Source organism: Schistocerca gregaria, chromosome 3 (assembly GCF_023897955.1).
Source record: "Schistocerca gregaria isolate iqSchGreg1 chromosome 3, iqSchGreg1.2, whole genome shotgun sequence".
NCBI lineage: Eukaryota > Metazoa > Arthropoda > Insecta > Orthoptera > Acrididae > Schistocerca > Schistocerca gregaria.
The window spans coordinates 414,118,791-415,272,223 of NC_064922.1; the positions used below are offsets into that span (position 1 = coordinate 414,118,791).

At 40.4% G+C, this 1,153,433-nt stretch overlaps 7 protein-coding genes and 1 long non-coding RNA gene across 19 annotated transcripts; 5 read left to right on the plus strand and 3 right to left on the minus strand.

Annotated features, from left to right (window-relative positions):
* The first annotated feature begins 211 nt into the window (after window positions 1-211).
* LOC126353862 (AP-5 complex subunit zeta-1-like) lies at window positions 212-116,124 on the plus strand. 4 transcript variants are annotated; one of them, XM_050003029.1, is made up of 13 exons: window positions 239-380; window positions 478-672; window positions 783-1,139; window positions 21,225-21,484; window positions 39,164-39,348; window positions 47,928-48,102; window positions 59,873-60,138; window positions 80,676-80,872; window positions 85,155-85,364; window positions 102,178-102,348; window positions 103,583-103,724; window positions 109,197-109,351; window positions 115,831-116,124. In XM_050003029.1, the coding sequence occupies exons 2-13, from the start codon at window positions 668-670 to the stop codon at window positions 115,916-115,918; spliced, it is 2,211 nt and encodes a 736-aa protein (XP_049858986.1). In that variant the 5' UTR covers window positions 239-380; window positions 478-667; the 3' UTR covers window positions 115,919-116,124. The 4 variants fall into 4 exon arrangements, with proteins under 4 accessions (XP_049858985.1, XP_049858987.1, XP_049858986.1 ...); XM_050003028.1 differs by lacking the exon at window positions 478-672 and having other exon boundaries at window positions 212-380; XM_050003031.1 differs by lacking the exon at window positions 85,155-85,364.
* A 31-nt stretch (window positions 116,125-116,155) lies between these two features.
* Window positions 116,156-203,934, minus strand: LOC126353864 (uncharacterized). The gene is made up of 4 exons (XM_050003032.1): window positions 203,295-203,934; window positions 154,546-155,464; window positions 125,032-125,332; window positions 116,156-116,421 (listed from the first exon to the last, which is right to left on the minus strand). The coding sequence occupies exons 1-4, from the start codon at window positions 203,324-203,326 to the stop codon at window positions 116,177-116,179; spliced, it is 1,497 nt and encodes a 498-aa protein (XP_049858989.1). The 5' UTR covers window positions 203,327-203,934; the 3' UTR covers window positions 116,156-116,176.
* A 72,577-nt stretch (window positions 203,935-276,511) lies between these two features.
* LOC126353865 (meiosis-specific with OB domain-containing protein) lies at window positions 276,512-561,267 on the plus strand. Of its 3 annotated transcripts, none has more exons than XM_050003033.1 (10): window positions 276,512-276,772; window positions 277,405-277,532; window positions 277,632-277,766; window positions 277,898-277,970; window positions 314,940-315,132; window positions 401,681-401,834; window positions 463,115-463,306; window positions 526,153-526,318; window positions 530,259-530,442; window positions 556,242-561,267. In XM_050003033.1, the coding sequence occupies exons 2-10, from the start codon at window positions 277,412-277,414 to the stop codon at window positions 556,428-556,430; spliced, it is 1,407 nt and encodes a 468-aa protein (XP_049858990.1). In that variant the 5' UTR covers window positions 276,512-276,772; window positions 277,405-277,411; the 3' UTR covers window positions 556,431-561,267. The 3 variants fall into 3 exon arrangements, with proteins under 3 accessions (XP_049858990.1, XP_049858993.1, XP_049858992.1); XM_050003035.1 differs by lacking the exon at window positions 276,512-276,772 and adding an exon at window positions 277,227-277,269 and having other exon boundaries at window positions 556,242-557,515; XM_050003036.1 differs by lacking the exon at window positions 463,115-463,306 and having other exon boundaries at window positions 276,577-276,772; window positions 556,242-558,276.
* Window positions 561,268-569,557: 8,290 nt separating this feature from the next.
* Window positions 569,558-836,563, plus strand: LOC126355089 (cAMP-dependent protein kinase type I regulatory subunit). Of its 4 annotated transcripts, none has more exons than XM_050005279.1 (6): window positions 569,558-570,421; window positions 779,521-779,676; window positions 824,672-824,872; window positions 828,201-828,420; window positions 829,292-829,583; window positions 835,956-836,563. In XM_050005279.1, exons 1-6 carry the CDS (start codon window positions 570,257-570,259, stop codon window positions 836,038-836,040), a joined length of 1,119 nt encoding a protein of 372 aa, XP_049861236.1. In that variant the 5' UTR covers window positions 569,558-570,256; the 3' UTR covers window positions 836,041-836,563. The 4 variants fall into 4 exon arrangements, with proteins under 4 accessions (XP_049861236.1, XP_049861237.1, XP_049861239.1 ...); XM_050005280.1 differs by lacking the exon at window positions 569,558-570,421 and adding an exon at window positions 588,396-588,455; XM_050005282.1 differs by lacking the exon at window positions 569,558-570,421 and adding an exon at window positions 612,749-612,877.
* LOC126355090 (uncharacterized) lies at window positions 624,198-629,263 on the minus strand. Its single transcript, XM_050005284.1, has 3 exons — window positions 628,900-629,263; window positions 628,366-628,614; window positions 624,198-628,290 (listed from the first exon to the last, which is right to left on the minus strand). Exons 1-3 carry the CDS (start codon window positions 629,045-629,047, stop codon window positions 627,941-627,943), a joined length of 747 nt encoding a protein of 248 aa, XP_049861241.1. The 5' UTR covers window positions 629,048-629,263; the 3' UTR covers window positions 624,198-627,940.
* A 42,666-nt stretch (window positions 836,564-879,229) lies between the features above and the next one.
* On the plus strand, window positions 879,230-881,585 carry LOC126355091 (uncharacterized). The gene is made up of 3 exons (XR_007565439.1): window positions 879,230-879,609; window positions 879,708-879,907; window positions 880,088-881,585. It is a non-coding gene; the product is annotated as an uncharacterized LOC126355091 (long non-coding RNA).
* A 17,957-nt stretch (window positions 881,586-899,542) lies between these two features.
* Window positions 899,543-969,306, minus strand: LOC126355092 (leukocyte receptor cluster member 8). Of its 4 annotated transcripts, XM_050005288.1 has the most exons (15): window positions 968,964-969,129; window positions 967,800-967,900; window positions 958,309-958,366; window positions 956,565-956,634; window positions 941,648-941,851; window positions 941,411-941,500; window positions 941,044-941,299; window positions 939,362-939,505; window positions 938,883-939,197; window positions 933,581-933,730; window positions 922,809-923,103; window positions 909,202-909,336; window positions 907,921-908,119; window positions 907,015-907,222; window positions 899,543-901,843 (listed from the first exon to the last, which is right to left on the minus strand). In XM_050005288.1, exons 2-15 carry the CDS (start codon window positions 967,883-967,885, stop codon window positions 901,681-901,683), a joined length of 2,373 nt encoding a protein of 790 aa, XP_049861245.1. In that variant the 5' UTR covers window positions 967,886-967,900; window positions 968,964-969,129; the 3' UTR covers window positions 899,543-901,680. The 4 variants fall into 4 exon arrangements, with proteins under 4 accessions (XP_049861245.1, XP_049861242.1, XP_049861243.1 ...); XM_050005285.1 differs by having other exon boundaries at window positions 941,044-941,500; window positions 969,086-969,306; XM_050005286.1 differs by having other exon boundaries at window positions 941,044-941,500; window positions 968,964-969,140.
* Window positions 969,307-1,070,115: 100,809 nt separating this feature from the next.
* On the plus strand, window positions 1,070,116-1,098,178 carry LOC126354994 (brain protein I3). The gene is made up of 3 exons (XM_050005107.1): window positions 1,070,116-1,070,364; window positions 1,070,438-1,070,616; window positions 1,097,437-1,098,178. The coding sequence occupies exons 1-3, from the start codon at window positions 1,070,313-1,070,315 to the stop codon at window positions 1,097,566-1,097,568; spliced, it is 363 nt and encodes a 120-aa protein (XP_049861064.1). The 5' UTR covers window positions 1,070,116-1,070,312; the 3' UTR covers window positions 1,097,569-1,098,178.
* The last annotated feature ends 55,255 nt before the right edge of the window (window positions 1,098,179-1,153,433 follow it).

The following is a 1,153,433-nucleotide window of genomic DNA, read 5'->3' on the forward strand; positions in this document are numbered from 1 at the left end:
ACTGTAGATCCTAAAAACGGAAAAGCCGCCCAGGCACTTCGACGCATTGCGATGTGGAGATTGTGACTATGCGCATGAAATTAAAAAGTTCAGTAATCAACATACAGTTTTTAATTTCACATGGAAAGCTGCAGACCAGTAGGTGAGCCGATCGGCACGAAGGTTTGCTGTATCCAGAGACAAGTCAGTTATCGATGCCTTCGAGAGCGTCAAAGTATAACTTTGACAGGAGCGCAGCAACAGTACCTGTCATTACGATATATGTAAATAAAGGCATGTGCCATGTGACAGCTGTGTTTGTTTATGTTTTGAAGTTTTGCTACGCGTAGTAGTGTGGCAGGAGAAATGACTGACTGTAACCAGCTAGTTTCTTATTACAGGTTGTAATTTTCTCCAGTAGAAATTTATTCTTTATATCGTGTCCGTGCGCGTAATTCAGTAAACTATAATTATACAATGATGATATTCACTTTACAGAAAGAAACATCGAATTGATATTTACTCGTGGTGATGGCCAGATTGCTTCTTCTAAATGACATTGCCCTGTTTTACAGATTTATTTCTCTTCCTCTTGTAAATTATACGAGTTCAGTTGATTTGTATTTCTTTGTAGTTGAAAAGCCATAAATGCGAACATATTTCCTCAGGAGCCAAATACTGCAATCACATGATGTGTGTACTGCTTTACTTATTTACATTGTAGATAGTAATTGTTTCCAATTTTTTAATAATATACTAAATATCCATTATAACTATACAGGTACTTCTGTATTTATTTACAGGAAATTCCCCGGTCATCATGTAGAAGAATTGTGGAATAAATTAATGAAGAAAGGAGCCAAATCTGACCAATTACGAGATATTCTGTTGTTTTATATGTACAACTATTTGTATCCAACACCTCAGCAGAAGTATTTCGACTCATTATTACTGATATTTGCTAGTAAAGGAACGTCAAAGAAAACAAAAATTGTAGTCTTCCAAATAATAGAAGAGACATGTATGTTTCTGGAAAGCAGTATTGCAGAAACGGTGTGCTTTTCATCCAATTTTTCATCGATAATCGAGTTACTAAACTGCATGCTTATCGGTGGTATGATACCACTTCTTGACGAAACTGCAGTAGAGAAATTAGTAAGGTAAGGATAATTTTTTTAAAAACCAATTTTAATGTCACGCCAATCCACTAATTATAGCCTTGGTTGTGATAGACAACATTAAGAACTTCTTGGATAATGTATTCTACTCTAGAGCACATTTTTATTTGATCAGTATGAAGCAGTTGAATTACCTTTTCTGTTTGTATATAGATTCAATGTACTGAGGTACCTCAATAGTAGTCGCATTAAAATAATGGAAGGACGTGAATTTCTTGAAGATAGTAAACATGTACGCAGTTAAGCCCTTGAGTAGCACTTGCTTGCACTGGGTATCTAGTCTCTGCATTTGATATGGACAAAGACTTTTCAGGAGTTAAACAAAAAGAATATCCCAATGTTGACAGCTGTCACCTGTTCAACACCAAAAGTTTTCACAGGCAAACAGTATCCTGCCAAGTATCCAGAATACAATTTTGTTCCACTTTGTCTTTCATGACCCCAACAAACCTGCTGCATCTGTGAACTGGCAGTCAACCTGTACTCCCCATATCATCCAATCCTCTAGGCAACCACATCCTTCGCCAGAGATCTGACTATAGGGAATTTCCCTTTTAATACATTCTACATCTGCATCTATATTTCACAAGCCCCATATGGTGTGTAGTAGAGGGTACCTCTGGCACCACTGTTGTTTTCCCTTGTGTAAATGGTGCATGGGAAGGACAACTGTCTGTTAACTTCCACATGAGCTCTTATTTCCCTGATTTTCTGGTTATGGTCATGTACATGGGGGAAAAGTAATGTGTTGCCCAACCCTCTGAGCATACACTCGTGATATTTCAACAGTAATCCTCTCTGGGATACACAGTGTTGATTTTTTAGCAACTCCCCATGGAGTTTGTTGAGCATCACCACAACTCTCTCACACTGAATAAATGATTCTTTTATGAAACATGCTGATTTTTGTTGTATCTTCTCTCTCTATTCTAACTGATCCCACTTGGTAAGGACCCCAGACTGACGAACAGTACTCAAGAATTGTCAAACAAGTGTTTTGTTAGCTACTTGCTTAAAATTCTTCCTGTTTTATCTCAGCATTTCCTGTAGTTATTTTTGTGTGTTCATTTCACTTTAGTTCTCATCTTCTAGATATTTTACAATTGTTACAATTCCCAGTAAGTTTTCATCAGTAGTGTGGATCTCACTACCAGGTCAATCCATACTAAGTGGTCCAGCACTGGTTGCTTGACCATCTCAGAAAAATTTTGTATTTTCTGGGTGAATTCCCTAATGTTTAGAAGTCACAAAAATATTGTTTATTCTTTTGAAATGGTGGCCATATTTGTTCCAGGCCACATGCGTGTGTTTTTTTTTTTTCCATATTTGCAAGCGTCTGCATTACTTCACAATTATTCAGTAGTGGATTGTCCTAAGCCTTTCAGATAAAATGCATTTAGTTCAACATACTCTGGGCTACAAATTAAAATCATTATCACTCACATGAATGTATTCTTTAATATATTTTTAATAGTTCAAAGTTATCAGTCACAAATTTTAAAAGAAACTGAATTTTTGAACAGTAGTTTTCCAAAGAAAGATTAATTTCTCAGCTTTAATATTTTTTTCTGATATTACACTGTATAGTATAGTGTCAGTGGTGAGCAGCTTACACTAAAAAAAATACACTATTTTAAAAAATGGATTTTTTAAAAAAATTCCGTTTTTTGGCCTGCAATATCTTTGTTTGGGGACCAGATAAAAATTTGAAAATTTCACAGTTAATAGATCTGTACGATATCCAACTTAAGTATAAATTTCAACTTTGAGATTCAATTGGACGCTAAGATTACAAACACGAGTCAAAAATACGTTTTTTAATATCTGCGATATCTGGTAGGCTAATCAAATAAAGTATACAATTGCATAATGTAACACACCACATTACACTAGGTAATGATCATTTGTCGAAACAATGCCATGGTAATTGTTTCAACAGGCTGACAATTACATCTGCAAGCCTATACAAGTCTGATTGTTGTCTTCCCCCTTACACCGACAATTGTTTACTCACACTTATTTAGCTAGAAGTTCTTGAAGTGTGCAGTTGAAAAATGGCGTCTCAGTGCTCTGTAGGTGTTATTATTAATGCACTGAGTGTGTATGGAGTGTATCCTAAAGACATTCCGTTAATCGAAGACTACAGTGAAGAAGAAAAAGTGTTGTTTAACGTATGAGTCGACCCAGAGGTCAAATCAACATGCAAGTACCATGAAATGAAATACTAAAAAAATTTCGTCGCTTTTTTGGTCAGTCTTGCATAGACCTTTTTGAGAAGCAGAATACCAATAGGTTTGCGAGAAATAACATTTGATCATTATTCTAAAAATAAAAGCCCTTTTGTCAATCTCATACCAGGAAAATCAATGTGTCCAACATGTTGTCTAAGATATTTGCAATTCATAAGAGAAAGGATAGTGAAACCTCAGATACAGAATTTTGTGACTTATCAACAACCATTAAAAAAGTAGATACAGCTTGTGAAATCCTGGTTATATCGCCTGCTAGTAAAATTAGAAAACTAAGTCAAGATAAAAGACCAAGTGCCTTGAATACAAAATTGAGAAAGTGGCAGCTACAGTCAAAAATAATTTGGAACTTTCATTTCAAAATACAATTTGTACTAAAACAGATGGAAGTTCTAATACTTCACCAACCGAATATGATGATTGATAGAAAAACTAAAAACTAAATGCAGTACTTCAAACAAAGAGGATAAAATTAAGATTAGTAATTTACTGTCAAATTCTTGGCGTCTAGCAAAAGTTAGTGATTAATTTAATGCGTCAGAACGTCTTGTTAACTTAAAAGCAATTTGGAAAAGGACAGGAAACTGTACCAGCATTACAAAAGAAAAGTGCATCTAATTTGCTAGCCGAAAACACAATCAATAATGATGATGACAATAACAGCTATTTGATGTCTGTGAAAGAAAATGGCTCTAAGGTTCAAAGACAAAAAAGGAAAATATCGTGTAATTTAAATGAAGTATTCACTAAATTTAAAAAAGAAGATCCTGACATTAAAATTGGAAGTTCACAGTTTTGCAAGTTGAGACCAAGATGGTGTATTGTTGCAGGGGCATCTGGCACCTGTAATGTTTGTGTTTGTTTGTATCAGAATGTAAAGTTGATGATAGATGGGGCCAGTCTTAGAGTTGACTATAAAGACCTTTTGGAACTTATGGTATGCAATATTGACAGTTACAATTGTATGATCAAGGGAAAATGTGGAGATTGTCCAAGCAAACAAGCCTTACTTGACATATTTGAAGATTCCGAAGAAGATGATTTGATGCCTGACTATATAAAATACAAACAATGGGTGACTCAAGACAGAACTGAAATGGTAACAGTCATAAAATCACAAGCAGAGTTTTTTGAAGTGTTGGTGGCTAACCTTGAAAATCTTAAAATGAATCATTTTATTGTAAAAGGCCAAAGTAAATTTTTGAAAGACAACAAGCAAATCTTGGTGGCTGATGAATGCTTAGTTCTTGCTGACTTTTCGGAAAATTATTCCTTTGTTGTTCAAGATGAAGTACAAGGGCACTACTGGGTAAACAAACAGGCCACACAGTTCATCCATTTGTATTCTATTATAAAGATGGAGATAAACTAATGAGCCGCAGCTTTTGTGTCATAAGTGACTACCTTGAAGACAACACTACAGAGGTGCGCATCTTTCAACTAAAATTAACAAACTACATTAAACAGCACCACCTTTCCATAAAAAAACTGATTTGCTTTTTTAATGGGTCAGCAAGTCAATATAAAAACAAAACAAAATTATTAACATCTTTTATAAAGAAGATTTTGGGTTTGATGTAGAGTGACACTTTTTTTGCTTCATGCCATGGGAAAAATGGTTGTGATTGTGATGGGGGTACAACAAAGTGAGCTGTCACAAAAGCAAACCTGCAGCGGACTGATGACAATCATACCATAACACCTCAATGAAATGTTTGAATTCTGTAAAAAACATATCAAAGGAATTACCTATGTTTTTGTACAATGTGAGGAAATATAAGAAGTCTACGACAGTGTCTGGAAGGAAAGGTACAACACTTAGAAGATTAAAGGCACTCGAACTTTTCATTGTTTTGTACCCCATTCACACAACTTTAATGAAGTGTAAGATCACACCAACTCCGCCTGATACTGAGCTTCATCAGTGTGGAAAACTTTTACAACTGGTTCTTCAAAATAAAGACATAGTGACTTGTGTTTACGATGAACAGTGGTGGATTGGCGAAGTTGACTGTCAAAACCAAGATGTACATGTTGTATTTTATCACCCTCCAGAACCAAGGATATCTTCTTAAAAAATTGAGAAGGATCAAATTTGGATGCCACTTAAAACTGTACTAAGGAAGCTGTCTCCCATGGAATTTACAACTGTCACTGGGTGAACTTATAATCTAACACCCAAATTGAGTGAACACATTTCTCAAATGTTCAATGATCGATGTACTAAAAACAAATAACAGGAGAACAATATGATGTAATTAATTGGCTTCTTTTCAATTAAAAATATAAGCAATCATAGATATGATTAAATTATATACTGTAACTGATATATTTTATTCCATTAGCCTAGATATCGCAGATGTTAAAAAATGTGTTTTTGGCTTGTGTTTGTAATTTTTTTTCCATAACTTCCAATTGAATCTCAAAGTCGATATTTATTCTGAAGTTTGATATAATAGAGATCCAATAACTGTAAAATTTTCAGATTTTTATCTGGTCCCCCAATAAAGATATTGCAGGCCAAAAAATGGAAAAAATTTAAAAAATCCATTTTTTAAAATGGTGTATGTTTTTAGAGTAAGCTGCTCACCATTGATACTCTATAAAAAGTAATTATAGTATACAGTGTAATAGCAGAATAAATATTAAAGCTGAGAAATTAATCTTTCTTTGGAAAACTACTGTTCAAAAATTGAGTTTTTTTAATTTGTGGCTGATAACTTTGAACTATTAAAAATATATTAAAGAATTCATTCAGCAAAGTGATGTGTGTGTGTGTGTGGGGGGGGGGGGGGGGGGGGGGTCTTCAGTCCTGAGACTGGTTTGATCCAGCTCTCCATGCTACTCTATCCTGTGCAAGCTTCTTCATCTCCCAGTACCTACATCGTTCTGAATCTGTTTAGTGTATTCATCTCTTGGTCTCCCTCTACAATTTTTGCCCTCCACGCTGCCCTCCAATACTAAATTGGTGATCCCTTGATGCCTCAACACATGTCCTACCAACCGATCCCTTCTTCTAGTCAAGTTGTGCCACAAACTTCTCTTCTCCCCAATCCTATTCAATACTTCCTCATTAGTTATGTGATCTACCCACCTAATCTTCAGCATTCTTGTATAGCACCACATTGCAAAAGCTTCTATTCTATTCTTGTCCAAACTATTTATCGTCCACATTTCACTTCCATACAGGGCTACACTCCATACAAATACTTTCAGAAACGACTTCCTGACACTTAAATCTATAATCGATGTCAACAAATTTCTCTTCTTCAGAAACACTTTCCTTGCCATTACCAGTCTACATTTTATGCCCTCTCTAATTCGACCATCATCAGTTATTTTGCTCCCCAAATAGCAAAATTCCTTTACCACTTTAAGTGTCTCATTTCCTAATCTAATTCCCTCAGCATCACTCGACTTAATTCGACTACATTCCATTATCCACATTTTGCTTTTGTTGATGTTCATCTTATGCCCTCCTTTCAAGACACTATCCATTCCATTCAACTGCTCTTCCAAGTGCTTTGCCGTCTCTGTCAGAATTACAATGTCACCGGTGAACTTCAAAGTTTGTATTTCTTCTCCATGGATTTTAATACCCACTCTGAATTTTTCTTTTGTTTCCTTCACTGCTTGCTCAATATACAGATTGAATAACATCAGTGAGAGACTACACCCCTGTCTCACTCCCTTCCCAACCACTGCTTCCCTTTCATGCCCCTCGACTCCAAACTGATCTTCCCCGAGGTCAGCTTCTACTAGTTTTTCCATTCGTCTGTAAAGAAACCGCGTTAGTATTTTGCAGCCGTGACATATTAAACTGATAGTTCAGTAATTTTCACATTTGTCAACACCTGCTTTCTTTGGGATTGGAATTATTATATTCTTCTTGATGTCTGAGGGTATTTCGCCTTTTTCATACCTCTTGCTCATCAGATGGTAGAGTTTCATCAGGACTGGCTCTCCCAAGGCTGTCAGTAGTTCTAATGGAATGTTGTCTACTCCCGGGCCCTTGTTTCGACTCAGGTCTTTCAGTGCTTTGTCAAACTCTTCCCGCAGTATTATATCTCCCCTTTTCTTCCATTTCCGTAATATTGTCCTCTAGTACATCGCCCTTGTATAGACCCTCTATATACTCCTTCCATCTTTCTGCTTTCCCTTCTTTGCTTAGAACTGGGTTTCCATCTGAGCTTTTATTAGTCATACAAGTGGTTCTCTTTTTTCCAAAGGTCTCTTTAATTTTCCTGTAGGCTGTATCTATCTTACCCCTATTTTTGAGACGTTTGTATTCCTTTTTGCCTGCTTCATTTGCTGCATTTTTATATTTTCTCCTTTCATCGATTAAATTCAGTATTTCTTCTGTCACCCAACGATTTCTACTAGCCTTCATCTTTTTACCTATTTGATCCTCTGCTGCCTTCACTACTTCATCCTTCAAACCTACCCATTCTTCTTCTACTGTATTTCTTTCCCACATTCCTGTCAATTGTTCCCTTATGCTCTCCCTGAAACTCTGTACAACCTCTGGTTTAGTCAGTTTATCCAGGTCCCATCTCCTTAAATTCCCACCTTTTTGCAGTTTCTTCCATTTTAATCTACAGGTCATAACCAATAGATTGTGGTCAGAGTCCACATCTGCCCCTGGAAATGTCTTACAATTTAAAACCTGGGTCCTAAATCTCTGTCTTACCATTATATAATCTATTTGATACCTTTTAGTATCTCCAGTTTTCTTCCATGTATACAATCTTCTTTCATGATTCTTGAACCAAGTGTTAGCTATGATTAATTTGTGCTCTGTGCAAAATTCTACCAGGCGGCTTCCTCTTTCATTTCTCACCCCCCCCCCCCCCCCCCAATACATATTCACCTACTGTTTCCTTCTATTCCTTTTCCTACTGCCGAATTCCAGTCACCCATGACTATTAAACTTTCATCTCCTTTCACAATCTGAATAATTTCTTTTATTTCATCATACATTTCTTCAGGATCTGCAGAGCTAGTTGGCATATAACCTTGTACTACTGTATTAGGCGTGGGCTTCGTATCTGTCATGGTCACAATAATGCTTTCACTATGCTGTTTGTAGTAGCTTACCCGCATTCCTATTTTCCTATTCATTATTAAACCTACTCCTGCATTACGCCTATTTGATTTTGTGTTTATAACCCTGTAGTCTTGTTCCTCCTTCCACCGAACTTCACTAATCCCCACTATATCTATCTTTAACCTATCCATTTCCCTTTTTAAATTTTCTAACTTACCTGCCCGATTAAGGGATCTGACATTCCACGCTCCGATCCATAGAATGCCAGTTTTCTTTTTCCTGATAATAACATCCTTTTGAGTAGTCCCCACCTGGAGATCTGAATGGGGAACTATTTTACCTCTGGAATATTTTACCCAAGAGGACGCCATCATCATTTAACCATACAGTAAAGCTGCATGCCCTCGGGAAAAATTACGGCCGTAGTTTCCCCTTGCTTTCAGCCATCCGCATTAGCAGCACAGCAAGGCCGTTTTGGTTAATGTTACAACTCCAGATCAGTCAATCATCCAGACTGTTGCCCCTGCAACTACTGAAAAGGCTGCCGCCCCTCTTCAGGAACCACACGTTTGTCTGGCCTCTCAACAGATACCCCCTCTGCTGTGGTTGCACCTACGGTACGGCTATCTGTATCGCTGAGGCACGCAATCCTCCCCACCAATGGCAAGGTCCATGGTTAATGGGGGAGGAGCTAAGTGATAATGATGTTAATTTGTATCCCATTGTGTGTTGAACTAAATGCATTTTATCTGAAAGGCTTAGGACAATCCACTATTGAATAACTGTAAAAAAATGTAGATGCTTTCAAATACAGAAAAAACGCATGTGGCCTGGAACAAATATGGCCACCATTTCAACAGAATGAACAATATTTAAAAAAAAAAAAAAATTGTGACTACTAAACATTGGGAAATTCACCCAGCAAATATAATATTTTTCTGAGATGGTCAAGCAACCAATTATTTTTTACTTGGACCACTTGGTATGGATTGACCCTGCCTTTATTTATGCACAATATGTTACATTTATTTACGTTAAAGGTCAACTGGCATTCGTTGCATGAGTCATTAATCCTCCACAGGTTTTCCTTCATTTCACTGCAGTCTTCTGGCATTGCCACTTTCATGTAGACAACAGTGTTCTTTTCTAAAAGCCTCATTGAGCTTTTGACATTACCTGATAGAGCATTTAGAATGTTGGAAACAGTAGTGGCCCCATAATATTGCCTCGGGGCACTTCAGAAATTGCCTGTGCCTGTGATAATTTCATCCCATAAAGAATAAAGAACTGAGTTTTCTCTCTTAGAATCTCCCGAAGCTAGTCACAAATCTGGTCCAATCTTGGTAAGCTCATATTTTGTGTACCAAATAACAGTGCTTACCGTATTGAATGCTTCACTGAAGTCAAGGCACTTGACCTGGGTGCCTTTGGGTATGGCACTCGGGGTTTCATGGTTGAACAGTGCGAGCTCTCTCTCTCTTTATGGAATCCATAGTTTTTGTAGTGGAGATGTCTGTTACACAGAAACATGATAATGTGTAAGTAAAAATGTATTTCATAATTCAAGGGATTGACATTCTGTACTATTGCAGTCTCCCAAGGTTAAGTAGTGGTGGTGGTGGTGGTGGTGGTGGTGGTGGTAGTAGTAGTACTAGTTTATTCATCCAGAGACAGTATACATTGAATGTATTTTGTCAGAAAATACATGGCATAAAAAAATACAAGGGTATACAGTACCCTATGTACGACAAGTTCCATGGTATTCTACACTGTTCTACATCATATCACAATCAGAATTGCATATAAAACTCTGATTAATTACAAAAATGTAAAGAAGTAATTTATATGGAATACATAAAAATTATTTAGCAATGTCGAAATGGGCTGGAAGTTTGTAGATCCTCTAGAACTAGCAAACACCTTTAATTGATATTATTGAACTGTAGCACATGGGTTGATAACATAAAATAAAACAGTTGAATTAAGTACAACACCAAGAATTCCATTTATAAACCACACCATTGCATTCCTCACAGCAACTGATAGAAGTTTCAAACCTAATAAAGTAACTAAAAGTCAAACATTCATCTGACTTAGGTGGTGTTACAGTACATCTCATAAAGGAATGTAAAGAAAGTATATCAAAACCCTTAACACATGTGCTGAATGCTCCAGTAGAAGAAGATATTATTTCCAGATTCACTAAAAGCGAGTGAGCTGAAACCAGTGTACAAACCGAGTGAGGTGGTGCAGTGGTTAGCACACTGGATTCACATTTGCGAGGATGACGGTTCAATCCCGCGTCCGGCCATCCTGATTTAGGTTTTCCGTGATTTCCCTAAATCACTCCAGGCAAATGCCGGGATGGTTCCTTTGAAAGGGCACAGCCAATTTCCTTCCCCATCCCTTCCTAATCTGGTGGGACCGATGACCTCGCTGTTTGGTCTCTTCCCCCAAACATTCCAATCTGATCCAGTGTACAAGGAAGGAAACAGGTAAATTAGAAAACTACGGGCCAATATCATATATCTTCACCTTTGCAAATATGTATGTAATGGTAATAAAGAATTGAATTGCACAACAGTAACAGCACATTCCGAGTTCACTTGATAGGCAGCAGAAGACCTGCAGGAACTTCATGAACCTGTCTAAAGCATTTGACAATGTGAATAATTCCAGGCTACTGTAGAAACTCTGTCAGTATGGTCTTTGAGGGAAATGCTATGACGTAATCAGATCGTACATTATGATGGTGTGGAAAGTGCTTACAGCCTTCATATAAGTGATGTAAGTGGGGAGACAGCATCAGCACACAGGTTGCTACAAGTCTTGTGTAAATAGAGTTACTGTACGTTGTCTCTGCCTGACTGGATGTTGTACAGGTAGTTGACTAGCAGGTGGATTATGTTACCAGCATAATACACCACACTGCAAAAGCATGCATGCCAAATTCTCGTGTACAACCTAAAAGACAGACTGGTCCCTGGTGGAAGAAAAGAGTGACACTCCACTCAGAGAGACAGATATAATGTGTTGCAAAGGGTCAAATGCAAACCATAGTTGAGGACCTGAGAAAATGTGTTCTTGAGACCAAAAAGGAGACATTGCCCAGTCCATGGTGCAGCATTGGACTTGCATAACCACATCTGGCAGCCAAGATCCAGTCTTCCATCAGCATCAACTGATAGCTGAAAGGGGTTCTTTCACTTTAGTTATGTTGATGATGACCTACACAACTGCCCTTTCTCAATTTAAGAACTAGAGTCAACATTGTGATAAATGATACATTATCATGTTAGACCAGCATTCATTAGAGCATATTGCAGCACCTCAGCAAAAATACTTTAGAAAATTCTGCTTGGTGTGTTTAATTTCATTTTTGGAACAAGACAATTCACTGACAGGTAGAAAGAAGGTGTCTCAATTCCTGACCTCAAATCTGGGAATAATCATGCATGTCTGAATAATTATTGTAGTGGTGTCCTCACCAGCTGTGTGGAAAAGACCTCGGAGTACATGATGAACCCCCATATTGTATGGATGGTAGAATCTGGACAGCTCTTTAGTCACTTTCTTGCTGGGTTCAGAATGTATCACTCTACCATTAATAACTTGACCCAGCCAGGGATACCTGTACAGCAGGCTTTCCTACACCTGCACACATAACATGAAGGCCTGTAATACTACTTGGGGGGACACAAATACTAAATTAACTTTACATATGGGACTTTCAGGTACACCTCCCAATTTTGCTTTGGCCCTCCATTCCTCCAGATTATTTTAGACATAAAATAGGTGGTTTGCTATCAGATTTTCTTATGCAAGAGAATGTTGTGTGTCTACTTTCTTGCATTGTAGAATTGTATGCTTTCAGATTTCTTTCTGCCTTCTTTGCTCATTGCTTCTTCCTCCCTGCAGGTCTGGGGGTTAGAATAGGCCTGAGGTATTCCTGTCTGTCGTAAGAGGTGACTAAAAGGAGTCTCACACTTTTCTGCCACTTTCAAAATTCTACAGAAGTGCAGGCCATATGGGGAAGGATGCCTTACATGGTGCACATGTGCCCTTAGATTCTATCTCCTGAATCTCTTGTCATAGCTTTGCATCTCCACTTGTGATTCAACTATTTGGGTGAGGACACTTGCCAGGGTATGTCATCTTCTTCTGTTATCTCGTGTCATCTTTCACCCCCATGACAGTACTGGATTTCTCTGCACCCAATATCCAGCATGGTAGCCAGTCCATTATGGTGGCGCCGTAATATACCCATTTGGTGGTAGCCCCCTGACAACACAGGGATCGCATTGCTGATGACTGAACTGTGAACTCCCCATGTATGCCAAGGAGTAGATGGCTGTCTTCAGGGGGCATCAGGACTCCTGGCGACGGCAATCATGCCAGTTGGCCTTTTCTGTGGCTGGGTGGCACTCGTGGCGAGAGAGCCCCTGATCGGAGTGGGTGGCATCAGGGCAGATGACCCACAATGAAGCAGACTAAGTCCAGAATGAGATTTTCACTCTGCAGCGGAGTGTGCGCTGATATGAAACTTCCTGGCAGATTAAAACTGTGTGCCCGACCGAGACTCGAACTCGGGACCTTTGCCTTTCGCGGGCAAGTGCTCTACCATCAGAGCTACCGAAGCACGACTCACGCCTGGTACTCACAGCTTTACTTCTGTTTTATTCGGAACAAGGGGCCAATGACGTGGCAATTTGGTCCCTTCCCCCCTCTTTTAAACCAACCACCAACCAACCCCATTGCTTCTTAAGCACATAGTTTAAAAAGAAGAAATTTTTATTCCTCTTTCCTTCATTTACAACGTGATGTAGTCTGTGTTACCAGGCTTGCACAGGTAGGTGATGTAGTGTATTTCAGCATTTGGCTTCTCTATCTCTTCAGTCCTCCCCCCCCCCCCCCCCCCCCCCCCCCCATCACCACCACCACCACCACCACCACCCATGAACCATGGACATTGTCGTTGGTGGGGAGGCTTGCCTGCCTCAGCGATACAGATAGCCATACTGTAGGTGCAACCACAGTGGAGGGGTATCTGTTGAGAAGCCAGACAAATGTGTAGTTCTTGAAGAGGGGTAGCAGCCTTTTCAGTAGTAAGCTACTACAAACAGCATAGTGAATGCATTATTGTGGCCAAGATAGACACAAAGCCCATGCCTACTACAGCAGTACAAGTTTATATGCCAACTAGCTCTGCAGATGATGAAGAAATTGATGAAATGTATGATGAGATAAAAGAAATTATTCAGGTAGTGAAGGGAGACGAAAATTTAATAGTCATGGGTGACTGGAATTCGAGAGTAGGAAAAGGGAGAGAAGGAAACGTAGTAGGTGAATATGTATTGGGGGAGAGAAATGAAAGAGGAAACCGCCTGGTAGAATTTTGTGCAGAGACACACGCGAGACAGATATGGCGATACACTACATATACCGCGATGGAGACAAAGACGTCCTCGATTTATGGTACTATATGATCGACGAGTTTCTGGTCTTAACGAACAGACAGGATTACCGGAACCTTTTTGCGAACTATTTGGGTTCGTCATTCATGGACCCACCACCCAGCTGGGGTGTGCCGGGTGTGAGAAGACATTAACTTGTAGATGTGATCGTTCCACGATTCCCCTATGGTAAAGACCTGGGTAAACTGACTAAACCAGAGGTTGTACAGAGTTTCAGGGAGAGCATAAGGGAACAATTGACAGGAATGGGGGAAAGAAATACAGTAGAAGAAGAATGGGTAGCTTTGGGGAATGAAGTAGTGAAGGCAGCTGAGGATCAAGTAGGTAAAAAGACGAGCGCTTGTAGATATCCTTGGGTGACAGAAGAAATACTGAATTTAATCGATGAAAAGAGAAAATATAAAAATGCAGTAAATGAAGCAGGCAAAAAGGAATACAAATGTCTCAAAAATGATATCGACAGGGAGCGTAAAATGGCTAAGCAGGGATGGCTAGAGGACAAATGTAAGGATGTAGAGGCTTATCTCACTAGGGGTAAGATAGATACAGCCTACAGGAAAATTAAAGAGACCTTTGGAGAAACGAGAACCACTTGCATGAATATCAAGAGCTTTGATGGAAACCCAGTTCTAAGCAAAGAAGGGAAAGCAGAAAGGTAGGAGTATATAGAGGGTCTATACAAGGGCGATGTACTTGAGGACAATATTATGGAAATGGAAGAGGATGTAGATGAAGATGAAATGTTAGATACGATACTGCGTGAAGAATTTGACAGAGCACTGAAAGACCTGAGTTGAAACAAGGGCCCCGGGAGTAGACAACATTCCATTGGAACTACTGACGGCCTTGGGAGAGCCAGTCCTGACAAAACTCTTCCATCCGGTGAGCAAGATGTATGAAATAGGTGAAATACCCTTAGACTTCAGAAGAAATATAATAATTCCAATCCCAAAGAAAGCTGGTGTTGACAGATGTGAAAATTTACCGAAATATCAGTTTAATAAGTCACAGCTGCCAAAATACTAACCTGAATTCTTTACAGACGAATGGAAAAACTGATAGAAACCAACCTTGGGGAAGATCAATTTGGATTCTGTAAAAAATGTTGGAACACGTGAGGGAATACTGACCCTACGACTTATCTTAGAAGAAAGATTAAGGAATGACAAACCTACATTTCTAGCATTTGTAGACTTAGAGAAAGCTTTTGACAATTTTGATTGGAATATTCTCTTTCAGATTCTGAAGGTGGCAGGGGTAAAATACAGGGAGCGAAAGGCTATTTACAATTTGTACAGAAACCAGATGGCAGTTATAAGAGTCGAGGGACATGAAAGGGAAGCAGTGGTTGGGAAGGGAGTGAGACAAGGTTGTAGCCTATCCCCGACGTTATTCAATCTGTATATTGAGCAAGCAATAAAGGAAACAAGAGAAAAGTTCGGACTACGTATTAAAATCCGTGGAGAAGAAATAAAAACTTTGAGGTTAGCCGATGACATTGTAATTCTGTTAGAGACAGCAAAGGACTTGGAAGAGCAGTTGAATGGAATGGAAAGTGTCTTGAAAAGAGGGTATAAAAATGAACATCAACAAAAGCAAAATGAGGATAATGGAATGTAGTCGAATTAAGTCGAGTGATGCTGAGGGAATTAGATTAGGAAATGAGACACTTAAAGTGGTAAAGGAATTTTGCTATTTGGGGAGCAAAATAACTGATGATGGTCGAAGTAGAGAGGATATAAAATAGACTGGCAATGGGAAGGAAAGCGTTCCTGAAGAAGAAAAATTTGTTAACATCGAGTATAGATTTAAATGTTAGGAAGTCATTTCTGTAAGTATTTGTTTGGAGTGTAGCCATGTATGGAAGTGAAACATGGACGATAACTAGTTTGGACAAGAAGAGAATAGAAGCTTTCGAAATGTGGTTCTATAGAAGAATGCTGAAGATTAAATGGGCAGATCACATAACTAATGAGGAGGTATATGAATAGAATTGCGGAGGAGAGGAGCTTGTGCACAACTTGACTAGAAGAAGGGATCGGTTGATAGGACATGTTCTGAGACATCTAGGGATCACCAATTTAGTATTGGAGGGCAGCATGGAGGGTAAAAATTGTAGAGGGAGACCAAGAGATGAATACACTAAGCAGATTCAGAAGGATGTAGGTTGCAGTAGGTACTGGGAGGTGAAGCTTGCACAGGATAGAGTAGCATGGAGAGCTGCATCAAACCAGTCTCAGGACTCAAGACCACAACAACAAACAACATCTCTTCAAGTATTTCACACTGTATGTTTTTATTGTACCAACTAATAAATTTTCTTTTCTTTGTGCTTTTTAGCAAGTTTCAATGATGTGAAGAAGAAGGGTTTGCTGGCATAAACTCGTCTTTTTTTGGTGATACAGGGTGTCTCAAAAGAAAATTTATATTTGACGTGTCAAAATAATATAGAGGTTGAAGTCTATTGCAAAAGCTTTATTTCTTATTTAAATATACAGTTTAGGAGTTTACTTCTTAAAAATAATGTTACTTAAATGCAATCCAACAAGACTACAGCACTCATTTAAATGATAAACAGAATTTTGCGTGACAGCTAGGCACTGGGGTGGCTGCCCCTTCATTATGGATATTTTCTTTGATTTGCTCCAAAGAAGTTGGATTATTGACATAAACTACATATTTGACACATCCCCATGGGGGCTCAAATCTGGACTGCAAGGATGCCAGTTTATGTCACCTCTCCAAGATCAGTTTGTGAGGGAAATTTTCATGAACACACAGTATAGGCACATTGGACCTGTGTGCTGTGCCTCATCTTGCTGATACCACGTTTTCTGGCTATAAAAAGTATGGCACAATTATTCCTCAAGCAGATATCGCAGCCGTACAGTAAATTTTAGCAAATGAAGGGGTTTATCATGCTTCCCTTTAGGATTCTTTGCACTCCAGTAGTGGCAATTTTGCTTATTGATGTAATTGTTCAGGTCAAAATGAGCCTCATTAGAAAAAAGATTGAAGGGCAGTCAGCCACTCCATTAATGATCTACAGCCTGTGTTTGGTATCCTGAGGCTTTAATTCTTGCACCAACTGGATTTTGTAAGTGTGCAGTTTAAGGTATCTTTGTAGAATTGAGCACAGTGCTGATCTGTGCACATTTAAAGAACTTGCACGCTTATGAATGGAGAGGTTAGGATCATCACTAACTGACCAATTTCCACTCTCCACTGATTTGCCTGTTCTCAATGACCTCGGTTGCCTGCATTTTGAGTTGGCCACTGTTGAACCAGTCTTCTCAATCGTTTTGATCCATTTCCAGATGAGAGGAACAGTTGGAACATCATTTACATTATGCAGTCCAGAATCACTGCAAAATTTCCTCCATGCTACAGTTGCCGAATCACCTTTTCTCTAGAATTCTGGTACACATAACATGCAGTCCACACCCGAGAAGCCCTCCCTGAATTCCCAGAGGTCAAGCAAGTGAGAAATGTGTCCCTCACTCACCTGGATTTGTTGCACACATGCAGAGGGTGCTTCAAATGTAAACTTTCTTTCTTTTAAGGCACCCCCATTCTTGCTCAACCATGGTTATATTTTCTGCACAGCAGTAAGAATGAATACTGTTTTCTGTGAGCTTTCTCCAAATTTCTTGTGCAAGAGTGAATTTGTGGCAGGCAGGCATTCAGCTCGGGTTGATTTTTCGTCAAAATGGAGAAACCTGAGAAACTACTGAAATCTGTCCCTTAGTATAATATCCTTGATGAAAGTAAGCCCACAGGAATGTGACCAAATATCATTTCCAGACCTACCTTTTATACAGATGACACCCTGAGAAAAAGTGATGGCCAAAAATTTTTCCAGTTCCTCAAGTGATACATTCCACTCAATGTTTTTTTAACACTTATTAGCATTTGATTCTGTTTATTTCTTAATGAGATGTAGCATTGTTTCATCAAAAGTAAGATGGTAAGATGGACAGCAATGGTGACAGAATTGTGTAGACATTCACAAACGTAAACAATAGGACTTCCTTCCTGCTGGAGAACTTCACAGCCTTCCTCCTTCTAGAAGATGAAAAATTGGCAGGTTCTGTCCCTAGCAACCATCTTTTTAGAGGCATTCAACTGGATTTGCTGTGATGGATGAGGTGAGGAGTATTGTAGATCAGCATCTGAATACCCCTCCACTAATCCTTCCTCATTCACAATATCTTCATCTTCACTTGTCTCTGGTAGCAAATTGTCATCTTTATTATCTAAGTCATATTCTGATTCAGCTTCAGAGTACTCTAAGAGAAATAACATTTCTTCATTAGAAAGTCCACGTTAATGAGCTGTGTTCAAAAATTTCTTTCAAGGACAAAGTATATTACCTGAATGTCACATTATAAACTGTGGCAGATTGGAATGTGCGTGTCTCAAGATGCAACAATTAACTCTACATGGTTACTTATTTTTGGACTTCTTGTGTCCTAGGTATATTGAATGAAATTTCAAAGAAAATATAGGTATTTTGTAAAACATAATATATCACCATGAAGAGAAGAAGAAAAGTAATATGATGTCATGAACAAAGTAAAAAAAATGGTTATAATTTTGAACAAAACCAATGTGACTGGTCATTTTGACCCCTTCACGGCTCTAGTGGTAATACTGGTTTTCTAGCAATAAGGCCTGTTGGGATTTATGCAGAGATTGCCCTGGGCCAGGAAAAGGAAGTATATTTTGTGGTTACCATGTAATGTTATAATACAGGAAAATGAGGAAGCTGATTAGCAGCTAAGGAAGCTTGTCATCCCGTTGTGAGCCATTTCATCACTTTTGAATGGGAAGGTCATAAGCCTTTGGAAAGAATAGTGACTAGAAGTGCGACCCCGAGCCAGGTCTTTTACCCCCCCCCCCCCCCCCCCCCTCCGCTCCTCCGACTCACGGGATTCAGTACTCTCTGTTTTAACTGTCTGTTTATATTCTGATGAGAGATCAGCTGTTAATTTTAAGTGGGGACCTGCACGGGATGAATGCGGTAAGAATTTTAAAATTTTGTGAATTATCCCAATTCCAGCCAGAACTCTCACATTGGAGGTATTAGTGTGTTGCAAAATAGTTGGTTCATTCATTTTTAGTTGATTAATCAGCCAGCCATATATATTATCTGCAGTGGTATTTAAATATCATCTTCACGAAGCTCTGTATTTTAATAATTATTTTAAAAATAAAGATTCCAAGATTCCAAGACTTACCAAGCGGGAAAGCGCCGGCAGACAGGCACATGAACAAAACACACAAACACACACACAGAATTACGAGCTTTCGCAACTGGCAGTTGCTTCGTCAGGAAGGAAGGAAGGAGAGGGAAAAATGAAAGGGTGTGGGTTTTAAGGGAGAGGGTAAGGAGTCATTCCAATCCCGGGAGCGGAAAGACTTCCCTTAGGGGAAAAAAAGGACAGGTGTACACTCGCACACACACACACACACACACACACATATCCATCCGCACATACACAGACACAAGCAGACATATGTCTGTGTGTGTGTGTGTGTGCGAGTGTACACCTGTCCTTTTTTTCCCCTAAGGGAAGTCTTTCCGCTCCCGGGATTGGAATGACTCCTTACCCTCTCCCTTAAAACCCACACCCTTTCATTTTTCCCTCTCCTTCCTTCCTTCCTGACGAAGCAACTGCCAGTTGCGAAAGCTCGTAATTCTGTGTGTGTGTTTGTGTGTTTTGTTCATGTGCCTGTCTGCCGGCGCTTTCCCGCTTGGTAAGTCTTGGAATCTTTATTTTTAATATATCTTTCCCATGTGGAAGTTTCTTTCTGTTTTATTTACATCGTCATTAATAATTATTTTAAATCATATAACAGTCACAGTGGTTTAGGTTTTACGTGGGCCTTTTATTATTATGTTGCTGAGTAAGATAGCTTGTGTAGTTAGTCCTCGTCAGAAATACTTAAGAAATAGAGGTCATAAGCTGTATGAAAGCACAAATTTGTGGTAGTGAGCATATCTGAGAAAATAGGTACCTTCTGCATAAACAAGAGTTTGGAGAGACTAACTAGGAATGCTATGGTGGCATTGTAATAAGAAACTTCCTCCTCAGATATATTTCCATCATCTGGGAATCAGTCATTTAAAACGTGAAAGACTGTTGATCTTCCCATTACTGTGAAACTTGAGCTTCTATGAGATGACGGGCACTTGACAACTAATGACACAGTTGGTGTACAAAAACAATGTGCATAAGATAATGAAAATCATTAATTCTGCAGGATAAAAGACAGGGGCCCTTATAATTATATTCAGTTTGTTGATTCTGCCCAGCTTTATAAAGGTTGGATTCATCCACCTTAAATTCTGTCATTTTCAATCCAATGAAGAGTCGTATAAATCAAAAGTATAAAGATACCACACTATGTGAAGGACAGACAGCATTTGTAAATTAAGTTTTGTGATACCAGCACATAAGCAAGACAAAACCCATTTATCTCTATAGCTCTGCATAAATTTCTCGGGAAATAATCCTATGATGTGGATATTGTCTAGTTGCCCTGGGGAGGGACTGTTAATTTATGTTACAAAGGATGAAGGAACACAAATCATATGCCAAGACTAGAAAAACTTGCAAACTAATGCAGCCTACTACTTTTACCACATCTCTAGATGCAGCCCTGGGGCAACCTACCCCAAAACGATTACCTCAGATCAGGTTTCAGCATCTGATGGTGGACAGCACTGTCAAAAGGTTAAAATTCCTGTGATAATGGGTGTGGGTGGTGTACATTTCTTAGGTTAAAATGTAAATGAGATTTAGAGGAGTCTAGTATCAAATATGAAAGAAAACTGATTGAATAAGGTTATCTTGATACACCAGAATATTAAATAATTAAAAACAGGTTTAAAAAATATATACTTGAGGACTGTGGTTGCCAAAAAGAACATATTTAGCTATTAAAATTTATCAGTCACTACTAGGAAGTATTCAGATAATTCAAAATTAAAACTTGGGTAATTTTGGCCTTACTTGCCTGACAGCAGAAAACAAATTGTAACCTGTGGAGATTTGAAATTCTGTTTATTAATAAAAATGCAAAGCATACAATTCATCTAAACCATGGTCACTTTACTTTGATCTCTCTCTCTCTCTCTCTCTCTCTCTCTCTCTCTCTCTCTCTCTCTCTCTCTCTCTCTCTCTCTCTAATGAGATTCCTTTGTTTATTGTAGTTAATGCATATTTGTCTTTTTTCCATTAATAATGCAACATTTCACTAATATCATATTTCTCCTTTCTGATTCAAACAGATTGCTAAAGGAAGAAAGTATAAATGACCAAGAACGAGGGAAGCTTGCATATTTCATTTGTCAAGCTGTGTCAAGTTATCCGTCCTTACTTTCAGGGAACCAGGTTGCAAGCTTATGCCAAGATATAAACAAATGGCTTCAGATAGACCATTCAGCATTGGCTGTGTCACCCACACAATCAAATCTACGGACACAGAATGTGAATGCATTTGAGGTGGATGGGACACCTGCTGGAGGGCTGCAAACAATACTCACACTAGGTACTGGATTCAGGTGCTGCATCCCTTGTATACATTTATTGTTTATCTTGTAAAAACAGATAATTTTCTGCAGGTGATGGTTGAAGTAATCACTGTAGCAAATATATCACATTTGAGGAAATGGAGAAAATTGTCAATATATTGCAGTGCAATAAAGCGGTTGGGGTGGATGAAATTAAGTCGGAACTCATCAAATACAGTGGAATGTCAGGTCTTAAATGGCTACACAGGATGATTGAAATGGTGTGGGAGTCGGGACAGATTCCATCAGACTGGAAGAAAGCAGTAATCGCACCAATCTTTAAACATGGAAACAGAAAAGATTGTAACAACTACAGAGGTATCTCTTTAATCAGCGTTGTGGGTAAAATCTTCTCAGGTATTGTTGGAATGAAAGTGCGAGTATTAGTTGAGGACCAATTGGATGAAAATCAGTGTGGGTTTAGGCCTCTTAGAGGTTGTCAGGACCAGATCTTAGCTTACGGCAAATAATGGAGAAGTGTTACGAGTGGAACAGGGAATTGTATCTACGCTTTATAGATCTAGAAAAGGCATATGACCAGGTTCCTAGAAGGAAGTTATTGTCTGTTCTACGAGATTATGGAATATGAGGCAAACTTTTGCAAGCAATTAAAGGTCTTTACATGGATAGTCAGGCAGCAGTTAACGGTACATTGAGTTCATGGTTCAGAGTAGTTTCAGGGGTAAGACAAGGTTGCAACCTGTCTCTACTGTTGTTCATATTATTTATGGAACATATGTTGAAAACAATAAACTGGCTGAGTGAGATTAAGATATGTGAACACAAAATAAGCAGTCTCGCATATGCAGATGACTTAGTTGTGATGGCAGATTCGATTGAAAGTTTGCAAAGTAATATTTCAGAGATAGATCAGAAATGTAAGGACTTTGGTATGAAGATTAATATCTCCAAAACGAAAGTAATGGCAGTGGGAAAGAGATATAAACGGACTGAGTGCCAAATAGGAGGAACAAAGTTAGAACAGGTGGACGGTTTCAATTACTTAGGATGCATATTCTCACAGGATGGCAACATAGTGAAAGAACTGGAAGCAAGGTGTAGCAAAGTTAATGCAGTGAGCGCTCAGCTATGATCTACTCTCTTCTGCAAGAAGGAAGTCAGTACCAAGACTAAGTTATCTGTGCACCGTTCAATCTTTTGACCAACTTTGTTGTATGGGAGCAAAAGCTGGGTGGATTCAGGTTACCTTATCAATAAGATTGAGGTTATGGATGTGAATGTAGCTAGGATGATTGCAGGTACTAGTAGATGGGGACAATGGCAGGAGGGTGTCCACAATGAGGAAATCAAAGAAAAACTGGGAATGAACTCTATAGATGTAGCAGTCAGGGCGAACAGGCTTAGATGGTGGGGTCATGTTACACGCATGGCAGAAGCAAGATTACCCAAGAGACTCATGGGTTCAGCAATAGAGGGTAGGAGGAGTCAGGGTAGACCAAGGAGAAGATACCTGGATTCGGTTAAGAATGATTTTGAAGTAATAGGCTTAACATCAGAAGAGGCATCAATGTTAGCACTGAATAAGGGATCATGGAGGAATTTATAAGGGGGACTATGCTCCAGACTGAACGCTGAAAGGCATAATCAGTCTTAAATGATGATGATGATACCAGTATTGCTGGCCCTTGTATTGATCACAACAAATGTAGATTCTTCCTAAATGTCGGTCAGGAGCCTGAAGATAGTGTAATAAAATGCAGAAACTCTTTGCCAAATAAAATATGGTTGGAAATATTATGGCTGAAAAGTTTTAATTTGACATCCTTTATTGTTGTTGTCTTGCAACCGTCTCTATAAATATGGACAAACAGAGAAAATTAATCATCTGAATCTCATCTCATGTCCCATGTGGATTCATCTTAACTGGATTTGTAGGTGAATCCTGTCTGTTCCTCTCAATTTTTTTCTGTATCACCCATTTGCTTCCTCTGCTCTTGCTCTAAAAAATGAATACTTACTTCACTTTTGTTCCTCTATTGGTTGTACTGATATCAGCTTCTATTGGAGAAAGTAAATGCAACCATATCTTTATAGAAATTTAACTATATGTGTTTGCTTAACAAGAGTCATATAGTCATATGTTTGTGGCAATGCATTGTGTATGGTGGTGGGCCTAGAAGATGAGTAAATACACATGAAATGCATTTCTTCAGGTAAATAGTGTAATAGAATAAGTCAGCAGAAAAATTTATGATCATATTCTGCAAAATATGTCAGAATAATAGTTAGCAGACTATAAAGTGTCAGTTGCTTTGCCAAAGTGGTAACACCAGTTTCAGCCAGGTCACTGAAGTTAAGCACTGTCAGGTATGCCAGGCACTGTTTGCAAGCATGGTGCTCTCAGCCCTTGACAGGCCATTGAGGAACTGCTTGACTGAGAAGTAACATCTCCAGTCATGAAAGCTGACAACAGATGGGAGAGAGGTGTGCTGACCACATGCCCCTTCATGTCCATATCCAGTGTAGCCCATAAGCTAAAAATGACGTGGTTCGTCAGCACCATTGGGCCTTCTGATACCTGTTTGGATGAAGAATTTGAGAGACTACAAAGTAATGTGGAGAATCACGAACAATATAAACAGTGATGACTTTATACTTGTTTATTCATTCACACATCATATTCCATAAATCTAACCATGAAGGAGAGCCTCTAGAACTCAATAATGAGTCTAGTTATCCTCTTCAGTTCTACTGGTAGAAAAATATATTTATCCATCTAATATTTCTGTTACATGTAATTGACGACACAGAGCAGTGAAACTTGTTACAGAAGGTCATGACACATTGCAAAAGGTGAGCAAAGTATTGGTGCATGTATCTTCATTGTTGCATGAGTTTTGTATGGAAGTAAGTGTCACCAGTTCCGTGTGTCATATACAACACATGGGAAGTGAAGAGGTTATACATTAGGAGGCAGAAGCAGTGATTGCAGGCTAGATTACTTCTGTAATTTACACACTCAGGTAATTTTGAGTATTACTAAGAGATTACTTTTTATGTGGTGTTATTCAAAATGTGGCATATTTTGGCAGAAAAATTGCTACTTTGAAAATAGCTGTTGTTTCCATGTTACACTCTTCAGCTGCATTTTTAATTTACAGTTTCATACTAAACATTTATGTAATTTTACTGATTTTGGAAATGCTATCAGCCTCTTTATTGGAAAAGTTAAAAGCTGTTTCCTATGAAACTTAGTGTTAACAGGAATTTACATAGCTGACTCCAAGTTTTCTGCAAATTGTAAGGGATGTGCTTACTCGTCTGTATATTTTTTAGTGTCTAGTGATTTGCAGTTTCGGTTTCAGTTCTCTGAGATTGCGGATGTGTGTGCAAGTTACGTTTGCGTGAGTGTGTGTGTGTGCATGTGTGTATGTGTGTCTACTGCCGGCCGCGGTTGTCTCGCGGTTCTAGGTGCGCAGTCCGGAACCATGCGACTGCTATGGACGCAGGTTCGAATCCTGCCTCTGGCATGGAGGTGTGTGACGTCCTTAGGTTAGTTAGGTTTACATAGTTTTAAGTTCTAGGGGACTGATGACCGCAGCAGTTGAGTCCCATAGTGCTCAGAGCCATTTGAACCATTTGTGTCTACTGCTGACAAAGGCCTTAATGGCCAAAAGCTATAATTGTGTGAATCTTTTTGTTGTGCCTATTGTGACTCAGCATCTCTGCTATATGGTGAGTAGCAACTTTCCTTCTCTGGTGTTGTTACATTCCATCCTGGATTTTCCATTGTTTGATTTTTGCAAGGATTTCAGTTATTGGTGTGATACAATATTGTTGCTGTAGAGCAGAGACAGACTTAAGTTGAAGCAAGGGACTTGAAGTAGACAACATTACCTCATAACTCTTAAGATCCTTTGGAGAAAGAACCATTGAGATGGATGGTCACATGATATTGTTTTTCCTCAGTTTTGTTCACTTGAGTAATGCATTTAAACTTGGTAGTTTGCTTCGTGTTTTTTCCTGTCTCATCCTCCAAAATCTCTCCATGAATTCAATATGTTTTTTCTTCTGTTCTTCTGACCATTGCTTCTCCATGAATCTGCACTTCGTTACATGTGTTCCAAGGACTGGGTGATTTATTGAATTTTCTCTGGATGTTCATATTCTGTGAATCTTCTCTAGTTTCTTCTAATCAATTGATTTTAACCTCCTTTGAATTAATAATTATGAGGAGCTTTTGGTGAGTCTTTTGTTGTCTGTTATATAAATGTGGCCATAGAATTTCAGATGTTTCTTTCCACAGGGTGTTAATGAACTTGTTCATTAGTGTGCAGAGGTCAGATGTTGTCTTCATTAAAATGCCATTTTCTTGTGTGAGGCCATATATTTTCCTAAGAATTTTCTGCTCCTTGTTTACAATTTCTGCAACTTTAGAATACTCTCCAGGAGCTATGGTCCCTGATGTATGTAGTGCTTCCATTAAAAGAACTGTCTCCTAATTTTAAGGAAGGAAAGAAGATTAGAAATTAATGTTCCATGTCGTGTAATGTTGAGATTACTTTTTTTGCTCTCATGGCCCTGTGGGATTCTGAATGCCTTTCAACATTTGGCGGCTCTATCTAAGATTATACTGCTGTACAACCATATAACCATATGATCTTTCCAGGGTATTTTTAAGGGTGATACCTGTAAAATTGTACCATATTCCATCTGTAATTGAACTTTTCAGCTGTGTTCATTCAAATTTGCCCTGTAATGGTTTTTCTTGTCAGATATCTGGAGGCTTGCCTTTGATACTATATTTTGTTGTTTTTTCTAATGCATATTTATTTTCTGATGTAGTCTTGTCAAAACAGTCTGTCTGAGAGCAGAGTCATAGGCCTTCCTGAAGCTCACAAACATGACAATTGTGCTGGTACATTGGCATGTCTGTACTATCATCTTCAGGGTCCATTTTTAGGAGGTCATTAGATGGAATTTTATATATCAGCAAATAAGATAAGGCTCAGTAATTGTTTGGGTTTGCCAAATCACATTTCTTATGCTGTTGATGTATCATCGCACATTTCCAGCTCTGTGGAATTGTTCTGATTTCTCAGATCTGTCTTAAATATTCTGTTTTAAATGTTTACCATTACTGTGCAGCTCTCTTTAGTGTTTTTCTCTAAGGTTCCACTTTCTCATCCAATCGTTTTGCCGCAGTGCTAACACCTGTTCCTGTCAGATCACTAAAGTTAAGCACTGTCGGGCTGGGCTAGCACTTTGATGGGTCATCATCCGGTCTGCCAAGCACTGTTGGCAAGTGGGGTGCACTCGTTTGAGGAAGATTTGTTCTATTCCAGTCTGTTTCTGTCGTAAGCTCATTCTTCTTTGGGGATTATTTTGGAGTATATTTTCATTGTTTCAGGGAATACTCCTATCTTTTAGTACAGATTGTGCCCTACCACCTGTATTTGTGATTTCTTGGAGGTTGTTCTACTTTAATAGCTGATGTTTGTAGTGTGTTGCATTGGCTTGGTGAGTTTTTGGAGCTTGTTAAAATATGCCCTGCACAGAATATTGATATTTTTGAAAACTCTTGCTTTTAGATGTAGATCTCCTGTGCTGTAATTTTACTTTACCCATATTAAGTAATGGTCTTTGTCAAAAACAACCTTTCTGCACCTTTGACATTTTAAGTTTCAGACATATTTTTGCTGTAGATTGCAACAATAGGGAATTCCACTAGCAAAGGATTTGATGTGACTTCGGAAATTTTCCCGGCGTATTTCTTCTTCCAGTAATTTTTGGGTTTGCAGTCGGATTCCATCAAAATTCTGCCATCATGGCACGGGTGCATTTTCCACCATGCACTATGCAGTGTCACTTTCTGCATCGACGATGACAATAGACTTCAAAAGAAGGATTTTACAGGAATCTTAGAGACACTCAATTTTTATCCATCTTCCAGTTAGCTGGCTGAAGGCCTACTAGCAATTTGTTTCTTTTCTCTCTGCCCAGTTGCACATAACACTCATCCAATAAGATCTTGATGCAATGTTCTTGGATCTTGGCGGTTATCTCCTCTGAGAGTTACCAGAAGGCTTCAATTTTCTATGGATTTTTCTTGTTATCTGTATTTAAGGGCACATGAGTGCTGATCACTGCCTATGCTTTGTTGCTTGTTCATTAATTACGGAGATTCTTTCTGTTGAAGAGTTGAAGAGAAGTACTGAATTTCTTATTGCAAGAACTCACTCTGTGCTGTTAAATGATTGGTGTAACCTTACATGTCCTGTACTTTTCTAAATCAAAATACACCTTGCAACAACTGGGAAATCCAGGTGAAAACTGGGAATTTTTTCATCCTGGGAAAAGTGGGGAAAACATGGAAATTTTTAGAATTCCAGGAATTTCTCAGAATTTCAGGAATTTCCTCCTGCGGGTCCGGGGATAAGAATAGGCCCGAGGTATTCCTGCCTGTTGTAAGGGGGTGACTAAAAGGAGTTTCACACTTTTTGGCTTTTATGTGATGGTCCCTTGTAGGGTTTGACCTCTATTCCTCAAAAGTTTCCGTAAGAGTGCATCAATTGAGAAAGGGTGCCTTACATGGTGCATCGTGTCCATCGTGCATTGAGATCTTTAGCCCACATTCTTGTCATCACATTTCAGTCCCGCTCATTCTCCATCTCTTGTGTGAGGACACCTTCCTGGGTGCATTTTCCACCTTGCACTATGCAGTGTCACTTTCTGTGTCAACGATGACCATCGATTTCTTTGCACCTGATATCCAGCACAGTAGCCAGTCCGTTGTGGTGGGGCCGCCATGTACCCTGTTGGTTGGAGCCCCCTGATGCCTGCGCCATTAACTCCCCACTTAAGTCAAGGGGTAGATGCCCATCCCCCAGGGGCATCAGGACTCCCAGCAATGGCCATCCTGCCAGGTGGCCTTTGCTGCAGCTGGGTGGCGCATGTGAGGAGGGCCCCTGGTTGGAGTGGGTGGCATCAGGGCGGATGACACACGATGAAGCATAGTCCATCGTCTCTTGCTGGTGCTGAAACACCAGCAGTCTCTTAATTGTTTATGAGCTCAATTCAACTCATTGAAGTATGACCCCAAATTGTTCACCTCTCTGGCCACACCATGGGAGGAATGTCAGGCTAAGGATGGCAGTGGAGTTTATTCGCCCCGGTACCTTGCATGTTTGAGAGCTGGTGGGGAATCATTCATGATGATGAAGCCTCAGTTTTTTGTTGAGCATTTAGAGGACAAGTTTGGGGAGATGGAGGGTTTGTCCAAAATGAGATTTGGGTCAGTCTTGATCAAAACAGCATCCTCTGCCCAGTCACTGACGTTACTCGCTTGTGACAAGCTGGGGGATGTTTCTGCAATCATCATGCCCACTAAGGACTTAAATATGGTCCAGGGTATCATACTTCACAGGGACCTTCTTTTGCAGTCTTACGATGAGCTGCAAGGGCACTGATGACCTCGATGTTGAGCACCCATAAGCCCCAACACACACACACACACACACACACACACACACACACACACACACACACACACACACACGGGATCCAAGGGATAATCAGTTTACCACCAGTGCCTTCATCTTGGCCTTCGAGGGTGACACATTGCTAAGAAGCTCAAGGTGATGGTCTGCCGCTGTGATGTAGAGTCCTATATCCCTCCCTCGATGCGGTGCTTTAAGTGCTGGAAGTTCAGCCATATGTCTTCCCGCTGTACTTCCAGCATCACATGTCGAGGTTGTGGATGCTTATCATATCACAATGCTCCGTGTGCCCTGCCTCCCATCTGTCTCAGCAGCGGAGAGCAACATTCTCCTTGCTCGCCAGACTGCAGGATTCTCCAGAAAGAAAGGAAAATCATGGAGTACAAGACCCTGGACCGACTGACCTACACTGAGGCTAAGATAAATTTGAACGCCTGCATCCTGTACATATGATATCGTCTTACGCCACTGCTACAATAGTTCTGTCACCGTCAGCTCTGCCAACCCCGGTCACTTCTCAGAGTTGGAATACTACACCTTCCCCCTTGATGGTGGAGGGCATTTACCTCCCTGTTGCGCCTGCACCACATACTTCAGGAGAAACACCCTCCCCCCACCCTCCCCCCCCCAACCATCAACGACATCCATCCCCACTTCTAAGCCAGAGAAGTCTTCTTTGGCTTCTCTTGCTAGGAAGGGGTCCCTTGAGTCATTCCCTTCCCAGGTTTCTGATAGTGGAAAAGATGACACCCACCAGTGGCTGAAGAGCTCAAAAGCAGCTGGCCATAGGGCTTCATGCTCATCCTCAGTTCCAGAGACTGAGCCAGTGAAGTCCTCCCAGCCAGGGAAACCCAAGGAGCAGTGAGAGAAATCCAAGAAGAAGACCCCCAAGACCAAGAAAATTGTGATGGCACGCACACCATCACTACCTACAAGCTCTGCACCTGAGGAAGGGGTATAGAATATGGCGTCCACTGAGGACCTAGATCTCACCAGACCCTCAGACTCAATGGATGTAGACTGCTCAGGCAAAAAGCCGGTGGCAGCAGGTGATACTGAGGCGTAAACTGCCTCATTCCATGCCTTCCCAGTCTCACGATGGCATCATCCTCCAGTGGAATTGCAGCAATTTTTTCCGCCGCCTGGCTGAGCTACGACACTGTTAAGCTTTACACCTGTTTCCTGCATTGCTCTCCAGGAAACCTGGTTCCCGGCAATGCAGACCCATGCCCCCGATGGCTATAAGGGATATTACAGGAACTGTAGCGACTATGATTGAGTGTCAGGTGGAGTTTGTGTTTATGTCATAAACTCAGTCTGTAGTGACACTGTGCCCCTTTAAACCCGTCTTGAAGATGTGGCTGTCAGGATAAGGACGACACGTGAAATAACTGTCTGCAATGTATATCTTTTTCCAGATGGTGCAGTGCCCCTGAATTTATTAGCTGCATTGATTGATCAACTCCCTAAACCTTTCCTACTTTTGGGAGATTTTAATGCTCATAATCCCTTGTGGGGTAGCGTAGCACCGTTCTTACTGGCTGAGGCAGAGCTGTCAAAACTTCACTGTCTCAGTTTTACCTCTGCCTCTTAAATACTGGGGCCGCCACACATTTCATTGTGGCTCATGATAGTTACTCGGCCATTGATATATCAATTTGCAGCCCAGGACTTCTCCCATCTGTCCACTGGAGAGCACATGAAGACCTGTGCGGTAGTGACCACCTCCCCATCTTCCTGTCACTGCCCCGGCATCAGGCCCATGGATGCCTGCCCAGATGGGCTTTAAACTAGGTGGACTGGGAAACTACCACCTGTGCTGTCACCATTGAATCTCCCCCACACGGTAACATTGATGTGTGGTTGAGCAGGTGGCTACAACAACTGTTTCTGTGGCATAAAATGCTATCCCTCACTCTTTAGGGTGCCCCCAGCACAAGGCAGTCCCTTGGTGGTCGCCAGAAGTTGCTGAATAAATTAAGGAGTGTCGGCGAGCTCCACAGCGGTGAAGGCAGCACACTTTCCTGGAGCACCTCATAGCCTTTCAACGGCTCCATGCCTGCATTCGCCAACTTATCTGACGACGGAAGCAGGAGTGTTGGGACAGATAAGTCTCAACCACTGGGTGCCATACCTCACCTTCCCAAGTCTGGGCAAAGATCAAACAAATTTTTGGGTACCAAACCCCAACAGGTGTTTCCGGTATTACCATAAGTGGTGTGTTATCTACCAATGCAAACACGATTGCCGAGCACCTTGCTCGAGCATCTGCATCAGAGAATTATCCCTCAGCCTTTCGCACTCTCAGACGGTGGCTGGAAGCAAAAGTCCTCTCATTCACTGCATGCCATAGTGAGTCCTATAATGCCCCATTTACAGAGTGGTAGCTCCTCAGTGCCCTTCCGCATTGCCACAACACAGCTTCTGGGCCTGATTGGATCCAGAGCCAGATGATTAAACATATCTCATCTGACTACAAGCGACATATCCTCATCATCTTCAACCGGATCTGGTGTGATAGTGTCTTTACATCGCAGTGGTGGGAGAGCACCATCATTCTGGTGCTCAAACCCAGTAGAAACCCACTTGATGTGGATAGCTATTGGCCCATCAGCCTCACCAATGTTCTTTGTAAGTTACTGGAAGGTATGGTGTGTCTGCAGTTGGGACTGGTCCTGGAGTCATGTGGCCTACTGGCTCCATGTCAGGGCAGCTTCCACCAGGGTCACTCTACCACTGATAATCTTGTGTCCCTTGAGTCTGCCATCCAAACAGCCTTTTCCAGATGCCAACACCTGGTTGCTGTCTTTTTATGATTTATGTAAAGCTTACGACATGACCTGGGGACATCATATCCTTGTCACATTGTAATAGTGGGGTCTCTGGGACATGCACCTGATTTTTATCCAAAACTTCCTGTCACTCCGTACTTTCCATGCCCAAGTTAGTGCCTCCCACAGCTCTACATCTATGTACATACTTTGCAATCCACCATACGGTGCGTGGCGGAGGGTACCTCGTACCACAACTAGCATCTTCTCTCCCTGTTCCACTCTCAAACAGAACGAGGGAAAAATGATTGCCTATATGCCTCTGTACGAGCCCTTATCTCTCTTATCTTATTGTTGTGGTCTGCGTAAAATTGTACTGCAGTCAGCCTCAAATGCTGGTTCCCTAAATTTCCTCAGTAGCAATTCACGAAAAGAATGCCTCCTTTCCTCTAGAGACTCCCATCCGAGTTCCTGAAGCATTTCCGTAACACTCGCGTGATAATCAAACCTACCAGTAACAAATCTAGCAGCCCGCCTCTGAATTTCTTCTATGTCCTCCCTCAATCTGACCTGATATTGATCCCAAATGCTCGAGCAGTACTCAAGAATAGGTCACACCAGCATTCTACACTCCTGGAAATTGAAATAAGAACAAAGAACACCGTGAATTCGTTGTCCCAGGAAGGGGAAACTTTATTGACACATTCCTGGGGTCAGATACATCACATGATCACACTGACAGAACCACAGGCACATAGACACAGGCAACAGAGCATGCACAATGTCGGCACTAGTTCAGTGTATATCCACCTTTCGCAGCAATGCAGGCTGCTATTCTCCCATGGAGACGATCGTAGAGATGCTGGATGTAGTCCTGTGGAACGGGTTGCCATGCCATTTCCACCTGGCGCCTCAGTTGGACCAGCGTTCGTGCTGGATGTGCAGAGCACGTGAGACGACGCTTCATCCAGTCCCAAACATGCTCAATGGGGGACAGATCCGGAGATCTTGCTGGCCAGGGTAGTTGACTTACACCTTATAGAGCACGTTGGGTGGCACGGGATACATGCGGACGTGCATTGTCCTGTTGGAACAGCAAGTTCCTTTGCCGGTCTAGGAATGGTAGAACGATGGGTTCGATGATGGTTTGGATGTACCGTGCACTATTCAGTGTCCCCTCGATGATCACCAGAGGTGTACGGCCAGTGTAGGAGATCGCTCCCCACACCATGATGCTGGGTGTTGGCCCTGTGTGCCTCGGTCGTATGCAGTCCTGATTGTGGCGCTCACCTGCACGGCGCCAAACATGCATACGACCATCATTGGCACCAAGGCAGAAGCGACTCTCATCGCTGAAGACAACACGTCTCCATTCGTCCCTCCATTCATGCCTGTCGCGACACCACTGGAGGTGGGCTGCACGATGTTGGGGCGTGAGCGGAAGACGGCCTAACGGTGTGCGGGACCGTAGCCCAGCTTCATGGAGACAGTTGCGAATGGTCCTTGCCGATACCCCAGGAGCAACAGTGTCCCTAATTTGCTGGGAAGTGGCGGTGTGGTCCCCTGCGGCACTGCGTAGGATCCTACGGTCTTGGCGTGCATCCGTGCGTCGCTGCGGTCCGGTCCCAGGTCGACAGGCACGTGCACCTTCCGCCGACCACTGGTGACAACATCGATGTACTGTGGAGACCTCATGCCCCACGTGTTGAGTAATTTGGCGGTACGTCCACCCGGCCTCCCGCATGCCCACTATACGCCCTCGCTCAAAGTCCGTCAACAGCACATATGGTTCACATCCACGCTGTCGCAGCATGCTACCAGTGTTAAAAACTGCGATGGAGCTCCGTATGCCACGGCAAACTGGCTGAAACTGACGGCGGCGGTGCACAAATGCTGCGCAGCTAGCGCCATTCAACGGTCAACACCGCGGTTCCTGGTGTGTCCGCTGTGCCGTGCGTGTGATCATTGCTGGGTACAGCCCTCTCGCAGTGTCCGGAGCAAGTATGGTGGGTCTGACACACCGGTGTCAATGTGTTCTTTTTTCCATTTCCAGGAGTGTATAAGCGGTCTCCTTTACAGATGAACCACATCTCCCCAAAATTCTACCAATGAATCAAAGACGACCATCCGCCTTCCCCACAACTGCCATTACATGCTTGTCCCACTTCATATCGCCCTGCAATGTTACGCCCAAATATTTAATCGACGTGACTGTGTCAAGCGCTACACTACTAATTACAGGATTCTTTTTCCTATTCATCTGCATTAATTTACATTTATCTATATTTAGAGTTAGCTGTCATTCTTCACACCAATCGCAAATCCTGTCCAAGTCATCTTGTATCCTCCTGGAGTCACTCAACGATGACCCCTTCCCGTACACCACAGTGTCATCAGCAAACAGCCGCACATTGCTATCCACCCTATCCAAAAGATCATTTATGTAGATAGAAAATAACAACAGACCTACCACACTTCCCTGGGGCACTCCAGATGATACCCTCACCTCCGATGAACACTCACCATCGAGGACAACGTCCATCCATATCCAGGAGAATGGAGTCCCATAGGTTTCAGTCTTGAGCGTATCTCTATTTTTAGTGGCCATTAATGGTTTAGCAGCAGCTATAGGGCCGTCCGTCTCACCCTCTTTGTGCAGACAACTTCTGCATTTCGTACTGCTGCTACAGTACTGGTGTTGCTGGGCAGTCACAGGCTTTAGCCCATGGCTTCAAGTTTTATGCCGTGAAGACATGTGCCATACATTTCTGTTGGCATCGTACACTTCTTCCGGAACCAGCAGTTTACCTTAATGACGATCCACTCACTGTAGTGGAGACATATCAATTCTTAGGTCTGGTTTCCAACTCTCGTTTGACTTTTCTTTCTCAACTTTGTCAGCTTAAATGGAAGTGCTGGCAGCACGTCAATGCCCTCCGCTGCCTGAGCAACACCAACTGGCGTGCAGATCGCTCCGTGCTGCTGCAGGTGTACAGAGCACTTGTTCAATCCCACGTTGACCATGGGAGTGTGATTTATGGTTCAGCGGCGCCTTCAGCATTGCGTGTGCTTGACCCATTGCACCATTCCAGAGTTCGACTAGGGACAGGAGCTTTTAGGATGAGTCCGGTGACAAGCATACTGGTGGAGGCTGGAGTCCCTCCATTGAAGATCAGACGTGCACAACTGCTCACCAGTTACATTGCACACATTCATAGCTCTCCTGAACATCCTAATTACCTACCGCCTTTTTTTCCCCAACTGTGGTGGTTCACCCCGTGCATAGGCAGCCCAGGTCGGGGGTAATGATTGTGGTTCGCATTCGATCGCTTCTGTCTGAACTGGAGTCCCTCCCTACACCACCTCTCCTCGAGGTCCATTCACATACACCTCCGTGGTGTAGCTGTAGGCCAAAGCTTCGCCTGGACCTTTTGCGTGGCCCTAAGGACTCCATTAACCCCGTAGCTCTCCTCTGTCGCTTCCTCTCGATCCTTGAAGTGTTCCGGGGCTCTAAACTGGTTTACACCGATGACTCGATGGCTGATGGTCATGTTGGCTTCGCCTACATCCACAGAGGCCATTTTGAACAGCATACCTTACCCGATGGCCGCAGTGTTTTCACTGCAGAGCTGGTGGCCGTATCTCTTGCACTTCAGCATATCTGTTCGTGCCGCAAGGAATCGTTTCTTCTGTGTACTGATTCCTTGAGCAGCCTACAAGCTATTGGCCAGTGCTATCCTCGCCATCATTTGGTGAAGTCCCTCCAGGAGTCCATCTATGCCCTGGACCGGTCCCATTGTTCAGTTGTGTTTGTATGGACCCCAGGACACTTCAGCATCCTAGGCAACGAACTTGCCGACAGGCTGGCCAAACAGGCTACTCAGAAACTGCTTCTGGAGATGGGTATCTCTGAACCTGACCCACGTTCTGACTTTTGCCGCAGGGTTTTTTTGCTTGGGGAGATGGAATGGCATTACAGTACGCACAACAAACTGCGTGTCATTAAGGAAACTACTAATGTGTGGAAGTCTTCCATACAGGCATCTCGCGGAGAATCAGTTGTCCTCTGCTGGCTCTGCATTGGCCATGCTTGGGCTACCCACAGTTACCTCTTGTGCCGCGAAGACCTGCCTGAGTGTCGGTGTGGCGCCCAGTTGACAGTAGCATATATTCTGGTGCACTGCCTCACTTTGCTGCCCAGCAATGAAATCTTGGGTTACCAGATTTGTTCCGCTCATTTTATCTGACAATGCCTCAGTGGCTGATTTAGTTTTATATTTTATTCAGGAGGGTGGGTTTTATCATTTGATCTAAGTTTTGTCCCTGTGTGTTCTCCACCCTAGTGCTTTTTGGAGATTTTAATGTGTTGCAGAGTGGCTGGCTCACAAAATGGATTTCTATCAAATGAATACATTCACGTAATTGCAGAAAAGTAAAATATGTTATTAGTTTCCGTTTTCTGATTTTTTTTTCCCCCTATGCATTATTGGCACTCCAACATTAATCACCTTGCACAACAATGAAGTTATTTTTGTTGGTTTGTGAAAGATATTTGGCTTTTATTAACCCTTTCCTCAGAGGAGGTCAACTGAAATGAAGTGTTTCATTCCAAACTGTTGACTATTTTCAACTGTCCACTGAATTTTAATTACATGTTTTCATCTTCTTGTATGTATCACATTACGCCATAATAAAGAACCAACCATGAGATGAGATACAAAAAAATGGCTTCCCGAAAACCACACTGAAATGCTTAAGCAGAATTTTACATATCTTCCGTCTGTCAAACACAATATTTTTCAATCATAAGATACGTTTCAACATTTGTCTGCCGCTCCTATAGGCACGGAATTATTTCTTAATTTGTGTTGCTCACATCTTAAGTTTGCAGAATGCCATTCTTCAGTAAGTTATATAGTGGCAGCACACCATGTTTTATCATTGTAACTGCCCACAAGGCTTTGTATTTTCTTCTGGAATATAATATAAACTGCCAGATATACAGTTTCTTGGCTTCCCAAATAACTTTGTTCATTTTTATACAGTTTGAAAAAGTCATAAAAATTCTTATTCATCTTAGTTCTGCTGTGTACAAACAGCTTCCCCCCCTCCCCCCCCCCCCCCCCCAAGAAATTTGTATTCCTTCTTACCAGGTTTTTGCAGTGTTGTGTGAATTTAAACTTGATTGGAAATGCTACATAACAGTATTGCAGTGTACAAATAAAAAAAAGTCACCACATAGAAAAATATTAGAGTCCTTTGAGTTGTAGAGTCTAATTTAGAAATTAATCTTGTTATGTGTAAGAATGTGCAGTGAAGAACATTTGATTTTCATTTAAAACTTAACACTTTGAGGACCAACCACTTAGAAAAATGTGGACCCAGAAGACCAGACATTTATGTAATTATTTAAAATTTTAGAACCACATTTGTATTTGATACATCTTAAAGGGCAATACATGCAAATAAATAGTAATACTATATGTGAAAACGTAGCTTTTCTTGTTGCCAAACTATATGTATATGTATATTAAACTAACATATTATGGTTGCTCCCCGCCCCCTCCCCCTCCCTCCCTTTACACTTTTGTAATACAAAAATATGCTGCGTACGTGTTTCTGTGCATCAAAGATCTTTCCAAATATATTTTTTTCTTCTTCTTCTTCTTCTTCTTCTTCTCCTAAAGTGCCGGTAAATTTTACACTGGTGTATAAAATGTGTGTCATTGAAAGATCTGGTAAGTTTTAGAGTTCCGAGGAAATGTACACTTTCACGTAACATGGAGAATATGTATTTTCTCATGGAAAAATGTGTATATTAATCTGGAAAAATGTATATTTGCACCCAGGAGAAAGTGTATTTTTAACTGTCAAATCCGAGGAAAATCCTGACCCCTTTTTTTCCCTTGTCTGCATATGCACCCTGTGTTAAAGCTTGCCAGTTTTCAGTACCTTGTTGATGTTAAGTGCCCCCAAATGTTCTTGTTCTATAGAAGAAAAGATTTTAAGAAGCTCTGATCCTTGTCCGCATGACATTCCTGACCTGTCAGACTTTGATGATCAGGAGAAACCATACTGCATTTGCCCCAGAGTCAAGGATAGTTCTTGTGCAAGCATGCATCCCATCAGACCAGTGGTGCAAGTTGAAAGTTTGTGCAAGGGTGATCATCTGGCATGATGACGTAATTAAAACTAGATTGCTAAAATCAAGCTGGCCGACTACTTTCTTACACTTCCTTTGTGCATCACCTGTTCTCCTTTTTATAGTCTTGGACTTGACAACAGCTGCTGCTGAGGTACTCAATCTAAAGTGTAACTTCTAAAGACAGTGTAATAATACTCATACTATTATCATAGTTAACATGGGAATAATAAGAAAATTTTAATGGGTTAGCAAAGTAATGTTACGTTTGTCAAATACCAAATAAGCCAATCACTGTGGATGCACAAAATAGAAACAGAATGCAACAGTACAGTTTTTGTAGCTGGAAATAACTTTGTGTGTATACCAGTTATCCATTTGAATGTACTTTTTTTTGAGTTAGAGAATCGAAAATATATTGTGTGTTAATATATTAAAATGAAAAACATTTAGTGTAAAATACTATGAAATATTTTAAAAATATACTAAATATCAGAATATTAATTACAATTTTTGCTTAAATATTGAAAATGTACCAAAGAATTAAAACTCCAGGCAGGAAAATGAACAATGTAGGAAAATGCAGATTGCTACTTACCGTAAAGAAGACATCCAAGTTACAGACAGGCACTATTAAAAGACAGTCACATATATTTTTCGACCACAGCCTTCGTCAGCAAAACACACACACACACACACACACACACACACACACACACACACACACACACACACACACACACACAGTATTCATTCTCTGATACAAATGCTTTTTAAACTATCATAAGAAAATACTATACACAATAGAAGTAACATAAGTGTCAGAAATCCGGATCTGTAAAATGCATAGTAAAAACTGATGTAAGGCTGGACTAAGAAAACCGTGGCAAAATATTATCAGAAGAAGAGACATTCTGTCAGATGTGCTCCTACGGATCCAGAGTTCATTACTTTATTTAATTAAGTGTGAGGAAATATAGGCTGGAAGGAGTAGTGTAAAATAAAAGTTGGGTTCAGCGATAAGGAATATTGGCTGTTATGACTGTTTTTAGTGCAAGGCAAGAAAAAATGATAGAAGTAAATGAAATCAATAAAAAAATTAATTATAAAAATAATTTTCATATTTCATAAATAAAGTATTTCTATCAAATTAAGAATATTTTTTACCAAATTTTCTCAAGTTTTGAGTTTACACAGTTTTCTGGTTAAATCTTTTTTTTATTGTAACTCACCTAAATAACTATTGTACACAGTTATTGAAACTAAATTCATCATTTGTTTCAGATAACGGTGTGGACACAAATCGATCCATGAGGCTGTATGCATTTTCTCTGATAAGAGAACTTGCAGAATGCCACACATTGCTGCATCACCATTTGGCTGAAGCAGTTTTCACTCATTGTGATATACTATCAGAACAGTGCTTTCGAACTGCAGCTAAAGAACATGATGTCTTACTTCAGAAATCAGTGAGTGATTAATTTCTAATGTCTGTTACTATTAAGATGTGTTGTTGTTGCTGTTGTTGTTGTTGTTGTTGTTGTTGTGGTTGTTGTCTTAAGTCCTGAGACTGGTTTAATGCAGCTCTCCATGCTACTCTATCCTGTGCAAGCTCCTTCATCTCCCAGTACCTACTGCAACCTACATCCTTCTGAATCTGTTTAGTGTATTCAACTCTTGGTCTCCCTCTATGATTTTTTCCCTCCACGCTGCCCTCCAATGCTAAATTTGTGATCCCTTGATGCCTCAGGACATGTCCTACCAACCGATCCCTTCTTCTAGTCAAGTTGTGCCACAAACTCCTCTTCTCCCCAATTCTATTCAGTACTTCCTCATTAGTTATGTGATCTACTCATCTAATCTTCAGCATTCTTCTGTAGCACCACATTTTGAAGGTTTCAATCCACGTTTCACTTCCATACAAGGCTACACTCCATAAAAATACTTTCAGAAACGACTTCCTGAAACTTAAATCTACACTCGATCTTTGCAAATTTCTCTTCTTCAGAAATGATTTCCTTGCCATTGCCAGTATACATTTTATGTCCTCTCTACTTCGACCATCATCAGTTATTTTACTCCCTAAATAGCAAAACTCCTTTACTACTTTAAGTGTCTCATTTTCTAATCTAATACCCTCAGCATCAACCGATTTAGTTTGACTACATTCCATTATCCTCGTTTTGCTTTTGTTGATGTTCATCTTATATCCTCTCTTCAAGACACTGTCCATTCCGTTCAACTGCTCTTCCAAGTCCTTTGCTGTCTCCGACAGAATTACAATGTCATCGGCAAACCTCAAAGTTTTTATTTCTTCTCCATCAATTTTAATACGTAGTCCGAAGTTTTCTTTTGTTTCCTTTACTACTTGCTCAATATACAGATTGAATAACATGGGGAGAGGCTACAACCCTGTCTCACTCCCTTACCAAACCACTGCTGCCCTTTCATGCCCATCGACTCTTATAACTGCCATCAGGTTTCTGTACAAATTGTAAATAGCCTTACGGTCCCTGTATTTTACCCCTGCCACCTTCATAATTTGAAAGAGAGTATTCCAGATAACATTGTCAAAAGCTATTTCTAAGTCTACAAATCTAGAAATGTAGGTTTGCCTTTCTTTAATCTTTCTTCTAAGATAAGTCGTAAGGTTAGTATTGCCTCACGTGTTCCAACATTTCTACAGAATCCAAACTGATCTTCCCTGAGGTCCGCTTCTACCAGTTTTTCCATTCGTCTGTAAAGAATCCGCGTTAGTATTTTGCAGCCGTGACATATTAAACTGATAGTTCGGTAATTTTCACTTCTGTCAACACCTGCTTTATTTGGGATTGGAATTATTATATTCTTCTTGAAATCTGAGGGTACTTTGCCTGTCTCATACATCTTGCTCATCAGATAGTAGAGTTTTGTCATGACTGGCTCTCCCAAGGCCGTCAGTAGTTCTAATGGAATGTTGTCTACTTCCGGGGCCTTGTTTTGACTCAGGTCTTTCAGTGCTCTGGCAAACTCTTCACGTAGTATTTTATCTCCCATTTCGTCTTCATCTACATCTTCTTCCATTTCCATAATATTGTCCTCAAGTACATCGCCTTTGTATAAATCCTCTATATACTCCTTCCACCTTTCCACTTCCTCCTATGCTTAGTACTGGGTTTCCATCTGAGCTCTTGATATTCATACAAGTGGTTCTCTTCTCTCCAAAGGTCCCTTTAATTTTCTTGTACGCAGTATCTATCTAACCCCTAATGAGATAAGCCTCTACATCCTTACATTTGTCCTCTAGCCATTCCTGCTTAGCCATTTTGCACTTCCCGTTGATCTCATTTTTGAGACATTTGTATTCCTTTTTGCCTGCTTCATTTACTGCATTTTTATATTTTCTCCTTTCAACAATTAAATTCAATATTTCTTCTGTTACCCAAGGATTTCTATTAGTCCTCGTCTTTTTACCTACTTGATAGTCTGCTGTCTTCACTACTTCATCCCTCAGAGCTACCCATTCTTCTTCTACTGTATTTCTTTCCCCCATTCCTGTCAATTGTTCCCTTATGCTCGTCCTGAAACTCTGTACAACCTCTGGTTCTTTCAGTTTATCCAGGTCCCATCTACTTAAATTCCCTTTTTTGCAGTTTCTTCAGTTTTAAACTACAGTTCATAACCAATAGAGCGTGATCAGAGTCCACATCTGCCCCAGGAAATGTCTTACAATTTAAAACCTAGTTCCTAAATCTCTGTCTTACCATTATATAATCTATCTGATACCTTTTAGTATCTCCAGGATTCTTCCATGTATACAACCTTCTTTTATGATTCTTGAGCCAAGTGTTAGCTATGATTAAGTTATGCTCTGTGCAAAATTCTACCAGACGACTTCCTCTTTCATTTCTTCCCCCCAATCCATATTCACCTACTATGTTTCTTTCTCTCCCTTTTCCTGCTGACGAATTCCAGTCACCCATGACCTTTAAATTTTCGTCTCCCTTCCCTACCTGAATAATTTCTTTTATCTGATCATACATTTCATCTATTTCTTCCTCATCTGCAGAGCTAGTTGGCATATAAACTTGTACTACTGTAGTAGGTGTGGGCTTCATGTCTATCTTGGCCACAATAATGCGTTCACTATGCTATTTGTAGTAGATTACCTGCACTCCTATTTTCTTATTCATTATTAAACCCACTCCTGCATTACCCCTACTTGATTTTGTATTTATAACCCTGTATTCACCTGACCAAAAGTCTTGTTCTTCCTGCCACCGAACTTCACTAATTCCCACTATATCTAACTTTAACCTACCCATTTCCTTTTTAAATTTTCTAACCTACCTGCCCGATTAAGGGATCTGACATTCCACACTCCGATCCCTAGAACACCAGTTGTCTTTCTCATGATAACGACGCCCTCTTGAGTAGTCCCCGCCCGGAGATCCTAATGGGGGACTATTTTACCTCCGGAATATTTTACCCAAGAGGACACCATCATCATTTAATCTTACAGTAAATCTGCATGCCCTTGGGAAAAATTACGGCTGTAATTTCCCCTTGCTTTCATCCGTTCGCAGTACCAGCACAGCAAGGCCGATTTGGTTAGTGTTACAAGGCCAGATCAGTCAATCATCCAGACTGTTGCCCCTGCAATTATTGAAAAGGCTGCTGCCCCTCTTTAGGAACCACACATTTGTCTGGCCTCTCAACAGATACCCCTCCATTGTGGTTGCACCTACGGTACGGCCAACTGTACCGCTGAGGCACGCAAGCCTCCCCACCAACAGCAAGGTCCATGGTTTATGGGGGGAGTATTAAGATGTATTGAGTATTAAAATTTTGTGCACCATATGGACTGACAGAATCTTGTGAAACAGACCTGGCCCATATTTTCATATGTAATAGGTTTCTTGTAAACATCTTTTTGGTTTCATATCAAACCGAAGCACTACCATACTGTCATCTGTCGTGAAGCCTTATATGCTTCAGAATGTTTAATACTCAATAGGAAGGGACTTACTGAAAAACTTGAAATCCAGGGGAGAAAGGTAATGAGGGAGCTACTGGGGCCAGTCAAGGAAGGCGACAATTATAAAAGACGACCCAACCAAGAGCTCTAAGAGTGCTGTGAAACAATCACAGATGTAGCTAGGAAAAAAGTCTAGCATTTTATGGACAGTTTACAGGATGCATCGTGATAGAGTGACCAACCAGCTTCTCTGCTAATGGCAAAAGAGGAAGACGAAGTCACCATAGTTGATGGAAGTGGAGAAAGATCTTCAGGAACTCGGAATAACAGAAGGAAACTTGAAGGATCGGACAATACGCATGAAGAAGCTTTGACAAAAGAGGTTCCAGGACAGACTACCGAGAAAGGAGACTGGTGCCCTCTGGACACAGGAGAGGAAGGAACAACAAAGCCAGAGGATGCATAATTACTGTGCAAATGTCAAAGCCCACTCCAAATGCAATAGTCGAATGTCGTGGTCCTTAGTTGGCCTATATGAAATAAGAAGAAGAAGAAGAAGAAGAAGAGGAATACAAAAGTGTGAGGCTTATTTATAAAGTCAGTGTATAGATGCTCCCCAGCAAGACAAATAAGTGTAGTAGGAGAGGTTTCTGGACTTCATGATACATACATTTCATATTTTAAATTTGAGAACATCACTTTAATGACAGTGGGATTGATCTCGTTTTCAGCATGATCAAGAATAAGAAAAAAGAGAAAAATTGTTCTAACAAATCATTTGTTGCCGGATTCCTGTGAAAGACAGGGATGTAGGGAAAGACAATGATGTGGAAGTCAATGCTGTTCAAAATGATGCTTATGTATTTAACTATTTTTAACGACTCTGTATCTCAGAATATTATTCTAAATCAGTGGTAGTCAACCTGGGCATTCTAGCTTTCGCGGTAGGCAGTAGGTGTTTTAAAAACATTTTGACATAAAGATGTTTCATCCCAACTATACTGACATTGACTTTTCTGGCTTTACTAAGCGGTAGAATGTCACATAATAGTCTTTCTCTAAAACTACAACAATAGTTTGGCAAGCAGACTTCTGTGTGTTATAGTATTGTGCTAAATACAATCATATAACAGTCCCACTGTTGTAACTATGTATGTGAGTGGCTCAAAGACTTCTTAAGTTGTAGAACCAAGTATGTTGTCATTGACAGATTGTTCATTGGAGACTAAGATACAATCAAGAGTGCCCCAGGGAAGTGCGATAGGACCATTCTTATTCTGTGTATACATAAATGATCTGGTTGACAGAGTGGCCAGTGATCTGAGTTTGTTTGCTGGTGCTATGGTGTACAGGATGGTGTCAAAGAGGAGTGACTGTGGGATGATACAAAATGACTTGGACAAAATTTCTAGTTAGCGTAATGAATGGCAGCATAAACACAGAAAATGTAAATTAATGCAGATGGGTAGGAAAAGCAAACCTGTAATGTTTGTATACAGCATTAGTAGTGTCTTGTGTTACAGCCATGTTGGTTAAATATCTGGTCATAACATCGCAAAACAATGTGAAATGACAAATGTTTGAGGTTTGTGTGAGGGAAAGTGAATGACTGACTTTGGTTTATTGGCATAATTTTAGAAAAGAATGGCTTATCTGTAAAGGGGGCGGCATACGAGACACTAGTGCAACATATTCTTGAATACTGCTTGAGTGTTTCAGATCTGTACTAGGTCAGATTAAAGGGAGACACGAAAGCACTTCAGATGCAGGATTTTAGGTTTGTTACCATTAGGTTCAAATAACACACAAGCGTTCAGAAACTTAAATAGAAATCACTGGAGGGAAGACAACATTCTTTCGAGGAACATTATTGAGAAAATTTAGACAACTGGCATTTGAGGCTGACTGCAGAATGACCCTACTGCCACCAACATACATTTCAAGCAGGGACCACAATGATGAGATACAAGAAAATAGGGATCATATCGAGGCATGTAGACAGTCATTTTTTCCTCGCTCTGTCTGCAAGTAGAACAAGATACGTAATAACTAATAGCAGTACAGGGTACCCATGCACCATACGGTGACTTGCACAGTATGTATGTAGATGCAGCTAAAAAGTTATTTACTAGGGGAGTGCTCATGACTCTGAGCATCAAATTATTGGACATTAGTAGCAGTAAAAGGAGTCATTTCACAAAACATGGAATGTGCGGAAAGAGAAGGCACAACCTGTGACCTCGGCAACAACATATCTGCCACTGTTTCCTGCATACAGTGATGCAGCAGAAGACTGGGACACTTGCAGAAGATGCCTGCAGCAACATTCGAGGCATTTGGGATAACAGACATAAACTTCTGCAAGGCCTTTTGTTTGTCATTTATTTAACCCTTGGATATCAGTTGTGTAAGTTTGCCCCTTATGAGGACCTTCAAGTGCCGATCAGAAGTGTGAGTTATTTTCTACCTATCATTGTAAACATACTCACATTATTGCTGCTCGTGTAGAGTTTAACTGCTGCCAGAAATGGTCAGAACAGTCTTACAGGACATGGGCAGCTGAACTATATGGTCTTAGCCATTATTGTCATTGTGTGACAAATGTTCATAAGGAATCCTGTGCTGATCAAATGGTTAGTCTACATCTACATGACTACTCTGCAATTCACATTTAAGTGCTTGGCAGAGAGTTCATTGAACCACAATTATACTATGTCTCTACCATTCCACTCCCAAACAGCACGCGGGAAAAACGAACACCTAAAGCTTTCTGTTCGAGCTCTGATTTCTCTTATTTTATTTTGATGATCATTCCTACCTATGTAGGTTGGGATCAACAAAATATTTTCGCATTCGGAAGAGAAAGTTGGTGACTGAAATTTCGAAAATTGATCTCGCTGCGACGAAAAAGTCTTTGCTGTAATAACTTCCGTCCCAATTCGCGTATCATATCTGCCACACTCTCTCCCCTATTATGTGATAATTCAAAATGAGCTGCCCTTTTTTGCACCCGTCAATCCCACCTGGTAAGGATCCCACACCGCGCAGCAATATTCTAACAGAGGACGAACGAGTGTAGTGTAATCTGTCTCTTTAGCGGACTTGTTGCATCTTGTAAGTGTCCTGCCAATAAAACACAACCTTTGGGTCACCTTCCCCACAATATTATCTATGTGGTCTTTCCAACTGAAGTTGTTCGTAATTTTAACACCCAGATACTTAGTTGAATTGATAGTCTTGAGAATTGTAATATTTATCGAGTAATCAAATTCCAACGGATTTCTTTTGGAACTCATGTGTATCACCTCACACTTTTTATTATTTAGTGTCAACTGCCACCTGCCACACCATACAGCAATCTTTTCTAAATCGCTTTGCAACTGATACTGGTCTTCGGATGACCTTACTAGACGGTAAATTACAGCATCATCTGCAAACAACCTAAGAGAACTGCTCAGATTGTCACCCAGGTCATTTATATAGATCAGGAACAGCAGAGGTCCCAGGACGCTTCCCTGGGGAACACCTGATATGACTTCAGTTCTACTCGATAATTTACCATCTATTACTATGAACTGTGACCTTCCTCACAGGAAATCACGAATCCAGTCGCACAACTGAGACGATACCCTATAGGCCCGCAGCTTGATTAGAAGTCGTTTGTGAGGAATGGTGTCAAAAGCTTTCTGGAAATCTAGAAATATGGAATCAACTTGAGACCCCCTGTCGATAGCGGCCATTACTTCGTGCGAATAAAGAGCTAGCTGCGTTGCACAAGAACGATGTTTTCTGAAACCATGCTGATTACGTATCAATAGGTCATTCCCTTCGAGGTGATTCATAATGTTTGAATACAGTATATGCTCCAAAACCCTACTGCAAACCAACGTCAATGATATAGGTCTGTAGTTAGATGGATTATTCATACTACCCTTTTTAAACACTGGTGCGACCTGCGCAATTTTCCAATCTGTAGGTACATGTCTATCGGTGAGCGAGCGGTTGTATATGAGTGCTAAGTAGGGACCTATTGTATCAGCGCAATCTGAAAGGAACCTAATCGGTATACAATCAGGACATACACAGACACAAGCGTCTGGTTGTGTCTGTGTATGTGCGGATGGATATGTGTGTGTGTGCGCGCGAGTGTACACCTGTCCTTTTTTCCCCCTTAGGGAAGTCTTTCCGCTCCCGGGATTGGAATGACTCCTTACCGTCTCCCTTAAAACCCACATCCATTCGTCTTTCCCTCTCCTTCCCTCTTTCCTGAAGAAGCAACCGTCGGTTGCGAAAGCTAGAAATTCTGTGTGTGTGTTTTATTTATTGTGCCTATCTACCGGCCCTTTCCCCCTTGGTAAGTCTTGGAATCTTTGTTTTTAATATATAAAGCAAGAAGTTGGGAATTCCTGCCACTGCAAAAGAAAACTATAACTTACCTCATTAAACACTCTTCATATGAATTACCTGAATATTTAGTTTCAAGGATTGAAAACTTCTGTTAGCTACAAGGCAAGTAGCAGTGTTCATTGTAAAACTGCCTGACAAGTCCTAGCCATAGCGTATTGTAAGCAGGACACTGTTTTTGCAAATGTTGGTAATGATTTTGTTTGAAAATACCGATGTAGTTAAGTGAATATTAATCTGCCAATAGGAGATAAACAGGAGCTGCTTAATACGAGCCAAGAAGCAGCAGCTTTCTATCTAACATATTTGGTTAAACTTAGCACGAATACTGTTAAGTAGTGTAGTGAGAGTTTAATGTTAATATAGTGTACAGATTAAGTTTGATTATTTGCTTGTTTTCCATTTGTGTACAGCTTGACGCTTATACATCCACGAAGGTTCTCCACCTTGATGAGATATGTGGGACACAATGACTGATCCTGGTTTTTTGTTGTGATTTTTGTCTTAATGACTGAGTATACACAATTTGTGCTACTGTTTCCTCTCTTGCGTTAGCCGATAGGAAATCTCTGGTTTTGAAAACTAGCATTTATGTCATCTTTTATTTATTCACATATCTCTTGCCACCTTGAAAGCACAATTTTTTCCAGTATTTCATTTCATTTGAGCTAACTACATTTTTTTCAGGTTCTTTGTGAAGTGCTGGACCTACTCAGTCAACTTGTCCACAGTGATAAACAGTGGGGTCCAAAAGCACTAGTTATTGTGAAAAGAATAAACAGTTATGTTACCGAAAGATTTAAAGGGCAACACTCTGATGTTTCCATCCTTATAAGAGCCCTGAATTTCCTTTTAAATATAGGTATGTATACAAAGTAAAAAATACTTACTTGAGAATATTAATGTAACTTACGCTATTAATGAACAATGACCATGACCAAAGTGACTTTAGGAAAATTAGAACTGATATAAAACTCTTGGGTTGCCAAACAATTGAGCTCATTTCAGAAACTTCAGTGGCCAACTGTTAATATTGGCTGCAAAGGATTTATTTTTAAAATTTATTGTACTGGACCGTTATTGGACTGTGTAATCTTACCCTCCCACACATCACTATTAAAATTCTCTTAGTCTCTTCATGCTTCGAGAGGTGTAAAATATACAAACGAAAATCTTTTTACATATCTTCATTATCTCGTTGTTGTTGGCTCCACTTTTTGTGTCTAGGGGTACATTCATGCAGCTGAAATTTTGATTTAACATTGTGGGTTCCTGATGACTAAATAACTGATGAAGATTTGCCTATATATTTCTTGAATTTTATTCTTTGTCATATTGTTAAATATCACAACATCTTTACATTGTCCGCATTTAAACAATAATTGTGTTATGAAGATGGTATCTGTTCTTTCAGACATGTCTTCATATAGTTCAGGCTAACCGGCCATTGACCTCCTTCTTTTGTGCAGATGCACACGCATTGCCCGAACTCTTACGGGTCTTGGTAAGATTGTCTGCCACGAGTAATGAGTGTAATGTGCAGGGGCACTGCGAATGTGGTGTGTGGACATTAAGTTGGGGATGTGGGTCTCACGGGCCCAGATGATAGTGTCTGCCATGTAAGCAGGAGGTCTTGGGTTCTAGTCCCGGTTGGGGCACACATTTTCAACTGTCCCTGTAGATGTATATCAATGCCGTCGACAGCTTAGGATATTGATTTAATTATCATTTCAATAATTACTTTGTTGTTGACAAACTTACATAAATGTCTTCTTCCATCACAGGCATACCCACTATGCCTAACATTCTGCCAAACTTACAATATTCCAAAGAGTTTACAAAGCAAAAAAGTTTACAAACTTTCTCGGCAAAAGAAGAATCTTTACCAAGTTATATCATTACTTTATAAATGAGTCCAGAAATAAATTTAATAATTATCATTAGATTGTGCCAGAAAAATCATAATTTCAAATGTTTCTAAAACGAGCGATTTTAACTGTTAGTGCATATCGATTGTAGCGCATTAATTTCTTTTTTTATTCATTTTTGCCTGTAATATAATACATCATATGAAATTCTTTTAGTTAAACACCAAGATAATGTTCACCTTTACAAGAATTGATAGTACAAATGTTATCAGTTATTTCTTTAAAAAAAAGGGGTGTGTTAGAGGAGGGTGTCCCTTTATAATATCCACCTTACAAAATTTTAAAACAGTATGTTTACAATATTTTGTGACAGACTATAAGGTTTGCCAAACAGTGTACAAACTGATGCCCAGGATAGAATATGGATGTATAGAAGTATCTAATAGATAACATATTACAGAAAACATGAAAAATATCTACTACAAAAATCATAATCTATATGTGTTTCAGGATATGGCATTCAAATTTTCTGGTCTATGGAACATACTGTCACAAGAAAATACTACAAAATCAAAGCTACAACATTACACCACTAAACTGTAGATCTAAATACAGAGACAATGTAAATTACTAGAATAATAAATTTTAAGTTAACATCCATACAATCAAACCTTCAAAATCTTCAAAAGAGAAGAGAAAAATTTCGGAGCCTAAGTGTATGAAAAACTCACGACAATAGGTACAGACCAGAAAAATATACTCAATCAAGAATTAGGAATCAGTCACCCACCTAAACCAGAGTATTCAAGGTTATGTTGACACATGAGAGAACAAAATAATGGAAAAATATTAGGGACTAAGCTTACGATGTGGGGTTCGACCCACAAATCCAAACCACACTTGTTACAAAACAGCAAAATATGTTTTGATACAACAAAATGAATAAGTTAATAATCATATCAATAATTCTAATTATGTGCAAAGAGTAACTGTAAGAAGCATCTAGCCTCAATCAGTGGGTGTACGCTCTCCTTGAGCGCTGGCGCGCGAGCTCGCACACCCACCCACCCACCCACCCACCCACACACACACACACACACACACACACACACACACACACACACACACACAGAGAGAGAGAGAGAGAGAGAGAGAGAGAGAGAGAGAGAGAGAGAGAGTTGCGATGACCAAGGGTACCCAAAACAGACCTAAGCACGAGTCTGTCCACAACTGAAGTTCCAGTCAGATACAATATTGCAATACCCAGGATAGATTCAAGTAAACATAGTCATAAATAGCTTTGAATAGTGATACAATCCAGTAGCTTGAGACTCAAAATCAGAGTATGAAAGCAGACATGCATACATCTTGCTTTATTGTCTACACTAGTGAATGTGTACCACACCATTTGCTAACTGTCCATACAAAGTAATCTACGTATATAAAGACCTAGAAAATTCACTTACAAATGATAAAAACAAAATTAATTTTAAGTCATGTGATGTATTCTACTTGAAGACACGTGCATTTATGCTGTCTTTCACAGCCTTGGCTAACAATTCATAAATATCAGTCCCAACACAGATCCAGTCAACAGATGCTCAAGTACGTTATCCAGCACCCACAATCTCTTTTAAGTTGACTGGTCCAACATGGTACAGCCATACAGCAGTGTGGGGAGTGGACCTGCCCACATCTTCCTGCTTCCTCCTTGGAGCTCTTGCCATGCATTCCAATGGATAGGTAACTTCCTGTCTAGCATTCACATCAAATCCTGAAACATTGTTTTGTGTACTAGATGTGCTGTTCAGTACCTTCTTCACATCACTTGAGATATGTTCTTCTTAATAACTTTTCAAAGTTGGTTATATGGGATTTATGCCAGGTGCAATTAAAAAGTGTTCACATATGAAACATTAATAAACGGAGTTAAATGCAATTTTTAAAAAATGGACTATTAAGGTATTACACATAGATAGGGTCAGATACTATTCCTCATTGTTAGAGCACAAATTATAAACATTATCCCATTCAAAATTGTAAAAGGATGTACTCATTTAGTCTCATACATGTATCAAATTCTAAAGTACATATCTATTAAAGCATGTATCTATATGGTGTCTCATAGATTTTAACTCGGTCAGCAGATAAAACAGGACTTTAAAAATCACATCATCGTACGTACTACATTACATTCAAACAAAACACAGCTATCTAGTCTTCTGCATATACAGATAGATTTAAACTCAGTCAATGGATAAGGTAGAGCTCTAGAAACTACATGATCTTAAACACTAAATTCATGACAATGGAAAAAGAACGAACAAACAAAAATCCAATTCGATCAACTTCATAGATTTTGGTTACACAAGTCTGTATGCATTAGGATGTGGATTTTCATGAACCTCGAATGATCCAATATAAATATCAAAAAATGTCTTTATCTCAGATGTCAAAATTTTAGATTTCTCTGTGGCTCTCACCAACACAAGATCTCCTACCTCAAACTTATAAAATCTGCCTTCACCATCCTGGCTGTGTGTTTTCTCCTATCCCCCTGGTTTTTCATCATATCCCTAACACATTCTTCCCTCAATTGTGGTGACAGAATTTTACAAGGTGGAAACGCAACATTTTCAAAAATCAGGTCAGCTGGTCTGCAATTAAACATGATGTGAAATGGTGAAAAACATGTTGAAGAATGTTGTAAGCTGTTCATAATATCCTTAAAATCACTGACTTAATCTTTCCAACGGGTATGATTCTCACTACAATATGTTCTAAACAGTCTTCCAATCTCTCTCTCACATCTTTGTACAGGGTTACTCTCAGGATGGTACACCGAGGTTTGAATATGCGTTATTTCTGTGTGATCAACAAAATCTTTCCAAGTTTGTGATGTAAACGGAAAACCATTATCAGTTAAAATTGTTTTAGGAATACCCACCTGATGAAAATATGTGTTTTCAAACCTAGAGATGATTTGCTTACTGGTAACTTTCTAAAGAGGGAACAGCTTTATGAACTTCAAACATATGTCAAACGCCACAAAATCCATTCTTAGATTTAGGTAAGGGTCCATAAACATCAACAGTCACAAGATCAAGGTTACTATTAGGCAGTATGTTTTGCATTTGGCCTCTACTTGTCTTCCTATGTTATAAAAATAGATGTTATCCTGAATCTTTTGTATGCATTTGGTTGATCCACAATGGCGATAATTTTCATGTGTTTAAGTAATTAAAGTATCAGTACACTGTTCCGGCCAACGTAATTTCCAATCCTCTGAGTCAGTCTTATATGTCCTGAATAAAATACCCTTGTGTACGTTATAATACTGTTCTGCTTTTTCTCCTCCTTTCTTACCCAACATGCTCTTAACCAATTTACAGGTTTGACCATGATTGTAATACATCTGGATGTGTTTGAAAATTTTCATGATGTCTTTTTTCCTCTTTCACACCTCTGAAGTATGTCATTTTAAACTCTTTTTCACCTTCTCCAAAGTTGTTAGATGATTCACTTCCTAAAGATACCCTAAACGCCTAGACAAAGCATCAGCAACTACATTATCTGTGCCCTTAATGTAACTGATTTCATAATAGAGCTGTTGTAAAAACAAGGCCCAATGAGTAATTCTGTTATGGTACAGCTTATACACCTGAAGATAACATAATGCTTTGTAATCAGTTTAGATAATAACTTTGTGACCTAGTAAATAATATTTAAATTTGTTTAAAACCCAATGTACAGCCAGAAGTTCTTTCTCAGTTAGAGTGTATGTCTTTTTGTGTTTCTGCGACACTCTACCAGCAAATACATGAGATGTATGTTCAATAACACCATCAACTTCAACCTCCTGAAATAAATGAGCACCCAATCCAATGTCACTGCTGTCTGTCATAATACAAAAAGGAAGACACAAGCCTTGGTTGAACAATATATGACTTTGACACAACTGCCCTTTGATCTCATTGAAAGCATCCTGACACTCCTGATTCCAGTCCCAAATGGTTCTTCTTCCAAAGTTCACACAAGCATGAAGCATTCAAAGCTTGGCTGCTACAAAATTTTCTATAAAATCCAATTAATTCAAAAAATGATTTAAGGTATTTTTATAATGCAAGGAGGAGAAAAGTCAGCAGTGGCATCAAGTTTCTCTTTATCAGGTGAAATTCCTTTTTCAGATATGACATGTGACATGTCTTAAAAATTTAACTTCTTGCACGCCAAATTTGCACACCTATTTTCAAAGTCATGCCTCCTGATTCTAATTTTGAAAAAAAAAAAAATCTTTTAACAGATTCAAATGTTGTTCCCAAGTCTTTTCAGTGACCAGAATGTCATCAACATACACAATTAATTTTGAACTCACTTCACTTTCTGAGACAGAATCCAGAGCTCTTATGAATTCAGCTACAGATACATTTAGCCCAAATGGCATGACAATATTGAAAACACTTATCTCCATACAAAAATGCTCTATACTTTCTAGAATTCATTTCAAGTGGGGTCAGGTGAAATCTGGAGGTCAAGTCCAAACTAGTCATATATTTTACATGATCAGATTTGTGTAACAGCTCGTCCCTGTTCTCGAGATTGTCATTATCTCTGATAAGAAATTTATTAAGATGTCTAGAGTCCACAATAATTCTCACTCCACCATTTCTCTTACTGACAACAACTAAAGGATTATTGGAAGCACTCCTACTTCTTTTAATTACACCCCATGTTTCCATTTTCTGAATTTCTTTCTCTACATCTTTTGTTTTTGAAAATGGTATATTATATGGATTGAGAAAGAAAGATTGATAATATTTAAGGTAAAGTATGCACTGATAGCCTTTCGCATTTCCTGGTTTTTCACTAAACACATTTCTTAACTCCAATAACAAATTCCTAAGTTGTCCCTTTTGTAGGTCAATTCCCTTACTGTAGAATATACTACACTTTCAAACTCTTGATCCTCAATCTCGTCAAAATCTGTATCATCATCAAACACCTGAATCATTAGTACACACTACATCAAAATTCTCATTACTCTCACATTCTGGTCTGTGATCAGCACCTACATCATTATAATTATACATAGTATTCCAAAACTTTTGATCAAAACATAATTGACAAATCTGATGTTCCTTCTGTTCAACTACAGGCACCTGTACCGTGTTATTAATACTGTTATTATTGTCTAATTGGAAGTGTAAATTGAGGGTCCTGTACTTGTGTTTCCGCACCCCAGAACTGTGGACCTTCATTGGGTGCCGTTTCCCGAATAGTTGCCTCTATGGTTGTTTCTTCTATTAAGTTGACCATGGTTATCCCCATTATTCCTATTCTGGTTATGTTCAAAATTTCTGTCTGTGTTACCATTTTGACCCTGATGCAAATTACCATGATCTCTGTTTCTGTAGTTATTACTATTATGATCTCTATCATTTTGATTGTTATGGTACATGCTTCTTTCTATTGCCCTATCCATCCTGCCAACATATAATAAAAATTGTTCAAGGCAATCGTCAGGTCCATGTACTAAATCCAACTGCAACCTCTCTGTCAAACTCCTTTTTAGTGCATTAGTCAATGTCATTTCATCAAATGGTTTATCTAGATGAGCTAATTTCTTAAGTTGATTCTTACATAACTCTTTCAAGGTACTGTTCCTATTCCTATAATTTTGACCATTCATAAATTCACTTTTAATAACCTGTTTTGAAACTTTGATATGTCTCCCACTGACTTAAATTTAGATTTCCCCACGACAGAGCTTTGTATTGAAGACATGTTTTAACAAATTTAATTTTTTTGGTCGTCACCCATGCCTGACACAAAACTATCTCTACAGTTGTGTAGAAAATCCACTGGACGTAAATTATCTGATGGAAAACTTCTTATTGGAATGTTGGACCACACAATACCGTTATTTGAATACAGACTGTTGTGAATGCAATTTTCCTGAACTACTGAAATTTTTGATGTAAAAGATTAACATTATTTAGCATATTGTTTTAAAATCTTTTAACTGAACTGCTGAACTTCTGTTCAAGTTTTTCCTCTAAGACCTTCTGTTGAACTCTGACATCATTAACATTCTTCTCCTGTTGTTAAGATTGTGCAACTAACTCATTTTTCAAAACAATAAATTTAGTTTCTAAGACATCAACTTTTTCGTTCACACTTTTTAATCCATCTGACAACCCATTGTTAGTTCGAAAACCTGATTACTAAGTTGGTCTGTACCCTGTCCATTTCACTATTGTTTTCAGACCGTTCTGTTTTGCTAAAATCAACTGCAAAATATCAGTTTTAAATGTTTCTATGTTGACTATACTTTCACTTCGTTTAAACATGTCTTGGCTGGGCTCTACCGCTTTCACTTCATCACCCCTACTTTTGTCTCTATTCATTTTCCTAGCAATCACACGAATCCACCATGAAAAACTAATTTCGCAAATAGTTTGTATGAATCTTTTCTGATATCCTTCATCGTAGTTGTAAAGTCCTCTTTCAATTCATCTGGTCCATCAAAGTTGATATTATCTCAACACTGTTGATACGACTTTGTTGTGCAGCTCTCAGGCCTTGCTTTGTCAAGTGATTGAAGTTCATTTACGTAAAAACTGCAAATACAAATAACTGTCCTTTCTTCTTTAGCAACAGACAAAACTTCATTATCAGTCAACAGATTCCAGCTGACACTCACGCTTGTAACCTTACCCTCCCACATATCACTATTAAAATTCTTAGTCTCTTCATTATTTTCAAAAGATTCAAGAGGTGTAAGATATGCAAATGAAAAACTCTTTACTTATCTTCATTATCTCACTGTTGTTATTGTTGTTGTTGAAGTTGTTGGCTCCACTTTTTGTGTCTAGGGCTACATTCTTGCAGCTGTTGTGTGTTCCTGGTGACTAAGTAACTGATGAAGGTTTGCCTATATATTTCTTGAATTTTATTCTTTGTCACATTATTTAATATCACACTGTCTTTACATTTTCCACATTTAATTATACCAGTAATTACATTGTTGTTGACAAACTTAGAAAAACGTATTCTTCCATCAGAGGCGTGCCCATTACTTGCAACTTTCTGCTGAACTCACAATATTCCAGAGAATTTACAAAGCAAAAGAGTTTACAAACTTGGTCAACAAAAGAAGAATCATCACCAAGTTATATAATTATTATATAAATGAATCCAGAAATAAATTTAATAATTATCATTAGATTGTGCAATTAATAATATGAATTTTAAGTACACCAGAAAAATCGTAATTTCAAATATTTCTAAAACAAGAATGATTTTAACTGTTAGCATGTATCGATTGTAACACATTAATTATTTTAATACATTTTTGCCTTAAATATAATACGTCGTATGCAGAATCATATGAAATACTTTAAATAGGTCAACAACTGTGATAATGTTCACCTGTACAAGAATCGATAGTATAAATGGTATCAGCTATTTCTATAAAAGGTAAGGTAATGTCAGAGGAGGGTGTCTCATTACAACTGGCTGCTTACCTTCAGGTGCACAATGAAATGGACATAAGGCCCGACATTGGTCTGGCATAATAAATTTAAAAAAAATAAAAGCTCTACATCAATGTGACTTTTAGTGATCCTGAAGTTCCTGGGATTCATGTGAGGTGCAGAACAGCGTGTGTGCAACAGGTTTATTTCAGTTGGCAGATTTATTTCAGCTGGCAGTTCAAGGACTGTATTTTAATTATGTTCAGGAAAATATCTTAACAGATATGGAGATTTTTACTTATTGTTTGAAAGTAATTTGGATAACTATTCTAAATTAATTTAAGAATATTATATTTTAACTATGTGTTGTGCTTAGTTGAAAATGCTGGATGTGTTGTGACAGTTATTATTTCATGCTGTAAAAACAAATCTGATAATTGCACTATGAAACAGACATACAGGGTGAGCAGGCAGTGACTAGACATAACTTCTGTCTTTTCAGAGTTATTTATTTGAAATTAATACAGTGTGTACACTGTTGATGGGAATACAATTGTATATGTTGGAACTCCATTAAATTTCTACATAGGGACCTGTGGCATTGACCAATCTCCTCAAACTACCTGGAATGGAATCCACATCTTTCTGGAGGAATTTGTGTGGAATTTTGGTAAGAACTCCCCAAATCCGTGCTTCCAGTGTGCGAGTTTTCATCCGGTACGCTTCCTCTTTTGCCCCACCCCACAAAAAAAAGCTCACAGGATGTCAAGACCGGACTTCTTGCAGGCCACTCATGAGGTCCATGTCTCCCCAGCCAATGTCCTGGAAACTTCTCATCTAACCAGTTCCACATGACATTCGCAAAGTGAGGCAGTGCACCATCTTGCATGAAGATGATGTCGTCAGTATTTTCTCATCCACATACTGTGGGTCAAACATAATCATGAAGCATTTGAAGTTAGCTTTCCCTGTTCATTGTGTAATGCAGGAGATATGGGCTGATGGCTTTTGTAGCCATTATTCCACACTGTATGGGCACTTTTGAATGAGAATGCCTCTTCTCCACCATAATTCCAGGATCATGTGACACCAGTTAATGACAGTTCTGCCAATTGACAAAACCTCCCACATGGAATATGGTCTTGTTGCTCCAGATGATATTCTGAAACAATTGAACCCAATCTGCATGCCAACCCAACATCAACTCCCCATGCTCTATTCTGTGATCAGTCTTCTGATGTCAGCTGCTGCACATAATGGGGTTTCTGTGCTCAAAAGTTAATTCTTTATACAACACCTGATGCACAGCGTGTCTTGTGTGTGCGCTCTCACGAACTGCCTGGTGTGTTGATTTCCCCAGGGTGCGATTGAACTTGTTCTGCACAATCGCCACATTCTCAGGTCACCGAGACATGAGTGGACGACCTGTTTTTGCTGCATCTTTTAGCAAACCTGTAGTCATTTAGCTTTGTGTGACAATTCTTTATTGTCTCCAGACAAATTGTAGCATTCCTGCCCTTCACCATAAGCCACCATCTCTACACAAGAATGATCGAATTCCATACCTCATAATGTGAAGCAATCTGTGCGTATTATCTAACTGTAAGGCCATCAGTCATCTTTGCTGGTGTTGAGTGTACCATCTCTTGCGGCCACTATTGGTATTACACGACATGAAAAATGACTATCCTGTTTAGTGTTCGGTATGTTTGCACTATTTCCAATATTATTCTTTCAGTATTGAAAACTTAACAGCCATTTAATGATACCTAGTTACTTCCTGCCCACCCTGTGCAATCCTTCAGTTTGAGAGTTCATTGAAAAGAAATGAGAGTGAAGTGTGTTTGTCTTTCGTGATTTGCTTTTATTAGCTTATAAGGTAATTATGCAGAATGTACTGATATTGATTATAGTTATTTTGCTTTTCAGAAGATGATTGAAGAAGATACTGGCTTATGTTTTGTTTGTTGATCAATAAAAATTCTTTGAACAGCCTTATTCTTATAACAAATGTTGTAATAATTTTTTAACTGAAATGTGCTTATCACTAGCTTACTGAACATTGTTGCATTCAGAAATTTGTTATGTTGTATAATAACCCCCCCCCCCCCCCCCCCACACACACACACACACAAAACCACTGTATTGGAAATTGATGAGTACACTACCATGCAGTTTCAAGATTGCACATATTTTGCTACTGACTGAAATACTCATTTTGAAAAAACAAAAAAAATTAGACTTTGTTTTTTTTTTTTCAGGTGAGCTAGTCTAATAAGATTTTCAGGAAAACATACATTAGAGCATTGCGTGCAAACGGCAAGAATCTAGGTCTGAGACCTGATCCAACATATTGTTTTAATTTTTGCCAGAAAGTTTCATCTGTGAGTTTGCTGTTTAGTTATCAAAACCCTTACGATATTCCACCCATATGAGGGCTGTATGTCAGGTAATATTGGCAAAAGTGAAGGCAGTGAGAACAATCTGTGCACTGACTGACGTGCTAAGTGAGAGATTCTCACTTGGCTTGCAGTAACCATTCAAAATGAGTGTTACATTTGAAAAGCTTGTCATTCGTGGTATACTTCCTGTAATACAATTTTTAGAAGTGAAAAATCGCAAAGCCATTAATGTTCATCACAAAATTTGTGCTGTATATGAGCAAAATGTGAAGAGTGAAGGTACTCTGCTTCGGTGGTGATGAAAATGTGTTTTATGAACTCAGCTGTCAGACTATCTTCTGCAAATCTTTTTTTTAATTTTTTTTTTCTTTTTTTTTTCATGAGATCATGTTTAAACAATTAGGGTACAAGTTCTTTGTTCCAAAAGTACTTTCTGCGAATGACAAAAGTGAACATATGACTGATTCTCAGGACTTCTTTTTTATCAGAATGCAGAAGGAGAGGGCTTATGTGACAGACTCACAAGTTGTGATGAGTTATAAGTTTTTGTGTGCTAGTGTAGAGACTGGATAGCAGTTGATAGTGTAGGAGTCACCGCAAGTTGCCCAACAAACCAAATAAAAGCACATTAAACTCTGCCAGCCCGAAAGTCTCCTTCTTCTTCTTCTTCTTCTTCTTTGAAGAACAAATCTTGTTTGTGGATCTTAAGAAACATGGATGGACAATTAATTCTGAAGTTTATTGAAGACATCAAGAAAATAGAAGAACCGTTTGAACTAAGTGACATAATCAGTACTTATATGATGGTTTCATACATTAACAGATGCTGTGTCACAAGAATACTGATCAGGTTCTGAAATCTGTCCAACAAAATGCTTCTTTTTCAGGTGAGACAATGGGATATAACTCTTATCACATCAGTGAGCAACTGTTTGGAGATGCAGTGTATCACAGTTATTCCTCAGACATAGCTGCTATGGATATCATGCTTTTTATATTGAAGAACCAAAATAAATTAGCTACACTTGAACAAAATATGTTGAAAAAATTCTTTCCTAATCTGCTTAAAATTATTGCTTGTCATCCTCATCTTGTCATAGAAGAGTTTTTAGAAATAATCCCCACATTTGTTGCTCCTACAACTGTTGTTGAGGTAAGTCAGAATTGCTGTTTTCCAGTAATATGTGTTATTTTGAACTGTAGACTTCATATGTTACTTAAATTTAAATCCTAAATATGAACATGTAGAAAAAATCTAGCCCAAGTAACAGAGGAGAAGCACCTACCTGCTAATTTGGGGATCTGTATGGGTAGGAGAAGAACTGTTTGAAACATGAAAAGCCAAAGATCTTGATCTTTAGCTTTTCTCTGTCACATATTACTTAATTACTGGTACCATTAAGACTTAAGCATTTCTCAGTTTGAATTTGCTGAATACTTTTATTGTCTGATTTTATACATTGGTAATGTTTGGCACAAACCTACTTGGAAGTTTCACAAATATGAAAATTTCGTAGAGGTGTGTTAACTGTGACAATTTAAAATACAAGACCTGAGAAAGAAAGAAATAAAACTTATAGCTCCACAACAGGCTTGCAGCAACATCACATTGAGAATGGGGTGACTGTTTCAATCAAGGCCATGTACAATCTTACATAAGAAAAATGTCCAAAGGTGTAATGCTTACTGGGTTCATTCCTCACTCTTTTCAAATGAAAATCAAGCAAAATAGATGCATCATGTGACAAAAAATCTTAATACATACAATGCTGCACCCATAATTTGAACAGCATAGGGGGTCACAACACCAATATGCAACTCAAAATGAGTGCACTCTATAGACATTGTTCATCAATTTAGTTTTATTGCCAGCTGGGGAGCATGACTGTTAAAGCTTTTGCAGTGGAGTCCTTGCATAAAAAGTTATCTGTTTACCTGCCATGTCAAGTTCAGATAAAATCCCGAGCTTTTAATAATAGTGGAACTGGCAAGTCCCCCCTCTTTATTTCCAGGAGAGAGGGCATCTGATAGGCTGAATTAAGTCATTGCAACAACACGGAATTACCAATTACCAAGGTCATGCCCTTTATGTCCATAGATTGTGTTTGCACTCTTTATCAAGCATTGCATGCAGTGCTATCCCTGCAAGAAGTCTTCATCTATGATTTTTTTCTTGTCAAGGACACACTTCCTTACATTGCTAAGTGCATAGCTAGTCTCTGAGTTCAATTAGTTCATGCATGAGCTATTCTTGTTTGTTCAAACAAAACCCTCTATTTATTTCATATGTTGTGCTCAGCTAGCACTAATTTTTCTGAATTCTTGTATTTAAGATGATGCTGATGCAGAGCTTGATGAAAGACACAGTTTGTGTTGGTTTTCTTGTCTTGTTTGAAGGGCATCATGTCCTGGTTTCCTCAACAGCAGTGGCCCCATATCAGGGACATAACACGTCTACATCTCCATCTGAATTCTGCAAATGACAATGAGGTCTATGGCAGAGGGTATGTCCCATCGTACCAGTTCTTAGTGTTTCTTCCCATTCATTCACATATGGATCAGGGGGAGATTGAGTGTATGAATGCCTCTGTGCATGCAGTTATTATTCTAATCTTATCCTCACAATCCCTGTGTGAACCGTACATAGGGCATTGTAGTATAGTCCTAGAGTCATCATTTAAAACCAGTTGTTGAAAGTTTGTTAATAGACTTTCTTGTGATAGTTTACATCTGTCTTCAAGAGTCTTCCAGTTCCTTCAGCATCTCTGTGACACACTCCCAAGGATGGAATAAATCTGTGACCATTTGTGCTGTCCTTTGCTGTATACATTCAATAGTCCCTCTTAGTCCTATCTGGTGAGGGTCCCACACACTTGAGCAATATTATAAAACTGGTCGCATGACTGATTTGTAAGCACTCTCCAGAATGAAATTTTCACTCTGCAGTGGAGTATGTGCTGACATGAAACTTCCTGGCAGATTAAAACTGTGTGCCGGACCAAGAATTGAACTTGGGACCTTTGCCTTTCGTAGTCAAGTGTCTACCGACTGAGCTCCCCAAGCATGACTCACAATCTGTCCTCACAGTTTTACTTCTGCCAGTTCCTTGTCTCCTTTGCAAACTTCACGTAAGCTCCTCTGCAAACCTAGCAGAACTAGCACTCCTGGAAGAAATGATATTGTGGAGACATGGCCTAGCTACAGCCTGGAGGGTATTTCCAGAAAGAAATTTTCACTCTGCAGCAGAGTGTGTTCTTATATGAAACTTGCTTGCAGATTAAAACTGTGTGCCAGACTGAGACTTGAACTTGGGACCTTTGCCTTTCGCGGGCGCTTGCCTGCAAAAGGCAAAGGTCCCAAGTTCGAATCTCAGTCTGGCACACAGTTTTAATCTGCCTAGAAGTTTCATGTAACCAATCTCCTTTGTAGACTGATTGCACTTTCCCAGTATTCTACCAATAAACGGAAGTCTACCATTTGCTTTACCCATGGCTAAAACTGTGTGATCTTTCCATTCTTATCCCAACAAATTGTTACACCCAGATATTTGTATGAGTTGGCCAATTCCAACAGTGACTCAATGATATTATAGTCATTGGAACCTACATTTTTTTCTTTTCGTGTAGTGCAAAATTTTATGTAGTAACAGCCGCTTATCGGTTAGAGCGCTCATACAACAGAAAGGCAAATTGGGCTGCGAATCTCCCTTCAAGAACTCATATCTGAACATTGCCAGTGAATGTAAACATCAACGACCTTCAACATAAACATGTCACAACTTTGTGAAAAGCCATGTGACAGAGATCCACTAATTGGAACTAATATGACTAAGTGTAGCACTCCGCAGATTCGGAGTTATAAGAACTCCAGTAGAGTCAGACTGGCAGTGTGTACTTACAGCTGGGACAGCACCAGCCATTAGTTACACTGGCTATAGCCCAGTAGACTCTTGCCATAGTCTTCTGTAAAAATTTGTATCTTGTTGGGTGTAACGCCACTTTGGAATTGTGTAGCATAGCCTTTTAGTTGTTATTATTTCTTTTCATTGTCTTTTAACTTTTATCTTTTTTTTTTTTTTTTTTCCACCACAAGATTTATTGTGTTTCTTGTTGTTCTTGAGTTTGGAAATTAGTGGACATCAAGAAGGCGTTTTAGTTAAATAAAATGTGTTCAAACTTGATGATTATTTCTTTCTGCCGACCACAGGACACTACATTTTACATTTCTGAACATTTAGAGCAAATTGCCGACCTCTGCACCACTTTGAAATCTTTTCAAGATCTGACTGAATATATATATATGCAACTTTTTTCAGGCAGTACTTCGTCATAGATAACTGCATCATTTGCAAAAAATCTGAGGTTACTATTAACATGGTCTGCAAAGTCGTTAATATACAATATGAACAGCAAGAGTCCAAACGCACTTCCCAGTGGCACACCTGAAGCCATTTCTACATCTGACAATGACTCTCCATCCAAGGTAACATGATTCGTCCTCCCTACCAGAAAGGCCTCAACCCAGTCGGAAATTTCACTTGATACCCCTTATGATTGTACTTTTGATGGCAGACATATTTGTGGTATTGAGTCAAATGCTTTTCAGAAATCAATAAATACTGCTTCTACCGGACCACCTTGATCCCAAGCTTTCAGTATGTCATGTGACAAAAGTCCGAGTTGAGTTTCACATGATCAATATTTTCGGAATACATGCAGGACGGCATTGAGAAGGTCATTCTGGTCAAGATATCTCATTATGTTTGAGCTCAGAATATTTTCTAAGATTCTGCAACAAATCATTGTCAAAGGTGCTGTACGGTAGACTTGTACTACCCTCCTTGTAGCCTGGTGTGCCCTGTGCTTTTTTCCAAGAACAGGCCATGGTTTTTTGTTCAAGGGATCTACAATGGTTATAGTTAGAAGAGGGGCTAACTGAACTACAGATTTGGTATAGAATCTGATATGGATTCCATCGGGCCCCAGAGATTTGATAGATTTTAATGATTTCAGCTGTTTCTCAACACCACTGGCACTGACACATATTCATGTTTTCAGTGGTACAAGTATTAAATTGGGACAGTTCTCTTATGTTTTCCTTCATAAAGCAACATTTGGAAATGGAGTTAAGCATTTTAGCTTTTGCTTTCAAATAAAGGAAAATCCAGGATCGAATGTAACAATATAATGAAAAGAATAGTTGCTACTCACCATATAGCAGAGATGCTGAGTCGCAGATATGCACAACAAAAAGAATGAAGTATTTGAATGTGTGTGTATTTATTTCTGTGTGTGTCCCAATCTTCTGCACAGGTCTAAAAATCCATACTAGGTCAACTGGGGTGTAGTTTACAAATGGATGTTTGCCATGAGACTATCCTGTGTGATCAGGGTTAGAGTGCTTTCCAGCAGATTTTTTTTTTTTTTTTTTTTTTTCTTCCAGGTCTGGTGATGAACTGTTTGATGTAATCAATCTGAACATTGCAAAGTTGAAATAGAAGCAAAATATCCTGATATTGGTTTAGGAAAAAAAAAGAGAAACGGATATTCCCTTGCTTTGCTGTGTTGTATGCAAATGCCACGAGAGGCAGTATTGTATCCTAGCCTCACTGTTCTGCATCAGTGTTTTCAGAGTGTGTATCTGCAGGTAGTGAACAGTTTTCATCCATAGCTGATGTTGCATTGTGAAATTACCTCTGACACCAGTCTTAATTGAAACACTTTTCCATGATCAAAGACATACTCAGGGAGCTCCATGCTTCAAAATTATGTCTTCTACCATAAAACTGCCAAAATCCAGAACTTTCATGAAAGTGTAGTCACTGAGGTAGTCAGTGATCACTATTACCCACTTATTACCATTTTCTGTCTTGGGAAACCTCCCAAAGAGATCAGATCCCTTCTGAGCAACTGCATTAGGAATTGGTAGCCAGTGTCCCGGGACTAATTGAAGCACATAAGTCCATCACTGGCTTACATAATGTCTGACGGATCAGTAGAGACATGGCAAATGATACCTGCTTTTGGTTCTGTTGAGGGTCTTCTCAAATCCCAGATGACCTGATACAGGATTTGTAAAAATACTTCAGTATGACTGGTATAGTGTAATTATCTATCTTTACTATCAGATGACAGATAAAAATGAAATGTAAATAATTGAGTTGTAAGTTGAAATTAAAATAACCTATTGAAAAACCCTCATAAAGATGCAAGTGTGCCAGAGGGACGATCGACTGTTACCCTACACTAATATTTGGAGTATCCATATGAAACAGAGAAAAATATATTCATTGAAGTATTTGAATAAGGTCAATGAAATCATAATAGGGATAATTCATTTGTCCAATTCATCAACCAAGATGAGTAATTTATTGGTGTAATGCACATTACAGGGTGGCACATCTAGGTGCCAATTGTATATACAACTTTACTGTTTTACCTTCAAAGCCTAAAATGATGCTTTTTCACTTTTAATAATGCATTGCAAACCACTAGCTTTAGTGCTTTATTTCAAGTACTTGACGGTGTCTTTGGATTATTGTAATCACTCTAGCAGAGATTATTACTATTGCGATCTAAAATTTAAGTAGTATTATATTGGCCATAAGTCCATTTGTATAGTGTGTCATCTATTTGTCTGGAGTCTTCTTTGAGAGCTTCTTTCATCTCTAACATATATGGTCATCAGTAATGCTAAATCTTATTTTTGTTCAGCTGCAGTCTTCAATAGCGCAATGATAACTGAAATACCGAGATATCATTAGTACTGTAATGTTCCTCCAACAGATTATGTGAAAGTCAGTTTTTATCTTTGTGTTTGCATAAATTTTTGTATTGTTACCATTGTGACATCACACCCCTGAAGCTTCAGTGCCCATTGAACCACTGTCATGCTGGATATGTTAGGCTTGTCATCCTAAATGGAGGAGGGTGGTGGTCAGTCACAAAGTGAATGGTCTGCTATATAAATATGGCCAGAATTTACAAATTCTCCAAATAGCTACAAGAGAATCTTTCTCAGTTGTATAATAATTGATGCTGGACTTGGAGATTAATCTGTAGATGTAAGCAGCCACTCTTCCGTGCCTTCCTAGATTTGAACGAGAATGGCACGAGACCCACAACCACTAGCATCAGTGTCTCAAGAAGCGGAAAACTTGTTATGGCTATTACGTTTTCTGGATCCAAGCATATTATGTTAACTAGATTCCCAAAGATTTTTATTTTTTGGCTGATGAAGAGGCATTTTCTGAGTCTGGTGAAGACCAAGGTCTTGTACACATTTCAGTACAACTGTCAAATGACTCAGAAGCTCTTCAAATGTCATTCAAGTAGAAAAGACACAGATTCCATGTAAATTGTTGAAGAAGGTTGTTATTTATGAGTTCAGATATACTTACTCTACTTTCTGTGTCTGGGCAAGAGCATTTAAGTTCTCCTCTTCCAAAACTCTGCAGCTTTATTGGCCTTGTCATTGCACAGAAATAGATCATCTGCTGTGCAACCGAACTCCATCTGTGGGCACATGAGCAAATGTTCAATCCTCTGTGTTTCTCCACATTCACAGTAATCATCTTTGTGGTCTAGTGGCTAGTGTTGCTGCCTCCGTATCACGGCGTCCTGGGTTCTGAAGTGGCACTTCGGGAGGAGTATATTTATTTATTTATATTTTTCTAATTTGTTCAGTGCAAAAATTGTTAAATGATTTTTACTTGAAATCTATCACTCAAAGAAATTTAAATATACCCTTCGATTTTTTTTTACTACTGAATTATCTAACTATTTTAGAAAATTATTTCAAAATTGGTTTTACTTTTACATAACTTGCAACTGAACAGTAAAACCATCAAACATAATGGACTGATTTACCTCCAAGAATATTACTTGAAAATGAAAATATGACAGGATTATAATTAGCCTCAGCGTATTTGTACTTTAAGAGCATGGACTCAAAAATTGAAATTTATTGTGAAGCCACACAACACTCAAAGAATACTTCTCTTATCTTCATATCCAGGCTGTGATAGTCGAACCCTGGCTCTCACGTAAGCTGAAAAGTAAAATCTTGAAACTGCTGTGGCTCATTGCTATGAAAAAAAATGTTTGTTAAATGTTCAGGTGTGTGATCTTTGCGCTTCCGCTATATAGGTCGACGCATAACGGCGTCTGTTGAAGCATTGGCCGCTAAAATTGTATAAATGAAAGTATAGTCTGTCTCAAAGACACTAGCCTTGTGTTTGTTTTGTGCTAAAGTTTCCACACTTTTAAAGAACAGACACACAGTTTTTCGTGCACGATATTGTCATCTTCCATGTCTTTTTACTATATAACATTCAATATTTGCACTTCTATGCCTATAATAAAAAGTTTAACTTTCACAGTTTCTCTTAGTTTAAGGTTGTCTCGGCTAGCAAATTCAACACTGACATTTTAAATTCCAGTCAGACCGTTTCTCAGTTCACTCAGGGTTATGCAGTTCTTTCCTTTATAAATTACAGTTCATAATTATGTTTCCATATATACAAAATGTCTCCGTCAGAATTTAGAAAATACTATTGTATTTTTGTCCTATCTGTGGCGAGTCCCATGTCATGTCATTTTTTGTCCACTTGTCTCCCAGAGCCAGACTTGACTTTACTGAAACTTTGACCATACTGTTATCTATGAATTTTTCATTTATTTTTGACGTCTTAAGACATTCACATATGTTCAAAGTGCAACCTCCTATGTTTATGGTTGTGTAACCAAGTGCAAATCAGTCATAGTTATTTAAAGAAAAAATCTTAGTATTTTCAACCAGGGTCGCATTTTACAAGGGTCTATCTTTAGACACGTATATTAAATGCGTAATTTCCAGCGCACGACACATGAGGTGTCTTTGGTGTCAGTGCGCCCTACTCTCATGTGTGCCTTTGAAATCAGTGTTAACACATCTCCCATTTTTTAAACATGTATGCTAAGGACATAATATACAACATTTATATCTACATACTTGGTTACTAACAAGAAATAATACTTTTTCTAGGCACTAACGGAAAATTCAAATTTAAATTCTTTTAGCATTCTGTGCTGTCATTTTTGCTTGAGTAAGTCTTTAGGATATACGCAAACTTATGGCATACATCATATTTTTCAAGATTTGAATTGATTTCAATAGCAGTACAGTTACTCACATAAACCAACTTTTAATGCATGGTTTTCTCTACATACAGGTATTAATATATTCTGTCTTCACATTAGAGAATATATCACAAACTGACTCCTTTTTGGACATGGGATGGTATAGTTAGCGTGGCAAAATGTGCTACAAAGCACTACTTCTGTGTTGTAGGTATATCCCTTGATAGTACCTGGCCTCTTTGAGAACATATTCTCATGTTGTATTAGCAACTGAGTCAGTTCCTTTTGTTGTGCAAATTCTGATTTATGAGTTCCCTTTTTTTCGGTGTTCTCATTTATAAATGCATTGTAATACTCTTTTGGTTCACATAGCATGCATCTGAATGCATAACCTACAAGCATGCATCTGAATGCATAACCTACAGACTTTCATAATTTACTCGAAAGCTTCGGAAATACTTTCCATGGTTTGCTTGCATGCATGACATTTGCAATACAATTCGCTAACCCTTGTTTACAAGACTTAGTTTTCTGCACAAGAGGTCGATTATCATGTCACTCTGACACAGGAACTCTATTTCCAGGATGCAAGCAACCATCAACCCTTTGATTAGTAGGAATGAGCTTTTTATGGCTTCATTTCCTACTCTGAACTCAACTTGCACCTGGTGCCTTATCACTTGAGACTGTGCACTGATTGTGCTTGTCACTCAGCAATTTTTAACCAGTAAGACAGGTATACTGTTATTTTGATTTATGTGTTTATGCAGTTCTAGAGTCAGGATGTTCGTCGATGTGCTTGTGTCCACTATCACCTCGATCGGAATGCCATAGATTTCTGCTTGTAATACAGGCTGCCCAACATCTTTATCGGTTTGTTGGTGCTTCAGAAGTACGTTCATTAATTCATCCTCAATGTTAACTCCATTATTGTACCTCAGGATTTTTAGATTTGCATCTTGTGTGTGGAATGTGCCCTAACTACATCCTCTCACAGCCACCAGCGGAGAGCAGATTGTGGCTGGTTCTAGTTTGACGCATCAGTTATAGTGGGTTGACTATTGTTGGTCACCTCCACTATACTCACGTTATGATTTTAATTATTATTATTATGCTTGTTGGGTCGGATGGTTTGCCTTCCCTGTCGCGTAGTTTGATAAGCTGTATTATTTTGGCATTGTTGGTAGTTGCTATAACCAGCTGTCACATTCGGGAGGCTGGTTGGAATTCTGTATCCATTGTGGCACCATATTTGGTTGCCACTCCACTGGTTGTTCATTTTACTCACGCCTTTGGGTTATGGTTACTCTGCCACTGCGAGTTACCGTGCCATTGTATTCATTCTTCATGCTCTCGTTGTGACACCTTTTCCTACTTTGATTCATATACCTATCACCATTATTTCCCCCAATTCGGTTGCCTCCATCCATTATGGTTACCATTACCGTTAGACTTTTGTATAATACTGTTGCAGTAGTTTTTCAGCTTTTTGCTGACTTCAACCTACATGATTAAGTTTACCTTCACTTTTCATGTCTTCGATAAGCAAATCTCCATAAACTGTTCAATGTCATATTCCAGTACATTAAAAGTACTTTTTTATATCACTGGGTAATTTCATTTTAATTAGCCTTATATGTTCCGGTCAGACAATGATTCATCCCAGTACCTTGTCTTTATTAATATACTTTTTTAAATACTTGCGGAGGGTTCCCAGTCTTGGATTGAACATCTGAGAACTGTACAACTTTTTCCTTAGCCTTTCCTGTATGCAAGTGGACAAGAACTTTTGTAAAAATGCGTACTCAAACTGTTGCACAGTATGGCATCTCTCAGATGCGTCCATTGCCCAGAGTGCCGTGTCACTTTGCGTTATTGATACAACGAATTGAATTCTTTGTCTTTCTGTCCATCCCCATGGAAAAATATTATGGAAGCTTTTAATGGTATGCTTTTCACTGTTGAACAGTTGTAACTGACTATGTTTAATAACATTATGCTCTTTCGGTACAGTGAATTACCACTGTCCATTCCCGTCCTCATATCAGGTGGTGAACTGTAAGGTAATCTGCACTGTGAATTTCTGTTGTCAACCAGTGGTGCATGCACATAGTGCTCTGTGCATTGTTTATGTTATTGCTCGTTTCCAACCGAGGAACCTGATTGGCTGCTGGTCCGCAACTGTCAGCTTGCTTTCCCAGTTCGGTTAGTTTCCAAGTGACATCTCTCTGCCAAATGGGTAACTCTGCTGGTACACATGACTCTAGCTGAACTAATTCCATTTAATTGCGGCAGCACCAGCGTCGGTTTTTGCACTCAGATCCACTGTCGCTTGTTCAGCAGCTGATTTTATGTTTACTTTGATCTTTGATGAGATTTCATGATCCTCCACAGATAGCCACTCATCATACTCTTTTTCAACCTGTAGTGCTTGGGCATCTAGATATTTGTCTACATTCTGATGTGCCTCAAGCTCTACATTTTTGACACGACTTGTCAAGTTTTGAACCTCGTCTCTAACACTAGTGTGAACTATTTGTAAATTTTACATCTCACTAGTTAAGTTTTGGACTAGATCCGGTATTTCTTTGGATTCACCACACATTTCCACAAGTTCCGAATCTATGCTATTCAGTTTTTTCTCTAAAATTTGTTCTCTTTATTCAAGTTTCCTATCGCACTCTTGTTCCCACTCACTGAGCATTTAAAATAACCTTTGTTCTCTCTCCCACTCTATTTGATTGCGTCGTTGCAAAACTTCTGCGAAGGGGTCAGCAGTAGTTGAACACACATTGAAATAACTCACTTGTAAACTTTAATGTACTATATTAATAACCACTAACCTTCACGGTAAAGTATGCCTGCTTCCTATTACTAGAAACAAGTAAAGAGAGAGGGAGAGAAGAGCAGTCTAGGAGCATTCTTCTCCCTTATTAATTGCACAGATGTTATTACATTTAAGTAGTTTACTCCTTGATACTAAGATTAAATTTAATATTTACTATAAAACAGGATAATTTTATGCCGCCAATGTCATTGGTGGAAACACTTAAGGTTCGTGTACATTTATTTCATCGTGAGATACACTTCTTGTTTCAAGTCCCCCCCCCCCCCCCCCTCCCACCCCCGGCACAATTGTCGTTGGGACAGCACAGTTCGATTCCCAGCCAGGTTGAGGATTTTTTCCACCTGGGGACTGAGTGTTTGTGTTGTCCTCATCATTTCATCAACATTAATGAAAGTGGTGAGATTGGACTGAGTAAAGATTGGGAATTTGTACGGATGCTGATAACCATGCAGTTGAGTGCCCACATACCGAACATCATTATCATCATCACAGCCGTTGCCTTCAGAGTAGCCCCACTTAACCATGTTCATATCGCATGTTGTGACTCTTGTTCTTAATCTATTCAGTGCTTTCCATGTACAATAGTGTAGTTGCTGCCCTTGTGTGATTTCCTCTTTGGGGTGCAGGTTTGTACATTGCAGAGAGTTCAACAATAAAGATAGATGGAAAATCACAGATCAGCTTTCTAGCAAACAGGTTGGAACTGTTTCGTGGTTATATGTTAAGTGCCATGGGGGTCAGTTTGTTGCTTTTTCCTCTTTGTTTCAGTGGCCAATTTGTTTCTGATATCTGCAATGGCCAGAAGTGGGTAAACTTTGTGGACAAGTGTAGGCCTCAGGCATCAGGTTATGTGATAATTAAATTGAAACCCTTAGCTGCTGTCAGGAGTTGTTGAAATACATCAATGGGAACAGCTGAAAATGTGTGCCCCAACCGGGATTCGAACCCGGAACACTACAAATGTAGCTTGTGGACAGTTGGGAATGTGGGTCTCACGGGAAGCTTGCATGGGATAAGTCCCTGCAGGCGTACTATCCTCTGTGCCCTCGGTGGCTCAGATGGGTAGAGCGTCTGCCATGTAAGCAGGAGATCCCGGGTTCGAGTCCCAGCTGGTGCACACATTTTCAGCTGTCCCCATGGATATATTTCAACAACTCCTGTCAGCAGCTAAGGGTTTAGATTTAATTAACATTTCATTTTAGAGAATCGGCACGGTCATCAATGGTATCTGTTCTTTCGGGAACAAATACCATCTTCATCATGTGATAATCCTGACGGTCTCATTTAAATCCACGTCTACTTGTTTGGTGTGCAAAACAGTCCCGTTGCTGATGATCAAAGAACTTCAGGTTGTGCTCCCCATGTTGGACCAGTCACTTTACATATAATATTGTTTCTTGCACATGTTTTTTTTTTTTCTTTTAGATAATTGCATTGGTTTTTAAATGACAGTGTACAGTCTAGGGTGACTCCCAAGTATTTTTGTTTGGTGCAGTGTTGTAGTCTAACCCCTCTCCATTCTATTTCCAACTGTCTCGAGACTTCTCTGTTATGCAGTTGGAATGAGCATACTTGCATTTTTTTCTGCATTAGGTTGCAGGTGCTTTTCTTCCCGGTAGTTTCCCAAAGTATACAAAGCCTTCTTCAGTTTTCTTTCCACCTCTTCAAATGTACTTCCCTGAGCAGTAATGGCATTGTCATCTGCATAAATGAATCTATCTCTTTCTGGCTGGTGTGGCTGATCATTTGTGTACATATTTTACAAAGCAAGGGAAAGAAAACTGCCTTGTGGTAATCTAATTGTTGATTTCTCCATCTACTTTTCTTCCTTTGGAGGGTTATGGAGAATTTTCAATTCTGCAACATGCCTCTTAACATGCAAGTCAGTCAAATGTCCTTTATTATTCCATAGACCATTGTGAGGAGTTGTTGGTGCTTTAGTGTATCATACGCAGCAGAAAGGTAAACAAAGACAACAGCAGTTATAAATTTCCTTTCAAACCCATCTTCAATGTGTTGAGTCAGATTTAGTGTTTCATTAAAACATGCTTCCTCTGGTCTAAATCCAGCTTTTTCAGGAATAAGTTTTGTATCAATTTTGGTGCTATTCTTGACAGAATCATCCTTTCAAATAATTTAAATGGCTGGCAGGTTAAGGAAATAGGATGGAAATTTTCTGGCTCATTTGACTCTTTGCTAGGCTGTAGTAATGTTATTACTTGTGCTTTCCTCCACAGTGCGGGAATCTGAAATGTTTCCAAACATTTGTTCATCTTCCTCAGTAGCCATTCATTAGTTTCTGGACCATACTGCTCTATTTGTTAAGTTTGTATTTCATCATGGTCTGCTGCTTTATTTTCTTTTAATGATCACACTGCTCTTACCAGTTCTTTAAGTGAGAATGGGGTGTCTGCAGATTAACACCCTCCTCCTCAGTTTTGCTTGAGATTCAAACTAGTCACTTTCTGTCTGGTCTTGCCACTTCGTAGCAGTTGATGAGCAGTCTGGTTCAGAGTGGTGTTCGTACTTAATGGTGGGCTTGTAACATCATTGCTAAGATTTTTTATCAGCTTCTGCACTCATCGACTGTTCTGTTTCATGTCCAATAAGATAGTAGTTTAACCCATCTCTCCCTTCTTTGTTCAGCTATGTTTTGGTGTAGTTCTACTCCCACTTCAGTTGTATCTGCTGAGAAATGATCTGCATTTTACTTGCTATGATAGTTGCTCAAGAAGTGCTGAACTTGAGTCAAGGTTAGTTATAGGAATGTGCCTCCTTGAGATTTATTTACAATTTTGACAAGTGTTTTGTAGTTTCTTGGGTCTGCTTCTATATTTTCAACATCAACATTCAGTTCTCTGAAAGCATTTTTTTGACTTTCTTGAAATTGAAACAGCATTTGAAGGATACGCTTTCTACTCAGTCAACTTGAGAAACTGTACAAGATATAGGCCAATGTTGCATCCTGGGGAAAGGTTGGTCTACTGTTTTTGCAACATGATGAGCAATGTTCTCAGTGATGAAGATGTTATCAGAATTATACCATCTGTGCTGTCTGCCACTGTTAAATGATGGTCTTTTAGGATCAAAAATATGTTTCAGTCCATCACTTTCTTTCTAGCTGCTTAGTTCTTCCCCATTTTTATGAGTTGAATCATATGTCCAGTCAACACTTTCACAGTTAAAATCCCCCAATACAATCTTGATGTCTTTGCCATAACAATGTCGTCTTCCAGCATCTGTTGCCCTTTCTTCTGAATCGTCTATCATTCAGCTGTAACTACTATGTATAAACACTGACTGATGAGAGACTGTGTCCATGTGCCAATATGGTACTTCATATTGGGTTGTCTGATCTACCTTGTTTCTACTCAGGACATGGATGTATCCAAAAACTCACAGGCACTGAACAACATAGTTCATTCCTCTAGTGGGTAGTTGGTAGTGGAAGTGTAGCGTAATTTCCATCAGTGGCACCAAACTGCCTTCCTGGAAAACTGCCCACATGCACATAACTTTAGAAACGAATAGTGGCTGTCCATGGCAGTTGGTGAACCAGAACTCTGCTTGTTCATTTATAATGGTTATAATTATTGCTGGGCATATCAATTTCTTTTGTGCTGTACTAAAGTTTCTCAGCTAAAATGAGTGTCTGTACAGTTGATTAGAACTTGTCTTGTTAATAACTGTGGGATAAGTGCATCTTAGATTGTTGTTATCTGATCCTGTTGGTGTAGCTTTGTCAGTCTAGAGCTCCAATCTTTGAGCTTGTGATGCCTGATAGAAGTTTCATTTTTGGATGACATTATGCCCATCTTCTGGTGAAACAACAGACTTAAAGGGCTGTGTACTATCATTGATTATTATTTTCACAACACACAGATTTTTATCAGGCGGACATTTAGCGTTTGCAACCTTCAGCACAATGGCCTCTGAGCCTCAGAACAGTCTCCTTCAACTAGTGACCATAAGTATTAAACATCTCAGAAAATGATTGGTTATCAATGACAGTGTCAGTGTCATTTCCCAACATCTTGGCAACTGTCATCTGAAATATTTGTATCGATAGTGACCTAACCTTCATAGATGCCTGCCTCATTTATTTTTCCTGCAGGGTAAGGAACCAGACTCTCTGTCCAAGTAGTGCATTGGTTAACACAGACTCACATTGGAGATGTCAACAGTTCAAATCCCCTTCAGGCGTCCGGAGTTACATGTTATCTGATTTCCCTAAATCGCTTAATACAAATATGCCTAGATGGTTCCTCTGAAAGGGCACAGCCAATTTCCATCCCCATCCTTCCTTAATCCAAGCTTGTGCTCCATCTCTGATGACCTCATTGTTAACAGGATGTTAAACACTTATTTTCCTTTTTTTATGTAGAATCTTTGTGTGGTGAAGGGGAATGACTTCAGTGCACATTAGAATGACCTTAAGAATGATATTGTGAGGGCCTTATCCCATAGGTTGGCTGTAGTTGTCTACATTTGCCTGGATTCGATAGAATTAGCCTGTTGTACAACATTTTACTGTGTAATAGTCTTGGAACACTCTTCTTCTTTCTGTACTGAAGTGTTCGATGTACCCTGGATATCTACAGTGGAAACAAATTGGCATGTTGTTTTATGTTCCCTAAATGTCTGTTTTTGTGGTGAGAAGTTGGTTGTGTCTGTATTGTCAAGAACCTCGGATGTGCTGTGGTGGTTGTGGTATAAATCTGGGGTATCCAACTTCATTCTGCAAGGTTGCTTCATTACTTTGCCTTGTAGGGATATGTACTAATGATAGAACTAAACTCTTTTTCCTGATTTTATATTCAGAGATGCTGCTTTGACCCATTTTGGTTCAAGATTAAGATATCGTAAACCCTCGTATTTCTTTTTGATGTTTTCCATTTTAGCAGTATGAGATCCTGGTGGTCTTAATGAATGTCACTGGTACGACATATGGAAGTTGTTGAATGTCTTTTGACATACTGTTTTCTGCTGCATTGCCTCAATGAGCTGGCACCACTTGATGATCTCCTCTGTTGTGGTAACATCCTTCAACAAAAGGTTCACTTCGTAGACATCCTCTGTGACATACTTTGTTAAGTGTTAAACATTGACAGCTTCCCTCATGTTCGTGTTCACTGTTAGCCGAGGCCAAAACATATAGAAATGACTTTGTCATTGCTCCATGGTGTTGGGCTCTGTTTGTCAGTTGTACTGCAGCTATGTGAACATGCTTTTGGTTGTCATTAAATAATTTCTTAATTTCTACTCAAATTTGTGTCAGCAACTTGAACTTTCCTTGTTGGCAAGCTGTTGCTAGTCTGTGGCATTGATATGCAGGTGTTGGACAGAAATATGGAAACACCAAAATCGCAACAAATTACCATGCCTAATACAGTGTAGAAAACTGTTGGCATTCAAAACAGCTTCCATTCATCTTGGAATGGATAAAAACAGGTCCCGTATGGTTTTCAAGGGAATATTATACCAGTCTTACTGCAAAATAGTGGCAACTTCAGGTAATGATGATAAAGATGGATAGTGTTCTTCTGTACAAAGTAGACCACAAAGGCTGAATAATATTGAGTGAGATCTAGTGACTTTGGTGACCAGGGGAACTACAGTAATTCCTCCCCATGCTCACAAAACCAGTCCTGGACAACAAACAGTGTTAACAGGTGCCCTGTCTTCTTGACACACAGCATCACCAGCGAGCAACAAATATCATACCATGGGATGGACCTAGTCAGCCAAAATGATCACATAATCCTTGGCAGAATTGTGATCTTACAAAGTAGTCATGGGGCTCATGGAATACCATGAAACAGCTGCCCAAATCAACACCAAACTTCTGCCATGTTACACCCTTGGGACAAAAACTTGTCCTAAAGTTGAAAACAGTGTGAAACAAGGCTCACTTGACCAAATGACATTCTTTCATTGCTTCATACTCCCATGTTTTATGACTTCAGCATCATATTTTCCTGTCATGGGTATTTGCATCACTGATGTTTGCTTTTGGAACTCCAGCTTGCCCTGCAGTTCCCAGCTTATGGAGCTACCTTCATGTTGTTTTCTTGCTGACAGGGTTTGCGCAAGTGCTGCATTCAATTCCGCAGTGACTTAGTGGATGAGGTTTTTTTGCTTTCCCTGTATGTGTTACAGATCTTCAACATAGTGCCTCTTGAAACACCAAACTCTTTAGCTACCTAGGTTACAGAAGCACTCACCATACAATCTCCAAAATTTGTACACATCTGAATTCACATAGCTCCAACATAATACACTCACAACAATACAGAACATAGTTCTGATCATGACTGATACTTGCAACATATTGAGGACACTACACATGTGCCATTCATGGTCAGATACTGACCACCACCTGCAGGCTGTGCTAGCATCTGCATTTATGTTCAAGCCTGTGTTTCTCATAGTGTTCCCAAATTTTTGTTCAACCCTGTACAAGTAGACATTGTCAAGATACACCATGTCATCCGACCAAATGTATTTAGTGGCACAATCTAATCTGTGTCACTATTTCATCAGATTCTAGCCAGCATCTCCAAAAAACACTACTGGATGCCTGCTACTTCTCTCACTCATTGATGCTTTTGTATCCATGAGTACCTTGACAATGAGGGCCATAGGAAGTACTCAGGTTCCTGCCCTTTTAAGCAACAGTTTTTGTGTAATTTTATTGGAGTCACAGCAATGTAATTATCTGAGATACTCTGTGTCTTCACCAAACTATATCACATAACATCTAGGACCAAGTACTAGCTATGAGAGCATCATCAACAAGAACAAAGTGGAAGTACATTTATTGAGCTTATACAAAAAGTGCATATGTAGCTGAGCTGTCTGCCTCAGCAGAGTGTCATCTCATTCAAACATACATAGAAAATTCTTCCAGAGATGTTTAATGTTTGATGATAAATAATTGCATGAGATAGGAAACAAACTGGTGATGCACACATCACTGGCCATTGGCTCTAACCTAAACACCACTGCGGACGATGCACAGCATGCTGTAATATTCTAGGAAATCGTACTATGAATGCATATCACATATGCTAACCTACTCTGAAATCTCACTGTTCTTTCCCCATTGTGTTGCAACACTCTTACCTAATCAGGCAAATCCTCTTCTGTGTGCCTCTAGCCACATCTGCTTCATTATTATTATTATTATTATTATTCCTGTTGTCAAGCTCCACTTGTGGTCCACACGCGTTTCTCTCTCTCTCAGTCTCTAATCAAAATACCTTCACTTCTCAGTCCCACTCCTCATCCATACTTTTACCAGTTAACCTAGCCTGCTTTTCTTTTTGTACACTCGTCTGTTTCATTGTAACTTTCACCGCTGCATCTACACCTGTTTCCTCTGACTTGCAACACTTTGTTTCATCTTTCATGTTCTGTTGCCATTTCTCTCCTCCTGTTTATGTGCATTAATCCCATGCCTTGTCAATTTCCCTTTACAACTCTTCCTTTTCAATTTTTTATATTCTTTTTTCTATGATATTTATCATTGTCAAGGGAAGTGCACTTAAATTTCTTCCATAATCTTGGTCAGAGTCTGCGTATAAAATTAACAGTAATATTATTATATACTCTTCATATAGTGATCGTTGTGAATTTTTTCACTGTATCTGATCTGTCTCATTATAATAACTTATTTAAATCATTGTTTTTGCTACAAAATTCTCCATGTTTGATTATGGTGCTCTCATTTCCTCTGAGTGTATTTTTTTCTTATTTTGAAGACTGTCCATAATCAAGAATGAAAGTGACCTGCTTGCACCCTTCCTTTTGTTTGTTCACCAGTGAAAATTAATGACAGGCCCAAAAGCTGAAAAAAGTCGATTGAAAAAATAGGCATTTTTTCCCCTTAATACATATTTTTTGGAGGTGTCAGTTTGGGGGGGTTTATATAATTGTGTTACGGTATTTTACCTTTTCTATTATAATCTGCTGAAAGTATTATATATTTTCTATCTTTGTTCAGTATGGAAAGCAGAAGTCTTCAGAAACATCAGCATCAAGAATATCACACTCATTTGTTGTTGGACACTATAGCATTGTTTTATTGCATACTCCTTCAGTACCCAGCATTGTCCAAGCATGTATTTATTCCATTTTCTATTAGTCCATCTCCTCATAACCTAATCCAACCTAACATAATTTCTGTCTTTTGTGGTTGGCAGGAGAGCCAACACCGTGTAACTAGAGGAGGCCGAAAGGCACGCGATTTAGCTCACGCAGGCTGGCGTGAGGTCTGGAACAGGACAAGGTAATTAGAATTTAGAAACAACGGACGTAGCTGGTGGAATACTTAACTTTAATCCATTAATGATGAACGTCGCTCTTGACGGTACATAGTTCACAATATCAATAGTAACTGATAATGGCGCCTTGCTAGGTCGTAGCAAATGACGTAGCTGAAGGCTATGCTAAACTATCTTCTCGGCAAATGAGAACGTAAGTAGGCAGTGAACCATCGCTAGCAAAGTCGACTGTACAGCTGGGGCGAGTGCTAGGAAGTCTCTCTAGACCTGCTGTGTGGCGGCGCTCGGTCTGCAATCATTGATAGTGGCGACACGCGGGTCCGACGTATACTACCTGACTGCAGCCGATTCAAAGGCTACCACCTAGCAAGTGTGGTGTCTGGCGGTGACACCACACTGTCCATCTCCTCCTATGTTTGTCCATTTGCTGCTTCCTCCTTCTTTCTCCACGTTATCACCCCTTCTTTCTCCATATTATCACCCCACATCAGTAAAAGGTAGGTGGATTTACCCCCACAGTATTTCTTTCCAGATTGTAACTAACGTATGTAACAAATTTGGTTGAAATTGTTCCAGAGTGTTAGGATGAGCTTTCTAACCATGGCATTGCTTGTGTACATGTGTCAAATATATTTCACGTATATTTAAATATTTCACATGTATTTGTACACATATTTCATCTGTATCTCTAGTGGATTTCAGCTGCAGTTTCATTTTCACATAGCACAATATTTATGATGTTGTATCTTCTAAAATACATGTCGTTCAATGATATATTTTTGTAGGTTCATATGTGGATACTGTCTGCAAATAGAGATAATAGCAAAGAAGTAATAAATTTAAATGCCATACTTGTTGCAGCAGTTTTTCATGCATCTCAGTGTTTATGATGTCATATTTCCTGAACTGCGGTAAAACCCTGTTTCTATGTTTCTACATTTTACATTTTCCCACTTTTTATGTTCACTTTTATTGGTCCCAACAGATGTTCTATTCTCTCAATTCACCACTTGCTTTCCCGTGTAGTGATTCCATGTCAGAACATTTCCTCTTTTGTAAGTTTTCTTTGACATTATCACAACCTGTAACAGTGATTTTCATAGTGATTTCCACAAAAAGTGCATCATATTCCTGATCAGTCAGCCTTGGAACACAGACTTTGCACAAAGATATTGATCTTGGAACATAGCAGTAGTGCAGTAAACGAGGTTTTCATTGTCGTCATGCTGGGTCATGGCTACCTGTAGTACACGTTTGCAGTATTTGGAAGAGTGAGAAATTATGCTGAGTCACTGCATGTACACACACACATATGTACATCCACTTTTATACTATGTATTTATATAATTACCTCAGCTACTCATATTTGGTGCAGACAGTCTAAGCATTGCTTGTGTTTCATTACATCTCTAGTTACTATGATACCTAACTGTTACAGCTTCTGCACAGCCTGTTGGATCTGCCAGTTCTTGCTGCAAGCTTGTTACTGCATCAGGTACCTGCTGTGTTGCCCACAGAACAGAGCAGTAATAGTTGCTGGGCAAGTCTTGTGGTTGATGTACGGTCTGCAGCTTTCCGATCTACCTTTAGTTATCTCTTAAGACAACAGAGCCAGAAAGGTCAACTCCCTGGAAGGTACATTTTCATTTAGCATATCCACTTTAGTTTATTGCAGTGCAATGCAATTTTACACATAACTTTTAATTTTTGGGCATGTTATGCACGGATTTATATTTTACATTTTTCTTGTTCATCAAAGATGTGGTTAACGAGGAAACCACTGTGATGTAGAACGTAATTTAAAAAGTCTTCTCCATAATTGTACAGAGTATTTCAGAACTGGCTAATCAATCTGCATTTTAAATCCATTCCTGTCATGCTTTCAAGGTGTCATACCATTTCTGTAATTTTTTACACAAAAATATGTTGTTAAAATGGTTTAAATGCACCAGATGTATCAATGATGAAATGAAATGGTATGATATGTTGACCTTGCAATTCCTCCACCAAATCCATTCTCCCAGTGGTATGACTTCTACATAGTGGTTTTTAGAAATTGTGAATGGGACCATCAGTGACAATAAAATGGGATTCAGGTCTTGAGGCACACTCATATAGTCTAATGGTTAAGGCAAGTGCTCATGGTAACCAGAAAACCTTGCTTTGTGTCCAGGTCTGGCACAGATTGACAGTTGTCATTACATGTGTAAATGTTTTGTTAACATCGTTCGTGCCTAACACTAATCTTACTCATGGTTTTGCTTTTCTATAAATTATTCAAGGATTCCATCCATGTTACGTGGTTAATAATCTGCAAACTTTCAGCTGAAACAATTTCTATCTTTCTCAAGAATGATTATTATGTACATTGCCTGACCAAAAGAAGTGAAGCCCCCATAAGAAATTGTCTAATGCCAGTGTTACTTCGTACATGTACACATTATCGGCAGGTGTGAAAATGATTTAGCGTCTCAGTTCTCCATGACAGGCAGAATGGCCATCAGAGTTACCAGGCCTGGTAGGATATATTAGAGGTGTGGGCAACATTAGATTTTGAAAAGAAACAGAGATGCCCTGTACTCAGGTGAAACACTGTTATCAGCACCTGACAGAGTCTGAAAAGCACTTCATTTTAGTTTCCATTTGGCCAGCAGGTTGAATCGTGCAATATCCAGATTCGTGGACCATTCAGATGTAACAGTGACCTAATGTTGGACTGCAAGAAAACATGAGGGCAGGCATACTCGTCATAAGCATTCCAGTTAACCCTGTGTGACCCCCACAACGGAGAATTGCCATATTGTGCACCAAGAATAACTCGTCACATCTTCATCTCACATCTGAGAACAAGTATGAGAGTCCCTGCAACATTCTGTGTCATCCTACACCATTGGTTGTTGACTAAGAGCAGAATGGCTAGGGAATTACATTCCTATGTGTGGAGTGCCATTAAGACCACAATATAAACAGTTGCATTTGGAGTGGTTTTGTGACAGGGAAGCATGGGCTGCTGATGAATGGTGTCACACTTATGTTTAGCAATGAATCACAGTTCTGCATTACTATGGATTACAATTGCTGGCGAGCATGGTGGCAATCTGGGTAGAAGTCCCATTCTTCCAAAGTTTTAGAGATGCACAGTGGTGGTACTCTTAGTGTCATGATTAGGGACCTGTTGGGTACATTTTCAGGTCCTGGTTGGTGGTGTTTGAGGAAATTCGGACATCACAATGGTACATCAAGGACATCCTACATCATCATGTGTTAGCTCTCACATGGCAGTGTTGTAGTACCATTTTTCAACAGGACAGTGCTTGTCCCCATATGGCACATGTTTCTGTGAACTGTCTGCGCGATGTTGGGGTATTCCTGTGACCTGCAAGGTTCCCAGATCTGTCCAATGTAGAACATGTGTTTGACCAGCTTCAACATCAACTCATTCCCATTGCCAGTATCCAGAATATCAATTACCATTTATAACAGTTGTGGGACAGCTTGCCTCAGTTTTGTAATAACAGAAATAACTTGACATATTCTCTCAATCTATGAAGTTTCATTTTGTTTCCTCCTCCTCCACTTCTGGGTGCTTCAGTTTTTCTTGTCATGCAATATAATTTATCTGCTGCCCTTAATGCACATGTTGGGTTAGCTATTAGAAAGTCACTATTGGCTAACCTTTATAGTGTTTCTCTTTGCATTCACACTGTAGCATTTAGCTGCCTGCCCCCACCCCTTCCACTATTTCATATATTGATGTGTTAAATGAATTTTAAACAAAGCTAAGAAGCTCATGGCTAATTATCAGCAACCAGTAGGGATGTCCACATTCTTGGCCTGTGACTTGGCCAATGTTGTTACATTAGGCAAATAAGTGTCATCAAAAATAGTCTATTAAGACCCAGTGTTAAATACACCAGTATCGGTAAGATAATGAGGTTGTTGCTAGACCTGTCTGTGTGGTATAAGTGTCACTGGAAAGTCAATTTGCAATATGTACAACAAAACCCCAGATGAAAAACCATACAAAATGTGCAAGATAATTATAAAATTATTTGTGTCCTAAATGAACATAAGGAGCACAGTGGCATTAATGCACTTCTTTCCTATACAGTTTAATGCAGTTATAAATATGGATCATATTGTCCAAGAAGCAAAAGTTCAGATGCTGGTGAAGAAAGTCACTCATAAAAAATTTTGCAAGACATAACAAGAATGATAATGAGAACATTTTCAGAAGTATTCAAAAATCAGTCTCCAGAGGAAAGCTCTGCAAATACCACCTATGTGCCGGTTGGTTATTATTAAACTGATAATTTTCCGAGTGCTACAGTGTGCCAAAAAACGAAGGGCAAAGTGATGATGTATATTATCTTCGAGCTTCGTTGGTGCACATTCTGATTCTTGTAAGGGTACCTATGTAAAATGTGCCATAAAATATTTGAAACTGTTGATCAGGGGACATACGATTCCCGTGGCATAGCTTGAGCAGTGGCTGCAGAGTTTGAGATGTGCTGCACAGTCAGCTACAGCTACAAAAAGTTTATCATCAGATGCCATGGGAATGGACTGCCTCCCTCTCTCTGCTGCACCACGTAATTCCATCTGTTTCTTCAAACTTCTTTACCATATTCTTTAGCTTGTTTATTGACGGGATGCCTCTTCGCAGCTGTTTCTGTCAGTGATATTCCCACAATGTAGCACTACTATTGCTGCCATTCTGATAAAACAGCTTTACTAACTGTGCATGCTCTTTCTTCTCAATAGCCATCACTTTTCATGCAAAAAACTTCAACCTTATTAGCCCCAGACACCAACAGTCCTTACAGATGAAGTCAATATTCTTTGCCAAGTCACAAACAGCATGCTAATGTCAAAACAGTAAACATTTCACACTGTGACAGTTTACAGCATCATATTTTCACCTAGGGGCAGAAAGTGGAACTATTATTTTTTCAGTCTACTCCACAAGCGCACCAATTAATGAACGTACCTACGATGTTTCAGCATCCTGTGATGTATACAGCCCACACAACATCACTTGGAACACCATCAGTTTAATTATAACTACTGTATGCTATGCATGAGATACACCATATTAATGTCATCGCTGTAATGCAGGGTGAATTCAACTGGAATTTCAGAGTAGTAAACATATGGTTTGCTTTTGCCCTGTAAGTTGGAGCATGCATCATATGGCACACTTGTACCATTTGTTCACTCAGCCAAAGTCCTTATATTTCATTGAAAGTGAATTTTAATTCTGGAATAGTTTGTTCATCCATAAATGTTCCTGTCAAATGATGTAGGTAGCGGTACTGAAAATGATGTGTTGCTCAGTTTTTGGAATGCAATTTGTACAATTACATAAGGTCAGTTAATAAACAAAATGTGCACTTACAGAATATTGAAGTGGTGATGAAGCTTGACTGAGGCAGAAATTTATGTTTCATCCTCAGTGAAAGACCTAAAAAAAATCAAATCACCACTGCACATACCTCAACAAAATATAATAAAACCCTTATGTAATGCTTCATTGTGGCAGATGCTGGTTTTCCTTGGAATGGTAATAGAAGATAAGTTTTCTGTCATGTTCATAGTGTTAATGTACTATGTTCTTGTTAATAAACAAATCATTCTCCTGACTGATGTGAGTTACATAAGATACACATAGCAACACAGAGAATAAAGAGTTCTTACCTCTGATCATTTTTATTTACATCTTGTCTTTATGTTATGTTCAAATTGAGATTTTCACATGGCAGATAAGTAATAACACTTTACATTTACCTTATTTTTCCATAATGTGATAAGTTAATTATAATGATTAGCCTGTAACATGCAGCATATAGTCATCCATTATCAAATTAATTACATAATTCTGCCATTATGAAATATAGTTTTATTTCTGTATCCAAAGGTTAGGTGCATACATCGATCTGCTTGGAGAACTGGCAACACAGTCTCTTGTTATAACCTGCAGTCAGATTGTGCCACTTCTGTTAGACAAGTTTTTCTCGGCCCTCATGCTTCAAGGTGATGCTGATGCTGCAGCTGATGTTTTATGTGCTCTTCTTACCAGACTAACACTTCTATTCAAAGTTCCTGGATACACCAATTCAGTTCATAAGTAAGTTCAAAGTGCAGTCAGTGAAATATACCTTATAACGTTGTCATGTGTTACACACACGAAAAACTTATTAAATTTAAGTATCTTGTAAAATTTCTGTTGTTCCATTATCTACTTTTGTGACACGATTCTACAGCGGTTTTTCTTTAGAGATATAGTTGAAGAATAATTTACCTACATATTAGCAGAATATCTGTAATGTATTTATATATTTTCTGTACAGTAACACAGGATTTGTTTTTTAATGTGGACGTATTTTACACTTTTCATCATATCTTTACCTTTACAAACAATAAAAACGTTATGTATTTTGATTACTGGTACTTACATATACTATTGGTATAAATGAAAGTCTTTTACTCCTCTGAAGGGAATTCCTTAATACTAGAAAAACATTTATTGGTATGAAACTTCTGCAGTTCCGTTTCAAAGCAGCTTCTACTTGAGCTTTTTAAATTCTCTTTATATGTGTTGTAAAATCTGATTCCCGTGTAATATAGGCTGTTATCTCCACATTCTGGGTTGTGTGTTTCCAGATGATAATCACTCGTCTACAAGTCTTATAAATGTGTAAATGTTTATTTAGACTACTGTACTGCTTTTATTGTTAAATTATTTGAAGACTTGTTCTCAAGAGAGATACCTGTTTAATGTTACTCAAAGGAAGACAGTTGTATCACCCAGATTCATTTCTGTTCCATCATTGACACAACATTCTGTTGCACACTGTCACATTGTTGGTGTATGTGGGAGTCCATTAAGCTTAATCAGTTATTTTTACTGCCAAGTAAGAAACCAGAATAATTCAGGACCAGATTATTATTGCTGGGCACACAATTAATAACTGTTGTGTCATCTGCACGGTTAAGTACCTTGTTGTTGGGCACTATGGTATATCATTAACATCTAGTATTAAGAATAGAGGCCACGGAACTGACCCTTAATGCACACTTCACTTTGTTACAGCTCAACTGAACCTGTCACTCTGTATGTGACTTGTGCAATCTCATATCTGGCTTGTAGGTATGATTGTAACGGTCTTTTAGCTATTCCTCTGATACCACAAGTTTTCATTTTATCAAGCAGCAGGTCGTAAGATACTTTGTCAAATGCACATGAAAGATCCAGGAAAAACATGCTGTCCTTTCTCTGTCATCTAATTTCATTAACATTGTATGCTCTGGATTGTATATGGCAGGTGACACTGAGTAGCTTTTCCTAAAATCATGTTGCATTTCTTACAGTACTTCCTGTTTGAAAAGGAAGTTTTCTAAGATAAGTGCAATAATTTTTTTCTGATACTTTTACTTGAGATGAAAATAATGGGTCATTAGTTTTTGGCTTTGTTGTTACTATGTTTTAAGCAGTGTCTTGACTATTGTAAACTTTACTTCAGATTGGAAACACACCTTCACTTAAACTTTTGTTGAACAGGTTAACCAGAGCAAAAATTTGTGTGTGTTTGCATCTTCTTAATATAATGGAGAAATTTTATGTCATCCAACAGAGACCTTATTCTGTTTTACTGTCTCTATTTCTGTTGTATATGCTTCATAAATATAAACCGATTTCTGTACCTATAATGGCCTGTTTCCATTAACTAAAAGGAGGAAAGTGGAGTGATGTTTGTGGATAAATTATGGCCTATGAGAAATAATGCAGTCACTGACAGGAAGTATAAATACATTCTTGTCAACAAAAAGCTGGGGCACTTGATGAGAGATGATTGGCTAACAGAGTGTGGTTGCAAACAGCAAATACGCAGAGCAAGGAAACTTAATTCCAATTAATTTATCCCCACTCAAAAACAAGAAACAGACATAATAAACAATCAGTAATATGTGTATGCGTATGATGCAGTACAAAATCAAAGATTCTGTACTATGGCATAATGTAGAACTGTTATTCCCCCACTCTACCTCATTTGGGCAACAATCTATAGAAATGTGCTTGATGTCTTAATTTTTAAACATGAATCTGTAACAGACTCATACTTACGTTTACTCCCATTTACAAAAAGGAGCTATACAGAACTGACTCTATTCATAAATTATAAATATTCTACAACTCAAGCTGCAGGGTACAGAAATTCTACTTCTGTAGAAGATAATGCTACAGTACTTTGTTTTTCTAGTGCCCATCTTACAATGTTACCAAATAATTTGGTATTATAACCTGAAGTTGATTTTATAATTGAGCTATTGGCCCAATCACCATAAGCTCCCACAGCTTCATCGTTGCTTTCATTTTTATAATGTACAGGTCTTACTATAAATAAAATTATTCTTCCTTTTTAAAGTTCTATATTTTCCAAAGTATTACATATACAAATTTGACTGATGCATGAATAGAAACGTGAACTTCACCAGATTTGCAATTTACACTATACAGATATTGTATGAGTGCTCCACTGGCCACCACACAATGCCTGTCGAAGCTGTGATCAAGTTTATTCTATACTTTATATAGCAACATCCTAGGGGGATCACAGCAGTATTGATGTGTTCTTTGAACTATTCCAGTGTTCCTGGCAATAGAGGTATGTAAATATGGTCCTTAATGTACCCAAAGGAAAAAGTCACAATGTGTTAGGCCAGGCAACCTGGGGCCAAGGAAGCAGTCACACCATCTTCGCCACCACGCCCAACCCAGCATTGGGGAAGTTCGCCATTCAGAGTGTGACAAACATCAATGCTCCAGGGCTGCCTTGGTGGAAGATGACATTCTCGGCATCAACAGTCAGTAGGGAAGACTGCCACAACTTCAACTCATCAAGGTAGGAGACATTTGTCACAGCCCTCCTGCAGAAAAAAATTCACCCTCACACCTTCGTCTGTGACATTGCACAGAAAACATTAATTTTAAGTGAATATACCACAATTTCATGAGTATTTTCAGAGGCCCTTACTCTCACATTGTGATGATTAACCTTTCCAGCTAAATGGAAGCTTTGTCATCATTTTGTCAAGGCACCTCATTCATAATACCAAGAGGTGTACACAATGCTAAGTTCATGAGTTTGTAGTTATATTCATAAATCAGTCATATATGTGTATGTTATACATTGGAAAATATAGAACTTTAAAAATGAATGAATCATCTATAGTAGCCCTGTAATCTATGATATAATGTGTCTTTTGTGCTAATAGTATTCTATTTAAACCTTTCCTATATGCTTCCTTTGAATCACTCTGATAATGACTGAAATAATTAATGGCAAAGTGTGAATCAAGTCATGCTTTAGTCACATAAAGCAAACATCCTACTAGTTCTCTATAATGCACTTTCTCATTCATTTTCATATTCTCAACTTCTTTGTAATTCACTTACATGTGTGTGTGTGTGTGTGTGTGTGTTAGGCTTACATTCATTCATGCTGAAGCTCTGCATCAAATTTTCTGACTCATAAGTATCCCTTTCTCCCTTCTATCTACTGTAATATCAGAAACAGTCTCCTAAATCTTTCATTTCAAATCTACTTGTTAATGCTAACTTGAATTCTTCACTTTTTGTTCTGCAATTTTCCAAATTGTTGATGTCATCAATGTTCAGCAAAACATAAACCTTACAGACAAAGTTCCTGTTTACAACCACCTATCAGCAATACTTTAAACAAAGCCTAGATCATTAACAAACTTGTCAAATGTGAAATTCTAAGTTTTTGAGGCCTGCTTTAGACCATAAAATGCTTTGTTTAGCTTACCTGCACTACCTGGTTCTAGATTCACTACTACCTGGAAATTATATAATGTAATCTTCTACATTTTTTAAAGGAAAGCACTTTTTACATTCAGACAGTTTGTAACCAGTTTTTCGCAATTCAGAACTGCACAGTGTCCTCAGAATTGTCAGTCTTGCTACAGGAGCATATGTTTCATTATACTCGAACCCTTTTCTTTGAGAACAGTCATGAATGAGTAGCCTAGCTTTCTGATGACTACTGTTTCTTAAATCATCATGTTTAAATTTAAAAATTCACTAAGTGTCAATAGCCCTCTTGTTTTCAGATAGGTCACAAATGTCCAGGTCTTAATTTCATTAACCTCTTCTACTGCTGTGTGAAACCTGTGTTCTTTGTCTGTTCTGCTGAAAATTACACTGAAATTCTCAGGAACATCATTGATCTAACACTGCATAGTCTTTCCTCCATGGTGGGCATTTTCTCTCTCATTCCCAGGTCTATGGCCTTCAGGAGATTTAACTCCTTCAGTTATTTTTGGCTGACATGAAATCATCTCAGTAGTCAATTTTGTCTTCATCAACGATAATTACAACATTTCTGTCTCTTTTCAAGAGAAGCGGTTCTCATTATTGCGATAAAAATTATTTTAATCATACTTGACATCCCTTCCAAGAATGATGCATCTCTTTTCTGGGCACCAAAGCAATATTGAACCATTAAGCATTTCTTTATTCTGGCACCAAATTTTCTAGCAATCAGTTCTCCAAGAAGCTATAAGTATACCACACAACCAAACACTTCCAGTTTCTGCTGTTTCAGCATTTCACCATACCACATAAGATGCTGGAACTTCCAGTCGATGGTGTTCTGGTTATCAGCTAAACAACAGTCAGTGCTGCTTCTGGCTGAAACGATTTTCTGAATTTATTGTTCAAAAGCTTGCAGTGAGCTTGGTTTGTAATGTATTTATCATGTATTCCATTTTGTTGTGGGTATTGCTTAGTAAATTAATATTGAATTCCCTTTTCTTTAAAAAAAGCTATTCATATCATTGGACAACTATTCACCTTCATCATCATAGTGAAATCTACTTATCCTCTTATTGAAATGAACTGTTGCCATTGCTTCATACTGTTTTAAATATTCTAGCATTGGAGCTTTATTATGTATCTTATAAACAGCTGTAAAATGAATATAATTTTCTATAAATGTAATGACATCTCTCTTTCTCGTATAACATATGGGAATAGTAGGACACATGATGTCATTGTATACTAACTCCAGTGGCCATTTTGCTATATCCATTTCTGATCATGTAGAAGTCTTATCTGTTACCTTCCATACAGATTATTCTCCATTTTGGTGTATCTTCAGTATTCATTCTTTCTCTAATAGCTCTTGCCCATTTTGGTTGAGATTTTTAGCAGATCAGTCAGAAGTTTGTCTGCTACTATTAGTCAAATTGAGAGCCAAAATATCTCCCTCTCACTGAAACTTTGAATTTGATTGACAGTTTTATACAAATGCTGGTTTCCAGAAAGGTCAACAGATTCATAACTGTAGCACTTAGTGAAATGTTGAAAAGCCTTGTGGAAGATGGTATTATTATAGAAAAAGACTTCAACATTTTTGATGACTCTGTGAATTACATAAAAAGTGTATTTTAGGTCAGTACCGAGATAGTCAGAATTGATCTTGGATTCATTGCAGCAGTCTGCTCACTGGACCGATGTTCAGGATTATAGTGTTTGCCTGTCTGCTTTCAATGAGAATTCACTAATCAGTGAGTTTGGACACATTAAGAACATAACAGAAAAGCATATCAAAGATAGGGTAATGATGGAAGTGCCTCTAGGAGAGAGACGGACTACAATATTTGGAAAATATAGAGAAAATTGTTAATTTTGCATTGTGTGTACCAGGTACAAGTGCTGCATTAGAAAAGGGTTTTCAGTTTGATTAATATGTGTTGTCATGATGAAAAAAGTCATGTTGTTATTACAGTGAAAACTCATTGCAACCACACTCTGCAAGTCCACGGAACATGGTCAATGTCAGACCACGCCATATCACAAGGGTGCACACCTATAGGCGGTCTAAGCTTGATGGAACAGTAAAGAGCTTTCTTGAATGCCTTTTGTCTTGCTATAGCCACCTTACTCCGCTGAGTGATGCCTGTAGCCCTCACAGACTCACTGAACCCACAATTCCCAGGAGGGAGAGCGGAACGCCATTCTGACAATCCAAAGCATGGCCAGGTGTCAATCATACAGACCTCGGCAGAGGGAGCTGCTGTGTTATTAGTGAGGTGGCCGGGATACCACAAATATAAAACACAAATAATGATATGTTAATGTCTTAATGCACTAGATCATCAGCACAGCATGATTTATGTTTTATATTTGTAGTATTTTATGTTTTACATGCTGATGCTCCTTTCTACCTTTTATTGTAAAATGAAGTGTCACCACAATCTGGATTGCAAGTTTGTGAAGATCATGAACTTCTGTTAATATGTTACAAGACACAGTGATGACTACAAAGATCTGTTGAAACTGTTAATCAACAAAAAGATTTACAAGTGGTCCTGGCAAACTTAATTATTTGACAAAAGAATTTGAGTATATAAAAAGTCTACTCACCAAGCGGTGGCAGAACACAAACATAAAAGGAGGTTGTAATTAGACAAGCTTTCGGAGCTAGTGGCTCCCCCTCAGGCAGAAAGGTTGAAGGGGAAGGAAAAGGGTGAAAGAAAAGGACTGGAGAAGTCTAGGAAAAGGGGTAGATTTCAGGAAAGTCACCCAGAAATGCAGGTCAGGGCAGACTTCTCGCATGGGATGAGAAGGAAAGACTGATTGTTGGAGACTGCATTCGACGAGATTTGAAAACCTGAGAGCTTAAAGGTGGAAGAGGGTAATATGTAGGACAGAAGTTACTGCTGAAACAGCATGCATGAGTTAATAAGAGTGAAGAGTTAAGTGCACTGTACATAACAGAGGTGGGAGGCGGGTGGTGAACAATAAATGGGTAAGACGATGAATGATTTAGAAAACTAAAATGGAATGAGGGAAAGTGTAGTTACTGTGAAAGAAATGCCGAGATGGGAGAAATTAACAGAAATTAAGGGCAGATGGGGGAGGGGGGCAGAACCAAATACATGTTGCACTGCTAGTTCCCACCTGCGGAGTTCTGAGAAACTAGTGTTTGAGGGAAGAATCCAGAAGGCGTATGTGGTGAAACAGGCACCAAGGTTACAATTGTCATGTTTTACAGCATGCTCTGCAACAGGATATTGCGTGTTGCCAGGTTACACCATCTGTCCATGCCCTTTCATCCTAATTTATAATTTGGTACTAGTCATGCTGATGTAAAAGGCCGAACAGTGCTTACATAACAGCTGATATATGACGTGTCATTTCATAGGTGGCTCTGCATTTGATAATATATGTGTTACCAGTTACAGGACTGCTATAGGTGGTGGTAAGAGGATGCATAGGGCAAGTCTTGCAGCAGGAATGGCCACAAGGGTAGGAGCCATAGGTTAGGGAGATGGGTGCAGAAGGAGCATAGAGCCTGACAAGGATATTGCAGAGTTTGGGAGGGCAACGAAAATCTATTCCGTATGTGTTGGGCAAAATTTCAGACAGAATGGATCTCATTTCAGGGCATGATTTTAGGAAGTCATGGTCCTCTCAAAGTAGCTGATTATACATTCCTGATCAGGACAATACTGGGTCACCATTGGTATGCTCCGAAGTTGTTTTTTGGTGGAATCAGCAGTACCAGGATTGGACATGATGGCCCAGGAAATTTGCTTTTGAACTAGGTTGGTGGGGTAATTACATGCAGTGTAGGCTGAGGTGAGAATGGCGGTGTATTGCTGGAAAGAGTCTGCATCCAAACAAATATGTTTGCCTCAGATACCAAGGCTGTGTGGAAGGGAACGTTTGATGTGGAACAGATGGCAACTGTCAAAATGTAAGTACTTCACCACAATACACCACCACTCTCACTTCAGCCTTCACTGGATTTTATTATCCTAACAGCCTAGTCAAAAAGCAGATTTCCCGGGCCGTCACATCCAGTCCTGGTACTGATGATCCCTTAAAAAAAAAGAAAGAAACTTCGGAGTACACCAGTCGTCACTTTGACAAGGCCATGACTTCCTAAAACCCTGCCATGAAATGAGATCCATTCTGTCTGAGATTTTGCCCACCAAACCTAGAAGAGTGTTTCATCGCCCTTCCAATCTCCGCAATATACTTGTCAGATCCTATGCTCCTTCTGCACCGATCTCCCTACCCTATGGTTCCCACCCCTGTGTAAGACTTGCCCTATGCACCCTCCTGTTACCACCTATACCATGCCTGTAACTTGCAAAACACATACTATCAAACGGAGAGCCACCTATTAAATGACATTTCATATCCAGCTGTTATGTAAACACTGTTCAGCCTTTTACATCAGCATGACTACCACCCAGTTATCAGGGAGGATGAATGGGCATAGGCAGAGGGTGTATACAGGCAAGATACAATATCCGGTTGCAGATCCTGCTGTACAACGTGACAGTCATGACCTTGGCACCTGTTTCACCACATGCGCCATCTGGATTTTTCCCCCAGATACCAGTTTCTCAGAACTCCACAGGTGGAATTAGCACTTCAACATTTCTTTGGTTTTAACCCCCCACCTGGCCTTACTTTATGTTAATTCCTTCCATCTCAGCATTTATTCATAGTAACTACTCCTTTCTTCACTCCATTTCAGTTTTTTATATCTTTCATTTTCTGACTTGTCTATTTTTCACCGTCCAATTTCCTGCCTCTGTTACATATAATGCACTTAGCTTTTCACTCTATTGTTTTATTAGTAATCTTTGTGTCATATTTCACCCTGTGTTCCACCTTTAAGCTCCCAGGTTTTTCAAATCTTGTCTGGTGCAGTCTCCAACAATCAGTCTTTCCTTCTCATTCTGTCTGATAAGTCTCCTTTACCCAGCATTCTGGGTGACTTTTCTAAGCTGTAACCCATTCCTAAAACCTCTACAGTCCTTTTCCTTCACCCCTCTTCCTTCCTTCTTCAACTCTTCCACCAGAAGAAGGAGCCACTGACTCCAAAAGCTTGTGAAAGTTAAATCCTTTTGTGTCAGATGCAGATGCAGTCTACAATTGGGCTCCAGTGGCCCTGTGTGTGTGTGAGTGAGAGAGAGAGAGAGAGAGAGAGATCTATAGTTCTATTTCAGAGGCAGTACCCCCCCCCCCCCCCTTTTTTTTTTTTTTTTAAATCTGAAAGCTTACATGTTTAGTAGTCTTTACATTGTGTCTGTTTGCTACTTGGCAAAACTTAAATGTAACAAGTTTTACATAAATGGAAAAAGCCTAATACAGCATTGTTTTCTTATACAATGTTTTTTAGAAATTTTTGTAAAGTATTGATGTTGAACAATTACATTTGAAGTACGTAAACTGCTGCTAAAGTGCTTCATTATTTTAATTACTACTATTAGCAAAATCAGTGCTAAAGTTACATTATTTTATACAACTAACATTATCTATGTTAATGATTATTACCTGGTGTACTACAGTTTCAGTGGTGAGTCACAGCATTATGCAGTATTTTTCTAGAATTTTCATATCCTTAATTTTGCATATATTGTACAGCTACTGTATTGCATGAGTGAATTATAAATTGTTTTAACAGATTGTGAATGTGTATACATGAAATTCTATAGCTAACTTGTTATTTACAGCACATTCAGTTATTGCAAACACTGTCAGATAATGAATAATAAATGTGAAAGTAGTAAACAGAAACATATTAAAAGATGCAATGTATCAAGTAATTCACTAAAGATTGTGTATCGTCTAGTCCTATAGTCCTATAGAAAGTCTAAGGCTGTTCTTCTGCATGAGATTCTGCAAGAACAGACATGCAACATAGAAGGAAAGATTTTGCATCATGGCATATGAGGAATACCATCTGATAAAATCATTGTCACAACCAATAAAAAAAATAATAAAAATCTGCTCTCTTGGTCGTTCTTTCCATAAAATATAAAACTGAAGTCACCAGATGAAACTACCACTGAAGTCACCAGATGAAACTACCACTGCTCGCCTAACACCGGTCGGCATCATCACTGCCCTATTCTGCACAGGCTTACCTGCTGCAATTCTAGCAGTTCACAATCGGCCACCAGATAGCGCTGTCCAAGTAGCACATACACAGTCCTCAAACCTGTTACGTTATACCTTCACAGATCTGATGATGGCACCTTCTGAGTGCTGAAACTGGTCATCTTATAAATGACTGAAGCGATCGTGACTTTTCAATTATTTTAAAAACAGAGTGATCGCCCCACGACACACCATGTATTCACTGCTAACTGTAAGTGTTTACACTGTTCTCTCAAACATAACTAATGGTGTAATTAGTTTTTTTACACACATATTGAAAATGAACTAAATTTAATTAGTCTTCATCATATTCTCTCTCTCTCTATCTCTATCTCGTGCGACCAGTCCTTCATCTTCATCTCTTTTGCTTGAATTCTTGCGTAAACATCACGTAAGAAGTGCCTTTTCTCCTACAAATCATACAATATTATTAGTGTCAATCAAACCGAGGGCATTAAAGACATAATACGCATAAAAAAACCAAATGTGCGGGTAGATAAGATACACACTTATTATTAATTGGAAATGTGTTCAAATTGGAACCATATATACATAAGTTAATACACAAATGTAAGTGCAGTGTGAACAGAATGAGCTTGGTGTCATTAGTAAGCAGTTTTTTTAATTATTTTTCATTAGTACTAGTCTAATGTAATTTGATTACTTAAATCACAAGTTACAAATACATTTATGTCAGCTGTAGATACCATGTGTGTCAAAAGTTCACATTGTAATTAAAAAGATCATATTATTCGAGATTACTGACAAGACATCACAATGCCGAAATAAATTCATAATTAGTATAAAAATTACAAAGTGCTTTTGTACACAGATTATCTGTCTATATAGTCGTGCACATTAGCACACCACTTGTGAGAGGTGCACTGGTCGTGTATCAAATCCATTCTGTGGATTAACAACAAGTGCCAGAGCCTGGATGTGGTTTTCAGGAGGTTTCCCACTTCTGAGGTTGGTGCCCATGTCCTGTCTCAATTACTCAATTCACAAAATTTTGAAAATCCTCACACACTTTCACTTGGGATAGCAGTTGACACAGAGAGATGGGGTACATGTACATGTAGTCTGTCCCAGAGAGGAAGGGAGGGGGGGGGGGGGGGGGGGCGATAGGAAGGACACCCAGCCACCCTCTATCATTAACATTACCAGGTCTAGGATAACATGCTGATGCTGTGAAAGACACTGGATAAGGCCCTGAAAAAGAAGACAACCTTCATACACGAATTATCCTATTGAAATAAACAACTGATTAGTATGTTCACTAGTACCAGAGGAATAAAAAAGATCATTATTTTCCTCACTTCTCTTTGTATTAGTTGAGTCCATTTCCTATTGTATAAATTTGTTCTCAGAAATATTCACATATCCATCATCGCACAGACAAGTTAGTCCTTCACCATACTAGTGAACTAAAGTGTTTCAGTGACATGTTGAAACAAAATCTCAAAATCTCTCTGTTTTTCTTATGTATGTATTATACCACAAAAATTAAATGTGCCTTAGGCAAGGATGAATGAGCATAGACAGAGGCTATGTACTGGCAACACACAATATACTGTTGGACAACAAGGTCTACAACTTGAGTCATAACCTTAGTGCCCTTTTCACCACACATGCAATCTGGATTCTTCCTCCTGAAGCTAGTTTCACAGGTGGGAACTGGCCTTACAACATGTGCTTGGTTCTCACCACCCACTTGGCATAAATTTACGTTAATTTCTGTGGCATGAGCATTTCTTTTCAGTAACTATCTTTCATTTTTTTATTGTTTATTTTATGACCTATCTATATCTACCCACCCCTTCACCTGTCTACAATGAATAATTCACTTGGATTTCTGCTTTTACGACTCATCTTCCATCTTTAAGTCCTCTGCTTTTCAAATCTCGTTGGTGAAGGTACCAACAATCAATCTTTCCTTCTCATCCCATCCAGTAAGTCTGCAATGATGTCGGTTCCATAACGCTTCCCCATTTCCTAAGCCTCACTAGTCTTTCCCTGCAAACCTTCTGCCAAATGAAGGGAACCGCTGACTCTGAAAGCCCTTGTGTTTCCTCCCCTTTTTATGCCTTTTCTTGTACTGCCCCACTTGGTTAGCTGATTTTTTATTCGTCCACATTACTTTATAAATGAAAGTTTGCCAGACTTGAACCTATGTACTAAGACAAAGCTAGGTAAGGGCACCATAGCTTAGAATGTTCCTACATTTCTCTGGAAATAAAATTTATTCTTTCCCAAAATTGACTTTTACTGGCTTTTTACTTTCTTCTCTATATAATTCATGTTACTATTTTGCAACTGTGGTTTACTGAACTGGTGTTTTGGCAATACTAACACCTGTCAACACCTAACTTCTTTAGTACTGGAGTTATTGCATCATAGGCCCTGCATACTACATAGATCAGTTATGTCGAGGTTGCTTCTCTTCTCCTGAGGATCTAGGAATTCTGTCTGCTCTATGTTTCTTGTTTATATTTATGTCTGTCAGTGCTCTGTCAAATTCATATTCTCTTTTCATGTAGCTACTTCTCTTTCTGTCCAAAGGTTTCTTTAATTTTCCTACAAGTGGCGTCTACCTTTGCCACCAACATGCATTCTTCTGTAGCTTTGCATTTCTTCTTTAGCTATTCCTGCTTTGCCACTTTGTGCTTTCTGTCAGTTTCATTTTTAGGTGTATTTATTCCCTTTTGCCTGCTTTGTTTTTATATTGTTCCCTTAAATATATAGTGTCAGTTCATTTTTCTTTGTCAAAAAGCCAATGAATCATGCATATCATAACACAGCAGTTTACATACCACAAAACAGATCTGCAATAATTGTTCTCTTGCAGCAGAATTGCAACCTTCCTCTTTCTCACTCAAGAACTTTTTAATTCAAAGTACAACAAATTTTCCAATTACTGGATCAGGAAGGACATAAATTTGTTAAAGGTTTTCATTTCAAGTTTTGTAGAACATCACATGTGCATGTAAAATGGTTGACATCTATATATTGAGTACATTTCCAATGTCAGTGGACATGTTGAAAACATGTCAAGAAGGTAAACACAGACTTGACATTGTTCAGAATAGAATCTGTCTGCATATAGAAATGGACCAAAGGGATAATTTTTTTCCATTATCCCTTTAACTTATCCCCATGTTGTCTTTTCATTTCTCCTGTCCATATTGTTCCCAATTTCTTATTTCTTTTGCATTGAAAGGCTTCTGAATTTAATATTTTATTCTTGAAAATATTTCTGTCTCTTATTTCTGATTATTTGATGATGTTTCTTTCTATACCTTTCCTTACTTCTGTAGTCCATGCTGTTGTCAATTTTTTCTTCCAGAAACACAGGAATATTTGTTGCGTCATGAAAATGTTGTAATTTGTTCAGCAGAGGTGCCAAAAAATTCTTCTTTTAGACATTATTTCCCATGTTTTATCTCTATTTCTGGAGATCTCCTCATCACTTCTCAGTTTCCAGCCATCTGTAGGTTTTATTGCACCCATTATTTTTCTAAATATCCATCTTTCAGGTACCTCTATTCTATTCAGCTTATAATTCATTGTTAGGAATTCATCTCCATGTAAACATTTTGGTCATACCACTGTAGTATAGTGTTTTAGTTTTGTTTTTCTGGATGTGCATTTCTTTTTGTAAATATCATTTGTCAAACCGTATGCTCTCTCCATATTGTTAACTCTTACATCTGGTACACAATTTTCTAGTTGATGCTGTAGTAAAGTTTCTCAAAGATATTTGAATTTACTTACTCGCTCTATTTTACCTATTAGTTTTTCCAAGAATTTTAGTGTATTTTTATGTTTGTCATGAATTTGGCTTTTTCATCTGAAATTTTGAGACCAGTGCTATTTCTTACAGACTTATTTGAATAACTGTGTCTGTCACATTTTCTGACAGTATTGCAAAACTGTGTAGCCAGGCAGCTTACCTTAAGGGGAATTAGAATGGAAAATTTTTTTTTTCCATGTTTTCAGATTTTTATCTCATTATAAAATTTGCAATTTTCCAAATAAAATGATATCATTTATAAAGTCACGTGAGAAGTATTTTATTTTATTTTTTAAATATAATCTCACCAGTTGAAAATGTTAAAATTTTTACATGGGTTACTTCAAGATCCAATAAAATCGATAATTTTTTTTAAGTAGAAGGCGTTGGATTGCTGTGTTATAAAGGTTAAATTAGGTGTTGTATTGGTAGCACTGTCAAAAAGTATTGTATTGTTTCATAGTATAAACATGCATTGTATGTCAAAGTGCTAACATTTTTCTGAGGAAAAGTGACAAATAGATTGGTAAATCTCTCAAATAGTAAAGTGTCACCAAAAAGAAGTGTTTTTAAGAAACGTGCGTTTCATGGTAATAGATTTTCAAATAAAGGGAAACATTGTGTTCCACCCGTAGCGTGTGTAGTTACAGACAGTGAAGTACAGGCAAACTCATCAGCATCTAGAGAAACACCCATTAGTGCTTCGAAGATTAAAATGAAACGCTGTGATACACAGTTTTCCCATAACAAAAGTGATGTAAATGGTAGGTTAGATTATATTCTGGTAGATTGACACATCCTCACAAGGATATTTGGTGAATGTGTGTGTTGCAAAATATATGGAGGGCCAGTTAGTTTACATGAAGACAGTGAGGTATCAAATTGACTAGCCAGGAAACTTTATCATTAATCGCACCTGTTGTAAATATACTTTTTCATTTTGGAAGTCTACTAAGTGTAAAGATAATTATTTTGAAGTAAATGTTAGGTGGTTTTATGGATTGAGAGCTATTGGCAAAGAACACACTGCAGCAGAAACAATGTGTGCCATGATGAATATGCCATGCCTACCTAGTAAAATTGACAAGTATGCAGGATTTATTGGAGCTGCTGTGGAATTTATGCATGTGAGTCAATGAAAGGCACTGCAAATAAAGCTGTTGAAATAAATGATGGTATGACTGACACACCAGCAGCTTTTGATGACATTTCGCAGAAGTGCAGCTACAGTTCTAAGAATTCTGTTGCTACAGTGACCAGTGTGGATATTGGAAAGGTAATATATTTCCAGATTTTAACCAAACATTGTTATAAGTGTAAATCAGAGAATGAAGAAGGGCATATCTGTGACAGAAATTATGAAGGAACAAGTGGGGGTATGGAGGCCTCTGCAGCTATTGAAATTTTTAGTCTATCTGTGGATGAACAGGGAGAGTATTACACTAAGTTATTAGGTGATGGAGACCCAAAAGCATATAATAGTGTAGTAGCCCCTAATCCTCATGGTGAGAAGATTACCACATAACTGTCCAGAAGAGGATGGGCATCAAGTTGAGGAAGTTGAAAGAAAGTTTGAGAGACAGGAAATTTTATGGTGGTAAAACCATAAGAGGCAGGCTGAAAGACAAAATGATTAATGAACTACAGCAGTATTAATGGATGGCCATTTCAAATAATACTGAGGATGTGTTGTAAATTAGACAGGCAGTATGGGCTACCTTCTTCCACAGATTGTCAACCGATGAAGAACCAGTACACCATCTTTGACCTCCTGGACGTGATTCACGGTGCATTCCATCCCAACACCACTCACGGATATCATAAAACCTGTTTACAGAGAACTGGCAAATCCTGACTTACTGAAGAAGTGTACGCATGGTCAGACTCAAAATCCCAATGAATCGATCAATAATCTTATATGAACTTGCTTACCAAAAAAATTTTTTGTTGGAATGAAGACACTAATGTGGAGGGTGAGTGATGCTATTATTGCTTTTAATTATGGCAACATTGGTAGGGTGAAAGTGCTATAGCATATGGGAATTAATCCTGGAGCAAACTGCATCAGAAAACTTACACTCTTTTGAAACTTTAGAAGCAGTTCCTGAAAATTTACATTTTCTGTTGCATTTTCCCCTAAATCTCAGAAAACACTTTAAGTAGAGTATTCAAATTTTCAGGGAGTAATAATGTACATATCCTGAGTCTACTGAATAAAAAGAAGAACATAATGTTATGTATAATTAAAATTAATTAGGATAACATATTAAAAAATTGTATTTCCGAAAGCAGTGGCTGAAATGCAATTATTGTTCTTCAGTAGAACATACAGTTTAATGTCCTGTAAAAGTTTCATGTCAATGATTACAGTGGTTCCTGAAGTACAGGGAAGCCAAGTCACTAAATTTAACATTGTCGGGATAGGGCGTTCCAACTCTCCTTAATTTCATTTGTGTTCCTTCCTAGAACTTTTTGTCCAATATTGTGATTCTTTAGCTCCAAATTCCAGATCCTATAGTTTTTCTTGAATGCTGTTAAACCATCCTCATGTCTAACAACAATTTGAATTTCAAATGGCTGAGACAGTTCTCCTATAAATTTAACTATAGACATAGTCTTTGTTAGAGTTTCACGAATTATATTTATTAATTTTACTTTAACGCGAAATTCTCCAAGGATTTTATTTTAGTTTTAATATAATCTATGCTTAGGCAAACCACGATGTACACGTGACATTAGCCATTGTTCATCTGCATAACATTTCTGGCCTTCATGCATTTGATTCCAATTTGGACGTTCCCAAGGAGGCCAATCGTAATTCTGAAGGCAAGAAACATTACTATCACTCTGTTAATGTAATACTCTAATTACGCATAAAACATACAAAAAATATATATTCTTTGTTGTTTGGCAACAGGCTTCTTTGGATATAACACTTTATCCAATGTTTTTTCAGCAGTATGTTTGATCTTTAAACAATACTTTCCAACAAATGAGAGCTGATTGCCTGTTTCTTTCCATTTAGAAGGTAGTCGTTTTGTAAAAGACGTATTGTTACATGAATAACATTTTAGTTTTTAACAATCTATCTGAATGAGACATTAAACTGCTCCATCCCCATCCTTCCTCTCTCTCTTTTCAGATGTACTTTATTTTCAGGTGTTTATGGCATCAGGTCAAATACATCTTCAAGGAATTCCCAAAGCTTGTGTTATTGAAACATTCTGAGCTCAGTGATTACATTTCTATTCTTAATAACAGAAGCATCTGCCCAGAAGTGTATACTCATCTTGTCTGGGCCATTGGAGAGTACACATCAGCAGAACAATGGTCAGTGCCATTATTTTATTCTTTTTCAATTTCTATATCAAGTGTGTATATGAAATAGTGATCAGCTTGAAATATGATCATATTTTCTTAGCCTGTCTTATTATGCTTGTCATATGAATAGTTTAGACAAAAAGAGAATAGAAGCTTTCGAAATGTGGTGCTACAGAAGGATGCGGAAGATTATATGGGTAGATCACATAACTAATGAGGAGGTACTGAATAGAATTGGGGAGAAGAGAAATTTGTGGCACAACTTGACTAGAAGAAGGGATCAGTTGGTAGGGCATATTCTGAGGCATCAAAGGCTCACCAATTTAGTATTGGAGGGCAGTGTGGAGGGTAAAAATAGTAGAGGGAGACCAAGAGATGAATACACTAAACAGATTCAGAAGGATGTAGGTTGCAGTAGGTATGGGGAGATGAAGAAGCTTGCACAGGATAGAGTAGCATTAAACCAGTCTCTGGAATAAAGACCACAGCAACAACAACATGAATATTCAGATTGTAATGTCGTACAATGCTGCTTGTTACCACAACATTTCTCCTATGAATATTACCCAGGTCACATCTTAAGGAAACAGTAATTTTGAAATCAGATTCAATCACTGAGATGGATTTGGTAAACTTGAATTTCATGTACACAGATACATATTCAGCAATGGCTGCTACTTTGTGGTACTGTTTATTGAAAATTTATTTTATTGAAAATTCTGGTGGGCAAGGGCTGAAGGAAATAATTATTTATCCAAAAGCTTCCATTTTCTGCCGACTGAAAATTAAGGCAAGAAAGTGTCAGTGGCTGCATAAAAAAAGGCTACTTTCCTTGGCCTGTCAGCAACCACATTCTTTGCTCCTAAATATAGTAAATGAATAGACTAATGGTGTCCACGGCTCTTCTGTTGCATGCTGATGTTGGCAATTTGTTGAGGTCTGTCGCACAGCCAATTGGGTGATAGTAAACAGTAGTCAGTAAGATATAATTGATTACATTTGTTTTCAGTAAGTTTTACCAATGTTGGCATGAAAGTGCACTTTTATCAAGGATTACATTATGTACTGCAGGTAAGAAATTACAATCAACAGGCTTGTCTAAAATCCAATCATGCAAAGTGAGAAACTTTTTGAAAGGTACAATACTATTTCTCATACCGTTCAGTCAGTTATGCAAATATCGAACTTAATCTCTTTGCGTAACAAATTTTAGCTTCAGTATTGATTTCTTAATTTATTTCAGTGGTGACCTATGTAAACTTGATGTCATTCTAAAATACTACGAGACCCTGGAGTGTGTTCTGTACGAGATTCTAATGTCACTGAACTCAGAACCAAATATGGACTTGAAATTATTAAACATCACCTGTTCTTCACTTGCTAAGGTAATTCCAGGAGTCATGGTGTAATGTTATCTTTAGTTACAAATGCTGCTGTTTGTAAAAACTGGTACAATAATTGAGGTAGGGAATGAAAGGGAAACTCTCAAATTACAAGTAGCTTATAAAACTGCTTAAGAAATGTATAACACTGTCTTTACATGCCTTTAATTATTCAGTGAATTTGTGGCTGTGTGCAGTGGTTTTTATGTCTTCTGTTAGATTATGGTTTGTCAAAACTATAACTCCCAGTAAATCACCTTTGCACTAATCCATGGCAAAGAAATCTCCGAAAGGAGTCTCCTCACACCAATTGGTGATGTTTATGGCATTACTGTTTCAGTCTCATATATTTTAACAATGTCTTCTTTATTTTAAAAACCACACTTAGGAAGGGACAGAAAAAAATTATTTTACTTTACCATCAATTTGGTGTTATTTTCTGATTATTTATTTTTAAGTTGGAAATTAAGAACAATCTTATCTCATTGTATTTCAGTATTACTCATATATTGAAAATAAATATATATTTATCCGTCACATTGTCCTTATTAGCTATTACACATCAAATTTAATTACAATATTGGACAGAAAGAGAATCATTAAGGTTAATACTAATGAACTGCTCAATTAAAGAAAAAACAATTACACACTTAATAATTGTTATAAAGCCTCAAGTTCTATTTTGGGAGATTATGGTGGCAATCTGTCAACTGTTCACTGGACAATGAAAATAGCCACACAGTCTATATTGAAATGTCCCAGCTAAACTGCAATCGGTACAACAGTAGCAAATTGCAGGTTGTGCAGTTTAGCTGCTTACAGGCATTTGACAGTACCACATATCCTACTGCAAGTTGTATCCCTTCAAAATATCTGCAGTAGTATGACCTGCCATTCCAAGCACACATTGCAGACTCTTTGCCATGTCAACATCTTAAGTTCTTGGTTAACATCTTAGGGTGAGAGCACTGACTTGCATAGATCTGTAGCCAGGACAGCTGTCAGTCTGTGTGTTTGAATGTTTCCTGAAGTATCTGTGTCTTTACATTTTTCAAAATATTGCTGTTTCTGTACTAAAATTCCACTTCCCACAATAATAAAACCATCTTCCCCCTGCTTTTTAATTTGGAATATAGTTCATAAGAAGTAGGGTATTTTGAAGACTAATTATACACTCATATTCATTAAATCATTTACATGGTCTTTTACAAATGTGGATGCCATTAGAATACTAATTAACATATTCAATTCCTGCTGCATTTTATCATCAATTCAAAACATTCTGCCACATAAGTGACTGTGGAAAGCTGGAAGTACCAACATGTCAACACTGAAAGAGGAAATATCTCTTCCTCTCCTTTAAATGCTGCGAATACAAATGCTTTCTCTTTCTAAAGTTAGTTATTGTAGAGCAAACTAAGAAATTTTGCTTGAAAAAACATTTGCATGACACAAGTGAAGCACCTAGAAAACATTGTAGGATGGATCACCTAAGTAATTTTAAGCAATCTCCTTTGTAGACTGATTGCATTTCCCTAGTATTCTACCAATAAACCAAAGTCTGCTATCTGCTACACCCACCAAGTGTTACACACAACTATTTGTATGAGTTTAAAGATCCCAAATGTAAATCACTGATGTTACAGTCATAACATACTTTTTTTGAACATTTTAAGCAAGTTGGCCATATTTGCACCTCTTCAAAATTCGAGATGTGTCAGCTGCTGGTTCTGCACAGCCAATGAGAGAGCAGCAGGTAAATGATGTGTTTGGAAGAAAGAGACATTGTAACATTCTTATGTCAGTATAGAAGCAGCGAAGTATGTTGTGTGTAAAGAAAGAAAGAAAGAGCTGTTTTCTCAGTTCCCACAACCTCATAAATTGCAACGTATTCGGAAGAAACAACCAGACATTTGTGACAGTGGAGTTATAAGTTACACAGCTGTCCTGTTAAGATGATGGTGATAAAAAATAATGAAATCACAGACAACAGGCTAAGTAAACAAAAAAAGGCAGTGGAGATAGAAATTAATGTAAACAATTCCTTTTTGTTTATTTTATTTCTCCTAGTATTATGAAAGTGTAGAGAGTCAATAAATGGCATAAATTTATACTTGGATAAATATAGTATTTTGTGTAGTGTATCACAATGACAAATCTTAACGAATCAAATAAACTTTCTGATGAGATGTTTGGGAAAAAATAGTTATTTTGAAATAATTTCAGAGCAACAAAAAGTGCTTTTGTTTAAGAAATTATAAAGAACTGGAGCAGTAAATGTCAGTGGATATCATATTTATCTATTAATTGTAACTGTTTTATTCACACATGACAATTGAATGTTTTTATTGGCGTGAAACAATAAATATTTTAATTTGTTATTCATGAATAATGAATAATAATTTTTAATCTCCATTTGTTATGTGAATAAACGTGGCCAAGTGCAGCGAATGCTACACTACAAATTCAGTCAATGTGCATGCACTATCTGCTTAGCTGTGCGCAAGCACGCACTCACTTGTTCTATTAGGCCAGGAAGCACCGTTCATATTCAGCAACTTCCGCCAATGTTTGTGAAATGTACTCTTGCTCTATGTCACACATTGGAGGCACAAACTGTCATGGCTCTACACTGGAGAGAATTGGTATTGTTGATGTTCAGTATTGTAAAGAGGCCTAGTAGATTATATAAGGGATGTGAACAGCATCAGATGTTCAATGATCAGTGTTCAGGTCACAGAGGTACTTGTGTGAGACAGTGTAAGCAATGACCAGCTTGTCTTAACTGTGCAACATCCAGATGTGACAGTGCCCCAAGGTTGGATTGATGGGAACATGAGGGAAGACATACTTGTCATCAAGGTTCTCACCACCACACAGGAAGGATCACCATATTGTGCACCAGCCACATCATACGCTCCTTCACATCTGCGCCTGCCCTCCTAGAGCAAGACTTGGACCCTTGCAACAGTCTCTGTCATTCTGCACTGTTGGTCAGAGGCCAACAGCACTCAAATGAGGGAATTAACAATACCCTGTGTAGGTTGCTATTCACACCACGACACAAATGGCTGTGTGAGGAGTGGTGCCATGATCAGGAAGCACAGACTGCTGATGAACTGCACTGCATTGTTTCAGTGATGAATTGCACTTCTGCATGCCCTGGATGACAAATGTGATCAAGTATGGTGACCAACCTAGCGAGAGGTCCCATTCTTCCAATGTTCTGAAGAGGCACAGCAGTATTAGTCCAAGCATCACAATGTAGGGAACCTTTGTGTATGACTTCAGGTCATTACTGGTAGTAACTGAGGGAACTCTAATAGCACAGTGGTAAGTTACAGACATCCTGCATCCTCATGAGCTACCTCACATGCAGTGCAACAGGACAATGCTCTTCCCCACATGGCACGTCTCTACGAGCTGTTCCCAAGATGTATTCCCATGGCCAGCAAGACCCCCAGATCTGTCTCTGATAGAGTATGTTGGACCAGCTCGGACATCAGCCCCATCCCAGTGCCGGTATTCAGGCAATCCAGGATCAGTTAAAACAGCTGAAGGCCAGCGTGCCTCAGGAAATGATACCACAGCTTTATGACACCATTGGGAGGGGGGTTTTTAATATCATACTGATACGTGGCTTCATTGCAATATCAGCATATACTCTTCCTTCCCTTCATGTTTTATGTCAGGCCTTCCCTTCATGTTTTATGTCAGGCAGTGTTAAAAGACTTTACCATTTTCACACTGAGAGCATATTGTGTTGAGGACCTATACACTTGCAACAAAAAGTTTTTGCTCATTCCAAACTTCAACAGTGTTCAGTAACAAAACAAAAACACAAGCTCTTTTGTCAGTACTGATATTGTTGCCAGCTAGTTCCTCCACCATCTCAGGCTTACGGTAATTTTGTATTACAGGAAAAGATTTTATTACAACAGTGGTAACAGTAATTAGTATTTATTAAACTGCTAACTGAAAAATCACACTGGTTATTGCAATCAATTGTTGCAGCCTACCTTCAGTTAATTCATTTATCCGCTGCTGAAAATCTTCGTTTTCTAGTTGGTGTAGCATTCCATTGACTTTCAGAATTGTTTATACAGTCCTATACTCAGCCATTTTTCTTCTTCTTATCCACATTAAAGTTGCTGCTAATCAAAGATTTGAAGGTAATGTCCATGCACTTGTCACTATTAAATAATTTTTTCATTAGTCAGTATATGGTATAATCAGAGTTCACAATTTGATAGATACGGTGTTCATTGTGCTTTTACATAGGCAATCTATATCTACAACAAATATAGTCCTGTTCTAACTGTATCTTCAGAAGTTTTATTGATAGGCAAAGGCAATGAATATTATGCTCTCTATGACTATCAAGCTTGTGCTAATGTGGAGGTGGCACATCGAGATAAACAGTAACAAATACTGAAACATTTCAAATTATTGGAATTTAAATTGCTTAACATATTGGTTTGTTCAATAATAGTACTGTGCCAAAACATTATGTACAGGGACAATGATGGAGGTGGATAACAATCAAGCAACCTTCTCTCTAAAGTAGATGACAAAGACAATGATATTGAGGTATGGTGTGGCCAGGGGAGATACTACCATTCCTTTTGCTCACAAAACCAGTCTACATTGATGGAGAATGTCCATTAGTTTCCTATTATCAACAGTCAGGTGAACTTGTTGGCAAGAGTAGAATCCATTTATTTAGGATGCAAATCTGTCACCATCATAAAGTTCAGTAATTACCTTGTTGGTTTTTGCATCACATCACCTGAGACCTGAGATCAGGTGTTTGCATGAGAAATGAAAAGTTGTATGTAAACTTCAACTTTGATGAAAAAGTATTTATGACATTTTTACACGGAAACTTAAAAACACTAACTTTTGTGGAATTAATTTTTATTTGACTAGTTTTCTTCCTAAACTTTTCTAGACAGTAAGATTGTGTTACTGGCTGGCTCATGCACTTTACATCAGTGACCAGCTAGTACAATTCATATTATTGGTTGTTTCATAATTAAACATTAGTGTGTGTGTGTGTGTGTGTGTGTGTGTGTGTGTGTGTTTTAAACATCATGAGAAATCTTCTGTAACACTGCACTAGGTCCTCCCCCCTTCTTTTTTTTCCAAAATGCTGAAAGCTCCAGTACTATCGAACATAGTAGGCACCTATAGCCTGAGGTATCCCTGAAATGAGGGATGTGTAACTGCTTGCCTTGAATATATGTACAGTCAGAGTTGCAACATTGCAATTATTCTAAAATATTTACTGTATCATTTAGAATGTACATGATGGATAAAGAGTCTCCAACATCTGCTGTTTACATTGAGGAAAAACACGCTGCTATTGTGGCACTTTTTTTTTAACAGCATAAAAATTTAGTTACCACAAACAGTAAACCATAAGCATCTTTAAAATTTGTAAATGAAATTAACAAAACCTCATTTCTGTTGCAGTTATCAAGTAGATCAGAAGATCTTATTCCTCGAGCTCTTCTGTCCCTGAGTAAGGTAAAGACAAACATTGCTGTGAGTTTGTTAAAAAGAAGTAGCGAGAAGCAGATAGTAATACAGCGTGTGGAAGAACTTACTTCTCTTCTAAATCAACCAAGGTCAGTCATTTGAAACATTTAAACCATTTCTGGTACATCAAGCTTATTTGGAAAAGGAGTAGCAAACATACATCCTTAACATTAGTCTATTGTTTATGTTATCTTATTCATGTCATACATTTCAATGAGCACTGCAGTAATCACTTGTGCTGGATATTATGTGAATTGTCTGACATCTGATTCCTTTTTGAACTGGAAATTTCTCTGCATCGGATGTTCAGACAACACACCAGCTTTGCAATACGGTTTTGACTTCTTTGCTCCCAGTGCAGATGCTCATCATTGTTCCCTTAGTGTCCATTACAAATGTTATTTAGATGCCACTCTCTGGAGTGTAACATCAGTCATTGATTTCATAGTTGTAAATTATTTTATACAATAAATGGCGTGTTAAGAGTTTAATCACTAATCAATAGCACAATAATTAAGAGAACTGGAGTAAGAATCCATCTCAGCATTTGTCTTGGGCAGTTTAGAAATAACAGGGAAAACCTTAGGCTCCATGGCTGCACAGGGATTTAAATTGTGTTCATTTTCAGTCTGTGAAGAGAAGAAGGGAAAAAAAGGTAATGTTACAGTTTAAAACTAGGTTGACCATATTTCAAAGAGAAAAAACTGGGACACGATTTTCTTCAGAAATAAAAAAAGAAACTGATACATACTTTATTACAATAGTATATACACATATTCTACCATGTGTAGTAGGTTTACTTTTGCTGTATTTGTGAGAAGAATGAATTGATCCTTGCAGTTCCTCATCAGAAAGAAGATAATCATAAAATTCTGTACAAGATAGATTGCAATGAGTTTTCACAGTAATAACAGCATGACCTTTTTCATCGTGCCAATACATATTAATCAAACTGAAAACACTTTCTGCTGCAGCACTTGTATCTGGTTGACACAATGCAGAATTAATAATTTTCTCTATATTTTCCAAATACTGTAGTCCATCTCTATCTTTGATATGCTTTTCCATTATGTTCTTAATATGTCCAAACTCACTGATTAGTGAATTCTCATTGAAAGCAGACAGGTAAACACTATAATCCTGAACATCAGTCCAGTGAGCAGATTGTTGCAACGAATCCAAGATCATTCAGAATATCTCAATACCGACATAAAATACACTTCTTACGTAATTCAGAGTCATCAAAAAATGCTGAAGTCTTTTTTCTATAATAATTCCATCTTCCACAACATTTCATTAAGGGGGTAGGACATCAAATGGACCGACTTGGGAGTTTTGAATCTGTTGACCTTTCTGGAAATTAGCATTTGTATAAAATTGGAAGTTTCAGTGGGAGAGATATTTTGACTCTCAATTTGTTTAATGGTAGCAGACAAACTTCTGACTGGTCTGCTAAAAATCTCAACTATACTGGGGAAGTGCTATTAGAGAAGAAATTAAAATTTGAGGACAGCTGTCAGGGGGCAAAAAGTATGACTTAAGTCCTTCAGAAATATCCAGGACTCTCTGAAAGGCAGAAAGAAGAGAGAGCCAACTTGTTTTGCTGTTATTTAACAGGATCCTAGTATTCAACACCAATTAACACTCAGAATTCTTTTAAGGCACAACAGTGTACGTTTCAAAATATTTGTAAATTTTGACCAAAATCACCTCAGTATCAATCAGCTGACCATCTGCTGCTGATTGGACACTACTGTACCAAAACAAAGCACCACAGCTAAAACCAACAAATAATTTATTTAATTTTGCTTGAAATTTCTGATAAACATTCTTTATGGCATTATGGTTGGTTCTCTCAAAATTATTGATTGTGATGTGTCAACCATTTCATTTGGAACATTTCTAATATCCAACATTCTGACTTTTATGTTGAAACCAGGAATGTTATATTGAACCACTAATAGAACTTGATTTGATGCATCAGTCATTATAGAAATATTTTTTTGCTTTTTGTAATTCATTAGCTGTTGCTGTAGGAGTAAAAGTGGGGGCAAACAAATTAACTACAATTGCTTCACTTTTAGTTCTAGCACAAAAATAATAATTAGCCCTTTGAAAAGCTTCTGAATCAAAGTAATAGTACAGTCATTTGAGTTGATTGTGAGAGATGGCATTCCTGGAGTGTTTCTGTATTAAAAAAAGATTTCATCTCTAGCTACTTGTAGATGGCAATGATGCTTCCTTTGGAGGTGATTGTTTATGTCACAGGATTTTTTTTTTTAACATTTCATTAAATGAACACTCCCCTTGGGCATTTTTGCCAGGCATCATACTTTTCAAGTTTAATATTCACTTTCACTGTCTACTAGCTAGTAACTTTGTCTGCAGAACTGACCTATCAACTTTCACTTCTAAGTAGGAACCATTGCCAGTTGCTCCAAAACCATTGCCAGTTGCTCCAAAAATCGGTAGACACGATTTTCTATCATTAAGTAAGTGAAATCTGCCAACAATGTACAGCTCTCTCATTTGACAGCAGACTGTTAGGGTAAGCGTGTATACATGCCAAACAATAAACAATGCGAACACATACACCACATTGCTCAAATCCTCCACAAAATTAACTTCCATACGGATGTAGTTTCATTAAGAGAAATGGCTGTGATGCTCCTTTGTGTACAAGGCTATTAAGTGGAAGTTTGGCAAGTTAGGGGCGGTGGTAGATTATACCTGTTTTTCTTTCCAACAAATCTGTTGCTCTTTCATTAGGTTTAAATCGACTTAAACCAAATGTGATGTATATTGTAAAAATATATATTTTTGTAACATTCTGCTTTTAAGATTTTTTTCATAAATATTTAATTAATTGAAAAACTCACACTATTGCACGCATTTTGTTTTTCAATTAAAAACCAGGACAATTATGTGTCCCAAATGATTTTCTCAGGAGACTGGGACATTTATGCGAAAACTGGGACTTCCCAGCAAAATTGGGATGTCTGCTCAGCCTATTTGACACTAGTTGAGTGTTGTATATTAATCACTAAGTGCTGTACTGTACATTTTAAACTCATTTTTTCCAATTTTTTGCCATACCATCAATATTCTACCCCCTCTTACTCTCACAAAGGGAAGGCCTCGGACACAGCCAACTGTAGGAGACTGCCTACACTACACTTGACCGTCGTCTTTTAGAATACTGCTGCACGGTGTGGGATCCTGGCCAGATAGGACTGACGGAGTACATCGAAAAAGTTCAAAGAAAGACAGCACATTTTGTATTACCAAAATATGGGAGAGAGTGTCACAGAAATGATACAGCATTTGGGATGGACATCATTAACAGTAAGGCGTTTTTTGTTGCAACGGAAGTTTCTCACGAAATTTCAGACACCAACTTTCACCTCCGAATGTGAAAATATTTTGTTGGCACCGACTTACAGAGGGAGGAACGATTACCAAGATAAAATAAGGGAAATCAGAGCTTGTACAGAAAGCTATAGGTGTTAATTCTTTCTGCGTGCTATATGAGATTGGAATAATAGAGAATTGGGCGGTAGTTCGATGAACCCTCTGCTTAAATGTGATTTGTAGATATAGATATTTGGCAGGTCACTTGTATACAATCTAAAATGAAAAGTTCAAAGATGTTTTGACTCAACGCAACAAAGTCAAAAAGGACAGGAATGCTGTTGGGCACAATCATTGTAATGCACGATATAACACCTGCCCCCCACACTGTCATTTGGACAAAGGCTATGGTTGAGCGATTTGGTTGGGACCCTCTGTACAGCCTGGATCTTTCGTCATGTGATCCTTACACCTGAAGAGATGTTTGTGGATGTTGGTTTCAGTCAATCTAGGAAGTGCAACAGTGGGTACAGTTGTGGATCTGTCAGCAGCTGACTGCATTCTGCTAAACAAGAATTGATAGTCTCCTCTCCCACTGAGATAAATGGCATATGGTGATTTCTTTTGAATGGAAGTATTACTTGAGCCCATTATGAGGGTGTCCAATTTTGATTTGACTGCCCCCTTATATTATTGAATTAAAATTTTACACCTCATTATATGAAAACAATTTCGAGTAAGAGTGCTCTGAAGACAAGCATTTAACATACTGTAGCTTAATGGAGAAAAATGATCCCTTGTTGCAGTTGGTAGTACACACATAACAACACCCCATCACAGTGTCTGCAAAAATGTTGTCGTGTTGTCTGAAGTTCTCTATTGCTTGTAAGGAACAAATGATTAATTTAGCTCTTTGGATGTCGGAGAGGTCAATCGGTCTGATATTCAATTCCTGGGATGGGCAAGCTAATACTGTCATTACAGATGGGAGGATCAGCCGACTTGCATGGTAGAGGTAATACTGCCAGCAACATGTGTGCCAACAATGTGATGTTAATTTTTATCATCAAGTTAAAAACTGTTGTTTTTTTTTGGGGGGGGGGGGGGGGGGGCGCGAGAGCTTCACTTGCAATCTGCTTCTGGAGGCTCAGCAGAAATTGCACAACTGTATGAGCTTTCCATCACCAGTTTTTCAGGCAGTGTTGTTGTATGCATGGTATGCATCAAAATTAATACTCAATAAATGAATTTTTTTAAATGAAAACCAAGTCTGTTTTCTCTGAATACTGGAGAATATATAACAGAGTGAGTTAGAGAGACGTTGTAAGGTGACCAGGATGAAATTTGTAATTGTTTACTAATCCAAGTCATTTGAGACATTTATTTGCTTACCTTGTTACTGTTTTGTATTGATTTACTTACTTTATTAACCCTGATATTCCTACCAGTTTCAAAACGTGGAAAAATGTGTGAATGTTCTTGGCAATTGAACACAGGTTCTCTGCTCACCATTCAAATGCCTCTGGAGCTACACCAGCAGCACTTTTGCATGTTAGTTTGCCAAAACATTTGGGTCAACAGCTCTTCAGATACTTTTCAGTGGAGTACACAAAAACGTCCTTTACCTGGAAATATTCTAATAAATGCAAAAACTCAACATAATACACAAAGTTTTTATAGACACTAACACACTACTTCAGTAAACAGAGTTTAAGTTTCTTTCATTTCGAACTTGCATGATCATGTAGACATTTCACTAATATCAGTTCATCTCAAGTTATTTCCGGCTGATACTCTATGTGAACCATTAACTTTTTCCAGCTGTCCGTTGCCCCACATGAGGCATTATTTCCTCCCCTTAAATGCCACTTTTATTGCCCACTTCATCATCACAGTCATTCTGCAACCAGGCATGCAAAGTCACTATCATCTACATCTGAACAACCAGGAATGTTTGCTGACATTTCAAGGAATTCAGAAATTTTGACAACTTCACAAATTTAAGCTGTGTAATATATAATATACTAATATCTCTATGAAGAATATCAATACAGCAGTGGTTAATACAACAAAATTATGTGACATGACAGTGTGCCACTGAAGTCTTTACACACACACACACACACACACACACACACACACACACACACACACACACACACACACACACACCAATGTTTCACAGATGATAGAAGCAATGTCTTAAGTTGTACAAAACTGGATGATAAATATAGTAAACACTTTGGTCATGGTGCTAATATATATATCTCAAGGGTGTTGAACTGTGTGTCACTGCTTGATAATGCCTGTAGGCCAGGTATGGCATTAGCTCTGCTGCTGCCGCCACACAACTGTCAGTGGTTTAAAAACACGCTGGATCTGCTATATCATTTGAACACCCAGAAAAAATCTGCACTAATCAGTACAGATGAAGACAGATGGCTTTGACTAATAAGATAACAGGCTAAAATCAAGTCAATGCATATCATGGTATGTATATAATGGTGAACCACTTGGTATTGCTCAAGAACCTGTATACAATGATATTGTAGACTTGCTGAGGAACAATATATATGTTAAGCTCAAATTCAAAACAGCCAGATGGTAGTGTGACGGTGCACTGACCATTTTTAACAGCTGCATGAAAGATCATTTGCTTCTTGTGGAAACCAAAATTGACATCATTTTATATACTGTTACTTTCTTGGGACCTGAGGTGTTTCCCACAGCAGAATGTGTCCATTTGCCACAGGTCCACAACTGCATACGGTGTAGCTTAAAGTGGTATTTCAAATGCAAGTGGAGTGTCAGTGCTGTTACATGCTTCTATGCACTTCAATCAATAAGTTACAGATAAGTGGTTACCTATCCAGTCTCTATTGTTTCATAATAAAGAATGTAAGGTGTAACAGCCTGTAGAACACAATATTTTTACTGAAGATTTGTGTGTGTTTAGTTTAGCTTTCCGCCTGGCAAATTTCAATTCAACAGTGATCTATCTTTGTACTGCAGCTTACATTAATTTGCTTTTAAATTCTAGTGAAAGTACTGACGCCACAAATCTGTAACTGAAAACTGAATTATACTACCATATTTAACTGCTTGTACACTTTTTATAAAACTATGTTGTAGTGCTTTTTCTTTTATAATTGAAATAACCTTGTCTCCAGGTATTCTTTACTGTTCAGTAAAATCTCATCTTAGAAACATGTTACAGCATTGCTCGTGCCGTGTTGTCAGCATCGCACGATGGTAGCCAAGCAATGAGTGCAGCTGTGCGAGTCCTGACTCAATTCATGGAATAGTGATCTGCATATAGAGACTGATGGCTTCTTATTTTATATTTTACCTGTAGATGTCTAGGTTGTTTCATGTAGGATTAATAGCAGATTCTGTACTTTCGTTTTGTCTATATTCATTAAAATGATTAATGGACAATTAATGGAATTATTGTAATAAATGAAGTTAATGTAAATATTTGTTGTTAATAAATTTTGTGGAATGATTTTAATTGACTGTTTAGTGTTAATTACTCCTTAGCTAATTATCACAAGGCTACTGTTTCAAGGAATTATGGATATTGGAATAGGAAGTCTTGTAAAATCTGTCACTGCCCATACAACTTTCAGCATCATTTGAAAATTCTTAGTGTTGGGATCCATCGACAAAATCTGTGGTATCATTTCTGATAAAATCAGATCAAATACATCTATTTGAAATTGTAGCCTCTCTATTAACAGAAGATTTTCTTGAAGTTTCTGCCACTGTTTCTCATCTTTGTAAACCAAGTGTAGTTTTTTATTAAGACCTGCAACACGAAAATACACAATTGTAAGATACAACAAATTACAAAAGAGCAAGTAACTTGGTGCCTGAAATATATGAATACACATTAGTTCTGCAAGTGAAATAAAGCCACTAATTCAAATACTGTTTAGTCAGTGACTAGCAGTCTTTCAATAAGTAGATAAATATTGAAACAAGTTTTCCTGGAAACACAGCGATTGGGAGAGAAACACCCGATATAAATCCAGCTACTCGTAGGCAGTATAGATAAAAAAAATTACTGCAACTTGCTTTCAAGCAATGGACCACTCCAGACAGCAATATCAGTATTTCAACTAATCCTACATGTTAATAAGCTGCTTTTGTGCAGGTTGCGTAGCCAGTCTGATTGGCGTTTGAAATTTTTTTTATTTTATTTATGATTTTGCATTTTAATATTCTTCTGTAATGTGCAAATACAATTCATTGTGGCCTGCATGCCAAGTTGGACTGTCACTTCAGCAAAGGTTGTTTGTCCAACAGGCCTACTACACTTCGTTGTATGTAGCTAATTGGGAGCATGGGAGGTAAACCACAGTTTAACTGCTGGACGTTCTCTGGCACCAGCTATCAACTGGTAAAGACATGAAATCTCTCTTACACTTTTTTTCTTTTTCGGACTTTGTCCTGACACTTAAATTGATGCTGTGACAGGCTATTGGCATCAACAAACCAACGTAGGTGTATCCCATATACGGAATATAGTGAGTTTACTATCTTTTAACCAACTCTTTCATTTAAAAAAATCCGTTCAGGTGCCCATATCCTAGCTGACTTAACGAGGCCCCCTGTTCACCTATAATTTCACACCTTTATTTTCATCTGCACACACTGACATAAGAGAAAACAATGTAAACCTTACAGGATTTGTGAAAGGACTGCACAGAAACCCACATGTAATCTGTAGAATTCTTAAGAAATCTAGCACATCTTCAAGTACTGTTTTCTTCCAGATTTTGACCAACTGCTTTGCAAGAAGAGGCATTATAAAACTGAAGATATAGTGTGCTCAAAATTAGTTGCAGCTTTTGGCATTTGGCTCACAAGAATGGATGTGACACCAATGGCAAGCTGCCTTTCCCACCACGCAGCCAACAGTTCAGTTGGAAAAGAACCCGTGTTGCCATGCAACAGATGTGTGAATGTTAATCAGTTCTCATAGTGAAGTGGTATTTTTTGGTGTTGAAATGTTCTGCAATAAGGTGTATTGAATAAGTGTTTTATGTTGGCATTGCTTTAATAAAAACAGTGCAGCCTGTCTTAACAAGAGATTCACAACAGAAGAGGTCTCCAAGAAAACATTCACCAGCTGCAAAGTTATTAAGCTTTGGAAGGGGAATTTCAATCTGTCCACAAGGTCACAAATTTGTGTTTTCTGTGCACAGTTATTTCAAAATTGAGTGCAATACTGGCAGTACAATTTTAGATGTTGCAATAGTGATGGACAGAACTTAGCATTCATCAATCTATAGTACTAAGAGCTGGGAAGGAGAAGGAAATGATTAAGCAACATTAACTTGTTCTTTAGTAGAAATCCTGGGCAAAAAAAGAAGTTACGACAGAAGGGTAACCAAGATGGATGCATTTGTATGCATATTATCAGTGCAAATAGTACCCCACTTTAAATAAACTGCTTTTCAGCCTAAAGAAACAGACCTGTGCACGGGGAATTGGTTATCACTTCAAAACTGTCTTCAAGAGATTGGTTTATGGCACAAGATGATTTCCTCTCAGACATTTATCATCGAGAGGAGTGACATACTGGCCTGGAGAGTTTGATATCTGTTTGCCATGAGGAGTGCAGTCAAAGACATTGTTTGACTTGGGATTAACACATGTGACATGTTCACAAAGGGGTGGACAGACTGCGTAGCACAAGGAACAAAAAAAAACGCTGTGAGGACAGGGCGGCAGCATAATCATCCTTCACAATGGCTCTGCTTGCTGCTTCATTCAAAACGTTTTATTGCTGTTCTGTTCCAGGCAGCAAAGCACCTATCATGAATAAATGAATGCCAGAGTTTTCATGAAGTGGTTTTCGAATACTCCGCCGCAAAATAGTCCTCCAAATTCAACAACAGTAACAGAAAAGTGTCATACCTTCCTATTGTGATGAATAAAACTGTAACAGTGCAGTGGAGGTAAGTGTATATTATACTTCGGGTACCATATAAAGTTGCATCTAGCATGAATAAGGTGGAGTTAATGGAACTTGTAGCACAGTACAAGCCAAAAACTTTATACTACCATGTGAACAAACTGGCTAATGGCATAGGACAGTGTGTAACCAGGCATCCTTCACATCATGCTCATTTAAATCCGATTGATGGTAATGGGGCACAAAACAACAAGTAGTTTACACTCAGTGTTGCATTTCTGTTCATTGCAGGTGACACTTAAATATTCCAATCCCTTTGAGACAAAACATATTCTTCTAGAAATGAAAATGTATATAAGTAAAGTTATTGCTATCATAATATCAGTGGAATATAAGCAGTCTGTATGGATGGTGTAACTCTGAACACTTATCTTGAGATCTGCTTGTTGTCCTAGAGTTCTTGTTCTGAACTGGAATTATGAGTGACAATGTGAGACACCATTAGTTAAGTATTGGCAGAACTTTCTCAGAGTGGGTATGTACTGAAAGTGCAGGCATGGAAGGAATATGTGGGGCTGCTAAAATAGGGTTATAGGTTTGATGAGGTTGACTTAAGAAGTCAGAGTGCTAAAGAGCAGTTCAAGCCATGAACCCAGGGAATTACAAGGTGAACAGGCTCTTAGGTTAAGAAACATAGGACAGTAAAGTGCTGATGTGGTAATTGGTGGTTACCCATAAACTCAAGTTTTACTGGAATAAATGTCCCACATAGTAACAATAATGATCTGAATCTTCTATGATGTATTGAATGTTCAAACTTAATCCAAAATGTGGATGCTGAACATGTGATTAGTACTGTGCGTGGGCATTCAAGAACAAGTGCCATGCAATTTGGAGTTTAAAATAATCTGAATAAGAGAAAATTAACTTTCGTGAGAATAGTAAATGCAGACCATTATATATGATGAACTTTTAGTTACAGGCTATGGTCAAGAGTATGGTTTTCAGAGTGAAACTAATAGACTTAATATTTCAGATAAAACTACTCACAATTCCAGTGCCAAAGTGAAGAAAGTAATTTTACAAAATGCAGGTCTTGATTTTTGTTTCTTTGCAATCCAGGCACTCTTTGCGATTGTTTTTCATCAAGCGGAACCTGAAGTCTAGTGAAGTAGTCACAATTTGATTTAACACTGCACCAATAAGAATCTCTTTATCAGAAAAACACATTTTAACATTTCTAGCAAATGAAATCCAACTTCATCTTTTTTGGAGCAGTGTCATTATCTTTCACTGTTTTCACTGTTGCTTGATTTTTGGCACGGAGCAAATGATTTATATCTGACCTGCATCACGCATCGTTGATAAAAAATCTGTGGGATTCTTTTTTTAAATGGTCTAAACAAACCGAGAAATTGGTTTTCATATTTGCCTTTTGTCAGTATTCAACAAATGTGCTGACCATACTACATGAAGCCTTCTCATAGTTGATTTCTCATATAAAATGCAATGAGTGATGATACACTAATTGATGCATTTTTGTATACCCAGTCGGGCACTGTCTGCAATAGATGGCTGCCCCATATGACTGCCAGCAAGAACTTTCTGACCACCACATGGATCACTGCACTGAGATTGTTCACAGGATTCTGCCACAATACTGCTTTCGATTCTAACCAAGACTATGTCTTGCATTGTAATATCGTTAATCTCTGTTGACCCTGCTACAAATAAAACTTGACTGTCTTTTTGTTACAGAGTGCTACATCAGCCTAAATTTATTGTGACAATCTCCTCACTGCTATGGATTTTCCTTGCTTCTTACATATTGTGCATAGTGTTACAAAAGCTAGTTACGCCATGTTGTCCTGGCCACTGGAATGAACATTACTGTCTCAAAACTTCCACTTTGCTATGACAGTCCTGCTAAATTTTTCTACTATTTGGTGAGCATTTCTATTCAGCAAATAAGCAGTATGCTGCACAGCTACCTCACGTATAATATTAGTTATTTTGCAGCTCTGTAATCACAGATAGTTCAAATATGAACTATGCTTGCTCTCAACATTTTCATACTGATTGTAGTTTTGGGACGTCCTTCATATGACCAACCACCACCGACATTGAAATGCTTTGTGTTAACAATCCAAGAAAAATGGTTTTAATGATGGAGCTGTATTCCTGGTTATCCATTCCAACAAAACACAAAATTGTTTAAACAGCTGTTCTGAAGATGCAATTTCATACAAGAAACACAAAATTTAGTGAGCAAAGAATAGAAAATCCAGGGTGGAAATGTAACAATATTGTGAAAAGCATAATTGCTACTCACCATATAGCGGAGATGCTGAGTCATAGACAGATAAAACAAAAAGACTGTTAGAAAGTGAGCTTTCACAGCCAACAAGGTCTTCTTCAGAACACCCCCCCCCCTCACACACACACACACACACACACACACACACACACACACACACACACACACACACACACACACAGGCTATGAGTCTGCATGGTTTGTGGAAATGAATTCCGTGAAGGGTGGTCAATTTTACTGAGCGACACTGAACAAGACAAAGGCTTCTCCAGGCGATGATGCAGGATCGGTGTCCTAACATTGCTGAGAGAATACTTGGTAAAATGGTCAACTCCATCTCATGTGAAGAGGGGTAATGTTTTCTGGATCAGTACCCCGATTTTTCCAAGGCCATTGAAAAAGTGGTCATGTGATGAAGATGTTAGCATTTTCCTTTTCTCATCAAAGTGTGGTATATGACCAAAGTGTTCGTTTTCTTGAATGACTGTTCCTTATTGAAAACAGAGCACTTTGACAAGCAGGATCATATCCATTCAGTCTTCTGACACAAGTTTTAGGATGGACACAAGGTGTGATATCATGCTGTCAGGCGGCTACAACTGTGTGGTCACATGACAATGTCTCTATTATGCACTGGCTACTATGTTATGTTTTGGGAGTGGGAAGCAGTTTACCTAGAAGTGGCTGTCAGGATGGTCATGCCTGGGCAGATACACAAGTACAATGTTTATTAGTTACATGTTCCATGGATCATTTGAATGATTCTTTTATTGATTATGTATACACTAGCGTTGTTGATGTTTACTGGTCAGCAGTTTTTCAATAGAAATTCATCCATGGAACAGAAGTAGTAGTCCAGGAGAAATGATTTTAGGTTAGGCTGAAAATCTGTTTTACTACCTGTCAAACATTTTGTGTGATTGGGCAAATAATCAAAGATTGTTTTTGCTTCATACTGAACAGCTTTCTGAACCAATGATGGGTTTAATAATGGCAAATAAAAGTAACTTTTTTTTGGATATGGACCTCACTGTTCTGTTCTCTACCTTTCCCTGCACAATTCACTCTTCAGTCAAATTTGGAAAGTATGGCCATCAAACCTGGGAAGGGACCAAGTTGAAAATGGTAGGAATTAATTTAAGGGGTCACAAGAATAAGCCAAGCTAAAACCTACGTGAAAGCCAGGTTGTCATCAGAAAAGTGGAATAAACTATAGTGAGTGGGGGAATAAACTAGGGGCTAGCAACTGCAGTACAGAAAAGGTGGAGTACTTCAATGGCTGGTTCAACACCCACGCTCACCATGGCCATACCAACAAGTCATCATGAACCCCCTGGGGGTTGATCTAGTTGCCAACAGCTGGTTCCCAATATAAATTAATACCCATCTGTTACACTGAATCTTTATACTGAATCCTGCTGCATGTAGCTTTAATTTCTGTCTCAGCAGAGTTCAGTTTCTTGCCTACTGTGATAAATACACCACCTCCCTTTCCCGTTAACCTATCCTTTCAATGTACACTTAGGCTTGTCCCAAAAAATCTAAGGAAGGTCAGCTTTGTTAACCTAATATATGTGAGCCCCTTTGCTGCTTAGGAGTGCTTCAAAATCTAGAACTTTGTCAATAATGCTTCAGCAGTTAATCACTAGCTTTTTTATAGTTATATCTACTGGGGTAATTTCTTTGGAATTTACACTAATACTTGAAGGTTTCCTACAGATATTGTTATCTGAACTGGATGGAGAGTTGCTTAACACACAAACGGTCTCTTCTCAGCCTCAGATGTGTGATGCTCTTCTGACCCATTAAGGAGGTTGCTACAGTACTGAAACTGTACGGTGCAGCACAGCTTGTCACAAAAAACTCTTGTTAAAGCCTTCCTTTCCATGCAGAATAAGGACAATGGAGTGGGGGTCACAATATGATTCAAGTGTGACCTTTGAGCACAGACAACAAGAATTGTTCATTCTAACATGTGCTACAATCTGCAACTCATAACATCCTGTTTCCTCAATGGCTGCCAAAATAGCTTCTTTAACGTGATAAATGAGGCATCCAGGCATATAAACAGAGAGCAAAAGGTGATCTATCTTACCCTTGCTGCTAATTTCCTATGTGGTGTCATTATTCATTATACATCTGAACTGCTGACAATGAACAGACCCTTACCCTTCTGCACTTACTTCTCCTGGTGCATGACAAATAGGCCTCCCGACAAGGGAAACACATCTCACCGACTCATTTTCAGTGGGACACAGAACTTTAAATTTGTTGGTTAGTTGGATGGGCATAATACTCTTGTTTCTCCTGGCCTCTGGCAGTAAACCTACCACTGACTTGCTACACACAGTTTAATTCTTAAGTAATGATAGGCCGTGTATTTTCTGGAGAAGAGACAATATGCATGGAAAAGAAGAGTACTTTCAGTACCTTCGATTTGTCTGGTATGCACGACTTTTTATCTCACATACACAACCATTTGCAGCAGCTTCCAGTTGTTTGACAGCTGTCAGGGCGATTTCCACCTGCTTGCCAACAGTAGACCCAGTGACAGCATTCAGAGTAGGACTGCATTTTAAATGGTGTAACGTTTTTCTCCATACTAAACAATTGACTCTAGAAGTGAATCAACAAGCTTAGTTTAATTTCTGGGTAAGTTACACAATGAGGACAAAAAGCTCTCCTTACAAAGTTAAGCAGTTAACCACCAACAAAAAAATTTTGTGTTATAATAAGAGTAAAAGCTGAGACAAAATTTAACTTCTTGGAACTTAGTCTCGAATTTTTTTGTTTTGATGGGGTTATGCTAACTAACAAACTGTAAAATAGTGGAAATTTGCAATGAATGGAGACATTATAAATTGCTGTTGAAAGGGCAAACAAAACTGTGTACAATATGATAGTTACAATAAGTGCAGAACACAATATTACACCATAGCAGTCGTCTGAAGTACATTTATGTCACAATTCTCATCTTTTAAACATCTCCTCTGAAGAAACTGGGCAACAACTGGGAAAAGAAGCAAAATCACACTAATTATGTAACTATCAACATTTCAATTGAGGATAAATTATTTTCCAAATCATGACTTTTCAAAGTCAGTTGAACGCCCAACTGTAGCTGACAAATGTCAGTTTGCCACAAAATGAATTATGTGCATGCACTCATAAGGTTCTAAAATTTCTCAAAAATACATTATTATTTTCACAAATAGACTTTAAATTAGATTTAATGATTGACTGAGGATACTAATGATGAAATTTGTAAAATGCACAAATGTAGAGTAGCACTGATGTTATGTTACAAACTAGTTTTTTTGTTTTTGTTGTTGTTGTTGTTAAACCCAGTGTTCTAAAATCCAGAACATATCATGACATACACACAAGTTTTGATATTAGTGGAGAATAACATATTAGTCTGTACATTAAATGTTAATATCTTTAGATTTGAAGTGACTTCTTTGGCTTACATGTCTCATTTGTACAAAGGAAAAACTGTAAGTCACCTTGTGTATACAAATGTGCAGATTGCACAGACTTTGCACTTAGCTGATTTTCTGTCTATCCCATTAATAACAACGAAAATCACGGAGCCCAAGAAAGCACATCGAAGTGGATAATAACTGGTATCTCAAACAGTTATCTCTCTCTCTCTCTCTCTCTCTCTCTCTCTCTCTCTCTCTCTCTCCCCCTCCCCCTCCCCCCTTCTTCTTCTTCAATAGTGAAACCAATAAAAATGTGTACTTATATAGTTAGTGATTTGAAGAAAATAGGTGAACATATTGGACTGGGCTGTGCAAAACTGACAAGAACCCCACTGAACATTTGTATGTGGAACCAGAGCAACGTGTGTCAAGAAGAAATTCCATCTCTATTATACAAGAACACATTAGAGTGTCTTCCCTGATAATCAAACTATAGTATTGTAGTAATGAGAGGAAGTCCTAGAACACTATTAGTTATATGACAAAATCTCAGGAATAAACAGTAATGTGTGTGTGGACATTTTTGGCCACATACAGAAAATCTTTAAAATATGGGCACAATTATAAATAGCAAAAGGAACATAATATTCCATGAAATGACATAACATGTAAGAAGTAATAATTATAACGACATACATGATCTTTATATCTATACAATGAATGACAGATAAAAAGATGTAACTATCCTCATACCATCAAAAATAGCCGTCTTCCTCCAGTACCACAGTCCCATGTTCTGACATGGAGTGGTGTGTTTACTCCTTTCAGGTGTTGATCTTGATCTGCTCACAGTATGAACAATATTATCTTGATTTGACAGTCTTAAAAATTGTTTTTCCATTCTTTCATATATATTTCTCAACTCCAGCTCTTCCTGTATGTCTGTTCTTGAAATACAACTATGTACATCAAATAGTTTATTCGAGAGACTCATAGTATCTGCAAACAAGCGTCCTAGAGGTTCTGAGAGATTCTTGAGCCAGATTGTCTTATTCTGCAAAATTGATAAACAAAAATGTCAGAAGTTGTTCTGGCCAAATTAGCTACAAGTCACAGTACACAGTACACTCTTACACACACAAATAGTCTCCTCCTGTTATTCTTCTCCTGAACTGAATTAACTATTTTCATAAAAGATAATGGTTCAGAGCCGAAGAATATAACGTGATAAAATAAACAACCCAGAATGTGGTGTCTTCAGCTCAAATATTTGAAGAATGACACGATTATGGGCGAGAGCTGCTGATAAAATTTCTTTACAAACCAGTTTTGCTCCACGGACCATCATTGGGTGTTCATAAAAGCATTTACATCATATTCGGTGATATATAACCATAGGTACCAGATAATAAAATTCTGGAATTTGTCACTGTTATCACATAGTAATATAGAATACATCTATACGAATGATGATGTAGTTTATATTACTATGTGGCAACAGTGATGAATTCATGGATTTTATCATCTGATGCCAATGATTTTATACTGCCTAATATGATGATGAAAATGCTTTTACGAACCTGATTATGGTCTCTAGAATGAAACTAGTAGTTAATTAAAGAAATTTTATCGGAAGCTCTTCGAGGCAATCATGACGTCTCCAAATTCAGTAAGTTACTTAGGCTCATATTTTTCATACTGAAATGCAGTAGTATACCATTTACAAATATTTTGACACTTTGTACCCTCAATTGTATAAACACTATTATTTTATTTCAGGATGCAGCTGTGCCATTTTTTATCCTTTACCACAAACAGTATGCCTTTATTGCCAACTGTTTTACTTATGGTGGATGCTGAAATACTTCGGGAGCAAGTTGGTTGTGTCAAAAATCTATGCACAGCAGGTATGAATATCTCTTGCTGTTTCTCTTAACTGGCAGATTTCTTTTCTTAAATCTCAGACATGCATTCAAACACATAGAAATCTACTCACCTGCCCCCTCCCCCTCCACCCCTCCCCCCCTTTCTTTCCCACCCACTCCATTCCGATTAAGGATAATTCGTTACAGAATGCAGTATGGTGTTTACACTATTCTTGAAAGAAGAGAGAATTAACCTACCCTAATACAGCTAACTAATGTAAATCCCCTTAAGTAAAATTTAACACTGAGCTGAACATCTTCATTCAAAAAGACTGATTACTACAACAGCATCACACATGCTCCCACTATGAAGCTCCAAACAAAGGTGTTAAATTTAATCCTGGGCACTGGTGCAAAATTTGGTAATCAAGGAACATTATCCCACAACTAGCTGTCCTTCCAAGCCATATCTTTAAGGTGAAAATTTCTTCATGTCCTAATTACACCTGTTTGTTTCTGATAAGAGGTTACTCGCAGAACTAATTTCTAGAAGGATTCTGTGTAACAAGTGCTGTCTGTCCAGTTCCGAGACTCACAATATTTTCACTAGACCTTTTTATGATAAATGTCTCTGTAATATACAGGTGCCAGATACTGGTGCAACACTCAATCGAGAAACTAGAAACAGCAACTTCGATCGAACAAAGTGTAACAATGATAAAATGCTTGGATTTTTCCGTAAAAATTTAAGAAGCCTGTTAGACAAGGATAATGAGCTTCTCATATCAGGAAACTGAATAATACAAAGTATTTTTACAGATATGCCATGCATAACAAATCATCACATGGAATTAATAAGAGACAGAACAGATGCACCAACATGGTCATAATTTATCTCATCACTGGAGGCATAAATTGAGAAATGGCTGTACACATATAAAGTGGACTAAAACTCCAAGCTATAGAGCTAAATAAAAGTATTGCTTTGAAAAGCTGTTAGAAAGCTGTGGAACAGTGATACAATATGAGCAGAAGTAAGTAGGTATTATGAAGTGATTACTAAGTTTTTAATATTGACGGAATAATATTGGTAATAGTGCAAACACACAGAACATTAAATAGGAAGTCATTTTTCATGCCACATAGTACCGACAGTGGCCATGAGAGACGGTACATTCAACAACAAAGATGGCCAATCGCCTCACACTTAGAGAATGAGCTGTAATGAATCACATTATTATTATTATTATTATTATTTCTCTCATTCTTTTCTTTTTATACATATAAGATATATATAACATAATAAGTTATTTAGTACCAGCGATACTACCTGTTTGTCTCTATATGGGGTAGATTACAAATTCCTCCGCATTAATACTGTTCAAAAATGTGTATTCTAACTGGACATTAAAGAAGTGTTATTAGCTAGATGAAGGTCATTTATAACCACATCTGTTCATCATTTCACCCCGCATCGAGAATCCTGCACCAAGAGGATCAAAACAGACAAGAAGAATTCGTGTGAGTGGAGGGGACGCAGCGATCCGGAACCAGCATTGTCATACCAAGCTCTACGCACAATAGCAGTAGTAAGGAAAAGTACATAAATTTAAATGCTGAATATATGTATTGAATATTGTGAGTCTGTTGATATTAGTGCCAGTTCACTCAGGATATGTGTACTTTCCAATTTCTTTCAATTATTCTTTCCAGGTTGTTTTTACTTATTCAAGCAGCAATAATTTAATAAGTTCCCATTATACATTATATTTTATCTCCCCCCATGCTTGCCACTACCAATATTTAATGGCGACCATCCAAAGGACGGCGCCGAGCGTAATATGAACAGATCTTTCAATTGTAATCAGGCCTTCGTTGCATTTGTTACATGTCCGTGAGATTGGGACTAATAAAAACTTAAAGGAACAAATTAAAATTGAATTCTGCCTGCAAACGAGATGCACCGGGAATGCGGATTTCAGCAGTTAAGGTAGAAAGCTGCTCTTTGTATGCTTATTTGGCTGCGCTTGGCACCGTCTCTCTCGTAGTAGATAATCTCTTTTCCTTCCAATTAATATCCTTTACAGAAAGTGCATTTCTATAGGAAAGGCGAAAAATTCATGTAAAGTCAGCACTTAAGTGCAAAATAATTCATTCAAATTCTGTAAGACTGTGTCAGAGAATAATCAGGTTCATTAATATGCGAGTGCAGGCTTTCTTGGCAAATTTCATATATAAAGCCTTCACGGGTTATCAGCCGAGTAGCGTCATCGTCTCGTAGCAACATTATGATGGAATGCGTCTTCATCATCTTCAGGCGAAGTGTCGGGATATTGTCAGTCGTGGGCTGATATCTCTGCTGGACCGCTCCCTGCTTCCAGCTGCCGGCCAATCACATGCCTGCGGAATCACCCGATGCACCTGGAGTGGCCGGTGGTGGAGAGGACGCATGTGCGGGGTTCGTGTCCCGGTGTCCGTCTTTGTCTGCTCCGTCCATGGCCCTTGATGGAACGGAACGTTCTTCTCTGATTTTCCTAACAGCAGGCTCCCAGGCTGTGGTGAGATGGTAGCCACTGTCGCAGTTGATTAGGTTGTTGTGTAACCATATTTCGATGGACTCTTTGATTACTGAGCCCCAAAATCCGTTTGTACTGCATATTTTCTTTGTGTCCTCGAAATTGAAGGTGTGCTTCACATCAATACTATGTTCCGCCACAGCAGATTTGTTGGTCTGACCCAAGCGTACATGCCTGATACGTTCATTGCGGTGCTGTAAGATGCAACACTGTGTCTGTCCTATATATTGACTCCCACAGTCTCATCTTGTACACACCAGGTGCCATCAGACCTAGTGGATCCAAGGTTGAACCAAGAAGGTCTTTGATTTTTCCCGCAGCACAGAAAACAGTCTTCACTTTATTTTTCTTGAGAATTCTCGCAATCTTGGCCATTGGAGGACTTGCGTACGGCAAAAATGCACAGCCCGTTGCTTTGTCTTCATGGGGTCTCTCTCCTCTCTTCTTGTGGTCGGTATACAGAGCCCTCCTTATTTCTGTCTCACTGTATCCATTTTTCTTGAAGGTGTCCTTGAGGTGTTGCAATTCTCCTGGCAAACTTGCCTTATCGCAGATGGACCTGGCCCTGTGCACTAAGGTGTTGAGTACAGAATTGCGTTGCACAGGATGGTGGCAGCTGTTGGCATTAAGATAGAGGTAAGTGTGTGTTTTCTTTCCGTACACTGTGTGTCCCAGCGTGCCATCCATGTTTCTTGTGATCAGGAAGCTTCTGTTCTCTTCTACCTCCATGGTAAATTTGATATTTCCATGTATACCATTGAGGTGTTGATGGAACTCTAGCAGTTTGTCCCTGCCATGTCGCCAAATTACAAAAGTATCATCAACATACCTGCAGAAGGCTTTTGACTTGTGATTAGCAGTGTCCAGTGCTAGCTTTTCGAAGTGCTCCATGTATAGGTCGGCTGTGCCTGGTGCTAGGGGGGAGCCATAGCTACACCATCTATCTGCTCGTAGAACTTCCCACCACATTTGAAATAGGTTGTGGTTAGCACATGGTGAAACAGCTTGATGATATCCTCCTCAAAGTGTTCTTCGAGTCAAGCCAGTGAGTCTTCTGTTGGTACTTGTGAGAATAAGGATGACATCAAAGCCGACTAGTAGGTTTTCATTTTCCTGCCACTTACCCTATAGTACATTCACAAACTCAGCCGAGTTTTTCACATGGGTGGACCATAAGCCACCAAGGATTTTAGCATCTGTGATAAATGCTTAGCAATACCATATGTCGGCAAGTTAATAGTGTTCAAAATAGGTCGGAATGGGATGCCTTCTTTGTGGACCTTCGAGAGGCCATAGAGACGTCGTGGTGCCGGTGCCCTCGGGTACGGCTTCCTGATGATATTCTTCTCTAGTCCCAAGTAGTTGAGCATCTCAATGGTCTTCCGAGTCACTGTCCTGGTGGGGTCTTTCTCTAGTCATTTGAAAAAAGGATCCTGCAAGAGGATGTCAATTTTTGCCAATAGTCTTCTGATTTAAGCGGCACCACCACGTTCCCTTAGTCCGCTGTGTCCTGGTCCTCACTGAGTGCCCGTAGTGCCTTGTGTTCTTCCGCCGAAATGTTATGCAGTACAAACGGATTTTGGGACTCAGCAATCAAAGAGTCCATAGAAATATGGTTACATGACAACCTAATCAACTGCAACAGTGGCTACCATCTCAGCACAGCCTGGGAGCCTACAATCAGTAAAATCAGATAAGAACGTTCCGTTCCACCAAGGGCCACGGAAGGAGCAGATAGAGATGTATGCCGAGACACGAACCCCGCACATGCATCCCCCCCCCTCCCCCCTACCACCACCGACCGCTCCAGGTGCATCGGGCGATTCCATGGGCGCGTGATTGGCCGGTGACGGGAAGTGGAGAGCGCTCCAGCAGAGATATCAGCCTGCTACTGATGATATCCCGACACATTCCATCGAAACATTGCTATGAGACAACAATGCTACTCAGCTGACAACCCGTGAAGACTACATAAGATTAATTAATGAAGATGCATATAAATCTAATTTAATTGAAAAATACCAATATAAAGAAAATTTCATGTTTGAAAATCTTTTTTCATAATTTTGTTAAACACTGTTCACAATGGAGTCAAAGGAAATGGCCACTGTTGAGAACTCATTACAAAACGCAGTATGCCAAGATGTTGGAAATCTGAGCTTGGCAACAGTTGAAAGTAACGCAACAACTTGTGAACTGGCCAATGACTACCAAAACAACCACGCTGGCGGCCTACTATTAAAAGATTATGACACTGGTAATATACGAATTTACGAAATTTCAGTCACCAACTTTCTCTTCCGAATGCGAAAATATTTTGTTGAGCCCAACCTACATAGGTAGGAATGATCATCAAAATAAAATAAGAGAAATCAGAGCTCGAACAGAAAGGTTTAGGTGTTCGTTTTTCCCGCTCGCTGTTCGGGAGTGGAATAGTAGAGAGATAGTATGATTGTGGTTCGATGAACCCTCTGCCAAGCACTTAAATGTGAATTGCAGAGTAGTCACGTAGATGTAGATGTAGATGATATCACTTTTATGACGCTCGATGAGAATATCTCAGGTCTCACCAGGAGACATTTTTTCACAGCGAAAATTCCTTGGATTATTTGCTCACGACATCTTGAACACAAGAACAGAAAGCAGTTCCTACAAGAAATGTAGCGACACACAATTTGACACAGCTCATGCAACTAACAACACAGCAGTTCACAAGACATCAGGAAAATATAGGACAACAGTTTGCACAGCAAACTCAGGCATTTAATGATTTCAAGAACAGTATTAGACAACAGTTCAGTGAGGTGAGCAAAACTATATGCACTGAATTATCTGACAAATTATCTGGGAAATTCACAGAGCTCGGTAAACAACTAAAATAAGAAAATTACCGACGTATCCCACAATATAAACACATTACCGGAAAAAGTAACGTCCATAGACTATAAACAGGAACAACTTGCAGGTGAGTTATAAAACCTTAGTGAAGCATATTCTTAAATTGAGGGCACACAATCTCTAGTGGATGCATCGGTAAAAAATGTGATGAACGCAGTCAGCAAGCTGCAAGATGTATGCAAAAACCTACCTACGGAAATACACCAGTTGAGTCTAAGAGTAGATCAGTTAAGCTTAGAGTCAGAACTTGCCAAATAACACAGAGGTAAGTTATAAGCAGATGTAAAGGAAATAACTGAAAAAGGTTAAGCCGAGATGCTGGATATGGACAGCACCCTTGTCAGGGTGCAAAATTTATGCAGATACTGTAGAAGAAGCTCTAAAAGAGAAAGAAAGCAAATTTCTATCTAAAATAGATTCGAGTTTAAAGGAAGCAGAAGAAAGGTTACGAGGCAGTGTTGCTAAATCTACTGACATTCAAAAACAACAAATGACAGAAAACAAACCTTTGCTTTTAGAGAAGTTGGATACCTTCACTACTTACCCACAATATAGCGCTAGCCCGTCGAAGGAAAATAGCAAAGGCTGCAGAATGCAACAACACTTGCCAGCAGTTGCACCTGTCGAGCAAGCGCAGTTGCCATGTGCTACCCCACAAGCGAACTGTCACCGACAGGGAGGCATATTTGTCAACATTACTTGCAGATGAAGGATTACTTAGGCATCAACAATTTCCGATATTTACCTACAAACAGCATAGTGAACGCATTATTGTGGCCAAGATAGATACGAAGCCCACACCTACTACAGTAGTACAAGTTTATATGCCAACTAGCTCTGCAGATGACGAAGAAATTGAAGAAATGTACGATGAAATAAAAGAAATTATTCAGATAGTGAAGGGAGACGAAAATTTAATAGTAATGGGTGACTGGAATTCGAGTGTAGGAAAAGGGAGAGAAGGAAACATAGTAGGTGAATATGGATTGGGGCTAAGAAATGAAAGAGGAAGCTGCCTAGTAGAATTTTGCACAGAGCACAACTTAATCATAGCTAACACTTGGTTTAAGAATCATGAAAGAAGGTTGTATATGTGGAAGAACCCTGGAGATACTAAAAGGTATCAGATAGACTATATAATGGTAAGACAGAGATTTAGGAACCAGGTTTTAAGTTGTAAGACATTTCCAGGGGCAGATGTGGACTCTGACCACAATCTATTGGTTATGACCTGTAGATTAAAACTGAAGAAACTGCAAAAATGTGGGAAATTAAGGAGATGGGACCTGGATAAACTGAAAGAACCAGAGGTTGTACAGAGCTTCAGGGAGAGCATAAGGGAACAATTGACAGGAATAGGGGAAAGAAATACAGTAGAAGAAGAATGGGTAGCTCTGAGGGATGTAGTAGTGAAGGCAGCAGAGGATAAAGTAGGTACAAAGACGAGGGCTGCTAGAAATCCTTGGGTAACAGAAGAAATATTGAATTTAATTGATGAAAGGAGAAAATATAAAAACGCAGTAAATGAAGCAGGCAAAAAGGAATACAAACGTCTCAAAAACGAAATCGACAGAAAGTGCAAAACGGCTAAGCAGGGATGGCTAGAGGACAAATGTAAGGTAGTAGAAGCTTATCTCACTAGGGGTAAGATAGATACTGCCTACAGGAAAATTAAAGAGACCTTTGGAGAGAAGAGAACCACGTGTATGAATATCAAGAGCTCAGATGGCAGCCCAGTTCTAAGCAAAGAAGGGAAGGCAGAAAGGTGGAAGGAGTATATAGAAGGTTTATACAAGGGCGAGGTACTTGAGGACAATATTATGGAAATGGAAGAGGATGTAGATGAAGACGAAATGGGAGATACGATACTGCGTGAAGAGTTTGACAGAGCACTGAAAGACCTGAGTCGAAACAAGGCCCCCGGAGTAGACAACATTCCATTAGAACTACTGACGGCCTTGGGAGAGCCAGTCATGACAACACTCTACCAGCTGGTGAGCAAGATGTATGAGACAGGCGAAATACCCTCAGACTTCAAGAAGAATATAATAATTCCAATCCCAAAGAAAGCAGGTGTTGACAGATGTGAAAATTACCGAACTATCAGTTTAATAAGCCACGGCTGCAAAATACTAACACGAATTCTTTACAGACGAATGGAAAAACTGGTAGATGCAGACCTCGGGAAGGATCAGTTTGGATTCCGTCGAAATGTTGGAACACGTGAGGCAATACTGACCTTACGACTTATCTTAGAAGAAAGATTAAGAAAAGTCAAACCTACGTTTCTAGCATTTGTAGACTTAGAGAAAGCTTTTGACAATGTTGACTGGAATACTCTTTTTCAAATTCTAAAGGTGGCAGGGGTAAAATACAGGGAGTGAAAGGCTATTTATAATTTGTACAGAAACCAGATGGCAGTCATAAGAGTCGAGGGGCATGAAAGGGAAGCAGTGGTTGGGAAAGGAGTGAGACAGGGTTGTAGCCTCTCCCCGATGTTATTCAATCTGTATATTGAGCAAGCAGTAAAGGAAACAAAAGAAAAATTTGGAGTAGGTATTAAAATTCATGGAGACGAAGTAAAAACTTTGAGGTTCGCCGATGACATTGTAATTCTGTCAGAGACGGCAAAGGACTTGGAAGAGCAGTTGAACGGAATGGACAGTGTCTTGAAAGGAGGATATAAGATGAACATTAACAAAAGCAAAACGAGGATAATGGAATGTAGTCAAATTAAATCGGGTGATGCTGAGGGAATTAGATTAGGAAATGAGACACTTAAAGTAGTAAAGGAGTTTTGCTATTTAGGAAGTAAAATAACTGATGATGGTCGAAGTAGAGAGGATATAAAATGTAGACTGGCAATGGCAAGGAAAGCGTTTCTGAAGAAGAGAAATTTGTTAACATCGAATATAGATTTATGTATCAGGAAGTCGTTTCTGAAAGTATTTGTTTGGAGTGTAGCCATGTATGGAAGTGAAACATGGACGATAACTAGTTTGGACAAGAAGAGAATAGAAGCTTTCGAAATGTGGTGCTACAGAAGAATACTGAAGATAAGGTGGATTGATCACGTCACTAATGAGGAGGTATTGAATAGGATTGGGGAGAAGAGAAGTTTGTGGCACAACTTGACTAGAAGAAGGGATCGGTTGGTGGGACACATTCTGAGGCATCAAGGGATCACAAATTTAGCACTGGAGGGCAGCGTGGAGGGTAAAAATCGTAGAGGGAGACCGAGAGATGAGTACACTAAGCAGATTCAGAAGGATGTAGGTTGCAGTAGGTACTGGGAGATGAAGCAGCTTGCACAGGATAGAGTAGCATGGAGAGCTGCATCAAACCAGTCTCAGGACTGAAGACAACAACAACAACAACAACAACAACACCTGTGAAGGGAAATGAACACACCCTGTAGTCTTTATTAGAGCATTTCAAAATGTTTCACGTCATACCTGGACCGAAGCCCAGAAAATTAGATTTGTTGTTGTTGGATACACATATGGTGATGTTCTGCTATGGACTGCGGACATGGTGGTATGTTGCCTCTATTATGAACAGTTTGACAGAGCCTTTCTGGATAAGTATTGGTCTGAGGCTGTACAAGAGAGGCTCAGACATGAAGTATTCAATCCAGTTCTGTTCTCTAGCAAGTATGGAAGCTTAAGGGGCTATTTTGAAAAATATTTGAATAAAACCAGATACTGGACAAACCCAGTATCTCAAGTAGACGTGCTGAAAATTTTACAGAGCCGTCATCCTCCCCACAATAGGGAAAATGGGGAAAACTCATTACCATACTGGAACACAACACCGAATACTTTCTATCAGTACTGGACTCAATAGATTAATATACAAAGAGAGACCAGTACAACCCAAGCCTGTTAATACACCGATACCACCATAGAGATTTTTGGACCAACAAGTAAACAACGGATTCGTAGTACAACGCGGATGACAACCTTACCCCAAACAGACCTACGGTAATGGTAACGGTAATCACAATGGCGATGGAGAAAGCCATAAATTCAAAGGCGGATATAAAAGAAATAGGCAAAAATTTTGCAATAACAACTACAATGGGTGAGTAGCGCAGGGCCAGCCTGTACAATATGTACAGACACAACCTACCAGCAACAATCAGCTGATCGCTTGGCAAAAGCAAAACAATAACAGACAACCGAGTAAACCACAGGCACTGGAATTCGGCCATCAAAGTAACACACATATGCCAAATAATATGCAGAGGCAAAGAGAATTTGAGTGAAGAGCCTCTCAGGACACTAATTGTCATAATCAAACAAACACCAACAATCCACATAGCTGAAGTTACGAATAACTCAGAGACCAATGCCACCACGATGCCAGGAAACTTGAACCAGTCATAGCAGGCCCCCATTCTGTGACCCTGGAGGGGAATGGGGGCACAAGCTTGATTTACACTTGCTTTATCAGATACGATCATGGTAGTGATGTGGGAGACGATCTGCATCAAGGTAATGAGGGTACACTGAAAAACGTGACAGAGGACACGGTACAAGCTGCTATTAAAGCCAAAATATTTGATCTTTATGTACCGATTGTGCTTGACGCAGTTGCCGTGACTAATTTGATGTCACAGTGATTCTTTCAGGAATTGAAGAAACTTGGACGTATAACCATACTGCCATTGCAAAATTGCAAGGTACAAACTGCCACTGGTCAGAAATCGAAAGGAATCAAGATACAAGCCTTAATTCCTGTACAATTAGGAAAGTTATCTGGATGCTGCAATTTTTTGATAGTAGAGAAATTAATAGTTGATTGTTTAATCAGTATGGACACATTTAGGACACACCAAGTACGTATTGATATTGGAAAAGGCCAATGTCATTTCTCTGTAAATAACCAATTATTTGCAATAGACCTAATCAGCGGAAGTACTAATAGATGTAAAACTGAAGTTACGCGCAACTTTGAAGTTCAGTTGGTAAATCCGACAGTTATGTTTGTCAACACATACAATAATGAACAGTTGTCAGCAGAAGTAAAACGTCGACACAATAAGCACAAAGGTAAGTGAATCCAAGTGCTTGTCTAAAGAACAGCAAGCGGAACTTAGGGAACTGATACTTGCTTATATACATATATTTGAAAAAACACCTGGTATTATTGAGGATTTCGTGTAAAAAATGGAAGTGTACCCTCACGAAACCTTTTGTGCTACCTCATACCCTATACCATGGACAAAGAGGGAAGCAGTAAGGAAAGAGATTAACAGGATGCTTGAATAGGATATAATACAAGCATCATTTTCCCCTTATTGTAGTCCTATCTTGGCCATGAGTAAGTCAAGGTGCACTTGATCTTTGACACACGTAACATTAATAAGATCATTGTACCAGTCCAAACATGTCCAGGCAATTTAGAGGAACAGCTTATGAAATTCTGTGATGCTAAATTTCTTACTATAATTGACCTCCAGTCTTCAAATTGGTAAATAAAACTACACGAAGACAGTCAGAAGTATACCGCCTTCATATAAGGGGCAGAGGCTTCGAATTTCAAGTATTACCATTTGGATGGAACATAAGTGCAGGTGTACTTATCTCTGCACTTGATAGAGTGCTAGGGCCTGCTTTTGAGTAAGGTAACAGTATACGTGGACGATCTTTTAGTTGGACGATCTTTTAGTTGCTACACCCACTTGCGTAGAACATTTAGGATTAATTGAAGATGTATTGAGCTGTTTTTCCGAATATGGAGTAAAAGCAAATCTCAAGAAATTTAATTTCAGACAAGAAAAGGTAAATTTTTAGGACACACAATCTCTTTGGAAGGCATACTGCCAGTCCTAAAAAACTTGATGCCATTTGGAACTGCCATGAAGATGATTAAAGGCATACTTAGGCCCAGTGTCATTTTTTCAGGGAGTTCATTCCTAACCAACTTGTGAATAGTGATGCTGTACTCAATCTTCTCCAGAAAAACAGACTTCTGTTATTGGACAAGCAATGTCAAACCCATTTCAAAACCATCAAGTAAGCCTTATTAAATGGTAGTATTTTATCTCAGCCAGACACGAGGAAAGATTTTTGTTTATGCACCGAAAAGTCTTCCACGGTCTGGGTGCACGCCTTTTTCAAATGATAGAAGAGGAGGGAAATCTCATCCCTAAAGTATTAGCTTCGCCAGTTGCATCTTATCCAAAGCTGAACGTTCATATTCAAGTCATGGAGTAGGAGAGTTTCACGATAATTTGATCCTTTAAAAAGTTTGAATATTTCCTTTAGGGTAAACACAAAAGTACACTGTGAACACAGTCAGATAAGAATTATAAGAAGCCAAGCATGACATGGGTTAGAGGTCAGACAGAGGAATATGTTAAGTTATTCACAGACTCCCTCAGAAAGATAAACTGGGACTTTGTTTATGAATATGACACAGATCAATCAACTGTTGAAACTCTATTTAATAATTTCCTTAAGACACATTCTGACTTATGGTACTCTTGCTCACCAATGAAAAGAACCAGTACTAAACCAAATAGAGAAGGTAAAAAGCTTAAATGGTACACTGCAGATGTTGCTAGTATCCAGGATAAGATGTTTTCACTGTACAAAACATATAAAAACAATGGCAAATTTGGGACAGAAGAAAAATGATGATTATTATAACAACTATCTGAAATGTAAGCCAACCTTAAACTTGCCAAACAAGCTGCCTATAAAAGTTACGTAGAAGGAGCCCCAAACTAATGCAAGTTTGCTTGGGACATTATAAAACAAGAACATACTTCTTCCCAAACACAAGATATTCTACTTGAGCCAGAAGAGCTCAATAAATATTTTGTAACTACAGTAAATGAATTAAAATAAAAAATTAAACAGTCAGACATACCAGCAATTGATATACTTGCTGATCAGCTACCTAAAGGGCATGAATGTCACTGGGGCCCTGTCATACCCACAATATAATAAATATTGTTAGAAAATTTTCAAACTCGAAAGGCATGGGCTACTACTGAATATCTAACTACACAATTAAAAAAAACAATATACCTCATTTACAATCCACACGTTTTTATTATGAATAAATGCCTAAAAGTTGGAATTTTCCCTGATCAGCTCAAAATTTCCAAAGTTATACATATACAAAAAGGGGGAAAAACACCTCCCTGAAAATTACAGATCAGTATCATCCTTTTCCAAAATATTTGAAGCAATTTTCCACAAACAGCTAAGCAGTTGTTTTGAAAAGTATGACATTCTCTGTAATACAAAACACAGTTTTCGACAAGGGAACAATACCACCTCTGCAGTCCTTGATTATAATTAATCAGACATTAAATGCATTTGAAAATGAACAGTCTCATTTGAACATTGTGACCTGAGAAAGGCATTTGATTGTTCACATTTGACATCCTACTAGCCAAACCAAAGTATTATGGTATAAATAATACAGAGTTAGAAATAATCATATAACAGGAGACAATTTGGTGTCAATTCAAAATAGACACTCTTCCATGAATAGTGTCACATCTGGCGTACCTCAGAGCTCTGTCGGTCCTTTCTTCTTCACTGTTGCAATTAATGATTTACCATCTTATGTTGGGCCTGAGTGTGATGAAGCAAGCTGGGATAATTTTAATTCCCCTCTTGTTTTCCCATCTGCCACCTTAAATTCGTTTTGTTGCTTTTAACTATTTACCATTAGCATACAGGAATATAATCTGTATTTTCAAAAAAGAGAAAGATTGGCCCTTAGTTTTAAAGAATATAACACCAGATCTGATTTTGCTTAGTTTTATGAATGTAATTGATTTCCTAATTTATTTTGACTATTCCTCGTTAGGGTGAAATCAGTAATTGTTTCATAACTTAAATCTACTGTTGACATATAAATAAATATAAATTCTTTAATAATTGCAAACATTTGGAAGACAAAATGCTAGGGAACTTAAAAGTATCTATTTGGCTCTCTATTCGAAAACATGTTTACACAGCCACCCTTCATTAATTCCAAAGTACGTAACAGTTTTGTCAAAGGTATTGTTGTAACGATATTTGTTAATTTCATGATTTAAACAAATAATTCAGCCTAACTCTTCCAGTAGAAGAAACTGCCCAAAAAGACGCAATTTTTCGATTTATTCTGTTAATTTAATGAGTTAAGTTTTAATTATAATTTCTCTAAATTTAACTTTGAACAATGTGTAGTTTCAGTACCTATTATTGCGAAGTTATATAATAATTTTTGGTCATGAGTCAGTCAGTCCATGGCCAAGTTTCAGACAAAAAACCTGTGTTGGTTAGAACAATACTTCAAATTAACTGTGGAATGTGTGTTAAACAATTAGACCGTGTGTAAAAACAATGACAGTGTCTGCTCCAAACTTGTTCATCTGCAAACTGTTATTGAGGCTTATGGAAAGTTAAGCAATAGTGCACTGGCTATATAAATGTGTATACTGAGGGGTTGTGAAAAGTGAAAGTAACAGACAGTGAACACAACTATGCATTTGTCAGCTACATTATTTACAGTAGTCAGTGGCCAAACTACAACCTCATATTTCAGCCAGTATGCCAACACCAAGTACTGGAACAAAGAAATAAAAGGAGGCGGAACCACTACAAGTCAGTTATTTGCTATGCAGATGATACAACCTTAATCAACACAAATCGAGATTTATCGAAGCTACACAGAAATCACAGGACACACTCACCGTAACACTAAACGGGTTCTCGGCTAACAAACTTCTATGTGAAGCAGAGAAAATTCAGCATCTGCAGTTGGGAATGGCTAAAAAGGTAGAACCAAAATCCGTATAACTGCTGTGGATACAAATTGTTTCCAAACTTAACTGGCAACCCCATATCAACCATGTCTGCAAAAAGTTATCAACAGTGTCCTATCTCATCTGGAAACCGTCTGATCTAGTACATAAAAAAATCTCAGAACAGCTTACTTTGGACTTTTTCAGTTGCCTATATCTTATGGGCTGTTACTATGTAACGAGGCCACTCATGTCATGACAGTGATGTACTACCGATGCAGAAAAAGATGCCACAAATAATGTGCAAGGTTGTTCTCCTAGGGAACACTGCCATCCCTTATTCATCAAAATGAAAATAATGACAGTGATAAATCTTTATATTTATGCAACACTGATATAAGCTAAGAAGAACAGAACAGAATTTAACACCAAAGAGATTATACAGTTTCATGACACCAGAAACAAAGAGTATTGACATTCCTAGACAAAGGCTGACAAAAACAGGCAACTCCCACAAAGTGAACTGTTTGAAATTACTTAACAAATTACCACATACTGCACTCAATGTACCTTTCAATAATTTTAAAAGTAAACTGCACAAATAGTTAATATAAAATTCACACTTCAGTCTTACAGAATTCTTGGATACTTGTAACATAGAAATTGAGTTTTAAGTCTATGATTGCAATTCTGAGCAACTGATTAATGTAGCATAAATAATTTGTACTTGTACTGTAAACACTAACTAATCTACATCTACATCTACATCCATACTTTGCAAGCCACCTGACGGTGTGTGGTGGAGCGTACACTGAGCACCGCTATCTGTTCTCCCTTCTATTCCAGTCTCGTATTGTTCGTGTAAAGAAGGATTGTCGGTATGCTTCTGTGTGGGCTCTAATCTCTCTGATTTTATCCTCATGGTCTCTTCGCGAGATATACGTAGGAGGGAGCAATATACTGCTTGACTCTTCGGTGAAGATATGTTCTCGAAACTTTAACAAAAGCCCGTACCGAGCGACTGAGCGTCTCTCCTGCAGAGTCTTCCACCGGAGTTTATCTATCATCTCCGTAATGCTTTCGCGATTACTAAATGATCCTGTAACAAAGCGCGCTGCTCTCCGTTGGATCTTTTCTATCTCTTCTATCAACCCTATCTGGTACGGATCCCACACTGCTGAGCAGTATTCAAGCAGTGGGCGAACAAGCGTACTGTAACCTACTTCCTTTGTTTTCGGATTGCATTTCCTTAGGATTCTTCCAATGAATCTCAGTCTGGCATCTGCATATAATAACTTGTTATGTATCTTGACATCATTATAAATCCTATTTCACTACATGTGGTCAATGGCAAATAAAGAATCTGAATCAGTCCCTATCGTTTTTATTAACTTGTAAATTGCTACACCGACGGATAGACAGGTGGTGTATGTATCGTCAAGAATTCAATTTTGAAGTAGTATACATAAAAGGAAATCAAAACATAATAGCTGATGCTCTTTCTCAACTACCACAAGGCTTAGAGGAATTCAACGATCTTGTAGAGCAGGAAGGTAAAACAAGAGCTGTGTTAATAGAGGACAAACACTCCGACCATACTAATTCCACATTTATAAACACATGGAGCAATTACGGGAGGAAGACACACACTGGAGTAAGGTAAGAGCAAAACCTATACATAACGGTGATGAAAAATTAAAAAGATTTTTCACTATTTACACAGGTGCGCTGTTCCATAGGAACCCTCCCAAACTAGAAATGGTGTGTGTGTTTGCCAGAGGAATATGTGGATGATTTTATCTTATATACGCACAATACTTGGAGCCATTATAGCACTGCAAAATTTACTAATAAAATAGCTAAATATTGTTATTTCCCCAATCTTTGACGAAGAGTACTACTGGTGGTAACAAAGTGTATTGTTTGCCAGAAAGCAAAACATTCTAACATCTCCAAACAGATAGAACTACATCCTATTGTGGCTAAGAAACCTCTAGAAAATGTATCATTAGACGTGTCTGGACCCTGTCCCAGAGGTAAAGAGAGAGTAAAATATACAGTAGTCCTGCATATATTTTCATAAAATATTTAAAACTGTATGCTGTACAAAAATTTACAGCCAGTTCAATAATAAGATGAATTAAAGAGGATTATTTTGCACGACTAGGAAATCCAGAAGTCATGTTAACAGATAGTGCCTCACATTTTGTTGGATGTAAATGGAAAGAGTTTGTAGATTCCAACCAAATCAAAGACATTTTAGTGTTCAAATTTCATCCCGAAGAACTCCATAGAAAGGGTGTTTAAGGAATCCAACAGGTTCGTGAGGACCTATATACCTCGTAAACATACCAAGTGGATTGAATATGCCACACCTTTCTTACAAGTTGTTAACAACCTTCCACAAACATCAACCGGATTTACACCAAATTAGCTGATGTTCAATTGCAAACAAGTAGGTGAATGGCAAAAACCTTCACCCAAGATACTTATATCAGAATTATCGCTGGATGATAAAATATGACAAGCACTAATCTACCTTGAAACCTGGGCTAAATGTAGGAAAGGTATTTACAACAGAAATCTGAAATGTACAACACAGTTTTTCATAGGACAAATGGTATTACTTAGAACACATCCCAAATCCACAAAAATTGGAAAACTGAACTGTAAGTGGTAATTACTATACACAAATATATTAAAAACAAAGATTCCAAGACTTACCAAGCGGGAAAGCGCCGGCAGACAGGCACATTAACAAAACACACAAACACACACACAGAATTGCTAGCTTTCGCAACCGATGGTTGCTTCTTCAGGAAGGAGAGGGAAAGACGAAAGGATGTGGGTTTTAAGGGAGAGGGGAATTTCTCACTTCCAGCCTTGCCTCTCAATCATTTTTGAAAAACCTTAATCCTACTCCCAACACCACCACAGCTGAAGCCCAGGCTATCCGTGATCTGAAAGCTGACCGATCCATCATCATTCTTCCGGCTGACAAGGGTTCCATGACCGTTGTACTTGATCGTCGGGAGTATGTGGCTGAGGGACTGCGTCAGCTTTCAGACAACTCTACATACAAAGTTTGCCATGGTAATCCCATTCCTGATGTCCAGGCGGAGCTTCAAGGAATTCTCAGAACCTTAGGCCCCCTACAAAACCTTTCACCTGACTCCATCAAACTCCTCACCCCACCGACACCTCGCAATCCTACCTTCTACCTACTTCCTAAAATTCACAAACCCAAACATCCTGGCCGCCCCATTGTAGCTGGTTACCAAGCCCCCACAGAACGTATCTCTGCCTACGTAGATCAACACCTTCAACCCATTACATGCAGTCTCCCATCCTTCATCAAAGACACCAACCACTTTCTCGAACGCCTGGAATCCGTACCCAGTCTGTTACCCCCGGAAACCATCCTTGTAACCATTGATGCCACTTCCCTATACACGAATATCCCGCACGTCCAGGGCCTCGCTGCAATGGAGCACTTCCTTTCACGCCGATCACCTGCCACCCTACCTAAAACCTTTTTCCTCGTCACCTTAGCCAGCTTCATCCTGACCCACAACTTCTTCACTTTTGAAGGCCAGACATACCAACAATTAAAGGGAACAGCCATGGGTACCAGGATGGCCCCCTCGTATGCCAACCTATTTATGGGTCGCTTAGAGGAAGCCTTCTTGGTTACCCAAGCCTACCAACCCAAAGTTTGGTACAGATTTATTGATGACATCTTCATGATCTGGACTCACAGTGAAGAACAACTCCAGAATTTCCTCTCCAACCTCACCTCCTTTGGTTCCTGGTCCTACTCCAGATCCCATGCCACTTTCCTAGACGTTGACCTCCATCTGTCCAATGGCCAGCTTCACACATCCGTCCCCATCAAACCCACCAACAAGCAACAGTACCTCCATTACGACAGCTGCCACCCATTCCATATCAAACGGACCTTCCCTACAGCCTAGGCCTTCGTGGCAAACGAATCTGCTCCAGTCCTGAATCCCTCGACCATTACACCAACAACCTGAAAACAGCTTTCGCATCCTGCAACTACCCTCCTAACCTGGTACAGAAGCAGATAACCAGAGCCACTTCCTCATCCCCTCAAACCCAGAACCCCTCACAGAAGAACCCCAAAAGTGCCCCACTTGTGACAGAATACTTCCCGGGCCTGGATCAAACCTTGAATGTGGCTCTCCAGCAGGGATACGACTTCCTAAAATCCTGCCCCGAAATGAGATCCATCCTTCATGAAATCCTCCCCACTCCACCAAGAGTGTCTTTCCGCCGTCCACCTAACCTTCGTAACCTCTTGGTTCATCCCTATGAAATCCCCAAACCACCTTCCCTACCCTCTGGCTCCTACCCTTGCAACCGCCCCCGGTGTAAAACCTGTCCCATGCACCCTCCCACCACCACCTACTCCAGTCCTGTAACCCGGAAGGTGTACACGATCAAAGGGAGAGCCACGTGTGAAAGCACCCACGTGATTTACCAACTGACCTGCCTGCACTGTGACGCTTTCTATGTGGGAATGACCAGCAACAAACTGTCCATTCGCATGAATGGACACAGGCAGACAGTGTTTGTTGGTAATGAGGATCACCCTGTGGCTAAACATGCCTTGATGCACGGCCAGCACAGCTTGGCACAGTGTTACACCGTCCGAGTTATCTGGATACTTCCCACCAACACCAACCTATCCGAACTCCGGAGATGGGAACTCGCCCTTCAGTATATCCTCTCTTCTCGATATCCGCCAGGCCTCAACCTCCGCTAATTTCAAGTTGCCGCCGCTCATACCTCACCTGTCTTTCAACAACTTCTTTGCCTCTGTACTTCCGCCTCGACTGACATCTCTGCCCTAGGTGTATGTGCGGATGGATATGTGTGTGTGTATGTGTGTGCGAGTGTACACTTGTCCCTTTTTTTTTCCCCTAAGGGAAGTCTTTCCGCTCCCGGGATTGGAATGACTCCTTACCCTCTCCCTTAAAACCCACATCCTTTCGTCTTTCCCTCTCCTTCCTGAAGAAGCAACCATCGGTTGCGAAAGCTAGCAATTCTGTGTGTGTGTTTGTGTGTTTTGTTAATGTGCCTGTCTGCCGGCGCTTTCCCGCTTGGTAAGTCTTGGAATCTTTGTTTTTAATATATTTTTCCCATGTGGAAGTTTCTTTCTATTTTATTTACTATACACAAAACCATACATAATTACTAGTAATCTCCTACCCGGGAGCATACAGATCGGCACATGCGAACATGGTCAGAGACGAGGGCCTTTACCCACACAAAGACTTCAGAACGTTTATATACTGAAGAAGGGAAATATACCCTCTAAGTTGTACATATGTATAACAATATTAGATTTAAGATGCTGGAAGATCACATTCCAGACTTTATGTTGTTAGTTGGTAAGGAAAGTTTTTGTTTGTGTTGTTTTTCTTATATGTCAAATGTGTAAATGATAAGGTGAGTGGATGTAACAAGAAAGAATTTTACTTTTGTGTGTCTAGAGATGATATTACTTTAAACACAATGTTTCGGCTTGCGCGTAGCCCAGTTGTAAATGATTAAACAAACTTGTGAAATTCATGGTAGCACGCAATACAATACACAACTCGCCATGACATTAGCGGTAACAGAGTGATTTAGCACATGCGCATTGGGGAGCAAGCTAGTCAACAAACCGTGCATGCCACATAGACAAAGCTGAAAGTGTTGGAGCACCCAAAACAAACAAACCCTAAAAGCTACAGCCTGCAATAGCATTTTTAAAGCCTATTGTATAAACAGGGACATAGAAAATTAAAGGAGAGTCTATACTACAACTACGACGCTCTGCACAATAAAAACAAAGATAAGCTAAGGGATCATATATATGGAAGGGGATCATAAACTACGAGATATTTACTGAATTTAGGCTACTATATACATTACATCTAAATATTTTCAAATTTAAGTATTGAAAGTACATGCATTAATTATAATTGAGAGACCAGAAAACTCTTGCTGCAAGTAAACAAGTGAGTACAATGTAAGTGGCAAACTATGATACACTTTATCTTTCAGATTTATAAGGTAAGTAGACGCGCACACATGACATTAAATGAGTTTGTGATAGCACGACTGCACACTGAAGTAAATAATACATGGTTGAATATAAGAAAGAGGTATTAGTGACCACTGAGCCACTGTACACTTATCTATGAAAACTTAGTTTTACATTAGTGTTAAGGTTTTTCTTCGAGGGAACCTTGCAACGACAAATCCTAATGTGCAGAAAGATAAATGCTTGTGGAGTGTTAAGTACCATATAAACACAAGAAAGGACTGCAGCACAAGTAAATATAGTTGTAAGTTTATGATATGTATGAATGTGAAAATGTGTGTAGAAGGAAACAGTTGCAGCACATCACATATCACGATGCTGAACTAAGGTTGAGCACTACCAAATAATTAAGGGGTCAAAACCAAACATTGACTGCACATGAAAGCATCGAACATCTGATGTACAATGAAATATTTATACATGTTGTTACTCGTATAAACACTGTTTTACGCTCATTGTACATACCATATAGTATTCATGATACAACTCTGTATACCTCAGCATATGAAATGGTTCATCCTTTATACAATGAACATAACAAGTAAATATTAAGCTGCACTTTAAACACTGATAATTATTCGATATGATTGGTATAGTCAGGTTTGCGTTGTGTTTATTAACAACAAACTAATTTGTTCTTGAGGACTCAGATGAGACCAGCAACGAGATGGAACTGAGCACATAAATGCCTTTCCGTGAAACTTCTTCAACCTTGTAGCATGTAGAGTCTTTCTGGAGAATGCTAGACAGGCGAGGCCATGCGTAGTTACTGGAGCTGCACACAGAATATATTGTAGCAACTATTGTTTACTTTTTTAATTATTGAAACTGATAAATATGCTGTGACAAGAAGTCACTGTAAACTGAAATGAAATGTATATCCGTTTATTCCAAAAAAATAATAGAATCTATTATTGTATGAATGTTGTGTAAAGAATATAAAAACAAATGAGAGTAAAAAGTATACTCATATAATTGGAACTGAACAATGTAATGAAATTATAATTTAACAAAATGTACTAAAACAAAACAACAGTCAGTTTACAGGATGGTCCATTGATCGTGACCGGGCCAAATATCTCACGAAATGAGCGTCAAACGAAAAACTACAAAGAATGAAACTTGTCTAGCTTGAAAGGGGAAACCAGATGGCACTATGGTTGGCCCGCTACATGGCACTGCCATAGGTCAAGCAGATATGATCAACTGCGTTTTTTTAAATAGGAACACCCATTTTTTATTACACATTCGAGTAGTATGTGAAGAAATATGAATGTTTTAGTTGGACCACTTTTTTCGCTTTGTGATAGACGGCGCTGCAATAGTCATAAACATATGGCTCACAATTTTAGACGTACAGTTGGTAACAGGTAGGTTTCTCAAATTAAAATACAGAACGTAGATACGTCTGAAAATTTTATTTCGGTTGTTCCAATGTGATACATGTACCTTTGTGAACTTATTTCTGAGAACGCATGCTGTTACAGCGTGATTACCTGTAAATACCACATTAATGCAATAAATGCTCAAAATAATGTCCGTCAACCTCAATGCATTTGGCAATACGTGTAACGACATTCCTCTCAACAGCGAGTAGTTCGCCTTCCGTAATGTTTGCACATGCATTGACAATGCGCTGACGCATGTTGTCAGGCATTGTCGGTGGATCACAATAGCAAATATCCTTCAACTTTCCCCACAGAAAAAAGTCTGGGGACGTCAGATCCAGTGAACATGCGAGCCATGGTATGGTGCTTCAACGACCAATCCACCTGTCATGAAATATGATATTCAATACCAATTCAACCGCATGCGAGCTGTGCGCCGGACATCCATCATGTTGGAAGTACATCGCCATTCTGTCATGCAGTGAAACATCTTGTAGTAACATTGGCAGAACATTATGTAGGAAATCAGCATACATGGCACCATTTAGATTGCCATTGATAAAATGGGGACCAATTATCCTTCCTCCCATAATGCTGCACCATACAGTAAGCCTCCAAGGTCGCTGATGTTCCACTTGTCACAGCCATCATGTATTTTCCATTGCCCAATAGAGCATATTATACCGGTTTGGTGAATGACGCTTCGTCGCTAAATGGAATGAGTGCAAAAAAACTGTCATTGTCCTGTAGTTTCTCTTGTGCCTAGTGGCAGAACTGTGCACGACGTTCAAAGTCATCGCCATGCGATACCTGGCGCATAGAAATATGGTATGGCTGCAATCGATGTTGATGTAGCATTCTCAATACCGACGTTTTTGAGATTCCAGATTCTCGCGCAATTAGTCCGCTAAAACACCTCCTTGGGCATCATCATTTGTTGCACGTCTTTGTTTCACGTGTGGCTGAACACTTCCTGTTTCCTTAAATAACGTAACTATCCAGTGAACGGTCCAGACACTTGGATGATGTCGTCCAGGATACTGAGCAGCATACATAGCACACGCCCGTTGGGCATTTTGATCACAATAGTCATACATCAACACGATATCAACCTTTCCCACAATTGGGAAGCGGTCCATTATAACACGGGTAATGTATCAACGGATCAAATACCTTCCGCACTGGCATAATGTTATATGATACCACAGACTTATACGTTTGTGACTATTACAGTGCTATCTATCACAAAGCGAAAAAAGTGGTCCAACTAAAACATTCATATTTCTTTATGTACTAAACGAGTATGTAATAAAAAATGGGGGTTCCTATTTTAAAAATGCAGTTGATATCCGTTTGACCTATGGCAGCACCATCTAGCGTGCCAACCATAGCGCCATCTGGTTTCCCCCTTCAAGCTAGATGAGTTTTGTTCTTTGTAGTTTTTTCGTTTGATGCTTATTTCATAAGATATTTGGCCCGGTCACTACCAATGGACCACCCTGTATAAGCAATCATAATGGCATGTCAGCAAATGAACAGAATAAGTTTATTTTTATACTTATTTTTGTATTTTTTTTGTTATGTGTGTAGTATGATTTGGAAAGGACACTACAGAAATTTTGTGTAATGCAATGGTAAGAAAGATGCTAAAAAAAAAAAAAAAAAAAAAAAAAAAAAAAAAAAAAAAAAAAAAAAAGAGAGAGAGAGAGAGAGAGAGAGAGAGAGAGAGAGAGAGAGAGAGAGAGAGAGAGAGAGAGAGAGAGAAGAAAAGAAAAAAAAATATACAAAACCTGCCTGCAAAGTGTTAAGAGTGCATGTGAGATATGTGGGTGTGCACGTGATAAACTAAACATGACAATACTTAATGTAACATGAATTTTCTATGCTCGACAATGTTGTACAAGCAGCAAGGAACTTACTTTGTCGACAGAGGTCTGATGTATAGCTGGTGTCGCCAGTGAATAAGTGAGAGCGACAAGGTGAAAAATTCCTCGGGCTGCTGATATGGAAACCAGTTTTCATCAAATCAAAGATTTCACAAAGGATTATGCCGCTGAGTAAGAGCTTCACGAATTTGCGCAGTGAAGGCTGCTGTGAATGCACGACTTGGACACACTGACTTTAGATTAAACATTTGAAAGCGAGCTGGGACGGTAACGGACGTCAAGCTGCGCACGCATGCTCCGCAAGCTAAACACTGGGCAGATACTGACTGACAGTAATGGGACTACACAGTTACAGCAAGCACTTTGTTATGAAAGAAAACTTATGTATGTATGTCTGTATGTATGTATGTATGTATGTGTGTGTTAAGGGAAGCTGACGTGTGTATAAATTGATAACCATACAGGATAACTCCAAAAATAAAGGCTATGCCCATACTGGCCAGAGTTATCAACCCAAAGAAAAGTGAAAGAAGCCCAAACACCGTACACCTCCATATGACATTAGCACATAGTGGGGGCGGGGGGCAATTGTAATGATTATTATTATTATTATTATTATTATTATTATTATTACTACTACTCTCGTTCTTTTCTTTTTACACATATAAGATATATGTCAAATAATAAGTTATTTTGTACCAGGGATACTACTGGGTCATAAACAAAGCAAGTAGAGATATGTTCTTCAATTGATTAATTTATATATATTCACCTATATGTCTCTATATGGTAAGTGGTAGCAGGAGGAGTATTACAAATTCTGCCACATAAATATTGTTCAAAAATGGGTATGGTAACCAGACATTAAAGAAGTGTTATAAAAGTCACTAGCGAGACAGCTCATTTATAACCGCATATGTTCATCATTTCGCCCACATCAAGAATCCTGCATCAAGAGGATCGAAGCAAACAAGAATAATTTGCGTGAGCAGAGAGCAGGCAATCCAGAACCAGTATTGTCATACCAAGTTCCGTGCACAATGGCGGTAACAAGAAAAAGAAGTACGTGAATTTAAATGCTGAATATATGTATTGAATATTGAAGGTCGGTTGATATTACTCCCAGTTAAAATTCACTCCAGATGTGTGTACTTTCCAATTTCTTTCAATTATTTTTTCCAATTTTTTTTTACTTATTCAAGCAGAAATTATTTAATGAGTTTTCATTTTATATTATCTTTTATCCCCCCCTATTCTTGCCACTACTCAGAGCAAAGACTGTTCCACACTATGAGGTGAATGTCACAGTTCGTCTGGAGACAATAAAGAATTTTCCCATGAACACAATGACTAAAGGTTCAGTATAGGATGTAGCAAAAACAGGTTGGCCATCCACATCTTGGTGTCCAGAGAATGTGATGATTGTGCAATGTTCAGTTATAGCCTGGGGAAATCAACACACTAGGCAGCTCTTGAGAGTGGACTCACAAGGTGTGATGTGCATCAGATGTTGGATTAAGAATCAGACTTTCGAGAATTGAAACCTCATTATGTCCAGCAGCTGACACCAGAAGATTGTTATCACAGAAAGGAGTATGGGGAGTTGATGCTGGATTGGCACAGAGATTGGCCTCAATTGTCTCACAACATGCTGTGGAGTGATGAGGCCATTTTCTGTGTGTGAGGTTTCATGAATCGGAACAACTACGATTAATGAACAGGATCCTGGAGTTACAGTAAAAAAGATTCAGTCTCATCAAAAAAGTGCCCATGTGGTGTGGGATAACAGCTACAAATGTCATAGGCCCATATCTCCTGCATGACGCAATGAATGGGGAACGCTACCTTCAAATGCTTCAGGGTTATGTTTGAACCACAGTTCTGGATACCAAAGACATTATCTTCAAGCAAGACTTGCAATTTGGAAGTGATATGCAGAACTAGTTGGATAAGAAGTTTCCAGGACGTTGGCTGGGGAGATGTGGACCTCATGAGAGACCTGCAAGAAGCCTGGACCTGACATCCTGTGACCTTTTTTTATGGGCTGGGCAGAAGAGGTGGTGAACCAGATGAAACCTTGCCGACAGGATGAAATGGAAGCACAGAGTCTGGAAGTTCTTACCAACATCCCACACAACTTCCTCCGGAAACGTGTGGATTCCATTCCAGGTCGTTTGAGGACACTGGTCAACATCACAGGTGGTTACATCAAAATTTAATGGACTCAGTAAATAACTGTGCAAAGATAAAAGTTATACATAAGTTTTAATACATAGTTATTTCCTGCCCACCTTGTAGAACTGGAACTATACAAGACTAAAGTGCACGCCTGTAGCAGGAAAAGGTTTCAACTTAATTAAGCAGTTACAGAAAGTATTAATAAAACTTACTACAGATGGCTGGGAAATCATACTGTGTGGAGATTTAAACATTCATTTCATCTCGGATGCTATTGACTGAGGAGACAGTGTTGTTGATGTCCAGCCTTTGTGTGTTCCCAATATGAACATCGCCAACAAGAACAGAACAGAGTAACAGTGACTGATTATTTATGTTTAAATTCAACTGTCTTTCCACAAACAAATGTGAGCCACATAGTACATAAAATGCTCGCCCATGGTGATCAAGTGACAGCAATATAGTACCATCATCAATCTGGTATTTGCCAATTGCCTTTGCTTTTGGAATAGTACTATATTGGTCCTTTACAACTGATTCAATTAATACATACTCTTAGTAAGGCATTTTATAAACAGCATCAGCTAGAGGTTTGCTCCAGCTTCTACAAATGAGTAAAGGACAACCTTTTCCAAAACTTGTAACCATTGTCTGATAATTATTATGAGTAGATTCAATGGACAGGGATGATTACAAGTGGGTACACTGATTTTTCAAACTTTTGTCATATTAAATCCCTCGTTGATGTAGATACCTTCCCTAGTAGTGTAACTATCCTCTTACAGATTTTATTCAATGAAAATAATCAGTGTGTGAAAATATAATGTGGATAGATAACAAATCTACTCTCAAACAGCTGCAGATATGGAAATGCACAAGCTTTCAGAGCCAACAGCTCTTTTTTCAAGCAGAAGGGTTAAAGGGAAAGGAAGAGCCTGCCGCCACTTGGTGAGTGAATTTTTTATCTATTACAGATTTTGTTAGTTTGGTTAGCAGGCTCACGACAGTAGTGAAGAAGAGCCTGGATTTGCCTGGACAGAGTCTGTTATACCTCAGCAATGTTGATACAGTTGGATAGATGTGTTGCATAAGTGTTCCAGGAGCTTGTGCACAAACAAATGTCACATCAACCATGCACTAATTTCTTTGATCCTTTGTGTACAGAAAATATACACTTTCACACAAAAAGAGACATAGAATAAGGGAATTATCCAAATGGGATGGAAATTGATAGATGTGCTGTACATGTACAGACAAATAAATGATTACAGTTTTAGAAAAATTGGATTATTTATTCAAGAGAAAGAGCTTCACAAACTGAGCAAGACAATAACATGATGGTATACATCTGGCTCTTATGCACAGTTATTAAGCTTGTCATTCCTTAATAGGGATCTTGGATGTCCTTTTGAGGGCTATCATGTCAAATTCTGTCCAAGTTGTGAGTCAGATCATCAAAATCTAGAGATGGTTGGAGGGCCCTGCAAATAATGCTCTAAACATTCTTAGTTAGGGAGAAATCTGGCAACCTTGCTGGCCAAGGTAGGGCTTGGCAAGTGCAGAGACAAGCAGTAAAAACTCTCACCATGTGCTAGTGGTTATTATCTTGCCAAATTTAACCCCAGGCTGGCTTGTCATGAAGGGCAACAAAACGGGGCGTAGAATATTGTTGACGTACCACAGTGCTGTACGTGTGCCACAGAAGACAACCGAATGGGTCCTGCTATGAAAAGAAATGGCACACCCCAGACCATCATGACTGGTTGTCCGGCCATATGGCAGGAAACAGTCATATTAGTAGCCCACCGCAGTCCAGGGTGTCTCCAAAAATATCTTCAGCCTGCAATCTCACTGACTGGAGTAAAATCGTCTTTAGTGTTGAGTCCCACTTCAAATTGAGCCCTTACGATGAGACTTGTCCGGAGACACCTAAGACAGCAGTGATATATCCCATGCCTCCATTTAGCCCTGCACATGCTGCTAGACAGCACTCTTCTCCCCCACCCATACCCTGCCATCCCTTCACCTTCCCCAGCCCCTCCTCACGTAACGGTTTCACTCTGGTCTGAGCTGCCAGAGGTGACAGTCATGTATTTGAATTGTAATTGCTTGTGTGAATGATTCTGCGCACGCGTGTTGTAACTGTTTTTTTTGTTATGTCTGTCAGCAGCTCAATGTGTCATCTTTATGGTGAGTGGCAATCTATCCTTTTCCTTACACTGTTGACATTCCAACCTGGTGTCTCCATTATCAATTGCTAGCGTGGAAAACTATTTTGTGCTTTAGTAAGATGCTGTATTATGCATTTTATTCAAAATAACTGAATTCTCAAAGCTACATGGCAAAGCTGCCACCACTGTACAGAATGTTAGTGGTCTCCAGAACCTGCAAAGTACCAAACAGCTTGCAGTATGGTGTATTAAATGCTGCATCTGCAATTCTTCAATCACTACAACAGCAAAACAACAAATAAACAAACAAAACTATTTTTCCATTAATCTTGTCTTTTTAAAGTTCTTAAACTATAACAATTGAATATAAATACTATTTCAAACACTAAAACGATATATAAGTTGTTTTACATTACCATACATGTATAAACTTACCAGCTCTGAAAACAATTTCAGAAACGCCGCTGAAGCAGCAGCATTCTGTGCAGCAGCTGGATGATCCCTCTTCTCTTCTATATTGTGCAAGAAACTATAATGTAACCCGAAGTTACGAACCAGTTCCGAGGAAGTGGAGCAAATGTTGAAATTCTTTACAGCTTCCTCTAAGGGCAAATACATTGGTTTCACTTTGTTGTTTTCTAGTTTATCACCAACTGTGTTCAAGTCTTTCAATTTCCCATTCTCTGTCTGTCTATTTCCATGTTTCTCATTTATATATTTTCTAGTCCTCTCACTTTTCACACCTGTCAAACTTTCACTGATCTTTTCCTTTACTTGAGAATTTCTGGCTGTTATATTAATACTATCTGCATTTTGCAATTGTTTTGAATATGTTGTCGGTTTTAATGTTGAATAATCACTCTGATAAGTTGTCCTTGGTACTAACGGATTTTGTCTGAATTTCACAAGCATTTTCTTTCTTAAAGGGTCTTTAGATTCAGATGCTGATGGCGACACATTTTCAGTCATTCTGTCTTTCTCTTGAATGCCTTTGTGCAACATGTTTGAATTCCCAGTTGATGAAGTAAACTCTTTTGACTGTGAGTGTACTGAAACACTTTTTTTACCTATTGTCTCCCCTTGCGTTGACTTGAGGCAAGCACTGCTTCTACCAACTACATTCTTTGTTTTGTTCTTAGTTTTGTTTGATGAATTACATGTTTCCTTGACTCTCTGGCCTTCTTTGATTCCATCATTCTTATTTGAGCACTCTGAACAAACGACTGCATCCAATTTAATACTTTGAGGTGGATTCCAATTGTGCAACAGCTGATTTACTTCTCCACAGCTATAGGAAAGTCTCTGTCTTGCATCAGAGGTCCATGTGACAGCTTCTTCTAAGAAATGTATTAACCTAGATATAGAAATATATTTTATTAGTACATGTCTTTCTAGAGATTAACCAAAACCAAAAATATGGAAAATTTCATGAATTATTATTCTGTGTGAACCAATATGAAAGCAGAATGTAAGATTGGTGGACTGACTTCCTCCTAATGCCAACTGAGAATAACTATCTAATACTTACCAAGCAGGAAAGCGCCGGCAGACAGGCACAATGAACAAAACACACAAACACACACACAGAATTACTAGCTTTCGCAACCGATGGTTGCTTCTTCAGGAAAGAGGGAAGGAGAGGGAAAGACGAAAGGATGTGGGTTTTAAGGGAGAGGGTAAGGAGTCATTCCAATCCCGGGAGCGGAAAGACTTCCCTTAGGGGGAAAAAGGACAGGTGTACACTCGCACACACACACATATCCATCCGCACATACACAGACACAAGCAGACATAAATACCCACATCATTTCGTCTTTCCCTCTCCTTCCCTCTTTCCTGAAGAAGCAACCATCGGTTGCGAAAGCTAGTAATTCTGTGTGTGTGTTTGTGTGTTTTGTTCATTGTGCCTGTCTGCCGGCGGTTTCCCGCTTGGTAAGTCTTGGAATCTTTGTTTTTAATATATTTTTCCCATGTGGAAGTTTCTTTCTATTTTATTAACTATCTAATACTTTTGATTTCCCATGTTATTGGCTCTGTACAGGTTCAGTTTCATTTATACAGCACAAATTGTACAGTTGATACTGGCCCAATCAAAGAAAATGTTCAATAATACATAGAATTAGCAGATAGTAGGCAAATTAAAATTAGGTACCTATTCTTAAAATTTAATTTTTAAGTAACTTTTTTTGTTGTATATCCAGAAATTATTTTAGGTCTGACAACATAGAAACATAGCTTTTTGTTTAATTTTAAATACTGGATATGTAGCAATTTTTTCTTCTTCTGGTATATTATTCTGTAGCATTACATCAATGTTAATGACACTCCTCTGATAGGCTGTTGTTCTGTGATATTTTTTTATGTATATTTGATTTCCCTCCAGTACAATAGTAGTGTACGTTTTTGTTCTGTAGAGGGTAGCTTGTTTTCAAGAGGTAGCCTCTAGTGAACAAGATAATTTCATAAGCAAATAATAATCTTGGAACATTCAGAACACCAAGCTCAGTAAAATAATATTTACAGGGCTCCATCTTTTTAAGACCATAAATTATTCTTAGAGCTCTTTTTTTTTGCATTCCAAAAACCGTTATAATGTGAGTTGAATGTCCCAAGAAAATGATCCCATGTCAAAGCAGTGAGTGGAACTGCACATAGTATGCCAGCAGTAATGTTGTTTTGCTTGTTGTCGACTTTAATATTCTTAGACCATAGCACACCGATGAGAGTTTCCTAGACAAGTTATTTTATGTGCGCCTCACTTTAAATCTTGCTGAACCCACAGACCCAAAAATTTTGTGACACATTTTCTAGGCAACAGACATTTGATTAGATGGAGGAAATAAACTAAAGCTGACACACAGCTTTTTTAGTATTTATAATGAGTGTTTCTGACGAACCACTCAAAGTCTTTTCATAGAAATTTCTGCTATTGACTGCAATATGCTGGTGTCATAAGAAAATAGGATAGTTTTTCTTTGGACTCATGTATTCAACAGTCGTCCACATACATAAAGAAGAATAGTGGACCTAAGACTGAGCCCTGCGGTATGCCAAATTTTATTGGTAATTCGCTAGAAAGGAGGAAGTTGTTTCCTGTTTTATTTGTAGTGTTGAATTCATAATGAAGCCTTTTGCCTGTGCTTTTTTTATGTACGAAGACAACCCGATATGTGCTACACCTATTACTTCTTGCCTTTGTAACTTTTCAAGCAGAATATCATGGTCCAGTACATTGAGGGCTTTTGACAGCTCTAGAATAATACCTGCATCTAATTACATTGATCAACACATTCTAACGCTGTCTAAAAATTAAAAAAATCGCTGTCTGTATGGATTCAGACTTTCAAAAACCATATTGATGTACAGTAAGAGGAGAGTATTTGTTTATGAAACTTAAGTGCCTGTCATAAAAGAAGTTTTCTAGAATTTTTGAGATGGAACGTAACCTTGATACTGGTCAGTAGTTTAATATTTTATCAGAAGAACCTTCTTTGGCAGTGGGGAAACTTTTGCTACCAATATTTTGAGAATATCTGGAAAGACACCAGTTTGTACAGAGAGGTTGAAAAAGTTTGCCAACTGTTTTGCTATGTGGTGAACGCATGTTTTTAATATGGAATCAGGTGCTTCATCATGGCTGCTTCAAATTTTATTACTCAATATTTAATTTTACTTATAATTTCATCGGGATTTGTTTCATAAAAACACACACAGGCATCCAGAACCACTGATTTGCTAAAGCAGTTTGGGACTGATCCTTTACAGTTTACTTCAAAGAGGTCTTCAGCTAGTGAAATGAAGTAGTCATTGAATTTTGTCATGCCTAATTTTAGGTCTGTGACTTTTGAGCACTCGTGTTAATGATACATTCTCTTATTTTGGTATTGAGCTACAAGTTTCTTTCTTCATAACACTCTACATGGATCTTATTGTTAGATGAGTTTGTTATCAAATTATCATTCCACGTAATTTTTCCTCTCTGACTACTTAACCATAGATTTTTAGGCTTAGAATAATCTGCAAATTCTTGGGTAACTCTAAATTTCTTACAACAATACAGCAAAAATCATGAATATGCTATCAGCATTGTTCTGAATGGAGATGCTTTCCTAATTTTTCTTAGCCAGCAAGGCATTAAAAATTATAATATTATCTTGAGAAGAGTGTGATGCACTTGCCCCAGTGTTCCTGCCAGTCTTCAAATACACACTGGAAACCATTTTTTGATAGGTCCTTCAAAATCGCTTCCTCAGCCTTCACCACTGCTTCTGATGATTGATAATGCCTCCCACAAAGGTGTCTCTTCATGTTAGGGAATAGAAAAAAGTCACATGGGGCTAAATCCGGACTGTAGGAAGGGTGAGGGATGCACTTCACACTGATTTTTGCAAAATATTCATCAACAACATTGATAATATGCAGCCGTGGTGCAGCATCCAGCCTGCTTCATGGAAATGTGGTCTTTTGCATCTGATATGGACTTGCAATGTTTTCAGGACATCCCTGTAGTATGGTCCAGTTACTGATATATGTGCAGGTACAGGAAGCTAATAAACTTTTCCACGGACATGTTGAGCTGTCGAGCTGCACAGCTAACAGATTTCTACAGACACCTTATGAAGTTATGCCGGATGTGTTCGACCACTCTGTCAGATACTCGGGGATGGCCCGGTGATTTTCCTTTACACAAACAACCTGTTTCTCGGAACTGCTCATACCATCATCTAACGTTCTGTGCTGTAGGGGGATCCACACCCTACCTAGTACGAAAGTCATAGTGAACAATTATTACTGATCTGCGCTGTGCAAACGTAGTACACAAGATGCTTTCTGTTGCTCCAACACCATTTTTACCAGAAATGAAGAGAGCACACAATGCTGCTACCTAGTGGGAACCATGTGAAACTCGAGTGTTTGCTCTTTCCAACAGTACATTGTTCATGCACATATCTCAACTAACATAACAGTTATGATGTTTTGAAATTGGATGATTCTTTTTGTAGCCTGCTACCTATAGTTTAATCATAGGTTGTGCTCATTTTAATTCTTAACATAATCAATCAACTTTTTTCCTATTAATTGGCATCTAATGATACAAAACACACCATTAAAACTAAACCAATACTACTTCCCATCACCATAACTTTTTCTACTATTACTGAGATATTGAAGACAAAAGTCCTGAGGAAACAGCGTAGGATTAATGTGGCCAGTATGTCTCTTCTTATTATGGTGATGCACAGAAAGTGATCCCTCATTGTGAGGTAATGAAATTCCTTGAGGTTTAACAGATGGTGGGCTGATAGTATCCTTAAAGCCTTCTTCTCAGCATGCAGCAGTCTTTCCAGCATTTTTAATTTCCAAAACTCGTTTTGTCTCCTGTCTATCACGTTAGTACTACAGGCTAACAACACACACAACAATAGCCAGGAATCACTTTCACTCTATTTCAATGACCACTTAGGTACATTCAAATAACGCTAATCTCAAAACAAATTGAATAATTTTCCTTGGAATGGTTGTAGAAACTGATTTCTCCAAGGTATCAATGAACTAGTCCTATGTCCAGTAAGCTGACAGGGTAAGTTGATCATTTTGCCTTTACTTGTGCTAAATAACACTCCCAGTCAGCCACAAAAAGTTCTCTTTGTTTGACCCTTCTATTTGGAGCAGAGGATCCAAGTTTGCCATCACAGTGATCAGGATGAATAATGATCCAGATCCAACCCCCTGGGGTATCTCGACCCTTCCCACACATATATCACACTAATAGATGGAGAACAGTTACAGATGTACACACCTTAGCTTCTTTGATAAAATGAAAATACCTTTGTGGCAAAAGCTCTTTGACAGTACAAGGTTTTAGTCTTCTGTTGATGAAAAATAGCCATATCATTTCAGTCTGTTGCCAGGCAGACTAATGCTGTACCATCAGAGTTACAGTTGGCACATGGCTGATTGTGTTTGTGAGAAGACTTCATGCCACACATGAGTTAATATGAATAAATGTTATGGACTGCAGAATGATAGGACTGCAAATGAGTTACCTGGTATTTTCACACGTGAAGCTCGAGCAGGGATGTTCATAGCATGTGCAGTGCCATTTATTGCTGGTATGCCATAGTTTCAACCCTGTCTGCTAGAAAATTGTTGTATCAGGAGAATCTAATCTGAGGGTTAGGCTTTAACAATACCTCCACAGTCGCCAAAACGAATGGATGATTAATTTGTGTCACATGGGAGCATTTATCGTTAGCCATATGTCACTGACCATGCAAACTAATGGAAGATTTTAAAACGCATTCCTAAACCTGAAGATACGGGTGATTACACCTTGAATGTGGCATGGCTTTTGGAACAATGTGGCCTCATGTAGCACGATCTAAGCAAGCTGGACCTAAGTTGTGTATTTCATCAGTGATTTCATGGGTGGTGATATGAGCTATAATAGTGCCCATAACATGTTCTGAACTAGGCCAACTAGTTGCAGTAGGCTGCACCATTTCCTATGAGATCAGTAAATACAAATTTTGGACAATCTGTAAAAATGGAAATTGTTATGGCTGATGTTGAGAATAGGTTTCATAACTGTTGAGTTGTAGAGATAGTTAGCACCTTTACAGCTCTGCTTCTGTGGTTAATACATAGCACTGACTCATAATGCACCTCCATCATTGCTTGTGGTGTGGGTGAATGCAGGCTATAATGGGAGCATTCAAAGGCTGTTGACATGTCCAGCATGACAACTGGGACTTAGCTGCTACTCATGATGGATGGAAACGATAAGTAATGTTGACCACTTTTAGTGTGTGTGTTTGAGGTTTACGGGCGCTAAACAACGTGGTCATCAGCGCCCAAACGCATAAAAACAGGAACACATGCAGTGAAGGGACTAAGACGAACAGCGAACAAGGAGAACGGCTAAAAGAGACAGACCTGACGCAGTTCCAAATCCTCACGTACAGAGGCAAAACACGAGGAGAAGAAACGCACTAAAAAAGGAAAGGAAACACAAGGAAAAGAGAACAGAAACCGAAGGGAAACGAGGAGGTAACCAAACTGGCGGACCTCTTACCTAAAACCTGGGTGAGCCAGTCACCCAGCAGCACATTAAAACCCTCTCCCTAAAATTCGAGACAACAAATTGGACAGGACACAAAACTGTACGACCTTAACCACAGTCGTTGTGTCGTCTTGCAAAATAGAGGGCAAATCCGGTGGCAAAGAAACCACCACCCTCTGGTCAGAGAATAAAAGACCGTCATGTAAAATGTGGCGGACACTAATCTGGACGCCACAAGCACTGCAGATTGGAGGGTCCTCCCGCCGGAGTAAAAAACCATGCGTTAAGGGAATGTGCCCGACGCGGAGGCAAGTGAGGAGAACCTCATCTCGCCTGCATGACTGGTAGGATGTACGCCATGGCTGTGTGGTGGCATTGACCAGATGCAGCTTATTTTCACCGACTGCCAGCCACTCCTCTTCCCATTGACGCATAACACAAAAACACAGGAGGAAGGTAACAGCAAGGACGGGGACAGCACAGTCAGCAACGTGAGGGAGGGAACATGCATCTTTGGCAGCCACATCTGCCAGTTCGTTTCCCCTAATACCCATGTGCCCTGGCACCCAGCAGAAAGAAACCTCCTTCCCCTGCCGTTGCAGGTGGAGTAGGGCATCATGGATGTTCTGGATGACCGTATCCGCTGAGTACAAGTGTTGCATGATCTGAAGGGCACTCAGGGAGTCAGAACAGATGAGGAACTTAAGACTGGGAACACATCTCATCTGCTCCAATGCCCGCAAGATCGCAAACAATTCGGCATCAAAGATGGTAAACGCCGCAGGAAACCGTAACTTGACGACTCGATCAGGGAAGACAACAGCATGACCAACAGAGTCCCCCTGTTTAGAGCCATCCGTAAATACTGGTACACGGTCGGGATGCTGGTGTAAAATATTGGAAAATAAGGAGGTAAAAACAAACGCAGGAGTGCAGCTCCTCCGGTACTCCGACAAGTCTAAAAGGACGCTGGGCCTCTGGAGCAACCAGGGAGGCAGGCGGGTAAAACCTTGGCGTTGGGGAGCCACACGCTCCACACCAAGGGACTCAAGCAAATGCTTGGCACAAATCCCAAATGGTCTTGTTGCCCTGGGACGACTGGAAAAGAGACGTTCCATAGGCAGTCGGGCAATTGTAGGGTACGCAGGGGAGGTAGGACAGGCAAGGAATTGACACACCCGTCGCACCATGAGGAGTTTCCGCCGGATGGCGAGCGGTGGTTCCCCTGCCTCAGCACACAGGCTGGGGATGGGGATGGGACTGGTACGGAAGGCACCAGTGGCCAGCCTGATACCCTCATGGTGTACTCCATCAAGAATCTTCAGATATGAAGGCCTTGCTGACCCATACAAGGTGCAACCATAGTCAAGATGCGATCGGACGAAAGCCCTATAAAACTGCTTTAGACGCACCCGATCTGCTCCCCAGGACCGATGGCTCAGACACTTCAAAATATTCAGTGCCTTCAGGGTCTGCACCTTGAGGTCTTTAAGGTGAGGCAACCACGACAACTTGGAATCAAAAGTGAGGCCCAGGAACCTCACTATGTCTCTAAAAGGAAGAACGGTGTCCCTCAGACGCAATTCATGGGAGGTAAAAAGACGTCAAGAACGATTAAAATGAACACACACGCATTTGTCTGCAGAAAAGGTAAAACCCATCTTTGCAGTCCATGCCTCTAAGCGCTTTATCAGAATACTTTCAGCATTTCGCGGCCCTGTCAGCAACTGTATAAATATTAAATTCAAATTAACAGACTCAGTTGCGAAGTTACCTGGATTTACCTAGGTTTCAATTGAGATAACCCAACCTTCTTCAGAATTACACTTACTAATGTTTGTCCATAATGGACACTGTCAAACTAAAAATACAAATACACCAAGTGTTGACATATTTTAAAACCTTAACTGAAGCTGCCTCAGTCTCACTTCCTGACCGAGATGCGGCAGCCACGAGTGTTGTACTTTTGTAGAACTAGTGGAGCAGGAGATGGAATTCAAGAACGAGATGCGGCAGCCACGAGTGTTGTACTTTTGTAGAACTAGTGGAGCAGGAGATGGAATTCAAGAACGATTGCCATGACCGTCGTTTGCTCTCTTTAATCACTCACCGCGCTTTGGCTCTTGCCACCCGAAAGGCCGCAAGATTGTCAGCTGAGGGACGGCACTTGAAGCGGCGCAGAGCTGCACGGCGGGCTCGGATGGCTGAGCGGCACTCAGTGGTCCACCAAGGGACAGGAGGCCTCTTGGGATGACCGGATGACTGTGGGATTTACAATTCAGCAGCATGGGAGATCACGGCTGTAATATGATCTACCCATTCATGGACACTGGCACGGTGTTCCAAAACAGCCAGTTGGCTGAAAAGTGTCCAGTCAGCTCTGCAGAGGCGCTGGTAATGCCACAGCCTCATCCAGGAGACCAATCCAAAGAGGGAAGTGGTCACTAGAATGGAGGTCAGCAGCAACCTCCCACAGAGCAGAAGCCGCGAGTGCTGGAGAGCAAAAGGAAAGGTCAATAGCCGATGATGACCCGGAAGCAGTACAGAAATAAGTGAGAGCACCAGAGTTGAGGATGCACAGTTCTTCAGATGATATGAGGCTTTCCCTGGGGCAAGTAGTCGGAGAGCCCCATAAGACATTATGAACATTGAAGTACCCCAGAAGAAAAAAGGGGCAGGGGAGATGGATAATAAGGTCTGTGAGAGCCGCAGAGTCTATCGCATCCTGAGGTGGTAAGTAAACTGAACAGACTGTGAGCCTCCGACCCACAAGAAGGTCAACTGCAACTACTTGCAAGTCTGTAACGAGAGGGAGCTCAGATGAGGGGTGCATGTCACGGACAAAAACTGCAACACCACCCTTTGCCCTTTCCCCCCTCAGATCATCTTTTCGATATACGGTATAGACCCGTAAAGAAGGAGCATCAGTGGCCCGAAAATGTTTCTCTTGAAGACATAAGCACAAAGGGCACTCTCGTACAAGGAGTTGTAATTCAGCCACATGCGTCCTGAACCCATTCGGGTTCCACTGTAATATGGGAGCCAGTGATCAGGGTGGCTGAACTTTCACCCTGCCTCTGTGCTTTGGAGGAGAGCCCGTACTGGCCGGAGATTTATTCCTGGGGCCAGAAGATCGCCCCGGTCGACATCAATGTCCATCAGCTCCGATGACGACCCACGGGAGATGTCAGACAGTATGATGGCCTCGTCATCGGACCGACCCTGACTAGTCTCCTCACATGGCAAAACCTTCACCTTCGGCGTCTTCGTCTTGAGGGGCTTAGAATGCAGAGCCTTGTCAACAGGTGGAGCTTTACTTGCCTGGGCAGAATGCTTCATATAGGGAGATGCACATCCTTGTCCGACGTTGCGGCGAGAGCCGCAGGTTTCAAAACAACCGCAGCAGCACAAGTGCACTGGCAAACGCACGCATTAGTGCTACTAGCAACCTCCGTTTGCATAGCAACAGTGGCCATTTGTAGATCACTTTTAGCTGTGTTAACATATGAATAATAATCTGCCAAAGTCTGGCATTCTTGTAATGAAATTTTGTGAGTAAGACTCAATTACAGACCCACATTCTTTTTATAATAATAGATACATGATCTGTTTATAGTGAAATGCTCATATTGCAACTGATACGTTTAATATAATAAGTATTACTAAACTGAACTGGATAAGGACCATCACATTTAACCCTACAGCAGGCACACTCCTTAATGTTACAAAAGCATGATCATCATGTATGCTTTATCATTTATTGCAGTAATTTACATTACACCATACGGCAATTGCAAGTAACATTTATACTTATGCTTAACAATACTTCCATACATGTTACAGATGCTAATTTGTTACATAGCAATAATTTACTTGCATTGGTTGCTGTTTTATATACATGTCTTGAACTTTGTAACAATGCAGATACATGCTAACATCAGCTGGTAAATTTGGTATTGCGGCTCTTTCGGTAAGATGTGGTTTCACAAGCTGAAAAAAACGGTTCTATAGAAAAACTAAATGTGGACATTTCTTGCTCTTTTCATTTTCTTGATATAACATCTGCACGTCGATATCAGCCACGTTCAACAATGGTGCCGTATAGCCATTGTCCATCTTCTTGTCATTCACATTACTCAATACTTACTGCACATTTGGTCAACAGAGTCAGCCCCCACCCTTTGTATAATTATAGTCTAGTGGTAAAGTTTCTTAGTGGCCTCATCTACTACCCCTTAATTGTGTATTGTAGAAATGAGTACAACAGATTTGCTACTTTTAGGTAAATATGATACCATAGTAACATCTTTCTGGTATCCAAAAGCCTCCGAACCAATTTCTCAGGCAGTATTTCATTTTTATTCTTTCTTAGGGCTCCTATATTAGTGATTTTGTTTTGTAGCAGTAAGAGAGCTGGCAGACAGCTAGTATACGAATTATCTGTAGTCATATTTCTATTTGGCTTGGTAAGTCTACACATAACATCAAATGGTTTATTAGAAACACAAAACTGTCCTTCATGCTGTTTGCCACAATACACTGCCAACAAACCAGTGACTTAGCATCATATAGAAAATACTTTGATGCCATATTTAGGTCATTTGTTGGGAATATAATGTGTGAACCTGCAATGACCTCTGAAAGCTTCTAATACCTCTCTCATTAATACTAAATAATTGTACTAAAAGATTGTAACTATTCATGTAGTTTTTCACAAATGCACCCAGACAGCTCCTAACAGCTGCTAACCTATGTGTTTCATATCTCACGTCCCCAGTTTCTTTATCATCAAATCTAATACAGCTGAGAAGCAAAAAATCTCTTGTGATGCATGCAGGATCTCAAAACAATCATGCCTGTTCTCCTATTTGACCAAAGTTTCAGTACATTTCTGTGGTTTCCAATCAAATATAGAATACCTAACACTGCACAAATTTCATTACAAACTGTCAACCCTGTCTCTAGAATAATTTTCTTCTTGCCTTTTGCTGTGAATGAATACATTTATAAAATGCACAATTTCATCTAGCATATCAATACTGATGATTTTATGGAATGATTCGATTTCCTCATAATACCTCGTGCTACCATTTTAGGGCCGGCCCTGGAAAGAACTTTATAATGTTTTTTCCCGGTACATGTGATATCTTCTTATACAAATCAGTTTTCATCTATTTTGCTTGTTTCTTCCTACCAATAACTGTTTTGCCTTTATTACCAAAAGAAGGTAATCATTCGCCATATTCAATTTCAGACTCACTGTCATGATCACTCAGTTATATTGTTTCATTTTCTCCATCAGAAAAAAAATGCTCAACATCTACCCCATCATCTGCTCCTGCAAGCACCTCTAAAAGAATCCACTCCAATTCCTCCTCCATCAAGTAGTTTTTCCCCTCAATCAGAAACACAAACTTTTGTCAGTAGCTAATGAAGAATAACAATGGAGAATAATAATGGACGTTTCTGAAACAACCGCCTTTTAGCACACCACTTTGTGTAAACATACTTACTTACTTACTTACTTACTTACTCACTGGTCATACAGGACCCGCAGCAACGTATTTTTGCCATCTGTCCCTGTCTTGGGCTATTTCCTTCCATTCTCCTTCAATACCTAGGCTCCTCAAATCGGCCTTCACATTGTCCTCCCATCTACGCCTCGGTCTCCCCACAGGACGTTTTTTCTCTAGGTGCCTTACAATACTCTGTGCGCTGAGCCTGCCTTCATCCATTCGAGCTACGTGATCCGCCCATCGCAGCTTAAGTGATTTAATAATACTGATTATGTCAGGGCTTGAATAGAGTTCATGAACCTCTTTGTTATGCAGTTTTCACCACTCTCCGCTAATGTCATCCCTTTTTGCTCTGAAAATTTTCCTCAAAATTTTGTTTTCAAACACTCTAAACGGCTTTTCATTTTGCACAGTTAGAGACCAAGTCTCACACCCATACAGCATAATTGGTAGAATAATAGTTTTGTATATTCTAATCTTTAAATTTCTAGACAATATCCATGATGAAAGTAATCTGTTCAGTGAGAAGTAGCACGCATTTCCCGACCGTAATCTCTTCTTTAGTTTGGATTCAATCTCAGTTCTTGAAGTGATGTCCATGCCTAGATAGGTTAAATGTATTCACTTTTTCAAACTGCATGTCTCCAACTCTTAACATTTCCTGATCTACTGCTGTTAGCGTTCTAGTAGTAACCAGGTATTTAGTTTTGTCTTCACTTACCCTTAGACCTACATCTTCACTAGCCTTGATTAACGCATTCGCATTTGCTGTTACAGATTCTTTCCTATCTCTAATGATGTTTGATCATCTGCATACACTAATATCTTAATATTTCCATTTAACTCCACACCCTCTGAATTATCTGCTGCCATTCGTACAATATATTCTAGGACTAAATTAAAAAGTAGCAGAGACAGGGCATCTCCCTGCTTAAGTCCATTCTCTATTACAAATTCTTCTCACTCCAATTTCCCCACGCGTACTCTACCTTTTGTGTTTTTCAATCTCACTTCTATAAGTCTAACATATTTCTTTGGTATTCCAAGTTCCAAAAGAATTCTGTACAATTTTGATTGCAATACTGAATCATATGCTTTTGTAAAATCTATGAAAAGATTATGAACTGGTTTATTGTATTCCCATTTGTTTTCCAAAATTTGACGCAGGGTGAATATTTGGTCTATAGTTGATCTGTTCCTGCAAATGCCGGCTTGGTAATCCCCCACAATTTCATCTGCATATCGTGTAAGCCTACTTAGCAGAATATTCAAGAAAATTTTGGAACATACCGGTAATAGCAATATGCATCTATAATTACTACAATCCATTTTGTCACCTTTCTTAAAAATTGGGATCAGAATCGACTCCTGCCACTCTTCAGGTATCATCTCTGAGTTCCATACTTTAGTAATCACTTTGTGAACTACTTCCACCAATTTCTGTCCCCCATTTTTAACTAATTCTGCAGTTATGCAATCTGATCCTGGTGCTTTATGGTTTTTCAATTTTTTGATTGCATCTCTTACTTCCTTTAACATTGGCTCAGGTATCTGGGGTTCTGCTGCATGTATTTCATACACCTGCTCATTTCCTCCTTCCTGGTGTACATTTAATAGATGCTCAAAATGCACCCTCCATTTACTTAATATAGCACTGGGGTCTGTCAGTATTCCCCCAGCATCCCCTCAAACTGCATTTTTCCTAGCCTTGAAGCCCTTCCTATACCCATTTATGTCTAGGTAAAGTTCCCTTATGTTTTTTGTTTCACTGTTTGTTTCCATTTTTGTAATTTGATTGTTCAAATAATCCCTCTTCTTTGCCCGTAGCCTACGACCAACTTCCCTTCTCAAGTTCAAGAACTCTTCTCGTTTTCTGTCTCCCATTCTATACCAATCGAATCGTGCTTTTCTCTTTTCCTCTACCAATTTCTTGCATTCCTCATCAAACCACGGTTTCCTCCTGTTCTTCTTAATTGTACCTATTGTGACCTTCGCTGCCTCTTTGATATTATTCCTCACAGTGATCCACTGTTTATTTACATCCTCATCTTTATCTTCGTGTGTCCTGAGAGCATCAAACCTATTTGAAATTTCTATCATGTACCTTCTTCTAAAGTTTTCATCAATTAGCTTGTCAGTGTCGAACCTAAAAAGTTCTGCATTGTGACACCTTGAAGTTGCTGTAGATAGCCATTGGTGAACTTTGGAAACTACAAGAAAATGATCAGAATCGCAGTCTGCTCCCCTGAAAGTCCTAACATTTTTTATACTAGTGTGCCATCTTTGATCTACAAGAACATGATCAATTTGGTTTCGGGTGTGTCCATCTGGAGAGACCCAAGTTGCTTTATGAATGTCCTTCCTTTTGAAATACGTGCTCTCAACAATCATGTCTTATGAAACAGCAAAATTAACCACCCTTGTGCCATTATCATTCGAAATGTTATGCAAACTTACTTTCCCAATTGTAAGCCGGAATGCTTCCTCCTTCCCAATCTTCGCATTAAAATCACCTATGATTAATTTTGTATCATACGAGGAGAACTCATCCTACAGTTGATCTACTACTTCATAAAAGCAGTCTTTAACAATCTCTTCAGTGTCCTTAGTTGGTGTGTGTACATTAATTACTACTAGTCTATTCCACCTGCCGGACAACACTGTAACTGATAGTCGGTCACTAATGAACCTTATATCTCTGATTGCGTGAAGCACTTTCCTCTGTACTGTGAAACCTGTTCCGAAACTGTGAGCATCCGCACCTCCACAGAAAAATGCATAGTTACCCCTGTTTATGTTCCCCTCCCCCTGCCACCAGTTTCTTCAATAGCTGTAATGTCTAGATCGTATCTATCTAATTCGTCTAATAATGTCTGGAATGTTCCTGGCCTGTTCAAACTTTTAAAGTTCCATGTTCCCAACCTGAAAGTTCCTTTCGGCCTGAATCTCTTCAAAGTAGGTTCCGCCCGGAGATCCGAATGGGAACCTAGTTTACTTCCAGAATATTTTACTTCAAAGGGACCCATTAATGTTGCTGATTCTTGACGGATAGATTTGATAGTAAGAGAAGAAGAAACAGGGATGGTTAATCACGCCATCGCCTGCTCCCCACCGGCTGTCCGCGACTGCTTATTTTTTTGTGGTCGCACCTACCCTTCATATCTGAAGGCCGTATCCCCTATCCGCAACCTGGGGACGCGCTGTGCTGTGGTGGTAGGGTCCCACAAGACAGACTTTGTGTAAACATAGAAAGATAATGTTGACAATTGATATAGTATGTAAAGACCAGGAATGTGGTGAACACAGTACACCACTATTGCAGTTCCAGATGGTAACTTTATCATTGTCCTTGATCTGTTGATGCTGCAATCACTCTGACATAGTTAAACATAAGCTAAACAATGACTAGAAAGGTATCAACCATTAGATAGCTATAAAACTTAGCCTTTTACTGATGTGAAAGGTGAGTCTGGTGTATAAAATAAACCAGCATGTCCTTCTCAGGATTAACACACCTGGTATAACTCTTAAATTGTTTAAAAGTAGAGAAAATTAAGGCATTGCCTTACACCAGGGATACATGCTGGCACCTGACATCACAACCCATGAATAACTACACAATTTGGTAAATCTTAATAATCAAATATCGTTAATGAAATTTTCTCTCTGCAGCGGAGTGTGTGCTGATATGACACTTCCTGGCAGATTAAAACTGTGTGCCGGACCGACACTCAAACTCAGGACTTTTGCCTTTCGCAGGCAAGTGCTTTACCAACTGAGCTATTCAACCTCGACTCATGACCTGTCCTCACAGGAAGGTAGGACACAAGGTACTGGCGTAATTAAGGGTGTGAGGACAGGTCATGAGTTGTGCTTGGGTAGCTCAGTTGGTAGAGCACTTGCCTGCCAAAGGCAAAGGTCCCAAGTTCAAGTCTCAGTCTGGCACACAGTTTTAATCTGCCAGGAAGTTTCAAATATCCCTAAGATTTGAAATTGAATAATGTGTGTATGCGTTGCGCATAAGGGGGGGGGGGGGGGGGGATGGATGGGGGGAGGGGGGGGGGGCTTAAAGTAGTTTCTCAATACTCCCAGAGTAAAGTTACCCTGAAGCTTCTGTCCTGTCCTTCCCAAAAAAAATCTTAATTAGCACTACACCCGTGATTTTGTACTTGTACTTCTAAATACATTAGCAGAGTTAACACTTGAAGATTAGGTTCACTGGTTGTCGTCACGTCCTTGTCATTGGGTGAAGGACTGATAGAAACAATTTATAAGTCCTCTTGTATTTCTGAGTTTCTTGATTTTGTGACGCTCAGTGACATCATTGTTCTGTCATTTTTAGTGCTGGGTTAGTCGTGGCAATGTCTGTAACAACCCATGGTGTGACACATCTGCATCTGCACCTGCATCTGCATCTATACACTGTCAACCACTGTGAGATTCGTCTAGATCTACGTATCTACATCTACATAGATACTCCGCAAGCCACAGTACTGCGTGAAGCGAACAGTACCCTTTACCACTACTTGTCATTTCCATTGCAGAGCATACATCCCATTGTTCCAGTTATTAGGGTTTCTACCTGTTCCATTCAAGTATGGAGAATGAGGAGGAGGATTGTTTGAATGCATGCAATAATAGTTCTAATCTTATCCTCACGCTCCCTCTGGGAACAATATGTAAGGGGTTGTAGTTTATTCCTAGAGTATCCATCAGTATCTCTGAGTCACTCTCTCATGGATTAAACAAACTTGTGACCTTCTGTGTTGTCCTCCTCTGTATATGTTCAATATCCCCCGTTAGGCCTCTCTGAGGTGCATCTCACACACTTCAACAGTATTCTAAACCACTCACATGAGTGATTTGTAAGCAATCTACTTTGTAGACTCATTGTACTTCCTCAGTATTCTACCAATAAACTGACGTCTACCTCCTGCTTTACCCACGACTGAAACTACATGATCATTCCATTTTATACCCCCTACAAAGTGTTAACACCCTTAAATTTTACATTTCCGAACATTTAAAGCAAGTTGCCAATCTCTGCACCATTTTGACATCTTATCAAGATCTGACTGAATATTCACACTACTTCTTTCACAAAGTTCATTATTATAGATAACTGCTTTAGCCTCAAAAACCCTGATTTTACTATTAATATTGTCTGCAAGGTCATTAATATACAAAATGAACAGCAAGGATCCCAACATACTTCCCTGGGGAACACCTGAAGTTACTTCTACATCTGACGATGACTCTCCACCCAAGATAACATGATGGGTCCTCCCTACCAAAAACTCCTCAATCCAGTCACAAATTTCACTTGATACCCCATATGACCATACTTTTGATAATAAGCATAGATATGGTACAGAGTCAAATGATTTTCGGAAATCAAGAAATACACTATCTACCTGATTGCCTTGATCCAAAGCTTAGTATGTCATGTGAGAAAAGTGTGAGTTGAATTTCACGTGATCGATGTTTTCAAAATTCATGTTGGCTGGCATTTAGGTAGTCATCCTGATCAAGATACCTCATTATGTTTGAGCTCAGAATATGTTTTAAGATTCTACAACAAATAGATGTCAAGGATATTGGACAATAGCTTTGTGAATCACGTCTACCACCCTGTTTGCAGACAGGTGTAACCTGTGCCTTCAGTTTTTTGTTCGAGGTATCTACAAAAGATTATACTCAGAAAAGAGGCTAGCTTAATTGCAAATTCAGTATAGAATCTGATGGGATTTCATTGAGCCCTGGAGCTTTGTTCAATTTTAACAATTTCTGGTGTTTCTCAACTCCACTGACACTAATACTTTTCAGTGCTGCATTTAAGCATTTCAACTTTTCCTTTGCTACCCTCCATTTCAGTTCCTGTCTCATTCACTAGGTACTGGACATTAACTTTGGTTCCATTAACAAGCAGCCTTTACATACGACCAAAATTTCTTTGGGTTGTGTGAAAGATCATTTGACAATATTCTGCAACAGTAGTAATTGAAGGCATCAGACACTGCTCTCAATAGCCAAATGCATTTCATTCAGTATATCTCTATCTCTAGCCCTATATTTTGTTTTACACCTATTATGCAGTAATCTCTTTACACCTACTATGCAGTAATCTCTGTTTCTTCAGAAGTTTCTTTAGAGTGACTGTATACCATGGAGGTTACCTCTCATTATGAACTGTTCTACTGTGTACATATCTATCCAATGCTTGGTCAACTATTCTTTTAAACTTGAGTCAGAGTTCCTCTACATGTTCGTGCCCTGTACTGATGGTTTCACATTCCTCATTGAAATATGACACCACTGATTTTTTTATCTAGTTTACTGAACATATATGTCTTTCTGCTCGTTTTAGTTGTCCTTTGTACTTTGGTAATCATTGTTGCCTCAACTGCATCACTGTCACTGGTTACCAGTTTTGATGCTGACATCAACAAATAGGTCTGGCCCATTTGTTGCCATTAGATCCAATATATTTCCATCATGAGTTCGGTTCCCAACTATCTGTTCTACGTAGTCTTCAGAGAAGGTATTTAGTAGTTTCACAGGATGTCTTATTGCACTACTAACAGAACTGCAATTTTCCCAATTACTTGTTGGATGATTAAAATTTCCACTGATGATTACAGTACAATTGGGAAACATATGTATAAATGAACTGAGGTGGAGGTTTTCTCTAAAATTTTCAGTTACACCAGATGAGCCAATTATGATTTTATGCCCATCCCTGATACTGAGTTTTGCCCAAACACACTCACATGCAGTTTAAATTTCTATGTCGGTAGACTTGAGTATCTTGTCTACTGTGACAAATACTCCAGCCCCATTTCCCACTTATCAATTCTTTCAATATACACTTAAATTTTCCCTCAAAATCTCACTGCTACCAATTTCAGATTTCAACCAGCTTTCTCTATCTGGTATTATGTGAGCTTCACTGCTTTTCATGAGCACTACAAACTCACACTTTGCTACAAATGCTTCGGCAGTTAATCATTAGGTTTTTAATACTCTCACCCGTGGAAGGCATTTCTTTTGATATTACACTGACCTTCTGGGTTTCCTACAGCTATGATGCTTCTTGAGACAAGAGACAGAATTTCTGTGACTCAAAGTGAGTCAACTAGCAAACTGTGATCAGGAACAAAGTACATAACACACCTCAAATGACACAAAATAATTCAGATGATTAGAGTAGTAATCATTGAGAGAAACTAATATACAATGGCCACTGCCTGACAGTCTCTTTGTTATCAAGCCTATAAACTTCCACCACTGTGCTTTAAAGTGTAATTTAGCTTCCTCTGATTGTCTAGTATTTTAATTAAGGTAATCTCTCTAAGAAAGCTTCATAAATCTACCCAATGAAGACCTGTATGTACTCCATTAAAAAGCGAAGAATCTATTATGAAACATTTCAAATATGAGCTAAGAGCACATACTCCTGACATCATCATCCACTCAACAAAAAAATTTCTGTGAGACTAGCATAAACCATTACATAAAAAACTATGGGTAGCTTAAAATTATTGGGAAAGAAACATGTAACTGATCATCATCTTGCCCTTTTTTCACTGGAAAAATGTGCTATATTTATAAACAAGCTGATCCATTCCACACCTTAGTCACAGGTCACAATTATAATCACGGAACATGTAAATAAAATATGCGAAACTCTTCCAGCATTGTTTGGAAGTCGTCACAGATATGTAGCTTAAACCATTTTGTCAACTACAGTATCTTTTTGCTAGTGCAGGTAAAAGTTGACAACAGACTGGAAAATGGTTGGGTTTACCACGAAATGCTACACTATCTCTTAAAATGTTTATGTGCTCAGTTAAAAAACACACATATACTAAACATAAAAATACATTATTATGATGACAAGCTCTCATGTTTCCGGCAAGGTGGCAAAGTTGAAATAATGCAACATTGATAACAGTCATACTTGTCACTTCTGGCAAAGTGTCAAGATACTGCCCCCTATCTACACACTGAGTGGACTGCAGATGAGGGACAGGCGGGAAAAAAATAAATAAATAAATAAATAAATAAATCACTTTGAATGGTGTCACTTGATCCACCATGTGTCATCTACCATTAAGTGAACTAAAATGGTGTATGGTCCCAGGTGCAGGTTATCTTTCTACTGCAGAGCCAGATCAATACCATTTTTCCACACAAGTGACTTATCATTTGCTGCCACCAAATCACCTCATATACTTTCATCCAAATTTGTTTTCGCTACTAATTGCGATAAGTTCTGTATAGAAATCTCACAGCTGTGACAACTCTGGTGCCCCTCTCAGTTTGGCGTGCCAAGAGGTGGCTTGTGTCACTTCTGCCGTAAACCAGCCCTGATATAATAGCTTCCAGGGGCAAAAAACAATTTCATTTCAACAATTCGTATTGATCCATGCATGACAGTGCACAATACCAATATGTTCCAAAAAGCTGCATGCAAAAATGCAATTTTTCAAGTGCTCATAACTCCATAATTTTTGGGTATCTTATGTACCAAGTGTGGGGATGGCCACTTCTGTAATTTCTGTTCACATCAAGTTGTCAAAATTTTTATTATGTGTTCCTAACGTAATGTTCTCGGGGACCCTTGAAACTTTTTTCTATATCATTATCTGCTACCAAGATCCAGAACTTCAAAGTTACCATACTTACGTATGTAAAATGTGTGTGTAATACCTGGTCTGAGGTGTAAACATAGATTTAAGTGACATAGTGAACATACGTAAAGGGTTCTGGGGTCACCGCAAGGGTTGTACGGTCACCAAACTATGCTTTTAATCACTATTTCTTTCACCAATAAAACTATATGGTGCACTGTCTTTGTATAATGGGCACTTTACAGCTATACATACTGTCTTAACCTGGAAATTATGCAATGGTGCCACCTGGAGGCATAAGTACAATACGAAATTCTTTGTACTGTACTTGCAAATCAGACACTGCATTTTTTGGTATACTGCATGTGTAGCCTAAAAATGTTGTGAATTTTTATGTAAAGTGAGACTATTTTTTTGTTACCATTATATTATGCATACTCATTTACTGTTTGTGTGTGTCAAAGTAAGTAAATATGTCTAAGTGTATAAACAAACTGTGAAAACTTCACAAACCCACAAAATTCATTTTATATAAGCAGCACACCACACTGTAGCGATGCAAGGGGTACCAAATTTGTTATAAGAGTCAGTAAATTACTCAATAGACAATATTTTTCAGTACAGATATTTCGTTCATTCCAAGCAAGTGTCTATTTGTGATGCCACTGTCCAGACACGAGTTGACTGCAATCTGAATCCGTTTTAGCAAACTAATAATTTCTCTCAGGCGATAAAATGTTATTGATTATGAAATATAAATTCTTGAAGTTTATTCAGCATCAGAAATATTTAATTAGTAATTACATGCCATAATTTATTTGTATAATATAAAGGTGTTTTGAATTTTGTATGCATAAAACAAAGTGTGAACTTATGTGCACCTTTTACTCTGAGACGAGTTATCACTTCTACATCTACATCCATACTCCGAAAGCCACCTGACGGTGTGTGGCGGAGGGTGCTAAAGTGCACGTGTACAGTTCGCTGACCTACGTGGTGAATTTTATTTTGTGATCTTGACCCGAAAGGAGAGTAAATCCAGTTTCATTTAAACTTCATGTGAGATACACACATCACGTTATAACAAAAGAGTTATTTAGCGCATTAGGGAAAACTGAAACCTGCGCTCTCAATTTGAAATACGTTACGCGCCATTGTGTGATCGAGCCGTCCAGTAATTCGAGTACAATAGTTGCAGATGTGTTTGGACTTATGCACAAAGTTGGAAATTAATTTTGAGACAAGTGCTGATTTGGACAAAAAATTAACTGAAAGTTTATTCAAAATATCAAGGTCCAGTTTTAATTGAGACACGTATCACGTTGTTGATTACATTGCCTAGCAACACTGTAAAGCAGCATAATTAATTCATTAGAACGTTTTGCGGCGTAGTAAGGCCCATTACGCACACAAAATGTTACACGAAGTTTGCTGACCGCATGAGAGTACGAGAGAGCTTTTTCTTTCCATAAATGCCAATAAACCTGCAGTTTCAAAAGTTTATAATTTAACTGTTGTGTAACTTCATTGATTGTCCTACACCACTACAGAACTTCTTGTGTCTTGTCTCTTTACAAGACATCACAAGAAGCCGGGATAAACAAGAAAAGACTAAAGAAGTGGCATCGGTATACCGCTGCAACAGGGTAAAGAAGGGAACCAGCTGAAAAGTGACCATGTCAGTGCACAAAAAGATGAATATGCTCCTCTTGAGCAGCAGAGAGACAGTGATGGTGAAAGAGAGAGGAGACAGTGCCAGTGGGAGATAAAGAGAGAGAACACAGTGATGGGCAGTGAGGGACAGTAGCAGTAAAAGAGAAAGAGAGATGGATGGAGATAGAAGTACATGTAACAAAATGAGATGGTGGAAATGAAAAAGAGAGATGAGTGAAGGCCATACACTCATACATAGGTTTGGGGATGGGGTCAGGAACTGCCAGCCGCCAAACTTTAACATGAAAAAAAAATTGCCCATTTTGCCCCATCTCCTATACCCACATGTTAAAGTTTCCTGCTTTAGGGGGGGGGGGGGACCTCGAGCAGACCATCCCCAAGGACATTTGTGGAGGGGAGACAATGGTGGTTGAAGAGAAAGACAGGAGACTGTAAGTGAGAAAAAGTGAAAGCACGTCAATGGGGAAAAAAAAGAATGAGGCAAAAAATTGCAATGGAACAGAGAAACAGTGAAAGTGGCAAATAAGGAGACAGTGGTAAGTAATATTAAGAGAAAGGGATGAAGACAGTGACATAGCGCCAATGGGAAAGAAAGGAGAGAGTGAGTGCGTTTTTTTACGGCTGCAAGAGGGAGTTTCTGAGCGTGAAGGATCCACTACAAAAATAGACTGGATAAAAAGATATAGGATTATCTGCGTTAAATGAGTAGGAATATGTTCTCATGCCAAAACTTTTGGTGAGGGGGACGGAGTGAGGATTGAGGTAGCTGGTTCCCCAATCTTCTGTCACAGTCTTTTAAAGAGGAGTGTAATTGTGCTTTTGTGCACAGACAGGAGCATTCTTCAGCTGCCAAATACTGATGAAATTTAAAATGCTATCGTAATCTACACATCAATATATATAGTATTATGTTATGTGTCTAACACATCAGTCATGGTCACAGTTTGGTCATGGATATTCATGCAGACAGACAGCTTGTTAGTTGTCATGATTATATAGAAAAAGGCACAGTGGCTGCAACTGGTCACCCTCATTAATTGTTTGTTTACTCACAATTACTTCTCCTTTGAACGCATCACATACAATCAAAACCCATGGTACAGCAATGGGTATCTGCAAGGTACCATTCTTTGCCAACCTTTTCATGGGTCATCTAGAAGAATCCTTCCTAACCACGCAGAATTCCAAACCCTCACCTGGGTCAGATTCACTAATGACATCCTCGTGATATGGACATGACATTCTTCCAGAACCACAACACTTTCTTCCCAATTTCCTTCACCTGCTCCTCCTCAGCCCAAGCCATCACCCTCAATGTTGACCTCCACCTCAAGGATGGCTACTACAGTACCTACCAACCACCACCAACACGTCCACTAAGACAGCTGCCACCTATTCCATACCTAAAAGTCCATTCTATACAGCCTAGCTACCCATGATTGTTGCATCTTTTGCGACAAGCAGTGCCTCTCCAAATATAACAAGGGTCTCACTGAGGCCTTCACAGACCGAAATTACTCTCCCAATCTTGTCCACAAACAGATCTCCCATGCCTTATCCCTCTAGTCACTTATCTCCCACATACCACTGTCTGACCACAGAGTAGCACTCCTCTCATGACTCAGTACCAACCAGGACTGAAGTAAATTACATTCTCTGCCAAAGCTTTGACTACCTGTCACCACATTCCAAAATGAGGAAAATCCTGCTCATCCGTCACACAGAGGTTTCCACTGCGCACTGAACCTGCATAACATCCTTATCCTCTCATACTTCACCACTGCTCCCAATCACTTCCCCAATCACATCCCTACAACAGACCTACATACAAAACCTGTTCCACACAACCTCCCACTACAGCCTCTTCCAGTCCTGTCACAGACATCCCCAACCTAACCAAAGGCAGCTGCCATGTGATCTACAAACCAAGCCACAAGTCTAGTGTCGCTTCGAATGTCAGCACGAGAACTACCAAGCTGGCTGTCTGCATGAGTAGCCACTGCCAAACAATGCAAAGAAACAGCCAGACTGCCCAATGGTGAACATGCTGCCCAGTATAATGTGCTTCACTTTAATCGCTACTTCACAGCCTGCACCATCCAGATTCTTCCTACCAACACCAGCTTCTCTGAGCTCCACAAGTGTGAACTCTACCTACAACATATCATTAGTTTCTGTTAACCCCACAGCCCCAACCTTCACTAGTTCTCATCCTTTGCCCTTCTCTCCTTTCTCCCACTTCAGCACCATACACACCTATCCCAACAGTGCTCATCCTAGTCTTTTCTCCTTCTGTATTTCTCACTTCTCCCCACCCAACAGAGCCTCCAAACACTGCACGTATCAGCCCCAGAATATTCCCCTCACATTCATCCTGCACATTCGTACAGCCAACACAGCAGCTCTCCCCATCCCTAACCTACTACTCCTCCTGCTCTCTACATCATGCATCCTCCTTATCCCCACCACCCACCCTAGCAGATCATGCGAGTGGTTTCTGTTTCAGGAGGAGGACTTTATTCAAAAGCTTAATATTTTAGCAGTCTTCTTTATTGTGCCTCTCTGTGATTCAATGCTTCCTCTAAGTGGTGAGTAGCAATCTATCCTTTCCATGTTGTTATTCCACTCACGACTTTCTACTGTTTGATTTTGCCAAACAGTTTTCTTTCCTTCCCACAATCCAGTGCTGTTTTCCTTCGTTACTTTTCTCTAACACATTATTCACTCATTGTCTGTCCCTTCCTTCCTCTTCTTTCTGTGTTTTATTGTCATCTTCCATATTGCATATGTTCTGACTTCCAAATGACCCAGTCTCAACGGTCTCATCTGCACCCAACACATGGCCACACGACCACATGGACTACAAGTACAGCATCTTGCGCCCCACATTCTTTCCATAACAGATCACACTCCCTCCCTCTCCCCAGCATATTTTCTCTTTTTCCTGTACCTTCCTGTGACACATGTACTTTGTTGAACCCCATATCTAACATCAACACACTGTCCCTCCTCATCTCAGAATGCATATACTGACCTCACATAATCCAGTTACACCTGCTACCCCGTCTCTTCACATATATTCACCTGCCAACCTGTATCCTACTATTATCATCTTTTTATTTAATTTTCTCTTTGATTTCATTTTGTTTTCACATCAATTTTACATCATTTTCATTTTCAATAAGGCCCTACCCCTCAAATTTTACCTCTTTCCCTATACTTCATCTGTTTTGTCCTTTTTGGGATTTTTCCCTCACATTTTGTGTGTTTTTATACTTCATTATGAATCCTTGCTCCTTCCATCTGCTACAAAACAGAAGTCTCCGTATCCTTAGCCTGCTACTGTTCCTATGTTGTTTTCTAGTACTTGGAGTCCTCCCATATGGTCTGACCATCACTTTACCCATCCTTGGCTGCAACCCCTTCTTCCACAATGACCTCTATCTGTTCAAATTATGTTAGTCTAAAGCCCTCTCAGCCAAGCTCTGTAAACCATGTAAATAAGGCCCAAGGCTCCTTGCACTATGTACTCTCCATTCATGAAATTCTCCAGCTCTGCAGTCTCAAAATCGTGCACCCCATCTCTCAGCAAACTCTAGCCCTCCAGGAACTAGAGCAGTATGCACATCATCACTCCAAAAAATTCTCCAACCTCTTCACCTACTCCCACCTTGGACTACCACTGTGTACCACCTTTACAAGAGCCTCCCTCAAACCTCACTCCCATTCCACTTATCACTGCCAAACCTTGACTCGCAGATATACGACACTTAACACAGCCTCAGAAACTCACTCCAACCAGCATACAGAATCCACAATCCAGACTCCAAATGGAGTCATGAACCTATCCCCCAAACACTTCAATCCCACAGAAGTCTCAGTCCTTACCAAAAGCCTTACCTCTTCCAACACTCCCAAATTCAATCACTTGGTTTGGTCACGACCTTTTCTTCTCTTGGTCTCTATAGTGGAAACACTTATTTGCCACCAACCCTATCAATCAGACTTAATCCCAAACAAATATTGGATTCTGCCTGACTTAGTTCACTTTTCCATCCAACTGTGATCCAACCCATTGCCCCAAATTGTCCCCTGTTAACTCACAAGAACTTTGTAACTTCAAACCACACTTCATCATTCCCAAATCTCTCAAATGCAAAAGTAGCCTTACACTCCCAGAAAGAATCATAATCCACCATCTGAAAACTGATCCTAACATTATAACCCAACTCGCCAGCAAAGGCTCCACCAACTCATGTTATGACCCACGGGATTACCTGGCAGAGGAACTCTGCCAGCTGTCAGATACACCCACATTCAAACCCTGCCACTTGTGATCCCATTCCTGAAACCCAGCAGGATCTCCACTCCCTCCTCAAATCCTTATGTCGGCCCCAGAACATCTCCCTCAGTCAATCTCTCTCCTCACAATCTCCATACCCTGCGTTCCAACCTTATATGTGCTTCTTAATATCCATAAAGCCAAACCACCCAACACACCCCATTGTGGCCAGTTACTGCGCCCCCAGAGAAAGAAACTCTGCTCTATTGAAAACTACCTTCCTGAACACCTGATTGACTCCAAACATACAATCCACAAATCCTTCCTGGTCACAATGACCAGCTATATCCACACCCACAATTACTTTTCCTTAGAAGGCATTGCCCACAAACAAATCCATGTTACAGCAAAGGGCATCCACATGGCATCTCCTTGCCAACCTATTTGTGGCCCACCTAGAGGAATCCTTCCCAGCCACCAACAATCCCAAGCCTCTCACTTGGTTCACATTCACTGATGACATCTTTGAGATCTGGACCAAGGGTGAGGACACCCAATCCTGAAGAAACTCTTCTCCCCCATTTGCTTCATCTTGTCCTGCTCAACACAACAATTGAGGTCCCCCAATGTTGGCCTCCATGTCACAGATGGCTACATCACTATCTCAGCCCTCATGGTTGATGCTTTGGTGCTCACGTAAACTATAAAGTTTTGCTTTTCATTTAACATTATGCCACACTCAGAAGACTGTCATTCGTTGTAGCAAGAGCTCTATGCCTACATCCCAAAAAGGACCCCAGTGAACATACTGTAGTTATTGCTTTTCGCATTACTTCACTTTGGCAAGTAGAGCTGGTCATTAAACTTTTGTACTAAGTAGTAGGGCACTGGATATCAGGGAGCTGTGTAAACACAGAAGGCCACTGCAGGTTATTGAATGCTCCTGTGATGTCCACCATTATTCCCGGAGCACAAACATCTGCTGTACCTTTTAAAATGATCAGTTAATGACATTTCCTGTTAATTTCTTTTTCTGTATTCCACACCGATTTTCACTGAGTTCCTTCAATTCTCTTGCCTCTACTAGATACTTGAAGGGCAACCTTTAGTGCATGTTTGCCTATTAGTTTATGAGGCATTGGATCAATAGGACTTCGGCAATGTGTGGTCCTTATCACCACCTTTCTAATGACGAACACGTGCCCAAACTTCCATGGACATGGGATTCTCCCTTGCATCACAGACTTGTTAAACAGACTTTTCAGTTAAGGAGCTATTTCGTCCTCCAGTAATTGATGCATTTCAGCCTTTATGCAAGCTATTTCTTCTCATAATAATCTCCGATTTTCATCTTCCTCATTCTCGATATCATCTAACTGCTACGCTTTCATCAGCTGACAAGTTAACTCTTCCCAATCTTCTATTGGATCATTATCTTCTCTTTTCAAATTTGACAAAAGCTTTGATGCTCCAATTTTGGCAATTAATTTAAAAGGCATGGCTCTGGGACTCAAGTGACAGTTAACTTGATACATAATTCATCCACCAATCATTATATGCCTTAATTGTTGTATTTTTATGTGGGAATCTCCATTGTAATTGTTTGCTTCTGACAGTTAACACTGCCATGTTAGTTCCAAGTTTTACTGTTTTTCCGGACCTAACTGTTCTCTTACCAAGGCTTAGATGACCCTCTTGTTCTTCTCACAAATCAAAGCCTTCACTTACAAGTAATCAGTCATCTTTTTGATATTGCCATGATGGATCTCTCACTTTTGTAAGCCTCTATCCTATTATGATCAACAACTGTATATCTTGTGTTACACTCACTTACTGTTGACTCATCATCTACCCGCCACTCCAATCTCAAAGGCTTCTCGAGGCAAATGTTACATTAATATTTGAACAAGCTGGTGCTATTTTCATATGTTGGTGGATTTTTAGACTGGTTTACAGTCAATAAATTGGATTATCCAACATATCTAGTCCCTTAGCATCAGAGCAGTAATCATTCTGCAATAAACAGGGCACCCAAGTGACCATAGTTCAAAATGTTTTCTCCACATTGGCACCAGAATTTCAGTCTTCATGTGATCTACATGTTCACTTACATCATCCTTACATTGAAAATTAAGATTTGTTGTTGCCGGTTAAGTAGAAATGCAAAGAACTTCCACACTGAGCATGTGTTTACTGCAGACCTGCTCCACCTGTTAAACCATCAAACACCTGTTAAATACTAATTATCCCTGTATTGCACATGGGTGACAACCCTTGAGTAGTTTAACTTCTCACAGATTTTGGAGAATCATGAAAGGAGTGATACTGGTCAGTGTTATGGACATCTGTAGAATCACCTTTACTACAGAGAGGCCTAAAAACGATATTTTGTCTGGGAAAATATCTGTGATGTCTAACAACATTACATATTATAAAGCTATTACTCTTTGGTGTAGAGGGAACACTGCTCCGCAAAATAACATTGCTTGGGTTCCACATAGGAAACACTACGATTAGCAATCGGTCTAATGACTGTCATGTTCGGTTGTTTTTACAGTGTATGTGTATATCATCAACAAAACTGTTATACAGAGTACATGGATCAAGCGATTGTTCATCGTAATTGTATCCTATACCCTATGGATTTACAATGGTGACTCCTGATGATCATGATCACACGCAAATTTCAACATTCAGGACTATTGTGCCACAGCAATGCTGTTGGTTTGCTCACACTATGACGCAGTTTTCACTTATAGACATCATTTCTCATGCCAAATGTCAGCCATTATGGATAACACCCCACACACAGCCCCTGCAATAAAAAGTAACAGTGACTCTTTCCTGGACAGTGCTACTTTAATGTGCAATTTTGCTGAACAATGGAAAATAGCAAACAATGGACTTTACAAACTAGCACAGCACTCAGTTCCCTTTGCAGATCAGGCTACTCTTGTGCCACTGCAAACCAACCAGTCAGATTTGAGCTGCACTGCTTTTGAAGAGAAAACCCAACCACAGGTGAACATGATCGCATCACAACTCACGAAGCCAGCTGCATCAACGCCACACATCATGTCATGCTGCATGTGAACAATTCTTGCTCTGCTATTCTTCCACTACAAGCACCAGCCTGGCTATCTTCTGGCCAAAGGACAAACCTCAAACTACCGCCTTTCCAGCCAGATCACCTTACTTTGTGGATTGCCATCATGGACAATATCGTCACATTGAGTGAATTCTTCAATGATGGCACTAAATTCATCACTTCATTAATATTCTTGGGTAAACGTGTGGATACAATAAGTGGTATCATCCTCATCCCTGCCTCTGTCTCCAGCAGACACCAAATATAAGATATTGAAAACCACTCTGCTCCGTTGCCTAACCGTTCCCCAGAGGACCAAAGCCATCACATCATTTGCAATGAAGTTTTAAATGACAAGACCCCGTAACAACTATTCTGTCCCCTCCGCACACAGGTTGACACCCACATTATGCCCAAGCACACATTATGAACTCTGTGGGTTGTGATACTCCTCACACAAGTGCAGCTGGCAGTGGTTGCCAATGAACATGTACCCTTCAACGCATGCCTTAGGCTTGCCAATCGAATATGTTCAATCAACAACACTGACAGTACATCAATGATAACGACGACAATGGTAATGAGTATGACTTGCAACTTCAAAGGCAGTACAAGAGGCAGACCGCTAACTATGAGGCAAGGTGACCCCATCTGACTTCCAGCAATGACAACATCACGGCATCCAGCTGGAGCAATGAACTTTGTGCAGCATCAACAAACCCCTACCCCTCTGTCTGGGCAAAACATGATCAGCTGTGTCATGTTGCATCCGCAACATGCCACCTATCGTGCAACACACAGAATCTTTCTGTTGGTATCATGCAACATATGTTAATTCCACCTGCAACTGCTGTCCTCCATGTAATTTCCCAAACTACATGCATGGTTCAGCAGAAGCACACTGGACCGTGCAGGATTTGTAAATCACCTCACTCTTGTGTGGCCTAATGTACAGAAATACAGTAAACTTTGGGCTCACACTTGTATTCTGTGGCAAAAGAAAGAAGTCTCACATGTGCAACCTCCCATAGGCCATTTCCAATTCACGAAAGGGTGCTTTTAACACAAAACATACTAACCTCATATGCCCACTCTCTTGACAATCGAACGGCTCACATGATGGACTACATCTGCCCACAACGACAACGATGGACCACATCTGCCCAGCCACCTCTACAGGTCAGGATATCGCTGCCATCCTCACCAGATCAAACACCATTCCATGCATTTGTCCAATTCCATGTAGCAAATAATTCTATCATCACAGTCTATGGCTCACAAGCCTTCAAGCTCATAGCGTGTACACATGGACCAACACACACAAAAAAAAAACCTCCCAGATTTTTTCCCAGATAAAAATACTTTTTTCCTGGGTGAAAGTACATTTTTTCCATGTTAAGTGACAATATACTTTCCCTCAGAGCTGTGAAACTTATCAATCCTTTGCACGCTAAAGATTTTAACTACCAGCTTATAACTTCTCGGCATTTTAAGAAACGAAACTCAGCAGAAAACAATGCATTTTGAAAAGTTCTTTGATGCGCGGCAACATGTACACTGTATATTTTCATATTATGGAATTATAAATATGAATTCTACCGAATACAGCATAGTAGCTTCCGAGCTCTGAAATCAAGATTCCCCTGTGCGATGCTTGTCAGCCAATCATAGCTCACGTAACGTGATCTCACTAACCAATGACAGCAGATATTCTGAGCAAAGGGCACATGATGTCAGCCAACAGCAACATCACTGTTAAGTAGCGCAAACACACAAACAGGAAATGCCAATGGTTTAAATTAATATGTGCACAGTATAGTTACAGGAAAAGCCAAGCTTTCACATATAATATTGGTCTCTTTTATCATGTGTTACCCTTTAAGATATATCAAACACAAATGTGCAAGTAAAATTTTAGATAATGGTATAAATGGCTGGTTTATGGGCCCCAAATTTTTATAAGTAGCTGGTTCTCAAAACATTAAATTTTGAATGAGAGTTGAAATTCGTCACACATTCTCACACGTAACACAATTCATCTTGTGTAGAAGGAAATTTACTTTGAATGAAATGCTTCTTAAACTAGGATTCAGAACATTTTCCCGCAACTTCTTGTGACATCACACTCATCGAAAGCAGCATGATGTTACGAAGTATTGCGTAGTCTTCGCCTTAAAGCCTCTGGCGCATTTTGCTGTCGACTGATGCTTGCATGTGCATTGTGTTTCATCATCATGAGTGGCCCATTTTCTTTCCAATTTAAGTTTTATTTTGATATTATTCTCTCGTTTATGTTTTACTGCTGCAGTATTAATCTGCAGTAGTGAGCTAAAGTAAAATTCTTTCTTAGAATATCAATTTTCATCAGTCAAAATTACAAAAACTTAAATGGAAACTAAAACAATGAAAAATTCCCAGAATTAAAAAGTTTCCGGGTTTCTCCCAAACAACAATATTCACGTGTTTTTCCCAGATTTCCGGTTGCCCCATGGTGTATCCACCCCGCACACTAGATCTTGGCTTCAGTGAGACATTTACCTGGACATTTATCATCACAGATGCAGCAGAAACAGTTGCCAGTGCAGACTTTCTCTGACATTTCCACTTGGTTCCTGACCTGACTAACAGTGTGCTAACACACACAGCCAGTTTTTGCTCTACTGCAAGTGCTGTTGGACACCCCCCTTTGGTGCCTCAACAACATGGCACAGCCTACTTTTCACGTCAATTCCGGCCACGTCAGATGGTCACTGGCTAATAAGGAGTGCCTCCACACAATCAACCATTTCCTACCGCCATCCACTGAGATGCCTACAGCAATGCTTCTAAATGCCCCTACAGAGGTCAGTGCCACACCGCCCAACTGCTCACCCACTGACGAGTCTGTGCACCCTCTCACCAGAACAATTCAGACAGTATGCCATTATGAACAGTGCAGTCCACAAGATCACCACCACCCTAGCTCCCCTTATGCGACTACTGCCAGATCTACTGATGGCCACCAAAGCAGCAGTAAATGAGCACTTACAAACAGGGACAGTTCCTGGGCTTCTCCCATTAAATTGGTCCCCAAAAAGAATAAATCTCTCACACTGCACAGTGATTGCAGAATCCTCAATACTTGTACCATTATAGACAGCTGCCTGGTACCAAACATCCCGGATTTCACCCTTTATTTAGTGAACACCTCAGTTTTCAGTGTCACTGATTGTAAGATGTTGGTTTGTTTGAATGTATGTTCATGTCATACAAACTTAATAATGTGGTACAAACATGTCAACACTGGTGATTGTTTACTCTCCAAATTTTCATTCTCACATGCCTATCTGAATAACATTTTAATATTCTCACTGGATAACGAATCTCTCAACAAGCAGCTCAAACAAGTGTTCGACACCCCTCTCTCACACGTGTGTCATAATCAGTGAAGACAAATGCCAAGCTTCGATTCAAAGAAGTCATCTTCCTTGGACATACTTCCAATGCATTGGGCATCCGCCAGACACCACAATGTATAGAGACTATCAAACAAATGGCCCCACCACAATGCAGGGTGTCCCAATCAAATCTCCCTGAATTCAAAGACCCAGGAGAGAAAAACCACAGTAGATACTACAATGAAAAATACATCAGATTGTAGAGCATCTCAAAGAAATTATATTCCCGCGTCAAAAGTGCCAAGTATCGCCGCCAGAGTGCAGCATGGTCGCACGAAAAGAAAATGGCGACTCCACAGCAGTGCACACAAGCAGTAGTGTGGTTTGCAAAAACAAAATCACCAATTATTGTGCAAAGAAATTATCATCTTCTATGTGAATGTGATCCACCTGGTGTGAAAACAATTAAAGAATGGTATAGCAAGTTTCTGGCGACAGGAAGTGTTCTGAAACATTCTGGCAGTGCACGTTACGGAGTTTCAGAAGAGACAGTGGAGGACATCAGACAAATGTTTCTCAGAAGCCCACATAAGTCAATTCACCAAGCATCTAGGCAACTTTATGTATTTCGATCAACATTGCATGGTGAAGTTTACTAGCGTCTTTCTATGTATGCTTACAAAGTGCAAATTCTACAACATCTGATGCCGAACAACAAACCATGCCAACAGCAATTTACTGTGGATATGCTGAAGCATATTGATATGGATGCCAGCTTCCTGGAAAGATGTTTATTATCAGATGAGGCAACTTTTCATCTATCAGGAAGGGTTAATAGGCACAATGTTCAGCTTTGGGGTTTGCAAAATAGCACATTGTCATTGAACATGTTCATGACAGCCCTAAACTAAACATCTGGTGCGGGCTAATGCATGACAGGATCATTGGATCATTCTTCTTTGCGTAACGAACAGTGAATGGTTCAGTGTATCTGGACATGTTGGAGCAGTTTGTGTACCCTCAGATACAAGACTCGCAACCCAACATCATTTTTCAACAAGACAGAGCTCCATTGCATTGGGCAACAACTGTTCATAAGTTCCTGGATAGGAAATTACCCAATCATTGGATCGGACAGGGAGGACCCACTGCTTGGCCACCACGTTCACCCGACATTCCACCGCTTTATTTCTTCATGTGGGGATTCATGAAGGGCTGCGTGTATGCGACCAAAGAAGACAATATTCCTACGTTGCGACATCGTATCACTAATGCGATTGCAACAGTAACAGAGGAAATATTACAAAGAACTTGGCAAGAAATTGAATATAGACTCGATATTCTTTATGCTACAAATGGTTCACATATAGAGGTGTATTGATGATAAATAAAAAAATTCTTTGAGATGCTCTACAACATGGTGCATTTTTCATTGTTGTATCTACTGTGGTTTTTTCCTGGGCCTTTGAAATCAAGGAAGTTTGAGATGGACACCCTGTACTATCAAGAACTTCATCAGTTCTTAAGCATGATAGACTTCTACAGAAGACGCCTTCAAAAGGCAACCTACCTGCAAGCCCTCACTGACAAGAATACCACCAGCAAGCAAAAACTCATGTGGATTAGTGACAGGCACTCCACTTTTGAAAATATTAAGGAGTGTCTTGCTCAGGCCATCACCTAGGCACATGTAACCTGGTGGCAACCCACCCTACACTGTGATGTTTCACAAAATCGGATGGTTGAAACCTGCATCCAGCTATCCTGATTTAGGTTTTCTGTGGTCTCCCTAAATTACTTCAGGCAAATGCCTGGATGGTTCCTTTGAAAGTGCATGGCTGACTTCCTTTCCTAATACAATAGGACCAATGACATTGCTGTTTGCTCCCCTGCACCAAATGAAATAACCAACCAAAAAAATTATACCTCAATGATTCCACCATGTCATATTCAGCCAGCACCACAATTTCGCACATCCGGGCATTTTCCCAACCACTCGACTAGAGACAGATAGGTTTGAGTGGCCTAATGTACAGAAATGCAGTAAACTTTGGGCTCACACTTGTATCCTGTGGCAAAAGAAAGAAGTCTCACATCATGTGCAACCTCCCATAGGCCATTTCCAATTCGCGAAAGGGTGCTTTTAACACAAAACATACTAACCTCATAAGCCCACTCTCTCGGTGATTGAACGGATCACACAATGGGTCAAAGTAACATCACTAAAAAGAGAATGACCTAATCTACTGCCAAAGTGTTTACTGAAACATGGATCTCATACTCGGGCTGCCCGATGCCCATCACATCAGACCAGGGCAGGCAGTTCAAATCTGCTCTCCCCCTCAAACTTAGCAACATGACAGACACCAAGCATTTGCAACTACAGCATACCACTCTCAACGTAACGGTTTGGTCAAGCAGTAGCAAGACACACAAAAAGCAGCCCCCATGTGCCATCAACTATGGACTGATGTTTTCAGTAGGGTCTCTGGGAGTCTGCACAGCACAAAAACACATAATCAGAGGCTCACTGACTGAAATTCTATACCATGACAAGCTCCCTTCCCCCATCTCCAGTAGACTTTGTGCTCCACAAATCACCAATTACTGCATCAGACCTACTGGACTCAGTCGCACAAGTCAAGTCTCACAGCACACCTCTTTATACCATCACACCTTCCACACTTGTCACCTAAAGTCTTTGTTCCCATAGCACTCAGACTGTGATTTTGTAATGTTAAGAGATGACAATGTACAACCTGTCCTACATCTCCCTCCCCCCTCCTCCCTACTCAGACCCCCACAAGGTGCTCTGAAGAGATGATCAAATATTCCACATCTTAATAAATGGAACAACCGTGTCTATCAACCATCAACCGACTCAAACCTGTGTTGACACTTTAAAGAGCTCACTGGATGACAACGCGTGTCAAGCACTCCACCTCCAACACCTGCCGACTCTCCCATTAGTGACACTGTAGCGTCAACCTTCATATTACAACTGGACGTCCACCACCACATACCAGATCGCCTCCACGATTACCACTTGGATGCCACCCAATGTATGTCACTGCCAGATATCCTCGACACTGAAGATGACAATGCACCTGTGAGGCCTACCTGCCTCTGTGCAACCTCTCGACCTTGACACTTGGCCTAGCCTCCCTCGCCCTTCTCCACACTGGGGACATTGCTCCAGAAAATAATATCGACCTGAATCCCACACAGGAAATACAGAGACGAGCAGTCAATCTGGTGACTGTCACATTATGTTGCTTGTACAGTGTATGTTTATACATCCAAACACGTCTTATATACGGAGTATATGGATCCAGTGATTGTTCATCGTAATTGTCTCCTATGCTCTATAGATCTACAGTGTCTTATTTGAAATATCTTCAACTCCATATTAATATTTTTTTTATAACTGTGACAATTTCTCCTTATTTTGGACTGAAATATGTGAGAAACTCATTTCTCTAAATTTCTTCTGCATTCCTTCTTTAGTGTACCACACTGCTTACTTCTGTATACATCTTGGTAGTAATTATTTATAAATAGCTGCTACATGTGAACTGCATTTATTAATTTCCCATTCTCTTTACCACACTGATTTGATTTTATTAAAGCGAAATAAAATCAGTATAGAGTATTGTCTGCCAATTTCTGGGCACACTGCTAGCTCCTTTACAACTATTCTTAATGTGTTACAGTACTGTTTGTAACATGAAAGTACTTCTATACCCTTACTTGTTCCTGACCATCTTGTGTACATCCATTTTTCATTCTGAAGACATAAATAATGATCCAAGGTGTCTTTCCAGAAATATCGGTACTGTACTTATTTGCTTGGGTAAATTAGTCTCAAAAAACAACACAGATTCATTAATAAATATGGTGAATTTAAAGTTGGCATTCAGGTCATAGTAAACTTCATCCTAGTCAACTTTTTTTTTTTTAAGTTTTCTAGGTCATTTTCCATTAGTCTGGTAAAATCACCACCAATATAGTTTTATTTTGGGCGTTTCTGGAGTGTACAAGCAGCTAAGCTATTTAATGTGACTGAATGCGACATGATCCATCGAGCCATTTGACACTGCATAGGCACGTGCGTGTTAGCCTTTGCTAATTGTATGAATGAGATATTTCTGAGAAGACTACTTTCTTGAGTTAGTCAAGTAGGAAAATTGATGAAAATATGAAATTGTAAGTTGCTAAAAGCACCTCTCGATCACTTTACTGCCAGATAACTTTAAAAAAATTATTTTAAAATCATCACAGGTCAATAAACTCCTTTATCTGACAAACAGAACACAACAAATCAAATCAGAAGTTTTCATGCAAATTTCCTAACTACCCAGACTGAACTGTATACTGCAAAAATAACAAGTTTTACAATGGGCAACATTAACCCACAAGCACACGCTTCTACATCCTGATCTATGAACAGATTACTTTTACATTGTTGACTTATCTGTATTAATTTATTTATGATTGTATGAACTCCTCGTCCATCCACATTAGAATGATATGATTATGTAGCTGCTATATAACCACTTAGTTTAAAATTATGAACCCTGTGGTTATATTGTGCTCAGGCTGACAAATAACACTAGTTTCATTCCAACTTGTAAGATTCTCTAAAGAATCAGCTATCCCTCTCTTCTTCCCTCATACTGCGATTAAGCTGGTTGATTTCCTCTAACCCCTAATTTCATGTCATGATGTGTGTGTCACTTACATCTTACTTGATGTTGTGTGTCTGATTCCTGATTGGGACCTAAAAGAGCTGTCGCATCATATTCCAATAATTACAAATAAAACAATGAAAAGTTCAGGACAGAATAACAACAACATTACAAAAAGGATAGACTACTACTCTCCTTATAGAGGTGGTGATGAGTTGCAGACAGGCACAATGATAAAACTGCTATACATTTAAGCATTTGGCCAAAAGGCCTTCTTCTGAAACAGAAAACACAAGCATTCTCACAATCAACACACACACAAACAACCGCTGCTGTAGCTGGCTACGACAGTGATTGCGTGCATGTGCATGTTTTCTATTTCAGAAGATGGCCTTTTGGCCAAAGTTTAAATGTATATCAGTCTTTTCATTGGGCCTGTCCATGACTCAGTAAATCTTCTATATGGTGAGTAGCAACATTACTTGTCTTTATCCCTTATATTCTGGTGTAAACCATGAAAAATGTATAACCATCTCCCTACAGTGTTCACTGGAACAGCACCCACCTAACATCGTGCAGCCACCCAGATCTTTATTTGCCTGCTTTCCAGCAATTAAATAAAGGATGGCCATGCTACCACAGGACCTTATCAAAATCCTTACTTGCATGTTCAGTATCTGCTTCTATTTTCTCCCATTCACAACTAATACTGTACTTTACATTTTTAGCCAGGATGTTTCCATCTCCCAACTATCAACACTTAATGGTATTTGCTAAAATTCTTAACATTTTTCTGACTATTGTTACCTGACTGATACAAGCAACAGGATTCACAGAACTTGTGACCTAGTATCCTGATAGTAACTTTTCTAGTGAATGTTTGTGAAATTATGAGTCACTGTAATTATATTGTGCCCACTCAGACAAATAACATCAATTTCTTTCCAACTTCATTTGCCCCAGGAATCAGCTGTGGTGGCAGACTGCTCTGTGCTGTAGCCTAAGGATTAGAATAGGGTGGGAAGTTGTGGTAACACAGTGATCTGTAGGATATTTCAGGGTCTAAATTCATTGTTGGCAACCTTTGCTCCATTTTGAACATATGTCATCAAAAGCTTCCCTCAAGGGTGGATGAACAAACTGAGGTTAGGGCACACTTTTATCCTAGGGGTGAGAAATCACCTACAAAGGTTGATAAACCAACATATATTGGTCAAGAGCACAGAATGGTAAAGGCAATGATAAACTATTCCATTGAAGATCTTACGAATATCCTGAGTACGCTGCAATCATGGAAGTCGACATTAATGAGGAATTAACTACTGATCATGGATCACACAGCCCAACATCTGGCAGGAAAGGGAACAGGGCTCCTCCGGTCATTATCAAGCAAAACTATTTCAAGGCAAAGTAATTTAAATGCATTTGTGATTTCCCATATAGGCAATAAAACAGCAGGAAATTTTGGGCTACAGGAAAACAAATGAAGGAGTTCAAAATTTGGTAGATTTCTGCAACCAAAATGATATTATAAATACATCATTTGAAGTTCCTCTTAGAAGGACGTACACATAAGAGACGACAGAAAACAGACGTTTCAGTTAAATTATTTACTAATGGAGTAAAGGTACAGGAATTGGATAAAAATCATGCCACAGCTATACCGGTCCAGACATAAGTAGTGACCATACACTTGTGTTAGCCAAGTTCTAGATTTAAAAGAATCAAGCGGTTTCTCTTTCTATATCTTTTTTTCTTTTTTTACAAAAAAGGAATGTAGAAGACTGAAAGATGAAGCAACAAAGATGGCTTCCTAGGAAAGTATCATTTAAATAGCAATTGAAGTGATGAGCCAAAAGCAGTGGAATACAATCATGATGGAGATAAATGAACCAAAAATGAGCTTTTTAGAAAAAGAAACTGAAGCCAAGAAAATCCTAGACATTGGACGCATCAGATTCCACCTACCTGCTTTGACCCATTATGTAACGGTGGTGTGATGTCACTATGGTGGTGATGTTTTTTAGTTGGTTCATGTTTGTAGACGTCAACTGCCACCACCCACTGGTTGTGGCTGTTAACATGTTGAGTTTAATGTGTGGTATTGTGTATGTTGAGTCTTGGTTATCGCTGCAGTAACTTAGGTTTATTTGAGGCTGTAATGTGGATTCTGAAGTGTTTGCTTTGTTTTCAGTGAGTTGTTATAGGTTTCTTTCTCCTCTGTTTACATATTTGGTGTTTTTGTTAGATGTGATTAGTTTGGTGTTTGTCATCTTTTTTTATGTGGATGGGTGCAGGGGGTTGGGGCAACCTAGGTGATTTTGTCAGATACTTTGATGGTATGTAATTTTTGTTTTAATCTACAGCAATTGTGATGTTTTGTCTGTTTTATATTTATGGTATTTCAGTTTTGTTTATTTATCTAGTGAATATGGAAGTTTTTGAGTTTTCAAGTTGTTAGGGTTTCGGTGGTGATTTGTGAGCTATGCAGGAGTTTGAAGTTTGTGGTTGTGGTTTCCCAGTAGGTATCAAGAGTTGTGTTTGAGCTATATAGTTCAAGGAAAATGTCTGATTCCACTGTTTGGAGTTGTAGGTGTTGGTCTTTTGGTGCCGAGGGCTTCATGTGAGCTATATAGATCAATGTCCAATTCTGCTTTTCACATGTTTGTTTTCTTGGTATCATGGGCTTTGTTTGAGCTACATAGGTAGAGTCAAGTGTACAATTCCTGTTGGTTTTGTGACTGTAGCATTATGTCAAGAGGTTCAAGTTTAGAATTTTTCTTTTTTAAAATAATATTCGGTTTGGGATGGAGTGATGTTTTGTATTGTTATATACTTAGCTTGTCCCCGCCATAAACCCCATATTTCCCACAGTTACGCATTAGTTTCGTTTTATTGTTGGAGAGAGGCATTTTTGTGTCGTGACGACATCGTCTCCATTTTATATACACTGGAAGCAGGCGTTTCCAACATATGGATGACACCGTAGGTCAAAGCAGTAGGGTGGAATTGGAAACTTCTCTAATGCTCAGGAAGGAAAACACTCTAGATGACTACAAAAGAACTAAAAATGACATCACAACAAATGTGGAGAAGAAATATAGGTATGGACCAAAAGCATATCTAGAGATGAAGAAGAGGATCAAAACAATAGAAAACAGAAGCAAGTTTATAAGAAAATTAGAGCCCTTCAGTATAAACCTATAATTAAATCTGTACTAGTAAAACAAAGAGGGAATATTACCAATAGAAAAACTTGAGATGTGCGTTCATTGGGAAGTGCATGCAACACAACTTTGTGATAAGGACACCAACAGCTGAAGTAAGCTAAGTGATGGCATTAATGAGTTAAGAGAAATGCAACGTCCTCCAATCATGTGACATGAATTGTAACATGCTGGTCAAAAATTCGTAGAAGAAAAAGCAGCTAGTGTGGGTACATCCCTGCAGAATTGCTGAAAAATTTAGTTAACAACATGAAACATAAATTATTCAGAATAATAAATTATTGCTATGAAACGTGAATCATGCCACAAGACACTACTAAAATGGGAAAGGCAGATGACTATAGAAGACCAATTTGCATTTAGAGAAACTGGAGAACAATGGAAGCAACACTATTGGACAGAAGGACGAATATGAATAGGAGAGCTTATCTTACTTCAGTGACTTAGAAAACCTTTTCGCAATGTGAACTGTCAGCTAGTCTTTAGAACTATGAAACTATAGGACTTAACTTGAAGGACAGAAGAATGATCAATTGTATCAGAACCTAAAGCCAAACATAAACATCAGTAACATAGTGGAAGAAGCCAATATTAGAAAAGGAGTTGGACAAGGATGTCCCCAATCTCCACATTTCTTTAATGTGTTCAATGAGGAACCTATTCTGATCATGAAGGAGAATGGAAAGGAAATAAAAGCCAATGGCAAAAAGATGGACTGTACCAGATTTCCTGATGACGTAGTAATAGCTGGAGACTCAAACTGAAAAGAAAAGTCCTAGGAGGCATTCTTAGCTATGGAAATTTAAAGTGAACAAACAGCAGCACAGAAAAATATGGAACAATGTCAAACCAATATAGAAATTGATTAGGTCAGAATTGTTCAGGAGAAACAACTTTGTTATCTTGGTAGTATAATCACAGAGGACAGTAGATGTTTGATGGAAGTGAAGGGAAGATTGCATTGGCAAAACAAGCTTTTATGACTAAAAAATTAATTTTAACCAGCAAACGTATGCATACAGATATCAGAAAATCCTCTGCTAAACCATCTGTTTGGGGAACAATGCAGGCTGGATGAAAATAAAAATAAACCTAGAAGTCTTAAGGGTAGACAAAATTAGAGAAACAGAAAAGAGAAAATGAAAATTTATTGGTCACCAGACAACACTATCATTTTTTAAGGAAATGTGCTCGGGCAGAAACATAAAGAACAGCCTAGGATGACATATTTGGGAGACATCAAGAAGAGGATAGAATGTGACAATTACACAAAAGTGTAGCAAACCGCCAGTGACAGAAGAATGGGATTGCATCAAGGCATTTAGAATATATGAGGATGCATTGTAATGTAATGCCTCCTAAATTTTTTGTGGAAACTCTTAAATCCTTTTGAATTAAACAAATTTTATTTACATTCTATATCTTTATTCTTTGTGTCTATAAATTTGCTTCTCTCTGCCGTTCGAGTGCTCCGAACTGTAGCGTGTAACATGGTGATGTGTAATTAACTTCGGCAGTGCATGAGAAACAGCATGCTGTAGCTGAGTTTTGAATTCAAAGAGTCTGTCCACACAGAGCACCCTCTCAGCACGACAATGCCAGGTGTCACAAGTGCTACAACACCAGCAAAAATCTGACACCTTGGGTTCATTGTCATCGATCATCCTCCATACAGCCCCAATTGGTCCCATGTTATTTTCACCTGTCAATGCTCCTGGAAGGAACAGCAGGTGTCCATAGTGTGTGAAGTGATAGTACATAATTTTCATACTACATTATTGTACAATAGAAACCAACTGAATGAGGCAGGGCAAAATTAAGATATTGACCTCATATCCTGAAGGACAGTTTGGTCTGTCTGGTCATTCTGTTTTGTCTTTGCAAAAGAGTGTTTCTGCTGTTAGTTTTGTTTCCTCTGTTTCAGATGCAGTGCAATACATATCTGACAAGGGATCTGATGGTAGCCTAGTTGTTCCTGACATAATACCAGCAGGTTTTCTGCAGTGCTGTGTATTGTGTTTGTGTGGTTTCATTTTTTCACGTGTGTTTTATATCCAAGTTTCATGACTTAACTACACCACTGACTTACTTACTGTGCATGTTGCACTTTCCATCAGTTTTATGTAATGAATTCATGCGTTTTCACTTTTTTGGTAGTGTTTTTATTTTTAAAATTTAATGTTTATTGCTTTACTTCGTTGTCCACATTGGAGTCACAAGCTCGATTCTGTATTTGTGATTCCCCTTCCAATCACATACCAAGCAAGTTGGCTGTGCCAATTGTAAATACTGGATTCACATTTGGGAGGACTAGGGTTTATTTCCTGTCCAGCCATCCTGTGTTGGGTTTTCCATGGTTCCTTGTGTTGCTAAGGTGAATTCTTGGATGGTTACTTTGATTAGGCCATGGCCAATTTCCCACCCTATCCTCACCTAATCCCACCCTACTTCATTAATGTTTTACATATGTGTATACTATTTCTGTAATGTAAGTCATGGCCAATACTGTTGTACTAAATAGTCTATGGACAAATAAATAAATCTTGATTTAGGTTTTCCACAGTCTTCTTAAATCATTTCAAACAAATGCTGGGATTGTTCATTCAGCAAGATCATGTTAAAATACGTGATCTATCCTCATAAAATATGAGGATCAATCAAATGAAAACCTTAAATCTGTAATAACAAATCAAAATTTCGTGCCGTTATCCTGTAAGTTGGTAAGCGTGCTACAAACAGCGTGCAGAATGGCCTCTCGGTGGCAGCATAGTGCAGATGCACACATACCGTCACAGTATCGGTACAAAAATGGCAGTCCCACTTGTGACTTGCACCAGGGAAGAACAGCATTCTGTTATTCAGTTTTTGCCTAGCGAAGGTGTGAAACTTATTGAAATTCATCGATGAATGAAGGTTCAGTACAGTGATGCATGTTTGTCACAGCAGCAAGTCTACGAATGGAGTAGGAAGTTCATAAATAGTGTGACTTCAGTGGAAGAAGCTCCTCGTCCAGGTCAGGCACAACAAATTGTGACTCCATAGAACATTGCAGCAGTTGAAGCCATATTGAAGGAAGACCACCAAGTGACACTGAATGACATTGCAGCACGTTTACAGATTTGCCATGGGTCAGCACACCACACTGTGCATGATGTGCTCCAGTTTCGCAAAGTGTTTGCAAGATGAGTGTCATGGCAGCTCACTCCTGAAATGAGAGAACGACATGTTGATGCTTGTGAAGAACTTCTTCAGCACTTTGAACAAGAAGGTGATGGCTTCCTTGCAAGAATCATTACTGGGGACGAAACCTGAGTTCACTTCCACCAACCGGAAATAGAGAGCGAGCAAAGAATGGCGCCACTCCTCATCACCAAAACCAAAGAAGTTTCCAACAGAACCATCAGCAGGGAGGGTTATGCTGACTCATTTTTGGGACGAGAAAGGCGACATTTTGGAGCATTACATGTCTACAGGGACCACTGTCACCAGTGCACCATACACAAGATCTCCTAAAAAATCTGCAACCTGCAATCAAATCAAAGAGACGTGGATTGCTGTCAGCAAGTGTCCTTTTGCAACATGACAATGCAAGGCCCCACACTGCCTGTACAACAGTTGCAACAATCACAGACCTGCATTTTGAGTGTCTTCCTCATCCACCAAACTCACCAGACCTTGCCCCCAAGTGATTTCCATATGTTTGGAGCACTCAAAAACACAATGGGAAGAACGAAGTTCCGTTCTGATACGGTACGCCATGCGGTTCACGAGTGGTTGAACTGACTACCAAAAGAATGTTTTTCTAAAGGAATTTATGCACTTTGTTGATACAGCTTTGTACCACTTCTGCACAATAAATAATATTTAAAAAAATACTTAAGGTTTTCATTTGACTCTCCCTCATAGGTATATTTGAGTTATTCACTTCAATCTATTATCATGACAACTGCGAGAATGCCTGGATAAAGAACTACGATGAAGTGGGGTAAGTGTAACCACATTTTGGCATAGTTCAACTTTGGCACCAAATTGCCAACTTGTTATTGAAGATATGATTTTGAAATTTCTCAAGCTTAAAGTTTGACTTATTGACTTTTAAACCATCTACACTTTGTTTTTCAAAAAAAAAGGTCTAATAATTCTTTTTAAAATTTTGTGTTGTGAGGTTACACTTGCCCACATTGTTGTACCCATACAGAGCATTGTAAAAGAGACTTGGGGTAAGTGACTTGATTACGCACTTTTCACTGAATTTGAGGATTTTAAAATTATTAAAATATCTTAAATTTTACTCAAGATATGAACTTTTTTTGCACACGCCTCTATGTGTATTATGAAATACACAGAAAATGTCAGCTAAACTAAAAAATAAGTGTTAGCCTAAACCATAAAACACTGAAACAGAATGCTTCATAGATGATTTACTTTTGTTTTAGGCCAGTAATTTAATAGTTTAAATTCTACAAAAGTAATATTTTGTCTTTAGTAGGCAATTTAACAAAAATAATAAAATATCTAGTATCAAGAGAAAAGAAAAATTCACGTTATAAGCTCACTTTCTATTATTTTTCATGGTAATTGAACTAAAGTTGTTGGCAATTTGTGTTTAATGCTAAACTGCCCTAATTCAACTTCTTATAACCACACGTAGGCCCTAACTATTAGTTAGTCACTGAATGTTGTATGAATCAAATGTAACACCAAATGTCAGGTCTCGCCTGTGACCCAAAGTAGGCTCCGGCAGCACTGAAATGACAGCAGAGGATGGAACTTTCGTCTCATCTCTTCTATCAGGCCTGTAGAATGTGGTGCTATGCTTTGTCTTATTTTTGTATGTGAGGAAAATCACTTCTGGATCTCCTAAATCACTAATTTTGGTAACTTGGCCAATAAAATGAACTTTCTTGCATTTTGTTGCAAAAGCTACCAGAACATAGTTTTATCTTTGGCTTCAAAAAATTTGCCTCTTCTTCTTCACAGTTTATCATTTCTTTCCCGAGATCATCCAGTGTTGTTATGGTCCCATTTTCTTCATATCTACTTATTAAAGATAGGCCTCCTTTAGTTTCACTTTCTTCACTTGATGATTCAACTTCCAGTCTTATTTTCTTGTTACCCACATGAGCAGTCAGGCATTTTTTTCCACAACATTCCAAGATGCCATATCGGATAAAGTAACCGCACTTTCTTTGGAAGATTTACTTCTCATTACCAAGCCCTTTCTTATGTCGATAATGCTTTTCTGTTTTGCTTTTCCCTTATTATTCTTGTTTCCTTTAAAATCTTTTTCTTTATAGATGGCATCATCAAAAGTGATAGCTTCAGCTCCTGGTGCAATCCTTTTCTTCTTTGTTTTAGCAGTGGGCCTACACTGTCAGACTGTTTCCAATAATAAGCTTTCAAATCACAAATTAGAAGTTCCAGAACATAATGAAACATTGGTTAGCTCGGAAATGGTTGAGAGAACTCTGTCTGATACTGGGATAACTGCAGGGCTCAGTAGATGTAGGCCAATAAAATTCTGGAGGTTGTTCAGCTGGAAGCTTCCCAAAAATCTGAGTACTTCCTGTTAGAGACGTAGCTTCCGCACAATCTATGGCTGGCATTGGATTTGTTTCTGCCAAAGATTTTGTATGAGCTACATATCTTTTATATGCCTCCAGATCATATTTAGTTTGATCAATTACTTCTCTGCAGTAAGGGAATATTCCTGCTTTTAGAAAACCACTTTTCAACCATTCAGGTAGTGTTTCATTCCATACAGCAGTGAGGAGACTGGAAAAGTCACGCTTGTTAATTTTTACCCCTTGATGATGTGTCTGGTGTTGAGTTAACTTTTGGTCCCAAGTAGATTTCACACTCTTAAACACTGCTACATCCACTGGCTGCAGGATGTGACTTGAATGAGGGGGCAGCTTTATTATTGTAATACCCTGCAGGGTACACTTGGGAAAAAGTTGGGGTAAGTGTAACCATGCCCAGCATATCAAGAGCTTTATCAGTAGAGTAAAACGAATCTCATATTTGAAATTATAATGCAAAAGTTAGTTTGTAAACAAAAAATTGTGCAGTTATCTTTAAAACTGCAAAAATTACAGACCACTTTAATTTTGAGCATGTAGATGTCAATTATTCAAGTCCAAAAATTAATTACCAATTTATGTAATATTTGGCAACTTGTAACAAAGAAAGGAGTAAATATGTGTGATAGGTCAGAGATAAGAATACAGCTCCTTTAAGGTACCATAACCCGTGGTTACACTAACCTCATAGTTACACTTACCCCACTTCACCCTACATTAAACTCCCCACTTAAGTGTGTGTTTTATTAATTTCTCTCCAGTGCCAGATTTGCAGCTTCTTATAAACAATCGGATCTTCATTAGTTTTGACTGCTACAAAAAAGCCAGTCTGATGAAGCTTAACATTAATATCTGAAAATTAATATAAATTTTCAATTGCTTTTCGTCAGCTGGACACAAGCATCAATGTGTTATTAACTTTACATATATCTGCCAGTTCAGAGTGTTTTAATTAAACTCAGTTCCACTATCACAACAGTACTATCTAAAATTCCGTTTACAATTGTTCTTCCTGCTTTTACTCTAGGCAGTCACGAGACTTTTGTTTATTAGCTGTTGAATGTTACACTAATTATCAATGAGATTTTGAAATTAGTGCTTTGTCACAAGTATTTACGACAGCTGCGATTACTTAAATGTAACGAAATTCACTTGTTACGATATAAGAGGTAGTTTCAAATGTTCACATTCATGTTATATGAAAGGGATCATATTTCCACACGAATTGCGATTTTGGTGCTTACAATGTCTGTACAATGTAAATGATTTTTCCAGTCAGTTTTGTGAGCTACGTTAATTACAAAGACTGTAACACAAGATTGTGCTGAAAATGATCATCGCATCACAGGTAGTTGGTATTAACACAGTTTACATTTACTTGAAAAGCAATAACATGAAATTCGTGGAGACAACCACAATAGCGTAAAAATGAATATCGTCCCAGAAGAAGAAACCTCTCGATAATTCAGTTCAGGCTTCGGAGTTAACGAGTTCGTATCGGGAGAACTGCACGATATCGGTCTGGAATTCAATATCTTCCTCCAAAAATTGGGGAGTCCAATCGACAAATCAAATTACTTTTGAAACAGACGTAGAACGACGGGCTGATTCAACACTAAAGAGTTCCACAAACGAGAGAGCTTTATATTTTATATTCTGCTAATAAGACAAACAGAAATGCAAAACTCTTTCATACAATACTCATATCACAATTGGCTCAGTGTTACAAAATGTTTACACGTATTTGAAACTTCTTGGACTGTAGTATAAATTTAAAATTTTGACCTCTCGGCTGTGTACAGAGGCCGCTGATTATTTACGTTGTTACATCTGAAATATTTGGTAAGGAGCACAAAAATTAAAGGCCTTTTTCGAAGTATTGAAACACTTCTTGCAGGACTGCAATAACAAAGTCAAAAGCACACAATTAACCACGGACATTCCCTGAAGTATAAATCCCTTGGTGATACTGAATACAAAACTGAACACCACTTGCAACGACCTGTGCGAAAGCATTACGCTGAGGCTTAATAAAAATTATAGCTCCTACGTACGTCTTGAAAGTAGCTTGGTGGGAACCTGCCATTCGTGTAAACTGCAGTATTAAAATATAATTATTACATGTCACTAACACAAAATGTGACACAAAACTGAATCTTCCCGCGAAGAAATTAACTTCACTGTTCAAAGATGTTTCACATTTGAATTCCAGTATTTTCCACAAGAATGTGTATTCAATATTAGCGCCAGCGAACAGGTCTTCCTTTTACTTTTTAGTCGATGGACGCATTCCACTTTTGCAGGACTTCTTTCGAAGCACTATAAAAATTGAAAGTTTAGAGAGCTAGAGGTGGCGTATTTGTCGCAGTACAGGAAAAACTCACAAATAACTGAGGCACAAATGCAAGTTACATGCCTAAATGATTACGATTGTTCTTCAGCCACTGACGTCAATTGAGGAGATTTTAATCATCCAACATCCGGCAGGAATAAGAAGGGTCAATGCACACGCCTCTGAAAGGCAACCACTTGGTGATTTGGACTGGCCCATTTTTGTATCCTGTTTAGAAATACTTGGTTGTTCAACAGACAAGAGATGTTCGAATTTTTCATATGACATTTTCAGCATGTTTTTAACCTGACCAAGTCCCCTGCACTTCAAGGCAGTTCTCACTGGCCCTCACATCACGTCACGTCAATGTCACGACAGGGTATTTTCACACTGTCACGTCACGTCACATCAATTCGCTTAGCTGTTTACCGAATGGTGAAATTGAGATTACGAGCTATTATCCCCGATGCAAGTTGTCAAAGTATAGTACTAGATCTGAGATGCTAACAACAATTCAGCAAATTTCGTAATATATGTTCTTGATCAATTTTGCGTCGCAAAGTGCTGAGAAGTGAAACATCATTACAAAGTATTTAAATTTACTTGCTAGCGAAAATGTATACATACAAGCACATCAAACCATCTTTATATGGAAACAGATATTATCTGTTTTCCTTATCCATTTTTTCGTTAATTAACTAATAACACCATAAAAACTGTATTTTTCTTCTTCTTACTTTTTCACTTAAAATGTTATTTATTGAAAATTCTTTCGTCAACTTATGTTCTTCCGTATACACAGTGTAGGTGCTAGTTCAGCGTTAGTGTCAGTTCTGTTCTGTTATTGTTAAAGCTAATTTTTTTTTTTCCTTTCAAATATCTGACCACACTCGTGGAAGAGCATTCAATTGAGATAAATTCAAGTTGTCCTGTAAGATTTGGAAGCTGCCACGATACATAATAATAAAACAACCGCCAAAGCCCATTTGAAGAAGGAGGAGGGGGAGGCGTAACATCTCGTCAAAAAACCTCATTTCACCTGGCCCAGGTGATAGTACCTTGTGAGAACTCCTTGCCAGGGATACGGCGAAGACCTCTACGACAGTGAAGCTGGAGATAAAAATCATCGGTATGGCGGAACTGGCGTAAGAGACAGCCCAAATCCACTAGCATCTGTTCTGGAATCCAGCGGCTAGTGGTCAGCGTCTGTTCACCTAGTTGGTGCGGCTGCTCCATGCTCTTCTTGATCTCAACAATCAAGTCATAAACAGGTGACCTTCATAGAAGATCACCACAAAACAAGTTTCAACTTGATAAGAATCATGGAACAAAAGGAAAGAAATCCACTACCCCACGCATCAGCCTCTAGACTGAATATTCCTGATCATCGGATTCTGGGGGACCAGGAACATCATGCGCAGAAGAGTCGAAGTTTCTCAAAATCTCTAAGACCAAATAAGAGAAACTTTATAGGAACTCTTAACACAAGCACTCTCTCCAAAGTAGGTAAACTCAAACAACTCACGAATACTATGGAAAAATCCCACATAAAAATCCTTGGTATTCACCGTCTGAAGTCGTAATTTTAATATATTATTGTTATTATTATTTTTTGATTGTTGCCGACTTACGTGGTGGGCCTTAATAAAAATGATATTTCATACAATTTAGATTTACGGTTAAATGCTTTTGTGAAGTTCTCCTTTTTAACAATATTAATCTTAAATTATTTGTTGTGTTAATGAATGTTAGACTCTGTGAATCTTAAAACATGGGCATACAAGTTGAACATAGGAATAAACCTTTCATATTAATTTCCTCAGCTAGTCAGTTCACTATAAAGCAAGAAATCTTCAGTTATTAATTATAAATGCGGCCCACATACGCGCGAGAGTATTTTTTCTTACCTCCATTAACCATTGTATTGTAGCCAGAGTCCTGGCTCTGGCTCTCGGCTATGGTATTGAAAATGAGCATCTTAAAGCTACGTATTTTCTGCAACTTCGTGCGGCTGTGGAGAAAAATGAGTATTACGTTAATAGTGGGCGAGTATTTCGCTTCCGCTAAATTTTATAAGTTAATATCGCCACGTAATGGCTGCATCACCCGCTGAGATTGTTGAACTGTAAATTACTTGAATGCAGGTTAATTCCAGGAAGGCAGACATGAAATCGGGATCACCTCTTACAAATTAAAAGTGAACAATGACATTAAATCGATATATTGTCTGCTTAATTCGTACAAATATGCTCACATTTGCCAGCACTCGCAAGATTTCCGCCTCACACAACCAAGACAAGAGAAGAAGTGAAGACGACTAAAAAAAATTAACAAAAGAGCGTATCTTGTAGTCTCTTTAGATCATTTAGTTATATTTCTTTGCACTCGAAACATACACAGAGAAATTATTATTTTATGGCTACGTGATAAAAATATATTATTCAATTTTTAAATGTCTCTTCTTTATAAATAATGTTTTTTTTTTTAAAGTCTTTTCGTAATATAGCACTGGGGACGCTATATTGCCCCCCGAATTGTTAATGTCATAAAAATGTTCATGGTTGTTGACATAAATATTTCCTATATCATGTCTACAATGTCCACACGCAAGTTTTTCTTTCACAGTCTACATATGTCACATTGTATGTTCAAATCGTTGAAATTACTGGGTTTGTTGGACATAAAGTGTAATACAGATGAAGTTATTTACATAACAGTATAATATATAATTGGTTACGAATATAGTCGTGTACAAAGGAAAATGACGTAGAATAGAATTAGTTTCATTTTGGCTGCTTCTTTTTAGGGTTGCAACTTTTGCAGTGTTCAAAGGTATACAATCACGAGTTAGTCTGTAATACGTGAAGTCCCATGGGTGTCAACTGTTCGCTCCCCATTTGGCGCGGCCGTAGGGAAACCCTGGGGAAAACCTCGGCGGAGCGACAGACTAACTGCTTTGGTTACTTTCACTTAATTGTTTCTGGGATGTCATTGGAATACAGGATGTGCATACATTACCAATAACTTTTCGTCGCACAATGCAAAAAAATGAGGTCATTATAACAATTGATTGCGGTGTCGTTGATGAGCTACGCCGCGACGTTTAGATCGCGACGGCGCCGTTGGGTGTGTTCCGTGCTCGGCGTTCGCGGCGGCTGCGGAGAGGTCAACGCCTGCTCGACGCCAGCGTGTCTCTCGCTGTCGCGGAACGTCAGAATCAGTTGATCGGCAGCACGGTTGGTGATGCATTTCTGTCTCGGCCGGGATGATATCCGCCCCCCGCGCTTGTTGGCAGGAGTCAGCTCTGCTACGCATCTCCGACGTAGTACATGAAACATACACACGACCAACGTAATATTTGTTTCTCGCTGCAGATGGTTACGCTAGTGGGAAAGAAGCATTTATTAGTGCGGCAGTTGTTGTTAAGTTTTCGCCAGTTTTCGAGTGTCAAGCCAGCATTGTCTTGCAGAATACATGACATGGATCTTCTTCTGTGAATGCAGTTTTGATGCAATACTGTTTCCATTACACGTCAGTTTTTGTTTTGATAAAATTATTTATGTGTCCCAATACGAGCTTAGCACAAACATTCGCCGTTTCTGCGGTCGCTGTTTTGCTACAGTCCACGCATCGCATTCCAATCTAGCATTATTGTACTTGCTGAAATTACAGTCCGTCCCAAAAATATTGACTGTGGGTTCACTTCACGTTAACAGTTCACATTTATAAGCAAATTCACAGTTTCTCGTGCGTAATATTGGCGTTTGGCGTCCTTACCGCTGTTGAACGTTAAATACTAGCATTTCACTGTCCGCATCACAGTTTCACCTTCACAGTTTTTCACACTGCTTAAAGTAACTGTTTCACAACCACTAATGTATTTCATTTAGTCTGAAATGGATTTTGGCTCGTGCTGGATTTTACCAGTCTCTCGCACTAATTATCTCTTTTCATTTTCCACTTAGAGTCGTACTTGCCTTCAGATTTTTTGACTATGCAATTGTATTTCCGTCTCATATGAGGTAAGTCCCCATCTCATGTCTGCCCACTTATTGCGTACTTGCCCTCCAGAGCCAGGCTCGACTTTACAAAACTTTGCCTCTCGCATTATTGTACACATTTTATAATCTAGGCCTAGCGTGCAAGTTCCTAGATTAATGTTAGATTTGTGACTTTTGTTAACGTGATAAATTCGTGCAAATCTGTGCCTTAGCAGATGGCAATATATTTTAACACTGCTTAGCGGTAGTGGCGTTTACTGATTTGCTTTGTACCTTGTCCACAACACATGAGGTACCTTAGATGATATACACCCCGCACTCATGTTGTTTAGTAAATTATGACTGATCATATTTCAGTGTCGGTATAGACATAAATACATGGAACAACATATACACTATAATATTGAATTTCATAAGTTTTATTACTACTACAGTTCAAAAATATTCATGAAGCACACATGAAAAATTCTTCATCATTACATGCTGTTGAATTTTTTTAAAAATGAAATTTGTGAAATATTCTTAAACCTACATTCATTTTTTTTTCAAAATGCAATTGCTTAAAAATGCTGTTATTCCTTAACATCTACAAAATTGAATCGCACTAATCTTGTGTGCCTCATTGTCTTTAACTGTTACACTAAAATCTGAACATTTACACACAGAAAAAAATTACGCTGTAAACTTAACCTACTACTCAAATATGTAAAAGTTTCTCTACTGAGCGAGCTTCTTTAAGTCTTTATATGGATAGAGTCCTTTGATCTATTCATATTCTACGTCACCCAACAAATAGCTACATCCATGTGGTATGTCTACTATTTTGTAGGGCCCGGCATACACCGGTTGCTATTTCTCATTCTTCTTCGCTAGCAGAGATGACTTGGGATGAGTCCTTATTAGCACCAAGTCACCTGGTTGATACAATGTTACCCCCTTTATCCTCTTGTCATGTTTCACCTTTCAGCGCTCTGCACACCTCGTTAAGTTATTTAAAGTCTCAGTATAATTTGTTCGTGAGGTACAACCTGTCGCGGTACAGTCGGTAATGCCAGCTGTCGGTGTCATTCTTTCCAAACATGACTTCTAGTGGAGAGTAACCGGTCGCTGAATGTGGCAATCTATTGTGGAGTTCCTCAAAAGTCGAAACGTATTCTGCCCACTTGGTGTGGCGACTCGGAATGTGAGTTCTCATGAACCTGTTCAACTCTTTAAAGGTACGTTCTACAAGACTGCTCTCCAGGTGAAATCGAGCTACAAAAATGTGTTTAATACCTTGCTCTTGTAGAAACGTGTTCCATTTGATACCAGTAAAATAGGTGGCATTATCAGATAATATGATCTGTGATTTGCCAACATTAACAAAATAATCTGTTCATAATTTCTGAATGAGAGGTGTGGCCGTTGAAGCTTTCACAGGATACAATTTTAGAAATTGGAAAAGGCATCATATAAAGCAAATATATACACTCCTGGAAATGGAAAAAAGAACACATTGACACCGGTGTGTCAGACCAACCATACTTGCTCCGGACACTGCGAGAGGGCTGCACAAGCAATGATCACACGCACGGCACAGCGGACACACCAGGAACCGCGGTGTTGGCCGTCGAATGGCGCTAGCTGCGCAGCATTTGTGCACCGCCGCCGTCAGTGTCAGCCAGTTTGCCGTGGCATACGGAGCTCCATCGCAGTCTTTAACACTGGTAGCATGCCGCGACAGCGTGGACGTGAACCGTATGTGCAGTTGACGGACTTTGAGCGAGGGCGTATAGTGGGCATGCGGGAGGCCGGGTGGACGTACCGCCGAATTGCTCAACACGTGGGGCGTGTGGTCTCCACAGTACATCGATGTTATCGCCAGTGGTCGGCGGAAGGTGAACGTGCCCGTCGACTTGGGACCGGACCGCAGCGACGCACGGATGCACGCCAAGACCGTAGGATCCTACGCAGTGCCGTAGGGGACCGCACCGCCACTTCCCAGCAAATTAGGGACACTGTTGCTCCTGGGGTATCGGCGAGGACCATTCGCAACTGTCTCCATAAAGCTGGGCTACGGTCCCGCACACCGTTAGGCCGTCTTCCGCTCACGCCCCAACATCGTGCAGCCCGCCTCCAGTGGTGTCGCGACAGGCGTGAATGGAGGGACGAATGGAGACCTGTCGTCTTGAGCGATGAGAGTCGCTTCTGCCTTGGTGCCAATGATGGTCGTATGCGTGTTTGGCGCCGTGCAGGTGAGCGCCACAATCAGGACTGCATACGACCGAGGCACACAGGGCCAACACCCAGCATCATGGTGTGGGGAGCGATCTCTTACACTGGCCGTACACCTCTGGTGATCGTCGAGGGGACACTGAATAGTGCACGGTACATCCAAACCGTCATCGAACCCATCGTTCTACCATTCCCAGACCGGCAAGGGAACTTGCTGTTCCAACAGGACAATGCACGTCCGCATGTATCCCGTGCCACCCAACGTGCTCTAGAAGGTGTAAGTCAACTACCCTGGCCAACAAGATCTCCGGATCTGTCCCCCATTGAGCATGTTTGGGACTGGATGAAGCGTCGTCTCACGCGGTCTGCACGTCCAGCACGAACGCTGGTCCAACTGAGGCGCCAGGTGGAAATGGCATGGCAAGCCGTTCCACAGGACTACATCCAGCATCTCTACGATCGTCTCCATGGGAGAATAGCAGCCTGCATTGCTGCGAATGGTGGATATATACTGTACTAGTGCCGACATTGTGCATGCTCTGTTGCCTGTGTCTATGTGCCTGTGGTTCTGTCAGTGTGATCATGTGATGTATCTGACCCCAGGAATGTGTCAATAAAGTTTCCCCTTGCTGGGACAATGAATTCACGGTGTTCTTATTTCAATTTCCAGGAGTGTATTTCACACCACCTCTGCCAGTGGCCCTAGAATGTCAACAGAAACTAGTCGTAATGGTTTGTTAGGAACAACAGGGTGCAATTCACTTACAGTAGGCAGATTTGTAGGTTTCGTCCTTTGACAAACTACACATGTCCATACAACATTCTGAATTATTCTTTTCATATCCTTAAAATGACATTGTCTTGCGAGAAATGCTCTACATTTTTCAATGCCCACGTGTCCCCAAGAAAGGTGCACATGCCAGATTAAATCACTGATACATACTTCCGGTACACAGATACACCACAAGTCCTTGTTAACATCCTTCGAGTAATATAATACCCTATTTTGCACAGAATAATGGCTACCTATCTGATTTCCACCCGAAGCTAGGAGTTCTTGAATCGAGTTTTCCCAAGGCGGGATCTTCGTCCTGTAAACTAGGCAGTTGTTTGCACGCCTGCAGGAACTTTTTTCGACAAGTAGGGTCTTTCATAACCAAAATTTTGTACTCTGTTACCTGTTCTAGTGCTGTTGTTAGCTCAGGCAGACATTGCAGCAACTGTGACAAAGCATAAGGTACTACGTTGTCACATCCTTTTACATACATTATTTGAAATTGATATTCCTGCAGAGCAAGCACCCACCTAGTCAACCTGTCGTGCATTAACTTGCATGTCAGCAAAAAACTTAAGGCCTGGTGATCACAGAAAAGTTTTACATTTTTTCCGTACACATAGTATTTGAACTTATTCATGGCCCATACTACTGCTAGTGTTTGGAGTTCTGTGACTGTATATGATCGTTCACAACTTGAGAACACTCGGCTTGCGAAACCTATTATTCTTACGTTCTTGTTTCCACCTTCCTCATCGATTTGGAATAAACAAGCGCCTAGTCCGACAGTGGAAGCGCCTGTAGCAAGGCAAAATTCCTTTGACATGTCCGGATGTGACAATAGATAAGCATTTAGAAGGGCTTGTCGTATTTGCTCAAATGACTGCTGGCACTGTTCATTCCATATCTAGGGTGTATTCTTTCTCAACAAGTTTAACAGGGTATTATCATTTAAAAGCTGGTCAGGTATGAATCGTCTGAAATATGTCACTAGACCCAGAATTGCCATTAACTGTTTCTTGGTTCTAGGAGGAGGGAAGTTTCCGATTGCTGCCATTTTCTTCAGATCGAGCACAATGCCTGTAGGTGATATTACATGACGAAGAAATTTTATTCTCTCCTTGCCAAATTTGGATTTTGCGAGGTTTGCTGTTGCCTACCTCAGAAAATCTTTTTAGTACGCATTTCAGCGTGTCCATGTGGCTTTCTCAATCGGGAGTAGCTATTAATAAGTCATCGACATACAACGTTACTCGTCCAACAAATCTGGTCCTAATACTGTATCGAGCGCTGCAATGAAGACACCTGCACTAACATTTAATCCAAATGGTAAAACTTTAAATTGGTAACTTCTGCGAGCAAACACAAAGGTAGTGTACTTTCTTGATGATTCAATTAGTGGGATTTGCCAATACGACGACCGCATATCGACAGAGGTCAGATATTTAACTCCATAAAACTTCTGTATCTGTTCATCCAGGTTTTCTGGCCGCATTCTGACAGGTACAATTATTTTGTTAATATCGCACACATCAAGCACGAGACGTATACTGCCGACCGATTTCGCTATGGCCACGAGCGGACGGGATAGAGATGGTTCAATTATCCCCCAATCAAGCATTTTTCTTATTTCCTTCGTAACTGCCTCCTTCTTTGACCACGGGATTGTGTAGTTTGCGTGACAGAAAGTATCGTGAGGTACCACTTCGATGTTGTAGGTGTAGCCCTCGATAACACCGGGTTTTTCCGAAAATACATTCTCATAATCTGTAAATAGCTGAGCCAATTCGTTTTGTTGTGCTTCAGTCAAATGTTCTGACTCTTTGACTTTCATGGCTATCAGTTTCCTTTTTTCCTCTTTGTCTCCAGTAATAAACTCTTTATAACATGCTTGTCTTGTACTTAAGTCAAAATATAAATTCATTACCTGTATTCCTTCGAATCTAGACTGAAAGCTCCGGCAATATTTACCGTGCACTTCCCGTGCCCTCAACAATGGCAAAATTACACGTCTACCCTCACCCATAAGGCTTACTTCCCCGCACAAGAGGTCGATTTTTGCGTCCCTCTGGCGTAAAAATTTCATCCCCAGGATGCAAGCAACACCTAATCCCTTAACTACTAGGAACGAGCTTTTCATTGCTTCATTTACTACCGTAAACTCGACTTGAACCTGGTGATTTATGATATGAGACTCTGCACCTATTGCACCTGTTACATGACAGTTCTTCACTGGCAATAATGGTATCCTATTATTTTGACTCAAGTACTTGTAAAAATTTGCAGTCATGACATAGGTTGACGCACCGGTATCAACTCTTATCTGTATTGGTGCTCCGTACATATCTGCTTGCAATATAGCCTGCACAACACTTTTGTCAGTTGGGTATGTCTGCGGTATGTCTACAAGTTCCTTTTCTATTTTTATTCCCTCATTGTATCTCAGCATACAAAGTTTATGGCTGTCATTTGCGAATGTACCCTCGCTACACCATCCTGCAACCAACAACGGAGAGCGTATTGTCGCTCTCTTTAGTTAAACGGATGATCATTAGTGGGTTGACAGTTGTCTGTCACTTCCACTAACCTCACATTGTGGTTCTGGTTGTTGTTGTTGCTACTGTTGGGTTGGCCTCCCTGCCTCCCCGATGGCGTATTTGGATACTGTGTATGGCCCTGGTTTTTCGGTGGTCGGTTGTAACTTCCTGCCATGTTCTGTGGAGGACCTGGGTTGGCGTTCCATTGTGGCTCTTTGTTTTGTTGCCACAGTGGTGTCGGTTCATTACTACCACGCCACTGGTTTCGGTTGTTCCGCCATTGCGGATTGCCGTTACCATTATATCCATTAGTCATGCGTCCATCATGATGTCTCTTTCGATTTTGACGATTATAACCATTGCCGTTATAACCATTGCCATTGTTTGTGCCTCGATTCTATTGCCGGTGCTCTTGCCTATTCCCGTTACCATTTGGTACTAAGTTACTACCGTTACTGTGGCTGCCATTGTAATCGGCTTTTTGTTGATTACAGCCTGCATGGTTCCACTTGTTTTCGGTGTTCACACCTTCGATCAATAAGTCAACAGAATCCACTATTTCCATGAATTATTCTGTATCGTATTCCGGCACATTGATGAAATATCTTTTAATTTCACTGGGCAACTTAATTTTTATTAATCTGATTATGTCACGATCGGACATTGGCTCGCCACAGTACCTGGTTTTGTTTATATACTTTTCAAAATATCTGCGTAACGTTCCCATCTTAGGATTGTACATTTCTGGACTGTACAACTCCTTGCGTAGTCTTTCTTGGACGCTATCGGACCAGAATTTTTGCAAGAATGCACCTTCAAACTGTTGCATCGTTAGACATTTTTCGGACACGTCGATGGCCCACAGTGCCGCATCACCTTGGATCAAGGAGACCACGAACTGCATTCTTTGTCTTTCCGTCCAAGTCCTGGGAAACACAGTCCTGAAGCTCTTAATAAATACAACAGGGTGGACATTTCGTTTTTCGCTATTGAAGGGTTGGAATGTCTTGTGTTTTATTACATTGTCCTCTTTTTGCACATCTGATTGCTACGTTCTGTGACATTAATTACTTCGTGATGTGCGCTGCACGGTATCGCATGTTGTTCGTGCTCATAATTCGCATTAGGTTGCGGTTGCGCACTCGCTCCCTGCATACAGTCAGCATTATTACAGTAATCAGTACGAGGAGTCGGATTCATTATCTGTCCGGCACTGTTAACATTGCTCTCCAACACAGACAGTCTCCGTGTGACCTCCTGTTGCCAATTTGGCAACTCCGTTGTCACACGGGATTTGATCTGTGTTAATTCGGCATGTAGTGCGGCAGCGATAGCGTCAATATTTACACTCGCGGCTACAGTCGCTTGTTCTACAGCTGTTTTTACATCGCTTTCAATCCTAGCAGATATCTCGCGATCCTTTACTTCTAGCCAGTCATTAAATTCTTTTTCGACTTTTTGAGCTTGCACTTCCAAATACGTATCAGTACTTTTCCGTGCATCTATCTATATCCACATTATCCACGCGGGTGGTTAAAGTCTGGCCATTGTCTTCAAGCCTAGCCTGCGATATCTGTAGTTTTTGCATCTCAACGGCTCCGCTTTGCACAAGATCGGGTATTTCTTTGCACGTGTCCAGCATCTCGGCAAATTCGCTTCGGATACTGTCTAGTTTCGCTCCATTGCGCTGCTCTTGCTCACGTAGCATCTGAGCCAGTATTTCGTCTCTTTCCCTCTGCTCTGACATTCTTTCTTTTTCACTTTCTTTCTGTTCTCTTTGTTGCTCTTGCTCATAGAGCATCTGAGCCAGTTTTTCGTCTCTTTCTCTATCTCTTTCTTCTAACCTGCGCAGAAATTCTGCAAATGGGTCCGCAATCGGTGAGCATACTGGTGCCCCGCTTAATCTAGCACTCTATTGGCCCCCCTGCCCAGGCAGTGGAGTTGTTGTTATTCTATTCCCATTCTGCTGTGGAGCGCCATTCACTGTCCACAGATCCTTGGCCCCCCGCTCCGGAAATTATGTTAAATTATGTTATCCGAGGGGTGGCTTGGGATTCGTTTGCTTATTGTAAATGACACTCACTTTCCATATTAACAAAATTTTGTTCGTCTGGTACGGATGCTTTAGCTTGTCCTATAATAAATTCACTTTAAGCCACTGACGAATCTTTAACACTGATACATACACGAATAATTATCCCCTCCAAAAATAAACATATAAATACACAAAGTCTAATTTGCACTTTACGTACGGTTTTTTCATCGAAGGTATCTCTTGTGCATATGGGTTCGATATTCCGCACAGAGATAAACAGGATGCTTGCACAATAGGCCTTACCTTTATTTTTCTTTCTCGTAATCCTTTTTCTTTTCTACACTTTTTCTTTTCCAGATCTCCTCAGGGTGTGGTTTTGTTGTTGTACATGTAAAAGAATTCATATAGGCATTTATATTTTACAACAATTAGACACATACATAATTGCATTCATTACAATAGAGTCAGATTTAGTAAATTTCGTATTTTCTTTGCTCGGGCCCCAAAGGTGCGGCGCCAATCTCGCGTCCGTCGGCCGTCGTAATTTTAATATACACTCCTGGAAATTGAAATAAGAACACCGTGAATTCATTGTCCCAGGAAGGGGAAACTTTATTGACACATTCTTGGGGTCAGATACATCATATGATCATACTGACAGAACCACAGGCACATAGACACATGCAACAGAGCATGCACAATGTCGGTACTAGTACAGTGTATATCCACCTTTCGCCGCAATGCAGGCTGCTATTCGCCCATGGAGACGATCGTAGAGATGCTGGATGTAGTCCTGTGGAATGGCTTGCCATGCCATTTCCACCTGGTGCCTCAGTTGGACCAGCGTTCGTGCTGGACGTACAGACCGCGTGAGACGACGCTTCATCCAGTCCCAAACATGCTCAATGGGGGACAGATCCGGAGATCTTGTTGGCCAGGGTATTTGACTTACACCTTCTAGAGCACGTTGGGTGGCACGGGATACATGCGGACGTGCATTGTCCTGTTGGAACAGCAAGTTCCCTTGCCGGTCTAGGAATGGTAGAACGATGGGTTCGATAACGGTATGGATATACCGTGCACTATTCAGTGTCCCCTCGACGATCACCAGAATTGTACGGCCAGTGTAGGAGATCGCTCCCCACACCATGATGCCGGGTGTTGGCCCTGTGTGCCTCGGTTGTATGCAGTCCTGATTGTGGCGCTCACCTGCACGGCGCCAAACACGCATACGACCATCATTGGCACCAAGGCAGAAGCGACTCTCATCGCTGAAGACGACACGTCTCCATTCGTCCCTCCATTCACGCCTGTCGCGACACCACTGGAGGCGGGCTGCACGATGTTGGGGCGTGAGCAGAAGACGGCCTAACGGTGTGCGGGACCGTAGCCCAGCTTCATGGAGACGGTTGCGAATGGTCCTCGCCGATACCCCAGGAGCAACAGTGTCCATAATTTGCTGGGAAGTGGCGGTGTGGTCCCCTACGGCACTGCATAGGATCCTACGGTCTTGGCGTGCATCCGTGCGTCGCTGCGGTCCGGTCCCAGGTCGACGGGTACGTGCACCTTTCGTCGACCACTGGCGACAACATCGATGTACTGTGGAGACCTCACGCCCCACGTGTTGAGCAATTCGGCGGTACGTCCACCCGGCCTCCCGCATGCCCACTATATGCCCTCGCTCAAAGTCCGTCAACTGCACATACGGTTCACGTCCACGCTGTCGCGGCATGCTACCAGTGTTAAAGACTGCGATGGAGCTCCGTATGCCACGGCAAACTGGCTGACACTGACGGCGGCGGTGCACAAATGCTGCGCAGCTAGCGCCATTCGACGGCCAACACCGCGGTTCCTGGTGTGTCCGCTGTGCCGTGCGTGTGATCATTGCTTGTACAGCCCTCTCGCAGTGTCTGGAGCAAGTATGGTGGGTCTGACACACCGGTGTCAATGTGTTCTTTTTTCCATTTGCAGGAGTGTATCATTATTGTTATTATTATTTTTTGATTGTTGCCAACTTACGTGGTGGGCCTTAAAAAATGATACGTCATTCAATTTTGATTTACGGTTAAATACTTTTGTGAAGTTCTCTTTTTTAACAATATTAATCTTAAATTATTTGTTGCATTAATGAATGTTAGACTCGCTGAATCTTAAAACATGGGCATACAAGTTGAACATTGGAATAAACCTTTCATATTAATTTCCTCGGCTAGTCAGTTCACTTTAAAGCAAGAAATCTTCAGATATTAATTACAATTGCGGCCCACACACGCGCGAGAGTATTTTTTCTTACCTCCGTTAACCATTGTATTGTCGTCGGAGTCCTGGCTCTAGTTCTCGGCTATGGTACTGAAGATGAGAATCTTAAAGCTACGTATTTTCTGCAACTTCGTGCGGCTGTGTAGAAAAATGTGTATTACGTTAATAGTGGGTGAGTATTTCGCTTCCACTAAATTTTATAAGTTAATATCCCCACGTAATGGCGCCATTGGCTGCATCGGTCGCTGAGATTGTTGAACTGTAAATTACTTGAATGCAGGTTAATTCAAGGAAGGCGGACATGAAATCGGGACCACCTCTTACAAATTAAAAGTGAACAATGATATTAAATCAAGATATTGTCTGCTTAATTCGTACAAATATGCTTACATTTGCCAGCACTCACAAGATGTCCATCTACACACAACCAAGACACGACAAGAAGTGAAGACGACTAAAAAAATTAACAAAAGAGCGTATCTAGTCGTCTCTTTAGATCATTTAGTTATATTTCTTTGCACTCGAAACTTATACAGAGAAATTACTATTTTACAGCTACGTGATAAAAATACATTATTCAATTTTTAAATGACTCTTCTTTATAAATACTGTTTTTTAAAGTCTTTTCGTAATATAGCACTGTGGACGATATAGAAACCAGGAACATCATGCACAGAAGAGTCGGAGTTTCTCAAAATCTCTAAGACCAAAACAGAAAAATAGGAACTCTCAACACAAACACTCTCTCCAAAGTAGGTAAACTCAAACAACTCACGAATACTAAGGAAAAATCCCACATAAAAATCCTTGCGATTCAAGAAACACGATTTACTGACGAAAATCATTTTGATTCAGGATGCTTCAGAATCTACAAAGGAAAACCTGTAGTCCACCTAAACCATGGACACAAACAATTTGGCACAGCTTTTGTTGTGCACAAATCAAATATACACTCAGTAATAAACTTCCATTCAACATCAAAAATGTTCAAAATGTGTGCAAAATCTTATGGGACTTAACTGCTAAGGTCATCAGTCCCTAAGCTTACACACTACTTAACCTAAATTATCCTAAGGACAAACACACACACCCATGCCTGAGGGAAGACTCAAACCTCCACTGGGACCAGCCGCACAGTCCATGACTGCAGCGCCTTAAGCCGCTAGGCTACTCCCACACGGCCATTCAACGTCAGAGAGAATCTCGACAATCTCAGTAAAATCTGGAAACAAGGCATACACACTGATCAATGAACATGTCCTCGCAGATGATTACAACAGAAAAGATCCACAGGTAACAGATGACGTCTGGGAACTACTGGAGCAAACTCCAAATAAAATCCCTAGCCATCAAGTGAAAATTATGTTAGGAGATTTCAACGGACAACTCGGAAAAGAGAAAAAAATCAGGAATTCATACAGCTCACAAGAGAACAAATAAAAACGGCAAGAGTCTGATAAACTTATGTGAAAATTTTGATCTTAAAATCATGCCTACACAATTCCTTAAACCTGTAAACAAACTTACAACATGGAAATCACCAAATTCAACTTTGGGTGAATTTCAGATAGACCATGTTGCGTATCTAACAAGAATATCAAAGAAATACTCAACATACGAACAAGAAAGGGATTTTATGAGTCAGACCACCATCTGCTGCAAATAAAGATTAGATTTCAACCTAACAGAAAGAATCAATCGATGAACAAAACAGTTAAAACTGATCCAGAATACCTTCAACTTAACAAGAGATAAATTCTCCAGGAGACTGGGCAATCAAACACAACAAACTGGAAGGAACTTGCAGAAGTACCGAAAAACACTATGAAATCTGGCAAATCTCCAAGAAGGAGAAAACACAAATGGTGGAACAGTGCATGTGATAAAGCAATAGAAGAAAGAATACAAGCTTGGAAAACTGGAAGTAGCAACGAAACTGCAGAAAAATGGGAGGAGTTTTGAGAATACAGAAGAGTTAATATAAGACAATACGAAGAGGAAAACGTAGATATGATATAAGCTGGCTTAAAAAAAGTTGAACAAGAATTGATCAAGAAGAACGCCAGAAATTTTTACACCATTTTCAGAGAAAACCTAACAGGGTATCAACCACCCAATCTGTTTTTTCAGCGGCCCAATGGATCACTGGAGACCAGCCCAGAAAGAACTGTCAAATTTTAGCTAAATATTTTCACTCCCTTCTCAACTGCAAGCCTCTGACAGAACAACTAGATTTAGAAAAACCCACATCCAATCCCGATTCAAATCCACCATCACTTAAAGAGGTAAAGAAAATAATCAATTCTTTGAAGAACAAAAAATCTCCAGGCGAAGATGGAATCATAGCAGAAGTATGGAAATTAAATGAAAATAATCTCACACAAGCAACCCATAGATTTATACCAAATATTTGGGAAACTGAACAAATACCTGCAGAGTGGAGATATGCATTAATTCACCCTCTCCAAAAAAATAGGTGCAAAAACCGATCCAAATAATTACAGAGGAATTACACTGCTCCCTGTAATCTACGAAATAATTTCAAATTACCTGTTCAACAGTCTAGAAGAACAAGCAGACCAGTTAATAGGGGAGTACTACGCAGGGTTTCGCAAAGCTCGATCTTGCATCGAACAAATATGGAACTTAAAAACAATTTTGCAAATGAGAAGATGTAGAAATACTGTGGTAACTTTTGTTGATTTTAAAAAGGCTTACGATTCATTAGATAGACAAACATTATTCCACACTTTAGAGGAGTTCAGGATTGAAAGGAAAACAAGATCACTTCTTCAATAGCCATTAACAGATACAACCTCCAAAGTTAAACTCATGGGAGAAACATTAGAAACATTTCATATCCATACTGGTGTTCGCCAAGGAGATGGAATGTCCCCCCTTCTATTTAACATGGTTCTGGAAAAAAATTGAGGACATGGGAAAATCAAATAAAAGGAATACAGCTTGGGATTAAAAAAGAGCAGAGAATCAGGGTGAAATGTCTGGCTTTTGCGGACGATCATGCTATTCTAACGAACAATAGAGAGGAAGCCACACATGCATTGAAAAAACTACACGAAATCTCGCAGAAAACTAGGCTACAAATCTCCTATGAGAAAACACAGTACATAGAAAACAAACTTGTAGATAATCTCCCCATTACTACCCAGCATGGGAAAGTGGCACAAGTTGCCCACTTCAGATATCTGGGAGAGATAATCCAGCCACCAGGACTGAACCCAACAGCCAATAAAGACAGAATCTCCAGATTATAAAAAGCATATAAGATCACTTTTAATCACTATAATAAGAAATCTATTTCTGTCAATGCAAAACTGAGGCATTACAACACAGTAGTCCTACCAGAAGCACTTTATGCTGTAGAAATTACAGTGACTTATGGTCATACGAAAATCAGAGAGATTGAAAAGCAGGAAAGAAAAATTCTGTGGAAAATAAATGGAGCAGTGCTTCAGAAAGGAATTTTTGTGAAGAGACCAACTAGAGAGATTTGCAAAGACATAGGAACAATAATAGACACCATTAGAAAGAGAAGGATGAAATTTTATGGACATTTCAGCAGGATGAATAAAAACAGGCTCACAAGGCAAATCTTTGAGATTCTAAACAAAAGCAAAATCAAGACAAAGTGGATAACTGAAACCGAACAAGACGTTAAAGAACTGGGGATCACACAAGACAACATAAACAATAGAGAACAGTTTAGAAACATCATAAAGAAACACACACTTAAACAAGAACACATGGAGAACAGAATGGGAAAAAGATGGTTGGCAGAACACAAGAGAGAACACAGTGAACATATGAAGAGAATTTGGGAAGAACGAAGAAAGAAGAAGAAATCATGACTACTCAAGTTCAATCGCTCTCTTAAAAGGGAATAATCGAAAATAATAATAATAATAAAACAACCATTAAAAGAAACAAAAGCAGAAAATCCACTATTATAACATGAGTGTGCACCGAAAATTGGTTACATTTCAACTATAGCAAACGACAACACGATCAAAACTTTCCCCCAAGAAACCTTGACTTGACGTGATGTGACAGTCTGCTGATGGCCTGTGTGAATGATGCTATTTGAAATTCACTGTGCAATGTTTTCAGATAATGTGATGTGATATGATATGAAACCCAGTGTGAAATGGCCATTAGCTGAAAAATTTATAAAACACGAACACATTTTGAAAATTGTTGTGCATTTACATGGGAAAGAAAATCGTATTTGAAGGTAGAAAACCGGCTGCTACAGCGACAATCCCAGAATCAGTTTGGGGTGTTTAAATGAGCATATAAAGAGAAGCATACAAAGTAAATCCATAGCCATATTGTAAAGGAACACTACTAACCCTGGCTTACATGTTGGAAATCAATAAACGGCTTTAAGGATTGTAAGAAAAATCAGCTACTGATCTTACCATAAACTATAAAGAGAGTATCGCCAAATGCCAATATCAGATCGCAAACATTTTTAATCAGTACTAATAACAGTATACTTACAACAGTAAGTAACGCAGTAAAATCGATCTCATGATGTGAATAATTCTCACAACACTCACTATTACATGCTTCGTGTATACATCTTGTCACAGCGACAACACTCCCACACTGCTCCAGACGATCAATAAATTTGTACCATCTAATGATGAATCGCTGGGCGGTTCGAAACCGGTAATGGAATAATGCAAACTGAAAAACGAAATAAAAGTCGACTTGTTGCAGTAATTTCAGGAACACTTTAGTCATCACAGTCGGATAATGGATAAATGTTTCACTTTTCTTCTGTTCGAAAATTCATCAGTGACCATTCCAACAATCTTTAGTGTAGATATAAGGCTATTCCACTCAAATGAAGCATACGTTGGCCCCAACTGACAGCAAAGAAGTAAAATATTGGTTCACTAAAAAATATAAAAGCAGCAGGCATGATGGATTGTCTACTAACACATAAAAAAAGTGTACAGACAACATATCTGATGCCATGACAGCAGCAGTAAATGATGTCACTGCATGAGGTAGTTTCTCAGACAGTGTAAAGGTAGCATAAGTAAACCCAATTTGCAAGAGAGGTGCTAAATTTAAAACCGAAAATGAGCACTACATCTTAGCCTTACCTGCAGCTTCTAAGGTAGTAGAGAAAGTTAGCCTAATGTCATTCCTGAGTCAACACAATCTGATATTTAAAAATCAGAATGGCTTTATGAAAAACAGGTCACCCTCAGTAGCCACACCACAATTAATAATTGAACTAATATTTGCCATAGAAAATAAAAAGTATGTTACTGGAGTGTTAACTGTTTAGGTTTTTATGTTGGTAACGCCACGTAGCGCTCTGTATGAAGATCACTGACTGTGCTAAGTGCAGCCTGTGGCTAGTTGACATTGTTGGAATATTCGATATTGTAGTGTTGGGCAGTTGGATATAAACAGCGGTAAGTGTTGGGCAGTTGGAGGTGAGCCAACAGCAGTGGTGGATATGAAGAGAGAGATGCCAGAATTTTGAGAGGTTACTGCAAACAGACGATCTAGACGTGTGTCCGCCAGAAAAAGGAAATTTGTTAGGATGGATCTCATGAATTGCTATATATATATATATTATGACTATTGAACACTATTAAGGTAAATACGTTGTTTGTTTTCTATCAAAATCTTTCATTTGGTAACTATGCAGATCAGTAGTTAGTGCCTTCAGTAGTTATATTTAGCTGGCAGTATTGGCGCTCGCTGCATTGCAGTAGTTCGAGTAACGAAGATTTTTGTGAGGTAAGTGATACATGAAAGGTAAAGGTTATTGTTAGTCAGAGCCATTCTTTTGTAGGGATTATTGAAAGTCAGACTGCGTTGTGCTAAAAATATTGTGTATCAGTTTAGTGGTGATCAGAATAAGTATAGAGAAAACTATTTGAGTACGTTGAGTTTTGCTCAGCTGTTTGAAAATGAAGTAACGTAGAGTTTACCAACACAGTCATTCATAATTTTTCCAATGGGAAGTTTCATATGTCGACCTTTAGCCGAGGATATCTCACTGGAATCTTCAAATATTTTCTTGCAGTTTGAGTAATTAGTGTAGTTTTTGTTTATTGATAGCGCGTAATTGTAGAGAAAATTTCCATTGTAGTTGTAGTTTTTCATTATTGTACTGTAAAATAGTTGTGGCATGCATTTAGATCTGCACCAAGTATTTTGCAGCCGTGCTTGCAAGTAATTAGAAATTATTTTCAGTGCTATTTTAATGTGTTTTGCTCTTCATATTGTGCTTTTATGAGTTATCGTGAGAAATACGTTATAATTATGGCGTGTGAAAAAGGTAACACTACGCTCCAAAGTAAATTGAGAAATGATAGTTTATCAGCACCACCGTGTAATGTATTAACAGACATTCAAAGTAGTAATTTGGTAATTGTGCATAGGGAAATGGACCAGGCAGCATACAATGGTGTAGCCAGTGAAACAATAACGATGTTACAAAAAGGTACGGCCAAACTTTCAGGAAACATTCCTCACACACAAATAAAGAAAAGATGTTATGCTGACATGTGTCCGAAACGCTTAATTTCCATGTTAGAGTTCATTTTAGCTTCGTCAGTATGTACTGTACTTCCCTGATTCACCACCAGTTGGCGCAATTGAAGGAAGGTAATGTTGACTTCGGTGCTTGTGTCGACATGCGACTCATTCTTCTACAGTACTAGCATCAAGCACATCAGTACGTAGCATCAACAGGTTAATGTTCATCACGAACGTGGTTTTGCAGTCAGTGCAATGTTTAGAAATGCGGAGTTGGCAGATGCCCATTTGATGTATGGACTAACACGGGGCAGTAGCCGTGACGCGGTACGTTTGTATCGAGACAGATTTCCAGCACGAAGGTGTCCAGACAGGAAGACGTTCGAAGCAATTGATCGGCGTCTTAGGGAGCACGGAACATTCCAGCCTATGACTCGCGACTCGGGAAGACCTAGAACGACGAGGATACCTGCAATGGACGAGGCAATTCTTATTGCAGTTGACGATAATCCTAATGTCAGCGTCAGAGAAGTTGCTGCTGTACAAGGTAACGTTGACCACGTCACTGTATGGAGAGTGCTACGGAAGAACCAATTGTTTCCGTACCATCTACAGCATGTGCAGGTACTATCAGTAGCTGATTGGCCTCCACAGGTACACTTCTGCGAATGGTTCATCCAACAGTGTGTCAATCCTTATTTCAGTGCAAATGTTCTCTTTACAGATGAGACTACATTCCAACGTGATCAAATTGTAAATTTTCTCAATCAACATGCGTGGGCTGACGAGAATCCGCACGCAATTGTGCAATCACGTCATCAACACAGATTTTCTGTGAACGTTTGGGCAGACATAGTTGGTGATGTCTTGATTGTTTCCCATGTTCTTCCACCTACGCTCAATGGAGCACGTTATCATGATTTCATACGGGATACTCTACTGTGCTGCTAGAAAATGTGCCTTTACAAGTACGACACAACATGTGGTTCATGCACGATGGAGCTCCTGTACATTTCAGTCGAAGTGTTCGTACGGTGCTCAACAACAGATTCGGCGACCGATGGATTGGTAGAGGCAGACCAATTCCATGGCCTCCACGCTTTCCTGGCCTCAATCCTCTTGACTTTCATTTACGGGGGCAATTGAAAGCTCTTGTCTACACAACCCCGGTACCAAATGTAGAGACTCCTCATGCTCGTATTGTGGACGGTTGTGATACAATACGCCATTCTCCAGGGCTGCATCAGCGCATCAGGGATTCCATGTGATGGAGCGTGGATGCATATATCCTCCATAATGGAGGACATTTGGAACATTTCTTGTAACAAAGTATTAGAAGTGAAGTCACGCTGGTATGTTCTGTTACTGTGTGTTTCCATTCCATGATTAATGTGATTTGAAGAGAAGTAATAAAATGAGCTCTAACATGCAAAGTAAGCGTTTCCGGATACATGTCCACATAACATATTTTCTTTCTTTGTGTGTGAGGAATGTTTCCTGAAAGTTTGGCCGTACCTTTTTGTAACACCCTGTAATGGTGTAACCAGTGAAACAAGTAGTAAACAGGGATGCATTGTCGATCGATCGGTTGGCAACAGATAGCCTCAGGAATCTGAAACACAGGACGAAATTTTGCAAATACTGTAGATTCCGGTTTTGCGTCCTCACCTTTTTCTCAATTAAGATGAGACACATTTTCTGCTTTACAAAATACTTATACTTCTGGTGCATATGCACTGCCTATAGGTGCAAAGGAACAAGATCCAGACAGTAATAGCTTGTTATTGCAAATAATGCAACAGCATCAGAAGTTAGACCTAATGGAACAAAATCAAATACAATCACAGCAACAAATGGAGCAAAGTCAGGGTCGAACAGAGCAACAGCTACAAAGGTTAGACACAATGGAACAAAATGTTCAAAAGTTAAACACAACGCTTGAACAAATGCGTCAAGATTTAACTGCTGCGTTACTTAAAATCGAATCGAAATGTCCAAAAGTCTGTAATGGCGTAACAACACAAATTTGTGAGCATTTTCAACCTATTTTTTCGCAGCATGAAAATGCATTATAGAATCAAGCAGCTATAAAAGAACTGCAAACCATTGTTCATGAAAATCACGACACCTTGTGAGCTAAAATTGACTCAGTTGCGTCTAGCGATTCGGTTACGCAACTTGCAAAAACTTTTGAACACTATTAATGTAAATACGTTGTTTGTTCTCTATCAAAATCTTTCATTTGCTAACTATGCAAATCAGTAGTTAGTGCCTTCAGTAGTTAGAATCTTTTACTTAGCTGGCAGTATTGGCGCTCTCCATATTGCAGTAGCTCGAGTAACGAAGATTTTTGTGAGGTAAGTGATTCATGAAAGGTATAGGTTATTGTTAGTCAGAGCCATTCTTTTGTAGGGATTATTGAAAGTCAGATTGTGTTGCACTAAAAATATTGTTTGTCAGTTTAGTGATGATCAGAATAAGAGAAAACTGTTTGAGTACATTGAGGTTTGCTTAGCCATTTGAAAATCAAATAATGTAGACGTTTATCAGCACAGTCATTCAAAATTTTACAAGTGTTACCTGATCTAGAATAACCTTTTGTTTGTGTCAACATCACAACATTGCTCGACAAGCAGTGAAACCTGGGTATTAGAGGGACTGGCTATCAGTTAATAAAATCGTATATGAGCAATAGAAAACAATTTGCTTTTAATGCAAAATTACTAATGTCAGGTATGGAGTGCTACACAGTTCCATTTTGGAACCCCTTCTTCTATTGATTTCCGTTAATGTCATATGGTGTTGTTGTCCCAACCCTAAAAAGAATGTTGTACACAGATGACACATCAGTCGTGTGGAAACAAAACGCTTATGATAGTTTCGAGGTGCACTGCAACATTGTAACCAGTGATACAGTCAAGTACTCCAACAAAACCCGTCTAAATGTAAATTCTTCAAAGACTGTAATAACGGTATTTGACACCAGGAAACAAATAGAATTTGGTATGAAATTATCCACAGGAAATGACATTGTAAAAAAGGAAAAGTAGACAAAATTCTTGGGAATCACAAACCTCAGATGCGAAATTGATAAACGATTTCTTAGCCCGTATGTTATCAAAGACCATATTTACCTTAAACAAGATTAGCAGATATTGTAATGGATATATGTGACTAAAAACTGCTTATGATTCATTGGTTCAGATGGATCTAATGGCTCTCAGCAATATGGAACTTAACATATGAGGTCATCAGTCTCCTAGTACTTAGAACTACTTAAACCTAACTAACCTAAGGACAACACACACATCCATGCCCAAGGCAGGATTCGTACCTGCGATCCTAGCAGTAGTGCGGTTCTGGACTGAAGGGCCTAGAACCACTAGGCCACTGTGACTGGCTATCATTCATTATTCTCAACCAAGTTAACATATGCATTAGAAATATGAGGTGCAACAACACATAGCAACTTAATCACATTGTTAACAGTACAGATAATTATTTGTGGGTCAAATCCAGAGAATCCTGTCAGAAATTGATTCCAAAATTTGGTGTACTTAGTACTGTAGGTGTGTATACACTAAAAGTAATAAAGCTTTGTAAACAATAAATGCAAAAATTTAACTGTGGCCTACATTAGTATTTTACAAGACAAAAATTCATAAAGCCATGTAAATAGCCACAGAACAGTTTTATATGATAAGCTGGGCTGATGCTAGCTACTGTCCTACTTACTATCAAACTAAAAGACGAGCTAAAAAGAATTTTAAATGGAAATTTCATTCTCTAGCTGGGTTCTTTCTCTTAATGAAAAGCGCTTTGTTTATGTGTGAGGTTCATAGTTATTAGTAATTAACATGTGCTCTAATGACAATAAAAATATCTGTAACTATGTCCTTTGTGTACTAAAAAATGAAAAATTCATTAAATCTAAAAATCTAATTTCTACCGATTTTAACTGATTATTCAACAGTGAACAAATACTATTGTTTATTATTATTATTATTATTATTGAGATCGATAGTCTGTAGTTGAAAGCTAGTTATCTTATTGATTTCTTAATACAAAAACAATATTTAAATATAGTTTCACTGTATTATGATGTGACAATGAATGCAAAACACTAATTTGAGTGCAACGAATTAATATTGCGGCGAATGGCAGATACCAACTGCATGAATAGAACGTTTCTTGCTACAAATACATCTCTGTGTCTTACTGAACCAAAGATTTTGTTTTAGGGACTATTTAGGAAGGAAATGGAAAGACTGGACATGTGAGAGGAGGAGAAATTGTATTGTTGTGAGAACGCCATTACGATATAGTCAAAGTGGAAATAGTTTTTGCACAAAATAAAATCCAATAATAATCATCCATACTGAAATTAGTTAACTATCATGGTACAGATATTATAAGACATAGATAGCTCAGAGGTGAAGTTTGGAATGATAGTGCGAACCTGCATATCCACAGTCGAAATTTGTCGAATGATTTTCTCTGAATTAATATACTTTAACTTACTAAATTGTTGGACCTATCATTGAGACTCATCAACCAACATAGCGCACATTTGTACAAATCCACCTACAAAGTGAGTAAAGGTTTTAGAGATTTCAGATGGAGCAGATAAGGACGAGAAATTTCCACGAGATCGCCGCAATGGAATAAATCTCTTGCTCTCTTGTGGTATTTTAAACGAATTATTTATATTTTCCAGGTTGTCAAGACAGAAAAGTTAAAAAGAAAGAAGGAACTAAGACAAACCAACTAAAACCAACAACTAAACCAGTATTTAATATAAAAGCATACATAAAGAATATTTATTTATAATAATTAATAAATAAAAAATATTTTTAATTAACTAAACAATCAATAATAATATATAGAGTGTGAAGTGAATCATAAACTTCTTTCATGTAAAATGTCAGTAATAAGTGAAGTGTTCTTTATTGTAATCTACACTCCTGGAAATGGAAAAAAGAACACATTGACACCGGTGTGTCAGACCCACCATACTTGCTCCGGACACTGCGAGAGGGCTGAACAAGCAATGATCACACGCACGGCACAGCGGACACACCAGGAACCGCGGTGTTGGCCGTCGAATGGCGCTAGCTGCGCAGCATTTGTGCACCGCCGCCGTCAGTGTCAGCCAGTTTGCCGTGGCATACGGAGCTCCATCGCAGTCTTTAACACTGGTAGCATGCCGCGACAGCATGGACGTGAACCGTATGTGCAGTTGACGGACTTTGAGCGAGGGCATATAGTGGGCATGCGGGAGGCCGGGTGGACGTACCGCCGAATTACTCAACACGTGGGGCGTGAGGTCTCCACAGTACATCGATGTTGTCGCCAGTGGTCGACGAAAGGTGCACGTGCCCGTCGACCTGGGACCGGACCGCAGCGACGCACGGATGCACGCCAAGACCGTAGGATCCTATGCAGTGCCGTAGGGGACCACACCGCCACTTCCCAGCAAATTATGGACACTGTTGCTCCTGGGGTATCGGCGAGGACCATTCGCAACCGTCTCTATGAAGCTGGGCTACGGTCCCGCACACCGTTAGGCCGTCTTCTGCTCACGCCCCAACATCGTGCAGCCCGCCTCCAGTGGTGTCGCGACAGGCTTGAATGGAGGGATGAATGGAGACGTGTCGTCTTCAGCGATGAGAGTCGCTTCTGCCTTGGTGCCAATGATGGTCGTATGCGTGTTTGGCGCCGTGCAGGTGAGCGCCACAATCAGGACTGCATACGACCGAGGCACACAGGGCCAACACCCGGCATCATGTTGTGGGGAGCGATCTCCTACACTGGCGTACAACTCTGGTGATCGTCGAGGGGACACTGAATAGTGCACGGTACATCCAAACCGTCATCGAACCCATCGTTCTACCATTCCTAGACCGGCAAGGGAACTTGCTGTTCCAACAGGACAATGCACGTCCGCATGTATCCCGTGCCACCCAACGTGCTCTAGAAGGTGTAAGTCAACTACCCTGGCCAGCAAGATAACCGGATCTGTCCCCCATTGAGCATGTTTGGGACTGGATGAAGCGTCGTCTCACGCGGTCTGTACGTCCAGCACGAACGCTGGTCCAACTGAGGCGCCAGGTGGAAATGGCATGGCAAGCCGTTCCACAGGACTACATCCAGCATCTCTACGATCGTCTCCATGGGAGAATAGTAGCCTGCATTGCGGCGAAAGGTGGATATACACTGTACTAGTGCCGACATTGTGCATGCTCTGTTGCCTGTGTCTATGTGCCTGTGGTTCTGTCAGTGTGATCATGTGATGTATCTGACCCCAGGAATGTGTCAATAAAGTTTCCCCTTCCAGGGACAATGAATTCATGGTGTTCTTATTTCAATTTCCAGGAGTGTATATTGTTATCAAGGAAAAAACATTTTTCAGATGCCAGTGAAATACAATGTCCCAGGATGTGCAAGCAGTTATCACTGTGCAGAATCGACAAGACACAAATGATTTCCAGTTCCAACAAATTCAGACACATACAGAGCAATTCTGAGGAAAGTCTGGATCAGTCCAAGCTGTGGTCTATGTGAAGCATTTTAAGGGGAAGAATTAATAACATTGGTACTTTTAAAGTTCTGTAATGAAATTAATGGAGGTGCCCACGACCTTCACCAGATTTACTTGTAGTTTCGAGTCCAAGAATTTTCTCCATTCCACCAGGTTATTTAAGTGTACTGACGAAATACGAGTCTGGAAAAGATGCAAACGAAAGAAAGCTGTATCGAGAAAAAAATATTCATTAGAGAAACGTAGATTGCCTTGCAGAAAAAGGGATTAAAAGCTTCACTGAGGTGTGTGAAAAGTATGATAAAATGCAGATTGTGCCAAGATGTACTATACAGCTACAAACTTATTACTTTCTTAAATATATCAACTGAAAATAAGTCAAATAAACCTGTACCTAACTGATCCCATAATTTATTCTTGTATCTCTGTTTCTAGTTTTCACTTGTTTTGTCTACTTACAAAAAACCGTTGTGATAAAATAGAATTAAGTAAAGTACCTGGAAAACTCAAACTATACCATGGAAAACGTTATCATACTGTGAAACTTATAAAAGTGTTGCTTAAAAGGAAGTTGTGTCCATATTCCACATTTTTCTCTAAGGTCTTTAATTTTTGAACTTTCGTTTTTCGGAATTGCTTCCAGTCATACAGGCACTAGGATTGAATCTATCAAAATAGCTCGCCAAAAGTGAATGTTTGTCAGATAAGTCATCTCTTCGTGAATTATTATTTCTTTGAGGAAACTGATATTGAAATTTCTTTGAATTCAGTGACTATACCACAACATTACAAACCACTTGGTGCTTATTACATTTAATACATGGCAGGATGAAGCCATTATGTTTAACATTTGAAGATGTGGAACAATTGTTTTTTAATATAATATCGCTGACTGGTGCTTATACATATGTTTTAATTATTACACTGCTCTTGTCTAAGTGCATATGAAACATTCCACCTGCTATATGACTTTGCACAATATATTTGTATTTGTATTTCTGTTTCGTTATTGATCCTGTAAATAGTGATTTAGTACAGTTTGCACTTATGATACAGGGCAAGTCAGGTTTGGAACAGTAAATTTAGTTTATACACTCTAGAAATTTTAAATAACGATTCAATACATTTTGTATGTGACGTAATTATAAAGAAAGATGTTCGAAAACAATAAACGTTGGTAGCAACATTGGATAAATTTCATTAATTTTATGGTGTTCCAAACATCAGGAACAGAACAGACAGTGGTCAAGTAATTACTACTTAAGTTTCACTTTAAACTTTTAGAAATTGGTTATTTGTTTCAAATATAATTGCACATGGCTACACAGCATAATGCTACTATGCTTTACTCCTCCTTTACAAGTATTTGTACTTCCTGTATTGATATGTAGGGTATACTTCTGCCTAGTTTCATAAGAGTGAAAAATTGTAGTTATGCTTGAAGATATTTTCTTCCTTTAATGTGTTTCGTTTTGTGAATCTTGGTGGTTCACCAACGTTCAAGGCAGACACAGTAGAAGTATATTAAGACTTTTAAATATTGGTTTACAGTAGTATATGTATTTAACTTGTGTTATTATCCTGGCAATATTTTTCTGTAGTCTAAATCATTTGCTACTATCTATGGAATTCCACCAAAAGATAATGGCATATATCAGATTTGATTGGATACTCCTATGGTCCAATATGATCACTGATGTGCAACTTGTATTTTGTGTCAAATCCTTACAACAAATGTGTGTATTCAGCATTTTATTTTGATTGTTTAGGTGCATGTGCCATTTCACATTTTCCTGAATATTATTTATAATTAAAAATTTTGTCTCTCTTACTCATGAGACAGATTTTCCACAAATACTGAAAAATGCTCTTGCAAAGTTGAGGTTATGTGCAATGTGGAAACTGACTGTCACGGTTTCTTTTTTCAGAATGTGTTTAGTTTTGAACCACTGACTTAAATTTTGTATGAGAACCCAAATTGTTTCCTGTAGGTTGTCGTCCTTGCACGATCTATTTAGGATATTTGTATCATTCGCTAGGTGAGAAAAGAATGGACCCTGGAATTGGCTCTTGATGGACTCCATATCTGAAATTTTTTCCTCCTACTATGATAATTAGAAATTTTGTCTGTTTTTTCAGCTTTGCATTTTATTTAAGTTACTTGTTGATGATCATAGAGGCAAGAATGAGTATCCACGTTTGGTGGTCCTCGAATTTCATAATTTTTAATTTCTGCAACAAAATACAATGGTCAGTTACATCAAAAGCCTCAATAGGGTCAAGGAACACACCAGCGAGACGTTGATTGTTAACTACTGCACTTAGTATTTCATTTGCCAGCTCTGAATCGATTTTGTAAATCATTTATTATCATTTCTTTATATAGGAAGCCTCCTAGCCTCTGAATGAATAGTCATCCAAGAATTTTAACAAAGCCTAAAAAAACTGATAAGAGGCCTACAGTTTGCAAGTTCAAATTTGTCCCCTTTCTTGTACAGTGCTGCTACTTTTGTAGTTTTCAAATTTTTTTGGAAATATACTGCTTATGGATGATGAACTGTAAATATCTGTTAGTGGTTCTTCAATAAATACTACGTTTGCTTTGACGATAATCTCTGGTAATTCATCAGCTCCCGCTGAATATTTAATGTGTAATATACTTGCAATCATATACAATTCCTCAGGTATTGTAGGAGACATGAATAGAGACCTTTTAAAAATTTTGAATCTGGTTGTAGTCTACCGCTATCTGGTTGTGTACTGTGACATTTGGCAATCAGGTGTTCTCCTACTTTTGAAACGTAATGTAGAAGTCACTCACCACTATTGTCAGGTCAGCTATTGAAATGTAATTTCCATATGTTACTATGTTTTAATGACAGTGTATCCAGTTCTTTTTTGGTGTATTTCCAGTATGATCTGGTTTTCTTCCTTGAATTTTCTATTTGTTTGTCATTTTCTATCATCTTTGCTTTTGACAGCGCTTGTCTGATTATGCTTTTACATTGCTTAAAACAGTTAATAAAAACAGGATTTGTGGTTTGCTTTGAGTTTTCATATAATCTTCTCTCATTTTGGCATGATATTTTTCTTTTTTCTTTTATAAACTTTTTTCATTTACATACACAATTTATTATTGATTTCTGTTTGAGAAATCAATTTTAAAAACGTTTTTGTACATGACTATAAATTCATCAAAATTGTCATGTGTATTGTTAGAACTGTATCTGTCAGTCCAAGACTTTTCTTCTTAAGAGAGAAAAAAAAGTAAGTTACATTTTTATTACAGAACTTTCTGACTTTAGTTCTGCTTTTTGTGGTTTTATGTATTAGGTATTTTTAAAATTTAGACATTCTGGTCTCTAAAGAAATGTTTACAGCTTGTGTTTTGCTCACATATTTTTCTCTATATATAAAAACCTGGTCAGTGGTTGTTATAGAACTACCAGTTACAGGAGCAGGAATACTTACATCTGATTTTAAATTAAAGCACATCAGGAAATCTATTGCATGATTCTTAAATTTATTGAATTAGGATTAATCAAAACTGAAATTTACGTACAGGGTGTTACAAAAGGTACGGCCAAACTTTCAGGAAACATTACTCACACACAAAGAAAGAAAATATGTTATGTGGACACGTGTCCGGAAAAACTTACTTTCCATGTTAGAGCTCATTTTATTACTTCTCTTCAAATGACATTAATCATGGAATGGAAACACACAGCAACAGAACGTACCAGCGTGACTTCAAACACTTTGTTACAGGAAATGTTCAAAATGTCCTCCATTAGGGAGGATACATGCATCCACGCTCCATCACATGGAATCGCTGATGCGCTGATGCAGCCCTGGAGAATGGCGATTGTATCACAACCGTCCACAATACGAGCATTTGGTACTGGGGTTGTGTAGACAAGAGCTTTCAAATGCCCCCATAAATGAAAGTCAAGAAGGTTGAGGTCAGGAGATCGTGGAGGCCATGGAATTGGTCTGCCTCTACCAATCCATCGGTCACCGAATCTGTTGTTGAGAACCATACGAAAACTTCGACAGAAATGTGCAGGAGCTCCATAGTGCGTGAACCACATGTTGTGTCGTACTTGTAAAGGCACATGTTCTAGCAGCACAGGTAGAGTATCCCGTATGAATTCATGATAACGTGCTCCATTGAGCGTAGGTGGCAAAATGTCGGGCCCAATCAAGACATCACCAACAATGCCTGCCCAAATGTTCACAGAAAATCTGTGGCGGATTCTCGTCAGCCCACACATGTTGATTGTGAAAATTTACAATTTGATCACATTGGAATGTAGCCTCATCCGTAAAGAAAACATTTGCTCGGAAATGAGGATTGACACACTGTTGGATGAACCATTCGCAGAAGTGTACCCGTGGAGGCCAATCAGCTGGTGAGAGTACCTACACACGCTGTACATGGTACGGAAACAAGTGGTTCTCCCGTAGCACTCTCCATACAGTGACGTGGTCAACGTTACCTTGTACAGCAGCAACTTCTCTGACGCTGACATTAGGGTTATCGTCAACTGCACGAAGAATTGCCTCGTCCATTGCAGGAATCCTCGTCGTTCTAGGTCTTCCCGAGTCGCGAGTCATAGGCTGGAATGTTCTGTGCTCCCTAAAACGCCGATCAATTGCTTCGAACGTTTTCCTGTCTGGACACCTTCGTTCTGGAAACCTATCTCGATACAAACGTACCGCGCCACGGCTACTGCCATATGCTAATCTATACATCAAATGGGCATCTGCCAAATCCGCATTTCTAAACATTGCACTGACTGCAAAACCACGTTCGTGATGAACACTAACCTGTTGATGCCATGTACTGATGTGCTTGATGTTGGTACTGTAGAGCAATGAGTCGCATGTCAACACAAGCACTGAAGTCAACATTAGCTTCCTATAATTGGGCCAACTGGCGGTGAATGGAGGAAGTACAGTACATACTGACGAAACTAAAATGAACTCTAACATGGAAATTAAGCGTTTCGGACACATGTCTGCATAACATCTTTTCTTTATTTGTGTGTGAGGAATGTTTCCTGAAAGTTTGGCCGTACGTTTTTGTAACACCCTGTATACGGAACTATTTTTCTTGATGGTTCAGATGACTCTGAGCACCATGGGACTTAACATCTGAGGTCATCAGTCCCCTAGAACTTGGAAATACTTAAACCTAATTAACCTAAGGACATCACACACATCCATGCCCGAGGCAGGATTCGAACCTGCGACCATAGCGGTCGCGCGGTTTCAGAATCAAGCACCTAGAACTGCTCGGGCACACTGGCTGGCCTCTTGATTGTGTTGAAATTCTCTAGTGGTCATTCCATACAAATATAACAATAATTTTATCGCCATCTGGTGATGTACACAAACAGAAGTTCACAGTGTTTTGATTTGACAGTTCTACTGTTAAGTATTATATCGATCTTCCTGTGGATCAGCCGTCAAAATTGGTCATGTTACTGAATTCTGTAATTTCTTGAATGTAAATCTATATTGTTGACGCCATGCATTAGTATTTCTCTACAAAAAGGGCCTCATAATTTAAGTTGAGGTAACTATGACACTTCTAATAAGCTTTTATTCGACCAGTGCACAGTAATACATGAAACATAAATATGACACACATTGTCTGATAAGATTTCTGTTTCAGTCATCTTGCTGGAGGGAGACAAACATTCTGGATAATAGTTTAAAATTCAAAGTAGGAAACATATTGTTTATTGTGTAATGCCACAGTCTGAGTTTTAATGAGAAAGTAATAAGAAGTTCTAAGATAGCCACAAGAAGGACTGCATTAGCCACCATGGGCTGGATGCCACGTGTGTGGTGACATGTAGGACAGTGTACACAAACAGGCAAGCAGGGAGCGCCACGAAGGCAGCAGTCTCTGCTATGAATGATGAGATTAGCTGAAACAGATGGGCTGCAGACAAATACAAATACTGCTGTATTTTGAGGCAGATTAGATTAATTATCAATTCGTCATCTTGTTCTCTGTACTGCCACTAAGTTGTGCAACTCCACCTCAACGTCGGCGCTGTGCTGAGCTGTGGTAGAACAGAGCATCGGTAGCAGCAGCCATGGGTTTGAATCCGGGCTGCACCTGCCACTGGCAGGGCTGAGATACTGGTGGGATTTAGCATCCCAGCGCTGCCAGCCCGCTGCTATTGCCTGCTATAGCCAGTACTGAGTTCCAAGGGAGCTCAGTGCAACAGTGTCAGTCACTGTCTGAATCCTGCCCAGGGTCAGTGTGTAAAGTCCAGAGCAGAGCAGGCTCCACATCTTGCCGCAGTGAATGCACATCGGCCAGAGGAGTCTTTCAAAAGGAGGTCACTACCAACACCGAGAGAAGCAGTGTAACGACGACTTCATGGCCGTGGCCTAGTAGACTGCCGGCTGTCCACAGGCATTCCATCAGAACAGCAGGATGCCAATACAGCATTCCAGGCAGACGTTGCCACCTGTCTGTCACTGCCAGCCAGGATCAACAAGGAGAGCCATGTTTGCCTCACTAAGCCACAAAGCAATAAACATGTAGTGAAACTAATAACAGTCAACAGCCGTTGTTCTGGGAACCTGACCCTGTGACTCACCACCTGGATGCTTCAATTGCTCCATTACTTAACTATTCTTTTTATCTAATGCTGTTAGTGTAAGAAAATCATATTTTTTTTCCAAAGGAGGTTGATGTCTTCTTATCAGCTGGTTCCCTGCACTCTGGACCCTTCCTTTGCTGTGCTGAGGTGCTTCCAATAGTTGGGTGACATTTGTTACATTTCAGCCATTTGTTCTTCACTGCCTTTCAGATTGTTTTATTTTGGTGAGACACCAATGTCTACAGACAAATTTATTAGTTTAAACATAAAAGCACTTCATTTGTACAGTTTCTAATTGTAATTAATGAAGGAAACCTATTGCATACTTGCTCCTTGTATTTTTTGTTTATCTGAAATCCGATATGGGTAAATTTATCACTGTATAGACTTCCAATTTCAAAGTTAATGGATGTACTGCTTGTGTTGCACAATTTTCAACAGTTCACTGGTTGCAGTAAACGATGTTAATTTGTGCCAATTTTTAATTGATGTAGTCTTTGTTGATTCATTTAGGAAGTTGATGTAAAATTACACTTGCGTTATTAATGAAATGAAGAACATTTTCTTAAACATTGTCAATATTTTAAAAAAATATTATTATGTGAGTCGATGTGAATAATCGACCCAAGAACCAACTGTAATGTGTTATCTTCAGTTAAATTTTATCTGTGGATCTACTCTCAGTGTTGATCCATCATATCTCGTTCACAAAAGTGTATTTGTTTAGTTACAAACTGAATGAAATTTTATACACTTCAACGTTGTGTATGTTATTTTATGTGGTGTATACCCATGCTGGTGCAGGATTTTACCCATAATTGGGGATCCTTATAACATAGAAGCAGTTATAAGTATGGACAACTAACTATGGCACCTTGGCAGTAGAGGACACTTGTAACAATTAACTGCTATCTTTGATGCCTTAACATATTGATAATCTACTCTTTATGTCTTGCTGGTTACTGTAACGTTCAGAACCAAGTGCATCTTTCCTCTGAGGGAGCGTTGTCTTGATGTATAATGACAGCTATGCTATAGTGCTGCTGGTCACACACCACTTGAGTGAGTGCAGAAGAATCGATGTTGAACCCCCACTCAGAGTGATCACATGCAGCTACATTGAGCATAAGCACCACAAAGAATTTGGCAGAAAGTGGGATTGATAGGTGGTAGTGTTAAGTCGATTTGTAGAAGAAAAATAATTCAGTATTTCAGCTACTTTGCTGAAAGCTATGAGTGATTAATCATGAGATCTATGGCTGATACAGTGCCACGTTTCAGAAGCAGTAATTGCCCTGGAGCAAAATGTTGACAGTAGAGTGTAAATGAAAAGTCAATGTTTTCTTCAGTGTCAACTTGAAACAAACATAAATGTTAAATAAGATAGGATGAGCATAGTCATTTTTAGGAAAGTGTGTTATGTGCAAAAGGGACAGTAAAAGAAAGTAATTTGAGTTGTACTGTTATTATTTCAAAAGGTCACTTGTTCATCCTATAACTGAGTACATTTTATATGTGAAAGCTAAGAGAGACACTTGTTTGTGTTAGTCCCATGGTCAGGTTTCTTTCATAGCAAAGCATGTTCTCTATGTAAACGTCCCATATGTGACTCCAGTGACCAAAAAATTGACATAAAATAAACAGGAAAAGGCATTTAATGATGAGAGAGGAGCTTTACAAGTTGTGCACCATCCACAATGAAATTTAAGAATTTAGCCTTGAAATGCAAGTTAGGACCTCTCGCCTCCTGCAAGCAGAAAGTGAACACAGTCCAGTGCAAAGAACTGAACACTAAAACAGACCAAAGTCCTACATCAGTTCAATGAACACAAACAATAATGCCGACTAAACATTATCGTGCTTTTGATGTTTCTGCAATGCCACAAGGTAATTTTAAGCCACATTTTAAAACATTGATTGTTCCAGTGATTTCTTCTGCACTGTGACCAGTCTAAAAGCAATGAACATTCCATTTTTTAGCTGAACCAATTCTTCCATGCCACACTTGCACTTACGGGCTCTGCCTCTTATCCCTGACCAATTAAAAATTTTGTTCAGCGCCAAAGAGAACACTTATGTGCACCAGCAAGTACCCCATGATCATGAACAATTTACTCTATCAGTCAGCAATTTAAACCCTGAGGCGTCTGCATTGGTGTCAATCATGATTATGCATCCACTATTTCATCAAGTTTACCGTGCTTTAAAAAAGATTGGCCACAAACAGTTGTAAGAGATAGTTGATGTGAAACCGAGTTATTGCAAGTAAAAGGTGGTAATTATGTGCTTTATTCAAATTGGTCGATAGTTCCATGATATACTGAGAAATAGCAGATCTGTCTCTAATTTCAGATTCTTGCTAATGGCAGTTTTGTCAGGATGTGTGCATGTAAAAAGCGGTAAATGCGAAAAACATAGCTACCAGCAGCAGTAATGTATGTCTGGTTTGTTCCAGAAAAATACTTTTCCATGACGATTTCTACAAATCTGAGAATGATGTTGATAACTATGACTCAGATAAAGGCCCTAAATACTTTCCTGAATGTAGATTTGTATACAAAGTATTTGTTAATCAGGTAAATTAATACACTTATTTAAGCAAGTAAACAATGTTGAGTTGTCTCCTTTACCATAGCGTATGTATCTTTATGTGACAGGGTGATGGTAGAGATGTTAAGAACCATCTTAATACTGGTTAGACGCTGTAGTAAGGGCCTTACCAACATTAATTTTATACTTTGCAGAATCATAGATTAATTTTTTGTTATACTTTATTACTGCAAAAATTTGTTATTGTAAATCATTGTATCAAAAGTTGAAGCAATTAGGACCTTATAATTTTTGGGAGAATCTTACAGTTTTAGGAGGATTCACAGTAATGTTACTTTAATTCGTCCAGGAAGCAAATTGTGATAAGTCAACGTGTACCCATGTTAAGTACACTCATTTGGCAAGTAAGCAATGGTACGTGCCCACTGATGAATTGTTAAGAATAAAATTTTGGGTACAAGTACAAATTTCAAAATATCTCATTACTGTAAATATTTTTGGAAGCAATGGCTTACCCAACTAAAAAAGTCATAATGGACATACCTGAAATACTTCATCTATGAGATTTCATTGAAATGGTAATGTGCAATTTCTTGAAACAATCACTTTGTCCCTTAGCACTTCTTACAGAAGAGGTATTCAATTAATTGTTCACACCACTAATCGCTAAATCAAATGCTCACACAAGTTCTTTATCAAGAACTAGGCGACAAAACGTTTACAAATTTTAGAGGCATCTAGGATGTATAATACACACAATTATGGTTTTGGACGATTTATTGTTACATATGTCGAAACGGAAACGGCAAGTACTGTCACACTTTATAGAGCGTGAAGATCAACCTATAAAGAAGTTGCTAATAGTTGTTGACAGAGTATATGCAACACAGGAGTCACCAGCAACAACTGAACAGTTGCCATGATGTCATCGGCAGACGACAACCCAGCCACCTCCTTCTGATGGACGCAAAACTTGTTATCCTGTTCCATTTTGTTGACAGCCTTTCTGAATGCTACCATTTCATGCTGATATTCATACTGATTCGTCAACCATTTCCCATATAAATAATATGGGTTTCGACAAACATATTAATTTAACAAGTAAATACATTTAGATACATACAAAAGTGTCTAGTGTACATACCTTTCATCTCAATAAACAATATTAATAGCCAGGCAGAGCGATCAAAGGAATAAAAATATATCACACAATGTGCTACATGTACTACCACACTAGTCCGTATGAAACGAAAAATGGTTCACAGTACATTAATTTAGCACAGTGGTGTTAATTTCTACTTTTATAACTGTATTACAACTTTCTTTGATCCTTTACATTTCAGATGTTTCTCAAATGCCATGAGGTAATTTATTATATAGTTTTAATCCCTGCTATTCGATACTGTTTTGAGTTCTCACTTCGTGTTTTTTTTGTTTTTTTCTAGGTGCAGACATTCACTGGTTCTTGTGTTGTGTTTGCATATAGTTGGAATAATGGAATAGTGGCATATATGTTTCTGGATACGCATTAAAGTTCGGAAAATGTATTCATAGAGGTCAGTAAAAATCCCTGGCTCTTTTTATAACTCTAGGTCTACTTGTTCTCTATCATCATTATTTTAAGAGCCCTTTTTTGTAATTCGAAAATTTTTCCTTAGTACTCTGTTTAAAATGTATTGTTGAACATTCTGTATTTTCTGTCCCTTTACGTTAGGAGTGACTTGACTTTTAGTCTTTATTTTATTTTTTCCTTAGTTTTCATGCAGAACTGGATATTTTCCCTTGATTGTCCTTCTGCAAAAGATGTCATATATTAAAGTGAAAGTTATTTAGGTTCTACAACACCTGGAAAAATAAAAAGCCTACACTGTCCATGAATAAGAACACAGGTTGATTAAACACGTTTCATTAAGTGACCTTCTTATAACATTCAAAGGATCTGCTCTATCAGAGAAGAAGATATGGTTTTTTAGAACCTTGTTTGCCACTAAGAAACAAAACACAATCTACAAGGTAAAAAGGCTGTATGTATTGCACTCTAAATGTTGTTTGATATGTTTGTGTTTACATATTTTGTCTAGAAAATAAAAGCCCATGTTCTGAAATATTTAGATGACACTTTACCCTTTATTTTCGTTTTAAGCAGAATACCACACAAACTTTATCAAGAATACCCTTTCTGAAGTTTGCAACCGCAATTAATGAACTTTGTTATTGCTAGTGCCTTAATTATGATACTATATTATGACTCTTTATGTCGTGGATGGTATCCCATACCTCACTTTCTCCATTTAATGTGGAGGTAAGGAAAGTGATGTTGTGTCGATATTCTGCCTAGTGTGAACTCACCATGGTTTGATGGTGCCATCGCCTGTTGATATGTATATTGACTTTCAGTGTGAATTGGCCTGTATAGTTATGTAAGTGGTATGCGTGACAAGACATACTGGCTGACATAACTGAATGACATATCTGGAAACTACCCAGAACAGATAGTTCAGAAGCTCACTCATAATGCAAATGTATTAGACCACAAGGTTTATTTGTTCAGTAATCTAGATAAAGAAACAGTCAAATCACACCAGAAAGAGGAACTAAAATGATTTACTTCTAGGTAGGTGCAGGTGGAGGGACTGTAGGTCTAGCTTAAAACATTGGTTGACCATGAACTGGATAGAAACGTACCTGGTAGAATAGCTTATGATGAGGTACAAATGTACCAAATAGAACAGTTTATGATGGAACGGACTCTCCTTTTATACAGTCTGTGTATCAAGAGGTATGTGCAGTACCAACTGTGAGCTTTGTCCTGACAACTACAACCACTCTGCTGTTTGATTAGTATGGATCTCATATGTGTGTTGTTTTTGTAAAATGTGTCGTAATCTCGTTCTTAACGTAAATATGTTTTATAAATCCATTTTAGTATCAAGGTTTTCATAGCATTATTAAGTTTTTTTATTGTGGTAATATTTCTGTAAAATTGACGCAATGTGCCCAGCCATGTCGAACAACATTGAATTGGCAACAAGCTGGTAAAATAATAGGAATGGCTGCTATTATTTAACTTTTTAACGAACACTTGGAATTGCATTTCTTTACGCTAATTCTCAAGGAGCTGTGGTGCTCAACATTATCATCAGAGGGCCCAAAGTACCAGGCAGCCTCAGCATAGTATCACATGTATACTCAATCGCCCCCTAGATGGTGCTCATGTGGTGAACTACCTTATGCTCCCGCTACTAGACATTCAAATAGTTATGCCAATTGTTGTATCTTCCACCGAAGAGAATGCTGGAACCCGGAATTATTTTATGCATCTACCAAACAGGGTACAGTTGTGCGTTAATCCACTGAGTGTAAGATTTAAACAACCGCATGTCAATACGCGGTCGGCTCGTCTAGAGTTCAAGGCACCAAAAGTTATTCAGATGCCTTGAGTTCTGGACAAGTTGCTATCAGCTGCATGTAGTTATGCAACAGCTATCGTCCAGCAGTTGCCAGCAAGTTATCTACAGTTGCCGACAAATTCCAGTTGTTGGACAGTTAATGCCAAGTGTCGAAGATTAGTTGAAATGATAGTCAAACGTTTACCTATTGAGAAACTGAATTTCTATACTCTCTAACTGCAGTCCAAACTGAACTGCAGTTAGATTAGTTAGTCATAATTTATTTTGCTACCTTAAATTAGGTTCAGAACTTTAGGCCATTGTTACATGTCAACAACAAAGCGTGGGCTGAGTATTTTTTGATGTACATTATTCTAATAGATTGTTGTACTTGTTTCTCATGTATAGTCCTAGCAATTTGGTCAGTGGCATAGATCCATGGAGGCTAGGTCCAAGTATCCCCCCTCCCCCACCCCAGAACAATAGAAGCATTTTGTTCAGCAGGTGTAAATCCCATGTTAAAATATGGAAAATAATTGTTGTAATAAATATGAGATTAAATAATAACTGTTCAACACTTGGAATCATTATTAAATTACAAAGTTTGCACGTCAAGAAGTGCCTGATAGTAAGTTGAGTGTTGGCTCCCTATTTGTTATCTGTGTATTGCGGTACACTTTGTGACTAGTTCTACATCATCTTATGTTTATGACTGCTGCCAATTTCAACGATCTAACAGCTGTAGCAAACTCGTATTGTGTGTCAGCTGAAAAATAAGTAGTGTAATGAGAGTGTTTGAACATGAATGACTCAGTGGTAAGCCTGCACATAAGCTTGCTACTTCCATGTGCGATTTATGCCATAGGTAATGATTTTTAGCATGCATGCAAGCTTAAAAATGCATCAGTTTCAAGAAGACAGACAACACCTCCCTCCCCCCCCCCCCCCCCGTACATTCCTCCTGAATGTAGTCACAAAGTTCTGCTTCCTGCTATCTCAACAAGTTAAAATCCCCTGAGGTCGATGTTTAACTTTACACTACTCCTTACACTGATTTCTGTCAATATCTATAGAGTGGAAATATTCGGTCTGAGATCATTAAACATGAAGTAAAAGAAACATACTGGTTACTAAAAAACTTGAAGGCTTTTAATGTGTCACACTATAGAGTGTATCTAAGTTTCACTTGTATTTATGTAATTACACCTAATAGAACTAATGAAAGATCAAATACACAAGTTCAAGCTCTTTCAAAATGCATAATAACCAGTGACTGTGTGCTAGTGTCACTACTGTAACCAGTCAGTGAGGTTGAGAGCCCTTCTGTGAGGGTTTAACGGCGAATAGAATCTGTGGAAGTTTTAAAACGTTTCGTCATACTGGTAGAAAGAAGGGAGTTGCAGTACTTAGCGTTACAGAGATTTTTTTGCTTGTTCAGGTCACCTAAATATTTCAGGCTAAGTTTCTTTACTTATATTTCAGAAGAGCGAAGTGTTATTACGTAATTGTGCTAATTTAATTGTACTAACCTTACATGAAAATAAATTGAGTTTTTGAATCATTCATTCAATATTTTTGGATCTTGCCATTTAAGTAGAGCATAAATAGTATGCTTGAACGCCATTAATAATTTGTCTGTAGTGACCTTTAAATGCATAAAAAATAATGATAATACTAAAAAAAGACCTGATGGAAGAAGAAACACTTTAAGAGTGGACATGTGCCTTCACAGAATAGCATTGTGCTTGAAAGAAGCCACAGAAGTAGCTGAAGACTTTACAGGAGAATCGGAGATTCTGAGGTCTGATGTCAAAAAAACAGAAAAAAATCTCTGAAGATTCCAGACCTTCATATGCCATGGAAATACATCAGTAATGCAACGAAGACATGTATCCAAATATCAATAGCCTTCTGAAGACAATCACCTCACTTTGTGTAACTACAACATCAGAGACATTATCTCCAATTTAAAGAGATTTAAGACATACATGCGAAATTCTACAGGCTAGCCAAGCTTTGAAGTTTATTCTGTCATATGAAGTCATGTAACAAATATTAGATTAACATTTATTAATCTTTACAAGATCTAAAAATAAATAAAGTACACTGTGAAACTATGTGATCAAAAGTATACAGACACATGGTTGAAAATGACTTACAAGTTCGTGGCGCCCTCCATCGGTAATGCTGGAATTCAATATGGTGTTTGCCCACCCTTAGCCTTTATGACAGCTTCCACTCTCGCAGGCATACGTTCAGTCATGTGCTGGAATGGTTCTTGGGTAATGGCAGCCCATTCTTCACTGACTGCTGCACTGAAGAGAGGTATTGATGTCGGTCGGTGAGGCCTGGCACGAAGTCGGCGTTCCAAAACATTCCATAGATGTTCTATAGGGTTCAGGTCAGGACTCTGTGCAGGCCAGTCCATTACAGAGATGTTATTGTCGCGTATCCATGCCGCCACAGACCGTACATTATGAACAGATGCTCGATCGTGTTGAAAGATGCAATAGCCATCCCCGAATTGCTCTTCAAGAGTGGGATGAAAGAAGGTACTTAAAACATCGATATAGGATTGTGTTGTGACAGTCCCAGGCAAAACAACTCTACAAAAAACACGACCGCATCATAACACTATCGCATCCGAATTTTATTGTTGGCACTACATGTGCTGGCAGATGACGTTTACTGGGCATTCGCCATACCCACACCATTGTGAACCAAGATTCCTCACTCCACATAACGTTTTTCCACTGTTCAATTATCCAATGTTCACGCTCCTTACACCATGGTATCCAAGTTTTCAAAAAAAAAAAAAAAAAAATGTTCGAATGTGTGTGAAATCTTGTGGGACTTAACTGCTAAGGTCAGCAGTTACTAAGCTTGCACACTACTTAACCTAAATTATCCTAAGGACAAACACACACACTCATGCCTGAGGGAGGACTCGAACCTACACTGGGACCAGCTGCACAGTTCGTGACAGCAGCGCCCTAGACTGCTCGGCTAATCACGTGTGTCAAGTTTTCTCACCTCCCGGCTAAATGTTATAGTACTTGCAGTAGATCCTGATGCAGTTTGTAATTCCTGTGTAATGGTCTGGATAGATGTCTGCCTATTACACATTATGACCCTCTTCAACAGTCGGTGGTCTCTGTCAGTCAACAGACATGGCCAGCCTGTACACTTTTGCGCTGTACATGTCCCTTACTGTTTCCACTTCACTATCAAATCGGAAACAGTGGTGCTAAGAATGTTTAGGAGTGTGGGAATCGCTCCTACAGACGTATGACACAAGTGACACCCAATCACCTGACCACATTTGAAGTCTGTGATTTCTGCGGAGCACCCCATTCTGCTATCTCACGATGTCTAATAACTGCTGAGGTCACTGATATGGAGTACCTGGCAGTAGGTGGCAGCACAGAGCACCTAATATGAAAAATGTATGTGATTCTTGAGTTTCTCCCGGCGTATTTGATAATCAAATGTTAGTGCTGTTGAACAGGTTGCAGCTCGATTTCCGCCAGAATCAGCCGAGAAAATACGTCGTGAAACTTGTCGTGCGTTGACGAAATCCAAGCCGATGAAGTCAAATATCAGCAGTAAAGAGAGGGCGGCCATTCGTGATCTGAGGGAACGCTCTGAAATTGTTGTCTTACCGGCTGACAAAGGCAATGCTACAGTTGTTGTCTCCCGTAAGGACTACACTGATAAGATGCAGAGCCTGCTAAATGACGATTCCTACCGGAAGATCAGCGTTGACCCTACAAAGAAGGTGGAGAACAAGACGAGGGTTCTTCTCAAGGACGCAGATTTACCGGAGGGTGACGGTAAGAAATTGTGACCCCAAGGTCCGGTACCGCCTAGACTATATGGACTCCCGAAGGTTCATAAAGAGGGGGTACCATTATGCCCCATTGTCAGCAACATCAGGGCACCTACATATTTGTTGGCCAAATATCTGACGGGAATATTAAGTCCTTATGTGGGTAAATGCCCTCATCACATCCGTAATTCCGTGGATTTTGTTAAACGCCTTGATAGCTTCAGGTTGGATGAGTCAGATATCATGGTGAGTTTTGACGTCGTTTCCTTGTTTACGAGGGTACCCCTGCGAGAGTCGCTAGAGTTGATTGGTCAGAGGTTTGACGAGAATACCACTGAACTTTTTAGGCATGTCTTGACTTCCACATATTTTCTTTTTAATGGAGAATACTACGAACAAACGGAGGGAGTCGCCATGGGTAGCCCACTCTCACTGGTGGTGGCGAATTTGTACATGGAGAACTTCGAGGAGGAAGCCCTGTCGTCATCCAAATGGAAACCTACTTGCTTTTTCCGTTACGTGGACGACACATTCGTCATCTGGCCACATGGTATGGATAAACTCCTTGACTTCCTTACACATCTAAACTCCATACACCCCAACATCAAATTCACTATAGAGACTGAAAAGGAGGGTAAATTACCTTTCCTTGACGTCTTGGTCAAGAGAAGGGCTGACGGCACCATAGGTCATGGGGTGTATCGAAAGACAACACACACTGATCTGAATTTGCATGCAGACAGCTGCCACCACCCTTCACAGAGGAATGGGGTACTTAAAACTCTAGTACATAGGGCGCGCACTATCTCTGACACAGAGAGTCTACCCCAGGAATTGGAACATCTGAGAACTGTGTTTCGAAAAAATGGGTACTCAGAGTGGCAGATCCAACGTGCTCTCCGCCCAACCACTGCAGCACAACCTGTTGATATGGATGAAGTCACGAGGGAGGAGGTAGGCACTGCATTTATTCCATACACAGGCGCACTCTCGGGGAAAATCGCCCGCATTCTGAAGAAACACCGTGTCAGAACTGTGTTTTGTCCTCCGAATAAAACTTGTGCACTGGTGGGGAGCGCCAAAGATGACCTCGGTTTGAGGAAGCCTGGCGTGTACCAGATTCCGTGTCAATGTGGCAAGTCGTATATTGGTCAGACGATGCGTACTGTCGAGGATCGATGCCGTGAACACCAGAGGCACACTTGACTGATGTATCCGAGCACGTCGGCGGTCGCTGAACATTGTTTGTCGGAAAATCACGCTATGGAGTATGACCGCACGAGGATTCTGGTACAGACGTCGAGATACTGGGACAGCGTTGTTAGAGAGGCCATCGAAATTCGCACCAATGACGACCTCATAAACGGTGACTGTGGCTATAATCTTAGCAAGGCTTGGGAACCAGCGATTGGGTTAATCAAGAGTAAATCGAGCAAACGCATAGTTGTGACGACCACGGCGGACAGAGCCATCACACCGACGTCATCTCAGACGCCGTCGCAATCTGTTCCAACGCGAGACCGTGGCGCGGGGCGCGGACGGCGGAGGGAGCGCGCCGCGGGCGGAGGGTATTTAAATCGGCCGCCGTCGCGACCGAACCCAGTTCCCCCTGAGCAGCCATAGCGTACGGATCTCCGTGCCGGCACGTTCACAGGAGCTCAGTCCGTCAGTTCACCTGATGATGGCGACATGTTTGATCGCCGAAATATTGTGCCCCTTAGACACTATAGACTGGCAGTACACCTGTGGATATTTTGATGAAAAATGTATGTTTTTGGTGGTGTCCGGATACTTTTGATCACATAGAGTATATCAATTGAATTAAGTTGGCAATTGCACTTGATAATTTCAGGCAAGATTAAATGGATTGCTCTCTTGTCCGTTAAAATAAAAAAAATTCGCGTGACTAGGGCCTCCTGTCAGGTAGACCATTCTCCTGCTGCAATTTTTTCGATTTGATGCCACTTCGGCGACTTGCCCGTTGATGGGGATGAAATGATGATGGTTAGGACAACAGAACACCCAGTCCCTGAGCGGCGGAAAACTCTGGCCCAGCCGGGAATCGAATCCAGGCTCTTAGGATTGGGATTCTGTCGTCCTGACCACTCATCTACCGGGGGAAGACTCTTGTCCGTTAATCGTCCAGTATCTATTAGACCGTTGGAGATTAATCGTCCAGTATCTATTAGACCGTTGGAGGAGATAGGCAACCTCAGTAAGAGAAAGAAGAACTGTATATGTCACTATCAAGAAGATGCATGTTATTTCATCGTACCTTTGTTTTACTTTTAATTATTTCAAGATATAATTATTTATTTATTCATCTTTAGAGCAATTTTTAAAGTCCAGTCACATTAACGTGACCACAGTCTATGTTCGACATCATCGTGCAATTAATGCTCACAGACAGTGGGTGGCAGGACTAGCAGTCACAGGAATGTGATGTGTGTCCAGAGAATGTGGAAAATGATGCAGCCATTGTTATAACGCAGAAACGGAGCGATTTATTTCGTGTCCAAATTGGCATGGTCACTGTCTCCTGGGCCAAGAGCAGAAACATCTCTGAAACTGATAAGTTTGTAAACTGTTCGTGTGGCACCATGGTTAAAGTATCCCATGTATGGCAAAATGACACTATCCAAAACCAATGCCCTCACAAATGTGGAGCACCATGGGCTATAGATGACAAGGATGAATGACAGCTGCAGAGTTGTGTAGTGGCGAATAGATGTGCAATTGTTGAGCAACTGACTGACCAGATGAACAAAGGGCTACCAACAGTGTCTCCTCAATGACTGTTCAGGAGACTTTGCTGTATGGGCCTCCAGAATAGGCATCTGGTTTTTGCTCCCATGCTGACTACCGTTCATCGGGGATGAAACTGTAATTTGCAGGTCTATACAGCTACTGCACGCCCACTGAGTGGCTACAGGTGGCCTTTTCAGATAGGCAGCTTGTAACATTACGAGTCAAGATAGCTGTAACGGAACTTGAGTAGCGTAAAGTTATCGTTAAAAACGGACGCCGCGCGATTTGTTACGATTTGGTCGGTCATAATAATAGTAACATGCTTTTGAATACAATTAAAATATAACGGCGATACCTATTTAGTGTTATGGAAATAATATGTAGTAAATTAATGAGTAAGGTAGCCGATCCTATAAGAAGAGGTAAAATTGGGCATATTAAGGTTTTTTGCTTTATATCGACCAAGCCGATGACACGGCGTCTTTTTTTCCGTTTACTCTTAGAAAAAAATAAGTAAAGAAGTGCTAATTCTGCGTTGTGCAAAATAGAGGGGCGAATTTTAAATAGCTACAGTGTATAATCAGACTAACAAATGGACATTCAGTTACGAGAAATAGCGGATAACGAAGTGTGGTCATTAAACTGAGTACACATACGGGGCGGTCAGTTCCGGGATAAGTCTATTCGCATCTCACCAGAGACGCGGTATTGAGACCGCTTTTTTTATTATTATTATATCGCGGAGAGCGGGCTTCAGTTTATAAAAAGGAGAAAAGCTGTATCATTATCATTGACTGTTGGTGTCAAGCAACCAAAACTGTTAATCAAAGGGTTTCGGTGAAAGAGTGGTGAATGCGAATGAAACTGTGCACGGAGTTATGTCAAATAAAGCAGAAGAGACAAGACAGTTTGGTCGTATCTGTTATTATTCCATAAAGTGTAACATTTCTTCTCCTTGTACGAAGCCTTTATAGACGATCGTTATGACAATTTGTTTTGAAGGGATCTCGTTCCGAGTTAAGTTTTGCGGACCTGGTCAAGAAGGGATAGTTCGTAGATCCTAGCTACTGCTGCTATTCTGGAATCAGGTGCTACCGTCATCGGGGATGAAACTGTAATTTGCAGGACTATACAGCTACTGGACGCCCACTGAGTGACTACAGGTGACCGTTTCAGATAGGCAGCCTTTTCAGATGAATCACGTTTAGTGCTCCATTTGACAGAAAGCAAACACCCTGCAATAATCGTCAGAATCTTCCAGGCAGGAGGACTGAGTGTTGTGCTATTGGAAATATTTTCGTAGGATACCCTGGGTGATCTCATGTTAACCCTAACACAAGTATGCATTTATCCTTATGGACCATTCCTACAAGCAGTTTGTTTTCACTCAGCGTGATGGGTATACCAGTAGAACAATGCACCATGGCATACAGTTCGCAGTGTAAGTGCATGTTTTGCAGAGCACCAGGTTGAGTTTACCATTCTCGCCTGGCCACCAAACTCCCTGGATTTATAGAAAAGCACTGTTTTGCCATCATATATATATATATATATATATATATATATATATATATATATATATATATATATATATATATATAAAATTTATTATTGACCAGTTTCAGTTAATGGTTCGTTGCTTGATTTGGGGAGGGAAACCAAACAGCGAGGTCATCAGTCCCATCTGATTAGTGAAGGATCGAGACGGAAGGCGGTTATGCCATTTTGAAGGGACCTGTAGCGATTTAGGGTAATCACAGAAAATGTAAATCAGGATGCCCAGATTCGAGTTTTAAGTGTCGTCCTCTTGGATGTGAGTCCAGTATGCTAATCACTGCTCCACCTCTCTTGGTTTTGGTTACTTCAACCTTCATTAACTTGATGATGGCTGAAACAAAATGTCAAGAATAAATTTTATATATGCAGATGATGCCAAATAAAACTGCTTTTCTATAAATGTCTCACAGCTATAGCCAGTTAATTGGACAAATTTTTAATCCCTTGACTTAAGCCCAATTGAGAATCTGTTGGACCACCTAGACTGGGCTGTTTGAGTCATGGATACTTAACTGAGAGTCCTAGAGCAGCTGACCACGACACTGTAATCAGTATGTCTCCACATCCCTGTCGATATCTACCAGAACCTCACTGACTCTCTTCCTCCATGTCTCGCAACACTCCAAAAGTGGTTATTCAAGGTTTTTACAGGTGCTCACATTAATGTGACTGGGCAGTATGCTTGGTATGAATGTCATCAATACTTTGCACAAAGCACAATGCACAAAACGTTTCAGAAACACTAATCCTTAGGCTGACCAATGACTTGCTCCGTTAGTCAGATAAGGTCTACGTTTATAAAGTGCTTTCTTTCCAGATCAACTATGCTGAGAAGGAAAGCATTGGATTACTGGTTAACTTACAGTTTATAGATGCCAGACACTTGTGATTTACACTGAGGTGACGAAAGTCATGGCATACCTCCTAATATCGTGTCGGACGTCCTCACATGGGGTAGCACAATGGTTAGCACAAAGGACTTACATATGGAAGGACAATGTTTCAAACCCGTATCTGGCCATCCTGATTTAGGTTTTACATGGCTTCCCTAAATCGAAGCAGGAAAATGCAGGGATGGTTCCTTCGAAGGGCCCGTGGCCGCTTTCCTTCTTCAACCTTCCCTAATCCGAGCTTGTGCTCCGTCTCTAATGACCTCACTGTCCACAAGATGACCACCTCCCTCGGCCCTCCTTTTGTCCAGCGTACTACATCAGATCGATGGTGACATGGACTCAACAAATCGTCGGAAGTCCCCTGTAGAAATTTTGAGCCATGCTACCTCTGCAGCCATCCATAATTGAAAAGTGTCGTCGGAGAATAATTTTGTGCACAAACAATCTCAGTTTTCCTCGTGAAATCTGTTCCTCCCTTATGACCACACATATTCTCATCCTTGTCGTTTTCTTTCGTAACACTGGCCACAGTAATGTTACGTTCCAATGGCATAACATTTCCGATTATTGTTTATACGTGCGTATAACGTCCGTAAAAATTATGATGTATCGACACCCACACCTGATGGGTATTGTTTTGAACTGCCCAGTGGCAAACCCCTCCTGCTACGGCGTCGTTATTGCATATTTGACGAGCAATAGAAGGTGAAATTACAATTAAAAAGCCCTCGCGTCTTTTATTTGTGTTGTGTACGTTCTTGCACGATAGCCAGCAGACCTCTGCTAATTTTCTTGAAATTCCACCACGTTCTGACATCACCTATAGTTAGAAGGCTGTTTAGTCCTCCATCCGTCACTAATTGGGGAGAGAGCTATCACAACGAGCAAATTAGCACAGTAACTTACATGAGGAAGTTCACAACCATGCATAGCATATGTAGACTGCACAAAGAAATTGAGAAGCGTAGCACCTACAGTTCATCGATACCAAATGACAGTTTATAAATACCTCCTCCACAAGTCCTTATCTCCTTTATCGTATTCCTGTGATTACCTTGCTAAAAATAAGACAGTCTAATGGTGTCAGTCTTCGTTGACAGCACAGTCTCTCTCTCTCTCTCTCTCTCTCTCTCTCTCTCTCTCTCTCTCTCTCTCTCTCTCTCTCCTCATTATTTTTGTAACATCCAATGGAGTAAAACTACAAACCAGAAAACTTCGCTAACATTACTTGGCAGAGAACACATTAAGATTTTACCACATCTCTCTCTTCTGATGTATTGGGAACATATACAATCTACATGTTGATATCTATCATGTGTGTGATCCCATTAAATATGTGTATTGATCCATTGGAGCAAGTGGAGAGTGATCCAAGTAGCTTCCACAGACCTGCATAAGGTTTGGTCGCCTGTACTGGAGGAAGACCATATCCCGGAGACAATCACAATAGATGGTTCTTGTGTTGTTGTTTCATAAGCAGATTAATACATTGTCTTTTGCTGTAACACATTCAAAGCAGTGTATGACTATGGCTGTGTACAAAGCAATATATTTTGTTTTTCTACCAAAACTCTGAGGTCTGTGCCAGGTATTAAATCAACATTAATGCGTTTTGATCGCTTGGCTCTCACAGAAAGCTGAACATCACTTGGTGTAAACTCAGCTGCTCCCACAATACACAGAATGTTTGAAATAAAATACAGAGGCAGTGTTTCTTACTGACAAAAATGTGGTGGACAAGGAAGTCAGGTCTATTTGTTGATATCAGATCTTATATATTTCCATCATGATAGGGCTTCTGAACTTTCTGTTCCAAGTAGTTTTCATATGAGGCTTTTAGTAATGTTTTACAGGATGTCTTGCCATGCCCAACAATAACAAAACTGCAATATTCCCAATTGATTGTTGGACGGTGAAAGTGTGCATCGAACGAGTGAATCCAGCATAATAGTTCATCTTGTTGGGCCACTAACAGCAAAAGAGAAAACTAAATACAGGGATGCTAATCAATAGCGACAAGATTGTCTGCGACACTTACGGATCTTGGTACTGGGGACAAGGACCATAGTATGATATTCTAGTAAAACTATCTAGAACAGCGATATCCAACATAATTTCAGAAGTTTACATGCTCAGGTGAAATAGCTGGAAAGCTATATTCAGGTATGTTGATAACCATTTAATGTTCCTTTCGACGAAAAACGAAACTTCCATTTCATCCTTAATGAACACAGCCCCAGGCTATGTGATTATGTGTTAATTTCAGAATATGTGTATGTTTGGTGAGAGGTGGGGGAAGGGTCTTATTTTGTTTGCAGCATTTAAGTAGAGTTTTTGATTAGGTTTTTTTGTTTATCTTCAGCCTCTAGAGAAGAGATGTTGGTTGTCATACAAGTTTTTGTTGTGAGGTGGAATTTCTCACACTGTTTGGGTGAGAAATATATGTATTTGCAGAACCCACACAACAGTGGTAGCAGATATTTCGTGGTCATTCGTATTCATCAACATGTATTCACCTGAAATAGTCCGCCCTGGTAGCTGAGTGGTCAGCGCAACAGACTGTCAATCCACAGGGCCCGGGTTCGATCCCCAGCTGGGTCGGAAATTTTCTCCACTCAGGGACTGGGTGTTGTGTTGTCCTAATCATCATCATCATTTCATCCCCATCGACGCGCAAGTCGCCAAAGTGGCGTCAAATTGAAAGACTTGCACTAGGCGAACGGTCTACCCGACAGGAGGCCCTCGTCACACGACATTTCATTTTTTATCGGAAATAAGAAAGAAGGCTTTTTGTTTTGTTCAGGTATGCATTTGTTATTTCAAAGTTGTTTTAAGTTTTGAGGTCCTTTAGACCACCATTTCGTTTTATTGTCTTTATAATCCACAGAATTAAGCAGATAGTATAAGGAAATTGACGATAATATTCTTCAGATTTTATGTTTCTCGCTAGACCACTCAGCCAAAGAGTTAATGAAAAACTAAGTCTTTTAACAGAGAGACATAGTAAAACAAAGTACCAAATGAAGAAAACCATGAACAAATGCATGACTGTTGCACATGTCAGCCCAGTTGGGATTGGGAGACTACTGAACCTGTGCATGGAGGTCTGTGCACTAGAGAACAAGTATGAGCTCTATGCGTTCACTTTAAACTTGCCATCTAGTACAACAATGTCATTTTTTAACTCGCCATCTGTATGCTCAGAGACTCGATTCATAAGTTTTGACAGTGGTTCATTTAGCTGAAAACTCATCAAATGAGTTGGTTGTCGAGAATCGACCCACAAAGAAAGGAGAGCGACTACATGAATCTGCAGATACAACTACAGACTTGCAGCATTGCTGCCACATATGAAACACTTGAGCATGATGATTACCAGACACCAATACAATGATTGATTGGTTAGCAGTGATTGTATCTCTGTTTATGCAAACATTTATGTAGGTGTATATATTACAAGTATATATCTGTGTATATGTTTGTGTGTGTGTGTGTGTGTATGTGTGTGTGTGTGTGTGTGTGTGTGTGTGTGTGTGTGTGTGTGTGTGTGTGTGTGCGTGCGTGTCTGTGTGTGTTTATATGTGTGTATCTCTGTATAAGTATAAAACTTTTTCGAAGATTTCTGTAAATTAATTTTCAGAGAATGTTCGGCAATTACATTACATATAAACACCTTTGAGGGGTTACCAAATCCACATAGCGATGCTGTTTATTCCTCCTCTCCCATACTCCTTGGAAGGTGTGTTAAGTTAAATTCCAGTTAATATTGTATAATATATTATTTGTCAATATATAAGTTTATTTTCCTCTACGATAAATATTGGTATTGTTTATCGTCACTAAGCTGTAGTGCTATTTTTAAGATACATATGCCATTTTCTATTCGATAAATAGTAAAAAGTTCTTCTTGCAATAAACATTTCGATTTCCTACTGATAAATAACTCTTTTTCAACTGTTTCTAGTAATATTTTTTCATCATGTTGATATCACTATATGTGACCTTAATCAAAGCCATCTTTCACCTTTATGGGGGAAAATTTGTTGAGCTGTACTCTTCATTATATGTCATTGTATATTTTTGATAGTCAGAACTGATTTTTAAGTTGGTGGTGTATCTAGTACACAGTGAAAGACTTGTATTGCAGTACGTAATGAAACAGTGTGTACTCATGGATGATGAGAAATTCAAGTCTGCAAAAATGTATCAAGTTGCAGAATGTGCTGGAGAAAGTTTTCCTAACGCAGTATTACCAACAAAAGTAACTTCTGGGCTTAGAAACAATGGAATTTATTCACTTATGTCAACGTCCCTGATGAGTCAGATTTATATTTCTCTGCAGTTTCTCACCACACTGTAAATTGTTATGATGTGCCTACTCAAGTATAACCCATCCTAACACTTTGGTAGATAACAGGCAAAATGTTGAGGTAACTAGTTGAAGTCAGTGCACTAATAACAGCATCACCAGCGAGTACTATATCTCGCTAGAAGAATTTCATGGTGTCACAAAGACTCCACTAAGAAAAACAACTGGACACTCGTAAAGGAGAAGCATCATATTGACTTCAACACCTGAGAAAGTGTCTACTGAAGGAAAAAACTTTAACTTAAAGAATAAAATTAGAAGAGAAGAACAACAAGAAGTTGTTGCATTATATGTTTTTGAGGTTGATGTAGTATATTGCCTCTTATGTTTCTGTTTCACATGGGTGCACACAAGATAAACTAAAAACCAGTGCCAGAAGAGCTTCGGAATGATGTAGACCCTTCTACATAAGTCTGATTCTGCTTGCCACCAGCCACATTACTTGAGTATAACTTTAGCTTCCCCCTACCTGCACGGGATTATCAAGACAGCACTGTTCATATTCCACAACGTTCTGGGGGGGAACGGGAGGAAATGTTTATTGGTTTCATCCACCCAATCGTTCATTGTTTTCTGCACAGTTTGTGATTGACCAATGTGCTCGATCACTGAGTAGTGTACAGCCTCTGGGAATAGTGCTTGAGCACATCTAATGCACAACTCACGCAGTTGTGAGAGCACAGACTGTGACTATCAAGAAATATTGGTAATTGGCTGTATATCCTTTGACCACAAGTAAATGTATCAGTGTATGGACACGTTTTCTGTAAATTAGTCAACATGTCCTGCACCCTGAACACAGCATGTGGATACAGCCATGAACACGGCCCACTGTGTCACTAACTTGTTAGCAGTGATCCTACACATTCCTGCTTCGTATAGTTGTTGTTCATCTGTGGAGCATATGATACCATCTACATATCTACACCAGTATATTAGATTATATTTTTTGTTTCTAGTACTTCTTCAAAAATTCTGTTTCAAATGTGTTTATTACTATATTTAATGGTATATACAAGACTAAGCTTGGCAATGGCAGGGCTTCCTTTTATAAGTGGAATGTATCGTTAAATTGAAAGTAGTTTTGCCAGGTGATCACCTTTATGATATGTGTAACTTCTTCTGTAATGGTTTTTGGAATTTCTGGATGTCCTGTCAGTTGTTCTCTTATTGTTTTCACTGTACCACCAAGTGAAGTGTACGTGTCTTTCACATCAAAAGAAATTAGTTTCGCCATTATGGGATGTATGTATATTATATTTTTTGAATTAATTCTAAGGATTGTTTTACACTTTTTTATCTCTAGTTTGAAATGTTCAGTTATGTATTTTTTAAGTAAATTTTGAAATGTGATATGGGGGAGCACTCTTGAAGTTAATAACAGGCCTCGTATTAATTTCATCTTTATCTATTTCATGTTGGATTCTGAGCACAGGTGTTACTCCATTTTTTGTACAAAATTTTGTTTCTGTTTTTTTTGTAAGTATGGTTTTGATATCTTTTAGTGTTTTCCATTTTTTCTGAAATCCTTTTAGTTGGATCAGATTTTAGTTATTCAGCAGGTATTGTCACGGAATTTGTTTATGGTTGGCACCTCTGACACAAGAGATCTTTAAGTAAAAACAAACTTGTCTTCTTTGTTTGCCATATTTCCTCCTATGACAAGTAAATGTTAATGCCATGTGGCTAGATAGACTGTTCACCTGGTGCAAGTCTTTCGAGTTGACATCACTTCAGCGACTTGCATGTCGATGGGGATGAAATGATGATGATAAGAACAACACAACACCCAGTCCCTGAATGGAGAAAATCTCCAACCCAGCCAGGAATTGAACCCAGGCCCAGGCCATATGACACTCCATTGCACTAACCACTCAGATACCAGGGACGGACGCCTTAAAAATATTGTATAGCTAAGTTTCGACGTTTGTTTGTGTCTATACACACGTACACAAATGTTTTTATCCATACAGATCTTGGTATATATTCTCATGTCACTCTATGTATGGACATGGTCAGGTCATCATCACAGATAGTCTACAGTGGCCCTACCCTTACCTGCAAGCAAAGACCACACTTAGAAGATATTCAAATCAAATGGTTCAAATGGCTCTGAGCACATGGGAGTTAACATCTAAAGTCATCAGCCGCTTAGAACTAAGAACTACTTATACCGAACTAACCTAAGAACATAACACACATCCATGCCTGAGGGAGGATTCGAACCTGCGCCGTAGCGGTCGCGCGGTTCCAGACTGAAGCACCAAGAACCGCTCGGCCACACCAGCTGGCTAGAAGATATTGCTAAGTGCTAAATCCTCTATGGTGTGTTTGGAACGTGTTAATCTTTCCTACTTGCTACATGGGGACGCAACAGAGGACTACCACTCCATCACTCGCCCAACACCTACACCAGGCGATGTGCAAGAAACCACTATTCTACCTTCACCTGAGCATTCGCCACAGTTGGATACTTCACCAGTGTAGGCAGAACCATATCCAGCTCGTACCAGAGCTGGTAGAGCGGTACAATACAAATTCATTCATTTAATTTAACATAGAAGATTACTGGAAAAACTCATAGTTGAAGATACAGCACAAATTAAGAGTGTGTAATTTTATTTATTCTGTATTTAGCTTAGTGAGTGACTTCTGCTGGCTTGCTATGTATTTTATTGATGTTATTTTAAAAGGAAAATCAGTTGCTCATTTACTTAAAATAAAATTTAATACAATATTTCAATAATCAAAAATAAATTGCTTTCCTTTTCCTAAATTTTGCATTACGTTACACTGAGGTTACTGAAAGTAGTCTTTTTACTTACCAAAGTCTTAGTTACATTTATTTAACTAATAACTCCATTTAACTTTACTTTCAAAATTTAGTGTTTCAGAATAAATAACTGCAAACGCTATCCTCTCTGATTCATGAACTTTCTTGTGTAATTGTTGTGTCGTGTAAAAACATGACAACCTTCTGTTGTCATGTCAACGATTACTTGCTTAAATTTCTTTGCCATTACCTTCCTTGAGATTCAGGAGATTCATTGCCCTAGAGGGCTAGGCATTGTTTAATTATCCCCTTTTTATCCAAGCAGTGTTTTCTTTGTATTATCAGTAATTCTTCTAGTAAATACTATAGAGTACACTGCTCTCCCGTGTGGTTTGTGAGCGATTGCAATATATTCCATCCATTTAAAAATTATCGTCAGTATTTAGCTTAAGTTTAGAATAGATTCTTCCTCCAGAACAGCATGTTGTACACTTACCTCCAACGAACTGGTGTTATGTTCCTGAGGTAACAAAGGCCTTACTCATTGTAAAATTTCAGTAAGCATATGCAATCACGGTCAGTTATATTGCATCCAGTAGGCCAATTAAGGACGGGAGGTTACAAACTCTACAGGGTACAGAGGACAGGGATGGGGAGGGGGGAGAAGGGAGGAAGCTGGCTGTGCGGTGATATGATTAATTGATGACCATCCATGTGGGTGCTGATTTTGTATCACTCTCTGTTTTGTATGTGAAATAATAAGTCCAAAATTTCCTACATCAGGTACTGTTTTCATCATGGGTAGTGTTCCCACATGTTTAAAATCTTATTTATACATGCTGTTTGCTGCCAATGACGTTTGACATTGTCTGATGGAGTATTTGTCTTTTTATTGATTTACTTGACAGCAGTTTGTTGATTAAGGTTGTCAAAAAATTCACTTTAGTTTTTTCTTCATAAATAATAATAAGTAATCGAAAATTGTTTTCAGTTAGATTATATAGTACTTAATAACTTATTGATGGAATAAATAAACGTTATATCAGTTGCAATAATGTTGGTTCTTTTCTGATGAAAATATCATTTTACTCATAAATCATAACACATACCTGCAGTTTTTTAGTATTAATGTAAAGTAAACTCATAAGTCGAATATTCGGTTGTATTTTTGGCTTGAAGTTATCACAAAATCTTAAGTTACTTTTATTTAGTATACTCAAGTGTCCTTGCTCACTGATTGTACTAAAGCACTCACATACACAGTGACATTGTTTGTATTCTCTCATTAACTGTATTCCATTCTTAATTATATAAGCTTCAATTTCAGTATCACAGTCGAACTGAAATTAATGCTTTTTCTTCTTGATCGTCCGCCTTTTTTCTCTTAGTTATCAAATCTAACTTCTTCACAGTAGACTCGTATTTTATTACACAGTCAACACATGATATGGTTCCTTCTGGCAAAAGATCGAAAACTAGTCTTGATGTAAATTTACTTTCGGTATATTTACCCTTAACTGAACTTTTTTAATACGTTTCAGTCACATTGTTACAGCTATGAACATTTATTACATTAAAATGTAGGTCTTCATATATATGCTTTCAGGCAATCGACCAGTACATCGAAAATGATACACAGTCAAAACAAAAGTCAGAATGTATTAATTCTTGCTAACAGTCATGGTCATCACTGTGCTAAAACTATGAACAATTATTAAAATCCAGAGCACTAAGTCACTTCTGATATAAAACATAATGCCCAGTTAAAGGACATTGTTTGTACAATAGATGGTGTGTAGCTACATCATGACAGACCCCCCAGAATATCGTAAAGTTAAAATTTATTAAAACCAAAAAGTGAAATACCGATCGACACTAATTGTTGGAAAAGACGTTAACTATGTATGCACACTAAGGTGCAGACAAATGGAAAAACATTCATTCAATTTTTTGTACATGATTTTGTTTCTCACTCTCTTGTATATAGAAGTTCTGTGAAGAAGCATTGTTCAGAATATGATGGGCTATGAGTATATTGTCTCATACATGTTACGATATAAGAAAAAATTTTATAGCAGTATTAAGTAGTTTTTAATGAAGAGAAGTGAAACCAAGTAAGAAGGATTTTCTTATTTATGACCTGCACTGAGGTATTTGAAATCTGCTCCTGCAACTACAATTCAAATGTAAGAGAAGAAGTCTGATAGCCTAAAATTCGTGCAAGCACAGAACATTTCTAATAATTCAATTGTATGTTATTGCCTTTTAAATGTTTTTCATATGCATATATATTAAATTTTTTTAGCAACTGTCGACCTGTGTGCGAGGACTTAAGGGAACTGGTTGTGAGTAGGTTTTGTTAGCTAATATTATAGTAAGAAATTTATGACATTGTCATTAGTCATAACAAACTAATTCTCTGTATGAATCACAGTGGGGATCATGTAAAGCAAAAGGCAGAAACTGAGGAAAAAACTTTGGAAAGGAACTAGAATTGGACGCAGGTTACATAGAATTTTCCATAGTAACATGTTTTGTTCTGCGCAGCAAAGGTAGGACAGCTACACAAGTTCCTTGCATGGTTATGCTTGATAGATAGAAACCTTTTCCTCATTATTCCGTTCCTTGAGTCTTATTTGCGAAAAATTTACAGTAAATTTTCGGTGTGATACATACTGTTAATAGGACATAAAAAACTGCAGTACAATAGTTTGTGTACATTAATAGATGGAAAACAGGCTTCGAGACGCGCAAATTACAATTAGCATATGAAAATTTAACATTTTGTGAAATTTTTATTTTTGCGTATTCATACAACATGGCAGAAAAATATACGTCCATTGTTGATAGCAATAGCAAAAACGCAGTCTGCCACGATGTCGTAGAATTGTGCAACCGAGCAATAACAGTTCAGGCGCCATGCTTCCCTGTTGCAGAAGGCTCAAGTAGAACAGAGATGAGTGTCGCATATGAGACAAATGATAGCGATGCTCCACAGCAAAATAAACTTGATGACACAAAGTTTACAAGTGATGAGACACTGTCAGGCATCTCCCACATTGATATACTGCTCATCAAAGAAACATCGGAGAGTAATCCTAATATTAATCTTGACAGCACGTTAAAAACACCACTTGTCCACAACACAGCCACTAGCTTGGAAAGAACAGTTGACAGTAAGAACAGTAGTACAACTGATGCACTGCTATGGCAGTTATTGTCTAACACCAACGTGAAATTTGACAATATGAACAGCAATCCCAGAGAGATGAAACACAATATGAACACCAATTTCAGTGATATGAAACAGGATATAAAAACCGAAATTGATAATTAGGCACACAATCTGAACACTGTCGCTTAAGATCTAAATACAATGAAATAAGAACAAAAACAAGTATTCAAGGATTTGTAAGACACAGTCTCACAGAAATTCAATGACTTAACCAAAAATTTTCGAACCGAATCCACGAAAAATTTAATATGGAAAAACAAGTAAAGTATGAAGTACTCTCTGAAGTTAACAGTAACATTACGGAGTTAAAATAGAAGGTAGTTTCTTTTTATGACCATCATGATCGAGTAGAACAACAGATAAGGAAAATCACAGAAGCAATCACATAAATTGAAGCCACACAAAACCAGTTGTGATCCACAGTAAAAGAAACTAACACAAGGAGTTTTGTCTATGCACAGATGTCTCATCTCAGGGGCTGCGGGCATGCTTGTTCCAGATGCGATAAGAAGAATATAAAGAAGGACCCAAGATCATCAGTTTTGCTTGTCGCACATTATCAGAAGCAGAAAGAGCTTACTCTGTGTCAGAACTGGAAAGTTTGGCTGTAATATAGGTATTTGAAAAGTTATGAATATTTTTTGTGGTGCAAGAATACCAAAGTTTACTGTGACCATAATTCACTGTCCTTTCTTTTAACATGTGAACTATTGCACTATAGATTAGCTGGGTGTTCTCTATTTTCACAAGAATTTAATTTCGAGATAATTTATAATAAAGGAAGTAAGAATGTTATTGCAGATGCCTTGTCCAGATTACCACAAGGATTAGAGCAGTTTGGTGAATTAATAGAGGGAGATCAGAACTCAGAACGTTGTTAATGCAAGGTACAACACAACAGTCTGATTACCATAAGTTTTGTAAGCAAATGAAAATTATACAACACCAAGATCGCAGATGGAGTAAAGTCACGCAAAGCCTTAAGCACGATGAAGATGGAAACTCAAGGAAATGGTACCAGAAGTACAAAGACCTTTGCTTCCATAGGAAACATGAAAAATCTGATCAGTGGTGTGTGTGTATTCCTGAAGATTATGTCGACGAATTGATAAGACGCACACATGAAGTATGGGACATTATGGAGCAGGCAAATGTGCTGAAAAAATTGCAACACTCTGTTATTTTCCGAATCTGGGAAGGCAAGTCCTACTGGTATTAAGAAAATGTGCAATATGTTAAAATTCAAAACAGTCCATGTGTCAAAGTATACCGAGTTACACACAATACTCACAAAAATCCTCTAGATATAGTATCCTTGGACATAGATGATCCATATCCAAGAAGTAAAGTAGTAATAAGATACGTAATGGCACTATATGATATTTTCTAGAAGAACTGTACGATATTTTCTCGAAACATATCAAATTGTAAACCATTAAAAACGCAACTACCACAGATATAAGAAAAGGAATTGAGGGAGACTGAGAAGAGCAGGTAAACCAAAGGTAATACTAACTGATAATGTTTCATATTTCGTTGGGTAAAAGTGAAAACAATTTAAGACCTCACAGGGCATAAAGCACATGTTACAAAGGTTTTTTCATCCAGAAGCAAGCCCGGTAGAACGAGTCTTTAAAGAATTTAACTGGTCTATTAGGACATACACCCCTCACAAACACAGCTGTTAGGTAGAATATGTATCTCCTTTCATGCAATTTGTCAGTAACCATCCACATTCTTCAACAGGTTTCACACCTATCAAATTGGTGTTCAGGCAAAACAAACGAATGAATGAGAGTAGCCCATACCAAAGGTACCCACTACAGAAATGACACTACAACACAGAATCAAACAAGGCATTGTTACACTAGAAAACAGGGCCGATTATAGAAATAAAATTTATAATAAGAAACTAAAATGCGTTACACAGCTTTTTTAAAGTCAACGAGTCCTCCTATGGACACACCCTAAATCGACCAAATTTGTCAAACTGAATAAGAAGTGGCAATTATTTTATTCAGGACTAATTGTAATTTCCAAAATACCATCCCTGGGACGTACAGATTAGTCTATGAGAAAACAGGGAGAGTCAAGGGTCTCCACCATCACAAAGATATAAAAGCCTTTATAGAATGATGAAGCTAGGTAGCATTTTTTTCTTTCTGTCACTTGATAATTTTACATAGTGTACTTAACTCTAAGTCTAATTTTTATTCTGGAGTTTATTTTAAGATGAATTAATGTGTATAGGCATAAATATTTCTTTTGATTTGTACGCATAGGCATAAAATTGACAGTAGTGAGAAGTAGTACAAAGCTTCATGCAAAGCAAAATGGTAAACAAAATTAGCTTTTGGCTCAGCTGTCCGCACTCAACAGTACGCGCTGACGTTAGTAGTAGGAGAGGATGCATTGACCTGTGCACATGAGCGACAGACTGGCAGAAGATGCAACTAAATAGGAATGCAATATGTACAAGTACCTAACTTAAATACAAAATAAACGGAAATACTAACCAATTACGTCTACTGTCTGAAAACTAAGGAAACTATTGATGTATGTACATAGGGATTTAATTAAATACTAAGCTATATACGACATATTTACAAGCAAAAGGAAGCATTTTGAAAAATTATATGAGATGTGTAAGCTAAGGACAAACGACAAGATACCGTAAGAAATGTCAAACAACTTTCTTTGCAAAGTAAATGATTATAAAGGGTAACAGAATAAACGAATGGCTATGAATTTCAACAAAGTATGGAAATATCTGCAGATGTATGGAATGACCAAACGTTTCAGTGGCCACCGAGCTATGTAATGAAATTAGTTTCAAGTAAGTTTTAAGTTTTTTTTCTTCCAGCGACCAGTGCATTGTCATGGTGCAGAAGAAAGGAATTACGTTGAGAGTAGCAGGTACCAAATGAAGAAACAGACCCCACCTCGATAAACAATTTAGTTACAAGGATATTTATACAAAGTCCATAAGACAAATTAAAAATGAAATATGCATCGTCAAAGTGTATTTCTGTGACAATTATCAGTACCTGTTCGCTGTAGAGTACACATAAACGTTTAAACATGAGATTTTGCAAAAATCAATCAATTTCTATCGTCTCACATGAAAACTTGAATAATGACATTTCCAGGTATTTGAGAAGGATACGTCTATGACGGTTAAAACATCATACTCCAGACTTAGCTACACGTGAACTGAAGTAAGTAGCACTAGCACATGAAGAAACAACTTGATACTACGTGAATGATTAGTTAGTACCCATTATTTTCATGAAATAAAAGTTCCCTGTCAACTAGCTCATGACCGTACAAGTAACATTTCCTCATAAACCCTTTATGATGAGTATTTCTTTTCTCCCTTCCCAAACAAAGGAGGTGGCGCCAAGCATAGTTAGAGTAGCAATGTGTAATGTTTTAGTCCTAATTCCAATGTTTTTCTCCCTCCTCTACCAATGGAAGAAATGAGCTCCCATAAGTGATAATAGCCTGTCTATAAAATGAAGCATAAATATATGATATACTTGTATTGCATCATGATAATGTGTATATAATTAATTTGTATATGTGATCTGAATGAAGTGAAGTTGGAGCTAACAAACAAGCTAGTAATAGAACCCAGTTAATGAAAATTTTATGACGTTTTAAAACTTAAGAAATTCATGTTCATAGTATAAGCGAAGGATGGAATGTCAGCCATAGATTTAAGCTATCATGTTGTGCATATTGTTGTAACTCAATACTTGTATGAATTTTCAATGGAAACCAAACTCCATACAAAGAAATGAACTTTAAAGGCAAGCAATTTATATTGTGTTTTGTATGGCTATATGTGTCTTTCAACAAGTGGATGGTCAAGTGCAGTGACATGAACATGTGTGTGCAACGAAATAATTTCTGAGTGTCATGGCTCACAATGCTTGACACATTAACAAGTTAACTATAGTTTTTCGAGCCGGTGCTTACCTCATCAAAGTATGCTGCTGGTCGGGGTTCTCTCTGCTGAAAATGCGAGTACGACAGGTATTAATGACGCCTGGGCCGTAAAAATGGAGATCTTCTGCCACAGCATTGGATTTTGAACAATAAGAACATACTCTTTGCAACCAGAATGAATACAGACACCACAGCAATTCTTCAATATGTGACACTCAGGTGAAAGTGTGACACTCAATGTGAAATCAACACTAAGAAAATGAGTGCAACCACGTGCAACGGTAGCAGCTGACATGTTGAACATTGGCGATTAGCTCTTTGCTACCAAATCTGCCAGTGTGCAAGCACATAATCATGCAGCGAGACTGAAGCAAACTTAACATTATTGTCAACATGCTAAATTCGAATATCTAATGGAACACGTGAGGCAATACTGACCTTACGACTTATCTTAGAAGAAAGATTAAGAAAAGGCAAACCTACGTTTCTAGCATTTGTAGACTTAGAGAAAGCTTTTGACAATGTTGACTGGAATACTCTTTTTCAAATTCTAAAGGTGGCAGGGGTAAAATACAGGGAGCAAAAGGCTATTTACAATTTGTACAGAAACCAGATGGCAGTCATAAAAGTCGAGGGGCATGAAAGGGAAGCAGTGGTTGGGAAAGGAGTGAGACAGGGTTGTAGCCTCTCCCCAATGTTATTCAATCTGTATATTGAGCAAGCAGTAAAGGAAACAAAAGAAAAATTTGGAGTAGGTATTAAAATTCATGGAGAAGAAGTAAAAACTTTGAGGTTCGCCGATGACATTGTAATTCTGTCAGAGACGGCAAAAGACTTGGAAGAGCAGTTGAACGGAATGGACAGTGTCTTGAAAGGAGGATATAAGATGAACATCAACAAAAGCAAAACGAGGATAATGGAATGTAGTCAAATTAAATCGGGTGATGCGGAGGGAATTACATTAGGAAATGAGACACTTAAAGTAGTAAAGGAGTTTTGCTACTTAGGAAGTAAAATAACTGATGATGGTCGAAGTAGAGAGGATATAAAATGTAGACTGGCGATGGCAAGGAAAGCGTTTCTGAAGAAGAGAAATTTGTTAACATCGAATATAGATTTATGTATCAGGAAGTCGTTTCTGAAAGTATTTGTTTGGAGTGTAGCCATGTATGGAAGTGAAACATGGACAATAACTAGTTTGGACAAGAAGAGAATAGAAGCTTTCGAAATGTGGTGCTACAGAAGAATACTGAAGATAAGGTGGATAGATCACGTAACTAATGAGGAAGTATTGAATAGGATTGGGGAGAAGAGAAGTTTGTGGCACAACTTGACTAGAAGAAGGGATCGGTTGGTAGGACATGTTTTGAGGCATCAAGGGATCACAAATTTAGCGTTGGAGGGCAGCGTGGAGGGTAAAAATCGTAGAGGGAGACCGAGAGATAAGTACACTAAGCAGATTCAGAAGGATGTAGGTTGCAGTAGGTACTGGGAGATGAAGCAGCTTGCACAGGATAGAGTAGCATGGAGAGCTGCATCAAACCAGTCTCAGGACTGAAGACAACAACAACAACAACAACAATGGACTATCATATTATGTATATAATCTTTTAATTCCTTGTAAAACCCAAACATACGTAGGATAAGCTGACATATCCATTCCATTAAAGAAAAGACAATCCAACAAATAAACGGCACCGACCCCTATCGCCAAATGGTAACATGTACAAGCAAAAAACACTGTATGTCTCCATACCATGTCAATATACAGTGTGGGTGCAATTGTGTAGGTACATGATGAAAGACCCCCAGGATATCGTAAAGTTAAAATTTATTAAAAACAAAAAATTAAACACTGATCGACCATAAGTATTGAGAAAGACGTTAATTATGAATGCACGGAAAGGTGCAGGCAAATGAAAAAACATTCATTCAGTTTTTTGTACATGACTTTGTTTCTCACTCTCTTGTTTGTAGAAGTTCTGTTAAGAAGTGCCATTCGGAATATGACAGGCTACGAGTGTTTTGTATCATATATGTTTCGAAATAAGAACAAAATTTAATACAAGTATTAAGTATATTTTATTCAAGTGAAGTGAAACCAAGTAAGGAGGATTTTCTAATTTATGACACATGCTGGTGTACCTAAAGTGCATGCAAGAGAAGAAATCCAATAGCCTAAAATTCGTACAAGCACAGAATGTTCCTAATAACGATATTGTATATTATCTGCCTTTAAATGTTTTTGTATGCATATGTACTTAATTTCATTTATTTTTTTTTTTTAAACGCCAAGGGGAGACCAAAGAACATACGAAAAAATTCAGTGTCATGATTCTAGGTGGAGCAAATGACATCACAAAGAAATTTGAGAATTTCGAATGCATTCTAATTTATTCTCTTAAAAAAAACAGTTCATACAACAATTCCACAAAGACACAATGTGCAAAAATTGAACAACACAGTTTATGCTGCAAACAAAATCTCATTGAGCACTGTTAAAAATTACGAGCATGTAGCAATAATGGACGTCAATTCATTTCTCAGCATAAGCTATTATACAAAGCATGGACTTGACTTACAACAGGAAGGCAAAGAGAAATTATGTTGATATTTGCAACTAGCAGTAGAGACCACTCTGCAAACACCAGCTCTAGTAAACATAGAATGTGAAGACCTTTCAGCAAATATGGAAGAGAAAACACAAGAAAAATCCACAGCAAAAATGGATTTACCTACTCAACACTGATGAAAGAGAAACGAAGTGCCACAGGAAAGAGCCGTATGACACCATATCGCTCAAAGATGACATGGCAAAACAAAACTATCGGAGACCAAACCTATATGTGAAACCAGCAACAGCATCTAGCCCCAAAATAGCAACTCAACGAAGTTCCACATCTGAAGACGTTCAATACACAAAAACAAGAAATGTGCAGCCACACTCTGAATCATCGTCATTGACAGCAGTGACAAGATCTTACACATGACAGTGCATACTTTCAGCCTACAACTGGGACTTTCTGAGGGCAGAAACAGCAACAGCTCCCAGCTAGCAGCCCATCAAAATACAACAGGTGCAGAAAATAAACACCATAAACCTACATTAGAGGAGAACTTTGTGAGGGGTGACTCAAAACGTCATCTACAGTCTAAAGCACATAAAAATCCCTGTCCCAACGGAAAACAGACACCAATACCTCTTAAACTTTTACACTATAATGAGCAGTCAGCGTTTAGTTAATTGTTAGAAACAGATCCATTCCTGAAAGCTAATTTACAATTCGATGTTCTCTGTATCACTGCTCATTGGCTAACAAAAGATATAATTGAAAAAACACTATTTGGAGAACATAGTTTAGCGAATTACTCATGTCAAAATTAAAGTAAGGGAGGCGGTACAGCTATCTATGTTAAAAAGAGTGCGAACTACAAATGCCTCACCAAGCACAATAATATGGTAATAAAAAAAAATACATTGAAGTTTCTTTGTCTTGACAGACTCTGATGTCATATATAGATCTCTCATGGGAAATATTCAGTCTTTCAGTCACTTCCTTGAAGCACACAAAATAAACTTTATGCAGTCAATAAAATTTTGCTAATATATGGAGATTTTAATATCGACTTCCTTAAACCTGGAGAAAGCAAAGATGAATTGCTAGATATTACTATTTAATTCCATTTATCCCTAACTGTTGGAACCCCAACCAGGATCACTGAAAACGCTAAATCATCTCTTGACCAGATCTTTATCAACATAGACAGACAATACTACTCAACTGAAATTATTAACACAGGTTACAGTGACCATGTAGCCCAGACACTAACAGTGATTTTAAACTGCAAAACACAATGTCCTATAAAAACTACAGTGCAGTTTAATGAAGGAAACATAAGGCTTCCTCAATATCTTCTAAGGACTGAGAGGTGGTCAGAGGAATATGGAAAAAATTATATGTTAATAGTGTTTTTAGTTACTTTCACAAAATTTTTCAACACTGCTTCAGTATTGAATTTCCATTGAAGTCGAGGAGAATTGGAAACAAATGCGCAAATTAAAAGGTAACAAAAGGCATCAAATCTCTAACCAAAAAATGCGCCAACTAGAGAACTTTATGAAACACCATGAGATGGATTATAAGTTTAAAACAAACTATAAGTCTTACTGTACTGTCTACAAAAAAGTAATTCAGCAAGCAAAAAAAATATTTTATGATAAATTAATAACAGAATCGAAAAACAAAATGAAAGACATATGAAAAGATGTGGAAAATAAACTAACACAAGCACCATACTATAAACAAAACTCTGAAACTGAATCTAAATGATGAGTTGACATCAGAACCAGAAAAAAATCATAAATACTTTTAATGAATATTTCATTACAACAGCTGTAAATCTGAAAAAGAAGAACTGCATAGAGCCAGTACTCAATACCCATCTCATGAAGCAATCATCAAAGCAATAATGTTTCTCCAAAAAGTCGAAAACACTGAAGAGCTCACAGCTATAAAAGTAATAAAAAAAATAAATACTTCACTGGTAGTAACAACATACTAGATTTTATTGTAAACAATTGTGGGGAATACATTGTAGAATCGTGGACTTTTCCCTGACCTTCTAAAGGGTGCTAAAGATACCTCATCCCACAAAAATGGATCAGAAAATAATATAGCTATTTACAGGCCAACAGCACAACTCATCATATTTTTCAAAGATATTTGAGAAATTGTTTGACACCAGATTAGAAAGTTTTATTCGGAGATTCTGTTTAAAATTGGAGCATCAGCATGGATTTAGAAAAGGTAAAACAACGACCACAGAAGTGTATGAATATCTCAATACAAACTTAAAATCAATAACAATAAAGAAATTACTGGTGTTTCTTAGATTTGTAGCAAGTTTTTGGAGATTTTGACCTCACCATATTCATTAGAAAGTTTGCTAACAAAGGTATAAGAGGTGCCACAAACCAGTGGTTAGAATCGTATCTGTCAAACAGAGTGCAAAAAGTTGAAATGAAATTTGGAAAAAAGAATGCAAATGTTCATCAATGTTACTGTGCACTCTACTGAAAAAATGCCTGTTGGATATGGAGTATCACAAGGCTCAATCTTGAGACCCATGCTGTTTCTGTTATATATTTATGACATAAACAAGAAGATTCCTTCAGGGTACATTACACTATTTGCAGACGACACAAGTGTTTTGGTAACAGGCACAGACAAAGCTGACCATAATCAGAAGATAAAACCATCTATGTCATTACTGAGAGAATTGTTCAAAGAGAACAATCTCATCATAAATGTACAAAAAACAAGCTATGTTAGTTTCAGATCTCATCTCAAAAACGAGAAGTCTCTGGTTTGCTAAACATCCAAGAGCTCTCCAGTGCGAGCTCTATTGAGTTTCTTAGTTTATGGCTTGAAGAAAATCTTACATGAAACACATGTCCATTATATTTCAAATAAATTGTCAACTGTGTGTTATATTCTGAGGGTACTCAGAAAGTCAATCACAAAATTTGTCCTTACACAAGTATATTATTCTTACTTTCACTCCATACTACAGCATGGGATCATATTCTGGGGGAACTCACCCTGCAGCAGAGATATCTTTAAAATGCAAAAACAGGCAATATGTATAATATGCAATCTGAGATATAATGAATCATGTAGGCAACATATCAAGAAACTTGGCATTATGCCAATGCCATCTGCTTACATCTAGAGTAGTATATCAATTGTAAGCATAGACAGTCCATTAATACGAAATGAACACATTCATAGCAATCAAAGAAGGCAGCAGTTTGACCGTTCAGTCCAGAACAACTTGTTACCAAAAAAGTGTCATACATGCCTGGATATGGATGTATAATAACCCAATAGTTGAAATTGAAAAACAAAAATCACAAGAATTTTTACATATAAATTAAAAAAAAATACTTTTAGAGCAAAACTTTTACATTGTAAATGATTCTTTTCAAGAAGGTAATAAATGTTAACAAATTTCTTAATAATTCTAAAAAATAAAAAGTCAGGAGGCTTAGATGAAGTACCAATGTGTGTAATCAAACAATGCATATGGATTATACAAGGGCCCTTAACAAATATAATAAATGAATCCTTCACATCAGTGATATTTCCAGAGTGGTTAAAACAGGCAAGAGTTATACCTTTGTTTAAACCAAGCTTGGTGGCGCAATGGTTAGCACACTGGACTCGCATTCGGGAGGACAACGGTTCAATCACGCGTCTGGTCGTCCTCATTTAGGTTTTCCATGATTTCCCTAAATCGCTCCAGTCAAATGCTGGGATGGTTCCTTTGAAGTGGCAGGGCCGACTTCCTTCTGCGTCCTTCCTTAATCCGATGAGACCAATGACCTCGCTGTTTGGTCTCTTCCCCCAAAACAGTCCAATCCAATCCTTTGTTTAAGAATGGTAATGCAGAAGACATAGAAAATTACCAGTCCATTTCCCTGTTGTCAGCATTCACAGAAATAATAGAAGCAATTATGAAAGACTGATTAATGAATTACCTGAATAACTACAATCATTTAAGCAAATCACAGTTTGCTTTCTGAATTGGCAAAAATACAGAGTCAGCCATAGTAGAATTCAAAAAGTTGTACTTGATGCTCTTGATAAAGATCATTCTAAGGCGTTAGATACAGTCGACCACAAGATTCTATTAAATAAATTAGAAGTATTAGATAGGGTACAAAGACTAGAGATAACACATATTTCAAATAGATCTAAACATTTAGTAATACTTTTATCACAACTAAAATACATTAATATAGGGGTGACTGGTAGTGAGATATGAGTGCTCAGTGTGACATTACATTATTTAATAAGTTATTTGTAAAAAAAGGTATTGTATACCAGGAGTAAATCTAATGATTGTCTCTAACTAGAAGTCTGTAAATATATGTGTAAACGAATTAGCTTATTTTAAATTGATCTAAACTTATAAATTCTTTGACATGTCCTATATCCTTGTAAAAAGAGACCTATGGATGAATTTAGCTAGTACTACTACTACTACTACTTATACTTGACTATGGTGCATGCTTCCTTCAAGTATGAAGAAGTGAAAGGACAATGTAACAGCTATATCCTTCTTGTAATATAGGACAAAACTTTCAAGAAACAATTAAAATTGTAACAATATAGTTGTAAAAATTACTTGTCAAAATATATGCTGACCTGTCTAATACCATATGTGCAAATTGTACAATATTATTATTATTTGCATCAAAACAATACAATAAAACTTAATGGGTAACATGAAATGATATGCAGATATTTTTCATAATTATTTTTAGATTACATCTTCAATTATGAAACTTAGCGTTGCCTACTGTGAGGCTGCCCTTAAGCAGTTAGTGTGGGTATTGAAGTTCTATGTCGTACTTGTTGTGATGTATAGCCTCTCCAAGCGAACTGCAACCACTACACGCTGCCCAAAGAACACCGAAAACAAAAAAAATGATACAGCACAAAAAAAATATTTGTGCTAACATGTTGTTGTTGTTGTTGTGGTCTTCAGTCCTGAGACTGGTTTGAAGCAGCTCTCCATACTACCTTATGCTGTGCAAGCTTCTTCGTCTCCCAGTACTTACTGCAACCCACATCCTTCTGAATCTGCTTAGTGTATTCATCTCTTGGTCTCCCTCTACGATTTTTACTCTCCACACTGCCCTCCAGTACTAAATTGGTGATCCCTTGATGCCTCAGAACATGTCCTACCAACCAATCCCTTCTTCTAGTCAAGTTGTGCCACAAACTCATCTTCTCCCCAATCCTATTCAGTACCTCCTCATTAGTTATGTGATCTACCCATCTAACCTTCAGCATTCTTCTGTAGCACCACATTTCGAAACTTTCTATTCTCTTCTTGTCTAAACTATTTATCGTCCATGTTTCACTTCCATACACGGCTACACTCCATACAAATACTTTCAGAAACGACTTCCTGACACTTAAATCTGTACTTGATGTTAACAAATTTCTCTTCTTCAGAAACGCTTTCCTAGCCATTGCCAATCTACATTTTATATCCTCTCTACTTCGAAGATCATCAGTTATTTTGCTCCCCAAATAGCAAATCTCCTTTACTACTTTAAGTGTCTCATTTCCTAATCTACATTTTATATCCTCTCTACTTCGACCATCATCAGTTATTTTGCTCCCCAAATAGCAAATCTCCTTTACTACTTTAAGTGTCTCATTTCCTAATCTAATTCCCTCAGCATCACCCGACTTAATTCGACTACATTCCATTATCCTAGTTTTGCTTTTGTTGATGTTCATCTTATACCCTCCTTTCAAGACACTGTCCATTCCATTCAACTGCTCTTCCAAGTCCTTTGCTGTCTCTGACAGAATTACAATGTCATCGGCGAACCTCAAAGTTCTTATTTCTTCTCCATGAATTTTAATACCTACTCCGAATTTTTCTTTTGTTTCCTTTACTGCTTGCTCAATATACAGATTGAATAACATCGGGGAGAGGCTACAACCCTGTCTCACTCCTTTCCCAACCACTGCTTCCCTTTCATGCCCCTCGACTCTTATTACTGCCATCTGGTTTCTGTACAAATTATAAATAGCCTTTCGCTCCCTGTATTTTACCCCTGTCACCTTTAGAATTTGAAAAAGAGTATTCCAGTCAACATTGTCAAAAGCTTTCTCTAAGTCTACAAGTGCTAGAAACGTAGGTTTGCCTTTCGTTAATCTTTCTTCTAAGATAAGTCGTAGGGTCAGTATTGCCTCACTTGTTCCAACATTTGTACTGAATACAAACTGATCTTCCCCGAGGTCGGCTTCTACTAGTTTTTCCATTCGTCTGTAAAGAATTCGCGTTAGTATTTGACAGCTGTGACTTATTAAATTGATAGTTCGGTAATTTTCACATGTGTCTACACCTGTTTTCTTTGGGATTGGAATTATTATATTATTCTTGAAGTCTGAAGGAATTTCGCCTGTCTCATACATCTTGCTCACCAGATGGTAGAGTTTTGTCAGGAATGGCTCTCCCAAGGCTGTCAGTAGTTCTAATCGAATGTTGTCTACTCCTGGGGCCTTGTTTTGACTTAGGTCTTATCGTATCTCCCATTTCATCTCTATCTACCTCCTCTTCCATTTCCATAACATTGTCCTCAAGAACATCGCCCCTGTACAGACACTCTATATACTCCCTCCACCTTTCTGCATTCCCTTCTTTGCTTAGAACTGGATTTCCATCTGAGCTCTTGATGTTCATGCAAGTGGTTCTCTTTTCTCCAACGGTCTCTTTAATTTTCCTGTAAGCAGTATCTATCTTACCCCTAGTGAGATAAGCCTCTACATCCTTACATTTGTCGTTTAGCCATCCCTGCTTAGCCATTTTGCGCTCCCTGTCGATATCATTTTTGAGGCGTTTGTATTCCTTTTTGCCTGCTTCATTTACAGCATTTTTATATTTTCTCCTTTCATCAATTAAATTCAATATATCTTCTGTTACCCACGGATTTCTATTAGTCCTCGTCTTTCTACCTACTTGATCCTCTGCTGCCTTCACTACTTCATCCCTCAAAGGTACCCATTCTTCTTCTACTGCATTTCTTTCCCTCATTCCTGTCAATTGTTCCCTTATGCTCTCTCTGAAAATATGTACATCCTCTGGTTCTTTCAATTTATCCTGGCCCCATCTTCTTAAATTCCTACTTTTTTGCAATTTCTTCAGTTTTAATGTACAGGTCATAACCAATAGATTGTGGTCAGAGTCCACGTCTGCCCCTGGAAATGTCTTACAATTTAAAACCTGGTTCCTAAATCCTAACATATCATATGCAGAAGTGTGAGACGCAAGTGTGTATTTCTGTACTGCTTATGGCAAAATCAATTAACATTACATTTACTCATTTATAGACGATAAGTGCACAGAAAACTTAGCGTCTATGACTAGAGAAAATCCCGAATTCAATTGCGCAAGTCATATTCTTACACAGTTCGAATATTTGCTGTTTAAACTCCAAGCGATATGCTGAAACGGAATTACTTAGTAAAATTCTACGAATTTACATCGAAGATCTTCGTTACCGTTATTGAGAATTTTGAAACAATTGAGCCAGTTATCAGTTGCATTCTTTCGAATGTGAGGCTACCGTTCGATTATTACTCAAAACATCCTATCGATAACCGTATTAGTCGTTATTGGAAGCGAGAGAAAACGTAGTGTTAAGGTGGCGTAAGCGCTAAATTCAAACTGATGTTCGAAAGTAAAATATTTGTAAGGCATTATCGACGGTAGATAAATAGAGTTTTACCTTCGTTACCAAATCACTCGCAACGTAGTTTAAACGACAACTAATCAGAAATATCAAGAACTGTTTTTAGCGGTGGTAAATTGAAAATGATACCATCATTTGTATTTGTAGCTAATTTCATTTCTTAAAAAAACTATATTTACAATTGTTTTAGACCTTGATTGTCAGGTTAAGCCAAGCCTATGCTCGTTTTTCAGTTTTTCTATGATATAGTTGTAATATTCTGGTACTTGATCAGAGAAATACACAATTTTTGTTGCATAATTATCTGTTTATATGCAGCTAGCTTGCTTGAGTTGCACTGATTTATCCATTTAGAACTCGTCATTCGTTTGACAAAGTAAATGGTCTAACATACAGGCCACTGTAGACGCCAAATTACCATCACGATGACGCTGATCAGTAGTTTAAGGAGGGCGTGAAACCAAGTTTACACATATTGAAATTACATCCTTTAGTAATACTAATTTATATGCGTTGTAAACTTTGTGGTGTACAAATAATTGCCAGTCACTGACAATAACTAATTTAAATGATGACTGTTACAGAAACTCCTTTTTATTTACTATACAGTATGCCTTTACTCGTAATTTTTAAGTTAGCAATAGTGTGGAGTGAATGTCTTTTATCTATCTGACTTACTGCAGTGTAACACCAACTCCGAATAAAGAAAATATCGCTTATTATTAACATTTCCTTTTGAACAGTTATAAGATGGAATCAGGTGCTGGCATTAAAAGATTACCAATTGAAGCCTTAGGACCTGGGACAAGCAATTACTTTGTAGTTGGAATAATAATAGCGAAGCAGAATCCAAGAAAAATACAAAGTCGAGGTAGCCTGTTCATTTTCAGAATATTTATCTGTTTTCATCACTTGTAGTGAAATAGCATGATTAATGTAGTACCTTTTTTTGTTTACTTAAATCATACAGTCGGTTCTGCAGAAGAAAGAGGCGTGTGCAGTTTCACAATAAGAGATTCGCCATACGATTTTATAAATGTTAACTGTTGGGGATCATTACATTTCATTGAGACAGAAATGGAGAACTACAACATTGGTGATGTTGGTATGTGGTCACTAAGTACTTAACGATTTGTAAATATCTGCTTATTTATGACAATATTTGTGTAACATACCATAGTTCAACTATTGTGTGTTTTTGTTACTTAACTAGCACCTTTGACTTATTTTCCATAGTTGAAATCAGCAATGCCAGGGTTACACACCGTAAGCCAGATCAAGATGAGAAATTTAGTCCTACTGTGACAAGGTATGATATTTACCAATCATTTTAGTCATTGTTTTCTTTAAATTATGTCTACTAACTTCAGGCTTAAATAACTGCTCCTACAGATACTCAGTTTTTATTGTGTTACCATAGTAATATAGAATATGATTCAACGCATGTGCTTGTCTAATTTGTATATGTGAACCAAACATTGCCAGAGGCTGAGACTGGAGGAATTATTATTTTGTAAATGCAGGTGTTTCCTCAGGTACTGACTACCTCAGCAACTAAAATATGAAAGGGAGATGAGGGCTAAATAACTTAGAAAGCAAGATTGAAATGATGTAAGTCATGAAACTGAATTGAGATCTCTGCAAAATGTCTACTTGACATGCAATTCCACACTTCCTGGAAGATTTGCTAAGGATAACTTATAATTTCACATGATTTCAGCATGAGGGAATGGCAGTGCAATTGTTGCACATTCATAGGAACCACTGAAATATTCTATTTGGGTAGTGATGGATTAAACTGTGAAGAACTTAGTTTCTTATACTCTTGAGTTTCGCATACTCAGAGTATAGGTCAAGTATTTCATGGATCTGGTTTTTGTTTGTTACATATGCAAAAGTTGTATACCAGTCTGATTTATTTATGTGTTTATTCATTCATTCAGGGATCATCTCACAGCCCTCAAACAAGAAAAATTCCAGTGTACTACATAACCATTCACAATGAGATGTCACAATAACAGAAAAGACAACCTTTTATCAAAGTACCATGTACAGACTAACCTTACTTAAAATTAATTAAAATCTACTCAACCCTTGGACTGGTCATGCCTTCGTACAACTCATACCACACTTCTCAAGCTGACTACCAGAATAACAGGTCCTTTTCAACCAATACAGCAGGTTACTGTTCGTGTCTTATTTCCACCAAACTAAATCAACTTAGCTTCACAGCACAGTTCTACAAGGTTCTAGAATAAGATCCTTCATTGGGTGAAACTGAAATCAGTACCCTCGTTTTCAATGACCAAAAGTTTCAGAAGTTCCAAAAGTGACATACCATCATTCTACACAAGACAGCCCATTGCGTGCTGTCTTCTTCCTCCGAACTAGCAAAAGTACGAGCATGTGCCTGCCTTCACACACACATACTCCTCTCCTCCCAGGAGCCACACCAAATCCATCCACTGGCTAGTTGTTATGCTTCCAACCCTTCTGCATGTACAGCGCCACTTCTCCTTGCCCGCTTGCGCCCCCTCTCTCTCGCTGGCATCACATGCTTCATCCATACTATCAAAGACATGCTATGAAGACAAACCTGTCAACTGATCCCAGCAGAAATCTCAAACCATCTAACTTTGTTCAACAAGATGATTTTTCACGCTTTCCACTACTGTGTCATATTCAACATTCATAACAGGAAAACGATATTATGATACATTGTCATCCTGTTACACTAAAAGCTGTTCTTTTAATGCCTGCACATGTTTCATCATAATACTGTGTCATCATAATACTGTGTCATCATAATACAATAGTAATAAACAGTTCAAAGATATATATATACACAGAATATATAAGGATGTTTTTATAAAGATATTACAGGGGCCAGTTGTAGGTATTGCTGAAGGTATCATACTGGTATCTGCCTGAAATGATTTAAGAAACCCACAGAAAAACTAAACAGGGTGGTTGAACAGAGCAAACTCCAGCCTCTTGAATATGAGGTTAGTGTTTTGACACCTGCACTACCTCATTTAATAGGTCCTTATTGTACAATATGGTTTAGATTATAAACAATTTGTCCAAAATAACTTATAATGCATAAAAAAAATTAAAAAGAAAGTTCCACTGTCTGATACCATCTCCCCACACCATCACTGCACACATTACACACCCGCTGGTGGCTCCAGGACCACAAATATGAGCTATACCCCATGCAGTCCCTTCATTTCATTCAGAAATTTGACTAAAGATCCATAAACATCCTATTATACCCCAAGCAAATCACGACATCCATCCTTCAGACCATCTAGGAAACTAGTAAGCCAACATCCCCTATATGAATGAAATGCTGATTGCAGGAGAATAAGACATTAGTATCATGCACTACATGTCATTAGCACATCATTTTCTTATATAAGTAGTATATTTTGATTCTGCATTCTAATACTGAAGGTGTTGTAGTTGTCCTCTTTTGTTATTAACCAGAATCTGAGTCCTGTAAGTAATCTTTAATTGTGTAGTATGCATTGTTTATGAAGTATGTTTTAGGTGCCTTTTTAAATAGATGTATTTTCAGTAAGTTTTGTCATATTCTTGGTCTGTTCATTAAACAATTTTACTTCCTGATAGAAAATGCCGTCTTGAGTTTTTTGTTTATTTTTCCTTGATAAATACAAGTCTAAATTGGCTCTTGTCCCAGGACTACGGACATGTGATTCCCATTCCAATCATGTACCGAGCGAGGTGGCTACACTGGTGTTAATGTACTGAACTTGCATTAAGGAGAACCGGCGTTTATTCCCTATCTGGCCATCCTGACTTGGGTTTTCTATGGTTTCCCCAAGTTACTAAGGTGAATGCTGGGATGGTTCCTTTGATTAGGCTGTGGCTGACTTCCTGCCCTGTGCCTATTCTCATCTAATCCTATCCTACTTTGTTGACATATATAGTGAATCATTTAAAACGTGCTCTGCAATTATTGCGGAAATGGAAAGTGCTATTCATGTGCAGTTTTTCCACAGTGGGTTGGTAGTCAGGAGCCTGTATTGTTAGCCAATCAGCAGATTGTAATAATACTTCGAAAGTGTTTTTTATGGAAACATACACTTTTTAAATGGAACAATGCCCGTGTCCTTGGAGCAATGCCTGTTGACATTAACAGACTCAAAGTAGTGTAAATTAGAATGTCAGTGGTGTTTGTTGCAGGATTCTAATGTGAGTTGTTTATGAGGTATTGTATTTTGAAAAGTTCCCATACTGACATCTGTACAATACCTGTGATAGCACATTAAAGAACAACACTAGTGGATACACTATTAAAGTGGTATGGAACACTGCTGCACATTTACTAGAATTTCAGTGGAGATGTCCAAGCATTTTGCAGTAATACATCATTGTATATCATTGGGCATAGTTGGTATGTCCTTGTGGGTAGCATCTTCCAGCTTTCCCTACAGAAAGTCTACAGGCATCAGTCTGGGGAGCAGGTCAGCCAAAGTACAGATTCTCTATGTCCATCCCAACATTTTGGAAACAATTCATGAAGACATGCTGTAGGACTTTGTGCATTATGGACTGGAAAGCCATCATGTAGGTACCACAAGCTCCTCCTAGTCTGCAGAGGAGCGTTTTCTAGCATTCTTGAAAGATCATCTGTTAGAGAGGCTGTGAAACTTGTGCACATTCAGTGTTCTGTCTATGAAAAATGGGCCAATGAGCTGATGGTTTGCTATCCCAAACCACTAATTTGAACTCCATGGGCACTGATGTTCCATCCAAAAAAGCCAATGGCGATTGTCAATAGACCAATAGTGCATGTTTTGGTGGTTTACCTGGCCATGTTTGGTAAATGTGGCTTCATCACTAAACAATATATATGATACACCTGGAATATCCTGTCTTAATACTCATGTACAGAAGTTAACACAATTCTTTTAATGATTTCCATGCAGCTCTTAATGGAGAGAGATGTGATAGCGATGGAACCTATGTGGATGGAGAATGCATAGGACACTTTCGTGACTCACGCCACTTCCTCATGCACTTGCATGGAGCTAACATGCAGATCAACTGCAACAGCAACTATAACATTAATTTCCCACTCTTCTGCCACATCTGTTTCCTTCTGCTACATTGTCTAGGTGTTACACTACAACTTTCACATAATTGGTTGAAGAGGTTGATAAATAGTTGTCAAGATGGTTGACATCCCTTGAGATATATGCCACATGTACCATACAAGAACAAACTGCAGTCTTCCTACACTCTCCACACACAATGAGCATGTCAGCTTTTTCTGCATTGGTAAATCCCATCATCCACTCATGACCTACTGCTTGGACAGTCACACAGTAACTGACTAACAATTCGATTTGTACTTAAGAAATGCACAACCATACTGTAAGCAAACATAAAAACATTGTACCTAGCTACTTCGTAAGTTAAATGGCACAAACAATTGTTGCTATGGAAACTTTTTACAATACGCTATCTTATAAATGACTTGCACTGGAATCCTGCAACAAACACCACTGACATTCTAATTTACCCAATTTTTAGGTTGTTAATGACAGTAGGCATTGTTCCATATAAAAAGTTTATGTTTGCCCAAAAAACACACTTTCAAAGTATTATTTCAATTAAGATTAAGGGCTAACACTGCGAGCCTCTGACTACCTACTCATTCTATGAAAACTGGACACAATAGCACTTTCCATTTCCACAATATTTGCAGTGCAAGTTTTAGGTGATTCATCCCATATATATAATTTCTGCAGTGTATCTTGCATGTCTGATATTGTTGTGCTAAATGGCCTGTGGATAAATAAATAATAAACGGTCTATAGAGCTGTTTGTGAAATACTGATATGCACAACAGATTGGTACATATGCTGACTTGGTACAGTACGGATACAAATTTTTAAAATAGTTCTTTACAATGAACCCAATCACTACTTTCATTTATTCTTATGGTGCAGTTCTAAAATTTGAAAATTATGTCCATGATTTGAGCCTCTGCTCTCCAGAAAAGAATTACTTAGTTAAAAACTGAGTGGTAATAGGAATCATACATCACCACAAGACATTGGCTGTTACAAATTGATGGTAGGACTTGAAGAGCATGATGTGCTGATGACATGCTTTTTGCCAGTATCTTTGTGTGTTCATTCCATATTAACTGACAATCAATATTCATACCAAAAACCTTTTTATTCATTCCAAAAATGTTTTGTAACACAATCTAAGTTTTATTGTCTGTGCTTAATATGATTGAGTTGTTCTTCCTTTTTTACTGAAATGTATGCTATTTAGTTTATTTAGGTTCTTTGTTAATTTATTATATGCTGTCCAATTGGAAAAATCCTGGACAGTTTCATTTACTTTCTCTATTACAAGTTATAAGTAACTGTGATGTTGCTGTAATCGGTGCAGATAACTTTTTCTCCATGTCTGTTGCTGTCTGTAAATTCATTTATATACATTAAGTACGGAGTTGCACCATTGTACCCCAGAAAAACAATTTTTCCAACAATTGTTTTATTAAAAATTTGTCGTGAGCATACATGTGAATGTGTTCGACTCTGTTTTCCAGCTAAGACTGGAACCATTCACTTGCTATTCCTCTTACTTCTGTTGCTTCTAGTTTTGTTTGGCAGAGTTGTATAGTCAACAGGGTCTAAAGTGTTGGACAAGACACAGTACTTATGAGTTAACTGAAGAAGACCATTTCAAACATATGTACAACACTAAAGAAAATTTCATGCTTCCCCCCACATCACTTAGCACTGTCCCAACAGACACAAATGTACATGGGAATTTGAAGTCTACAATAAACTCTAGGGTAGAGATGTACTGAGCATGGAGGTGAGTTCACTGAAGTGAAAACTACAGGAACTCTTGGTGGAAAAATGCTGTTACTCAGCTGAGGAATTCATGAGTGATGAGATGATCATTTTAACAATGTGAGAATTTGATATCATAATGTTGTGTATAATATTGTATCTATGAAATAAGGCCTGTAAAATTTAGATACTATGTATTGGTTGTTGTTGTTGAGGTCTTCAGTCCTGAGACTGGTTTGATGCAGCTCTCCATGCTACTCTATCCTGTGCAAGCTTCTTCATCTCCCAGTACCTACTGCAGCCTACATCCTTCTGAATCTGCTTAGTGTATTCATCTCTTGGTCTCCCTCTACGATTTTTACCCTCCACGCTGCCCTCCAGTACTAAATTGGTGAACCCTTGATGCCTCAGAACATGTCCTACCAACCAATCACTTCTTCTAGTCAAGTTGTGCCACAAACTCTTCTTCTCCCCAATCCTATTCAGTACCTCCTCATTAGTTATGTGATCTACCCATCTGATCTTCAGCATTCTTCTGTAGCACCACATTTCGATAGCTTTTATTCTCTTCTTGTCCAAACTATTTATTGTCCATGTTTCACTTCCATACGTGGCTACACTCCATAAAATACTTTCAGAAATGACTTCGTGACATTCAAATCTATACTCGATGTTAACAAATTTCTCGTCTTCAGAAACCCTTTCCTTGCCATTGCCAGTCTACATTTTATGTCCTCTCTACTTCTACCATCATCAGTTATTTTGCTCCCCAAATAGTAAAACTCCTTTACTACATTAAGTGTCTCATTTCCTAATCTAATTCCCTCAGCTTCACCCGACTTAATTCGACTACATTCCGTTATCCTCATTTTGCTTTTGTTGATGTTCATCTTATACCCTCCTTTCAAGACACTGTCCATTCCATTCAACTGCTCTTCCAAGTCCTTTGCTGTCTCTGTCGGAGACAGCAAAGGACTTCACGCAGTATCGTATCTCCCATTTCATCTTCATCTACCTCCTCTTCCATTTCCATAATATTGTCCTCAAGAACATCGCCCCTGTACAGACACTCTATATACTCCTTCCACCTTTCTGCTTTCCCTTCTTTGCTTAGAACTGGGTTTCCATCTGAGCTCTTGATATTCATGCAAGAGGTTCTCTTTTCTCCAAAGGTCTCTTTAATTTTCCTGTAGGCAGTATATATCTTACCTCTCGTGAGATAAGCCTTTACATCCTTACATTTGTCGTTTAGCCATCCCTGCTTAGCCATTTTGCACTTCCTGTCGATCTCATTTTTGAGACATTTGTATTCCTTTTTGCCTGCTTCACTTACTGCATTTTTGCATTTTCTCCTCTCATCAATTAAATTCAGCATCTCTTCTGTTACTCAAAGATTTCTACTAGCCCTCGTCTTTTTACCAACTTGATCCTCTGCTGCCTTCACTATTTCATCCCTCAGAGCTACCCATTCTTCTTCTACTGTATTTCTTTCCCCCATTCCTGTCAATAGTTCCCTTAAGCTCTCCTTGAAACTCTGTACAACCTCTGGTTCTTTCAGTTTATCCAGGTCCCATCTCCTTAAATTCCCACCTTTTTGCAGTTTCTTCAGTTTTAATCTACAGTTCATAACCAATAGATTGTGATCAGATTCCACATCTGCCCCTGTAAATGTCTTACAATTTAAAATCTGGTTCCTAAATCTCTTTCTTACCATTATATAATCTATCTGAAACCTTTTAGTATCTCCAGGGTTCTTCCATGTATACAACCTTCTTTAATGATTCTTGAACCAAGTGTTAGCTATGATTAAGTTATGCTCTGTGCAAAATTCTACCAGGCGGCTTCCTCTTGCACTTCTTAGACCCAATCCATATTCACCTACTACGTTTTATGTATTGGTATATCATGAGAAAAAACAATTTAATAATATTATTGTGTTCAACATAAAGATGTGCTGGTAAAATTAGTGTTAGAAAAGTGTGTAACTGTGTACACCAAAAGCAAAGAAATGAAATCTCTCTTGTACAATACGATCAGATGATCTGTAAAATGTATGTCATGAGACGAATAAAATACAGATACAAAGATTAAGAATATGCCTGTGACATAGGCATTTTTGTTAAGAACACCAACCACCATTTTTGTGAACTGTGTAATGGCCACTATTATGCTTCTGCTTCTACTTCTACTTCAGAAACAAACCTGTATTTAATATTTTTTCAGTTGACTCATTAATATATCTTTCATTATTAATGTAATCATTTTTTAGAATATTGACAGTACTGAGCCTATACTCTGCATTACCTTTATTTAATAAGGTAACAGTTGGTGCATGCTTAGAGAACTAAGAAAAAAATACATGAAGTAAAGGACTCATTTATTACATTTGTTAATGGGTTTGTACACTGCCTATGCACTCCTTCAGAGCAGAGACTGGAACATCATTTGTTCCTGCTGACTTCTTTATCTTTTTAAATTCTGTATTGTCTTATTGCCTTCAAGCTCATGGTCATTTACAAAACTTGCTACTTCCTGAGGATTTTTTGTTTGGTCTTCCATTTGCATGTTGTTATACTTGTTTCCAGTTTCATGTTTTATGACATCCGCAACTACTTTCATTTTATTTTCTACATTATGTATTATTTTGTCATATTGAGTTGATCCCTGATTTGATTTGCCAGTGCCCTAGAAAAAATACATATTGTGTGTTCCGAGATGCTCCTTTTATGGGCCTCTAGTTTTGTGCATTTTACCAGACATATCTTTAGCTTTATTATCTAACAGTAATGATCAGAAAGGCCAAGCTCCTATATAAATGCTTTACAATTTTCCCTGTCAATATTTGTCAATACATAGTCTAAGACTGGCAATGAACTTTTTGATAGCCTAGTATCGGTTTTTATCATTTGTGCCAAGCCATATATTTTACCGAAAATTTAAGCTCCTAGCTTTCGGAATAAATGTTCCTTCATCAGGGAGGAGAGAGGGGAAAGAAAGGGAAGAAGGGAAAGTGGATTTAGTTACTCACAACCCAGGTTCCCTCTGACAACCATGCCTCCATCCTTGCTACCTTCCCTGTTTTCCTTTCCCTGTTGCTTCATAACCTGGGTTGTGAGTAACTAAATCCACTTTCCCTTCTTCCCTTTCTTTCCCCTCTCTCCTCCCTGATGAAGGAACATTTATTCCGAAAGCTAGGAGCTTAAATTTTCGGTTGTTTTTTGTGTTTCTATCGGCTGTACTGAGCTGAGGTAAGTACTGGCCAGCCCCTCTATCTCTTTGTTAGTAATTGTTTCACATCTTTATATGAGATTTTCCATTAATTAGTTAAGCCATATATTTTCACATATTTAGAAAGTTATTACTAAATTCGTTTGAGGGCTGAGCCTGTACTTCAGATAATTTATTGAAGAAAGTACACAGTACCAGTAGGTGAGTGGTACAAGCACAGAATGATTAACTTGTTCGTGGATTTCTAGCTTTTAATTCAACAGCTGCCAATTCCAAACCTGTATCTACACTATTTGTGTCTGGACTGTTAACCCTGGAGTTTGGTCCCTTTACTCCCCAACCTAGTCATCACTAATTGTGATCAGATCTTCACTAGCTCTAAAATGTGAGCCATTTGTGACATAAACACATAATCCCCCATCCTTTAAGGTACCAGTAGCCCTACAGTAGCAACTTGCACATACTTGTGATGATAGCACTATATTTTGTACTTCAGTTTCTCTAGAGCTGTGCTCTTCAAAGACTTCAATTCAACTTCAAGCTGGTGTACTTCATTTTTAATACAATCCTTGTTTGATGAAAATTATAATTCTGAGCAAATTTTGGTTGTGTTTATCCTTATGATTTACTTCCCTCTCTGATAACCCTGTAACTGGTGAGTGTGTACTCTGGTATGGTGCATTCTATCTTCCGTGTACACAGCGAAGAAATCTCTAAACAGATTGAAACACTTTTAAGGGACGGGAGACTGTTCTCATGATTAGTCCTAAAAAAGGTGTAGTCCTTCACACAAAAGGGTCTAGTCCTTCACACTGTGACAGGTATGTGGCCATCTGGACCCATACCAACCTGCTACACTCACTAATTAGCTCCATCGACCTCTCCATATCAGTCCTTTTGAGGTGCAGACTGTAGACCCACCTACTGATAGTCCCCACCAGCACCAGTGCAATGTGTACTGAGTCAGCAACCATCTATACCATTCCAGCTCTGCATTAACTCACCATAGGGCATTGCCAAGATGAGACTGATAACACTGTCAGAACAGCTGAGCTAGGCACACTTTGGTGCTACCAGTACAGGAAACTGTCTTGCTCAGGTCACCACCTATGTTGCACACTCCATTGCTGTCCAAGCTTTTCCCTTCCCTCCACCCTCAACTAACATTATCTGATCATCTTCCATGGATTTTTTACACAAACACCCTAAACCTCAAGCACTGGGCTTGAAAATGTTGGTGACGTGATACTCTTCCTCTGATTTCTCTTGTAACTGAGAGCCTACAATTCTACCATGACTGCTGCCTAGCAGCAGTACTGTCATCTCCTTAAAATTAGTGGTATTCATAGCTTTCCTAATCGTGGGCAGAGTCTGTTGCACATTTCCCACTCTTACACCATTGTGAGGCTCCACTCCCGACAATATGATGAAATTATTGGTGTATATGTGATACTGTGGATAATGTTTACTGCATAACGTGTCATCTAGCAAATAGCTACCAGACAGTTATGTGAATTAACAGTGCAAGTTACTGAAGGAAGTGAAAGAGGTAAGGTTATTTGTTGAGCAGTAGGTATTCCATGATCAGTAAGCACTACAGGTCCATGATAAAAGTCTCTAAATACAAATTGTATGGTCTTTCACTTTATTGGAAGTTACTATACTGAAAAGCCAATTAAAAAATTTTGTATAGCAGGGAACAGATAAACAGTAGTGCATTGACTTTGCCCCAGATCTGTTGCATTAGTTATATAACATATTTTGATCGTCATTCATTCATTCACTCACACATTGTGAAAGAGAACTGTCAGGTATGTGGTACGAGTTGAGTTACACGTTGACAACTGTAAATTATATGTACGTAAATTATTTCAACTCATAGTATGGTCATTGTGAATTGCTGAGTTCATTGTAAATTCACTGTTGTTATTTACCAGTAGTATATGTTTTGAAAATACATGTAAGAATCCTTAGGTACCTGAAGAGGCTTCTTCAAGAGTTTTGGTTACCAACTTTACATGATATTGCTACTACACGCTTGTGTAGGATAAATACTTTTTTGACTTTAGTTGCAATATTCCCAAAGATTATGGCACAGATTATGATGTAAGTGTAAAAGTATGCAACTGATCCTGTCTGCAGGTCAACATAGAGAGGGAGAGAGGTTTCCAAGTGTAAGACAGACAGAACTGAGCATTTTGCTTGTCTTATTCATTTATTATCCATCTGGATACCCAGAAATTCACACAGGAAACCTCATCCAGTATAAGCCAATTGATACCTACTTCTAGGGCCTGTAAGTCGTTTTAATTTGTTTGGAATTGATCAGTATGAGTTCTTGCAAGATTAGGGTTAGCTTAAGCAGTTGCCTATCAACCAATTCAAAGCCTAGTCATTATTCTCCTGGCAGTGTCTGCTATGAATGTGTTTGGGATCTTTATTAATATATGTGTGTCATCTGTTTCTTTAATTGTGATATTCCTGCCACCATTGTTAAATCCTTGTTTTACCCACCTCATCACTGTTAGTGGGTGATGCACTCTGTAGTAACTGATGATTCCCAGGCTGAACTTAAGAATGCTTCACTCATGGCATAAGTTCACAGTAAAGTTTGGTACAGATTGCAACTAAAAGATTGTTTGCGAGCATTGAGAATAACAGAAACAAAGTTCACTGTTGTAATACCAGTTCTGAGGGAAACCTCATCCTGAGTGGCTGTAGATCGGCTTCCGGGAGGGCGTGTGGTGTGGAGTGCTGCAGAGCAGTGCGGAGGTGGTGTGGTGTAGAGTAGAGCATCCAGGCTGGTCTCAGCCTGGGCTATGGGCTATGAGTATAGCTGGCTCCTGGCCCGGGACTGAATAAGCAGTTGAGTGCTGCCACTGCAGGTTGTGCTTCACCTTAAGTATCTGGCAGGTGGAACTATGTTCATGGCTACGTGACATACTTGTTCCCTTGATAGCAGTGCCTTCAGCTGTCTGATGGGCGCACTTCTTGGAAGTGTGGGTGATGTCCCCTGGTGGAACCTGTAGCAAACAGTGAGTGAACCAAATGTTTGTACACAGTATTGTGTACACAGTGCATGATACCCTGGTAGTATTTGTAAATAGTCCCTGGCCTTTGGGCCAAGGGTAAGCAACTCACAGAGTGAAGACATTGTGCTGTAAGCAAGGCAGTCAGTGTAAGGCCTATATACTACAGTCCTAATTTACTGAATGATTCATAGGTTTAATTTTAATTCTAAATTCTGGTTGTAGAATTTCAAAGAGAATATATGTGTAATTCATAGAGAAGCAATTATAGACCATGAGCTCCTGATGTCAGATCACTGAACATCGTCTAAGCTTGTCAGTTGGGTTCATATTAACTCCATGCAACAAAGATTCCAAGACTTACCAAGCAGGAAAGCGCCGGTAGATAGGCACAATAAATAAAACGCACAAACACACACACAGAATTTCGAGCTTTCGCAACCGGCGGCTGCTTCGTCAGGAAAGAGGGAAGGAAAAGGAAAGATGAAAGGATGTGGGTTTTAAGGGAGAGGGTAAGGAGTCATTCCAATCCCGGGAGCAGAAAGACTTAGGGGGAAAAAAGGATGGATGGATGTGTGTGTGTGTGTGTGTGTGTGTGTGTGTGTGTGTGTGTGTGTGTGTGTGTGTGTGGGCGCGCGCGCGAGTATGTACCTATCCTTTTTTCCCCCTAAGTTAAGTCTTTCCGCTCCCGGGATTGGAATGACTCCTTACCCTCTCCCTTAAAACCCACATCCTTTCATCTTTCCTTTTCCTTCCCTCTTTCCTGACGAAGCAGCCGCCAGTTACGAAAGCTCAAAATTCTGTGTGTGTGTTTGTGTGTTTTATTCATTGTGCCTATCTACCGGCGCTTTCCCGCTTGGTAAGTCTTGGAATCTTTGTTTTTAATATATTTTTCCCATGTGGAAGTTTCTTGTGTATGTGTGGATGGATATGTGTGTGTGTGCGAGTGTATACCTGTCCTTTTTACCCCCTAAGGTAAGTCTTTCCGCTCCCGGGATTGGAATGACTCCTTACCCTCTCCCTTAAAACCCACATCCTTTTCTCTTTCCCTCTCCTTCCCTCTTTCCTGATGAAGCAACCGTTGGTTGCGAATGCTTGAATTTTGTGTGTATGTTTGTGTTTGTTTGTGTGTCTATCGACCTGCCAGCGCTTTTGTTTGGTAAGTCACATCATCTTTGTTTTTAGATATATATTAAAAACAAAGATTCCAAGCCTTATATTAAAAACAAAGATTCCAGACTTACCAAGCGGGAAAGTGCCGGTAGACAGGCACAATAAAATAACACACAAACACACATACAAAATTTCTAGCTTTTGCAACCAACGGTTGCTTCTTCAGGAAAGAGGGAAGGAGAGGGAAAGACGAAAGGATGTGGGTTTTAAGTGAGAGGGTAAGGATCATTCCTATCCCGGGAGCGGAAAGACTTACCTTAGGGGGAAAAAGGATAGGTATATACTCGCACACGCACACACACAAACACACACACACACACACACACACACACACACACACACACACACACACACACATATCCATCCATACATATACAGACACAAGATATATATAAAGATGATGTGACTTACCAAACGAAAGCGCTGGCATGTCGATAGACACACAAACAAACACAAACATACACACAAAATTCAAGCTTTCGCAACCAACAGTTGCTTCATCAGGAAAGAGGGAAGGAGAGGGAAAGATGAAAGGATGTGTGTTTTAAGGGAGAGGGTAAGGAGTCATTCCAATCCCGGGAGCGGAAAGACTTACCTTATGGGGAAAAAAAGGACAGGTATACACTCGCGCACACACACACATATCCACCCGCACATTCACAGACACAAGCAGTCTGCTTGAAAAAACTTGTGAAGGGATATCCTGAGGTCTTCATAAAAGGCCTGAATCTTAAATGGCGCCACAGGTACCCTAGTGCTAAAAGAAGGGGCTCAGACCGTTACCCTAGGTACCAGGTCAGTTCCTCTGGCTCACCAATTTCTTGTAGAAAATGGAACATGAAATATAGTGTTGAGGAAAAAATCCTTGTCAAGTTGGCAGACAAGAAATTACCAGAGTTAGAAATGCAACACCTATTGTGCCTATCATTCAGTTGGCTAAAGGACAAATGCCTAAAGTGAGAATTTGTGGGGATTTTAAGATATCTGTTATTAATCCTAACCTTGTCATTCCTTAACATCCCGTACCAAAGACAGAAGAAATTTATGAAGAGAGAAAGTCACCTATACAGGGTGGTCCACTGATCGTGGCCAAGCCAAATATCTCATGAAATAAGCATCAAACGAAAAAACTACAAAGAATGAAACTTGTCTAGCTTGAAGGGGGAAACCAGATGGCGCTATGGTTGGCCCTCTAGATGGCACTCCCATAGGTCAAATGGATATCAACTATGTTTTTTTTTAAATAGAAACCCCCATTTTTTATTACATATTTGTGTAGTACATAAATAAATATGAATGTTTTAGTTGGACTACTTTTTTCGTTTTGTGACAGATGGCACTGTAATAGTCACAAACATATGCCTCACAATTTTAGATGAACAGTTGGTAACAGGTAGGTTTTTTAAATGAAAGTACAGAACGTAGGTACGTTTGAACATTTTATTTTGGTTGTTCCAATGTGATACACGTGCCTTTGTGAACTTATCATTTCTGAGAATGCATGCTGTTACAGCGTGCCTTCAACTTTCCCCACACAAAGAAATTCCAGGGACGTCAGATCTGGTGAATGTGCTGGCCTTGGTATGGTGCTTTGAAGACCAATCCACCTGTCATGAAATATGCTATTCAATACTGCTTCAACTGCACGCGAGCTATGTGCCGGACATCCATCGTGTTGGAAGAACATCGCCATTCTGTCATGCAATGAAACATCTTGTAGTAACATCGGTAGATCATTACGTAGGAAATCAGCATACATTGCACCATTTAGATTGCCATCGATAAAATGGAGGCCAATCATCCTTCCTCCCATAGTGCCGCACCATACAGTAACCCACCAAGGTCGCTGATGTTCCACTTGTTGCAGCCATCGTGGATTTTCCGTTGCCCAATAGTGCATATTATGCCGGTTTACGTTACTGCTGTTGGTGAATGACGCTTCGTCGCTAAATAGAATGTGTGCAAAAAATCTGTCATCATCCCGTAATTTCTCTTGTGCCCAGTGGCAGAACTGTACATGATGTTCAAAGTCATCACCATGCAATTCCTGGTGCATAGAAACATTGCACGGGTGCAATCAATGTTAATGTAGCATTCTCAACACTGACCTTTTTTGAGATTCCCGATTCTCACGCAATTTGTCTGCTACTGATGTGCATATTAGCTGTGACAGCAGCTAAAACACCTACGTGGGCCTCATCATTTCTTGCAGGTCGTGGTTGACGTTTCACATGTGGCTGAACACTTCCTGTTTCCTTAAATAACATAACTATCCGGCGAACGGTCCTGACACTTGGATGATGCCGTTCAAGATACCGAGCAGCATACGTAGCACACGCCCGTTGGGCATTTTGATTACAATAGCCATACATCAACACGATATTGACCTTTTCCACAATTGGTAAACGGTGCACTTTAACATGGGTAATGTATCATGAAGCAAATACCGTCCACACTGGTGTGATGTTATGTGATACCAGGTACTTGTACGTTTGTGACTATTACAGCGCCATCTATCACAAAGCGAAAAAAGTGGTCCAACTGAAACATTCATATTTCTTTATGTACTACACAAATATGTAATAAAAAATGGGGGTTCTTGTTTTAAAAAATGCAGTTGATATCTGTTTGACGTATGGCAGCACCATCTAGCGGGCCAACCATAGCACCATCTGGTTTCTCCCTTCTAGCTAGACGAGTTTCACTCTTTGTAGTTTTTTCATTTGATACTTATTTCATGAGATATTTGGCCCAGTCACTATCAATGGACCAGCTTGTATAGTGCCTAGTTACAGTTAGAAATGGATGAGCCATCTCAAGATGTGCAAACCATTATTACTCCTTGGGGCTTGTATAACTTTGCTAGACTTGCTATGGGAACTGCTTCTGCCGCAGTTACATGGGAAACAAAAATATTAGTTTTTTAAAAAAAAAAACATATCACTGTCTAGATGGTACTATTATCACAGGATTCTCCACCATAGAATACTGGTTCCATTTAGTTGTGTTAACTAGAGGGTATAAAGTTACAGGACTAACTGTGAACACTGAGAAAAGTAAGTTATTTCAAACTATGGTGGATTATGTGGTTCAGTGTTGTGGTGAAAGTCTTTCTATTTAATGTCAGTTCAGCGACTTGCATGTCCATAACCTACCCTAATTATCCAATTGCGAAAAGGGGAGCTACAGTTTAACCTGGAATCCAAACCACATCTTGTTTCTGGTGACTACTCACATTATTGAGAGGTGATGTCTAGGTTAAAATAAGGACTGAAAAATTTGCGGTCTGACAGAGATTTGATCCAGTGGCATCTAGATTTCCAGGCACGCGCTTTGCTGCTAGAACTGCAGGCCTGGCACGTATGTATTGGGTGATTCAGGAGGAATGTTACATAATTTTTGAGGTGATTATACATGAGAAAATAAACTGAAGAAGCCCTATTAACACATATCTCATTTCGATCATTATGGAACTGGAACAAGTAGAAGCCTGCACACATCCATCAATGAATATGAAGACAAGTGTGAATATTACTTACCTAATTGCTGTGTAGGCACTGTGGTGGACAGAATAGTGATGGTACAGAGGACTGATCCATCATACAAAATGTGTGGGGATTCTCCAACAGATGGCAGCACTGTGACATCGCACCGAGGCAACAGCTGCAAGCATATGCCTTGTGCAGTCGTGGGTTGGATCAATGAGTGATTGTGAAGCCTTGTGTGTGTGTGTGTGTGTGTGTGTGTGTGTGTGTGTGTGGTGCTTGAGTGTTGTTTAATTGAGCAAGTCCATTGGGCCCATGAATACCCACATGCCATGTATGTTCACCCATGCAGAATACGTGGACATGTTTGTTTACTGATACTGTAGCAATAGTGCCCTTGGGCTGTTACAGAATACCAGAGACGTTTCCCTGTGCCAGGGTACTTCCTACAATTTTTCCAAACATTACATGAATCCAGACCCAGTGTGCAAATAACATCAGAATTTGATGGTGTCCAGTCAGTTGAGGAAAGGGAAGACATTATTGCAATGGTACAATGAAGTCTCACCACCAGTACAAGGTATCTTAGCTGTCAGCTTGATGTTTCACAAACATGAGTTACATTGTACCCATTCCATGTGCAGCCCATGCAACATATTCATCTAGGTGACTCAGTAAGTAGGCAACAATTTTGTGAATGCGTGGCTGCACACAAAGACATTATGCAGTATACTTCATTTACAGATGAGGCTACATTTACATGCAGTGGTGTCATGAACACCCACTATTCTCATATGTGGATTAGGAAAGGGTGGGGAAGGAGATTGGCCTTGCGCTTTTGTGGCAACCATCCTGGCATTTGTGCCTGAAGCATCATCATCATCATCATTTAAGACTGATTATGCCTTTCAGCGTTCAGTCTGGAGCATCGCCCCCTTATAAAATTCCTCCACGATCCCCTGTTCAGTGCTAACATTGGTGCCTCTTCTGATGTTAAACTTATTATTCAAAATCATTCTTAACCAAAAACAGGTACCTTCTCCTTGTTCTGCCCCGACTCCTCCTACCCTCTACTGCTGAACCCATGAGTCTCTTGGGTAACCTTGCTTCTCCCATGCGTGTAACATGACCCCACCATCTAAGCCTGTTCGCCCTGACTGCTACATCTATAGAGTTCATTCCCAGTTTTTCTTTGATTTCCTCATTGTGGACACCCTCCTGCCATTGTTCCCATCTACTAGTACCTGCAATCATCCTAGCTACTTTCATATCAGTAACCTCAACCTTGTTGATAAGGTAACCTGAATCCATCCAGCTTTCGCTCCCATACAACAAAGTTGGCCGAAAGATTGAATGGTGCACAGATAACTTAGTCTTGGTACTAACTTCCTTCTTGCAGAAGAGAGTAGATCGTAGTTGAGCGCTCACTGCATTAGCTTTGCAACATCTTGCTTCCAGTTCTGTCACTATGTTGCCATCCTGTGAGAATATGCATCCTAAGTACTTGAAACCATCCACCTGTTCTAACTTTGTTCCTCCTATTTGGCACTCAATCCGTTTATATTTCTTTCCCACTGACATTACTTTCATTTTGGAGATGCTAATCTTCATACCATAGTCTTTACATTTCTGATCTAGCTCTGAAATATTACTTTGCAAACTTTCAATCAAATCTGCCATCACAACTAAGTCATATGTATATGCAAGACTGCTTATTTTGTGTTCACATATCTTAACCTCACCCAACCAGTCTATTGTTTTCAACATATGATCCATAAATAATATGAACAACAGAGGAGACAGGTTGCAACCTTGTCTTACCCCTGAAACTACTCTGAACCATGAACTCAATTTACCGTCAACTCTAACTGCTGCCTTTAATTGCTTGCAAAAGTTTGCCTCCTATTCCATAATCTCATAGAACAGACAATAACTTCCTCCTAGGAACCCGGTCATATGCCTTTTTTAGATCTATAAAGCATAGATACAATTCCCTGTTCCACTCATAACACTTCTCCATTATTTGCCGTAAGCTAAGATCTGGTCCTGACAACCTCTAAGAGGCCTAAACCCACACTGATTTTCATCCAATTGGTCCTCAACTAATACTCGCACTTTCCTTTCAACAATACCTGAGAAGATTTTACCCACAACGCTGATTAAAGAGATACCTCTGTAGTTGTTAAAATCTTTTCTGCTTCCATGTTTAAAGATTGGTGTGATTACTGCTTTTGTCCAGTCTGATGGAACCTACTCCGACTCCCAGGCCATTTCAATTATCCTGTGTAGCCATTTAAGACCTGACATTCCACTGAATTTGATGAGTTCCGACTTATTTTCATCCACCCAAGCTGCTTTATTGCACTGCAATCTATTGACTACTTTCTCCACTTCCTCAAATGTGATCCTATTTCCATCATCATTCCTATCCCATTCCACCTCGAAATCTGAAACATTACTGATCGTATCTTCACCTACATTGAGCAATTCTTCAAAATATTCCCTCCATCTGCCCAAGGCATCCACAGGATTCACCAGCAGTTTTCCTTACCTCTCCAAAATACTTGTCATTTCCTTCTTACCTCTCTTTCGAAGACTGCTAATTACACTCCAGAATGGTTTTCCATCAGCTTGACCCATAGTCTCCAACCTGTTTCCAAAGTCTTCCCAAGATTTCGTCTTGGATGGTGCAATTATCTGTTTGTCTTTGTTTCTTTCTTCAACATAACTTTCTCTGTCTACCTGAGTTTTAGTATGTAGCCATTTTTGATACACCTTCTTTTTCCTTTTACAGGCTGCCTTGACTGTGTCATTCCACCAATCTGTTTGCTTCATCCTACTTTTACACACTACTGTTCCAAGACATTCTTTAGCCACTTCTGGTACTGTGTCCCTTTACCTTGTCCATTCCTTTTCCAATTACTGTAATTGACTATATTCAACTAACTGGTACCTTTCTGAGATCGCTGTTATGTACCTGTGCCTGATTTCCTTATCCTGAAGTTTCTCCACTCTTATCCTCCTACATATGGACCTGACCTCCTGCACTTTCGGCCTCACAATCCCAATTTCATTGCAGATTAAATAATGATCAATGTCATCAAAGAATCCCCTGAATACACGTGTGTCCCTCACAGCCTTCCTGAATTCCTGATCTGCTATAATATAGTCAATGACAGATCTGGTTCCCCTGCCTTCCCAAGTATACCGGTGAATGTTCTTATGTTTTTTAAAAAAAAAGAGTTTGTGATTAATAAGCCCATACTGGCACAGAAATCCAAGAGTTGTTTTCCGTTCCTGTTGGCCTCCATGTCCTCTCCAAATTTACCCATAACCTTTTCATACCCTTCTGTTTGATTTCCAATCCTGGCATTAAAATCGCCCATGAGCAGAACACTGTCCTTGTCCTTTACTCTAACAACTACATCACTTAGTGCCTCATAAAAACTATCCATCTTATCTTGATCTGTTCCTTCACAATGCAAATATACTGACACAATCCTAATTTTCTTGCTAGACACTGTCAAATCTATCCACATCAGTCGTTCGTTTACATACCTTATTGCAACTAAGCTGGGTTCCATTTCTTTCCTGATGTAAAGCCCTACACCCCATTGTGCTATTCCTGCTTTGACTCCTGACAGGTAGACCTTGTATTCTCCCACTTCCTCTTCTTTCTCACCCCTTACCCGAATGTCACTAACAGCTAAAACGTCCAGCCCCATGTTACTTGCAGCCTCTGCCAGCTCTATCTTCTTCCCAGAGTAGCCCCCATTGATGTTAATAGCTCCCCATCTCATTACCATTTGTTTGCCAAGTCGTATCTTAGGAGTCCCTGGTTTGTCAGTTATAGGTGGGACTCCGTCGCCTCCAAAGGTCCGAGGTATTTTGCTCTGATTGTTGTCAGCATCATATTTAAAGTACCAGGGAAGCAGGTTGCTAGCCTTACTTGCCCTGAGTCCCATTGGGTTTTACCCCTAATGGTTGAGGGACTAACCAGTGGATTTGGTAGTCTTTGCCATATGAGCACAAAGGTGACCACGGCTCAAAATATGTCCGAGATGCCCAGCCTTATTCCAAAGTAACTGGTATCCTGACTGTCGGGACCACTTACTTGGCCACTCATACGTTGCCTGTGGTTCATGAACTAGGACATGACTACAGGAACCCACACCATGAACCACAAACCCACACCATAAACCTGCCTGAAGCGAGTTAGGAAAATTTCAGAAAAACTAAATCAGGATGGTTGGATGCGGATTTGAACCATCGTCCTCCCAAATGCAAGTCCAGTGTGCTAACCAGTGTGCCACCTTGCTCAGTGCTGATTCATTGTACCAGGCAAGTATCCCAGTATCTGAGTTACACATTTCCTGTGGTGGACCCATTAACTGGTCTGCCAGAGCACCCTACCTAACCCTCATAGACTTCTGTTCATGGGGCTGGATAAAGGAGGATGTGTACGCTACGAAGGTGGATACATGTGAAGAACTTGTTGTTTGCATCACCAATGCTGTTGCCCACATTAAAGCCTGCTGAAATAATGTTTGATGTGCAACACAACACACCCACCTGCATGTTGAGAAGTGCATTGAGATGGGTGGGGGTTTTATGAACACCACTTGTCGGATGGATCAGTCATCTGTTCCACCATTATTCTGTTCACCACAGCACCTACACAGCATTTCAGTTAGTTATATTCACACTTGTCTTCATAATCATTCACAGATGTGTATAGTCTTCAACCCACTACATTTCTGTAACAATCAAAAGTCAGACACATGTTCATTGGACTTTCTCGGTTTATTTTCACATGTAGAATCAACTCACAAATTATGTGACACTCCTCGTGAATCACCCTGTAGACAATTCATCTGTAGGATTTGATGAATGAGTTTGCAAGCCTCAAAATATGCGACATACATCACCATATCTTTTGATTGCATTGATTTAAAAGCTTAAATTATGTATCCTGCTAAGTGTCAGTACTCTTTAATATTTGACATAAATTTCAATTTGAAACCTCTGCCCATTCCTGAGAAAAAGAGGTCTTTACAAAAGACCATATATTTTGATTGCATTGTCTTGAAGCTTAAGTTTTTACACTGCCAAAGGACCATAGACTTCAGTATCTGACATAAATCTCAATTTGATAACTCTATCTGCTCTTGAGAAAAAGGAGTACTGAAAGACAGATGAGCAAAAAAGTGTGATCTAATTCCAAATTAATGTTTTTTTTGTATTTTTGCTTTATTTGTACTGTGAAACATTGCTTATTACCAAGTTTTATTATTCTAGTTCCATTGGAAGCACCTATAATTTTTGGTGAGCGAGTGTGCGAGTATCAACATATATGGCATACACTGAGGTGACATAGGTCATGGGACAGTGATATGCACATATGCAGGTGGTGATGGTATCATGTACATAAGGTATAAAAGAGCAGTGCACTGGCAGAGTTGTCTTGTGTACTCACAAGGGAACCTCCCCATCGCACCCCCCCTCCCCCCTCAGATTTAGTTATAATTTGGCACAGTGGATGGGTCGTGAAAAACTGAACACAGATCAATCAAGAAAAAAGGAAGAAGTTCTCTGGAAGTATGAAAAATTAGCAAAATGTACAAACTGAGTAGTCCATGGGCAACATTGGCAACATCAAGGATGCTGTGGGCACAGGAATGTCATGGTTCCGTAGTTAGTGTGAGCAGCTGCGGAATGAGAGGTCCTTGGTTCAAGTCTTCCCTCCTGTAAAAAGTTTAAATTTTTATTTTCAGACAATTATCAGAGTTCAAGCACTCACACATAATCAATTTCACTTTCCAAAATTCCAGGTCATGTTCAGATTTGCTTGGACATATGCAGGATTTGATGGTCTACGCACGGAAAAATTTGAAAACGTTAAAAACATATGTTTTGACAGAGCACAGGGAAAACTGTGCGGCTGTGGAACTGTTACATTCATTTCTTGCAGTTTATGTGACAAACTCTTATGTTTTCATTACTTTTTTCGGAGTGATTATCACATCCACAAGAAAACCTAAATCGGGCAAGGTAGAAGAATCTTTTTACCCATTCGCCAAGTGTGTAAGTTAGGTGGGTCGACAACATATTCCTGTCATGTGACGCACATGCCATCACCAGTGTCGTACATGTTTTCCTGGATCAAATGTTTCCTGTTCCCATTGGAGATGCACGTCCTTTCATCTACTAATCGCACGGTTTTGCGGTGCAGTCACAAAACACAGACACTAAACTTATTACAGTGAACAGAGACGTTAATGAATGAATGGACAGATCATAACTTTGCAAAAATAAAGTAAGTAAACTTTTCACTTGAGGGTAGACTTGAACCAAGGACCTCTCGCTCCACAGCTGCTCACGCTAACCATGGGACCACTGCACTACTGTGCCCACATCATCCTTGATGTTGCTTATCTTTCCCATCGACTACTCAGTTTGTATATTTTGCTTATTGTTTCATAGTTCCACACAACTTCTTTCTGTTTTCTCGACTGATCTGTGTTCAGTTTTTCAAGGCCTATCCACTGTGCCAAATTATAATTAAAACTGAGAGGGGTGTGATGGGGAGGTTCCCTTGTCAGGCATTCATATGAAAAGTTTCCATCGTGAATATGGCTGTATAAAGGGGAATTAACAGACTTTGAACGCAGAGTGATAGTTGAAGCCAGACACATGGGACATTCCATACTGAAAATCATTTGGGAGTTAAATTTTCTAAAATATCCAGTGTCAAGAGTGTATTGAGAACAGATTTTAGGCATTACACCTCGCCGTGGACAATACAGTGGCCAACTGATTTGAGAGCAGCGACATTTCTATAGGTTTGTCAGTGCTAACAGACAAGCAGAACTGCTTGGGGGAAAGGGGAGAGCAGGGAAGAAGACAACAACAAGCAAAGTCACTGCCCTAACGCGTACTGTGTTCTGCCTGGATTCTGAGCTAAAGTCCATATCCGTCATCAGATATGAAAATTTGTCTAAGTTCAGTGGTCACCACTGAAAATAGTTCCAAGCCCAAGCAGGACCAACCCCAGAAGTGCAACATTGATGGCGGATGGCAGTGAGAGCGGACGGGGAAGCAGCAGCAGTGGTGATGACTTAGGAGGTGAACATCAGTCTTCAGTGAATTTATGAACTGCCAGTTACAGTCAGAGTGTGGTCTTAAAACCTGGCTGTGTGGATAACTACAGATTTCTTATTTGCTGGTTCCCTTGTTGGTGGATGCATAACATAGTCCAACTGGAGTGCGTCACTGGCTGTTGCTGTGTTGATTGCTGGCTCAGTGTGGCCACTAGTATCACCCTCTGGCAGCCCGCTAGCTGACTTCTAGTTGCAGACCAAAGATCAGCTGCTGGCAGTGCAGAGTTGTGGGAGTTAAAATGCAGTGGCTCACAGATGGTCAGTTGTCAGTGCTTTACAGAACACATGCCACAGCAATCTGTATGTAGTGGGCATCACTTTATTGTGATAGTGTATCATAAATCACTCATCTATAACTTCAGTTCTGACGTTTCACTATCTTCCATTTGTGACAGGAGAACTTTTATCTCAGCATGATTATGACATTACATATCCTGCAACTGATGAAACTAGTAATACTGATTGTTTATCAAAATTGTCGTTACTTGGATGATTTGAAACTGATGATAGTGCTGTACATGTAAATTTCCTCATGTTTGATGGTGCCCCTGTTACAGTTAAAGAAATTAGCTATGAGACTGTCAAAGATAAAATACTGTCTGTTATGTTGAAATGTGTCAAAATGGCCAATGGCCAGACAAGGTGCCAGATACTCTTCGAGTATTCAAATCATTGCAATGAGTACTCTATTGATCATAACTGTATTCAGAATGAGATTTTCACTCTCCAGCGGAGTGTGCGCAGATATGAAATTTCGTGACACAATAAAACTGTGTGCCGGATCGTGACTCGAACTCGGGACCTTTGCCTTTCATAAGCAAGTACTTTACCAACTGAGCTACCCAAGAATGACTCACGCCCCTTCCTCACAGCTTTACTTCAGCCAGAACGTCGTCTCTACCTTCCAAACTTAACAGAAGCTCTCTTGTGAACCTTGCACAACTAGGACTCTGGAAAGAAAGGTTATTTTGCAGACGTGGCTTATCCACAGCCTGGGGGATGTTTCCAGAATGAGATTTTCACTCTGCGGTGGAGTGTGCGCTGATATGGAACTTCGTGTCAGATTAAAACTGTGTGCCGGACCGAGACTCGAACTCGGGACTTTGGCCTTTCGCGGGCAAGTGCTCTACCGACTGAGCTACCCAAGAACGACTCACGCTCCATCCTCACTGCTTTACTTCAGCCAGTACCTCATCTCCTACCTTTGAAACTTAACAGAAGCTCTCCTGCGAACCTTGCAGAACTAGCAGTCCTGAAACAAAGGATATTGCAGAGACATGGCTTAGCCACTGTCTGGGGGATGTTTCCAGAATGAGATTTTCACTCTGCTGTGGAGTCTGCACTGATATGAAACTTGGTGGCAGATTAAAACTGTGTGCCAGACCGAGACTCGAACTCTGGACCATTGCCTTTCGCGGGCAAGTGCTCTACCGACTGAGCTACCCAAGAATGACTCACGCTCCATCCTCACTGCTTTACTTCTGCCAGTATTTCGTCTCCTACCTTCCAAACTTAACAGAAGCTCTCCTACGAACCTTGCAGAACTAGCACTCCTGAAAGAAAGGATATTGCGGAGCCATTGTTTAGCCGCAGCCTGGGGGATGTTTCCAGAATGAGATTTTCACTCTGCAACGAAGCGTGCGCTGATACGAAACTTTCTGGAAGATTAAAACAGTTTTAATCTGCCAGGAAGTTTCATATCAGGGCACACTTCGCTGCAGAGTGTAAATCTCATTCTGGAAACGTCCCCCAGGCTTTGGCTAAGCCATGTGTCCGCAGTATCCTTTCTTTCAGGAGTGCTAGTTCTGCAAGGTTCGCAGGAGAGCTTCTGTTTAGTTTGGAAGGTAGGAGATAAGGTACTGGCAGAAATAAACCTGTGAGGACGAGGCGTGAGTTGTTCTTGGGTAGCTCTGTTGGTAGAGTACTTGCCCGCGAAAGGCAAAGGTCCCGAGTTCGAGTCTCGGTCCAGCACACAGTTTTAACCTGCCCTGAAGTTTCATAACTGTGTTGTTAGAAGGGGGAGAATTCTAATCCCAAATAGTCTAAGACCTCAGATTTCGTAAGAAATGTACTTGGACCTTATGGCAATCACTAAAACAAACTGTGTACCTTGAAGCTTTGTATGGTGGCCAGTATTGAATAAACAAATAGAAAAAAATCACAGCCACTTGTAACAGGTGTTCAAGAGTCAGTAGGGCTCCAGCCAAGGCCCCTCACTACCCACAGGAACTGCCAAGAGAGTCATGGGAGTGAATTAATATTGATTTCACAAAGTTTTCTAAGACCACATGTCTAATCATATTGGATGACCCCAGAAAGTGGCCAGAAGTACCGTAATTAAAATGTCCTATACCTGCGCTTTTGCTCTAGTGATGCATTAATACTTTTGTTTGTTCAGTTTGGTCTTCCTAAAGTGACTGTCAGACAATGAGCCCAAATTAGTTAGTAAAGCAATTTTGAGGGAAAATTTAATGTTTGTGCCTTACAATTCCAATTTGAATGGCCAAGCTCATTGAGATGTCTAAAGTTTTAACCATGGACTGAAAGCTAGTATGTTTGATGAAACATTCAACCATGATAAATTAAACAATGAAAAAGTCAGGATGGAATATAACAGTATTATGAAAAGGATAGTTGCCATCCACTACGTAGCAGAGATGCTGGATTGCAGATAGGCACAACAAAAAGACTATTATAAAATAAGCTTTCAGCCAACAAGGCCTTTGTCAAAAATAGACAACATACACACATGTACAAATTCATGCAAGTGCAACTCACACACACGTGCCACAGTCTCTGGCAGCTGGAGCCAGACTGCGAGCAAGGGGCTTATGGGGGAGACAACTCAGTGGGGGGAAGGAGGGGATGGGGAGGAATAGCAGGGCAGGGGTGAGGGACAGCAAAGTTCTGCTTGGAAGCATGCAGGGACAAGATGGAGAGAGGGTAGGGCAGCTAGGTACAATCGGGAGAGTGTGGGAGTATTGGAAAAGGAGAGAAGTAAAAAGAACGAGTGCTTTGAGGCAATAGAAGGCTGTGTAGTGCTGGAATGGAACAGTAACGTGACTAGATGGTCGAGGACAATGACTAACAAAGGTTGAAGCCAGGAGGGTTACAGGAATGTAGGATATTTTGCCGGGAGAGTTCCCATCTGCACAGTTCAGAAAATCTGATGTTGGTGGTAAGGATCCATGTGGCACAGGCTGTGAAGTAGTCACTGAAGTGAAGAATGTTGTGTTGAATTGCATGTTCAGCAACAGGGTAGTCCAGTTGTTTCTTGGCCACAGTTTGTTGGTGGCTTTTCATGCGGACGGACAGCTTGTTGGTTGTCATGCCCACGCAGAGTGCAGCACAGTGGCTGCAGCTCAACTTGTTGATGACATGACTGATTTCACAAGTAGCCCTGCCTTTGGTGGAATAGGTGATGTTTGTGACTGGACTGGAATAGGTGGTGGTGTGAGGCTGTATGGGACAGGTCTTGCATCTAGGTCTATTACAGAGATATGAGCAAGGGGTTGGGAGCAGGGGTTGTGGGTTTGATGGACAGATGCAAACCACTGTGTGTGTGTGTGTGTGTGGGGGGGGGGGAAGGATAGTGTGCAGGACAGTTCTCATTTCAGGAAACACTGTGCAGTGGTTAAAATCCTGGCGAAAATGTAATTTAGATGCTGCAGTCCTGGGTGGTACTGAGTTACAACGGAAATACTCCTCTGCAGCCGGACAGTGGGACTTTGAGAGATGGTAGGTGACTGGAAAGATAAGGCATAAGAGATTTGTTTTTGTACAGGGTTGTGAGAGTAATTACGGTCTGTAAAGACCTCAACAAGACACCCAGTATATTTTGGAAGGGGCCGCTCTTCACTGCAGATGCAACAGCCACAGGTTGCTAGGCTGTATGAAAGGGTCTTCTTGGTATGGAACGGGCGGTAGCTGTCTTCTCTCCTTCACCAAGAAGAAGTGGATTCCAAAATGAATTAGGATACCTGCCGACCTCTGTACTAGCACCAGTCCAGCATATCATTTATGTGTTCATTTTATGAGTTTCTAAATAGAAGCGAGTTACTCATTTAGATTTGTCTTTGTGTTTGTGTGGTTTAATTGTAAATTTCTTGCTTGTTTGTACAGTGTAGTTTTCCACGACCTTCAGTATGTACATGGACAGGAATGCTGCATTTGGATGCAAGCTGAGTTGGTGACCATTTGTGGTGCTGGCCTCAGTCACACATCTTGAAGCTGTAGCCAGAGGGATCACTGTGGGGTGCCAGACTTATCCTGTGCACCCCTCAATTGGTCCACTACTGTGGTCAGCCAGGTTACTTGACCCCACATCTGTGACCGAGTGAATGATCTCTTCAAGATGCGAGAGACAGTGAAAGACTCTCCAGAGGATGGGTCAGCAGGCCTCCTGGTTTGCCTAACAATCAGGTTTCAGATGCTATATATGGCTAATAAAGATCCTGAGCCTGATGCAGTTGCTTGGCCTGTTACAGAGGAATCCTCTCAGCCTTCAAGGTCTGGGCATTCATAGAGGGTGGCATTATTGGTATTTGGGAGCTCCAGTGTTAGGTACGCAATGGGGCACCTAGGGATATGGCTGCTGAGGAGGGAACTAGTCCAGTGTGCACCCTGTGTGTATACCATGGGGTTGGGAGAAGTCATCTCAGGCATGCAATGGGTCCTACTGGATTCCATGAGGAGCACAGAGTGCAGCCAACCGCTGACAGTGGCTGATGTCCGTACTAATGATGTTTGTCACTTTGGGTTGGAAATGATTTCCTCTGGTGCCCTGCAGCAATCTGATGCAGTAAGACAGCCAGCCCTGCTTATAAGATGAAGCGCAGCTCACTATCTGTAGTATCATTGACCAGACTGACTGTGGACAGAGCTCAGTGGAGCATCTGAATCAGAGACTCAAACAGTTCCATGACTGTAAGTTGCAGATTCCTTGACTTGTGCCAAAAGATAGCCAGGTATTGGTTTCCACACACACACACACACACACACACACACACACACACACACACACACACACACACAGCAAATGGCTACGTGGATAATGAGTAATGTGGGAAATAGGTTTGGGTAGCTGTTCTTAGGACAGATGCTTGCTGAAGATTAAAAAGAGGGATTCAGTCTCAAAGGGTTTGGTTAATACACAGGGCAAGGGTACACCTAGGAAATATTGGTATTATAGTTGTAAATTGTTGTAACTGTGTTGGAAAAAAATCAGAGATCCAAATTCTTATAGAAAGCACTGATGCAGAAATCATTATAAATACGGAAAGCTGGAGATAAGTTCAGTCAAAGCTTTTACCAAGCACTTGATGGTGTTCAGAAACAGTAGATAAAATCAGTTGATGGTGGCATGTTTCTTGTTGTTAAAAGTAGTTTATCTTGTAGTGAAATTGAAGTAGACAACTGTTGTGAGTTGGGCATGAGTGGAGATTATCCTTGACAACTGGAATAAATTAGTAATTGGTTCCTTTTACTGACCTGACACAGGTGATGTAGCTGCTGAAAGCTTCAAGGAAAATTTTAGTGTCATCTCAAATAGGTGCCCAACTCATACAATATTAGTTGGGTGATAACTTCAATGTGCCTTAAATATCTTGGTGAAAATACATGTTTAAAGTCAGTGGTAGGCGTTAAACCTCATTCAGAATTGTACTAAATACAAAATTAATTTGAGCAGTTAGTTCAGAAGACCATTCAACCTATAAATACCTGTGATAAAGTACTTGCCTTCTTAGTGACAAATAATCTTGAGAAAATAGGAAGAATCATGATGGAACAGGGTTTAGTGACCACAAGATCATTGTAGTGAGACTGAATATTGCAACATCCAGATCCACCAAAAGTAAATTCAAAAAATATATTCAAAATAGCAGGTAAAAATTCACTTGATGCCTTACTAAGAGACAGTCTCCATTCCTTCAAAACTAATTACATAAGTGTAGACCGGATGTAGTGTAGTATTGACAGAAGTTGAGACATTTGTACCAACACAAGTCACCTGTTGGAGAAGCAACGAAGAAAGCATGCCAGATTTAAAAGAATGCAAAATCTCCAAGACTGGCAGTGCTTTACAGAATCTTGAAAGTTAGTGCAGCTCTCAATGCAATATGCTTTTAATAGTCTTCAGAACAAAACTCTGTCTCAAAATCTGGGAGAAAATCCAAAGAGATGCTGGGCATATGTAAAGTATACCAGAGACAAGACACAATCAATATGTTCACCTCGTGATAGCAATGGTAATGTTACCAATGACAGTGCCGAAAAGTGGTTAATAAATACAGTTTCCCAAAATTCCTCCACCAAAGACAATGAAGTAGGTTTAATGCAATTTTGTCATATGATGACATGGTTGGAGACCGTGGCTGTGAAATGTCATGTAAGTCACATCCCAATGCAAATCTATAATGCAACCATCTGTGTGGCATGCTTATAATTATGTATTATTTAGATTTTAGGATAATTAATCAATAAAAAATGCACCATGTTCCAAATGAAAGTTGTCTGACAATGAATGGTAATGATTCGAAACTAGTAATGGTACCTTTTGAATAAAGGAGCTTAAGATGAAGTAAGTGTTTCAGAATTTGAATCAAGAACAGCTACCAATATGAATAACTTAAAGTAATAACCCTCTGTGTTCAAAGCACTTTAGTCACTTAACCTTTGCTCTCCATAATGCAGACACAGGGTGTCTCCATGCACTGTTATTTAAATTGCTGCCACCCGGGCAGTGAGCGTGTCACTGAAAGTCACATGAATCTCTTTTTGGAAACAATGAGGCCACTGAGCAAAAGTTAGGGTATATATTAAAGCAAAATGTACACTTCCATTCAAATACATTTACATAAGTATTACAATACAAAACTTTTCATTGTGTGATATTTTTTGGAACCTTTTCAGGGTGGACTGTTTTCATTGCCATTTCATTTGAATTGTTTACCAATAAATCAGTGTCATCAACTAAATCATTGTTACTTTTGTTTACACGTAGACTTTCTTCTGAAAGCTCTACAATCTGTTCCTCGGAAAGGACTGTGTATGAAGAACTAGCCATTTCACGTCTGTTAACTTGAACTTAATAATTACAACTTTTCTCTCGACACAACTGCTATAGTTAGACACGAGATAACACAAGCTTCCCGAGATGTTAGTACCATGCAGCACTGATGCCTTCTATAGTCAGATTTGAGAATGGAGCATGTGAGACTACAAAAAATTGTCAGCGAGGCTTTACATTGAAGTGGAAAACAAATTTCACAATGTCAAGCACTACTCGCCACTCGAGCAGAAAGAGTTAATAAGGGCAAGTCTTCTGGTCCAGATGTCATACTAGTTAGGTTCTTTTCAGAGTATTTTGGTGTAATAGCTCCATACTTAGCAGCCATTTACAACCACTTGCTTGGCGAAAGTTCTGTACCTAAGGATTGGAAAGTTGTACTGGTCACACCAATACACAAGAAAGGAACTAGAAGTAATCTGCTCAATTATAGGTCAATGTCAGTGATGTTGATTTTTGAAACATTTTCTGTGTTTGTACATTATGAATTACCCCAACAAAAATTATCTATTGACACGTCAGCATGGATTCAGAAAACATAGTTCTTGTGAAACAAAACTGGCTCTTTATTCACAAGAAGCAAATAGTGTTATCGACAGTGTGTCTCAAATTGAGTTCTTATTTCTGTGTTCCCAGAAGGCTTTTGACACCGTTCCTCACAAGTGGCTTCTAACCAAATTGCGTGCCTGTGAAGGATTGTCTCAATTGTGTGACTTGATTCGTGATATTCTGTCAGAAAAGTCACAATTCATAGTAATTAATAGAAAATCACCAAGTAAAATAGAAGTGACATCTGCTGTTCTACTCTATATAACCAATTTAGGAAACAATCTGTGCAGTCCTCTTTGATTTTTTGCAGATGATGCTGTCATTACCATTTTGGAAAGCTATCAGGAGACCAAAATGAATCTGCAAAATGATTTAGACAAAATATCTGTATGGCAGAAAAAGTGGCAATTAACTCTATACAAAAAAGATGTGTGATCACCCATATATCTACCTGCCAGGCAGCAATATCAAGGTTGATGTTATTTGTTTCACAGAGTACTGATGCAAAAATCAAAATATGTCATTCTTCAGCTTTTGAAATTGGTAACTGTTACTGCAGATCTAATAGCAGGATGGGGTCAGGGGGAGGGGCTGTCTAATACTTGTTAAGAAGGCCATAGTAATCTGCACATGCAACAAAACTGACCATGTAAATATCAAGAAACATTTGGAACATTATGCTGTAGCTATCATGCAGCCTATTGTAATAAGTCTGTATTTTCCATTCATCTGTTGCCACCATATCCCAGTTTCTAAATAGGCTTGAAAGTGTCATATAATTTCACAAATGCAAAGGTAATAAGACCATATTTTGTGGGATTTTAATGTAAATTTTAGTGACATTTCATGTACAGTGAGTGATGTCATTAACTTCATAGTAACTTTCAATATCTAAATGTACTAAAGAATCCAAAGTACTAAAGAATCCAACTAGAATAACATGTAATTCAAGCAGTTGTATGGATGCCATATTCCTGGACCCAGAATATCTCCTATTTATTAATGTCCTGAACTGATCCAATGATCTCTCAGAACATCAGGGTATCTTGTTATGGCTTAGTTTAGGACAAATAGAACACAAATAATCAGCTACTTTCATCTACAGAAGACATATCAGAAATCCTAACAATATCAGCACATTTAAAAATCTACTTCAGTCTCAGTCTTGGGATGTTATTTACCAGGAAGATAATGTAGATAAGAAAACTTCACTATTCCTTGACATATTGGGTCATAATTTCAATGTGCCCTTTCAAGTAAAACAAAGGGTATAAGAATGTCATGTAAGACAAAGAGGTCATACTTTGTGCAGTGTATGAAAACAGATGAACCAAATTTCCACAGTTATTTCAAATTGCACAAGATGGTCCTTTGTAAATTAATATCTAAAGCAAAACAAGTAGCAAATAAAGCCTACATAAATGGGTCTAACAAAAAAATGTAAAGCGACGTGGGATACTGCCAGAAAAATTTACAAACTTATGTCAAACAGAAAACAACAGAATCTGTTCAGTATAATGACCAACAAATAACAGACACCAAACACATTTGTGATGAATTTAGTAAACACTTTTCTGGAATTGCTAGGTATCTTTCAATTCATCACTCTCCACCAACATCTTTCCCTCCAAAGTGTAAAAGATCTGACAGTCACTTTCTATAATATCTGGAACTTTGGAGGAGGTTCTCCCAGTTATTAGGATCATGAAAAATTCATCACATAGTCTTGATGGTTTACCTAGCTAATAAAACAGGTTGCTGATGAAAACTGCTCAATGGGTACACGCACTTTTCCTCAACCACTGAAAACTTCCAAGATAGATCCATTATACAAGAAAGGGGAAAAGCAGATGTGTCCAAAATGTGTCACATAGCCTTGATGGTTTACCTAGCTGTGTAATAAAACAGGTTGCTGATGAAAACTGCTCAATGGGTACAAGCACTTTCCCTCAACCACTGAAAACTTCCAAGATAGATCCATTATACAAGAAAGGGGAAAAGCAGATGTGTCCAAAATGATAGAAAAAATTGTATATACTTGAGTAATGACCTTTCTTGATAATAACTCCGTCCTAATAGCACAACAGTTTGACCTTCATAAAAATAAATCCATCCATGAGGCTCCCTTTTCATTTACTGATCAGATAATACTGCATTTAATGAATAACACTATGCATTTGGACTTTTCATTGATCTGACAAAGACATTTGATCTGATCAATCACACACTGCTCCTATGTGAACTAAATGCTTATAGTATAAGAGGAGTCTCCAATGAATGGTTTCAGTCATATTTGTCAGACATAGGGCAGCTGGTAGATATAACAACACATTATGGAAGAATAAGCTGTTCAGTTACTATACCAATCAAATCAGGAGTTCCACAGGGCTCAACCTTTGGCCCCTCCTCTTTCTTCTCATTATTAATGACCTTTCAGAACACCTACCCTCAACAACACCTGTGTTATTCGCTGATGATACAAACCTCCTGTCTTGTAACATTTCTTCATAGCAGATGAGAGCCTATTTTGTTGACAACTGTGAAAGGCTCATATATGGGCTCTACAAAAACAACCTCTCAATTATAGAAAAAACAGCTCATATGATATTCTGTCCATCAAAGATCCATTCAACACATGTAGAATCATTAGAGAAGAAAGTTATCGAACTGGTCAATGAGAGCAAATTCCTTGGGGTCCGGCTGGACAACGCACTACAATGTTCTACCTGCAGAGATAAACTTCTGCGTAAACTGATGCTATGCCTTTAGAATTCTCAGTCAAGGGTGTGACTTGACTACCATTACAACCATGTAATTTGCACTAATTAACTCAGTCATCTCAAATAATGTTCCATTCTGGAGGTCAATACCAAGCAAACATTTGTTATGCAAAACAAATTGTCAAGAACATGATTTGAGTACCACCACATAAACCTACCATGCGGTCTTTAAAGAAATGGGAATATTACTTGTCCCTTGTATATACACCTCAGAGACATTTCATTTGTAAACAAGAATCTTCACCTCTCTGAAACAAATAATGGCATTCATGATTGTCACACCTGTGGTGGTTGTAATATTCATCTGACAAATCAGGGGCTGAGTAAATGCCATGACAGTGTGAGGTATGTAAGCAGCATACTTTATAATGAATTACCTTACTTAGTCAAAAATAATAAAAAGTCTTTCAGGAAGAATGTTACAAACATAATGCTCCATCATTGTTTTTCTTCTGTTACTGAATTTAGGGAGACTAACTTGTGTCACCTGTAACTTTAATTCTATCCAAAATGTATTAAAAATGTAAGCGAAGTTGGTTAAATAATCGCAATTCTCAGGCTGACTTTGTATTTTAAAATAGATATTGTTGCTTAGAAAGGATTGTAATGTGAATGTATGTATATACTGTCCTTTAAAAGGCATGTATATTTAGAAATCTATGTAAAAAAAGGTTTATGCTCCTTCAGCTGTGTATTGCTATAAGTTGTATTCCATATCGTGAGGATGATTTTATGGATAAATAAATAAGGCATCTGTTAAATTTTGGTTACATGATAAATCATACAAATTCAAAGGCTGTCTGCACAACTAAATACCTAGGGATCACATAGATAATGTAGGGGAAGATGAACCAAAAACTGTGTTTCATTGGTAGAACACTTAGAGGGTGCAACTAATCTAAATATGCTGCTTACACTACTCTTCTCTGTCCTCTTCTGGAGTACCAATGCACAGTGTGACAGATGAGACCGAAAAAGTTCAAAGAAAGGCAGTTCATTTTGTATTGTTGTGAAATAGGCAAGAGGGTGTCGTGGGTATGATATGTGAGTTGGGGTGACGGACAAGTCATTTTTAATGGAGACAAGATCACCACTCTTCTCCTCTGAACGCAAAAGTATTTTGTTATGTCCACCTATGAAGGGAAAAATGATGGTAATGATAAAATAAGAGAAATTAGAACTCCCACAGAGAGATTTATGTTCATTTTTCTGTGTGAATTGCAGTAACCGCATAGATGTACGTTCAGTGGTATGCTTCCTACAATAGAGGATGAAGTATGAAATGTTACAAGGCAAGAAAAAGCAAAAACTCAACAGGCCTAAATGATATCCCTGTGCGTGTGTTTGTGTTTGTCAAAAGAATACGTAAAAAGCCTCAAAGCCACATTAACAGAAAACCTTAATGAATCTTTCACAACTGGTTGCTTCCATAACTGTCTGAAGCATGCAAAAGTATTCTGACTGTTTCTTGCAGGTTCGTACTCCAGATCATAGTGTACTTAAAAAAGACATAAAAAATTAATACAAACTGCAACCATAGCACAGGGTCAGGCCACTGACTTCATCGGCACAGGAAAAAAGTAGGAGAAACAAAACAGTGCATTATATCCATGTGTAGAAGAGTATAATAAATTTAGACAGGAAATTGAAGAAATAAGTAACATCCACTCTTTCAGAAAAAAAACTCATAAAGTGTACTTGCAAGAACTCTGGCACTATACCACAAGTGACTATTTTATTAAAGATATATGGAACTATGTAGATCACATAGGTATTGAGATGGCTATTTATATCTGCTTATAAATACTTAAATACTTATATAAAAGGTGTTGTATATATATTGACAATATCCATATATTGTACGATGTCTAAAGATGGCTAAATAAATAAGAAAAATGAAAGTTTATTACCATAATGATTTTTTTGTTCACAAAACAAAGATTTATAGTGGGTTGTATGTAAAGAACCAGTAATTACAATAGTGGCTCTCTTCTGCAGTATTAAGGTGTCATGCACACAAATATGGCTGCTCCACAAAATAGAACCATTTGATATACTTCAGAAAAATGGTACCTAGGATGTTGTAATACATGTTTCAAGCAGTACATAAGTTGCCATAACACATAAATTATTTTAAACAGATTATTACTAATATATTCTACACGTCGACTCTGACTATCTAAATATACCCCCAAAAACTTAGTGTAAATTGGGTCATCTAAGGGAAGCTTGTGTTTTAGAGTAAAAACCATCTACTGAATTTTGTTTCCACTCAGCAAGAATCCACTAAACCAATAAGATGCTTGAGTGCTTATCCTTTCAACACAAGTACCAAGGCTACTGAGGTTATTACTACTATGAAGGGAAGTTGTGTTTTCTGGATCTAGTACTGTAGGCTACTAGAGCTGATAAATGAGGGCAGGTCATTAATCTACTCGTAACCTGTAAAAACTGTCAACCATCTATAAATTACCAGTATAATAGTTACACATCTTAGGACATGCAGATTTTTTTAATAAAAATATCCATTACCCTGCTTCATTTGATCATGTTGTATTCATTATATTTTAAATCAATAATGTGATAATAATCTTTGCAAGTTTATTTGGCAGTACTATTATGACTGAACAGTTTGGTGCTAGTGTGCTTTGGTTGTAGCTCAATATGGTACAAAAACTTATAATCTTTATGTAGTCTTTAAAGCATCTATCACTTACCATTGAATTATCAAAACGCAATGCTTATCTCATATTATGTAAGATTTTTAGTTTTTCTTAAATATGTATTAATTTGTTGGTTTGCTTAGGTTTTTTCACCTTACACAGTAATAATTTTGTTATAAGTCTGTATTTAAATGCCCTAAATCTAAATTAATTAGTTTCTGATAAAATACAGAGGATTAATAATTAATAAATTACCAGCAGTTCAAGTATTGATTGCAAATTTTATTGCACTTGCAGTCCATGTCAGCTGACAGTTTCTGAGAACCAAAATTCCTTGAAGTTATATGGAGGAGATGACTGCAGTGCATTTGAGCCTCTGCTGAATCTTACAACAAAGCCCCCAACAGATTTCTATACTCTTGCTGACATACACAGCAATGGGTCCAGCATGCGGGGAGAGTCAGTGAACCTACTTGCTGTTGTTCGTGATGTGAGTTATAACTTGCTTCTAAAGTTTTTCAATTATATATTCAATTATTGATTTTGCTTCAATTACCTTTAGTAAAATGTTTGCATAGTCATCAGTTTCTAACACGAATAGAAATTGAGAGAGAAAATATCTGTCAAGTGATATATGTCAGACATAGTAGACAATGAATTATAAAGACAGGCTCTTGAGAGACGAATGACATGTAAATTAGGAAAGACTGCAATCATTTGAAGTTCTCTGTCAGTTGTGTAAACTATCATATGAAAGAGAGTGGAAATTATATAGACAATATATGAATTTGAAGACAGCAGAAGAGTTAATGTATAGACAGAAAGGAAATAAATTGTGGTACAAGGTCCAAGACAGTACAGTAACCATGTAAATTATAGTACTAGAAGTAATAGTTGTAAAGCCATTTTAGACTAGCTAAATAATGAAAGGGACAGGGGACCAGGGAGTAAACAACAAGCGACATGGGGGAATTAGAAGACAGAAGAAAAGGAAGACAAGAATTATTATATCTGTTTGCACCACTCAACTTTACCTAAGCTCTTTGATTGTAGCTCAGGATGAGCATAAGTAGATACATGACACAGGAAGCCTGTAATAGTGGAATTATGATAGGATAAATCACAAACAGGTTCAAGAACATTCCAGGACAAACCAAACCATAACACAAGTTAAATACCGGCTTAACACAAACCTACTGAAAAGAAGGCCAGGCAGGAAGATAGTCAGAAGCATAGATCAGAATGCTGTCTCACCATGAAGATAGGCATAGTATTCAACAGTAGTCACAGCAGTTATTGCTAATGAAACTTGTCATGCAATGACTGTGCAGTCACATGCTAGTGGTGCACTCGTTGGTCAATTGAGTGCAATCAACTCTTGCAATTCAACAAGTATACTAAATCACTCCCACCAGTAACTGGTGCATAAGTACAATAATGACTGGAAAAAATCTGAACCAGTGGCATAGGAGCAATAACTGAAGTCTCCGTAAAGGCTCCTTCGTGGAGCTTGTAAGGGTGTGCCAGATTTGACTTTACTTAGTATCATCAAAGGTGATGTTCAAGGCTGTTATGGGTCCACTGCAGAAAATACCAGAGAGCTGGATGTGTCAGTAAGAGCTGTCCATGTCCATTAGAGCCCATAATTGTTTATGTTATCACTCCTCATGGATGGGAGACCTGTGCAAAAAAACTGGTGACAAATAGTTGGGTCATTAGTGGCTATAGAAATTGCGCTGTGTAGTAGTTGGAAAAGGGATTGCATGCCAAGGAGATTGTTTGTAGTCATCATGTTCTGATAGATAGTTGCAGCCCTGGGCTATTATGTTGGCATATGAAGGTCTTTGACTGTGGTGGAGAGCATCTGATGTCCTTGGTAGGTGATGACTGTTTCTGGTATCCATTCTGACATGAATCCAAATGTCTATACCTGGACCTATAATCGAGTATGGAAAAGCTGTCACTTGGCTTGTGGTACTGAATGCTGCAGGTGCAGGAGATACTGCATTAAGTGGTGAAAGCCTGTGTAAGATATGGACTGGTCTACATTATCAGTAGTCAGTATAATTTGCTAAGAAGCTTGTCTAAGTCTTTTAAGTGCCTTTTTAATTTGTGGCTTGAAGGTTGCGGGGTCAGGGATTTTCTCTGCCTTGTGATGACTGGGTGTTGTGTGATGTCCTTAGGTTAATTAGGTTTAAGTAGTTCTAAGTTCTAGGGGACTGATGACCATAGATGTTAAGTCTCATAGTGCTCAGAGCCATTTGAACCATTTTTTTGCTTGAAGGTCCTCCCTTATCTCTAAAGCCTGGATTTGTGTTCTGGTGAAACTGACTGATTATGAGGTGCTGAATGCTGTTCTCATGAAAGATGCACATTGATGGTAGGTAAACTTAAAATCTTTATCTGAAATGTTCTTAGTTGGTGCACCATTAATACAAGAATTGCCATTGCCTTGATGTCTGCCAGTGTTGTGATGGATGCTATGCCGGCCAGATGTGGAACATTGAATAAAGCATCTGCATCAGGAGTCCAAGGGCCAGTGTAACTCATATATATGGGCTCCCAAGGGTGCTGTTGGATTGGCCAAAGCAAGTAGTAGTGGGATGTCAAAGACCAGTTTCTACACAGACTGTACATTCACAGATTGTCATGTGGATATACATATTGGTGCTGGGCCAGTTAACATGACACTGGACTATACACTGTGCTTTTAACATGCCTCAACACAACAGATGAAGATGTTACAAAAATAGCAGGCAGAGGGCCTCCAGAAAGTCCACCCTACAGTCAAGTTATTCCGTGACCTGCAGGAAGATGCTGTGCACCACTTTGAGACAGTGGAAAAGTGTATCAAATCTGTATTGCGAAGAACAGGCATCCATGGGCAGCTGAACTGGCCATGCTGTTTGACTGGATATGAGGATCCACCTAAGGGCTGGGTTCTTGGTAGTGATAGCAGCAACATCTGTTGATGTGACTGTAGAATCATCCTGTGACTGCTGTAAATGTTGCTTTAGCTGGAGGCAGAGTGCCTCTTTCACATAAATTCAATAACGCCCCTCATTAGGAGGGACAATAAGGTACAGCAGAAAGATAAGAAGCTACTTATATGTAGCGTACAACATGCACTGAAGTTCTTGCTTGAGGCAGAACGTTTTACAGAGGAAATACGGAAATCATTCTCAGACAAAGGGAAGGAAAACTGAAGAGAATTGATGCAATACATTAAGTTAAAATGGATAAAATTGTTTTGATTAAAGATGAGGATATAATTGAAAGTGACAAAGCAAATAAAATTAGAGACTTTATGACCTGATCTTACAGGAAGAGGTGTCTACCTGCACACATGAAGACAGCCTCAGAGAGCACCTACCACAAACAGACAAAAAGAAGAAAGTGTGATACCATTCTGTGCTATGTGAAATTTACGGCCATGGTGGCTACAAAACTGCACCCTCAGTTGGTTGTGGCAAATGATTTAACAGAAAATTATGTGACAACTGAATTCTGACAGTCAGTTTATGGAACAAATGTTACAATAAGATGTTAGTAAGTTGGAAAATTTGAAATTATTTGTGACTGAACATACAAGTGCTTTATTAAGGCGTGTGAACTGAAACAATAAGTTTCCTCGCCAAAGTTGCAACATTGAGCTTTGAAAGATGCTAACCAGTTTATTTCAGACGAATTCCATTTTGTAGTCCCTTTTCAGGGGTGAAATGTTGTAAAGAATTTGACAGTGAACAGTTACCAGGGTAGAGAAGAGAAGCATAGAAGGAGAAAGGACTATGCAGTGGGAACCGGGAAGAGCATAGAGGCAGGTGGAGGGCAGAGATCAGCAAAGGTTGAAGCCAGGGTGGCTTACAGGAATGAAGAATAGAATAGAATAGAATATTTTTATTAGCCTTTCAGTATTTTTCATACAATTGGCTTCGTCAAAATTTACAGAAGGATAAGTTACAGAAAGAGTTCCCACCTGTGCAGTTCAGAAAAGCTGGTGTTGGTGGGAAGAATCAAGAAGGGGGTTCTTGTTGCGGACTGAATTGCAGCTGTTAAAATGGAGGTATTGATGTTGGTTAGTAGGTTTGATACGGGCAGAGGTACTCGTGGAGCGATTCTTGAGGTGGAGGATGATATTGAGGAAGATGTCTTTTTGGGTTGAGGAAAACTGAGTAAGCAAATGGAGGAGAAGGTGTGAGGTTCTGGAGGTATTTCAATAGGGTGTCCTCAGTTTTGGTCCACAGCTTGAAGATTTTATCAGTGAATGTGAACCAGGTGAGTGGTTTGGGATTCTGGGTGGCTAGAAAGTTTTCCTATAGATGGCCCATGAAAAAGTTGGTGTAGGATGGTGCCATGTGGGTGCCCATGGCTATACTGTGGTTTTGTTTGTAGGTAATGCTTTCAGATGAGATGTACTTGTGGTTGAGGATGTAGTTGGTCAAGAACTGGTGCACTACCTAATTGCCAAGCATGCCATACAACACATTGTGCTTAATTTTAACAATTACTTCATAGCCTGTGCCCTCTGGGTTCTTCCCGCCAACACTAGCTTTTTTAAATTGTGCAGTTAGGAACTCTACCTTCAATGTATCCTTTGTTTCCAGAATCATCTTGGCCTCAATCTTCATTAGTTCCTGTTGTCCAGTTGTTCCTATGCTCGTCATTGCTCCCACTCCAGCCTCACACACGCTTTATGCCACTCAGTGCAGCTGCCTAGTCCTTTCTCCTCCACTGCTCCCTCCCCCCTTTGCCCTCCCCATCCCCTCCCCCTCAACACAGCCAACTGATGATCCATGTAGCAGCCCACATCTCTACACACTCCCCCTCCAAACCTAATCTGTAATTCCTTCCCTTTCTTATTTCTTTTATGCTAATCACTATCCAAACAACAGCCATGATCACTGCTCACTGCAGTTGGGCTCAGCACTCTGTGGGAGTTATGCTTGTATGGATGTGTTTGTGTATTTTTCCAAACATTAAGAAGATATTGTAGTCTATTTAGGTGTCTGCATCTAAATAAATATTCCAGAATGAACTGTATAGTGAATGGCGGACATTACCACATTCCACTACTAGTCATTGGCTTCCCTGTTCCATTCGCAAATGGAGAGAGGGAAAAATAACTGTTTATATTCATGCTTATGAGCGCTGATTTTTCTTATCTTGCCTTCTTCGTCCGTATGCAAAATGTATGTTGACAGCAGAAGAATTGTTCTGTGATCTTCTGTGATCAGCTGCAAAAACCTGTTCTCTAAATTTTCTCAGTAGTGTTTCACTCTTTCCAGGGATTTCCATTTGAGTTCACAAAGTATGTCTCTAACACTTGTGTATTGATTTAGTCTAACAGCACATTACTGAACTGTTTCAGTGTCTTCCTTCAATCCAGTGGTTGCTAATATGGGAATAATTACCGCCTAAGGGGTAAAATGAAATTTTGTGAGGGATAAAAATAAAGAGGTTCAACTGTGTTTCAGTCATAAAACTAAATCATTTTTAAGAGTTCATTACTATTGTCACTATTTTGCAAGAGTATAATACTGATTATGTAATTTTTTCAAACACCCAATATAGCTGAGGTTACTGCTTGTAAAATGAATGTATGACTGTCTCTGTCACACAGTCCACACACTGCACACATACTTTGTACTTTATACCTTGCATCTACGACAGCAAAGTTGAGACATATAATCATATATACTAATATATCTCCTGAAAAGGCCTCCGAGTTGTAGGTAGTTCGCTCAATAGACCAGAAGTTGCTTCATTATTCACTTTCCAACAGTAAATGAACCAACATACAGCACAACACAACAGTAACTACGCAATGATACTGCACTGCTGCACAGTCTATTGTTATAGTGATATACCTATTCAGTTGCCTTCTGAATAGTTGTTTGTTGTTGTTGTCTTCAGTCCTGAGACTGGTTTGATGCAGCTCTCCATGCTACTCTATCCTGTGCAAGCTGCTTCATCTCCCAGTACCTACTGCAACCTACATCCTTCTGAATCTGCTTAGTGTACTCATCTCTCGGTCTCCCTCTACGATTTTTACCCTCCACGCTGCCCTCCAATGCTAAATTTGTGATCCCTTGATGCCTCAAAACATGTCCTACCAACCGATCCCTTCTTCTAGTCAAGTTGTGCCACAAACTTCTCTTCTCCCCAATCCTATTCAATACCTCCTCATTAGTTACGTGATCTATCCACCTTATCTTCAGTATTCTTCTGTAGCACCACATTTCGAAAGCTTCTATTCTCTTCTTGTCCAAACCAGTTATCGTCCATGTTTCACTTCCATACATGGCTACACTCCAAACAAATACTTTCAGAAACGACTTTCTGATACATAAATCTATATTCGATGTTAACAAATTTCTCTTCTTCAGAAACGCTTTCCTTGCCATTGCCAGTCTATATTTTATATCCTCTCTACTTCGACCATCATCAGTTATTTTACTTCCTAAATAGCAAAACTCCTTTACTACTTTAAGTGTCTCATTTCCTAATCTAATTCCCTCAGCATCACCCGATTTAATTTGACTACATTCCATTACCCTCGTTTTGCTTTTGTTAATGTTCTTATATCCTCCTTTCAAGACACTGTCCATTCCGTTCAACTGCTCTTCCAAGTCCTTTGCCGTCTGTGACAGAATTACAATGTCATCGGCGAACCTCAAAGTTTTTACTTCGTCTCCATGAATTTTAATAGCTACTCCAAATTTTTCTTTTGTTTCCTTTACTGCTTGCTCAATATACAGATTGAATAACATCGGGGAGAGGCTACAACCCTGTCTCACTCCTTTCCCAACCACTGCTTCCCTTTCATGCCCCTCGACTCTTATTACTGCCATCTGGTTTCTGTACAAATTATAAATAGCCTCTCGCTCCCTGTATTTTATCCCTGCCACCTTTAGAATTTGAAAAAGAGTATTCCAGTCAACATTGTCAAAAGCTTTCTCTAAGTCTACAAATGCTAGAAACGTAGGTTTGCCTTTTCTTAATCTTTCTTCTAAGATAAGTCGTAAGGTCAGTATTGCCTCACGTGTTCCAACATTTCTACGGAATCCAAACTGATCCTCCCCGAGGTCTGCATCTACCAGTTTTTCCATTCGTCTGTAAAGAATTCGCGTTAGTATTTTGAAGCCATGGCTTATTAAACTGATAGTTCGGTAATTTTCACATCTGTCAGCTCCTGCTTTCTTTGGGATTGGAATTATTATATTCTTCTTGAAGTCTGAGGGTATTTCGCCTGTCTCATACATTTTGCTCACCAGCTGGTAGAGTTTTGTCATGACTGGCTCTCCCAAGGCCGTCAGTAGTTCTAATGGAATGTTGTCTACTCCGGGGGCCTTGTTTCGACTCAGGTCTTTCAGTGCTCTGTCAAACTCTTCACGCAGTATCGTATCTCCCATTTCGTCTTCATCTACATCCTCTTCTATTTCCATAATATTGTCCTCAAGTACATCGCCCTTGTATAAACCTTCTATATACTCCTTCCACCTTTCTGCCTTCCCTTCTTTGCTTAGAACTGGGCTGCCATCTGAGCTCTTGATATTCATACACGTGGTTCTCTTCTCTCCAAAGGTCTCTTTAATTTTCCTGTAGGCAGTATCTATCTTACCCCTAGTGAGATAAGCTTCTACATCCTTACATTTGTCCTCTAGCCATCCCTGTTTAGCCATTTTGCACTTCCTGTCGATCTCATTTTTGAGACGTTTGTATTCCTTTTTGCCTGCTTCATTTACTGCATTTTTATATTTTCTCCTTTCATCAATTAAATTCAATATTTCTTCTGTTACCCAAGGATTTCTAGCAGCCCTTGTCTTTGTACCTACTTTATCCTATGCTGCCTTCACTACTACATCCCTCAGAACTACCCATTCTTCTTCTACTGTATTTCTTTCCCCTATTCCTGTCAATTGTTCCCTTATACTCTCTCTGAAACTCTGTACAACCTCTGGTTCTTTCAGTTTATCCAGGTCCCATCTCCTTAATTTCCCACATTTTTGCAGTTTCTTCAGTTTTAATCTACAGGTCATAACCAATAGATTGTGGTCAGAGTCCACATCTGCCCCTGGAAATGTCTTACAACTTAAAACCTGGTTCCTAAATCTCTGTCTTACCATTATATAATCTATCTGATACCTTTTAGTATCTCCAGGGTTCTTCCACGTATACAACCTTCTTTCATGATTCTGAAACCAAGTGTTAGCTATGATTAAGTTGTGCTCTGTGCAAAATTCTACTAGGCGGCTTCCTCTTTCATTTCTTAGCCCCAATACATATTCACCTACTATGTTTCCTTCTCCCCCTTTTCCTACACTCGAATTCCAGTCACCCATTACTATTATATTTTCGTCTCCCTTCACTATCTGAATAATTTCTTTTATTTCATCGTACATTTCTTCAATTTCTTCATCATCTGCAGAGCTAGTTGGCATATAAACTTGTACTACTGTAGTAGGTGTGGGCTTCGTATCTATCTTGGCCACAATAATGCGTCCACTATGCTGTTTGTAGTAGCTTACCCGCATTCCTATTTTCCTATTCATTATTAAACCTACTCCTACATTACCCCTATTTGATTTTGTGTTTATAACCCTGTAGTCACCTGACCAGAAGTCTTGTTCCTCCTGCCACCGAATGGCAGGATGCCATCATCATTTAATCATACAGTAAAGCTGCATGTCCTCGGGAAAAATTACGGCTGTAGTTTCCCCTTGCTTTCAGCCGTTCGCAGTACCAGCTCAGCAAGCCCGTTTTGGTTAATGTTGCAAGGCCAGATCAGTCAATCATCCAGACTGTTGCCCCTGCAACTACTGAAAAGGCTGCTGCCCCTCTTCAGGAACCACACGTTTGTCTGGCCTCTCAACAGATACCCCTCCGTTGTGGTTGCACCTACGGTACGGCCATCTGTATCGCTGAGGCACGCAAGCCTCCCCACCAACGGCAAGGTCCATGGTTCATGGGGGGTTCTGAATAGTATCAACAGAATAAAAACATCAATACCTTTAAGCACACAGTCAGAGAAATACTGCATAAAAGTCCATTTTACTATGTAAATGAATTTACTGATTATTGCAAGGAAAACCCAAAAATATGGCAAGAAGTAACGATCATTCAATTCAAAAAACAACATGAATGTATGTATGTAAATTTAAATGTAGGGGAAATAGTTATATACTGTGAAAAAGAACTGAATGGACTGTACAGTATAATAAATGTATTATACTGTAATTTGTGCTATAAATACAATAAGGTGTAGAAAACTGTTGTTGTAATGGGTGTCCGGGAAGTAAGGACGAATCTGAATTCTGCGGCATTATGTCATATGATCGTTGTCAGCCATGACTTTTTCTTGTTTGTTATCTGAAATCCTCTCCCATTAGTAGCCTGACAGCTTTTGTGTGTTGAACGTTGTTGTATGATGTTTATTTCCATCATGAAGCAGATGACAACTGAGCAATGTATTCAAGTGGTAAAAATTTATTACAAAAACAGTGAAAGTTCCTTGGCAACCATCCATGAAGTGCGTGTGACACTTGGACGTAATGCTATTCCATCCAAATCATCAGTTCAGTAGTTGATCCGGAAGTTTGAGACCACGGTTTATGTTTCAAACATTAAAAAAAGCACGACGACCTCATTCCTTTCGAACACAATAAAACATGGCTTTCATGTATGACAATGTGACTGTAACTCCCAGAATACTGGCATGCCAGTAAGCTCAACAATTGAATTTATCACCAAGTCCACTGCATGAAATGCTTTCTAAAGATCTGAAAATGCGTGTATACAAGATTCAACTTACGTAAGAACTGGTGTCTGCAGCGGAAAGACACATCAACTTGCTCACTGGGTCTTGGCTTGCCAAACGGAGAATGAGAACTTCACAAAAAGAATAATTTTCTCAGTTGAGGTGCACTTCCACCTCAGTGGGCACATCAATAAGCAGAACTGCAGAATTTGGGGTAATGAAAATCTGTGAGTGACTGTGGAAGACAAAATGCATCTACAACACATGGCTGTGGGGGTTGGGTTCTGGGCAGGAGGAGTGATTGGCCCGTATTTTTTTGCAAATGATGAGGGAGCTGTGAATGATGACCATCACCAAACCATGCTTTCTGATTGGTTTTTACCTCTTGTTGATGAAAATGATGATTTTTTAGGTTCAACAAGATGGTGCAAGATGTCACACATCCCTTGAAATGATTGTTCTGCTGATTGAAATGTTTCTCAAAAAATTATCTGCTTGATTGACAACCACAAATGGCCTACCAATCATGCGATCATACACCTCGCAACTCTTTTTGTGGATATTTGTGAAATCAAAAGTGTATGTGAACAAACCACAAACAATGCGCCAATTGAATTATGATGTTATAAGGGTTATTAATAACATCCCACCAGATGTTTGTGAAATTATCATTGAGAACTTCAACGAACGCATTGGTCATTGCCACTCGGCCTTGGATGGTCAAGTGGAGAATATAATTTTTCATACATAAATGGGAGAAGTTACTTAATGTATTCATTAAAAATAAATAAATAAATAAATTACATTTTCAATAAATTTAGCACTTTAATATTTGTCCCTACTTCCCGGACACTCTCTATAACCGAAATGTCAAGGCCTATATGTAATTATACAACACATCAACTGAAATGCACCAAACAGCTAAACAAATAAATAAATAAATGTTATTGTTATTGGTGACAGTGGCAGACACAAAACATTGGCAACTTCCTGTTTCTGCCATAACAGAAGAAGGGGAATCCTGCAAACAAGTGATTTATAAACAATATAATGCACACATTAGTTGATTTTGAATTGGGTGAAAGGTGTGGGTGAAGCATGTGTCGCTAGGAGAAGGAGTGGTACAGAGTAAGAACATTTTTTAATGAGCATCAGACCTCAATGCAGATAGTCAGCTTTCTTTTGTGAGAAGCAGCTGCAGGAAGTACTCATGATTCACTGGGAATTACATCATCGCTATGTAAAAAGAAGGTTGTTAAAATTACGAACAACTTCAGTTGGAAGGACCACATAGATAATATTGTCGGGAAGGCGAGCCAAAGGTTGCGTTTCATTGGCAGGACACTTAGAAGATGCAACAAGTCCACTAAAGAGACAGCTTACACTACACTCGTTCGTCCTCTGTTAGAATATTGCTGCGCGGTGTGGGATCCTTACCAGGTGGGATTGACGGAGGACATCGAAAGGGTGCAAAAAAGGGCAGCTCGTTTTGTATTATCGCCTTATAGGAGAGAGAGTGTGGCAGATATGATACACGAGTTGGGATGGAAGTCATTACAGCATAGACGTTTTTCGTCGCGGCGAGACCTTTTTACGAAATTTCAGTCACCAATTTTCTCTTCCGAATGCGAAAATATTTTGTTGAGCCCAACCTACATAGGTAGGAATGATCATCAAAATAAAATAAGAGAAATCAGAGCTCGAACAGAAAGGTTTAGGTGTTCGTTTTTCCAGCTCGCTGTTCGGGAGTGGAATAGTAGAGAGATAGTATGATTGTGGTTCGATGAACCCTCTGCCAAGCACTTAAATGTGAATTGCAGAGTAGTCATGTAGATGTAGATGTAGATGTAGAAAGAAGCAGTACCAATTTTCTTATTAATTTATGGTATAATAAAATGCTTACAAAAACTATTATTTACCTTTTGTTGTTTAAAAAATATAAGTATTCTAAGAAAATTCTTTTCATTCCAAAGTTTAGCTAGGCGCAAAGTGGAGGGGCGGAGGGAGATAATAACTAACATCTGATTGCAATTGGTCTAATGGTCCCAGAAAGTTTGGGAAGCACTGTTTTAATCCATTCTGCTGGGAATACCAAATACTTGAGCAGTGCTCATGAATGGATTGCATCAAGTGTTCTATACATGATATCCCCTGTAAATGACCTACATTTCCCTAAAACTCTTCCTATAAACCGAAGTTCACCATTCGCTTTTGCTACTGCTGTCTTTATCTTCTTGTTCCATTTTATAACACTTTCGCAATGTCATGTCTAGGTATTAATCAATGTCACTTTGTCAAACAACACACCACTAAAACTGAAATCAAACATAATGGGGTTATTTTTCCTTCTCAGCTGCATTGACTTATGTTTTTCTGTATTCAGAGCAAGCTGTCATTCATCACAGAAAATATAAATTCTGTCTGACTAATCCTGTACCCTTCTACAGCCAGTTGAAGACAGTGGTTTCCTGTATACAGTTGCAGATTGCTGCTCACCCTGTCTGCCATATCATTTAGGCATACAGAGAATGAGAGCAGCGTTATCTCACTTCTTGGAGCACTCCTGACAGTACTCTTTGAAGTGTATCGTGCGTTTGTAATGGTCAGTTTGTGTACATCTTATGTTAGTAGCAGATTATAAACTTTACCTTTTGGATCTTGGAAGCAGTTGCAGAAGTTCTGTGGCCCTGGTATCTTGACTTCATACTCCTTTTCCTCCATTGCAATGCCTTTGTCAGTCTGGAAAGTTACTTAAGATACAAGCTATTGCTGAATGATTTTGGACTCTTCTTGTTTAAGGTGGTTTCTTATGTATGTCTGAAAACATGTTGGACCAGATTTCAGTTTTGTGATATTGTTATAGGAGATGAAATCTTAGTTTTTTTTGTATATATTGTTCTTTGTTGATAAGTACTGTGCTGTTCCCTTTATCAGCCCTTGTGACTAGGATGTTGTTAGATTGTAGTTTTTCTTTTAATTTCTTAGTGGTGTTGTTTTCTGTTTGAAGTTTACTGTTTTGCTCTTTCTTTGACATGGAGACTATGTTGTTTATTTCTTTCTTCACTAGTTATTGTGTTAGACCGATATTTATAGTGTTATTTTCTTGTTTCTCTTCCTCTGCCAGGATGCTTTCTGTTTCTACTAACAGAATTTTTTCTATTCGGGTGGAAATTGTGCTGGTGGGTGTGTTATACTTCGTAGTACTTTTCTTCCTGGTTATTTTTATTTGTGAGTGTTCTGATTTATTGTTGGTGTTTGTTCTGTGGACATTGCAGTGTTCCTGCTGTGATGTGTTCAATTTTTTGTATTATGTTGATCATCACTGTTGGGTTCTTAATAAATGCTAATAACTCAAGATGTACATCATATAACATTTTATTAAGCATGAATTTCTTGGTATCAAGTGAGTTCATTTCATTCTTTAACCAAGTCATTTTTGCAAAAGATTTCATTCTTTGTGCTACCAAAGAGTTGTTTCCGACCTTTACATTAATGTATCTCAGAATTACATTATTTATTTTGCAAGTCTTATTGAATCTAATGTGTTGGTTGATCTTATGGAGTTTGAGATGGTTTTTCTTGAAACTGTTGTATAACTTAATGGGAAATGCACATATTATTATTATACAGTGATCAAAATGTGTAATTATCTCTGAATAGATGTTATCCAAAGGCCTCCATTTATACATACTGTCATTAAAATTTAAAGAACCTAGAACCAATTGCACCCTTTGGTTCCGTGTAAGTTTTTAAAAAAATTATTCAATGGTAGCCTAAGGAAAAAAGACTAAAATGAAATGAAACAGGTTCTCCTAGTCATTTAATTTAGTTGCACTGTTATCCTGGAGCACGACTCCTGCCCCAGAATGTCCTATGTTTCCTGACTGTTGATTGAAAAAGAGCTATCTGTAGATACCTGGATCTCTGTTGCTTAAATCACAAGAACTAATTATTTGGGAGCAATTATTTGTTTGGTTAATGCCCCTAGCAATGTTCCACTATGCACCTTAGAGAATTTAGTTTCTTTTATCTGTTGATACCTTGATGGGTAATGAATGTTGTTGTGACAGTGCCACGACATTTAACAGTGCTGCCACGACAGTACGCGAAAACGGCGATAGAGGCGCTCCGCAAATCGGCTGAGCGTGGGAGTAGCCACCTAGCTACGAACGGCAGTCGAATACGAGAGACTGAGTTGTTATCATGTGATCAGCTATTGTTTCTAAGACAGAGTGTTGAATATCCTCGCAATTATTGGTGATTAAAGGTTATAACACTTTTTGGCGACGAGGTTGGATATTTTTGCTGCGTTGTGGATTTGCGTGTTCGTGACGGGGCAGACATGGAACAGCTTATGCAAGCGCTCATTGAACAACAAACACAGCTGATGGCTACTATTCAGGCTCAACAAACACAGCTGACGGCTGCGATTCAGGTGTTGTCGACGTCGCTTACTCATCGTCTGTTGTCCTCTTCTCCGCCTCCATTCCCTCCTTACGACGAGGCCGCTTAAGACTGGGAGTATTATGAGAAGCGTTTGCGGCAACACTTCTTGGCTTTCGGCATTGTCGACGCTCCTATGTGTAAGTCGTTATTTCTATCTTGGCTTTCCCCTCGGATCTATCAGCTGCTATCTCAGTTAGCCCCTCTGTGGGAACCTGCCTTCCTGTCCTTCCAAAAAATGTGTGACTTATTGTCTGACTATTATCGAAAAAACACCCACGTCGTAGCCGCCCGCGTGGCGTTCTACCGGTGTCGTAAACAGCCCCATCAATCTTACCGGGCTTGGGCGGCGGAACTACACCGTCTGAGTAGGAAAAGTCAGTTTGTCACGGACACACATCACGATTCTTATGCTGATTCAATGGTTAGGGATGCTATTCTACAGCTTGCTCCTGATAAAGAAGTTCGGCAATGTGCCCTACAACTGCCAAACCCGTCGTTGTTGGAAGTTCTAAGCATAGCTCAATCCTTTGAAGTGTCTCACGCTGCTGGCGCGCAAATAGACGCGTGGTGTGATGTAGGCACTGTACAGTCAACTCTCGACACGGACAATTTGTCTGTTTCACAGGAGAACGACGATGTGGTGGCGGTTCACTCGCGTCAACAATGTCGCTTTGGGCTGCAACGCTCGCAGCGAAACCAGCAACCACAGAAGCCGGTTCGTTCCGCACTTCCTTCTTGCCCCCGTTGTTTCGTACAGCACGACAGGGCAGCGTGTCCAAAACATTGGGCCACGTGTAATTCATGTAGGAGAAAAGGCCACATTGCTTCTGTGTGTCAGTCTCCTAAAGTTCCTGACATCGGACATGGATATTCACTGTGTGCTTTCTCAAACAAATAAGTTGTTTGTTACTGTTCGTGTTCTGGATAAAGACATCCGCATGCAAGTGGACACTGGCTCTGCAGTAACTCTCATTAATTCTCGCACATATTTGCATTGGGCTCCCCTCCTTTGTCTCTATTTACGCGAAATCTGAGGACTTATAATAAACAGAAAATTCCTATCATGGGCCAGTTTGATGCTTCCACTGCCTACAAGTCTGTGGTTCGGCCCCTCACGTTTTATGTCGTGGATCATGCGGGCACTAAAACCTGTTCGGTTATGATGCTTTCCAGTTGTTTGGGTTCTCCATTGATGATGATGTGCACCTCATGTCTGAGGATATTCCGTATCAACAGCTGGATGGATTGTGTTCTGAATTTTCGTCCGTGTTCTCTGCTGGTATGGGTTGTGCCAAGGATGTTGAAGCCCACATTACTCTTAAACCTACGGCTTGCCCTAAGTTTTTCCGGGCACGCCCTATTCCGGTGGCGTTGCGTGCACCTGTCAAGGCTGAGCTAGACAGGTTAACAGCTTCAGGGATTCTCCTTCCGGTTACCTGCAGCGAATGGGCATCGCCGATCGTGGTGGTTTCTAAACCAAACGGGAGTCTGCGATTGTGTGGTGACTTTAAAGCCACTGTCAACGCTCAGAGCCTCATTGACACTTATCCTCTTCCCCGTCCTGAGGAGTTGTTTACCAAGCTCGCTGGGGGCCAGTTCTTTTCCAAACTTGACTTATCGGAGGTGTACCATCAGTTGCCGTCGGACGCTACCTCCAAGGAATTTCTCGTTATCAACACTCCTTGTGGGTTGTATCAGTACCAGCGTTTACCATTTGGCGTCGCTAGCGCACCGGCCAGTTTTCAGCAGTTTTTGGAACAGCTCACGGCTTCCATTCCCGGCTGCATAAACTATCTGGATGACATTTTTGTCACGGGGGCCTCCACTGAGGAGCACCTTCGTAATTTTTCGTTCACTGTTTCGGGTTTTGCATTCGGCTGGTTTGAGGTGCAATCTGGACAAGTCACAGTTCTTCCAACCCTCCATTGTGTATCTTGGTTTCCACTTGTCCCGTGAGGGTATACGTCGTCTGCGTCAGCACATTGTGGTCATTAACGCTCTAACCCGGCTGTCTAAGGTCAAAGAACTTCAGGCGTTTCTAGGCAAAATTGCTTATTATCACAAATTCATTCCATCCGCAGCGGCGGTAGCTTATCCTCTACATTAGCTGTTACACAAAAACGTCTCTTTCTGTTGGTCCGATGGGTGTGAGCAGGCTTTTGTCCGCCTGAAGGCTCATTTGCAATCGGTGCCTTGTCTTGCCACATTCCGTCCAGGTCAGCACTTGGTTCTGGCGACTGACGCGTCACAGTATGGCCTAGGGGCTGTTCTCGCCCATCGGTATGAGGATGGGTCAGAACGACCCATTGCCTATGCTTGTATGGTTCTAAGTTTCACCTCATCACCGACCACAAACTGCTGGTCTCTCTGTTCAGCCCATCAGCGTCGCTTCCGGATAAGGCAGCTCACCGCCTGCAACGTTGGGCCTTATACTTGTCTCGTTTTCATTATGAGATTCACTATCGCCCCACGGCCCAGCACGCCAACGCTGACGCATTGTCACGATTGCCGATGGGCCCCGACCCGGTTTTTGATCGTGATGAACTCCTCTGTTTCCACATTGATGAGGAAGAACGTCGTGCGGTCGAGGGTTTTCCACTTACAGGTTTGCAGGTCGTGTCGGCTACTGCGCGGGACCCGGTCCTGCATCGGGTGATCGGTTTTGTTCAACGGGGTTCGCCGGACAGGACCAAGGGCCGGGCATCGGATCCCCTACGCAACTACCATGCCTTGCACCTTCGTCTGTCTGTTCATGATGGTGTTGTTCTTCTGGCCACGGATGGCGCATCTCCACGGGTCGTGGTACCAGCCTCTCTTCGCAAAGATGTTCTCAAACTCTTGCACGAAGGCCATTGGGGTATTTCTCGGACTAAGTCCCTGGCCCGCAGGCCCGTTTATTGGCCCGGTATTGATTCGGACATCGCCCATATGGTTGCTGCGTGTGGTCAGTGTACTCAACAACTGGCTGCACCTCGTACAATGCCCTCTCCGTGGCCTGATCCAGCTCAGCCATGGGAACGGATGCACGCCGACTTTGCTGGCCCCTTCCTCGGTACTTATTGGCTACTGTTGATTGACGCCTTCTCGAAGTTTCTGTTTGTTGTTAGATGTCCGTCACCCACCACTGCGGCGACGACGCTGGCTTTGTCCAAAATCTTTGCGCTGGAGGGTCTTCCATCCACAATCGTCACGGACAATGGCCCTCAGTTCTCTTTGCAGGCCTTCCGTGATTTTTGTACTGGACAAGGGATTCATCATGTTACAGCACCTCCCTTCCATCCGCAATCGAATGGGGAGGTCGAGCGCCTTGTCCGCACTTTGAAATGCCAGATGAAAAAATTCCTTAGTGATTTTTCCACAGATGACGCTCTGCTGCAATTTCCAAGTTCTTATCGCTTCACGCCTCTGGGTGATCGCAGCCCTGCTGAACTCTTGCATGGCCGCCAACCGCGCACCCTACTGCACCTGCTTCACCCTGTCAGGCCTTGTGCTGTGTCCCCTAGTGCGGGAAAATACTCGGTGGGCGCCGACGTGTGGGCACGAGGGTATGGCTCTCGCCCTAAATGGATTCCAGGGGTGGTCAAGGCTCTTCACGGCCACCGGCTTTGTGAATTATGTACGGGCGACGGCACGGTTGTTTGCCATTTGACCAGATGCGCCCATGAGTGGTGGCCACGCCGGTGCCACCGCCCCATCCTTCGCCTCCACCAGTCCGAGAAGCCAGTCCTGTCACTGCTGCTGATCTACTGTACGTGTTGATGCAGCCGACGTTGCTACCGCTTCCGAGTATGCCGGAACCAGCCCCAGTCGCGACGCCGCCTTCTCCGGGACCCATCTCGCTGGAGCACACTCCCAGGTCCATGACACCTATGGATGCTGCTCCGGAGTTTTCACCCATCATCTCATCCAGGAGGCACGTTCCATGCACGAGCTTCCGTCCGAGACATTTTCGACCATACTCTCGTGTCTCTCTGCGGAATCTCCTCGGGACCTCACAAGAGGCCATGGATGTCTCCGCGCTGTCCATGTCTCCTAGGAAGTGAGTGTTTTTTTTTTTTCCAAGGGGGGAAAAGTGTTGTGACAGTGCCACGACATTTAACAGTGCCGCCACAACATTTCGCGAAACGGTGATAGAGGCGCTCCGCAAATCGGCTGAGCGCCACCTAGCTACGAACAGCGCCGGCCACATGTCACGGCACGGCAGTCGAATACAAGAGACTGAGTTGTTATCATGTGATCAGCTATTGTTTCTAAGAGAGAGTGTTGAATATCCACACAATTATTGGTGATTAAAGGTTGTAACAAATGTCTCCATTACTTTTGCCGTGAGAGCTTTCACTGGGTATATAATCTCCAAGTTCTTTGTTAAATCTACCTAATCCATCAATATATGTTAATAAATCTCTAACAGTGGACCATCCCTGTACCAAATTTCTTTCATGTTATTCTGTGTATTTGTTATTACTCCCCCATATATTATTGTAATACTTGGTATTGAGAAGTTCTAGTGTTGGTTTCTCCTGAGCACTTGGAAACCAGGCTCCTACTGCTGTCTCGTACACACCTGGTAAGGACAAATTACATATTTAGCTTCTTCTTAAATTTCGTGTGTGTTTTTTTTCTGTATTTAAGAGATTTACTCCCACATTTTGTAACTAAGTGTAATATCAGGCAGTCAGTAACGCAATAGTTAATCATGTTTGTTTTGAAGAGCCAGGGACCAATTGTTTTGAGCCTAGTAAGGATCAGGCAGTTGGCTACTGCTACATGGTACACACCTGGAAAAAGGAAATTACATGTTTAACTTCTTATGTGTTTTCTTAGGAACAAATTTTTTAAATTTTTTGTGTGTTTCTTCTGTATTTAAGTGGTTTATTCGTCTGGTAGGTGCCTGGAAGGGGCAAGTCATGTATTTAGTTCCTTCTGTGTTTCTTGGTGGTATATTTCTTAAATTTATTGCTTGTTATTTCTCTATTTAAGTGGTTTATTCTCTCATTTTTGTAGTTGTAGAGTGTTGTCTTGTAGTCCGATAGTGCACTTATCTTTTCTACCAGTCAGCTACACATCACAAAGGCATCAGCCACCTTTGGCAACATGTCACGAGATTAGCAGGTTGCATATCTAGGTTTCTGTCTGTACATTTTAGTCAACTCTTAAGTTAGTAGTACTGGGATGGATAGGATGTGTTCATGCTGTGTGCAAACACAGGTGAAGCTGACCGCAGTTCATGAATAGCTGAATGTGCTTTTGGCTACAGGCAATAATCTTCCGGCTGCTGCCTCAGGATGTAGCTCTGGCAGGGAATCTGGCATGTTGCATGAAACACTTCAGCCATTGCTTGTTTTGCCCATAGCCTCTGCTGCCGAGGCATCTCCCAGTTTACCTGATACAGCTGATCCGCCCTCACAAGAAGATAAGTAGCAGGTGGTAACGCATTTTTGTTACTCGAGACAAACAGCCAGTGTGCAGGCTGGCCATCTGGCCTTACCCTTCACCCTGTGAGTGGACAAGTGGCCATTCCTTCAACAGGGTCCTAGGAGGCAAATTGGGAGATGGGTTTACTAGTTATGGGGAGCTCCAGTGTTAGGCATGTTAAGAAGCTCCTTCAGCAGATAGCATTCAGGGCTGGAAAGAAAGCCAATATGCACTCAGTATGTCTGCGGGGGGAGGGGGAGAGGGGGGGGGGGGGGCTTGCCTGCAGCTGTCAAGCTATCAAGGGTCCAGGGTGCAGTTGTCTGCAAGTTGTGGCTCATGTCGGCATCAACAATGCCTGTTGCTTGGATTCTGAGGCCATCCTCAGTTCAGACAGACGGCTGGCAGAGGTGTTGAATGCTACTGGCCTCGTGCATGGGATGCAAGCGGAGCTCACAATTTGCTGCATTTTTCCCAGAGTCGATTCATTTCCTTTGGTTTGGAGCCATGTAGATAGTCTCAATCAAAGGCTTTGTTAACTCTGTGATGGTCTTGCCTGCAAGTTTCTGTACTTGGGTTATTATCTGGGGAACTGTAGGACTCCCCTTGTATAGATCAGGGGTACACTACATAAAGGGAGCAGCTACTTAGGTAGCAGAGTACTTGTGGAGTGCACACAATGTTTTTTTACTGTAGGTGTTAGGTTGAAGTTCTCTGACCAACACTTGCCAGATGACTTGCAGACAGTGAAATTAGGCCATGCTCAAAGCAGACACACTCTGACTGTCAAAATTTTATCTTTAAATTGTCACAGTATTCATAACAAAGTTCCAGAATTTACTGCCCTCCAGAAAACTTTTTGGACTAAAATTATTCTCAGGACTGAGAACTGGTTGAAACCCAAAGCAGGAAGCTCTGAAATATTGAGTGATTCATCGAATGTGTATTGAAAAGACAGATTAGATACTGTAGGAGGGGGTGTGGTCATTGCAATTGACAAAAATATTGTCTCTACTGACGTCGAATTTTAGTGTGACAGTGAAGTTATCTAATCATGTATAGCAGGTCTAGGTGAAATCATTTTAATTGTTGGATGCTTTTACCAGCCATCCAATTCTGCTGTAATGGTTTTAGAGTCATTAACAGAAATTCTATGGTCAGTAGTGAGAAAATACCCAGATCATACAACATTAGTTGGAGGTGGCTTTAACCTACCAAGTATAGACTGGGTCATCTGTGGATATGGATTCATTGCAGGGAGCACAGACAGACAGTCTTCTGAAGTTCTCTTTAACACATTTTTTGCAAACTGTCTTGAGCAGCTAGTTCAATGGCCCATATGCAGTGGAAATATTTTAGACCTTGTAGCTAAAAGCAAGCGTGACCTAATCGATGATGTTCGTATAGAGTCAAGGGTTAATGACCATAATATTATCATGGCAACTTTGGTTACGAATGTTAATAAGTCACTCAAGAAAGCTAGGAGAATATTTCTGATAGAAAGTGTAGATACACAGTTGTTAGCATCCCATGCAGACAATGAGCTGACATTTTTTAGTTCCAGTGCAATGGACATAGATGAATTATAGGCAAAGTTTAACCAGACTGTAGATCACACTCTGGAGACATATGTGCTGAGTAAGGGGATTAAGGACAGAAAAGCTCTCAGCTCAAGAGAACACACAAATGATGACAAATGAATGTTAACAGAAATTCGTGTGTCTGTAAAAAGATGAATGTCTAAAGCTTACAACTACTACTACTGTCATACCTTAGGAACACATGTTGTCAAGAACTCGAGGAAATTCTGGTCGTACGCAAAACTGCTAAGTGGGTCTAAGGCTTCTATCCAGTAATTTGTTGACTAATCTGGTGTTGCAATAGAAGATAGCAAAAGTAAAGCTGAAGCTGAAGTTTTAAATTTTGTATTTAAGAAATCATTCATGCAGGAGAATCATACAAACAGACCATCGTTTGACCATCACACATACTCCCATATAGAGGATATAGTAATGAGCATTGCTGGTGTAGAGAAAGAACTGAAAGAGTTCAAATTAAATAAGTTGTCAGGTCCTGATGGAATCCCAATTTGGTTTTACGAAGAATACTCCACAGCAGTGGCCCCTTACTTAGCTTGAATTTACTGCAAATCTCTCACCCAGCACAAACTCCCAAGCAACTGGAAAAAAGCACAGGTGACTGCTGTTTGTAAGAACAGCAAAAGAATGGACCTGCAGAATTATAGACCAGTATCTTTTGAATATATTCTCACCTCAAATACAATACATTTCCTTGAAAGGGAAAAGCTTCTGTCCACAAATCAGCATGGTTTTGGAAAGCATTGCTCTTGTGAAACTCAGCTTGCCCTTTTCCCAAATGAGATCATGTGAGCTATGGATGAAGGGCAACAGGCAGATCCCATATTTTCCATAGAGCATTTGACATAGTGCCACACTGCCAGTTGTTAACAAAGGCACAGGCATACAGGAGAGGTTCCTGTGTTCTCGTAGAGTTACTGTAGAGGACAAACCCATAATATTCGAATACAGTATTAGTAGTGTGCTGTTTGACACTGTCATGTTGATTAAATATCTAGGCGTGATGTTGTGAAGCTGTATGAAATGGAGTGAGCATGTAAGGACTGTAGTAGTGAAGGAGAATGGTTGATTTCTGTTTATTGGAAGGACTTTAGGAAAGGAGACCACATATAAAACACTAGTGTGACCCATTGTTGAGTACTGTTGGAGAATTCGGGATCTGCCTCAGTTCAGATTACAGGAAGACATCAAAGCGACTCAGAGGCAGGGTGCTAGATTTGTTACTGGTAAGCTCAAACAACAAGCAAGTATTATGGAGATGCTTCAGCAGCTCAAATGCAAATCACTGGAGGGCAGTTGATGTTCTTTTTGATGAGCAATATTGAGAAAATATAGAGAACCAACATGTGGCTGACTGCAGAGTGAGTCTAGTGCTGCCAATGTACATTTCGCATAAGGGCCATGAAGATCGGAGTAGAGATAACAGGGCTCATATGGAGGCATAGAGACGACCATTTTTCCCTCACCCTATTTGTATGTGGAAAGGAAAAGGAAACGACAATAGTTGGAGTTCCAAATGATGGAGGTTGAGTTTAGATTTGTACTGCACACATACATGTGTACATACTGTAAGCGTCGCTTGGAACCAGCAGCAATACAATCCCCATCCATTTCTTGACCTGCAGGAACTGCCATCATTCGTAGCTCATACTGTAATAGTGATACAGGGTACTCTCTACACCACACCATGACATTCTCTTACAGCCAATGAGGGTTCAGTAGTGTTCTGAGTGCTCTGCTGTGAATGCCACACTTGATACAAGCATTAAATGAGATTATAGTGAATTACTTAGAGAATTTCTATTCCATTTGTTGCGAGTTGTCGTAACTGATGACGTTTGTAATCAACAAATTCTGCACAAACAAGTGACAGACATAATGTTCAGAATATATATTCATACCAAGTGCAAAGCAGATGTGTGCACGTACTGTAAGTGTCACTTGGAACCAGCAACAATTCAGTCCCTGTCTATTTCATAACCTGGATGAACTACCATCATTCGTGGATCAGACTGTAATAGTGATACAGGGTACTTTCTGCCATGCGCCACACCATAGCTTGCGGAGTATGTATGTAGTTGTAGTGGAGTACTTTGTTTTAATTTTTCTTGGAAATATCCCAAGAAGTAAACTGCTCAGAGTGTGCCCACTCAGGACCCCTACCTTCTAATAACTGAGTTCAAAAATCTGTCTAAAAATCATCCCACCATTTAGAGAGCAACCTACAGAACACCCTTTGAAACTAAGTGGGTTGCACCTCCCCATCTGATCCAGTCCCGGGAAGTATCCTGTCACAAGTGGGGCACTTTTGGGGTTCTTCTGTGAGAGGTTCTGGGTTTGAGGGGATGAGGAAGTGGCTCTGGTTATCTGCTTCTGTACCCGGTCGGGAGGGTAGTTGCGGGATGCGAAAGCTGTTTTAAGGTTGTTGGTGTAATGGTCCACGCCGATCACCTGCCACCCTACCTAAAACCTCTTTCCTCGTCACCTTAGCCAGCTTCATCCTGACCCACAATTTCTTCACTTTTGAAGGCCAGATATACCAACAATTAAAGGGAACAGCCATGGGTACCAGGATGGCCCCCTCGTATGCCAACCTATTTATGGGTTGCTTAGAGGAAGCCTTCTTGGTTACCCAAGCCTGCCAACCCAAAGTTTGGTACAGATTTATTGATGACATCTTCATGATCTGGACTCACAGTGAAGAACAACTCCAGAATTTCCTCTTCAACCTCAACTCCTTTGGTTCCATCAGATTCACCTGGTCCTACTCCAAATCCCATGCCACTTTCCTTGACGTTGACCTCCATCTGTCCAATGGCCAGCTTCACACATCCATCTACATCAAACCCACCGACAAGCAACAGTACCTCCATTATGACAGCTGCCACCCATTCCATATCAAACGGTCCCTTCCCTACAGCCTAGGCCTTCGTGGCAAACGATCTGCTCCAGTCCTGAATCCCTGGTCCATTACACCAACAACCTGAAAACAGCTTTTGCATCCTGCAACTACCCTCCCGACCTGGTACAGAAGCAGATAACCAGAGCCACTTCCTCATCCCCTCAAACCCAGAACCTCTCACAGAAGGACCCCAAAAGTGCCCCACTTGTGACAGGATACTTCCCGGGACTGAATCAGACTCTGAATGTGGCTCTCCAGCAGGGATACGACTTCCTAAAATCCTGCTCCGAAATGAGATCCACCCTTCATGAAATCCTCCCCACTCCACCAAGAGTGTCTTTCTGCCATCCACCTAACCTTCGTAACCTCTTGGTTCATCCCCAAAGCACCTTCCCTACCCTCTGGCTCCTACCCTTGTAACTGCTCCCGGTGTAAAACCTGTCCTATGCACCCTCCCACCAACACCTACTCCAGTCCTGTAACCCACAAGGTGTACACGATCAAAGGCAGAGCCACATGTGAAAGCACCCACGTGATTTACCACCTGACCTGCCTACACTGTGACGCTTTCTATGTGGGAATGACTAGCAACAAACTGTCCATTCGCATGAATGGACACAGGCAGACAGTGTTTGTTGGTAATGAGGATCACCCTGTGGCTAAACATGCCTTGGTGCACAGCCAGCACATCTTGGCACAGTGTTACACCGTCCGAGTTATCTGGATACTTCCCAGCAACACCAACCTATCCGAACTCCGAGGATGGGAACTTGCCCTTCAATATATCCTCTCTTCTCGTTATCCACCAGGCCTCAATCTCCGCTAATTTCTAGTTGCCGCCACTCATACCTCACCTGTCATTCAACATCATCTTTGCCTCCACACTTCCGCTTTGACTTACATCTCTGCCCATACTCTTTGCCTTTAAATATGTCTGCTTGTGTCTGTGTATGTATGGATGGAGATGCAGGTGTGTGTGTGTGTGTGTGTGTGTGTGTGTGTGTGTGTGTGTGTGTGTGTGTGTGTGTGTGTGTGCGTGAGTATATACCTATCCTTTTTTCCCCCCTAAGGTAAGTCTTTCCACTCCCGGGATTGGAATGACTCCTTACCCTCTCCCTTAAAACCCACATCCTTTCATCTTTCCTTTTCCTTCCCTCTTTCCTGACGAAGCAGCCGCCGGTTGCGAAAGCTCGAAATTCTGTGTGTGTGTATGTGTGTTTTATTCATTGTACCTATCTACCGGCGCTTTCCCGCTTGGTAAGTCTTGGAATCTTTGTTTTTAAAATATATATAGAAAGAAAGAAACTTCCACATGGGAAAAATATATTAAAAACAAAGATTCCAAGACTTACCAAGCGGGAAAGCGCCGGCAGACAGGCACAATGAACAAAACACACAAACACACACACAGAATTACTAGCTTTCGCAACCGATGGTTGCTTCTTCATGAAAGAGGGAAGGAGAGGGAAAGACGAAAGGATGTGGGTTTTAAGGGAGGGGGTAAGGTGTCATTCCAATCCCGGGAGCGGAAAGACTTCCCTTAGGGGGAAAAAAGGACAGGTGTACACTAGCACACACACACACACATATCCATCTGCACATACACAGCATCATTTTGTCATGTATTTTGTAATAAAGTTACAGTGTTATTGGATTATAACACTTTGGCAGTGAGTACTGTATTCAACTCTACTTGTTCTTCTTCAGTCATTGGTCCTTTGAGTTTAATTTCCACAGAGGCAGTGCTTAAATCTCTTCTTGAGCAACAGTAGATGCTGATAGTTGCTACTTCCAGTGTAACTACTACATTGACATAACGTGCAGCATCACCAACAACATATCCCTTGTTGTTCCGTGCATATGACGATGCAGCCGAAGACTGGGACACTTACGAAAAATGCCTGTGACAACATTTCCAGGAATCTGGGTAAAAGTCATAAACTTGTGCAACCAAAACAGACACATGGCATGGGCAGCAGAACTTCATGGACTTAGTCGGTGTCGTAATTTTGTGACAAGTATTCATAACAAATCCTATGAAAATCAAACTGTTCAAGATGCAATCATATGTCTTGCTCCTAATAGGGAAGTTCCAGAGTGAGCTCTACAGTATGAAAAATCCTCCACCTAAGAAGTATTAAACATAGCTGAGTCATTTGAAGTTTCATGCCTGCAGGTAGTCAGATAGAAGCCCATTCTGAAGTTTCAGAAATCAGTTTCTCTCACTCCTCCCAGCCTTCAGTCAGTTCACTAGCAAACTGAGAATCTGTTGCAGCAGACCAACAGACATCTCAAAGTGTTATATATGTAACCATTATTCATGACAACAGTTCGTGTCACAACAGCAACAGCTTCATGCTCCACTGCCTTAATGCCCACACTGTTTTGCACTGTCTTAAGTCGGGTGATGCTGAGGGAATTAGATTAGGAAATGAGACACTTAAAGTAGTAAAGGAGTTTTGCTATTTGGGGAGCAAAATAACTGATGATAGTCAAAGTAGAGAGGATATAAAATGTAGACTGGCAATGGCTAGGAAAGCGTGTCTGAAGAAGAGAAATTTGTTAACATCGAATATTGATTTAAGTGTCAGGAAGTCGTTTCTGAAAGTATTTGTATGGAGTGTAGCCATGTATGGAAGTGAAACATGGACAATAAATAGTTTAGACAAGAAGAGAATAGAAGGTTTCGAAATGTGGTGCTACAGAAGAATGCTGAAGATTAGATAGGTAGATCACATAACTAATGAGGAAGTATTGAATAGAATTGGGGAGGAGTCTGTGGCACAACTTGACTAGAAGAAGGGATTGGTTGGTAGGACATATTCTAAGGCATCAAGGGATCATAAATTTAGCATTGGAGAGCAGCGTGGAGGGTAAAAATTGTAGAGGGAGACCAAGGGATGAATACACTAAGCAGATTCAGAAGGATGTAGGCTGCAGCAGGTACTGGGAGATGAAGAGGCTTCCAAAGGATAGAGTAGCATGGAGAGCTGCATCAAACCAGTCTCAGGATTGAAGACCATAACAACAACAACAATGCCCATACTGTTTTGTTCAACATGAATGAACTGCATGCCCTGAGTGCTGGGCAATGTGTAATAGGTGCCATAAAAAGGGACACATCACTTCTGTGTGTGACTTTCTTCTGAACCTGAGTGAGGTTGAAACAAACATGGATGTGAACTGTGTGTCAGTAATGACAGTGTCCCCAAGCAAGTTATAGATTGAACTGTAGGTGTTTAATAAACCATTGAAAAGCATGTGGTCATTGATGCAGCAGCAATGCTAGTGAATTCTCAACCTTATATGGGTTTGGGGTCACCTCTTCTGCTCCAGTGTCACGGAGAGGCTGATAAGTTATAAAAAACAACAGATTCCCATTGTTGGACAGTTTTCTGCACCTGTGACTTAAAAGGCTGTGGTTTGTTCATTAAAATTCCTAGTTATGGACAATGCTTACACTGACAATCTGTGTGGTTTGGACAATTTTAAACTTTCTTTATTCTCCATTAATGACAAAGTGTATTTAGCTTCTGATCAAGTCCCATATAAACAATTAGATGCTTTTTGTGCTGAATTTACCATGTTATTTTCTCCAGGACTGGGTTGTGCAACAGAATTTTAGGCCCATATTACAATGAAAGAGTCTGCCCGTCCCCGTTTTTTCCGTGCCTGCCCAGTACCAGTAACTTTACAGGATGAAGTAAAAGCAGAATCAGATTGTCTTCAATCCCTTGATGTTATTCGATCTATTCCTTCCAGTGAATGATCAGCACCACTGGTGCTAATAAAAAAAGCTACAGGTAAGTTAAGGCTCCAGGTGACTTTAAAAAAAGTGAAGTAATACACAGTCTGTCATTGAAATCTATCCTTTACTGCGCTCTGACGAGTTGTTAGCAAAATTATCACAGGGGTCCATTATTTTTCAAAGATGAGTATTTACTGCTGCCACTAGATGATGAATCTAGTTATCAATACACTAGTTGGGCTTTATCAATACCATCATTTGCCTTTTGGTGTAGCACACCACCTATTTTTCAATGCTTTTTAGAGCAACTTAGTCCATCAGATCCAGGCTACATCAACTATTTAGATGACATAGCAGTGTCTGGTGCCTCTACAGAGGAATATCTGCAACACCTTCATGCTGTTTTCTGTTTTACATTCTCCAAGGGTTAAAGTGCAATTTGGACAAGACACAGTTTCTTTGACCATATATTAGTTACTTGGGTTTTAAAGTGCCATGCACTGGCATCAAACCATTGCACCAGCATATTGATGCTGTTGCTGTGTTACCACATCCCATGTCCAACAAGGAATTTTTAAGCAAAATTGCGTACTACCACATATTCATACCAGATGCTGCAGTTTGTGGCTGGGCATTCAAGTTGTTGAAATCTAAGCTGCAGTTGTCCCCTTGTTCGGTCACTTTTCAGCCATGCCAGCACCTTGTTTAGCCATGGACGCATCTCAGTTTGGCTTTGCACCTCCCTTGCTCATAACTATGGGGACAGATCAGAACGCCCTATTGTGTATGCCTCTAAACCCTTAAATTAAGCATGGCAGCATTATTCTCAGATAGAGAAAGAAGCTTCAGCAATTGTGTTTGCTCTAAAAAAATTCTATGTTTCTCTACAAGGATCTAAGTATCACCTGATATCACCTGATGATAGACCATAAACCACTGGCATTTTTTACACCCTTCGGGGTCCCCCTAGACAAAGTCACACATCACTTACATCAGTGGGCTCCTTTCCTGTCACAATACAATTATGAGATAAATTTTCAACCTGTGAGACAATGTGCAAATGCTGACACCTTATCGCTTATCGCGTTTGCAGTTCGTCTGGATCCAGAGTTTGAGGAAGAGGAATTGCTTTGTTTTCATTTAGATGTGGAAGCTAAAAATGTTATAGATGGTTTTCCTATTACCAGCATTACATTTGGAGTTGCAGTACCCATGGATCCTGTTTTTTTTAATTTCTTTTGTGCAACATGACTGGCTAGACAATTACAAAATTGTCTTTCTGTTTGGGACAGTGTTCTGCTGTTAGCTACAGAGGACACCACTCCCCTTGTTGTAGTCCCACCTCCCCTTTGGTCTGATGTTGTGCATTCATTATATTTGGCCTAGTGGGTGTGTCATGTACAAAAGCGTTACGCTGCGGATATGTTTTTTGGCCTGGCATTGATGGAGAAATACTGTGGGCTGTTCCAGTCTACCCACAGTGTACCAACTATCAAATGGCCCCCTTGTGCAACTTTGTTGCCAAGGCCAGCTCCACAGCGGGAAATGATTTAACATAGATTTTATTGTAATTGATGCACATTCTAAGCTCTGTATGTGGTGCGTTGTCTGTCTGCTTCTGTGATGACAACAACTTCATCTCTGTCACAAGTTTTGCAATAGAAGGCCTTCCATGTATGTTGGTTGCAGACAATGGCCCCCAGTTCATATCTGAAGATTTTTGTATAAAAGGTAGTCTTCACAGTGTCACAGCTCCTCCTTTCCTCCTCCACCGCCTTCATATTCTCTGGCTGAGTCGCCTGTCTCCCACATCATGGCCAGTGCTCTAACCCTCCCCCTGCTGTTGCTGATGCCTTTACAACTGTATCCTCAGCTGTGTGTGCCCTTTTCAGCTGTCAGAAGCCACAGCAGGACCACAGCTCCTGCACTGTTACAGCCGATGCCTCCGCCACTGCTGCCTCCATCGCATCTGGCACTGCCTGTTCAGCTGCCCTTGCTGCCGTCTCCTTCACCAGGATTGGACTCACAAGGGGACCATCAGAAGTGTAAATAACGAATTTTGATGGGTCTTGGTTATGGTGCAGAGGGACATGCCCGGAGTATGAGGCTATCCACTTTTTTTAGCAACGGGCCTTGGTTGTCAAGAAAATTGATTTTGAATTTCACTGCACACTGTAATATGCACAACATTAGCCATGTTACATCCAAGTGAGTGTAGCACAGCAGTTTATGTCTACAGCTACCATGCTTTTCAGGTCCTTTCTGTGTTTTTGCTTTTCTTAAATCAGAACAGTCTGACATTTTTCCATTTTATTTTACAGAACGTCAACAAACCGTGTACATTGTGTGAAGTTATTAAGAAATATTCAATTTTGCTGTAGTAATTTAATTTTCACATCATTATTACAAAATCTTACTCACCATTGCCTGCATTGCTTGCTATGCCACAACAGAAATCCAGATTATATTTGTCATGAAAGCAACCAAAACACAATGCTTTACAGCACCAAGCACATTTCATAAAAGCTATTTTCTTGCAGGCACACGGAGTTTTTAAGAGTGATAACAGAAAACATTGTTCATTTACATTTGAACAAGTTTGTCTTTCATCTGTTAACTTTGATGTGAATGATACATATTTGATCATATTCGGGAAAGCAGGTGCCCTGAATTGATGCAAAATTAAAGAGTGTAGTTTTATGGAGAGTTATCAGGAGAAAGAAAACTGGCGTTCTACGGATCGGAGCGTGGAATGTCAGATCCCTTAATCGGGCAGGTAGGTTAGAAAATTTAAAAAGGGAAATGGATAGGTTAAAGTTAGATATAGTGGGAATTAGTGAAGTTCGGTGGCAGGAGGAACAAGACTTCTGGTCAGGTGACTACAGGGTTATAAACACAAAATCAAATAGGGGTAATGTAGGAGTAGGTTTAATAATGAATAGGAAAATAGGAATGCGGGTAAGCTACTACAAACAGCATAGTGAACGCATTATTGTGGCCAAGATAGATACGAAGCCCACACCTACTACAGTAGTACAAGTTTATATGCCAACTAGCTCTGCAGATGATGAAGAAATTGAAGAAATGTACGATGAAATAAAAGAAATTATTCAGATAGTGAAGGGAGACGAAAATTTAATAGTAATGGGTGACTGGAATTCGAGTGTAGGAAAAGGGAGAGAAGGAAACATAGTAGGTGAATATGGATTGGGGCTAAGAAATGAAAGAGGAAGCCGCCTAGTAGAATTTTGCACAGAGCACAACTTAATCATAGCTAACACTTGGTTTAAGAATCATGAAAGAAGGTTGTATACGTGGAAGAACCCTGGAGATACTAAAAGGTATCAGATAGATTATATAATGGTAAGACAGAGATTTAGGAACCAGGTTTTAAGTTGTAAGACATTTCCAGGGGCAGATGTGGACTCTGACCACAATCTATTGGTTATGACCTGTAGATTAAAACTGAAGAAACTGCAAAAATGTGGGAAATTAAGGAGATGGGACCTGGATAAACTGAAAGAACCAGAGGTTGTACAGAGTTTGAGGGAGAGCATAAGGGAACAATTGACAGGAATAGGGGAAAGTAGTACAGTAGAAGAAGAATGGGTAGCTCTGAGGGATGTAGTAGTGAAGGCAGCAGAGGATAAAGTAGGTACAAAGACGAGGGCTGCTAGAAATCCTTGGGTAACAGAAGAAATATTGAATTTAATTGATGAAAGGAGAAAATATAAAAATGCAGTAAATGAAGCAGGCAAAAAGGAATACAAACGTCTCAAAAATGAGATCCACAGGAAGTGCAAAATGGCTAAGCAGGGATGGCTAGAGGACAAATGTAAGGATGTAGAAGCTTATCTCACTAGGGGTAAGATAGATACTGCCTACAGGAAAATTAAAGAGACCTTTGGAGAGAAGAGAACCACGTGTATGAATATCAAGAGCTCAGATGGCAGCCCAGTTCTAAGCAAAGAAGGGAAGGCAGAAAGGTGGAAGGAGTATATAGAAGGTTTATACAAGGGCGATGTACTTGAGGACAATATTATGGAAATAGAAGAGGATGTAGATGAAGACGAAATGGGAGATACGATACTGCGTGAAGAGTTTGACAGAGCACTGAAAGACCTGAGTCGAAAAAAGGCCCCCGGAGTAGACAACATTCCATTAGAACTACTGACGGCCTTGGGAGAGCCAGTCCTTACAAAACTCTACCATCAGGTGAGCAAGATGTATGAGACAGGCGAAATACCCTCAGACTTCAAGAAGAATATAATAATTCCAATCCCAAAGAAAGCAGGTGCTGACAGATGTGAAAATTACCGAACTATCAGTTTAATAAGCCACGGCTGCAAAATACTAATGCGAATTCTTTACAGACGAATGGAAAAACTGGTAGATGCAGACCTCGGGGAGGATCAGTTTGGATTCCATCGAAATGTTGGAACACGTGAGGCAATACTGACCTTACGACTTATCTTAGAAGAAAGATTAAGAAAAGGCAAACCTACGTTTCTAGCATTTGTAGACTTAGAGAAAGCTTTTGACAATGTTGACTGGAATACTCTTTTTCAAATTCTAAAGGTGGCAGGGGTAAAATACAGGGAGCGAAAGGCTATTTATAATTTGTACAGAAACCAGATGGCAGTAATAAGAGTCGAGGGGCATGAAAGGGAAGCAGTGGTTGGGAAAGGAGTGAGACAGGGTTGTAGCCTCTCCCCGATGTTATTCAATCTGTATATTGAGCAAGCAGTAAAGGAAACAAAAGAAAAATTTGGAGTAGGTATTAAAATTCATGGAGACGAAGTAAAAACTTTGAGGTTCGCCGATGACATTGTAATTCTGTCAGAGACGGCAAAGGACTTGGAAGAGCAGTTGAACGGAATGGACAGTGTCTTGAAAGGAGGATATAAGATGAACATTAACAAAAGCAAAACGAGGATAATGGAATGTAGTCAAATTAAATCGGGTGATGCTGAGGGAATTAGATTAGGAAATGAGACACTTAAAGTAGTAAAGGAGTTTTGCTATTTAGGAAGTAAAATAACTGATGATGGTCGAAGTAGAGAGGATATAAAATGTAGACTGGCAATGGCAAGGAAAGCGTTTCTGAAGAAGAGAAATTTGTTAACATCGAATATAGATTTATGTATCAGGAAGTCGTTTCTGAAAGTATTTGTTTGGAGTGTAGCCATGTATGGAAGTGAAACATGGACGATAACTAGTTTGGACAAGAAGAGAATAGAAGCTTTCGAAATGTGGTGCTACAGAAGAATACTGAAGATAAGGTGGATAGATCACGTAACTAATGAGGAGGTATTGAATAGGATTGGGGAGAAGAGAAGTTTGTGGCACAACTTGACTAGAAGAAGGGATCGGTTGGTAGGACATGTTTTGAGGCATCAAGGGATCACAAATTTAGCATTGGAGGGCAGCATGGAGGGTAAAAATCGTAGAGGGAAACCGAGAGATGAGTACACTAAGCAGATTCAGAAGGATGTAGGTTGCAGTAGGTACTGGGAGATGAAGCAGCTTGCACAGGATAGAGTAGCATGGAGAGCTGCATCAAACCAGTCTCAGGACTGATGACAACAACAACAACAGTTTTATGGAATTGTCCCTGTACGTGATTGCTCTGTTGGTCTTCAACAAATCAGGAGCATTCTGAATTTTCTTTGTGAAAATTTTAACCTGTCGATAAAAATATACATCATAAGGCTGGCAGAGCGGAGTATGCTTTGGTGGGATAACTTTTATGGTGAAGGTGCATGCTGTCCTCTTATCCATGAGGACGTGATTGTATGCCATCAGAGGAGTCTGCTCACACCATGTATCAATGATATAAAGAAACTTTTCCTGTCTAACGTACAGAAGAATTACAGTTTTTAAAAAGTCTTCGCACACCAGTTTCGTGAACTTCCCTGATTTTGTGCAGGACACAATTACGTTTTTAAATTTGAGGGTTAATTTATCCACTATTTTCTGAACATTAGGGCCAAATTTTCCTGATGGTTCCTGCGTACATAAGAAAAACATATGGAATTACTTTTCCCAATGCAGATACAGTGTACTGTGTGCTGTACAAATGACTTACCTTGCTTAAATCTTTTCTCTGCATGAGAATGAATCTTGCCCCTTTCTCTGAGAGGGATGTATTGCATGTTGATTAATATTGACAACCTGTTTCATTGGTGTAGTAGGTTAAAATTACCAATAAGTATTTTTGTTAGTGTGTAGAATTCTTCCGCAGCTACTAAATACTTCTTCCTTCATGGCACATTCTTTGGAACTGATGAACTTCATAACTTTCCTTTGTCTGATTTTATACTTTCATTTAAATTGTTCAACCCAAGCCGAGCTGGCCACAAAATTAAAGTTATCCAATAAAAGTGGAACAGCAGCGTTCATCGCCCATTGCTGTAAAGTTCTGGTTGTTTCCTGCTCATGAAAGAAATTATATTATTTCCACAAGCCAGTCTCTTTCTTACAATGTATTTGACATATATTTTGATATGAATTACCTGTGCCAAATTCTGTCTCACTTCAGCGAGCTATTCATTCATCTCACAGTCGATAGTGTTCCATTTATCACAATGACTTCCACCTCGTTTCACATCCTCTTTCCCTTGATATAGCATTGATTTATGTTTTAATTGAGAGACGCCATGGGGCTGCAAACTCTTTAGGTTCCATTTCGGATGAGCTACTGCAAGAGCGACTGCTCGTTCTTTGTAGGATAGAAGCACATAATCTGCTGGTTCAAGTGCGAATTCGTCGGCGACAAAATCGTCATCTCCCTCTCCTCCTGTATACTGCAAAAGTAAATAGTTTTATATTATGTTGATTTGTTAGCAAGAAAGAGAACATCCACATAAAACTGAAACTTACCGCCTCATCTTCTTATTTGTTGTTTATTAATTCATCACCATCGATGATCCATCTCTTGGCCAACGGGTCTTGTATTGCAATACATATCTCATTGCCAATTGCAACTGAATTAGCAGAGATTGTGCTGGGCAGTGTATTTCTTAGAAAATTGAAATCATGAAGAAACTTTTCAGTATATTTGATGGCATTAGTGATTTCGCCTCTCGATTGTTCATTCGACTCCTTTACCACTGATATATCTTCTTCTGCTGCACTTCGGTACACACATTTGGATCGTCCATTTCACTGTATTGTTTGAACTTGCACGGCACTAACAACACATTGTGAGCAATGGATGTTGAAGACAAATGCAAACTAGCAATTAAGAACTAGGTCACCACCATTTTTTTACCATGGCAAAACATGTTCACAATACACAAAGGACTCTCCATGCAAACACTGTGTATTATGAGATTATATCACGATAGCCAAATGAAAGGCGGTGACCAGAGCGATACACTGTCACAATACACAGAGTTCACATGGGATGTGTATGCGGACAGTCCACTGTCTGTTTGACCGAGCCTACACAATTTAAACTTCTTAATAATTTCACCCAATTTACACCATTGATATTCTGTAAAATAAAATTGAAAAACGTTGAACTATTCTGATTTAAAAAAAGAAAAGAAAAAGAAATGACCCAAACACGGTACCTCCAGTGTGGTAGCTGTAGACCTTAACTGATGCGCCATGCCCACTTGGTTGGAACATGGCTAATGTATGCGTATTACAGTGTGCAGTGAACTTCAAAATCAATTTTCTTGAAAACCAAGGTTGTCACTAAAAAAGCGGATAGCCTCATACCCAGGGCATGTTCGTCTACAACGTATCCAAGATCAATCAAAATCCGTTATTTACACCTCTGATGGTCCTCTTGTCAGACATGGTAATGGAAGCCACACCAGCATCACGTGTCGTACCATAGGGTCTCTCACAGGGAACAAATGGCACGCCTGTTCCTGCTTGCACCACTTCCAACCCTAAGGACTGGTGGCAATGGGTTTCATGACTCAACAACCATCATCAATGACAGAAGAAATGTACGTGAACACATTGCTCACTTCTTCGCAAAGGAAGAGGAATGATGCAACTACCAATTTTATGTGTGTGCCACTTCATAGCTTGTGTGTGAAGTTTGTGCTTGATTCAGCCACTAGAGACCACCTGGCCTGCTAGTAGGACAGCAGTTGTATGCACAACCAGCTGGCTGCACCTCCTGTTAGAACTAATAACTGTATAGGCTGAAGCGCTTTGTGTGTACTTTGTGTCTCATGTGTTTATTCTTTTTCATGTAATAAAGTTACAGTGTTCTTGGATTAGAACATACAGAGCCCGGAGGGTTCTTGGACCAGGGATGTAACTCCGTCTAGGAAGAGAGCACTAGAAGTGTTGTAGGAGCCCTCAATCTTGTAGTTTTAAGCATAAAGGAAAGGGTCAGCACAGTGTGACATAAGTTAGGAAATCATTTAATAAAGTTTCTGGACTGATGGTAAACCCCAGAGAAGGAAGAAAAGAAAAACAGACTGGTGAAAGTACTCCTATAGGGACTATTTTGTTTTTAATATTAGCAAAATTTTCTCTCCATATGCTTTTTATTTTATTTTATTTTTATTTTTTAAAACATATGGATGGAAACTTGAAGAAACTACATACAAGCATACAAAATTATAAAACGATAGGGTTGCTGCATAGGAAACAAAGCAATAAGAAATACTATGATTGCTTCAGGGACTTGTAGAGACTAGTTACATATTCACAAAGAACATGAGGCACGGAGCTGTATTTCAAAACTCAGGTATCAGGATTCTGTTAATATGTCCCTTTATATCTTAAAGTCACTCATTACTTAACAGTTGATTAAAACATACTCAATACATCTTACAAAACATGTATTATTTGTTGAAGTGACTGCTTCAGTGGATCAGTTCAATACTAAACAAGGGTTACATCCCACGGCCCACTCAGTTGTTTGTGATTTCGAGATTTGTGCAATGCATGTTTGAATATTCTCAAATATATTATCAAAGGAATGGTATCTAGAAGATGGTTACCCATATGGCTATTGCTTTTCAAGGAACATTTCTCTCACTATATTGTGGCATTGGAAGTAGGAATTTCATCCACTTCTTCTACACAGCCATATAATGTTTCATACTATGGTTCACATATAATTTTATTGTATACCTCAACCCGTATTTCTGTGTCTGCATTACCATAAATTTCTATTCTCAAGTTTTCGTTATTATCAGGGCATGCTGAAAAGTAGTGCCTCTGAATTTGTGTGCAAACTCTTATTACAGATTTTTAAGTAAAATAAACATTATTAACATTTGTAATCTTACCCTCCACACATCACCTGTAGTTTTTCAGTCTCTTCAAAAAGACTAATTGCTTTGTTTCAAACACTTTGAGGGGAGTTAGATTTATAAATAATTTTGTTACTGATCTTCATTTTCTCTTTGCTGGCCAGTTTGTCATGCCTAGGGGTAGATTCTTCAGGCTAAAATTTTTAACTCTATGGGTTCCATTGGACATGATAACTGATGAAGTAATTTCTGTTTCGAGGAGATTATTTTAGTTTATCCCATTCCTCTGCATCACACTGACTTTACAATCTCCACTTTAGAACACAAATTCAAATTATTATTGCCAAACATAAAATCACGACCAATTCCATCAGAGGCATGCCCACTACTCTCAACTCATTTTGCAGTACTAACAATATTACAAAGAGTTTACAAAACAAAAGTGTTTACAGACTTTCATGACAAAAGAAGATCGTCACCAAGTTCTATCATTATTCTATAAATGAATCCAGAAATAAATTTAATAATTAGCATCTGATTGCATAAATAATAATAGAAATTTTAAGTGTGCTAGATAATTCATAGTTTCAAAAATTTCTAAAAGAAGAGTAATTTTAACCATACATACAAAGTTAGCATATATTGACTGAAACAAATTAATTTCTTTTATACATTTTTGATTAAAATATAATATATTGTATACAAAATCATATGAAATTCATTTAGTTAAACAGCTGAGATAATGTTCACTCATACAAGATTCAAAAATATTATATATCCACTATTTCTATAAACAAAGGTAATGTTAGAGGAGAGTGTCCCATTACAATATCCCCCTCACAAAATTTGGAAACTGCCAAAAGTTAGAATACAGATGATTGTAGTATCTGATACATAACATATTCCAGAAAACATAAGAAAAATATCTACTATACAAGTCATAATCTACACATATATTAGGACACGGCATTCAGATCTTTAGGTCTGTGGAATGTACATACACACGACAGCATGTTGCAGATCCTGTATGGGCCTTTCTGGATACAGAAAATGTTTGATTGCTGCTCTGGCCAACACATTCTCCAGATCTCTCACCAATTGAAAACGTCTGGTCAATGGTGGCCGAGCAACTGGCTTGTCACAATACACCAGTCACTACTCTTGATGAACTGTGGTATTGTGTTGAAGCTGCATGGGCAGCTGTACCTGTACACGCCATACAAGCTCTGTTTGACTCCAATGCCCAGGAGTGTGAAGGGAGTAATTACGGCCAGAGTTGGTTGTTCTGGGTACTGATTTCTCAGGATCTATGCACCCAAATTGTGTGAAAACGTAATCACATGTCAGTTCTAGTATAATATATTTGTCCAATGAATACCCATTTATCACCTGCATTTCTTCTTGGTGTAGCAACTTTAATGGCCAGTAGTGTGCTTATAAAATGAGTAGACATACAAACTTTCTTTTTTGTCAGTTAACAATGTATTTGACTTTCATGCACAACATAATTCACACTTTCAACATACATTTGCAACTTTCTATAAGTACTTCGTACCGTCGAACATTAGAAACAAAATGAGTTACAGTTAAAAGAATGTTGGCTTAACTACCATGACTTTCTTAAAATGAATAAATACGTCTTGCCCTTACCAAGGCTGAGTCAAGAGCATGCAAGTGTACTTTTTCAACTGGTCTTGTTTCACATAACAATAGTCAATGACACCATAAACACAGAGTGGCATAAAAACTCCATGGTTCTTCCTTGTTGTTGTTGTTGTCTTCAGTCCTGGGACTGGTTTGATGCAGCTCTCCATGCTACTCTATCCAGTGCAAGCTGCTTCATCTCCCAGTACCTACTGCAACCTACATCCTTTTGAATCTGCTTAGTGTACTCATCTCTCGGTCTCCCTCTACGATTTTTACCCTCCACGCTGCCCTCCAACGCTAAATTTGTGATCCCTTGATGCCTCAAAACATGTCCTACCAACCGATCCCTTCTTCTAGTCAAGTTGTGCCACAAACTTCTCTTCTCCCCAATCCTATTCAATACCTCCTCATTAGTTACGTGATCTATCCACCTTATCTTCAGTATTCTTCTGTAGCACCACATTTCGAAAGCTTCTATTCTCTTCTTGTCCAAACTAGTAATCATCCATGTTTCACTTCCATACATGGCTACACTCCAAACAAATACTTTCAGAAACGACTTCCTGATACATAAATCTATATTCGATGTTAACAAATTTCTCTTCTTCAGAAACGCTTTCCTTGCCATTGCCAGTCTACATTTTATATCCTCTCTACTTCGACCGTCATCAGTTATTTTACTTCCTAAATAGCAAAACTCCTTTACTACTTTAAGTGTCTCATTTCCTAATCTAATTCCCTCAGCATCACCCGATTTAATTTGACTACATTCCATTATCCTCGTTTTGCTTTTGTTGATGTTCATCTTATATCCTCCTTTCAAGACACTGTCCATTCCGTTCAACTGCTCTTCCAAGTCCTTTGCCGTCTCTGACAGAATTACAATGTCATCGGCGAACCTCAAAGTTTTTACTTCGTCTCCATGAATTTTAATACCTACTCCAAATTTTTCTTTTGTTTCCTTTACTGCTTGCTCAATATACAGATTGAATAACATCGGGGAGAGGCTACAACCCTGTCTCACTCCTTTCCCAACCACTGCTTCCCTTTCATGCCCCTCGACTTTTATGACTGCCATCTGGTTTCTGTACAAATTGTAAATAGCCTTTCGCTCCCTGTATTTTACCCCTGCCACCTTTAGAATTTGAAAAAGAGTATTCCAGTCAACATTGTCAAAAGCTTTCTCTAAGTCTACAAATGCTAGAAACGTAGGTTTGCCTTTTCTTAATCTTTCTTCTAAGATAAGTCGTAAGGTCAGTATTGCCTCACGTGTTCCAACATTTCGACGGAATCCAAACTGATCCTCCCCGAGGTCCGCATCTACCAGTTTTTCCATTCGTCTGTAAAGAATTCGCGTTAGTATTTTGCAGCTGTGACTTATTAAACTGATAGTTCGGTAATTTTCACATCTGTCAGCACCTGCTTTCTTTGGGATTGGAATTATTATATTCTTCTTGAAGTCTGAGGGTATTTCGCCTGTCTCATACATCTTGCTCACCAGCTGGTAGACTTTTGTCATGACTGGCTCTCCCAAGGCCGTCAGTAGTTCTAATGGAATGTTGTCTACTCCGGGGGCCTTGTTTCGACTCAGGTCTTTCAGTGCTCTGTCAAACTCTTCACGCAGTATCGTATCTCCCATTTCGTCTTCATCTACATCCTCTTCCATTTCCTTAATATTGTCCTCAAGTACATCACCCTTGTATAAACCTTCTATATACTCCTTCCACCTTTCTGCCTTCCCTTCTTTGCTTAGAACTGGGTTGCCATCTGAGCTCTTGATATTCATACACGTGGTTCTCTTCTCTCCAAAGGTCTCTTTAATTTTCCTGTAGGCAGTATCTATCTTACCCCTAGTGAGATAAGCTTCTACATCCTTACATTTGTCCTCTAGCCATCCCTGTTTAGCCATTTTGCACTTCCTGTCGATCTCATTTTTGAGACGTCTGTATTCCTTTTTGCCTGCTTCATTTACTGCATTTTTATATTTTCTCCTTTCATCAATTAAATTCAATATTTCTTCTGTTACCCAAGGATTTCTAGCAGCCCTAGTCTTTTTACCTACTTTATCCTCTGCTGCCTTCACTACTTCATCCCTCAGAGCTACCCATTCTTCTTCTACTGTATTTCTTTCCCCTATTCCTGTCAATTGTCCCCTTATGCTTTCCCTGAAACTCTGTACAACCTCTGGTTCTTTCAGTTTATCCAGGTCCCATCTCCTTAATTTCCCACATTTTTGCAGTTTCTTCAGTTTTAATCTACAGGTCATAACCAATAGATTGTGGTCAGAGTCCACATCTGCCCCTGGAAATGTCTTACAACTTAAAACCTTGTTCCTAAATCTCTGTCTTACCATTATATAATCTATTTGATACCTTTTAGTATCTCCAGGGTTCTTCCACGTATACAACCTTCTTTCATGATTCTGAAACCAAGTGTTAGCTATGATTAAGTTGTGCTCTGTGCAAAATTCTACTAGGCGGCTTCCTCTTTCATTTCTTAGCCCCAATCCATATTCACCTACTATGTTTCCTTCTCTCCCTTTTCCTACACTCGAATTCCAGTCACCCATTACTATTAAATTTTCGTCTCCCTTCACTATCTGAATAATTTCTTTTATTTCATCGTACATTTCTTCAATTTCTTCATCATCTGCAGAGCTAGTTGGCATATAAACTTGTACTACTGTAGTAGGTGTGGGCTTCGTATCTATCTTGGCCACAATAATGCGTTCACTATGCTGTTTGTAGTAGCTTACCCGCATTCCTATTTTCCTATTCATTATTAAACCTACTCCTGCATTACCCCTATTTGATTTTGTGTTTATAACCCTGTAGTCACCTGACCAGAAGTCTTGTTCCTCCTGCCACCGAACTTCACTAATTCCCACTATATCTAACTTTAACCTATCCATTTCCCTTTTTAAATTTTCTAACCTACCTGCCCGATTAAGGGATCTGACATTCCACGCTCCGATCCGTAGAACGCCAGTTTTCTTTCTCCTGATAACGACATCCTCCTGAGTAGTCCCCGCCCGGAGATCCGAATGGGGGACTATTTTACCTCCGGAATATTTTACCCAAGAGGATGCCATCATCATTTAATCATACAGTGAAGCTGCATGTCCTCGGGAAAAATTACGGCTGTAGTTTCCCCTTGCTTTCAGCCGTTCGCAGTACCAGCTCAGCAAGGCCGTTTTGGTTAATGTTGCAAGGCCAGATCAGTCAATCATCCAGACTGTTGCCCCTGCAACTACTGAAAAGGGTGCTGCCCCTCTTCAGGAACCACACGTTTGTCTGGCCTCTCAACAGATACCCCTCCGTTGTGGTTGCACCTACGGTACGGCCATCTGTATCGCTGAGGCACGCAAGCCTCCCCACCAACGGCAAGGTCCATGGTTCATGGGGGGGGGGGTTCTTCCTTACACATGCACTAAAACCTCCATGGATTGTCCGACAGGTACTTGTCAATGCCGTTCGACCGCCACGACTACTTTCTTCCCATGACTGATTTTAAACCGGCACACACAAACATGTGACACACCAGTAGGTAGGATTCTACCATCCCACTCTCATTTCTAGAATATTGTGTGTTCAAGATGGTAGAAGGCTGAGTGGTTCTAGAAATTCTCGAATCACTACATATCCTCCCATCCTCATCAAACACGTGATATTTTATACATAATCATTATGCAAATGATATCACTCATAGTAACATCTCATATCTTAATAGTATACATTCTTTGCATAGCTTTTGTATACTTATCTCTCCTATCCATAACAATTCTCTGTCCTCTCTGGAACAAGCTTTCACTTTTGTTTCTCTATTCTTTTCTTATTTCACTTTGTGATTAAGACATGAGCATTTACTCATGGTTTTAGTGAGCTTTGCTAATATTTAGGATTGTGAGGATGCTTTTTCTTTCCTTTTTTTATTTCCTTTTTCAATTGAAAACTTTAGGTGTTTATGACACATGAGTAATCTATTTTCTATTCTTACCTTTTTGTACTACCTTTTTCCTAGTATGTACTATTTTCATTAGTTCTAGCTTGGACAAAGTCTACACAAAATGAAAGTGTTCTTTTGACACTCATTTACTTCCATGAAACATAATAATGTCAGTTTTTATAGAATTTACACTTTCCAAAATAATACCTATAAAATTTGTGACTTTTGTCACCATACTGTCCACTTCTCCTAGGATCAGCACCTATTCCTTGCTTGGGATTGACCTAATGAGAGCACTTCCTCTTTCCATTCTGGTAGGTATGCGCCTTACAAAACACCTCAGTTTTGTAGGCCACAGATTGTCCTATCTTCACGTAAGTAATACTGCCTTTTATACTTTGTGAATGCCGGGTATGCTCCCCCCCCCCCCCCTCCCCATATCCTTTCTGAGTAGGCCTCACAGTTCATTACCCTAATATACATTTCTATGTATACCTTAATTAAGTATCTTCTGGTAAGGATATAAATCTACACTCCTGGAAATGGAAAAAAGAACACATTGACACCGGTGTGTCAGACCCACCATACTTGCTCCGGACACTGCGAGAGGGCTGTACAAGCAATGATCACACGCACGGCACAGCGGACACACCAGGAACCGCGGTGTTGGCCGTCAAATGGCGCTAGCTGCGCACCATTTGTGCACCGCCGCCGTCAGTATCAGCCAGTTTGCCGTGGCATACGGAGATCCATCGCAGTCTTTAACACTGGTAGCATGCCGTGACAGTGTGGACGTGAACCGTATGTGCAGGTGACGGACTTTGAGCGAGGGCGTATAGTGGGCATGCGGAAGGCCGGGTGGACGTACCGCCGAATTGCTCAACATGTGGGGCATGAGGTCTCCACAGTACATCGATGTTGTCGCCAGTGGTCGGCGGAAGGTGCACGTGCCCGTCGACCTGGTACCGGACCACAGCGACGCACGGATGCACGCCAAGACCATAGGATCCTACGCAGTGCCGTAGGGGACCGCACCGCCACTTCCCAGCAAATTAGGGGCACTGTGCTCCTGGGGTATCGGCGAGGACCATTCGCAACCGTCTCCATGAAGCTGGGCTACGATCCCGCACACCGTTAGGCCGTCTTCCGCTCATGCCCCAACATCGTGCAGCCCGCCTCCAGTGGTGTCGCGACAGGCGTGAATGGAGGGACGAATGGAGATGTGTCGTCTTCAGCGATGAGAGTCGCCACAATCACGACTGCATACGACCGAGGCACACAGGGCCAACACCCGGCATCATGGTGTGGGGAGCGATCTCCTACACTGGCCGTACACCTCTGGTGATCGTCGAGGGGAGACTGAATAGTGCACGGTACATCCAAACCGTCATCGAACCCATCGTTCTACCATTCCTAGACCGGCAAGGGAACTTGCTGTTCCAATAGGACAATGCACGTCCGCATGTATCCCGTGCCACCCAACGTGCTCTAGAAGGTGTAAGTCAACTACCCTGGCCAGCAAGATCTCCGGATCTGTGCCCCATTGAGCATGTTTGGGACTGGATGAAGCGTCGTCTCACGCGGTCTGTACGTCCAGCACGAACGCTGGTCCAACTGAGGCACCAGGTGGAAATGGAATGGCAAGCCATTCCACAGGACTACATCCAGCATCTCTATGATCGTCTCCATGGGAGAATAGCAGCCTGCATTGCTGCGAAAGGTGGATATACACTGTACTAGTGCCGACATTGCGCATGCTCTGTTGCCTGTGTCTATGTGCCTGTGGTTCTGTCAGTGTGGTCATGTGATGTATCTGACCCCAGGAATGTGTCAATAAAGTTTCTCCTTCCTGGGACAATGAATTCACGGTGTTCTTATTTCCATTTCCAGGAGTGTATTTTAAACTTCTCATTCATTCTTTAAAGTATCATTCACTCCCTACAGTTCTCCTCTACTTATCAACTTTTATACTTTCAATAGTTATTATGTCTATATATACTACTTACGTCCCACTATCCTTCAATTCATCAGAGTTTTTATTGCACTGACGTTGCTCACACCTTTTTCTTATTTATCCATTACACATTACTATTTTATAGTTGTTCATTATGTATGGGCACCTCTCCTTAAGTATATTCGATGTAGAACCATCATAACTCCTGAGATATGTGCGCATAATTCCCTATGTACACACCTTATCCCCTACAACACCTGGTGGTTCTCACATCATGACAGTCATTGTCTTATATAATTTAATGTTTGCGTAGCAGAGTATATTTGTGTATATAAGTGGTTGTGTGTTCATGTAGTCTGATCCGGCATTGTTATCTAAAGACAAGATGCAGGTTATTAGTAACCACGAAAATAAGGAAGGACTTCAGCGATAGAAGTTTATGAATATGGAAAGAAGGAAAAGATAGACAGGTTCTCAAGATGAGAAGTAAAAAAAGGAAAAAATAGATGTGGTTGCTAGGATCGAAGAAGAGAAAGAAGATAGCATCAAAGACAGGAAACCCTTCGCAACCCTCTTCCCCTGTATCCCTACCTCTCAGGTACTAGAGTGAGACGCCGGAGGAGGTTTGGTGTTAAATCATCTCCTGCAGAATGGACTTGTCCCTCCTTCACCTTCGAGGTCCCCCAAGGAAATCCTAGCAACCCTATGGAAACAGCAAATGATGAAGCATCAGGCATACTTGTTTTTGAGGGTCATTTGAAAGGTTTTATCTGTTCTTGTAAATCAAGCTTTTAGTTACAATACCCTCTCACAGAAGTAGGTGTAGACAGGACTCAACAAGCTTTCAGCAGCAAATTGATTAAGAATGTAGGGAAGTCTGCAAAGAGAAAGAAAGTCTTGTTGCTAGGTAGTTCGCATGCTAGGGGTGTGGGCCAACTTCTGCAGGATGAATTAGGGTTGGATTACCAGGTCACAAGTTTTTTCAAACCTAGTGCTGAACTTGGGCAGGTTACAGAGGATTTAGGTTCACTATGTAAAGGTTTTACTAAGGAAGACACCGTGGTTATTGTGGGTGGGCCGGGCAACAGTATTTACAGAGATCCGGGGTACAGCATAAAGTGTGACCTGGCAAAGATTGCATCGGCATCGAATCATACCAGTGTTGGGTTTGTGTCGGTTCTGGAGCGCCACGACCGACCTCATTTGACCTCTTCTGTCAGGAGAGTTAATTTGGAGTTGGAACCGCTACTTGGATCTGGTGCAGGGTCACACATTGGTGTGGTTCCTGTTGATTCACTCTGTAGGTGGGACTATACTAGACATGGCCTACACCTCAACAGGAAAGGGAAGGGTAAACTGGCTGGGCTGATAGCAGGAAATTTAAAGGGGGGAGGAACTACATCTCATGGTGGAAACTCTTTTTTAATGTAAGATCAGTGTCCAGTGGGAAACTCAGCCAGGCAAGTACTAAAGATGTTAAAAAAGTTCAAGATACTCACAAAAGTAAAGTGAAAAATAATGTTAGTATATTTCATCAAAATATTGGGGGATTGAAGAATAAAAGTACTAAAGATGTTAAAAAAGTTCAAGATACTCACAAAAGTAAAGTGAAAAATACTGTTAGTATATTTCATCAAAATATTGGGGGATTGAAGAATAAAATTGATGAGCTTCTGCTTTGTTTAGAAGATATAGAAACCAAGAATGTAATAGATATACTATGCCTGTCTGAGCATCACATTGTCACTGATATGCAAAAGGTTAGCATCAATGGGTACAAATTAGCTGCACATGTAAGTAGAGGTAATATGATGAGAGGAGGAGTTGCCATATATGTCAAAAGCTTCCACAGTGCAAAAAATTTAGAAACTAAAAAATTTTGTGTAGAGCAACATATGGAAGCATGTCCCACTGAACTTAAACTAAATGATGGCTCTTTCATAATTGTAACAGTGTATAGGTCCCCCTCAGGGAATTTCCAGCTATTTCTAGAAAACTTGGATGCTTTGTTGTGCTATCTGTCAGACAGGGGGAAGCAAATTATCATTTGTGGGGATTTCAATGTTGATTCCCTGAAAGAGTGTAATAGGAAGAATGACCTTTTAGTATTACTCAGTTCTTTCAATTTGAGCTCTGTCATTGATTTTCCTACTCGGATAACAAAGAACAGCAGTACATTGATAGATAACTTTTTTATAGACCAAGATAAGTTTAAGGACATAAATGCTTATCCTGTTGAGAATGGTCTTTCAGATCATAGTGCACAGCTTGTTACAGTACATGACATAGCTCCATGCAGTATAATAAATCAGACTTTCAAAGCAGTGCGTTCAATTAACAACATAAATATTGCAAACTTTAGGGAAAGCCTACAGCAGCTAGACTGGGATGAAGTGTATAAGGAACCCGATGCAAACTTGAAATATAACTTATTTCACAATACATTTTTAAGTGTATTTGAAAATTGTTTTCCCAAGAAAATAGTTAAACATAATTCCAAGAAAACATATAAAAAACCTTGGCTAACTAAAGGAATAAGAATATCTTGCAACCGTAAAAGAGAACTGTATCTAACAGCAAGAGGGAGTACTGAACCCGAAATTGTTCAATATTATAAAAACTATTGTGCGGTACTAAGAAAAGTTATTAAAAAGTCCAGAAGCATGTGTATCATGTCTGAGATCAGTAACTCTGATAATAAAATTAAAGCAATTTGGAATATTATTGAAAGGGAAACAGGCCAACCAAGAGCACAGGAAGACTTTAGTGCAATAAAACTGAATGACAAGTGCACTAACAAACAATCAGAAATTGAAAATATTTTGAATAATCATTTTTTAAATGTTGTGGAGAAAATAGGATCTAGATCTTCACTAGAAGAGGCAAGGCTATTAATAGAAGAGGCCATACCTGCGCAGTTTGAAACAACTGTAATTCCATCAACCTCTCCCTCTGAAATCAGTAAAATAATAAACTCACTGAAAAGTAAAAGCTCTTACGGAATTGATGGCATTTCCAGCAAAGTACTTAAAGCTTGTTCCCCACAGATAAGTAGGATTCTCAGCCACGTATGTAATAGCTCCTTGGAGCAGGGTGTTTTCCCTGATAGACTGAAATATGCCATTGTAAAACCATTGCATAAAAAGGGGGATACGTCGGATGTCAACAACTACCGCCCAATCTCTCTTCTGACAGCTCTATCAAAATTTTTTGAGAAAGTAATGTATTCAAGAGTAGCCTCCCATATTTGTAAAAATAAAGTACTAACAAAATGTCAGTTTGGTTTTCAGAAAGGCTTTTCAACAGAAAATGCTATATATGCTTTCACTGATCAAATATTAAATGCTCTGAATAACCGGACATCACCCATTGGTATTTTTTGTGATCTCTCAAAGGCCTTTGATTGTGTAAATCATGGAATTCTTTTAGATAAGCTAAATCATTATGGTTTGAGGGGGGCAGTGCACAAATGGTTTAATTCATACTTAACTGGAAGAATGCAGAAAGTTGAAATAAGTGGTTCGTGTAATGTTAAAACAACAGCTGATTCCTCAAACTGGGGTGCTATCAAGCACGGGGTCCCACAGGGTTCGGTCTTAGGTCCTTTACTGTTCTTGATATACATTAATGACTTACCATTCCACATTGATGAAGATGCAAAGTTAGTTCTTTTTGCTGATGATACAAGTTTAGTAATAACATCCAAAAACCAAGAACTAAGCGATGTAATTGTAAATGATGTTTTTCACAAAATTATTAAGTGGTTCTCAGCAAACGGACTCTCTTTAAATTTTGATAAAACACAGTATATACAGTTCTGTACAGTAAATGGCACAACTCCAGTAATAAATATAGAATTTGAACAGAAGTCTGTAGCTAAGGTAGAATTTTCAAAATTTTTAGGTGTGTCCATTGATGAGAGGTTAAACTGGAAGCAACACATTGATGGTCTGCTGAAACGTCTGAGTTCAGCTACGTATGCTATTAGGGTTATTGCAAATTTTGGTGATAAGAATCTCAGTAAATTAGCTTACTATGCCTACTATCATTCACTGCTTTCATATGGCATCATATTCTGGGGTAATTCTTCGTTGAGTAGAAAATTATTCATTGCACAAGACCGTGTAATCAGAATAATTGCTGGAGCCCACCCACGGTCATCCTGCAGACATCTATTTAAGGATCTGGGGATCCTCACAGTAACCTCACAGTATATATATTCCCTTATGAAATTTGTTGATAATAATCCAACCCAATTCAAAAGTAATAGCAGTGTGCATACCTATAACACCGGGAGAAAGGATGATCTTCACTATGCAGGGTTAAATCTGACTTTGGCACAGAAAGGGGTAAATTATGCTGCCACAAAAGTCTTTGGGCACCTACCAAACAGCATCAAAAGCCTGACAGATAGCCAACTAACATTTAAAAATAAATTAAAATAATTTCTAGATGACAACTCCTTCTACTCATTGGCTGAATTTTTAGATATAAACTAAGTTAAAAAAAAAAAAAAAAAAAAAAAAAAAAAAAAAAAAAAAAAAACTTAATCATTAGTGTCATGTAATATTTTGTGTAATGTAATTTCTTGTACAGACATCTTTTATTAACCTGACACGTTCCACATCATTACGAAGTGTCGTATTCATGATCTATGGAACAAGCATTAATCTAATCTAATCTAATCTCTTTTCAAAATTTATACAAACCCTCCCATCTATATCACACGTCATAAAAGGTATAAAATACTTTATACAAAATAGAAAAATCATACAATCTGGTATAACAATGGTTCAGTTAGTCACATCATATTAAATTTTACACAAATATAATGCCCTATTCAATTTATTTCATCTAGAAATCACTCTCCCCCCACCCCCACCCTCTCTTGAGTTGTTTTGTATTTTATGGTCATAATCAGTTTTGTCTTTAAGCAATAAGATTATAGGATAGTTTCACAGTTTGAAGGAATTCGGTGCAGGAAACTATTTGTAGAAAACACCAAAAAGAACTCAGGATCTGATGGTTGTTACTCCGCCCATTAATTCAGAATGTTAACAAGCGTGGAAGATATAAAATTTCACATCCTCTACATTGTATTCCCCCCTCCCCTCATTGTGTTAAATTCCAATCGAAATATTTCCTTATAGTGGCCCAAGTATATTATTACAATATTTTGGGTCCCCACAACAAATTTAATCTTCTTGGAGTCTTCCAATTTTTTTGCAAAGCTTGGTTAAATCTTTTTAAGAAATTGGTTGGATGGACATCTCCGTCCAGCTTAAATTTAGGGAATTGTCTAGATAACCCTGAATTAGCTCCCCATTGCAAATCAGTCACCACTTCACTAGTTAATACAACATTAGGGGAAGTTATCCTTTTTTCTACTTTATCTTGGACAAGCTTAATTTCTCTCCACAGGTCATCCATACCCTTCCTGGTATCACTAAGTTCAGAAGAAGGAATAGGCGATATGTTTCCAGATGTTAATCTCTCAGTAACCTTTCAATCTATAATCTCTCCAAATTGTTCCTCCAAACTAACTACATTTATAATATCAGAGTTAGCTATTTTCTCTTTGAAATTTCTTTTGACATTATCTACCTGTGTATTGACACCCATAATTTGTGGCTGAATGACTGGCATTAATTCATTCTGTTTATCTACACACTCTTTTAGAGTATTCAGCCCCTACCTTACATCATTATACTTAATATTGTACATGTTTTGAAAAGATCCTAACTTTTTGTTTTGAAAAGATCCTAACTTTTCAATAAGTTGGAGTTCTACATTATTGCATTTGTTTTCAATGTTAAGTTCTAACCTTTTTGATAAATCTTGAAAAGTGTCATTCTGTTCCTGACTAAGGTCAGTAAACATGTGATTTATATGAGTGGTTAAAGAATTTGTCAATTCGTTCTTTAAATCTACTTTTAAGTTCTTATAGTGTTGAACTCAGTCTTGAAACCATCCATATCTTTGCATAGATTACTAAATTGTTTGCTTTGATAGTCGACTTTGGCATTTAACAAACCTAAATTTGTCATTTGAATATTTAGAGCTTCACTCTGAGAATTTAATTGAGAGTTTACTAAGCCTAGTTCCTTACTTAGAGTTGCACTCTGAGCATTTAAAGCTTCACTCTGGGTATTTAATTGAGAACTTAATGAGTTTAACTTAAGACCCTGAGCTTTGATTAAATTTATCAACACAGCCCAGTCAGGCACTTCTTTGCTAATTTTCATGGCCATAGCTGGGTCCTGAGTTTCCCCAAAGTGTTGTATATTTTCCATACTTTTATATGCCTTAGCTCTTGTAAGCATTTAAAACTAACTTTAAATATGATAATTACACAATAAAAGTCCACTCAACAGTATCTTGTACCACTTCATACTAAAGTAATCAAGCTTTGTTTTACGCTCACCCAGTGTAGAATTCTCATAGCATAGGTGAGAGTATGTGGAGGCAGGTCAGCACCGGCGAACAGCAGCTGGCGCTGCCGGTGTCAGATGTAGTTTGGTATCCATATCTGTGTCCCCGCGATGTGTGTGAGATCTGTTTACTCCCCGCACTGCAGGACCTTCTTGGTTGAAGTGTTCTATGCATACTACTTCTTAGACAAATACGTTGAAATCTTCTTTACTATTTTTATCGTAATGAGTTTTTCATTTTTCCACAGTCCTTCCCTTCAAATTTTTCTCCATTTGATACTTAAACATATACCAATGTTTTGGAGTGATTTTGTTGTCTTATTGTGTTTGGTTGCTATGGCAACACAAAACAGCTTCTTTCCTCGTTTTTGACTTAAAATCCCTATTTTCTCAGTCCTGTCATGGTCGCCTCTTCTTTACAGGATAGTCGGGTGCTGAAAAATCTCTTGACTTCTTCTCTGTTGAATAGAGCTAGGTACAGGAACTTTTAAGCCTCTTTCTACTTATAAAATGAGTAGACATACAAACTTCCCTTTTTGTCAGTTAATGGTGTATTTGACTTTCATACACAACATTTTTTTTTGGGAGGGGGGGGGGGGGGGGGGCGGCTGCAAAACTACTACGGTCATTAGCGCCCGGTCTGTGACTTAGAAAAAGGTAAAAAAACGAAACTGAAACCAGAAACCAGCAGCAATGGGAGCGAAACTCAAAAAAGTGGGGAAATTAAAAACAGAATTAAAGCTTAAAAAATCACTATAGAAGGGGGGTTGTTTGTCCCCAAAAAGAGCTTCAAATGACTGACGTCATCGCACTGGCACTAATAAACTCGAGAACGTGATCGGCTGAGCCCGTGTCATCTGCTAAAATGGAAGATATATCAGGCGACAGCTGTAAACAGGCATGTAACGGAGGAAAACGGGCACTCAAGTAAAAGCTGTCTCACCGTCTACGGTTGAGAGCAGTGGGGACAGAGTCGGGGAGGATCGCCACTTAAAAGATGTCGATGGCTAAAAAGACAGTGCCCTATCTGGAGTCTAGTTAAAATTACCTCCTCCTGACAACGAGTTCGGGAGGAAGGGGTCCAAGTACAGGGAAGAGCTTTCATGTCCCGCAATTTATTATTGGGAAGTGTCGACCAATGTGTGTGCGATAAAAGAGCAACACGACGACATAAAACACTCAGTAGATCGGCGAAGGGAATCATGCGAATAGCAGGCTGAAGAAGAGAGACTGCAGCCTTGGCCGCTATATCGGCCGCCTCATTTCCACAGATACCTACATGTCCGGGGATCCAGAGGAATGCCACAGAGATGCCCACCAAGTGGAGCAAGTGGAGGCAGTCCTGAATCCGGTGGACCAGAGGGTGGACAGGGTAGAGAGCTTGAAGACTGAGGAGAGAGCTGAGCGGATCTGAGCAGATAACATACTGTATCCGCTCATGGCGACGGATGTATTGGACACCCTGTAGAACAGCGTAAATCTCAGCAGTAAAAACCAAACACTGGTCGGGAAGCCGAAATAAATTTGGGGTTTCATCAACAATATAGGCACTCCCAACACCAAACGATGTTTTTGAGCCATCAGTGTAAATAAATGTGGCATCCTTCATTTGTGCGCATAGAGCAGCAAATGCTCGACGATAAACAAGAGAACGGTTACCATCCTTGGGAAACTGACAAATGTCACGGAGCAGGCAGGGCCGGGGCCGGAGCCAAGACAGTGCTGTACCCCAAGTTGTCAAGAAAGTTGTAAAAAAGTGGAAGGAAAGAGAATGTAGCAGTTGACAGAAGCAGACTCCCGATGGTAGTAGAGAGGAAGGGCGGCCTGCATACCCTAAATCCAAGGAGGCGTCGAAAAAAATGTCATGGGCCGGATTAGCAGGCATGGAAGACAGATGGCTAGCATAACTACTCAGAAAGACAGCTTGCCAATTGGACAGCGGAGGTTCAGCAGTCTCTGCATAAAGGCTTTCCACAGGGCTGGTGTAAAAATCTCCAGACACTAAACGTAATCCACGGTGGTGGATAGAGTCGAGACGCCGAAGAATAGACGGCCGAGCAGAGGAGTAAACTATGCTTCCGTAGTTCAATTTCGAGTGCACTAAGGCGCGATAGAGGCGGAGAAGTATCACTCAGTCCGCTCCCCAGGAGGTACCATTCAGGACACGAAGGGTGTTGAGGGATCGCAGACAGCGAGATGAAAGATAGGAAATGTAGGAGGACCAGCACAGTTTTCTGTCAAACATAAGACCCAAGAATTTAGCGACGTCCTCGAACGGGAGGTTGACAGGGTCTAGATGTAAGGAAGGCAGAAGAAACTCCATACAATGCCAAAAATGAACACAAATGGTCTTACTGGGAGAAAAGCAAAAGCCAGTTTCGATTCTCCAAGAGTGGAGGCGATCGAGACATTCTTGAAGACGTCGTTCAAGAAGGCTGGTCTGTTGAGAGCTGTAGTAGATTGCAAACTCGTCCACAAAGAGAGAGCCCAAGACATCAGGAAGCAGACAATCCTTAATTGGATTTATGGCAATGGCGAACAGTACAAAACTTAGCACGGAGCCCTGGGGTACCCCGTTTTCTTGGGAGAAAGTACGGGAGAAAGTAGTGTTCCCCTGCACTTTAAATGTGTGCTCTGCCATAAATTCATGAAGAAAAAGGGGCAGCCGACCTCGAAAGCCCCAAGACAACAGTGTGCAGAGGATGCCTGTCCTCCAACAGGTATCGTATGCTCTCTCCAGATCAAAAAATATTGCTACTGTTTGGCGTTTCCTGAGAAAATTGTTCATGATATAAGTGGAGAGAGCAACAAGATGGTCAACTGCAGAACGATGCTTTCAGAAACTGCATTGGGAAGGTGTTAAAAGACTTTGGGACTCCAGCCACCAGGCTAAATGTCAATTCACCATACGCTCCAAAACCTTACATACACTACTCGTGAGAGAAATGGGGCAATAGCTAGAGGGGAGATGTTTGTCCTTTCCAGCTTTTGGAACAGGAACGACGATAGCTTCCCGACATCTTCTGGGAAAAGTACTGTTGGTCCAAATTCGATTATAAAGGCGAAGGAGGTAACGCAGACTATGGTATGATAAATGCAGCAACATTTGGATGTGGATAACATCCGGTCCTGGGGTGGAAGAGTGAGAAGAAGAGAGTGTGTATGTTGGAGTTCCCATGGAGAAAACAGTATTATAGCTTTTGAGATTTTGAGAGGAGAAAGCAAGAGGTTGCACTTCCTCTGCATGTTTCTTCGGGAGAAAAGCTGGCGGATAATTTGAAGAGCTCGAAATCTCAGCAAAGTGTTGACCCAATGTGTTAGAAATTGGGACGGGGCCCACTAATGTATCATGCGCGACAGTGAGCCCACAGAATGGGGAGAAACTAGACACGCCAGATAACCGTCGAATCCGACTCCAAACTTCAGAGGACTTCAGAGACTGACTGAAAATGGGAGAAAACAAAGTGATCGTGGGGATGCAGCTTTATTGAAGACAGAAGATGATCGGCGAGTAGGATCGTAAGAGGATCAAGAATTCATCCCGATTGGCTCAAATGCTGCGGATATTCCAATGGATAATGTACATAGGGTGGACAGAAAAGGGAAGAATGTGACCAAGGTTGCCCTCAATTCAACTGCTCAGAGTCGGTGACCGGCAGTGTGGAACGGCATTCAGCTGAAGGCAGAAGATCCTGATCCATAGGTTGTTAGGGAGCAGCTCCTGCCATCACCGATCAGCCTGTTGATCGGCCACCAGCAGTGCGCCTTGGTGACACAGAATACGGCCGGGGGCAGTTACCACCAGGTGGTGCTGTAGATGGGACACACCATGGCGGAGAAGGAGAGGAACTGGGTTTCTTATTAGCCTTCTTGAAAACAGGGCATTGAGATGAAGGAGGAATCGATGGTTGTGAAGTCAGGGTACGTAAAAAATCTTGACGAGTAGTCTCTTTTTTGGAAGTCCGGGTATCTGATTTTGGGGCTTGGGATTTAGCAGAACCCGATGAAGGGGGTGAGCCATAGAGTGAGGAGGTGAGAGTGGGGAGGTTGAATGGGCGATCTTTGTGCTGGCCGATCTGACGACCTAGGCACTAAAGGTGAGATCACAAGTCTGCGTGGCTGCCTCCTTTGTTGGTCGAGGAGAGGCAAGGACAGTGCTGTATTTACCTGCATGAGGCACAGTGGGCTTTCGACTGGCGAATAACTTTCGAGCAGTAAAGGTCGACACCTTTTCCTTCACTCTGATTTCCTGAATGAGCCGTTTGTCTTTAAAAATGGGGCAGTCTCTAGAGGAAGCAGTGTGGTCACCCATACAGTTGATGCAACGAGGGGATGGAGGTGAACAAGCACCCTCATGGGCATCCTTGCCACATGCAACGCATTTGGCCGGATTGGAACATGACTGGCTGGTATGATTGAAGCGCCTAGGGTTTGGGATGTAAGGGCGAATGGAAATTATCTCATAGCCCGCTTTTATGTTCGACGGAAGTTGAACTCTGTCAAATGTCAAGAAGAAAGTACGGGTTGGAACGATGTTCTTGTCAACCCTTTTCATGACTCGATGAACAGCCGTTACGCCCTGGTCAGACAGGTAGCTTTAAATTTCCTCGTCGGGCAATCTGTCGAGGGAACGTGTGTAAACGACCCCATGTGATGAATTTAATGTGCGGTGTGCTTTCACCCGGACAGGGAAGTTGTGTAGCAGTGAAGTATTGAGCAATTTTTGTGCCTGGAGGGCACTGACTGTTTTTAACAACAAGGTGCCATTTCGTAATCGGGAACAAGATTTTACAGGACCTGCAATTGTGTCAACACCTATCTGAATAATGAAAGGGTTGACTGTGGAGAAGTCTTGACCTTTATCCAACCGAGAAACAACAAGGAACTGTGGCAAGAATGGAAGAATTGGCTGTGGCTGAGACTCATTTAACTTTCGCTTGTTAGCAGACATAATAGATGATGAGGAAACCATTGCAGAAGTAGCCCCCATGATTACCTGCGTCTCCGGTGGTGCGCTCCTTCCTTGTGGAGGCCCTCTCTGAGGGCACTCCTGCCTTAGGTGATTGTTTACACCTCAGGTCACACCTCTTGAGAAACAGAAAGAGGGACCAATCGGTACTTTCGGAAGGTATCAGCTCGGGTACTCTCCCCTCCCTGGTCCTGGCCGTTACCAGGGGGTACGTAAGTGTCCTACCTGTCTACCTGGGGCGGGGAATTATGCATTACCCCGTCACCGGCTACGCGTGGGAATGCGTGGGTTGGCCTTCAGACACGCACAGGGAGGAAAAAAGGAGAAAGGGAGGAACAAAGAAAAGGAAAGGAAATGAAAGAAGAAAGGTCTCAAATGTCGCAGCGGAGAAAATGGTAAAGAGAAGAGGTAAGGAGAAGATAAGGACAAAGGAAGGACAAAGGCTTGCCAGCAGAGAAAGCTAAGAAGAGAGACTGTTTTACAGTTTCGAGCATCTGTCTCCGGACGTAGGCACTACACACACTCCCAGAGGAGCGGAAAGGGAAGGGAAGAGGCGGTGGTGGGAGGGAGAGGGGGGGGGGGGGAGATGGGGGTTGGGAAGGATGTGGAAAAGGAAGGTATGCAGCCTGGAAAGGAAGGAGGGCCACACTAGCTCAGGGTCCCGTGCTTGCTACGCTCGTATCCACAAAAGAGTTGTGGACCCCCTGGGGGCCATGCACAACATAATTCACACATTCAACATAAATTTGCAATTTTCTGTAAGTACCTCATACCGTCAAACATTAGAAACAAAATGAGTTACAGTTAAAAGAAAGTTCGCTTGACTACCATGACTTTCTTAAAATGAATCAGAAAACACTTCTTGCCTCTACCAAGGCTGAGTCAAAAGTCTACAAGAGTACTTTTTCAACTCTTCTTGTTTCACCTAACAATAGTCAATAAACACAGAGTGGCATAAAAACTCCATGGTTCTTCCTTACACACACCCTGAAATGTCTATGTGGATTGCCTGACGGGCACTTGTCGGTGCCATTCAACCGCCACGTCTACTTTCTTCCCGCGACTGATTTTAAACCTGCACACACAAACATGTGACGCACAGTAGGTAGGAGTCTACCATTCCACAATCATATCTAGAATACCATATGTTTGAGATGGTAGAAGACTGAGTGGTTCAAGAATTTACACAGATATTCTCAAATCACTACAGCGATGACCAGGGGTACCCAAAAGAGAGTTAAGCATGAGTCTGTCCACAACTCAGGATCCATTCAGTTACAATATTGCAAAACTCATGATAAATACAGGTAAACAGAGACATAGTTATCTTTGAATGATGACATAATCAAGTAGCTTGCAGACCAAAATTGGTGTATGAAAGCAGACGTGTATACATCTTGTTATATTGTCTATACTAGTAAACGTCTTCCACACTATTTGCTAATTGTCCATACAACTAACCTACATACATAAAGACCTAGAAGATTCATATACAAATGATAAAAGAAATATATACTGATTTAAGGGTCGATGAAACATGGACCTTGCTGTTGGTGGGGAGGCTTGCATGTCTCTGTGATACAGATAGCCGTACCGTAGGTGCAACCACAATGGAGGGGTAGCTGTTGAGAGGCCAGACAAACGTGTGGTTCCTGAAGAGGGGCAGCAGCCTTTTCAATAGTTGCAAGGGCAACATTCTGGATGATTGACTGATCTGGCCTTGTAACAATGACCAAAACGGCCTTGCTGTGCTGGTACTGTGAACGGCTGAAAGCAAGGGGAAACTACGGCCGTAATTTTGATGCGGCCCACCACGAATTCCTTTCCTATGCTAACCTCTTCATCTCAGAGTAGCATTTGTAACCTACGTCCTCAATTATGTGCTGGATGTATTCCAATCTCTGTCTTCCTCTACAGTTTTTGCCCTCTACAGCTCCCTCTAGTACCATGGAAGTCATTCCCTCATGTCTTAGCAGATGTCCTATCATCCTGTCCCTTCTCCTTATCAGTGTTTTCCACATATTCCTTTCCTCTCCGATTCTGCATAGAACCTCCTCATTCCTTACCTTGTCAGTCCACCTAATTTTCAACATTCATCTATAGCACCACATCTCAAATGTTTCGATTCTCTTCTGTTCCGGTTTTCCCACAGTCCATGTTTCACTACCATACAATGCTGTACTCCAGACGTACATCCTCAGAAATTTCTTCCTCAAATTAAGGCCGGTATTTGATATTAGTAGACTTCTCTTAGCCAGAAATGCCTTTTTTGCCATAGCCAGTCTGCTTTTGATGTCTTCCATGCTCTGTCCGTTGTTGGTTATTTTACTGCCTAGGTAGCAGAATTCCTTAACTTCATTGACTTCGTGACCATCAATCCTGATGTTAAGTTTCTCGCTGTTCTCATTTCTACTACTTCTCATTACCTTCGTCTTTTATCCGATTTACTCTCAAACCATACTGTGTACTCATTAGACTGTTCATTCCGTTCAGCAGATCATTTAATTCTTCTTCACTTTTACTCAGGATAGCAATGTCATCAGCGAATCGTATCATTGATATCCTTTCACCTTGTATTTTAATTCCACTCCTGAACCTTTCTTTTATTTCCATCATTGCTTCCTCGATGTACAGATTGAAGAGTATGGGCGAAAGGCTACCACCTTGTCTTACACCCTTCTTAATACGAGCACTTCATTCTTTATCATCCACTCTTATTATTCCATCTTGGTTGTTGTACATATTGTATATGACCCGTCTCTCCCTATAGCTTACCCCTATTTTTTTCAGTATCTCAAACAGCTTGCACCATTTTATATTGTCGAACACTTTTTCCAGGTCGACAAATCCTATGAACGTGTCTTGATTTTTCTTTAGCCTCGCTTCCATTATTAGCCGTAACGTCAGAATTGCCTCTCTCGTGCCTTTACTTTTCCTAAAGCCAAACTGATCGTCACCTAGCGCATTCTCAATTTTCTTTTCCATTCTTCTGTATATTATTCTTGTAAGCAGCTTCGATGCATGAGCTGTTAAGCTGATTGTGCGATAATTCTCGCACTTGTCAGCTCTTGCCGTCTTCGAAATTATGTGGATGATGCTTTTCCGAAAGTCAGATGGTATGTCGCCAGACTCATATATTCTACACACCAACGTGAATAGTCGTTTTGTTGCCACTTCCCTTAATGATTTTAGAAATTCTGATGGAATGTTATCTATCCCTTCTGCCTTATTTGACCGTAAGTCCTCCAAAGCTCTTTTAAATTCCGATTCTAATACTGGATCCCCTATCTCTTCTAAATCGACTCCTGTTTCTTCTTCTATCACATCAGACAAATCTTCACCCTCATACAGGCTTTCAATGTATTCTTTCCACCTATCTGCTCTCTCCTCTGCATTTAACAGTGGAATTCCCATTGCACTCTTAATGTTACCACCGTTGCTTTTAATGTCACCAAAGGTTGTTTTTACTTTCCTGTATGCTGAGTCTGTCCTTCCGACAATCATATCTTTTTCGATGTCTTCACATTTTTCCTGCAGCCATTTCGTCTTAGCTTCCCTGCACTTCCTATTTATTTCATTCCTCAGCAACTTGTATTTCTGTATTCCAGATTTTCCCAGAACATGTTTGTACTTCCTCCTTTCATCAATCAACTGAAGTATTTCCTCTGTTACCCATGGTTTCTTCGCAGCTACCTTCTTTCTACCTATGTTTTCCTTCCCAACTTCTGTGATGGCCCTTTTTAGAGATGTCCATTCCTCATCAACTATACTGCCTACTGCGCTATTCCTTATTGCTGTATCTATAGCGTTAGAGAACTTCAAACGTATCTCGTAATTCCTTAGAACTTCTGTATCCTGCTTCTTTGCGTATTGATTCTTCCTGACTAATGTCTTGAACTTCAGCCTACTCTTCATCACTACTATATTGTGATCTGAGTCTATATCTGCTCCTGGGTACGCCTTACAATCCAGTATCTGATTTCGGAATCTCTGTCTGACCATGATGTAATCTAATTGAAATCTTCCCATATCTCCCAGCCTTTTCCAAGTATACCTCCTCTTGTGATTCTTGAACAGAGTATTCGCTATTACTAGCTGAAACTTGTTGCAGAACTCAATTAGTCTTTCTCCTCTTCCATTCCTTGTCCCAAGCCCATATTCTCCTGTAACCTTTTCTTCTACTCCTTCCCGCAGCGCAGAACGCAATTAGTCTTTCTCCTCTTCCATTCCTTGTCCCAAGCCCATACTTTCCTGTAACCTTTTCTTCTACTCCTTCCCCTACGACTGCATTCCAGTCGCCCATGACTATTAGATTTTCGTCCCCCTTTACATACTGCATTACCCTTTCAATATCCTCATACACTTTCTCTATCTGTTCATCTTCAGCTTGCGACGTCGGTGTTGGTCTGCTGTCGATTCTGATTAGAATAACCTGGTCACTGAACTGTTCACAGTAACACACCCTCTACCCTACCTTCCTATTCACAACGAATCCTACATCTGTTATACCATTTTCTGCTGCTGTTGATATTACTCGTTACTCATCTGACCAGAAATCCTTGTCTTCCTTCCACTTCACTTCACTGACCCCTACTACATCTAGATTGAGCCTTTGCATTTCCCTATTCAGATTTTCTAGTTTCCCTACCACGTTCAAGCTTCTGACATTCCACGCCCCGAACGTTATCCTTTCGTTGATTATTCAATCTTTTTCTCATGGTAACCTCCCCCTTGGCAATCCCCTCCTGGAGGTCCAAATGGGGGACTATTCCGGAATTTTTTGCCAATGGAGAGATCATCATGACACTTCTTCAACTACAGGCCAAATGTCCTGCGGATACACGTTACGTGTCTTTAATGCAGTGGTTTCCATTGCCTTCTGCATCCTCATGTCGTTGATCATTGCTGATTCTTCCGCCTTTAGGGGCAATTTCCCACCCCTAGGACAAGAGAGTGCCCTGAACCTCTATCCGCTCCTCCACCCTCTTTGACAAGGCCGTTGGCAGAATGAGGCTGACTTCTTACGCCGGAAGTCTTCGGCCGCCAATGCTGATTATTTATCAAAATTTAAGCAGTGGCGGGGATCAAACCCGGGACCGAAGATGTCTTGATTATGAATCGAAGACGCTACCCCTAGACCATGGGTACTTACAGCTTTACTGTATGATTAAATGATGATGGTGTCCTCTTGGGTAAAATATTCCGGAGGTAAAATAGTCCCCCATTCGGATCTCCGGGCGGGGACTACTCAAGAGGATGTCGTTATCAGGAGAAAGAAAACTGGTGTTCTATGGATCGGAGCGTGGAATGTCAGATCCCTTAATCGGGCAGGTAGTTTAGAAAATTTAAAAAGTGAAATGGATAGGTTAAAGTTAGATATAGTGGGAATTAGTGAAGTTCGGTGGCAGGAGGAACAAGACTTCTGGTCAGGTGACTACAGGGTTATAAACACAAAATCAAATAGGGGTAATGCAGGGGTAGGTTTAATAATGAATAGGAAAATATGAATGCGGGTAAGCTACTACAAACAGCATAGTGAACGCATTATTGTGGCCAAGATAGATATGAAGCCCACACCTACTACAGTAGTCAAGTTTATATGCCAACTAGCTCTGCAGATGACAAAGAAATTGAAGAAATGTATGATGAGATAAAAGAAATTATTCAGATAGTGAAGGGAGATGAAAATTTAATAGTCATGGGTGACTGGAATTCGAGTGTAGGAAAAGGGAGAGAAGGAAATGTAGTAGGTGGATATGGATTGGGGTTAAGAAATGAAAGAGGAAGCCGCTTGGTAGAATTTTGCACGGAGCACAACTTAATCATAGCTAACACTTGGTTTAAGAATCATGAAAGAAGGTTGTATACATGGAAGAACCCTGGAGATACTAAAAGGTATCAGATAGATTATATAATGGTAAGACAGAGATTTAGGAACCAGGTTTTAAATTGGAAGACATTTCCAGGGGCAGATGTGGACTCTGACCACAATCTATTGGTTATAACCTGTAGATTAAAACTGAAGAAACTGCAAAAAGGTGGAAATTTAAGGAGATGGGATCTGGATAAACTGAAAGAACCAGAAGTTGTACAGAGTTTCAGGGAGAGCATAAGAGAACAATTGACAGGAATGGGGGAAAGAAATACAGTAGAAGAAGAATGGGGAGCTTTGAGGAATGAAGTAGTGAAGGCAGCAGAGGATCAAGTAGGTAAAAAGACAAGGGCTAGTAGAAATCCTTGGGTAACAGAAGAAATATTGAATTTAATTGATGAAAGGAGAAAATATAAAAATGCAATAAACGAAGTAGGCAAAAAGGAATACAAACGTCTCAAAAATGAGATCAACAGGAAGTGCAAAATGGCTAAGCAGGGATGGCTAGAGGACAAATGTAAGGATATAGAGGCTTATCTCACTAGGAGTAAGATAGATACTGCCTACAGGAAAATTAAAGAGACCTTTGGAGATAAGAGTACCACTTATACGAACATCAAGAGCTCAGATGGAAACCCAGTTCTAAGCAAAGAAGGGAAAGCAGAAAGGTGGAAGGAGTATATAGAGGGTCTATACAAGTGTGATGTACTTGAGGACAATATTATGGAAATGGAAGAGGATGTAGATGAAGATGAAATGGGAGATACGATACTGCATGTAGAGTTTGACAGAGCACTGAAAGACCTGAGTAGAAACAAGCCCCCTGGAGAAGACAACATTCCATTGGAACTACTGACGGCCTTGGGAGAGCCAGTCCTGACGAAACACTACCATCTGGTGAGCAAGATGTATGAAACAGGCAAAATACCCTCTGACTTCAAGAAGAATATAATAATTCCAATCCCAAAGAAAGCAGGCGTTGACAGATGTGAAAATTACCGAACTATCAGTTTATTAAGTCACGGCTGCAAAATACTAACACGAATTCTTTACAGACGAATGGAAAAACTAGTGGAAGCCGACCTCGGGGAAGAGCAGTTTGGATTCCATAGAAATACTGGAACACATGAGGCAATACTGATCTTACGACTTATCTTAGAAGAAAGATTAAGTAAGGGCAAAACTACGTTTCTAGCATTTGTAGACTTGGAGAAAGCTTTTGACAATGTTGATTGGAATACTCTCTTTCAAATTCTAAAGGTGGCAGGGGTATAATACAGGGAGCGAGAGGCTATTTACAATTTGTACAGAAACCAGATGGCAGTTATAAGAGTCGAGGGACATGAAAGGGAAGCAGTGGTTGGGAAGGGAGTGAGACAGGGTTGTAGCCTCTCATCGATGTTATTGAATCTGTATATTGAGCAAGCAGTAAAGGAAACAAAAGAAAAGTTCGGAGTAGGTATTAAAATTCATGGAGAAGAAATAAAAACTTTCGCCGAAGACATTGTAATTCTGTCAGAGACAGCAAAGGACTTGGAAGAGCAGTTGAACAGAATGGACAGTGTCTTGAGAGGAGTATATAAGATGAACATCAACAAAAGCAAAACGAGGATAATGGAATGTAGTAGAATTAAGTCGGGTGATGCTGAGGGAATTAGATTAGGAAATGAGACACTTTATGTAGTAAAGGAGTTTTGCTATTTGGAGAGCAAAATAACTGATGATGGTCGAAGTAGAGAGGATATAAAATGTAGACTGGCAATGGCAAGGAAAGCGTTTCTGAAGAAGAGAAATTTGTTAACATCGAGTATAGATTTAGGTGTCAGGAAGTCTTTTCTGAAAGTATTTATATGGAGTGTACCCATGCATGGAAGTGAAACATGGACGATACATAGTTTGGACAAGAAGATAATAGAAGCTTTCGAAATGTGGTGCTACAGAAGAATGCTGAAGATTAGATGGGTAGATCGCATAACTAATGAGGAAGTATTGAATAGGATTGGGGAGAAGAGAAGTTTGTGGCACAACTTGACTAGAAGAAGGGATCGGTTGGTAGGACATGTTCTGAGGCATCAAGGGATCACCAATTTAGTACTGGAGGGCAGTGTGGAGGGTAAAAATCGTAGAGGGAGACCAAGAGATGAATACACCAAGCAGATTCAGAGGGATGTAGGTTGCAGTAGGTACTGGGAGATGAAGAACCTTGCACAGGATAGAGTAGCATGGAGAGCTGCATCAAACCAGTCTCAGGACTGAAGACCACAACAATAACAACAACAATGTATTGGAAAATCAATCTCCCTATTTGAAAAAACACTCATTTATGTGAAATAACACTGTCTGTAGCAATCTTGGCTAATAGCTCACAAATATAAGTTACAACACTGATGTAGTAGACAGATGCTTGAGTTCATTACCCAGCATCTATGATCTCTTGTAAGTTGACTGGTCCAGCAGGTTTACAGCCATACAGCAGTCTGGGGAATGGATCCACCCACATCTCTCAGTTTCCTCCCTAGAGTTCTCATCACACGCTACACCGATAGATAACTTCCTGTCTAGCATTCACATCACATTCTGAAACATTGTTTTGTGTACTAAATATGTTGTTCAATACCTTCTTCACATCACATAAGATATGCTCTCCATATTCATTTTTCAAAGTCAATTATATAAGATTTATGTCAGGTGTGATTTAAAAGTATTCATATGTGAAACATTAATAAAGAGAGTTAAATGCAGTGAAAAAGAAAAATGAACTAAAAAGCTGATACACAGAGATATAGATAATATCCCTAATTATTACATTACAAACTATGAACTTTGTCCCATTTCAAAATTGTAAAAAGGATCTACTCATTTAGTCTCATGACATACATGAGTCAAATACTAAAGCAAAAATTATTAGAAAACATAATTATGTAGTGTATCATAGATTTTAACTCAGTTAACATATAAGACAGGACTTTAAAAATCATATCATCTTACATTCTAAATTCATGGCAATGGAAAAAGAACAAACAAAAATTAAATACTTGTGGATCATGTCTATATGCTGTCAGTTCAGTGATATTGCATGATCCAAAAAAAATTTCTTAAATTTAGGATACACAAGATTGTATGCATTAGGATATGGATTTTCAAGGATTTCAAATGGTCCAATATAAATATCGAAAAATTTCTTTATCTCAGTTGTCAACACTTTAGGTTTCTCTTTGGCTTTCACCAACACAAGCTCTCCTACTTCAAACTTAGAGAATCTGACTTTACCATCATGTCTCTGCTTTCTCATATCCCCCTCTTTTTTCTTCATCTCCCTAACACATTCTTCCCTCTCTCGTGGTGACAGAATCAATATTTTCAGAAATAAGGTTAGCTGGTCTGCAATTAAACATGGTTTCAAAATGGTGAAAAAGCTATTGAAGAATGTTGTAAGCTGTTCATAAGTTCTCAAAATAACTGATATAATCTATCCAACTGGTATGATTCTTACTACAATACATTCTAAACAGTTCTCCAGTCTCTCTCATCTTTCTCTCTGCAGGGTTACTTGAAGGTTAGAAAATGCCTTATTTTTGCATGGTCAACAAAATCTTTCCAAGCTTGTGATGTAAACTGATAACCATTATCAGATAAAATTGTTTTAGGAATACCCATCTGATAAAAAATATGTATTTTCAAACTTAGAGATAATTTGCTTACTGTAGTTTTCTTAAGAGGAAACAGCTTTATGAACTTCAAAAATACATCAGCCACACAAAAACAGAACAAAATCTATTCTTAGACTTAGGTAAAGGTCCATAAACATCCACAGACACAAGATCAAGGCTACTATTAGGCAGTATGTTTTGCATTTGGTCTCTACTTGTTTGGTTATGTACCTTCACTCTTTGACATCTGTCACAGCTGACGATCTTCTTCTTGACTCTCCTTCCTATGTTATAAAAATAGATGTTTTCCTGAATCTTTCATGTGCTTTTGGTTGATTCATAATGACCAAAAGTCTCATGTGTACCAGTAATTAAAGTATCAATACACTGTTCCAGTCAACATAGTTCCAATCCTCTGATCCAGTCTTATATCTCCTGAATAAAATACCCTTATGTACCTTATAATACTGTTCTGTCTTTTCTCCTCCTTTCTTACCCAACATGCTCTTAACCAATTTTGATCAAGACTTTGATACACTGCTGATGTCTTTGCAAATTTTCAAAATCTCTTTTTCGTCTTTCACACCTCTGAAGCACATAATTTTAAACTCTTTCGCTCCTTCTCCAAAGCTTTTAGATGATTCACTCCCTAAAGGTAGCCTAGAAAAAGCATCAGCACTACATTGTCTGTGCCCTTAATGAATCTGATTCCATAATTGAGCTGCTCTAAAAACATAGACCAGTGAGTAATTCTGTTATGGTACACCTTACACAGTTTACACACCTGAGGAAAATATAATGCTTCGTGATTAGTACATATGATGATTTTGTGACCTAGTCAATAATTTTTAAGTTTTTTGAACGCCCAATGTACAGCCAAAAGTTCTTTCTCAGTTACAGTGTATGTCTTTTCACGTTTCTGCAACACTCTATTAGCAAATGCAAGAGATCTGTGTTTAGTAACACCATCAACTTCAACCTCCTGAAATAAATGAGCACCCAAACCAACATCACTACTGTCATAATACAAAAAGGAAGAGACAAATGTGGTCTGAACAATATCTGACTTTGACACAATTGTCCTTTGATCTCATCATAAGCATCCTGACACTCCTGATTCCAATCTCAAATGGTATTCTTCTTCTAAAGTTCACACAAGCATGGAGCATTCAAAGCTTAGCTTTTACAAAATTTTCTATAAAATCCAGTAACCCAAAAAATGATTTAACCTGTTTTTGTTGCAAGGAGTAGGAAAATTAGCGATGGCATTAAGTTTATCTTTACCAGGTGCAATTTCTTTTTCAGATATAACTTGTCCTAAAAGTTTAACTTCTCCCATAACAGATTTAGACTTACCTATTTTCAAAGTCATGCCTCCTGATTCCATTTTGAAAGCACATCTCTTAAAAAGTCCAAATGTTGTTCCCAAGTCTTTTCAGTGTCCAGAATGTCATCAACATACACAATTAATTTTGAACACATTTTCCTTCCCAAGACAGAATCCAGAGCTCTTATGAGTTCAGCTACAGATAGATTTAGCCCAAATGGCACCTCCACACAAAAATGCTGTATACTTTCTAGAATTAATTTCAAGTGGGATCTGGTGAAATCCGGAGGTCAAGTCCAAACTACTCAAGTATTTTACATAATCAAATTTGTGTAACAGCTCCTCCATGTTCTCGAGGTGGTCATTTCTCTGATAAGAAATTTATTAAGATGTCTAGAGTCCAAAGCAATTCTCACTCCACCATTTCTCTTACTTACCACAGCTAAAGGATTATTGTAAATACTCCTACTTCTCTCAATTACACCCCATGTTTCCATTTTCTGAATTTCTTTCTCTACGTCTTTCCTTTTTGAAAATGTTATATTATATGACTTGAGAAAGAAAGGTTGATGATCTCTAAGGTAAAGTATACACTGACAGCCTTTCACCTTCCCTGGTTTTTCACTAAACACATTTCTAAACTCCAATAACAAATTCCTAAGTGGTTACTTTTGTAGGTCATTAAAAGTTGTAGCTTCCCTTACTTTCAAATCTACTACACTTTCAAACTCTTGATCCCCTATCTCGTCAAAATCTATATCATCATCAAATACCTGGCACTCACCTTGGTTAATAAGGCTTTGCAAATAGTTACAACTTTTCCCACTGTTTAAGATACAGAAATTAGTTTTCATGTAAGTTTTACTTTTAGGTTCCAAACTAAACAATTCTTTAGTATTCCATCTAAAACAAGCCTCAACTTTCATTCTCCAATCCATTCTAAAGGCTTTGTCGTCTATACTAAACGTTAAAAGTACCTAAGATTTTACCAATTTGCTTTGCTTGCCTGTAGCTCCTCTTATCTTTACACCTTCAATGGGCATTTCCAAAAAATTCGTACTATATTTAAGCTTGTCTCTAAATTGCTCAGATATACCACAAGTTAGACTACCTGTATCAATCAAAGAGTTCCCTTCCCAATGATCAATCTTAATCTTAACGTAAGGACACGAAAAAGCTGAATCACCATTTCTGTTATTAGACACTTCATGTAAAAGATCACTTTCAGTTGCAGACGCTACATCCACACTGTTTCTGCAGGGTTTTATCAATTTTATTGGTATCGTAGCATTACTTTGGTTACTCATGTCATCAGGTAAAGACTGAACACACTGAATGGGTTCCATAACATAACTAACATCACTTATTATTGTCAAAATAACACTTCCTGCTTAGATCTTCTTCCACTTCATTCCACCAATTTGGATACACATTCATCTATGTTATCCTCAATCTGGATCCAAACAAACTTCCAAAAAGTTTTCACCTTTATTCTCTATGCTTACCGATAACTCACCTTTGTTGTTTGGGTCGTTACTCTGCATGACATTAATGACAAACTGCTTTGACTGGACTGGTATACCATGACTCTCACTTACATCATCACATACATCACTTACCATACCTGTATTCACAAATAACTCTGAAACTTCATTATTCTTAAACTCCATAGATACCTGATACTCATCATCATCATACTCTTCCAAAACTACTTCATCAACAGCATCATTAACAACACAAGTCTCATCTCCATCAACACCTCAATTCATATGCTGTAAGCTACCAGTCTAAGACTTATTAACCTCAGTTATTTTACAGCTCTCATTAATATCTATCTCAAAAATACCACCTAATTCAGATCCAGTATAGTCATCACCTGTTTTACATACATCAATAACACTTCCCTCTGGCCAAGAGAAGAAATTTAATACACTCTACATCAGAATTCTCATTACTCTCATATTCTGGTTTGTGATTAGCACCTACATCACTATAATTAAACATAGTATCCCAAAACTTTTGATCAAAACATAATGAGAAATCTGATGTTCCTTCTGTTCAACTTCAGGTAGCTGTGCCACATTATTAACACTGTTATTACAGTCTAATTGCAAGTGTTAATCAGGCGTCCTATACTAGTTGTGTTTCCACGAGCCAAAACTGTGGATCTTCATTGCGGCGGATTGCCATTTCCCGAGTAGTAACTGCTATGATTGTTTCTCCTATTAAATTGCCCATGATTATCCCCATTCCTGTTCTGCTGATGTTCAAAGTTTCAGTCTGTATTATCATTTTAACACAGATAGAAATTACCATTATCTCTGTTTCTGTAGTTACTAACATTGTGATTTTTATCATTCCAATTGTTATGGTATGTTCTTCTTTCTACTGCCCTATCCAGCCTGTCACATATTGTAAAAATTGTTCAAAACAATCCCACTGCAACCTTTCTGGAAATATCCTTTTTAGTGAGCCAATCAATGTCATTTCGTCAAATGGTTTGTCAATGTGTGTTAATTTCTTAAGCTGATTCTTACAAAAATCTTTCAGAAAACCGTCTCTATTCCTATAATTAGGGCCATTCAAAAATTCACTTTAACTCTCCCCTGTTCAGCTTCTGACCAAAATTTATTTAAAAAACTTTTTTTGAAACTTTGGTATATCTCCCATTGACATAAATTTTGATTTACCCAAGACAGAGCTTCACCTACACGACATCTTTTAACAAATTTAATTTTTTGACTGTCACTCATGCCTGACACAAAACTATCTCTACAGTGGTGCATAAAATCCACTAGGTGTAAACTGTCTGATGGATAACTTTTGATTGGAGTGTTGGATCATGCAATACAATTGTTTGAATACATATTTTTGTGAATACAATTTTCTTGAACTGCTGAAATTTTTTATCTAAATTAGTTTGCATGCTGTTTACAACATTAAAAATTTTTTGATCTAAACTAGTAAAGTTCTGTTCCATTTTTTCCGCAACAGTCTTCTGTTCAACTCTGACGTAATTAACATTCTTCGTCTGTCTTGCAGATGTACTTACTAGCTCATTTTCCAAAACAATAAATTTATTTTCTAAGACATCAGGTTTTTCATTCACACAGCCCATTTTTTAGCTCCGAAACCTGATTACGAAGTTGGTCTATTTGGTATCGTACCCTGTCCATCTTCCCATTGTTTTCAGTTTTCAGATCATTTAATTGAAGTAAATTTTTCGGTTAACTGATCATTAACTGCACTAAATTTTTTATTGTTATCAGTCTTCATTTCCTCTAATTTTACCAAAATCAACAGCAAAATATCAGTTTTAACTGATTCTTTGCTGACTACACTTTTACTTGGTTCACACATGTCCTGGGTGAGTCCTACAGCTTTCACTTCATCACCACTACCCTCTTCTCTATTCATTTTCCTAGCAGTCACATGAGGGGGGAAAAAAAAAAAAGGGGGGGTTAATTAATTTCGCAAATAGTTTGTGTTTTTCTTTTTGACATCCCTCGTGGTAGTTGTAAAGTCCTCTTTCAATTCATCTGGTCCGTCGTTGTTGATAGTATCTCGCCACTATTGATACGACTTTGTTGGGCAGTTTTCGGGTCTTCCTTCTTCATGTGATCAGGACTTCATTTATATATCAACTGCAAATGACACAAATCACTGTCCTTCCTTCTTCTGCAACAGACAAAACTTTGTTATCAGCCAACTGAACCTGGATGATGCCCACAATTGTAATCTTACCCTCCCACACATCACCTGTAGCTTTCAGCAAAAAGATTATTTGCTTTGTTTCAAATGCTTCGAGAGGAGTAAGATGTACAAATATTTTTGTTACTTATCTTCATTTTCTCATTGTTGGCTGCAATTCATCAAGTCTAGGGGTAGATTCTTCAGGCTGAAATTTTTTAATGATTCCAGTTGACATGATAACTGATGAAGTAATTTCTGTTTCTATGACTTTTTTATTTTATCCCATTCTTCTATACCACACTGACTTTACAATCTCCACTTTAGAACACAAATTCACATTGTTATTGCCAAACATAAAAACACGACCGATACCATCAGAGGCATGCCCACTACTCTCAACTCATCCTGTGGTACTAACAATATTCCAAAGAGTTTACAAAACAAAAGTGTTTATAAACTTTCTTGACAAAAGAAGGATCGTTACCAAGTTATATCATCATTCTATAAATGAGTCCAGAAATAAATTTAATAATTAGCATAAGATTGCATAAATAATAATAGGGGTTTTAAGTGTAATAGATATTTCATTATTTCAAATATTTCTAAAAGAAGAGCAATTTTAATTTTGCATACAGAATCAGTACATATTGAATGAAACTAACTAATTTCTTTTTATACAGTTTAGCCTGAAGTATAATATATCATTTACGAAATCACATGAAATTCATTTAGTTAATCAGCTGACATAATGTTCACCTATACAAGATTCAAAAATATTTCTGGTATCGACTGTTTGTATAAAACAAAGGTAATGTTACAGGAGGGTGTCCCATTACATGTTCTACACCTTTATTCTTTATGTGTACATATTTGCAAGTCTCTGCTGCTGGAGGGCTCCAAATTGTAGCATGTAACATGGTAGTCTATAATGTAACTACGTCGCTGCATGAAAATCAGCATGCTGCAATAAAGTTTTGATTTTGAAGAATTCATCTACCCATGGAGCACCCTCATCTTTAGCATGACAATGCCAGACCACAAATGAGTGCTGCAACACATGCAGTAATCTGACACCTTAGGTTCACTAGCATCAGTCATCCTTCATACAATCCCAACTTGGCCCCATCAATTTTCACCTTTTTTCCAAAATTTAAAGAGCACCTTCAAGGGCTTCACTGTGATAGTGATAAAGCAGTGCAAGCAGAGGTGAGGTTATGGCTCTGTCGACAAAGTCAAACATTCTATGGTGACAGTGTCAACAAAATGGTCTCTCATTGGGAGAAATGTGTTCATTGCCAGGGTTACTATGTTAACCCTAGGATGCATATACAGGGCCTCCGAACCCCTTGTATGTCTTCATTTTTTTTTTAATCTGTAATTTTTTTTTATTTCAAACTGCTTTCCAGTACTCTTTTACTAACACTGTGGCATTCCTCCTATCAAGTCTGAATGAGATACCTTGTGTAATTTTTTGTGTAATTCAATACGTTTACCCATACACCATGAATGAATCAGCAGGGCTTGAAAAGCTCTCACACATTTATAAATGTTCTTTAGCCTATATTGTCTTCAACATTTGTTTGGGAGCAGTTACTAATTCAACAATAACTGTAGTGGTATTTCCAGCAACAGGAGTGACAACAGCAGCAGTAGCTGTAGTAGTAATACTATAACTAAAAAATAATACACACTACTTTCACATACTGGCGATGTCGGTGTATTATTGATCTTTTTGCTGTCAAATGTTTTATTATTGCATAGTATTGTTATCCTGTGCTGCTCTTGTCAGCCTCATTGTTACTGTAGTTTATTTGTTGCTGCAAGGCCCGTATTGTTATGAGTATGACTCGTTTAGTGCTGTTCGAGAGACACGCCTTTTGCTATGGCTTTGACACGCAAAGCAAGAGTGTCAGTACATGCAAATGCAGCTAATTTTGAAAGTGTTGTGGCTCAGTGGTTTGAAGAAGATGATTCTTGCGAGGAAGGAAATATTTTTGAAGATGCAGGTAGTGAAGAATCAGCCAATGAACCTGCAGATGTGAATATTGAGGCAGATGACACTCCTTCTGATTATATTACTTCATCAGAGTCTGAAAATGAAGAACCACCACAAAAAGGTATAGAAGACCACACATACATTAGTCGGAATGGAACGATTTGGAAATTAGTTCCTCCTGCAACTTTTCGTACGCCTGTCCATAATATCGTAAAGAAGGCACCTGGTCCAGCCCGTGGTTTGAAAACCTGTAAACCTAAGGATGCCTGGAACTATTTCATCTCCAAGGAAATACTAGAGGAAATCATCAACTGCACAAATATTGAAGGCAGAAGAATGGCTGCTTTACATGGTAAAACATGGAAAAACGTTTCGCTTGCTGAAATGCAGGGTTTTTTTGGTCTTTTACTGCTTTCTGGTGTTGAGAAGAGTTGGGATGTCCCTATTAGAGAATTATTCTTGGATGAAAAGGCAAATCCTACATATAAGGCCACCATGTCAGTAAATAGATTCGAGGATATAAGGAGAATGATTAGATTTGATGACAGGCGTAGGTGAAGCTTGATTGGCAGATGACAAACTTGCAGCTGTTCGCTATGTATGGGAACTATTTCTTGACAAGTGTAGAAATAGAATGATTCCCAATGATTCGCTCACAGTTGATGAATAGCTACTCCCATTCCATGGAAGATGCAGCTTCACCCAGTATATGCTCTCTAAACCAGCCAAGCATGGCATAAAAATATTTCAGTTATGTGATGCTACATCTGTGTATGCTTTAGACGGAATTGTTTACATGGGACGGAAGCCCCATGAACCTGTTCAGAAAAATCTTGGATTGAATGTGGTGAAACATCTTGCTAAAAGCATTCAAGGATCTTAAAAAATATTACTGTTGGCAACTTCTTTACTAGTGTGCAGCTGGCAGAAGAGATGCTTCAGAAGCAAATTACAATGGTGGAAACAATCAAACAACATAAACCAGAAATTCCTAACGAGATGAAACCATATGCCTCAAGAGCGATTCATTCCTCTTTGTTTGCATTTAGAGGTGACATTACAATGGTGAGTTATGTTCCCAAAACGAAAAAGTCTGTAGTTCTCAATAGCCCAACGCATCACGACAGAAACATTGATGAAACTCATGCAAAAAAGAAACCAGATATAATAAAGTTCTATAACTCTACGAAGGGTGGAGTAGATCAAATGGACCAGAAAATTCGTTATTACACTTGCAAGAGACAAACAAGATGATGGCCATTTGCATTATGAATGAATATGATGGACATCGCAGCAATGAACAGTGAAATTTTATATTCCGCCCAACATCTCACATACCATAGAGGAAGAAGTGATAAAAGGCGTTTGTTCCTAAGAGATTTAGCAGAGCAAATGGTAAGACCACTAACGGAACTTTGTATGCAGATCCATAATCTTCCAAAGAAAATTGTGATGCCATGCAAAGACGTGGTGTTCAAAAAGATGTCATATTGCCGAACCAACTACCTGTTTCAGGAAAAAGAAGAAGATGCAATTATTGTCCATATAATAAACATAGGAAAAGTGCTATGACATGAATTAAGTGTAAAACCAATATCTGTAAGGAACATAGTGGGGTTCTTTGTGCTTCTTGTTTGTCATACGTTGAAAACGAAGAAAAATTGAATTTTATGTGAACAATGAATAATAACTTTTTATCAAAATGTTGCCTATATGCATAATATTGAGAATAATGAGTATGTTTTAATTGAAGAAATTGGTTGTAATAAATGTTATAAAACGTAAACTGCGACTTATAACTGAATTATTTGTATATGTTGTATGGAAATGGATGTAACTAATAAAAATTCACTCTTAGAGTTTTTTAAAAAATTAATAAAATTTTAATCAGGCCCACCAGATCCTGTTACTGTATCTCAGGTATCTTTCAATATGACAATAAATTTTACAGAAATAAATTTAACTCCAAAGAATGATTATATGGAAAGAGGAAAATTTTAAATTAGGGCAGGGCCTTGGAGGCCCAGCATATGCATTCATGTATGTTTTCGACACCATGCATCCTAGGGTTAATAAATAAATATGTAGACATAAAGAATAAAAATGTAGAACGTTAATAATGTTTGTTTTATTTTAAAAGCTTTAAGGGTTGTGGTGTCACAAGGCTTAGGCCTGTCCCACCCCTCATTAAATCGACCAAGACTTATACAAATAATTGTAAGAACAGTTATTATTATTATTATGTTCTTTAAGTTTGTTTTTGGGTTTTCAGAAACACTGTGGGAAGAAAGTTTATTAATGTTGCAGATAACGTGAAAGATGTTGCCCAACGATCACCACGAAAGTTTGACGTAGCGGCAAGTGGGCAAGGAATAAAACGAATGCTGCAAACTACCGCGAGCCATGGAAGACCCTGGGCCACAAGCGTCGAGCTTCCTAGGTCATTGTTGGACAACATCAAAGGAAGAAATATTCTGCTTTCTCTTTGTAAACCGATGTATCGAGTTTTGAAAGGTTCATGTAAAACGTAAGGGCGGGTGACACATTAGGTGGGACCCGATGCCTGTAACACTTCCACAGTCATTACAAAGTTGTTAAATGGCAAAACCAATAGTTCATCATTTATATAGATAAAAGGTAGTAAAGATATAGGAAAGGAAGAGTTGCAGCATCAGAACAAAAAGTGATACATGCTCAGCAACGAAGAAGGACGTAAACAGCAGGTGTTACGTGGTGAAAACAAATCAATTGATGAAATAGTATGTCTTTAATTAAGCATAAATCCACGTAACACTGCAGGGTTATTATTTTAAAAAACCAGAGCCAATACTTTTCACCATGCCCTTGGTTAAAAATGTCTAGAAAAGTTTACTTCTAATTTAATTAAGTTTGTGTTATTCATTTTAGGTCTCTTTGTAGCTGATCCTTTTTCATTCTCGAGTTAGGTGTTATCTCATATGTTAAGGTCTAATCACTGCTTTCCACATGACAAAATAAGATGTTTCTTTATTTAACTTCTTGTTACAATTTTTTAGTTCCTCAATTTTATTTTACATCTCCTTTTTAGTTCTTTATTTCCATTGTTTAAATTTTCAAACAGTCATACTACTTTGACCTCCATTTATGCTTAACAGTTTTTATACTTTTATTTACTGAGCCAAGTTAATTATTGTTAGCACTATTACTGTTAGCGTGATAAGTTCCTAATCCAGCTATTCTGTTCTCCACAATGTAATAATGTAGTTTATCCACACATTACTTAAATTATCATATACCAACAATGATTACAGTGTATCAAACAGTGTTTTCTTGTGATACCATTTTGAAAATGAATCACTGTATTTTTTAATCTGGTGTGACATGAATAGTAAAAGTCTAAGGTGTCATCTTGTCCCTTTCTCTTGCATCTTAAAAGCATGTTAAAAACATCCCAATTGTTGACTTTGCCAGTTCTTCCCAGAAGTCCATAGATAAGGGCATTTCTGCATTTCTTTTATACAGGTCTGCCATAAACTATTAAACTCATAGTCTAATTATCAGTTTCCTGACACACTGCTTATTATTCCTCTTTCTCTATTGATTTGCTTCATATAGATCATGTGACAGCAATGGTCAGAGAAGGCATAAGTAGCTATTTACCAATTAACTGCATTTGGTTTTAATGATACCTGATACATAATTTCTAACCAGTGTGGTACCTTCATAATGTAGATGTAAGTCAATACTGAAGCATTTGTTGGTTTCCATGTTTCATGGAAATGAAGGCTTTCATTGAGTGTCTTCAGTTCTGTTGAAGTTTGCATGTTGGTCAGTAACATTTAATACGTACTTGAAATCACCACCTAAAGTAATTTTTTGTGGGTTCTTACACAGTAGTTTAGCTCTCTATACCCACAAGGATGATATATATTCAGTACAAGTGTCAAAAGAAGTCCGACCATTTCATGGTCTGAATCCACCTGTTCTAACTCAGAAAATGAAATTCCTTCTCTCACTAAAATATCTGACCTTCTTCTACATAAACTTCTTGTAGATGAGCTTGTTGCAAGTGAAGCAATAAGGAAAATCATCAAGGAATCATATTTCAAATTTCCTTTTTAGTTTGTTCCTCACTTGTGGTTTCCATCATTTCCTTCTCCTTTACCATACTTACTGATGTACTACTTGTTTCATGAACAAGGGTATATGTCATTTCCATTTCATGAAATCGTTTCTGAACTGCTGTAGTTTATTCTATTCTGCAAACTTTCTTTTTTATTTCTGTCTATTCATTTGCATTTCCTTGATCCTGTTGCCTCGTACTATGAGTACGCATATTAATTATTGGTATAGCTGTCTCAGATAGCTTGCTATTTTACTTCATTTGTTTTTACAACATTATTTGTTTCTTCTACTCTCTCTACTTGATTTGTCAGTGACAAAGTGCCTCCAGGAAACTGAGAATGGATGGGACGGAATCCATTTAGACCATGGAAATTTCTAAGTTCCCTTTAATCCAATCTTCACCTTTCAAAGACATTGGAAGACACTAAGAATGACACATTGTTCAGATTCCCCATTAAACTGTAGGCCCCTTCACATGGGTATAACTTGGGTATGTTAGGTAATCAAACATAGTTCTACCAGTATAGATACTCACCTAACTGACGTTATTAATACTTCTTTCAGGGCAGGGGTGTTTCCATCAAAACTAAAACTCTCCATAATAAGAGGATAGTACAGATGACATAAATAATTATAGACAAGTGTCATTATTGTCAGGTTTCTCTAAAGTAATTGAAAGAGTAATGTATGAAAGGCCAGCAGACTTCATGAATAAAAATAAAATACTAACTAATGCCCAAAATGGGTTTAGAAAGAACAGATCCACAGAAATGGCAGCAGGCTTCCAATTCATGAAAATGGTTCTAAATGCCTTGGACAATAATGAATTAAACTGTGGAATATTCTTAGATTTATCTAAAGCATTTGATTTAATCAGCCATGACTTATTGCTTATGAAACTAGAATGTTATGGGGTCCGGGGACTTGCCTTCAAATGGTTCAAGTCTTATCTCTCTGATAGACAACAGAAAGTATAAATATGTCATGAAGGCAAAGAGTATCTTTCAGATTTCAAAAAAAACTAGCTATGGAGTGCCCCAGGGTTTCGTGTTAGGCCCTTTGTTGTACTTGGTGTACATAAACTATTTGCCAAACCATCTGACAGTTGCAGAAATGGTGATGTTCGCTGATGACATTAGCAATTTTATAAAAGGATACAATGAGGATTATCTACAGCAGAGTGTCTTTAGGACAATAAATGAGACAGGAAAATGGTTCAGTGATAATGCTTTTATCATAAATAAGGATAAAACGGTATTGATGAATTTCAGTAATATTAAAAGTAAAGTAGGAAGAAGAGTAAAAGCTGAGTTAGGGAACTATGTTTATGCACACGCTCCATACACAAAATTCCTCAGTATATTGGTGGATGAGCACTTGAAATGGGAAAAGCATCTAGAAGTTTTGGGTAAAAAACTTAGTAAATGATGCTGTTGTTGTTGCGGTCTTCAGTCCTGAGACTGGTTTGATGCAGCTCTCCATGCTAATCTATCCTGTGCAAGCTTCTTCATCTCCCAGCACCTACTGCAACCTACATCCTTCTGAATCTGCTTAATGTATTCATCTTTTGGTCTCCCTCTACGATTTTTACCCTCCACGCTGCCCTCCAATGCTAAATGTGTGACCCCTTGATGCCTCAGGACATGTCCTACCAGCCGAGCCCTCCTTCTAGTCAAGTTGTGCCACAAACTTCTCTTCTCCCCAATCCTATTCAATACCTCCTCATTAGTTATGTGATCCACCAACCTAATCTTCAACATTCTTCTGTAGCACCACATTTCGAAAGCTTCTATTCTCTTCTTGTCCAAACTATTTATTGCCCATGTTTCACTTCCATACATGGCTACACTCCATACAAATACTTTCAGAAACGACTTCCTGACATTTAAATCTATACTCGATGTTAACAAATTTCTATTCTTCAGAAACTCTTTCCTTGCCATTGCCAGTCTACATTTTATATCCTCTCTACTTCAACCATCATCAGTTATTTTGCTCCCCAAATAGCAAAACTCCTTTACTACTTTAAGTGTCTCATTTCCTAATCTAATACCCTCAGCATCACCCGACTTAATTCTACTACATTCTATTATCCTTGTTTTGCTAATGTTGAATTTCATCTTATATCCTCCTTTCAAGACACTGTCCATTCCATTCAACTGCTCTTCCAAGTCCTTTGCTGTCTCTGACAAAATTACAATGTCATCTGCGAACCTCAAAGTTTTTATTTCTTCTCCATGGATTTTAATACCTACTCCGAATTTTTCTTTTGTTTCCTTTTCTGCTTGCTCAATATACAGATTGAATAATATCGGCTACAACCCTGTCTCACTCCCTTCCCAACTGCTGCTTCCCTGCTTCCCTTTCATGCCCCTCAACTCTTATAACTGCCATCTGGTTTCTGTACAAATTGTAAATAGCCTTTCGCTCCCTGTATTTTACACCTGCCACCTTTAGAATTTGAAAGAGATTATTCCAGTCAACATTGTCAAAAGCTTTCTCCAAGTCTACAAATGCTAGAAACATAGTTTTGCCTTTCCTTAATCTTTCTTGTAAGATAAGTCGTAATGTCAGTATTGCCTCACGTGTTCCAACATTTCTACGGAATCCAAACTGATCGTCCCCGAGGTCGGCTGCTATCAGTTTTTCCATTCATCTGTAAGTAATTCGTGTTAGTATTTTGCAGCTGTGACTTATTAAACTGATAGTGCGGTAATTTTCACATCTGTCAATGCCTGCTTTCTTTGGGACTGGGATTATTATATTCTTCTTGAAGTCTGAGTGTATTTCGCCTGTCTCGTACATCTTGCTCACCAGATGGAAGAGTTTCGTCAGGACTGGTTCTCCCAAGGCCATCAGTAGTTCTAATGGAATGTTGACTACACCCGGGGCCTTGTTTCAACTCAGGTCTTTCAGTGCTAAATGATGCTATGTGCTAAGAATGCTTCGGGAATGCTACAACACTGAATCACTGCTGTGTGCCTATTATGCTTACATGAACAGTTTGCTTAGATATGGTGTGATCTTCTGGGGAAATATAGCAATGGCAAAACAAGCTTTCAAACTTCAAAAAAGGGCTATTAGAATAATGAAAGGGGTTCCCTGCAGAGTGTCATGCAGGGAAATACACTCCTGGAAATTGAAATAAGAACACCGTGAATTCATTGTCCCAGGAAGGGGAAACTTTATTGACACATTCCTGGGGTCAGATACATCACATGATCACACTGACAGAACCACAGGCACATAGACACAGGCAACAGAGCATGCACAATGTCGGCGCTAGCACAGTGTATATCTACCTTTCGCAGCAATGCAGGCTGCTATTCTCCCATGGAGACGATCGTAGAGATGCTGGATGTAGTCCTGTGGAACGGCTTGCCATGCCATTTCCACCTGGTGCCTCAGTTGGACCAGCGTTCGTGCTGGACATGCAGACCGCGTGAGACGACGCTTCATCCAGTCCCAAACATGCTCAATGGGGGACAGATCCGGAGATCTTGCTGGCCAGGGTAGTTGACTTACACGTTCTAGAGCACGTTGGGTGGCACGGGATACATGCGGACGTGCATTGTCCTGCTGGAACAGCAAGTTCCCTAGCCGGTCTAGGAATGGTAGAACGATGGGTCCGATGACGGTTTGGATGTACCGTGCACTATTCAGTCTCCCCTCGACGATCACCAGAGGTTTACGGCCAGTGTAGGAGATCGCTCCCCACACCATGATGCCGGGTGTTGGCCCTGTGTGCCTCGGTCGTATGCAGTCCTGATTGTAGGGCTCACCTGCACGGCGCCAAACACGCATACGACCATCATTGGCACCAATGCAGAAGCGACTCTCATCGCTGAAGACGACACGTCTCCATTCGTCCCTCCATTCACGCCTGTTGCGACACCACTGGAGGCAGGCTGCACGATGTTGGGGCGTGAGCGGAAGATGGCCTATCGGTGCGCGGGACCGTAACCCAGCTTCATGGAGACGGTTGCGAATGGTCCTCGCCGATACCCCAGGAGCAACAGTGTCCCTAATTTGCTGGGAAGTGGCGGTGCGGTCCCCTACGGCACTGCGTAGGATCCTACGGTCTTGGCGTGCATCCGTGCATCGCTGCGGGCCGGTCCCAGGTCGACGGGCACGTGCACCTTCTGCCGACCACTGGCGACAACATCGATGTACTGTGGAGACCTCATGCCCCACATTTTGAGCAATTCGGCGGTACGTCCACCCGGCCTCCCGCATGCCCATTATACGCCCTCACTCAAAGTCCGTCAACTGCACATACGGTTCACGTCCACACTGTCGCGGCATGCTACCAGTGTTAAAGACTGCGATGGAGCTCCGTATGCCACGGCAAACTGGCTGACACTGACGGCGGCGGTGCACAAATGCTGCGCAGCTAGCGCCATTCGACGGCCAACACCGCGGTTCCTGGTGTGTCCGCTGTGCCGTGCGTGTGATCATTGCTTGTACAGCCCTCTCGCAGTGTCCGGAGCAAGTATGGTGGGTCTGACACACCGGTGTCAATGTGTTCTTTTTTCCATTTCCAGGAGTGTATTTAAAGAATTTAAAATAATGATTCTTCCTAGCTTATACATCTATGAATGTGTATGCTTTCTGAAAACTCACCAGAAATTTTCAACATTAAATAATCAGGTTCATAACCATGAAACAAGGAACAGGGATGATTTTCACAGACACACCCACAAAGGAGCACTCTACCCAAAAAGTGTAAACTATTAGCTTAAAATACTTTTTAGTGCATTGCCTTCTTCAATAAAGAAAATTAAAGAATTCCATAAATTCTAGGCACATCTTAAACAAATTATACTAACACATAGTTTTTATAGCATTGAAGAATATCTGAATTAGGAAAAATAATATTATTTATATATACTGATATAAAATATTTGTATTTATTATCCAAATTTTTGAAACAAATTAAAGATAAGAAACTATTTTGTAATTGACTATATCCATACAATGTATATTGTTAACGGATGAATAAAGAGATTGAATTGAATTGAATATGCAAGTCACCAAAGTGGCATCCAGTTGAAAGACTTGCACTCAGCCACTGACACACATACAATTATTGTTATTATTATTATTATTATTATTGTTATTCATTTGATTGTTTTTAATGCACTGATTTCATTTCGATTTGACAGAATAGTTGGGTACCTGCTTATCCACTAATATTCCATCTCACTAGGAAGTTGTTTAGACCTTTGATCCCAATAATCCCTTAAACACTCCAACAAAATTGAAAACAGAACAAGTGTAACTGTGATTTGCATATGTTATATATGCTTGATGGCCACAAATAAGCAAATAAGATGTGATATGCTTCTGCAAATTCACTCTAGCTAGTTTATTATACATACATTTATCTGACCATATATCTGCCTAACCTCATAGAAAGTGCCGTAAGTCTTCAGACTGTCTCATATTTCATCAGGTGGAACCTGAAAGGGCAGATCATAAATTCTGACAGGTCATAAAGCTAAACTGACTTAAGTAATTGCAACAGTGCTTACCAAACAATAATCGTGTTTAAATATACAATCACCATCAGTATTTTGTTTTATTTGTGGTGCCCATGAGGTCGACACCATCATCGATATGCGTTTGTCTTTGGACTCTGAGCATGGTCTTTGGACTCTGAGCATTGTCTTTGGGCTGTTCCACCATGTTCAGTTCTTTGTGAGCCTTGCATGTGTTTAGGTGAATAAAGGAACTACTGCTAAATGGGTGTTGGTTGGTGTAACCAACCCGAACTTCTCCCTCACTGGTGACCCCGAGTTGTAATGTCTTCCATTTTCGCCGTTTTACTGTGTCCGCGACCTCTGCGTCTGTTATTTTCGCGTGTGTTACATTGACACATCATTCAAAAAATGACTTCAGCCCAGTGCCTAACACCGGATTTTGTGATCGACATGCATCATGTTGCGTGCAATGTACACCCGGCAGGACTGCATCACGATGCCTCTCACTCAATGATTCCGCCGATTTTGCTGGACATTTCGAGCATGCAACAATAAGTGAGGTTAAGAGTGTGCATGACTCAGGCTACCAAACACCTTTGTTCCCACCACATGTGCCCTCCCTCACCGACTGTGCAGTTACCTCTTACGGATCTCCGTGCAGTGCGGGACCAATGCTGATTTCTGCAAATGCCGTCGGACAACCTACTACTGCTACGCCAACGATTTGCCACGCCGAAATCCATGCAGTACCACGCGGGTACCTGCCATATGGCACAGGTCCACAGGTCAACCTCCTCAGCATCTGACCACGCCCACACCTAACTCAGTTCAGCATCAGCACATGCATTCCTACTTCGATACCTTGTCCTGCAACAGGAACAATTACTTGTTATCTGTGCCTGACCTCACCTCCGTCCCACTGCTATGCCTCAGTGTTTTGTGCCACGATATTCACCTTATTCGCACACCATTTTGAGTGGAGTGACTATGAACAGTGAATATTCACACACCCCATCCCATGTTCAACATCATTTCCCACACTGTGCTTTTGGACAGCCCATACCTCCGCAGCCTCCCTGCAACACAGGTAGCCCCGGCTCTGATCATACGTCGAGCTTTCTACAGACTAACATGCGTTCTCAAACTTTGAAATTTTTCTCACCTGTCGCCCCCGTGCTGGCTCCAGTCGAGCTTCCGCTACTGTTCTCGGCACATCTCGGTGCTTCATCCACATCGGTCTTCCGCGACACGTCAATCCGAACACATCTGCAACGTGTTGAGCTTCCGCAACCGCAGTCAACACGTTACGGTGTCTCACCCTCATCGGCCTTCCACGCCGCAACGGATCGCACTCAACCACAACATGTCACCTTAATGGTACCACTCGAACAGCCATCGTTGCCTCATCCCCTGGAGGCACACTCTCCTGGAATACTATAGCAACAACATCTCAGTTCAGGCAGTGCCACGATGAACTCAACTCAACCTGTTCTTCCGAACATTCTACAACACTTACGAACGCTGCCGCCATTTAATCTCGACAGAGCTACAACCTGGTTCAAAATTGTGGACAAAGTGTTTGACCATTACTCACTCGACGAGTCAACCAGGTTTCTGTGCCTCATCATGCACCTGCACGACCAGGAGAACTTGACTGCTGACCTGGTCAACGCCCCGGACTCATCTACCCGGTACACTCTAGCCAAAAAGACAGTTCTATGTCGGCTTGCACGCTCAACTGAGACAGCAATACGGCAAGTGCTCCATGTCAAGCAACTAGGCAATGACAAACCTTCCCAGTGCTGGAGACAGCTACGTGCCCTGGTCAGCACGGATCTACTCTCTCACACAGCTCTACTCGCCATCTGGTCAGATAAACTATCGCCTCACATCCGCTTTGCTCTGGCTCAAATGTCTCCAGAACCTGTTGAGCAAAGAATGACAATTGCTGACAAACTACACGATGCATCACTACTCTATTTCGCCAGCCACTGCCTACCTGACAAGTCTCAGGTTCAGGCTCATCGTCCTGCGGCTGGGGCCATACTGTGCCGACCATTCCGCTCGCTCCGGGAAGCATTAAACATGCAACTGGGACATCACCGGCTCCACCCACTGTCACACCCCCTCCTGCAACTGAACCTGACGTGGCCTCCGAACCTCGGTCACCACCACTGGCAAAGAACGTTGCGCAGGAAATGCAACCACACTACCCATACTGTTATTTCCACCTGCCATACATTGTAAATAAACTGCCTCCAGTGCCACCGGAAACATTTCCATCATCACCAACGGCACGGTTCACAAGCTTCGCCTCACGCCAGGTCCCCCCCGATCTTCAGTAAACCACGTCGACTTTGTCCCAAGCGCCTCTCCGCCCTTAAAAATCAGATTTCTGAACTACTAAGCTCTGGCGTGATTGAACCGTCTGCCAATAGCTGGTCTACGCCCATACATATGACACTCAAGAAAGATGGGTCCTGGCACATGTGCGGAGACTATCGTCAACTAAACGCACGAACAATTATGGACATGTACCCCATACCCAACATTGCCGACTTTACCAGTTCCCTCGCTGGTACGACCACGTTCTCTGTCATTGATTGCAAACGGGCCTACCACCAGATCCCCATGGCACCTGAAGACATCGAGAAGACAGCAAGCACCACCCCGATCGGGTTATTTCAGTTTCGATTCATGCCCTTCGGTCTGAAAAACGCAACCCAGACCTGGCAATGCTTCATCAACGAAGTGCTATTCGACATAAAATTCTGCTTTGCATATCTTGATGACATTCTTGTGTTCAGTTCCTCCATAGAGGAAAACATTCGAAATGTGGAAACTGTTATGAACACTCTCACGGCAGCAGGCATCGAGACCAACCAGGACAAATTGCAGCTACATCAACCCACTGTCACTTATCTTGGTTTTAGGTCTCTGCCGACGGCATTTCACCACCCCCTGAGAAAGTACAAGCAATACTAAACCTACCAAGACCCTCATCATTCAAAGAGCTCCGGCGCTTTCTTGGGACGGTTAATTATTATCGTCAACATCTACCTCGGGCTGCATAGATTCAGGCTCCACTGATGGATGCCTTGGCAGGCACCAACACTTCTGGATCTCGGCCCATTCCATGGACCCCTGCTATGACTGACTCTTTCACTGCCCTCAAAAATCTTCTTGTCGAGGCCTGCACAATCGCGCATCCTCATCTCAATGCACAGCTTTTCATGACCACAGACGCGAGCGATACTGCCATCGGTGTGGTCATGGCCTGAAGGGGGGTAGAAGAAGGCTTGACGCTCCGACCATTTCCTCCACGTCAGACTTACACACTCGATCGAGTGACTTCCAGTTCCAATCATCGAGCTCTCCTCTGATCTCGCCCTCTACTCCGGTCTCAAGCACTCCGTCGAGTGCCTATATGCTCCCCATGTCGAGCTTACCTATGATCACGCCCTTGCCGCCGGGCCCTTTGCTGGTCCCTTCGACCTCTCCACCGTCACCTGCCTTGCCCTGTCCACGAAATTTAATAGTACTGCACGATTATACACTGTTTGTGTCGCTTTGTTCCACCGCCGGCCTACCTGTCGCTGCACGACCAGCAGGACACCCGATTCGCTTTAACGACTTCCAGGTTCGGTGGCCGAACCTTCCTTCATGATATCTACCCACACAGCTCCCTGACGACGCTGTCGAGCTGATCCTTAGTCCAGCTCCCGTGGACCACCCCTGCCAACTCCTTAGTCACCCCTCTCCCCCAGCCTCTCAAGAGTGCTCCGTACTGTGGGGAAGGGGGGGGGGGGGTGGAGGCTATGTGGCGCCAATGAGGTGGACACCAGCATCGATATGCGTTCGTCTTTGGATTCTGAGCATTGTCTTTGGGCTGTTCCGCCATGTTCAGTTGTTTGTGAGCCTTGCATGTGTTTAGGTGAATAAACAAACTACTGTTAAATGGGTATTGTTTGGTGTAGCCAACCCGAACCTCTCCCTCATATTCATTCATAAACATAGTCATATTCTTTCATAAACTTGTGTCAGTTCTGTTTTCTGTTATATGTTTATGTGTTCCATGTGTCGATCTGCTATAGGTGAGTGATTGTCTTTCCTTAGTTTTATTACTTACCCACTGATAAAAAACTGTGCCAGATAGGAAAGTAAAATTTGAAAAAAAACTGAGAAAGTTTCACTTCACATCTCCATCTGTTCCATAGAAGAATTTCTATTACTCTATCACATAAACAGTGGTGGATAGCAATTACCAACTCATATCTCTATATTTTTTTATCCTTGTGGAAAAAAAAAATAATAATAATTTTGATGTATCTGACAAACTGGCCTTTTCGTAACATTGTCCACTTGAACACCTAAAAATTCCTCGTCAACCAGTTATACTTCACCCACCAGCCAGTTCCTAAAGAAGAACCGAGATGGACATACACTATTCCTTTCAAAGATAAACTTCATCTTTATTATATGTGAAAAAAACATTTTCACTGCACTTAGAATTATGAAGCTACACAACAAGGGTAAGTGACAAGTATGCACACTGTAAACATAACGGATCCTTCACAATGGCCACAGTGTGTGGCTGCACACCAAGAACGGACTCTGAAACCACTGAGCCATTGAGAGACATTTTATGTATACATGTCCTAATAAACTGCAATGGGTAGATATTGGTAATTTTATCAGGTTCTCTTACAATATAGTTTCTAATTAAAGTTGTGGTAACTAATAGAAAAAGGTACTTTACATAATGAAACAAGTTACTGTAGTGTAACATCTTAAGATTATACTGTGAGTTTGTCTCCTATAATGTATATAACTATAAAAACCATATTTTTGCACTACAAATTTTTAATTTACAGATTGGTCCTATCAGAACAATAAAAACAAAAGATGGAAGAAGCATTATATGCCGGGATATAACAATAATGGATCAAACCAGTTCTGGACTGCCAGTGCAATTATGGAATGCTGCAACTGCACATCGTGCAGACTCTTGGGAGCCTCGCAACACAGGTAGGTGCCTGTTCTTCTGTGTTGAGAACTTGTTTTAACATATCAGGTGAGGATTGTAAATAACAATACATGTGAAGTCAAATGACACCTATTATTATTTAGACTTATATTACATTATGGGATTGAAATATTTGTTTCCAAAAAGTGTCAGTCCAAATTACATTAATTTTAATTTTATTGGAGGTTGCTGGTTTTAATTATCTACAAACATCATCAGGCCAATTTTTAAAATTCATAACACAAAATGAGTCAAAACTATAACAGCAGCCAGGCCCTCAAACCGGAATTTTTAGATTTATTAATATTATGTCACTGTTCACCACCTACTGTGCTTTACAAGAGCTGAAGCCTCATATAGTTTCGTGAATCTTCCTTTACTGTTTTTCATCAATTCCTTTACATCTGAAAGTACTTTCACTTGACTTTCAGTCGTAATCAAGAATGAATAATATACACATTACCAAAAGTTTTAAATATCAGACTTTACTACAATCTCTTCCTGTGGTACACATTGAGGTTTGTACAATACCTTACTCACAAAATAAACAGAAATACTTCTGAAAACAAGGATGATTTTGGTTAGGTACAAAAATTGTTACAAAACAAAGCAGGGGCTGTCTCCTAAGTGTACATTTTGATGACAAAAACAGTGAAAATCTTTATCTCTTGGTGTGATTAGTAGTCTTTAGTACTATGTCCTCCCCACATGTGGATGAGTGCTTCCACTCTGTGAGGCATGCTCTGAATGAGACCATCAAGTTTATTTTGGTTTGTGAGGTGCCACTCCTCAATGGCAGCTTCAGTGAGCTCCTGAAAATAGACAGGTGGATTCGGATACTGAGCCACAGCCATTTTAGACAGGTCCCATTCATGCTCAATTGCATTTATGTCTGGAGCTGTGCTGGCCAGTGCATTTCGTTGATGTTGTATCTTTGAAGATACCGAGACACTGCTACAGGTATGGTGTAGTCTTGCATTATTGTCGACTAGGATGAAGTTGTCACCAACTTTACATCTGTACGGCCTTGATATCATTTGTAGAACCTCTTGGAGGTATCTGCGACCAGTCAAATTGCAGTAGATGGGAATTAGAGGGGTCCACCATCTCATTGTTATTGCTGCCCAGAACATTACAATTCCACCTGCAAACAGATGGACTTCCTGACTGTATCTGTGTTCCTGGTGTCGTCTAACACTTCCCCAAATCCTGACACATCTAGTGTCTGGTCACAAACCAAACCAGGTCTTGTCAATGAAGATGACATTACTCCATTCATCAATGGTCCAATATTGATGTGCAAGAGCCCAGGTCTTTCAATGGCTCCAGTTCCATTGGTGCAGTTCAAAACTTCTCATTGGTTTTCTGGAATGGAGACCATCTTGATGCAATCTTCTATGCACTGTTTGGTTGGAGATATGAATCCCTGTTGCCCAAGAGAAGTCATTTCCAATATTTTTGCAATTTGAAGTTGGGCATCAGCAAGTCAACAATCGGAGGAAACGATCCTGCACTGGTGTTGTCATATAAGGGCAACCACTATCGTTCACATTTCCTATCTCCTTGCACTCTTTCCACACCTTAGACGCAGCACTTTGAGTGACACGTAACCGATTGGCAAAATCTTGCTGTATATGACCTGCTGAAAGTAAAGCCACTATCTTGACTCTATCAAAGTGTTGTGTGCCTCTATGTAGCGTATTATTGCAGTACTGAACACAAACTGAATGAAATTTTTGATGATAGTGGACTGCTCATGGTGTGCCGCTGCAGCAGTGGTATTTTTAAATGACTGGGAAATGGCCACTTAGCATGCCAGTAGTATACACCATCAAGTATATGGGCTCTAACTGGGTAAAGCATGAAGTGACTAGGTCAATGAGACTTCTACTATGGTAAACTATATTTTACAATAGTATTTCAAACTTCTGTTGAGAGTGTATTAAGAAAGCAATTTGAGACTAAAAATTTTGATTGTATCTAGTATAATCCCAAACATTTTGGGATGGGGGATGGACCCCCATCTCCCTCCTCCTCCCCCTCCCCCTCTCCCCCCTTGCAAGCCTGACCGTTTACATCCTAAATGCAATATGGAATCATAATTCCTCCCACACACCAGGTGACAAAGTCACAGAAAATGAGGCAGGGGACAAGTTTAAGGGCTGTTCTGCAGCATTTCTGTCATCTTCTGCCACTGTCACAATACAGAAGTCACAAGTCTCAAATTCCTCATTGAACCTGTGACAATGTTATGAAACTTATTGTAGTCTGAACGTTTTTCAAGTCAGTTTCTACTTGCCTGCCATAGAGACAACATTGAAAATAATTGAAGATTTTCAAATCTTACAATATCCTTGGGATGTGAAATCCCATGACTACAAAAACAGAAGAAGAAGCAGCATTTGGCAAAAAATTTAGAAATGTTGTCACATGTTGTTGTTGCTGTTTTCAGTCCTGAGACTGGTTTAATGCAGCTCTCCATGCTACTCTATCCTGTGCAAGCCTCTTCATCTCCCAGTACCTGCTGCAGCCTACATCCTTCTGAATCTGCTTAGTGTATTCATCCGTTGGTCTCCCTCTACGATTTTTACCCTCCACGCTGCCCTCCAAGGCTAAATTTATGATTCCTTGATGCCTCAGAACATGTTCTACCAACCGGTCCCTTCTTCTTGTCAAGTTGTGCCACAAACTCCTCTTCTCCCCAATTCTATTCAATACCTCCTCATTAGTTATGTGATCTACCCATCTAATCTTCATCATTCTTCTGCAGCACCACATTTCAAAAAAGCTTCTAATCTCTTCTTGTCCAAACTATTTCAAATACTAACAAAGAGATAGAGGGGCTGACCAGTACTTACCTGAGCTCAGTACAGCCGATAGATACACAAAAAACAACCGAAAATTTAAGTTCCTAGCTTTCGGAATAACCTGTTGCTTCATAACCTGGGTTGTGAGTAACTAATTCCACTTTCCCTTCTTCCCTTTCTTTCCCCTCTCTCCTCCCTGATGAAGGAACATTTATTCCGAAAGCTAGGAACTTAAATATTCGGTTGTTTTTTGTGTATCTATCGGCTGTACTGAGCTGAGGTAAGTACCGGCCAGCCCCTCTATCTCTTTGTTAGTATTTGTTTCACATCTTTATATGAGATTGTCCATTAATTATTTGTCCAAACTATTTATCATCCATGTTTCACTTCCATACATGGCTACACTCCATACAAATACTTTCAGAAACGACTTCCTTACACTTAAATCTATACTCGATGTTAACAAATTTCTCTTCTTCAGATACGCTTTCCTTGCCATTGCCAGTCTACATTTTATATCCTCTCTACTTCGACCATCATCAGTTATTTTGCTCCCCAAATAGCAAAACTCCTTTACTACTTTAAGTGTCTCATTTCCTAATCTAATTCCCTCAGCATCACCAGACTTAATTTGACTACATTCCATTATCCTCATTTTGCTTTTGTTGATGTTCATCTTATATCCTCCTTTCAAGACACTGTCCACTCCGTTCAACTGCTCTTCCAAGTCCTTTGCTGTCTCTGACAGAATTACAGTGTCATCGGCAAACCTCAAAGTTTTTATTTCTTCTCCATGGATTTTAATACCTACTCCGAATTTTTCTTTTGTTTCCTTTACTGCATGCTCAATATACAGATTGAATAACATCAGGGACAGGCTACAACCCTGTCTCACTCCCTTCCCAACTGCTGCTTCCCTGCTTCCCTTTCATGCCCCTCGACTCGTATGACTGCCATCTGCTTTCTGTACAAATTGTAAATAGCCTTTTGCTCCCTGTATTTTACTCCTGCCATCTCTAGAATCTGAAAGAGAGTATTCCAGTCAACATTGTCAAAAGCTTTCTCCAAGTCTACAAATGCTAGAAACGTAGTTTTGCCTTTCCTTAATCTTTCTTGTAAGATAAGTCGTAATGTCAGTATTGCCTCACGTGTTCCAACATTTCTACGGAATCCAAACTGATCATCCCCGAGGTCGGCTGCTATCAGTTTTTCCATTCATCTGTAAGTAATTCGTGTTAGTATTTTGCAGCTGTGACTTATTAAACTGATAGTGCGGTAATTTTCACATCTGTCAACGCCTGCTTTCTTTGGGATTGGAATTATTATATTCTTCTTGAAGTCTGAGAGTATTTCACCTGTCTCATACATCTTGCTCACCAGATGGTACAGTTTTGTCAAGACTGGCTCTCCCAAGGCCGTCAGTAGTTCCAATGGAATGTTGTCTACTCCTGGGGCCTTGTTTCGTCTCAGGTCTATCAGTGCTCTGCCAAACTCTTCACGCAGTATCATATCTCCCATTTCATCTTCATCTACATCCTCTTCCATTTCCATAATATTGTCCTCAAGTACATCGCCCTTGTATAGACCCTCTGTATACTCCTTCCACCTTTCTGCTTTCCCTTCTTTGCTTAGAACTGGGTTTCCATCTGAGCTCTTTATATTCATACAAGTGGCTCTTTAATTTTCCTGTAGGCAGCATCTATCTTACCCCTAGTGAGGTAAGCCTCTTCATCCTTACTTTTGCCCTCTAGCCATCCCTGCTTAGCCATTTTGCACTTCCTGTCGATCTCATTTTTGAGACGTTTGTATTCCCTTTTGCCTGCTTCAATTACTGAATTTTTATATTTTCTCCTTTCATTAATTAAATTCAATATTTCTTCTGTTACCCAAGGATTTCTACTAGCCCTCGTCTTTTTACCTACTTGATCCTCTGCTGCCTTCACTACTTCATCCCTCAGAGCTACCCATTCTTCCTCTATTGTATTTCTTTCCCCCAATCCTGTCAATTGTTCCCTTATGCTCTTCCTGAAACTCTGTAGAACCTCTGGTTTAGTCAGTTTATCCAGGTCCCATCTCCTTAAATTCCCTTCTTTTTGCAGTTTCTTCAGTTTTAATCTACAGTTCATAACCACTAGATTGTGGTCAGAGTCCATATCTGCCCCTGGAAATGTCTTACAATTTAAAACCTGATAATCTATCTGATACCTTCTAGTATCTCCAGTATTCTTCCATGTATACAACCTTCTTTTATGATTCTTGAACCAAGTGTTAGCTATGATTAAGTAACATAGGGAAAAAAACTCACAGTTGAAAATCACAATTCAAGAGAGAACACAATAAGTTGTGTGAGTCAAAAAGGAAAGTTGTTCTTCTCCAAAAAAAAAGAGTCAGAATGATTTAGTTACCGTCCATTACAGTTTGTACTACAAGGCATGGAATCCAGGGGAAGCTGGCATACAATACATACTGAGATGAAGGTGATGAATATAGACAGACTTCCAGTGAAGTTGCCACGTTTCATTTTATTTCACAGTTTCTGCATTACGGTACACTGACTTTTAGTTGTACTGTAATGAGATATATTAATTATACAGTGTGATTTTTTTTCATGGTGTACAAATTCTAGGGATTGATCGATGAGAGGATACAGAACAAAAAGGTCTAATCAACTTATGTCTGGAAATGCATAGTTTCCATGCTAGGGACCATTTATTCAATCATAGTTTGTTACAACGACTGCGGTCTAATACGCGCTGTACCATGCAGCTACAGTTACAGTATGCATAGTTTCCTCCTAGACAGTGGTACTGTTCCTGATACATTATGCCCTAGCACTCTCTTCTGCTGTAGTAATTGATAATGTTGTGTCCGATTCACTTGTCTTGCTGACTCATCTTGTAATGGATGTGATACAGCCTTGTACACAATGATTCCGTATTTGAATCGAGAGGTTGCCGACATGGTGTTTACTTGCGGAAAGGCAAATGGCAATGGGTTGCAGGCAGCAAGGTTGTATCAGGAGACTTATCCCCATCGACAGCACCCAGAGCATTCAATGTTCGCAACAGTGTTTCGCCATTTGTTTGACACAGGGTCATTTCAGGAAGCAGTTAAATCATGAAGGACATATCCGAAATGTCCAGACATCAGACTTGGAGGAAAACAGGATTAACTCTGTACAGTGGCGGATTTACATATAGGCCTTCTAGGTATGCGCCTAGAGGTGGCACCTTAAGGGGAGCAGAACTTTTTGCTCTGTACTCATTTTAACCTTTTACGTTTTAAAATAACTGCACTTACAAACGACAAAATTTTTTAATATTATTAAACAATTTGCTAGTTTAAATAAGCCTTAAGAATGAAGTTCGACAATACAAGCTTGGAAATGTACATAGTTTACTTGGTGACTGAATGGAAATTTAACATTGGGTTTCTGTCTGGTATTATCTTCATGATTGTTCAAAATATTCTAAAATAAGCTGCCAGGACAGGAATCTATAATACAACAAATAAATGTAAATGTAGTGTGACTGGGGCTTCCCGTCAGGTGGACCATTCGCTGGGTGCAAGTCTTTTGAATTGATGCCACTTGGGCGACTTGCGCATTGATTGTGGATGAAATGATGATTATTAGGACAACACGACACACAGTAATTAATGTGAAAGCTCTGTGATCTTCAGTATCTGAGCTTTGATTTAATGGCACCCATTCAACAATACACGTTGATACTGGGAGTATTTTACATTCTTAAACACATGTTTATACAAAAAGAACTTAAGCAGAATATCTAATAATGTGTGAAATATGTTTGACAATAGTTTAAAAATTTTATTTATTTATTTAGTAACTTTTTTTGGCGAAAAAAGAAGAAGAAACCAACTTTTGTCTCTTTCATTTATTGTGCTGCAGCCTGCACGATATCAAAGTTCCCACTCTGTGCAATTAAATAGTACGTATTAAACTTCTTAACTAAGCTTTTTTTTCTTTGAGGATAGGTTATTTTTATTCTATATTGGAATAAAACGTGCATTTGCATGTAGACATAACAGCAGTGTTCACACAAATGACAACATGCCACATCAACTCCCAATAAAATTAGTTAAACCTTGCAGTCTATCTTCTCTGCCCACAGAAACCGCTAAAATGTTATAAGAATAAGTGGGATAAGAATCGATCTAGCATACCTCACTGCAAGAAATTTACTGCAAAAATTATTTGATTTTTAAATTATAAAGATAATGTCAAGAATATTCAGAACATAGGCCCTATCTGCATCCCAGCTAAAATTCTGGCGATGCGGGAAACAGAAACCATAAAAGGCACTGTCCAGTTTTCTTTACGATACAAATTCCAGCCGGCAGGTGTGCTTATAGTTAGTTAGTTAGTTAGTTATATTACTTGTTCCATGGATCATGAACACGATTCTTTCGTAATGATGTGGAACATGTCAAAGTACAAAAGATTCATTTATTCCAAATAATCTTTGTTAGTCTTATATACGGTACAATTGTTAATACTTACTGTATTTCTTTAGCCTATGTCTAAAAATTCATCTATGGAGTAGAAGGAGTTGTCATTCAGGAATTCCCTTAACTTACTTTTGAATGCCGATTGGTTGTCTGTCAGACTTTTGATATTGTTTGGCAAGTGACCAAAAATCTTTGTGGCAGTATAATTCACCCCCATTTGTGCCAATGTCAAATTCAATGAACGGTAGTGAAGGTCACCCTGTCTCCTAGTATTGTAGCTGTGGACTGTGCTATTAATTCTGAAGTGATCTGGGTTACTAACAACAAATTTCATTAGGCTGTATATATATTGTGAAGCTACTGGCAATATCCCTAATTCTTTAAATAATTGTCTACAAGATGATCTTGGATGAGCCCCAGACATTATTCTGATAACACGTTTTTGTGCAATAAATACGTTCTTTCTTAGTGATGAATTGCCCCAAAAGATGATTCCGTAAGAGAGCAACGAATGAAAATATGCATGGTAAGCTAACTTACTGATATGCTTGTCTCCAAAATTTGCAATGACACTAATAGCATAGGTAGCTGAGCTCAATCGCTTCAGTAGATTTTCAATGTGTGTCTTCCAGTTTAAATTCTGATCAATACAGACACCCAGAAATTTTGAACAATCTGCTTTAGCTAAAGATTTTCCCCCACACTCTATATTTATTTCCGGTGTTATGCCTTTCCCTGTACTGAACTGTATGTACAGTGTTTTTTCAAAGTTCAATGAAAGTCCATTTGCGGAAAACCACCTAATAACTCTTTGAAAAACATTATTTGCATTTTCCTCAGCTGATTGTTGCTTTTTAGGCTTGATTACAATACTTGTGTCATCTGCAAAGAGAACCAAGTTTGCATCTTCATGAATATAATTAGGTAAGTCATTAACATATATTAAAAACAATAAAGGCCCCAAGACAGAACCCTGTGGTACCCCATTCTTGATACATCCCCAGTCTGAATAATCTGATGCCCTTTGTGTACTATGTGGGTTTACTGTTTCAACCTTCTGCATGCTACCAGTTAAATATGAAGTGAACCATCTGTGTACTGAACCATTCATTCCATAGTACTTCAGCTTATCTAAGAGGATTTCATGATCCACACAATTAAAAGCCTTAGAGAGATCACAGAAAATCCCAATTGGTGATGTTCTACTATCCAGAGCATTTAAAATTTGATCAGTGAAAGCATGTATAGCACTATCTGTTGAAACACCTTTCTGAAAACCGAACTGACGTTTTGTTAAAACGTTATTCCCACTGATGTGTAAAGTTACTCTTGAGTACATTACTTTTTCAAACACTTTTGAGAAGGATGTCAGAAGTGTAATAGGACGATAATTGTTGACGTCTGTCTTGTCACCTTTTTTATACAAGGGTTTAACTATGGCATATTTCAATCTGTCAGGAAATATTCCCTGATTCAATGAGCTATTACATATGTGGCTAAGAACTCGACTTATCAGGTGTGGACAAGATTTTAGTATTCTATTGGAGATACCATCAGTTCCATGTGAGTTTTTATTCTTAAGTGAATTTATTATTTTCTTAATTTCAGACGGTGAAGTGGGTAGGATTTCAATTTCATTTGTTTGCACCGGGAATGCCTCTTTCATATAGAGTTCTGCCCTATCTGGCTATCAGCTAGTGCCTATATTTTCCACTGCATTTATAAAATGATTATTAAAAATATTTTCAACCTGTGATTTTTCATTTATAAGCTTTTCATTGTGCTTAACAGTAATACTGTTGTCCTGTGACCTTGGTTGCCGTGTTTCCCTTTTAACTATATTCCATATTGTTTTAACTTTGTCATCAGAGGTGCTAATCTCAGACTTGATACACATACTTCTGGATTTTTTTATAACTTTCCTTAGTATATTACAATATTTCTTATAATGGTTGAGCTTTTCTTCATCTCGACTTATTCTAGTGTCTTGGTATAGTTCCCATTTCCGGCTACAAGAAATTTTAATCCCTTTGGTCAGCCATGGTTTTTTATCAAGTTTATTTGAATTATGATTCACTAATTTCTTAGGAAAACTGCTTTCAAATATACGCACAAGTTTATAATGGAATACGTTAAATTTAACATTTGCATCAGGTTCCCGATAAACATCCTCCCAGTCTACCCGTTTCAAGCTTTCCTTAAATTGTTGAATTGTTATATGGTTAATTGGGCGTATTATTTTATTTTATTTTATTTTTTTTTTTTCACATTACTGTATGGAGCAAAGTCATGAATTGAAAGTAGCTGTGCATCGTGATCAGAAAGCCCGTTGTTAATAGGATAGGTGCTTACTTCTTTTAATTTATCTTGGTCTATGAAAATGTTATCTATCAGGGTGCTACTGTCTTGTACAATACGAGTAGGAAAATCAATGACTGATGTCAGATTGTAAGAGCAAAGTAATAGTTCAAGGTCGTTCTTCTTGCTTGAGTGTTTAAGAAAATTTACATTAAAATCTCCACAAATGATAATGTGTTTTCCTTTTTCTGACAGATAACGCAGCAAGAGATCTAGGTTTTTAAGAAACATTTGAAAATTTCCAAGTGGGGACCTATACACAGTCACAATTATGAATTTACTACTGTCCAATTCAAGCTCACAAGCGCATACTTCAATGTGTTGTTCTACACAGAATTTTGCGGTTTCAATGTTTTTAAAACCATGTTCCCCCTTAACATAAATGGCAGCTCCTCCTTTCTCCATATTGTCTCTACAAATGTGTTCACTGACAAAAGAGAAACAGGCGACAATGCAATTGAATTATTCTGCATTGTCATTCTTTCACAGCACAGTTACGTCAAGTAATCCGAGTTGGTCAGTTTATCACTCTGTGTTTAAAGGAAAAATCTTTCTGCTCGTGTGCCATGTTTAAAGCAAAAACCTTTGTGTTCATGTGTGATGTAGTACAATTCGAACTGGATACAGCCTTTCTTTCCTTTTACAATTTTTTTTCTTTTGTTTTGACTGTTGGTTGACAATTTTGTAAGTGCCTTAACATGAATAACAGTGAAAAAAGCAAACATGCAAAATTAAGTGGGGTGGCATTTCTGAAATTATGGAAGGAAAGGCGAGAACGAGAAGCCTATGTCCTAAAAACGCTTGGCTGGTTCGACTTCGAGTTCAAGGAGTACATATGGTATTTCTGGCACTGCAGCTGTTGTAAAAGAAGTAAATACAGGCGAAACAAAAATTAAAAATGAAGGAAAGCAAATTGTTTCTGATTTTGAGTGTCACGAATAAATAAGTGTCCAGTCAGACATTACAAAAAGATTTAACCTTGTTAGTGATGATCCTGTAGAATGGTGTGTCAATGAATCAACAGTCAACATTCTCTTACAACATGGCATTAATCAAGATTGAATGGTGATTTTTCTAATTCAAGAAGACCAATAGGTGATAAAACCAGATATTTGAACAAAAATACATTTACCGTAAACTTGGTGAATCAACTTTGCGTCGTTTTCTAGTAGTACTTGTGTAGCACCGGTGCTGTGGTTTGTACACCATGTGAATTGTTCGGAGGTTAGGTCGTGATTGCTACTAATGGTTTTGTAGATTGTAAAAATATTTCTAATAATTTATCTCATCATGAGAATTCACTTGCACACAAAAATTCTTAGTTATCACTCTTAACAAGAAAAAAGTCACTTGGAACAATAAATAAACTTTTCGAGTCATAATGTTCTGGTACAGTGTGTTGAAAAGGGTTATTAAGTAGCCTAGTGAAGAAGCTGACAAGTCGTGGACTTCCCCAACATGGACACTTTGAAAGATTCCAATCATTACATAATGGTCAGTTTATGATATCTCTTGAACTTATAGCCTTGTTTGATCCTTTTCTCACAGAGCACAGTGAACAATATGGAAATCCAGGGCAGGGACATACAAATTATATTTCTTCAATGATCTGTGATGAAATAATAGAGCTTATTTCTGAACGAATAAAAAGAATTACCATAAGTGAAATAAATCAGGCCAAATATTTCTCTATAGTAGTAGATTCTACTGTGGACATTTCACATACTGATCAATTATATTTCGTATTAAGATATGTGAACAAAAATGGTGAACCTGTTGAATGTTTGCTTCTGTTTTTACGAAACCTGGGACACAAGTCCGAAAACTTAGCTGAAACCGTACTAAAAGTCCTGTCTGCAGATTCCATTGATATTACTGATCCTAGAGGCCAGTCATATGACAACGCAAGCAATATGTCAGGAACCTACACTGGTTTGCAGGCATGCATTAAAGAACAAAATCTGAAATCGTATTATGTGCCTTGTGCAGCACATTTAGTCTGCACTAGTGCTGCAAGCTGTTGTCAGGAAGATGTTCATTTTTCAATGTAGTGCAAAATCTTCTCTAACGGGGTCTTTTGGACGGCCGAGTAAAATGTTATTGTGCTTGGGCGGTAGTTCCGGGCAGTGCAAAATGTGGAACATGGAAAACTTAGTTTTACCATTTATTAATAAAGGCGCTGGGACAATGCATTACGCATGTCTGGTAACCCGTCATCACTGTGTCGAGAGTGATACATGTTCGCAACTGGCTGGTCTTAGACTGACTGCTCTTCGTAGCTGGTGGATGTGTACCTGCCATGGGGCGCAATTCAGATTGCATTTCCTATCAGCATTCCGTGTGATAAGTGCACAGCGTGGTGACTCTGGTGCTCTCCGCTATGGCCATACAATTCTGCCATTACAATCACCCTGCCTCATGAAAATGAGCTACCGCACGTTGCTCGAGACGACCCCCTGGGCGCCATGCGTTTGTCTCGCCAATGGCGTTGTTGGGAGGGGGGGGGGGGGGGGGGGGCACTTCAACATTTATTCTGTTTGCAGACACTGTGACGATGGGCACTGACGAGCGGGTTTTCAGGACAACAATTTCATACATTACATAAGTTGTACATACAAGAGACATCAATAAAATCACAAATATCACAACACTGACAATCAAATATGGATTAGCATTATTGGAAGATTCACTAGACTTAATTTTAGTTTCTACTTTTAAGAAATTTGACTCATTATTAGTATTTATTACACTTTCATGGATATCCGCAGTTAAATTGTCATCCTCGGGTAAGCTGGACAGAGAATGATTTGCATAGGTCAGTAAGTATGATTCATTGTAATAAACAGGTAACATCCTTGTTAAAGGGAATTTTGCATCTGCATGAAAGGTGGTTTGTAACACAGAAGGCATTTCAAACAGATCACATGATAAATCACAGTGCGTAACATTCAAAATTAATCCACTACCAGTTAATTTGAATCTGAAAGGTAGTTCGGGTGTGGTCAAACGTTTTACAGGTGAATGTGATTTCGAGAGTTGAGTTAAACAAATATATTATACCTTCAGAATATCTTTTAAGGGATGGTTTATGAAGATGCATTAAAATCCTAGAGCAATCACTGTGAGGCAGATTGTTCATAAACAAATCTTTCTCACTACTGTACACTCTAGTATCTAAGAATACTGCCATCTCAGGGCAAATTAGCTTATGACTACGTTTACACTTACAAACATAGTGTTCATTCAGGGATACAAAATATCTTCTATCTTTACATAATCCTTTAGCTGATACATTGCGTTAATACCTACTTGGCTCCATTTCACAGGGTAATTATGAATTTTATACATTTCAAAATTATGCTTGCTGGCAATCAGTATAGAAACAATTACAGTTAATTGATCTTCAATCATTAAAGAATATATAGTAGTTAATCTCTAATAAGCATATAAATTGTAAGAATTGACAGGGTAAATCACAGTAGATGATGCATCTAGCTTACGTTCAATCAACAGCAACATTTGTAAAAATTGGTCTGGATGCAATAAAACACTATTCAAGCAGTCATTTGATCTACTTTCTAAGGCTATTCTTAAATTGAGCATCAAATTTAGCGTTTGATAAACTATCAGTAATGCTTAACAGTAGGGTATTTAAATCTAAATGTGCACTCACAGCTTGAAGAATTACATATAATTCACGGATGGTTGCATTCATTTCACCACTAATTGTATTAAAATGTGTAATGAACTCTTTCACAATTTGTTCAATAAACAATGTGTGGTTAGTAACGGTCTTTTGCATATTTCTTAACACAATTATTTCCTTATAAAGGTTAATTGAATTTGTGTTAGACTGCTGCTCTAGAGCTAGTATTTTATCCTTTATGTCCATTAGATCTTGTCTAGTTAAGGAACCAAATACAGTACGAAGAACTCTACCTCCAAAATCAAACCAGGCACGTTTGCGCCTAATCAAGCTTTTATGTGGCAAAAGTTTTAAGTAACAGTTAATCTCTTGCCCATAGCTAGCGAAAGTGGATTCTACTTGCATTTCTGCAGTAATCCAGTTGTTATAACAAGAGGTTCCAGTTTCCAAATGTCATTATTCTACCTTCAAAATCAAACCAGGCACGTTTGCGCCTAATGAAGCTTTTGTGTGGCAAAAGTTTTAAGTAACAGTTAATCTCTTGCCCATAGCTAGCGAAAGTGGATTCTACTTGCATTTCTGCAGTAATCCAGTTGTTATAACAAGAGGTTCCAGTTTCCAAATGTCATTATTCTACCTTCAAAATCAAACCAGGCACGTTTGCGCCTAATCAAGCTTTTGTGTGGCAAAAGTTTTAAGTAACAGTTAATCTCTTGCTCATAGCTAGTGAAAGTGGATTCTACTTGCATTTCTGCAGTAATCCAGTTGTTATACCAAGAGGTTCCAGTTTCCAAGTATCATTATTCTTAATAGAACGGATCAAATCAATTTGTTCTTTAACAGAATCTAATTGTTGGTGAATCTCAGAAAAATTATATTTAAGCACAATTGTAGCACTGTGTGTTGAGACTGCCATGTATGATTGTGGTTCAAACAACACACCCTAATACTGTGATACTACATCTACAGCATTAGTGGAACACACTGACATAACAAAGAATGGAATTACAGTAAACATGATTAATAGGTTCTACACACTAGAATTAAACAATGAATATGAAGAAATATGTGTCTTCGGCGACCTGTGGAACAGACATTATTTACACTTGAGCACTTGCTCAATAGATGCAGTTTTATGCTGCACAGCACATTCACATATGCACTCGGCTAAATGCAACACACCTTGCATTCACTCACACTAGACACGCTTACGGAGGTTGTGCCTTGGGCTGGATCGCTGGGTTGATGGCGGCAACGCCTCGGGCTCGAAGTCTGGACTGTGAACTCGCGGTGCTCGGCTCCTGGATTTTGGAGCAGCTGGTCTGCCCCTCGGCCAGTCCTCGTGGTCATTCTGTGTTGCTACAGGGAATCTACCCAGGTAGGGCTTTACACGGTTGACATTGACGACAACCAAACGAAAAGGCAGTTGGAGCTTTAGGGTGACAGTTGACACCACCTCCAATATCGAGTATGGTCCCTTCCAAAACTTCTTAAACTTTTTGACTTGTGACTTACATTGTTCAGGTAGACAAAGTCTCCCACTCGATACCGTGGCGGAACTGATTGGCAATCATGTTGCTTGGCTTGCTGAAGGAAGGACTGATGATTCCACTGTTTCACTCTCCTCCATACGTCCTTCAGTTTGCAAGCTAACTCCCTTACGTGTTCATTGCTGATTCCAGCTGTCGATCGTGCAAAGTCCAATGGTGAAGGAATCTTCCATTCATAGGGACTGAGGCCCGTTGGTGAGTGCATTTTAGCATTCTAGGCATTTACAACATATGGAAAACAGATGTCCCAATTATCGTGTTTGCTGCTTACATAGTGGCTAAGCATTTTAATGATAGTTCTGTTTACTATCTCGACATGACCATTGCCTTCAGGGTGTGCTGGTGTGGTTCTCAACTGCGTTATTTGCATCGGCTTACATGTTTGTTTAAGTAAATCACTCATAAAATTCGCCCCTTGGTCACTGATAATGCTTAATGGAGACCCAAACTTTAGAATACATTCCTTCATAAAAACTTTAGCTACGGTTTCATCACTTGGATCAGGTATTGGTACCATCATAAGATATCTGGAGAAATGATATAATATTGTCAATATGTACTTGTTTCCATCCTTAGTCTTCGGCAGGGGACCGACGACGTCTAACCCAATTCTTTCAAAAGGTTCACTAGCCTCCGGCAGTTCTTGTAATGATGCCTTGGTTCTTCCCGAATTATTCTGTCTGTTGTAGGAATCACATTGTGAAACAAACTCAAATACATCAGCCTTACGACTTGGCCACCAATACTTCTCAGCTACTTTGATATTTGTTGCATTTTTACCGCAGTGTCCTGATAGTAAGGAGTCATGTTGTTCAGTTAGGATTGGCTCTCTCATGCTTCCTGGAATAACTAGGCGATTCCCTTTGTTAGTAACTTTGTACAGCAATCCATCTATTTCAACGAACTGTTGATCATTTTTCCATATTTTGCATTGTGGATCTTCTTCTTGGGCTGTTTTTAATTCCTCCTCATGGCTTATGGTGACGCAAACATGAACCTTAAGACTCATCGCATCAGCATTCACATATTGTTTCCCAGGACAATGGATAACTGTGAATTGGTAAGCGCTCAGTTCTAATGCCCATCTTGTTAGTCTCGAACTGGGATCCTTTAAGCTCAACAGCCATTTTAAGTGTGGCATGGTCTGTGATTACAGTGAATTCTCTTCCTGTTAAGAAATGTCTGTTTTGTTTGATACCAAAGACCAGAGCACAAAGTTCCTTTTCAGTGGTAGTGTAGTTACATTCTGCCTTATTTAATTTCCGAGAAGCAAATGGTACTGGACGTTCTTGACCATCAAACTTTTGGGACAAAATAGCACCAACTGCAAAATTTGAAGCATATGTGGAGAGGATGAAGGGCTTACTGAAATCTGGATAGGCTAAAACTGGAGCTGTGATTAGAGCAGTTTTCAGTTTTTCCATTGCATTTTTGCATTCTGTTGAGCAATTGAATGTGGCTCCCTTTTTAAGTAACTGTGTCATTAGCCTTGCAATATCTGCATAATGGGTTATGAAGCGACGATAGAAATTCGATAAACCTAAAAATAGTTCTTTGACTGTTTGTGGTTCAGGAAAAGTTTTGACAGCTTCACCTGGTTATAACATGTCCAATTCACTTTGTACGAAGTGACATTTATCTATTGATAAAGACAAGTTCACACTTCTGATACGCTCAAATACTGCTTGAAGTCTCTCAGTGTGTTGCCTCATGTTTATTATCACATCGTCAAGGTATACAAGAGCTTGTGTTGGGGTGAGCCCACGTAAAACAGGATCCATCAGGCGTGGGAAGGTAGCTGGGGCGTTAAGTAGTCCAAAGGGCATACGGAGGTATTTGTACACTCCTGTTGCGGTTACAAATGAAGTTTTTGCTTGATCGTCTGGATGCACTGTTAATTGGTGATATCTGCTAGTTAGATCACAGACTGAGAATATGTGACATCTGCCCAAATAGTCCAGGGTTTCTACCATGTTTTGTAATGGGTAAATGTCTGGCGTGGTGATGGCATTTAAAGCTCGGTAATTAACGCAAAATCGGAACTGTGGTTCTCCCAAAACAGATTTCTTCTTTACTAGGACCACTGTTGATGACCATGATGGATCAGCATGATCTCTTGGTTTAATAATTCCGGCCTCTAGTTGTTCCTTGATCATATCTTCTACTAATTCTCTTTGAATGAATGGAATTTGGTAAGGCTTCTGCGTGATTGGTGCTGCATTTCCAGTGTGTATGCGATGCTGAACTAAGTGAGTAACAGGTAAATTTGAATGTTCTCTGAAATGATCTGAATACTCTAACATAACAGGTGCTAAAATCTTATGATCATCAGCTGACAAATGTTAAAACTTCTTCCAAATTATGTTCTTTAATTCGAGCTCATTTTCAGCTCCTTGTTTCAATGTTTCAATACCACTACAAGAATCTGTTTCCGTGACTGCTACATCTGCCTCTTCGTTTGGATTCGGTATTACATCATCTTTACTTATGCTCGACACTCAACAACCCTCGTTCCTCGTGGCAAAACGACATCTGTATTACTCATATTCGTTATTGTTATTGGGACTCTTGCCACCTTCGGGCTCACCATTGTAGCTACGCCTATACTTCGGGCAACATAACAATGCATTGTGTCCAAAAATTCACAATTTCCGACCGTTCGGTCAACAACAGAGCTCCATTTCTGATCAGTGGCGACTTTACGTCAACATGGATTGACTTTCCTGTTCCCTGGGGAATTTCCTCTGGGTGAGTAATTTGTACTTCGACTCGGAGGGTCCAACTGATGCGGCGGTCGGGGTGATTGGTCCCTCGACGTCAGAATTTCGGCTCCTTTGAGTGCGACATGAAGAATGATTTTCCAGGCTGTAATTTTTACGACCTAGTCTGATCCTTCCTTCTGCGACAAATATCTCTGCCCCGTTAGTAGATAAGAAATCAAATCCAAGTACACCATCATAGAGCGTTTCCTTATTAGAAACCACTTGCACCGTTGCTGTGTATTTGTCCTGGCCTAGGCACAATTCTACGTCAACTTCTCCATAGTTACATAGTTTCCCACCGTTCAGCCCCCGCACATTAAACATTTGCAGTCTCAGCTTGTCCCTTTCGTCTATAGAACACCACATCAATGAGGTCTGTGCTCCCATGTCGATCAATAATTTAATGTTTTTTCCGCGATAAACAGCACATATCACGAAGTCATTAACGAACTGATTTTCAGCTACTAACAGGAATCAGTGCCTCAGGCAAGGGGAGGACTCTGTGGTGGCACGTACGTCCCCGCACTCGTTTAAAGAACTGCCAAGTTGTCTGCTGCTCACATTTGGTTTCTTTTTGTTGCGACAGTTCCTCGCTAAGTGACCCTGTATCCCACAGTTGTGGCAGGTCCTGTTCTTCTTACAGTCCTTGCACTTGTGACCGAGCCTATTGCATCGGTAACATTCCACATTTGAGTTGAACACGCGATGTTCTTCTTTTCGCATGTCATTTGGGCGTGTCAATGCTTCGACAAACCAACAGCTACCTCTACTGCTTCTTGAAATGTTTTACAGCGTGCGAGTCTGACTGCTTTGTTTACTTCTTCCCCATACAACCCATGGATGAATGTGTCAAGTGCTCTCTGATCGGCTTCGAAAAGCTGGATCCGGTTCTCATTTTCGTCCTCTACAAGCTCGTAAGTCTGAGCATTTATGTTTCGGATTCTATCAGCGAATTGCTCGATAGATTCGTCACGCCGCATGCGCAAACTAAGAAGTTGCTCACGGTAGAATCTGATTGCATTTTTGCGTTTGAATCTCTGAACCACTACTGTTTTAAAATCATTGTAAACTTCTGTTTTCACGCAAATTGGCTCCGCGCTAATGAAATCTTGTGCAGCTCCTTGGATTCTCAATTTAGCAAATGCTAGCTTATCTGAATCAGTTCACGAACCCAACAGGGCTGTGCCTTCGAGTTTCCGAAAAAATACTTTCACATCTTCATCATGTTTTCCACTGAACACTGGTACAGATGGCAACAGTGAAACATCTTTATTGGCACAGAAGTGCCCTCATGTGACAAATCAACCGGGAGGCTACGCTCGCTTTTAATTGTTGAATCTCTCTTCGTAGTTCTTCTATAACGGTTTGGAGATCGACCGTGTTACTAACGTTTGCGTCTACCATTTTGAATGCAGTCTATACCGGTCAGTCAATACAGAAAAATTTAAAATCCGTCACTGCCTTTCGTTTTAAGCCAATCTGAGTAGACTAACCGGAATTCCAGCGCTGGATGTCCCCGTGTTGTCGGACGATGTCCTTGGCTGCTGCTGCTTGCTGTGTTGTCGTGAAGATGCTCCAATGTTAAGTTTACACATCGCTGCACTTTTCAGGACTGTAGGAAAATAATCCCACACCTGGCACCACTTTTCTAACGGGGTCTTTTGGACGGCCGAGTAAAATATCTTTGCGTCCATTTGCTGTTAGGGTGGGATACGTGGGCGGTAGTTCCGGGTAGTGCAGAATGTGGAACATAGTAAACTTAGTTTTACCATGTATTAATAAAGGCGGTGCGACAATGCATTACGTGCGTCTGGTAACCCGTCATCACTGTGTCGAGAGCGATATATGTTCGCAACTGGCTGGTCTCAGACTGCCCTTCGTTGCTGGTGGCTGTGTACAGGCCACGGCGCGCAACTCAGATTGCATTTCCTGTCAACATTCCGCGTGATAAGCGCACAGCGCGGCGACTCTGGCGCTGTCCGCTATGACTGTACAGGAGGAGGAGGAGGAGGAGATTAGTGTTTAACGTCCCGTCGACAACGAGGTCATTAGAGAAGGAGCGCAAGCTCGGGTTAGGGAAGGACGGGGAAGGAAATCGGCCGTGCCCTTTCAAAGGAACCATCCCGGCATTTTCCTGAAAGGATTTAGGGAAAGTACGGAAAACCTAAATCAGGATGGCCGGAGACGGGATTGAACCGTCGTCCTCCCGAATGCGAGTCCAGTGTGCTAACCACTGCGCCACCTCGCTCGGTATATGGCTTTACAATTCTGCCGTTACACTTCATAATGTTTTCTCTGCTTCTACACAGTGCTGGGATAAACTTCTTTCTTTCATGAAACCAGGAAGCAAATAAGTTCATCAAAAACACGTTGATCAGCAAGAGAGGAAGCGTGTGTAAGTCTATATGAAAACTGGGAGGCCCACGTTGGTCAGAAAGAGAGGAAGCGTGTGTAAGGCTATAGGAATACTGGGAGGGCGATATCAATGTCCTCACACATATAGCCAAGAATACGTCTTATTGAATCAACTCAGCAGGCTAGAAACAGTATCCATGATAACAGTTTGGAAGGACGTACACCAGAGATTTAATAGTGTATATCTGAAATTGCAAAGTGTAAATATTGCTACTAGAATAGTGCATGAATTATTTGAATCACTAGGATTTATTGCATCTATTCGTGGCATGCACCTGTAAAAGATCACGAAAACGCAAACTTCATGACGATGAAGAAGTGGACTGTGAAGAAGTTTTTCTGACTGGAAGGGTAAAATTTAAAGATTTGATACATTTCTCTCAGTACTTAACAACTTGTATGCCGAATTAGTCAGGAGGAAGGAAAGCTATAGAACACTGTTGGACTCCTTCACAGTTTTCAGTAACCTTAAGAACAGTTCACCTGACAATATTGCTGAACGTGCAGCAATGACACAGATTTAGAGCCTACCTTCTTTGGTGAATGTGTACATTTCGCGGAGCTTTTGAAATCTTCTGAGATTAGTGACATACCAGTCGAAATGAGTACTTTTTTATGAAAAGAAAGGTTACAGTCCGTGCTTCCGAATGTTGACATTGCTCTTAGAATATTTCCATGTATGGCACTTACAAATTGTTCAGCAGAACGCTCGTTATCGGCAAGACTGATATCATACCTACGTTCTGCGTTGTCTGAGGAGAGATTGAACGTCTTGTCCATTCTTCACATCGAAGCCAACCTCTTAACTGATAACCGTCTGAACTATAAAGATATGACCAACGAGTTTTTTGCCGTCAAAGCCAGACACAAACTTTGCTGACTGGTGAGTTTGTTTATTTATTCATATTAGTTTTAAAAATTTAAGATTATAATGTAATTTTTATTGCAACTTAGAGCACATTCATTGGATTTACAAACTAAGTATTACCTGTTTATTTTACAGTTGCCAATGGCAGAACGCGGTACTTAACAATACCCGAACGATCCTGGCCGCTCGGCGCTCTAGTCAAGTCATACTGATACTGTAGTACGGGGTGTTCAAAAAGTCTCTCCGCAGTGCCGTATGCCGCAGGAATATACCGAATTGGAATCAGTGAAATACAGGTTGTTAATTGAATATTCATTTTTACTTACAAATTTTCACATTAAGTGTTGAAAGTGTCCCCCCTGTTGTTGAGCACACAATTCAATTCGTCTAATCATAAGGCACACGCGGCTAACAATTATACGGCACTGCGGAGAGACGTTTTGAACACCCCGTATTTGACAGCTGATGCGTATTCTTGGCGTCTGGTGAAATGTATAGCTATATAGCGGAAAAATACGTTATCGGAGAGTACACTCAGATGAAAAAGTGTTCATAAATAACGTAGTTCATTCTGTCAATAAACACATAAAAGCTTTGCTAATACCGAAAGAGCTATGGTGAGAGCAGTAGCTGCAGTACAAAACTATTCAGCCCTTACATGGATTAAAGGTATTGTGTACACTTATTATGCAGCATCTAGTTACACAGACCCTAATGTTTTACACGCTAATTTTTCGATTATAAAACAAACATGATTTTTCCTCACTCGGCTGTAAAATTATGTAATAGCAAATCCAGTTCTGTGTTTGTTCGTCTGTATTTAGTTATTATTTCGTGCACCGAAATCTCTATTTCATTTTCTTACGCTTTCTTATAGATTGACGTATTAATACCGAACTTTTTTTTACCTGTTACACATTCAAGTTATTAGATAGTAAAACGGCATTTTATTTGAACGCATCTCTGTAAAAGTACGTATTGATTTCTAATGTATGACACGTTCGCTTCAATTTTTAGATCGTAAGACAACTTTTTTATTTTCATTTTCAACGGTTTCGTGTAAAAGATATACTGAATCTTTCTGACTTGGTATATTTTATAAATATGGATGAATATTATTATGGAATTGTGGAAATTTATGCTTTGGCTAGTGTAAATTACGATAGATATAACCTAAGTTATAGTATACGTTATTCATATATTGGCAATAGTTCAGAAATTGAATGTTCAGCAAAATGTCTTCAAATTTAGTGGATCCCAATTAAATTTTCTGTTCTAATATTAGAGCTATTTAAATATATGCATGAGACTACTCACCTTTAATATTTAAATATTCACACACAAATATTAGTGCGTGGAATAATTAGAGATATCACTCCTTATCCTTAATTAAAAGTAAATGAATTAGATATCTCACACACACGCGTCACTTTTTTGACTTTATAATAAAAATTAATTTAATCTGAAAATGCACACAATACTATTAAACGCACAGTATTATCACTTCACTTCTCAATTTATTTTACTCTTTTTACCTTTTTTGCTTGAAGTGAAGATCAGTAGGCAGGCAGCGTCCTGAAAACCAGTTACGCCTAGTTTGAGTTTTTTGTAATCTCAGGGAAATTTCTAACTATCTTCTCGCCTCGCGAGAAATTCAGGATAATTTGATTTAATCTCGTGAGCACCGTAAGAAAAAAATGTCGTAAAGAAATATCTACAATATTTATAAATTGGAAATTTGGGATTGCTGGAACGTAATGAAAGCAGAAATGTTAAAATTAAACAATTATTTTTTAACGAAGTAAATAATTTGTACTGAAATCTAACAATTTATGAAGAATTCTCACAGTTTTGAACATAACAAAGAATTGTGCCATATTTCGGCGAAATACTTGGAAATTACCATAATCTTAGCTCAACTCTGGAGCGAAAGAATAAAGCATTCATAATAAGGTCATATAAGTACTCGCAATTGGCGATAATAATAGAATGATTAACGCGCGATTAAAGAAGATAAAAAAAGACAAGCGCGCATTCTTATATAGAAAAAAAATACAGATGATAATGACACTCCGCTCTCATTATTCTGGGCGTACACATTCGCTGACTTGCAGCGCAGTTCAGTGACTCACAGTTCATTGACTCAGTGGTTAAATTACATCTTTAAACCTTGATATTCCGATAGAAAAAGAAAATAGTATGTTATTGCGTCGCAGGCAGGGCACAATATTATAAAGAACATATTAAAAGTGAATGTATAACAAAAATCCGTTGTCCCCTACACGCTGTGCTGAATGTTTAGGCCATAAAAGAAAAGTTATTTTCCTTATGTTCGTTTGTGTTGTTTTTCGACAGAAGAACGTGTAACGCAGTGCAGTTTTAAGTTTGTTTTATCCGCTGCCGTACACCAAGTATAGTTCAGGAACCATATTACATTTTGATTGAGCGCGACTAGGCCACTGTCGCGTTCAGCTGAACAACGTATAGCAGAGCACGGAAACAGCTCACAGCACTCCCACCCAAAACAGCAATTGTGAATGATCAGGTAACAGTTATTATTTAAAATATGTATTGGGGGGAGGAGGGGTATAATATGGTGTGCCTAGGGACGCAAAATTTTTTGGTTGATTGGTTGGTTTTGGGGAAGGAGACCAGACAGCGAGGTCATCGGTCTCATTGGATTAGGGAAGGATGGGAAAGGAAGTCGGCCATGCCCTTTCAAAGGAACCATCCCGGCATTTGCCTGGAGCGATTTAGGGAAATCACGAAAAACCTAAATCAGGGTGGCCGGACGCGGGATTGAACCGTCGTCCTCCCGAATGCGAGTCCAGTGTCTAACAAAATTTTTTAATCCGCCACTGCCACTGTGGAAGGCGACTGCCATGTCAGTACCAGGCAGTTGGCCTACCGCTGCAGGGTAAGCCAGATGGCCGTGTGGGACGTTCTCCATGACAGCTGTTACTACCCTTACTACTTACAACATGTACAGGGCTTACTAGTGAGAGGCTTTCCACATCAGGAGCAGTTTTGTCACTGGTTTCTTCACCAGGCAACTACGATTGCGGGATTTGTGTTATCCATCCTATTCACAGATGAGGCCACCTTCACATGGAGTGGTATCTTCAACTGCCATAACAGTCATCTGTGGGATAGTAAAGGTACAGTGACAGTGATTCATCAGCATCGGTGCAGCTGGAATGGGGTAGGCTGGGTTAGTTGGCAACCATATTTTGGGACCAGTCTTCCTTCAGTGTCACATAACAGGCTGGAACGGTGAGTATTTCTTGCTGACTACTTTGCTTCTCCTGCTGGAAGAAGTGCCATTGATGATTCAAAGTGTTATGTGGTAGTACACCATGGTGCTCCAGCCCACTTTGCTGTTAATATCCAAACGCATCTCAGCCATGTCTTCTCTGGTCGATGGATTAGATGAGGGTGTCCAGTTGTATGGCCTGCTTGTTCACAGGATCTCAACTCTGTGATTTCTGGTTATGGGGCATTCTTAAAAGTGTCGTGTGGCAGAGCCAATTCCAGGTGTGAAAAACTGGAGTAGTGTATTCATGCTGCATCTGACACTGTTTGGATGCAGCCTGGCTGATGTAAACACGTGAGACACCACATGCACACATGCATTGAGGCACATGGAGACCATTTTCAGCACTTAATGTAACTGTGGCTGCATAGTACAGCTCATATTACACCTCAGTTTCTGTTACAGTATATGATTGAATAAATGGCCTCTTAGCATGGAAACAATGCATTTTCGGACATAAGATCATTAGACCATTTTGTTCCATATCCTCTCATCGCTCAATCCCTAGAGTTAGTACATATATGTATACATATGTAAGTATTATTTCAAATTCCAACTAAAATTGTATTTATACATACACAATAAATTAAATTAACTCATCCACATATTAACACCACATGTTACAATAGATAATTTTGTACGATCATTGTTGTTGTTTATCTGATCTTTGCTCCTTGACCCCAATTACAAGCTGTTTCTTATAACATATGCTGAATTCTGTATTGAGGTGACTCCAGAGGTATGGATATGTGGCTTTGTATAAGGACTGTTGTCAATACAGTGTATTGGGACTGTCATTATAGAATGTCTCACTGCATTATTGCTAGGTGTGTGTGAGACTTAACAACCTTAGTACAGGCATGAAGTAACTAGTCCACATAGTCGGCGTACAAAGCCACTGTTTTATTACCAAGTGGTATCCATCAGTAACTGCTGATTAGCAAACTAAGCCTAGGAGTTAAAAAGGGAAAGCTTTGCCCTGTGTTATCTATGCATAAAATGTTTAAATATTTTGGCAGTTAACCTTAAAGATCTTAATACTCTTACCCGTGAGAGGCATTTCTTTGGATCTTATACTAATACTTCATGGTCTCTCACAGCTATTGCTGTCTGGAATGGGTATGGAGTCGCCTAATCTAGCAATCAAGAAACCACATTTGTGTGCCCCACATACAGTCAGCTATCTGGGTAGCATTCTCTGATATGTAGTGCACATCTGACTAATTTATGGGGTCTCTACAGTTCTCAGCCCTTTGATGGAAGTTGAGCAAGTCACAGAAACTTTGAAGTCTCTGGTTTAAGACTTCCTCTTGATTCAGAACCAGAGGACCATTGTCAGTTTTTGGACAGTTTCACTGATAATGAGCTTTGCTTAAACTCTGTGTGTTCGTTCCCATCATTTTCTGCCATTTCTCTAAGAGTACTATTATTTATTGCACATTTTACCATCCAACAATTAATAGATCCCTACCCTTTTGTCTTTGTGCCCCACTGACTAGGGCACAGCACATTTTCCAACAAGTAGAGTGAGTCTCATTGCCTCAGTTTCATTTTCAGTGGAAGGCAGGAGCTTAAAAGTGTTGGTTCTGAGTAAGTGTAACACCGTGAGTTCCCCCCTGATCCCTGTCTTCCCTATACCTATACCTATACCTATACCTTATACCTACCACTGATCCACCACTTACGGTGAAGTGGATGAGTAGTGGTAGATCCCTTACGTCCTACAGTGGAGAAAACATCCACAGGAGACAATAGTACTTGTGGTATCTGTGATATCTCTGGTACATGATCCCTGTCAGGGCCTCCCAACAAACCCTTTCAAAGCAGCTTCCATTGGCTTGACAGTAGTCAGGATGATTTCCAGCCGCTTATGAACATGAACTAGCTCATTGCGTGCCCGAGAACAGCATATCTGTGGGCTGCATTGTGGCTGGTAAAAAAGTAAACAAAGAATGTGAAGCTTGCTGGTTGTCTATTAATTTATGGGTCTTCTGGCAGATATCAACCACCAAAAAAGCAACTTCGAGTTTCGACTTGCAGACTTTCATGTATGCTCTTTGACATCTTTGTTTTTCTATGGTTTTTCTCTCACATTCGTACTTTGTGTTGTGTTCTACAGTTCTGTTCTAAAAGTGATTCTTCAGTGTGTATTGAGTTGCTGATTTCTGTTCTTTCATCAAGCAACAAAGGGACAGAATTTACCACATTGGTGACCCTGGACTTGTTTTTGCTTCTTCGCACTTTATTCTGGTGACTGTGTTCTGTGTGCACGTTATGAACTGCAAGCCGTTTGCTGTATGACACACTGCACTCCATGTTCTCTCATCACATTTCAAATTTAGATTGTCAACTCAGTTGTACTACATACTTCACACCACTCTCAAATTGGAAAAGGAACAAATCCTTCCTCACATGACACAAGTGAGATCTCTAACCTATCCGAGTTTACAGTGACACAAACCAAGTGTGTTGTCTTCGATGTTTACACAAGGTTACACCAATCTCAGCTCTCCACAAGTTTCGCAGACTGGTGAGGACTTGTGTTTCAGATCTGATATTACCAATCAATGGGATAATGTGCTACATACGTTGCCGCCATCAACACTTAGTGGCCAACAAACTGTGAACTACTTCACTCAACATGTCACTAAAGGTAGTGTACATTTTCCGATTCTGCACGTAACACATCACCTTTCACAGCCACAGATGTATCACCTGTGATGGCCTACCGTACCTCCCCATCTCCCACATCATGAAATCTTGGGCAACACATCGTATTGTGTTACACAAAAGCACACCACTGCTGCATGACAATCACTGCTGACCCAGTCACATTGATGTCAACCGCACTCTTGTGTCACCCCCCCCCCCCCCCCCACCCCTGTTGATAGGCAATCCCTGGACCTGCTTTGTCTTGGTCAGTGACTTCTTTGATCTCCAAAGCATCATGGAGATGACTCATGCTTTATGTAGTTTTCCACCCACCTACTCATTCAAGAAATCTGTCGCCACAGCCACAATAACTGAGCATTTGTCCACCCTCCACCTGAAGTTATTCATCACATCATACATGAACAAAGCTTGGAATCACTGACTCCATCCCAATTCTGGAGCCTGTATAGGTACATGTTGAAAGACCCCCAGGATATCTTAAAGTTAAAATTTATTAAAAACAAAAAAATGGAACACTGATTGACCATAAGTGTTGGCAAAGACATTAATTATGAATGTGTGGTAAGGTGCAGACAAATGAAAAAAATCATCATTCATTTTTCTGTGTACATGATTTTGTTTCTGACTCTCTTGTATGTAGAAGTTTCTGTTAAGATGTGCGGTTCAGAGTATGACGGGCTACGAGTGTTTTGTATCATATATGTTGCAAAATAAGAGAAGATTTGATATCGGCATTAAGTATTTTTTATTGAAGTGAGGTGGACCCAAGTAAGGAGGATTTTCTTATTTTTGACATGCACTGGTGTACATGAAGTCTGCTGCTTGCATCTACAATTGAAATGTAAGAGAGGAAGTCCTATTGGCCAAACATCATACAAGCACAACATTTCTAATAATGCAATTGTAATATACTTTAAATTTATTTTTTCCATTCATATGGGTATTACATATATATATTTAATACAACACAAGTCACATACAGGAACTGGTTGATATGGAATTTTTGCCTAAAATTACATTATGGACTATGTGTCTCATTAAGCTCCCATATGAGCTGCAACTCATGTTTCAGGTTCTTTGGAAACCAAGTCCTGCCTCGCAGATCAGGCCTGCAGCATTCTCTGACACAGTTACCTTCCTGGCAACCCTGACGGTCGTTCAGATAAGAGGGCAGTACTACTGTCAAGCTCACCCCTGCCCCCACCAATTCACCCAGTTGGCAGAGGCTGCACGAGAACACACACAGTATTTCAAGAGGACACACTGCCACCTAGTGGCAACCTCCACATACTACCTGAGCTGGACCTCGACCATTCCCTATCACTGCCAAAGGATCTTCCAATCACACAACAAACTCCACATGGAGCACAGTAGATGTAGTGCAAGCGGCATAGAGTACCCCCCACGCTGTGCACCACCTCTGTTGGTTCCACACTAGATTCAGCAATGTCACCTGGAACTGCCAACCTCCATGTGTATTTCCAAACTTTGCTCGTGGACTGGTTTAGGTGTCCTGGTCTGCACTGCTCCCATATTGTGCCTTATGAAACAATCATCGGTGAACACCACCTCTACTTCAGATAGTCATGTCTATATGGTGGACCATACATTGGGCTTAAGGTTTCTAGTTGATGCAGGCATGGAGGCTAGCATCATACCTACAGTGTTAGCCCCCGCTCACACTTCTCTAACCTTAAGTGCCACAAACAACTCTAGTATCAATGTCCTCGGAGTAGCAAATCTTCAGGTGCACCTCACTCCTGATCTAAATTTTCACTGTACCTCCCACATCACAGATGTCAATTAACGTGTGTTTGGCATAGACTTTCTTATATCTCCAATTATAAGGCTCCTTTATACCGGGTTAGTTCAGGTCTTCTAATTTATTACCGACAAAGGACCTGTTCTTTAGCTCTCTCTCTGATTGCTCCACTTTAACGGTTCAGCTCATTGCGTCATTGGACAAGCTTATGCTGAAGTGCTCCGCTTCTATCACCCTAAGAGTTCACAATGCTGTGTTCTGCTAGGTGATTGATGTAGCTTCCATGCAACTGGTGCAAGCTCATCAGACCCTATGTCAGCTCACCACTGTGAACTCATCGTGCTCTGATGACACCCTGACAGCAAAGCCCATCCTCACACTGGCACCACCTTATCCACGGGACTGTAAGGTAGTGACACTTTGCTCGCCAGTGATTCCTCCCAGTGATTCCTCCTGGTGCACCCACATATCGCAGACCTACAGTAATGATTCTCTCACAAGTTCAAACAATATGCGCATAGGTGTGATTGCTAATGGTACTTGTCCAGGGTTGCCAGAAGTTCTGTAAATTAGGGAATTTCAAATGTATCAGAGAAATTTGGAAAAAAATGCTGGAAAAATGTCGTTTTTATCTCAGAGGATGAAGTAGTTTGTTTATTGAAAAGTCATGCAATCACACCTATGCGCATATTGTTTGAACTTGTGAGAGAATCATTACTGGGCACAGCTGAGTACGTGCACCACTTTCCTACTCCCCCAACCCTAGTGCCTCTTCCCTTCCTACCGCTCCCTTCAGCTTGCAGTCAATGCCAACACCACTTCTTGCTGCTAGCCTAGAAGCTGCCGACAAGAGGCAAGGAGACGTGAGGAGTGGTTTGTTTGGATCTGATTCTCAAGGACTGTAGGTGCAGTGGCCAGAGACAGTTGTCTTGCGTGCATCAGTTGTGTCTGAATGTAAGAATGCTCTCATTTTCTGACAAAGGCTGTAATCGAACATTTAGCTGTAATAGTGTGATTGTCTTTTCTTTGTGCCTGTCTGTGGCTCATCAGTCATCGTATATTGAGGTGCCACCTATCCTCATTACTGTTGATTCTCAGAGTATACACATAACTTACCTGTTGCATGGATTGATCACCCACCATGGTCTCATGTCATCAATATACTGTCTGCAATTCGTGAACCGTTGGCCACACGAATTGACTGAACGGATCAGAGTTACTAATCTGAAGCCCATCTTTTCCCACTAATGTGCAGGTCCAGTCCGTCAGATCTGGTCTTGCCAATCTGCCCACAGGTCGGGTCTGTTTGTATGTGGCGTAATGCAGCAGATTTTCGTGGCTTATCCATGGACTCCGGGCTATGGTGCTTCTCGACAGGCCAGAGACCATGGGCAATGGATTTTAGGAACTGCAAATGCCTCACCGCATTGACATTGTACAGTGTGGCATTTTATAGACATTTGATTTATTCTAGTCCATTTTGGCACTTCAAAAGTAGTTTATATGTTATAAAGTATGAATGATAAGAAGAAGAAAATTATGGCAGTCACTGGCAGTTTGTATGCTACATACTCATATATTTCTCGAAAGAAAAAACACACAATACCTGTAAAATAATAGACATAACACAAAGGGTAATAACTGACAATAATGGACATAGTAGAACCAACATTTTATTGGCGGTCATGTATAGTGTTGGTTTACAAAACTCTTCCCCACCTTATACACCTCTTTCAAGAGGACTAATTTTTTCTGAGGTAATTTCTGAAATCAGTGAAGGTATTTTAAATCTGTCTTACAACTCCAAGAAAATGCGTATTTTTGTTACCAAATGTGTTTCATTTTATTGAAATAAAATAACATCAGTTATTATCTTACTGAAACACATATGCCATTTGGCTTGCTTTCTCCATCTAAAAACAGATTGTTACAAATGATGGTGACGTTTGTACTTAAGATTTTTGCTCGCATCTGTAAACACCATCTGCTTGCAATTCCTTTTTAGATATTTCCTCATTTGGCACTATTGTTTCTTGCAGTGTAGCTGCTAAGACGGACTTAAAATAGCTACAGTTATTATAAAGCGGCTATGTGCTATATGGTCGCACAAGTGAAGAATTTTTTTCTGAAACTCTATTTCAAATTTTGTAGCTTAGTTTTTATAACAACACTGTGGTCTACAGTTGGAATATTGTCTAGAAATTTATCAGCCATCTCTTTGTACCACCCTATTTTTTGCATTCTTGTTTGTGTAATGTTCATTTGTCAATTCTCACAAACAAGGTATTTCATGGTATAATTATATGTTTTTTGAAATGCTCATTGGTCCAGCCCATTCTTTATATTTGTAGCAACTAAAACTTGCAGTCTCTTGAAAACCATTCACTCAGAAATTGCGAATTTTGAGTAACACCTATATTTCTTTTGTTTCCTTGTTAAAATTTCCTTCTACGGCAAAGGAAAGCGGATTTGCACAATGTCACCCCACTAACATCCTGAAACAGTGGTTTATTAAACAAGGAAATGTGGTAAATTCAGGTCAAAAGATTATGAAAAACCACATTTTCAGTATCAAAACAAACATGTAATATTCTAAATTATCTTGTGCAAAGCCACATTTCAGCAGCTATCGAAGACTTAAAAAAAATGACATCATTCAAATACCTAAGTCTACAGTTACCCATATAACATGGTAGAAAAATTCCACATGCTTATCATGTAGACAAATACTCAAATATTATCATGCACCCATTTGCCAAAATCTTGTTTCTATAACTCGGACCTGCATTCTGCAGGTATAGTCTCCAGGTCAGGTGTCGACAAACACACAGGTAGGGGCTGTAGGTATCAAAGAATCCTCCGGAAATGTTTGTGACTCGTCAGGGAAATCCGTATTTTGTGTGGCATCCTGCCTTCAAAGGCGCAACAGCTTTTGATTGTGGCACGACTTTGTCAACAAACAACTTTCTGTCCTCCGTTAAGTGACATCTCTCGCAGTGTTCTAGTAGTATCTCATGGTGAAAACAAGCAAGGTGAAATTCAATGCTGAATGGCTGGAGGTTTGATTGTGTCAAGAAGCACAAGTCGTCAGAATTCCAGGAGTATTGTACAGTATGCAGCGAGTCTTTTGCTCACAGCAGCATGAGGAAGATGGACATAATTAGCCACATGGAAGGAGCTAAGCACTCCAAAGTAGTCACGGCGGTCAAGAAGACAGTGGACATTCATCTTTTTCATCAGTCCTCGGTAAGTGAAGTGCTACAACTGTTAAGTGATGGCTTCACAACATCTTACTGACCTTAATTGGATTTTTTCTCCCTGCCTTTTGGTGGTGCATTAGGCCATTAAAAAGGTATTCCAATAATGCTTTAAAACAAAAGTAAGGAGAACAGGAACGTTGGGCAAGCTGGGAAACCTTGCCAACAGAGTGGCACTCAAAAATGACTGACAGACTTTGGCATTTTCAGGATACCCTTGTGCAGGTTGATGTAACCTATCCTTTTCTGTCAAGTTTTGGCATTCATCTTGGAAACGTGCCACTGGTTTTTCAGAGGGAGGACTGGAAACGTACGCCTCATCACCACTGCTTTCCTGATGTTTCTGTTCTTCTTGCTTCCTCTTTAGACAAAGGGGTTGATTTCATTAATCCCTTAGTCATTGCATGTGCATCCTGAAACTGGACATACCCATCTATTGATAAGCATTATTCTTCTGCTGATAGTACATACTCTCCTGATGTAGGTGGGAGACTCCCAATTTACAACTTTTTCTTGTGCCTTCCAAGTATTCTATTATTTCTCCAGATTTTTAGCTAATGATCACCAAAGCTAAGATGGCTGTTTTGAAAACCAATAATTTTGGTTTTTGGGCAATTGTGGAAGGTCCTTTTTTTCTCAGTAGCCTTTTTAATCATTGTTCTTCTCAAGACGTGACATTTTATGGTTGTACTTTTTCCCCTTTCCTGTACATTTTTATTGCTCAGCTTTGTGTTCTGTTTGGACTTGCATTTGTGTGTTGTCACCATGCCAGCACTGCCAAGTTACTGGTTTTCCCACTGAATCTGTTGGTTTTGAGTACTAATCTAGTGACTAGTAGGAATTAGAGTGATGTTAAACAAATTAGGGAAGTTTTACAGTAAAATTACTATTAAAGATCACTTGATCCATTCAACATATAGAAAATAGCACTATTTAAGTTATTAACATCCACTATCTCTTGAATTTATATCACTTAACATGGTATTAATGTGGCATTTTTTACATCACTAGTTATTGATTCAGCACTAAAATGAGTAAAGTATAGGCACAGTATGCCCAGGAATGTCATGCTGAATGGCTACACAGTAGTAAATTTACATATTGGTTAGAAAGATTTTTTGTCAATGACACAAGAATACCTTGCAAATTTTGTCATACTACTTTGTTAGCACCTTATACCAACATATGAGCCATAGTGGTACAAAAGACACACAAGTGGTCACATAAGTGAGTTGTACTTGAGTAAAGTCAATGATGTAGCCAGGAAACTTCAAATACATAGAATGAAGTGTAGTGCAGTCATAAAAAATGTACTAAGGCCCTTTTTTGTGGAAAATGGGCGGCACAATGTCAATGACAGCATGTATTACATTGTAATTGATGAATCAACAGACATTAGCATGACTAATTTTTTAGGAATAACAGCAGTATATTACAGTGCAGCAACCAATGCAATCATTTCAACATTTTTGAAATCAGCCAACCCCAAACATTTGCATTATGTTTTCTCAGACCAATACGGCACAGTTTCCATGCTTTATTATGTCAAGGAGAGATTCAGTGTTTGCATTTTGTAATCTTTATCCATATGACTAGCCTGCAATTCACACTTAAGTGCCTGTCAGAGGATTCATTGTACCATTTACAGATTATTTCTTTGCCATTCTGCCTTGAATAGCAGGCAGGAAAAAGACCAAAAAATTTTTTTTTCCATTCACCCTCTGATTTATTTTGTTATAATGAAGTTTTCTCCATATATAGATGGAGGTCAACAAAATATTTCCACATTCTGATGAGAAAGTTGGTGATTGAAATTTCATAAATAATCCTCATCGCAACAAAAGAAGGCCTTTGTTTTAATGATTGCCACCCCAACTCACGTATCACTTACATGACATTCTCTCTGCTATATCACAATAATACAAAACGAGCTGCCCTTCTTTGGACTTTTTCAATGTTCTCTGTGCACAGTCTTTGGTTCACCTTTCCCACACATTATCTACATGCTCTTTCCAATTAAAGTTTTTCATAATTGTAATTCCTTGGTATTTAGTTGAATTGGCAGCCTTGAGATTCGTGCAATTTATCTTCTAACTAAAATTTGATAGATTTTTTTTTAGTACTCATGTTCTAACAGCTTTGGACGACAATTTAAGTGCAATGTAAATATATTAACTTCCACTTCTTGTACGAGATGACTTACTTGACATGCTCAGGCGGCTATCCTTGCTGGTTAGTCTGCTGCTGCAAACTCTCTTTCACTTCTTCTCCGAAGTATGCTGCTAGGCACAAAAATCTCTTAAGACTCTTTCTACTTATAAAAATAAGTAGACGTACAAAGTTTCATTTGCTTCAACTAACAACGTATATTTTAACTTCAGACGTTTTACAAATTCCCCTCTTCACATAAATATATACTATTTAGTAAGTCTCTCATGTCTCCAAACATAAGAAACAAAATAATTTACATATAAGAGAAAGTTGGCTTAACACCATACCCATTCTCAGTATGAATCTTAATACACATTCTCCCTTCAAAAAGGCTAAGACAAGAGTTTTTCTCAAGAGTACCTTCTCAATTGTTCCCATTATTATAACAATGGTCACTGACACAATTAGCACAGAATAACATAAAGGCTCCATGGTTATTCCATACACTTTCACTAAAACTTCCATGGATATGACCGACAAGTACTTGTCGTTGCCATTCGACCGCCACGTCTACATTCTTCTCGCGACTGGATTTCAAACCTGCATACACAAACATGTGACGTGCAGTAGATAGGATTCTATCATCCCACACTCACTTCTAAAATATCATTTATTTGATATGACAGAAGGCTGAGTGGTTCTAGAATTTACGCAGAAATTCTCGAAACACTACATATCCCTGCCCCCACAGATCGGACACGCGATATTTTATACACAATCATTACATAAATAATATCACTCATAACAACATTTCATATCATAACAATATGCATTTCTCATACATGTTTATACATACATCCTTCAGTTCAACTACAATCTTTTTTTTCCCCCTCTAGAACAATCTTTAGCTGAGCACTTCGTTATTCTGTTCTTACTTTACTTTGATATCCAGACATGAGCATTTATTTGGGGTTCAGCCAGCTTCCCTCGTCCCTAGTATGTTGGAATTGTAAGGACTCTTTCCCTATTTTCAGTTGTAAACTTCAGGTGTTCATGACACATGAGTAATCTACTTTCCGTTGTCCTTTTTAAGTATATGCTATTTTTTGTAGTTTGGAGGAACTCTGGGCAAAATGAAAGTGTTCTTTTTGACACTTGTAAACTTACATGAAATGTAACAAAGCTAGTTCTGCAGAGAATTCAAAATTTCCAGAATAATCCCTATAAAATTTGTGACTCACTTGTTGACCTTATGAGAGCTTTTCCTCTAGGTACACCTCTTTATAAAACATTCCTATTTCTTAGGCCACAGGTCATCCTATCTCCATGTAGGTATGCCTGCCCCATACAGGGTGGTCCACTGATAATGACCTGGCCAAATATCTCACAAAATAAGCATCAAATGAAAAAACTATAAAGAACGAAACTTGTCTGGCTTGAAGGGAGAAACCATGGTGCTAAGGTTAGCCCGCTAGATGGTGCTGCCATAGGTCAAACAGATATCAACTGCATTTTTACAAAAAATAGGAACCCTCATTTTTTATCATATTCATTTAGTACATAAAAAAATATGAATGTTTTAGTTGGAGCACTTTTTTCGCTTTGTGATAGATGGAGCTGTAATAGTCACAAACATATAAATAAGTGGTATCATGTAACATTCCACCAGTGCAGACAGTATTTTCTTCGTGATACATTACCCATGTTAAAATGGACCGTTTACCAAATGCGGAAAAGGTAGATATAGTATTGATTTGAGGCTATAGTGATCAAAAAGCGCAACGGGCGTGTGCTATGTATACTGCTCGGTATCCTGGCTGACATCATCCAAGTGTCCGGAGCGTTTGCTGGATAGTTACATTATTTATGGAAACAGGAAGTGGTCAGCCACATGTGAAACGTCAACCATGACCTGCAACAAATGATGATGCCCAAGTGTTTTAGCTGCTCTCACGGCTAATCCGCATATCAGTAGTAAACAAATTGCGTGAGAATTGGGAATCTCAAAAACGTCAGTGTTGAGAATGCTACATCAACATCCATTGTACCCGTACATATTTCATGCACCAGGAACTGCATGGTGATGACTTTGAACTTCGTGTACAGTTCTGCCACTGGGGACAAGATAAATTACGAGATGATGACAGATTTTTTGCACGCGTTCTATTTAGCAACGAAGCATCATTGACCAACAGCGGTAATGTAAACCGGCATAATATGCGCTATTGAACAACAGAAAATCCATGATGGCTGTAACAAGTGGAACATCAGTGACCTTGGCGGGTTAATGTATGGTGCAGCATTATGGGAGGAAGGATAATTGGCCGCCATTTTATTGATGGCAATCTAAATGGTGCAATGTAGCTGAGTTCCCATGTAATGTTCTACTGATCTTACTACAAGATGTTTCACTGCATGACAGAAAGGCGATGTACTTCAAACATGATGGATGTCCTGTACAAAGCTCGCATGCGGTTGAAGCGGTATTGAATAGCATGTTTCATGACAGGTGGATTGGTCATCAAAGCACCGCACGTTCACCAGATCTGACGTCCCTGAATTTCTTTCTGTGGGGAAAGTTGAAGGATATTTGCTATCGTGACATCACTAACAACTCCTGACAACATGCGTCAGCGCATTTCCATTGCATGTGCGAACATTACGGAAGGCGAACTACTCGCTGTTGAGAGGAATGTAGTTACACATATTGTCAAATGCATTGAGGTTGACAGACATCTTTTTGAGCATTTATTGCATTAATGTGGTATTTACAGGTAATCACTCTGTAACAGCATGCATTCTCAGAAATGATAAATTCTCGAAGGTACATGTATCACATTGGAACAACCAAAATAAAATGTTCAAACGTACCTACGTTCTGTATTTTAATTTAAAAAACCTATCTGTTACCAACTGTTTGTCTAAAATTGTGAGCCATATGTTTGTAACTATTACAGCACCATCTATCACAAAGCTAAAAACGTGGTCTAACTAAAACATTCATATCTCTTTACATAGTACCTGAATATGTAAAAAAAATGGGGGTTCCTATTTTAAAAAATGCAGCTGATATCCGTTTGACCTATGGCAGCGCCATCTAGTGGACCAACCATAGCGCCATCTGGTTTTCCCCTTTAAGCTAGACAAGTTTCTTTCTTTGTAGTTTTTTCATTTGACGCTTACTTCGTGAGATATTTGGCTCAGTCACTATCAATGGACCACCCTGGTACGCCCCCTTATCCTTTGTGAGTAGGCCGCATGGTTCATTAACCTAGTATACATTCCTATGTATACTATAACTAAGTATTTTCTGGTAAAAATAAAAATCGATTTTACACTTTGCATTCATTTTTACTGCTTCATTTACTCTCTAGAGTCCTCCTCTACTTCTCAACTTCTATACTCTTAGTAGTAGAATGTGGTTTTGCATGACAGAAGCACGCATACCATTTGCAAACAAATGTCCAACTGATGGGAGAAGTGTACATGGCTACATGGCTTGCAAGGCATGGAAGAAGATACATGTTTGTGTGATGCCTACAAACTTTAATGGTGCTTCTCTCTACGAGGATTATGGAGAGGGGATTCTCAGTGGCATATCGCACATCCTGGCATAAGGGGACAGAGTGTAGAGGTAGACGCAAGAATGGAGGGAGGGCTAGAGGAGTGAGGTGAGGGTGGCAGTCTCAGCACTCGGCACAACACATGTAAGACTGTTAAAGCGATTTTGAAGAAAACGTTTTTTGAACCGTAGCTGGTGGTGTGCGCCAGCAGTATAATGGTAAGTATGCGAAAAAACAGAGGAAGACAGTGCTGTCCAACAGACGAACAAACACCAGCAACAATCCGCACATAGTTATGCCAAATTTGTACATGCATGTTTCTTAAGTTTTGTAGGACAAAACCAAATGCAAGGCAGCACAATAAACAATGTTTAAGAAGGCTCAGCTCAGAATGTTGGTACAATACTTGATGTAATTTCCAAACGGAAATAGGATGACAGAGTGCATCTCTGTGTTGAATTTCAGCAAGCATAAAATGTAGAAAATGCTGGCCAGTCATTTTAGGAATTTGTTGTCTGCATAAAAACTGCAACAGAGTTGTCTCAAGACAACAAAAACTTCGATAATGAAGGGTCGGAGTGTGGCAGAGTACTGCAGGAGTTAGTATACTGAGTAAAACAAATAGGTAAGAAAAAAGTAAATGTTAATTTCACTAGACACAGGACAGGAAAGTTTTATAAAGAGAGACTGAAGGGAAATGGTAGTTCAGTGAATATCATAATTAAAATGTGCAATTACTTTTAACTCATACTGACACCTTGAAAGAAAACAGGGAAATGAATGCTCAGAACCGACAATGAAGTTAGCTCATCTGCAATGCAGTGGAACAGTGAAACATTGGTTAAAATAGTTAGATGAAAATTTGAAGCATCACAAACTATTGAACAATAAAAGACAAACAGAATAGACATCACGAAGAGGGGCTGTACATTCTAGGTTTGACAACAAAATGAAACATTCAATGAAGCAGACTTGTAGCATTGTGTGAAAACTTTAGGAAGGTAAACATGATGCATCCTTATTCGAAAGACAAAATGAAAACCTTGTCAATAAAAGAGATGTACAAGTGAAATATAGTATGACATCAAAATTCTACATTAAAAGCTGAATAATGCAAATAGATTAATTCATCACATGACAAAGACCTATACAGCAGATGAGAGAGGGTACCTTTAAACACCTCAAAATCTTCAGAAATATTTAAACTCTCGGCAAAATATAAACAAGTAATAACTTGAGTCATCTTTCTCACAAAACTATTAATGTGTGCTTACAACCGCTTAATGTTTATAATCCACATAACACTCTCAGTACATGTCACTCAAAACCTACAGAATAAATGACTTACAAATCATATGAAAATTGTCTTAATTACAGCAGACAAGACAAAGAAGGGGAAGAGAAGTGATAGCATGTGGGGAGTGCGGCTAGCTTATCGCAAGGTGACAGCTGTGCCAGTCCACATGTTTGCACCATGCAGTCTCTGTTTATAGTAAGCGTTCACTGGTAATGTAGCCTACAATTTGTATGACTCCAAAAACATTGCCTCGGCTGGAAACTCACTGCTTGGTAAAATGAATCATGGTTAACAGTTCTGCTTTGACTTCTGGGGATGACAGCATAAAATAGATCTTTTAACATCAGCCAGTCATCTCTCATGCAATTAACAATATAATTAGCATTCACTGTGCCCTCCACAGCTTCCACAACAAAAGAATGGAAACAACATCACTTAAAACAATTGACACAGGAACTCTAGCCTGCACATAATTACCTTCAACTACATTAACCACAGAACTTCTTGCCTGCTCACAAGTAACCTAAATAAAACAACTTTATACATATCTTCATACCAACAAAACTTCACTGCTCTCTGGGGGATAACAGCCAGAAGTCATCATATCCTCTTTTATCAACTTGCAGGGGTGCAACTGATAAATACTCTTCCATCACTATAACTCTTCCTATGGTACATCACTCAGTACTCTTAGAGTCTTGCATGGAGTTAGCAGAAGGCATAAACAGGTCATTCCACAATCCAGTATGCCACACAGCATCCCAGTGTTTTTCGCAACAGAAGTGCTAATTATGTAATTATGACTGTGTACACGCTTGGTGCCTCAGATCGCCTAGTACCATTAGTAAACTATGGACAATACCAGGATCATCAGAAACCAATGGTTTGTCACTTTTCTTAGAATGCTTAGATGCTGATTTCACACCTGTGCCTGGTCTTGCAATAAAAACAAACTCCCATCATGGTACAAGAATTTAGAGTACCAATGATTTCGGAAACCCAGCAGACTTGGTATGGAGGCACAGGGGGGTTTACAGAGCCCTTAAAGTGCTCACTTCTGTGGGGTAAGGAGTAGGAACCTACTTTCATCAGAGGGCACAGAAATAATGCTTATAGGAAAGATGAAAAAAAAAATAGAATGGATCATGACAAGAAAAAGAAATGAAAGAAAATGTCACGGACAGCTGGGAGACTCTGTGGTTGGTAAACACACTACGCAAGCTGCACATCCCTGGAGATTAATCAAAAACTCTCAAATATATATCTTAAAAATTTTGCTTCGGAATATACAGTATGTGGCAGCAACAACTGGGCAACAGTTGAGGGCCTACGCATGCAGTACCTGTGTAGCAACATGGACAGCATGGGTGCCGAACAACAGCAAAAGTATGTGCCCTGAGCGATCATGCCAGGACTCTAACACAGATTGCAATAGGAGCTGTCTGGTGGCAAATGTGGGGCAGTATGGTGGCAGGTGGACCGCATAGCTAGTCAGCAGCAACAGCAGAGCCCACAACATGACATCTCGACCTGCCATACTGCACTCAGTGAACAAGTGGTGTCAGTGGATGACACAGCTGGTACACAGCATCAGCGGCAGGGAAGCTGTGCCAACAGTGAGTTGTGAGCCCATGCTCTCAGTGAACCATGGGCGCAGTACGAACACAACGCGCATTTTTCTGTTATGCTTTGGTGCCTGGCTCAGAGTTAGTGGCAGTGACTGAGAAGCTGGGTTGGCTGGGATCGTCAAATGGGGCCGCTGAATATGCAGCATGCATGTGCTCTGTGAAGCACAGCTCAGTGTACTCAGTGCTCACAATTTGGTGTGATGCGCTATGACAGGCAGGCAGTAGACTTTGCCCCTGGCTCTGGAATGCGTGAAGACAGTGTCTGGTGCAGCATCATGGCCGACACACTGTAGCACTCAGGCTTGGTTCGCAGTGGTATAACAGTGCCAAATACTGACCGACCACACAACATCGAACATGAACCAAAAGTAAACAGTCGCCTTATGGACCGAATGGCAGGAAAGAATCGCGTTTTTGACACCAATCTACATCTACATCTACATTCATACTCCGCAAGCCACCCAACGGTGTGTGGCGGAGGGCACTTTACGTGCCACTGTCATTACCTCCCTTTTCTGTTCCAGTTGCATATGGTTCGCGGGAAGAACGACTGTCTGAAATCCTCCGTGTGCGCTCGAATCTCTCTAATTTTACATTCGTGATCTCCACGGGAGGTATAAGTAGGGAGAAGCAGTATATTTGATACCTCATCCAGAAACGCACCCTCTCGAAACCTGGCGAGCAAGCTACACTGCGATGCAGAGTGCCTCTCTTGCAGAGTCTGCCACTTGAGTTTGATACACATCTCCGTAACGCTATCACGGTTACCAAATAACCCTGTGACGAAACGCGCCGATCTTCTTTGGATCTTCTCTATCTCCTGTATTTAAAAATCGAATAAAAAAGTAAGCTAACAGTAACAGAAGGGAAGTTCTTGAATAAAATGTTTTTTGTCTCAAGTTTTTCTGATTTAGTGTCAGCAATTAAGAGTTGCTGTTAATTCAAATTTTGAGTTAACTCGTTAATAAAAGCAGAAACTCTTCATCTAAAAATGGCATTTGTTTACAAGTTACCTGTTTATTTACCCTTCTGATGATAAATCCTATAAAAGAGACAACTTGCTGTTCATTCAAAACTAGAGAGTTAATAATCCGCTTAGAAATTATAGAAGTCCTTTACATTTTTTGTCTACTTGCATCTTTAATTACGTCTCAGATCTCAATATTTATGCTAAAACTTGTCTGGAAATCAAGGAAATATAAGGGAATTTCACTTGGGGAAACTTATAGAAACCCTGTTGTCACAGAATCAACACTACAAAGGGACGACTTGTGTGATATAAGGCTTGCCACCTCAATTCCAAAAAATTGTGCCACACTAAAACATCTGTCGGTGAGCTAATTGATGCAGGCAATATACAACCATCAGATAGAAATTGATCTCCTCCCATGCATCTTGTCCAGGGAAAAGTTGGTTCATTTTGTCTGTGCTGTGGTTACAAAGTTCTGAACTCTCACTCTATTATACACAGTTATCCAATCCCTTATATTCAGGACTAGGCTCAACTGCTCATTGGTGCATGAGTGTTAAGTGTACTTAATTGCTGTAAGGCTTGCTACCAAATTCCCATGTTCAAGCACAACATTCCCAAGACTGCTTTACTCAACTGTTTTGGACTCTGAGTACTCCTTCATGCCATTAGGCCTCAAAAATGCGACTCAGTGTGGCAGCAGTTTAGTGACTCTTTATTGTTCAACCTACTGTTTGCGTTTGCCTATTTGGATGACATCCCGGTAGTTTCCTTGACCCATTAGGGGGCATGAACAATATCTGGCTCAAATCCAGGCTACACTACATAACAATGGTGTTGAAATCAAGCACAAGAAGTTACAACTAACACATGACAATGTAATGTTCCTAAGCTATACCGTGTTGACTGAGGTCATCTGACAGACATCCAACAGCATTGAGTTTATCCATAACCTCCTTCTGCCCATGGACTACTGTGAATTTCCAAGATTCCTGGACATTATAAATATCTATTGTTGCCATCTGCTTTACACTGCCTCCTCCCAGGTACCACGTGCCAACACATTGATTATAGAAAATGTCTTGGGCACAAGGAAAGTTCTATGGACTGGCGACAGGATTCAAATGTTCTAGGCCCTCAAGCCTGCCTTGTGCACACTGGCACACCCTGTACCTGATGCCTGCACCTCTGTCATTGCTGATGTGAGCGATACTTCTGTAGTCGCAGTTTTGTAACAGCACATGAACAATACCACTGAGCCTCTCAGATTTTTCTCAACAAACTTTTGTCTGCCCATCGCAAGAGGTCTACATTTGGTTGCAAACTTTTCACAGCCAGTGAGGCAGTGAGATCCTTCTGTGATGATATCAAGGAGCATGAATTCACCATCTTTACCAATCACCTTCCACTTGGGTGTGGGCCAATTTCTGCAAGATGAATTAGGGTCAGAATACCAGGTCACAAGTTTTTTCAAACCTAGTGCTGGACTGGGGCAGGTTACAGAGGATTTAGGTTTACTATGTAGAGGCTTTACTAAGGAAGATACCGTGGTTATTGTGGGTGGGCTTAGCAACAGTATTGACAGAGATCCGGGGTACAGCATAGAGTGTGACCTGGCAAATATTTCATCAGCATCGAGTCATACCAGTGTTGGGTTTGTGTCGGTTCTGGAGGAGTTGGAATGGCTACTTGGATCTGGTGCAGGGTCACACATTGGTGTGGTTCCTGTTGATTCACTCTGTAGGTGGGACTATACTAGACATGGCCTACACCTCAACAAGAAGGGGAAGGGTAAACTGGCTGGGCTGATAACAGGAAATTTAAAGGGGGGAGGAACTACATCTCATGGTGGAAACTCTTTTTTAGTGTAAGATCAGTGTCGAGTGGGAAACTCAGCCAGGCAAGCACTAAAGATGTTAAAAAAGTTCAAGATACTCACGAAAGTAAAATGAAAAATAATGTTAGTATATTTCATCAAAATATTGGGGGATTGAAGAATAAAACTGATGAGCTTCTGCTTTGTTTAGAAGATATAGAAACTGAGAATGTAATAGATGTACTATGCCTGTCTGAGCATCATATCGTCACTGATATGCAAAAGGTTAGCATCAATGGGTACAAATTAGCTGCACATGTAAGTAGAGATAATATGATGAGAGGAGGAGTGTCAAAAGCTTCCGCAGTGTAAAAAATTTAGAAACTAAAAAATTTTGTGTAGAGCAACATATGGAGGCATGTGCCACTGAACTAAAACTAAATTATGGCACTTTCATAATTGTAACAGTGTATAGGCCCCCCTCAGGGAATTTCCAGCTATTTCTAGAAAACTTGGATGCTTTGTTGTGCTATCTGTCACACAGGGGGAAGCAAATTATTATTTGTGGGGATTTCAATGTTGATTCCCTGAAAGAGTGTAATAGGAAGACTGACCTTGTAGTATTACTCAGTTCTTTCAATTTGAGCTCCGTCACTGATTTTCCTACTCGGATAACAAAGAACAGGACATAAATGCTTATCCTTTTAAGAATGGTCTTTCAGATCATGGTGCATTGTTAGGTACGCTACATGATATAGTTCCATGCAGTATATCAAATCAGAATTTCAAAGCAGTGCATTCAATTAACAATATAAATATTGGAAACTTTAGGGAAAGCCTAAAGCAGCTAGACTGGGATGAAGTGTATAAGGAACCTGGTGCAAACTTGAAATATAACTTATTTCACAGTACATTTTTAAGGGCATTTGAAAATTGTTTTCCCAAGAAAATAGTTAAACGTAATTCCAAGGAAACACATAAAAACCTTGGCTAATTAAAGGAATAAGAATATCTTGCAACCATAAAAGAGAACTGTATCTAACAGCAAGAGGGAGTACTGACCCCAAAATTGTTCAATATTATAAAAACTATTGTGCGGTACTAAGAAAAGTTATTAAAAAGTCCAGAAGCATGTGTATCATGTCTGAGATCAGTAACTCTGATAATAAAATTAAAGCAATTTGGAATATTATTGAAAGGGAAACAGGGCAACCAAGAGCACAGAAAGACTTTAGTGCCATAAAACTGAATGACAAGTGTACTAACAAACAATCAGAAATTGAAAATATTTTCAATAATCATTTTTTAAATGTTGTGGAGAAAATAGGATCTAGATCTTCACTAGAAGAGGCAAGGCTTCTAATAGAAGAGGCCATACCTGTGCAGTTTGAAACAATTGTGTTTCCACCAACCACTCCCTCTGAAATCAGTAAAATAATAAACTCACTGAAAAGTAAAAGCTCTTACAGAATTGATGGCATTTCCAGCAAGATACTTAAAGCTTGTTCCCCACAGATAAGTAGGATTCTCGGCCACGTATGTAATAGCTCTTTGGAGTAGGGTGTTTCCCCCAATAGACTGAAATATGCCATTGTAAAACCATTGCATAAAAAGGGGGATACGTCGGATGTCAACAACTATCGCCCAATCTCTCTTCTGACAGCTCTATCAAATATTTTTGAGAAAGTAATGTATTCAAGAGTAGCCTCCCATATTTGTAAAAATACAGTACTAACAAAATGTCAGTTTGGTTTTCAGAAAGGCTTTTCAGCAGAAAATGCTGTATACGCTTTCACTGATCAAATATTAAATGCTCTGAATAACTGGACGTCACCCATTGGTATTTTTTGTGATCTCTCAAAGGCCTTTGATTGTGTAAATCATGGAATTCTTTTAGATAAGCTAAATCATTATGGTTTGAGGGGAGCAGTGCACAAATGGTTTAATTCATACTTAACTGTAAGAATGCAGAAAGTTGAAATAAGTGATTCATGTAATGTTAAAACAACAGCTAATTCCTCAAACTGGGGGGCTATCAAGTACCTGGTCCCACAGGGTTCAGTCATAGGTCCTTTACTGTTCTTGATATACATTAATGACTTACCATTCCACATTGATGAAGATGCAAAGTTAGTTCTTTTTGCTGATGATACAAGTATAGTAATAACATCCAAAAACCAAGAACTAAGTGATGTAATTGTAAATGATGTTTTTCACAAAATTATCAAGTGGTTCTCAGCAAACGGTTCTCTCTTTAAATTTTGATAAAACACAGTATATACAGTTCTGTACAGTAAATGGCACAACTCCAGTAATATATATAGACTTTGAACAGAAGTCTGTAGCTGAGGTACAATTTTCAAAATTTTTAGGCGTGGCCATTGATGAGAGGTTAAACTGGAAGCAACACATTGATGGTCTGCTGAAACGTCTTGAGTTCAGCTATGTATGCTATAAGGGTTATTGCAAATTTTGGTGACAAGAATCTCAGTAAATTAGCTTTCTATGCCTACTTTCATTCACTGCTTTTGTATGGCATCATATTTTGGGGTAATTCATTGTTGAGTAGAAAAGTATTCATTGCTCAAAAACGTGTAATCAGAATAATTGCTGGAGCCCACCCACGGTCATCCTGCAGACATCTATTTAAGAATATAGGGATCCGCACAGTAACCTCACAGTATATATATTCACTTATAAAATTTGTTGTTAATAATCCTACCCAGTTCAAAAGTAATAGCAGTGTGCTTAGCTATAACACCAGGAGAAAGGATAATCTTCACTATGCAGGATTAAATCTGACTTTGGCACAGAAAGGGGTAAATTATGCTGCCACAAAAGTCTTTGGTCACCTATCAAACAGCATCAAAAGCCTGACAGATAGTCAACCAACATTTAAAAATAAATTAAAAGAATTTCTAGGTGACAACTCCTTCTACTCACTGGCTGAATTTTTAGATATAAATTAAGGGAGGAGAAGGAAAAAAAAAACTAGCTTAAACATTAGTGTCATGTAATATTTTGTGTAATGTAATATCTTGTACAGACATCTTTTATTAACCTGACATGTTCCACATCATTATGAAGTGTCGTATTCATGATCTATGGAACAAGTATTAATGTAATCTAATCTACTCCATCTGCAATCCTGGCAAAGATGTTCCTCCCTGACATCTGCAGCAAATGGGCCTACTCAGCACGTATTCTACAGATGTACACTATATACATGGCTCTGACAATGTTATTGTTGACTACCTGTCTCAGGTGAACATCATCATGTCCCCTTTAAGATGGATGAGTTGATCCACCTGCAGACTAATGGCATCAAGCTTGTAGATATGTTAAACAATGCAAAATGCACACTGAGTCTCAAGCTGCACCTGCTGTTGGGCTCAGCCACTCCCATCATCTGTGACACCTCGACAGGTACTCTTCAACCTGTTCTACCTCCCCCTTTCTGAGAAGTGGTGTTCAAATTGCTGTACGATCGCAGTCACCCAAGCATCAATGCCACTATGAAACTGATTACTGAATGATTTGACTGGCGAGGAATTAAGAACAATTGTCGTGACTGAATGTGGGTAGATACATACTGTCAAGCAACAACCAAGCTGTGAAGTGGATCAAAGCCATCCCTCTACTTAAAGTTACAGCTGATTTGGTAGCCCATGCAGTCATTAACTCCTGGACTTCTCACTTCAGTTGGCCTTTATCTCTAACCACTGACCAGGGCCACCAATTTGAATCATTGCTATTCACCAGACTAAGAGAGCTGTAGGGTGTTGACAAGTTCAAAATCACCACCTTCAGAGCAATGGCCTCATGGAGTATTGCCACTGCACCATTAAGGAGGCTCTTATGTGCCATGGCAGTTCCTGGTCAGAGGCACTATCATATATCTTCTTGGAACTCATGCCGCTCACAAAGAGGACTTACAAGCATCTCTTCCTGACATCCACTATGGCAAACCGCACAGCCCACCTGCTGAGTTTGTGGAACACTCTCGCCTCCAGAATGATGATGAGCTTCCCACCCTAGTTGATAGAGCACATGAACATATTTCACACATCAATACTCCTCAACCAAAACTCCATTCAGTACTATGAGTGTTCGTCCACAAAAATCTCACTCTCGGCGATTGTGTTATGCTCCATGAAGACTCAGTCTGTGAATCTCTCCAGCCCCCATATTCAGGCTCTCACAAGGTCCACAACCGTGGACAGAGCACATTGGACACACAACTAAATGGAAACAGCCATACAGTCTTGATGAATAGGTTAAAGTCAGCCTGTTCATTAACAGATGACCTACAGCTGTCTGTTCCCACAGATTCCCAAGCCATAGTTGACGCCACTCCATGAGGCAAAGTGAATGAAGTGTGTGATGATTTTGCCCCTCAGCATGACACTCTCCCTCTCAACTCCTTCACTCCTGTGTCATACAGTGTTTCCCATCGACCACTCTGATATCTACCTGGATGATCTCGCCATCAAGATTGGAAACAGCACTGTCTTTGTTTTCTCTGTCCGTCTGCTTACACAACACAATGCTTCAGCCTCTCACATATAGCTATTGAACTCCTTCAAGCTTCTACTGCAGACACTGGGCAGGATGTCATAGCAGTCAAAATCTTGGGCGAGAGCATTCTCTCTATTGATGACCCTCTCCATGCACAGCTCATGGACCTACCTTCAGGTGACAAATGTCCCCACTCCTGCATGGGATAGAACCTTCAATCACCTACATGGCTTCAAGATTTTGTCGTGGACAACATCTCCAACCCACTTCCTTCCCCGTGCTCCGCACAACTCAGGGGGAGGCTCTGTGGCAACTATTGACCACAGAAACAACATCTTTGAGTGTTGACTTGCAGACTCTTTGTTATTTTTGCCGGTTTTTCTCTCATGTTTGTACTTTGTGTGTGTGTTCTAAAGTTACTTAACAAAAGTGGTTCTTCAGCATATATTAAGTCGGTGATTTCTATTCCTTCATCACACAACAGAGGGGCAGAATTGACCACAGTCTGATATGCTATAAGTATTACAAGTTGCCTTTAAGAACTTGAGATAGAATCTGGCTATTCCCTGAAACGTTTTCGAGATTATGATCACTAACAAACTTGAAAATAGCAATAATTTGTGTTAAATAAAGACAATTTATATTCCTATTAAAAGAGAAAATACATGCAAGATGATATGTTAGTTGAAATACAGGCCCCAACACTACAGTAACTGTAAATCATAAACGCTGATTTACTACGAAATATGTTGTGCTAAATGCTCATAACATAAATAAATTCTCAAAAATAAATATTTATTCATGCAAATATGCACTGAAATATGCAGAAAACAATTCTTCTTCTTCTTTTTATGATGCTGTTACTGCTAAAATTGTGTAAAGCTCAAATACTCACAGGTGTGTGATTGATCGGTTGGTTGGTTTGTGGGAGGGGACCAAACAGCAAGGTCATTGGTCCCATCGGATTTGGGAAGGATGAGGAAGGAAGTCTTCCATGTCATTTCAACGGAACCATCCTGGCATTTGCGTGAAGCGATTTAGGGTAATCACGGGAATCCTAAATCAGGACAGCTGGACTCGAGTTTGAACCGTCATTCTCCTGAATGCAAGTCCAGTGTGTTAACCACTGTGCCACCTCGATCGGTCACAAGTGTCTGAGCATTCTTAGAAATGCACCTAATTTTCCATGTGAATGTACTGTAAAATAGCCAATAATTGTTTTTTAACAGGTGTACTGCTGCCAAAAATTTCATAAAGTTTCTGAATACTACTGATGATAGTACTATGAATCTATTACAGCATTTGCAAATATTCAAAAATACTCAATACAAAATGACGGAGACAAGGATACTGGTACCATAGACTGATGTTACATTTCCCATGACTCGAAGACAACAAAATGGTCTAAAAATGATGCAGTTGGAGACTGCTAAAATAGCTTTTACAGACCAGTGTCACATTTCCTGAGATCTTACTACAACATACCACACCAAAAATGACACGTTTTGGAGAGATATTTAATGCAGTGTATCATTGGAATTGCATATTTTTGACACAAGTATAAATACGAAAACCACTAAATACATCATGTTAGCTTCACAAACATTAAAATTAGCAACCATAACTTTGGTCACTTGTCTTTTGCTGTGATTGGCTGACAGCAGCTCATGCCCTGTGCTGTAATGATGTAATTGGATGACAAAAGCATACAGAACAGCTGCCATGTTGTAGCCACTGGTAAATCTACTGGGTTGTAGGGTCATGGTGTGTGAAACTCTGCCAATGTTGATTTCAGTGTTTGTGAAATGAACATATTTGGTGGATTTTTGTATTTATACTTGTGTATTGCAAAAATATGCAATATGCTTCATCAAAGATCTCTTTGAAATGCATCATATCTGATATAGTTTGTTGTGCTGAAGTGTTGGGACGTGTGTCACAAGTCTATAAAATCTTTAATCATACGAATCTTTTCACAATCAAAGGTTGTATGGAAACAACATGAAAAGTAAAATACTGGAATCTACAATTTCAGATTTGATGTATCTGGCCCATGTGATCTCATACAAAGGAATATTTTAAACTTGGCTCATGTGTATAAAAGAAGTCTGTGAAATGCCCCAATTTGTTACATCTTCTGCACTGCAAAAAATGAACACTGGGGTCTCAGTTTGTCTCAGTCTAAATTTAAAAAAAAATAGTGAAGCACAAACAAAACACATTGCCTGCTGGCGTAAGCTAACAGTGCACTTATTTCTTTCTTTATTTTTTGTCCAGTTAATCAAGATTTAGTAACTTGTTAGTATATATAACACATGTGATATAGAGCAAGTCAGAAATAATATATGTAATTCGTTATTGTAACAGATAAATAAGTTCACAAGTTAAGTGTTGTTATTGTAAATACGCAGAAGAATGTAATATAACGGAATAATATATTTGACCACGTTCAATCCAGTTACATTTATTTACTACAGTGATCCAAAAATTCAAAAACACTGTAGGACTTGTCCGACTAAGCTTTTTAATTTCACTTTCACTATATTTAATGTCAGTATGCATCTCAAGTCAGAAGACACATGGTTGTGTGACACAACTCTGCTAGATATATTCCTACGTTATCTAGAAGCTGAAATGAAGATGCTTCCAAAGCAGTCCCTGCAAGAGTATTTTAAACAATGAAATTGACAAGATGAGGGAAGGTTGTTGTAGTTGTGATCTTCAGTTTGTAGACTGGTTTGATGCAACTTTCCACACTACTGTATCATGTGCAAGCCTCTTCTTCTCTGAATAACTTCTGCAACCAAAGTTCACTTCGTGGCCTTCATCTACAATTTCCACCCTCCACCCACTCCCCTCCATTACCAAATTGACAATTCCTTTGTGACTCAGGATGGGTGTATCAAAACATTCCTCCTTTTAGTCAAGTTGTGCCATAAATTGCTTTTTTTATCAGTTCAGTTGAGTACATCCTCATTAGTTACTCCATCTGCCTATCTGCTATTCAGTGTTCCTCTTTAGCACCACATTTTGAAAGTTTCTATTCTCATCTTGTCTGAAATGGTTATCGTCCTCATAATCCAGTCTAACATCTTCTGTGGGGACCTAGTAACACTCAAATTTATATTATATGTTAATACAAAAACTTTTTCAGAAATTCTTTTCAAGATATAGCCAGTCTACACTTAATGTTCTCTCTACATCAGCCATCATCAGTTATTTTGCTACTAAAATACCAGTACTCATCTGCAACTTATAGTTTATTATTTTCTAATCTAATTTCCTCAGCATCACCTGACTTAATATAACTAGATTCCATTACCCTTGTTTCATTTTTGTTTATGTTCATTTTATAATCTCTTTTCAAGGTACTATCCATTCCATTCAACTGCTCTTCGAAGTCCTTTACTATCTCTGACAGAATTACAATGTGTTCTTCCTGAACTTTGATTCCATCCAGAAATTTCTCCTTTAGTTTCCTTTACTGCTTACTCAGTGTTCAGATTTAATAACATTGGAGATAGACAACAATTCTATCTCATGCTCTTTTCAACTACTGCTCCTCTTGCCATCGCTTGCTTTCCCAAAGATCTCAGTAATTCTGTGGGAATGTAATATACTCTAGGGTCCTTGATCTGACTTTGCTCTTTCAATGCGCTGACAAATTCTTCCTGCAGTACCACATCTCTCATCTCATCTACATTTACTTCCTTTTCCCTTGCCTTCCAGTTCATTACCTTTGTATAGCTCTTCCATATATTCCATCCCTCTTTCAGTTTTCCCTTCTTTGCTTGGTACTGACTTGCCATCTGATATTCATACAGCTGCGTCTCTTGGCTCCAAAGGTCTCTTTAATTTTCCTACGGGTGGTATCTGTCTTTCTCATAATAATGCATGCTTCTACAGCCTTGCATTGTCCCTTAGCCATTCCTGCTTAGCCATTTTGCATTTTCTGACAATCTCATTTGCAGCATTTTATATTTTCTCTTTTCATGAGTTAAGTTCAGTATCTATGTATCTACAGTAAGGACCATTCTGGCAGAATCAAAATAATTTAGGAGTAAAGCAAACCACTCACAGAACAGCAGATGTGAATAGCAGAGGCACTGATTTGTCGACAGCACACACGAAGAAGAATTAAAGCTTTGCTAACTTTTGTTTCCAGAATTTGTCGGCATGTACTGGAAATTATTCTGTCAAGTTTCATGGAGTAAGAACACATTATGTCTGTGCCTGTCTATTACTCAATGACTCTGGCATTCAATACAGGGTCTTCCTAACTCCTAAATTAAATTCAATATATCTTGTACTATTTCTACTTGGTCTTGTTATTCTACATGTCTGATTCTCTGCTGTCATTATTTTTTTCATCTCTGAAAGCTACCTATTTGTCTTTTATTGTTTTTTCCCCACTTCAGCCAATCATTACCTTTTGGTCCTACTAAAAATCTCAAAAGCCTCTGGTTTCTTTAATTTGTACATGTCCCATCTCCTTAATTTTGCATCTTTTTTCAATTTCTTCAGTTTAATCTGCAGTTCATAATGGTACATTTCATATCTGCCCCTGAAAATGCCCTACAGTTTAAAATCTGCTTTTGATACCTGTATATTACTATTATATAACCTATCTAAAACCTTCCAGTGTCTCTAAGTCTCTTCAATTCATATCAATAGTCCTATTTTCTAATTCATTATCAGACCTACTCCTGCTGTGCCCCTGTTTGCTTTTGTGTTTATAACCCTGTACTGGCCTCACCAGAAGTCTTGTTCTTTTTGCCACTCCACTTCCTAATTGCCACTTTGTCTAAATTCAACATATCAATTTCCCTTTTTAAATTCTCTAATGTATCTGTCTGGTTAGGGAACTAACATTCCATGCCTTTCTGACCTGCAGAATGCTAGTTTCATTTTTCCTTGTGACGACTTCCTCCTGAGTAGTTGCTGCCAAGAGACCCAGTTTGGGAACTGTTACCCCTGGAATATTTTACCCTGGAGGCTTCCATTATCATATTAGACGACAGTAGATCTGCATGCTCTCACAAAAAATAACAACCATACTTTCCCCTTGTGTTTAGCCATTCACAGTACCAGAAAAGCGAGGTCATGTTGGTTGATGTTACAAGGCCCAATCATCTGATCATCCAGACCATTCCTCCAGAAACAGCTGTAAAGACTGCTGCCCTTCTTCAGGACATATTGATTTGTCTGGCTTCTCAGTTGCGGTTGCAACTGTCATATTGCTATCTGTGTTGTTGAAGCTTGCAAGCTACCCCAATTTCACAGGGTCCTTGGTTCATGGAAGGAAGATATAAATTAAGAAACAGGACACATTGGCAGCCATACAAAATTCTCACTTTGTGTAATACACTTTCCCAACAAAACATCTGCTATCGTTGTTCATGCTTGTTTCATCAGATAGGGTTGAGTGAACTACACAATGTTTTTATGAGGCAGCTACATATTATCTTCTGGTGCTATTGACACATTGCATTGTGCTCACCAATTTATACACTGCTTTGCTAGAAAAGCAAAGGCATCAAGGGACAGAGCTATAATGCAAATGAAGACAAATCCTATGGAACAGGGGTAGGCAATAGTTCTGGCTGCTGAGCCGATTTGTGGAAGCGTAAGTCAGCAGACAGTTGCATCTTTTAAAATGACTGCATGCGTTAGTTAACTTCTCATTTCAGAAAATAAATAAATTGTTACATAAAAATTCTGACAGTCTTGGCAAGCTGCACAAAACCATTAGGAGGACCGCCGGTGGCCGAGTATTTGCCCACACCTGCTATAAGATAACAACAGACAGAGCCCCCTGCTGAACAAATAGATTGCTGTCTTGGTGTCTACAATGCTGGGGAAGGCAGCTACTGAACAAAAAGGTCGCTGTCTTGGTGTGTACAATCCAGGGGAAGTGGCTACAAACTGTGGACCCTGTGTACTTGTGCTAGCAAGGTATTAGCACTAACCTTAACCGTCCTGGCATTGATTCCCCATCTTTGTTGACTATTTGCAATCATATGCCTGCAGTCAGTGATTCCTTAATGCCACCAATGCTGGTTCCCATGCTTTATTGAGTTTGTGTTAATTAAGTCATTACTTACATGTACTGACCACCTCATTAACGATGGCATCTCACTATGTGGAAGCCATGCCCATGTCAAGACATTATTCAGCAACAGCAAATTTTTCTGGCCGATGCAGTCTGGTGTTTTGTTTATGTTCATCACATCTGTCTTTAACTATGTGACACTTTTGGACAAAGTAAGATTTCCCTCACTAAAATGGGGTTTTGTACATTTATGGTCTCCTTAGACTAAGGTTATCTTTCATGTAACCCAGTGTTGTTTACACTTGCACTGGAGAGTGGAAGACAAACTTTATTCAGTGTTTCTTGAATAGCCTGCCAATCTTGAAGGACATGCCACCACCATAAAGTAGATGAACAATCGTCATAGAGTTCTCCATTTCTTCTGGTTGCTCGTGAAGTTTGATGCATGTTGGTTGAAATGTATTGCGAATCTGCTTTTCAGGTGCTACTTACACATTGCTGTTGTGCTCACCTACTTATGACCTGGCTCACTAGGAAAGCACAGGCACAAAGTGGTGGGGCTACAGCATCATCGAAGATGATGTGCAATATTCAGAATCCCTGCCAGAGAAACATCCTCTAAGATTCATCTATATTGATGTTTTAGACTTACCTCTTAGTGCCTGAGCTTTTCTAGTGAGCCAGCACGTAATTGGCGAACACAACTAAAATCCACTAGTGGCACCTGAAGTTGATGACAAGCTGCCTCGCGGAAATATTGTGCCATTCACACAACACTATCCAACATAACATTGTAAACCATTCAAGCAGATATTATGCCAGGAAAACCTCAAAAAACACATGTCATTCCTCTACAGGGAGGAGATGGCCAACGAAATATAACAGTTTTATAAACTCAATAACCTGAGAAATAAATTGTTAGACTCTCTCGCATTTCATTAAGATTTTGTGATGAGCAAACTATACTGATTTTTGTGAAGTTTACACTTTATATAAACTCTGCAGCTGCTAAGAGGCTTGAAAAGTGAGCTAGCAGGGCACTAGTGAGAAAAAGAATTTGTTACCGAAGGTGAGAATTAGACAGAGCCTCCAGAATCTATCTTTCACTTCATCTGAATACCTTTTCATGTCTGTCAGTGGATTCCTGGGAATGGGTGGACAGTACTACATGGTCTATTTCGGACTGGACACTGCAGCAGGTCATGACATGTCAAACTTTCATGTTCCATTGCCTTGCTCACCGATTATTGCAAGAAGATAAATTATGCAGATGGGCTGTATTTAATTTCACAGGTAAATCACTGAGTTACAGTGTGATATCAGTGTTGGAAAAGGACCCATTTTACACCCATTCCAGGGACTTCACCCATCAAGATTTTATCAGTGCCACTGACCAAGCTGTCTTAAAACTTCTTACTGAGACTGCCAAAGAAGTAAGTTGAGGGACTTGCAGGACCATAACCAGGATGCCTGCACCCATAAAGAACATCACCACTGCAGAAAGAAAAGCACTCCATTCTTTAAGAGAAGACACAGAGATATTAATTTTACCTGCTGACAAGGGAAACACTACTGTTCTTCTGCCTGAAACATTTTGATAATATGACAGATTTACTGCTGGATTCAGCATACTGTCATCCCAGAAAGATCCAATGGATGCAGTACAACAGAAGACATCCACTTTTCTTACTTCCAGCCAGTTTATTGACCACATGAAAAATAGATTAAGAGTACAAGTGCTAATTTCACTTTGATTGGGCTGCCAAAGGTACACAAAGAAGGAGTTCCAGTTCACCACATTATGAGTGTTATAGGAGTCCCAGCAAACTACCTTGCAAAACATCTGGCATCTCTTTTGAGCTTTTGGTAGGGAAATGTGAACACCATATTTGAAATTCAGAAGATTTTAGGTGGTTACTTAAGAACCTGCATCTCAAACTGACCAATGTATTAGACAGTTTCGATTTGGTGTCTTGTTCATACAAATGTGTCTGGTGAACTCACAATAACCCATCTGTATTTTTAAGCTACTATCCTTACCACTTGCAGGTTGCCTATTTGATGGCTTCCAAGGGAAACAAAAATTTGATTTTCAATATTTCGTGTAATTATTGACTAAATTTAAAATGCTGTCTATGTACACATGGAGAAGTATAATCTTATGTTCAGAGTTTAACTGAATGAGATAAGTATTACATTTAGAAACTTTTCATTTGTATTTAGGCAGTGTAACTGATGACATGCAAAGACCCAGACTTTTTCATCCAGTATTTGAGAATGAGAGAGCACTTAGCCACTTCCAACAAGCTTTTTACATAATTACAGACCTTTACAAAACTTTTTCTTGCTGACATGTCTCATATAAAATGATTAAAGGAAAAACGTCTCTTGCTTACGATACGTTTGTCATTCGTGCAATTAAACTTCAGCATCAGATATGAAGTTTTAATTTATTATTTATTTACTACCAAGTCTATTAGCAACACAGTTTCCAGACACTATCCACATATATTACTGAATGTACCTGCAAAATTATATCATTGTACGACACATAGCTCAGGAGATATGACTTCAGTAAACTTTTAGAAGCATGAAAATCTATCCTTTGCTTAAAATGTTGTGCAGTAAAACTTCAGTATCAGGTATGACATTTTAATTTTTTACTTCCTAACTATTAACTCTATTCACACCATACTTTGTAGATATTATATAAATATATCACTGAATTTATATGCAAAATTTTATCACTGTACACCACATATTTCAGGAGATATGACATCTCAAATATTGAGATGCGTGAAAAACTTACTTTTGTTTAAAATTGAGCATGAATTACATGGACTATAGTCATGCTGTTTTGCATAATGAGAGAGCACTGAGCAACTTCCAAGAAACCTTAAGCATAATTTCAAACCTTTTCTAAACTTGTCCTCATTTCCATCTTAACACCAAATACTGATTTGTTAAGTAATCAGATTGTTACGGGACAGAATAGCAAGGGCTAGAAATTAGGAAATTTCATTAAAACTTACTCTCAGTGCCACACAGCAAACTTACGTCATGGCAGAAATAGAGGCAGAAACAAGCCAGAATGTTGCAAGACGGTCATGTCAGAGACACTTTACGACTCTGTCATGTGATGATACACATACAGCAGAAAGGAGGCAGAAAACCAAAGGAAGTGAAAGAAGCATACTCATTAGTTCATAAGTCGTGTTGCAAGAAACTCTATCTCTTTCACAAGAGCACATAGCAAGACGCTGACACAGCAGTTAACCGCCAGTTAAGTGAATATACCAGAATAAGGAGGAAACATACAATCATTACAAATGGAGCCTTGCGTCATAGCCTCAGGCTAGTTCCCTATAAATACCCCAGCTCTCCAGTCCTGAGTTGATAATTGGGATTGTTGGCATTCACAGTAATGGCACTTGATTCCATGATTACGATACCGTAGTGAATCTGTGTCCTAGATGTTACAGCACAATCTATGACCTATCCAAAGATGTACTCTAGGTGATGGCTTCACCTGATGAACTTCATGCTTACCATCTACTGTTGGAGGAGCTGACTGTTGTCGGACAAAACCATGTTGAAGGATACTACCAGCACTGAACTGCAACATGGAAGCCAGCAGCAGGCCTCTTAGAGTCCCTATTCTGGTTCAACACTCAGGCAACTCCAGGTGCTGGAACCTATGAGACATAGGGAGGAGATCAACCAATCACGTGACAAAAGACACCAGGTACATCACAGATGAGTCATAAAGGGCCATTGTAGAATTTGAAGTGGGACTCAGGACTCTCCAGCATCCAGCACGAGACCAATTCACACTGGGCTATGGCCACACTTTCTTGCTGCAGTGCCGGGGTCTCTTAACTTTGCATGGGCATGCAATCGGGGAGCTGGCTGGACAGATGTCAGCTAGAATCCAACACCCAGCTGAATGAGCAACAGCCGAGGCTAGTGTGGAAGAATGAGGACTTGTAAACATTCTGAGTATCTGATTGAACTGTAATAATGTGCTTCTAGCATCATCGATGCTTTGCAGGTATCCAACAACTATCCTCACTTTGCACAGAAGTGTCTCCGGTTGGCCCTCTGTAAGATGTTTGAGGATATTTTATACATGGGAGTTCGATTCTTTAAAGAATTTAGACTTTAGTGGTAGGAGCTAAAATGGAAGAGGAGATCTTGCGTCTTCTTAAACATGTGTCCACCTTGACTTACTTTTTATTTAACAACCAATATTTTGAGCAAATTGACAGACTGATAGTATTGCTATGGGTAGCCCTCTATCTCACATAGTACGTAAACTCTTCTATAGAAGATTTCAAGGATGAAGCACTGGAGTTGACAGTTGTGGAATCTAAATGTTTTTGGAAATATGTTGATGATATCTTTGTGGTACATCCACATGGGACAACAATACTTCCTTCATTTTTAGAACAGCTTAGCTTCCTCCATACAAGCATTTGCTTCACCATGGAAGCGTACAAAAATGGAGACCTCTGGTTTCTGGAGGTTTGGTTTGCAGAAAGGTAGATGGCTCCTTGGTTCACGGTGTGTTTTGTAAACCTGCAGATACTGACTGTATCTATGAGCTTTCATCACCTATCCTAATGCAGTGATGCACTGTGGACTCTCTTTCATAAGGCTAGATACATTTCAGACCCAGAGAGTTTATCAGCACAGCTTAGCCATCTCTGCTCTGTTGTACACCGATAAACAGATTCGTAATGTGTTTTGACCGAAATGCACTAAATCTCAAGAGGAACCAGAAGAAATGGAGAACTCTATGAGAATGTCTTTCAAGTTCAGTAGGCTATTCAAGAAGCATTGAATAAAGTGTGTCTTCCACCTTCCACTGTAAGTGCAAACAATGTGGCATATATGAAATCCCAAGAGAGTGTGGGAAATCTTACATTGGCCAGACATGTCACATTGTTGAAAACACCAGATTGGGTTGGCCAGAACAATTTGCTCTTGCTGAACATTATCTTGACACAGGTACAGCAAAGACTATCAAGAGATCAAAATTCTCTCATCTGCCTCCACATATTAGGACTGTATAATTAAAGTGGCAGTTAAAATACATATAACAAATGGCTTAATTAACAGAGACCTGATTTCAACTCATCAAAGCATGGGAACTGGCACTGCTGTTGGCCATGTACAAATGGTTGCAACAACTCAATGTATAGCAGAATAGAAGCCAGGATGGTTATGCTGTACATTAACACCTTGGCAGCATGTATATAAGAAGCCCATGGCTTGCAGTTGCTTTTCCATGTGCCATGCATGTGGATGCCGCAGCCCTTTCTCTGGCAGGGGGCTCTGGATGTTGATGTCCACTACGATTAATTGCAATGACATTGTAGCTCCACCTCTTGGTGTCCGCACTTTTCTAGTGAACCTGGGCATAAGATGCTGAGCACAATAGTAATACATCAGTAAGCACCTGGAGATAATCAGTATCTGCCTTGTGAAAATATTGTGCAGTTTACACGACACTATCTGACGTAATGCCTGTGAAGCATTCAGCATAATACAGCTTGTTAAAAAATTCTTTACATGGTAAATATGAGTGCGGATCTCTTCAGTTTATGATACTTCGCTTCTCTTATTATTGCGATAAATAACAGTACTCAGTAAATATGTTGACATGAAGGTGTGAACACTCAATAATTCTTTGAGAGGACAATACAATATGTTCAGTTAGCAAAATTATAATTTTTTAATTAGACATCATGTATGTGGGTGGACTCATATCTCCTCACCATAAAGCAGAGGGTAGAGGCTGAATAACAGTAGCGAAGATAAATTCAGAATCGGGGAACATCAAATACTTTTTTTTTTTTTTTTTTTTTTTTTTTTGCGAAGGTAAATTCATAATCGGGGAACATCAAATAAAGCTTTCTTACATGGCTTGGTACATTTTCTACTATCAGCAGAGTTTTTCTGCACAAATGAGCTACCTGAGCATTAAAATGTGTGTCATAAATTTTAATATTCACTGATGATACTAATAATTCAGCAGAATGTTCAAATCACTTGCAGCCCACTCAACAGCAGAATGTATTTTTATTGGTCCTCAGCAAGAACGTTTACTCTCAGCCTTAAAATTGTGTCTTACACAGTTTCAAATCATTAGCAATGATTTACAAGTCTATGAAATAGATGTTAGTTACTACTAACTAGATGAAACTTAGTGGAAGCACTGAGCAGCAAACAGGCACACTGAAAGAAGATGATTAGATATTATAAGCTATCACCCAAAGCTTTTCTTCAGATGGAGACACACACACTCACACACACACACACACACACACACACACACACACACACACACACACACACACACACACACACACACACATCCACTGTCATCTCTGAGCATTTAAGGTCCTATTGCGGTTAGCAGCAATCTAAAGTGGAGCAGATAGTGAGGGTACGGAAGAGACGTTTGGCAGGGGGAGAGAAGGACAGCGGGGTAATGGTGGGGGAAGATGCTGTAGTGCTGCCTGTGGTAGTGTGCAGAGGCATGTCAGGGACACTATAACAATATACAATGGTGGGCTGGTAGGTGCAGCATCAGCTGGCTGTGCCTTGGGTTGGGGTTCAGGCTGTGGGGGGATGAGCAGGGAAGAGTTGCTGTGTCACCTGGAGACAAGAATGGTCACATGTGTATAGTTAATTTTTTCTTCATCTCATGGATTTTGTCTAAAGGCTGAATAATATCCAACAGTCTACTTTTAAATATATGGGTCTGCCACTCAATGTTTCTGCATGTGGTGAGTAGAAATCCATCCAATTCCTGTTGCTTTTGTTACTCCTTTCTGGTTTTCCATTATATGTAAAGTCTGTTGGAATTTACATGCACAAAAGCTTAAAGCTAACCACCATCATATCCCTAAATAATTTCAGGAAAATACTAAGAGTGATTTCTTTGGCAACCCAATGTCTGATTTTTTATGCAGTTCAAACCACTCTATGCTGTGTTTAATGGGGTATTAAACTCAAACTTTTAATTCTTCTCCCTTTTAAAACACGTTTTATCACCATGTATAGCTGTAAACTAAAAGAATAAGGTATTCATTGAGTCTTATAATTAAACTCAAACTTTTAATTCTTCTTCCTTTTAAAACATGTTTTACACAATATATTGCTGTAATCTAGGAGAATAAGGCAAGTATTCACTGAGTCTTATAACTGTTCAGCTTTTTGTATATGATTATCACTGTGTTGGATGACAGTAACATCTACCAGTGCTTGCATCCATTTTTAAAGATTATTCTGATTCTTCAGTATAATGGTTTTGCTTTGATTTCTTACTTGTAATGTATGTTTAATTGCCATAAAAATATATGCTACATGTGTTTCATAAATTCATGAACTGTTCACAGTGTTGTTTTTAGTAGACATGAGAGTTGAATGGAATGCTTTTAAACGTGGAATGGTAGCTAGTGATGGACTGCGCACTATAATAACAGAGAATCCTGACACTTCTGAAGCAATGATGCTTCGAGCATTTGCTAGAACAGCCCCTGTTAAACCTAATGAAATTCTGGAGCAGCTTGCTAGCACAATACCAGACCGTATGTATTCAAAATCTTCAGTTCTCTATTTCCTTCTAGCTTTATTGTCTCTAATAATTTGAGAAGTAAATATCTATGAAGCAAATCATTTTAATGTTCTGTGTATGACTTTTATAAGAATGTGTAAGAGGTGTTATGGTTTTTGAAGTAATTTTACTTGATGATCATGTGGAAAGCTACCATCTCTTACCCATTTTTTATTATAATCATATAAACTGGCCTAAAAAACAACTTAAATATGGTATTTTTAATAGCTGAAATTTTCTTAGCTTAAAAACTCAGCGGATCACAATATTAAGAAAATACTGCAGTTATTTTGAATATCCTTAACTTCTAATTGAGATATTTTAGGTTTGGCTTAACTGTAACCATTATGAATAGCATCTAGAAATACACTGCACCGGTCACATTTATTATATTTTCCACTGATCATTTTGGAGGGCTATATCTCCATAATCAGGTGGAGTTATGTAAATTATTAAGGCATGGATGTATTAAATGTATGACTTTTGGTTAAATTGTTATGCATTCTTTAGTGGACACAAGTCTCAGGTTACCAAAAAGACATGTCTTATGAATTGAAACGAATCCACCTCACTGTGGATGTATAGCCCTCCAAAATGATCAGTGGGAAGTAATATGATAAATGTGATCAATCGTCACAATCTATATGTCTAGTTGATGCTTCAACTGATACTATTTAATGTTGATATCTAAAAAATTTCAACATTATATTGCTTTATTCCAGACTACCAACTCTTAAATCTATACTGTTTTCTTCTGTATTCTTACAGAATAAAGTTTTCTGTCCCACATACACCCATACTCTGATTAAACAGCTAATGTCATGTTGCAAAATGGTACCACAAAACTGGTTACATCAGCTATCACAATATGTGTTATAAAAGTAGACAGAAATATTGAAAAGTGGAGGGTTGTAAATAAACTTTTGCTACTTGAGAGGAACTCCATGAAAGATGAGTGACCCTATGAAAATGGAACTTTGTGGAAACATTTGTAAGAACATGCAGAAGATAAGTAACAAATTAAGTGTGGAAAGAAACGCATTTTAGTGTCCACATGAGAGGACTCAAATCTGGTGATCTTAGTGGGTGCACAGTTTAGGATGATTGAACAATGATTCAGATTTCTTCAGATGTGTTATGGAGTAAGCAATTGACCTCACAACCAGTGTGAGGTAGAGCTCCATTGTGCATCAAAACAGTTGAGTCCAAAGCACCTCTCTGGTTAGAGCAAGGATCACATGTTGGTGAAGCAGATCACAGTAATATGTACCATTCACACTGCATTTTCTTGGTACTTGAGGCCTGAGTTCCTCAAATAAGAATGGATCAATCATGAACTTTTCCTTGGAGCCTCACAACACAGTGACATGTTCACTTTGCAGGAACTGCATGAACTTTCATTGGTGGTGACAGTCCTCAAATGCGACTGCTGTGAGTGTTCACTGCCCAGTGAAAGTAAAGTGTGCTTTATTGCTCTACAAAATGTTACAAGGCCACATGTCATCAACTTAAACCCTTGCAAGAAATGTAAGAGCAAAGTGTATTTGAATGTTTGCATCATGTGGCAAAACGAGTGAGTAACGAGAAGTTTTTATGGATACCATTTCAAAATTGTTCACAGCACTTTCAAATAGCGGGTATTGGAATGTTCACCTGTTGTGACACAGCTCAAGCTGCTTGAAGATTGTGCATTGCAAACAGCTTCTCAGCCATTGCAACAGTAATTGCTTCAACAATTTGTGGTGCAACTGGCTGTCAGCGCCTCCCAAGAGTAAACCAAATCATTGGCCAATCATATTAAATTGCATAATCTCCAAGATCACTGGATTTTAACCCCCTCATGTGGAAATTACAATATGTTTCTTTCAATGGTTTATTCATTTTTTCTCTTCATATGTTCTTACAAATGTTTTGACAATGTTTTACTGTCGTACGATCACTCGTTTTTCATGGAAGCCCTCTTAAGTAGCAAAAGTTTCATTATAACCAACCTGTATTCTAAAGATGCAGGATTTGAAAACAAATGTTTCTGTTTTTTGATCCACAGAAAGAGGAGGAAGTAAAGATATACTGAGATGACTATGTACTACACCAAAGTATAAGTTAGTAATACTCTCCAGTTAAGAGAGGTACTAAAAGAACAGATTATTTAGAAACAAAACAATAACAAATGAAGCTGATAGCTAAGTTCCTTCAAGGTGTATTGTGTATTGCTGGAGAGAAGATAGAACTGGTGTAGGTAACTGATTTGGACAAAAAGTGTGTGGAAACTAAGTGGAGAGAATAAGCAGGGAAAAAGGATTGTTCAGTCTCGGTCATTGTAAATTAATTTATTCGCCACACTACATGTTACATAAAGCTGGCTTCCATTGTGAGGTGTAGGAAGCTAAATAATAAATCTACGTGCAATGGAAGAGGTTGACATTCCTTTTATCCCTGCTTATTCTCAACCTGCCACCTTTTCGGGATGGGTAAGTTTTGAGTGGAGTGAGTTGGAAATTTATGACGCTGTAGGACAAGGTAGAGAGAGAGAGAGAGAGAGAGAGAGAGAGAGAGAGAGAGAGAGAAACAGGTGGCTGTGTAGAAGAGTGTTGAAGCCCAATGTGTCCTTGAGAGTAGATATCCATCGGTGAAATTCGTAAGTGTGGGCGGTGATAGGAAGCAACCACTCTTGATATTCCTGTTGGTACATTCTTCATTAGGAGCCTACGCATTGTGATTATTGTTGTTATTGAAATCTTTGATCTCAAGTCTGCCTTAATGCAGCTCTTCACATTAGTCCATCCATTGCAAGTGTCTTCATTTCCGCATGATTAATGCAACCTGCTTCTTTCTGAACTTGTTTACCATAGCCAGATCTTGGTCCATCTCTACAAATTTTACCTTACACATCTCATCGAGTACCAGTTTAACTATTTTTTGATGCCTCAGGATGTACCTATCCGCTTATCCCATCTTTTAGCCAAATTATGGCATAAATTCATCTACCTCAAACTCAATTCAGAATAAATCAAACAAAGGAAAATCCAGGATGGAATAATGACAATATCACAAAAAGGATAGTTGCTACTCACCATATAGCAGGAATTCTGAGTACACAAATAGGCACAACAAAAAGATTGTCAAACAAAGTTTTCCTCCAAACAGGCCTTCATCAGAATTAGAGCACACACACACATATGTGTGCATGAGTTGTGTTTGCATGAGTGTCTATATGTATGATGTCTAATTCTGATGAAGACCTATTTGGTTAAAAACTTTGTTTCACAGTCTTTTTGTTGTGCCTATTTGCGACAGATCATCTTCGACATATTATGAGTAGCAACTATTCTTTTCATAATACTGTTGGTTCATTATAGTTTATTAGTCATCCAACCTATCTAACTTCTGCATTCTTCTGTAACTCTACATTTCAAAAGCTTCTATGGACCAATGGCCTTTGTAGTCTGGTCCCTTTAGCCCCCGCAAACCAACCAACCAACCAAAAGCATCTATTCTCATCTTGTCCATGTTACTTATCATCAATGTAACAGTTTCATATGAGACTGCATTCCATATAAATACTGTCAGAAAATATTTTGCAATATTTAAATTTATCAATTTCAGCATCTATACTTTGGAAAGCACCTAAAATACAATGTGATTCGTAAACCTAAAATTGTAACAATACCGGTAGTTTGGCACAGACTACTCATCAGATAGGTTTTTTAGTGTGTTTTTAAGGTTATTATTAAAGTTTTCACTTTTTTTACATATTATTCCAGAAAACTTGAAAAGACCATTAAGTCAGGTTGAAGTCATATTTTTGTTTATGTTTTGATGCAATAAACTTATAGAATCCCATTTAATTGCTCTTTTTTTTTCAGAAATTAAGTAGAGCATATCCCTTCATCGTTAAGTTCATATTTCTAGAAAGTAGCATGAACCTTGTTTGATTCAGAAACTTTACTCTAACAGTTTGTTTCTCTACTGTTTCTCTACACTGAATTTACATTAAAAGTTACATTTTAATGTGAATAAGTTAATTAACAGATACAACAGTTAAGTGAGTCGTGAGTTACTGTTTTAAGCAGAAATATTTAACTTTTTATGTTATGTTATATACTAACCTGTAGGTATAATTTTTGCGACTCACAAATAACAAAAATTCATGTAGTGTAAAGTGTGGTGAGGGATTAACAAAAATTGAACTAACAAGGTTGAAGGCAGAGAAAAACAGTGAGAGCTGGGTGAAGGTAATAAGCAATGGGCAGAAAGGGAAAAGATCTTCAACTTGTTCATCTACATCTGAGGTTGCAGTATCAAATAAATCTGACTTGTTACTGGACATAGGAGGGGAAGAGCCTCATCCAGCTGTTGGTCACAGTAAAGTGCAGTAGACCTCAAGCAAAGAAACTAAGTGCAGGACAGTACCAAAAGATAGTGGGAAGAAAAGACTCTTGCTGCTAGGTAGTATCCATTGGAGGGGCATGGGCCTGATGGTACAGTACAAATTAGGAACAGGGTACCAGGTCACAAGCATTGTGCAGCGAAGTGCTAGCCTTATCCAGGAGACAGAGAATGTAAAGAATTTGTGCAAAAATGTTGGCAAAGAGGATCAGATTATCATAGTATGTGAAGCAAGGAACAGCCTGGCTAAAGGCAGAAATTACAGCATTAGGGGTAACCTGAATGAAATTGGAGTAGCAGCTACACTTACATTGAGCAGGCTCCTACTGACTGAAATGAAATCGCAAATGAGTGCAGTGCCCTTGCTACAGTTCGGAGGTAGAGATATACTAGTCACTGCCTACACCTGAATAAGAGAGAGAAAGATAGGATGGATGAGCTACTTGCTGAAAATGTACAGGAGGTGACAATCACACAAAGCAAGTTTCCCTTGGTTAATGGCGTCAGGTTAGAATCCAGATTCAGGCACCTTGTTAGCAAGGAAGTTAAAGTTACATAAGGACCTCACAAATTATTTAAGAATGCACAGAAATATAAGGTTAGCACATTTCATCAGAATAATAGACAACTGAGTAATAAGGCAGAAGAGCTTGTTGCCTGGAAAATTTAGACAGCTCAGAAAAAATATACATCCTGAGCCCCTTTGAGCACCACATAACCACAGGGTTAGATAAGTCCATATAAAAATGTTTACAATAGCAGCTTACTCATGCAGAATTAATGTGGGAAAAGGAGAAGTTGTTACATGTACTAAGACAGAACACAAGTTCAAAAACACTGGGACAAGTAGATAGAAGTGTGTTATTGTGAATTAATATTGGAAACAGTTCACTTTTAATTGCAAGTTAAATAGATCCTCAATGGGAAATTTCGAACTGAGGAATTTGGATTCCTTACTATGCTGTCTGTCAGACAGCAGCAAGCAGTTAATAAGTTAATAGTCTGTGGTGATTTCAGTGCAGATTTTTATACAGAATTCTGATAGGAAAAATTATCTGGAAACCTTATATGTATCCTCAGTAATTAACTTTCCAACATGAGTGGATAAAAATAATAGAACTCTGATTGACAATATTTTGTTTGGTGACATTCAAAGCAAGAAAATAACAGTACACCCAGTAATAAATGTCCTTTCTGATCAGTTGGTATAAATAAGATAGTGCCTTACAGTATTTATATTCCTCAGCGGGAATCAGTTAGAACAAATGTATTGATTTACAATCTCTTTTATATCTTTTTCATTATGTAAATGTTTGACAGAACATTGTATTCTTCACATTTACACACCTCTTTTATGTCTTTTTCAATATGTAAATGTTTGTCAGAACATTGTATTCTCCACATTTACACAGCAAATGAACACAGCTTCAGTGCCTCACATTTTGTTATACTTGTCTTTACATGTAATGAACAGTTTACTTTTTATCCAATATCTTTATTTAAATGTTGATTGCAAAGTGCTATTAAAAAGCTGTGCTAATTTAAAAGAGGTCAGTCACACATGTTAGTGGACACCACAGCTGAAAAGTGCACCAGGCGAAGCTTCAATCAAACATGCATAAATAAGTGTTTAAGCAAGTTTAGCAACAATCTGTTGTCATTTAACATAAATACAATTGCATAAGAACACTGGCTTATTTATTAATGAACAAACCTTTATTTATAAGTACTGTGAGTATGCTGAGTGTAAGCAAATGTATATGATATTTCTTTATTTAAATATTGTTATAACATATTAATTTAGTCTGTAGAGCTGGAGAACGATTTATTATTGGTGGGGATGGCCTTCAACCGATGAAAGTCACACAGTGGTGGAACACTGCTGGTGTCAAGTGGAGACAGGGACTTTTTGAGTGAAGAGTTCAAGGGAACGATTCTGGACACATTTTCTCAAATGTTTGAAGAGGCAGAGCTGCCTATGGTAATCTGCATGATTCAGTCATATAGGTGACTGATTCTGGGTGGTGTAGGCCGCTGCAATACCTAAACTTCTGACGGGATTCTGTATTTTGAGAGGTCTGTTTGTGCATTCCATAATAGAACTCTAAACTTTTTCTGCTTGTATTACGGAGCTGAGAATAGACAGACTGTGAGTTCCCACTCTTTGCATTATATGCGTTAATTTTTGAATCATCATGTGGAGCTCTGATATGTTTTGAGTCTCTGTCATCTTCATCAACTGCAGACATTAAAAGAAAACCCTTTTATGAAATTATTCATTTATCTTTTATTTTATATTTCTGTGTAATTTATTAATTCACAGCACTAGCCAGTGCATTAACTACCTGACTGCAGGATCACAGTCACAGGCTACTATTCGGAGCAAATTAGCTGCAGGGCATGAAAGCAGGCATGCATGGCTCAACCACATGACTACTTCAGCTGTTCTTTTTAAACACAGCTGTGCATAGCCCCAGTGCCTAAAGTATATGTAATCATAGGTAAAGACACCACTGGTTTGATTATATGGACTGCTGTTTGGAAGGGCAACTAGTCAGCAGTAACTGTCAGGTATAGTTGCACATGGAATGAAGTTTGTAATGAAACATATGCTGATATATAATTTAATCTATTCCATGTCAAATTCATATCACTATTTGAAAATAGCTTTCCACATAAGCTAATCAGAAAGGACATTAAAAACCCATGTAATAGCCCCTGGATCACTAAAGGGATTAAAATATCTTGTGAAAGGATAAGGAAAATACAGTTGTTGGCAAGAACAACTCAAAATTACCAAGAAAATTTGTTTTTACCATTAGTATTTGTAGCATTTGTCATTGTAATTTTCATCTCATTTTTTCCATACATAGCTTACATCGAACATCCATAAGAAGGGCCATAAATGAACCCTACAAAAATTTTCACAATCAGATCATGGCAAAAGATAGATCAGAAAATTCTAGGAAGTTCTGGATGTATGTAAAGTCAATGAACATGTCCAAACCATCCATTCAATATATGATGGATCTGTCTGGTGTTGAAACTGAAGACAGCATATAGAAATATGAAATATTTAACTTCCTATTCATGCATGAGGATATCACCATACCAATGAGAGATGTCAATATTAGCAACCTGGAATTAGAAAACACTTAGACAAATAGAAGTGAACAAGGCATCAAGCCCCTACATAATTTGAATTGCATTTTACATTGAACATGCTGTGGAAGAAACACAGCTTGGTTTATTCATATACACTGTTTAGCAAATAAAAGATAAGATCAACAGGTAGCTTCCATCTTCCAAGATAACCAAAAACAGAATATCTTTGCAAATATGTGACCGGCTTGAATATTTGTCCTGTGGAACTGACATTAGGTGGTGCTGAAAGTAAGTGTAATAAAATGTCTAAGGTTCTCAGTATACATTAACAATTTATCAGATAGGAATCAGCAACAGCACAAGGTTATTTGCTGATGGTGATGCGGTCTAAAGTAAAGTACCTTCATTGGAAGATTATAAGGAAATGCAAGAAGGCTTGGGAAAAAGTTCCTCTTTGTGTAACGAATAGTATCCCTCTTTAAATGAGAATAGATGGAAGATAATGTCTATAACGAAAAGAAAGTCCCTTATGGTGTCCAGTTACAAGATTAATGGTGAACATATTGAGTATGTCACATTGTATAAGTAATTAGAGGTAATATGAAGAAACTTGTATAATAAGTAATTGCAGGTAATATGAAGAAACTGTACATAATGGTATACTCATGTAAATTCAGTATTAGGGAAGGGTAATGGAAGACTTTAAGTTTACTTTACAGGTTCTGCAAAAGTGCGCTGCATCTGTTGGAGAACTTGTATACATGATGCTAGTGCAACAAATTCTAGAGCATTGCTCCAATATTAGGAATCCTTATCAAGTAGTCATGACAACGGACACCAAAAGGATGCAGAGGCATACTGCTAGGTTCATAACAGAGTGGTATAGCCTATTAGAAAGAATAACAAAAATGTTAAGGGAATTTAAATGGGAATCTTTGGGAGAAAGATGCCGTAGTTTGTGTGAAACTTTGTTGGGTGAACTTAGACAATCTGTGGTTGAAGAATGACCATTATGCTGACACCATCGTATATCCCATGTAGGAACCATGTCAATAAGGTAAGAGAGATTAGGACCTGTACACAGGCATACAGTGTGTCACTTTTCTTTCACTCAGTACCTGAACTGATGGGACAGAAAACTGATGATAGTGGTATGGTGTTCCCTGTGCCATGCACAGTACAGTGTTTTGTGGGAAATATATTTGTTGACGCAGACAAAGCAGAAACTTATAGTGTATCTGAATAGTACAACATTAAATAAAAACTTCGATTCTGATCATAACAAAGAATGTGATACTACAACATGAAGCTTATGTGAAGTACTATATATGTGCGGATGGATATGTGTGTATGTGCGAGTGTACACCTGTCCTTTTTTCCCCCTAAAGGAAGTCTTTCCGCTCCCGGGATTGGAATGACTCCTTACCCTCTCCCTTAAAACCCACATCCTTTCGTCTTTCCCTCTCCTTCCTGAAGAAGCATCCATCGGTTGCGAAAGCTAGTAATTCTGTGTGTGTGTTTGTGTGTTTTGTTCATGTGCCTGTCTGCCGGCGCTTTCCCGCTTGGTAAGTCTTGGAATCTTTGTTTTTAATATATTTTTCCCATGTGGAAGTTTATATATATATATATATATATATATAAAGAAAAATATATCAAAAACAAAGATTCCAAGACTTACCAAGCGGGAAAGCGCCGGTAGATAGGCACAATAAATAAAGCACACAAACACACACACAGAACTTGAGCTTTCGCAACCGGCGGCTGCTTCGTCGGGAAAGAGGGAAGGAAAAGGAAAGATGAAAGGATGTGGGTTTTAAGGGAGAGGGTAAGGAGTCATTCCAATCCCGGGAGCAGAAAGACTTACCTTAGGGGGAAAAAAAGATAGGTATATACTCGAGCACACGCACACACACACGCATATCCATCCATACATACACAGACACAAGCAGACATATTTAAAGGCAAAGAGTATGGGCAGAGATGTCAGTCGAGGCGGAAGTACAGAGGCAAAGAAGTTGTTGAAAGACAGGTGAGGTATGAGCATCGGCAACTTGAAATTAGCGGAGGTTGAGGCCCTTCGGATATCGAGAAGAGAGGATATACTGAAGGGCAAGTTCCCATCTCCGGAGTTTGGATAGGTTGGTGTTGGTGGGAAGTATCCAAATAACCCGGATGGTGTAACACTGTGCCAAGATGTGCTGGCCGTGCACCAAGGCATGTTTAGCCACAGGGTGATCCTCATTACCAACAAACACTGTCTGCCTGTGTCCATTCATGCGAATGGACAGTTTGTTGCTGATCATTCCCACATAGAAAGCGTCACAGTGCAGGCAGGTCAGTTGGTAAATCACGTGGGTGCTTTCACACGTGGCTCTCCCTTTGATCGTGTACACCTTCCGGGTTACAGGACTGGAGTAGGTGGTGGTGGGAGGATGCATAGGACAGGTTTTACACCGGGGACGGTTGCAAGGGTAGGAGCCAGAGGGTAGGGAAGATGGTTTGGGGATTTCATAGGGATGAACCAAGAGGTTACGAAGGTTAGGTGGACAGCGGATAGACACTCTTGGTGGAGTGGGGAGGATTTCATGAAGGATGGATCTCATTTTGGGGCAGGATTTTAGGAAGTCGTATCCCTGCTGGAGAGCAGCATTCAAGGTCTGATCCAGTCCTGGGAAGTATTCTGTCACAAGTGGGGCACTTTTGGGGTTCTTCTGTGAGAGTTTCTGGGTTTGAGGTGATGAGGAAGTGGCTCTGGTTATCTGCTTCTGTACCAGGTTGGGAGGGTAGTTGCGGGATGCGAAAGCTGTTTTCAGGTTGTTGGTGTAATGGTCGAGGGTTCAGGACTGGAGCAGATTCGTTTGCCACGAAGGCCTAGGCTGTAGGGAAGGGACCGTTTGATATGGAATGGGTGGCAGCTGTCATAAAGGAGGTACTGTTGCTTGTTGGTGGGTTTGATGTGGACGGATGTGTGCAGTTGGCTATTGGACAGATGGAGGTCAACGTCTAGGAAAGTGGCATGGGATTTGGAGTAGGGCCAGGTGAATCTGATGGAACCAAAGGAGTTGAGGTTGGAGAGGAAATTCTGGAGTTGTTCTTCACTGTGAGTCCAGATCATGAAGATGTCATCAATAAATCTGTACCAAACTTTGGGTTGGCAGGCTTGGGTAACCAAGAAGGCTTCCTCTAAGCGACTCATAAATAGGTTGGCATACGAGGGGGCCATCCTGGTACCCATGGCTGTTCCCTTTAATTGTTGGTATGTCTGGCCTTCAAAACTGAAGAAGTTGTGGGTCAGGATGAAGCTGTCTAAGGTGACGAGGAAAGAGGTTTTAGGTAGGGTGGCAGGTGATCGGCGTGAAAGGAAGTGCTCCATTGTAGCGAGGCCCTGGACGTGCGGGATATTCGTGTATAGGGAAGTGGCATCAATGGTTACAAGGATGGTTTCCGGGGGTAACAGACTGGGTACGGATTCCAGGCGTTCGAGAAAGTGGTTGGTGTCTTTGATGAAGGATGGGAGACTGCATGTAATGGGTTGAAGGTATTGATCTACGTAGGCAGAGATACGTTCTGTGGTTGCTTGGTAACCAGCTACAATGGGGCGTCCAGGATGTTTGGGTTTGTGAATTTTATGAAGTAGGTAGAAGGTAGGAGTGCGAGGTGTCGGTGGGGTGAGGAGTTTGATGGAGTCAGGTGAAAGGTTTTGTAGGGGGCCTAAGGTTCTGGGGATTCCTTGAAGCTCCGCTTGGACATCAGGAATGGGATTACCTTGGCAAACTTTGTATGTAGAGTTGTCTGAAAGCTGACACAGTCCCTCAGCCACATACTCCCGACGATCAAGTACCACGGTCGTGGAACCCTTGTCAGCCGGAAGAATGATGATGGATCGGTCAGCTTTCAGATCACGGATAGCCTGGGCTTCGGCTGTGGTGATGTTGGGAGTAGGATTAAGGTTTTTCAAGAATGATTGAGAGGCAAGGCTGGAAGTGAGAAATTCCTGGAAGGTTTGGAGAGGGTGATTTTGAGGAAGAGGAGGTGGGTCCCGCTGTGATGGAGGACGGAACTGTTGCAGGCAGGGTTCAATTTGGATAGTGTCTTGGGGAGTTGGATCATTAGGAGTGGGATCAGGATTGTTTTTCTTCATGGCAAAGTGATATTTCCAGCAGAGACTATGAGTGTAGGACAGTAAATCTTTGACAAGGGCAGTTTGATTTACCAACTGACCTGCCTGCACTGTGATGCTTTCTATGTGGGAATGACCAGCAACAAACTGTCCATTCGCATGAATGGACACAGGCAGACAGTGTTTGTTGGTAATGAGGATCACCCTGTGGCTAAACATGCCTTGATGCTCGGCCAGCACATCTTGGCACAGTGTTACACCGTCCGAGTTATCTGGATACTTCCCACCAACACCAACCTATCCGAACTCCGGAGATGGGAACTCGCCCTTCAGTATATCCTCTCTTCTCGATATCCGCCAGGCCTCAACCTCCGCTAATTTCAAATTGCCGCCGCTCATACCTCACCTGTCTTTCAACAACTTCTTTGCCTCTGTACTTCCGCCTCGACTGACATCTCTGCCCTTACTCTTTGCCTTTAAATATGTCTGCTTGTGTCTGTGTATGTGCGGATGGATGTGTATGTGTGTGTATGTGTGAGTGTACACCTGTCCTTTTTTTCCCCTAAGGGAAGTCTTTCTGCTCCCGGGATTGGAATGACTCCTTACCCTCTCCCTTAAAACCCACATCCTTTCGTCTTTCCCTCTCCTTCCTGAAGAAGCAACCATCGGTTGCGAAAGCTAGTAATTCTGTGTGTGTGTTTTGTTCATGTGCCTGTCTGCCGGCGCTTTCCCGCTTGGTAAGTCTTGGAATCTTTGTTTTTAATATATTTTTCCCATGTGGAAGTTTCTTTCTATTTCATTTACATCATCATTAATTTGAACCCAACAATTACGTTTGTTATTGTCTCTGTAGCATTTCGAAATCTTCTCTATCGTCTTACTTTCTCTTTTCGTTTGTACAAGAAGTTTCACTTTGTATTCATCTTCCATTTTTCTGTAATCTACCATACATTTTATCCTGCCTAATTATACTCAATAATTCGTAATTTTCTTCCAAACCATAACCTAAAATTTTCAACGCTTTCAACATAACCGCTTCTATAAAATCCATTGTTCCAAGTTTACAAACATTTCGTGTAAACTCGTGAATACTATTTCACAGCTTCAGTTCCTTTCACCCATTACACATCCATCTCAGTTTTTTCCAACAATTTTCGTTTTATTTCCATTCCCGTTTTTCCCGCTTAACCGATCATTTTTAGCAGCTTCCCACAGGTTTACACGTTATTATTTCTTCATCAAACAATTGTTAGCCTCATTCTCATAACCTGCCAGTACATAACCAGTCCTTTGAATACATTTATACACATATTCTTCGAGATTTTATTCGAAAATTTTTTTCGAATTTTATTTTTTCGAAATTTTCTTGAATTTCCCCACCCTTTAACGTGATCTGGAGACAACATAACTACCCAACCTTTGCACCCATTGTTGTTCACCAACCTAAGTTCTGCACATGATCAACATAGCTCTCCTCAAACCAACACTTTTTCGACTTTTTCATACCTTTATCTCTCCCTATATAAATCTCTATTTACTTTCACTTTAACCTCATATTACCCTTTCCACCTACTAATACCATGTCAACCTCACAACATCCCTACAACGACCCCATTAAATTATATTTACATTCCCTCCGCAAACATGCCTTCACCCTAGCCAGATTACGCTCCCATATTTTATTTACTCTGGCTTGTCTGACATTTGGCATTACTCCCAAAGGCCTCACACTTAAAGTTCCCATCTCTGGCTGCAATCCTTCTTTCCATCAGTCCTTATACCAGTTCCAAACAGCACAATCCATAGCCCTCACCCGCCTAATCCTTCACCTATACATCGACTCGGCCAATGAACACACCCGTCAACTCCTATCCCAAATCAAAGTCCTCAATCTTTCCTCTCCCACATCCACACCGGCTGTACATAGCATCCTCCTACAGGCCAACCGCAAATTAGAACAACATGCCACCCTCCACCTCAAAAAACTATCCAATCTTCTGGTTTCCCACCTCCGGAAAGGCAACTCACTCACCCTCCACAACCTTTCCAACAAACCTCAACCTCCTCTCATTGCACACAGACCCAGTCTCTCCCATCTACTCAATCTCCCACTTCCAGCTCCACTGCCCCCAACACCTCAAAATTCTAGTCAACACAATCTGGAACCACAACAGCCCAATTCAGTAGTTAACCTTTCCTCCAAACCCCTCTCCCAATCCGAAACCTCTGTCCTATCCAAAGGCCTCACCTTCAGCCCCACTCCCAGGTTCAACCAAACTGCCCTTGTCAAAGATTTACTGTCCTACACTCGTAGTCTCTGCTGGAAATATCACTTTGCCACGAAGAAAAACAATCCTGATCCCACTCCTAATGATCCAACTCCCCAAGACACTATACAAATTGAACCCTGCCTGCAACAGTTCCGTCCTCCATCACAGCGGGACCCACCTCCTCTTCCTCAAAATCACCTTCTCCAAACCTTCCAGGAATTTCTCACTTCCAGCCTTGCCTCTCAGTCATTCTTGAAAAACCTTAATCCTACTCCCAACATCACCACAGCCGAAGCCCAGGCTATCCGTGATCTGAAAGCTGACCGATCCATCATCATTCTTCCGGCTGACAAGGGTTCCACGACCGTGGTACTTGATCGTCGGGAGTATGTGGCTGAGGGACTGTGTCAGCTTTCAGACAACTCTACATACAAAGTTTGCCAAGGTAATCCCATTCCTGATGTCCAAGCGGAGCTTCAAGGAATCCCCAGAACCTTAGGCCCCCTACAAAACCTTTCACCTGACTCCATCAAACTCCTCACCCCACCGACACCTCGCACTCCTACCTTCTACCTACTTCATAAAATTCACAAACCCAAACATCCTGGACGCCCCATTGTAGCTGGTTACCAAGCAACCACAGAACGTATCTCTGCCTACGTAGATCAATACCTTCAACCCATTACATGCAGTCTCCCATCCTTCATCAAAGACACCAACCACTTTCTCGAACGCCTGGAATCCGTACCCAGTCTGTTACTCCCGGAAACCATCCTTGTAACCATTGATGCCACTTCCCTATACACGAATATCCCGCACGTCCAGGGCCTCGCTACAATGGAGCACTTCCTTTCACGCCGATCACCTGCCACCCTACCTAAAACCTCTTTCCTCGCCACCTTAGACAGCTTCATCCTGACCCACAACTTCTTCAGTTTTGAAGGCCAGACATACCAACAATTAAAGGGAACAGCCATGGGTACCAGGATGGCCCCCTCGTATGCCAACCTATTTATGAGTCGCTTAGAGGAAGCCTTCTTGGTTACCCAAGCCTTCCAACCCAAAGTTTGGTACAGATTTATTGATGACATCTTCATGATCTGGACTCACAGTGAAGAACAACTCCAGAATTTCCTCTCCAACCTCAACTCCTTTGGTTCCATCAGATTCACCTGGTCCTACTCCAAATCCCATGCCACTTTCCTAGACGTTGACCTCCATCTGTCCAATGGCCAGCTGCACACATCCGTCCACATCAAACCCACCAACAAGCAACAGTACCTCCATTATGACAGCTGCCACCCATTCCATATCAAACGGTCCCTTCCCTACAGCCTAGGCCTTCGTGGCAAACGAATCTGCTCCAGTCCTGAATCCCTGAATCATTACACCAACAACCTGAAAACAGCTTTCGCATCCCGCAACTACCCTCCCAACCTGGTACAGAAGCAGATAACCAGAGCCACTTCCTCATCACCTCAAACCCAGAACCTCTCACAGAAGTACCCCAAAAGTGCCCCACTTGTGACAGGATACTTCCCGGGACTGGATCAGACTCTGAATGTGGCTGTCCAGCAGGGATACGACTTCCTAAAATCCTGCCCCGAAATGAGATCCATCCTTCATGAAATCCTCCCTACTCCACTAAGAGTGTCTATCCGCTGTCCACCTAACCTTCGTAACCTCTTGGTTCATCCCTATGAAATCCCCAAAGCACCTTCCCTACCCTCTGGCTCCTACCCTTGCAACCGCTCCCGGTGTAAAACCTGTCCTATGCACCCTCCCACCACCACCTACTCCAGTCCTGTAACACGGAAGGTGTACACGATCAAAGGCAGAGCCATGTGTGAAAGCACCCACGTGATTTACCAACTGACCTGCCTACACTGTGACGCTTTCTATGTGGGAATGACCAGCAACAAACTGTCCATTCGCATGAATGGACACAGGCAGACAGTGTTTGTTGGTAATGAGGATCACCCTGTGGCTAAACATGCCTGGTGCACAGCCAGCACATCTTGGCACAGTGTTACAACGTCCGAGTTATCTGGATACTTCCCACCGACACCAACCTATCCAAACTCTGGAGATGGGAACTTGCCCTTCAATATATCCTTTCTTCTCGTTATCCACCAGGCCTCAATCTCCGCTAATTTCACGTTGCCGCCACTCATACCTCACCTGTCATTCAACATCATCTTTGCGTCCACACTTCCGCCTTGACTTACATCTCTGCCCATATTCTTTGCCTTTAAATATGTCAGCTTGTGTCTGTGTATGTATGGTTGGATATGTGTGTGTGTGTGTGTGTGTGTGTGTGTGTGTGTGCGCGCGAGCATATACCTATCCTTTTTTCCCCCTAAGGTAAGTCTTTCCACTCCCGGGATTGGAATGACTCCTTACCCTCTCCCTTAAAACCCACATCCTTTCATCTTTCCTTTTCCTTCCCTCTTTCCTGATGAAGCAGCCGCCGGTTGCGAAAGCTCAAATTAAAAGTGGGAGTTTCTAGTGAAAAATAATCCAAAGATAACTACATAAACATAAAAATATGAGAGATCTCAAGCAAGAAACTGAAGTTGTTAGCACCCAGAACATTTCATTAGGAGTCCCGTACAACTATTAGCAAATTCTAATGACCACTGCAGATAGAGTAACATCTTGCACCTACATGTACACCTAGCAACGAAGTCCAGAACAGCAGTCGTATGACAAGTTTCAGGAGCAGTCCGTGACATTTTTTGTGTATTCCACAACTGTCACCATACAAGTCACAAATCTCAGGTTCCTCATCAAAATGGAGAACATGTAACAATATTGTGTGTCTTGTTGTAGTCAGTACTCCTTTTGAGTCAGTTGCTAATTGCCTGCCATGGAGACAGTATCAAAATTAATTATAATTTTTGGGCCCTCCTGAGAATTTGGGAGGTGACATCCACAAGATACAGAACCAAAAACCCAAGTGAGGGATCTATGGAGCATTTTGTCAGAAAAAATGAGTCATGTGGAGATAGAAGAATAATACACAATTTAAAATTACAATTCAGGAGAGAACATAAGAAGTTGTGATAGGCAGAAAAAGTGGTCATTCTTTGATAAAGCCAAACTGGTTTGGTTACCACCAATGCATGAGTCCTGGGGAATTCACGATAGGGTCTGCAATGTAGGAGATGAAGATGGACAGATTCTCAGTGAAGTAAAGTATATTTTACTTTATTTCACAATTAATACACTATGGTACACTCTCTTCTACCTGTACTATAATGAGAAGTATTAATTCAGAAATTATTAGATATTGGCTGGCCAGAGTGACCGAGCGGTTCTAGGCGCTACAGTCTGGAACTGCGCGACCACTACGGTCGCAGTTTCGAATCCTGCCTCGGACATGAATGTGTATGACGTCCTTAGGTTAGACAGGTTTAAGTAGATGTAAGTTCTATGGGACTGATAACCTCAGAAGTTAAGTCCCATAGTGCTCAGAGCCATTTGAACCAATTATTAAGTATTAATGCAAAAGTTTCGAAATAGATTGAAAACCTATGAACGAATGGTGTTGTACCCTGTGCAGCTCGTACAGTATCAGCATGCATAATTAAACTCGTCTACTGCAAACAGTGTTTGCAATCATAACGCAAACTTTTCAAAATGCCTACCAATAGCAGTTGGGAGTTGGGACAAAGAAACAATGAAATTTGCCATCAAATTGTGTAGTGTCTCAAGGGAAGTGGATTCGGATGCCACAGACATCACCAATCGGAGGTCATCCAGTGTGGTGCAATGGTTCCAGTAGACATTGTCTTTCAATGTGCCACACAAAACTTAGTCATAAGGAGTCAGATCAGGTGAATGTGAAGGCCAGTCCATCACTGCACCTGTAATTTTCATAATCCAACGAAATAACACTATTCCTGAAGTATTCGCCAAGAAAGCAAAATACCTGTTCAACATGAGTGGGCCTAACTCTATCTTGTCCAAACCACTCTGTGCCTGGCTGATTCTCCAACGCTAGCTTAGTGACAACAAAATGTTACAAAATTTCAATGTGATGTTCACTAGTGATCGTTTCTCAAATGAAAAAAGGGCCAATAATGTCTCTGCTGCATAATGCAGACCAAACAATAACTTACAGAGAAAACTGTACTTCCCCTTCACACAAATAGGGATTTTCGGAACCTTAAAATCATCTGTGTTTCCTTTTCACAACTCCATTCAGGTGGAAGAGTTTTTCATCTGCAAACCGGATGCAGCTAACATCAAAACCATCATTATCAATCTTTGTGAGAATCTGTTACACAAAGTCAGCCCTCAGTCGCACACCTCATACAGGTGTGGCATGGTGACTTTGGATTTTGAATGGAAACATGTAGAGGCTCTGTCTCCAGTTTTTTCTGGATATATGAAAAGAACTTATGTAAAAGACCTCATATACGAGATGCTAGCTCAACAAATTCTAGAGCATTGCTCCAATATTTGGAATCCTTAGTTAGTTAGTTAGTTAGTTATATTACTTGTTCCATGGATCATGAACACGATTCTTTCATAATGATGTGGAACGTGTCAAAGTACAAAAGATTCATTTATCCCAAATAATCTTTGTTAGTCTTATATACGGTACAATTTTTAATACTTACTGTATTTCTTTAGCCTATGTCTAAAAATTCATCTATGGAGTAGAAGGAGTTGTCATTCAGGAATTCCCTTAACTTACTTTTGAATGCCGATTGGTTGTCTGTCAGACTTTTGATATTGTTTGGCAAGTGACCAAAAATCTTTGTGGCAGTATAATTCACCCCCTTTTGTGCCAATGTCAAATTCAATGAACGGTAGTGAAGGTCACCCTGTCTCCTAGTATTGTAGCTGTGGACTGTGCTATTAATTCTGAAGTGATCTGGGTTACTAACAACAAATTTCATTAGGCTGTATATATATTGTGAAGCTACTGGCAATATCCCTAATTCTTTAAATAATTGTCTACAAGATGATCTTGGATGAGCCCCAGACATTATTCTGATAACACGTTTTTGTGCAATAAATACGTTCTTTCTTAGTGATGAATTGCCCCAAAAGATGATTCTGTAAGAGAGCAACGAATGAAAATATGCATGGTAAGCTAACTTACTAATATGCTTGTCTCCAAAATTTGCAATGACACTAATAGCATAGGTAGCTGAGCTCAATCGTTTCAGTAGATTTTCAATGTGTGTCTTCCAGTTTAAATTCTGATCAATACAGACACCCAGAAATTTTGAACAATCTGCTTTAGCTAAAGATTTTCCCCCACACTCTATATTTATTTCCGGTGTTATGCCTTTCCCTGTACTGAACTGTATGTACAGTGTTTTTTCAAAGTTCAATGAAAGTCCATTTGCGGAAAACCACCTAATAACTCTTTGAAAAACATTATTTGCATTTTCCTCAGCTGATTCTTGCTTTTTAGGCTTGATTACAATACTTGTGTCATCTGCAAAGAGAACCAAGTTTGCATCTTCATGAATATAATTAGGCAAGTCATTAACATATATTAAAAACAATAAAGGCCCCAAGACAGAACCCTGTGGTACCCCCTTCTTGATACATCCCCAGTCTGAATAATCTGATGCCCTTTGTGTACTATGTGGGTTTACTGTTTCAACCTTCTGCATGCCACCAGTTAAATATGAAGTGAACCATCTGTGTACTGAACCATTCATTCCATAGTACTTCAGCTTATCTAAGAGGATTTCATGATCCACACAATCAAAAGCCTTAGAGAGATCACAGAAAATCCCAATTGGTGATGTTCTACTATCCAGAACATTTAAAATTTGATCAGTGAAAGCATGTATAGCACTATCTGTTGAAACACCTTTCTGAAAACCGAACTGACATTTTGTTAAAACATTATTCCCACTGATGTGTAAAGTTACTCTTGAGTACATTACTTTTTCAAACACTTTTGAGAAGGATGTCAGAAGTGAAATAGGACGATAATTGTTGACGTCTGTCTTGTCACCTTTTTTATACAAGGGTTTAACTATGGCATATTTCAATCTGTCAGGAAATATTCCCTGATTCAATGAGCTATTACATATGTGGCTAAGAACTCGACTTGTCAGGTGTGGACAAGATTTTAGTATTCTATTGGAGATACCATCAGTTCCATGTGAGTTTTTATTCTTATCAAGAAGACATGGCAACAGACATCAAATGGATGCAGGCTTACTGCTAGGATCATAACACAGTAGTATAGCTTATATGAAAGTACAACAAAAGTGTTTAGGTAATTTAAATGGGAATCTTTGGGAGAAAGGTGCCATAGTTCTTGTGAAACTTTGTTGGGTAAACTTAGACGATCCGTGGTTGAAGAAGACTATGTGACCATTATGCTGACACCATCATATGGTCCACATAGGAACCATGAGAATAAGGTAAGAGAGCTTAGGGTCTGTATACAGACATGTAGTATGTCACTTTTCCTTCACTCAGCACGTGAGCTGATGACAGGAAACTGATAATAGTAGTATGATGTTCCCTGTGCCCTGTTTTGCGGAAAATATATTTGTAGACATAGACAAAGCAGAAATTTATAATGTAGCAGAATAGTGCTACATTTACTGAAACTTCGATTCTGATCATAACGAAGAATGCGATATTGAAACATGAAGCTTATACATAAATGCAAGAGCTTGAATTGTAGCATTATTGGAGTCCTCTGTCGAAGAAAATAAGTCAGTTTAAGATTTATCTTTGATGTGCAATAACCACTCACAGAGGGCTAGTGGCTGCACTAGCAGTGGAGGGTATATAAAGCGTGTTGGGGAACACAGATAATAGTGCAGTTGTTTTCATAATGCAGAAACAAAGCAGTTTATCTCATGTGTCCAAGGGCAAAGTCACTGGCTTTCAGGCCAAGACTGGGAGCATTTTTAAAAGGCTAAGTTTGTAAAATGTTGACATGCCGCCGTGGTGAAAGTATACTGTGCTTGGAAATATGTCGCAATCTGAAACAGGTGCTGAGACAACTGTGGTGCAGATGAACAATGGAGAGTACCGACAGTGTCTCCTTAATGACTGTTCAGTGAATGATGCTGCATGTGGGCATCCACAGCAGGCACATGGTTCTTTCACCCACGCTGACTGCTGTTCATTAGAAACCAAGGCTGGAATTTGCATGCCAGCACTGCAATTGAATGTAGATGAGTGGCAACAGGTGGCCTTTTCTAATGCCAGATGGCCATTGGTGTGCACGGTATGAAACATCTAAAAGCAAAGACTCTGCAACAATCTTCAGAAGGTTCCAAGCCAGAGGAGGGAGCATTAATGTATGGGAAATGTTTTTGTGGCGTTCCTTGGGTGATATCATTCTGGAAGGCACAGTGGATCAGCACGAGTATACATCTATCATTGGGGACCATATCCACCCATACATACCAGTTTGTTTTCCCTCGGCATGATGGAATCTGCCAGCAGGAAAATGTAACATCTCAAATAGCTCACATTGTAAGTGCGTGGTTCAAAGGGCACTCATCTGACTTCAAAACTCCCTGGATTTAAACCCAATTGAGCATCTGTGGGACCACCTTGATCGAGCTGTTCATCACATGGATCCTCAACCAAGAAACTTATTGCAGCTGGCCATGGTAGTGGAGTCAGTGTGGCTCCACATCCCTGACACTACCTTCCAGAACCTCACTGAATCTCTTCCTGCACATCTCACAGTGGTCCCCAGTGCAAAAGTTGGTTATTCAAGCTTCTGATATGCGGTCACATTAATGTGGCTGGACAGAGTAAAAATATATCAAAAATAGTGTAAACAAAAGTCCAATTTATCATTTATGTAATTCACATGTAGAAAAGTGATAGTAATTATGAAGCAGCCATCTATAAAGACACAGGATTTATGTTCGGAACTCAAAAAAAAAGTGTATATGTAAACCAATTAACAATTAAAATTAAGACACTCTTATGGATATACACACTCATATAATATTGATATGAATTATAATTTCTCTACATGATACCTGTATAGAGGCATGGCAGTGAATTGTAAAGCCAAATTCCATAAACAGTTTTGTAAAAGCATTGAAATCTTAACTGTGAATCCCAATAAGTTTGATTGAAACAATGTATAATGTAACTTTTCAATTCTTGGTATCTATTTAAGAAGCAACAAGAGTAGTTACATCAGTCCTACATCAGGTTTTAGGCACATAAAACATGTCAGTTTTATCTGTATTAAGATGCAATAAACATATTTTAAATATATTTTGACTATTTCAACTACATTTTTTATTTGATTAATTCAACAACAAACACCTACATCTATCTACATCTACATCCATACTCCGCAAGCCACCCGACGGTGTGTGGCGGAGGGTGGCACACATGATATGTTTCAGGGAAACTGGTCCCAGATGTTATTTCAGGTGGAGGATATGCAACAAATCTGAGTTATATACCTCAGTCAACATCTTTGATCATCAACAAGTCATGTATTTGAATTGTAGCCCTGAAACTGAGTTGCTTTGTGGACGCAAGCTATTGTTTTGATTGAGTATTGTTTGGAGTCCACAAATTTTCTTCGCTGATACATTAATGTTTCTTGAAATTGCAGCGTGTGGAGAGAATGACCTGGATGAACTCAAACTCAGAGGATGTGTTGAATATTGTACTACCAACAAGTGATTAAGATTGAATAGTTGTAGCATGCAAATAGGCCCTCCAAAGTCCACTCTTGTGTGACTGGGAAGGTTAGTGTTATGCCAAGGTCAATGGCCAGATTTTTTAAAAAAGTGTAAATTTGTATGAAAGTACCAATATGCATCATTGATATCAAATGGTGAAAATTCCAGCTATTGAGGGATTTAAAATGGAGCAGAATGATTGCTCTCCGGGAGATAGATGACTTTGTTATGCCTTGGTATTTTGGCTAATTCATTGTATGCTGCTAACATACAAGGATTGGATAAAAAGTAGTGGTAACACTGCCATAACATGAAAGATGTGCGTCATGTGGCTTGCACACTGTCTGTAGCTGATAGCAGATGGTTAGTTGAGATGGCTGTGTTAGAGTCAGTTACTGAAAGTCTGAAAGTGCAAGAGGCCAGCCCAAGCACCCTATCAGTATGTTTAGGAAACATGAACAACATGCATGGATCAAGACTGAAGTGACACACAGGAAGAGCATGTAAAAATGTTTTCAGGGACTGTGTGAGGAATGTCGTAATGCAGCTTTGCCATATCGTATGGTGGTAAGGACCTTGCAGTTGGTGGGGAGGCTTGTGTTCCTCAGCGATACAGATAGCTATACCATAGGTGCAACCACAATGGAAGGTTTCTCTTGAGACGCCAGACAAACATGTGGTTCCTGAAGAGGGGCAGCAGCCTTTTCAGTAGTTGTAGGGGCAACAGTCTGGATGATTGACTGATCTGGCCTTGTAACACTAAACAAAATGGCCTTGCTGTGCTGGTACTGTGAATGGCTGAAAGCAAGGGGAAACTACAGACATAATATTTTCCAAGGGCATGCAGCTTTACTGTATGGATAAATGATGAGGGCGTCCTCTTGGGTAAAATATTCCGGAGGTAAAATAGTCCCCCATTCGGATATCCGGGCGAGGACTACTCAGGAGGACATTGTTACCAGGAGAAAGAAAACGCGTTCTACGGATCGGAGCATGGAATGTCAGATCCCTTGATTGAGCAGGTAGGTTAGAAAATTTAAAAAGGGAAGTGGATAGGTTAAAGTTAGATATAGTGGGAATTAGTGAAGTTCGGTGGCAGGAGGAACAAGACTTCTGGTCAGGTGAATACAGTGTTATAAATACAAAATCAAATAGGGGTAATGCAGGAGTAGGTTTAATAATGAATAGGAAAATAGGAATGTGGGTAAGCTACTAAAAACAGCACAGTGAATGCATTATTCTGGCCAAGATAGATACGAAGCCCACACCTACCACAATAGTGTAAGTTTATATGCCAACTAGCTCTGCAGATGATGAAGAGATTGAAATGTATGATGAGATAAAAGAAATTATTCAGATAGTGAAGAGAGACGAAAATTTAATAGTCGTGGGTGACTAGAACTTGACAGTAGGAAAAGTAAGAGAAGGAAATGTAGTAGGTGAATATGGAATGGGAGTAAGGAATGAAAGAGGGAGCCTCCTGGTAGAACTCTGCACAGAGCATAACTTAATCATAGCTAGCACTTGGTTCAAGAATCATAAAAGAAGGTTGTATACGTGGAAGAAGCCTGAAGGTACTGGAAGTTATCAGATAGATTATATAATGTTAACATAGAGATTCAGGAACCAGGTTTTAAATTGTAAGTCATTTCCAGGGGCAGATGCGGACTCTGATCACAATCTATTGGTTGTGCAGTGTAGATTAAAAGTGAAGAAATTGCAAAAAGGTGGGAATTGAGTCGATGGGACCTGGATAAACTGTGAGCATTAGGGAACGATTTACAAGAATGGGGGAAAGAAAAACAGTAGAAGAAGAATGGGTAGCTTTGAGACATGAAATAGTGAAGGTACCAAAGGATCAAGTTGGTAAAAAGACGAGGGCTAATAGAAATCCTTAGATAACAGAAGAAATATTGAATTTAGTTGATGAAAGGAGAAAATACAAAAATGCAGTAAATGAAGCAGGCAAAAAGGAATACAAACGTCTCAAAAATGAGATCGACAGGAAGTGCTAAATGGCTAAGCAGGGATGGCTAGAGGACAAATTTAAGGATGTATAGGCGCATATCAGTAAGGATAAGATAGATACTGCCTAAAGGAAAGTTAAAGAGACCTTTGGAGAAAGGAGAACCACTTGCATGAATATCAAGAGCACAGATGGAAACCTAGTAATAAGCAAAGAAGGGAAAGCAGAAAGGTGGAAGGAGTATATAGAGGGTCTATAAAAGGGTGATGTTCTTGAGGACAATATTATAGAAATGGAAGAGAATGTAGATGAAGATGAAGTGGGAGATATGACACTGCGTGAAGAGTTTGACAGAGCACTGAAAGATCTAAGTCGAAACAAGGCCCGAGGAGTAGACAACATCCCATTAGAACTAATGACAGCCTTGGGAGATCCAGGCCTAACAAAACTATAGCATTTAGTGAGCAAGATGTGTGAGACAGGCGAAATAGCCCCAGACTTCAAGAAGAATATAATAATTCCAATCCCAAAGAAAGCAGATATTGACAGATGTGAAAATTACTGAACTATCAGTTTAATAAGCCATGCAAAATACTAATTCGAATTCTTTACAGATGAATGGAAAAACTGGTAGAAGCCGACCTTGGGGAAGATCAGTTTGGATTCCGCAGAAATGTTGGAACACGTGAGGCAATACTGATCCTACAACTTACATATAAATTAGATTAAGGAAAGACAAACCTACGTTTCTAGGATTTGTAGACTTAGAGAAAGCTTTTTACAATGTTGAGTGGAATACTCTCTTTCAAATTCTGCAAGTGGCAGGGGTAAAATACAGGGAGTGAAAGGTTATTTACAATTTGTACAGAAACCAGATGGCAGTTACAAGAGTCGAGGAGCATGAAAGGGAAGCAGTGGTTGGGAAGGGAGTGAGACAGGGTTGTAGCCTATCCCCGATGTTATCCAATCTGTATATTGAGCAAGCATTAAAGGAAACAAAAGAAAAATACGGAGTAGGTATTAAAATCCATGGAGAAGAAATAAAAACTCTGAGGTTCGCCAGTGACATTGTAATTCTGTCAGAGTCAACAAAGGACCTGGAAGAACAGTTAAACGGAATGGACAATTTCTTGAAAGGAGCATATAAGATGAACATCAACATAAGCAAAATGAGGGTAATGGAATGTAGTCTAATTAAATCAGGTGAAGCTGCCGGAATTAGATTAGGAAATGAGACACTTAAAGTAGTAAAGGAGTTTTGCTATTTGAGGAGAAAAATAACTGATGATGTTCAACGTAGAAAGGATGTAGACTGGCAATGGCAAGGAAAGCGTTTCTGAAGAAGAGAAATTTGTTAACATCAAGTTTAGATTTAAATGTCAGGAAGTTGTTTCTAAAAGTATTTGTGTGGAGTGTAGCCTTATATGGAAGTGAAACATGGACAATAAATAGTTTTAATAGTTTAGACAAGAAGAGAATAGAAGCTTTCAAATGTGGTGTTACAGAAGAATGCTGAAGATTAGATGGGTAGATCACATAACTAATGAGGAGGTATTGAAAAGAATTGTAGAGAAGAGAAATTTGTGGCACAACTTGACTAGAAGAAGGATTCAGTTGGTAGGGAATATTCTGAGGCATCAAGGGATCACCAGTTTAGTATTGGAGGGCAGCGTGGAGGGTAAAAATTGTAGAGGGAGACCAAGGGACTAATACACTAAACAGATTCAGAAGGATGTTGGTTGCAGTAGGTACTGGGAGATGAAGAAGCTTGCACAGGGTAGAGTAGCATGGAGAAATGCATCAAACCAGTCTCTGGACTGAAGACCACAACAACAACACAATGGTGGTGAGATGGGTGAAAAGTGTTTCGGTATGGCACGGATGTCTTTCAAGTCCAGCCCCATACAAGAAGACTCCCGATGCACAACTTGACAATTGAGCCACTTACCTCTCTGCTAGATTTTGATCCTGATGGACTGTGCATTAGCTAGCTGCAGAGGTAGGCATGTGCCATTAGTGCTTCACATTGTACATGATATTCTAGGTTTCCACAAATTTTCAGCGGGTTGGATACTGCACGCCTTAACTGATGTGCAACTGGGGTACTGATACGCACTTGGAGAGGAAGTGCTCAATTGCTACCACAGGAACAGTGAAGTCATCCTTGGAAGGATCATCAGTATGGATGAAATTTGGGCAGGGTCGTAGACACCATGATTAAAGCACCAATCCTATGAATGGAAATGTCCTTTTTCTCTTCGCCCAAACGTGGGCAGTGAACCAGTTGGTACCAAAGGGCTGGTTATTGTGGCTTATGATATCCATCCGTAAATCCTGCATTAAGCTGTGCCACAAGGGTACACTACAGCCTACCATTGCAATTTCTTGTGATATCACCTTCGTCCTGGCACTGAGAAGTGTGCGAGAGCACCTTTTGACACTGCATACCAATGTTGTTCATGACAATGCACAATGCCACACGGGGAACCCCATGCAGGAGCTCCTCTGTATGCAGGGGGATGGGAAAGGGGGGGGGGGGGGGGGGAATACTCAAACATCCACTGTATTCACCCGATATGAGTCCATGGGATTATGACCTGTTCACCTAATGAACACAAGAGAAGACATCACCTGTGCCAAATGGCAGTCCTTGTGAGACATTGATAGCGATGGACATGCTGACGCCGTACGGTGCCTTCTATCTCTGTGGTGGAAGGTGATTGAGATGAAATGAAATGTCGTGTGGCTATGGCCTCCTGTCAGGTGGATCGGGCACCTGGTGCAAGTCTTTTTAGTTGACACCACTTCAGCTTGAAGAATGATTATATTGAGGTCATATTGATACATAACAGCTCATAATATGATTTTGAAGGTGATTTGGATTGCATGATTAACTGTTACATCATTAGGTAGCATCCACATAACCAATTTTGCATTTTGAGCTCTGTAACATAATTTTCAACAACTTCATATCAAAGTACAAACTACATCCTTCCATTGGTAGGAACATGTAACATTGATGCATTTAATTACAAGTAGCACTGTTCGTTTGTAAACAATTGGATAACAAAAAAGCACCAAATACGCTGCTTTTTATAATGTTGGAAACCTGTAACAACTCTGTTTGTCACACTCTCAACTTGCTACACCATTGTTTAATGTGAATGCACCTAATTACTTCATAATTATTGTAATTCACAATACAAAACTTAACTGAGAATGTAAATGAGATGTTTTTTAGGCTACTGGATTAAATATTCAAATTCTGCCTACACTAAAAAATAATGTGCTCATATTTGAAGCAGGAAACATGGTAGGAATACTTGGGATAATGTAATTTCTGTGCATTTAACAAAAATATAATCAGCATTGTTTCTTTGAATCATTTCACTTATTTTTCCATAAAAATGACAGATGTGTATGACACCATGTATCCCACTTAATTACTGTTAATGCTAATGAGATAGTAATTAACAAAATTACTGCATGTAACAATGGGCTGCTTGTCAGCATATAAGACCCATGAGAAATCACACAAGTGGGGGGGGGGGGGGGGGGGCAGAGTACAATGTCAGATTTCCAGCTGATCTGTGTGATGTAACATCAAGAAACATACAATATTCAGAGTTCTAAATCTGCATACACCTGGTCCACTTTTTGAATTTTCACATTCTTAGAGAACTGCGGTGTGAAAATCTTTTTTGTTTATGCAGTGTTTTTCTTCTTTTGTGTGTGTGTGTGTGTGTGTGTGTGTGTGTGTGTGTGTGTGTGTGTGTGCGCGCGCGCGCGCTCGTTTTGTATAATACATTCATGATGTGTGACGATAGTAGGGTTGACAATCAAGGGCTGGAAAAGGTAGAAAATGAGATACAAGATAATGAGGAGACAGTTGAAATTAATTTTAGCGGCGTAGAATCAGAAGGGGACGAAGCAGGTGGAGATTCAGACAGTATTTGTTCACTGATTTAAGGTTTTAGTCATGAGGTGATAGTTGGCAATGGTGGCAATCTTTTTAATATGCTTGCGAAACTCACTGGAGAGAAATTAGATAAGCAAAGATAGAAACGTGACAGCAGGATTGAGAAAACACCTTGAGAAACACACCGAAAAATTAGACAAGAAGTTGGATCAACAAGGGAAAAAATTAGATTGTTCGGATGAAAATGTGAAGGGGCAAGGTCAAGCAGTAAAATGTATCTGAATAGTTTGAGACGATGTCTAAGTTCAGGTAGAGAAGACTGCAGAGGCAGCTGAGGGGTTAGAGACAGATTTAAATGATTTTAAAACACAATATAATCACAGAGCACAGCAAACTGGAAACAAGTATTATTTCTGTAAAAAACAAAACTGAGAAGGTTGAAAACAACCTGATCAATGAAATAAAGAGCAATAATAGGAGCCTAAAAATCTTATGTTCTATGATTAAAAATGAGAGTGACAGTATTAATATGAAATTGAGTGAAATAATTAATTTGAAATTGGGCGAAACAAATAGAGTATTTAACAAAGAACTGTCATGTGTAAAAGATGAAGTTGGTGCATGTGATAGTAATATTTCAAATGTTATGGTAAAAGTAAACACAGTCGAAGAAAATATTGCAACTAGAAATTTTTGTGGTAACAACAGAAGTATTGGGAATAGTAATACAAACAGATGCTTTAAAGAGATGATTGTCACATAAAGTACAGTTGGGGTTAGTATATGGACCAGACAATTCTACTGAACAATTTTAAAACTATGTTGATAAATTAGATATAGCATAGGAAAGAAATAGGAGACAAGGATGATGACGGGAGAAATAATAATTGGAATGATAAACATAGGGGTGACAAAAGATTAGGAATTTTCAACATTGAACAATTAGGTTTGTAACTACAAAACAAGAAACAGAGATGATTTTCACAGAGACGCCCAAAAAAAACCCTTTACCAAAAAAGTATACGTTATCAACCCAAAATACTTTGTAGTGCATAAATTAAATTTTTAATACTGCATAGATTTTTAACATTGAAGAACATCTGAAAGTGAAAAAGTAAATTTTTTTACAGATACTGATGTAAGATGATTGTATTTTCATATGACATAGTAAACAACTGAAATATGAGAAATTTTATTGTAACTATTCCTGGCTAGGAACTGATTACACCCATACTATGTATATTTTTAACAGACAAATAAAGAAACTGAATTGAATTGAATTGAATTGAATGAGCAAAGAAGTAGGCAACAGGAAAGTAATTATAGAAGATTTGATAATGGGAATTTGAAAATAGAAGGAATAGATCAGAAAACTAGACCACGTCTCATGAGGAGCATGTTGGTTTCGGGACGAGAATAAATAAATACCAAAATCAGGCTACTAATTTTAGAAGAGGAAGAAGTAGTTTTCAGAGGGAGTTCCACAGCACACATTACAGTAATTCACACCAGGTAAATAGGATAGAGTTTAGTAGGGAATTTTGGGGAGATATATCAAGGGAAATGAAAGAGGAAGGAAATAGAAAGCAGGGGGCTGAAGTTGATCTTGATGATGGAGTCTTGCCAACTTTATTTGATGAATCTTGTAGTTGTATCAGCATTGTGATTAAATATACTGATGATGATAATTGTGATGAGTTTGGTCTTGTGAGGTTAATGAATAATGAAACTATAGAGAAGAGTGATGTACGTATTTGTGTTGAGGTTGAATGTTGCTGAGACTGAGAATCGTACCTGAGGGGGGCAAAGATAGGGCACATACTAATTATGACGATACTGAAGCTTTTTCTGTTAATAATGATGTTATTAATGATCATTTAGGTAATGATAGTAATAGTGTTTCTGATGTTGACAGCAATGATGATATAATGCTTCATGAAGAATTAGATTGAATGATTTATGCTAAGACTACAGAGGAAAAATTGATGAAAGATGATGATAAGAATACAATGGTAGGTCTTGATGACAGTTTAGTGAAGAGTACAGAATTACACAAAGATTTGTTTATACCAGATAATATCCATTTGTTTTGATGACAGTAAGTGAAGTGAGTTGATTAGTGATGAGATTTTGAAGGTAACTTGTGATTATTTTGATAATGTTAGTAATCATAATGAAATACACAATATTTTGAAGGGAATTTGTCGGGACATACATACAGAGTGGGGGGAGGGAGGGGGGGGGGTGAATTTTGAGCCTAATGAGGAGCCAGTAGATTACAATGTAGTTTGAAAAGCTTACAGCCCATGGAAAATGGAGAATCTGTTGAGAAGGAAAAAGGTATTAATTTCAAAGGATAGGAGGGGATTTTTTGTATCAATATGAAAACACTGATAATTTTGATATAAAGGAGAGTTCATACATTTGTGTTCAAACTGTTAATTGGAGAGGTAATTGCCTAATTGATACTGGGAGTCCTATTTGTGGAACATCAAAAGAGCTAAGAGACAGAATAAAAGGGGAGATTTTGCTGAGATTCCTGTAACTGGAGTCAAAATTAAAAATACCACTGGAAAAAGTAGTAATGAGATCATCAGACAAGTCATATTGTTTTAAAAATTAATGATGCTTCTTTTATGCAGTGATGCAAAGTGATAGAGGATTTGAATGAGTGAATTGGACTGTCAAGGCTAAAGTTAGTTTTAATTGGAGTGAGGTGGGAACTTCTGGGGAGACGAATAGTATGATAATAAATAATAGTAATAGCAATCAGATTAGAGGGTAGATGAATTTGATGATAGAGGATACCTTGAGGAAGATGAAGGATTGTTTGATGGGGAAATAACTAATGATTCTTACATTGGATTTGTGTGGAAAAAGATAGGGGAATCTGAAGCTTTGAATACAGAGAATAAAGAGGAACTAGAAAACTTTTTATGGGAATTTAGTGATGTTTTTGATGAGAGACCAGGTAGAGAGAAGAAATATCAGTGTAAACTGAACTTGAAACCTCAACCCATTTTTCATTAAGGCTTATACTGTACCCAACTGTAAAAGAAAAGCAGTTGAAAGGGGGTTACAGAAAATGCAAAAGTAGTTGTAGTCAGTATAATAACACATTGGTGGTAGTTTCTAAATGAGATGTTGGGATTAGGCTGCTTCTGGACTCGAGACATTTGAACAAGTACTTGGAGTGAGAGACTGATTACCTGGAAAACAGGTGAATTACTGAAAAAATCTGTGAATGTAAAATACATGACTAATCTTGATTTGACTTCTAGTTTTCATGAAATTGAATTAGAATATGAATCTAGAAAGTATACCATTGTTGTTGTTGTGGTCTTAAGTCCTGAGACTGGTTTGATGCAGCTCTCCATGCTACGCTATCCTGTGCAAGCTTCTTCATCTCCCAGCACCTACTGCAACCTACATCCGATTTTTACCCTCCACGCTGCCCTCCAATGCTAAATGTGTGATCCCTTGATGCCTCAGGACATGTCCTTCCAGCCGATCCCTTCTTCTAATCAAGTTGTGCCACAAACTTCTCTTCTCCCCAATCCTATTCAATACCTCCTCATTAGTTATGTGATCTACCAACCTAATCTTCAACATTCTTCTGTAGCACCACATTTCAAAAGCTATTCTCTTCTTGTCCAAATCATTTATTGCCCATGTTTCACTTCCATACATGGCTACACTCCATACAAATACTTTCAGAAACGACTTCCTGACATTCAAATCTATACTCGATGTTAACAAATTTCTATTCTTCAGAAACGCTCTCCTTGCCATTGCCAGTCTACATTTTATATCCTCTCTACTTCGACCATCATGAGTTACTTTGCTCCCCAAATAGCAAAACTCCTTTACTACTTTAAGTGTCTCATTTCCTAATCTAATACCCTCAGCATCACCCGACTTAATTCTACTACATTCTATTATCCTTGTTTTGCTTATGTTGATGTTCATCTTATATCCTCCTTTCAAGACACTGTCCATTCCATTCAACTGCTCTTCCAAGTCCTTTGCTGTCTCTGACAAAATTACAATGTCATCGGCGAACCTCAAAGTTTTTATTTCTTCTCCATGGATTTTAATACCTACTCCGAATTTTTCTTTTGTTTCCTTTACTGCTTGCTCAATATACAGATTGAATAACATCGGGGAGAGGCTACAGCCCTGTCTTACTCCCTTCCCAACAACTGCTTCCCTTTCATGTCCCTCGACTCTTTATAACTACCATCTGGTTTCTGTACAAATTGTAAATAGCCTTTCACTCCCTGTATTTTACCCCTGCCACCTTTAGAATTTGAAAGAGAGTATTCCAGTCAACATTGTCAAAAGCTCTAAGTCTACAAATGCTAGAAACGTAGGTTTGCCTTTCCTTAATCTTTCTTCTAAGATAAGTCGTAAGGTCAGTATTGCCTCACGTGTTCCAACATTTCTACAGAATCCAAACTGATCTTCCCCAAGGTCGGCTTCTACTAGTTTTTCCATTCGTCTGTAAAGAATTCGTGTTAGTATTTTGCAGCTGTGGCTTATTAAACTGATTGTTCGGTAATTTTCACATCTGTCAACACCTGCTTTCTTTGGGATTGGAATTATTATATTCTTCTTGAAGTCTGCAGGTATTTCGCCTGTTTCATACATCTTGTTCACCAGATGGTAGAGTTTTGTCATGACTGGCTCTCCCAAGGCCGTCAGTAGTTCCAATGGAATGTTGTCTACTCCGGGGGCCTTGTTTCGACTCAGGTCTTTCAGTGCTCTGTCAAACTCTTCACGCAGTATCGTATCTCCCATTTCATCTTCATCCACATCCTCTTCCATTTCCATAATATTGTCCTCAAGCACATCGCCCTTGTATAGACCCTCTATATACTCCTTCCACCAAGTATACCATATTATTATATAATGGTAAGTGTTTTCAGTGTTGTGTGGTCCCTTTTGGGCTGTAAGTTTCTGTTGCTGAACTTGTCAGGGGGTTGAATTTTGTTTCAGAGAAGGAACATTTACACGTTTAACTACTTGTGTAGATGATAGTTTGTTATCCACTAAACCCTGAAAGGATCATACATGTACTTTAAGGAAAACTGTGGAGAAACTGAGATGGGGAGGTATGATTTTGAAGTATGAAAAGATAATTTTATTATCTGGAAGCTTATTAAATACTTTATAGCCCACTAGTTCTTAGCTATTGATTGACTTTGATAACTGTGATGTGACATATGTAATGGAGTTATTTTTTCTTGTGCTGTGACCATGAATATTATTTTTATGTTTTGCTTCACATAGATTCTTTTTTGTATAGGTTAACTCTTGGTATATATACAGATTTATAACAGTCATTATTTTACATTCAGAGAACAAGGGCTTAAAATGTGCTTCATGCTGAGAACATGTAATGACTTTCTTCTGTGGAAGTAAAATGTTTTGAACAAGGCTTTCCACAGAGACTAAGTCCATATGACACAATACTTTGAAAAAATGCAAAATAAGATGTTTTAACATAAGCTTCTGGAACACATTTCATAAGACATCTCAATAAGTAAATTACTCTGGATAATTTACCACTGATGTATTTTATGTGTTGATGCCAGGACAATTTGTCATCTAAGTATATCCCAAACATCTTTATATAATGGGGATCATTAAAAGGACTTTTGTCCTTTAGACTAAATACCATTTTTTGTGTTTTGTTCTTGTTCAGGACAAACCCATTTAACCTGAAACAATGTGATGCTTCAGCTAGTGTATTGCCAACAGAATCTTTTAACTTAGTTAGATCATTATTATAGTTTAGCAAGGTAGAATCATCTGCAAATAGCACTGTATTGGAACTTATAAAGGAGAGTAGGTCATTGAGCATTACCAAAAACAAAAATTGCCCCAACACAGATCCCTGTGGAACTCCCACCTTAGTTTTTTTCTTGGTAGACACTTGTGTGTCAATACATACAACTTGCCTACGGTTTTAGAGATAAGACTTTAGTAGTTTTAGGCTGTTATCCCTGATGTCATAAAATGGAGTTTCCGTAGAAATGTATCATGTCCCATACAGTCTAAGGCTTTGCTCAGGTCATAGAAAATAGCCTGAACAAATCACTTCTCCTCAAACATTTAAGGACAGATTTAATTACTCAGTCTATTGCATCAACTGTTGATGATTTTTTTCTAAATCCATATTGTGCTACATTAAATATTCCAAGTTTTTCAAAACAAGCAGACAACTGGTGGTGAATGATGTGTTCTATTAATTTGGCCACAACTGGAACTATTGATATTGGTTTGAAACTTGGAGGGTTGTCTTTGTCATCCTTTCTATACACAGGAACCACCCTAGATAATTTCAGCTCCTCTGGAAAGTACACCTCTGATAAATGTTTATTTATGCATTGAGCCAGTGGATAAACAATGGAATCAATGACTTTCTTCAGAAAATTGCAAGACATATCATTAATATCAGCACTATCTGATGGCTTATAGTTCCCCACTATTTTTAATGCAGTGCTAGGTGTAACATCAGAGAAAGTGAGAATACTATTGTAAGGTGCCCCAAGATAATTTTTTTCTAAAAGTTGTGATGGACTTATATCAGGTTTACTGATGCCATTGCTTACTTCCTCTGCAGATTTTGTAAAATAATCATTAAACCGTTGTGGAGAGATGTTGACTTCGACCTTATACGATTCTCTGGCAACACTATTTAAGAGATTCCAAGCAGCTCTGCATATATTGTTAGAAGTCTCAATGTAATGGGCATTGTGTGACTTTTTCGCTTCAATAATGCTTTTTAATAATCATTTCTCTATCTTACACACAAAGATTTTGCATTTTCAGACTTAGTATTATTGTATATATCTAACAGCATCATTACACGATCTTTCATTGCAGACAGCTTTTTAGCACCTTCTTTTTACAACCTCTGTCTGTTAATTTACATTTTCTAATGGGAATACTATAATTTAATATTTGCAGAAATGAGTTAAAGAAACATTCAAAATTTATCTTAGGTGACTCATTATTTGATAGACAATTATTATCATCAATTTCTATAACAGGACGTATATCTATCTGCAATGGTTTTCCTGAACTTGTCAGTTTTTCCGTTGGTCATTCCTCTAGTGATCAAATTTTGTATTGGTCACGTCACCACTAAGATTGACTGAGCTGATCCTATTAGCATATATTAAGGACACTTATTTGTGGTCAGAAAAGGGAAACATTGTTATATCACATTGAGCTTGGACTCTTGTCTAAGCATGCTTGTTATGGTAGACTTATTTTTTATATTCATTAAACTTTATCCTTTAAAGAAAGTTACTAGTAGAAAAAATATAAGCAAGATTACAGAAGACTATTTTCACACTGTTGGAATTTCAAATGCTATTATTTCTGACAATGGAAGTTAGTTTACATCAAAAAGACGGGAATGATTGCACTGGTGATTACAATACAAAATACATACTTATTTCTGTCCATTCACCATCTTCTAATCCCACAGAAAGGTATGTGAGGGAGGTGTAGAACTTCCTGCAGCAAAGATCATTCAGATTGGATGGACTATATTAGCTGCTTCAGAAGAGGTACTAAACAGTTTACAACACACTACAACTGGATTTTCTAGATATTAAATTTTATATGAAAAGAAACCTGCCTACCTCATCAATGACTTTGTTGACTTTCTATTATGTAAGAATATTTCTGCAGCTGAGAAATAGTTAGGAAGATCATGGAACAGCACTGTAGTAAAATGGAACAGAGACACAACAACAGAGTGAAACCCACAAAATTTAAAACTGGAGATCTCATGTTAACTACAAATTTTGGCAAATCAAAGTTTATCAACAGATTAAAAAAAATTTGGAGGTATAAGTTGGACCACCTGGAATTTAAGGAAGTCCACATCCAAAAGCATACAGACTTATCTGTCCAAAATCTAGGAAGCTGTATGGACTTAATAACTCAGCTGAAATTAAACAGACATACAAACTGGACTAATGATTGGTATATAATGATTTGTTTATTTGAAATTTCAGGGTATAATACACTTTGCAGCCCTCAGTGGGATGCACACTCATTCGCACTTTATGTGTGTGGTAAGTGCAAGATCCACAGCCATGTGACATTTACTTCCACAGTAACATATTTCTGATGATGTCACATATTTTCTTAGACCACACGTTATCACTAATTTACACACCTAGGTGTATACACTTGAATATTTGATTGATACATTTTGATCTTTGGATAGACACATACTTGATATAAAATGGAACTTTGATTATGAAAATGTACTTGGTTTTTCCCTACACTCATACAGTATACTGTTCTTATAGCATTTGTACTAGCAATAATGTTATGCTGAGATGATTTTGCTTACACTATATGATAGACGTATAAGTATATATATCATTCGTTTACTGAACGTTTTTTGGTTAGTGGACTAACTATACTCTGTCATGTATCTAGAAACTTCTTGGTGCATCCATTTGAGACTTCAACACCTTTTACCATAATGATACATAATATTATATCAGTAACCACAATCAGAGTCTTATTGCATTCATCTTTTTAAGCCACATGTTTCAAAACTCTTTGAAGTATATACTAAGGTAATTAATTATTTACAGTTTTAACTACTTAAAGAACAATGCCTGTGGAGTGGATTTTGCATTCATGATTGAGCACCCAGTTACCTATAAGTGGAAGATTTATTTAGCTATGTTGAGTACAATGATGCACTGATCATTATGAATATTGTTTATTACACTACACTATGGTACTCTGATTATGTGAAGGAGGAGAGATGATGGTATGTTTGTTTGTTCAGTTCACTATACTGCATTCAGCTCTTACACTGTCATAGATGATGAGAATGGAAAATACTTTGCATTTTATCTGAGAGATTATGAATTATGACTAATAGTATTAACATACAGTAGAGATATTGATAATAAAGTTGTGAATTACTCTGCTACAATTTGAGATACATACTGTTAGGTGGAAGAAAAATTAGAGTTTAGAAATTGTAGGAATCTTTTACCAAGGCAGAACTGTACCTCACTTCATAATGGATCATGGTACAAAACTGCTCCTGTTAACATCTGGCCTAGTCTAAACTGTACCAGGTTACACATTCTTTCACATTTCATTTACTTAGATAGATAGGTTTTGTACCACTGGATGCCTATACAATGATTACTGATTTTTACACAACTAGTGTTAAGGACATGCTTCCATTTTGAGGGTTGCAATATATGTCTTAAATATAAATGACACATTGTGGTTGTGTTATGTTCGTTGCTCCTTTCAACATAAGAGAGTAGGAGAATATTACTGATATAGACATTTTGACATTATTCTTATGATTAGACATTCTGAATTTACTAATAACTGCAATTAATTGATACACTCATTACCAGAAATGTGTATATCTTCCATAGAATTTCAAAAAGTTGTGTGATGGAGTTGACAGTTGGCAGTAGTGTTCCCTGAAATTCAGAAAGTGACTGACAGGTGGCAGTGTGATGCCACAAATGCAGGAGAAGGCAGCAGCATCCACAACAAGATGACTGCACTGAGATAAAGCAGCAATCTCCTATGTGTTTTTTGTGTAGTGAATGTGTCAAACTAATGAAAATTCATCATAAAATGACAGCACAGCACAGTGATTCGTCTTTGTCATTGCAGCAAGTGTACGAGTCATATAGGGAGTCTAAAAGCAGTGTAACATATGCAGTGGATGCCCCATGACCAGGGCAAGATCATTACTTAGTGACAAACAAGCACACTGCATTAGTGGAGCGTCTTGTAATGGAGGATAGGCATGTTACTCTGAATGAAATAGCCACAAGTTTTGAAATTGCTATTGGTTCAGTGCAGAATATTGTTTGGAATGCAGTGCACTTCAATAAGGTGACTGCAAGATGTGGGTTTTGTTAGTTGACTGCCATATTGAAAGACTATTGCATCGATGCCTGTGAAGAGCTCTTACATCATTTCCACCATAAAGATGATGCATTTTGGAGAAAAACTGTTACAGGTAATGAGACGCGGGTCCACTATCATCAACCAGAATGCAAAGGTCAAGCAAATTATGGCGCCACAGCTCATAATTGAAATCAAAAAGTTCCAGTTGTTAAAAAATAAAAAAAAATATGTGTATTATAGATGAAATTAACAACTTAAGCAATAAAATCAAATCAGTACAGAATGTTGTTAGAAGAGAGACAGGGAAAGTAACCACTGGGGTAGATTGTATTAATATTAATGAGAATGAGATCATCTTAACCAGTAGTACACAAGTAGCTAATATATTTAACAACCATTTATTAAGAGTAGGTGAAAAAATTGGTGAGAATAGTTCAAAAGAAAAAGCCATGCAGTACATGGAAGAGTCAGTTTTGAGATATACTAGTCGGATTAATTTTCATCTAACAACCTCTCGTGAAATAAGGAAAATCATTAAATCTTTGAAAAATAAATGTTCTGTTGGAGTAGATGACATCTCTAACAAGATATTAAAACAATGTGGAGCAGTTACAGCTGATGTTCTGCATCACATCTGTAATGCATCACTAACTCAAGGTATTTTCCCAGACAGGTTAAAATATGCCATTGTCAAGCCTCTCTACAAAAAAGGGGACAATAATTATGGCCCAGTATCCTTGCGCACAGCATTTTCAAAAATTGTGGAGAAAGTAGTGCACTCAAGAGTGGTTAGGCATCTCATCAGTAATGGGATACTTAGTAAATCACAGTCTGGATTTTAAAAATGCTGTTTCACTGAGACAGCAATATACAATTTCACTGCCCACATAATAGAGTCTTTAAATAGTAAAATGTCACCAATAGGAATTTTCTGTGACTTATCAAAAGTGTTTGATTGTGTGAACCATGACACTATGTTACAGAAATTACACTCCTGGAAATTGAAATAAGAACACCGTGAATTCATTGTCCCAGGAAGGGGAAACTTTATTGACACATTCCTGGGGTCAGATACATCAGATGATCACACTGACAGAATCACAGGCACATAGACACAGGCAACAGAGCATGAACAATGTCGGCTCTAGCACAGTGTATATCCACCTTTCGCAGCAATGCAAGCTGCTATTCTCCCATGGAGATGATCGTAGAGATGCTGGATGTAGTTCTGTGGAATGGCTTGCCATGCCATTTCCACCTGGTGCCTCAGTTGGACCAGCGTTCGTGCTGGACGTGCAGACCGCGTGAGACGACGCTTCATCCAGTCCCAAACATGCTCAATGGGGGACAGATCCGGAGATCTTGCTGGCCAGGGTAGTTGACTTACACCTTCTAGAGCATGTTGGGTGGCACGGGATACATGCGGACGTGCATTGTCCTGTTGGAACAGCAAGTTCCCTTGCCGGTCTAGGAATGGTAGAATGATGGGTTCGATGACGGTTTGGATGTACCGTGCACTATTCAGTGTCCCCTCGACGATCACCAGAGGTGTACGGCCAGTGTAGGAGATCGCTCCCCACATCATGATGCCGGGTGTTGGCCCTGTGTGCCTTGGTCGTATGCAGTCCTGATTGTGGCACTCACCTGCATGGCGCCAAACACGCATACGACCATCATTGGCACCAAGGCAGAAGCGACTCTCATCGCTGAAGACGACACGTCTCCATTCGTCCCTCCATTCACGCCTGTCGCGACACCACTGGAGGCGGGCTGCACGATGTTGGGGCGTGAGCAGAAGATGGCCTAACGGTATGCGGGACCGTAGCCCAGCTTCATGGAGACGGTTGCGAATGGTCCTCGCCGATACCCCAGGAGCAACAGTGTCCCTAATTTGCTGGGAAGTGGCGGTGCGGTCCCCTACGGCACTGCGTAGGATCCTACGGTCTTGGCGTGCATCCGTGCGTCGCTGCGGTCCGGTCCCAGGTCGACGGGCACGTGCACCTTCCGCCGACCACTGGTGACAACATCGATGTACTGTGGAGACCTCACGCCCCACGTGTTGAGCAATTCGGCGGTATGTCCACCCGGCCTCCCGCATGCCCACTATACGCCCTCGCTCAATGTCCGTCAACTGCACATACGGTTCACGTCCACGCTGTCGCGGCATGCTAGCAGTGTTAAAGACTGCGATGGAGCTCTGTATGCCACGGAAAACTGGCTGACACTGACGGCGGCGGTGCACAAATGCTGCGCAGCTAGCGCCATTCGACGGCCAACACCACGGTTCCTGGTGTGTCGCTGTGCCGTGCGTGTGATCATTGCTTGTACAGCCCTCTTGCAGTGTCCGGAGCAAGTATGGTGGGTCTGACACACCGGTGTCAATGTGTTCTTTTTTCCATTTCCAGGAGTGTACAATTCAGTGGTGTAAATGGAACAGCATATGAGCTGTTTAAGTCATATCTACAGAACAGGAAGCAAAAAGTTTCTTTATATGGTTTAAGCGATTTAAGCAAGTTTCCCACTTCATCTAACTGGGGTGAAATTACATTAGGTGTTCCACAGGGTTTGATCATGGGTCCTGTGCTGTTCTTGATATATGCGAATGACCTCTCTTCTCATCTGAAACAAGGAGCTAAACTGACGCTGTTTACTGATGATACAAGCATCATTATTAATCCAGTAAAAGAAACTCCAATAGAAAATGATACAAATAACACTGAACAACAAATTTGAAATGAAAGTGTGTAAATTGTATGATTTTGAGTTAGTTATGTTTATTTCAGTATAAGATGATACAAAATCATCCTCTTCATAAATATTTAGCTCTAGTTTTTTAAAAAGCAATCTACATTTTATATAAATAACTCACTAAGTATGCATTAATTTTCCAAGATTCAGCATAAGAAATTTTAAGTGAATAATTACTTGAATTATGTTATGCGTTATGCATTGATAAATTTCAGTGCCATTCTGAAAGTAAAATATTAAGAAAAAATGAAGATAATTTTACATGAATGAAAATACTTTGTAAGTCTACTTTTTACCAGAACTATGTAAAGCACAGAAGAAAATATATAAGTTAACTGGTCACAAATATATATAAAGGATTACAAATGTTAAATGTCCATATTTACAGTATATACAATTACATATTTTGTTCAGAGATAAATTCAGAATATGACTGTTTTCACTTGGCTTTACATTTATACACATCCTCTGGAACATCCCTTATTACAGTACAGCTGTAATTGGTCAAAATATGAGTAGCAGGGCTCCACTTTCTGGCATACCTCTTCTCAAATGTGGCAATATCTTGATGAATTCGCTCCCCATGTTCATCACTTTCTGTACCACAATCTTTGTTGCAGAAGTCAAGATGACTATGTAAGAAATTGCATTTCAATGACATGTTGCAACCACATTTTTCATAAGATGACAACATGTTATCTGCAATCTCCTTGTAATTTATTGATCATTTGTTCCCTAAGAACTGGAAACAGATAACCTTAAAACATCCCTGTGCATGCTTCTATCACATTCTATGATTTCATCATTAGTATCATCTCCAAAAGGCTCTCGAATCTGTGGGCCTACAAAGATGACCTCCTTTACTTTTGCATCTCTTAAGTAAGGGAATTTTTGCCTTAAGTACTTAAACACATTGCCATCTTTGTTCATTCCCTTAACCCTAGGATGCATATACAGGGCCTCCGAGGCCCTTGTATGTCTTCATTTTAAAAAAGAATCTGTAATTTTTTGTTTGATTTCGAATTGCTTTCCAGTACTCTTTCACTAACACCGTGACATTCCTCCTATCAAGTCTGAAAGAGATACCTCTTTAAGTTTTTTGTATAATTCAATACGTTTACCCATACATCGTGAATGCATAAGAAGGGTTTCAGAAGCCCTCACACATTTATAAATGTTCTTTAGCCTATATTGTCTTCAACGTTTGTTTGGGAGCAGTTATTAATTCAACAATAATTGTAGTGGCATTTCCAGCAACTGGAGTGCCAACAGCAGCAGTAGCTGTAGTAGTAATAGTATAACTAAAAAATAATACACACTACTTTCACATATTGGTGACTTCAGTGTATTATTGCTCTTTTTGCTATCAAATGTTTTATTAGTGCATAGTATTGTTATCCTGTGCTGCTGCTGTCAGCCTCATTTTTACTGTAGTTTGTTTGTTGCTGCTAGGCCCATATTGTTACGAGTATGACTTGTTTAGTGCTGCACAAGCTGCTGTTCGAGAGACACGCCTTTTGCTATGGCTTCGACAGGCAAAGCAAGAAAGTCATTACATGCAAATGCAGCTAATTTGAAAGTGTTGTGGCTCAGTGGTTTGAAGAAGATGGTTCTTGCGAGGAAGGAAATATTTTTGAAGATGCAAGTAGTGAAGAATCAGCCAATGAACCTGAAGATGTGTATATTGAGGCAGGTGACAGTCCTTCCAATAATATTACTTCATCAGGGTCTGAAAATGAAAAACCACCACAAAAAGGTATAGAAGACCACACATACATTAGTCGGTATGGAACGATTTGGAAATTAGATCCTCCTGCAACTTTTAGTACGCCTGTCCATAATATCGTAAAGAAGGCACCTGGTCCAGCCCGTGGTTTGAAAACCTGTAAACCTAAGGATGCCTGGGACTATTTCATCTCCAAGGAAATACTAGAGAAAGTCATCAACTGCACAAATATTGAAAGCAGAAGAGTGGCTGCATTACGTGGTAAAAAGTGGAAAAACTTTTCACTTGCTAAAATGGAAGGTTTTCTTGGTCTTTTACTGCTTTCTGGTGTTGAAGAGTTGAGATATCCTTATTAGAGAATTATTCTTGGATGAAAAGGCAAATTCTACATATAAGGCCACTATGTCAGTAAATAGATTCGAGCATATAAAGAGAATGATTAGATTTGATGACAGGCGTACCTGTGAAGTTCGATCTGCAGATGACACACTTGCAGCTGTTTGCTATGTATGGGAACTATTTCTTGACAAGTGTAGAAATAGAAAGATTCCCAATGATTCGCTCACAGTTGATGAATAGCTACTCCCATTCCATGGAAGACGCAGCTTCACCCAGTATATGCCCTCTAAACCAGCCAAGTATGGCATAAAAATATTTTGGTTATGTGATGCTACATCTGTATGTGCTTTAGACGGAATTATTTACACGGGAAGGAAGCCCCATGAACCTGTTCAGAAAAATCTTGGATTGAATGTGGTGAAAGATCTTGCTAAAAGCATTGAATAATCATCAAAAAATATTACTGTTGACAACTTCTTTACTAGTGTGCAGCTGACAGAAGAGATGCTTCAGAAGCAAATTACAGTGGTGGGAACAATCAAACAAAATAAACCAGAAATTCCTAATGAGATGAAACCATTTGTCGCAAGAGCAATTCATTCCTCTTTGTTTGCATTTACAGGTGACATTACAATGGTGAGTTATGTTCCCAAAAAGAAAAAGTTTGTTGTTCTCATTGTCACAATGCATCACGACAGAAACATTGCTGAAGCTCATGCAAAAATGAAACCAGATATAATAATGTTCTAAAAAAATTCATTATTACACTTGCAAGAGACAAACAAGAAGATGGCCATTTGCATTATGGATGAATATGATGGATGTCGCAGCAACATCTGACATACCATAGTGGAAGAAGTGATAAAAGGCATTTGTTCCTAGGAGATTTAGCAGAGGAAATGGTAAGACCACTAATGGAACTTCGTAGTCAGATCCTTAATCTTCCAAAGAAAATCATTGATGCCATGCAAAGATGTGTTCAAAAAGATTTCATATTGCCGAACCAACTACCTGTTTCAGGAAAAAGAAGATGATGCAATTACTGTCCATATAATAAACAAAGGAAAAGTGCTATGACATGCTTTAAGTGTAAAACCAACATTTGTAAGGAACATAGTGGCGTTCTTTGTACTTCTTGTTTGTCGCATGTTGAAAACTAAGAAAAATGCAATTTTATATGAAAAATGAATTATAACTTTTTGTCAAATTATTGCCTATATACATAATATTGTGAATAATGAGTATGTTTTAACTGAAGAAATTGGTTGTAATAAATGTTATAAAATGTAAACTGCAACTTATAAGTGAATTAATTAAATGATTTGTATATGTTGTATGTAAATGGATGTAACTAATGAAAATTCACTCTTAAGATAAAAAAAAAATGTTAATCAGGCCACCAGATCCTGTTCCTGGAATCTGTCAATGTGACAATAAATTTGACAGAAGTAAATTTAACTCCAAAGAATGGTTATATGAAAAGAGGAAAATTTTAAATTAGGGCAGGGCCTTGGAGGCCCTGCATATGCATTCATGTGTGTCTTTGGCACCATGCATCCTAGGGTTAACAAAGTTTTTCATGAGACCTAACTTGATGTGAAAGGTAGTAGCAGAATCTTTTTAGGGTTTACTAGAGGTTCACTCTAAATGTTCTTCATACCTGGTTGAAGAGATTTTCTGGTGGGCCATTCATGTTTACTGTAATGAGATGCACAAGCTTGGCTACCCCATTCACACAGAATGCAGCAATATTTAGTATACCCTAACTGCATACCTAATAGCAGTGCAACAACTTTCAAGTCACCACAAATCTACCATTGAGAGTCATTATACTTGATGGCTGCTAGTAAAATATTCATGTGTTGATATGACTCTTTCATATGTACACTATGCCCAAATGGAATAGAAGGAAGCTATTACCACTATGTAAAAGCACTGCTTTTAAGCTCAACTTTGACGAATCAATAAAGAGTCTTCACTCATCAGGGTTGTAATTAATTCTGAGAGCCTTCATTAGACCATTTATGTCTACTCATGCCACAAGACTATATTGCATGTTAAAAGAAGGAGTTTATTGTTGCACTCTTCTGCAGTAGAATGAAACATGTACATTGCTTTCCAGAAAATTGCACTGCTGCTATCTTGATGCTAAAATCTCAGCCTTGGCTTTACAGAGCTCCAAATCTCTAATGAGATCACTTAACTCATTTTGAGACTTTTTTTGTAGATCATTAGTTGATGATATATTTCGAAGGAACTCTGAATCTTTTGATGTACACAATTCAGGACATTCAGAATCCCCGTCAGAAGTAATCTCGTACTCTGTTGGTGATTCAGGTATTGGCAATCCTTCCCCATGTAGAACTGGATGTATGGCAGATGGAATGTTAAGACAGATCACTGTCCGCTTCTTCTTCTTAGGTATTCCCTTCTTGATAGGAGGAACCATACGAAAGTAGCAGTCACTGACATGGTTATTTGGCTGATGCCAGATCATGGGCACTGCAAAGGGCATTGAACGTCCTTTCCCATGCATCCAGTTCCTGAGGTTGGTGACACAAGTGTTACAGGTCACATAAGGAGCCCAGGGTTTGGAACCGCACGACCGCTACGGTCGCAGGTTCGAATTCTGCCTCGGACATGGATGTGTCTGATGTCCTTAGGTTGGTTAGGTTTAAGTAGTTCTAGGTTCTAGGGGACTGATGACCTCAGCAGTTAACTCCCATAGTTCTCAGAGCCATTTGAACCATTTTTTTGAGCCCAGGGTTTATCCTGATCACCTATTTTGAACTTAAAATAACAACTGTAAGCTTTTTTTAATCAATGGAGTTATTTGCTGTTTTTGTGAAGCAAATGTCACTTCTCCACACACATAGCAAAATATGTCCGCACTGTTAACACAAACCCGTGACATTTTTGTTCACTTCAGTAGCACTCAACTTGAACAACTGGTAGTTAATCTGGAAACAAATGTGCAAAAATTATTACATGCATTAATAAAGTCGCTGAAGCTGAAGAGGAGGGAGACGAAAAGATTACTAAAATTGGTATCAAAATGTTTACTTCCAAAATATTGCACACAAGTAAGACAAGGGCCAATAATGTAATCCATTGTTACTAGTTATTATGACTCTGACAAAACATATTGATTTTAAACTTAACTTAAAAAATTGTATATAATTATCTCACCGTAATAAAACTGTGTAAAATGAAAACTAGAGCTAATTTTGAATTGTCTTTGTGATATTCATGATCAGCACATTATAATTGATAGGAACTGGTTGTTTTCATTCGATTTACATTTTGATTGTTGCACACACACATATGTGCAGATGGTTTTGTACGTGTGTGTGTGTGTGTGCGCGCGCGCGCGTGAGTGTATACCTGTCCCCCCTCAGGTAAGTCTTTCCGCTCCCAGGATTGGAATGACTCCTTACCCTCTACCTTAAAACCCACATCCTTTCATCCTTCCCTCTCCTTCCCTCTTTCCTGATGAAGCAACCTTACGTTGCGAAAGCTAGAAATTTGTGTGTTTTTTATTGTCTCTATCAACATACCAAAGCTTTCTCGTTTGGTAAGTTACAGCATCTTTGTTTTCATGTACACTCCTGGAAATTGAAATAAGAACACCGTGAATTCATTGTCCCAGTATGGGGAAACTTCATTGACACATTCCTGGGGTCAGATACATCACATGATCACACTGACAGAACCACAGGCACATAGACACAGGCAACAGAGCATGCACAATGTCGGCACTAGTACAGTGCATATCCACCTTTCGCTTCAATGCAGGCTGCTATTCTCCCATGGAGACGATCGTAGAGATGCTGGATGTAGTCTTGCGGAACGGCTTGCCATGCCATTTCCACATGGTGCCTCAGTTGGACCAGCGTTCGTGCTGGACGTGCAGACCGCGTGAGACGACGCTTCATCCAGTCCCAAACATGCTCAATGGGGGACAGATCCGGAGATCTTGCTGGCCAGGGTAGTTGACTTACACCTTCTAGAGCACGTTGGGTGGCACGGGATACATGCGGACGTGCATTGTCCTGTTGGAACAGCAAGTTCCCTTGCCGGTCTAGGAATGGTAGAACGATGGGTTTGATGACGGTTTGGATGTACTGTGCACTATTCAGTGTCCCCTCGACGATCACCAGAGGTGTACGGCCAGTGTAGGAGATCGCTCCCCACACCATGATGCCGGGTGTTGGCCCTGTGTGCCTCGGTCGTATGCAGTCCTGATTGTGGCGCTCACCTGCACGGCGCCAAACACGAATACGACCATCATCGGCACCAAGGCAGAAGCAACTCTCATCGCTGAAGACGACACGTCTCCATTCGTCCCTCCATTCACGCCTGTCGCGACACCACTGGAGGCGGGCTGCACGATGTTGGGGCATGAGCGGAAGATGGCCTAACGGTGTGCGGGACCGTAGCCCAGCTTCATGGAGACGGTTGCGAATGGTCCTCGCCGATACCCCAGGAGCAACAGAGTCCCTAATTTGCTGGTAAGTGGCGGCGCGGTCCCCTACGGCACTGCGTAGGATCCTACGGTCTTGGCGTGCATCTGTGCGTCGCTGCGGTCCGGTCCCAGGTCGACGGGCACGTGCACCTTCTGCCGACCACTGGCGACAACATCGATGTACTGTGGAGACCTCACGCCCCACGTGTTGAGCAATTCGTTGGTACGTCCACGCGGCCTCCCGCATGCCCACTATACGCCCTCGCTCAAAGTCCGTCAACTGCACATACGGTTCACGTCCACGTTGTCGCGGCATGCTACCAGTGTTAAAGACTGCGATGGAGCTCCGTATGCCACGGCAAACTGGCTGACACTGACGGCGGCGGTGCACAAATGCTGCGCAGCTAGCGCCATTCGACGGCCAACACCGCGGTTCCTGGTGTGTCCGCTGTGCCGTGCGTGTGATCATTGCTTGTACAGCCCTCTCGCAGTGTCCGGAGCAAGTATGGTGGGTCTGACACACCAGTGTCAATGTGTTCTTTTTTCCATTTCCAGGAGTGTATGAAACCACTGAATTGCACATTGCCCACAATTATAGATTATTTTCCGTGTTAATGAAAATATTTTCTGGTTTCTTCTCTTTTAAATCCTCAAATGAATTGATTACTGCATGGCATCAAATAATTAGTTAACTGCATTTCATCTTGCTTCCATCCTGCCATTATGCACAAAAAGGCACACAGACAGTCAATTTTGAGGTGCAAAGAAGATTTCCAATATCTTGCTATTCCAATGAAATAAGCTTTAGTTGAAAATTATTAATGTTATGTATTTTATTCCTCACATGTTGTATCCTGCATGAGCGAAACTAATATCACCAGCTTTGATATCCCTACATTGTTGTTATGTTACCTGTCTCCTTCAACACCGGAAAGGTTACAAAATAAGGAATTCTGGTTTAATGTAATTTATTGACTTTAATACATAGAGCCTAAAAGTTGATGTTCAAAAGTATCAGGAGATAACGCAGCATAAATCCAAAAGCGTGGGCACCTTCCATCTAAGACAAACACATCAAGCATTTTGCCACACAACTGCCTCTAGCACAGCTAAGAATTGGCACCATTGCTGAAAATATTTGGCAATCCTGTGGGAGTGCACATACTTCCACCTTTGTCACTAAGTAGACCTACTAAATTCACTTGACATCCACCTTCCACCTCAATGACTTATGCTGTATAATCTTCACATAAGATGATACTTTGAGGAAGATTATTTCATTTTTGGATTCCAGGTTTTCTGTACTTTGCGTAAGTAACAAATGTTTTTGTTTATTGGCACATTGTCAGGGTAAGGACCAATCTTGCGATATGATAGGGCTGCTGCTAGCAACGTGTTTTGTTAGGTCAGTGGTTCTGTATATTGTGTTATAATGTGGTGGCAATGTGTGTTGCAAGTTCTAGTAGCAGTGGGTACCAAAGCACTGAAAGTTCTTTTTACTTCATGGAGCTGGAAATTGCTAGAAGAAATTCTTTAATGAAATCTGAAGAAAACCTTTACACGTTAAGTCTTCTCACATTCTTGACTCATTAAGCTGTTTTAATGACCTTAGATATCTGACGATTATCAAGCTGCGGTAGTATACAAACGTCTCTGAAGAGAATTGAATGATCTGTCAACAATACAAATTTGAAGTTTGACCATCATGTAGAATCCGCATGTCAGGAGATTAGGTATGAAGCGAACATACTGATTAACATACTTATCTGTGCTTGATTTCTGTAACGGCAATTACGCACTACCCGCAGATATTTCCTAATAATGGCATTAGCAACATTCTTTCCCTCAGAGTTGCTTTGAATATGGATAGTTTTGTTGGTTTAAATTTAATTGCATATCTCAAAAATCACTTTCTGTTAGCATTAAGTTCTCCATGAATCCATACATGGTCCTCAAAATGTGCAGTGTGCCTCCTCGCTGTATATCATGCACTGAAAAGTATTCACACAATTTATTACATGCATTTACCATATGGAATTAAACGACAACAATGAAACTCACTGCACCACCATTACTTACTGTGGCTTGACATTAACACATGAACTTCTGATGAAATAATTCAATGAAGAACCACCAATAAAAGGAAGAGAAGTGACATATAAAGCATTAATAATACCATTAAACAACATAGTGAAGTATTTTAATCCAATCACAAATTATAGAGGCAGTTTTTTGCCATATTAGTGTTATAGAAAAGTCATTGTTTTAAAAACAGTCATATGCCTTCTTTGCTGTCGAGCATGAAATGCAAATTGTGGATATTGTAAGAGCACCACTCGACAGCATCAAAGCATTTTATACCACCCAAAACAATTAGCGGTAGCAGGCGCCTTCAACAAGGGAGCACAGCATCAGCATGGCAGCCACTGCTGGGAACTAGTAAATGGGTCCGGGTACTGTTGCATGTGTGTTCAGAGACAGGCAGTCCGCCAAGCAATCAGTGAAATTTATTTCATTCACGACTTCAACACTCAGATGAAAGGTGCTGTCATGAGATTTCACTTTCGGACATGATGTGTTTTATCGTTAGACCAACACCACAGGTGGAACAAACTCACCTGAACTGGTAGCAACACTTTCTTCAGGAAGTGCCGTTGTGTACAGTGTTGCCAGATAGTGCAGATTGTTGGACTTAGAATATTTATTAGTGTGGCCAGGTTATTTGTCCCAACACGCGGTTGGCACAGATTTAGGCTCTGCAGCATCCAGCCAGGTTTTATGTCAAGGAGTGTTCATATTTATTTACTGTTTTGACAATTATTTTCCAAAATTTTAACCACAGTTTGTCTACTAGCCTAAGCCCAGAGCAAAAGGTTTTGAGTTCTTCCTTCAGAGATGAAACTACTACTGCCTCTTTATTTACTTTATTGAAATGGAAATCTTTTTCCTTGTTTTAGTTCATCTTCTTAACTTGCTAATTATTGTTGCTACAACTTCCTAATGACCACTGATGCCAGGTCCAATGTGAACATCCTCCAATAGTCAGATGTATTTTTTCCATTAGATCTAATATATATTCATCATTGGTAAGCTTTCAAACTATCTGCTCTAAGCAATTTTAAGTGGAATGATTTGGTTAATTTCACAGGAAGTCTTATCACAACAACACTCCATTCATCTCAATTGGTTGTTTACTGATAAAGTCTCTTAAAATAATCAGAGATTGATTAGTAAATAAATAATACATACTATTGAGTTACATCTTGGGGGAGAGACTGGTGGTCAGTAGAATGGCCAAGTTATAAATTATGCCCACAACTGATACTGCCTCCCCCCATTGAACCATGGACCTTGCCGTTGGTGGGGAGGCTTGCGTGCCTCAGCAATACAGATAGCCGTACCGTAGGTGCAACCACAAAGGAGGGGTATCTGTTGAGAGGCCAGACAAACGTGTGGTTCCTGAAGAGGGGAAGCGGCTTTTTCAGTAGTTGCAGGGGCAACAGTCTGGATGATTGACTGATCTGGCCTTGTAACAATAACCAAAACAGCCTTGCTGTGCTGGTACTGCGAAGGGCTGAAAGCAAGGGGAAACTACAGCTGTGATCTTTCCCGAGGGCATGCAGCTTTACTGTATGATTAAATGATGATGGAGTCCTCTTGGGTAAAATATTCCGGAGGTAAAATAGTCCCCCACTCGGATCTCCGGGCGGGGACTACTCAAGAGGACGTCGTTATCAGGAGAAAGAAAACTGGCGTTCTACGGATTGGAGCGTGGAATGTCAGATCCCTTAATCGGGCAAGTAGGTTAGAAAATTTAAAAAGGGAAATGGATAGGTTAAGGTTAGATATAGTGGGAATTAGTGAAGTGCGCTGGCAGGAGGAACAAGACTTTTGGTCAGGTGACTACAGGGTTATAAACACAAAATCAAATAGGGGTAATGCAGGAGTAGGTTTAATAATGAATAGGAAAATAGGAATGCGGGTAAGCTACTACAAACAGCATAGTGAACGCATTATTGTGGCCAAGATTGATATGAAGCCCACACCTACTACAGTAGTACAAGTTTATATGCCAACTAGCTCTGCAGATGACGAAGAAATTGAAGAAATTTATGATCAAATAAAAGAAATTATTCAGATAGTGAAGGGTGACGAAAATTTGATAGTCATGGGTGACTGGAATTCGGTAGTAGGAAAAGGGAGAGAAGGAAACGTAGTAGGTGAATATGGATTGGGGGTAAGAAATGAAAGACGAAACCGCCTGGTAGAATTTTGCACAGAGCAGAACTTAATCATAGCTAACACTTGGTTCAAGAACCATGAAAGAAGGATGTATACATGGAAGAAGCCTGGAGATACTGACAGGTTTCAGATAGATTATATAATGGTAAGACAGAGATTTAGGAACCAGGTTTTAAATTGTAAGACATTTCCAGGGGCAGATGTGGACTCTGACCACAATCTATTGGTTATGACCTGTAGATTAAAACTAAAGAAACTGCAAAAAGGTGAGAATTTAAGGAGATGGGACCTGGATAAACTAAAAGAACCAGAGGTTGTACAGAGTTTCAGGGAGAGCATAAGGGAGCAATTGACAGGAATGGAGGAAAGAAATACGGTAGAAGAAGAATGGGTAGCTTTGAGGGATGAAGTAGTGAAGGCAGCAGAGGATCAAATATGTAAAAAGATGAAGGCTAGTAGAAATCCTTGGGTAACAGAAGAAATATTGAATTTAATTGATGAAAGGAGAAAATATAAAAATGCAGTAAATCAAGCAGGCAAAAAGGAATACAGACGTCTCAAAAATGAGATCGACAGGAAGTGCTAAATGGCTAAGCAGGGATGGCTAGAGGACAAATGTAAGGATGTAGAGGCTTATCTCACTAGGGGTAAGATAGATACTACCTACAGGAAAATTAAAGAGACCTTTGGAGATAAGAGAACCACTTGTATGAATATCAAGAGCGCAGATGGAAACCCAGTTCTAAGCAAAGAAGGGAAAGCAGAAAGGTGGAAGGAGTATAAAGAGGGTCTATACAAGGGCGATGTACTTGAGGACAATATTATGGAAATGGAAGAGAATGTAGATGAAGATGAAATGGGAGATAAGATACTGCGTGAAGAGTTTGACAGAGCACTGAAAGACCTGAGTCGAAACAAGGCCCCCGGAGTAGACAACATTCCACTGGAACTACTGACGGCCTTGGGAGAGCCAGTCCTGACAAAACTCTACCATCTGGTGAGCAAGATGTATGAGACAGGCGAAATACCCTCTGACTTCAAGAAGAATATAATAATTCCAATCCCAAAGAAAGCAGGTGTTGACAGATGTGAAAATTACCGAACTATCAGTTTAATAAGTCATAGCTGCAAAATACTAACGCGAATTCTTTACAGACGAATGGAAAAACTGGTAGAAGCCGACCTCGGGGAAGATAAGTTTGGATTCCGTAGAAATGTTGGAACACGTGAGGCAATACTGTCCCTACGACTTATCTTAGAAGCTAGATTAAGGAAGGGCAAACCTACGTTTCTAGCATTTGTAGACTTAGAGAAAGGTTTTGACAATGTTGATTGGAATACTCTCTTTCAAATTCTGAAGGTAGCAGGGGTAAAATACAGGGAGCGAAAGGCTATTTACAATTTGTACAGAAACCAGATGGCAGTTATAAGAGTCGAGGGACATGAAAGGGAAGCAGTGGTGGGGAAGGGAGTGAGACAGGTTTGCAGTATCTCTCCGATGTTATTCAATCTGTATATTGAGCAAGCAGTGAAGGAAACAAAAGAAAAATTCGGAGTAGGTATTAAAATCCATGGAGAAGAAATAAAAATGGTGAGGTTCGCCGATGACATAGTGATTCTGTCAGAGACAGCAAAGGACTAGGAAGAGCAGTTGCACGGAATGGATAGTGTCTTGAAAGGAGGATATAAGATGAACATCAACAAAAGTAAAACGAGGATAATGGAATGTAGTCGAATAAAGTCGGGTGAGGCTGAGGGAATTAGATTAGGAAATGAGACAATTAAAGTAGTAAAGGAATTTTGCTATTTGGGGAGCAAAATAACTCATGATGGTCGAAGTAGAGAGGATATAAAATGTAGACTGGCAATGGCAAGGAAAGCGTTTCTGAAGAAGAGAAATTTGTTAACATCGAGTATAGATTTAAGTGTCAGGAAGTCATTTCTGAAAGTATTTGTATGGAGTGTAGCCATGTGCGGAAGTGAAACATTGACGATAACTAGTTTGGGCAAGAAGAGAATAGAAGCTTTCGAAATGTGGTGCTACAGAAGAATGCTGAAGATTAGATGGATAGATCACATAACTAATGAGGAAGTATTGAATAGGATTGGAGAGAAGAGAAGTTTGTGGCACAACTTGACAAGAAGAAGGGATCGGTTGGTAGGACATGTTCTGAGGCACCAAGGGATCACCAATTTAGTATTAGAGGGCAGCGTGGAGGGTAAAAATCGTAGAGGGAGACCAAGAGATGAATACACTAAGCAGAGTCAGAAGGATGTAGGTTGCAGTAGGTACTGAGAGATGAAGAAGCTTGCACAGGATAGAGTAGCATGGAGAGCTGCATCAAACCAGTCTCAGGACTGAAGACCACAACAACAAACAAAAACAACAACTGATTCTGAGTTCCGCCCAAACAATCTCATATGCAGATTCAATTTCTTCTCAGAGGATCTGAATTTTTTTATCTGCTGTGACAAATACGTTACTTCCACTCCCATTAGCCTATCCTTCCAATAGTTTGAGATAATGCAAAACTCTCACTTCCGTCAATTTCAGGTTTTAGTCAGCTTTCTGTATCTTGCATTATATGGAACTTCCACTGCTATTTAGGAGCACATCAAACTATGGAATTTTGTTGTAAATGCTGCCACAGTTGATCATTAGGATTAAAATAGTATTATATGTGAGGGACATTTCTTTGTGTCTTTATACTAATACTCAGGAGTGTTCTTCAGCTATTGTTATCTGAACTAAATGCAGAGTTACGTTTGGTAACACTTTTGTGTGCTCATCACTCACAGTCAGCCAACTGAGTAAAAACCTCTGATATTTAGTTCTCACCTGACCCATTTCGAGGGACACTAAAGTACCCAAACCCATGGCACAGGTCAAGAAAGTCACAGCCTACCTTGTCACAGAACCTTTTATGTCTTTTGTGCACATCTTCCACTCAACTCAGAATGAGGGGGCATGGTCAGTTTTGTTGATGATGCTGCAGATTGTGGGCTTCATTGAAATTCTGTAAGCAAAGCTAGTCGTCTTTGCCAGTCACAGTACGATCTTGATGCTCAGATTACAGACAACATTTGTCCCAACATACACCACAATCCTCTGGGGTGTTCCACCCTGCTCTCTCAGTGGTTGTCAGAACAGCTACTTCACTATTTTTAATGTGGTCTACAGACACTGAAAGCAAAACACAAGATTATTCTTTTTATACCTTGCTGTCATTCCCATAAGGGGTACCACTGTTAGCTGTATGTTTCAATTTCCAACAATTAACAGATTAATACTTTTTTTCAATTTGCTTCCTTGTGACTCAGGATGCAGCAGGCTGCCCTACAGCTGAAGTGTGTTACATTGGTTTAGTTACCATGGAGACAGCACCTCAGACGTGTTAGTAATGGGGATGAGTGTAGTTCCTGGAGCTCTCCTTTGTCCCTGTCTCCCTGTACTGGACCCTCCTATCATTGACTCACCATTCACTGTTTACTTGTTGGGCAGAGGTAGATCCTTTGCTCTGTGGAATGAAGGCAGTATACACAAGAGAGGATGGTGCTTGGAGCAGAGATAGGTCATCTAATCTGTGGAATGGAGACAGTATCCACAGGAGAGAATAGTGCTTGACATACCTTTGGTATGTGAGTCATGGTAGATAAGCTAGTACATCTACTTACAGCAGTGTCTAATCACATGACAGCAATATAGGCAGTTTCCAGCTGTGTAGAGTAAGTAACTCTTTCCATGCCGGAGAATAGCATTCATAGTGAGGCTGCATTCTGTTTAGCCCACTGTGACATAGGACAGTAAACAATTAGGGCCTAACTTGAAAATTAAGCTCATAGATTCCTCAATCACAATATTATACCATGGCTGTCAACTTTGTTTGAGCTGTGTTTACATAATGATTGCGAGATACTGGACTCTTCCTTAGAGCAAACTGGTCATTGAGTCGGAAAATGTGGAATATATTGCAAATGTTGTAAATACCTACAGTGATTGCAGGAAAATTATTTTCCAAGAAAGATACAGCTGTCAAAATAAACAGAATACACAACTGTAGCTCACAAGCCTCAATTTACTTTTGAAATATGTTGTTTACAGAATTCATGAACTACCAAAGATCCTCAAAAATATATCTTTAATTATGTAGATATGCACTGAAATTAAGAGGAACAATTGTATAAATGAGGACACTATTGGAAAAATTTGGAGAATAATGTGGTCCTACTCGCACACAAAGGGGGAAAAATCAGGATGTTGGCTTACACACACAAATAAATATACAAAATGCACAGATTTTGTTCTTGGATGTTCTACACTAGAATGCCAAAGATGAATGCTGCTATACTGTAGGAGAATCTCTGGTTTAAATGGTCAGAAATAATAGCTCGAAACATCAGTGACAATAAAAGTTTATGTTAGTATTGGGGGCTTGCCTAATGATTATGACAACAACTTGAAAAAGTAAGAAATCTGCATTCGGGTCCCAGTATAGCACAAATTTACAGTTTCACTACATATTCATTACATTGTTAGTTTGGCACATCTGAACAGTTTGCACTGTTATCATTTAATTAACTTCATATACCTCAATTTTGGCAGGTTAAGCCATGTTCTCCACTGACTCCATTGCCCCACTTGCTGTTATTCCCATTCACACAGTGGAAAACCTCTGATACTAGTGTCAGTCCAGACAGTTATTTCTAGATAATTGTAGAGTTGTTACTCATCAGGTGACTAATCATTTAATCAAATATTAATGGATCTTATCACTATTTATGTGCAATATGTTACGTTTATTTATGTTGAGGATCAACTGTCAGTTCCTGCCCTAAGCACAATTTTAGTATGTTGTCCCATTTTTTTACTACAATTTTCTAACATTAGAACTTTCCTATATATGCAGTAGCATCAACCACAAATAGCCTCATGGAACTTCCATCACATAACTTACTTATATTGTGAGCAACAATGGCACTAAAACAAACTTCGATATTGCCAAATTTATTTTTACATTTCATGATTGTACTGTGTTAAGAACAATACTTTATAGCTGTCTAATTCAAATCTCCATCTAGTACAATGTAATGGTCAGGAAATTTACATGTGCTATTCTCCAGGATTTTTCTTAGGAATTCTGCCTTTATAGTTTGCTGAAAAACTGATATTAGTCTTGACCACTGTATTTATTAATTTTATAGTTCCTTGTGCATTTTGGTCTTATGCCATTCTCAAAGACTCTACAAGGGAAATACATGAAAGGTATCAGTAAAAATTCATTGGTACAGTTACATAAAACATACTTTGTACAAACAGAAGAAGCAAGCATTCAGTAAAAAAACATTGATAAAGTACAGGAAATGCACATCTCAAAAATGGAGATAGAACTCGCCAAAATATCTATAACATATTATTAGGTGAACACAAAACTGGATCTGTCTTAACATGGACACAAAATATCTGGTCCACACTATTTGGTGACATTTTAGTGCAGACTGACTTGGTGCACAACTCGAAGTATTCGGTGAAGAAGCTGCCAGATGGCAGCACTGTAGGATGTTAATGAAAAATTTATGTTTTGAAATACATAAGTATTGAAACAAGTGACTGACATGTAGTTTCGAATGCCAAACAACATTCTATTATAGCTATTACATCACCCAGTTTATTATCTAACAAATATCCATCTACTGTAAGGGGAATGACAAAAATTATCACCGCAAAATGGTGTCAATGTATAAAAATATAATTAAAATAAGTGAACATCTTTCAATTCAATGAAATTAATATATTACAATAAATGCTTAACACAAGGCTGATTCTCGCAAAAAAACAAATTTTACAACCACAGTATACTAGAATGAGTAAACAAGACAAAAATGTAACACATAGTACATAGGGGTAATATACTATAAAATTACCACTTGCAACACAATTATAAATGATAAATCACTGTTGGTACACATTTGGGATAGACCCAATTCCATCCATATTAATGACTATATATCTAAGTTAACAATAAAACATTCTTTTGTATGACCTGCAAAAATTGTTTCAAAAGCTGCAGATAGGTAACTGAATATTTGTGCAGGTGCATAGAATCCTTCTAGACAGAACGGTTTACAAGAACTAAATTTGTATATTGCAGCCATATGTATAGTTGCATCAGTATTCGGACACGTACATGTAGGAGGTAAATAGTGACATACATTTATAGGCTGAGCATTCCATATTCTGCTGAGTAGCACAAGGGAATATAGTCAGCGAATTGGGCATTTGAATTACCAAGAGCATTATCAGGGGCCTATATCTTGATGTTGGCACTGTTGACAAACTCGTACAGTATTTTACAATGTTATATTGTTGGATGCTAACAAGGTTTGGAGGCTGCATGTGAACTGATGACCAAGAGCCCAAAGATTACTTGCAAGTATGTTTTTGTGATAAGTGTTCCAAGGACATAGTAGAAATGTTTGGTTTGGATCTTTTTCCTCTCTGCAAATACATAGAGGGGTGGCACTTAGGTTGAGCCAATAGAGGTGTCCGTTGAACTTAGAATGATTAAGTTTCAGGCATGCTGTAACTGTTGTGAGGCCCCTTGATGTTTGCCCCTTTTTATACCATGGCAATCTTGGAATCATGGGATGAATTAGTGCATAACGACAGCCTCTGATTTTAGATCTCCACGATCATTCCTCTCCCCAGTCAATGGACAACCACTTGCTGAGCATGGGTATCATATGTGTGAGAGAGAGTTTATCATATTTAATAGCTCCATGCGGTGATACCTGCTTTCCCCAACACCTGCTTGTTCATTTCCACATATTCCAGTCTGGCCCTTCATCCATATCATCAAGATGATTTGACTGTTCCTTTGCATCCGAAACACAATATCAGCAATTGCTGCAACTATGGAGTTGGCACAACTATTATGATGGTTGATCAATTGAAGGGCTGACATACTGTCAGAGATGATGACTATTGTGCCTGCTGTGGTTGTCTGTGTGAACAGTAGGGCTTCCAAAATAGCAATCAGCTCAGCTGTCATAATAATGGAGTGCTGATCCAGCTTGTGGAGACCTTGTCCTTTGCTTCAGGGTACTCAGTAAACACTACCAGCACCGTTACTAGACTTGGACCCATCTGTATACACCACAAATGCATCGTGATACTGAGACAGAAATTAAATTGCTAATGCATTAGCTTCTTGCTGATTCTGAAAAGTTAAATTTTTTCTGGCATCAACCTGCAGAGTAGATGTTTCATGCGGTCTGTTGTAGTGCAGGAGAAAACTTTTCCACATCTAGTGCCTTAATGCCTGTATCTCCATGTATTCAGTGGATACAGGTTGGGGTCACTTATTTATCCAATATCTTCTTCATTCACAGTAGAATGTTAATTACCAGATTTTTTGTCAAGGGGCTCATATTTGACAAAATAAAGTCATGAGAGAAATTTCTTGCAGGAGTATTCATTGCAGCTATAATGGTGGGTCATTCACTTCAACCAGTAATACATTGGTTAGAGTTGACACAAATGCCCGTGTAACTATACACAAGGCTTTGTACTGCATAGTGTCAAGTCTCTGGAGCATGTTGTCTGATGCTGGTCCACAGCACAGGTGTCAAAGAGTGTCCTATGGACCGGTATAAATTCATTGCTGTCTGCCAATCAGAGCCCAACCATACTATAGTCATTGCTCCAATGAGACTGCAGGCTTTTTGACATCTGGTAATGGTGTGTTGGATATGAGGAGCCCATCTTAATTTATCATCAATACTCATCCGAAGAGATGAGTTGTTTTCCCCACAACTGGACAAATATGTTGTCACAGTTGCATTGTTTGGGTAAGTGGAATCCTACAGCGAGTAAAGACCATAAGCTAGGCTTGCTGTCAGATATTTTGAAGCCATTTTCTGTACACCACTCATGCAGATGTATGAGATGAGCCTGCATTTTCAGATGACAAGACTGAAGACTACTGTTTTCAGAATATACACATTGTCTGCATATTGTAATATTTGGATGTCACTGGCAAAGAGGTCATGAAGGTCTGCAATGTAGAGAATAAATAATAAGGGAGCCAAGACTGATCCCAGTGTGAATCCTCTGCTAGTTTCTCCGGGTTCTAGTGTAGTTCCATACTGCAACTTAATTTTTTCTCATTTCTCAGGAAACTTAAAATGTTACACATGGTGGTTTTGGAATCTGGAGTTTCTTCAGTTTTTCCCCTAAAATTGACAAGGTAACATTATCATATGCTATAGTCAAGTCTATCAATGCAACTATCGTATAATTATTCCAAGAGAAATTTAGGTGTCTGTTAACCATAAAACGATTTCAGTCATCCCTTTTCCTTGTTGTTTTTAAGTAATATTTTCTTTTTTTCACTCCACCATTCTAAGTGCTGTTTAATTTAATAAACCTTTACATTATCTTCACCAAACACAGTAGAATGTAACAGGCTGATACAACTCCAGTTTATCACGTATTTTACCCGAGTTTTGGATGGGGGTGCCATGACAAGTTTTCAATGAGTCAAATTTTCATCTTTTGTGCCCATACACTATTGTAAATTTTGAGCATCAGGAGTTTAACTTTGCATGGGATTAGTTTTAGCATTTTCCCTTGGGAGAGTGCAGTGGTTTACGTACTCTTTTCTCTGTTTTTGATACATAACTCTTAAATAAGCCAACTAAGAGTTTCCTCTAATCTAAAAACAACCCTGTACACTCATAATGTACTCTGCTACCAATGTAGTTTCTTTTTGTGTGTAGTAAACTCTTGACACATTGAAGGAAGCCCCATAATTCTTTTCTTGAAAATGGAGGCCAAGAAACCTCCGACCTGTGTGCAAGGTAAGCTATCTCTCTCAATTCAGTCAGGTGATCCAAAGGATGGCCTCAGTCCAGCCAGTGAGTAACATTCATGCTAATATGAGATACAAGTTTCAGCAAGTTGTACCTGTTGTGTTCAACAACTCATTTAAATCTCAGAAGAGGCCTCCTGGCAAACATATTGATGGATTTTGGGTTTTTTTTTTCATGGCTTGCCTGGTATTTTCATAGGGGAATCAACATTCAATTAATTCTGTAGCACAAAAAGCCAGCACACACAATCTTTGCATTTGTCTTGACTGTGCAGCAAAATTAGCCATTGGTGCAAAAAACTAGGCATCTCATGCTAGCTCAGATGCAGTATTACAATGGATAATACCATACATTGGCCGTTAAGGCATAAGGGAACAGCTGTGTGGCCAGTATACACATCTGTCTTGAGCCCAGTGGTTTGTTAACTCAGCACCATTCACCATTGGACGAGGACAGACTGGCCAAACCATATACATTGGAAGGTAAGTGAGGTACCACAGCTACAGTATTGAAGTGTGGTCTATTAGGAATGAAAACCAGGGAATTACAATGAATCCTGGTGTCTTTTATGTGGCAGTAATGGCAATAAACTACATAGTATAAGCAGTGGCAGTAACACCACTATAGTGCACACACACACCTCTCAAATGTCATTAGTGGTCCTCTTTTCTCTTTTTATGAAGATGCGTCTGTTCTGCCAGAGCTGTATCTTCATTTTAACAGAGCAGTTTTTGGGAGTGGGAATCCTGTGCTCTCTTGATGAATGAGGTGTTGATACCTACCAGTGACATGTCTAATCTGCTAAGAATTTATGTGCTAGTAGAATTTCAATATTTTATTTCATTTCTGAAGTTGGTAGGGAACAAGAGGCTAATTTAGACAAAGTCCCGGTTATCTGGAAAAGTTTAATGTAACTTAAGTATGGAAGGCAGTGCAGAGTTACCAGTAATCTATTTAACAGCTTTTTCATGTGAACAGATATCGATCTCATGGTCAAGCAGTTTACATTGATTTCTTTTTATAGAGACATATACCATCCATGGTGTTAAACCAAGATCTCTGCTCTCCAAGACACTATATCCTGCCAACTGTGCTGAATTGCCCAGGATTTACAATATTGTAGGATGGCAGAATTGAAAAGTAAACAGCTCATGAACCCTGGATGTTCCAGACCTATAGCCAGCCATATCTGTCAAATTCTATGGGGTGCTTACCATTCATTACCATTCAGGGTGACTAAGGGCCACATACAGGTTTGAGATGAAAATTCCCCTTCCCTGCTCCCTCTAAAACAAAGAGACATGGCAGAGACACATGCAGAAAATATAGCCTGATACATAGCATTAACCTGTCAGAGATGTTTGAGGCAATATTCTATTTCTAATTACTCTCCTATTCATATGACTTTAAAACTGGAGTTGAAAACAAGAATTATTTTTTCCTTTTCTACTTCTTCCATACTTTTCATACCAACCAAATGTGTGTTGCTGTACTGTATCATTCCATTCCCCCTCCCACTTCTCATATGTTCTCAAGATGCCAATTATCCTAACTATAATTTACTTTTCACATCACACCATCCACAGAACTTAACTAGATTGCTTTCTATTCATTTTTGTCTGCATGTAGCCAGAACCAATCTCTTCCATTTGACACTTCTGAATTCATTTGTAATCACTGATGTGCATCTCTGACACAAATACATAACAAGTGTGCCACTTAATACATACTTTTTTGTTATTTTTTATGTGCATCATATTTGTAATAAAGACCTTAAACATTTTAAAAGAGCTTCTCGTATAGTACATTTTTTCCTCTGGTGTAATGGTCACTGAATTTACCTTACAGTCTACTTATCTTTACAATGTTTGATGTGGTGTAGATAATAAATTAATGTTACAATTAGTATACAAGGCTTCATTGAGACATAAGTAATTCATAGCATAAACACATAATTAGGCCTCATACTTATCAGAACTATACTACTACTTGAAATAAATTAGTCATTTATTGTGACTGTAATGCACTAGCCTCAAAAATTATAGCAAGCACAATACATTTTTGCTCTAGCTGGCAGCATCAGGCAAGTAATGACAGTGCAGCAAGTCTTCGATCGTACTTCAGTTAACTATGCAGAAGCAGCCAATACAGAAGATAAACAGTTCACTGCTTTAATTTATTGTCTTGTGACTCATCTTGATCTGGATGGCACCTCACGCATTACTTCCACGAGATGGTAAGATTTGTGCTGAAGCATTGGTAGCATGTTAATCCTTTTCCAACATACTGATATGCATTATTTTTGTTATCTACTTTACATGTTCAATATAATACAAAATGTTTGAAGGACAAACAAACGAAGTTCAACATGGCAGAATATAAAATATTGAAGTATTTATGTTATAGTATAATGCACTGTCTGCATGTGCTGAGTTTTTTTTTTTTTTTTTTTTTTTTTTTTTTTTTTTTTTTTTTTTTTTGTATCAGCTGTGATCTATTTGTCTCTTTACTTGGGTGCTACATATTGTGTAGTGTGTATCATAGTGGATAATGTGTACATACATGCATGCACAAATTAGTGACTTATTGTACAGGAGACTTGTCAATCAATGTAAGTAAAGTAAATGAGATACATACAAAGTGTCAAGAAACACTACATTAAATTTAATTTACAACCACCATTACAAGTTTATAAGATTGCTCAACAAAGATAGCCATATCACCATTTAAAAATTCCATGACTGAACAATAACATTTTTGCACAAGGATGTCACTTAGTTGTTTTTCTTTTCCCCAGAAAACCCAATTCCACATTGTGATAGTTTTCAATTTAATTTATTATAAATTTTCTTTACTCTATGATATGATAAAGTAAAATTTTCTGTTTTTTAGTATAACACATATGTTGAAAATGAATTACTTGAAATAACTATGAATTGTTGTTATAAATATAAATACTTCATAAATATAGATACATGAAATAGATAAAGTATTTAGATCCCTAAATAGTGGACAATATGATCCCTAGGCTTTATACTACACACATTTTGAATTATAGTTTTCTGTAATTATCTTTTTTGTGGCATTTGCATTCCCCGAAAAGATTATTCCATATCTTACAATAGAGTCAAAGAAGCTGTGATAAACAATTTTTCTAGAGTCCATGTCACATTCATAGGATGGTGGTATTACTGCAAAAGCAGGATTGTTTAACGTAGTTGCCAAGTAGCATATGTGAAATGACCCTGACACCTTTTCTGCTATAAATATCCCTGTGAATTTTACAAAATCTGCTTCCCTAAGGTCCTGATTTTTTTAGCAGTTTAGAAGCTATTTATTTAGTTTTGATGGTATTACTTGGGTTTTTGACATGTTTTATTTCAGTCCACAGAGATCGCACAAATGTTCATCACACAAATGTTCTAAGCTATTTAGAGTATCAAAGACTCTTTTGGAAATTTTTTCTGTGGTTTCAGTTTACAGAGATATCTTGTCTGTAAATAAAACCGAGTAGGATGTTACAATAAGAGTTAACTCATTTACATCAAATAAGAATAGTACTGGGCCTAAAGCAGAATTTGTGGGATTACCTGTGAAATAATGTTCCAGTCAGAGAATCAGTGTTCTAAACCTGATGTTACAACTGCTGTTTTCTTTCTCTATAAATACAATTCGAATTATTTCAAAACACTACCATTAATTGTGCATCTTTCTAGTTTATGGAGCACAGGTTTACACAATCAAAACCCTTCACAAGGTCACAAAACATTCCTGTTATCTTTTGAGACTTGTCAGGAGATAAGGAAACTTTCTCAACAAGAAGTTTTGGCTTTATGGAAGGCAACCTAATTTAATATAAATGATATTAGATTTTGCTATGAAAGTTTATATCTGTGTTCCAAGAGTGCATGAAAACTGGCTGGTTAGTAGTTTCTGGCAGCTTTACTATTACATACTTTACAGAAGCATTCTTCTTCAAGTGACTGATTGATTATTATGGTTAGGGGTCCTGATTTATACTGGAAACTGTTTTATTTAGTGATGTACAGAATCCTCATTTGGGACGGCATTATGTGGGGCCAACGTGTGCCACTGGTGGTCATGGAAGGCACAATAACAGCTGTATGATACGTGAATGCCACCCTCTGACAGATATTGCAGCATACTGGCGAGGCATTCGTCTTCATGAACGACAATTCATGCCCCCATCGTGCACATCTTGTGGATGACTTCCTTCAGGATAACAACATTGCTCAATTAGAGTGGCCAGCATGTTCTGGGATAGATTGAAAAGGGCTGTTTATGGATGACGTGACCCACCAATCACTCTGAAGGATCTACACCGAATTGCCAATGAGGAGTGGGACAATCTGGGCCACCACCTCTGAAGGTCTCACCGTATGGCGGTACAACATGCAATGTGTGGTTTTCATGAGCAATAAAAAGGGCAGAAATAATGTTGATCTCTATTCCAATTTTCTGTACAGGTTCCAGAACTCTTGGAACCGAGGTGATACAAAATTTTCTTTGATATGTGTATATTACAAATATGATTATTAAGCAGAGCAGCACCTCATTCACTGTTACAGTACTGGGAGAGAGCAACTAATGTAAAACATCATCACTCACACACACACACACACACACACACACACACACACACACAAGTACTTACGTGTGCATGCAAACAACAATCGGTAGGAATGTGGGGAGGACAGCAATTGTACAGTCGAGTCCTGTGATACATGGGTACCAGAACCAGTGAGCTGCAGTGCATGATGAAGATGACAGGGAAGTGTATCGGGAGAGAGTGGTAGGTCAGAGGAAGAAGGAACTGTTAAGTTGAGGGGAGGGGGACAGTCAATTAGCCGATCCTGAGGATAGGGTGGTCATGAGAGGAAGAACTTGTTGCAAGAATAAGTCCTATCTGCATAGATCATGTGATGATTTCCACAGTATCTGAGCAAGCATTCAAAAACTGTTAAATTCTATATTTAGAAACTATTCATTAACTGATGAAAAGTGCTATCAGCTCTGACTGGAAATGTAAAACTGAGTAACAGAGAGAAATTATGCTATAATTGCCTGAAATGATAGTGAAAACTAAGTTCAATTTCATTCCCTTCATTTCTGAAACTGTGTGTTGGGAAGGGACTTGGTAGCAAATGCAGGCATAAACAAGTGATGATATAGAACAAAATTTTTCTGCATAGACTTTTCTTCCTTTAGAAGTTATAGCTAGACCTAGCAAATTTCACTTATTATGCAACCTGTTGCCACATACAGTGCAGCTAATTTTCTACAGCTCTTCTCAGTTGAGGAACATTATATGTCGCTTCAGGCCAGGCCATGGTTTTTGAAGATTTCATAAAAGGTGAGTGCTTTTTTTTATGAATAGGAAAGCTTAACAATAACCCACACCACTGCAACACAAAGTAATTAGTTTTATGAACAGCTGGAGATGTTATACAATTTTGCATTGGCATTAAAATATGCTGAGCACAGGAGATGAAGTTTCTTCCTTTCTGTTTTTTCTTCATTTTTATTCCATTATTACAATTAAATGAGGAAACAATCCTGGCTAGCAAAAACGGGGAGGATTATCAAATGCCGTAAGCCAAGTTAACAGGAATCTATCATAATCACTGCCTTTTAACATACAAAGGAAACCAGAGTAACAATATTAGTCTCATATGACAAACTTTTATTCCAGATGCATATGTGTTGCTCATATAAACCGAACCAAGAATAAACACTGCGTTCAGCATTTAACTTGTTTTATATTGGTGCTATTAAAACTTTTTTGAATAACAATCACTAATTATGGCAACAGTACCAGTCAAGACACCCATGCCTTAAATGAAAACAGTAATAACAATAATAATATCATCTATGCACTATTTATTGTCACCCATCAGTGCAGTTTGCCTTACTGCATATAAAATGTTTTAAATAGCATTAAAGTTTTGCAAACCAAAGGAAATTCTTCTTCATTGTTATTTTTCCTGGTACTGGCCATATGTTTTATGTCAGACAAGTATGATCATTTTTTGGACATATGAAATTCTTTCTGTCAAGTGTGCCAAACACTTCAGCACATTCAAATGCCAAATAATATTATAATTTGTGGCACTTCATCACAAAAGTGACTATATTAATTATGAAATTTAATGTAGTTCAAGATGCCAGCTGCCAATTGATGGGATCTGTATAAATCTGGAGTGTCCTGTGGGATCAGGAGCTGAAATTGCTGCTCCAGACACTATATTTGATATAAGAATGAGACTTACGGATCACACTGGATCACTGGAAAATTGTCGTTTAACAGGCACCGCTGCTGAAAGAGTCCTCAATTGCACAGTAAGGATAACTATTCAAACTGGTTTTGTTTCTGATTATAGTTTGTTTTTGTGAGTTTATGGAAAATACATTTGTCTGAGTTACATAGAAAATTAATTGTGTTTATTACTGTGAAAATCATTTTAAACCTTATTATGTAAATATTTTAGAATTAAAGGAGAACACTCACCAAAATATGCCCTCACATGGTGCCAACTGGACTGACGGTTCCAATGATATTTTGTGGCAGGTGGACTAGTCGTGGTGGAGGTAGTGTTGGGTGGAGTGGGTAGAGGGAGAGGGAGGTGGTAGGCAGGAAGAGGAACGGGGTTGAGTGGCTAGCGGCTCACATGGAAGCAGCCAGTTTGGTGGCTAGGAAAGCAGGATGGAGTGATGGCAGGTATAGGGGCTGGCATGACTGTAGCGGCCAATGGGAAGTGGCACATGCTACAGGCAACTTGGGGATGTGAACTGGTAGGGAGTGACAGGATGGAGGAAGGGGAGACCATTGGGAGAAGGTTGTGGGGACAGTGGGTTACCTGATTACAGGAGGGAGGATGTGGTTTAAGGATAACTCCCCTCTGCAGGATGACTCAGTTTGTGAAGCAGCCATTGAAATTGAGCATGTTATCTCAGCTGCATGTTGTGCCTCCAGGTGGTGAACTTTATTCTTCAAAACAGATTGGCAGTAGTCATTCATTCTAGTGGGCAGCTGGTTGGCAATCATACCAACATAACAGGTTGCACAGTGTTGGTATATGCCATGGCTGCTTTCATGGGAGGTCCAGCCTCTGATGGTATATGATAACCCTGTGACAGGACTGGAGAAGGAGGTGCTGGGTGGACGGATCAGGCAGGTCTTGCATCTTTGTTGGCCACAGGAATGGATTATGGTATTGTGTAGGTTAGATGGATGGTGGAACCACACTCTAGGATGGGTGGGACGGGTCTTGGGTATGATGTCCCTTATTTCAGGGCAGTGTGAGAGATAATCGAAGCCTTGATAAAGGACATGGTTCAGTTGTTCTACTCCAGGGCAACAATGGGTGATAAGTGGGGTGGTACTTTGTAGCTTAGCTGACTCTTGGGGTGGTGGGAGTATTGGGTGGGGGGAGAGGGTGGAAGGGGTTGAGGATATGGCACAGGATGGATTATATGTTGCGAGGGGGGGGGGGGGGTGCTGCATGTCTGTGAAGGCCTTTTTGAGGCTTTCAGCATACTGGGCAAGGGAGTTCTCATCACTGCAGATATATTGTCCATGGGTGGCTGGGCCGTATAGGAGGGGTTTTTTGGTGTGGAAGTGATGGCAGCTGTGGAAATGCAGGTACTGTTGGTGTTCATTGGGTTTAATATAGACAGAGGTGTGGATGGAGTCATCATCTGCAATGTGGAGGTCAACGTCCAGGAAGGTACTCTGTAAACTGAAGATAGGGGGGATGAAAGCAACTAATGACATTAACTGCATTGAGACTTTATGTGGAATTAGCGGTGACAAGTTTGCTGGACTGGGGCTCGAACTTGGCATGCTCTAACAAGGTGTTACATTAACCACTGCACCACCAAGACACAAAAGTTTTGCACAAATGCACAGTATGTCTTGGCATGCTCCCTGGTTAACCCACACTCGCAATTTAGCACCATGTATCAGCAGTTGAACAATGAGGTGCATACTCACTGAAGATTCATTTATATGAATGTGCAAAATCCGCAACTATGATACATATTCTGTAAATTGAAGATACTTTATGCAGAATCGGTGGCGATGAGTGAAAATGTGTTCCATACCGTGACTCGAGCCTGGGATCTCCTGTTTACTACGCAGTTGCATTAACCACTGCGCCACCCGAATGCAGCGTTTATCACAAATGCACAGACAATTTTGGCGTGCTTCCTGGTCAACCCATACTCCCACCTAGTGCCGCCTGTCAGCAGTCCCTACCATGTCCTTCATGGTCGTTAATTTTAGATTCCCACCAGAAGTCAAACATTGATGTGCATCTGCACTGAAGATTGTGGATTCATTGTCCATTGACGTGAATCTGTTCTTTCAGACATGTGGATAAGGTGTCTTGGCCCTGAGCCCAGATCGTGAAGATACCATCAGTGCCTGAACCAGTGTAGGAAATTGTCTACATGTCCCATAAACAGTTAAGCATAGGAGGATGCTATACAGGTGCCAAAGGCTGTGTTGGAGATTTGTTTGTAAACCTTCATTTCAAAAGAAAAATAGTTGTTGGTCACGATATAACGGAATGAGGTGGTTGGTTGGGAGTCTGAAGGATGTTGGGTGTGGATGAGTTCAATGATGGCAAGGCCCTGGGCATGATGGTGTTGGTGTAAAAGGTGGTGGCATCAACAGGAACAAGTAGGGATCCACGAGGTAAACGGGTGGGGACAGTGGAAAGTCAGTGAAGGAAGTGGTTACTATCTTTGGAGTAGGAGGCTATGTAAAGGGCAGTTGGTTTGAGGTATTGGTCAACAAGAGTAGAAATTCTTTCAGTGGGAGCACAACAGGCAGCTGCAATGTGACGTCCAAGATTGCTGGGTTTGTGGATTTTGGCGAGTATGTAGAAGGTGGATGTGATGGTTGTTGTTGGGGTGAGGAGGGAGATGGACTCAGCTGAGAGGTTCTGGGAAGGACCTACTAATTCCATGTAGCAGGTGAAGTCTGAATTGAATTGAATGAAATTTTAATTTCATTTAGCTATTACAGCAATTGACAAAGTCAAGCTACATATATACAAGTTATACAGCATATATACATGAAGATCAATATGTCACTATTGGTTTTCCATAAAATACAATATTTAAAATCAAATAATATGAAAACATTGCATCATAAATCACTCAGTTAAAGAAATTATGCTGTACTCTCCAAACTGGTACTTCGATGACATTTTACAGTCATAAAATTCCTGAAGTGAGTAGCAAGGATTTGCAGCTAATCAACTGAATAATTTGTCTTTAAATAGACCAAATGAAGCTTCAACCTTCTTGGGTAAAATATTCCAAAAGTAAAATAGTCCCCCTTTCAGATCTCCGGGTGGGGACTATTCACGAGGACGTTGTTATCAGGAGAAAGAAAACTGGCGTTCTACAGATCGGAGCGTGGAATGTCAGATCCCTTAATCGGCAGGTAGGTTAGAAAATTTAAAAAGGGAAATGGATAGGATTTAATAATCATGAGTGACTGGAATTCAAGAGTAGGAAAAGGGAGAGAAGGAAACATAGTAGGTGAATATGGATTGAGACTAAGAAATTAAAGAGGAAGCTGCCTGGTAGAATTTTGCGCAGAGCATACCTTAATCATAGCTAACACTTGGTTTAAGAATCATGAAAGAAGGTTGTATACATGGAAGAACCCTGGAGATACTAAAAGGTATCAGGTAGATTATATGATAGTAAGAGAGAGATTTTGGAACCAGATTTTAAATTGTAGGACATTACCAGTTCTAAACAAAGAAGGGAAAGCAGAAAGGTGGAAGGAGTATAAAGAGTATCGATACAAGGGCGATGTACTTGAGGACAATATTATGGAAATGGAGGAGGATGTAGATGAAGATGAAATGGGAGATATGATATTGTGTGAAGAGTTTGACAGAGCACTGGAAGACCTGAGTCGAAACAAGGCCCCCGGAGTAGACAACATTCCATTAGAACTACTGACAGCCTTGGGCGAGCCAGTCCTGACAAAACTCTACCATCTGGTGAGCAAGATATATGAGACAGGTGAAATACCCTCAGCTTCAAGAAGAATATAGTAATTCCAATCCCAAAGAAAGCAGGTGTTGACAGATGTGAAAATTACCGAACTATCAGTTTAATAAGTCACAGCTGCAAAATACTTACGTGAATTCTTTACAGACAAATGGAAAAACTGATAGAAGCCGACCTCGGGGAAGATCAGTTTGGATTCCGTACAAGTGTTGGAACACGTGAGGCAATACTGACCCTATGACTTATCTTAGAAGAAAGATTAAAGAAAGGCAAACCTACATTTCTAGCATTTGTAGACTTAGAGAAAGCTTTTGGCAATGTTGATTGGAATATTCTCTTTCAAATTCTGAAGGTGGCAGGGGTAAAATACAGAGAGCGAAAGGCTATTTACAATTTGTACAGAAAGCAGATGGCAGTTATAATAGTCGAGGGGTATGAAAGGGAAGCAGTGGTTGGAAAAGGAGTGAGACAGGGTTTGGCCTATCCCCAATGTTATCCAATCTGTATATTGAGCAAGCAATAACAGAAACAAAAGAAAAGTTCGGAGTAGGTATTAAAATTCATGCAGAAGAAATAAAAACTTTGTGGTTTGCCGATGACATTGTAATTTTGTCAGAGACAGCAAAGGACTTGCAAGAGCAGTTGAACGGAATGGACAGTGTCTTGAAAGGAGGATATAAGATGAACATCAACAAAATCAAAACAAGGATAATGGAATGTAGTCGAATTAAGTCGGGTGATGCTGAGGGAAGTAGATTAGGAAATGAGATACTTAAAATAGTAAAGGAGTTTTGCTATTTGGGGAGCAAAATAAATGCTGATGGTCGAAGTAGAGAGGATATAAAATGTAGACTGGCAGTGACAAGGATAGTGTTTCTGAAGAAGAGAAATTTGCTAACATCGAAGTAATTGTATGGAGTGTAGCCATGTATGTAAGTGAACCATGGACGATAAATAGCATAGACAAGAAGAGAATAGAAGCTTTCGAAATGTGGTGCTACAGAAGAATGCTGAAGATTAGATGGGTAGATCACATAACTAATGAGGAGGTATTGAATAGAATTGGGGAGAAGAGGAGCTTGACTAGAAGAAGGGATCAGTTGGTAGGAAATGTTCTGAGACATCGAGGGATCACCAATTTAGTATTGGAGGGTAAAAATCATAGAGGGAGACCAAGAGATGAATACACTAAACAAATTCAGAAGGATGTAGGCTGCAGTAGGTACTGGGAGATGAAGAAGCTTGCACAGAATAGAGTAGCATGGAGAGCTGCATCAAACCAGTCTGAAGACCACAACAACAACAACAACAACCTATTCTAGTGGCAGTTTGTTAAACATATTCCTACCCACCACTTCGTAGCTGTTCAGTGACTTTGATAATCTGTAGTAAGGTATGTCAAGATGGCTACTATTTCTGGTTCCATGAGAGTGTACATCTCTTCTATGCTGGTATTCTGATAAGTTGCTCTTTATTTGCAGTAGGGCAATGTAAATATAAAGTTTATAACAGTTAACATTTTTAAGTTGATAAACAGTGGTTTGCAGTGCCCCAGTTCATCTCTATTTGTGATAATTCAAATTACTTTCTTCTGAAGTACCAAAATGCCCTGAAGGTGTGAGTTATTGCCCCATATTAAAACCCCATAAGATATAATGCTTTGAAAAAAAAAGCAAAGTAGGCTGATCTTACATAGGTCACAGGTACATGGTTTTTTAAATTCCTTAACAAATACACTACTCTAGACAGCCTTGCACTAATGTATTTAATGTGTGGCTCCCAAGTCAATTTACTGTCTATAACAATACCTAAGAACTTAACACTATCCATGAAATCTGCTATTGGCAGACTTCTTAAACTAAATACAATCTTTTGAGTTTTACTCTCATTAAGCAGGAACCCATTAGCTTGAAACCAGACTGATGCTTGTGATATTGTGTCATTTGCCACAGTTTGGAGCATATCCATGTCTGAGCTGATACTGAAAAAAGTGGTATCATCTGCATAGAGGATGGAGTGAGTATTTATGTAAGATGGTAGATCATTTGTCATTAGGATAAATAGCAGAGGTCCTAATACTTAGCCTTGTGGCACAATGCACTTAACTTCAGCTAGTTGTGATCTCTGTTTACCAATACAAACAATTTGTTTACGGTTGCTGAGGAAAGATTCAAAGATGTTATCAACTTCACTGTTTGTGATTCCATAATAAACTAGTTTGTTGAGGAATGAAATATGTTCCACACAATCGAAGGCTTTTCTAAGATCACAAGAAGTAGCATGAGCAAAATTTTTTCCTTCATAAGCATTAAGCACTTTTGTAATCAGGGAGTCAATGGCATGGACTGTGGATTTGCCCTTCCTAAAACGAAATTGTACTGCAGTAATAATGTTATTACATGTCAGATAATCACACAACTGGGAGTTGAAGTTGGATTCCAAAACTTTAGATAAAATAGGTGTCAGAGATATTGGGCAATAGCTAGATGGGCAATATTTGTCACCTTTCTTGTAAATGGGCACTGCCCTGGATAATTTTAATACATCTGGGACTACTCCTTCAGTTAGACATCTGTTTATACATTTAGTAAGAGGATATACTATGTTCCCAACTATCTTTTTTAACATATTACAAGAAATACCATGCATATCTTACCTATCAGAGGGCCTAAAATTATTTACAATAGTTAAAACAACATCTGGTGTGACCTCGGTTAAAAGGAATCTGTCCTTCAAGGTGTAGTCTACATTATGATATTTTATGAGATCAGCTACAGTTTCTTGCTGTCTCCCAATGCTTTCCCTAATTTGGTTAACAGATTTTATACAGTAGTTATTAAATTCGCCTGCTGAAATTTCTGCCTCAGCTATCTACTTGCTTTTGGCCACTGAATTTATTATAGTCCATGCTTTTTTGCATTTATTTTTTGATGACTCAATGTTGACTAGGTTATGTTGTTTTTTTGGTCTCATATAAAGCATACTTATATTCATTTTGTGCTCTTGAGTACCTTTGTTTAGCCATATCAATTTTCTGAAGTCTGTAAGAATCTCTATACAACAACAACCTCCTTTTCATATTGGCTAGATGAGCCGTATACCATGGATTCTTATCCCTATGTATATTACTGTTACTTTTATGTTTAACTTTAGATTTGTATTGAGGGCAGTTGGTCTTGAATATATTTAACAAAGAATGACAAAATCTATTGAACAATGTATTGGCAGAGCCCTGGGCATTATTGTTAAACATATGTGACCAGTCATAATTACTCAGTGAGACCATGCGATTAGACAATTTTTCTTGGTCTTGTCATGACTATTTTAGGCTCTTTAAACTCCTTATAGTCCATAGTAGGCCTATCTGTACCTATTTTTACCCAATTGTTATTGTGTATACTACCAAAATTATAGCAATTTCTTTCCATGCATTTTTGTTCACTGCAGGCCTCTGCTTTAAGTTCCAGGTGACACCAGATAATTTTACTTCTAACATGTATGTCAATGTGTGCGAATGTTTCCTTGCTGGCTACTAATAGCAAATTTGCAATTATTGCAGTAATGTCAATACCAGTTTCCTGTTTTGTAGCAATGCAAGTGTTTTGTTCTATTAAGGTATTTTCATGAATAACTGTGAGTTTAACTTTAGCACTAATATTTTATCCCGTGTTTTTCACAGGAAGGGTTGTTGAAGCTACAGCAGTTTTTATAGTATTTTCAAACCTCTCCATTCTAGATTCAGTGTCTTCTGATCATGAGTTTACCTAATCATAATTTCTTTTCATGTCAGTTTGCTTAGTGTACAGCTGAGCACTATTGGTGGACAAATTACCACTATTTGGTTGCATGTCATTCTGCAGTTCTCCTAACTTTCCTAAGACTGTTCTTAAAATCTCCCACTGGTCAAGTTTCTTATCCATTGGTTTGTAACTTTCACTTTCAAAATTATCTTGACTGCCCCTCTACTACACAATTTTATGTCACTTTTGTCACTCATTGTAACTTTGTGGGTTAGCACTTACCTCCAAAATATTGTAATATTCAGTATGTATCAGTACTTAGCTTGATTTCTATTCTATTGCCTGGTATAATGACCCTTCAAAATCTTTTCATTTATGTTCATCTAATGAATACTCGTACATTTTTGTGGTTCTGTGGTTGTGAAATTTCTGCTCTTTAAATTAATGGCGATTTCTCTTCTTGACATTGTTAACATTTGTTATAAAATATTAATTTGTGGTTCTTTTATTTAATCTGCAAGTAAAACATGATTAGATTCCGACAATGATTATTCTAGCCACTCCTATGCTGAGCGCCACATATGACAATTCTGTACTGAATATGTCAGTAGTGATTTTACATCTCAATTACCTGGCAAAATACTGCAAAGCACTTTGTTCCTCAGATAAACAGTCAGCTCATAAATCATCTTCACTTATCTTTTCAGCAGGCTGGCCATTGTTTTATTCATTTTGTTAAATTCATAGTAAATTTGTGGGTTCTTTAAATAACTTGCATGGACTCAAGTATTGTTTTATAATTTTGCACTTTTATTAAGTTATGCTCTTTAACCACATCATCCATGTAAATATCATTGTGTGTAGAATGAGATTTTCACTCTGCAGCGGAGTGTGCGCTGATGTGAAACTTATTGGCGGATTAAAACTGTGTGCCAGACCGAGACTCGAACTCAGGACCTTTGCCTTTCACGGGCAAGTGCTCTACCAGCTGAGCTACCCAAGCATGACTCACTCCCAGTCCTCACAGCTTTACTTCTGCCAGTACCTCGTCTCCTACCTTCCAAACTATACAGAAGCTCTCCTGGGAACCTTGCAGAACTAGCACTCCTGAAAGATAGGATATTGCGGAGACATGGCTTAGCCTCAGCCTGGGGGATGTTTCCAGAATGAGATTTTCACTCTGCAAATTCCAGAAATATCCCCCAGGCTGTGGCTAAGCCATGTCTCCGCAAGATCCTTTTTTTCGGGAGTGCTAGTTCTGCAAGGTTCGCAGGAGAGATTATGTAAAGTTTGGATGGTAGGAGATGAGGTGCTGGCAGAAGTAAAGCTGTGGGGACGGGGCGTGAGTCGTGCTTGGGTAGCTCAGTTGGTAGAGCACTTGCCCACGAAAGGCAAAGGTCCCGAGTTCGAGTCTAAGTCCGCCACACAGTTTTAATCTACCAGAAAGTTTCATCATTGTGTGTGATTGCAAGTGTGAGTATGTGTTTCCGGAATTTACATATAATTTCAGTTTAGGTTATTGGCTGTTTTTCTAGATGCATTAATTATGTACAGCTTCTTGAAGTTAATGAAAGCTGAAAATAAATTAAATATTTGTAACAAATTTTGTAAGCAAGTTCTTATATTATTTTGCTATCAGTTATAACATATAAAGTATAGAATTTATGACTGATGGTTTAGAAATAACTATAATTGTACATCGTGATTAATAATAGACAATTTGACAGGTTTTTTTGATTACTTTGAGAAAATCTCTTTTCAGATAGTTTCTTTATGTTTTTGAAATTACTGATATTTGACTGAAAATAAGAATTACAGAAACTTTTTTATTTAGAAATTAAACATGTTGATTAGAATTTACTTTAATTGTTTGTATAATTTAAAAGTGAAACAGAGGTCAAATCTGGCTGGAAATCTGATGGTATCGTACACTGCGGTAAGGAGAAAGAGGGTTCCACTAGAGCTTCTTTTGTTATAAAGGAGAGATCCTTCAGCAGTTGCACACTACAAAAATTACTCAAAGTTATTAAGAAAAGCTATTAAAATCAAGGAACATGTATAAAATGTAAGAAATCAGCAATTTCAACAACAGCCCAAAGTCTATATGGAATGCAGTAAAACGATATGCAGGATAGCCAGCCACAGAACACGATAACATCACGGTTTGTACTGAATGGAAGGCCTATTAGTAATGAATTACAGATATCAAATATATTTATCAATCATTTCTTAAATATAATGGAATGTAGAGGGACAATAGGTTAAGAGAAAAATCAAAGCAGTATGTTAAAAAAGCAGCTGTCATAAAATTCTATCATATAAATGTTTCGGCAATTTCTCCTCCTGAAATTAAGAAGTTTATGTATTCTCTCAAGAATAAAAACTCATCTAGTTTTAATGGTGTTTCCAAGATTTGTTCCTGTATAATAAGCCCTGTCTTATGTTAAATATGTAATGCATCACCAACTCAATATATTTTTGCCATTGCCATTGTCAAACCCATCTTTAAGGAATGTGATAGGAGAGATGGCAATAACTACTGACATGTTACACTGCTGACACCATTTTCCAAAATTTCTGAGAAGGTGATGTATTCTAGAATAATATCTCACTAGAGGAACAACAGTATTCTCAGCAAATCACAGTTGAGATTTCAGAAGAGTTGCTCTACCTAGAATGCCATTTACATGTTCGTAACAAAATAGCGCTGGTTGGTATTTTCTGTAACCTATGTAAATCACAATATTCTCCTAGATAAACTGAAGTTTTATAGTACTGATGGTATAGCCAACCAATGTATACTGTTGTGTCTAACCAAAACAATGCAGAAAGTTTCATTAGTTATTTAACGAGTGTAATCCAGGGACATTGTCCCAACTGGGGTGAAATCAAGTACGGGCTTCACCAAGACGCAATCTTAGGTCTGCTATTGTTTCAGTAAATAAATAAATGATCTTCTGTCTAATATACAACAGGCAGAATTAGTTCTTTTTGCAGATGACACTAGTGTTGTTATCAGTCCAAGCATACATACAGCAAGAGAGGAAATGGTAAACAGAGGTCTTAACAGAATCATTGACTGATTTTTCTGTGAATGATCTCACCATAAATTTTAAGAAGATGCAACATATTCAGTTCTGTGCATATTTGGGTACTACACCAATGATAAGTATAACACATGGCAAGGAAATAATAAATAATGCAGAATCTTCAAAATTCTGAGGTGTCGAATATTGATAAGGATTTAAACCAGAAAAAGCACATTTTCAAGCTCTTTGAACAGTTTAGTTCAGTCACATTTGCACTTAGAATCATTGCGAATCTTGGGGGGAGAGAAAACAGTAAGTTGGTGTATTTTGCATAAATAATGCATTGCAGTTCAAAAGGGACCGTGATGTACACACCTGCAATACAAGAAAAAAAATGACGTTCTATACACCACATTAAGGTTGTCTTTGCACATAAAGGGTGCACAATGCTTTGAATAAAATTTTTGGTAACTTACCCAGTAAAGTAAAATGTCTAACAGACAGCAAAGTAAAATTTGAAAACAAACTAAAAAAAGTTTCTCCTTGACAACTCCTTCTGTTCCCTAGAAGAATTTCTATTACTATAATGTGTAAAATGTGATGGATAGGAATTACTAACTCACATCTCTATTTAATTTAAAAATTTATAAATGTTCAGCATGTAGCTATATTTACAAATTAATTTGCAGTGTGGATGTAAAAGTACTCATTCCACATTATTATGATTTATTGCACAAATGATTCATGGAACATGAAAGTAACTAACTACATCACATTCTTGTAACATATCTTGATGAGGGTACATTTTTTTTTTTTTTTTTTTTTTTTTTTTTTCATCATAGTGGAGACCATAATTTTTTTCCAGACGTCACCATCTCAACTTCAACAAGATTGGGATGAATGGTCTCTCCAATTTTATATGGTCCATGACAATAGAGACTGTCTTTACTTCTATGTTGATTCCAGAGGATTTAATATGCATTTTAATTAAGACCCAGTCACCTACTTCATATGCAATCAGGTTCACAATTGGGTCATGCACGTTTTCTTTCTTCTGCCTTCTTTTACACTATCTCTGATGCTATTCTGAGTTGTCATTCTTGTATTAGTTCATCCCTCACCAAAAAGTACAGTGCCAGCTGAGATATTACACAAACTATTGATGAATCTTTCAAAGTTGCTTAACTTCTCAATCCAGTTCTTATGCTTTTTCCACAGTGAGCATGGAACAGACTTCCCAACTCATTCATGTTGTTCTGATGAGTTTGATGAGAGCCTATAAGAAGATATCAAAATGTGCCAAATTTCTAGTTCCTGTATAAAATTTCTGAAGATTTGAGTGAAATTACAGACCATTATCTGACAAAATGTACTCTGTTTGATCTTATTTATGAAGTATTCGGCTTTGGCTTTTAATCATAATTTTGCTATCAGCTTTTCTTAATGGATGGGTCCCATACAGATTTTAAAAAGACATTCAAAATAATCAATTCGCATGAAGATTCCTTTAGATTGCAGCAATGGGCCATTAAAAATCAATTGCTGAAATTTGTCTAGGCTTTTTGGTATAGTTGTTGTTGTTTTGGTCTTCAGTCCAGAGACTGGTTTGATGCAGCTCTCCATGCTACTCTATCCTGTGCAAGCTTCTTCATCTCCCTGTACCTACAGTAACCTACATCCTTCTCAATCTGCTTAGTGTATTCATCTCTTGGTCTCCCTCATATACTAAATTGGTGATCCCTTGATGCCTCAGAACGTGACCAACCAACCGATCCCTTCTTCTAGTCAAGTTGTGCCACAAACTTCTCTTCTCCCCAATCCTATTCAATACCTCTTCATTAGTTATGTGATCTATCCATCTAATCTTCAGCATTCTTCTGTAGTACCACATTTCGAAAGCTTCTATTCTCTTCTTGTCCAAACTATTTATTTCACTTCCATGCATGGCTACACTCCATACAAATACTTTCAGAAACAGCTTCCTGACACTTAAATCTATACTCGATGTTAACAAATTTCTCTTTTTCAGAAACACTTTCCTTGCCATTTTATATCCTCTCAACTTTGACCATCATCAGTTATTTTGCTCCCCAAATAGAAAAATTAATGAACTACTTTAAGTGTCTCATTTCCTAACCTAATTCCCTCAGCATCACCCGACTTCATTCCATTATCCTCGTTTTGCTTTTGTTAATGTTCATCTTATATCCTCCTTTCAAGGCACTGTTGATTCCGTTCAACTGCTCTTCCAGGTCCTTTGCGGTCTCTGACAGAATTACAATGTCATCGGAAAACTTCAAAGGTTTTATTTCTTCTCCATGGTTTTTTTTAATTCCTACTCAGAATTTTTCTTTTGTTACTTTTTACTATTTGCTCAATATACAGATTGAATAACATCGGGGAGAGGCTACAACACTGTCTCACTCCCTTCCCAAAAACTGCTTCCCTTTCAAACTTCTCGACTTTTATAACTGCCATCTGGTTTCTGTACAAATTGTAAATAGCCTTTCGCTCCCTGTATTTTACTGCTGCTACCTTCAGAATTTGAAAGAGAGTATTCCAGTCAATATTGTCAAAAGCTTTCTTAAGGCTACAAATGCTAGAAATGTAGGTTTGCTTTTCCTTAATCTATCTTCTAAGATAAGTTGTAGGGTTAGTATTGCCTCAATTGGCAACATTTCTACGGAATGAACACTGATCTTCCCCAAGGTGGGCTTCTACCTGTTTTTCCATTCGTGTTAGTATTTTGCAGCCGTGACTTATTGAACTGATGGTTCAGTAATTTTCACATCTGTCAACACCTGCTTTCTTTGGTATTGGAATTATTATATTCTTCTTGAAGTTTGAGGGTATTTTGCCTGTCTCATACATCTTGCTCACCAGATGGTAGAGTTTTGTCAGGACTGGCTCTCCCAAGGCTGTCAGTTGTTGTAATGGAATGTTGTCTACTCCAAGGGCCTTGTTTCGACTTAGGTCTTTCAGTGCTCTGTCAAACTCTTCTCACAGTATCATATCACCCATTTCATCTTCATCCTCTTCCATTTTCATAATATTGTCCTCAAGTACATCGCCCTTGTATAGACCCTCTTTATACTCCTTCCAGCTTGCTGCTTTCTCTTCTTTGCTTAAAGCTAGGTTTTCATCTGAGCTCTTGATATTCATACAAGTGGTTCTCTTTTCTCAAAAGGCTTCTTTAATTTTCCTGTAGGTAGTATCTATCTTACCCCTAGTGAGATATGCCTCTACACCGTTACATTTGTTCTCAAGCCATCCCTGCTCATCCATTTTGCACTTCCTGTCGATCTCATTTTTGAGACGTTTGTATTCCTTTTTGCCTGTTTCATTTACTGCATTTTTGTATTTTCTCCTTTCAGCAATTAAGATCAATATCTCTTCTGTTACCCAAGGATTTCTACTAGCCCTCATCTTTTTACCTACTTGATCCTCTGCTGCCGTCACTATTTCATCCCTCAAAGCTACCCATTCTTCTTCTATTGAATTTCTTTCCCCCATTCCTGTCAATCATCCCCTAATGCTCTTCCTGAAACTCTGTACAACCTCTGGTTCTGTCGGTTTATCCAGGTCCCATCTCCTTAAATTCCCACCTTTTCGCAGTTTCTTCAGTTTTAATCTACAGTTCATAACCAATAGCTTGTGGTCAGAGTTCACATCTGCCCCTGGAAATGTTTTACAGTTTAAAACCTGCTTCCTAAATCTCTGTCTTACCATTATATAACCTATCTGAAACCTTCCAGAATTTCCAGCCCTCTTCTATGTATACAACCTTCTTTCATAATTTGGCATAGTACTGTGCATAAAATCCATATTTCACAAGAATTTAATTGTTGTGATAGTGCCACGACATTTAGCAGTGCCGCCATGACAGTACGCACAAACGGCGATAGAGGCGCTCCGCAAATCGGCTGAGCGCGGGAGTGCCACCTAGCTACGAACGGCGCCGGCCACATGTCACGGCACGGCAGTCCAATACGAGAGACTGAGTTGTAATCATGTGATCAGCTATTGTTTCTAAGAGAGAGTGTGAATATCCACGCAATTATTGTGATTAAAGGTTATAACACTTTTTGGCGACGAGGATGGGATATTTTCACTGCGTTGTGGATTTGCGTGTTCGTGACGGGGCAGACATGGAACAGCTTATGCAAGCGCTCATTGAATGACAAACACAGCTGACGGCTACTATTCAGGCTCAACAAACACAGCTGACGGCAGCGATTCAGGCGTTGTCGACGTCGCTTACTCATCGTCTGTCTTCCTCTTCTCCGCCTCCATTCCCTCCTTACGACGAGGCCGCTGAAGACTGGGAGGATTATGAGAAGCGTTTGCGGCAACACTTCTTGGCTTTCGGCGTTGTCGACGCTCCTATGTGTAAGTCGTTATTTCTATCTTGGATTTCCCTTCGAGTCTATCAGCTGCTATCTCAGTTAGCCCCTTTGCGGGAACCCGCCTCCCTGTCCTTCCAAGAAATGTGTGACTTATTGTCGGCCTATTATCGAAAAAACACCCACGTCGTTGCCGCCCGCGTGGCGTTCTACCGGTGTCGTAAACAGCCCTATCAATCTTACCGGGCTTGGGCGGCGGAACTACATGGTCTGAGTAGGAAATGTCAGTTTGTCACGGACACTCATCACGAGTCTTATGCTGATTCATTGGTTAGGGATGCTATTCTACGGCTTACTCCTGATAAAGAAGTTCGGCAACGTGCCCTACAACTGCCAAACCCGTCGTTGTCGGAAGTTCTAAGCATCGCTCAGTCCTTTGAAGTGTCTCACGCTGCTGGCGCCCAAATAGATGCGTGGTGTTATGTAGGCGCTGTACAGTCAACTCTCGACACGGGCAATTTGCCTCTTGCACAGGAGAACGAAGATGTGGCGGCGGTTCACTCGCGTAAACAACATCGCGTTGGGCCGCAACGCTCGCAGCGAAACCAGCAACCACAGAAGCCAGTTCGTTCCGCGCTTCCTTCTTGCCCCCGTTGTTTCGTACACCACGACAGGGCAGCGTGTCCAAAACGTTGGGCCACGTGTAATTCATGTAGGAAAAAAGGCCACATTGCTTCTGTGTGTCAGTCCCATAAAGTTCCGGTCGACGAGGACGAGGCGTCGGACATGGATGTTCACTGTGTGCTTTCTCAAACAAATAAGTTGTTTGTTACTGTTCGTGTTCTGAATAAAGACATCCGCATGCAAGTGGACACTGGCTCTGCAGTAACTCTCATTAATTCTCGCACATATTTGGCTTTGGGCTCCCCTCCTTTGTCTCCAGTTACGCGAAATCTGAGGACTTATAATCAACAGAAAATTCCTATCATGGGCCAGTTTGATGCTTCCACTGCCTACAAGTCTGTTGTTCGGCCCCTCACGTTTTATGTGGTGGATCATGCGGGCACTGAAAACCTGTTCGGTTATGATGCTTTCCAGTTGTTCGGGTTCTCCATTGATGATGATGTGCACCTCATATCTGAGGACATTCCGTATCAACAGCTGGATGGATTGTGTTCTGAATTTTCGTCCGTGTTCTCTGCTGGTCTGGGTTGTGCCAAGGATTTTGCAGCCCACATTACACTTAAACCTACGGCTCGCCCTAAGTTTTTCCGGGCACGCCCTATTCTGGTGGCGTTGCGTGCACCTGTCAAGGCTGAGCTAGACAGGTTAACAGCTTCAGGGATTCTCCTTCCGGTTACCTCCAGCGAATGGACATCGCCGATCGTGGTGGTTTCTAAACCAAACGGGAGTCTGCGATTGTGTGGTGACTTTAAAGCCACTGTCAACGCTCAGAGCCTCATTGACACTTATCCTCTTCCCCGTCCTGAGGAGTTGTTTACCAAGCTCGCGGGGGGCCAGTTCTATTCCAAACTTGACTTATCGGAGGCGTACCATCAGTTGCCGTTGGACGCTACTTCCGAGGAATTTCTCGTTATCAACACTCCTTGTGGGTTGTATCAGTACCAGCGATTACCATTTGGCGTCGCTAGCGCACCGGCAATTTTTCAGCGGTTTTTGGAACAGCTCTCGGCTTCCGTTCCCGGCTGCATAAACTATCTGGATGACATTGTTGTCACGGGAGCCTCCACTGTGGAGCACCTTCGTAATTTACGTTCACTGTTTCGGGTTTTGCATTCGGCTGGGTTGAGGTGCAATCTGGACAAATCACAGTTCTTCCAACCCTCCATTGAGTATCTTGGTTTCCACTTGTCCCGTGAGGGTATACGTCCTCTCCGTCAACACGTTGCAGCCATTAACGCTCTACCCCGGCCGTCTACGGTCACAGAACTTCAGGCGTTTCTAGGCAAGATTGCTTATTATCACAAATTCATTCCATCCGCAGCGGCGGTAGCTTATCCTCTGCATCAGCTGTTACGCAAAAACGTCCCCTTCTGTTGGTCCGACGGGTGTGAGCAGGCTTTTGTCCACCTGAAGGCTCCTTGTCTTGCCACGTTCCGTCTGGGTCAGCACTTGGTTCTGGCGACTGACGCATCACAGTATGGCTTAGGGGCTGTTCTCGCCCATCGGTATGTGGATGGGTCAGAACGACCCATCGCCTATGCTTCCAAGACCCTCAACGAGGCGCAACGGCGTTACTCTCAAATCGAAAAGGAGGCACTCGCTATCATTTATGCTCTAAAAAAGTTCAGCGTTTTTTTGTATGGTTCTAAGTTTCACCTCATCACCGACCACAAACCACTGGTCTCTCTGTTCAGCCCCTTGGCGTCACTTCCGGATAAGGCAGCTCACCGCCTGCAACGTTGGGCCTTATACTTGTCTCGTTTTCATTATGAGATTCACTATCGCCCCACGGCCCAGCACGCCAACGCTGATGCATTGTCACGATTGCCGATGGGCCCCGACCCTGTTTTCGATCTTGATGAACTCCTCTGTTTCCACACTGATGAGGAAGAACGTCGTGCGGTCGAGGGCTTTCCACTTACAGGTTCGCAGGTCGCGTCGGCTGCTGCGCGGGACCCGGTCCTGCGTCGGGTGATCGGTTTTGTTCAACGAGGTTGGCCGGACAGGACCAAGGGCCGGGCATCAGATCCCCTTCGCAACTACCATGCCTTGCGCCTTCGTCTGTCTGTTCGTGATGATGTTGTTCTTCTGGCCACGGATGGCGCATCTCCTCGGGTCGTGGTGCCAGCCTCTCTTCGCAAAGATGTTCTCAAACTGTTGCACGGAGGCCATTGGGGTATTTCTCGAACTAAGTCCCTGGCCCGCAGGCACGTTTATTGGCCCGGTATTGATTCGGACATCGCCCATATGGTTGCTGCGTGTGGCCAGTGTGCTCAACAACTGGCGGCACCTCGTACAATGCCCTCTCCGTGGCCTGATCCAGCTCAGCCATGGGAACGGGTGCACGCCGACTTTGCTGGCCCTTTCCTCAGTACTTATTGGCTACTGTTGATTGACGCCTTCTCGAAGTTTCCATTTGTTGTTAGATGTCCGTCGCCCACCACTGCGGCGACGACGCTGGCTTTGTCCAAAATCTTTGCGCTAGAAGGTCTTCCATCCACAATCGTCACGGACAATGGCCCTCAGTTCTCTTCGCAGGCCTTCCGTGATTTTTGTACTGGACAAGGGATTCATCATGTTACCGCACCTCCCTTCCATCCGCAATCGAATGGGGAGGTCGAGCGCCTTGTCCACACTTTCAAATGTCAGATGAAAAAATTCCTTAGTGATTTTTCCACAGATGACGCCCTGCTGCAATTTCTGAGTTCTTATCGCTTCACGCCTCTGGGTGATCGCAGCCCTGCTGAACTCTTGCATGGCCGCTAACCGCACACTCTACTGCACCTGCTTTACCCTGTCAGGCCTTGTACTGTGTCCCCTAGTGCGGGAAAATACTCGGTGGGCGCCAACGTGTGGGCACGAGGGTATGGATCTCGCCCTAAATGGATTCCAGGGGTGGTCAATGCTCTTCGTGGCCGCCGGCTTTGTGAAATCCGTACGGACGACGGCACGGTTGTTCGCCATTACGACCAGATGCGCCCACGAGTGGTGGCCACACCGGTGCCACCGCCCCATCCTTCGCCTCCACCAGCCCGAGACGCCAGTCCTGTCGCTGCTGCCGATCTACCGTCCGCATTGATGCAGCCGCCGTCGCTGCCGCTTCCGAGTACGCCGGAACCGGCCCCAGTCGCGACGCCGCCTTCTCCGGGACCCATCTCGCTGGAGCACACTCCCAGGGCAATGACACCTATGGATGCTGCTCCGGAGTCTTCACCCATCATCTCATCCAGGAGGCACGTTCCACGCACGAGCTTCCGTCCTGGACATTTTCGACCATACTCTCGTGTCTCTGCGCGGGATCTCCTCGGGGCCTCACAACAGGCCATGGATGTCTCCGCGCTGTCCATGTCTCCAAGGAAGAAAGTGTTTATTTTTTTCAAGGGGGGAAAAGTGTTGTGATAGTGCCACGACATTTAACAGTGCCACCACGACAGTATGCACAGTTCATAACCAATAGCTTGTGGTCAGAGTCCACATCTGCCCCTGGAAATGTTTTACAGTTTAAAACCTGCTTCCTAAATCTCTGTCTTACCATTATATAACCTATCTGAAACCTTCCAGAATTTCCAGCCCTCTTCTATGTATACAACCTTCTTTCATAATTTGGCATAGTACTGTACATAAAATCCATATTTCACAAGAATTTAATTGTTGTGATAGTGCCACAACATTTAGCAGTGCCGCCATGACAGTACGCACAAACGGCGATAGAGGCGCTCCGCAAATCGGCTGCGCGCGGGAGCGCCACCTAGCTACGAACGGCGCCGGCCACATGTCACGGCACGGCAGTCCAATACGAGAGACTGAGTTGTAATCATGTGATCAGCTATTGTTTCTAAGAGAGAGTGTGAATATCCACGCAATTATTGTGATTAAAGGTTATAACATTAATATATTTCTTTCTTTCCAGGCCACGTTGTCAAAAATTACACTTCCTTGCAACTTCATCCATTTATGTGGTCTGAAGTAAGCATAATTAATGTACACATATGTTATGAGTTCATTTACAATACTTCTGGGTACAAATAGCCTCTAATTACTGAGTAAGTTCTTCTGTATGACATGGCATCATGCTCTAAATAATATTGATGTAAGCAGGACCAGTTTAAGGCAAAGCAGCACAACCTACCACTTGGGGTGCCGAGCTTAGATGGGCACCAAAGGTACCACAACTATGAGACTTCCGTACAGGATGTATCACAATTAGCCCTTGAGCACACATGCCATTTTTTATAAGACAAGTAGGCACATGGCATACTTTTACACATGTACAGAATACATGTCTTTATGTGACCAAAATAAGCATGTATGAGCGAAACCACAGTGTAAGCTCAGTCCAATTAAACAATGATAAAATAAACTTACAGTATATGTTCTAAAGTACTCTTTAATTAAATAGTAACAAAATAAACTTTCATTGTATCATTCTGTTGGTGGTACAAGAGTTACCCCACAGTAATGACCCACTCAAAGCATTACACAGCACAGGTGCATCATATCCCTGCGAATTGTTTATTTGATTATTAATCATCTTGTAGACAACTGCCTCATTGTGAGATTGTGCTGCTAGCTCTTACTCTGTGTCATTTTCTTGCATAGATCATAATTTTTTTCTGACCAAGTCCACCCTTGCTCACTTGGATGTATGAAACCACAACTTATCGCTGTGTTGGATGAAACAATAAAGAAAGAATAGGTATGGGCTGACAATTATAAAACAACAATGAAAAAATAAAAAACCAATGTTATTTGTGGTTGGCACACTTCATACATAGGTGTGCCCACTCAAGGGTTAATGGCAGTCATTTTGGGCCACCAAGCAGGCAGGGGAACCAAGGACACCCAAGTCCAAGATTTTTATAAGAGCATATCACAAATAGTTACAAAAATGAATGTGAACGAAGGTGTGCAAGGAAGAAATGTGAGAAGGGGTGAGGACATCAAGTGAGTCACTTGTGTGGAAAAATGTTCTTAAACTGGCCCTAGACGTATGCTGTCTTGGTAGACTCCCATATTTTTCTTTGGCCTTTTTATGAATTTCATCTGTCTCCTGTTCTTGTCTGACACTGCACAGAAATTTTTGTATAAAACATTTACCTTTTACAACTGTCATAAAATGAATTCTCAAAATCAAATAATGAAGACTCCAGGTAGGAACAGGAACAGCGTGAACCACATCCTTCACCAGGGCTTCAATTACCTATTGTTGTGCTCTTAATGGAGGTCATCCTACCTGAGACACTTTCCACCTCTCCTAAAGTGGTGTCCTGTTGCCCACCCAACTTACACACCATCATAGTCCATCCCTATGCCACTCCAAATCCCAGCCCCTTGTCACAAGGATCATATCCTTGTGGAAGACCCAGGTGCAAGACCTGCTCCACACACCCAGCATTTCATATTACAGACCTGTCACAGGTTTGACCCACACCATCAGCGCTGGGCCATCTGTAAAAGCAGCTATGTCGTTTACCAGCTTTGCTGCAAACATTGCACATCTTTTTATATTGGTGTGACTATCAACCAGCTGTCTACCAGGATGGATGGCCACCACCAAGCTATGGCCATGGGCAAAGTAGACCACCCTGTGGCACAACATGCAGCTGAGTATAACATGCTTGATTTAAATAACTTATTCACCACTCACAGCCATCTAGACCCTTCCCTCCACCAACAGCATTTCTGAACTGTGCAGATTGGAGTTTTCCTTACAACACATTATCCCCTTCTGTAATTATCCCAGCCTCAACCAATGGTAACATACTGTCCCTACACTCTCCACTCAACAGTTTCCACCTCCTCCTGTGCTGTCCTCTCCTCCCCATTCTCATCTTGCACCTTCTTTGTTTGCCACCCTCTGCCAACACACCTGCCCATCTTTCCCAACCCCTCTCTCTTTTTTCACTCCTTTTATTCCCCACCTCACTGTCCCACAACTTCCTGACTTTATGCCTGTTGGCATTCTAGTCACTGCGCACTCCACCAGACAGCATTCGTCTCTCTCTCTCTCTCTCTCTCTCTCTCTCTCTCTCTCTCTCTCTCTCTCTCTCTCTCTATCTCTCTCACCTTGTTTCTCTCTCCACCTGTACCCTACTATCCCTTCCCCTTCCCTGCCCCCTCGAGATTACTGCTTGTGTCCCAAGCAATATTCGCATTCCAGCCTGAGATGCAGGAGATGGTCATCATTTGTGCATGACGTATGCTTACTTTCATGTATGAACGGTGTGAGTCTGTCTCTTTTGCTGATGAAGGCTGTGGCCAAAAGCTATATGTAAGTGTCTTTTAATTGTACCTGTCTGCATCTTAAAGTGTCTTCTTTACAGAAAATGAATTCTCACATTTTTATATGTGGGATGAGTGACATTAATGTAATCACTCTCCTTTGAGTCTTGAAAGTTCCAGGACAATGTTTTATCATCTTGCCATATGTCATGAGTTACCAACGAAATAGTTCACCAACGCTTCTTAGCCACTATGACTGATGAACTGTGTCATAGAATTGAAGGCACTGTGGAATTAGGTACTCATATATATGCACTAACTTTAAGAATGTCGATATTGTAGACATAAACAGATTGGAGCGAAGGTTTCATACAGTCCATGGACTTCCTTTAAATACACCAGGAAAGAAATTACTAGCCGAAAAAATATGTACTCGCATTTCGAAGAAGAGTGAAGAAAAAAGTATAAGTGACAAAATAATGGAAATTAAGAAGTGCTTTAGATGAGTTCCAAGGTGTGCCATCGACCAAATGCAAATTACCAAGTGGTTTAAACCAATTAGGCAAGAAACAGTCAATCAAGTCATCAGCCAAACGAAAATTACGAAATGGTTTAAACTGAAGAGGACAGATGTGGATGAAGCAAAATTTATACAAGCTCCAGAAGTTAACTCACCTGCTGATTGCCACCAGTGAACAGAAGCCACACACAAGAAAGATACAGAAAATCTTTTAGTGTAAGTGCTGCATTAGAAATGCCATTAGATAAAGAATCAGAAACCGTTTCAACTAAAGTTACTAAGTACCCAGAGTTTGCTATACTACACCATAGCGTTCAGTCACTCACAAATAAAATTTCCATATTGGAAGCACTATTCCAGTTTGCACTAAACATAGACATAATTTGCATTACTGAACATTGGCTATGAAATGACGAAGTAAAATCAACTTCAATCTCAGGATACAGATTAGCAAGTCATTTTAGCTGAGAATTTTCCAAACATGGTGGCTCTGCTATCTTTGTGAAAGAACAAATAAAGTTCTGTGATGTCAGTAAATGTTATACTGACTCAATTGAAAAAGGCTTTGAACTTTCCATTACCAAACTGCCAGAGCTTAATTTCATAGTTATTAACATATATAGAGCACCAAGCGGAAACCTGTCAGTCTTCATGAATAAACAAGAGGTTCTGCTGAACAGGATCAGTACACTAAATATGAAGATAGTTCTTTGTGGGGATTTCAATATTGATTTTTCAAAAGACAGCAGCAGCAGAGATGCTTTGATAAATATGACCAACACATTCAATATGGTCCCCACAGTACACTGTCCAACAAGATTAACAGAATGCACAAATTCCATTATTGACCAAATATTCATCTCAGAAACAACTTACAGATTCACAAGGAGAGTAGTGAGCATGGGTTATAGTGATCATGAGGCACAGCTTCTGTGTATAAAAATGCCAACAAGTAGTAGCAGTTCTGGAAAAGTAGTTGAAAAAAGCACCTTTTCTGAAGATAACATTAGAATTTTTAACCTCTTACTGGCGAAGGAAAACTGGGAAAGCATCGCCACTCAGAACAATGTTGATAGCATGTACATGAGTTTTCAGAGGGTCTTTCTTCACTATTTTAATGTAGCATTTCCAAAAGCAGTAAAACCTAACAATAATAAGCAATTGGTAACTAAAGGCATAAAAATTTCCATTGAGAGAAACAGATTTCTGCAGTACTCTTGTAAGAAATATAGAGTGACTCATGAATTCACAGATTATTCAAAAGCCTACAAAAGAATCTATGGTAGAGTAGTCAAAGAGGCAAAAATTATGTGGAATGACAATTTGATACGAAACTCATCTAACAAAATGAGATCCACATGGAGAGTTATAAACAAAGAAACTTGTAGTTCTGTGCCAGAGAAAAAGAATGTATCATTAACACTACAAGGCTCAAAAGTGACAGACCCAAATTCAGTGGTGAAAAAATTCAATGAATACTTCACCTCACTAGCTGAAGACCTCATTCAAGTACACTGTCAAGGACCAGTCCCAAGTTTCTCCAGCAAGTCAGTGATCTCAACTGCTTCTATGTATGTGTATGAAACAAACCCCAATGAAATTATAAGTAAAATTAAATCATTAAGCAATAAAATGTCAAGTGGTCTTGGTGAAGTACATGATTTCATATTAAAAGCACATGCTCACCACATAGCAAACCCCTTGGCAAAAATTTTCAACCTCTCTTTAAAAACTGGTGTATTCCCAGATATTTTTAAAATAGCAAAAGTTTCACCACTGCTAAAAAAAAGGTTCTTCTGAAAAAATATCAAACTACCAACCCATGTCACAGTTAAGTTCCTTCTCAAAAATTCTAGAAAAACTCTTCTATAACAGGCTTTTAAGTTTCATAAATAAATATGCACCTGTACAACATGGTTTTAGAAAGTCTAAATCCACACAGACACAATTTTCGAATTCTTAGACTGCATTTTAAAATCCCTTGATCAACATAAATTAGCTGCAGGTATTTTTCCAGATCCATCAAAAGCCTTTGATGTCCTGGACCATAACATTCTGCTCGGAAAATTAGAAAGGCGAGGAGTAAGAGGTGTAGCACATAGCTGGTTGTGTTCATACCTAAAAACCGCAGGCAGAAAGTATCACTTCAGTATGAACTCAACAAAATGAATAAAACAAGAAACAACTCCTTTAATTTCTAGGGAATTACCAGTAAAATATGGTGTACCACAGGGCTCAATCTTAGGTCCACTACTCTTCTTGATTTATGTGGACGACTTAGTTGAATATATGAGTCCCACAAAAACTATCCTGTTTGCCAATGACACCAGCATATTGCTCGCTGGATCCAGTCCAGAAACTTTGTGGTCCACAGCAGAAAGTTCTATGAAAAGACTTTCTGAGTGGTTCACAAAAAACAAACTCATTATAAATACTGAAAAAACTGTGTGTGTGTTGCTTTTCATTTAATTCCTCCAACTAATCAAATGTCTATTCAAGCTCAATTAAAAAATGATCCCCTAGAAAATGTGTCACAAAATTCTTGGGTCTTTGGGTTCAGAAAGACTTAAAATGGGACACACATATAAATAACTTGTGTAGAAAACTATTATCTATGTGCTGTGGCCTAAGAATTTTAAAGGCTACGACAAGCTAAACAACAGTACTGCAGGCATAATATGCACGGTTGCACTCACTAATCCGATATGGGATCATTTTCTGGGGATGCTCTACTCACAATGTAAAGGTTTTTAGAATGCAAAAAAGACCTTTAAGAATAATTTGTGGCCTTCAAAATATGGAGTCCTGTAAATCCCATTTTGCTGAGCTTGGTGTTCTAAATGTTCCAAGTTTATTCATTTATGAAACTATCTTGTTCACTAGGGACTACTTCCTGAAAACAGGCAAACTGCTACAGAACAAAAGTGTACACAGCTATAGTACCAGAAGGGAATCAAATATACATTAAAAATATCACAGAGCAACCACTTATCAGAGGAGCATAATTAACATTGGTGTAATACTACACAATAAGATACCAGAGGAAATAAAAAATACTACTCATCCAATATTTAAAGCTAAACTAAAGGCATTTCTAATAAAGCACTGTTTCTATTCTGTCAGAGAATTTCTGAATAAGTAACAAAATTAATTGTAGTAGGTACCTAATTTTAATTGTTAATACTATGTATTATTGTAACTTATCTTTGACCTGTCCAATATCAATTGTACAATTTGTGATATATGATAAAACTGGACCAATAAAAAATCAAATCAAAATTGAAACATCTTAGCTCTGTCCCACTCAGCACCTACCAGTGCTGCAATTTTTCATGACTGTATATAATATAATGAGTCCTTACTTTTCCAGCAAGCCTTTTTTCACTAAAGAGGAAGATACTGTGTGTAAATGAATACATAATAGGAAATAAACATTACGATAAATATTGGCTTCAAAAGTAAATAGAATATTGATGTTTACATAGTTTTCAGTTTTACATCCTCTCTTTTGTGTAGTATTACATTATTAGCCTTTTCTATTTTTATCTCTTTATTTCTGTTCAAGGTTAATGAATTTCTGGCCATGAAAGATGATTCAAGAACAGCACTAAAGTGGTGCTTGCTTATGGAACGCTGTGCAGCAAGAATTATGGTATTGCGGCCATCCTCAGAGCAACGACGTCCTCTTATTTCTGTATTGGCATGTTCAGTTGCAAATCCTGTAGAAGTTGCAGCACATATTCCAATTTTTTAGTCATTCTATAAAGTTTTATGATATAAAATTTAATACTATGTCATGCTGTCTGTTGCTGTCAATGTGTTGTACCAAATAAGATTAAATGTGAATTCTTATTCTTTTTAGCTTTAAGTAGGTGCCACTTAATGAATTATTGTCAATTACTGTCATTGAACTTTAATTTTCTGTAAAGAAATTGTATATATGTATTGCTCACATGTCAATGAAATGAGTTTTTAGTTGATACATAAGCATGTTCACATGCAAACATCATGGGTTATGCGTTCACATTATTATATAAGTAATAAGTCTTGAAAACAAAGTGAAGATCCAGCATTACTGAAGACCATAGAGTACTTAGAGAATGAAGTATCAAATGATAACTCAGACTAATAAAAGAAACACTGTTTAGACAGAATTACGACTCAGTGGAATGGAAATGGTTGCTCATCATCCCAGCTCATTTATGGCCAGCCATACTGAAGTATTTTCATAATGCACCATAAGATCATTTGACATTTGTGAAGGCCCTTGATAGAAACAGAAGTAGGTATCATTGGCCAGATCTCTAGAAATCTGTAAGTCTTTATGCTGGCCACTATAGGGAATGCCAACAACAACAGCATGTGCTTCAATTATGTGTGGACATCTTGCACTAATTTCTCCTCCATTTGTTTCATTTCAGTGGACTGTAATTAAATTCTTGTTTAACTAGACGGTCAGCTGCCTTCCTTACCTGCTATACTGCTAACAAAGCTGTACTGAAGGCTGCAACTCTCAAAATTGCCAGATTTCTTGTTGAGAGCCTGATTTTGAAGCATGGAACACAACATTATGTTCTGACTGTGAAAAGGTGTTTGAGTCAGTACCGGTGTTATAAGAAATTTGACAGTGCAGCATTGCTCACAGGATGACAATTTCCTACCACACATAGAGAAATGGCTTCTTGAAACATTCTAATAAGATTTTGGCAGATATTTATATTGGTATGATACAGTGGAACATCAATTTTATGTTCTGCAATTTTACGTTTTTCTCGATTCTACACCATACATTTGTAGCCCCTGTGAAAAATCCATAAAATCAATGTTAAAAATTGCCTGATTTTAATTTCTTCCTAGTAAGGTTTATGTCAATTCAATTCTAAGTTCTTACTCAATGTCTCACTTGACTTCATCCCATTTTCATACTTTTGGCATTTGATGTGACTGAACAACGTATAAGTGGCACAAAAGGCAGATGGTTCGCACCACAGGTAGTGACAGAGTTAAGAGAATATTGTAGGCCATTGTGGAGACGGGAGACGTGAGAGAGGAAATGCTGATGTGGTCCACGATCAGTGTTGCCAGCACAACTTGCAACATTTAGCTCCACCACATAATTATAATAGAACTACTGCTAGGTTGCAGTGGTAATGGAAAAACAAGACAGTTGTTGCACAGTGTTCAGTACTGAACCAATACGTGACAAAGAGGCCCAGCCACCACCTTTTCTTGTTCCACTCAGTCTCATCTTTCTCCATGTATTTCTGATGTCCTGTATTCAGCAACAATATCAACCTTTTAAAGTCAAACACTGAGTTTCAATGAATGTGCTTGGTCAGAATCGAGGAAATGTCGCTTCCGGCTAGTGAACTCTTATTGCCTGGTAACTTGTTAAGTCACCCAATAGCCAGCACAGCCATCACACCACACAAATACATGTAAAATGAGCTCACCTACTGGATGTGTGGAGAGGAGGAATGGCCCTTCAATGACAGGAGAGCAGTTAGGGGTGAAAGCACTTTGTGATGTGCTGAAAATATACTTTTCATGCAGATGATGTGCTATGACCGAGATGAAATATGGAAATAGAACAAGGGATTTCCAAGAACGTACTGTAAAGACGTTTGTGTTCAAATCTGACATGATACAGTTGCAACAACTGTATACACTACTCATGTACATACTTAGCATCGCACACACCAAACACTGTAGATCATAAAGACTGGCAGCAGTGATAAGAGGACGTGAAGCAAAATTGTACCACCTGAGCTTTCTTTCAGATTTACATTTTACACAGTTCATAGAAATTCACTGAGCTGGCTTCTAATAAGCTTGCAATGCCAACTGGGAAAGTAAACTCATTTTTTCATGTCTCTGTTTCTCTCATTGAACCTAAAATAACACTTTAATGGTGGTGAACATATGACATATGACATAAGAAAAGTAGTAAACAGTAACAGCAATGGTGACAAAATTTATCATTACGCAGATGTCCACATTTATGCTTATGGTTTAACCACTTACCATTGGCTGTGATGATTTTGATTTCATTCAATATGTTCATCAATTTTTGCTTTTTTCTGGATAAGCAAAAAGGATAATCTCACAAAACGTGTTTTGAATGTATAGTTCGTGGTCGTAGCATGTTGGAAAATTAGCTTAATTACCTTGTACCCAGACACCGATTCCAATTTTTTGATGAGTTTTTACTTGCTGTTACACACTTGTGATTTTTTAAGAACTTATGAAATTCTTTGCCACAAATTACTCTTTAAGCACAGTTTTGTACATTCAGTTTCCTTCACTTAGACAGATGTTAATACAAAGTATTGGAGGGGATTGCGATTTTTAAACATATATGCCAATTGTGTGCGTTTTTGCTTATATTTTGAGGGGTTTTAACATTTTCCTCAATTTTGCGTTTTTTACATCTGGAGTGCACGAAAACAAAAAATAGGGGTTTCACTGTATTGCCTGTTGTGACATTTACACATCACATAGATATCAAAGCACTACAGATCTCACACCATTTTCCTCGATCCCCAGTCAAGAAGCTGAAACAACACTGAATACTTTGTTTCCATTTCAGCTTGATGATGCTGAAAGAGATTGTACCAAACAGCTCATCATTCAGATGCAAGAAGCAAAGCATTGCCATTCACAAAATAATATTTGCTGGTGATCTTGATGGAAGTAACTCCATTTGAACACTGCAGTGATCATGAGGATACGACAATGTGATCAGATTTCAAAGACCCACCATTGCTGTCAAATAAACAACCACTGACTATATCCAGATCTAGGTCCGTCCTGTCAAACCAGCAGTTCGGCATTTTGCAAGGAGGGGGAGTAATGCAAAGTAGTGAACATTATGCACCGTTGTGTAAAGGTTGCAGTAATTGCAGGCTTGTGATGTGTGGGTTACTGCCTACTTTAATTACTTATCAATTAAGATTTTTAACTTCTGGAAACTCCTGGAACTTAGTTACTAGACTATTATTTGTATAAATACGAGCACTCTGCTGGGGCAGAGGAATGCCTTCATGAGCGAGAGTGTTAAAATTTCAATGATTAACTGCTGAAACATTTTCAAAGAAGTCATAGCATTTGAAGCACTCCTAAAAACCAGTGGATCTCACATAACTGAAAACTGGTTAAAACTTGCAATTGATAACATTGAGATCTTTGGTGAAAATTTGTTTATATCAAATGAATGGACTGTTGAGAAATGAAGGTGTTGTATTTGTTTCAGTAGACAAGAAACTCAAATCCAACAAGATGAAAATTCAAATCGCATGCAAGAGTGTTTGAGCAAGACCTAGACTGTCTGGACAAGACTCACAATCAGTATCATGGCTTCACACAAACTTGTAACTGGACCTTTCTATTGACCACCAGTCCCACCCCCAGATGCCACCAAATACTTTAGAGAAAATATACGTTCACTAGTACATATATTTCCCAATTATTCTTTAGGAGTCAAAGGAGACTTTAACCATCCAGATAATTAGATCCTACTCACAAAGGGATACTCAAATCAGGTCTCCAGCTACCAGACAACCAATCGACTAGGAGATTGGACATCTCAAATAGCTGATAACATTCACACAGGCGTGACCTGAGTCTCCTGTACAGTCAAGTCTCTTGTGGTGTGAATTAAATCAGTCTCATTGGCCGTGGGCAAAGGATGTATGTAGCGCGCTTTTTTGTGTGCCGTGACCCCAGTAGTACAATGTCCAGCGACAGTATTACGGATAATGATATTACAATACAGTATTATAATTACTGCCAGTGCAGAATGAGAAAAGTGAGAAAGTTGTGGGTTCGTGCTTACACTGAGAATAATATAAATTGTAGGTAAAAGTTGCCTAACTGCTTGGGTGCATTGGATGGGAAACATATCGATAAATTACCTGGGGCAGGGTCAACTAACTTCAGTTACAAATACTACCTATCCGCAGTATTGCTGGCATGCAGTGATGCTGATGTTTTATTCATTATCATTGAAACTGATTATGCAGGTAGAAACAGCGATGGAGGGATATTTTGTCCTTCAGCAACCAAACACTGGATTACAAATGAAAGATTAAACTTAGCATTGCTTTCAAGATTACCAGATGATGAAAATGAATAAAATATCCCTCATTACTTTGTAGGAGACGAAGTGTTTCCATTATCACACTAATTGATGCAACCGCACCCACAAAAAAACTCTCGATAATCTATGGAATGTGCATTTGGAATGGTGACGCAGAACTTCCAAGTCCTGAGATAAGCAATCCTATTTGTTCTCAAACTACAGAAAGAGTAGCGACATAATAAAATCCATGTGCATATTGCATAACTTCATTCGAAAACATGAAGGTATCCAATACAGTTGTGGTGAACAACAATGCAACAACTCCGAAACACCAACAGTCAGAATACAGCCAAGGAGAGACACTGACCTGCATGCTCATTCTATTACTTATAAACTAAGGAATTATTTAGCCCACTACTTTCTGACACCCCGTGCTTCCCTCCCATGGCAATGGAAGTAGCATCAACAATAACCATGATCTACTGTAGTTGTCTTTCTTTACAAAATTTTATGTGTGTAATGTGTATTTCTGTAAAACTTATAAATGTATTTCTGTACATTTTTCTTTACATATTAATCTAATTAAAAACATTTTTGTTCCACATTTATTGTATAGTGGATCCTTATAAATCATTGAGTAGTTTTTCAGTAAAATGGATCTTAAAGCACAATGAGTAGGGTGTATTTATTTTATGTTAAAAATTTTAATTACTGATAATGAACTTTTCTGATAGATCAACTTCATTGGCAACTTCATGCCCTGCTCTCTCTGTCACCTCCTTTCGTATCACCCATCCAATTTGTAATTTTATAGTTCTGGATATTTCTCCACTTCTCAGACAAATTTCAAATTAAACTATTGTTCATACATTGCACAACCCAATGGTACAAATGCAACTGAGAGACTGGGAGACTTGGTGACTAATGCGTCGAGCCGAATAGTATTCAAGTCGCAGCAACTGTGGGACGCCTCTACTGTAGAATCCCTATCTGAACAAACCCACCTAATTACACAAGCCAGGTTTCTCAGTTGCAAAGTATCTCAGTCACTCGGAGTCTTAAGTACCCTGTGTGAATAGGGCCTAACAGCTCTGTAAGTGGTAGGTATGACAAGACATCTGGGGAAACAATAATAAATGCCTTCTCTGAAAACTACTTTGAACGGGTAGTTTGGTAGCCCACTCGTGATAGAAATGTATCATGTATAATGAGAACAAATAGAAATGTCCTCTTTGAGGATGTCCGCAGTGAATCTGGTACCAGTGACCATGAGGCAGTTGTAGCAGCAATGATTATTAAAATACAAACCTCTACTGAAACAAGCAATAAGATGCACATTTTCAGAAAACTAGATAAAGGGGGGGGGGGGGGGGGAGTAGTGTCTTACTTTGATAATGAACTTGATACTTTACTTCTGAAGAGGAGTGTTTTGAAGGACTGTGACTCAGATTCAGAAAAATATTTGATCAAGTGCTTGATAGATGAATACTTAGTAGATCAGTTCAGATTGAATGGACCCTACATGGTATCAGTCACTGTAAAGCAACTTTTAAGAGAACAAAGCTCCAGTGGTTTTTGGAATTCCTGTCAACTTCTATACAGAATTTGCAGCTGAGTTAGCTCCCCTTATAACCATATTATACTGTAGATCGCTTCAACAAGAAACTATGCCCAGCAGGTGTAAGAAAGCACAGGTCTCACCTATCTAAATTGTAGCAGAAGTGATCCACAAAACTACTATCCATTATAATTTACAACCATCTGCTGTAAAGTTTTATAGCATTTTCTGAGCTCAAATGTAATGAGATATTGAGAACTGAATGATCTCCTCCATACAACAAGCCTGGATTCCAAAAATCGGTCATGCAAGATCCAGTTTGCACTTTTCTCATATGACATCCAGAATTCCATGAGTCAAGGTAATTAGGTAGCTTTTGACCAAGTACCACACCAATGCTCACCATCAAAAGTATAATCATATGGAATATAAAGTGAAATTTGTCACTGGATTGGGGATTTCCTGGGAGGGAGGACAGAGCATGTCTTCTTGAAGGGACAGATATCAACATACATAGAAGTAACTTCAGGCTTGGCACAGGGAAGTGTGTTGGGCTTTGCAGTTCATGTTGTATATTAATGACCTAGCACACAAGACTTTCACACATGATGCAGTTACCTATAATGAAGTCTCATCTGAAAATTCACAAATACGCAAATATTCAGCAGATCTTCATAAGATTTCAAAGTGCCACAAAGATTGACAACTCGCTTCAAGTGTTTAGAAATGCAAAGTTATGAGTCTCTCACAGGGTTTACGAAGACAAGATTAAACAAACTACAATTAACACAGAGGCACTTGAACAGTCATCGCTCCCACATTCCATATGGAAATAGAAAGGGAAGAATCCCCAATAATTGGTACAATGGGAAGTACCCTCTGCCATTCACTTTACAGTGGTTTGCAGAGTATAGATATTGACATGGATTCAAAAAGGAGTGTGAGAAAGCACCATTAACATTTGTCAACAGAATATTAGTTGCCATTTGATATGTGTCTGAGAAAATCATTACAATCAATAACTAAACTTATGTTACACAAACTTTAATGTATATCTAAGTAATCCCCTGAAAGTCCACTGCCGTTGCAGCTTAGGAACTGAGGAATCATGTTGATTCCCACAGTGCAATTTTTTATGCTAGTAGAACTATGCCACACTTCACGTTTCCTCTCTCTGTCATTCCACAGAATAATATTCTCAGAAGCGCTGGGACATCTAAAAAATTCTTACCTATACAAACAAATAGTGGATATTAGTTGGAAGTGCCAGTTTGGCATACTACAGGCACCTGTTGCAGGTGAAAGGTTTCACATCTGTTCTGTAACATCTTGGATTCATCCTGCTGCAGTGACTGGCTAAAAAAGTAGTATTTAAACATTTCATTGCAGTCGCCTTTGACTACAGACTGGAAATCCATCAGATCAAATAAATGGTTGGTAATAATAAATTAAAAGGTTAGTCTTGTTCATGTCTGAGCTGCTTTGGAAGGAACACATTAGGCTGACTGATGGTGAAACAAATGCGAAAAAGAGATTTTAAGGCTCTAACTATTGGCACTTCCCACCCCCCACCCCCCACCCCCCCCCCACCCCCCAAATAAGGCTTCTACAAGGATAATTGCTTTGGAAGGAACACGTTAGATTGCTCTGATGGTGAAAGAAATGGAAAAAACTGATTTTAAGGCCCTTTAACTTTTGTCACACTGTTTGTTTTTTTCCCAAGTAAGACTTCTGTTAAGATAGGCATATCCTATTATATTGTGTATGAAGAACAGAAAAGTGATATATCAAAATTTTGTATGTGGCTTTTTTCAGTGCAGTGGTCAAAAAAGTGCAGTCAAGATGTATAATGCTGGTACTGAAGAACTCATCTCTGATGTGCTGAAAGAAGAACTCGCAATAGCTAAAAATTATATGAATGACATCGAATCATAAATTAATTCTTTAAATGTCGATTTTAATCCTTGTGTGAAAAATGAACAAAGTAAAACTACAACACTCTCAAAGAAACCGTTACTGAAATTCAAAGTGCTCCAATATCTGCTATAGTTACGAAAAACTCGTTTGCGCCCATTACACAAGAGAAACACCGACAAATGAAATTATTGAGAGAAGACGAGACAAAACCAAAAGTTTGTATCTTTGCATACAGCCACTACGAATATGCAATCTAAATTTTCTGTAAAACCTGGGGCTCCTTTCCAGCAAATAATTATAGATTTAAGCCCTCAACCAAACGATGTTTGTGTAATTATTGCTGGAGCTAACAATGTTTATAAAAATGAGTTGAAAAATGCAATCACAGCATTGTGAAATGCACTGGAAAGAATCTCGTCAAGAAAAACAATCGCCGTTAGCATCCCACATAGACATGATCTAATAAACAGTTCATGTGTAAATAATGAAATCAAATTCACAAACAGAATGTTTGAAAAGGTATGCAAAGCAATCAAGGACATGAAGTTTTTGGACAGTAATTCCAAGGAGAGAAACCATATTACTTGACATGGAATGCACAGGAACCAGCTAGGAAAATGTGTACTCGCTAAAGCACTATTAGCAGAAAATTTAAAACTATGTGAAAACACCACTCCTCCAATCATTCTAAAAGCACCTGTGTCCATTGAAACTGTACCATTGGAAGAAATACAGACAGTGTCGTCAAAATACTCCTTCAAACCTAATGGAACAGCTGAAGGGAAGACTTCATATGCCCCAGCACCTGTATGTGAATCAACACAAACAGGTCTTTTATACAAAAGCAAGACAGCACCAGCAGTTACAACTCAAGTGGGAAATGTTAGTCCACTGCCAACTTGTGAAGCAGCAGCATTTAAGGAGGAAGAATAGTCATCAATAGCAGAAACAGCAACATCAACCCCCACAGGATCAAGTGTACAGTGTAGAAACCTCACCAACAGGAGATCCACTCTCTGTGGCAAAAAGGAACACAGTAGTGACTGCAGCTGCTCCACATAGGATGTGCCTGAGATCAAGAAAGTCCTCAGCTGCAAATGGGGATTTTTTATGGTACTGGGGCAGAAGGGGGAAGGTTCCAATCAGAATGTAAGTAATGTAGTTAATAACAACAAATGTGGGTGTTACCAGCACAACAGCCCCCTCTTCCCTGCAGAAAACTGTTCCTGTAATACTGGTATGTCAAAATAAATAAAACTCAGTCCCAACAGTGGCAGCACCACAACCAATCATGTAATTAAAAATAAGCTCAAAAATTTTCACCAAAATATTCAAAGCCTGCTTTGTAAGTTAGACCAATTTATTGTAAATATTGATGAACCAACAGGCGCAAGTTGTGCTCATATTCTCTGTCTGACAGAACACCATGTCACTTTTGGCATCGAAATACTCAATATACCGAACTATGTTTTAGCTACCTCATTTTGTAGAAAGCATATGTGAAAAGGTGGGGCACTTATTTATGTGAAAAACAGCCTAACCTTTAATACAATAGACGTAGAGAAATATTGTGTAGAGAAAGACTTTGAGGCATGTGTCGCAGAAATATTAGAAGCTAACAAGAAACTGGTAATTGCAGCAATGTACAGGGCTCCATCTGGTAATTTTAAGGTATTCATGAAACAATTAGATTCTGTGCTATTGTATCTCACAAGAAAAAATAGGGACATTATAGTGACTGGATATTTTAATATAGATTTCCTAAAAAGCTCATCTTCTAAGACAGAGTTTGCAGATTTAATGCGTGCATACAACCTTGTCTCCACTGTCAGCTTTCCCACAAGAATTACTGCCACTTCCAGCACTCTATTAGACAATATCTTTGTAGATATGAGTAAAACTAATCACATCAAAGTTGCAAAAGTCATAAATGGTCTCTCTGATCATGATGGGCAAATCAGAACAAAACTAGTGCACAGTGGAAAACTATTAGAAACATGAATGAGGAAAATATCCAAAACTTCAAATTATGCATTCGGGAGACTGACTGGAGGTATGTTTATCTTGCAAATGATGTTAATACAAAATATAATTTATTTACTGATGAATTATCAGGTATATTTGAAAATGTCTTTCCAAAAAAGGCCTGTAAGACTACAGAACAGGCAATCAAGCAAAAAACCATGACTCACCAAGGGCATAAAAAATATCATGCCAGAAAAAAAGAGAACTGTATATAATATCCAGACAATCCATAATCCCCTCCAGATGAAATATTATAGGACATACTGCAAAATCTTAACTAAAGCCATTAAAAAATCTAAAAGTATGTGCATACAATCTGAAATTAACTGTTCAAACGATAAAATTAGAACGATTTGGAATGCAATAAAGAGGGAAACAGGTACTGCACCATCTGACAATGAAAAAACTGCTGTCCTAGACATTAACGATTTGGAAGTAACTGATAGTAAACAGATAGCAGACACATTTAACAACCACTTTCTAAGTGTCACCTCTCAAATAGGTTGCAGTGGTGACCTAAGGAAAGCCGCAGATATTCTGAAACTTAACCTCCCACATGTTTTAATGATATAAATGTAACACCCATAACTGTTAATGAAATTTAAAAAATAATACACTCATTGAAAAGTAAAGGATCTTCAGGTATAGATAACATCTCTAGTAAATTGTTGAAAGCCTGTAGTAATGATGTAAATGTAGTACTTGCTCACATTTGCAACATGTCTCTTTATGAGGGAGTTGTTCCAGAGAGAATAAAATATGCCATTGTGAGACCTCTTTTGAAGTCTGGTGATTCTACAGATGTCAAAAATTATCGTCCTGTCTCTCTCTTATTTTCAAAGGTTCTTGAAAAGGCAGTGTATAAAAGGATTGTGGCACATCTTGATAAACTTAATATTATTAACCACAGACAGTTTGGTTTTCAAAAAGGGGTTTCCACAGAGCGTGCCATATATTCACTCACAAATGATGCCTTGGAGTCTATTAATAGTATGAAGTCACCAGTTGGTGTCTTCTGTGATATTTCCAAGGCCTTTGATTGTGTAAACCACAAGATACTCTTGGATAAGGCCTATCATTACGGAATCAAAGAACCTATAGGTAACTGGCTAAAATCATATCTTGAAGACAGGAAACAAAAGGTGGTTCTAAATGGGCGCAACAAAGGATGTTCTAATCTAGTGGATTCTGAATGGGGCAAAATTCAGCATGGAGTTCCCCAGTGGTCTGTCCTTGGACCCCTGCTGTTTTTAATGTATGTTAATGATTTGCCCTTGTCCATTAGTAAAAATTGGGAATTCACAATGTTTGCTGATGATACAAGCATTGTCGTAGATGGTAAGACTACTACTGATCTGGAGACTGATGTTAATGATATACTCAGAGAAGTTACAGTTGGTTTTCAATTAATTCCCTTTCAGTTAATGTTAAAAAAACTAATTTTATACAACCAGGCACTAGAACAGGTGCAATCCACTAAATTCCTGGGGGTTCACATTGACAGTAGGCTCAACTGGGAACAGCATGTGTCCCTTACTCTAAAAAGGCTTTCATCAGCAACTTTTGCTCTAAGAATCATTACTCATTTTGGGGACATCAACATTTTAAAATCGCCTAACTTTGGGTACTTTCACTCATTAATAAGTTACGGCTTAATATTCTGGAGTAATTCACCAGCCCCAAAAAAAATCTTAACTGCTCAGAAGAGAGCAGTCAGAATCATGTGTGGATTTCCTCCACGAACCTCATGTAGATAACTTTTTACACATTTAGGTATTCTGACCACAACATGTTAGTACATATACTCTCTGATGAATGTAGTTAATAAAGACTATGCTCAGTATGAAACAAATTGTTCATACCATAACTACAATACTAGAGGTAAAGATGATCTACATGTTGAACTAAAAAATTTAACACTTGTACAGAAGGGAGTAAAGTATGCTGCTATAAAGACTTTTAATGCATTGCCTAATTATTTTAAATGTACAAGAGAAAATGAAAGGTATGTTCAAAGGTATGTTAAAAAAATACCTGCTTGACCATCCACTGTACTCGTTACATGAATTCTTTTCCAGACGTAATGCCCTCCCTTAATAATAGATGTATTTAGTCTCTTAATTATTAGATGGACGATACAATATTATGTTAATGTTATAGTGTTAATGTTATATTGAGAATTGCTATACTAGTTAAATGACAGCTTGTAAATGAGAAAAAGTGATACATATTAATATCTACATCATTGTATTATATTAGTATTCTGTAGCGTTAACTGTATTTTTACAATTATATTGACACATTCCACATCCAGGCGAATCACTCGCATGTACGGATCTATGGAATATGCATACCAAATAAACAAATAAATTTAAAAAAATTGGTTGTCTTTCATCTTTTTTTTTTTTTTTTTTTTTTTGTTCAAGTAGCAATAAAGCAAATGCCAGGATGGTTCCTTAACCTAGGTCATGGCCAAACACCTGTCCTATTCCCATAGGCTACCAGGCCTATCATCTAAAGGCAATTTATGCATGTTGTGTGATATTTTAGCCTCTTGATTGGCACTGTCTTACCTTTACAAACAAAAAAAAAGTACATTTTGATATGGTCTTGGATAAATAAAGGTAAATAAATAAGATATGGTACAAGTCAGTCGAGGTGTCAGCGGGGGTGAGTACGAGCTGTAACTCTTACAAGTTAGAAGAAACTAGCATACAGTGGGGTGAGGTAGATAAGGTTTAACTGTGAAGCTGCCTTTATCTCTTTGAATGAGCTGTTGCACAAAATGGATCCCACAGGGAATTCTATCTGGGATGTGAAAAGAAGTAAAAGATGTACATTCCACACAATCAAATGGTTTTTCATTGGTGTAATTCAGTGCTATTCTAATGACAAACTAAAATTTAGAGCATTTCTGAACAGTTACGTGGCAATGAAGTTTACATGGTTCTCCAACAGAGTGTTCTTTCCTTGTCTTAAACTCCACCGCATTTTTAAATGACATTTAATATGCTCTGGTAGGGTGCTGAATAGATTTATACTCATGCAATTGACTTCTTTCTGTACTGTCAACCCCTTCATTTACATCCCACTCAGAAAAAGGTAATCAATGGGGACGTTTAAAATCTCTCCGTACTTCTCCCTGCCACTACGTTACACAAAATGACAATGAATAGTGATACTGATTAATGTATACGCCCATTCAGTCTCGAATTCCTTATATGTTTTCTTTAACGAATATCGAGCCATATTTCGACAGTTTTTCGTGCACTAGTTCATTGTTGAAGTAGGAACGTCAAACAAATAATAGCGATAAGTTACGTTGGTCTGGAGGACGCAAGTGGCACCATAATGAAACATAAATGCCTTCGGAATTGTTGGGAGTACCGAAAATTTCCCTGACACTTTAAATTTCGAGCGTTACCACTAAGTTCTGCCCTGGTACGGATTTCGTTCTAAAACAAAGCGCTTGCTAAATTAGTTGGAATTACAAAATGGAATAAATGCGTACGACAATAATACCCGAAATGCGCAACGTTTTTCTATATTAAGCCTTTTTTTAAGCCTGACGTTGAATGGCTTTCTTTCTAATCTTCCTCTCTCTTGTCCTCAGGCCCGTGTGGTTACTTTAATTGATTGGCTGACAAAACAAGCAATTGCTTCCACAACACCTCTAGTGGAAATGGGAATTGATGAAAATACAAGTTTGTCCTGCATCTGTGAAATTTCGAGCATTTTATTTACACTTCCACTGTCAGTGCTATTCTTTCGTTTCTACTATCTCTGTGTTAAATTCGTAGTTACATCGGATGTCAATTGTTTTCTGCTAGGGGAAAGTGTGTGATGTATTTTCTCTGCGTATGTTTGTGTTGAAGTGATCAAGAGCGATTGAATTGTCGCTGAGCAATCGTGTAATAAGTTGTGAACTTATTAGTACAAGTGTGTATTAGAATACCCCTTAATACAGTCCGTAATACATAAAAAGTACCTTCGCGCAAAGATGGCTGCAAACTTGGATGAAGAACAGAGTTTGCGCGAATGTGAGGCTTACGTTCAGAAGCACAACATTCAGCAAGTCCTAAAAGATTGCATTGTACAGCTTTGCGTTTCAAGACCGGAAAACCCTATATCGTTTTTGAGGGAATATTTCCAAAAGCTAGAAAGGGTAAGTGGTGTCCACAGCTTTATTTATTTGTATGTTTTACTGGCTGCAGCAGTTTCACAAAGCTGGACTTAAATTTATTGTTAAGTAGACCTTCTGAAGAACTTTGTCCACACACATTCTCGTTCTGGCTTTGGAAGACAGTGAGGTCCAAAAGCACTCAATGTTATAGGTAGTGCTAAATATCAAAAGTAGTTTGTTTGCACCAGAAATTTGCCATAATACTTATTACGTGTTTTCTTATTTTCAAAACTAACGAGTCCTTTGGACCTATTGTTAACAAGACTTAAAATCGTAGTGACAAGAACAAGTAGGCCTATTGCTTCATTTTTTGCACATAATTTGACTTTATTTGGGGAATAGTATCTCTGTAATATTTTTGATTAATTCATTTTTGCTTGTAGTCATTTAGAATTGTTCTTCAGCATTACTGAAATTGTAAAAGGCGTGTTGCTTATTTGCTTCAAGTTTGGTAGTATGCTATTTGGCACGGAATAGCAGACAGTCGTGAACAGACAGGTGGCTATAAGAATAGGCAGATAAAAAAAATAATTATTGAAATTTGTGATGGTGCTAGTGTATGGCTGCTCTACAGTTTCAGAAAACTGCCAATCAAAAACTAAATATAATGACAGGTGATTGCTGATATTAATATACAGCTTTCTTTTAACTGTAAAATATGGCTTATATCTTGCTTGTGTCCACATGCCTTTTAAGGTTCCTGCGATATTATTAACTGTGATTGCCTATTGTGAAACAATTACTCATTTCCTTAAAACTGCACAGCCTTGCATGAACTAGAATTCCTAAACATCATGAGATAAAGAGGAATGTTTGATAAGAGTTGTCAGTTTTGACCAGTGACATAGGGAACATGCAATAAATGCTGTAAACAACATGGTGACTGTAATGCAATGTTAGTGATGATTTTTTCAAACACATTAAGGTACAGATCAGTCTGACAACATACAGTTTTTTTGCCAACTCACACCCATACTTTTACATTCCAACCTGACATATACTTTGGTCTAAGCCACAGGCCAATGTGTCACCTCAACCATTTTTATTTATTTATTTATGTCCTTTCAAATTCACTGGCTTCACCAACTAACAACAAAACTGTAAATATGTACACGAAAAGTTGATGTGACAGAAGCCATTAACATATCACTGGTCAAAGCTGATGATTCATATCAAACCTTCTACTTGAACCACCCTCAGGCTATACTCCAGATCAGTCTGTTATCATAACTAAGGGGCACTCTAGTCTAGAACAGTTCTTCTATGTATCAGTCATGCGACTCCTTAGGTAAGTAGTACGCCCTACGTCATGTACTTCACCAGTAACAGTAACCAGTTTTCTGCTCAAGGAATTATGGGGATAGGAGTGGAGACATTCAACTTGCAGATTTCTTGTAGAATCTGACAGTGACTCCACCAAGTGCAAGGGCCTGTTGATTGTTAGTGCATTCAGATTTTTCTCGAAGTGCCAGTACTATTTACAAATGCAAATTCTTTGTTCACATTTTGGTAGTTTACGTGCAATGAATGTCATCCAGCAAAATAATTAGGTACATGTCAATAAAGACAAGAAAATAATACAGTGTATAATTAGGTAAATGACAATAAATAATTAGATAATTGATTATGTAGGGTTAATGCCCTGCATACTTCGATGAATTACAAAGACAGTAAGAACAAAAAGTACAAGACATTAAAAAAAATGGATAGGATATGTGGCAAGACTCCTGGATATACAATAAAGTCTACTGTTTATTTAATCTGTTGTTTGTTTATAGTTCATTCACATGAGAATTGTAGGCTATTGATCACACACGCCTGGAATTCCTGATGACAGCAAAATTCAGTACTTTTCAACCATTTGCAATGCTAATTTCAAATTTATTTATTGACATTGTCTATGCTGTTAATTTGTTGAAGTAGGCAAGACCAACAAGTTTGTGGTTTTTGTGTGTCTTTGTCAGCCTAGCTTAATGTATGTAAGCTGTACCGATATTCACTAGGAGCTTAAATGTAACTGTGGAATGCCTAATGTATATTATAAAGAGAGACCTTACTCCATTCACAATCTAATGTAGGCCTTAGACTATACCACAGATCAGTCTGTTACCACAGTTTGTTTTAGCAAAAATGGCTTTTTATTATGGCACATTCATTGTTTTGGCATCTCACTGCCAATCTATCACCTTCCAACCTAACCTGGATCATGAGCTGTACGCAGTCTGGACTGTCACCCCAGTGCCATCAAAAACCAATCTTATAGAGGTATAGTAGGCTTATACACAGTACAATCCAAAACATTGTTATCCTCAGTGGATCGCCCTCTCACTAGATCTATGTTGGTCTGGTAAACTCAAGAGATCTGCACTGTGTGATCAAAACTACCCACACTCCCAAAAACATACGTTTTTCATATTAGGAGAATTGTGCTGCCAACTGCTGCCCGGTACTCCATATGAGCGACCTCAGTAGTCATTAGACATCATGAGAGAACAGAATTTGGCACTTCGTGGAACCCACGGACATGAACGTGATCAGGTGATTGTCACTTACGTCATATGTCTGTAAACAAGATGCCCACACCCCTAAACATCCTTAGGTCCACTGTTTCCGATGTGATAGTGAAGTGGAGGCGTGAAGGGACATGTGCAGCACAAATGCGTACGGGCCGACCACCTCTGTTGACTGACAGACCACTGACACTTGAAGAGGGTCATAATGTGTAATACACACGTCTATCCAGACCATCACACAGGAATTCCAAATTGCATCAGGATGCACTGCAAGTACTATGATAGTTAGGTGGGAGGTGAGAAAACTTGAATTTCATGGTTGAGCAGCTGCTCATGAGCCACACATCATGCTGGTAAACGCCAAACGACACCTCACTTGGTGCAGGAAGCGTAAACATTGGATGATTCAACAGTGGAAAAACATTGTGCGGAGTGACAAATTACGGTACACAATGTGGCGATACAGTGGCAGGGGGTAGGTATTGCGAATGCCTGGTGAACGTCATCTGCCAATGTGTGTAGTGCCAACAGTAAAATTCGGAGGCGTTGGTGTTATGGTGTGACCGTGTGTTTCATGGAGGGAGCTTGCATGGCTCTGTCACAACACAGGCCTACATTGATGTTTCAAGCACCTTCTTGCTTCCCAGTGCTTAAGAGCAATTCAGGGATGGTGACTGCATATTTCAATAAGATCGAGGCATGGCCTGTAGTGGGACTCTACAATAACATCCCTGTAATGGACTGGCCTGCACAGAGTCCTGACCTGAAAATTGTATAGAATACTTTTGGGATGTTTTGGAATGCTGACTTCGTGCCAAGCCTCACCAACCAACATCGATACCCCCCCCCCCCCCCCCCCTCCCTCAGTGAAGCACTCCATGAAGAATGGCCTGCCATTCCCCGAGAAACCTTCCACCAGCACCTGACTGTCTGCGAGAGTGGAAGCTGTCATCAAGTCTAAGGGTGGGCCAACACCATATTGAATTCCAGCATTATTGATGGAGGGTGCCGCGAACTTGTAAGTCATTTTCAGACATATGTCCGGGTACCTTTGATCACATAGTATAAATTAGAACTGAGTAAAACACAAAACTTTGATTTGAAACTGAAACATACAAATAAGTGCATCCGAGATACATATGTAACATATGATGACAAACTTCTAATAATTTATTGACAGCTAGCATTGTTCACTAAACTTTCGCTGTTACAATTTGGCACAGAGGATACTGCAGTATTGAAGGATCACTGTGTCGTTCTCGTCTTGTGCCATCATTCAGTGTAATCAAATGCCCTGCACCCTGTTGGAGTAAGCCGATTGGAGAAACATAATGCTTGTATTAGTGAAGTTTTGTGTATAAAGGGGTGTGACTTGCTTTCAAGGTGTGGACTTATGACTCTAGAAGCAATGAAGGAAGAGGAAGGATTAGATGTAAGATTTTCATTGAATTTATCTATGTTTAGGACATTCACATATTAGCTCCTATATATAAATGTCTCCAGTCTGTCTGCTAGATTATATTGACCACATCTGATTAGAAGTAATTTTTCTATATCATTATACACAGTCATCTAAGGATGAACAAATAATAATATTATTAGGTTGTTATTTTTGATTGTCAGTGCTGAGTGGCATATCTTTAATGCACCAGTCTACCAGATAGTGCCTATAGTGTCTACTTTTTCCGGTTAGAGTTCCTGTTCTTCACTATTTTCAGGAGGCTAAGTGTCACATTTTCTAGTCCTTCCAGGAAAATATAGTTTCTTCAGTTATGTTAGTGCTGTTGTAGCAGTTATAGTCTTTGTTCAGAAGACTGGTTTGATGCAGCTTACAAGGCTACCCTCTCCTGTGTAAGTCACTCCATCACGTGTAACCTGTGCAACATACACTGTACATCTATATCTATACTCTGCAAACCACCGTGAAGTGCACAGCAGAGGGTATGTCCCATTCTACCATTTATTAGGGTATGGACGTATGTATGGATGGAGCGCAAAGAACGAATGTTTGAATGCCCCTGTGTTTGCTGTAGTTATTCTACTTGTATCCTCATGATCCCCATGTGAGCTGTAATATATTCCTAGAGTAATTATTTAAAGCTCGTTCTTGAAACTTCGTTACTAGACTTTCTCTGGATAGTTTACATCTATCTTCAAGATTCTGCCAGTTCAGTATCTCTGTAACACTTTCCCATGAATCAAACAAACCTATGATCATTTGTGCTGCCCTTCTCTGTATACTTTTAGTATCCTCTGTTCTATTTGATACAGGTCCCACAAACTTGATTAATAATCTGGAGCTGGTCGCACACATATTTGGAAGCAATCTCCTTTTTAGACTGCCTGCATTTCCCCAGTATTCTATCAATAAACTGAAGTTTACCACATGCTTTACCCATGACTGAGCAGTCATTTCAAATCCCTACAAATTGTTACACCCAGGTATTTCTATGAGTTGGCTGATTCCAACATTGACTCATTAACGCTTTAGCTGCTCTGAACGTGTTTACGCTTGCCACCAGTCCTTTTCTACCTGGTAGTCTGAATGTGTCTACGCATAAACTGGTGGTGCACGTAAACACATTCAGAGCACAAAAGGACAGTTACAAAGGATTTGGAACTGTGTCTTTTGCCCGTTCTCCTTGTTCGCTGTCCGTCTTCGTCCCTTCACCACATGTGTTCCTGTTTCTATGCGTTTGGGCACTGATGACCACACTGTTTAGCGCCCGAAAACCTCAAGCCCCACACACACATACACACAAAAAAAGCACGTGCGTTAACACGACGAGCAGTTAAAGGGTTAATATGTATATTATAGTCACAGGATACTATGGTGTTTTTTTGGTGAAGTGCACAATTTTATGTTTTTGAACATTTAGTGCAAATTGCCAATCCTTGCACCACTGTGACATCTTATCAAGAGCTAACTGAATATTTATGCAGCGTGTTTCAGACAATAGTTCATTATAGTTAAATTCATCATCTGCAAGAAGCCTGATGTCAGTATTAATACTGCCTGCAAGGTCATTAATATACAACATGAACAGTACAGTTAGTGTCCCAACACCCTTCCCTGTGGCACACCCAAAGTTACTTCTACATTTGATGGATGACTCTCAATCCAAGATAACATGCTGTATCTTCCCTATCAGAAAGTCTTCTGTCCAGTCACAAATTTCATTTGACACCTTATGTGATCATACTTTTGTCTGTAGGTGTGGTACTGAGTAAAATGCATTTCAGAAATGATGAAATACTGCATCTGCCGGACTGCATTGATCCATAACTTTCAGTATGTTATGTGAGAAAAATGATAGTTGTGTTTCACATGATCAATAATTTCAGAATCCATGCTGCTGGTTGGCATGGAGGAGGTTGTGCTGTTAAAGATACCTCATTATGACTGAGCTCAGAATATGTTCTAAGATTATACAACAAATCAAAATTAAGGTACTGGATAGCAGGTTTCTGGATGACTTCAATTACCCTTCTTGTAGACAGGTGTGACCTGTGCTTGCAACTATTGGGCATGGTTTTTTTCTTTTTTGTTTTTCTTTTTTTTCCCACAGACCTACAACAGATTATGGTTAGAAGAGGGACTAACTCAGCTGGAAATTCAGTATAAAATCTGATAGGGATTCCATTGGGCTCTGGAACATTGTTCAATTTTAACGATTTCAGCCGTTCCTTGACACCACTGACACTAATATAATACTTCATTTCGCCCATCTTTTCCATGGTACAAGGATTATGTTAGGGCAATTCTCCTGTGTTTTCTGTTCTAAAGGAATATTTGAAAACAGAGTTCAGCATTTCAGCTTTTGCTCAGTTTCGCTTTCTGTCTGATTTGCTAGGGACTGGACACCAACATTGGTGCTATTAACAGCATTTACATATGACGAGTTTTGTGAAAGATCATTTGACAGTATTCTGTTATGGTATTCATTGGAGGCATCATGCAGTACTCTCTTCACTCATTTGGCATCTCTGCCTATAGCTCTATGCTTTGTTTTACACTTATTATTCCTGTGAACCTGCTTACTGTGGTCAAGTTGTGGTTTCATTCTACAATTTTACTCCTACCCCCACCCCCCCAAAAAAATTGCGCGCGCACACACACACACACACACACACACACACACACACACACACCTCCATTACCAACTTGACATTTTTTCTTGATATCTCATTATATGTGCTGTAAACTGATTCCTTCTGTAAATCAAGTTGTCTCACAAATTTTTTTTGTCACCATTTTAACTCAGTTCATCCTCATTGGTTGTCTGCTGTGTCCATCTAGTATTAAATAAGCATTCTTCTGTAGAACCAACTGTTTAACATCCACATTTCACTTCTGTAAAAGTCTACATGTCAGACAAATACCTGCAGAAGAGACCTCCTAGCACTTAGATTTATATTCTGAGTTAACAAATTGCTCATGTTTAGAAATCTTTTTCTTCACATTGTAAGCCTGCATTTTATATCCTCTTTCATAAGTAATTTAACTGCCCACTTTTAGCATATAATTTCCTAATCTGATTCCGTCATAATCACTCAATTTAATGTGACTGCAATCCATTACCTTTCTTTTACTCTTACTGACATTCATCTTATAACCTCGTTTCAAGACACTATAATTTCCATTCAACTGATCTTCCAAATTCTTTGTAATCTCTGAGAATCTTCAATGTATGTTTGTTGAATTGTTTTTCCTGCCTATTAAGAAACAGAATGGCATTTGGGATAAGGATTTTTCGTATGAAATTAACTGAAAGGTGGAAAAATGGACTGGCTTTCATAACCAGCAAATCATTTCATACAACACCTAATCAGATGTCATCAACCATTATGAACTACTATAACAACTATCCTTCATCAAAATATCTTATTTTTAAAACTACTTATAAAATTCTTTGATAAATGCGACATTACTGTAAAACTCCAAAACACTGAGGGATGGCTGAATAACGTAGAGGCTAAAAGTCACAAAAAACAAATAAAACCAAAGATTAGTTCAGAGAAGGGGAATGGAAAACAAAATGAAAGTAATAATACAGGTTTTATGAAACTGTTTCAAATAAGTGGAATCATTTGACCACCTGGCAAACCAATCACCATCAAATAAGTGGAATAAAAATTGCTGATAACTGATATAACAACACTTACAAATGAAAAGAAGTAGTGGAAGAAGCAACAGACTTGAGCAGAAAGTCAATATTAAAAAAAGTGGCGATATACAGAAGTCTACATTCATTAGTCAAAGTGTCTAATGTGCTAGGCTATAATTGATGTGTGAATAAGGAATAAGGAAGACATCTCAACAAGCTTAACAAAAGAGAAATTTTAATCAGTGAAAGGAGCATGCCTGGAATCAACCATGGATGTAAATTTAAAAAGGTGGTTTCTGCAACTGAAGATTTGCAAAACAACACTGCATCTGAGAAAAATGCTACTTGTGGTAAAATTAGAAAAGAACCTGTGACGGACCTTGTAAATGTATAATTTAAAGGCTTTAAAACTAATTAAATGCATTATAAGTGAAGTGACAAACCTTTAGACAAACGTATTATGAAAGATTACAAATGAAACCCTCCCAAAGCAAGTTAGAGCTTACTGCCCCATAGATGACGGTATTATTTAATCTGGCCATGGAAGTGTATAAAAAAGGAACAATATATGAAAAAAATAAAATTGTAAGTTTTGGGTGTGGCAGATGTGAAGATATTGAGACAGGTGAGAAATAAATTAAAAACAATATTGAAGTATTGAGACTTGCTAAGGAGTTGTTCTAAAAGAGAAATTACAGTAATTAAATTAGTATTAACTTTATCAAATTATCATGTAAATAATTTACTTACATTGAAATGTGACAAATGTATGATACCTCATCCACTCTTTTCAGTTAATTTCAGGAGAACCCCTTTAGAGAAGAGATGACTTGACTCAAGATCTTAAATTATGGTAGTGAAATTGTTATAAATAATTTTATTTTTGCATTCATTCATGCACACACATGCTATACTCACTTAAGACATCACGGAGCATTTGAAAATAACTGAATTATGTTGGACTGTATCTTAAAATCTTTGTGTGAACCAAGAACAAATTAAATGGAATATTTTCTGAGCTGCTCACTATTATTTATCAATGAAGTTCTTTTTGGTAATAAGCCAAAAAATTGCGCGCGCGCGCGCGCGTTTGTGTGTGTGTGTGAAAGGAACTCAGAACATTGACCTCTCAAATTTAGGCATTTTGTGCTTCCCAAAATCATGTCAGACAATTGCTGGTATGGTGCCGTCAAAAATTTACTTGCATATGGGAAGAGTGGCTAGAAATTCCCACGTGGACAGCCAGAGTTAGTTTTTCTATATTTACTATTAATTGCCAGCTTTCTGTATGACCCAAGCCCAATCCGCACTCATCGGTGAGGCGCTAAAACTCGTATGTTCTTTACTTCCATCAGATAAACCAAAGCCAATTTTCTTCACTTTCCGTGTCCAACCAATTTAGCCGTCAGTCTCTAAAGATGTCTATGTGACGTTGAAGTAAACTCGTAGTACTTACGTTGGTAGGAGATATCTTGTCTCTCTCATAACTGTCAAGTTTTCTTCCACCTTTTTAGGTAGATACATTGTGAGGAGTAGGGCGCAGTTAGAGTTTTGTTAGGCGCTGATGTAGTGCCAGGTCCCAGTAACTTACTGTTTCGTTTACGCATCAGAGTCAAAAAAATGTTCGGTAAGAAGTGGAATTTTATACAGCCCTTTGCCACCTCACAGTTTACCGATGTCAGTGCGTCAGTTAACATAACGCAAGCAGTGAACATCCTGTTGTGAAATTGGCCTCTCTGTCCCGAGTTCTGGTAATGGGCGAGTTTGTAATGTCGTTACCGAAACTAAAATTCGATGACGCGGGGTTAACTAGGTTAGTGTGCTCACTGCTACAGCTCGCCAGGGCGGGAAAATCAGTTCGCTGAGGTCGTCAGTTTCTGTTATTGCCTGACACATCATTGCAGTATTGCTCCCTCTCTCTTCAATCAAGTTCAATTAGGTTCACATGTTCCGGAAAAGTTAAGTTTGCGTGCGTGACAAATTCCGCTCGCCGGTATGACGACGAGTGATCTGGCACATTGAGCAGCTTCGTGACCAGTCACAAGATATTTAGAGTGGCAGTTGGTCAGCCCATTGTACGTTTTGTCTTTAGTGGAATTAAACTTCAACATATGACTGAAGAACATCCTGTAGCATGTTTCGAAATCAGAGCAGAAAATCAGTATACGAGAGTAATGTATAATGAACACACGGAAATGAAAATAATACTAGTAGAAACAGTTCACCAAATTTTGTGTTTGAGGCAGTAGAAGACGACGACTGGATGGACAGTAAGTAAATGAAATGAACTGCAGAGTGAGAACAGCTTATACTATTAGTAAACCAAATAGAATTTTCAGAACGAAGCTCCATTGCGTCTGAAACGAAAAGCTTACGATCCGTTTTGCCATACGGTAGTGAAACAACTTTTCAGTGTGAAGACCATTCAAAAACTGGGAGTTGCTCGGCGAGCAATAGGGAGATGCTTGTTGAGAGGTAGCAGTCCGCAAGGATTATCCATGTTCATTATTTTGGCGTCAAAACCAATTTTAGAGAGGAATGCCTTAAAGAGAACGGGAAACAGTGTAGGTAATAATCACATATAGGCGTTAGAAATGTGTGTCTGACTATAGTACTCGGCGAAAAGAACTCTGACAATTGAATGGGAGCGTAAATGTAACAAGGCTCGATGCGAGGAGCTTTGTGCTGGCGAAGAGCATCGAGGCGGCTTAAACTTACCCTTGCTTTTAGGTCCTTAAATTTCGCAGGCAGTATTTCTCATTTGAGTTGAATTGCATACCTGGAGAAAATTTGCGTCATGCTTGGCCTCCCAGGACCCCAGACCTCAGTCCGTGTGATTATTGTCTTTAGGGTTACCTGAAGTCGCAAGTGTATCGTGATCGACCGACATCTCTAGGGATGCTGAAAGACAACGTCTGACGCCAATGCCTCACCATACCTCCAGTGCTGCTCCCAACATTATTCCTCGACTACAGCTATTGTTGAGGAATGATGGTGGACATACTGAGCATTTCCTGTAAAGAACACCATCTTTGTTTTGTCTTACTTTGTTATGCTAATTATTGCTATTCTGATCAAATGAAGCAACATCTGTCGGACATTTTTTGAACTTTTGTATTTTTTTGGTTCTAATAAAACCCCATGTCATTCCAAGCATGTGTGTCCATTTGTACCTCTCTATCTACATTATTCCGTGATTTACTCAGAGTTCAAATTTATACTGACTTTTTGATCACCCGGCGGTACTTGTCGCATTCTGGCTTTTATCTCCTTGCGCAGTTGTTACTGGCAATTTCTAGACATAAAACGCCGTCTTACAAAATTGGAGTTGGAGCTCGACACTTAAAAAAAAATTGTGTTTGCAAGTTAGACAGATGGAATCTAAAAGAGTGTTCAGCTCAACATTCGTGTAAGAAGCAGAAGACAATGACAGAAGTAAGGCTACCCGAATTGACCAACGTTCGTTTCCAAATAATAGTTAACACCATAGGTTTGTCACCGTATGCTTGTGGAAACCAGCCCTCCACTTAGCTAGTTTTATCTGCTCGAGTCGTTCGGAAGGTAGAGCAAAAACCTGCAGTTCAAATCCATTATTATTGCTGTTTTGCCGTTACTTTTCAGAAGACTGCCTTTACTTCTATGATTATTAATGTTGTGTTCAATATTAAGCTCGATGGGAAGCCATCTAAAGCCATCTATAAAATGATTATGTGTGGTACTCAGTGGCAGTGCGCAAGTCTTTCATTTGGACGCCAGTTAAGCGACTTAGCGTGTTCATCTACCCCCGTTACTCAACCTGTTGTTGTTGTTGTTGTTGTTGTTGTTGTCTTCAGTCCTGAGACTGGTTTGATGCAGCTCTCCATGCTACTCTATCCTGTGCAAGCTGCTTCATCTCCCAGTACCTACTGCAACCTACATCCTTCTGAATCTGCTTAGTGTACTCATCTCTCGGTCTCCCTCTACGATTTTTACCCTCCACGCTGTCCTCCAATGCTAAATTTGTGATCCCTTGATGCCTCAAAACATGTCCTACCAACCGATCCCTTCTTCTAGTCAAGTTGTGCCACAAACTTCTCTTCTCCCCAATCCTATTCAATACCTCCTCATTAGTTACGTGATCTATCCACCTTATCTTCAGTATTCTTCTGTAGCACCACATTTCGAAAGCTTCTATTCTCTTCTTGTCCAAACTAGTTATCGTCCATGTTTCACTTCCATACATGGCTACACTCCAAACAAATACTTTCAGAAACGACTTCCTGATACATAAATCTATATTCGATGTTAACAAATTTCTCTTCTTCAGAAACGCTTTCCTTGCCATTGCCAGTCTACATTTTATATCCTCTCTACTTCGACCATCATCAGTTATTTTACTTCCTAAATAGCAAAACTCCTTTACTACTTTAAGTGTCTCATTTCCTAATCTAATTCCCTCAGCATCACCCGATTTAATTTGACTACATTCCATTACCCTCGTTTTGCTTTTGTTAATGTTCTTATATCCTCCTTTCAAGACACTGTCCATTCCGTTCAACTGCTCTTCCAAGTCCTTTGCCGTCTCTGACAGAATTACAATGTCATCGGCGAACCTCAAAGTTTTTACTTCGTCTCCATGAATTTTAATACCTACTCCAAATTTTTCTTTTGTTTCCTTTACTGCTTGCTCAATATACAGATTGAATAACATCGGGGAGAGGCTACAACCCTGTCTCACTCCTTTCCCAACCACTGCTTCCCTTTCATGCCCCTCGACTCTTATTACTGCCATCTGGTTTCTGTACAAATTATAAATAGCCTTTCGCTCCCTGTATTTTACCCCTGCCACCTTTAGAATTTGAAAAAGAGTATTCCAGTCAACATTGTCAAAAGCTTTCTCTAAGTCTACAAATGCTAGAAACATAGGTTTGCCTTTTCTTAATCTTTCTTCTAAGATAAGGCGTAAGGTCAGTATTGCCTCACGTGTTCCAACATTTCGACGGAATCCAAACTGATCCTCCCCGAGGTCTGCATCTACCAGTTTTTCCATTCGTCTGTAAAGAATTCGCGTTAGTATTTTGCAGCCGTGGCTTATTAAACTGATAGTTCGGTAATTTTCACATCTGTCAGCACCTGCTTTCTTTGGGATTGGAATTATTATATTCTTCTTGAAGTCTGAGGGTATTTCGCCTGTCTCATACATCTTGCTCACCAGCTGGTAGAGTTTTGTCATGACTGGCTCTCCCAAGGCCGTCAGTAGTTCTAATGGAATGTTGTCTACTCCGGGGGCCTTATTTCGACTCAGGTCTTTCAGTGCTCTGTCAAACTCTTCACGCAGTATCGTATCTCCTATTTCGTCTTCATCTACATCCTCTTCTATTTCCATAATATTGTCCTCAAGTACATCGCCCTTGTATAAGCCTTTTATATACTCCTTCCACCTTTCTGCCTTCCCTTCTTTGCTTAGAACTGGGCTGCCATCTGAGCTCTTGATATTCATACACGTGGTTCTCTTCTCTCCAAAGGTCTCTTTAATTTTCCTGTAGGCAGTATCTATCTTACCCCTAGTGAGATAAGCTTCTACATCCTTACATTTGTCCTCTAGCCATCCCTGTTTAGCCATTTTGCACTTTCTGTCGATCTCATTTTTGAGACGTTTGTATTCCTTTTTGCCTGCTTCATTTACTGCATTTTTATATTTTCTCCTTTCATCAATTAAATTCAATATTTCTTCTGTTACCCAAGGATTTCTAGCAGCCCTCGTCTTTGTACCTACTTTATCCTCTGCTGCCTTCACTACTACATCCCTCAGAGCTACCCATTCTTCTTCTACTGTATTTCTTTCCCCTATTCCTGTCAATTGTTCCCTTATGCTCTCCCTGAAACTCTGTACAACCTCTGGTTCTTTCAGTTTATCCAGGTCCCATCTCCTTAATTTCTCACATTTTTGCAGTTTCTTCAGTTTTAATCTACAGGTCATAACCAATAGATTGTGGTCAAGGAAAAGTTTAACGTGGAATCCGAACCACATCTCTTTCCTGTCGACTGCGGACATGGTTTGGAAGTGAAGGCTGTATTAAAAGCAGATTGAACATTTCCTTGGCTCCATCGAGATTCGATCCCGCGACATTTCTGTTTCCAGGTACGTGCTTTACAGTTAGACCAGCGGGTCCAATGTTTAGAAAATAATGTTGTGAATATAGATAAGTTGATGACGTGGCTTTACTAGGTTAGTGCTACATGAAATGCCGGTTCTAGGTCAGCAGCACCAAGCTGTGACCACTCAGTCAATTGCCATAATTCAAAAAGGCGATTCGGGGTTATAGTGCGCGGATGTGCAACTCCAAGTTGACTTGTTGTAGAAAGTTTAATCACAAGGGTTATGATTGGCTACGTAACGGCATGTAAGGAAATTTAACATGTCGCTAGTGAAAATATACTTCATGCAGCAGTAGTAGTTCTCAAGAAAACTTTCTTGATCAGAAACTGCAAAAGTTTTGGTTACAAGAAAGAACTTCAACAAATTTTGTCAACAGCGCAAGAGGTAATGCTTACAGCTCATGTTTCGTGTCCGCTTATTATTTTAACAATATCATTTGGCCTCAGCGAGCAGTGTGGATAACATTCCAAATTCCGTTCACCCGAAAAACAAGATTCTTACCGTCAGCGATAGGTCCCCGCGAAGGAATATTTGTTATTCTTACGATAAATCAAATCACATTTGCTAAGATTCACCGAGGTTAAATTCTTGTTCTCGGCTCCAGGGCGTAAAAGAGTGGTGTAGTTGAAGTCGAGACGAACAAATTGCTATAGGATACTTGTAGTCCATACAGCTGTGAAACAGCCTTAAATTGGGCTACGGAAGCTACACCGCATGCGCACCGCGACGGATTTCGGAGAAAATCGTTCGTGAAAAATGTATTAAAAAAAACTTTGTTTTTGCACTAGAAAAAAGTACAATTGATTGCCCTGTGAGGATAACGATAGGACCTTTGTAAACGTCGTACAAAAACTAATTACATTTAAAATTCGGTCTATTTTAATTCGTAACAAGCATAGTGGTTTTTGTTGTAAGAATACTAGGGAAAAATATTGTTGATTTTATGTTGTTAAAATTCACAATATTTCCAGCAAAAATTTACACACACATTTTTCTGCATTTTGTAAGTGGAAGAACAAGAGGTTTTCAGTAAATGGGCACAGGCTGCAGGAAATGGTCGCCGAGAGGGTAAGGAGCAAAAAAAGTCATGACATTGGCCAGAAATGCGTTATAAGGTAGTACTTTAACTTGAATGCGGTGAAGATAAGTGTGTTAGCGATTGAAAACATCCATGAGAACACACAACTCAATAGGAATGTTTCGTCCATGAGGGTGGCGCGCTCGTACATCTAAAGGGGGCGGGTGGGGGGGGGGGGGGTGAAGCGGATGCGCATGTGGTTGTGTGTGTATGTGTCCATTCCGTGAAAAGTATTTTATGGCGCAAAGCCAGACGAAAGCATAGGTGTTCCATGCGTAACGTAACTGAGTATTGTAATCGAAGAAATCGATACGAAGAGCGCATGCGCATAATTTCACCGAACCATCTGTCACAGTAGTCTGCGTATCGTTTTGTCAATGGCTGACCCCCTTCATTCTGTGCGGTACAACTTGCGCCTTTGGTACTGCAATTTTTAATCTCTCACATTATTAACAGCTTTGTGTTTGGTCTACCAGGGTGTTCTCTTCAATGGAAAAGAATACTCAAAAATCACAGTTGTGGGGGCATTATTAGGATTCTGGCTCATTGTACTCAAGAATTCGAGTTGTTACTTTAAGTATATACTCTGCTGGGTTTCTGTCAGACATTTAATTTTTCTGTTAGTTTGTTTATTCTTAGGTTCCAGTAATTTTCTTTATTACACGTAGGAGTTACTGTATTCCTTAGGCTTATTTGTTCCCTCATTCTTCACAAAAGTTAGGAATACCTACTTGACGTCGTTATTTGCGCGTGAACCTGTCGCGCTTTTTTATTGCAGGAAAAGCAAAAAAATATTTTCGGATATTCAGTTTTCGAATGTCAGTAACTATCATTGATCTCCGTTAAGCAAGATTACATCAGTTCATTTAATGAGGCAGCATTTTTGTGTAGTGGAGTGGGGAGGAGACTGAAGGATTTCGCTTTTGGAAACGCTCTTAATCAATGCCTTCATTCTAGTTCAAGAATTGTTCAACAAAGGTCACGCTTGATTCATTTCCATATCTGGCAGCATATGTTTGACCCCACATTATATCGTAAAGAGAAGCATCGGTGTGAGTTGCCTCATTAATATGTAGAACTTTGATAAAGGCACCATGTTTCGTGCAGTGATTATGAAAAATGTGACTTCCCAGAGAAGTTTAGTAGACGTAAAATGGGGACATAGATAGCTGCCAACATATGATGGTTTGTAAACATGGGGATCAAAGTGGTATTAGAAATACAAGCACCTTTTTGGACTTAACTGTGTGTAAACGCTAAATAATGATGAGAAACTGAATCCATTCCTGATCTTCGCATAATACACTGTATTGTGGGTTTTCCTATTTACCATTATTTCATGTGCTGAACAAGTACAGAAAAGCGCACAGTCCTTATCTCGATTGCTTGACTGTGAACAACGCTGTGAAAGAAAATATTAGTAGCGTTATATGAAAAAAGAAGCGTCCCTTTTCGAGATTGCTCCTGTCATTTTTGTTTAGACCTCGTATGGCCCATCTGTTAATCTCCGAAGACAAATTAATGCCCAGTTACTATGTGAAGATCGTAGTAAACAAGTAAAAATCACGATACAGCCCACGCCCGGGTTCGATTCCCGGCGGGGTCAGGGATTTTCTCTGCCTCGTGATGGCTGGGTGTTGTGTGATGTCCTTAGGTTAGTTACGTTTAAGTAGTTCTAAGTTCTAGGGGACTGATGTTAAGTCCCATAGTGCTCAGAGCCATTTGAACCATCACGATACAGATGATTCCATTCAGACATGTACATTATCTTTGTAACCAAGAATTTTTCCTGACCAAAGGAGTGCTCTAAGTCAGTATTATCCGTGTTCTTTTGCCAGATGGGATATAGAACATGAAATATAAATTTTTCAATTCGTAGTACTCCCCTTCAAGGTGACATTCCAAAATGCACCCTTGCCCTCCCGAGCGCAGGGTTTACATGGCCGCTCTATATCTTGTTAAATGGTGTGCTGCTCTTCTAACGGGAAATAAATATCTTGTTTTCTGAATAAGTCGTCGAACTCACTACGTTTTATGTCACAAAACATTCCACTTTGGGCTCACAGATACAAGGAAACTTATTTGCTAAAGCAGAATCTGTACTGTGCACCAGACTGTCACCATTCCGCGTAACCAACGTTGTTAACGTGCTCTGCGGTGAATTGCGGTTACGGAAGTGATTGTTGCACATTGTTCAATAGAGTCATGCCGGTTGTGCGAAATAGCGGATGCACTCACGCACCATTTTGTTAGTATCACAAAAAGCAAATAGAAAGGCAGATATTGCCAAGAAGTTCTCGAGTGCGTTGCAGTATCGTTATTCGGTTAATGAAAATAAAGTCTCATGGGATTCCAGCGCTGTAGCCATTAACCACGATAATCCTCCCCGGATTGTATTTATTGTTACCGTATTTCAATTAGATTGCTGTTACGTCTGCGTAGCTGCCACCATTAGCATCTGACAGGATTTAAGTCGCTTCTCTTTGTCTACGAAACATGAGACGAGTCAACGGACTTGAAGACTTACACTGTCAGATGACTTGTTTCAACTTCCCATTTGATACTGGTGGGTCAGAGCAAAATCCTTGTCCAGTTCCCAGTGTCTTCCTGTGTGCGAAACTATGCAAATCAGTTTGAGAGGGACTGTATAAATAAGTTTTTGTACATGTATTCCTCGTCTGCTAGCGGCTTTTGGAGTGATCGGTACATTTTTCCTCAAAGTAAAGATAAATCAATAGCGTCACATAGTATTTAGAAGTTCGGCATAAACTCAAAGTTGCTGTAATGTATCATGTTAGTTATAAAAACTTGTATCATAATGTAGGCGCGTTTCATATGAAGCTAAACGCGTCGATGCGCCGAATGTTGCAAGAACAGTTCGATCGCCCGAGGATTCGTGACGCTGCGTGAAAATAGGCTGACGAGAGCATTTGCTTAAATATTTCAGCGGCGCAGGGCATCTGGCGTGATCAAGTACTCTTGCGATGGTTAATCAATGTCTTACAATGGCATAGTTAGTCCTAAAAGCCTTTATTTTGTTAGTCAAGTTACGTAAACTGGTGTGAGCATGGGGATGTTGGCAGTACTGGCACGGGGCCCCTTATCTCTCGTTAGCGCAGTCAGTCGTACAGCAATGGGCAACAGACTGGGCGCCGTCCTCAAGATATTTAGCAGGCGGGTAAGTTTCACTGCTGCCAACTAGTACCGTCTTCTTCGTCCATGAAGCTTCATTGTGGCTACACCCACGTGTTAGAAAAAGAAGAAATGGTTAAAGCGCCTTTTCGAGGTCCAGTTAGCCTTTTTCGTTGACTGACAGTGAATTGAATGTTTCTTTAACGTCAGGCGGTTATTCATCGCCTACCAAATTGCAGGAATCAAAAATAGTCAAGGCAACTTTGAAGTGAACGGTGGTGATCGAAAAGGATTGATTCATATTTGTAGTGAAATGCGATACACATGCAGTATGTACGGGTACGCTAATTTCACGTTAAACAATCTTTGTGATGTGACACAGTAAGAGTGATATTTTTGCGTATAGTGAGGATTTTTCTTTAATCTTCAGTGCTATACACGGCACACCAGTGCACTAAAAGTCAGTCTGTACAAGTACTGCATTTTAATGTGTTTATTTATTTATGTGTAGTGTGATAATGTGCGAGAGAATGTCAGAAATTTTTCACATTATTTGCGATGTTGTGAAATTTATTGTAATCTTATTGTTTTTGTATATGAATGTAATAGCAGTTCCATCGCCGGCCGGTGTGGCCGAGTGGTTCTAGGCGCTTCAGTCTGGAACTGCGCGACCGCTACGGTCGCAGGTTCGAATCCTGCCTGGGGCATGAATGTGTGTGATGTCCTTAGATTAGTTAGGTTTAAGTAGGTCTAAGTTCTAGTGGACTGATGACCTCAGATGTTAAGTCCCATAGTTCTCAGAGCCAGTTCCATCGTGTTGCCCCGAGCGTATTGCTTCACTGTTTGCCGTACGACTACGCCAAGCGGGAATCGTAACAGATGCGGCGCTGTGTTTACAGAACAGCTGCCGCTAAGCTGCGGCACTGCTGTGGTGGACTAGGTATTCCTCTCCTGATTCCTCAGATCTGTAATTCTGATACAAGCACAACTGTTGTTCGTAGCAGCAGCACTCAACGATTTTCATGAACAGTTTTCCGAATTACGTCTCCTCTTCCACGTTTGTCAATCTCTGTTGTTTTGATCTAGTGTTTTTAACTTTTCTCGTATATCAGACATAATTTTCGCCGTATGAACTACACGAATGCATCAAAAACAGACCATTTTCCGATTTATTATAAAATTCTGTCGGTGTCTGTGGGTCTGTGTGTGTAGAGAGAAAAACCTGTGTTTACGAACTGGACTGTGATCTCGATGTCCCATACCGTCAAAGATTTTTAGAAGTGGCTTTTCGCTTTAAAAATCCATATCGCCATTTGCGATGTAGTAGTAGTAGTAGTAGTTGTTGTTGTTGTTGTTGTTGTTGTACTGGTGGTTGGAGGAGGAGGAGGAGAAAGATAGTACAAGGGGCTGAGAAAGACGCTGAAGCTTCCATTCGAGCCACCAACGCCATTGGTCAATATTCTACGATTTGCAGGGAATTTATGACCAGTTATGGTTACTAGTACCGGTTACAGTTTTGTTGTATAATTGTAGTAATTTCACGATTCGTACTTCTGAATCTTCCACTGGCAACTTCAAAACTTGACTAGATCTGTCAGAATCATGTTTTGAAATAATATATGTAGTCTAGTAGTGCCAAAGGAGCAATTCATAACGCACAAGTGAAGGGGGCAGCTATTGACAAAACGATATGCAGACCACTGTGTATCCATTGCACAAAAAAGAAACCTTATCAAGACAATAGAAGACTCTTTAATTCGCTAACCGTTCTTACGAGGAATTCATTCTACAAATTCATTGTCGCTATGCTTCCCCCAGGAAGTGAAACTGGAAGAGTAAGTGAAAAAGATGAACAGCACCTAGAAGCTACAAAAATGTTGACATGGAGGGAAGTTACCGGATCTAGTTGGACTCAGAGAAAAAGCAAACCTGGACGGACTGAAAGAAATAAACGATGAGAATAAGCTCCTAAAGGAAATAAAAAAGTGGAGAGCTATAATTTCTGGGCTTTACACCGAAGCCAATAGATTGACAAGACATTTCTGAAGGCAAAATAGTGGGTAAAGTATCAGAGATAGGCTCAGATGAAGGTCTTCGAAAACTAATGAGGATACTGTAATGCCAAAAGCAACAAGTAATGAAAAGTAATGTGGGTGACCAAAGAAAGTGTTTGCGTCAGAGCTTAGCCCTTGAAGTATGAGAGCATATTAACGGTGTGGTTTCCTTTTGATGTCGTCAAAGTGACGCAGTGGTTAAGGTACTGGACTCGCATTCGGTGTAGCTACTTCAAACCATCAAGATTAGGGTTTTTCTTGGGTACCGTAATTCAAACAAGCGGAAGTCCTAAGGGTTCCTTTAACAGGGTCATTGCGTTTGAACTAGTGATTACTCTCTGTAATTACGGTGGCGTTTGTGGGACGTAAAACTTTAATATTTCTTGCTTTTTCCATTGTTTGTGTCTTTCAATATTTTGCAGAAAGACAAATCACATTTGTACATGGTCCTGTGTTAGGTTTAAAAATTCTCAGTTTAATTTGTGGTGGCTTAGAAGATTACGAATTCTTGAGCTACGGCATAAAACATGAGATACTTTCAATAAAATAAGTATTTTTAAATCTGTATTCTTTCCGTTATCGAGTGTAGACTAGAAACATACAGAACTTCTGTAGTACAGACGTCCCCGAACGTCTTCAGTTGGCTATTCCTGTTTCCCTTTGCAGGCTTTTCTGGCGTAAAACCGATTTCCGATTTTAGCTCCCTGTGACGTCGCGCACAGGCACTAATGAATTGAGTTTGGTCCCCAGTTGCTGCCCCGAGCTGAAATTTCGTTGCTACAGTCTCCCAAGCCGTCTGCGACGTGGAAATACGATACAGGACCTGCCACCACGCCCTCCCGTCTCGCCTTACTCGCTTTCTGGAGAATGTGACAGATGCATAGTTGCTGTTCGTCGTTTTCTCGTGGAACTGTGTTACGTGTCCAGTATGTTACAATTTTCCTCGCTGTCAACTATGTTCCACTGCCACTGTGTCCCTGTTTCACACTACCATTGTCTCCTTCGCTCTTTCTATACCACAACGGCTGCCTACTACTTCCAATTTTTTATCACCTTTTCATCTCTTTCCCACTCAAAATTTACTAACTATACTTATTGTGCATGAGTGAAATACAGTTTATGGGTGATTAAAAACACAAATTAATTCCTTCAGATGTGGTTCTTTCAAAACATTGTAAAAAGAAACCGAGGAAAAATTCCTAATAAAATATGAAAGACATGATGGCAACGATTATGCTAATTACATAACATGCTTGTGACGGATAACTTAAAAGATATGCATGCAGTCGAAGTGCGTGTGGAACATTATTCCTAGCTGAAATTGTTGGAAACCATACACTTTAAAAATGAAGGTACTTTGTTAGTGACAAATCATGCTATGTCGTTCTACTGGATCTTCACCTCAACCCTCAGATTTATGTTCATTCTTGGTTAGGTATGGAATCAACTGCCCTTAGATAATTGTTTTAAAAAAATGATTCAAATGGCTCTGAGCACTATGGGACTTAACATCTGCGGTCATCAGTCCCCTAGAACTTAGAACTACTTAAACCTAACTAACCTAAGGACATCACACACATCCATGCCCGAGGCAGGATTCGAACCTGCGACCGTAGCAGTCGCGCCTGAACCGCTAGACCACCGCAGCCGGCATAATTGTTTTAAAATGTGCGTAAAACGTAAAGCAAAGCATTTATTCCATCGCACCTAGTGCCCTGAAATTGCTATAGTCCAGAGTTGAGCTTGCCGTTTTCGGAATTATAAATTTCTTACTAGAGCACAATTGATCTACAAGGTTCAGAGAAATGAGAACTATTCTTTTAAAATACAGCAGTTGTTTAAATTATCAGTCCTGTTGTCTCACGATATATACTGTTCCATGCAAGATAATCATCATCCGCTTCCACGATAGACACCTGTTTTAATGGCGCAACTATTCTCTTCGCCATATCCTGTCGTGTCTGAGCGTTAATTATTGACTTAAAGACGTCAACGTCTGAAAAAAAAAGCCGTTGTTCAATAAAGTTTCGTGTATATTGGATAAGCTGCTTCTTTCTGAGCAGCATTTTCAAATCATGTATTAGGTCTGTGTTATTTATGACTCTTTATTTCAAGGTAATTATTGTAATCAAGCCACCTCTCGTGTATTCTGATCAGTTCATTTTTTATTTATGTTTATTAATTTCATCACTTGTTGCCTTTGGTATTACAGTATCCTCATTAGTTCTTCGAAGAACTTCGTCTGAGCCTATCTCTGATACTTTTACCCACTATTTTGCCTTCAGAAATGTCTTGTCAATCTATTAGCTTCGGCGTAAGGCCCAGAAATTCTAGCTCTCCACTTTTTACTTCCTTGAGGAGCTTATTGTCTTCCTTTATTTCTTTCAGCCCGTCCAGGTTTGCTTTTCCTCTGAATCAAACTGGTTCCGATAACTTCTCCATGTCAACATTTTTGTGGCTTCTAGGTGCTGTTCATCTTTGCAGTTATAAATCACAGAATGGCCGCTTGCGAACACTAGAGACTGAAGTTTCATATACAGAATGACTATTATTCTGCCCTTGTGTGTGTGTGTGTGTGTGTGTGTGTGTGTGTGTGTGTGTGTGTGTGTGTGTGTGTGTGTGTGGTGACCTCATAGGTACCAAACCCAGTTTACGGAGGAAAGTTTTAGCCATGATTCGTCAGCAAACAGACTGTTCCCAGTCATCAACTGTGTAATAAGCATGCTTGTGGTGTGCTGCGACTCGTTTTCGTTGATGAACCCACATTAGGCATGGGTGACGTAGTGGGTGTCTGCTGCAATAGCCACTACGTGCGCGTGTGTTGCGCATCGTGATCAGGGATATGTTTTCAAACTGACCATTGTTCAGTTAGGCGGTTACCAGTGCTGTTTGTCAACACATCAGATGCATAACCTTACACTGCCCTCTCCCTCCTCTCCCGCTACCATATAAATATTTCACTGTCCACTCCCCCTCCGATAGTTGGTCTTTTTATTGGATCTATAGATATCATCTAAGACGATTTCAATCATCACACAGCTGCAGAAGTTTTCGAGGTCAATATGCCGGCGCTATGGCTTCCCTCCGTGATGTTTTAAAATCTTACGTTTATTAAGTCATTTACTTGCCAGTATGCGCTACGAGCTCGCAGGATGTTACCGCACTTCCGAGCTTTACGTACAAGGCGTGTTGATCTTCTATTACAGGGATAGTCACTCTTTTTCACCCACCGCCCAATTTTGTTCCTCCTTTAGGAGTAAAATTTGGTAACCGCCCATCAGTTCCACAGTATCGGCGAGTTATAAAGTGGAGAAGTAACTTTATAAAGTTTATAAAGTTAGCCGTATGTCAACCAGTTGTTTCTGGGAAAACCGCCCTCCATTGTCAACAAACGAAAAAGAACAAACATCCAATAAATTTGTATATGAAAAACTATTGTTTCTTGTTTATAATTAAAGGATTGAAAAGTTCTGCTCGCAGTCATTCTATGTAATTCTAACGCCAAGTAGGTGCTTGTTACCATATACCGCGTTTAGTCTTATCACAAGCCGCAAATTTTATGACAAGTTTTAGCTCCGCTCTCTTGCTCGATCACAGTTAAAAACTACTCATCCATATACAGAACTACGGGGATAATCGGTACGCGTGCGACAGCATGCGCCATCTAATATGTTCCAAAATGCCGCGCATAAAAACGGAATTCTTCAGGAGCTTATACCTCGAGTTCTGTCGGTGATACAAAGGCGTGTCAAGTGTTTTGAATAGCCCTTGAGTTAGGACCATTTGTGTACCCAGCAGGAGTATCGTTCTAAGGTCACTATCCTACAATAAAGGCTCAGACACGAATATTACACTCTTCATCCTACTTAGGCAAATAGAGCAAATAGTTTGGTTCATTTTGCATTTAATGTGGTGTACGGTGGGCCTTTAGGGATTGTAGAGGCACCATTAGTTCGTGGGTCGTTCCTTAGAAAGACCCCACAAAAAGTATTTTACCATTTTATTTTATTTTATTTTATTTTACCAAAGACGAGCCGCAGATTCCAGAATGGCTATACAGGGCAAATGGCGGAAATTTGTACAATATATTCCTAAGCTCCCCATCCCGAACAGACTTGAAAATTTTGTTATCCTTGTCCGTTTCAGAGATGGAGAGGTTAAAGATACCCTACTTACGCAGTTAAAATCCGGTTGTGATTGGAAAACGTAGTTTATAAATTGACATAGCGCGGAGAAATATTCTGCAAACTGTCCCCATTATCATCAGAATTTTGTTGTACTGCAGCACATGCAATATTTTTTTGCACTTATACTCTGGCCTGAGGTGTAAAATTAATTTTGTATTGTATCAATTTCACGTAAACTACCAAATTTTTACTGACCCATAAAGTTCTTTTCATATGAGTAGGATGCCCTTTTGTGACATGGAAAAGAAGGGACCAGCGGAAAAGTGTGCTCTGTCCGAGCACAAAAAAGCAAATATTCTCATGTTTAAAGGACTCTCACTGATAAGTTGCACCAGCTGCCTCATTCTACCTTGCTCAGCATCTTTAAAAATATTCCCAAAATTTTGACATGCGAACATATTCGCCCTTTTTCATACTGAGGGTGAAGGAAAGAATGGCAGTGGGAAAGAGACGAAAAGGTTATAAAAATTGGAAGATAGTAGGCAGTGGTTGTGGTATAGAAAGAGCGAAGGATACAATGGTAGTGTGAAAGAGGGACACAGGGGCAGTGGAACATAGTTGACAGCGACAGAACAGTGCTAGGAAAATAATGAAGGAAACACTCCCAGTGGAAGAGGAATTGAGAGACGGAGAAAGTGGAAGTGGGCGAGAGCCAGTCATAGTGAGAGACAGCGATAGTGAGAGCCAGAGTATAGGACAGTGACAACGAGGAAGAAGAGACAATGAAGAGAGTGAGCAGCAGTGGGAAGGAGTGATATGGGAGCAGTTAAGAGAGAACAAGAGGGAGAGACAGAGGAGCTGTGCGCCTTGCAGCCAACTGCCGTACTGCTGTGCTTGCCCGCACACGCAAGTATAGTCTCCCAGGCTGCGTCCCCGTGTGCACAATTTTGAGGCATGCGCCTAGTGTGCACGGAAAGTCACACTAGTGTAAACGCACCTTTAGGGACACAGAGAGATAATGCCAAATGAGTTGGGCTGAATGAGTGAGTGCACACGCGCACTTATAGGTGTGAGCGAGTTAGTCAGGCAATCTTAAGGGAGTGAGAGGTGAGTTCCATGTTCAAAACAGCGCGGATGTGTTTGCAAGCCAAAGTTTTTAAAGGTGCTGTGGAAGGTTTCTGAGGCAACTGGTGCCGTTCTTTTCAGTTAAGTCTATTAAACGGGAGAATGTTCGCCTTTATGATGGTCTGATAGAACCATTTTGCACTGGTGACTTATTTATTCGTGACTTTGCATTACTGTGGCATAGAACGTGTAAAACACGCAGTCATAGAAATATTAGAATAGACGTCAGATCTTAATCTTCCTTCTTTCGTTTTGGGCACATGGCATCTTCTTCTAGGCTGTCTGTAATATTTCACAAGTTTGCAATTTTCCGCGAGAGTTATCCATGGAACGTGAAAATGTCAGACGGCAATAAATTAGCGGTATGTGGAAGGACACAAACTTCTGAATTTTGTAAGGCTACCAGCGTACCCAGGATTATTATAGGACAGTGACAACGAGGAAGAGGAGACAGTGAGGATAGTGAGCAGCAATGGGAAGGAGTTAATATTATTATTATTATTATTATTATTATTATTATTTATTGCTACTCGATACTTGCAACGTTAATAATGCACGTTTACATGAAAAGGTATTCTGACTTCATTTTTCCTCGCACGTTTGTTGGTCCATGTTATGTTAGGTTTGTAAAAGTAAAGCAAAGGAACTGACAGATTGAAACTTGATGTGGTGAGCTTGATGAGGTGAGCATTTGATAAGTACACCAATGATCTGGATTCGAATCTTAGTCCGGTACGCGTTTGTAATCTGCATTCATTGCAGCGTACAGTCCTTCCAATATTAGTGAGATATGCTTGAATGAAGACGATAACGTACTTGCTTTAGTAATTACATAAATGAGATATGGCCCGCCTCGCTTTGAGTGCCTTGAAATAATAACCCATGACGTGCGAGGTTAATACCCTACAGAAGAACAAGAAGAATGTTGGTTTAATGAGAATCTAGCCTAAAACAGAAGGTTTTTACAAGCTTAAGCATCGTTGTTATTTGCCATTACCCCGTAACTAACGTCTTCCGCTTTGTGCAAAAGGGAACCGTTACTACTAGAGTCGGCAAGAGAAGATCCCCTACAGTTGCAGTAGGGATGACGCGGCTGCTGCTTTGCATGTTTTGTATCAACTGGTCACGTAACACGATTTTGTGTAAGTCGCTATGGCAACGCGTCGGTGTTGTCGCATTAAGACCGCTATTGTTTCTGCCAGCTGTCGGGTATCCTCTCACCGGCTTTACTATAGCAGAATTAAAATACGTCATAACGTTGATTCTGATTCATGCTGGGACCACTGCGGCTAAAGGAGAGATTGCGAGTGCGGACATATGGCAGAGTCGGGTTCCCGCAACTGATAATCGCGACCACACGAGCGTTTGCCCGCTGCAGCCACACCAAGAGTCGTGACAACTTGTGTTATTCCTGCTTACTAGGAATGTCGTTTTGGAATTCTGTGATTCCATAAAGCCGAAGGTTTTCCATGCCATGAACAACCAGCAAAACGCTCAGTGTCTTTTGCGTACCCTTTGTAGCCCAGAGCTTGCTACATCGTTGTTCGTGAAAAGGTTTTTATAAATTTCTTTACATGACAGTTACGATACATAGGGCGTAAAAGAACTACGTCCACAAAATTTGAGTGTTTTTAGAGGAGATAAACACTATTTTTATGTGATAAAAATGTCACAGGTGCTCCGGTTTCTCGCTTAGAGATCCATGGAGCTTTTTTGATGCTAGTGATATGCAGAAGGGACGGTGTTAAAACTGCCGTGTGATGGAAACTGTTTTAGAGGTAGTGGTCAAAATATATTTATTTTCATTAATACACAACTGGCACCTGTGTGCTAGCGTCTAACACACTCAGAACAACTACTTTTTCTACGAATAATGGCCGGAGCGTAATCCAAACAGGCAACCAACTCCTCTGGAGTACGCAGAAAGCTTCACCTCCCTCCCACAGAAAGAAATCCATAGTGTGAGATCGCGAGAAGGGCCAGGGAACGGCCTCAACACTTCAAATTCCCCCCACCCAGTATAGGGGTTGGGGGGGGGGGGGGGGAGACGAAGCGTTTGGTGTACCAGCCATCGATACACTCAGCAGTTTGCCCGCTTGTCGGAAGCTGCAGTCATTTTTCGTAGATACTTTTTTATTTTTTTTTTTTCGTGTCAATCACTAGCGTGGAGATGCCAGTTATGCATTAATGTAAACGGATGACATTTTGAGCAACAATCTGTAACAGTATTTGTCCTATCCCCTTAGGGGGCACACGACTCTTTCGTGAATACGTGCGTGGCGAGCAGGGGAGCCCCAAGCTATTGCAGCATCTACATCGTTTCTTGTGTTGCAAGCACTCATCTCAGATTATCCTTCTCTTCCTTTCCCATGATACAGCCTTTGATGCTGATTCCGCTACCTCTAGTGTCTACTTTCCTTTCTCGACATTTTCGTTCATTTACAATAGTTTTCGTCTGAAGAAAGTTTCGATACCATCTGGATTTGACCTTCGTTCTGATTTTTTTTTTTTTCATGTAATGTGGAACTACTGGGGAAAAACGCCTTAAATAGTGCCTACTGCATGCAGTATTAAATATCATCTGCTCACAATACATGCGCTTAAAAGCAAACGCGTCCGACGTGATGGCGTCGTTATGAAACTTTTGGTACAGCATCCTGACACCATAGGACTCACACTACTGATGCCTGATCTGCTGGCTCTTCACGCAAGCCAAGCAATAGATGCCCGCCATCCTAGGGCATCAGGAACCCTGTCAACGGACGTTGTGCCAGATGACTTTTGTTTCGACTGGGTGACACCCGTAGGGTAGACCCTTACCGGAGTAGGAGGTATCAGGAGGGACTTTTCGCACATAAACATATCAAATACAGTAAACCAGCCTTTATGATCCCTCCGTCTCATCAGATAAGTACAGAAATCTCAATGAGAATAGTTATAATGCTACTTCTTTCCCCATCCTGGCAACCCCATGGGTCGGATGGAGGTACTTCTACTGCTAAAAAACTGTTATTTAACGTGGACCACAGTGAAGATAAATTTGGAGGAGTTGAGTGATTGGAAAAATGCGCAATGCACTGTTACTAATTAAAGCCTTCTCTGTACAATCGACAACCATGAGGTGTTTCCAATGCCTACGTTCTAGTAATCTGCCATCCTGCTGCATGGCGGACCTAAAATACGGAAGCTGTTGACGATCATTGCATGAAGGTAGTTCTTGTGAACAACCGCCTTTGTATGTCAATTGTATGGAACACCATCTTCCTCTTTCACCAATACGCACTGTCTTTAAGAAAGAAAATACAAGAAAATAAGTCAACTGACTGTCACATATCGAGGCGTGAGAGAAATATGAACACCTACATCCTTGGTCAGTAAGGATGCGAAGTCACCGCCATCACCCCCCCCCCCCCCCCACCCCCCTCTGCGGTACCGTCTGTGGGAATCACTTCCCACACCTAACTAGAGAAGCAGATCCTTCCTCCTGCGTCTACCGGTTACAGGCCCTCTTCTTGGGGCTCCTCTCCCAAAAATCCGCAGATTAGAAGCCTGATACCAACTAGTGGCTGAGGGAGCTGCGCATTTTTCATATCCTCGTGCTCATTGCGGATAGACCCTCGCAAGAAACTCGGCCAGCAGAGGCTTTTAAGTAGGACGGGGAAAGAGTAGAGGAGGAAGAAGAGGAGAACTGGGAGAGGGCTACGTTGGTGACCCTGGAGATGCCATAGATTATCCCTCCACACACACACACACACACACACACACACACATTTATAATCAGATTCTGTACCAGTGATCATGTAGTTCCATCCCCAATGGTTAACAGGCTGTAATCCTGGGGTGTGACCGGTCCTTCTGGCCCCCTCCACGCCTTTCCGGGATATGATTATTCAGTGTGTAACCTCCGTCTTCCTAATCGGCTTACTGGATTGCAATATAATTGATCGTGATGGCGTATGCCTAGTGAAATTTTACAGTGAGTAAAGCTATCGTTACCGAAGAAAAGTAATACCGGTTAGTAGAAGGAAAGTGTACAACAGGCGCTTCTGAAGGAAAAATCCATTCCAAACACTGATAATTTTGAAATGAGTGGACGGACAGGCGGGGAAAAAAGGGTACCACGTAATATTCAATACTAAGGAAATACTGATAGTAGAAAAAATACTTATTACGAGGGCAGTGAATCTCCAGAATCCCCAGAAAGGTAATGGCAAAGAAAATTAAGCAGGTAATCACTGACGTGGCAACAGAAACTTTTCTAAGTTACTGGTTATATAAATGACTGGCGTTAACTAAAATTTTGTTAGGTAAAAAAATGACTTTCAGTAACCTCTGTGTAATGTGTTGCAAAATTTAGAAAAAGGCAAGCATTTTACTTTTGGTTATTGAAAGATTGAATTGAATGTACTTCAAGCAAATGAGCAACTTAAACGATAAAATATGTACCAAGCCAGCAGAAGTCACTCGCGAAGCTAAATACAGAAAAAATGAAATTGTGTTGTTTCTTTAGTTATTAGTGTTGGCATTGAAATTTTACGTCACTTTAAGTGAATGAAGTTAATGCTCAAAATTGCAAATTAGTCAAGCCTCTGTTGTGCAATTCAAAAATTAAGTTACTGAGGCAAAAAATTTATACTGAAACCGGTCAATACCAACCAAACAAAACTGGCAATGAATAGTTAATCAATTTTCATATTTTTACGACACTCGGTGATTGCGTGGAAAGGAAAGGGACCCTGCTTGATAATAATGCCTGAGGAAAATGAAAACACAGGTGCGTTACAAGTTTTAACTGTTGCAGGTTATTATTGAGGTTAGTCATACTTTGTCAAAGAGATGCCGCTGAGTAATGCATCCACAATGTTATATTATGCCTACAACGTTGTAGGTGTGCGGACGACGACGACGAATGTACCCAAAGACAATGCTGCTGCTGCTGCTGCTGCTGCTGCTGCTCGTTGAGAACCACGGGTCATCTCTAGAGCCACCGATAATTATGGGACAGGCAATAGTTAGAATTGCAGCTTCCCCGATTGTCCACTCCTACCGTGCCCTCAATACTCGCGGGTTAACGAATTGGGTGCGCCAACATTGGCGCGGTCACAGCTGCACACCGCGTCTGCGGGGATGCCCAACACACACATCCGCACTCTATGACTCAAGCTTCTGCGCATCCTCTCTGCTCGCAACGCACGCAAACAGATAAACAACGGCACAGCTATTGGCATTTCGTCGTTGGTATCGATACATTAAATATAAAGTTTCCTTGGCTATTACCCAACAATTTACAATATTTACATTATAGTTACAATCAATGATATACATTCAGAAATAAATACGCTATTACATTCATTATATACATTACGTATTAAATATAGTCTCTGTAACGCAGCCTACAGAATCAGAAGCACAGTACAAGATATCAACAGTTGTTAAAAGGTGAATGATTTTGGATGTTGCAGAATGTATTTAATCTTCATTTTCGTGCTTCAGGTTGAACAGTAATAGATATCACTCTTACGTGCCGAAACTACAATACCTTATTTTCACGTATCCTGATATTTACATTGCTCTACAAGAAAAACGCTTCACTGATGATCGTTCCTTAGCGCCCCACAGTTATCATGCATTCCGCCAGAACCCGGCCCCCCTCCCCCCCCTCCCTCCCCCCCCTCTCTCTCTCTCTCTCTCTCTCTCTCTCTCTCTCTCTCTCTCTCTCTCTCTCTCTCTCTCTCTCTCTCCCCCCCCACCCCATTTCTGACTGACCAGCTTCTTATCGACCATGATCTGTATCTCAATGATGGTACTCCCACCCATTTCAGTGCTGCTCATGGCACATTTCCAGCTAGCGATACAATAATTTCTTTCCCCTGTCTCGTGGCTTCATTACATCCGATTTTCGCTTATATTGATTTCCTTTGCTTCCTAAAGACACTACTCCAGCATCGCTCTATTGTCTTCAGTTTCGCTTTGCCTTCAGTTTCGCTTTGCCTTCGTGTTCTACAATTTTGACATGGGCGCGTATGACCCTAGTTGTTGTTGCGCCCTAAAACAAAATTCAAAAAATGCTGAAACCGCCCAAAATAACCGGTTTCTGGGATAACCGATTTCCCCCTTTTTATTCTTATTATTTCCTGTAGGCCTGATAAACGCAGATAGCGAATAAAGATTGAAAAATTGAGAGTCCGTCAGTTTCAAGATACATAGAATTTGAATGTTAAATAGCCAAACAAAAGGAAACGTAGTCCGTCCCCCATTCGCTGCTTTTCTTAAAAAGTAGTAAATGATGGAATAATACAAGAAATCACCGCTAGTCTTATATTGATTCAGATTTTTTTGAAACTCTGCTCATAAGTCATGTTTTAATCGAGGCTTATACCGCTATTTGGGCATTATAAACAGTCAGTGCTACAGGGTGACAACTGAGTTTAAGAAAACTGAGATTCGTTCGTTTCAAAAGCTATAAGGATAAAAGCATATTATTTCCTTAGGTAACAGATAGCTACTTCTATTTTTATTGTAAACTATGAATGGGTTGTTAAGTTTAAAGTTTTCTCCTTTTATGATGTCGCAAGTTTGTTGTGGCTCCCCCCATTCTTAATCTTTTAAAGCAAATGAGACATTGTAATTCATTGCTGTCGCATTTTGGCAAAAAAAAAAAAAAACACTTCCAGAGTAGGGATGTTGCCATTCGTAATATAACTGATGACCGTTGACAACAGCTAGAAATTACCATATAAACCAGATAGGGCAATTTCGCACATTGCATATACACGCTTACCATCCAATAAGCCACGCTAAATAGTAACGTGTACATAATTCTCTCAGCAATTCTATACCAAGTCTTATAACATGTGTTTGTATTCGGTTGTGTCGGGATTGATATTAAAATAACGCCGATGGCTTTAACCCATTTTCCGTAACAAACAGTATTTAAAAGCATTGGAAATCTTACAAATAATTATTACTCCCTTTTTTTTACAAAATGTTTACTTACAAGCAAAGTATTTTAGCATTGCTGCTATGACTAATTTAGATTTCCACTTTTTACCCGGTTATTTGTAAAAAAAATAAAAAAAGCTCCTGTTATAACTGAAACCAAACAAATATCCGAAAGTACCAGTTATTCAGAACTAAAATACCGATATCGATTTTGACAGGACCGACTTCCATGCCTAGTGCTTCGAAGAGCCAACTAACAGCTGTATGTCTCTCCTGTTACCTTCGCCCCCCCCCCCCCCCCCCCCCCTGCCTGTCAGACTGCATCGACGAGGTTATGCAGGACGTTTCCGACACGGTCACGTGCGCCGCTGGGACTACTGTTCCCCTGTTCAGGTTCTTGTCCTACAGGGTAGTTAGTCTTCGTGCCAATGTGTCGTTTCTTGCAAAGCACCTTGCGACTCACTTTGACAGCATTGGCGTCCTCTTCTTATCCCGTTACCTTTCTACTGCAAAAACGAAAAGCTGAAGACGGCCTCTTAAATTTCGCTCCACACAAAGCCAAATTATATAATGGACCTTTCACAGACAGGGAACTGCTCCGGGCCCTTGACTTGTCTCATTATATGACTCCAGGTTCTGATTCAGTACATAATCAAATGATCCATGCTCTGGATGTTACTCAAAGACTACGTCTTCTCAGGGGCTTCAGCTATATATAGCTCGAAGGTGTCTTCCCTTCTGTAGTGCCGGACGAGAAAAATCTTGACCCATCCTAGTCGGCATTATAAAGGTCCTAGCAAGCCTAGATTTATTTCTGGGGGAGGTTGACCAGATACAACACACACATAATAGATCACTGTACTATTATTTGAACAATACTAAATACTTAACATGCAAACAGCCCGTGTCCACACGAAAGACAATATGTATCTGTTACTGTCGCTGAATATTAAGACTGTTATCACCTGATACAATGCAAAATAATAGTCTCATCTCACGCGCAGTTGACACTAAAATTTGATTCACAGTTCTGGATAATAGTTCTGTTAGCTTGCAGCCGGATCTGATGAGCTACAATGCCACCATCGTACGTGACGATTACTGAGGGGGCTTCAGCGACGCAGCGCTCCGACATTGGCAGCGTATGGAAACACTAGGGCGTGTCTAAGCCGTGTCCTTCGTTCGTTGCTGCGTCGGGTAGCGACTTCGCTTGCTTGTGATTCGGTGGTGAGGTACCAACTTTGACACGAGTCCTCGTTCTTCGGACGACAGCACACCCTCGCAATAGCGTGATTGTATCATTGTCCCAATGTTGAAGCCAGGCAATAACTTAAGTCTCTCGACAGCTGTTCATCACTTAGCTCCATCAACGTCCTATGGGCACTGCTTGAAACAATAGGCGCCAGCAAATTATTCTCGGTTGACGAATCTTAGAAGCGCAGTATCAGCGTGGCTTCGGGAAGGAATTATCCAAAACCTACCACCTATTCAGTTTGGAAACAGCAATTCAACAGGCCTTTCTTAAAAACCATCCCAGCAGTCTTTTTTGACCTACATAAGGCATACGGCAGCGCTTGGTGTCGCCGCATATTACTTGCCCTCCGTCGGTTTTCGAGGTTCCCTACCGGTTTTTATTCGTGGGTTCTCATCCCATCATTTTTGGGTTAGAATTGGTACTGCACTCAGCTCTCCGCAGGCGCAAGAGAACTGCGTCCCAGAGGACTCCGTATTAAGTGTCAAACTTTTCCTCGTCGTCACCACTGGGCTAGTGAGCTCTGTCGCATCGGTGGTCACCCCTGCACTGTATGTCGACATCGATTGCATTTGGTACAGCTCTCATTCAGTAGCCCTGGCTGAAAGCCACCTCCAAGGTGGCGTCTGAAGGCCCTCAACACCTTTACCATGATTTCCAATTCTCTCCTGCGAAAACGCGCGTCATGCATTTCTGTCGTTGTACCACAGGCTATCGTGCCCCAAAACCCCACTTGGATACCCAGTGCCAGGACTTCGTTTCACAGTCTCGTTTCCTGGGCCTCATTTTTTATATAAATCTGACTTGTGTGCCCCATATGCGTCAACTAAAGACTCGTTGCAAGTAGAAGCTTAACCCTTTTTTGCTTTCTTACCCACACCTCTTGGAGTGAGCATCATGGCACTCTTCTCTGTATTTACCAAGTCCTTGGTATCGTCCCGACTGGACTTGCTTGCCAGGTTTATGGCTTGGCGGCACCTTCAGCTTTTAAATTTTTAGGCGCAGTCCATCATCGTGAAGTGCGACTGGCCACTGGTGCCTTCAAGACTAGTCCCTAGACCATCTCCTAGCCGAAGTGGGGATATTCCCCCCTGAGTTCTGATGGTACTAGTTTTTGGTCTCCAATGGGCCATTCTATGCCAAGTGGTCTAATTTCGGAAAAATTCTCGCATGGCCATCACTGGTTTGGCTGAAGTTTTGTGTGACCATTCGCACATGTTCCTAATGAGCATTGGTAGATTTTTACTTCCGCCAATTGTCATTTGTTTGACCCCATAGCGCAGCTGTCATCAGTGCACCCGTCAGTTTTCGGCAGCTTTGAGACATATCTCTGTCAATATTTTTTGGAAAGAAACAAACTAGGCCATCTTGTACAACTTTTTGCGCTCTCTTAATCGAAATAAAAATAAAGATTACCAGAGCTATTTGCATATGGATAACTTGAAGCAAAGTCTGCCGAAAAATATACATTCGAAAAAAATGTGAAGTCTAGCTATTTATATCTCCGGAAGTAGTTGCGGGTTACAGTTGAAACTTTGCACGTAGCTGCTGTTCCACACCTACCGGGCGTGGCCCCTGTGGCAAAGATAAAGCTGGTCTTCACTCTTTAAAAGGAACCAACAGTGATCAAGCCACAATGCGCTTTACGAACACACTTATACAATTTTTCATGTGTACACTAATGTTCCACATTAACTGCAAACTATGCTAACACAGAGTACGCTAGACATTTAAACTAAAATTAAACAAGCGCGTCAGTAGCATTACACAATAAAGAAACATACTAATAATTCTCTATAACATGAACCCATTGCAAAGAAATATCGTGATGACTGCTGTGAACTTCACCAAAATTTACACAGTGTGACAATGGTGTAAAACATGAAGGTTGTTTACACGATATGTGCTGCGCTTCTTACGCAAAAATTTCGCTACCATCCTCTCCACTGCCTTGGTGACGTATAGTTATATTGTGAAATTTATAACCAGTTGCTTTCTGTTGTTATAGCAGAAAAGGCTGAAATGTTTCATGATGAGTCGTGACAAGTCATCCCGTTTCTTAAGTTTTTAGAGTTATTCGCACTTTATCTCACTTCCTAGACACAAAGACTTTTGACATTTTCTTCCACAGAGAGTACTAAACAATTGTGTAACATAGTAAAAGATGTCAAACTGAATACTAGCGGCATATGGGCCCATTTTCAATGCACCTCGACTTTATCATCGTTTTTACGGCCTTTTTTGGTCGTCGCATTGCAGAACCAAATATAGTTATAGGTGGTTCAGAGCAAGGTTTTTCTAATTAAAATGGTTTAAAATAGTTTGCAGAGGACTTTTTTTTGTAGGAGTGGGCAACAAAGGCAGTTTTGCATTTTTAGAAAAATCGTCAGTTTTGCTCTCAATTTGGAAATCACTGAAAAGCAGTAGCCGAATGAAATTTTGTATTCTAAGAGCTTGTATTGGTAAGTTATTACGTGGAAGATCCAGGTGTATCCCATAATTACTTCCGGAGATATAAACACCTAAACTTCACATTTTTGCGAGTGTATTTTTCAGACGATTTTGCTTTAAATTATCCCTGTGCAAATCGCTCAGGGAATACTATTTTTAATATTTCGCTTAAGAGAGCGAAAAAAGTTGTTCATGATGACCTAGTTTTGTTTGCTTCAAGAAAATGTTACCGTAGATACATATCTCGCTAAGTTGCCGAAAATTCACGGTTGCACTGATAGCTGCGGTATGAGGTCGAGCAAATGAGTATATCTCCATAAGTACTGAATTAATTATGGTGAAACCTAACCAGTGTTCATTGGGAACAAGCGAGAATGCTCATACAAAATCTCATCAAAATCTGTGATGGCCATGCGGGAACCTCTGGATCACTGTGCAATCGCCAGTCGACAATTTCCCGATCATCCAACATATCCCATTCTTTTAACATGTTTGGGTATTGACCCCGTGACATCCGCCCTGAGGTCGAAATATCAGTTGGAATGCGCCTTACAGCCCCCTACCAGGACCTCCACCTATCCTTCTTACAATCTACTCCCTGTGTTTCCTCGCGCACCCCTCCTTTGGTTGTACTCAGATCACGAATTAGAACTGATCCATTTCAAGGTTCTAAAACCTCAGTTGCTCCCAACGACCCTCCAACGCCTGTTACGTTCAGTTCTTCATGAGTTTCAGGGTACTACTATCTTTCAGACTGACAGCTCTAAAACCGTGGATAAAACGGGATATACATCTCCTGCTGGTCAGCAACAACATTCGTTGTGGATGCAAATAAGACATCTGCTGACAATGGAACGACATTGATCTGCTACTGCCCCCCTAAGAAATTCAGCATTGTCAAGGAGACTACTGCTGCATGGCGCCTTTCCTTCCTTTCCTCACCATGCTAAGCCGTAGTATTGTCTTGTGTAACGGGGCACCACACCATTGTAAAATTGTGCAGCCATACAGACAGTAGCTCATATCCTGATAGAATGCCCCCTCCTTCAGGCTCTTCATGGTCTTCCGAATTTTTTGCCTGTATTATTGGCGGACAATTCACGGGCGGTTTAACGCGTTCTCCGCTTTCTCCGAGAAAGTGGTTTGTAATGGGATGTAGAAGGTTTTAAGCTACCTTCGGTGTGGTTGGGGCGCCTTCCGCTGCAAGCAGTTATCAGCTCACTCTTATCCTTTTTTAACTATGTTTTAATTGGTTCTGGATACTGTTTGCGCCCTTTTCTGCCATTCCCTAGTTTCCTTGTTGAATGCAGTCGTGGTGAGTTCCACCTGCTGCCTTACCCGTTCTCATCTTGTTTTTATTATACAGGGTGATTCACGAAGATATGCAAATATTTTAATATGTTATGCCACGAGTAAAACTAAAGGAAAAAGTTTACATAAACAACTTCCCTAATACGAAGCCATCGCAAGCTGTGCGAGGTTAAAGTAAAGCACGATTTCCATTTATTTTGTTGTTATTGGTTTGGTGAATCTAATAAAACATGTCCCAGACGTGCATCTGCAGTAATTTTTCCAGAACATCCAGAGAATCAAAGATTATTATATAAGTTAATTTGTTTACTTTCCATTAAGAATGTAGAAACGTTTATGTCATTGTTGGCAATCGTTAGTGAGTTGTTTCCTAACCTTGAAACGGGTTAGTTTTCTGTATTGTTTAGTGAAAGAATGTAATAACTACAGTATGTACATTGCACAATTTCCTTAACACTGAGCTTTGTTTTTTTCGGTTTAACGTGAATACACGTGTACTATGGTATTAAAAAAAAGCAGATTATCTGACACATTCATACAGTTTCAGTAAACGTTATTATCATTATATATGTGAGGTGAAGATAATGAAGAATTGTATTGTTGTGCGCATATACGCTTTCACAAAAATGCCCTGCACCTGCATTAATAAATCGTATAACTTTTGATACATTTATGCAGATGTTGCTTGCGGTTCAAGAAGGCGACCATTGACTAAACAAACACATGCCTTGCACTTTGGGTCTCGAGTTGGAGACCAAGATAATTTATGGGCCCTGTACATGAGTTGTAGCTTTTCGGCCACAATGAATGCTTGGATGCAGGGTAAAAGTGTCTCCACGAAGTTTGGTGTGCGTTCTATTTGGCGTGAACCCACAAATGTTGCGTCGTATTGTTATTAACGTTCGATACCGAGACGACCCGTCTGTCATTCGCCCTGTGACTGATGGAAAGGATTGTCATTTCCTGTTCCCCCAGATGTACTACTATCAAGCAGTGTTAGCGATAGTGCTGAACCGTCACATACAACCGTTTAAAAGGTGCAATCATCCGCCATGACACTGACGCTACATTTACATCAACATCGATGTCTTGAGAACATATCACATATTGAGAACTCAGTGATCTGGTTAGGCATTTAGATCTTTCAAAACGTAAAGCCGAGCTGTTGGCCTTACGACTGCAGCAACGGAATCTCCTCCCTGACACACCAAACAACCTCTAGTGAATCTCAACAGAATTGTTCTCCCACCATTGCACCTTAAGTTGGGATTCATGACAGCAGGCTTTGCACAGAAATGAAGCAGCTTTTCAGTATTTATGTAAGAAGTTTCCACGACTCAGCACGACTCACAAAGGGAATTGGCCTACAGATATACCAACTGTTGGGGGACACACTTGTTCACTCCAACCCCCTCATCAGCTGCGTGCGTGGCGTAGTTTTCGTAATGTGACAATATTGTTATTGGGGAACAGGAGAGCCGATAATTACAGGGACCTCATTCATGCTATAAGGTCATTGCTGCAACATGACTCAGAAGATGCACTTCCTTTACTCCCATTTCAGTGTGTTCCCAGAGAACTGTAGAGCATTCAGTGATGACGGTGAACGATTGTACCATGACATTCCTCTCGTGGAACAGGGGTGCATAGGACGTTGACTACAGTTCGTTGGCTGATTTCCATTGGCTGCTGCAAAGAGATACTCCAGGCACCACTCACAAGAGGAAGGTAAAGAAACGGCTCGAATTAACTAGCTAAGTTCAGTTAATGTACACTGAAGCTCCAGGGATGGTATAGGCATGCCTATTTAAATGCAGGGATATGTAAGCAGGCAGAATACGCCGCTGCCGTCAGCAATGCCTATATAAGACAACAAGTGTCTGGCGCAGTTATTCGATCGGTTACTGCTGCTACAGTGGCAGTTTATCAAGATTTAAGTGAGGTTGAACATGGCGTTACAGTCGGCGCACGAGCGATGGGACACAGCATCTCCGAGGTAGCGATAAAGTGGGGATTTTCCCGGACGACCATTTCGCGAGTGTACCGTGAATATCAGGAGTCCGGTAAACATAAAGTCTCCGGAATCGCTGCGGCCGGAAAAAGATCCTGCAAGAACGGGACCAACGACGACTGAAGAGAATCGTGTAACGACAGAATTGCAAACCTTCCGCAAATTGCGACAGATTTCAATGCTGGGCCATCAACAAGTGTCAGGGTGCGAACCATTCAACGAAACATCATTGATATGGGCTTTCGGTGCCCAAGGGCCACTCGTGTACCCTTGATGACTGCAAGACACAAAGCTTTACGCCTCGCCTAAGCCCGTCAACACCGACGTTGGCTGTTGATGACAGGAAACATGTTGCCTGGTCGGACGAGTCTCATTTCAAATTGTGTCGAGCGGATGGACTTTTACGGGCATGGAGACAACCTTATGAATTCATGGATCAGCAGGGTACTGTTCAAGCTGGTGGAGGCTCTAATGATGTGGGGTGTGTGCTGTTGGAGTGATATGGGACCCTGATACGTCTAGATACGACTTTAACAGGTGAGACGTACATAAGCATTCTGTCTGATCACCTGCATACATACAGGGTGTTTCAAAAATGACCGGTATATTTGAAACGGCAATACAAACTAAACGAGCAGCGATAGAAATACACCATTTGTTGCAATATGCTTGGGACAACAGTACATTTTCAGGCAGACAAACTTTCGAAATTACAGTAGTTACAATTGTCAACAACAGATGGCGCTGCGGTCTGGGAAACTCTATAGTATGATATTTTCCACATATCTACCATGCGTAGCAATAATATGGCGTAGTCTCTGAATGAAATTACCCGAAACCTTTGACAACGTGTCTGCCGGAATGGCTTCACATGCAGATGAGATGTACTGCTTCAGCTGTTCAATTGTTTCTGGATTCTGGCGGTACACCTGGTGTTTCAAGTGTCCACACAGAAAGAAGTCACAGGGGTTTGTCTGGCGAATAGGGAGGCCAATCCACGCCGCCTCCTGTATGTTTCGGATAGCCCAAAGCAATCACACGATCATCGAAATATTCATTTAGGAAATTAAAGACGTCGGCCGTGCGATGTGGCCGGGCACCATCTTGCATAAACCACGAGGTGTTCGCAGTGTCGTCTAAGGCAGTTTGTACCGCCACAAATTCACGAAGAATGTCCAGATAGCGTGATGCAGTAATCGTTTCGGATCTGAAAAATGGGCCAATGATTCCTTTGGAAGAAATGGCGGTCCAGACCAGTACTTTTTGAGGATGCAAAGGACGATGGGACTGCAACATGGGGCTTTTCGGTTCCCCATACGCGCCAGTTCTGTTTATTGACGAAGCCGTCCAGTTAAAAATAAGCTTCGTCAGTAAACCAAATGCTGCCCACATGCATATCGCCGTCATCAATCCTGTGCACTATATCGTTAGCGAATGTCTCTCGTGCAGCAATGGTAGCGGCGCTGACGGGTTGCCGCGTTTGAATTTTGTATGGATAGAGGTGTAAACTCTGGCGCATGAGACGATACGTGGACGTTGGCGTCATTTGGACCGCAGCTGCAACACGGCGAACGGAAACACGAGGCCGCTGTTGGATCACCTGCTGCACTAGCTGCGCGGTTGCCCTCTGTGGTTGCCGTACGCGGTCGCCCTACCTTACCAGCACGTTCACCCGTCACGTTCCCAGTCCGTTGAAATTTTTCAAACAGATCCTTTATTGCATCGCTTTTCGGTCCTTTGGTTACATTAAACCTTGGTTGAAAACTTCGTCTTGTTGCAACAACACTGTGTTCTAGGCGGTGGAATTCCAACACCAGAAAAATCCTCTGTTCTAAGGAATAAACCATGTTGTCCACAGCACACTTGCACCTTGTGAACAGCACACGCTTACAGCAGAAAGACGACGTACAGAATGGCGCACCCACAGACTGCGTTGTCTTCTATATCTTTCACATCACTTACAGCGCCATCTGTTGTTGAAAATTGTAACTACTGTAATTTCGAAAGTTTGTCTGCCTGAAAATGTACTGTTGTCCCAAGCATATTGCAACAAACGGTGTATTTCTATCGCTGCTCGTTTAGTTTTTATTGCCGTTTCAAATATACCGGTCATTTTTGAAACACCCTGTACATGTCCATTGTGCATTCCGGCGGACTTAGGTAATTCCAGCAGGACAGTACGACACCCCACAGGTCCAGAATTGCTATAGCGTGGCTCCAGGAACACTCTTCCGCCTTTAACTACTTCCGCTGGCACCAAACTCCCTAGACATTAACATTATTGAGCTTATCTGGGATGCCTTGCAACGTGCTGTTCCGAAGAGATCTCCACCCCCTCGTACTCTTACTGATTTGTGGACAGCCCTGTAAGATTCGTGGTGTCACTTCCCTTCAGCACTACTTCAGACATCAGTCAGGTCCATACTACGTCGTGCTTCGGTACCTCTGCGTCCTCGCTGGGTTCCTACATGGTATTAGGCAGGTGTACAAGGTTCTTTGGCTCTTCAGTGTAAATATCATATTGATTACGGTAGGAACCTATGTAAAACTTGAAATCCCAACTTATTTGTAACCCTGACGCATGACAATTTTAATCGCGATATTCGCGTTCAGCGCATCGAAATGTATGAAGACCGTTACTTTGGTATCTTAAAAAAATCCACTGTGAACCGGTGTAATTAAATAAAATTTGGTGAATCCTGTAAGAGCTAACCCATTACATGACGAGGTAAATGTTAAGTAAAAGCAAAGAAGATTGCGGCTCATTATTTCTTAAAAGAAAACTGGCTATTTAATTTTCCAGAAAAGTAAAGATTATTTGCTATCTTGTTGTTTTGATATTTATTATCTTTGGTAACTGTCCGTTGAACGAGCGTTAATTGTTAATACAAATACCCCATTTTTGCCTTTAGCTATATAAATTTCGTAAACATTGACTTTTTAAACTAATCACAAGTGTTTGTCATTAACGCTGTAAATCTTTGTCTCGTTTCGCGTTCCGTAAAATTGGCTCTCAGAGATTTTGGTACCAAATGAAAGTGAAACGAACTGGAGCGGCGCGCATGCGGGGGCGGGCGATGCTTCTTTCGGCAGAGGGGGCAGCAGCGGCAGTGGCGGCGGCGTATTGAGCCCTGCCGGGCGGGCAGGGATCGCGTCGCTTGCCGGGTCAAGGCCGCAGGGATGATGCTCCAGCTGGTAAGTCGCGTGTCGCGCAAGCCGGCCAACTGCGCCGCTTTTCGTACAGTTGCAGGCACGCCCTGTAGTTTTACCAGTCCACGCCCTCTACTGCTGCCATTACTGCACCGCTCTCATCTTGAACGAAAAACGCACAGTAATGCAACACTAACGTGGCATATCAGCATTTTTGTTGGTCAGGTAGGATTATCAAGGCTTCCATAAGTGACGTAATGCCAAAGTGATCATACGTTACGTGGTGACCCTGCCACAATTAATTTTCCTTTTTTATTCAGGATTGTATATCCAGGCCCATAGAAAGTCAACAGTGATTAATTGTTTGTGTTTCATTGGCCCTATCATATTGTGCCTGCTTGAACACCAGTTTAGATCCACAAAGTAGCCTTAAATAAATCCCCCACCTCATTATATATACTGTCTACTTTATTACCTTGTTTTCCATCCACTCATAATAATAAATAAATTGTTTATTTGTCTGTGTCACAAATTCTGCATTTGCAGTATTTATTAAGATATAATTAATATTATACCATCTGGTAACACATGGAGCACACGGTTCAGATTAATGCTGCAACTGTAAACTGTAGCCATGCACATTTCATAACTTGGTTTCAAATATCAAGTATTTCTTCTCCTCACTCATACTTGTATAAAGATGAATGATACATAAAACCTCATTGCTTCTTGTCAAGAATGATAACTAGGAATGATATTTCAATATATATTGAGTTGAAACAAGACTGGAAATGGGACTGATAGCTTGGAATGGTGTGTTTTAAAGCAGGTGTTGATAATAGTAATACTAAACAACAACGATAATAATAATAATGATGATGATAATAATAATCTTTATAATTTCACATACAATGTTACATAATGTGAGAGCTACTGAAAACCAAGACACAATATTTGTAGTTTTCGTCTCCACTTGCCATAAATTTCCTGTTTGTCCTCATTGTTGCAATTACCAACCACCAGCATTCCTGAGCAGTGTGAGAGTTTTGAATCTTACAATTGAAACAGTTATTGGTATATCAGGCAAAGAGTATTGCACCCATGTTTACAGCAGATGTGCTTTTTAAGATTTATTTCAGATAAACATTTGCAACATCTTGTAAATATGTGCTGCAATGGTATTTGTCCCAAATTCCTGTCTTTTTCAAGGAATGTGCTACCAGGTGTGCTCTCCATGCAAGCCTCACAGACCAACCCATAGTTTTTAAACTGTCACTTACACTGAGGTGACAAAATTCGTGGGATACATCCTAATATCATTATGCTCCTCCTTTTGCCCGACGTAGTGCAGCAACTTGATGTGGCATAGACTCAAAAAGTTGCTGGAACTCTCCTGCAGAAATATTGAGCCATGCTGCCTTCATAGTTATCCATAATTGCAAAAGTGTTGTCGGTGCAAGATGGTGTGAACGAAGTGACCTCCCAGTTTTGTCCCATAAATGTTCATTGGTATTCATGTCAGGCGATCTTGGTGGCCAAATCATTCACTCAAATTGTCCAGAATGTTCTTCAAACTAATCGGTAACAATTGTGGCCCCTTAATATGACGTCATTGTTTGGAACACGAGGTCAGTGAATGGCTGCAAATGGTCTCCAAGTAGCCGAACATAACCATTTCCAGTCAATAATTGGTTCAGCTAGACAAGAGTACCCATTCCATTCCTTGTAAACACAGCTCATGGAGCCACCATCAGCTTGCACAGTGCCTTGTTGACAACTTAGGTCCATGACATTGTGGGGTCACACAACACTTGAACCCCAGCATCAGCTTTTACCAACTGCAATTGGAACTCATCTGACCAGGCCACAGTTTTCCAGTTGTCAAGGGTCCAACTGATATGGTCATGAGCCCAGGAAAGGTTCTACAGGCTATATCGTGCTTTTAGCAAAGACACTCGCTTCGGTCATCTGCTGCCATAGCCCATTAATGCCAAAATTCACAGACTGTCCTAATGGATATGTTCCCCTTACGTTTCACATTCATTTCTGTGATTATTTCACACACTTTTGCTTGACTTTCAGCACTCATAGCTCTAAGCAAATGGCAGTGTTCCCGGTCATTAAGTGAATGCCGTTGCCCAATGCATTGTACGTAGTGAGAGGTAATACCTGTAATTTGGTATTCTTGATCTACTCTTTATGCTCTGGATCTTACAATATTGAATTCCCTAACAATTTCCATAATGGAATTCCTCGTGCATCTAGCTCCAACTACCATTTAGCGTTCAAAGTCTATTAGTTGCTGCCCTGTGGCCATAATCAGGTTGGAAACTTTTTCACGTGAATCACATGAGTACAAATGACCGCTCCACCAGTGCACTGCTCTTTTGTACCACGTATATGCAATACTACCACCATCTGTATGTATGCATATCACTAACCCACTTTTGTCACCTAATTGTGTTTCCCTTGTGTCGCAACATGCAAACTTTTAAAGAGTAGGAAATGGTGGTACTTCATATAGTTTCTAGTGACAATCCCTTTATATTGTGCAATCTGCTGGCATTCTCCACTAGAAGTACAATGCTTCTGTGCCAATTTCTTCTTTATTGACATCTTTAGGAGTCATTATTGCAAGGGTTTCAGATGGCTGGTGTAGCTGAGGAGCATTGGTGCTGTTTCGGCTGTAGGACACATTGTATAGTTCAGTGGTGATGTACTCATCAGCTATTTCTCATCTAAGAATAATTACTATGTTTACTTTGGCTAATTCCAATATATTTTTAGCTTTATTGATCAGCACTATCACCTAAAAACTGATTTAATATTTCCAAGGATTTATGCTACTTACTGAAGCACTACTTTACAACTAAAAAAAATAATTTTGTGATTGATTTATTTATTTAGCATACGGCAGTGCACCCATTTTATGCTTCTTACAAATGTTTAATCAAAGATATGCATAGAAACACAGTAAAATATGCTATACGAGAAGTATATAACATACAGGTAATGGGCAATACAATTAAATACAAGCAGAGATTATGTATAAAGTCATTTGCAGTGTCTTGCCATCAGAAAATCACTGAACTTGCCATTGTATGCTCTTCTGTCACACTCTTGGACAATGTGTCAGATGGTCTGTCTGGCGGCTCTGTAGTCACAGTTGGGAGTTGGTGTTTTTCCTTATTTGTAAAGAGTATCTGCACATCTTCCTTGATTTGTGCATATTCTGTTAAGGGGTGACCATATTTTACGTGGTGATTGACAGACTGCAGTGACAAGTGGGCCAGTATTGCCAAAGTGCAGCCAGCCACACTTGAAAAAACCCAATCTATCTGCTATAAAACAAGCGACACAGTAAGCATGTGGCACTTGAGGAATAACTACAGTCGGCTGGTAGCTGGCCCCTGCCACCTGACGTGGTGAAATCTAAAAACATGAAATTATTTCAATCAAAATATACTAATACTTGTTTATTTTCAGGCCTAAATACATCTTTGATCTTCTTAGAAAAGGTTTAATGGGCACTCTACTTTCACTTATTTGCCATATGCAGTTTGTTGTAAACCTTATAAGAAAGGTGGCTGATAATGTAAAGATTTTCATTGCCAGATTGCTTGGCAAATCCCATATTAATTATGGAGGTTGTTTAACAGCAGTTACGTACATAATATTAACCAGAGAAAACATAGTTAATTACTGCACCCTTTATAGTAATCTCATTAATATTCTTATGTTCCATACTTATAAGCAACATGATTGTAATGTTCCAAAATTAAATAACGTGGTCCACCATGCAGAGTTGGAGAATTTACAACAGTTACGACACATGCTTTTGTGTAATATATGGTAGCAGTAAACGTATTGTCAGGCTCAGTATGTAACTGGGGTGTAAGTACTAGAGCTGTTTTCAGAAGAGCCAATTCCTTTGGAACTGAAAACGGGGAAAATACTGAAGCTTGGAAAGCTGTTGTTCCTGAGCCAATAAGAACATAAGATCCTGTAACTTACCACCCTGAGAACTTCTTTGCAGAACATATAAATATCACTGAAGATCAGAAAGCAACACCCATGGCACAATATCTTTTCGCACTTGCTGCAAAATATCTTTACAGAAAATTTTCCCTTTATTTTAACAAAGGATACATAGCAATTAAAGGCACTGGAAACATGATCATGTGTCAGTGAACTGCTTGTTTGCACCGTCAGGTGGCTTGCGGAGTATGGATGTAGATGTAGATGTCAGATAATTAATGAATTTCCCTAGGAATGATTCACTGTGTTACCAATAACTCCTAATGTACTAAATGTGATGCCATGTATTTTAAAAAAATGGAGTTTTTTCAGTCAAGGTGCAAACATTTTCCTTAAAATATTACACACCACTTTGGATGTAATTCACAAAATTTTAAGCATTTTAGTTAAGGCCGATTTCTGATATTATAAGCAAAAATCATTTCTTTCAAATTCCTCTATGGCACTTATATTTATTTACAAATGTTTTATGTGACTAGTCAAATTGAAAAACAATTTTTCAAAGTTTTTGTTCAAAAACTTCCATAGCATTCTGCCTTAGGTTTCCTGATAGCTCCTTCACACCTTATTTATGTGTCAGATATTGCTTTCCCGTTTCATAATTCCTTCATGTTTTTTCGATTTTTCTTTAAATACAAGTCTTCCCAAGATCACTAATTGTTGCAGTTGTCTTAGTAAATAAGCTAATCTTTTGTTTTCCATGGCCATTTATATCTAGTGAACCAAATTGTTGAAATTTCAGTGGTGATATATAGTAACAGCTGATAAAGCTGTCTTCAGGTCTTACAAAATATTGATCTCAACAGCTTCATCTGGCTGAGACAATGATGTCCATGGATTTTATTTTGCATTCAGTTTTAGATAAAGGTCGCCTCCAGACTTCTCATGCATTATAGACTTCTGCTGTAAACAATCATGTTGTTTATCACAAGTCCATCATTAACTACTTACATGAACTACTTAATGTTGCTGTTGTGGTCTTCAGTCAAAAGACTGGTTCAGCACAACTCCCTATGTCATTATATCCCGTTTAAGCTTCTTCATTTATGAATAACTACTGCAACCTACACCCTTCTGAATCTGCATACTGTTTTCACTCTTTGGTCTCCGTCTACAATTTTTCCCCTTCCCCCTCCCCTCCAATAATAAATTTGTGATCCCATGATGTCTCCGAATGTCATATCAACCGATTCCTTCTTTTAGTCAAGCTATGCCACATATTTCTTGCCTCCTCAATTCTATTCAGTAACCAATGAGATCATTGGTTACATGATCTACCCATCGAATTTTCAGCATTCTTCTCTAGTATCATATTTCAAAAGCTTGTATTCTCATCTTGACTGAGTTACTTCTCACCCACGTTCATTCCACACAAGGCTACACTTCAGTTGCTTCCAGAAAATACTTCCTGGTACTTAAATCTTTATTTGATATGAACAAATTACTAGTCCTCAGAAATGATTTTCTTGCAATTGCCAGTCTACATTTTGTATCTTCTCTACTTCAGCCATCAGCACTTATTTTGCTGCCCGAATATCAGAACTCATCTACTACTTCTAGTATTTTGATTTCTAATTGAACTCCTCAGCATCGTCCGGTTTAGTTACACATTTCATTACCATTGTTTTGCTTCTGTTGATTTTCATGTTAGATCCTTTTTCACAACATTGTCCATTCTGTTCAACTGCTCTTCCAAGTCCTTTGCTGCCCCAGACAGAATTACAATATCATCAGCAAACCTCAGAAGTTTTGATCTTCTCCCTGCAATTTAATTCCTTCTCCAAATTTTTCTTTGGTTTCCATTACTGTTTGCTCAATGTAGAGATTGAATAACACCATCAATGGCTTACAATCCTGTCTTATTTCCTTCTTAACTACTGTTCCCACTTCATGCCCCTCGACTCTTACAACTGCTGTCTGTATTTTACCCTGCTACCTGTAGCATTTCATAGGCTGTATTCCAATTGATATTATCAAAAGCTTTCGCCAAATCTACAAAAGGTATAAACTTAGGTTTCCTTTTCCTATTGTCTAATCGTCTAAGATAAGTTGTAGGATCAGTATTGCCTTGTGTGTTCCTACATTTCTCTGGAATCCAAAATGGCCTTTCCCAAGCTCTGCTTCTGCCAGTTTTTCCATTCACCTGTAAAGAATTTGTGTTAGTAGTTTACAACGATGATTTAAAATGGTAGGTCAGTAATGTTCACTTGTGTCAGCACCCTGCTTTATTTGGAATTGGAAATATTAAATTCTTCTTGAAGTCGGAGGATATTTTGCCTGTCTCTTACATCTTGCACACCACTTGGCATAGTTTTGTAATAGCTGGCTCTCCCAAGGGTATCAGTAGTTTTGAAGGAATATCATCTACTCCAAGGGCCTTAATTTGACTTAGGTCTTTCAGTGCTCTGTCAAATTATTCTCACTTTCCTTTCTTTGCTTTGTACTGGTTTTACCTATGAGCCCTTGATATTCATACAGTTTCTTTTGGTTTCTCCAAACATATCTTTCATTTTCTCCATAAGTAATATCTATCCTTTCCCAAGTTATATATGTTTCTATATCTTTACATTTGTCCTCTATACATTCCTGATTAGACATTTTGAACTTCCTGTCAGTCTCATTTTTAGACATTCGATTTTCCTTTCACATGATTCATTTTTATATTTTCTCTGTTCATCAGTTAAATTCAATATTCTTGTGTTAATCTAAGCATTTCTACTAGGCCTCGTATTTTTACCTATTTGATCCAATGCTGCTTTCACTATACATCTCTCAAAGCTATCAATGCATCTTCTACTCTATTCCATTCCCCTGTTTCATTCAGTTGTTGCCTAATCTCCCTCTGGTTCTTTCAACTTATGCAGAGTCCATCTCCTTAATTTCTTACATTTTTGCAGTTTCTTTAGTTTTAATCTACAGTTCATAACCAATAAATTATGTTCAGAATGCACATCTACCCCTGCAAATACCTTTCAGTTTAAAATCCAGTTCCAAAATCTCCCTCTTACCGTTATAAATAATCAATCTGAAATCTTGTGTCACAAGGTGTCTTCCACATGTGCAACCTTCTTTTATGACTCTGAAACCAAGTGTTATCAATGATTAAATTATGCTCTGTCCAAAATTTACCAGGCAGGGTCCTCTCTCATTCCTCTTCCCCCCCCCCCCCCCCCCCCTCCCCCAGTCCATATTTACCTATTACTTTTCCTTCTCTTCTGCTTCCCATTACTGAATTCCAGTCCACCATCACATTTAAATTTTCCTTTGCTTTAACTGTACAAATAATTTCTTTTATCTCATCATACACTTCTTCCACCTTTTCATCACCTGCAGAGCTAGTTTTCATTTGAGCTTGTAGTGCTGTGATGGGTATATCATGGCTGTGATAATGTGTTAACTATTTTGTTCATAGTAGCTTACCTGCATTTATGATACAGTAGAGTTGCATATCCTTGAGAAAAATAAATGCTGTAATATCCCCTTGCTTTCACCTGTCTGCATTACCAAGCACAGCTGGACAGTATTAGCTTATGCCACAAAGCCAGAGCAGTCAGTCATCTACACCATTTCCCCCTGCAACTACTAACAAGGGTACTACCTCTCTTCAGGAACCACAGATTTGTTTGACATCTCAACAGATGTTCGTTCATTTTGGTTGCACCTACAGTGTAGCTACCTGTATTGTCGAGACATGCTAGCCACTCGGCAACAGCCTATGGTACAGTAGGAAGGGGGGTTGATCACGGGCTGCTCATGTTAAGATTAATTTCGTCAGTAGGTCACTGCCTAAAAACTTTGTAACGTGTGGGAGGGAAAATATTTGTAATACATAAATGAAATAACTGGTACCAGTAGATGTGTGAAGAAATTAATGTAGCTTATTAGTTGTAGTCATATAAGGTAATTGTTGATTAATATTGTTTGTAAAAAAAATTATATACATGCAATATCCATACAAACCAGTTTATATGTCTTAATTTCCTGAACAGCCAAAACAAAAATATCCCTTCTGTCTAGTGTGCCATTGTTTTCCTTCACTGTGACAGCTGAAAATCGAGTGAGTTGCAGAGCAACTGCAACATACCTGCTTCGCTAATCAATAGCAGAAATGTAGTATATGTTTTCTAATGTTACCTACCCATCTTCAGTGAATCTAGGAAAGAACTTTGTTGGGACATCTATCATCCATCCTTTATCTGCTACATGTTTCTGCTACTTTTAATTTTTGTAAGTCGTAATTAAAATGCTCCACTCCGATCTGTCCTCTGGATCCGTTTGTATACTTTCTTGTATTTCCAGCAGTTCTCAACCTGCATCTCTCTTCACTGACCAACCTTGCGTTTTTAACAGTTTTAACAATAAAAGTTTATACCTACTACCACAAGTCAAAACTTATAATGGTTGCAAACTTCTGTTTCAGACACATTGGAAACTTAGTAGTTTTTTTTATAAACAGTTTTCAATACTATCAGTCATTATGTACACTGTTTATTTATTTCACAGTATTTCGACTCAGTGTCCTCTATATGGTAGTCCATAAATGGACTAGGACCACTTTTGTTTTCTTTATATGTCAACGATACTTCGTCGGTTTTGTCCTCCTGTAAACATCATTTCTATGCCGACGACCTCCAGCTCTACCTAAGCGTCAGACCTGAAGACGTAAACACTGCAATCGCTCTGATGAATGATGATCTGTCTTCAGTAGTGACATGGGCGAAAAACCTGGGGCTTAAATTAAATGCAAAAAAGACGCAAGTAATCTTAATAGCCCATCAGAAATTAATAAGTTCAGATTTCCGCGAACGGCTACCTCCTATTCTGCTCGAAGGTACTCCCAAACCATATCAGAAAACAGTGAAGAACTTGGGTGTAACTTTGGACGAGCATCTCAACTGGGCGGAGAATACAGTCGCAGTGTGCCGAAAGACGTCTTCTTGTCTCTATGCTCTCAAAAAGTTTCGGAACATATTCCCACAGGACTTGAAACGCCAGCTCGTGCAAGCACTCGTTCTACCGAACCTCCACTTTTGTGATGTGATTCAACAAGGCATGAGTAGTGAAAACAAAAGACGGCTAGAGCTAACCATGAATGCCTGTGTGCGTTACACCTGCAACATTCGCCGATATGATCATGTTAGTGCTTCATACTCCGAGCTAGGGTGGCTGCGGCCGGACAAACTGCGTGACTACCACACCCTATGTCTACTTCACCGACTCCTCGTCGCCCAAGCACCCCAGTACCTAGCTTCAGAGATTAAAAACCTGTCATGCCATCATAATCGAAACACGAGGTCACTCTTATCTGGTATCCTAACTGTGCCCGCTCACAAAACAAAAACTTTTGCAAACTCCTTCTCAGTTGCCGCTGTCCGCCTCTGGAACAAACTGCCCCTTACCTTGAGGAAAATTCAATCTACTGTTGCTTTTAAGAAGAAGTTGAAGCATTTCCTACTATCATCCGCATAAAATTCGCCACAAAATTAATGTGCAAGGCCAATCCTCTCATCTGTCAAATAGCAAAGCTAGCGTCTCCTATCTTGCTCCTGAGATGCCTTCCACTTCATCTATCTCTATTAGCCACGCAGTCTTCTTTTCCTTTATATTTTCCTTAATCATGTTTCATCATGTCTCTCTATTCTTCTCCTCCCTTCACCATGAGTCTCCCTCATACTCCCTGCTGCCAGCACTCCTATCTAAAATCTTTCTCTTCAATAATGTATTTTTCGAGGTGTACCTTTCTAATTGTTTATCTCACTTTTTGTATTAGATGTAGTTTAACATGCCTACTAAAACATATGACTGTAAAATAAGTAGAATGCCTGGTTAGATGTAAGAGAGGGCCTGATGGCCCTAATCTTGCCAGGTTAAATAAATAAATAAATGTGCTGAGAGTTCATTGCTAATTTGTGCAATGTTCTTTTCTGTGGATTTCTTGCACATTATTTTTTGTATGTCCTGGAATTAAAACAAATAGGTGAATCTCTGTTTTGAGAACTGGATAAGGGCTCCAATTTATCTTGCTCCACTGCTAATGTATCTTAGTCCTTCATCTTTAGCACTCAGGATACTGATCGCAGAACACTTGAATTCCAAGTTAACAATGTAATTATTTATTACTTTTGAAGTTAACAATATAGGAAAAGACAGATTGCTACATGTTGTAAAGACGACACATTAAATTGCAGATGGGCACAATTAAAATAAACTTATACAAAGCTTTCAGCCACAGCCTTCATCAGCAAAAGAGAAACACACACCAGTCATACATATAAGCAAGCACACATGAGCACTAACTCCGGCAGCTCAGGCCAGAAACAAATCATCTTGGATGAGAGGAAAGAAATATAAATAAAGTATTATTAATGGTTACCTTCACTTGACCACGAAAAGTTCATGTTTTGTACCTATGAAAACTTCCGAATTTGTGTTTACTTCAAATAATGTTGACATGTTTATAGCTGCACTGCCTTATTCAAATGGTACATTTCAATGTGTGTGATTGTATTGCTTAAATAAGTGAAGGTCATATTATAGTAATTTCCATACCAGATGAAATGAAATAAAGTGGCGATGTTTAATATAATATTTACATTTTTAGATAGACAATACATGATTCAGACATTAGACAAATTGCCATTTTACAGTAGTCCATCTCTTGTAATGCCTTTCTACATTTCTTCCCCAATGCATTTATAACTGAGAGCCATTACCAGGAGTCTTTCTCTATTCATGTTCCTTCCATTTCCTGCAGTTTCCTTTTATTTTTTCATTTATGTTGTATACCTCGAAATAATTTTTTATATCCCCATTTCCTTTTATTTGAGCTGCCTTGTACACCATTCCACTCTTTTTAGAAACCTCATTTCTTGAATGTTAATTCTATTTTCTTGTTGTCTGCTGTTGATAAACATATAATTGATGCGTTTGAGTGTTCTATATTATCTAGTAAACACAAAGAAAGTGCGATTATAGTAGCCCAATGTGGAGAAGTGACAGGAAGTGTGGTATGGAGAGGGGAGATAGAATAGGGATAAGGTGTGATGCAACATGATGGATGAGAGCAAGATACAGCATAAATAAATAATCATATGTTTTCCATTACTTCCTCCCTCTTCTTCAGTCTGTCACTACCTTGATTTATTGAATGCCTTTGGATGTAAATCAAACCACCATTGCCAGTTATAAAAAGAATGCAAAATTGATTTGCTGATAAAATCTGTCTTATAATTAGACTGTTATTGGCAAACATCTTCATTGCGTGCTAATAAATGAGTATATATGATGATGATGTGTGTTTCATATAGTCCAGCAATAAATACATAAAAGTAAATTCTATTGGGTATTTGAGGTGTACATACAAATGAAGGTAACTGTTAATAATGCTTATATTTGTTTTCTTCATTCATACAAGATTTTTTTTTTTCATAAAACTACACCATTCATATATGATTAAGTGATAAACTGATGCAGATGTAATGCTGAAAAACATAACTTTCCGTGAAAGTTGAGTTGCAACTCCCAAATGCATTGGTTTAAAACAGGAAAATAAAATACTGTGACTGAACACTGTATATTACAAACAAAAAGTGTCTTAATCTAAAAGTTAATTGTTATTTAAATTATTGCTGTGGTCTGATTCATGTGAGCTGCTTACAGGTGTTAATAAATAAGGATCGTGCAACTGCAGGGACTTTTCTCTGGCACACTCCCCGTGAGACATACATTTCCAACTTACTGTCCACACACTACATTTGTAGTGCCCCTGCCAATTATACTCATTAGTTGTGGTGGTCAATCTACCGATTCCCTTAAGACTAAGTCACAACATTGAGATGGTCTTGTACCTCCTGTCCTTTTCATACTGAATATCTAATGATCTTAATATACTGTTTCCTGGAATTTTATTATAATGGCTTCTACATTACGTGATTATCTCTGTTCACATGTTTGCACCAACTGATGTCAGTCCGAGTATCATTGGGTCAGGTAAAATATTGTTACTGCTGTTTGCTTTCATGTGATATGTGAGTAGGTGTGAGATTTATGAGGCATAGGTAGATAATTTGCACAAATTAAGGACCAGTTAACCATGATAGAAGACAGTAGCCAAATATTAATATGTTGACTGCTGCGCGCATGCATATCAATTGATGTTTCATAGCAGGCTAGGCTATGGCATCTGGCATGAGGCTCTACTTTGGCCACTGGCAGTCATCATGTTAAATATTTCTACACTTATTTCTGGTGATAATTTCTTTTAATAACTGCTCACAAAACTAAGACAATAGTGGAGTCGACCAGTATTTTTATTTATTTGAAGTAAATATCTCTTTGTTTCTTGTAGAGGAAACATATGAGAATCTGAAATTCAAAACCAGAGAAGAAAATTTATTTGAGGCAGATGGGCACACACACACACACACACACACACACACACACACACACACACACACACACACACAGAGGAGATCCCGGGTTCGAGTCTCGGTCGAAGAACACATTTTCAACTGCCCCCGTTGATATTTATTAACACCTGTATGCAGCTAATGGTCTGGATTTCACTGTAATTTCATTCTTAGATAGCTGCAAGAGCTTCATTCCTGTCATGTCTTGAACAAGTGGCGCTCTGCAGCTTGCAAATATTGGAAATGACAATTACGTAATGACTTTTTTTCTGTACTGCACTCAGAAACTTCTATGCATGTTTCTGCACAAGTGGTGGACTGCAAGAAAATTTTACAACAAAGAAAGCAGAACAATGCAGCACCCATCTCACACATTGAAAACATCATGAATAAATGGCATAAGACATGAACAGCGCATTTGAAAAAGAGGAATCATTTCCTAAAACATGACATGTACATAATACCCAAAAGAAATAAGCTGGTCAAAAAAATCTTTTGCCTGTGCCAAGAAACCAATCTATAAGATTCTGCTGATGAGTGGTACGCACCCAATACCAGCCTGTCAATAAATAAATAATCGCAAATGTGTAGCTTATGTATTTTTTCAATTTCAGATCGGTACATTTTGAGTGCTGGCCACAGTTTACTACACATATTTTCTATATCTCACTATGTACCTTCCACTGACCTAACAATGAAATTGATATGACATTTCATGTATTTTTAATGTTTGGTATTGTTTTATGGCATTCTTTCCAAAGTACTTCATGAGCAATTGCAAAATTAACTAAACATGGACAAGGCTTTTGTACCTGTAAATTATAAAAAACTGAATGACTTAATACAACAAATGCTTAGCACTGGCATTTATAAGAAGTTTCACATACATGTGAAGAGCTGATAAATAATATGAAAGAAATATCTAGTAGGAATTCATGGTGTCAGATATTTCTACAAATGGCTGACTTGATTTTTCAAGTGTGGAGGTTCTTGTTAGAGACCCAATAAAGTTCAGGTTTCACTGAAGCCAGAAAAAAATGCAACAGTTTTAATTCCATAGTATTTATTTACACAAATTTTATATACAAACAAAATAAATTCATCTGTGCTGAGGTATTATAATTTTGTTGATTCTAGTTGATGAATACTGAAAGAGCATTATGTTACCCTGTGCAAGTGTTATAAAAAGGAACACTTTTTTTCAACAACAGTATTTTCAGTCTGAATTGAGTAATAAAGCACACCTCATACCATGTTTAATAAAAAACGTCTATATACATATATGCTTACAAAATGTAACAACAAGGAATGTATTCTCTTACACAAAAATAGGCAACAGTTAAAGAATACTGCAGTTATAATCTTAGGATCTGTTTCATGTTACAACTTGATGAATTGCTGTTCTTAATTTAGAAAAATATAAATCCAATTGTTATTTTTATTTCCTTAAAAAAATATATTCATCTTTTGTAGCTGTGATTGTGACTAATCGGTACACAGAAAGTGTGGATAAAACACCTTCAGTCACAATTTTCCCATGTTTTGTATAAATTTACAGCGTGTTTCAGCACTTGTTCATCCTGACCTCAAAAGGTTAAAAAGGTTCTTCCAGTTTTTTTTTTTTAAATAAAGTTTTTGGCACTCGATCCACGAAATACAAGCCTATTGTCTAACTTTCTCATAACAGGAAAATGCATTTCACCTCACTCAAGACCAAATGTAGATGACGTGTTAGTTTGTGGGACCATCTTCCGGTGCAGAGTCAGAAATGCATAATGTAGTTTAATAATAATAAACGAAAAAATTGTGACTGTAGATATTTTTATTAAGACTTTCTGTGAATTTTTGTTTTGTATACGGACCACTACTGAATGAGAAATTGTCATTACCGTAGAATTTACTTAGATTCTCCAAGTAAATGGCTGCAGGTGACAAAATACAAATTATTGACATAACTCTACTGACTTCAGTCTGTGCATATCAGGCAGTTTATAACCACACTTTAAAAGCAACAAACTGCAATTTCTACAAGTCATAATAAACAGAAATTAAGTCTTATGCCTTAGTTCATAAAATACTGAATGTTTAAAAACCTTACATACAAAAATAAATAAATAAATAAAATTTGGCAGATATATCACTGCTGCTAATAATTGAGACAGTTTGAGATGGTTTCAGTTCTTGATGTATAAAACATTGGCAAGCCTTTTTATTTTAATCTGATGCTACAAAACTTGTTACACCTAACTATTTTATGAGAAACATGATTGTCCTACATAATTGAGCACTGTTAATGCCATGCATCTGATGCTATAGGTTTTCATTTTTAAAGAATGCAGCATCAATGTAAAATTAATAGAGAGCAGTGCATTCCTGTCATGTAACAAAACCAATGAGGATGCATACAATCAGGACATCTTTATCAATACATTTCTTTATATGGTGAGAAACAAATAGCATTTAAAAATCTACTCATACTATAGTTTTACGTACCTAATATTGCACAACAACCTGAGACCATAAGTATTTGTACATTCCTTGTAAATTGTGAGCTTTGAGGAAAATATTGACATAATAAAATATCAAAATATTTCCAAAAATATAAGCTGTTCTTTGAAAAGTGAAAAAAAATATGTTGGTGTCTGGTTCAGGCACAGAATATTTAAATCGCTGTGTTAATATACTCTGGCTTCCACAGCTGATTCATAAAAAAATTATCCACTAGGGCAATATCATGCTCTCTCTCCTTGAGTATTGTCACATCAATTTCTGTCGTGTTACGTGGGATAGTCATGTCTACAGGTTCGTCAGCAGACTGCAAAGGCAGCTTATTTGTAGTAAAGACATCATGGGGATGCCTTTTGTGTTGCACATGGGGAATTGCTTTTGTGCCCATAACTTCCACAATCAGCTTCTCACGCTGTAGTCTAACTCGTTTCTCAGTGATGACAAAAATATTCATAAACGCTTTTTGGCAGACTTCTATTAATCTCGCACCAGCTGGACTTGTTCCTGTAACCCAACAGACTTTGGTGGATACAGGCTTAAAAACAAAGTTTAAGATTTATTATTTGTGTGAGTACTTACCAGGCCCAATATGCATATCGGTCTTCGAAAGTAAAGGAACCCGATATTTGCAGCTTACTCTGCGTTTTGCTCTCTTCAATGGTTTATTGTCAGGTGATCGCTTTTGTACAGCCCGTGCTTTAATGTGAGCTCGTAGAAATTCGTTCTGTCTAATTTGGTCTCCAAGTTTGTAAAACTCCGAAAACAGTTTCATTCGGTCTTCAGTCGATATTTTTTCATTGCAGCGCTGAGGACAGCTGCAAAGCACATCTGTAAAATGTTAAAAGCAAGCACACGTATTGCAGATACGCCAGAATGAGAATTATTTGCTAAAGAATGAAAAATGTTGTGTAGAATTGGTAAAATCAAGAATTGCGCAAGGTCAACCGTAAATGTCAAATATGTAATCATGTTAAAATCTATTTTAACATCAACTCGTGTGCATTAAAAAGTGAAACATAATAGATTATAGTGAAGAATATAAAACTCGCAAATAAAACAATTAAATTGAGACTGAATACTCTATTTACGGCATTGTGTCAAATTAATTATTACCTGGCTGGATTTTAGCTGGCACAAGTCGACCAGATCGGGATACATATTCTTTACCGAAGTCACGTAGTTTCTTTTGTAGTTCGCGATCTTCTTCTGCAGTTAATTTAGATTCAGCACTGTTTTCCGCAAACATTCCGTCCGTCGCCATCTTTACATTTCCGCTATGACTGTGGGAGAAATGTCCAAAACAATGTCAGCGATATAGAAGTGTGAGCTATCTGACGGGCAATGCGAAAACTTGGAAAGCATCATACGCGATATGGGTAACGGCGTCGGAAGTAGTCTACGAAGTCGCTCAAAGATAGCGCTAGCGGTTCCGACCAACCGAGGAGGTTATTCTAACGCGTCCTTCACACAGTAGGTGGCTCTGGGTTTGCTGCGGTGCAGCAGGCAACTGTTGCTACTGGTCATTGTGATCAGTGGAAGCTTACTATTAAATGCATCTTGATACTACAAACATTTGGGCGATACAGATTTTGTCGTTGTCTTTCTTGTAATGTATTTTGTGAAGGAAAGATACTTTTTTGCCCGTATGATGGAACAGAAATACTGCGATAAAGAAAGGTCTATCGTACTACATGTGCACATTTGTTCAGCTCGCGAGTGATGGAGATGTACCAGTACGTCAGTTATCAGTAGTGGTTACAAAGAAAAAAACACCTAAATTAATAAAATCTTCTACATTACCCATCAGTGGAACCCTGTATTTTAGTACGATTTAACAGCACGCATTACGCAATATAGTATTAGCAGACGTAACAGTTAAATGATACCATACTTAGGACCCTCTTACGAATTGTGTCGTTTTCATAGAACACCTGTTGTTTATAATCAGCCAATAGATATTATAATGCTCATTCATTGCGCTCTTTGTTGACTGTAAAATGTTTCGTTGAGAGAAGTTTATGTTTTTATTGTGTGCCCATGAAAGGAATCGAGAATTACAAATTTGTTCTTACCTTACCTTTTGATTACGCTAAAATGAGAGGGATCGTATTTTCCTCCAGCTAGAGAATGAAGAGACTTTTTAACGACAGCCGTGCATTGTGATAACTGTAAGCCCGTTGTAATGTTTGTAGCGCTAGTCTTGTGGGTGATTTTCAGCTTCCTGTTATAACTATAGTAATCGTAAGATCTTTTATTACTGGTCTATCTTTCGTTAAATGGTCCATGTGGGTGTGGTCCGCAACACTACAGCCTTCCTTTTAAAAAATCTGAATATGTAGACTAATAACCGTTATCCGCTTAGAACTTTTAAGTCGGGTCGTCATTGCACATTCCGGAACAAATGGTCGAGGTCAAAATTCAGTAGCTCTTGAAGTAGCTGTAAAATTTCTTTTTTTTAATTGGTAAGAAGTTGTCTCCCAGAATTATTTTCTCAATTCACTAAGTGCTACAAAGATAAATTCGGTGCATCAAAATCGCCAATTCGTTTGTTTAAGAAACTCATGTTCAAGTTTTGATGATGCTTTAAGTTTCGGAAATCCACGTTTGAAAAATATAGAAACTGCGACAACTTACATTCAATGTAGATGAGTATGTTTCATGTTTCGGAAATGTAAACGGTTTTAACATGGTGAAATTAATCTTTTCTTTTCAATAAAGGGGTCTTCCCAGTAGAAGCAGTAAGTTTCCTGATTGAACATAACCGTATTCTTTTGTTCTCCTTTTTCCAGTGGTTTCGCAAGGGAGCTTTGGCATAGTAAGTGTTTACATTTACTCGAATGCAACACTCCAAGAATATAGAATTTGATCGTCGTACTTTCTCCTTTTTTTTTTTCTCGATCATTTCGTGTCGAGTTGGTAATAAATTTAGTTTCGAGAGCTACGTTGCAGATGTGGAAAACAAGAAAAGTAGGATTTCAAATAAAATGCTAAAATTTGTGAAAATGAGAAACCAAGCGCATAATGGCTCACGTGTTCCAATCAAGAGAATACCCGCTTATTAGTGGACGGTTTTCGTATCTAGGCAAAGGGAAACAGCTAGCTCATGAGGCGCCATTAGACGTAAACATCCGAAGGAGAGCAGTTGAAGCAATCAATTGCGATGGATGTGCTATAGAAGAAGTCTGTACTAGACACTATGGATTAGCAGTTGAAGCAATCAGTTGCGATAGATGTGCTGTAGAAGAAGGCTGTACTAGACAATATGGATTGCGTAAGTTCCCCAGTCGAATGTGGCTATCGTAGTTCATAGTGTGTCTTGGCTGCCGCCAAAAGTTTAAGGCTTTCCTTGCTGATGGTGACTGTCATTCTCGCAAGATAATTAAGATTTACTCTTCGCCTGCAGAGGTAGATTTGTTTTTCATTCATGAGATGTCGAAGTTTTCCACCGTTTCCTTCGTGGCGTCTTAGGATTAAAAAAAATAATAATAAAATAAAAACTGAGGGATCTGAGTCGGTTGGTTATTAATTCATTTTGTGTTATTTTAACAGATAGCATGTTGTCGGAGAAACTATTCTGTTGCGCTAGAATTGCAACTTCCTGCAGCGTCTTATCACGTCAGGGAATTGAGAATTACACGAGGTAGCTTGTGTTCGACGCCTAACGTAATGCAGGATCACCTATACAGAATTAAGATGATTCTGTCAACACTGGTTCAAATGGCTCCGATCACTATGAGACCTAACATTTGAGGTCATTAGTCTCAACACTGGTAATGCTTTAGAATGTTCTACGAAGAACTTGTCATATTTAGTGACACTAGAGTTCATTGGTCAAGGGGATTATAACATTTGATACGCACTGAAATGGATTACGGTATCACGTGTTTTAGATCATGATTTGATATTTATTTTACGGTGGAGTAATCTTTTTGACGCCGGTAATATTCTAGCCAGTGACATGCTCTGTACAGCTTCATTTTCCCTACCCACAACCTTTGTATTTTACCTTACTTGACAACCTGCACTTTGCGGCGCCAGGTAAATGTGGAGTCTCTTAATATTTTGTTGTTAGTTGTGCAACCTCTGATGATGATGATGATTGGAATATTACACTTTCGTAATTTTTTAATGCTGTAATTATCTCTCCCTCTCTCTCTCTCTCTCCCCCTCTCTCTCTCTCCCTCTCTCTCTCTCTCCCTCCCCCCCCTCCCCCTCCCTCCCTGTTCATACTAGATCTGAACCTGATACGCAGCGCAACCAGAAGACGGTAATAAAGTAAATGGTCCAGACGGTATTTGTTTATTTATTAGTTCTGTAGTTCTGAAATAGTCGTGACGCGAGATAGCAGGCTTAAAATAATATATTTCTTGACTCCTAATTTAGCGCTGTTGTACTTTAGCAAGTTGCCTTTGCAGAACAGGCTAATCTCAAACGAACGTACCTCGGGAACACGTTCTTGTAGCACAGTTAGATGCCAAAGACTGACATTGGGTTGCATTCCATCTCTTCACGTTAAAATATTTTTCTTATAAAGTCATGTACAGCATTTTGCTAAAAAGATGAATTTGTCCATCTTAATTTAACATCAAGTAATAATAGAACCACATTTTTACAGAGCATTCAGTATACTGAGAAGTTCGTAACACCCATCAGTACTGCTCGACTACTGTTTTCTTAAATTTGTTTTTCAGCATTAAAAGGATCGTCATTTACTGTGAACCTGTGAGAAAGCGCCCTAACGTTTAAGCCTGCCGAATTAAATGGTGCTTGAATTGCATTAGTTATATTCTGACATGGGTATTCAGAGCTTACCTTGAAACTTTTGAGATTATTGCTTATGTGTCAGAAATAGAGGAGGAAAAACGAAATTAGATCACATGCATCATGGAATCGATTCTATGACACGCAGCTACCGTATAATGTTAAGGTCCTTCAGATAAAGTTTTAAGTACTTAACGAAAATGTATCGTCCCCATAAGAACGTACGCAATATAAGCATAACATTAGAACTGATACGTACAGACTTTGAATACAAATTGGAAGGCGGGAGAACAAACTTTCAGTGCGTCACATCAAATAACATGCGATGAGAGATACGGACGTCGGCTTAGATCCGTGTTGAAATGATGTGGCGTCATAAAGCGCAAAAAGAAAACACAATCCCGACATTTATATTCCTTTTATATAATCATTGGAAGGTAATAAGGTGAGAGAAAGCTGTCAACTACGCGTAGCGTGCTCAGACAGTTACCCATCCAAGGACCGGTGCTCTACACCTACAGCAGTACACTGCGAGCCACCCGAAGGTGTGTGGCGGAGGGTATTTCTGATACCACTGTCTGATTTTCCCCTCCCACTTTCCCTGTTCCATTCGCGAATGCCACGTGGAAAGAATGAATGTCGTTAAACCTCTACTATTTTTTAGTTCTGATTTCTCGAATTTCGCGAGATGTGTGTGGAAAGTAGTAGTAATATGTTGTTTGACCCTTCCTTAAACGTACTCGAGAAATTTCAATAATAAACCACTCTCTGATGCGTAATGCTGTCGTGCCGACGAAACGATCCCGTCACGAAACCCAGTTTTATATGGATCTTTTCTCTCTGTTTTATAAAAGCTGTGTGGTAAGGGTCTCAGATTGATGAATAGTACAAAAAAAAGAGATTTGAGCCCGTGGGACATAACTTCTAAGGTCATCAGTCCCCTACAACTTAGAACTACTTAAACCTAACTAACCTAAGGACATCACCACACATCCATACCCAAGGCAGCATTCAAACCTGCGACCGTAGCGTTCACGCGGTTCCAGACTGTAACGCCTAGAACCGCTCGGCCACTTCGGTCGACGTACAGTATTAGAGGCTCGGTCGTATAAGTATCTTGTAAGACACTTCTTTAGTGGATGAATTACATTTCCTTAAGATTCTTTCTATGAATCCCACTCCACCAAATGCTTTTACTACTATTTATTTTATGTGGCCATTCCCCTTGAGGTCGTTCGGAATCGGTACACTCTTATTTTGCTGTGATTATTGTTTCCATCAATTTGTCATTAGTGGTGCAGTTGTACAGTAGTGGATTTCGTATCCTATGTATACGTAATGCCTGATGATCGGTGGCCTGGCGGGAACAGTTGTATTCAACGACGCAAGGCCGTTGGCTTTTGGAAATTTCTGTTATGTTGGAATATTACAGTTTCATTGTGAATTGGCAAAGGCAATGAATGTGATGTTCAGAGGAAAACCATAATTATTGTTAGGTGGCGTATTTTGCGTATATTGGCTATCTGAGTGGTTTCTATACGCCATTTTGATGTCATGACTCAAAGCAGACGCGTAGTATGAGTAGTCAACGTATACCGAGCGACGGAATCGTGTACATTCGTTCGCTGTCATCATATTCATTGTTTTATAAAATTTGCAAGTTGGTCTCGTTTCTTTACTTGACGGTTTTCTCTCCTGCAGTTTTTCGCACAATAAATATGTTTATAATAAAGCATTAACCTTATAGTAAGTTGCGAATTGAAAAGTACAAATTATTTTAAATGCAAACCAATTAGAGAATATCCGTAGGTAAATGCAAACACACGTATATCTTGTTTTTAGTCTATCACTTCAGTGCGTCGTGGGCTGCGTATACTGTGAATGTTTCTGACGCTTCAAAGTATCACTTTCATGGAATGTTCAGAGCAGTTGTCTTTCTGACATTTAAAATACTATGGCATCTTCTCAAAGACAAAAGCAGATAAGAGGTACATACTTCCTTTTCTACCGTAGCCATAGTTTCAGCCCCGTATCTCACAATCTCCCAATATAAATGATTCATCCTGCAGCTTTATTTACTTCGCTAACGATCAGAAATAAGTGAAATACTCCTGATTACGATTACTTACAGAGAAGCTATGTTGTATTCACTTTTTTGGCCGTCGCCTTGGTATTATTTTATTGCCCTTGTACCCAGCTGAATCTGTTTCGTGAGGAAGTTATAGAGGAAAGAGATACGATCTACTTGTAACCGTGCGGATGTAATAAGCAGATGAAGCGAGGTGCGTGCTCCTTGGTGCGAGCGAGCACTGTTGCTTGAAGTAATGCGTTGTTAAGCCAGAGAGCTCAGCGACGCGATAGTATGTCGGCGTGTGCAGAATCGTTGCTTCCCGTCCTTCGATTTTCACTGTAATGGTCTGTTCAGACAGTTCGTAATTTGTAAGTGTGCTCCGTCTCACGCCGCTTTCTTTGTTCTATGAAGCCCGCTAACTGTTTGATATATTCAATGGAAGCACAACTCCACACGTTCCGTGCAGCCTTCACATTGTTCGTAAGTAATCATCAAAATATCTGAGCACATACAGATAACATAGTAGCTGATAAAGAGTTCATAACATATCGTGACAACTGACAAAAAATACAATTCTTCTGATCAGTACAAAAGTTAGTTAGTACAAGGATGGTTTGATAAATCTGGTACATTGCCATGAAAGAATAGAACATTTTTGTTGTACGAATTGGTCAGTGTATTGACGAAGACTGAAAATGGAGCAAACAGAGTTTCGTGCTATTTGAAGTGTTGGTCTGCTGTACTTACCAAAACAGATTTGGATGAAGTTCACACGGACCCTGCACAAGCATTGAAGGCCATTTCTGTTGGATTAATGAATTTAAACGTGGTCGGACAAGTACCAAAAAGAAGCGCGCCCGACCTTCCAACTGAGGTCACCACAAAGGAAACCATAGACAGAATCGATGATACGGTAACGCAAGACCGGCGAAGAAAAATTCGTAATATTGCAGAGACTGTAGGCATCTGAACTGAGCGATTGCATAATAATCCTGCTCTGAATTGGCTAGGAAGAAGCAGAGTGCGAGGTGGGCGCTGTGATTGCTCACGTGGACCGTAAGCCCAACGAGCACAACATGCAAAACGTTTGACGATGATTAATCGCAATCTGCAAGATTTTTGTGCCGATTTGTGACAGTTGAAACCGGGATCTATTATTATCTATTACTTTATCTATTGTACACTAATGGATAAAATAATAGAATAACGCTCCCAAAGAGGATTATATAATTCGACCCAGCATCTTTACTTACACTTATCCTCGAACCCATCCACAGAGTATTGAAACGAAAACACAAAATCATCTGACCCCAAAGCTTTCAACCACTCGCTAACAGCTAGTACAACACCATACAATTCAAATCACCCCACCCATCCACTCACGCACAAAAAACCTCTTCAGCTCTCTCTCTCTCTCTCTCTCTCTCTCTCTCTCTCTCTCTCTCTCTCTCTCTCTCACACACACACACACACACACACACACACACACACACACACACACACACACACACACACGGAATTAACGCCATGAATAGAAGTTAGTCCTGAACATATACTTCGTCAGGTTGGCAACAAGCAGGTAAACGCGCCAAAGAGGAGGAAACACGTAATTGAGTTGCAATATTTACATTTTGAAAAGCAGTGTGCGGCGAAATAGTTATATCAAGTGACAAAAGAACAATAGTACACCACAAAAATAAAGAGAAACACGGGGAACAGTGTGAAGGAGGTCAGAACGCAAAGTTGTGCTGATATATCAGTAATAAAGTGGCAGTGCGACCTCCAGACCAGATGAGAGGAAACGAAGATCAGCAAATCGTAAGTAATTACTTTTTTACATAAATGGCGACGTGACCCGCTAAATATTCCAAAAATAACAAAACTGTATCGGTATAGATCCCACTGATGATGCCTTAGAACAAGAAAAAGGCGAAACGTGTCTGGGATCAATAAAGTGGCAGTAGGAAAACGCGGTTTTGATTACAAAATAAGTACTTCTATGTTTGGTGCTGTGGATGGCCACGCAAACAAACTTGCTAATCTACGCTTTAGCGGTTCTGTTACACTTTCTTGGCGCACTCCAAAGGTTACTTCGCCTCTGGCAAACACACGCTTTCCTACATAAGTAATAAGTTCTACCCACGAAAAATTTGAGACAGTTCTATGTTTGGTTGGATGGCCGTCTTTCGCTTTAGTTGTACTTTGTATTCAGTTATAGTTGCTTTTTTTCGTCTTAAGCGTACTGCAGTTTGCGAATGTTTTACACCAGACACGTTTCGCCTTTACATACAAAACATCATCAGTGGTTGCTGGTGTTTATTGTTCCTACTGACTAGTACGGAAGTCGACAGGAATTTCTCTTGTTGTTAGAGGAGATTGAAGTCGAAGAAAATTTGATTGGACTTTTCCCCGTCGTAGGTGTTCGACCATTTGGAAACCGCATATTCGTTCGCGATGTTTGCGATTTTGCGTCGTACTTCGGTAAAATAACGCAGGAGCTGTCATAAAGATTTACCTGCGGTTGAAACTTTTTTGCTTTCAACCTTTGCTAACAGGAAAAACCTGTCGATTTCTAAACATGTCGAAAGAACAATAAACAACAACGCACAGGGATGTATTTTGTAAATAAAAGCGAAACGTGTCTGGCATTAAACTTTGTAATTGCAGAACGCTAAAGACAGAAAAAAATAGTTTAACGTATTTTAGAAACTAGGCCAGGGTACTGTGTTTTTACCATTCGACTGTAAGAATATTTAGGAAAACGGAATTCACCCGCACATCTGATTCTACTGTTCGAAAGATATTGTGTCCGAAAATAAGCCATGTTTCATGAGAGCACTGTTTTCTGAGCCCCTGCTGATTCTTTGAAATAAGCTTAATTTCCTCGAGAAGTGAGGTACACTTGGATTATGACTGTTTTGTGTGTTGGTTGTTCAAGGCTATTTGTGTGTACAGCTATTCGAGCGAGTAAGTTGCATTGCACACTTTGAGAGGGATGAACAGTAAGATTATAGTTAAATGGTACTTCGTACATGAAGACAAATATGGGAAGTAGAATAATTGCTGTCCAAATTCGAAGCTGCATCCAGGCTTCCTTTCTGAATGCTGGTTGAAAATGCTTTACTCCAGGCTTTCATAATCCTCGAGATCTCAAAGACACGATACCCTTACTGTGGAACAGTGGTGCGATCGCTGTTTCTGACTAAGGATGATTAATGAGACAAGATATTCATCGTTGTCGTGTTGTGCGGATGATATACAGCGTAAAGCCATGTTTCGGGAAACGAAGGTTTAACTGTGAAAGGGGAAGTGACCTAAGGTATGATGCGGTTAGTTAAACGTCCATTACCCGTACCTGCAAGACTTAAACTATAATCAAAGACACTTCCTCGTCCTGAAGTCTACGTTGCAGTATAAGTTTTAGTCAGTTAGGAATGTGTCACAGTGACCGATTTAGCGGGTTCATTGAGTGCTTGGAGTTATTACTTACCGAAATAAAAAAAAATTAATATTAGCTTTAACAAGCAGTTGACAGCGAGGTCATTAGCGACGAATAAAGAAGTGCAGAACTTTTTCGTAGGCAGTACAAATGAAACAGACAAAAACACAATTTTCAGACCTCTGAGGATGCAGTACCAAACATTTATTTTTCACTCTAAGAGTACCTGACGAAATTTGTTCTTGATGACCGATACTGCAGTTAGCGAATAGAAACAAACGGTAACGTATAGAAGTTGCAAATCCAAGAAGCAGGAAACCTGCAGCTATATTGCTAATATTAAGAGTATGTCCTCGCATTTGACCAAATTGTGTGCAGCCGAATCACTCGGAAACGTGTGATAGAAGCATGCGAAAGAAAAGCAGTAATTAAATTGCAAGTTCACTGCGATGTAAAGTCATATGACAAGGAAGTTTCTATAGCGGGCTATCACAGTTAAGGAAAAGTAATTATCTTCCGGAAAGATAAACACTGTTTATAGAACTTGCTATTGGGCATTGAATATATAGGTGCTACAATTCTTATCTCAGAGATATGGAGGGAAAACCGAATCTTCGGGAAGCCCTTATCAGCGTCCGCGAAGTATTGTGAAATTAGTTTTATTTAAGAGTGAGGACGTCATCTACTCAACATCGTTAGGCTGACGTCTGCAACCTTTAGCGTCATTTTCTATGGATTGATAAAGCTACCATAGAATGGAATAAAATTAACGTCACTCTAGTTCGTCTAGCCTCGTAAACGCATTATACCTAACAGGACTCAAAAGGAGTGAAATTACTAGTACCATTTATAAGGACAGCAGTTGCCCATCAAGGATAAGGTAAATCTATTATGCATATTTTAATTGACATCCTACGACCGGGAATAGTTCACATATTTACTTGAACTGGAGTTTCTGATTCTCTGACTGATGACCTCTGCAACCGAAATAACTAAGCTAATAGTTGTTTGCATGAATAGACAACTTATTCTTATCGCAAATATTGGAAAACTAAATTGGTTGCTGTTACTGTTGACATCCAGAAGATTGTTCCATTCGATTGCACGTCTTCGTGAACATATGCCGGATACAGTACACCAGATGTCACATAGCGAAGAAAGCTCGGAGCTTGCTCGAAAAAACTAAAGTCTGGAGCCACGGTTAATTTCCTTCGGCTGTCCCCACCTATAATTTTTGTAGTGAGGCCAAACGTAACGTGGAAGATCTGGCATTTCATAACCAGATAAAGACGAGGAAAGAGTTTTTGTAAAGTGATTATACATGTTAAGGGAGAAGACTCGTTTGTTTCTAATATTTGCAAACCTTTTACCTGTTTTACAGCTGAATTGTGATGGAACATTATACGTTTTGTTAGCGGCATTACAGAACACTAGTAAATAAAAGTACAACGATATAACGCTTGTTAAATCATACTTTTGTATAGTGTCACATAAAACAGCTGAGAAAGGAGGAAAATATTAAGTCATCCTTAGATATCATTAAGATTCAGAGCCATTAACTATTGTTTATAGTAATTTATATGAGCCGGCCACGGTGGCCGAGCGGTTCTAGGCGCTACTGTCTGGAATCGCGCGACCGCTACTGTCGCAGGTTCCAATCCTGCCTCGGGCATGGATGTTTGTGATGTCCTTCGGTTAGTTAGGTTTACGTAGTTCTGAGTTCTAGGGGACTGATGACCTCAGAAGTTAAGTCCCATAGTGCTCAGAGACATTTGAACCATTTTGAATTCATATGAAACAACGCTCTATTGCTAAACCTTTTGCGAAAAATTTCTTTTCAATTATTGATAAATGCTATGTCACTACTCAGGGATAATTAAATTGTTCAGTTTTTAAAAGTACTTGCTTCATTGTGTCCTTAGATAAATACAGAGCCGGTGCATGATTTTATGCATGAACTGACCTCTTGATTATGTCTCATAAATGTTCGATGGGATTCATGTCGGGTGACCTGTGTGGCCAAATCATTCGCTCGAATTGCCCAGAATGTTTTTCAAACCAGTGTGATGCATTGTCATCCATAAAAATTCCATCGTTGTTTGGGAAGATGAAGTCCATGAATGGCTGAAAAAGGTCTCCAGGTAGCCGAACGTAAACATTTCCAGTTAATGATCGGTTTAGTTGGATCAGAGGACCTATTATATTCCGTGTAGACGTAGCCGAAACCAATCTGGAGCCACCGCCAGCGTGCTGAGTGCCTTGTTCACAGTTTGGCTCACAGGATTCGTGGGGACTGCGACGCACTCGAACGCTACCATTAGCTCTTATCAACTGACATCTGGACTCATTCGACCAGGCCGCGGTTTCCAGCCTTCTAGGATCCACCCGATATGGTCACGAGCCCAGGGGAGGCGCTGCACTCGATGTCGTGCCGTTAGCAAAGGCACTCGCATAGGTCGTCTGCTGCCACTGCCCATTAACGCGAAATTTTGCCACACTGCCCCAACGGATGCGATCGTCGTACATACCACACTGATTTCTGGAGTTATTTCACACGCTGTTGCTTGTCTGTTAGCACAACTCTACGCATAGTCGCTGCTCCCGGTCGCTAAGTGAAGGCTGTCGGCCACTACTTTGTCCGTGGTGAGAGGTAATGCCTGAAATTTGGTATGCGTCCACAGTCAGGTCACATGGATCACCTAAATACAAATGACTGCTCCTCCAAAGCATTTCCCTTTTAAACTTCGTCTACGCGATAGTACCGCCCCTCTGTATATGTGCATATAGTTAAAACTCCAGGCCTCCTGAAATATTATAACGAGCACACTTTAAGTATCAGCTGACACTTTCGAATCCCGAGAATGCTTTTCGTTCTTAGCTACCATACAAATGATGGACATAAAAACTAGGGGTAACGTGGTAAGCTAGAAGTAAAAACATTTCTGCTGTGAACATGTGGTGAATAATCTTAATAACTTCAAGTAGTTGCTTATGTGAATTCACAGAGCAATGCTGAGTCGATCTAATATGCTTTTCTTGAGGTACCTTCAGTTATGGAAGATTTCAAGAATTTCACTTACACATAATTTTGGAGAACGTAAAAAATTTTTCTTCTAAAACAAACGTTTAATTTGCGAGAGTAGTGTTTCGTCAAATTTACATATAAATTAGGTCCACGCTTAGTTATAAAAAGGTGTTTTTTTTGTCGTTCTCGCTTGTCGTAGGAGGGATTATTGTGATGGTTACCCCCCAGAGTAGGGTTAGCAACATTGTGGAGGCTCTGCAGTTGCCTGGTAGTTTCGTAACAAGGCTTAGCTAGGGAACTTCCGTCACATAGAGCTTGTCGTGAACTGTTGGCGGCACGTTAAGTCTAATGATGTACATGCAGTACAGGCACCACATCAACACTTAAGAGCGTTGCCGTTAGCGAAACTATCTTGCTTGGTCATGTTTTTGTCGCTCGTACAACTGAATCGATTCAAGTTGAACATGATGCAGACATTCGCAGCACGGCGTAGCGTCTACACCGCGGTTCGCGTCGCAAGAAGTCTGCTTTACCTGTACGCACTGAGCAGACGTTGACGTGCTTCGCCTGGGAAAGCACTGATGCCCGGAATTTCTTGCTGCGTCGTGGTAGCGGTTTTAAATATAGAGCGTCCGGTGCCTTAATATAGTTCCCGCCGCAGCGCGAACACAGTCAATTTCGAATACCAGAAGTTCATAACTGCTTCTTTCGAGAAACACGCTTTTAGTGGACAGCGGAAAATTGTTCCGGTAGCGCAGTGTCCTATGTTTAATTTATCATGTTATAGTCTTTCTTGGTTCTTCTGAGGTAACGAAAACGAACCATTTCTCTAGAAGTAGATTCGAGGTGAGCAGTGTAACTTGACCTGGGCAGTAACCACTTGGTTTTCAGCATAACGGATTTTTCACTACTCACCCATGTCTGCCATTCCATCAAATTTCGACAGAAAAGTGGAAGTGTAAATTCATCACTCCGGTAATTGGCACGTAACGCAAGTTTCTAGGCATACAATGCTTTGCTGTAAGTCTTGGAGCAACAACCGAAAATAATTCTCAGTGTCGTCGTGTGTCCGAGGGTGTAAAAGAAGAAACCTCGGATAACATGGCAACGCCGGACTCACTGTTGTTTCGCTCATCAGCCCTGTGGTTTGTTCGATGCAGTCCTCTAGCCTTGTGATATGTCAGCTATCTTCCTCATTTCAGCTGCATCTTTATTGTCAACGAGCTGCCTCATGTGCTCATATCTCGACCTCCCCTTGCGGTTCTTTCCTTCCACCTCACTTCATTTACAATATTCAGCAATAGAAGCACACACATTCAATCTCTTCTATTTTTGTACTAAAAATATTTTTTCCTCGTTACATCGTTCCACGACTCTTCATTCCTTACCGATCAGCCCATCTTTTCTCGTCTCCTCTAGCAGCCAATTACAAAGGCATATAATTGTTTCAGTTATACTTTGGCCATTGTCCGCCTTTCGAACTCATACAGAGATGTCTTCCAGACATAGCTTTCCATTAATATTTTTCTAATCTCATGATTTATATTTTCGGGTGTTAATATCCGTTTGCATCTGTAGGAGATCCTTTTGAGTAGTGCATTCCTCGGTACTATATGTGTCTTGCTTCTGCCTTCTTTTTTTGTTCTACCTTAGAGACAGCCCAATTCAACCACATTTTGTAGTCCCAGATCAAAATTCAACATTAATCCACCGAGCATGTTCACTCGCTGCGTTTGCTATTACATTGATTATTCATTAAGGTCCCTACTCAATTTCCGTTCACTTTTGGCGATCACTGCAATGTCATCAGATCATCACCACGTACATTTTCTTTCCGTGACAGGCAGTTCTTGCATCTAGATAGAGCCTAGTGCTGTACTACTCTCGTTGCTTGTTTGGTTTGGAAATGATCAGAGGCAACACCCTATACCTTTCCTGTGTGGGCTATGGTACATTCTGTCACTGTTCATTAGTACAGGAAGTGTAGCACAGTTAGTTAATACCACGCCGCCAACAAAGCATATTTTTAAGAAGACAATATCTTAGACACACGAACAAATTAGCCTTCTAGTAGACAGCACTTACGATAAACGCCCGTTACCACACTCACCAAAAAATTAAAAATAGAAATAGCGTGACTCGTAGCAAAATAAGTGGTCAAGGCCATAGAGGTTTCCACTTTACCATCTCTCATTTTGTTCAAATTTGGGGTGCAAAAAAAAGGAAGATAAGTATGTTTTAATACTTCGTTAGCCTCGTAAGTAAAGAGGGCCAAAATGCCAGTGTATTCCAGAAATTTTGGACATGTTTGATGTGTTGCAATTCAGTAAATAAATGCAGTAAAGTGTCAGAACGTGTCAGGATAACAGAACTGTGTCTTTAGTGCAGGCATACTGTGTGAAATATATGTCGTTAGGTGCACTATTTTTGCCCCAATTGGTACACTGCAATAAATTTTGCCGTGCAACGAAATTTCTCCCGAATGAAATATATTGATATCTTAAAGTAACTGGTTTGTGACGCTAGTTCGTAGTAGCTTGCTTATGAAACATGTAGGTTTTATTACTTTTGTTTTCATTTTTTAATACGTGGCGGTGAAGTTGACGGATTTTTTAGCTCGTCTATTCCAGTAGGTTCCCCTGACCCATACTTTTCTCTAGCTACTATTTGAAGTAGCATTTGTTCCTGTACATTATATCAAATTTGTCACTATTGTTTATGGCAATAAATAACAAGTATTTCTGAGACATCCTGGCTCGTTATTTTTTCGTCAAAATGAACTGGAAGAAATTAATTTTCGATTGTTCAGGCAACTTTTGTAGCCGAAAAAAGCCTTTCTCCCTGAGAATAACACAATGGATTTTTGTCTGAATTTTCGTAGCCGAACGAAGAGTGGGAAATCGACAAATAGTCTAGTTTTTAAAATAAGACTTGATTGCGCGAAAGTAATCAGGATAATAAAGAATCAAACTTGACGACAAAAATTGAAGGAAAAACGACAAAGTGTTTTAATGAAACAGATTAGAGACATTTGACACATCTTTGACTGGCGCTCGTAATGACGTACAGCAAATCAGGTGCCAATGGAAATATAAAGTTCAGTGTTTAACTAAAATTTCTAGTAATACTGGAGGACATTTGTATGTTGTACTATTGCTGTACATGAATTTGAGCATCATTTAAAGGCGCGTCAAATGTTTCTCAAATCTATTTTACTTCTTACCTTAAGACAAATAATTTCACAAAATTTTTGACTGAATTTTTTCCCAAAATTTATTTTCAAGTTACGCTCACAGAATGTGTACCAAAATATCTGAATGGACTATTGTTTAACATTGCAGCCAGGAAAGTATGCTGCATTCATGTGGTACAACAGCTGGTGGATTGTTAATCTTCGAAAAATTGTTATATGATTCCAAAACGTTAAAAAGTTGCAGAATAACCAGTAGGTTTTAAGTTTTCCTCCTATACAAGATTATTTACCTTCACTTACTAAAACTTTCTAATAAATAGTGTGATCTTAGAACATAACATTCCGAAGTAGTGATTTGCTTTAGAAACTTCATTCCATAATAATGATAATAATGTACCGTCTGAAAAAAGAAAACAATCGTCGGATTTTGCAGAGGAAAAAAGATATTGTTTCAAATGACAGTTGCCGCAAGTACGGATCAAACGTCCTTTTCAGGTATAGAGGATCAAAAAATTACCTGTACTATTAAGTGTACTTCGTCCCCATCTATTTAAAATACCGTGAAACCAAAAGTGACAAATCTTGCCGGTTTTATAAACGTTCTAGTCAAAGAGCACAAGCCACTTCGGCTTGGGAAAAAATTTTTCACTACATAATTTATGGAAGACTATTCTTCTTGGACAAAATGGTGAACAAAATAACGTTAAACTCACACTTTTATGAACATATCGAAATATTGGGTGCGATATGGCGCCAATAAAAGACGAAATGTAAAAAGTTAGATAAAATATGTTTAATTTTCAGATTAAGCTTTTCTACTTGTGTAATTATCATATAACAATTAAAAATATTACCTAGCAAAAACTCACAATTATATGAGACATGTTTTTCTGCGAAATATATTGTGTATTTTCTGATCGGACCTTTTGACAGATGCTAACTTTGCGTTTAATTATTGCTTTGGCTATCACACTCAAAATGCTGATAAGCGCTACCGCTTCGCTGTCGCAAGTTGCAGCCCTCTGCCGCTGGAGGGCTCAGAATTGTAGCATGCAAATGGAGATATGTAACGCAACAATGTCAAAGTACTGCGAGACCGTTATAAAACCGAAGACACGCATTCGAAGATTTCGTCCACACATGGAGCAGCCCAGGGCACACTGTTATCTATCATTCTCCTTACAGTCCCGATCCGATTTTCATCACTTTCCAACTCTAATCATCTTCGAGGACTCACTTTGATAGTGATGAAGCAGCACAAACAGAGGGTTTTTTTTATGTCATGTGGCGAGGGCCTCACGTCGGGTAAATCACTCGCCTGGTGCAAGTCTTTCGATTTGACGCCACTTCGGCGACTTGCGCTCGCGTCGATGGGGATGAAATGATGATAATTAGGACACAATACCCAGTCCCGGAGCGGAGAAAATCTCCGACCCAGCCAGGAATCGAACCCGGGCCCTTAGGATTGACAGTCTGTAGCGCTGACCACTCAGCTACCGGGGGCGGACACAAAACAGTGGTGATTTGGTTCAGTCGACGAAGTCAAACATTTTAGTGACCGTGTAAACAAACTGGTATCTTGGGAGAAATTTGTGCGGCGTCAGGGTGACTGCAGTGACAAATACGTAGACATGAATATTAATAGAATTTGTTTTATTTGAAAAGCTTTAAAAGTTTTCATATTAATTCGGAGGCATTACTTTTCAGCACGCTGTCGTAGATATCGGCGAAGGTTAAAAAAAAGGCGCATTTTGCCAGAAAAAGGGAATAATAGTTCCTCAAAACGCTTATTCAGCAGATGGTTATAAACATTTGGCGAGTGTACGTTCGTGAGCAATTACGGTACACACAGCTACATACTAGCGTGTAGCTCCCCTTTCGCACTGTTGCGAAGAGAAAACATCGAGTCAAGTGCATAGTTCCTAATTGTTATGAAAATCAAGTATAGAGCATGAACTTTCCACGCAGTTTTGTACGGGTGAAGTTGAAGGAAAATGGAAAGAAGGGAAAATGCGTGAAGCATTCGTGCCTAAGGTACCACTAAGCCATTCTCCGCAGTGGACGGAAAAGTCACAATATTGCAATACTGCTGCGAGGCAATATCTTGCACCATACTTGACTGACCTACTGAATGTGAAGAGATGGGGGGGTCACATTGTGAAGTCGACAGATTATTTGTATATCCGACGCATCAGCCCTGTTAAATTGCTTGCGAAAAGTATCTGTATAGTTCTCATTACAGTAAGTTCCTCCACAAAACATTCACGTTTTACAAAATGAGTTACACCCTGAGCTATTTAGAGGGATGATAAGTACAACGGTGCATTTTTAAGGACATCAACGATGTTTTGGTTCTCTCTCTCTCTCTCTCTCTCTCTCTCTCTCTCTCTCTCTCTCTCTGGTGTTTCGTATAGTCGATTTCACAAAATTCCGTAGATTTCGTGAGGGGGGGAAAAATTTTCATAAATTTTCGATGCAACAAACATAATGAAGATAATGGGCGAAGTTGAAAATGAGAAGCAGTGGATCCGTTAAGAGAAAGAGGATTCCAATAGTAAACGTTGCGCCAGGCTGGAAATCGATGGACTTAGGGGACTGGCAGGCAGCCGTAGGCCCAGTTATCATACCGAAGTGATGCTGCGCTGCGCCAATGGCAGAATTGCTAAATTTACCCCTCCCCCTTTCTCAGTCCACTACGTTCTAAATTTTTCTTTCTTACAATTCTTCCCTCTTCGGAAAACTACCTTCTTCCAAATTTTATAGCTTTGTACCTAGGTTTAAAAATGTATCACTGGAGTAAAATACTACTTTGATGTACAGTAGGTATTAAATACGAATTAAAATTATCACAACGCTGAATAAGTTATGGATTATACTACTTGTGAAAAAAGTAAAAAAAAATCTTTTTTCGCCATGCTGTGCTTGCACCCATGGCGGGAACCAATCGCGCCACCTCCTCGTACGACCCTGCGTAGGTGATGTGTCCATATTACTCAAACAAGAAATAAAATCTTTTTTATTGATAGTGGCTCTTTTTACCAAGATGGTAGAGAAATAGAATGGGACTTTTTTGCACTGAATATCGGAAAATCACAATTCATACACAATAAACTAATCTTGTCGATAGTGAATTTAGTTTTAACACTTGTTCATGCTTTCGGTGTTTCGCAATTTTTTTTAATGCCCCCGAATAGGTCGTAACATCAAGAGAACCGGCTTGCGGAATAGTTTATATAATGCCGTACGGTAAGTGTGACAACTTCGCGAGTGCGTGTGCTGAAATACCATGGTTAATCGTCTGTATACCCATACTCCACGGAAACAAGTAATTGACTCATTGCATTATCTGATTGTGTCGCTGCCTCGGCATTCAATTCTTTGTCTGTGTGTGTCATTGTGTGGCTTGGATCACTAAAAACTGACTGTTAGTCTACGTTGCTCATTTATAACTAGGCCATTCCAACAATTTTGGACGTTCGCACAAAGTTTTGTGGCCGTGTGCATGGGTACCAGCCGTTTCTAACTGCAGTGAATTTATCCGTGTTGCTAACGGTAAAATTTAAGTTCGGAGTCTTCAACGATAGTAGCTTGTAACTTACACTGAAAATCGTATTGAGCCCAGTGAACCTAATTTTTATTAGCGTGATGATAATGAGTCCCATACTTCTTTACAGAGCGTAGGGGAGCGTCGCGGGAGACCCGCGCCGCCTTACTAGGCAAGGTCCTAGTGGAGGTGGTTTGCCATTGCCTTCCTCCGACCGTAATGGGGATTAATGATGATGATGAAACCGACACAATGACACCCAGTCATCTCGAGGCAGGAAAAATCCAACACCGCCGGGAATCGAACCCGCGAGACCACGAGCTGCAGACCTATTAGCGTATAGACAGATCCATAAATTTTTAGTGTGCTCTTTCTCAATTCCAGTAAGATGTTAGTTTATTATTGTTGTCGGCTACGGAATATAGTGCAAAATAAGTTTCCAGGTTATCCGTATAGAGAAACGTACACTATAAGAGTCTGGGTGGCTTTCTGCAAAAGTAAGAGTTGTCAACTCGTATTGCTGAGTAGTCGAGCCGTGCACGGTGGTTGTACGATGGACGTCCACCACCTCTGGAGGTCTCGCTGTATTCTGGTACAAGAAGCAATGTGTGGTCTTCATGAGTAGTAAAAAAGGCCGAAATGTTGTTTTATGTTGCTCCCTCTTTCAATTTTCTGTACAGGTTCCGGAACTTTACCGAGGTCATGCAAAACTTTTTTTGATGTGTGTAATTCATTTAAAAATGTCAGTATTACTTCCTTATATCACGATTATGTTATTTAAAAATAAATAATTTTCTTTATTATCCATTCGATGTTTGGCATTTTTGTACCAAATTTCAATTTACGAGGGTCGTCCACAAAGTAGGTTCCGTTTCTATTTCCATCCACTGCAGAGCTACAATCGCAGTTCCGAGCTGCGCTGCAGTTAAACTCTGACTCAAGGAGAAGACACGAACGCCATTTTCAGATCGCTGCGGCCGACGTGTTCTGTGTAGTGCTTCTTTACAATGTCCGCCGTATTTGAAAATGCCGCCGCGTGTGAAATCAGATCTGTGATTGGTTTTCTAAATGCAAAGAAAGTTAAACCAAAGGAAATTCATCGGCAAATGTGCGGGGTTTACGGACAAAATGCTATGAGAGATTCAGTGGTTAGAAGATGGGGCAGATCAAGTTCACGATGAAGAACGAAGTGGTCCCCCGTCTGTGGTTACTGATGAACTGGTTCACAGAATTGAAGAAAAGATAAAAGTTTACACTTAGTGCCCTTGCAGTGGAAGTTCCGCAAATCTCACGATCACTAGATCATGAAAATGTTGCTGAAAAACTTAAATTTCGGAAACTTTGCCCTTGTTGGGTACCCAAAATTCTTACAGAACAGCACAAAAAACAACGGATGGGCAGTGCACTTCAGTTTTTGACTCGCTACAATGAAGAAGGCGATGGTTTTCTTTCTGGAATAGTCACGGGGGATGAAACTTGGGTATCGTACGACTCCCCTGAAACAAAAAGGCAATCAATGGAATGGAGGTACACCTCATCCCCAACAAAGGTTAAGCCTAAGCAAATCTTGACACCTCGGGAAGTCATGTGCACCGTTTTTTGGGACAGAAAAGGCATTTTGATGATTGATTTCTTACCACGAGGCCAAACAATCATTGCACATGGTTATTGCGAGACCATTAAGAAATTGCGACGCGCAATACCGAACAAGCACCGAAGGTTACTGTCAAAAGGCGGTGTTTTTTTTTTTCCCCACGATAATGCCCGACCTCACACGGCGAATGTGACCGAACAACTCTTACGGGAATTTCACTGGGACGCGTTTGATCATCCTCCGTAAAGCCCGGACCTCGCTCCTAGCGACTTTCATCTCTTCTTCCACCTAAAATCTGTCCTTGGTGGTAAACACTTCATCTGAAAGAACATGTTACCAGGTGGGTGAATACACAGGTGGCAACCCTCTACGAAGCAGGCATACAGAAAATTGTGCCACGCTATGGCAAGTGCATACAAAATTTCGGAAGCTATGTAAAAAAAAAGTAGTTCATCTGTTTTAGATTTTTGTACAAGAAATATTTTTACTGTATCCGTACAAGTTTGTTTAATATAACCAAACGGAACTTACTTTGTGGACATACCTCGTATTTTGAAAATTCACATTTTGATGCGATTAGAAATTAAAATAAGTATTTTTATTAGAAAATGCCCCTATACCGTAATACAGTATTTTTAGTTAACATTTCAATGAGTGTAAAAGGGGCGATCAAAAAGTTTCCGTTCGAAGGCCGTACAGTCAAGCATCGTCATGCCAGTCGGCAAAACCACCGTGAGGATAGAGGCAATCAAGCACCCGACACACCAGACTGAAGATACCCGTTTGTGCTGCGGGTGAAGCAGCCCGTAACTGCCTGCTGCTCATCCTCGTCCGACAGGAATCGTCGACTCTTAAAGGCCTTTTCTTAGGGACCGAAGGCGTGATACTCGCATGGGGAAAGATCAGGACTACAGGACGGTTGCTCGAGTTGGTGTAACTTCTACCGTCCAGATCAGCCGGCGTCTTGGGTCGAATCGCGACCAGCACAGAACTTAGTGCAACATCCCACAGCAGTTGTTTTCAATAGACGTGCTGCCCCATACACATTATTCATTGTGGGATGGATGTCTACTGGTATTTGTCCTTCAGCAGCCGAGAAAAGAATAACAGCTCTTTGCTCCTGTTTGGGCCCATGTGGTACTAACGAAACCAAAGTTCACGTATCCATATTTACCACACGTACGTCGGTAAGACATGAATATCACACTAATCACCTTGCGTACATGTTTGTGCTTATACACCCACAGCGGAGTCGCGGTGCGTTGTAAATACGCTGTGGCAACGCCTTCAAACGTAAACTTCTTGATGGCATCTGATACGCCAGATGGAGAATATGAAGTCGGTACTTCCCTACGGATGGTGCTAGCCGTCAGTGTAGGGCCCGTGCGACCGCGTTTTCGCCATCTGCTTCCTGTAAAGGCTGACGACGAATGTCAACACACAGTAACCAAAGTTGCATACATCGATATCTGTTTAAAACCCGTAAATATGTCGAGTTTTGCGCCTACGAACTACGATTTGCGGACAGCATTGGTTTTCTGTTATCATTTGAAGAAAAGTGCTGCATAATCGCATCAAATGCTTGTCGAAGCTTTTGGAGAACTAGCTCTTGAGAAAACACAGTGTTTCGAGTGGTTCAAGAAGTTCAGAAGGTGTGATTTTGACGTGAGAAACGACGAGTGCGGGAAACCACCGAAAAAGTTCGAAGACAACGAATTGCATGAATTGCAATTCATGTATGAATTACGAGGGCTGTCCACAAAGTACACTACGTTTTGAAATTAAAAATAAATAAAGTATTGGAAATTTTTTATTATATACAGATGAAAGCCACACTTAAATACTACTTTTGTACATAGTTGCCATTTAAATTAAGGCACTTATCATAGCGATGGACGAGCTTGGAAATTCCTTCGTCGTAAAATTCGGCCGCCTGCGCCTTCAACCACGTAGTTACCGCTTCTTGAAGCTGTGCGTCGTCATCAAAACGCTGCATAGCCAACCACTTCTTCATTGCTGGGAATAAGTGGAAGTCGCTCGGTGCCAGGTCGGGACTGTACGACGGATGAGGAAACAACTCCCAATTAAAAGATTCGAGAACTTCACGAGTGGCATTTGCCGTGTGGGCCCGGACGTTGTCGTGAATCAGCAAGATCTTTGAGCCCAACTTTCCCCAGCACTTTTTTTGTATTGCTCTTCTGAGGTTATGCAGAGTTTGGCAATACCTTTGAGAGTTTACTATAGTGCCTATTTCCAGGAAATCCACAAAAATCACACCTTTTCTGTCCCAAAAGAAGAGGTAACCACGTGGTTGATGGCGCAGGCAGCCGAATTTTACGACGAAGGAATTTCCGAGCTCGTCCATCTCTACGATAAGTGCCTTAATTTAAATGGCAACTATGTAGAAAAGTAGTATCTAAGTGTGGCTTTCATCTGTATATAATAAAAAAAATTCCAATACTTTAAAAAACGTAATGTACTTTGTGGATAGCCCTTGTACTATATGAAGATGATACTCAAACTCAACAGGAATCCGCGGAACAATTGAAGGTGACGCAAAAAGCCGTTTCTTTTCGGTTGACAGCTATGGGATAGGCCCCGGAAGTGGATAATGGGTTCCGCATGAACTGAATGAAAGACAGGAGGCAAATCGAAAGACCACTTGTGAAACGCTGCTCGCCAGATACAAAATGAAGGCGTTTCCCCATCAAATAGTGGCAAGTGATGAAAAATGGATATATTTTGAAAATCCTAAACGTGGTAAATCATGGGTGAATCTAGGCAAAACATCGACATCCACTGCAAGAGCAAATCGCTTTGGAAAGAAGACAATGCTCTGTGTTTCGTGGGATCAGAAGGCTGTAATCTATTTCGAGCTTCTAAAACCTGGTGAAACTGTTAACACCGATCGCTACCAACAGCAAATGATTGATTGAAATCGAGCATTACGTGAAAAACGATCGGATTATGAAGTTTTGCAACACAGTCATATTACTCCATGATAACGCCCCACCATACAAAGCAAAAACTGTGAGAGAAACGATCGAAGCGTTCAGTTGGGAAATACTAGGGCATGCGGCTTGTTCTCCAGACTTGGCTCCGTCAGATTATCATCTATTTTCATCATTGGGACACATTCTCGCTGAGCAATGCTTCAATTCGTATGAAAATGTACGATAGTGGCTCGCAGACTGGTTCGCTGCCGGAGAAGTGGGAGACATGTATAAATAGCAGTGGAGATTATTTCGAATAAAATTTTGTTTATCGTCTTGAGACAACAGACGTGTAATTACTGCAACCAAATTCCGGTTTTATACTTCTGCACCTGGTAACTGAAATGAAATTTAAAAAAAAAAGACCTCGCAGCCGTCCAATCAGCGTTGTTAAACAACGAGAATTTTTTTATACTTAAGTGCGCGAATCTTCAGATTTTTGAAGTAATTCTCATCCAGTGTTTTTGAGGATTGGGACGTACTCTTCAGGAAACTGATGCCCTGTCACTGACGTTAATAAACAAAGCCGAAGAAGGGCCAGTCCATAAGATCTCCTTGTGAAACAAATCTAGGCGTTTGCTGGCCGTTCAGTTAAATTCAGTTGTAGGTGTCATTTTACTCGACTGTTCCGTAAGTCGCTTCAGCGATTCGTTTGGTTCTCGTGGAACAAGGAGACATCAGCCACTGATGTTTTTTTGTCGTATCGTTCACGGAAGAGGCTGCGAGAAAAAGACTGGTGTGTTTATACTGGTTGGCGCCTTCGTCTGCGTCCGGCGGCGGTCGGCGCGTGTCGGGGGGTGCGCGCCGCGACGCCGGGCAGTCGCCGTCCCGCCGTCGCCCGCGCAGCACGACAGAGATGCCCAACAGCCGCGACCAGGTCAGCCGCCACACGTGCAGCCCCGCCGCGCCCGCGCGCTCGCCCGCTCGCGACGGCGTGTGAATCTTGCCCTAGCAAAACCACACACTCGGTGCGCTGGCCTGCCCCACTGTATGGAAACTATGTTTCACGCTAGGGTAGATTGGATACCCGTTGCGTTTAATATTAAGGTGGAGAACTCGAGTCGAACTGGCAACAAGTGTGGATGAATGCCTTGGATCTTGCTGCTTCACTTAGGATATCGGCCACAACTCAAATCTCGGTGTTGGTCAGAGATGGGAACATTTGTTGTGTTTTGTCATTAGTGGACGTGATAATTTGAGTTCAGCGATGACATTGTGTTTATATGACGTAATCCTTTCAATCGTGTAACTAGTTTCTTGTCATATTAGGCACGTCATCGGACTATAGGTGAAGTTTATGTGACGTTTATGTTTAATGAAATTTGTTAAGTTTTTTTTTTTTTTAACAGCTTGAGAATCTGGCCTACTTTACCGAGTAAAACTGTTCCACCAGTAATTATTTCGTGCAAGTGCCAGCCATTCCTTTTCTGAAACAGCTTCGTTCGATCGGTGGTAAGTTCCGATTAATTTTGACGATGTTCTGAGCTAGCGTTTTTTTTTTTTCTGCAAAGTACCAATCAGTAAGCGCCACTATGCAAGAAGATACTCCAATAGCAGGTAATACTCTACGCTTTCCTGATTTTTGTTTAATTGTCCTCCTGACTTGTGTTCAGGTCAAACTGTAGTGTTACATTACCTGAAGAGTGCTGTGAAATGGGTCATAATGATTTACGGTGATCAAATGAATTCATCATTAATCAGCTACGAGAATTGCACGCTGTTCATTTAGCTGTACAGAGTTGTAGCCGTTGGTCCTTCAGGAATCATCTGCATTATGTGATTCTCTATGACTACTGTTAACATTGGCTTCGATAAGTGTGTCACATGCTCCTGATGAGCGATGACGATGATGATGATAACGAACGATGATTTCAATTCGACGTCTGGAGAAACATTCAGTAAGCAACTTTAATAAGGAACAGATACTGAAAACACAGCTACGGGCAGCTGGCGGGTATAGTCGTCTGTAGGTGATTGAACACCAAACATTATGATCGTACCGCAAAATAAAATTATGTTTTGTGAAAATTGTGAAATTTCTGTGTTATTTGCAACATGTGCAGCTGCCAACTCTGGTTGGCACGGAATGCCGGGTCGCCCGTGAGAGGACTCCTTAATAATGTCGAGAAATCGCGACGTTGCCCGGTGCGTGCCTGGACAGTTTCTCCTTCCCGGCAAGGCCGGCGCGCGTCTGCACACAGGACTAGCATTTCAATACCCTCCAGATGACCTGCTCCACGCGCTGTTCGTCACATCCGTGGAAACGCGTATTCGTCGTAGCAGTGCACAAAGCAGTATGGTCATATACTCGATGTTTGTGATAGCGCTGTCGATATGCCATGTGGGCTGCATTTTGCGTAAACGCAAGAGTAGCGGAAGCGTATTAATTTGGGTCGCGTACACTTCTCTTGAACGTTATCTTACAGAGTGGGTTAAGGCGCTGAATTCTCTTTACTGTGGGGGAGTGAAGTTACCACCCTGCTCTGCAAAACTTAAGGACGAAATGGGTGAAATAACATACTAACTACTCCGTGGAAATGATTGGAATTGCGGGAACATGTTGCCAGAAGTCTCGCAGTCATTCACAAAAAGATGGACGTCATGTGGCGTGAGCCGGCCGGAGTGGCCGTGCGGTTCTAGGTGCTACAGTCTTGAACCGCGTGTCCGCTACGGTTGCAGGTTCGAATCCTGCCTCGGGCATGGATGTGTGTGATGTCTTTAGGTTACTTGGGTTTAAGTAGTTCTAAGTTCTAGGGGGCTGATGACCACAGCAGTTGAGTCCCATAGTGCTCAGAGCCATTTTGTCATGTGGCGTGAGGTTAGCGTTTGATAGCATCACATGGGGCTGGCTCCGTAACACGAGGCACTTGCAGGAACGGGAAAAGACAGTGTGTGTCAATGAGCTAGCAGTTACGGTGCGCTGTAGCGGTGTGCCCCATTACAACACGGCCAGGAGACGATATTTGGGTGATAGCACACGGGGAAGAATCATCGTGAAACTGGAAGAAGGGTGAAGTGTGACGCGTGTAGCCAAGGAGTTAGGTGTTCCTCAAAGCAATGTTTCCCGTCTATGGGGAGCGTTCCGAACCACAGCCACTGCTGGAGAGAGGTGGTGATGGACCGCTGTCAAATTACAGCAGGATATGACCGCTACATTGTGCGACAGTCAAGAATGGGTATTCAGGTACAGCAGCTGGTGCAGTTGCAACCACGTTTAACTAGACTGCAAGGCACGCAATCACTCGGTCCTCAGTGGCATGTCGACTGCATGGGGATGCTGTCCTTGCCCGACGAGCAGCAGTGCGTTATGTTCCGTTGACACCCGCGCCGTTAGCGATGGTGCCAAGAGCGGGACTGCACCAACGCCGAGTGGGGTCACAAGCTCTTCTCTAGTGCATCCAGAAAGGGTATCGAGCCGGCCTCTGTGGCCTAGCTGTTCTAGGCGCTTCAGTCCGGAGCCGCGCTGCTGCAACGGTCGCAGGTTCGAATCCTGCCTCGGCCATGGATGTGTGTCATGTCCTTACGTTAGTTCGGTTTAAGTAATTCTAATTTTAGGAGACTGGTGACCTCAAATGTACCTCAAAGTACCTTGGTGCTTAGAGCCATTTGATTTTTTTTTTTTTAAGAGTGTCGAACATGATCATTCTGGTGGTTCATGTGTTAGGTGTGGGAAGGCAAGTCAACGTTATTGTGACATGTAGTCCTCTTGTCTTTTCAGGCGTTCGTGCGGCCCTGGCTTCATTTTTTCGGATGACATTGCGCGAGCGCATCGAACTGCTCGTTTGGGGAGCTCTTGGAACAATAGGATACTCGGTGAATGGTCTGACTTGCCCTTTCCCCCGACTTACATCCCATACATCCCACATAGCGACGCGTTTGGGAGACTTATTGCTGCACGTCCCCATGCACTAGTGACCTTCCAGCAATTGTCAACAGGAAGGATGAATAGAACGCATTACCACAAGGACTCCTCACCAACCTTTTGGGCCAGCACATAAAGCGCGTTTCAGAGCATCGATTGTCGTCCATGGTAATCATACACCCTATGCCTTTTGTGATGCTCAGGTGACCACTATAAATCGCGATGACTTCAGTGTAACTATTGGTTGCAACAGAATGTCATTTCTGTTCAGCTGCTTGCGTATGTCTTTTAGTTCATCTGCTTGCGTATTTCTTTTAGTTCAACTGGCTCTGAGCACTATGAGACTTAACATCTGAGGTCATCAGTCCCATAGAACTAATTAAACCTAGCTACTCTGAGGACATCACACGCATCCATGTGGGACCGTAGCGGTCATGCGGTTCCAGACTGAAGCGCCTAGAACCGCTCGGCCACACCGACCGGCTTTCTTTTAGTTACCTTCCGTATTATACTGCAGCTGTTCGTTCTATGTATGATTTAGGTTTCATCGAGCTATGTACTTGACAGTGATACATGATCCGAAAGCTACTTTCGTCCTTTGCACACCAGTATAGTTTCCAATCATCATCGAGGCTACAGGAATTTCAATTTGTATGACAGTCCGAGATGAAATCATTAGAATGTTGCGGGATGTTTCCATCATCGATTCTTCATCGTTCTTGTGACTGATGACACTGCTCTACCCCAAACAATCTCGAACTATACGGGTTCTTTGACCCCTCATGTCCTCCATCAAATAGCCGTATATTAGAATTAACCATGTTGAGAGCTTTTGTTCATCATTGTGGAAGTAACAATACTTTCGCATTCCTGTGTGAAGTCTTCCACATGCCATTCACATCGCGTGTTTCTTGAGTACATTGCGGAAGTAGGTCCTGAGGAGCGTCAGTTGGAAAAGTCTGAAGAGCCTTATGGTTTTGGTGTATAATTACCGGCTAAGTAATATTTCGCACGTGTGCACAGCGTGACTGCGAGCAACTTGACGCCTGCTTCCATCACGCGAGGTTTTAGAGAGGTGGGCCGGGGGGGGGGGGGGGGGGGAGGCATGCCGCTTCATTCCCTGGGCGCGAACGGGGGAGTGCGTATATTGAGCGAAGGGGCAGTGGCAGATGAAGCCCCGGAATAGCAATTTCAATTATCCTAGCGCTCTTTTAGTACCCTGAGTAGGTGCGCCAGTAGTGGGGTCTGGTAGCAACTTCCCCGAGAGTCATATTGGTTGAGATATAAATCAGCATTGGCTTTTCTTTGCGACTCTGTAGCAATGTGTACCGCGGAAAACAGAGATATACCCGGTTTTTAAGAACGAAATACGTTTCATTTCACCAATATCCAATACGTTTCATTTCACCAATATCCAGCGGTCTGCTGGAGTAATCACTATAAACAATTCTCAGCGTAGTGAAGGAATCACCAACGTAAAAGTTAGTTTTGAACATCCTGTTAAAATATGCATCATTCATAGATATTTTACCTTTCAAATCGAAGGAGTTTCTGTACTTGCTGTGCTAATTAAAATTGCTCTGCAGTAGTGATAACATTTCTATGTTGCCATGTTTAACTCGTTTTTACGAGAGCATAATGTGTGACGTATATGAAGGTACTATCCATAGTGAATGTACCGTATTTCGAATATACGATATGTTGGTGTGTCATTTGTCATAAGCTAGTCACCGTAACACTGGAATAAACCCTGATGCCGTACCCGCCGCTGAGATCTTTTTCATGGCCATTTGTTGCTAATGATCGACTTCATTTACATTGTCTGGTATCACACAGTTTATGTTAAAAGTTGCAAATAATAACCACACCATTAAAATACTTTTTTTTGCTACTCCCTATCGCATATATATATTATATATACAGTGTGTCCCTGCTATCTTATCCACCCAAAATATCTGTGGAACAATAACAGCTATTGGAAAACGACTTTCACCGGTATCAATGTAGGGCTGGGGCCCATGAATGTACATATTTGGAAACATTCTAAAACGAAAGCATATGTATTTTTTAACACAAACTTGTGTTTTTTTAAATGGACCTCCTATATTTTTTCTTCAGCAATCCATAGCATGACAAAGCACATACACAATGGCGTTGATTGCGTCGCAATATTCCCATTACATCCCGAGATATTGAGACGCGAAGTTGACGCTTGAAACACCCGACATTCGTTGCTAGCGCACGTCCTGAGGCTCAGGCAGGCAGGCAGCATGGGGTTCACGCCTGAGCCTCAGGACGTGTGGTAAAGCTGTAGCTTCTCATTAAAAGTCGCTGGCTAAGAATTCAGTCCATCGCTGTCTTAATCTTGTATTGTATAATGCAAATGGATTGGTAAATGGTCATATGGTAAGCCAGTTCCTACGCACGCAGCCATTTGTAAATGTGGGCTGGAGAGCATTGTAATGTGCAGAGCGATGCTAGAAGTGTTGATTGGCGTTTATTACTAGAAATGATCCCAGGGATCACCCGAGGATCGAATCCCGAGCCCTACGATTTGTTGTCAAACAGATATCATTGTGCAGTCATGTAGCCCAGATTGTTCATATAATTAGGTTACTACACATCACTATTCGCAGACAAGAAGCTGTTTTCACTAGCACAACTCTCCAACCTTAAAAAAAAAATAAAAATAAAAATAAAAAAAGAGCTGGCGCGGAATTGCTACTGCAACAGTTCCTTGCAACTTTTGATGACTCGATAGCGTATCGCATCGTCAATTGCCGGTAGGCTGCCGGACCTGTTAGAGGCTGGTGTAAGCGGGGTAATATTTGTCGCGCGTTAAAACGTTTTTGAGGCGGTCGACGAGCGGATTTACGCTTTACGGGCGCCATTAATAGCTATAGGATGGGGCCCCTCCACGCCCGCACCAACGTGGTGACCAAACCAAAAGTTCTACTGTCACCTCCGTATAACATGTTAGTTTTTAGAATCAGGAGTCACAGGATGCAGGCTGTGATGTTATCCATGCGTCTGGGTAAGATTACTCATTTACATGGTCCATCAGGAGATAGAAGTGGTCGAAAGCGATTGAAGGGTAGCGGTTTTTAAGGGCAGAGGGAAAAAAGTGCCAAGGCAAGCGCCAAGGGAAAAAAAACCTCTGCGATAGTAGGACGGGTAGTAAGGGCAGTAGCGGATTACTAGCTGCAACAGCGCATGCAAGGTGTGGTTATGTTAGTGCGAGGTATCGTGCATCGTTACCGTTGTCGTTGCTGGCGCTCGTTCCAGGATCTGCTGCTGCTGCGTCCCTGAAACATGACATTGTCATCATATATTAGTGGGCGATCGGTCATAGATCAGCTCACAGTGTGGGGGGTGTGTGTGGCTGGTTTGCGTGCTGTGTGCAGTACGGTTTCCCTGCGATTGCCGGTATTTCGTCGGGTTAATCATCTGGGGTTGCCAGTAGTAGCTGAGTTGCAGGGGCTCGCCAGTACTGTCATGTTAGCGTGCTATGGACCATAGATGTTTAGTTTCGTGCTAATAGTGTTTTTGGTCTATCATGTTTCCATCTATGGTTGTGGTCGTAGTTACCCAGAGAAAGAATAAACGGGTTACGCGACTGTCTCGTGTTTCTGTATAGTCGTGTGGAGAGTTTTTGGAATACCTGCAAGATGGTATCTAGCCGATATTCCCGGTGAAGGTCCGCGGTGCGCGTGTAGCTTGTACCTCGCAACGCGAGAGTAGGCGGGCCCATGCATCCTCTTTAAGCGCCAGTCGTGCCTTCTTTCCCGCATCGCGTGTGCTGCTCTCATCGGTTTCTGTCGCCTTGCGTATTTACAGCGTTGCTGCGGCCCGCTTTTCCTTGGGCAATAACAGTTTACAGCATACCTCCATTAGATATTGCAACTTAGGACAGCGAAGGGTGAGGGGGACATGTTTCCTCATTTTATGTTCGCTATCGACGTGGTGTCGTTCAATATCTTGCATTCGTGAGTGTTCGAACTTTATTATACTTCGTAAACTAGGCTGACCTGCAATTAATTCCTGTATCCAACTGCTATTTGAAATGGTTCTTGACTTACGTAGCAATTTGAATTTATCCAACCGTATTTCTTGATGCAGTAATCTTGTTCGTTGGTGGCTACCACATACATTCCATTTATTGGAAAGTGGAGTGCCTTTCCGTCTATGTTTTTTTGCCACGTCGCTTGTGATTTAGGGAAGTCACAAGAGTGCTAAGTCGGAAGCCTGTTCTCCGGGTAGTGGCTGTTGGCAAGCAGTCGGCAGCGACGAATTTTTATTTATAATCTGTTTGGCAGACGTCCTTGCCTGAAACTCGTTATGAAATGTTGCTGGAAGTGGATGAACGTTATTGATGACCTGTATGTCTGAACTTGCATATACACATTTGTGGAAATTAGTATAAAGACAGGGTTCCTCCGAAAGTAATAGTCGAATTTATTATGAAAGCAGTAGATACATGTAAGACATAAAAAATCACAACAGAATTACGTAGTTTCTTATATAACACGAATAATAAAATGTGTCTGCATTTCCTGGATGGAAATTGGTATACAGGCACTCACTGTTTTGGTATTCCACTTATAGTACTTTGTCCAACCTCCCGTCTTCCTCTTGTAGTGAAATTGTCGCCCATTGTTCTCGTATCACCCTTTGCAGCTCACACACGGCCACGAATTGCCTCCCGTTTTGATAAACATGCCTCGCAAGTATTCTCCAGAGATTTTGATACGGGCTATGTGCAGGCCAAGACAAGAAATTAAAACCTTTATCTTCAAACCACTTTTTGGCTGTAGCAGAAAGTGCGCAGATGCACAATGTTGTTGAAACATTAGACTTTAGTGACCCAGATCCTCATACATTCTAATATAGTCTGCCTAGCATTTCAATGTACATGTTAAGAATTCATTCTAGTGTTCAGGCAAGCAATGTCCTTAGCGCAGAAGGCTGTCCAAGTTATGACGCTTCCACCATCAAAAATTCTGCTCATTCTTACTTGCTGCTTTGTTCTTATATCATGCCAATAATATTGAAATCCCATCTAAATTAAACTTCATCTCATCACTGAGATCACATTTATCCTATTCTGAAGTACATGACATACGTCTGTCATGTGACAAAATGTCATATTCATCGGGCGGTTATTGGCGATTGTAAATTAACAAGAAGTTGAGAAGAATAATCGCTTGTGGCCTTTACTTTGTTCAAAAATAACCGTTGCGATGCCACAGATAATTTTCTACTTTGCCCATATTTTCCGTTCTTTCCATACCGTGCGCCCAATCCGACAAAATTATCAATCCCTGTACCTGAAAGGGTTAACTTCCTGGCGATTTGATAATTAGCGTGTCCCGTATCGTCGTGATGCACCGATTTTACTTGTGCATTAAATGCTCTCCTCATGGCATTGTCACAGTTGTTTTTAATGTACACAGGAAGTAGCCGCAAATTGTGCTATTTTTGCTATATGCAGTAAAGGCGTGTACGACACACCAACACGGCACAGAGCCGACTGCCTTTCCACACACTACCACCTGAATCGTTGATGTCTTATTACTGTGTACTACTGAAATCACAAGCGATACTATTTGCATATACACTGTGCATAACTATTCCAAACAACATTGATAATTTTCCTACAAATATCCTTGCCTTTATACGGACCTCCACGACTATAGTTTCCATTTACAGTATTTTTTTTTTTTTTTTTTTTTTTTTTTTTTTTTTTGCACACAATGATTATTACCCCTCGTATAACACTTCATGTGTTGTACATTTGGTAAAAAACTTTTTAGTTATCATTAAACGAAGAACAGTTACTACACCTTTTCGATTCTTTCAGAGATACTAGCAAGGTATAGTTTATATCTTTCATTAAGTAAAGAAAAAATACTAAGGATAAGAAACCAAGGTTGGAAAAAAGGTTCAAATGGCTCTATCACTATGGGACTTAACTTCTGAGGTCATCAGTCCCCTAGACTTAGAACTTCTTAAAACTAGCTAACCTAAGGTCACCACACACATCCGTGCCCGAGGCAGGATTCGAACCTGCGACCGTAGCAACGTCGCGGTTCCGGACGGAAGCTCCTAGAACCGCTTGGCAAGGTTGAAAATCGGTTCCCCATATGCCGATACATTTCTTAGCTCTTGATATGCATTACTTTCAGTTCTCAAGTGAAGAGACCGAGCACGGTTCCGCAGTGTTAGCACACTGCGGTTTAAACTGCCTTCCGGCAGTCCAGCTTTAAGTTTTACTTGGTTTTCCGAAATCGCTTAAAGCAAATGTCAGAATGATTCATTAGAAAACGGCACGACCAATTTCCTCTCTTCATACACCCCCTTATCCGAGCTTGTGCTCCATCACTGACGACTTCGTCACGGGACTTTAACTCCGAATCCTCCGTCCTTTCCAAATGTCTTGGCTTACTAACTGAATATTACGCGTTGCGCTCGCTACAAGATCTCTTTAATGTTCACGCGTACAGTGTTTCAGGGCACTTACTATACAGACTATACAAGCGCCCAACGTTGTACCTGTTTGTGTACTTGCATATTTATCCCCATATTGAGGTTCGCGAGTGAGAAAAAGTAAGTAGGATGCTATTATTAAGCTATAAACTGCGTAATTAATAAAGTTTCTTGGGTCTTAGGTGTTGCTGTTCATTCTAGCTGAAAAAGCAGACTTAGTTTGGAGTCTTGACGGCGCCAATTAATCCAGCCACGGATGTCGTAATATTACAGCAGCAGTTCTTCGTTGTTCGCACAGCGCAATTATGTACTCAAACAGTTTTCCAGGTATCTCGAAAAACAGTACGACAGACCTTGCTGACGGACAATCACAATTTCGTATTTGCGGGAGATACTTCTGAAATATCATTCCATATTTAGACCACTTCTAAACCTGCAGATTGCTCCATTGTAGCAAATTGCTGTAGATTTTGCAGTTTCGAGTCATAGGAACAGAATACCATAGAAAGCTACTATATTCATTTTGATAGTTCACTAATAAAGGGTCTGCCGTAGCTATCGCTTTACGCGAAGTGGGTCCAAACCTAAGTGCCAAGCACACAGCGTTGACAGTTTGAGTTCTGTGAAATAGAGCACAAAACAAGAAAGCTTGTTTATTGTTTACGGATTGTTGTTTCTTGAAGGACATTATTTCCCCTGCAGAACCTTTTTCAAGTGGGCACGACTGTGCAAAAACCATGAAAGCAAGTCATCTGACATGTTGCTGTTTAGTTGCGACGTATTTCGCATTCCACTAATTTTCTGTCTCGCTCTTTTTTTTTTTACATATAGGAAATCAACATCAGAGTGCTTGTGACACCCACCAGATTTTGTATCCTTCGGGATTTATCTAGGTAAAACTGTCATCAACCCGAAGGTGTGTTCGAACACCGCTGTACTTAAGTAAGCATGGTTCGATTCCAGGTGGTACACCACTGCTGTCTGCTCGTGACCTTTGAACTGGCCTACTTAGCCAGTTACAAACGACGCGCACTTTAGGAAGTATCCAACAAAAACCCGAAACACGTGTATCTTTGTTTTCAATGCAGAACGTCCTTGAAAAACTTCACGAAAATCGTCGACCCACATGTCAGGTCAACTTCCTTGTTAATGTTGACCGTAAAGTCCAGTATAAACCCACTACCATTTAACGGTTACGTTCCATTGACGTCCAATATGAATCAGCCTTTAAGCAATACGTACCAACATAACAAAAATAAATTTCCATATCGTCGCCATCCCCGTGCCGGACCGAAATCTTTCCACTGTCCTTTTACTGTGCGGCGTTCCTTTGATACGACACATGCCAAGGTAAAAACTGGACAACCGATATGCGCAGTGGTGTGCCATGTGCGGTACACGGAATGGTGGAGTGGGGTTTTGGCCGCCGGCAGCCGGGGTTAGTCGTCAGCGGCGCGAACAATGGCGGGCGGGCTTTTTGTGCTGAGCCGCCGCCGCCGCCGCCGCCCCCTCGGGCGCGTCGCGCAGCTCGTGCCACCGGCGACGCGCACATTCTCATCTCAAGTTCCACCCGCTCTGACCTAGTTCCCGGCGCTGCACTCATCTGTCGCCCGCTTCCCCGAGCACATTCCCTTCTCCTCCACAACGAGCCTACTACTCTTCGACCTTTGTTTCCTTTTTCCTTCCTTTCTGTTGATTACGGCTGTTGCAGTACCGCTTCGTCGGCAGGATGCAATACGTTTCGTTATTTGCAATTGTTTTCACAATTCGTCGCTATCTGGTCGAGTTGGACGTTTTCGAGGCGTTTCGGTGCCTCTTTCGTTTGTTGTTAACCATGTTCATGCTTGTTCATAGAGCTCTGAGAACGCAACACAAGGTAATGTGTGCATTTGTTATGTTATTTTTTTTTTGTATATTGTAAATACTACTTTATTATTCCTTCATGGAAGCAATGACAGACGTTACGGTTCAAGAAAAGTTTTTGCACAGTCCTTACAAATTGCAGTCTTCTTCTACCTCCTACTCCTCCTGCTCAGTAGCCTTCTGATCACGGTGAATAGTGAAGTACAGTTGTCGTTCTAGTCTTCAGTCCGACCGAGCGAGGTGGCGCAGTGGTTAGCACACTGGACTGGCATTCGGAAGGACGACGGTTCAGTCCCGCGTCCGGCCATCCTGATTTAGGATTTCCGTGATTTCCCTAAATCACTCCAGGCAAATGCCGGGGTGGTTCCTTTGCCAGGGCACAGCCGACTTCCTTACCCGCCCTTCCCTAATCCGAAGAGACAGATGTCCTCACTGTTTGGTCTCTTTCCCCCAAACCACCCAACCCTAGTCTTCAGTCCGAAGACTTTTTTTAATGCGGCTGTCAATGCTTCTCCATCCTACGCTAGCCTCTTCGTCTCCGAATAATTGCTGCAGCCTACAACTTTCTGAATCTGCCTACTGTATTCATCTCTTGGTCTCCCGCTACGATTTCTGCCCCCCATACTTGCCTCCAATATTACATTGGTGTTCCCGTGATGCCTCAGTATGTGTCTTATCAACTGATCTCTTCTTTTGGTCAAGTTGTGCCACAAATATCTTGTCTTCCCAATTCTGTCCAGTACCAAGTCATTAGTTACGAGATCTACCAATTTAATGATGATCATACTTCTGCAGCCACACATTTCGAAAGCTTCTATTATCTTTTTGTACAAACTGTTTTATCGTCCATGTTTCACTTCCATATATGGCTACACTCGAGACAGATAGTTTCAGAAAATACTTCCTACAAATTAAATCTGTATTCGATGTTAACGAATTTCTCTACTTCAGAAATCCGTTTTTTGCCATTGCCAGTCTACGTTTTACGTCCTCTCTACTTCGGCCATCATTTGCTATTTTGCTGCCCAAATAGGAAAACTCATCTGCTACTTTGTCTTGTTTCGAAATCTGGTTCTCTTAGCCTCAGCCTGATTTAATTCGACTATATTCCATTATCCTTGGTTTCCTTTCGTTGTTTTCAATCGTATATCATCTTTTCTAGGCAGCGTCAATAGCGATCAGCTGCTCTTCCTGGCTCTTTGCTGTCTCTGACAGAATTACAATGTCATCGGCAAACCTCAAAGTTTTTTTTTCTTCTTCCGGAACTTCAATGCCTTCTCCAAATTTTGATAGGTTTCCTTGACAGATTGAATAACGTCTGGTATAGGCTACACCCTGTCTCATTCATTATTCAACCACTGCTCCCCTTCCATGCGTCTTGACTTTTTAACTGCCGTGTGGTTACTATACAACTTGTAAATAGCCTTTCGCTCCCAACATTTTACCCCAGCTACCTTCAAAATTACAAAGAGAGCATTCCAGTCTACATTGTTAATATCTTTCTCTGAGTCTATATTCGCTATAAACGTAGATATCCCTTACCGTAATCTGTCTTCGAAAATAATTCATAGGGTCATTGTTGCCTCGCGTGTTCCTACATGTCTGCGGAATCTTCCCCGAGATAGTCTTCTACCAGTTTTTCCATTCTTCTGCAAAGAATTCGTGTTAGTATTTTGCAACCGTGTCTTGTTAAACTTTTAGTTCGGTAATGTTCACACCTGTCAGCAACTACTTTCTTTGGAATTGGAATTATTACATTCTTCTTGAAGTTTGAGGGTATTTCGCCTGTCTCATACATCTTGTACACCAGATGAAGAGTTTAGTCATGCCTGGCTCTCCCTAGGGTACCAGAAGTTCTGACGGAATATCGTTGCCCACTTCCCTTTCTATACTATTGCCTTCAAAGTGATAGCCCTTGTATAAACCCTCTATATACTCTTTCCATCTTTCAGCTTTCCCTTCTTTGCTTAAGATTGGTTTTCTATCTTAGCTCTTAATAATAACACAACTGCTTTCGTTTTCTCCGAAGGACTCTTTACTTTTGCTGTAGGTGGTGTCTATCTTTCCCCTAGAGAAATATAGTTCTAAATCCTTACATTTGCCTTCTAGCCATTCCTGCTGTTTTATGATGATAAAAATTAACGCAGTTCCAACAGACGACATTCTCAGTACAATTCAGTAAAGTGTGCTGTGCCATGAGTTGTGATCGGGCCTATGCGGTGCGCGTACACTTTTGTTAGTTGACGTGCCTCGAAGAGTCGATTAAGGTTTAAAACGTGCAGACATTTTTACTTTACAGAAAGGTTGTCAGCATGGGAAGTTGTCTCCTGAATAATCGGTGTGCACCATTGCAATGTCATACGAACTTTTAACCATAATCGTAGGACACACAACATTGAAGCTTTGCCTTGGAGTGGTTGGTGGCATCACCACCAACAACAACAACAACAATAATAATAATAATTGTGGTCGTTTCGACCTAGACCAAGAGAACAGGCATAAAATCACCAGCATCGTGAAGTGCGAAGAAAGTGGTATGCGAAACACCTGGATTGATGGCGTCGGTTCTTTTTCAGCAATGAATCCAAAAACCAGTCCATGTGTCAGGTCTACCAGGAAGGTGGGCTGTTCATGTGTTTGGTCGGTATCAGGTACGCATGTCGGACGGCCGTCTTCGGTTTTGAGAGTAACTTGAGGGCTGCACGGTATGGCACGTTGTCCTCCAACCTGTTGTCAACATTTGAGACCAGTTGGAAACTTGCAGTGCGTCGTCTGACCACACACACTTAATGACTTCAGGACGTCAGCCGCCAATAGTAGGATAAGTGTGAGCAGCAACACCTCGGTCGCGTTGTGGCTAGCATGCCAATGTAGATCAAAGCCTCTTTCAGTACACGGGGTGGAGCAGCACGTTATAAATGTTAACCACATAGTTTGCATCCTCTGGGCGTAAGGTATGTCAGCAACGTTCTAAAACAAATTATAACTCTAATCCACCGCCACCTCCTTCCTCCCTCATCCATTACATCACTTCTCGCGAGTATGTCAAAAGAAGATCTACGCGTTCACTACACCAATAGTAACGGCACGTCAGGTGTGTTAAAAATGTCATCCGGTAAAGTAGTAGCAAGTATTCCGTAACGATTAGGTGACTCAATAGTGCCGAATGTACGAAGTTCAGAATTTGTTTAGTAATATATACCTTTCCACCGAAAAGAACCAGAGTAGTGACATGTTACACAAAATGTAGACGGTATTTCGAAAATTAACGCTATCACACCTAGCAGATTTTCTGAATTACCCGTAATATTCTCGGATTTGTGGTGACTTTTACGTGTGAATAATGTGTACCATTGTAGTCTTTTCAATATTAAGGGTTGTTAATCCAGAGTCTGTCTGCTAGCAGAAACAAAATTTTATGATCTTACCGCCGCCCGATGTCGCCGAGCGTTTCTAGGCGCTTCAGTCTGGAACCGCGCGACCGCTACGGTCGCAGGTTCGAATCCTGCCTCGGGCATGGATGTGTGTGATGTCCTTAGGATAGTTATGTTTAAGTAGTTCTAAGTTCTACGGGACTGATGATCTCAGAAGTTAAGTCCCATAGTGCTCAGAGCCATTTGAACCATTTTTATTATGATCTTACCCAAATCTTTTTAACAACATTTGGCACCGCCATTGCGCGTTTCTTCATTCATTTTACGTCTACATATGTATTTCACAGGCCTCTGTACACAACACGGCGGAGAGTATTCCATTCGCATATTGTGCGAGGGGAAATATGACTGTCTAAATGTCTCACATGTTTTCTCATGATCATTACGCGAGATATAATCTTCCATTGAACCAGCACAAGGTTGCGGACATCTTCGAATACATGTTGTCTAAGTTTGCCCAATACCGTTTCGCGAGAACTGCGTCGCATTTCTTCCAAGGACGCCGATTTAAATTTCCCGAGCATTTCTGTCACACTTTATTATGGGCTACATCGACCTGTTACTACCCTACCAGCGCGTCCCTGAAATCGTTGAATATCTGTTGTCGTGCCTACTAAGGTCTCCAAACCTAGAACGATATTCTACAATCGGCTGTAATAGCGTTTTGTGTGGTACTTCCTTTATCCATGCACCACACTTTCCCAGTTCCCTTTCAACAACTGTTACTCTTCCATTTGCCTACCCTAATGCTGATTTTACATTTTCATATCGCTTCTTACAAACGCAGGAATGTGGATACCAGTAAAGTTATCACTACTGTTTACACCATATTCAGCGAAACTTCTGCGGTGCACTCGAAACAGCGTTGCCAACATGTGGGCGGGGTTTGTCCTGCAAGAGAATGATGCCGTCCGTTTTGAGTTGCATGTCCTGCTTCAATTTTTACAAGGTGCCCACGTACCGCTTGCGCTAATGGTGACGCCGTGTTCCAGAAAGTCAATGAGCAGCGGGCTGTTGCAGTCAAAGTAAAAGGTCGTCACGACGTTCCCGGAGATGGCGTACCTGTTTCTGCTACGCTGCAGAAGTTCCGGTGGGAAGACGTTGCACATCCTCCGTACAGTTCCGACTCTCCACAGTCGATTTCCATATTTTTGGAGCCCTGAAGAAATACGTTCGTGGCTGTTGGTTTACAGTGTTACGTGCACAACGGGTGGTTCAATCGTGTTTCCGTAAGCAACTTCAAACATTTTTCCATGAAGGCTTTGGCCGTCATGTCTCACAGCGAGATAAATATATTTAAGGTTGTGGCGATTACTTTCGAAATAATAAAACAGTTTACTTACTTTTTTTCCCACATGTCTCCATTTCATTTGACTGCCCCTTCCACTTTTTCCAGTGACCGCCTATCCACTTCACCAGTAAGTCTACAACATACGCGACAATAGGAAGCTCATTTGATCGGATATTAGACATACAGTGCAAAATCGAAGAAATACATTAACCCGTTAAGAAACACTGGGAAATATATATACCACTGGACTTAACTATGTATAATTAATTTGCTCCTGATTCATTGGTATGAATATTTGCCATACCATTCATCGTGGTAGACTTTAAAATACGTAATACTCTGAGCATGTTTATTCATTGCTAACTTCAGCTTAAAGTAGAAAATTTGCAAAATATATACTTGGCATGAAAGACAATCCAATTTTTCAATATGAACAAAGTTTTCATCTCTGTATAAGCCTTAAATTTGTGTATGCATTGGCTTATATTTCCGTTCTTCTCCCTAAAGATATTTAAATAGTCTCTTTATGTGTATCTACTGTGTGTGTGTGTGTGTGTGTTTGTGTGTGTGTGTGTGTGTGTGTGTTGTCCTCATCATTTCATCATCATCATGAAAGTGGCGAGATTGCGTTTAGCAAAGGTTCGGAATTTGTACGGGCGCTGATAACCTCGCAGTTGAGCGCCCCACAAACCAATAATCATCATCATCATCTTTATGTGTAGGTGGACAACAGCTGTATATTTTTTAAGGCAATTCATTTTCGTGCTCACACTGTTGTTTTATTTTGAAATAAACACTTTGGTTCATAATTTAGCGATTACAGTGATTCACAGAAGTATTCGGCCACCTGTGTCATGTTTTATTTTTACTTCATTATATACAGGCATCACATATTACAGGAGTAGTCTCGATACAAAATGGTATATAGGACTATGTAATAAGCAACAGAACAGCATTTTCTTATTTGCAAACTTAACTCAAACAACATCAACAATAATACATAGAGAAACATTCTCACTATCACAGTCACAAGCTTGTACATTTTAATACCTTGTATGGAGTCGTTTTTGCTGAATCACTTGTTCCAAGCGTTTAGGCATGCTGCGAACGAGCTTTCGCGTATAATCTGGACTTATTTATCGCCATTCTTCCAGTATTCGTTCCTTTAAAGCTTGTTTTGATGTCACTGGCGATTGTCGTACTTTTCGCTTCAATTCACTCCAAAGGTTTTCTATTGGGTTCAAGTCTGGACTCTGAGGAGGAATATCCAAAAACCTTAGGGCAATTATACAGCGTCCATAGTCTCACAATATCCGCTTTATGCTTCGGATCGTTGTCGTGTTACAATTTGAACGTCCTCGACAGCCCGAAACTTGTAGCACTTGGCTGTTTTAGGATGTTCAGATACTTCTGCTTGTCAGTTGTACCTTCAATGAATGCTAATTCACCTACCCTAAATGACGACATGGAACCCCAAATCGTGACACCTCCCGCACCGTGTTTAATTATGGGTTGCAGGTGCTTCGATTGAAATTCTTCACGTGGTTTTCTCCAAGTCATAGGTCTTCCGTTTGAGGAGAACATCTGCATTTGACATTCATCGATAATTACTTCGCCCCACCGACTGACACTTTTATTTACGTACTGCTTCGCGAAGTCCAGTCGTTCCTTCCTATTCCTCTAATTTATCATAGGCTTCTTCCTGCTTACTCGACCATTTTACACCTCTCTTCTGATAATTCGTCGGACTGTTTCAGGGCGCACGTCCTTTCCATATTCCTGTTGCACTGCGGCAGCAATTTTCGTTGCCGACAACCTTGGATTTGTTTTAATTTTTCTTATTACTCCGGTTTTCTCTCTTTTACTCCGCCTCTTTGGTCGCCCTGTTTTTAGTTTATCTTCAATTTTATCTTCTCTGTTGAATCTTCGTGTAATGTCACTTACAGTACTCTTACTCATTTGTAACAATGCGGCAATCTGCCTTTCGTAAATTCTCTTTGCAAATGACATTGTTTCGTTTCCGCTGTGCACCACGCGTGTTGACAACACGGAAACGCAGCTCGGATTGAGCCTGCTCTGTCTACAGCTAGCTCCACCGCCGCCTACACGACATGTGACCGAATAATAAAGTGGCTGCATGTTGTGGTGTCTTATAATGCAAATACACATTGCACGTAGTTTAATATACAGCGACCTGTTTCTGGTACATTGTCAGCCAATATTCACACTACAGAATGGACCGGCAGTTGCTTCTCGTGGGCCTCAAATGTGCGAAGAGAACTTCACATATTAAGAACAATGAGGGTGGTCGAATACATTTTTGATGTACTATAGGTAATCCCCCTCCCCCTGCTGATCATTATCAGGCTACACAGTAAATATTAAATTCATATACAGGGTGGCGCACGCAAAACAGGCCCCCGAGTAGCAGGCTACTCATTGTCGCCCGCTAATTGTCATCTATTGTTTAGAGTCTGTGGGGCCTCTGTTTTCTGTTGTAATAATTAGATAATAAAGACATACTGAGATATTTATCTATTTGTTGTTGTATCTGCTGATGGCAGGCAACAATTCCTACGTAATTGGCGAGCGCTCTGTAGTTGGGGCCAGTGTGGATTTCGCACAACCAGAGTGGATATGGACACAACTGTCTCAGACGTGAAATCTGTATGTAAATGGAAGAAAATGGAACACTCATGCGGGTTTTGTCACTGTGCCAACATACAACACTTAAAAATCCTTATCCAGAAGTACGCAATGCTGAGATGCGCCCTCAGAGATGTCTGTTCCAAGTTGCGTGTGGTCATCGACATGTTTCTTCTTATATATCACCTCTGGTCGTCAGTTGATTTTGTGACGTTGTTGCTGAGGGAAGCGTGTGAACTAATAAACATGGAGTGTCATCTATTGTCGTGGTTGCTACAAATTCCATAATCTCTCATCAACATTGTACTTCATAAAGCTTTTGATGTACCAGAAGTGTCAGCGTACTTTGAGCGCCGTCGGTTTAGATAGTACAACGTCCGAATAGGTAGCATAGAAGCCAGGAAACAACCTGCGTGAAGGGAAGATAAAACGTTCATCGGAGCTTATTATTTCCCGCAACACACAAATATCATTGCAACTTGTCAGTATTTAAACATTCGTATTCTTTCGCAAATTAAAAAAATGTTCAAACAGCGAGCTAATAACAGAAAGATGCGAAATCAAGTAACTATTGTGCTCTTTAGAATTCGTCGCAATTTTTTGTCACACCAGTCGGAAACGCGGCTAGACGTAAGTCGTTTGCAATCATTCAGATAGCATGTTTTGCTTTTCTTCTATTTTTATGTTATTTATGAAACCTCGTACTGGTGAAGCCCTTCATGTAGACAACTCTGAAAAAAATTCTGCTGTAGTATCTCTTGAGAGATGTATTTGAAAGCTCGTCTCCAGGACAACTCAGTGGCAGACCTTCAAAAACCGGCGAAACCGGTCGTAAATTTCAATCCTTTGCTGTTTGTCTTGTTAAATTTCCAGTTTGTGACCGCTGTTAATCAATCTGTTCACAGAAATTTCTCTTCCATGGCAGTTTCTGTACAAAATTGGAGCATACATGCAGTCGAATCCTGGTCGGTGTGGTATAGTCGACCAAGTATCGGGCCACTTCACGTTATAGGGGGAAAATCATTTTATAACTTGTAATATACAAACTGTGGATAGCGAAGGTGTCGTTCTGATCAGCAGGCAGCGAAAGAAAACGTTTTGAAGAGTCTCTTGTGTAAGATGTCTTATGTGACTGGATGCGCATTAGCGTTGCATTTGTCTTTTACCTTAGTGCCTGAGCTGCGACGGACATTTTCTGCAGCATCGACAAGGTTTTCGGACTTACTCAATATGCTTTGGCCTGGCGATCCATCTCAGTAAATTTCAAAGACCCACTCAGAGCGGCAATTGGATTGATTGCTGCTTCACAGGTACTTCTCATACTGTGGTTCTGGGCACACTTAACTTCCATTAAATTTCTCTGAATTAACGTCCAGAAACGGTGGCGCCTTAATCATATCTCGCTGCAAATCACTCATTTCTCTCTGTTGTTTCCAAAACCTTCGATGTTTCTGAGCTATGTAAGACTGACATCATTTCAGTTCGAAACTTGTGAATACATGGTGCGTGGCGCTGGTGAACTGTAGCTGCACCCCACTACTTCTAAAGGCTTTGGGAGGTGCAACTGTTTCTTTCTGGGAAATCTAGTCCAAACCTCTGCTTATACGTGTGGCTCATTGGCTTGTATGTGTATTGAAATAATTGAAAGCGTAAGCTCTCTGAAGAGGTTTCCTTGAGGAACCGACATTTATGATACAATTAGCTACTTTCTCCTTTCTGTGTCATTTGCACGCAGTTGTCACCGAAATGATGTCGGGATCCAAGTTTGCGGGGGTGACTCATTACATACAGTGCGGTATAATTGTGTGTCTAGTAGTGTGTCGTGTATTGTTTGCCTAACAGACATAGAGTAAGGCTGTTCCGTAGAGTAACTCTGCCGGATCTGCAGGAAACTGAAATCTTGTAGGTGTGTAATCTGGGTTGTCGCCAGTTAGCTTTGGAAAATACTGTGGGGTTAGCAAGTAGATGGCTGTGCGCCAAAGGCGGTGCGCTAGCTCGCCAACTGGTTGATTTCGTGTTTACTTCAAATACTTCTGCCATGTATGCAGTTTCTTCCCAACCTCCATGGGAAGTTCCCAACTTGCCTTTTCGAACAAATACTGTATTGCATAAGCGCGTTAAAATTAGCACATCGGAGGATTGATATGCTTACGGTGTTTCTAGTCAGATGTGGCGCAGCGTAAACACCGATATGATTTTATACATAACTTTGATGCTTTCATCTAGCGTCAGACCTTTGTCCGTAGCGTTATTAGTAGTCGGTTTTGCTTCTTACATCCGCCAGCCTAGCTGAGTGGTGCTTTCTTTCATAACTTGTGAAGCACACTAGTTATAATAATAATTTTTAGCCACAATTAAAAAATTTAAACTGCCATATCACTTCAGTGCAGGTATATATCGTAAGACCCGAATTGAAAGTCGCAGCAGTAAACACTTGTATATTTTAAACTTTATCCTTTAAGTTTCTTGACAACTACAGGGATGAAGGAGAACGGTAAATGTGTCAATTTTTAGGTAAGGAACCATAACCCGGGAACGACTGAGTCGAAAATTATAAGCTAAAATCGTTCTGTTACCTTTGACACTGGAATACGTGTATCGCTACTGTTGTAGTTAAGATTATAGGGTAGACAACTTTCAGTGGTGGTAGTATGTGCGATAACAAGACAAAAGTCTAGTAAACATGAATTCTAAAATACCTATCTTTGGAGCTGTGAGCACTTATTCATCTTCGCTATTGTGAAACACCTCTCTTCCACTGAACAGGAGCCCTTAGGTCGTAAGGTATGCATTTTAGAGCCCATATTTACTACGCACCTTACTTATTTGGTCCATACTATCACCTCTGTTACTTACCGTACAGTCTTACCACCACCACCACTACCAGCAATGGTACATTTATTCCGCTGTTAGAGGTATCACAACGAGATTTTTTAACTTTTGACTCGTTTATTTCCGGACAGTGATCCCTTTCCTCAGATTGATACATTTACCCTTCTCTGTCATTACTGCATATTTGTATCATCACGGAATCACCGCATATAATCACATGTAGGCAGGTTTTCGTAACCACAATTCAATGATTCACCGAACTAAAGGCATACCATACAGCCTTTTCCTTGGTGCTACGTGTATATTTCAGCCAATGTGAATTATGTACATCAGAAATCTTGTCACCCACGTGCGTATGTACGAACAGCAACATAACTACTCAGAGAAAGGGACAAATGCATCAGCTACAAACGCAGTTTGAACTGTGACAGGAAAAAATATGAATTTCGATGCAAGATTCCAAAATTAAATGAATAGTATTCTTCTGAATTTAATATTGGTGGAAACTGAAATGAACGGTCTTTTTTTAAATCCTTTTTGAGGAACCAAAAAAATGTACAACCGCAAACTGTAAAATGTTCGAAGTACACTAATACAAAATTTCAGTGTTACGAGTGTTAATATTCAAGTGCGATGTTTGAGATTAATGAGGTGGCATCCTTGCTTTGACCCATGATTACCATCATGGGACGCCAGTGAGTCATGCTGTTGTAACATGTTTATTAATCTGCGGTAGGCTATATATTGCTGTCATTGTTAATACTTTTCCTGTTCTGCTTCCGAGTACATCGCGATCACATCTCACTATCTCAGAATCCTTAAATCATTAAATTCTGAAATTATCGTGCCTTCATTTGGCTAAGACGGGGAGAGAAAGTTTCTACTTATTTTCAATGACTAGAAATGATTTTTTAAGTGATTATTGTTACAGAAGATAATATTAATCAAAAAGAGGAAGAAACGTCCTAGAAACATATGCCGGGAAGCATACTCGAGATAATATATGGGCCATTTTACTTCGGTCGGCACTCAGTCGTGTAGGCTGTATTTCTGCTGACATTCAGTGCTCGTTTCGTATTGGTTTTGTACGCAGCTCGTGGTCTAGTGGCTAGCGTTGCTACCTCTGGATAACGAGGTCCCAGTTTCGATTCCCGGCCGGGTTGGGGATTTTTCTCTGCTCGGAGACTGGATGTTTGTGTTGTCCTCCTCATCGTCTCACCACCATCATTCGTGACCGTGGCAAGTTTGGACTGTGAAAAAAATTGGACTGTGAAAAAAATTGGACTGTGAAAAAAATTGGACTGTGGAAAAAATTGGACTGTGGAAAAAATTGGACTGTGGAAAAAATTGGACTGTGGAAAAAATTGGACTGTGGAAAAAATTGGACTGTGGAAAAAATTGGACTGTGGAAAAAATTGGACTGTGGAAAAAATTGGACTGTGGAAAAAATTGGACTGTGGAAAAAATTGGACTGTGGAAAAAATTGGACTGTGGAAAAAATTGGACTGTGGAAAAAATTGGACTGTGGAAAAAATTGGACTGTGGAAAAAATTGGACTGTGGAAAAAATTGGACTGTGGAAAAAATTGGACTGTGGAAAAAATTGGACTGTGGAAAAAATTGGACTGTGGAAAAAATTGCGACGTGGTCCGGGCGCTGATCACCGCGCAGTTGATCGCTCCACAAGCCGAACATCATCTTATTGGTTTTGTTTATCCGTTGCTGTATCTACTGTATATTATCTGTAGCGCATGCATTTTATCTATATCACTATAGCGTGGGACGCTGTCAGGCCATAAGACCACGATGTTAAATGCTCTTTCAGTGTGTTCTAGAATGGAGTGCTTAAGATCCACAGTCACAGCTTGCATTTTATTTACGAATGAAGAGGAAATAACACAGAATGAGATAATTAGCAGAATAACCACGTGTGGGTAGATGCTAGTCCTCGAACTGTCGCGGAAGCAAGGCATTTGATACGCTTTAGTATCGATGTATGGGCAAGAATTTCGGGTGTCAGATCAGAAGAGCAAACTAACAGGTGCTTTATATGACTGATTTCTGTGCGACAAATTACCTGCGTTGTTGGAGAACGCTACCCTTGCAGAAATACAACGTACATGGTTTATACAGCGGAGCACTACCTGATTTTTATACCCCCTTGTACAGCAAAATTGAAAAAAAAAGGTTGATGAGGGACTGATTGGTCCAGTAGCATAGTCTCCCGGTTCACTGACCTTATTCCGTTAGATTCCTGACTGGGAGGGGGGCAAGGTGAATGAGAGGATTTGCAGCATTGGTATATTTCACATCTATCAATAGCATCCAAAGTTATAAATAAAAGGGCATGTGCCCCGTGGAGATGAGCAAGTCAGAGATCAGTTAGGTGTGTTCGCACGAGTTGTGACTGAGGAGATGGACTGAAAGGTGCGTAAGAATGTGTGGTAACTACGTTGAACACCTCTTTCTAGCGTCGGCAGACAGATTTCTGCAATAGGACGGAATTGTTGATACCTAAGAATCTTCTGTTTCTGGACATATGTTTATAGGGCCTTTTTTCCTGGTTTTGATCTTTACGTTTTCCTGGAGAATGTGGGACACTGGTTTTAAATCACTGTTTACTCGAAAATTGTCATATCATACCTTCGAACCCGGCTCTCTGGTCTTAGTGCAGCAATCCGAAGCGATGTTCTTCGTTTCTAACGGAGAGAAGTTACGTTATACTGTTTGCCTGACTGATCTACTCAGCGCAAAGTAGTTGTGTGCATTGAAATTATAGCTCACGACAATATCGGTTTAAATCGCCTGTTCCTTCTCATTGCGCTTGTATACGTACATATACGTACATGTGTAGCCTTGAAGCTTACATTTACTTTCCCTGAAGCTGCGTAACCAGTAAGTTATTGCTTTAGTAACAGCCCGATCATACCGTTAGCTGCAATGTTGCTTCTTATTGGCTATCAGAAATTGAGGCTGCTGTTGCTACACGTTGCGTTGTAGCACGGAGGTGGCGGAAAGTGATTTATGTCGGTCGAGAAAGTGCAGAAACATGTTCAGGGACAGAAAGACAGACGTCCCTAAAGCAAGCAGGTTGACACGCTGCGGAGGAATCGTAAATACGTGCTAGTTGCCTTCCGATACACACCAAGGATATTTATTTTGCCGTCCAGTTCTCAGCGTAATGAAACTAAATTTGGTTGTCTTCATGCGAAATTTTGTAGCATAAGTTGTCAGTTAATACTCTAATTATACCTTATCAACCGAGATTGCTAAAGCTCACTAGTGATAAACTCTTAGACTGTGGGGACATCCTATTAGAACCAGATGGCTGAAGTGTCGTCGTCAGTATGTGGTCGGGAAGGAGCAGCAAGGCGGTAGCACAATTGCTGACAACTGTAAACGTCTCCGACGTGTTTTATAGAACGAGGTTAAAACATGCGGTCGGGCCATTGTCCCTTCGCTTCGTACTGCATCGTTACAATGCACCGGCTCCTGGTGTGTACATGACGAGCTGCGTAAGACTTACCGCCCTTTGTCACAGTTACGTACACTAAACTGATACTACCTGTACAATACACAGGGTGTTACAAAAAGGTACGGCCAAACTTTCAGAAAACATTGCTCACACACAAATAAAGAAAAGATGTTACGTGGACATGTGTCCGGAAATGCTTCATTTCCATGTTAGAGCTCATTTTAGTTTCGTCAGTATGTACTGCACTTCCTCGATTCACCTCCAGTTGGCCCAATTGAAGGAAGGTAATGTTGACTTCGGTGCTTGTGTTGACATGCGACTCATTGCTCTACAGTACTAGCATCAAGCACATCAGTACGTAGCATCAACAGGTTAGTGTTCATCACGAGCGTGGTTTTGCACTCAGTACAATGTTTACAAATGCGGAGTTGGCAGATGACCATTTGATGTATGGATTAGCACGGGGCAATAGCCGTGGCGCGGTACGTTTGTCTCGAGACAGATTTCCAGAACGAAAGTGCCCCGACAGGAAGACGTTCGAAGCAATTGATCGGCGTCTTAGGGAGCACGGAACATTCCAGCCTATGACTCGCGACTGGGGAAGACCTAGAACGACGAGGACACTTGCAATGCACGAGGCAATTCTTCGTGCAGTTGACGATAACCCTAATGTCAGCGTCAGAGAAGTTGCTGCAGTACAAGGTAACGATGGCCACGTCACTGTATGGAGAGTGCTACGGGAGAACCAGTTGTTTCCGTACCATGTACAGCGTGTGCAAGCACTATCAGCAGCTGATTGGCCTCCACGGGTACACTTCTGCGAATAGTTCATCCAACAATGTGTCAGTCCTCATTTCAGTGCAAATGTTCTCTTTACGGATGAGGCTTCACTCCAACGGTGATCAAATTGTAAATTTTCACAATCAATATGTGTGGGCTGATGAGAATCCGCACGCAATTGTGCAATCACGTCAACAACACAGATTTTCTGTGAACGTTTGGGCAGGCATTGTTGGTGATGTCTTGATTGGGCCGCATATTCTTCCACCTACACTCAAAGGAGCACGTTATCATGATTTCATACGGGATACTCTACCTGTGCTACTAGAACATGTGCCTTTACAAGTACGACACAACATGTTCACGCACGATGGAGCTCCTGCACATTTCAGTCGAAGTGTTCGTACGCTTCTCAACAACAGATTCGGTGGCCGATGGATTGGTAGAGGTGGACCAATCCCATGGCTTCCACGCTCTCCTGACTTCAACCCTCTTGATTTTCATTTATGCGGTCATTTGAAAGCTCTTGTCTACGCAACCCCGGTACCAAATGTAGAGACTCTTCATGCTCGTATTGTGGACGGCTGTGATACAATACGCCATTCTCCAGGGCTGCATCAGGGATTCCATCGACGGAGGGTGGATGCATGTATCCTCGCTAACGCAGGACATTTTGAACATTTCCTGTAACTAAGTATTTGAAGTCACGCTGGTACGTTCTGTTGCTGTGTGTTTCCATTCCATGATTAATGTGATTTGAAGTGAAGAAATAAAATGAGCTCTAACATGGAAAGTAAGCGTTTCCGGACACATGTACACCAAACATATTTTCTTTCTTCGTGTGTGAGGAATGTTTCCTGAAAGTTTGGCCGTACCTTTTTGCAACACCCTGTATTGTAAATTTGTTACCTCTATGTAGTCTGAAGGAATAAGGAAAAGCCTACTGACGATGTCAACTAATTCGAAGCGTGTTTCGATAAAAGAAAACATCAAAGGAAGCGGACTCTGTTAAATAATTTTCAAATAGCGCATAAACAGAGTTAATAAGTCTAAAAATTATAAACGGTTGCACTGTTCTCAACCTGCAGAAGCAGCGTCACGTCGAAGGGGTTGCACTAGACCATAAGTCATATTAGGAAATAAAAAAGCGATAACTAAGACACAAGATGTACACCGTCCAATCACATTGTGACAACCGCATTCTATGTCAATGTACAGTAACCACTCACAGAGGGCAGGTGGCAGCACTAGCATTGGAAAGTGCGTCATGCGTGACACGGTTGGGTGGGGGAAACCTAGGAAAATATTGCTGTCATTATTGTAATGCGGACTGGAGCAATTGATCCGATGTCCAAAAGGGCATGATCATTGGCAATCCGGCCAACGATGGAAACATTTCCGAAACGGCTAAGTTTGTAAACTGTTTGCGTGTAGCCTTGGTTAGAGCATACTGTGCATATCAAAATGGCGCTATCCAAAACTGGTGCCGAGGCAATTGTGGTGCACCACAGGCCACAGATGACAGGGCTGAACGGCGGATGCGGCGATTTGTACAGGCGAATAGACGTGTAACTGTTGAGCAGCTGCGACGAAGGCTGGAATTTGCCCGCCAGTACCGCAAATAGACGTCCACAGAGTGGCGACAGATGGCATTTTCAGATGAATCAGGTTTTATGTTCCATCGGACAGATGGCTGTTGGCGTGTATGTTGGCGTGAAACGTCTGAAAGCTAAACACCCTGCAACAATCGTCGGAAGCGTGCAGAGTGGAGCAGGGAGCGTTATGGTCTGCTGAATGTTTTCGCGGCATTCCCTTGGTGATCCCGTCGTTCTGGGTGGCACAGTGGATCAACCCAAGTATGCATCTATCCTTGGGGAAAATGTCCATCCCTACATGCAGTTCGTTTTTCCTCGACACAATGGCGTCTACCAGCAGGACAATGCAACGTGTCGCAGCTTGCAGTGTACAGGCGTGATTCGAAAAGCACCAGGATGAGTAGTTTACCGTACTCCGCTAGCCATCAACACCCCCCACCCCCCTGGATTAAAACCCTGTCGAGAGTATATAGGACTACCTCGACCGGGCTGCTCGCATCATGGATCCTCATCTGTTAAACCTCGCCCAGCTAGCCAAGGCATTGGAGTCGGGATGGCTCCAATTCCCTATCGGTACCTTCCAGAACCTCGTTGACACTCTTCCTGCTCGTCCGTTCTCCAAAAGGTGGTTTTTCGGGTTCTTGCCAGGTGGTCACATGTGACTGAACGTGATACTAACAAGGGAACCTCCCCATCGCACCCCCCTCAGATTTGTTTATAAGTTGGCACAGTGGATAGGCCTTGAAAAACTGAACACAGATCAATCGAGAAAACAGGAAGAAGTTGTGTGGAACCAAAAAAAACAAGCAAAATATACAAACTGAGTAGTCCTTGCGCAAGATAGGCAACATCAAGGATGGTGTGAGTTCAGGAGCGCCGTGATCCCGTGGTTAACGTGAGCAGCTGGGGAACGAGAGGTCCTAGGTTCAAGTCTTCCCCCGAGTGAAAAGTTTACTTTGTTTATTTTCGCAAAGTTATGATCTGTCCGTTCGTTCATTGACGTGTCTGTTCACTGTAATAAGATAAATGTCTGTGTTTTGCGGCCGCACCGCAAAACCGAGTGATTAGTAGACGAAATGATGTGCCTCTCCAATGGGAACCGAAAACATTTGATCGCAAGGTCATAGGTCAACCGATTCCTCCACAGGAAAACACGTTTGATATATTCTATACGACACTAGTGACGGCATGTGCGTCACATGACAGGAATATGTTGTCGATCCACCTAACTTGTACACTTGGCGAATGGGTAAAAAGATTCTTTTACCTTGCCCAATTTAGGTTTTCTTGTGGATGTGATAATAGCTCCCAAAAAATTGATCACATCGGACGGGCGGACAGATAATAATTGTCTGAAAATAGAAAATTAAACTTTTCACTCGAGGGTAGACTTGAACCAAGGACCTCTAGTTCCTCAGCTGCTCACGCTAACCACGGGACCACGGCGCTCCTGAGCTCACAGTGCCCATGTTATTGCCTATCTTGCGCATGGACTACTCAGTTTGTATATTTTGCTTATTTTTTTCATAGTTCCACACCACTTCTTCCTGTTTTCTGAATTGATCTGTGTTCAGTTTTTCAGAACTATACACTGTGGCAATAAATAACTAAATCGGGGGGGGGGGGGGTGCGATGGGGAGGTTCCCTTTTCTGTGAGTGAACTAAATGTAGGCATTTTGCGCTTGAAAGCTTAGTTGCCATGAAGCATTACTGCATATATCGCAAATGATAGGCCTCGTAATACACTCCTGGAAATGGAAAAAAGAACACATTGACACCGGTGTGTCAGACCCACCATACTTGCTCCGGACACTGCGAGAGGGCTGTACAAGCAATGTGCAGTTGACGGACTTTGAGCGAGGGCGTATAGTGGGCATGCGGGAGGCCGGGTGGACGTACCGCCGAATTGCTCAACACGTGGGGCATGAGGTCTCCACAGTACATCGATGTTGTCGCCAGTGGTCGGCGGAAGGTGCACGTGCCCGTCGACCTGGGACCGGACCGCAGCGACGCACGGATGCACGCCAAGACCGTAGGATCCTACGCAGTGCCGTAGGGGACCGCACCGCTATTTCCCAGCAAATTAGGGACACTGTTGCTCCTGGGGTATCGGCGAGGACCATTCGCAACCGTCTCCATGAAGCTGGGCTACGGTCCCGCACACCGTTAGGCCGTCTTCTGCTCACGCCCCAACATCGTGCAGCCCGCCTCCAGTGGTGTCGCGACAGGCGTGAATGGAGGGACGAATGGAGACGTGTCGTCTTCAGCGATGAGAGTCGCTTCTGCCTTGGTGCCAATGATGGTCGTATGCGTGTTTGGCGCCGTGCAGGTGAGCGCCACAATCAGGACTGCATACGACCGAGGCACACAGGGCCAACACCCGGCATCATGGTGTGGGGAGCGATCTCCTACACTGGCCGTACACCTCTGGTGATCGTCGAGGGGACACTGAATAGTGCACGGTACATCCAAACCGTTATCGAACCCAACGTTCTACCATTCCTAGACCGGCAAGGGAACTTGCTGTTCCAACAGGACAATGCACGTCCGCATGTATCCCGTGCCACCCAACGTGCTCTAGAAGGTGTAAGTCAACTACCCTGGCCAGCAAGATCTCCGGATCTGTCCCCCATTGAGCATGTTTGGGACTGGATGAAGCGTCGTCTCACGCGGTCTGCACGTCCAGCACGAACGCTGGTCCAACTGAGGCGCCAGGTGGAAATGGCATGGCAAGCCGTTCCACAGGATTACATCCAGCATCTCTACGATCGTCTCCATGGGAGAATAGCAGCCTGCACTGCTGCGTAAGGTGGATATACACTGTACTAGTGCCGACATTGTGCATGCTCTGTTGCCTATGTCTATGTGCCTGTGGTTCTGTCAGTGTGATCATGTGATGTATCTGACCCCAGGAATGTGTCAATAAAGTTTCCCCTTCCTGGGACAATGAATTCACGGTGTTCTTACTTCAATTTCCAGGAGTGTAGTTAAGTATAACTGAATCATTGAATATGAATGCCTTAGTTTATCTGTTTAAAATTATACTTAGTGTACTTTATTATATTGGTAATTCGTAATTAAATTTTTAAACTAGTTCTTCGGTTATCTTTCGCTTAATGTTATTGTGTGTGTCTGCTCTCAGTACCGAATGCGCATAGCGCATGCTGCCAGTAAGTCGTGTGTATACTTCATTAAATCTCTAACAGTACTTACGAACACCACCAGAATTTCTTAGGTTGTACAGGGACATTTTCTGAGTATTCAGGTATGAGAAACCGCGGTCTCCTGTAGCTCATTAGCGAGCAATCATGTAATTATGATTTATCCTAATTTGTTACCCCCCAGATTACCTCTGTTTCTGTCAATACGTCCACACCTGTGAAACAGCCCATTATATGCAATCACCAAAACGTACAAGAAAGTAATGTAACAACATGTAAAATTTCATCACAGTGTGCTGAAGCAGTTCCTTTAGTATACGGTAAAGTACGTAACACTGTTCCTTTACATTGTATTCAAAGTGACCACCATGATCACGGCACTATGTACAGCTACTGTGCATGTACAACTAACACTGCCGACAAAACAAACCCAGATTAGAACCGAGCCGTACTGAATGCATACTTGAGGCCCAAGAGTAAAGTGGCCATTGCGCTTGTCAACCGGAAGTACCGTGAATGAATGGTGCACGCTTCCAAACGAGACACACAACCACCCATACCGTCGACGTTTGCAGCATTGTGCTGATATTTTCAGTGCAATCCAAATATAAAGACCAAAGAGCGTAACGAAACGCAATTGCCCTATAACGAGCCATCGGAGATCACGGATGCCGAACACCAAAACTCTTAGAAAAAATTACTGAACAGACTCAGAAATTTTAGCGGCGAAGTTCGGGTTGACCTTGTATACTGGGTTAAAAAAAATTAGTTCAAATGGCTCTGAGCACTATGGGACTTAACTTCTGAAGTCATCAGTCCCCTAGAACTTAGAAGTACTTAAACCTAACTAACCTAAGGACATCACACACATCCATGCCCGAGGTAGGATTCGAACGTGCGACCGTAGTGGTCGCGCGGTTCCAGACTGTAGCGCCTAGAACCTCTCGGCCACCTCGGCCGGCTTACTGGGGTTCCATTTATCTTTAGCACGTCAAATAACTTTTGTCCAGAAACAAAATTTTAAAAAATGCATCAAATAAATAAAGTTTATCTACCAGGGTGCAATTAACCAACATGATCGCCTTTCTTGCAGTTGCGTTACGAAGATATGAGCAGTTGTACGTCACTTTTGATAATCGACTTCCTCTTCTCAAGACATATTCAAAAACGCATGACAGTATACCATTCATGTAAACTTCACGTTATTAAAACCCTAACACAAAGTTGATTTTGAGCGCCCTGTACTGGCGCACGGCGCATGTAGCCCGAGTAATTCATCCACTTCTAGGGCCGTTCAACACCTAACGCAACGCCGGCCGGCGTGACCGAGCGGATCTAGGCGCGTCTGTCCGGAACCGCGCTACCGCTACGGTCGCAGGTTCGAATCCTGCCATGGGCATGGATGTGTGAGATGCCCTTAGGTTAGTTAGGTTTAAGTAGTTCTAAGTTCTATGGGACTGATGACCTCAGATGTTAAGTCCCATAGTGCTCAGAGCCATTTTAGAATCTAACGCAACACAATTGTTTTCTCGACCAATTTATGTTGATAAAAAACGTAATTGTTGTGTAACATTCCTGCTTCGGTCCCTATAGTTTAATGGAGTTAAGATAGGTGGCGGCGCTACACGTAGACTTCAAAGGAGATGCGTTTGTAAAGGAGGTGCGTTTCAAGCAGAAATTTATCATAAAGTTTCTTTTAGCAATAAACCAGAGCATTGCAGATGTTCACAGGCGTATGCGGAAGGTCCACTGAGACTTGGCAGTGGACGAATACACCATGAGTCGTTGGGCGAGGCATCTGTCATCAGCGCAAGCAGCTCGCTTAAACATGTCCGATCTCCCGCGTGCTGACCGGCCGCACACAGCTGTGACTCAAACACTGCTAGAATGTACTAACACACTCATTCGAAGTGATCGGCGGATCACAAACACACACCTCCTATTCAAATGGACGTCTCTGTTGGTAGTGGAGTCCTCAAAGGTGTGTGCCCGCTGGGTTCTTAGTTGCCTAACGAAGACTTCACATGTTTGGCCCAATGAAGGATGCACTCCGCGGGAGGCAGTACGTGGATGATTGCGGCGTTACTGATGCAGCGAGACGTTGCCTCCGTTGTCGACTAGCAGAGTGGTACCGTGTGGGCCCACAGACGCTCCCAATATTGTGGTGTAAGGCAGTCGCAGTGAACAGATATTATGTTGAGGGTTTTGTAGCCAAAAGAGTTGGAATCCTGAAAGAAACAACATACTCGGAGAAAAAATGTCGCGTTACTTATTGAACGTCCCTCTTAAGAGTTGATGAAAACACAAGTAAAATGCACATCATTCATTCAGTCAATCGTCTTCAGTTGAAGGTTTGAGTATAAGGTAGGCCTACGCCAACGAAGAAAAGTGAGAAGTGATACTCATTATTAAACTGATTGTTGTAGTTAGGTGAGTATTTGATACGTATTTGAACAGATCTTGACGAGAAGTGAATTACCGAATAAAATATGTAGGATGTTACTTAAACACACATTGCTGTTAATTCGTGACGAACAAAGTTACTAGAAAGGCAGTCCTGCTGGTTAATGTCACCTGCTAGCTGAACGTTTTTTGCTTGTTACATTTTTTATGAAATTTATATCAAAAATAAGTGTAGCCATGTATGGAAGTGTAACATGGGCGATAAATAGTTTGGACAAGAAGAAAATAGAAGGTTTCGAAATGTGGTGCTACAGAAGAATGCTGAAGATTAGAATGGTAGATCACATAACTAATGAGGAGGTATTGAATAGAATTGGGGAGAAGAGGAGTTTGTGGCACAACTTGACTAGAAGAAGGGATCGGTTGGTAGGACATGTACTGAGGCATCAAGGGATCAAAAATTTAGTATTGGAGGGCAGCGTGGAGGGTGAAAATTGTAAGAGAGAGACCAAGAGATGAATACACTAAGCAGATTCAGAAGGATGTTGGCTGCAGTAGGTACTGGGAGATGAAGCAGCTTGCACAGGATAGAGTAGCATCAAACCAGTCTCAGGACTGAAGACCACCACCACAACAACAATAATAATATCAGAAATTTAGGATACACCGTTAAATAAATTGGAAATGGCTGGTCCAAAATTTGCGCTGCGTTTGTCTTCCATTTACGGCTGACGCGGCTCTCGAAATGCTCAGTCATCTGCATACAATTTTACGAGTGTATCTGAAATTTTAGGAAAAATATCCCCTTTAACGGGATAGCCGTGACATGCAGTTGCGAGTGTGTATAGAGTGCAGAGGGACGGCTCGGCGGCGACCTTCCCCCGTCGCAGCTGGGCGACTCTCAGTCGCCACTTCTCTTGTGCAGCCAAGGCCCCGGCCTTCCGAGCAGGCCTAAAGAAGCTGGCTAATTAAATAATGTTCCCTACATGGCGGCCTGCTCGCTGCGACCCACTTATCTGTGTCATTGCAAGTATCTTGTCCAGATGCACGCGGACATTTGTTTTCTCTCGTGCTTGCCTGTGTTGCAACGCCATGTCTTCTCGCGATGCGAAATCTCTCTGCTGCATTCAGCGAACGGCCACGCCGAGGCACTCCGTGCGTAGATGATCATCATGGTGACGGTGGTGCTGAAAATTCACGTGTAGTGTCGCTTCGGCGATTTTGTTAGAAGTCTTTTTTTCCGAAACGCTGGATTCAGCAGTTTTCTAGAATGTGGAGTCGTGTCAAGAGGTCTGAAAAATCTTGGTAACGAACGGAATTATTCGTAGTGTAACATTAAGGTGTGAAATTTAGCATCAGCCGTGGTGCTTTGTTATCCTTCAAAATAAGCAAACCCTGGTGCTACGTGCTTACATAATAATGCAGCTTTTAGTTCAAATGGGCTCATCGAGCCCTATACATACACACTACATTAACTTATTCTAAGAACAACTCACACCCGAGCCCGAGGAAGGGCTCTAACCTCGGGCGGGAGGGGTCGTTCAATCCGTGACATGGCGCCCCTAACCGCGCGGCCAGGTTTTAGTGCTTCTTCGTATGCTACCATACTACAATCGTCCAGACTTGGCAAACCACTTTCCCCAAAGGCTGCGTTTGTGCTACAGCGAACAACCATTACTTACTGGATGCCAAACCAGACACGTGAGGAGAATTCGAAGGGGTCGATGGAAGGAAGTGTTAACCCTTGATTTCATTTCGGAGGGATTGTCGTATCAAGATACGTTGTGTTTTCGTATGAGCGACATGCCGGTTACTAGTACCTGTATATACGCTGTCATTGCATTTGTCTTCATCTGTTCATGTTCCTGTGTTTGAATTTAACCACGCTTATGACAGACAATAACGTAAAATATGCGCTTGTGGATTAGCGTATCTTCCGGCGACCTCATCAGTTGTTCAGCTACGTTTCTCGTTAAGAAGTAACAATGCATTTTGTTCCGAAGCATTTTCAAGACTGAATAGAATTTATTTGATTGTACTTCTTACCTTAGATGGTGCACATTGAAACGGATGAAGTTGCTGAGAAGGGGATGATGGTGGGTTGCGGCGTGTCCTCAGGTTATTGTGTATGTACACACAGTGGGGAGGAAAAAAATATGGGCACACCAAAATCATAACACATTTCCATCCCGAATGCGATGTACGAAAACTGTTAGCATTCAAAACAGCTTCCTGTTGTCTCGGAGCGGATAAAAGCAGATCCTGTTTGGTTTCCAAGAATATCACAATCCGTTCTTCCTGCAAAATATTAGGAAATTGAGGTAACATTGATGGAGATGGGTGGCGATCACGTTCCCAGTGTAGACGACAAAGACTCAATTAATATTGAAGCCTGGTGACTGTGGTGGAGAGGTGAGTGGACACAATTCATCCTCGTGCTCACAAAACTAGCCATGGACGACGCAAGTTGTGTGAACAGCGGCCTTGTCGCCCTGGAAAACAGCATCACCATTGGGGAACAAGTATTATACCGCGAGATGGGCCTGATCAGCCAAAGTGGTCGCATCGTCCTTGGCAGTAATTAGACCTTACAGAGTAACCATGAGAGCCATGCAGAACCACGATATGCCTCCCCAAAATCATCACCGAACACCCGCCAGGTGTGAAACAAGACACATCCGACCAAATTACTTTCTTCCATTGCTCCATATTGTATAGCTTCGACATCACATTTTCCAGTTATGGGTATTTGCATCACTGATGTGTGTTTTCGAATTTCAGCTCGCCCTGGAATTCTCTGCTTCTGTAGCTCCCTTCGTGCTGTTTTGGTGCTGACAGGGTTCACGAGTGCAACATTCAGCTCCGCAGTGACTTTTGCAGCTGTCGTTACATTATTTTTCGTCGCAGTTATCTTCAGTGGCCATCTGTCACGATCATTCGACAGACTTCCGTCCGCGTTGTGAGTTAGCGGATGCTTTTTTTTCGTTTTCCCTGTATGCGTTGTAAATATTAGATGCGGTGCCTCTTGAAAAGCTATAAACATTTTGGTTCCCTTGGTTACCAAAGCACCTACGAGCGCCAACAATTTTCCCACGTTCGCATTCATTTGACTCCGACAAAATGCATTCACAGTCACACAGAATACTGTTGTGACCATAACTGACACTTGCAACGTATTGAGGACATTGCACATGTGCAATTCGTGGTCAAATTCGACAGCTCAAACTTCAGGCTTAGCTAACATCTGCATTTATGTTCAAGCTTACATTTCTCGCGGTGTTTCCATATTTTTGTCCAAGCATCACAGGGCAACTGGTAATATAAACCAAGGGGATATTTCGAAAAGAACTTAAACAACTATTTTGGCCAATAACATTTTATTCGTGTTACGGACGGCAGAGGACTTGGAAGGACATTTGAACGGAGTGGGCCGTGCTTGAAAAAGATGGTGTAAAATGAAAGCAGCCAAAGTAAAACCAAGGCAATGGAATGTAGTCAAATTAAATCAGGTGACACTGAGAGAATTAGATCAGGAAATCAGACAATAAAAGTAGAAGAAAAGCTGTTCTGTTTGGGCAGCAAAGAAACTAATGATAGGGGCCCGTAGGGAGGATGTAAAATACAGATTGGCAATAGCAAAGGCAAAATTTTCTGAAATGTATTAACATCCAATACAAATTTAAGTCTTTGGAAATATTTTTTTCTGAATACAATTGCTGCAGTGTAGCATTCTAAGGAAGTGAAAAGTTTACCATAACACTATGACACCGAGAATGTTAGCAGCTTCTTAAATATGAAACTTCCTGGCAGATTAAAATTGTGTGCCGAACCAAGACTCAAACTCTGGACCTTTGCCTTTTGCGGGCAAGAGGCTCTACCAACAGAGCTAACCAAGCACGACGCACGACACTACACGTCCTAACAGTGTGTGTGTGTGTGTGTGTGTGTGTGTGTGTGTGTGTGTGTGGCGGGGTGGGGGATAAATATCCTGTAGGCCAAGACTTGAATACAGTAAGCGGTTTCGAACTAATACAGAGTGCAGTAGAAAGATGATGAGGCTTGCACAGCCTAGAGTAGCATGGAGAACAGTTCGATTCAAAACCAATTTTCCGTTTGAATACAACCACCACCACCTTTTGTTTTCAACGCGCCGCTGCAGCCTAAAGGCAATCAGGTGTTATTCATAACACCACATTTTTATATTTGTCACTCGTTACACCATTAAGGAAGTGTTCCGTATTCATCTCTCTAGTACTGGCTGAGCTAACAAACGGCAACAAAGTGGTTTAAAGTAAGACGCGTTACTGAGTAAGCAGTATACGCATAGAGTGAAGGCTTGTCATTTAATCGAACGAAACTGGCAGTTGCAAGAAACATAGTGTTGTTCGAAACAGATTGGCAATGATGCAGTCAATATGATAATTGTCAATTAAAATGGACAAAAAGATTTTAGAAATACAGCAATTTATTCATTTGGAAGCTACACTTCGGTTGTATTCTATGGCTGTCGCTAGTTCCGATCAGTTTTGCATGATTTGTATTTATTCGCATGTAAGCCTACTTGCTTTGTTTCACATTTTGTATGGAGGCATTAGCTTACGTAACTAGTTTTTTCTGTCTTCTCCGGCATCATTTACATTGGCGGAAACTCGTTTCGTCACATACGTAATGGAGCTGATTTGAATTTTCTTGATCATTGTAGTAACGTTGCAGTGCATCTACCTTCTTGCAGTAAGCCGCTGTGCCTGTATAAGACGGTTCTCTACAACGCAGCACCTCTCCCAAGGCTGCAGAAATAAGTATGTCTTTATTGAACGTCGGGCTTCACGCAACTTTCGTGGCCAATTCCAGATTCTACACTGTGAAATCCACAAGTAGAGAAGTGCCACCACGACAGTATGCAGGCTCGCACGCTAGCCCTGTTGCATAAGTATTACATACTGTGAAGCCATAGAAAGACTTCCAACAAACATACTTCATTTATTTATATTGTACCATTTATGACAAAATAACAATACAAATGTGCAAGCATGAAATGAATGAGGAAAAGTCAGATGCAAAAAAGAGAAAATGAAAATTATGCGAAGAAAATAGTGTGGAAAAAAATTAAATAAACCTTTAAAATATTCATAAGTTGATGCCTGGCTGGCTATTTCCATTTGCCTTGACACTCGAATTGAATACTCTCTGGCAACATGGTTGATACTTTGTCGCGCCGCTCCGCACTAATATGGAAATGGCTGGGGGAAAGAGCCTCTATTTATGAACAGAATGCGTGCAGTTTTTGTAACAAATTCGTATTCTGTTTAATCCAACGCAGTCCTTGCATGGTTGGTCAGATCCTGCCGAAAAAATTTTCCTGTAAATGCGCATTATATTATAAGAGTAGACAAGGGCGAGAGAGCCGATTTGTAGACTGTGGTCCGTGGCTCCCCAGATGGAACAGCACAGTTGCTGTATAATGGTATTTCGATTTTTTCAGCGCCATTGGTCAGATGTTTCTTGAACTAAAGTGTGCCGTCTAGGATAATTCAGAGTCTTGGTGATTGCAGTGGCAGATTTGGAGATGTCTCCTGGAGTTCCTAGTCATCCGTCCTGTTACGAAAGTGGAAATAAGAGACGTCAGTTTTTCATGCATGGGACAATCAACGCCATTAAAGGAATACTCGTTTAAAACTGTTAAATCGTTGGCTAAGGACAATACTCAAGCTGTTCAATTTTCTTCTTATTGGTCGTAAAGTTACAATAGAACTGGAGAAGCGGACGGGCCTGCTGACACACTGCATGCTATTCAAAATATCCCCATTACTGGTCCGGGATGCATAGAGCTTTTTTCTGGTGGGATAGTTGATGTTTCTCTTTGCGTTATTTGCACTAATGCTAACCGAAACTCCCCTAAAAGCTGTGCAAGAATATCTTCTTGTTTTCACGACAGGGTTGCACAGAACATGGCAGGACGTTCCTCAGCCGAAATGTCAGAAGAAGAGAATAATGACTTAGAACTTCTCTCCGGGGCTTCTGTAAGTCTCGGTGTATCCCATTGACTGCCTTGATTATAATGATTTAATTCTTCGGCATTGAGTTTCCTAGATATTGGTCCCTGTTTTGCGCTCATAGGCAGCACACCGCGCCTGGTACAGGCGGCGCTCGGGGACCATAGCACAGCTACATCTGAAGATGGGCTTATAACAGTCCGAAACCGGTCGTGTGAAAATAAAGAAATTTACAATTGAAGCAATATTTTCAACTTCTACTTTTTTCCCCCAGTGGACTGTTATTGAAGGTGTCCTTTGTTAGTCGGTGGTGTTTTCAGAATCTGGTAGCTCGTGTAATTTATCTTAGGTGGAGAATATTTACTCCGGAAAATATTAAATTTTGTTGTTGTTTCGAAGAGATTAAAAGCTATCCTGTGGCTTAGTTGTACTGTACTTCGTGTTCGGTCCGTGGGAATCCACAAAGGCTGATACTGAATTTATAAATTATAAGTGGGGTAAGAGCTGATATTATTTACCTCGCCGCGCCTTGCATCTTAGCATTTTAATGAATGCCGCGACTAGTTATTTTGATCTGTATCCGTATTTGACACCGTTCGAAAACTTCAGCATGACAGTCTCTACGCTTTCAGGTTGGTTTCGGTAAAGCTGTGATGTCGGGACATTAATAGGTACAAATCGAGTACCTTTGGAGTAGTTTTCAGCTCCACACCTGCTGTCCGGTGCGGATTTCAGCCTCAAAAATAAATAATAAGGAAGCGACGATGGAATTGGCAAGTAATATTACTGCACAAAGTGTTCTTATGGGGCAGCCGCACCCGTAAAATTCCATTTTGAAAAATTGAAGAAAACCGCAGGATAGTTGCTTAATCCACAATATTTTATTGGGTACACGACTGGTTTCGGAGCACACGTTACATCATTTGGTGTAAACTGCCATAGGAAAAATATTATGTTGCACGCGAAAGGGAGAGGCATCAGGTCTGCAATGTCATATGAGGAACTGTCTCTAAAATAACAAAATTAAAAGGGAGGGACGAGACGTTAATTACAAATAAAATCACCTAATCATCTAAGGTCATCATCACCGCAATGTTGTCAAGGGAACCAAAGGTTCCGTGTCAAAAAAAAAGTGACTTAAAACAATCCAAAAAAAAAAGCACACATCACGACCGGACACTAAAAGTTACCAAAATTGTGAAACATGTAAAAGGCAATAAATATGTGGTGGAGGGAGGAGAAATCACATAATTACGTGGAATTACTTACAAAATACCAAACAACCGTTCTCTCCTGTTGCGAGGCCGCGAACGCCATCAGGAAAACTACGTAACTGTAAATAATATCCGTGAGTACTGAAGCCGCACACGACACAAGTGCAGGAGCGGTACGAAACAGACAGGAGATTGGTGAATTCTTTAAAGAGGAAAAGCGGGATGTAACAGCAGAAAGGAGACGGAATCATCGCAACATTAACACTATGCCGTCCGGCGACACCACAGTGGTGTCATACACGAAATACGGTCAACACCGGCGACACCACAGTGGTGTCTTGTACGTTGTATCGCGCAGTGGCCGGCGACAGTACTTCAGTGACTTTTGCATCTGTTGGTGTTTGGTTTAGGTAACAATAAGTTACACACGTGAACAAGTTTTTTGTTTTTAGAAGTACTTGTGCCCTTTCATCATGGCAGACGAAATGGACGATACGGCTATTTACGATGAATACGCGGACGTCTTGTCTGACGTTCCGGACGACTTGGCCGATTGGGAAGAAGACAAAGAATATCAAAAAAATGGGAGTGAAGCAGAATCGTCGTCGGAAGATAGTGAAATACGTCCAAGAAGAATTCGGCGAACGCTACGGTTGCCAAGTGATTCGGTTGATTCGGACGAAGAAGACAGTGCACAGTGGTCATATTTAGAGTTACCGAGGACCATTAATAAATTTGAGGACCATTAATAAATTTGAGGGATCTCTGGATGCAAACATATTTCCCAAAAATACACAGAGCGTCGAGGATATCGTAGAATAATATATTGCAAACGATCTGTCGGAATATATTAGCAACGAAACCAACAAGTACTACAGCCAAAATTGCAATAGAAGCACACTGGATAAAAAAAATGCCAAATTTGTCGGCGTTACGGGACCAGGACTTAGAAAATAGTTTGGGTTTGTTATCCGTATGGGAATTGTAAAAAAAGCCAGGATCAATTGGTCAACGAATCGCTGATAGACACACCGATATTTCGCAAAACGATGTCCCGCAACTGATTCAGGCAAATATTATCATTTTTACATTTTTCCGACAGCAACAATGAACCGGATAATGCCACCGGCTTTTCAAAGTGCAATTCGTAATTGATTATTTTTCCAAAAAGTTTAGAGAGACTTTTAACCTACGTCAGAATATCTCAGTTGATGAAGGAATGATACCGTGGCGTGGATGGTTAAATTTTAGACTTTACAATACGTCGAAAATTACGAAATATGGCATAATAATTCGGATGCTGCGTGATTCGAGTACGGGGTACATTTCCTCGTTCAAGATATATTTCGGCGCTGGACAGCCTTCAGCAAAGACAGTGATGGAACTATTGACACCTTCTTATGGGAAGTGGCATCACCTCTTCAATTTCATGAAAGTAGGGGAACAGTGTTGTGAACTTAAGAGAACTAACGATGAGATGAGTAAAACTTAACAATTTATAATCTTCCGATAATGTCAAGAACGGCCGGCGACAAGCCACGTAATCCGAATTAGCACTGCCGGCGCCAAGCGAATCAATTTGTACGAGACGTGAGGACGGCAAAGTGTTAAGAGAGAAGACCTGTAAATTTAAAAACACACGAAAAAATGTATTACATGGACACCTTAATCTGACTGGATAATGTCGTAATTAAGTAAAATATTTTTGTTATATGTCTGTTCGTTCATTAATTGTATCGAGAGGATGGGAATGAAGACCTCCAAAAATTTCAATTTCTCCCAGAACTGTTTATGGTATGGAATCTTGTAACTGCGTTGAAGTAACGCTTCTGAGGCGTAGTTCTAGTAGGACCAGAACCCTGAAACTGGTCTTTTTTAAATCCACGATTCATCATACAAAATGTTAAACATTGTATTATTTGCTTAATTTTTTGAAACTTCAGTACGAATAAAACAAATTAACCGTTTAAAAATACAGCAACTGCAAGTTTTAGTCTAGTAAACGAAGGAAATTGAGAGGAAAAAATTGTGTAGATGAAAATTTTTGTACAGTGATGGGGGGGGGGGGGGTTGTCTCATGAAGAAAATACTAAAAGTCCAATCTGATGGGGTGTGAGCATGGGGGGGGGGGGGGATGTCACTTTTTAAAGTTCTCTTGAATATCTCGAAAGAGGCGACATCCAGCGACATTGATTACCAGTACATCAATAACCTTCATTAAATTACCGAAAAAAAAATGTTCCTATTCAATTTTCTTCTAGAACTGATACTTTCCTTGTTGCAAGAGATGAAAATATAGATCATTAAAATTTTTATAACAGTATACAATCAGTGTATATTTTTCAAAAACTTGTGTTATGAATGAATATTAAATATTTGTACTACCATATATGTGCAGTAGAATTGTATTGAGGGATAAGTTTTCGTCTGGTGGTGTAACGGAGTGGAAAAGCGTAGGTGGGAGGTTAGATGTGTAAGGCTAGGTAGAGCATCGGATTGTGCTGATGCACTCTATTTAACTCCTTCACAGGTCTGCAAAATGCCGAACGAGCAGGCAATTCCGCATGAGCTCTACCTCATTACCTCAAAAAAAGCAGCTACGGGTGTTTAGCGACGTTATACTGACCCATCCTCAAGTCGCGTTATGAGTCACTGACGACGTAGTGTCCAGACCTGTCTGGGGGTGCTTATTTTCCACAAAATGCGTTAACACTACTTTGAATACAGATACGAATTACTAGTAATACCAACGTAACAAACGCAAATGGATAGAATCTATTTAAATCGCAGCGAACTGTTCTATACTGTAAATGGAGAAATTGATTCTTAGTCATCCTGTACGGTAGCTGTAAGGTTCTTCCGGGAAAGGCAACTTCCACGACCACGAGTGCTTCTCGCTTTAAGGTTTACAAACTGGCTGTACCTCTCCATCATTTCCTGTCCAGCCCTGTTGTGTGGATAGACAAAATAATCACTCAGCTCGTGTTGATATGGGAAGTTACTGAGTGTATTAAGTTTTTTTGTCGTTGTTAAAGGAGCCGTCGGGAAAAAATTTCAACAGCTGGTGCCATCAACTGTCGTCAGTATGTATTCGACAACTTCGATTTCTTTCTCTCCGCAGTCAGTGGCTGGGATACTTTTGGCAGGTTGAAGGTATCAAATGCGTCTCCCCGCCTCAGCTCTTCCAACATCAGAAGAGCCCCAGCGACTTATTAAATTGGCCCAACTGTAAAACAAGTAGGTCAGCTTCAGATATTTCAGCACAAGTCACGCGCAATGCATTACAGCAGATTACTGTTCTAGATTTTGTACGTAACATATTTATACTGTGTAAGATTGACTGTGGTTGTGTGGTTGGCCCCACTCCCTGCAGCCCACTCCACAGGTGCCAGCAATTCATGAATAGAAGAGAATAGACTCCGTCAGTAACACAGTTAATGTGAGAGCAGTGCAGCAACTTTCTGGGCATTCATTAATTCACCACCAAGTGACTACAATACGATTATATGGCTTTACAATGCCCTGTCAACGATATACAGCAGCAGGCTGCCACATCCACCAATCGAATCTCTTTTCCGTCAACACTACATAGGCCACACTTAAGCACTTCTCAGCCGTTGTTTATAGGTGCATATTTTGTATAAAATGTCACTTAGTGCAAATAATCTCTCATTCAAGAAAATGAAAGCAACTCCTCTATATAAGCAAGAACTCACTGACGTTATTTTGTCTACTTATATTAGAGAACAGGACAGGAAATGCTGGGGAGGTATTGTTGGTCTGTATATTTGAAGGCGAGCAGCTGTCGTTAGGAATTTGCCTTTCTCGGAAGAACACTTAAACTACCGCGCAGTATGACAAAGAATTAATTTTCCTGTAGCATTGTAGAACAGTGTGCAGCGATTTACGTAGATTCTGGCCATGTGTGTGCGCCTCCACAGCTGAGCGCGGTTGACGGCCACGGGGAGGACACGGTTTCGATTCCCGGTGCACCAGGGGGAGACGCAGGCCAACCGGACGATACGGCGGCCATTTTTCTGCCAAACTGCGGGCGGGACTTTAGAATGGCCAGTGGTGGAGTACACACTCACCGAATCAAAAGCACAAGACAATATGGAGAAATCATGCGCTAAATGCCTTTCTTTACAGCTGTAATATATTGATAGTAGCCCACCACAGCACAGGAAAATTTGATACAGCACAGGAAAATTCGATACAGTGGCTGTAAAAAGTATTCGTTACTTGCATTTATCTCCTTTAAAGTTCGTTTACTAGACATATTGCAATGAAACTAACGTAAATAAAAAAATATAGTGTATAGCATTTGTTTCGTATCGGAAGTGCATAACGCTAAAGATTTAACGTACCTTTGTTATGTTAGATGAACGAAAGTCGTAAGCAGATGTTTACTTTTGACATGCAAAAAATGTGAGACGTATTAGTACTTCTTGTCACGTCTTCAAACTTTTTGCATGTCACAAGTTTACAACTGGTTACGACTTTCTAATACCTCTCGTAGATAACAAACGAAAAAGATTACAAAAATCAGGTAATGTTAAATATAGGCTACTGTAATAACGACCAAATATAACAAGAAAACTAACGTATCCCTTCTACCCCACAGTAAATAGGCCTATTAAAAACTGTCTTCAAGAGTACCTACAATAATTTACTACGAATAATGTTTCAGCAACAACGAAAACTGCGGAAAACGTGCTTACAACTTGCCTGCGTCAACAGTCAGGCAATAATACTGAAACCAAAATAATGCCTAGTGTTCTGATTCGGAACGAAATAAGGTTTGACGCTATTAAGTCGAATGAGCATGTCACAACAATTACAGGAACTTTCCGTTTCCAGCAAGGACTGTCAGTTATTGGCTTCAGAAAAGCTTGTGATACTACCAGTATGCACGAACTGTCAAAGAAATAAGAGTTTAAAAATGCAGTAAATTGTAATAGGCCTTTGCGTGACTAAAAATATTTTAAAAAAACTGACACCTTAAAATCAGAGTTCTCTGAGCAAAGTGAAGAACCAAACCTTTTTATAGGCGTAACTATATAAATATTTCGGATACTATATACCATTAAGAAAGTTGTACCTGGACTTTATTACAAACAGTTACTCATTCCTTCCTGACTGGGCATTTCAGATTGCAACAATAAGTTACAAATTTTGCCAAAGATTACCAAATTCAAAATATTCTTGTTTCTAGTACAGTAGGTATTTGGAACCTCTGTCAGACGTCAAAAACAATACTCTACAATTCGTAGCGTGTTTACTTCAAACATGTAGGCCTACCGAGTTCATCACAAAACCCTTCATTATTTCAACTCGTATTTAATATCAAAAACGCTAATTACGTACTAAAAACGATATACAACTAAATCGAACATGCATGCACAACGCATAACAAGTCTCTGAATAATTCAAATACATTTCAATCGTTTCCAAGAGTCCTCTGAACTTCAATTCAAAAAAGGACGGCGAATATAGGAAGCGCGAGAGACGTTTGGCAGAAAAATGGCGCCAAAGCTAGTCAACCAATCACGGGCAACGTCACCTGTGGCCACTCTCCCTGTATATAGACTCTCTAGGAGGGACAGGAACAGGGCGCGTTCAGCCTCGTGAGGCTTACTGAGAGGCCATTCCACGGCAAAGAAACCCATCAGCGATAGGGAGAACGGAGTGGTGACCATGTTACTCTCGATTCCGCATTCAGTGACGCATTTGGCAGAATATGACACGTCCGACGTTCAGATCCTGTTGGCCCTTGTAGGGGCCATAACGTGACTCTTCCTCGCGTCTTTACGTAACATGTGTTTCTTGCGATGGTATTATTAGCAATTCGATCTGTATTCCATTTAGTGTTAACGCACTGTGGAAAATAAAAACCCCTGGGCATATCTGCACACTGCGCCGCCAATGATTCTTAAGACGAGTTCCGGAAGGGTCGATATAACATTGCGAAATACTCGGTAGTTGCTTTTGTGACGTAGTGCGGTAAAGTGAATGCGGAATTATCTGCTGGCTATTTATTTTGCAGACCTATGAAGGAGGGGATTGCATGAGCACAATTTGGTGTCCTACCTTCCCTCGCACCTCCAACCTCCACCCCCACCTTTGCACTCTGTTGCACCCCAGAACACAACTTATCCCTTAATAAGGTTCTACTGCTCTTAGATGTGGTACAGATATTTAATATTCGTACGTAACCCAGGTTAATGTTCTACAACATTTACATCCCTTGCAACACGGGAAGTATTACTCCAAGAGAAAAAAAATGAATAGGACTTCTTTGTAGGAAATGTAATACGGATTAATGTTGAGCTTGGAACATAATAAAGAAAAACCAAAAAAAGTGGTCTTTAAACTCTCTCCCACGCCTCCTAAACGTTCACACCCCACCTGTCAGGATTTTTGAATTTTTGGTACGTATGTCGTTCATGACTTCCCCCTTCCACTACACAGAGTTTGCGACTTCATAAGTCATTTTTCCCCAGTCGAGAAGTTTTCGTTTTCGTTGACTGGGCTATTTGTTAGACATTCTAGCTCATTGAAGTGTAGTCGGTGCTTAATGCTTCGTTTTTTATCTAAAATGTTAGTTGACTACAATGAGAGATCGCCAACACCTTTATCGTCCTTTGTCGTATCTAGTATTCCTTGTTCTAGTGTTCAGGAAACCACCCTCATCTTTTCTGTAATAATATTCTTACCCCACAACGATAGATGCAGAAGGATAAAAGACTGCCAACACCAACATCCGTGTGCAGTCACCTGGGGGTATTACGTAAAGCTTAAACTCCAATATGTCACGGAAAACGTTCTTGGTTATAGCTCAACATGTGGTTTTCCATAATTTCCCTAAATTGCTCCAGGCAATTGTCAGGATGGTTCCTTTGAAAATGGCACTTCCGATTTACTTACCCGTCCTACCTAATCCGAGCTTGTGCTTCGTCGCTTGTGGCCCGCTGTCGACTGGATGCCAAAAGAAAAGGGGAAAAAGAAGAAACTTAGAAGTAACTGAGAGATATACAGGGTGATTCAAAAAGAATACCACAACTTTAGGAATTTAAAACTCTACAACGATAAAAGGCAGAGCTAAGCACTATCTGTCGGCGAATTAAGGGATCTATAAAGTTTCATTTAGTTGTACATTTGTTCGCTTGAGGCGCTGTTGACTAGGCGTCAGCGTCAGTTGATGCTAAGATGGCGACCGCTCAACAGAAAGCTTATTGTGTTATTGAGTACGGCAGAAGTGAATCGACGACAGTTGTTCAGCTTGCATTTCGAACGAAGTATGGTGTTAAACCTCCTGATAGGTGGTGTATTAAACGTTGGTATAAACAGTTTACAGAGAATGGGTGTTTGTGCAAAGGGAAAAGTTCTGGACGGCCGAGAACGAGTGATGGAAATGTAGCACGAATCCAGCAAGCATTTTTTCGCAGCCCGGGAAAATCTACTCGCAGAGCTAGCAGAGAGCTGCAAATTCCGCAATCAACTGTATGGAGAGTCCTACGAAAAAGGTTAGTTATGAAACCTTATCGTCTGAAATTGGTTCAAGCACTGTCTGCAGCTGATAAGATTAAAAGAATCGATTTCTGTGATTTTATCCTTGCTCAAATGGAAACAGATGAATCTTTCGTTTCAAAGATTGTGTTTAGTGATGAAGCAACTTTCCACACTAACGGGAAAGTCAACCGTCACAATGTCTGTGTATGGGGCACTGAGAATCCGCGGGAAACAACTCAGTATGAACTTGACTCGCCTAAGGTGAACGTTTTCTGTGCCATTTCAGCCAATAAAGTTTTTGGTCCCTTTTTCTTCGAAGGTGCTACTGTAACTGGACTACAGTATCTGGAGATGTTAGAGAATTGGCAGTTCCCTCAGCTCGGAGAAGAAGCACAACAATTCATATTTCAGCAGGATGGAGCGCCACCACATTGGCACTTATCTGTCCGTAACTACCTGAACGTCAACTACCCGAGGCGATGCATCGGCCGCCAGGCAGCCCGTGACAGAGCACTTCATCACTGGCCTCCAAGAAGCCCTGATCTTACCCCCTGCGATTTTTCTTATGGGGGTATGTTAAGGATATGGTGTTTCGGCCACCTCTCCCAGCCACCATTGATGATTTGAAACGAGAAATAACAGCAGCTATCCAAACTGTTACGCCTGATATGCTACAGAGAGTGTGGAACGAGTTGGAGTATCGGGTTGATATTGCTCGAGTGTCTGGAGGGGGCCATATTGAACATCACTGAACTTGTTTTTGAGTGAAAAAAAAAAAAAGCTTTTTAAATACTCTTTGTAATGATGTATAACAGAAGGTTATATTATGTTTCTTTCATTAAATACATATTTTTAAAGTTGTGGTATTCTTTTTGAATCACCCTGTACTTCTAGAGAACTACCTGCTGCGCCCGTGTCTAATTAGACATACGGAGGACAGTCGGACACATTCTAGTATTCCAGTAAAATGTCAGGTTCTTAACTGGCTACGAAGATAGCCACTTTGAGATCTCTACTGCAGTGTCAAAAACGAAGCTGTGAACGTGTATCCGTGGGTCTTGCGGCTGGTCTCCTCTATATAATTAAATGATGTTGCATGACGCTAAGAAATATGCCTGTATTAAATTATATTACATCGCCTGAATCTGGTATTCTGTTTCTGTGTCTTTTTCAATGCTGACTACTTTTCTCTGGCAATCTTGTCTGTGAACGAGACGTGGCTACATAACATAGGTTGGAATTAGTAACAGCATCTGTTTGTAATTTCGTCAAGTATTCAGAAACTAGATAGCGTTTTTATCCGCAGGAATATTTGAGTACGTATATTTTTCCTATCTGACAAGAATGCGTCATGTGTAGCTGAGACGCGAAGCCTTTCTGCGTACATTTGTTTTCTATATCACGACTCTGCAAAACAGTGAAGAGCATGGTTGAAGTTACTTAGAGATTTTTTCCCTTTCCGTTCATGTATGGAACGCAGGAAGTAGCTCTGTCGTGGGCTGCAACCGGTATGCCTCCAAAATTTCATGTTCTCTGAAGCTCCGGCTTGCTTTCTTTTCAGTTAGGTTCGGTTTCTGCTGACCGAACAGCGCTAACTCCTGTAGTAAAATGCAGAATATGAGGGCAAGATGACAGTTCTTAGGTAGACATGTAGACTGCTTTTGACATCAATTTAAAAATTATATTCGTTGTTTCTACATGTTGCGCAGTAACGTGAGGTAATAGCTAGATCTCTAAAGAAGTATTGTTTATGTGACTTCTTAAAGTAGTATTACATGGCATATTACGTTAAAGCGGGTAAAATGAAATTCAGCTGGCCATATGCCTTTTGAATACGATTCACGGGAATGACTCCACAAAATCAGAAACGCAGACGAAACCACGCGAAAGATGCACGAGATCACATTGGGTGATTGCAGTTTCATGTGCGTGACATGAGTGATGCCATTGGAATTTCTGAGGATGCGCTATTGAGAATTGGTGCTACGTTTGTGAACGTTGGTTGACAGCAAATCCGAAATTGATTTTCGTTGTGGAGGGTAAAAAAGTCTCCATATTATCACGTCGATTTTTTTTATATGGAAGCGAGCAAACCAATGGGTTAGCCCGGGGTACAGATAACTTTTTCTGAGGTGGTGTCTGTAAACTCCAGGACCGCACTAGAGAACGCTGCATTGAATGTAGCCGTGGTGTAACAACAGACTCCTTATTTTTGTCAGGAAAATGGTGAATATACTGTACGAAAGAAATTTTTTTTTATACCGAAAGCCAACTTTGTCAAAGAATCCTTCGTTACCTAGAAGACCATCTATCGATATTGAGGAGCTAATTAATGATGGATTAAATTTCTATCATGTCATCTTGCCAACAACCAAAGTAAGTAGAGTGATACGCAAATCGGCACGAATAGATAACGATCTCCGCATATGACCAGGGATACCATAAAGCTACCTTCACCATCATTCCGAGCTCCGCAATTAGTGCATGGGCACTACTTCTGAGTGTGATGTGGGGAAACTGCAACGTGCGCAGAGAAGTGTGTTTCTTAGACTAACAGGAGATTTCTGCGCCACACCAGTGGATTCGCAAATATGTAGTCAGCCTAGAAAATAGAACTGAGATAAGTCATGTATGTAGCTGCCTGAGAAAAAGGTTGGTCCGTAAAGAGATGTAAGAGTAATTAGTTGGAGTCGTGGAAACAAAATCCAGCTATTTTACTGGGGAGTGGGGCCTGGTAGCTGGTAACATGTCACACCCATTTTCCGAAGTTTGTTTGTGTAGCGCCTAATAAAAGCAATGACCGTAGAGGGAAGCAAAACGTGTATGCTAAACAAGAGGCTAAAATGTGACTCAATGGCCACTTCAAAAACATGTTTCCTAAACAGGAGGCTTAAATTTAGCTCAGTGGCCATTTCAAATGTTTTAGTAGTGAAATGAATTAATATAATAAAGATCAAATAGGTGTCAGAGAACGAGATGGCAAGGAATAGTGGAGCAATAGAGACAGGCTGACAAAGGAAACTTTTTTTGTGTGTGATACTTGTTTATTCTTAATTCTCGGATAGTGACAGCACAGAAGTACTGAACTTTCTGGAGAAAGCAGATTTCGTATTCATTGTAAAGAAGAAATCGTGAGTAACTTGAATCATACAATACCAAAAGTTAGAGCTGGATTTCAGCCTCCTGTAATGGGTCACTAGTGAATAACGAGACAGTATAATCCGCGCGCGATTACAGTATTATTACCTGTCTCATTCTGCTACACAGAATGATCAACTCCTTCGGCACTAGTAGAGATTTTCTGTTCCTCCCCAGCCCCACGATGAGGGAGCTCCCCCCCCCCCCCCCCCCACACACACACACACACACACACACTTTGAGGACAGCTGCTGTAGAGGACATCCCTCTTAAGCATTTTGCGCACGTGAAGTACACCAGATCGCATAATGATAGGGTTTCTCTTCCTCCTCCATGCTATCCCTTATAAATGAATAGATAAGTTGATGATTAGATCGGAGAAGTGAAGGGAGTCACACTGGTCGAGGCATTTAAGTAACTAGGGGACTCAAAAGATAACAGTATGGTGAACTACTTTTAAATTAGAAACGTGCAAACCTTGAGAGCGCTCTTGCTAGGGGTGCTAGTTGAACATAATTCTTTTAGTGAGAACGATAGACGTTTGTCCTGTCGTATCTCTACGCTTGCTATAGAAGAAAATTAGTTCGTCCTATGTATTAATTATTTTTAATATAACGTTAACATCTGAGATATTTTCTGGTGTTTTTTGTTTAACGGGATTTTTTAATGAATAAGGACTTTCCTGTTGAAGATGGATTTCTTTTTCTAGTATATAATTCATCAATTAATCGTTTTCTGTAGATATAATGTTTGTGTCTCCTTACGCTCACCACATATTCTGGTAGCGTAAGAACTGTTGACGAGTAGACAGCCTGGGTAGACTCCTCACACCTGTATTTAATAACATTTTGTGTGTTTCTGCTGTAGCAGAAATTTGCCTATAGCTGTTTCAAGACACTGCAACTGCGGATTTACTTGGAAACCAATTGCAGCTATTAACGGCTTTGGCAGTATGTCGTGAATATCTGTCGAAGAAAGTAGTAAGTTCACATTTTCTTTGTAAAAGACATTAAAAAGCGTGGACATAAACGCAAAATAGTTCCTCTTGTACAGATCTTATTTTAATGGTTGTTTTGTCTTATTAAAGTTTGAAAAAAAAATAGCGTAGTCCAGATTGAGAGTACAGCGATCACTGTGAGTAATACTTTATTATGCTCCTTGCTTGCAACGATGTGTACAATAATTAACGGTAATTAAGTAAACTTTTAATAAATTAAAAAATATTACTTACTTGAAGTGTGTCTGCTGATGCTATTGATTGTTATATAAATACAAGGAGTACAGAAAGAGGGCATTTTACTGTGATTACCGTTTTGAGTGAATGCTGTACCACTTGACAGTAACTGAAAAGTGGAAGTGGGAGACGTTCCAAGTGCCTTTTTTCCTTCAAAAACGCGTTTTCAGTGCTGTTGTGTTCTCGTTACTCTGGTCCCTAACTCGTTCTAAGTGTCAAATAATAGAGAATATTTTCAAACATTTACTACTACAAGGTTCATCGGCTTTATACCATGCAGTGGTTCCCGCAGGAGTTCCAAATGCCACCCCAATGCATACAACTGGCTTCTGTTTTAAAGATTATTAAACATTGTTCTCAATACGGGAGTGTAAGAGCTCCAAATGCTGTATGATCAAAATGTCTCATACTCATCCACCTCGGATAGCTATACAAATTCTTAGTCTGAAATAATAGAATTGGAAAATGACAATTTATTCAAAAGAGGTACGATTATGGCAGCTGTATGCCATGCCGTATTTCATCTGACAGATTAGTCATGTCTGTCAGTTACAAAACAGGAAGACCTGTTGATGATGCCATTTCTTCCTAAACGGCACAGGTAGTTTGCTGTAAAACTTTCTATCATCTGATCCCAAGAATTCAGTTGTATAAGAAACAGAAGTCAGTACTAAGAGATCTTTTCATGAATTTGTTTTATTTATTGTCTTGTAAAAAAGTGAAATAAAAGATAAATGGTTTTCTGTTACTAAAAATATTTCTGCTGTATAACTGCACTTGTATTATCACGAATAAGACTTAGTGCCTCTGTCTGTGGCAGTCGGAACAAAAAATTTTCTAATTTGCCACTATTTTTGCTGCAGTGAAGTGGGCAGCATAATTCTGTGGTGTCAGAGTAGCGTGTCAGTTTTTGGATGCACATAGGCTACGTACAAAAAGAGACATTTTTGATTCTCTTGACGAGTGTGAGATTTGGCACTTAGAAAATTTTTCGCATCCACTCTTAATTTGATGACGCAAACATGGATGCCACTTCTCGATGTAAATTTGTTGCATTAGCATTATGCTGATGATTTGGCACATGCTGAACATGGTTGTAACCTTTCCATGTTTTTAAACTGAATGGATATTCCATAAAGTACTGTTATTATGTTCCAGTTTCCCTGTTTCCATACGTAAATACATGTTTTTGTTCCCATTAAAAGTACTACACAGCTTCGTTTAGGGCCTTGTTTCCTGTAGCATAACACACTTACAGGGTTTTCTGTCATTAGTTGTTGCTTTGCTGCCTTAAGATTTATGCTTCATTACATTACGAACACGAAATGACATATTTCTTCTAGATAGCTATAAATCATATTTAGTTGATGTTCGTTATAGTACTCAAATCTTTTACAATAACATCTCTTCGAGAAAGAGGCTTATAAAATATGAGTTCAATCACAGAAAAGAGGAGGTTATTCGTGCCAAAACGGAAAGCAGGTTAACTAAACTAGTGTAACTGAATGATAAGTGGTGGCTGGTTACGCCCCTAGCGTTGGTGACGGCGTTGGCAAACTAATCTTCTAAGTGCTCCGCGTTTGTTCTCGCGTCGATCGGTAAACCTGAAACATCCCTGCCATCTGCAAATCAGATCCCATGAGACCAAACGCGAACGTCATCGTTGGACCGTCTCGACTTAATTAACTCCGTGCTCTCTGATGTTAAGCTTTTCTTAACGCACTGATCACCTCACACCGTTAATAACGTGTCACCATTTAAAGTGGCTACCCCAAATACTTCGTAAACGACACAAGATGTCGAAACCAAGTTTGCGACATTTTATAGTACGCAGAACCATTGTATCGCAAATACTTTCCTCTTTATCCGTCACGATATTGAGACAACTTTGTTTTTTTTTTTTTTTTTTTTTTTTCAGTAATAGGTATTTTTCAACAGTCCTTGTTCAGCGATATAACGATTGTGTTATTAGAGAAACGTTTCGGAAAAGTTGTCGTAAATTGTGATGCGACGTCAAATCCTGCTGCTACTGCCCTGTTTGTACTCAATTTTCAAGTAAAGATATGATGGTGCGCTAAATTTGAAGCGGTTAGAATAGATTATTCCAATTAAAAGAACTGATCTGCTTCGTAATCTCACCGTAGGAAAAAGTTGCTGTAGTTGAACACACACCACTTTGCGTGCCACCACTTGATGGACCCTTGTGTCGATTATCTTTAGCAATGTGTATATTACTTATGAACAATAACATTATAGAAACCTACTCAGTTGGGCTGTGTTTGCTATGTTGCCCCAACGAATGGAATAGTTCGGGGTTTCACATGCCTTTGATGTCGTCAGACAAACCCGCTGGCCATCAGCACAATGAGCTAGAAGTGCTGTAGCTTTTCACATGATCGCGGACAGATCGTCGGTACCCGGGCGTTTAGGGCACTCCTTGTGCGAGGACCTATAAACACTTTTTCTCACGTGGCACCTCGTCGTGGGTGTATTCGATTCGGCAATTAGTTGTCATGGGCAAAAACGTGTTGATGGTATGGACCGTCATAGATTATCGGGGACTGTAAAAGCAGTTACGTAGATCATGATGATGATGATGATGATGATGATGATAATAATAATAATAATAATAATAATAATAATGTCGTTGACGAGGGCCTCTCGTCGGGTAGACCGCTCGCCTGGTGCAAGTCTTTCGATTTGGCGCCACTTGGGCGACTTGCGCGTCGAAGTTGTTATTTAGTTAAGTGGATTATTCAAAAGAAGTGATATCCATTCCATCTAGCTGCACCTTTCTATGGGGTACAGGAGGCATTTTCGTACAAATGTTCCTCTGCTGACTGCAAGTCACAGGACAAAAAAGTATAGTCGTTGGCTGCTCCAAACACGGAAATATATCGCGTGAAGTGATGAGTGGCGGCACACGTTTCCACACGCCATTGACAGGGTACGAGAATGTCGGTAACTGCTCGTAGCGATACATCCCACATACCAGTAGGGCGCAATTCGTGCAAGCACTTGCGGCCTTTTCATGTTGTTGATCAACGTATAGGATGAAATGGACTCTTGAGGAGTCTGTCGGCAAAGGATATAAGAAACTCCTGCCCCATGGTGCGTATCCTTATATTCGCTTACTGTCCGCCCCCCGGTAGCAGAGTGGTCAGCGCGACAGTCTGTCAATCCAAAGGACCCAGGTTCGATTCCCGGCTGGGTCGGAGATTATCTCCGCCCAGGGACTGGGTGTTGTGTCGTCCTAATCATCATCATTTCATCCCCATCGACGCGCAAGTTGCCGAAGTGGCGTCAAATCGAAAGACTTGCACCAGGCGAACGGTCTACCCGACGGGAGGCCCTCGTCACACGACATTTCATTTCATTTCATTTTATTCGTTTACTTGTGTTCCGCAAGCGTCATGTATCTTTAGCAAGACAGTGCGCCAGCACATCGCTCTCGAAGTGTCATCTGACTGGGTGCTTGGGTGGAGTTCAGGTTATGTGACTAACTCATTGGGACGCCATCGAATGAAATCGCGTGCCTTGCACACTGCTGCGACCCTGGTCCAAACATCAAGAAGCCACGTACTCGGTATTGTATTTAACTGAACATTTTACCCTAAAAGCCGGACTACGTATTTAACATTGAAACAGTGAGCTGGGTATTTTCAGTTGTGCATTAATCAGTTAGTTATTATTATTATTATTATTATTATTATTATTTTGCAAGATCAGCCCCAAATGTGCTTTAACAAAAAAAAAAGGAAAAGAGCCTTATAATAAGACAATTATGAAAGCAACTAGGCACTCGGCCTTCTTAATTTCTCAGTCTTCTTCCTACGATAATTTTGTGCCAGAGTAAACGAAAAGTTCCTCATTAAAGTTTTGGCGTCTGCAAGCGTTTTATCCTACACTGAACTGGTCCGCAGTGGGTTCTAGATCACTTGCTCCTTTCTTCTGCGTTGTTCTGAACTGAAACATCATTTATGTACTGGAACCGCCCATTGACTCTTGGAACATCGATCCACTTTTCCCGTGTCCGCGTCGCTGTTTTGTGAGCCAATAGAGGTCAATTCGTAACACCGCGTGAACGACTTGAGCGCGTGATGCGGGAACTGGGCCGAGGACTTCCTGGCTGCCGAAGCCAGTACCATGCGTCACACGCGCTGTCTTAGCCTCTACGTCACAGCATCCACTTATTTCCACTACTGCCTGAACGATTCTGTCGCTATCAGACACTAGTCACGCAGGATGGACACACGTAAGACGTCTTTCATGATGATAAACCGTCGTTGGACTGTGATCGGGCTACATTTACGAGGGGGTGTTCAATAAGTAATGCATCACTCTTTTTATCGACCAGTTTCTGCTGAAAAAATCCGTATTTTTTGTGGGACATCGTTAAATATTTCCGCGTCAGTCCTTATAGTTTCTTGAAGTTCCGATAGGCGGCAGCGTAGTAGGTAGCCTTCAAAATGGCGTCTGTAACGGAGATTGGTTCCAAGCAGAGTTTCTTTTGGCAGAAAACCAGGGCGTCACTGCTACTCATAGGCTTTTGCAGAAGCGTTACGGAGACCTGGCAGTAAACAAAAGCACGGTGAATCGGTGGGCGAGGCGTCTGTCATAATCGCAACAAGGTCGGCAGACCTGCCCTGTCTGCCGCCGGCTGCACACAGCTGTGACTCCCGCAGTATTGGAACTTGTGTACTGTCTCATCCGAGGTGATCGACGGATCGCGATTAAACACCCCGCTGCTCAACTGAACGTCTCTGTTAGTAGTGTTGCCACACTCGTTCACCAGTCGAGGTACTACAAGCCGTGCACTTTCTGGGTTCCTCTCCATCTCACAGAAGACCATAAATAGCAACGATAGACCTTGTGTGAGGAATTGCTTGCGCTTTGCAAGGCTGGTCGTGACAACTTTTTGTCGAACATCGGCACAGGTGATGAAACATGGGTTCATCACTTTGACCCGGAAACAAAACGGCAATCTATCAAGTGGTGCCACACCACCTCTCCTCCAAAGAAAAAGTTCAAACCGGTAAAGTCATGGCGACAGTCTTCCGGGACTCTGAAGGGGTTACTCTGTTTTATATCCTTCCTCCTGGTACAACGATCAGCTCGAAAGTGTATTGTGCTACCCACAGGAAGCTGAAATGACTACAGCGTGTTTGTCGCCACAAAAAAGCAAACGAACTTCTCCATGACAACGCGAGGATTCGCCCAAGTCTGCACACCCTAGAGGAGCTCACAGAATGCATTGGAATTTTCTTCCTCATCCACCCTACAGCCCGAATCTCGCACTTCGCAAGTCTTTGACCATTGAAGATCCGCTCAGCGGGAGACGGTATGTGGATTGTGGGTGGTGTGGTTGTTGATGCAGCGAGATGTTAGCTCCCACGTCGACAAGTAGAGTGGTACCGTGCGGGCATACAGCGCTGCCAGTAACGTGGCATAAGGCTATCGCAATGAACGGAGATTTTGTTGAAAACCAATATGCTCCAGAAAAAATTGTTACATTACGTAGCGAACACCTCTCATCCCTTAACGCAGCGTACCAGTTGGTGCTTCAGAATATGCTTTATACTACGTGTGAAAGAGCTCGCATCGAGCTGAACAAAACATGCACAACCGATTATTTGTGAAACGTAGAATAAGTTCTACTTGTATATCTCGTCGGCTTCCTGTTTATTAATAGTAATCCGTATCAAATAGCTAAGTATACACTATAAGAGATCAAAGATGACAATTTCGATCTGACAGTGGGGAACTGTTTACGTTAAGAATACGTTTTTTTATGTAATCTGTGTGTAGATTACTACATTTTGTCAAAGCTTTATCTAGGTAGTAGATACCACCACTGAATCCGGTTCTGGAAGTTTTACAAAATATTCATCTTCAGCTACCATTACTTCTACATTGGACTCAAAATACACTCCTGGAAATGGAAAAAAAGAACACATTGACACCGTCAGTGTCAGCCAGTTTGCCGTGGCATACGGAGCTCCATCGCAGTCTTTAACACTGGTAGCATGCCGCGACAGCGTGGACGTGAACCGTATGTGCAGTTGACGGACTTTGAGCGAGGGCGTGTAGTGGGCATGCGGGAGGCCGGGTGGACGTACCGCCGAATTGCTCAACACGTGGGGCGTGAGGTCTCCACAGTACATCGATGTTGTCGCCAGTGGTCGGCAGAAGGTGCACGTGCCCGTCGACCTGGGACCGGACCGCAGCGACGCACGGATGCACGCCAAGACCGTAGGATCCTACGCAGTGCCGTAGGGGACCGCACCGCCACTTCCCAGCAAATTAGGGACACTGTTGCTCCTGAGGTATCGGCGAGGACCATTCGCAACTGTCTCCATGAAGCTGGGCTACGGTCCCGCACACCGTTAGGCCGTCTTCCGCTCATGCCCCAACATCGTGCAGCCCGCCTCCAGTGGTGTCGCGACAGGCGTGAATGGAGGGACGAATGGAGACGTGTCGTCTTCAGCGATGAGAGTCGCTTCTGCCTTGGTGCCAATGATGGTCGTATGCGTGTTTGGCGCCGTGCAGGTGAGCGCCACAATCAGACCAAGGCACACAGGGCCAACACCCGGCATCATGGTGTGCGGAGCGATCTCCTACACTGGCCGTACACCTCTGGTGATCGTCGATTGGACACTGAATAGTGCACGGTACATCCAAACCGTCATCGAACCCATCGTTCTACCATTCCTAGACCGGCAAGGGAACTTGCAGTTCCAACAGGACAATGCACGTCCGCATGTATCCCGTGCCACCCAACATGCTCTAGATGGTGTAACTCAACTACCCTGGCCAGCAAGATCTCCGGATCTGTCCCCCATTGAGCATGTTTGGGACTGGATGAAGCGTCGTCTCACGCGGTCTGCACGTCCAGCACGAACGCTGGTCCAACTGAGACGCTAGGTGGAAATGGCATGGCAAGCCGTTCCACAGGACTACATCCAGCATCTCTACGATCGTCTCCATGGGAGAATAGCAGCCTGCATTGCTGCGAAAGGTGGATATACACTGTACTAGTGCCGACATTGTGCATGCTCTGTTGCCTGTGTCTATGTGCCTGTGGTTCTGTCAGTGTAATCATGTGATGTATCTGAGCCCAGTAATGTGTCAATAAAGTTTCCCCTTCCTGGGACAATGAATTCACGATGTTCTTATTTCAATTTCCAGGAATGTATGTTCTCGCTACAAGTTTCTCCAGATGGAATGCGAGTCAAGTCAAAAGACATGCGATTCAACGATAAACCTTTCAGATTTCCCATTGCCAGAGTACCTTTATGGGTAGCTGCCTGCCCTGGTGCAATACGATTTTATCCTTTCATTTTTAGTCGGGTCTCTCTTATGTAGTTCATTATCCAGTTTGTCCAGAAGACGTTCGTACTAATCGCCAATTAATTATTGTTTCACCATTTACAAGGTAATCGGTGATAATAATCCCATTTGCTTCCTAAATATCACATTAGCTCACGGGCACATTCAACAAAAACCGAACTCACATTACAAAAAGCATTATGATCGTTTAATTCCTCACATAAAATGCACCTTGGTGTTTCTTCTGGTATGCTTATGGTACCAGATATTTCATATTTTTGTAATCGTCGCATCAAGTTCACTCTCATTATTCACAGTGGACTGATGACCTCAGAAGTTAAGTCCCATAGTGCTCAGGCCATTCTTCACGTGAATTTCACTCGAGAGAAGTAAACTACGTTTGAATTCAGCCACGTATTTTTTCTCGTCGTGTTACACACACACACACACACACACACACACACACACACAAAAGCGCTCGCGCCCTTTACTATGATTTTTCAGAGTGTAGATGTACGAGGGCTATCCACAAAGTACATTACGTTTTTTAAAGTATTGGAAATTTTTTTATTATATACAGATGAAAGCCACACTTAAATACTACTTTTCTACATAGTTGCCATTTAAATTAAGGCACTTATCGTAGCGATGGACGAGCTTGGAAAATCCTTCGTCGTAAAATTCGGCCGCCTGCGCCTTCAACCACGTGGTTACCTCTTCTTTTGGCACAGAAAAGGTGTGATTTTTGTGGATTTCCTGGAAATAGGCACTACAATAAACTCTCAAAGGTATTGCCAAACTGTGCACAACCTCAGAAGAGCAATACAAAACAAGCGCAGGGGAAAGGTGGGCTCAAAGATCTTGCTGATTCACAACGCCCGGGCCCACACGGCAAATTCCACTCGTGAAGTTCTCGAATCTTCCCTCGTAGATTAGAATTGAATGTGTGACGAAAATGGAAGCAGAGAGTGACGTGGCAGCTAGAAGGGTTTTTAAATCTATTGGAGAAGCCACGCACGGCTGCGAGGTCTGCCTACGGCTTCCCTAGTAGTCTCGCGGCTGGCACCCAATTCAGCACACGGCTCGTCGACTCGCACATACACACAAGCACGTCTACAAGTCTTTTAACACGCGCCGTCTGGCATCGCTGTCGTTAGCGTACTGAGCGAGGTGAGAGTAATGCCAAGCATTCATATTTTCCAGACGTTTTCGTTATTGAGCGTCGGATGTCACAGGGGCTTTCTCTCTCTTTAACCTCTATACAGAGCAATATTCATTCATCCCGGGAGAATTTGCTGTTTGTGTAGCCGAGATATACACGATTAACATACTTCACGTTTCTAGCGCGTCAAAAGTTCGAAATAAAGTAAATTTTGTATACTTAAGGGTGGCATATTCTTCTTTACGTAGTCTCGGCGGTAAAATGTACATACACAGAGATTTTCATTGACATTCCTTCATTACATCTGTTATTGAAGTGTTACGGTATATACTCCTATATTTGATTGCAAACAAAATCAATCTTCAAAATTACACGCAAGGAACCTAGAACCTGATAGTTAAGCAACAAAAAAAGCACAGCAAAAATACGGAAAGAAATTTAAGGAATACAATAGGAATGAGGAGACCAGAGAGGGTTTCGAAGTGACAAAGATACTGATTCCCCGGTCGACCAGAAGGCACCTGCCAACCAACGAGAACAAAGAACGCAAGTAGCAAAAGAGCTTTCATATCCTGTTAAGTTCAGCGTTATTAGGGAACATATGCAGGCTACTGTGTCCCTTGTATCGCAGGCGTATTTCTATGACGAAGTCCGTGATAAAATAAGATTTAGTCTCATAAAAAGGTACAGTCAGTATGACAAATGTATCAGAGATATGCAGTTATGAGGCGTATTCAGGATTCAGTGAACATACCATGATCAAATAATTTGTGAATTGCGTACAGCTAAGATAAAGATTTCTTGCATCTTTTGACCAACCACCATTGTTGCTGTTTCATCGGCATAATGTTTTAGGGACTTCAATTAGACTGTAGATCCTACGAGCTAGTTTCATTAGAAATCTTTCAGTGACTTGAAGAGTTTTCAGGAGAAAGAGAGATGTGTGTGGGTAAAGCGATGAGGCGGCGGTCTCTGTAATAACTGTGAAATTAAATTATAGGACGTTTCACGTGTCTGTTATACCTGAAAGTTTTAATAAGGACACTGGAGCAGTGGCTCGAAAGAGCAGCGTGAATGACATTTTGAAATTCGAATTCACGTTCAGAAACCTTTCCTTAAGTACGATGTAGTATCAAAACAGACAAGATTCTCCTTCATCTGTTGAGTTCCTAGTGAAATTAATTTGACTACAGGATTCGAAGATTGCCCGGGTGTCTCACTGTACCGGATTCCAACAATAGAAAGCACAGGATTTAGAGATCAAGTTCTGGGACTCATTCCTTCGTAATATTCCAAACAAGGGACTGAGAATAAGTTAGCTTGTGAGTGTCAGAACACGAATCACAAATGTGCGGTTACACCTCAAGTTGTTAATAATCCCGTGGTATGTAATAATCTGGCTTACATCTCTGAGAACAACGCGTGTTTTTCGTAGCCACGTCATTCGTAAATTTCAGGCATACTAATATCCCTCGCGTCAGAAGTCAGTTATGGATGGGAAAAATCGACCGGTTGAAACTGATACCAGTAAAAGAAATATCAATCAGCCAAAGCAGCAGTGTTAAGCTTTCGTTTTTAAATCACTATTTTTTTTACAAATAGTAATTTTTATTCTCAAAATTTGCATTAGTTTGAAATATTGGGTTGTTACAGTAAATGGTAAAAGGACAAAGACGACATAAATGTCTACCAAACACATTGCATGAGAATAGGTACAGTATTGCTGAGATGATGTCTCTGTTGCGTATGTCGGGGCTTAAGGTACGAATGTACGTGCAGTGCACAAGACTTGTCCCTACCTCATCTATACGTCAATTGCTCGCTATTGTCACCGGACGTGAATTATATTGCAGAATGGCACCAATTCTAGACCAGAAATATTTTTATTAAGTGACATAGCAATAAAATACTTCTTTTGCTTTAAAAGATTAAAGATTTGTCTACCAATTCTGTGAAATAATAAGAGGCAGAAATTATGGTAACAGTGATAAATTAAAAAACTTAACAATTCATACGTGTTATACAGTAAAAATAGAAAGTAACTGATATGTTGCCTTTGTGTACATAATATGCCTTTATCGTATTTATTCGTCCGTTTTCAGAGGCTACAAGGAGATAGAGTCCTTCAACCTCAGTTTCCACCCTTTAGCACTGACGATTCGAAATCCTGAAATAGTGCTGTCAATCCCAATGACATGATTTTTTAGCAGTTTCAAAACAACATTTGAATCAATAGAATACTGACGACTTTTTGCGTATTCAACCAATTATCGCATTTCCAGAAAATCAGCGAACGATGGACGGAGTAAGTTTTCTTTTGTTTGCCTACTTAATGTAGTATTTTTATTTCTGTGTTTCTTAAAACTGAGAGAATAGAAATATTTCAATCTTTGTTCGATTTCTACGGGCGGTGGTTTTTTTTTCTTTTTTTTTTACGGTGAATGATAGAAATAAAATGCAGAAAGTCGATTATTTCAGAAGCGGTTTCTTTGAGCGGTTTTAAATCAGGTTAAACGGTTGTGGAAAGAAAAGATGATATACCCGAAACCGGTTGTTTCAGGGATAACCGCCACTCTAGTGACAGCATCTTATAGGCAGGCTAGTTGGCGCCGACGCTGCAGCTCAACAATTGCCCACTCACCATGAGACGGCTGATGTTTGCTGAAATAACTTCACCAGTCGTGTTTAGCATGAGCACAAGGCACTGTCTTTCTGCCGTTCACCTCTCATCCCTCCGATCAGGGGCGGCTGCTGTGTAAACGCACAATAACATGTGAACACGCGAACTTTCCACACCTTGCAGATTTATTGGTTATTTTCCTCTCATTGCTATTAAATGCAACATAGATGCTGCAATCTGAAAGATACGGCACTTAAGTCTACCGCGCTACTGCTCCTCTAGACTCCGTTGAACCTGCATCAGGGTCGTGATCACAGCTCCAGCTGTGCACTTTTTAAGGTTCTTTTGCGCATGCGCAACTCGCGTGACATAATTGCCGTACGGGCCAGATAGATACGGCTTTGATAAACAAAGTGCACGGTTGGCAATGTACACAGTTGCTCTTGCACTCAACTAGAAGTTGACGTCCGTGCAACCAGGTGGTAGCGGACTGCAGCAGACGTTTATCTCATTCGTTCGACGTAAATCCTGCTAGATAACGGAACACTTCTTGCTAATTCACTCACTATAAACTGTAGTGCAATTAGATCGGACGTCAGTATATGTCAAAATTGTATTGGCAGTAAACATGTTTTGTGGGTTTTTTAATGAGTTGCAGTATATTAAGTTATGAATTTAATCATACGGTAATCCATTTGAGGCGCTGACTGGGGATACTCCCCACCGCATCCTCCTCAGATTTAGTGGTAAGGTGGCCCAGTGGATAGCCGTCAGAAACTGAACAAAAATCAAGCATGAAAACAGAAAGATGGTAGTGTACTGAACTGAAAAAAGGCAAAATAAAAACATTGAACGTCCAATCTTGACAAGTGCAACACAGCAAGACAAGCCAAAGACGGCGTCGTGGGTAAGTTGTTATGGTGTTGGACTGCCATGTGGACGAGCTGGCTTCAAAACTTCCACGTGCTATTTATTTATTTTTCACAGCATGACGAACTGTCCGTCTAGTTGAAGTGTTTGTTTTCTTTCTGTAGTCTCGACAGTTGTCATACCTCGCATTGCTTATAGAATAGGAGTCATGTGGTAAGAATATATTACCGTCACACGTAAATGTGATGAATAGTGAGCGCATGCGAGATACCATATAGACGTCTCTCACAGAAATGAAAACTTCAGATAAACGGATGTGAACTATGGTGCAACGAAGGAATTCAAGAGTCGAAGCTTCCAAAACGGAATGCAATTTCAAAAACATGTTTTGACAGACGGAGGGAAAACTGTGTGATGGTGAAACTCTTGCGTTCATTTGTTGCAGCTGATGTGACAAACTACTAAGTTTTCATCATGCCTTGGGAGTGATAAAATTCACGTTCATACGAACACCTAAACCGGGCAAGGAGGCATATCTCACTCACTCACTCACTCACTCACCAGGCGTACAAATTCGGTGCCCCGATAAGAGATTCCTCTCATATGACACACGTACTGTCACTAATGCCGTGTATGACACACCAGACGTGTTTCCAGGTGGAGGATCCGGTTAACTTGTCGCCTTGTCAGCAAACTTTTGCGGTTCCCAATCGAAAGCCACTTCCTTTCCTAATCACCGTTGATTGTACGATTGTAGCATTTATTCATGCTGTTGATTTTATGGTGAGTCAGGCGTACAAATTCGGTGCCCCGATAAGAGATTCCTCTCATATGACACACGTACTGTCACTAATGCCGTGTATGACACACCAGACGTGTTTCCAGGTGGAGGATCCGGTTAACTTGTCGCCTTGTCAGCAAACTTTTGCGGTTCCCAATCGAAAGCCACTTCCTTTCCTAATCACCGTTGATTGTACGATTGTAGCATTTATTCATGCTGTTGATTTTATGGTGAGTCAGGTTTCTCTATGCTTTATAGGCCCACATTGTATGTGTGAAAATTCACAAAAATATATCACTGGTTTCTCTCAACTTCACTTAAATGCGGGATCGGCGGCGTTGTGCTTTAGGCCTTTATGGATCTCAGCTCCTCATTTGTATTCTAGTCAAGTAACCGTGTTTGAGTACCTCTATCAGTTCTCCCTTCTATTCCAGTCTCTACATTGTGTTTGGAGTTGGTTATTTAGTGGGCGGGAAACGGCTTCCGTGTGCAGTGTAAACATGAACTGTGTGGAATATATTTTAAATGCTAACAGAAAATAAAAACTGTGAGGACGGATGGTGAGTCGTCTTGGGGAACTCAGTCGGTAGAGCACTTGCATGCGTAAAGCAAAGGTCCCGAATTCGAGTCTCGGTTCGCCGCGCAACTTTAATCTGCCCGTAAGTTTTATATCAGTGCACACTCCGCTGCAGAGTGAAAATCTTACTGTGGGAACAGAAATGTAAATTACCAGGAAAACTTAGCCGCAAAGGAACTAGAGCTTCCGAGAATCCATCCTTTGATTAAGGAATCAAATATGCATGACTACAAGCGAACATGTAACAAGGAAGTGTATTTCAGGTCTCACAAGGTGTTCTGCGGGTGCAGCGTAAGGATATCTGATTTTCAGCCCGGAGGTAATTACGTGAACTAATACTAATACATCTGTTAGGGATCTTTTAGATCTGTCCGAAAAATGGGAAAGCACGAAAACTCCCACTTACACAAAAATGCGAAGTGAAGAGTTGCGAAAGCTTACACATTCGTTATTGCGATATTATTATTATTATTATTATTATTATTATTATTATTGGCAGTGGTAGAAATTGTATAAATTTGTTATACAGCAGATGCTATTAATTTCACTCTCTTCTAAATTTGTGAATCTAATAATTTGTGAACTCGCTGAATGTATTTTCACGAGCCGCCATTGCCCCTGACACCAGCATTAGATATCGCAACCTTGGTAGTTGCTGTGCTTGTAATCACTTGGACCATGCCTAGTAAAGCACTGTGCGAAACAGCGAATCTTCGGGGTAATGAATGCTGTACACGTATTTGAAACAAATCACATTTTTTCCTTTGCCTTGGAAGCTATCCGTAGTTGGAAGTGATTCTTTGTAAATAACACGGTTGATGACACCTGTACAACCTGTGTCAATATATTGTGGCTGCCAGAGTAGTAATGACTGTTGTTGCTTGAAAAAATTGAAAGCTGCATTGTCTTTACAAGCTTACACGTTCGAGGCGAATTGTACCCGAAAAATATTTCTCGATAAAGACATCACTGAATAAGGTAATTTACGGCTACTCCTGGGCAGTATAGCTTCTTTGTTTTTCACGAATTGCGTCAAGGATGGTAAGGCGTCTGTGAGTGCAGCGGCGCAGTTGCAGGCTGTAGCAACTGGAATACTCTTGGACAACGTCTTCCCAAGACTCGAGCGGGCAGCTAATGGAAGCTGCGGCCGGCGGTGAGTCACGGACCCGCTTCGCCATGAATGGCGGTTGCTGTCCTCGCCATTGTCTCCGCCTGTCGCCAGAGCCAGGGAGGATGAGAGCCAGCTCTCGCGCACTAACGTCGCTATCCTCGTCAGTTCGAAACTACGCTTTGTTTTCCAAAAATGCTTCTGTTCAGCGAGTCCCTCCGGTGTTCATAAATTACGAACATTTACAGCCACCATTTACTTTTATTGGAATGGTTCGTACTGAACACCAAACAGTTTGTCTCATTATGAAATTTAATTCCCACTTCACAGTGAAGCTGTCAGCTGGGCCCACGATACTGCCACGCGAGAGGAGCTGTCCTCCGTGTTAAGTATGACTCGTCATAAAAATTCATCCAAATTTAAATCTCCCATTATTTCACTCAATCCATTTACACAAGTTTTCCAGAGATCCCTAGGAATGGCACCGCCAGTTTAATTCCCCGACCTTGTCTTATCGTAGCGTGGCTCTAAACTAGGCACACCACTGTCGCAGACCACACAGCGTCGAAAACAAGACCAACTGTATGTCGATAGCTAGAAACCAGCAGAGTGTGAACGCTAAGACTAAAAGTAACCCGAATAGAACTGATGAACGAAGGCCAAAATATTCTTACACAACATACAGTCTTGTTGAATTACAATCAGAGCCCAGGAAGCGAAGTATAGAGCGCGCAAAATGCCGTGGTCGCTAGATGCACAGTCAGTCCGCTGGGGAAGCATGGACGGGAGGGGGCGAGTAGCAGTGGTGGGGGTCGCTCAGAACCCTGTAGGGGAAATTCCAAGGGCTGGAGGGGAAGTGCAGTTCCGTACTGAAGCCTACACTCAATTTTTGGTAAATATTAAGCGGGGCCCCTCCACGTCCACACTTGCGTGGTGAGAATCAGATTTGTCGTCTCTTCTTTAGTTAGTGTGTAAAAAGAATTCCGCCAGAAATGTCGCAATTTATTTTCGCCTTGTTTGTTAACCATTTGTAGCTTTCAGAGAAGAGTCACGATTGGGGAATTTTTAGTAAATCCTACACATTTCTCTCGTAGCCATGTTAAAATTTGCTTCATTTGCCAACTCAGTGGCGTTTACTCTCTCACCTCACTAACACACTGTGTGAACGCAGTTGAGAGAGAAACAGTGGTTTATTGTGAGGAAAAGTGAGGTCAGCATTTTATGAAACAGCACATCGTCGGTACAAAATAAACGTGTAATGACTTCACTTACGTTGTTCCAAAACCCATAGCATTTCGCATTTCACCAGCTATCAAAGGCTCTTAAAAATTACATCCTTTCGTCGGAAAAGTCTTTAGTTCGTGGAATAACATGGTAAGTAATAAAGTGTTGCATAATAACCATACAGCAAAAATACTTTCCTCTTTGTGTGCTACCATTTGCCAAAATCTCATTCCGATATCGCAAACCGTTTATGAAATATGAGGAATGTTGTGGATATTTCATTCTGGCATTATCGCTGGAGTGGTGCGATCGCAAATGAGTGCGCCATGTCAGATCACTTTTCTTGAGATTCGTGATAAATAGAGAACTCCAAACAAATCTAAAGAACAATATGTTAGCTGAATTTCATACACAGCAACATATTATGTAATATGCACCAGACGCAAAATCATAGTGACTCCTACCTTTCATTGCAAACTTTTTCGAATTTAGCGCAGTGTCTTACTTCCACGTTAATATCACAATAACTATGACCATTAACGAAATGATAAGCATATCGTAAGTAACCTAACATATAAAGCTACAAGTGAAGCGAAAGTGATTTTTTTTTACCGAATAGTTTCTGGAAAATTGTTTCAGGAAGATTGCAGGGCGTGCGCGTCGATTCTGTCATCGCTGACCGGCCGATAGGCGGCAAACGCTTGTCGGCCTTCCTTTCTGAAGAAACGAAAGAACTCACCCAGACCTTTGGACGAAAACTGGTCACTGCGCATCGGCCACCGTACCCTGCGCGACCTATACAAGCAGTGTTAGAGACTAAATATTGCTTCAGTAACAAATTACGAGCTGCATGATCTACCCACTTATTTTTGGTAGAGTGCTGATTGTCATCTCCATGTCATCTGTCTATCGTGACTCTTAGGCTTGCTACTGTCGAGGGCGAAACTAAAGTTGTACAGTTAATATCGCCGCCTCATTGTGGCTGGAGTGGGGAAGTATTACATATTCACTGAAGAAATAGCCAATATGTTAAGTCTGAAGAGCATATTCATCGGCCGTGAGTTGTAAGACCACTTCGCCGTTTGAGATATAACAGCATAGAGACTTAAAAACAACTTAATTGCAGTAACGGGGTTATTGGGGAATTCCATGAAGCCGAAAAGGTTTTCATGATTTTCGCTCTCTGTCATTACCAGAAAGTAAACTGAAACAAAAAGAAACCTCTAAAAATTTTTAAATGCCAGATGAAGAATCTGTCACAAAGGAAATCTCGCATTTGAAGTTCTCACTATACCAAAACCAGCAGAAGTATCTTTCATATTAAACAATTTTTTAAACAACTATGAAAGCTATTTTATCAGGCATTCAAAACCCTCGGTCTTGGTTGAAGCTCGGTTTCAGAAAATTTTGTATGGGTTAATTTGCAAATATTCAGTCAGTATTTTTATAGTATATCACTTCGCACATCCTTTACATCAGCATGCACGAGAAAATTTGAAGTACAACTTACCACAGATCATCTCTGTCAATAAACTCCTTTAGTCATATACTCGATTAGTTTTGAAGCTTCCCGTCCAGTCAATAGCGCACGGCTGTACGGAATAAAGATAAGTTGTCATCAAATTCCTCCTACCACGTCCATCAGAAGCACCAGCACGGTCGGCGAAATTTGAAATTAAGTCCCATCTGCGCTGACCAATACTCCACATCGCATGCAAGAAAATGTATATCGTTGTGTTCCCCAATCCTAGTATCCAGAGTACTTCATTGGCTCTTGAATGAGGCCAGTGTCGATGACATTCCCTATTTTCAAGAATTCACGAACTTCCGTGGTCACTAAGTCATCCCTTTTTATCATACATTCAAACTCCTCTCTCACCTGTCTTTACCGTACGACTTAACGCACATCTTGCGGATTCGGCGTCTTATACAGTCCAGGTGCACAGTATTCACCCAACCGGCTGCAAAGAGGAAGAGACAGCAAAAGCGTTGTCCTTACTTCTTCTTGAATGTGGGACTTTTTCAAACAAGCTGTGCCTTAAGTCTCGAAGTCTGTCTGGCAAGTCCACATGTTGTTGAACGTCACACTGCTCTGTAAATCTACCACGCCTACAGTAAAATAACAAGCAAGCAGGTCACGTTGCCGTAGATAACGCATCTTTTGTGAACATTGATTTTGGAACTAGCCCGCAACGCTTCATCCTCTTAACAATATCCTGCCTTACAACATGTTTAATTGGGACTCTCAAATGAGCGGCAGTTGAGCATCAAAGCCTTGCCCGTCGTTCCGATCGCCATAAGTAAAGCTGCCATCAATCCGAAGGTTACTTTGAACACCACAGTGCTTCTCTAGGCAGGGTCTTGTTGGAGGAGGTGAACTGACTTGGCCAACAATTTACAGGGGGATAGACAGTTTACCGTGGACTCCAAACCATGGTACAGCTCGACATCTTTTACTTTAATAAAAAAACATCGCCAAAGGCGATTAGCGAAAAAATGTGTCAAACGACTGCTTGCGATGTTAATTCATTTTCATTGAACTCATTAGTCGTAAGTCGTTCTAAGCAAAATTATTTTTGTACCGTAGAAGCTCAGTTTTGTTACACTTATCGTGTAAAAATGTTACCAGACAAAGCAGTGATATTCTCCAACAGCGGAAGAAATTGGTAGAAGAAGGAAAAAAAAGTAGATTACGGCTGGGCTACGCGATCATTATGGACAGAGGGCAAGGACGTGGTAGGAAGTCAGTTAAACCGTTTTCAAAGGAACCGTCCAGGTATTCACGCTTAATCCATCCATTGAAAACAGAGGAAATCAAACTTTGATGACCGGACGGGGATTTGAACCTCGCTCCTTGCAAATGAGTCAAATACTTTACCACTGTCCCATGTCGTTTGATTTTTTTCATTTGTTTGATTGCATTAACGGCACTTACACTGTCCAGTCCAAATGTTTGTTTATACCGTTCCAACGATCTCGCTTATCTGAGTCTCAGGATAGTTTCACTTTTATTTCGAGACGGGAAGAGACAGACTGCACTTACTTACGACTTACAAGTAAATGGCGTCTGGTTCTGTGCCAAATTTTGATGAACTTGTGAAGACGAGTAAGGCATATCTGCAAGAGCACTGATAGCGGTAAAAGTTGTGTGAATGCCCGTCGCTTAAAGGTATCTATCTCTATTCAGGATAATTGCTGAAGAACAGACTACTTGTATTGGTAAGGTACCAGTTAGCCTCACATATTCCTCGTTGTGTCTGCGGAACTGTAGGACACGGAGTTCATTCTGTGAAGCTAGAGAACGGAATATAACTTACTTTCTTCCTCTGACAGGCACTGATGTACTGCTAATGGTGAAATACATAATCGGCAGTGCTGTAGGAACGTTTACATGACCCAAATCCGTCATGAAACATGTCTGTCGAAAGGAATTTTGCTGCAGAGAAAATGTGGGCGCCGCCTTGCCGCGAATGCCAGTCAGTGCCTACATGGTTGCAGTAACCGGCATGACGCACTTCACGAGCTTCGTGTCCACATTCAGAGATAGACTCGGGGTAAAGATATTCGTGTCATGTGTCGTTACATTCGTGTGCACACTAAAAGATCACAGCCTCTAGATATTCTGCGCTTTCGCATTCCTGCCTGCGAACCCGACCTTGGCACAGAAATTGTATCTTTCTTAAGGTTTACAGCTCCTGCGCAACTACTGATTCATTGTGTTTTGAAAGTTCATTCACTTGTACTATGGTGAAGTATACCAAGGAAATTTGTTATAGTGTTCGAAAATCGCGGCACCGAACTCTGCGAGTGGACCGAGGGAACTTGCTATGCTGACCAATCACTGTGTTGCCCTGGTCATTTGGACGTATTTGATCGAGTCAGGTTCTTCGTCGTTTTTGTCACGTTTGCAGATAGCCTATACCTTTCGGTCAAGTAGCACCCCATTTCCCCCTCAAGAGGCAGAGCGCATTCAGTTTTAGATTTTCCACCAACCCGAAATCACCATAAAACGCACCAAGGTACTTCGTATGGCAGCGTTTTGTAAGTGCTCACACACGCCCGTAGCATGACTTTTTAACACTTTTTTCTCTTTCCGTATTGCATGACTTTCAGCATAACTCTAGGTCGCAGATCTTTTCTCGCATTTCGACAGCTAACTTTCATACAGACACGAAACAACAATGCAACTACGGAAGTAACCAGCACTAACATCCATCTTTAAGGAACTTATTACAAATTCGATGTTCCCGAGCATTATAATTAAAATTTCAGTGTTGAATATTGAGTTGATACACATTAACTAATTTGACAAATACGATGAACAGTCTTAGTATCTGCCTCCCCAAGTACTTGACAAATTAGATCTTGATTAATTGCTTAAGAGTACCATGTTCAACATAGTATTCGTAGCATGTCGTCATTAATGTAGATAGTTTCGTCCGCGATAATAGGCGAGATGGATTTTTGTAGAACTTTCAAGGCTAACCCACCGCCGGCTTTTCGGCCCTGTGACAATCTCGGGCATATACTAATTACCTTATCACATGTAACAAACTCAGCAGGATTCAAGGAGTCGTTTTTCATCGGGGCTTAACGCTGTAAACAGGCTAAGAACAGCGTGCTACTTTACAGCGACGTGGAGCACATTTTGTTCGTCCTGTATGATATATGTTGGATAGAGTTTTGGACACACATCCTCCCTCTGTTCTAATGAAGCTACATGCAGGACGTATGGAAGGACACTACATGAGGGCAGTCCTTGTGAGAACAACCCCCTACATGTGTGAACTGTCCAGACCATCACCACCTTTTCGCCGACTTGTTGTTTTCAAAGGAAATCCTATATCATAAAATTATTTGACCTCCTGGCTTATCAAAACGCTAAGAAAAGTTTGAATCCCTCCGACTAGTCGATATGACTTCAATCTTTGCAAACGTTATGTTAAAGAGCACACCTAGCGCAATAGAGCGGTCTCTCACAGCAAATTCTGGCCATAGCCACATGTCAAAGCCTGTTTTTTAATTGGGGAGGCGACGTGCGCTCCATCCACCACCAAGCCCACAGCATTGGTGGTAACCACCCCATCGGTGCAGCCTGAGATGCCTCGTCCTCCTCTGGTATCACCAGGGAAAGAGGACACCTACTAAGGCGCCTCTCAGGACGGAACATACAAGAAGTCTACCACCAATCAGTGGCTGAAAGTCACAGGCGGGCCAGAACTCAAGACTGCAGAATCAACCCCCACAGCGACAAGAAGGAAAAATACAAAGTAAAACCGAATCCTGAATGTTTCGCGGCACACTTCGTCGAAGTGCCCACATGCAGTAACTATCACCGTAATTTCCTGATCCGGAAACGCCTGGCAGAGCGAAACTACTTTTCTTTTCATATGCAAGAAGTTGAATCATACAGTGTTCTGTTTAGTGAAGGAGAGCTCCCCAGCGCTTTAGCAATGTATCGAGACACTGTCCCTAAACCCGGTAGAATCTAGAATCAAATACTTAAACACCTTAGTCATGACGGCACAAAACACATACTCGGGTTTTTCAGACGTATTTCGCGGGGAGTTTCCCTCCCAATGGGAGAAGGATATTATTATTTCTATCCTGAAACCGGAATCAAATTTTGGCTAATTATTGATCAGTATCTCTAATAAACGGGCTGTGTATTTTATTTGAAGGAACGGACAACCGACGCCTGTGTTGGCGCCTAGAAGCCAGAGTGCATTTGAAGAGCTGATATTGAAAACGTTTTAAGTGCCATTTTTTCATAAAATGCGTTTTAGTGTTACTAACTTTTCAGTGCTCTGATGCTTGCCCTAGACTTCATCCAGGTGCAACGATAGTCCTTCAAGCACGCATTAGCAGACGGCGCATCGTTTTCTTGCCAAGCTATGCATCCCTCTGGACTTCCAAATTTAAAAGATACGAGAAGTGGCCTTTGTTGACTACAGCTGTATCAATTACAAAATTAATGCTGTATTGCTCCAGTTGTATTATCACGAATAAAACGTATTGATGGCACTAGCATCAAAGACTTGCTTCCTGTTATTTTGTAGAAAACTGACAATTTTGAGACCGTGTCTGTGTACACAATACAAGTTGGTTCGTGAAAAGAAGAAAGCCGCAGCCAACCACAGTTAATAATGCTGTTCATTTACACAAACAGCCCAGTCACCGATCTCAAACCGACAAGTTTTCACAGTTTCCACGAATGGCACTTGTCATTTTTTGCGGTGACACGGTGAGTAGCATAATTCTTGGTCTAAAAATACCATCTCAGTTTTTTGTGTGTTTGTCTTGTCCTCATCATTTCATCATCATTCATGAAAGTGGCGAGATTGGACTGAGCACAGGTTGGCAATTTGTACGGGCCCTGATAACCGCGCAGTTGTGCGCCCCACAAACCAAACGTAGTCATCCTCAATTTTTTGGACCAAAATCAGTTAGGTACAAACGGAAATACATTGTTTTTTATTCTCCTGACAAGTGTCATATTTTGGCACTTAAAACATTGTCCATTTCTTCTTTTCAACTATCGCAATTTCAAAGTGATTTAAAATTATGCTGTTGTCATTCGAGGCACCAGCAGAGACTACACACAAGCTGATATAAAAGTATTCTCGTTTTTCGTATTTTCTATATTTTCTCCAAAGTTTGTCCATATATTCCACAAATTTACATATTGTCTCTGTCGGTCCATAGTGGCAACGGGACATCGGCTGGTGCGTACTTCTCAGTTCAATAAAGTTTACCAACTGCCTTATGCGTTATGTTATTTTATTTCGAACGCAACCAGTTTCGGTAATATGAATTGCGGAAACTGGTTGCGTTCGAAATAAAATAAAATAACCTAAAGAATACGGATGTTGGTAAAGTTTATAGAATTGAGAAAAATGTACATATTTTCCACAAATTCACAGTTTTCCGTAGTTCCACAATTTAATCATTTTACGTACTTTTTCACATTATTGCCATTTTACATATTTTAATCCAACGTAACGTTAAGTGGCGTCATTATGTTCTCGGCGGAATGGCGGTGAATAAATGTAGGGTGAGACATGACGCCAAACACAGAGTACTTAAAAATTTAAAAAATAGCGTTATGCAGATAAAGAAAATTGGTATAGAGGGGCTGTAACTACAAGATAAGAGAGAAGGAATTACACCACAGGAGCTTAAATAGTGGAAAGACGTTGCATTCTAGAGATACATGGTAACAGTACGAAGTTCTCAGGCTGCTACTAGTTCTGTGTGCGTGAGGCTATAATGATGTTGTTTTAGTCTCAATCTGGTGTTCTTTCCCAATACATCGCTAGTCACGTGTATTTGGAATGATTCCAAACCGAATAGCGATACACACGGATCGCAATTTGACGTTGCTGTAGGTGAAATCAAGAGAAGTTTGCTGATAACTATGAATCACAACATGGATAGCACACTTTTATGTACATAACTTACATTAGCAGCTAATACTACAGCTCACATTTAGCTATTTTTTTCGATTCTTCCCTCAGACAGAATCAGTTGAGGAAAGTTTACTGCTTTCGATACGTATACAAGTGTCTGTTGTGGAGGAGAGTGGAGAGACGGTTAGATATGCAGTCGGTGCAGATACGGTCCATATCTCATCGTCACTGTGTGGAAGGTTGTGCCCAACACTGCTGATTCATCAGGGTCGTTCGATAGTCCCATCTATTGCCTGTCACCTCCTGTGGTTTCATTGTTCAGCATTTACCGTCATGCATTATTATTTTTTAAAGTAAGATCACGTGACTGGATGAGTTGCCATCATGATCTTTACCTGGAAGTTCTTGCTACTGGGGGAAATAATAATCAGATGCAAAAAGCAATTCGTATTTGCGGACATTCTAATCATATTGTTCTGCTAAAGCACAGCCAGTTGTTTGTCCTGCAGGTTTACGAATACTAAGACAGACTGATGTGGGATATAAAGCAGCATCTTCCGGAGAATTAAAGTAAATATTGTTGACTTGTGTGGAAGTACACGTATTCCAGGTAATGAGGGCCAATAATTGGTTAGAAAACCATGTATGTCTATAGTTACAATTATTTGACGTGGAAATCGAGAGGTTTCTTGTTGGTGTTGAGAATAAGGAAAATTTTTGACACAGTAAATCTGAGAATGCAAAGAACAGCTATGCATCTCCAGAATCCTGACTCTTTTGCTAGCAAATACATAGGTACATGAAGGGGTCAGTGTGTCGAGCAGACTTAGACCATTACTTATTAAAGTCGTCGAGTATGTGAATTTTAATAACATTTCATTCCTGGAATTATTATTCTCGATGATATGTAATTAAAGTTAATGCAGATTGTATTCTGGTGACTTGTTTACCTAGCCAGGGTCCATATTCTCCGCCGTAGTTGGTGCCTCTCGTGGCTGGCGGTTACGTCCTGCTCTCCGTTATATCTGCTGTATGTGATCGAGAGAGAGATAACGGCCTTCTCGCTAGCTCTCTCGATTGTGCAGCGTAACTGGGGACAGTGATACGTGTATGGCTTCGCATCACTTTTTTTTTCTTTTTTAATATTTTGCCATTCCTATCCTACTCCTTTTTATGACAAAATTGTTTGCATTGCACCAGTTGCATAACAATGTGCTGAAACGTTCTTACAGTAATACACCCCTTAAGAAGAATGGTTGATGCTGCCTTAAGACGCAGGATGATTTTATTGTCATAGAGATAAAGCGCTTTGAAGACGGGCACGGTTAAATATCTGTAGTTACAATTTACCGGTTTGGCACACATGGCTGTATGCACTGCTATCAGGAAGTGATGTGTCGCTCGTCTGAATCTCTCACATCTATATTCATCACCTGCATACCACTTTTCGGGAACTGATACGGATTTTCAGATGCTTTGGTCAAGGCTGTGCAACAAATAAACGTTTGCCAGTCAGAGTGTGTAATTATTCTCGAAAGGCGATGTGTTATGGATATCATGATTCTCAATGTGTGGTAGTGGATAAACCCACTGGGGAATCTAAGTTCAAAACGTTTAAGGACGGGATTTAGACTGAGTTTCAGAATTACAGAATAGTGACTGCATCTACATCTGTAACCTAAGAAATAGTCATATATGCATAATAAGTTGATCACGTTATCATGACGGCACTTCCAGTTATGACCCCTTAAGAAAAATAGAATACATAATGACGCTACGGATAAAAATCGTATGATGTGATTGGTTCTGATCTTGTAGGCAGGCGCGCGTGCGCTCAACTCTAACAAGACAACAGATAATATGATATCTGGAAGTATGTCACAGCTCAACAAAGCTACGCTAATGTCAATATTCTGTAATAGAATGCCCAGGATTACCCATTATGATCAGTCTAATCCATAATTATTTATCCCTTACATTTCACGTCTCGGGAAATTATTCTAATTGTTCAGGTGCGTTTTCTGATATGTATTAAGTAAGGATATGCCAGGTTACGTAATTTGCTTCCAGCCTGAGACCTATCTTAGGTTGCATTAATATATGGGTATATAATTATTTTAAAACACAAGTTCCCTAAACAACTTACCTAGAGGATTAGGAAATCATCACATGCAAGGATTACGGGCATTTTCCATACGTATTATTGCATTTACCACCTTATAAGAGAGAGAAAGAAAGATTTAGTAATACCCTATCCACAGACTTCTACTCTCGCAGCATCAGACCCTGAGCTTGACTCAGATATTACCCGATTTGTGCTTTGCCTATAATGACATAGTCACCGTAGGGACGTTGTTGGAGTTCTAACGATATATGAGAACCGAGAGAGAGGAGTAAAGTGGTAAAATCTTAATGGTCAATGCTTGACATCTGATGTTACTTTATTGAGTACATGCAGGAATGTATTTCTTACTAAATAATACATTTTGTTTAACGCTTGATATCGACCTATTTTTGTTAATAAGACTGTATGGGTAAATCCAGCAGCTCACAGACATGCTCAACGACATACATGAGCCGTGTAATAAGAACAATAATTTTAGAACATTTTTAAGGTCGTCGTAATACAGCGCTCTTGACAGATTCGGAGAACACGCATGCGTCTCTACCTCAGTGCGTGGGCGCCTCTCTCAGGCGATCGTCTTTAAGGAGTGGGGTGAGATACCTGGCTAATGCTGGTTTACGCTTCGCTTTGAGGAATAGGTGTAGATACGCTTGACGTACCAGGTAGTTGTAGCTGTGGCGGGGAGCGCAGTACAGCTGCTGCTGGGGCCGGCACCGGCGCTCAGTAAGTGGCATTTGTTTTATTTGTCGTAAAGTGCGTTAATTATAAACCCAAGTATTTACGTACATCTTCTTGTAAAAGCGTAAGATATCGAAGAATGTAAATAGCTACAGATGTTTGTACATGGAATTGGTTCAAATGGCTCTTAGCACTATGGGACCTAACATCTGAGGAGGTCATCAGTCCCCTAGAACTGATAACTACTTCAATCTAACTAACCTAAGGACATCACACACATCCATGACCGAGGCAGTATTCGAATGTGCGACCGTAGCGGCCGCGCGGTTCCAGACTGAAGCGCCTAGAGTCGCTCGACCACAACGGCCGGCACATGGAATTGTTTTCAACACTGTGACATGGCATATTAGGGGGGTGGGAGGCTGTTCAATAAAGAATGATCATAATTTTTTATGGCCATAATTTCTCGCGCTAAAATTTGGTCTTACGATATTCTGTTAGCATGATGTGCAACAAACACGCCGTGGTATTTTCATTGTTAGGACTCCTGGTTCACGTGTGTGAGAGGCAGGCAAGGTCAGACCATGTTCAGTATCACCTACCACTGCAATGGAGGTAAGACGCGAGGAACAATATGCGGCTTTGAAATTCTGATTTCATCTCATCAAATCATCAGCTGAGGCCTACATAATTTTACGGGGGGCGTATGGAGAATCTGTTCTTCCCTACAGCACAGCTCTGACGTGGGATAAAACGTTTAAAGAGGGGGAGACAATTTCAAAGAAAAGTGGACCCGATGCTCCAGTTACTGCTCTTATGGAATAAAACATAAACACTGCTGCTGTTATTGTGAGGGAGGATCGACGAATTACCTTAAGATCACTTTCTGAAGTACTGAACGTTGCATTGGATGCCACCCATACGTTGGTGACAGAAAAATTACACATGACACGTGATTGTGCGCGATGGGTTCCAAGACTGTTGATTCCCGAACAAAAGGACATCCGCGTGCAGGTCTGCATGCAGTTAAAGTTGATGTCAGGGGAAGATCCGGAGTTTCTTTCAAATGTGATCACTGCTGATGAAACTTGGCAACATCATTTTGATCCTGAAAGCAAATAGCAAAGCTCAGTGTGGAAATCTCTATCATCACCAACCCCCAAAAAGGCAAAAGTGGTTGCTTCTGCTAGGAAAGTTATTGTAATCTCATTCTTTGATATTCATGGAATGGTTTATCAGCATGTTGTACCTGCACACACATAAGTAACTGGACAGTACTGCAGGGATGTCCTGAAAACATTGCAAGTACATGTCAGGCGCAAAAGTCCACATTTCCGTGAAGCAGGCTGGCTGCTGCACCACGATAATGCGCGGCCACATATTGCCAATGTTGTTGCTGAATGTCTTGCAAAAATCAACGTGAAGTGCATCCCTCACCTTCCCTATAGTCCGGATTTAGCTCCATGTGACTTTTTTTTCTATTCCCTAACATGAAGAAACGCCTTCGTGGGAGGCATTATCAATCATGGGAAGCAGTGGTGAAGGCTACAGAGGCGATTTTGTAGGACCTCCCAAAAAATGGTTTCCAGCATATACCGGGTGATCAAAAAGTCAGTGTAAATTTGAAAACTGAATAAATCACGGAATAATGTAGATAGAGCGGTACAAATTGACACACATGCTTAGAATGACATAGGGTTTTATTAGAACCAAAATGACAAAAATTTAAAAAATGTCCGAAAGATGGCGCTTCATCTGATCAGAATAGCAATAATTAGCATAACAAAGTAAGACAAAGCAAAGATGATGTTCTTTACAGGAAATGCTCAATATTTCCATCATTCCTCAACAACAGGTTTAGTCGAGGAATAATGTTGTGAGCAGCACTGTAAAGCATGTCCGGAGTTATGGTGAGGCACTGTCGTCGGAAGTGGTCATTTCAGCATCCCTAGAGATGTTGGTCGATCACGATACACTTGCGACCCCAAAGCCAATAATCGCAAGTACTGAGGTCTGGGGACTTGGGAGGCCAAGCATGACGAAAATGGCGGCTGAGCACACGATCATCAACAAACGACGCGCGCAGGAGATCTTTCACGCGTCCATCATTTTTTCCCCTAATAAAGCCCCATGTCATTCCAAGCATGTGTGTCAGTTTTTACCTCTCTATCTACATTATTCCTTGGTTTATTAAGTTTTCAAATTTATACTGACTTTTTGATCACCCGGTATTTGAAGACTGGCAAAAACGCTGGGACAAGTGTATCGCATTCATGGGAGACTACTTTGAGAAGTACCATCAAAATTATGTATGTTGTCAAAAAATTATGGTTATTCTTTATTGAACAGCCCTCGTAATATTGCTGGAACTTAGCAAGTGGGTATTTGTTGTTAGATAATACATTACATAATTTATTAAACGTCATAGATGTGGTTGGCGTCATGCTTTGTAGTGCATACAGAAAACGTCGTGACATCCTTAAACTATAGTGGCTCCCCCCTTTTTTTTTTAACACGCACTAGGACGTCACACAGCAATAATAATAATAATAATAATAATAATAATAATAATAATAATAATAATATAGATGTGATGTAGCTAGACATTGTTTGAATATCATTTTGTGGCGTATCAACTGTAATAAAGTATCTTTGTTATTTTGTCGCTAAGTACTGGCTGACCCCTGCTCCCGATGGTAAAAAAAAAGAAAGATGCCTTGCACGCGTAGACTCTAGAATAAAAACGTAATGGCTGGGGGGGGGGGGGGACGAGCGAGCTTGTTTCTCATTGGCCCAGAGAGAAAAGCGGGTGGGAATACTTGCCGATTAGATTGTTAGCAACGTTTATCTGCAGAGTCGGCCACATATTTCCGGTATTGACCGCGTAGATGTTGGCAAATTACACTATGTGGTCAAAAGTATCCGGACACCTGGCTGAAAATGACTTAAAAGTTCGTGGCGCCCTCCATCGGTAATGCTGGAATTTGATATGGAACTGGCCCACCCGTAGCCTTGATGACAGTTACATTCTCGCAGGCATACCTTCAATCAGGTGCTGGAAGGTTTCTTGGGAAATGGCAGCCCATTCTTCACAGAGTGCTGCACTGAGGAGAGGCATCGATGTCGGTCCGTGTGGCCTGGCGCGAAGTCAGCGTGCCAAAACATGCCAGATGTGTTCTATACGATTCAGGTCAGGACTCTGTGAAGGCCAGTCCATAACAGGGATGTAACTGTCGTGTAACCACTCCGCCATAGGCCGTGCATTATGAACAGGTGCTCGATCGTGTTGAAAGATGCAATCGCCATCTCCTAATTGCTCTTCAACAGTGGGTAGCAAGAAGGTGCGTAAAACATCAGTGTAGGCCTGTGCTGTGATAGTGCCATGCTAAACAACAAGGGGTGCAAGCCCCCTCCATGAAAAACAGGACCACACTATAACACCACCGCCTCCGAATCTTACTTTTGGCACTGCACACGCTGGCAGATGACGTTCACCAGGTATTCGCCATATCTACACCCTGCCATCAAATCGCCACATTGTGTACCGTGATTCGTTACTCCACATAACGTTTTTCCACTGTTCAATCGTCCAGTGTTTACCTCCATTACACCAAGTGAGGTTTCGCATTTACCAGCGTGATGTGTGGCTTATGAGCAGCCGCTCAACCATGAAATCCAAGTTTTCTCACCTCCCGCCTAACTGTCATAGTACTTGCAGTGAATCCTGATGCAGTTTGGAATTTCTGTGTGATGGTCTGGATAGATGTCTGCCTATTACACATCACGGCCCTCTTAAATTGTCGGCGGTCTCTGTCAGTCAACAGACGAGGTCGACCTGTACGCTTTTGTGCTGTACGTGTCCCCTCACGTTTCCAGTTCACTATCGCATCGGAAACAGTGGACCTAGGGAAGTTTAGGAGGGTGGGTATCTCGCATTCAGACTATGATACAAGTGACACCCAATCACCTAACCATGTACGAAGTCCGTGAGTTCCGCGGAGCGCCCCATTGTGGTCTCTCGCGATTTCTAATGATTACTGAGGTAGCTAATATGGAGTACATGGCAGTAGGTGGCAGCACAATGCACCTAATATGAAAACGTATGTTTTTTTTTGGGGGGGGGGGGGGGGGGGGTCCGGATACTTTTGATCACATAGTATATACTGGTTTGCTGTGGCATGATGCCCCCTCCTCGAATGTTTGTTGTAGCAGGTCTTTTGGGTTAGCCACGGGTTCGAAAAGTAAACAATTTTTTTTAAAATTAATACAAGTTTCTCTACCATTCTTTGGGAGATGGTCAGGCGCAGTTTTGGCTGCTGAAGTGGAGCTCTCTTGTTGTCTGCCAAGAGTTCGGTGGCGGGCACGGCCGCTCGTAGAGTTGCTTTGCCTGCAGGCGTTCTATCGTATGTGTTCGACCCGCATTATCCGGCGAATGCAGAGGTGCGAATTTCTCACAATCTGCTTGTTTATCTGTAGCATTGTGCTAATTCTTACAAGTAACGTATATATGCACGTGTTTGGTTCACAGTCTTGGAAATCGTTAAATCTCACAATTTTCCTATTATGTCACACACTTGTGTCATACATGTGGAAAGACTTCCATCTGCACCTTCTTGTCTTTGTACATAGAGTTCCCTGTTAACCTCAGTCCTAAGATTCGGATGGACCTCATCCACGGCCTTAAAAGAAGTACTGATCCCACCTGTCTCTGACTTTATTCCGTTAGGTTCGCCATAACCACGCCAACTCGACACACCTCTGCGGAGATTGAAGGGAAGTCAACGACAGGGTTGGTTATGCTTCTGAACACACGTGCGGGCACGATGAGGAGTGCCTTTAGTGTGTACACTGAAATTTTGGTCACAATATCATGAGTTCTAAACTTATTAAAAATTCTTGCCAGAAAGGACTTCCTAGTTTATAGCGACTCCATGAGCTGCCTACAAGGCGTATCTCTGTGGTGTCCCAGAAACTTTCGCTGACATCCTAGACTTATTGGTTGACTTCCAGAGCTCCGGAAGTACTGTAACATTCATCTAAACACCGAACGACGGGGGTAATCCGGGAATACAACTCGCTAACAAATTAGCTCAAGAACTAACCGCAGAAAACAAACTTGAATTCGGAGTACTGGGCAAAGACGTAAGACTGCAACCGCGACGTCAAAATTTGAAAACGGGGGATAGATAATGAGAGGCTACCACAGCCATTAACTAGTTAAAGGCAATCGAAGGGACCACCAAGGCACATCTTCACGTTAGCCCATATTCTCGCAGTGTGTGCTTTGCTGGCTGATACGGGGCGAGCCATAATGTCTTATTTCCGTACCGCAAAAACTACGTGATAGCAACTAACAGTCATTGGCTTCCCGAGGGAAATCGGATTTTTTTCAATAAAATTTAATGCTTCCGAACGTTTGGTGTCGATAGTTGATGTGGAAGGAGTAAATCTCGCTGCTGCGTGTGCCGTGTGTGAGATCAACCTATTTTCTCCCTCTCATACCATTTTAGTCGCACTATGATGATACTTGTTGGTGTATCCTGCAATGACCGGCTACAGTTTTAGCTGCCTGGGTTTTGTCTCGCTTTTAGCCACTTGGCTTAAGTTACACCACGGCGACAAAATAACAGGCCCCAGAGCTGACAGTTATCCGTTTCTGGTTTTACGTAAATTTCCAATGTAACAAGGGACCTTATAACTAAGACGTTTAGTTCCTTTAAACCCGTAGTCATCATCAATATCGACGGTGAGGCAGGTGTCTTGTTATCATATATTAGATCTGGCTTCATCAGTCATTGCCGGCCGCGGTGGTCTCGCGGTTCTAGGCGCGCAGTCTGGAACCGTGCGTCTACTACGGTCGCAGGTTCGAATCCTGCCTAGGGCATGGATGTGTGTAATGTCCTTAGGTTAGTTAGGTTTAAGTAGTTCTAAGTTCTAGGGGACTGATGACCACAGCAGTTGAGTCCCATAGTGCTCAGAGCCATTTGAACCATTTCATCAGTCATTTTTGAAACACCGTACCATTCCTATTACTACTACTACAACCCATCGTACCATAACCATCCTGTCACTTCTTCACAACACCGTCTTGGCGACAGTGTGACACTGGCCAATTATTGTCGTACACTGTGCAAATTTCAAACTTCAGGTCAGTTTTTTGAGGTGCCAGACAGATTTTACAGTCCATTTTCCACATGTTAACGCTCCCAATAACAAGCACTCCGAACTTTTTCCTTTACTGAAATACACAAGCCAGTGAGTAGTTGGTAGCGTAGTCTCTGACAGACAATGAGTGGACGAATAACTAATAATAAAAATTGAAGCTCCCTCCTAGAAATGTGAAATGTTACACGCCACATTATGAAAAGATTCACCCGCCCCTCTTCATCTTCTCTCGTTCGCCAAGTGTTCCTCGTTAATTATTCGGCGCGTGGCCCTCCGTGAACACTCCCTCGTCGGATATGCTACATCACGCGGTTTACTCTGCCACGAGCGGACGTCTAGCAGGCCCAGAATAGGAGCCACTGGAATAGCTTGAAGCCAGCAGGCGTTAGTTAGCATTTGCCAGCATACATATTTCGGCTGTGTATCTTTGGTCTGTCCCACCGATGTGCAGCTGTCTCGGAGTTCTAAACGTGCCTTTGAACCTATTTCAATTTTTACATAAATTTGGCACAGAGCTTCCTGAATAGTAAAAAATATGGAGAAGCGTAGTACCAGTTTGAATGCATCCCATTCAATTTTACATTCTTTCACGAGGTTAAAGAAGTATTGTTAGTGTAGTAGAACGGCTACAGCAATTCCAACTGAAATTGTCTTTTGAACTTAAATCTGTCTTTCGGGAGATACGTGGGCTAACCCACCTATGGTGGCCTTAAGACTTACAGTGGTTTTCATAAATCCCTAGACTGGATTAAAACATGTCAGTTAAAATTAAACTTCAAATAACATTCGAATGTATGTGAAGTTTATTCCTTTTGTTGTTGTTGTTGTTGTTGTTGTTGTTGTTGTGATTGTGGTTGTGGTCTTAAGTCCTGAGACTGGTTTGATGCAGCTCTCCATGCTACTCTATCCTGTGCAAGCTTCACCTCCCAGTACCTACTGCAACCTACATCCTTCTGAATCTGCTTAGTGTATTAATCTCTTGGTCTCCCTCTACGATTTTTACCCTCCATGCTGCCCTCCAATACTAAATTGGTGATCCCTCGATGTCTCAGAACATGTCCTACCAACCGATCCCTTCTTCTAGTCAAGTTGTGCCACAAGCTTCTCTTCTCCCCAACTCTATTCAATACCTCCCCATTACTTATGTGATCTACCCATCTAATTTTCAGCATTCTTCTCTTAAAGGAAACATTTCGGGTGTTTGGGCTTAGAGAATCGTGAATTTTGCTCAAGATACATTTCTTCTACAAGGGCGATTGTGCCTGTTGCTCATTACTACTCTAAAAATCTAGGAAAGTAGATGTAGTAACTGACATGATATTTAGTTAAGAGGATTGTAAAAAGTCTTTTCTGTAGTTCCGATATTCTAGTAATTGAAGGTAAATCCCTGTCAATCGCGGTCTCATTCGCACGCTTTCGTCAAGTCCTCCATTTGATGTGTTTCAAAATTGAATGTTAGTGAGATCGATTTGTTCTGTTAAACATTCGTGTCTAACCCGAACGTTTTCTTTGAGGTGCCAGTTGGACAGAGTGACTCTGTTGTGTACTATGAATGAAAAGTGTCATCGGTCATGGAGGGTATATACTTGCTTTAGGCACTTGCAAACCTTGGTAACCACAGCGTAAGGTGGGGCTTTCTGAAGCATGGGGCATCTGGATAGAAAAAAGAAAAATATTTTAACTAAACAAACGCTATTTTTCGCATTTGTTTCACAAATTTTGTTATTAATGTTACTGCACAACCTAGGTTTAGGGTTATAAGCCCGTTTTCATGAAACGTGTTTGAAAATGGACTTATAACCCGAAACTCGGGTCGTGCAATAACATTAATAATAAAATTTGCGAAACAAGACAAAAAACAGTGTTAATTTACAATGTTTCACCCAGAAGTCACATTTGATTCAATTAAAAAATATTTTACTGTGCAGCCTGTGTGCGCATTTCGGACGTCATTATGTTGCAGTCGCTCACAGGGTCAAGAACAGTTTTCCAAATATATTTAACACAGGCAGCAATCATCCAAAAGGAAGTAGAAGAGGTAAGACAATACTGCGTACAAAAATCCACCGTACAACATTAAGTCTGAAATAAGACCTAGTGTTGGAATACATGAATGCTAGTCATAAATCAGTTGTATAGGTGTCATCAGATCGGGTAACCGAACAACTAGCGACGTCTGTTGCAAATTTGAGCAACTGCGTAAATTTTAGAAATAATAAGGCAATGGGGCTGTGAATCTGCCGCCGTGGGGTTTTCTGAATCGGAATATAACATGTATAATTTTTTCTTTACTGAAGTATTCACGGAGCCTAATTATTATAGCTTACAACAATAACTTAATTATATTCTAATTTAGACTATAGTAATTAGCAGGAGATACCAATTTAGTAATTATGAATTTTTTATTTTCCTCTTATTCTTTCAAATGGTAAGAACATGCCATTCATGTTTACAATGGTCAGAAGAATCAATGGCAAGCGCTACAACCTGTGTTTCACAAGGACATATAAGCATGCGCACTACAGCTGGGCTTTATACTGTGTCATGTACGACGCTGTATGGACGGGTTCAAGAAACTTGTTTCCTTCGAGGAACGGAACAGTATCAAATGCATAAAGTGCTCATTCAGAGAATAAGAAAAATCGGCCGTGCAACTGTGTTATCAGCAGAACAAGGAAAGGATGTGGTCGAAAGATTGAAAAGTTTATCTAACCGTGATTTTGGACATACTTCACTCAGCATTAGAAGAGCAGTGTACTAGTACACAAAAAAATGGCATTGTGGTTCCATGGGGAGAAGATCCGAAAGTGGCGGTTAACGATTGGTTCCTTTCTTTCATGAAGCGACATACAGAAGATAATTCATTAAGGAAGTCTGAGGCACTTTCTAAAGCTCGAGCCATGGGATTAAATGAGAAAGCAGTAATGTGGATGAAAACGGGTTTCCCATGAACAATAGGCCTTAAAAACGTTGTGGGGGAAAACTGATTATGGAAATCTCTAGAACACTACAACCAGACTGAAAAAAGGTTGTAATAAATAACAACAGTTGCTGATCTCGATCGGTGACATCCAATGACACTACAATCGAACCCCTGCCCCATCCCCAGGCGTGGGAGGGGGTCAACTATGAAATTTTCATTAGGAACTTTTTATTGCGGATTCGGATTTTTCGGAAGTATGGAACAGTTTTATTGTTGCGTGATGCTTGGCGCAGTAATCGACACAAACCAAAACTGCTTACAAGCTGTTGAAAAGCGAATGCTGAATGTTCGGCATCTCAGCCATTGTATGCGATACATTTTGTATCATTTAAATAACCATCTGTGATGCACAGACGGTGAACATGCGTCGGAGTCCTTGGTCAGACTCGCTATAGATGCACGGATGCAGTTCCATTGTGTCGAGCGTGACTGTGCCATATCGCGAACGACGGACAAGGAAATGGCGGTGTGAAGAGGTTGCGGTTCACTTTACTGCAAATATTCGAACCGCAAACATCGTCTCCTACGTGCGCAAGGATGTTGACAATTGCAGAGTGTGTAGATATCATTGTTCCGTATTTTGCGCTAAATAGGCATGTAGGAGAATCTCGTCGAAGGTATGCGAACCTGAACCCTGAGAGGAATGTTACCTCTGCAACGACATTTCGCAGTTTATCCAGCTGTTTACTGCAACTGGATGTGTTCCAATCCACACGAAGAATCCGACCACGGCCTGCGACGAACGAAAATGCCGCAGTGAATGTTTCAGCTGTAACTGCTGCTTATCCTCACATTAGTTCACGCCAAATAGCACGAGGTGCAGGAATTCCGCGACGAAGTGTTTGCGCATGCTGCTTGAACACACAAACCACCCTTATTACCTGTCGGTGCATCGAGCCCTACATGGGGGCGACTTTGCAAGTCACTTGATGAAGCAACGTTTACTAATCGTGTTCACGTGATTCGATATAATATGTATTATTGGGCAGTGGAGAATCCCCACTGGCTAAGGGGTCATTGTATGTCCTTTGCTGACAATGTTAAATTATCGAATTTTGTTACCCATTAAGTTGCAAACTTTTTAAGACACCAACTTACAATTTTTCATAATTATTTAATGCACTTTTCTGGATACACTGAACTAGAATTATTACTATATTTGTATTTTGGGGCATGGTATCTTTTTTTCCAAACACTCAATTTTTTGACAGACTTTTGTAAATAAATGAACATAAAAACAAAACAACTTAGGATATTTTAATTATTGTAGTTCCATATGTGTTGAATCTCACACATGGCATGCTGTGAAAATTTCATGTCTCTCCCATCGGTACATTTTTAGAAAACGGGTCATTTATTGTAAAAAATGTAGTAAAGAGAGATTTAAAACTTTCTTTATTACAAATTCTTATACAGACTTACATTTTTGCGTCTTTTAAGCACTAGAATTGCCCTGACACATAGTCTGTGTCTTCTTCAGTGTGAAAACAGCCCAGTGCTTACCTCCTCCTTTTCTTTCTTGCTTCTTTTGTCATTTGCTGAGCAGCTAACTCTGTGTCATATACACGAAGCTCATCCAGTTCCCGCAGTCCTTTAGCTGTGTTCTGTCCAAATCTTCCTTACCCCTAACTTCTTCAGGACCTGAAGTCTTTCGTAGTTCCCACCATTAAAAGTTATTACAGCATGAGACACTACTAACTTTAGAGTCATAAGGCCAACAAATACATTTTTAGACTCACGGCGCCACACAACATTATTGAAGGACTCATTCACAATCTGAGTCTTCCCATGTGAATACTTCTCTAGTAGCTCAGGATTTGCCAAACATCTGTAAATAGACCTGATTGCCACAATATCATTGCTTTTTACCACTGTTACCTGTTACTAAAGTTACTTTCCTTTTCGATGCACTAGTGGTCGGGGGGGGGGGGGGGGGTTCACTTCAGAAACATTATCGTGGCTTCCTTCACTTCTAGCACACTTGTTTGCAAGAACTTAAGAAGAAAATTCAGGTCCAACGTATGTTATCCGCAGATTTGCGTTTCTTGAAGTTACTTTTACACTTAGTTATTTTATTCACGTATAAAAAGCAATAGAAGTTAGCTTACTACAAAAATAGCCGATAATCACTCTACTTTAAACGAAAAGTAGTATCAGAAACAAAGGATTGATTTGTTTATTCGTAATGCCAACTTCCGAGACGTAGGAGTAGTCACAAAACAAAGCAATACACAGCCTTCTAGACTGTGCAGTTCCCAAGACATGACTGCTCAACTGTGCCGTATACGCGTAACTGCTAAATTTGACAGTCACACGTCAACATACAAAATATTATTTGATGATCTCAGAATTGTCTGGATTTTACTGAACATTTCTGTATATAATACATTAAAATCAAAGTACATTACGGAGTAGAAACCAGAAAATGACGAATTTCAACGAATTTCACGTACAATGCCCCCTAAAACCAAGTCGAGCTTCAATGCCCCTGTACTCTCAAAGATCCGTGCGGTCTGTTAGGTACCCGGATGACGTTGTTGTTGTGGTTGTTGCGGTCTTCAGTCCTGAGACTGGTTTGATGCAGCTCTCCATGCTACCGTATCCTGTGCAAGCTTCTTCATCTCCCAGTACCTACTGCAACCTACATCCTTCTGAATCTGCTTAGTGTATTCATCTCTTGGTCTCCCTCTACGATTTTTACCCTCCACGCTGCCCTCCAATACTAAATTTTTTGTGATCTACCCATCTAATCTTCAGCATTCTTCTGTAGCACCACATTTCAAAAGCTTCTATTCTCTTCTTGTCCAAACTATTTATCGTCCACGTTTCACTTCCATACATGCCTACAGTCCATACAAATACTTTCAGAAACGCCTTCATGGCACTTAAATCTATACTCGATGTTAACAAATTTCTCTTGTTAAGAAACGTTTTCCGTGCCATTGCCAGTCTACATTTTATATCCTCTCTACTTCGACCATCATCAGATGTTTTGCTCCCCAAATAGCGACACTCCTTTACTACTTTAAGTGTCTCATTTCCTAATCTAATTCCCTCCGCATCACACGACTTAATTCGACTACTTTCCATTATCCTCGTTTTGCTTTTGTTGATGTTCATCTTATACCCTCCTTTCAAGACACTGTCCATTCCGTTCATCTGCTCTTCCATGTCCTTTGCTGTCTATATAGAATTACAATGTCATCGGCGAACCTCAAAGTTTTTATTTCTTCTCCATGGATTTTAATACCTACTCCGAATTTTTCTTTTGTTTCCTTCACTGCTTGCTCAATATACAGATTGAACAACATCGGGGACAGGCTACAACCCTGTCTCACTCCCTTCCCAACCACTGCTTCCCTTTCGTGTCCCTCAATTCTTGTAACTGCTATCTGATTTCTGTACAAATTGTAAATAGCCTTTCGCTCCCTATATTTTACCCCTGCCACCTTCAGAATTTGAAAGGGAGTATTCCAGTCAACATTGTCAAAATCGTTCTCTAAGTCTACAAATGCTAGAAACGTAGGTTTGCCTGTCCTTAATCTTTCTCCTAAGATAAGTCGTAAGGTCACTATTGTCTCACGTGTTCCAACATTTCTACGGAATCCAAACTGATCTTCCCCGAGGTCGGCTTCTACCAGTTTTTTCATTCGTCTGTAAATAATTCGTGTTAGTATTTTGCAGCTGTGACTTATTAAACTGATAGTTCGGTAATTTTCACATCTGTCAATACCTGCTTTCTTTGGGATTGGAATTATTATATTCCTCTTAAAGTCTGGGGGTATTTCGCCTGTATCATACGTCTTGCTCACCGGATAATAGGCTCATACTTCACATACGGTAATGTGGATGATGGAATGTATGGAGGATTTTTAGATAATATTTTGCCAGTACTACTGGAAGACGACCCACTTGAAACAAGAGCCCGCATCTCGTGGTCGTGCGGTAGCGATTTCGCTTCCCACGCTCGGGTTGCCGGGTTCGATTCCCGGCGGGGTCAGGGATTTTCTCTGCCTCGTGATGGCTCGGTGTTGTGTGATGTCCTTAGGTTAGTTAGGTTTAAGTACTTCTAAGTTCTAGGGGACTGATGACCATAGATGTTAAGTCCCATAGTGCTCAGAGCCATTTGAACCATTTTTCAAACAAGAATGGATATGTGGTTTCAACTCGATGGCTGTACAGCGCATTATTCATGGATATCTCAAATTCTGAATCGACACTTCTGGTCAATGGATTGGAGGAGGGGTCCACGTGAGTGGAATGCGCGGTCGCCCGATTTGACGCCTCCCGTTTTTACCCTGTGAGGAACGCTAAAAGAAAAATGTTACATGGACGTATCAACAACCCCTGCAAATATGCGACAGCGAATGATCACAGAATATTGTAATTCTGTCTGGGCTAGGAGAGGTTGAAATTTAGTCTTCATAAAAAGCGGTTTTAACCCCTTTTCTGAAGATTTTAAAAGTGTGAATATATCATTTCTGAGTAAGCCGTAGCAAACGTTCTATCGTACCAGGTCTCAAAACCTGGCGGTTCTGAAGTTTGTAGTCAGATGTACCAGCACAGGGTATCGGTGCGTACTGCCACAAATCAAGCACTCCTCTTACCCATCGACAGATGTCTCTCTCATACCCTGTATACCAATGATCCCAATTCATTTACGCTTTTATTTTAGGCTACTTCAATTCCCAAACAAGATTTCGTTTGGTGTAGCAATAAACGAGGCTGAAGGTGTGAGAGAAGGGAGAAGAGGATATGTAGAGGGGGGGGGGGGGGGAAATGGACAGAGACCGTGGGTGGTTGGGAGGTGATAGAAAGGGGGGGTATTTAGGATATATATCCAATTTTTGCACATATTTAGCAGTTGCGAAGTATTTCTGATTTCGGTAGTAAGAATGTAATTACCAACCGACTGGCTATTCGTTGTCTTTTTCATATGTCAGCCAAGTCTGCATGTTCCTGGGCAGAGTCACTCTGATCAAGGTTCTACAAGTAGATCGTTCGAGAATCGTAGCCTATTTTCTTCTTACCTACCTTTTATTTAGTCCATGTTCTTCGTGTCATTGTGGTAGTCCACTTTACGTTCGTTTTCTCTTTATTTGTGAACAAAAAGTAACGCATTACAGTATGCTCACTCTAAAGAAGGCTGTCTACGAGATAGCTAATGGAAGGTACAGTTTCGAAAGAATCCAATGGTAGTTATCAGTATTGACTTTTCCTTGTCTCTGCTAACTTTAGCTACCGGATAACACTGTATTTAATGCACCTGCACTACGAATTGAGAAGCGACACGCCGAGTTTACGATCGATGAGATATTATGAGTAATTACGTATCGATTCATTGCATTTATAGACATTTAGATGTGTTAAATACAGTGTTTCCTGCTAACTAGCATTGATAGTGAGTGGAAAGGGACCACCGTCATTCGATCTCTTATCTATTCGGCTTCTCCCATGAAGTTGTCTCCTTGGAGTACCCGTGTAGTATATCTGATGTGGACATCTTTGCAGTATTTGTGAATCCAGGGCACCTGTGAGGCAGAGAGAATACGGATGGAAAGGTTAAATAATTTCAATTAGGCCAATTTCTTTGCTGCTAATGAACGTGGAGCAGACCCAGATTAAATTTTACATCTCCTTGTATCCGGCATACTGTGATCGTGGGGGTGAACACAGGTGACAAGCGTGCTGGACGCAGTTTGATAGCACTGGTGGGAGGCGACGCGTCCAGCGGCAGTAATTACCGCGGCGCGTTGCGGGGTCAGCTGTGCGGCGTAGCGTCGCAAGGAGCGCCGTGCCCCACTCCGCCCCTTCACCCTCCCGTATCGACCAGCGAGCGCCTTTTGTGCTGTGCACCGAGGGACAAAGAGCGGTCTCTCTCGGCACCTGCGCAGCTGAAATATCCTGTCCCGCCAGTTTCTCAACCTGTTTGCTCTCGCTTTTGTGCTTGCTTTCGCACCATGTCCCCTTGGCAGCTCCCGTTACCAACATCGCGACACAAGGCAGTTTACCACAAGATCTTTAACGATTATTTCCCCAGTTGGAGGTTGCTTTAGCACTCGTTCTGATCTAAAACTACTTCCCATTCTCATTCATAGGAATTCTGTCACGTCACGTCACAGTGTTCCGAAGGAACTTTGGTGACCAGGGCAAAACTGTTAGGATCCCTAGGACCGGGTAGTTCAGCAGAGAATGTGGATTAATGGATGAAAATAACTATAAACCTAATCAACTGACGGCTTATGACACAGTAACCCTACAGAAATTCCACAACGATGCTACATTTACATCTACCTCTGCATAGCTACTCTGGCATAGGGTTCTTCGAACCACTTTCACACGCTGTTATTCCACTCTCGAATAGCGCGGGGAAAATAAAAACACCTATATCTTTCCGCGCGAGCTCTTATTTCCCTTGTTTTATTATTATGATCGTTTCTCGCTATCTAAGTCGCCGTCAACAAAATATTTCGCATTCGGAGAAGTAAGTTTGTGATTAGAATTTCGTGAGAAGATCCCATCGCAACGAAAAACGCCTTTGTTTTAATCATTTCTACTCCAGATCATGCCCGTGCTACTCTCTCTGTTTCTCGGTAATACTTAACGTGCTGCCTTTCTTTGAACTTTCTCGATTTACTCTGATAATTCTATCTGCTAAGATTCCAACACCAAGCAGCAGTACTCCAAAAGAGGACGGATAAGCCTAGTGTAGGCAGCTTGTTTGGTATATCTGTTACATCTTCTAAGTGTTCCGCCAATAAAATGCAGTCTTTGGTTCGCCTGCGGTAAATTACTTCCGTGTAGCGTAAAAATAAGGCGTAAAAATAAGGCGTGCGCATAGTCGTCACAAGAACAAGAAATTGCCTGATGGTCGCATGCTGATGAGTTTCAACATGAATATAACTCTCACTGTTTATTTACGAGATTAAACTCCGCCGCAAGAAAAATAAAAACAAACAAGGATTGATGGCAACAGCGAATGATGTACTGCACCACGCCAAGAGTATAAAACAACAAAATTGCACGGTAACGAAATCGGTTAAGATGTTGATTTTGTGCTAGTTACGAAGCATAATTCAAGTACTTGTCTTCAACGCGAGCTTGCTAAGTTTTACATTGAGCGACGTTGTTGTGGTAATCTGAGAGGGAACTGTTATTTCTAAGCGAGGTCACACGCTCAATAACACGACTGTAGACTTTCACTCCCTCAACACTTCTTAAAGACGTCAAGCCAGACGTTGTAAAAGAATCTTACCCAAAGAAAATGAATGAAGATACTGGTTAATCATTATAAAACTAAAAAGCAGAACACCACCACTGTTAATCATGGTGTTTGTTAAAAATATATGACGCCATTACTGGTTGCGAAGCGACATTTTCACCACCATGCTGCTGTTCAAGTTTATTTGTATTCGTTTATTTTTTTGGCTGTGATGAAAGTTTCTCGTGGGAGGTCCTACGCTATACCCCCAAAAATCTGTTGCCGCAGCCAGAAACGGACACATTGTTTGAAGCAAAATGTAAACGAAAGGTAAACTTGAAGAGCCGTCGGTTTATGAACTTGTCGGTTAGAAACCGCTAATAGCGCTATTTGTTTTTAAGAAGTAGCATTATTGACAGTAGTTGGTTGCTACTTTTTATTGTAAATAAGAATTAACATTTATCAATAAACAGTGTGTGAATCTCCGACAAAATGCCTTAAGCTGTTTCCACCCATGTCTTAAGTCATCTACCCAAGTCCCATTCGCCTTCGTCTCGATCGTTTGTGATATCTTCGAAAATGCCGGACGCCGACACCCTTGGTCATCTATTATCCATTCGTCCGGGTGTGTTCCCCACCCATCTCTATTTCATGTTAATTGCAGACACTTTAGTTTGTATTTCTTGCTGCCTGCCTTAGTAAATCCGAACATGTCTCCACATTGCTTGCTGAGCGACCCTTAATATTTAATCGGTTTTTACATAAAATTCCATTCCTTAGAATTAGAAGTCTAAACTGTTCACTCGCTGGTTGTAAAGTTACCTTTCCTTTTCACACACATAGAAGGCTTAGTTTTGAAACACTATTTAGTCTATCGAAAGCATTTTTAGTAGTGTGTTTCTTTTCATTTCGCTGTCTTCACCTGTCTTAAATGTAATAAAATTGATTGAGTCTAATCGTCGTTGTTAATTTGTTTCCATTTCACTATGTATGTGAAACATTATTTTAATCTCGTCATAATATATCTACAAGCCTACTTCCAAACTTGATGTATCAAATTTCCTTTCGTTGTTGAAATTTATATGCTCTAGAGGCAATCAGTACATTGGCAACAGCAAAACAAAAGGTTATTTACGTGTGTGTTTCTTATCTTTTCATTTTCTCAGTTTAAAGATATGAGAGCATCCTCTAGGAATGTTGAAAATAGTTTTGGTGATATGGGAGCGCTTTGTCTCACTGCCTTTCGATTCTAAATTTCTCACGATCCTAACGTATTGTATTTATTCTCTGGCAAACTAACACAGGTGGGATCAATACTTTGTCTCTCAGTGCCCATAACGAAAGATTTTTTTGAAAATAAGTCGAAGCTTTCTTAAGATCTTTGATACCTATATGTATATTAGAGCAACGCGATATACTTGCGTGTGTATTTCATTTCGAGTTCCTGAAGTTCAAACCGTAAAAGGCTTCGAAATCGACTACAAATAAATAACAAATACAGCTGAGTTGAAAATTAGTAAGAAAACCGCCTCTGTGTTCTAAAACACGAGAAATACAATGATAAGGCAAAACCTTGTTACCACTTGCTTAATAGCTTGTTTGTCCGTCTTTAGAATGATATACATCACTAATTCTGCATATCAGGGATCAGTTTGTTGGTAGGTTTGTTGGTAGGTTTGTGGCTTTAGATGCTTACGCATAGATTATGTAATTCACGTAAATTACGGGCTGCTGATTAGCGGAAGCGGTGACCGCACACGATGGCGACACACAGGTTCCATAGGATTGACATCAGGAGAATTTGGTTGCCTAGATATCAACGTGAGTTCACTATAATGCTCCTCAAACCACTGTAGCACGGTTCTGGCTCCGAGACATAGACAATTATACTGCTGAAAGATGACATCGCCGTCGGGGAAGATAGCAAGCGTAAAGAGATGCAGATGATTTGCAAGTGTAAGCGTGACTTGGATTACTACCACAGATCCCAGACAAGCGCAGGAAAATTTCTCCCGTAGCATAATACTGCTCCCACCAACCTACGCCCGTGGCGCGCTGCACGTCTCGAGTCGCCGTTCACCTGGATGATTGCGTTTGTGGAGACGACCATCGACCTAGTGTAGCAAAAATGTGATTCATCTGAAGAGCTGACACGTTTCCATTGATTGACTGTCGAATCCCGATGGTCCTGTGCCCACTGCAATCGTAATTGACGACGTCGTCGGGTCAACATGTGAACACGTAGGGGTGGTCTTCTGCAGAGATTCATGTTCAACAACATGCGATGAACAACGTGCTCTAAAACACTTGAACATGCACCAGCATTGTGCTCTTTCGGCAGAGATGCCACAGATCACCATCTATCCTATTTGCAGAGCAGACAAGCCTCGAAACCCCACGTACTGTGAAGAGTCTTGGACGTCCAACCATTTAGCGCCTAGTTTCACTGTCCTCCTACCTCTTTCGGTAGATGGTCACGACAATAGCACGTGAACATTCGACAAGCTTCGCCGTTTTCGAGATACACGTTCACCGGCTCTGCGTAAGACTAATCTGCTCTTTGTCCAAGTCGCGTATCTCAGTGGTTTTCCACATTTGCGGCCTAATCTTGGCTAGGCTGATCCTGCGTCCGTGGCTGTTCCACATACATAACTTTTCTTACAGGTCACGTGCCCTTAACGCCACCAGGCGGCATCCAACGTCGCGGTGGGCAGTGGTCATAATGGTTCGGTGTAAAAGTTTGGTGGGTTTAGGTCCGAAGAATGTTGAGACTAATGAATTGGGCCGCCTTTTCCTGTCCGTTCGTCACGGAATCTGTGGTTTAGAATCAGACGCCCTTTTAACTGTGAAATGTGGAGTTCCATCACGGTAGAATTGCGTGTTCTATTACGTTGATAGAGGCTTCTTCTAGCAAATCAGTTAGCGTATTCTCTGAGAAAGCATTATAAATTAGTGCATTCAGCACGATGGAAGAACATGAGACACTACAGGTCGACTGGCCCAAACAGTGACTAAAGTGTCTTCGCCGTTAACTGCTGCCAAAAACCGCGTAAGGATTCTTGTTAATCCCATGCGTTCTGATTGTTAAAATACACAATTCGATGATATTGAAACGACGCCACATCCCTGCACAGCGCATTTTAACCCTTTTAGGAAAATCAGTTGCTGAATCTGCTTTCAGAGATTAGATTAAATACTTGTTCCATAGATCATGAATACGACACTTCGTAATGATGTGGAACGTGTCAGGTTAATAAAAGATGTATGTACAAGATATTACATTACACAAAATATTGCATGACACTAATGTTTAAGTTGGTTTTTTCCCTTAATTTATATCTAAAAATTCAGCCAATGAGTAGGAGTTGTCATCTAGAAATTCTTTTATTTTTAAATGTTGGTTGGCTATCTGTCAGGCTTTTGATGCTATTTGGTAGGTGACCAAAGACTTTTGTGGCAGCATAATTTACCCCTTTCTGTGCCAAAATCAGATTTAACCCTGCATAGTGAAGGTCATCCTTTCTCCTGGAGTTACAGCTATGCACACTGCTATTACTTTTGAACTGGGTTGGATTATTAGCAACAAATTTCATAAGTGAATATATATACTGTGAGGTTACTGTGAGGATCCCTAGATCCTTAAATAGATGTCTGCAGGATGACCGTGGGTGGGCTCCATCAATTATTCTGATTACACGTTTTTGAGCAAAGAATACTTTTCTACTCAACGATGAATTACCCTAGAATATGATGCCATACGAAAGCAGTGAATGAAAGTAGGCGCAGTAAGCTAATTTACTTAGATTCTTATCACCAGAATATGCAATAACCCTAATAACATATGTAGCTGAACTCGGACGTTTCAGCAGACCATCAGTGTGTTGCTTCCAGTTTAACCTTTCATCAATGGACACACCTAAAAATGTTGAAAATTCTACCTTAGCTACAGACTTCTGTTCGAAGTCTATATTTATTACTGGAGTTGTGCGATTTACTGTACGGAACTGTATATACTGTGTTTTATCAAAATTTAAAGAGAGTCCGTTTGCTGAGAACCACTTAATAATTTTGTGAAAAACATCATTTACAATTACATCACTTAGTTCTTGGTTTTTGGATGTTATTACTATACTTGTATCATCAGCAAAAAGAGCTAACTTTGCGTCTTCATCAGTGTGGAATGGTAAGTCATTAATGTATATCAAGAACCGTAAAGGATCTATGACCGAACACACTGTAAATAATAATATGGATACAGGAATAAGACGGTGAAGTAAGTCGCATGAGTACACTATCTTTCATGAAACGGAGCACAAAACACCAGCGATGAATCTAAGTATTTTGACTTGACCAAGAGGGCGTTTTGAACTTTTTACGTCATGTATATACGTTGAAAAGTTGTAGAAACACACGGAAATAAAATGTTCCCCTGCCTATGTACATGTAACATTTTCTTCTTCATGTGTCGAGAATGTTTCCTGTTAACACCTAGCACAATTTCGTTGACGACTTGCAAATGGTCCTTAATAGCCGGTTGGTTCGTTTGCTGGTTTATAACATTAATGCGAAACATATTTTAATGTTATATCAAGTTACATAAAAATAATCTTTCTGTATGAGTCCTCTAACTAAATGTTGTGACCACACCTTAATATCATCGATCACTACGCGATGGCAACAGGTGGTGTCTAGTATTACACTATTTCCTATCGTTTGCTAGATATTTGGTAAACAATCAAGCTGAGTGAATGGGTTTTCCATAAGCTTACAGAAGGCCTTTAAATGACACTTTTGCTTCTCCCTCGAGCCGTAGTCATTCAGTATTTCCCCGGAGGCAGAATGAGCAGTAAGAATTACCTACCACTTCTGGCGTAAATTGAGTATTGAGTTTCGTAGTTTGGGCTAATCAACAGTACTACTTTACGATTGTGCGAAGCATTACACGGCAACCGAAATAAAAACACAAAACTTACACAGATTCTTCAGACTTCGCAACATACCCATATGTATCACTACCCAACTACTATGATGTTTGGACATTAAGAACTTTTGTGACAACGGATAATTTCACCTACTAAATCAATCGCCACTAACTGATTTATGCTCTGCAGAACGTGGAAGTGATAAGGAAATGACTTAAATGTACAAATAATTCGCTAGAAGTTTTCTCTCTCTGTTGTCTAATAATAGGTCATGTCCAAGGACTTGGTGCTGTTTTTGCACTAATTCTTTGGTAACTAAATATTACTGCTGTTTAAATTAAACGAGGGAAAAAAGAAAAACCAAATAAAGTACGGCAGCATTACTAGAGTATGCATCATAGCTGAACGAGGAATGTAGTAAAGGAACAAAAGACAGGCAGTGGTTGTCTTCACCATTTGCAACCCATCATAAGGTTTATGACGTTTGAGACAGGGTTTAGACCTTACTTTCATTACCCATACAGTCTTAAACTGAGAGTCGGAAGACACTTTACAGACATAAAACTGTCAGCTTCATTTTTTTTTTAAATCTTCGTTAGAACTACTTTACTTGTAGCTTGTATACGTTACACTCCACTTCCACAAATACCGTACTGTTTGTGACGACATCTCGTTGGAAAACGCAGCAAACAGTTGTAATATATTGAGACAGGTTCATATGGCTCAGTAACTCCACTGGCGTCCCAGCCAGAATTCCTTGATCTACATCATTCTAATTTATTGCCTTCTGTAAATGAATAACCATTTACTTCTCTAGCGTATATTTATTTTTATTTCCTTTTTACGTTATTAATGCATTTATAGCAAGTGGACGTTCATTTTGAGGTCTTTGAAAAAACTTATCTTAAAATGACGCCTTGATACTTGCCTGTTTCTCTACATAATTTATTACATGTGCGCGGAAGGTTTTCCTGTCTAGAAGTATAAATCCGAAACCGAGGGACAGCTCAGATTTCACAAACTGAAATCCATAAGGTACTTGTCGGCCTGTTTTCCCAGTTACATTTATGTTTAGTAATGATTTGTTCGTAGTTGAACTGCGAACTATAAAGACAGAAGTCACATTTGGGACGAACGACAAACCACAATCGGCCGACCGTCGTAAATCTCAGTAGACCGAAGTGAAGTGGTTTGTCCAACTGAAATACCGGTTCCATCCTCTTTTTATCCCTGAGCGGTTAAATAATCTCTCCGTAGCTCTATATCCCTACATCTCTCTTCTGCGCATGTCACAAATTTCAGCAGAACACCTTAAGCAGTTGTTCAAAAACCGGGTGGAATAGTATTTACATAAACGGTTCGTTATATACTAAGTGCTGCGAAAGCCAACACTTAATGACCACAGCCCATCGAAAAACTGTTAACCGCGTCATGGCTTTCGGGAATATGACGCCCCAAGGAAAATATGTAGTGTGTTTCAAAAGATATGGTACGAATTTGTGTTATAGCATCCAAACTAATTAAGATATTTGCCCTAATTTGGTTCTTGTGACAAACTATCTCACAAAATTTTGATGTCATTCAATCCATTTCAGCATGTGCGCCCCTGCTGGCATTTTCGAAGTCCAGCCTGTACTCAAGCTTTATCCACACTTGGCGCAACATAATTGCATCAACAGTGGCAATGGCAGCAACAATTTGCTTCTTTAAATCATTGTTGTGGTTGACAGGCATTTGGTAGAACATATCCCCCCATAGAAATTAGTCTATAGATGTAATGTCAGGCGGCCTGGGAGTCCAGGGTATTGGACCACCGCTGTCAATCCCGCGATGTAGAAACATCTGCTCTGAACATATGCCGCAGACTTAGCTCATTGTGGCGGTGCTCCATCTTGTCTAAAACAGTCGTATTGGCGGCGCACATCAAGGTAATTGAACCTGCGTGTCCGGTTCGGTCTAATTAAACCTTCCCACATATGGGTCCTTTTTTTTGAACCGACGAGAAAATGATGCTTCACTCACGACAAACTGGAACACACACAAACAAAACTTTGTGAGTTAGTGTGTTACATAAGCCAAGCATGGTGTGAGTATCTTAGGGTGGGCACTATAACACATTGGATTTATAGTGTATCTTTTGAGACACTCCGTACATAAGCGGAGCAGAAACGAATGGAGAATCACCGAAGCTGCGTTACGGACCGCGAATGGAAAAATCCACTTACTAGCGACATCGACAAAGGGAAGGGTGTAATGTCTTATGGGTCGACGTCGAGGAAACGATAAAGCTGGTCGACTGTACGCGTGCCACAATCGTAACCATTTGTGGAAAGTGGTTTTAAGGCGGCGAAATCATGAGAGTAGGCAATGTGTTGGGACGTACACGCGCCATCACAAAACATGGTCAGAGGCGTGCCCACTCGATAAAGCTAGGTAGGAGACAATCTGTGGCACATCTCGTTACAAAGTACAAAAAGTGAACCCTTGGTTCTCCAGAGAATCGAACCCCATGTATACGTCAGGCGTCGGTTCACTTCACATATGACTTCATGTTCTAAAAATTTGACGTTAAGCATGTAAGGAAGAGTGTGCTTAGAAAAGGTTCGAAAATTTTATTTAAAGCTTGTTGGAAGTCGTAAATGCTCTCATTACGAAACGCTGGATAACTATAGTCTAGGTAATTGTCTTTTTTGAGCAAGATTTAGTTTTCCACGCAACTCGACGTTTATGAACTTCTGAACTGTGTATCATACAAAAAAGCACTCCGTCTTCAGGCCACAAGTGGCCCATCGGGACCATCCGACCGCCGTGTCATCCACTGTTGAGGATGCGGATAGGAGGGGCATGTGGTCAGCACACCGCTCGTTATGATGGTTTTCTTTGACCGGAGCCGCTACTATTCGGTCGAGTAGCTCCTCAATGGGCATCACGAGGCTGAGTGCACCCCGAAAAATGGCAACAGCGCATGGCGGCTGGATGGTCACCCATCCAAGTGCCGGCCACGCCCGACAGCGCTTAACTTCGGTGATCTCACGGGAACAGGTGTATCCACTGCGGCAAGGCCGTTGCCCGCGTGTCATACAGTGATATAATTTTGCAGGTACCTTCAGTGGTGTATATACAGCGTGTTTCCGTAAAGGTGCAAAAAATGTAACAGAACATAGAGAATACTCCACTGAACAATTTGAGGTAGGAAACCTGGAGCCGAAGAAGCCACCTTAAGGAGATTTGGAAGTAAAGTTTTCTACCGTTATGTCTAGCGTTACTGTTTTCCAGGTTATTTACAACTAACGTGCGTACAGATTTACACGTACTGTGCTATTTATTAACATGTACATTCTTTATTGCCTGCAAGGAAACAAGGGAGGATGAGCCTTATTACTGGGAAGTCGTGATGCAGGTGTTTCTTTTTTTTTTTTTTTTTTTACATTTCCATAAGGTGGGTCTTTTGTATCATATTGACATTGTCCCATGAGAGAATTTGCTATGAATCAACAGTATGACGGTGCACCCCATCACTTCAGTGTGGATGTCCGTGACCATCTCAGTGCTGTATTTCCTGCGCACTGGATTAGAAGGGGAGATCCTATTCCATTGCCTGAGAGGTCACCTGACCTGCATCGCCTTCATTATTTGCATTGGGGATATCTTAAAGTCACTTGTTTATGAGACCCCATTGGATATGGAGAGGGAATTAGTTGCCAGAATTGTACCTACCTGTTATGTGATTCGAAACATATGTTCGCCGATGTCATGCTTGCATTGAAGTTGATGGCCGTCAGTTTCAGCACATTTTGTAAGATACAGTACAAATGGTACGTTCATTGTGTCAGTGATGTTATTTGCAAAGTAAATAAATATGTACGCAGTAATGTGATTTTATCCCTATTATCTTCTTAAGCTGACTTCCCGACCCCAGGTTCCCTACCTCAAAATGTTGAGTGGAGCATCTTCTATGTCCTGTTAAGTTTTTGCACGCTCTTACGGAAACATCCTGTAGATAATATCTGCAAAGTGTGTTCCGAATAGACTTAGTAGTAACTAAGTAAGAAATTAAAACGTTATGCCTGATGCTGAACTTTTCGCTGCGAGAACAGCGAAATCACAGTAAGTATATATATATCATTTTATGTGGGGTGGGACAGTCGGATAGAAAAAGTTTCGTTTGAAATTGTGTTTAAAGTTCGTTCGAAGTCGCCAAGTGCTCTCTTTCTCAAACACCGGATGGGTACAGTTGGGGTAATTTAAGCTTAGTGAGTTACGTGACTTCGAGGTATACACAATTTCTGACTGTTAACATTTGTCTTATTGTGTTAAACCTTCAACAGAATTACATACATCTTAATGAGTAGGTCCTGAGAGCATATTTAAATTTTTGAATTCGGTCAGTATTTATATGAAGTATTGAAAATCAAATTTGTATTTCCTCTGGAAGCTGTTAGATAGGCAACGTGTTACTGGGACCGTGGACCGTGAATATGGTTTGTCTGTTAGTAATGTACCGTAAGCACAAGTGTTTAGGAGCACACCGTTCAAAGCACGCTGTTAAACGCGGGAGATCGCAGCAGACGACCGCTACATGTTCTCGTGTTGACCAACGATATCGTCAGTTAAGATTGCATTGGGTACAGGATCATAGAGTTTGAACTTCGGATTAGTGGCAACGTGTCTTCTGGTCGGACGGAATCAAAGTTCTTGTTACACTAGATCGATGATGTTGTCCATATATGCCGTCATCCAGGCGAACCGCTGCTTCGAACATGCACCGCGCTACGGACACAGGTCGATAAAGGCAGTGTTATGCTATAGAGGACATTCACCAGGGCTTCCATTAGACCTGTGGGAGTAATCGAAGGCACCAGGACAGCTGCGGAAGACAATTGCGGAACTCTCTTATCCCTTCGTGACTGTGACGGCATCTTTCAGCAGGATAACTGTCAATGTGACAAAACCAAACTCTGGTGGTTTGAGGAGCTTGATTTGAACTCACGTTGATGTGTCGGCCACGAAACTCGCCTTATCTGAAATTGATAGAACATGGACGGCAGCTCCGCGCCATAAAATTCCCGGTCCTTAATTTACGGGAATTGGGTGACCTGTGCGTAGACATTTTGTGTCACATACCTGCGGAATCCTCCCAAACCATGTGAAGCAGAATAGCTGCTGTGCTGGGTCCCAAAGGTAGAATAACAATCTGTCAAGCAAGTTGTCATGGCTTCTACTCATCAGTAATCCAGATACTCATATCAGCAGCTTTGGCAAATGGAACCGCTGTGTTGTCAGATGGATTTGTGGAAATGGCCCCCAGAAGGAAAAATCTGGTACTTCGACATTTGCTGCAGGTGACTTGGAAGTATTTGCAGTTTACGAAGTAATAATTGTTTTCGCAAAATTGTGGATTCGGGTTATATTGTCCATATACTTCCTCTGACCTTCGTTTCCATGATATTTTTCCCGTGTTACAACCTTTCCGCTACCCTATTAAGCTCCCGCATTAGTAAAATATCTTAGAGAAATTTAGATTTTTTCGTATTGATGTCATCCCAGAACTCATCACGAATGATTACGTTAAGTCATTTGTTTACATACTGCAAATTCTATACTTATCAGTCCCAAAACGGTGTATCCTTTCTATGTCTGAACGACTTGTTTATTCTCAAAAGATAAATTGAAAAAGGAAAACCGGTACTGTGTGGGGTCAGAGCGTTGAATGTTAGAGAACTGAGAAAGGGAAATTGATAGGTTGAAGTTAACTGGGAATTACTAAAGAACGATGGCAGAAAGGACAGGACTTTAGGTCAAGTGAGTACAGGACACGAAGCCAGGAACCGCCACAGCAGTGAAAGTTTATATGCCAACTTGCCCGACGGATTATGAGGTAAAGGAAGTTATTCAGGTAGTAAAAGGATATGAATTTCAGCCCTCCGTCACAATTAAATTTTCGATAGCGGGAAAAGGAGGAGAAAGAAAAGTAGGAGAATGTAGACTGAAGGAAAGGAATGAAAGAGGGACCCTTCTGGTAGACTCTTGCTCAGATCATAATTGAGCCATTGCGTGGTCAACGAAATTCCATTTTCCGACGATATATCCCGACAATCCCGGAAACGTTGTCAGCCACATTTTCTGCAAAATTGGCGGCCATTGTTCCCCGACAACGTTAACAGCAGTAGATTTACTGGCAGTGATTCTTAGACGGGGCGTGTTAGCGACAGATTTCTGGAGCAGAAATATTTAGACGGGCGCGCTACAGCCACAAAATGGACGAAAGCTACGTAATGAATATGCATTTCGCAAAGAAAAAAAAAAGTTGGCAAGGAGAAAAGAAATCCAGTGTTCTTTTTTTATGTGAGCGAGCTGCTTTACAAAGTATAACCCGTAAACTGATACTGGAAACAAAAGTTTCCAGAAGTCTATAACACGATTTCGAATATATTGTTTAAAAGCTGTTTGTCCTAAAGTTGTATCGAGTGTATGAAATAGTAGTATATACCAGTTACAACTAGACTAGCGATCACCCTTCAATTTTTGGCTACTGATGATTGATATTAAACTTCCATTTAGCTCTTTAAAGTGTGTTTCTCATCGATGTCTCTCAGTGTCAGACGTTTGCAACGCTTTGGTGGAAGAACTTAGGAATTTATTAAACTAGTTCCAAATAACAATTTAGTGTTTATGTTAATATTTCTGTGGCTCGCCAGTGCAGTGATAGAACCATGAATTTCATGAATGTGATGCGTCTACGGTCAGAGTTATAGGACGTGAAAGGTAATCTACACAAACACCAGTTCATAAATTTCACAAATATGACACAGTACATCTATGACCAGAATTATTGGACGTGAACGTTAATGTGCAAAATACTACAATAAAAAAAGATTGATCCAAATTGCTGACGATCACGGAGGGAAACAGTAAGAACTTAGGTATAATACAATAACAACTCACATCTGAAATCCATCAACTACGACTGTAGCGGCCAGAATATCCTTTTTCAGACTTCGGCATTTTCGGCAAAAAGTTTTGCTTTTCAAAAATTAGTGGAATCTAGAAACTTTTTTGATAAAGTATGCCTCCAGTATGAATAATCTGAGTTTGTCCTCATTACTGTGTGTAGCTTCAGCCGTTTTGACAATAAAACCACCAAAATTTCGGACTTTTTCCCCAGTTATTTCGGATTAATATTTTAACTAAAGAGCCAAGGCTACCAAAAACGGAGAACATTAAATTCTGCATCGATTGAGTGCCAAAACTTTCCTATTTTCTTATAGGAGAGTTACAGCAGAAAACTTTAGCTTTTCACGCTTTTCGAAAAAGACTCATTTCGTCGCCATAAAACGTGGAGCATTTGAGAACTGGCTAATTTGAATTAGCTTTTTATAGAAGAAAGTTATAGAGCACACATTTGTTTTCAGAAAGATACAGACACTGACAAAAAAAAACTTAATCTATACGTTATTGATATAAGTTATGAAAACTATGAGTGTACGTAATACTAGGGCATTACGTAAGGACAAAATATTTGTATACAAGGCCGATCATTGAAAAGAAGTCCGTTACGTTTAATTTCTGTTAGGAATAAACAAACTTAATTTAACCAACAATAAGCTGAATCACCTGTGGTTATATAAAAGTGCGTTAAAATAATACAATAAAACGAAGTATCTTAAGAATGAAAGATTGTTTAGATATGTACAATTTGTATTTCTTAATTTTACAGTGTTACTTCTTTACACCCTTGGAGGATGAGGATCCGCATAACATCTTATTCTTTCATTTTTTCCATGTTCATATCCTCGGTGGGATCTCTTATTCCTCCTTCCAAAATGTCATTACCTATGTCACCACGATCGAGGTCATTATTAGGGATGCCATTTCGAACATTGGGGCGGGTTTGGCCTTGACATATTTTGCAAATGGTGTTATACGTAATACATGTAATGCTGTTGTTCCTCGAGGAACTGGCAAGAGGCCGAAAATTGAAGCATTGCAGCCTTATTGCAGTGGATCTATCTCTTCCAATCTTGAACCTGCAAATGCTTTCTCAAAGAATGCTGTCGAGCATTTGTTTCTTTAGGAGGCAAAGAGGTGAGATTGAATGATGTCCTTGAATACATTTTTCAAAGATTTCATAGTGAAGGACATTAATGGCTTCGTTTCCCCTTTGCAGTACAAAGCTGCTATGGACTTCTGTCCAGCTCATCAACCTCATCACCAGCAGAACTGGAATTGCTGAATATCTATGCTGCTTGCTTTAGGTTGTCCTTCGTCGCCAATATCTTCAGCAGTTTATTTTCCTTTGCCAAAAAACGACGAAGTCTTATCGCAACCACTGAAGGCATGCAAGAGCAGGGTGTTGTCTTTCGATATTTGTGACGACTTGAAGTTTAGGGGCTATAGACTACGTCGTCTTGTCTCCGTTTGTCTAAATTCTGTAGAAAAATGTGTGATGGATAATGGAGCTGAAGCAGTCTGCATCACAAGGACGGTGTCCTTCCCCAACGACGACGACACAGAGTCCTGAGCAACGTCAACAGAAGTAGCTACAATTACACTTTCGGCGTCCTTGGCACCTTGCTTAATACTTATTATAATATTGAAGTGCTCACCCTCAAGTTGTGCTATCAGTGAAGAAATGAGGCGCTGTATCTTTTGTTCGTTCGACAGAAATAAATCATTTGCTGAGGTTACTGACACTGATGCAGTAAGGTGACGGCTTGGGCAGTTCTTTCGGTGGCTCTGCGCATCTGCTCAGCTGATTCTGTGCTCCTATCATTGGTTCAAGTGTGGTGTACATCTATCGTGACCTTTTTGCCATATCAACGCTTGATGTAACCTACATACTTTGTAATTGTGGAAGAAAATAGTTCATTTGTTTCCCAAGACAAACCTGTGCAACGGAAATGCTGCATCTACAACGCACTACCTTTTCGAAGTCGTTTGGATATTTAAAGACATCGAACAACTTGTAAAACACAGCTTTTTTGTGTTTTCCGCATATCTACTCAGGCAGAGAATGAATGTGCTGAAAACTAAGGTGAGTGAACGCTGGAAGAAACCGTGTAACTGAAAGCAGAAAGTCGATGTTGATCGTTAACCATGTTATTTACGCCCTATTGAATCAAGGCGATATTTACTTACTGGCTAGGTTTTTTGTCACTTTCTTTGACTTTTCAAAATACAATTTGATGCTCTACAAAATTTTTCCTATAAAATTTTGCGTCAAAATTGGCTAATTCTCAGATGGTGCACGCTTTGTAGCGAGGAGACTAGTGTATTTCGGAAAGTGTTAAAATGGCCATTTTCTGGCGCATATTTTCTATATAAAAATTTGATCAAATAGCATAGTTTTGGTACTCAATCTAAGAAGAATTTAATGGTCTACATTTCTTGTAACCTTGGCTTTTTCGTTTAAACTCTTAGTTGTGAGGAATTTGGACAAAAAAATTAGAAGTTTTCTTTTCATCACGGCTGAAGACCCCTTCAGAAACCAGGACAAACTCAGATTATTCATGTCAGAGGCCTACTTGAGTGATTAAAACAGTTTCCAGAATTCACTAATTTTTGTTAGGCAACCCCCTTTTGTGAAGGTAATTTTACTGTCCTATCTGTATATACAGGATGTTTCAAAAAGGTCTTTACAAATTCAAAAATTCATATAAATTTATTGAAAGAAGATACAGGGCTGGGTTTAGTGTTGTTTTGTAGGGAAACACGTCACGTTTTTTTTATCTTAAACTAAATATTTTGTATGTGACTTCTGTTGGTTTATCTGCTCAAGTACTGTCGGAAGTCAATTTCTTCCCAAACTCGCGGTAGCATTGCAGGTGTAACTTGCTCAGTGTAACTTGCTCGTGTCCTAAGTTCGGGTAGAGAAGCCGGCACAGGAGGTACAAACACTGTATCCATGATGAATTCCCATTTTTAAAAAAAATCGAGTGTGGTCAGGTCTGAGGAAAGTGGGGGCCATGCTATTGGTGCATCATGGTCAATCCATTGACATGGAAAGCGCTCACTTAGAAAATCCCGGATGTCAGCCAGGTACTGGAGTGATGTACCATCTTGCATGAAGTAAACATTTCGTTGTTCATCATCCTTATCGATCTTCTATATGTCTTTCTTTCTTTCTTTCCTTTATTGGGCCTTGTCCCGCGCCAACGCGGGTCAACCTTATTATTACGGAATTGGCAGTGTTAGTTGCAGAGGGTGGCCGGATGTGCTTTTTGCCGCCAACCAGAACCCCGCGTGACACAAGTAGTATACTCCAGCTGTCTGCGTCTAGTATAAGCCATGAAATAGTGCGAACGTGTTCAAAAGTTTGTGTTTCGTGTAACTGAGGCGGAACGTGGAGACCAGCCCGGTGTTCACCTAGCGGGATGTGGAAAGCCGCCTAAAAAGCACATTCAGGCTGGCCGGCTTACCGGCCCTCGACGGTAAAAAAAAAAGGGGCCGTACATTTTGTTCTTGCACAATGCACAAAAAACGTTCAGTTTAGGGGTATCACGAACATGTTGCAATGTTTGATGTGGATTTCATTGCTACAAATCATAAGTTGTGTGTTAACCTTCCCACTAAGTGAAAAGATGGTTTTGTCCAAGAAATAGATGTTCATCCTCTTGTAATCGATTTAACATATCCGCACAGAAGTTCTTGGGAGCAAATTTATCTGTGTCTTTCATTGCTTTTACGATAAACAATCTGTACGTTTTCAAATGCAAAAGATTCTCACTCGCTCAGCAACGTCGTCAAACGTGCTCCATGTCTTAACCGAACACCCTGTTTCTACAAAACATTTATGCCACTCGTAAGTTGTAGGCCTACTAGGAGGATCTTTAGCGTACTTGTTACAGAAATTGCGCTGAGCTGCTGTCGCCGACTTCGATTCTTCAAACCAAAACAGCTCGCACGCTCTGGTCCAGTGAAGGTTCAAATGGCTCTGAGCACTATGGGACTTAACTTCTGAGGTCATCAGTCCCCTAGAACGTAGAACTACTTAAACCTAACTAACCTAAAGACATCACACACATCAATGCCCAAGGCAGGATTCGAACCTGCGACAGTAGCAGTCGCGTGGTTCCGGACTGAAGCCCCTAGAACGGCTTGGCCACCGAGGCCGGCTCCAGTAAAGGCAGCCAGCTTTAACGCAGCTGCCACTAGCGCTCCTTATGGTGCGGTGCGATTCGGCCCTAACGAACTACGCGAGACAAAACTTGATATTTCTTCCTACAAATTGACACTGCTGTCATCTCTGTAGGTACTATGATTTAATTTATATGAATTTTCCAAATAGTAAAGTTCTTTTTGAAACTCTCTGTATTACTTTTAATTACTTCGGTCGTACTTGTTGAATGTACGGTTGTCTCATTCGCTCACTGCTGAGTTCCTGTAGATAACAAACAACAAATCTAGTACAGCATCTTTCGAACTGAAGTGACATGATATTGTTTCAATGCTCAGATTCTATAATTCTACACTGCAGTGCTGATGGCATAAGAGAAAGAAGAAAGGTGAGTGTGTGAGGGAAGCATACGAAATATTCTCTACCGATGGTTGCGGCAATACGTTGGCAACTTCCTACAACGGTTTTCTCCATCAGGAATATTGCCCAGCCACAACGCATTACTGCCATGTCTTACAACCATGTAGCATCAAAGTTGACGGCAACGCTATTGCAGCCACATACTGCCACATAGTATGGCCCTTCTGAATGCACACCATCTTAACACTTTGTTTAAGAGGGTTGTGTAAGCTACGTGGAAACGACATGGAGACAGGGAATTTTAAGATGGCTTACTTAATGGTAAAACAGATTTCGAAACCAGATTTTAAAGTGTAACATATTTTCAGGAGCTGATGTGGACTGTAACTATAATTTGTTTATGAATTGTAAGTTAAAACCTAAAGGAAATTAAAGACATGGGACTTGTTTAAGTTGAAAGAATCAGAGGTTATCGAGAGTTTCAGAGGGAGTGTCAAGCAACGTTGGAATGTGACAGGGGAGAGGAATGCAATAAAAGACGAATACATGGCTTTGATAGATGAAATAGTGAAGGCAGCGGAGGATCAAATAGCTAAAAAGTCAGGGCCTAGTAGAAATGCCGGGATAACACGAGAGGTACTGAATTTAATGCAGGCGAAAGGCACTACAGACGTCTAAGAAAATGAGACTTGAAAGTACAGAACAGCTGAACAGAAATGGCTAGAGGACAAATGCAAGGGTATAGAAGCATGTGTCACTCGAGGAAAGAAAAGTGCTGTCTGTAGGAAGAGTGAAAAACATTGGGAGGAAAGAGAAGCAACTGCATGAATACAAAGAGCTGGGATGGCAACCCATTAAATATTATAGAAGGGAAGAGGGCGTACATGAAGACAAGATGGGGAAATACGATACTATGAGAATAATTTGACAGAGCGCTGAATGATCGAAGAGGAAATAAGGCCCCTGGCCTAAACGATATTCCCTCAGAATTACTGAGATCCTTGGAGAGCAACCATGGAAAAATTATTCCACATAGTGTGCAAAACGTTTGAGACAGGCGAAATACCGTTAGACTTGAAGAATATTGTAATAATTCCAATCACGAAAAGCAGAAGCTGCCAAATGTGAATATTACCGAACTATCAGTTTAATAAGTCATTCCGCTTTACAGAAGAATGAAAAAACTGGTAAGCCAATGTCGCGAAGATCACTATCGGTTCCAGTGAAATGTAGGAACACGCGGGGCTATATTGAATGTACAACTTACCTTAGAAGATAGATCGAAAAAGGGTAACTTAAGTTTATAGCATTCGTAACTTTAGAGAAACTTTCTGGTAATGGTGACTGGAATTCTCTCTTTGAAATTCTGAAGATAGCACTGATAAAATACAGAGAGCGAAAAGTTATTCTATTTGCTTTTACTAAACTTTTAGAGAAACGAAAGTGCAATTATGACTCGAAGGGCATGAAAGGAGGGAAGTAGTTGAGAAAGGAGTGAGACACGGTTGTATCCTGTACCCGATGTGGTTCGACCTGTACGTTGAGCGAGCGGTAAAGGAAAGCAAACAAAAATTCGGAGAATAAATTGACATACAGAGAGAAGAAATAGGAACTGACATTGTAATTCTGTTAGAGACAGGAAAGGACGCGGAAGAGCAGTTGAACGAAAAGCATTGTGTCTTGAAAAGAGTTTCTAAGATGGGCATGAACAAAAGTTAGGCGGCCTAGTGGCCGAGCGGTTCTAGGCGCTACAGTCGCAGGTTCGAATCCTGCCTCGGGCATGGATGTGTGTGATGTCCTTAGGTTAGTCAGGTTTACGTAGTTCTAAGTTCTAGGGGACTGATGACCTCAGAAGTTAAGTCCCATAGTGCTCAGAGCCGTTTGAACCATTTTTGAAGAAAAGTTAAATAAGGGAAGTTGAATTAAATTAGGTGATGCTGAGAGAATTAGATTAGGAAATCAGACACATGATTTTTGTTATTTTGGCAGCAAAATAACTGATTCTGGCCGAAGTAGAGAGGATATAAAATGCAGACTGGCTATAGCAAGGAAAGTATTTCTTAAAAAGAGGAATTTGTTAACATCGAACGTAAATTTAAATGTTGAAGTCTTTTGCAAAGTTTTTTGGTGGAGTTGCTATGTGTAGAGTGAAACATGAACAGTCAACAGTGTTGACAAGAAGAGAATTGAAGCTTTTAAAATGTGGTGCTACAGAAGAATGCAGTAGAATAGGAGGGTGAATCGCGCAGCTAATGAAGTACTTCGTAGAATTAGGGAGAAGAGGTCGGTTGATTAGACTTATTTTGAGCCATCGAAGGATCACAAATTTGCTATTGGAGGGAAGTGTGAGAGTAAAAATAGCAAGACGAAGGAATGAAGCAGGGCCGAATGGTTGTTGATTGCTGTAACTGCTGGGAGATGAAGTGGCTTCCAAAGAACTGACCGGCGTGAAGAGCTGCCACAAACCAGTATTTGGGTTAATGTTAACGACGACAACAGCAATAAAAGATATGAAGTGTCTTGGGCTGACTCAGTGCGACTCAAGTCATTCTCTTTGCTGTGTACATTATGAAATATTGTAGCCAGTATTTGTCCTCTACTATATTTGAGGAAAAGAGAGCTGTATCGTAAATACGCTTGATGAAGGAGCTACAGGGGAAATAACGAAGAGGGTGTAATTCCCACGCAGTGACGGCTATCGCAATTTCTCAGGAGTCTAGCGCACGATGGTCTATTTTGTGACATGAACAGTTTCTTAGCGGAGGCTAGATACATAGATTAATGCTAGCGGTCGCTGTTTTATGGGGCACGCTCGTAGAAGAACACGGACAGAGCGTTTCGTTTTTTTTAGGCCCGGCATGATTTAGACATCGTGTTCGCCGCGGCTGATCACATATCTGGCGGCATGAATAACGGGCGGCGCGACGTGCGACACGACTGCCCCCTCGCCGCCATTTATCTCCCTGCGTCTTTTCGCAATGGCGCGGCACTGCGCTCAGATATCCGTGCATCGGTAGCGCATGACACTCTCTCCAGCAAGGCGAGGCGTGTAGCTTTCCAATTTCCTTCGCTTACCGTATCAGCTTTAAGCAAACTCGGAAATCAGAAGATTGTTGGTTCCTCTGGGGAAACTTGAAAAGATCTGAAAGACTAAGCATTTTCACAATATTGATCGAAAAATCTTAGACACATCAGTAAAAATTAAGGCGTAGACAGTTTTTTGTTTTGACAACATGTATCCTGGCACTGATAGTAAGGCCAGGTGACTGAATATTAGTACTCCCTTAAAAAGAACACAGTGCCTGCTTAGGAGCACAGTAGACGGTATAGAAGGGGTGGCGGGTGGTCATTTTATCCCTCCTCTGCAGGCATCAGTCGTGTGTGCGTGTTCGCTCGCTTTAGAATTGCCTGTGTATCACCGCAGACGGTTCGAGGTACTTTCGAGGAATGATGTATCATTCGAGCCTTGTAGCACGGTGAACATTGTGAAGGAAGCTGCATGCAATGGACACTTGGAGTTGAGTGCTTAGCAAAAGACTATTTATTGCTCACTGCTGGCTTCAAATCTAGACGTCATCAGTGACCCAAAAAGCACAGAAACTGGAAAGTAGGTGACTACAGGCGTGTAGTCTGATCCGACGAGTCACGATTTTGCCTCTTTGAAATGTGCAAGACGTCGACTGTGTCGACCGCCCAACGAGACGTGTAACCTGCGGCGTGTCGAATTTTAGCGCTGGCCAGAGGTGATGCTTTGTTGTTTTGCGGGTGTTTTTCGTAACTTGACTTGGGCCTACACATTCGGATGACCGTGACATGAGCCAGTATGTTTGTTTCAACATCCCCGCCGACCAAGTCTTTTTTTCTGCATGTTCGTGATGACTGAGCTGTGCACACTCATGTTCTCAGAGCCGTTCACGGCGCTACACGGATTCCTGGTTTGACGTACACCCAGGCACCCTACCTCATCTCGACAAGCCCACCAAATCAACCGATCTGAATCCCATACAAAATGCTGGGATTGTTAGAAATAGCAGGTGAAACGCGTCAATGAACTTCACTGCTGTTTGTTAGATCTGCAGTACTCTTCGTCAATACAGAGCTTCAGCTGGATGTAGCGTACCTGCAGAAACTTATGGACTATCTTCCTTGCCGAATTGAGGGAATTAGCTAGGTTATACAATTGGCTCTGAGCACTATGGGACTTAACATCTGAGGTCATTAGTCCCCTAGAACTTAGAACTACTTAAACCTAACGAACCTAAGGACATCACACATATCCATGCCCGAGGCAGGATTCGAACCTGCGATCGTAGCAGTCGCGCGGTTCCGGACTGAGCGCCTAGAACCGCTAGACCACCGCGGCCGGCAGCTAGGTTACAGGCGGTGTTACGCGTTATTAGCACGATCTCGCTTGGCGGTGTAAATTTTTTTGCCCAGTGTAAATCAATAACGCTATTCTGCTGGTTACCTGGATGTAAACATAAAAATTGCATTTCTCGAAAGTATCTAGTATCATTGGTATTACAGTGCTCAAGAGTTGAAAAGAAACACATCTTTATATGAGAAAGAGTAAGTTCCAAAAATTGTTGAATGTGGCCCCGGGCAGTACTCCCAAACGTGTCAAAGGCGTTTGACAGCGTGTGGCAGATTTACTATGTTGGGGGTCCCGGTATCCCATGGCGCTCAAATCCTATCTGAAATAGCGAAGTTTTGACGTCCGCGCTGATGACTGCAACTCTACAACGCGACAGATAGGGCGCGAATGCCGCAGGAGTCTCTACTTGGCACCCTGTTATACAACCTGGACACGTCTGATATGCCTAAAACGCCAAGAATCGAGCTGGCTCTTTACGCAGACGACACTGCATTCTTCCCGCTTGGTATTAACGCGCAACTAACGAGACTTCGTCTTCGGCAATCGTGAGATAACTACGATCATGGGCCACCAAGTCGAGAGCTCAACATGAATGTGGCTAAGGGTCAGGCCCTTATAATAACAAGGAAAAAGCTGCCTGAAGATTTACTGCCGATCCGAATTACGGGAAGCCCTATCTCAGCGTCGCGGACCGGAAAATATCTCGGCGTCATACTCGTCAGACGCCTGACATGGGGACCGCACGCCTGTGAGGTGAAGGGTAAAGCGTCGGGTAAATTATGAAGGCTTTTCCCCTCCTCAACCTGATGTCGACGCTTCTCACGCAATATGGGGTCACACACTACTTGGCACTAATAAAGCCAGTAATAGAATATGTTACTATGGTATGGGGCAACGCGGCTAATATCCACTTCAGAAAACTACAGAAAGAGTGGTACAGAGCACTCCAACTTCCTGTGCGTCTTTCGAGTCGCTATCCAATACGTGACTCTCCACGAGGTATCCGGAATCCCAATGCTCATGGATCACTTTAAGCAGACTGCTCGCTGATTCTATGCATCGGCGCAGAAGTCTGAGAGCAGTTTTATCCCCAGTATGACTAACCAAATTCACTAGAGACCAACCACACTGTGGACGTATCTGCTGCGCGTTTAATTGCACGCTATGGGAAAATTGGGTAGTTACTTATTGACACAAGATATAACACACACATCCGAGAAGGACAAACAACCAGAAAACAGAGCAATAACTAGGCAACGAATTCAGAGTGCCTATACTACGAACTAAAAAGACTAAAGTAGTTTCCAGAAGTCAAGTGACTGAGTGCAGAACTTTGATTGGTTATGGCCCGATGAAGCACGGTTCTGCGATGAATGCACAAAATTCGCGCATTTAGATTACGGAAAAAGCGCATCAACTGCACAGGTCGTCTCTACACAAACGAAACTGGTTTCTGGTGAGCATTGTAAAGTAGGCGAACGAATCTTCTACACATTCTTTTATGGCACATAGAACAGTGAGCGCTACATACAGATTGTACAGCAATTTGTAAACACTGTTTCTGAAGACTGCCTACAGTACACTTGGTTTCATTCGGAAATTTGTGCGACCCGATAAATTCAATTTTTTTGTTTTTCTTCAAGTTTAGAGCAAAGCTAGAAGAAAATTTCTTCATCTGTATTATGTCAATGAAGTTGGAAGTTGATTCAAACTGATGTAGGTTGCAGTAGTTACGCAGAAAGAAAGAGACTTGCAGAGGATAGACTAGCGTGGTGAGCTTGCATCAATCCAATCTTCAGGTCGAACTCCATTTTGATAGGACTCATCAGATTTGAGAAATTCAGATGTTCAGACACTTGTTCCGGGAAGAGTCATTCGGAAGCGACTTCGTGTTTGCCCAATAAACCACCTTTTGTCACATCGTCTGATAAATTGTAACTGGATTATTTTTTTCCACTTCTTGCTTGATATCCAAAATAAGTTTGAGTCTGAATCATACTGCACGATTGCTGCAAGGAGTTTAATTACACTTTTTTTATCGGACATGATCACAAGTTTTTGAGATAATACTATCCTGTCATACAGCACCGCTTCTCGAATGGCATATGCTTCCGTGGAGAAAACAGAAGATTCCAGGGGGAGAGAAATTTTATGGCGATAGCCGCTGTTTCACGGAGAATAGCACAACCTACATTATGTATGTAAGGGGCTTCTGGTCCTAGAGTAAAAATTTCATAGATGCTTTTCTACTTTTCAAGAATGACATTTCGGATTTGTGGTTATCCCTTGTGAATGTGGAAGGTAGCTGCTGTTGTTATAATGAGCGTTCAGTACGTTTATTATTGCATCGTATTCTGGTGAGTAGGGTGGCTACGGTACTTCTCAGTGCGTCATGCATGGGGCCTCCTCCCGTGGGAAGAACGATTGCTTAAGCTTAATCCCCTCTGTGCCCACTGTTCTTAGCCTAATCTAGCACTTCTGATCCCTGCAGAAGGAGTACAATGGGGACTGTTGTATTTAGATTCCTCGATTAACATTGTATCTTGAAACATTGCAAGTACGATTTCGCTGGATAGTTTGCGTGTATCAATAACCGTCTGCCAGTTCAGATTTTCAGCGTCTCCGTGATTCTCTCACGTGGGCTAAACGAAATTCATTAGTTCCGTTATTCATTGTGTGCGTTCAATATCTCATTTTGGTCGGCTTTGGTGTTGGTCTCTCACACTTAAGCAATATTCTAGAATAGGCAGCATTAGTTTTTGGTAGGCATACTCCTTCGTAGAATGATTGCATTTTCGCATTATCCTCCCAGTGTACAGTATTCTGCCATATGCTTCACAAACAAATGAGCCTATGTGACCATTCCATTCCATTCCATTTCATATCTCCACGAATCGTTACACACAGAGATTTGGGTTGTTTGATTCCAATTGGGACTTCTTGTAGTCACAGGAATGGAAGTTCATTCGTTTTACGTAGTACACCATTTTCGATTTCTGAATATATAAAGCAAGTTGCCAATCTTTGCACTAAGATCTGCCTAGATATTAGTATAATTTTCCAGTGCTTAAATTGTAAGAAAAGAGGTTGTGGTACTGTGACCTGCGACGTGCGAATACAACGGTTTTGCTTCAGCCGCTGCATCGTGCCACATCTCAAAATTTGCGATTCTGCTTTCTTTTTCCGCCAGAGGTACTGGTACGGGGAGCGCACAAATCAAGCACTGGATTTTTATCAGTTATTTCTTAATTATGGGTGACTGCATCGTCTGCAAAAGTTACTATTAATATTGTCTGCTAGGCCATTAATATACACTGTCCAGTCACATTAATGTGACCACGTGTCAAAAGCGTGAATAACCATGTTTGTAATGCAGACCGATGCGAGACGTTCAGAAATAGACAGTGAGGTTTTGGCAGGCCGACATGCTTACTCTAGTGCCGTGGCTAGCTGCTCCGTTTTTCTCGGCTCAGAATCCGTGGCGCCAACAGTTCGGTCGAGGTGGTCCAACAAGTTCTGGATTGGCTTTAAATGCGGAGAGTTTTGTGGCTCGGGGAGTATGGTAAACCCCTGCTGGTACTCGTCGAACTACGCATATACGCTACGAGAAGTGTGACGCGTTGCATTGTCCTGTCGGTAGATTCCATCGTGCCGTGGAACAGAAACTGCATGCAGGGGTTGTCCTCAACAACAGCGGCATGATCCATTACGCCTTCCAGAATTACGAGGTCAACCGGAGCACATTCCCCAGGCCGTTATGTTCCATCCTCCGGCCTCGACCCTTCGAACCATTGGTACAGGCTGTTTGCTTTCAGTCCGACGGACCATAAAACGTGATTCATCTAAAAAGGTCAGCTGTCGACACTGTATTGCAGCCCAGTAGCGATATTGGTGTGCAAATTCCATCCTTCGTTACATATGAGCACCAGTCAGAATGGGCGCATGAACCAGGCGCCTACTGAGGAGACCCATACGCAGCAACAGTCCTTGAGGAGGAACTGTTGGTAGCCCCCTTGATTCATAAGGGCGATCAGTTACTCAAAAATTGCACGTCTTTGCCCTTACACATTTTCACAGCCGTTGTTCACCTCTGACGTGTACGGCGCTTGGAACATCCACAATTGCCCCAGCGCTGGTTTTGGATAGCGCCATTTTGCCATGCACGACTTACTTTAACCATGGCGGCATACGAGCAGTGTGCAAACTTAGTCTTTACGGAAATGCTTCCACACTTGACCCGAAATCCAGTGATCTTGCTCCTTTGGGCGTCAGAAGGCTCGCTCCATTACATCAACTGCACAGTTTTCCGCATATCCCGATAAGCTTTAAAAATCCTCCACTGCTAGTGCTGCCACCTGCTTTCTGTGAGGGTATACTTCACGTTGACGCCGAACACAGGCAGTGCTCACAGTAATCTGACTAGACCTTTGTGTAACGTGAACAGCGAGGGTTCCACCACACTTTCTTGTGGTATACCCCAAAGTTCGTTTAGCATCCAAGATAACAAGCTAGATACTACCTACCTAAAAATTTTCAATCTAGTCACAAACTTCTTAGTTACTCCTTATGATCCTATATTCGTTAATAACCACTGGCATGGTAATGAGTCCAATAAATATTTGATTTCCCTTTCCATGGCTTTGGGGAATTCATTGTAAGATAAAACTTAAATTAAAAATTTTAAAAAAAGCCCGATACAAAGACCTCCAAAAGTAAAAAAAAATATTTATTGTTTTTTATAGTTTAATGTTGTTGTTGTTGTTGTTGTGGTTGTCAGTCCTGAGACTGGTTTGATGCAGCTCTCCATGCTACTCTATCCTGTGCAAGCTTCTTCATCTCCCAGTACCTACTGCAACCTACATCCTTCTGAATCTGTTTAGTGTATTCATCTCTTGGTCTCCCTCTACGATTTTTACCCTCCACGCTGCCCTCCAATACTAAATTTTTTGTGATCTACCCATCTAATCTTCAGCATTCTTCTGTAGCACCACATTTCAAAAGCTTCTATTCTCTTCTTGTCCAAACTATTTATCGTCCACGTTTCACTTCCATACATGCCTACAGTCCATACAAATACTTTCAGAAACGCCTTCATGGCACTTAAATCTATACTCGATGTTAACAAATTTCTCTTGTTAAGAAACGTTTTCCGTGCCATTGCCAGTCTACATTTTATATCCTCTCTACTTCGACCATCATCAGATGTTTTGCTCCCCAAATAGCGACACTCCTTTACTACTTTAAGTGTCTCATTTCCTAATCTAATTCCCTCCGCATCACCCGACTTAATTCGACTACTTTCCATTATCCTCGTTTTGCTTTTGTTGATGTTCATCTTATACCCTCCTTTCAAGACACTGTCCATTCCATTCAACTGCTCTTCCAAGTCCTTTGTTGTTCTGACAGAATTGGAATGTCACCGGCGAACCTCAACATTTTTATTTCTTCTCCATGGATTTTAATACCTACTCCGAATTTTTCTTTTGTTTCCTTCACTGCTTGCTCAATATACAGATTGAACAACATCGGGGACAGGCTACAACCCTGTCTCACTCCCTTCCCAACCACTGCTTCCCTTTCGTGTCCCTCAATTCTTGTAACTGCTATCTGATTTCTGTACAAATTGTAAATAGCCTTTCGCTCCCTATATTTTACCCCTGCCACCTTCAGAATTTGAAAGAGAGTATTCCAGTCAACATTGTCAAAATCGTTCTCTAAGTCTGCAAATGCTAGAAACGTAGGTTTGCCTGTCCTTAATCTTTCTCCTAAGATAAGTCGTAAGGTCACTATTGTCTCACGTGTTCCAACATTTCTACGGAATCCAAACTGATCTTCCCCGAGGTCGGCTTCTACCAGTTTTTTCATTCGTCTGTAAATAATTCGTGTTAGTATTTTGCAGCTGTGACTTATTAAACTGATAGTTCGGTAATTTTCACATCTGTCAATATCTGCTTTCTTTGGGATTGGAATTATTATATTCTTCTTGAAGTCTGAGGGTATTTCGCCTGTCTCATAAATCTTGCTCACCAGATGGTAGAGTTTTGTCAGGACTGGCTCTCCCAAGGCTGTCAGAAGTTCTAAAGGAATGTTGTCTTGTTTCGCCTCAGGTGTATCAGTGCTCTGTCAAACTCTTCACGCAGTATCATATCTCCCATTTCAACTTCATCTACATCCTCTTCCATTTCCATAATATTGTCCTCAAGTACATCGCCCTTCTATAGACCCTCTATATACTCCTTCCACCTTTCTGCTTTCCCTTCTTTGCTTAGAAGGGTTTTCATCAAAGCTCTTGATATTCATGCAAGTGGTTCTCCTTTCTCCAAAGGTCTCTCTAATTTTCCTGTAGGCAGTATCTATCTTACCCCTAGTGAGATAAGCCTCTACATCCTTACATTTGTCCTCTAGCCATGCCTGCTTAGCCATTTTGCACTTCCTGTCGATATCATTTTTGAGACTAAGTAGTAATATTTTGGTCCAGGCGTCGTCTTGTCTGGTACTCGGTAGGAAAATAAAAAATCAAAAAAACGAGTTAACAGCAACTATCCCTCTTAGAACGGCATACTTTCAATATTGCTAGATATAAGCCTCTACCGTTTGGCGTCATCTCTTCCGGTCATGCGCGTCCCGCAGGTATTGAAGTTATAATTACTTATTATGTAAAATATGAAAACGAATCCGCATTTAATTAGCCTAACATTGTTAAAGAATAGTTACATATTTGTTTTTCAACAAATCTGTACATAATTAGGTACGATATTAGTTTCATGCATTAATCTAGCTTACTTGGTTTATGTCCTCCAGTGGTATGACGACGGGGTGGTAAGTAAGTCACTGATCATTAAACCGCGAGCGCGAGGCGCGCCGTGCGCGATATGCGTCATGCGTCGTGCGGGGCGTGACCAAGTGTGACGAACATAACGGGCAGTCGCGCGAGGGCAGCCGCCAGGCGTCGTTGGCTGTTGTCAACATCGCGAATTTTTCTGAGGAAATTAATTAACGATTTGGTAGGGTTGTTTTGATATTTGTTTACGTTGCCTAGGTTGTTATGTTGTTGTTGTTGTTGTTGTTGTGGTTGTTGCGGTCTTCAGTCCTGAGACTGGTTTGATGCAGCTCTCCATGCTACCGTATCCTGTGCAAGCTTCTTCATCTCCCAGTACCTACTGCAACCTACATCCTTCTGAATCTGCTTAGTGTATTTATTCCTTGGTCTCCCTCTACGATTTTTCCCTCCACGCTGCCCTCCAATACTAAGCTGGGGGGGGGGGGGGGCGAATTGTGGTCCATAAAGACGAATGCCTCGCCAATATGCTGCCGATATGGTTGCACTATCGGTCGGAGGATGACATTAACGTGTCGTATAGGCGTTACGGCGCCTTCCATGATCACCAGTGGCGTACCACATCATGCCACGCCAAACCAGCAGAGAACGTCCACCTTGCTGCACTCGCTGGACAGTGAGTCTACGTTGTTCAGCCTGACCAGGTTGCCTCCAAACACGTCTCCGACTATTGTCTGGTTGAAGACATGTGCGGCTTTCATCGGTGAAGAGGATGTGATGCAAATCCTGATCGATCCATTCGGCATGTTGTTGGGCCATCTGTACCGCGCTGCATGGTGTTGTTGTTGCAAAGATGGACCTGACCATGGACGTCGGGAGGGAAGTTGCGCATCATGCAACCTATTGCGCACAGTTTGAGTCGTAACATGACGTCCTGTGGCTGCACGAAAAGCATTATTCAACATTGTGGCGTTGCTGTCAGGGTTCCTCCGAGCCATAATCCGTGGGTAGCAGTCATCCACTGCAGTAGTAGCCGTTGGGCGGCCTGAGTGAGGCACGACATAGACAGTTCCTGTCTCTCTGTATCTCCTCCACGTCCGAACATCATTGCTTTGGTGCACTCAGAGGCGCCTGAACACTTCCCCCTTTTGAGAGCCCTACCTGGCACGGTCGCGATAGAACTGCGGTATTGACTGTCTAAGCACGGTTGAACTACAGACAACACGAGCCGTGTACCTCTTTCCAGATGGAATAACTGGAACTGATCGGTTGTCGGACCCTCTCCGTCTAATAGGCGCTGCTCACGCATGATCTACCAATTCTTTCTTTCTCGCAGTCAGTTTACATTAAAAAAAATCGTTTTTCCCATATATGTTGCATGTTTTTATACGTAATTTTAAACGAAAATTGTATATTATCAGCGCAAATTTAATTGATAACTCGGCGCGGTGTCTAATGGGAGCGACTGTATATGGGGAAATGCCTTTACGGCCGTTGCCACTGGCCACCGCGCCGAGTGTTTTGCTTAGTCGCTTGCAGTCGATTTTAGCAGAAAATGTATATATTGGGAAATTTTGTTTTTAATCTAAATTGGCGTATGATTAGATGACTATTACGAAATCGAAATCGTCCGAAAGTTAATAATGCTGCTCGTTTCTATATTTAAACTACACGAAGCAATGCCACTGAAGCTAACATCTTCACAGGTTCTTAACGTCTAGAGCTCGCTCTCACGGCCTGTGTACCAGTGATTTACATTCGTTTTAATTAACTTCAGGACCCAATTAAGGTTTCGCTTTCCAATGCAAGGCTAAGGTCATATATTCATTTACGTTGAAATTGATTTAGGATTAGTATTTTTCGCATTGTCATTGGTATGTTGCCCTCTCATGAACTGGTAGTTCGGAAAACCAGTTCATACCCTTATCACATAATATCTAAAAAATGTTTTATATTCTGAAGTTTTGTATTGCGTAACTCAAAAACCTTAAAACTGTAAAAGCGAAAACAAAGGAGGTTTTTTTCACAAAAATCGAACATTATTCTCCGTATTCCACTTCATATTTCAGATTGTCTACTCTCTACGAACACACGTAACCTCAAAACTCGTGCAACTAGTATCGCCAAAGTTGAACACGACGAAAGTGTATAGGTTCACCACCGAGTTGCGCGGCGCGCATGGGCAGTGGCCTGTAGCGCAGTTGCAACGTAGTGTCGTCTTGTAAACTAGACTTAACGTGTTCGCCCGTTTGTTTCAAGTGTGTTCTTTTGTTCTGTACTTGTCGTACGACTGATTTACTGCTACACTGACGGAAAAAAAATCGCAACACCAAAACATAATAATATACAGCAATGAAATTTCGCGACTACATTTGTCAAAATAACATATTTAAGTGATGAACATTGCCAAATCGCAGGTTAATGTAAGCGCGAGATAAGGCATTGCAAATGTGAAATGCTGGTATTTTAATAACCGGTGTAACAGTTAGAATATTGAATGCAAGCTTGTTGGAGACAGATATGATGATGGAGCGGCCAAGGCAATATGTCAATACGCTATGCAGCATGTTGGGTTACAACAGCAGTATCAGGTCGAGCGTTATGTTGTTGGAAAACACCTGCTGGGTCGCTGTTCATGAATGCCAGCCCAACAGGTCGAATCATCAGAATGACGTACAAATTTGCAGTGAGGGTGCGTGGGACAACCATGAGAATGCTCCTGCTGTCATACGAAATCGCACCGTAGACGGTAACTCCAGGTAGGTGTAGGTCCATGCAGACAAGTTGGTTGCAAGCCCTCAGCTGGCCCACTCCTAACCAACACGCGGCCATCACTGGCACCAGTGATGAACCAGTGTTCATTAGAAAATACAACAGCCCTCCAATGAGCTCTCGCTTGACACCACTTAAGTTTCAAATGGCGGTGGTTTGAGTTCAGTGGAATGCACGCTACAGGGTGAATGCCTCGGAGCTGTCCTTGAGTTTTGCTATTTGGGGAGCAAAATAACTGATGATGGTCGAAGTAGAGAAGGTATAAAATGTAGACTGGCAATGACAAGGAAAGCTTTTCTGAAGAAGAGAAATTTGTTGACATCGAGTATCGATTTAAGTGTCAGGAAGTCTTTTATAAAAGTATTTAAATGGAGTGTAGCCATGTATGGAAGTGAAACGTGGACGACAACCAGTTTGGACAAGAAGAGAATAGAAGCTTTTGAAATGTGGTGCTACAGAAGAATGCTGAAGATTAGATGGGTAGATCTCATAACTAATGAGGAGGTACTGAATAGGATTGGGGAGAAGAGGAGCTTGTGGCACAACTTGACTAGAAGAAGGGATCGGTTGGTAGGACATGTTCTGAGGCATCAAGGGATCAAAAATTTAGTATTGGAGGGCAGCGTGGAGGGTAAAAATCGTAGAGGGAGACCAAGAGATGAATACACTAAGCAGATTCAGAAGGATGTAGGTTGCAGGTACTGGGAGATGATGAAGCTTACACAGGATAGAGTAGCGTGGAGAGCTGCATCAAACTAATCTCAGGACTGAAGCAATAACAACAACAGCAACAAGATTTCTGCTAAGTCTTTCTGCAGTGTCGCAGAAGGAACATCTAGCTTCTTATAGCCTCATTACACGTCTTTGTCGGTTTATAGGCATTCGTGACTAACATCGCCGGCCTCTGTGGCCGAGTGGTTCTAGGCGCTCCAGTCCGGAACCGCGCTGCTGCTACGGTCGCAGGTTCGAATGCTGCCTCGGGCATGGATGTGTGTCATGTCCTTAGGCTAGTTAGGCTCTCTCTCTCTCTCTCTCTCTCTCTCTCTCTCTCTCTCTCTCTCCTTTTTTTTTAAAGTGTGACTGGCATGAAACCACCGATGCTATTGCAAGAGACCTCAGATGTTAAGTCACATAGCGCTTAGAGCCATGTGAACCATTTTTGACTAACATCAATTCACCACGTCTAATCTGAAAGGTGACTAACCCTCACGACCATTAAAGCGTCTATTAAAAACTAACTTGATTTGTATCATCATAGTGGCGCTACAAGCGTCACTCTTATGCGACAGGTGTGAAATTTTTATAGACATCATTATCCAGGTGTAGAAATCCGCCTGGCGACTTTCGTTGATGTCTCAAGTCTCCTCCTCGGTGTTGTGTTTTTTTTTTTTTTGCGTCAGTGTACACGGAGTGAGATTTAAGTATGATTACACGTTGAGATGTGCTATTATTGTTGGTGTAAGACAGTAGGCATCGCACACGCCTCTCGCCTCGCGCTGCCGGCTGCAGCTCTCGCAGGGCGCACTCCGTTGTAGTGCGTGGCGTGGAGGGCGGCGCTCGGCTCATTAGCGGCCGGGGTCAAGGGCCACGCTGCTGACGCCGCGTGCAACACCGCCTCATCCTCGCCTCCCTTGCTTGCAGGAGCAGGCCCACGATGCGAAGCAGCAGGCAGCGTCTCCCGAGGACACCGACGACCTGTCCCCCCTGCCGTCGGCCGCCCAGCAGCCGGCCAGGCGCCGGGGAGGCATATCGGCAGAGCCGGTCACGGAGGAGGATGCCACCAGCTATGTCAAGAAGGTGAGTACATTACAAACTAAAATGGTCAAATAATTAATTTAGATATAAGCATTCATCACATCTTTAACGAATCGGCAAAAATCGTCTGCCTAAGATACCGCAACCTGAGATGCCCCGCGACAGCACCTGCGTTCTTCGTCTTACATGGAGAGGACCCCACGGGTTCTATCGAGTGTTTGAAAGAATCTATACGGTGGTGTAGGTTAGGGTCCCAGATATCTCACCCAGCAGCCGAAAAGAAAATTCGTAATTTTGAGTTCATTTCTAGAGCCCTCCTTAAAATTGACATTTGTGTACCCGATGACGATGTATCGTATTGGTTTACGAACGAACGAGCTTGCTTGTGTGTTCGAATCTTGTTAGGTGCTATAAAATTTTTCATTTTCAATTAGTTTTGGATATGAATTTGATCGTTAATTTTCAGTTAATTGGTTTAAATGTATTATTGTAATTTCTAACAATTTACACGCAGTTTTAATCGTCAGTTAACTTCATCCACTTTTCATTTTTTGTAATTTTTTCATTTCAAATCTTTGTGCATGCGAGTTTAATTTTTTGTTGTTGTTACTTTCAATTTAATTTTTTTCCGTTTCATTATATTATATTTTCGTCCGTTCATTATTTGTTCCTCATTTTGCGCATTTGTTTATAATCCCTTCTTTCGTGTTTGTGTTATCTTGTCGATAGCGAAACACGAATTTGTATTTTAAGTGTTTGTATGAGAACTACCGCAAAAAGGAATGTATATCTTGTGCGGAACAGCCAATATGATTAGATTATTTCGTCGTTTTTAACCGATGGATAGGCATTTTCAGACTTTTGAATATTGTGACACACAAATAAACATAATTAAGATCAAATGCACAAAGATTCAAAATGATAACCGAATGACATGAAGGGAAAAAGGGAAAAAATAAGAGCAAACGAAGTTAATATGAAGCATCGTATGAGATTTGAACTCACGACCTTGTGCGATGCAGCCTCATATGCTAATCACTATGCCACAACGCCACCAAATGTACAATTTTCAATCTGAAGACTCTAGAACATTCTCAAAATAACGAATTTCTTTTTTGGTGCATACAAACGAGGGGTCACCACGGTGAATGACTACAGAACCCTAATCTACATCACCTTATAGGTCACCTTTTCATGGGCATGATGAGGTGGAAATCACTTCGAGCCCTGTGTGTGTTTCAGGGCAAATGTATAAAAACCTCGGATTTGAACTGAAGTCACACTTCTGTGTTTGCCGGGCAGTGTATGCCCGAGAATTGTCCACTACACCGGTTGTCAAGCGACCGTATCGCTTGTTTTGATACCCCAGTTTCGGGTTTCTGTATTTCACACAATGCCCCGCCAGAAGCGTATGTCGTTCCCAATCTGTAAAACACACAAACAAGGTTTCTTTAGCGTCACCAAAGATCGTTAGTCATAAGCTAAGGCTAGCACAGCTTGCCTGCTTTTTCGGGTGGGGGAGGGAGAGGGGGAGGGGAGGAGACCTTAGGCGGTATGATTGCACATCAGTAACTGTTGTTTTGTCTCCACGTAAACATAGGAAATCCTTGACTTTTCACCGGTCCCTATCGTGGGCAGCGCTAAAAATAGAAGTCAGTAGTTCGAATCCAAAGAGCGCGGAACTTGTGGAAACTTGTTTATTTAACCCTTTTAGTACCAGTGGTTTTTGCCTGAAACCTCTCTCTCTCTCTCTCTCTCTCTCTCTCTCTCTTTTTTTTTTTAAGTGTGACTGGCATGAAACCACCGATGCTATTGCAAGAGAGAGACCTCTCTAGTGGTACACTAACTTATTTCTACGAATTTTGCGCATTGTAGTACTCACTTAACAGCGTTCAAAGCAACAGTCGGTGCAGAGATTGCACAACCGAGTGTAGAAGATTGTGACATCTTTTTAAATAGTGATCATATTGTGGAGACTACTATCGCTGAAAATAAGTATATCTAAAGTTGTTGTAACGAAAATTTATTTTTGTGTTACTGCTGTTATGAGTCCTGCCGAAATGAAATCACTGGAGCAATAGGTACTTTTCATATAAATTTACGAAATTCTAGACACATTTTTGTCATTTAGCACTATAATTTGTTTTAGCGATTTAGGGATTACGAGTTCATGGAAGTTTTGAGATGTGGGATTGTGTCTACGAGAAATGCGAAATTGCTTTCCAATACATCCCATGAAATTAAGGCTGATTAAAACTATGTTCAAGAGACGAGAACATTGAGGATCACAACCTTTATTTATCACATTCAGACCCTACTAAGATACATTTCGTGATGAATGTCATCAGCTTTGAGATTGATTTATTTATTTTGCAACTGAAAGTAGTATTTCATGACTGATTTCACATTTGGTGGGATTTTCACTTGCAACATTCTGTTTGCACAGCTACATTAGGCAAACGAGAAACAGTGTGGCTTTCTCGCTGTCGCAGCTGTAAGCACCCTCCGTTCCCTCCAGTAAGTACTTCCCATGCAACGCGAAAACAGCGGTTACTTTCTAGATGGCTCTCGTAGAATATCAAGTGCTACTCTGTAGTGTGTGCTGTAGCTTTCCATTGGCTGGGAGGGAGTACTGTTGTTGCACCAGTCTTTTTCATTCTTCCTCTGCCAACCTTTCTGTATTGTGGCTTTAAATCATTGACTCGAGATTAAGTAGTGCAGGGTCCTCAGGCAGTAATTATTCACATTTAACTTTCCTAACCATGTTCTGTCCCTATATCACAAGAAATTTGCATTAGTGTGTCTCCAGTCAGGCAACACGTCCTCTTTGTGTGCAGGAATTCCGCTCATGTAACAACAATAGCAAATTATCACTCACTTGTTGCGAAAAAAGACAGTTGAAGAGTTACATTAAATATAATTACCCGTGCATTGTCCAAAAACCCCAAATCTAGAACTGTGCGCAACAAAAACGAAGCTGGAACGCACTAAGTCCAGAGTCTTGTCGAAGTAGTTTGTCCAAAATCACACGCGATTCTTCCAAATCTAAACTGCGGAGTTGACGTGAGTGAATGTCGATAAACTGCTTCTAATGAGTGACTTCGAAACCGATCGGCCGTCACGGACTGTGGGGTGGTCCGTCTCAATGCTATCCACGATGACGTACTCCACCGAATGCCTACTCCCTTGCTTGACATAAAATGGAATTCCTTTCTGTCTTCAGCAACCCGTAGTCAGGTCGTTGTATAGTGGATATATTAAGACGTGGTATTCTGTCTTGTGACGTATTAAAAATTATTAAATATTCTTCAAGTGGCTTCTTTCTCTTTATACACTAAGGTGAAAAAAGTCACACGATAGCGATATGCATATATACAGATAGCTGTAGTATCCCTTACACAAGATATAAAAGGGCAGTGCATTGGCAGAGTTGTCATTTGTACTTAGGTGAAAGGCATCCGACATGACTTACGGCCACACGACGGGAATTAACAGACAACGCGGAATGGTAGTGGAGCTAGATGCATGGTAAATTCTATTTCGGGAATCGTTAGGGAATTCAGTATTCTAAGACCAACAGTGTCAAGAGTGTGCCGAAAATACTAAATTTCAGGCATTACCTCTCACCACGGACAACATGTGCCCGACGGCCTCCACATAACGACAGAGAGCAGCAGCTTTTGCGTAGTGTTGTCATTGCTAACAGACAAGCAACATTGAGTGAAATAACGTTAGAGATCAATGTGGGACGTACGACGAACGTATCGCTTACGACTGTGCGGCGAAATTTGGCGTTAATGGGCTATGACAGCAGGTGACCGACGCGAGTGCCTTTGGTAACAGCGCGTCATCGCCTGCAACGCCTGTGCTGGGCTCGTGACCATATCGGTTGGTGGACCATAGACGCCTGGAAGGCCAAGACTTTGTCAGAGCAGTCCCGATTTCAATTGGTAAGAGCTGATGTTAGAGTTCGCGTGTGGCGCAGGCGCGACGAAGCCATGCATCCGGGTTATCAACGATGCAGTGTGCAATAGAGATGCGTCGTTCTCGAACTAACGGGTCCAAAGGAACGGTTCACCAAGATGAACGGAACGAGCTAGGAATGCATTCTAAGGAACGGTCTTTCATAGTTCACTTCGGGAGCGGCTTTCTACGTATAGTTCCCGGTAACGGGGAACGGTCGGTCTCGTTCCCGCAACGGCACGTCTGCCGGTCTCGTTCTAGCCTCGTTCCCGTCTGTCTCGGTCTCGCTCGGCCGGACTCGTCCTTCGCGTGGCCACTCGCCGCAGTTACACTGCCGACTGCCCATAGTTAATTGAGTATCGAGTTGTTCGTTTCGTTTACTTCACACGCCCATTCTAGATCTGTTTCAATTTTTTTTTTTTAACTCTGAACTTCTGGTTCTTTTCGTATTCCATTCAGCGACCACGACTGGTTATTAAAATGTGTTTTATAATTACGGAAATTGCATAAAATTTACGTGGTATGTAGTACATGCATCTTTTCAGCTAACAATACGGTGTATCAGTTTACTTCTCTATTTCGATAAACAGCAGAAGTAATACTTGTAAAACGGCAAGATTTTTTTTGTTATTACACATGCAAAGGACGTCAGCACGGCACACACCAGTTGCCATTTTCCTTCTTTTTTTGATCCAAGGTAAAAGAGTATGTTCATTGTTATGGTAGCCAGACCGACTTACTACAGAATGAAGCCCACGCTTCGAAATCGATTGTATAGTATCGCATTTTGATAACTCCTACAGTATTATTTCAGTGGTACAGGGTGGCACACGAAAAATCGGCTCCGAGTACTAGACTGCTCATTGTCGCTTACCAGTCGCCGTCTGTTGTTTCGAAGTTGTTTGCATTAGCTTAGTTGTTATTTCTTCACTGCCTAATTATCACGTGTTTATCTATTCTGCTCGTAGCGGTCAACAAATCGTGCGTAGTTGGCGAGCAGTCTGTACTCGGGGCTGGTTTTTTGTGCACCACCTTATATTATTTCATTGCGATCAGCCACACAACGCTAAAGTTGGCTAAACGAGATGTTTTGCAGAATCACGAAAATTACAAGTGTGTGAGAATTCTGTTATGAACAAAACGTCTGTTCTCTATGGGGGAGGCAAGTGCCCCTCTTGGCGCCTTCCATCTTCAGTGCCACTAATTTTCAGTTTTTCATAAGAACCATATACCAAGCACAGTGAACGGTAAACGAGGGGGGGGGGGGGGGGGGGAAAGCTCTCACCAGTGAACTAGTACCCAAGGATGAACGGCTTTGCCCATCTCTAATGTGCAAGCGTCTGGTAGCTCCATAATGATGTGGGCTTCGTTATCATGGAATGACTGGTCCAACTTCACCGATCATTGACTGGAAATGTTATGTTTGGCTACGTGCAGACTATTACAGCCATTCGTGGACTTCATCTTCGCATACAACGATGCAACTTTTATGGATGACAGTGCGCCAAATCACCGGGCCGTGGTTGTTCAGATCGGTTTGGAGAGCATTCTTGACAATTAGAAACAATGATTTGGCCACACAGATCGCCCGCCATAAAACCCATCGAACATTTATGGGACATAATCGAGAGGTCGGTTCGTGTAGAAAATCATTCACCGGCCACACATTGGCACATATGGACGGACGGCTGTAGAGGCAGCATAACTCAATACCTCTGCAGGAGACTTCCAGCGTCTTGACGAGTTCATGCCACGTCGAGTTGCTGTACTAGGTCTAGCAAAAGGAAGTACGACACGACATTAGGACGTATCCCATGCCTTTTTTCACCTCAGTGCAAATGACCATGTTAATCGGTGGTACTGCACCTCATAACGAAAATTTCTTCGTAATTAGTTCATATCTTTCTTAATGTAAATTGTATTCCAATTTCTTTTTATATATAGAAGGATCGTTTAGTCTATCTTGTCGATAAGAACTGCCTTTAAAATTTCATATAAATCGTAGCCGTCGTGCAAGAATTGTTTCTTTTGCTGTTTATTTATAAAGAACGCAAGTTTTTCTTCGTTCAAAAACATTGACACACATCAACGCTTAACAACGATAATAAACGTGTTACATTGCGGCAAGAGCCTTTTAATCTACCTGGTAACACAGAAATATTTAAAAGTCTTTCAAGTTATTCAGTAAAACTATTCCCAGTACAAAATCTTTATACTCTCCCTTATTTAGTAACTTACACTCTATCGTATTATCGCACAACTGTCTTAGTCGGACAGCAACAAATTGTTTTGTTTGTAAGTCCGTAAGCTGTTTTTCTGTATTTACTCTTGGAAATATTAATTTCATCAGCAATAACTACTCAATGACATTCAGGATTTTGCGGGAGACGAAGGGTAACTTCATTGTCCATTCATACGCAGGGTTTCGAATCCTTTAGCTGGCAAAGTTTATTAAAAGTCTCTTGAGCTAAATAATTTCTCGTGGTGCTTTACTAGCCGCTACACCCTCTGTAGTAAAGATTGCTGCTGAAAGTTATCGCTGATTATCCAAATGACATGCACCGAAGTACAGACAAAGAACACCTGGGGCAGATCGGCCAGATCACCTCCACGATCGGTATCACTATAACGCTCAAGAAGGCCTTTGCTTTCACCGCTTTTGTAAATAATTCCATAGTCATATTTGCCTCTCAGATAGTGAAAGATTCTTTCATCCTTATTACGTCACGCTTTGTCCGATTTTCAAGACTTCTAGACAAAACTTGACAGCATATGTTACGTCTAGTCATGCCCCACATTTCAGGTACATCGAGTATCCAACTGCTTGCCTATAGGGATATTCGCTGTTGGTAGGGTTCTCTTCCATGCTGTCGTCGTTTGCAATTGGAGCTATAACAGCTATACAATCACTCAAGCCAAACTGCACCAAAACCTTCTCGCTGTACGGAGTCTGACTATAATGGACCCATCTTTTTTTTTTTTTTTTTTTTTTTTTTTTTTTTTTTTTTTTTTTTTAACGCTTTCCAATCCTGAGAAACATGATACCGGGTTTGATTTGATTTTGAATTCTCTTTCAAGATCTTCAATAAATTCTTCAATTTCACTATCATTGTTTGCCTCAATCAATCCGTCATCAACGTATCTTGTAAGAATCTTTGTCTCATAAAGAGGCTTCGTTCTCTTAAATCGTAATTCCACGAAGTATAATCTCTCATTCCAGGAAGGGGGTACCTGTTTCATGCCGTATAAGCTTTTCATTAATGGATAATCTTATCTAGAATCATCATTATAACCTTCAGGTTACCGTAATTAAAAGCAGTAATCACTACTATTTGTGCAACTTTCGTCTTCTACTTGACTGCAGCGCTGAATAATGTTCGAATAGTACATCTTTGCCGCGAGGCTGAAAGTTCGTTCATGACATACCCATTCCTTTTGAAAAAATCTTTCGATAACCAGTCTTTGCTGTGTATCTGTTAAACGAGCCATCAGCATTTGTCTTAAGTTTGCAGATCCACTTAAATGAAATTGACCTTTTTCCAGAAAGTAAATCTTCCAAAGTCTAAATTCAATTTCTTGATGTGCCGTCATTTCTTCATCCATTTCTGCTTTGCAGTCGTGTCGTTGACTCAATTTCATTGCGTCTCGATAAGATTCTGATTCCTCAGAGGTCATTAATTGCATTAGGAAGTCTTGAAACCTTTTTGGACGTTTTAGCGTTAAAACTTACGCAGTTGTGGCCTAATCCTTTTATCGTCAGACTGTTCTCTTTCTCTTTAGTTCCATCCTGTAAATCACTATACGGTAACTATAGAACTAATATTCACTTGAAAAACTAAATTTCGCTTTACTCTTGACTTTTGAGGCTTCCAATGAAGGAGATAAAGATCGTCAGAAACTACTGAACTTTCCTTTTGCGTAATTTTTTCTTCAAAAGTAAGATCCAGTAATCTCATTAGCTGACGATTTTCTTCACACCAGATATGATAACCATCATCATGGTCATAACCAATCAGAATCACTCTTTCTGCTTTTCGATCCATTTTCATTCTTAATTGTTTTGGAATGTAAACATCATATTTGGACTGTTTTTATTTGTAGATACTTCACGCCAGTCTTCTTTCGATGCCATATTTCATTTGGAGACGTCCCTAGGATACTGTAAGGTCACGTTCGATTTAGGATGCATGCTGCAGAATTTACCATTTCAGCCCAAAACGACAGAGCAATGTTTCCGTGAGCTTGCTTCATAGCCCTGGCTGTTCAACAAGAATATGATTCTCTCTTTCACTGCATCTGTTTTGCTGCGGAGTTTGCGGCATAGTGAAACGTTGAACAGACATTTCATCGAAGAGAACAGTGTTTGTATTTGGGGTTTCAGAAGCTTCCGACACATCACTTTTCTGAGGCTTTTGTGGTCGATTATCCACAATGCAGTTTCGGAATTTCTTCATTACATGGTTCAGCGCCTTACAATAATGACACAGTTTTCTTTTTTCATTGTGCTTGAGACTTTTTCAGTGAGTTACTTAAATGTGCCATTTGAGATGCAGAATCTCATCCTTTACTCGACAAAGCTTTCTCATTTGCTGAGTTGAGTTTCAAGTTATCAGCAGTCCTATCACGATTTGACATAAGCATCAAACTTGATTTGAATGAAAAAATACACATTTGGTAGTGTGCCTAAACTTTTGAGTTACTACATCATCAATAGAAAGTTTTACAAATCCAAAAAGTAGCAAAAATAAAAAAATTGCATCAGAAACACTGTCAAATAATTTATGCAGTTGTGCCCTTACTTCCCGAAATGTATTCAGGCACGTTATTTTCTGCGTTTTTCCTCTTGTCATATTCATAGTCAGTATAGTTAAACCATTGCTGTCAGCCGATAGATAATTATTTAGTGCGTTCTTATATGTCTCTCTTTATTGAGATGTAGCATCTTTCTCAGGTTCTACAGGTTTGACTAACCTACCTTCAGTAAAATCGAGCGCTGCAGGGATACGACGTGGAAGACACTTTGTTTGTATTTCCATGTATTCCAGTTTGAATGCCCTTCCAATAAAGTAATGCTTACCACTTTTGTCGAAACCATAATCGAAATTCGCGAACTGACTCCAAACGTTACTCCGATGTACGGAAGTAGCAGTGCACTAATTTCAAAATAAATACCTCATTTATGTATGTAACTAATAATTTGTGTTTCTTCAATTCACATAAAATTACCCAATAGCACACCTGGACGCGTAGCCTGTTTGATTATTTAGACGCAAGTGCTTCTTCGTTCAAAAACATTGGATTATTAAACGCCTGCGCATTAACGTTAACGACACTAAAATTCTTCTGTTGTGGCAAAGAGCTTAAAACGATGTCTGGTAAGACCAGAGATGTTTAAAAGTCGTTAAAGTTATTAAATAAATTGTTCACAACACAGAAACTCAAATGCCCTGAGGTGACAGAAGCCTTGGGACAACTAATACTGCGTAGTGCAGCAACTCGAGGTGGCATGGAATCAACAAGTCTTTGGAAGTCTCCTGCTGAAACACTGAGCTATGCTGCCTCTGTAGCTGTCCATAACAGTGAAAGTGTTGCCCGTACATGATTTTCTGCATGAACATGTCTCTCGATTATGTCTCACAAATGCCAATGGGATTTATGTCGGGTGATCTGGATGGCCAAATCATTCGCTCGATTTGTCCAGAATGTTCTTCAAACCAGTAGCGAGCAATTGCGGCCCGGTGACATGGCGCATAGTCATGGATAAAAATTCCATCGTTTCTTGGAAAGATGTTCATGAATGGCTGCAAATGGTCTCCAAATACGCAGACATAACTTTCCAGTCATTGATAGGTTCAGTTGGACCAGACGACCCAATGCATTCCATGTAAACACAGCTCACACCATTGTGGAGCCACTATCAGATTGAGCAGTGGTTTGCTGACGACTTGGGTCCATGGTTTCGTAGGGTCTGCGCCGCACCTGAACAGTACCATCAGCTCTTACCGACTCAGATCGAACTCATTTGACAAGGTCATGGTTTTCCAGGCTCGTAGGGTCCAAACAATGTGGTCACGAGCCCAGGACAGGCACTGCAAGCAATGTCGTGCTGTTCGCAAAGGCACTAGCGTGTTTGTTTGCTGCCATAGCCCATGAATGCCAAATTTCGGCACAGTATCCCAAGAGATACGTTCGTCGTACGTCCCAAATTGACTGGTGCGGTTATTTCATGCAGTGTTGCTTGTCTGTTAGTACTGACAACTACGCAAACGTCGCTGCTCTCGGTCGTTACGTGAAGGTCGTCGTTCACTGCGTTGTCTGTGGTGAGAGGTGCAGGTCGTCGGCCATTTCGTTGTCCATGGTGAGAGGTAATGCCAGAAATTTGGTATTATAGGCCCACTCTTGACATTGTAGATCTCGGAATATTTAATTCCCCAACGATTTCCGAAATGGAATGTCCCATACTTCTAGCTCAAACTACCATTCCGCGTTCAAATTCGGCTGATTCCCGTAGTGCGGCCATAATCATGTCGGAAGCCTTTTGACATAAATCACCTGAGTACAAATGACAGGCGGCCGCTGTGGCCGAGCGGTTCTAGGCACTTCAGTCCAGAACTGCGCAGCTGCTGCGGTCGCAGGTTTGAATCTTGCCTCGGGCATGGATGTGTGTGATGTCCTTAGGTTAGTTAGGTTTAAGTAGCTCTTTTTGTGGTTGGCAGGAGAGCCAACACAGTGTTACTAGAGTAGGCCGAAAGGCACGCGATTTAGCTCACGCAGGCTGGCGTGAGGTCTGGAACAGGACAATGAAATTAGAATTTAGAAACAACGGACGTAGCTGGTGGAATACTTAACTTTAATCCATTAATGATGAACGTCGGTTTTGACGGTACATAGTTTACAATATCAATAGTAAATGATAATGGCGCCTTGCTAGGTCGTAGCAAATGACGTAGCTGAAGGCTATGCTAAACTATATTCTCGGCAAATGAGAACGTAAGTAGGCAGTGAACCATCGCTAGCAAAGTCGGCTGTACAACTGGGGCGAGTGCTAGGAAGTCTCTCTAGACCTGCCGTGTGGCGGCGCTCGGTCTGCAATCACTGATAGTGGCGACACGCGGGTCCGACGTATACTACCGGACCGCGGCCGATTTAAAGGCTACCACCTAGTAAGTGTGGTGTCTGGCGATGACACCACAGTTCTAAGTCTAGGGGACTGATGACCTTATATGTTAAGTCCCATAGTGCTTAGAGCCAGTACAAATGACAACTCTGCCAACGCACTGCCCTCTTATACTTTGTGTACGCGATACTACTGCATTTGTATTGTGCGTATTTTATTGTTGCCTCAGTGTTTTTTTCTTAATGAAAAATGAGTGTCAATTTCTTCTTATGTACAGCAGGATTGTTTAGTCGGCCTTATCGCGAAGCAACTGCCTTTAAAATTTCATGCAAATCGTCGCCGTCGTGCAAGCACTGCTTTTCCCGTTTCACCAAAAACGATTATACTTCACATCGTGCCCACCTGCGGGCCCAGGGCTTAGAATAGGCCTGAGGTATTCCTGCCTGCGTAAGAGGCGGCTAAAAGGAGTCTCGCACCTTTCAGGCTTTATGTGATGGTCCCCTGGTGATCAAACGCCAGCAGTCTGTAAGCGTTCCAAGTCTCATTATAATGCAAGGAAGTATGATCCTAAATCGTTCCCCTCCCTGGCCACACCATGGGAGGAATGTCAGGCCAAGGATGGCAGCGAACCTTATTTGCCCTGATACCTCGTATGTACGAGAGCTGAAGGGGACTCCTTTGTCTCGATGATGCATCAGTTTCTTGTGGAGCATTTAGAGGACAAGTTTGGGGAGGTGGAGGGCTTGTCCAAAATGTAGTCAGGGTCATTCTTGATATAAAAAAAAAGCATCCTCTGCCCAGTCACGGGCATTACTCGCTTGTGGCGAGCTGGGGGATGTTTCCTTTACCATCACGCCTCATAAGAGTTTATATATGGTCCAGGGTATTATATTCCACGAGGACCTTCTTTTGCAATCTTGACGACGAGCTGCGCGCCAACTTAGAGCGACAGGGAGTCCGAGGGATAACCAGGTTGCCACTGCCTTCATCTTGGCCTTCGAGGGTGACACATTACTCGAGGAGGTAAAGTTGATGGTCTGCTGCTGTGATGTCAAGCCAATCATCCCTCCCCCAATGCGGTGCTTTAAGTGCTGGAAGTTCGGCCATATGTCTTCCCACTGTACTTCCGGCATCACATGTCGAGATTGTAGTCGTCCATCCTATCCCAATACTTCGTGTGCCCCGCCTTCCATCTGTGTCAACTGTGAAGAGCATGATTCCCCTTGCTCACCAGACTACAGGATATTACAGCGAGAAAGGAAAATCATGGTATACAAGACCATAGACTGACAGAGCGACACTCTGAGGCCAAGAGGAAATTTAAGCACTTACATCCTGTGGCTATGACCATCTCTTATGCCGCTGTTACGAGAACAGCTGTAGCCCCATCAGTTCCGTGAGTTCCAGTCGGCTCTCGGAGCTGGAAAACTACACCTGCCCCCTTGATGTTGGGGGACACTTCCCTCCCTGTTGCTCCTGGACCACCTACCTCGGGAGCACTGTCCCACCCAACCATTGGGGACATCATTCCCACTTTTCAGCTGGAGAAGTGCAGATCTTCTTCGGCTCCTCTCGCTAGGAAGAGATCTTCTGTGTCATTCCATTCTCAGGTTTCTGCTAGTGGGAAAGATGACACTCACCAGTGGCTGAAGTGCCCAAAAGCAGATGGTCATAGGGCTTCAGAATCATCCTTAGTTTCGGAGACTGCATCAGTGAAGCCCTCTCAGTCGGAGAAACCCAAGGATCACCGAGAGAAATCCAGAAAGAAGACCCCCCAATACCAAGGGAATTGCAGTGGCATCCAAACCACCGCTGCCTACAAGCTCTGCGTCTGAGGATAAGGTGAAGATTCTGGCATCTGCTGAGGACCCAGATCTTGCCAAATTCTCAGACACAGTGGATATAGCCTGTTCAGGAAATAAGTCGGTGGCAGCTGGTGACCCTGAGGCGTAGGCTACCTCATTGAGTGTTTCATGCCTCCCCAGTCTCACGATCACGTCATCCTCCAGTGGAATTGCTGCGGTTTTTTCCACCACCTGGCTGAGCTACAGCAACTGTTAAGCTTTACACCTGCTTTCTGCATTGCCCTCCAGGAAACCTGTTTCCCAGCAATGCACACCCCTGCCCTTCGTAGGTACAGGGGATATTACGAGAACCGTAGCGAACATAATATAGTGTCAGGAAGAGTTTGCATTTACTTCCTCAACTCGGTATGTAGTGAACCTGTGCCCCTTCAAACTACTTATGAAGCTATGGCTGTCAGGATACGGACAATGCAGGAACGTTCGGCAATATATATCTCCCTCCAGATGGTGCAGTACCCCTGAACGTATTGGCTACACTGATTGATCAACTCCCTGAACCTTTCAGCGTTTGAGAGATTTTAACGCCCATAACCCCTTGTGGTGTAGCAACCTGCTTACTGGCAGTGGCAGATACATCGAAAATTTACTATCCCTACTCGACTTCTGCTTCTTAAATACTGAGGCTGCCACAAATTTCAGTGTGCCTCATGGCACATATTCGGCCATTGATCTCTCGGTTTTGCAGTCTCGGCCTTCTCCCATCCATCCAGTGGAGAGCGTGTTACGACCTGTGTGGTAGTGACCACGTTCCCATCTTCCTATCACTGCCCCGGCATCAGGCCCACGGACGCCTGCCCAGATGGGCTTTAAACAAGGAGGCCTGGGAAACTTTCACCTCTGCTGTCACCGTTGGATTTCCCCCACATGGTAACATCGATGATATGATTGAGCAGGTCACTACAACTATAATTTCTGCGGCGGAAAACGCGATCCGTCGTTCTCTAGGGTTCCTCCGGCGAAACACAGTCCCTTGGTGGTCGCCAGAAGTGGCTGAGGCAGTTAAAGAGCGTCGGCGAGTTCTACAGCGACATAAGCGGCACCCCCTAGAGCACCTAATAGCCTTTAAGCGGCTTCGTGCCCGCGTTCGCCAGCGTATAAAACGACGGAAACAGGAGTGTTGGTTGAGGTACGTCGACCATTGGGTGCCATACGTCACCTTCCCAAGTCTAAACGAAGATCAGACATATTTTTGGGTACCAGTCCTCAACAGGTGTCCCTGGTGTTAATATAAATGGCGTGCTCTCTACCGATGCAAACGCGATTGCCGAGCACTTTTCTGAGCACTATGCTCGAGCCTCTGTGTCGGAGAACTAGCCCCCAGCCTTTCGCACCCACAAATGGCGGATGGAAAGGAAAGTCCTCTCATTCACTACACACAGTGAACCCTATAAAGCCTCATTTAAAGAGTGGGAGCTCCTCAGCGCCCTTGCACATTGCCCCGACACAGCTCCTGGGCTGGATTTGATCCACTGTCAGATGATTAAACATCTCTCGTCTGACTACAAGCGATGTCTCCTCGTCATCTTCAATGGGATCTGGTGTGATGGCGTCTTTCCATCGCAGTGGCGGAGAGCACCATCATTCCGATGCTACACCCGGTAAAAATCAGCTTGATGTGGATAGCTGTCGGCCCATCAGCCTCACCGACGTTCTCTGTAAGCTGCTGGGACGTATAGTGTGTCTGTGGTTGGGCTGAGTCCTGGAGTCACGTGGCCTACAGGTTCCATGTCAGGGCGGCTTCCGCCAGGGTCGCTCTACCACTGGTAATCTTGTGTCCCTCGTGTCTGTCATATGAACAGCCTTTTCCAGACGCCAACATCTGCTTGCCATCTTTTTTTGACTTACATAAAGCATACGACACAACCCGGCGAAATCATATCCTTGCCATTTTGTATTAGTCGGGTCTCCGGGGCCCGCTCCCTATTTTTATTCAAAACTTCTGTCGCTCCGTACTTTCCGTGTCCAAGTTACTGCCTCCCAGAGTTCCCTCTATATTTAGGAGAATGGCGTTCCGCAGGGTTTCATATTGAGTGTATCTCTATTTTTAGTAGCCATCAACGACCTAGTACCAGCTGTATGCCCTTTGGTCTCCGCTTCTCTGTATGCGGATGACTTCTGCAGTTCGCATTGCTCCACCAGTACTGGTGTTGCAGAGCGGCGCCTACAGGGAGTCATTTACAACGCGCAGTCATGGCCTCTAGACCACGGCTTCCAGTTTTCAGCCGCTAAGTCCTGTGTCATGCACTTCTGTCGGCATCGTCCCGTTCATTCGGAAGCTGAATTTTATCTTAATGACGAACCACTCACTTTATTGGAGACGTATCGATTCATATGAGTGGTTATCGACGCCCGATTGATTTGGCTTCCTCACCTTCCTGGCAGCACCTCAATGCCCTCCGCTGCCTGAGCAACACCAACTGGGGTGCAGATCGCTCTACGCTGCTGCAGCTCTATGGAGCCCTTGTTCAATCCCGCCTTGACTATGGGAGTCCGGTTTACGGTTCGGCGGCACCCTTAGCGTTGCGTTTCTTGTGCACCTATGGCGTTCACCTATCGACAGGAGCTTTTAGAACGAGTCCGGTGACCAGTATCCTGGTGGAGAAAGGAGCCTCTCCATTGCGGATCCGACGTGCACAACTGCTCGCCAGTTATGTTGCAGACATTCGTAGTTCTCCTGAGCATCCTAATTACCGTTTTCTTTTCCCACCCGCGGCAGTTCATCTCCCGCGTCGGCGGCCCAGGTCAGTCCTCTCCGAATTGGAGTCATTCCCTTTACCACCTCTACTTGAGGTCCATTCACGTTCACCTCGGCCGAAGCTTCGTCTGGACCTTTTGCATGTCCCTAAGGACTCCGTTAACCCCGCCGCTCTCTGTCACTTCCTCTCGATTCTTGACGTGTTCCGGGGCTCTGAAGTTGTTTAAACCGACGGCTCGATGGCTTATTGTAATGTTGGCTTCGCCTATGTCCACAGAGGCCATATTGAACAGCATTTCTTGTCCGCTGGCTGCAGTGTATTCACTGCAGAGCTTGTAGCCATATCTCGTGCACTTCAGTCCATTCGTTCCTGTTCTGGTGAGTCGTTTCTTCTCTGTCCTGACTCATTGAGCAGCTTACAAGCTATCGACCAGTGATACCCTTGCCATCTTTTGGTAGCGAACATCCAGCAGTTCGTCTCTGCGTGGAATGGTCCAGTCGTTCAGTGGTGTGTGTGTGGACCCCACGACACGTCGGAATCCCAGGCAATGAACTTGCTGACAGGCTGGCCAAACAGGCTACGAGGAAACCGTTCCTGGAGATGGGCTTCTCTGAAACTGACCTTCGTAGTCTTACGCTGCAAGGTTTTTCGGCTTTGGGAGACGGAGTGGCATAACAGTACACACAACAAACTGCGTGTCATTAAGGAGACTGCGAATGTGTGGAAGTCTTCCCTGCGGGCTTCTCACTGGGAGTCAGTTGTCATTTGTCGACTCCACATTGGCCACACGTGGCTCACACATGGTTACCTCCTCCGTCGCGACGACCCACCTCAGTGTCGCTGTGGGTCGTAAATGACAGTCGGCCACGTCTTGCTGGACTGCCCACTTTTAGCCGCTCTGCGGCGGACTTTTAACTTTCCCAGCACCCTATCTTCTGTGTTGGGCGACAATGCCTCAACAGCATCTTCAGTTTTACGTTTTATTCGTGAGGGTGGGTTTTATCATTTGATCTGAGTTTTAGTACATGTCTTTTGTCCCTCTGTATCCTCCACCTTACGGCTTTTAGGGTGGAGGTTTTAATGTGTTTCAGAGTGGTTGGCTTTTCCTTTTTTTTATTCTGATGGTCAGGCAGCCATGGTAATCTTCTTTCTTGTTTTTAATCTCCTCTCCCTGTTTCTTGTGTCGCTCTGTGGTTTCTTTGTCCTGTTTCGTCCATTGTAGTGTTCGTTGTCCTTCTGTCGTTCTTTTGGTTCTTCCTTTCTCCTCTTATTGTGCCGGACGTCTTCTTTGTTTTCTTCTTTGCCTGGGGTAATTGTTCTACTGGGCACAAGAGACCGATGACCTCGCAGTTTGGTCACTTTCCCACCCTTTTAAACCAACCAAATAACCGACATCACATCGTGAATTTCGATCAGCCACAGATAATGTTTAAAAGCGGTGTCGTGTAACATTTGCTATGAAAAGTCAGTTAATATCTTCGATGAGAATGTAAGCTTTGTTACTCCTCCTAAAAGTCGAACACACATCTGATAAGATACTGCTAATAAGTGAACAGCGCAGGTTCTATTACTGGAAGTAAAGTTCGTGTAACTGAGTTACCAACAAAATAAAACTTGAACTCAAGCAATTAAATGAAGTTATGTCGCTGTGCTTTTCAAAATTAGCCACTTTCGGAAAGGAAAAAACTTTAATTTTACAAAATTATGATTCAACTTCTTATTGGTGAAATTTTGTATGAGGCCCGACGTATTTACCTGTTCTCCAAACTAACTTTACTACTAATAACTTAAACAGCGTTCCCAACTGGTTAACAAAAGGTTAAATTTAAGTCTTTATCTTCCATTATAATCAGTGGCAGACTTTTCAAAGTTATTCAGACAACAGTAAAATTCAAACATTTTCTATACTAATCGTTCATATAATCACTGTGTTACTCAATATAAGGAGTCACCACTTATTTCAAATAACTTTCTTTTTTTATTTACAGACCACTGAAATAACATACAATGCTCATCACAAGCTCGAGACCTTTCGTGAACTGATACATTTACATATATTAATTTCAAACATCAATTTTATGTAATGCTCAAAGAAGATGTTGACAAGATGTTCTCATCGTCGTGGACCGTCGACGTTCTTGCGGTTAGACTCGCACTGCCCATTTCTGGTTCACCTGCCAGGATCTCCCCCGTGCGACATGAAACAAACTTTAAAAATAACATCATTTTAGTACACACATCACACGAGAATAATTCAGAATTAAGTATAACGTAAATTGAAGAAGTAGGCGCGGAGAAAGAAAAGTATGGGAAAGGGAACGAATCGGGACTTTCAAGCGGAATCAGCGTCAACGAGTGAAAAACATTTGCCGGACCGCAGCTGGAAACCGGGATCTCCTGTTTGCAGTTGCATTGACCATTGCGTCATCGGGACACAGTTTATCGCAAATGGCAGATTACCTCGGTACCCTTCCTGGCCGACTCACATTTTCACCTAGCGGCACCTGTCCGCAGTCTCCATCCATGTCCTTCGTGCTCACTAATTTTAGATTCCCGCTTGAAGGTCAGACGAAATATGCATGTTCACTGAAAATTGTGCCTTCATTGCCCATCGAGACGAATTAGTTATATATAGTTATATATTGATTGGAAAATTGCGCAGGTCGCACCAGTGTTCAAGAAGGGTAGTAGGAGTAATCCATTTAACTACAGACCTATATCATTGACGTCGGTTTGCAGTAGGGTTTTGGAGCATATACTGTATTCAAACATTATGAATCACCTCGAAGGGAACAATCTATTGACACGTAATCAGCATGGCTTCAGAAAACATCGCTCTTGTGCAACGCAGCTAGCTCTTTATTCGCACGAAGTAATGGCCGCTATCGACAGGGGATCTCAAGTTGATTCCGTATTTCTAGATTTCCGGAAAGCTTTTGACACCGTTCCTCACAAGCGACTTCTAATCAAGCTGCGGAGCTATGGGGTATCGTCTCAGTTGTGCGACTGGATTCGTGATTTCCTGTCAGGAAGGTCGCAGTTCGTAGTAATAGACGGCAAATCATCGAGTAAAACTGAAGTGATATCAGGTGTTCCCCAGGGAAGCGTCCTGGGACCTCTGATATATATAAATGACCTGGCTGACAATCTGAGCAGTTCTCTTAGATTGTTCGCAGATGATGCTGTAATTTACCGTCTAGTGAGGTCATCCGAAGACCAGTATCAGTTGCAAAGCGATTTAGAAAAGATTGCTGTATGGTGTGTCAGGTGGCAGTTGACGCTAAATAACGAAAAGTGTGAGATGATCCACATGGGTTCCAAAAGAAATCCGTTGGAATTCGATTACTCGATAAATAGTAAAATTCTCAAGGCTGTCAATTCAACTAAGTACCTGGGTGTTAAAATTACGAACAACTTCAGTTGGAAGGACCACATAGATAATATTGTTGGGAAGGCGAGCCAAAGGTTGCGTTTCATTGGCAGGACACTTAGAAGATGCAACAAGTCCGCTAAAGAGACAGATTACACTACACTCGTTCGTCCTCTGTTAGAATATTGCTGCGCGGTGTGGGATCCTTACCAGGTGGGTTTGACGGAGGACATCGAAAGGGTGCAAAAAAGGGCAGCTCGTTTTGTATTATCGCGTTATAGGGGAGCGAGTGCGGCAGTTATGATACACGAGTTGGGATGGAAGTCATTACAGCATAGACGTTTTTCGTCGCGGCGAGAGCTTTTTACGAAATTTCAGTCACCAACTTTCTCTTCCGAATGCGAAAATATTTTGTTGAGCCCAACCTACATAGGTAGGAATGATCATCAAAATAAAATAAGAGAAATCAGAGCTCGAACAGAAAGGTTTAGGTGTTCGTTTTTCCCGCTCGCTGTTCGGGAGTGGAATAGTAGAGAGATAGTATGATTGTGGTTCGATGAACCCTCTACCAAGCACTTAAATGTGAATTGCAGAGTAGTCATGTAGATGTCATGTAGATGTAGATATGAGTGAGTGGTGTCCTTTTGGACACGTTCGAAATGACCGACACCACACGTTCAAATAACACACAATCAAATGGTATATATCCTGGCCTGTTTGATGACCCTAAGCGAAAACTAAGGGCTGCGTTGCTCACTAAAATGTGGAGCTCCACAACCGATATTCTTTTTCTCCTAAAATTTGATTCCCTACGTCTGAAAGTTGGCCAGACTGTTGTGGAACGAACTTCGTTCTCTTCAAATAAGTACTGGAAGTTTGGACGCTTGGTAAAGTTAATATGATACTCAAACTCTTGCCGTACACGTACCAACCCCTCGGGGTCGATGTCAGTTACAACAGTAATTATCCTTCCTTGCAATTATTACAGATTAAGTACGAGTGGAGGCATCTACATACACACCCGCAAGCCACCGTACGGCATGGCTTCGGTACATTGTACCACTCATTTCCCTTCCTTTCCCACTCGCAAATAGAGCGAGGGAGAAACGACTGTCTGTACACCTCCGTACAAACCCTAATTTCTTTTATGTTCGTGGTACTTACGAGAAATACGCGTTGGCAGCAGTAGGATCGTTCTGTAGTCAGCTTTAAATGCCGGTTCTCCCATTTGAGTTCCAAAAGCATCTCCATAACACTTGTTTGTTGATCGAACCTGCCGGTAACGAATCTAACGGCCCGCTTCTGAATTGCTTCGATGTCTTCCGTTAATCCGACCCTGTGGGCATCCCAATACTCGAGCTTACTCAACAATGGGTCGTTCTGGTGTTCTGTATGTGGTTTACTTAACAGACGAACCAAACTTTTATGAAACTTTCCCAGTGAACCGAAGTCAACCAACAATCCTTACATGCTCGTTCCATTTCATATCGCCTTGCAACCAACATTTCGCCTAGATATTTAATAGACCTGACTGTGTCATTTACCACACTACTAATACCGTATTCGAACGTTACAGAATTGTTTTTCCTACTCATCTGCATTAACTTGCATTTTTATACATTTAGGGCTGAGTCCCTTCCCGCACACCACAGCATCATCAGAAAAAGTCGCAGATTTCTTCTCTCTCTCTCTCTCTCTCTCTCTCTCTCTCTGTCCGTGAGTTCATTTATGTATATAGAAAGTAATAGCGCCCCTCTCACACTTACGTGAGACTCTCACGACGATATCCTTGTCTCTGATGAACACTCGCCTTCGAGGACAACTTAACGGATCCACTAACCTACGGGAGAAACCTACCCCGCATGCTTGTACCTTCGGTAACAGTCTGCACTGGGACATTGTGTCGAACATTTTTCGGAGATATAGCAATATGGTATCAGTCTGTTGCCCTTCGTCCATAGTTGGAAGAATATGTGAAAAAATGGGTAACTGAGTTACACACTAGCGATGCTTTGTAAAGCAGTGCTGGTTTGTGGACAGGACCTTTTCCGTCTCAAGGAATTTTATTACATTCAGAGAGAGTATATAATCAAGAAGTCTATAGCAAACTGATGTTGACGTTATTGGTCTTTGCTGTAGCAGGTCGGTTCTTTTATGCTTCTTATACACAGATGTCCTCTGCTCTTTTTTCGAATCGCTTAGGACTGAGATGGGCGAGAATTTCTCGATAAATTCAAGCTAAGTAAGGCAACGATGCCGTAGGGTATTCTTTGTAAAACCGAATGGACATTCCATCCGGCTCTGTTGACTTTGTTTTCAACTCTTTCTGTTTCTCCGCTACGCCAGGGGTGACTGCCACACAAGATTGGTCAGCGAGTGACTGGATAAAAGCCTTTGATCCGCTTGGAGACATAGACATGGCAGCAGATAAAACTCTATAAGAAGAAATCGCATGGAGTTCAGACAGGTGACCGTAAGGGGCCAGTGAAGAACCAGAGAGTCATGAGGGTACGTCCAATTCATCGCTCAGGCAGTTCGTCATTCGGGTAATGACGAACGTCTAAAAGAAGTGTGGAGAACCGTCTTGTTGCAAAATGAAGTCTCCAGACTCTTGCTGCACTTGTGGCATAAGCCATTGCTGCAGCATGTCCAGGTACACGAAACCAATCAGTTTCGCTTCATAGAGAAGCTGTCGACAAACTTCTGAAGAAATCATGGCATGAATCGCGAATGTGTTTCATAATCTGGCGTGTGTGTTCTGTGCCTCAATTGCGCATATTATGGCTACTCAACTTTACAGGCACATGAAACGTGGTTTTATCGCTGAAAACCAACTTGTACGAAAAATAACAACAACAGCACTCAATAATCGTTCATATTATCATAAAAATTACAACAATTAAAAGTCAAGAATGGTAGGGTGTTTCCAAAAGCCGCATAGCTGTGTGAAGGTACTTTATTCGCAACTATCGGTTTCACGTCAGTATAGACGCATCTTCTGGGTTATAATGGCTTTATTCCATAATGTAGATGGAAAATTACAGAGTCCCAGCTTTCGGGAAGTTAACCACTTTAAAAAGTCTTACCACAATGGTTGCCTGCCATAATAAAATTAAAGTCCACCCGAAAGATGCTTGTAATAATGTACAAACCATGACTGCTAAATGAGCCAGATCGGGATAACACCACTTAGGATGTATTATAAGAACCGGTAGACACTAACTAGCTTTGGGCACCATGGCCTTCCGGTGTATTACTGTCCTCCACGGGCTGCTTCCACCACATCGGCCGGCTATCGATGTGGCGGAAGTACACAAATTACACGAGACTTTAAGTTTTACTCCATTGGTTTTATACCATTGGTGTCTACCGGATCTTACTATATATCCTACGTGGTGTTAGCCGGCCTGGCTCATTCATCAGTCACGCTTTGTACAATTTTACTCAATTTTGTTATGGTAAGCAACCATTGTGGTTTGACTTTTATCGTAGATAACTTCCTGAAAGCTAGGACTCCGTAATTGTCCATCAGCATTACAGAATAAAACCATTATAAACCTGAAGATGCTTCTATGCCGACGTGAAACCAGTAGTTGCGCACAAGCACCTTCACACATGTATGCGCCTTTCGGAAACACCTCACAATTCGTAGCTTCTAATAGTTGTAATTTCTTTGATAATTCGAATGATCACTGAGTGTTGTTATTGTTATTCTTAAGGTCTCTGAGCTGCGGCTGCCGCCCCCAGAAAGTTTTTTGTGCGAAAACCCCTCTTCTTTAATAGCTGCTGCAAATTATTTCTGAAGTCAGAACAGAGCTCATTGCCCCGAGCATTAAGCACATGTAGTAACCGCAGCCGGTATGGTTTTACAGGCATACGTATGCGAAGAATGCCCTGCTTGCACGGATCGTCAATTTCTTTGGGCTCCTGAGAAATGATTCCTGCATAAAAACCACCTTCTCTGCCGGTGGTCCCGGCCTGCCTTCCCCGCTTTGAAAAACAGAAGTAACCAGTCTCAAGGAATATAGTCTACCGCTCATAGATTTTTTTGTCTGTTGAAGATTTTACGTCATATTTGTCGTCACTGAGCCGTCACAATTGACTCAAATTTGGCAAATTCAGGAACACGAAACGCACAGCATCGCTCCCATTCTGCTGACGCGCCTGTTTGCTTGTAGTGCGCCCTGCAACTACACTACGCAGCATTTTACGAATTGAAATATGCAGAAATACCCTGATTACCGATTTATGTCATTTCTCTGTGTGTCTTTAGTTTCTCCATGTTTGTCTTCAGAAACCACAGATGTACTTATGGATAACCCTATATTGTTATTAGTATTAAAGTAATAAGATTGCTCTTTTTCTTCACAGCAAAATCCTGTTTGCAGAGTATGATTGAAGTGCACTGTGTTGTGGCACATCAATCACTTCGTCCCTTACGGTACCTTCATGTGCTGCTTTAAGGAATGTCTGTGCTAACTTTACGTATGCTTTCTTTTTATAAACAAATAGTATACAATAGACAAAATTCCTTATTTTTGCTTAGATACAGTGAATAATAGGCAATTATGCAACTCGATTCTTATTCTACATTACATTAAATTTAACCTATTGTTCATGTCCCTACTGCACGTGTTAGAGAAATTATGGCTTTTTAAATTAATGCGACTTTTTTGTCTTCATTGATATACTACTCTTGAACAAATAAAGCTATTACAATGAAGCGCCAAAGAAACTGGTATAGGCATGCCTATTCAAATGCAGGGTGGCCGAGCGGTTCTCTAGGCGCTACAGTCTGGAACCGCGCGACCGCTACGGTCGCAGGTTCGAATGCCCGGGGCATGGATGTGTGTGGTGTCCTTAGGTTTAAGTAGTTTTAAGTTCTAGGGGACTGATGACCTCGGAAGTTAAGTCCCGTAATGCTCAGATCCATTTGAACCATTCAAATACAGGGATATGTACGCAGGCAGAATACGGCACTGCGGCTGGCAACGCCTATATAAGACAACATGTCTGGCGCAGTTGTTAGATCAGTTACTTCTGCTACAGTGGCAGGTTATCAAGATTTAAGTGTGTTTGAACGTGGTGTTATAGTCGACGAGCAATGGGACACAACATCTCTGAGATAGCGATGAAGTGGGTATTTTCCCGTACGACCATTTCATGAGTGTACTGTGAATATCAGGAATCCGGTGAAACATCAAATCTCCGGCATCGCTGCGGCTGGAAAAAGATCCTGCAAGGACGGGACCAACGACGACTGAAGAGAATCGTTCAGCGTGACGGAAGTGCGACCTTTCCGCAGATTGCTGCAGATTTCAGTGCTGGGCCATCAACAAGTGTCATGATGCGAACCGTTCAACGAAACATCATCGATATGGGTTTCCGGAGCCGAAGACAGACTCGTGTACCCTTGATGACTGCACGACACAAAGCTTTACGCCGCGCCAGGGCCTGTCAACACCGACATTGGATTATTGATGACTGGGAAACATGTTGCCTGGTCGGACGAGTCCCGTTTCAAATTGTATCGAGCGGATGGACGTGAATGTGTATGGAGACAACATCATGAACCGATGGACCCTGATTATCAGCAGGGGACTGTTCGAGCTGGTGGAGTCTCTGTAATGGTGTGGGGCTGTTGGAGTGATATGGGACCCCTGATATGTCTAGATACGAATCTGACAAGCGACACGTACGTAAGCATCTTGTCTGATCACCTGCATCCATTCATGTCCATTGTGCATTCTGACAGACTTGGGCAATTCCAGCAGGACAATACGACACCCAACAGGTCCAGAATTGCTACAGAAATAACTGATGATGGTCGAAGTAGAGATGAACACTCTTCCGAGTTTAAATACTTACCCAGGCATGAAAATTATTGAGCATATCTGGGTGCCTTGCAACGCGCTGTTCAGAAGAGGTTTCCATCCCCTCGTATTCTTACGGATTTATGGACAGTCCTGCAGGATTCATGGTGTCAGTTCTCTCCAGCGCTAATTCAGGCATTTGGCGAGTCCATGACACATCGTGTTGCGGCACTTCTGCGTGATTGCGAGGACGCTACACGATATTAGGCAGGTGTATCGATTTCTTTTGCTGTGCTCTGTATCAGGGTGAAAGGTATCAGATAGATTATATAATGGTAAGACAGAGATTTAGGAACAAGTTTTTAAATTGTAAGACATTTCCAGGGGTAGATGTGGACTCTGACCACAATCTATTGGTTATGACCTGTAGAGCAAAACTGAAGAAACTGCAAAAAGGTGGGAATTTAAACAGATGGGACCTGAATAAACTGAAAGAACCAGTGGTTGTACAGAGTTTCAGGGAGAGCATAAGGGAACAATTGATAGGAATGGGGGAAACAAATACAGTAAAAGAAGAATGGGTAGCTTTGAGGGATGAAATAGTGAAGGCAGCAGAGGATCAAGTAGGTAAAAAGACGAGTGCTAGTAGAAATCCTTGGGTAACAGAAGAAATATTGAATTTAATTGATGAAAGGAGAAAATATAAAAATGCAGTAAATGGAGCAGGCAAAAAGGAATACAAACGTCTCAAAAATGAGATCGACAGGAAGTGAAAAATGGCTAAGCAGGGATGGCTAGAGGACAAATGTAAGGATGTAGAGGCTTATCTCACTAGGGGTCAGATAGATACTGCCTACAGGAAAATTAGAGAGACCTTTGGAGAGAAGAGAACCACTTGTATGAACATAAAGAGCTCAGATGGAAACCCAGTTCTAAGCAAAGAAGGGAAAGCAGAGAGGTGGAAGGAGTATATATAGGGTCTATACAAGGGCGATGTACTAGAGGACAATATTATGGAAATGGAGGAGGATGTAGATGAAGATGAAATGGGAGATATGATACTGCGTGAAGAGTTTGACAGAGCACTGATACACCTGAGGCGAAACAAGACAACATTCCTTTAGAACTTCTGACAGCCTTGGGAGAGCCAGTCCTGACAAAACTCTACCATCTGGTGAGCAAGATGTATGAGACAGGCGAAATACCCTCAGACTTCAAGAAAATATATTAATTCCAATCCCAAAGAAAGCAGGTGTTGACAGATGCGAAAATTACCGTACTATCAGTTTAATAAGCCACAGCTGCAAAATACTAACACGAATTCTTTGCAGACGAATGGAAAAACTAGTAGTAGCCGACCTCGGGGAAGATCAGTTTGGATTCCGTAGAAATACTGGAACACGCGAGGCAATACTGACCTTACGACTTACATTAGAAGAAAGATTAAGGAAAGGCAAACCTACATTTCTAGCACTTGTAGACTTAGAGAAAGCTTTTGACAGTGTTGACTGGAATACTTTCTTTCGAATTCTAAAGGTGGCAGGGGTAAATACAGGGAGCGAAAAGCTATTTACAATTTGTACAGAAACCAGATGGCAGTTATAATTGTCGAGGGGCATGAAAGGGAAGCAGTGGTTGTAGCCTTTCCCCGATGTTATTCAATCTGTATATTGAGCAAGCAATCAAGGAAACAAAAGAAAAATTCGGAGTAGGTATTAAAATCCATGGAGAAGAAATAAAAACTTTGAGGTTCGCCGATGACATTGTAATGGAATTTACAGTGTCTTGATAGCAGGTATAAGATGAACATCAACAAAAGCAAAACGAGGATAATGGAATGTAGTCGAATTAAGTCGGGTGATGCTGAGGGAATTAGATTAGGAAATGAGACACTTAAAGTAGGAAAGGAGTTTTGCTATTTGGGGAGCAAAATAACTGATGATGGTCGAAGTAGAGAAGATATAAAATGTAGACTGGCAATGGCAAGGAAAGCGTTTCTGAAGAAGAGAAATTTGTTAACATCGAGTATAGATTTAAGTGTTAGGAAGTCATTTCTGAAAGTATTTGTATGGAGTGTAGGCATGTATGGAAGTGAAACGTGACTATAAATAGTTTGGACAAGACGAGAATAGAAGCTTTTGAAATGTGGTGCTACAGAAGAATGCTGAAGATTAGATGGGTAGATCACATAACTAACGAGGAAGTATTGAATAGGATTGGGGAGAAGAGAAGTTTGTGGCATAACTTGACCAGAAGAAGGGATTGGTTGGTAGGACATGGTCTGAAGCATCAAGGGATCACCAATTTAGTATTGGAGGGTGGCGTAGAGGGTAAAAATCGTAGAGGGAGACCAAGAGATGAATACACTAAGCAGATTCAGAAGGATGTAGGTTGCAGTAGGCACTGGGAGATGAAGAAGCTTGCACAGGATAGAGTAGCATGGAGAGCTGCATCAAACCAGTCTCAGGTCTGAAGACCACAACAACAACTGTATCAGTGTGATGTCTTTGAATCTTCGAGACCATTTCATTGAAATATCACACTACTCTGTACTCCTTAGGTCGATACATGATCGCTGTGTGAACGATGATTTTCCATCCTCGCAGTTGCTCGCTACGCCTGGGTACTTGTTGGGCGTGCAGACGATGGCTGTGCTGCCCATTTCTGCTTGCTGTTGACCATTTTCTGTACCTGGACCGGTACTCTGGTCCCCAACAGTGGACGTAAATGGCCCCTGTCGTCTGCATTCTCTTTTTTTCGGTAACCACCTCACTTCTGTTGTGTGTGCTCACTGTCAATAATACTGTCTGGCCTCTCTCGATTCTGTGGCCGCACTCGCACCTGCCTGCATGCAAATAGCCTCGAGGGATGTTATGTTACAAGCTATCATGTTTATGTTGTACATTTTTCTTCCGTTTTATAAAACAGTGCAGGTTGTGATGTCCACAAATCGGCTAGAATGTTCCCTCTAAAACTTTTAACAATTTGCAACAGTGCCATCATTGTTTTTGTTTCATACAACATAAAAAAGAAGTCGCACCAATCGATAATACATACTGCCATCAGTGACCGTATTCTGATTGCAGAATTTGTTTCTTTTCGCATTTATAGCAAAACTTCATCCTATTGCTCCATCGTCAAATACCGTTTTCAGCATTTTGTTCCGTGTGTACTAGCCCTGGCTAGTTACTCTTACTTGTGGATCGTTCTGTGTTAAATGAAATCTCTAGACCATCTCCAATGTCCATGAACTTCACACAGGTGTTCCCCATAGTTTCAAACTAAGCTGTGCAAAATTTCAATTCAGAATAAAAAAGGTCAAGATTTTAGGAGCCTTTCACTGGCGGGACTGCAAAATGTAATGTGAGCTCTATGACAATTTTGGTCCAATTGAAGAGATCTTGGCCGGTCTGAGTGGCCGAGCGGTTCTAGGCGCTACAGTCTGGAACCGTGCGACCGCCACAGTCGCAGGTTCGAATCCTGCCTCGGGCATGGATGTGTGTGATGTCCTTAGGTTAGTTAGGTTTAAGTAGTTCTAAGTTCTAGGGGACTGATGACCTTAGAAGTTAAGTCCCATAGTGCTCAGAGCCACTTGAACCATTTTTATTCTTAAAATTATTAATGTGTAAACACACAACGTTGTGTGTGCTTTGAATTACATTGCTAGGTATTATCACCTCTAGTTTTATTTTTGGTTAATCAAAAAGACCAGGTTTTCTTGTACTAGGAGAGGTAAGATTAAAAACGACGACCCTGAACATATTACTGCCAGAACTTCACTGATTAGTGTTAATCAACAACTGAAGGGTTTCAGTTATTTTTAGATGTTGTAATCTCTATTTGTAAAAGGAAATGCCTTGACTGACTCATCATCTCCCAGCCCAAACCGCTAAGCTTACAAACTTGAAATTTGGAGAGGGTGTTGGTCTTATATTGTAGGCGTCATGTAAAAAGGATTTTTCAAAATTCCACCCCGGGTGAAATAGGGGATGAAAGTTTTTATGAGACTATTACATTTTGAAAGCATTTTTTTAAAAAGTTAAATCCATGACAATTTGTTCTAGGTGAACATAACCAAAGTAAGCTACACCGGTGTCCAAAATTAAAGCAACAAACGGAAATTTTGCAAGGTTGCGTTTATTTTTGCCACAAAACAGTATATACGGGTGATAAAAACAATGCAAAAAATACAAAACGTAAACAACTGCAACATGCATAACAGTAGACAAAAATGTTATTCCTTTTTTCCAACTTAACGGATTTGCACGCACATTCTGACGATTCATTAATGTGCTCAGTATCGAGTGTGACCACCTCTTGCGGCAATACAGGCATGACATCGACGGGGTATCCTGTGAATGATGTCATCAATCTCATGTTGAGGCAGTAACGCCCGTTCCTCCAGCAGAGCTGCTCACAAGTCTTGGAGAGTGGTTGGTGTAAGCTGACGTGATGCACCTCGTCTCCATGTGCATCCCAGACGTGCTCTATGGGATTCAAATTGAGAGATCGAGCAGGCCACTCCGTGGGTGCAGTATCTTCCGTTTCCAATAAAACATCAATCACCCGTGCTCTAAGAGGTCCACCATTATCGTCCGTCAGTACAAAGTTTGGGCCCACAGCACCTCGCAAAAACCCCATATGATGTACAAAGATCTTGTCACGATGCCTGACAGCAGCTAAACCTTGCCGATACACCCGTACAATTTCGTGAAGAGGTGTTCGTGTGGTTAACATAATCCCTGCCCACACGTCCTCGATATCGGTCTCTTTCCACAGTGTTTGGGTCCCGAAATAGAGTTCCACGTTCCCCCCTGATGCGAATCCATCGAGAAATAATTCTCCAGACCAAATCGGAACTCATTTGTCAAAAGAACATTGGCTCACTGTTGGACTGTCCAGGTGACATGTTGGCGACTCCACTCTAATCTTCCCCTTCTGTGAAGATGCGTCAGAGGTACCCAGACAGCAGGTCTCTGACAATAAAGGCCACTCTGCCGAATCCTTCTGCCGTTTGCCTCGATACATGTTCAGTGGATGCTGCGGTGTCAGATGCCAGTTGCCGCACATTACTAAGGTGGTACCATCGTGCTGTGACAGCCAAATAACGGTCATCTCTGATGTTACAAATGGTCGGCCCTGCCCTGGTCTTCGGGATACAGGTTCGGTCTCTCTAAAACTGTCGCCACATCCGAGAAACAACAGAGCGATTCACATTAAGCCATGGGGCCACATCAGTTTACGACTGTCCTGCTTCCACTCTTTCTATGGCCCTCTACCGCAGAGTGTCTGGTAGGCTTCTTCTCTGTGCCATACTGGACGGTATCTGTATCTGACTGTGTGTACAGCAATTGTGAATGAGGGAGTACCCGGCAAACGCTACCTCGTTTGAAAGGTGCCCTGACGTCATCGTTGGCGTGATTGTCCATTAACGGAATACCACCTTTCATGCAGAATACGATCGTACGAACTTCTGTTGACGGTTTGTATGATTATATCATGAATTAGATACTGGACGGGGAAATAGCGGTTTGTTGTTTTAATTTTTGGACACCAGTGTATGTAACAGTGACCCTGACAAATCGATGTTCATAAAAGGACGTTTGTTGTGATTACGCCACAAACTAATCAGTACTGATGACAAAGTAGACACCAAGTTTAAATGCGATTCCATGTGCAGGTATATCCGTTTGAGATGAGAGAATTCAGTACCGGGTGTAAGGCTGTCACTAATAACTATAGCCCACTTACCTGAAATTAAATTAACCCTTTTACACCACTTTAATTATGCGAAGACGGGCAGCCATGTAAAGGGTCACTAACTCTTTTACAATGTGTAGGTTTACACTTTGGCAGAGGGCGTAACAACATAAAAATTCGATTAAAGAAAAGAAAAAAAATCTGTGCAGACCAAATAGTCTTCGCGAGCGAAACGGCGGGTGCTAAGCTACATTTGTATATTTATCGATACTCGTACTTTTATATATCTAACTAAAAAGACATTACATCAGTGGAAATAATTTGAAAAGGAAAGCATGCCAGCACATATTTGCAGACTAGTTTTCGGACAACTGTGTAATCTGCATTGCTTTTTATGTGGATCCAGTTTAGTTTTCGCGAATGACTAAATGGCGCGAGAGAGAAATTTCAAGTGAATGCGGCTAATGTGACATTGATCCATTGTCCTCCTCCCCACATAAACAAATGACGCAATATTATCTGTTGTTCTGATTTCATCAATGATTGTCGGCAAAAACGTTATTATTGTTTTAAAATTTGTCACTTGCTAATGTTATAATGACGGCAACCCGAGTAACAATGAACATATAAAGGAAAGTGTTGTGAAAAAAATTAAATTGTCGGGTTAAAGTTATGGTCATAGGTGTCCCCCAGAATTTAGAGTACAGAGGTTTTATTCATTACAGAATTCTCATAGACCATGAATTACAATAAATTCTCTGCTATATAATAAATTTTGTATCTCAACAATAAGATGTATAGGTCTTTTGGCATGGTATGTCACGTGACCGAGCAGCTCATTTATATAAAAAATGACAATTTAGAGCCTGCCCCCTCCCCTACATAATTTTCTACGGATATTCATGATTGTGGTTGCATGAATGATATTTTTTTATATTATATGTCTATTTACGATTTTCACAAAACCTATTTCAACAAACATCAGCATCTTGAATCATTGTATTCAACTTTTGTTGCTGGTAATCAGTCACCTTCAGAAAACATAATGTATAATTATTTTGCGGTAATGGACCAAAGTCTGTTTCTGTTCCAAAGAAAAAAGCAGTACTGTGTGCAAAATACTATAACGCCCTAAACCACGGTTTACTATGCACTATAGCTGGTATGAAGTGACCCCATTCTGTGCCGAACTAGTAAGTACATGTGTAGTGCCAGCACAGCAGTGCGGCTTCTTCGCCCGGTACCACCACTCCATCCAAGTGCTGGGCGGAGCTTACTTTCACTGCTCTCTACATCAGCCCCCCTCCCCCGCTTACCACCTCCAGCGCCACTGCCTCTCCGAGAATTCTTTCAGGGAGTTGAGATCAAACTGTAGTTGAATATGTGAATATGTGTACATTTAAATTTGCAAGAATATTTAGCAATGAGGAGGATGCATTCCACACAATTTTATCAAAGGTCAGACTCAGTCTTATGAATCAGTTGGTGGAGTGAAATGCCCAAAATATTCTACCAAGGAAATACAAGGTTACAGTACGCTTGTTCGCCCACTGCTTGAATACTGCTCAGCAGTGTGGGGTCCGCACCAGATAGGGTTGATAGAAGACGTAGAGAAGATCTAACGGAGAGCAGCGCGCTTCGTTACAGGGTCATTTAGTAATCGCGAAAGCGTTACGGAGATGATGATAAATTCCAGTGGAAGACTCTGCAGGAGAGACGCTCAGTAGCTCGGTACGGGTTTTTGTTAAAGTTTCGAGAACATACCTTCACCGAAGAGTCAAGCAGTATATTGCTCCCTCCTACGTATATCTCGCGAAGAGACCATGAAGATAAAATCAAGAGAGATTAGAGCCCACACAGAGGCATACCGACAATCCTTCTTTCCACGTACAATACGAGACTGGAATAGAAGGGAGAACCGATAGAGGTACTCAGGGTACCCTCCGCCACACACCGTCAGGTGGCTTGCGGAGTATAGATGTAGATGTAGATGTACAACAGGTGATGGAACTTGGATATATTGATGCAAGCCAAGAAGGATCAAAACCGAGAAGTGATGCGTTGACGATATCCTTCCAGGAAGATGATAGCTTAAAATTGTAAAGAACGTAGCAACATAATTTATCTACCTTGTTGCAAATTGATTTCGACTGGTATCAGTCATCATCGGTGCAGTTTTCTAACCGATACATGCCATAAGTAGAAGTACTGTCCTTGGCAGATTTCTATCATAATCATTCTTTGTAATTTTATATTCCATGGTCGCTGCACAGAAAGGGAACTTTATGGAGCGCAAAATTCAAAAGACGATAGCTTGTTTCTTTAGTTACTCTGGACATGTTGAGGCTGTTGCTTCAGAGGATTTGTTTCCCTACAGTCTTCGATGAAATCGTAAAAAAACTGGTAACGTCACATCATCCTTCACCTTGACAATTCCAACTGTCACACAGCATGTCAACATTGTTTATGTGAGGAAAAAGGACATTGAATAAATGTCACATTGGCTGAATTCATCTGGAATTTCACTTAACGGCTTTCTTAATCAGGCTGTTCCATCACTGCTCCACGGGTCTATGGCAACTGATTACCCATGAACTTGCTTGCGGGCAGGTGCAATTAATGAAGATTACCCACCAAGCAATTGTTTAGCACGCGGCCACTTGGCCGTATACTAACGGTGTGTCTCCCAGATAGCCCCGGCACCAGTGGATGAGCATTCTGACTGGAACATCCTGCTCTTAGATCTTTGTTGACATGGTAATTGGATGTCTCTATAGGCCCCCGGGCTCAGCAGCTGTTGTGGCTCAGCACCTGAAGAATAATTTGGAAAATATTTCGAGTAGATTTCCTCACCATGTTATAGTTCTGGATGGAGATTTTAATTTGCCGGATATAGACTGGGAGACTCAAACGTTCATAACGGGTGGCAGGGACAAAGAATCCAGTGAAATATTTTTAAGTGCTTTATCTGAAAACTACCTTGAGCAGTTAAACAGAGAACCGACTCGTGGCGATAACATATTAGACCTTCTGGTGACAAACAGACCCAAACTATTTGAATTAGTTAATGCAGAACAGGGAATCAGCGATCATAAAGCGGTTACTGCATCGATGATTTCAGCCGTAAATAGAAATATTAAAAAAGGTAGGAAGATTTTTCTGTTTAGCAAAAGTGACAAATAGCAGATTACAGAGTACCTGACGGCTCAACACAAAAGTTTTGTCTCAAGTACAGATAGTGTTGAGGATCAGTGGACAAAGTTCAAAACCATCGTACAATATGCGTTAGATGAGTATGTGCCAAGCAAGATCGTAAGAGATGGGAAAGAGCCACAGTGGTACAACAACCGAGTTAGAAAACTGCTGCGGAAGCAAAGGGAACTTCACAGCAAACATAAACATAGCCAAAGCCTTGCAGACAAACAAAAATTACGCGAAGCGAAATGTAGTGTGAGGACGGCTATGCGAGAGGCTTTCAATGAATTCGAAAGTAAAGTTCTATGTACTGACTTGGCAGAAAATCCTAAGAAATTTTGGTCCTATGTCAAAGCGGTAAGTGGATCAAAACAAAATGTCCAGACACTGTGACCAAAATGGTACTGAAACAGAGGATGACAGATTAAAGGCCGAAATACTAAATGTCTTCTTCCATAGCTGTTTCACAGAGGAAGACTGCACTGTGCTTCCTTCTCTAGATTGTCGCACAGTTGACAAAATGGTAGATATCGAAATAGACGACAGAGGTGATAGAGAAACAATTAAAATCGCTCAAAAGAGGAAAGGCCGCTGGTCCTGATGGGATACCAGCTCGATTTTACACAGAGTACGCGAAGGAACTTGGTCCCCCCCTTCTTGCAGCGGTGTACCGTAGGTCTCTAGAAGAGCGAAGCGTTCCAAAGGATTGGAAAAGGGCACAGGTCATCCCCGTTTTCAAGAAGGGACGTCGAACAGATGTGCAGAACTATAGACCTAATATCTCTAACGTCGATCAGTTGTAGAATTTTTGAACACGTATTATTTTAGAGTATAATGTCGTTTCTGGAGACTAGAAATCTACTCTGTAGGAATCAGCATGGGTTTCGAAAAAGACGGTCGTGTGAAACCCAGCTCGCGCTATTCGTCCACGAGACTCAGAGGGCCATAGACACGGGTTCACAGGTAGATGCCGTGTTTCTTGACTTCCGCAAGGCGTTTGACACAGTTCCCCACAGTCGTTTAATGAACAAAGTAAGAGCATACGGACTATCAGATCAATTGTGTGATTGGATTGAGGAGTTCCTAGATAACAGAACGCAGCATGTCATTCTCAATGGAGAGAAGTCTTCCGAAGTAAGAGTGATTTCAGGTGTGCCGCAGGGGAGTGTCATAGGACCGTTGCTATTCACAATATACATAAATGACCTGGTGGATGACATCGGAAGTTCACTGAGGCTTTTTGCAGATGATGCTGTGGTGTATCGAGAGGTTGCAACAATGAAAAATTGTACTGAAATGCAGGATGATCTGCAGCGAATTGACGCATGGTGTACGGAATGGCAACTGAATCTCAATGTAGACAAGTGTAATGTGCTGCGAATACATATAAAGATAGGTCCCTTATCATTTAGCTACAAAATAGCAGGTCAGCAACTGGAAGCAGTTAATTCCATAAATTATCTGGGAGTACGCATTAGGAGTGATTTAAAATGGAATGATCATATAAAGTTGATAGTCGGTAAAGCAGATGCCAGACTGAGATTCATTGGAAGAATCCTAAGGAAATGCAATCCGACAACAAAGGAAGTAGGTTTCAGTACGCTTGTTCGCCCACTGCTTGAATACTGCTCAGCAGTGTGGGATCCGTAAAAGGTAGGGTTGATAGAAGAGATAGAGAAGATCCAACGGAGAGCAGCGCGCTTCGTTACAGGATCATTTAGTAATCGCGAAAGCGTTACGGAGATGATAGATAAACTCCAGTGGAAGACTCTGCAGGAGATACGCTCAGTAGCTCGGTACGGGCTTTTGTTAAAGTTTCGAGAACATACCTTCACCGAAGAGTCAAGCAGTATATTGCCCCCTCCTACGCATATCTCGCGAAGAGACCATGAGGATAAAATCAGGGAGATTAGAGCCCACACAGAAGCATACCGACAATCCTTCTTTCCACGTACAATACGAGACTGGAATAGAAGGGAGAACCGATAGAGGTACTCCGGGTACCCTCCGCCACATACCGTCAGGTGGCTTGCGGAGTATGGATGTAGATGTTGCAACCTAATCATTACGGCAGACCACATTAGCCAATGGATGTCAGGAAAGAAAGATGTGTTATTGTCCTACATGGTTGAAGTAGTACATTGATAAGAGCTATCGTGTATCCCTGCATATCCAACGATCAAGTGTACTAAATGTAGCTTTTCTTCGTTTGCAATTATACCTGAGAAATTAATTACTTTGTGTCCAGGCACATGGATGCGAATTTGCAGACCAGGCGTTGTTTACTTTTTTTTGGACAACTTTAAAACGGTGAATACCTGAATACATATGAGGCTCTGATGTACCTTCCACAGTTATTCATCTGATTCTAATTAAGTTTCCTCAAATAATTCGAAGATCACAAAGCAATCTTCTAGCAAAAGTTGTGCTTGCTAGTTAGCTCCATGAACAGAACATCAATAAAAATATTTTTAGTTTCCTTCCGAGGTGCCGGGGCTAGCAGTGTATTTAACACTAAATTCTTCTAGAATCTTCATATATAAATGATGCTCTAAGCCCCCCTATTCTAACTCCGACTTTCGCTGTTACACATGGATTAAAAAGAAACGCGAACTGACTAATTGACACTGCAAGTGGAGTAGAAAAGAGTTTGGCACCTGCAATAATTTAATTTGATAAAGGAAAGTTTCATTAACGTAGTGAGAAATGAAATGGTTGCTCTACCGATTAACAGAATGACAGTTCTGTCCAAAATAACAATATGATTTATCATGACTAAACTCAAAATAATAAACAAAACACATGAAACATTTACAATACATCAAATTGGCTCAAATTGGATACTCAAATAAATGCTGTGAAGGTGAAGTTGTCCCTAAACTAGATTGTGACATTTATGACTAAGTGGTATGTGGAGCCAATTCCTTGCAACTCAAATCTTAAGAGAAACACACAGCCAACCCAACATTAATTGCTGCTACAGTAGTGAGAACTCAGACAATGAACACCCAAGACAGAACACCCCCCAGGGGGCTCGCGGTCCTTTCGTGAGTACGTGCGTGGCGAGCACGGGGCCCCGAGCTATTGCAGCCTTCCTTCTTTTTCCGGGCTGCATTTCCTTTCCCTTCCCCTCCTTTCCTGTCCTTCATCCTTCCCTCCGACCTCTCCTCTCCCTCTCTTGGTGTCCTTCCTTATGTTGGCCCTGCTATTCTCCTGGTTCTCTTGACCTTGCAATTCGGCCTTGTTCTGTAATTCCTTCATCCTTTTGGTATTCTCTGGTCCCCTTTGGGGTTTGACCTCCATCACTAAATTTTCTTCCGTAGTGTGAGCCATTTGGGGAAGAGCACCTTACCTAGTGTCTCCGGCGTGTGCCATCATCATTGATTCCATCGTTTCCTTTACGTCGTTGTTTGACGCTAGGGTCCATAGCCAGCACGGTAGCCAGCCCGTGTGGTGGGGTCGCTATGTACCCTTTTGGTTGAGCCCCCTGAAAACACAGGGATCACACGTCTGATACCTGAGCTGTGACCTCCTCATGTAAGCCTAGGAGTGGTTGCTTGTCGTCCTGGAGCATCGGAACTCCCAGCAATGGCCGCCGTGCCAGACGGCCCTTGCTGTGGCTGGGTGGCGCCCATGAGGAGAGCCCCTGATCGGAGTGGGTGGTATCAGGGCGGACACTATGCTCATGAAACGCATAAGAGTCCACAACTCTGGCCGTTCTCCGGCCGTCTCTTTGACTGGAAAAGATTCTTCACGTGCTGCTTCCTCTGCCCCTTCCGTGGCTACCCCCTGGGAGGAGGGCCAGGCTCGTCGGCTGGGAACGAAACCTTTCCCTCGCTATCTGGTTTGCGCCAGAACTGATGGGGATACTTTTACTCATACGAAACCTATGTTTTTTGTTGAACACATCGAAGACAAGTTTGGCGAGGTGGACTCTATCAGCAAGATGCGGTCTGGGTCGCTGTTGATTAAAACCGCTTCAGCTACCCAGTCTGCAGCTCTCCGTGCCTCTACCCATCTTGGTACGATTCCTGTGTCAATTACCCCACACCAGTCCTTGAACATGGTGCAAGGTGTAATTTTCCATAGAGACCTCCTCCTTCAATCTGATGAGGAACTTCGGGACAATCTAAGCCGGCGGGGGGTTCACTTTGTTCGGCGGGTTCAGAGGGGTCCGAAGGACAACCGCGTTGACACTGGTGCCTTTATCTTGGCCTTTGAAGGGGACACCCTCCCTGAGAAGGTCAAGATTATGGTCTATCGGTGTGACGTGAAGCCATACATCCCACCACCTATGCGATGTTTCAAGTGTTTGCGTTTTGGCCACATGTCTTCGCGCTGTTCGCAGGTCCCCCTCTGTGGTGACTGTGGACATCCGTTCCATGAGGGAAGTTCCTGTGTTTCCCCTCCTGTGTGCGTAAATTGTCGTGGAAATCATTCTTCACGGTCACTGGATTGCCCAGTGTATCAGAAAGAGAAAAAGATACAGGAGTATAAGACTCTTGATCGTCTCACCTATACCGAGGCCCGTAAAAAGTATACACGCCTTCATCCAGTGACCCTGACAACTAGTTATGCTTCAGCAGTATCTTCACCCCCTCCTCATCATTCCTTACCCCAGTCCCGAACCCCTTTCCTCCCCCCTCCCCCTGCGGTTCCCACACCATCCCCCCCGGGCACCGCTTCCTCTCCCCGGCTGGAGAAGTGTCCTGCTCCTTCGGCGTCTGCCGGTCATGGGCGCCCCTCGCGGGATCCCCCTTCCCGGCACCTTCCAGGCCAAAGGTCTGCTGCCACGCGGCCACCACGAGAACCACGGTCTGCGGGCCCTCAGATCGCCCGCTCTCTTTCTGTTCCCGATCTTGCTGTGGCTGGCTCCATTTTGTTGCACAGCCCTCCACGATCCCAAACAGAAAGAAAGAAGAAGCACAAGTCCCGGGACAAGGAGTCTCTGGTATCGCCAGAGGTCTCGTCCCCATCTTCACAACCTAACTCTGACCTGTTATTCATGGATGTCGCCCCCTCCTTGTCGGTGACGGGTGGTGACCCACCGGCATGACTGACATTAGCCTGTTCACCCCCCAATTGACTCATCGTTCTTTGGCTATCCAATGGAACTGTAATGGCTATTACCGTCACCTACCGGAGTTGCAATCCCTTCTTTCGTTTTACTCTGCGGCTTGTGTGGTTCTACAAGAAACTCATTTTACTGGTGGTCACTCACCAACCCTCCGTGGCTTCCGTGCTTTCTGTCGAAATCGGGTCGGCCCCCTACGGGCGTCTGGCGGAGTTTGCACGTTGGTCCGAACGGACATTGCCAGCACGTGGATTCCTCTCCAAACTACATTGGAAGCAGTTGCTGTTAGGATCCACCTGGACTCTGGAGTCACAATTTGCAATCTGTATCTCCCTCCTGACAGAACTCCTACACCTGCCTCCTTAAGTGCCCTCCTTCAGCAACTCCCTCCTCCCTTCCTTATACTTGGCGATTTTAATGCACATCATCCCTTGTGGGGCAGTGCATTTCCATCTAGTCGGGGTCATCTCATTGACCAGTTTATTACCGACCACGACTTGTGCCTTCTTAACGATGGCTCACCTACCCATTTCAGTGCCGGTCATGGTAGCTTTTCTGCCATTGATCTTTCTCTCTCTTCACCCTCCCTCCTCCCTTCCCTAAAATGGTCACCGCACGACGACCTTTGCGATAGTGACCACTTCCCGTTGATTCTCTCGCTCCCTTCCCGCTCCCCCATGGACAGATCACCTCGTTGGTCCTTCAAACGTGCCAATTGGCCTCTGTATACTGCACAGGTCGTTTTTTCTCCCTCATTGTCGGATGGTATTGATGATGTCATACGTGACATGTCTGACGCGATTGTTCACGCTGCTAGCCTTGCTATCCCGCGCTCATCTGGACCATTTCGCCGCCGGCAGGTCCCTTGGTGGAGTTCGGACATTGCCGTTGCCATCCGTGATCGCCGTCGAGCTTTGCAACACCTTAAGAGGCATCCATCCGTTGCCAATCTTATTACCTTTAAACGCCTTCGCGCAAAAGCCCGTTACTTAATCAAACGGAGCAAACGGATGTGTTGGGAACGCTTTGTTTCTTCCCTCGGTTCTGCTGTCCCTCTGTCGCGGGTATGGGCTACACTTCGCTCTCTCCAAGGTTGCCATCGGCAGTCTACCCTCCCGGGTCTTCACCTCCCGGATGGCCTTTGCACGGACCCGTTGATTCTCGCGGAACACCTTGCGACCCATTTTGCAACAGCGTCGGCATCAGCCTCCTATCCGGCTGCTTTCCTTCCCCAGAAACAGCGGGCCGAAGCTTCCGCCTTATGTTTTACCCCCAGCCAGTCAGAATCATACAACGACGCTTTTACTGAATGGGAACTTCTTTCCGCACTCTCCTCTTCTCATGATACGGCCCCTGGCCCAGACTCCATTCATAACCAACTGCTTCAACATCTCAGTGCTCCACAACAGCGACATCTTCTCCGGGTATTTAACCGTATTTGGCTCCAGGGTGACTTCCCTTCTCAATGGAGGGATAGGATCGTGGTTCCCGTCATTAAGCCCGGTAAGAACCCCCTGTTCGTCGACAGCTATCGGCCAATTAGTCTGACGAACGTTGTTTGTAAGTTACTTGAACGGATGGTAGCCCGTCGGCTCACTTGGGTCCTCGAATCTCGGCGTCTGTTGTCCCCTTACCAGTGTGGCTTCCGAGAGGGACGGTCTCCGATCGACCATTTACTTCGCTTGGAATCCGCAGTTCGGCAGGCCTTTTCCCAGCGCCGCCATTTGGTTGCTGTATTTTTCGACCTTCGCAAGGCCTATGATACGGCTTGGCGCCATCATATCCTACTTACACTTCATGAGTGGGGTCTTCGGGGCCCACTCCCGATTTTTATCCGCCAGTTCTTGTTTCATCGTTCGTTTAGGGTTAGGGTTGGTACAGTTTTAAGTTCTCCGCGAACCCAGGAGAATGGCATCCCTCAGGGTTCCGTATTGAGTGTACTTCTGTTCCTCATTGCTATAGATGGACTTGTGGCCTCCGTCGGTCCTTTGGTCGCTCCTGCTCTGTATGTGGATGATTTCTGCATTTGGGTTAGTTCCTCTTCGATGGCCGCTGCAGAGCGTCAGCTCCAGGGTGCTATACGGCGTGCCTCTGCATGGACCATCTCACACGGATTTCAGTTTTCTCCTTTAAAATCGCGAGTGGTCCACTTTTGTCGCCGTGTGACAGTCCACCCCGATCCAGAGCTCTATCTCAATGCACAACGTTTACCTGTGGTCCCACAGTTTCGTTTCCTTGGCCTTCTTTTTGACAACAAGCTCACTTGGCTGCCTCATATCAGACGCCTGAAGATAGGATGTTTCCGTAAACTAAACGTCCTTCGCTTCCTTGCCCACACCTCTTGGGGTGCTGACCGTTCCACTCTCCTCCACCTTTATCGGGCCTTAGTGTTGTCTCGCTTGGACTATGGTTGCCAAGTTTACGGTTCAGCTGCCCCTTCTACATTGCGCCTCTTGGATCCGGTCCACCATCGTGGTATCCGTTTGGCCATCGGTGCCTTCCCGACTAGCCCTGTAGATAGTCTCCTGGTTGAGGCTGGGATCCCCCCCCTTTCCGTTCGGCGCTCCCAGCTTCTGGTTTCGTATGCAATCGCTGTCCGTTCCTCTCCCACTCATCCTTCCTATTCTATCCTGTTCCCTGCCCAAGGAAGTCGCCCACCTGACTCCCGCCCTCGGGCGGGTTTACCGGTTGGGCTCCGCCTAGCGTCTCTTCGCCGTGATTTTCAGCTTCCTTCCTTTTCCTGTATCCCACGTTCCCTCCCCAACACACCTCCTTGGTTAGTTCCTCGGCCCCGAGTTCGGATGGATCTCTGCCGAGGTCCGAAAGATTCCGTTCCCCCGATGGTGTTCCGTTGTTTTTTCCGCCGCATTTTATCTGAGTTTCGGGATGCTGTTGTTTTTTACACTGATGGCTCTAAATCTGCTGATCGTGTGGGCTATGCCTTCACCTCCTCTGTAGGCATGGAAAATCATCTCCTGCCAAATGCATGTGGGGTGTTCACTGCGGAATTGATGGCGGTCTCCCGGGCCCTGGCCTTTATTAAACAGTCCAAGCTCAATCGCGTTTTGTTATGTACAGACTCAATGAGTGGCCTTCAGGCACTTGACCGGTGTTTCTCCCGTCACCCCTTGGTCTCCTCCATCCATGACCAACTCGCTGATCTCCACCGTGCTGCTTGTTCTGTTAGCTTCCTTTAGGTCCCTGGCCATGTGGGCATCCGAGGAAATGAGCTTGCTGATCGTTTGGCTGGGGGAGCAGTCACTTACCCCCCATTCCCTGTCACCCCTCCTGTGGCGGATTTACGGCTTCATCTCAAATCCCACTTTGCGCAATCATGGGCCACATCCTGGGAGGCTACCTCCTTGTCTAATAAACTTCGTGCGATTAAGGTGACACCTGTCCCATGGCGTTCTTCCTTACGCCTCTCGCGAAAGGACTCAACCACCCTCTGTCGTCTTCGCATCGGCCATACCAGGCTGACCCATGGTTTTCTTTTGCGTGGTGAGCCACCCCCACTTTGTGGTTGTGGAGCTTTCCAGTCAGTGGCCCACATTTTGGTGGAATGCCCCCTTCTTTTAGCTCTGCGTACTAAGTACAGACTTCCCTGCACTTTACCCTTAATATTAGCAGACGATTCCCGGATGGTTGAACTGGTTCTCAGTTTCCTCCGTGAAAGTGGTTTTTATTCTCAGTTTTAAGGATTTTCATCTCCCTCTGGAGTAGGGGCAGGGCGGTGAGGGTTGGGATGTCTCCCACTGTAGGCTGTGCTTGGAGATTCCTGTCTCCCCTCCCTGGCCATGTTCCTTCTTTTTTCCCTTTTACTGTTTTTATCGCCTTTTAGGTTTGTTTAATCCCTTTTACAATCCGCCCTTGTACACTCTGGCGGTTGAACGCTTTTAAATAGCATGTGGTCTTGCTTGTACTGCTTCACAGGTGGGATATTTCCTCTCTTGAGTTTGCCCATTTACTGACTTCCCTCCTTGTGTTTTTATCATTGACGACACAACTGCACTTTTTTTTTAGCCTTTTACCTTTTACCTTTATCGTTTTTGACTCTTCTGAGCTGTCCCTCTGTCGGAACTGACCGTCTTTGTAACAAGGGACTGATGACCTTGCTGTTTGGTCCCTTCAACCCCAATCAACCAACTAACCAACCAAGACAGAACAAAGTTAGAAAAAGACGAACTCTGCGCTCTGCTGAGCTCTGATTATCACCTAGCAAAATCCCTAATCTGCCGGTGCTGCGGACATACATTACCAAGCTGTCTTCTTAATTGCAAGAACACGATCTGGCGTACCGGAGGCGATGGCTGGTTGCTTCGACGTCCCGTCGGGGTGATGATAATGTCGCGAGTATAGCCTGAAACAAATTATCAAGGTCTGGTTGTTCCAGACTAAAGACTTCCTAGCAATACAAATGCGCCTCTGAGGGAGACGAAGGAGGCTCGCCACACAATCACTGACGGTACAGTGATTGATTTTAACAAGCGAAGTCACACAGTAACTCCGATACAGTTAACTTTGGCCAAAACTGTTCAAGACAGACAACATAGGCCGCTTGTATGCAGAACGCTCAATTGCCAACTGTACTCGGTAAGTTACGTTGAAGTCGGAACTTCAGCAACTTCGTCAAACAGTTACAATTAAATAAAAGTATATTAGACAGTCAACGGAAGGCAGGCCGTCCAGAGCAGCGAGAGCTCAGTCTTGTAACCTACTCCGACCAAAAGGTGAGAGCCGACCCTCACAAGAGCACCCGTACAGAACTGAACACAGAACATTCCCGCCCCCACGACAGTGGCCTTGGTTAAACGCTCCAATTAGCAACTCGAAAACCGGCGGAATATTCCACTCTGATGCCGAAGCTTACCTTTCCACCAATGGAGATTCTTGGCGCGAATTTCTGTGCCGATTTTGCTATGTCACGGAGCTGTGCCCCGAGCAAGCCAATCACAGTTACGATTTTGCAGAAAATGCGGGAATTTGCCCGCCAAGACTGCCTGGGAACACAAGTCATTCCCACGACTCGCTGGTAGCACGCCAGAAAGTGTTTTGCGCTAAGTTTCTGCGAATTAACGGAATCTCTAGCCCAGTCGCTCCGTCAGGGCCCAGTGGGCGTGTCACCGCCGCTCTTATTATAGTGTCGGCATCTGGAAAGCATTCACTCTACTCTCTCACACCCTTCGGCTTAACCCTTTCAAGATCAGCAGAGCCCGCCTGTCACCTGACCACCCGGGTGATGAGAGGCGATGCGCGGTAAGTCCGCGTGTGAAGGAATAGCGACTTTTCACTGCATGCAATTAGAGGAGGAGATCGAATTACTCAGAGAAATATGAGAGGGGGCTCATGCCACCTCTCATTCTTTAACAAAATGTACTAATTTGATACAAGGAATTTCAAGCTGTTTTTTTTTTATTTACTTTATCCCAAGGTTGTCCAGAACAAATAAAAAGGTTTTTGCGAAAAAAATTTAAAAATTTGTTGTGTTCATATTTAGCAGTATATGGAAGTGTGCACAAATTTGCGGCTTCTACATATTAATAACTTCTATAATACTGACTAATAGCTACTGTTGCTTGGTACACATGATAAGTAACTTCCCTAGTAAAGGGCACATAATATACCTTGTTAAAAATCAATCCAGTCACAAAAATGATTGAAAGGTAGTTGCAGTTGATTTTTCCCTAACTAGGATAGCATAAAAATGGTGAAGGGTAGTCTTGGAAGTTTAACATTATGTTGAGCACAAAAATTTTCACATCTAGTCTACATATCTCCCTTGCATAGCCATTAATTTCAAATTTAAGCTATATTAAGTTTGTCCAAAACTGTAGTGGGTCTTGCAAGATTAATTGACTGTTATCAATTTCAGTGATTACAAGAATTCCTCTCAGCATATGAAGTGAATTAGTGTAAGTGTAGACAGTAAGAAATGTTGTCAACTGTTACATGAAATTTCTCCAGTTGTCACATTAACCATAAAATTCTGAGTCTGCAAATTGATTGGCTACTGCCTGTAAATTCTAATTTGATGTTTGGAGCTGGATCTCCTGATGGTATATATTATAATGAATTGAATATACTGTGTTACTCCTTTCATCTCATCTAACATTTCAAATTTGGTTTTAGTTGTTAAAGTGTGTGCAGAAGTGAGATTGAGAAATGACTATTTTTAACTTGAAGCTCATTCCACACTAAAATGATACAGTAAATAATTTAATTTTTGTCCTTTTGTTTCTGACAGGTAGTACCAAAAGACTACAAGACAATGGCTGCACTATCAAAGGCCATAGCAAAGAATGTTCTATTTTCACATCTAGATGAAAATGAACGTTCGGACATATTTGATGCTATGTTTCCAGTGAATGCCTTGCCTGGAGAAACAATAATCCAACAGGGTGATGAAGGAGACAATTTCTACGTAATTGACCAAGGTGAAGTAGAGGTAAGTACTTCCTCTACCGTTTTCATTCTTTAAACGCAGCTTGGCCAAGATATGCACTACCTTTGCAAATGCATCAATGCTCCAGCTTTCCCCATCATTGCACTATTCAAAGAGGTGCGCAAGTAAGGACTGCAGTTGGGATTGCAGCAAGCTGGAAACAGTGAAGGGAGTTTTCATAATACAAAGGAATGACTTCTAGGAAAGGAATATTACAATTTTACTTTCTTTGTTTTGTCTTTACCAGTACAATAAACTTTTATCTTGATTGAGGAAGTTTGTTAGATAATTATGATATGAGAAGCAGAACTATACCTGTTATGTGCAGAGTGGCAAGAAAGTTCCTTTACACTTGGACTAAATGTGTGTAATAGTGTAAGATATTTAAGATTTTAACCTCCAGTGCTGATAATTGTTTGTACACTTCACATGAATTGCAATGCAATTGTTACATAACTACCACATGACTGCACAAGGAGGAAAATAAAGTCTGTATGTTGACTGGTTCATTGTTTGCCTTTCTGTGTTTGCAAAAGAACAATGGCAGCTACCAGTGACTTAATTTGGAGTAGTACTTCATAGTAAGTGTGCAGGTCAGTGAACACAAGTACAACAATGAAAATTTGACACAGATGATAAAAAGGTTCAGTGAACAGTTCGGCAAGGAGCAACCAAATTATTGGTCTTTGATCCATGTACATCTACATCCTCACTCTACAAACCACTGTGAAGGGCATGGCAGAGGGTATGCCCCAGTGTACCGGTTTTTAGCTTTTTCTTTTTTCTATTCCATTCAGATATGGTGCACGGGAAGAATGATGTTTAAATGCTTCACATGGGAAGAGAGAGCATTTCGCCTTGGAAGTGTTTTGGATGGCCCGCTCTCCCTCTTGTCGTCCATCAGCTTGAAAAGAAATGTGTGCAGAAGTTAGTGCATCAGCAATTGGTTCACCCTGCCAGTCGACCAGAAAGCATGTTGCTGAATTTTGAATTAAAAGAAACACAATGCAACTCTACGCGAAACTGGACATAGGCCTGCAAACATTGTGGCCAGTGGCCACCATTCAACTAATGACTGATTACTTAAACTAACGGAGGCCTGATCATCAGGCTATGCAGGGATAAAGATGTTGCACATATGGACATTTTGGATAAATAACAGTAAGAGTTATTAAAGTTATAAGGAAATAATTGCATGTCTAAAGGAACTTCCTGGTCACCCTGTATTAGACAAAGCATAGTAACATACAGACATTCAGCCCAAACATACATTGTTCATAAATTTATACACATTTTTATTTTACTAGATATGAGAACAACAGGACATAGGTTTGTGAAATGGGCAAACACCCATAGTTTTGCAGGTTTAAGACAGGACAAGGGTGGAACTAAGTAAATTTCATTTAAAAAATTGTGTACGTGTGTTGATACAAACTTTAAAATTCATATAAGAGCTAGCCTGCACTGTCAGACATTGCTTTTTAGGTAATATTTTTGAAAGAAATGAGAAAATAAGTCATTGGACCTACACTGTAGGTCCATCAGCTCGAACTCAGATTAATGTGAAACACCATTAGCCAAACAGGAGGCCAGTTTAAGTCAGTCAGGCATGTTGTGTAATTTTGGGACATCTTTGAAAACTTTTTATTAAGTGATTCAAGTGTTGAAACATAGCCAGTCATGTCTTTTTTAGAACTGACTGCTCCAGGAAATGTTTTCATGAATACGAATTTGATTTTTACATTAAATTTCTGTTCGAAATCATCAATATTTTCCTCCAACTGTGTAATAAAATGTTTGTCTCTTTGCATTGAGAGACTTACGGAAGCAAAATAATTGCTGTCAACCGTAAGAGTGAGTTCAACATCCCACTGAGGATCACTGAGATACTTGTCCACTTTCCAAGGAATGTTGTAAGAAGACAAGTGCTTTACATCATCTTTGTGTTATTTCTGGTATTGTAATGGTGTTGCAAACAGTATCTCTTCCAATACATAATAGTGTGGTGGCATATTAAGCTCTCTTCTTGGGCGCCGAGGGATAAAAAAGAGAGAAGCATTTCCCACTCAATATTGAATGATCATGCCTCGGCACTTACTGCTCTTCAGAGAATTGCGTACAGTTTTTTGTACTTAATGCAGAACCTTAATACTGTGTGAGACAGCTTGTAAAGTGAGCAAATGTGTGGATATGTGGCAAGTAGAGAAGACTATTTTGGAGGCTGAGAATGTGATTGTGCTGCTCTAACTGTTTTTGGCTAATATTTTCCTTTTCCTCCTCAACACTCCGTCCAACACTTCACTGCATTTCGAGCATTAGGCAAGAGTATTGCTGGAGCATATCATCCTCACAAAATTCCTATCAATACATAACCAAATACTTTAACCACAGTTGGAGACAAGTGTAAGGCAGCACTTGTTCCTCTTTATATTCTAAAAGAAGGGAAATATCACTCTTTGTGACTTACGCCATCAGATACCTTCCTCACACTAAGAGACAACTGCAAGACAGTGCTTTTACCTCTCTATATTCTGCTGCACAGCATGTGTCAATCATTACTCATTGCTACTAGAATAGACTTTATATTGTTGATTTTTCTTTAATAGGCAGAAAACTCAGGATAATAATTGTTGCCAGGTTCTTATCTCACACTCAGTTGTCCTCCAAAAAACAGTCTCGGCGTCATATTGCAGCAGCATTGAAGTCTCACTCTATCGTGGCTTTGATGTTCGGCAAGGGCACTGCTCCTTATGACTACAAACTGTAACCACTTTCTGCCAACCACTCATTCTGATTGTATTCCTAACTGCCAACTGTCGACTGCCTTTGATCCTCTGCCCCAGTCGCTTATGTATGGATTTTTCGTGAATACTTGTGAGCATTTCTTCCATACAGTTTTTTCCCCCCATGACTCGCCCAGAGGCCTTCAGAAGGACCTCTATGCCTCCAGAACCTTTTAGAAAGTGTTCAAACAATATTGCCATTTGCCAGCATCTGTTAATCGCCTTGGTGCATGTGGGTGTTGTCCTCACTATTCATGACGAGACCACTGTTTCCACATCAGGCTGTCAAAAAGTCTTACTTCATACAGAGCATGCGCCCCGATTCTGGATTCCCACCTGACACCACATTTTGTGTGTTGTCTTAATACTACTCACAATAAATTTTTTCTCCTTCCCCCTCAGCCGTGCCAGTTCTAACATTCACAAAACTTAATAGCCATGATAGTGCACCTACAGTGCTGTTTTGGCCATGCTTACTTTAAACCTTCTGTAAATACAGTGTTGGAAGTGATATAATAATAATTATTATTATTATTTATTATTTCCAGGTATTTGTAAACTCCGAACTGGTGACAACTATTGGTGATGGTGGAAGCTTTGGTGAGTTGGCCCTTATTTATGGCACACCAAGGGCTGCCACAGTGAGAGCTAAAACAGATGTTAAGCTGTGGGGAATTGACAGAGATTCTTACAGGAGAATTTTAATGGGCTCCACAATTCGTAAGCGAAAGATGTACGAAGAATTCCTTTCTCGAGTTTCAATTTTGGGTATGTGCACATTTCATTTACATGTTGTTTTCCTGTACAATTCAGAACTTCAGAATCTTATGTTATGGATTTAAACTAAACCTGTGCATGAGCTTTTATTTCAATTTAGGTTTTAAATCTGTAATCATCCTGCACCCTTACGTCAAACAATGTATTGATATGTATGTCTGTCAGTGTGTTTCATTGCAATGTCTTAACCATCACAAAATCTCTTTCAATAATAGTAGTAGTAGTAAAACTTTATTATAATTTAACTGAATCTTCATCTCAACAAATGTTTTGAATTCATGTTTAATTGTTGTAGTTCCACTCTACAGTGCTTTGCAATTTGCATTGCGCTTCTCTGAGCATCTAATGTTGTTTATTTTTGCTACATCAGTAATTTAGATTGTGGCACCAGAGCCAGTCCTAATATATCAACTCTCACCTAGTGGATCAATTCAAAGCTTCAGATTGGCATTGTTGCTTCTTCATTTTTCCAAACCTTAAAAGGCCCATGTCAATGTTAAAATTGATGGCTAACTAGATGTTTATCAGCTTGGCTGTTTCCTTCAGTCTTCATGATAATTTAATCAGTAACTATGGACATTATACACTGAAGTGCCAAGAAACTGATTCAGGCATGCATATTCAAATATGGGGATATGTAAGCAGGCAGAATACGGCGCTGCGGTTCGTAATGCCTATATAAGACAATAAGTTTCGGCACCGTTGTTAGATCAGTTACTGCTGTTACAATGACAGGTTGTCAAAAATTTTACAATTTTGCACTTTTTATCTGAAGGCTATTGATGGTCCATGTGTGTAAAAATATAACTGAATTCAAGATCAGGATGAAAGGCTAAAATTGAAAATTTTGAAAACTTTTCAGAAAGTCTTGACAAATGGGAACGATTGACAGTTGCTGATGCACTCGAGCCAGTATCATTTGAAGATGGTGAAACAATCGTGAGGCAGGGAGAACCAGGCGATGACTTCTACATCATAGTTGATGGCACAGCTTTGGTGCTGCAGTACAGAGCAGAGGGGGATGAACCTGTGGAAGTAGGCCGTTTAGGCCCTTCAGACTACTTTGGAGAGATTGCATTGCTTTTGGACCGGCCACGAGCTGCCACTGTTGTTGCAAAGGGTCCCTTGAAATGCGTCAAGCTAGACCGTGCCAGGTATGTTGAAACATTATCACTGTAAATAATTGAAGCATATATTGGATTGAGTACCATTTCCTTTCATTTTGGTCATAAATACATCATGCACACAGATATTGTGCCACAGAGATGGTCAAGTGACATGCTTTTTTTTTTGTTGAAATAATTACTTAGTGTTTGTGAAAATCTCATCTCACTCTTCCCGTCCCATATAACAACAATGTTACATTTTCTCTGTGATATTTTTGCTACAGTAATGTGATCAATCTTTGTTCATGACAATGTTCCTCCATTTTTTTGTGTGGAATATAGTATTCACCAGTTCATATCTGAAAAAGAGGAAGCTATAGTCTACAGTGGTAGTACTGTCGGCTCCCTGTTCTGTCTGCCCAAACATTAATACTTCCAGTCTCCTGTCTTCACAGTTCTCAAATTTATATTTGTTTCACATTCAGTAAATGTGTTGACAGTTTCAGTACTAATAATTTTCAAGGTTGTTGTTTGTAAGAGTAATAGTAAAGGCGCCATTCACTTCAGAACTGAAGTGTCGAGCAATTGACTGGCACAAAAACAGAACTGAAGTGGTGCTGAATTTTCAGTCAAAGTTTTTCTTTAGGGGCAACAAAAACATACAGAAACAAGAAACCTACATTTGCCAAACCTACTGCATTGTGCTGCAATGAAATTGAGTTGCAGCCTCAGTGACAGAACAGCGTAGTCGGACTGAAAACACACACACACACACACACACACACACACACACACACACACACACACACACACACACACACACACAGAGGGTTGCTATATTTACTGTGACCCTATGTCACAGTTGAATCTACAAGCATAGTTTCTGTTATTTTCTTTTCTTTGTAGTCATATTGATAATATGACAGACACAATTATTTCAATTTGAAACTAGCTTTATTGGTACAGTAGACTCTCCTATCCAGCTTAATGTGGCAGAAGGTCAAACCAGGTAACAAAAAGCCAGATTGGTCGGAGGTAAATAAATTCTCTCTTCAGACCCCAGCTGTACCATTCAAGACACACTTTTTTTCGTACCAAAACCCAATTTTATTGACATTTTCTGACTTTTAACATAGGCATGTTAGTTATAAGTGTATGTTATGTACACATGCATCCTTCAAAAATCATTACAGAAAAACGCAAAAGATCTGCACTGTAAAGTTTGAATGTATGATTACAAATGCTAAAGGCCGGGCCTAACAAAAAGCACGAAACTTACAGGTTTGAGGTCTTAAAATGATTATTTCCCTCCTTCAGCTTTCTTTGAGCTGCAGTATCACTCCACTTAGGCAAACAGAAGAGTTCAGCTAATGTTGCTGCCTCCTGTTAACTTACGTATTGCAGTGCTGCATCAGTCACCTTGAACCCTTCCGAATGTAGAGTTAGATTCCTTCTGCCTCCTCTTCTGTTACTTCCTCCTGCATCACCATTTTCACAATATAATTGTCAGTTAGTTTCATCAACTACATTATTTGCCATCCATTTTCTGCAATAGCCTCTGCGCTGACATCATCACAGCCCAGTACATCATGGAGGACTATTATTATGATATTAATTGTGTAGCCTGGATAGCACAGAGGCCAAATAATAATGAGCCAAATAGTTTAGAGTCTACTGTGTCAGAAAAGAGATTATTACTTCAGGTATTTGATTTGGAATCGGATTAAAAAAAATGGGTTTAAATGTATGGAATACAGTGAAGGATATACCTGTTCTTTCATTTGAATTCGGTTGTATTATCAGATTTCAGTCTCCCTCTTACTGATCTGTATGCAGGACATGAGTGCTAGTCTCCTTCAGAATACGATAACCATTTAATGATAATGAAGCAGAAGGTATTTTTCCAAATTCACTTACTTTTCAACTAGAAACAGAGACATTTCAGCAACATGATGGTTCCATTTCATGTACTCTATGGAAGGTCTTTGTTATAAGGCAGAAATTGTTCCTGAGAACTTACTATCTTTAACTGTAGTTTATAATATAAATGTAATAAAGTGCATTATCAACTGAGATGTTCTTAAATTTCTTGCTTGTTTTTGTGTGCTTGTATAGTTTAATTCTCAAAATAGTTGTGTTTTTGTACTTGAAAGGGCAGTCTCACAGATTTAGTATCTTTATAGACTACATACACACACTGTATAGCACATTTGTTACTTGCTTTGAAAGCCCTGTATGCATTGGTCACAGCAGTCAGCCACCAGGCTCCATCGGTGACTCGAGGACAGTAGTAAGTCACATAATTAGCTTTTTCTGTTTGTTTTCATAATTTAATTCTTAAATTGATGGTAGTAGGATAGATAGGGTGTGTGCATGCTGTGTGTGGACACAGGAGCAGCTGGTCACAGTTTGCAGTCGTGTTCAGCCGTGCCCCGGTGTGTAGCAGTGGCAGAGCATCTGGTGTGTCCCATGGAACACCTCAGATGTTGCTTGTTTTGCCCACAGGCTCTGCTGCCGAGGCACCTCACAGCGTGTCTGTTGCAGGGGAATCAGTGTTAACTGCAGGATGAGTGACAGATTGTAACAGATTCGTGGCACTGGAGGCGGGGAACTGTTTGGCCTCGCCCATTCACCCTTTGAGTGAGCAGGTGCCAGCTTCCTCGGCAGGGTCCAAGCAGGCACATGGGGGAGGGATTTACTAGTTATTGTGAGTTCCAATGTTTGGCAAATTATGGAGCCCTGTAGGGAAGTGGTGTCGAGGACTGGAAAGAAAGTCACTGTGGACTCAACATGTGTGCAATTGGGGGGAACCTCATTGGAGATGAGGAGGAGGCCCTGCCTGCATCTATCGAGCCCATGCAGGGGCAGTCATTTGTAAGTTATGACTCACATCAGAACCAGTGACCCCTGTCACTTGTGTTCTCAGGCGATCCTCAGTTTGTACATTCGGATGGCGAAAGTGGTGAAGACTGAGAATTGATTGGGTTTCTTTGGTTGTGAGCTGAGCGGAGGGTCTCGCCGAAAGGCTCCATCGATTCTGTGATGGCCAGGCAGCAAATCTCTGGACCTGTGCTATGGGATGGTGACCTATAGGGCTCCCTTTATAGTCGAGTGTGTACTATGCAAAGCAGTAGTTTTGGTGTCCTCTGATGAATGCTAGCCAATCAATAAGTGCAGAGAGCAAAGTCGCACGATGCCAAAAGTAAAGGCACTTTAACAGTTAATATTTTAACAACAAACCATTGGAAGTATTTCTAACGAAGTTGTTATATACAAATTATTCTCGGAACCGAGACCTGGCCGAAACTTGAAGTAGAAAACTCTGCAATATTTTGTGAGGCATGGAATGTTCATCAAAAGGACAGATTGCACACCATAAGGGGGCGAGTGTTCATTGCTGTTTACAAAAATATTGTATCTATCAAGGTCTAAATTGAATCCGACTGAAGTTATCGGGATTTGAATAGCAGACCTAGGTGAACTAAAGTTGATTATCGGAAATTTCTACTGTCCAAACTATTCCACAGTAACAGCTACAGAACCATTCAAAGAAATTTTACCAGCAATAGTGCATAAATATCCAAATCGTGGAATATTAGTTGGAGGCAACTTTAACCTACCAAGTATAGACTGGGACATGTATGGAGTTTTGCAGATGATATGGACAGACAGTTTTGTGAAGCACTTCTGAAAGTGCTTTCCGAAAATGGTCATGAACAGCTAGTTAGACCTTTTACTACAAACAGACTTGACCTTATCGACAATGTCAGTCTAGAGACAGGGTTCAGTGATCATGATGTCATCATAGCGGTAAAAGTTGCTCAAGTTAATGAATCTGTCAAGTTGTATAGGAAAGTATTTATGCTACAAAGGACATACAAACAGTCGTTAGCATCCCACTTCGACAGGGAATGGATGGCATTTAGTTCCAATATGACAGACATAGAGGAATTATGGGCAGAGTTTAAATTGCTTGTAAATTGCTCCATGGATAAGTATGTGCTGAGTGAATGGTTTAAGGACAGAATAGACCTACTATGGTATAATAATAAAATTGGGAAAATAGTGAGGAAGCAGAGATTGTTGCACTTTCAGTTAAAAGGGAACACACTAATATTGCCAGACAAAAGTTGAAATTCTTGTGTCTGTAAGATCAGTGCTTGAAGCATCCAACTACCACTGTCATATCTTAGCAAAAGATCTTGTCAAGAAAGTTCTGGTCTTATGTAAAGACACTAAGGATTCTATCCAGTCACTAGTGCACCAGTCTGGTGTGGTAATAGAAGACAGCAAAAGGAAAGCTAAGGTCTTAGCATTTGTGTTTAAGAACTCATTGGATTGTATGGACATACCTTCATTTGACTGTTTTACAGATTCCCCAATGGAGGACACAGTGATAAGCTTCCCTGACCTAGAGAAGCAACTGAAAGAATTCAAAACAAAATGAGTCGCCAGGTCTGGATGGAATCCCAGTTCAGTTTTGCAAAGAAAACTCGACGGCACTGGCCCCTGACTTAGCTTGCATTTATTTTGAATCTGTCACCTAGCGCAAAGTCCTAAGTGACTGGAAAAGGCACAGGTGACTGCTGTATATAAGAAGCATAAAAGAACTGACTTTCTATATTGCAGAGGAATATCCGTAACTTCAGTTTGCTGCAGAACTCGTTAACATACTGTCAGTTTGAATATAATAAAATTCCTTGAGATGGAAAAGCTGCTGCCCTCAAATCAGCACAGATTTAGTAAGTGTTGTTGGTTTGAAACTCAGTTTGCCCTTTTTTCCACATGACATATTGTGGACTATGGATCAAGGGCAACAGGCAAATTCTATATTCCTAGATTTCTGGAAAGTGTTGGACACAATGGCCCACTTCAAACTGGTAATGAAGTTATGAGCATACAGAACAGGTCCCCAGATCTGTGTGTGTCTCGAAGATGCCTCGAGTAACAGGACACAGTACATTGTCCTGAATGGCAAAGATTCATAAGAAGCAAGGGTATCATCAGGAGTGTGCCAGAGAAGTGTAATAGGACCGCTATTATTCTCTATGTGCGTAAATGATCTGACAGACAGGGTGAGCAGCAATCTGGCTATTTGCTGATGATGCTGTGGTGTTTGGGAAGCTGTCATCGTTCTGTGACTGTAGGAGGATACAAAATGGCAAAATTTCTAATTGGTGTGACGTCTGGCAGCTAGCTCTAAATATAGAAAAATGTAAGTTACTGCAGATGAGTGGAAAAAAAATTCCTTGCTGTTCAATACAGCGTTAGTAGTGTGATACTTGACACAGTCACGTTCTTTAAATTTCTGGTCCTAACATTTCACAGCTACATGAAAAGGAATGAGCATGTAATGATGGTAGTAGGGACGGTCATGGTCAACTTCGGTTTATTGGGAGAATTTTAGGGAAGTGTAGCTCATCTATAAACAAGAAAACGTATAGAAAACAATGTGACCCATTCTTGAATTCTGCTTAAATGTGTGGGATGCCCAATAGGTGAGATTAAAGGAAGACATAGAAGCAATTCAGAAGCACGATGCTAGGTTTATTACTGGTAGGTTTGATCAGTGCACAAGTATTTCAGAGATGCTTAGCGAACTCGGATGGGAATCCCTGGAGGGAAGATAATGTTATTTTCACAAGCCACTATTGAGAAATTTGAGAACCGACATGTGGGACTGACTGCCGAACAGTTCTGTTGCCACCAACATACATTTTGTGCAAGGATCATGAAGATAAGAGTAAAGAAATCAGGGCTCGTTGGAGGCATAAGACAGCTGTTTTTGCCTCGTAGAACAGGAAAGGAAAAAGAACTGATACGCAGTTAAAGTTTCACATATATTGGGCATTGCTTGACATGAGTGATTGGTATGGTACAAATTTATGATTATCAGTGACCATATTCTCAATGACCCAACTTTTGTAACATGTTAATGAAAGTGAGTAAATGACTAAACAAAAATTGGTCTTCTTGCATTCCACAGTTATGTTTTAATATTTAGGGTAAAGAATCTTTGAATAGTAATAAGAATGAGCAATAGAGGAGCAGCTGGTGCAGACCACAGAGAGACGTAATTTAAAATTATGATTTTAGAGTTTCTGAATGTTCATGCACCGGAGGAAGCCAGCACAAAAAAATGTATAATGACATGTTGAATGTTGAGGCATACTAATTCTCCTTTCCCCACACGTGTAATCAACATGCCAGCTTTACTGGTTGAAGAAAAGATTATGAAAGAAGATATTACTTTGTTTTGTATTGCCTAATTACTGTCATTTTCTTTTTCTCAAGCATTTCGTGTCTTAACTAGCTGTAGGGAAATTACATTTCACATGAAGATAACAGTACTAATTTCAGCTAAGGTAAAAGTTTTTCTTTCCTTTCTTGTCATTAATATTCTCGTGTATGTTGTTTCAGATTTGAAAGAGTACTGGGACCATGTGCAGATATTTTGAAGAGAAATATTACACAGTACAACAGCTTTGTATCCTTATCTGTTTAATGGTGCTGCAGTTGGAATTGTAGGTTTAATAGCTTGACATTCACTGGCAGTATTAATGTGCCTGTTATAATGTCTCAAACAAATAAAACTTAAATTTACTTACGATTTGCTAATTACAAGTTCGTAAAAAGAAGCTCAAACTTTTTAATGTAGGCGAATATATACTGCATGTGAAACTCTGATGAATGTTTTTCCCCTATTTTCCATACTTCATGCAAAAAAGCTGCTTAATTTGCTTACACAACAATTTCAAACAAATACAGACTAGTGCAACTGAATGTGCATTTGTTTTTTTGTTTTTCTCTGAAGATGGAAAAAAATATTTATGTACATTAAAAGAAACTTTTGTTATAAGATAACTGGGTAAGAGGTTGTTGAATGCAGTTTTTTTTTGTTTTTTTTTTTAGGATAAGGAATTTTAATCATATAAAATATTACAAATTAAAAATATCATATTTATTGACAAAGTTATAAAAGCCCTATGTATGTACATTTTCAAGAAATAAAGTTTTCAGCCATTGAATGAATGAAAATTATTACATTCTAGCAGTCTTGTAACATCTTTATATGTAATTCTGGATTGAGCTTGGATGTTTTTTTCCATCATCATACCTGTAAAATAGCAATTTTATACTGTTTTACGTTTTTTGTATGTGTTAGTCATGTGCATAAGTTAGTGAGGTTGAAATTCTATCAGTGGACAATAAGTAGCTCATACAGTCTCCATTCCTATATAAAATCAGTAAGTTATATTAGAGCAGTCAGAATCAGTTCTAGTTCACTTACAATTTTTGCTGCACTCATATCTCACCATGTCTCCAGCAAGGTAGCTAGCAACATTAAGTGTTTAGGGAAATCCATGAAAACCTAAATCTGGATGACTAGACTGAGATTTGCTACCACTGGGCCATCTTGCTCGATGTACCTGCAACGAGTAAAGATGCACATACATGAACATTTATGCTCCACACATTCCAAACCACGTGTTCATAATCCAATACCATAACTTCATTGCTCTGTGAACTTTGTTACTCTTAGCAACTGGAAAAACCTATTCACCCTTTTCTTTTGCATTTCATGTATCACAAAGTCACATGCTTGGAATTGTGAAATGAATGCTGAAAACATGCAATGAAAAACTCCCATTTATTTTTATCCCAACTGCAAAAATAAAATTCCTTCTTGCAATAATTAAAGGATTAGGAGCAGGTAGGAATTTCCTAAATAGTATTTCAGTGATGTTGAAGATGCTATTGAAATACAGCCCACCATACATCACCAATTTTTGGCACTGATATTTATGGAAGTGTTGTATTATGCGTGATTTACGTGCAACGCGTTAGAAGAAAGAGAAATTTTTCAAAATGTCAACTGCCTGGAAACACGGAAGATTCCTCATGCACGTGGGAAAATTGCATTCATTGAGTATAATAGAGGCTGTTTTAATTAAATGTTTTCTATGTCTCTATGAAAAATATCATCCCGCAACTTAAGTTAAAATGTCGAAAGCACATCCAATGATCAATCCCCTCACAGTTTGGTATTTTGTCACCCACCATTGTATTGAATAAAGTTAATTGCACCTTTATTTATTGATGTTCGACTTTTAAGCCTGTCCCTTGTCCTTAGAACCTGTGTCTGCAGATTGGAGCATCCAAGTGCAAAGCAGTTCATTGTACCTTACCCAACTGCACATACATAGGATTTCAGAAATCACAACAGGCAATACAGTTTCAGGTAAATTTCATGTGTTTGGTTTTAATTGTTGATAATTATAAATATAATATCTATTGTGATAATAAAAGTTAACAAACAACCGACATTGGAAATTCAATAAAAGTTCATGTAAATACACCTGTATATTCATGATATTACCTTTCAAAAATAAAATGTTTGACTTAATATGATTAGTGGGGGGGGGGGGGGGGGGCAGAAAGAAAGAAAAATAGCGAGATAGCGAGACTCGATTCTGTGATCCACCCACTACAGAGTTCGAACACTACCACTAGCTCGTGCTGAGGGCCACAACACACCAATACATCAATGACGAGTAAAACCTCTATGACCTTTTTCTCAAAATTGCCTAAGTAGTATGCCTTACTTGCACATTATTTCGTCCTAATGGACTACCGTACGAGCACAAAGTTTTGAAGAAAATCTGCAATCTGAACTTTGTGGCGGTAAGATGTGAGAGAAGACCCAGTGTTACTGTACATAATAGTACAAGACAAAGCTTTCAAATTGTCAATTCATATGATAATATCATGTTTCAGAAACAATGCTTACACAAACACGTTATATTGAATCCTACAGAAGTTGCACGACTAACCAAAAGCCTTACCTTCAGCCCCACAATCCAGTTCAATCATAGTCATCAAGGACACACTCCCTCCTGATGCCTACACTGTAAACACTTTTGCTAATAATCCAACCAAATCTGATTTAATCCTAAGATTTTGCATTGCCTCTACCACTTCATACTATCATCCAACCATAACACCCATCCCCCTTTCCCCCAGTTATCTTTCAGGAATTTAGTATCTCCAACATGGCCTCACCATTCTATCCCAGGTCATTTCTTAGAAACACAAACCTCTGTCTCATGGCTATTAGTGTCTTTAAAGACTAATAGTGATTTACCACAATAACATTGAGTTTACTCAGAAGATTAACTGGAAAAGGTGTTTCATGCAATCACTTATAATTGTATTCAGATGTAAATGTGGTCAAAGAACCTTGTTTTGCTTCAAATAATTTTGATGCACAGGCATAGGAATTTTTGTATTTGTTATGAAAGCAATAAATAAATGTTCAGAAACAGATCATTGTTCTAATTCAAACATTATTTTACAAGAACCTTTAACTGATTTGCTTACAATTATCCTTTGAAGCTGATTTCGCCATTAAGCACCAGTCGGCACATAGCTGTCATACTGGCAAATTATAGATTCTAGTAAAAGGCCATAGAAAATAAACAAAGACAGATATTCACAAGGAATTGTACTTTCAAACAATGGAAACTCCCAAGTTGAAATATGAACAGTATAAGGAAAGATAGATAGCTACTTCCTGTAAAGATGACATGTTAAACTGCAGACAGGCACAATGAAAAGACAGTTATATATTAACTTCTGGCCAAAGCCTTCATCAGAAAAGAAAAACACTCATATGCCACACACGCGTGATCACCATCTCTGGCATAGCAAGATATATTAATTTGTTACACACTGGATCTCACTTTCTGTTTGGATACCAGTCCAAACTGCTGGAGATGGAAGTCATGTGTGCGTGTGGGGGATGTCTTTGCTTTTTGTGTGTTTGTGTCTGGGTGGGGGGGGCATGCATGCGAGCACTTTCCCTTTTGTGATGAAGGGTTTGGCTGAAAGCTGACGTGCAAGTGTTTTTTGTAGTGCCTGTCTGTAACTTCACGAACGAACTGTATCTTCACCATTTTCTGAAAGTAAGGCCATTGAATGGTTGAGCTCAACTTTAAGCATTGCTTCTGTAATTTCGTGTTTTGCTTTTCAAAATTATTGATGCATGAAGTCTCCTCCTTATTACCTTTTGTTTCACGACTGTCTTTATGTAAGGATGTAGGTTCATTTACATTTTTTTTATTAAGAAGCGATTGGTCCACAGTCATATACTAATGATACAGAGTTAGTATGTCTTTCAGCTATTTAACTATGTAGAGAAGCAACTGGTTTGGTGATGTGTTGATTATGCACCATCATGTACACATTTGCGTTTCTACAAGTTGGACTTTGCAATCTATATTTCTTATTGTTTCTGTGTAATAAAAATGATTTGTTGCATTTTACTTCATATTATCATGGTCTGCCACCACCAAGCTTTTCTGCTCCCCAATGACCACCTTGCACCTTGTAATGGGACCCTGTCTTGGCCCGTAATTGAAAGATGTCTATGCACAGATCATGTAATTTGCATAAATAACAGGGCACAATGATTTACATACACAGTGATGGCACCCGATAGCAATGCAAATGGGTTCCACAGGATTTATATCAGGTGAATTTGGTTGCCAAGTCATCAACGTGAGTTCACTATAATGTTCCTCAAATTCCTGTAGCATGGCTGTGCTTCAAACCATTGCAGCATGGTTCTGGCTCTTAGGCATGGACAGTGATAACACTGAAAAATGAGGAAAGACATCAAGCATGAAGGGATGCACGTGGTTCGCAGCTGTCAGTGTGTCTTTGATTACTGTCACAGTTCCCCTGCAAGTGCAGGAGAATGTCTCCTTTTGCATAATACTGCTCCCACCAGCCTGCATCTGTGGGGCGCTACCCATTTTGAGCCACCATTCACCTTGATGACAGTGTTTTTTTGGAGATGAACATTGTCCTAGTGTAGCAAGAATACGATTCCCCCAAGAGCTGACACATTTACGTTGATTGACGGTCAAAGTCTTATCGTCCTGTGCCCAATGCAATCATAATTGGTGATATCGTTGGATCAGTATGTGAATACGTAGGGGTGCTCTACTGTGGAGCTCTATGTTCATCAATGTATGATGAATGGTGTGCTCCAAAACACTTGTGCGTTCAGCAGAGATGCCACAGATCACCATCTATCCTACTTTGTAGAGCAAAAAAATTTCCAAACACCATGTTCTGTGAATAGTTGTGGTTGTACAACCATTTAATGCTTAGTGGTAGTTTCACTGTCCTTGTACCTCTTTCGGTAAATGCTAACTAGAGTACAATGTGAACACTCGACCAGCTTTGTGATACTCGTTCACCAGCTCTGCATAATAATAATCTGCCCTTTGTCAGAGTAGCTTATCTCAAGGAATTTTTCCAATCTCCAGCCTGTATGTTGGCTAGAGTGATCCCCAGTCTGTGTCTGCACCATTTATATACCTTTACTGTGTCACATAACCACAATGGTACATTAGAGCTGAGTTACATTTCAGCTTCTATCCATCACGTCTCGCAACCAAGTGCCTCTACTACTCACTGCAGTGTAAACATAAACCAGAGATTCACTTATATTGACGGTTCACAGAGTATGATTCAGTAGAGTCTTAATCATAGGTCATTTTTATTTAGAATGAATACGTCACAATAGAATTACAGTTTCTGGCGTCTGAATATTAGATAGTTTTGTTTTTGAAAGGTTTTCAGAATAAAAGATAGTAAATAACAGAACATAAAAATATAGCTCTCCAGTTGTATTATCGTCAATAGTACTCCAGGCTTACAGAGGTATACTCTCATTATAACCTGACTCTAAAAGAAACCAGAAAACAGCTGATAATAGAGCCTTCTTTGGCCTGGTAGGAGTTTTAGTACAAGGGAACATTAAAATTCTGATTATCAATTTTTTTTTTTAATATGCTCCTACTGTGGTCACTGTGATGAACAATTTGCTTCGGAGCTTACATGTTTGCTCTTTGAGGAATACTTCTTAAATAAATTTTCTGTTCTATTTTGTTCGAAATTTTCATTAATACTTTGCACCAAGTATGTATGGCTTTTGTGTAGAGTGTGGAAATTCTTTTTCGGAATTTTAATTGCGTTTAGAGATTTCTATAAATTAAGATTTTTGTTTTAACTGCTGAAGTGTGATACATTTTGCTGCCAAACTTTGTGCATTTCACAAATACGTAATGAATTCTTGGTCCTATCCAAATCAAAATGCAGAATTTTATGTAGAATACCGAATATATAATTACTTTGAGTAATGATGACTGGAAAAGATTCAGACTTTTCTGAATGAATTCATGATGCCTTCATCTGCCATTCTCTTTACGTGATGTAAGACTGTACATTTGCAGCATTAGGCCATTTTCAATTAGCTAAGATAGAAGCATTACAAATTTTGTGCTTTACTTTCTCTAGTGAATTTAAAATAGCAACAAGTCATAGCCCAAGATATAGCATGAGGATTTAATTTACTTTATGGTTGATTCTTTAATGGTATATTCTGAAATATATGTCCTTGCTCCTATGATTGCATGCACTTGTCTTAAAATAAATTGGTAACAGTTTTTTCACTATTTTAGGAGCATGTTACTTTTGAGTAGTTGTTGCAAAGCTCTATATATAAAATTCGATGTGTTTAATGTAATAATATTTGGAATGTTATAATTATTTTATAGAAATTTGTTACTTATACTATATATATCTTTTGTTCTCAGTTGTATTTAATTATCATTCATTGTTGGTGTAAAAGTGACTGAATGTCATTTTCTTGAAATAAATTGTAAATCTTTGTTACATTACTTTGAGAGCACATCATTTTCGTACAGTTGTTACAAAGATCTTATGTACAGGGTGACACAGAATAACTGGAATGTGTGAAATGAGTAGTGGCAGCAATGGGGAGGTGGCAGCACTGTGGGTTCATCACAATTAGTGAGTAAACAATCCACCATTTCAGTAATCATGAATCAGTGGAACGGACAACAGTGTGTGTTAGCCATGAAAATGTTTTATAAAATCCGGCCAGAGAGGCCGAGCGGTTCTGGGCGCTACAGTCTGGAACCGAGTGTCTGATACAGTAGCAGGCTCCAATCCTGCCTCAGGCATGGATATGTGTGATGTCCTTAGGTTGGTTAGGTTTAAGTAGTTCTAAGTTCTAGGAGACTGATGAACTCAGAAGTTAAGTCCCATAGTGCTCAGAGCCTTTTTTTTTTTTTTTTTTAAACAATGATAGTTTGGTAGTGGCACAGAGGGAGTTACAACGTTTTTATAATTTAGGATGTCATGATGCCGTTCTTTTGAAACACACGATAAAATGTTGGATTAATAACTTTGAAGAGACTGGATCTGCCCTCACGAAGAAACCAACAGGATGACTAAGAAGTGTGAGTTTTCCAGCAAATGTTGATGATGTACGCAAGTCTGTCTTACGGAGTCCACAGCATTCAATTCATAAGCAAGCAGTAGTGCTTGGAATGTCGTGGGAGAGTGTTCGCAGAATTCTTCGCCTTAATTTAAAATTTCGTGGTTGGAATGTCCTGGGAGAGTGTTAGCAGAATTCTTCACCTTAATTTAAAATTTTATCCATACAAACTACAGACTGTACAACAATTGAAGGATAATGATTACCAGCTATGTTTAGGATTCTGTCAACAAATGATAATAATAAACAATGACGATGAATTTCTAAACAAGTTGTGGGTGTCAGATGAGGCACATTTCCATCTCGCAGGTTATGTGAATAAACAGAACTACGGTTACTGGGCAAACAGAAATCTTAATGAAATTCATGACCGCTCTTTACACGCTATTAAAGTGACGGTATGGCGTGGTGTTTCATCATGTGGATTATCGGACTGTATTTTTTAACAAATGAACAGGGATAAATAACTACTGTCAATGCCGATCATTACATGGATATGTTACAAACTTTCATTACACCTGCCTTGAACAACTGTCCAAACATTCAAGAAGCCTGGTTTCAACAGAATGGAGTGACATCACACACTGGACAGCAGTCAATGGCATATGTGCGAGAATTGTTTGGCAACTGAGTGATCTCACGATTCAATAACATTCCCTGGCCCCTAGATCACCAGATTTATCCATTTGTGATTTTTTTCTTGTGGAGCTACCTCATGAGCAAAGTTTACACAGCTCGACCAAGAACCCTGGATGAACTCGGGATGCAATTGGTAGTATCACATCCATGTTGCAGCGGCCAATGAGGAATCTCAACAGCAGATTTCATGAATGTATTCGTACAGGACGACACCATCTAAAGGACATAAGTTTAAAAAAATGATAAATGCCAGCACTGTTTCATGAATGGCAAATTTGTAAGATTTCAACTACTATGAATGCAATTTCTTTCCTTCATCACTTCTAGTTTTATTGGATTGTGGAAATGTTCCCATTTTTTCTGTGTCACCCTGTATAAAATCAATCACAGTACTCTAACATACTGAAAACTGTGAAAATCATGTCAGACCTTTCATGACCTGCGTGATCTTTCACATTACATTCATATTTATTAATGTGTATAGCGATAGTTCTATATTCTATGGTTCTATAATGTTTCATCATAGACCTGTTAAAAAATTATCTCGAAATTTTCCATTTTGGAGGTGGATGGGCTATTGTCGCTTATTGTCATGTGTTCTTTATATCTTGGGATATAACTTGTTCCTACATTAAATTCGTAAGTGGTTCTAATGTATCCAGTGTACCAATGCTTCTGTTTTAGATACCTGATAGTCATACATCACATAAAGAGAATGACAGCTGAAGGAATAGTGAAATCATTCAAAAAATACATAGCTTCTGCAGACGGTCTTGCAATGAATATTTTAAATTCAGACTTATTTTTGATTTATCCATATAATATCATTAATAGTGGATTTTTCTTCCTTTTGCATTTGAGTCTCTGGAAGTTGAAACCTGTGGACGTCAATTTCATTTGTAAGATTCTTAGAAGGGACAGGAGTGAAGTACTTGAATATGAATGAATTCATATTCAAAAGTAGAGCAGAACAATCTGCATGTTTGTGGTGCTCATTGTTAAGAGTGGCGAGAACCCTTCATTTCGGATACAGACAAAATTTATGGGGACACACAACATATGGTGGTCCATATTTCTAAAAGGCATATTGAACATCGAATTAAAGGAGAGTAAGTCTTACGAATAAAACTGAAGCTCAAGCTTGAAAGGTAGAAGCAGAAGTCAGAGCATTTACTTGCAAGCAAAAGGAAATAGTGAAGCTTTTGCTTCAGATTGTATGAATAACCTTTACTTTTTACTTCTACACAAGAGTAAAAACCTTCTAGCGATCAGCTTTGTCTGTTTTGTCAGCAACTTTTGTTGAGTAAGCATGGACATCTCATTTTTCTGTTTTGTTGGCTGGAAGACTTCCTTTGTGTTCCAGAATGAGATTTTCACTCTGCAGCGGAGTGTGCGCTGATATGAAACTTCCTGGCAGATTAAAACTGTGTGCCCGACCGAGACTCGAACTCGGGACCTTTGCCTTTCGCGGGCAAGTGCTCTACCAACTGAGCTACCGAAGCACGACTCACGCCCGGTACTCACATGTTTACTTCTGCCAGTACCTCGTCTCCTACCTTCCAAACTTTACAGAAGCTCTCCTGCGAAACTTGCAGAACTAGCACTCCTGAAAGAAAGGATATTGCGGAGACATGGCTTAGCCACAGCCTGGGGGATGTTTCCAGAATGAGATTTTCACTCTACAGCGGAGTGTGCGCTGATATGAAACTTCCTGGCAGATTAAAACTGCAGAGTGAAAACCTCATTCTGGAAACATCCTCCAGGCTGTGGCTAAGCCATGTCTCCGCAATATCCTTTCTTTCAGGAGTGCTAGTTCTGCATGGTTCGCAGGAGAGCTTCTGTAAAGTTTGGAAGGTAGGAGACTAGGTACTGGCAAAAGTAAAGCTGTGAGTACCGGGCATGAGTCGTGCTTCGGTAGCTCAGTTGGTAGAGCACTTGCCCGCGAAAGGCAAAGGTCCCGAGTTTGAGTCTCGGTCGGGCACACAGTTTTAATCTGCCAGGAAGTTTCATTCCTTTGTGTTATTTGTTGTGAGTGAGTACAGATGATTAGTCGATTGAAGATGTCCTCATCGGATTAAGATGAAAGCTCGGTATTTACAGAAAGTACAGTGGTATTTTTAGCCACAGCTTTAGAAACATCTGAATTATTACAAAAATCACAACTTCTTGAAGTGAAAGGAGAGATGAATTAACTTCGAAAGTAATACATTTATTTGAAGCTAATTTCATCACACAGATTGCCAGAAAACTTGCTAAAGGAATTTTGTAACATGAAAACCAGGTTTAAAAAGAAGGTGGGGTGATTTCCAAGAGTGCTTGTAAGCAATATATATCGAATGTGCCACTGTCACGGAGTAAGATACTGATTTTGTTTACACCTATGACACACAGTCTGCAACAAAGAATCTTGCTTCCAGCGACAGCATTGACATGGAATAAGTGGTAAAGAATATTTATTTTGAGTAGTCTCTTAGAGATGACCCGAAGCACTTACAGTTTCCAGTAGTATTAGTCTTACAAGGCGTGATTTGATTTCTAGGTTGAGTACTGTTGAAAACTCTTTGGACTTCTGTTAGGAGTACCATCTGCTGTCATACATAAGACAAAATTCAAGGTACTGTCAACAGGCGAAAATGAAAGTACAAAAAATTGTTACAGCTTTTGGATTTGTTAGTGCCTTCCTAAGGGAGATATAAGGGATAGGATGTAGGGGGGGGGGGGGGGGGGAGCAGGTCACTTCAGACCAGTGGCTGTCAAACTGCGGCCAACTGACCTCATGCGGTTCCAATCAAATATTCATGCAGACTGTGGTCCCCAACCCTAATTTATAATAATATAGATCTAGCAACTAACAGCCGAATCCAAAAACATTGACTAACGATATGACCTTAAGAGCGGTGTTGTCGTGTTCAGTAAAATGTATAATATTTTAGAGAAAGTAACATTTTAAACTGTACCTAATTTTAATTGAGGTTGGTAAAATCGTGAGCGCGCGTAAAGTCGGCCGCTTAATTCAGGGGCGGAGGGAGTGTTGACAATTCGAACTTGAAGAAAGAAGCTAGTTTATCATTCATGACAAGTCAAATAAAGGTAAACAGAAACTGAAAAAATCTAGAAAGAAAGCTAACAATTTACCTATCTCGATTATTATCAAACAAGCCATAAAAAAAAACCCATAAATTAGTGTCAGATATTAAATAACTCTAGTACATTTACTCTTACACTGATAAAAAAATGTTGTTTGGAAGCAGAGTTGCATTTCTTCTGGGTCATCGGAGTTGATTTCTTGCTCTCAGGGGAATAGAAGTGAAGAATTTCTATGTCCACCTATGTTTGTGATGAAGTATGTTATTAGGTGCTTGGTATATCGTCACTAGGTCCCTCACTATATGCAGCTAGTGTCCATACCTCAGTTAACACTTCGCGGGGAGGAGGGGGGGCTGCTAATTTTTGCAACACTTACTGTTGTAATAGCATTTAACATCTGTATTTTCTTTCTATTGCGTAGTTTGGTTTTTATGATTTTCTTCTTGCTAAAAAGTCTCTCGACCTCAGCATTACACCATGGTAGAACCAGCAAGAGACTGCAACCTCATCTAACTCTTGAGAGGGTTTAACGCCCGATGCATCTTTATAATTTCCCACTTAATGCAAAAAATGCAATGTTTATGAAGATTCTTTCCCATTTATAAATGTTACATTCTGTCACTGATACTCTGCTTTTGTTATTTTTTAGTCAGGAATCTTCAACTGTGTCATTATTGGATGGAATTAGGGACTCCTTCAGCACCCGCAAAGAGCTTTAGACAGACAAGATCGATATTTTCCTAAAATTCTGACATTATTGGCAAGTCTTGCCTTCAGTTCGCAATGCAGTTTCTACAAGAAAGTCAGACATCTCTTTCGACATCAAAAGGTAATTATAATGCGCGCTATTTCTTCTCCACTTCATGCCCTAAATAGGCATGCCAGTCCAAATAGTTTTCAAGGTTATTATCAAGGAAGTCTTTCCTACAGTTTGGAGACACAAATTTCCGCAGTATACTCTCCAGCAAAACTACTAAATCTTCCAATAACTTACATAGATCTGCGATTTGTGATTCAAATGATTTATTGATCCTTTGAATTACACTTAATATTGTGCGAATAAATAGCAGAAATGCCTGACTTTTTCATCAACGTACACAGCATGCAAGATTGGGGCAGAATAGTCTTAAGTCTCTCTCTCTCTCTCTCTCTCTCTCTCTCTCTCTCTCTCTCTCTCTCTCTCTCTCGATTGTGCTATGCTAAATACAGTCTTTAGTTCCAGTCAATGCTCAAGTAATCTAACAGCAGCACTTTCAATTGAAAGCCACCGAGTCTGCGCATCTGCACAATAGGGTACTTGACTGAAATGATAAACTGTCATTTTTTGCACCTGACATGCATTTTTCACTTTGAGTTTAAGTATTCTGTTATAAAAACGGAAATGAAATTAAAATTATTTGAACGTCCACCAACATGCCCCATTCGAGTCGTATGATGATTGTGACGTCACTGGCTACTTCGCCGCTCCTGTCAAATACCAATTCACAGTGATGTGTTGTTTTGGAATTTGCGTTTCGGAAAATGGGTTGCAAATGCTGTGTAGTGCCATACTGTACAAATGCATATATAAAAACTCCTGGAAAGTTGTTATTTAGTATTCCAGAGAGTGAGAAGATGCGTAAAATGCCGTTGCACTGTACTGACAAATTGCCACAGGACATACAGGTTCACTAACTTAATTAAAACTGTGTTGCACTGTGAAGTAAACATTAACTTATCTCCGAGATATACTATTCCACCGTCACAACGAAGGACAGCGTCATTCGACGAAATTAAACGCCTAGCGAAAATTGTAGTTTTACTTAAATACACGTCAATTATTTGGGAGTTCAGTTGTTGGAACGGTAAACCGTCGCATTTTATAAGCCGTTGTCCATAGATCGCTAGTTCCAATCTAACCCAAAAGACCATTTTAACATATTTATAAGAGGACTCGACAGTCCTCTCATATGAACACCAAATCAGTCACAAAACTTCACCGCACCGATCAGAAACAGAATATTATTGTATCTTCCTTGCTGTTCACATGCGCTTACATTTGCAATCGTTGTTCCCCGTCGTCACGTTCAAAAAGATAGTTTCTAGTTAATGTGCCCACGCTCTTTTTTGCTTTATGAGAAACAACGATTTTTAGCTTAAACTAATGCCGTTTCATCATCTTACATAAAATAAACATGCTTCAGACGGTAACGTTAGTTTACATTCACAAACATCACAGCCTGTACGTTTGCGTCACGTGAATGCTGTACGTACTTTATATATCTCCACGTAACCTCATAGTTCTACACTTCGTTGTTCTGTAGACGCGTGGTTATATCTTCACTACTAGCAATGCTTTCCATGCAAATGTGGCTGGGTGTTGTGTGATGTCCTTAGGTTAGTTAGGTTTAAGTAGTTCTAAGTTCTAGGGGACTGATGACCACAGCAGTTGAGTCCCACAGTGCTCAGAGCCATTTGAACCATGCAAATGAATTATTTATTCGCAAAGTAAATGCATTTATCCTGTGCTGTCCGTTTCTCCGACTAAGACTAATGTGAAGCTATGTATAATACAGCCCACAATCGAAACAACTGCTGAAACCAGTTCTTGTTACCGCTATTTTCGCATTTCGTTTAAAACTTTAAAAAATGAATCACCCTATCAGGAATGAAACGTGAGATTTTACGCAGCAGTCGAATGTGCTGTCAGTTGCGTTACGGAACACCTGACAAAAATAATGTGTCTGCTGCGTGTGGAAATAAGCACTGAGTTTTACCAAGAATAATTTGTGCTTTGGGTAGTAGTTCCTGACTGATAGACGACAATCTAGTTATAAAATATGGACACATTTGCAAAAGCTCTACAATTTCTCACTTAATGAGCTAGTTTATTAACGTTCAAGGGAGCAGGAATTTAATGTCCGTTGTTATACACATCGTCGCTCCAAGCGGGTGGAGCATAAACGCAATCAATTTTCACAAGGCTTCCACTATCAGCGTTGGCATAATTTCTTTCTATTATTGCTTAGAAGTTGGAATTGCGTTTTCGACCACTTAATAGCTAAACTGCATGCAGTAACTTCGGCTAAAGGTGCTATAAACCAAGAATAGCTAGAATAAAGGTAGCTATAGATTACTCTAGCCCAGAAAATGCAAGGAATATAGACATTAACCCTCCATTTTTCAGACTGAAATACACTAGTGCAATTCCCAATATCTTTGTAACGCTAATGTCGTTTGACTTGTCAACAAGTATGCTATACCCTCCATTCCCTATGTCTTCTAACAATGTCTCAAAATGGGAATCCAGCACAAACTTCATTAATGCACTACATTTTGTTCTGCGCCGCTGAATTTACTGCAGTTCGACTGTCACTGAACTTAGATTTGCAGAGTTCACCAAGATCGTCAGTACTTAATACCAGTTGAAGACATACAGCAAAAAGTGTGAGAGAAGCTTCAGCGGTTGTTAATTTTTTAGAATCCGTGTTTTAATGCAACAAACCGGTGCAAACTTCTTGATATACTAAACACTAGATAATGTACTAACTGCAGTAGATGATGCTGTATGTTTTTTAGTTTTAGCATGCTGAATAAGGTCACTGAGTTTTGCATTAAGGACTGCTTCGCAAAATTTGTACTCAACTTTGTCTTTATCACTCGACATCCCTAAAATCAGTAAATGAAGGGTCAGCAAGCCATGCCTTACGAAAATGCTGTTGGTACTTTGGTATCATTTTACACAAATGCTAATTCCTCTGTGTATAATAAAACATTAACAGTTAACACACTGCAGTGGGGGATTCACTGTAACCAGACTAAAGTCCGCATCACGTTGGAAGGCGGCCCAGTTTTCAGCAGTTCTGCGTGTCCCCCTCAACTATACTCTAATCACAGAAACAAGGACGTACTGTAAACACGGCAAGGTGCGTGACCACAGCGCAGTCGTCGAGGGGTGTACAAGGTAGGGGCGTCAGAAATTAAAAAACTAAAGTCGTGTTTTTTTATAATTTTGCACCTGAACATGATAAAAGTGGTCCGAGAACTACGTTCCGACACTTTTTTTTACATTACATTAAAATTTATTGTCACTGAAAACGAGAAATATTTAAGCTTTCAGGAAAAGTTGTTTTTTCGCGTTACTCTATATTTATCACGCCATATCTCCTAAACTGTTTGTCGCACAGCAAAATAATTTTATAATTGCCTTCAGTACTACATTTTGATGACGTCTGCAAATTTTCTACCCAATACAGTCGGTAATAGTGAAGTAATAAATTAGAATCTCACTTCCGATGCAGAACTTTTACTAAATCATCATCCGAAAAATAGTAAGCGACAAACTTCCCCCTTTAAATTTTTTGTGGGAGTGTAAGCGAGAAAAGTTTCAGCAATGTTTGAATTTAATTTTGTAGTTTGTTCGAACGTGATGGGTGCAACTGTTTGTCCTTTATGAGCGATGCGTTGTGCAGTTCGCAGGCGCGGCGCTCAGTGTGGCCATCTCAGTTGCAGGTGTGAGCTCGTTAGTGGGCGATTTCAGGATATCTTAAGTTCATCTGTAAAGACGCTTGAAAGACTAGTTGTTGTTTATTAGAGTAAGTATATGTGTTTGTAGTCACGCTGAGCATTCACTGTTTATGTGCGTATCCAATGGCATCGCATGGTTTCTTATTTTATGTATTCACTTATTTCATTAGCATCACATACGGCTGTCCTCATTATGTCATCCACGGATTCAGCGAGCGAGGTCGACGTGTGAGTTCTCAGTCCACCAAAGAAGCGAGCAAAGAAGAAATCATTAAGTTCTTCTGAGAAGCACATGGTGCTTAATGTGTATAAAACGGAACTGTTACAGCCAGAACAGTCGATGAGTGACATTGTTTCAAAAACAGCTGCAGCTACAGATGTTGGACGTTCTTCAGTGTACAGGGCCACACAGTCTTTGAAGTGTCCCAAGAAAGGAAAATTACGACAGAAACCTTTTGAAAGTGTTGATGACTTCGATAGAAATGTGATACGAAGGAAAGTACACGATTTTTTTTTTCGCAACGAATTGCCAACGATTGATAAAGTGCTTACAGTCGTGAACGAAGATGCAGATCTGGGTAATTTTCGGAGAACTACATTTTATAAGTTGTTGAGAGAAATGAGTTTCAAATATGTCCGGCGTGGGCTCGATAGCATATTAATAGACAGGGATGACATCATTTTATGGAGGCGGCGTTATCTTCGAACCATTAAACGGTTGAGGGATGAAGGCAGACCCATTTACTATTTGGATGAGACGTGGGTGAACGCAGGACATACCCGAAGTTACGTCTGGGCAGATGAACACTATAAATTCCTCAAAACAATCGTTTCTGTCCGGATTATCCACCGGAAGCAAGGGCCTATCAGGTAAAGGGAAACGTCTGATTATCGCACATATTGGCAGCAAAGCAGGGTTCGTTGAAGGATGTTTGTGGACTTTCGAATCCAAGAAAAGTGGAGATTATCATGAGTAGATGTGCGGCGAAACTTTCTAGAAGGGGTTTTAAGACGTTCTTCCTCGGCTTCAGGAAAATGCAGTTATTGTTCTTGGTAAAGCGCCGTACCATTCCCGAAGAAAAGAAAAAAATGTTCCCAATGCGAATTCCATTAGGCACGAAATAACAGAGTGGCTAAAATCTAAAAACATCGATTTCGAAGACGGTATGTTGAAGAAAGATCTTTTAGATATAGTTAAAAATCACAGAACAGCGCACATCGAATACGCAATAGATGAAATGGCGAAGAATGCAGGAAAAACTGTTCTCAGAATTCCTCCATACCACTGTGAATTAAACGCCATCGAGTCAGCGAAAAACAAAACATACAAAATGCCAGAAGTTAAAGTACTGATAGAAGAATCAGTAAGAACAGTGACTGCAGAGGATTGGAATAAGTGCGTCCTCTATGTCGTAGAAAAAGTGGAAACTCAAATGTGGAAATTAGACTGCATTATAGAGGAGAGAGAGGAGCGGTATGTTATAAACCTCAATGAAAACAGTTCAAGTTCGACAGAGTGAACCTTGTTATCATTATTATTACTGGTATTGTTATTACAATTAACAATTAATTGTGTTTGAATGGAGCGTTTTGTTAGCAACCTGAATGAAAATAAATCTGTTTCGACAGAATGAACTCAGTTTAGCATTATTTTAACATTATTGTTAAGCAGTTGAGTCCCATAGTGCTCAGAGCCATTTGAACCATTTTTAAATTTATTGCGTACATTGTTGCCCAGGTTTCTCACGGTCGGCTGTGACAGCTCGGCAGCCAGCCAAACGCCGCTAGCTGCAAAGCGTGCGTCAAGGATTTTCCACACCCTTACGGATCACGTGAACACCGAATGCTTTCTCTGGAAACGAGCATAGTCCCTCACGTGACTCTGTTTATGTTTCGTCCCAGCTCTCGTTGAATAGGCTACAGTCACTAGCAGCCAATAATATTCATTCTCTTTCCGAGCGGCTAGCAGCGAGTTAGACAGCGAGAATCTCACTCCTTCATGTTGCACTGTTGCTGTACTTTGCGACAACCGAATCATTCATTCAACTGTCAGGTTTTTTTGTATTTTTTTCCCTTGTAGCAGTATAGGTGTGAATGTGTTTCTGTAATTAAGTCAGATTAAAAAAAAGCCAGGTGACAGCAATAAATGCGAAGTGCTTCACAAGCAGGCAAAGGGGATTATTTACCACATTTATAACTTTTTCAAACGTTATTTTGAAAGCAGGTCTCCTACCGTTGGCAGTATAAGCCAGACTCGTGCCGATCTCCTGCATTTCCTTAATTTATATAAGTCACTTGACAGAAGGTACAAATTTGACTTCCTTGCACGTGAATGGTTCAAAAGTGGCTCTGAGTACTACGGGACTTAACATCGCTGATCATCAGTCCCCTAGAGCTTAGAACTAGTTAAACCTAACTAACCTAAGGACATCACACAACACCCAGCCATCATGAGGCAGAGAAAATCCCTGACCCCGCTGGGAATCGAACCCGGGCGTGGGAAGCGAGAACGCTACCGCACGACCACGAGATGCGGGCACGTGAATGGTGTCACACAGTTTTGCGTTTACCTCTTTGTGTCATTGTCAGTTTAGCCCTATTGAATTAATTTGGGCAAAGGCTGAGACTATGTGGGAGAAAAAAAAAATATTCATTCTAGATAACATTCACTGAACCGCTTGTGCATGAGGCAATAGGCAACATCCCACCTGTAGTGTGGGCACAGTCTGTACGGCATGCTTAAAAGCTTCAGAAAGAATAAATTGATAGGGAAGTGATGATGGATATAAGCCTTGAACCTATCATCGTAAATTTACAATCAGATTGCTCAGAAACAAATTCAAATAGAAGTGACAGTATCATTGCGATGTAGACTTTGGAACAAAGTAATAATATTTCTTTAGTTTTAAAGACTCGTTATTAAAAAAATGTGTTAACACATCTGTTGCTTACATAATAATAATAATAATAATAATAATAATGAGAACTTACTAGTCTTTTGATTAGATCTTTCTATCCTTTGAATTATGCAAACTATAACGTTCAACATATTGTCCAAAGAGAAGTTAAGCTTTCCCCAACATGTTGTATGCTCTGATAACATGTGAGAATGCAGCTGGATTTCCACGTGTAAACCCCTGTCATTTTCAAGACATGAACTGGATAAGGCCCTAAAATGACAGTAACTGTTACTTATCGAGATATCGGTAGTTTTCGATGTTATGGTCATCATTCCCTGGAGCTATTTGAAGACAATGGTTAATTGTTTGCTTGTTCAGTGGATTATAAATGCGGTCTCTGACTCTAATGTCGAACGAGTTAGCTTACACTCATAATGCCCATTAACAGTTAAAAATATGACAACTTATTGACCATTTTTATGATAGTCCTTTCATTACCACTAATTCTTTTTTACGCACAGTGATTACACTTAACTAAAGTCAAACACATCAACACACACACACACACACCTTACACACATTTTTAAAAATCTTATTGAAGCGATTTCGGTTTGTGCTTGAAGTTAATTTTGTTGTGTATTGAATTTTTCTTATAATACAGTTCAAATCGCAATAAATGATAATTATTGCAAGCAGTTTCAATGATCTTATCGTTAGACACTTGTCATTTTGAGAAAAATTATACTTAACGTCTTCACAAAGCAGTGTCAGTTGTTCTCGCCTCCCGACTTCATGTAGAGTAAATTTGTGGAGCAGTGGACGCAGTGTCGCCAAGAGGTGAATTAATATTTCTCTCATGGCGACCGATTGAAATTGGTTTTGATAATTAGCATTCTCCTCAGATTTGAACGTATAGTATGGTGTACCGTAGGCAAATGAGCCTGATTGTTGTCCGCAGCAGTGCAGTTCAGCAACGTGTCCTTTGTTAGCCCGCTCTCTGCTGCTGCGCATGCGCAGTTCTCATCCCTTCTTCACAGTCACAGTGCATACAGCACAAAGCAGAATGCACGGCGTCGTACTGTGCTTGGCTTACTGGAAACTACAACGATGTCCAAAATTAAAGCAACAAACCACTATTTCCCTATTCTGTGTCTAATTCACGATATAATCCTACAGACTGTCAACAGATGTCCGTACGATCGTGTTCTGCACATAAGACGGAATTTCGCTCAGCCGGAAAATGATGACGTCACGGCACCTATCAAACTTAGTAATGTTGTCTGGTAATGCCACATCCACAATCGGCGTGTACGGCCACAGATGGTGCAGTATGGCACAGAGCAGACGCCTACCAGGCTCTCAGCAGTGGAGGGCCATAGGAAGAATGGAAGCACGACAGTCGCAAACTCGTGTGGCCCGATAGCTTAATGTGAATTGATCTCCATTGTTTCTCGGATGTGGCGACAGTTCATAGAAACCGAAACAGTATCCAATATCCCAGGGCCCCCAAGTGTAACTTCAGAATGAGAGAACCGTTATTTGGTTGCAAGGGTACGATGGTACCGCCTTAATATTTGCGCGGCAGCTGGCACCAGACCTTGCACCATACACTGGATGTGTTGTATTGAGGCAAATGTCGTAGAGAATGCTTCGACAAACTGGCGTTTATTGGCAGAGACCTGCTGTATGTGTGCCCCTGACGCACCTTCACAGAAGGAAGATCTAAAATGGAGTCTTCAACATTCCATCTGGAAAGTCAAACAGTGGGCCAACGTTCTTTTCACAGATTAGTCCTAATTTCTTTTTGAAAGTGATACTCGATGGGTTCGCATCTGAAGGGAATGTGGAACACGATTTCCAGAGTCGAACATTGTGGAGCAGACTGATTTCTAGGAGGATAGTTAATGATGTGAGTAGGGATCATGTTGGCCACTTGAACACTACTTTCTGAAATTGTACAGTTGAATTGAAAAGTCATTGCAAGGTGCTGTTCACGCAGACTTCATATTCATGGACGATAATACTCAACATCCAAAGCACGAGCGGTTGATTTTTTTCTTGGAAATGGAAGATACAGCAGGCATGGTGTGGCCTGCTCGCTCTCCAGATTTGAATCTCAAAGAGCATGTCTGGGATGCACTAGGGAGGCAGGTTGCTTCACGCCAGCATCCACCTACTACTCTTTCCTTAGGGGGCTTCCTGCTCTTTGTTCGGTTTGTGCTTGGCTATCGCAGAGCCCCAGCCTTTGCAGCAACTTTCCCCTCCATGCTGAATGTCTATCCTCTTGCTGCTCTCTTTCACTTCCCTTGGGAAACATGTCTGGCCTGTTTTTAGAAATGTTTCTGCATTTTCGGTAGTCAGTATCAGAATACCCTCCACTGTTTTTCGTTCCATTTTTCTTTCTTCGTTTTTCTTTTTCCTCCCTGTGCGCTCCTGAAGGTATGATACTGCGGTATATCGAGAGGTTGTAACAATGGAAAATTGTACTGAAATGCAGGGGAATCTACAGCGAATTGGCGCATGGTGCAGGGAATGGCAACTGAATCTCAATGTAGACAAGTGTAATGTGCTGCGAATACATAGAAAGATATATCCCTTATCATTTAGCTACAAAATAGCAGGTCAGCAACTGGAAGCAGTTAATTCCATAAATTATCTGAGAGTACACATTAGGAGTGATTTAAAATGGAATGATCATATGAAGTTGATCGTCGGTAAAGCAGACTCCAGACTGAGATTCATTGGAAGAATCCTACGGAAATGCAATTGGAAAACAAAGGAAGTAGGTTACAGTACGCTTGTTCGCCTACTGCTTGAATACTGCTCAGCAGTATGGGATCCGTTCCAGATAGGGGTGATAGAAGAGATAGAGATGATCCAACAGTGCGCTTTGTTACAGGATCATTTAGAAATCGCGAAAGCGTTACGGAGATGATAGATAAACTGCAGTGGAAGACTCTCCAGGAGAGATGCTCGGTACGGGCTTTTGTTGAAGTTTCGAGAACATACTTTCACCGAAGAGTCAAGTGGTATATTGCTCCCTCCTACGTATATCTCGCGAAGAGACCATGAGGATAAAGTCAGAGAGATTAGAACCCACACAGAAGCATATCGACAATCCTTCTTTCCAAGAACAATACGAGACTGGAATAGAAGGGAGAACCGATAGAGGTACTCAAGGTACCCTCCGCCACACACCGTCAAGTGGCTTGCGGAGTATAGATGTAGATGTAGTTGTAGGCCGACCCAGGCATCTGATGCGTAACAGGTGACTGGGTAGTGCGTAATTCCCAGCCCTGGGTCGACATGTAGGGTTCGCATGTAGCCGCTGGAACAAGCCAGGCCCAGGGAGTGGTGATTGTCTGAGCTCCTACCTATCCAAATTGCCAATTGGTCCCTCTGTTTGGTGTTAGGGAGGTGTGACTTGAGGTTCTGACAATCAGTTATGGAGGGTGCAACCCCTTCTGGAGGGGGCCCCCAGTTGGAAGAAGTGCGCCTTTGGAGGTGCTGGTAATCATGGGGATTTTCTTTCAATGAGCCAATCATCTTCACAGTCAATGGATACGGAACCTAATGGAATGAGGCTAACGATTCAAAGACCCAGCTGCACCATGGTTCCTCGTGATTTCATGTACTGAAGACAGCCAATCCTTCACTATAGTAAATCTGTTTATCGTTCAGAAAGGTGTTGATGCAGTTGCTGAAATCCTGCTCTCGATTATACAATGGCACTTTGCTTTTGGAGACTACTTGCGACGCTCAAGCACAGCAACTGCTTGCAGCTTCGCTTCTCCATGACAATATTTTTCATGTCGAGGCCCATCAAACAGTGAATTCTTCCCATGGTGTTATATTGTATTTACACAAGGCTGCTCGATGGTCTGACAGAGGCAGAAATCCAAACATACCTTTCTGATCAGGGTGTCATTGCAGTTCATCAGGTGATGTAAAAAGTAGATGCCTCCTTAGTGCTCTCAAAACACACACTGCCTTTCTCACTTTTGATACAGTGGTTCTTCTGCCAAAGATCAAAGCAGGCTATGACGTCCAAACCTGTGTCATTGTTACGACCACAGTCAAGAGTCCAATCGATACCCAGCCAAATGGGTAACCTGTGGTAGGGATGCTCACAAGGGCGATTGTCTGCGTCCTTCTCCCCACTGCATCAACTGCAATGGTGACCAAGCCGACTCCTCCCACGATTTTCACATGTATCTTGATAGGGGGCTATCCTGGAGATCCACGTGAGGGAAAAAGTGTCTTACACATTATTTCGCAAGTTTTTGGCTAGTCGTAAAACCTACGCTCTATCACCTGGCACATATAGTACTGTTTTTGCTACATGTCGCTCCACAAAGGACATGGCCATGTAGACATGCGACCTCAAATTTAACAACGCTGTTGTGAAATTGTCCAGCGTCATGGTGGAGTCCCCACTCCTCCAGCTGTACAGCATGCCACCAGACTTTCGCCTCATGGGCCGAAGTCACCAGCTCCACAACCAACAGGCTGAAAAGTTCAGAAGGAATATTCCCATAAAGACTTCCTATGTCCCTCCAGCTAACCAACGCCTGAGTCTTCCTCTGATAACCGGAAAGGCTCCAAGAAGTCAAATAAAGGCAAACAGTCTTATCCTTCGCCGACTCAACGATCCTCTTTGATGGTGTCGCCATGAGATACCTCACCCATGCGACCTCTATATCACCGGTGTACACCACCTACCATTTCTCTGCACTGGACTCTGCAGGACGACAGCAGGAGAATGCTGACGCTTCTATAGACCTCATGGAGCAGGATCCCCTTGCCTCTGTGCCCTGTAGCAGCGAGTCATCGAAAGGTGGCACTTGGCAGCTGCTGAGGCGACACCCCCTTCCTTTCTTCCTTGTCATGACTCTCCTCCAATGGAGCATTCGCGGTCTTTCATCCAACAAACGATTTACAGCTGCTCTTGGAATTGCAACGTCCACTTGTTCTCTGCCTTCAGGAAACAAAATTGCGCACTCACGACTACTTTGAGCTTTCCCATTCCTTCCAGGTCTGTTTTGACTGTCGCCCCCCCCCTCCCCCAATGATGGCATTCCATCTCATGGGGGAGTCATGCTGATCATACGAAATGACGTTCATAGTCATCCCATCTCCCTGACTACCTACCTTCAAGCTGTTGCAGTTCGCTTTTTCGTTCCTCACTTGACCTTTTCGCTTTGTACTGTTTACATCCCTTCATCATTTTATGTCACCAGGATGGACTTCCTCCAGCTTGCTGTGTAACTACCTCCCCCCTTTTTTATGCTTGGTAACTTTAATACGCATCATCCCCTGTGGGGTTCTCCCTGAACCTGTACGAAAGGTGCCCTCTTGGCTGTCCTTCTCAATCAACTTAACCTCTTCTGCCTTAACATGGGAGTATCTACGTTCCTTTCATATTCCACACACACCTATTCCCATTTGGACCTATCCTTCTGCACTGCCCAGCTTGCCCATCCTCTTCAGTGGTCCATTCTATCTGGCACATACTCGAACGACTGTGTCCGGTGTGCCATCCATTTGCTGACTCCTACCCCACCCATGTGTACACTCAAATGGAGCTTACTAAGGCCAACTGGAGACCTTACCCCTCCCTGGCGACTTTCGACAAACAATATTTCCCCAGTGATGACCAGGTAGAATATCTTACAAACGTTATTCTTACTGCTGCATAATATTCCATTCCTCGCACTTCTTCTTTATCATGCTGTGTCCCAGTCCCTTGGTGGACTGAGGCGTGCATGATACAATTCGCACAGGAGATCTACTCTCTGCATTTTTAACCATCATCCTATGATGGCAAACTGCATTCATTATAAACAGTTGCATGCACACTGTCGTGGCTTCTTCGGGATAGTGAATAGCTAGCTGGATTTCATGCACTATTTCTTTTAACAGTTCCTTTGCATCTTCTGTCGTGTGGGCCAACTCCCAATGGCTCTCTGGGACCAAGATCCATTTCTCAATTTCCGGCCTGATAACAGCAGATTATGTCACTGGCGACCTTATTGCTATCTCCTACACCCTGGGTAGCCTTTTGCAGAGATCCTCCCTCTATCACCCTGCTTTCCTCCATCGGAAACGCTTGGAGAAGTCTTCTCAGAATCGTGAATGCTACAATGCCACCTTTACTATGAGGGAGCAAGATCATGCTCTCGCTTCATTCCGATCCTCCACCCCAGGGCCAGACGATGTTCACATTCATATGGTGCAGCAGCTTTCTCTTGCAGACAAGCACTTTCTGCTTTCCGTACTCTCTACACGTGGGGCTTCAGTGGCCGCCTGTCCCGTTTTCTCCAGTAATTTTTAAAAGACCGAGTTTTCAAGGTATTTACGTGTTCTGCCTTGTCAGACACCTTTATCCAGGAAAACGGCGTGCCTCATGGTTCCGTTCTGAGCGTCGTTCACTTTGCTATCATCGTTAACTCTGTAATGGTCTGTCTTCCATAGGTGTCTAAGGATCCCTTTTCATTGACGATTTTACTATTTATTGCAGTTCTCCACGGACCTTTCTCGTTGAGAGGCGAGCGATGTCTCGATCGTCTTTACTCATGGAGCATAGACAATGGCTTTCGTTTTTCCACTGACAAAAACGTTTGTATGAATTTCTGGTGGCGCAATTGGTGTCTTCCACTATCTTTACATCTTAGCATATTGCTCTTCCGTTCGTTGAAACTACGAAATTTCCCACATGTCCTCAGTGGTACTTCCTGGGAACAGATTGAACTACCCTCTTCTGTTTGTACCAGTTCTTTGTCCATTCGAAACTAGACTACGGGCATTTTGTTTATGTGTCTGCACGTCTGTCCCTCTTATGCCATCTCAATATTATCCGCCATTGTGGCAATTGTTAGGGCAAGGCGCCTTTTACACTAGCCTGGTTGAGAGTCTATACAGAAGCTACTGAACTAATGCTGTCATATCGTTGTAACTTTCCCCTCAGCAGATATGCATACCATTTGTCTGCCATGCATAGCCACCAGTCCTATGCCTCCTTCTTCGATGACTCCTTTGATCGCCAGTATGAGGCAAGTCCCTCTTCTCTGTTACCTCCTCAGCTCTTGCTCCGCCAGCTTAACTTCGCGATACCTGCAACTTTCCCAGTGGGTGTAAACCCTTCACCACCTTGGATTTGGGTGGTGGCTGATGCTCACCACTACTCCAGCTTCGCTCTATAACCTTGCATGGAACTTAGCAATAATACCTTTGTGTACACTGATGGCTCTCAGACTGACCGTGGTGTCCAGTTTCCCTTTTGTCATTGGCACCGACGTTTTTCGGTATCGGCTTTTGTAACACTACTCAGTATTTACAGCAGAGCTCTTCACCCTGTACCAGGCAACGCAGTACATCTGGTAACAGAGGCTTTTCAGTTGCATCATCTGCTCCTACTCTCTCAGTGCCTTTCAAACCCTCTGTGTGCTGTACACCGTCCAGCACTTAGTGCAGTGGGTCCAGGAAAGCTGTCACCTGCTCACTGTTGATGAATACACTGATATTTATGTGGGTTCTTGGTCACATTGATCTGACAGAAGACAAGACCTCTGACGCTGCTGCCAAGGCTGCAGTCCGCGTACCTCAGCCATTAGTTCTTACATTCTCTCTGATGATCTCTGTGTTGCCATCTGTCAGCAGGTGGCGTCATTTGGGCATCACCACTGGGCCTCCCTTCATGGGAACAATCTCGGGGTTATTAAGCCCCTTCCAGCGGTTTTGACGACCTCCTCTCGGATCTCTCGCCTTGAGACCATTTTAGCTAGGTTGCATATCGGGCACTGCATTTTTAGCCATCGCCATTTGTTAAGAATTTTGTGTGTGTGTGTGTGTGTGTGTGTGTGTGTGTGTGTGTGTAAGAGATGGAACCCCTCCACGCTCACAGCGGCATGATGGACAACACAAAAGGTCTACTACCATCTCTTAGTTTTCATGAAAGTGAGGTCTCGCAGGATGAAGGTACTGCAATGTTTGCGTGTCTAAAGTTGAACGAAGGGCAGCGCTTTGAAGGGCAGAGGGGATAAAAGTGCCAAGGGAAAAAGACCTCTGCGATAGATTTGTTAAGTGGTACTCCCCCACAACATTGTACTCGTTGCGCTCAATCTTCGACGGTCCGCCATTTCCTGACGGAATGCCCTTCATTTATCAACTTAACATTCTCGTTTGTGTTTGCTGTCTGGCCGCTTTAGCGAACAACGCGCGGGCTGTCGACCCAATATGGCGAAGGCCATTTAATTTTTAGTTCATCAACCCCGTTTCCCTAAGGCGTATTTTATAAACCTTTCTCCACGTCCCTGCTTTTAACTGCCTTCTCTTCCGTCGATTGGGATTGACGGGTAGTCGTTTAAAGTTCTCCTTTGTCTTCGTGTTCTGTAGTTCTAATGTCGGCCATAAGACCGTAGTTATTTTTGCGCCCTCAAAAAAAAAAGTGTTGTCAAAGACTAGCGAGCAGCTCCACAGGAAGAATGGCCGTTAGTGCCTCAACATGACAATGGTGCCTTTATTCACAGTATGTCCCGACGTTGTCAGGCCTGAATTGTTGCGGAGGTGGTCACACCCCATGGCGAGCACATTACCCACTTGTTGGAATGTGTGTGTGCATTTCGTCTACTGCTACGTATGGTGAAGTTGTTTTCGTTCTGTATTCATTACATTGTATTGCCTTTTTATACTATTTTGTGGCAAAATAAATTCAACTTTGCAAAATTTCCATTTGTTTATTCAATTTTGGACATAAGTGTATATTGGCACGGCCGTATGGGATTCCCCGTAGGTGAGTATTATGTGGACACTTTTATGTGCCGGTTTTGGGTGGGTGTGTTTGGGGGGGGGGGGGGGGGGTGTTCATAAATGGTTGCGTAAGGTAGCGGTAGAGATCGGGCCTGAACTAACTGAACTAATACGTTTACGCCAGTGCCACTCTCAGTGAACAATTTAGTTGTCAGCGTTACCGAATGCCTTGTGTACTCCGCTTTGTTTTGAGTTATGCGTTATTCGTCGTTTTCTTTTCTTATTTTTAAAGGAGTGAAGAAACTAATCCTGGTCCGTTAGGGGATTCGAATACGACTCTTTCTACGTTAGAAGGGATTGGCGACCCATGTGACCATTATGTCAGTTCTGCTTTTTCGCAGGAGTTGTTTAGCAAACTCAAGTGGCAGGCTCTGCAAGAGAGGCGCTCTGCATCGCGGTGTAGCTTGCTCGACAGATTTCAAGAGGGTGCGTTTCTGGATGGGGTATCGAATATATTGCTTCCCCCTACTTATACCTCCCGAGGAGATCACGAATGTAAAATTAGAGAGATTCAAGCGCGCACGGAGGCTTTCAGACAGTCGTTCTTCCCGCGAACCATACGCGACTGGAACAGAAAAGGGAGGTAATGACAGTGGTACGTAAAGTGCCCTCCACCACACACCATTGGGTGGCTTGCGGAGTATAAATGTATAGATATGTAGTATAGATGTAGATGTAGAGTACAAAACACTGGTGTAGGCTGCCAGCCCTGCGGTAGAGGCGGAGCTTGTTTCCCACACAGCTCCTCTCTCCTTGTGGAGTCAAAAGTTTTACTTTGTTTACACACACAGCCGACTGCCAGGATATAGTTTCTGCATAGTACCAACCAAGCCATTACCACATATGAATGTCATTGAACTTGCAAGATATCGCTTCTCGAGTGCTACCAAAACAATCTTGGGGCGCCTAAGTTGCATAGTCATGTGCCAGCAATGGAGTTTTCCTATTTTCTTCAGGGATTAAAATAGCACATAATAGGCAGAAAAAAGTTAAAATTCCCGCCTAGTAGGAAAAATTCTTTGTCGCTAACACGAACATTTAAAAAGCTGGACTTAGCGTGGCATCACTCAGAGGATGGGTAGTAAATAGTATGGCCACTGCGGGGTTGGACGATTTGTCAGGGGGAGGGGGAAATGGTTTATTGTTTGTCTTCCAATGATCACAACCTATTGGGGCACTGATCAGCAGCTCTGACATAAATTTCCAACGAAAACAACATGGAGTCGAGAAAGGACTCCATAGAGATGGCCATCCTTCAGATACGGTGTGTATTTTCAGCAAGAAATATAAATTTAAAATTACGGAAGTTGTGTAACAGAGCAATGAATAGATAAAAAATGACATTCAAAACATTTTTTTGTGATCATGCGTCGTATTTTATTTACATATAAGTACAATTAGTGTTGTGATCCGTAGATTTTCTCGGCATCTTATATATTTATGCTCTTCACGGGTATGCTGCCGGACGATCATATCCGGCAGCATACCTGTGAAGAACATAAATACAATTAGTGTTATTAATACTCTGCAACCCCGTCCATTTCCGGAATGAGAAAATTTCTTTAGATTGCCGATCCCGACCAGTGACGAGGCGGGAAATCTCCCGCAACTGCAAAATTACCTATGTTAAGGGACTCAGTGTTCATTGTATTGTGTGTTCCTCACCGTCACACTAGGTTTTATATTTACAAGTGTCGATTATCTAAACGTCGGCCAACCGAACGAACACTTAACCGAACCTAATAGTAATTGTTCGTGCTCTTTTACGATCATTTGTGTCAATTTTGCCACATAAAGTAAACTGGTGATATAAAATGCCGAGAGAAAGGTAACTGTGCAACCTAGTTAATCTAACAAGGTTGATAACTCAACAATTACAGATATTTAAAAAAAAGAAAGTAACTATGAAGTTCGCCATGATCATAGATGATGTTTACAAGTGGTTTACACAAAAACGATCACAAAGAGAACATATCTTTAAAGTCATTCTATGTGAAAAGACAATCCAATTTAATGACAATCTTGGAGGGCTGTCAAATTGTAAAGCATGGGCTAGTTGAAACACTAAGGCAAGACACAGATTCCTGAGCTTCAAATACAAGGAAAAAAACTGGTGATTCTTCAGCAGCTGATTCTTTCAAAATCAAACTAAGGAGCATATTGATGGAAGAAGACAGTTTACAATGCTGACGAAAATAAACTCAATTGGAAAGCATTGGGCGGGGGGGGGGGGGGGGGGGGGGGAAGAAAAAGCTCTTGCTTCACCTCGCGAATGAGCAGGATCTGGTCCTATAACAAGCAAGTGTCGTATTACTGTTGTAGCTTGTGCTAATGCTAGTGGTATTCACCGACTGCCTATCCTCGTCATAGGTAAACGTAAGTAACCACATTTCTCAACACATTACTATGTGTCTGGGATACCTACTGTTTGCTGTTGTGGTTTTCCGACTAAAGACTGGTTTGATGCAGTTACCCATGCTACTCTATCCTGCACGAGTCTCTTCATCTCCGAATACGTGTACTATAACTACTGCAACCTACAACCTTCTGAATCTGCTTATTGTAATCATCTCTTGGTCTCCCTCCATGATTTTTAGCCCCCTCCCCCATCCCCTCTCTCTCTCTCTCTCTCCCTCTCCCTCTCCCCCTCTCTTTCCTCCCATACTACACTGGTTATCCGTTGATGTCTCAGAATGTGTCCCATCAACCTGTTCCTTCCCATCAACCTGTTCGTCCTTTTGGTCAAGTTGTGCCACAAATTTCTTGTCTCCGCAATTCTAATCAGTACTTCCTCATTAGTTATGTGATCAACCCATCTAGTCTTCAGCATTATTTGTAGCACCACATTTTGAGAGCTTCTATTCTCTTTTTGTCCAAACTGTTTATCATGCATGTTTCACTTCCATACAAATACCTTCAGAAAAAGACGTTCTAACATTTAAATCTGTATTCGATGTTCACAAATCTCTCTTGTTCAGAAATGCTTTTCTTGCCATTACCAGTCTACATTTTATGTCGTCTCTACTTGCCATCATATGTCATTTTGCTGCCCAAATAGAAAAACTCATATTTTACTTTAAGTGGCTCGTTTGCTGACCTGATTCCCTTAGCGTCACCTGGTTTAAATCGACTACCTTCCATTATGCTTGTTTTGCTTTTCCTGATGATCATCTTATGTCCTTCTTTCATGACACTGTCCATTCCGTTCAACTGCTCATCCAAGTCCTTAGCTGTCTCTGAAAGGATTACAATGTCATTGGCAAACCTCAAAGTTTTTATTCCTTAACTTTAATTCCTATTTCAGATTTTTCTTTGGTTTCCTTTACCGCTTTTCAGTGTACATATTGAATAACAATGGAGGTAGGCTACAACTCTATCTCACTCCATTTTCAACCACTGCCTCCCTTTCATGTCCCTTCAGTCTTATAACCACAGTCTGGCATCTGTACAAGTTGTAAATAACTTTCGCTCCTCGTGTTTTGCCCCTACTACCTTCAGAATTTCAAAGAGAGTCCTCCAGTCAACACTGCCAAAAGCTTTCGCTATGTCTATAAATTTGCCCTTCCTTAACTTATCTTCTAAGATAATTCGTAAAGTCAGTATTATCCTGCATGTTCCTACATTTCACCGGGATCCAAACTGATCTTCTCTTAGGTCGGCTTCTACCACTTTTTCTATTTTTCTGTAAACAATTTGTGTTAGTATTTGGCAACCATGACCTATTAAAGTCATAGTTCGGTAATTTTCATACCTGTCAGCAATTCTTTGGAATTTGAATTACAACATTCTTATTGAAGTCTGTGGGTATTTCGCCTTCTGATATGTCTTGCACACTAGATGGAAGAGTTTAGTCATGGCTGGTACTCCCAAAGCTATCAGTATTTCTGACGGAATATCATATATCCCTAGGGACTTGTTTCGACTTAAATATCTCATAACATTCTCAAATTCTTCTCGCAGTATCATATCTCCCATTTCATCTTCGTCTTCATCTACGTCTATTTTCCTTTCTATGACATTGCTTTCAAGTTCATCTCGTTAGTACAGAGATGCTATACAGGGTGGTCGGAAATTCCCGTTACAGACTTCTAGGATATGTAGAGGGTAGTGAGTACATAACATTTTGAATAGGAACCCATGACCGGAAACGTATAGTTTCCGTTCTACGACAGTTTCAATGCAGATGATTATCTCATCCACACCTACGTAAAGAATGTACGTAGGCGTGACCCAGTACAACTTCTGCAGTCCATTTGAAAAGAATACTGACTCGTTTCGTTATTATTTACGCATTTGCATTACAATTTACACTTTATGGTTTACATTAGTCGACAACAACAAGAACCCAGCATCCACGGCACCAGCCGCAAAGTACCGATGCATTACAACAGCGGCTCGATGTGGCGGCGCAGTGGTTAGCACACTGGACTCGCATTCGGGAGGACGACGGTTCAATCCCGTCTCCGGCCATCCTGATTTAGGTTTTCCGTGATTTCCCTAAATCGTTTCAAGCAAATGCCGGGATGGTTCCTTTAAAAGGGCACGGCCGATTTCCTTCCCAATCCTTCCCTGACCCGAGCTTGCGCTCCGTCTCTAATGACCTCGTTGTCGACGGGACGTTAAACACTAACCACCACCACCATCTCGATGTGGCGACCGCCGACGTTGTTGCACACATTGTACCTCAAAAACTTGTTCTGGTACACTCTCTCCATCCCACCTGCTGTCTCTTCAATGTCTTGTGCAGCGGCCAGAACTCGTGCCAGCAGATCTTCCTCTCTCTCATAAAATTAGGCTCTTCATACGACCCCACGAGAAGTAGTCCATAGGGGTTAAATCCGGCGATCGTGGCAGCCACCCGGTTGTACCACCACGGCCTATCCATCTTTTACCATAACGTCTATTGAGAAGTCTCCGGACAGCCAGTGAAAAGTGAGGTGGTGCTCCATCATTCTGAAACCACATTTCCTGAAGGACATTAAATGGCACAGCTTCCAAGAACGGGTCCATTACGTGTCGTAGGAAGACTAAGTATGCGGGACCCGTGGGCGTGGATGGAGTCATATGACCGTCCAGAATACCCGCCCACACGTTAGTTCCAAACCTGTCTTGAAATCCCTGACGTGCGTGGCATGAGGGTTTTCGTCCGCCCAGACATGGCTATTTCGAGCATTCAGAACACAATCCCTTGTGAACCTATATTCATCTGTGAAGAAAACTCGACATGGAAACAGGGGCGCGTCGATGCAACGGTGCAGGAACCATGTGGAGAAGGCGACATGTTGTGGGAAGTCTGCTGGGCCCATAGCTTGTACACTCTGTAAGTGGTGCGGATGTAATTGTTGCTCATGCAGGACGACCAAGACAGTACTGTGACTAACAGCCATTGCACGCGCAATAGTTCGCCAACTCGTTGACGCTGCGACGCAGTACACCTCCTTCGAATTCGGGAGTGCGGCGTCACCGTGGAGCACAACAGTCCTGGCTCCTCACGGTGAAGGTACCCGTTTCACGTAGCCGTTGTGTAACTTGGGCAAACAGTTTGTGCGACGGAGTGTGACGGTGAGGAAAATGTTCGTGATACAGCCGACTAGCAGCTCTTCCGTTACCGCTTCGCCGTACACAAGGAGCATGTCTGTGTTTTCCGCAAACGTGTACTGTACCGTGTTTCCTCTATCGGTGATTCACAGGTATTGACTCGGTCTCATAGCAAAGCAGGCAATAAGTGACATCTGATGATCGTTTGACGTAGTACACGTCATCGTGTCTACCCTGTTTGCATACCAGGACAGGGAACTCTGAGACGTTCCTCTTGCCCTAAGCACACGTTGACGAGGTACATATCTGAACTGAAACTGTCGTAGAGCGGAAACTATACGATTATAGACATGGGTTTCTATTCAAAATGTTATGTACTCACTACGCTCTAGATGTCCTATAAGTTTGTAACGGGTATTTCCAACCACCCTGTATATTCTTTCCACCTTTCGGCTTTCCCTTCCTTGCTTAGGGCTGGTTCACCATCTGAGCTCTTGATATTCATACAGCTGCTTCTCCGTTCCTCAAAGGTCTCTTTAATTTTCCTGTAGGCAGTATATATCTTTCCCCTCGTGAAACGTGCTTCTAAATCCTTACCTTTCTCTTCTGGCCATTCCTGCTTAGCAATTCTGTGCTTCCTGTCACTCTCATTTTCTGACGGTTTATATTCCCTTTTCGCCTGTTTCATTTGCTGCATTTTTAAATTTTCTCCTTTCATCAATTACATTCAATATCTCTTGTGTTATCCAAGGATTTCTTCTAGGCCTTGTCTTTTTACCTATTTGAACCTCTGCTGCCCTCTCTGTTTCTTCTCTTACAGCTACGCATTCGTCTTCTGTTGTTTACACTTCTCAAAAGTAATGGCTTATGGAAATTTTTGCACCCTCTGTAAAAACTCATTAGCTAAATAATGGCAAAAAGGAGAAAACGTTTCTGCCCCTCCCTGACAATGTACTAACTCATCCATCATGCGATATCTTAAACAAAAAGAACACTTTCGTAAAAGTGACGTTTCTTCCACTTGACAAAACGTTCATATTACAGCTCATTGATCAAGGCGTTATTGAGACTTTCAAGCGGTATTACAGAAAAGAATCGTTACGCAACTTATTGTTAGAAAGAGAAAAGGAGGGACACCAAAGTCTGTTAAGAAATCGTAAAAATATCGCTTTGAAAAATGGCCGGAGCAGCATTGGATAGTGTAAATGAATCAAATTTTGGACGTGGAAGATAGTTCTCAAACTCTAATGGAAAATTATGAAAGAATTATATTTCCGAAATGCTCAATATGCTAAAACAACACGGTTGCCAAGAATGAGATGTTCAAAAATGGCTCAGCATATACAATGCAGATCCAGGGCACCGAATTATAAACCTCGTCACTGATAAAGCTGACACTGCCAGCATCTCGTGAACTAGTGGTCCAGAAAATGAAAAGATACCAGCTGCTCCTGCAGCATTTAAGTGTTTAGATACTGCTTTGCGATAGTTTGAAGCCTATGATGAAAGCAATCAGTATCAGACATTTATCCGAAAAAAATAAGAGCGTGACTTTGCTGCTCATAAGCGGGTAGGCTTGACTAGACAGACCAAAATTAATAACTTTTTAAACATTAATTGTACACATGTGAACTGTATATGCAAAGGCATATGTATTATATTTCTGCTTTACTGGGCTGTACTGCGAATCATGTTATATGTATTTTTATTGGTAAATAAAAGTGTGCAGTTAGATTACCGATATAAACCGGTTTTCCGAGCACTCAAGTACCCTTATTAGTTTGGATAGTCGACACTGTCGAATCAAATCATGAAGATACAGCTGCGCAAATGAATTTAACACCCGACTGAATTGGTGTTAGTAAGAACCTCCAGGATTTCAGAAGTCAACTGCACGAAAACAAAAAACACACAGAGGAACAGTTGGAGCACACCACTAGGGAGCAGATGAGTCACAACATGTAGACAAATCATCTGTTCCATATCGTCACCTCAAATTAGTTCTCACCTGCAGATAGGCAACGCAACGAACATAGTACCAAAACAGGTTGCTGTTTTCCCTTGTAGAGTGACTTCAATGAATTGCAAGAATGAATTAACGTCAGTCATATAACGAATGGTGTCCGTAAGAATATACCAGTAGTGTGAGTTAAAAACTTGGGAGATGATCCGTACACTAATATGTCATTTTTCTGTATGTCTTGTAGTCGTCTTCAGAAACCCGGGAGTACTTGTGAATAACCATGTATTTACTACAATAAAATAAAAAAAATGGTTCAAATGACTCTGAGCACTATGGAACTTAACTTCTGAGGTCATCAGTCCCCTAGAACTTAGAACTACTTAAACCTAACTAGCCTAAGGACATCACACACATCCATGCCCGAGGCAGGATTCGAACCTGCGATCGTAGCGGTCGCGCGGTTCCAAACTGTAGCGCTTAGAACCGCTCGGCCACTCTGGCCGGCAATAAAATCATTCCGCCGGGATATGCCACAAAAAAATTCAATTAAGGAGAGTCTCGTTGCAACTGTACCATCTTGTGGGATATGCTGACCCCGGATCCACACATTGTGTGTTTCACTTAGGTAAAATCTCAATTCATCACTGAAGATGACACGATACGATCCAGAAAATGTTCATTATGCAGCAACATTTCGTTTGCTAAGTTGGCATGTAAACCACTGTCAATAGGCTGCAAACAATAAGGTTGTAGTTGTATCTCCTTAAGTCTCCATACAGACGTCACTGCTAAATCATGGCCCACCTTCTGAACTAATTTCGTGGGGCTACACGTGAAAGACTCACTCGTTCCACACGTCCTTCAGTCACTCTTCGCAGTTCTGTACTCTTCCCTTTGCACACAGGTATACAAACAAAACTGTCTGAGTTGCTCTTTCATTTAATGTATTACTTATGATTGAAATCTGAATGTAACAAATGCAGCAAAGCCTTAAAACTCGTATATTCATTTTGAAACACCCCGTACATTTCATTTCTCTTCCACTTTATGTCTCTCTCTCATCCTTGGTCCGCTTAAGAATTAATTATTTTTGACTTCCTACTCCAACTCCTCATTCACCACGCGCGCGCGCGCATGTGTGTGTGTGTGCTTGTGTGTTTTTGCAAGTACATGCGTATGCGTCAGTAGTGCTATAATTTCCGTCTCCTAATATAAAATGTCCATTAAAAGCCTGATGTATGAGAGCAAATGACCTGATGAGGTAGCAGCTATCATACACAGAGTTAGAAAATATAGCAATTGATGTGACACTATTACCAGAAAATCCATGTTACGTGACACTGCCTGGATGGAAAGGGGAAGATTATGAAGGGAGCCAGAAAACTGACAATTGTATCAACGCAGTGAAAAATGATTGTCACACAGGTAGAAACATACAATCGTAAATATTTACAATTCACAAGAATAAAAATATGAAAGGAGCAATTCAGTGGCTCCAGAAAAGATTCTGAAAAGTCTATATTACAGTTTATGTTGCTTACAGGAGTACACTCACCTAACGCTGTGTCAAGTTTGTACAGTTTAATCCATATGGTCGTGTGTTGTTGCGAGTGGTTGGCATTCCATTGCGGCCTTTTTAACACCTACAGTTTCATCCTGCAGATATAGTTAGTTTGCATTCATCGATGGCACAAAAATTCGCTTTGTATCACGAATATTTAACTTTTGAGAAGAGATCTTTGCAGTTTACTTCAGTACATTGGTCGCTGGGACTCATTTGCTCGAAACACTATGTTGGGATTTAATTGATCAGGAAATGAATTAATTATTTACCTCTGAAGAATTATTACATAGTTCAGACTAGTCTATACCACGTGGAGCAGAGGAACCACAATCAACTGCAGCTTACTCGCTAGGTGGGTGTAGGTGATAACACCGGCTTGCACGATAGCCATATTTCAAAGTCTTAGCCTTATTTGTCATGTGTATACAGCCTCTCACTGATATAATGGGTTGATGCATAATTCGTAACGTTTTTCCACAAGTTTCAACACAAGAGGTACACTTTCGTTATTAAGAATACACACATCAAAAAAAAGTTTTGCATCCCCTCGGTTCCGAGAGTTCCGGGACCTCTACAGAAAATTGGAATAGATATCAACAAAGCATTATTTCCGACCCTCTTATCACTCACGAAAACCACACATTGAATGTTGTACCACCATACAGCGAGACTTTCAGAGGTGGTGGTCCAGATTGCTGTACAACCCGGTACCTCTAATACACAGTAGCATGTCCTCTTGCATTGATGAATGCCTGTATTCATCGTGGCATACTATCCACAACTTCATCAAGACACTGTTGGTCCAGATTGTTCTACTCATAAACAGCGATTCGGCATAGATCCCGCAGAGTGGTTGGTGGGTCACGTCATCCATAGACAGCCCTTTTCAATCTATTCCTGGCATGTTCGATAGGGTTCATGTCCGGAGAACATGCTGGCCACTCTAGTCGAGCGATGTCGTTATCCTGAAGGAAGTCATTCACAAGGCGTGCAAGATGGGGCGCGAATTGTCGTCCATGAAGACGAATGTCTCGCCAATATGCTGTCGATATGGTTGCACTATCGGTCGGAGGGTGGCATTCACGTATCGTATAGCCGTCACGGTGCCTTCCATGACCACCAGCGGCGTACGTCGGCTCCACATTATACCACACCAAAACAGCAGGGAACCTCCAACTTGCTGCACTCGCTGGACAGTGTGTCTAAGGCGCTCAGCCTGACTGGGTTGCCTCCAAACACGTCTCCTACCATTGTCTGGTTGAAGGCATAAGCGACACTCATTGGTGAAGAGAACGTGACGCAAATCCTGAATGGTCCATTCGGCATGTTGTTGGTCCCATCTGTACCGCGCTGCAGGGTGTCGTGGTTGCAGAGATGGACCTCGCCACGGACGTCAGGAGTGAAGTTGCGCATCCTGTGGCTGCACGAAAAGCATTATTCAACATGGTGGTGTCGCTGTCAGGGTTCCTCCGAGCCATAATCCGTAGGTATCGGTCATCCACTGCAGTAGTTCCCCTTGGGCAGCCTGAGCGAGGCATGTCATCAACAGTTCCTAACGTAGAAGTAAATATCCTCGGTGTAGTGAAGCAATTTAAGTCACTTAATAAAAGCAAGTCCTCTGGTCCAGACTTACACCAATTAGGTTCCTTTCGTAGTATGCTGATGCATTAGCTCCATAATTAACAATCATACACAACCGTTCGCTCGACGAAAGATCCGTACCCAAAGACTGGAAAGCTGCACAGGTCACACCACTATTCAAGAAAGGTAGTAGGAGTAATGCACTAAATTACAGGCCCATATCGTTAACGTCGATATGCAGCAGGATTTTAGAACATATATTGTGTTCAAACATTATGAATTACTTCGAAGAAAACGGTCTATTGACACACAGTCTACATTGGTTTAGAAAACATCATTCCTGTGAAACACAACTAGCTCTTTATTCACATGAAGTGTTGAGTGCTACTGACAAGAGATTTCAGATCTATTCCGTATTTCTGGGTTTCCGGAAGGCTTTTGACACTGTACCACACAAGCGGCGCGTAGTGAAATTGCTTGCTTATGGAATATCGTCTTAGTTATGCGACTGGATTTGTGATTTCCTGTCAGAAATGTCACAGTTCGTAGTAATTGACGGAAAGTCACCGAGTAAAACAGAAGTGATTTCTGGCGTTCCCCAAGGTAGTGTTATAGGCCCTTTGCTGTTCCCTAACTATATAAACGATTTTGGAGACAATCTTAGCAGCCGTCTTCGGTTTTTTGCTGATGACGCTGTCGTTTATTGACTAATAAAGTCATCAGAAGATCGAAACAAACTGCAAAACGATTTAGAAAAGATATCTTAATGGTGCGAAAAGTGGCAGTTGACCCTAAATAACGAAAAGTGTGAGGTCATCCACATCAGTGCTAAAAGGAACTCGTTAAACTTCGGTTACACGATAAATCAGTCTAATCTAAAAGCCATAAATTCAATTAAATACCGAGGTATTACTATTACTAACAACTTAAATTGGAAGGAACACATAGAAAATGTCGTGGGGAAGGCTAACCAAAGACTGCGTTTTATTGGCAGGACACTTAGAAAATGTAATAGACCTACTAAGGAGACTGGCGACGCTACGCTGGTCCGTCCTCTTCTAGAATACTGCTGCGCGGTGTGAGATCCTTACCAGATAGGACTGACGGAGTACATCGAAAAAGATCAAAGAAAGGCAGTACGTTTTTTATTATCGCGAAATATAGGGGAGTGTGTCACAGAAATGATACAGGATTTAGGCTGGAAATCATTAAAAGAAAGGCGTTTTTCGTTGCGTCGGAATCTTCTCACGAAATTCCAATCACAAACTTTCTCCTCCGAAAGCGAAAATATTTTGTTGACACCGACCTATATAGGGAAGAACGATCACCACGATAAAATAAGGAAAATCAGAGCTCGTACTGAAAGATATGGGTGTTCATTCTTTCCGCGCGCTATACGAGATTGGAATAATAGATAATTGTGAAGGTGGTTCGATGAACCCTCTGCCAGGCACTTGAATGAGATTTGCAGAGTATCCATGTAGATGTAGATGTAGTGCCTGTCTCTCTCAATCTCCTCCACGTCCGAACAACATCGCTTTGGTTCACTCCAGTACGTCTGGACACTTCCCTTGTTGAGAGCCTTTCCTGGCACAAAGTAACAATGTGGACGTGAGCGAACCGCTGTATTGACCGTCTAGGCATGGTTGAACTACAGACAACACGAGCCATGCATCTCGTTCCTGGTGGAATGACTGGAACCGATCGGCTGTTGAACCCCTCTGTCTAATAGGCGCGCTCATTCATGGTTGTTTACATCTTTGGGCGGGTTTAGTGACACCTCTGAACAGTCAAATGGACTGTGTCTGTGATAAAATATCCACAGTCAACGTCTATCTTCAGATTTGATGTGTATATGTTCTCCTTCTCTATTTACAACAGTCTGTCACCCCTGGGGTAACTTTTCGATTCCTCGACAGTAGAAATCATGTGGTTTTGAGGCGAAGGACTCGTCGAGCCATGTTTGAAGCGCATTTTCGTCGGGAAAAGAAGCTCCTTGAAAGTTGTTTGATAGAGAGCGGAAAAGGTGAAAATCTGGGGCACAATATCAGGTGAATAAGATTGTTAGCATAAAGACACCATTTCTCGTCACCAGTGGTTGGTGTTATTCACGAGCCAATTGATGACGAGCGTGCAGAGATGCACATATGGCCACCCACTGATTGTTGTGAATCTGTGGTACCCCATTGTATGCAAATCTCGCACAACGGTGAAATGATCACAGTCCATCACATCTGCCAGTTCTCGAGTGCACTGATGTGGCTCATTGTGGACTAATGTGTTCAAACGATCTTCATCAATCCTCAAATGTCTTTCTGCACATGAAGAGTCAGTAATGTCAAAATGAGCCTCCTTCAAATGAGAAAACCTTTTTCTTGCCGTGCCCTGTCCCCATGTACGGTGCAAAGTTTTTTGCTGCCTCCGTCTCTGTCACCCTTCTATTGATTTCAAACATAAGATGAGTCGGAAATGTTCCTATTTCTCGCTTGGTACTTCATTTTCTAGCGTCCACAGCTCTCCACTCACTATCTCCAAAAATAAATCTATGGCAACCAGAATACCAATGCGCAAAACAAAAACGCTAAATACTTATGCACCAACCTAACAATAGCAACAGCCACACAATATGGCTTCATGTGGTACAACATCGTCTGCACAAGTCAGCTCCAATGTGCACAAAAATGATTTGCCTTTTGGCGAGGACATGTCCTCGTTGTTCGGTTATGAAAGGTTTTGTGTTTAAAGTATCGGTACGTGGAGTAAAATTAATGTATTTGTGAATAAACTCCAATTTGAAAGGAGCTCAGTACAATAAACCCATTTTTTATAATGACTTCCGAATAATCTCCAGGAATGTTACACAGTTTATCACTAGGACACTGTACAACTTTACCTGAGTTTTGAAGCAAGGTTTCAACACTTTATAACCTAGAAACTGAATTTAAGATAATTAGCACTCTTCTTCTCTCTACCTTTGAAAATAACAATTACAAGTGTGTGGTTAAAAAAGCCGTATTTCTGTTAAATGCAGGTATTGCAGCAGTGCGCATTGGTACATGTAGAAGAACATCCCAAGGTTCACAGAAATACAACAGACATATCATATGTTTGGATAAGCTTTTTCTCCCACGGAAAATGATAAAAACTACAGAAAGATCTTAACTCTTTGATCGAACACTGAAGAGCGTCTGAATCTTGCAACAACTTGGGTCCAGCACCAAATATTTCTTCATTTGAATGAAAAGAAACGTCATGTTCCACAGTAAAAATAAAAGGAATTTTTATTTTGATTTTATTTTTGCGTTAAACCAATATTGCTAGGTCTGATGATGTTGGCATCTGCTTTAAAAAAATACGATTTTTTTCAGAGTTCTTGATAGATATGCTATAATTCGATAGTTCTCTGCACAACAGTTCGGCCGAATTCAGGAAAAAATAAAGAAAACCCTAAAGATTTTTCTGTGCTGATAATAATTTATGAGACAATTGCAATAATGAGGGACACATTTTCACTAAAAAATCTTAGAACAGTTCTGGATAGCATCCAAATAATTCTACCGGAAATGGTTAGTTAAACCCTTGTGTGTCTTGTGTATTTATTGAACCGGGGACCTAGAAACGACGAAGAGGCCTCGCCCCTCAGTGGTTCACAATCCCTCAACAGTCCACCCACCTCACCGCCACCCCACACCGAACACAGGGGTATTGTGCGGTTCGGTCCCGAGTGGCACATTTTATTAATTATTCAAAAAGCAAGCTTTCAACATGGCTTGTTCTCTAACTCACTAATAATGTGAAATACGTTAATTCCTATAGCATGAAGTCAACTTCATTTACTAGTTCCTTATTTCACCTGATCTATCTGCGTTACCGGCAGGTGTAATACTCCGGAGAAGCAAGAAATTTAAACACAGCAAGCTGGATGCTGTAGCACTGTCTTCGCCGGCCGATGTGGCCGAGCGGTTCTTGGCGCTTCAGCCTGGAACAGCGCGATCGCTACGGTCACAGGTTCGAATCCTGCCTCGGGCATGGATGTGTGTGATGTCCTTAGGTTAGTTAGGTTTAAGTAGTTCTAAATTCTAGGGGACTGATGACCTTAGATGTTAAGTCCCATAGTGCTCAGAGCTATTTGAACACTGTCTTCAAAGAAGAAGAGGCGGTAAATAACTTCAAAGCTCGAAAAACTGTCATCTAATAATCCAATATTATATGTTACACATTTTTCGTGTCTACAAAAAATCATAAGCCTGACTGTCTGGAGTATCCGTTGCTGTGCGCAGATTTGCTCAGAGACACGCTCCCGAGCGAACTCACTGTTGTTGCGGCTCTTGTGCGACGCCAGCAAATTTCCATCGTAATTTATTATTATTCCTCAAATTATCAATCAATCAGTAAGAGAGGAACCGGGGAATAAAACAAAATAGTCATTGTGATGTCATTCTGAGGAAAAACACCATGCCCACAGAAAACTATCCTATGCGCTTACTGAATCACTTCCCAAGCATAGATGACAACGCAACTAATGGTTGTCTGCTGTTTGTAATTGCGGGCCTGGGGCACTGCTTGCTAAGAGAGCCATTCTAGTTTTGGGTGCTTTGAAGAGACATCTAACAGCTGAAGTAAAAGATAACTTTTTGCACTTACGCCTCATCTCGTCGTACTACCTGGAGGAATGACTTCAAAATTACAGGTACTAGATGTGGCCGTACACAAACCGTTCACGGACAGCCTCCGAAAAATGAATTAGAATACCATGTCCTTACAACATATGATAAGATGAAGCCCCCAGTTCCCCCTTTTGTTCAACTGAATTCTTGCTTCACAGTCCTCAATATCGTGAGTTCATCATCAAGGGGATCAAGAAATGCTGCATGTCAAATGCGCAGAATGTTCGTGAGGATGACATACTGTGGGAAGAGATTGATGTAGAGTAAACAAGACAAAATTTGATGCCAATATGTTGTATCAGTCATCCTGATGTTGAACCTCTTTTGTCTGTGTTGGCTTTAATAATAACATATATTTTGTTTGGGGTCTGCCTTTAGCAAAACACAATTTTGTTTTTTTGTCCCAGACATGTTTCACTGCATTTGCAGCATCGCCAGTTTGTTTTTATTATTATAGCCGTTAAACATAAGGGATGTTCTTTACTGTTTAAATAAATATAAATGAAGGGGCGAGAATGATATAGCCCAAAGCCACACTTTTCTCAAAATACGTTCTTTGTGTTAGTTCGACTTCTACTCAACAGAGGAAGCTGCTGCGTACATATTTTTACTTTCCCTCACTAGATGGTAGAGCAGTTCACACTTGTTGTTCTCATACTGTGAGGAAGCAGTCTTTTTCGCGTCTGAAACAACCCAAAGCCACAGTATAATGGCGCTTCCAAAGAAGAGACTACTTCTATGCATAAGCGAAAAGGAAGATTCAGATACAGAAATGACTAGCTCTGAAGACGATGCTTCCTCCAGTGGCAGCAGTTATTGTCCCTCTGATGAATTTTCATCTGAAAATGACATGATAAGTGTAAAGTACTTACTTTTTTTAAACATTTAAAATATTGAGGCTTAGGTCTGTATCAAAGTGAAATATTATTGCATAATTATAACTGTTATATACTCGCTAATTAAAATATGTACATGTGAATCATGAACAAATGTTACTTTACTATTAATTACTGCATTATTGGTAATAATTTAAATATTATAAGCCTATTTGTATATATTAACGTTTCGTATATGTGTTAAAGTGGCTTTGGTCTTTCTCATTCTGAATTCTTTATTTGGCTTAGGATGCTGATGAATGTGAAAGGTCTCCTGAAGTATCACCTGCTAAAGAACCTAAAGGTAGAAAAAATAGGAGAAATATGAGCAATCGGAAAAGGGATAAATGTAAACGTCTTAGAAATTATGGCAGAAAGTACATATCTGCTAAAACAGGACAAATTGTTGGTGCTAAAATTCTTGGTCCTGGATGTAAACGTAAAACAAGTGTTGGAGCAAAATTCATACATGTGTAGAGCAGATATTCAATTCTTTTTGGGATATGGGTGATTTCAACTGCCAAAACAATTACCTTCTGAGCAATATTAAGATGCAACAAATGCAAAAGAGGTATCTATGATTTATGATAATTTGAAATTGATTTTAATATCATGTACTTTTTATAAATAAAATATTATTATTGTGATTAATAAATTTGAATTTTTAAGGTACCCAAAGAAAAGGAAAAGCACAATTTCGCAGTGGATGGTCAGTTTTTCGTACCAGGTTACGGTTAATGGCTGTAATATTTTGGTATGCAGAGAAGCATTTTTCAGTGTGCATAGGCTTCAGAACAATCAAGGACTTCTTAAGAACTCACAAAGATACTTGCGTGAGGGACACTCCATTTCTCCAAAAGACAGAAGAGGTATTGAACGATTAAACTAATGCTGCTTCCAAGAAAAACCATAATTTTGTTCTGTCGTGCTTATTTATCCAGTGTTTTTCTTTACATATCATATTCAGACAGAAATTCACTAAATTTGTCTGACCTGGGCATTTACCTTTAAAATCATTTTTTTTTCTTTTTCTTTGTCTTTGTTTCCAGGAAAAAAGGGAACCCGTCAAGGAAAATTTCAGAAGAAGCACTTCAGACAGTTCACAATTTCATAAATAATATACCAAAGTATGCCAGTCTCTACAGCCGCTCAAAGAACCCCAATAAAGTGTACTTCGACCATGACATGTCCATTTATTCATTATATCAAGAACGTTATTTGAAATATTGTTAAAAAAATAATGCGCCACAAGTGAAAGTTTCGAAATTTCGAGATATATTTAACCTAGATTTTAATATTGGTTTTAAATTGCCTCATTCAGACACAGATCATGCATGTGACAAATTTGAAATTCAAATAAAAAATGCACAGTTGACCAACTCTGAAGATGTTATTAGAAGATTAAAAATTGAAAGGGACCCACTTCATGCCAAAGTATCTGCTGGACAAGATATGACTACACAGCTTTCCAAATTAGCTAAGGAAAATCCTGAGGAATATCTTGCAATATCCTTTGATCCACAACAAACCTTTCCAACACCAAGGCTTACATCTGGGCCTGCATTCTATAAGAGGAAGTTGTGGACGTACAATTTTGGTATTCATGGTTGTGGGTCTGAAAAGGGGCATATGAAGATGAAACAAAGCGTGGATCTGATGAGATAGGAAGCTGTCTGATAAAATTCTTAGAAATACAAAAGTCTCAGGCAAACATTCTTCACATTATTAGTGATAATTACAGAGGCCAAGGCAAAAACTGGGCAATTGTTGCACTAGAGAGATCACTAGTGCGCACAGGAAAATTTAAAGCAATTGAACATTGGTTTCCACAAGTTGGACACACTCGACTGGCCTGTGACCGAGATTTCAGTCGAATTGAGAAGCACGTTAAGAACAGAAACCCCACTGTGTACACCTCTCATGACTGGGTTACAGTCGTTAAAGAATCGTGCAAGAATAAGCCATTTACAGTCGTTAAAATGAAGCAAGCAGACTTTATAGATCAGACACCCCTGGAGATAAATATTGCAAAAAAGGACAAACATGACGATGGATCTCAGTTCCGATTTTCTGAAGCGACAACTTTTCGTTTTGATGAAGGAATGCCATCACATTTAAAAGTGAAGTATCACTACACTGAATCTGAATTCAGAACTGTAAATATCACTAAAAAAGGACGAGCACATCAGGAGAGTAATCCGTTCCAGCTCTCATGGAAATACTTAAAGTCCATTCCAATTTGCGACAAAAAACTCAGAGATGTTATGTCATTAATGCCATACATACCAGATGATTCGAAGGGATACTTCAACAGCCTGAGTGAATCAAAGGAAGAAAGTGATGAAAATGAAACAGAGGTGATAGATATTAGCTATATTGTGTGAAACACTGTAGTGACTAACATTGTAAGTTATGTTGTATATTGATGTACAAATTTTTGTAAACTTTGTGTAAAGTTAGTATGAGACAGGACAAAGCCCAATGTTGTGTCACCCAGGGATAAAATATTTTTTATTAACAATGTTTAACTTTGTTCACAATATAACTATGCAAACATGTGTATTAACACATTAGAGAAATAAACTAGTTTTGTCAAAAAACACAAAAAGTTGAAATATGATTTATTGATTTATTCTAAGTGTTAAAACGCTACCCTGAAAAATTTTCATTTTGTGCCTTTGGATTATGTCATTCTCACCCCTTCAAATATTAGTTTCTAAATGGTAATTACAGCAGTTATCATAACACAATTTCGTTTTTTGTCCCAGATATGTTTTACTGCAGTTGCAGCATCATCAGTTTGTTTTTTATTATTATGGCTCTTAAACAAAAGGAATGTTCTTTACTGTATAAATACATATAAATGTTAGTTTCAAAATCGTAATTACAGGTTTTTGAAGAGCACATACCTTCTTACCACATGGTGTGGTTTTCCTGCTGTAAAGAAAAACAGTAACAGTAAACACGTAATATAGCAAGAAAAAGACACTAATATTTATATGTATTTAAACAGTAAAGAACATTCCTTATGTTTAACAGCTATAATAATAATTAAAAAAAAAAACACTGATGATGCTGCAACTGCAGTGAAACATGACTGGGACAAAAAACAAAATTTTCTTTTGTTAAAGGCGGACACCACTTAAAACTTATATTAGTGTTGTATCGAATTTTACAATAAACGTTTGCTACATACCTACTTCTTACATGTAGGTGCAACTAAATTTTTGGTAACTTTCCTCCTCTTTGTGTGTGGCTTATTTTTGCCCACAATCTTTTTTTTAATTTTATTTCTTCCTATAAATTTTGTGGAGGCAGATTACAATCGGGCTAATACGGTGTTTACAACAATGTTACGCGACGTTGACGACTCTGTCAATCACACAATTTACAATGTTCGTTTAGGAACTAGGTATACAGGTTAGACATCTTTATTTACAGGCTACTGTGAAGAATCCATCATAAGAAATTTGTTACATCACACTGTTTAAACATAGTCTTGTTTTATAAGAAACGACCAGTTCATTCCCATTAGTTGTAACTTTTGGGATTTGATTGATTCCTAGAGGAATCTTTATGTATTTGTGTCTGTTGGTTCTGATTCACTATTAGCTATATGTGACTGTTTTAATTTTTAATTCAGGTGATTGAGGCAACGAACGGGGGACTGGAACCACATATGATATATCAGTTTTTGTAAAGTCATGCACGTGATATGGTTATCCACCACCTGACATAAACATAAGAAATTCTGAAAGAATTCTTTAATACGGTTGAGAGCTTTGACTTCTGAAGCTGCATTGGACCATGCTTGGATATACATTGCGGAAAGTTTCACTTCTCACACTGTATGACACTTCAGTACACATTTAATTTACAAAATGGTTCAAATGGCTCTGAGAACTATGAGACTTAACTTCTGAGGTCATCAGTCCCCTAGAACTTAGAACTACTTAAACCTAACTAACCTAAGGACATCAAAAACATCCATGCCCGAGGCAGGATTCGAACCTGCGACCGTAGCGGTCGCGCGGTTCCAGACTGTAGCGCCTAGAACCGCTCGGCCATCCCAGCTGGCCATTTAACTTACACATCGCAAATTGTAAAAGTATTAATGTTGGTTTGACAGATGCCAGTTTATTTCCAGTTATTTCACATTAGTAGAGCCCACATAAATATATATAATTTTTGTAAATGAACTGACAACCAAGACATTTTATTTTCTATGACTACGAGCTTGCCTAGAAAGTGATTCACGACTGTTGTTGCCTGTGCTGTGATGTAACTGGTTCCATCATTCTTACTTCTTTCTTGTCCCCGTGGTCACTTGCCTGCCACTCAGCTGATGTGATACTTTCTGAGCAAACATGCAGCTCAGGAAATCTAAGAAAACTACTTAACTACATTATATAATCAATGAATTTATCGTGCAGATGTAATATTTTTGCATACTTCATATTTTTCATGAAATTTATCTAAAATCCATACACCACACAAATAAAGAAAGAAAAGTCAACGAGTAAAAGTGATGGTTCCCAAAAAGTAACAATCACCAGTGAATGAATGAGTTCGCCAGTCTCTATAAACAGCAATGCAAAATTGTGATATTAGCTTTTTTGTGGAATTCTACAGAACTACTCAAATTTTGTACACAGGACTGTAGAATTATAGCATATGTAGGCTCTTTAAATAGCCTACACATAAAAATAAATATTTGTAATAATTCTTACTCGTGCCGTTCCAGTGCGGTAAAGATGACAGAAAATTGAAGGTTGTATTAGTACTGGAACAACATGAGAACCACCCCCCCCCCCAATTACCGTTATCCAAGATGGCAACAATGACGTCATCCAAGATGGTTTCTGTGACGTCAATCAAGATGGTGCATTTTGACGGGAAGTTTGAATTTTGGCGGGAAAGTGCCACGCCCCCCTCCCTCCAGAAAAATGGCGCGAAGTTCAAATTCCAGTAGGATAATGCACCACACCCCTGTTATCCCTACTAAGCAAAGAAAATGCCGGGAAGATAGCTCAGTTGGCCTACCTCCACTAACCCAAGTCACCCGACTGCCAATTCCTCCTAAGGACTGGCGCCAAGTTTGAATTTTGGTAAGAAAACTGTGGGAAAGAAAGAACACTTGTACTAATAACCTCAGTTACCCGACCGCCGCCTCCTCCTAGGAACTGGCGACAAGTTGGCAGTCTGCCAGTAAAGAAAGGTCACTTGGGCTTTCGCAACCAACCTAAGAAAATTGTTGGCAACGAAGCTCACCTCCACTAACCTAAGTCACCCAACCACAATTCGCTACCAACCTAAGACAATTGTTGGAAACGAAGCTCACCTCCACTAACCTACGTCACCCAATGGCCACCTCTTCCCTGCTTGGCTCCCACATGCTCCGTCACAGCCACAGATAGCCGCAGTCATCGAATGCAGGTGAAAGTTGCATGCCTCTATACAGTCACGGTTATACTGAGGTCATAGCATTCCAAGGCGCACTCACGCCAGTCTCATATGCGAAACATCTCCAGGCCCCACTTGTATTTACCATTGAAGGCAGAATAGCACAGGGCGCACTGAAACATGCATTCAGCTATGTGTATCTGCCCAAAAGTGGCTCTCTCCTAGCCATGTGGCGACTCAGCATCTAAAACATTATCAATGTTATTCTTACATCATATGGCTTTGTGAAAAAGATAACAACCAAGTCGACCTCACAGGAACTGTATAGCGCTTCAGAAAGAGTTAACGCTCGCTTTCTTTATGTCTCAGCTTGTATGCACGAAAATTCTTACCCTAACAGAACCTGTTTACGAAAATAACATCGATTGCTCGCTCCTATTTCCCAACACAAAAGATGGAAGGCTATGATTGCCTCTAATCGAATTTTCCCACCGAAATACTGATGCCATCGGAATGAAAGTACCAGCCACCTTTTCTTTATGTGGCTAACAGAGGTAAAATTATTTTGCACAGATCGCTAATGTGCATTAACGGTTAAACCCGCAAAGTGGTCTTCACATTATCATATACATACCAGACACTAAATATTACGATTGCTGCTACAGTCAGACACCGATCAATGTGCAGCTAATGTCTCCTCTTGAGGATTGTGCTTCAATATCTATAGTGCATATAATTTTCCACATAAAAAAATCTCCTGTGGTTATCCAAGTACTGAATCTATACGTTCTTCACAATGGAACACACAGTCATCCTCTCTAGACATCCCAAAACATAAACCATACTAACTTTACAATGCAATATATACACAGTTCAGTTCACATAGTGTAAGCCACACTAACTTTACAATACAATATATACACATTTTACACAAACAGTGCAGTTATAAGCATCTAAGTGATAGGAATTTCTAAGTTGTGAAGTATGAATGGGGGGGGATGCCACAACCTCATGCTTCCAGGCAGCTGTGCGCAGTTTGACATCTGACGGATGTGTTCTTGTGTACTCTATTGGACAGGGGGCAGCGGACTGTCCTTGAATGCATTGATTGCATTATTTTGCGAGCATGTCTGTAGGCCGTGCTATGCGCTATTTGGACAGTTTATGATTACTGAGCATGTCTACACATCAGTGTGAAGCATTATTTAGGAGCAGTTTGCTATTTTGTACTGATATTAGGTATTGGATGCGAGTCTGTGAGCTGTGCAACATGACCCCAGAAATATCAGGGTGCGTGTTTTGTATCAGTGTGATAGATATACTCCATCTCTAAATAAGTTGTTTCAAAATAAATAGAGTGCGTGTTTTCTGTGATAAATATACTCTACCCCTAAGTAAATTCCTCCAAAATAAATCAAGTACACTCCTTCCTCTCTCCATCAGCCTAGTGCAGGCTGGGTCCTTTTACCACCAACCCTTAGGAAGAGATGACGGTTGGGTGACTTAGGTTAATGCAGGTGAGCTTTGTTTGCAACTATTTTCTTAGGTATGTAGTGAATCGCAGTTGGGTGACTTAGGTTAGTGGAGGTGAGCTTCGTTTGCAACAATTTTCGTAGGTTGGTAGCGAAAGGCCAAGTGACCTTTCTTTACTGACAGAATTCAAACTTGGCTCCAGTTCCTAGGAGGAGGTGGCGGTCAGGTGGCTGAGGTTAGTACAAGAGTCCTTTCTTTGCTCCAGTTTTCTTAGGTTGGTAGCGAAACCCCAAGTGAGCTTTGTTTATTGCCAAAATTCACACTTGGTTCCATTTCTTAGGAGGAAGTGGCGGTTGGGTGACTTAGGTTAGTGGAGATAGGCCAACTTAGCGCTATTTTTCTGGGGGGGGGGGGGGGGGGGCGGCGGCGGGGGGAGAGGGCGTGGCACTTTCCTGCCTAAATCCACAATCTTGACTGACGTCACAGTCGCCATCTGTGTTGATGTCATCGCCGCCATCTTGGATAACGGTACTTTGGGGTGGACAAAACGTTCCAATACTTATATTTTCAACTAATTTATGTACCTCAATTGGTTTTTTTCCACCAATCTTGGGGTCTGTCAGTCTTTTAAGCTGGGGCGATGAAGACATATGTAATTGGGCTCTTCCAGTATGATGTTAATTATAAGGTATAATATGCGGAAGCTGCAAGTTTTCATTCTCGTACCTAGTTATGTTCTGTTCTCCACCTCCAGATGGGACGAGGAATTATAGGCGCCGCAGCCACGGCAGCATTGTTGTACATCGTTGGGAAGACAAGGTAAATATTAAGCCGTACACCAAAATTCAAAGGAACGAACATTGGATTAAAGTTTCAGAACTGCCATAATATTTCCTGAACTGCCACAACGTTTCTGCCATACCAGCGCGTGTTTTTGGGCATATAAATTCTGGTGCGACTGATGCCCTGCAGCCTATACTAGGACATTGCCATTGGGAGACATTTAGCACGTTGCAGTAATTTAAAGTAATTATGTAAGTTTGTAAATTTTCTGTTACACTAATTGTTCTTCCTCTGTTTCTTGAATAGATACTATATTAGCGCAATATAGTAAATCAGATGATGCACAAAAGATTAAACCTAATCAGTTGGAGAATTTATACCGGAGGGAGCGAGAAAGCCAACGAAAATATAGGAAAACAATGAAAATGTAGGAAAATTCACAATACATTGCGTGCAATACTGCGCTTTAATAGCGTCTCTCCCAATAGTGATCGTAGTATCTTTCCTAAGACATTTCCCAAATTGAAGCATTCTTGTAAAATACTTAGACATTTGGACAGAAAATTAATTTTTGGGAGAGAAATGTGTGCATACAACTGATTTATATCGACAATTAATTATTAAATCATTCTTTGTCTGTCACATTTACGCCTCATGCAAACATGATTGTACAGGATGCAATGCACACACCGGAAACCCCGAACGTGATGTTAATATTACAACAGTTATTTAAACATAGATTCAGTGATTTTAAGAACGAGTTTAAGGGAGAGTAGAAACAAACGCTCAAACAAAGTATTGATTAAAAATTTAATGAGTTTTCAAAACAGCAAAACGAAAAACTTAATTTGCTTAATGAGTAAATCAAACACTTAAGTGAAGCATCGATGAAATTAATGATTTTACAAAACAACAGACAGATACACAAATGGAATTACTTGCAAAGCAAAAGCAAATTCTTCGAAGCTGATCTATGAAATGCATTAACGGATAAACTTGTAAGAATGGGGAAAGACCTAAAAACACAATTGCTCACTGATCTGTCAAAGATATAAATAATTTAAGTCAGAAAGTGTCATGAGTAGGAGAGACAGAAGAACAGTTCACGGAAAAAGTGAAGGAGGTATCTGAGACTCAGACAAAAATGCATCAGGAGCTGTTACAATTGTGTCACAATATAAATACACCCACAGGTACCGTTGACGGGTTGCAAACAGCGTACAAAGGTCTACCTGAACCGTTGCAGGACCTGTCATTGCAACTAGGTAGCATAAGTTTAAATATTCAGTTCACAGAAAGGAACACTAAAGGATAGACATTAAAGAAATAAAGAACACAGTCGAAGCAGGTGTGCTAGACCAAGGCAGTACCCTGGCGCTGAAGGTAGGCCAGGAACACAAGGGTTATGATGATGTGATGAAGGTACAGAATGCAGAACTAAGGGCTGAAACACATCAGATTGAATGCTGTGGAGGAAAAAACGCGGACTAACATCGTCATTAACTCTGAAAAGGGTAGAAGACATAAACTATTAGGTGTCAATAGACAGGACAGATAATCTGAACATCTATCCGCACTTGAATCCTGTCAGGTGAAATAGATTGCAACTGTAATACACAGCGGGCGGTACCGACTTCTGTCCCTTTCGCACAGAGGTACTAGAAATAGAATCCGATACATGAAAACAATGTCACGCCAGCAGCGGACAGCGCTGCATGCCTTCCTAACTTGCTCGCAGATGAAGGTGTGTTATAACGGAGGCAGTTTCCGAGCTTTTCTTCCGAAAGTAAGGGAACAAACCCAGTCGTGTTCATAAGAGTCTTCAGGAACGTCTTGCCAAGGAACTGGGCCGAAGCGCAGAAGACACACTTCGTGGTAAATTATGAACAGAGTTATGTGTTGCTGTGGGCCACTAACATGGCGGAAAATCATACACCAACGAACAGTTTGAAAGAGCTTTCCTAGACAAGTTCTGGTCCATTACAGTACAAGAGAGATTGAGACAAGAAGTGTTTAATCTGGCACCGTTCTGCAGTAAACATACTTCGAGAAGCATCAAAATAAAACTCGCTACTGAACAAACCCAATATCACATGTAGGTGACCTAAATGTTTTGAAAAGCTGACTATCAGTTAACATATGTGAGAAATTAACCACCACTCCTGAGCAGTGGTGGATACAGGAAAACCTCAAGGAGGGGGCGCTACCTTTACTTTTACGGTAATAAATAATAGTCACATGCGATGTTTAAAAAAGTTTTATTTAAACTGATTATACACGTATACAGGACAATCCCATCTTATGATAAAAAACAGTTACAGATTTTGGTTCGCTTCCTTAAATGATGAATTCTATGCGCCTATTCTTCCTGGCAAATTAATTAATCACATCATCAATAGTACAATCAATGTCAGGGTGAGTGTTCAACAGTGCTAAGCCATTTAAGTAGATCCTCCTCCATTGTCGACCTCAGCCTCAGCAGGCCGCTATGTTGAAAAACTTCTTTCTACCGTAGCAATAGATGCAGATATTTTGTACAGCGTGTGCAATGTAGTAGTCAGATCTAGGACAAACAGACAACGCTTGCATAACAGACTCATGATCATTAAGGGTGTTTATGCTCGTTTGCTTGTATTGAAGAATCTCTTCTATTACTCTCTTTTTAATCACGAAGAGTAATTCTTCTTCAAAGAACGGGGGCAGCGGAGGTTGCAATGTCGGCGGCCCCGCAGGGGGGGGGGGGGGGGGCATATGTAATCTGCTTGCTCCTGAGCACGGTGTAGAGAATTTCATTTTGGTTCTCGATTCAATTGATCTTGTCTACGAAGAGAGACTAAGTGGAACACTGAGCGAGGTGACGCAATGGTTAGCACACTGGACTCGCATCCGGGAGGACGACGGTTAAGACCCAAGTCCGACCATTCTGATTTAGGTTTTCTGTGATTCCCCTAAATCGCTTCTGGTAAATTCTGGGATGATCCCTGTGAAAGGGAAGTCGGCTGACTTCCTTCCCCGTCCTTCCTTAACCTGATGACTTCGCCGTTTGGTGCCCTCCCCCGAATCAACCAACAAGCCAATCAACAAAGTGACCACACACAAACTAACGAAAAACACAGTGAGAATGGCAATAACATCTAACACGGTTGGCACCCATATCCCCCTTGCAGCAATACCAACAGGAACCTATCTGGTAATGGAAAGGGACAAAAATTTTAGTGAGGATATAAAAATAGCAACAGTCAGAATTCAAATCTGCCAGGATTTAATGGCCAGAGTGGTTACAGTCAGCAAGCGTACAATGCGCCTCTGGCTGGGGGCAATGACCCGAATGGCAACTGGCAAGGGCAGAACGCAACAGAGTGACAGAACAATCTGCTGCCGCCTTACTATAATCAGTACTATCAAAATTACGTTTTGAATAGGGGTCAGTGACAATGACAGTTTGAGTCGAGAGCAGCACCAAGTACTAACTGGTTAAACCAGGCGGATAATGTGCACATAGCTGAGATACCCCTAAAGAAGTGATCGGTGCTCAGGGTAATACAGAAAACTAACCAGACTCGATAGGCCCCTGTTTGATGACCAACAACAGGGTGGAGGCACAGAACTAGTTAAAAGCTATTTTCTGATATGCATCTGTGGTGATATCAAAGATGACCTGTGTCAGATGTAGATGAAAATGAAGACATAGTACAGGCACTAATCAATGCACAAATGCTTGGTTTAAGGATAGTCATAGTACTGGACACTGGAGCTAGCGCAAATATAATTTCACAGGGTTTGTTTGACCACTTATATAAACAAGGATATATACTGACACTTCCAGTCCAAAAATGTAAAATCCAAACAGCTTTAGGGGTTAAGTCTAAAGGCATAAAACTGCACACATGGATTCCTATTTAAATTGATAGCTTGTGTTTACAATGCATTTTTCTTATGGCTGAAAGGCTAATAGTAAAATGCCTTATGGGCACAGACACCTTTAGGAAGTACCAAGCACAAATTGACAGTGGTAAGGAGAGGTGTCATTTCGTTGTGAACGACCAACAATATTCCGTAGACCTAGTCAAGTCAAATGACAGAGAAAGCAAACCAAAACACATTGCTGACGTTCAAATACAATTCTTCTACCCTACCGTCATGTTTGTAGGGAATTGAGCAATCGCAGGAAGAGGCACTATGCCCTAAAATCGAGCACACTAAGGTGAGTGAGTGAGCATGTCTTACGGAAAATCAAAAGGAAGAACTGCAGGAGCTTTTAATATGTTGTGCTCATGATTTTGAACAACACCCTGGCATAATCAAAGGATACAGATACAAAATGGAGGAGAGCCCACATGAAAAGTTCTGCTTTTCATCTTATCTCATTCCATGGGCCAAGGAGGAGGCTGCGAGGAACAAGATCAATAGAATGGTAAACTGGGAAACAGTATAACTAACCTTATCTCCATACTGTAGCCCCATTTTTTATTAAACCAGACAATAAATGTGCATTGTGGTTGTCAGAATGTGCCTAACAATCTGAAAGAACAATTTTTAAAATTCCATGAAATTAAGTACCTCACCACAATAGATCTCCAAGCCTCATATTTATTTCTGCTTCAGATCAAGTATTAGGACTTTGTTAAGCAGAGTCACTGTGTATGTTGTTACTGATTGCTACCCCCATGTAGCTTACGGCCCTTGGCTCAAGTCTTGTATAGGTTTTCTAAATTCTGAATCACAGCCAACCTAATCAAGTCACATTTCGGTAAGGAAAGGGGTAAATTCCTTCGACACACAATATACCTCAAGGCATACTTCCAGACCCTAAATAGCTCGATCTGATCAGAATCTGCCCTGTACCTCAAAATAATAAACAATTGAAGGGATATCTTCGATTAGTATCTTCCTACAGAATATTTATATCCCAACAGCTTTTAAATAGTGATGCTCTATTGAATATTCTATGGAAGAACCATCCCTGGCTTAGCTATGGCTCAAGCAATGACAAACTCATTTTCACAACATTAAAGGATAACAGGACTCATCCAAAATGGACAAAGTTTAGTAAGTTGAATCCTAAGTGGTAACTGCTGTACACAGGACCATCTGTTATATCGAAATGCCTCACCCAGGTCCCTATAAATTAGTATACTTAAACAATGTTAAGGAAAAAGGGCTCTGCCTACACAAAGATTTACGCGAATTTGTGCACCAAACAGAATATGAAACTGGTTAAGCTTACGACTGATGCTTAGTATTAAGGAAAGATTTCATTTTGTCTATTTCATATGTGTTGCTTTATTAGGATGTAAGTTTCAGTTATGTAAGATTTTCATTGTATGTTTACAAACCAGAGAAGATAAGAAAACATTACCCTCGCCGAGTGCGAGAAATTATTTAATTTGGCACTGTAAACAAACACATAGTACATATGCAATTGAAACAAAGCGCTTGGTAGTGGCGAATTGGACTGAGGACAGAACAGCGGATCGCAGTATCTAGCTTTTAAAGTTGAGAATCTCTACGGCACACAGCACAGTGTAAGCTGATGGATCGCCACCAGACGAAGATTCGTAGCTTAGCTAAGGAATGCCAGGCAACCTACACTTAGAGAAAACTTCAGGAGTTGACTACTAAGGAAATAAAACGTCTACGCTACTGGTCTAAGGTAAGAAACATAAATACAGACGATGAAGTACACACTATCTATGGTAACTAGCTAGGCTCATGTACAAATTATTTACATTTATGCAATACATACATTTACACGCTACATGAAAGGGGATATCTACATGAGGGGTGAAGAAATATAATTTAAGTCTTGAATATACTATGAGAGATAGGACTGTGGTCCTCCTACAGAGACACTTTTCTTTCCAGGTGAAGAAAGGTAAGTCAAAACACAAGTGCAGTACAACTCTCAAAAAACTTGATAAAAGAATGAACTGCAAACTAATAGAAATTGAATATATGTATATAGAAAGCGTGATGCATTTGTAGCCAGCAGGTAACTATTATGCACTTAGTTTTAAGCTAGTATTCAAGTGTCTTTCCAGTGAACAATGCAGTCTCTTCCTTTTACACTTGCTCATTGGCACAATTCTCGTACAGACATACTCCATGCACAACAGAATACACAAGAATATCATGTAGCAAAAGGAAGTAGAGGTCACCAACATTGAAGTACGTTTTCAGTCGAAGATCACACTTCTAAAATACAATATTGAACTGTCAGAATGTATCAGTAGATAGTAAACCCGAAGTAAGTACCACGAGTAGACAGTCATGAAATATGATCAATAGTTCTCTCTCGATGAACGTAGGATTACAGTGGTAGAATACAAATGAATGATTCTTCCTGCCCATAACACTGTGTTGTCCAGTTGACACATCCTAGTAAACTTGTCAGTGATGTAACTAAGTGTAGTTATGTAGGCTTATCACGATTTCACGTTACGAAGCTTTCCTTCTTCAGCATCAGGTAGAGAGTGTGAAAACTCAAAACTTATGAGCTTCGTGTGATAATATTGTATGCAAATATTTTGTCAACACTAGAAAATCAGATTGAAAAATGACAACCTGTGGGATGTTAGAGTAAGATGAGGCTATGAATACAGATTGTTCATAAATGAACATTCGAATGGGTAACGCCCGGTAGCAAAATATGATAAAAATGATCATGTAAAAACAAAAAAAAATTTACATGACACAAAATTACAAGAAATTTGTGTAACATTAACTGCCTTGTATGTCCAATTTCTATACAGTGTTTATGTAAATTTTTGTACAATACCTATTTGAAGAAAGGTAAATTCCATATGAAAATGTATACGTACGGAATGTCAATATCTTTTAAAACGTAAATACTTAGCATGTCATAACAATCATGAAATGTAAAAACCTTAACACAAGGTAAATTATGTTTTCCGGGAATGCTACGAACATTTTGTGAAGCTTTGAACCCCGTAATTCTGTGTGTGTTCCCATAAAAAATGTGTACCAGTGCTGGGGAGTAACAAACATTTATATCTTGGGTAGGCTCAGGTATTGGCAAGACTCCGGTATTAGCAAGTCATTCTACCACAGATAGGGTATGGAAACGAATAAAGGCATTGGAGAACTTACCTTGAAACCATTCTATTGTCTTCGGAATGCTGATAGCATGAGGCTGGTTCAACCACTGAAACTCATGAATTACGACAGAAATAAATGCCACGGCTCTTAGCGATGAACCACCTCGCCACAGCATTGATATTCATTATGCACAAGCTTCAGCACACCATATTGTAGCAATGAGATGAACACTTTTATTGACTTTGGGGTAAACAAGTGAAATTGTAGCACACAGCTCAACTTAGCTGCATCCTTAACTCAACACCCACCAAACATGGGCAAAAATTGCACATACATTTTTCCTTTATTGAAAAATAGCAACAAATATCTTTGTGTTTATGGGCCTTTTTCTATTTGTCTTTCATCTAAGTACTATAGTGTACATTTCCGTGGTTAACATTTCAAAAATTGCAAATAAAAAATATAAATTTTATGCATAATGTCACATTTTGACCCTCGATGCTACGGGGATTCCCCCAGCACACACAGCACATACACTATGAACGTATTCAAAGGTCGACTTATGATTTGTTCAGGTATCAACCTAGAATGTGTTCGAAAACCAACAGCGTGCATTTCAAAATCATATGAACTGATAGACCACTGTGCGCTGGATGCTTTGTGAAGCGAGGCTTTTTCCTTCAAGAATAAGAATTTGGCGCCGCCTCACATTGGTGTCCGGGGCAGAAACCCCGGTTTGGATTGCCATAGATCTGGGCCTATATAGCTGCAGTAAACTTATACACACTGTTCAAGATGAATATGCCTAAGTGAAACAAACGTTGTGGTCCTCAGTCCAGTGGCTAGTTTGATGCAGCTCTCCATTTTACCCTATCCTGTGCTAGTCTCATCATCTCCGAGTAACTATTGCAACCTACATACTTCTGAATCTGCTTAGTGTCTTCATCTCTTCGTCTCCCTCTACAATTTTTACCCTCCAACGCAAAATTTGTAATCCCTAGATCAATCATATTTTGTGCAGGAAGTAAATGTCATCTGTAAGTAAGAGTATTCTCGGCAAGTGAAGAGCATGTTTAGAATGTTTTCAATGTACCATGACCTATATTTGTGCAAGTGTTTTTATTCCTGTTTCTAAAACTTTCCGTCAAGGTGAAAACTGAACTACTGAGGTGTTAAATCAAAGGGTGTTTAGAAACTGGACAGCCTGTTTATTCAAGTACAGACTTTATGTTCCTAGTTTATAGAGACTTCCTTTGCCCACAATTTGACCATTGTTGCTTGTTATATTCACCGTGTGTATCCAAAAAATTACATTTTTAGTTATGTTGTCTATTTGCTGTTAAAACTGATTTCAAATTGCGAACACAATTACTTAAAATAAATACATATTACAGCTTACTGCCATTGGTAGGTGCTCTATGTAAGCTAATACTGTGGTGCTTCTAGAGTTAACAAAATCAAGTGCATGTGCAGTATATGTCAGGTGGGATGCACATGCTGATCAACACCACAACAGCAGCAGTTAGATTCTAATAATCAATCTGCAGACTGAATTCAAATGCGCCTGCTGAGGCAACCTTTAAATTTTTTTTTTGTACATAGTAGCAGTAGTAATTACTAAAGTGACACTGAAGTTGATAACTGAAAATCTAATCCTGTCATGAGCTGTACGAAATGAGCTGCTTGCAACATTCTTGCAGCTTATGAACAGTAAGCAATAAACACCAGGAGGAGAATTTCACCTCTCAGAAAGTGTTTTTCTGGTAATGAAGCTTGAGAGCAGCGTATTTACGCTTTGTCCAGTTGCAAAAGTAAATAAATGAGATAGTGGCCACATACTCCTTTTACTGGAAAAACATGCATTCAACAGCTTGTCAGCAATTTTTGCAGACAGATAAACATCAGACGAATAATCACAAAGTTCGAATGATTTATGTAGAAGTTATTGAAGTCCACATCTCACTGAACAGCTAGTTCTGGAAGGAATTAGTGCTGTGGGTACTGCAAGCAAATCAAAAGAGAGAGATGATAGAATATTTAGTTGCAACTACATTGGAGCAGAATAAAATAGACAGCAGAGATATAGACTTATTGTGTGAGAGATCCACCTGGAACACACAAAAAGAACAGTCGTTATTGTAAAAGAGAATCAAATACACTTATGGGTGAAAAAAAAAAAAATCCCAACACCGAGGAGTTGTGCACGATAAACGTAGTTAGTAGACATGTTTCTACACCGAAAAATGATTTCCCTTTAGCTCGATCTAGTTCTGATGTCTCACAGATTGACCGTGACCTACAACTGCTTGCAATCGCTAACCAAGAGGCCACTGCCTACCGAAATCATTACAGAAGAGGAACAGGAACAGGCAGAGTCAATGCTACCGCACCCACAGCTCCCTTAATCCCCTATGCTGTCATACCGTACATGTCTGCAACAATTAAAACTATGCAAGCTTTTAGTTGCATGTCCATTGTTTCAGTTTAGCTTTCTATTTATTAAACATGTTTACAACGTGTAGTGTGTAATGTGTTGTGTGCCATGCTAACTAAAATAAGAAACATTTTGTAGATAGCAGACCATCCTGGAACATTTACATATGACAGAATTTTTCTATATTGTCGAGTTTGCAAAGGGGTGGGGGAAAGGGAGGGAGGGAGGGAGGGAGGGAGGGGTGGAGGAGAGAGAGAGAGAGAGAGAGAGAGAGAGAGAGAGAGAGAGAGAGAGAGAGAGAGAGAGAGAGAGAGAGAGTTTCAAATAGACCAGCGTTTCAAGACAAGTATTCATATTGCAGGAAGGCTGAAGAAAGGACCATAACAACAACTTCTGACAACAGCAAGTTGTAGTAGCGGGGATTTGTCCAAAGGTAACAAAGAAAGTTGGTTGAACATGGATCTATGTGAAACATTCACTTCAAGCAATATTCCTCTTCACAAACTTACAAATCCTACCCTCAAAGGCTTCCTGCGCAAATATTGCTTAAATCAAAATATACCAGATGAATAAACATTGTGTAAAAATTGCATACTGATAGTGTATGTAAATGTTCTGGAAGAAATATGCAATGAATTCAAGGACTGCTTTATCTGAATTTCGGTTGACAAAAACTACAGACGCTTGTGGCTGTCACGTTGAAAATGTAATTGTTGGTGCTTTAAAAGAAGGGCCTTCTTTTTTGTGTTTAGGGGCCTACAAAGATCTTGAAAAAGTAAATCATTCTATGATAGCCAGATTTGTGAATGAGGGTATTAAAAATATTTCCAGAATCTTCTGCAGATGAAAGGATGTTTGTGTTTATTTCAGATGCTGCTCCCTATATGATCAAAGCAGGAAAAGCCCTCAGAGTAGTTTATCAAAATTTGAATAATGTTATGTGCTTTGCTCATGGAGTACATCGCCTTGCTGAAGAAGCACGTTCCACATCTGTGAATGTAAATAAACGGATTTCATCCACAAATAAAGTGTTTCTAAAGTCTCCTGATCACATCAAGACCTACAAAGAAAAACTAACAAATGCGCCTTTATCTCCCAAACCAGTGGTAATTCATTAGGGTACGTGGTTTGAAGCTGTGTTGTTTTACCATGAACATTTCGAGGCCGGAGGGGTAGTAAATGACTTTGATAGTGCAGAGGATTTGGAAGTTTGCCCGTGCAAGGAAGCTTTCAATGATTCCGATATTTAAAAAAAAAAAAAAAAAAAAAAAACCACATTGCTGTGATTAGCACTCATATTTCCCGTATACCTGTAAGTATTAAAAAGCTTGAAACTAAAGGTTTTGGGTTGAATGAATCTATTCAGTTAATGAATAAAATTATTCCAGCAAACTACTAATTGCCACAGGTATTCCCAAGAAAACTTAAAAGTTGGAAAAATCTTAAACAGTAACCCAGGCGTTGAACCCTTGTAGCATACTGTTCAGTTTTATCAACGACGGGTGAACGTTTACCAGACACAGTAAGTGCCAACATTTCACTCAAATTCAAATACTGGCCAGTTACCTCAGATGATGTAGAATGGTCCTTTTCGGCTTATAAAAATGTTTTGAGTGATTGTGTCCTCAGTCTTACTACTGAACATTTGGAACAGTACTTGGTCATTTATGTTTACAATAGTAGAAAAATAAATTTTAAATGGTGCTTTGGTCCAGTAGTATTAATTAAAAGTAAATGCTGTTCAAAAACATTCATTATTGTATTTTTTTCTTTTTTTTAAAATCAAATATTATGGAGGTTTTGAGTGCGCCCCTCTGCATGCGATATATCTTGAAGCTAGTATTCAGAAAATGATATGAGCGTTTTAATTGTACTGATTTTCCACGTGACCAGCGCTTGTCGTCATAATTGATATGCACAGGTTCGACTTTGAGATGATATGCATGCAGTAACTATTTTTATTAAATTATTTGATCTTGCGTATTTTGACACTTTTCATGCATTTTTAAGCATTTTTCCTGCATATTTTAATTTTTTTATGATGCATATAAAGGTAAATAATTTTGTTACCTTTGAGATTGGACATAGAAAATCGATGTTTGGGAAGAAGGTCTTTAAGACACAGATGATACCATTATGAACAGCTCACTGAGTTTGAATGAGGTCGTGTAATAGGGCTATGAGAAGCTGCATGTTCCTTCTGGAACATTACTGCTGGCAGTGGTCACAGGTAATAAGTATACCGAGCTCTGGATGCCACGTGGCACTACCAAAAGAGTAGACAGTCGTGTTTGGCATATGGCTGTGGCACATCATACTGTCTGCCGCAGCAATTCGAACTGCAGTTGGCACCACAGTGACACAATGATCTGTTACAAATCTGATATTTTAAGGACAGGTCCAAGCCACTCGCCATGTAGTGTGCATTTCACTTACCCCTGACCACCACAGTTTGCGACTCCAGGAGTGTCGAGCGAGAGTTCACTAGAGGTTGGAGTGGAGGTTTGTTGTGTTTTCCGATGAAATGCAATTCTGCCTTGTTGCCACTGATGGCAGTGTGTTGGTTAGGAGGAGGTGATGTGACCTGCAACCAACCTGTCTGCGGCCTATACATACTGGACTTACACCTGGGGTTATGGTTTGGGGTGCAATTGTGTGTGACAGCTAGAGCACTTGTGGTTATCCTGCACACCCTGACTGCAAATGTGTACTTCAGTTTTGTGATTCAACGTAGCACTAAAAGCATTCACGGTGGTGTTTTCCCACTGTAACCCATTTGCCCATGTAACGCAACGTGCTCTACTCAGTGTTTCCATGTTGCCTCGGCATGCTTGATCACCAGATATGTCTCCAATTGAGTGTGTATGCAATGTCATCGGATGACAGAGCGTCATTGACAACCAACATTAACCCTGTACTGACTGAGCAAGCGCAAAAGGCATGGAACTCCATCTCACCAACTGATATCTGGCACTTGTATGACACAATAGATCCACATTTGTAATGGCTTATCTCGTGCTTACATTAATGTGTGATCTTGCAACTTTATCACTTAAATATCTTACGTAGACAAATGCATCTGCTGCTAAGAGGATTGTCAAATACATTCCAGCTGTATAACCTGGCACACAAGAATAACTGTTATTGGTTTCTTTACCACATTTGCAGTTGAAACCAGTGCTGCTATGGAAATTATAGTACTGCTGCACAAAATGGAACTGCAAGTAGGTTAACTCAAACAGCACAGAACTACAAAAGTGTTACATATATACCATAACACCACATACACACACAACAACAACAACACACTCACTTTAGAAAAATAAAGAAATTAAAAACTAAGAATGGTAAATAATTTTGTAATTTTGTGTATTCAGCAAACTCTACATACAAAAAAACTTTGTACACAAATGACTTCTGTGGAAGTCACTTTTAACAGCTTTCAAAACATTAACTTACGCATCTGGGACAAAAAATTTAACAATTCAACATTTTAATAAATTGTTTCTATCTTTCATATTTTATTGCAATTCTGAAAAAAAATTACATGACACCACTGGTACAAAAATACTCTGTTTTTACCAAATGTTTCGAGATTTAAGTATTTCTACAATGACGTACCTCCGGACCATGAACTGTGAAATCCAGAGTTATGGCTCTGGTTACATACTAATAAAATTAGTCATTTAATCAAATTATTCTTACATCAAAACACATTTACTGGTGAGAAAAATAGGAACACTTAAAGAGAGTTCATTGCACCTAAATAAATTAGGAAATTAAAAAGGCTTTCAGAATTTAAAATTTTAGAAAAGTTGAAAAATATTTGGTACAATGAAAGTAATGCAGTAGAAAACCATTTATTACACAAAATATAAGAAAAGTTGCATAGTAAAACATTTTATTAAATAAAAGTCAACATAAAAAAATTGGGATGATGCTCACCGAAAACTGTCCGGCTTTTTTTTTAGCCACAATAATGCAGTCCTGTACACACCATTTTTATTAATAATAGTGTGCACACTATATAAATATTGTTCATCAATGTCACTTCCTACCTAATCACAGGCATACGGATATTCACATTTATACACTGGGACCGAATTTACACACGCACAATCAGTCTCAAAGTCAAAGTGTCTATGTACACAAACTCACCATAACACATAACAAAAACTGTCAATGCACTGGAATGCAAAATATATAATACACAAAAATTACATAAAACTCAGAATTTGTACTTTTATCTCCAGCTTCCACATCTTCGGGATGTGTCGACTCGGTGTGCTGTTTTCCACGACGAATTTCTGCCTCCAGCGACGAGTTCATGGAACCTGCAGTACCCTCCTGGAATATCTACATTTAACCTGAACAAGAGACCACCTAGAGGGAGGTTCCAGTAACAAAAGGAGTATACCAGAACTGTTACAATACCGAAGACTGATTAGCATATCAACAGATTTGCATAACAATCAATTTGTCGAGGTAATAAAGGCTCTACTGAAGAGGGAATAAAACAACGATGTTTCATGTAAAGATGGATACCCTATTGAGTCATTACAGCAGTATGTGACAAAACTGCAGGCATCTTCTTATTCTGAAGCTCAGAGATAGTAATTAGTAGCTGGCTCTTGCAGAAAATAGACCCTCTCAAAGTGAATCTTTTATGCTATGTCATATCACTTTCATTAAGTCTTCCAAGTAGCTGAAGAAAACTCCTCTTCTGAAGCAGAATTCCAATGCAGCAAATGCTTCCCACTGGTATTCAGAGGTTTACAGCATCACCTAGCTCTTCAGGAAGCATTGTTCAATAGCCACATCATCAAAATACGAATTTCCTTTGTTGCATGATCTCCTCCACATTGTTCTCTATCAACATTTAAGTTTGATGTTACTTCCATTCCAGACAATAGGTTTTTACTGCTTCAATGGCAAGTGAGGTGGCTAGTAGCAGTTTTTATCTTTCCAATGTAACAACAATATGATATCTTGGTTATAGATGGCCGGTAGCGATTATTCTCTTCCCAGGATTATAACAATGAGATAGTTATATTTTCGAAGTAAGATGTAGCCTCCCAAGAAATCTCTATGTTCCACATCTTCATCAGGAGCAGCATTTCAAAACTTCCATGTTTCTCTTTGCACCTCGCCAATCTGTAAGGCAAAATTAACTTTATCTCTGAGCTCTTTTCATTTTCCCCAGATTGATGATCTTCATGAAGTCTTCTGTCACATCTGCCATACTCAAGACTGCAATTTACACTAAGTCAGAAATACCTCCAGGAGAGACAAAATAAAACAAAACTATACCAGCCATGCAGTTATTTCACATCACTAATCTCCTGTGATGTGGAAAAAGAATGAAATATGTAATGGCAACTTAAGATTGATGTATGAAAGAAAACACTGCTTGAAGACCAACTGGAACCTCCCACTGAGAATACAAAAAGTTACCATAAATGATTCCATTGGAAATAATGACCAATGGCCTCAGATATTGGAGATGATGGTAGAACTTGTTTTACAATCAATCTTGGTCCTTTGGGCATCATCAAATTTAAGGCCAAATGGAGTGAGGAACTCTAAACATTTCTCATCGGATTCAAAAGCTAGTTCCTGAGTCACCAAACTCACTGGCAAAAATGGACGATAGCTAAGGCAATAAACAAGAACATGCATATTAGATTAGGAAAAGAACGACGAAAGCTGCAACAGAGAAGAAACATTAATAACAAAAAATATTGGCACAAAAAATGCTTTTTTTTACCACTTGAAAGGTCCAGCAGAAAAAAAAATCACTACACATGCCCATAGATTAGTGACAGCATAAGTAACAACAGCAAAAACATGTGAGTTAATGTATGCTGACTTTTTCTCCCGTATGGTCAGTATTCATATTTAGTTACTCCACAGGACAAAAGATCAGTGGCAATCCTGTATCTGAATTACCTTTACACACAATAATGGTAACTATTAATTTTATGATATTTCTTTCTCTAACAAGGGAACTTCACTGCCTTTTGTATAAAAGGTGCCACAAACTAAACTTTCCACACACTAGTGTCCTTTCTTCCATCAAGCTTCATGACTTGCCACCACATTTCTTTAAACAATGGAAAATCCAGGATGGAATTTAACAATACCAGAGAAGTAAAGTTGCTGCTCACCATATAGTGGAGATGCTGAGTCGCGATAGGCACAACAAAAAGATTCACACAATTAAAGCTTTTGGCCATTAAGGCCTGTCCCATACATTCTCCTACTATCCCCTACTCCAATCCGGTTACTAACATCCCATCAAAGGCAGGGCTACCTGTGAAACCAGTCATGTGATTTACAAGCTAAGCTGCAACCTCTGTGCTGCATTCTATGTAGGCATGACAACAAACAAGCTGTCTGTCCGCATGAACGGCCACCTACAAACTGTGGCCAAGAAATAAGTGGACCACCCTGTTGTTGAACACGCTGCCAAACATGATATCCCTCATCTTAATGACTGCTTCACAGCCTGTGCCATATGGATCCTTCCCACCAACACCAGCTTTTCTGAATCGTGCAGGTGGGAACTTTCCCTGCAATACATCCTACATTCCCATAACCCTCCTGGCCTCAACCTTCGTTAGTCATTGTCCTCACACATCCAGCCCCCTTCTGGTTCCCATTCTAGCACTACATAGCCATCATTTCACCGCCACACCCACTCTTGTAATTTCTTCTATTTCTCCCCTTTCCGATACCACCCCCCCCCCCCCCCCCTGCGCCTTCTCTCCTGCCCTCCGCCTAAACTGCAACACTTGACTGTCCGCCACTCCCACCATACTATCCCACCCCCTCCCCACCCCAGCCACCACCTTACCCCCACCCAGTCGACACTTCCCTCATGCAATGGTGCTACTGTTCCTAGTGTGGTCTCAACTCTCTAAGACTGCACACGTGTGTGTGTGTGTGTGTGTGTGTGTGTGTGTGTGTGTGTGTGTGTGTGTGTGTGTACTGCTCACAAAGGTCTTAATGGCTGAAAGCTTTAATTGTGTGAATCTTTTTGTTTGCCTATCGTGACTCAGCATCTCCGCTATGTGGTGAGTAGCAACTTTCCTTCTCATTTCAAATTTTTAAAGAATATATTTATTGATTTCAATGACACCCTCTACAACGCTCTTTAATTGTTTTAATTTTTCCAGTTACACTTAATCCAAAAATTGACTTTTTACGACTGTCATTTTCAATATTTTCTGGTTCCGAATCCTACTTACACGTCAGGATTTCTCTACAAAGCACAGTTTAACCTCACTTTTAAGGGGGGGGGGGGGGGGGGGGTAGGACGTAAAACGGGCCTACTTGGAGCAGGAGAGGCATCTCAGGACATTTTAATTTCCAGTGTCTATACTTTTATAAATAAATTCATAAAACTTTGTCAGCATCACCAGGAAGGATTCAGGATTCACACTCATTGCAGTGGAAGTTCGAAAACATAGCAAAATTATTTTTTTTTTTACATGCGAAATTTCATCATTTTTTTTACTTACTAATGGCTGCATTTGTTGCTATAGGGACACTTTTCTTCATAAGTTAGAGATTCTTCGATGAATTTTGCACAGCATACATACCATACTCACAGGTGTATGAAACTCTAGAATTTATTTAATTAATGAAAAAACGAATGAACTGTTATATTTTAAACTTCATGTTTAGAAAAAACACAAATTTTATAGTTAATTATCTCAATTTTTACCACAGTTTTTAATAGATTTGGAAAATTCTAGAGTTTCATACACCTTTAGGTATGGTTTGTATGCTGTGCAAAATTCATCGAAGAATCTCTCTTACTTATGAAGAAATGTGTACCTATAGCAACAAATGCTGCCATTAGTCAGGGGGGGAGGAAAAAAAAAAAAAAAAAGAAAGATAAAATTTCACACTAAAAAAAATTACTTCGTTATGTTTTAGATCTTCCACTGCTATGAGTGTAAATTCTGAAACCTTCCTGATCATGCTGACAAAGCTTTATGAATTTATTTGTAAAAATATAGACAGTGAAAATTGAAATGTCCTGTGGTGCCTCTCCTACTCCAAGTCGGCCCGTTTGACGTTCTACCCCCCTTAAGTGGAATTAACATCCTCCCTCCCCTCATAAATTTTTTTATCACTCCCACCAAATTTTCTATATTCACAACAATGATTCAAACCTGTTTTTGCATTAACATATTCAAAATTTTCCCGATATTTATGCTTTATGAAAATGTTCGGGTCAGAAAACTGATGTATTTGAAATAAAATGACACTTGCACAGCATTGGCCTTCAAATAGTGTGTATGAAAGTACATCTGTTGATTTCCTGACACCACGGCGCTTTATTCAGATCAGAAATGGTGAAAATGTGAACAACTTGTGCTGTCCCCTGCCACCCTGGAATTGTACTCTGCAAGTGACTGATAGGAGTAATTATGTTCATTAGAATAATTTCGCATTTTGTTGCTTGGACACTGGTAGCACTGGTTGACACATTTTCTGTCTTTGCATTGCTCAAATGGTTCTGGTCTAAATACAGCAATACTGCACCAGTGACCTATTCTTTCATTCTTAACTTAACACATTTCAAGAATTTATTTTCAGTGTGAACCGCAAATATTTATGTTAAATATTTTTTGTGATGTTTCACAAACAATGTGATTTAGGGTTTGTGTGTAGTGGAGCAGGCACGTCTACCTTATAGCCTTTAAAAAAACGACAGTGCAAGATAGACAGAACAACACACATGCAACATTACACACAATACTGAAATACTTACATGAATATTTGCAATTAACAATAAGAATAAATTCTTGAAATGTGTCGTGCTAAGCATGAAAAAATACTGAACTGGTTCAGTGTTTCATTATCTACATAATGAACGACATTTGCAGACTTTCCACAAATACTGATTATGATGAATCAACTGAATCCAACAATTTTCATTCTCAGATAGTTACTACCACCAATTATGTCAGCTGTTAAACATAACACAAATTTCAGTTAACGTATGAGATAATAAACGAGTTCCTGACACTTATATTGATGTCCATTATGTACATATATCTCACACCAACTACAAAAATCTATGGGGGAACATTATCCATTAACTTTTATAGCATTAGAAGTTATTGCAACATTTCATACAATTTCCTTAAAGTAACTTGTGAAGTGTAAAAGAGGAGTTCCACTGTATGCTGTTAACAAAATTCAACAACATTCAAAGAAATTTGCAATATTTTATAGTTTTTTTTTTGCGGCGGCCATAAAGCACTCCTTTTTGACAGTACACATTTCTGAGAATGTATTGGTACTGCTAAGACATCACTACAAAATATTTTTAGGCTCTGGACTCTAATAAAATCTTTGAAAAGTATGTTATTAACAGAAGTGCAGAACAACTTATTGTGTGTGTGTGTGTGTGTGAGGTGTGAGGGGGGGGGGGGGAGGTTTGTGCGTGTGTGCATACAACCCCCCCCCCCCCGCCACAATATATATTATAGGAAAAAAAAAAAACAATAATAATAATAATAATAATAATAATTCCAATATTGCACCTTAAAGTGTTAAAGATTTACTATCTCTGTAAAGCAGAGATGTTGAAAGTGGAAGCATTATGATGTATCCTCATTACACTTTTGGTACAGAGTGAATATGATGGAAAGAGACGAGAAAAATGAGGAAGCAAATGAGAAGAAAGAAAGAAATGAATCAATGTATTCCAATGTTTCGCTCTCAGTTTTCACCTATTAATTGTTTGCAGCTTACAATTAGTAGCCAAATATGAATTTCCGTTTTTTTACCACTGTTCGAAATTAGGTTTTCCTCAAATTTTCTTTACAACTACAAAACAATTTTACACTTCCATATGCTCAAGTGTGTGTGTTTTATTCTGAAGCCTTTATGCCCAATCAATCCATGACAAATGAATAATCACGGGCAATGTGATACTAAACCAAACTTTTACAGCTGCAATACCTTCAAAAACCTAATTAACATGAAAGTTAAATAAAACACTGAATGATTCTGAACCCATTAGATCGCAAATACTAACCATAGAGAAATTCACAAACAGAAGATAGTTTGTATTTAACAACACAGTACACCATTTTAAACCTATGTCGCAAATGTGAGAAATACTCAAGTTTCACAAAATAACAGCTGCCAACTTTTCAGTATGTGGTGAGCAAAATAGCTGGTGGCAAAGAAGAGAGAATATAAAAAAGCAGACTGGTAATAGCATGTAAAGCATACCTGAAAAAAAAAAGTGTGTGTTATCTTCGGATACAAATGTAAGTTTTGTGAGAGTTTTTCTGTTGTTATTTGTATGGAGTACAATCTTGCACAGAAGTGAAATGTGGATGATAAACACCACTGATGACAAGAAACTAAGAAGTTATTGGAATAAGGTTGTATATAAAACTGCTGAAGACTGGAAGGGTAGATCAAGTACCTAATGAGACTGTACTAAGTAGAATAGAGGAAAAGAAACGTAGAAAAACCTGCTTAAAGAAAACAGCAGTTGATACGAAATATCGTGAGGCATCAAGGAACTGTCAATTTAGTAAGACAGAGGAGTGTGTTTATGGGGGAACTTTAACACCATAGACAGAGACGATCAAATGGACGCACGATGCAGGAGTTGCACAGAGAAAAGGCAGCTTGCACTTGCACAGGATAGACTAGCATAGCGAGTTGTGTCAAACAAGACTGAATCAACAACAACCTGATTTGTGCGTGCTTCGTCAAGGCGTCTCTTTAAATTTACATAAGTGTATACTAGAAGGTTAAACATAACGGCTATGTTTTAATACATACCTCTTCACCATGCTTTTCAACGCAGATTTCCTCTCTCTATCTGCAAACCAGTCCATCAAGTACGCTGTCATCATTGGTGCTTCTCTGTACAGTTGAAATAACTTATGATAATTTCCAAGCCACCATGCTGAACGTACAGCCAATGCAAATGAAACACACTCTTCTTTTTCATCAATTGGTGTCAGTGATGCTAAAATTGTTGTGAGATCTGTAAGTTAATATCAATCAATAACATTGGTACACAAAAGACTGACATCCATTACTTATACAAATAACTGGCTGCAGTTTACATGACTCAACATTAAGTCAACTAATGGCCCATAACAGTAGAAACGTGACTATTGTGTAGTATGAGCTACAATTTAATAGTATCATACGGAATCCAAACATCGTGGGGCTAACTGCAAACAATACTGAATTGCAGTTGGAAAATACAATCCACACTAACACATGGGAAATAAATTTTTGGGCCTTGATACACAGTATTTTTCTGATTTTTTTACTATTTTGACAATACCCTTACAGCTCAACACTATAAAATTCCAACCACTTCAGACCATGCAAAGAGGTCATTTTAAAAAGATCAAACACTTAAAGAATTAGGAAATTCTTCAGAAAGTTCTTATTTCAAACTATTTGCATTCAAAAGACAACCACACCACTGATGTTTTGTGCGACTGCATTTCACTTACAAACTTGGGAACATTATGTAAGAACACATTCAGTATTTAAGTTTAATAATTTGCTCCAAAACTTCCGCCTGATCTTAGGTAGTTAATATTTGCATCAAAAAAGAGATTTTCTTAAAAACATTTATCAACTACCTGCAACTACTACTACTCAACACAGCCTTTTAATTGTTTTCTTTTTCTCATAAATGTAATATGATATTAGAATTATACTTACCGAGAGTATTCTTTGTGTAAATGTAATACAGAATACGATAAGCAGTGAACTCTAGCTTGTTCTGGCCACCTATTTCTGAGTACAACATTTTCAGCTGTGTTTGACACTGATTGAATTCTTCATGATCCCCCTTCTCCAAAGCAATTCGTGCATGTGTCTCATAAACTTGTACTGTAAATTCATCTCTTATTCCTTGAACCTATAATGAAGAACACATTGTACTTTTCAATTTTTCTGAAGCAGCACCTGAACTCACAACATAACCAATAGAAGCATTATAAGGACAGATACGATTAAACAAATGGCAAGTCAGTTTTTAACTCTTAACATTACAACATTATTTTCTACTCAAAACTGCTCACAAATGACCTGGTGTTCCCACAAGTCTATTTCAATGATCAGACAGTAGGTGAAAATAAGTGAGATATTTGGGCAAAAACACAGGAGGGTAAACTAAAACTAATGAGTTAATTTAAAAACACATCAGTTGCTTTATTCTGATATTGGGACTATCTCACTGTTTACAGTAATTATATTAGATAAAAACTTATCTCTCTGAAGTGTTTCTATCCAGTACTGATTTTGCCTCCTGAAGATAATTTGTGGCCAACCAGTACATCTCTAAATAATATAACACTTCACTCTGTTGACATTAACAGAATAAGATTAGCCTTTTTTTAAATGGTGTTTTCAGTGCCTATTTATTTGCTGGCAGGATGGGTGGGGAGATAATACCTTAGAAGACACCTTCAAGGCTCTCACAGAACTATAAAAGTATTTATTTTTAATGGCCTTTTTTGTAATATTCAGTTCCAAGTTAACTGTGTTAAATATAGAAAATCAATACAAAGAATAACATTTTTTCCCCAGACTTTGCATTGTTACATAAGAGTTCTTAATGACCTTTTATATTCCAGTCCTAAGGTCTTCAATAACCTGTCTGCATGCAAGGGACACAGCATCACATTCAAGAATAGTCCTGACAGTGGATGTGAAGAAGTAAAAGAGAGACTGGCAGATGAGCTAAGTTAGGTCAGGTTATCATTGTGGATGGCTGACCTTGCAGACCACTGTCCTAAAAAGGCCAAGACCTAAATGTATGTCTCACTTGTACATACAGATTTAGGTGTGTACAGACACTATAAAATAAATATAATTTAAACATTTTTTCATATTGATCAATTACTTTACTGTACTTTAAGTGGTATAAGTTAATCATGATTTACTCTCGAAAGACTACAAACAGGTGCAAAGTTTGCTTTCAAATATGAACACACGTACCGTGAGATCCTGTCTGATAGATTTCATTTGATCACAAGCATATCTGTAGTCTTGCTTGTTAATCCAGCGGTCTTTCACCATTTGCAACGATTGTTTAAGAACTTCAACAGGACGGATGGCAGATGCATGAGGTGCCTGTAAATGTATAATTCTTATGCAAAGCATGAATTGCCAAGAACAATTATTTTGTAACAATTTCTATGGTCACATTATTAGTAACTACTTATGAAACTGAAAATTTTTCCCAACTCCAACACAGCACAGCAATTTTTACACTGTATAAACAAGACAGCAATATGAGGCTAACCTAAGGTAATCATTGCATTCTCCTATTCTTTCCCACTATGGATAATTTTCAGAGTTGCCATGAGTTTCCCCAAGTGAAATTCCATGATATTTCCCTGAGTGCCAGACAAGTTTTAGCATTTTCCCTGACAAATTTTGAGATCTCAAGGGTAATAAAGACCTAAGTTGACAAAAAATTTAAGGACTTTTGTATATCCAAACATGTGATCAAAATTCTTAAGTATTAACATCAACGTCTTTTGTAGTGAATTATTGTTAGATGGAGAAAACAAGCCAAATGGTATACATGTTTCATTAAGACCACTGATGTTATTTTATTTCAATAAAGCAAAACACATCTGGTGACAAAAAATATGCATTTTGTTGGAGTCTCAAGACAGATTTAAAATAGCTTCACTGATTTCAGAAATAACCTCAGAAAAAAGTAAGCCCCTTGAAATAAATGTATAATGTGGGGAAGAGTTATGTAAACCAACACTGTAGGTGACCGCCAATAAAGTGTTATGTCTATTACTCTACAGGTATTGTATGATTTTTCTTTAAAGAAATACATGAGTACTTAGCGTACTAACTGCCAGTGACTGCCACAATTTTCTTCTTCTTATCGTCTACTTTCTAATATATAAACTACTTGCCAAGTGCCAAAATGTACTAGAATAAATAAAATGTCTATAAAACACTGCACTGTACAATATACTTGGGCTGAGACAGTCTTAATTCCTAACGACAATCGTCCGTGGCCTCTGGCCTGCCGAGGAGCACAACAGTCTTGGGACGATGGATAAACCAGTCATGAAAATCTACCAAATTACATCACACACAGACAGACCCGGTCTGGGGGCAGATTGGTGAGAATAGACCCGACAGGCAGGGCTAACAAATTAGTGGGAAACTATGGGCTTCAGGTCGGCAGGCCAATACCCGCAGAAACGGCCTGCGGTTTTGGCCCACCATGGAATTTCACTTGTGTGGCCAGCTATTCATGTGTGAGACAGACACCATGTTCATGAAATGAGACCATGGTGCTCACACATGCAACAGATATTTGTGCAAATACTCTGATAATAAATATTAATGAGGACACGTAGCAACTCACTGTAAAGATAATCACTGAGCCACAGACATGTACATACAAACAACTAAATTTTAGGCCACAGCTTTAGTCAAAAAACGAGCGCGCACACATTCGCACAATCACTGAGACACAACTCATGCACACATGACTGCCATGGTTGGTTAGTTGGTGTTGAAGGAACCAAACAGCAAGGTCATCAGTCCCTTGTTTCAAATGTGGTCCATTCAGACAGACTGACATCTCAGAAAAGGCAAAACGATAAAAGGTAGAAAGGCTGAAAAGCGTATAAATGCAGTTGTGTTGTCAATGGTAAAATAAAATGCGGGAAGTCAGCATGTGAGCAACCCCAGGCTATGCTAGAGGCTGGAAATATCCAACCTCTGATGCAGTACAGGCGAGACCAACTGCCATTCAAAAGTGTTCAACGGCTAGAATGTAGAAGTGAATACTGTAAAGGAGACTAACCATTTCTAAAAAACAGAGTAAAAGGGAAGGGAAAGGAAAGGAAAGGGGATCTTTGTCAGGGAGGGGAGTCTGGAATCTCCAAACACAACTTACAGTGCGAGACACCCCAACCCTCACTGCCCTGCCCCTACTCCAGAGTGAGATTAAAAACCTTAAAACTGAGAATAAAAACCACTTTCCGGAGGAAACTGAGAACCAGTTCGACCATCCAGGAATCGTCAGCCAACATTAAAGGTAAAGTACGGGGTAGTCTGTACTTAGTATGCAGAGCCAAAAGAAAGAGACATCCCACCAAAATGTGGGCTACAGACTGGAAGGCTCCACGACCACAAAGTGGGGGGTGGCTCATTACACAAAAGAAAACCAATGGTCAGCCTGGTATGGCCAATGCGGAGATGACACAGGGTGGCCGAGTCCTTTCAGAAGAGGCGGAAGGAAGAACGCCACAGGGCAGGTGTCACCTTAATCGCACGAAGTTTATTAGACACCTCCCAAGAGTCGGCCCATCATGACTGTGGGAAGTGGGATTTTGGGATTTGATGTGAAGCTGTAAATCCACTGCAGGAGGGGTTACAGAGAACGGGGGAGGGGGGGGGGGGTGGTGGTTAGGGACTGCTCCCCCAGCCAAACAATCAGCAAGCTCAATACTGCTATTTCCACATGGCCAGGGACCCAAAGGAAGTCAATGGAACAAGCAGTATGGTGAAGATCAGCGAGACAGTCATGGGTGGCAGAGACCAAGGGATGGTGGGGAAAATACTGGTCAATAGCCTAAAGGCCACTCATTGAGTCCGTACATAGCAAAACACGGTGGAGTTGGGACTGTTTAATAAAGGTAAGGGCCTGGGAAATTGCCATCAATTCCGCAGTAAACACCCCACATGTAGGTGGGAGATGATGATTTTCGTGCTAACAAAGAAAGTGAAGGCATATCCCACATGAGCAGCAGATTTAGAGCTATTGCTGTATAAAACAACAGCACCCCAAAACTCCTATAAAATTCGGTGGAAAAAACAATGGAACACCATCAGCGGAACGTAATCTTGAGAACCTTGGTAGAGATCCATCCGAATCCAGGACCGAGGAACTAAACAAGGGGGAGGGGAGGGGGTGTTGGGGAGGGAACGTGGGAGACAGGACAAAATAGGCTGAAAACCACGGCGAAGAGATGCAAGGTGGAGCCCAACTGGTAAACCAGCCCAAGGGTGTAAATCAGGTGGGCGATGTCCTTGGTCTGGGAACAGGATAGAATAGGAAGGATGAATGGGAGAGGAACGGACAGGATTGCATAAGAAACCAGAAGCTGGGACTGCCAAACAGAAAGGGGGGCGATCCCAGCTTCAACCAGGAGACTATCAACAGGGCTTGTAGGGAAGGCACCAGCGGCCAAACAGATACCACGATGGTGGACCGGATCCAGGAGGCGCAGTGTGGAAGGAGCAACCAAACCACAAACTTGACAACCGTAGTCCAAGCGAGAAAAGCACTAAGGCCTGATAAAGGCGGAGAAGAATGGAGCGGTCCACACCCCAAAAGGTGTGAGAAAGGAAGCGAAGAACATTAAGTTTACAGAAACATCCTACCTTCAGAAGTCTGATATGAGGCAGCCAAGTGAGTGTTGTCGAAAAGAAAACCGAGGAAACGAAACTGTGGAACAACAGGTAATCATTTTGCATCGAGGTAGAACACTGGATCAGGGTGGACCGTAGTATACGGTGACAGAAGTGTACCACCCGCAATTTTAAAGGAGGGAATTGAAATCCGTGTGAGATTGTCCATGCAGAGGCACGTCGTATAGCTCCCTGGAGTTGCTGCTCTGCAGAGTCCACTGAAAAGGAACCAACCCAAATGCAGAAATCTTCCACATACAGAGCAGGGGTGGCCAAAGGACCAACAGACGCCACAAGTCCATGTATAGCAACGAGGAAAAGTACACTCAATACGGAACCCTGTGGGATGCCATTCTCCTGGATCTGTGGTGAACTAAAAACAGTACCAACCTGAACCCTGAAGGATCAATGGAACAGGAACTGGTGGATAAAAATCGGGAGTGGGCCCCGGAGACCCCACTCATAAAGGGTAAATAAGATGTAATGGTGCCAAGCCGTGTCATAGGCCTTGCGAAGGTCGAAAAATACTGCAACCAAATGGCGGTGCTGGGCAAACGCCTGACTAACTGCAGATTCCATGCGAAGTAAATGATCGATCAGAGACCGTCTTTCTCGAACGCCACACTGGTAAGGGGTCAATATCTCCCCAGATTCGAGGACGCAATTGAGTTGACGGGCTACAATCCCTTCAAGTAACTTGCAAACAACGTTTGTCAGACTAATTGGCCGATAGCTTTCGACAAACATGGGGTTCTTAACAGGCTTAAGGACAGGAACCACAATGCTATCCCTCCATTGAGAAGAGAAGTCACCCTGGAGCCAAATACGGTTAAACACCTGGAGAAGATGTTGCCCTTGTGGAGCACTGAGGTGTTGAAGCAGTTGGTTATGAATGAAGTCTGGGCCAGGGACTGTATTATGAGAAGAAGGTGTGGAAAGAAGTTCCCATTCAGAAAAAGGTTAGGTGTAAGATTCTGACTGACAAGGGGTAAAACATAAGGCAGAAGCTTCGGCACGATGTTTCTGGTGAAGGAAAGCAGCCGGATAGGAGGCTAATGCTGATGCTGATGCTGATGCTGTTGCAAAATGGGTCACAAGATGTTCCGCCAGAATAAACGGGTCCATACAATGGCCATTTGGGAGGTGAAGGCCCAGGAGGGTAGACTGCTGATGGCAACCTTGGAGAGAGCGGACTGTAGCTCATACCCCTGACATAGGGACAGTAGAACCGTGGGAAGAAACAAAGCGTTCCCAACATATCCGTTTGCTCTGTTTGATTAAGTAACGGTCTTTAGCGTGAAGGTGTTTAAAGGTAATAAGGTTGGCAATGGATGGGTGCCTCTTAAGGTGTCGAAAAGCTTGACAGCGATCATGGATCGCAATGGCCGTACTCCACACAAGGGACTTACCGGCGGCGAAATGTTCCAGATGAGTGCGGGACAGCAAGGCTAGCAGCACGAACAATCGCGTTAGACACGTCACGTAGGAAGACATCAATACAGCCCAACAAAGAGGGAGAAAAAAAATGACCTGTGCAGTATACAGACACCAATTTGCGTGTTGGAAAGACCAAAGAGGTAACCTGTCCATCAGGGAGTGGGAAAGGAGTGAGAGAATCAACGGGAAATGGTCACTAACACAAAGGTTGTCATGTGGTGACCAGTGTAATGAAGGGAGGAGGGAGGGAGAAAAAAGAGAAAGATCAATGGCAGAAAAGGTACCATGACCGGCACTGAAATGAGTAGGGGAGCCATCATTAAGAAGGCACAAGTTGTAATCTGCAAGAAACTTTATGAGAAGACCCCGACTAGATGGAAATGCACTGCTCCACAGGGGATGAGGAGGATTAAAATCCCCGAGGAGGAGGAAGGGAGGAGGAAATTGCTGAAGAAGGGCAGTTAAGGCTGCAGGTGTAAGAGTCCTGCCAGGAGAGAGATAAGGATTTCAAACTGAGACCTCACAGTCCAGGTGGAGCCTAACAGCAATCATTTCCAATGTAGCTTGAAATGGAATCCACGTGCTAGCAATGTCCGCATGAACCAACATATAAACACCACCAGAGATTGGCAAAGGGGTGACCTGATTTCGACAGAAAACACGGAACTCACGGAGGGTCGGTGATTGATCATTAGTAAAATTAAATTCCTGTAGAACCACACAAGCTGCAGAGTAAAATGAAATAAGGGATTTCAACTCTGGAAGGTGACACTAATATCCATTACAATTTCATTGGATAACCACAGAATGACGATTGAAATGGGGGGTGAATAGGCTGAAGCCAGTCATGCCGCCAGGTCACAACCCGTCACCAACAAGGAAGGGGCGACATCCACGAACAACAGGTCAGAATCAGGTTGTTAAGGTGGAGGATGGCTCCTTGTTCTGTTACTTATGTTTCTTGTTCTCTTCTGTTTGAGATTGAGGAGGGCTGTGTGGCAAAAAGGAGCCAGCTGCAGCAAGATCTGGAACAGAAAGAGATCAGGCAAACTGGGGCCCACAGACCTTGGTTCTCGTGGTCGTTGAATGGCAGCAGACCTTTGACCTGGAAGGTGCTGGGAAGGGGGATCCCGGGAGGGGCGCCCTTGACCGGCAGATGTCGAAGGAGTGGGACACTTCTCTGGCTGGGGATGGGGAGTGGCGCCCAAAGAAGAGAGTGTGGGAGCTGCAGTGGAGGGGGGTAGGAGAGCGATTCGGGAATGGGGTAAGGAAGGAGGAGAAAGGGGTGAAGATGTGACTAAAGCATAGCTAGAAGTCATGGACACAGGATGAAGACTTGAATACTTCTTACGAGCCTCAATGCAGGATAGACGATCAAGGGCCTTACACTCCTGTATCTTCTTTTCCTTCTTATACTCTGGGCAATCCGGTGAATGTGGAGGATGATTGCCACAACAATTAGCACATCACAGGAGAGAGAACACAGGAATCCCCCTGTAATGGATCTGGGAGATGTGTTATTTTCTATCGGATTTGTCAATACCAAATCTAATGAGGGAAGTTGTAAATGTTTTCTTATATTTTTGTCAGAATATTTTTTGTGAATTGTAATTTGCCTTATTTTATGCTAATTTGCTTATATGTTCGAGAGTGACAGCATACTGATTAATATTAGTAGATGTGACAAAGAATACCAAAGAGACTGGTTACAAGTGGAAGCTTGTGTGTTGTGTAAAATGTTTTTGACGCTGGAGTCGTCTTTGACTGTAGTCGGTCGGCAGTGAACTCTCGGTGTGTGTGACAGTGGAACAATGTGCAGGTCGCCGTTATAATAATTTGCTAGTGAACAGGAAAAACGAATTATATTACTATTTTTTTTAAATATAAACATAAAGAAGGAACCACATTCAAAGAAATGGTATTTGAAGCACAAAAAATGAGGCAAACGCGTTGAACCAGGTCATTTCTGCAGCCAACGAAACAGCATTGTGGAATCATACTTTCACTAGACGACTGAAGCCAACACAGTAAAGTCAAATATCATCTTAAAAACATTTCACGGAAAAGTGAGTACTGTCACGAAGTATGCTAAATTCAAGTATATAAAAATAGTAAGCATGTTTCACCCCCTCTCATGGAGTGGGCATCCACAGTCACCACAGAGAGGGGCCTGCCAACAGTGGAAAGACATGTCCAAAATGCAAACACTTAAAACCTCTCATAGGTGGTGGGATGTATGGCTTCACGTCACATCAATAAACCATAATCTTGACCACCTCAGGGAGGGTATCCCCTTCAAAGGCCAGGACAAAGACACCAGTATCAATGTGATGGTCCTTCGGACCCTTCTGAACATGCCGAACAAAGTGAACACCCTGCCCGCCGAGATTGTCCCGAAGTTCCTCACCAGTTTGAAGGATGAGGTCCCTGTGAAAAATTACACCTTGAACTAAAAACTAAATTCAAAGACTGCTGGAGGGCGGGGGGTAATGATCACAGGAATTGTGCCAAGGTGGTTACAGACACCAAGGGCTGCAGACTGGGTAGCTGAAGCAGTTTCGATCAACAATGAACCCAACCACATCTTTGTCAGAGAGTACACTTTGCCAAACTTATCTTCAATTTGTTCCACAAAAAATAAAGATTTGGTATTGGTGAAGGTATCCCCATCAGTCCTGGTGCAAACCAGAGAGCAGGGGAAAGGTTTCGCCCCTAGCCGATGAACCTGACCCTCCTCCCAGGGGGACAGCCATGGAACCATGGAAAGGAAGGCCGAAGGGGCAGAAGAAGCAGCACTAAAAGAATCATTTCCATGCAAAGAGACGACTGTAGAACAATGGCCAGCGTTCTGGACCCGTATGCGTTTCATTTGCATAGCGTCCGCCCTGATACCATCCACTCCCATCAGGGGCTCCCCCCATGGGTGCCACCCAGCCACAGCAACGGCCGTCTAGCACGGTGGCCATTGCCGGGAGTTCTGATGCTCCAGGACGACAAGCAACCACTACTAGGCTTACATGAAGAGGTCACAGCTCAGGTATCAGAAGTGCGATCCTTGTGTTTTCAGGGGGCTCAACCAAAATGGTACATAGTGACCCCAACCCACAGGCTGGCTACCATGCTGGCTATGTACCCTAGCATCAGACGACAACGTGAAGGAAAAGGTGAAAGGAACTGAGAAGGCACACACCGAAGACACTAGGTGAGGTGCTCTTCCCCAAAAGGCTCACACTAAGGAATAGAGATTTAGTAATGGAGGTCAAACCCCAGAGGGGGACCAGAGAATGCCTAAAGGATGAGGTAATTATGCAACAAAACCAAATTGCAAAGCCAACATAACCAGGAGGATAGCGGGGTCAACATAAACAAGGACAGGAAAGGAGAGGAAGGGCAAGGAAATGCAGCCGGGAATGAAGGAAGGCTGCAATAGCTCGGCGCCCCATGCTCGCCATGCACGTACTCACGAAAGGACTGTGAGCCCCCTGGGGGGATGATTGCCATGTCTACTTTCACTGAGAATCAGATCCCAACAAACCACTCCTCACGCCTCGCTGCCTCTCATCGGCAGCTGCTAGACTAGCAGCAAATAGTGGTGGCAGCACTGACTGTAAGCTGAGGGGAGGGGTGGGAAGGAGAAAAGCAGTAAGAATGAGAGAGTAGGGAAGCGGCGCACATACTCAGCTGCACCTAGCCAGCGACGAAGCGTGACATCTCAGTCAACAGTTTCATGCTACTGAAAAAAAAACCGAGATTTTTCCGAGTTTTCTCAAATTTTCCTGACACATTTGAAATTCCCTGATTTCTAGAACTTGTGGCAACCCTGATTTTATACAACAGAATGGAACGTCACATTTAAGCTGGAGCTAACTACACTCATACATGAAATTATGTATTTAAGAACAAAACTTAATGATTTGAAAATTGGAAACTCCCTTTAAAACAACTACAAAGCAATATTAGCATCAAAGGACACACACACACACACACACACACACACACACACACACACACACACACACACACACACACACACACACACAGCGAATTTTATTTAGATTTTGCCACATGGTAAAGTAACTCATTTGTTCAAATCACCATGCACAATAGTTATAATTTCATAATGATTGTATAGCAAATGTTACTTATTATTTGGGACAAGAACAAGTTTTGGCTGCACTGATACTTGTACAAGCACATGTTGAAGCTGTTGACAAAGTTTGGGACACACAGTGGTGAGTATACGATCTTTATATGAAAAGAATGAAGTAAGAAAATGCAAACCACAGTAGACAGCAAAACCCCATATGTCAGTTCTGAAGCCATGAAGACAGTGGCAGATCTCAAATTTACAAGTATGTACCAAAACAATTTATATTACACAAGGCAGGTTTAATCAATAAATTAGTAAGTCATACAACATTATTCCAGATGAGTGAGGAGGTCAACTGCCATTTTAATCTATCAAGAAGACAGAAATGTATGTTTCCAAGCAACATAAACACTCTAAAAGGTCAACGATCTCAAGTTGCTCCGATTAACAGAATGTCATACAACTAAAAGGTACGAACACTTTCTAAAGCTATGTTTCCAGTTTGCATGCTGATGCATATGAATACCCAAATGGCACCATATTAAGTATCACTTTAGCAAATTTAAATCTAATTGTAGCTTCCTACGATAATCACTACCAGTATCACTCTAGTAAATTTCAATTTAATTCTAGCTTCCTACGATACTCTATTAAATATTAAGCTTACTTCTCTCTGCTGGCAGCATCGGCCTCTTAAATTACTCCCCCTTCCCTTATTTCCACCCTATTCTGTTTCAAATACTCTAATTATATTTTTCCTCTTACGACATAGGATACTCAATGACACACAGCCGTCACCATTTTGGTCATATTCTCCCTGCACCGAATACCACTAATCCATTTTCTATACTCCCGCAACCTCAGGAAATCTCTTGCAGTCGCCTTTCTTTCCGCTCTCGCGGAGTCACAAACAGGGCGCGGAAAATCTCGGACACCCCTGTAATATGTCACTTGGCGGAAACACCGGCCAGTGCCCCTCGCGGCACGTAGTGCCTAACAAAGGGACAAACCAGTCTGCCACCCTACTCCAGGCTGCTCAGCAGAACGCGTCCGAGCTTTTAGCAGCTCACTGCAACATTCAGTCTTTACCTGCGCATTACGAAGAACTTAGCCTCCTCTTCAACCAACTAAACTACCACGTAATCCTCTTATCCGAAACGTGGTTGAAACCACACATATCTTCTGCATCTATTCATCTCCCAGGGTACACATTTCTTAGGGCAGACAGATCAAAAAAGCGAGGTGGCGGGGTCGGCGCATATATACGAACAGATCTCAAAGCGAAAGTCTTATGTACGTCAAATCCTGCTGAAGAAAAAGAGGCTGAATTCATGTTCATTGAAAAAAACATACAAAGTCGGAAATTCTTGACTGGCGTCGTGTACAAGCCGCCAAAAATAAGCTCAATGAGTTCCTTCCAGTCGGAATTACATTCACTTCAGTGTCAATACGAACATGTCATCGTAATGGGTGACGTGAACATAGACCTCCTAAGAGACACTCCCTCCGCAATAAACCTAAGAAGATTGTTTAGTTGCAATAGCATGAACATTCTTCCATTACAACCTACACACCATACGGCGCACAGTCATACTCTTATAGACGTGATCGCAACGAAACAGACTGACAGAGTAAGAGATGTTGGTCAATCATCGGCCCCTGGCCTCTCAGCACATGATGTAATATTCCTGGCCTACTCTGTGCAGCCCCCAAGGATCAAATCATGTTACATAACTTGTAGGAACATGAAACGTATTGACCTTGACGCTCTAACAGCCGATTGCTCAGAAATCTCATGGCATCAAATAATCAGAGAACCTACAATCAACGGCAAAATTAATGAACTTGGCGATAAACTCACTGCCCTCTATGACAAACATGCACCTGTGCGCACAGTCCGTGTAAGAAAATCTCCTGCTCCATGGCTGACAGCTGAATTACGTCAAATGAGGACTAATAGGGATGCTGCCCACAGGCGTTTCAAGGCAGATCCGAAATCCGAGCGTTTCGAAGAATATAGAAAGCTACGGAACAGAGTGAAACAATGCATTCGCAATGCCAAAATCAGGCACGCTCGCTCCCTTGTATGCAGCGATCTGACACCCACGACTCTATGGAAGAATCTCCGTAGCTTGGGGGTCGGAAAGGCAAAATCGAAAACTACTTTTCATATGTCAGCTAACGAATTAAATGAATTCTTCTCTGCACCTCTGAATACCAGCACGGCTGATAATTACCGTCCACAAGAATCCCCAAACAGGATAACTAACAACGATACCTTCCATCTAAAACATGTAACAACAAATACGGCAAGAAAAGCAATAATGAGAATCTCTTCTGATGCAATAGGCAACGACAGTATCGGTATAACCATGATTAAGAATGTTGCCGATATCTTAGTACCTGTCTTAACTGACATATTTAATTTTTCCCTCGTGAACGGAATATACCCCACTGTATGGAAAAGAAGCATAATTCGACCCATCCCTAAGATCGAAAACCCGCAACTGCCTAGTGATTACCGACCAATTAGCATACTGCCTGCTGTTTCCAAAGCACTTGAATATATTGTTTATGACCAAATCACTGAACACTTGCATGAATTCAGTCTATATGACAAATTTCAATCCGGTTTCCATAAACATCACAGCACAAACACTGCTCTAATTAAAGTAACTGATGACCTGAAATATGCCATCGACAATCGAAAGGCAACAATATTGACGCTACTGGACTTCAGCAAAGCTTTTGACACTGTTAACTTTGACATATTACTCAGAAAAATGCAACAGCTTAATTTCTCTGATAGTGCAATGAGATGGTTTGAAAGCTACTTAAAAGACAGACAGCACTGTGTTGTCTGCGCAAATGAAAAATCTTCCTGGAAACATGTTTCTGCGGGTGTGCCACAAGGATCAGTCTTAGGACCACTTCTGTTTTCTTTATATGTCAACGATATTTCGTCGGTTTTGTCCTCCTGTAAACATCATTTCTATGCCGACGACCTCCAGCTCTACCTAAGCGTCAGACCTGAAGACGTAAACACTGCAATCGCTCTGATGAATGATGATCTGTCTTCAGTAGTGACATGGGCGAAAAACCTGGGGCTTAAATTAAATGCAAAAAAGACGCAAGTAATCTTAATAGCCCATCAGAAATTAATAAGTTCAGATTTCCACAAACGGCTACCTCCTATTCTGCTCGAAGGTACTCCAATACCATATCAGAAAACAGTGAAGAACTTGGGTGTAACTTTGGACGAGCATCTCAACTGGGCGGAGAATACAGTCGCAGTGTGCCGAAAGACGTCTGCTTGTCTCTATGCTCTCAAAAAGTTTCGGAACATATTCCCACAGGACTTGAAACGCCAGCTCGTGCAAGCACTCGTTCTACCGAACCTCCACTATTGTGATGTGATTCAACAAGGCATGAGTAGTGAAAACAAAAGACGGCTAGAGCTAACCATGAATGCCTGTGTGCGTTACACCTGCAACATTCGCCGATATGATCATGTCAGTGCTTCATACTCCGAGCTAGGGTGGCTGCAGCCGGACAAACTGCGTGACTACCACACTATGTCTACTTCACCGACTCCTCATCGCGCAAGCACCCCAGTACCTAGCTTCAGAGATTAAAAACCTGCCATGCCATCATAATCGAAACACGAGGTCACTCTTATCTGGTATCCTAACTGTGCCCACTCACAAAACAAAAACTTTTGCAAACTCCTTCTCAGTTGCCGCTGTCCGCCTCTGGAACAAACTGTCCCTTACCTTGAGGAAAATTCAATCTCCTGTTGCTTTTAAGAAGAAGTTGAAGCATTTCCTACTATCATCCGCATAAAATTCTCCACAAAATTAATGTGCAAGGCCAATCCTCTCATCTGTCAAATAGCAAAGCTAGCGTCTCCTATCTTGCTCCTGAGATGCCTTCCTCTTCATCTATCTCTATTAGCCACGCAGTCTCCTTTTCCTTTATATTTTCCTTAATTATGTTTCATCATGTCTCTGTATTCTTCTCCTCCCTTCACCATGAGTCTCCCTCATACTCCCTGCTGCCAGCACTCCTATCTAAAATCTTTCTCTTCAATAATGTATTTTTCGAGGTGTACCTTTCTAATTGTTTATCTCACTTTTTGTATTAGATGTATTTTAACATGCCTACTAAAACATATGACTGTAAAATAAGTAGAATGCCTGGTTAGATGTAAGAGAGGGCCTGATGGCCCTAATCTTGCCAGGTTAAATAAATAAATAAATAAATAAATATATTAGCTGTGACGCTAAGCCACAATTCATTCAAAGGAAGGCATCTTTTGCTTCTGTCACAAACTGATGTGAAGAGACCTCTCTAATAAAACAAGCCTAGTCTTGTGAAGCTGCACTACAATCAAACATATCGCTCAATAATAAATGTTCTTGTGAAATGTAAAATACTTCGTTTATCACCACCATAGTTTCTGTATATTACTTTAACAATTATAAACAACTTTGCTGTTGCAACACCCCATTTTGACATTTCTGTGCCATGCAATTATGTGAACAGCAGCACATTGTTTACATAAACATCCACAATTCTTAACTAAATACTTCACAGACAAAATCTTTGAAGACCTGGCACTTACTGAGGTGAGACGAAGGTAAGGTTTTTCTATATCCTGGCATGTCCCCACAATTCTACAGGAGCTCAAGTCTGGGTCACCAGTTGAATCAACAAAATAAAGGTTATTTTGTATTGTTGTTGTTATAAGACTGAGAGGTTTCTTCTTCCGTTGAGGAGTATCCGTTGGTGAAGCAACTTCAGATTCCTTAAAATTAGAGCTGAAACGAGCTGCCCGTTGTTGCAGTCTTTCCGAACTACCAAAATCCTCGTTACCATTGAACTGAGAACCAAACTCGGAGTAGAAATGGCTTTTTGACCTGAAGACAGAAGCATAATATATAAGTTGAACATGATTGAGTTTATATAAAAACACAAAACTTTTATTACATAAATATAAACAATGTGAGCTAATGACAGTTATGCAATACATTTTAGACAAAACACACCTAAACAAAAGGAACAGCAGCAAGGTACACTGCCGAGACCTTTGTGTTTGTGTGTGTGTGTGTGTGTGTGTGTGTGTGTGTGTGTGTGTGTTACAATTTTGTCATAATATCATAGTAGACGAGGCACTAGCAGGGACATGCACTTTTACAACAGACCCTGCCCTGGAGTGAGGATTTTTCGTGGATTTCCCAGTAAACACACTTTTTCTGGTGAAAGTACATTTTTTCCTGTGTTAAGTGACAATATTTTTTCTCTTGGAGCTGTAAAACTTGTTAGTCCTTCAAATGGTAGTGACTTTATACACCGGCTTATAACTCCCCGATACTTTAGGAAACAAAACCTTGTTACTGCATATTTTAGTATTAAAGTATAAATATGAATTCCACCAAATACAACTTGGTTGCTCCCGAAGCACTGAAATCTAGATTGCAACACGCATTTATCAGCCAATCAAAGCTCATGGCACTTGATCTTGCCATTAAGTAGCACGAACACACGAATAGGAAAAGTTAAGACACACACACACACAGTACAGCTACAAGAAAAGCTAAATTTTAACACATAATGTTAGCCTTTTTTAGCGTGTGTCACCCTTTTGAGATAAGTCAAATACAAATGTGCCATAGAAACTTTATATAATGGCGCTATTGGCTGGTCTCATAGGTTCAAAATTTTTCAATGTGGCTGATTCTTAAAGTGTTAAGTTTTGAATGAGGATCAACTCTCCATGATACAACAGGGAGTATACGTGGACAAAGATAAAAGATTCCCAGATTTTTCCCGGAATTCCCAGTTAAAAGTATACTTCCTCTTGGGTGAAAATACACTTTTTCCGTGCTATGTGAGAGTATATTTTTCCTCGGAACTGCAAAAGTTATCAGTCTCTTGAATGGTTATGGTTTTATACACCACCGCAGAATTTCCCAGCACCTTAGCAAGAGAAACTCAGGTAGCAAAACACGTTTTGGGAATTTTCTGATGTGCAACGACATGTACACTGTGTTTTTGTATTACGAAAGTATAAATTCCACCAAACACCACATGGTACTTTCCGAAGCATTGAAATCGAGATTGTGATGTGCTTTTGTAAGCTAGTCACCGCTCACATCATGTTACCTCGCCAGCCGATAACAGCTGACATTCACAACATAGGACACGTGATGTAGTCAGCCAATAGCAACATCACTGTTAAGTAGCACAAACACACATATAGGGAAAGTTAATGGTTTAAATTAATATACGTCGTGTTGCCACAAGAAAAGAAAAGCTTTCACACGTGTTACACTTTAAGATACATCACACAAATGTGACAGTAAAATTTTTAATAACAACATAAAAGTCATATCTTCTGGGCTCTAAATTATTCTAAATCATCGTAGTGAGCGAGAGAGCTGATTTTTAAATGAGAGTCAAATGCTCTGATTTAAGAAATTCATCATACATTCTCAGATTTACTTTGAAAGTAACGGTTTTCAAACCACCATTCGCAAAATTTTCCTGCGACCTGTTACAAATAGGTTTGTTTCAGCAGTTGCCAGAGAGCACCAGATAACAAGCGTAACCGCACTTGCGTAGCTATGCAGGAAGCCCGTATGTTCGAACGTGTAAAACATTAAAAGACCTTACATAATGCAATAAACGAAATGAGACCTTAGAGGATACTCCAAGAGCACGAGAATTTCGTGCACCATACTATAATGCATAATTCAGCCGAAAGTGCACATTCGTATGTCCAGATCCGGATGTAAATTTTCTTTGGGTATGAGTACTGTATTATCTCATGTTTGGTTCTTTATTGTAGTATAATGCCATAGGTGCTAGAAGATGAAGACGTGCACTTGAAACACAGAGAACAGATGAAACTAGCCAACAGTGTGGAATTTAACGCTCTGTTTCAGATAAATTGACTGGCTCAGCGGGAAAGATTAATTAAAGTTTTTTTTGCAAAGTTAAGAATAACTTCTGTTCTGCAAGGCGATTAGGCTAATGATTGGCTGTCAGAAAGGGATTAGGCTAATGATTGGCTGTCGGAAAGGAGGGACAAAATATGAAACTAATAAGATATTTTAGCCTTCCGTAATTATGTAAACTTATTTTAATTGACTTGATAGCTCCTGGCCACTTTGAGGTGAGAGCAATAAACGAAAAGGAAACGGCAAACTCACTAAGTGTAAACACGGGTCACGTGAGACTACCCACCTCCCGATTACAACTTAATACTGCTCTACGGATCAGCTCTGGATCTCCGATATTTCCGAACCGGGGCAACAATACATAGTGGCGCCCCTCCTCCCTCGAGTGTTTAAGGTAGGGCGCCAAAAATTTTAAAAATCTACTTTTAAAACATATTTTGTAGTGCACATTTTTCTGAGGAGTCTGATACATAAAACACATTGTATTTCGCTCTGTGGAACTCAAAACGTGTAATGGGTGCCATCAAACTGTATTCAGGACAGTGGAAATTAAAATGTCCTGTTGTGTTTCTCCTGCTCTCAGTCGGCCAGTTTGACAAACTGCCCCTGTTGAAAAAAAACTCTCAATATACTGGATGGGATTATTTGTAACCGGGAGAACAGGAACTCTTCACAAAATTTGCACTCTTTATTGGCTGTTGGCTAATACCTTGATGTTTTGTGTGAAATAAAATTAAATATAGGATACATAAAACCAGTAAAGACAATAGACAAGCAAGACAGTACTCATTTCTTCAATCTTTAAGCCCTAGCATTGCTTTTCTCACTAACCTTAGTACAGCTTTACATGGCATGCTTTCCTTTTGGGAAAGAATCCATTAGCTCATCAAAGTTTGTTAAAGGTTTTGCTCCATCGTCTAATACTGAAAAAGCTATTAATACCTATGAATAGTACCCAAGACTGGTGTGCTTTCTCGATCTGATTACACGTATTTTGTCACTGTCTGCAAGATAACACGAAATAGGTCTGTCTAATATTGCAGCAATTGTAACACACACCGCCACTATTTTGACACAAATGGTCATTTTTATAACACGACATAATATAATCAAGAAGTACCCGACATAATATAATCACGAAGTACCAATATCAAATGCCTATTAGACTTACTACAAGCAAAAAGTTTCATGTTAGGTAATAGTCTCACATTTCATTCATACGCTCTAGCTTCTGAAGCACGAGATCGAAAAGTAGTAGTACAAATTTTTTATATAAATTTGGAATAGTCATATTCTTCCATATTTGTGTGATGTCCCTGTTGCTTCTCCTTCCTCGTTCTAACAAACAATCTTGTCATCATTAATTCTCTAACTGTTCCTGCCAGGGTTAAAACCTATTCTCCGGTTAACTTGACTAACCCTGCCACAATCACCGGTTTAGTTATCCCGAGTTTATTCTCCGGTTAGGTATTATTATGTGTTCGTACAACGTGTTTTCCGTGTTACTCCCAGAATAGAACTTAAGTGACTGCTAGATGGAGACTGTACAACTGGCCCTTAGCAGTGTAGCGTTCTGGCAAAAATTTTCTGCCAAAATTTCATTTTCTTGGTTATACTGAGAAGATAATACGTAATCTTTCTTACCTGTTATTCAACAGGGAAGCATTTCAAAATCATATGAATAATCGATAGACCGATGTGCGCTGGATACCAGGTGAAACAAGGTCTTCCCCCCCCCCCCCCTCTCCCAACAGAAAAAATTGCCGCCCAGGACAGACATCCCTGTTTGTCCCCCGACCTCTATATCCAGGCCCAGTGCACATGCATGAATCTTGACAGCTTAGGCACGCCAGTAAAATTTTTTCTGGGTAGCATCTGCAGCTAGAAGTAGGAGAAGGTACTACTCATCTGCGACTCTAAACTGCTCAGATGAATCTAATGCAAACAGTTGTGACGTCACGCTCATTGGAGGCAATTTGTTGTTATGAAGCATTGCATTGTCTTCCTAAAGCCGTCGACACCTTTTGCTGTTGGCAGACACTTGTGTGAGCACTTTGTTTCGTTGCTGTATATGGCGTATTTCATTGGCAACTTAGTTTAATTTTCGTCCCCCCCCCCCCCCCCCCTTCATGATTCATTGCTGCAGCATTATTCTGAAGTAGCGAGATACAGTAATATCCTTTGTTAGAGTACTGGTTCTTACCAGCCAATGTTACAAAAATAAATTGTAAACTAAAAGAATGAAAAATTCCCGGAATTCTAAAAAATTCCGTTTTCCCCGGATGAAAAAAATTCCTGGGTTTTTCCCAAATCGTATACACCCTGTATAAGAAATCCATTGCACATTCTCACACATAACGTAATTCATCTTGTGTAAAAAAAAATTCTTTCAATGTAATGCTTCTCAATCCACCACTCTCAATATTTTCCCACGACCTAACAAGGGCGCCACAGCGATCAGCCGAATGCGATGTTGCCTGTAATTAGTCATTCACCTTGTCCTCATTTGTCTTATAATTTAACTCCAAGCATTTACACAATTTACTCAATGTGTATACAGAAATGCTGTCAACAGCAGAACTATTGATTACGGTAACTCTTGTTATAAACTATATGAGCTAGTGTTAGTTTATATGAAATGACAAGGGAATGAGTATAACTGTACAACAGATTTGCCCTGCACACAAATTATAACACTGCAGCAGGTACATATGTTATTCTGTTTAGAAGTTAAAAACTGTAAAATGCATATAATTATTTCATAAATAACTCAAAATCTTAAGGAGCAGCTCACTGAATCACGACTGATCTCATCAGCAATTGTACTTCTATAGCACAAGCTTCAAAATGGTAATCACTGTGAAATCTGAAAGTGTATTTTGTATTATTTCTTAATATAAATGGCACCTCCAGCTTCCACTTCTCAGAGCAGTTTGTGGTCCCTGGATAACTTTACATTTTAATGTAAATTTCTTACTCAATGTGGACAAAGTGAGATGAAACAAAACTGCATAGCCATGCTTAATAAAGAAATGAATCACAGTCATATCGCATATTGCTAGTTGCAAGCAATCCATCTGATTGCCTGAGATTTCTACACTGACCAGAGATCAGCAACTGATCGTTTCAAGCTGCCCCCACAAGTGCAATCTACAAAGCAAGTGGATGCACAAGTGACTGAACACTGCGATCTGGCGCTAATGTGTGAGGCCCTTTAGAAACAAACAGTTGTGATGCCATGCTCATCAAAAGCAGTTTATTGTTATGAAGCACTGCATAGTCTTCATCCTAAAGCCTTTGAAACATTTTGCTGTTGGCAGACAGCAAAACGTGCACTGTGTTTTGTTGTTGTACATGGCACATTTTCTTTGCAATTGAAGTTTCATTCTGGTGTTATTCTGTCGTTTATGTCTTATTGCTGCAGTTATGAGTATCACTTCTTCCCAGACAAAAGGACAAAAATGTAACTGAAATCCAAAACAATGAGTAATTCCTGAAATTCTAAAAAAATTGAAGGTTTTTCCCAGCTATCCTGGTGCATATACACCCTGTCGAGCACTACACTGTCCCCTGCATCCATGTCACTTACTTTGTATTCTTTTAAGGGGCCCTTCTTATTTGTAAGGTCTGTTGAAACTATCCAATTCATAAATCACAAAGACAACCACATGACAAGAAAAGAAACAGAAGGGTACATATAGCTTTTCTCACTAAGCTTCCAATGCAACTGAAAAGGAAATTTTGCAATTCGTATCACCAATCCAACATATGGTAGTGAATTACATACTTGCGTGGAAATTATTCAAAAATATAGTCTTGCCAGAGCGCAATGGAGAAACAAATGTTGGAAATTACAAGGAGTGACAGGAAAACAACCTGATGAAGTGTACATGGAAATACTATGTAAACACACTGTATACATAAACTAAAAAACTAATGACGAACAATGGGATGAATGAACATTGTGAACTACATACAAAGTAAAGAAATTAAGAAGCATTATTACGAAGCCAAATGATTTAACATTACAATTTCTTAAGATCTGAATCTTGACATAATAAAATAACAATACCAACTGCATACAATTTTTATACCAATATGTTGCTATGCACTACACACAGCTCATGCTGAGAAACCTAGATTCTCAATCGCCTGTATTAATGTAATTTCTCATTCCTCCATCTTCTTCCCAGTTCACTTCACCTTATCAACAATTTAAATCTCTGCTCAACCTATTATTAATAATTTACAATTTTTCAGAATTGTATTTGTTCCTTTTCAATCTCTCATTCCAGCTTCTGTCCCCTACAAGTCCAGCCAGAAATCCTTGCTCAGTTACACCTATACCACTTAATAAAAACTGATCTCTACTGATATTTTACATTAACAGATCAAAACACCACCATCTAACAACTGTCACATTAAAGTGACCTAACAATAATTTTAACTTTCTGTAGCAGTTACTGAACAACAACACAACTACCAAAGATTCATCTGGGAAATTAATGTGATCCCACATTCTTTAGGATGACAAGTTTAAAAAATATATATTCTTTTTAATCTGAAAATTAAAGTAATAAATTTAGGGTACTATATTAAATAGTAAAAGCAAATGCAAACATAAAATATCACAAGTAGATTTCATTCAAATGCAACCAACTTTGTATCCAAAATGAACCACTTTTACATTTGTGATGGTTGGGAAACCTCACAGATTTTGTTAGTGGGCACCTCTGGAAACCATTTATTCTTGATAGTGCACATTAACGAATCAAATGTTATTTTTGCTGAGCACATGGACATTCTCATGGAATGGACTTTTGAATTGGCAAGAGGAAAAAGTGCTAACCATCAATTTTGGGAGGATGAAACTTATCAGATAGTCTGGTGTTTTCAAATGCACCACATCTGTTAACAAGTAGCACCATATGCATAACTAAGAAGTGTATTAAAAACAAAGATTCCAAGACTTACCAAGCGGGAAAGCGCCGGCAGACAGGCACAATGAACAAAACACACAAACACACACACAGAATTACTAGCTTTCGCAACCGATGGTTGTTTCTTCAGGAAACCCACATCCTTTCGTCTTTCCCTCTCCTTCCTGAAGAAGCAACCATCGGTTGCGAAAGCTAGTAATTCTGTGTGTGTGTTTTGTTCATTGTGCCTGTCTGCCGGCACTTTCCCACTTGGTAAGTCTTGGAATCTTTGTTTTTAATATATTTTTCCCATGTGGATGTTTCTTTCTATTTTATTTACATCATCATTAACTAAGAAGTGTTGTCTACAATATAATGGCATCATTATAAGCTACACTGTTCAGTGGAAATGTTGAGTCGCAAATGGGCACAACAAAATGACTGTCAAATAGTAACCTTCTGGCCAAAAAGGCCTTCATCTAAATTAGACAATGTGTGCGATCCCTCCCACACACACACACACACACACACACACACACACACACACACAAACGGAACTCACTCACACATGACCATAGAGCGAACCAGCCTGCCCTCTGCAGCCAGACTCTGTGGTTGTGTGTGCAAGTTGTGTTTGCTTGAGGGTGTATGTGTACATTGTCTAATTCAGATGAAGGCATTTTTGGCCAAAAGCTTACTTGTTTGACAGTCTTTTTGTTGAAACTTCCTGGCAGATTAAAACTGTGTGCCCGACCGAGACTCGAACTCGGGACCTTTGCCTTTCGCGGGCAAGTGCTCTACCATCTGAGCTACCGAAGCACGACTCACGCCCGGTACTCACAGCTTTACTTCTGCTAGTATCTCATCTCCTACCTTCCAAACTTTACAGAAGCTCTTCTGCGAACCTTGCAGAACTAGCACTCATTCTGGAAACATCCCCCAGGCTGTGGCTAAGCCATGTCTCTGCAGTATCCTTTCTTTCAGGAGTGCTAGTTCTGCAAGGTTCGCAGAAGAGCTTCTGTAAAGTCTGGAAGGTAGGAGACGAGATACTGGCAGAAGTAAACATGTGAGTACCGGGTGTGAGTCGTGCTTCGGTAGCTCAGATGGTAGAGCACTTGCCTGCGAAAAGCAAAGGTCCCGAGTTCGAGTCTCGGTCGGGCACACAGTTTTAATCTGCCAGGAAGTTTCATATCAGCACACACTCCGCTGCAGAGTGAAAATCTCATTCTGGAGTCTTTTTGTTGTGCCTATTTGTGATTCAACACACTATATGGTGAGCAGCAATCTATCTTTTACATAATATTGTCATTATTTCTACATCTACATCTACATCCATACTCCACAAGCCACCTGACGGTGTGTGGGTTTTCACTGTTTGATTTTGTCTACAATATAAACTGTTTTGCTTTGTTGTATCTGTATTCTTGTCTTTGGTTTTACTCCAATATAAGTTATAACACACTATATCAAAACACACTCTTCAGGATTAGCAATTATCCCACTGATCCCTTTATTTGAAACAGTAATACATGATAGCTGTTACAGGGGTGTGCAGGCAGTATCATACACTGTTGCCACTAACAGATTACAAGAAAGTACACCCATTGTGGCAAGGAGCAGTATTAGGTACAGTGAAGGTACTAAGGAACTTAAGTATGACGTAAGCAAATATGACATGCAATAAGACTAGAGGTGACAGCGCCAGTTTTCAAAGCATATGCATTTTTCTAGGGAGAGCTATAAGGATAAATAATGGTCAAATGTGGCATTCACACCAGTTATCAGGGTACACTTTGGCTCGGTATTGCCAGTTATAAGGGTACACCTTGGCTGGAGCATAAAGTATGGGACAGACTGACCACACACTGGCACTATTACTAAGAGTTCTCTCTTATTCTCTGCACACAACTCTCACAGCTGCATTCTTATGTGCACGTCACTTCAATACCATTAATTTTTGCCACTAATGGATTATAAGAAACTACACTCATACGTATTTAACTGCAGACGCTTTTTTCTTAGAAGATTAAACAATAAACATCATAGCCTCTGATACAATATAAAAATATTTAAATTTCAATAAGAAAAACACAAATTCAAGGACAGAACCAGACAATATCTTTACAAAGTTCGCTCTTTGGTGCAACACAAATCATAATACTCCTACATGCTGTGTTCACAATTAATTGCTGTGCACATTATGTTTAAAATGTACACATGTTTAAAATGTTATGACTACTCTTCCTGAAGATAGAGCATCCCTTGTCGCATTGCAGGTGCACGACTCAGTATGTAAGCAGAGCACAGACATATGGGGAATAAAACTAGTGATGACAGTGTCTGCAAATGGAGAAAGCCATTGGAATCATCGATTCTGCCAAAGGTTGTTACGGCCTGCCACATGGTAGCAAGCTCCTGAAAATGGCAAAAATTGTCACCTGTTCACAGGCCGTTATCGTGAGTATCTATGGGAAGGGGTTGGCAGGGTGTGAAACCACATAGGATACTAGGTGTTTGGCTTCTAGGTCTCTTAACACATCTCTGATATTACTCTTCTCAGTGAAGCACAATATGTGATGCTCTGGCAGATCTAACAGAGTACTATGTTGGTGCAGGCAAATGTGTTCTTGAGCACATCATTCAGTCCAACTTGTTGAACACAGGGCTTTACCAAAAACGTACAAAGGACTTGTTGAGTCCATGCCATGCACATAGCTACAGACGTGTTCCCTGCATTCTGTGCTGAGAGATGGCATTCTGGCCGATATGCTGTATTTATCATTCAATTTTTCAAAAACTATTGCCTGAAAAAATCTGATTTTTGCACATCTTATCATCCGGTATCTTCACTTGATAAAGAACTGAATTCCTTTTCATTATCTGTCATACATACTGCACCGCATCAAATTAAGAAAAACACTGCATGCAATTTTAAAGAGTCTGCAGAGGTAGAAACACTAAGTGTAACCTGTGCATATGGTCAATTTTAGCTCTTACACTGCAGGAAATGAAATGTACATAAGATATTGAGATTTCATTTAAAATTGTGAGCAGAACAATATCTCATTTTCTTCTCAAGTTATTGGGTTTTATACCCGATGAACGGTAGCACGATGTGCCCATTTAATTTCTTGTGTTTCACAAATCGTGGTCATAACAATTGTCACATCTCAAACAAAACAGGGTACTGAAATGAGGTTTTTTGCAAATATAGGCATATGTGTTGTATGATAAATATTCGAGGATTCTTAATTCACTGAGATACAGAAGTAATTCGTCTGAAGCATTGAGAAGTCAGCAGTGCAGGACACACACAAACATCTATAGTACTGCAAGAAAACCCAAGCAGCGGACATATACACATCCACAGTATTTGGAGAATGGTGTGGTTGGGCGTGTATACACGTCTGTAGCAGCGAGAGAGTTAAGAAAGTTGTCATAATCTTTTGACTCATTAGTGTAAACACAGTATCAGTAATATAAATGAAGCAAATGCATTAGTAATTTAGACTTACAGTTTATTATTTTGTTTAGCTTTTCCTATTTTTCCTTTATTTAAGTTTCTGTTCTTCATATTCAACCTATCAGCAATACGAGCAGTTGCACGAACTTTGGATGTAACCTTCAGTGACTTGAAGTTGTCATCACTACTTGAGGAGCTCCCACTAAAACAATAACAATAAAAAACATGATATAGAGTATAACCAATTTAAACTACCATTAACCTACTGGATAGCCTTCAGACTAACTTCTACACTATGAAGTGGGGGACATACAAAATAGAGGCTTTTTCGCCATCAATGTGGATTCTAAAATTTAGCATGATAAACCCATTCACTCAAACCACAACACCCTGAACTACAGTTTCATCAGAATTCTACCTTTCAGTAACATTGGAACATTTTTATCCTAAAGTACGCCAGAATTTCTTCTCTGGGAGAAGTTTATACCAGTATAATTTGTACCTCTTCCTTTTCCATCACTCATAGCAAGAAAGTTGAATGCTTATTCATCTCTGAGCTTAACTTTCTTTAATTTTACCACAATATGTACAAACTCCTGTACAAAAGAAGAAGCATTTTCTTATTAAGGCACTATGTCTCAGTTCACATTTATAATGGTACTATGATGGCCAAATCTCAATTTCAAACAATCTCATTTTGTTATGTTTGGAAACAGTGATAAAGCCTCATTACTCTTCCAATTAATCACACCTTAGTTCATGTATTGTATCTTAATTCACTTGCAACAACACCCATAAATATGAATAATTAAGCCAACATATGAATGGTGGTAACACGCGAATTTTTCCCCGGACGGCATGCACCTCTACTGTATGGTTAAATGATGATGGCATCTTACTGGGTAAAATATTTTGGAGGTAAAATAGTCCCACACTCAAATCTCTCAGCGAGGACTACTCAGGAGGTCGCCTTTACCAGGAAAAACAAAACTGGCGTTCTATTGAACGAAGTATGGAACTTCAGATACCATAATCCGGCAGCTACATTAGAAAATTTCAAAAGGGAAATGGATAGGTTAAAGTTAGATATATTGGGAGTTAGTGAAGTTCAGTGGCAGGAGGAACAGGACTTCTGATCAGGTGAACACAGCGTTATACATACAACATCAAATAGAAGTAATACAGGACTAGGTTTAATAGTGAATAAAAACAATAAAAAAAATGGAACGTGGATAAGCTACAATGAACAGCGTACTGAACACAATGAGATTTTCACTCTACAGCAGAGTGTGTGCAGTTATGAAACTTCCTGGCAGATTAAAACTGTGTGCCGGACCGAGACTCTAACTTGGGACCTTCGCCTTTCGCGGGCAAGTGCTCTACCAACTGAGCTACCCAAGCACGACTCACGCCCCATCCTCACAGCTTTACTTCTGCCAGTACCTTGCCTCCTACCTTCCAAACTTTACAGAAGCACACTCCGCTGTAGAGTGAAAATCTCATTCTGGAAACATCCCTCAGACTGTGGCAAAGCCAAATCTCCACAATATCCTATCTTTCAGGAGTGCTAGTTCTGCAAGGTTCGCAGGAGAGCTTGTGTAAAGTTTGGAAGGTAGGAGACGAGGTACAGGCAGAAGTAAAGCTGTGAGGACAGGGCGTGAGTCATGCTTGGGTAGCTCAGCTGGTAGAGCACTTGCCTGCGAAAGGCAAAGGTCCCGAGTTCGAGTCTCGGCCCTGCACACAGTTTTAATCTGCCAGGAAGTTTCAGCATAGTGAAAGCTCTATTGTAACACAGAAGACACGAAGTCTACATCCACAACACAGTAGTATGAGTTTATATGACAACAAGCTCCACAGATGAAGAGAGAGAAATGAAAATTTAATAGTCATGGGGGACTGGAATTTGGTAGTAGGTGAAGGAGGAGAAGGAATAGAAGCAGTAGGTGAATATGGATAGGGGGAGGAGGGGGGTGAGGGCAGGAATGAAAGAGGAAGCTGCCTGGTAATATTTTGCTTACACTCTATTTAAGAATCATGAAAGAAGGTCGTATATAAGGAAGAGACCTGGAGACACCAGGTTTCCAATTGAAAATATAATGGTAACCAGGTTCTAAATTGTAAGACATTTCTAGGGACAGATGTGGTCTCTGACTGCAATTTGTGTGTTATGAACTGTAAATGCAAACTGAAGGAACTGCAAAAAGGTAGGAATTTAAGGAGGTGGGGACTGGATAAACAAAGAACTAGAGGTTATAGCGTGTTCCAGAGGGAGCATTAGAGAAGGATTGACAAGAAGTGGGGAAGGGAATACAGAAGAAGAATGGGTAGCTTTGAGAGACGAAATAGTGAAGGAAGCAGAGGATCAAATAGGTAAAAACATGAGGGCTACCAGTAGTAGAAATCCTTGGGTAACACAAGAGATACTGAATTTAACTGATGAAAGGAGAAAATATAAAAATGCAATAAATGAAGCAGGCAAAATGGGGATAAAAACTTCTAAAAAATGAGATTGACAGGAAGTGCAAAATGGCTGAGAAAGAATGGCTAGAGGACAAATGTAAGGATGTAGAAGCATATATCACTAGGGGTAAGATAGACACAGTCTACAGGAAAATAAGAGAGACCTTTGGGGAAGAGAGAATCACCTCTACGAATACCAAAAGATCACATGGAAAACCAGTCCTAAGCAGTGAAGGAAAAGCAGGAAGGTGGAAGGTCTATACAGGGAGATATGCTTTATGACAATATTATGGAAATGGAAGAGAACGAGGATGAAGATGACATAGGAGATACACGGCATGAAGAATTTGACAGAGCACTGAAAGACCTAAGTTGAAACAAGGCCTCAAGAGTAGACAACCTTCCATTCGAACTACTGATAGCCTCGGGAGGGTCAGCCATGACAAAACTCTTCTATCTGGGAGCGAGATGTATGAAACAGGCAAAATACCATCAAACTTCAATAAGAATGTAGCAATTCCAATTCCAAAGAAAGTCTGTGCCGACAGGTGTGAAAATTACTGAACTATCAGTTAATATGTCACCGTTGCAAAACACCAACATGAGTTCTTCACAGAAGAAGAATGGAAAAACTGGTGGAAGCAGACCTCATGGAAGATCAGTTTGGATTCTGGAAAAATGTAGGAATATGCGAGGCAATACTGACCTCACGACTTATCTTGGAAGATGGGTTAACAAAAAGCAAATCTACATTTATAGTATTTGTAGACTTAGAGAAAGCTTTTGATAATATTGACTGGAATACTCTTTCAAATTCTGAGGGTGGCAGGGGTAAAATATAGATAACAAAAGGCTATTTACAATTTGTACAGAGATCAGATGGCAGTTATACGAGTTGAGGGGACATGAAAGGGAAGCAGTAGTTGAGAAGAGATGTGAGAAAGGGTTGCAGCAAATCCTGGATGTTATTCAATCTGCACATTGAGCAAGCAGTAAAGGAAACAAATTAAAAATTTGGAGTAGGAATTAAAGTCCAGGGGAAAAAAATAAAAACTTTAAGGTTTGCTGAGTACATTGTAATTCTGTCAGAGACAGCAAGGGACTGAGAAGAGCATTTGAAAGAAATGGACAGTATCTTGAAAGGAGGATATAAGATGAACAACAACAGTAAGCCAAGGACAATGGAATGTAGTTGAATTAAATCAGGTGATATTGAGGGAATTAGATTAGGAAATCTGCACAATTATCCTCTGTGGGCTGCAGAAAACAATCAGGCAATGGGTAAGGCATCTCATTAGCACTGGTTCAGCATCAATGTGTAGGCAAGGATTCTTGGCGACCACGTACTTTGACAGATTATCATTCCTCAAGGATGCCCTGTAGCAAGGCCAGCTAGATCACCAAGCTTACATCCCCTTGATTTTTACCTCTTGGTGCAACCGAGAAGTGCTGTGTATGCTGAACCAGGTCCTAATGAGCAGACCCTTCATGAGCATGTTCAAGCCGGACAGAGGCTGGAACATGCAAAACAGTGCGGCAATCCATAATGCAACATGGTCAATGTGTGCACAGCATCCCATAGAGGCCACTTTAAACATCTGTTGTGACATGAATACAGTGCAGCTCTGTACTGTGTTTCGAGGCGATCTGTTGTCACTGCATGCACGCTGTCCATTTCCAGGCACGTGTGAATATAGGCCGTTTTTCTTCCATTTACAGCCATGGATTCATGCCTGCAGTTTTATTAATGTTCGCCTTTATAGAGTGTACCATGAAAGGGAATGTCACATATGGGTAATTTCTTAACCACTTGGGTGCAGGAACACTTTATAGTTCATTAAAATTTAAGAAATATTTTGTCTTTCTCAGATTCAAATAATTAAATTCAGTCATACCATTTCGTGTACATTAATAACATTTGAATTGAATAGTAGGTCTTCAACCTCTAAAATGTATGTGATCTTTCTTGAGTTTTACGTTGACTTCTGTGCAATTTATATGCTAGAGAACAGTAGAAATTTATGCAAATTTTGCAGAAACACCTAAAACCACAAAATTTACCTTTTTTAGCTATGTGACACAAAATATTGCATTTCCTCAACCCCTGTGTTAAATATAAGAGCAGCAGTTAACTAATATTGGTGACTGGCAGTTACAGAGTGTCGCAACTGAATCTTTATTCATTCTTATGGCTGAAGTCCATGTGTAATAATAAAATGACCATTTACCAGAAAGAACTGATACTACAGATGGGACTTCAGACAAAAATAACATATTTCCAACAAATGATTCTCCATTATCACTTTCATTCAATCACAACACTTTTCCAATACTTTTGCAAAATAAGTTATACAAAAAGGACACCACCTCTGCTAACATGTGAATCAACACTGCACTGCCAACTGCAGTCCAGGACACACAAAGCATACTAATGCCAATGTCGTCACATATGATAGATGGAAGAATTTAAACAATGCTGCACAAAGAGTACAATAGCTTCTTAAATTACATACAATGGCTTCTCCAACTCTTGACCAATTATTACCTTTTAACCAACCTAGATTGGTGGATACACTACAGATCATCCTATCGAAGTGTCAATTAACCAGCACACACACTCAAAAATGTCATTTGCATAAGTGGCTAAAAATGAATCAACAGAAGACCAGAGTAGGTAAGTTGGCAGCAAATTTGTGTGGACTACACATGTATGCCCTAAATCTTACAAAACGGTCATTGAAAACCCAACACACTGTCATGATATAAGTGGTAACCTCAGAGAGGTCATTGGTTAGCACAATTACTTCATTTAACACTGTATCACTGTAATTAAGCCACCAACTTCCCTGCTCATCTTCAGCAATATTAAATTTAGCAAATAGATTCAAACTGACCTCCTCCTCCTCCGCCTCACTGGGCTCTTGCTTCGAGAACTGTCTCTTGATCGTGACCTGTTCCTGCGGCTTTTCCCAGAGGGTGAGTGGGACTTCGACCTAGAACGAGACCTGGACCTCGAGTGGGATCTTGACCGAGATCGTGAACGGCGTTGGTTTCTGTAGCATCGAGCTCCCAACCTTGAACCGAGGGCTGCTGACAGATTCGGTTTCTTACCCCGACCAATTGGAGTCATTTTAACAGTTGGTGTCACATTGGAATCTGGTGTTGTAGGAAAAGTCTTCTTGAGCTCTACATTTCTCTCAGTATGGATGCTAGGAAAGTCAAACATTTATGTTGAACATTAGTATGCAAACAACATTTTGTACTCAGGGAACTTTGAGAGTACCACATTTTAAACATCTTTAACGATACATCATAAATGCAATCAACTGCCTAATGGAAAATACTACATATTGCTAATGTGTGCCACCTTTACCTTGGTAATGGCTCAACATCCCAGTTCTTCGTCCATAAAGTCCCTTCACTAGCAGCTCTTGTAATTTTACCTTTCAAGATTATCTCAACTCTATCTTTGTCTACTGTTTCAATGCACTGATCATAACATCGATTTATATAGTTCCTGAAATGTAAAAGCCAAATTATTATATTCTCCTGCTGAATGCAACATACATTACAGGGCAGTTTTGAAGGGTGTATATTTTTAACATTATTGAAAATATGGCATTGGTATGAACATTAACAGAGGTAGCCAATAGTGGCATATACCCTGCAATAAAAAATCGGTTGTACAGAGTCATGTTAAGTCGTCTGATTTTGAAATGTTGCCATTTGCGTGTGATGATATGTTCCTTCCAACCACTATTTTTAAAATGCCTCTTTTGCCAGGCAAGACGTATTACCTTTCTGCAAAATTCTACACACACACACACACACACAAATGGTCATTTTCTAATCATTTTCTTTGTACTGGAATGAAATCAGAGCCCTTTCTGAGTCATGCTCAGCCTCCATTCTCGTCACGTATTACTACCACTGTATTTTTTTTATCTTCCAACTATAATTTCTTTGATAATTCATACTTGTTGCTATCCTGACATCTACAACGCTCGTTCCAGAAGTTCTAACCCCTCCCCTCCCCCTTCCAGTTGCCCAGCAGCAACATTTCTGCTCTGTAGCAGCAACTGTTTCTGCAACTGCTCTGTGTATATATAGTTATTTACCAATATCTCTCTCACTGACGTAAGAATTTTGATACTTTTGTCCACTGTTTAAATTATTTTGTTATTTCCTGGCTTTTTTGTCTTTAAACGAAACTCCCAAGGTACCTCCATTTCTTATACCCTGTTCAAATTCTTATATCTTAGCTATTTTCTCTTCCCACTTTTAACCCACGTTTAATGACATTTATAACCTCATCTCATTCAGAATACTCTTTCAACTAGTTCAATATCTACCTTTATGAACTTCTTGCATATTAGTAGGACACAATGACAAAGAGCACATTCCTGTTTCAAATCTGTGGGAAATGTATATGGCATTAACTATGGAACTGAAACTGCCAAGGAATATAGTGCAGATCAGAAATGTGTTACATTTCACTCCCTCTACATTAACAAATCTTAAACCAAACAATTATTTTCATGCAAATTACTTTTAAATCTCTTACAGTTCAGTCACACAAAGAGCACATTCCTGTTTCAAATCTGTGGGAAATGTATATGGCATTAACTATGGAACTGAAACTGCCAAGGAATATAGTGCAGATCAGAAATGTGTTACATTTCACTCCCTCTACATTAACAAATCTTAAACCAAACAATTATTTTCATGCAAATTACTTTTAAATCTCTTACAGTTCAGTCACGAATTAAGATACTCAATCATACGGAAGAACCGGAGACATATTTAAACAGTTAATTTTTAATACTTCTGAATGGAGGAACCATGTCTTAAAATGTGTTGTGGAAGAAATTTTAACATAATTATACATGAATTGGAAAAATAAATCACATGCACAAGAGTTTTATAAATTCTGCAGTAACTAATTACGATTTCTGTAAATATGCTATCAGAAATTGACATAAATGGTTTCAAGGGGTAGACAAACAATTACATAATAATTTGTGGTTTAGCAGTTAAATTTAAAAGAATACTCACTTTAGAGACTCCGGCCATTCACCTGTTATGACAGACTGAGCAGTTCGTGCGAGTGCTTCCATATACTGGTGTGTCTCTGCGTGGTTTACAGCAGCAGATGCCCGCTCCTGTAGTGTTTTAGAAACAGAAAAGGGTTTTCCAGAATCTTCTTCTGCAGCCGCATTTGTTACCTCGGCCTCATCTGATGACTTTTCACGCATTGCTGACGGGGGCGCCGGTTCAGGAGGCAAAGGAGGAAACAGCGGTGTATTGTCGCCTGGAGGAAGAGGGGGAGGATGTATCATTAGGCCACCTGGTGAACTGGGCATAAAGTTTTCACTGAGAGAATTGTTAAGGTTTTGTGCATTCTTCTTATTTTTATTCTTACGCTTCTTCTTGCTTGCTCCACTGTTATTGAACGGCTTGAAACCAATCCCGGGCTTTTTATTTGGAAGACTAAATTTTATGGGACCATATGCTGCAAAGAAAAGTTCTTATCACCCTGTAATTCATGTGACAAGACAAAATAACATGCTCAAATACTAACAAAATTACAAATTGTGAGGTGAAGTACTACAGTAGTAATTGTAAACATTAGCTTCAATGCAACTGAATGGCTACATACTCGTGTTTCCTGGTTGATTGTAGAACTGAGGTGATCTGGATGTGACAGCTGAGGCTGGTGGTGTTGGCAAAAGATAGTTCTGGTTAGCAGGTGGAGGAGGACCAGGAGGAAGTGGTGGCATTTCATTGCGCTGGCCACAAATATTTTCATCTGGTGATGCCTGACCACCTGGTGTACCACCTTGATTCTCCTCTTGCCGAAAATCTAACAAAATCAATTATTAAGTGTTAAAGTTACATGAGCACATGCCTGAACTGTAATCATACACTTTATTTTGTAAGTCATTATCCCTTTTTCTCAACATATATTAATGTACAAGTACGGATGACATATCATTAGAAAGGTTTTTTAACAGGCCTCTGACATTGCACTAGATGTTACTATGTGTGGTAAATTTTAACATAGAAGAGACTTAACTCTTGTACCTATATTTTACAAAGCTAACTTACAAATAAACGAAAAAAAAAATCCCTTTTCACATTATGTTATTTCAAATTTATTTGTTTTAAAGTACTTATTAACTGGATAATTTGTTTACTGACAATCATATTACTCATTGCCACCCTAAATCGCAATTTACTCATTGCCACTATGGCCCAATGTGCTTAAGTAAAGTACGAAATGCTACTAGATTCTCAAAATACAGTTAGAGGTTACTGTGGTCTTAGTGATGTACCAGGTAAAAAGGGAACATTACATTCTACTTTATATGTTTTACATTTATTTACTTCTTTGTATTTTAACTCGTCATTAAACTTCTATTTGACAACAGGGAAATGTAAATATAAGGTCAAAAGTTAGTAACTACAAGCAACTGACAACAGTCAAATAGTGTCGTGCGGCAAATTACGTTTGCTTTACTTCTTTTATTTTATGTTTGTATTTGCTCATTAATTATCAACTTTTATCTACAATGGGATAGTGTAAATACTACTGTCATATACAGTAACTAACAAGCTTACAATGCTAAGGAGAAGGACATTACAAGCTGTCAGAGGGTTAAAGGGGCAGCTACAACTCAAACACCTGCTCAGAGAAAAAGGTGACATTCCCACAACTACCCTTATCCCAAAAACTACACTTATTCCAAATAATGTCATTATATAAAACTATGAAAGTATGAAAACTTCACAATTCCCCTTGTGGGGAAAAATATGAAGGTACTTTTTAAGTTCATTGACTCTGTCACTGTTAAGAGTAAAACGCAGTTACAAAATAAAACACCACCACGAAATAATAATTTGAATTTTTTTTTAGTCATCAAGAATGTAGAAAAACACATAAATGCCTCCATAAAAAGGGCAATTAATGTGTAAATACGAATCTGGGCCACCACTATCTTGTTAGAAAAGTAAACATATAGTTCTCACATACTGCATATCTGCTGATAATGTGTTGAAAGGCGCGGAGCAAGTAAAATACAATGTTCCTGCGTTAAAAAAAAGAGGGGAAAAAAGACTTGTGCGTAACGTCTAAGAGTTTATATAAAAATAAAATATATCTGTAAGGGAGGATGACATAGCAACATATCAAATGTTTATAGTTTTTTTTTTTTTTTTTTTTTTTTTTTTTTTTTTTTTTTGTGTCTATGTATGTGGGTTGTTACATTCACATAAAGTTACAATAAAATTAAGACAAAAATCACAGCAGGTTATGGGCCCAGAGCAATAAGGAAATAGAAAAGCTAAAAAATAGAAGGCATGAATAAGGAAGAAAAACAGTTAAAGATGTTTCAAGAAAACTAAGAATTTCGTGATATACAAGTGCTTAAAGACAGTAGTACATTCAATCTATGGGATGTTGAAATTAGAATATTATTTAATACGCAAGACCTGTGTGATATTGTGGATGGGACTGAAACACTGGAAAACTGCAAAAATTTAGAAAAACAGAAAAAATGGCAGAAAATGTACAGTAAGGTAAAACATTTTATAATGAGAACAATTGATAAAAAGGTAAAGCCACATGTACTGTGTTGCAAAACTTCCAAGGCAATGTATGATAAACTTAAAGCAATTTATAAAAGAGATGAGTCTCAAAGAACTCAGCAGTTGCTTCAAGAATTTTATAGTTTCAAGTAAGATAAAACCAGAGACATAGCTAGTAATATAAGGGCACTACAGAATATAGTATATGAACTGAATCGTCTCCAGTCAGAAAAGATGACAGATATTATGATCATACGCAAGATACCAAGGGGCAACAGTCTGGTTGATTAACTGATTTGGCCTTGTAACACTAACCAAAACAGACTTGCAGTGCTGGTACTGTAAATGGCTGAAAGGAAGGGGAAACTACAGCCGTAATTTTTCCCGGGTGCATGCAGCTTTACAGTATTGTTAAATGATGATGGCGTCCTCTTGGGTAAAAATATTCCTGTTGTGACTTGCAAATCTTTCAAAGTGCCGCTACTCAGTTACGCGCGTCCTCTACATGCGGCGCTGTCTGCCAGCCATGCAGCAGCAGCAGCGCCACCTAAGCGGCCAGCCAGCCAGCGGCCACTAGACTTGGACTCAGTTATGATTTGACTGTGAAAGTGTACACACGTCTTACTCTGTTTACTTGATCTGTGACGTTCATGTATTGCGTCTTCCTTGAAATATATTTGTTCAGCTTGAAGTTATAACAATTGGCGAAGAGGTAGTGATTTTTCTTTTCCATCGTTGACCCATATGTTTCCATGGCTACTTTAGAGCAGCTATTGCAAGGTCTCATAGAACAGCAAATACTTCTCACAAATGCGATTCGTGATTTTGTCGCGGCATAAAATGCGAGGTGTCTCTCGTCGTTGTCTCTACTTACTTTTCCTCCTTACAACAAGACGGCGGAAGACTGGTCTGATTACGAAAAACGTCTTCGACAGCACTTCTTGGCATTTCACGTCGCGGACGAACAAACATGTAAGTCTCTGTTCCTTTCATGGATTTCACCTCAAACGTATCGATTGTTGTCGCAATTGGTTCCTTTGAAAGATCCTGCGTATTTGTCCTTTGCTGAAATCTGCTCACTTCTGTCAGTCTATTTTCAAAAGCAAACGCATGTGGTAGCCTCTCGTGTTGCCTTTTATCGTTGTCAAAAACAACTGAATCAATCCTACCGCACTTGGGCTGCTGAACTTCACGGCCTCAGTAGAAAGTGTCAATTTGTTATTGACGCCGATTCCATGGTACGGGATGCTATTATCCGATCGGTGCCCGACAAAGTAGTTAGGCAACGTGCCCTTCAGTTGGCAAATCTGACTCTAGATGAAGTCCTATCCAACGCTCAGTCTTTTGAAATTTCTCGTGCCGCTGGAGCGCAAATAGAGGCATGGGGCGACGTCGGGAAATACCTCTGTGTGATGTTGACGAAGTGTGTGGTGTGTCCCCACTGGCCAACGTGGCCGCAGTACGCTCCCAAGTGCAGCCTCGGCCTAACCGTAAACAAACCTCTAAGAAACTCCAGCAAAACCCACGGCAACTTCCTTCATGTCCACGGTGTTTTACGAAACATTCACGAGAAGACTGTCCACAACGTTGGGCCGTATGTCACAAAAAAGGGTCATGTGTCATCCGTTTGCAAATCCGGCCGCATACATGATGTTCATGAACATGACGCTGATTCTGTGTTGTCTGTCAATTGTACTTCTTCCCTTTCAGGGAAGTTATTTCTCACTGACCAAATACTTAGTTGAGATATTCGCATGCAGCTGGATACTGGTTCTGCTGCCACTATCATCAATTCTCAGATGTGTCTTCAGTTGGGTTCTCCAACCTGTCACCTGTCAGTGGGCAATTATGGACTTACAATAAACAGAAGATTTCTCTCTTGTGACAATTTGACGCTGAGGTATCTTACAAATCTGTCGTTCGCACTGTTCCCATATCTGAGGTTGACCATAGTAACGTGGAGAATCTTTTTGGTTCTGATACCTTTCGCGTTTTTGGGTTCTCCATAGATGACTCTGTCAATATCGTCTCTGATGCTCAATTGGATTCCTTGTCGACATTTTCGTCCCTTTTTTCTCCTGGGTTAGGCCATGCAAACGACTTTTAAGTTCATAACACGCTCAAACATACTGCTCGGCCCATTCCTGTGGCCCTTCGTCATCAGGTCAAACGGGAGCAGGATCGTACCACTGCTTCAGGGGTCTTGCTTCCTGTCACTTCCAGTGAGTGGTCCTCTCCTGTCATTGTCGTTGCGAAGCCAAATGGTGATATTAGTCTCTGTGGCGATTTCAAAGCCCCTGTAAATGCTCAATGCCTTATTGACATTTACCCTATGCCTCAACCTGAAGAATTGTTCACTAAACTTGTTGGAGGCCAGTATTTTTCTAAACTTGACCTGTAAGAAGCTTATCATCAACTTCCTCTCGACGTTGCTTCCTTGCAGTTTCTGGTTCTTAACACGCCTTTCGGCCTCTATCAATCCCAATGATTGCCATTCAGGGTTGCCAGCGCCCCTGCTCTCTTTCAGCGATTCTTTGAACAATTATTGCTCACTATCCCTGGGTGTATAAATTACCAGGACGACATCGTTGTCACTAGCTCCACCACTGACAAACATCTTCAAAATCTCCGCACGCTTTTTCATGTCTTACAGACTGCCGGTCTTAAGTATAATCTTTAGAAATCAAAATTTTTTCAGGCATCTATCATGTACTTGGGGTTGGGATGGTATTCGTCCACTTCAGAAAACTCTCGCTGTGATTGATGCCATTCCTCGCCCTACATCTGTTAAGGAACTGCAGGCCTTCTTGGGGAAAATAGCATACTATCACAAGTTTTTACCGTCTGCTGCTTCGGTGGCACAGCCGTTGCATAGCCTGTTGCATAAAAACGTGCCTTTTCACTGGTCCGCGTCATGCAATGCGGCTTTCCAGAAATTGGAGACTAGGCTGAAACAGGCCCCATCCCTGGCTACACATCGACCTGGCCAACATCTTGTTCTTGCCACGGATGCCTCTCAATACGTGGGTCGGTGCAGTCCTTACGCACCGTTTTTCTCACGGTTCTGAACAACCTACTGCTTATGCCTCCAAAACACTCACGGATGCTCAACAAAAGTATTCTCAAATTGAAAAAGAAACTTTGGCCATTATTTATGCTCTTCATAAGTTTAGTGTATTTCTCTATGGATCCAAATTTCATCTTGTTACGGATCACGAACCACTCGTTTCCTTGTTTCATCCATCAACGTCACTTCCCAACAGGGCTGCAGACCGCCTCCAGCGTTGGACTCTTTACTTGTCTCATTTCAATTACAAGATACATTTCCGGCCAATGGCTCAACATGTGACTGCTGATGCACTGCCTCGCCTTTGATAGGGACGAACTTTTGTGTTTCCACCTGGATGTTGCCGAGCAGTGGGTTGTGGACGGGTTCCCCATCACCGGGGACCAGCTGGCGGCTGCTACGGGTTCTGACCCTACCCTCTCCCAGGTTTTACGCTGTATTCAGAAGGGTTGGCCAGATCGGCTGTCCGCTAAGACTTCTGATCCATTGCGGAACTACTACGCTTTGCATTACCGCCTCACGGCTAGGGATGGTGTTATCCTCCTTTCCACCGAAAAAGCTTCGCCGCGTGTTGTGGTACCTGCGTCTTTGCGTACTTCGGTCATGCGCCTCCTTCACCAATGGCACTAGGGTATCTCTCGCACAAAATCTCTGGCGCACTGTCATGTGTACTGGCCCGGCATCGATTCTGAAATCGCACACATGGTTGCTGGTTGCTGCCTGCGGCCCTTGTGTGTCAAAGGCCGCCGCCCCGAACTCATCTTTGTCACCGTGGCCTTTGCCTGAGAAGCCCTGGGTGCATTATTCATGCTGACTTCGCGGGACTATTTTAGGTACTTATTGGCTTCTCGTTGTTGACACCTACTGTAACTTTCCTTTCATTGTCTGTTGCACGTCGCCTACCGCCGCAGCAACCACCAATGCTCAAGCTCGCATTTTCTCTTTGGAAGGCCTTCCCGCTACTCGTTACTGATAATGGTCCGCTATTTGCCTCTTCCTATTTTTCGGATTTTTGTGCCCGTCACGGCGTCACGCATGTCACAGCCCCTCTGTTCCATCCACAGTCAAACGGTGAGGCTGAACAACTGGTCCGCACATTTAAGGCTAGATGAGGAAACTCCTGCCTTCTTCTGCTGATAATGTGTTTCTCCAATTTCTGGCTTCTTACCGTTTCACCCCCATGGGCGACCACAGCTCGGCTGAGCTCTTATACGGCCGACAGCCCTGCATGCTACTTCATCTTCTGCGGCCTTCCACCTCACGGCCACGGGTGCCTTCGCTTGGCCAATTCACCGCCAACGACCTTGTACGGGTACGGGGATATGGCGGGTGGCCAAAATGGAGTCCTGGCTGCACCTTACGACACCGTAGCCAACGCCTGTATGAAATACAGGCGGACAGAGGTGTTGCAGTTCGTCATTCGGACCAGCTTCGGCCTCGTGTGCCGGCAACACCTGTTCCGGATGCCGCTACACCACCTTCGGCTCTACCTAACGCTTAGGATACTGGAATCTCTCATTACTCACAACGCAGTCCTCTCACTGTCATATCGGTGCCAGCACAAGAACTGACACCACCAGGAAACATGCCCATGCAGGAACCAGAAGACCAACATCTGTCGGAGCAACTCTACTCGCCGCCTCCTCCTACGGACGAGGACACATCGCCCATGTCTCTTGTTATAACAACTGGACTTGCCGCAACGGGCAGATTGGTGCACAGGGGCCCAGCAGATTTGACCCCCACATCTCCTGTCATCTCGACTCGTTATCATCTGGGACACTTCCGTCCATATGGGAAGCCTCCTCCTCGAGACTTTATGGCCAGTCAAACATCACCTATGGATGTTAGCAGTCTACAGGCCACCTCCATCAAGACCTGCGCAAAAAATTCAAAGGGGGGAAAAGTGTTGTGACTCGCCGATCTTTCAAAGTACCGCCGCACAGTTACGCGCGTCCTCTACATGCGGCGCTGTCTGCCAGCCATGCAGCAGCAGCGACACCTAAGCGGTCAGCCAGCCAGCGGCCGCTAGATTTGGACTCAGTTATGATATGACTTGTTAAAGTGTACACACGTCTTACTCTTTACTTTATCTGTGACTTTCATGTATTGCATCTTCCTTGAAATATATTTGTTCGACTTTAAGTTATAACAATTCCAGAGGTAAAATAGTCCCCCATTCGAATCTCCGGGCGGGGACTACTTAGAAGGATGTTGTTATCAGGAGAAAGAACATGGGCATTTTACCGGGCGGAGAGTGGAATGTCAGATCCATTAATCAGGCAGGTAGGTTACAAAATTTTGAAAGGGAAATGGATAGGTTAAAGTTAGATATAGTGGGAATTAGTGAAGTTCTGTGGCAGGAGGAACAAGACTTCTGGTCAGGTGAATACAGGGTTATAAATACAAAATCAAAGAGGGGTATTGCAGGAGTAGGTTTAATAATGAATTAAAAAAATAGGAATGTGAGTAAGCTACTAAAAACAGCACACTGAATGCATTATTGTGGCCAAGATAGATACAAAGCCCATGCCTACCACAGTAGTATAAGTTTATATGCCGACTAGCTCCGCAGATGACGAAGAGATTGATGAAATTTACGATGAGATAACAGAAATTATTCACACAGTGAAGGGAGACGAAAATTTAATAGTCATGGCTGACTGGAATTCGACAGTAGGAAAAAGAAGAGATGGAATCATTGTAGGTGAATATGGAATTGGGGGGGGGGGGGGGGTAAGGAATGAAAGAGGAAGCCGCCTGGTAGAATTTTGTACAGAGCATAACTTAATCATAGCTAACACTTGGTTCCAGAATCATAAAAGACGGTTGTATACATGGAAGAAGCCTGCAGATACTGACAGGTTTCGGATAGATTATATAATGGTGAGACAGATTTAGGAACCAGATTTTAAATTGTAAGGCATTTCCAGGGGCAGATGTGGACTCTTGACTACAATCTACTGGTTATGAACTGTAGATTAAAACTAAAGAAACTGCAAAAAGGTGGGAATTTAAGTTGATGGGTCCTGGATAAACTGACAGAACCAGAGGTTGTAGAGAGTTTCAGGAAGAGCATTAGGGAATGATTGACAAGAATGGGGGAAAGAAATACAGTAGAAAAAGAATGGGTAGCTTTGAGAGATGAAATAGTGAAGGCAGCAGAGGATCAAGTAGGTGAAAAGACGAGGACTAATAGAAATCCTTGGGTAACAGAAGAGATACTGAATTTAATTGATGAAAGAAGAAAATACAAAAATGCAGTAAATGCACTGAAAGACCTAAGTCGAAACAAGGCCCCGGGAGTAGACAACATTCCATTAGAACTACTGATAGCCTTGGGAGAGCCAGCCCTGACTAAACTCTACCATCTGGTGAGCAAGATGTATGAGACAGGCGAAATACCCTCAGACTTCAAGAAAAATATAATAATTCCAATCCCAAGGAAAACAGGGGTTGACAGATCTGAAAATTACTGAACCATCAGTTTCATAAGCAACAGCTGCAAAATACTAACATGAATTCTTTACAGACGAATGGAAAAACTGGTAGAAGCCGGCCTCGGTGAAGATCAGTTTGGATTAACTAGAAATGTTGGAACACAATACTGACCCTACAATTCATCTTAGAGAATAGATTAAGGAAAGGCAAACCTACGTTTCTAGCATTTGTTGACTTAGAGCTTTTGACAATGTTGACTGGAATACTCTCTTTCAAATTCTAAAGGTGGCAGGGGTAAAATACAGGGAGCTAAAGGCTATTTACAATTTATACATAAACCAGATGGCAGTTATAAGAGTCGAGGGGCATGAAAGGGAAGAAGTGGTTGGGAAGGGAGTGAGACAGGGTTGTAGCCTATCCCCAATGTTATTCAATCTGTATATTGAGCAAGCAGTAAAGGAAACAAAAGAAACATTCGGAGTAGGAATTAAAATCCACGGAGAAGAAATAAAAACTTTTGTAATTCTGTCAGAGACAGCAAAGGACCTGGAAGAGCAGCTGAATGGAATGGAATGGACAGTGTCTTCAAAGGAGGATATAAGATGAACATCAACAAAAGCACAATGAGGATAACGAAATGTAGTTGAATTAAGTCGGGTGATGCGGAGGGAATTAGATTAGAAAATGAGACACTTAAAGTATTAAAGGAGTTTTGCTATTTGGGAAGCAAAATAACTGATGATGGTCGAAGTAGAGAGGATATAAAAAGTAGACTGGCAATAGCAAGGAAAGTGCTTCTGAAGAAGAGAAATTTGTTAACATCAAGTATAGATTTAAGTGTCAGGAAGTCGTTTCTGAAAGTATTTGTATGGAGTGTAGCCATGTATGGAAGCGAAACATGGACGATAAATAGTTTGAACAAGTAGAGGATAGAAGCATTTGAAATGTGGTGCTACAGAAGAATGCTGAAGATTAGATGGGTAGATCACATAACTAATGAGGAAGTATTGAATAGGATTGGGGAGAAGAGAAATTTGTGGCACAACTTGACTAGAAGACGGGATCAATTGGTAGGGCATATTCTGAGGCATCGAGGGATCACCAATTTAGTATTGGAGGGCAGTGCGGAGGGCAAAAATCGTAGACGCACACTAAGAGATGAATACACTAAGCAGATTCACAAGGATGTAGGCAGCAGCACGTACCGGGAGATGCAGCAGCTTGCACAGGATAGAGTAGAATGGAGAGTTGCATCAAACCAGTCTCTGGACTGAAGACTACAACAACAACCCAAGATATTGTCTATTTTGCCAGAAGAATACAAACACTTTTCTCCAGCATGGGATTCGTCACACAATGGTGAGAAGACTATGGAAAATCTAATTACAAAGCTTATAAGAGAAGAGGAACGACTGAAAAACAATAATCAAGAAGAGAGTATTGCCTTTTATGTTGGGTTTAACAAAAATAAAAGATATACTTTGTAAGAATTGTGGTGGTCGTGGACATTTTGCAAGAGAATGCAAGAAGTCTAAGAAGACAGAACACTGTTCTATATGCAAGAGGAATAATCACAAAGAAGAAATGTTTTCTTTAAAAATAAAATTCAAGAACCAAAACTGAGATCTTTTAAGTGCTGTCCTAATTGCAAAAAGACTATCCAAAAAGAAGAAGATTGTCATTTTAAGAACAAAGACAGCGAAAGAAAATAATTTTGCACTTTTGAAGGGATGGAATTAGATCTAATCACTCAAGGAAACAAGCCATTGATGAAGAAAAGAAGATGGAAGACACTGCACATATTGCATATGAATGTAACACAGGAAAGATTTCACAAGAAGCCAACGAAAAGAGGATATGGCCATGGTTATTGATGGTGCATGTACAGGACATGAAGTGGACCAGTTAATAAATGTGAGACATTATGACAGTATTGTGAAAGCTGCCAAACAAGGTGGACCAATGAAAATAGTTGCAACAGAAAACTTTGTAAGAGATAACTGTGTTCTAAAAGATTTTATGTCTGTTCCTGAACTGAGCAGAAATCTGATGTCTGTAAATGCAATCAGTGAAAAATATTGTACAGATGTATTTTCCAAACATTCTGTTCAAATCTATAAAGGTGAAATACTTGTTTTGAAAGGACAATAAACAAGAAATGGGTTGTATGAAGTGAACATTGAATCAGGAATGCAGTCACTACTGACACAACAAGAAAAACAAGAATGACATAAGAAACTACGTCATCCAGGCATAAGCTATACTTCAAAGATCAAGACAATGTGTGAAGGAGTTCCTAATACACTACTGGCCATTAAAATTGCTACACCACGAAGATGTGGTACTGACGCGAAATTTAACCGATAGGAAGATACTGTGATATGCAAATGATTAGCTTTTCAGAGCATTCACACAAGGTTGGCACTGGTGGCGACACCTACAATGTACTGACATGTAGAAAGTTTCAAACCAATTTCTCAAACACAAACAGCAGTTGACCGGCGTTTCCTGGTGAAACGTTGTTGTGATGCCTCATGTAAGGAGGATAAATGCGTACCATCACGTTTCCGACTTTGATAAAGGTCGGATTGTAGCCTATCGCGATTGCGGTTTATCATGTCGCGACATTGCTGCTCACGTTGGTCGAGATCCAGTGACTGTTAACAGAATATGGAATCGGTGGGTTCAGGAGGGTAATACGGAACACCGTGCTGCATCCCAACGGCCTAGTATCACTAGCAGTCGAGATGAAGGCATCTTACCCGCATGACTGTTAACGGATCGTGCAGCCACGTCTCGATCCCTGAGTCAACAGATGGGGACGTTTGCAAAACAACCATCTGCAAGAACAGTTTGACAAATTTTGCAGGAGCATGGACAATATCAGCTAGGAGTCCATGGCTGTGGTTACCCTTGACGCTGCATCACCGACAGGAGCAGCTGCAATGGTGTACTCAACGACAAACCTGGGTGCACGAATGGCAAAACGTCATTTTTTTTACGAATCCAGGTTCTGTTTACAGCATCATGATGGTCGCATCTGTGTTTGGCGACATCGCAGGTAACACACATTGGAAGAGTATATTCGTCATCGCCATACTGGCACATCACCCGGCGTGATGGTATGGGGTGCCATTGGTTACATGTCTCGGTCACCTCTTGTTCACATTGACGGCACTTTGAACAGTGGACGTTACATTTCAGATATGTTACGACCTGTGGCTCTACCCTTCATTCGATCCCTGCGAAACCCTACATTTCAGCAGGATAATGCATGACTGCATGTTGCAGGTCCTGTACTGGCCTTTCTTGACACAGAAAATGTTCTACTGTTGCCCTGGCCAGTACATTTTTCAGATCTCTCACCAATTGAAAACTTCTGGTCAATGGTGGCCGAGCAACTGGCTCGTCACTATACTCTAGTCACTACTCTTGATGAGCTGTGGTATCGTGTTGAAGCTGCATGGGCAGCTGTACCTGTACACGTCGTCCAAGCTCTGTTTGACTCAATGCCCAGGCGTATCAAGGACGTTATTACGGCCAGAGGTGGTTGTTCTGGGTACTGATTTCTCAGGATCTATGCACCCAAATTGTGTGAAAATGTAATCACATGTCAGTTCTAGTATAATATACTTGTCCAATGAATACCTGTTTATCATCTGCATTTCTTCTTGGTGTAGCAATTGTAATGGCCAATAGTTTAGTTTATGCTCAGCAGAATAATAGTGTGAAGCTTGTGTTAGAGCTAAATTAACAAGAGAACCATTTTCTACTGAGCAACAAGACCTCTTGAAATCGTACATACTGATATCTGTGGAGAGATAGAACCCCAACATTTAATGGATATAGGTACTACATGACAGTGTTAGATGATTCCACTCATTTGTGTGTAACTTACTTGTTAAGATCTAAGTCAGAGGCTGAAAGATTCATAAGAAAATGTGTGTTAGAAAGTGAAAATAAGTTCAATACGAAAGTGTCAAAAATAAGATGTGATAAAGGTGGTGAAAACACCAGCCATGAGTTTAAGAATTGGTGTGAAGGAAAAGGAATTGTGCTACACAATAGTATTCTTTATAGCCCTCAGCTCAATGAGAAAGCAGAGAGACTAAATCTGACAATAATGAACAAGGCAAGAGCTATGATATTCGATAGCAAACTAAAGAAAGAGCTATGGGGAGATGCAGTGCTCACAGCTACATAATCAATAGAAGCCCAACTATCAAAGTGCCATACCAGCAGAGAAGTGGTTTGGGAAAATTAGATCTGTCAAGACTTCAAATATTTGGATCAAGGGTTTTTGCCAAAAATTTAGCCTATTTGAAGAAACTAGAAAGTGATAAAAGAAACTCTACAGAAAAATCTTGTTATTGGTGAACTATCGAATGATACAAGCAATCAAAAAATGAAATAGACGACCATGAAAATCAAGGAGAAGAAAGTCAAGAAGTAATAACATGCAATGAAGACCAAGAAATTACAATCTTACGAAAAGAACTAGTTTGAAAAAACATGTAAAATATAATGATTATGAAACAGCTTTACTTACCTATGAATTATGTATGAGTGGTCCAGACAAAGAAAATTGGTTAAAAGCAGTTGAAGAAGAAAAGAGATCTCTTCAACAGAATGAAACATGGAAGTTGGTTAGTCCAGAGGAAGCAAAAGGGAAAGAAATCTTAACAAGCAAATGGATCTTTATAGTCAAATATGATGAACAATATATGGCCAGATTAATTATTAGATGTTGTCAACAAGAAAAGGATATACATTTTAAGGAATTATTCAGCCCAGTACTATATATATGTTCATTGGACTGTTGTTTGCACTGGCAGCAGAGAAAAATTTCCATACAAGAGTGTTTGATGTCAAAACAGCATTTTCTATGGGAAACTGGATGAAGAATTTTTTTTCAAGATACCTGAAGGATACAAAGAAGCTGGAAAAATCTGTGTTTTGAAGAAAGCTCTCTATGGACTTAAACAAGCCCCATCCAGATGGAATAAAACTTTGACAGATTTCCTAAAATCAGAAGGACTAATTCAATTGAAATCAGACCAGTGCATATTTAAAGATTCAACTGAAGAAATGTACATGGCTACACATGTTGATGATGGAATCATAATAGGAAAAGACTTGGGGAAAATTGAAAATATACTAAAGAAACTTAAAAAGAAATTTGAATTTGTTGTGGTAGAAAATCCAGATATGTATTTAGGGGTACAAATAATGAAGACAAGGGATGGAATATTTTTACACCACGAACAGTATGCAAAGAAAGTACTAGAAAAATTCAATATGACTGACTGCAAGGCCATGAAGACTCCATTGGTTCCAGAGGGAAAGACAAATGAAGAAAATCAAGAAAACGAACACATTGAATTTGTATGTCGTGAAGCCATAGAAAGCCTTCTTCATTTGTCATGTAAAACAAGACCAGATTTTGGATTTACCGTAAATTACCAGAGCCGCTTCACAGAAGACCCCAAGAAAAGGGATTACAAAAATGTAAAAAAGAACTCTTAGTTATCTACAAGGTTCCAAGAAGTATGGTCTCTTCTATAAGAAAAAAGAAAGTGAAGAAGATGACAATATTCACCTAAATGTTTGTGATGCCGATGCGCAAGATTTAAGAGACAGAAAAAGTACAATTGAATACATTGTTCTTTATAATGGTGCTCCCATTAGTTGGTGTTTGGAAGCAAAGTGTGACAGCTACTTCATCAACTGAAGCAGAATACATTTCAGCAGCAGAATGCACCAACGAAATAAAACACATCAATACCCTAACAGAAGAGTTAACCAGAAGAAAAGTAAAATCATTCTTCATGTAGTCAATCAAAGTGCTATCCAAATGATCAAATCAGGATAGTTGGTTAGATGACACAATCATATAGATGTAAAATTTCACTATGTTAGTGAACAATACAGAGACGGTTTATTCGAGATAAAATATACGGAAGAACAATTAGCAGACATACTGACCAAAGCTCTACAAAGATCAAAGTTTGAGAAATGTAGAAATGTTATTATGAAACAATTACCATGACTTTGTGACAACTAAATCTGTGAAGCTTGTGATTTAGAGCCATTAAAAACAAACAATGTATTTTAAGGAGGGATGTTGAAAGGTGCGGAGCAAGTAAAATACAATGTTTACTGTGTGTGCTTAAAAAATGCTGAACATCTAAGAGTTTATATAAAAATAAAATATATCTGTAAGGTAGCATGACATAGCAACATATCAAGCGTGTATAGTGTTTTTTTTTTTTTTTTTTACTTTGTGTCCATGTATGTGTGTTGTTACATTCACATAAAGTTACAATAAAATTAAGATAAAAATCACAGTATAATATAATGTACACTATTTCGCATTCAGTACAATTTACAAGTGGAAACACTATACACATACACAATTCCAGCATATCCTGTAGATCACTAAGACACAGATTCTAAAATAAATGCAAAAATGTTAGCATACCTTGATGTGTGCTAGGTGGAATTTGATGATGTGCATTCTGATCGAACACACTGTGGCTATATCCCATATTCTGCAAAGAACCACAGATCCTAATTAAATTAGTTAAAACATATACAAAAGCTAAAGAGCACAAAAATAATGCACCAAAGCTGTTAACTGAAAAAATATCTATTTATTAATTAACAATTCTAAACTTTTAGTGTCATTCTTTAAAGGTCAAAGTTCCATCACACAGCTGAATAACTGCTCTAGCAAAAAAACACACACAGCTTCATCAAATTTCTAAATTAACTGGGGAACACAAACATCCAAACTAGACATCTGATGTACATCGGAATGATAGCCAAATGTAGTAAGTATTTTACATTGATTAAACATGAAAGCGGTAGCCAGAAAACATCGGCACCATAGCCTGATTGAAACTACTTGACAGCTGGATGTTCACACATCCTAGCTGGTTTCTTATAATCAGAGCATACAATGTCAGACTCAAACTGTTTGCTGTTGTCAAACTGTCAAAATTGGTCAGTTCACTTCCAGTTCTTGGTCAGCATTCTTTCTTTATGTATTTGGATCCCAATTCATGGTATTGGCACTTTCATTTTATATTCCATCATATATGATAACCACACCACAAACATCACTCACATAATGGTGCAAAATACGCTTGTTTCATATGCAGCATTAACTAAACACTACTGGATACTTCCGCACAAGACACAATTCAACATCACATATGCAATTATAGCAATCACAGAGATTGGTTTACATTAGAGAAGCTCCACATGATAAGCATGAAACAGATTAATTGAAGGGTACAATTCATTACTGCAACTGGGTGATCACAGTCAAGAATATAAAATCATTCAGTGATGAATTTTAACACAATGGTTAGCATATAAACCTAATCAAAATAGTCTGATTATAATTTTTATTCAATTAACTGCATCCTCCCGTTGCACTTCAATCACTAGTCACTTGAAATCAGCTATCATCAGAGCACCTTGGGTTCAACACAGCTCCACATCATTACACATTAACTGCATTTGTGAAGTGACACTGCGCGCGCGCGCGGGTGTGTGTGTGTGTGTGAGAGAGAGAGAGAGAGAGAGAGAGAGAGAGAGAGAGAGAGAGAGAGAGAGAGAGAGAGAGAGATCTACAACCAAGTGGTAGCCAGCAGCCAATGTGGCATAATCAAACAATGCCAACTAAAAAAAACAACATATTTTGAGAACTCCATAATGCATTAACACAAGATGAGAGGGAAGAAAGAAGTTTACTACTGATTTAATCACACCTGTAATGAAGATGGACACAGGGAAAATCAATTTTAACTTTGTGTGACCAGCTTTGCACTATGCATTCAGTACAATTATCACTTCACTCTTGAGCAATGAACATGAATAGAAGTTTCCTTATTACTGCAACACAAATGACTTTTCAATCACAAAGATTAATCTCTTCCAAGTGCATAAGGCTCGTCATGAAGTACCAAATTCAAACTTAACAGAAGTTTTTTTAACATTAATAAACGGTGTCATGGGTTCAATTTCATATATTTTGTCCAAACATTTTTTCTGGTCAGTGTTTCAATGGAAATTTCAGACACAGCAATCTGTATATATCCAGAGCTTTAAGGTTAGAACACATTTTTATTGCTGAATAAGACTCATGTTTCCTAACAGAATACATCACACTAACCATCACCTCAATACGAAATTACATGAAATTGGTATCTACTTACCGAATTGTAGTAAAAATATGGTCCAGGATGTCCATAACCTGGATGTCCATACGCTTGACTGAAAAATAAATACATCGTTTAATGATACAACATAACTGTTATAGAATTGGTAGGAAGTTGTTATTCAGAAGAAGTCATGCAAATTACAAGACCAATCTGAGTGCAACCTACTGATGCTTACAGATTTTAATCCTATACACTAGTACTTTAAACACAACTAAACAATGTTGCCTCTTCCCCAAATTTGGTTTGAATTGTGGGATTAAAGGGACCAGACTGCTACAGTCATCGGTCCCTTTTTCCAAAAAACTAAAACCACCCAAAGAGAATAAAAAAACAAACAACAGGAAAGACGGCAGACGACACAGGACAAGAAATACTCAGACAGAGAACAGACAAAACAAATTAAAATCACACCGAGTGTGACGGTGGTTGGCCGACCCCAGAGATAAAAAAGGAAAAGCCAACCACCGACAACACATTAAAAACTCAGTTTAAAACCGGAGACCAAAAGCCAGAATCAACATTAAAAACAAACACTCAGATTAAATGATAAAAACTCCCTGCTCGAATAAAACGTAAAACTAAACTAGACATAGCATTGTCGTCAGTTAAAAGAGCAGGGAGCGTATCAGGCAGCACAAATGTCTGACTGACCACATCTAAAAGGGGGCAGGCCAACAAAATGTGGGACACTTTCAGTCGCCTCGCAGCGACATAGAGGAGGGTCCTCCCGGCGCAGTAAATAACCGTGCGTCACCTGGGTGTGGCCAATACGGAGCCGACAAAGGACAATGGAGTCGCTGCGGTTGGCTCGCATGGAGGAACGCCACACAGTCGTCGTGTCCTTTATAGCACGGAGTTTCTTGGGCGTGGTTAGATCGCGCCATTCAGCGTCCCAGAGCGCAAAAACTTTTCGGCGGAGGACTGCTCGTAAATCAGTCTCCGGCAAGCCAATGTCCAGAGATGGTTCACTGGTGGCCTCTTTCACCAGGCGGTCAACATGTTAATTGCCCAGGATACCGACATGACCGGGGGTGCACACCAAGACCACAGAGTGGCCGCAACGGGCAAGAGTATGCAGGGACTCATGGATAGCCATCACCAGACGAGAACGAGGGAAACACTGGTCGAGAGCTCGAAAACCGCTCAGGGAATCGCTACAGATCACGAAGGACTCACCTGAGCAGGAGCGGATACACTCTAGGGTACGAAAGATGGCGACCAGCTCAGCAGTGTAAACGCTGGAGCCAGCCAGCAATGAACATTGTTCGGAATGGACCCTAGAGTTAGCGCATAACCGACATGACCAGCAACCATCAAGCCATCAGTGTAAACAATGCCAGAGCCCTGATACGTGGCCAGGATGGAATAAAAGTGGTGGCGGAAGGCCTCTGGAGGGACTGAGTCCTTCGGGCCCTGTGCCAAGTTGAGGCGTAGGCAAGGGCAAGGAACACACCATGGGGGTGTAAGCAAAGTGGCCCGAAAAGGAGGTGGAACAGTGAAAACCCTAAGCCCGGAGAGAAGCTCTTTGACGCGGACCGCGATCGTACAACCTGACCGGGGCCGACGTTCTGGCAGATGGACGACCAATTGTGGGAACAGGAGACGATAGTTTGGATGCCCGGGCAAGCTAAAAACATGGGCAGCGTAAGCGGCCAGTAAATTTTGGCGCCTTAACCTCAATGGAGGGACACCTGCCTCCACTAGTATGCTGTCCACAGGGCTGGTACGGAAATCACCAGTGGCAAAGCGTATCCCGCTGTGGAGGATTGGGTCCAGCACCCGCAACGCAGATGGGGATGCTGAGCCATAAGCCAGGCTTCCGTAATCCAGATAGGACTGGATTAATGCCTGGTAGAGCCGTAACAGGGTAGATCGGTCGGCGCCCCAGCAGGTGTGGCTCAAGCATCTCAGAACGTTTAGATGCCGCCAACACGTCTGTTTAAGCTGCCGAATATTAGGCAGCCAAGTCAACCGGGCATCAAAAACTACACCCAAAAACCTGTGGGTCTCCACCACAGCAAGAAGGTCGTCGTCTAGATAAAGCCGCGGCTCAGGATGAACTATTCGACGCCGGCAGAAATGCATAACGCGGGTCTTGGCACCCGAAAACGGAAAACCATGCACTACAGCCCAAGACTGCACTTTGCGGATAGCGCCCTGTAGCTGACGTTCAGCACCTGCAAAGCCAGTAGAGCTGTAGTAAAGGCAGAAGTCGCCAGCATACAGGGACGCTGAGACAGACGTCCCTACCGCTGCAGCGAGTCCGTTTATTGCGATTAAAAACATGCAGACACTGAGGACAGATCCCTGTGGTACCCCGTTCTCCTGGACTTAGGAGGAACTATGAGAGGCCGCAACTTGCACGCGGGAGGTACGATACGGCAGAAAATTTTGGATAAAAACGGCAGGACCCCGAAGACACCATCCATGACGCGTAGAAAGTATGTGATGACGCCATGTCGTATCGTACGCCTTCCGCATGTCGAAAAAGACAGCAACCAGGTGCTGACGGCGGGCAAAGTCAGTACAGATGGCCGACTCCAGACTCACCAGATTGTCCGTGGCGGAGCGGCCTTTGCGGAACCCACCCTGGGACGGAGCCAGAAGGCCCCGACACTCCAGTACCCAATTCAAGCACCAGCTCACCATCCGTTCGAGAAGCTTGCAAAGAACGTTGGTGAGGCTAATGGGGTGGTAGCTGCCCACCTCCAAAGAGCTCTTGCCCGGTTTCAAAACGGGGATGACAATGCTTTCCCGCCATTGCGACGGAAACTCACCCTCGACCCAGAGACGGTTGTAAAGGTCGAGGAGGCGTCGCTTGCAGTCCACTGAAAGGTGTTTCAGCATCTGACAGTGGATGCGATCTGGCCCAGGAGCGGTAGCAGGGCAAGTGGCAGGGGCACTGTGAAATTCACACTGACTGAATGGAGCATTGTACGATTCTGGATGGCGGGTGCGAAACGAAAGGCTCCAACGCTCCATCCGCTCTTTAATGGAGCGGAAGGCCAGGGGGTAATTCGCAGAAGCGGAACTCAGAGTAAAATGCTCTGCCAAGCGGTTTGCAATGACGTTGGAGTCAGTACAAACTGCTACATTCAGTGAGACCAGGGGTACGATAGCCATAGAGGCGTTGGATTTTTGCCCAGACCTGCGATGGAGAGACATGGAGGCCAATGGTGGACACATACCGCTCCCAGCATGCCTGCTTGCTTTGGCGTATAAGGTGGCGGGCCCCTGCACACAGCCGTTTGAAGGTTATGAGGTTTTCAAAGCAGGGATGTCGCTTGTGACGCTGTAGCACCTACCGGCGATCTTTAATCGCCTCAGCGATCTCAGGTGACCACCAAGGCACAGTCCTCCTCCAAGGGGATCCAGAAGAACGGGGAATGACAGATTCTGCGGCAGTAACGATGACAGTGGTGATCGATTGAACCACCGCATCAATGTCATCATTAGAGAGAGGCTAAATAGCGGCAGCGGAGGAAAACAAGTCCCAATAAGCTTTATTCATAGCCCATCTGCTAGGGCGCCCAGAAGAGTGACACTGTGGCAGGGACAGAAAGATCAGAAAGTGATCACTACCACACAGGTCGTCATGTACTCTCCATTGGACAGACGGTAAGAGGCTAGGGCTGCATATCGAAAGGTCAATGGCACAGTACATGCCATGCGCCACACTGAAGTGTGTGAAGGAACCATCATTTAAAAGCGAAAGATCGAGCTGTGCCGAGAAATGCTCAACGGTGGCGCCTCGACCTGTCGCCACTGACCCACCCCACAGAGGGTTATGGGCGTTGAAGTCGCCCAGTAACAAGAAAGGTGGCGGCAACTGGGCTATCAGAGCAGCCAGGACATGCTGCGCGTCAGCACCATCCAGTGGAAGGTAAAGACTGCAGATGGTAACAGCCTGTGGCGTCCACACCCGAACAGCAACAGCCTCTAAAGCTGTTTGTAGAGGTACAGACTCGCTGTGAAGAGAGCTCAGGACATATATGCAGACGCCACCAGACACCCTTTCATAAGCTGCCTGGTTCTTATAATAACCCCGATAGGTACGGAGGGCAGGGGTTTGCATTGCCGGAAACCAAGTTTCCTGCAGAGCAATACAGAGGAAAGGGTGAAGGCTGATAAGTTGGCGGAGCTCAGCTAGATGGTGGAAGAAACCGCTGCAGCTCCACTGGAGGATGGTAGTGTCCATGTCTGTGAAATGCCTAACGGGACTGGGAAAGCAGATTACACTGCTGGGTCACCTGCTGTCTCTGATTGAGCATCTGTGCTAGTGGTATCTACAGTGTCCGAGGGACCGGCGAGATTGAGGTCCTCAACCGATGCCAGAATCTCCACCTCGTCCTCAGACGCAAAGCTTGTAGGAAGCGATGGGACAGATGCCACTGCAATGTTGGTAGTCTTGGGGACTTTCTTCGTCTTCTGATTCTCTCGCTGTGCCTTCGGTTGTTCAGACTTGGAGGGCTTCACTGGGTCAGTCTCAGGGACGGACGACGACTGTGAGGCCCTACGACCAGGTACTGGCGGTTGTTTCAGCCACTTGGGGGTGACTGCTTTTTCGCTGGTCGGAACTTGCGAAGGGAGGTCTCAAGGGACCCCTTCCTGGGGAGAGTAGCTGAAGAAGTCTTACTCTTCTCCGGCTGGCAAGGGGGAACAGATGTTCCCGATGGTTGGGGTGGTGTTGCTCCTGAAGTAGATGGAGCTCCCGGGATTGGAATGACTCCTAACCCTCTCCCTTAAAACCCACATCCTTTCGTCTTTCCCTCTCCTTCCTGAAGAAGCAACCATCGGTTGCGAAAGCTAGTAATTGTGTGTATGTGTTTGTGTGTTTTGTATATTATTGTCACCTATACAAAGCTTTCAACATTGTTATTTGATCTCCACCATTTGCTGGAATAAACTGCGCAGCTTGAAATTTGAGGTTAGGTATTAACACCAAGATAAGCCTACCTTCATCTGCACTAGAAGTAAATAGTACAACATTATAAATGAAATCAAGTGCTTTGTACCAATACATTCCTTTTTCTTTTTCACAGTACAGACTTTCTTCTTTCTAAATTTCTCAAAATGATGATGAGGTCTAATAAAATCTGTAACATGAACAGAGACCTTCAGCACACTAATATAGGCCTAACAAACATCCTGCAACATAAACAGAGATCTTCAGTACACTAATACATGCCTCACCAATGCCCTGCTAGCAGAGATTTTGTTGAAACTAAGTCAAATGCTTTTTCAAAATCTACCCATCACACAAAGGTGATTATTCATATTTGTTGTATTCTATAATTTTTGTCATGACTTGCAAATTCTCTTACTGTTACATCCACTTCGAAAGCGAGCTTGTTCCTATTTGTGATCAAAATCTGATGTTTTTCACTGTGATTGGTTATAAATTTAGTAACTGCCTCTTAGATTGTGGAGAAAAAGGTAGATATATTTATGTGGTGCTTGTCTTTTTCCTTGGAACTATTAAAGCAACTTTTACCTATTACGGATGTGGAAAATGGCAGCTGGTGAATGAAGGTTTTCAGAAATAACTGCACCCTGTTGCCTTTTGTGGTTGTTCAATTATCAATAAGGTATAGGTTGTCAGCGAGAGCAATAAAAAACTTAAACCGTTAACAGGACAGATTTTCATAAAATTTCTCCTCAAGCATTGAGATATGCACTCTGCAGGGAGAGATCTGATAACACTGTGCACAATATTTGTGATGTGATTAAGGCTTTCTATGTCCATGATGTTAGCAATGGCCAATTTGGAATCTAATATAGGGCTACATATCTCTTATTGTTATACCACTTGTAACAGATGATACCATAACTGTCTTTTATACCTGAACCCACACCTGGCAGGAGGGATAAACTGAATTGTGCTGTTGGGTTTTCTGGAACAGTGTGTAGTAGGCAGTATTCTTTTGGCTTTTTTGATATTTAGCTTCTGTTTATGAATGCAGCCGTAAGTACACTGTAGCTTGGTTGAAGTTCGATGTCTCATCATTAATGTTGGCGTATAGAGTAATTGTGGACCTCATCTAACATCTGTTTATTCAGTGTGGGTACCATCATGGGGTTGGATGGATACTAATTAATACAATAAATAAGCCTTTACTATTGTTATATAATGTTCTTGTAGATTCAATCGTTTGTAAGCTTTGTGCTAATTAAATTTCTTATAGACAAATGGCCACAGGGCTAACGCGTGTAACAGATGTAAACTAATTTATTTTATACAGGGTGGAGCGAAATTCACGCACTCTGGCTTTGCAGCACGACTCTTCACATGCCAGTGATAAAAAAAGTCTCAAAATTTTGTTCGGAGAGTACATCCAGCACAAAAAGGATGTTCAAGAATGGCAATCTGGCAACACTGTAACCACATGTACGATAACTACCTCTGTCAGTACATTTTTCTTGTGCTGTACAGTTGGCGCAGTGGATAGAGTTTTGGGTTAGCACGCAGAAGATCGATGGTTTGAACCTGGGTTGAGGCACGTTTTTATTTGGTAAATGTAGTCCATGTGGTATTTTAATCATCAACAGTGATTGCAGCGGGTCCTCAAGAAAACATTTGCACTTACTTACTTACTAGAGTCATAGGCATGGAAGATTTATCAGCTTTAAAAGAAGCCCTTTCCATGTCATGGGCGTAAATTTATTCACACCACTTCATCTACTAGATACGAAACCAGTTTTCTTTGTACTCTCCTCCAATGATCCCATAGACTAGTACCAACTATTATTCTTGCTTTGTTCAGGTCCATTACATTTTGTTGGGTGTTACTTTCCCAGCAGGACTAACAATGTGCTTTGCTGCTGATGTCCAAACTTGGTTACTATTTGTATGTGTTATCACGATGGTCCCACTAATTATGCATTTCAACACTGAGTCTGGTAACCACACGCTGTTTAGGTTGTATCTCAATGCCTTATCTTATTATTATTCTATCTATGTGATTATGGAAACATCACGTTTATTACCATTACAGAAACAGTGTAATTTCAAACTGAAAATTTCACGGTTTCACATTAGTGGTGTCGGGTTGACTCATGCAGAACAATATCTGTCAGAGGGGCAATGCGCATTATGAGGGACGGCATGCAGGACTGATGCTGTGTTTATACTGTATGTGATGAGCACCAGACAGAGACTAGCTGCAAATGGAGTAACGCGCCTGTGACAGACTCAAATACAAATGCGTACATGTATCAAATTTTCTCATTGTAAACCTCTAAACCAGTGTGGTAGACATATACACAAACGATGAATATGTGGATATGCTTCTGGTCCTTGGTACATTTGATAACGGGGCTGGTGTTGCAACCCGTGAATATGCTGTTAGATATCCTCATCAAAGGGAGTCAGCTTCTCTCCTTCCACAATCACGTGACAGATGTCGTCCATAGACTTGCCATACTCCAGTTACTGAGGAAGCTATTCTTGAGGTCATACACCAAGAACCTCAGTGAACGACACGTAGCATAGCAAGGCAGCTGCATGTCTTGCAACATACCATCATTAAAGTGCTGCACGAGCATTATCATTATGCTTTCACGCAACACCTGCATCCTGCAGATCGCCATCTATGGTTGCAATTCTGCGAATGGTCCCAACAACAACAGGAAGCCAATATGCACAATGCTCACCATTGGTGAGAGATTAACCTGCACATCACTCACAACCATGGATATCAAATTCACTTTGGTATCAACGTCTGGGCTGAAATATTGGATGACAGGTTTTTGGGCCCCTACATGTTGCCTGACTGCACAAAGGTATCATGCATTCCTCTCATACTATCTGCCTGATGCGCTGGAAGATGTTCCACTACATGTTCGGCAGAGGATATGGTTCCAACATGATGGTGCACCTCCACACTCTGGAATTAATGTGCAACAGTATTTAGACAGAAAATTTCCAGGGAAATCGCTTGGACATGGAGATCCAGTTGTAGGCCACTATGTTCACCTGACCTAAATTCCCTGGATTTCTTCCTATGGGGACACCTGAAGGAGCACATGTACTCCACCCTGCCAATGAATGTGGAAGAATTGGTAGCATGTGTTCATGCTGCTCTTGTTACTGTGGACACAGCTTTGCCGTGAAGGATCCAGAGCTCGCCGTTGAGGAGAGCAATGTTTGGATGTACAGGAAGGTTGCTTTGAGCATCTGTTATTCTGAGGACAACATATTCTGGTGTGAAGGTCATGCGGTCATTAATATGGACATTATTATTGTCACTGGTTGCTAATGTGCGAAATCTGAGAGATCATACTACATGTAGTATAAATGACAAGTAGATGATGTGTTATTGTAAAAAAAGATTTGTCCCTCTACCGCAGGATCAAACCCCCGACTTCCTGTTTAGTAACCCAAAACCCTATCCACTTGCGCCAACAGTACAGCACAACTAATATGTGCTGACAGAGGTAGTTGCCAAACATGTGGTTACGGTGCTGCCTGACTGCCACTCTTTAATGTCCTTTTTCTGCCAGATGTACTCGCCGGACGAAATTTTATGAGAGACAATTTTTTTATCGCTGGCGTGTGAGCAGTTGCGCTGTGAAGCCTGAGCGTGTGAATTTTGCTTCAGCCTACATGCAAAAATAAAACTAACTCCTCAGTAGTGGTTAGCCAATCTGTATTTGTTGTTATAATTTTCTTTGAATTAGAAAGTACGTAACAACTACTAAACAGCAGGTCCACCAGCAAGTTCAAATTTTAAATATGACATGCCCAACAAAATAATACTATGAAATGAAATGCCCTGACAACAGTGAAGAAATACAACAAAATCTCAAACCAACAGTGAATATGATTATGGTTTCAATTTTGGCGACAACATATTGACAATTTTCTCCCTTCTCACTGGTTACATAAAAGTATCATCCTAGTGGCTACATGATGACACATTACCAACCTACGAATACTAAACAAACAATACCATGACTGCCACTGGCCTTATCTAGACTTTAGTCAAACACTCATTATGTATGTGACTTTTTCAAATAAAGACATGGTTGGAGACAGTGGCTGTTATAGGAAATAAATTGTTGATGGTGTGCAGCAACCAGCTGTGGCTCGTTGTTGTACATCAAAAATTTAACTCATTATGTACTTGTCTCAGACTATTACTGAATGTGTACCGCTTCTACTAAATCCTCTGACTGAAAACTGCGACTACATCCCAATAATTGTAATTTCGGCAGTCCCACACAACTTTTTGGCTATTCACAGTCACTACTGGACAGCACGGTATGGTGTTTTTTGTGGACAGAATAACTATATACAATGAAACTAGAGTCCCAGTCTCCAATTTTAACCAGATTTTAATTCAGATCAAATATTTTCACCATAGACCAATAACTTCTAAACATAACATTCACAGTTAGCAATTCTTAGAGCTGTGCTTCCCCGCCATACACGCTGTTCCATAATTTTATGGACCAATTCTTAGAGATATATGCAACACACTTACCCAGCATATGGATTGTACATTCCATACTGTGGAGGATACTGCCAAGGATTAATAGACATTTGTGCTGTCTGTGTCTTTTCTGCCATAATTTATGTTCTTACCTACAAAAGAGCCAACACAACACATTAAAGTATTGAAATACATTGTTAAATATGATTAATAACTGCAGTATGTATTCAGAACAAAGATGTTCAAAATAATATTTTAAAAATATTTATATTATAATTTTGCTTCAGTAACTCAAACAAAAACCATCTCAATTTTGGAATGATACTGCAGAATTTCACGTGCAATAAAATTTCTTTGATTATCAAGGATCAAATTACGAGTTTTCACATTCCCATCTTCAGTTTACCAGCGCAGAAGAGGATCCGCACTGATTGTTCTAATGAATAATCCTGGCACTCGGCTCTAATTCATGTATGCCTAACACTTCTACGGGAGGACAGTGAGCTGAACCTTGTTGCTTCAGAAAGTTTTATGTAGGCCTATTTACCAGTGTCTGTAGGATGTCTAAAATTTTGTAACAACCGCTAGAGATACCTGCGTTCATTAACAGTCAAGGACTGGTGCCCAAAGGGGTTACAATGACAATTCAAATACAAAATGTTTTAGGCCCAACATGGATAGCACTAACTAGTATCCATCAACAGCGGGCAATCTGTCACAAATTAAAAGCAGTGATATTACCGCATGAATAACAATCACCAATCTGCTACAACATTATACATAAATTTTTAGTTGTAGTGACTTCATAACTTCACTTCATCCAACTTCATTACCTGTACTTTCATTATTCTCCTCGGTAACTTACTCAGAAAGACATGAATCAAATAACACGTAAAATGACCTACTACAGAAATGCTTAACTTTATTTTCCAGAATTTTTAATCTATTAATAACACAAGGTGATTCACTGTACTGAGAACTCAAAGCGCACAGGATTAAACTACTAACGGCGGAAGCTGACTGGTAAGCAAAACTTCTGTGTAAATGTACACAAATATAACAACTGCAGGACCCATGGCACAGGTCACAAGGTCTAGGTAGTTCAAAAGCAAAAAGGAGGAAAAATTAATGACTTCATGAAAAATCCGTCAACAGCCGCCATTTTGCGTATCTACGACTATCTTACGATTCGCATTTATACAACGTAGAACTTACAGAAGCAGACTAGCTTCTACAACAGTCCAAGCAAATAGAATAACAAGTGAATTTTACACAACATAAATAGTTCAAGATAACATAAATTTCATAAGGGTAACAACGTCACGTAGTCCACCCACATCAGAGGGTATACGCATCACAGGACTTCGTTCCATAGAGCTTCGTTTCCACGATCCAACTTCCAAAGATGTGTTTCCGTGCACTCTAACGATTGTAGCTATTCAACTTCGGTTGACAGAAAACGTTGAACGAAATTCGTCTATACTGGTAGACAGAACACAAATTAAGACGGCACTAGACTTGCGGCTATGGCCATTAAAGGACAGTTATCACTGACCATCATGTTACGTCCCTTGAAAACATTGCACAATGCATTTCAAGTGGCGGCATCCACACTGGCCTGCATGTCACGGCACCGTCAAGGTTTGTCAGGAATAAAATTTTGACGGCTGATAATCATCGTCCGTTGTTGATCATTTGACCCCAAGCTCATTGCCTTCAGATGTGCCTTCAGTTGTGCGCACATCGTCCATCCTTCGTTTCGTCGTGCTTTTCGTGGTTCACGGTGTTGATGGTGCAAATGGAGCATTTTACTGCCTGTCGAATCTCTGGAATAGTTCTGAGGCGAATGCCACGAAGTGGATCCTTCATCTTTGGAATCAAATCAAAGTCCCATCGAGCAGCCACAGCTTCTGCTGTATGCGCCCATGCATTGTCGTGCAAAATGATGGGTGGGTTGTGTAGAAAGTTTCACCGCTTCTTTCGCGAAGGTGGTCGCAGGTGATGCTCCAAAAACGATCAGTTATACTGTGTATTGAGATTCTGCTGTGGAGGAACGTAATGCATTAGGATAACACCATCACAGTCGTACACGAGAATCACCATAAGTCTAGACCCCTCCATTCGTACCATCAACAGAACAGGCTCTGCTAACGTAATACTACGCCTTCCACATCGCTGGCAACGGGTTCTACACAACGCTGGTGACTGCTATGAAGGACAGCAACAGGAGCAAGCATTGTGACTCTTGTATCTGTTGTGAATAAATAGTTGCCACTATTTAAGTTCCAATCTTCGTATTTTCTAAGATTTTCCTAACAATTATTATTACTTGTAAAATATATAGACATGGTAGTGGATAGATATGGCTCTTACAGTCCTCTTTTGGCACATAACACAACTTTTGCTAGCAGGTGCCCAGCAATCAGGTGCGTCTAATGTTTGAAGTTCAATGATTAACGAAACCGTGAAAATACTGTTGTCTGACAATGAGTCTCTTATTAATTCTGACGGCGGTTACCAATTGAATACGGCATGGAATTCAATTGTCGAAAAACTTCGTGTCCTCCGTGGCCAGCATAGGTATGTGATGGAACCGCAGGAAGACAATCGAACTGAAATCGATGCGGCGAGTTTTCACCACGGAGGGCGCGCGACGCAGCAGAACCGAACGCGATCAAGTAGCGCACGCGCAACGGCAAGTGAATCCATCACACATGTGCCGGAGGGGCCTTAAACACCAGAGCTCACGAAATTTTCGTCAGTTTCACCTGAAGATGACCAGAAGACTCTGCGCCGAAATATTGTAGCAGGAAGTTGCAAACATCCAGCAGTTTGCCCGAAATTTTGTGGAACATTATGTAGGCAAGGAAAGTTATAAATCTCATATGTGAAGACCAAATTAAATCAATCTAAAGCTAATGTTTAATTATCTCATTACCTAAGTGTAAATGCTTGAAACAAATACCGAATTAAAACTCGAAATTTTTAATAGGTTATGTTTATGAAATTTACATATAGGCAGTTGGTAAGGTCAGTGATACATAATGACTGACAGTCGTCCAAGCAATTGGCCAGTGTCGCTGTGACACAGCTGGGATGGCAATACATGAGTCAAATCGGAGGAGAGTTATAGTGCCCTGACACATTGAACTTTATGTTGGGTGTTGATGGTAGATCGTTGTGGTCAAGAGCTAGCTGGTTCACCAGCCCTACGTGTGGGTGAGCAATGACTCATATCTGATGGCCTGTCAGACACCTGGAGGCTCCACAGAAACATTATTAACAAAATAAATCTTTATTGCTAAAAAAGGTACAGTTACCTAGTTTCTGATACTGCCTGCAGCTGTGGAGCAAGGGTGGCAGGCACTAAGCCAGGAACACATGGACACCAGCATGCATCATGCCCTCTCAGCCCATAGTGGCTGTGGAGATAGTAGTGTCCGTTTCTGGTGACGTTATGCAACCTGTGGTCATGCTGTACAGACATTGTCGACTGCTCTGGCCGCAGCTGCTTGGAGCTACAGAAAGTGAGTGACCACTGCATGCCTGGTTTTATCATAAGCCACATGTAGGAGAGGCACCAATAGCTCTGCACAAAGTGCATGCAGTCACTCTATAGCCCTCATAGAGCAGCAGATAACATCAAAGTCTGTCCACAAGAAAGGAAGGCAGCTGGCAACAGTTCAACATCACCATGATGCTAGTTCACGATCTAATCCCTGGACCCAATGCTTAGGCCACCAAGACTTCTGCTGGACGATGGTGACCACAACTCCCTGTAAATCTTGACTCAGAACGCAGCACTGCATCTCACAGTGACTATGTCCCCCAAGCCAGGCTTGGTCCACAAAGACTGCAGATCGCTAGATGAGCAGGAGACAGACTGTCATAGACCCAATCTCCAGACTGGATGGCTATGAACTGAGCAGATCCCTCCATTGGAACATGAGTAATACTTTTACAGAACGCTTCATGTATTCTTCTACTGTGAGGTGGCAATAATATCACTTGGCCTGCTTTGTTTGTCCAGTCACCTCCTCTGATCACCCTGCTTGCAACTAAACGGTCTCAGCTTTGCCTTTCAGGAGTAGTGGCAAGCATATTTTGTGGAGTCACTGAACTGAATAGATGCTCTTGCATTCGATTTATGTCTTCTTACTCCACTCTGCATAGTCGTCACAATAACAGCATCCATCTCTCCTTATCATGTCATTCTACTGCATTCACACTCTGGACACCCAGTGGTGTGTAGCAATTAACTCTTCCTTGCACTCATATTACATGCAACATAAGTTGTCCTTCTTTATAGACATTCCAACTGGCTGTTACATATTGATACGCTTTGCTCACCTGTTGTGTTGCGAAGCGACTGACCATGAGCTGTGTAGCCTCTTGATAACTTCCTCCAGCCACTGCAAATGCGCTTCTATGTCATTCAAAAATACAATAATGTCATCAAGATAAACCATATACTGTTTTTGTTCCGCCTCTCTGAGCACAAAAAATGTTCCACAACAGCTGATCTTTTAATCTCCCATCTTCTGCAGTTGCCCTTGTGCTCTTGTAATCGGTTTTTGAGCGCTCCTGTAGTACCCAAGGACACCTTCCCACTACTATACTGAATCCTATAAATTCTTGCTTTTCCTGGTGATTGGCGAGTGTCGTTGGCTGGTTTTAAGTGACCTTGTAGCTTCTGGGTGGGTTTGTATGTTGCTGGGAAAAGCAGAAATGTATAGTATTCGGTATAGTTGTGGATACTACAAAAGAACTGTCAAAAATGCCTAAAAGAGCACAATGACAATTGCAGAAGGGGGAAGACTGACATATCAGACGTTGCGGAACATGCTTTGTAGCCAAGAGACCACTACATTCATTTTGACAGGACTCAAGCACCGTCAGCTACAAGTGGATACCATGAAAGGTTGTAAATAGAGGCCTTGTAAAGCACCGCCGGAATTTCAGTAGGAAACTGAATGACATCTGGATTCTGGTGCTGAAGAAGATGTGTACCAGTCGTCCACCATGAGGTGATAGTAACAGTGGACGACGGAAGTCGACAATGGCCAATAGTGACATGGCAATCGACAGTGGCCAATTGCGCTAATGCATTCAAAACATGTGATATCACGCCACTGTGCAGAAGCATGCAGAAGCAGAATTTTGCTGTAATCAGTAGCGAGCCTGGGTGTGAATCGGAAATTCAAAGAAGCTATCATCCCCATTGAAAATGTCCTCTGCAGATGGGAACGAAAGTTGGGTTTTGAGGTGAAATCCAACTGACCAGGGCATAATAGCCCAGAACATTTCATTAATTGTGATATAGGGAGATGTCAAGAAATGTGTGTTGCCTGGAAAATGTCCAGAAGAAAAGAGTGCAGCTTTTGTGTTCCCTCACATTTCTGTTTTGATACAGAGCGGTCAATATTATTTTGTAGTTTTTGAAGATTAAGCAACTATGCAGCTCGGCCAAGGTGCAGCAGATTTTTAGAAGGACGGAAGATGCTTTACTATGAGAGCGGATTTCAACAGACCAATCACGACCTGCCAAAAGCAGACTGTAGGGTAATGTCTCTCCATATTACTGTAAGCAATAAATTGCGTAGTACTGACTGGGATAGAACTGGCAGACTATTACACGATACTATTAGGAAGCATATTTTGACAGTGTCTAATAGATGGAAGAAGAAATTTGATAATTTTCAACTTAGTCAGACGATCCAGCATTTAGACGCTTCCCACACGGTTATTGATTTACCTGGACGTTTGTTACCTGGCGATGAGGGATCTGTACTTGCCAACAGCGGAAATTTTGACATTGACCCACGACTTGTGCCAACGGAAGAAATAATAGCCAGTGTATAAACAGGTATTCATAGTGTGGACATAGTTGTAACTGAAGAAATCCGTGTATGAGAAGCTGTAAGAACATTGTCTTGTGCAAAGCCTCCAAAGAGTAATTTTACTGTGGGTGAGAGGAATGCCATAAAACGTCTGAATGAGGACGATAGCGTTATTGTCCTTCACATTGTCAAGGGAAATGCAATGGTTGTTCTGAATTGTCTGACTAGGATAGTTAGATTAACGACTTATTACATCCACAAACATATAGGAGCAAAAAGGCTACTGACAAAGTTCTTTGAACTGTTACATGTCTGGTAAAGAAATCCTGTATTGAATAGAGCATTCAGAAAAGTCTGTTCAATTCAGTTGCACTACCGCCAAGACTTTATGGACTGCTGAAGGTGCACAAAGAATATGTTCCTCTAAGGCCCATAGAGAGTGCTACTGATTTGCCCACCTATTCGATTGTCCAGTTCTTGAGAACATTATTATGACCATATGTGGGTTGATAGGATTCGTATATCAAGAATCCATCAAATTTTATCAATAAATTAAATTCCATAGAGGTGCAGCTGGAGAACATATTAGGTAGTTTCGATGTAATATCGCTATTCGCCATAGTTGAAGTGTCTTTGCAACAGCTGAATAGGACTTTTCCCTCTTGACATTGCAGAACTATTTAAATATTGCTTCACAACCACATATTTCAAATGGCATGATGAGTTCTATGAACAGATGAATGGTGTCTCTTTAGGCAGGCCTTTAACACCACTTCCAGCGAACTTCTTTATGGAAAAATTCGGTAAGCAGGTATTGGAAGCTGGGAACAAGAAACTGAAAATCTGGTTCCGGTATGTGGATGGTACATCTTTCTTGTGGCGGCGTGGCAGGGAGGAACTGGGTCATTTTCACAAGCATCTCAACAGAATCTGTCCGAAGATTCAGTTTACCATGGAAGAGCAAGCAGGCGCAAGATTGAATTTTCTTGATGTGCTAGTTTTCATGAAAGAAGGTGGTAGCTTGGGCTACATGGTTTAGCGAAAACCTACGCACACAGGCTGTTACCTACACCGGAATTACAATGACCACCCACAACAAAAGCGAGGCATCATAAAACGTTGGCGGGTAGAGCAATGAAAATCTGTGGATCAGAGCTGTTTGATGCAGAATTAAACATCTCACCAATGCATTACTTCTCAAGAATGATTATTCGTTCGCTGAAGTGAACAGGGCGTTAAGACCACAGCATAGAAAACATAGCAATGCTCAAGCACCAGAGAAATCGAAAGTTTTCTTGCCTATCATTAAGGATGTTACTAACTGCATAGGAAAAATGTTGAAAAACTGAACATCACTGTATTATACAAACCCACCTGGAAGATACAAGATCTCCTAAAATCGGCCAAAGATGCTCGCCAACTGCTGGAAAAAGCAGGAATTTATAGGATTCTGTGTAGTTGTGGGGAGGTGTACGTGGGTTCTACAAAAAGAATGGTCAAAAAACGACTAGAATAGCACATGGCCAATTGCAGAAGAGGAGAGATTGACAGATCATCTGTTGCAGAACATGCTTTGTAGTGAGGAGACCACCACATTCATTTTGATAGGACTTAAATACCGTCAGCCACAGGCGGATATCACGAAAGGTTATACATGGAGGCCATAGAGATTGTAAAACACTCAAGGTATGTCAATAGGATGGAGGAGCATGAATGACGTTTTGTTTTCTGGTGCTGAAGAATACGTGTACCAGTCTTCCACCATGGTGTGATAGCAACAGTGGACGATGGTAGTCGACAATAGCCAGTTACACTTGTGCATCCGAAACATGTGACATCAAGCCACCGTGTGGAAGCACACATAAGCAGAATTTAACTCTATTCAGTAGCGAACCAGGATGTGAAACGGACATTCAAAAGCTATGATCCCTCTTGAAAATGTTCTCCACAGGTGGGGATAAAACGTTCGGTTTTAAGGTGAAATCCACTCGACCACAGCATAATAGCCTGGAACATTTTATTAATTTTCCCAATGTACAGTCACTACGCTCAATGAAATCATTCACCAACAGCTGGTCAATAAAGTCTTCCATTGCTGGTTAACTGTGCTTCAAGATTCTGTACAATTTTCTGTACACTGGAGTATTACTACCAGTTGGTATCCTATCCTGCATCACTGCTGTTCCAGGTAATGGTCCGCCAGACCTGCAGATCGTAACAGCAAAGCTTCAACAGCAGATTCATATTTTCACATTAAATATTTTACTCTCATCCAAGGCAGATATGTCAACGGTTTGATTGTGATAAAAGCCCCATCTGACCATCTGACATATCTAAATAACCCTCATTTAGGACATCTAGCCTGGCAGTAAGCAATCACCTCGGCAGACTCACCTTATCCATACAAAAATTATCTATACTCACAGGAACCCAGTTATTTCCAGCTTCTTCTCTCATACATACTACACTTCTTGACACAAAGCAGTGTGATGTACACAACTCATGACTGCATTGTAATGGCTCTGCAGTGTGCAACATTTCACTCAAGAGGCCAAAACCTAGATGTACCCAGATTACCTTTCTATGCCTTGTAACGCCGGAAATGCGTATCCTCCTACTTCCATCTATTGTACTATAAATTTTTTCTTTATTTTGTTACCTGAAGATACGACATTTCTGTGCCTTTATATATTGTAATTGTTTTACAATTTGTATATATGTATATTTATGCATTTATGTCGATGTATAATTAGTTTGTTTTGTAAATATTATTTGTATTTTTTCGCTGGGGCTTGCCTATGGACAACTATGCTATTGAACGATTACAACGATAGGTCGTGTGGTGAACCAAAGTGTTTAGGGTCTTTGGTAGTGTTAACTCTGCCGCATGAAGCGTGGGCGGAGAGGGTCTGGCTGGAGTAGGGCGGTGCAGCAGGTGTGTTGAGAGATGCTCCCACGAGTTGCCGCACTTTCGGGACTTGGCACCAAGTAATTGCGCTCGACTTGCTACAATAGTTTCTGACACGGTATCGTGGATGGGAAGCATTAGCTGGTGCACATCAAGAGCCTGTTTCGCGTGGTGACAGTGTCGAGAAGAAGGTGTGCCAACATACAGCTTCTGCAACAGCAACGGCCGACAATGAGTGACTGTCGCCACCTCCTCGACCGACGACTTCAAACCTTCAATCAACCAACAAGGAAGACTGGAAGCATGTAAAGTTTTAGAATTGTATGGCAGAACTCAGCTTTTAAAATTGTCCTATTTGCCTCACGTAATTACAGCAACTTAGCATGAATATTTGTTGCTCCTTGTCCCAATTGCATTTCCAAGCAGGGTCCCTTCCTTTTCCGGAATGAACCCGAGTGTCGTTGAAATTCAGATGTCAGCATTAAAGTAATATCATCCGATTTCACTGCTTTAATTTCAAAGTTCAGTTAAGGTATTCATAGGTGGCTACAATATTTAGATTACACAAGCACAAATTAAGAGTGCGAGTTTTGTTACTGTATTTTAGCTTACGTGTGACTGCAGCACAGCTTGGTACATACTAAATTTTACTATTGTTAATTGTTCAGAATCATTTAATTCAAGTTCAAATTTAACTCTCTTATTTCTAAATTGCGTAGATTCAAGTAGTTTTTGAAATGATTGTTGAGGTAGCTCAAGAATAACCTTATTTTATTGAATTTCGTAGTGCTTGAGAAACAAAGTTCACTATTAATTTCAGTCACTAAATTAAGTTTCAATATTTCAGTTTTATTAATTCTTTTGCTAAATTAAATCAGAGTGTAGCGAAATTTATTACTTCTGGCAAACGTTCAGTTTCCACACAACACGTGTCAACTTCAGTTGCCACACTTTTAGTGCTAATTATATGTGTATTAATCTTCCATTTTCAGTTATTATAGAAGTTGTCCATAGGACTGGCGGCCGTAATTTTCGCCTAATCCCAAATATCTAACTAACGCCAATTAATTGTTAACATAACGACTGCACATTTACTTTCGTTATTAATTTTACCCTTTTCTCAAAATTGATTTCCACCAATTTCATTTGAATTTTTCCTTTCATTTAGATGTAACCCTTTCCTCCCTCTTTACCGACAAATTAACTTCGGTGACGATTGCTTTTCCCAAATTTCTATTAGGTGCACACAGTTTAATTTTTCACTGTGATTAAGGTCGATAAGTGAGGGGGAGTACTTTTTTAAGCAAATTAATCTACAGTGTGTGCATCCACAGTTTCTTTAATAGTGTCTTCAGGACTGGTGAATCTGGTGGCGATGAACGCTAACAGTGGTCTTTCCCAGCTGAAACTAAGGTTCCACTGAGTTCGAAAATATAATACGAAAGGTCCATTTCTGAATGTTGTTTTTTCAGAAAATCAAGTCACAATTCTTGCAGTATCCCTCCCTGACATGTGGCGGATTCTTGAAAGTTCCTTGTTCCAATATTCTAATTGAGCGATGCCAATCCTATTAACATCACATCATAGCCTCATGTTCCACATAACCTATATTGTGGAGTCCTCTGTCTCCTCCTACCTAGATGGCCCAGACTGGCTACCAACACATGAGCTTAACGTTCTGTTCTGTTAACTATGTCCTCCAAGTAATGGCTTTTGCAGTATTCTGAATTCCTGGGAGCGCTCTATGGCAGTTAAGGAAATCCCACTGGCGTCTAACAAAAGCTTGTTTTGACGCTGTCCAGTCTGCTTTTTACTGTGACGATCATGTGCCCAGTGACCATTACCCCACATTCAAAACGTTAGTGTTGTCAACATTGCTCTACTATGTGACTTGGGTGTCCACATTCTTAACATTGTGCCTCAGAAGAAAAAGTATCTCATTTGTCCTCTCCATGTCTAGCAATGTCGACTTCTTTCAGTTGTGTGGTCACCATAATAGCAGAAGCTATGTCCACTGGTATTCCTCGTAAAAACGTATCTTAAGTAATGATCTCAGTTTCTTGCAAAATGACTTTATCTGTCTCCATATTATGTGTTGATTCAAACATACTTGTATTGACTTTCCAAATTCTATCCGAAAATGCTTCTACCCATCTGTTACGTTTTTGTGACAGACTGTTAAGTTGCTCGCTGAAAGAACCTGTACTGTTTTCTTTGAGATCCCTCTGACGAAGCCCTTTCTCAAACCGCTCAAACGTTTGTACCTTACTCTGTCCTTCATGGTACATTATGTACAATTTGGCTTCACCAAATAAATGTTGCTTGGGTACATTCAAGTGTGTTTCATCTGACCAATTGCCTGACTTTTTGGCAGCCTTCAGATCACTAATAAACACTAACACATATTCTGTTGATTTACCAGCAAGAGGAACCACTAGGCTAGATGTCACAGAATCTATCAAAGTAATGGGTACAGAAAATCACGGTATAGACTCTACTGGATCAGTTTGTCTATGCCCATCAATTGTTTACTGATGGTTCACTTGTCAGCACAAGGCATAGTTACGTTTCTGTAATTCAGTTACTTGCTTTTTCAGGTCTTCATTCACCTGCTGTGTAGTCGCTGCTTGTGTTCCCAGTCTTTCTGTAATCTCTATCCAACAATACAATAGCAAAAATTACACACTAACATACACAACTAAGTAAATCATTGCCCCACATCATGGCCTAACGAGATTCAGAGCATTGATGTGCTTCGAGGCCAACTGAACTGCATGTGCTAGATATAACTGACACTAAGTGCATATATGACAATTTGTGTCCAGCCAGGTTACAGTAGTAGTAGAGCAACAGGGACGTCGCCACCAAAGTAGGTCACCCCAGACAAGGATGCCGCCCCAAATACAATATGGCGGCCGGGACGCAAGTACATGACATAGCAGTAGTGGAGCAACAAGGATGTCACCACAAAGTAGGTGACCCCAGGGGTAGTGTCTCCCCAATCTACTGTTATCCAAGATGGCGGCTGTGACGCAAGTACGAAGATAAGTCAGTTGGGCTACCTCCACTAACCTAAGTCACCTCGTGCTAAGAACTCGCGAGAAAATTGAATTTTTGGTGGGAAGATAGGTCAATTGAGCTAACTAAGAAAATGGTGGGAAAGAAAGGGCAGTTGGACTACCTCCACTGACCTAAGTCACGTGCCGAAAGTTTGAATTTTGCTGGGGGGATACGTCAATTGGGATACCTAAGAAAAACAGCATGAAAGAAAGGGCAGTTGGGCTACCTCCACTAACCTAACCCACCTCCTCCTAAGAACTGGACATATATATTTATTTAAACAATTATATGCAGTACCACCATCAATTTTGTTAGGAAAATTTTGCTGAGCAGAGTTGGTATGGTGTCGCTGCCACTAGAGGCTCCTCATTTAATTTGAATATAATTTCTATAAATTTGTTTAAATTTCTTTAAACATCTTTAAATTTCTTTAAATTCGTTTAAATTTATTATCTACCTACAGCATTAGTATTGTGTTACCACTACAAGAGGCTGAGATATCGATAGCTATATTACATTCACTGGACATAAGTCTTTATTTAAACAGTTACAAATAGTACCACCATCAAGTGTGCTCACCATCTTCCTCGAATTTCGAAATTTTTGCTCTAAGAGCTTACATTCAATTCCAATATAATTTATTATCAACATCATTAGTTTCATGTTACTGTCACAAAAGGTTGCGCTTCGCAATATGTCACATTGTCACGCGCTGGTACTACAAACAACACTCGACTAGCCTACTCTCACACCCGTTGACATCAGCCGGACACAAACATTTTTACTTTCTATCGCCCTCCTGCATCTGGCACCCACTGAAGTGTGCCGGACACACAAACATTCTCACTTTCTCTAAGAAAACTCAGGTCCAGCTAGGCCAGCCTTACCTGAGGCCGAAGTCCCACAAAGCTTTACATAGCTAAGAAAAGGGGTTCGTTACCCTTTCAACTACCTAGTTTCAACTACTTTTCAAGGTCAACCAACCATGTTTCCTACATAAATGTCACCTAGTTTATTACGCTGATACGAAACACTCTGATCAATACCTACCAGCTACTATTCCTAGACTCTGGAATAATAGTTTAAAATTGTTGGCTTGATTGATTTATGTAAAAATGCGCCGAACTCCATCCATCACAAGCTCCATTGCGCATAAAAAAATCACCCTTTTCTAGTTCTTCTTCTTTGTAATGGTTTGCTATTAAATCACAACACTTTTAAATCTGTTACTGTACATTGATAAGGAGTGCTAACCTCCTCGACATGGACACATCTCGAGAAATCTTGTACATTTGGATGGGCTCCATCCATTCACGAGTTGTGAGATATAGCTGAATACTTCTAGTCGGCTGCAGATTAAATAGGTAGCAGGGCCGCAGGGCGAGTTGGTCGATGACAGTGTGAGGGAGGTCTTTCAGTCACTAATTTTAGCATAAGACTGTGCTTATGCTCTGTCACTCCCATCAGCATAGACATAGATCGTAAATTAAGCAATATGCTGTAGGTGTTAGAAAGATGTAGGGCACTATCTAATATACTTTGATGATATACATGTTGGAGAATTAACAATGAATGGACGTACTGCACAGTTATCTATCCAGATTCGCAAAGTGGAGAAGGGGTGGTTTAGCTATGATACTGAAATTGGTAAACATGCTCTCACATCACTGGTCGTTGTCGAAATTAATTTAGAATTGGTAAAACTGTTCATATAATCAGTTGTAATGCTTACTATTTCAGTAGATCGGCGGTGTCTTTTCCATCCACTTGCTCGTTGTTGGTTACCACATAATGATTGACTGACAACGCGTGTTCGAATTGGGGAAACAGTTTTGTTGAGGGGCGAGACCTTCTAGAGGGATGCTAGCCCCGAAACAGTGATTGTGTACCCGATTGCAATATGAGGAATCAGTCAAAATGGCACGCACAGCAATCAGATTTGGACTGTAGTTTGGAAACCCACACGAATGCGGTAAAACTATTCCAATTTCGTTATCTTGGTGAATTTTATTTAAAAATCATCGAGTGTGTGTTATATTAACAGCAGTAAAAAATTTATTTACACTGTGCGATGTCTAGTGATGCTCCAGTTGACCTATCTCACCTCCAAAATTCAAACTTCCCACAAAGGGAGGCTTGGCAGGGAGGCGCTGCACTCTCCTATGGTCTTGGGTAGCATCACTGCAGGAGGTCTAGTATTCTATGAGAGGCTGTGTTAATGTCAGTTTAGAACTTGACACAGACCTCGAAGTCATGATGGGGAAAAACAAATAAAATGTTTTACAGTGTACAAAGTGTGTTAGAGGAGAAAAATTAATGTTTCAAACAATGAGACTGGGTCACAAGGTGCGGCTCTTGCGACTTACGGTATAGTCATTGGGATACGATGATTGTCCTATGGTACAGGTGGTGAAATTTTAAGCTGAGGTGTTCAGTTGACCAGAACATGTATATTTAATAGGGAGGTTGCATGTGCTCGATGACTGCACACATGCAGTATTAAGTTTTCGATGTATGGTAGGAGAAAGATGCAGTGAAAATCTTTTCGAATTGTCTATTGGTTGAAGTTAGTGGAGCTTTTATAATTGGGGATATTTCTCTGTTGGATGGTAGAGAATAACGAAGATCTGTAGTAGTTGCATGTAGTTTGGGAGAACTCACCGCAGTACAGAAGAAAAAATCATTGTCCTTCTAGCAGTTCTGGTTTCTGTCGAATGGTTAAAACACTGTCAGTAGCAGTAACGCAGCTTAACCTGTTTCTACATGGGTTGCAGAAGGTGGTAGATATATTTTCCCCCAACTCCTACTCAGTTGCGATTTAAACTGGAACGATCAGATTCGTAAAGCTGGAGAAATGGCTACAGTTGCATGGGGGCTAACTAAAAGGAGGTTGGGATTTTACTGTAGCAGATCGGATCGAGAAGGGTGAGTCGTTTCGAGATATGAGAATGTTGGAAATATGATTCATTAGTAGCTGTAATAAAGGACTTCTCCATAGCTTCCTATGCAGGTATGTGCTTGAATGCGAGGACTTGATTGAAAATCGAATACTGCACTTCTACCGAATAGCGTAGCACTAGAGATCTGAAAAGCTGGTGTACATTTCTTACAACATCATCCACTGTTTGCGATCCTTCTCACTCAAGCATCGCCTATAGCCCAGTCGATATATCACGGAACCTCTGACAAGGCATAGAGAGAGAGAATGCTTTACAAATACTGAATAAATATCTAGCCGCCGTGGTCTGAGGGGGTAGAAAATACCAGTTTCATAACACGCTCCTTAGCAAAATAATTTTCTATTTGGGAACCTCTGGCTTATAAAGTATATGCTTGTGTTCTGAGATGTTTGTAAAGGATATGACTATGATCAGTGGCAAGGAAGGCTTGGAGTTGAAACTTCCTGGCAGATTAAAACTGTGTGCAGGATGGAGACTCGAACTTGGGACCTTTGCCTTTCGCGGGCAAGTGCTCTACCAACTGAGCTACCCAAGCACGACTCACGCCCCGGCCTCACAACTTTACTTCTGCCAGTACCTCGTCTCCTACCTTCCAAACTTTTCAGAAGCTCTCCTGCGAATCTAGCAGAACTAGCACTCCTGAAAGAAAGGATATTGCGGAGACATGGCTTAGCCACAGCCTGGGGGATGTTTCCAGAATGAGATTTTCACTCTTCAGCGGTGTATGCTCTGATATGAAACTTCCTGGCAGATTAAAACTGTGTGCCGGACCGAGACTCGAACTTTGGCCCTTTGCCCTTTCACTTTAAGGCATCTTCAGTGGGATTTAGAATGATACGGTTTTGTTTTGATATGTGATATCTGTAGATTATATCTGTTTTTTATGTAAACACGTGACTGCTTAACTTCTTCGGGTTCTGACTGACATCTGCAGTTCCTGTTATCTGGTCACATGCTGGAGGTCGCACTATAACGTCACTTACAAAACATAAGCACATAAACGAAAGTATAGCAAGCAGCAAGAAAAGATGGTTTCTATTTATAAGACAAAAGCATGGTAACATTTAAAAGTCTGACTTATGATAGTCTCCACTCTCTGTAAAGTACTTACGGTGGGCAAGATGATGGGTTTACAGAGGAAAGTGATATGCTCTTTGTGGAAAAATGTAGTGAGGATGTTTGATGATGTTTGTGAAATCTGATACAAATTTCGTGAGCTGTTAGGTACATGGTGACAGGTAGTTAACTGCATCCATCGTTTCAAAGTTAACTAAAATCTTAGTTCACAGAAGACATCCTTTGGTAATTACTAATGAGTAATATACAAAGAAAAATGTGTGTCAAGCATACCTAGTCTACAATGTTGTGGAATGAATGAAATCTTGCAGATCAGTATGTGTCACTTGCTTAATCTGGTAGAAGTTTCTCATTTTCTCCAAACATTAGAATTCTCCAATAAATAAACAACTTTTCTGATTCTATTGTCATGAACAGTGACCTAATTATGATCTATCCAGTCACTGAGTAGACTATAAGATAAAGAGAAAATTCATTGTCTTAGAAAGGTACCTTCTTTTCTCCACTATATAAACTAACATCAGAAGCTTTGCGCGACTGGGAGAAATAAAATACATTGCAACAAGAAAAGGCGGTTTGTATTTACGAAACGAATATTTCTGTCTCACAAGCTGCGACGTAGTCGTGAATTGAACAGTGACCTGAATGCAGAACAAATTTCCCTTACTCATGCCCATGGCCACAAATGTTTTTGTCATCAGACTACCAGCTTCAGCCTATAATGACAACCTTCGGATCTGCAGCAAAATGTGGGAATCTGCAAATACACTAGAAGATTGCCTGGAACTTAAAACAATAAAATAGACCATAATAAAGAGTATTACTGACATACATGTGCATTTGTGCACTTTAAATATGAAGAGGCATACTATTTCATAAAAACGTGTCCTAATATACTGGAGCCATGCGGCATCATCAAACATTAAACACAAAATCAGCACCAGCATCGCCAAATATATAGAAATAACAGCATATGCAAGCATCATCTTCTCAGCAGCACTGCTGTTCAAAACAAACGGCCGTAGAGTAGCCACAAAACGTTTGTGTTGCAAGTTCACCAAATGTCGCCACTTTAGTGATACACATATTCTTGAATGATTAATTGTACAACATTAAACAAAGGGGGATACAATCAGTAAAGTCTGTAATGGGCTTATAAGGTGTAAGAAGCATTACAGTAATAAAAAGCGATGAAATAAAACACGACGAAAGTTAGACTGCTAAAAAGGAAAAAGTTAAGAGACCGTAATTGACATAAACTCGAGTGCAAATATTATAGACAATGACATAATTAATAAGTGGCTTTCAGAATGCACAGAATAATATAAAACAAATAGCTAAAGAAGCCACAATAACAGAAAACAGACTGCCACACATAACCAGCGCTCTCTGCTAGCGCTAACGCCAGAAAGCCGCATAGGGGAGAAATGGTTAGAGGAACGTGACCGCCATAGGGCCCTCATATCCTGCAGCACGCCGTTGCAAGAAAAGACTGATAAAACTCCTTAACAGTGCATGAGCAAGATTATCTAGTTGATGAATTATATTATATAAACAGAGGAGGAACAAGAAAACACTAGAGTTACACTCGCAACATAAGAAAACGAAGTGAATATGTAATGCACTCTCTACTAGATGAAACTATCAGCAAAATATATAAAACAGAGGCTTTTAGTGATTCAACATCTCGAAGGTTGGAGCCCCAAACCTTCCAAGTAGAAGAATACTGTTGCCAATGTTGATTATGTGGCAAGTACGTGCATTAGTGTGCCTTTCGAGTACCATTAAAGGTTCCATTTTTCTTTAAGTAATATAGCAGAAAACGTGGAAAGATCGTATAGTCGTATTTTGTATGTACGTTTTGCTGCAGCAAATCTATAGAATTTCGTTTAGTTGTTCTTTGCTATCTCCAGCAATTTAACTGTAGCGTACCTCTTCATTGTTTAACTAGCATTCCAGGAAAGTAGCGTAAAGTTTAAGTTGTTGTTTCAGAAACTTTTGCACTGTTGTTTTTGTTTATACACAGTTGCGTATAGGCCAAATTTGTGGAACCATATTTTCGTGTTTATCTGTAATTTAACTGACTTATTCTCAATAAACTATTACGTTTATCATGAGTGAAAACTGCTTGACTTGCGGTGTGTCGAGACTTTGGTGTAATGGGTGCTGTAGTTTTTTCCATGTGGGTGACTGTAGTGGCGTGGGAATAGGGGAAGTAAATGAGACTCATCATTAGTTTTGTAGAATTTGTAGTAGAGATAGGAAGATACTAGAACAGGAGTGGAAAATTGCCGCCCTTCAGGCTGAGGTAGACAAGGGCAGGGGAGACCTTGACAAGCTAAGGAGGGAGAAGGGTAAAGAGAGGTGGGAAGTGGCAACATGCAACAGGAGGAACCGACCTAGAACTTTGACAGCTTCTTGGAGAACGTGGAAAACAGGTTCCACCTGTTGCTTGAGTTAGAAACTGGTGAGTCTCAAGCCGTTGCAGGTGTAGACAGGGCACAACAAACTTTCAGCAACAAATTGAAAAGTAAGAAAGTATGGAAATCAGTAAAGAGAAAGAAAGTGTTGTTGTTTGGTAGTTCCCATGGAAGAGGTGTTGGCCAACTTTTGCAGGATGAACTAGGATCAGAATACCAGGTCACCAATTTTTTTCAACCTAGCGCTGGTCTGGAGCAGGTGACTGAGGATTTAGGATCGCTTTGCAAAGATTTCACTAAGGAAGACACTGTGGTTATAGTGGGCAGGTAATAGTACTGACAGAGATCCTGGGTACAGTATAGACTATAGAGTGTGACCTGGCAAAGATTGCATCAGCGTCGAAGCATACTGGTGTTGAGTTTGTATCCGTTCTTGGGCGCCATGACCTACCTCATTTGAACTCTTCTGTCAAGAGAGCTAATTTGGAGCTAGAACGGTTGCTTATGTCGGGTGCAGGGTCATGCATTGGTGTGGTTCCTGTTGATTCACTCAATAGGTGTGATTATATTAGGCATGGCCTTCACCTCAACAGGAAGGGGAAGGGTAAACTGGACCGGAAAATAGGAGGAAAGTTAAAGGGGGGAGGCACAGTCATGAGTGATAAAATACCAGTGGCTACAGAGGTTACAGGGTTCAGAAAAGACCCTTTTTTAGGGTAGTGAGGACAGAAAGAAACCAAATTTTAACAAAGTTTAGAACTGAGACAAACCTTCAGTTTGAGAAAGAAATCAAAAAACATAATTCTAGCTTATTACATCAGCATAAACAGCTATTGGTTAAGAATTTCCTACAGTCAGCAGATATTTTAACTCTACCCAATTTTAACTCAGTCATTGTGAAATGTCAGCTGTCTTTATTGCATCAAAATATTCGAGGACTGAGAAATAAAATTAATGAATTAACTGTCTGCATAGATGATTTAGAGTCTTCAAACCCGGCTGCCATAATCTGCCTCTCTAAACATCATGTGACCACTGGTATAGAACATTTAAGTGTTACAGGGTTTAGGTTAGTATCTCACTTTTGTAGATCAGAAATGGAGAAAGGAAGAGTTGCCACATTTATCAGGAACTATCATAATTTTAACAACATAGACATTCATAAATTTTGCCTAGAACAGCATATGGAAGCATCTAACAGAATTAGAATTTCACAAAAAATCCTTCATAATATGAAGTGTATATCAAGCACCTGCAGGTAACTTCAATCTATTCGTTAACCACCTTGAAGTTGTACTGGCCCATTAGCAACCAAAAACAAAGAAATAGTGGTTGCTGATGATTTCAGTGTAGATTTCTTGAAAGACTCTCCCAATAAGAACTTATTTGAGTTAGTAACACTGTCATTCAACCTAATTCCCACTCTAAAGTGCCCCACTAGGGTAGCCAATTGCTACAAACAGCCATTGATAATATCTTTATAGAGAAGTCCAATGAACAAAATTATGTTACAAAACCAATAGTCAATGGCCTCTCAGACCATGACATGCAGGTCCTTCTGTTAAATGTTAACACTGAACAGGATATAAAATCTGTTAAATCTGAGCTCAAGAGGGTAACAAATAAGCCAAAAGTTGATTATTTTTAGGACACTTCTCAGAGACATTCACTGGACTGATGTTTACAGTGCTCGTGGCATGAATGAAAAATATAACACTTTTGCTAATAAAGTGCTTACCTTATTTGAACATTGTTTTCCCCAAATACTTACCAAAGGTTTGAGCAAAGTCTACAAAGAAGCCATGATTACTCAAGGAATAGGGGTATCTTGTAAAACAAAAAGAAAACTGTATCTGTCAATCCAAAACTGTTCTGATGTTGATGCTATAGCACATTACTAGATATACTGCAAAATATTAAAGACTGTAATATGGACATCAAAGCAAATATATTACAAGGAAAAGATAGTCTTATCAGATAACAAAATAAAGACAATATGGGATATAGTGAAGGAGGAGACCAGTAGAACCAGACATGAAGGGGGACAAATAACATTAAGAGTAAATGTTACAATTGTGACAGATTTGTATAGTATTGCAGAACTTTTTAACAAACATTTTATAACTGTTACTGAAAAGATGGAGATGTCGGTTTCTGTAGATGCTGCTATGGAATACCTCAGACCAGACATTTCAAGTAACTTCCATACTATGAATTTGACCCTCACTACCCCAGCAGAAATAATGTCTATCATAAAATCTTTAAAATCAAAAACATCTCTTGGGTATGATGAAATATCAACAAAGCTAATTAAAGAATGTGATTCTTAGTTAAGTAACATATTAAGCTATCTTTGTAACCAGTCATTTATCAGTGGAATATTTCCTGAATGCTTAAAACATGCTGAAGTTAAGCCACTGTTTAAGAAGAGACATAAAGAAATAGTATCAAATTTCTGTTCAATTTCACTTTTGCCAGCATTCTCAAATATTTTAGAAAAAGTAATGTACAATCGCCTTTTTAACTATCTTATCTCAAATAACATATTGCCAAAGTCACAGTTCGGATTTGTAAAGGGTTCTGATATTGAGAAGCCTATCTACACTTACAGTGAAAATGTGCTTAATTCATTAGATAAATAATTGCAGGCAACTGGTATATTTTGTGATCTGTCAAAGGCATTTGACTTTGTAAATCACAATATCCTTTTAAGTAAATTAGATAATTATAGTGTAACAGGAAATGCTGCAAAATGGTTAAAATCTTATATCTCTGGCAGGAAACAAAGGGTGTTATTAGAAAAGAGGCATGTATTAAGCTATCAGGCATCATCCAGCTGGGAACTAGTTACATGTGGGTTCCCACAAGGTTCTCCTTTAGGGCCCTTACTTTTTCTTGTGTATATCAATGATCTTTCATCAGTAACATTACCAGATGCCAAGTTCGTTTTGTTAGCCGATGATACAAACATTGCAATAAATAGCAAATGAAGTGTAGCCTTAGAAAGATCAGCTAATAATATATTTTTGGGCATTAATCACTGGTTCCTAGCCAATTCCTTGTCACTAAACTTTGAAAAAACACAGTACATGTAGTTCAGAACTTGTAAGGGGTTTCCCACAATTATATGCCTAACATATGATGACAAGCAGATATAAGAAGTGGACAGTGTTAAATTCTTGGGATTACAGCTTGATAATAAATTCAACTGGGAACAGCACACCAAAGAACAGCTGAAGCGTCTTAACAAATCTATATTTGCAATGCGAATTGTGTCAGACATAGGGGATATAAAAATGAAAAAGCTGGTATATTATGCTTACTTTCATTCCATAATGTCATATGTGATTATTTTTTGGGGTAATTCATCAAGCCAAGCTAAAGTTTTCCAGGCACAAAAACGTGCAGTAAGAGTTATATGTGGTGTGAACTCAAGAACATCCTGCAGAAGCCTGTTTAGGGAACTAGGGATATTGACTACTGCTTCCCAATATATTTATTCTTTAATGAAATTTGTCATTAAAAATATATCACTTTTTCAAACCAACAGCTCAATTCATGGAATCAGCACTAGAAATAAGAATAATCTTCACAAGGATTTAAAGTCTCTTAGTCATTTTCAATAACTTGCCAGCAGCCATAAAAAGCTTAACAACCAATGAAATTTAGTTTAAGAGAAGCCTAAAGGATTTATTGGTGGCCAACTCCTTCTACTCCATTGATGAATTTCTCAGTAGAACCAACATATATATATATATATATATATATATATATATATATATATATATATATATATATATATATATATATACCAAATGGGAAAGCGCTGGTAGATAGACACAACGAAAAAACACACAAAGACCTTTTGCAACCAATGGTTGCTTCGTCAGGAAAGAGGGAAGGAGAGGGAAAGACGAAAGGATGTGGGTAGGCTTCCCCTCTTACCTCCCCACAGTCACCTTATCCTCTGTCTCCCTTGCCCAAATCACATCACGTTAGGCTATGATTGCTACCACAAAACCCTCTGCACTTCCCAGCACCTCCACCACACTTGAAGGATCTGCCACCTGTTATTTCCCTCTTCTCCCCATCTTTCTCTCCTCCTCCCAGGTTACTCTCACCAAAAAATCTCAGATGTGCACAAATGACAACTCTGCTCTCGCCATGTCCAACAAAATATTACTGCCCCCTCCCCCTCCCACCATCGCCTCTGTGGATACTACCCCGCCTCCTGCACCCATACCCCTGCCCCACCCTCCACACCTTTTTTCTTTTTGACCTCAGACTGCAAGTTCCTAGAAGCCCTTACCTTCACCATGGAGTTACGAAAGTATATCCTAGTTGCTCCCATATCCCTAGTGATTCCCCACAGGGACTCAATCCTTATCAAATCTCCCTCCCCCTCCTTTCATATGGACCTTCTCCATAATTTCCCAAGTATCATGTTTGTCTCCTGCATGTCCCTCACACCCTTCCCCTCCTCTTCTCACCAGCCCCAGCGCCCATCGCCCCCAACCTACACCACCGTGATCGCAAGCTCGTCCCGGTGATCACAGAGGATTAGGTGTTGGCTGAACTCAACTCTCACCCCGACCTTGAAATCCACTCTACCTGCCATATCCACAATGCCACCAGTCCTACTTACCTCATGCGGGTCTTTTTGGAGTCCTCCTCCCCAATCGACCACCTCCTCACCCAGAGCACCCCGATTTTTCAGCCCCACCACCCAGTAGAATCCCCCAAAAACCCTCCCCAGTCCTACCACTGCCAGCACTTTTTAGTATATATAATGAACACCTGACCCTAAATTTAAAAACCACTCCACCTGTCCCCATTGCAAGGCCACCCATTTCCTCAAAAACTCTCCCTACATCACCACCCCTCCTTCCTGTAAAATTTGCAATGGACCACGTCACATCTACTCCTACAAATGTAACGCTAAGCCCCCTCCTACCACCCTGAGCTTACCATCCCCATCCGCTCCATCAACCCTCCCATCCACCCCAACAATTCCCTCTGTTTACTCCCGACCACATGGCTGAAGACATCATCCGTTTCTTGACCATAGTCCTCCAAGACATCCACCCTTTCCAACGCCCCCATACCCTCTAACAGATCTCTCTCACTGCCCTCTTCATCTTCCAACTCAACACCTTCATCACCTACTCCCTCAATCAAGCCCACTTCACCATCACCCACCTACACACTGTAGTTTAAGCCTCTCCCCCTCTTCCTCCACACCCCCCTCTTTTCGAGTCATGGTGTGGCAAGATTGTTGCATCTTCTTCCAGAACATCTGCTCATTCTACATCAACAAATACCTCATGAACCCCTCTCCCAACACCAGATCGACACCTTCATCCTGAATGAAACCTTTCTCCAGCCCCACCATACTCTCCGCACCTCTTGTTATACCCTACATCCAACAGATGATCCTGGTCCACGAGTGCAAGGTGGAGTTGCCATTGGCCACCATCCCTGTCTGGCCACAACCCTTCTAAATGACCCCACTGAACACCTCATTCTCAACGTCTTTTCCCTTTCGCTCACCATCACCTGTGCCACCATATATGTCTGCTCCACTGCTCCTATTCCCTATCACTTCATCTCCCATGTTCATCGCACCTTCTCCATCTATGTGATTGCCCCTGACATCAACATCCACAGCTGCTCCCCTGCCATCCTTTGGCAGTGGCATCAGTTCTTCCCCATGATCCAAGGTGACCTTGTTCCTCTTTCTCAGCACACCCATCCGGAAAGCAGCACCAGTCCCGTTGTTGTAGTTGCCTTGCCAACCTCCTTGGGCATATTTCCGTAGACATCCTTGACCCCACAGGTAGTGACCACCTTCCTGTCCTCTCCATCACCTCTGCTCACCACCCACCTCCAGCTCCCCTCCCTGCGCCCCCTCCCAAGGTATTCCAAGACTACCAACATGTCAGCTGAAATTACCACTGGAAATCCATCGCCACCTAGGTCGAAAGCCACCCTCTTACCTGTCACCATCCCGAAGACATCACCCACACCTCCTTCTTCCTCCTGAAGACCATTACTAACGCCATTACAGCAAAAAAACGACTGGACTGGCCCCAGACCTGTACACCTCAAATCCAACAAACCCCCTTATGCCATCTCTTCCTATCGTCGCATCTGCCTCATCTCCATCTTCAGTAAGGTCTTCAAATCAATCCTCTCCCATCATATCCATCACCACCTAAATCAACATCACCTTCTCCCCTTCCTATGTCACCCTCCACAATATCGACTACTGTATCTTTTATCTCACTGTTGGCATCCTCCAAGGCTCCATCCTCTCCCCTCTCCTCTATCTCTTGTACATGGCCGATATGCCCAAGCCACCCCAACTGTGTACCTCCTCCAATGTGCTGACAGCACTGTCTTCCTGGCTCTCTATCCTACCCTTAAATAGTCCCAACGAACCCTTCAAACCCACTTGACCAGTTCTCCACTTGGTGCAACCAGTAATTCCTTCATATCAACTCCTCTGAGACCCAGGCAATCATTATAGGCCACACCACCCACTCCTTCTGTCTCCATGATTTTTACCTCACCATTTATGGTCAATCCATCCAGCTCACCCCTACCCTGAGATACCTTGGCCTCCCCCTCTATTGTCACCTCACTTGTACCCCACATTTTGACGATCTAGCTGAAAGCCCAGTCCCACCTCTGCTTCCTGAAACTGCTGTCCAGCCAGACATAGGGATTGCATCCTTCCACCAACCTGCTACAAATCCTTAATCCATCCTATCCTTCATTATGTCAGCATTGTCTGGATCTCCAACCCCTCCACTTTCATAAGGCCGTCCAAATCCTTGAACACTATGCACTCCACCTTGCCTTCCATATCATCCTTCCATCTCCCACACAGATACTGTACAAACTCATCCCCTTCTCCCACCTCCTCCTTTTCCTGCAACATATCCGAATCCTTTACACTGTCCGCAGGCTTCATCCCCCCACCCCCTGGTTCCCCCTTCCTCTCGACTCCCCCACCTGTTGCCGCACCTCTGTAACTGTATCCCACCCGTTTTTCCACCTCCACATCCTCTAGATCCAGGGCAATTTCCAGCACCTCCCCCTCCCGGATGATGAACTTCGTCATGACATTTGCCCTTCTTACCAACAGTAGCCCGGCTTTGTTTTCCACCCTCCCCAGTATCCCCCTTCCACATACCCTGCTTCCCCCTGAACGGTTTCTCCTCCTTCCCCCCCCCCTCCCTGAGTCTCTGCACTACCTCCTCAGCCGCTTTCCTCTACCTGCCTTGTCCTCTCCAGCACTTTCAGTGCACACTCTGCCCCATCCCCCATGCCCCTTCCCTCCCCCTCTTCTAGCACTGCCCCCTTTCCCCCCTCCTACTCCCTTCTCTCTCGTATCCCCAGCCCTGGCAGACCCTCCCAGTTTTTATTCATAGTCGCGTCTGCTGCATGAGTGTTCCCATCTCTGCAGTTCTAAAGTCTCGTCAAGTGATGAGGTTTTTAATCATGTGCTCGACTTGTATATAGTTTTGTCGTTTGTGGTTTTTCAGTGATGTGCTGCCCATCATGTGACCGTTTAATAGTTATAAGACTTTTTATGCTCCTGCCATACTTTGACTTATTTTTAATTCTCCCAGTGTAAAATATTTTTGTGTAAGATATTTTTTGTTTTTATCGCCATTTTACAGTCACACCTTCTTGTATACTTTCTCCCATAATGTTCTCTCTTATTTGTAGCTATGTTCAACCAGTTTCTCCTTTTTATTGTTTTAAATGTCTTCCTGTACCATTGTAACATCTCTAGGCTGAAGAGCAGCGCCTATGCTGTTACCTGCCCACCTGGATGGGGAATTGAAATTACAATAAAGGAAAAAAGAAAATAGTGATTAAAGTAGTACATTGTCAAACAAATCAAAGTAGGCATTGGTCACGAAATCGCTCTACCAATTAAGCAGTTTTGTTGGTTCTTTCTTTTTCGCTTAATAAATTTCAAGCTCCTCTAACAAATTAAGAGCATGACCTTTTTTCATCCTGTGGAGAACAGGCATACTATTCTCAGTGTTCCCTGTAGAACGACCAGTTTCAGATAAATGCTGCCCCAAAGCAGTTTTGTTACGTGGCTGTGATTATTCTTTAAACCTTAAGTTAAAGAAGCGTCCCGTTTGACCGATATAATATTTTTCACAGTTGTTGCAATCAATCCTGTACACTCCAGAGCCATCAAATTTGTCATACGTCCTTTTCAGTTTATGTTTCACTCGTATTTTTAGGAGGTTGTCAACCTGAAAGCCACATCTGACATCAGATTTCCTAAGGCATTTTTCTATTTGCAAGGACATTTTGAAGTTAAATTTCATAGGAATGGTTTTAGTTCTTTCTTTGCTGGTTCTATTTTCTGTGTGAGCCTGTGTTTGCCTGCTGTTTGTCATACGTTTCTGTAGCCTACTGTATGGGTGGGTGACATCTTTTGCAAAACGCTGTTAGCTACCGCAATCTGCTTTACAATGCTGAGTTCTTTACGTATTTCGCATTCGGCCAAAGGCAGACGAAGGAGGTGAAGAAGGTTTTTCTGTATCAGGGAGGATGGCAAGAACTGGCACTGATGATACAACTAGGTTTTCTGAAAAGTGAAAATGTTTGTTGTCAACTTCTCTAATAGTAAGGTCAAGGTAGTTAATGGAGCTCTCTTTTTCAACTTCAGTAGTAAAAGTTTCTTTTGGGTACATGCTACCTATTGCTTTGGCAAATACGCTGACTTCACTGGTGTTGCCTTGTATCAGTAATAAAATGTAGTCAACATTCCGTTTAAAATAAATCGTTTTGGCTTTTAGCTGTGAAAACTTGACAAAAAATTTATATTCTAAATCGTCTAAGACAATATCTGGTGAAGTACCAGCTAGACTAATACCCATCCCAAGCCCATCGTTTTGATAATATATTTTCATTGAAGTAAAAAAACTATTAGCTAAAACAAATTCTAGAAATTCAGTTAGTTCTATACACTCTGCAATACTAATCTTGTTATATGCGAGATTTCGTCTAATAATGTGCATAACTTCTTTTATTGGGACATTACTGTAGAGGTTTCTTATATCCAAGATTGCTAATGTCGCATTTTTTGGTATATGTATATCCTTGGTTGCATTTGCTATCTCAGTACTGTTTTTGACCCCAAAATTGTTAACGAACGTGTAAAGTAACTTAAGCTTACTGTTAAGAAATGTATTTAGTTTATAGCACGCTGATTACATATTGTTCACAATCGGATGAACCGGTTTTCCATCTTTGTGAATCTAACTTGAGATCTCAGGTGGAGAAATTTGAAATTCATTGTTTTAAGTGATTTCCTTTCATATTCGTTAAGAAGAAACTGAGAGCTGTCAATCTTTCTCAGCAACCAGTCTGAAACTTCTCAGTTGGATCTTTGTGAATTTCTATAATACTGTTTTCTGCAAAAAACACTTCCATTTTACTAATTTAGTCATCTTCGTATATAAGAACTGCCATATTCCCCTTGTCAGCTCGAATGACCCTTGGTTTCTCCTTCTCTAACTTGGTATAGAGACCCTCTAAAATACAGCTCTCGCGACTCACCATTTTACTAGAACCATTTTGAACAGTTAAAGCTTTATTGACCTTGACAGCTATGTCCACAATTTCTAATTTCTCAGCCACTTCATATGCCATTTTAGTTTCAACTATTACTCGCTTAGTATTATCGTTACTAACATGTGGAGTGATGTTATTTTGTAAACCTTTATTAGCAATACATTTTCATCGCTACTCAGTACAATACTTGTTAAATTAGCTACTCTATCATTGAAGCAATGTTGCCCAATGCAGCCTTTACTTTTTACAATATGTGCATTCTGAGTTTTAATCAGTTTAGCCAGTTTTTTGTTATGCTTCTTGTCAATTTTTCGACATTATTCCTAGATCTGTTAGAAATGTTTTGCCACACAAATTGAAACTGGATAGAAGGAAGTTCGATACTTAGTTGCAAATGTAGTTCGAAAGCTTCTTTACTTAGCAGGTCTTTCTGTTTATATGATTCATGCATCTGGGTCCTAACCCAGTTCATCTCAGTTTTGGATTTAACCGATGAGGCAAGGGCTGACCGCTGCTGAATTTTCACTTTCGCATAGTTCGTTGTGCATTGTGGCACCACCTGTAAGACTCTGCTTATTGAACTTAATACTCATTACCTCAGTACTGATTTGCCATTTCAATTTACAGAGCCTTTTGGCAGTGTCGTAAGCCAGACATGGCACTAGTGTCACAAGCTCGACATCGTCGCGATTTGAACAGTAACCTGAATATAGAATAAATTTCCTTAACTTTCCATTATAGTCTGTTTTATTGTTTTAAGCTGTAGACAATCTGCTATTGTGTTTGTGTTTTCCCATGTTTTGCAGTAGATCTGAAGACGGTCATTATAGACCTTAACCTGTAGTCTGATGACAAAAAGTTTGTGACCGTGGTCATGAAGTGAAGGAAATTTATTCAATATATTGTCACATAATTTGTTTTGTCATACGATTTATTGTGTGTGATATATGTGTAACTTAGTTCTCCCTTTTTTTATATTAAGAGAAGCATCTTTCAGCTTCCCCATTGCTCCACTCTCATTCTGTATTGTTACACAAACCGAAAGATGTGTATATTTGCAGTAATCAATATCACTTTATTAACTTGACAATGAGTGTGAAACACTTCTCAGGATACAAGTTACTGTCATGTCATAAAATTTCCTAAAGGAGACCTACGTATAGAAAGCATCTGTGCAGAAATCAGAAATGAGTTGAATACGCTTGTCACACATAGTTAAAGCACTGAAAAATCAAGAGAAATTCATAATAACAATAACTTTGTTTAAGTGGATATAAATGAAAACAGGGAGCCTGACTAATAGCACATTAATGGAAAACCATGAGACATTACTTCGGTATTTATAGTTCTCTGAAAACTGAATGGTGGTACAAATTTGGCTCGCTATCCAGCTGATGGGCGGCCACATACTGTGAAATTAAGTCCCTGGAATTTAGTCGGCGTTGTCCTGCTGCTACCTGAAAGCCTTAATAATGTAGGATTTTAGAGCCCTATTCTAAACATTGGTTGGCAACACATGTTAACTTTCAATTAGAGTTTATTAATTTGAAATGTAAGTTCAGGTCACTGGTTCTATCCATCTACTCACTGTGCAGGGGAAGTGTTCTGTTACAGCCATCACATTTGTGAGTAACTGACTTAGCTTGAGCCCCGTTGTAGTAATGGAGTCCTAATATTGAATGGTTAGAAAAAGAAAATTTAAATGTTCACAATTGTCCCTATTGCTGAAAATGAAGTCTTTCAGATACTGGCATAATATTTTTAAGGCTCCTCATCAACACACAATGAAAAGTCTTAAATTGACATACATTTGAAAATTCCCAAGTTGCATGAGCTTGAGGCTCCCTCCCCCCCTCCAGCCAAAACATAACCTGAAAATGATCATATAGAGGAACTCTCCAAATCATCAAAGATTTTGTGCTATTCATAGATATATAGTTTGAACTTGTTCTTTGCAATATGCTTTTGCACATTGTACAAAAATTACAATATAGAAACTTTTAGTGTTTAGAGAAAATAAAAAGAAGCACATTACCATGTGATAGAAATGGCAGAAGCGGACATTTCCACTGGGGGCCATGTTGCTAGTGAAGTTCAGAGATGGTGTGAATATTGTATCAAAGATGTTGCCAAAAATGTCATCCATTTACATTAATGCACGATTGACATTTGCATGCTAACGATTTTCTCACATACTCAAATTAACCAGATGGTTTATTAAAAACCAGCTCTTCTGAAGACTCAATCGATGTCTCATACACAAAACACTTCACCTCTCCCACAAAAAGAAATGAGTAGGAGGTCATCAAACAGCAGTCTGAACACCATCTCTAAACATCGCTAGCAATAATCCTTAATGGACATCTATTAGGAAAAAATGCGTCTGTGACATTTTTCACACAAAAAATGTTAATTCTCATGTCTTCTAAAAATTCGCAAAATTCTTTCATAAACTTTTGCCATCCTATATAGCACCCCAACATTCCACACTTCTGGGTTACTGCATAGCAACACCTTGAACTTGGCCTAAAATATCTGCAATCGCAAACTATTGAGCTACAATGGCCACTCACACCTCAAAACGTGCATCATACTATGCCCATTATCATTATGCTTTGGTCTTACTTCTTCAACTAATGTTGCTGGTGATAGAAGTTGATGACTAATCTGAAATTTGTGACTAATGCAAGCACCAAAATAAAAATTTCCATATTTAAATTTTTACTGGGGAAACTCCCCATTGGACACCCCTCAGATTTAGTTCTAAAATGACCCAGTGGATAGCCCGTCACAAACTGAACACAGGTCAAGCATGAAAAATGGAAGAAAGCGTACTGAATTATGAAAAAAGAAGCAAAATAGGAACAGTGGACGGTCCAAGCATAAATTGTGCAACATTGGGCGTATTACCAGAGCCTTTGCGTCCTGGTTGTGTGTTCACTATGTTCGACTGCCAGCTGAGAGATTTGTGTTAAAATCTCCCTGATGTCCCATCTTTTTTTCGCAAATTTCATCTCGTTGTTGACGTGTCTGTTATTGTTCTGCAGTCTTAACAATTGTCATACTATACACTGGTTATAGAAAGTGAATCATGCGGCAAGAATACATTACTGTTGAAGTAAATGTGACAAATAGCGAGGGCAGGCGAGATGTCATGTAGACCTCTCACAGAAATAAAAACAACAAATAAACATGTGTAAACTGTTACAACAGAGGAATTCAAGAGTCAAAACTTCCAAAACTGAACCCAAGAGTCATAACATATAGTACTTCTGTTAAACAAATAACAGGTATGTATGTCTGGAGGTCACTTCGTTACACCTCGCTGTTTCAAACAAACATTACACCACAACACCGATAGAAATTTGAATACAGCTAAGAGACATGTCAATAACCAGACTGACAGTTTGGAATTCTGTGAAGAAAAAAATGCAGCAGAGAGGTTTGAACTCTGATCTCCCCATCCGCAGTCCAACACTGTAACCACATCAGCTAATCACATCTGATTGATGTTGAACTTGGACTGTTCACTGTTTCTATTTCGCTTCTTTTTTCATAATTCAGTACACCTTCTTCCTGTTTTAATGCTTGATCTGTGTTCAGTTTTTATTGGGCTATCCACTGGACGATCTCATCACTAAATCTGAGGGTGCACGATGGGGAGTTTCCCTTGTTAGCATACTTGTATTATACCTGTATTAAAGATTTTTCCAGCGCTTACCTCTCCTGTGCGCAAAAGTGTGCTGTTGTACACGCATTATCAAGTATATTTCTAATTTAATAAGTTTGCACCTTATCTAGTGAAATACTTAAATCTAAACCTATTACTTAATGAATTGTGTCTTATCATATGGCATGCGGTTGTGTGTGTTTGTGTGTCTAACGGTTTTCTACGTTTAATTAAACGATTAAGTCCATCAGTGGTCTTTAGGACCTGTTACCTAAACACAAACTTGTACAGTATCGATTGTGTCCTATTTGGGTAGCTTCGGTCACTAGCTGTCTAATGGCATCTTGCAAGGCCTTTAATGTATTTCTTTATGGAAGTTACTAATTTTCATACAGTTATCATGTTTATGCAACTTTACTGTGACATAATTTCCGAAGTGTTCTATTACAGTGGAATCCTTATTACTCACAATTCCAATATAAAATTCTCTATTAAAAGTTTCTTCTGGACTTTGCATGTGACAATTGGTTGAATTTTTATCCTTTACATTACTATATACCTATGACGATTTTTACCATCTTTGGCCGATCAGTTGCATTGGTCATTATGGAATATGGTAATTAATTGACTTCCTGTCAGACCCACTTTCCTCTTTGTAACAGTCACACACTGGTTACCGCATGCTCTCAGACATAAGCCCACTAGGTGCACCCTGCATATATGAGGGGTGAACTGCAATTCTGCCATGACTTATTTAACATTTTTTAAAAATGAGAAAAACTTGTAACTTCTATTCTGGTTTATTTACAAAGTTCAAATTGAGTGAATTAACTACCGTTTGTGACCTCTATAAGTATCCCGAATGTTCGAATATCTGGAGACATAGTTGTCAAGAATTTGGTGTATTTTATTTGCACATTGTCAGTTTTGAAATTCAGTTTGAAGGGAACAGTGAAAAATGTTTTCTAGTGTTTTTATACCAAGAGCACTTTTCATAACTGATAACATTACAAATTGTTTTATCTTCCAAATTTACTATGTAAAAAAGGAAGTGGTTACACAAGTTTAGGCATTGGGGTAATGGCACCTTTTTTTTACACAAAACCAGTGTTATGGTTCATTTCTGCAGGGCTTTGTCCACACATTTCATCATCCACATCTGTATTCACACTTTTAATCGATTCGCTTCTTTCAATCAATTGCTTCTAGTACTGAGACACATGTTATTTTTCCACTGTGAACAATGCTTCACCATAAATTTTTGAAAATCAACCACCTTTACTTCTGAACAAGAAATGTCAATTGTCAATGGGCTTGGTTGCACAGAAGCCCATGTTTTGCAATTTTTTAGGATATGATTGTTGAGGTTCTCTCCTTGGTGTATCTGGGCTACATTGTGTAGCAGTGGTCACACTCTGCTTGTTAGTTATCAACACAGTCAGTAGTTGAAACTACAGCTCTCAAAAGACTGACTAATGCCTGCTCTAACACCCTAGAAGGAAGACAGTGAGAACGACATGACCTTGCATGTTAAGTTAAGATTGTTGCATGCGTGTTGCAAGTTTTAAATGGAAAATATGAAATAGTTCAGTTCACATTGAAGTATTTGAAACTCACTCCATTATTCAAAGCCTTAAATTACAGCAAGGGGTTGAATTATGTGTGATTACTGTTAAGCAAGTGGTAGAGTTTGATACTGATTGCCAGATGATATGCTTAACTCAGTATGACTGAAATTGTCACTTGACCAGTTTTGAAACTCACCCCCTCATTTGTAATATCTCAGACCCTCACTTTTCTTGCCTTGTAATGTGATGGCGGATATTTAAACGATATGACAGTGGATGCAAACTCCTAGGACTGCATTGTTATTATTGTGGTCTTCAGTCCAACGATGGGCTTGATTATTAAACAACTTCTTTTCTAGATTCCCTTCAAAATCTATATCAGTTAACAACTTTCTAACATTATTCTCTTCCCAACAATGTTCAGCAGTTATGAATAACAATCAGCCTTTATAATGTGCTGGAGTACAGGTATATGATGTAATAAAATTCTTGCACCTGACTAAAGACATTACAAGAGTTCTGAATATATTGCCTAATTGTCAGTAATATAAAGGACTCTCATGATGTAGTAGTTGGCGATACATCTTGGCACTCCATTTGCCATTGGTAAGTCTGTGCAACACCTGCTATGATATAGGGATGCCTGCTAATGAACTCCATCAGCTGAACACTGCTCAAGGTGTACCGGAAAATTAGTGAAATACAAAATACATGTTTGAACTAATATGCGATATCATATATAGACAAATGAGGTTCTTCTGTAGTATTTATCTATCACAGAAATTGTTCATTTATAGATGACGAGAATACAGAAAATTTCGTTCTTATAATGCTTATGGGAAAGTTTGTAAACTTTAATGCACTCAAATTCTCTACCCTCAAAAGCGCTACACGCTAGTTAATTTTGTGGAGGCCTTTTCATCTCTGCATAATTACCGCTATCCACATCCATCTGAATATGCTTAATTTAGGTCTTCTTTTAGGCAAGTTCAATCACAAAATTTTTCCACAGCTAGATACTGTACCTTCTAATCATTCAGTGTACCCATCTAATACTCAGAATTCGTCTGTATCATCATGTTTCAGGAGGTTTTCTGCTCTTCTTGTCAGAACTGTTAATCACCTACATTTCATTTTTGCGTAAGGCTACACTCCAGACAAAGACCTTGAGGAGAGGCTTTGGAATGCTTAAATTTATGTATGATGCCAAACAATTCCTCTTTTTGGAATGGTTTTCTTACTGTTGCCAGCCTGCATTTTATAGCAGCACCAGGTGCACAGTTTATAAGAGGTGGTTGAGACTCTATGTCAGCAATTATATTTTGGAACAAGACATTAAAGTGAAGAATGTCGACAAGCTTACATAGGAGATGGATTATTTCACACTTATAATCTTGCTCTCACCAACACAAAGAAAAATCAGTTTACCAAGCAAGTAAGCTGTGAATTAGTTGGCTACTAATATTTGATCTTTTTCAAAACTATAACGCTGTAACAATTTAAATCTAACGATATACATGATGAAGTCAATTTAAGCATTACTAATTTTCACTCACCAATGTTATCATCCACAGTGTTTCTACAATTCCTTGCCCATCTAGTATGAGAAAGATGGAGTTCATATTTTAAAAAGAAAGTCTGCATGTAATCCAAGTCCAAAAGATGACTTTACATGTTATTTCACTATTATTGTCTTCCTCTTAGTGTGACATTTGGTAGTGCATTTGATGACAGAGATTGTGACATAAGTGAGCTTCCTAGTCGACTGGACAACAGAAAACATATACCAACTTAAATAAACATAATAAATGTCACTTTACCAAACTGTGCCATAAACTGAAGGGCAATATTAATTTTCTTTGTTACTTGGCGATTAGTTTCTAGCTTAAGCTCATTATCGACCCATCTAATAAGGTACACAATAACATCCCTCACGACACTCACATGACTTTTCATTCGGTTTAAACACATCTTGCTGGGCTTTGATCAGTCATGTATCTGTCCTAATAGATCTCATTTCATAGCGTATTGGATGATTTGGTAATGAGCTAAGGCTCTGAACTAGTCATCAACTAATAAACAAAATTAATAATGCAACTTCAATGGTTTTCTGCGGTTTATTGCATAATTTGGTGATCTATACAGTTGCTGACATCATGCTGTCCAGAATGCTGGAAATTAGTGAACATCACATTTACGACTCATAAGTATTTAATTCGAATGGTGGGGAGGTGCATCATTACATGGGTCTTAATAACGTAGTAAATTAATCAGTTATTCTCACCACAGCTCACATTCATACCCCATGAATTACAGCAGTGTTCTAATTCTTTTTGTTTTGTTTTTTCCAGGAAACTCATACTTCGCTTCATCTTAGAATCATTACACAATGAAAATTTCTGCTTCAGCTGCAGCTGTTGCTTAGCAAATGTGTATACCTTATAGTGTAATTATGTACTACATAGGTTATTGAAAGAACGAATTCATGCACATTTTCGTGTAGACATACGTTAATTTATGTTATTTCAACACATTAATTTCACAGTTGTGAGAAAACAAGCATTTCGTCGTGAAATTGAACTTAAGAAGTTTTTGAGTGAAGTCTCTTACAAATTCATACATTGATTTTTTATATATGACTGCTATGATAAATTATGACTATATAATTGTTGTTGTTGTTGTGGTTTTCAGTCCTGAGACTGGTTTGATGCAGCTCTCCATGCTACTCTATCCTGTGCAAGCTTCTTCATCTCCCAGTACCTACTGCAACCTACGTCCTTCTGAATCAGCTTAATGTATACATCCGTTGGTCTCCCTCTACGATTTTTACCCTCCACGGTGCCCTCCAATACTAAATTGGTAATCCCTTGATGCCTCAGAACATGTCCTACCAACCGATACCTTCTTCTGGTCAAGTTGTGCCACAAACTCCTCTTCTCCCCAATCCTATTCAATACTTCCTCATTAGTTATGTGATCTACCGATTTAATCTTCAGCATTCTTCTGTAGCACCACATTTCGAAAGCCTCTATTCTCTTCTTGTGCGAACTATTCATCGTCCATGTTTTACTTCCATACATGGCTACACTCCATACAAATACTTTCAGAAATGACTTCCTGACACTTAAATCTATACTCGATGATAACAAATTTCTCTTCTTCAGAAACGCTTTCCTTCCCATTGCCAGTCTACATTTTATATCCTCTCTACTTCGACCATCATCAGTTATTTTGCTCCCCAAATAGCCAAACTCCTTTACTACTTTACGTGTCTCATTTCCTAATCTAATACCCTCAACATCACCCGACTTAATTCGACTACATTCCATTATCCTCGTTTTGCTTTTGTTGATGTTCATTTTATATCCTCCTTTCAAGACACTGCTCTTCCAAGTCCTTTGCTGTCTCTGACAGAATTACGATGTCATCGGCGAACCTCAAAGCTTTTATTTCTTCTCCATGGATTTTAATACCTACTCCGAATTTTTCTTTTGTTTCCTTAGTGCTTGCTCAATATACAGATTGAATAACATCGGGGGGAGACTACAACCCTGTCTTACTCCCTTCCCAACCACTGCTTCCCTTTTATGTCCCTCGACTCTTATAACTGCCATCTGGTTTCTGTACAAATTGTAAATAGCCTTTCGCTCCCTGTATTTTACCCCTGCCACCTTCAGAATTTGAAGGAGAGTATTCCAGTCAACATTGTCAAAAGCTTTCTCTAAGTCTACAAATGCTAGAATCGTAGGTTTGCCCTTACTTAATCTTTCTTCTAAGATAAGTCGTAGGGTCAGTATTGCCTCACGTGTTCCAACATTTCAACAGAAGCCAAACTGATCTTCCCCGAGGTCAGCTTCTACTAGTTTTTCCATTCGTCTGTAAAGAATTCGTGTTAGTATTTTGCAGCTGTGACTTATTAAACTGACAGTTCGGTAATTTTCACATCTGTCAACACCTGCTTTCTTTGGAATTGGAAGTATTATATCCTTCTTGAAGTCTGAGGGTATTTCGCCTGTCTCATACATCTTGCTCACCAGATGGTAGAGTTTTGTCATGACTGGCTCTCCCAAGGCCGTCAGTAGTTCTAACGTAATGTTGTCTACTCCCGGGGCCTTGTTTGGACTCAGGTCTTTCAGTGCTCTCTCAAACTCTTCCCGCAGTATCGTATTTCCCATTTCATCTTCATCTGCATCCTCTTCCATTTCCAGAACATTGTCCTCAAGTACATCGCCCTTGTATAAACCCTTTATATACTCCTTCCACCTTTCCGCCTTCCCTTCTTTGCTTAGAACTGGGTTTCCATCCGAGCTCTTGATATTCATACAAGTGGTTCTCCTATCTCCAAAGGTCTCTTTAATTTTCCTGTAGGCAGTATCTATCTTACCCCTAGTGAGATAAGCCTCTACATCCTTACATTTGTCCTCTAGCCATCCCTGCTTAGCCATTTTGCACTTCCTGTCGATCTCATTTGTGAGACATCTGTATTCCTTTATGTCTGCTTCATTTACTGCATTTTTATATTTTCTCCTTTCATCAATTAAATTCAATATTTCTTCTGTCACCCAAGGATTTCTACTAGCCCTCGTCTTTTTACCTACTTGATCCTCTGCTGCCTACACTACTTCATCCCTCAGAGCTACCCATTTTCCTTCTACTGTATTCCTTTCCCCCATTCCTGTCAACTGTTCCCTTATGCTCTCCCTGAAACTCTGTACAACCTCTGGTTTAGTCAGTTTATCCATGTCCCATCTCCTTAAATTCCCACCTTTTTGCAGTTTCTTCAGTTTTACTCTACAGGTCATAACCAATAGATTGTGGTCAGAGTCCACATCTGCCCCTGGAAATGTCTTACAATTTAAAACCTGGTTCCTAAATCTCTGTCTTACCATTATGTAATCTATCTGAAACCTGTCAGTGTCTCCAGGCTTCTTCCATGTATACAACTTTCTTTTATGATTCTTGAACCAAGTCCTAGCTATGATTAAGTTGTGCTCTGTGCAAAATTCTACCAGGCGGCTTCCTCTTTCATTTCTTTGCCCCAGTCCATATTCACCTACTACGTTTCCTTCTCTCCCTTTCCCTACTACCGAATTCCAGTCACCGATGACTATTAAATTTTCATCTCTCTTCACTATCTGAATAATTTCTTTTATTTGATCATACATTTCTTCAATTTCTTCGTCATCTGCAGAGCTAGTTGGCATATAAACTTGTACTACTGTAGTAGGTGTGGGCTTCGTATCTATCTTTGCCACAATAATGCGTTCACTATGCTGTTTGTAGTAGCTTACCCGCTTTAGTATCATTTATTGTGAACAGTTTTGACTAGGGTGAGAAAGATATTTTGAATCTATTGAAATCCATTTGCTTGGTACTTGGACCAAGTTACTGAGAGTAGTATTCTTTAAAAAAACTATTTAAAAATGCTTAAATGACATAAATATGTTATACTTGTTACTTGTCTCGCTGGAGTTTCAAACATCATTCCAGTTTCCAGGGGGAATGAAAAATATTCCACAATTTCGTTACTGAAATTTCTCAACTCAGTCCAGTTTTAAATCACCTGTTATACTTATTGTAAGTAGCGTTCAGTAAGCTCGCGTATAGAACTTGTGTATTATTGGCCTAGTTATGTGTAGTTATCCAATTCTCGTCAAGGGTGATGCAGAAATTGCTGTTTTTTTTGAGTTGGTTCAATATACAGGGTGTCCACAATGAGACTCCAACATTTGAACTCATAAAAAGTGAGAGGAAACACAATTTATTGACAAACAAATACAGGGAAATCATACAGCAGCTCATCAAGTTTTCATACACAGGTGGACGGTTCAGTACACTTGAACATGGGCGCCACGGGGTATTGCGAAGAATATCAAGTCTATAATCGATTTCTTGCCATGTGTTGCAGAGTATCTGTTCTGTGACAGAGTTGATGACAATTCTTATGCGCTGTTTCGAGTCTTGCAGGTCCTTTACTGATGTAGCGTATACCCAGTCTTTCACATAACCCCACAAGAAAAAATCGAGGGGGGTTGTCTCCGGTGAAGACCTCCACGTTGTGGGGATGTGTCATTTAAAAATTTTCGGACATCAAGGCTCCAAAGGGGTGGTGGTGTTGAAACATCACATTTGGCTGCAGGTCTGTTATCTGTGGCACAGCAAATTGTTCCAACATGTCCAGGTAGATGGCTCCATCCACAGGCGGCTCCTGAAAGAAAAACGGCCCAACAGTTTTATCATCAAACCACACCAAACATTAACTTTTGGACTGTCATGCATGTGTTCCCTAGGTGCATGTGGATTTTCATACCCCCAGATATGCACATTGTGACTATTGACAGCCCCTGACATGTGAAAGGTTGCCTCGTCAGTAAAAATCACACGTGATAAAAATGTCTCGTCCATGGCAATGCGATCTAACATGACGCATGCAAATTCATCTCGCTTTGGTCGATCAACAGGCTTGATTTCTTGCGCAACCTGAACTTTATATGTGTACAAACGTAACCGCTGATGAAGCACTTTGTGCACTGCTGAACGTTTCATACGAAGTTCTCGTGCTGCCTGTCGCACTGACTTTTGTGGACTTTGTTCGAATGAGCGCCACACTTGTTCCACATGATGTTCACTGATCCCAGGCTTAATACCGCCATACCCTTTCGCAACACTCCCAGTAGCCAAAAACTGACCACACCACTTCTTTATAGTCTTGAACGACGGGGGCGCTTTGTTGTAAACTTGACGAAAGTTTCTTTGCAACTAGATCGCCGATTTTGTTTGTGCAAACCACCAGACCACGTGTGCACGCTCCTTCATATCCTCCATTTTGCTAAAACAATTGATTGCAGCTCCACTACGGCCACCTGGCCAATAAAAAAATGCACACCACAAACTTGTTGAGTTGCTGTGTCTGCCCCTTCGGGATTCACAGGTCCACCATCTGAAATGAGAAAGATATAGGATATCAAAATTTGCATCTTTGTAGTTACACCATATCTGGACTGTGAATAAAGTCTGATTCAGGCAATATGTAGATGGAACAGAATGGAATATCAGGCAACATTAATGCCAGATGGTTGAATGTTTACACTAGAAGGAACATCAAAATGCCATCAGTTTGCTTGGGCCAGTGCAGAACAGTGAAGGTAAAGTTTGAGTATGCTCCAAGTTTTTAGGTTTTATAAAATGAGTTTTAGCACTTTTTTTCTTGGAATAGCCCTTTTTGTGTTTAAATTAGAGCTGGCAAAGAATGACTCTGCTTGCATGCTGTCATCACAGACATCTCACAGAATATGATGCACTTGTATATCAGCAGTCAAGAGAGACATTGAGCCTTCTACTGCTTCCTCAAATCATAGGATCTTGTACCTTAACAGCATTGGTTGCTCTCAGCGCTGTTCCAGGAATAACTATCAGGGGACTAAAATGGTGTCATAACACACATGCTCCAAGTTAACCCCTGGTTATTCCTTGGTTGGCTGTCCCTCGATTCGTAAGGTAAGTTTTAGCGACAAGAGCATGTCTGTGATTATGAACTAAATTATTTATTTCAGCAGCAAAAATTTGAAAAGAAAATTCTGTGGCATTTATACTATGAAACTTCTATGTAATCGGCTACTTTATTTACACTACAGATAAGCACCAATTTTGACAACATAAAATTATTTCTTCAGTTCGGCATCTTGTATTCTGAATATATCACACTCCTGCTATTTATTAATATACATAGGTTGGAACTAAAATAGTGGCAACACTGCTGTGTACTATTGTAGCTGATAGCACATGTCGTTGACATCCTACCTTACCTTCGAGCAAATGGACTCGCCCATCCCACATCACCGGGTTGCGCACACTCGAGGGAAACAAAGTCACTTGTGAGCGAGCAGTCTAACGTTATGGTGTTACTATGTTTTCGAATGATGACCGTCAATGTACACTGTTACTATTCGTTTTTGGAGCATCATCTGCGACCAGGTTTACGAAAGAAGCAACCCATTCATAATTTTGCACGACAATGAGCGGGCCCATACATCGCAAGATGTGATTGCTCTGTTCGGTGGACGGGACTGGGAATTACTTACCATCCGCCATACTCCCTGGACTAAAGTCCTTGTGACTTTGATTTGATTCCGAAGATGAAGGAACCAGTTCGTGGCATTCACTTCAGAACTGTTCCAGATATTCGATGGGCAGTAGACCACTCCATTCGCATCATCAACAGAACAGGCTCTGCTAACGGTATATTGCGCCTTCCACATCGCTGACAATGGGTTCTATAAAACGCTGGTGATTACTCTGAAGGATAGTATAAGGTGTAAACATGTAACTCTTTTGTATCAGTTGTGAATAAATAGTTGCCACTATTTAGGTTCCAACTCTCATATATTTTAATATTTTTCAGCCTGATATATAAATTTTTTGGGTTTTTTCAGGAAATATCATACTTGGCATTTGTCTTGCAGAAGTCGTTATTTGCATTACCAGTAAATCTCAACTTGGGCTTATTTTGGTTCTACATGTGAGTCCAGATACCTATAAAACACATCAGACCTTTAACGTGACACATTTCCCATGCTTATACAAATTCTAATGCTATCCTTGATTATTCAGCATTTTATTAGATCCCAGTAGGGAGAATCGTGCAGGTAGGTTCTCTTACCATAAATTTAGGTCTTGCACATTTTTCTGTCTTCATTTGCTTGAGCATGAAAACAAATACTGAAACTGCACCAGTTATTTTGACATGTGTCTAGCAGATCACATACCTTGGGTAGACTGACCGATGCAAACTGTACTCAAACTTTTTTTTCATAATAAGAATTTGTTTCTTTTTGTGTATAGCCTCTATATATCTTATGTTCATTTATTTCTGATGATATTTTGTCTTTACTTACTATGTAATATATTATTTTTTATGATGCTATGCTGCACTTCGCCATTATTGCACACCCTATGCAAGATAGTATTACTACTGAAGTTTATGATATTATCTCATTAATTATTATTACATTTTTGTTAGGTTAGTCACTGTTTGTATTTTATAATGTCGCCATGTTTCATTTATTCCCGGTCTTGTGCTCTGTTTCGCTATATATCTCTTGTACTTGACCTTGTCACTAGTTTACTTGCTTTCACCTAAGTAAATTTAAGAAACCTGTGTGCCCAGTAACTCATGTCCATTGCGTATTCTCATCCATTTCGTAGATTGTGCAGAACCAATGTACCAAAGTCTCATTGTATCCAAACGATCCATTATGCTCACAAATGGAAGCACATGCAAATGTGAAATGTGCCAACCATGAACATGTGCAGGAGATGCATTACATAGAAAGTATGATATAAGCAACTTATGTGGAATACTAAACACCATTGACCTTTCTCACACTGTTTCTTGCAGGCCTTTATAAACACTTTCCTGTTAGTGTACTTGGTAAACTAGGCAGATTGTCTATAACGATTTAGGATTAAGGATATTTTTTCTCTGGATTTTGTGTTAGATATATGAATATTATTAGAATATTTTATGAGTTTTCATGCCATGAGGTGTTCCAGTTTTATTTTTTTTATAATAATGATAGAATGTTGATGTTCAATGAGTGTTCATGCCCTGAGCTGCACTCCAATAATGCGCTTCATATTGATGTACTGATGATTTTTCTATAATGATATTGTATGACATTAATATGTATTTTGTGTATGTTGTGTCCTTTCTAGGAAAATCTGTCCTTCCTTATGCCACATGGTTGGAGGTGTTGGTCAGAGACTGTCACAGAAGCTTTGCACCTAAAAAAATTTTCACTATTCCTTATGAGATTGCATATGATAGTGCCTTCTTGTGTTAGCATGCATGCCTGTTCTTTCCAGGTTTATAATGGCATTTCCAATTTCCACTATTTCTGAAGTTCATCCTCATCTTTTCATGTTTATCTCATAATTGACTCTGGTGTGTTACAGTTACCTAGTCAGTAAGCTGTATTGCACTTAGTATTCCTGTTTTTATGCTTGCATTTACTACAATCACATGTTGTTCTTTGCTTTGGCTGTAGCAGTATTTGACTCAAGATGAATGACGATTGACTGTTAATCATTGTCTTTACAGATGAAGTGCATTGCCCTTATCTATAAGTCTCATATCCTTCCCTGTAGATATGCCCATTGTTAGAGGTATAGATTAGTTAATAGGCTGGTTCCGGCAGAGGTTCAAGTCCTCCCTCAGGCATGGGTGTTTGTGTTTGTCCTTAGGATAATTTAGGTTTAGTAGTGTGTAAACGTAGGGACTGATGACCTTAGCAGTTAAGTCCCATAAGATTTCACACACATTTGAACATTTTTTTAGTTAATAGATTGAAATTTATGAAGCCCCGAGGATTCTATACAACCTATAAATATTGTGTCTTTACTCATTCAGTGTAATACTTTGATTTTATGATGCTATCTGTCTAATATGTAATCATACAGGCCATACAGAGCCATACTTCCATATTTATGCACTTTGTTCCTGTAAAAGCCATATCGGGTTATATATTCTCATTATGAATTATGCATAGGTCTCTGAGTGCCATATAACATTATAGGTAAATGATATTCTATGGTATTTTCTCAGATTTTATATTTATCTCATATAAAATTAGGCCACTTTCAGCCTGAAAGATAATTTCTGTAACATTTTTAGCTATTAAGGTCAGCGTTTCTTTCATGTAAAAGTAGATCACTTTGAGCCTCTGATTGGTATTTTCTATTCAGTTGTTTTAGATATTAAGATTGGCGTGTATTCCCCGTACAAGGCCAACTGGAGCCATTCAGTTCTTCATTTTACTGTAAGATTTTCTTAAACAGTGATATCTCAGTATAGAATATACAAGACCGCTGAGAGCCCCAGTATAATGTTATAAACCAGTGATGTTCTCTGTCCTGTTAGGTTATTCTAATCTAATTGGCAGCCTGATTTTTTTGATTTTGTCTTATTCAGAGTTCACTTTCAATTTTGCCTGTCCACTCTGATTAAAGCATTGTTGCTTCATCCAGTCATTGGGATACTGAACTTTTTCTGATCAGAAAGCTTACTCTATGCTGACATAGGTAGAAATTGTCCTTTACTACCTTTTCATACCTTCCATTATTTGGTGTTCTACCTCTAATCATGCTATTGGAGCAATTTATTACTGGCATTCAAACTTCAGCGTCAGTGACTATTCATATGTCTTTGGATCTCAGAAGAATCTCCACTATTAAGAACAGTGATGATGCAGATCACCACATTACTGACACTATGATAGTCGCCAACAATGGTTATTGATAATTTGTCGCCGAGTACCTATTGTAATTCTGAACATGACTGAGGAAAATAATATGGAGTTCAGAGGTCTAGGTACACTGAATGCAGTTCACATTGGTCACTACTAATTTGCTGAACCTCCACAAAACAAAAAGAAATGGACTTTGTGATGCAGTCACTTCAGCATTCTCATAGGTTTCAACCATGACCCTCCCTTTCCCTTGCCCAATCCTATACCATTATCTTGATGATTAGGATTGTATGCTGATTTTGCTTTACATGATTTATTTGTCAGAAACCTCGTTTGCGAGACAATTTACCCATATTATAATGAGCACTATAAATTCTTTCAAGTTTAATTATTTATACAGTTAGTTTTTCTGTACAATCATGAAATGTTACTTTGTAATGGTACTTAGGTCTACACTGTAATGATTTTATGCTACTCAAGATTTCTACATATCAGGAATGAGAGAAATTTACCACACATTTGTTGTACAAAGTACTCCTAAAAATGTGCCAAATTTGTTAAGCCCCATTGGAGGGTTGAGAAAGAAGTCTACTGGGGTACACTTGTACGTGGCACCTGACAATAATAATAAGATTAATGTAAACCAAAATGAAACCATGATTTTATAAACAATGTATGTCTTTCATCATCTTTATAATGTGGATTGCAGACTTGCATGTCCACAGAGCCAAAGATACTGCTTCTGGTCTGAGACTAAGTGTTGGAGCAAGAAAGTGCTGGGGATGTAGTTGTAGACAGCGGTCTATGAGCGAAAGACGATGGTGTAGGCAGTTTTTGTGGTGTGCTCTGTGTAGCCACCAAGTGTTACATTAATGTAGGAATTATGAGAACATGGAAGCAGAAGTCTCCATGCAAGCAACGTAAAGATGTTAAATAATTATGATTTTCGTTTTGCCAGTGTGTTGGTATAGATGAGTTGGCTGATAATTTGTAATTGTCGAGTAATCACAGAATGTACATAATCTGACTGATGAAAAGGCTATTTATACATTTCACTTTTGTAATATTTCTGAGATTTGTAAAGAGAGCTATATGTAATTTAATGACTTGCATTTATGTTGGTTTAGTGAGGTTGGATAATACTTGCTGTACAAATCTCATTCTTCATTAATCAATTAGTAAATATGATGTATTTCTCTGACTAATGTAACTTCAATTGTCAGATGTTTTTAAGTAGATAAACTTAACTTGCAATATAATTTTACTAAAAAAGAAATCAATGTTAGTAATTCACCACAATCAGTACTGTCTCCCTGTCCAGGTCATATGTTTTTCAAAGAATTTGGATTTTTCTTATATGTTTCATTTATCAGCCAAAAGAATTTCATGGACATTTAAAAGTATTCGAATAAGCATTGCACACCGCTGAGCCTGAAGCTAGCATATTTATATTTTTTATGAGAGATCAGAATATATCGCATTCCACCATTGTTGCTTTAGAGGTAAGACAATTCAGTTTATTTGATAAGTGTACAGGTACCAAGGTTATCAGTTTTGAACAGGGCCAGAGGATTCAGTGCCTAAGGGCTGAATGTATTTTGCAGTGACTATATTTCTTTATTGGTATTGGAAGTTGCATTGCCCAATCATTTCATGTAAAGATTTTGCTAACAGTAACACAGAGTAAGCACACCACTTGCATTTACAACACACTACATGGTAACTCGAGTTTAGTATCAATTCCACAGCTCAGACATTCATCCACTATAATCAAAAGCTAAATATTTAGTGAACGCTACAAGTCTGAGCTTTTGCTTACACTCATTGTCATGAAGATTAAGTTGGGCTACAAAGGATCACTGCAGCGCCTCAAACAGTGGACGACTGCCATCTTCACTGTGAGAGCTGCAGAGACAATAATGCGTGAGTTTCACTCTCAACAGTCGAAGACTTTAGGAAGGTCACAAACGTAGCAACAGATCTCGCGCTTTTTTCTACACATTTCCTGTTGTCCCAGACAATCCCAACAAGGCAGTCTTTAAGAGTTTCCCAAAGTGCACCGGCCCTGACTTATAGGAAGCCCTGGAGGACACAGTATTTGGTGTGCATACAGTAATGCATCTTAAATCCACTCAGACACAGAGAGAATCACCTTCACTCCTGGTGATCACCAACAACAACAATTAGGAGAACAAGAAGCTCTGTGTGGTGAAGAGAGTGGATGACATCTGGGTCATCAATTAAAGCCTATGGAAAAACAAAGATTCACCTCATATCTTCCACTGCCAAGAGGTGGGACATGTGACATGCCACTATTCAGGGCGAATATTAATAAAACCGACAAACTGCAGGGTCGAATTCCTGGCTGGAAATGGAGGAAAAAAGGTCCTGTGAATATATGTCCAGAAATACATCGATACCACAGTAGATAATGCTGATGAATGAATGTCCCTATGACCATATGCTATGTGTTCCTTGTGTCCTGCAGACTGTGTGATTGGCGCAGTATACTGTAAGCAATGGAATCGTCTGGTATTCATGTCGGGAACAAGCCGATATCGTGTTTCTCTATGGCCAAGCAGATGGAAATGGCCGAGAGGCCGCACGGCTATACTAGAACAAGTAACCTCAAGACACTAATCATATCACAATATTTCAAGCGCTTTTTGAGCGTTTGTGTCATCATTGATCCTTTCAGTCATATGAACGTGCAAGGAGGCGGTAGACTGTGAGTACGCCAGATATGGAGGACCGGGTTCTGAAGTGTATGGTGTCTCTCGATCGTTTCCGTCAGCTTGGCAGTACACAAACACAATTTCGGCATGTTCTCGACATGAATACTGGGCCATTCTGCTGTTTGCAGTACACTGCATCAACCACACATCTTTCAATACACTAGGAGCACAAGACACGTGGCCAGGGGAACTTTCTCTCATCAGTGCCACCCAATCAGGGATCCGTCCCTGTAGTTTGTCGCTTTTATTGCTGTTAACGCTGTATATTCCTCAAGGCATGCATGAAGTGTATGGGGGAAGATGTGAGTACATGATGCCCACTACCCAAGATACACCATCGCAAGTGCAAGAACTGGGGTGGATGGCATGTCACCCTACGTCCTCTACTGATGAATTAATAATTTTAAGAATAATAGTTACAACTGAAATTTGTTGGCGCCGCACAAGAGGCTCAACAATAGTGAGTGCACTCAGGAGCACATATTTCAGCTAATTTACACTCAGCAACACACAGTCCAGATAGTCAGGGTTATGATTTTTCATATACACGAAAAATCTGTAACATGTAATATGGCATTATTAGTTGATAGTTCTTTGAGCCTTGAAGTTATTTACCTCCTCTTCTTCTTTGAAGACAATGTTACGGCGTCTTACAGATACCTCTAATGCAAATGGATAGAACAGGTGAAATGAGGAACTATTACATGAACTTGAGTTCATGCTATAGGAATCAACGTATTTCAGAAATTAGTGAACTAAGTAGGAATCCACGTCCTGTCTCTGTATTGGAATTGAAAAGGCAGAAAATACAGGACTGAAGTAACGTCCAATAGGAGTTTTTACAAACATAAGAAAATTAATGTTTTTATTTTTTCTCGCTAAGCCTACAGGCTTCAGCGCTGTGGGAATACTGCATTTTAATCTTTGCTGTAAACTATTTAGGTGAACGAAAGGATAAAAATATGTAGGTAAACCAGCATAAGTTCAACAACAGCTGTCCCCCTACTGTATACTGGTGTGGACCAGTTGCTGGACGACAGTATACAGTATTGGTGCCCTTTCTACATGCAACCACAACACATTAAAATTTATTTTCAGTCACAACTTATGTTGTATCTTTGGCCTGATCAGGGTTTAAAATACCTCTATTGATGGCCACTCTTTTTTACAGTTTTATTTACATACTCTGAAAGTTTAATTTTCCAAGTCCATGCCACGAGAAAGGGCATGTTCCAGGCAGAGTCCTCAGTTCCATTATTAAGGAGTAACCAGAGTAACCACTACATGCCACTTGCAGAGCTACACTCATACACGTTAAGCAATGTTTGTAGCATGTTCGCCTCGTAAGTCCATTGGTGCAACATGGCTACACGGTAGAGTTTGTTTTTGCAATTTTTAGATAATGACGAATTTCATGACGCCAAAATGTCCAAGGCGGTGCCCGGCAGGGTAGTATGTATGGGCGAGTGGACGAGAGAGAGTTTCCAGTGCTGCAACGGAAAGACCCGTCATTTCCGGCCTGTGGTGTTGGAGCCACGTTGTGTCCAATGCCAGCCTGTACATTTAACATTGCATCGAGGTCTTACCAGATTTCACGTAAGTCCATAAATGTTTTCACCTTACATGGTCTCTTGTAGCAGAGTCCAGCAACCCTCGCTGCTACAAGCAAACCGAAAACGTTTGGTTCAATGTATGCAGTACATTCACAATAATACATGTAAATGTAGCCTTTTTACAGCACATGCCAAGTGTTTGATAACTGAATAATTTTTTCTGACCTCTGTTTTGTCAAGACACATATTGTTTCACATAACATATACAAAATAAGCTTTAAAGTTCACCCATTTGATTTGATCTTAGCTGATATGAGCCTATATTTATGCGTTGCTGACGTGGTGGGTACATATAGGGTACAATTTATACATACTCACATCTAGATTCACTAGAAAATTTATAACCCATACAGAAAAAAAAAACATTTCAGGACCCCATATGTCATTTAAGATTTTACTTTCGCTCTTAGGATGTATATGACAACATCTTATGTCATTTTAAATACACAGTGCTTGATATTTTCTTTGACCATTCAAAGGCTGTTTGTCTCTTTTAGATTTGTCATGAGCAAGTACCTCTCTTAATCTTTGAGTTCAAGCCATAGTATTACATCACACAGAATAATATTTAAAATCGTTTTTTCTGTTTCCAGGTTGAAAGGACAATATACATTTAAACAGTCCTCATTTTTCGTCTCATTTGTCTGTAAATCCAGATTGCTAACAAAAGAGAAGAAATATTCATTACATTTCAACCAACACAAGTCGACATAGCTATGCTTAGCCACACCTTTTCCAAGTATACTAGGAATACGTCTACTGAACTGCAAGGAATGGTGACAAGCAGCGGCAAGAAGTATTCCTTTTCATCTGCTACTGAAGTCCATCATCTACACACCACAGAATAATTGAGTAATCTATTTGTGGACACTTCTTTGTATTTTTGTGAAACTAGTTACTTAATGCTTTTCTGAACTAATAGCAGAATTCTGTCAGTTTAATGCATATAATTTATCAGTATTACTAGTTTGAGAGTACCTGTAGTGACTGTAATTCAGTGTACTTAACTTATTTCTTCAGGATACCACTCTTGTGTATTTAATACATAACATATCACTATGAAGACTGTGTCGAGAAAATGTTATAAAAGGAAGTTCAGATAAGTCGTGAGCCGCTGTAAATGCATCATAAATACTCATATTTGGCGCTCATACCAATATCTTGCACTTTTCAATATGTGGTCTGACCCCTTTTTGCCTTGGTAGTACTAGACATGAACTTCATTTAACAACACTCTACATACTGTAATCTCTTCATATATGCACACACTCATTCACACCGTCACATTCATAACATATTTACACACATATAATCACTCACATCGTCGTGTGACCCGTTTTCTTTAGCACCAGCTAACTAAATTCTCCTTCCTGCCATTACCAGGACATGTCCTTGCATCGTTACCTGGAAAAGAAATTTAAAACTTATAAACTAAGAATGTAATCGCTCTATGGCAAATTAACATATCATTTTTCTCCTCATGCACACACATGTTTTTACTTCAAGCATGTGGAATTGTAAATTCGTTAACTTCTTTCTAATTTTCAAAACTCAACCTTCTTTCATAAGAGTGCAAATATTCAGCTTATGTCCAATCTTTCAACTTACCTTTTTCAGTCGTTCCATGTTCATACTGCGATTACAATTACAATTAATAAGTTTTGTTGTACATGGATACATCATCAGTATCTTTTATAGTTTGCCAGATTGTGACGATACTCCTACAATTATTCTTTCTTTCATTGTACATAGATATTTTTCTTACAGTGTTTCATTCATTGTGTATATAATTACCATACAAATTTGTATATACTGTAAATAATGGTGTATGTGTAGATATGTTTCTGCAGCTAGTCATTGTTTCCTGACCTATAAATGTTATTTTATTTTAAGCCTCTTTATTGTTTTAGTTTTATCCCTTTAATGTAGACTCCTTCATTTTAATACTAATTAACTTATATTAAGATCTTCAGAATGTAGGTCATTTGGCGGCTATATGACAAGATTGCATTGCACCTGGAGTGCTATGTGACATGTTGGATTGACCTATTTCTCCGCATGTGCTGAGATTGTTGACCTGTGTGTTAGCTCCTAATGCACCTGCGCATCCTCAACCTCTTGTAACGCTCTTTCGCTGTTTACACCTCAAGTGCATTACCACGTTGTATGTGATAAATGGACATATTGCATAATGAATTGACACCACTGTAACTGTGTTTGATTTTCAGGCTTTATATAGCTTGACATTGAAAAGAATCTTAAATTACAATAAGTTTCTTTGCGTCCTTTTAAAAAACATATAAATAAATAAGACGAAAATTTCCTCTTTAAACCAAACAAACTATTGTTATGTACATATTATATTCAGATATTTCAGTTGTTCATATACGGTACTTCAAATGAAGTTTGACTTTTGTCCAATTCTTTCAGTGTACAAATTCTCTTAGATTCTTGTATGGATAAAGTGCCTTGTCCTCAACACTATTACATTAGGCTAATGTATATGCCACTGGATGTGGGATTTAAGTAACTATAAATGGCTCAGTGTACAAGAGCTGCCATTTACAGTTCAGTTTCCTGAATTTCGTAGATTTAGGGTGCACCTGTAGCAATACCTCTTGCGCCACACTGAAATTGTACAGCGCATCATAATCTTCTGTCGTGCGACTTTTTCCTCTGTTCAGCGTTTTCCTCCAGATTAATCAAAGCCCGGAGCACTTTTTCCTCAAGTGACATCTCTCACCTGGACTTTCTGCGCAGTGGTTTTTCCGACTTGTCGACTTTTCTCCTTTTAAACTTCAGTTCAGTGGCTGAAAAATCAGTTGAAGTGTGCAGGAAGTTGTTAATGATTTGTTGAAATGGTGAGACTAGCTCAACCCATTGCGTGTGATTCTGGGGTGTATATGTGCATATAAACCTGTTCAATTCTTTGAATATCATTTCTCCCTTGGAATAACCTTAGGGTGAAATCTGGATACTAATATATATTTTATCTTTTTTGTGTTAGTAAATTCCTTCTCTATATTGCCTATGCAGAATGGTGCATTGTCAGTTAACATCACCTGTGGCTTTCATAATCTCAGAAGACAACCTCTTGTAATTCTCCTAATAACAGAACCAACAGTCTCAGATTGCACTACATACAACTTAACATATTTTATGAAATCATCATACAAGGTAATAACATATTTGCACTTCTCTTCTGTTGCGAATAGGGTCTGACAGCATGTAAGGGCACTAATTCTAACGGTTTTGTGGGCAGTGTAGGCTGCAGTTAAGTCATCTTAGACTTTTTTGAGTGCTTCGTCTTTTGGCACTTTCGAATTACCTGGAGAACTCTTCTTCGCAGCTGGAAAAACAGCAGTACGTATCTATCATGTTAATGCATTTGGAAACCCCATAGGGACTCTATACACTGTGAGTGTACAAAATAAAAATCATGTGAATAACTTTATGGTAAACACACACGACACTGTTCTTGATTCAGTGTACCGTCATGTGACAGGACTGCCTTGTATACTGTGTAGCATAGAATTTTTTCAAATTCTTGCCATTAATTTCAGACAGTTTCGACCTTACCTTTCTCAATCTCAGATCTTCCTCTAGCAAATGCTCCGAACTCTTACACATCTTTACATAATATGGCTGCTGTTTCTTGTCCTGCATATGCAGTATCTTCCGAGCGAGGTGGAACAGTGGTTAGTACACTGGACTCGCATTCGGGAGAACGATGGTTCAAACCCGCGTATTAGGTATTCCGTGATTTCCCTAAATCACTTCAGACGAATGCCGAGATCGTTCCTTTGAAAAGGACATGGCCGACTTCCTTCCCCATCCTTCCCTAATCCGATGGGACCGATGACTTTGCAGTTTGGTCCCGCCCTCCAAACCAACCAAAACAATAAGCAAGACCCTAATTTCAGACATATGTTCTGTGAATTCTAATATCTCATCGAGTCCTTGAGGTGACCTAGATAAGGTGTCTGTGATTATGTTTTGTTTACTCTTGATGTATACTCTTTTTAGAACATCTAAACTCGATCCACCCCAACATTCGTTTTACCATGGAGGTGAAAGAGGATGGTTGTCTTGTCTTTCTTGACGTTTTGGTTAGGAGGAAGGTGGATGGATCGTTGGGACATGGAGTTTGTAGGAAGCGTACTCACACTGACTTGTATCTGCAGGCGGACAGTTGTCATCATCCGGCCCAACGTGAAGGGGTACTTCGTACCCTCGTACACAGGGCACATGTCATCTCCAACGTTGAGACTTTGCCTGCTGAGCTGGCCCATCTTGAGGCTACCTTCCACCACAATGGGTATAGTGAAAGACAGATTGAACGGGCGTTGCGATATCAACCAACTGTGCGCCAGGTGACTGATGATAATTCTCAGTTGACTCCTAAATCTATTGCCTTTTTGCCCTACATCGGAAGCACTTCAAACAAGATAGGTCGTATTTTACGGAAATACAATGTGAAATGTGTTTTTCGACCTCCATCTAAGATTAAAACGCTTTTGGGGTCTGTTAAGGATGATCTTGGCTTACGTAAGGCAGGTGTTTATCGCATTCCTTGTAGCTGTGGCATGGCATACATTGGTCAGACCATCAGGACCGTGGAGGACCGGTGTATTGAACATAAACGGCACACGCGACTACAGCAGCCTAGCAAATCTGCTATTGCCGAACATTGTTTGGACACTGGTCACCCCATGTGGTATAATAATACCGAGATATTAGCATGCACGTACGGCTATTGGGATAGTGTGATTAAGGAGTCTGTTGAAATTAAATTGGTTAGCGACCTTGTGAATAGGGATAGAGGCTTTTGTTTAAACTCGGCCTGGAATCCTGCTCTTTCACTTGTTAAAAAACATAGGGACAGAGTTAACGTTTCCTCAACTACCAGTCTCCATAGTTTCTTACTATCGATAGCTCTGACTTCGTTCATCTTTGGTGGCTTTTGTTTAGGTGTGTGTTATCTTTTCTGTTAGACTCACAGAACCGAGCTCTCGTGTTGTCTGCACTTCGTCTGGTCGTTGCAGTTAAGCCTTGAAAATGGCGGAGTGTGCATCCGCCGAAATATAGGCAGTTGTCGAAAATTCAACCTGGCTGAATGCCCGTAAGTACTTTGAACATAGTTTACGCCAGGAGAAGCTCAGGTCTCACATAGGCTATGTACTTCGTATTGTCTCCGTGTAATGATATTTGCCAATACAACTCTTTTAAATCAGTTATAGTGAGGTATTTAATATTGTGAAATTCCAGTAACTCTTCTTCAAGATATTTAGTGCATGTCCTCACAGGAACAATTATTATGTTTGTACTTGGGGTGTCAAGCACAAGTCTGATGCTGTCGTTGTGTTTGGCGACAGCTAAAAAAAGAGATACAATATGGGTAATAGGAGGGTTGTATGATCTTCCAAATTATCATCGTTTCAATTTCTTTCCTCACAGCTTCTCTTTTTGCCCAAGGAATTGGATATGAAGAAACACAGAATGTTTCATGTCGGTAAACTTACATTTAATACTCGTAACCCTTTGTTACTGTAGGGTGCCTCCTAAATACTTGTGTATACCGAAGTATTACTTCTTGTAACTCCTCCCCTGGTCCTCTGGCAAACAAGCAGATTCACTTACCTTACCTGTCTTTGGGTTCACATATTCTTCAGACAGCTGCTCACCCTTTTGTGTATTAAGAAACATTACTTTTGGATATAAAAACTGTACTCTGGTATCCTTACTCGGTTTGAGTGTATTTTCAGTTGTGTCACTTTTAATTAAATTTACTGATAACCTCTGTTCCTTGATTGCAAAGAAACATTTTTCTTGACCTATGTTAAACTGTACTCTGTATTGCCTAAAGGTATCCATTCAAATAAGAAAGCTCACTACAAGTTTTTCCTCTTCCAGGAAAATACACTTTACAAAAAAATTGTTAATGGCAATGGGTATTAATATCTGAAGTTTAACTCCTTTGGCTTGCTCCCAGATGCTGTCAGAATATGAAAATTCTGCACAATACTGCGTTGGTATGTAATATCTTTGCAGTTCGTTAAAAAGACGTTGTGATATTACATTTGTCGATACACCCTTTGCCAACTACCAAACATACATCTGAATCACCTATCTGGACATTAATTATTGCCTGGACAGACCCTGGAGCTAAATTCTCCTTTTATTGACCTCCACTGGATACATAATTGCTTTCCATTGTAGATACCATGTGGAGGACTGCCGGATGGCCTATTTGCGGTCGGTTCCTGCCATTTACTCTATTGGTTATTGACACCTGCTGGAGGTGCATTGTGAACTTGTTGGCACAGCCCCTCTGTTCAGTATAGACCAGTCTATCGTAATTCTGTTTGTGACTTCCTTTGTAGCCTCTTTTGTACCTTTGGTTAGCCCCACAACCACAATTGTTTCTTGTATTACTGTTCTTGCACGGGAAATAGGGTTGGTTATTGCCACCATTGCCATTCTGCTGTTGACTATTTTGCAGAGGCTCACACTGCATATTAATGTAAAGTGGTTGGGGCTGCCCCTCTTCATATATTAGATCAGTCGAGTCGATTATGGATAAGAAATACTCTATATGATTTTCATGTGTAGTGATCAGCTTTTTCTTGACATAGGCTGACAGGCGACTTTTCAGTATTTTCGATATGTCCAAGTGGGAAACTAGGTTTGTCCAATACCTGGTTTTGTTTAAGTATTTTTCGAAGTACTTTCTGAGTTCCTCAATATTACTACTCCCTGCATAGCCTCTCTTGGACTGCTGTGGACCAATATTTGTCCAAAAAGCCCATTAAAATTACATTCAAAATACACATAGGTATGGCATCTCTCAGCCATATCAGCTTCCCCCAATAAAGCATTTCCATATATGCACCCCACAACGAACCGGGTCTTCTGTGCTTCTGTCCGTTTGTGGGGTAACACGTTGCGAAAAGCTCTGGTAAACAGTACAGGGTACGTTGTCTTACGCTCTGTCGAAAAAAATCGGTATTTGCCAATGACAGAGCAATTCTTCTCCACATATAAAGCAGACAAACATGCAGTAATGTCTGCTGCCGCCGTGGCATTGTTTGGATGCACCTGATTATACTCTGGAGAAGTTAGTGCAACTGGTACTGTCACTGGCAATGCCTATTGTATTTTGTAATTCTTTTCTTGTCTGTCTGAAGGGCTGGCAGCAAATGGTTGATAAGTATTACCACTTTTTACTTGTCTGGCCTCAGTAGTAGAGCAACCTCAACTAACCTAACTCCACCCCTCTCCTCTCCCACCTCCCATCTAACATTTAGAAATTGGTGGGAAAAGGACTTACTCTGTGCTGGGCTGACAGGTAGTATGGACGTAAGTCATTATTTTGTATGCATTGTTTATTTAAACAGTTTGAGTTTTCATAGGCAACACCTCCATCCAGTTTGTTCACCTTGAGGTCCAGCTGACCTACAGGGGTTAGACAAAAATAATGTTAACTCCTGTACTTACTGGGGAATGCTTTATTAATAAGGGGTTGGACCCCCATTTGTGGAAATCTGCTCCGGAGTCTGCCCTCCAATACCAGCCACAAGTGTTTGATAATGTTCAAGTCTGCAGACTGTGCCTGTTAGGGAAGACGCTGCAGTTCAGTTGCATGCTCCTCATACCACGATTGTACTGTCCTGGCAACGTGAATGCCGTCCTGAAATATGGCATAATTGTTGGGGAACAACCTTTGAATCACGGGGTGCACCTCATCATCTAAAATGTTCACATAATCGTTGGCTGAAACGCGGACTTTGAGAGAAATAATGGGACCAGTAGAATACCGTTATATGGTTGCCCACACCGTCACACTGCCACCTACATTCTTAACCGTTGGAATCAAGCAATCAGTATTGTAAGCTTCTTTTGGCGTTCTCCAGACATAAACACGGCCTGATGTTGGGAATAACGAAAATGTTGACTCGTCGGACCATATGACGTGTTCCACAGCTCAGGCGTCCGAGATTTATGCTCCTAACACCACTTTGTACGCTTTTTAATGGTTTCAGTATAGCAGCTCGTCCATGAATATTCGCTTTATGGAGTTATCGGCGGAGAATGTCGATAGGTACGGGGTTTAGAAGATGGCTATTGGGCTCTGCAGTCACTTTAGTTTTGTGTTGTCTTGATACAATTGGTGTTAGAGAACTACGACCTCTGTCATTTAGTTTAGATTTGCGCCTACTATTGCGTTTACACGATTAAGTCTTTCCATGTTTTGTGTAGGATGTCATGACTGTTGAAACAGTTGCTCTTAAAACATTTAATAAGTTGGCTGTCTTGGTTACTGATGCTCCAGCTAACCTGGCCCCCACAATATGCCCTCTTTCGAACTCTGTTAGGTCTTTAATTGCACGTGGACCTCGGTCTCTGAATGCAAATACAAAGTGTGCACTATTCGTAAACAACTTGTACTGTTCAAATGGTTCAAATGGCTCTGAGCACTGTGGGACTTAACTGCTGAGGTCATGAGTCCCCTAGAACTTAGAACTACTTAAATCGAACTAACCTCAGGACATCACATACATCCATGCCCGAGTCAGGATTCGAACCTGCGACCGTAGGCATCGCGCGGTTCCAGACTCTAGCGTCTAGAACCGCTCGGCCACCCCAACCGGCCCTCCATTGTTGCCTAGTCCATACTGGGCCGGCACAGTCCAGCACGACACATGCCTTACCTACGTTGTTGACTGTAAAACACAACCATCCCATTACTACCACCGTTCACATTATTTTCCTATACCCTGTAGTTCACAAGACCACCACCAGAGGGCGCAGTTGAACCTCCTCCCTCCCCTACTGTTACGGAATCCAAGTTGAGGTTCTGGGGAAAAATAACGGGAAATTAGGTCAGTCTTTGTCTGGCTATGCAACTGGGAATATAGACGTGATTGTTTACTGTGTGTTCAAAATGGGTCTGAGCACTATGGGACTTAACATCTTAGGTCATTAGTCCCCTAGAACTTAGAACTACCTAAACCTAACTAACCTAAGGATATCACACAACACCCAGCCATCACGAGGGAGAGAAAATCCCTGACCCCGCCAGGAATCGAACCCGGGAACCCGGGCGTGGGCAGCGAGAACGCTACCACACGACCACGAGATGTGGGCTTACTGTGTGGACTACGTTTTCAATAGATGAGATGTATGTGCTGGAGAAGGAGGAGTTTAACGGGAATATTAGCTGTACTTACGCAGCTGAGGACTGTGTCGATAGCCACCTGCACGATGTTTTGGAAGCAATGATATTTGGTGAATATATGAAGATGAATAACATGCTTCATAGTCAAATAATGAAGATGTAGCAGGATGAGCGAAGTTACACTTAGAAACTCATGCTGATGAATACGTGTACTGTAACTGTAGATCATTCGATAAAAATACAGACAGTCTTCCAAAGTGCAAGAGGCAAGACGTTCACCCCAGAGTCCCTGCGTCCACTGGAATGTAGGCTACCTGGCATGTTGGAAGCACCCGTAACCTCCCTCCTTTCCATCCCCAGCACACGGATACACTTTGTCACTGAACATGAACTGCTTCGAGCGTTATTAAATCTGCTGTTTAAGCATTGTGTAGAATGCTGTCACATACATAACTTGAAGATGTCACAGGAACTAAGTGTACCACTGCACAAAGAGAGAGAGAGAGAGAGAGAGAGAGAGAGAGAGAGCTTTGCAGATGACGCAAGAACATTTAAAACAATTTACGATGAAATTACACGTTTTATTCTGAGGAATACCACCACCACCACACTCGAACACGAACTCTTAAAAAAAAACTGCTGCACACTTGTGACACTTCGCGCTCTTTTCTGGGAAATATCCTTATCTTTGAGCACGAGTTGCTACAGGAGATACTAAATCCAATTGAATATGTCTCTAAATATACTTTCAAAACGATCACTGCACAGTAATTTACCTCAATTTTGTGATGTATACCGCCACACTTGAACACAGACTCTAAACAGATCGCGCCGCACATGTGAAACCTCTAAGTCTTCCTCCACTACTCTGGCATATTGGCGTTCATAAACAAATTAGGTAAGGTGTTGAACGCCTCAATACACTAGCAAATGTTGCTTTTAACAATTTGTTCCAAACACACTAGCACACAAAACACTGCATTCCCCGGCGCACATGGAACGGAAATACATTGCGAGAAAATACACTCGTAAAAATACATAGCGCGGAAATACTGTTTATAAAATAAAACTAAAATAAATGAGCGCAAATAGACTGCGTCGAAACTCTGAAAATAATCTTACACCACGTAAAAAAATATTGTTAAATACACTATGACAGTAGTTTGCTACTCGCGGCACGGTCGTAACTGGAGACTTACAAAGCGGCGACGCGGCTGTCAGCGGCTACAGAGTGAAGTGCCCACCCGAAGCGGGCTTTTCCGGCCGGATCCACGAGCGCGGGAAAACCGTGGTCATGCAGACCAGCACCAACTTACCCTGCGTGCTCATTGGTAGGTGCTGCACTCCTATTGGCTCCTGAAAATACTGTTCGGAACTTTCCATCAACCACCCTTCCTGACTGGTTCCCTCCAGATCAGTGTGTCTATATAAATCCTGCCCCCTCTAATCTCGCTTTCATTCTGCCAGTGTCAAACGCCAGTGTAGTCGTTCTTTGAGTTATGTGAGCGTTCGTTTGTTGTTGAAGATGAAGCGCTCGTCGACATGAAACACCACCAATGTTAGCCAGCCGGAGTGGCCATGCGGTACTAGGCACTACAGTCTGGAACCGAGCGACCGCTACGGTCGCAGGTTCGAGTCCTGCATAGGTTAGGGATGTGTGTGATGTGCTTAGATTAGTTAGGTTTAATCAGATCCAAGTCCTAGGCGACTGATGACCTCAGAAGTTAAGTCGCATAGTGCTCAGAGCCATTTGAACCACCAATGTTAGCAACAAGTGACGTAGACTTGTAGAAGAAGAACAATAAGAACTGACACGTAAATAAATAATTTGTTTTCGTAAATACCTGGTTACTGTGTTGAAACTGGAAAAAATAGTGTGTTAAAAAATTCTCTTCAGTAGTTCAGTTTCTTTTCCCTGTTTTACAGCGCATCTCCAGTATTTTATCCAGGATTGCAAGGGTAGACGGGAGGAGGGGGAGGAGGAGGAGGAGGCTGGGCAACAATGAACTCTCCCTGGAGAGGTCCAGCCTCCTGTGGAAAGTCAGCAACTACAGCTGCCACGTGGGTATTAAAAAAATTCATGGTAGTAGTAGTGTAATTTGTTTTTTTGTATAGTTGATTTATTTCTTATTTCACACTTGTACTTGTTATAGTTCACATGGTGAAAACAGGGCTCGAGTTGGAGGCTGAAGAAAAGCAGCAGCCTTACACTGTGGACCAGCCTCCAGCAGCGAATACACAGCGCCAACAGTCGCATAAGTATAGAAATAGAAAGTAATATCCATGTCTTAGCGTAGCAGCTATGTAATTCACACAAAAAACTGGTCTTATTACAGCAATTCTAGAGAGGCTATACCTGTTAGACAGGCAGCTGGAGGCTATTCGCTGACTGCAGCAGCAGTCCTGCAAGTGGGTAAAAAAAAAATTCCAATTTTGTTTGTTTGCTTGTTTGTGTCTGTAGTATACAAGGTTTTTCTTCTTCTTCTTCTTTAACGAATATATATATATATATATATATATATATATATATATATATATATATATATATATATATATATATATATATAAGTTGTAAACGAGATGGACTGGAGGTACCATATCGATTCTGACGTTGACGAGATACCTAAATGGGTTAGGGAAATGGCCAAAATTGAAGAGCTGCAAAGGCAGTGTGACCTGCCTTTTTAGAGGATGAGTTTCCTGAACGGAATGATGAAATGTTCACGCCATGAACTCACAGCACGAAAGGAAATTACTCACTCTGCTTACAAATAATCAGTGTTCCTTCTTTCCTTGCAGACCCAAGCAATGTCTAGAATGTTGTGCTTAGTAGTCTTCCTTATTCTACAGTGGCCATGTCTGTGGGACAATTCACGCAATACAGCATGGCTCAGTTACTGGGACGGCGAAGCCTGCAACATCGAGATGGGGTCCTATGCAGCGCGCTTCACCACCAAGGGGCGCCGCTAGTCGCTTTGTCTCTGTGTCGAGCGAGCAGCTTGCAAACTTACCCTCCCACACATCAACATTAAAGTCACATTCCATGCACAAATTCTGAAAACTTCCAGAGGAGTAAGATTACAGGAGAAGAACTTTTTTCACTTATTTTCATTATATCATTGTCGTTGTCGATGACTAAAAGTCTTGTCAAGGAGTACTTTCTTCCAGCTGAAAATTTCTATTTCTTAGGTTCGTGATCACAAAATAACTGTTGAAGAGTTGGCTGTTGCTATGAATATCTTTTTATTTTATCGCAGTCTTCTAGATCACACTGACTTAAGAATTTCCACATTCAAAAAACAAATAATTACTTTATTTTTGACAAAATAGTGTGTTTCCCTCAGAGTCATGCCCAGCACTACTTACATTTTGCGGTACTCACAATATTCCAAAAATTTTACAAAGGAAAAGAGTTTACAAAACAAAAGATGAATCATCGCTAAAATACATCATTATTTTATAAATAAATCCAGAAATGAACTTTTTATAATTAGCTTTAGATTGTGCAATTGATAATATGAATTTTAAATATACGAGAAACTTCTTAATTTCAATTATTCTTGAAAGAAGAGTAATTTTAATTCTTAGTACATAACAAAAACAAGGAGAGCAATGGCAAAAGAGTCGTTTTATAAGAAAAGGAGAATTTTCTGCAGCGGTCTGGACAGAAAACTCAGGAAGAGACTCATAAAATGTCTTGTATGGAGTGTTCTTCTATATGGCGCTGAAACATGGACTGTGACGAAGAAAGACAGAGAAAGGCTGGAGGCTTTTGAGATCTGGACATGGCGGAGGATGGAAAGAATAAGTTGGATGGACAGAGTTAAAAATGAAGAGGTACTGAGAAGAGTGGGAGAGAAAAGACAGTTACTAGATGTAATAAAGAAAAGAAAAAGAAATTGAATTGGGCATATTTTAAGAAAGAATGACGGACCAATAAAAACAGTTTTAGAAGGTTACGTAGAAGGGAAAAGGAAGTGAGGAAGGAAGAGATTCCAGATACTGGATGACATGATGGTCGGTACAACATACAGCAGCCTGAAGAAGGAAGCAATGGATCACAGAAAATGGAGAGGCAAAGGACCTGCTAACATAGCAGATGACTTTTGATGATGACATATCGATTTAACACATTTCTTTTTTTATAGATTTTAGCCTGAAATATAATACATCATATATAAAATCATATGTCTTCTTTTAATGAAACAGCTGAGATAATTTTAACCTATGCGAGATTCGAGATTATACTTGGTATCGGTTGTCTCAATAAAAAAAGAGGTAATGTTAGAGGAGGATGATTCATTATAAGCTTTCACCCCTCAGGCTACTGGGTCAGGCCTAGAGCAGCAGTGGCAGCATTGGGAACTGTCGCCAGGCCCAGGCTCTCCCCACTGTCCTGACGCCGTAGTGCTGCCTCATCCTCCCTCTCAATCTCGTCAGAATCACTGCCTGCAACGAAAGGTGTGTGTGCTTCGGCGCATACCCCGGTGCACCTAGCCGCCTCCATCATCGACAACATAGACATCATCACTCTGCAGTTTTAGATTATTAGTAATAGGGAAGATCCTGTGGCTATCGGCAGTTCCTCTTAGAGAAGGACATCAGGTCAGTAACACCATACTGCAGTTATAGTACTCGGTGATTGCAGACGCCTTTGAGGAGCGAATCTCTTTCACAAGGATCGAAAATCTGGCAGGAGGTTACTGCGGTCCTGTAGGGTTTCTAAATGCGTGCCATCCTGCCAAGGAAACCGAGCTCCCCACATTGGTCAATGATCTGTGGTATACCGCCATTAGTTGCAGTGCAGTGCCATGCTCGAACATTGCACCCCCAGAAAGTATCCTCTGGCTTTGAAGAGACATGTTTTCATTATCTTTGGGGGGAGGGGGGGGGGGGGTCTTGGTAAAACGGAGCACGTCAATCGCCGAGTGGTTTCATAAGTCTACCTTGAGCGCTATACTGGCCCATTTTCCCGCACTCAGCTGAATAGTAACCTGGACATCGATACACTTGTCTATGTTCCGGTAAATGAAGGGCCTAGCTATATCAAGCTCTCTGAGGATGAATGTCGAAAACAGAAAGGTCAGGCTTGTTTTGCACGTTCAGTCCTGGTGAGGAACTACAATTACGTCCTGAGCGAGAGGAAGTACAATTACATTCTGAGCGTTCAGCATGTACTATGTAGGTGGTAATATTCGTGGATGTTATAACTTTGATGATATGGAGTTCCCCATCAAGATCAACGACATACCTAAGTTTGAGGAGCAGATTACCAGAATATCAGTTCATGTTTTTCGTCTCGTCAGCCTCCTCCATTTCTCAGAATTTGTCAGTGAGCGTGAGATAGGTGAAACATGCTACTCTTCTCTGAAGATGATAATTATCATTATGTTTGGATGAAAGACATGTGCCGACTCCTATTCTCTCAGTTGAGTAAATATGAACATAAAAAGCATTTTTGCTTAAGATGCCTGAATTATTTTTCCTCAGACAAGTTATTATCGGCACATCAAGTAAATGGCGCTTCCAGGGATCCAGCATGTGTCATTATGCCGACTGAAGAAAACAAATTCATAAACTTTAAAAATGCTCGCTACCAGAAGCGATGCCTGTTTCTATTGTACACCAACTTTGAATGCCTCCTCACTCCTGTGACCCACTGTGAAGGTGACCTCACGACCTCACATACCACCTTTACGGAAAAACATGTACCATATGCGACAGTGAACCAAATTGTACCGTCATATGATGCCAGTTTTAACCACTAAAAATCTTATGTCGGGGACAATCCTGCGGTTTGGCTGCTCACTGAGCTCGCAAAAACTTCGTGGGAAGTTGCTAAGCTACACAGCCATAACGTTCCCACGACCAAATCGAAATAGAATTAAGATTTGTACAATAATGTGGTTGGCCGTCATATTTGTGGGCTGTCGTTAGATAGAAAATTGGAAATTCCTCATAGTGGCCACTGTCATCTTACGAAGAAGTTCTGTGGCGCAACACATTGAAGTACCAGCTACCAACACATATCCGTTTTTTTCCATAACCTAAATGGGTATGACGCTCACTTTCTAGTTGAGCACTTGACTGATTTCAGCTGGAAAAAAAAAAGACAGGTCAACGTCCTACCTGAGAGCGTCGGGAAATGCGTTTCATTCTCCAAACAAACGATGCCAAGAATTACGCTCCACTTCCTTCCCACGCTACGTTATATGCAGGTGCCACTCCAGAAACTCATTGAAACTCTACCTCAGGAGGGGGGATATGTATATCACTCGAACTGCATTTCCCGAAGAGGAGAAGTTTCGACTTGTCACTAACAAAGGGGTTTTCCCTTACGAGTATGCGGATGGTATGGCAAAACTCAACAAAACCAGACTACCTGACATAACTGCATTCTTCGGCAAACTTACAGGCGATGCCATAATGAACAAATAGTATGGGCATGCCATGAAGGTCTGGTGAGAATTCAACATCTCCACTGTATGAAATTACACAAGGTTTTACATGGACACAGACGTGTGCTTGCTTTGAGACGTTTTCGAAAAATTCTGGAGTCTATGCATGACCACATATTCTCTGGATCCCACCTTTTGTTTCTTGGCATCTCGGTTGCCTTAGGATGCAATGCTCAAGAAAACAAAGTGCGTTATCGAATTATTGACCGATGCTGACTTTCTTCTTTTCTTTGAGGCAGTCATCTATGGGGGACTTTGCCAATGTGCCCATAGTATACGAAGGAAAATAACCCATAGATGGGTGGTAGGTTCAATGCATTCCTTAATTCGAGTTACATGATGTACTTGGATGTGAATGAGTTATACAGGCACGCCATGCAGCAAGCACTGCAGTTGGTGAGTTTTAATGGTTGCCCAAAGACGAATGCAAGAGATTAGGTGGAACAATCTTGGAGACAGTTGATTCTGCTGTAGGGTATGTAGTGGAAGCAGAACTCACATACCCTATTAGTTTGAATGAAGCACACGCTGATACATTATTCATTATCGGAATGAACTGGGGATGGAACTGGTTAGAAGCATCTGGGCCATCACCTTGGAGCAGTCTCCCTGGTTGAAGGAGTATATTGATTTGAATACAAGACATAGAACTTCGACGATATATGACTCTGAGAAAGATTTTTATAACTTAATGAATAATTCAATTTTTGGGGAAATAAGGAAGAATTTGAGGGAACGACGTGGAATTTTGATTTGAACCGAATGGGATGGGCGTTATGGCATAAGAAAATGCATTCCCAGACCAAATTTTAAGCAGGTCAGCATATTCAAAAATAACTTTGTTGTTGTGGAGATGACAAAGACTATGGTAGAGTTTATGAATGTTATGTAGGTGGAGCTGTGCATACTAGGTCTATCCAAAATCCATGTGCACTGCTTTAATTATGAGTTTGCGTATCCTAAATTACTTTATATGGATACAGATAGCTTCATTTGTTGGGTGAAGAACTGCAATCCATATGAAGTAATGAAGTAGCATGGTAATGAATTCGATACATCCTCATACATGGTCGATAATCCTTATTGTATTGTTCCACACAACAAGAAGGTTATCGTCCTTACGAAAGACGAGACACTTGGATCACGGATTCGGAGTTCACAGGTCTGCACTCCAAAATGTACACATATTGCACACTGGAAGGAGCCACATAGAGGCGGACTAAGGGTGTGCGTCATATGGCATCGAGAGCCCTCTCTATCTAAGGGTATTTGCAGTGCCTGTACAGCAGTGTTTGTGGTGCTGTACCACAGCCACCGCATATGGTACGGCAAACTAGTGTTTGACATGAGGCGTACACTGTTCTACAGCCTAAAATCGGCCTGTCGCCTCATTTTTGATGAAGGGATTGAAACTCTCTCATACTCACACTACTCACTTGTAGCGAGGGAGGGGGTGGAGGACTCCGATTGAATGAGAGGAAGAGAATGAGTGTGTATGTGTGTTAGAGTGAGTGTCTGCAGAGTAGTATTATGACCTTTTTATCACAACATAACTAATTTCGAATGTGTGTATGTGTGTGTGTGTGTGTGTGTGTGTGTGTGTGTGTGTGTGTGTGTGTGTGTGTGTGAAAAATGTTAAAAAGTTTAAAAACATCATAAACAAAAATGTATTTACATTTATTAAAAAAGCATAAACAGAAAAAAATTGTGTATTTATTTATTCATATGCAACATATGTGTACCCTGTAAATATGTACACTGAAGAGGCAAAGAAACTGGTACACCAACCTAATATTGTGTAGGACACCCATGGGCACACCGAAGGACTCAACTAATGTCAAAAGTAGTGCTGGAAAGAACTGACACCATGAATCCTACAGGGCTGTTCATAAATTCATAAGAGTATGGGAGGGTTGAGATCTCTTCTGAATAGCACGTTGCAAGGCATTCCAGATATGCATGTCCATGTTTGCGGAGTTTGATTACCAGCAGAAATGCTTAAGCTCAGAAGAGATGCTGTGTTCCATCACTTGTATGCTGACTATAACACCACGTTCAAACTCACTTAAATCTTCATAACCTACCATTGTAGCAGGAATAACCGACCTAACAACAGTGACTGACCTTTCTTGTCTTATGTAGGCGTTGCCTATTCCAGCGCCGTATTATATCTCTTTACATATCTCCGTATTTGAATATGCATGCCTTTACCAGTTTATTTGGTGCTTCATTGCATTTACTCATGAAGAATAACTTCATGATTCATTTTGACAATGACTGGTGAGGTTGGTGTTTGAAGCAATTGTCTGCTGGAAATTTGTTGTACCGTCTTATGGGACCTAACTGCTGAGGTTATCAGTCCCTAAGCTTACGCACTACTTAATACAACTTAAACTAACTTATGCTAAGGACAACACACACCCATGCCTGAGGGAGGACTCTAACCTTTGATGGGGCAGCTGCACGGACCATGACAAGGTGCCTCTGACTGCATGGCTACCCCACGTGGCAATTGTCTGCTGCTGCATGGTTAGAGATGCAGCATTGAAAATAATGATGTTAATAAGTGTAATACTCAGACTGTAATGAGAGAGGTATGAAGTAATAGAAAACACAGTTTGAGATTATATATGGATATTATTTACTTAAATATCGTACATCAGATACAGTATATAAAAATAAATCATCAAGCTCTTTCTTTATCTTCTTCGAACCAGTACAATATTTCCCAAATAAAGCTTTTTGAAATGCAATAAATTCCGTGTGTATCTCCCTCAGACTGTTGGGTACCACACAATACTGTGGTTTTTCACACACACATTTAACCTGTTTCTGTTTTGGCTCTTCATTCATATGCAAACAAAAGGTCCTGTTCCAGATCATCAACGTAAACGCTATATACACATGGAAAGTTCACAACATTATTGTATGTGGAGTCTGTACTTGGCAACCAACGACTCAGTCTCTCTAATGCAGTGCGTAGCGCGGTCTCCACATTGTATAAATTCATAACTGAGGCATGCCGTAGATAAACACTCTTGTCACCTGATTTCACACTGTTGTAATAGATAGTGTCAAACAAGTAAGGCGAATGTCCAGTGTGGTGCGAGTTGGATAATATTCTGTGGTCATCAGCTGATGATGTAGCGCTCTGCATGATATACTTCATTCCAGTCGAATGCAGAAATAGGCACTTTTACACCCTTAGATGCATTTTCAGTTTCTATCCTCATATGCACGCCCCAGTCATGATGTGCTTCTGTATTCACATTTACACATTTCGCTCCACTAGGAGTTAAATTGTATGTGGAACTGAAAATCATGGGCACACTTGATACCTTCTTTTCCACAGTACCTGCACTCTGTCCTTGTGATAGCACAGGGATGTTATGCTGGGATAGGTTGTATGTTGTGGGCAGTACTGTCCTTAGGACCACCAGCAGCATACGAGGCGTTGGGAAGGACCACCAGCAGCATTCGAGGCGTTGGGAGCAGACAGTGCATCCTCGTCACAGAGACAAACAGCATTGGAAACATTAGGAACAGACTGGGCGCCCTCATCGCCCAAATTGATGGGTGGGGTAGAGAATTACAGCTTCTTCTAATGCTCCATTAAATGGGCAATCTGCGCTACAGGATCCCATGTGGTCGCTGCAAGTTCAGACATGATGGAGGTTGTTGCTACCGCAGGTCCAGAGATCAATGCAGGTGTCAACAAGATGGCGGCTGAGATGCTGCACTTCTGGATGTGGCAGAGGTAGAGATGTTGATGTTCACCCCTGCAGGCCTCAACATATCAAAGGCTACTGCTGAACATAAAGGATGAGGAAGTGTTACATCAAGACCAACACATGAGACTGATTGTCCTTTTATGGAATTAACTACAGTCACAGCACACACATTTATCAGCATGAACTGCGAAGTGTAACTTAGCCCATCCTGCTGCATCTTCATTATTTGATGACGAAGCATATTGTTCTTCTTCATACATTCACCAAATATCATTGCTTTCCAAACATTGTGCAGGTGTCCATCAACACAGTCCTTAGCTACACGATTACAGCTAATATCCCAATATAACTCCTCCTACTCCAGCACAGACATCACATCCATTGAACATATAGTACACACAGTAAACAATTGAGTCCATCCTCCTAGCAGTGCAGCTAGACAAAGACTGAGCTAATTTCCTGTTATTCTTTCCCCAAACTGTCAGCTTGGATTATATCATGGAAGGGGCGGGGGGAGGCTCAACGGCGACCTCTGGTAGTGGCGTTGTGAACTAGATTAGTTGAGCTCTGGGCCTCAAGGTAAACACACTGGATGGAGCTACTGTCTATGACAAATAAAACTGTTTGTATAAACAATGCATACAAAAGAAAGACTTATGTCCATCCTATGTGGCAGCCTAGCACATATGGGGTCTTTTCCAACCAATTTCCACATGGGGGAAGGGAGGGGAGGATGGAGAGTATGTTTTTGTTGTGGTCTTCAGTCCTGAGACTGGTTTGATGCAGCTCTCCACGCTACTCTATCCTGTGCAAGCTCCTTCATCTCCCAGTACTTACTGCAACCTACATCCTTCTGAATCTGCTTAGTGTATTCATCTCTTGTGTCGCGTCCCAAGCGTGGGTTTTGCGAGGGATTGAGCGACACGGTTCGTAAACGGGAATTAGCCGGTTGACCTAATTGAGAGGGAGACTTTTGATCTGGCTAAGATGTTAAATTCCCTGGTGTGAAGGTACAAGGCTAGGATGTTGGTAGAAGTAAACTCGTATGGACGTTATAAAAGTTCTAATTTATTCATAAAGAATACAGATCACCCTAACTGCGTAGTGATTGTACCTACAGAATAGCCAAGCCCATTACAGAGACGGTGACTGACTTCCACCGTTCTGGCTGCCTGATAGAACTTTCCAGCACTTTGCTGCCCACACTAGCACCCTACGTCAGAGTCCCGCGGTCGCTGCCTAAACGCTCATCGGCGACTATCTCCAACTGTCTGCCTGCAGCCCGCCCTCAGCCCAAGTCGGTTGCTACTCACGCTGACTACCGTCGCTGCCTAAACCCGAGAGAGAGAGAGATCCCCGGAGCGGCGTGCCTCCGAGTTTTGTTAGCTCTTCCCCTTCGACCCCGCCAGCGCTTGGCATGACGTAGCGTCGAGTGCAACTTTTCCTTATTAGGGATTGTTTTAGTGTTAACTTCAGTACTTTTCTTCAGAAGCTGGGTGGAGGGGTAGAGGGGCGTCTCCCTATATGGTCACGCACTGCGTCCTGAGCCCTTCATTGGCTCCTCATGACGTAGTGCGGTCCCCACCTAGGGCCCTCTTTCTTTCTCTCTACGCTCCCAGACTTCTCCCTCTAGCCAAGAGTGTTGATACTGTAAGTTATTGCTTATCAAGGGACCTGCCCAGAGCGCCCTTTTTATCTTAATAGCTGAGTCTGCTTCCTTGCTTATCACACGCAGCTGCATGGCCGCTTGGACCGCCGCCTCGGCTATCTGGCTGCGTCGTTATCTTTTGTGACCCCTCTGACACGCCTGGCGTCCCCTGTTAACTCTATCTCCCCGTATGATTTCTGGTGTATCGTCTGAGAACAACTACATTTAGACTTGGCTTTTCTGCGGTTACAACACCTCCCCCGACAGGGAAATTGGCGTTACTCCTCAGAGTAGCGTCAATTGTGACTCTTTTATTTTTTTTCCATTACATGCTTTACAGATTTGTTTATTACATTAGCATCTGATATGTTATATTTTTCATTTTCATTTAGTAAAGTCAAATTCATTAAACACACAATAATACAATTACATTATACATGCCTAACATTCAGTTATGTCAAAAGCATTTGCATTAAAATCAAAAGACACTTTCATTGATACATACATTCACATTTCAATTAGAATTACATTTCAAATACAGTTACATTTCAATTACACATTTCAAATACAGTTACATTTCAATTACATATTTCAAATACAGTTACATTTCAATTACACATTTCAAATACAGTTATTTAACGTCTGTTTCTGAAAGCGACCGTATCACCTAGGTCTTTTCCACATCTTTCATAAATTACTATCTCTTCAGTTTCTTTATTACTGTGTCTTCTAGCTGAACTAGTCTCTGGGTATTGGTTCACTATGGTATTTTTTATACATACTTTTCCACAACAATCACTGTCTTCAAAATATTTCCATATACTTTTAAAACAGTCTTTACAACATTTACAGTTTTTACAACAGCATGTTATTATGATTAGAATAACTATTGATATGGCTACATACGTAGTTATGGAGTAATGTGTGAAGTACCTGGAGTACTTCATTTCCTCCTCTTGTCTCTCTACCATCTTCTGGACATCATCCAGTCTTTTTCCTGCGACTTTCAAGTCGTCTAACTGTGTTATTACCTGGTCCAATGGCAAATCTAATGCTAACGTTGAGACATTCCTTTTTTCCTTGTTTACCACGCAACAATCGAATTCTAGATTGATCTGCGGAACTATGTCTTTCTTCGTCACATTACTCTGGATCACTCTATCTGTTTGTATGAACACTCTAGTGCCATACCCCTTACATTTACTGTAAAAACTAATTTTTCCTACCCCTTTTATTACTAGGTCCTTTGGTGGTTCCCTTCCACACAATACTGTTAAGCCTTCTTCCTTCGGTGCTACATATAGCCATTCGTTACTGTTTAGATGAGTCCAAAGGCTCTGATTCAGTGCGACTATTTTTCGCACACAATCTTCCGGAATTTCTCTTACCGGTTGCAACAATTTGGCTTCGCACTCTTCGTGGTCGAATGTTGACAGCAAGGCGAATGCTTGTTAGCACAGTCTCCTATTTTTACTTAGCTCCTTGCATTTTAGTTCCTCCGCAGAAAGTTTCGCGTACTGCCTTTTGGATTCATCTATTAGTAAGAATTCTTTCTCTGGCTGTATGTACACATATTTACCTTTCATGTTTGGAATTTCTTTTGGTAGTGGGAGTACTCTATACAAATTGAAATTGTTATTATTTATTAATGGAATATTAATTACATATCCTAGTATGCTACCCGAGATGAAAACATCTAAATCAATTATTCTTAACAATAGATAACCTGAGGACTCCGTAAGAGGAACAGGAAACTTTACATCTTTTAGTTCTTCCCGTATTAAACTTAGGTATTTTACAATTTGGACTGGATTAATTATATGAGGCTGTAGTATTCCCTTCTGAGCATTTACAATGGCATTTATCATTTGTTCGTATTCCTCTTCGATCTGACCAAACACTGCCGATAGTTGTAATACTTGCTCTGTTACTGTGGCGAAGGACGCTACACGTTTAAACCCTATATCGGTTTCCTTCACGTATTCCTTCATGAATCGTTCTAGTCTTTACATACCTGTCTTCAGAACGTGCTCATTTGACTCTAGTGTATATACCGTCCTGTTTACTCCCGCCAATGTGGCTCTTACCACTGCCACCTGTTCCTTTGTTTGCCTCAACAACCCTTCTGAGTTTTTCTCCATAGCGTCTATTCTTTCCTTATAGTATGCTGCATCTGCTTCGTCCAACGTCCCGAACAGTATTTTACTTACCTGCCCGACGAAGTTGAATACTCCTCTCTTCCTTCTGGTCTCGTGTTTCGTTAGCTGCTGTACTAAAAGTTGCAATCCTGTGATTTTTTCCACATGATGGGTTACTTGTTGGTCTAGTACCCTGCATTCTATTAAACCTACATTTAATTGTGTTAGTGTTTCTCGGCACCTTTGTACCGCTGCCCTACCATACCTCTCCGCATTCTGAAACCTTTCTGTTATTATATCTAGATTTACGTATGTGACTACTCTCCATGTGGTACTGTATATTTCTACCTGTCCTCTATTATCGTAATATAGTCCTGATGAACTCGGAAATGGCGTCACTTGGTACTCATTTGTTGCATGCTCTGATGCAGTGATGTAGTATGCTGTTATCACTATGACGAATTTCACGACCTGCCACTTGAGTGCCATACCTGAAATTTAAAAGAATTGTTTCAGCCTGTTGGCATGTACTTTTGTTTCCTTATTTCTTTTAACTTTTATTACTACGTTAGGACCTTCCACTTTTACTACTTCAAATGGACCTCTCCATTGTGAATCTAATTTCCGAGATCTACCCCGTCTCACCGACTCATCGTGCAGTAATACTTTATCTCCTACCTTGAAGTTTTTTGGATTTTGTTTCATGTCATACTGTTCCTTACTGATTTTCTTACTTCTTATAATCGAGTCTCTGGCCACTCTGTGGGCTTCCTGCATTCTCGCTCTTAGTTTATTTACATACATTTCATAATTGTAACTTACCTGCTGTGTTTCTTGCTGCAGTACTCCTGGTATGTTAACCTTTCTTCCATATAGTAATTCAAATGGTGTGTATCCTGTGCTGCTGTGTGGTGTAGTGTTCAACACAAAAATTGCATACGGTACCCATTTGTCTCAAGAACTTTGATCTCCTGTTACAAAGTGTCTGAGATACTCTACAATAGTTCTATGACTTCTTTCTAGTGCACCATTTGATTCAGGGTGGTACGCTGTAGTATTTATACGCTTTACCTTCAACAATTTACATACACTTTTAAATACATCACTCAGAAAGTTAGACCCTTGATCTGTTAATAATACTGATGGAATTCCATACCTTAATACTACGTTTTCCACAAATGCCTCAGCTACTGTTTCGGCATCTTGTTTGTCAATTGGGATTGCTAAGGTAAATTTACTCAGATCGTCTTGGAATGTTAACATGTACCTTTTTCCTGTATTACATACATCTAGTGGACCCACTATATCCATCGCACACTTTCCGAATACTGTTTCTGCTGTGTCTGTAATTTCTAAGGGCATCCTAGTTTTCATTTGCGTGTTTTTATTCTTTTGACACGATGGGCATTTCCTAATGTAATTTTCAATGTCACGCTTCATTCCGCGCCACTGCTTGTATGCTTTAATTCTTTCGAGTGTCCTGTGCATTCCTTGGTGACCTCCCAAGGGATTGTCATGCATTTCCTTTAGTATATTTTCTTTTTCTTCGGGACTAATTTCCTCACCATTATCCGTTTCCTGTTCTATTTCACTCGACACTTGTGCTTGCCGCACGTTTACGGAACTTTCTTCCCCATTTGCTTTTGCTGCCGAGATCTCTGTCTCCACCTTCTGCTTCGCATCTATCTCTTCCTTCCCTTCTACTCAGCGCATCCGCATTACTATTTAACTTTCCTGGCTTGTATATTACTTCATAATCATACTCCTCGAGTTTCAGTCTCCACTTCAGGAGTCTCGAACTCGGATCTTTGACACTAAATATCCACGTTAGTGGCTTATGGTCTGTCACTACAGTGAACTTTCTGCCATATACATATGGTCTGAACTGTTTTACTGCGTAAACTATAGCCAACAACTCTTTTTCCGTTGTGCTATAATTTAGTTCGGCTTTGTTCAATGCTCTGGATGCATATGCGATGGGCAAGTCTTCGCCAATCTTCTTACCTTGCGATAACACTGCACCCAAGGCTGCGTTACTCGCATCCGTTGTAATGATGAACGGTTTCGTAAAGTCAGGGTACTGAAGTAACGGAGGGTTTATTAATTTCTCTTTTAGTTCTTCGAACGCATTGTTCTGACGTTCGCTCCATCGGTACTCCACTCCCTTTTTTAAGAGCTCATGGAGAGATTTCGCAATCTTGCTGAAGTTAGCAATGAAACGGCGGTAGTAACCTATCAATCCGAGAAACCCTTTTAGTTCCTTAGTTGTCTTTGGCTGTGGGAAGAACTTCACCTTCTCCACCTTCGCCATATCTGGTGATATTCCTTTGTCAGTGATGCAATGACCTAGGAAGATTACTTCCTTCCTCAGGAATTCACACTTGTCTGGTTGCAGCTTCAAATTGTGCTCTCGCAACCTGTCAAATATTTCCCGGAGCTTTTCGTTATGCTCCTGCAGGTTTTTCCCATAGCATACTATGTCGTCTAGATATACAAAGCATTTCACTCCTTGTAAACCTGCCAAGACTGTATTCATCAGTCTCTGAAAACATCATGGGGCTCCCTTCAGTCCCATCGGCATTCGTTTGTATTCGTAATGCTGATAGTTTGAGCTAAATGCCGTTTTCTCCCTGTCCTTCTCGTCCGTCAATATTTGATGGTACCCGCTTGCGAGGTCAAGCGTCGAGAAGTACTTAGCTTGCCCTAACTGATCCAGTATCTCGGAGATATTCGGTAGTGGAAATGCATCGCCTACAGTGATATCATTTAATCGTCTGTAGTCCACTACGATTCTCCATTTCTGTTTGCCACTAGCGTCTAGCTTCTTTGGAACTAACAGTAGCGGTGCGTTCCAAGCGCTCTTACTCTCGACAATTATGTCATCTCTTAGCATCTGCTCTATTTGCTCCCTTAGCACTTCCTTTTGCGCTTCCGGGATCCTGTACGGTCTAGCGTTTACTACCTTTCCCGCGTGTTCCGGTGCAATCGGTATTCTGTGCTTCACTGCGGAAGTATAGGACAGGTTGTCCCCTGGTAGATGAAATACATCTCCGTATTCCGCGCAAACCTCTGCTAGAGCGCTTTTCTCTTCAGCGTTCAAATGATCCATTCTTAATTGCTACACACTAGTACGACTTTCTGTCTTTCCTATGACATTAGTACAACATTTTACTTCGCGTATTTTCCCTACTTTTTCTAATTCTTCCGTCATTAACCTGACGTTTCCTAACTGCACTCTGTCTTCTGACAAGTTTAATGCACTTACTATGCATTTCCCATTTCGCACTTTTACTAACGCTACAGGTACATGTACCCCTTGTGCAATCTCCTGCCTAGGAATAATCATTTCCTTTTCGATTCCCCTTTTTACATTTCCTTCCACCTTTAATAACATTATTTTTTCCTCTCGGGGCCCTATTTCCCCGCCTACTTCTGAATCTTGTTCGTTCTCATGTCCCTTTGGCTCTTCCTCTACTACTAAGGGTATATCTCGCCCTTTTAGTCTCACTATTTTACCTGCATAGTCTAACTTAACTCTATGCTCTGTCAAGAAATTTCTGCCTATCAGTCCGTCGTACGGAATATCTAATCCTCTCCCGTACACGTGAAATTTTTGCCCTACTTGCTCAGAACCGTCCACACTTAAGTGTACCTGTACCGTACCTATTGTGCTGACGGCCTCACTGGTTACACCTTTTAGCCGAAGCCTTTCCGCTTCATTAATTGCAAGTGTACTATTTATCGGAATACTCGTTCTCTTGAGCAGACACAACTGTGCTCCAGTGTCTATTAGCAACTTCAAATATCTTTTTAATTCTATGCAGTATAAAACCAAAACGTCATTTTCTGTTGCACAGTCGATTACCCTAACTGAGGGTTTACCTATCGCAACAAGGCCCGACTGTGCGGCCTTGCCGCCTCTTAGTTTCCCTGCACCACTTTACCGGTTTTGCTCGATACTGGCACCCTGCCTTTTCTCCATGCGTGCCAGGGCCCTGCGTGACAATCTTTCGCGTAATGTCCCGGCCGCTTACACTTGAAACAAGCAACGTCTTTTACCCTCGTACACGGAACTCCACAGTTCCCTGGTAGATTACATTGTGGGCACCTCCACTCTCGTAACCCTCCATCAGCTTCCCTATGATTTCCTCTAAAGTCTCTTGTATCTATCGGCTGAATTTTTCTTAATCTTACCCGGCATTCCGCGACTGTATGTCCTGGCTTGTCGCACCCGTAACAAAAATTCGTAAACTCTTTGCCCGTCATTATCCGTACTCTTCCCTCTGGCCTATTCTTTCTACACTTGCTTGCCATGTGCCCTCTCAATCTACAATTGAAACATTTCAAATCTCTAATATCTCTGGTATTCTTCACCGTTTCCTTTCCCCGGTTGAAAGTTACTCTTGGGGCTAGTCCCCGCTCTTTCATTGACAGTATTGCACTTTCTTCTTGCAATGCTAGTTCCACGCCGCTGCTAGCGTGATTTCATCGCCTCTACTTCTTACTATCGTCTGTATTCTATCATTGCTTAACCCTTGTATAAAGCATGCTCTTCCTAGTGAATCAACCAGTTCTATTGCGCCCTTTAAGTTCTCCCTAGCCGTAACTCTGCTTACTGCTTCCCTGAAATCCCTTTGCATTTCATCTATTCGGCTTGCCCATGTCGCAATTGGCTCTCCTTGTCCCTGTCTCGATTGAAATATCTTGCACGCGTAGTAGTCAATGGTACGCTTACTCGCATAATTTTCCTCTAGAACATGTTTTACTTCCTGCCATGTCCCCGTGCGTTCCCTTACTTGCAGCCTCGATCTGGCCTCTCCGGTTATTTTGGCTTTAACAAACTTCAGTAACGTTTCGTGTTCCTCCGGTTTCACAAGTTCAAATGCAGCGTCTACATTTTCAATAAACTCCCTAAGATCTCTCTTATTTCCTTCGAACACTTTTGGAACTATACACAAGGCTTCTTTCACTGATATCTTACCGCTACTGGAGGATGACGGAACTTCGTTAGTTTGGGCCATCTTACCAACTTAACTATGTTAGCACTTTACAATACAAGATACAAAATTCTTAATATAATTTTATATGTACCACTTCTCTTGTGGTGCGCCGTCTGTTCCGCTGATCCGCGTTGTCCCGCGTTGTGCCGCGCTGTCTCTGTGCTCTCTATGCCCGCGCTGTTCCGCGCTGCCGCGATGCGTCGGCCGCCGCTCTGCTGGGCTGTGCCGACCCCGTCGCTCGCCTCGGCTGCCGCTGCTACGGCTGCTGCCGCTGCTCGGCCCGGACCCCCGGTCTCGAACGCTGGCTGCTTAGGCACCTCTGTGCCTCGTCGCTCCGCATCGTGCTGCCGCTATCCTGCGTTGCCCTGCACCCGCGAGGACTACTTCTCTGGACTCTGTCGTAGTGGGGCTACTAATGCTGAAAGTTGCGAGTCGCCACAACTTCCTGCTAATTGCCACAGTCGCTGTAGCAAAATCTACTGGCTCCTATCTCCTTTTTGCCTATATGCCTTTGTGGTACCCCACACCTGGCACCAAAACTTTTATTTATGTCGCGTCCCAAGCGTGGGTTTTGCGAGGGATTGAGCGACACGGTTCGTAAACGGGAATTAGCCGGTTGACCTAATTGAGAGGGAGACTTTTGATCTGGCTAAGATGTTAAATTCCCTGGTGTGAAGGTACAAGGCTAGGATGTTGGTAGAAGTAAACTCGTATGGACGTTATAAAAGTTCTAATTTATTCATAAAGAATACAGATCACCCTAACTGCGTAGTGATTGTACCTACAGAATAGCCAAGCCCATTACAGAGACGGTGACTGACTTCCACCGTTCTGGCTGCCTGATAGAACTTTCCAGCACTTTGCTGCCCACACTAGCACCCTACGTCAGAGTCCCGCGGTCGCTGCCTAAACGCTCATCGGCGACTATCTCCAACTGTCTGCCTGCAGCCCGCCCTCAGCCCAAGTCGGCTGCTACTCACGCTGACTACCGTCGCTGCCTAAACCCGAGAGAGAGAGATCCCCGGAGCGGCGTGCCTCCGAGTTTTGTTAGCTCTTCCCCTTCGACCCCGCCAGCGCTTGGCATGACATAGCGTCGAGTGCAACTTTTCCTTATTAGGGATTGTTTTAGTATTAACTTCAGTACTTTTCTTCAGAAGCTGGGTGGAGGGGTAGAGGGGCCTCTCCCTATATGGTCACGCACTGCGTCCTGAGCCCTTCATTGGCTCCTCATGACGTAGTGCGGTCCCCACCTAGGGCTCTCTTTCTTTCTCTCTCCGCTCCCAGACTTCTCCCTCTAGCCAAGAGTGTTGATACTGTAAGTTATTGCTTATTAAGGGACCTGCCCAGAGCGCCCTTTTTATCTTAATAGCTGAGTCTGCTTCCTTGCTTATCACGCGCAGCTGCCTGGCCGCTTGGACCGCCGCCTCGGCTATCTGGCTGCGTCGTTATCTTTTGTGACCCCTCTGACACGCCTGGCGTCCCCTGTTAACTCTATCTCCCCGTATGATTTCTGGTGTATCGTCTGAGAACAACTGCATTTAGACTTGGCTTTTCTGCGGTTACAACACTTGGTCTCCCTCTACGATTTTTACCCTCCACGCTGCCCTCCAATGCTAAATTTGTGGTCCCTTGATGCCTCAAAACATATCCTACCAACCGGTCCCTTCTTTTTGTCACGTTGTGCCACAAACTCCTCTTCTCCTCAATTCTATTCAATACCTCCTCATTAGTTATGTGATCTACCCATCTAATCTTCAGCATTCTTCTGTTGCACCACATTTCGAAAGCTTCTATTCTCTTCTTGTCCAAACTATTTATCATCCATGTTTCACTTCCATACATGGCTACACTCCATACAAATACTTTCAGAAATGACTTCCTGACACTTAAATCTATACCCAATGTAAACAAATTTCTCTTCCTCAGAAAAGCTTTCCTTGCCATTGCCAGTCTAGATTTTATATCCTCTCTACTTCGACCATAATCAGTTACTCTACTCCCTAAATATCAAAACTCCTTTACTACTTTAAGTGTCTCATTTCCTAATCTAATTCCCTCAGCATCACCTGATTTAATTTGACTACATTCCATTATCCTCGTTTTGTTTTTATGATGTTCATCTTATATCCTCCTTTCAAGACACTGTCCATTCTGTTCAACTGCTCTTCCAAGTCCTTTGCCGTCTCTGACAGAATTACAATGTCATCGGCGAACCTCAAAGTTTTTTATTTCTTCTCCATGAATTTTAATACCTACTCCAAATTTTTCTTTTGTTTCCTTTAATGCTAGCTCAATATACAGATTGAATAACATCGGGGAGAGGCTACAACCCTGTCTCACTCCCTTCGCAACACTGCTTCCCTTTCATGCCCCTCGACTCTTATAACTGCCATCTGGTTTCTGAACAAATTGTAGATAGCCTTACGCTCCCTGTGTTTTACCCCTGCCACCTTCAGAATTTGAAAGAGAGTATTCCAGTTAACATTGTCAAAAGATTTCTCTAAGTCTACAAATGCTAGAAATGTAGGTTTTGCATTTTCTTAATCTTTCTTCTAAGATAAGTCGTAAGGTTAGTATTGCCTCACGTGTTCCAACATTTCTGCGGAATCCAAACTGATCTTCCCCATGGTCCGCTCCTACCAGTTTTTCCATTCATCTGTGAAAAATTCGCGTTAGTATTTTGCAGCTTTGACTAATTAAACTGATAGTTTGGTAATTTTCACATCTGTCAACACCTGCTTTCTTTGGTATTGGAATTATTATATTCTTCTTGAAGTCTGAGGGTATTTCGCCTGTCTCATACATATTACTCACCAGGTGGTAGAGTTTTGTCATGACTGGCTCTCCCAAGGCCGTCAGTAGTTCAAATGGAATGTTGTCTTCTCCCGGGGCCTTGTTTCAACTCAGGTCTTTCAGTGCTCTGTCAAACTCTACACGCAGTATCGTATCTCCCATTTCATCTTCATCTGCATCCTCTTCCATTTCCAGAACATTGTCCTCAAGTACATCGCCCTTGTATAAACCCTCTATATACTCCTTCCACCTTTCCGCCTTCCCTTCTTTGCTTAGAACTGGGTTTCCATCTGAGCTCTTGATATTCATACAAGTGGCTCTCTTTTCTCCAAAGGTCTCTTTAATTTTCCTGTAGCCAGTATCTATCTTACCCCTGGTGAGATAAGCCTCTACATCCTTACATTTGTCCTCTAGCCATCCCTGCTTAGCCATTTTGCACTTCCTGTCGATCTCATTTTTGAGACGTTTGTATTCCTTTTTGCCTGCTTCATTTACTGGATTTTTATATTTTCTCCTTTCATCAATTAAATTCAATATTTCTTCTGTTACCCAAGGATTTCTATTAGCCCTCGTCTTTTTACCTACTTGATCTTCAGCTGCCTTCACTACTTCATCCCTCAGAGCTACCCATTCTTCTTCTACTGTATTTCTTTCCCCCATTCCTGTCAATTGTTCCCTTATGCTCTCCCTGAAACTCTCTACAACCTCTGGTTCTTTCAGTTTATCCAGGTCCCATCTCCTTAAAGTAGCACTTTTTTGAAGTTTCTTCAGTTTTCATCTACAGTTCATAACCAATAGATCGTGGTCAGAGTCCACATCTGCCCCTGGAAATGTCTTACAACTTAAAACCTGATTCCTAAATCTCTGTCTTACCATTATATAATCTATCTGATACCTTTTAGTATCTCCAGGCTTCTTCCATGTATACAACCTTCTTTTATGATTCTTGATCCAAGTATTAGCTATGATTAAGTTATGCTCTGCGCAAAATTCTACCAGACGGCTTCCTATTTCATTTCTTTCCCCCAATCCATATTCACGTACTATGTTTCCTTCTCTCCCTTTTCCTACTGACGAATTCCAGTCGCCCATGACTATTAAATTTTCATCTCCCTTCACTACCTGAATAATTTCTTTTATCTCATCATACATTTCCTCAATTTCTTCATCATCCGCATTGCATAAACTTGTACTACTGTAGTAGGCGTGGGCTTTGTGTCTATCTTGGCCACAATAATACATTCACTATGTTGTTTGTAGTAGCTTACCCGCACTCCTATAGCAAATCAAATTGTTTAAATAAACAGTGCATACAAAATAAAGAATTACACTGGTCCTACCCAGCAGTCTAGCACATACTGAATCCTTTTCCCGCCAATTTCCAGATGTGTGAGGGGAGGGTAGAGGAGTGGAGGGGGATGAAGTTAGGTTAGTGGACGTTGCCCAATTGACCTATTTTGCCGCCAAAATTTGAACTTCTCGCCATGAGATCACTGCGACATCGCCACATCTATGGCTGCTATCTTGGTTGTGCTATCTTCAATACACTACTACTGACCTCACCTGGTTACTTGTTACTGTTGTCACTGTTGTGATATCTGCAACACTAATTAGACTACTCAGCAACTTGTCTTCTGCTGCCTTTAAGCCTAGTTCAGTCCTCGCAATCAATTCACTTTCTCTTACCAATACTACCTGTTCAACTGCTTCAACATAGGTTTATACTCTTGTACAACCTTCTGTGGAAGGGCTGTACCATTATCTAGCACTCCATCTTTGATTCTGCCATTTAATTCTTCACCACCTTCTCGATTTTATGTGCTTTCTTTATGGTCTCAGTACCTACATCTAAATTAGTCACTTTTACTGCCAGCTCCTGTACTTCTTCCAGCAAATCTTTACATAAATATCACAACTCATTAACAGTAGTTTCTAAATTTATGCAAATTTCCGACTATGCCCCATGCATCCGTTTATCAGTCATGATCTTTAGTTTACCTGCCATTTCCTCTTGTGCCTTGTCTATAGATGACACTTTTAAAACTATTTTCCTTATTTCCTGAGACAAAACAGTGAATAATTCCATCTTTAATTTCTTCCCCACATCTGCAAGTTTGCATGTTAAATAATTAGAAAGTTCAGTGCATGTATTTTGTCCTAAATTTTCTAACCCCTGTGATAGGCCATTCTTAAAGCCATAAAATATTTATCTTTTTCATTTTTAAAATCACGAAATTTTTCATTAAGTTTTTCGGTTTATTGTGTAAAAAAATTATTAAATAAATTCCTCATTAGGTCAGTGAGGCATTTACACATGTCCTGCATTGAATGCATTGAAGATGCATCAGCGTCTTATGTACACACCACATCTTGATCCATCATATCTGAAACAAGTTCTCTTGACATGGAGAAATTGAAATGTAATGATTTCGCACTAGTCTTTCACTGACATCATACGAGAAAATGCTTCTCGGTGAGGATTGGGAATAAGTCTCATCTACCATAAGTGGGGTAGAGTCATGCGACAAGACGTTATTGTCATCAGCATAAATTGAATTTGTAAAATATTTCTGGCTGTCGTCGATGTGATCGACATTTTGAGTGTCACTATTATTAGTTGCCACAGCCATTGCCGCGACATTTCGTATATCTATATTACTTACATTAGCTGGCACAAACTTTTTAACTGGTCCCATTTTGTAAAGCGTTTTCACAGTTATAAATAGGAAACAAAATTGAATTTTAATGTTGCTTATTGCTTATTGATGCCATTTCCAATTTTTGTATCCAAATTGTAAAAAACAACATAACGCAAAGCTCTATTGATTTTTTAAAAAAGTCTTCAAATTTGAGATTGGATAGGGTAAGGTATTGATACTACTTTTGATCGAGGCATTACCAAGCGCAATTATGCAGGCTGTGAAATGGAGTACTCTCCTACCTTAAGATGATCTTCTTAAATGTTGTTAGTACAAATCCTCCGGTTAATCATTTGTAATTTATGCATACCATGTGGTGCTTGACCTTGGCTTACTCTTGGCAATATTACAATCATGAAACAAAGTACATAAAAACGACATATTTTACAATGTTACACAACATTTTTTATATCGGTTAATTATTGTGTATGTCTAATCTATCTGGCACCATCCAGGGAAAGGTCGCCAGTTCTACTGATTAATTAATATCTTTAAGAATAATGATTGAAATGGAAATTTGCTGGCGCTGCATAAAGGCGCAACAATAGTGAGTTCGCTCGGAAGTATGTCTCTCTGCTAATTGATGCACAATGATGCACACTCCAAACAGTCAGGCTTACGATTTTTTGTAAACATGAAAAATATATAACGTATAATATTGGATTATTAGATGGTAGTCCTTCGCGCCTTGAAGTTATTTACCTCCTCTTCTTCCTGGAAGACACTGTTATGGCGTCTAGCATGCTGTGCATAAATGTCTTGCTTCTTCAAAGTTTATATGTTCTGGTAACATAGATAGACAGAGCAGGTGAAATAAGGAACCAGTAACTGAACTTAACTTCATACTATGAAAAGTAATGTATTTCACGTAATTAGTGAACTAAACAGAAATCCACGTCCTCTCTCTACCATGAATGGGAAGAGACAGACAATACAAGATCGATGGAACATTCGAGAGGAGTTTTCACAGACATAAGAAAACTAGTGTTCTTTATATTTTCTCGCTAGGTCCACAGGCTTGATGCTGTGCAGGCAAACCATCATAAGTTCCAGTACACGCCCTGCTGAAGACATCGTCACAGTCACAGGTGTCACTGGTGTGCTTGCTACCAATGACATTCACACTGATACCCTGCCATACCACACTACCCACCGTGGCCAATAAAGACTTGGCTTCACTATCCACAGTGACTGAACAGTTCTTACACCTTGCCAAGACACTGCAGAGTGTTTTCAAGGCAGTGATATCGGCTGCTCAAGCAGCACAGCCATCTACTCAAGTGGCGCAATAACATCTCTCCTGACGCAATCCATGTTGGAGTCCTGATGTCAGTCCAGCCATGGCTTTTTTCATTGTGAGCACAGCTGCCGGCTGCAGGCTACACAAAGAAACCTAAAGTTGAAAAGAAAGAGACCAAAAAAAATTTTCTATTGTGGGATCTGAAGTTGCAGCACAATGTGCCATTGCTCAACAACAACTAAGGGGTTTTAAAGAAGCTCTGAAGAACCTAACGTACCTCAGCAAAAACTACTGTTTACAGATGAGGCTGAAGAACGTCATCAGCATAACGTTAGCCCATTAAGGTTCCACATGCCACAATTAGAGAGGAACACCTGCCACAGGCTGTGGCTTCCCAGAGCATTTCGCCAACTGTGTAGGCAGTGTGGCTCATGACACTGTGGGCAGAACATACCATCCACCAGGATACCTTCACGCCCAAACATGATCTATCACTAAACACAATGTTATGCTGATCTGTGGCAGTCCATGTCATTCTGGCTTAGCATCACTGTAAATGGAGTCGCCAGTGTCTCGGTGTTAATGAAAGGACACAGTCAGGACGGCTTGATTGCAAATTTGCATCTGCAAGGCGTCTGGAAGCGGTTTGTGGAACAACTGCCACTCATACATCTTGTTGTATAACGAAGCGAGTCACTGCAGGATACCTGATCACCTCAAAGAAGCACAAAGTAGTATTAGACAAATAGGCGATTTTTGTAATGGTCTGGCTTCATCAGAATGGATGACTATTAAATGTGGAGTGCAACAAGGATCCAGTTTGGGTCCTGTAGTGTTACTGATCTTTATAAATGAGTTACTGCAATGTACAAAGCGACAGAACAATTTTACCTTTTTTGCAGATGTCATCAACATTATAACTGATGGTTGTTGTGGTGCTACACTTCTGGTCTAAAGAATTGTGTTTAGATTGAATGACTGTTAGGTAATCAATTTGACTGTGCTTGATTTTCACGTAAGCAGAGCATAAACTACATTAAATTCTTGAAGTATAACAGTAACACATTTCTTTGTCAAACTTGTAGATCCTTTGTTTCAGAGTGAGACTGGACTGGAAAGAAAATCCATTTACTTGGTCTCTAGAAATTGCAGTTCAGTCGAAAACAAGTCAAAGCTTCTGCTCATTGGTGAAATTGGTACAAAAATTTTATTATTTCAAACTATGATTATAATCTCAACCTATATGTACCTCTGGAAAAATTATTCTACTACTTCTATATAAAAATACATAGAAATAGTCGTTTAATTTTTCTTTGTAAAGAAAATAAGTTCTTCATTTCATAAGAAGGATGGCGAAAAATTAACTTTCAACTTTGTACAAGTTTATTGCCATAAAATTATACTGACATGTGTCAACACTAATATTGTTACTATGAGACAACTGCAAAAACTTACTGCATCATTACAATTTCATTATAGTTATTACAACAGTATCAACTCATGCCTGATTGAACCAGAGTTCCGCAACAGTCGCCGGCAGAATCATGTCGCTATTGCTAGCTGTCACTTTAGTTGTAGCAGTGTGTGGTTCAGCATCTCTGGCCACAGCAATGTAGGCTCCCCCATCAGCGTATTGTGTCGCCATTGACCTCAACAACAAAAAAATTACACAATAAACAACTGCAATAATATAAAAATTAAGTACATAAATATAAAGCAATAGCCTTTACATGCATTAAATTTAATTACATCTCCTTCTCACCTACACTCGGTTAGGCAGTAAGAAGGGCAGTGCAACAGCTTCTGATATTCTGTTACACTACACAATACATGTAAAAATTTTCTTCTGTTATTAAAAAGATTGTCGTCAATTTAGTACAATGATTTAGTGTCATTAAACTGTAATAAAACTAATTCAGTCCACTGCAACTGCCAAAATGGAGGACAAGCTAAGTTCAAAAATGTTCAAATGTGTGTGAAATCTTATGGGACTTAACTGCTAAGGTCATCAATCCCTAAGCTTACACACTACTTAACCTAAATCATCCTAAGGACAAACACACACATCCATGCCCGAGGGAGGACTCGAATCTCCACCGGGACCAGCCGCACAGTCCATGACTGCAGCACCTTAGACCACTCGGCTAATCCCCCGCAGCGACAAGCTAAGTGTTAAAGGCCATTTTGCACCAGCTGTCATGTCACGGTACCATGACATTAGTGTGTATTTACAATGTCCATCACATCACATCATTTGAGTTCACTTAGCGCAGTACTGAATGCAGAAAGTGAGGTTAGAAGTTACTATCTGTGATACAAAGAGTCAGAGTGTAGCACTGGAATGAGCAACTAACAACGATAAAGTTTATTAAGGGCCAAAGCAAACTTCATAATGTACCAGCATGTTCTTGATCAGTCTTGTGTGTTAAGGTGCTGGGAGGTGGAACAAAATTTCAAAACATCGACGTTTATTTCCTACCGAAAATATACGCACATAAACGCATCAAACAGTATTCATATGGGAATAAACTGAAATTGTTTACCTTATACATCAGGTTTTTTCTATCTTTCATAACTAATAATTTTGTAGTGACGACGAGTGGCAGATATCAGATGATCAGCTGATCATCTGGCAGACATCAACAGGGTTCATGCACTGGCCGCCAGGAGCTCTGCAAAACGCCTTCTTCTTAGTGCGGCGTCGAGTTCTGTGAGGCCAGTTCACATTGTCCATCTCGTCACATTATGTCATGTCCCATCAAAACATTCTGCAGTGCAATTTAAATGGCGGCATCCACACTGGCCGTTCCATCCCATCATGTCATGTCATTGCACCCTCAAGGTTTCTCAGGAACTAAGTTTTGATGGCTGACGTCATCTGCCCATTGGTTATCGTGTGAACCTCAAGCCCATTTCCTCGGGATACATGGCCATGCTCAGATCTTTATGGGGTCTTTGTGGTTCATATCAGTTGAATGTTGTTCGTAATTCATTATAAATTGTTAGAATTGGCAATAAATGACGAAATATTAATTGAAGCAGTGAGGCAGAAGTCTGAATTTTATGACATGAGTGTACTAAGTTACTTCCCCTCTACTACATTTACAAAGTGGATTTTTATACATAGCTCTATTTAATATTTTAAAATGTACTGGGTATTAATATGGCTATGACATAAACTGAAAAAAGTACTGCTGGTAGAATGTGATTAATAAGTGGAATTTATTTGTATGTTGTCAGGGATTTGTAATGTGTCAGAAAGCAATGGACTGAAACCTTCAGGCACAGCAACAGTGGCAAAATGCTTTTTTTGGGAAATATACATCAATATTGCATTAAACTTGTTCGCTTAAATATGTGCTAGTGGTAGACTTATATATTGTTTAAGTAGCTGCCTGGATTGTGTGTGAAACAGTTCTGAAAAAAAAGAACTATACATCCTGAACGGAAAGGCGTTAAGGGAGACATGGCTATTACATAAAAATTTGCAGTGGACTGGCAATATAACTTATCCTAGAACAAAGCAATTTTTCATGGAAGGCGATAACAGCTTGTAATACTGTGTGCCTTTTAGTAATTCTGGGAGCAATTTGACGTAACAAATGAAAAAACTGGTGCTTCGACTTTTTACTATATAAAATGCAGATTCCTCTTTCTCGAGCTCCTTGTATAGTGTGTAAAATTTCCCTTCTGTACCATGTAACGACACTTTTCGGATCCACACTCTTTTTTGTGTTGTTTTGCGCTTCTGTCTTCCTTCTCAAATGTGCAAGCTATATCTGAAAGCTGCAAACCATGTGTCATTTGATTCCAATGAATGTCATTTTCGTACAAATGAGGACTACAGCATCCACATAAAACCAGTTGAAAATGATCTTGCGAAGATTGCAAGTTCGGCGAAAAAATAGTTGAGGACAGCCATACAACTTGAGATCAGGTGACTTGAATTGGGTTGAAGTGCTGTGCCGTGACGAACATTGTGGATACACCTTGACGTGATGTTGCTGTGATGTGCCAGTGCCTTGACGGACTGTGTGAGTTGGCCTAAACTGTCGCCGAGGATTGCTTTCCTTGTAAATTAGTTCACTTGGTTACCCAGAAAAAAGACTCGATTGCATATGATTTTGTGTTAGTGAGCGCATCATTCTTTCTGGTTATCATATTGAATGTAAAAGCATGCTGTTTCATGACATAAGGTGTTACTTCAAGCCACACATTTGTTTGTCTCTAATCCTCGCTGTGACTAGAACACAATATCGACTTTGCAAGCCTAGCAACCCAACCAGCTAGAGAAAATAAACCAGCAACACAGAAGTATTCTGACTGACCTCCGAGATTCGGAAATTAGTGAAATGACAGAAATTTTAAACATTGTTATTGGCTCAAGTCCAGCAACCGTGCGTTATAATTATAGAATGTACTTATAGCCACATTGGTTGCAGGTGACTATACAAGCATTCTGTAATTAAATGAAATGACAGACACAGCAGCAGTATCAATAATTGCAGTGTGACTACCCCTGTTTTGGTCACACAACCCAGGATTATAAGCACATGGAGGAAGCTTCCTCTGCTCCAGAGTGACCACCAGTTTCACTAAATTGCACTCATCGTTGGTTAGCTGGACTACCGCCATGCAGCCAAGGTTCAAGACACTATAACTTCACCTCCAGATATGGACTTGTACGCAAAGCTAAAGGCTGAACGAATTTGAAGAGTGTTTGCTTTGTAGGAGGAACGAGTGCAGCAGGTCCCCACACAGGAGAACGTCAGTGACAGCAAACCACGCCAGAACCTCCATAATTTTAGAAGTAAGGTTGGCATGTGCACGGTGCCTGATGCATTACTGCGCGCATTGTGGAGCAGCCACATCTGCCAGCACAGCTGTAGGCCATTATAACGTTACAAAAAGACACGCCACTCAAGGCCGTTACCTGATCTGGCGGACCGGATTCAGGACGCGATCGTACTGACCTCCTGCACTGGAACTACGACGCCATGTACATGCGCCTTGGTGGTAACATGAGCGGGTTATGACAGTCTCATGACAACGTTGACGCGCTAAGTAAGTGGGCGAATTGCTCTCCGACCAGAACGCAACAGAACGGTTCTGCAAAAGAACGAGAAGTCGTTCCATAGCAAACTCCCCCGTAGCCAATGATTCAGTCTGGACATACCTGTGTTGGCACAACAAGAAGCATGGAGACCAGGCACACAAGTGTATCTCGCCGTGTACCTACGTCAGCAAGGGGACAACGACATGCACAAGCAATTTCTCCAGATAGTCAGCACCTTTTTACCATAGACCACAAGACAGGACACAAGTTTTTGATGGACAAGTGTTATGACCTAAATTTTTTGCTGTGGACCCAGTTACATAAATTCCGACCAGCCACCTAGTTTTTTCTTTCCATGGCTAACAATTTGCCCATCACAACATGTGAAATGGTGTACACCAAATTGGATATGGGACCATGATATGCCTTGGCGTGGAATTTCACTCTGGCGATTGTAACCGAACCTGTAATTGGAGACGATTTTTTAACGCATTATCGTCTGCTGCCAGACGACACAAATGCTCGCCTAATAGATAATGTTACTAGATTATCTGCCAATGGATTCCGTCGTAGCAATGCAATACACTACGCCAAATTGGTCCAATGGAAGGTCGATGGGTTTGCCGAACTTCTAGGACAGTTTCCTTGCATCACGAGGTCTCCTGGGGTCTCACACAAAGTGTCACACCACTGTACATTATATCAACACTACTCCAGATCTATCGACTTCATGCAGGCCTAGACGTCTCGCCCCTGATGTTACCAAGGCCGAATTTGATACCATGTTGAAAGAAGACAGCATTCGGCCATCTAGCGGAATTGTGCCTTCACCCCTAAATTTAGTACCAAAATAGAGAGGTGCATGTCAGCCATGTAGCGATTACCTCGCCCTGAATGCTAAGACAATACCAGATCGCTACGCTTTTCCTCTATTGAGAGATTATAATCATGTATTATGTCAGAAAAAAGTGTTACGCATACTAGATTGTGCAAAGGCATACACACAGATTCCTGTAACCGAAAGAGATATTGCGAAAACGGCTATTACAACGGCGTTTGGCCTATTTGGAAGAATATTTGAGATGTTTGGATTCAGCAGGCATGGCAAAGATTTATAGAGTCGGTTTTACAAGGCTTGCAGAATTGCTTTGAATATTTTAACGACATACTCATTTTTTCAGCAAACCCGGAGCAACACAAACAGCGCCTGATTGAGGTATTTATGTGTCTTGACAAATATGGAGTGTTATTGTCCAGACAGAAATCATCTTTTAAGGCCACCTCGTATCATCAGAGGGATCACAGCCGTTACCAGAGAAAGTCGAAGCTATTATGAATATTTCATGGCCAGACACTGCTAAAGAACTGCAAAGATCCGTTGGAGGTCTTAGCTTTCATCGACGTTATCTACATCAAGCGGCTGAACTCTAAGGCACAACGTCGGTGCAGTGGACACAGTCAATGGAAAACGTGTCTGCAGCAGCTAAGAAAAGAATAGCACATGCAGCCCTTCTTGCACATCTGGCTTTTAAAACCATATCTCGCAGGAGATGCTAGTCTAAAGGCAATTGGTGCCGCATTGCAAAAGTATGTGGACGAGGCCTGGCAGTGTCTCACATTCTTTTCACGAAAGCTCTCTCAGGCTCAGCAACAATGGAGTGCATATGACAGCGAATTGTTGGTGGTTTGTGAGTTAATTAAATATTTTTGTAAACACTTGGAAGCAAGAGATTTCATCATTTATACATACCGTAAGCCCATAGCCTATCCCTTTCGGCAAAATAGCGACAAAGACAATGTTGTTGTTGTGGTGTTCAGTCCAGAGACTGGTTTGATGCAGCTCTCCACGCTACTATATCCTGTGCAAGCCTCTTCATCTCTGAATAACTACTGCAACCTACCTCCTTCTGAGCCTGCTTACTGTATTTGTCTCTTGGTCTCACACTTCCCTCCAATACTAAATTGGTGATCTCTTGATGGCTCAGAACGTGTCCTACCAAACGATCCCTTCTTCTAGTCAAGTTGTGCCAAAAATTCCTCTTCTCCCCAATTACATTCAGTACCTCGTTGTTAGTTGCGTGATACACACATCTAATCTTCAGCTTTCTTCTGTAGCACCACATTTCGAAAGCTTCTATTCTCTTCTTGTCTACACTGCTTATCGTCCATGTTTCACTTCCATACATGGCTACCCTCTATGCAAATTCTTGCAGAAAAGACTTGCTAACACTTAAATCTACACTCCATGTTAACAAATTTCTCTTCCTCAGAAACGCCTTCCTTGCCATTGCCAGTCTACATTTTATATTCTCTCCACTTCGACCATCATCAGTTATTTTGCTCCTCAAATAGCAAAACTCATCTACTACTGTATATCTCTCATTTTCTAATCTAATTCCCTCAGCATCACGTGATTTTATTCGACTACATTCTATTATCCTCGTTTTTCTTTTGTTGATGTTCATCTTATATCTTTCTTTCAAGACACTGTTCATTCCATTTAACTGCTCTTTCAGGTGCTTTGCTGTCTCTGACAGAATTACAATGTCACTGGCAAACCTCAAAGTTTTTATTTCTTCTCCTTGGATTTTAATTCCTACTTCAGATTTTTCTTTTGTTTCCTTTGCTGCTTGCTCAGTATACAGATTGAATAACTTCAGGGATAGGCTACAACCCTGACTCACTACATTCTCAATCACTGCCTTCCTTTCATATGTACAAATTGTAGATAGCCTTTGGCTCCCTGTGTTTTACCGCTACCAGCTTTAGAATTTAAAAGAGAGTATTCCAGCCAACATCATCAAAAGCTTTCTTTAAGTCAACAAATGCTATAAATTTAGGTTTGCCTTTCCTTAATCTATCTTCCACGATAAGCCGTGGGGTTAGTATTGCCTTACATGTTCGAACATTTCTATGGAATCCAAACTGATCTTCCCCGAGGTCAGCTTCTACCAGTTTTTCCATTCATCTGTAAAGAATTCGTATTAGTATTTTGGAGCTGTGACTTATTGAACTGATAGTTCGGTAATTTTCACACCAGTAAATACCTGCTTTCTTTGGGATTGGAATTATTATACACTTCTTGAAGGCTGAAGGTATTTCACCTGTCTCATACATCTTGCTCACCAGATCGTAGAGTTTTGTCGTAGTTGGCTCTCCCAAGGTTTTCAGTAGCTCTAGAAGAATGTTGTCTGCTCTCGGGCCTTTCAGTGACCTATTCATTTCCCTTTTATTTTCTAAACTATCTGCCTGTTTAAGGGATCTGACATTCCATCCTCTAATCCGTAGAATACCAGTTTTCTTTCTCCTGAAAACAAAGTCCTCTGAGTTGTTCCTGCCTGGAGATCTGAATGGGGGACTATTTTAGCTCTGGAACATCTTACCCAAGAGGAGCCATCATCATTTAATCATTCTGCAACGCTGAATGCGTTCAGGGAAAAATGAATCGGTAGTTGAAAGAAGGAAATAAACACCGAAAATAATGAATCGAGATTTTGCCGAATTCGAGTCATGAAAGGGTACATACAACTATAGAATACAAGAAAGGAACGAAAACCAACCCATCAAGCCTTGAAAACCAGGTCTGAATATTCCGTAAGTTGGAAGAAGAAAACAAAGATTGGATTTATTGCTGTCTTCCCCACTACTGCCACACATGGCCAAGAAATGGCAGCAGTGCATGGAACAAGATCGTTCTTGCTCCGTCCGCTGGATGTCTTTTAACTAGTTAGTTTGCAAACAGTTGGTTAATGTGATAACGTGTTCGTGTAGAGCTTTTGGTAACCACTAATTTCTTTGTACTACAACATACTTATATAATGTCATCGATTCCCGACAGTGATTCTAAAGTGGCTTCATCGTTCAGAAACAAGCGGGAAAAAGGAGTTCGCAATGTCCACTGCTATAAACATGAAGCACAGAAGAGGCAACGTCTTCTTCGTCAACAATATGTGAGTACCTCCACAGGTAACACTATTCCTGCAAAATCAAACACCAACATTTCATGTTCTTGCAAGTTGAAATGTACAGACAACTTCCCACCCGAAGAGAAGAAATATTTTCTAGGTAATTTATATGATGGACAAAACAAAAATGAACACGATATATTCCTAATGTGTCTGATAATACGACGTGATCCAAAACGCCGCCGTTCAAGGAATGAAAACACTAAGAAACGAGACAACGTTTTCGATTTCTTTGTTCTGAACAGTGCCAACAAAAGAATTCAAGTTTGTAGACGTGCATTCTCCCATTCTCCGTTTTATATGCCATAAAAAGTAAAGCGCATTTCCGTTTGACTATTATGATTGCTTCTGGAAAATTTGCAATTGATATGTGCGGTAAACATATGAACAGGGGCAATGAGTTGCCTCCACAAATACTAGGTGCTATTGATTATCATATAAATGAGTTCCCAATACACCATTCTCGTTACTGCAGTAAGGAAATTAAATATCTAAGTGCTGAGCTTGACATAAGAACTTTGCACCGCCTTTTTCGTTAGAAATATCCACATTGCCCATTTAGCATCAAATACATTTTTTATCGGAAATATTATAATGAGAACCATGGATATAGATTTGGGAGGCTCCAAATTGACGTCTGTAGCACATGTGAGGAATTGGAAACAAAGATCAAATCACCAGCTCTCAACAACACCGCAAAACGTGTCGCAGTCGCTGAAAAAATGGTCCATTTACGTCGAGCCAAGAAATTTTACTCCAAATAAAAATAAGTGAGGCAGTTGTGCAGTGAAAAAGGAGAAGTAGGGTGTCTCGTCTCTGACTACATGCAAAATCTTCCACTGCCGAAAATCCTGGTGTGAGAGATGTTCTATCTAAGAAAGCTTTGGTTGTACATTTTCTGTATCCGTGATGTGAAAACAGGATCAGCAAACATCTACACATATCCAGAAGGTGTGACTAAAAGAGGCTGTGATGAGTTATGTAGTCTACTTTGGTTGAAGATTCAGGACATGAGTCCAACTGTTAAAGAAGTTTACATTTTTAGCGATGCTTGCGGTGGACAAAACTGAAATAATACTGTCATCAGGTTTCTTCTTGCCTTGGTATCACTTTGCCGTTTTTATACAATTCACCAATATTTTACTATTCGTGGACATTCGTTCCTGCAGTGTGATAGGATCTTTGGTACCACCAAGTGTAAGATTAGGAACATGGACAGAATACATACTCCAGACGAGTACTGTGAGTTGATACAAACAGCGAGAGAATCTGGATATTCTGTGAGAAAGGTGACTTCAGAACAAATCGTGAACTATAAGGATTGGTGGCCAAAGTTTTTCAAGAAATCAACAACAAGTACTGACAAACATTCAAATTTTTGTATTTCTAAATACTGACACCTTCAATATCCAACGGATTTGAAGGGTTCTGTAATAGCCTCCGAATTCACTGATGGCACCATTCAAACAAGAATTGTCTTCAAAAACCAAAGTTACTGGATGAAATAACACTTCATACAGAGACTGCATACACAGCAAAAATGCCTATAAATCAGGAAAAAATGCAAGATGCAGATAAGATAATCACCTACATACCAACAGAAAATAAAGTCTTCTACGAGGGACTTAATGACCTGGCCTACCATCTCAAATCCAGCTGATCATGATGATGAGTGATTTTTGTGTCCAAGTTTTTTTCTCTAAAACTTTCTGCGCATTCTTGGGGTCAAATAATTGATCCCCTTCTAAACTTTTCAGCTATATACATTTTTCCAATAGCCTATAGTGCTATGTTTTTACAATTGAATAAAATTTTAAAGGCATTATTGACTTATTTCTTTATTTTTAGTCACATTTTCAATCAGTTGAAGGAAGGAAACAAATCTATCAACTTTTTTTAATTTTATGAGTCAATGTACAATACCTGGAAATTGTCCAAACACTGCAAATGGATGTAAATGTTGTTCTGTATATGCAATAACAAATAATTTGTGGTTCAATGAAAAATGCATAAGTTATACAGTTTTCTTGAATTTCCCAACAAACAGGTTTATGGAGTTATTTCCTTTGTCCAACTGCGGATTCAATTATGGCAGTAGTTTCCCCTTGCTTTCAGCCATTCACAGTACCAGCACAGCAAGGCCATTTTGGTTAATGTTACAAGACCAGATTAGTCAGTCATCCAGACTGTTGCCCCTGCAACTATTGAAAAGGCTGATGCTTCCCTCCAGGAACCACACATTTGTCTGGCCTCTCAACAGATATCCTTCTGTTGTGGTTGCACCTACGATATGGCTATCTGCATTGATGAGGCACGTAGGCCCCCTCACCAATGACAAGGTCCATGCTTCCTGAGACATTACAATCAACTAAATTCATAGCACAATTCAACACTCATGTAAGACATAGGCTACATCAGGAGTTGATAAGGTAGTGGAAGTCTGCTTGTCAGAGGTGAACATTATGTGAAGACTGTTGACTTTATGAAGCTGGCCTAGGTGTAAGATTCTAACCAGGAACTTCAGGATTTTGTAGAAGATACCACATCTGGTCTTTGACGTAAGCTAGACGAAGTTCCAGCCTCGAGCACCAAGTTGTACTATGAGCTGTACAAAGGGAAAACGTGTCCATCCTTTCCTTCGACACTATGCAACCAAGTCTTTGAAAGTTTACATAACTTCCTCCAGCCTGACTTGAAAGTTACAGTTAAACTAATAGCTAGATATTTTGTGTGGAATGGGATACAAAAGAAATGTCGAATTTGGAGTGCACATATGTACAACACCAGTGCAGCAAGAAAGCTCGCAATGTTTATGCACCAGTCAGCAATTTTCCAGGTCTCAGCAAGATTTGCGCACATTCATATTGATGTCATAGGTCCACTGTCTCCTTCAGAAGGATGAAGTTAACTACTCACAGTGATAGACCATTTCTTGTACTGGCCGGAAGCCTTACCGGTGGACAATATTTCTATTGAGACACTAGCCACTAAATTTGTGTCATACTGGATCTCTCGTTTCAGTTGTCTGCTCCACATAACGAAGGACAAAAGGACAAAGGACAGCAGTTCAAATCCATCTATTTTCCCTACAGAGCAAATTTTGCAGAGCAGTGCACCACACAACAACAAGTTACCATCCGGCTAGTAATGGATTGGTCGAACGTTGGCACCAGTTGCTTAAAGCCACACTAATTTGCCATGAATCAAAATGGAAATCCGCCATACCATTGATTTTGCTCAGCCTACACACAACATGTGCAAACCAAAGCTGGACACCTCACCAGCAGACCTAGTACTACAGCTTCTTGGTGAGTCTGTCGGTCCAAGCATGTTTTCGATGGACGACGCTAATAAACCAGAATTGAAGGCTCACCTCAGAGAAAGGATGACACAGATCTGGTCATGACAAGCACCCCGCCATAGTGCTCTGCAGCCCTTCATACATCAAGAATTAAAGTACTTTAAGCATGTAATGTTGGAAAGAGATCAAACGGCCACTGACACCACCTTATACTGGTCCCCATCATATCATTAACAAAAGTGAGAAAACATTTGAAATTCTTGTAAAAGGCAAGGTGGACTCTATCTTGATTGACAGAGTGAACTCAGTGTTCATCATACAAATACCTTCACACCCCCATCTCCCACACAACCAGACAAAAACTCCACCTTTCACCAAGCAACCTCCACTCGAATCTTCACCAACACTGATTCAACATCAAACACATTCTGGACGAAAGGTACACTTCCCAGCATGATTCATGGACAGCTCTCTGGGCATCAATCGAGGATGACACTCCACTTTCCTGAAGGAGGCTATGTAGCAACAACGAGCGACAGCCATGGCAGACATCAGATGATCAGCTGATTATTTGGCAGATGTAAACACACACTGGCAGCCAGGAGCGCTATGAGAAGCCTTCTCCTTGCTGCAAACGCCGAGTTCTGTGATTTTAATATTATTGGTGTTTTGTGATTTCCTTGTTTATTTGTTCACTTGATTACCCAACAAAAAGACTTCATTGCATATGCTTGTGTGTTACAGAGGCATCATTTTTCTGATTAGCATGTTGAACATGAAGATATGATGCTTAACAAAATAAAGAGTTACTCCAAGTCATATTCATTTGCTTCTAATTCTCGTTATGACTATAACGCAGTATCGAGTTCATAAGTCTAGCAAGCCACAGATTTGTTACAATGTCATAACAACTGTATTTTTCTCTTTCATTAAAGCTCACTTTTTTCCTTAAAATGTTATTTAATGAAAAGTGCTTCAACAGCTTATGTTCCTATTTATCTACGGTGATTATTTGCACTGTGTAAAAAGGCTAAGGATTGATCAATGAGAGAATATGGAACAAAAAAGGTCTAATTAACTTAAGTCCAGAAATGCACGATTTCCATGCTAGAGACCATTTATTCAATCTTACATTGTTACAGAGACTCCATTCTAACATGTACGAGGTGGAATCCAAAATTTTCTGGACTGGCGCTGTCATCTGGAAAGTAGGAGTAGTAGATCTTTGCACCACTAGGTGACGAGAGCTGCACATCTGATGAGTCAGTGGGCTGAGTGGCATTCAACAGGAAGGACGTGCTGCTTGCCCACAGTGATATCCATAATACTCTGTGTTTGGTGTGTAGCGATTTTACGGTGGATCCGCGAACAGAACAGCGCGTGTGTATCAAATTATGTGCGAATCTCGGGAAAAGTGCTGCAGAGACCCTTGCAATAATTCAACAAGTGTTTGAGGGACAGAGCATGAACTGTACACATGTGTACGCATGTTCAGTTCAGGGCCTGCTGTACAGACGTTGAAGATGGTGTTCACACGGGAAGGCCACACAACACTAGACATTGTTGCCAAACTTCAACAATTGGTTCGTGCGGATCTATGTCGAACCATTCAAGAACTTGCGGATGAAGTGGGTATTGGTTATGGGACATGTCAACGAATGTTGACTGATGAACTGGGCATGCATCGTGTCGCTGCAAAATTTTTGCCACGGATCTTGACTGCCAATCAGAAGGCACAGCGTTTTGAAGTGTGCACGGACCTTCGTCAGACTGCAGCTGATGATCCAATCTTCTTGTCATGGGTTATTACCAGCGACTAGAGCTGGATTTATGGTTATGACCCAGAGACAAAGAAGCAATCGTCCTAGTGGAAGTGCCCGGGCTTTCCAAGAACCAAAAAAGGGAGACAGGTGAAGAGCATGATCATCATTTTCTTTGACACCACGGGAATTGTGCACAAAGAATTCGTCCCACCCAATAAAACAGTGAATTCTGCGTACTACTGTGACGACAGCCTGAACTTTGGCGTCAAGGGAACTGGCTGCTGCATCACGACAATGCGCCCTGTCACACGTCCTTGCTCACCAGGACCTTTTTCACAAAAAAACAACATGGCGGTTGTACTCCACCCACCGTACTCGGCAGATTTGGCACACTGCGACTTTGCGCTATTCCCAAAACTGAAACTCAAGTTGAAAGGCCGTCGGTTCGACACTAGAGAGAATTCAAGAAGCATTGCTGGTGGTGATAAGCACCCTCAAAGAACAGGACTTCCAGAAAACGTTTGACCAGTGGCAAAAGTTCTGGGTCTGGTGTGTACTTGCACCTGGGAACTACTTTGAGAGTGACCGTGACCATTAGTCCAAAGGTAAGGTTTTCAACAGATGGCAGCGACAGTCCCAAAAGTTTTGGATAGTGCCTTGTACAGTACCATCCGGCCATAGTTACGGTATGTATTGAAAATAGTTTGCATATGCCTCAACACATGTTTGTACATGCCATAGCATGTTCTGTCTCTCACATTGAAATGGCCATTTTTGGCTGCATCTGAACAGTGTGAAAGGCAGTATGAATATGCTGCTCAAGTGTCTCCACATCTGCACATCTGGAGTGGCCTCTACATACATGATACATTTGAGATGGCACCATAACCAGAAATCGCATGGGTTGAGATCTGGTGAATGAGCAGGCCATACAACTGGACCCCCTAGTCCAATCTGTTGAGCAGGGAAGACAAGACTGAGATGAGTCCAGATGTTAATGGCAAAGTGGGCTGGAGCATCATCATGTAGCAGCCACGTAGCCCTTTGAATCATCAATGGCACTTCTTCCAGCAGCGGAGGCAAATCTCTCACTAAAAACCCTGACAAGTCTGGCCTGTTAGGCGACGTGGAAGGAAGACTGGTCCCAATATACGGTTGCCAGTTACCCTGACCCACTCATTCTGGCTGCACTAATGCTGATGATTCGCTGCCACCATACCATGGGGTTCTGCATACTCTCCCGGAGATGACTTTTATGAAAGGTGAAGGAAGATAACACATTGCATAAAGGTGGCCTCATCTGTGAATAGGATGGATGACACAAAACCAAGAACTGTATTTGCCTGGTGAAGAAACGAGTGACAAAACAGCTCCTGATGTGGAAAGTGTGTCGCTAGTAGGCCCTGCACACACTGTAAGTGGTAAGTGTAGTAACAATTGTCATGGAGAATGTTCCAGACGGTCGTTACTGTACTAGCAGGCCAACTGCTTGGTACTGACATGGCACTCGCCTTCCACAGTGTTAATCACATTTTCCTCCAAGTCTGCTGTCCGAACATTTTGAGTATGTCCATCATGATTTCCTGCTTCCAGAAACGATCCTGTCTCAGACTAACGGCGAAACGCTGTTGCAAACATTGAAAGCTGTGGTTGATGGTGGTGGGGATAGGTCTGCTGATAGAACCTTGGTGCCTGCCGCTCATTGCTGTTTGCCTTTCCATAGGTAAACACCATGCCGGCAAGCTCTCGATTCGAATATGGAACCATAGTGTACAACACTGTATCATATTCACTACAAGGTGAGTCAGAAAGAAAAGTGAATTGGACACAACATAATCAATTACTATGGCAGGAGAGGGCACTAGGGCGTGATGTATGAGGAACAGTACCATCCTCTAGGAGGAAACCATGCATACTGTAACTGTGACATTATGATACAGCATGTATTAGACTGCATCTGTTAACAAAGTATGACTGAATAAGTGGTCTCTACAATGGAGATCATGCATTTCTGAACATAAGCTCATTAGACCTTTTTGTTTTGTATCCTCTCATCAATCAGTCACTAGAGTTTGTACACAGTGGAAAAAATCACACTCTATACAGTGTGGGCATTAGCTCTATTCTGTTACTGTGAAAGTTAAATAATTTTTCACTGTCAAATACCTGACCTCTTTCGTGGAAGAAAACTTAATGGAACAAATATTCAAGTTGTTATAAAACATTTGCAATTTGCTACGAAAACAAAGCACAATAATAAAGTAAAGATTAAGAAAACACAAAAGACCAAATCTGCTACTATAAAATGAGTCAGTGCGGCGAAAATAAGTTAACTTCCGATGTTAGCAGGTGACGATGCCGTCAAGACTTTCTTCCAGAGAAACCTTGACGTGGGGTGGCGTGACATGACCTGACAGGAGTGTGAATGTCAACATGTGAAATGCATTGCGGAATGTTTTGATGTCACGTGATGAGATTAGATTAGATTCAGTTTTCGTTCCATAGACCAAAAATATGAGATGATTCTCGTGGCTGTGGAACATGTCAATAAGTATAACATAAAACATTTGTATATAATACTTACTACCCTGATCATTGTCAGGAGATTGTCAAACTATGTGAATACAATACAGTAAACCTGAACAGCTAATATTTACAGAATTAATACGCTGTCAGTCTGAAACATTATTACGCACCATTAATACATGTATCATACACAAAATACCTGATCTTGACTGTTGTGACGAAGTGCTGTCAAAACTGAAATCTAAAAGACATTTTTACTTAAGCTGGCCTAACGGTCTCTGTTAAGATATTCATCTATATAGTAGAAGGAGATGACTATCAAAAAGTTTTCCAAACTCTGTTTAAACTGTGCTTTATCTGAAATCAAGTTTTTAATGGTTGCTGGAAATTTATTGAATATGTGTGTTCCTGAATATCGGACCCCTTTTTGGATCAAGGTAAGTGATTTTAGATCTTTATTAGATTGTTTTTATTCCTGGTACTGATACTATGTATTGAGCTATTGGTTGGGAATAGAGATATATTACTTGCAACAAATTTCATTAAGGAATAAATACACTGAGAAGCAGTGCTTAAAATACAAAGCACCTTGAACAGGTTTCTACATGATGTTCTTGAATTTACACCACAAATGATTCTTGTTACCCACTTTTGCACATTAGAAACTTTTGCTCAGTTTGATGAGTTATACCTGAATATGATCCCGTAAGACATAATAGAATGAAAGCAAAGGAAATATGCAATTTTTTTTACATCTCCTACATCTGACATTATGTAGAAAGGTTTTAAACAACTAAGCTCCTGTTTGATATGTTTGACAATGGAGTAAACTGGTCTCATCATATAACCTTCACAAAAGACTCCATTCATCGATTTTTGCCTTACATATTGTCTGTGAGAGTGGGAATGTAACTCGATGATATCACGATACTGTGGATACTTCCACTCTGTAATAAAACATATAATCATATTTTGGGGAACCAGTCACTAAGAAAGAAAACATTTTTGGTCCAAAACTTTTAGTAAGAAGAATGAGTGCCGTAGACTGTGGATGTACTTGCAGGGACCTTACTACTGTTTCCCAGTATAAATAAGGTGTTCAGAAATTAGTGTTACAAACTTATATGATTCGTAGAGGGGAATGAGCACGTAATATTTTGAATAGGGACCCATGTCCGGAAACGTGCGGTTCCGTTCTACGAAGTTTCAGTTCAGATGTTTAACTCACGTACTCCTGCTGCTTGAGGAACTGAATGAAGCATGACTATCATGTAACCATTCGAAAGGAAACATAGCGAAACATACGTTTATCACGTAAGTACATTTCTTTGTATTATCACCTAGAGATTAAGTGTTTACGTTATTAAAAAAAACAGCGTACTTCACTTACGAAACGGCACTGATGCCTTATAACAGAGGCTCGAAGTGGTGACCACCAATGCTGGTACAGCCAATGTACCTACGAAGCATGTTCTAGTTCACACTCTCCATCCCACCTGGCGTCTTTTCAGTTTCTAGTTCAGGGGCCAGGTCTCGTTCCTGCAGATATTAGTCTGTTTCAACAGGAGTCTCGTAAATTAAACTTTGCGTACATGAGGTGACCGTCTGATGTAGTAAACGTCATCCTATCTACCCTCTAGCATACCAAAACAAGCAACTTTACGACTTTTCTCTTTCCCTCAGCAGACATGGACGCGTTACACACCTGACTTGAAGCCGTCGTAGAATGGAAACGGTGCACTTCCGGACATGGTATTCTATTTAAAATATTATGTACTCTTCTCTATACAAGTCTTAGAAACTTGTAATGGGAATTTCTGAACACGCTGGATTTTCGCTTATGTGTTTCATTAGTAAAAATACTGAGCTGTACAACAGAAAAAAATGAATCCAACGAAGGAAGAAGCACGATTTTCCCACTGATTGCAAAAAATCTGACGATTGTGCAAAAGTGTGTGCATTTATACTGGCACAAATTTTTACAATGCTCTGCCTCCAGAAATTAAAAGTAATTTTGATAATATGTCCACGTTTGTAGAGCCTCTGAGGCAATATCTACTGTCAAGGTTGTTTTACAGTTAAAAAAGACTTTCTTAGTCATAACGGAAAAATCCTCCTACAATTGTAAAAATTGTGTGTGATGTAATAGTTGCGACGAGGTAAATGTCAAACGCGTGCTACATATAGCAAATGCATCTCTGACACCCATTCATGTGACAGTTGTATAAGTGTGTATGATTTCGTAGTTGACGTATTCAATTTTTTGTTTAGGAAAAAAAGAAAGATATCGACTGTGGAAATTGTCAGCAGAAAACAAATAGCCCTTGCAGCTTTTGCAAAAATTCGCCTGTGATTGCAAACAATGTCAGTGCCGAGAGAATATGATAAGCCACCCCCGTACTCACCTACTCCTGGTATGTTAACGTGTTAACGTAATGTGATTTGATTTTATGTTTTGTCTGTCTTTTTGACCTAGCTGCATTTCAGGGTACATGCCAGAAAATGCTGCTACAATTCAGCCGCCGCCGCCACCACCTCCGGGATATCAACCGTATATTAATCAAGCTGCCCCCATTCAGGGTAACTATGTACCAACCTACGGAGCAACTACCATCACAGTGCAGCCACAGGAAATAATAATTGTAGGAGCATGCCCTGCATGTAGGGTAAGTAGTATTTTTAATAGAACTTCTGAACGTGGTCCATTTTTTAGATGATTATTATTTTTGAACGACTGAACGTAACGTAATCAGAAGTAAATAATTACTAAAAATGAAATAAGAAAATCATTACCGACCGATGCTTTGTTCACCGTAGTACGTCAGCCACCCAAATACATAGAAAAACATGTTGTTTGTTACTGCTCATATGTTTCGAATCAACAGGTACTGTATGTCATTGGAGTAATGTCGGTATCACACTGAAAACCTGTCTAGAGAAATTAGATATGCTACTGCTTTTAGACATTGCCAAAGACGACAAAGTACCCATTGATATCAGAGTACTGTGACACAGGGTGCCTCTGAAGTAAATAGAGTATATATTTATGGGGCAAAGTGATTGCTGATGTGGTGTGGTTGTCTACAGTTAGCACTTACTGCCTTGGATTACCTGTATCCGACCTTTGGGTCTAGTGAACAATGTAAGCCATTGTGATACTCTCTGAAGTTTGATGATGTACATTACAAAGATACAGCTGGGGATGTTTTTATTTGTTTATTTCAGTTGTGATTAGATCATGTTTTTTACTAATTCTCTATGGGTGTAGCAGAGGTGGGAATCTATTTAGGGAAAGAAGTTTTTGGTTTGTTGAGGTGACGAATTGACCTGTAATGTAGTCTGAGGTGGAATGGGAGCAATTAAGTTGTGTGTTTGCATAGTCAATAAACGGGTCATGACAGTTTCTTCTTCTTCTACTACTTCTTCTTTGTACACACGGGACAATCTGCAGTTATTGAACAACCCACTTTTTCCACTGTGGTCTCACATTTTCCTCTATTTTGATGTATTAGAAAAGATTAAGAACATCATTACAAGTCCCCCCTGTTCTCATGGGGGTCTTGTTGAAGTGTCAGCTTTTATTTTCCTAATGTTTGTGTTTTTGAAGTCTTCCATTTGTTGCGTGTCAGCCATGATAATGTCACAGTTATATAGGTGTGGTACTGAGTTGTTAACTAATCCCCAGCGAAACAAAAGTGCTGTTATTTGAGGGTCTGTATTGGTCAGACACCAGTGCTGTGTTTTATGTTTTAGATCAATCAAGCCTACTATGTGTTTCTTTCTGCATGAAGTCACTTGGAACTACCGTACTGAAACAACTTGTGTAACTGTTTTTTCTCCAGCTTGCCTATGTTAAGTCTCCACCAGAGTTCAACTAATGTTTCTTATCTGTAACGTGATGTAATAATGCACAGAAAGTTTTGGTTGAAAATTACAAATTATTTAGGAATAAAGGAGACAACTCACTGATAGGCAGAAGCACTGCATCGTTGATAGGCACACAAACTAAAGGTACGGAGATGGACTGGCTTTTGGAATGCACTTCCTTTTTATAGCTGTAGGAAAAATGCATGTGCACACCTACACGCATGCACGGGCCACCTTCCCCTCGCCAAAACACACAAAACGCACTACCTTTTTCTAGCATGCACGCACACACTTTCTCTCACTGACACACACACACACACACACACACACACACACACACACACACAATTGTGTGAGGGTTGGAGCGCAGTGAACTACCTTAGGTTTGGACCAGGAAGGTTGCGGGAGCAAAGGATGTGCTGTAAGGATAGCTCCCATCTGTGCAGTTCAGAAAAGCTGGTGGTGGTGGGGAAGATCAAGATAGCACAGCTTGTGAAGCAACCATTGAAATCTTGCATGCTGTGCACTGCTGCATGTTGTGCCAATAGGTGGTCCACCTTTTTTTTTTGAGGTGGGCATTCATTCTAGTTGGCAGCTGGTTGGTTGTCATACCAGTGTTTTTGTGTCTGCTCTTTCAGACATGTCCAAAAGAATATACACATTATTTGATTGTGTAGTGGTAAAACTACTGTTTAGAGAGATCCGTATAAATTGTAACCTGTTCCCATTGGTTCATACCAGTGCCCAAATGTGACTGTCATTGGAAAGCTTAAATTAAAAAAAAAAGAAAAAAAGTGTAATTGCTGTGTGAATTATAATTGCTGTGTGTATTACAGACAAAAAGAGAGGAGTTCAGAAAATAATAATCTTACTACCAATAAACTCCATCCGAAGATAGTGCTATGTGTACTGTGTCGATATAGTTTTATAAGCGGCACTGTGAAATGAACACCATGGGGAAAATGAGTTACCAAAGGCTTAGTACCTATCAAGTGAATCCAGCTTTTTACTTAGGGCTGTTGGTTGTTGTCTGTCTTGTTACTATGTGCTCTTTATATGTATGAGTAACAACTGCAGAATGTAGAAATGACATTTTGCAAGAAACATACATCTGTAAAGCTGGCTAGTTGCTGTGTTTCTTTAAGTAAAATAATAAAATTGTTCAACATAACTAATGTTGTTCGAAGGATGTAAATATATGTCAAGACAAATATTTTATTAGTATGTTACATGTCTAACACGAGAGACTTAGTAAGCTTGCTTTTATATTTGGTTCTGCTTAAGCAAACTGTATTTTTCTTGCTCAGTTTGAGAACAGAATCTGTTTGTCCTCAAATTTGAATTGAAAATAACTATTTTGTGATGATAGCGTTTTCACTTGAAAACTAATGTTGAACAATGGAAAATCCAGGGTGGAATGTAACAATACCAGAGAAGGCAAGTTGCTACTCACCATATAGAGATGAATGCTGAGTTGCAATAGGCACAACAAAAAGGGGCGCGCACACACACACACACACACACACACACACACACACACACACACACACACACACAAATGCAACTTGCACACGTGTGCAGTCTCAGAGAACTGAAACAATACTGCGAGCAGCAGCACCAGTGCATGGTGGGAGTGTCGACTGGGTGGGGGTAAGGAGGAGGCTGGGGTGGGGAGGGGGAGGGATAGTATGGTGGGAGTGGCGGATAATGAAGTGTTGCAGTTTAGACGGAGTAGGAGAGAAGGAATTGGGGGGGGTAAAGTAAGGAAAGGAGAGAAATAAAAAGAAATTAAAAGACTGGGTCTGGTAGTGAAATGATAGCTGTGTAGCACTGGAATGGGAACAGGGAGGGGGCTGGATGGATAAGGACAGTGACTAGCAGTGAGTAGCAACTTTCCTTGTCTGGTATTGAAAACTAATGTTGGTGATATATACACCACCTCTATCATGGACACAAGTCGTTCCATTTAATTTCACGAGAATTGCATTGTTTCATGAATTTTTTTGATAAAATGCTATAATTGATCAGTTGCATTGGTGCTGCCATTTTCTTTTGTGTGATGGAGTGAGATATTAATTTTCGTTTTCTGGGCACTGTGCAAGGACAGCACATTATGTATTTTCGGAGGTACTACTGTACCATATTGTGAACCTGAATAAATAGTAGAGTTCTTAATGTGAAGACTGCCTTCCAAATTCTTTATTTGTATCAATGAAATGAATCTCTATCATTTATTTAAGAAAGTAGCCATTTTCTTGGAGCAAAGAAAATGTAATCTGAATCTGGTAACACTGTTTCAGAATAAAAGTGTGTGTTGTAACCTGAAAGATAGGGAAGGGGCAGGTATAGATAGGTAAAGACAAATCTTCTTCTTTTCATGTTTCCTTGTGCCTTTGCCTTGCATCAGTGTTAGGGTCAGCATGGTTGGTTTCAGGGCCAGCTGGGTGCCCTTCCTGTCACTACCCCATTCTCCCCCTCCCCCACTTCTGTGCCAGGACTTAATGTGTGTACCCAAACTGTCTGTTGCAGTGTTACTGATGTGAAAGGGATGTTCCCCTAGAGTGGGATGTGGGAGACTGCCAAAGAAAAACACATCCAAGCTGGCCAATATGCCATGGTGCACACACACACACATTCCTTGTTGGCAAGCTGGAGCTGGATTTGATGCAAGAAACAGCACTTCAACATGTACAGCAGTTCTGGCAAGTTCGACAGGCAAAGGCAGATAAATAGAGGTCCTGTTTGTCTCGGGGGGGGGGGGGGGGATACATCCTCACTGGCAGATTACCCTTCCCCCATAATGTAGTGGAATAAAATTCCATCTCTCTCTCTCTCTCTCTCTCTCTCTCTCTCTCTCTCTCTCTCTCTCTCTCTCTCTCTCTCTCTCTCTTTGTCTCTGTGTGTGTGTGTGTGTGTGTGTGTGTGTGTGTGTGTGTGTGTGTATGATAGAGAGAGAGAGAGAGATAGAGATATGAATGGCATCAAAAATTACGATAGACTAAGGAAGATAACTGTTTTTCAGTGCTTTATGCTCCATCTCATATGTTCCCTTATTGTTCCTGTGTGATGTGTACATCATTTAATGTAATAGTATTAACCCATATACAACTAAAGAGCTCTGCCAGTGTGTTCTTAACATTGGGCCTCAAATTGGTTTTTCAATTTCAGAACTACTGATAAGGGAAGACAGCAGGCATATTTCTGTCTAGTAATACCTTTCCATTCAGTATAACAATGAAGCAGAACAGTCCCAGAAACAAAACAACCAGAATGAATATGCGGCTAGGCAAACTGTTAGTTTATCACGAGAATATGTTGAGAATCCCACAAATTTCATTTTTATAGTTCTAATTGAGCATCTGAAATCCTCTGATTAGAGAAGAAGACAGCATGTTCCTTGGTTGATATAAGCAATGTTTCAGGTGACAAAAATTTGGAGGAGAGTCTGAAAACTAGTCCAGACAGTGTTAGAGCAGCTCTCCACTATCACATTAATCTGTCTTATTGAGAGGGATGCATCCTCTGTTTCATATGAGTTCTATTGTGTCAGAGATCATGAAGAATCTTCTTGTTGCTCTGATTTTTCCCAGTGTAATATCACTTGGTTTTCTCAAGTGAAAATTGTTGGGTGAAATAAAATTTCCCCAGGGTGAAGGTTTTCCTAAGGAAGGAAAGGTGATTAAGGATTTTGTAGCTTGTAGTGATATCTGTCGAGACCAAACACAAGCTAGAGGTGGGGAAGAAATTAATCTGTGCTCTTCTGAAAAGGGACCTCAACCCCAGTTCATTGTGAACTGCTGCACCACCTCATTTTGTGGAGTGTTTGTGACAATATGTGAGGTGACACTCATTAAAATATGTGAAACAATAACGTTTGCGTAGGTGAAGAATTGTACTGAATGCAATTGGAATTAATTTGAAGAATGGAATAAAAGTAGAATAAATGTTATTGTACTTCAAATCATTTTGTAGTAAATTTTAATTTTGGTAGACCAAACCAGAGGGATGTGTTGATGGTACATCTCTAGTTTTGCAGTGGAATGATGTTAGTACTTCGTAATTATAAAAGTAATATTCTATTAACATCTGGAAAAAAAATCGAAATGTTTGACTAAACAGGGTAGGAAAATGGTTTAGCCATTGGATTTATATTCAGGATGAATGGGTTGAAAATCTTCTGGACTGCCAACTTAATTTTTTGGCCATTACCATAAACTCTGAAGAACCTGCATCTCTTTCCAAATTATGTAAATATTCTTAAAGATAGTTTCAGACAGAACAGTAATGAATTGATGTGAATAAAATTTAATAGAACAAGCAGCTTAGGGTCTATACAAAATGTCTTTTTGCCAGATGGTATCACAGCACAGAGGTGATTTACAAGTATAAGAGATTTAGTACTAATGTGCAGCACTTAATGGAGAGTTCCAGATAGGAGTTAGTGAGGTGATGCCTTGGTTAACCATATGGAACCTGTGTAAATTTTAGTTGCAGTGGAGCCCACATGCCAAGAAATTGGCTGCATCAAGAAATTTTTCTTTTTCTCCATTTATAATGCAATATTTTGTTAATATTTGGTTGTAGGGAAGTATAACAATTTTTGAAGAGCAGTATAATGTAGACATTCATTATATAATGAATACAAAAATAATATATTACAGTAAGGTTTGAGCTGGGAGGGGAATTTCAACGTTGGACTTAGCAGCACATTAAGAAAGTACCTCGTAAAGAAATGAATGAGGTAATGCATATATCTCGATCAGTCAAAATAAAATTTGAAAAGAATATCATTAAAATACATGAAAACTAGAACTGAGACTCTTAAAATCAATAATTTGGTAACCAGAGAAAAGTTTCTCATTGAGCTCGAATGTGAATTTTTTTTGGAAATTACAGAACAGCTGTCTTAGTTTGTTGTTTTGTTTTAAAAGAACACAAAAGTGAAAGACAGTATTATCCTTCCTGGATTTCCAGGATGTAGAATATATCCCAGTGTTCATTCTCTTCCCAGTTTTCAGTTTCATCATCACCTAGCCCCCTTCCGCAAATCACTGTGCTATGTGTTTTACAAACTTTGCATGAGAATTTCTGACTGGCAAGGGTTGTTCTGTTATTTTTATGGGACCCACATAAGTAAGAAATTCCCATGAGAACAGCGGAGATGATATTAGGTGGGATGATTGAGGGTTTTTTGTACTTAGAAAGGGAAAAGAGTGTATCCTTCAGCAGCCTCCAGTACATTGATCAATTTCTGAAGTCTGGCTGCTCCAACATTTGAGCAAGTTCACTGATATAAAGTCTTCTTCTGTAGTTATTTTATCTAACAATATTCGCTCTATCAATTTTGTATGACTTAATCCCAGCTGTATCAAGTTGCCCGGGGGGAGGGGGGGGGGGGGGGGGGGGAACTGCCATATGCCACTTGTTTTCTTAGTGTGGAACACATACGATCTATCAAGTCTGCACCACCTTTTGCGTATCTTAATGATAGAAGAATGCGTGAGTAATAATTGTCCATTGCCAGGTCACATTTAGACATTTTTATTGGTTCAATCAATCATGTGACAGTGTCAAGGAGCTTATTCAGATACAGATAGCTGTACCGTAGGTGCAACCACAACGGATGGGTATCTGTTGAGAGGCCAGACAAACGTGTGGTTCCTGAAGAGGGGCAGCAGCCTTTTCAGTAGTTGCAGTGGCAACAGTCTGGATGATTGACTGATCTGGCCTTGCAACACTAACCAATATGGCCTTGCTGTGCTGGTACTGCAAACGGTTGAAAGCAAGGGGGAACTACAGCCGTAATTTTTCCTGAGGGCATGGAGCTTTACTGTATGGTTAAATGATGATGGCGTCCTCTTGGGTAAAATATTCCGGAGGTAAAATAGTCCCCCATTCGGATCTCCGGGTGGGGACTACTCGAGGACGTCGTTATCAGGAGAAAGAAAGCTGGCGTTCTACAGATCGGAGCGTGGAGTGTCATATCCCTTAATCAGGCAGGTAGGTTAGAAAATTTAAAAAGGGAAATGGATAGGTTCAAGTTAGATATAGTGGGAATTAGTGAAGTTCGGTGTCAGGAGGAACAAGACTTTTGGTCAGGTGAATACGCGGTTATAAATACAAAATCAAATAGGGATAATGCAGGAGTTGGTTTAATAATGAATAAAAAAAATAGGGGTGCGGGTAAGCTATTACAAACAGCATAGTGAATGCTCTATTGTGGCCAAGATAGACACGAAGCCCATGCCTACTACAGTAGTACAAGTTTATATGCCAACTAGCTCTGCCAATGACAAAGAAATTGAAGAAATGTGTAATGAAATAAAAGAAATTAATCAGATAGTGAAGGGAGATGAAAATTTAATAGTCATGGGTGACTGGAATTCGGTAGTAGGAAAAGGGAGAGAAGGAAACGTAGTAGCTGACTATGGATTGGGAGTAAGAAATGAAAGCGGAAGCCGCCTGGTAGAATTTTGCACAGAGCACAACTTAATCATAGCTAGGACTTGGTTCAGGAATCATAAAAGAAAGTTGTATACATGGAAGAAGCCTGGAGACACTGACAGGTTTCAGATAGATTACATAATGGTAAGACAGAGATTTAGGAACCAGGTTTTAAATTGTAAGACATTTCCAGGGGCAGATGTGGACTCTGACCACAATCTATTGGTTATGACCTGTAGAGTAAAACTGAAGAAACTGCAAAAAGGTGGGAATTTAAGGAGATGGGACCTGGATAAACTGACTAAACCAGAGGTTGTACAGAGTTTCAGGGAGAGCATAAGGGAACAGTTGACAGGAATGGGGGAAAGGAATACAGTAGAAGGAGAATGGGTAGCTCTGAGGGATGAAGTAGTGTAGGCAGCAGAGGATCAAGTAGGTAAAAAGACGAGGGCTAGTAGAAATCCTTGGGTAACAGAAGAAATATTGAATTTAATTGATGAAAGGAGAAAATATAAAAATTCAGTAAATGAAGCAGGCAAAAAGGAATACAAACATCTTAAAAATTAGATCGACAGGAAGTGCAAAATGGCCAAGCAGACATGGCTAGAGGACAAATGTAAGAATGTAGAGGCTGATCTCACTGGGGGTAAGATAGATACTGCCTACAGGAAAATCAAAAAGACCTTTGGAGGAAAGAGAACCACTTGTATGAACATCAAGAGCTCAGATGGAAACCCGGTTCTAAGCAAGGAAGGGAAAGTAGAAAGGTGGAAGGGGAGTATATAGTGGGTCTATACAAGGGCGATGTACTTGAGGACAATATTATGGAAATGGAAGAAGATGTAGATGAAGATGAAATGGGAGATATGATTCTGCGTGAAGTTTGACAGAGCACTGAAAGACCTGAGTCGAAACAAGGCCCTGGGAATAGACAACATTCCATTAGAACTACTGACAGCCTTGGGAGATCCAGGCCAGACAAATCTCTACCATCTGGTGAGCAAGATGTATGAAACAGGTGAAATACCCTCAGACTTCAAGAAGAATGTAATAATTCCAATCCCAAAGAAAGCAGGTGTTGACAGATGTGAAAATTACCAAACTATCCGTTTAATAAGTCACTGCCGCAAAATACTAACGCGAATTCTTTACAGATGAATGAAAAACTAGTAGAAGCCGACCTCGGAGAAGATCAGTTTGGATTCCGTAAAAATACTGGAACACGTGAGGCAATACTGACCCTACAACTTATCTTAGAAGGTAAGTTAAGGAAAGGCAAACCTATGTTTCTAGCATTTGTAGACTTAGAGAAAGCTTTTGACAATGTTAATTGGAATACTCTCTTTCAAATTCTGAAGGTGGCAGGGGTAAAATACAGGGAGCGAAAGGCTATTTACAATTTTACTGAAACCAGACGGCAGTCATAAGAGCCGAGGGGCATGAAAGGGAAGTAGTGGTTGGGAAAGGAGTGAGACAGGGTGTAGCCTCTCCCCGATGTTATTCAATATGCATATTGAGCAAGCAGTAAAGGAAACAAAAGAAAAATTCGGAATAGGAATTAAAATCCATGGAGAAGAAATAAAAACTTTGAGGTTCGCTGATGACATTGTAATTCTGTCAGAGACAGCAAAGGCCTTGGAAGAGCAGTTGAACGGAATGGACAGTGTGTTGAAAGGAGGATATAAGATGAACATCAACAAAAGCAAAACAAGGATAATGGAATGTAGTCGAATTAAATTGGGTGATGTTGAGGGAATTAGATTAGGAAATGAGACAGTTAAAGTAGTAAAGAAGTTTTGCTATTTGGGGAGCAAAATAACTGATGATGGTCGAAGTAGAGAGGATATAAAATTTAGACAGGCAATGGCAAGAAAAGCTTTTCAGAAGAAGAGAAGTTTGTTAACACTGAGTATAGATTTAAATGTCAGGAAGTCGTTCCTGAAAGTATTTGTATGGAGTGTAGCCATGTATAGAAGTGAAACATGGACGATAAATAGTTTGGACAAGAAGAGAATAGAAGCTATTGAAATGTGGTGCTACTGAAGGATGCTGAAGATTAGATGGGTAGATCACATAACTAATGAGGAGGTACTGAATAGGATTGGGGAGAAGAGAAGTTTGTGGCACAACTTGACTAGAAGAAGGGATCGGTTGGTAGGACGTGTTCTGAGTCATCAAAGAATCACTAATTTAGTATTGGAGGTCAGCGTGGAGGGTAAAAATGGTAGAGGGAGACCAAGAGATGAATACACCAAGCAGATTCAGAAGGATGTAGGCTGTAGTAGATGAAGAAGCTTGCACAGGATAGAGTAGCATGGAGAGCTGCATCAAACCAGTCTCAGGACTGAAGACCACAACAACAACAACGTCTACATCGACATGAATACTCTGCAAATCACATTTAACTGCCTGGCAGAGGGTTCATCGAACCACCTTCACAATTCTCTATTATTCCGATCAGAATGAACACCTATATCTTTCCGTACGACCTCTGATTTTCCTTATTTTATTGTGGTAATCGTTCCTCCCTATGTAGGTTGGTGTCAACAAAATATTTTTGCATTCAGAGGAGAAAGTTGGTGATTGGAATATCGTGAGAAGATTCCGTCACAATGAAAAACTTCTTTCTTTTAATGACATCCAGCCCAAATCCTGTATCATTTCTGTGACAATCTCTCTCCCATATTTTGTGATAATACAAAACGTGCTGCCTTTCTTTGAACTTTTTCGATATGCTCTGTCAGTCCTATCTGGTAAGGATCCCACACTGTGCGGCAGTATTCTAAAAGAGGATGGGCAAGTGTAGTGTAGGCAGTCTCCTCAGTAGGTCTCTTAAATTTTCTAAGTGTCCTGCCAATAAAACACAGTTTTTGGTTAGTCTTCCACACAACATTTTCTATTTGTTCCTTCCAATGTAAGTTGTTCATAATTGTAATACCTAGGTATTTAGTTGAATTTACGGCTTTTATATTAGACTGATTTATTGTGTAACCAAAGTTTAATGAGTTCCTTTTAGCACTCATGTGGACGACCTCAGTCTTGTGATGACTTTATTAGTCGATAAATGACAGCGTCATCTGCAAACAACTAAGTATGGCTGCTCAGATTGTCTCCCAAATTGTTTATATAGATAAGGAACAGCAAAGGGCCTGTAACACTGCCTTGGGAACACCAGAAATCACTTGTGTTTTACTCGATGACTTTCTATCAGTTACTATGAACTGTGACCTCTCTGACAGGAAGTCACAAATCCAGTCACATAACTGAGACGATATTCCATAAACATGCAATTTCACTATGAGCCACTTGTGCGGTAAAGTGTCAAAAGCCTTCCGGAAATCCAGAAATATGGAATAGATCTGAAATCCCTTGTCAATAGCACTCGTCACTTCATGTGAATAAAGAGCTAGTTGTGTTTCGCAGGAACGATGTTTTCTAAACCCATGTTGACTGTGTGTCAATAGACCATTTTCTTTGAGGTAATTCATAATGTTTGAACACAATATATGTTCCAAAATGCTGCTGCATATTTTTTTGTGAAATTCTGCTTAGGTATTTCGAATCACTTAACCATAAGGTTTCCTTGCTTCTGTCAAAATAAAAATGCAGTTGAGCAACATCTTCACCTTCAAATGGCATTTTTTCAACTGATCCATTCTCTTCTTCCTTTTTGTAACTATTGGTTAGAATCTGTGGAAGTATCATATCGCTCTATATCCTCATGTTCGTAATCAATGTCACTTCATTCTCAACGTACACTTCCTCCTCATCTTCATATAATTCACATAAACATTGACATATCTCCTCTTTGGTGTGAAGTCAATGATCTTTAAAACAGAGGCAGGAATCCTTCAAAGCCGAGGATAAACCATGGTTTTCAGGTAATAATTTTGTCAGTTATCTTCCCCATTCCAACACCACCATAGTAGCTATCCCTGTACATGAAACAAAAACAACTAGCAGAATGGTGAATAAAAGAATAAATACTGACATTCTTGAAAAACCTATGCATTTGTATATCTTCGTTTACTCCTACCATGTTAGAAACCCAAAATAAAATTAGAACACCAAGAAAAATAGATGGCTTTTACATGACAGCCTCCACGTCCTGGTTTCAGAAAAATTAGGTACCTCGTGGCAGCTGTCTGCTCATTCGTCTGCTTCTGTTGTCTTTCACACTCAACCAGCACGGGACACCACTGCATTAAAGACACAAAACACGTATCCACAGTACATGTTGCTTGTAATTGAAAAAATGCTTGAAATATGTGAAGAAATAGGAAAAGAAATGATTGAAGAAAAGCCATCAGTTGTAAATCAAACAATGCAAAGTCCAGGATGGAATGTAAAAATATATAGAAAAGGAAAGTTGCTTCTCACCATATAACGGAGATGCTGTGATTGTTGGAAGGATGGACTCTGCATATAGGAAAGTCAAATGACCTTCAATGGAATTAAAAACAAGGGTGGTAACATTGAGACGGCAGTGGGAATCCCACTGTTAAATGCAGAAGAGAGAGCAGATAGGTGAAAGACTACATTAAAGGCCTCTGTAAGGGAGAAGATTTGTCTGATGCGATAGAAGAAGAAACAGGAGTCGTTTTAGAAGAGATAGTGGGTCCAGTATTGGAATCAGAATTTAAGGGAGCTTTGGAGAACTTAAGATCAAAGAAGGCAGAAGGGATAGATAACATTCCATCAGAATTTGTAGAATCATTGGGGGAAGTGGCAACAAAATGACTATTCACATTGGTGTGGAGAATGCATGAGTTAGGTGACATGCCTTCTGACTTTTGAAAAAATATAAGACACACAATTTCAAAGACTGCAAGAACTGACACGAGTGAGAATTATCACACAGTCAGCTTAACAGCTCATGCATCCTAGCTGCTGATAAGAATAATACACAGAAGAATGAAAAAGAAAATGGAGGATGTGTGAGATGATGATTAGTTTGGCTGTAGGAAATGTAAGGCACCAGAGAGGCAATTCTGACATTGCGATTGATAATGGAAGCAAGACTAAATAAACATCAAGACACATTCATAGGATTTGTCAACCTGGAAAAAGCATTTGACTATGTAAAATGGTGCAGAGGTTCAAAATTCTGAGAAAAGTAAGGGTAAGCTATAGGGAGAGATGGGTAATATGCAATTTGTTCAAGAGCCGAGAGTGAATAATAAGAGTGGATGGGCAGGTACGAAGTGCTCAGATTAAAAAGCGTGAAGACAGGTGTAGTCTTTCACCCCTGCTATTCAGCCTGTACATCAAAGAAGCAATGACGGAAATAAAACAAAGGTTCAGGAGTGGATTTAAAGCTCAAGGTGAAAGGATATCAATGATAAGATTCACTGATGACATTTCTATCCTGAGTGAAAGGGAAGAAGAATTACACGATCTGCTGAATGGACTGAACAATTTAATGAGTACAGAATATGGATTGAGAGTAAATCGAAGGAAGACAAAAGTAATGAGAAGTAGCAGAAATGAGAACAGCAAGAAACTTAACATCAGGATTGATGGTTGTGAAGTAGATGAAGTTAAGAAATTCTACTACCTAGGCAGCAAAATAACCAATGATGGACAGAGCAAGGGGGACATAAAAATCAGACTGGCACTATCAAAAAGGGCATTCCTGGCCAAGGGAAGTCAACTAGTATGAAACGTAGGCCTTAATTTGAGGAAGAAATTTCTGAGAATGTACATTTGGAGCACAGCATTGTATGGTAGTGAAACACGGAGTGTAGGAAAACTGGAACAGAGGAGAACCAAAGGGTTTGAGATGTGGTGTTACAGACGAATGTTGAAAATTAGGTGGACTGATGAGGTAAGGAGTGGGGAGGTTCCGCCAGTATCAGAGAGGAAAGGAATATGTGGAAAACACTGACAAGGAGAAGTGACAGGATGATAGGGCACCTGTTAATACATCAGAGAATGACTTCTGTGTTACTAGAGGAGGTGTGGAGGGCAAAAACTGTAGAGGAAGACAGAGATTGGAATACATCCAGCAAATAATTGAGGACGTAAGTTGCAAGTGATACTCTGAGATGAAGAGGTTGACACAGGAGAAGAATTTGTGGCAGGCTGCATCATACCAGTCAGAAGACTGATGACTCAAAAAATTAAAAAAAAAGGATTAAAGTAATGGACTTGCATTTGGGATGGGGTTTAAGCCCCTAACTTCATTTAGATTTTGTGTGATATATACCTCAGGAGAAAGCTTGGGTACTAGCTTGGATAGGAAGATGAGTTAACGTTTTATCTGCCAGAGAAGAAAGTAAAGAGAATTTCCTTCTGTGATTGTGATCAAAATAAAGATCCAATTATCTCACATCAAAGAGCCACCATTAAGCTGTGTGACAGTTTTGGCACTTACTGCAGTATACCTTAGAAATGAAGTATTTTTTTGTGACTGATTAATAATCAACCTTCTTGTTTGTAAGAGATTCATAATTTCAGACAGTTCTGTTACAAAATTCTTCCTTTGACTAATTGTACGGTATCTATCTGCAATATTTTGTCATAACATCATACAAAATGTGTCATCGTAGCCTGAAATCTAAGTGAAATCCCACTGCCCCCCCTCCCTCCCTTTGCCCAGTCTCCATAACTAATTCCTGCGCCCTCCATGAAAAAGGAACATCTGATTCTACAGGCTACGAATATTAATATCTAATATGTATTTCTATATTTCTGTTTGTTGTAATGAATATTGCATCCCCTGAAAATGAGTACTTGCTGCCCCCTCTGTTTCTTTGTGAACCCTCTCTTCCTTTGTGAAATATTTTTGTTTAGAATTGGTTCCTCTTTGTAGGTCATTAATTGCTAAGCATTCTGCTCTTGACCATATCAGATTGTTTTCTGTTTGTGTTTTCTGAATACACTCTTCAAAGTTCATAAGTGATAGGATTTTTTTCCTGACGTGACTTGTATTTGGACCATTCTGTGGCAGCAGAAGTGTGCATTTGGGGAGGGGTCAGTATGTATACTTACTCTAGAAAATAAGTGAAAGATATAAATAGAAGTTAGACATACATAACTGACCAGAAAAGCATTCTGTCCCTTCTTCCTTCGCCCCTCCCGCACTCCATCTATGAAAATATCTCTTGTGTTTGTGTGAAACGTCGCCTTTCTTTATTTCTTCATTTTTATTTCTTTCCATTCTCAAATGTTCACTGTCACAATCTTCTGGAATTTTCCTTGACAAATTTTCCCCTTTCTACATTTTGTGGTTAACAGGTAATGGAAGGGATGAAGGAACAACTCATGTAGTTGAGACTCTGAGTGGAGGTCTCCTCTGCTTTATTTGGTGGGTGACCATTTGCATCAGATCTTTGTGTTTGCTTTCCAGTCTTAGCATTCATTTTGTCTTGACTGCTTACCATATTACCTTGCATCAGATCTTTATGTGGGCTTTCCAGTCTCAGTAATTGTCATCTTGACTGCTTAGCTCATTACCTTATCTTTCATACACGAAACTAAGCCATGGTGTAGCTCATTGTTGTTCTGCAAAGTAAAAAACTCTCAGTTCATCTGTTGTAAAATTAACAATTCATTACCATCTCATTTGAGATTTTTATTACACCCAGTTTGCCATTTCTTTTTGTTCTTCATGATCTATGGTTTTTCAGCTTTTGTAGTAGTTTTAACAGTTGTTTTCTATTCCTTAGTGTTTATTTCTGGTCTATTGGGTACTGAGGTTGCTTTATGTGTAATTGTGCTCAGTATCCTCATGTGGAAATTAGCGAATGTACAATATATGTACAAGGTCTTTTTGCTGTGGAGAGGTAAGACATGTTAATATTTTCCCACCGTTTCTACAAGGTAAAAAATAAATGTTGTTGCTACTGGTTGACTGACCATGCTTCACATAGAGTACCCAAGTGCTACTTGTGGGTGCCAGTGAAGTTTCCTTTATGAGGATTACCCTTTTAAGGAAGTTTATTTACTTATAGCAGCAGTGAGCTTCCTTGGAAAAAATACTTTTTTACGTTTGCTCAACATTTGATGTAAGCTGTTCTTACATCTGGTTCCCAATTAACATTCCTCCATTTGTACCCTGAGGTTTGTAACTAATTTTAACGTAGCCTTCAGCTCTAAATGATGTGAGGAGTCATCAGATTGCTAGTTTGTTTCACTTTGCAGTATCACATAGACATACAGTAACTGTAACCGCTTGAGTTAAAGTATTAACGTAGGTAGATTAATTGAGATTTGTATTTCCAAGAGATGTAAGACACCTCAAGCCAAATTTTGCCAAGATAGTGTGAATGATTCAAGTTGAAGCAAAAAAGACAGATAAACGATGAAAACACACAAGCAGTTTTGCAGTCTATCTGTGATGAATATGTAAATGAGAGAATAGTCCACATTGACCTGGCGGACTGCATTGTGCTGGAACTGCTGGTCATATGGATTGAGGGGTTATACTGAGTGGAGTGATAGATGAGGTGGGAGAGTAGGTGAATAATAGGTGGAAATGTCGAGGAAAGATGGTTCGCTGATGGGCATGAGACATAGCAGCTGCTTGGGATAGATATGTAGCACTGATGAGCTCATTCTGGCCCCAGGGAGGAGGACTTGTGCACAGTGGCAAAGAGTACTTGATTGAGAGAAGAAGGTACAACAGAGGACAAGATAGACTGTCAAGAAGAGAGTGTGAGTGCAAGACAAGTGAAGTTGAAAATCATTTGGAAGGGGATGTAGGTGAGTGTGGAGCTGGGGCTAGCGAAGGCGGAGGCCAGGAGGACTATTGGATCACATGATGTGTTGGAAGAACATCTTCCATCTACATATGTAGGAGAAGATTGTGGTGTTGGGAAGGATCGAGATAGCATGAATTGTGAAGCAGCCATTGAAATTGAGCATGTTGTGTCCAGCACATATTCTGTCAGTTGTCATCCTTGCTTCTGGTCACAGTTCGGCAGTTGCCATTCATTTGAGTGGATATTTGGTTGTTGGTCATGTCCACACAAAATGGTGTGCAGAAATCATAGCAGATCTGGTGAACAACGTGGCTGTTTTCACAAGTGGTTGGGCATCAGATAGGATAAACTTGACATAAGACTGGAGTAAGATGTGCTGAGTTGGTGGGTGGGTGGGTGTATTGAACAGGTCTCAAACCTGGAGTATGTCCTTTGTGGCAAGGGATTGGGAGTAGGTGTGGCATAAGGATGGAATAAGATGTAATATAGATTAGGTTGTCAGTGGAATACCACATTGGAAGCGGATGGGAATGACTATTGGTAGGATGTTCTTTATACCTGGACACAGAGATAAGCACAGTTCAAAGCCCTGGCAAAGAATATGGTCCAGTTCTTCCAGTTTGTGTTGATATTGAGTATGAGTTTTTTCCAGTTGATTTCTAGGGATGGTCAGAGGATTTAGAGGCACATGTGGATGTGGCACAGGATACCTCCTGCAGACTGTCTCTTAGTGTGTATTAAGATACACTGGATGGTGGGTAATGAATTGTGCATCACTAATAAGGTGGTTATCCAGGGGTGGCCAGGCTATATGGAAATGATTTTTGCTGTTTAAGGGGTTCCAGCTATCAAAATGTAGATAATGTTGATCTTTAGTGAGTTTAATACGGACAGAGGTTTGGATGGTGCCATTGGATAGCTGGAGGTCAATGTACAGAAAGGTGGCAGGCTGAGCTGAAGAGGACCAGTCAAAGCATGTGGGAGAAAATGCATTGAGGTTGTGTAGGAATCAAGAGAGGGCGTTTGGCTCTGGGTCCAGTCATGAAGAACCTAGTCATTATTTAAAGTCATTAGGAATGTTAGCCGAAGACTTCCAGCATAAGAAATCATCCTCGTTCTGCCAACAGCCTTATCAAAGAAGGCAAAGGAGTGGACAGAGGTTCAGGGCTCTCTCGCATTTGAGGTAGGTAATTGCCTATAAAAGGTGGATGAATTAGCAATAGTCAATAGCATGAGGATGCAGAATGAAAAGGAAACCACTGCATTAAATACATATAAGGTGTAGCCACAAGACATGACCTATAACTGGAAAAGCATCATAATGATCTCTCCATTGGTAAAATATTCCAGATTAATATTCCATTATGATCTCCATGAGAGGACTGCCAAGCAGGTGAGCTGACTGAGAAAAAGATGGAATAACCAACAAGAACGTAACATTCAAAGATTCAGGATTTGGAAGGTCAGAAGTTGGAATGTAGTAGGGAAGCTAGAAATCTGAGAAGGGACAAGTCTCAATCTTGATATAGTGAGGGTGAGTGAAGTGAAATGGAAAGAAGACCAAGATTTCGTGGTCAGAAGAATGTAGGGTAAACACAAAATGATATAACGGGAGTAGGATTCATTATGAATAAGAAAGTAGGGCAGAGTGTGAGGTATTGTGAATAGTTCAGAAATAGGATTGTTCTCATAAGAATAAACAGAAAACCAATGCAATGCTGACAATAATAGTACAGGTATGCATGCTGATGCACAAGCAGAAGAAATAGGGAAAGTATATGGATACTGAACGGGTGATTTAGTATGTAATTTAGTATGAAAATCTAATAGTCATGGGTATTGGAACACAGTTGTAGGGGAAGGAAAGGAAGAAAGGATTATATGAGAATGTGGGCTTGGTTGTAGTAATGAGAGAGGAGGGAAACTAATTGAGTACTGCAATAAATTTCAGATGGTAATTGTGAATACTCTACTTAAGAATGACAAGAGGAAGTGAGATACTTGTAAAAGACTCAGAGGCAGAGAAACGATACAGCTGGATTACATCATAGTCAGTCAAAGAAACTGACATCAGGTATTGAATTGTAAGGTGTACTCAGGAGCAGATATAGACTCAAACCCCAATTTAGTAATGAAGAGTAGACTGAAGTTTCAGAGAATTGTTCGGAGAAAAATAAGTGTGGAAGGAAGTGGGATACTGAAGTATAGATTAAGGATGTGATGCTTTCGCAGTTAGCTAAAGATGGGGATACTACGATAAGGAATACCAGAGCAGGCAGTTCAGTCGTACAAGATTGTATATCCGTAGAAAGGACAATCAGAGATGTCGGAAACACAAACATAGGTACTAGGAAGGTAACTACAAAGAAACCTTAGACAACAAAAGAAATACTTCAGTTGATTAACGAGAGAAGGAAATACAAAAATATTCAGGGAAACACAGGAATACAGCAATATAAACCACTTACGAATGAAGTCAATAGAAAGTGCAGGGCCACGTGGGGTGCCTGTGTGGTCTGAGGCATCTTGTCATGGTTCATGCGGCTACCACTGTCGGAGGTTCGAGTCCTCTCTCGGGCATGGGTATGTGTGTTGTCCTTAGCATTAAGTTAGTTTAATTTGTGTGTAAGCCTTGGGACCAATGACCTCAGCAATTTGATCCTATAGTCCGTACCAGAAATTATCAGAAAGTGCAGGAAAGCTAAGGCGAAATGGCTGCAGAAAAAAGTGAAGAAATCGAAAATGAAATGATTGCCAGAAGGACTGATTTGGCACAGAGAAAAATAAAAGCGACCTTTGGTGAAATTAAAAGCAAGAACAACTACTTTAAGAATGCAATGGGAATTCCACTGTTGAATGCAGAGGAGAAAGGGATAAGTGGGAAGAATACTTTGTGAAGGGCAGGAATTGTCTAATGATGTGATAGAAGAAGAAATAGGAGTTGTTATGGAAGTGATAGGGGATCTAGTATTAGTCTGAATTTAAAAGAGCTTTGGAAGACTTGGCATTAAATAAGGGTTAAGGACTGGATAATATTCCATCAGAGTTTCTAATATCATTGGGGCAATGGAACCAAATGACCATTTCAAGTAGCTGTGTAGAATCTGAGAGACTGGCAACATTCTCTCGCTCTTTTGGTAAGACATCATCCTCACAATTCGGAAGCTACTGAGAGATGATAAGTTCAAGAACTATCACACAAACCGCTTAACAGCCCACCCATCCAAGTTGCTGACATGAATAACATACAGAGGAATGGAAAAAATTGAGGACCTGTTAGATGATTTAGATGATTGCAAGTTTGGCTGTGGGAAAGGTGAAGACACCACAGGACTCCTGACATTGCTCTTGATAATAGAAGCAAGACTGAAGAAAAATCAAGGAACATTCATAGGATTTACAGACATGGAAAAAGCACTTCACAGTGTAAAATAGTGCAAGATGTTCGAAATTTTGTGAAAAATAGGAGTAAGCTGTATGGAAAGACAGGTGATATACAATATGTGCAAGAACCAAGAGGGAACAATAAGATTGGAAGACCAAGAACGAAATGCTCAGATTAAAAAGAGTGTAAAATCGGATGGAGGCTTTCGCCCCAACTGTTCGATGGAAATAAAAGTTTGTAGGAATTCTGTTGGGTTGTAGCCCAAGGAAACACACTCATTTCTGTATAACTCGGTAAATGTCATACAGACGTCCACATTACAAGAAGTCATACGTTGAACTGCTCTGTCAAGATGGCTTTGGTTGTTAGGATACAGAGTCAAAGAAGTTTTGATGGCAGAGATATCTTTCGTATTTGTCAACACCACAGAGCTGCCGCCCTCCCGCCCCCGCAGTATGGAGCACGGATTGAGTGTAGTGAAAGGGGTGTGTGTCCGGTGGTGATGGCAATGGCAGTGATGTGATGGGGATGTCCATCTCCAGAGGTTGCGGCAGGGACCACGCTGGGAAGTCGACGTGGAACACCTGTAGGTGGTGTGGGGACAAGGTGTCAGCCTGCGCATGTGGATGGAGCAGTGTGGGGGAGGGACTGTGTCCCTTGTGTGACTGGCTGGCAGCATATGAACTGTAACCCTCCTTAAGGGGGTTACAATAGCACAGAGGAGTCTGCAGTCGACCCTGTGCGGGAGCGGGGGATCGTCTGACGAGCCAGGTCCCAGGTCAGGTGGGGCGAGTTGTCTTGCAGCAGGATGAAGATGTGGTTGTCGTTGATGAGGATGGTGACGTTCTTCACACATTTGGGCGGGATGTCCGTTTGCAGAACACTAGAGGGGGTGGGGGGTAAGTAGACAGAGGGGGCGAGAACCCAAGGAATTGCGTTGATGGTGACATAGGCGCATGTGGGAGTGAGGGTTGCGGTGACCACTCTGAGGGGTCATAGCTTGAGTGCGAGTCCTCAGTGTTGGGAGGTTGCATAATATCGTCGAACATGAAAGACGCTGGTTTGAGGTGTGCCGGTTTCACATGGTGGAGGTAAACAGTGAGTGGCAAACCTTTTACCCGTATGACCGCCGTGTTAGTGGTGTGGTTTATGACCTTGTATGGGCCTGAATATGGTGGGGCAACTGGAGACCAGATGGTATTGTTGCGGAGAAAAATGAACTTGCATGAAAGGAGATTGGAGGGTGCTTAGGAGAGGGGGAGGAGGGGGAGTATGGCTAGAGGGAGGGGGGGGGGGTGTCAGGGAAATGTTTGCAAAATGTGTTCGGAACTGGCTTACAAAGTTGAAAAGGGGGATGGGATTGTCGGGGGAGGTAGGTTCTAACAGCTTCCCAGGGAGGACAGGGTTTTCACAATAGTTGAATTCTCTTGTGGTGCCTTGATATCTGGTTTGCATGATGACCATAGGCTGTGGGGTACCCACGTGATGGTCCCTGTCCGAAGACTGTCGTGACACCGCAGTGCTGTCGTGAAAGTATGATGCCACCATTCTACCAGTCCATTTGCTTGGTGATTGTAGGCAGTCATGCGACATTTGTTGATACCACACAGATGGCAGAGTTGGGCAAAGAGTGCTGATTCTAACTGCTGACCCTGGTCGGTGGTGACAATAGTGTTGTAGCCGAAGCGTGGGGGGGGGAGGGGGGGGGGAGCCTTAGCTATAGTTTCAGCGGTTATGTTGGTGAGGGGTACAGCTTCTACCTGCTGAGATAAACGATCAATGCAAAACTGAAATCGTCTGACGGGGAGGGGCAATGAGGTCCAGTTGTTCGTGGCGAAAGCAGCCAGATGGAATGTCAAATTTGCAGAGAGGTAGAACAGTGTGCCTGGTGTCTTCGTTGCACTTGCAGGTGATGCAGTACTGGGCCCAGGTCTGATAATCGTGTTTCATGCCCCACCACATGAATTTTTTGGATACGAGGCGTGTCGATGACTTAATTCCGGGGTGTACTAGAGAATGTAGTGTGTCAAACACTGAATGTCAGGGGAAGGTGGGGATGAGGGGTCGGAGGCTGCTGGTGGAGGAGTCGCACCAGACTTCCTCTCGGATGCCAGCGAATCTTGCTTTGGTGAAAGACAGCGAAGTGGAGGTGCTGTTGAGAAGTCGCTGTGTATCCTTGTCCAGGTTCTGCGGGGACACGAGGTCAAAAAGGTTGGCGACTGTTGAGGTGATGCTAAGGCAGGAAAGGAAATCTGAAACGATGTAGTTAGTGCCTTTGATTTGGCGGACGTCACTAGAGAACTGAGAGATGAAACCAAACCGATGGGGGCTAGGGTCAAGAGTGGGTTGCATCTGCTACTGGTCAGTGGTTGGTCAGGGTGTAGAAAGGTCAGCCATCAACGTCGGGGTGGAAATGTTTCACTGCCCATAAACTGCTAAAGGTTTGTGGTCGAAGGCTGAGTTTTTGTTGGGCATGTGAAAGTTTCTTAGAAAAGAACTGAAGTGGCATGACCACATCATTGTGGCGTTCTTGTAGGACTGTGCCTAATGCAGTCACTGGCATCTGTGGTGACAAAGAGTTCAGCATCTGAGATTGGATAAGCGAGGATGATGTCTCATGTGAGAGTCATTCAGGGCTTGGAAGGCTGCGCACATTGGTTCCATCCACAGAATGGGCACTTCCTTGAAGTTTGCTTGCTGACAAGGGTGGTAGTGAGAGCGGCATGGGTCTCGGCTACATCAGGCAAATGACGGCGGTAGTAGTTTATCGTGGACCAATGGCAATGGAGCTCGTTGTATGTGCTAGGGAGTAGCATGGATAAGATTGAATAAGATTGATTGCACCTTTGATTCGGAGGGGGGGGGGGGGGGGGAGGGTGTATACCGGCAGCTGAAACTGTGTATCCCAAGAATTGGACAGATTGTTGGTGCATTTGCAGTTTGTCGGTGTTGATCTCGACTCTGTTTGATGAGAGTGTGTCCTTTACTATCATGATGTGGTGTTCGTGGTATTGTGTGGATTTGGTGAAGATCAGGATATCTTCGAGATATATGAAACAGAAGTTGAATTTGAGGAAGAGAGAGTCAATAAAGCATTGCCATGCCTTGACAGCCTTTTTTAACCAGAATGTCGTGAAATGGTTCTTGTACAACCCAATGGGGGTGATAATTGCCGTTTTCGGAATGTCTTAAAGTGCAGCTGGGATTTGGTGATAGGAGCGCATTTGCAAAAAGCTAAAATTGTAGCACCTACGAGGAGGTGATTGAAGTCAGAAATGTTCGGTATGGGATAAACGCTCATCACAGTTCTAGTGTTAAAGCGTCTGTAATCGCAACACATATGAAAGGAGCTGTCTTGTTTAGGAGTTAGGTGTGCAGATGATGACGATTTACTATCGGAGGGCTGTAAAATTCCCGCCTCAAGAAGTTTCTGTATTTGCTGGCAAGCCGAGCATAACTTGGGTGGGTTAATGCAGCGAACCTATGTGGGCCCTCAGATGTGATGATGCGATGAGCAGTTCCATTCGTTTTGGTGGAAACCAAATGTTTGATGACTGCATGTGGGTGGGGCATAGTAGTGGCTGGTGTATTATAGGCACATGGCTTGGAAGCTGAGCTTGAGGTGGGCACGAGCGGTGCGCGTAGAGGCTGTCTATTGTCCGTAGTGTAGAAGAGAGGCAAGCTCGGCAGTGGTGTCGCTGCCGGCACGCATGAAGCTGTGGAGCAAACCGTGCAAGAAGGTGTGGGGGAGGGGGATTTTTATCAATGGATGGGTGCACACGAGTGGTGGAGGGGGGCATGGTCAGCACCCGGATGGCTGGATTCTCATGAGGTGCACGAGCGACAGTTAGCGAAGCAAGTGTGAGAGACGTTGATCGTGGCTGGGGAGGTGGGGGGTAACACTTTGTGTTTGATACAGGAGTCACACGAGATGTGGTGTTGCTAACCTTTGTGCTGTTGTAAGCAGAGCCGTCTGGTGTGATGGATGAATGATCAGGTGTTGGTGCTGCCAAGTGGTGTGAACTGATGTGGGTGGTGATTGTGGCAAGCTAATTCTCAGCCCGTGCAATGCGGTTCTGTATATGAGGCCCTTGCATCACTCATGATGTGGATGCTGGACTGGTGCAGTTGACGCAGATGCTACTGCATTGGATGTGAGGTGCTGTGTGAAAAGCGAGCAAGCAAGCAAACAGCTGCAGTCGAAACTCCCCCCAAGTTTATGTGCGGTGGCGGTGGCGGAGGGAGGGTGGGAGGGAGGGAGGGAGGGAGGGAGGGGAGGGTAATTTGGAAGAGGCGATGTGCACGGAGCAGCACAGTAAAATGTTCCCGCTGTCCCACTAGGCTGTCGACATGACAAGCTGGGGCATGTTCGGAGGGGCAGATATCACAGTATCATTACATGGCTCATGGTTCACACTAGGTGGGGACCCGTAAAGTGCGCTGAGGGGCCGAAAAGGCATAAGCAAAGCGGTGTGGTAGACGCAAAAATACTTGCACTATGAGGAAATGTTATTTTGATGTATTCAGAAATCTACTGGTTTGAGCACCATTGAGCACCTCAGCCGACTGGCGTGCAGTTGTGTGCGCCAGCCGCTGGTGACAAGGAAATTGGGCCTTCCTTCACAAGTTCCACCGCAGGAAAAACAAGAACATCATACAAAGAAGCCACGACATGCTGCCATTGAGACCACACTCCAGATGTATTATCAACTATCAATTTTTTAATTTTTAATGATTAGTCACTGCTTCATTAATTGCCTCACAATTACGTTTATGGTAATTGATCTGTCAGGCTGGAAGATTTTATTTTATAGGTGTTTTTAATCTTGTGCTTTTTTATACTGGCTTTTATACAACTGTATGGTTTACCTTGTCAGGCTAGAAGCTTCACATTATTAATATTTGCACTTTTTCTGTGGATTTTAAGTATGGATCCAATTCCATGTGGAGTATGTCAGTACCTTTTTATTGTCAGATGCGCGTTTTGCCAAGTGAAGTAATTCTCATTGATGATCATGCATACCACATTTTAACCATTACAGTTACTGGTTAATCATGTTGCCTAGCTATAGTGCCCTCTGCTGGCATCAGTTGCCTTGCATAAATGCCAAATGTATTCTGATCACCACCAGCACTTACTATGTACCTACATGTTTAGTTTGATGTTGATACTACATCAGAATATTTTATGGTAGGTATGGCTGGTATACATGGCTGTTAATCATGTAAACATTTTATCTTCGTAGTACCAAGGCTTCTATAGATTTAGCACCAGTAAACTAACTTAGTCGGTTACACAGTTTTTGTTTTTGTAACAGATCTGATATGTCTTCAATTAATATGTCCACATCAAACCAGTCAGAAGACAATTGACTAAAAAAAAATTACCTCAAAGGAAATGTAGTTATATATGTGTGGATGTAAATATATGGGTACATAAAGAATTAGCTGGTGGAGTCAAAAGGATGTTCAGGAGAGATACCAGTAAGGCCATGGGCATGGGTATGTTGGTATACAAGGAAATGGTGTTGATAATGGCAAGTAGGCTTACTGGTGGTAATGTGGTGTGGGGGATGGTCAAGAGACAGTGAGGGAAGTGATTTATGTCTTTGATTTGGGAGTTTAGGTAGTGGCTGTTTTAGATGTTGGTCAGCAGGACCAAAGATTAAGTGGAAACAAAATAAGCAGCTTCAGTGCGTTGTCTGGAACTGATAGGTTTATGGATTTTAAGAAGCACTTAGAAGGTGATACTGCAAAGAGTAAATGGAGTGTATGGGGGGGGGGGGGGAGGGGAGAGAGATAGAGAGAGAGAGATAGATTGATTTTGATTAAGCCCTTCCCAAAATCTCTCCCCAGAGCTTATCACCCTCTTCACCCAATTCCCTTTGCACACTTACCTTTCACATGGTTTCCAAATTCCACAAACCTAACAATCCTGATGACCCATTATATCTAGTTGCTGTGTTTTCACTAAAGGAAACATCTCTGACCAGTTACCCACAGCCTAGCTTACTATATCAAACATACAAACCTCTTCCTTCCAGCTCCCAACCATCCCCACCCATTACCACATGAATCCCCACTCGCCACTTTTAATGCCCTCTCCTTATACACCAATACCCCCCACGACCATGCCCTTACAGTTATTGAACACTACCTCCCCATACTTCTTCAGACTCCAAACCCACCTCCACATACATTACACACCTAATTAACTATGTCGTCAGATATTTCTCCTTTGAGGATAAGATGTATAAACAAATTTCTACCACGGCTATGCGATCCCACATAGCATCCTCTTATACCAGCCTGCGTATGGGCCACCTAGAGGAAATATACCTAGCCACCCAAGATCCCAAACCCCTCATCTGGTTCAAGTTCAGTGACAATTATTTTCATGATCTGGACACAGTGCGAAGACAATCTATGCTCATTCCTCCACAACATCAACACCTTCTCTGCCACCTGCTTTATGTGGTTATTCTTAGGCCAGCATTACACCTCTCCAGGGACTCCATCAAAACCTTTATCCAAATCAACCTCACTGATCAACAATAATTCCTTCATTTTATGACTGTCATTACTTCCTCACCAAAGTCTTCCAAACGATCTGGGTAACCATGGACAATGCATATGCAGTGATGAGAAATCCCTTGCCCATTATACCAAAGATATTACTAGGGCCGTCACACACACACACACACACACACACACACACACACACACACACACACACACACACACACAGACGTTACCTCAAAATCTAGGCCAGACAGTTTTCCTGTACCATTTCCACAAACACCCTAAATCTCTGACCACCCACAGGAGCTAGCTGCAGCGTAACACACCCTTCATCTCACTATATTATAATTCTGGATTAGAACAACCGAATCATATCTTTCATCAGAGTTTTGACTAATCATCATGATAACCAGAAATGAGTAATGTGTGCTTGAGCTCTTATTGTAGGGGACAAAAAATTCAACCAGTGTTTTATAATGTATGATGGATATCTTTGTTTGTGCCATAATGTTACATTATAATTCAAGGAGTCTGTCTAAATACTTTTCTGTTTTATCTTTCAGATAGGTGTACTTGAAGATGACTACACATGCCTTGGAATATTCTGTGCCATTTTCTTCTTTCCACTGGGCATACTTTGCTGTTTGGCTTTGAAGAACAGACGATGTTCAAATTGTGGAGCATATTTTGGTTGAGAATCATTGTTGTTTCTGGGAAAGCATTCTAGTTATGTGGATCTTTTACATATGTAACAGAAGAGCAATATTGACGTTAAAGAAAGTGTTATTAATTTTCATAGATGATTTTTTATGTATGTTACAATATCCACACTTGTGAATTGCAAGTTGCCTTGTAGTGCAGTGTATCTACATACTAATTTTTTTTAAGAAGTAGGTGTACTGTGAGATGAATTCTCATTTGTGTAATAAAATGTGACATATTTTTATAGCCCGAGTTACAAAGTAAAGCATACCTTTATATTTTTGTGGGCCACTTGTTGTTTAGACATTTTGGAGTTGTTGCATAAATATGCTTAAGAGAGTCTAAAATTCCATGACAGTGAAGAGTCAGTTTTCACTGCTACATTATGGAAATACCATTATAATAGCAGAAAGGTGGCATTTTTTGTACATCCTGTTACTAAATTGTGTAATGATTTTAAAGCATTATGTCCTCATTATTCACAGCTGTATGGAATGAGGAGGATTTCTGATTTTAATGCAGTGGCTTGTCATTCCTCAGAATACATGTAAAATGTACTTAATGTTATTTTAAAGTATGTTAATTAAAATCACTTAACTATTACCAGAAGTGTAATGAAGAAATATCTTGAAATATTAGCAACCAAAGAATTTCTATTAAACAAATTATATTTAAAAATAATAAGTGCCTTTTTTAGTAACTGCATTGACATTTCATGGTTGCTTGTTGGGGAGTGCAGCATAATTTCTTCCCACTATCTGATAAATTTAATTGACCAATATTATAAGTAATTGTTAAAACAGTTTTGGCTACAAACTGCCATTGCAGAAGAAGAATTTGAGCTGCACATAGTAAAATTTCTAAATGCATAAGGCCACTTAATATCAATGCCAGTTGCATCTTGGACCGTACATTCCAACTCTTACTCATACAGAGACAAAATGTCTTTTAAAAGAATGTAGAACAACAAAAGAAGGTTGTCAGAAAGAACACAACAGGGGAAGAAATAAAATTGATTGTTCTGACAGCAACCACCAGATAAATTGACTGTTTGTAAGTGGCTCATTAACGAGCTTCAGATTGTGCACAGCACCATTGGGACTTCCTTTAAAATAATAACCACAGCTGGGGGATTAAAAAAAAAGTTGAAATAGTTAAGGGAGTGTGTAAATTGATTGCCATACTCTTGTATTATAATGAATAAAAAGTGTTACATTTGTGTGGTGGTGGTAGAAGAAGAAGAAGAAGAAGAAGAAGCAGTAGCAGTAGTAGTAGGACTATTTTCCATTCCATAGATCACAATGAGGAGATACTCAAATGAAACTGTGAATAGGTAGGCTAATCTTTAAATGAGTTAAATGAAACGGATATACACATTTAAAGCTGATTTTCAAGTTTGGTTTCCTTTTCTATACTGTGCACACTGAAGCAGAACTTTTAAAATAAATGAATTATTTTTAGAAGCTGTGTATTGTGTTCTGTGCTCCTAATTGCTTCTAAAAATTTCACTTACATATATCACTGTAGTTTACTGGTGAAACTGATGATTATAATAGTAACAGAAGCATCTAAAATCATGAATACAATATGTTTGACTTGGCAACGCTGCTTGTACATACAAGCTGCCGAAGTGCAAGAAATTTGGTAGCAATGCGCTTGTGGCGGTGTTTCATATTCATGTAAGCTAAGCATGTGAGGCAACTAGAAAGATATTTGGGGAAGTGTATCAAAAGCTTATATGATGATTGTGCACATGGACAGCAATACTTCAGTAAAAAGTCATGGAAGAAACATTGCAATATGCCTCACAAGTGTTTACATTTGTGACCATATGACAATCTCCAGACCTACCGTTCCCACAAAAAATCATTTAGTGTAAGTGATTATGTAAGGTAGTAACAAAGTTTGATTCTCTCTCTCTGTCGCTGTCTTTCCCTGTAACAACTCAGGCGTTGTACATAGATGATTTGTGCCGCTTTTTCTTGCCCCACTGCAACAGCGGTAAATCTTGTTCCTTTTTATGCAGACTTGACCTTGGAGAATAGATAAGACACATGGTGCTAGGTTGGGCATTCAGTGTGGGTGGTCTAACACTGAGATGTATTTCATTAGAAACCTCTTAACAGATAATGTGGTATTGGTCAGTGCTTCGTCTTGCTGCAGGACACAAGATTTATTCTTCCACAGTTCAGGTCTTTTCTTTCTGATTTTTCCTCGCAGAGTTGAGTGTGAGCCTCAAGGTAGTAAAGTTGACTAATAGTTTAACCTTCAGCAGCCTAGTGAAGATGCACAATTCCATGAATATTGAAAAAACCAGTCATCATCACTTTGAACCTGATTTGCTCAGTTGAGCTTTATTTGCTTTCGGTGAAGTTGGGGCCTTTCCAGTGCTTGAATTGGCACTTAATTTCTGGATCATAAGTGAAAAGAAGAAATTATGATCAATTTCAGTGATATTCAAAGTGCCAGTCTTACTGATTAATTAATAATTTTAAGAATAATAATTATGATGTAAATTTGCAGGTGCCGCACAAGAGGCACGACAATAGTGAGATCAATTGGAAGCATGTGTCTCGGGTAATTTACACACAGGAATGCACGCTCTGTAACATATGTTACACTATTAGATGATATCTCTTGCATCCTTGAAGTTATTTACCTCGTCCTCCTCTTCTTCTTTGAAGACAATGTTATGGCATCTAGCTTGCTGTGCTCAAATTTCTTGCTTCTCCAAAAGTATTACAGGTCCCAATGACATAGATAGATCAGGAGAAATAAAGAACTAGTGACATTGGCTTATTACTATAAGAATTAATATATTTCACATTATTACCAGCATTAAGTCCCAATACAGGTGCCCCTACTGTACACTGGCGTGATCCACCATTACTGGACAATAGTATGCAGTAGTGGTGTCCTTTCTACATACAGTAGTAACATATTAAAATTTATTTTCTGTCATAACTTATATTGTTTCTTTGGCCTGACCAGGGTTTAAAATACCTTTATTGATGGCCAAACTTATACCCTTGACATGCCAGCTCTCTTATTTTACAGTTTTATTTACATATTCTGAAAGTTTAATTTTCCAAGCACATGCCACGACAAAGAGCATGTTTAAAGTTGGAGTTTGCAGCTCCATTATTGCGGAGTAACCACCACATGCCTCTTGCAGGGATATGCTCGGACACGTTAAGCAATGTTCATTAGACGTGCATCTCGTACATCCATTGGTGCAACACGGCTAGGCGGTACAGTTGGTTTTCACATGTTTTCGTTAACAATGAATTTCATGTCTTCAAAATGTTCTTAGAACTGCTCCGTAGGATGGTGTGTGTAGACGAGTATGTGACTGGTAGTTTCCGAAGCTGCAACGGAAAGGCCAGTCATTTCTGATCAGTGGTACAGGAACCACGTCATGTGTTGCTTATTTCAGTGTCCAAGGCTGTCCTGTACATTAAGCATCACATCAAGATATCACCAAATTTCAGGTAAGTCCATAAACGTTATCACTTTATATGGTCCCTTGTAGCAAAGTCTACCATCTCTTCCCACTACAAACAAACCAAAAATGTTTCTCTCATTGTAAGCACCCAAACCTTCACTCATAACACACATAAATGTAACCTTTTTACAGCATACGCCAAGTGGTTGATAATTGAATAGTTCCTCTACAGCGTTACTGTTCAATATCATATGGTTCAACCTAGACGTTTACAAGCCTATATGTGCATGTTGCTACATGTCGTGTACATACAGAGTACAATTTACACATATTCACATCTAGATTCACTATAACATTTATAACTTGTACAGAAAACATTCCAGTACCACTGTAAGTCCTTTAAGATTTTAATTTTGTTCTTAGGGTTATGACATTTTAAATACACAATACATCACATTTTCTTTGGCCATCAAAAGGCTATTTGTGTCTCACAGAATTGTCATAAGCAGCTAACGCTCTTAATCTTTGAGTTCAAGGAATAGTATTATCGTACTAGAATAATGATTAAAATTGTTTTTCAGTTTACAGGTTGATAGGACAATATACATATAGACAGTATGATATGCATAAATCACTGTCCCCACATTTCGTCTCACTCATGCACCTATAAATCCAGATTGCTAAGAAAAGAAAAGAAATCTTCATTACACATTAACCAACACAAGCAGACATAGCTATGCTTAGCCCCACCTCTGTCGGTCTACTAGGAAAGCATTTACTGATCCATAAGGGATGATGACAGAGAGTGGAAAGAAGCATTTTTCTTTATCTGAAGCTAAAATCCATCATCTACAAACCATAGAATACTTGAGTAAATTCTGTGTCCACCTTTCTTTCTATCTTTGTGAAACTAGTTACTTAGCGTGTGCTGAACTACTAGCAGATTTCTGACAGTGCAATTGGAATAGAGACCAACATAAACATAATTTCAGCCCTTTTTATTGGTCATGAAAACCACACATCGCATGTTGTGCCACCATACACCGAGACCTTCAGAGGTGGTGGTCCAGATTGCTGTACACACCAATACCTCTAATCCCCAGTAGCACACCCTTTTGCATTGATACATGCATGTATTTGTCGTGGCATGCTATCAACAAGTTCATCAAGGTACTGTTGGTCCAGATTGTACCACTCCTCAATGGCTATTTGGTGTAGATTCCTCAGAGTGGTTGGTGCGTTACATTGTCCATAAACAGGCCTTTTCAATATATCCCAGGCATGTTCGATAGGGTTCATGTCTGGAGAACATGCTGGCCAATTTAGTCGAGTGATGTCGTTATCCTGAAGGAAGTCATTCACAAGATGTGCACAATGGGGGTGCAAATTGTCATCCATGAAGACAAATGACTCACCAATATCCTGCTGATATGGTTTCACTATCAGTTGGAGGGTGGCATTCACGTATCGTACAGCCATTAAAGCGCCTTCCAAGACCACCAGCGGCCTACAGCAGCCCCACATAATGCCACCACAAAACAGCAGGGAACCTCCACCTTGCTGCACTTGTTGGACAGTGTGTCTAAGGTGTTCAGCCTGACTGGGTTGCCTCCAAATGTCTGCGATGATTGTCTGGGTGATGGCATATGCAACACTCATCAGTGAAAACATGATACCAATCGAGCAGTCCACTCAGCATGTTGTTGGGCCCATGTGTACTGTGCTGCAGAGTGTCGTGGTTGCAAAGCTGTACCTCACCATGGACGTCAGGAGTGAAGCATCATGCAGCATATTGTGCACAATTCGAATCGTAGCACGACGTCCTTTGGCTGCACGAAAAGCATTATTCAACACGGTGGCATTGCGGTTTGGTTTTACTTCGCAATCGCATTCTGTCACTATTTACACAGCTATGGGCCACTCTAGTATTTGAATTTTGCAGTATTGTTGTGTGCATGACTGAAACGAGCCACTGGGTTACTGAAACAAACACTAGAGGCACGTAATGGCTGTAAGTGGTCGTTAATCATAATTTTTTCTGTTCTGGCTTAGCATTTTTTACCTGAAAATAACGCTCTTTTCATTGCCATTTCCAAATGCAAACTGCTGGATTATCAGAAGCCCCTCTAGATTTCAGCTGTAGAAACCTATTATACCGAGCCATAATCTGCAGGTAGCTGTCATCCTCTGCAGTAGTAGCCCTTGGCGGCCTGAGTGAGGCATGTCATGAACAGTTCCTGTCTCTCTGTATCTCCTCCATGTCTGAACAACATTGCTTTGGTTCACTCTGAGATGCCTGGACACTTCCCTTATTGAGAGCCCTTCCTGGCACAAAGTAACAATGTGGATGTGATTGAACCATGGTATTGACCATCTAGGCATGGTTAACTACAGGCAACATGCCGTGTACCTCCTTCCTGGTGGAATGACTGGAACTGATTGGCTGTTGGACACTTTCAGTCTAATAGACACTGCTCATGTATGGTTGTTTACATCTTCTGGCGGGTTTATTGACATCTCTGAACAGTCAAAGGGACTGTGTCTGTGATACAATATCCGCAGTCAATGTCTATCTTCAGGAGCTCTGGGAACTAGGGTGATGCAAACCTTTTTTGATGTACAAATATATTTTTGCACTTCGGCCTGTTTTCTTTTGTAAGTTCTCAATAATAACTTATAAACTAAGAATGTAGCCAGTCTTTGGCTAATTAATGTATCGTTTTTCTCCTCACACACACACATTTAGTTTAAAAGCATTGAATGTAAATTCGTCAACTTCTTTTTAATTCTCAAAGTCGGACCATCTTTTATAAAAGTGCAAATATTCAAAGCTCGTTTGTTTTTGATTCCTTCCATATTCATGCTATGATTATGCCTTATTTTTTGTGGTTTGTTCGGAATATTCCTGTTGTTTTCTTCTTTCTTTTGTTGTATATAGAAACTTTTCTTACAGTATTTTATTCATTTTGCCTATAACTGCAGTGTAAGTTTGTGAATACTGTATGTAGTAGTAGTAGTGTGTGGATAGGTTTCTGTAGGTAGGTTCCTGTAGGTAGTTATTCTTTCTTCTTATGTAAATTTTCTTTTATTTTATCCACCTCATTTTATTAGTTTTATCCTTATAGTATACACTCCTTCATTTTAGTGGTAATTAACTTGGATTAACATATCCAGCACAAAGATTATTTGGTGGCTAGATACCAAGTTTGCGCTGCATCTGGTGTGCTAAGCGGCTTATTGGACTGAGCTATTTCTGCACATCCTCTGATGTTGAACTATTTCTGCCCATCCTCTGATGTTGCTTACCTGTGTGTTAGCTCCTACTACACCTGCGCTTCATCTCCTTCTCGTAATGTTACTTCATGCGTTTACATTGCAAGTGGATTATCACATTGTATTTGGGAAATGTACGCATTGTAGAATGAATCGGCACCACTGCAATCGTGTTTGATTTTCAGGCTTCATATAGTCTTTTAACTTACCTTGCTTTTATTTAAAAACATATAAACAAATAAAATGAAATTTTCCTCTTTAAAATAAGTCAACAATTCTTATATGCATATTATATTGAAATATTTCATTTGCTCATTACAATACTTTGTGAGGTTTTATGTTTGTCCAATTCTTTCAGTATGCAAATTCTTAGACCTTTGTGAGGATAAAGTCCCTTGTCCTTTCCACTATTAAGGATAGGCTAATCCATATGCCCCTGAATGTGGGATTTTCATAACCACAAATAGCCCAGTGTACAAAACCTGCTGTTTACGATTGAGCATCCCATATTTCATAGATCTGGGTGAATTCATGGTAATACCTCTCGTCGTACTTGAAATTGTGCAGCGCATCCGAAGCTTTTGTCATACGATTTTTTCCTCTCTTCAGCCTTTTCCTCCAGATTATTCAAAGCCTCCTCCCTACCTCCTGAGTGGCATCTCTCACTTGGGTATCTTGGGCAATAGCTTTTTCCACTCATTGACTTTTCTCCTTTTCAATATCAATTCAGTAGGTGTGGAACTGGTTGAAGTGTGTGGTAAGTTGTTAATGAATTGCTGAAGTGGTGAAACAAACTCGGCCTATTTTGTGTGCTTCTGTGGGGTGTATAGGTACATATAAACCTGTTAAATTCTTTGTACATCATTTCTATTGGGCTTGTCTCAGGGTGAAATCTGAATACTAATATATGTTTTATTTTGTTCATGTCAGTAAATTCCTTCCCTCTATTGCCTACGTAAAATGGTGCATTTTCTGTGGCTTTCCCACTCTCAGGAGATAATCTTCTGTAATCCTACTAATAATAGAACTAGGAGTCACAAATCGCACTGCATACAACTTAACGTATTTTGTGAAAACATTGTACAAAGTAATAACATATTTGACACCTTCCTTCCCTTGCAGATAGGACACTAACTCTAAAGGTTTTGTGGGCAGTATAGGATGTTGTTCAATCAACTTGGGCTTTTTTGAGTCCTCCATCGTTTGGCAAGTAATGTACTTCCAAATTACTTGGAGAACTCTTCTCTGCAAGTTGAAAAAATAGCAGTACGTATTCATCAGTGTTGGTGCATTTGCAAATCCTGTGGTGACCCCATACACTGTGATCTACGTTACTTACTAGTAAAAAAAAAATCAACCAACACACACACACACACACACACACACACACACACACACACACACACACACACACACCACTGTTCTTGGCTCGGTGTATACCTATGAAACAGGGCTGCCTTGTATGCAGTACAGAATTCTTCAGATTCTCATCGTTATTTTCAGACAGTTTCCACCTTACTTTTCTCCATTGCTGGCCTCCCTCTTGCAATTGCTCTCAATTCTTACACATCTCTACACAAATGGTTGTTGTGTCTTGTCCTACATCAGTAGAACCCTAATTTTAGGATTCTGTTTTGTGAATTCTAAGAATTTGAGCCCTTGAGGTAACCTAGACAAGGTATTTGTGATTATGTTTTGTTTACCTTGATGTATATGATTTCAAAACTGAATTCCCGCAAGTACATGAATCACCTGCCTAACTTTTGATGTAATAATTTGCATGTCAACAGAAAAGAAAGTGCTTTATGGTCACAGTAGAAGTTGGTATACGTGCCCCGTAAGTAGTACCCAAGTTTCTTAAATGCCCATATACCCCAAAAGCCTTGAGCTCTGTCACAGAATATGGCCTCCTGGGCTTAGAAAATGTTCAACTAGCAAAACTGATTATTTTGGGTGTTGGTTCCACATCATCATTAGTGATCTGAAATAAACATGATCCTTGTCCCTGTGAGGATGCATCTGTATTCAAGCAAAGATCCTGTGACAAGGCAGGGTGGTGTAGTATGTTTTAACATCATAGGGCTTCCTTTATTTTGTTGAAGTTTGCTTGACATTAATCAGTCCATATCTATAGATTGCTTTTCCTCAAAAGATTCAGCAATGAGTCACTATTCAATAACTGATCTGGAATGAATTTTCTAGAAAAGAAACCAAACACAAATATGCCTTGAGTTGTTTATTGTCATATGGTGGTAAGAACTGTTTGATCACATCAGGTTTACCTGTGTCTTGTAGTACACTTTGTGGCGAGATAATGTGACCCAGGAATTTGACCTTTCCTTTTCCAGATCTGACTTTGTTACATTAAACTGTGGCCCCATATTCTGTAAATTGGGATAGCGCTTGTGCCGTAAGCATCACATGTTCTTCCAATGTGGGAATAGCTATTAACAGGTCATCAACATAGTGGCTCTACTGGGGAGTTCTGGTCCCAAAACTTTGTCCTGTATAGAAATGAAAACACCTGCACTCCCGTTCAAGCCAAATGGTAAAACACAAAATTCATATGTCATCTCCCTAAACACAAGGGTGGTGTAATTACTACTATCTTCATGTAATGCTATTTACCAAAATGACTCCTTTAAATGAATTATAGTGAGGTATTTAACATTGTGAAATTCCAGCAACTGTTCATAAAGGTTGTCAAGGTGTGTACTGACAGGAACAATGATCTTGTTTACACTTTGGGCATCAAGCACAAGCCTGACATTACCATTGAGCTTGCTGATAGCTAAAGTAGGGGTACGATATGGGGAATAGGAAGATTTTATGATCTTCTAGTTTACCATAGTTTCAATTACTTTCCTTACAGCTTCTCCTTTTGCCCAAGGAATTGGACATGTCCCGCATGAGAACTGTACTCTTATATCAGTAGTCGCTTTGATTGTATTTTCTATTGTGCTGGTTGTAATTAAATTTACGGATAACCTCTGTTCATTAATTTTAAAGAAACATTCACTTTTAATATGCCCTTTTACGCGAAACAGTTGAAAATGAAAATAAAAAAAGTTGTGGTACAATCTAAAAATTGAAGCTAACATGTCATACATTAGACATTAATATGTACTTTTACAGATATATGTTCAAAATTAAAATGTCATTTTAGTATCTAATAACTTGAATGTGTAACAGATGAAAAAAACATATTCGTTATAAAGCGAAAGTGTTGTTGAAGTGAAATGTTTATATTAATCTCTCTACTGTGTACCATATCTATGTCTTTGGTTGGTGTTGTAAAATAAAATACGTGTGTCTTGTTATAGCAACTAAACCAGAGTGCATTATTTAAATGATGCTGGCTGAAATAAATGAGCCAAAGAATTATACAGAGGATATTAATACTGTAGACCATGGACACTGGAGAAGAGCAATAGAGGAAGAAATGATTTCACTGAAAGAAAATGCTACGTGGATTTTGGAACCTCTGCCACCAGACTGTAAGCCCATTACAAACTGTTGGGTTTATAGAATTAAGTGTAAGGCTGATAGTAAAATTGATCGCTATAAAGCAAGACTAGTGGTTTGTGTATTTTGTCACCAAAAAGGTACTGACTGTAATGAAACATTCAGCCCTGTTGCTAGATATGATACAATTAGAGCAATTTCAGTGTTTCTGCTTGTGAGCAACTTTAGTTGGCACAATTCAATGTAAAATCTGCTTTTTTGAATGGCTTCTTTTAAGAAGAGATATATATGGAGCAGCCTGAGGGATTTAGTGATGGAACTGATTGGGTATGCAAACTTCATAAAAGTTTGTATGGACTGAAACAATCACCAAGGTGCTGGAACCAATGTTTCAAGGACTTCCTAATAAATCTTGGGCTTGTGGAAATTAAGGCTGGTTCGTGTTTGTTCTATTGATAAGACTGCAATGACAAGTTGATGGTAGTTCTGTATGTTGACGATGGATTAATATATGGAAGTAAGAAGAAGGATATTGAAGTATTCCTAAAGGAAATTCACGATTTGTTTAAAATTACTGTTGCGCCAGTAGGATATTTATTAAATATTAATATTGTATGTCGTGATAATGGATTAATAGAGATTAATCAAGAAAGTTATACTAAAGATATTCTTCGATGGTTTAACCTGACAGAGGCAAATCCTGTGTCAACTCCAATTGAGCAGTATCTGCAGCCAAATGAGTGCTCCACATCGAGAAGCAGTTGGTTGTCTTATGTATTTAGCCTTTGGTACAAGGCCTGATATAGCATTTGCAGTGAGCTATGTGTCAAAATTTTTAAAGAATCCTTAAGAAAATCACAGGTATGTGGTAGAAAGAATCCTAATGTATTTAAAAAGTTCAGTGTCATTCGGTATAAAATATAATGCTAGCCATGCAAGCAGAAGACTGGAGATATATACCGATGCTGATTATGCTAGAGATCCAGGAACCCGACACTCAGTCAGTTGAGTGGTTGCAAGATTTTGTGGAGGAGCAGTTACCTGGGCTAGTAGGTGGCAATATTCCATATCACTGTCAACAACAGTCAGAGTATGTGTCTGCCAGTGAAGGGGCGAGAGAAGGAATATGGCTATCTAAGCTCTATGAAGAAATTTCACCACTGGAGAGTGTTCCTGTTCATCTTGCTGATAATGCAAGTTCTATTAAAATGGCCAAAAATCCTGAATTTCACAAAAGGTCAAAGCATTATTGATGTTCGCATGCACTACATCCGTGAGAAGATTCAAGAAGGCCTGCTAACCATTGAGCGTGTTCCAGACAATCAGCAAGTTGCAGATATTCTCACCAAACCATTGCCACATGTCCGGCTTAAATACGGAGAGTAATCCCAGGTCTTCTATTTTTTTTTATGATACACAGACTTGTGTATTTCTACAATGGTTTACATCAGTTTACAGCTTGAACATTTAGCTTTTTTCCGACATAATCTCCATTTCTGTCAATGCATTTTTGTAGACTCTGTGGCAGTTTTTGTATGCCCATGTCATACCAGCTCGCTGCCATGCTGTTCAGAAAGTTATGAACCTCTTCTTTCACCTCGGCGTTGGAGCTAAATTGCTTTCCGTCCAAATGTTCTTTTAACCTAGGGAACATGTGATAGTCACCGGGCGCCAAATCAGGACTATAGGGTGGGTGGGTGATTATGTTCCACTGAAACTGTTGCAGGAGAGCAACGGTTTGCCAAGCAATGTGTGGGCGAGCATTGTCATGGAGAATGTGTATGCCCTTGCTCAACATTCCTCTTCTCTGGTTCTGAATTGCCCGTTTGAGTTTTTTCAGAGTCTCACAGTACCTGTCAGCGTTAGTTGTGGTCCCAGCGATTCAGTGGTTTTTCGAAAGTATTATTGGCAATATGTGTGAAGGCATTGATAACGCCTCCCAGTTTTCATATAGACTTACACACGCTTCCTCTCTGGCTGACCGATGTGTTTTGATAAACTTTTTACCATTTTGCTTCCTGATTTCATGAAAGAAAGAAGTTTATCCCAGTGCTTTGTAGAAGCATAGAAAAAATCATAATTCTTGAAAGTTAGTACGGCCATTGGACTGTTTTTTATTTGCAGTGTTACATTTACACGATCATGATTTTGGCTTTACAATGCTATTATCAAGTGTTTTAATGTTATACCGTGCCTAAGATGGCATGCTGTTATATTTAAAATACACTATTAGAGACATTGTCGAAGGGTCAGTATTTCTGGTAAAGGCCTACTGCCTTGTTTAATCACTGAGTACACCATCTTGACTGAATTACAGTTGGCTAAGTATCAAATTGTTTTTCAAAAACAACTGTAATTCAGTCACGATGGCATGCATGCCTGCAAACCAGTGTAGGTGTCTGACATATTGCTTGCGTTGTCAAATGACTGACCTCTACAGTCAGTAATATCAATGAAGTTTGTGGACAGAACTTTTAGTAAGGCCTCAGCTAAGTTTTCGGACTTGTGACCTGGGTTTGGTAAAAACAGAAGGGAACGTTCAACAGGTTCACTATTCTAGTTCACATATTTTAAGATGAAAGATAATTGATCAATATATGAAATGTCCACAGTAAAATCTACTATTATAGAGAAATATTTGGCCTGTTTTATTTCACTTATGATAATCCTTTTTATTCGTTTAGAAAAAAGCTCTATTATTTCATCACACATTGTTGAAGAGAGAGAACTTGTATGTCCCTGCCCTGGATTTCCATGTCGTTCAATGTGCTCTGCAAGGAAAGGATCAAACTCGGCTATAAAATAAAGAGGCATCATAAGTTGAGCATTATGTAATGAATGGAATATTTGTCCACGTAGGTTAAGTCCACGACTTGTTAGCTTCTTCACTACTGCAAACACCCTTTTCAACACACTACGCAATTACATTTTTTGTGTCTCAACATATGACTGGAAATGGTTATCTATTGTTCCAAGCGACTTTTTTCTTGTTAAGAGTGATAACTCAGAATTTTTGTGTACAAGTGAATTCTCGTGATGAAATAAAATATTACAAATACTTTTCCAATCTGCAATACCATTAGTAGCCATCGCGGGCTTACTTCGGAGCAATTTACATGGTGCACAAAACACACCACCTGGTGCTACAGGAGTGTACAAGAAAATCACGCAAAGTTAATTCAACATTTCAAAATTCACGGTAAAATATATTTTTGTTCAAATATCTGGTTTTATCGCCTATTGATCATCTTGAATTATAAAAATCACTGTTCAATTTTAACACCACGTTGCGTAAGAGAATGTGCCGGCTGGTGTGGGTGAGCGGTTCTAGGCGCTACAGTCTGGAACTACGCTACCGCTACGGTCGCAGGTTCGAATACTGCCTCGGGCATGGATGTGTGTGGTGTCCTTAGGTCGGTTAGGTTTAAGTAGTTCTAAGTTCTAGGGGACTGATGACCTCAGAAGTTAAGTCCCATAGTGCTCAGAGCCATTTGAACCATTTGTAAGAGAATGTCGATTGTTGATTCATTGACGCACCATTCTGCAGGATCACCACTAACGAGATTATTCCTTTTGTAATGCCTGACAACACTTATTTATTCGTGAAATTCGAAATCATGAACAATTTGCTTCTATTCATTTTCAACTTTTGTTTTGTCTTTATTTACTTCTTTTACAACTGCTGCAGTGCCAGAAATATCATCCGTACTACTTTTAGTCGAACGAGCAACATTTTTTATGAAAAATTTATCTACTCTGCCAAGCGTTTTTAGAACACTGGCTTCTCGTTCTCGCCTTTCATTCGATAATTTCCGAAATGCCGCCCCAGTTACTTTTGCACGTTTCCTGTTTTCACTGTTATTCATGTTAAGGCCCTTACAAAATTGTCAACCAACTGTAAAACAAAAGAAAAAAATTGTAAAAGGAAAGAAAGAAAGACGGTATCCAGTTCCAATCGTACTACACCGCACTTGGGCACAAAGCTTTTTACGTTAAACATATCACACGAGCACAAAGATTTTTCCTTTAGACACGGAGCGATGAACTGACCGGCTCGGATTACTTGACGTAACTGTGCTATGAAAAAAAAAGACAATGGAGAATAATTTCCAATGGCTCTAAGCACTATGGGACTTAACATCTGAGGTCACCAGTCCCCTAGTCTCAGAACTGTTTAAACCTAACCAACCTAAGGTCATCACACACATCCATGTCCAAGGCAGGATCTGAACCTGCGACCGTAGCGGTCGCGCGGTTCCAGACTGAAGCACCTAGACCCGCTCGGTCACTCCGGCCGGCCCGGTATTTTCACGGGGAAAATATTGTAGGATTAAGTAGAAGCCGACAACATTCTCGGAATAATAACGTTTCAAACACTGTATTGTAGATTGCTATCCTGACAGCTTACTTCAAAATATTTTGAACAGTCATGAAGATGATACCAGATAGAAACGGAATGTTAAATTTCCATTCAGTCACCAAGTAAACGACGTATATTTCCAAGCTTGTATTGCCTTATTTAAACTAGCAAGTTTTTTTTAACAATGTTAAACCTTTTTGTCGTTTGTAAGCGCAGTTATTTTAAAACGTAAAAGGTTAAAATGAGTAGAAAGCAAAAAATGTCGCCCTCCTGAAGGTGCCGCCCGTAGGCCCGTGGCTAATGGGCCTATATGTAAATCCGCTACTGATTAACATATTGCGAAAAGCTCTGACAAATATAAGGGGGTTGTTTTCTTACACTCAGTTGAAACACTCTTTAATTGCCTGTGACGGAGCAAACCCTCGTCCTTTACTATTATAGAGTAGACAAATATGCAGTATTGTCTGCTGCCGCCGTGGCATTGTTTGGATGCACCTGATTATACTCTGGAGATGTTTGCTCAACTGGTATTGACATTGGCAGGGCCTGGTGCATTATGTAATTCCTTTCTTCTCCGTCTGAAGGACCGGTATCAAATGGCTGATAAGTATTACAGCTGTCTATGCTGCCCAACTGCACCTGACGTCTTGCTATTTTCATCTCTCTTGTGACACGCGCAACGTAAATTAGACTTTTCTGCAACTTCTCTTCCGTTCCCTTTAAGCCGAACTCAGTCTCAGCAATCAATTCGTTTTCCCTTCTGTTTACTACCTCTTCAACTGCTTCGACGAATGCCGGACATTTGCCACACTCGCCCATTTGCCAGGTAGCGATCCCTCAGGTGAGGGACGCCCTGAGAGTACTACTTGTCTGCTTTCGATCCGCCGTCTCCACATCTTACTCGATACAACCAGTACGTAAGGGACCTTCTTCGACGTCTTGGCCAAATACAGAGCTTCATTTCCGGGAAACGAAAGCAATGCGAACGATTATGTCAATATGTAATTAGTTCTGCTAAGTATAAATATAGATCCCTCTGTCTGTACGGTATCTTACTTTCACGCGTACTGATTGCGATAGAAACAGTCCATCGCCATGGGAGCCATAGGAGAAAGAATCGATGTAAAGAGAATGCGAATACACGCTAATCATTTCTTTTTGACCACTGCATTTGTGCCTACTTTAATTACAACTTCATGCCCAAAAGACAATAAGGAAAGAAGAAATGGGTACGTGAATGTGTGAAAAGAAGAGCGATATACCATACTCCAAATTAATTTACTCTCTAAAATGCGATATCCCTTGCGGCGAAACATTAGTTAATAAAGTGTAGCGGGACAATGCCCAAAAGACAATAAGGAAAGAAGAAAGGGGTACGTGAATGTGTGAAAAGAAGAGCGATATACCATACTCCAAATTAATTTACTCTCTAAAATGCGATATCCCTTGCGGCGAAACATTAGTTAATAAAGTGTAGCGGGACAAAGTTCAAAACGTAACTGAAAATACATTCACTAAACAGAGATAAGAACATCTATGATTGACATGTCACCTAAAGTCGATGTACAATTTTAAAAAGTTAGAAATAAGGAAATGAAGAAATACAGAACGCTATGCTTGTAACGTACGTTGTTGTTCTACATTGTTTAGCTCTGGTGTTTACAGGGTCACCGAGAAAGCATCAGCCGGCCGAGGTGGCCGAGTGGTTCTAGACGCTGCATGCCTCGGGCATGGATGTGTGTGATGTCCTTACGTTAGCTAGGTTTAAGTAGTTATAAGTCTAGGGGACTGATGACCTCAGCAGTTAAGTCATATAGTGCTCAGGGCCATTTGAACCATTTTTTAAGAGAAAGCATCCTAGGTTTTGGAGGGAAAAGCCGTAATTGTAATGATCTACACTACAACAGAAACAAGAAGCACAACTTATGGAAAAATAGTGTAATGTGTGTTCCACCTCACAAGCGACAATGAAGCACAGAGTTCCTGTGACTTAGTATGGGCAGAGGTTGCATTCGACAACCGGAACAAATTAAAAACTGGCTCCTTTTACCGATCCCCGGTCTCAGATGAATCAGTTGCTGAACAGCTCAAAGAAAACTTGAGTCTCATCACAAATAGCTACCCTACTCATACAATTACCGTTGGCAGTGACTTCAATCTACCTTCTGTATGTTGACAAAAATACATTTTCAGACCCTATTGTAGATAGAAAACAACTTCCGTAATTGTTCTAAATGCTTTTTTTAAACATTATTTTGAACTTTTAGTTCACGAGGCCATTCAAATTCTAGATGGTTATGAAAACACACTTGACCTCTTAGCCACAAATAATCCTGGGCATCACGACGGATACAGGGATTAGTGAACACGCATTCGTAGCCAGGCTCGATTCCGTAACAAAGAAATTCACCAAAACTAAACGCGAAATATATCTATTTATAAAAGCAACTAAAAATTCGGTTGACGTCTTTCTAAGACGTCAAACTATGTAAGTGAAGACCATATGTGGCTTAAGTTCAAAGAAATAGTATCAACAGCACTCGAGAGATTCGTACCAAATAAATTAATAAGAGAGGGAACTGATCCCCCCATGGTACACAAAACACGACAGAAAGCTGTTACAGGAGCACTGAAAAAGGCAAGTATAATTTAGAGTTTAGACGAACGCAAAATCTCCAAGATTGTCGAAGTTTTACTGAGGCTCGAAATTTGGTGTCGATTTCAATACGAGATGCATTTAATAGTTTCCACAACGACACACTCTCTAGAAATGTGGCGGAAAATTCAAAGAGATTCTGGTCCTATGTTAAGTAAATCAGCGGAAAGGCTCAGTAAGTAGCTTTACTACTCGACGGGTGAGGAAGAGGAGGAGGAGGAGGAGGAGGAGGAGGGGGAGACAAGGGACCCAACCCTTCGGAGCAGGTAAAATCGTGGCAAATTCCGGCACCGCTTAGACAGAGGTCTTAACGCGCTGACGCGACCTTCTACGCAAAGGTCGTACCCCTCATCGGTTTTGTCCTTTAATTTCTTTATTTCTTTTTCGATTTTTTCTTGTGCTTTCTTCATGACGTTAGTGTCTATATCTAAATTACTCAATTTTACCGACAGTTCCTGCACTTTTTTCGCCAAATCTTTACATAAAGATTGTAACCCATTAACAGTATCCGTCATAGTTTTTAAATTCCTGCAAATTCCCGACTGGGTCTCTTGCATCTGAGTATGCACCTCACTCAAAATCTTTAGTTTACCTGCCAATTCCTCTTGTGCATCACATCATCTGTAGATGGCACTTTTGATCTAGGTTGTTGATCTCCTGAGGCAAAAAATGTTCAAATGTGTGTGAAATCTTATGGGACTTAACTGCTAAGGTCATCAGTCCGTAAGCTTACACACTACTTAACCTAAATTACCCTAAGGAGAAACACACTCACCCATGCCCGAGGGAGGACTCGAACCTCCGCCGGGACCAGCGGCACAGTCCGCTCGGCTAATCCCGCGTGGCTCTCCTGAGGCCAGTCTTCCCCATATCTGAAGGTTTGCATGTAAAATCAGTAGAAAGGTTAGAGCATGTAATATATAAATAAATAAATAAATAAATGACCTAAATTTCCGAACCTCTGCTGTAAGTCATTATTAAAACAATAAAATGTTTGCTTTTCTTCAATTTTAAAATCACGAAATTTTTCATCAAGTTTTTCGGTTTGTCGAGTAGAAAAATTATTAAATAAATTCAGGTCAGTGTGGCCTTTAAACATGTCGAGCATTGAATGCATTGACGACACATTAGCATCTTGTGTCCTTGCCGTGTCTTGTTCCTTGACATTTGAAACAATTTCTCTTGACATAAGAAACTGAAGTTTACTCATTCCGCACTAGCACCTCTTTCACTGGCTTCATTCGAGAAAATGGTTCTCAGTGAGATTTGGGAATTAATCTTGTCTGCCGTGGAATTCCCCCATGAACCATGGACTTTGCCGTTGGTGGGGAGGATTGCATGCCTCAGCGATACAGATGGCCGTACCGTAGGTGCAACCACAACGGAGGGGTATCGGTTGAGAGGCCAGACAAACGTGTGGTTCCTGAAGAGGGGCAGCAGCCTTTTCAGTAGTTGCAGGAGCAACAGTCTGGATGATTGACTGATCTGGCCTTGTAACATTAACCGAAACGGCCTTGCTGTGCTGGTACTGCGAACGGCTGAAAGCAAGGGGAAACTACAGCCGTAATTTTTCCCGAGGGCATGCAGCTTTAGTGTATGATTAAATGATGATGTCGTCCTCTTGGGGAAAATATTCCGGAGGTAAAATAGTCCCCCATTCGGACGGGAACTACTCAAGAGGACGTCGTTATCAGGAGAAAGAAAACTGGCGTTCTACGGATATGAGCGTGGAATGTCAGATCCCTTAATCAGGCAGGTAGGCTAGAAAATTTAAAAAGGGAAATGGATAGGTTCAAGTTAGATATAGTGGGAATTAGTGAAGTTCGGTGTCAGGAGGAACAAGACTTTTGGTCAGGTGAATACAGGGTTATAAATCAAATAGGGGTAATGCAGGAGTAGGTTTAATAATGAATAAAAAATAGGAGTGCGGGTAAGCTACTACAAACAGCATAGTGAAAGCATTATTGTGGCCAAGATAGACACAAAGCCCACGCCTACTACAGTAGTACAAGTTTATATGCCAACTAGCTCTGCAGATGACGAAGAAATTGAGGAAATGTATGATGAGATAAAAGAAATTATTCAGGTAGTGAAGGGAGACGAAAATTTAATAGTCATGGGTGACTGGAATTCGTCAGTAGGAAAAGGGAGAGAAGGAAACATAGTAGGTGAATAGGGATTGGGGGGAAGAAATGAAAGAGGAAGTCGTCTGGCAGAATTTTGCACAGAGCATAACTTAATCACAGTTAATACTTGGTTCAAGAATCATAAAAGAAGGTTGTATACATGGAAGAATCCTGGAGATACTAAAAGGTATCAGATAGATTATATAATGGTAAGACAGAGATTTAGGAATCAGGTTTTAAATTGTAAGACATTTCCAGGGGCAGATGTGGACTCTGACCACAATCTATTGGTTATGAACTGTAGATTAAAACTGAAGAAACTACAAAAAGGTGCTAATTTAAGGAGATGGGACCTGGATAAACTGAAAGAACCAGAGGTTGTACAGAGTTTCAGGGAGAGCATAAGGGAACAATTGACAGGAATGGAGGAAGGAAATACAATAGAAGAAGAATGGGTAGCTCTGAGGGACGAAATAGTGAAGGCAGCAGACGATCAAGTAGGTAAAAAGACGAGGGCTAATAGAAATCCTTGGCTAACAGAAGAAATATTGAATTTAATTGATGAAAGGAGAAAACAAAACAATGCAGTAAATGAAGCAGGCAAAAAGGAATACAAACGTCTCAAAAAATGAGATCGACAGGAAGTGAAAAATGGCTAAGCAGGGATGGCTAGAGGACAAATGTAAGGATGTAGAGGCTTATCGCACTAGGGGTAAGATAGATATTGCCCACAGGAAAATTAAAGAGACCTTTGGAGAAAAGAGAGCCACTTGTATGAATATCAAGAGCGCAGATGGAAACCCAGTTCTAAGCAAAGAAGGGAAGGCGGAAAGGTGGAAGGAGTATATAAAGGGTTTATACAAGGGCGATGTACTTGAGGACAATGTTCTGGAAATGGAAGAGGATGCAGATGAAGATGAAATGGGAAATACGATACTGCGGGAAGAGTTTGAGAGAGCACTGAAAGACCTGAGTCCAAACAAGGCCCCGGGAGTAGACAACATTACGTTAGAACTACTGACGGCCTTGGGAGAGCCAGTCATGACAAAACTCTACCATCTGGTGAGCAAGATGTATGAGACAGGCGAAATACCCTCAGACTTCAAGAAGGATATAATACTTCCAATCCCAAAGAAAGCAGGTGTTGACAGATGTGAAAATTACCGAACTATCAGTTTAATAAGTCACAGCTGCAAAATACTAATGCGAATTCTTTACAGACGAATGGAAAAGCTGGTAGAAGCGGACCTTGGGGAAGATCAGTTTGGATTCCGCAGAAATGTTGGAACACGTGAGGCAATACCAACTTTACGACTTATCTTAGAAGAAAGATTAAGAAAAGGCAAACCTACGTTTCTAGCATTTGTAGACTTAGAGAATCCTTTTGACAATGTTGACTAGAATACACTCTTTCAAATTCTAAAGGTGGCAGGGGTAAAATACAGGGAGCGTAAGGCTATTTACAATTTGTACAGAAACCAGATGGCAGTTATAAGACTCGAGGGACATGAAAGGGAAGCAGTGGTTGAGAAGGGAGTGAGACAGGTTTGTAGCCTCTCCCCGATGTTATTCAATCTGTATATTGAGCAAGCAGTAAAGGAAACAAAAGAAAAATTCGGAGTAGGTATTAAAATTCATGGAGAAGAAATAAAAACTTTGAGGTTCACCGATGACATTGTAATTCTGTCAGAGACAGCTAAGGACTTGGAAGAGCAGTTGAACGGAATGGACAGTGTTTTGAAAGGAGGATATAAGATGAACATCAACAAAAGAAAAACGAGGATAATGGAATGTAGTCAAATTAAATCGGGTGATGCTGAGGGAATTAGATTAGGAAATGAGACACTTAAAGTAGTAAAGGAGTTTTGCTATTTAGGGAGTAAAATAACTGATAATGGTCGAAGTAGAGAGGATATAAAATGTAGACTGGCAATGGCAAGGAAAGCATTTCTGAAGAAGAGAAATTTGTTAACATCGAGTATAGATTTAAGTGTCAGGAAGTCGTTTCTGAAAATATTTGTATGGAGTGTAGCCATGTATGGAAGTGAAACATGGATGATAAATAGTTTACACAAGAAGAGAATAGAAGCTTTCGAAATGTGGTGCTACAGAAGAATGCTGAAGATTAGATGGGTAGATCACATAACTAATGAGGAGGTATTGAATAGAATTGGGGAGAAGAGGAGTTTGTGGCACAACTTGACAAAAAGAAGGGACCGGTTGGTAGGACATGTTTTGAGGCATCAAGGGATCACAAATTTAGCATTTGAAGGCATCGTGGAGGGTGAAAATCGTAGAGGGAGACCAAGAGAAGAATACACTAAGCAGATTCAGAAGGATGTAGGTTGCAGTAAGTACTGGGAGATGAAGAAGCTTGCACAGGATAGAGTAGCATGGAGAGCTGCATCAAACCAGTCTCAGGACTGAAGACCACAACAACAACCGTGGAATTTGTTTAATATTTCCGCCTGCGGAAGAAGACGCATCTCTTGGGTCAGAAAGTTAGAGGCTGGTTCATAGTTTGATGTTGTGAACTTTTGCGGACAGCGGCAGATAACGAAAGAATTAGCTTTTGGACCGCCAGCGTAAGGTAAGGGACGGCTGGCTGAAGTAGACACATCACGGACGGCGAACACGACCCTCTGCGCGATTTCGTGGCCGTTCTTCACGAACGGCCGACAAATATGGCTTTGTGAATGATTGTATGACAGCGTGGTTGCAGGGCGACCTCCTTCGGTCTGTTGTTTCACGCGGCCGTGAGGTTTTTTGTCGCAGAGCGACCTATAAGCTGAGGCCTCCACGCTCTACGCCGCTGGCCACGTTTCCCCCAGTTCGGCAGCGCCGTCTTTTGTTGCCTCTGTCGAGCTATTAATCGCGTCACATTGAAACTATCTCCACACTGGGTCAGCGTGACACTCGCACTCTGACGTACTGCAAAGGCAAATGAATGCACAGCTGTCTCTCCCCTGTGTTTCTTGTCACTCGTGTCCAGTGAACAGACGTAAATATAGATATGAGTTTAGATTTAAGAATGACCTGTCGCAAAGGTTCGGAAATTTAGGTCAAAATACATGCACTAACGGTTCTACTGATTTAACATGCAAACTTGCAGATATGGGGAAAAAATAAAAATGGAATTATTCACTGATTGGCCTCCGGAGATAAACAGCCTAGATCAACAGATGATGCCCAAGAGGAATTGGCAGGTAAACTAAAGATCGTAAGTGAGGTGCATACTCAGACGCAAGAGACCCAGTCGGGGATTTGCAGGAATTTAAAAACTATAACGGATACTGTTAATGGGTTACAATTTTTATGCAAAGATTTGGCGGAAGAAGTGCAGGAACTGTCGGTAAAATTGAGTAATTTAGATATAGACACTAACGTCATGAAGAAAGCACAAGAAAATGGCTCTGAGCACTGTGGGACTTAACATCTGAGGTCATCAGTCCCTTAGAACTACTTAAACCTAACTAACCTAAGGACATCACACACATCCATGCCCGAGGCAGGATTCAAACTTGCGACCTTAGCGGTCCCGCGGTTCCAGACTGTAGCGCCTAGAACCGCTCGGCCACCCCGGCCGGCTACATCTGAAAGATGATGTCTTTAAATTTCGCGCCAGTAGCATAGGAGGGGCACTGGTACCGCCAATATGACAGGGGAAATTAGGTTTCCTTAAATACGCGCTGCAACGATCGTGAGCGTTATTTACCTTTGTGATTGGAAATCGTGAGTTGATGTTAGTCAAGAATACCCTTAAGGCGTAATAGAAAGAAAGATCCTATATCATTTAGCTACAATATAGCACGTCAGCAACTGGAAGCAGTTAATCCCATAAATTATCTGGGAGTACGCACTAGGAGTGATTTAAAATGGAATGATCATTTTAAGTTGATCATCGGTAAAGCAGATGCCAGACTCAGATTCATTGGAAGAATCCTAAGGAAATGCAATCCGAAAACAAAGGAAGTAGGTTACAGTACACTTGTTCGCTCACTGCTTAAATACTGCTCAGCAGTGTGGTATCCGTACCAGATAGGGTTGATAGAAGAGATAGAGAAGATCCAACGGAGAGCAGCGCGCTTTGTTACAGGATCATTTACTAATCGCGAAAGCGTTACGGAGATGATAGATAAACTCCAGTGGAAGACTCTGCAGGAGAGACGCTCAGTTGAAGCTTCGAGAACATACCTTCACAGAGGAGTCAAGCAGTATATTTCTCCCTCCTACTTATATCTCGCGAAGAGACCATGAGAATAAAATCAGAGAGATTAGAGCCCACACGGAGGCATACCGACAATCCTTCTTTCCACGAACAATACTAGACTGCAGTAGTAGGGAAAACCGATAGAGGTACTCAAGGTACCCTTCGCCACACACCGTCAGGTGACTTGCGGAGTATGGATGTAGATGTAGATGTAGATGTAGATGTAAAAGGCGTTCAAGACACCATTATGAGCACCTCACTGAGTTTGAACGAGGTCGAATAATAGGGCTACGAAAAGCTGGATGCTCCTTTGCAATATTGCAGAAAGACTTAGCAGGAATGAGGCCACTGTACATGACAGCTGGCAGCGATGATCACGAGACTGTACGGTCGCAGGAAGACCGTGCTGCAGACAGCCACGTGGCAATACAAAGAGGGAAGATCATCGTGTTCGGTGTTTAGCTCTGGCGCATCTTACTGCATCTGCAGGAGCAATTTGAGCAGCAGCTGGCATCACAATGAAGCAACAAAATGTTACAAATCGGTTACAGTAGAGCGTCGATTACCCGAAGTAATTGGGGTACATGGGTGTTCGGAAAACTGGTTTGTTCGGATAATCGAACTGTACATGTTAATTAGCCAAAAGGAGGACTGTACAGTAAATTTATTCATAAAAACATGCATCTCTTTTAGTATTACAAAGTTACATACAAAGGCAACTTGTCCCTCATAGAAACGACAACACGTTTACGTTCAAGCATTTTGTATCGTCAAGTCCACTTCTTCTCGCAGCACCACACAAGATGTAACAGAGAACAGAAGGTGCCTGTTTGCACCGTGAGAAGCTCTTGTTGGGGGCGCGCAATCCTTCAAACTGCGCGGAGCGGCACGCCTCAACTCTAAGCTGGCGCAGCAGTCGCTGTGAACAGCTTTGATACTGCCGCTACTTCTACTGCCAGTGCCAAGCCGACAGAAGTGTGCTGATTGTTGAAACACAGCGACTGGCGGCTTGGCCGGTCAGCAGCGCCTTGTGAAGGCCCCATTAGAAGCAATGTTCCGCCAGCGGTCGCCCAGTGCTGCGACTACTATGGGAAACTTGGTTTGGGTGTGAGGGGGATGATGGACGGTAGGGTGGGAGAGTAACAGGTGCCTGCGAGTACACAGTTCGGTGAAGCGGTCGTTCGGTTGACCGACGTTCGGATAATCGACGCTCTACTGCATTTCAAGGACAGCTGCGAGCCATACGCCCTGGTAGCGTGCATTCCACTGACCCCAAACCACCGCCATTTGCGACTGCAGTGGTGTCAAACGACAACTCACTGGGTGGAGGTCTATTGTGTTTTGTGATGAAAACTCGTTCTGCCTCGGTGCCAGTGATGGCCGTGTGCTGATTAGGAGTCCAGTTGAGGGCCCGCAACCAACTTCTCTGCACACTGGACCTACAGCTGGAGCTATGACCTGGGCTGCGCTTTCATACGACAGCAGGAGCGCCTTCTTGGTTATCCCACGCACCCCGCCAGTAAATTTGGTTGTCAGTTTGGTGATTCGACCTGTTGTGCTGCCATTCCTGAACAGCATTACAAGAGATTGCTCGGCACATACCGCTGTTGTAACCCAACATGCTGTACAAAGTATCGACATTTTGCCTCGGCTTGTTTGAGCACCAGATCTATCTTCAGTTGAGTACATATGAGACATCATCGGATGACAACTCCAGTGCCATCCACAAACGGCATTAAGCGTATCTGGCTGACCGAACAAGTGCCACAGGCGTGGTACTTCATCCCAGAAACTAACATTCGCCACCTGTACAACACAGTCCAAACAAGTTTGCATGCTTGCATTCAACATTCTGACGGTTACACCGGTTATTAATGCACCAGCGTTTCACATTGCAATGGCTTATCCAGCGTTTACGCTAACCTGGTCATGCAATGTTAATCACTTAAATAGATTCCAGAAATTTCGCTATCTACATGACTTATTTTTCGGTGTTGTGATTTTTTTTCGCCAGCATACTTTGACGTCGTCCACTGCTTCTATATATATATATATATATATATATATATATATATATATATATATATATATATATATATATATATATATAGGAATTTCTCTACAAGTTGTAGTAACCTTTCGCTTCCTGTATTTTATCCCTGCTACCTTCATAATTTCAGTGATGTAAGTCCAGGGGTGAATCCAGGTGGGAGGGTGGTGTATGGTGCTGCCTCCCCCCCCTACCAGGAACTACACCTGGTTCTTATTAATCTCCTAAAAAAATTCTTTGCAACGTATCTTTCAGACTTAACAGTCTCGAAAATTTTCTCGCTATTATAGTTGGTAATATAACAGATTAAGAAAACACCTTCGTTTACACTAGAGATTTTAGAAATGGCGCCGGTCGAGGTGGGTGAACGGTTCTAGGCGCTTATATATATATATATATATATATATATATATATATATATATATATATATATATATATATATGGCTCTGAGCACTATGGGACTTAACTTCTGAGGTCATCAGTCCCCTATAACTTAGAACTACTTAAACCTAACTAACCTAACGACATCACACACATCCATGCCCGAGGCAGCATTCGAACCTGCAACCGTAGCGGTCGCACGGTTCCAGACTGTAGCACCTAGAACCGTTCGCCCACCACGACCGGCGCCATTTCTAAAATCTCTAGTGTAAACGAAGGTGTTTTCTTAATCTGTTATATTACCAACTATAATAGCGAGAAAATTTTCGAGACTGTTAAGTCTGAAAGATACGTTGCAAAGAATGTTTTTAGGAGATTAATAAGAACCAGGTGTAGTTCCTGGGAGTGGGGGGGCAGCACCATACTCCACCCACCCACCTGGATTCACCCCTGGACTTACATCACTGAAATTATGAAGGTAGCAGGGATAAAATACAGGAAGCGAAAGGTTAATACAACTTGTAGAGAAATCATACTACAATTATGAGTCGTAGGACACGAAAGGACAACAGTAGTTGCCTCTGATGTTACTCAGTCTGTACACTGAGTTTGCAGTAAAGGTACCCAAGGAGAAATTTGGGAAGGAAATTAAATTTCAGGAAGAAGAAGTAATCGCTTTGAGGGAGGTTCTCCCAAGACACTGTAATTCTGTTAGAAAAGGCAAACGACTTAGACCAATTGAACGGAATAAAATGAGTCTTGAAAAGTGGTTATAAGATGAATGTGAATGAAATTAAGGGCATGAAATGTAGCACAATTAAATGAGGCTATGCTCACGGTCTTAGATTAGGAAATGAGATACTGTAAGTATATGGTTCTGCTATTTGAGCAGCAAAATGGCTGAAGATGTCCCAAGTAGAGAGGATATTAAATACAGATTGCAAACAGGAAGAAAAGCATCTGAGAAAGAGAACTAGTTAATATCGAACATAAATTTTATCTGAAAGTGTTTTTTCGTTGTAAGTGTACGGAAGTGAAATGTGGATGATAAATTAATCAGATAAGGAGAGAACAGAAGCTGCAGAATAACGCAAAAAAATCCTTCATTTTGGTAATGGAGGGAAGTATGAGGGTAAAATTGAAGAGGGGGTCGAAGGCTCACCTGCAGATTAAAATGGGCGTCTGTTACAGTAGTTAAGCAGAGATGGAAAGGCCTACAGAGTAGAGGTTAGCATCGAGAGCTGCATCAGTCCACTCTTCGGACCGACGAGCACAACGACGACGAGGTTCTGCATATCCAGTTCCACCATGGCCTAAGGTCGCTACTGTCAACTTCCACAGGAGGTACACTGAAGTGATGAAAGTCATGGGATACCTCCTAATATCGCGAGGGACCTCCTACTGCCTGTCGTAGTGCAGCAACTCGACATGGCGTGGACTCAACAAGTCTCTAGTACTCTACCACAAAAATAGTGAGACGTGCTGCCCCTGTATTGTTGTTGTGGTCTTCAGTCCTGAGACTGGTTTGATGGCAGCTCTCCATGCTACTCTATCCTGTGCAAGCTTCTTCATCTCCCAGTACCTACTGCAACCTACATCCTTCTGAATCTGCTTAGTGTATTCATCTCTTGGTCACCCTCTACGATTTTTACCCTCCACGCTGCCCTCCAGTACTAAATTGGTGATCCCTTAATGTCTCAGAAAATGTCCTACCTACCGATCCCTTCTTATAGTCAAGTTGTGCCACAAGCTCCTCTTCTCCCCAATTCTATTCAGTACCTCCACATTAGTTATGTGATCTACCCATCTAATCTTCAGCATTCTTCTGTAGCACCACATTTCGAAAGCTTCTATTCTCTTCTTGTCTAAACTATTTATCGTCCACGTATCACTTCCATACATGGCTACACTCCATACAAATACTTTCAGAAACGACTTCCTGACATTTAAATCTATACTCGATGTTAACAAATTTTTCTTCTTCAGAAACGCTTTCCTTGCCATTGACAGTCTACATTTTATATCCTCCCTACTTCCACCATCATCAGTAATTTTGCTCCCCAAATAGCAAAACTCCTTTACTACTTTAAGTGTCTCATTTCCTAATCTAATTCCCTCAGCATCAACCCACTTATTTCGACTACATTCCATTGTCCTCGTTTTGCTTTTGTTGATGTTCATCTTATACCCTCCTTTCAAGACACTGTCCATTCCGTTCAACTGCTCTTCCAAGTCCTTAGCTGTCTCTGACAGAATTACAATGTCATAGGCGAACCTCAAAGTTTTTATTTCTTCTCCATGGATTTTAATACCTACTCCGAACTTTTCTCTTGTTTCCTTTATTGCTTGCTCAATATACTCCCTTCCCAACCACTGCTTCCCTTTCATGCCCCTCGACTCTTATAACTGCCATCTGGTTTGTGTACAAATTGTAAATAGTCTTTCGCTCCCTGTATTTTACCCCTGACACCTTCAGAATTTGAAAGAGAGTATTCCAATCAACATTGTCAAAAGCTTTATCTAAGTATACAAATGCTAGAAACGTAGGTTTGCCTTTCCTTAACCTTTCTTCTAAGCTGCCCATATTTACGAAAGTGTTGCCGACGCAGGATGTTGCGCACGAACTGACCTCTCGGTTATATCCCATAAATGTTCGATTTGATTCACGTTGGGTGACTGAGTGGCCAAATCATTAGAACGAACTGTCCAGAATGTTCTTCAAATAAATCACGAACAATTATGGCCCGGTGACACGGCGCATTACCATCTTTAAAAATTCTGTCATTGTTTGGGAACATGAAGTGCACGAATGGCAGCAAATGAAGTAGCAGAACGTAACCACTCCAGTCAATAATCGGTCCAGTTGAACCAGAGGACATAGTCCATTCCATGTAAAGAAAGACCACGCTATTATGGATCCACTGCCAGATTGCTCAATGCCTCGTTGACAACTTTGGTCCGTGGTTTCGTGGGGTCTGCGCCACACTCGAACCCTACCAGCAGCTCATACCACCTGAAATTGAAACACATCTTATATGGTCACGGTTTTCCATTCGTCTATGGTCCAACCGACATGGTTACGAGCCCAGGAGAGATGCTGCAGGCGATGTCGTGCTGTTAGCAAAGGCACTCACGTCGGTCGCCTGCTGCCAAAGCTCATTAACGCCACATTCGCTGCACTGTCCTAACGGATGCTTTAGTCATACGTCCCACATGATTTCTGCGGTTATTTCACGTACTGTTGCTTGTCTGTTAGCACTGACAACTGTACGCAAATTCCACTGCTCGCGATCGTTAAGTGAAGACCGTCGGCCACTGCGTTGTCCGAGGTGACAGGTAATGCCTGAAATTTGGTATTCTCGGCACTCTCTTGACACGGTGGATCTCGGAATATTGAATTCCCTAAAGATTTCCGAAATGGAATTTCCCATGTGTCAAGCTCCAGCAAACTGAAAACAAAGGAAACAGGTTACAGTACACTTGTTCGCCCACTGCTTGAATATTGCTCACCAGTTTGGGATCCGTACCAGGTAGGGTTGATAGAAGAGATAGAGAAGATCCAACAGCGAGCAGCGAGCTTCGTTACAGTATCATTTAGTAACCGCGAAAGCGCCACAGAGATGATAGATAAACTCTTTGCAGGAGAGACGCTCAGTAGCTCGGTACGGGCTTTTGTTGAAGTTTCGAGAAAATACCTTCACCGAGGTGTCAAGCAGTATATTGCTCCCTCCCATGTATGTCTCGCGAAGAGACCATGAGGATAAAATCAGAGAGATTAGAGCCCACATAGAGGCATACCGACAATCTTTCTTTCCACGAACAATGCGAGGCTGGATTAGAAGGGAGAACCGATAGAGGTACTCAAAGTACCCTCTGCCACACCGTTAGGTGGCTTGCGGAGTATGGATGTAGATGTAGATGTAGACCATTCCGCGTTCAAAGTCTGTTAATTCCCGTCGGCCATAATCACGTCGGAAACCTTTTCACTTGAATCTGAATCACCTATAAGCAAATGACAGCTCCGTCAATGCACTGCCCTTTTATACGAGGGTAATCCCAAAAGTAAGGTCTCCTATTTCCTTATGAGTACACAGACCTGTTTATTTCTACAATGGTTTACGTCAGTTTACACCTTGAACATTCAGCTATTTTTCGACATAATTACAATTTCTGTCGATGCATTTTTGTAGACGCTGTGGCAGTTTTTGTATGCCCATGTCATACCGTTCGCCGCCATGCTGTTCAGAAAGTTATGACCCTCTTCTTTCACCTCGTTTAATGCAGAAATCTCAGTTTCGAGTCCTGGTCTGATATACAGTATTAATCTGGCGGCGGCCGAACCGTCCCGCGAGGGATCTCTCGGCCACCAATGCCATACGCTCATTGTTATTATTATTACCGAAATTCTTGATCTATATGGTGTAATTAGTTCGTCCCTGCAATTATAAACAACGCTCGACGACGGCTGTGAGACCTAGTAGCAGAAGTTCTAGATTCATTAGGAAGAATGAGACACTCTTTTCAATAGAAACTCGACGGTTTGGTTTTTGATACTGCTCAAGACTTAGACGGTCGCTGTCAGTCAGTATTCGACGCTGTTCCCCTTGATGAGTTATCCAATCTACCCACTCAGTGTTCTACAAATCCACATCACATGATTCTACTTTCTTCTCGTCTGAACTCTTTACTGCGTCACAGTTCACATGCGTACAAGGCTACGCTCCAGAAAATAACACCAGAGGAGACTTCCCAACACTTAAATTAGTATCCGATGTGAACAAAGTGATCTTTTTCAAAATGTTCAAATCTGTGTGAATTCCTATGGGACCAAACTGCGGAGGTCATCGGTCCCTAGACTTACACACTACTTAAAGTAACTTATGCTAAGAACGACACACACACCCATGCCCGAGGGAGGACTCGAACCTCCGACGGGAGTGGCGGCGCAATCAGTGACATGGCGCCTCAAACCGTGCGGCCACTCCGCGCGGCGATCTTTTTCGGATATCATTTTCTTTCTATTGAATTCTTTACTAGCACCTTTTGGAGATTCGCCTTTCGAGTTTCAATGAATTAGCAGCCTATGTTTTGAAAAATCGGAGAAAGTGCAGTGTCAAGCGACCATTGGTCATGAAATCTGCCTAGTCACTTCGTTAACAGCGTACTAGAAAGCACCACAATATCAAAACCATGAGAAGTTGTAGCTTGTGAAGCAGAATAGCTACCAAAATAAATGTCCAATAGTATCATGTAGGTTAAAAATAAAAAAAGAGAACCCACTGAAGATAGCACAAAATGTACTGAAACATGTCTGGGTGAAACAAAACTGGAACAAAAGTGTATTGCAGAAGGCGGAATTCCTCTTCCCATTTCGTAAAATCATGGACATAACAAGAAGAACTGCAACACCACAAGATGATCATAGCAGATCTAACTCGTTGGGTTACATGAGGAGGAATACATATGCAGCTGAAACCATCTTCAAACCAACTACTGTAATCCAGCAGAAATTGATAGAATACTGATACTTAAGTTAGAAAGTAGAATAATTAGGACATGCATAAACAAACATATCAAGTAAATAGGCATTGGAAAAATAGCTACAATGATACAGTATATAAGAAAATACAACCAGTAATGGGCACAATCAGGAAGAAACATCTTATTCTTTGGACAATTGATGGGAACACCAGAAAACAGAATTAGAATTAGAAAAATTGTGGAACAGTAATAGCTACGTTAAATAGATTACAGGGAACTCTAAATTGCATTCCATGGCTTAAAAACCAATACAAACACCAGGATACAGCACGACACACAAACCAGACTACAAAAGATGAAGGGTGATCTCAAACAAAGAAAAAAAAAGAATTTTCGAAAGAAAATATTGGGCAGGTAGAAGAGCAAAAAACCCATTACATAATAATTAATTGTAAAAATTCTTTGCATAAACTTATCTAATCAGCTACAGAGGTCATATGAAGTACATGAAATAAACGATGATAAAATAATAATAGGCAGAATGTATGCAAAACCACTTAATACCATGACAAACGTTTGAAAATGGTCTCTCACCATGTTATGTAATCATCGTCTTTCACAACCATCTTGATACATACACTTCCTCAGCATTATATTCATGCAATCTATGTTGTAGGACTTCCTTTCCTTCTTTATTAAAATCTATGCGTCCATACAACTTCTTGAATATTTTCGTGTACAAATAGTAGCAGTAACTGTAATCTGGGCATTTACTTTCTATTGGTGATTTGCATTTAACATCCCCTCTGCATCGTCCATCGTCAGTTATATTGCTGTTCAAATAGCAAACTTCATCTGCTACTTTAGTTCAAATGGCTCTGAGCACTATGGGACTTAACTTATGAGGTCATCAGTCCTGTAGAACTTAGAACTACTTAAACCTAACTAACCTAAGGACATCACACACATCCATGCCCGAGGCAGGATTCGAACCTGCGACCGTGGCGGTCGTGTGGTTCCAGACTGTAGCGCCTAGAACCGCTCGGCCACTCCGGCCGGCACTACTTTAGTGTCCCATTGCCCAGTGTCAGATTGAATGACGTCGGGGACAAGCCACAAACTCCTCTCACTCCTTTCATAATTATTGCTTCCTGTAACGTCCTTCTACTCTTATAACTGCATCTAGTACCTGTAAAAAATGCATATATAATTTCGATCGCTGTATCTTATTGCTACTACCGTCAGAATGTCGAAGATCGTGTTCCAGTCTGTACTCTCCAAAGCCTTATCTAATTCTACAAATTTTAAAAACTTCGGTTTGCCGTTGTGGAGTCTACCTTATAGACATATCGTCGTGTCAGTATTGCCTCGCGTGTTCGTACATTTATCCAGAACCTAAAGTGATTTTCCTGGAGGACGTCTTCTACCTCTTCTTTCCGTTCTACTGTAAATAATTCCAGTCAATTTTTTGTAACCATGCCTTATTAGGTTGATGGTACGACAAAGCTCACACTTGTCACTATAGATCTTCCCCTGCACTGGAATTAATTATATTTTTTATGAAGTCTGATGGTATTTCTCCTGTCTCATGTATCTTGCATACCAGATGAAATACTTTTATGTAGTATGTTCTCGCAAAGATTTTAATAATTCTGACAGAATGCCGTGTACTCCAAGGGTCCTATTCACATACAAAGAGCCTGAAATCACAAATTTATTAATCTTTCTTCCTTCACTGTTCAGTCCGGGGATTGGTTGGCAGCGATCTCGTCAACGGCGGCCTGACCAACAGCGGAATTTCATTCTTCACTTCTTTCTTCTTTGCTCTTCATCTCTGTGGGCTTTGACACTCCTCATTAACAGAATTTCCGTAATGTATCTCAGAGCGAGATAGATGCAGTGGTTAACGCACTGGAGGTCCCTCCCGAAATCGCTCAAAGCAAATGCCGAAATAGTTCATCCGGAAAGGGCACGGTGAGTTTTCTTCTTTTTCATCAGCCCATTCTCGCCTGCGCTCCGCCTCTAATAACTGAACGTTTTCACTAATCTTCCTTCCTTAATCTGTGTATCTCGACATTCTTTCCATTGACATATCCCTGTAGTATTATACTTTTGAGAGCCTCATGTCTAACTAGATGGACAGTAACTTGCAGCCGTCCTTCTCCAAATTTCATTCTTCTTTCTACAACAAAAATCGACAGATTTCTATTCCAATCCCAGTCTCCGTCATTTGCTTTCACCTAATAAAATGCTGCACCACTTCAACGGTGATTACAACATCATTCGTAAACATAAAAATCCTCTGGATTTACATCATTCTTAACTGCGAAACTTCCAAGCTACGTCACCATAGTTAATTCAGCTACAGCATTTGTATAGACGTCTCCGGAATCACACCAGGAAGCTGACTTCCTAGGGCTGGCGAACTGAGAAGTGTATCTCATGCCGTTTAATTAACGGAAGTTAAGAAATTAGTTACTCACGATCTTTGCTCTTTGGAGACTGTAGTCGCCACTGCAACACAAATCGTGTCGAAATTGCTTGCCGATTTGCTAGGTGCCGCAGCAGAATTAACAACCAAGACGCCCACGACCTCATTCAGGTGCTGTTTTCATTTCCATTCACTGATGGCATTTTGTTGAGAGGTTCAGAGCAAGACTATAAAACAATAACTACTGACGTGACCTTCAAATTTAGTTCATCATGTCAAATAAATTACGAGCTAAGTGCAAAAAATGGTTCAAATGGCTCTGAGCACTATGGGACTTAACATCTGAGGTCATCAGTCCCCTAGAACTTAGAACTACTTAAATCTAACTAACCTAAGGACATCACACACATCCATGCCCGAGGCAGGATTCGAACCTGCGACCGTAGCGGTCAAGCGGTTCCAGACTGAAGCGCCTAGAACCGCAAGGCCACACCGGCCGGCAGCTAAGTGCAAAGATAAAAGAAAGTGACACTACGAAATACTTATGTAGTTTAAATCTCCAAGCTAACAGCTACAATAATCGCAATAGGAGTGTTTGTAACGTTACAAGCAGTTGGTTCGACTGCCGCAGGCGGACTGAACCTGACAGGTCGGCTGCAGGTCGGCTTCAATGTTTGTTGGGGCGGCCAGGTGCCAGCGAACTGTGTCAGTAGGTAAAGGCGGCTAGCAAGCCACGAGGCTCAGTAGTCATCAAGGTTTTCCCGGGCACAACGAGATGTATTCCGGCAGCGTGGTTTCGAGGTGAGCTAAGATGGATAGGCCTGCGACGTGGAATATCGCCACTAAGATAACTTTAACGAAAATACAAGCATGCTAGAGAGAAACTAGTGACAGCTTTGGAACCTAATCGGTGAAAGAAGCTCAGAAGCTCATTGGGCATAAATGCTTTTCTGAAGCTTTTTTAACAACTGAACCCATCACCAAAACATTGAAAGAATTGGATAAACAGTTTATTTTATTTATATAAATAGTGCCTCAACTATGGAATCAACAGAGACATAAATAACCTCACCAGTATGAGTTTCATTCTTTAATATTCCAATAACTTCCGATGTATATTTAGTTACAGTTTTGATTTATAAAGTAGGTCAAATCAGTGTTTTGTTTAAAACTGTTGAAATGATACGTAAGTAATTTCATTACGAGGTCACAAACTGACCGCAGAGATTTTCTGTATGGTTCGTCACAAGTATTTATACGAAATTATTGTGCGAAGCGCCACGGCAGAGCTTGAGGTCTTTGCTCTGTCGTCTTGCGTCTGGAGTTTTTGGTAAGGGATTTCGTCTCGGTTTCGTCTGGAGTTGGTAAAGTTACAGGCAGTGTGTATTCCACGAGTGGTACTTCCCTGTAGCGGTACTAAGAATAGTCTCGGGCGCAAGTGATTATATGTAAATCTCGGAACTCAGATTTAGTCTTTAGAGACATTTTAGTGACGAGATCTCAGATGAGTGACTTCAGTTAGTTGAGACATAGATCAGGTTTCCTAGAGTTAATTGCACTGATGTATCGGTACTTTATCAATTAGTGTATGTCCTATGTCTGCCCAAAGTAATTCCAATATTTTGCACTGCATTTATGAAAAATAAAATTTAAAATCAATCTGTTTTGAGCAATATTATTATCCTTTGGGATTTCAGCCAACGGATCCAGCCTCGGTATACCTCTTAATATACTACTGTCCATTAAAATTGCCACACCAAGAAGAAATGCAGATGACATGTGATTGCATTTTCACACAGTTTGGGTGTATGGATCCTGAGAAATCAGAACCCAGAACAACCACCTCTGGCCTTAATAACGGCCTTGGTACGCCTGGGCATTGAGTCAGAGCTTGGATGGCGTGTACAGGTACAGCTGCCCATGCAGCTTCAGCACGATATCACAGTTCATCAAGAGTAGTGACTGGCGTATTGTGACGAGCCAGTTGCTCGGCCACCATTGACCAGACGTTTTCAGTTGGTGAGAGATCTGGAGAATGTGCTGGCCAGGGCAGCGGTCGAACATTTTCTGTATCCAGAAAGGCCCGTACAGGACCTCCAACATGCGGTCGTGCATACCATCACGCCGGGTATACGCCAGTATGGCGATGACGAATACACGCTCTGAGCACTATGGGACACACGGTTGTCGTCGGAAGATTGAATATTGCAGCCCCCAAAACCTCCAAAAATAAACTAAAAATATACCTATACAAAAAAGCGGATAAAAATTCACTTGACGCCTTCCTGAGACAGTCTCCACTCCTTCCAAATTAATGGTTCAAATGGCTTTGAGCATTATGGGACTTAACATCTGAGGTCATCAGTCCCCTAGAACTTAGAACTACTTAAACCTAACTAACCTAAGGACATCACACACACACCCATGCCCGAGGCAAGATTCGAACCTGTGACCGTAGCGGTCGCGCGGTTCCGGACTGTAGCGCCTGGAACCGCTTGGCCACTCCGGCTGGCAATACACGCTTCCAGTGTGCGTTCACCGCGATGTCGCCAAACACGCACGCGACCATCATGATGCTGTAAACAGAACATGGATTCATCCGAAAAAATGATGTTTTGCCTTTCGTACACCCAGGTTCGTCGTTGAGTACACTGTCGCAGGTGCTCCTGTCTGTGATGCAGCGTCAAAGGTAAACGCAGCCATCGTCTCCAAGCTGATAGTCCATGGCTGCTGCAAACGCCGTCGAACTGTTCGTGCATATGGTTGTTGTCTTGCAAACTTCCCCATCTGTTGACTCAGGGATCGAGACGTGGCTGCACGATCCGTAACAGCCAAGCGGATAAGATGCCTGTCATCTCGACTGCTAGTGATACGAGGCCGTTGGGATCCAGCACGGCGTTCCGTATTACCCTCCTGAACCCATCGATTCCATATTCTGCTAACAGTCATTGGTTCTCGACCAAAGCGAGCAGCAATGTCGCGATACGATAAACCGCAATCGCGATATGCTACAAACTGACCTTTATCCAAGTCGGAAACGTGGTAGTACGCATTTCTCTTCCTTACACGAGGCATCACAACAACGTTACACCAGACAACGCCGGTCAACTGCTGTTTGTATATGAGAAATCGGTTGGAAACTGTCCTCATGTCAGCACGTTGTAGGTGTCGCCACCGGCGCCAACCTTGTGTGAATGCTCTGAAAAGCTAATCATTTGCATATCACAGCATGTTCTTCCTGTCGGTTAAATTTCACGTCTGTAGCACGTCATATTCGTGGTGCAGCAATTTTAATGGCAAGTAGTGTAAATTATTCACTAATTTTTCTCACTGCTAGTATAAGGTTATCGTATAAACATTATAATGTTGAGCTGTTGGGTTAAAGAACGACGGTCCACCTATTGATGATGGCGAGCCACACTCGAAGTTAATCGCTGTAGACTGGCCGGACTCGGGCGGAACTCACTATTGCGTCGTAATTGTATCGAAAGGGATAAACGGCGTGAGGAGTAGGAGTAAGACTTGGATTGGGTTGTGCGGGGGGAGGAGACCAGGCAGCGAGGTCATTCATTGGTCTCATAGGATCAGGAAAGGACGGGGAAGGAAACTGGCCGTGCTCTTTCAAAGGAACCATCCCGGCATTTGCCTGGAGCGATTTAGGGAAATCACGGAAAACCTAAATCAGGATGGCCAGACGCGGGATTGAGCCGTCGTCCTCCCGAATGCGAGTCCAGTGTGCTAGCCACTGCGGAGGAGCAAGAACCCCGCTAATAACGTCATATATTGTTAGAGAGATCATCACATTCGTGTGTGTGACGGGAGGTGAAGACACTTGATTGTCGTTATTCAGGCTATTCTCAGTGTGTCGATGGCCCCGTTATGCATGTTAGTATTGGCTGCCTGTGTAAGAGCTCCTCATACGCAGGTTTCCTTGCTGGCTCCGAGTCATCTTTCCCCCTTGGTTCCTTTCGAATCCAACAATTATTTATTTTGATAGTTCCTTTGTCACTGTGACTGTAACTTGCTGAAGTTCTATTGAAAAGGTAGATTAAATTCAGTTGGAGGCGGTGACTTAGTTGCTGTGAGGAGATTATTGCTGTGAGTCAACATACGCAGAGGCTATACTTGACAATTGGGGTAAATTAATTGTTGGTTCCGTTTACCACCCGCAGACTCAGATGATACAGTTGCTGAAGGGTTCAAGGAGAATTTCAGTCACATTTCAAATAGGCATCCGTCTCATACGACTTCCATGTTGGCGAAAATAAGTCAGGCATAAAACATCGACAGAAAATGTACTAAATGCATTCTCTGAAAATTATTTTGACCACTTAGCTCAGGAGCCCACTCGAAGTGCAAATGGTTGTGATAACATTCCAAATCTCTTAGCAACAAATAACCCTGAGCAAATAGGGACCATAATGACAGTCTGGTACAGGTCATCTCATGCCAGACAAGTAGACATTGATCTCAACGAAACCTGCAGGTTGATCACAGGTTGCTTAAGACCTAACCCGACTGATAAGCTCTACTGCCCGGCTGGAATAGCGCCACCATGGATACGCAGAACAGTGGCTGCCAACAAGGAGAGACTGAAAGTGGAACAGGACAGTGCCCATCCATTGCACGGACATAATCCACTACAGCAACGGCTGAGATCGCGAAAGAGCTTGCTGAGAACATCCGAGAAGCTCACCATTTCACCGGAGCAAGGCAAGGCTGGAGTTACGGAAGAAGTCGACGCCTCACCTGCAGACGCCAAAAGCTGAAGGACACAACGAGAGCTGTCTGGTGTGGAAATCTTCAAACAGATTACGATCAGGAGTTGGACGATCCAGAGACAACCTGACAACCTGAAGAAATGGGGTTTCATAACAGAAGATACGTCCTGTGATTGTGGACAAAAATAAACCACAAGCCACAGGCTCCAGTGCCTTTTGTGCCCTACATCCTGCACGAAGATTGATCTCCTACAAGCCACTCCAAGCGCCTTGGAGGTTTGCAAATTACTGGGCACATTAATATAAATACAATTTGTGTGTATATATTTATTGATGTGTATGGCAACTGTAAATTTGTATGCTTGTGATTCGAGAATACTAATGACAGAAACAGGGGTTACTGGCCACATCGTCGTAGCGAAACTGAATACCTAAATATCCAAATCTACTAAAAATAATCGCCAAATACTCTGACAGATAAAGAAAATGGCAACACCAAGGAGTTTAGCGACAGAAACGAAAGTTGGTGGACGTGTTTCTACATCTGCAAGCTGATGTACTATATTCACATTTTGCTCCAGTTGCAAAAGAGTGGCGTTATTAACGCTACTTTGATTATGCAAATCACGTTTGCTTTGAATACACCCTGCAGCGATCGTGAGTGTTAGTTACTTTCGAGATTGGATGTGGTAAGTTGTCAAGGCGACAATGCTACGAGATATTGCACAAAGACTTGGCAGAATGTAGCCACATTACGTGATTGCTGGTAGCGGTGATCACGGGAATGTACAGTCGCAAAAAGACCAGGCTCCGGACGGCCACGTGGCACAACCGAGAGGAAGACCACCATATTCGGCGTTTAGTTCTGGCGCATCGTACTGCATCTGCAGCATTTGGCACCGCAGTGACGCAACAAAATGTCACAAATCGGTTACTTCAAGGATAGCTGTGAGCCGGACGCCCTATAGCGTGCATTCCACTGACCCCAGACCAGAGCCATTTGCGACTTCAGTGGTGTCAAGCGACATCTCATTGGAGGTCTGTTGTGTTTTATGATGAAAGCTGGCTCTGCCTCTGTACCAGTGATGGCCATGTTTCGTTTCGAAAGACGCCAATTGAGGGCCTGCAACCAACTTATCTACGCGCTGGACGCACTGAACATACAGAGTGCGTTCCATACGTAATGCGACAAATTTTTTTCTGGCGCAACAGTACACCACAGTGTGTTGTAACAGGCTGGGCTAAGTGGAGGGGGTGTTCGCTTCAAAATGATCTTGTCTCATTCGGCTGCGAGCTGCCAGAGAGTCAGGACGTGCGTTTCCGTCAACCCCGTTATGTAACACGGCAGAATGGATCATTCTGTAGAGCAACGGTACGCTATCAAATTTTGCGTTTAACTTGGGAAGTCCGCCACCGAAACGTTTCCATTACTTCAGCATGCCTTTGGGACTGATTGCTTGTCTAAATCACAACTTTTCCGATGGTACAAGACGTTCATCGAACGCTGAGAGCCGCGCAGGATTAGCCGCGCGGTCTGAGGGGATGCAGTCATGGACTGTGCGGCTGGTCCCGGCGGAGGTTCGAGTCCTCCCTCGGGCATGGGTGTGTTTGTTTGTCCTTAGGATAATTTCGGTTCAGTAGTGTGTAAGCTTAGGGACTGATGACCTTAGCAGTTAAGTCCCATAAGATTTCACACACATTTGAACATTTTTTTGAGGGGCGAGAGGAGATCACCGATGAACCTCGCAGTGCACGGCCATCAACCGCACGAGTCGACGAAAATGTGACGTGTGTGAGCGAATGTTTGAACTCTGACAGACGGCTGAGCCTTCAATTGATAGCACAAGCTCTAAACATGTCAAAAACAATCGTTTTTCGCATTGTGACCGAAGATTTGAACATGAGGAAGGTGTGTGCCAAACTCGTCCCAAAAGCGTTGACCGATGAACACAAGCGCTTGCGACTGCTTTGGTGCCGAGAAATGTTGGAAATGTGTGAAAACGATCCTCATTTCTTAAACTCAGTTATCGCTGGTGATGAGCAATGAATCTGAGTACGACCCTGAGATAAAAAGGCAGAGTTCAGAGTGGCACACCCCATCGTCGCCCCGCACGCATGAGCAAGTCCAGGATCAAAACCATGCTCATTGTCTTCTTTGACGTCAGAGGCACTGTCCACAACGAATTCGTACCTACCGGGACTACAGTGAACTCAACTTTCTACTTGGAAGTGCTCAAAAGATTGAAAAGGAGGGTCTCGCACTGCCAAAGCAACATCAAGGACACATGGAAGGTTCACCACGACAACGCGTCGAGTCACAGCGCTTTCATTGTCAACGACTTCCTGACCAGGATCAAGACTCCACTGGTTCCCCAGCCTCCCTACAGTCCTGACCTGGCTCCCGTTGACTTTTTTTGTTTCCTTGGTTAAAAGGAGTCATGAGAGGAATACATTGGGACACAATTGAAAGCATCCAGGCGCATGTTACATCAGCTCTAAAGGACATTCCGGAAAAGGCGTTCCAGGATGCCTTCTAAGCATGGAAACACCGCCTCCAGAAGTGTATCGACGCAAGAGGGTGCTATTTTGAAAATTTTTGATTATTTGTACGAATATATTCAATAAATGATTTTTTATGAATTTGGTCGCATTGCTTAAGGAACGCACCTTGTACACCTGGAGTTGTGGTCTGCGGTGCGATTTTGTAAGACGGCAGGAGCACTCTTGTGATGGTCCCACGCTCTCTGACTGTACATTTGTCAGTCCGGTGATTCGACCTGTTGTGCTGGCATTCATGAACAGTACTCCATAGGGTGTTCTCCAACAGGATAACGCCTGCTTACATACCGCTGTTGTATCCCAACATGATCTACAGAGTGTCCACATGCTGCGTTGGCCTGCTTGATAACCAGATATATCTCCAGTCGAGCGTCATCCACAGCCAGCATCACAGTCCTCGTATTCGCGAACAGTCGTAAAGAGTGCATAGCGGAATTTTGTTTACATTTTATTCATTCACAATACAAAATATTTTACTTTTTAATGTGAGATGTATTCAACTGTAGACAGTCTGTTTATGTCAAAGCCCTCAACGTGAACAACATCTAGTTCTGCTTGCAGATAACTCGAGCATTTGTAAAGAATCTGAAACAATGGTTACATTACTCTTTGTACTTAATGAAAACAAGTATAACAATACGCTAGTCATTTGGTCAGTTTTAGTGTTTATAAAGTCGCAGTAGGCAGTAGCCAAAAAACTTGATTTCAGTTAGATCGTTATTGAAAGCATTGATATTGCGATTCTTGATGTTTTCCTGGCTTAATGAATATCTCAGAAACTTTGGGATTGCAGCCGGATGACGTCGACTTCTTGCCACGATATCTCGGCTGACAACCATTAAGCTGTCTTCGGGTGAGTGCTTTACACCGGAGACTGCTAGTGCCCGTCGCTGAGTGTTGTTACCGTGGTCTTCAGTCCGAAGGCTGGTTTGATGCAGCTGCGCAAGCCTCCCTCTATGACTCGTACCCCCACACTTCCCTCCAGTACTGAATTAGTGATCCATTGATGTCTCAAAATGTGTTCTATCAACTCATCCATTCTTTCGGTCAAGTTGTGCCACTAATTTCTTGTCTCCTCAATTTTATTCAGGACTTCATCATTAGTTACGCGGGCAACCCACTTAATCGACAGCATTATTCTGTAGCACCACTTTTTGAAATCTTCTATTCTCTTTTTATGTAAACTGTTTATCGTCCATGTTTCATTTCCATACAATATTCGATGTTCACAAACCTCTACTCTTCAGAAATGCTTTTTTTTTTTTTTTTTTTTTTTTTGCCGATCTACATTTTGTATCCTCTCTACTTCAACCACCAATATACTTCCTGGACAACAAAACTCGTCTACTACTTTAAGTGTGTCATTTCCTAATCTAATTCCCTCAGCATCACTTGTTTTAATTCGACTACATTCCATTATCCTTGTTTTGCTTTTGTTCATGTTAATCTTGTATCCTCTTTTCAAGACAGTATCAATACCGTTCAGCTGCTCTTCTAAGTCTTTTGCTATCTCTGACAGAATTACAGTGTCATCGGCTAACCTCAAAGTTTCTTATTTCTTATCCCTGAACTTTAATTCTTAGTCCAAATTTTTCTTTGGTTTCCTTTTATGCTTGTTCAGTGTACATATTAAATAACGTCGGGGATACACTACAACCCTGTCTCAGGCCCTTTTCAGCAAGTGCCTCCCTTTCCTGCCCCTCCACTGATATAATTGCCGTGTGGTTTCTGTACAAGTTGTAAATAGCCTCCCGCTCCCTGTATTTTACCCCTGCTAACTTCAGAATTTGAAATAGAGTATGCCTCTCAACACTGTCAAAAGCTTTCTCTAGGTCTACAAATGTTATAAATATAGGGTTCCCTTTCCTTAACTTATCTTCTAAGATAAGCCGTAGAGTCAGTGTTACCTCGCGTATTTCTGCATTTTTCCGGAATCCAAACTTATCTTCCGGGAGGTCTGCTTCTCTCAGTTTTTCCATTCTTCTGTAAAGAATTCTTGTGCTAGTTTCTCCATTCTTCTGTAAAGAATTTGTGTTTGTATTTGGCAACCAGACTTATTAAACTGATAATTCGGTAATTTTCATACCTGGCAGCAATTCCTTTCTTTGGAACTGGAATTAGTACACTCGTCTTGAAGTCTGAGGGTCTTTCGCTTGTCTGATACATCTTGCACACCAGATGGAAGAGTTTTTCCATGGATGGGTGTCCCACGGCTATCAGTACTCCTGACAAAATATCGACTACCCGTTGTTTCGAGTCAGATCTTTCACAGAGCTTCGTCAAGTTCCTCTCGCAGTATCATATCTCCCATCACATCTTTATCTGCGTCAACTTCCTTTTCTACAATACTGCCTTCAATTTCATCTCCCTCGTACAAATACTCTACACACTCCTTTGCTTAGGACTGGTTTACGATCTGACCTCTTGACATTCATACAGCTGCTTCTCTTTTTCCCTAAATGCCTCTTTTATTGTTCTGTAGACGATATCTATATATCCCCTAGTCAAATATGCCTTTAAAATCTTATATTTGCCCTCTAGCCATTCCTGCTTAGCAGTTTTGCACTTCCTACCAATCACATTTTTTAAACATTTGTATTCTCTTTCGCTTGTTTCATTTTCTAAATTTTCTCCTTTCATCAATTAAATTCAGTATCTCTTATGTTATCAAGGGATTTTTTCGCTACCTTCACTATTTCATTTTTTAGAGCTACCCTTTCACCTTCTGCTGTATTCCCTTCCCCTGTTCTATTGCCTAATGTTCCCTCTGAAACTCTGAACAACATCTGGTTCTTTCAGCTTATCCAGGCCCCATCTCTTTAATTTCCTACCTTTTTCCAATTTCTTGAGTTTTAATCCTCAATTCATAGCCAATATCTAATATTCACGCGAAGACGCTTACGGCTGTAACATAGACTAGCACGGCATGAGAGCCCTCTGTCGCGTTTAGGGCCTTCTTCGAATACTGTTCGATCTGAGCCGCTTGCTTAATACTGCATGCACATACTCAGCCGGAATGCGGGTCCGCGAAGCTAAACCTCAGCTGTCAACAGAGTAAAATTACCTGTCGCTAGACGTCTCATTACACGTTGAGGGGACATTTTATTGGCAGTCTGCATTTTGTATCGTCTCTACTTCGGGCATCGTCAGTTATTTTCTGCCCAAATAGCAGAACTCATTCACTACCTTCAGTGTTTCATTTCCTAATCTAATGCCTCAGGATCACTTGACTTAATTCTACTACGTTCCATTTACCTTGTGTTATAGTACCTTTTCAAGACATTGACCATTTCGTTCAACTGCTCTCCCAAGTCCTTTTCGATCTCTGATAGAGTTACAATTTCGTCGGCAAACCTCGACATTTTTATTTTTTCTCCACAGATTTTCATTTCTTTTCCAAATTTATCCTTCGTTTCCTCAACTGCCTGTAAACTTTGCAGAGTCAGGGATATCCTACAACCCCGTCTCACCCACTTCTAAACTGCTGCTTTCTTTTCATGTCGTTCGAGTTCTTTAACTGCCGTTTGGTTTCTGTACAACTTGTAGATAACATTTCACTTCCTGTATTTTACCTCTGCTACCTTCGGAATTTCAAAAAGCTTATTCCAGTGAATTCTGTCGAAATTTATTTCTAAATCTGCAAATGCTATTCACGTAATGTTTTCTTCCACGAGCCCTAAAACAATTCGTGTTCCCACATTTTTCCCGAACTCAAACTGATCTTTTACCATTCTTCTGAAAATAAGTCATATCATTATTCTACGACCATGATTTGTTTTACTCGTAGTTCACTAACACTCATGCCCGAATACCTGCCATTTTCGAACTGGAGTCATTACATTCTTCTTGAAGTTTGAATGTGTCTTGCGTGTCTCATGGAATAATGTGGAATGATATGGAACAATTTTGTCACTGCTGGCTCGTCTAATGATCTCAGTAACTTTGAAGCAACATCGTCTGTTCCAGTAGCATGATTCGAGTTAGGTTTTTCAGTTGTTTGTCAAATTCTTCTCGCAGTGTCATAGCTCCCGTCGAACTTCATCTACTTCGTCTCCCGTGATACACATAAGGAAACAGAATGACACAAGCATTTCTGAAAGTGCGGTTTATCTGTCTATAGTTGTATGAAACAGATTGATTCCAACTGAATCTCCGAACATTGTACACAAACAGTTGTTCTCTGTTTGTTGAAACACCTGTCGAGAAGTGAAATAGATTGAAGATGTTTGGTGTAATGCAGCTGCCAGACGGCAGTCGAATGGAGTCAGCTGATGGCCGGAAAAGGCTGGTGGCGTCACGAAGTTAGAACTTTTAGTTGCATGCAGAAAGTGGCGTCACCTCAGTGACTTGATTAGAATGTGTGTGTTCTCACATGTAACACCAATCCTTGCGTCACTCTTCTTTGTATATGCTCGAGATTGCCTGTTAGTCTGGCATGGAGTTCCTCTTCACGCATATGCTTGTAAGTAGTGTTGCAGTTACGTTGTGCAAGAATTCCATTGGCGATCTCGCGATCTCTCTCTGTACAAACTGCAGTTCCCCAGCATCCCAGCAATAAATATGAGACAGCTGTCTGATTTATCTGCAACTGAGTCTACGCCATCGTTGAACTGTGTATCTATATGTACTTTACTTTGAGCTATTTACAAGATATAACTGCCCCCAGTTGCAGTTCAATCGCTTAGTCAGAGGCTACCACATATATAAGGTTGGAAAAGTCTTCATTTCTCTACGTTAACAGATTTTCATCATTATGTCAGGCACATGGCAAGGAAAGCGTTTCTGAAGAAGAGAAATCTCTTAACATCGAGTATAGGTTTAAGTGTCAGTAAATCTTTTCTGAAAGTATTTGTATGGAGTGTAGCTATGTACGGAAGTGAAACATGGACGATAAATAGTTTAGACAAGAAGAGAATAGAATCTTTCGGAATGATAGATCACGTAACTAATGATGAGGTACTGAATAGAATTGGGGAGAAGAGGAATTTGTAGCACAACTTGATTAGGAGAAAGGATCGGTTGGTAGGACATGTCTGAGGCATCAAGGGATCACCAGTTTAGTATTGGAGGTCAGCGTGGAGGGTAAAAATCGTAGAGGGAGACCAAGAGATGAATGCACTAAGCAGATTCAGAAGGATACAGGTTGCAGTACTTACTTGAGATGAAGAAGCTTGCACAGGATAGTATAGCATGGAGAGCTGCATCAAACAAGTCTCTGGACTAAAGACCACAACAACATCAGGCACATGTTTTGTCAGGATTGTCTTTGATACTTCCGCAATATTTTAGGAAAATCCTGTCTCATATTTGCAAGGGGCAGTCAAATGAAAACGAGATATATGGAAAAAAGTCAGTAAACTGTTTATTATTACAAAGTAATAGCCATAACGGTTAACATATTTATCCCATTGTGAAACAACACGATCTACGCCTTCTTGGAAAAATGGCGTTCGCCTTGTGAGGAAAACGGTTCCTGGTGATTTACTATGATCGTGAATTTGTAATCAGAAAATATTTAAAAAGAAACTACACGAATTAAATAATTAATATTGTATATACCCCAAGAAAATGTTTTCCTTCAGAAAACTTCAAAAGCAAACCTCTATATGAGAAGTTTCCCACTCCCATTAAGATTCTGATAATATCCTTTGATAGCGGAAAACAGTAAAACAGTCTGAAACTAATTTGGTAAATAAGGACCCAGTACACTGTAATTTTGCTTACCAGTAACAGTTAAACCCAGATAAATTTGCATCTGAACATGAACAAATGAAAAGTGGCATGTAAACAAACGTCTGTGGTGTAAATATATGTCATATTTCGTTGTCAAAAAAAAGAGCAATCTTAAATTTATCAGTTGTTAGATTCAAAGTTCCCTTTAATATGTTAACTGGAACCAATGGCGAATAAGCTACTTCTTTGTAACTGTTCGGTGTAAATAACTTCAATGGCGCATGCCTCAACTTAGTCGTCTGGCCACATTTCACAGTACAACACATAAATTCTCCTGCCTAAACGACTGTATATACACTTCGAAGTACACACCTACAAAAGACACACACAACACATGCAATGACTAATACGAATATACTGAAAAGTAAAAACAAATAAAGGGATGGCAATAACTACTGTTAGTGGTGGGTCAACAATCACTGAAGGTGAACAGTCGATCTACTGTCAATGATCATGGTTCATGATAACACTGTTCCCGCGAAAACAGTCACTTATGTGGCAACACAGTTTACCGTGTTCACATTGGCAGGTAGTGTTTTAGAATAGTCATATTTCATTGTCAAGAAAAACGAGCAATCGTAAATTAACAGTTTATGTAATGCAGTTCAACTCTAAACCGACGACAACGCTGTCTGTTCACGAGTGCATTGTTGCTGCCACAGGGACGCCGACTTATAAAAAATATTGGGCAGACCCATACTGGCGGTCTTGCCCTGGGAAATTTTCTAAATTTTAGATGAAAAAGAATGAGTTTATAGTTTTTTAAGAATTCTAGAGTCATATTATCAACATTAGAACCCCGAAAACTGGACTCTCGATAACTCGACATTACGGGAAGCTCTACAAGCCTGACACATTTTTTGGCTTTGAAAAACGAAACAAAACATAAACATGCACGGTATTTTCGTAAAAAGCTAATTTAATTTACAGTAATAATCATGCTTATGGACCATTACAGAGCAATGAATATATAGCTCTGAAAATACTGAAATTGTATTTCAATAAATCCTAAACTATCATTAAGAGAATAAAACATAAAATATTGCTTTCGCACAGTAATAGCACTTTGATTAATAAGTGAAACAGCTAATTTAAGATTACTTTCAATAAGGCTCAGGGTTCATTAAATAAAAACAAAATCTCAAAGTTAATGCTTTAATACAGTTAATAAAGTTAATAAAGTATGACTAATACCTTCAGTCGAAAAGTATGTAAATAGCGGGTTTTAATTGGGTCTTACACCCTAAAAATTATTTGAAAATAACTAATACAGTACTGCAGTAATATAATAATACAGTACTAAACTAGTACTAATACTTTGAAACTGAAATTTTAACATTATGTATGTATTTAATTGTCTATTTTATAAAGATTTTTAATATTACTCTAAATGCCATTATTAGGGTTAGAGTGTCCTTAGAAAGCTGCAAATGTCGACCGTCTGACTGGATTACTGAATATGGAGTCCTTGATGAATGGTCAGATATCCAATTCATCCAAAACATCTCGGTGGGCATGAAGAATAGCCAAGTTGTTCAATCGCTTCTGTCCCATTGTTGATCGGAGATATGACTTCAGGCGTCTAAGTGCGCTAAACGACTGTTCTGCTGTTGCTGTCGTGATTGGAACTATTGGAGAAGCTTAATGCACTTCACTACTTCATATGACATATCTTCAACTGCAGGCTCTTGTGTAATGTACTTTCTTACATCACGCATATTTTTTCAGACCAATTGTTTTTTATTAGTGATAGCGGCTAATATATTCAAGTGCAACCGCAGTCTCTCAACGTCTAGGTCATTTTTGAAAACTTAGTTGTTTTTTCCAAATTTGTTTCACATCTGTTTACTAAAAGCAAGCACTCTTGTTGAACTGCAATGACCTGAGTGAGTACAGTTGAAGCAAACTGCTCAGTAATGCAAGATTGCATGGTTTCACAAACTTCAATGAAAGTAGCTTTGTAGTATCCCTTTGGGGTTTTGAAGGTGTGCGGTGAGCTGGCTTCGTTGTTTTCATACTTCTTTGGTATACTTCGATTCCGAGGAAGCGAAGATTCATCAACTTGTGAAGGTTTTTCTTTTAAACATAATTCGCAAAAGTGTTCGAAACTATCACGTCTTCCATTCGATATACAAATCAAGCCCTGATATATTTTTTCCAAATCAGCAACACTGAGATGAGGGCATTAAATTTTTTCTTTGAGATCCTCTACCGGGTTCATTGCATGCCAATAAAGACATAAAAAGAAATAAATCTTGAATTGTAACATTGACTCAAGGTAGCCGGCACATTTGTAATCTGCCTCCGTTTTGTCCTCTGCAGAAAAAGTTTCAAAAAACTCTAGAATTTCCTCAAAGTTTTACAATATTCTCAACATACTACAAGCTCGCACAGCCCGTCGAGTTGGGCAAAGGGGTCAAAGACCAGCTTGGTCGTTGCGCTCTCACAGTATATGCGTCTGAAAAGTTCCATCCTTTTGTTGGATTCCCTTACGGTGTTTATTAAGTCCTTGGCTAAAGCCAAACATCCCTCAAAGACGTAAGATGTTGGAGGATGTCTACAACTGCCAAATCTAAGCTGTGAGCAGTGCAGTGCACATAAGGTGCTTTTGGTTGTACATCCAAAACTAACTTTTTTAGTCCTTTGAACTTACCTCTCATATTCGAGGCACCCTATAGCACTGACCTCTTAAGTTATCCACTGACAAATCAAGACGAGCGAAAATGTCTTATAAAATACTAAACAGAATTTGTGATTCAGTGTTGGGGATCTTGTATAAGGTAATAAAGTATTCGTTGATGATTAAGGAATCATCGACAGTGCGAATACAAAAGACAATTCTTGATGATTCGAAGAATCACTTGTTTCGTCAGCCGGCCTTTGTGACCGAGAGGTTCTAGGTTCTGCTACGGTCGCAGGTTGAAATCCTGCCTCAGGCATGGATGTGTGTGGTGCCCTTAGATTAGTTAGGTTTAAGTTGTTCTAAGTTCTAGGGGACTGGTGACCTCAGATGTTAAGTCGCATAGTGCTCAGAGCCATTTGAACTTGTTTCGTCAACCTTAATAGAAAAATGTTCAGTCTTCTTGACTGAAGCCAATACCTTTCTCAACACAGACTTTCATAGTAGATCAACGATCTCGTTTTCAGTATATGTGGGACGTGCACTTATACCCCACACGCCCTAACCAATCTTTAGACTCAGGTATGTCATTCTTTTAAAGTTGCAACAATTGACAAAAATTTGAGTTTACATCTTCGTGCTCTCTAATTGCTAGTCCTTGTCGGGATAGAAACTGAGCGGTAGTAAAAATTGTCTCAAGAGCTAAACCGCCTTTCTTCATATCACTATCTAACTGTTCTTTCAATTGGGAGGCCAAACGTCAGTTAGTGATAGAATTTACACTCATGGAAATGGAAAAAAGAACACATTGATACCGGTGTGTCAGACCCACCATACTTGCTCCGGACACTGTGAGAGGGCTGTACAAGCAATGATCACACGCACGGCACAGCGGACACACCAGGAACCGCGGTGTTGGCCGTCGAATGGCGCTAGCTGCGCAGCATTTGTGCACCGCCGCCGTCAGTGTCAGCCAGTTTGCCGTGGCATACGGAGCTCCATCGCAGTCTTTAACACTGGTAGCATGCCGCGACAGCGTGGACGTGAACCGTATGCGCAGTTGACGGACTTTGAGCGAGGGCGTATAGTGGGCATGCGGGAGGCCGGGTGGACGTACCGCCGAATTGCTCAACACGTGGGGCGTGAGGTCTCCACAGTACATCGATGTTGTCGCTAGTGGTCGGCGGAAGGTGCACGTGCCCGTCGACCTGGGACCGGACCGCAGCGACGCACGGATGCACGCCAAGACCGTAGGATCCTACGCAGTGCCGTAGGGAACCGCACCGCCACTTCCCAGCAAATTAGGGACACTGTTGCTCCTGGGGTATCGGCGAGGACCATTCGCAACCGTCTCCATGAAGCTGGGCTACGGTCCCGCACACCGTTAGGCCGTCTTCCGCTCACGCCCCAACATCGTGCAGCCCGCCTCCAGTGGTGTCGCGACAGGCGTGAATGCAGGGACGAATGGAGACGTGTAGTCTTCAGCGATGAGAGTCGCTTCTGCCTTGGTGCCAATGATGGTCGTATGCGTGTTTGGCGCCGTGCAGGTGAGCGCCACAATCAGGACTGCATACGACCGAGGCACACAAGGCCAACACCCGGCATCATGGTGTGGGGAGCGATCTCCTACACTGGCCGTACACCTCTGGTGATTGTCGAGGGGACACTGAATAGTGCACGGTACATCCAAACCGTCATCGAACCCATCGTTCTACCATCCCTAGACCGGCAAGGGAACTTGCTGTTCCAACAGGACAATGCACGTCCGCATGTATCACGTGCCACCCAACGTGCGCTAGAAGGTGTAAGTCAACTACCCTGGCCAGCAAGATCTCCGGATCTGTCCCCCATTGAGCACGTTTGGGACTGGATGAAGCGTCGTCTCACGCGGTCTGCACGTCCAGCACGAACGCTGGTCCAACTGAGCCGCCAGGTGGAAATGGCATGGCAAGCCGTTCCACAGGACTACATCCAGCATCTCTACGATCGTCTCCATGGGAGAATAGCAGCCTGCATTGCTGCGAAAGGTGGATATACACTGTACTAGTGCCGACATTGTGCATGCTCTGTTGCCTGTGTCTATGTGCCTGTGGTTCTGTCAGTGTGATCATGTGATGTATCTGACCCCAGGAATGTGTCAATAAAGTTTCCCCTTCCTGGGACAATGAATTCACGGTGTTCTTATTTCAATTTCCAGGAGTGTAGTTCCAGAACACTTACTTTATGCGTAAACGTATTTTCATGAAGACGGAATTTTTCCAAACCTTTTTTCAGTTAGAAAACCCCACAGAAGTAATTGCATCTTCTTTTTTTGGAGAAATTGTAATAGATTTTTAGCATCTGCTCTTTGCAGGTTTTGCAAAAAACCTTTTATGTAGATGCTTCATATTCTAGCCCTGTATATTTGATCAACCAAGACTTCTGAAATGATCTTCCCTTACTGGATTGTCCAGGTTTCGGCTGTGAACGGTTTTCGCCTGAAGACGATGAAGCAGTTGACAACACAATAATTGTTGGAGGTTGACTTGCAGTATCAACAATTTCCAAGTGCGCCTTTTTGGTTACAAATTTATCCATTGCAAACGTAATTCACAATGCACTAAGAGACTAAAGTAAACGCATAAAATATAGTCATATAAAATAGTCCATTAGACACTGAAGTCGGATCACTAAGCACGTCTGCAGCATGCACTTAACGAAAGTATCCACACTGAATAAGTGCGACAGCAGGATGGGCTTTTGTATAGCCGCGTCGTCTTAGTGTCTCTAAGCGTCAAGGCGACACGAGTCGGAGGGTTCCAGGCACTTCTGCTCCGGTGTTTTTTATGTCGCCGCGGCCACAGCGGTGGCCCGCTGGCGCCAGACTTTACCCAAAGGTTCGCGCACCGGGACAAATTCTAAGTGTGCCTGCAGCACCGCAACACTATCAAGATTCACACCACTCGTTTTCAGTTAACCTCCTTACTATCGTAATAATTATTTGGTTTATCTCGTTACTGAACGTGTTCGAGTTCTTGAGGGGGCTCGGGTCCCCTCACGCCCTATGGAGTCGGCGCCTGTGCACTGCCACGAGTATCATTCTGCAAAAACCAACAGCGTTCGCATAATACAACATCCATTTAGAATATCCATCGTAAAGTCACATTTCTAACCGTGTCTAATCCAAGAAAGTCCGGTATTAATATCGCGCTGAATGCACACCATTACTACACACAATACCTGCTTCCGTTCTGCCACGCTGGCGCACCAACCGCGACTGTCTGCCATACACTGTTCTACCCGACAACTATCGATACCTCTCTCGCTCCACACTTCTTACAACACTTCTGCCTATTGCATTCCATTTGACACAATGCATTTAATAAAACTATTTGAAAGATCATCAGAAAAAAATTCAAGTCTTTACATAAGGAGCTCGTATAGAAAACAGCAAAGTAAACATAGTCAGACTTCATGTTCTACGTTATATAACCAAATGAAAAATATTCTACGTCATCAGAAATATATCTGTGAAGTACAAGGAAAAAAATAGATCTCGTTATTAGTCATGGCACCACAACGTATTCGTCCGAAGCAAGTCATTATGACCTTTTTCTTTGACTGCAAGAGCCAGCTGCTCATTGCAAAAAATTGTGGCATGCCATAAAGTTGAAACGCCCAGGGACGTTGACAGAGTCCATCGTTCTGTTCCACGATAACGTCTCCTCACATAGTGCCAAATTTATTTTGACTGCGCTGCGGGAGTTTCGCTGTGAAGCCCTCACACGTCGCCCACACAGTCCTGATATCTCTCAATGCGACCTCAGTATTTTTAGAGCCCCGAAGAAAAACATTCGTGGCTGTCGATTTGCTTCGGGCACAGAGGTGCACGCCTGGGGACAATTGTGGTTCCGTAGGGAACCACAAACATTTTTCCATGAAATCGTTGACCATCTTGTCTCACAGTGCAATGTGCGTGGGAACAGATATGGCTATTGCTTTTGAAATAATAAACAGCTTACGTACATTTTTCCAAATGTCTCGTTTTCATTTGACTGCACCCTATAATCATAGGAAATATGATTGCAGTTAACTCATATCGTTACGTAATTTCTGTACATATGATGGATGGCAATAGTTCTATTCCTGCCGGCCGGAGTGGCCGAGCGGTTCTAGGCACTTCAATCTGGAACCATGCGACCACTACGGTCGCAGGTTCGAATCCTGCCCCGGGCATGGATGTGTGTGATGTCCTTAGGTTAGGTAGGTTTCAGTAGTTCTAAGTTGTAGGGGACTGATGACCTCAGAAGTTAAGTCCCATAGTGCTCAGAGCCATTTGAACTATTTTGAACAGATTCCTGCGTGCTTCAAATCTTGACGGAATGAGCCTCAGTCCTTATGAGTGCACCCATAACCATTGCAAGTAACGTGAAATTTAGAATTAAAACGAAGATATTGGCACACTGTTGTTCAGGGAGTTTATCTGAACACATCTCTTTTTCTAGTTGGTCAAATACTGCGGACCAAAATTCCTTTCACATTGGCATTCACATTGCATCACCATATTCACGCGCGTTGGCGACCATGGCTACGAATAAAACTTCTGGCAGCGTGGCTGCAGAGCGACGGGGTTGTTGGTAATTGCTACTCTATAACTCCTTCCATTTCCTACAAAATGGTATCATAATTTTCTGTGGATCGATAGCAACTTTTTGTGTGAGCAGTAGTCATAAACAGACACGTCCATTTGAGGGCCCTTTTAAACGGGAGACCCTGCATCCAGACGGAGGGAGCTGAAGCGATTGCTTTTACATTGAACCTTACGCGAGTTTTTTAGAGAACTACTCGCCGACAGCGCTGCGCCCTCCTCGCGCAATTCTGGTACCCACTGTCAAGTCAGCAGCTCTGTAGTTTCTACTCAATCACCACTGAGTATCGCTATATACAGTACTGTAAAGATCTTTGTGCATTTCGACTGCGAACAAAACGGTTGCGAGACACCGAAAGGGAAGGTTCAATCGTGTAACTGGGAAGGTTTTTCTGCCCTTCGCGTACACTAACACTTTTCCTTCACGAAATATGAGGGTTGTGTGTTCAAGTATATATGATAGGTGTGGTTGACCGTGATGTGTGTGTGTCGTGTGGTGTCATGCTTGTGATGTATGACGACGAGAGAAGGGAGACGGTGAAAGCTAGTGCGCACACAATGGCTGCTCCTCTCGAATAGCACCTAGGCGGCCGACGGTCTTAACGTCCCCATCAGGGAGGACGGATCACAGACACTGCGGAGAGTTCTCTTTGTCTGGTGATACGGACTTTACGCCGCCACGCCTCCATTATGGCAATGGGATAGCAGTTAACAGTACGTTGCACACCCAGGCAGTTACCCGTCAAGTACTGGTCACGCCCGAAGTCGTTTAATCTGATGAAAACCTGTGTATTCAACGAAGTATGGCTGTTGGCAACTTAACGCTGACTGCGTTCATTTATACAGTTTCGTTGCAGAAGTGTAGAGTTAGCCAGTTCTGTAAGTGTGTTCCACGCTTGATAATGCAAACAAATTAAGAAACACAGAAGATAAAAAGGATATGGTTCAAATGGCTCTTAAGCACTATGGGACTTAGTTTCTGAGGTCATCAGTACCCTACAACTTAGAACTACTGAGACCTAACTAACCTAAGAACATCACACACACCCATGCCTTAGGCAGGATTCGAACCTGCGACCGTAGCGGCCGCGCGGTTCCAGACTGAAGCGACAAGAACCGCTCGGCCACACCAGCCGGCGTTTCTCAATACATTTAATTGTTGTGGAGAAAGATTTTAGGTGGCTAACAAGAAAATGAAGAAGAAAAATAGACACATGGTTACCAAAGAATGGTTTGAGGATAACAGGACACTTATAAAGGGAAATGAAATATGATTCCAAAGCAGGAAATATCTCTAAAATTGTTTCCAACGCTGGTAGCAGAGACAGCCACCTTGTCTTTCTCTGCCCAAGTACAGTTTTGTATTTAGTTTCAGAGATTCAACCCTTACTGTATATATGTAGAAATGCTGGTAGATTTTGTTTACAATTAATTGGCAGTCGTTGGGTAGGCAATCTGAGCCAGTTTGTAAGGAATTGTGCAACATATGTGCTGGACAGCCAACACCTACTACACTCCTGGAAATTGAAATAAGAACACCGTGAATTCATTGTCCCAGGAAGGGGAAACTTTATTGACACATTCCTGGGGTCAGATACATCACATGATCACACTGACAGAACCACAGGCACATAGACACAGGCAACAGAGCATGCACAATGTCGGCACTAGTACAGTGTATATCCACCTTTCGCAGCAATGCAGGCTGCTATTCTCCCA

What these genes read in the sequence shown, in the direction of transcription:
- LOC126355090 (XM_050005284.1), bottom strand. Translation starts at nt 629,047, where the DNA reads ATGGCGACGGACGGAATGTTTGCGGAAAACAGTGCTGAATCTAAATTA. An exon ending in GCCAGCTAAAATCCAGCCAG is followed by an intron (nt 628,615 to 628,899) that starts GTAATAATTAAT and finishes AACATTTTACAG; the next exon opens with ATGTGCTTTGCAGCTGTCCT. An exon ending in CGATATGCATATTGGGCCTG is followed by an intron (nt 628,291 to 628,365) that starts GTAAGTACTCAC and finishes GTTGGGTTACAG; the next exon opens with GAACAAGTCCAGCTGGTGCG.
- LOC126355092 (XM_050005285.1), bottom strand. Translation starts at nt 967,885, where the DNA reads ATGGCAGAAAAGACACAGACAGCACAAATGTCTATTAATCCTTGGCAG. An exon ending in GATGTTGAGCCATTACCAAG is followed by an intron (nt 939,198 to 939,361) that starts GTAAAGGTGGCA and finishes TGACTTTCCTAG; the next exon opens with CATCCATACTGAGAGAAATG. An exon ending in CTTACCTTCGTCTCACCTCA is followed by an intron (nt 909,337 to 922,808) that starts GTAAGTGCCAGG and finishes ATACATTTACAG; the next exon opens with GCACCTCATGCATCTGCCAT.
- LOC126353864 (XM_050003032.1), bottom strand. Translation starts at nt 203,326, where the DNA reads ATGGCAGGTTCCCACCAAGCTACTTTCAAGAC. An exon ending in TGAAATTGTTTTCAGAGCTG is followed by an intron (nt 125,333 to 154,545) that starts GTAAGTTTATAC and finishes TCAATTTTGCAG; the next exon opens with AATAAGACAATCTGGCTCAA. An exon ending in GAAGACGGCTATTTTTGATG is followed by an intron (nt 116,422 to 125,031) that starts GTATGAGGATAG and finishes TTCGTGTTGCAG; the next exon opens with GTCTTAATAAAAAACTACAC.
- LOC126354994 (XM_050005107.1), top strand. Translation starts at nt 1,070,313, where the DNA reads ATGTCAGTGCCGAGAGAATATGATAAGCCACCCCCGTACTCACCTACT. An exon ending in CCCGTACTCACCTACTCCTG is followed by an intron (nt 1,070,365 to 1,070,437) that starts GTATGTTAACGT and finishes GCTGCATTTCAG; the next exon opens with GGTACATGCCAGAAAATGCT. An exon ending in GAGCATGCCCTGCATGTAGG is followed by an intron (nt 1,070,617 to 1,097,436) that starts GTAAGTAGTATT and finishes TTTATCTTTCAG; the next exon opens with ATAGGTGTACTTGAAGATGA.
- LOC126353865 (XM_050003033.1), top strand. Translation starts at nt 277,412, where the DNA reads ATGGAATCAGGTGCTGGCATTAAAAGATTACCAATTGAAGCCTTAGGA. An exon ending in CTACAACATTGGTGATGTTG is followed by an intron (nt 277,767 to 277,897) that starts GTATGTGGTCAC and finishes TATTTTCCATAG; the next exon opens with TTGAAATCAGCAATGCCAGG. An exon ending in TGCTAGCACAATACCAGACC is followed by an intron (nt 463,307 to 526,152) that starts GTATGTATTCAA and finishes TTTTTGCTCTAG; the next exon opens with CTGGCAGCATCAGGCAAGTA.
- LOC126355089 (XM_050005279.1), top strand. Translation starts at nt 570,257, where the DNA reads ATGGCTGCAAACTTGGATGAAGAACAGAGTTTGCGCGAATGTGAGGCT. An exon ending in TTGACCAAGGTGAAGTAGAG is followed by an intron (nt 824,873 to 828,200) that starts GTAAGTACTTCC and finishes TATTATTTCCAG; the next exon opens with GTATTTGTAAACTCCGAACT. An exon ending in TTCTCGAGTTTCAATTTTGG is followed by an intron (nt 828,421 to 829,291) that starts GTATGTGCACAT and finishes AAAACTTTTCAG; the next exon opens with AAAGTCTTGACAAATGGGAA.
- LOC126353862 (XM_050003028.1), top strand. Translation starts at nt 346, where the DNA reads ATGACTGACTGTAACCAGCTAGTTTCTTATTACAG. An exon ending in CTCCTACAACTGTTGTTGAG is followed by an intron (nt 60,139 to 80,675) that starts GTAAGTCAGAAT and finishes TAACTGTTACAG; the next exon opens with CTTCTGCACAGCCTGTTGGA. An exon ending in TCTCTTCTAAATCAACCAAG is followed by an intron (nt 109,352 to 115,830) that starts GTCAGTCATTTG and finishes AACATGTTACAG; the next exon opens with CATTGCTCGTGCCGTGTTGT.